Source organism: Plodia interpunctella, chromosome 16 (assembly GCF_027563975.2).
Source record: "Plodia interpunctella isolate USDA-ARS_2022_Savannah chromosome 16, ilPloInte3.2, whole genome shotgun sequence".
Lineage (NCBI taxonomy): Eukaryota > Metazoa > Arthropoda > Insecta > Lepidoptera > Pyralidae > Plodia > Plodia interpunctella.
The window spans coordinates 5,599,930-6,727,977 of NC_071309.1; the positions used below are offsets into that span (position 1 = coordinate 5,599,930).

Consider the following 1,128,048-nt stretch of genomic DNA (forward strand, 5'->3'; position numbering starts at 1 on the left):
TATGTTTGTATAATTTCGAACATTTCTTTATTTATTTATTTCTGCTAACGGAACCAAATAAAACTATTTGTGATGTAAAATGATTGAATGAATTGATCATGGAAAAATAGGAGGAAGTCCCATCATAAAAAAATAAAATCAAACACTTAGAAAAAATACTTAGGTACTATTTGTCTCACATTTTATCACACACTCAGTTTGAAAAAAGTAATCTAAACTGTAAGTTGAAATATTGTGTATATTTATTGAAATAACGCATGTTAATTGTTGAACATATAAAAATAATGTTTAGAAGCTTGTTATTTAAAAGTATTTAGGCATAGTGTCCGGATCGCATGTCCAATTCGCAAAATAACTAATATTCAACGTAATAACCCTGTCACCTCGTTACAAATTTACGCAGACGCAGCATTCAAAATATGATATACTTACTAAACATAGAAAAACTGTCGTAATAAAAAACCACAAACATTTTGGCGATCTATAGTTACAGTGTTTAAGGTGTAATATATTAAACCTGTGCAGTATTTTATTTAGTGATATTTGATTAAAATACTAATGAACAATAGTATATTTAAATAATTAACTAATTGTAATACAAAATATTATCTTTTCACTAGAATTAGTTAAGCGTAAAGAACGAAAGAGGAAAAATAAAATGAAAACGTTAAGTCTGTCTATGTGTAGACCTGAGATGGCAAACCGAAGGCACGCCAAGAATTTTCTAGAAGTATGAAACAAATAACGATGAGTGAAATAAATAAAAAGAAGAATTAAACATTTGATTGCAATTCATATCAGAAATCACACTAACATTTTTATGAACATGGTAAGATGATGAGTTTATTATTTGTTTGTAAACCCTATTGCACAAAGAAAATACAGAGAGAGCAAAAAAGAGACGTGCACAAATGAGTATACCAGAGAGGGACTTGTAAACCAGCTTTCCGTTGCGTTTATTTCGTGTTCTTATTATTGTCTATATCTCGGGTTCTAAGCAACTTATTCCGATGAAACCTATACCAGATTTTAAGTTAGACCATCCGCAATGTAACTAATAATGGCATCAAATTTCATCTAGTAGTCATAAAAACAGACAGACAAATATAGTTTTATTATATGTATAGGTGTTTATAAAATAAAATCGATCATTTAGTTACATACGTATACCAATCAGGGTTTGCCATCCAATAGATGTTGAATTGGAACTTAGTGTAAAACGCTCTTCATTGTATTGCAATTCTCTAGTGAAAAGAAGATACTTGATTCAAGAAACAAACAACGTCTATAAAATTAAATAAAAACTACAACATTATAAAGTCTCATAGGTTTAGTGCTAAGGTTAAGTGTAAGCATAAGTGACTTGTACATATAAAAACACATGATGGCGCAGAAAATAGAACGTAATAGCTATATTCCGAATAGATGTAAAATATATTATATAAAGCCTATATTCTTATAATGAATAGTGATACTTAAATATATAAGCCTTTTAAGTTTATTGTAAGTATTTAACCTTTTCAATTTTCTTAACAAACGCCGACGCTGTGAATTTCGTTAGATGTAAATATTGCAGGTATCAAATTTAAATTAATTTTAATTTATAAATATACAAGAGTTCATGTAAATCTTTGATAAAACTTTATGAGAACTTTCTATCAGTCAACATTACATTAACTTTCGCAAAAAATGTAATTAAATGGTAATTAACGAAGTCAAATACGATCACCTGTATGAAATCGGGCCATAGTATTGGTTGTTTAAAAGACATACACTTAATGTTCTGTTATATTTTTTGGGAAAAGTTCAAATGTCGTTATCTATAGGTGTAAAGGTTTATAAATGATTTACAAATGAACCATGTATACATTAGTTTCTAAGTCATCGTATAATACTAATTACCTCCAGGGAAAAAACGATACTATATACGTCGTATTGTAAACAAAATTCAAAAGGGCTTCTTTAAAATTACAACACCATCATTTTTAACCACATAATATTAACGGGACGTGGCACGAACCGTACAATATTTTGGCATCTTTCAATGTGAATTCAGCCTAATAATACCAATACCAACAATAAATGACAGAGAGGTAAGAACAGAGGAAAGAAGCGAAAAGTCTATGACACGTCGTCCTGATTGGCTAGCGATCGTACAGTGGAACGATGGAACTACAAACTCTATAGATGGAAAATTCAAGATTTCATGGGGCAACCGCGTCTTGCGCGAAAATGTACAATACAAGATGGATAGGCACCACGCTGAAAATAAACATAACGATGAACCACCGGTACTGTAAATGTTCATCCATAGGTTGTGGTAACCACTCACCATCAGATGGCAGCAAGCATGTTTCTCTGCTTGGTAGTATAAAAAATTAATAATAGAAGTAAAACAAAACAAGGCGCGGCTGCCGGTAAAGAAATATTGTTCGACTATGATCGTTTACGTACCATCGCTAGCCAATCAGGACTAGCTTAATAACTTTTAATATTTCTTCTGTTATTTTTTAAATAGTTCTTATATTATCTAAATTATAGTTTATTTATAACTGTATATTAATGATGACAGCATTCCATAAATGAGAAAAAATAACAGTAGTTTGTAAATAATTTAGATTATTAATTATTATTTCATATAGAGGTAGGATTGAACTACGTGTACTTAGTATATAATTAATTAAAAAATATAATTGGTCCTTGAAGATCCGAATATTGTAGTGAGTAGATGTAAAGTATTTTCTTGTAGGAGATTAATTTATTATACTATCTAATCATATTTGTTTAAACCAAAAATAAGTAAAAGCTACCTTTAAGATTTAATTTCAAAGATAACAAAATAAAATCAATTCCTTTATTTTTAAAATTAAATTATTAATCATCAAAATTACTGGTGACTTTCATAGCGCGGGCGCAGGGGTTCTCAAGCGATCGAAATACTTCATCAGTTTTTTCAATTTTTTTTCTGAAGGTGTTCGACTGTTCGTGCATTTACAAAAATCATCGTCACAAAATTTCAAGTGGGCGCTACACCTTTTCGTGTGTAAATTTGCTTATAACGATTTAAAAAATTGGAGAAATTTGATTAAATGAACTTTGATTGCGAGAGAATCGAGACCTAGGTTGGACACTCCCGAAAACATTTATGTAACAAATGCATTATGGTAGCATAATATCAAAATCGTACAGATGAATGTGTATAAGATTGTATGCGTGTGCGCGCGTAAATCACGGCGCGCGGTCATCGAAATCTCTGATGGATTGTTCGCGGTTGGGGTGAGGGGTCGTTTTAAGGGGAGTCAGGAGATAGTATCATTCCTTACTGTAATCTACTACTCGTTATTATACTGCCAACTTGTAAACTGTAGCAGAGATGAGGAAAAAAGGGTGCAACAGAATTCATTGCATTCATTCATTTCACCAATTCAGTTATTTTCTTCAATCAATGTAAGCCTATTTTTCTATAAATATTTTTTTTTAATATGTTTTCCATAATTTGCTATAATTATTTGTATTGAAGCTATCTCTTTTAAAATTTTTTTTAACTTATTCGATAGTTTAGAATATAACTGTAAATATAATGGTGACGGTTAATAAACACACCGAAAAAGATGAAAGATAAATAATAGATAAGATGAAAAATAGTAATAAGATAAATAGTAAGGCTAGCTCTAATTTAAAATTATTATGTAAGTTTATAACCCCAATAAATGTCTTCCTTAGAAGTAAACATTTTTATCCATTACATTTTAAATTATTTCTTTTAAATACGCTAATTAATTTACAAAATAAATGACAAATATTAAATATTGCAGAGTATCATGTATACATTAACGGGACCTAGCACGAACCATTTTTATTCACAATACCTCCAGTTTGCAACCACGAACGTCTCACCTATAGGTATTTAATAAAAAATGTTTGCGCTAAGTGCCTTTAGTGCGTACGTAACTTATGTATTGCATACTTAATATTATTTTTGATCGTCACTTCACAAAATCTCCAGTAGAATTCTTCAACAGGGATATGTGTTAGAAGTAAAAATTATACAAAGTATAACATCACCGAACGAATTATTTAAAACCATACCCAATTTCAGTCTTATATGTAAAACATATTTATTTTAGCAGTTGTCGTATGATATTTATTTATTCAATATTATATTGAAACTGCCTACCTTTATTTTTGGAACTTATCGTTGATTGCTATAAATTTTCATTTATGGTCGGCATATCTTAAAAACTAAAATTAGATTACATTCTAAAGTAATATGTATTTATAATAAGTACATATATAATTAAAAGTATTTCTACCGCTTACATTTAGACAAGGCGCTATTGAAAAATACATTCTTATATTGACAAATATTTTTAAGATCGAAATACATTTTGGAGAGAACTTTACAAGATTTGTCAAAAAAGTTGAAGCTTTCCTTCGAATTATTTCATTTGAACGTACAACTGTCAAATCTGTTCTACACTTTAAATAATCTTATACTTTTTAATCCGTTTTGATTTAATGAATACTACACATAATTTATGATCTCTTACATATTCATTTAAAATGATTTACTGTTTTACGGTCTGTCTAGTAAGCGATAGAAATATTAATATAGTTATTATCTGTATATTACCACCTGTTCTTTGGAATCATGGCGGTTTTGTTACTTAATAGATTTAATCAAATTACCATTATACGGTGTAATAAAATAAGTTTTAGTGAGGTCTTGATAAAGATGGTTCATTGGAATTAAATTGCCTTCGTGGGCCAATAACTTAGATGAATTAGAAGTCTGCGTGAAATGTCAGCAGCACTAGTATATGTTAGTAAGTAATATACTTATTTAAGGAATATTTGTACTAAGTACATTAGATATAGGAGCTCTGATAAGCATTGTCTTACTAGCGACGAGTCACTCTAGTCAAACGAGTAGTATGTAAATATGTAGTCTAGTCAAATCAGAGAACAGATTATATTTATACCATATTTTTATAATAAAACATAAAAAAGAAACAATAAACAGAATTTCACTTCATTGTAAAATGTTCTAGTCATACATAATAAAGAAGGGACTTTTTATTTTATACAAATAAATAGTAAACAATAGTTGCCATAATCAAATTTTGAGACGCAAAGCAAATGCAAACTTGGTACGTCCTAACGTCAAGTACCATTGATCCCCCATCATTCAACTTCGATCCACCAATTAGTATCCACTGATTGGTGGATCGAAGTTGAATGATAGTGTTTAAATGTTTGGCTTCTAATTGATAATTAAAAATATCGGTTTTTGAAAATATGGAACTCGAGCGGGAATTGAACCTACAATTATTCATAATTAGTTAAAAAGCTTATGTGATATAAAAAAACCATTAAAAAACTATTATTTTATTTTAGTTTAGTTTAGTTTAGTTTACTGACAATTTGTTATTTCTAGTCAATATGATCGGTTTTATTGCTTCTACTTTGGTACACATAATCTTATTTACTGTATTTTTTTTATCTTATGAATAATGGCTCTGTTTAGCCTATAAGTATAAAAACAATGTACATGATATAATAACTTAATGGTGATAAACTTAGAACAAAAAATATACTACAAACTTTTATAAAATTTAATACTTAGCGCGCTATCATCAATCTACCTAGCACCGTCTCATTATTTTGGCTTTGGCCTGGACTTGAAAAATCAGTCTCACAATATCGAAATACTATTGAAATTACGATTTATGTATAACCTATACTATCGAAATAGTTTCGGATCAGAGTCACCTAGTTCCTTGTCAAATCCGGTGAAGTAGAATGCAACTGTGTCATTACTAAATTAACCTTAAGCCTAGAGACATAAGATTTAGTGTTAATTATTAATGAAGAATACTGCATCTAAACTATTAAACTAATTATATTTAAGATCTAAATGTTTGAAAAATCAGTCAACAAAATATGACAACTAATACTATCAAAATTATATCTACAAATACTAAACATGTGCGGTCATTTTGATGTCGTCTACTTATTTGATTGTAACATCAAGTTTATGTAAACAGGATTACTTATAAAACATCAGCAATTTTGGAGAACAGGACCAGATTACTAATATAAAAAACAACGTTTTTTAAGAGTTTTAAAAAAATAATTATTTAGATTTTACTTTCATATAAAAATTCTTTCATTTATTTTTATTATATTTATTTATTGCCCACATCAACAACATAAACATGTAACATTTACAGATAACAAGGTAAGGGCTTAATTATAATGTTTACATCAATTACAGATTCTATTCATTTTAATTTTATATAATATTTTTGATACATTTATTTATCAGTTTCAAATGTGTTTTGCGTCCTCAGCCGCACGTTACAGGAGCGCCGGAAGTCATAGACAACATTGACTTGAATGAAATTGAAATTTTCTTATTATAAACATAATTTCCATAAAGTAGTGTTTTGTCACTACCAGATTTCTCTCTATTAAGGCAGGCTTCTTTACACAGACATACATATTTCAAAGCAAGACCATAAAAACATGGAAATTCATTTTTCATCTAATGTATGAATTATACCTATGTTATGATTTATGTTATATCAAAACTCATATAGATCAAACATCAGCCTTCTGTCTGGCGAGGTTGCTGGTGTTTTACAAGTTGTATTCCAAAGGATGACTGCATTAGGTCCTATAAAAGTATGAAAGCCCTGATTTTGAATCACATACAACAAGGAATTTTTAACCTCTATATGAATACAAGCCTCTTTTTTTGTTTTTCCTCATGCATTTCTCTCCTATCGATTCTTTGCAAAAATACTTTCTTCATATAATATTTCTAACATATTAATTTTCCACTTTTGTTTATTTTTTTGTACACAAAAAAATTTTTATTTACAAACCATTTTGGTCAGATTACAATAATAATGAAAATAATTCATAAACATTTTTGTATTGTTTTTTTTTGTTTCTTATAAGTAAAACCATGGGACACCCATCACTAAGTTATTAACATATATGTTCCCAATTATTCAGAATATATGCAGACATTTTATTGTAATAATAACTGGTTAATAAAATAGTATGTATATTTTGAAGTCACAATGAGAACAGTGTACAAAAGGAACCCATCAAAAATAGCATTCGTTAAAAGTTAAATAATGTATCTAGGTATTTAAAGAATTAGTGATAATATTGAGGAAAATATAATCGATGAAAATGTAGTGTAAAATATGGTTATTTAAGAGAACCTCTAATGCATGGGCCATATATAACAGTAGTGTGTACATAGCTAGTATATGATGTAATAAGTATATTAATTAGGATATTTTCTTGTGTTATAAAGTTAATATCTATTGAACATATTTAAATTAAATCATCTTCAAACAATATTCGAATTTTTGCAAATTGGTTCTTCATCAAAAATATTCATCATTATTACTTACGATTATACAAAAATGATTTATTTTTTCGCATTTATAATATTAGTAGGAAGTATCCTACTAGTAGTTCTACTAGTAGTTCTACTAGTAGTAGCAACATACATCATGTGACATCTTCACAATTGTTTGCAATTGAAATATAATTTTAATCATTTTCATGTAAAAACATTTATTTTTCTCGCAATATGTATATGTTAAATGGAATAAATTAGTCATAAGTAAATTAGTTTGTGGTGATAAAATATATTACTTAAATATGTAATAATTGTATTCCTCTCAGAATAAAGTACCATTGCAAACCTCGTCAGATTACACTGTGACTTTAAAGTTAAAATAATTTAATTATATAAGTGAGCTCTAGATTCAGTCAAACCAAATAATGTTATAAATTGGCAACACCACACGGTGGTCACGTTTCAATATTTTATTTTCTCGTCATCAGCCGTTTGAACGTCGCCATTGACGGGGCTCTGGCCCTGGCATAGATGGTTAAAGAGTAGGTAATAACCCACCACACGGGCCCCATCGGCTTGGCGGGACCAACGGCTAAAGCACGGAGGAACTCAAGTTAATACATTTTTGGTCACCCATCCATTGCGAAATTTTGGCCATCAAGCTACTCACATCATAATTATTTTTTAATGAAATTAGGCTGAAAATCAAGTATAAAGATATGCTTGTTATCTCTTTTTTTTGATAATATCGTATTCGGTTTTAGTATAGATGTTATACCTACATTTCACTGTATAATTTAAAATATTCATCGTAACTCCCTAGATCACCTTGAAAAGAGAAAATTATGAGTTTTGTATGACAAACGGCTGAATAGATTTCCTTGCTATTTCTTAGCTCACGTTCGATCAAGTGACCTGTCAAACAAAAATAAAATCGTTTTTTCCGTTTGTTATATATTGCACACATAGATTATATACTTCGAGCGAGAGTTTTTTTTTCTTATTCATTCAGTCATTGCCTTCAACATCATTATTTTAGTTCATTTCAGTCCCTAGAACAAGAGTTACTCTTGTTCTGTTTATCACAGAAAACGATGCGTATGAAAGATTTGGTTTGATTGAAACTTCATACAAAGTAATATGTACTATTATAATTATAATCCACCGTAAAAAATAATAACTACCTCTTTAAGTCTAATTTTTTAAGTGCTTCATTTTTAACAACCAACAACACCTCGTATGAAATAAAAAATGTAAGATTTATTCTTAAGTGATTGCTAACATACATGTCTTTTAAAAAGTGTTTTTATCAAATTGTCTGGAATCGTTGACAGCAAATATTGTAAAATGTTTTTCATTGTAATGTCTTTTTACCCACTATTTTTATTTATTGTAAAAATTGTATTTATTGTAATGATTTCCATTATTCATAATTTTTTTATTGAAGGCTGTTATAAAATGTAACTTTGTGTACTAAACTCACTTTTAAACTATGTATTATTTTTTTCTTGAATTACGTTACATTTATTTATTAGACAGTGCTGGAAGATGATCTAAAAATATTGTAAACTACTTACTACATGTGTAAAACGTCGTAATCGTAGTTCCAATCTTGGCAAAATGCAGATTAGATTAAGATAGTTGTTACTAAGTTAATTAGCACTATGCTAACGAGCCGGTAAAAATTTTAAACAATATAAAATAATTAGGTTTAATGATTATAAATAAGCTAATAAGCTAAGATTAAATATAATAAGCCAGTGGACGGCAAGATCCTATGACAGCAAAGCCAAAGATTTTTTTTTATTTGCGAGGGTAGAATGACCAAAAGTATGTCTCTTATGATACCATTGATTTATATTTTAGTAAAAAAATATCTTTTTCCTACTAAAAAAAAAATATTTAAAAAAAGACGAACCTGAACTCGCGAACCGAGCGCTCGAAACATTAATACATTTATAGGATATAACCGGGATAGATGCCGCACTTTTTGAAATAGCCACTTTATTTAAAAATAATAAATTTATACGAATATTTTCTATTAAAGTAGTTAGCTCAATCATTTATGTTGAATTATTTTAATTTTTTTTTGCCTATCAAATACAGATTTTGCAGAAATTATGTTTTTGTGGAACCTTTTTTTTGAGGATAGATGCCTGTATGGATAGTTTCCCCACCGTGAAAATACTGAGAAAGATAGTTGCCTGCAGGGCAGGATAGAGGCCTTTAATATAGTGTAAACGAAAATCTAAACCAAACATTAGGTAGTACTGCTGCTAAAGAATGAGTTGTCTCCAAGAAACATGTATAAACATAACGAAAAACAATTTTTAAATCATTTAATTGTTATCATTAGAACACAATTCTAATACCATAATGTTTTAGTTGTGCTAAAAATTCCAAATGTCAATATGTTATTACATAAAATATAACAGAAAGAATATTAAAAAAAATAGTCCTAAAACTAAACTATTAATAGTTAAAAACCAACCTCTTTGCCAAATCAGTACTAAAAACCAGACGGACCCGGCCAAACAGGAACTAAAACTCACAAAGATAGGGGAAGGAGTGATAGATGCCCTAAGGCCACCTATACCTCGAAAAGTCTGGGCAACTATCCATTTTGATAGGGATGCCTGTGTATTTTTTAGTTAAATTATTAACAAAAAAGCATCTATTTACACATAGATGCAGTCTCAATGAACCAGTATACTGCTTAAATAAAAAATATAACGGAATTTGTTACAAATTATAAAGTTATACAACGCAAAATAATAACCTTTAAATATTTGAGGTGTTCGTGAACTTCGCCGCGGAGATATTTACACGCACGAACGAAACGCGTCCTCATCGTGCGAATGTTCTTGGGTATAAGAGGTGCAGGTGACTGACGTTCCCACTTATTCAATTAATTCCTAGTCGCGACTTCGGGAAGTTAGACATTGCTTTTGTACAATTTTTACGATTCCATGTCGAAACAATTCGAAACAATATTATTTAATTTATTTTGTAATGTCAATCAATGTCAATACTATCATTGGATTGCGTTGATTGTTAATCTTTTCACAACACAAAGAAATAGAGCTTTCCTTTTTTAAAACAAACTTATTAAAGTGACATAAAAAGCTCTGTCTTAATAGATTAAACTCTGTCTTAAATTTCCTATAAATCCTACAAGTTAACTTCTAAACGTGTGTATAATGTTAGTGACATTCGTATTAAAAAACTATACATTTATAGTATTTAATACTGGTATCATTTAAAGAAACTAGTTTATTATTAGTTAAAATAAATTGTGCTTTCGTGTATCCAATATACATGTTTTATTAATTGCGTAATCCTAATTAATCCTATTCATAATTTTGTAAAGGTTTCGCATGAAAACGAAAGCGTAATAAAAAGATAAAGTGATGGAAGGCAACGGTTTAGGGGATATGGCACTGTTTACACCTTTATTGATTTCGTAAGATTCCCCTGTACCAAACCTTGTAAGTATAATTAATAATAATTTACTCGTATGATAAGTGCATATTATATACTTTATATGTTTTTGGGGTTAAAATAAGAGCTATACTTTTTGTAATGTACGTCTTCACCCTCGTCTTATTTAGTTACATTTATATTAGATAATAATTATAGACATGTAACTTCTTCATGTAAATAAAATAATAATCAAAATGTCTTTGTGTGGAATAGAATGTAAGAAAAGAGAAGAATACTATATGTTTAATTTAAGTGTTAATATATTAATATTTAGTATGTTAAGAAAAAGCATTGGGCTCTAAACTGTCAGTGAGTAGTTTTGTAATGTAAGCTAAGTTGTATAATATATAATAACTTAAATAATAATCTCAAACGAAATCATGTAATTATACTTTGGCAGATACATGCCAGTGGTCATAAGAAACATTTAAAATGTTGGTTCATAAGCATTTAGAAATAATAAGCATTTAATAATAGAATTTTTATTTATTGTGAAATAGCGGCCCGTCCCGGCTCCGCTCGGGTAAAACCATAATAAATTATACACTTAATCCTCCCTCAGGAATCACACGACCTATATAAAAAACCATATGAAAATCCGTTGTATAGTTTTAAAGATGAGCAAACATGGGAACAGACAGATAAAAAGAAGCTACTTTGTTTTATACTATGTATGGATTATGCTTATAAAGTCGCGCAGCACATCTTGAAGAGAGCGAAAACTTTGTTGGTAAAATTTGATACGTATAAATACGATCTCACTTACTGCTATTATAAGTAAATTGTACATGATGCTTCTCACTTATGTTAATAGTTGCGAACGAAGATACACAAAATACATACAGAATCACAAGGATATTTGACTTCGCGATCAAAATTGGCAGCTTTCAAAAGTGTCAAATTTAATCTATGCAGCAACTCTCTCGGGACGTGTAAATAGTTACCCTTCCAGAATTCAGCACACAAAAACATTCAGTCATTCAGATTCGATTACTAAGTAATACTTTAGACTCGAGAATTGCCATCGAACCTACGGCAGGGATTTCTGGTGGTTCCCGATTCTACCAGTTGGTTCTTAAGATGTAGCTTGAGTAGCTCCGTAAGCTTTACCAAGCTGATGCGATGAAATATCAACAGGAAAGCAGGTTTCCTCACATTGTTTTGCTAACCAAAAACATGAGTCGTTGGGTGATTTGGACCGCGGCGCCCAACGGCTCGAAAATCCTCGGTACTACCTATCACCTCGAGTGGATTCCGACTCGACATCGCTTCAATAATAATACGATTTTTAATTACAAATTTATGGTACGACATTCAGCTGGTTTACGTAGAAATCCCTGCCGAGTGTTTACTGTATGCAACAAAATTTTATTCTGAGTCGCATTGTATTGTAATTTATATCCAAAATGCTAATATTGCGTTTGTATTGCCTCCCGAGTGATGTTTATTAATTTATATTGATTAATTTTAGTTCTATAATTATAATTACGCTAACATATTATTTATCAACTAGTGCGTTCATAGCAACTCTGAAGTACTGGGATTCTAAATTTTTGCTTAATGGTTTACGGCTATTTTCTTTTTTCGTGCCAGTTAGCTCAGAATTACTGGCGTTCTAAATTCTGGAATGGATTCCTTATATTACCGCGTTTGATCTAATAACCTTGTCATTCTGTATTAAGTTTTTTGTTCTGTATAAACATATTTCGTCTAGTTATGACGTTTTTGCTCACAAACATTTTAACAAGACAATGTCATTTTAAAATGACGTTTGAAGGTATCCAATTTTTGTCGCCGGGATAAAAACTCATGAAATAATATTAAACTGAATAAGTCGCACAGAACATGTTGAAGAAAGCAATAACTTTAAAATGTATCAAATTTATTCTACCTATAACAGTAACTCTCTCGGGACGCGTAAATAGTTACCTTTCCAGAATTCAGAAGGCCATTAATTATGAGCTAGCTGACACAAAAAAATAAAGTTGCCGTAAACCATTCAATCATTCAGATTCGGTTACTACTTAATACTTTGGACACAGAGTTGCCATCGAACCCACGACAGGGATTTCTGGTATATGTTCCCGATTCTACCAGTTGGTTCTTTATATCTAGCTTGAATAGCTCCGTAAGCTTTACCAAGCTGATACGATAAAACATCAACAGGAAAGCAGGTGTCCTCACATTGTTTTGCTAACCAAAAACATGAGTCGTTGGGTGATTTGGACCGCGGCGCCCAACGGCTCGAAAATCCTCGGTACTACCTATCACCTCGAGTGGATTCCGACTCGACATCGCTTCAATAATAATACGATTTTTAATTACAAATTTATGGTACGACATTCAGCTGGTTTACGTAGAAATCCCTGCCGAGTGTTTACTGTATGCAACAAAATTTTATTCTGAGTCGCATTGTATTGTAATTTATATCCAAAATGCTAATATTGCGTTTGTATTGCCTCCCGAGTGATGTTTATTAATTTATATTGATTAATTTTAGTTCTATAATTATAATTACGCTAACATATTATTTATCAACTAGTGCGTTCATAGCAACTCTGAAGTACTGGGATTCTAAATTTTTGCTTAATGGTTTACGGCTATTTTCTTTTTTCGTGCCAGTTAGCTCAGAATTACTGGCGTTCTAAATTCTGAAATGGATTCCTTATATTACCGCGTTTGATCTAATAACCTTGTCATTCTGTATTAAGTTTTTTGTTCTGTATAAACATATTTCGTCTAGTTATGACGTTTTTGCTCACAAACATTTTAACAAGACAATGTCATTTTAAAATGACGTTTGAAGGTATCCAATTTTTGTCGCCGGGATAAAAACTCATGAAATAATATTAAACTGAATAAGTCGCACAGAACATGTTGAAGAAAGCAATAACTTTAAAATGTATCAAATTTATTCTACCTATAACAGTAACTCTCTCGGGACGCGTAAATAGTTACCTTTCCAGAATTCAGAAGGCCATTAATTATGAGCTAGCTGACACAAAAAAATAAAGTTGCCGTAAACCATTCAATCATTCAGATTCGGTTACTACTTAATACTTTGGACACAGAGTTGCCATCGAACCCACGACAGGGATTTCTGGTATATGTTCCCGATTCTACCAGTTGGTTCTTTATATCTAGCTTGAATAGCTCCGTAAGCTTTACCAAGCTGATACGATAAAACATCAACAGGAAAGCAGGTTTCCTCACATTGTTTTGCTAACCAAAAACATGAGTCGTTGGGTGATTTGGACCGCGGCGCCCAACGGCTCGAAAATCCTCGGTACTACCTATCACCTCGAGTGGATTCAGACTCGACATCGCTTCAATGCGCAGTAATAATGATACGATTTTTAATTCTTGACATTTTTTAAATTTCATACCATCGTAATTTAAAAAAAAGACAGAAACTACTTCTAATGATTGAGACTTCAGCTTTCTGTAGTAATCCATTTAGACGATATACAAAATTTTCTTAAAACAGACTACACCCGTGTAATACAACTATGCTGATGCAAGTAATAAGACTACTTGATTGGGCTATTACTGATTGGCATTATTTTCTGATCAAAATATTTGAAAGAAGTGTAGGTATCACACCCAACATGAAAAAAAAAAACATTTTCTTAAATCCTAATTTGACTATGCATTTCTCTTAGACAGATTCAAGACAAATTATGCGTCGATACTTACGTATAATAACTAGGAACAGAAAATAGTATAAAACAAAGTCGCCCTCCGCTTGTCTTTCTGTTTATCCCCGTATATTAATGAACCCCGTACGAAGCCGGACCAGGTCACTCATAATTAAATAATTTTAATACATGTGTTAATCTAGTCATTATATACCTAACTATAATTATGTACATTTTCGCATTGATAAATACCACAATGGAACCAGTAATAGGCATTTACTACGTAAAACGTAGGTTGGATAAGTAGTTGCTTTAGAGAGCAAGATAATGTATTTATAAAAAACACAGATTACAAAAGAGCGGCAAATGAGTAGCTGTAAATATGTAGTAAATGTTATGCATTAATATCATAGAAATAGCTATATCGATAAGTCCGAAACATACCAAGAAATACTTGATAAAATGACAACAAAAAACAACAAATCTAAACATTTCTATACAAAAATCTTTGCAAAAATTGAAACACGATTGTTGAAACTATTGGAACGGTTAGTTGGCTGTACAAAATGGTGTGGTTGGCTTTATAATTGGGGATATAAATGGTGTATAAATTGTTAGAAGAAGATTAGGTACGGCTTGTAAAGTCTATCTAAATAACTGACGTAAAAACGTGGTTTCATCGCGTTAAAGTTGAGTTTGTCTATGACACAGAGCTGGACTTCTGTGGTGTGAATTTTCCATTTTTTATTTTACTAGTAGTGCTAGTGTGCAGTTTTCTTGTAAGCTCGACATTCGTTTCATGCTAAAATTGTATCGGTAAAAATGAGACTCGTTACTTTATATGTATATTTCTCCCTTTATACCTATGATTACAAAAATATGTATGTACTGAAATTAAATGCGATGTGTACCTAAAATAGGTATGAGAGTGATTTAGATGGGGCTGCAATAGAATTTATATATTTGATGTCTCTACAATCTTATGTTTAATACATTTATTCGATGTCGAACTTCTTTTATTTTTGAATTGCAACTTCAGGCGAATTAACAACTATTTATTTTTTATACTTACACATACATTAATCTATTGTTGTCACCATCTGGGCATAAGCTAATTTACTCGTATTAAAAAAAGAGAAATCACTTTAACTTCAACACCATTTTAACATATTCCGCTATTAAATTCGGCTGATGACAACAATAAATTATTCAGGATATCGTAATTCAAATTCTAACAATACCTTACTTTTTTTCTTAACCTCTATTATCACATTTCTGGTCAAAGATACCTTCCATCACCTTGCAATCTTTACCCAGAGCAACCTTCCAAGTAGTTCTCCTCCACTGACTTCAGAACGCCGTTCCACCTCGACTGTAATTTTCCTCTTGGTATGTCGACGCAGACTAATTCCAGAGTGCGTCGCGGACTCGGGAATAAGTCTGCCGAGAATTAAGTAGTTTTATTACGAATGAATGACATTTTCGGCACAAACTTTTGTTGTCAGAGATCTCAACGAGTGACAACAGAATAATAACCGTGCAACAAGCCGTTGATGAGTACCCGGTCGAAAAAAATAGTAAAATGTTACATAAAAAACCATAAAAAATTATGACTGGTTTAAATCAAACAAAAAATGTAAACAATTTGTTTATTCATGTCAAAATTACAAGTAAAACGTTTAAACAGCACTGCTGTCTCTGTGATCATGTCACAATTCTTTTCATTTTTCCTTTACAGAAACTTAAAAAAAAAATCACTTAAGTACCCACTTAATTTATAAGTACACAATAAGTACATAGGCAAGATAATTTTAAAAGATAGAATGTCGTACTCGAAATCCTTATTTTTTTAAATAAATTCATACATTCATATATAAAACATGGGTAATAAATACGGCCATATTAAAAAAAACATTGACACTCATGGCATGGATACCGTAGAAACTGGATAAAACGCACTATAAATCTGTTCCTGTAAGATTTACTCGGCAATTTTTAATTACTTAACCAACAATACAACAAAAAGAAAGACATGTAATTTTCTAGTTAACAATTCCATTTGCAAATAGTCGTGGAATAAATACTTTGAATATAACTTAGTTATGTCTTTTTCCACTTTAACTCAATAACATTTAGAAATGACATGAAATTTTATTAATCTGAAAAATTTCACCTATGATGCCATTCAATTTAATTATCAAAAAATATTTCAAATTAAAAATTACTATACATTTAAGTCAATATTTTTACTAAGTAGAGTACATGCAAAATAAGTACAGTCACAAATATGAACACTATCATCAATGTCTATCTATACCTAAATAACATCATACAAATGTTTTTATTATGTAAACAAATGCATGTCTTGAGTGCTAGCAAACAGAGATCACAGTATTTCCGTCCCGCCATTAAAGCTGACTGCCTACGTAAAGTCCGTAATATCAAATGTGTTTTAAACATAACAAGACAAAATTGCAACATGTTATAAGTATCTATTACCTACATATAAGCGTATTTCGATTAGACTAATATTACGATATAAAAATAAATAAACATGAATACTAATGTTTTGTGATACGAATTCTATTGTATCTTCTACTAACATAATTACAACCTACGCCTACGTTACCTGTCTCTTGATATACTGATATAACACATTCAATATCGTATGAATACATACGCTACGAAGTATCACGTTAGACGCAATTTCAGTGTTTCATGATTTTACAGTTCATTAATTCATCATAGGCCGCAACTACACTAACACTACAATCAAAGCTTTGCCAGTGGATATGAAGTGCATCAAATGACGTCATTTCTATTGACGTATGAGAGCAAGATCTGTTTAGTCAATCAGTTCGGATACAGTTCAATGTGGAGCAATAGTCTTCGCTTATATAGCTCTCTCGGGGAATCAGTGCTTTTTGGCCCCCGACTGCTGCCTTTCGACCTATTGCCGCTATCGGATGCTTCTACGAAGCTGAACTCTTCGGCTGCAAGCCACGATGGTTGCACCGCCTCTGTGTGGAGGGTCCGTCTCCAGTTTACTATCAATTGACCCCTACTGGTAAACACTTGCACTGTTTAATCTTCTGCAGTCGCTTAAGTCTATAGGGTGGGTTCTGGCCCGGGCAACGCAGCTTTACTGTCACCCACGTCATTTTTTTGGGCTTACAAAACGAACAAGATTTGAAGGCTGGTGGAGGTCGCTCCTCGCCATCTCGCCGCCGAGGGCCCTTTGGTATGTAAAACGAATTGCACTGTCCGTAACAAAACTTGTTAATCACTGTAGCCGGTAAGCAACCTGGTTCACGTATCTTTTGAACTAACGGTTCCGTTTTACACCAATCTTCCTTAAGGTATTCCTTCTTGGTGACGACGAGGGCATTTTTGGATGATTTAAGAATTTTTCTGAATTCGATTCCGGGTGGTATTTCAGTGTTTTCTTCAGGGTCTGGAGCGGAGACGATCATGGTCTCTGAGCTGCCATCATCAAGCTCGTTCCTCACGTAAGTGGACGCCGAGGCTTGCTCAGCTCGTCGACGTTCTGCGAGTAATTTCTCAACTTCCTTGGTGTTGATAATATCCAAAATTGAATCGGTCGGTGTAAACGGTCGCCTGTTGCCGACACCGGCGCCAGCGCAGACACCGCAGGCGGCTAATAATGCCGCAGCCGCAAGCCAAAAGTGTGACTTAGTGAAGTTCTCCATCTGTAATAAAGATTATGTCGTTAATATTGTGTGATTTCATTGCGCATAATTGTTATTTCTATAGAAGGTTGCGCTGAACGGATGTCGTAGGCTTAACTCACGTTGTATCTCGAGATATAAGGTAGCATGTCGTAGGAAGTGCGTCGGTGTGGTGTGAGCGCGCGGCGTGTGCGCAGGGCCGGCCGGCGGAGCGGTAATGAGCGCAAGAGCAAGCGCCTCAATGGACCAGCACTCAATGAACGAGATGACTCACGTACCGCGCCTCCGTCATAGAGCAGTTACTAGCAGCTGCCATTCACAGAAGGGACACCTCGCAAGTGTTTCGGCTTAGACTCATAAAAGGCTTTAAATCTTATCAGCAGATTTGTCGGTGGTAACTATTTGCAAACAATTATGTTAGAATAACTTCACAGGGTAAATCTGTATCGCCATTGTAGTAGGGATTACTTTCGACTTTGTTATTTAATTTGTCATTGTAGGGCTATCTCAATGATATATTATTTTAATGGTTAATGAATAGCACTTTGATAAGCCAAAAATTAAAAGTGTTTGGAATTTACTATTTTAGTTTTTTTTTTACATTTTGATATAGTTATGTTAAATTTAGTTTGACAGAATAAATAAAAAAAAAGTTATAGTATCAAATATCTATTTAGCTACTAGGTTCATCCCTGTTGGTTTATGATAATACTAAATAACAAATGGAAACAGGATAAAAACTCTAGTTTCTAATTCGCATTTGGAAGTAATAATAAAACACTTTTAGGAAATTTCCGGAACACATGGGTTGATCGGATAATTGTCCCTCGTCTCCTCGAGTGACCTCACAGATGCAATGCATTAGTAGCTACATAAGCTCGTGTTCCTCTTGATCGCGGAGAGATTTTCTCACCTACGAGTTGGCGCCAACGTTATATCGCGTCGCGAGGCGCCAGCAGATGGGCCCCACCAGATCTCCAATCTCCACGTTTCCGCCCATTTGTGCTTCCCACAATGGCCATAGAAACCACAGAATGATGGCAATACAGAAAAATAACTCAAGTCGTACATTAAATATTATTTATTGTACCACCAAAGTAGAAATGGATCAAAATTAAAATCTTTTATTAAGAAATTAGTCCTGCCTGTCTTCACAGGTCTACTTTCTGAACATTTTCATGTCCAATTTATATTACAATTTCTCAAAAAGCTATAAACTACTGACACTTCGGATCCGTTTTGAAATAACTCGTGCATCTGTCTGTTTTTAATTCTTGAATATTTTGCATTCACGTCTTTCATGTCATGTCTTTAAAAAATGCTTATTAGTAATATGGCGCTATAGTTTCTAAGACATCGAAGAGAGAGTTATGACAAGAATGGATTTGACCAAAGTAGCGTTTGATTTTGCCATCAAATAAAAATAATAATACAAATAGAGCTTTCCACCAAATGGGAACGTCGGGGCACTGCAGAAAATCTCCGTTTAGCAGTAAAAAACTTTCAACGTATAATTTCGTGTCTATAGATATTTCATGGCGTCATAAACGATCAGATTCACACGTAAGCAACTTCGTGGTCCTTGCACTACGTGATATGAATGAAATAGTATCAATTCTACGCTATCTTTACTTTGTGGCCATAGAAACGCTGTTGTAAAGCGCATCCGGAGCCTTCTACGAAATGTAGGCGCTCTGTGTGGGTGCCATCGCAGGTTCCATCGCGTTTTTAACAAAGTATCGTTAAGTTATTCGTATGGCAAATTGTCTGACGCCGACGCACGCGTGTGCGTTTAAGAATGGTGCAAGAAATAAGCATTCTATTTTCAACTCTACCTCAGCGAGGCATATAAACATGTTTCGACGATTGTGACAACTAAGCCAAGAGAAAATTAACATATTACAATCCTATACTAACATTTTATTGCAATAATATACATTACAAAATATATTATATTATTGAATCCATAGTAAAATCTGTCTGTCATTCTGTCTATCGTTCTTTCACGTCAAAACCGATGATGGGACCGATTTAGGTGAAATATAGAAATATAGAATATATGTAATGTTCCGTGGTCATATGCTATCTGTGGCCTTTGCTGCGGGTAACAGTTTAAAATATATCTGAAAATAAAAAATGGACTTATCTCTAAGCAATTAATGAGTAAGTGAAGCGATTAATAAATTAATATCAAGATTCAATAAGTGCATAATCCTATCTGACCCGGAATTATCTTCAACTTACACTTTGAATTATACTCACTCTACATCTTAAACTATATAATAATACTTATAACACGTTTTGCAGGACAAATACTGTGATACCAATGATAAATCTATTATGTCATCGATATATATTCATTTGCAACGTGTATTTTAATATCGGTAGCTAATCAAGCACGACGGTAATTAGCAAGTTAAATCTTTGTAGTCATCACGAATTGGTTTAAATCATAAATTTAGTTAATCATTAATACAGCTCCGTATTTCTCGATATTAGAAACTAATAAGTCTCATAAATCTCATATCTAACCTCACTCTTTCTCATGTGAGCATTTTCTGGGTTTCAGTTTCGGTTTTGGTCAGCATTGAAGCAGTAGAGAATTTTTATAATATAAGCATTCAAACAATCATGTTTTTTGTTGTTGAGTAAATAAATAAATTACATAAGTTATAAAAGGAACGTTTTTTGGAGTCGTTAAACATTTTTTGCATTGAATATTACAAAATGTGGAAGTAAGTACCGTAGCTATGTTGAAGATTCGGGAGCAACCCGTACTTACAAACTGTGTAAAAACAACAGTATGTCTTTTATACAAAAAAAATATTTGAAGGTCGCTGCGTTCGAAGTGCTCTGAAATCCACCTAACACGCGGGGGTTAAAAATATATTAGACCTGACTATGTGACAGTAAACATTATTAATGTTTTGAAAAAAATAATAATATAGAAACCCTTCACCCACAATCTGACTCCAAACAAAAAAATGTCGCTAGGCGCACAGCGCAAGGACAGATCACGCACAAAAGACATTTGAATCATCGATACGAAGAAGAAGAAAGGAAGTTCTTTGAATTTTAAATAAATGCAATCTTTTTATGCCGGGGGCGCTTCGAGCGTAAGAATTTCATTCATGGAATGTTCATTCAAACTGTCAGGACACCACAAAAAATGAGACCATAGTACACAAATAAAGGTACCTTTAGCGGCGCGACGGTGCGTCTGTCACATCACCCACTTATACGGAGTGTCCCAAAACCGTTCAAGAATAGTTCATTGACACTTTTATTTTATCTTACCCAATTCATAAGTACATGTATTTTATAATATAGACTTAGGTAAGTGTTAACTTATATTGGGTTTTCTATAAATGCAATAAATATATTGGAGAAAATTAGAGCCATTACCAAGTTAATAAGATAATTAGGTATTAGTGTCAATTTTCCTTATGGAAAATTAAATTAAACTTTATAGTTTTATTATAAATAGGTATATTTAAGTAGTTAACTACTTAAATATATTTTACTTAATTATATTATCGATTAATCGAAAATTTAAAATAAATAATTTTGTTTTGTGCCTTATTTGTATTTTACAATAAATTATGACACGCTGTATGCAATATTGAGAGTCCTTCTAGTACGTGATTAAGAATGTCGGCATACTTCTTAGAAAAAGTTATTCTGGTCTCTAAATTCAAATTTTAACTAAGCGAATCCGTAGTCGATTTTCCACGTAATTTATGCCATAAATAGAAATAAAAGATAACTATAGTGGCAAATAGAGTAGGCATTAACATTCAGGAAGTGTTTTAGAAGATCGTCAGACAGGTTCTCTTTCCTAATATTAGCAATGGACTGGAACTTTACTAGGAACCTATAAGCAGTTTTAGAAAATCACAACTAGGTCTGAGATTTCATTATTTGCAAATGATTATTTTAATATTTATTTGCGTATTCAAAGTTTAAGTATTTAACAAATTTGTATATACAAAAGGTAATTGTTATAGGAATATTTTATTTGTCAACTCGTCAAGTTTTGAAATAGCAAATCCTGCCCCTGTTTCCTGCTATTTATGTATAAACTTCAAGCGGCAAACGTCTACGGTGATTCAAAAAGCACCTTCTTGCATGGCTATTGTGTTATCAGGTATTTAATCTTCAATCGTTTTGATCACAACACAATTTGGCGCCAGCGCAGTCGCTTAGCGCCCAACAAAAAACCGAGCATAATGCACCTCAGGTAGGTATGTTCACTTTTATGTTAACCGCATAAATCAAGCCCCTACATTCCTATGACAAAATCCTTTATTGTTCACGCTTCAGATAAAAAAATATGACATTTATGAATAGCCGACTAACGATTTAACCGGATTATGCAGTTTTTTTTGACTTCAACTTAGTACGCATTCGGAATACAAATTTCTTTTAAATATTTTCCCTAGTTTCTCACAGTAATAAAATGCGTAATAAAGAAAAGTAACTAGATTGGTTGTTTATTTCACAGTAATCTGATTTTAAACCTAATTCTATTTCAATTCCTATAGTTCCGCTCGAGAGGACCACTCGATATCCCGTGAATATCGTACGAGACCATAGGTAACGATAACAATAGCTTTCCTAAGGAGGGTTGACCTCAAGCAGATGACTAGCTAAATCACAGCCGAATAGTAAAAAACTTGAGGTTCATATTTTACGCTGACCCCGGGTTTCGTGGCATCACAGCCTGGGGACACTTGAGGTAGAATGATAATTATTTAAAAACAACTGTCACAGAAACAATTGCGTGAGATGTTTACTAACATACATAGTCGGAAACATTCCAACCGCGCATTACTTTGTACAAGTATGTTACTCGTCTATTATTTGCTATGCTAAATCGGCGCGAACGCTCTACGGACACCTTTACACTAGTATTTCTGTCATTGTTTTTTTAAGCTTTGATCGAGTTATATTTTATATTTTAAAATAGTCAGTCAGGCATTGGAGCATTTACTGAATCTGTCAGCTGATCTTCGACACGATTTTGAGGAGTCTTTTACTGGTAATAATTAGTAGTCAAAAAACTACAATACACGGTCAGATAGGTACAAAGTACCAAACAAGTAACCTAGTAGGATTTGGACCTTTCAATTCACGAGCTTCTTTGATTAAGAACATCACTGTCTCGATGATTTTTCAACTATAGTATCAAATTCAAATTCAGAAATTAGACCTTCACAGGCACTTTTTCTCGTAAATTTTTATATTTATAGTTATTTCTCACAAGCTACAAACTACTAGCATTTCGGAATCAGTTACAGTAGTCATTATTTGCTACTAAAAATATTTTTTTCTTTCAAAATACAAAGTGTACAAGCACTCTTACGATTGCAAAGGGAACTAAATGTCCGATCAGTGCAAATTGTAGGTAATGAACGTAACAATTGGTTATAATGAATTAATTCGCGCAGTCACAAGTTGTAATTATGCAGATTTTATAACTCCGCCGTCCGTGAACAAACAGATGAGCAACTGTGCTCGGGATGATGATAAATATGATGTATGCAAGTATGCAACATATAGTTCGATGTTTGTATTTTGACTGTATGGTAGATATGTCGCTTTTTTATAAACACTCGATCACAAATATAACAGATATTAGGTAGGTACGTATACTTAATATTGAAAACCAAAAACAATAAATTGTACTTTTTAATGAGTTTCTTTTGACAGTTTCTTTGACAGACAACCTCGGTGGCGCAGTGGTAAGGTTCTTGCCACTGAACCGAGAGGTCCCGGGTTCGATCCCCGGTCGGGTCATGATGGAAAATGATCTTTTTCTGATTGGCCCGGGTCTTGGATGTTTATTTATATATGTATTTATTATAAAATACAGTATCGTTGAGTTAGTATCCCATAACACAAGTCTCGAACTTACTTTGGGACTAGCTCAATCTGTGTGATTTGTCCCAATATATTTATTTATATTTATTTATTTATTATTTAGTTCTTCTCAGCAGTGGTCGTACCGAATGAATATCAGTCAGGTAATATCTTGTAGGTTTCATAGTTGTATCTAATGTAATTAAATTGCAAATAGAGTGTCTGGGAATCATCACACCAAACTTTGATAATATGTCTTTGAAAAATATAATCAAATTCATTTATTCTGAAATTAATATATTAATTACTGAATATCTTTTTTTCGTTTATTATTTCTCTCGCTTAAATTAACTACTTATAGTCTTATAACTACAAGAATAAATTCATCAATGTTCTTGCTTTAGGGACATCATGTTTACTTTCGATAGTGACCTTAAACCATATTTGACATTAAACGAGCCAGACGCGCCTTTTGCTGACTATATTTATAGAAAATTTTATGGTTTAATGTTTAATATAACCTCATTCAGTAACTCTTAGACTAGAACCTCGGACAATAATCAATTTAATGTTTGCGTCATTGTCCTAAGTTCGGGTCTTTGCGTCATATGACCACAACATAACGTGACAAATAGGGACTATCATTTATCATCCTAAATTCCAATATAGTATATTGGGAAAATCTGCCCTGCTATGTCATGTGACGATGGCATGACATGTCATTGCCGACATCATCCGCTATTGCGGTCAAAGTGCACGTAGATCTCGAGATATTCGCCTAGAGAGTGCACAAATATTTCTACTAAATTAAACCCCTAATGACCTCCTGTTTTTCATAATTGAAGGTCGTGATACCGACATGGAATAAAACACAATACAACGATGCGTCTTTTTATGATCCATTTCGCGTCACGACGCTGACGTTCTGTCATTGCCTTAGCCATTTCACGGCTGATAAATTAATCAACTACAGATTTATCACAATGTTTGCCACGTTTGCCGTCACCTAAGTCTATTAAAATTGCTATACCTGTGTACATCAACCGGAATGGTAAAAGTAAATACTCACTACCTAGAACTTTTCAACCCAACATTACTAAAGTAATACCGATTCCAAAAATTCCGTAAATTTGAGTTGTATAATATAAAAATTGGTAATCTAATTCAGTTGTAACATAGTACCCGGTACATAGGTACAGCTATTTTCCGGAAGCCTCAGCAAGCAAGTATAAGAAACGTTAAATTTATTTTTGACACCGAAATTCCCACGGATGAACCATAGCAAGATTTCCATACAGATTTTCCGCATACATATAAAATACGAACATGCCATGCATTTAGATTTGCTCTAAAAGGAACGGCGTACAATGGAATAAACATTCGTGACTCATCCCATCCATCTAATATAAATAGTGTTATTGACGCGATAGTACCATCCCAGACCGGTTTTATAATAGCTTCGACCAGCTAAAGGCACGCAGACGAAGTTACGTGCTGAAGCTAGACAGGTCGGAAGTATATAACTAAGTTTTTGTTCAGCCTAATGAACCTATTAAATCTAATTGCTGATTGAAACTTAATTGTCAGTACATTTTTGATGACATCAATAAGTGTTGTTGGTATATCATTCTAATTTAATTAAGAATTTTCAATTTGACTGATATACCTACCATTATTGAAAGTTATAAAATAGGACCAAATATGAAATCTATTGTATTCTGATTAGATAAGCCGATGGTAAATGCAAAATATATATTTTTAGAATTTAACCATGTAATACATGTGGTTTGTTCCGTATTGCCCGTGTAGTGAATAACCCATTTTCTTATAGTATGACAACTTCGTGACTACGGCAAATATTTTGTTATAAATCATGAACATGGAAATCACGCTCAGATTATAATTAAAGTACACTTACTAGCAACTAAGTTCTTTATACCTGACGTAATACTAATTGACGACTGTGACCGCAAAGTTTGTTAGCAAAGCTAGATAGCTTTGCCTACAAATTCAACCGCGTGAATTGGGGAAAACCGATAAAAATATTAGGTGCTATTACGAAGAATACTATAGATAATATGGTTCTTAATTGTGTTTTTATTTCTCAAACCCTGAAATATAGTGTAAGTAGTTTGATTCGAATAGCGGTCCGAATAGGAAGACGCGAATTCCCAGTCTTTTTTGGTCGGTCGTTTGGTTTCGTTTACTTCCATTTCTACGGCGTCAATAAATATTAAAAATAGAACATGTTCTTTAGGGTTTAGATAGTCGGCCTCAAACAAGTTGTTGCCATCAAGTAAATCAGATTCCTTTTTTAAATGTAAGTATAAAACAAAAATTTATATGACAGTGACAACAATATTGAAGTCTTTCTTGAGAGTTAAAAAGCTTTCTTAATACCAAAAGAACTAAAACAATTATAATAAATTCATAATGAAACAAAATAAAATCTTCTTCAAATCTCGTGTTCCATTATGTGAATGCATTTATACATTTCTTGTTTGCCCTATTTTACATAAGGAATAAATATAAATAAAAAAATTTAGAAATACTTGTGATTTTCTAAACAGCCAATGTTAAATTTTTACAACTCCGAACGTGCTGATGTCTAGCGTGTTCCATATTTTAAATTTCGTAACCGAATAAAAATCTCGACTTTAACGTTTGATTTTTTATTAATTTAGTATTTTATACATATTTTATAATAAAAAAACTAAACTTCTAAGTGTTGTGGTATATTTTTTAACCTTGGGTACAAACGCTAAAATATTTAGAAAATGGTCCAAAATTGTTTAAATACTAAGTATGTTTTTGCATCTGCGTATGTTTTCTATAATGTTGCTTAGTTATATCTGTTAATATGGTTATGCTTACTAACTGTAATAGCCTGATGCGAGCGACGATGATGAATGATGACAAATTGAAAGCAACGAAATAATAGTTACTTACATATTTACTTCATGACATCATCATAATATATTAAATAACTGTTTCATAACCAGTGAAGTATAACATACATTACATACTCGTAGAAATAGTTCGGTTGTTGCAAATAAATGAACTTTTGTAACTCTATTGTAGGAGTCTAGTTACGTGCATTTTTTTCAGCTTAGTTTGTGTAAGAAATACCTAAATGTTCATTTTCCATTAACTTTTGTATTTACATACACACTTAACCCCATCTCTTTAATGCCGAAACTACGTTTTTAAAGAATAAGATTCTGTAATGATTAAGAATATGCTTTTTATGGAATAGGGCTATCGGAGAACCGTAACACCAGTTGGTATACCAGGGGCACCACAGGAGTTGCCGACCTTTCAAGAACTTCCGATATGTATCAATTTGACTGTGATCCCGAACGTGGTTCAATATATCCAGTTACGTTCGAAGCTGTTACGCTTTGACGTCCCTGCGATTTTACATCCAATCGCCTGCCTGGCGTCAACCCTCCTTGGGAATGCCATGTTGACCACCAGCGATATGCCCCTTAGTCGCCTCATACGATACCCACGGGGGGATAATTACGGAGTGGTCCTATTTTAGGTTGGAACCACATGGCACAATTGTCAATGAACCAATCTGTTTAAAAGTGAGACATGGACACAGGTAGTCTGACGTCAATTCAATATGCCGGCACTTTATACAAGTTTTTGTGCAGTGACCTCACAGTCCGTAATACCCAGTTAAGCCGTTTACTTGGAGTAAGTACCTGAATAATTTGTTATGTGACAATTACATAAATATTATGGCGCTGTAAAAGTAAATAACTTAGACAAGTTTTCTAGTAATATAATGTATACAGGATGAAAGCATAGAAAGACAAAATAAATATTGAGAATCTTCGGAAATATTAAATGATAAGAAAAAATCAAGTATTTGATATGTAGGTAAGAATCTAATGACTTCATATGTTTTCTTTGATATTTACTTACTTTTAGATGAAGTCGTGCTAATATAATCCAAAATATGGCTAGGTGTACCTAACCATCGAAGACCGCCGCTAGGCTAAACCTAGGTCTAGCCGGCTAAACCTAGGTGTTGCCACACTACGGGGTTTAGCCGTAACATATACAAGTGGTTCATATGTAGGTATGCACTAATAAATTGTCACTGAGTAATACCTAGACAAATCTCGTTAAATCGTCGGTCAGTTATAATTAACTATTGATTGAAATACGTGTACGTGTGTTTGTCACATGAACGTAACACCTGAACCGTTCTAGATGGAGATAATAACAAATTGATTTATTGTTTATGCGAATTTAATTCTCAGCGAAAAGGTTAAAGTTGTTATTTCAACCATTCCTTCCAAAAAGGCTAAGTCAAATTAGTTAGATACTTTTTCTAAGTGCGTGTGGTTCCCGCCTTAGAATAAGACCACTGTGATGTGACTTAATTTTTTATAGGTAACAACCGATAACAGCATTTCCACCAGGACATAAATTCAGAAACGAATCTTCAAAAAAGGTTTTTAGACTGACCCCGGGCTTCGAAGTGTCATATCCCTGAAGGCAACTATCTAGAAACACACGAAGGTTAAAGAAAGATAACTTTTTCTTAATGTGTTACTTTTTCACGCAAAATCTACTGGACGGATTATTATTAAATTTGGTACCTACACAGGGAAATTCATTGACAAGAACCTCTTAAATTCATTGATAATTGACTACGTAATACGAATAATCATCATTTAGGTTAGATACTATTGTTTTTTCTGAAACTATGCAGTACGCAATATTTTATTGGAATGCTATCGAGGCGCGTTGATGATAAACATCATGGTGATTTTTATAATTTGATTTTATGTCAAAAACATTATCAAATTTATATGGAACTCTATAATTCTTCAGGTTCAAACAACATTCCAAATAATATATAGAAAAACAAAAGTGATTAATGTAATTAATCAAATTGATCAATTAAACTGACATTTAATGATTGCGCTTTGTTATCTAAAAACCTTATTTTATATTATTTAATTTTTATAGTGTGAAATACACTGTTAAACCATAGAAAAGACGTCATTTCGACAGTTACATTAATTACAGTACATAGAATAATGGCAACACTTAATTAGATTAATTAAATAGACATAGTGCGACTAATGTGTATTTGTTCATAGTGACATTTCCTGTTTCAAAGACTAGTTGCTCACTTTTTATAGACGTACTATAATATATTTAACAACTGGTGTTACTGCTCAATAAGCACATCTAATACTATCGATAATTGTAGCTATAAAAAACAAACCTATGCTATAAATAAAATTATCGATGGTATCGACCCATAATATTGACGTTTGATATACACTCTTTCTAATCTGTGATTGACAACTGACAGTCAATTCTCATTGGGAATACTATTTTTTCCTAACAGCTGACCACGCTATGTGTCCCTTAGTCGCCTTGTACGATCATACATCCATGTTTGATGTCAACTATCGATAGTCATGTTGAATTCTATACAATATTTTGTTGTTTTATTTAATACTTATATGTACGCTATGTGTATGTATTTGCCATGGAGATATCTGTTTTGTTTATCTGTTTAACAAAACACATAAATCCCCTATATTTATGTAGGCCGCGACTCGGTTATTTAATAGCGAATGAAATTAACAGGCACCTAAGGCCAATTAGATTAAATTTATTACATTTTAGCTCTTGAGCTGCATTCGATATTGAAGTGGTATTTAAAAGTAATGACTTCATTTAGATAACTTAATGATTTTGCACAATTAATTTTAAATAAAAATACCTAGGAATTTTTATTTAAAATCAATTGTGCAGCTGAGCTGAGCAGTGAGCTGACTCTAGAGTCAGCTCATTTAATAACTCAATGCAAACTCAGGTCATCAAAGGGGGCAAATAAAACGTCCAAAGAATGGTGTAAGCTGTGGTGGTGTAATGGTTAAGACGCCTGAGGATCGAAAGGTCCCAGTTTCGAATCCTACTCGGGCCACATGAATTTGCTGATGTACCTATAGGAGTTTTCCTCGACCGCCACATACTTCCAGTGAAGGAAAACATCGTGAGGAAACCTGCACACTGGTTGATTATTAACTTATGTGTAAAATGGAGAAGGCAATGGCAAACCACTCCATTAATAGTGCCAAGAAAGTTGTTGTTGTGTGTGTTTCATTCCACGTAATGACCACGAACTTCAGCCATGAGGAATATATTACTATAAAGGAGAAAACGTGCCCAGATAGTGCACGTTGGTGATGGTTGGTCATGTTTATCTGTCGTTGTCTGTACCTATATGACAAATGTTCGTTGATTAGTAGGAGGAGTTAAAAACCACTAATACTATAAATGCGAAAGTTTGGATGTGTGTGAAGACTTTTGTACGTGCTATCACTACCTCTTCCACGCTATCTATCGCACCATCTATCACGCTAAATCTACTGAACAGATTTCGATGACATTTGGTACACGGGTAGAATGTAACCTGGGATGGCACATACCTACATTTTTTATCAAATTGAAGCCAAGTGGCGCAGCTAGTATTTTACAACACAAATGACGCATCATACTCAGTCTTTGTTATGTAATTTCATGGCTCCAAAAACTTTAGGATTAGATTTAGATTGCTTTACAATTGCTAGGCATTTTTGTAAACAAAAATTTTAAAAATATTTAATATTTTTTTATATCCAATGTAGTTAGCATATTGAAAATGCTCAATACATGGATTTAATAAGTACTTCGTCGGAGTACCTACTAATTCCATGGCTCAATACAACAGAATATGTCATGCAATTCAGATGAAAAAACTTAACCTTGCCATAGATACTAATCGATCATTTTCACACGATATATATTTTTTGCTATTAATAAACACTAATACGATTACCGCATGAGCAGGACAAGTTACAACAGAAGTAAAAAATGCTCTCTTTTTTGTATGGCACGTGGTGATGTCGTCACCGAATGATGTCATGCTGATTCCACTCTCACGGTCAAGGCTGGCTCTCTTATCAGTTTATCTTGATGTCGCTATACGTGCTCGATTAACTGTCGCAAACTATATATGACAGCTTTGCAGAGGGATCGAGACATACGGATATGTAAGGAGATAATTATTTGTAAATGATAAATGGATTATACAAAAAGGTGTCAAGTGAAATTCAAAATTCTTTATTCAATTTAGGATGATATACATCACTTAATGACGTCCAAAAAATTACTTAAACTAAGTCTACTGCCGGCTTCCAAAGCGCAGGTGAAGAAGAAGCGGCGCAACAAACTTCACCGCAGCCTATTCTCCAAGGACGTCAATTAACAAATATAGGTCTTATACATATATTAAAAATTAGGAGGACGAATTTACATCATTATTAAAAATGTCAACATTTAAATGAATTATTGAAAATTGTCACACAATATATAATTATATATATACACGTTTTGTAAATTTATCTTTTTATTTACTGCACCATGCTTGGGCCAAACATTATTGTCGTTCACATAATATGCCTTTTTACAAAGTACTTCTTTTATATAATTTCTAATTTTTTTGTCTGGCAAATCAAGAATCCATTTAGGAAATTTATTATAAAAACGGATACAGTTCCCAATAAAAGACGTTCTAACTTTGGCCAACCGATGCCCGGGGACAGACAAGTTATCTTTATTACTTAAGGCTCTATCAGGGTAATCACCAACTTTTTTAAATAACTTTAAAATTTTCCGGACATGCATAATGTTGTCAAATATGTATTGAGAGGAAAAGTTAAAATATTAATCTTTAAAAAATCTCTAAGGGAATCCTTCTCCTCAAACCATATATAGCACGGATTGCTCTTTTTTGTAAAAAGATAAAATTTTGTAAAAATAGTGTTAATGGTGCTAGCACAGTAGTATCTCATAAGACATTAAGCTATGAAAATAACTAAAATAAACAAATCTAGCATCGCCACGTCCGTCAGTTGTCTGATTCTCCTAACTGCGAATGCCGCGGAACTAAGCTTTTTAGATAGGCCATTAATATGAGCGTCCCATTGCAATTTGGAATCAAGGGTAATTCCTAAGAATTTGGTTAGTACAAAATCTAAGATTATAGTATTGGCAACATTCAGGTTCAATCAAATAATTTATATGAATAATAATAATAATTTATATAAATATTCGTGTGTGTAGACTACGGACATAGTAAGATTGCCATAAATAATAATACACACAACATTGACTAGAAGCTTGAGTTATTACGATTAACAAACCCTAAAGTAAGTACAATATTTTAGTATCGACGGAAATTAATATTCAGTAATCTATTAAATACAGAAATCTAATTGCAAGTCAGTTGGACGCTTACGTTTTCGCACGACCTGTGTTGTTATCGTGATATATTATGTACCTGCCGTAAATAACTAGCTTTGGAATACGTGTTGGGTTAACGTATTTCAGGAATAATTTTATTTTTCATTCATAACGGAACGAAAAAAGTGTTAAAGGACCTTTGCAAAATGTTAATGTCTAACTTTCATTTAAAATACTTTATGGAAAGTACAACATTGTAGATTTTTCAAATATTGTATTGTTCTAATATTGATAGGTGCAGCATATCCAACAAATTGCATATCCGATTTCAAATAAATTTATAATATGGAACGTGCGAGTTATCAGTGCATATAATAAGACATATTTACGAGTTTTTTTTTATCCACACTGACTATTTATACTTAAATATATAACAGTTTTTTTTTCTTATTAGGTAATGTAAAATTGTTTGAGATGTAAGTTTCGTGACGTTAATTTCGTAAATTTCACGAAGTAATGATCGATATCTTTGAAAACGTCAAATTACTGACGAAAGAAACTATTGAATTATTCCGCTATTATATGGATAATAGCGGAATAATTAAATACCGATCCATAAAAGATCAGATTTATCCCTTGACTTTTTAAATACATTTTTAGGACTGTCGACAACAGAATTATTTGTAGATACTTTTTTTTGTTAGTATTTAAGAAAGACTCTCTGACGAAATTTATTAGTCACTTAATTTTTTTCTAAAAAAAAAGGTACATATTTTCTGTGCTAAAAGAAAAAAAATTACAACACTTTTTAAATTGCCTGTATCTACTTATTCATAATAAAAGGACCGGATCAGACCGGAATTAAAATATTTAAAATATTTGGCAGTGAATCAGTTTTGAGGATCAGAACGGCGTAATCATGATGATTTTGATGTCAAGTAAATACTTTATTTTTTTTGTCGATTATCTAGCCGCTTCTGTAGTCGCGTAACGTGATCCAATTATTATATATGACTAACGTGGGGAAACTCTAGCCTGACATTTAAATTAAATGTTCCTTGTGATTTATTAATCACTATTGTCATGTGGCTGCGTAAAAGCGGAACATCTACCTAATTGAGATCAACTATGGTACGTTCGAGAGATTTTGTGACTCATATAAGGATGTCACTGCAAAATGTATTCTGGAATTATATGAAGGGATATCAAGCACCTAGCGACTACCAGGGATTGTATTTTTATTTACTTTGTATCAACACAAGAAAAATCCAGCAATATAAGCTAGATAGATGTGAAATGAAATCAAATGATGTAGGGAAATGATAAAAACAGAGATTTGGTCAAATCCCTGGGTGATTTGATCAAATCACGGGAAATGCTGAAATAGTATCACGATTTTACCATTTCCCTAAACAAATCTAGTAATTTGATCCAACTTCTAGAATGGTTCAGTGAATTAATAAATTTCTCACCTAAGCGTTTTCCCGGTTTCTTCCGTATGTGGAGCCCAGGGTCCTTCCCCTACAATTTACGGACTTATAAATGAAAATGACCTTATATAAACCTACGGTCTAGATAGGCTATAAATAAAATATAAATAGCACCAAGGCGAAATCAGTTATAATTTGTAAGCATTTTATAACTGCAAGATAAAGCTCGTTAAACTAATTAGTATATTTATTGAAATGATATGGCATTGTTGTTAGACTACGAAGATAATGAAAGTGCAAAAGAATAACTCATGCATATGTATTATATTTTGTAAGGTACTTGCGGTGGTGATCAAGTGGTTGTAAAACAGCTATGAACTCATTGTCCTAAGTTCGAATCCTATTTGTACCACATAAGTTTGTATAGAAATATGACGAGTATGTACAGCTTTTAATAGACTACTACTTGATTTCAGTGAAAGAATATATCGTGAAAAAATCTGCACTTATAGATGATCATTTATCTAATGTGTAAAATGGAGAAGAATACCACCCCATTATTATATTGCCCGCAGGAAGTCGTTGATTGTGAGTTATTTTCCATTATGGAAACAAGAAAAAATCCTACCATCTTATCACAAATGTGTGTGAGTATACAATCTGAATATTCGTTACACATTCACCTAAAAACTAGTGAAAAGATATCAACGAAATTTTGTACAGTGAAAACTGGTATAATATATCCTTGGTATATATAGGGTCCTTCCTTGACGAATACATAGCAGATACTTAATTTATTATAAAATACCTAAATAGGGTAGACAATTTATTAAATCATTAAATTAATAAAATCAGCATCAGTTTTCAAAATGGAATGTGTAACCGTTTGTTTCTCTATGTGTGTGTAACAAGTGTGAACTGTGTTCCGTCATTATGTACTAAGATTCTCATAAAGTCTGTGATTGAAATCGGCGCCAGTGAATGTGAGCTCAGTCGCGAAAACAAATCTAGTCGCGCTGAATTAAAGTGCGGTGTGAATATGAATTACACTATTCATTAACCGACCGCGACAAAGGAGGTTCTATATTTGAAGCTCAGCAGAATACAGAATATTAGTTCTCTGATCTAAGGTTTGACATTAGTACGTTTACCTAGATTTTTCTAATGTAGCAAATCAATTTATACGATTGTTTTTCGATTGCACTTGAGAATTCAACTTTGCCACTAGATTGCGATAGGTAATCGGTAAGTCATGTCATGCTTTTAGGCGACTTGATCTGACACCAGTCAGTAATTAACACACTCGAAAAGACAGACTTGAGAAATCGCACGGTCGTATCGTATTGAGACCTCGATCGATACGTGCTGCAGGACCTACCCCAAATAGCTTTTGTGAACTTTTCTAATATGGTTCATATGGACATAGGTAGGGAGTCTCTTGTTTTTATTTTAAAAAAGAGTGCATTCCACATTGATTTAATCCCATGGGAAGCAAAGTAAAGTCTAGGATGTTACTACGGTATATATAAACTACTTATATTTATCTACCAATAAAATAATACAAATTTAGCAAAGAGCACATTATTAAACAACGTAAACTCGAGTTTAGTACGTCGTCAAAATATTTCCATCGGTCCAGATTCCCACAGGCGCCACTATAATGGTTACTCGCACACTTTGCTATGTAGCATAATTTCTGATTTATATGATACAGCAGCAAAGTGCTAATTAAATTGAGCAATTATTCTTCACTCCGATTTTATTACAGTGAGTTTGTATGGGACTTAAAATATGTATGTTCGGATCTATGTGTGGCCCACCGTACTTATGAGTCTACTTTCTTGACATCTCGTCGAGCGACGCGACGCGGCGACGCGGGCGCCGTGACGCCGTCATCGATATCGTAAACAAAATTAGTAAATCTAATATAACTAAAATACATATTATGATACTACTTACTACTGTAGACAGGGCCGTTGTAAACCATCCCGGGTTTCTTGGGTACTTACGTATTTTTAGAATGTACAAGGAACTACATACTAGATAAAATGAACTTATACATTTGTTGAAATGTAAAATATTAAATTAATATTTAATATATATGTCAAAAACGAAAACACGCTTGTATGACAGGGATATCCTGTGAGGAGAAATTTTGAAGTCAAAAGCATACTAATACAATTTAAACAAAACAAAAACATAGTAAATCACGAAATTAATAATTTATTTTTCCTCAGTCAACTTTTAAAAATTGCATTGCATTGGAACAAGGATGTGAGAGATGGCCAATCTCTCATAGGTATTCCAGATACCTACCACAGAGTAGGTACCTACCTACAATGTTTTTTGCTTTAATTTAAATCTGTAGCTGTCGAGTAATCGCCATAATTAAAGTCAATTATAATTATTCTAATGACATAGTACCTATGTAATGTCTGTGTTAAATACTTTATTCATAATTCATATGATTTATGTGCCTGAATAAATTATTTTCTCACTACAATATTAGTCACATAGTATATATTGCATAATAAAAATTATATAAATACTATACATATTGCATAAAAAGCCACTTATTATTATATTCTATAACCATGTGACAAAAATCACAAGAGTCACCTACTTTACACGAGCCTACCTACCTATAACTTTTATGAAAATAATCCGTTCATTATTAGGAACCTTTTATCCCATAATGCGATCCAGTTTAAGATTTGAACTCAATCAAATTATTTTTATTACAAATGTGATTAATTTCAGCAGGAACGCCATGGTCATGTCTCATAACTCTGGTGTTAACGAAATAAATATACCTATTCTGCCTCGTTGGCATAGAGTATATAATAATACACGCCAATGAATCAAAATAGCATAGATCAACAAAAAGAAAAACAATGAACATTAAAAATTGTAATAAAACAATATTTATAGTTTAAAGTTACTTGTTTTTAACATTGTGTGCCTACCTGTTAACGTCCTACGTCAACCTATTTCATATCTTTTAAAATTTAAAAAAGGAACCCAACAGTTAGTATTACAATCGATAGAATTCAGAATTTGCTAATAAATACCAGTTTATAATTCTCACGACAAACAACGTTATGTTCGAATGGTATATGTACCTAGAATTTCAAATTCGTAATACGCATAGTATTACGAATTTGAGGTCCAGAGTGTTTCGACTACACTGTTGCAAACCCATCCATGAATTATTTGCACACTTAAAGAAACTGGAAATTAAAGCTACCTTACTATCTTACTTCCTGCGGCTCTACATTTATTTACTCTACAACCCTATATGGGTCTTCTTCCATTTCACTGTGTATTTGACCTCCCGGCGCCAAGTGCTGTTTTCTTGCTAACTAGCTCCAATTATTTTATTTTATAAACAAAAATGTCAGAACAAGAACAAATAAGGAAAAAATGATAAATACGTTAACTACTTTAAAAAATTATACATACTTATTTAAGGACCTAGGTTCCCTCGCCTCCGACAGTTTATCAACACGCTGTGGCAGGAACTGAGAATGCTCTCAAATCAAGAGAGATAAATGAAGAATATTTAATCTTATTGAAATTGTTTCCAGCTACTTTACCTATTCAAAGCACGAAACACTTCGAACCCTGAATATTGTTGTCTATTACGTTTTGAATGTCTTCGTCAGGCGCCGCCGCCGGCGCATAGGTAGGTACACTTGCAGACACGTGGGACTTGGCGCCTCGTTTACCGAACTTGTACGTGCAACATATAAAATTACCTACTCTATCGTCCTATTTGTAAAACAGTGCCATACTATAAATAGATGATGAGGCATCCTGAATCTAGCTAGGTGATTCGTCGCGCCTTCGCTTGCCTGTTAATGAATGATGTTTTTAAGGTTCTGGAGCAGAATGACAACACATGAAACCCTTATTTCGAAACCACGTACAGCTGTAAATAGGTAAGTAGATAGTTTTTGCTATTTAAGATTATATCTTCGAAACCAGCTTCAAAGCCAAATTACTTACAGGCTGATTTTTTTTCGCTTGTTTACCAAAATTTAAACGGCATGCCAAATAATGATTTCCCTTTGTCCTAATATGATTACGAAAAACAAAGTTAGGTATACGAATCAAAATGCCCTGAAAACTGAGTACCTAATTATTGATCTTCAGTCATTAAAACAATAGTCAGTATTATTTAAAACTATGTCGCTCCACCGGTTTCACGAGTTAATTCATTAAAGCACTTACATTTTCTTATTAAGTAAGTAGGTATTATAATTCTACCGCGAAGTACCTATCTACATGTGTAGCATTTTATAAATAGGTAAGTCGCTTTAAGATTAAATTGCTTTACAAATTAAATAAATTCAAAATAGCGACATATTTCAAACATAAAAAACTGAATCCAAGTATATTTTTAATGAAATTTTAAAGAAACTTTAAGGTTGTTGTTACACTGCATGGTTGACACTGGCCTTCCTTATGCAATGGCTTTATTCCTTCCTTAGTGGGAATGGGGACATAATACTTGAAGATGACTGCCTGTCTGCCTACTTAATCATAAGTGGCAGACTTTTTATGAAAAGTGATGATGATGATGTTCGATCGATTTCGATCAAGGCGACAGATCAACAATGTTGTATTCGCTGGTGTGTTAGCATGTGGCTTGCTTGTGTAGGCAGGCAACCTTGTTGGCGAAAGCTCTAATACATTGTTTACAATCACGGATAAAAGAAAAATATATTACAATATGCAATGTACTAGTAAAAAGATACATTTTACTTGTGTTTATAATAACTATTATTTATAAAGGATCACCCCTTTTGACTTTTTCTGTTTGGTCACAACTTTTGACTGACAGAGCCTTATGGCATTAAGTCCACCTATTATTAACTTTTATGTTATGCAATAAAGTTTAATAAATAAAATAAAGGAAATAAATTGATATTTCTATGCCCAATGACAAGTTCTAATTCTAAATTCTGTATACCTAGTCCCTCTTCGTAAGAATTCGCTCACATTGTGATGAGGTGTGGTGTCATGGCGAGCGCATAAATGTTGCGCATCGCTCGACTGTACACTACATGTCGTGAGGAATTTCAATAAATTATGCAGTATGTGGTCTGTGGGGCATTACTTTACGAACAATTGTAGTCTGTATGTCAACAATGGGATATTTTCTCTTTGTTCAATCTCTGTACCTAAGGATGGTAAGTAGGTACGTTTTCGTCCTAAATGAAACAATTAAGTACCAAATTTTAAGTATTTCGTCACTTCCGGGTAATAAGAAGAAAATGTACATACAGTCTGTCTTTAAAGAGTAGAAAATAAATCGAGGATTGTCTCCTCTTGGTTGTCAATACTGGCTGTTTACCAATCTTGATCATTCTATTTGGTAGGTATTGCAACGATTCGTCGTCGAATGTCTGAAGTGATCGTAAATATTATACAGTTCGTACCTTATCGCGTTTCACTTGGTCTTTTTACTATAGACAAGTGACCTAATCCGTAAAAACCAAAAAATATACCACCTACACCTAAACCGTCCCCAGTACCTAATCAAACTTATCTATTGATGAAAAACGTATGAAAACCCGAGCAGTAGTTTTTGAGTTTAACGCAAATAGACAAACAGACGCGGTAAAGGACTTTGCTTTAAAATATGTTTAAGTCTGACAACCCTGTCTCGGGGTCAGTCCCACGCTCGACCGCACAATATCGTCTTCAATCACAAGGTGTCAAATTTTTAACACAAAAACGTTTCATCAGTCATAAATATTCAATTTGTCTGATATTTTTATACCAGTGTTTATTTCGGAGTGTAGGCCATAAAGCTTGATAAGTTTATTCACAGACTGATTGAATTATAAATAAAACTGGTCGCAATCGTGGAAGATGAGAATAGTTATGTAGTTATTTTTATGTAGATCTGTATCTCTATTTGTATCTCGATCTGTATCTCTATTTGTATTCGATTTTCCATATTATTTCCTACGATTTTTTATGTTCTATAAAGTCTGTTAGTTTTGACGAAGCCCTAAATTAAAATTTGTAAAATTAAAACTTGTTTTATGTTTACTTATATATTGGCTGATATTATTAGATATTATACTTTTATTAAATTTTATATTTTTTGGTTTTCAATAATTACTGTGCATAATTATTAATTGATGAAACCATATACATTTTATTTCTTCAACGGGTTTTCAGAACTGTTAAGTACTATTACAATATCATAAATATTTTCGCGGAACCCCAACACATGCTATGGAGCACACTTTGAGAGCCGCTGTTTTAGACTGATGTTCGTGGGTGAGCCGCGGGTCATACCGCACCACTACCGCACCCTCTAAAGCGCTTCGAAATAAAGAATAATACAAATTATAAAAAACATATAATTCACTTACACGTAAATGATTACAAGAGAAACGTGCGAAACATTGGAAACGCATTCGTTTTACTTCTTAATCTATACCTAAATCTATTTAACAGTCCACTTGCTACGACTACATTTGTTGCGCGACACGCAAAAGGTACATGAGGTCTTTCCATTTTGTTCGGGACATCCAAACATCTACAATTTTTTACTTTAATCCTAATAGTTTTGGTCTTATCGCTGAATCTTGTTGGTTCGAATACTGTGTCTCGGTGTAATCGATTTCTGTGAGAGCTACTAGCGGGTATGAGCCTGACTTTGGACCGCCGTATAAATGGCCGTGGCGTGTAGGAATTCTCTTCGTCTGGCGTCTTTTCGTGAACTGTGTCTTCGCTTTGACGATTATCTGTTATAAAAAAGAAATAATTTAAATAACTATGACATTTACATGTACAAGAATATCAAGCATTTATTCAATTTACAGGAGTAATTTAGTTCCTCCACCCTAAGTGATGGGGTTGACAATTGAATAATGGTTAACGCTCAACCGCAGTTCTTCTTTTCATGTTCTTTTCATGTACATGTAAAACATTCTTTATAACGAAATTTTAAATTAAAAATCTGGACACGAGCTGGACTTCCTGTCTATATGGGGCAGTGTCTATTTACCTACTTAGCTATAAAAAATACCCAGTCATAATACCTGTTCCGAGGTACAATTTCCGACGTGGCAGTATCGAATCGCCTAGCATTTCGTATAGGGTGTAGTCAGTCATTACGTAGTCCTCCAGGTAGGTAGTCGGTTCCGATCTCAGCAAACATGTTGATGCATCCTGAAATAAATAAAAATTATTAAACAAATCCAATTACAACTATTTCCTTCACGGCCTAGAATACGTGGACGCCTCTTGTGGACGTTGTACCATATATTCTTACTAATATATAAATGCGAAAGTAAGTTTGTTTGTTTGTCTGATTTCACGCTTTATCTACTTGAAAATTTGCACACATGTCGTTTGAAGTACAGAGAAGGACATAGGGTATCTTTCATTCCAACTACTCCCGTCCCTGCCTAAATAACTACTCCCGTCGGAAATTCACGGGCAGATGCGCGGGAAAACAGCTAGTTTTAAATATTATCTTACCAATATACTCTCCCTCAAATCGCACTGCAAGTGATTCCGCCGCGGCATATGAATACACTGGTCTATGTGCTCCAAATGCTCTCCCAGACATTCCACCAACGCCTGGCGCCCCAGCGCCAACACGCATTTGATCATGGGCGCCGTCAGCCGCTCCTTTGTGCCTTGGGACAGGTAATCGAATAGGATACCTTTACCTGGAACAATATGGATAGGTAAAAATGCAAGAAATCACAAACAAGTATTTCGCAAAAATTACATGTAAATGAATAAACGAATGATTGAGTGAATGAATGAGTGAGTGAATGGATGGATGACTTATTTGAACAACTCAACGTACAAAAGCTTATTAACACATTTTTGACACAAGCTTTTGTTGTCTGAGATCTTGCTGAATTGGCTACTTTTCAAGGGCTTGGCAGTAAGGGCAAACCCTGAAGTGTTGACTTAATGTTAAGAAGTATATCCGTGCCAATGGTCTTACTAATAAGGATCCCGAAGACCGTTCGAAGTGGAGAAGAAAGCGGTCCATGGGCTTCGACGCTTTACGACTGAGGATATATAGCCGGGAAAATGCTCAGATTAGAGAGAGAGGTTCACAGCATCTCGGTCTCCTAATCTTTTCTCTACCTGACTATTTCCTCTTTGTTACTTAACTTACCTATTGATATGAAAGGGGGCCATGTTCTCGTAATTTTCGTCAATATGGCAACCATTTTTTCTGCAAGTGATCCATTGCCAAGTATATTCGACACCATTACTGGGAAAAGTCTCTGAAACTGAAAACAAAAATTGAAAATGAATAAAAGGAATATACATTAAGAATTTTAGACCCCTTGTTTTTATTAACTCTCTAATCTGAGCGTTTCCCTCAGCCATTGATCGTCAAAGCCCAAAGTCCACCAAACACATTTTTAGGAACATTCGATATTTAAATTAATTTGAGATGTGTGCCATGTTCTTGTGGGTGGAGTAATTCCCATTTTACGCGAACAGACAGATAGACAGTCGCGGTAGGGGATTTTGTTTTATAAATGAATAAATGCTGCCTGGCTTTCCTAGAACCTAGTTATTAAATCAAATGATGATGATGATGATATGAAGATTGATATTGGATTTATGAAAAACACTAAAAAAGGCTACAGCTTCAAAGGGCCCGGCCATATTGCTCCGCTGTGCTCTGAGGTACATAGGTTTTGACATTTACATGCGTCGCTGAACAGTGTTGATACGTCGACAGACCCTAAAATAACGATGAGTGGATGGGTGGCGGAGCAATGGGGCGGCGCCCTATCTCTTACACTACCTACCTAAAGTATAAGTACAAGCATCTACCTGTTGCTGTATATTGGTGTCCAAACTACATGGGTTGGAGCAGAGAGCGTCGACCATATCCAGAACATTGGCTTGCAGTGGCTTCTTGTTGGGAACATTCAGGGCATTCAAATTGTCATCATTGAGGACCAACACAGCAAGATTGAACAGATTAGGAAATATTGGACCAATCCGTGTGTTCGTGGTCAGGTCCTCCACGGCAATCTCTTTGGGCTTTCTTTTGAGATTCAGGATTGCTGGAAATATACAAAAAATTATCGTTTCGAAAGAAAATAACTAGCTTCATAAGGAAAACCGCATCAAATCTCAATCGGTAGTATTTGCGTGATGCGCGTCAAATGTCATTTAGGCTTCTGTCGACCATTATAACTCGTCAATTTATTTCTGTACAGCCGTGTACGGACTTGAAGTGAGCCGTGCCTAAGGCTGCCTGTATTATCCTTACATAAATACGTAAGGATCTTTCATGATTGAAACAAAGTTCTCTGCCGCGTCTGTTTGTCAGTTCGTTCGCGATAAACTTACTGCATCGATTTTCATGCAGTTTTCACCGATAGTTAGAGTGCTTCTTGAGGAAGGTTTAGGTGTATAATTTATTATGTGTTTATCCGAGTGAAGCCAGGATGGGCCGTTAGTGATATGCATATAAGCATTGTCTAAAAGTCAACCTTTGGGTCATCCAGAGAACTTTTTGTTCCTCTAGCTAATCCAACCATGCAACCACCATTACTTTTATGTTGTAGAGAAATAAATATTAATATGTATGTAGAGAAGTGATACCTCTGGCTACTCTGGTGTAGTAGTTCTGCAAACGGGCACTGATGTTGTTATTATTACTCAGACTCTTATCATCAGTAATCCATTCCAATGTAAATGTTGGCAGTGTATAGTATGAGTAGGTTTGATTCTTTAGCGCCAGCTCAGTCACATTTATTAAGTTTTCCTGGAAATAAAGCTGTGGTTAAGACTTGCTGCTACACTGTCAGGGAACTTAGGAAAACTTGCTTTTGAAACTTTTAGGACTTCTAGGATTCAAAGATTCAAACATTTATTTGCCAACTATGAGTCATAATTGTAATACAGGAACAATGAGTCATAATTACAATATAGGACTAAATAACTTGCATTGAGGTCAAGGCTCAAGCTCAAGTTCCTAGGAGTCTGGGACATTTCAATCTGTTCATGCAGTCTAAAATGGTTCTGGATGAGAGAGAGCCCAGAATGGTTCTATAGTGGAATATTTTTACACTTACTAATTGGAAGCAAATTTTGTCTTCCCCAACGACAGCATATTGTGAGGTAGTGGTTCCTATAACGGGACTGGTGTCAGATAACGTCAGACTGGAGTTCACATCCCAGGAATCTAAACGGGACTTCTTTAGCATTTCACTTTGTAATGCTATTGCCTGAAAATTATAAACAGTTAATTTGTATATTATTGTGCATAAAACAAGTTTGTATTTTTCATTTTCATAGTAGCACTACTAGCAGAACCTTTTATTCAAATGTAATAAACAGGTACTACTGTAAAAAATTAGAAGACTATTTTAAACAAAAACATTATCTTTGAAACATCATTGATTCAACGGCTTTAGTGTTATGCAATTATCTATGTACTTTTTATTGTATGTACTATTTCTTTATGAAATGTGAGTTAAACTTACACTTATAGTTTGCCGTAGCTTGTAGCTGACATCTTCTGCAAGACTGGAAGCTGCCTCTGGATTGATTTCAGCACCCACTTGTTCCGCCATACACAAAATTGACTCTGGACCAACCCCAGCATATCTGCCTTGGGATGAACCTCCATCCTGTGAATTTTTTAATCTTTTATATAACTTAACTAAATTTCTTAAGGTATTTAAGTAAAGTTAATTATGTCTGCTAATATAATTAGGTCTGCGTTACAAACGTGCCATCCTCGCGAACTGTTGCCCTGGGTGCATCAGGCATGTATGTACATGTTTTAGTGCATGCTCCATGAAGGCTCCTTCCATGGTGACACGGCATGCATTATGCATGCTATTCGTTTCATATGATCTTATCAAAGAACGTTGGAGACTGTGAAAAATTAACAGATTTTACCTTCTCTATAAGTGGTGGTGTATCACACTGACTGGAGCCTCCAGACTCTGAAGCTACAGATTTGTTTCTGTCACGTGAACTGCTCGACTTTTTGTTGTGATTCTTGCTATTTGATGATGAATTAGACATAACTCTTCTGTCACTCCGATGAAATTAACTTTCCTAGACACTCATCATAAAAAAATTATGTAGCAAAACACTCAGAAGTAGTATTTTAATCTTAGCTTAATTTTAACAGATGGTATTCGAAAATTAACTATGATAATAGTACCAAACTTAGCCAATTATGATAATAGAGAAGACAACGGAATTGGGATCAAAATGTTGATAAAAGAAGCAAGTTTTTTATTGTGATGAAAAGCTATACACTCACTCGCATTACCCAAAGTAGTAAACTAAACACAAATGTCAGTCGTCATATGTCAATAAACTGTCAATGCCGCAGTTGACATTATTACTTTTTAATTTCTTCGCAGGACATACCTTGACCTTAACCTAACTGATGCTTATTTTCGCCATACCATTAAAAACCTCGCGTGCGTAATGCACAGATATAAGAACAAATGTAATGTTCTTATATATATCTGTGGCGAAATGGCTATTCTTTCTTTTTTTTCACGTGGAAAATACTAAGGAAAAATAAAACAAAAGTCAATAATTTTAAACTTTCACGTTTTATTATACTTATAACTATTAAACGTTCAAATACATTTTATACCTCGGACTTTTAGAGCCGTCCGAGTCGTGTTGCAACGACCCGTGGCCACCAAGCGACTGACTCAACGGGCTATAGCTGTTCCGACGACTGCAATGTAGAACATTCTACTACCTCATAAATAGTATAAGGACAGGGACACTGATTTTCTGAGTTTATCGCGAACAGACAGACAGACGAGGCAGAGGACTTTGTTTAATAATATGTAAGGGTTATTTTTTTAAATGGACTTTCCAACCAACTTCTCTGTAAGTATGATGATCCAGCAGCATTGTTAGTTAGTCATTTGATTTATCAATCTATTTTATCTAGAACATATATATTTTTTTCAATTTTCTGACCTTGTCAAACTACCCTATTGACTTTTCTAATAAATTAAATAAAAGCCAAATTATTGATAAAATGATATTTTATTTCGTTAAAAATAATATAATAATTATACATCAGGGTATTTACACTTATGATATCAATGTACAAGCGAGTGTGTTTAGCCTCAATTTCTCTATGAAGGTTTTAACAAAATATTCGGTCGAGTCAAATCTCTGGCATTTAATTTTGGGCGTAATATTTTAGCTTCGTAATGTTAGGTAAACGTTACTGATTAGAAGGTTATACACAACTGCTCAGCTCGACTTAGCGAGACTAATTCTGAATTTTAATAAAAATAACATTATATCCCATAGCAACATTTTGATTGGTACAAATTATGTTTACGAATGGTCTTTAATTTTTAGTTATTTGTTAAATTAAATGCATAGGGTGGTTGAGGCAAACATAAATCAATAACTCATGTGAAACACATTTATACATACATCTTACTTCACATTAACGGTACATTACATATTAAAGGCCACGTGTACAGGCCCTCGGTACGTTTTAATTAAAATAGGAGTATATTACAAACAATTAAGCGTTTCCGAGTGGACGACGAATTCGTAGAAATATAACATCCAGAAATTTCGAAGCAAATTACTTGAATATTTCTGACAAGACTAAGGCGACCAACTGTCCCGTATTTTGCGGAACCGTCTCGTAATGCCGCAATATAGCTTTTTTTCGAATTAGTAAATAGTCCCACAAAACGTTGGAAGCGTCCCGCATGTCCCGCATGCCTATTCATTCAATGCATTGACGTACCATGCCTATTTATGCAAGCTACTAAATAACCACACACAATACATACACCAAATGGTCTGTGATTACACCCACAGACTTATATATATTACACCCAACACGCACACAAACAAGAGCGCAGCATCTATCTACACGCATTGTGTGAATGCACTTGCAAGCGGTTTGCTTGTGATCGCTTTGTTTTTTTTTTTAAGCGACAAGTGCAAAATACATTTTATTTAATCTTTGTTTTTATGTAATTATGGTAGGTATACTACCAAAACTTCATACTTCGCTTCGCATTCACCCCATAATACCCTCCCATCCACAAAAAATCCCGCATCCAGTTACCAGAAAGTTGGTCGCCTCAGACAAGACAAAACTGTTTGATTGTTACCAAACGGGAACCTCGCGATAATTGATGACAAAATAATAATATTATGAAGCGATTGAAACGTTAGCCAAATGGTCTAATTTTGTATTATACGCCTTCTACATATTTCCAGGTTATATTTCAACGAACAGTGCAATATTACTTTGAGCTTTTAACCATTCCGTAAACACAAGACTTATAACAAAGTACATACAGTAGAAGTTAAGCAGACACATTGCGCCGATCCCAGATAATTAGATAAGGTAAGGAACATAACGAATGATGAGTAGAAATTAAGAAAAATGAAAGTATAGTTGGTATAGTTACATGGAATGGCGCAATGTTTTTGTGTTCTTGAAGTTCAAGATATATTAATCTGAGTGCACGGAACAATTTCATTTAATGAGATGGAAGCGTGCTTTACTTTCTATGCTTGATTGAATATTGAGATAACATATAGTCAGGGAAGGAGCTCAAAGTATTTTGGATACGCTCGCAACTTACTACGAACATAACAAGACTTAAAACTAAAATAAAATATAAAAACACAACTGCCGTTACAAAAAGTACACTTACGATTTATTTTAGATCTTAGACTTAGGTAATTTTAGAAAAGCGTTATTTCCACCTGAGACGTCATCAAGAAATAATGACTTCATTGGCATCACATTTTTAATGCATTTGAATGCGGAATTCTGGAAACATCTATGAAAATATAATATAATTTCCGCTATTACGTATAATGTACATCTAGCACTAAGATCAATGACGCCAAATTAGCTTTCCCAAAATCACCTACGTCAAGACGTCTGTGATCTTACAATCTATATAATAAAATACATTCATTGTGTAAAAAGATTAGAAAGGCATTTCATTTTCGGGCTGGAATCTCGCTTTTTAGTTTATGATATAAAATATATTCAAGTCATGATAACATTTTTTCACAAAGAACATACAGCTAGCCAGATTAAAAAAATAACTCCTTAGAATTAGAATATAATGTAAAGAAATGCGACCTGCATTTCGCTTTAAGGCATGTTCAATTTTTTTTTCAGAAAAATTTACTTTATTTAAATAAATTGTAAGAACCAAAATTGTACTGAGTTTACATTAAAAACTTGCAGTATCTCCGCAATATTTCGCTCGACGATTTTGTGCTTCATATGTCTATGAGTACAAAGCTAAGATTCGCCAACGCGAAATTCTAACACGGCGTGAAAGTTACGCTCGTTAAATACTAAAATTAATCAAATTTCTTTTTATCTAACTGATGTTCTTTGAACTGTTCAGACGGAACCCTATTTAGGGTAGTAAATGTTTTACAAATGAGGTATAGAAATGAGGCATAGAAATATTGTACCCTGGATATGACACTGTTTTCGCTCGGGCGGCCGCGAGACAGGAGACCCCAGCCCGAACAGATCCGAGCGCAGCCGAACACAGAATAAATAAGTTTGTCGTGAGGTCAGTCTGAGTCGCTGCCGGACTCCGACAGGCAGAGATCGTCGTTGAGCACGTCGCGCGGCAGCAGGGGGTTCGGCACGCCTGCAAGCAAATACATAACGCTAGTAGTTTGTAACTTTGATAAAAAATTGGCTGTTGCCAATCTCCGCTAGTAGTATGTTTGACCGCGGGTCATTGATTTTATCAATTCCCCTTTAAGTGATTTAAATAAAATCTGACCAACGATTAAAAATAACACATTTGATAATTCATACATTATCGCGATACATTTCGCCGAACTTTGGTGGATTCGATATACATTGCTGGTTTTTCATTGCGGTAAATAAAAGCTCATACAAATTAAGCAATGTTCACGCATTCGCTTCGAGAGTCCGTGTCCGAGTTCGTCAATAGTGTAGCGACACTTATTATGATGTATTTGAGTTTCTGGGATAAAACACATCGGTTGTATCGCAGAGACCACTTACTTACAAAAAAGTAAATCCAACTCAAAGGTTTGCGCCCGGCTGTTTGGTAAAAAATTGGGTAAATACTGGACGGAAACCCATCTCTGGTTGTAAAATAAAGAACATGAACACATTACCATTGGGTTGCTTGTGCGCGGGATGCTGTGCGCTGTCGTCGTCGCTGTCGCTGTCGCTGCCGCTGTTGCTGTCGCTGTCGCTCGACGACGACGACGAGCTGTCCTCCTGCGACGCCGGCATTTGTTGCTGGAATTAGACGTAATCGTTTACACTTGTAATCTGATTAATAATTGTAATCTGATTACTTTCAATCAAGATTACAAGTAATCTCGATTGAAAGTAATCAGATAATTTCGATTTTTTTTACTTCCTCACGGCTACTTCCTCAGCCGTGAAGCGTCAAAGTCCAGGTTCCCCTTTCCTACTTCTACTTAGCATGGTCGTCGGCATCCCTAGTTGTCCCACCATTGTCACTTATATAATCCTTGACGACATCAAGCCAGCACTTCTTAGGTGTGCCCCTTCTGCCAGGGCCAGGCGGGAGCGGCATAGCTTGACATGCCGAAAAAATCTTCGGATTTCTACTACTAAAGACTTACCGTCACAGGAGGTGGTATGAGAGCGTTGACATTATTCCTAATTTCCTGCTGATATGGTTGTCTCTCTCTCTCCTGTCGCTCTATCTTCTCCGGCCGCTCGTTCCGCTCGGGTCGGTAGCCGTTGTGTTGCGGCGCGGCCGCTTGAGAAGGCGTGGGGTCGTCTAGATCAATCATAGGGAGCGACGCCAATGTGCTGTTGCCGCCACTCGACCAACTGAAAACGCATGTTGTACTTGTAAAGCCCATTTTTTTCTTACGAGTCCTAACATGTTAACGGTGTAGTAGTATGTAGAAATAATTATTAAGACTTTTTCAAATCTATGAATTTTAGAGTAAAACTTTTATTACCCACAAAAGTAATTTCCTTAATTATTCTGCTGTAAAATAATAAAAAGCATAGTCAAGATTGTATACACAATATAACCTGTAAGAAAAAACGAAGTTTGTTTACTAAAAAATATTATACCTTTGATTTAGTATCCCAAAATACAAGTATATTTCGTGCAATAAAGCTATTACGAACAATCATATAACTAACGGCGAAAAATATATTATTTAATAATCGAAAGAGATAAGGAGAGAATGGAAACACAAAAATAACTAATGAAAGACACATTTGAAATATTATTGACGTTAATAAGTGATGTATATATGCTAAGTTAAATAAAGAATTATGAATTAGAATGAACACTCACGGCGCTTGCGGCGGCGACGTCTTGACTCTGGGCGGCGACCGCACCATGTTCTGTGCAGGCTTTTGTACGTTTCCGTTGAAGCGACCTTGATTCTGACCGCTACCTGCCGGACCTGAAAATATGTTCACCTTAAAATCCTTTCTTTTTTACCTGATGGTAAATGGTAACAGGGGTGTAACACGCGCGTTGCCTACTTTTTAAGCTAGGGTCTTTGCTAACACCCTTGCTAACCTATCCTGTAATTATAATTCGTGTTTTCAAACTAGCGCATCGTATACATATATGATGCAGATGAGTTTCACCAAAAACACCCTGCTAGATTGTTTGCCCATTATACTATAAAAAAATATTGTTTCACAGCTAGAGTAGAGTACATACATTATCTATTATTTGACAAGTAGCTGTGTTTTTAAAATATTTTTGAAAAACTGGTTGCTAAAACCCAAAACGCTAGATCTTATATAGTTTAGCCGAATGTGGATACAGTCACTTGGTATTTATTTTATCTACCTATATGTCATAGAATCTTTTCGCACATCAACAACCGTATATAAACATGGCAAAGCAAAATAATATATGTTATATTAATAATAATATGAAAATCCAAACCGGCGGAATTAGGATTTGATCTCCGGTTGGTGGTGACCCTGGTGCGTGAGGTGGACCTTTGAGTAGTGTTGGTGAAGTCCGCGGTCACCGGCGTAAGCGGCCGCGGTTTGATCGCTGATTCCTGTCTGTAACAGAATTAATAAAACCTTCATCCTAATACTTTCGTTACAGTATAATTCAATTAGACTTGAAGATCTCAGAAAAATGTACATTCACTTGCAATGAGCAAAACTAAATAGAATAATAATATATGGTTAATTAAACGACAGAATAAATTATGCTCCTCATTCTGTAATTTCTTGTCTGTTAAGCTCTTAACTCCTGTAAAGTTTTAATGTATAGATAAATAGCTAATATTTTAGTTTCATGATTAGTAATATTAATGAATTGAAGACAAAATATCTCTCTCATCCAAATGCATTTGTAGTATCTATCTACATAACTCAAGGCTCTTACATCCCAGAACATATAAAGGTAGGTACTTGTTCCAATCTGTACAAGCTCTTGGTCAGTCCAGTTTGTCGAAGTGGCATGACAGTTTCCTGCAGGATTTGGAACTAAAATTACTTACCTTGTCTTTTTTACTTGTATATTACTAGACAACTTTTCGAGTGTCATCTCTCCAGTAATTTTGTCTATGATTAACACACATTCCTTTGTGTATGGCCTTTGACTTCCCTTGAAAACTGTTTGGGGTACTCCTGCTCCATCTGCAAAAAAATAAAATATACTGGTGTTAGGTCTGGTCTATTGAAACACAAGTGTTTTTCATGTTACTTCTTTCTCAACCTTGACATTACCAAATATCTTAATATGGAGCCATACAATTTAAAAATTAAAATATATAACTCCAGTAATGAATGATAGTTGATTATGATGAAATTGATTATATTTTTGTTTTATTTTCAAAATCAAAATTAAGTCAACACTACATTATATCTGGTTTCATTTTAAATGATTATATTGTGCACAAAAAATAACTCAAAATACCTAATATCCCATTCTGTCTGACTAGTAGACAAATGGCCATAGAATTAATATGTACCAACTCTCCATAAGTATACATAAAATCTGTACAGATGGCAAACAATATTTTCAAATGGAAGCCCTGCCCAAAATCAATTTTCAACTATAATATCAACATATTTTTAATATAACATCTTACCCAGATGTGGTACAGTTACAGTCACTTGATTATTACTACCAACGTCCACTGTCGCCATTTTGTTAACATCAACTGAAGCTGGTTTGAAATCATCTGAAATGCAATTGCACATTATGCAGTAACAGGTTGACACACAGACAAGGCAATTGTAATAATTAATTTAAAACTTTTGACTACTTTTTAATGAAATATGGCTTCCTGAAACAATGTTGTGGTCTATTAATACTAATATACATGAGTCATCTGACTTGTGTATTAGTGGTATACAAACGCATGTGGCATGATTATGCTATGATCCAAGCCTTTTGATCTCTAAACCATAACCACCTCAACATGAATGTTTAAATCACTTAGCCGATTTTAATAATAGGATTATAAAACTTAAAAGTCAGAAACAGACATGTGAAATAATTATGACAGCATCATAAATGTGACAAATTCTAGAGCTATGACAATTCAGTTTATTTAATGTGTGTTAGCGGAGAGCATCCACTTCCTATACACACGACATGATTAGCAGAAAACTAAAAATGTTTTCAGAACACAAGCACAAACAACACACAACACTGAAAGTTGTATACAAATATTCTACTTACATTTGATAGTGTGATACTGTGATGCTTTATTGTTAGTAAAGCTGGCTCCCAAAGTCAACTCTCTCACGCCATAGTTGGAGGTAAAGTTGTCTGCCATCTTGGTTTTGCCATACATGTGATGGCAACTGTTACCTAGAACAAATATACATGGTTCAACAATAAAAATTAGGAGCAAATTGATTTTAAAGTTTTATTGTATTTTTTAGTTTTATTGTTTTTATGACAAATAAAAACTGGACAGTATAACTTGAATAATACTATTTTCATGGAAAAAAAAACAGTGTATGAAAAGTATGTCTAGGTGAGAGTAAAATCAGAACATTCACAGAAATAATCACAGCATATCTGTCCATCATATTATTATTGTCCCTGTGAGACTCATCATCATAAGGATCCTGTGAGCATCATAAGCAATATCAGATATTTTACTTTCAAATTAATGATTACAAAGAAAAAGTAAAATAGGATTGTAACATTTGGTCTAGAATAAATAAATGACAATTTTGTTGAAATTAATATGTATTTAAATAGATCACTTCCTATTTTCACAGTGATAAGAGGAAGAATTAGTATAAGTCTAATTAGATGATTTAGGTATTATAATAGATGGTTTACTGTAAAAATATGCATATAAATTGGGTTATTTTGAATTACAAACTCAAGTGTTTTACTTATAATTTTCATCATTCTACTTTTTACTATTACCACACACAAATTTACATTATTTATTATTTTTATTAATTTATAATAATAGCATAAAAATATATATTTTAATAAATTGGTAGTGAAAGTATTAAAACCCATACATGTAGTGTAATAAAATACCATGTTTATAAACGTTTAAAGGACATACATACTATGTATAATGCAAATAATGTATATTACGTATGCAAAGTGTAAGAACATTCATGAAGTGATAAGCTAGTTATATGAGAAAAAATAATCGCTATTAAAACGGAATAAAATAAGATACTTTAGTCGAAGCTTCTAAATTCGATCGTTGCTTTCATTATCTCGACAACAAGATAAAAAATACTCATAGCAACAAGTATTACAGCATAAAATATGGCAAAGTATTCTTAGGACAAGCAAAATTTTACAAACCGTTCAAGATTTCAATGTAGAAACCGAGGTTATGTGTCGAATAAGTTTGCTGAATATTTCAAACCATTCTAAATATAATCTAATTGCTTATTGTAAACCGTTGCAAATTAATAAACTTAAATTATATTTTAAATTGGTCAATTTTTACGACCTAGATTTTTATATTCTCTCTCTTCTAGTCTCTCAAGAATATGACGTTTGATTGATATGACATTTGTTGTCAAGCTGTCATCAACAAGACTGCCATGCCACTGCACCATGCACTGACCTACCAACTGCCAATAATGGCCGTCACTGCCACCACTCACCGCACTGCACTCCCAATAAACATTTTGCCTTCCTAACCTATATCTATTATTATCCAGCCATCTGCTTTGTGTGAGATTAGCTAGAAGCTAAAGGTAATACCTACTGCCAAGAACTAATACAAGAGATATATATTACTATCTCTTTTATCGGTAGCCGCCTCTCTTTCTTATACATAGTTATATAACGCGAACTCACCGTATTGTTATACTTTTTAACGAATGGAATAGCAGTACTTTGTTTAGTACTAGGTAATTTGAATGAAGCAGATCGTAAAATCTTAAATCTATGCTTTAAGTTTCTTGCATGTCAATGTCAGACGATTTGTTTACTTGACACTAATCCATGCCTTGACATTGACGTAAACAACAAAATACAACAAAATAATAAGTACTAAGATAATCAATCAAGTCATCTTTCCAAAGAATTGTACATACCTTTTTCTTTTTTGACTTATTTATTTGTACATAGTTCTTTGGTTTTCACAATAAATCATTCAAACCTAAACGAAAGGAGATTCCCGCGTTTGTGAAAGAAAATCATTACCTACCTGGTTACAGTAACCATAGAAACAAACAAAAATGACGAAAAAGAATTCTATCTCTCTAGACGTCGACCCAAGTATTATGGAGAAAAATATGAGAATTGTGAAGGTAATTTGTATACCTACCTACTTTTTTGGATTAAAGACTAGAATTTATTTCCTTACATATGTCAATGTTGTATATCTAAAAATAATATTTTATTGGAGGTAAGGGCCCTAGACTATGGTATAGACCTGGCGATACTTCACTAAAATTTATGCACATAAATTTATTGTCCAAAAGAATGAAGAGAAGGGGATTAAGTCCACTTTTGTTGTTGAAATTATAACTATTGCAATTTTTTAAAATGTACCTTTTGAACTTTTGTTGTTTAAATTATAACTATTGCAATTTTTTAAAATGTACATTTTGAAGACAATTACATTGGTGGTGAAGCACCACACAATTGTCAAAACTAATCATTACTTTTAGAATAGTTGATAATAGAATTTTGTATCAATCATAATAAAAATTCTTAGAAGCATGTTTTGTGTTCTGTAGGAGACCGCTATGGAGGAGGAGATAAATAAACTGTTAGCTTCTGTGGATACTGTTCCATCAAAACTTGTAACTCCACGTCCAGGTTAGTAATGACTTAATCAATTACACATTTAAACCCATAACCATATATTTCTTGCACCAGGCAACCTAATTACAGTAACTGAACTGTATATAGTAAAACTGTAATATAGTAAAATGTAACTAGTAGTCATTTAACTCATACAGATCATATCAGAAGCCCAACTGTTGAAATTTACATTAAAAAATATTTTCACCTAACATTTCAAATAAGTAGAAATTTATCAATTTCGACAAATTAATATTTATAGCACAAAATCTAACACAATTATATGTGTTCCAGGAATGTGTGTCAAGACATTTACAAAGCCTGATAACAAGAAACTCTTTGTGAATATATGTTTAACAGATGCTATTCCCTGTCCTAGAGATATTACTAATAATGAATTGATGCAGATCCTAAGTTCTGAGGATCCGTCCAGCTACAGAGTTCCCATGAGCATTGGGGAAGGCAGATCTGAAGAGGATAAATCTGGAGCTCCAGCTACTGTCTATGATGTAGCCATAAATCCTGAGTTTTTTAAGAAAGTAGAAAAGGATGATTTATTTCAAACATTTTTCCTGACTGTTGTTTTTGAAGGCTTGCAAGATAAATATCAATTTGAATTAGATATGCAAAAATATACTATATTGAAGAACAGAAAATCAATTGGTACATTGCAATCTCACAGAATACAGATTAGGGATATCAAGAATGTTGAGGAGAAAACAAGACCTCCTCTTATAGAAGAAATTCAGTCCACAAATGAAAGTAACCTTGTGAAAAAGGAAATAGTTTATAGACTTCGCAGGGAGCCACCAACTGGTGAAATTGAATATCTTTTGGCCGAATTTAAAATTCCCTCTTCAGTAAGTTTTAATTTCTATAGCAAGGGTCCTATTATTTAATTGTATGGTGTTTTTTATATATAAATTCATATATTGGAACATTTAAAATCAAAAAGAACTATAGATCAGACATTATTTCATTAGTTTACATTGATGTATGTGAATTATACACTTGTTTAGTTTTTTCAACATTTGCAGATTGACTTGAAAGATTTGAACTTGGATGTAGGTGAGGACCGGTTGGTTTTGGATGCAAAGGGACAGTTTCAAATTGTGGACTTCTTCCTACCTTGTAGCGTTGACCAAGATGTAATAGACGCTCAATTAAATAGGAATGACAATGTAAGTTAACTTCACAAACAAATTCAGTAATTTTTTTGATTAAATGATTAACCTTGCTGTTATAAGTCTTGACCTGCTAAAGTGGATATTTTTATTTCAGATGCTGTACGTGAAAATGCCCGTCATACACTAATTATATGCCTGTCATACACTAATTATATGCCTGTCATACATTACTTAATACTTATTTCATAATAAATGTAACTAATAGAGTAATATGGTTTATTTATATTGCATACAACTGCTGAGCATGAAAGAAAATTCTTTATCTAGTGTGGCATAATTTGTTGTATAAAATTGTGAGGTGGCGCTAGTTTGTAGAGATAAACGGTATGTAATTTCCAAATAAAGCTTGAGCAGGTAACACACTAAACCATGGCTAATTCCATAATTCAAGCATAAGGATTTACAGAATGAACAGTCACTTGTTTGGTGTAAATCACCCTTAAGTGTAAATGCACCTTCAGAATACCTTGAATCTCAATAATAAAACTTCAGATTCTTTTCAATATTTATTTAATGTGTGAATCGTGTCACAGGTAACAAACGCTAGGTTTACTCAAGAACAATGTACATAAATAATATTACTATTTTACAGAAATCTAATTTCCATTCATTACACGTCTTTGTCGTGGATAGGCACAGACTAAGGTGATCCTTTTTCATTAGGTACGGCATTTCGAATTCTAGCATCTCAATAATTAAAAAACCTTACGTCCACTAAAATTCATCTTGAAGATACATTGATGGATCTTTTTCTAATTTTATGCCCACTTTAATCCATGATTCAGATTTTTTTCAAATCGGAGGAAGTTGCCGATTATATTAATAATAATACCGACTATAATTGCATCATGCATTGATCGTATGTTGACCACCATCCATATGATTAAAACATGGAATTAGTAGGTACTCCGTACAACTAGTACCTATTGATTCCATGGATTAAAATGACTCATTAATGAGTAATATTGTATCAGACGTATAAATAAGGCACTTTATTAGTGGAAGGCTAAGTTTTGGGTTCTATTAAGCTTTTTTGATTATATTATTACAATTTCTGTTATTATATATTTTTAGTACCTACACTGTCTATATACGTCAATAAATACATAGATATATAACAATAATTATCACAATAGACCTTATGTTAATGAAATTAATATGATAATTATTTAATTAATGTCTTTAATAACTTTATTATTTAAAATACACTAAAAAGAAAATAAAAATTATTTAAAGATTCTTCTCGCACAAGTCTTTCGAGATTTTATACCCCCGCACGCTAGGAACTCCGTTAATTAAATAAATAGAGACGCGCTATACACACCGCTCTGTCTCATTCGCAAATATTCCGTGTGATAGAAATACCTGCAGATTTCTGCAGTGACAGAAAAAAATCCCGCGCGTGCGCGTACGCAGCATTTTATTTTCCTTGCCATAAATAACATTTTATTTTCCTTGTCAAAAATAATTTTCTTAGGAGTATACAAATTATCATCTAAATCAAGCATTGCAATAATTTAATCTTTAGCCTCGAGCATGTAATTCATGAGATTCTCTCTGATAAAATTTGTTCGTCATTTGTCAACTCAATCGTTTTTGTTTTATTTCCTCATTCATAATGCCAGCAAATTATTAATAATAATAGCTACATCAGCAACATGTATAATTATATTATGAACGTGTATAACACATTTTTTCAGTGGATTGAGAATTGGACTTATGGTTCCGCGCGGTTAACCTATTTTACAAATTTCATTATACATCTCTAAAGTTAAATGTTACTAAATAAATAAATGCACGGCCGCTCCCAACACCAATATAAAGTTCTTAAATATATGGCTTTCAAATAAAATTAATTAACACAGATACATTATCACGTCTTTGATATTTTGTGACAACACTACATGCATTGTCAACGCTGGCGACTGTTTCGCATTTAGCAATGCCATCGAACAACTGTATGAATATTATTAAACTGTGGGCGGTCAGAAGTCTACAGACAGCGACTGACCAAAGTAGCTGTCTCTAAACATTACATTGGCCTTAGAATTCATCATGTTTCACGTGAAAGCCTTGACTTCTGACGCCAATATCTAAGCCAGCGACGTCATCATCGTTTGCAAGATGCGCTTTAATTTGCTTCAAGATTCGGTTGTAATCGTCGAGTTTGATATTGACGACACTGCTGAAGGCGCGCCGCTGACGAGGAGTGTAAAGACGTAGGGTTGGGTAACTAGAGATTTGCTCGTGTTGGCACAAACTGCGCTCCGATACGCAATTCACTCTGCCTAGTTCCACTGCGTTATTCAGGAACTGTAAATGAAATATTTGATACAATTGTATAACAAATGAAGCAATCAATCGCGGCACAATTTTTTGTTTTTGTGGTACTTAAATTGCTTTTACTAAAATATGGTACACAATGTATAAATAATATAAATAAATCTCAGCATATTACAAACTATGTAATCTATGATTTATAAAATAGTTTGTAATGCACAAAGTTTTTTTTTGAGCAGTCTTGTAAAAACATTGATCTTGAAACTTACAATTCCGGCCATTGCGAAGTCCGCGTACATTTCGTAACATCTATAACAACGCGGAGAGTGAAAGTACACCAGCCAAGGTTTCTTATGGCTGCAATCAAAAAAGTATATCATTTAAAAATCTTTTAGCTCTTTTCGAGTTTTTTGGATACCTATTAATATAGTATCATTACTACTACGAATATAGTAATAAATATTATATATATATACATGGTTGATTGAAATACCTGTTAATATTGAGATCTTCGGAGATAACGCGTTTGGTGAAGGTTTGCCACGACAACTTTTGAACCGATTCGTCTATAAGCCCTAAGGCCCATTCCCAAATATAAGGCGCTTCGGATAGCTGCTGCAGACTGATTCTGTAAATTATGTTTGATTATAATACGCAGTATATACCTACCAGCCCTGAATACTTGCATATTAATACGCATTTATTAATATGCAGGCAGCGTAGAGGTATTCAGGGCGCCAACATTTGCAGGTCGTCATAATTGCTTTGTTTTCATTTATTCTCCACTTTTTTTAAATTTAGAATTGAAATATTGAATCATCAATGAAATAACATGTGAAATAGATATCTCAAAAATATGGACTATTAGCATTTACCCGCGGCTGCGCCCAAGTGAATTTCCCACGGCAACAGTACTTTTTCCCGGAATTAAATGTAGTCTATGTCCTTCTCCGTACGTTTAAATGTCTTTTAAAAAATTTTAAGATGTTTGGTTTAGTCGATAAAACGTGAAACAAACAAATAAATTAACTTACTTTCGCGTTTACAGTATTAAATTGAAGGTTGATGAAATTGAAATTGAAAATTTGTATTACACAAAATACTTACGTATAGTGCTGGCCTGATGCTAAGGGATACAACCTCGCTGTGGGAGTTCGTATATTTGAACATATTCCTGTGACTGCATCCTTGCATTCAAGCACTCCCACGCGAACAAACTCCAACGGTCGAAGCTAGAAATAACGAAACATATATACATTCTTATCCTAATCTAGTACTAGTAATCCTAATATATCCTCGTGTGGATGCTGTACGAGGCGACTAAGGAATATAAAACTTTAGAACTAAGAAACAACAATAGCATTCCCAAAGAGTGTTGTTGCAGAACCACGGGTGAATGTTCAAAATTGTACGGTTCATTTTTTAAGCGGACCCCGCGCTTCGTGGAGTCACAGCCGCGAATATTGACCTGAAGCAGTATCTGATGAAAGAGAGAGAGACATTTTGATCCTATTCATATTACAATTTAAGTATTATTATAAAATTAGAAGTGTGTGAGGATATCTGTTACTCAAGCACGGAAAATCTACTGGATCAAATTCGATGAAATTTGTTAAACCTGCAACAGTGGTGTCAGATTTAATAAAACAGTCTGGTGTATTACATACACGAAAGATTTTAATTTGTTTTAAAAAACAGTAATATGCAATGAAAATACTTCATAAAGTGTTTTATCGATTAAATCATAAATGTGCAATTAAATATTGTTATTTATCAAGTTGCTTGGTTACTACACACACATGTACTATGGTACGTGTTAATGATGATGCAATTATTGTTATCAATAATTGTCACACGTAAGTTGATATATAAATAAAGAGATATAATATTTAAAAAATCAATGGAAATTGTTTTTAATAATTTTTAAACTTTGCAGTTTTGATAAATTCATGTAATTTATATGACCTCGAGCTCGCCGTCGATAAACTACTCAAGACGGAGTTTATAAATGACAGCGTTTTACTAAAACTAAGGAGATTTAACTACGATGGTGTCGAACATGTACATCGCCAACAACTCTATGATTTTAATGAGACCGCTGTAGAAATGGAATGGAAGAAGGTCAAAACATCACAAACAAAACCAACTACTGAACGCTATAGAGTTACACCTTCGCTTTCAGTGCGGCAAAGAAAAAAGGACAAATTCATAGAAAGGTTAAAAATGAGAAAGCGTTATAGAGATATAGAGAGCTACTTCAAGGAGAACGTAAGTTCTGTTCCCAAATTCACTGAGGGGTACGACGACACCTCCATTATTACTCGAAGGTTTGATAGCATTAGAGGTAATGGTAAAGTCTCACAAAACTCATCAAATATTCTAAGAGAATATTACTTTGACTCTTCTGATGAAATAATTATCACGAATAGAAAAAAGCGATTGTTGAACATGATGGCACATTTTGTTTACCGTATAAGATATAAACTCCCCTACTCTCAAATGTTAAGAAAAAAATACAATAGTCACGTCAAATATCAAATAGGCTACAATTTCGCTTTGTTAAGAAATTTGAAGAGGCAACAAAGAATTTTATACGGAACCACTTACAAATACCGCAAAGCGTTTACAAACTTTCATGTCCATTTGAAAATCTACGACAAAATATTACGACTCAATGTTGATATAAGGGACGTTTTAAGATTAATATATAGGCTGGAAAGGGCACGTAAGATATTAGTGAGTCAATCGTATTATCAAGAATTTACCACTAAAATACAAAGCTACGTAAAGTCAACTGGTGGGCCGACCGGTGGGCAAGCTGGTGGGCCGACCGGTGGGCCAATGGGATAAGAATTCGAATCTGTAAAGCCTATTTACATTTTATCTCAATAACTTAATTTATTGCCAATGCATCCTACAAGTTCTAAACTACTTCTACCGCGCCGCTCCCACACGGAAATATTATGTTCATTAAAAATGAGCTTTTAGAGCGTTTTAAATAGACATACTTTGCATTGACTAGACGAGAGTTGACAGTTAGCTAACATAGTCCGCTAACTTGATCTCAATGTCGGTATAATGTAAAATGCTCTCAATGGCAGTAAGTTTCCACCCTCAATGTGTGTTTAAATGGTGAAAGGGAAAAATGTACCTAAAAAAGGTATGGTATATTTGCGGTTTACTTACAATATCGAAAACATAGTTTTATAAGATTATCCGGCATATAATTTTGTATTTAATCATCAAAATGTAATTATTTCATCCACCTGTACCCACTCATACCCTAGCATATAACTCCAACGTTGAACAAATTGGTACAGTCAACAGCACATCAAGCTACTCAAAATTATTGCAAATTCGCCGCTATTGCCACTGCATAGAGATCCATACAGGTTAACTTGCAGTGCTTTTGACTTTACTAGTACATTCGCTCTGGCTTCGAAATCACTCAAAAGGTAAACCCTTAGGTAAGCCTTTTTGGAGGATCAGTTCGTTGTCCGTGTCTGTCCGATATTTAGAAAGATGTAAACCCCTACTTCTTACTTGTCCCATCGCCCGTCGTGCGACGTCCACGCGAGGATATGGAGTGGTCGTATTTTAGAGCGGAACGACACGCCACACTCATTAATAATATATTCATATATAGTAGTATTCATAGACTTCCACTTGTTCCTGGAGAAGGAAAACATCGCGAGAAAACCTGCATGCTGGTCGACTAAATTGTCAAGAACTCACTAAGCAGTATGTATGCGACTACTTGCCACTAGATGTCGGTAGGTAGTCGCAAAAGTCACGCCAGATGCCTCCATGCGACTTCAACAAAATCTGACTTCAATAACAAACTCGATAAGAAAGTATAATATATTAAATGTGTGGGTTACCTTGTGCCCCACCCTCGTGTACTGGTGCTTTAGGGCGGAGCACTGTCGGCAGTGCGGAGGCAGGAACGCCACCAGCCAGCTGTGCTGCCTGCTGGCCGGGTCCAACACCTCCAGAACTGAATTTGTGTCCAACTCTATAACTGCAAAATAAACGGGTTACTCCGGAATGCCGGCAGAAGTGAGAACTTGAATGTTAACGTTGTGCATTTTTGACGTTACGAATTTCCGATGAGTATGCGTAGTGCGACTAAGCAATTTACATCTAACATCGAGTCGACTCGCAGTGAGACGCAGCTAACCAATCACAGTGTACCATTGTGACGCAACGACAACCACACCGCAATGTCATTGGTTCGCTGCGTCTCACTTCGAATCGATTCGATAGTGGGAAGTGAAATGCAAACCCACGCTTTGCCCTCAGGTCACGTGTCCTACATTTTTTACCCATCACAAAAAGAGTTTTCATTTCAAAAATGTATGCTTCCGCTTCGGGCGTGAATAGCCCATGCTACGCCGGCCACTGGGAGCTTGCACTCACGGCTTCTCCGGTTGCTTTATTTATTTATTTATTGCACTACTTTTTTTGGTTTCAACAGTAGTAGGCTTGTAGTCTATGATGGGTTCAACTGCTAAACTTTTAAAGCATAACGTGTATTTAATTTTTGGTGCTTTAAAAATTAAATATAAAGATAATGTTCAATACTCAAACTTGGCGAATTAACTTACCTTCACTGTGAAGAACAATTTGAATGAACTCCACGAGTGCGTCGTCATCTATTTGTCCGCTATACTCGTGCCGTCTCTTTCCTGTCTGCATCAATATAACGATGTCGTTCGTAGCCACTTCCCGGCAAACGTTTTCTGTAGCTGGTGTGCACGACATCATTCCGAACTATAAAGATATACGTATTAACATGTATCTTTCTTATATTAATAATTTATGTACTACTTATGTAATACTGTAAACTAGATAATTATGTTTTCGCCCGAAAGCAATGTGTATTTTATTCTGGTCAGTGACAACACGCGATAAATATTTTTTGTTTTAAACTCCTAATTAGATAAGTAAATAAAAATAAATACATTGTTAGATTTACTATTATTTAGTTTCTAACTAGATGTTACCCGGGGCTTAGCTCCCGTCGGAATTTTGAGATAAAATATATGCCTATACAATGCCTATGCCTATAGCAATCTTGGATCATTGGATCTTGGAGCAATGAAATGATACTTAAAAAGAAAAATCTTTAGTGGCTAGTAACTTGATGGGCTAAGAGCACGCGTCGTCTAAAACCTGTAGATTTACATCTTGATATAAATCTACTACTTTATTATACATACATTAATGTCTTTGGAATCGAGGAATTGCAGGCTGACGCGAGTGAAGGTGTGTGCTACGTGAGTCCAAGGAAGCTGATGCGGTACCACCACTAACACCCAAGTGCCGACATCTGAAATCATTTTTACTAAATTTTAAAGCTGATTGCTAACCTGCATTATTGGCTTGCAGAAGATATAACTTGTATTTACTCTAGCTTTCTCATCTGAGCGTATTCCCGGTTTCTACCGCACACCAACCCTAACTTGTCACACTTCATATTAACTTGTGTGCGTAGTGCGACTTTGCCATTTACATCTCACCATCCAGTCGATTCGATGGTGAGAAGTGCAATGCAAACCAGCTCTTCGCCCTCTGTAAGAAATTATGACAATGAACGTCCATAACACGATGATGTCATAAATTTTGGCGGAAGTGCCGACATGACTAGACTAAACGTTATACGGGGCTGCGCTCCCGTCGTAATTTTGAAATAAAATATAGCCTATAGCAATCTTGGATCATTGGATCTTGGAGCAATGATATGAGACTTAAAAGAAAAGAAAATTCTTTAGTGGCCAGTAACTTGATGGGCTAAGACCACGCCTCGTCTAAAACTTGTCGATTTAAATCTTGATATAAATTTGCTATTTTCTTATACATATATTTTAGTCTTTAGAAACGAGGATTGCAGGCTGACGCGAGTGAAGGTGTGCGTTACTTGAGTCCAAAAGCTTTTTTTTTGGTATTATGACTTACATTCTCCAGTTAATATCCTATAGAGGTCTGACGCAGATAGTGTGTGTAGATTGGTGGCGCGGACGGCGTGTGGCAGGAAGTCGGCGACGGAGCCCTCAGCGCGCTGGTACGCGCCGCCCGCCTTCAGCGCGCCCCACGCGCCCGCCTGCAGCGACGCGCACAGCGGCTGCCAGCGCTCGCAGTCTACCTCCCCTGTTCACGATACTATTGTTATATCATTGTTTAGGTGGGAAATACAATCTATATCTACACATGTAATAAAACTGTAAGTGGACTATGTACATACATAGGAGATATGAAATAAAAATAATCATAGGGTCTTTATGGAACTAACAGGAGCCAAAACATTTTTTATTTGTGTCTATGTCTGTCTGTATGTTTGTTCGCGCATCACGCATAAACTGCTGGATGGAATTTAATGCAGTTTTCACAGTTGTTTAGCAGGTGGTCTAACTTAAAATCCAGTAAAGGTTTCATAACCATACGTTGCTTAAATTAAAACCCGAGATATTACGAACAATAAGTTATGAACGGACGCACGAAATGAAAGAGGGCGAAGCCGCGGGCAAAAGCTTTTACTATTTACATTTCACCAAAATAACATACCAAAATGCATATCAGGGTATTTTTGTCTCATTTGATAGAACAGAAGTCGGTCATGATCTTTCGACGTAAAGTACAGCACCCATGGTTTTTTGTAACCGCTCCGTAGTTGGTTTCGTATTTCCTAAAAATAGAAAGAGGTAGAAAAAGAATGAATGAGTATAATAAAATACAAGAATATCATTATTAAGTAGGAATGCCACAGAAATTAAAATTTCCACTACCCACGATACGATATTTATGGTACTCCTTAATGTCAGGTCTATATTTTTGATTTAAAAAAATTTCAATTATTTTTTCTCTTATGATCTTAGTATATAGATATGATAACTAAAATAAGATGGGCCGTTCACATAAAATGTAATGGGAAAAATCTGAATTAGGAGTGCTCAAAACGTAAAGAATGGCGTGTACATGAGAGCACTAAGCAGTGGGCGCACAGCACGATGCTTGAAGAAGAAGAGATATGATAACAAATCTGTAACAACCTTACATTAGTATTTCACTTACCTTGAGTTTCTCAGGCCCCACTTGTTCTGACTTTGGTAAGGCATTAACTATATCCTGTAGCACCTCCTTTTCCTCTGTGCTCTTAATCTCTATTTTATTTCCTTTCTGTCCGGAAACGAACACCACAGTTGTATATTCATCTTTTGACAGATTTTCACGTAAATCCTCATCTTCTACTATAACTAATGTGACTAGACCTTTCTGTAAGACAAAATATATATATATATATATATATATATATATATATATATATATATATATATATATATATATATATATATATATATATATATATATATATATATATATATATAATATATATCTATAATATATATCAGCATATAATATATATATATATATATAATATGCTGTTATATTATATGCTGTTGCATATAATATATATATATATATATATATATATATATATATATATATATATATATATATATATATATATATATATATATAATATGCTGTTATATTATATGCTGTTGCATATAATATATATATATATATATTATATGCTCTTGTTGGCATTGTTGGTTTTAGGTTTTTATAATACTAGGCAGGCAAACAGGTATTCGACCATCTGATGGGAAGTGGTCATCACAACCTATGGATGCCTGCAACCTGCAATACCAGGGGTCTTGTATTCATATTGTGTGAACTTTATATATTTTAACCTTTACAACTGTTTTATGTCTTTTCATAACCTTTTTGAAAAACTACATGTTGTTGTTATTGTCTCTAAAGAAAAACGTGAGAGGGAGCGTATTCAGCAACATAAGTATGTGGGAGGCAGTTGCTTTTTAAGGTATACTATATTTATATTCTATTTTATTGATACACATTATATGTATAGAAGATAGAGAATAAACAGACATTACTAACCAAAACGTAAGCAATCCTTGTAAGTGCATTGTTGTCTATCCTTTTCGAGCCGAGTACATAGGCGATGGATGCGGCACTGTTCTTTATTTGTGTGACCACTGGGACGTGTATGTGATTACTGATGTACGACATTAGAAACTTGTCTAGAGCCTCCAATGTACGTTCGCCGCGGTAGTACAGGAAATTGCCACTTTTACCCTGCAATTGCGATTATCTTCTTAATTATCTATATTTGGTCATTTCACAGATATATAAGTATCAGTTATAGTTCGACCTTTTAAATGAGTCTTCGCCAGTGAGGTAGATAGGTGCAAAGGCAGATGATAAACGGGTTCGAAAGGAAAAATCGGGAGTGGCACCCTTAGGAATCAAATATGTAGTAGATTGGTTGTGCTACTAGCCTTTTGCAAATAGCCTTCCTTCTATAATGTTTCTTTTTGTATTTTTTCTTGTGTTAATATTAACAAAAAAACCAACATATTCATAAAATAGCACATGCATACTAAACTTTGTGTAGTTCTATAAATGTCAAATATTGTAAAGTGTGTTAATAGCAAAACATAATTTAGCCATGAAATTGGTAGGTAGTACCTACTAATTTCATTAAATATGCTTAACTTTTTTATGAATAAGAGGAAAAGTATTTATTTATCAGTTTATGAGTTAGGAAGAAAGATATAACATTCTGGATGCTTACATTGGGGTAAAATAGTAAAGAAGGATAACTACCAATCCTCATGGAATTATAGCAAAATGAATTGTGATATTTGCAGTTTACAGCACCAATTTTAACCTGTAAATAAAAAATATTAATTTCACTAATTTGCTTCAGAATAAGGCAAAGAATAGATACATTGTTTCTCATTTGTTATTTCAATTTGCAATCTGCTTAAATTTTTGTTCAAAATTTTAGTTTATTTTTTATTATCATGGCCCTAAATTAAACCAGGAACATGAAAGATGAGAGAGATCAGAATAAAATGAAGTCTACTTACAATGCCTTTGTAAAGTTCGGCCAGTTTCTTCCAATGGTCTACCAAGTTTTGACAAGGTGGACAAAATGGAGAATAGAAGTTGATGAAATGAAATCCATCACTCAGGTAATTATCTGGAATAAAAAATGATATGCATAAAAATCTAATATGCTTGAAGTTCTGAAGAAAATATTCTACGATCAACTCAATCTGTACACCCAAAATTTGTACATAAAAAATTATTAACAGGTACAACAAAATATATGTAATAATATTTGAATGTGTAGTTTACACAGCCTAGAGGGTACATAGGGTAGAGCCCTATGTTTAATGTTTTTCTGTTTTTCTCTTACTGGCTGATTGGAAAAGATTTCTTCTTGGGATTAGAATGCTATTTACATAATTTTTCTTTTATAAAAATTTAAAAATATTTTGATTTCTGGTTTTAAATTTCTATGATATTTTGACACACAACAGCAATAAGGTATTTCAAATATACAAACAAATAAATACAAATAAAGAATTATACTTACAAAAACTGCGGCCCGATAGAGTTTCAACATTTGGATCTTCATGGTAGAGCCCATTGTAGAACAAGTTGTTATATTCTGTCTGTGACCTATAGTCATACTTTCTTGTATATGACGGAAACGATCCATACAAGTCATACTTTCGTCTTTTTTCTGCATCTTTCAAAGTGTCATAAGCTTCAGTGATTTCTATAAATTTTTTTTGATCTTCTACATCCTAAAAAAGTGTAGCAGTACATTAGAAGAACCAAGTCATTATTTATGCTAGGGTTAGGTTGTTACTGGTACATATTTTGAACTTGTAAAATAAAAAAGTTGATGACCTACCATGAAACATTACAAATATTATTTTGTAACTTATATGAATATACTTACAGAATTCTTATCTGGGTGAAACTTAATAGCTAGTTTCTTATAAGCTTGTCTAATTTCCTGAGTCGTCGCTTGTTTTGAAACACCAAGGATCTCATAGTAACCAGTTTGTGAGAGGTTACCTACTCCAAATATAATAGTAATTATAACTATTTTTAACCTGAAATTACCAAATATTAGTCTTATTGCATAAAATATTATGTAAACAATACCATATGTAATAAAATTTCTAATATAATTTAACAAACACTTACATGACTCGATGCTTATAAAACTATGAATATAAAAATATAGTACCAAAGATAAAAGGTTCCGGTGAATCGATTAACTTTAGTAACGTAACTCGCTTTAATTAGGCCATGAAAAGATGTTATGTTCATATATGATAGAAGAAAGATAACATTGTTTATTTTTTGTGTAGGCGGTCTGGTGAGTGAGCGAGCGGAGCGTAAGCAAGCGCCATTCAATTGAAACTTTGTTATTAACCTGATGTGACACTGACATCTCTCAATGTTGACTTTGACAGTGATTTTAGACGGTACCCATCCAGCCAACATTTTAACTGACAAAATTCCACTGCCAGCCAGCATTACGATGTGTGTATTTTAGTAGTCAATAAAAAAAATTAAAATTGGCAAAACTGCTCTATTTATTTTGTCATTACCGCTGTTTCATGTCACTGTTGTCATTAAACTGTCGATTAGCATGTCGAACCGCATCGAAAAAGGCATCTGCATATGAAAAATTTATAAACTTCCTGGCACAATTCGGCTAATCTCGTGTAAAATGACAGATTGGGTCAGAAAGGGGAGGTAGGGGATGAGTCTATGATCATGTGATGACAACAAAGGGGCAAGAACTCTATCTCCATTCTTGTCATGTATTTCTAATACGCACATCTCTCTCTTATGCTTTTTGTAAAAATCTTGTTCATAGCTAAGGTACGCTAGTAGTACGCTACTCTTTGCATGGCTGAGGGTCGTTACGTGGAATGAAGCACATAACACATATTGTGTTATGTGTTTCATTCCACGTAACGTGTCTTTGCTCTATTAATGGAATGGTTTGCCATTGCCTTCTCCATTTCACACGCAAGTTAATAATCAACCAGTGTGCAGGTTTCCTCACGATGTCTTCTTTAACCAGAAGCAAGCGGTGGTCGATTTAAACTAGTATACATGAGTCACATTGGTATACAAATGTGGCACGAGCAGAATTTGGTGATGATTTAATGTAAGATAAGAAGCCTGTGGGCGAAGTGCGGGTTAGCATTTCACTTCTCACCATCGAATTTATTCGAAGTGAGACGCGGCGAACCAATGACATTGCCGTGTAGTTGCCTTTCGTTGTATTAAAGACATGGTAAGGTTTGAATGTTATTGATTTAATTTTCTTGTTTTGATTTGAAATGAAAATGTACACTCTGAAATTTTATATATGTAATTATTTATTTTTATTATCCTCATTAACAGACAAACTCGTTTATTTCCAAATGCAATTCAGGGAAATAGATACCTGCTTACTGAGTAATTTACACGGAAAATGTACAACGAATAAGTACCTACATTTCAAAAAGTACCTACCTAATTATTATTTCTTGTGTAAGTGTAATTAATTGACCTACCAAACAATTTTGTTTTGTAGGTAATAAGTATTAACCGTCATTATAATAATTTTATTTTAGGTATACCTAACTGCCGATTATATAAGTAGGTACCTACTTTACAGTAATTTGATTAAAACTAAAGTGAGAAATATGTGACTTGTTATTACACCGGCCAAGTCACAATATATTATGTTCCAAGAACCAAAAGAAAGAAAAACTATTTGTTTGTATACGTTTCTTAAATTTTCGTTACAAATAACAAATATTTTACAAGTCAAGCAGGAAGCTCAGGCTTAGACGCAGAGCCACTATTAAGTTGTGGATGCTTATTATTATTATTACTAGTACTATGCCCAAAACGTTAATTGACTTTGTATATAAGATAAAAAAAAATGTGATTCAGTCGTTTTCATTTCAAGGTTAAATTTCCAGTGACTGTAACAACACAACCTTTTTTGAAGGCTGAATCCGCTCTGCTCCCTAGTGCCTCTCCATTCTTTTAGAATCAAAATAGCAGACAGATCACGTTAAATTTAGACCACAGTAAATAGCCACAGCAATTGTCAGACCAAAGACAATATCGGCCTCGTTAAGGTCTAAGGTTCTTTCGAAGACACAATCGTGGATATGCCCTTAACCACAGCCTAGATTCACGCCTGGCAAAGCCGATTTTAGTCTCTGAAATAACGTGTCGGCTTAACCGATTTAATAACAAGTCGTTTCTCGTATTCATATTTATCTATATATTACAGTAGATCCAAAACCTCGTGCTTGTTATTAAAAATCGTGGACATCTACTCTTTAATATTACGGAACCTACCTACCTAAACAAATGTAAGCTGTTATATAAATAAATAAAACATACACAACACTTAAACTCGTACTAACTACTATATAAGTAAAATTAATTAAATTCGAGTTGACATATCACAATTTCGTTGTTCTTTGATTATTGTAACATTTTATTTACCGGTGACTCTATACATGTTCCCTGTATTTTATTACAATTTAAATTAACCCAATATACCTACCTAATGATAGAATACCTTTACATTATAAAATACATACAATGCTTAATGATCGCCACATTATAGGTACTACATCCAGGAGTAACTAAAGAAGTAGAACTTCTTTTGGTCGGTTAGTATAAGTATTTTGAGGTTTTTACTTGGTTGCGGTCAGTAAAGATTTCCTCATTTATCACATAATTTTTCAAAGCCTATTTTAATACAGGAAAAAATATATTTATTTTGTACTTGTATTCGAGCAATAAATCGTTTCATATCCAATTATAATCGCTTTGTTTAGTATTTTGAGCTTTTAACTATTCTTTTAAGAGTTATGTAAGCAAGAACACGCGTGAGAACGATTTCGCCCAATAGTATTAATACGTTTGACCAGTAGTTGTCTGCGTTCAAGCTGAACTGCTTCATAATCTCCGTTGGATACCTGAAAACATATTATTGTTTTTTTTTATTATATAGTATTTCTCAGAAGCAAGTGCACATTAAAAGACCTATACCACCATAGTGAAACAATGGCGTCATATTGGTCCCTAATCTTACACATAGCCAAATGAGTTAGGTACTTAAAGAAGATTACATCAGTAGATAAGTATCGAAGATAGTGTATTTTTTTTCACAAGTTTAAGTAATAAGTTTGTTTTTCAAAGTTAGTATGTAAGATAGCATAACTGAAAAATAAGTTCAGGCAGTTTTTTTGTGAGCAGTAGTTATGGTATGTCTGGAGCTTACCTTATATGGCAATAGTCTTTAGTCTCCGGGCAGGGCAGCGGCTTGCGGCCATACGAGTACATGGAGAGCACTAGGGCTTCGAAGGCGTACTTCATGAAGGACACATACGACACCAGCTGCATGGTGGCGGTCATGTGCGAGTGCAGCACCAGGAACCCAGCGAATGCCAGCATCGAACAGGTCGTGATGGCGCCCAGGAAGGTTCCGTTCTGTGAATAGACAATTTATTTCCTATCATCAGATAATTGGTTATACCTTCAGCGCTATTGAATTCTGCATCATTATATAATTTATTATAATTAAATATTAGTACACCCAGCTCTAATATAGTTCCTAGCACAAAACATGTTTATGTTATGGTTACGCTTATTACGGTGCAGCCGGTTTCAGATGGTTACGTAGTGTATCCTGTATATCTTCAGCTGGACCTAGTCAGCTTTTGTCCTACCTGCCCCTCAGGTTAATTATCTTTTCTGGAGAAAATCATGTTAGCTACTTACAATAGGATTGACGCAGGTCCCGATGACGTTGCCGATAGCGTCCGCGAGCAGCGTGATCGAGGCGAGCACGAGCACGAACATCACGAACCGCGAGAATTCGTGCGGCTGCCCGCTCAGGAAGTAAGAAGGCGCTGCGTACACGAAGCTATACCATATCTGAAATGCGTAAAACTTCAAATTTAAAAGTTCTTGTAATTTCTACAATGAAGTTGATTCGTTCGAGAACATTCGTGATAAGATTGCGTGATGCATCTAACTAAGTATATGTAATATTAATTTAATTTTTAATTTAATAATTGCATGGTTCGCACTACATTACTAACTATAATTTTATTTTGACTTGATGGTGATTTGAATTACTTAAATAAGTAATACTACTGTAGGTAAGGCTTTTCATATTATCACGATTTAAATTTGAGATTTACATTACAAAATAATGCAGCAAACGAACCAGCTGTATGTAGTTGTACATACCTGAATGGGTATCCCCGTCACTAGAACAGCTGCATAGTAAGTTCTTAAGTTGTACCAGTTGTTAAAATTTTCTTTCTTCAGGACTGGTAGCTCCGTAGGAACTGAAAGAATAATAGGAACATATTAGGTATCGGATCTACTATCTCGGCCATCGGACCCCGCACAGATAACATATAGGTACTTACTTATGTATAGTTTTTAGTCAACTTTATTAGATACAATATTATCGACCACCATTGCTTTTTTGTTGTTTACGAATATCGATCGATTCTGCTAAAGTAACAGTACCTAGTGCCCCAAAATATATTGATTTTTATCTATCAACCGGGTAGACGGTTGTTGGATAAAAGTCAAAATTCTAACCAAATATCCTACCTAGGTTTGGTGTATGTGATATCGTCGACCATCGTTTATGATGTTAAATTTCTAAGTTGGTAAATACCTACCTAGTAGTGTAATTTTCTTCTCAAAGAGAAAATGTATTATTGCTTGTGTCACCTTTATTCGTCTATTATCTATGACATAGACGATACTTCTATCTAGGTACGTAGGTACGTACATGTACCTAAATAAAGTGTACTACAGAAATGTATTTGTTTGTGGATATCTATGTACTGTACACATTTACCGAGTATTACGCGCTGCAAAGGTATAGAGTGTCTTTGTGCAGCTTTAATTATATGCATAGGTTATTGTGGTTACTGCATTGTGAGCGTCCATTAGTAATTAAATCCATTATGAAGTAGTACATAGGTAATTATAGCATATTACCAGTATGTGTAGTTAGGATAATTAGGTAGGCACAGTGCACACATATAATTAGATGACGAGCTAACTAACCGGAAACAATTTTGTAATCCTTTTTCATGCCAATTTAAGTTAACTATCTCGAGTACTGGGAGTATTGTCTAATTTGTGTCTATATATATATATCAAGAATCCTAACAAATATATAAATGCGAAAGTAAGTTTGTTTTTTATTTGTTTGTTACCTCTTCACGCTCTTCTTGAAGTTTCCCCTACGCATGGTAGTTAAGATTAAGAGTACCAAAGGACATGGGCTACTTTTCATTCCGGGAAATAAACATTTAAATGTTTAGCACATTAAAATGTTTGCACATTGTACACACACATGTCGTACATAATATTGTTAAAGTAATTTGATTCAAAATATTATTATTAGCACAATTAAATAGGTGTATTTAATTATGCACATTGACTGGATACAGCAATAAAATTATGTTTAAATATTTATATTGGTATATAAGGAAGAGATTCGTAGCTCTAAGTGATTTTCAAATAGGTGCCATCATGGATTTAGTAAGTACTTCGTACGGAGTACCTGATAATTCCATGGGTGCCATAAACTAGAAAGGGTTCAATTTACAATTGATCCCAAAACAAAAAGTGAAACACAAACTACTTATGTTGAATTCACAGGCATTCACTCGCCTACAATCAACATATATTTATATATATATTATTATAACCTTTTCAATTCACAAAATGTGCCACAAAAGATTGATTATCACATATACTTACATCTTAATACAGCAGGCATGAGGGAAGTGTAGCAAAGATAGACGATGGAGACGAGGAAGTAGCCCAGATTGCTGACAGACTTGGAGCCATCGCTCCCAGCTTGCTCGAACAACAACCCCAGAATTACTCCTATCACTATATGGAGTAACACCTTTAGATGTGTCACTGTCTGAAAAATACATGGTAGATAAGTTAAATTCTCAAACAACTTATCAAGAGGTTACTACAAATGGTGGTATACCTTGGTCCCATAAGTAGAAATGGTAGGTAGTTCTCATAAACCACCATTTGCTTCCGGTGAAGGAAAACATTGTGAGAAAACCTGCACACTGGTTGACAGTTTAAGTTTACTGGGGTACATGTGACTACTGCCGTCTAGTGGCAACTAGCTAGACGCGGCAGACTACTTGCTTGCCGCGAAAAAATATAGGTACTTGAATAATGTCACAGTGTCGCCGAACTTAGTGGATTTAGTTTTTCAATTGCGGCAAGTAAAAGCATTCATACAGAGGTATTCTCGATACTTCTTTTATTTGTATTCTCCCAAAATATATCCGCGTCGGCAACTCTATCTGAGCGGCTATAGTGTGTAGCTGACATAAAGTATCACAACCCTAGGATATACAGATCATTTATTACGATCTGTTTATCCCGCATGGGATAATACACTAGACATGAAATTATATTGATTTTATATAACTTAAAACATCAATTTTAATAAACACACTAACCCAATCCCTATATTGTTGTATGACGCATCTTCTAAAGAGGACAGAGAACTTGTAGAATTCATGAGGTGGCTTCACAATGACGGACAGTTTTCCCAGCGACAGGACATCTTCCGAGGGCATCGTGATGGCGGGCTTTTCACTGCTCTCGTGTCTAACACATTTCTCCGCTAACACCTCATTGAATTTCCCATATTCTCCATTTGCAATTTCTAAAACTGAAATGAATGAATCTACGTATTAGAAATTTATCTAGTAAATTCATTAATTTGAAATTAGCAGTAGCTGCGCCTGTAGACATGTTTGAGCTCGGGTCATTTACTGTAGAATCTACCAAATTTCATCAAAATCGGCCCAACGGTTAAAGTGTGAAAGCGTAGCAGACAAAGAGAACAAAGACGGACTTATGCGTTAATAGGATGGGATGACACTATAATATTTATAGTTGTATTATGTTTTAGTTAGCTTAACCATATTATGTATCACAATTACCTTTATCTTTACGATTTCAAAAAAAAACAAAAATGTTTAATTAAAAAATGACATACTATAGTCGGCGGGGTTGTGATACATCGGGCATTGAAATCCCATTGAGGCGAGGTAAGGCACCGTGTTAGAGCTGGGTCCGTGGTAAATACACATACCATCAGCCAACATATAAACCTAGAAAGAAGACGAAGTTATTTAGATATTACTCGTAAAGACATCCATCATGAAACATAAAACACATAGGAGGTTATTTTGTCCACACGTTCTCTCTCTATTTTACATAATGCGTACACAATATGTAAAAAGAGACAGCATGTCTGATATACGTATTTGTTTGTCTCGTGGTAGACCTTCTGATCGAACAAAGCAATGATACCAGGATCTAATGATCAGAACAATTAATGAATTTAAAAAATGACATCTAATTGATTAATCTACAAAATGGTCCGCGCGGTCCATGGTCAGGAATTCACGAGAAAAATCTAAATTGATCTAAATAACAAATAATAATATTATTTACATATATGTGGTTTATAATTAAATATCTCGGTAACTACCTCGCATCGCAGATTGCGTATTTATGTATGTACAAGATATAGGGCAAGGATAATTATAGGACATATGTACAGTACATTATTGACATTCCATGTTGTGCAATTTTTCCAGTCACATGTTTACTTGGTCACATACATTTTATGCGAACCAGTTTGTTCGTGTAGGCTTCTTATGAATCAAGCGGAGAGCAAAAGTTGATATCCCTGCGAGTGACAACTATCACCCTGGGTGGGTACAAGGGAATTAATTTTCAAATATGGTGAAGTGCAAATTAGTTTCTTGCGAAATAAAACAAAAATATTTTATAAACTTCTTAAGTTTTGGTTATTTTATATGAATAAAGCAATAGCAACTAACAGAAAATACAGACTTTGAGGATCTGAATTTACACAGCAACTACAACAAAAATCGAATCCGATTGTTGACTGTTAGATAGTGTTTTTATCATTAAGACCTATTTGTTCTTTTACAAATTAATTAATGCAATAAAGTTTAAATAAAAAAGTCATTAAATTCATATAATAAAAAATGCAAATGCATTACTTGGTCGAACAAGGAGTAAATAGTGGCGGTAGGCTGATGGATAGTGCACACGATGGTGCGACCACTCCGTGCCAGGCGCTTCAGCAATTCGATACATTGCGCAGACGCCAGGCTGTCCAAACCACTGAAAGAAATACACATCGAATCATCTAGGTCTTCACGTGAGCAGTGAGCATGAGCAGTGGCGGCGCTAGTTCACATGTGGACGTCGGCGACATCAAATGCACGAGGCTACTTTTACTTCGCAGTGAAAAAGTGAGCCAAATTATTATAATGTTTAAATTTCACAGTGTTGCCAGGCAGACGATTCTGAATACCCGTAAACTACTATTCACTTCCATTGCCTCAAAGTGAAACTGTAACTTATCAAAAGTTCATTCATTCCGCGCAATGAAGTTGTAAGTCACTGACAAAACAATCTGTACTGATAGAAGTTTCACATTTTTCCGAGGGACTTAAGAGGGAAAGGATATAGATAAGATGTAGAGTAAAAAAGTCACAGAAATCTCGCATTTACTGAATATGATTACCTATAATGTCCCAACAAGTCGTAGGTACCTAGATATCGGTATTAACTTCTGAGTTAATGACCAATGACGTACCTAATCGTTAAATAATGATCTCGGAAGCGGATTTGTACCGGTCGCGACAATTCGGTATTTTTAATAATTTCTCGATTCCGTCTAATAAATGAAAAAGTTTAGATTTTGTTTTTAAAAATATTACAATAAATACAGATTACATAAGTAATTATCAATGATTACATATTAATAAGTTATTTAAGCAAATCATATTAAAAATAAAATCTTAGGTACCTAAGAACAGTTCAGAATCTGTCTATTCGTTATCGTTGGGATTGACGTACCTGAAGGAAAGGTACTTGAAAAACCAGCCATCCGATCGCGCTAATAACATCAGCTGGATCTCAATCAAACCGCGTTTGTTCCGGTATTTTATACAGTTTCGGTTATAAGTAAACTCCCAAACTTATTCTTTGACAAAACGGTATGGTTCAGTTTTGGTTTAAGAATCTGTCAAACTATTATCTCGATACCGAGACTGTAAAACCAATTGTGATTTAATTAGTAAAACCATTGAGGTTTAATTGCGATTCAGTTCAAGTTTTTAGCGCGAATGGGGTGCAGATCCCCACTAAACTAGTTATAGTAAAATAACAAACATACTAGTTAGCTTTCACAAAATCTAATTCCAACGATCATTTAAATGCCAAAGATAAGTTCATAGTGAGGGCACACCCTCACACTAGACGGCCATGTAAAATTAACTTACGTCGTTGGTTCGTCTAGAAATACTACAGGAGGGTTGTCGATCAGTTCTACAGCTATGGATAAGCGCTTTTTCTGCCCACCAGACAGATTTCCACAGCGCGTCTCTTCGGTGCCCGTAAGCCCGAGCGTTTCCAATACTTCATTTATCTGAAAGAAATATGAACTTTGCTCTAGACTATGATAAGTTAAATAAATAAATAGTAGGGCTTATTTTTATGATTTTTTCAGTATAAGGACTTTTAATTAAAATCTAGTCTTCCATATGATACAAAAGTTAGTACATATCTTTTTTAAATAAAATTTTTAAATAAATTTTAAAACCTTTGATGCGATCTCTGTTTGGGTTGGGAGCTGATTTTGGATGCACCATCAAGTCATACTTATCATAATGCATTGTCATGGAATCTGAAGCGACGTGGAAAATTTCAACAGACTCTGGACAGATGAAAATACTGGAAGTATTATTTAATCTGTTGGTGACTAAATAAAAGCTTGTAAAAAACCGACAAGTCCTACTTTACCACAGTCATTTTCAGTTCATCGGTGAAGGCGTTCCCCAGCTTCATATCGGCTGCGAATTTCATGAGCTCTGCGACGGTGAACAGTGGGTTCAGTCTGTCGTCCTGCAGGATGTAGCAGGACTTCTTTTTGTAGGACCTCAGCGCTCGGGTCGATTGCCTTTTCTCACCCAGCTCGCACACGTTGCCCCCACCACGAATCCTTCCAGACACACCACTTGTTCTGTGGAGATATTAAATTGCTTGAAAAGAAAATGTTTGTATCGAATAAGGCTCGTTCATACAGTTTCATTTTACACATATTTATGATTACAGTATTATAGACACTACCTAATAAAATCAGACATATTTTTAGCTTCAATGTTTAATTATTTCTACTCTTTGTTGTATGTATTTTAAGTTATTTCAAAAAATAAAAAATAAGTATATATTGACAAAGTTTATTTTATCATTATATAATAAAGTCTATGTTAACATTTTAAAAAAATCATTTATGTCGCATCGTTTGCGATTACAAAGGAAATTAAAACATTGACGTAGAATGATATAATAATGATATGTGGCAAGTAGTAAATGGGTGGTCTGTGGAAAAACCTTACTCGGGTAAGAGGAACCCTCGGTTCGCGAGTCCAACTCACACTAGATCGTTTTTTTAATTGAAAATGTTTTTAATTTGCAATATTAGAATTTTACGGTAAATGAAGCACTCAGTTACGAAACTTAAATTGTAAAAGAATTCCGAAATCAAGAAAAACATAGTACCTATCTGAATTAAACATCTTCTTTACGTGTTAGAAATTAAAAACATATAAAATAACATCTTGTACTTAGATTGTATTGTTAGTAAGTAGGTTAATATAAAGAGATGAGACGAGTAATGCATATACAACCATACACATTTGAAGATAGGCATCACGTCGGCCTGTCCGGAATTAAGTGACACGGTTTATATTGCACCACACCGCTGCCCTCTGAGATAACTCCAGACAACTACATCCGCCTCGAAATAGGTACGCACATTAACTAAAGTTATATTTTTTTGGCGTGACAGAAAAATCTGCCGGCCTTGTAAATATACTCTTCCTCATACGAAGATAGTACCTATATTATTAGTAGCTGTTTATCCGCGACTTCGCCAGCGTAGAATAGTTATTTCTGAAAGCATAATTATATTTTCTGTGATTAATGTGTTTACCCTACTTTACCCCTAAGGTTTTCCCAGATTACTAGACCAATATTTTACAAGCTTTCAACCATTATAATTAGGGGGATGATTTCTAAAAATGTAGTCTACGATTGAACGGGGGGCTTTAACTACATGCATACCAAATTTCATCGATTCATATTATAAATGCGTAACATTTATAATATGAATGGATGGAAGTATGGATGCGTGATATTTTTCAAGTAATTGTAAACGTTAAGTAACTTAACATACGTTACCTCATTTCATATCTTTCCACGTCCAGCAGTCTGCTGTACGTTGTTTGACCGGCAGTTACGGATTTATAAATTGATGATGATTGATTGACTTACGAAAACAAAGTGAGAGCGTTGACTAGTGACGACTTGCCAGCGCCCGAGGGTCCCATGATGGCTGTCAGCTCCCCAGATCTGAATAACCCCGACACTCCTTTCAGTATTAGTTTATCTACGAAAAGAAATAAATCAAAATTAACACAAAACACTTATACAAAGTCGGACTTATCCCGTGGAAAGATATCTTATAGTTATTTATTCCCAGTTATAGAAAGCCCTTTTTCAAATGTTTGTAAAGTGTCCAAAAAAACATATGCCCACCTAGAGTATGCAATGCACATTTATGTACAATAGTGTCAATTAATTTCTATGCATTACAGCCACCGACGTGTAATTTCGTATTTGAAGACCTAATATTCATGTATTATTCATTCTCGGATTATGTTTTCGCTTATACTCGTACTTCGTACACGGAAGATAAACTGTGCTGATAACACTTATATGTCAAAAGGAGTACCTTATGTCCTTGTTATCTTGCAAATTGACCAGGAAAACAGATACATAAACCATAATCTCTGTTAGTAATATTTTACTCCAATCAGCGGGGAATGAAATGACGCACGTTGTAAGGACCATGTTAATATGTACCCGTTCCAAGGGTAAAGATACCTTATCGTATATTTTTATATTTATTTCTATAAAATGCTACTCAAAAACTAATCAGATTAAAAATACATATAATAACCGTACCCACGTGGAACGTTACAAATTGTGACCTTTAATTTCAAAAAAAGTTACTTAAATATGTACCTACTATAGTTATTTAGCATGCTGTCGATTGGTTTGAATAATAATTGTTATTGTGTATAAAAATCTTAGATGACTTTTACAACATGCGCGGTGTGCAGGAGAAAAACAGGTCTTCTAACACTTCCTATGTTTTTCTTTAAACAAAAAAGGTAGGGAGGTATAGAGCCTTTGTGGTTACCACTTGTGGCTGAGGGCCCGTGGCCATTTGCCGACTCTGTAGATACGCCACTTCTTTGCGAATGTGTTAATTGTAAACACTAGTGTCAGATTTTATTCAAGTCGCCTAAACCTAAACGCCACTGCAATAATATTATTTTATATTCATTGCAAGTAAAGAATATTTATTGATTGATTACTTGTGTATTAAAAGGAGTTCTGCGCAATTTAATAGTAAAAATAATATAGGTATTGTTTATTTTACACACAAATTAAATGTTGATTCAGCATATTGGAGTAATACCTAGAACAATATTTACGGATTAAGTAATGAACAAACGATGTATTGGGTACTTAGTTAAAAGTATTGAGTTTGTCAAGGCATTTATTTTGTTTAAGATGTTGTCTAATCTCGACGCCACAGTCGTTCTAAGTACCTGCTAAGTTAACCTGGGTGAAAAGAGCTCTAGCTACTTGTCTAAATTAAGATGAATGCCATTTACATTTTTTAGTTTTTTTTTGCTTACATACCTAAGTATATAAGGGATAATTATGTGAACACATTTTCACGTAGACAAGAATGATTCATATCGTTATTATACTTGTGTGTACAACTGGATTGTGAGTAACTTACTAACTTTAAGTTTTTACTAAAAAAAAAAGCTTTACTAACTTTAACTTACTAACCTTATACTTTGGAACTTGTTAAATAAAGATAAAAATGTGTATTCCTATTTCGGGATAGACCTCTGTTTTTCATAGTATACCTATGTATCTACTCATATTCGGTTTGCTAGAATTTCAAATTTCCTCTTAAATGATGACATACCTATATATCTAAGAACTAAATATAATGTTGTAAAATTCATTATGTAAAAATCTTTGTGTCTCTTTATGATTTTACAACAATATAAATTACGCAAACGTTAACTAAGTATGTAAAAAATAACCTTACAATTTTGAAGTTTCTGCTGTAATTTTACAACTCGACTGTCTGAGATCAACTTTCTTTGAGAATGCTATTATTGCCTATGAGCCCCTTAATCGCCTTGTACGACATCTACGGGAGGATATCGAGTGATCCTATTCTAGGGCGGAACCACAAGCCACAGGGCCTTTTGTATCTAATGGTAGATAAAACCTTTGATTTCGCCATTAGAAATAGTTAGAAGTCACGAGGACAGTCACGCTATCAATGCAATGATTCAGCTCCATTTTTGTCACGTGAATGCAACATTTTATACATTTTTTAGGGTTCCTTACCTGAAAAGGAAATATCGGAAACCTTATAGGATCACTTCATTGTCAGTTTGTTAACCCCTCATTTGCATTTATATTGTGGTGGTCTCTTTTCTCTGAAAAAATGTATAAAAAAACCATTTATGTCGCATCGATTGTAATTTCAAAGGAAATCAAAACGTTGACGTAGAATTATATAATAATGATATGTGGCAAGTAGTAAATGGGTGGTCTGTGGGAAAACCTTACTCGGGTAAGAGGAACCCTCGGTTCGCGAGTCCAACTCACACTAGATCGTTCTTTTTTATTAAATACGTTTTTAATTTGCAATATTAGAATTTTACGGTAAATGAAGCACTCAGTTACGAAACTTAGTGTAGAAGAATTCCAAAATCAAGAAAAAATACTGTACCTATCTGAATTAAACATCTTCTTTACGTTTTAGCCGTTAAAGCCTTTTTTTAAAACTAAAAATGTTACATTACTAAAAAATTATTATTATAGTAATGATTTTTAAGTAATGCAATAAATCACATTCTTGTTAATCGTTAAATTTGTGTTAAAAATACGTGGGATGAGGAATAAGAATATAAATTGATGTTTTCATATATGTCGCCGAAATATACATATGTATGTACATAATAAAAACAAAATTGCTCCATGACGTAGGTATTTTGACAGGAAAATAACGTTGCAAAAATATATTTAAGGAGATGTTATTCGTGTAAACAGGTTCTTTGATATTATCACATATTTTAAAAAACATTTCCAACAAACCCAAATTTAACTGGTTTGAACATATACGAGTAGACTAGACTTTTGATGACTGATGATGACTGCATGTATAATTCATCCATACATAATTCTTACATATTATAAAAAGTAGACGCGACAGGGGGCGTAAGACAAGTATTACGAGTATCTTTGCAGTACCTATAATCATTTATTTACATTGTAACTTGAATTAACTTAAAAAGTATGTAATGACCAATAATTAATGACAATTAAACATGTTTAAAACACTTGTCATTAATTAGCGAAGTGCAATCATTGATGACAATGCAACAATGAAATAGAAGTAATAATAGGTAGTTAAGTAATAGCTTTATTGTTTTTAATGAAAAAAAAGTAAACAATCTTGCAAAGTTGTAGATAACTATGTTTTTTTTTTTTCATTTAGATTATCTGAAGCATAGACTAATCGATGTCGTGGAAATCTGCTAATCAGTTTAAAAAACCGTTCTAGTGAGAGTTTGCCTCACTCACTGAAGATTCCATAAAATTCGTTTTTTGATCTTTGTTTACACATTGACGGTTTTTAGATTTTCCACTTTTATCTGTATACACCCTTGCTTCTTGCCAAATTTCACAATTTCTGCTTAACAGGAGTACTTATAGGTTTTAATTCTCCTATGAAGTCCCAAAAATATGCAACACAAATTGTCGTAGGTCTGTATCCTTTAATTCCGTTGACTCACAAGTTTAATTTTCTCACAGCACCGGAGTTTGTGATATAAATGTCTGATATTTCAGCGCGATCCTGTTTTACAGGACAGACGGTCAAGGAATCTATAATCGATTTTGCCTTAAAGTATTTTAGTGTACGAAGTCCTAAAAATTTAAACGGTCTGTCAACGCATAATTTCATGGTCTAATATAGAAAATAGTAGGAACATTATAATACAAGCGTGCTGGTCATGTGATCATTACCTACGAGGCGGGATTTTCACGCTATAAGTAGTAAAACCTAATATGTAGTACTTACGTAATGGTCAATTCACGCTTGTTCAATACTTCGACGTTGAAAAAATACACTAATGCCGTAAAAATTCGAGCAAGTACATTGAAAATATTCTAGTCGCTAAAACTGCTCGCACCAAGTTATTTTTCCATATAGGTAGGTATAAGGTACTTAATTACATACAATAGACTTCCAGCAATGCTAGTTGGCACAGGGTATATAACTGTGCCATACACAAGTGCGTGCATGGTTTATCCAAGTAGAATCGCGCTTTAACTAAACATTTACCTTTTGTCTAATACTAAATTTGTCTAATACTAAATCGTGTCAAAAAATATATTAAAATTTACATTCAAGCTGTATAGGCACTTACTATCTAGTAATATTCTGCTTTTATTTTACTATACTCACTTTCTAGATAGGTACATTTTTTCACCTTTACTATACGTTATAGTGAGAAAATAATGAATAAAATATTGTATATTACCCTTTTATAACGACATACATATATCTGAATGAATGCAGCAAATTAGCATGCAGCCAATTAACTAATTCAATTATGGCATTTAGCTAAACTAATTTTGATATAAGGTTTTTTTATTTAATAGGGAATACAATGGAGAGTATTCATTCAGCCGTTTGGAAACCGTCATAACTTTTCTAGTAAACGAAATGATGAAAGCAACTCCAGAGTCATGGGTTTCGTAAATTTTTAATGTAGCTTTTATATATTTCACATATCATTATAGTCAACTTATCCGACTACTTATAGATATAAAATTTTTTTATAGATATACATATATATTTATATAATTAGCTGCGTCCATGCGTGGGATCAATAGTACCCTACGTGTTATTCCAGATTATTTTCTGTGTACCAAACTTCATAACAATCATACAAACAAACTTACTTTCCTATTTATAGTATTAATGGGATTTACAAAATGTAATTACAAAATTATTATTTACAAAATATAATTTACTGGGCACCTTTGCTCTGAATACATTACGGGGCAACTCATAATTATAAGATGTAGTTATAATGGTAATTGTAATGTGACTATAATTTTGTGTGTACACACACATACAAAAAAGAAACAAAATATCATGTTAATTTTTTTAGTCCAAAAATCCTACATGTTACTTCAACCAAAACTCAAACAAAACATTCAAAGTTTCGACAACCGGTATCGACATGCACCTTGAACTTCATGTCATTGTAGACGTATTATGCTGATATTATTTTCGTTTCATTATCCATCCCATCGAGATATACACGCTAGGTTGAACCACGATTTTTTCACACCTAAAACTACTGAACCTTTTTTATTCTTTTTTCGAGTCTTTTTTGTCGAGAGCTAATAAAGTCAAGTTGACATATTGTCTTGGATGTGTTGACATTAGTCACTCATAACCACTGGACCACCACATCTTCTCTTCACTTTTTTTTTTATTATACATGTATTATGTATTAGTATGGAAAGGTCTTAAAGATGACTACAGTGAAGCAAAGAACGTCAGACATTTATTACACTTTGACAAGTAGCATAAGTAAAAACGACAAATATACAGACAAATGGCCTAAAAGTTACTTTATTGTGTTGTTTGTTATTTTAAATAAATGAAATAAATAAAAATAAAATAAATAAATTATAATGGTTAAATTTTGCTAGATACGGAGCTAAAAGTAATTCGGTGGTTATATTGATCGTCAATCGTCAATCGCCAATCGTTTTAGAATCGCGTTTATAGAGATAGACAAGACTCGACAGTGGGGACTTCTTTTTATATGTAAGGATAAGGATAAATTCTATATTAGTATACTAATTGCGTTAGGTACAATCTAGACTACAATTTCAATAGGTTATTAGGACTTATTAATCGCTGCTAACTTGACCTATCTGTCTAGCGACATGATTTATACCACGCCAACAATTATACTTTCATTATTGAAAGACACTGACGGTAAAGTAACTATTAAAGTTAAAACTTTAATTGGTGTAGGTAAACCAATCAATAGTTGATGCGTCATTGAGGTTAATTATTGAACCCGACCCTTATTTCCGATAATAGGTATTATAACAATAATATATATAAAAAAAACAGAAAAATATACCACCTGTTCTCCTTGTATTTTTTAATAATACAAAAAGTAATAAATAAATATTTTAATGGTTTCTTTGTGAACCATAGTGCATCTAATTAAAAACTAAGTATGTTTCGTAAACAATTCTGTAATAAATTTGTAAAAATATGCGGCAGAGATACTTAAATCCACAGGATATACGATTTTGTTTATTTCTTTGTTTATAAAATATCTTTATTGTACAAAGAACATATTTTGAAAACATAACGACTTTTATTTTTTTATAGATTTAAAAATGCCTATATGGCATTTTTCAAATGTATAAAAAAAATAAGTTGTATGATTTCTAGCTATATTTTGCAAAATACTGCCTTGAAGCTTAAGATGAATACAAATGCTAAGAAAAACTAAGTTTGTAGCGTTGTTAGGATTTAAGTACTTGTTTTTTTATTGTTGAAAATAAATATGAATTCATCACAGATAAGTACTTTCCACCCTTGAACTTGCTATCTGGCCAGGCTACGGGGCACTGGGAGGTCAAATATTGCAATTAATTAATCATCAATCTCTTGATCAGTTTGTAGGTACAGAAATAAATAGTGAACTTCCGAAATTCATATTCTTATACAATAATGGCTATTAAAATTAAATTCTAATACCTATGTGTTTTTTTTTCACCAACACGAATATTTTTTTAAACATTTCGTCTATACCTATATTAAAACTGTAAATATAGGCTACAAACTGTTCATAACTGCTATTAATGAAAAATAATTATTAATAAAAGCCAATAACGTTTTTTAGAATTATTTTCTGTATTTGTCTGTCTGTATGTTTGTTCGAGCATCACGCAAAATCTATTGGATAAAATTGGATGCCATTTTCACAGTTGTGTAGCAGATGGTGTAACTTAAAATCTGGTATAGGTACGATACGTTATTTAGAACCAGATGGATAACTGATATCAATAGAACAGATATTGACAATAATAGTTAAGAACGGACGCAATAAATAAACGCGGGCGTATCTGTGAATAAAGCTAATCACTAATATAATGAAATGTCTACAGCGTGATGTTGTGATTGTGACAAAGTAAACATTAAAAGGCCGCGTGAAATATATTTGAATTTTTAATCTCAGAATGAAATATATTTCTATGACCAACTCTTCAACAACTCGTATCAAGACTACTTAGTTTACATAGAAGAGCGCGAGTCATAATCAGGAAATGACCTTTTAACACAAGTAGGTAACCTTATACTTATAGCTTGGATTGGAACATTCAAAAATTATTTATTTTGATCAGATTACGTCTATTTGCATGTAGGATAATATTTTAAGAAAATTTATTTTATGGAATGCGAATGGGACTCGCGAAGGGTGGACTTCTTGGAAAAAAAAGAAATTCCTTTATAATATTAGTATGGATATGGATAGCATGGATATGGATAGCATGGAAGCATGAAGATTAATCCTCTTCTTATAGCTATATGCATATATATTCACATAGGTCTCTGGCTCTCTGCCCGAAATGCACATTCGGCCTACGAAGACATCGATGCAGTGCCGTGCACGCTATGCAATTTTGATTTGCCTATTAAATTTATAGTTTCGTTTTACCCAACTGCAAGGAAAGGGTTATGTGTTTCTCGCGTATCTTGTATGTATGTAATATTCCTTATTACCCTACTTAGAAACAGATGGACGGATTTCCATATAATTTATCTTTAATAATTATAATTAGTCGTTTATATAATTAAAAATCGTCTTGACTGCCTAGGCTAAGATGGCTGCTTTGAAAAGAAAAATGTTTTTTTTAAGCTATGAGATGATATTAAATTTAAAGTTTCATATAACGAATTTGAAAAGATATATGTATCATGCTTTAAAACTCTTTATCTCGAAATAATACGAAAATCTCTGGTCGGTTTTTGTTTTTAAATCAATTCTATGTTTTTATTTATATAATTTTAACTTTCATAAACAAACTAAACAAAGCAGGTACACTACTTTCTAATCAATATATACTTATTTATCGATTTAAGAAAATTATTGTGTATTAGATTTATTTAATATCTAAAATTAATTTCGAAATAGGTGAGTAAATGAGGTAGATGATTTGCTGTCTCATAATATTTCTCCCGTTTATGGTGTCTTTATAAAATACTTCACATCCAATAAACCAATCTCATTTCAGAATGTTACTAATTTGAATAAAACAACGTTAAGTGAGTACTACAAGAGAGCAAACAGGTCAGTACCTAAGCGAGCAATAAGCTATTAATTACAAAATGAACAATTATTACCAACTTCCAAGTTAACTATACATATTTATAAGTTTTCAGTTGTCTATTATTTTACCTTTGCACTTGCCTAACCTCTACGCATTGTCTGTCTGTTAGAGCCAAGGTACTGAGGCAACCTAATCATACATTGGTAAGATGTACTAAGGTTCTCAGACACAAGCATGGTCATGTTATGCTAGACTTTTTTTAGAATATTGGATTATAAATACATAAGTATACATGTTATCATGCCTATTTCCCATGTTGAATTATGTATACTTATGCAGGCTACCCCGGTTTCTCGGGTAAAACCATAATAAAAATTAGCAAATGTTACTCCAGAATGTTTCGTTATCTCTGTGCCAAATTTCATCAAAATCGGCCCAGTACTTTTTAGTTTATTCATTACAAACAACAAAAAAATAAAAATACAAATATTGTCTCATTATAATATTAGTATGGAAGTAATGGATAGAAAAGGTGAGAATAAGAAAATAAATAATTAATTTCACATGAATGATAAAGTATATAAATCTTCCTATGAATTAAATTAAAACAATCTATGTCGATTCTGTTAAATTTAAATTCCTTTGATGCTAAAAAAAGACCACAAATCATAAAATTGCATTTATTTCCTTCTTAATTCTTATTCCTCCTTAATTGCCTTCTCAATTTAATAACCTTATGGCAGTTTTTTACTTATTAGACTATTTTTTGTCTTCTTTATTTATTTTTATACAGACAATAAAAGAGGACGCTGATTGACCTGATCGATACCTCAATGCAAAGACAGAAAGAGGTGGCTGAACGTAAACACTTGATTTATATTTTTTTTTCTTTTGCTGGGATGTCCTTTACTTTTCGTAGTATATATTTAATGCGAATATCAGATGAAAGATGCTAAATCGCGTTCATGAAAAACTCAATATATCAATGTAACTTACAATGTTCTCATCTAACTAGATTGAACTACTTCCCGATCAAGGGCGGTAAATCAAGTTTAAAAATAGAATTATTGTTTAATTTAAAAAACACGATTAAAAAATATGCTATGGTGTTTTGATTTTCTAATCAGCCAGTTTGTATTTAATAAATCTTAGTAAGATGGCCAAGCCAATTCATGACTTAGCTTGTTCTATGTTTAAATTTTTAATAGACAATATGCATTTTGTTGTTCCATAGGCTGCACTAAATTTAAAAATCTCATTTATATTTCTTGTTTAAAATAAACGAGATATTGATCAATGGATCAAAATGAAAAACTACCTAATATTATTTTTACTTAGGGAAGTAAAAATAATATTAGGTAGTTTTTCATTAATATAGGGAATTAATGAATTAATATAGGGATATTCGATTGTTTTTAGAGATCTTTGGAACTACTTGCAAAGTTACATTATTCGTGAGTGACATAGGGAACTGCGTATCCAGATATCATCTCAATACTAGTACCTACAGCATAATGGGTTTTCAAAAAATCTTGTCAAGAGATTTTTTGAAAACCCAAACCTAAAATTAAAACTGTTTTCTTAAGTTACTAATTAAAAGAACCCATATATATTTACCTACCTACCTATGTTTATGGAAATTACAATAACTGACTGCATTATTACAACCAGCTAGATAATATAAAATCATAAGTATTCTCATAAGGTAATGTAATTATGAAACAAGGAAATATAATAAGTATATAGATACATACGCATTTAAAGGGTCACTTTATATCTCACTAAAAAAATGTCTCGTGTAAACAGGATCTGGTAGTAAGCACGTGCTTGTTGCTTGCAGTCATATTGATGTTCACTAACAATACATATATAAGTACAATCTGCTGCACCTTTAGTCATGCAACAGATTCTACCAAGAGTAGCAGAGCTAAATCAATAAAGTCATGCAACAGATCAATAATTATGACATATCACAATTCACGTGTCCGCGCCCTACACTATGACCCAGTAACTCGTGACATTGCCTCATTACTGATATTGACCCATTCGCGACAAATGACAACGGACTGATACATATCGTTCGTACTTCTAACTTCATGGCTAGGGTAGCTATACGTTCTGCACACACGGCGCGTCCCGTGTACGATGGTATTACACGGGAAAAGGGAATAAATACTTCTTCCCATGTAATACCACCAATATAATACGATAATACTTACACGGGACTTTTCAGCCACAGATAATACAACGTTTTCTTTTTGTCTTTTAGGTATTCGTAAAAGTCATTTCATCAGATATTTGTAGGCGATTTTGATAAACTCTGACACCAGTGACAACATTTAACGCACTCGATATGTTATTGTATTATTTATCAAAAAATCAACAGCACTTGAACAATTATAGATATATTATATCTATCTTATTCTTATTTTTGTGCCAATTACAGATTCGTATATGCTGTACATTTTACTTATAACTTCGAACAATAAAATAAAAAGTAAATAACAATGATCTAAGAAATAAATTCAAAAGGGTCAGGACGCATCATGTATTTTATGTGTAGTGTATCCATCAATTAAACTTGTATATCGCTTAAGATGGAAGGGATGGAAGTTATAAGTTAAGTTGATGTTGGACATAGGCCTCCTCGAAAAAAATTCAAGACGACAGGTTGGAAGCGGCTAGCATCCAGAGTTTCCCCGAGACTTTGGTCAGGTCATTTCACCTGACAAATCAGACGGGCTACAGTCGGGTGTACAGAGCATTATTTGCCCTAAACTATCAATAAAACGTAGGCATTTGTGCACAGCGTGTGTAAAAAACATAAAAGTTTTGTGTATGTGTTTTTAATTAATGTTTTTAATAAAACTTTCGATGGAAAACCGGCTTAAGAATCCATTACAAAACATATATTTGGTCCATTTTTGGACAAATTACCACCTAAAAGGGTTATTCGCTTACTAACAGGCGATCATTGGTTATATATCTTACACCTAAAAATGGTAATTGGAAAATACTTCGTCCATTTTCCCCAAACGTCCCGCTTTGGTTATTAGACATTATGGAAACCCTATTTATGGCTCCAGTTTTGCAATCAATATCTCAGAAGCGTTCTAGTCAGTCACACATAAAGAAGATTGTGTTAGTGATATGATCAGCACCATTGTAAACACCACTAACTACTATATATAGTTGCTTTATGTTATAAGCTAACTAGCGGCCAGACCCGACTTCGTTCGGGTAAAACCGTAATATTTTGTAAATACAAATCTTCCTCAGATTGGTATCTATTAGTAAAAACAGAAAAGTCTGTCCGGTAATTTTTGAGTTTATCGAGTTCATACAGAAAAACTTTTTCTTATAACATGTAAAGACGGGATTAGCCGTAACAGATGCATTCAAGATTTCCATATAGCAAAATTTGATTCAACTAACATATTTAGCTCTTTCACATTCATTTTATTAATTAGTTAAATCAATTAAACATTAAAACGTCGTTACTGATGCATTTGGACTCAGTTAAATTGCGAGGAATCAACACTCATTCCTTCAATATCAGACGCAAACCTTATTGGAATATTCTATAAAAAGAACTAATAACGGTAAATGGATAGGTAGTAGTTACTGACTGTCCGTCCATACATACTTATGTGACAAGGTTATAGGGTTGCCACCCCTACTATGTATAGAGTATTGTGCTATATTTTAGCCAATTGTACATACTGTATTGTTTATTATAGAAAAATATATATATTAGAAAAATACTATATTTTTACCAGTTACATTTAAGTTATTAACATTTCTTATTTAGAATGTAAATCGCGCCCCTACTAAAATACAAGTTATATTTTGCTCGACTTTAAATATAATGTGTACCTACAACACCAAACCGTATCGAATGCACCTCTCCGCCCCGATTAACTAATCAGATTTTTTTCTATAAATGTGATCCCTGATTAGTACTTTTTTTTTCTTGTTATCATATATATATTATATTACGTTATCGATTAAAAAAGTTGCAGCCCTGCAAAGTTACAATAAATCTATAGCTAGAACTTAGCATTTGTATAGATATTTCATTTCAGTATTTAAATACCGAATATATATATTTAATAACAAAGCAATGCAAGATAAGATAGGTTCTTTAAGATGTGCTAATTATGGATACCTAGGTAAGCTAATTGTAATTTAGAACCAAGTGAATTGGGTTTTGACTACTATTAAAATAATAATAATTCTTTATTTAGCCAATAACAAAAAACAATTTACAATTGCCTTACATCTACGATATACAAAAATGTAATGAACAGTCCCTATGCTGACCCAGCCCAAGACTGTCTCCGAACTAGACGCGAGTCTGTATCTCGAAAAAAGCCTGCCTGCCCCGGGACAGCAAGGAACTATTCCTATTTGCTGAAATTATTGCCAAACGTACACATAATTTGCGTGCAAAAATTCCCATAGTAGACAGATCTCTGTTTTAGAATTCTTTTTATTTATTTTTTATTAATTAGTAGTACTAATTAGGAATCATAATAATATATCTAATATTGCGAATAGGTTTGCTTTATATCAGACTAGCGGCCCGTCCCGGCTTCACTTGGGTAAATACATAATAAATTATATATCTGAACCCTCCTTAGAAATCACACTATCTATTGGTAAAAATTGCATGAAAATCTGTACAGTAGTTCAGAAAAGACAGACAGACGTGGCAGAATTTTTTATAATATTTAGGATATGGTCAGAGTTTCTTGGTTGAGATTGACGAGAGAATAAAGAACTCCTAAGTAGATATTACTTATTATAATGGTTAACATTGATATTCTTAGGTATAAGTAATATTTGCTGATTAGGGTGGGTTGCACCGTCAACTTTGACATTAACTATTACATGCGCAGAAAAACGCAAAGCACGTAATTTTGTCTAAACGTCAGCGTCGCACCGGTTAAAATCAACGTCAAATTTGACGGTGCGACTCGCCCTTAGTGTAACAAGTCTATCTATGAACTGCATAAGCAAACTGGAAAATCTTGCTACAGAAAATTAATGATGGTTGACACAACGTATGTGTGAAGCTTGCACAAAACGCGTCAAATCTACAAGTTACTGAAACATATCAGTTATGTAGAAGTATTTCGCTTAGCACATTTTAGTCACCCTTATAGCTCAGCATATCTAGTTCGTACAGCTACTTATATCAAATTGTTTAATATTGAACAGGTAAATATTTATTCACGTAAATACATACGCAACGCAACCAACCCACGTAAAAGCAGCGGTATACAGGGTGACTTGTAAATTGGCATTATTTTGTCTAAATGCTCAGTCCATGATACTAAACTGCTTTTAGTATAGGAGCAATCACGTAAAAGTGTATAAAATCTGCTGATCCATACAGTTTCCTCAAATTAGGTATTTAATTCTGCATTAAATAATTTTTAAAAAATTCGCGATTTCAGCAACAAAGCAATTCCAATGTATAAAAAGTCACCCTGTAATCTGGGCATTTTTGAAATAAATTGGGCTAAATAAGTAGGCAGGCAAGTACAGTCTAATTAAAGAAACCAGACGTTGATTACATCTATCATATCCGTCTGGTACGGATTTCCCGGAATTGCGCTGGATATATAAAACACTCGTATTTCGAAACGACACGCAAAAGAAGACATAATTAGGCATTTTAATTTTTAGGGTTTCGTATTTACATAACTAGAGAAGTAATAAGAAACACTACTAATATTATAATTTAATGTATGGAAACTTGCATTAAAATAACAATCACCTGTCGTTTTAACATAATGCATTTTATGTATATTCTCTTTGGTAATTGTTTTGTTAAATGACAATGACTAACAAATTTAATTTCGACAAACGTGGAACGGTTTTTGATGTTAATTGGTAAACGGTTAGAAATTAAAGAAATTAACTGTGACAATCTCGTGAATATAACTATATAATAGAATAACGGAAGCGAATCCCCTGGTGCGTATGTACAATAAATTTTGTTTCGTTGATGGAAAGGAAGAATTGTTTGTCATCACAATTTCATATGCTAATTATTTTACAACGTATGTAGATATTTGAATATACAATAGATTTTTTGTTGTGCACTTGTGTTCACGATTATTATTATGGTTACATCGGCAAGTTAACATTATTTTGCAAGCAAAGTACCTAACCATCATATGAATAAATTACATTTGCGTTTATTGAAAAAATTGCAACCAATTTTTTTTTGATAATAGGAATTTCGAATGCATGAGAAAGACAAAAAATAAATATCTACCACATAGCCGTATTGCTGTGCGTCTCTTTGTTTGTCCTTCTATATGACGGCAGAACACAGTCATAACACAGGATAGTCACAAAATGTTACTTATTGCTGCAGGTGGAGCCGCGAGAAACAGTCAGTCTTTAATATTTTTAAAAAGAATTTTTAATAAATGTAAACCTTTTCAAATTATATTATTAAGTAATTACATACATATAAATGAATTATGAATTACTAGCTGCGCTCTGGCGCTTCGCTACTTTTGGAATTTCGATATAAAAAGTACCCTATGTGTTGTTCCAGGTTTCTAGCCGGTTTACCCGTATACCAAATTATATATATACCAAATTGTAGGTTCTACCCGTGTACCAAATTTCATAACAATCGGTCCAGTACATTTTGCGCGAAAGAGTAACAAACATCTTCATAAACATAATATTAGTAAAATTATTATAAAGTTTGATTGTTATCATATTCTTGAGTCCTATGAAGAAAGAACATAACAGTGAGCTACGAGCTACGAAACTATTGTACTGCCCAGTTCAGACGATGCTACGAACAACCTACCGAGATTTAGATTTTTATAAACTTTACCTTTTATACAATGGTCGTTTTAACCACCATGTAGAAGTCAAAATTATTTTATTTTACCTAAACGAAAAAGGATGGAATAAAACTTTTTTCTAAAACACCGACTGACACCTAAATCTTGAAATAAAGTAAGGTACATACCTTACTTTACGTACTACCTACTACTTGAATAGTCGGTGCCAAGTTAAATCTTTGTACAAAATACTTAACTTTTCGAATCCATAACCCCTTACTCCTGTACTTGGGACAAGTGAGGTATGCCTCACTTTGTTATTTCATGATTTTGAATGCTATGAAAGTCGGTTCTCATATTTTTAATGTTTTATTTACAATTCCAACTATTGTGTATATATTGATACGTATAATTGAAATTTGTATCGACCATACAAAATAATAAACAGTGCCAAAGAGTCCCGTTAATATAATTTATGTAGTTATGTGTTCTGTTTTCTCAAAACAAGTTTTAACTATTTTCCTATTTAAATGTATTGACTCACTTTTTCTTTTGAATCCTTCTTTTACTTTCAGGGTGATGTTGGTGAACTCGATGTCCACAGCAGATGGAGGAGGCAGATTCACATGTACAGTCCTGAACGCATACTTCTCTTTACCACTTCCTTTATGCTTCAAACCGGTCAGTTTCGCTAGCGTCTTCTCCATTTTCAAATCACTTTTTTAATGTCAAATTTAATTAAAATGTCATAACATTATTATAAGAATAAAAAACGCCACAAGATACCGTTGTAGTGAGTTAACTTTGAAACTCCTCAATTTTGTGCGATGTATTTACTACGTTTATTTTTGTATTTATTTTCCGTCGCGCGGTGGTTGTGCGAAACGTCGCGAGCGCGAATACGGACTGGCAGCGTTGTGGGAAGCGCAACACTTGTAATTTAATAAATAAACAACTGGATCGATAGCCGCCATCTCACTATTATCAACCTACTATCAATCATAGATTCTATTGATAATTTATTTCAAAAAATACAATTTAAATGAATTGTTAACACAGTCCCACATACCGTCGTATTTAACCAAAAGGGGATGTCTCAGTTACGATGTTATCAGCGTTGACCTAGTTCCTTAGTCCAGTTCATCTGTCTATCTAGCAAAACGTGCCATGCCATGTTTAGACAGACGAATAAGCTACTAATAAACCAAACCAAATAATTATATCGGTCACTAGCAGTGCCCCGTAGCGTCACTCTCGTGAGAATATCATCCGCAAAGTCCCGCAAGTCGAGAAAATAGGTATTTTAAGAAGGCTACATTCTAGTAAACAAAAATATCGAATGACTTTTTTAACAAAATGTATAATTTTTCCGTCACTTAAATAAATCTAATTTTCTTCCGTTTTGTTTAGTACTGATGTAGTATTTTTTTATTTATGTAGGTCCTTAGAGGTACTACTACCTATTATTTAAACAGTGCCTAAGTTAAAATCGATAAATATTTGAAATGTTTCCTGCATCACATACATTTAGTTAAAATATTTTGTATTTACAAAATCATCCATTTATTTTTGGTGCAACAAACGTACAAGCACGGGGCCGTGATTGGTTTTTAAATGATGTATAAGGCATTAACCCGGTACAAAAGAGGCGGTTTAAATCTATATGAAATATATCTACATCTACCACAGATCTACATAATATAAAACAAAGTCCTCTGTTGTATCTTTGGGCATATAGTATAAACTCAAAAACTACGGCGTAAATTTTCATGCGGTTTTTACCAATAGATAGTGTTATTCCTGAGAAAGGTGACAAAGGTTTAGGTGTATAATTTATTATGTTTTTACCTAAGCGAAGCCTGGACGGGCGGCTAGTATAAAGTAAAATAATATACGTGTAATTCACTTAGAAGAATGTTACAGGTAGAAGAATAGTACAGTGCAGGTTTTCTTACGATATTTTATTTCACCAGAAGCAAGTGGCGGTCGATGAAAACAGATTGGTATATAAGCTCATCACGTGTAGGATTCGAACCTGAGACCTCCACCACCGCCTCAAAACCACGGCTTCGGATTAAATAAAGTATCTAACTAGAATATGTAAATATATTTACAATTGTAAGAAACAAATTAGGAAAGACAACCTGAACAATCTTTGGTGTGCAAGGTGTACCTCAAAAAAGTTTACAAAAAATTTTGCACAACACCTAGCTCACAAAAGATTGTTCAGGTTAGTAACCTTGTTATTGGCCGACCAAAGTGTTTAATTATTTCTTTAACAATTACGGTCGACAATTTAATTATTTCGTTATACATACTATCGAAGTAAATAAATTTGGACCTTTTTTTGTTCCAAAGACTTAGTAACCTTACAGTGATTTTAGGTATAGCCTAGTATATGTAATTAAGGAGGCAAGTGGCAAGATTAAGATCATATAGATATTGACAAATCTGTGCGTTTGTTCATTTCAAGTACTTACATGATTGATGAAAATAATGAAAATCTAAAAACAGGGAACGGAAAGGCATCTGTTGAAAAAAATCTTTATTTTCAGGCAAAAACCCATAATAATAATTGTCTAGTATATAATATAAAATTATTAATATATACCAGTGTAAATACTTCAGTCTTCATGTTATATTTAAAATATATATTATGCAGTATTTTTTTTGGTGTTGAACTTTACTCTTTAAACTTCGTATGAACAAAGTTTTGTCTAGTCGATGTGACGCCTGCGCACAACTTATTGTACTTAATACATGCATGTATGCTAAATTGTACTTCAAAATATGTAGGCGTTTCTTTGTTTTTCATTTACCATGTAGTAACCTAGCGAAGCCGTCATATCATACAAAATATTATCCAATAAACAGGCAAATAAGGAAAACGAATAAGGTCTATTAGCTTAGCTAACTAAGTCGATATTTGCGTGTGTAGTATATAATATACTTAATAAAATAAACTATAATTTATTTCAAAAAATAGATTTCAATATATAAGCAGCTAAAACTTGATTTCAGTTAGAACAACGAGTGTTATTAATTATATTTTATGTGATTTTTTTTTTGTGATAATAATAAAAAGTTAAACATCCACAATAATATAACAACTAAATTAACCTAAAATTAAAACTAAAGTTAAAATTAAAATAAAATAATAAATGGTAAGTTTTCTATGTTAAAAACCAGTATTTATGAAAATTGAAGTGGAAAAGCCCACCCTCTCCTATTCGCGCGGGCAAAGCTGTGTGCGAATGCTATTTACTCCATAAAACTATATGTAATGTAATGTGTTTACCTCCTCTAGTAGAAGCAAAGACATTATAGATTACAGAGTAGGTATAATGACTTTGAGTAGAAGTAATTTGGTGGGTAATTCGATTAACCGTTCTAGTTCATCTTTTGAGTAGCAATAGCTAAATAGCCACAAATCACCTCTTTCGCAACTTTGTTCTTATTCGCACTTGACCTGTTTTTATTTTTGTATTTCTTGACAGAGGTTTATTTTCATATTAAAAGGAAAAAGTTTTAGTGATGAAATATTTTAATTTCGTTATAATAAAAGTTCATATATTTGTGAAAAATACGACATATGAAAGTGACTATTGCTACTTATAATATAAAATATTTATGAAATGGTGGACGAAATTTTCTTTTTTGTAGCTAACTTATGAAATGGACAAAAAGAAATAAAAGGTAAACAAAAGACATAAACTTGCTTATTTGCTCGACAGTCCCGGTAGGAGATTTACTTTGACAATGACTAACTATGTTACATACTTAACTGCGCCTGCGCTCTTTATATAGTATTATACCGACCTACGTGTATTATGACAAATAAACAGGGTCTCCCGATTTCGATTTATCAGAAAGAAAGAGAGAAAGAAAAACCGTACATTTGGCCAAACATTATCAATTTTAAAACAGCACTGTACCTAACTACATATAATAAATAGTTATTGAAGCAAAGTGATCTCCGCTCAGCATAAGTCGCTGCGTAAGCCACGACGCTGATCTTCCGCGATGCCAAAAAAATTACATAAAATTCTAAATGAAATCATCATAATCCGATATTCACTTTATTTTGCTTAACAATATAATCTGTAAATGTACAATAGACGGAATTAATACTAAAAGCATTCTTTAACAGTCAACATACCTACATACTTATTTAAATTCAGTCAATTTGAATGAATATACAAATTTACGTATACTTTACTTCAATTTAAATGGGAATGGTTGAGTTGAGCTAAAATACTTAGACATAATTGTAATTAATATATTAATATTTTAGTACTGTAGAAGATGTACAAATATTATAAATTACATATTTCCTTTTATATGTAGAGGTATCATGTAGATTTTTTATCGCAAAAATATTTTAAATGAAAATACTTATTTCATATTGTAAACAAAATATTCAGTATTTTCATTAGGCCTCGTGATCTAATCTAGGTTTTTGGGGTTAAAACTGTGTTTGCTTACCAGGCAATTCGACCTTCTCCTACAAAGCAAAAATCTACCTAGGTTAGAAGTACAATGTAAGAAATTGTTCGTTATCAAATTATAAGTGTTTTCAGTAAAATGAATACCTATCGTATCGAAGGTGACCTTCGATTTAATTTTTGTAATAAAAAAACTGTTCCTCTTAGATTTAAGCATTTAAATTGTGTAAAAAATCTAATAAATTTAAAAAACGGACCAATCCCTCCCTCCCTATATAATGCGTCCCTCCACACTAACATCCAACTATTTTTTTATTATATGTAGTTAGGTAGATACATTAACTAAGTAAGACTTTACTGAGGCCAAAGTAAAACAAAACAGAATTTATCAACGTATTAAAATGCACGCTCGTCACTATTTGACATAAAGCGTATTGTTGTGATAAAGTCCAGCGTGTAATTTACAAATTGTCACTGAGAAACAAAAGCGGTGCAATATAATTCGCCCTCGGACAAAGGAGCCGATACCTAGTACTGTTTGTGGGGACGAGCTGCGCGCACGCATTCTACCTCGCGCCAGACAGTAGCGCGCACGCGCGAATTTCAAACCGTGTGTATTAAGAGACCAGCGAGATGATGCTGGCCGGCGCCGAAATCGTCAGCGAGGACAGTGTGGCCTACAAGAGCAATGAAGAAGAGGTGACCGTTTCTAAACGGCCTCCGAACGAGCCTCCGAGCGAGCCTCCGACGGCCACAATGAAATCGTCAAAAGCAGAGCCTGTTGACATATACTTCTCGAATATCACGTGTACAGTTAATCTGGGATTTAATAAAGGTAAGTGTGTTATGTTATAAGATATCAAAATCTAGGTCTCAGACATATTGACGATGAAGTAAGAGAAAAATATTCATTCAATATTATTCATGCCTTGTAGAGGATTTATGCAACGAAGAAGGTAAGCGTTGTAATAACGGGGTTAAATTACAACTGGTTTTGAGTCAGCATTGAGCTCTGATCTACATAAAAAATGAAAATTCATAGAAGTCCTTGGACGTACTAAATAAAAAGAAATAAGGATTACATATTATAGCATAAAACACGAAGCTGTGGCAATTCTTAGCTTGTAACTTTTTGAAAAAATACAATAGGTATAATATAAATTTTAACGTGAAAAAGTGCTTGTAAAAAATAAATTATTTTATTTTAATTTTCTACTTTCCTCTATGCTGAAGTAAATGATAATGATAACTAACAATTTACTCTTACAATCGCCTTACATTTACAACACACAAACTGTTATTTTCCTTTGTGCTGATGTCTGAATATTAAATTCTGCTAGATCGTGTTATCGGATCGACATAGAAATAACTACCTATTAAAACACTTACTTTAGTACAATGACACCATGACTCAAAATAATACAAAGCGTTTGCACAACAAACATTTGAAAAAGGGAGAGAACCTTCACTAACCTCTAACAGTGACTAACTAGATACATATTTTTATGCACTATCTATCATACTATCATGTACAGAAAACGTAGTTGTGTATAGTATATTCTAAAGATTGTTCTTTACATTAAAGATGCAGAGTCAATTTGCTTGATTGTGCTAACTGGAATCACCCATGGAAAATTATTTATAAAAGCAATATGTGCACTGGAATTAAGCGTACTTACAGCTATATAGCACTATAGTAGAGTTCAAAGATGAGAATCCTTAACAAGAGGTAATGAATTACTCATATGTCGATCATTCATCTTCACTACAATACATAACAGTTTTGTAGGGGAATAAAAATTCGTGGCGATATAACCGATGGAGGAATCGTGATTATCGTCTTGATATTTATCATTATTGACGTCGAAGAATCTATCTATTATCTTAACTAAACAAATTAATCCTTACTGAAAAAGAATAAAAACAACATTGTTTCTAAAACAGACATACTTAAAGGATAAAGGAAAGTTGAGTGGGAATCAGACCGGGCTAAGTGGAGGAGATTGACAACATGTTGTACTGACCCCACATATCGTTACTACACTTTGCTCGGAGAGAGACGACCTTGGTCGTCGAGTGACGGTCGGGGATCCTAATATTATAAATGCGAAAGTAAGTTTATTTATTTCTTTCCTCTTTACGATTTATCCGCCCTAACATTCTTCCTTACATTAGTAATATTTCCTAACATTCTTCCTTACATTAGGAAAGAAGAACTCTCGTACACGAGGGCGATGCCGCGGGAAAATAGCTAAAAAAGGTGAATTTACAAACGTGTGATTAGAGATCACAGTTCACAGAGATATAACTTAATATTTTAAATCACATTGAATGAAGGTGGCTCCAAAGACTGTTGTATTAACAGCGAAAAGTCTTCCGCGTTGGAGTCAAAGGGTGATTAGAGTCAGACCAGCTATCAGCTACTAACGATGTTGATGATTATTTTGCGATAATAAAACCCAGCGCGACTCAAACATGATCACAATAATAATTAAATTCACATTTTTAATTAGATTTAATCGATTTGAACTAATTGTATCTTCTATAGATTAATGTAGAAATAATATATATAAATGTAGAAATAAATAATGCGTAAGCACTGAGAAAGGAGTTATAGATATTCTCCCTCAAAGTTAAAGTGTGTCTCTATGCTCGGTCGGAAAGCGTGCACATGTCGTAAAAATATAAAAACATAGCAAACTACAGATACAGTAAATAAATAGATAAATTTTAGTTGTTACCGTTTAATTACCGGTTAGATCTATAAATTAACTATTAAATAGTTAGATTAACCAATTAGATCGTTGAATGGTCGACAAACGTTCGTTGCAGAAAATTAATAAGTGCCTATGTGAGATTTTAAGAAATATAACTGATGCCTTTCAGAAATAATACTAGGTATAACTTGAAAATATAATTGTTATCGATAAACCATTATGAATGTTAACAAAAAGAGGCTAATCCTTGTTATCGATATTATCATTAATCAAGGAAATCGCTATATTATCAATCGAATTCTTTACGATAAATGACAATAATTGCAACATCAATGGGAAGTTGAAATAATTTACAAATGCAAATAGAACACGATCAGTATCAATCGAAATTATTGTAAATAGGTACTCGAACTGCTCAAAAAGTATTCATGTTCAAAGCGTTATTTCGAAATTTGACCATCATATGCACTTTTTCATGTAAATTTTTATATCATATCATAATTTCTTAAAAAGCTACAAACTACTGGCAATCTAGGGATTGTTCGTTACTTTTCTAAAAATTGTTGTTGTGGTAACAAAAATGCCAAACCAATACTATGATTGTACTGTGGTTGGTATACAGTTTGTGTAGTTTAGTTACTTTGTAGAGCTTGGAGAGAGAGACATGGCTTTTACGACTACCTGATAGCAAGTAGTCGCATACACACTAGTGAACTTAAACTGTCAACCATTGTGCAGGTTTCTTTACGATTTGTAGCAAAACTCTCAAAACTCATTAAAATTGTGTCTCCAAAATAAATTAACGTTATTGTTTTTGTAATTTAAATGGAAGAAAAAGCATTTACTCTAACTTAACATTATCCGTCAGGATACCCCATGAACTGGCCGATGTCGCTACTTACAAATAACAACGGAAATATTCAATTGAATTGATTTAGTTATTATGTGAGCCGGGCGCATCTTATGGGGGCATCTACCTACCTTTAGCTACTTCGCCAAATAAATGTTTTTTTTCAGCAGTCTTTATGTTATATACTTCTCGTTTCTCACAAATATAACTCCAGTATACTTATTGTAGTTTGTGATTTGTCTTCTATCATTCCTAAACATATAAGATCTGACTAAATAATTATGTTTTATTTCAATCAGATTTTATATAAATTACATTTAAAACATATATTAGGCATAAAATAATGATCGAATCACCCTTCGGCCCTGGCAAGAATAAAGACAATCAAACACCCATAGGATCGCAGAGCAATCGGGACGCGCGGGAATTGAAGAGTCGATTCTTCCATGAAAATTACTTTACATATCCTACGGTTATTTGTAAGGAATTCGGTACAAGTATTTCAATTTCTTTGATTTGACTACCGAGTGTTGCTACCAGCAAATAAATAGTAACCTTGAAGTGACCATTATTTGGGATAACTATTAACATTATCAGTAACCAATCCTTTTAAATTATCTTAAAGGTTATTCATAAGTAATACAAGGTACATATGATATAATAAATTCATTTTTATACGTTATCGATCACTATAAGAACTGTGGTATTTTACTATAAATTGCAAACTAAGAAAGAAATCTATAATTTCCTGCATTTTGATCCTGACTCCGTAGCAATGCCGTCCTGATTCCTGCATGCAAGGAATCCAGTTTTGCCAAGTCCGTCTGTCCGTCCGTCCCCGGTCTAGCTCAAAAACTATTTTGACATGATGTAATATGGTATGGGTATCCACATAATCACTCGGAAAAAGTGGTCAAATCTTGAAAAAAAAAAAGCAAATGTTAGGTACCTCCCCACACCTAAAGTGGGAATGATATTTTTTCATCTTACCTATAGTGTAGATATTAGAGGTGTGGGGAGACCGCTTTTGGGTTTTATAAACCGTTCTTATATTATTAAAGTCACAATTTTTCCTCCTCTATGAACGAAACGATTTTGTTGGGAATTCAAACGCATTATCTATATTAGAGTTTGATCTATATTAGATTAAAAAAAGTGCATTGTTATAACATCTAACGTTCATATATTTTTTTATAACATTGTAACTATTTTAGTGAAATATTTTTTAGATAAAAGAAAATTGATGACGGCACCTTGGGGAATAACCTAGATTTAACAAAAACCGCAGACCTAATACGGTTGCAATCAATGTTGCCGGAGATTTTCAAGGATATTCTGATTAAGTATAATTAACTTGCAAACATACATATTTATGCGAATCAGCTAATACCCAACACGCCGATGAACTTAGAACCCTGATAACCGCCGAGGATATAATTGACGCATGTTATCTTACAATTGCAATAGAATTTCATTATTATATCCGTGTACTTTATTAGTAGGTACCTACAAAATTGCTGTGTTTTTTAATATTTATCTAATCCTATTGCTAATACTTTTTTCAATTATTAACCTTTTGATTTTGCGTTTTGATAATGCATTGAATCCAAGTACTTGTAAAAGAATCAATCAAAACTATTCTTACAATTACTTACATAAAGAGCAACTTTGTATTCACAGACAGACATATATCCAATATACTTAGGTAATTAATGATGCAGAATGATTTTATACCTAAACCACATTAATATTTTAACATATATAATTATTATGTTCTTGTACTTTACGTGTTGACATACACAGTGTTATAATCTCCTATTAATTTGTTATCATCACCAAAGGTCACGTGTGAAATTAACAAGAAACATTTAACAATTCATATCTTTAAATAGTAATAAAAGGTAATAATGGTCATGATAATATATAAATCTGTGGTCATGATCACGCGTTTAACATTGTATCATCATACACAAATATTTCTAGGTACCTATATAGTTTCAGCATACAACAGCGTCTCGCGTATCGCCTCTGTTGATTTTTTCTTTCCGTTGTTCTATGGTGTTGAAGGTCAGAATTTTAGCCATAGGTTTGGTCTATGGGTTTTAATTGGCTGGAAATGTTTTATAGAATAATCGGTTCGAATTTTGAAATTGACAAATTGTAAAAGGAAATATGTTAACTGAAGATTTTAAATAAAATCTACAAGATCCTCGTCTCGTTTCATTCATTCATTTCTTGGCTGTTTAGAGAGCCTGATATTTTTCGAGTTAATTTGTGATATTTCCCATTTTATATTTTCTTCATTTTACAGTGCAGTAGGCAATAATTATATATTACTTTAAACCAAATATAGTCTATTTATGTAAGAAATATAAATGGTTGTTTATTATACTCTAAATCATAATAAATATTGATTTTATAACTTACATAACTGTGATGGTGTAATAAATTCAACAATAATTTTGTCAACTTTTACTTATTTCGTACTAATCTACCCTCATTTTAGAGTGCCTAGTAAAATATTTTTCTATATTCTCTTTTTACAGCAGCTCTTCAGCATCAATAACGCTTAGGTCACTCGTTATTTCAATCGGGCAACTAATTGACATCTACAAACTTTATCCCTGTATAAAATGCTCCGATAATTTTCAAAAACATTAAGCTAGAAGTCGTATAAATTCAAATATGGAAAATTAGTATAGTACGACTTACTGAACAATAAGTAGTGGTCTGTAGTAGAAGTAGTGTTGTCATAAGTATTTAAATAATAATAAAGAGCTTGATACCCATTTTTATGTATACTCAGATTATTCAATATGATAGATATCTTATATAGAAAGAAAGAAATAAAGTTTATTGGCTAAACACAAAATGCTACACAATGGGACTTAACCTATAGATAGGTTCTAAAGACTTAATCTACAAATACTAAATAATTCTTATACATAAATGAATGTCGCAGTATATATTATTTCATTTTTGTGTCAGTTTTGTTAAGTTTTTTAGATCATATCATGTATTTTGTTAATATATTCTAGTTTTGATATGTCAAAGAGTACAGCTGCTATTACAGGCTTCCGGTTAGATAAAAAACGTCATAAAACAAAACCTGTGTAATCAGACTTATGTATTTCTAATAACAACAAGTTCATATTACGTAGTAACTGATACTTGCGGTCTGATGGCGGGTCAAGGGTAATATACTTGCCTCGGACCTAACTCTGAAGTTACCACGATACACGTGCAGTTACCAACGAAACTAACGCCGACGTCAAACCATGTGAGTTTTATGTTTTCTTAGAATATATGATACTAGCGACCCGGCACGGTATAACAATATCAATATCCCGGTCGGGTAAAACAATAATAAATTATACACCTAAACTTTCCTTTTACATCATTACATAAAAACGCGTATCAAAAACCGTTGCGCAGTTTTAAAGATCTAAGCATACATAGCGACAAACTGACAGCGGGAATTTGTTATAATACTATGTAAATGGTGGCATAATTATATACTACTAATATTATAAATGCTCAAATTTGTGAGGACGTATGCGTGTCGTTCTTTTACATGCAAAAATTACTGGACGGATTATTATGAAATTTAGTACACGGGTAGAATATAACTTGGAAGACATATACATATGGTACTTTTTATACTGAAATTCCCACAGGAGCGAAGCCCCGAGGCGCAGCTAGTAACAATATATAAATATAGATATTGGATTGTGCCCGAGTACTTGTACTTGGATCCCAATGATTTCTCATACCAGTTACTACATACTATATTCTGACCTATACTCTTACGATATGATATGACTCATGCCATCCGCCATACCTGAACTTTAAACTGTAAATACATTATTAGGATTAGATTGTAATAAAATTTCCCGGACACCACATTGGGTTGCAATATTTTTTTATGAGTGCTTCACCTCGGATCTCCATTGATGAAGCACAAGATACTTTAAGGTCTTTGTGCTCCACCTGGGATACTTACAGGCGTCATCCTCTTCCAAACGAAAGCTGTCATTTTTATAAACTTTACTTCCTAAATCATCCAACCTCACTGACTGACGACCTCAGTGGCGCAGTGGTAAGATTCTTGCCACTGAACCGAGAGGTCCCGGGTTCGATCCCCGGTCGGGTCATGATGGAAAATGATCTTTTTCTGATTGGCCCGGGTCTTGGATGTTTATCTATATATGTATTTATTATAAAATATAGTATCGTTGAGTTAGTATCCCATAACACAAGTCTCGAACTTACTTTGGGGCTAGCTCAATCTGTGTGATTTGTCCTAATATATTTATTTATTTATTTTTAATTATTCCAAATCGAACATTATTAAGTCCACCACACCACTGCTTCGAAATAACCACGTCACCTACCTACCTAGCAAAAATGTTATTAAAAGATTTACAAACTGTGAACGAACCCGGATCCGGATTGAAATTGTATCTAATTCAACGAACAAAATTGATAGATAACACACACATTGATTAGACATTTATTTATTAAATTATTAGTAATTAACTTATCAAGCTTCTCTGGAATAAAAAAAAATAGAAATAGAAAGTAAAAAACTACCAATTATGAGAAAGAAATTATACGCTAGAATTGTCAAAACACTATTTGTTCTCAAGATAGACATTCATAGGGACTATTTTGCGGCGAATTTTATATTATAGGATGCGTTGCACCTGCCAACTTTAACCTGCGCATAAAACGTAAAGTCTGGTGTACTATGCGTTTAACTTATACTATGCTTTGGTTATACTTTGCTTTACTTTCATTGACAGTGGCGCGCAGGTGAAAGTTAACGTCAGCCAAAGTTGAGTGGTGCAACCCACTCTAAGTAAGTACCTATTATAATTCTGAAAGCGGAAATCATATTTTTTTGGGATGGCATTTGGCATAATTGTGAATACCAGTTGGTCCATGAGGAAAACGTGTTTCGGAATGGTTACTACTGAAAAGAGTAGGAATAAAAATCCTTGATTGTATAAATCATTGTGAAACTTATAGCCATGGTCCAAAGGGCAACAGTCTAGAGCTAAGATTGTGACACCCTATTGTTTCTGATCAGCTGACTAGTTATATTGATATAAACAACGTCCTCAAGCTATTCATACATAACTGTTACTCATTAACTATTAATACTGATGACTACACGAATGCATTGCATAGTTGGGATTTATTAAAAGTAAACAGCAAATAGGTAGGTACGTAAACTATGCACAGTATAATCTTTGGAATCATGTTTTTCCAAATTTTCATGAACACTCATAGGTACTTAGCACAGACCATTTAGTAAATGGTCTGTGGTACTTAGGTACTACTTAACTAGATAGATAGTTACCATATACTTATTTATTGACCCTTTAAAGATTCCGTTGACACTTTTATAATTTTTTTCTTCCATATTATTTATTATTTATTTATTATTATTTATGCATAATAATTATACTGTTATTTTACATAATTCCTAAGCTTATAAGTAATAACAAATTCTATTTTGACAGTTAAATCTTTCAAAACTATATGTATAACAGATACTTACAGATTTAACTGAACATATATGAAAAAATAAGTAGGTATATGATATACTGAGTATTTCGTGTTAAATTTACTTTAAGACAAGTTAGTACAATTATACTAAAAGTAAAACTTGACGCAAATTAAAACCTCCTCACAATATCCCAGTATGAAACTTTCTCTATATAAAGATTAAAGATGAACTTACTTATATAATGCCTGCCTTCGAGGGGCAGAACACGAACCGGTTGTATAACCTCGTTAATTTCTCATTACACCAGTTTCGCGCTATTGGTAGGGTTGCAATATCCCATATTTACGGAATTGTTAAAGTATTTTACAGCCCATACATTATTATTTCTGAGCGTCCGGTATTGCCATAGACAAGATTCATGATCTAAAAAAATCACCTGCATCCTTAAATAGGTACCTAGCTTACATTATAAAGTTATGTTATGGCAACCCGATGTATGAATTTGTAATCTAAAAAAGGTTATTCGTAAAATTCCGTCGAGCTAGAACTGGCAACCCTAGCTATCGGTGAGTCCAAGGGCATTTCGAAACTTTGCCTTGCGCCCTAAATCTTTATCGAAGTTGGTTGGTACCTATCCTTTATCTATTATTGTTACTATTACTATGTATTTAGTAATCATTACTTTACTCATTGGCAAAATAATGTCGTTTTCTCTGTTATTCTACGAATACTGGTTAGGCCCTATTCGGACGAGCGTGGCGTCAAAATTACACATTGTGGTAGTTCTCTTGAAGACTTCCATCTCTATTTATTTGTCAACTTCTATAGTTTTAGTTAACTAATTACCTATCTATATTTTTGACGTCAAATAGTTACACGTGATACGTGTAACCTACTTAAATATGTAGAATTTCAATAAGTGAAGCAATTCTTCACTTGATAAGTGTAGATATAGGTAGGTTTGCAAGGCAATAGAGTGTTAAAATAAAGTAGTAAAAGTAGAAGAGGAAACCATAAATATAAATTATAACAATAAAGAGACTTCACTAAATATGTGACGTTTTTGCAAAGTGTCCAATATTTACATATTATAAAAAGAAGACTGAACGTGACAACTCAAAAACCACCGAATTTTTTTGACGGCTTTACCAATAGATAGCGTGATTCCTGACGAATATTTAGGTGTATACATTATTATTGTTTTACTGGCCGCTAGTTAGTAATTTATGAAAGAGGAAATGACTATTATAACTTATTTTTTTTAATTTTTTTTCACAAATTTTTATAATAAAGTACAGAGAGAGTCGAAGACAAAGTTAAAGGGGAGGGGGTCAAGATCTTTAAAGGGTTGTAGTTGTGTGTTGTAGGGGTGCGCCCTGTGAGAAATGAGTAAATAAGGTAAATTTAGAGAATCATCTTTATCAATAATATTTTAGTGCATCAAAATGTAGCTGAACTGGTCCGATAAATAACTACTTACATGTAAACAAAACAATACAACGATGATAATTTTAATAAAACACCTATTTTAATACACGGGGTCAAGTCAACAGTCATATGCTAATTAAGCATTTTAGTGCAGTGCGCGATACCTGTTCCACGATATATATTGGTACTTTCCATATATACTATAATGGTAAATGGATTTTAATAAAGAGGCAATTGCAAATTTACTCTTATTCATCGAAGCATAAAGATCCAGACCAGAGTAAGTTGACATGAAGTGTACGCAAATATCACAACCGTTCTTTATTTCCCCTCCTCCCACTTGGACTTCCATCTATGACTGGATCCAAATATACATTTTTTAAATTTTAAACAAAACTGTGAATATAAAACTTACCTAGTCCAAAAGTTGTGCTTTTTCAAAAAAAAGAAAGGTACAACAGCGGAAATACTTGACATGATATCGATATATTTAATGGTTTTGTTTAAAAAAATAATCCTAAACTTTTAAATTGATCAACATTAGCATGACCCACTTCTGACTTCGTTATCATCTGCATGAAGTCACACGAGGTCAACGACCGCCACTTTTGCACAAAACACGAGTGTACCACGCACGTGCGCGAGCGCTCTTTGTTTGGGGAGCGCTTCCTGGGAACTCGTGTCACCTTCGTTGTTTTATTATGCAAATTAACACTTCCTTAAAATTATTTTATTCATCTCAAGATTCATCACACAAAAGTAACTAAACAATGGTTCAACCAGTGCTCAAATTTTGAGGGACTGCCAAACTCAACTCTACGTTACGTTACGGTACGGTTACGGTAAGTACTTATGGAAATGGCCATCATGTAGATAAAATTTCCATAAGTACTTACTTCAGATTTGTCCATAATAATATTATTATGGACAAATCAGAAGTATCAACAAATAAAAATAAAATTTCTAGTAATCTTACTAATCAATACGCAACATTTGCCCGTTTGTATTGTAAATAATAAATAAGTATGGTCGTATCATCGAGATATATGGAATTAATATAATACCTACTTTTATCTCAAAAGTCCTACGTTTTTCGAAGCTGGACCTTAGATTGTATGGATTTTCAATCCATGAATGTAATATAACTACTGAAAGTAAAAAAAATGTATTTCCATCATAAAACATTTACATTTGGTACAGTCAACAGCACATCAACCTACACATATTCATTACCATTACGGCACCATAAAGGTTCATGCAAGGTAACTTTATGTACTGTTGACTGTACGCGTGTTTTGACAAACGAGGGCCCCGGACTGGAGCCCAAGCTAGAAAAGATCTGTTTTACAGGACTCCTGGCGGCGGCGGCAAGCCTTTGTTATCCGGTATCAACGATGTGCACCAACAATACAAATCTAATACAAACTTTTACCAAGCCGAGTCTACCGCCAACAATCAATTCTAATTAAAATATGATTCCGGAATTTGATCCCTTAATAAAGAATTAGCAAATAGACCAATTGCTAACCAAAGTTAATATTCCGCGATATATCATTGAGATGAAAAGCAGGACACTCGCCCACGATTTTAAAATAGATATAGGTTAGGTACCATAGTTAGGCACAACGCACGTGGCTTGTGCAAATTTTGCTTCGCTACGAGCCTTATATCCCAATACGAGTATCATATGTACTTATACTCATTAAAACAGCTTCTCTTGGTAATTAGATATTGCATTGCCATGATACATCCTTGGATTATAAACTTATAATCTCAGTCTCATTAGCTAATGTCAAGGGTTAGGACACTTAGTACTTACACTGGCATCACAAATTACGTAAACAATTATTTGTGATAATGTGTGAACATAATATTATTCACACAAAATCAGATGCGCAAATACATGAATATTAATTTACGATGAAATCAGACAGAAAAAATTAACACTATTAATCTGCTGGCATAAGCGATATTCATGAATAATTAAATGAAAATGTTTTTACAATGATACCTACCTAATCAATCATTACTTAAACTCTGCCTCTCACAAGTGTTATGTTTGAGGGTTCATGTTTGTATGTTAGTTTCTTTTATTATTCAAATATAATTCCTAATCACTCTATCGGATAACGATGTGTGTGTTTTTGAGAAATTTCCAGCCCAGAAGCCGGGAAAACGTTCAGGTGAGAGAGAGAGAGATAGGTTGCTTGTCTATCACATCACATATGAGAAAACCCTCCAGTTTATTACCCTTTCCCTTGTTTGACTTTTACAATCTGCACATTCTGTGTGCTGTGTGTGTGTGTGTGTGTGTGTGTGTGTGTGTGTGTGTTTTTGACGTGAATAGAAAATAAGTGTATAATTGGTTATTGCAAAAAGATGACTCTGTCAGAGTAGGCAGTGACCGATTAACAAATCGTACACAAGAAGTTTGCTTGTTGATAAGACAATTGTTTGTTGTCCAAGTATTTATTATAAGCATCATTATTGATATTTATTTTAGTCATGTTATGTGGATGAAAACCTTTTCACTGGACGTCCTTCCTCTTACCTAAATATTCGTAATCCTCAAATTGAATTTATGAATATACCTACTGTACCTACTTTCAACTTCTTTCGATCACTAACTGATAGGTTTCGCACATGTGATTTATTGGATAAGAAAATAGTTTTTATGATGGAAACTGGTGCTATCCAGCCAGTTATCGAGTATCTCCACTAACTATTGAAAATTAAATTCAATAGAAATGCTTTAATAAGGTTTAGAATAACTTTATTCTCATAAGAATTACAATATCACACTGGAAAAGAAGATGATCTAAGTTTGGGACGTATGTTAATTTCTTGAGTCCATTGCGCAAATACATTATCCAAATATTGGTCTATATCAATACAGAATTACGTTTTTAAAACAAATTATGAGTGTATATTTATCCTGGAGAGCGTACTGGCCGTCAACGTTCATTGCTAATCGCATCCTCTGACGCGCGAGAGGGTTATCGTGGGTCGAGTGCGGAACCCAGGCCTGGGGTCCGCAAACATATAGGTCAGCTTGCCAAATGAGAACAGATCTTGATCCGTGTTCTAATTGGTGCATTTGTTTTGCAAAGATTGTCGCTTCTTGTGAATTAAAGGATTCTGCATTAACACAGTACGATATATAAAACAGTACGATTTCGTACCATACTGCCAATACATAAGAATCGTTTATTACTTATTAGGTATAAAATTATGCAATCAATAGTTAGGTAGGCCAAGTAGAAAGTATAACTCAATTTTGATAGCTTTTTATAGAGATTCAGAATAAAATTTATACCATGCTCAATCGTAATGCTAACGGCCCGTGTCCCGACCTATGTACCTAACCTTCCTGAGGAATCACACTAACTATTGATGAAAACCGTACAAAAATCAGTCTGGTGTAGTTTTTGAGTTTATCGCGTAAATACAGACGCGACACGGCGCGACACGATGGGGGACTTCTTTTTATAATATATCTAATGCAATAAATATTAATTAATAAATAAAAATAAGATAATTATACAGTATTACATGCACAATGTATCTCAAATTGCTCTACAAGCAGTTGATTATATTTAACTTCATTACCTGCAATGAAGTTAAATATAATCAAGTCTGTCGTGATTCTATGTGTTTAGATAGTAAATCATATGCTTTGTCGTAGGATCTCCATTACTACTAAGTTTAATTGAACTAAACTGATAATACGTACAGCGCTTCGTTAATTTATCACCAATTAATAATATTTTTTTTATCATTGTGGAATATTCTCACACGGTATGCGTAATTTGACACTGGACTTTGTTCCAGGATAGCGGGACTGTGTGTAATGTTCACAGAACGAACGAGTTGATTTCCTATTTCGGTATGGATAGCCTTTTTGGGAGCGTAATAAATTGTAATCCTAATCACATTCTCTAACTATCACATGAGTAGGTACAACTATATATCAATACAAACTTGGTCGTCCCCAAGCCATAACATTGAATTGTCGCCTTTTTAAACTTAATACCACAATACATTTTATTGTGTGTCAAATATATAATTAAAAATAATTGTTCCAGGATCGAAGCAGATCTTGCACGGGGTGCACGGACGGCTACGCCCGCGTCAGCTGATCGCCATTATGGGGCCGTCCGGCGCGGGCAAGTCCACATTGCTGGACGTCCTGTCTGGGTACCGGATCAGTGGTGTGGGGGGAGCGGTCTTCATTAACGGGAGAGGCAGAATCATGAGTGAGTCCATCGATTTGATATGTTAGTCGCAAGTATAAAACTTAATTTAAATAATGAATTTTATAAAATTGTGCTCGAGTGGGAATCGAAGCTAAACAATATGTTGATCTCCTTATATCTTTACGGAGTGTGTTAAAAAAATGATACACTTGAGTGTTGTTATAAGGGTTCCATTTTTTATTGTTGGTACGGAACCCTAAAACCAATTTAATTACGTAATAAAGGCCAACATATTGAATTTAAAATTAAAGAAAAATAACTAGGTCGATTAACAAGTATAATAGGTATTCGCATCTTGCCTTGGACTAACAAGCTCGAGTTAATAACTAATAATATCTTAAGTATAATTAGAATTAATGCCAATAAATAATTGCTCACAGATAATAATTCACACGGAAATCGAACCCGGACACAATTTGCGAAACACGACTTGTTTATCAAATAATGTCTCTGCTATCATATATCTGGTAGATGTGATATTACTTACCTAATCCTACACACTATTGAACAAGTAACGTGTATTGTGTATGCAATATTCACTACTTTTCAAATTAAAATTATTTAGTTAGCCCGCTCTACATATGGACATCGTACTAATGTTTACACCCATTTGAAAAAATGGGCTACGATTATACTCAAATTTTCATCAATTACTTAAAGAATTAAAGAGAACTAATGCACAATATGAATGGCAATAAACACTTTTAATTGAATGAAAGTGTAAATTATCTTGCAGAGAATTTCAAGAAGATCTCATGTTACATTCAGCAAGACGACCGCCTGCAGGGCCTGCTGACGGTGGGGGAAAATATGGCCGTGGCAGCGGACCTCAAGCTGCCCACCACAATGGACAAGTACGACAAAGGAGAAGTGGTAAGTATCATGTAGGGTACCTACATCATTATTAACATATTATTGATCAAACAGGAAAAAGTTATGGAAATAATAATGAGATGAAAAAAACTCTAAAATCGAGCGGTGAATAATATTAAAAAGTACATATGACATCTTTAACAAAACTATTTAAACAGAAGGAAAGGCTTATGAACAACTAGCTGCGCCTCGGGGCTTCGCTCCCGTGGAAATTTCGAGATAAAAAGGGTTTTATGCCGAAATTTCCACGGGAGCGAAGCCCGAGGAAATTTGATACACGGGTAGGGACCCGTGTACCAAATTTCGTAACAATCAGTTCATTCGATTTTGCGTGAAAGAGTAGCATACATCCTCACATACTTGCATTTATGATACTAGTAGGTAGGATTTTGTAAAATTTTCAATCAATGCCTTGGCCAGAAACAAGAATTCATGGTGCAACACCTGATTGATCAGATCTAGTAAAATATTTTTTCTCAAACACACACGCTGAAAAGGTGTGTGTTTTATTTCTCCTAGTTATATTTACAAACTTGACAAACACAATGTGTGATTTAAAAACTCACGACAATCTGTTATTAGATAGCATTCACAATAATCGTGACATGCTATATGAATTCAATACTGTTTATCACGATAAATGTCAGCGCAACTACAATGTTTATCTTTGGATATAAGTAGATTTATAATCCGAAATCTTTTGTTATCATATCTTAGTATACATATTTATTTTTTATTTTAGATCGAAGAAATACTAACAAACTTGGGCTTGTATGAGCACATCAACACAAGAGGGTCACAGTTATCCGGAGGCCAAAGGAAGAGGCTATCGATTGCTTTGGAACTCATAAACAATCCCCTAATAATGTTCCTAGACGAACCCACGACGTAAGTCAAAACTTCAGCAAAAATTACTTGGTGAAATTTTTGTACGTCTACAGTGTGGTCCAGTAAACAAATACTTAACAAAAAATAAGAAAAACTGGACAATTATAAAAAAAAATTCATTAATATTTTTCGAAGGTTAATCAAACACTTCTAACCAACCCAAACACCCTTGAATGCCTTGTTTCATAATTATTTCAATACGGAGGTAAATAATTCCAAAAAATAAGAATATGTTTCAATTTGGATTAAAATATCCATTCAATGAAAATCAAAATAACAGAGTGAACCAATGCGCTCCGCACATGTCTATAAAGGAAACCAAATTTCCATGGTAGTTTGAATCTGGATTATAAAGGATTATGCTAACCTTCCAGGGGTCTGGACAGCTCGTCGTGCAGCCAGGTGGTGCAGCTGTGCCGGTCGCTGGCGCACCAGGGGCGCACCATCGTGTGCACCGTACACCAACCCTCCGCCTCATTGTTCCAGCTATTTGACCAGGTCAACTTTCAAAACCTTCATTATAAATTACTCCTCAGGCATTTCTTGACGTATTTTTTTTCTATAAGGGAACTATTCTGCCCCGCTGCTTGAAATATAATATGTCCAAAATTGTCATCAACGTGATATACCCTATTTTCAGGTGTACGTGTTGGCCGCCGGACAATGCCTCTACCAAGGCACCACTGCCAATTTAGTACCCTACCTTGATGAAGCTGGTGTTCCCTGCCCGATTTATCACAACCCTGCTGATTACAGTAAGTGTTTCAATGAAACAATAGTTATGCGTTTGTTTCCACACATACTGATTATTACAGTTTGAGGATTTGGTATCGGATTTACTAACAAAACTATCTACAAATAATGCGTTACACAGATTTCATTTCGATCGATTATTTCGTAAAAAAAGTAAAAGATTGTAAAAGCTGTCGCAGGAGAATAAACATTGGTTTATTCTCCTGTCAACTACAATCTTTTACATGGGTAAATAGTCAAAATCTAAGATATTTTTGAGGGAAATACAAATATCAGTCATAAATTAGACAAATCTAAAACTTATATTTTTCTCATTTTCAGTAATCGAATTAGCGTGTGGAGAATATGGTGATGATAAAATTCAACTGCTAACGTCAAAAGCCGAGAACGGTCGTGCTCTAGATTGGTTCCCGGAATCTGACAGCATTCCGACCATGGAGGGTCTACGGAAACAGTTTCCTCTCAGCGTCCTGAGGGACCAGGATCCGGGAAATAATACGGAAGAGACTTCCCAGTCCAACCAGAGATCTGTACTCATTAAGCGAGGATTCTTGAAAGCTAAACGCGATTCCGTAAGTTTTAAGTGTGCTTATAATTCTAAAGGGCATTAATAAATAAACGAGATAATTTAATACCATATTATAGTTATGCAAATAGATAAATAATTACCGAGCTCTGACGTAATGGATTGTAAATGGTTAATTATTAGAAGATAGGAATCGTAGAGGACTTCTTTTTTCTTCCAAGCCAAGTTATTGCGTGTTCATACTTACTTCCAACTTCAGTTCTAATGTCAATTATTAAGATAATCTAATGTTGTTGCAACAGCTGGGCCGATTTCCAGCATTAAGAAACTCCTACACTTGAACTTAAAGTTGAGGAACTACCAGACGATTACAAAATCTTGTGTTAAAAATTGATTTTGTTACTCATTATTTTAATGTCCTTTTACAGACCATGACACATCTAAGGGTGATCGTAAATATAGTGGTAGGGATAATGCTGGGGATGCTATTCATAGAGGCTGGTAATGAGGGCTCCAGGGTGCTGGAGAATTACAACCTGCTGTTCGCTATACTGATGCACCATATGATGTCGCCGATGATGCTCACTATTCTTACATGTAAGTAAAGCTAGTAATTTGTAACTTTGAGAATTAGTATAGTAGGTAATTTAAATTTTAACGTGAAAAGTACATGTGAAGACCTAATTTCTGAATAATCTAATTTCTGCATTGGCTTTAACTATTTTATTTTTAATCATAATATCCCACCATCTTATTAATTCTATGATAAATGCAATTGATAGAATTTGTGTCAGTGTTTCTAGATGTTTGTTAGGCACTTAATCACGCAAAACCTACTGTACGGATTTCGAGGAAATTTTGTGAAGTACACTAATATATATTATATTACTAATAATTGATAAAATTATTTATACTAAAATATATCTGTCTTAGCTAGCACATATGATACTTAATTCCTCGAAATTCATGGAGTCAGTGCTCGGAACGCAACTTGAAATTATTTGTATCTGTACATGTACCTTTATACCTGTAGGTGTTACAAAAACATTTACCAACACCAAGACTTACAATATATTATGGTTTATTTTCAGTCCCTTCGGAAATGTCAGTTCTGTCTAAAGAGCACTTCAACAGATGGTACTCGCTGGGATCATACTACATCTCTATAACGTTAGTGGATTTACCAATCTCTGTAAGTATTATTCTCTTATGATTACTTTTAGTAAAGGTCCCCTATTCATTTGACATACCATACTTTTGTTTATCATAATGACATTTACACAACTATACTGTATAACTGTGCATATTTTTTAAAGAATAAAAGTGTTGAAGCATTTTTCAAATTATTTTATCACTAGCCGTGTAATATTTGGACGCTCACTCGCTTCATTCGCTCGCTTTTGTTTTGGTCACAAGTAAACTAACAAACCTAACCTACAAATTCTGTAAATAAAGTTGTCATCATGTCAAAACCGAGTTATGCAAAAATACATTATGCCAAAGTATATTACGGTAAACATAATTATGCAAATAGAAGGAATCCGTTATTTACACACTCGATAAATCGAAGAAGAGTGTGTGGATATAGCGAGTATTGATTTAATTTTAATTTTGCAGATAATCTCGTGTCTGATATTCAGCGTGATTGTGTACACGATGTCAGCGCAGCCTCTAGACATCGTACGCTTCAGTATGTTCTTCACTATCTCGCTGTACATAGTGCTCGTCGCGCAGAGCTTCGGGCTTATGATCGGCGCCGGCGTAGACGTTGTCGTGAGTTTTGTATTGTTCAGTTATATTGATGATCTTCTGAACTTATCCATGCCCATCGCAACGTTTAAATGGTTGATTAAACGCCACTTGACCTTACCGATTTCGTTGTTTGCATGTTTAACTTTGTAACTATTTTTGAAATAGGTACTTATTTTATTTCAGAAAGTAACAAGGGAATGTTTCTTTTTCAGAACGGCACATTCTTAGGTCCAACTCTATCCGTGCCCATGATGATGTTCGCCGGATTCGGTGTGACGCTGCGGGACCTTCCCTCGTATCTGTATTGGGGCTCTTACTTTTCGTACCTGCGCTACGGGCTCGAGGGCTTCGTCGCCGCCATCTACGGCTTGGACCGGCCCGTGCTCGCGTGCGAAGAGGCGCTCTACTGCCATTACAGGTAATAATAGGTCCCAGCCATACATACAGCTGCAAATTGGACCTTGTAAAGTTGTAAAACAGGGCACGCGATACCTAAGGGACGAAATTTTTAGTAGAAGTTTTATTAAAAGATACTAGCGGCCTGGCATCGCTCAAGAAAAAAGATAACAAATCCATCCTCAGAAATCACATTATCTATTGGTGAAAACCGCATGAAAATCCGTGCAAATAACAGTTTTTGAGCTTATCGCGTATAGAAGTTAAATTAGTTAAGTAACTTTTTAAGTAATTTGTATTTTTTATGTTACCACAATTACACAGAAACCCGAGCGTGTTCCTGAATGAAGTGGCGATGTCTCCGAACAAGTTCTGGTGGGACGTGCTCGCGCTCTCGCTGTACGTGGTCGTGTTCCGGGTAGCCGCCTTCCTGCTGCTCAAGTGGAAACTCACGGCTGTGCGATAGACTGATTTCGTAGTACTTTATTTATATACCTATCAACTATCAATAATGTGTAAAGTATCGCGCTTTGAACACATACTACATGTATACTAACGGGACTTGTCACGAACCTTGGATATGACTAACTGGCCAATCACATCAATCAGATTTATCTAGCGGGTTAATTCTGTCAGATTACAATATGATATTTTATCAGAAAGTGGAGAGACAGGGCCTTAATGTTGCTGAAGTTTCTTAGACCTTGTCCCTAAGTCCTGTTAGGATATATATGTAGTAATGTACACCTATAAATTTCCATAAATGTGTATTCACGAAGTTCGGAACGGTGGCGTGGCTGGTGGGAAAAGAAAACCAAACAACACAATATTGTAACAAGATTTTAAAAGTGATATATGACATATTCTTACACTTATTAGGATTTGTGCAATGGATTTAAATAAATCACGGATTCCAACAAATTTCAACGGACTCCGTTTTCTTGAAAGAAACTTGCCTACGTTTTCAATTTATGATATTTTAGTAGACTATCCAAAATCAATTCCTTCTCTCCTTTATATTTATTTAGAATCTTTACATTAACAAATGATAGCAACGTTATAATTCTTGGTGAACACACATTTTCAATTTTATACAGGGTTAGCTTATGTAATAGCAATAAGTAAAAGGGATAAACTAATATTTGGACTTTGATATAACATTGTTTTCGTAGTGTTACTGTATGTATGTCAAAACAAAAGACGAGCGCGACGGTTTCAGAAATTAAACTGAATTATTTACTACAGCATATAACTTACAGGTATACTTAGTTGCACTCATGAACCAGTTGCACAACCCGTCCACAAACCTACTTCTTTTTACATTCCAAACATTATCTTGATTTTATTTATATATAAATGCAAAATTTTTCTGTGATATGTCATTTTAAAACAATGTTATGTCTGCTCATCGAACTAATTATTTTTTCTTGAATTTTAACATAGGTACGTACTTATACCAAAAATGGCAAAACATGTAATATTAAAATTACTTGTATGAAGACAAGTTAAAATTATAGTTATTTTAATGTAGGCTATTCTAACTGAAATTATGTTTTACATAAGTTTTGTACCTACATGTAAAGTAGGAAATGTACACAAAATATTTTTGTTAATTTTATAAGAGAAGGAAGGCAGGTGGGAAGTTATATTTACATACACTTTCATTGGATCGTTTTGCAAATGGTTAGACGTTCTTGTTGAATCTTGCCTATACTTAGTCATGTTTACACGACTGCCCAAGGAGTGTGATTGTAGATATAATTTTAAATGTGGAGCTCAAAATTGCTCATTTGAATTACTATTTATTTTTTGTTACATATATAGAAAATAGATAAATAAATTAGTTTATAACAGTGAAACTTATAAATAAAATCATAAAATGTTAATTTTTTTTTCAGTATTACCTATTTTCTATTACAATATTAGTTTGGATAAATTCAAACTTCATCAAGCAACAAATACGTCATTTTGTAGCTCTGTCTACGACTTTTTGTTCTACGGATGCTACAGTCTACAAGGTTTGTAGAACCTTCGGGACAATAAGGACCTAAGATGAATTAATGTTAAAATGTTCATTCGTAACCTCTTTCATAAAATAATAAATTGTTATTATAATTTATTATTATACAGGAGTAAATATTTCGAGCTATCTGACATAAGTGAATACGAAAAAAAGAAATTGAAATATCATCATCATCGGCATCATCGTTTCACTTAAATAAGAAAGAGAAACGCGTATACATAAAGGAAAAAAAATAACAGAACAAAAAGCTAATATATTTTATCCCTCATTGTGCCCGGTTGTCAACGCCCACGAGTATCTTGCCTACGAGTAAAATAGGCCGAGAAATTATATGAAAATAATCTATCTCATTTTGTTACATATATTCGTTGTCTTTAGTTTTCTTTGTCTTTGATTTTGAGCGAGAAAGCACATCCTTCAACAACGTTATAATATTACGCAAAGTTCAGCGCAGATGGCGCTACTGGTACAACTAAGGTATACAAACATTGCCAATGGAGACAAAAACAGCAAATTTTCAATATTGTAGATTTACGACCAAAAATACCTTCTACGCAATCGTGGTGCGAGTTTAAAGGATTATCCTGAAAATAATAACACTATTTTAGGTTATGGTCTGCATTATTTGGTCAACTGTGGTCATAAACTGATATAAACTTAATTTTGACTGAAAATCTTACCTGTATGAAGTCCATATTTTAATAAGACTTCACGTGTGAAGTGTTCCGAGCTTCTTTTCGACCGTTTACTGCCTCGAAAATTTTACAGCGTGAGGCGTATCCCGTTTTTTTATCTTGTGGAAAACGATTTTTCCCAATATATCGGCACCCGAATATGCTTCATGGATGTATATTTTCACAAACGAATGCTTACATAATGAAAGGATTAATAAAGTACTCTAAAATAAACGTTTTCATCGACATAGCAAAAGGCGGCAAAGCTTTTACGTGTACCTAACATTCAGTGCTGTACTCTGGCGGGATAAATGTGAAGTAATACTCCCTATTATATACTAACGCACCAATCGTATTGATTTGTTGTCCTAATGACTCTCTTGTCTCAGTTAGCCAATGGAAAACATAACTATCAAACGCGGAACTGTCAACTTCGTGAAGTTTAAATAATTGTGTCAAGCTAATATCAATCGCACTTCAAACGCAAATGCTAGCGCGCGAACTTTAAATAAGTAGATTGGTACACCTATGAAGTTACTTCATTGAAGTTTCCGAAGTAATTTGAACATTTTGAACTGTTTTGAACTGATTCTGAAGTAATTTGAACTACTCTACTACTATTAAATAGAAATATATCAAAGTGGTAAATATTTCCCTAATTACCAGTTCGTAATTACACAACAAATCAAATACAAATAAAATCACTTGATTTGTCTGGGTATATCAGGCCAAAAAAATGATGAGAACTGTCATACCTACATACATATTTAATAATTAAGTGTAACAGGCTAAAACGGTCTGAAACTGAAAGGATTATAACAAAATCTCTTTTTAATAGACCTAGAACCTAGCTATTATCAGACCAGTCATATCTTGGAGTAATATAAGCACCACCAGCATTTTTAGTTAATTTCAAAATCAAGCGCTTTGCCAGGCATGCAATCCTTCCTAAAAATACAATTAGGCCTAAAATTAATTTGAAAATGTTGAAATAAGCGACAGCAGGATATATATTCTTTTAACTTGTGTCCAAACTGTTCACTACTATTTATCCATAATAGCCATTAGACAATCGCTTAGTACCTATGCGATACCATGTTCAGATCAGATTAATTTATCTCCTTTTATTGATTTGCCATTGACGAATGTCTAACCTCGCATCTTCAGATAAGTAATCCGGAGCAATCTCATTCTAACTTGTTTGAACCCCTCCACAACGCTCATCCTTCTACCAGTAGGTATAATCTGATACTCGACCTATTTGAAAACATTATAAACGTTGTTTCAATCAGCACATATCGGGACTATTTAACTTAATTGGGTTGCAATGATCGTACTCGTGCCCGATATCATGCTTTGCTCCATATTTGTCTTCGTGATAATGTACGTCAATCATTTATCGTTATTTCTTGTAATTATGGTAATAATAAACTCGAAATCATAGAAGGAAATAGGTATATGAGTAACTTAAACATACAAATAATACCTATATCGAAATAACTATTTTATTTTTAGACAAAAATTAGTACTTTCTTCATTTTTTGATCATTTTATCGAAGTAGATATACTTATCTAGAGATAAACTTAAAATTTTAGTAAAATATTCAGGTAAATAGCCAATAATAGGGTACTTTTGAGAATAATAGAAGCATATTATTATGATTCATACATGAAGTATGAATCATCATAATATGCTTCTATTATTATTATAAATATGGAAACTCATTATCAAGAATCGCCTTGCATACTAAGCAATAGATTAGTTTAACATTCCCATATTATACAAAAAAATAAAACTAAACTATTTTCATAATATGATAGATTAGTAGCCAGGTTCAAGAACATATTGTAGTGGTATGTACAGAAAGTTATCTGATATCACAAATTTATCATGGAATCTTCGATCAAGTTGAACGAAGCTTGGAATCAAAGCTCCAAAGAGTGAAAATTGTTATCTAAATGCGGTTTAATATTAGGATATTTTCAATCATATCAATTATCAGATGGTGGTGTATGAAGGTGTTAAAGGTAGGCGCAGTAAGTAGGGTACTTACTTAGCAGGTAGTACAAAAATAGTAGATATTATTGTTGTCTTAAAAATATAAAATTAATAAAGGTCCAAAGACTATCAAAGTCACGTTTTCTATATGTAGGTGATGTACATACCCTGCGGACACATAACCCGTATCAAATATGTCTAGAAATTTCTCAGAGATATTGCCTATTTATTGTGAAGTGTAATATTATTGTAAATATGTATAGTGTAAAGTTGTTTAGAACAATGGCGACTAGGTAATAGATAAGGCTAAAACCTAAATTATACAATGACTAACTTTTGTCAAATGCTTCGCTGGAATTTTTTCCACGGTAAAGTACTAAGTATATTTGAGATTCAAGGTGACTACTTATAACCTTCTTCGTACTACCACAGAATATACAATACTTCCAGTCGTACTTCTTTACTATTCATGTTCGAGAAATTTAAACTAGATCTACGTAGATAAAGCGTAAAAAGGTAACAAAAAATCTGCATTGCCTGGATAGACTAGCACAGGATATAGAAGGTTGGCGTAAAAGACGAGAGGCCTATGCTCCGCAGTGTGCAGATGTGGGATAATAATTTTTGGTCCACTCCTTGTCTTTCAGTACCACTTATTCATATAGGTACCAGGTTTCAATTTCTAGTTGCTGTTTATATTTTGCATGTTGATAGTGCATTTTTATGTTGCTTGTTATCGTGTAGTTATTTCTGTTTCAGGTATAAATAATATATTTTCTGTCTATCTTGCGAATCATTGCAAATACACCGGTCAAACAATTGTTTATCAGTTGTGTCTCGATTCTCCGCAATCGACGGGCTAAATTGTTCCTAATTAAATAAAAAATATACGATCTACATATAATTAACTAGACTTACTTTTATGTATATGGTTAATAAATGTCATATCAAAATAATTGGTTGTCGTGCTGTGGTGATTTAGATTTTTATTTAAAAAACAATTCAAACAGGCAATTTTTTATATTTGTAACTGTGTTTGAATACATTTTTGATGAGGTATCTTGAGTAAATTGATGAGGAAAATCAAATGCTGCCTAAAACCACATACTTACTTAGGTTTAAAATTATGATACCCACCGGATTGAGTGAGTATTAATATTTATAAAAATGTGATCTGTACGATTGTACAGATCACATTTTTATAATCATTAATCATGTTAAGATATAAGCTAACTATATATTATATATAACTATATATTTCGGTACCTACTACAAAATTATATATAATACAATACTTTTTATATATTATATTTACATATATAATTATATGTAATAAATTAAATTCACTGAAAGTAAAGACAACAAAAATGAAATCTCTTGTAAGTAGACAGATTTATGGATTAGCGGCAATTATAAAGCTTGCATTAATGAAGTCAAGTCATTTATTATACAAATCCAATTAACAATAGTTATTCCGATAGGTATGGAAAGAGCCGGCGACGGAAAGTTACTTTATGAATGATGAATACTGCAATGTTTACGCATAGATAAAGATTTTTGTAAGTCATTACGATCCAAGCGAATTTTTTTGTTTATATGTAGCTCTTGTAATGGTTTTCCAATGAGCAAACAGTTCGCCGACTTTGGCGGTTTAAGACAGAGATTGCTAGTGTTCCTTGCGGTAATAAAAGCTCACATACAAACTACGCAAAGCACAATTATTCGCTTGCATCTGTTTGATTAGATTAAGATAATTTTAAGCAAATTTTATAAATAAACTAAATAAGAATGTGTATGTGTGTATTTTTTAGTTTTCGCCTTCAATTAAAATAAATTGATCAGGATGTGAGCTGTTATATACATAGATGACAATAAATTATGTTTTTTAAAGTCTTTTTAGTTTACATATTTCATGCCCATCACCACCACCACTGGTGGCCGTTCCGAAATGTTGTAGTTTGTAGCTTTAACAATTACGTTCATGTCATGAGTCTAGTGACTTAATTCATAGCGTTTAGGTCGAGAGCATAGCTTATATACAAAAATATAAAAGAAGCAAATGGCGCACTTTCTATTTAAAAATTTTGCTTATTGTTTTTTCAGGAATATAATTTTCAATACGTATTTCTGCTGCATATGAATGGGTCGGTGTAAGTACTAGAAGTACTAACAGCGTAAAAGGTTCATCGAGATATTCATCAGCTTTTAACTAGCTTAATGTTATTTGTGTCCGGAATAACTAAAAATATCATGAATTTCTTGATAAACATTACGGTGAACAAAATAAAGACGTTGTTTCTGTCCTGGCGCATATTACCTACATTATATAATTGGGTCTACATTTCCCAATAAAATTAAACAATTGATGAGGTAAAACGCGTCGTCGTAAAGTCTATACATTAGAATTAGTTTATTTTCGGGAAATAAAATAAACTGTATATAGATAGATAGATACATCTGTTTACTAATTATTTTGTGTCCGTGACCATCACAGACACGTGTCGCGCGCGTGCGCAACACGCAAACACCATGCGCGCTCCACGCTCCCCGCCACCGCACCGACCCGCCGCGAAAAGCGGGAAAACTATTAGCGGACTCACGCTTAATCTAAGAAGCGTTTTTGATTTTTGTAGCGTTTTGAATTTTATGTCAATAAAATGTCTATCTGTATAATCGTCTGCATCAGACAGTCATGACAAACAGTTCAACCCCAGGTCCAAACCGTTTTACAATATAATATTATTATAATGCGTCATGGAATGAAAAAAACTTAAAATACTAGGTACAATTAGTTGATAATCTTCATATAATTTCTCATTTATATACTTACACAGATGTTGAAAACATAAACTCCCCTTTGTTCAGTGGTTCAGGCAGGCTGTCTCTATTGTCAATCACTTGCCGAAAAACTTAAACGTCGTTATGGTGTCAGTCATGAAAGACAGCCAGCGCCATACAACTCTAATCCAACTCTTAATACATAAAAATACAGTTTGTAACCACTATTTTGTAATAGCTTCATAATCAAATACCGCATACACCCATGTTCCAAAATTACAGAATAATATTTTCAAAATTTAGTATACTTTCATATACAAACTAAGTCATTGAATGACTAGAAGTCTATTGCAAGCCAAAGTATGTAAAAAAGGATTGAAGCAAAAGATAGGCGACTCCTGGCCGAGCAGGGTCGCCGCGGTGATAACCCCGAGTCGGCTTTGGACTCCGGCTGCGACACTAGCTCAAACACGACGCTCAACTCGCCCTTCTGCGACGAGTCTCGAAGTCTATAAAGGCCATCGTCGCTCACAAAGGAACAGTTCGCCTTCGATCTCCGCCGATGATGTTTATTTAGCACACGCAAGCGAAAACTGAACACATTAACGCGGAAAAATACTTGCGATGACTACAAAAGTGAAAAGTTTCATGCGTACATTTTAAATAACCCTCCTTTTATACGCGCATGCGTAATAAACTCATTGTGATTGGCCGTGCAAAGGGAACGTATCGAAAATACTAACATGAGTGAAATGAATGCAAAGTGTGTCAGTCGCTCAGCGTGCAACAGCAAGGGAAGCATGATCGTAGTGTCGAACCGACTGCCTTTCATTCTCAAACGGAATGAAAAAACTGGGGATTTAGAGAGAAAAGCTAGGTAAGTACGGCATGAAGGAAATTACTGTAAAATAAGCCTTAATTAGGAATAAGTATTACCAATTTACCGATCTGGAATACGCACCGCTTCACCATGTGTACACTCCATTAATAAAACAAAAATAATATACTTATTTTATCAAACATAAATATATAATAGGCTAAAGACAATTACCTACTCGTACTTAAATCTCCATAAATAATCTAATTGTTAACATTTCAGGTCTATTTTTAACGTAAACACAATACAATAATACGAAAATATATATCGATTCAGTGTTTTCTAGAATCTCATCGATGTTTCCACTTCCACACAATTTTTTATGTTCATTTCACTGCATCACAGGCCATTTTAAGACTTAAACCTTTGGGAAACAGGTATATCGTAATGTTACATTTTGTTGTTTGGTTAATGTCTGTCTCGGAGTAGTTCTTTGATGCTTGGAACGGAAAAATTCGTATATTATGTAAACAATGCGAATTGTGATAGTGGTTCTTGTTTGTTGTCGTTGCCTTGTTACCGGCGCGGCGTCGTCGGTTGAATGAGGTAACTAGGTATAAATAAAGTAAACATTCAGTTCATGAAACGTTAAAACCTTGGACTTGAATTTATTTATCGTCTTTTCAAGGCCAACTACTTGCGACTTAAGCTACTTATTGGAAAAATAGTTTCAATAAGGATTTTTCATTAGGTACAATCTTGAGTTTCTTAGGTCAATAGTTACTTGCTTTTTATGTTGATTGTAATTAGAGTAATCCTTAGGTACATATTTAAGTATACCTTACATTTAATATAGGTACCTTACCTACCTACCTGCAGGGTGATCGAATGCTGCAAATCCAATTATTTATTGTAGGTACAATTCCTATATACTAAAAACATTAAAATTATAATAAGTACTTTAATGAAATTAAAAAGCATCATAGAACCCAGATCTATAAGCTGATGATAAGACACTAATGCACAACAAATTCGCTTTCAACATAAAAATGAAATTCGAAATTTTCTCACATTTAATCTCAAAAAAGCAATATACGATGTAATTACGTGTCATGTTAAGCATTATAGAGCCCCTAATAATTCCACACTCGTAAATATCGGTATTGTGTGTGAGAAACATACCTTCATAGTGGCGTAGCTACCGATCTAGGTAAGCGTTAACTTTATATAGGTCAGGATGAGGAAGGTCTTCCATTGCACAAACTCGGTCTCACCCAAGATTTCCGCAACAGTGGGGGCCCTAGTAAGGGGCGGAACACATTTACAATGTTGAAAAAAAGCCACTAATAAAAATCATTAACTATGGTCATCTATGCATCACAATATAAAATTTATTGTATAACTTAGTCTATCCACAGAGCAACGTTTCAGTTAGATCAGTAGCCTCAAAGGGATCAGTAATATTTCTAAAAATTACTTTTTCGACTGCACCAGTTACCAAAAATCTAAAAATATTCTTAGATACTATTTTTTATCAAGAGTTGCTCAACCCATGGAAAACCAACCAAGGTTGGCATATCCTGGTCCTTCTGTAGCTATTCTAACTATAACTTTCGTTAACTGAATCCTGTATAATTTGTGTCACAAGTGTCTGTCGTTTACTCAACGTAGCTAATTGAACTGTAATAATTAATAAGTAAAGTAGAGCCCAGATTAGAGAATTTAGTAGTAAATAGTAGTTTAGCTTTACGTCATTTTCAAGGCTATTGCCTAGAAAATGACGTAAAGCTAAACTCAGTGCACGTCACTGCGACTACTTCCCGCTTGTACGTTGGTAAGTAGGTGGTCGTAAAAGTCTGGAAAACCTAAAATCCGAACGAAACCCGCATCCCTGTCTTTAGATTTTTTAATTAATAATCATTTTTGTGCAGGTATACATAGTGCCCTTGAAATCATTAATGATTTAGAGTTTATAATATGCATTGTTCATTTGATCGACAATGCCAGTAGCAAATTATTCCTTGAACCCGTATCTCAACCACCGATAAACTTGGATTCTCTGCGGGTGTAATAACTGCTTATAACTAATTACAAACAAGTGTTGGATAAAATAAAACAAATTTGACGCCTCAGGACCAATGTTAGTTGGAGAAAGTACATTTCAGTTTCACTAGTAGAAACGGCCCTGAAAATTTCCTGAGTTATTGCGCACTGAGGGTTGCGTAAAATTCGCTTTTCTATGTTATACATATTTACGGTTTTCAGACTTATTCCTTCATGTGCTATAGGATAATGGCGTAATAGGTCGATCGGTATTCGAGTCCCATGTAATATGTGTAAAATCGCCAAATTTCATGTCTTTTGATCACAATCACAAGTTTAATTTTTTCACTGCTGAAAGAGATTGTAAGGAGTCTAGAGGTATCAAATACCTGTGTATTTGGTGTGATCATTTTTTTACCTTTTGAAGTACGAACCCCTAAATATAACGCACAATTAATTATTAAAATTTGCAAGCAATAGTATTAATAATGATAAATAAGAGTGCTTCATTTGAAATAAGCAAGCACCTTTTGTACTTAGGTACTTTCCTATTAACTCTTTCTTACTATACATAAACTGTTAAATAAATAAATCAATATCTAAACGAATGGTTGGATTAAAGACTGAATATGAATATAAAAAATATATATTTATTATGTAATGCGTTTATAATAACTAATTTTAATCATATCTAAGACACTTCACTCCCTCAGCAGTGGTAGAAAACGTCATCTTAAGTGCAGTTTATCTTTCTCCAAAAAAGTATGCAGTTTCTGTGAAACTATTTACGATTAAGTAATTTACTATAATTTTGATATTTTGGCAAATAAATTCTTGATTGATCTATTAGTTTTCGTTCCACAGTGCGGGTGGGTTGGTGACTGCCGTCGCTCCAGTGGTGATCAGAGGCAACGGCATCTGGGTGGGATGGCCGGGCATCCACCTCGACGACCCTAATGAGAAAATCCCTGAATCCAACCCCAACGACAAGACGCCCACCGCTGGCCTTCTCTCTAAAAAGGTATCTATATAAACTTTAACAAAACGTCGAATCTTTGCAGTTATTGAATTTGAAATTTATAGCATATATTATGTGCTTGCTGTACGAAACATACCATCTTAAGTCTATAATTTTATACCTAGAAATGTTTTCATAGTTGGATTTCTAATGTCTTTTGGACATATAAAGGTTGAGACATATAATTAAGTATCATAAATACCTACTTAGGTAACAGTGTTAATAATTTGAGACTGTTTTCTTCAATTTGCCGATAAACTGTAAAGCGGTTTGGCAAAGTATATAATATGTAATCATTATGTAATAATCATAAGGTGTTGGGAAATAAATCGATAAAGATAATTGTACCTACATGAATTCTGTAACATTATGATCTACGTAGGTAGTTAGGAAGTTCATAATCACCTGTCATAAGAAATCTTTGACTGGTAAATCCCTGACACCGTTCATTCATAAATGTTTCTAACGACGTAAACATTCAGTCTTATTGAGATCTAAACAGTTTACAGCCTACAGTCTAATTGAGAGACACTGCATAAGGCCTCAAGGTCCTATGGTGTTCATATTTGTTATCTATGTATATTCGATCCAGCTCAACGAGGTACCTATATGACGATATTGTTGTTATAAGTATAATTTTTTCCGCTCTCCCTTACAGATTCACCATCAACTGATTGGCCTAAGTGTCTAGTTAAAGTCGAAATTTTTATGGGAAATGTTATTTTTTGTTTTTGGAAGTTTGTTTATTCTAAAATCTTAAGAAGTTAATGTATAGCTTCTTAAAAAATCAATTCACAGTGATTCCATGCAGTGACGAATTTACTAGTAGGCTGGATCCAAGGGCGGCAGAATTCTCTTAAAAAATTTTTGTTATATAGACATGTTATTAGATCACATAACCTGTCCAATTTAGGAATTTGACGTTTGTCTATCCTATCAGCGAATGCTTTTTGTTATACCACGTATTTGCGGAATTATATGACCTTTCGTTAAATAATGATAAGAAGGGGCAGCAAAATTTTAATTGCCTACTGCCGGCAATTGTGTAAATCCGCAATTGATTCTATGTATTAATATAAGATATTGTGAAAATGTTGGTGTTTGAATAACATCATACGTTATAACTTAATTATCTTTACAAATTATGAGCCCAATGTATGCAAAACGATGTGTGTACCATAATTGTTTAAAAACATTTATCAATTAACGTATGATAAATAAAACAATGTGTAATTTTCCGCTCTGCGAAACTAAATAGTTTGGAAAAGTCGGTATCTTAACAGATTATTATTATAACTACATTATAACTACTATTCATTAGATAAAGCACTATCAAATTAGAACAGTGAAAAAAAATGAGGCACGTACCTATTTAAATGACTTTATGTGTAGTTTATTACATTTAGATAGGTACTATCTATTTTCACGATTTTTCTAGTTTTTGCTTATTTTAATTTTATATGGATAATAAGTCAGTCAAAACCACGATTTACTTATTACTTTTATTAGACTATAATATAAAAAGTAATTTAATAAATATTCTCTAAAAAAGACGTACCTACAAACTCTACTCGTCAGACTCACCCAATCAAAACGGGACCAACTTCGGGTTCCTTAGTGATAGTACGTAGAAACCGAATTCCACTATCAACAACCAAAATAAAAGCATCAAGTTAGGCGATTATTTTAAACAAATTATAGATAGGTATACAATAAAAAGTTTAATGTTCCGACCAAAGATCTTATTAAGTAACTCTTAATTAGCAAAGAAATGAAGCAAAAACGTGATGACATGATACAATAGCTTTATTATAAATATTTATATTTCTATCCTTATTATATACTTATTATAAATATATATATAATGTACCTCAGTACATTGTATATGAAGGGGTTTCTCCATATTTTTCTATTTCTATCGACTGCACCATTTCGTCTCTTCCCATGAAAACCACAAAATTTGATGAGAAAAATTGCACGTTGAGAGATTCCCAGTGGTTGATCGTGCAACCATATCTGCAATTGTTACGTGATTTTACAACATTACAGATCGTGGCGATTCACGCGGAGCCTAATCTCTTCGACAGCTACTACAATGGATGCTGCAACGGCACCTTCTGGCCCCTCTTCCACTCCATGCCCGATCGAGCCACCTTCATCGCAGACCACTGGAAGGCGTACATTAAAATCAATGAGGAGTTCGCAGAGAAAACCGTACACGCTCTGCGTCTCCTAAAAGAAGAAGAAAAGAAAGAAAAAGGTGGCTCTTCGCCGCCGATTGTCTGGGTCCACGACTACCACCTCATGTTGGCTGCCAATTGGATCCGACAGGTACTTTTATTAACTTGTAAACTCAATGTTTCAATGAATGTCAACTTCGACAAATTACTTACACATTTTGGTTCCCCAACATGTATTTGATTCTGTGCTATCTATAACTATCGTATCAACCGACATGTTGAATTGACATTTTAGGCATTTTTATCTAAAAAAGACCATTATTTCCTGAGTAAATATATATTTTATTTTGTAATCTGAAAATATTACAGGAATTCAGTAATTTGCCTTTGTTAACAGCGCGTGGAGGAGGACGACATCAAATGTAAACTGGCATTCTTCTTACACATACCTTTCCCGCCATGGGACATCTTCAGATTATTCCCATGGTCGGATGAAGTTTTACAAGGAATACTTGGTAAACAAACATTTTATACAAAAAATAATATAGCGATACCGATAATTGTGTATATGGAAAATAATATTTTTATTATATTTTAGGTTGCGACATGGTTGGATTCCACATAACTGATTACTGTTTAAATTTCATTGACTGTTGCCAAAGAAAATTAGGATGTCGTGTGGATAGAAAAAATCTTCTAGTCGAATTGGGTGGTCGCACAATTTGCGTCCGCCCGCTCCCCATAGGCGTTCCTTTCGACAGATTCGTGCAATTATCACAAAATGCGAAACCAGTGCTCTCTACAAACCAAAAAGTCATACTCGGAGTCGATAGACTAGATTATACCAAAGGATTAGTACATAGACTGAAAGCCTTCGAGAGATTATTAGAAAAACATCCTGAACATATAGAAAAAGTGATGCTGCTGCAGATTTCCGTTCCTTCTAGAACTGACGTGAAAGAATACCAGGATTTAAAAGAGGAAATGGATCAGCTTGTAGGAAGAATAAATGGGAGATTTACTACGCCTAACTGGTCGCCAATCAGGTAAATAAAGTAATAAGTATTAATAAAACAATTCCTGTGGAATAAATTTACATAAAAATAAACTTAGGCGATAGAGTGACAGCAACAGAGTAAGAATTTGAAAAAAAAAATGTCTGTTTGTCTGTGTGTACACGCTAATCTTCGGAACTACTGGAAGGATTTAAATGAAACTTTTTTGTTATATAGCTATTAAACCTGGGCAACATATAGACATGAAGGTGTTGTCGCCAATCAGGTAAATAAAGTAATAAAATAAGATTAAAGCATTTACTATTTGTCATATAAAAGAAGATATCACAATCATTCCATTAAGTCAGTCTGACTTAATGAAATGATTGTGATAGCTAATAATGCGTGTTATCAGATACATCTACGGCTGCGTGGGACAAGACGAGTTGGCGGCGTTCTACCGCGACGCGGCGGTGGCGCTAGTGACGCCACTACGAGATGGCATGAACCTAGTGGCCAAGGAGTTCGTGGCGTGTCAAATCAACAAGCCCCCGGGCGTGTTGATAGTGTCGCCCTTCGCCGGCGCCGGGGAAATGATGCACGAGGCTCTTATATGCAACCCTTACGAACTGGACGACGCGGCTGAGGTTATACACAGGTGGGTCTATTCATAACAACAATTGATCACAATTCTCTTCAGACAGAATGCAAAGTTACTATGTCGAAGGGTGGCATTATATTGGGGAAAGGTTTCTATTTCATGTCTGTTTTTCCTGATAAGATTATTTAAACAGGTCATTATTAATATTTTGTCAATTACATTGTATAAAGTTTAGTAAAAAGACATTATAAAGTTTTTCCGCAATCGAGTCGACACCGACAGAAAAGCAAAGAAAACTTTACTAGTTATAAAAGATTAATTCGTCCATCGAAATCAATTACGAATGAAACAAAAATCCATAATATTTGTATCTTCACACTGAAATTCCAGGGCACTGATGATGCCAGAAGACGAGCGTACAGTGCGCATGAACCACCTGCGCAGGCGCGAGCAGCTGAATGACGTGGACAGCTGGATGAAGTCCTTCCTCAAGGCCATGGACTCGCTGGAGGAGGAGGCCGACGACATCGGCGCCACCTCCATGCAGCCCGTCACCATGGACGACTTCGATGAATACCTCTCGAAGTAAGTCACTCATGTTTGTGCGACTGCGGAGCGGTTCAACCCATGGCTTAACTGTTGTCTTGCCTAAACTGTCCCTCCTCCTGCTCCATAGAAAACCTAAACAAACCTAATGACAAGGCAATTGTTGTGGCTACTTGGTCTCAATTAAAATAATTTGTCTGCTATTTCAATTCCAAAACAAAAAACCTAATAAGTAATGCAAAATAAATTATTCAAACGAAAGCAAACATGCTTATTGAACGTTGCTTTTAGAATATTTAATTTTTATTTTAATGATTTGGAAAATTCAATCGAGCAATCCGATCGAAAGGTAGTTCTATATTTACAAGAAAAAAAAATTATTATGACATGTATAAAAGAAGATATATTGCAAAAAAACTAGCTTTTTGGCTTACGCCGAGTGGCTTACCGCCGATTTCCTTATTTACCCCCGCGCCGTCTATGCAGAGTTTCAAGTTATGTTTTCTCAATCAGTCAACGTTCAATTTTATACCTGTACATAATTAGAAACCGCCTACTTATACAGAAATGGAGTTACACGTAGATACAGATATAGTATTTATTAAGTTTTTATATAGGTTAAGTAAAGTACTCATTTATATTGATAGTTTTATTACGTGTGAGACAATATCCTAGTTTCGGTTAATGGAACGCATATCCTATCTAGCACATTCCGACCCAAAGATAACACGATTCTCATTCTCAATATACAATAATTCAAGTTAATTACACAGTCAACAGGATAAAATCGCTACGAAATTAGTCACAGATCGACAGCATTTAATGACATTGAATGTTGCTCGTTGCTTGATAACTACTAATGATGGGAAACAGTGGTAGAGGTCTCAACTTTATACTTCAGCGAGAGTAAATTTACTCTCATATAGATTGCTGAAATGTAAATGAAGTTATCCCAGATTAAACTATTTTTTTGTTATTGGCCTGTTGTATCCCACTGCTGGGCAAAGGCTCCGCTCTCTCCTCTACTTCGCCAACCCTCCCACCCAATCCATTGCGTAACTCCTCCAGTTCTTATCCGTCGCTCTAAATCGTCCGACTATCTTGTTCTGGGGCGGCCTGTTTCTCGTCGCCAGCCAGCAGCAGTCGCTCTATTCTGTGGCTATTCTACTGCAACTTTCCTTTTTTTCATGTAAACCTGCCTTCCTCCCTACTTATAGTTTAAACCATAAGAGTTAATATAATCCATGGATTTTCCTTTTCAAGATAAAATAGTTATAATACATTTTTGTATGTATATCTAAAAAAATGTGCAACAAAGGATTATATATTGTTGTGGTATGTGATACCGCCCTAGAATAATACCACTCTGACCTCGGGCTTCGTCGTCATCACAGTTCCAAACGAAACCAGAGAGAAATAATGTTGTATTGTTTTTTTCTAGATACATAGGCTACACGCAGAAGCTGGCGCTGATGCTGGACTACGACGGCACGCTGGCGCCCATCGCGCCGCACCCCGACCTGGCCACGCTGCCGCTCGAGACCAAGCACACGCTGCAGCGGCTGTCCAACTTGTCCGACGTCTACATCGCCATCATATCCGGACGCAACGTCGATAACGTCAAGGAAATGGTAAGTGCTTCTTATCGACTTCACACATACGATAGCTACGAAAATAAATATTTCGAGACAGACACCAGCAGTGGGATTGTCTGGATAATCCCTCTACTGAGAAAGAACCTTCTTATCTCTGCACCTCTTGGTTAAACTTTGTATATTTTTGCAATATCTAACAAGATTTCGTCATCCTGGCCGTGCCCTCTACATTGACGTCATATAAATGTATCACAAAGAGATGGGTAGGTAGGTACTTGGCTATTTACAACAAAAGTTATTAAGTTTCGCTGAGAGGTAAATATACATACCTACTCAACTCACAAACATAGGATGTACACACTCAGTAACCTCAAACGTAGGATGTGATTGAACAGGAATTATATCAACAACTAACCCCACATAATTCCCCCTATTCTTTTCACTTATTGGTACTTAATAATTTTTTAAATGGTCATATGAAGCAAACAAATGTACGAACAGAATTTTCATGTGCACAGTTACATTTTATTACAAGTTAATTACATATCTACCCAGTTATTAATAAAAAAAATATATAAAAAAACATAGGTACTAGGTATTTTCACAAGCTTGTAAAATATAGTAATGCCTGTAATGGAACAAGTTTTTAGTGGCATTAACTGAGATTATTGCTTATTTTTTGAGTTCAGTCGCTGCACTATACTCTATTGCCAATACGGCAATCGTAACCTTTATTGCGTAATTTAACAAAACAAAAACTGCCGATTCTTTATCAGCTGAAGATTCCACATTGACCCTCCACGTGACACTATTGCACACGTGTATTTAGGCGTTCTAAACGTGATGTTTCGACCTAGGCTTCGGCCTTGTTGCGTTAGAATAGAGTTCATATTAAATTCGCAGTATCAACCTTTGCGATCGCCGTAAACAAATGTCTTTTGTGGATATCTCTCATTGAAAACCGACCAACAAGGCTAGATATCGCGCCGTGAACTTTGACAAATATTATCACAAATAAAACAAAAATATTTGTAATGGCTACTCGTTGTGTACATACCTACCTTGCCTTCGCATACTGTCTTAACCGGGTTGATGTATATTAAATGTACCACTGCTATCTTGGGTAAATATTACGTAATGTGTGACTGAACATGGGCGGGGTGGGGCGACATTTGTTTGGGATGTTGACACAACACAATAAGTAGATTCCAAACAATGAACTGTTTTGCTCGCTTGACCTCAACGTAATATAGGAATTTGTTTAAGAAGTTAGCGTACTCTTATAACGCCTAGGCAAGTCTTAGTAAAGTAAAAATATAAAGCAGGTAGATTACCTACCCGTTACTCTACCCGTTCTAAGAATTTTGTAACATTTATTGAATGTTTAAATGAAGCATTTTGTAAGAAATAAAACATGTTTTCTATAATATAAAAATGTCTGTATTATATGGAGAAAATGCATATGACTTTGTCTGAAATTTAGGTCTCCTCGTGCTGCGAAGACCTATTATCAGTCTAAAATATGTAGGTATATTATAAAAATTTGGACCTATGAACATTACTTGCAAATTTTGAAGAAAAAAAACTTTGTATATACGGTAATATGGCACCAGAGCCTCTGGCGAAAAACACCGACTTGTATCAAGTCGGTGTATTTCACTATATATTTCCTTAACTTACGTTATAGGTAGTGATCATAAAGTCAAAAGTGATTAAGCATTTTTTGTGTCTACGTGCAAATAAAATGTGGGCGTATACATAATACTCACCAACATTTAATATTATCTTCCAGGTCGGCATCGAAGGCATCACGTACGCGGGTAACCACGGGCTGGAGATCCTGCACCCGGACGGCAGCAAGTTCGTTCACCCCATGCCCATGGAGCTGCAGGATAAGGTCGTTGAACTCCTCAAGGCCTTGCAAGAACAGGTGAGCATAACAAGAAATTCACGCGACTGGTTCGAGTAACTGGAAGTAATCTTTTTTTTCTTTAAGGATATTTGTAACTGGCTACTGTAATGAAAAGTTTTTATTAGTGTCTTGTCAAAAGTTGTCATGTACTTACTTATTAGTAAAATTAAAAAGATTAGTCTTATTATATCATAGATATATAATTACATTTTTGTTACTTTTTTATATTGAGTGCGATTTCAACATTTTATTTATCTAGGTATATACTAACACTGGCATCTGTGGGATGGTAGCTAGTGAATTAACAGTATATAACATTACAAGAATAAACCATACAAATCTATAAAACATAAGTCGCCAGCCTTTTTGGTGCGAACACAGCATGCACATTTGACCTGCACCCTAATACATAACCTAAACAAATGAAATTGTGTATCGTAAGGTGTGCAAAGACGGCGCGTGGGTGGAGAACAAGGGCGCGCTGCTGACGTTCCACTACCGCGAGACGCCGGGCAGCAAGCGCGCGGCGCTGGCGGCGCAGGCGCGCAAGCTCATCGCCGCCGCCGGCTTCACGCCCGCGCCTGCGCACTGCGCCATCGAGGCGCGTCCGCCTGTGCAGTGGGACAAGGGTAACACCGCCATATATATCTCTATATCTCTTTTGATGACCTCGACCGAATAGATCGGCGCACTCACATCTTGTGAAAATAACTTTGGGCTAACTCAACTATCGCCGGCCATTGGCTAAAATCAACCATCTTTGGGAATGCTATTGTTACCTAATAACTATTGTAATGCGAACATTAGTGTATCATATTTGGTATCTACCAAGTACCTAAGAAATAGTATCACGTTCATGTAGACGCGTAGACCAAGCTATATAATTAAAGGTATATAAGCTACGCTACTAAGCTAAGTTAATAAGTATATATAGTAAATAATGAATGTTTTTTAAATTGCTCCTGTCCACAGGTCGAGCGTCAATTTACATCCTAAGAACTGCGTTTGGCCTGGACTGGTGTGAACGAATCAGAGTTATTTATGCTGGTGACGATAGCACTGATGAAGACGCAATGTTGGTGAGTATTCCTATTATTTTATACACTTATTAAAATTGAAAAATAAACTAACTATTAAAACAAAATTATTAAAAAATGTAAAAATTAAATTCTTCAATTAATTGATGATGATGATTAAAAAATATAAAAAAGTAAAGGAAAGCTATAAATCGAAAGCATTTTTTTTATATTCATATCGTCAAGCAATGAAAGATTATTCAAACTAGAAAAATAAAACACTTTAATAAAAAAAACATAAATCTAACAAAAAAAACTACTCAGGCTCTAAAAGGCATGGCAGCGACGTTCCGCATCGCGTCGTCGCAGATCACGAAGACGTCGGCGGAGCGGCGGCTGTCGTCGCCCGACTCCGTGCTGGCCATGCTGCGCTGGGTGGAGCGCCACTTCTCCCGCCGCAAGCCCCGCGCCAACTCCCTCACTTACAAGAGCGCGAGAAAAGCCAGGGACACTCTACACATGCAGATGTCCTACCAAATGCCCGCTAGATCCTCCCCGATCCAAACGCCCCCCCGCAGCCCTGATAAAACATCCAGCGGATCCGAATCCAGTTAAAACTGGTTCGTCTAAAAACATTAAAGCTATTTTTAGGTTATGTTCGTAATTTGAAATTATGATTTATATGCTCTTTGTTGTTGGAAAATTGAAAAGTTCGTGTCTAATGATTTTTTAAAAGTCAAATGTGAACATGTATTCTTAAAACGTTAATTTTCACTGAAGCGCACCAACCTTAAAATGGCTGGGTATGTTTATTTAACAAAATTTACATAAAACATAAAATCTTTTATATTTTGCAATAAATAGAAAATATTCCATTTCAGAAACATTCCTCTAAGGGATTTACTTTTGATATTTAAGCCAATTTAATAATATAATAACATTGCACAAGTTTCAAAAGCTGCTAAAAATTACTTTTAAAAACGCATTGATATAAATTACGTAAATGTGATAGAATAATGTGTACAATTAATTTTAAAATATGGCTATATCATTTAGTTGTAAGTGTTTCAAAAATAATGAGTAATCGTATGCATGGCCCAACGAACTTAAAAATAATATAACATTATATTCTTACAAATAGCACTGAGATTTTATACGAAAATAAAAAAACTATTATTTATGAACTAAATTATTGAATTTTGTTTTTAATACTGGGAATTTTGTTATGTCTAATACGTCGAATTAATTCATCGTTTATATTAAAAAAAATTATCTATTGATTGAATACCATTCCTATCCAAATAGTAGATGTGGCAAAGTGACAAATATACACGGTATGCTTTATGTATTTATTGAATATGTGTTGTGTAGAAAGTAAACAATATACTAGTCCAGTTGGTGGCTTTAGTCTATCCAATGCGCACTGAAATACCTATCTCGAATTACTATCAATCGTGTATTTTTAGATCCATATTAAATGTTTTACGAGGAATTTATTTGATAAAATAAAATATTATTTAACAGATGAATGTTTTAATTGATACAATAATCATATACAAAATCTTTAACCCTATGAAAATATCTTATTAAAAATATTTTTTTCAGGAATGTTGTGCCTTAAAATAATAAATAAATACATACTTATTACATATATGACATTTTGTTTTACATCATCGACAATGACGTAGATTATCTTGCTTTTTACGATCGGAAATGCCTTTTTAACTGATACTCCTGTATTTGCGGTACATTGGTTTTAGAATAAATAAAATATCATTAAAATCTTAAAGGAAGAATAAGCATGTGAAAACGATTTTATATTACACACACATAATTTACACACATATTCACAAATTAAAACTAAAGTTCGTATCACAATATAATGACTTGATGTGGACATTTAGACGTTGCTGTGCGATACGACGAGCCACGATAGAATGAAGTAGAACAAACATATCGGATACACTGCCAACGCTTTCTTCCCGGCTGGCTGACTGTCACCCAGGAATTTGGTTGCCGCTGAAAATACATCAGTTTCGCCTTACAATTATTTATTTAGTTTGTGACCTGATGATATCAAAAAGTAAATTATTTATTAAAAAACTCATTGTTAACCGTAACTTAAAACGGCCAGGGATATATAAAAAAAATGTTTTGAAAGAAGGTTTTAACATAGTTAACAAATTCTAAACTGACATAACAGCTGGAGAGTTTGAACACGCTGATCCCTGCAATGTTTGGTGGGAACTACATCTTTATGACAAAAGTTCTCCAGATTTCGAAAATTCTCATGAGAAATAAGACCGCTTTCATAGTTTTAGAAGATTGAATTACATTATTTTTATCATCTATTCTATGATCAAAATTTTCAGACTTCATTAACCCACTGCTAGATAGGCCGCCATTTTTCCGCGGGAATATGATTCTAAGTATTAAAAATAAAAAATATCTTACCAAATGTAGCCCACACAAAGCCTCCCATAGATATAACCAGTCGTAGGAAGAAGAGGAAGGTGGTCTGCGTGGAGAAGAGTATTAGCCTGCAGATGAGCAGTGCCAGTGCGATGGGGAACAGGCAGTAGCCCAATACGCACACTGATTGGAAGAATGAACTGAAAACAAAAAATTTCACATCTTCAATCGCTCTCTCGTCTCTGCATGTTCCCGGTTGTGTTCGGGGCTGGGTCGCGAAGCCCGGTGACATCGTAATAAAATGAATGTTTCATAATTCGGCTGTGTGTAACTTGCCGCCTGTCTAACATCGTGATGGCTGGCATCGTGATAGGCAACAATGGCATATTAGCAAAAGGAGGGTTCCTCGGTTCCTTAGTCGCCTCGTACGACATCCACACGGGATATGGAGTGGTCCTATTCTAAGACGAAGCCACGCGATATGCTTCGCATCTCTTTATTCTCCAATGCGAAAGTTTGGAGGATTTCGTCACTCAATCAAGAAAAATCTTAAATTGGAAAATAATATGTGTAGAATATAATGTTGCAAAATAATTTCTGCTGTTTGTCCTATAGTATTTTATACAAAGGGACTTCTATAATCAAATAGTAGGTATTATTGTTTGTTTCATAGACTTATGTTGCATGTGTTGGAATGTAATCATGTTTCATGTTTTATGAATATAAGATAAGGAAATACTGTAATTTTTTTATTTACTGACCATTATAATATACTGGTTACATATAAACTATTTTTTATTTCCATATAATCTTAAACATTTCAGTTACCAAGTCCATTTCTGAACACAGACTGCATATAATATTTACAATGAAATTATCAAAATTTTTGTGTGAAGATTTTATACAATCACACCAATTTTTTTTTAAAGATAGGGTGATTATCCGAAATACTTACATGTTGCCACCTAGAAGTTTACAATTTAATGTAACTATAGCTGCCCCAATCCAGACCAGTACAAACACTTCTGCAAACTCAGGCCCTCCATCATTAGTGTTATCTACTCTCTCAGTAGATCCTTGAAGAAATGTAGCCATCAATGTGCACAAAAGCAAAGGGCCCCAGAGATCCCCTGAAAAATATTGTTTGGGCCTATTATTTCACAGATATACATCATCAATCCTTTATAGTATTGAACATATTAAACTGTATAGGTTAACATAATACACATATATTATCACACCTGTTTCCCATGGAGGTGGGCAGAGACCTTTAGATTTGCCACAATCCACAATTAACATATATGGATTTTACATTTCACACTTAAAAGTCTTATATTTTATTGTATTGTGTGTGTATTGAGTAATTTGTATGACAAGAACTTAAGTGTCACATACTTTATGTTAAACAAAAATAAAGATATTTTAAATACATAATAAATACACCATGCTGTCAAATTATTACCCAATAAGGTATGAAATATTATGATTTGACCAATGAACATGACTGCTGTAATTTAGATAATGATAGTTGCAATGCTCAATTTTCTCTAAGTATGTGCTAAGTATGAGTATTGATTTGTATATGTACAAATATTTTTTAAATTTGTGATGTATTTCAAATAAATATTTAAAATACTCACATTCTTTAAGCAAACTAGTCTTTTCTCTAGGGATTAGAACATGATAAAACTTGTTACCAACGGCTCTCAGATCACGCATCTAAAAATAAAATATGATCATGATCAACGGGAAATTTCATGCAATTGAGCTTAAACTATGATACTTCTTACCCACAATCCTTATTTTATAAGATTCTTTAAGAAAAGCTAAACATTCTACTAATAAGTATACCTACACTTTACAAATTAATATCATCACACCTTTAATAGGGAAGGTACCTAACGGTATTTGCAAAGTGGGTATTGTGTCAGAGAAAGTATGAATAAAAATGATTGATCAAGTCAATTTTCATGTCTCTCTCATGTGTTTCTGGTTGGATTCAGGGCTGTTCAGCCCCAAATCCAACCAGAATGCTATTGCTATGCTTTTATCATGTCCACAAAGCCACACCGGAATGCTATTGTTGCCTATCAGCTAACAAGGCTGTCTCTTAAATGTCTCATGAAATATCCCGGGAGGTTATGGTGTATTCCTTTAGTACAAATTCTATTTGACAGACCTTTTAATAGGCAACTACTTCATTGAAACTTGTCTCATAAGAATTCTGTTATTAATTTTTCTACTTACAAAAGTCTCTTTGATAGGCTCATCAAGAGTGTTAAACTCCATAGAGTCCCCAGATGGTACACCCCGACCTGGTATATTCATTTCGCCCTCCACAACTCCAACATCACCTGCAGGGTACATCTGTAAGGGATATATAGAACAGACCAAGATAAAACTCGAAATCTTTTCACTAAATTAGAATTATTCTTTTTTGCTGGCCTTCGTTAAAATAAATATAGTACAAAAAACAAAATAAAGGTAAACAAATCCATAACAATGTCAAAACATTGGAGGTGGTTTATTAAGCCATTATAAAAGAATACCAAAACTCACGTCATATTTAGAATCAAAAGTAGTCATTTTGATGAAATATTGGAATTGGGTAGGTAATTACGATAAGTATATTGATTTATAACAATATAATTAGTTATATTTTTTGAAGACAGACACTCAGACAGAGCAAAACACATCATCGGTACAATGATTGACATTGACAGACGTCATTATGAATGACAACAAAGCATAAACAATAAATTCTTTTTTTTTCAATCCAGAATCTATAATCTACCCATTTTGCCTGTTGTGGGACCACACGATCGCGCTACAGTACAAGAGCTTTCATTGTTCTGCCACGGCGATGAAAGTAGTATACATATAATCTTTACTTACATTTACTTTAGATTGATGAAGGTGAAGAGCGTATCCTCACGACAAACTATGCACTAGATGCTGGCATGAAGCTATACTTTGTGATCCAAAGTACATGTATTGCTATACCTTTCATATGTAAACGGCGCCTACCAAAGAACGAGTTAGTTATTACCTATAGCTTCGTGGATGCTGGAAGAAGCTTCATGCGATAGTGTGGCCTTATTAGACCTTACAAAAGAAAATTCAAGAACACAATTTAAATAGGTAGGTAAGTTTGGTTAGAGCAAAAAAAAACTTGCTATACGCATTTCTTATTATTTATTATATAAATAAATACCTAGGTACCTACTTAATATTAAGTATGTTAAAAAAATTGCTTCTAATAAATTGACCTGTTTAAATCGGAAACAAGTTGACATGTTTAAGACTAGTTTTAACGGTAGTAGTGGGAATACAAATTATGAATGAATCTTACAATAATAATAATTACACCAAAACTATACTTAGACTTTGCGAGCTAACATGCGAGACGACTGGCCGGTAGGACTGGACTGTACAATAGATCGCATCGCACTCACTTTCGAGAATTACTGTTTAGTTAGCGGGTAATTTTATTTTGATACTAGGTATAGTTACCACAGTTTTATTAATTCACCTATACTACTGTTGGTCTGGTTAGCAGCTCGCAACGAATAAACCATTAATTAGTAGGAGTCGCAACATCTGAAAAACCATAGTTCGGGAAATTTGTAAAATAAACAGACAAGGTCACAAAGTAAAAGTACCTAGACCTACCTATTTCTAGTATTCACATTAATTACCCATAGGAATATAATCAACATAATTTTCAACACAGAAACTTAGATTTTAAGCGATTGTCTTTTTATTCTGCCGCCGAGTTAAAAAAACTCGGATTTAATTTAGAATAATTTACATATTTGGAACCTGCCATGGGATTAGTAGGCACGGAGTACCTACCTACTAATTCCATAGAATCTACAAAGAAAGAAGATGCCAAAATATGAACATTGTATAGTTTGAAAAAGTGTCAGATGCACTTTCCACGGCGCAGTATTCTACACGATAGAATTAAAATTTGAGCGAAAATCGGCGTGATCAGCGTGCGCGTTTGCTCGGCAGCGGCGGCGGTGAGCGGCGCGGGAAGAGGCGGTGGCGCATGAAGTATATGGCGGCGGCAGCGGCGGCCAGCAGCAGCGCGGCGGCCGCGCATCCGCCCGCCACGCCGCGCATGCGCGAGAACTCGGGAACTCGCAGCGCAGCCCCGCCGCTCGCGCCGCCGCACACCACGCGCGCCCAGTACTGCACGCCCTCCTCTACATTATTCACTGAAGACATAACGTACTAAATTAGCACCTATTTGCCAGTCTTATAGAAAATTCTATATACTAACATAAAAGTGTATAGGAGATTAGGGAAAAAATTCAAATTAATTTTATTCGAAACGTGATACTGACCGAGTAGGTAGTCGTGCTGCGCTTGCACAGATTGAAGTAGCCGCTCGCCGGGCGCGGCACCCTCGTACCAGCGCACGGAGCACCCCGCCGCGCCCTCCGCCCCGCTCCAGCGGATCAGGGCGCCGTCGTCTATCAGGCGGACGCTCACCTGATTATGATGATGACATTGGTAACTGTTATTATTCTTCTTCGTGTCTATTTAACCCATAGCTGCTTTCCAACTAGTCAAATCAGATAATTTTTTTCTAATGTCAAAAACAAAAATGTATATCAATTGATTTGAGATTTATATGGTGCTTGCTTGACAGTGATATCCTGTGACGGCAAAAATTATTTCTAATATTATAAATGCAAACAGAATAACGTTAAAAAATGTGTTTCACAAGTTGGATAGGGCTAACTGGCTAATAACATCAGTCTGATTTATCTAGCATGTAGTTTATCTGTCAGATTATAAATTATATTTTGACAGAAAGTGGTGAAACAGGTCCTATCTAACGTTACTAGATTCCAACCTGAAGTTCCCCTCCAGGTTCTCCCGCGGCTGCTGCGCCAGCCTCCGCTGGTAAGTCCGGATTCTCCGTCGCTACTGGGAACATTGTGATGCTATCTTCTGACGTTTCAGCTGGCTCTGCAATATTTAAAAAATAGATAATTTAGTCAGGTGTTCTCCTGTGGTGAACGTCATGGTCAAAAGCCATATATAATAATAATAAAATCGATAGCATTATCTTCACTATCATCGAGAAAAAATGTTTTTGAGACATGGAAATAGACTCCCACACATCTGAGCGCTTTCCCGGTTTCCGCAACCATTGCGTAACCTTTTTTGTAGGGGTTATGCTTAGTACCAACAAACCTGTGGTCCAAACAAACACGGGCTTGCTGAATAGACCGTCTCCGAGCTGGTCGCTGGCCAGCACCCGCAGCTCATGCTGTTTCCCCGACCGGAGCCCCACCAACGTAGCCTCAGTAACGCCTCGCGATAGTATCTTCATGGTCCGCCACTCGTGCGCGTACCGCTCGCGGTACCAAACCGTGTATTCCACCTCTGGTCCGTTATGTCCTGCATTAAATAATTTAAAATTAAAATAAATTATATAATAAACATGGCAATTTTAACAAACTTGGCTTTTCGCAACTTTTGGCTTCGTCTACCTTGTGAGACTTTTTTGAGATCATGGATTTAGTAAGTACTTCGTACAACGGAGTACCATGGATATAGTAAGGTCTACTAATTCCACGCTGCTTATTGAAATGAACATGACATGGACCATATAGACATTCATGAAATCTTGACTATAAGCATATTTTCCATCTGTGGCCGTGCACTATAGGATACCTGGCACCCAAGACAGGTGTATGGAGGTATCATGCGGATGAGCAGTCAGGTTGTGCGGGGCGCGTGGAGGCACGTTCTCGACCATCAGCTCTGTCTCCAAAGCCACGGAAGCTGCAGCGTTGCTGACGGCACACACAAACACGCCCCGGTCCGTCTCTGAGACTTCGTTGATCGTCAGGTTACCACCGTCCACGGAGAATCTTCCTTCAGGCAAAGAGTTGCCGTCTTTCTGTAGTAGGTAAACAAGAAACCGCGTGACTCGGATTCGAGCATGTAAAGGATACGTACTAAGAGGCATAGATAGACTATGAATAGTGATAGTATATTTTCGTCAAAAGTTTGTTATGAATGTCTCTAGTAGTTTTCGAATGACCTTTTTATAAATGTATGTATGAGGGCAAGTAAGTAGGTATAATTGTTCGGATGGAATCTTGCAACTTAATTTTGAAGTAGATATGTTCAACCATGATTACACGTCATAGCTTATTTGATACTTTCAGGTTCAACCGATGTAGCTGAAGTTATCTTCGGCGATTCACATAGCTTAAAGGTATTGTACCATGGGCAATTTTACTTTACCGTCATTTGTGAATAAATAATACACAACATGGGCTACAACTTACTCGAGTCCAGACTACAGTAGGTTCGTCGTGCTGGTCGACGGCCACCGCGCACGGCATGGTGACGCGGTCGCCGCGTCGCGCCACGTACAGCGGCTGCGGCCGCGCGGACAATGCCGGCGGACGCAACACGTGCACTCGCACCGCCCCCGACCCTCCCTCCGAGCCTAGCGCGTTGTACGGCGTGCACGAATAAAGGCCTTCGTGGGATTCGTCCACCTGGGAAAGTCCATAGAGTTGTAACAATTTCAACAATAAAGAGAATTATAAGAGAATTATAAAGAATAGAAATATTTGGAACATAAAACCATAGATTTAGAAGGGCCCCGTATCTTTGTATAAAACATACTATTACAAACAGCACATATAATATACACACATAGTATGCTTACTGTTCCTCCTAAATTTCGTCCCAATAGATATTCACCACGACATCCAACCCCTGATACGACAGTTTCTAATCTGACTTAGGTGGTTTAAATATAGGAATAGTTAAAAAGCCTTCGTCGTATGCGTCGTACCTTGTTAAAAAGCAAACTGCCATTTCTGCTGTAGAAGACTCCGGGCACATTGTAGGGGTCAAATAGGAAACCATCCTTTTCCCAGCGGAGGTTTGTTAGCGGAGGGTTGGCGCTGAAGTGGCAGTCCAGGCTGGCTGGCTTGCCCAGGGCTAGGAACCGCTCAGATGGGGAGTACACCACTTTTGCCTTATCTGTAATATTGTTGATCAATCAAAGGATTTACAAGATTAGTTTGAAGTAAGTATCTAGCTTACCTAAGTTCATACAGCCATTTGGTCTGCAGCATTACCAACGATACTCACACTGCACGTCAAGGTAAGCGGTGGCGCTCTGCAGCTGCCCATCCGGCGCCTGCACGCGACACTGGAACTCCCCGGCATCGGAGCTGATAGCCTTCCTCACCACTAGACTCCCGTTCACAGCCAACTCGCAGCGAGCCGCCAACTCTGGCATCTCCTCCATGACCATCCCGTCCTTGTACCTGGAATGTCAAAAAACAAAGTTAATGAAAGACCACAGACACAAGAGACAGCCCAGGCTAATAATTCATTTGCATTTTTTTTCTGCATTTAATAAATCATGTCTAGCTCCAAATCTTCAGTCTAAGGCTATATTAGCGTTGTTACCCCACAATAATACTCGTATCGACTGACTTGTTGTAGTAGAAAGTTTAATTAGCTTGTGGTTATGCGACGACCAACTAGGGTACCAGCCGAAAAAATCACATCAAATGCCTTTGGGAGTCTTGAATAGAATCTGATACCAGTGTTGGCGATAGCATAGGCACTCGATAAAAAGGAGATTTTATTTGTGGGATTAGTGGAATGTTACTTTACCATTCGACTATAGACTCTGGTTGTTTAGGCTGGCACTCGAATTCTGCTCGCTCGCCCTCCATGACCGTCACGTTCATTGGCGGAGTCACGATTAGGTTGCCACCTATATTGACAAAAAAAAAGTTACACAATCAAATAATTATGATGTTACTGTTATATACCCACCTACATTCAAAAGGTAGCCTAAGATATGCCAAGACAGTATTTGTTATTCACGCCTCGACACGCCTTGTGTCTCGTAGGAATAGGCGACGACTAGGGATTTCCACAAGGTCCTACCTTTAGGGAATCTCTTTTCCTCCACCCACCCACGTATCTCTCATACACGCTGACGTTGTTCAGAAGTGGCTGACATCAATAGCTAATAAACTGCTGAAATCATAAATTAGGTATACAAATGAAATCACCATCGACATCAAGGTAGTAGAAGGTTCCATTATTCCGCTCTGGCGGCGTTCGATTGGGGAAGGCGACCCGGCAACGGTAGAGCCCAGCGTCGGTCTCTCGTACCGCGCTCACGTTGATGGAGCCGCGCCCGAGTCCCAACCGGCCGTCCCCCACCCGTCGCACGCGGCCCCCCCACCGATCCGCGACGCGAGCTGATGCTTCTCCATCTATGCTGTACCATGAGAATATCATCTCCCCCTGGAAGAAGATATGACGTAGTTATCGGAATCCCCGTGATATACTTAATTTGATTTGAATCCCTAGGTATCTATAACTTAGTTACTATGACGTATCCTCAATACAAGCTTCAACCCACAGCTTAGCCCGCATCAATTTACTACGGGAACAGAACTTTTCCCCGGAATGAAAGGTAGTCTGTGTCGTTCTCCGATCATCTTAAAATTTCTCTATATGTGTGAGACAAGAAGATAGGTTGAGCGACGCGGCAAGCAAAAATACCTACTTTGGCATTTACAGTATTAGTTGGAATAAACTAGGAGTGTGATACACTCCTAATTTATTCAATCCCAATATAACTGTCACATACAACAGTGATGGTTTTGCTAACTTGAGTAAGTCTTTCCAAATTGTATGTTGCATAAATTTCTTTCCATACTTTATATAGATACGTGTATTACGTATAGTATATACATACATAAATAATTATGTTTTTATTACGTTCCTCTTCTTGGCATCAGTCAGTAGGTGGACGATTCACGGTGCAGTGACAGGAAACTGGCAATTGTCCTGGCTCTTGAGATGTGAAGTGAGTGTGATATTATCAATTAACAGAACCGTTGTTGATACCATAAGAGCTACATATGGGAGGAATCAATATTTATCGTAATTTTCAAGAACGCACACACTTAGTAAAGGCACTTTACACTCAGTAAAGGCTTGTTTTCTTATTACGCCCATATTCGTACCATAGGGCTACAATCTTAATCTGTCCTATCTAAAAAAAAAATATTTTATGTGTAGATTAAAATACTAGGTACAGATGTACAGCTATCCTATTACCTACCTACTATTTAGTCTGAAACGGAATGTGAAAGATTTAGCCCACCGCCATTTTGGCAACTTCTTGCCAAGTAACTGGACTTACAGACAGTACGGAATCGATAGAGAAATCCTAACTACTAATATGTAAAGTATGATAAATTTAATGTGAAAGTAAGTTTGTTTGTGACTTCTTCACGCTCTATCTACTTAACCAATTTTCTTGACATTTTACATTTGACAGATTGAGATATGGAGAAGGACATACAGGGTACCTTTCATCCCGGAAAATGACTGTTCCCGTGGAAAATGTACGCGGGCAAAGCCTCGGACAACATCTAGTCTCATAGAAGTATACCCTGAATGTATCTCAATGTAATTTTTGAAAACCGGCGGCGGCACTTCAGTTGCGTAGCTAAAACCGGCCTTGGTTACTTGAGTATAGTACGCCACAGCAATGTCAATTGTCCACAGCTGTGACAATGCGGCAATTGTACCAACTCTAACTTTAGACAGTGGAATCCTGTGGCAGTGGCACAGATTACTGGTTACTTCCCTGTATTGGTCTTGATTGCCGTCGCGCGCGCTACCAATTACTAATAGTGGTATACGTATGGTATTTTTACCCTACAAGGACGTGTAATCTATCTATATATGTATATATAAAACTCTTCCGTTACTGAGTGACTAACTGACTGACAGACGCGTACCGAAAGCCGCGAAACTATGTACTGGACGTAGGAAGCTGAAATTTGGCATGTAGGTTCCCTGGGGAGTGTAGGTGACACTAAGAGAGATTTTTTTGAAATTCTACCCCGAAGGGGATGAAAGTGGTCAAACACCGTTGAAGTTAGTGACTTAAAAATTTGGATTTTAGTTGTTTATAGAAAAAAATGAAATTCGTATTCATTAATTTGTATTAATGAATACGAAATTCATTTTTTAATGAAAATTAACCTTCAACCCCTTCGAAAGGGAGATGAAAGATAGTATGAGTCTTAATAAAAATTTCAAGATAAAAAGCTGAAAATTGGTAAACATACTCTTCATAAATTTTCTTAAAGAATGACCGAGATTTTACTACGAAATTCACTCAGGCGAATCCGCGGGTAAAAGCTAGTTTATTATAATCCGTTTTTGCGATAACTTATGGTTTTTTCAAAAGGATTTGACCAAATCAATATTACGGTCGTATTTGAAAGTTGGACAGAATGTTGGGCCTAGTAGGTACCTACTACGCTCAAAGAAAATGCTGCGCCAGCAACATTTTCTAAGCACCCGTCCGTCTCATTCCTTTACGAAAAACTAAAACTTCAGTCTTCTACTATAAATGGTACAAAACAAATATAAATTTTACTAAATATTTGCTTACTTTTCTTTCAATATAAATACCTATTTAAAACTATTTCATGCTCTGACCTATCCTAACTACTGGAAACAAAGTTATTAACATTGCTGAAGTATATTGTAGGTACCTACACTACATTCAGAAGAATGGTGTTTTTTAGAAGAATGTTAATTGGATGTGGCAACTTTGTCATGCACTGCCGGATAACTGTTTGATAACTAAACTAAGTATACTAAACATAGCTCACATGGTCTAGTGATCCGTCAGTTCGTGTAAAACCATATATATAAAAACGTAGCCTATATTACTCCTGAACGATTCCTCTATCACTGTGCCAAATTTCATAAAATTTGGTGCAGTCGTTTTTTAATTTGTAAATTAACCCCGAGGCGCAGCTAGCCCCAGGCTTTGCTTCCGTCAGAATTTCGGGATAAAAAGTACCCTACGTGTTATTTCAGGTGATGGTGATTCAAACTTTTCATGCCAATTTTTATAGTCATGTTTATGTATTTAAAACTTACTTTTACCTCAAAACCCAAAAATGTAATGTTACATTATTAAATTTGTACTCTACATCCATGACGATCTTGATGATGCATGATTCGCTCCCGATTAAGAAAGTATTTCAATAAACTGCACGCGGACTATAGGTAGGTAGGTAGGTAGGTAGGTACGGGTGTACCTACTAATTCCATGGTACCTACTATTTCCGTGATTAGAGCAATAGATAAAAGAAAAATATTAATTAATAAAATTAGAGCTTTATTTTGAAGTGAAGTCTATTCGACTAGTATGCAGGTGTATACTGTCTACAAAATGTACATCTGCCGGCTATTAGGATAGTTAACCAGTGCGTGGGTGATGAATGCGGCTGCCCCTCGTCTTCTCCGCTACTTATTCAGATTAGCTCTAAACTCGTGGCCCAAATTAACGCGCTCACTAGTAAAGACAAGTACAACGAACGGAGACTATTCGTATGCTCCTTAATTTTTGACACTATTAAATGAAACGTCGTGACGTATGAACCTGGGTGTAGCTTAGGGTTATCTATGAAAGATTAATTTGTATGATAGTAGAATTAATCTACGATTGTTTGTTAAATCTTCACGCTTTATTTGCTCGATCAATAGGTATTGTTAAAATTTCGGAGTACGGAGAAGTATGACGTAGTTAAGGTCCATCATGAAGAAAGTCAATGACGCGGGCAAAGTCACGGATATAAGCTACTAATAAATAAATAACAAGAGTCTATACGTGCCGCGGCTTTCTATTCCCAAATTCCCACAGAAACGTAGCCTCGTACTCCTCCGGAAGGTACCTTTGATTTAACTATATTTCGTCCACGAATAAAAACGCATTTTTCTTCTTTTTACTTCGTCTTAACTGGGTGTCAATTCTACTAATTGAAACATTTTCTTATTGAAAAATCATGGAGACACATTTTTTTAAGATAATACTTTCACGTGGCCAACTATCCTGAATAACTGACCCATCAAAAAGGTCCAGTCAAGAAAATTCATTCGAAATCCATTACTCCAATAGTTCTTATATACGATATCGTAGGTTCTTATACACGATATCGCCCCCATGAAGTGGACGTAAAAATAAACTTTAACATTTTGAAGATTCGCCCGTGATTTTACAACCAACCGTTTGCCTGATGTCAACCGTCCTTGGGAATACTATTATTGCCGGATAACTGACAAGGCTATAGGTATGTCACCTCGTACGACATGATATCCACGTATGATAGGGCGGAACCACACGCTGCGATTCTAAATTAAAATTATGAGCAAATATAAGTGTAAATAGAATACTTTACGCGACTTACGCACAAGGCAAAGTACATGTGTGAAGCTGCGGTGTGGTGCCCTTGTTCATCAATACAACAATACGCCAGTACAAAGTATACACAGACAGACAGACTAACCTGGATTATGACAATTCGCGTTTGGTACTCACATTGTTGAGCTTGTACTTGGTATAAGGATTGGTCAGATTAACCCAGTTTGTGTTAGTTCTGATAAAAAATAAAAACGGATATGCTTATTCGTATAGACAGTTATTCGTGTTACAAATAGGCAATATATAAGTTGGAAAATTAACAAAAAACAGGACTTAAAATAGGTACAGCCAGCCGCACCTCATATTACCCACGACGGCAATACAGGCGAATTTCTAATGAATTGGTAGGTTGCTATGCCGTTGACTGTACAAACATCACAAATTTTTTACAGTGCAGGAATTAAAAAAGGCATATCAAACAGGATGTTTTAAAAATACACCAGTAATCATGGCAGACTAGTATGAATGGAGTACTTTGGGGATAACCATCCATAGATATGTATAGCAATAAATTAGTTGCTGATCTTAGTATGGAGAGTCGTAATTTTGTTCTTATTTCACTGTAATTGTTGTCTTATCTATGTAGCTTTTGTATTCCACCATGTAGTAAGTATATACTGTGGAAAACTTGACAGGTGTATAAAAAGCACCCTGTATGTATGTACAGTAAAATATGATATTTGACATTATTAAAAATATAAAAAAAAGATTTATGCTTTTCAACTTACGTCTTTATCCCACTGCAGGTGGTAGGGGATTTCGTTTCCGAATGGGAAGTCTAGATGACAGTTCATGACTGCGTAGCCGCCGACGCTTGCCCGCAGCCTCTCGGTATCCAGGGGCAATAAGGAGGCTCCGGCCACAGCGACGAGTGTGGCGATCCCCGCAACCAAGACCAGATGATCCCGCATCTTTCACAAGACGCGATTTTTAAGCGCGCACACGTCCGCTCGCATCAGCGTTGTAACAATGATTGACCGATCCTATTCAAACGTGACGTGGAACCCAATTCGTCCTAACGAAATTCCCGCGGCTGTTTGACTTCGTGACTTCTTGAGCACAATCTTCTGATGCGGGCTCGCACGCGCGTGCTGCGAGGGTGGAAACTGTACAAAACAGAGTGGCTATGGCTGCCTATTTTTTTAAACAGAATACTGGTCTGTTTGGAATTATTTAACTATAGTGATGGATAACATACACCAAGTTGGATACCAAACTGCAGTGAAATCTATCACCAGGCGGCGTTTTCGATCATATAGTTAGAAATCTGTGGCAACCTTATAAGTCCCACCTCTGCCTTTGACAGGTATGTACATGAATATAATAACGAAATTAACACAATAGGTACCTATATCACCATAATTTACACAAGAGTAAGGTACAGAACCGAGGCACATCTAATACTGAATGTGCTGATGTGTATAAATTGATATCCTATTGTAGTAAATGAAAAACAATTTATTAATACCTATAATTATATTATTGTGTAATAAAAAAAAACACATTATTCTTATTTGCAATATTAGAATATATCTCGCTATTATCCGTTTCAAATTACTTTATTATACGAGAACAGTTTTAAAGAAGAGGATTTTTCTGTTTTTTTTTTCGGCAATCAAAGTAAATCTTTTGCCAGCTAAAAAAAAATACATTTGCGACGAATAATTCGATACGTAATATATTATAAGTAATATAGCTATACTATAATTAATAAGTACTTAATACAAATTTGGAATACATTAAACGGGAATCATACGGTATTGAATGTATAATTTTGGACAGGCAGTTGAGTGAACTGCCTGTTATGATAAATGCGTAGGGAGGCTGGTTGGTCGGTTGACTCTCAGCCTTGCATGATGAGATGTACGAAGTTCTCGTAGTTGATGTTGCCCTGCGAGTCCTCTTGCCCCTGAAGCAGTTGCTCCACCTGTACACATTTATACCGTACTTTAATTCATAAGAAAATAATTGAAAAATAATATTGAAAATAAATAGAAAATATCTGGATTGGCATAAAGGCAAACCCACAAAGTGCAAGTAAGACGTTGTCAAAGAAGTCTGCTATGGTCTGACTACTAAGGGTTCCGAAGGCCCGAGCAAAGTGGAGAAGAAAAAGTAGGAATATAAACCCTAGGCTGTGTTATGATTGAGAAAGAAACCAGGAAAATACACAAATGAGAAAGTGTATGTGAAAATGATTTTGTTTTGAATACTAACCTCATCATCACTCAGCTTTTCCCCCAGGGTGGACAAAAGATGGCGCAGCTCTGCCGATGAAATGAAACCATTCCCGTCCTTGTCAAAATGGCGCAGCCCTTCAATAAAGTCATTGGCTGTGTCTCCGCTCCGAGCTTTCGAAATTGCCTGCAACAGAAATATCTGATGTAATAATCCATTATCATCATATAAGACCAAGGCTCTTGTCAATGGTGTTCCTTTCATTGCTCTCTCTCGTGTGGTGTTCCTACCCTATCTAATTGCTTCACTTCTTAATACATATCCATCCATACTACCCATGCTGACAAGAGCTACTAAGTAAATATATAGACCTTCAAGAATGACAGTTTAGATAAACTACGTATAAATTAACAAATGATTCCCAACATACTAATTTATTTTTATCTTGCTTTCATTATTATTAAATTGTGTATAATATTGAATTATGGGAGTGTAACAAAGAACATAATAATGCAATATCACACACTTTGTTTTATTTTTCATATTATTCTCCAAAAGTTTTTATATTGACAATCCTGCCTTTCAAAAGAGTTGGTGAAGACTTATGTGTATATGACAGAGATAGTTGGTGTGTTTTGTTATGATGGAAGTGAATAACAATAATAAGTATATTGGTTGTTATTTACTTCTAGAGGAAATGTTGTGGATGTGTCATTTTGTGTCTTCTATTCTAATCATATGATAAAAATTAATAACATTGTTTACAAATAAGCATATGATTTATAAGATTCTTATTAGTACCATTCCCAATTATATACTACTTGTTACAGCAGTATTAAGTGCAAGGAAAGGGATTTCAAAGGAAAATGTCACATTACTTGGTAAATAGGAAGGAAAACTTCAAAGGATATCCTTTCATCAGGTTTCAAGTGAAGAGTGCATTTCTTAACATCTGATTCTGTTGGGTTCTGTCCAAGAGCCCTCAGGGCATCCCCAATTTGTGCCACATGTATCTTGCCATCTCCACGCGAATCAAATAGTTGGAATGCTTCCTGGAACTCTGAAATTTAAAGAGAAATAGATTTTGGTCATATTATTTCTAGAAAATGGCACTAGATAAGTAGATAAATTGAAGAAAACCACACCTTCGACACATGTGAGTTTTAGTTTGGTGGGTTGCTCGTACGCAAACATGACGAGAGGTGAACGGCGCTGAACTGCGACCGAGAGCCGCGTAGCGAGGCGAGCCACGCTGACCCACCACCAGAATAACTTTAAAACACAGCCAAATAAGGAAACTAGGGCGCTTGCAATAGCCGCCGCTTTCGGTAAACACGTTGATTGACATGACTCACACACCTTACCTTGCACGTACGCAATGCACGGTAATCCGGTATGGCGAGATCTCCCATTAGTCACATATGAGATGCGTGCAAATATTCAGCAAAGGCAGATTGTTGTAGCACTAAATACGAGATTAGAAGAAATTTTAACAATATGATGTAGATATTTACCTGCCAACTGATCCTCTGAATATCCAGCCTAAAACAAAAAAATAACGTTAATATACTCGTAAATAATTATGTTACAATCTTAAAAATATTATACTCACCATTGTGTATAATTAGATTGGTATTTTTTCCAATAAACCTAAAAAGATAAAGAAAACTATATAGGTAGTTGAATAAATTAGATTTGCAAACAATGACATGACATAAATGACAGTTGAATCATTTTTTTTTGTTTATTCCCTCGTTTCATTGAGGAGGCAAAGGGTATTAGCCCATACAGCCAAGTCTTATGTTAAATATTTTTTTGGAATAAAAGTGTCTATAGTCCACTGAAGAATAAAGAAGGCGTAAGCCAAGTCTGTATTGGATATATAAATTACAAATTAAGGCTAACTGAAGGCCTAGTCTTTAGTGATACAAAATTTTAGAAATACCGACGCATTGATTCGACGTGACGGTGACGTTTACGTTTTGTTTAACGCATAAGTGCCTACATAAGAAACAGAGGAGGTGGGGTGGGCCCTAAATCTATGGGTTTAGCTGGGTCTATGAATGGAATCGTCGACCCACAGAAAGAGATGTACGTATATATAGAAAAGGAAGGTCTGCCTATCTCTTTGAGCTAGGATTGGGATCCTTTTCGGCATAGACCCCTAGCTTGTACATGACGCTTGTAAAAACTGTAACTTTTATTTGCCGAATAAAAAAATTATTTTTATTTGTTTTTGCTAAGACCAAGAAAACAATATAGACGACGGATGAGTGTGGATTTTCCTAAAACTGCTCGGGACAATCTCATAGAAAGTACCAGATAGGGCCCGGCACGTGATAAGGGATGTCATCTTGTTATTTTTCTTATGTATTTTTAATACGCACATCTCTTTCTAGTAAGAGGGAGTTAAAGATATTAATCTATAACTTTCTCTATACTTGCATCCCTTTCTGATGTCTACTAAACGGAACGTTGTCGCTTGTAAGTATTCTTTACTAGTATTTTTGAAATAATTTAATTTATATTAAACCATCATAAGAAAGACGTATAAAATTATTTTCTATTTGAAATGAAATATTTTTCTCGTTTTATATTGCTCGCTTGGTTGTATTGTAACTACGCTAGAAATCAAATTTGTAAAATGGAACGTAATAAGGCGAACGATCGTTGTTGCTTTGCTTTGCTACACCTACAAACGAAACGATCGAACGAATATGTTGTATTGTACGGGGAACGGAACGGTGATAAAGAAAATGGCAAAATGGTGCTGTGGATTTTGAGAAGGTTAGTGCAAAAACTAATGATTTTTATTTTCAATTAACTTTTGCTGTAATTTTATTAGCAACATCATCTCTAACAAACTAAATTTATCAATCAACACCTAGCCATTAGATCTGAAGGCAAGTAGCTATACGAGCCATGACTACCGATCATTGAACAGACATCGGCGTTCGCTTTGTTCACGAATCTCCACGTGCCTTCCGCCATTTAAAAACGTTTTAATTCGCTATTTACTTTGTTTCCCTTAGATTTCGTAGGAATATACGTGTAATTCACCAAATAGCCTTTCTCCTTTTAATTATTTTTCCATTTTGTTAGTTGGTGATATGGAATATCAGCATAAACTAAAAACGTTAAATTTATCGGCGTGGTTGGGCGGCGACCGGTGGTGCCGGTTCGGAGAAGCATGAAATGGTTATCATGTGACGATATATTGCAGAAGCAGTCGATAATAATGGCCGCAGAAGGTGGCGAGTTCGTGGAAGGCTGGTTGGTGGCGCAGGTGCTAGGCGAAGGTGCTTATGGAGAGTAAGTGGGTGCTTTTGTTATGTCAGCATGATTATTTTTTACTTACCAATACATAAATAATGTAGCATTGAGGTATCATCAACCATTTGCACTTGCATTGATACTAATGTGTACTGTATGTAGAAATTTTTCTATCCATAAATATCTAGTATACCTAAATACATACTTACTTGTAAATATATAAATATATTGACAAAATATTGTGCTATCCAGAAAAAGAAGATGACTCTCATTATAATAATATCTAAAAGATTTGTTCATTAGATATTTATATTGCACTGTTTTTTTATTTAGACAAATCAATCCAAAGTATTTTTCTATAATCACAAAGTTAAATCGTGATCATATTATTTTTGTTATTGTTTAACATATAAACTGCCACACATCTACAGAATCAAAAAATAGGTTAATCCTACTAATACCTATAAATGCAAAAGTTTGTGAGGATGTATGTTTTTGCTACTCTTTAACTTAAAATCAACTGGACGGATTGATATGAAATTTGGCACATGGATATAATATAACCTGGAATAACACAGGGTACTTTTTATCTCGAAATTGCCCTAGGAGCCCCGGCCCCAGCTATTTAAAAATAATATGATGTTTGATGATTATTTAATCAATAATGCACACAATTTGATTATCACATTATGATTTTGCAGAAGGCACTTTTTTCTGTGAAAATTATTTCTATTTACGCAATACCACCACTATAGAGTAATTGATTCTGTGTAGCTATAACATTCATGAGGACAGAAGGTTGCTTACTAGGAATTCCAAAATTTCCACAGGAGCGAAGCTGTAGAGATCAGTCTTGTTAAATAAATGTAACTACCTAATCACTTATTAAGTTAATGCAGTGTGATTAGTAATCAGTATAACAAAGGTGAAGAGAGGATTTACCTAGTTGTCATAAGACAATTGACTTTGGGCCAAAATGTGTGCTGTGTGTAGACAGGTATCTCTAATAAGTCCAAAGGAGTTAACCTGAGGTTTATAAGTAGGTACATTATTAATTTATAGTTACCTATATGTACCTAATCAAAAACTTAGCAAATTCGAAGTTAAACAATAATGACTGTGGTCGAGGTTAATGTTGACATATGCACCATGCGCGTTCAAAACTGGCGGTCGACATCGCAGTTCATAGGGCGCCGCATCCACGCGTATTAAATTCGGTTCGGCGCGGTCTAACCCGCCATTTTCATAGACGAACACGGAACTAGATCTCGCTGCAATTTGGTGAGAAAAAATGGATGTAGCGAGATCGGCGCATCCTTGAAAGTTTAACCACCTCGCGCGGTCAGTGGCACCGTCGTGCCGCCGGCGACGCCTGCTGAACAACTTCATTTCCTATTGAAAAGTTATAACAAAGTTTTCACGGCTTCCACAACGGCTTTATTTGATTTTTCCATATTTTTATATTTGTGGCTCATGAAATCTTTTTATTAAATAATTTTAGAAATTATATTATTTAATTCATTTACGATAAGCAGGTATTTACAAATTTACATCCAACATCCCTATTAAATAATATGATAAACGAAACGTTTCTTTTAATTAGTAGGTATCGAAATTACTATAGGTACCTACTAAACCACGTGGCTTCGCCCTCGTGGGAATTTCAGAATTCTAGGTAGCCTATCCCAGCATAGCCTTATGGCATGAATGTAGAGCTAATATTATAGCAAAATGATTTAGTCGTAAAATATGTATTTATTGTATTGCCTGTTTCGCAAAATAAATAACTACATATAGCATTTTACATGTCGTGTGTATGTCGAATGTATAATCATCAGAATTTACTTCATCAATCAGAGTAGCAAGGAACTTGATAGATTTTTAAATAAAAATAAATACTTAAATTTATTTTTCTTTACATTTTGACCTTTTGCATAAAATACATTGTGAGAAATATTATAAGACTTGGGAAAATTTCGAGATGTAACCATTCATATAACTTTACCATTTTACTTTAACTAGGTAAAGAATACACTACTTGCCTGCAATAAGTAGCAAGTGCCACATAACCGAAACGAATTTAACGTTTTTTTACTAATTGTGTGGTACAAAGTCCTAAATTCACCTTGGTTTATTAGGTGTCTTGTGTCTGTACTCAAATTAGGGTGCGACTACTGGTGCACGCGCGGAGCGGAGCAGCCGTAGCGCTGAAGGTGCTCCGCGGCGGGGCGGACGCGACGCGCGAGGCCGCTCTGCACCGCGCCTTGCGGCATCCGCACGTTCTGCGCTGCCTCGGCGAGCGGACGCATAACGACCAACTATACATGTTTCTTGAGTACGCGCAAGGCGGAGAGCTGTTCGACAAAATTGGTAAGGACAGTGTGCCAGTACATCATATAGCCCACGTGAGTGAAACCGCAGGGCATAACTAGATAATAAATGGAATGACCATGACCATGTATGACGGAGCTGGAAGAATTAAAGCTATTAGGAACTATGCAATAAAAGTTAATAACTTTGTTTCTTGATTCATATTAATTGGTTCTGCATTTTTTTATTGTAATTTATAAAAACTTCTTGTTATTTTGTCAGAGCCTGATGTGGGTATGAGCGTTGCCTTGGCCCGCAGGTATTGGGGCCAACTATTGGAAGGCCTTCAGTATTTGCACGGGCGGGGCGTGGCGCACCGCGACATCAAACCAGAAAACCTCCTGCTCGATCACAATGACAATCTGAAAATATCAGACTTTGGAATGGCTACATTGTTCAGGTGAGCATCAGTTTGTCTATTGGTGTAAAACCTTAGTTTTATCCATAAACCGTAGTTCTTCATGTGTTTCTTGGGTATAGTTAAATATATAGCCTTATCCAGTGCTAGTCTGAATAATTGGAATTGTTGGACTGTTTTGACTCCCGTTCACCCTGACGGTTTTATAGCCAAGGCCCAAGATGTTGTCGTCCTCGAACGCTTCGCTTCCAAGCTAACGATATGGTGGTGTTATTCAAGTGTGGGGTTGCGGCAGGCACGGGTCGCGCGAGCGGCTGCTGTCGCGGCTGTGCGGCACCGTGCCGTACGCGGCGCCCGAGGTGCTGGCGGCCGACCGCGAGCCCTACCGCGCGCCGCCCGCCGACCTCTGGGCCGCCGCCGTCGTGCTGCTCGCCATGCTGGCCGGCGGTAACTATACTATTTTTTTTTATTCTAGAACAATTTAAATTGTGCATTATAGATAATAAGCATTTTACATTATTAATTACATACTAACGGCCCAACTCGGCTTCGCTCGGGTAAAACCATAATAAATTATACACCTAAACCTTCCTCAGGAATCATACTATCTATTGGTGAAAACCGCATGAAAATCCGTGCAATAAATATTTTTTTAGTTTATCGCGAACAGACAGATAGACACGTCAGAGGACTTTGTTTTAAATCAAACCGACATTATGAAAGAGTTAAATTATTGCGATTTAACTACGAATTCTACAAAAACATATCTAACATTTTTCTCATTCAAACTTTACAGGAATAGTGTATTTCACTTGTGTATTCTTTGCTTGCCAAAACAGACACTAATAAACAACCTGACTGAAGACATGATTTTGCAACATGAAGCATCCTTGAAAAGAAAAATCTGCAAGATTATCAATATAAGTGGGTGTGCCGCGTGCCCGTGTCTTTGGTATCCTAGCTGTAGGCGTTTACTATCCCTAAAGTTATGGTACCGAAGTTACGAACCGCGGCAAGAACGTCGGTTCCATGCGGCGAAGACTACTGCGAAAATACTGCACCAAATAAATTTGTTACACAAGGGCATAATCAAGCTTAGTATACTGTTTCAAATTTAATATTATAATATGTAATTGACAAAGGGAGAAATAGTAAAGTTAAATCAAAATCATATACTTTTATTATATTTTTTATTGAGTTAAAAATAAAGTGTTGGTACAGTGGAATCTGAAATAACTGAAATAAAATAACTAAGTTGATCCTACATTTGTTTTGCATTTCAATTTATGTAAAATGGCACATATGTATGATTTTAGATATCAACTCATAGCCAGAAAGGCTGATCGCATGATTCTATAAAGAAAAAAAAAGTTTATTTTTTTTATAAACTTAATAAACATTTTAGAGTTGCCGTGGCAGCGAGCAGATTCAACAGACCCACGGTTCGCGTCGTGGGCGGCGGGTGACGCCACAGCCGGCGTGTGGAGCAAGCTGAGAGGCAACGCTCGAGCGCTGATGCAGCGCGCGTTAGATCCGCTTCCTGAGCGACGACTGACGCTGCAAGCGCTTTTGTCGCACCGCTGGATGCAGCACGATGGTATGTTATGAGCATGATAAATCAAAACTTAATTTTTTGACGAAGTCGCGTTTATACATCACTTTTCCAATTTTCAAAGGTATAATAAAGATAATTTGGCTACCTAATTTTGTTATACAGTCAACTGCATATCAAGTTACACTGCGTGGATTATTATGCCGCGGTAATAGGAGCAATGAATTTGGGTAACTTGATATGCTGTTGGCTGGACTCTATTAATCTTGTATAGCCAACAAGATACATATATAGGATAGGACCTACCCATATTGAATGCTATAATCCACAGGTTTTACCAACGGATGAACTTTGGGTAACTTTACATATGTAGTTGATTGTACAGTCAGAATAAAGATTTGCAAACTCAATATTTTATAACAACAATCTTAAAACCTTAGTAATGTTTTATCTATTTGTAAATTGTGTTGTTTGAATTATGATATCATTTGTATGTTTACAATTCTTTTTTATTTGACTTGTTTAATTTGTATTGACTGATTATGTAAGTAAGTCATTGCACTCATTTAATATTTTATATCAACTCTGGTATTTTACTTATAATCTAGTTGTATATAAAATTACTTAAGAAGCAATAATTTCAAGACGCCGTTCCGTGTCAGGTACTAGGTGACTCTGAGTGGTTCAGTCTCAGAGACGCCTCGTGCCTCAACACGGCGCGGCGTTGCCTCCGCCTCGCCTAGCCTCGCGCGGCTCGGCTCTTTGGCGATTTAGCTCCATGACGTTACGAAAGCTCATAAAGCTAGATTACCAAAGCACTGCGCCGCGCTTAACGACCATGAAGACTTGAAGAATTCTTATCTATGAAGACTTAGAAGAAGCAGCATCATTATGTTAGAAATGTTTCTTAGAACTGAACATTGTGATTGTCTTGTACTTTTTACTGTTGAGTTTTATCTTTTGTTTTTTTTTTTTTTTATGGGAGTCTTTGCTGCTGAGCTGTGTGAATTTTTTTTTTTTTTCACTACTGATCTTAAGTGAGAATTTAATTGAGGCTATGAATGAATTTCTGAATGATTTCATTTTGATCGAATTTAATAAAATACCTCTGTAAATAATAGCGTTGTAAACAACCCTCACGACATTGCAGAGCCTGACAGCGCTCCGATATCGCGGTCGCAGCCGTGCCGCTCGTTCCCGGCGCAGCTGTCGCCGTCCGCCGCCGACATGCAGGCGCTGCTGTCGCACTCGCAGCCGGCCGCGCCCGACGACCTGCTGCTGTCGCAGGACGTGGCTCTCTCTGCCACACAACCGGTAAAGGGTTTTTAACTATGGTCTAGATCGCTAGAAGTCGAAACACTATGGATAAACAAATCCGGTAGCTGGCTTCAGTGTCTGAATATGCTGTGTGACATTAGCCACAGCCTCGAAGGGGCAAATTCAAGAAGTGCGGGCTTGATGTCGTCATATACCAATGGTCTAATAAGTAAGAATGCTGAAGGCCGTCCTAAGTGGAATAGAAAAGTAAGAAAGTGACCCTGATGCGTGGTCTCTTTATAACGATGAAACCGGGAAAACGTTCAGGTGAGAGGACATCCCAGTAGAAAGCTATTCAATATCGCTGAGAATATTTGTTTATTTAGTGTACTAGTTCTCCTTAAGTCTAATTGTTTATAAATGTTGAAAGCAACAACTATGTATTGAATTTGAACAGAGCGTGATGCAGCGTCTGATGCGGCGCATGACGCGCGTGTGGATGCGGTGCGATGAGGCGCGCGCGCTGCGGGCGCTGGGCGCCGCGCTGCGCGACCGCGGCTACGTGTGGACGCACCTCAACCCGCGCACTGTGAGTCGCCGCTGTTAACGTCTTACATTTGAGATATTACCCGTTTCACAAGCTTAAACGCGGCGTGTGGTGCCTAGAATAGGACCACTCCATACTCCGACCAATATGTCGTACGAGGCGTTTAACTGACACATATACGCAGCAGATAACAATAGCATTCCCAAAGAGGGTTGATGATTAAATGTTTCAAGCAGACGGATAGTTGTGAAATCACAACCGAGCCTTCAAATTTTTTTGGCGAGAGTAGCTTGTTTAAGCAACTTTCACACAATCACGTAACGTCGGTCACGAGATAGGTTACCGAATGTCCAATTCGTTTTCTTTCTATTTTCCTATTCTTAAATCCCTTTAGTTCTTGTAGTCTGTCTATAAAGAATAGAAACTAAATGAGGGCGCTCCTCCAAAGTATCCTCTTGGTTATGACTGAGTGTTTATTGACTAATCATAACCAATTTATTAGGTTTTAAAATATCAAATAAATTTAGTTCTTGGAAAATTCGCTATCTACTCTTCACAGGCAGACAGGCAGACTGTATCAATCTTGTCAATCTTTATATCTCGTATTAAAATACATTTGTGTCGACAGTTGGCCATCGAATGCGACGCGGAGCTCCGCATGCACGCTTGGGTAGTCCCGGGAGGAGGCGCGGATGGCGGGTCACTGTTGGAGTTTCGGCGCTCGCGCGGCTGCGGCCTTGAGTTCAAGCGCCGCTATCTCGCGCTCAAAGAAGCCCTACAGCCGCTTGCCGCGCCGCCCCCACAACAAATGGACATGGACTGACGAGGACCCTGAATCTTTGATCTGGGACCACTGAAATCTAATTTAAGACTATTTTGCATGTTAAGTAATCAATTGTGATATTAAGAAGGTTTTTTAATAAATTTGTTACATACCTAATCTTATTTCATTTCTTTTTAATCTTCGTCAACCAATTTATTGACAACGACTTTTTACCCACATTCAAACCTGTAATTAGTCCCACCCTTAGTGTTACCGTACTCATGGATTCAGTAAGTACTTTGTACGGAGTACCTACTAATTCCATGGTAGAACTATCGATAGTGACGTAAGTAATGTTGCAGAGGAACGTATATTAAAGACGCTTTTTTCAAATTCTGAATTTTCAACTTCGCCCAATGGAAAAATAATATATTAATCTAACTTATGCCCGCGACTCGTTTCGCATGAACTTTACCAGCAGCGCGTATTAGGTCCGGGGTTACAGCTGTTTTACGTAGAGCATCGTTCTCAAGCTACTCCTTCCACACATTACGCGTTTCACCAGCCTTCGTCTGTCTGCATCCGATAGTTCGATATCATCAGCGTACCTATGCATGTGCTATACATAAATGAACTAAATTCTGAATATTACGATTTAGCTGTTTTTCTATGGCCGGCCACCTGCCTAACATCAATATTTGGGAATATTATTGTTGCTCAGCTGTCATGGCTGTTTTTCCCTGCCTCACTTCGTCCGACAGTCCATTCGGTTATGCCTTTGAGAACAATACTTCGATTATGAAATTTACCTTATATTTTGGCCATGACAACAAATCTAATGATTGAAGACAATGAGATTTAAATAAAAGATATATTATTATTAAAATGATTTAATACAAAAAGGCCTTCAACAACGGACAGTGCGCCTACTAGGGCCGTGCCACTCGGCGCCGGCGCGACTTGACTGTCGCATTACATTGACTACATTACAATACTGTGACACAATGCAGCCGCCATGCGCCGTGTCGAGGCTAGAGGCCACTCAAAGGACAAACAACAACATGATACTCCCATGGGTAAAAGTATCCGCAGCTGTCATCTGTACATTCGCTTAGGTAATGTCACATTTGTAAGTACTCATTGGCATAAGTTCATTAAAATCTATATAAATTACATCACTCGATATGCCTCACTCATTCGAATCTCAAAAAAGCTACACTCCGTCCTAACACGTAAACAATCTTCACAGTAGTTATTATTTATATAGTTGAAATTAAATACCAGTTTAAAGCTATACATTCTAAAGTAAAACATTTGTTACCCACAAGTAATTTCCTAATAAGTATATTTTAATATATAGGTACCGCTGTAAAATCATAAAAAGACTTTGAACGATTACTTACATAAAATATTGTAAGAGAAAAAGAAGTTTAATTACGTTTCACCTTGAGCCTAAACTCTAACCTGTGAGATTAAGTAACACTATCTAAGCGAACCTTCAAGCGAACTAACTTTGTCACATCGACAAATTACTAATACATCGCAAACATTACACAAACAATATAATAGGCACCTAAATAATATGCCATTAATCCTATTTCGTTATTGCTATGCTTTGGTTCACTCACAGGCATATTGCGATTGGGGTAGTGTAGGATACACTGAAATGACATGTTTAAATTAACATACAAGATATTCATTTATAAATGTAGGCTTACATACAAACTAAATGCAGTTTTATATTGTATCTTTGTAATTCTTCATGGAGACTCATGTTTTACATTTAATCTTTAGGACAAAATAATGTCCTGACAAAAATAATTTAGGTTCTTATTGAGGATAATTAGTACCTACAACTTACTAAGTATGTTATTACATAGATATAAAGGTGAGTAGTTGTGGTACTAGATTTGCTATCTATATTATTGTCCTCAAAAGTAGAGGGCTATCACCTAAAAAATCTAAAATTGAAGCGTTCTACAACATAATAACAAACTTAACCAATATACTGGTTATATTATAGGCTGAAAAAGATCAATAAAATATAACGTCAGTGAGTTTACCTATAAATCAAAGCTAATGGCGACCGTAGTTACTTATTTGATTACGTACGTACTAATACAAAATTAAACTAATCTTTTGCATACGACATGAAGTACAAGTGGACAGGTATAGGCCAATTAAGGAGAGGAAGATATGCAGACTAAAGCGTTCACAGTATCTTACTAATATTTCTCGACACCCTAACAAAAATGTGGGTGCGAAAGAGGCCGAGTATTTATGCGGTTCCAACTAACCCATATACACTACACACACATATACAGCTGCATGGACGCAGCTACTTTCATTGGAAAGAGGTCATTTGCTAGTAACTACTACAGTTTTAAAAACTGTACCGAAGACTACGGACAATAACAGTTGACGCGCGGCGCGACGTGGAACGAGTTTTTGCTTTCTGCATCTGATCTTAATGAAAACTAGGTAATTAGAGTATTTTTCATCCAGATTGAGTTAACAATGAAATGTAGCTTATTAAGTTCGAAAACTTAATGATATGTCAGTATACGTTAGGTGAACGCTGAAGAATAACTTCTTACTTACTTTAACCCAAGTATTTATTTTGCCGATTTATTTCCAAATACTTTCGATGTAGAGTGAAACACCGATTTGTGTTTCCAATAAGTTGTGGAAAGATAAACACGACAACTCAAGCTGATCGAGCGTACTTCAAATGGAAGGAAAAGATATGAATTCGCCGCTGCCGATAGATACGTATATGTCTTTCACCATTTGCAAATGTGCATTAGGCAACATATTGCAATGATGTACGATATATCTTGTGGAACGGAATACACGCGAAAGTTCCAAGCCCTTAATCTCTACGTGTGTCGCAACCACGGGCATAAATATGCTTTAACTAGGACGCAACATACACGCAGTCATTTATCGATATTCGATCAGGTCGTCAAGATGCGGTGAATAGAAGCATAGATGAGAAAGGAGCTGCGCCGCGATCCACACAAGCACTCAGGCGCTCCACTAGAAATAATATATCACAAACGGCGCCCCAATATAGCCCGAAGTCCGCCGGCGCCACGACCATCGCACGTTCGCGCGAGTACGCAGACTTTTCTTACAGAGTTTTCGCTTTTTCTAGTAGATCGTTGATAAATTTCTGAAAGTAATATGAAGAGAAAAATTTGAATACAAATTATACTACTACAACGTTATGACTACAGTAGAATTAGCTATAAGGTATCGGAAGAATTTTCACTTTTAATATAATTCGAATATATGTACCTATAGTTGGAATTCATAAAACTTACGCTGAAATTAGAATTCTCAAAGTAATTGCAAAGTAACAAGGTCCTATACTTACATTTACATCCTTTTGAGGTTTTTTGGCATCCGATAACAATGTCTGAAAATAAAAATTTTTAAATCAGGTAGATGCATACATAGATAAAATCGTTAGGCTTCTCAGTAGCCAATTAAAAGTGAGGTAATGCTGTCATATTGCTGTCATATAACATCAGCTACATAGGACTCTGAATCTTACTTCCACTATTCGTCTATTGTTGTGTTGTTGAGATTAACCATCCATAAAAGGCCAGTGCCGCAGTGGGGGGCATTTTAAAGCTGTCGTTGTGTGGTTGAGACACAGTCACAGTACTCACCACGAGGTGTCGGCGGCGGATGTCGTCGCTGTCCATGTCCAGCAGCTCGTCGATGTCGACCTCCACCTCCTGCGACCCCGCGCCACCACCCGACCCCTCCTTCTGAAAAACACCTCGATTAAGGCTTTTACACTACTTGATGTGGTCAGGGCTTAGATTAGAGCTGGTTACATAAGGCCACGAGGTGCCTAATTTTTCGCATGATGGCCTTGATAAAGACGAAACAGCCGCCAGTGTTGACAATGCAGTCAGACGTGAGACTGTATTATAATAATTAATTATTTTAACTTTCCCTTGTTTTGATTGGACTTGGCTGGTTTTGAACTTTTGTGTAAACCTACACACAAATGCGTCTTATGACTAAATACTAACAGGGGTCTCGTATAACTTCTGCAGTTCATCATACAGCCACATCTCGACTGCTAGCCGCTTACGAATCAGCGCCATCTGGTGGCTGCCATACTTCGCCGTCAGGAACTTCTCGCGCCGTTCTTTCACCTGCAATAAAAATTATTTACATATATTTTTTAAATAAAGCGTTACATAATTTATACCGTACCAACAAATCCTTTTTATTAGAATACTTAGAATAATTTCCACACGCATAATTGAATAGGTAGGTATCAAATATTACTTGAATAATTTGGTTGGCACCTAAATAATTTCAATTTGACTTTATCTTTAAAAACTGGCTTTCTAGATACCTAGTTCATTTGAGTTGAGACATTCCCTTAGGCTTAGATGAATATTTGTGCAGTGTCCGTCTAAGGAGATATCTTGAATAAGCCGTTCATAAAACTCCGCCGAACATGCGAAGTGGGTAGTTGGAAAAAAAATCCCCTGCATAGAGAATTGGATGATTTTCAGGACGGATTTTTGTAGCATCTGCTTCATGGTTGTACTAACCTCGCCCTTATCACTGAAATTGACATGAAGTCCAGTTTTGGCCGGCGAACGTTCGGTGGGTGACATGGCGGGGTGTGCGGGGTGCGGCGCGTGCGCGGGAAACCCGCCCGCGGCCGCCGCCACGCCGCACTCCATGCCGCACGCCGCTGCCGGACCAGAGCCCGCGGCCGCGCTCGCCCGCTAAAACCATCAACATCATACTTGCGATGAGACACACATAAATTGTGAGTGATATGATATGACTTAAATTTAATATTGATTTTGATTTGATAATGTACGTTATTCCCCGTGGTTGTTCCTAACCGTTTCCAAGCATATTCTCGAAATATTCGTGAACATCACTTCACTTAGGTACATGTTTACAATCAATAATGTCAAGCGCGCATGTGCGCGCGCTGGTTGCATCGAAATTGATCAACTCATTCATTGGTCAAAGCAAATGAATAGCGCGCGCCGCCGTTTCTGACTTGCTATGGCCTCTCTTTCTGATACCTTGACAGATTTTCATGATTCTCTTTTATCACGGAATGACCTCTCCCACAGATAATTTAAAGTTACTTTATGTAGGTACATAGTGGGTATTAAATGTTTTGGCACAGACCACAGAGTCACTAAGTACCTACATAGTACTATAAAACAAAATTTTCAGGTAAATTCCTAATATATGTATAAAGCCAGCTCCACACTGTCGCCGAATTCAGACAGAAATGCGTGAACATTGCGTATTTTGTATGAAAGCTTTAATTTACCGCAATTAAAAACCGGCAATGTATACCGAATCCGTCAAAATTTGACAAACTGTTCGACGAGAGTGTGGAGCCGGCATTATGGTTTTAACCGCGCAAAGCCTAGCCGGGACGGGCTGCAAGTTCCCAAAAAAATGCCGTCCATACACTACGCTCAGCAGACGGCTCCACGGCAAATAAATTTAGTTTCAACGGCTTCATGAGTTTATTGTACAACTGGTTACAGTTCGCATTATTTGCATTTCTACTAATTTAAATAGTATGTATACTAATAGAATGATCAGTCTATATGTATGTATACACACGAGGATTTCGAAGTCTTATCCTTCCTTTAAAGTAATCTAAAACCAGATAAGTTAGTATACATTTAAAAATATCGTATCGTTATCAATTAACGTCGACTTTAATCTGCTGATCACTGTACATATCATAATTTTTGCGAACTGGGTGCGCTTGTATGGATTTTTTTTTAAATGTTGCCGATCCGCTGGTGCCGAAATTTTGGAGCGCTGGGAGTTTGCCCATTGATCTTTGCTGCGGCCTGCGGTATTAGGGGACGTAGACTGGACTAAATTCGGAAAGCTTGATGTGCCTAACATTAACTTGACTGTACTAAGAGTTACTTTAGAATTATTGACTTGAGTATATCGAGGTACCTATAGGTACCTACAACACAAAGGCTAATAGGAACGGAAAACAACTCTCAAGCAACAACCGTGTCTCCTGTTGTAAACCTTAGAATTTTATTGTCACTGCTGCAATAAGGTACGATGCAATCACTGCTGCTAAATGACATTAATCAGACATAACATAGATGATCGGTAATGTGTTTGTCTGGCTCGAAAATATATAGTTTTCAGTAGACCGTTGTAAGTTTAATTATCGATACACACGTAGTAAATATTGCTTGTTAGGGACTCTTTTTATTAATCTAAGGGACTGGGATACCCTACTTGTAACAAAACAGACAATATAATATCTTCTTATCTTTTACATTAGCGGTTAATTTATGCATAAAAACCGGTTAATATAGAAATGTTATTTAAACAGCCAAATGTACAGTTCGAACTGTGTCTTACTCTACATTCAAATGTAGCATGCAGGTAGGTACTAACTATTTACCGGAATGTAATGCAATTTTTGCCTAGTGCTAATACCAAAGCAGGTAGGTACCTACCTACTGACCGAATTCATACGTGTCCGGGAGCCCACAATCGTGTAATTTTGACGGACCTTGCTCTGACCTGGCGACGGTTGGAAGGTTACTGTGATTAAATAGATCTTATTGAAGCTAAAATATCGTACTAATTTGTAAATAGTTAAATATCAAGAAACGAATTGTCGAACGATAAGCGCCAATAAATAGATATGTGAATATTTAAATATACCTAGGTACCAATCAATAGCTATTACCTATAGTGAAATCACGTGAAACTGATGCGGAACGCAAATTCGTTTCGCCAAATTTAAGGTAGGTACTTAGGTAAGTATACCTATTTAGAATACTTTTCTCTCTATTCTCAAAAGATAAAAACGGAACCCAATAGGATCGCTTTGTTTTCTGTTAAGAAACTTGACTATGACCTACAGACATCCTAGATGGGAGGACTAGGTACATTATTGTTGAGATTCCGTAGCCGAATGGCAAAAAGCCAAATTTCGGTATTTCGGCAATTCCGAAATTTCAGTAGGTACCTAATTTATAAACTTGTTGAATACCTACAAAAATAAAGATTCAATAGGTAATATTTTATTTTTTTTTTGATTGGTAAAATTTAATACTGTGACTGTCAACTATCAACTGTGACCAAAAAAATAAAAACAATTTTCACGTTTTATAGGTAACTACCTAGTACCTACCTACAATTCAATGGAGCATTAAAATGGAGCATAGGTTTAGGTAGGTACCATTGTTAAATAGCACGAAGGCAAGTTACGTAACAAAACAATACATATAGGTTAATTAGATTAGGTAAGTTAACACGATATTTACCCGACATTATTTAATTAAATAAGGAAACGGTGATTCGATGAATAATGACAAATTCTAAACTCTATTACACGTTGTCATTTTCAATCGAAATTAAAATGTGTTCAAAATTAAAATTCTAAATACATTTTCTGAGTAACATGGACTGTACGTGTACAGGCACAAGTACTAGGTACTACCTATGTAGTGTAACATATATCTAGGTAGGTTTAGTTACAAATAACTAGGTAGGTAGGTAAAGTTTAGGTAACTAATGTCCCAATTTTCTTCATAGTTTCAAATTTCAGAAGGACATCGAATCATTTCTTTAGCTAATGTAATGTCGTTAAATACCTAATAAAATTTGGCATCTAGCCACGTCCAGTGACACCATGTCTATTAAATATTAAAATTTTCAAATTAATTCATCTTTTTTACCAGTGCGTGGGTTGTCCGTCCGCCGGTAGGTATTTCAGAGACATACGGGCAACTCCTGTGTCAATTTATGGCACCTATGAACTTTTGTACAAAACCCCCGGTGTGCGAATCGCCTTGACCGTCCTTTTTTTTATGCGTTTGCTATGCCGCGTATTCTTCCCCACTCGATTTGTGCCTAATACCCACTTATGAACCTAACCTACCGGTATATTTCTTTTATCTACCGGTACAGTCCCCGTACCTACCTACTTAGGTATTTATGCTTCACAAAGTTGGTTCTCGCAAAGTTGGTCACAATGTTGACATGTCTTTTTATTGGAATACGTTTTTGGAGATTACTCCCTGCACACTAGCGCTACTAGACTAAAAGGAATTAAGTGGCCGCCGTTTTCGATTTAGTCAACTATGACTACATTATGCAATGGAAAATTGTAAGTAATACATAGGTACTATTGTACTTAAATTCTTTATCTAATGTGACATAATCTGTAAAAATATTTTTTAATTTTCACTACAAAAAGAAAATAATATAAATGTGAGGTGGCGGTAGTAAGCAGGAAGTAATCGGTGTAAAGCATAGAGCTCAAGCTCAGTGATAGTTATAGTTTTCCGATTCCAATCATATTCCTATAATATTTGCACTGTAGGTATATTTGCTAGGTACCTACCTACTTCATGATTTTTCTACGTGTCCACCGACCACCGATTACCAGGTAGAGGGTGGAACACGTGACTCCGTCCAACAAAATTTTGTTGAAATTCAAACAAATGATGGAATAATCGGGAGAAAAAAAGTGTTTACTTCGGAACCCTGAAAAAGATATGACCAGATTGTTTACTTTCTGTAGCATGCATTTTGAGGAGTGGGCAGTTCGGGCTCTTATTTATTCAATTTAGTGAGTAAACTTTTTTCTAACAATAATAAGTGAAAAGCTCGATTTTGTCAACATAAACTAGAATTTCACAGACAAACAAATGGATGTTAAAGTAGGTATGAACAGTCGCAACACCTAGGTACCGACTTATTACAAAACTTTGACTTGGAACTGGTTTAAACCAGGACTACGAGATCTTGGATTGATGTTCAACAGTCACCGACCCAATTATAATCAAAGTAACGTAAATGTAAAAGACAATCAGGGCAGTAATCTTTGTCACGCTTGAGCGCGGTCAGCGAAGTTCCGCCAGCAGGTGAAGTTAATCCAAACAAAGTACCATCATCTGCGTAGGTACCGTACCGAGATCGCGGCTGCGGTCACTGCCCCCGCCGGAGTCTGCGACAGCTCGCGGTCGCTGTGGCCGGACCGAAGTCCCTGGCCACCACAACTGGCGTAGACTAGACTACACTGTACACGTACCAATAACTAATTCATGCACTGACACTGATCATGAAAGAGCAATAAACACGGGAAGAATCCGAGAGCAACACAACACAAACGACACAGCACACATTCGAGTCTAGACTGGCGGGGGAGAGCGGCGCGGCGGCGCGTCTCATGGCCCGGGCCCGCTCCGCACCTCACTCCTCGCGCCGCCTCCCGCTCCTGACACGGGGCCGCTCTGGGAGGCAGACGAACAAATCTCGAGGGAGACAAATGGGAACCTGTAGGTAGATGCAGATTGCAACTTTCAGCCAGGCACAAATCGTTCCCAATCGCAGCAGACTGCGTACTTATTATGCTTAGACCCTTGAGGCAAGGTACCTATATTATACCTATGTATTACTGATAGCATAGAAACCTCTAATTGTAATGATGGGTTATGATTTTGCACTGCAAAAGCCAGATGATACCTACCTCTGTTTATAATATTGTTTGAAAGAACAACGCGTCATGCCGGCTACGTACACACTATTGCCGAACTCGGACGTAGGTACCTACCTATTATGTCGACGCGAATTAATGAATGTTGCGTAATTTGTATGAAAGCTTTCATTTACCGCAATGAATAACTAACAATGTATGCCGAATGCGCCAGTTTTTCGAACTGTTTGGCGATAGTGTATAGCCGGTTTAGGTATCAGCAGAATGTTGTAGACTGTTTGGCAGACTTAAGTTCGAAAGGGACTTATCATCCATAATACGAAGCATATAGGATTTGATTACTTTCTAATCGAACGTTCCACAGGGATGGATTTTTCTACGATCGAATGATCGATCGCTTTGCTACCGCACACATTAGGTACCTAGGCAGGTACTTGATGTATAATGTAACAATTTATACCTTACCGCACTCAATGTTCCCTTATAATCACCACCACCATATCTGCATACAACTTTGTTTTTCGAAAACATATTTTAGTAGGTTCTACAGAGATTCTGGAGGCACTTTAACTCAAAACTTTGTATTTGGTATTTGTAGGAGGATACCTAGTCTACTATACGACAGGAGCCACTATAAAACAACATGCATTTTGTTAACACGATTATTTAACGGGAGATCAAGTGTCTTAAATAAAGCTAAACAACATCACATAAATATTCGAAGTCTTCGTTTTGATACAAGGCTTAACGAGAGACAGTGCGTTTGGTGGCGAAACGCAAACTACTGCGGTAGCCTAAAGATAGACCTCTGTAGCTAGACCAACTCTAGTAGGTTATGATAAGATAAGATTAGGGTAATGAGGGTTTCTTTTATCGTTATCTTAAAATTCATGACACATTATTCACTGATATCCCAAAATCTTAACACTGGAATTTACGATCGATAATAACTGTTTCGTAAAGAACGTAGGTATGGTTAATATTACAATAATTAATATTATTACCTATGCTAAAAGCACTTCAACTTACATTATGAAGAGATAGTGGGTAGAGTCTATGGACAGTAAATGAAAGAAAGCAGACGCTAATATAGGTAGTTTTGATAGGTTGTTATTGTTAAATAGGTGCGGTATTATTGAATGTAACGGTAGCTGAGACCAAGTGTGAGATTCATAACAAGCACAGTCATAATATACATCGATATGTAACTAACTATGATATGATCGATATTATATCATAGTTATTCACCAAACATGCCTAGAAGACACGATACATATGATTCAAGTCAAAGATACCTATAAATATTATGAATTAACATACATATTTTATTAAGTACTGCAAGGTTATCACATCGCTATTAGGAGTATATGATAATGGATGACAGTAGGAATTACATTCTTTCAGCAAAATAATTCAAAACCCGTGGCTAACCAAGACAACATTGCTTCCTTGGCAGAAAATCAGATTGTGTTGACTCATTCTAAGAAAATGAAGGTGAGGGGCGTGTCGGTGATAGCATCAATCAGCAGTTGAGAAAATTGACCAAATTTATAAAGATATGGGCATGAAACTTCTATATGCCATTTGTTAGCCTACATATTAGCTGTGGGCATCTACTAACTGCAACACTGATTAGAACAATACTATGTACTCACGCTGCTCCTGAACTTGAAGAACAGCGACATGGCGAGCGGGCAGTTGGCCGGCCTCCGCGCCGACACTGCCGCGCCGCGACCCGCCGCCACCTCGCGACTCCATTCGGAGACACCTGCAGACGACACGCGCACTCAGCTCGAGGGACAAGCTAACCCTGAACTAACAAAATCCTTTTATTAATAAAACTAACACTAAAATAACTAAAATAATGAGCCTTGAATTGAGACTGTATTAATCTATTGTAAATTTTCAAACATCATCATTAATTGGTATCTTCAGGTGTTAGAGATACAGGCTGGCGCCCTGCGCATGTGCGCAATTATCGACCCAACCCGTATGTTTTTCAATTAGTCGACAATAACGTGTAAATCATTTCTCAGAACTGTATATGCTGTTATAAATTACATCTTATCAAATAAGTAACATTTAAATGTGTAATGAATGCAGTATTGAAAGTAAAGGTGAATTGTTGAGGGTAGTGTTGTGAAAGATAGTGTTGTGATGAGGGCTTGGGCCTGGTGGTTCGCACTGGTGGGAGCGGTGGCGGTGGCGCGGGAGTTGGACCCCGCGGCCTGCAGTGCCAGGTTCGACGTCCAGCGTGACAAGATCATCCGCACGGAGGAGTCTCGGGATATGGGGGCGCGCTACCTGTCCGAGCTAGATGTTGGAACGCGTGAGGAATGTCTGCGTCTCTGCTGCGAGACAGACTCTTGCGACGTCTTCGTCTATGAGGAGAAGGTGCCTATGTGCTATAGACACGATTTCATTTCCTGTCGGAAGCTTATTATCTTACCAGTATTTTTAACCCGCGACACAAACAGAGATTTACGTATCTGTGACATAGGTCTCAAACGATTTTTATTTAGTTATTTTAATTGTAATCGCTAATTCTCTCAATCTCAACACTGAGTAGGGCTGGCATACCACAAACACGTCGCCAACATACGAACATGATGACGGAATGTATGAATAAACACTTGTTTATTTCATAGGTGTTATTTACGATCTCCGTCGATGGCGTGGTCGACACGCCTGCCGTTAACCGGAGGTCTTGGTTTCGATTCCCTACTCGGACAATTATTTGTACTTGAGATTACAGATATATAGCTACACATTTAATATTATTTGTCTGTTTGCAGAGACCTGGCAGCTGCTACATGTTCAACTGCGGTCCGCCGGAGGACTTCCGCTGCAAATTCACAGCCCACAGTAACTTCAGCAGCGGCGTCCTGGCCCTCAGCCGGCGCCTGGCCGAGCTGCAGGACCAGGAGCACCACGAGCGACAGCTCGCCAGCCTCAGGTCAGCTCACAAACACGTTGTACAGAAAATCCTTACATATTATAAAAATAAGAATACTATTCCTTCCAGTAAGTACCCCGGTGTATAGAAGTTGTATGGAGAAAATTGTATCTTCATAGAGAGTTCGAGTGTTTTAAATTAGTAAACAAGGCAGTCACGGTTTTCACATTAATAACTATCAGCTATACGGCTATCGGATATATCTAAGACTTGTACACATATCATCAGCTTTTAGGCCACTACCGCCATATTTCCATAACTTTTCATCACCATTCGCAACCACCAAACGTACTTTTAGCCTTTTGTACAAAAGGCTGACGAAGAATATACTTTGTGTTTTTTTTTTATTTGAAGGAATGCAGTACTTATTTTAACATAGTTTGTATAAATGCTGTAGGAATCCAACTACCACAACGCCGTCGACGACGACGCTAGCGCCGCCCCACGCTCCGCCTTCGGATCCGCCGCAACAACTTCCACGTATGTCTCTCTACAATCTACTTAGTATACAATCTACCACGGTTACATTGATAGATATAGGTATTTCAAGAGACGTACCTCTATCTCCCTTACAAAATTTCACCTTTCGCTCCTTGCGCTATTATATAACTACTACGAAATTTCCACATTTGACTAAGTACTTAAGAGGTACTTACTTGTATTTTCATTATTATACCGGCCATTACACACTATCGCCGGTGGCAACGCGAATGCACGAACATTGCGTAGTAAGTATGAGTGCTTTTATTTACCGCAATGAAAAACCAATCATATTCGCTAATTTCGGAGAACTGCTCCGCGATACTATGAAGCCGGCAGTAGTAATTAATTAGTAGTAGGAAAGGAACCTACTCGTATACGCGTTGCGAATTGGCAGCAATCAGCCATGAAATGAACTACCCTGTTTTAATATGGTCTTCCCGCAAAATAGATTCTAATAAAGCTCGGCAAAGGTCATAAACCTTAGAGATTATAAACCATTTAACAGGAAAATAGTGAACATTGTCATAACAGCGTAATAAAACTGGCAAACAAAAACTAGCTCGGCTGTGCTAAAATCTTATATTAGAGAGGCTAAAATTTACGTTTCGTGTTTGTATCGTGGGTGGCTGACTCGTTAGTCACAGCGTAAATAACTGTAACCCAGCTTGAGTCACCAACCGAACGCACAATATAAAAAAATATTATCACGATATAAAATTACTAGGCCAGAGGTGGAAGGCATTGGGCGGCTAGCCAAATTCTACAGCATTTGCTTGTTTTCATGCATTTTATTTATGAAAATTACTAAGGTTCCTACTATTTCAAGGCGGCAATCATAATCATAATTAACCATATCTTTATGTAGGTATTTACCACGTTTATTATCAGCAAATCGGCGCATTTCTAAACAAGGCAATCTTTTACGTAACGTCAATTTATTTTATTTGATTATTGGTGCAGATTGATAAATCAAATATCCACAGAAGTTCTTCGATAACATAGAACACACTCAAAGTCCTGCTACTGTACATGATCGTTTTAGTCTATATTATAAGGTAAACATAATACTCACCAGATATGCAGGAAGAATAATATATCATCATCGTTCGTCCCTCGTCAACTTATTGTAGTACTGCTGTATTACATATTGTTGAGAAGTATATTATTTCTATGCTTGACAGCAGCAGGTCGCTGCAGCCGCTACCAGTTCGAGTGCCGTAGGGGCGGGGAGTGTATTGCGGTGTACAACGCATGCGACGGAATACCTCAGTGTGCTGACGGCAGCGACGAAGCCCCCGAGCTGGGTTGTCCGGCAGCACCCGTGCCCCCCGCGCCGCCTCTGCCCGCGCCCACACCCCCGCCACAGCCTCCCATCACCACGCCACCGCCAGCCCCTGTGGTGCCTGTCAAACCAGGTCAGGCTCAGGTGAGCACAACGATTACTCTCATCTGGCACACTGGCCAGTTCAAAGTTTTGTCGAGAACAGCAGCGAACATTTGACATTGAACTGAACAATGTGTACATTTTGAGTCACAATTATCAAAATTAGGTTCACAGAATTAAAGACTAGGTCACAAAAATAACTTCTAACAAGAAGCCAAATAAACTTGAGCGCAATTGAAGAATCATCGTAATGTAACTTGCGATTGTTATTCTAGCTGGTGGAGAGTAGCGAATCAGGTGTGAGTGAGGGTATGCTGGACATCGGAGCTGGGGCAGGTGACTGGCCACACCGGCTGTCTCAGGTGCAGCCTCAGCATAGGTACAATGGTGAGTACTAAAACTGATGTAATGAAAACATCGCAAATTCCATTGTACATATACCTATAATAAACGCGTTCTATGGAAGGAACGCTGTTATGTTACAAATTATAAGTAAGTAGTTATATGTACCTGCAGTAAGATGTGATCGGTATGAGTTTTATGACTGGAACAATCACATAGGTGATTGTGTTTATGTATCTACTCTTAATAAATCTTATTTGTACGATGTTGATGGTAGTGTCCATGGTGTATGGTGTTGCAGACCCTGCACGCAGCTCCCACATCTTCAGCCACAAGGGAGGGCTGCTGCAGGAGGCGGATCAATCGTTGGCACAATACCCCTCCTTCGAGCAGCCCTGGCCGCGTCGAACGTGGCCGCAGGCGCCGCAACCAGGTACTCTGAAAACCAGTGTATCACTGCTCTGGGTCTCTGCTATGTTTTTGTATTGCTGCAACACAATCACTACTTCTGCAATGTAATCTGCAATGTTCTCTTTGTTTATTGTTGTTTATTTGTGTTACTGTCTCTGGATGTATGTATTTTGCGTTGTTTCGCTATCAGTATCCGTGGAGATCGTGAGGGTGTTGTGTTGAATCAGTGATTTGTTTGTGAAGTCTTGCGTCTAATTAAGTTAGCACTGTTGCCAAACACAGCAAACCGTGTGTTGAGATTGGCAACAAATCAAGTTGCGAAGTCTTGCGAGACTTGTAAAACTGAATAACCTGAGAATTTATAATAATCCTCAGTAAACATGACATAATAATTGTATGCCCAATAAAATATTATGTACGTGTAACTTTTAATTTCCAGTGATGGAATGGTCAGGGGGTCCCGGCATGGGTGGCGGGATGTACGCGCGGCCCGCGGACTGGGCCGAGCCCGACCCGCGCCGCGCCTGGCCCGTGCCGCAGAGGCCTGACCCCGTACGTAACATCTGCCATTTCGTATGGAAAACTATTGAGGATCCACACAAAAATGGTTATAACTATATATATAAACAAAACGTTACGGCAATATTTGGGTTTATTTATGTGCTTTCACTCGAAAACTCCAACACAATTCTGACGATGCGCTGTCTAGTCTTAGGCGGTCCAAACTACTAAGCAACATTCTGGGCCTGTCTCACCGTTTGCTGATAAACTATCTGATAGCAGATATAACATACCTATTAAACAGATAGCTTGTTTCACAAATGTTGGATAATGCTAGCTAGCAAATAACTTCAGGCAGATTTAGCTAGTAATTAATTTATCTGTCATATTACAATATAATATTTTATCAGAAACTGGTGAAACAGGGTGAAAACAGACATATGTGATCAGTCAACCAAGTACCTTCCCGAACGCACGTAGATATGATCGTATCTTGGCGTTTATATTATTTATCTCGTAATTACTTGCATAACAACTACGTTTACCACATCTAGGACATGTCAATATATATGCCAGCGAAGACGATGCCGGAGCTGCCGATGGTGTACTCGAGCCAGCAGCAGACGCTGCGGGACAGCCCCAAGAAGGGCTACGACCTGGAGCGGCGGCCCGCGCCCACGCAGCCGCCGTCCGCCTCACCGCCCGCCGCGCACGACAAACCCGTGCTCGATAATACCACCAAGAAGAAGGTAATTACAAGTAGAAAGAGAAATATCTTTCATTTAGGAAATTTTGAGCCTGCCAGCAGTGCGATAATCGTCGATATATTCACCTGCTACGAAATTTTGGACATTGCAATTATTAAAATAACAATACCTACCATCATTCGTTTCATTAGGTATCTCGATGTCATAAGTTATACCCAGATTGTTAATGTAGATATTTTTATGAATTTAAAATGAACATTTCAGGATTTGGCACGTCCAGCGTCGAGCAGCACGTCGAGCGCGCGGCACGCGGAGGGCGTGCACGAACACTTCGTGGGGGACGAGCACGAGCACGACGGGCTCAGCGAACACCCGCCTTCCGCCATTTTGCTGCTCGTACTGGGTATTTAATAAACCGTAATTATGTCACTGTATGTGTGTGTCTACACTGGCAACCTATTAGCGCTCGGAGCGAAATTTCAAACATATGAAACTGTAGCAAATAGATTAAATAGTGTAGTGAAGGCGCCTTTCATGTGCCCACGACCCGACTGGATGCACTTAATAATGTATCGACAAAAATAACCCCTTTCTTCTAGATCTTACTACCAAATACACCGATTGGAACCGCTTCCAACCGTTGTATGTAACAGAGATGGTTCTCTGCCTACCGTCTTCTCAGGTGGTGAAAGTCGAGTGTAGAGATTGGCATACTACTTTGTTTTTTTTATTTTCAGGTGTGGCGATGACTGCAGCGATGGGCGGCATGCTGGGGTGCCGCGCGCGCGCGGCGCGGCGCCGGCTGCGGCGCGGCAAGGCGGGGCTGGCGCACGACGCCGACTATCTCGTCAATGGCATGTACCTCTAGTGCGTGTGCACAGACCACACCACTCTGACTCAGTAAATTCGATCGCAGTCTTTAAAATTAAAAAAAAAATCAAACATTAATAACATTTACACGACACAGATAATTATACATATAAATTAAAATCGAATTATCGTAAGTCGTAGTATCGATTCTTGTCTGTATTTAAATTTGAATGATGGTAATGACAGCGGTCGAAATCACTAAAATTTAATTACAGTCTATCTATAAAGAATTTGAAACCGATATTGAACGATGTAAATTTTTGCCATTGCAACACCAGAGTCATGATTGGTTGATAAACACCCAATGTTGCTAGCCAAGGCACAGGTGCCCTCTTTTATTTTCTATTTTTTATATATAAATGTAAAACTGTAGATGGCCAGCTGCGAACGACTGTGTCTATCTCCATCTCCCAAATACCTCCCCCGGTTGGAGAAGAGAAGGAATTTTCGTCTCATTCAATACAATTGAAAGAAAATGTACGTTTACTAAGCGTAAATATTTTGGGGGTGAATGAAACCGTTCTTAAGAGTTGATAAAAATATAATACCTAGTCAAAGCGATTACCATAAATATCTAGTTCCTGTGATTACAGGATTCTAACTTTTCTGTTTTACATAAACGTGTAACGTGACATTGTGAACTAAATACTATGATGATGTTAAATTGAGAAATGCGATCTCGTTACCACCAAATTTACCAATTTTCAAATGAGTTCTAGTCCCGGTTAAATGTTGTTTATTCTTAAGATAAAATGCCGACGTAAAAACGTAATAAGTGATCAATAAGTCATATGAATTTTCACATGTAAGCGTCATGTCAAACAAAGAAAAAAATATGTTCATAGGAACTACAACGAATTCTAGCGACATTAGCTAGCTTTTTCAAATGTTGTTTCTCAATCATTAGTGTAACTTAATTTCATAAATAGTTGCTCATCCCTTCTTATGTAAAAAGGTGTCTGTATATAAAGAGAACGCTTAAAATGTTGTAATATGCTTATTACAAACATGTATTGAATTGTGATCGTCTGTTGGATTGAAGAGCCACTTCAGATTTCCTCAAATCATGGAATTTGTACATCAGCATATCCAAAATGAGGGATCATCCTAGACTGATCCAATCTTTGTATCAGGAAAAAACACTATTCAAATATGAATTCGCTGGCAAAAATCTGAAGTGTTCAATCCATACGTTTAATTACCCACTCATATACTGTGGTATATATAAAAATGGTGGAATGAGCACGACTATTTGCGAGTACGTAATCGACATCGACAAAATTGTATAGAAAAAAATCAGTTCTTTATACGTCCGATAGAGGCGCTGTTAATTTTTCCCATATATATTTTGTCGAAAGTAGCTCGCAAATTTATTCGTTTTCGCTATATCTGGAGAGCTTCCAAGGGCTCGATTCTCACGCAAACGAAGTTCATTTCACAATTTTTTAAATCATAACATCATCAATCGATAGAATTTTTAAAAAAACTTTGAAAAAATATTGGGGAAAATTGATGAAATAAACATCGATTTCGTGAGAATCGTGCCCCAGAGTTCGTCCTTAATACTATTGTATAGTAAAACGTGTTATCGTCTTTCTTCTCTTGAATATAAATAATTATATATATCTTATAGGTACTTGCCTTTTTATACCCAAGTTCCAGATATATCACTAAAATGTTAAGTAATATCATATTCTAACCATCTTATTCCTAAAAACTTTAAAGAATACTTTAAGCTAAAGTATGTTTTGTCTCGTTCTGTGAATGCCAAACATTGTAACATACTTCAGCTTAAACTATGCTTTTACTTTTTACGAATAAGAGGGTAAGTATTTAGGGAAACTTTATAGGCAAAGCTAGCGTTTGTTTGGTATTGTAAATTATTTGAGTTTCTAATAAATTGTTATATATCTGTTGCACGGTGTTTCATTTCGATTGTTTCTGAACTATGTGCGTTGCATATGCACTTAGGTATCCGCTAATCGATACCGCACCGTTCACATCCAACAAAATAATAAAGTAAGTAGACTACATTGACAACAAATCAGCGGACAACTCGCTGTCAGTTCGCGGCAGCTCCCGGCTCACTAACGCCACCGTCACATTATATCGACTTTTTAGTTTATTGCGAAAACTAAAGACAATGTGACTAAGTTTTATATAAACTGTAATACTTTATAATAAAGGCAATTATCTATTGTACTACAATCTCCTGTTGTATTTTTTTTTTTGTTTTTACTATTAATTAAAAGAAATTTATAAAATATGAGGGTTGGCCTACAGAGCAACATAATTTTGCTGAGTGGGCGGCGGTATCTTATAAATTAACTACGACTTACGTACAGCACCGCGCGCCGGTGCTGACCTGACCTGTCAACTTCGAACCCGCTTTACTGTATCAATCCAGGTATTTTTTTAATAATAGTAAAATGCATTTTATTTCAACACTTTAATAATAAATCAATATTATCACATAACATGACACACTGGGCGCGCCGTCAATAGAAAGAAGTCTTTGTTGCGAGGATCCATACCCAAGGTACGTTTTATTATACCACCATTTCTGACACAACAAGCCTACTGGATGGACCTTGACTATATGATCTACATTGAAACATAGGTTGTGCATTCCCTCTGTGGGTGTTGCATGATTATTTTTCAAGAATGTAATAATGTTCTGTACGTAAAATAATATTAGTTTCCATATAAATAATTGACATTTTCAATATGCTTGTTTCCTCATAAAATCTCATGTTAGCTGTTTTCAAAGATGACCGGAATTTCCTATTTATTCTTATTATTATGTATTCAATATCTATCCATCCAGTGTAAGAAAATCACAATCGACCGCGTGAAGCGAATACATATTACGTACGTTTTTTTACATAACAAACAATATCTTAGTAAAATTAAAACCAATTAATATGAGGTCGATTGCGTTACATAGAATTGGAACAAAACTGCTAGCTCAGGGACTAGTTGAACGTTCTCTGGAGTTAAGTCAACAGAAGTGACACCGCTCGCGCCTGACGAAATTGTGTTCATTGAAATGTGAACTTTATATGGTTCACTGTTAGTGTACTTTACATTGATAAAAAATAGTTATCAAAATAGTTGTCAATGTAAATTATGTCTATTGAGGAAGCTTTAAAGCTCACTTTTCAATGAACGTTAATTTGTCGGAAGTAGTGGAGTTATTTCAGCTATGACTTTGTGAGATTATACACAACAATACAATGTGGGTAAACTTATCTTTAGCTATATAAAACAAAAGAAAATTTGAGAGCTTAAATAATAATGTGTATGAAAGCTTTAAACCCGATAAAAACGCCTAAAACTAATCTAATTTTTGAACACGTAAAAATGTTGAGGGATGGAAATATCAGAATAAGCAAACTTTTTGTTTTACTAAAAATCAATGACACACCAATGGTTTTAGACATATTTTCAAGCAAATAAGTTACAGTGTAAATCAAAATATCCCAGTAGTACATGGTACATTTTAAATGGACCGTAGCCACACAAAATCAACAAAACTACTGGTAAATGTTATCTAAAACCATATTAGAATACGCATCACGAAAGAATTCCCGCAGATGAGGCGCCACACTCGCTGACAACAACGACGTGATCGCTCTTATATTGAGTTTCGGATATTACCGCGGCACTCCTTTCGTGGCTCAGTCTCTATACAGGATATTTTTTATACACTGCACAGATTTTTACACCATGCTCAAAAGAAATTAAAAGTGAAATAAGAACGAAACAGTTCGCCTTTCTACACTAAGTCCGATCATCTGATCAGCTGTATCGTGTGGACAAAAAAAAGTTTAACATCTTTGGATACCGACTCAGTTTCATAATCCATATCTGGACACGTAATAATGGGAAGTGTAAAAAAAATACCCTGTATGGTTCGTTGGGACCTATGACAATGAGGGATGCTACGCTCAGTCGAGACAAATTGAGAAGAGGTGGCGTCACTTATCATGGAGTCAAACCGTACAAGTGTATTTTAGGGAGAACTAAAAATAGTAAATCATATAATGTAACATTATGTGTGTAAATGCATTTATACATTTTAATCCAGGCAACTGCACTACGGTAGCCTGCATCAATCTACATATTTTGTCAAATCGAATCATCCTTAATGCATCATATAGGTGTTTTCATTCATTTAGAAATAATTATGGGCCATTTTAATTATAACGAAAAAGAACTCAACTTTCTACATATATAGCGCCACGATTTGTTTATTTTGCATGCGCATTGTTTATTATATGGATTGCAAACTATGTTCTGCCATTTGTGTTACTATTTAACAATACAGTTGTTATAGTTATTCTCATGTTTTTGGGAATAATGGGAAGAAAGATGGAGGCCACTTTACTGCAGTTATCTACACATAACAAAGATATTACTATAAATAACGTTTTAAATTTCATATTAGAAGAGATATATTAAAACAAAAGGCTCTATATAACATTTCGATAAAAATGTAAAAGAACTCACGGGGTATGGAATCACACGAATACTCAACAACAAATAATAATCACACAGGATTCAATACCTAAGTATATATAGGGATATGAACCGAATAATTTTAACGATAAATAACATGTCGAGGTTTTTACATATAAAGACTAGGCACTTGGGGTACCGACATATACGCTAAATACTTAAATCTAATAAATTGCGACATTTATGTCCGTCTTTTAATAAGGCGAGCTACACACAGGGAGCTGTGGTATAGAGATATCATCGATCAACTTGATTTAATATAAAATTATGGGCCTGTTTCACTGCTTGCTATAAAGTGAATATGTAATATAATATGTATAGGAAGGTTATATAGCTACATCAACCGCAGCCATCCGGCAAGATGACGTTAATTGAAAAGTGTGCTATAAAGTCTCCCCTGCAGACATCCGTTGATTTACGTTACCATGTCGCTGACAGCGAGCAGTTCGCTAATTTGTTGTCAATATGAAATATATCTTTAGAGGTTGCTTTAAAGCTCATTTTTCAAAGAACGCTATCTGCTATCTGCCGAGCGGTGCGATAGAAGTGTAAGACGAATTTAAGTCATTAGTCACAGCTCATGTAAAAACAATTGAACTACAAAACACGAATCGGACGGTACGTTGATTGACCGCAATATTAGCCATACATAGAGGGCTGAAAACAAATGTAATATTGTAGCGATAAACATATAAATAAAATGTATTATGTCCAAATACTGTTATAAAATGTGTTGCATTATCTTTATATATTGCATTTTATACAATCAAATACGAATTCAGTCATTTTGTTTGAAAACAATGTATTTTACATAAGCTATGCTGTACCATTACATAACCATGTTACACAAATTGAGCGTGTGTAGCTGGCAGGACTCATGACTTTAGTAAAGTCATACTTCGTAAAGCAGTGCCCATTCTGAAACGAATATGCAATGTCATCCTAAATACATTGACACACGTGTATTATATTTATGACAACAGAGTACTTACCATTAAAGGAAAATAGTGAATTAAATCTAAGATATAAATCTAACAATAACATATTCATTTCATAATGGCTTTATATTGACTTAATACTTACTAGTTAGATCTTTACATTTTTTAAAACTAAACACTTAATTTAGTTCCTGTCAAAGCGTTGCTCTGTACATTCTATCTATATACAAGAAAGCACTACTCAGGTATATTATCTATTTCCATTTTCGATGTACAGAGGCGTCGACATGTGACGTCGATCATATTACAAAAGCAACCATTTACATAAAAAACATGGCTGTTTTCGGTTGCAAATAATTTCACTTATGTATATATTTGCAACAATGTCAATTGTGGCTCTCGGCTGCATCGGCCGTGTGGATTAATTCGGTTATTGCTTTGGAACGCTAGTGGTTCTTCGGACTACCTTCACTTATAATTCTGTGAACATAATATGACGTTACACGGGTAAAGGCACAATATGATCGTTTTTTTATCGTGTCTGTGTATCGTATCTGTATGTCTGTATGTGGCATCGTAGCTGTAGCCAATTTTGATCTAGTTTTTTTAAATATAAAAGCTATGTTTGGAAAATGTGTGTTCAGGCATTGGAAACCGAGTTCTTTTCTAAGAGTTGAGTGGATGCCTTAAAATTTGGGTCAGCAGATTTTTAAAATGTTAATTTAATAAGCAGTCTTATTTTTATAATTACTAGAAAATCAATTCCTGTGCATCTAAATAACAAATATGTATTTACAATATTGACAAATAGTACTCTCAAAGAAAATTATACAGACAGCTAGTTAAAGTAATATTTTATTTTTATATGTATTAGTTTGCGGCAAAAAGATTACAACTGTTTTTTTAACATGAAGGCACTTGATTATAAAGTTTTAAAACCTATAGTTTCTCACAAAAAATATTACATTGCCATTATTATGTACTAAATATGGAATGTAAACAATCAAAAGTTCAGTCACTTTTATTTCAGGGAATTTCTGAATTTATGTTCGTAACCATTGATTACGTCTATAATTACTATTGTATGTGTATTGTAGGAATAGGATATAAACCCGTGTCTGACTTTCAAATGGTGTAAAAATTTTACAATTATTTTTATTGAAATATACATTAACAATCTTTTCAGCTACCTAGTTATTTCAAAACCTATTACATGATTAACTTAAATTCACTAAAAACATCGATTTTTGTAGCTCTTTATGACACAAGCATGCAAATGTTGAACATTACGTAAGACGCTGTTTTTGTGTAAAGCGGAGCGCGGTTATCATTTTTACGTACGTATTAAGACTATTTCCAACACACTTGAAGTGGACAAGTGTGACGTGAAAAGTTAATTAAAAGAATAGTGCCGTAATATTTCGAGTAAAAATATGTAGTGCTGTGTTTCTATAAAAATCAACATTTTTCAATACATATTAAAAATATTTATGAAATAACAACTAATATTAATTGATTACCCGAGTTTTTGTCAAATTTTTCATGAGATTTCTTCTTATATTTGCAATTCGGCTGTAACGGCATGGTCTCGATAGTTCAGCACTGTCATAGGCAGGGGCGTAGGTTCTATTTCCGATAGAGTCCTGAATTTTTCATTTCATTATTTAAATTTAGTTTTTTTTATTGGTGGCGCTAAGCATCGGCGACTTCGCCACACCCCACGGACCTCTATGGCGCGGTGATAGCGACGAGTTTGCAATCAATTTGGGAAGTTTGATGTGCTGTTGACTGTATATTATTTTATGATTTGGCTTACAATAAGTAAGCAGTTACTGAACAGTTTTTACTGCAAAGTAAAAGAGGCCTCACAAACTTGAAGTCGCCGACGTCTATGTGGTCTAGCGCCGCCACTGCTCTTACGATACTGGGTGAATTTTTGAACATTTCGATCACCGCCATTATCCTCCTTCAAATGTCAACAAACACAATATTTTTATTAGTCCAATTTATGTATAACAATCTGTGTTGTTGTACTGTACACTACCAGTGTAAAATTGTATCAATATTTAATTTTTAAGATTCCAGAAAGGTTCTTTATTTTGAAGGACGTTAATGACGCCAGTCAAAATGTTAGACAGATTATTGATTGTTCAACCACGCTATAATGAAATGCTCGAAAATTCACCGTTACTAAGTCGAAGGTGTATATTTTACCCGATAGTCAGAGCGGCCTGCGGTGTGCCAGCTGGCAGTTCTCGACGTAGAGGTCCTTGACCAGCAAGTCGGCGGCGGCCAGGCGCTGCTGCAGGCGGCGCGCGCTCGCCTCGGCCGACGCGGCGCGCGCGCGCAGCGCGGCCGTCTCCCGCGCCGCGCTGCGTCGCGCCGCCGCCAGCCGCGCTAGGGCCGCACACCACGACGAACGCTCGGCTGCCATACTATCTACTGACAGTTTCCAATTTACTTTGGGGATCTCGATCTGTATTATTTGTCTGTATGTATAGGTATTTACTTATTTAAACATGAGCCCACATACAGATTTTCATTTCATCCTAAATTCTATTCTTTCCTTTCATCATAAAAGTTGAATGATGATGCTTTTAACATTAAGTTCGACTTTTGTACCATATTTGATTTGGTAATTATAATTTTCACTGCTCGTAGTCGTATAATATGATAATTAGGCGTAAATAAATCTGTCGATATGTAACAATTTTATTTTAGACTCTAGAATATAAAAAGTGAGCTGAACACCACATGCAGAAAAGGGCCAACAACTACTTGCGGAAAAACCAGTCCTCGCATTGAAATCAAGGAACACGCTCTAAACCAATCTTAAAAATCAATATTTAATCAAACTAATGTTCTTGAAATGAATGAATGTAATGTAGAGTACGGAGCAGACAAGACGCCACGCACCTGGCAGCCGCGCGGCGAGGCGCTCGATGCGGCGGTCGCGCTCGTCGAGCTCGCGCTCCTTCAGGCGTCGGTACGCTGCGAACTCCTCCTCCAGCTCCGTCACTTGAGACTCAAGCCCCACCTCCTGTAATACATTTTATTTACTCGACTCGATTCTAACAAAGGAAAAAGTATTTCACAAAAGGCGTGAAAGAAAAACGAAAAAACTTTCGAATTAATATTTTAATCGAAAGTGGTCCCAGAATACGAATACCGATCACCCGTTTGGTGCCAAGCACATAACCACTATATACTATTACTATAAATTATTATAAAAGTCTGTCTGTCAGGCTTTCACGGCTAAACCGCTGGGCCGATTTTGATAAAATTTGGAATAGAGTTCAAGCAAAGTCTACCGAGTTCGGAGCTGCGGGCAACAACTAGCAAATAATAAATTAATAACCAACCTGTATAGTAGGCAGTGATTGGTTACGCGCGAACTGACGTTCGTACTCGCCTATCTTAGCGGTCAACTCGGCCAACCGCTCGTCCCCTAGCCTCTGCTCCTCCGACAACAACTCTCTCTCCTCCGAAAGCTTCCCGCTCCAGTACTCTTCACAGCGGTCATACTCCTCCTTCAACTGCTCAAGACTCATCTCCAACTCCCTGGAAGCGATATTAATGAAGTTTCAAATTGTTGCCAATTGATGTGTGAATGTTAATGTCTTTTTTACTTGAGTATGTACCATATCAAAACCGAATTTTGTGATTGATAACGAAATTCTACAGTCTACAGGCAAAGCCCCAGGGCGAAGCTAGAGCAAGTAACAATGACAACAGTCATTCGACTATATACTCACTTCACAAGGTTAGTTAACTTTTCTTTCTCTTCAACATGTTTGGCTTGAACTTCTGTCAATTTTTCTCTTAATTGCACTGATATGGGACACTGCCCATCACACATTGGTACTTGTCCATCACTTATTGCAGATGTACCATCACTTCTTGTTGTTGTCCCGTCACTCAATGCTTTCTGTCCCTCTTTTAATGTTTTCTGTACATTTTCCGACTGCCCACCACTAGATGTGGTGTGTATGTCACTTGATAAAGCCTGTTCGTCGCTCGTAATTTGTTTCTCAGTCTGCACACTCGCTTCTACACTGATATTAGATTGCTCCATAAGCATCAGCGCGTTACTGATCTCTAGGATCTGTAATTATAGATATTTCTTTTTTATTAATTAATTTATATATGCAGCTGTAAATTTAAAACATACAAAGAGGAAACTAAGTACAAATAGTCTCTAAGTGCTATGCACTTCTAAGTCTAACTATTGACTTGGATATTTTATGATTTAACAAATACATTTATCCCAAGACAATCAGAAAAAGATTATCATCTTGAACTGACCAGAGAGGCTGCTTGGCTTAGACAATTTTGGGTAGACAATTTTGACATATGTGTATTGACGTATTTTACCTTATCCTGCCAGGTGGGTAATGAGTCTCCAGTTCGAAGCAGTTCGCGAAGCCGTCGCGCCGCCTCGGAGTAGCTCAGTGCTCGCGGCTCCAAGCTGGCCGGCGACGAATCGCACTCCTGCTATAGGTATTTAGTATTATTGTGTATGGTAGGCAATTGCTACCCTAAACATGATTGATTAGGGTACATTTTAAGATCTCATTGTGGTAAATTGGTTGAGGGCACACTTGACATCACTCTGATAAATATGCTTTACATGCACCACCTTTGAAATTCTGATCCTGTACTTGAACACAGAACATAAAATTTCCATTAATTACATCCACCGCAAATTGTCATCATATTGTCAATCTGGTAAAATATTTTATTGATACAGTCTCCCAATTGTCAATCTGGTAAAATATTTTATTGTTACTACATACCAAAGATAAAGAGTAAGGTTAATTAGACATCTTAAATGTATGTGTTGAACGATTAGAATGGTATATGCAAGATGATAGATTCTGTTGTATTTTTCATATTGTTAAAACAATTAGTGCAAAGCAAAACTTAATTACCTCAGCATGGTGTAATAGCTCGCTCAACTCTGCAGACAAGTCCCCTGGACCAATTGTCGGCAAAGTAGAAGATACAGCGCGCGCGCGGGCCTCTAACTCGCAACAGAGTTCGTCGTTACGGTCGCGTAGATGTTGGTTCTCAGTGCGAAGCTCAGCCAATTGTTGCGCGCGCTCATCCGCTCCTGCGTTCTCCATGACACGGGACGCCTGCTCGGCCACCACAGTCGCAACAGCGATCTCTTCTGTCAGTCGCGCCACTGCTCGTTCAGCGGCCACAGCTCGCGCCTCAGACGCTGCAGCTCTTGCTTCTAAATCTGCAATACGTGTCACTTGGGCTTCAACCTCTTCTCGTAATCGCGTCTCGTACTCTGTGCGATGAGCTAGTTCAGTTTCTAGCCTCGCGCGTGCCATGGCGTCTCGCTCGCGTTCAGCAACTCTGTCCGCGGTCGCCTGGCGCGTCACCTCCGCCAGTCTGGCTTCTGCACGTCGCATGTTCGCCGTAAGCTCTGCCTCCATCCGCGCATGAGTTTCATCATTATCGTGTGCGAGGACACTAGCGCGTCGGTTAGCCTCGGCGACGTCACACCGCAATTTGTCTCGCTCAGCTATAGTGAGTTCAGTGCGACGCTTAACATGTCGCAACCTCAACTTCTCGAGTTCGAGGGCTGCAGTTAAGAAGAGAGTTCTAGCGTGGAGATGATCATCTTGTGGGTCAGTGCAGGCTCGTAATTCATCCTCAAGAGCCCTCTCCAAATCTGGACCTTTGATGCGAGGACCTGTGAAACCTAGTTCGATTAAAAGCTGTCGTGGATGTGGCATGCCAGCTCTCTCCCAACAGCTTATAATGCAATCACTGGATATGCCAACTAACTCATCATCACTAGCATCAAGATTTTCATGATCTGTCAAATTGGTGTCATTCTGTGCCACTTCTATTGAAGAAGATAATGATGCATTTAGTCTGTCAAAAAACTCACCAACAGTTATTTGCTCTTTACTATGACTTTCTTCAAATATATTCTCTATAAGTCTAGGATCTATACTGTTCATTTTCAGCTCACTACAAAGGGATAATGCCTGCTCATAATTGATATGTTTGTTATGGTCAAAACTAGCTGAAGTAGTTCCATTGTCACCCGAAGAAAGTCGCTCGCGATTATCCATAGCAGAAGTGCTGCGACGGTACTTCATCCGCTGAGAATTTCGAATTCGCTTATCTTCAGTGTCAATTCGGGAAACTGAGGCAGCTCGAGGACTAGGGCATTCATCTGAAACTGTAGGTGATCTTTGTGGTCTTGAACGGCGGCCGTATTTTTTTGATCCAAAAACTATTCTCGGCGCCACTTCACGTCCAGAAGAATCTTCGTCACTTTGTGATAGGCCAGCAATAGGGGTAGAAGCTGCTGTCAAAGATACAGTAGTGGATGCAGTAGGAGTTGGCGATCCGATGGCGTCTTTGGAGACCGTAGAAGAGTCCCCGCCACCGAGCACAGACAGCAGACCGTTTCGAAACTGTGTGAAGGTGACCCGGTCTGTACGTCGCTCGAACAGAGAATCGACGAGCGCGGCACCGCGGTCCTCCAGCTGTAATGCGTCACACAACTGAACAACAGCTGACCTGTTCAAAGCTTCTTCGTCATCAACGTCGAAAGTCTTGAACACAGAATATAGCTGTTTTTCGTAATGATTCATAGACAGAGAATCCATACTTATAGTCCCCATATATAAGAAGAAGGAGAACTAAACAATTGCATTACGACATCACATAATTTTTACTTGCTAGAGTATTTACAAACATATAAAAAATATCCTCACTTCCAATCCAACAAATCCCAATTCTTGCAAAAAATTGTAGAAATAAAATATGTCAACATCAAAATGTTATGTCAATGTCACTCTTGACAATTGGAAGGAATATAAAGACTATTTACACCTTAGAGAATAGATAATAATAGGGCATATTACACAAAGTTCAGCGCAGATGGCGCTATTTGTACAACAAAGGTACACAAACGTTGCCAATGGAGGCAAAAAGCGCCAATTTTCAATATTGTTGCATTGTTGATTTACGACCTAAAATACCTTCTACGCAATCGTGGTGCGAGTTTAAAGGAAAAAGGAAGGATTTTGTGGATAATCCTGAAAATAATAACACTAGGTTGAAAAAATTTTGAAAACTATAGAATACGTTTTACGAATATGAACCAGTAAACGGTCGAAAAGCAGGTCGGAACACTTCACACGTGAAGACTTATTCAAATATGAACTTCATACAGATAAGATCTTCTGTCAAAATCAATTTTATTAGTTTATTACCACAGTTGACCAAATAATGCAATACTTATTACTATTTTCAGTTAACCGCCCTTCAGTTTTCTCATGGTCTAAAACTGTGTGGTTAATGGATTATGTTGAAAAAGTGGTGGTCTAAAATAATATGCATATCCCAATCCCACAAACAGTGCAATGTGATATCAATAGTGTTCAATAATTATACCTAATAAAGGTGTTGTGTTTTACAATGGACTTGAATCATTTAGCAAATACGTTTTGTATTTGCTACACTTAAGCCTACTCTATAATCCACTAAATCCTTCTTTTTTTCTTTTAAACTCGCACCACGGTTGCGAAGAAGGTATTTTAGTCGTCATCTTTTTGCCTCCATTAGCAATTTCTGTTGTTAACCCTAGTCTTACCTAGTGTAGTTCTACCAGTAGCGCCATCTGCGCTGAACTTTGCGTAATCTTCTTGGCCTTATCCCACTCATGTGGGGTCGGCACAGTATGTAAGTTCCTTCCATTTTGTTCTGTCATTTGCCATATTCATTGATACTCCTTTCCTGTTCATACTATACTTGACACACTCTATCCATTTCTTCTTAGGTCTTTCTCTATTCCTGGAACCCTTTATTTCTATCTTTAATGCCCTTTGAGTGACGTGATTTTCATCTCTTCTTAAAATATGCCCGTACCAGCCTAACCTATAACTATGTAATTTCTCATTAACTGGTGCTACTTTCATACTTCCTCTTACATACTCATTCCTTATTTTATCTTATCTAGTTACCCCGCACATCCATCTCAGCATTCGCTTCTCTGTCGCATGAAGTTTCCTTTCGTCCGTCACTTTCGTCGCCCAACATTCAGATCCATACATTATGACAGGTCTGATAACTGCCTTATAAATTTTTCCTTTCAATTTAAGGGGAATATTAGGGTCACACGTTACACCCGTCACTTGTCTCCATTTTGAAATATGGTTGGTTACATCCTGGTCAATATCACCATCACTTTCCACAAGTGAGCCTAGGTACTTGAAATTGGAGCAGACTGGTAAGGTCACACCACTTAAGAGAATTGGAGATAAAAGAGAGGGATATATATGCACTATTCCATCATCGGATGCAGGAGCATCAATGTGCCACGTACACGTGTCTACTTGGCACTGTGCGAATTTGGTACTCCCAAGAACTTTTTGATTCAATCGGTGTATTGCTATCCTTTTCGTTAGCTCTACCTCTCTACTTGTGTGTGCGCTGATATAAGGTAAGGTGAGTGTACATGTAATACCTATGTTAAACATCGCAATGGGTAAGAAAGAGAGGTCTGGCTACTTAAGTACTTATGTACCTTACATTGTATTAAAAAGTTGTAAGTAGTATTGGCTCCAGAATAATCTTTATAATATATCTATATGACCGTGCTAGGTAAATTACTTTACTCCAGATGGTCGTTCGATAGTGGTGTGTGACAAACAAATTCGTGAATCGATAGGTTAAATCTATCGATAACCTATCGATTCACGCATTTGTTTGTCACACTATCCATCTAAATAGGTACATCGCGGGGCCCTTCTAAATCTATAAAAAATATATGCATTCCTTTCAGTTGCGTTGCGCAACGTATTGCAATACAACTTAGCAACTTACTATGAGGTAAGTAGACCCTTTTGGGTTTGGGCTTCTTGGAATCTAGTCTTGGCCAATTTTGAAAATTCTTTATATTATTTCCTGTCAATGTCAATTTATTATTAGTAAAGTAGGTAGGTACCTACCTAGGTGGTACCTACTTGAGGCTTCCTTCTGTTCTATATTGTTATTGTGCTAATGTAAACAAAGAAAAAGAAAATTTTATGTGCATGTGTTAGTAATCCTATTTGTTGAAAAATTTCTTGGAGATAATAAAAAGTGTAATTCACAGATATAATAAAACGAATCACGTAAAACAATTAAACATGGCTGTCACAAAATACAAAAAATACAAATACTACCAAAAATTAGTAGATGTCAAACGAAATATGTTTGATTCTGAAAACAGCGTTGGCCTAAAAAATGTTTGTCCTACTTGCTATTCCATATTTTTAGTAGTTGCACTTTTTACGTGTTCATTTGCAGCATTATATATTTACAAAGAATTATTCTGCGGTGGCCAATCTAGCACGTATATACCTACGCACGTATATACGCCTGAAACTATTGAGACGTATCTCGATCGAGAACAGTATAGAGATACTCTAGTTGAGAAGGTCGTATCTTGTTACTACAACACGCCCATTCCTGACGCTTTAAATCAACTGTTGCCTAATAACATACACCCGCATCTCTGCACACACATCAATGTGGCATTTGCTCGGGTGGTAGACAAAGAAATTGCCCTTGAGGACATTCAATATAAAACATTGGTGCAATTACAGCAGCTGAAGAAAATAAATCCTAAGCTTAAAATATTATTGTCTGTGGGTGGGGCTGGAAATGATAATGGATTTTCTGAGATGGTCATTGATCATGCATCTAGAAAAGTATTCATTAAATCTATAAAAAATATTTTGAAAAATTACACACTAGATGGGATTGATTTGGATTGGGAGTTTCCAGCTTTACATGGTACACAGCTGGCTTTGGCTAAACGTGAGAGGCAGCATTTCTCTCAGCTTCTCCAAGAAATCAGGAGGGAGTATGTTAGAGAAAAGAGGAACTATTTACTGACAGTAGCTGTGGCCGCACAACAGACAATAGTGGATGTGTCCTATGATGTTGACCAACTCAATTTGTATACTGATTTCATTAACATAATGACATATGATTATCATTTCTATTCCAAATATACACCATTTACTGGTTTGAACTCTCCATTATTTGTAAGATCTGATGAACAGTTGTTCTTATCTTCTCTCAACATAAACTTCACTGTTCATATGTATTTAGATAAAGGCCTTGAAAGAAATAAGATTGTAATAGGCATACCAACATATGGCCACACATTCACACTGGTCAATGCAGATAATACTAAGGTTGGAAGCCCAGCATCAGGTTTTGGCTCCCTCGGCTCGAAAGGATTCATTAACTATCCAGATATATGCTCATTTCTTGCTTCTAAAAGTAATGTCACTGTTAAACAGGATCATGAAGCTAAGGTGCCTTATCTATACAAAGATTTAGATTGGGTATCTTATGACTCTCCACAAAGTGTTATTGCCAAAGCAATGTATATTAAAGATTATGGCTTACGTGGAGCTATGATATACTCCCTTAATGCAGATGACTATAATGGAAGTTGTGGAGGTGACCAAGGAGAGGGTGTTAAATTTCCGTTATTGAAATCTGTGACAAATGTGTTATCAAATAATACCAGTCTTGAAAACCAAGAGAAAGGTGAATACTGATACCAATGTGTGGGTATTCATTATTTATTCATGTTAAAGTGTAGTGAGTGATGTTTTAAGTGAAAATTATGTATAAAATTTACCTGCTTTTTCCTGGCGACATAAGTGATTTTGTACATAGTGCAGGATTTCATTTTTTCTCTGTTCTTATTGTTATTTTAATGCTCTTATTATTGGAGCATTAATTTGATCAATCACTAAGACACTATCGCGGCGCGGTGGGGCGGCGCGCGCGCCGAGCTGGCCGTGGCGGCCCACGCGAGGCTCCGCCGCGGTGCTCAGCCACTTAGAACCGCACGCGCATTCATTATTATGCTCTTATTAACGTTTACAGTTGGAAAAACATTAAGTTATTTACTGTTTGGTATATGAGGCTTTCCACTCCAGTGAGTGAGCGTTGCATCGCCGATTATTTTAATCAATGGACTTTCGTAATGGTTCTATATGAATATCCTTCACTTACTTTAATTCAACATCAGGAATTCAGCAACTATCTTGATGCTGGAATACTATACTATAGCACTCTCATCTAAATGTTTGTTCTTCACCAAAGATCAGCTTTTCTACTTTTTCACATGGTCTTTGGCATTCTTACTTGTCAGACCATGGGTTAGGCATGCATATCATCCTTGACGACATAAGACCCGCACTTGGTTTGCCCCATGTACCAAGTCCAGGCATCGCTAGATATTTATTTACCCTTTATTATCCCGATTTCTTTCCGGGCTGTGATGCCCCGAAGCCTGGGGTTCATTGAAAAAATAATAACTCTTCTGAGTTACGTCCGTAATTAAAACAGCTTTGTTTGTGATTTCGGTAGGTAATGTAATCTTGTGTTATTTACGTTACAATAACGCACGACGATTATGCTTACCTAGGTGAAGTAGGTACTTTTATAGACGAAGGCTGTGAAATGTGTCATTACATTACAATAATGTACTAAAACTAAGGGTAAGAATTGTCAGTATTGTGATGTTATTATATAGGTAACACTCGACCAGTGTTAGTTAATATGAGGAATATAATAATGTTGCAACATAAAATGTTTAAAATGTTTTAATAAAATGTATGAACTCTTCTTGTTTTTATGTTCTAACTAGCCACTAGTGTCGGATTCGCTCGGGTAAAAACATAATAAGTTATGCCCCTTAACCTTCCTCAGGAATCACTATCTATCTATACTGGTGAAAACCGCATGAAAATCTATTAGAGTTGTTTTATAATACCTATGTACTTAAGTATTCTAAGATAACTTGAAGAAAATTTGACACGTGTGTTCGTTTTTTCACACATCACAAACATACAATGACTGGCTCACCGTCCCTAAATGGACTGTACGAAACTGATAACTCATAATAATTTGCCACCGTTGTCGCCCCTTCTCCCTCTGGTGAGATTTGCTCTTATAAATTCAATTCATACATTTTAAAAAGAGTATCTATTAATTTGCTATTATCTTCTTGTAAAATTAACTCACACGTTTTGTATATTCTTAACATCACGATTATTATTATCATGATGCTAATCTAATGACCATCATCATCGTAGTAAATAAGGTCGAAAATCGTGGTCACACATCAATTGTCTGTACCTAATAAACTTATAAAAAGCTTATTTTTTAGTTCCAACGGTGGTATTTATTTGTTTTCAACAAAAAAAAACAAGCTTTTATTTAGTTTCAACTGTTGTCTGTAATCAAATCTTGCAAGTTAAATTTGTCCTACTTCAAGTTGATCTACAAAGTTAAAATTTTCGTAACGTCGCTTCAGTTTTCATGACAATGCATTATTATGATTATAAGCATGACTTGATGGTGCAGCCCCGGATTGGCTCCAAACGAGGAAATTCTCAACCGTTTACAGCTCGGACATGGGATTTTTGTCAGGCATTTAACTAGCGTCCCATTTCAGCTTTGCTAGGGTAAAAACATAATAAATTATACACCTAAACCTTCAGGAATCACACTATCCATTGGTGAAAACCGCATGAAAATTCATATATTCATTCAGTAGTTTATCACGAACAGATATTGTTTTATAATTTATTTTCATTTTAATCAAAATCTGTAAAATATTTCGTGTTTACGATTACAAACAAAAATACAAATCTTTTCTCTTAATAATATTAGTATTGATAGTATGTATGTATCTCTCCTAGATAAATAGTTAATAGGTAACTACCATAGATAAAATAAAGTAACTTACTAGATAAAATAAAATAACAGTCCTTTATGTTTTCGGGATGTCATTGATATTAGTCATATCATTAAGTATATGAGTATACTTACTCTCTGTCTTTAGTTCGCAAACATTTTTCCTCCAATTCATTATTTTTTGCCAGCTCTCTAACATTAAAAATTAGACACCAAAGTTAGACTGCTCTGACAAATATTGCTAAAATGGTTCTAAATGGTTTGTACTGGACCTTTGTATCGACCTTCATTGTCGACCTACTAAACGCCCTGTATAGAATTTAGTTTCATTCATATTGTTTAAATAGAACTTGTCTTGTCGACCTTGACGGACAGTTAATTTTTTGTTTCAATTTATTATTGTCATTGCGCATGCACACGACGCATGCAGGTATGTAAACAAATTATTGAAATTATATGGGTGCCTGTGACATTCACTGTTCATCAATATATATAAATATATTAATTTTTACTTTATTAAAACTTTTACTAAACGTATGATTTTTTTAGGCATTGTAAATACACAGCTAGTTTATCTACAATATACACAATCAACATCAATAGCTAGGCTTTCTATTAACTATTGTGGCAACATAATAACTAGCTAAAATTGTCTAAAGTGGCAACACCAAGACTATATTGCAAGAAATTATGAATTATCATCCATTCATCGCGCCGCGCGCGGAGCCCTTCTATAGGTATCTATAATCATCGCTACAATAGATTTAGAATGTCACGCGTACCATATATATATGCACTAAGCGCGCGGAGCCCTTCTTAAATCTATGCGTTTTACGGCACTACGTACGCACGGCACTACGTACGCACGGCACTACGTACGCACGGCACTACGTACGCACGGCACTACGTACGCACGGCACTACGTACGCACGGCACTACGTACGCACGGCACTACGTACGTACGGCACTACGTATGCACGGTACATACGGAGAAAACTATAAACTTCGTACATCTTTAGTTTCGCTCATACAAGAAAGTGAAATGCATTTAGAAAAACGCGAACAAACGGAACATCGCGCTCATAGTTTGTCCCTCATCGTGTGCCCAATCTGTCACTTTTGACGATGTTAGGTCGTGGTTATTAGTTTTCTTTAATTTTGTACGGTACCATATCAGCTAACGAACGCTTTGGCCTGAGCCTTTTCTAAAATTGGTAATGAGTCTTTAGCTATGATGATTGATTTATTGTAGGTAGGTTAATATTCAGGTTAGCGAGTTATCTACTTACTTACATATGCTTTTTATTTTTGTAGACTAAAAGTTCTTTCTTTTTTGCTTTGCCAGAAATCTTAAGCAACGGACTGCAAGTCAAATTACAGCGTCCCTGTTATTCATAAAAAAGTAATTATATATGTTTTTCACTATGTATCGCATTTTAGCATAGATTTAGTAAGTACTTCGTAAAACAGTACCTACGATAAGGAGTATTACTGCACATTTATCCCGCCAGAGTACAGCACTGTATATTAGGTACACAAAAGCGTTACTGCTTTTTGCTATGTCAATTAAAACGTTTAATTTAGACTATTTTATTAATCATTTCATTATGTAAGCATTCGTTTGTGAAAATATACAACAATGTAGCATATTCGGGTGCCGAAATATTGGTAAAATTGTTTTCCATAAGATAAAAAACTTCAAAAACTTTGGGATACGCCTCACGCTGTAAAATTTTCGAGCCAGTAAAAGGTCGAAAAAAAGCACAAAACACTTCACACGTAAAGACTTATTAAAATATGGACTTCATACAGGTAAGATCTTCAATAAAAATCAAGTTTATCAGTTTATGACCACAGTTGACCAAATAATGCAGAACACAACCTAAAATAGTGTTATTATTTTCAGGATAATCCACTAACTAAATTCTTCCTTTTTCCTTTAAATTCGTACCACGATTACGTAGAAGGTATTTTTGGTCGTAAATCTGCAACAATATTGAAAATTGGCGCTTTTTGCCTCCATTGGCAATGTTTGTGTACCTTAGTTGTACCAGTAGCGCCATCTACACTGAGCTTTGCGTAATATTCATAACTTTAGTATTTCATGGCATTGACATAGAGACAACATATTTTAAAACAAGCCCCGTGCGCCGGTCCGTTCTAAAGCTGGGTATGTATGCAGCCGCATACTTTCGGTTTCCGTGTTCGGATTCTACTCGGAAACCTAATGTGTGCGTTCGCGCTTTAGCGTCCAATCAAACAATAACTTTTTATCTCTGGCAAAAATAAGCTCTATTGAAGGAGTTTGATTGCCACAAAGAAGAAAAGAAAAAAAATCTTTTTATCTGTGTACATTTTACGTCACGCACGCACGTCATTCATTGAATAGAGTTGTTTCACTTCTCTTCTGAATATTTTTTATTTATTTTCGCAACTCCAATTTCGACACATGTACGAAATCTTTTATTATTCAAATGTCACAAACAGTAAAAAGTAAACATATCAACGAAATGGATAACCAGTATTATTATAAACTGATGGCTAGCTATTTGTCTAAGAGGAACTGTGACGAGTCTTTTATGAGGTACTTTTTCGGCAAGAATTCTTTGAAGAAAACACCTGAAGAACTTGAACGAGCCGACGAACGGAAGCGTCGCTTGCAGAGGGAACGATCGCGAAGATATCGGGCTTTGAAAAATGCACGGCGGCAGCATGAGAGCGGCGGTAGTGGCGGCCGGGATAGCGGTGACAGCGACGGCGCAGCGCTACGCTCCAAATCTCGCACACTTATGCTGGAGGAGGAATTTAGTGATGGCGACGAACCACCCACGTTGTGCGACCTTAACTATGAGGATAAGTGGCTGGGTTCGGATTGTGCGTCAGATGACAACTCTGCACATTCGACTGCCGAGCTGAAGGAGGCTCCGTTGGTCGCAGACACACCGCTTAGCCTCAAAGAATTTTTAAGCTCGCCAAACGCTGAACTAGACTATCCCACCGTGCACAGCCTCATGTTTCATTGGCTACAGACGTAACAACACAGCTACTCTACTTACCACATTACAGGTTGCACATTCAATTGGCTTTCACCTTGCTAGATTGATATTTCCAAATTAGGGATTACAGTGACTTGTAAAAAAATGGTGGCAATCACAAAGCGGGAAAGTATTTTAATGTCTTTATCATCAGATTTTAATGTCAAAGTATGTGGATTAGTGTCAAAGTAATCTTTAAAAAAGTTTTAAAGTAATCTAAACAACACAAAAAAGTTATATCACCATACAAGTCTTCCACACATATTCAAAGATAATCACATAATCACAAACTTCCATGGAAAATAAGAAGTAATATGGACAATTCAGTCTTAATTATTAGTTTTGAAATTATTGGTTTTTCTTAATAGATGTTATGATATTAGAAATACTTTCCCTCTATTTACATATGACCCTGATGAGTGACTACAGCCTGAAGGAAATAATGTGGTAGCTTTCACATATCAAACTAAACATTGGTTGTTATCAGTCATGTCACACATCATATGATAAACCGTCCTACTATAATTTTAGATCTAATGTACTTTAATTATTAACCTACACATAGCTAGTACAAGTAATTGATGTGATAAAGTTCATCTTGTGTGATATGTAGAAGATGGGCTTTATGCCTGGCAATGGCAAGATTTGAAATTACTATAAAAATTGTTGATATCAAAAATATCCCCTGAGTAAAGATTTAGCCAATATCCTTGTATAATATTGATATTAACATAAACATATTAGTTAGGATGTCGAAGACCATGAAATTGAGGATGAAAAGTAGGAAAGTTGACCCTGGGCTTCAAAGCATCAAAGTGTTTATATATGCAAGTAACCATTCTCCAATGACAATGGCACTAGAACAGTATGCTTAATAATACTCCACTACCAGTTTCATAATACTCAGAAGTTCTACCTCCCCTACATAAGAATGGATGAATAACTTTGTGGAATGCAATATTTATAAAAATTTATCACAAAATTTTAAAACTAATTTGGTATAATTTTGTGTAATATGAAAATTTTTCTTACTGGATAAAAATTTACTCAGTGGGATTATTGTATAGTTATTGTCTACCTATCATATCAATGAGATTGTATTGTCTCAGGTTCTGTTTTAGTTTGTAACTTTAGTTGATAACAATCACAATTAAGTGCCACTTCACTGTGCCAGCTATTTTTAATTAGTTATATGATTTTTGGATTTATATTTTTGTTTATTTCATCTAATGAGATTCAAAATTTTAATTATAGCATAGCTCCACTAGTTTTAGAGTATTCCACTAGACAATATGTTGTTGTTAAGTTGCCATATCTTAATATTTAGATACTCGACTATTATACAATATATATGCAGAGAAGTATATAGAGTATATGATTATACTTATAGTTTGTGATATGAATGAATTTACATTTTGTGTGAAATCTACAATATTAGATGTATGAGTAATTGCTAGCAAGCGAAATAAGAGTAGGAAACAACAAAATTGCTTGGAGTATTTGAACTGATTGAAAGACATTTTTAAGCTGCATATTGTCTGTGCCGGCAGTAGAGCTGCAATATGTTCTTCTATACAAACATGTTATAAAACCATTCCTGTATAATAACATATATTTTTAATTTGTATTGTAGTGAGGGAAAATTACTGGATTCCATTTGCATTTATTTATAATACTCCATTTTATAATTTGCTCTCTTTAAAGATGTTATGTTATTTTTGAGAAGTTTTACTTAATTGAACTGCAAGAAATATTAAGAAATGTTTTCCAGGCCTGCACAGTAAAAAATGCTTATTTTTGTTACTTTTTAGGTGTCTGCTTGAGTAAGACTATTTTTTTTGTTTGTAAAAATCAGAAGTAGCTGAGACTATTTAGACCCCTATAAACTTGTGCATGAATATAAAATTAATGGGGTAACTGGTTCCATGGTCTCAAATATAAAGAAGCTTAAGTAAGATTCAATAGGTATGCAATTAAGAATGATTTTAATAGGATCTAAAATTGGAATTTATTTTTTTTCTGTAATGTATCATTCAAGTATAATTATACTTTTTTATCAGATTTTATGTGACAGGCATTTTGTTTTGAAATATTTTAATTTACCCAAATATGCAACATATCTTCTCTAATACTGGCAGCTTTATTAAAACTTAAGAAGATGCTGTGTTGATATCAGCATTGTTTTGTTATACTGCCATAAGGCTGATGCTGAATCAGTCATCTAATTCAGAATATACACAACCACTACACATACTAAACTAGGGTGCTTCTTTAAAGATTACATTCAATTTTTGTTAAATCATATGCAGAATAGAGATAAGTGTCGTTATTCCCATGTATTATGAACATGCTTTTGACATTTAATATTATAATTTTTTATTATCTAATTTGAGTATGCAGTATCAGAAAGAAAATAATAAGAATTCTTTGTAAACTAAAATTATGTAACTCTAATTCAGTATTGTCTGAGCCTGCCTACCAGCGACGGCTGTTACATCCAATAACCAGTTGATAAATTTTTATGCAGGCTTTTAAAATGCCAGCCAAAAAAAGTATAGGAAAAAGAAGCATACATTTTCGACTATCAGCTGATCAGTCAATTTGTATAAGAGAAAAATAATTATTTCTTTTTCTATTTATGTATTTTTAAGAATACCTGCGCTATTTCGTTATCCAAGTTTGCTATGAGCATTTTGGCTGGTGTTAAAAGCAACCTGTATGGTTATGCCTATGTAGAATGTGTGAATTAAACACTTTTGTAGCAATGACAAAGTACCCTTGTGTATTTATTCTATATGGAAGCATATGCATCCGTATTTGTGGATACATATATGCTTTCAAGTAGCATTGCAGTTTCATGAACGAGGAAATATGCAATCATGTATTTCTCGAAGTCAATGTAATAGACAATAATTTATTAGATGTTCTGTCGTTAAAGATTGGTGATATAGTTGATTTTGTTTTCTTGCGCATAAGCAGATTGTGTTGTGGCAGCTCTGCCCAGATCTTACTGATTATTATAAGATCAATCTAATTTTGCAAGTGGGGGAGTATTCGGAACTTGAACTTATGAATGAACGTAACAAGAAAAATATAAGAACTAAAATGTATAATTTTTGTATTATCTTTACAGTGTCTAGAATAGTCTCCCACTTGTTCCGCGTTGCCTTCAAGTGTAGTGTTGTAATGTAACTAACGCTTAGGTACTGTAAGGTAGTGCCATATTAAAGAGCTTCCTGAATATTTTTAATCGATATTTTATTTTATATTTACTTTACCTTCCGTTACAAAATTTTAAAACATATTAAAGAGTAGAAAACAGATTTTCAACATATATATTTTTTACCATTGGGATTCCAAATAGAATACCCAGTGTTGCCAGCTAGGAAGATACAGCTATCATTTATTTTCTTCTCTTTATTACAGTTACGAAGATAAAATGTAGTCAGATATATGAGAATCTAGCAGATCGGAGCCACTGCTTACCTACAAGCGAGATTTTATAAGTATAATAACAGAATAAAACGACGTACTTTACCTTATACTTAACACATTTTATTACAATTAATTAAAAATAAATACACAAGTACAAGTCAAAAAAGTCAAAAGACGGCAATGTCGGTGCGCTTGACAGCGGACAGTCCGTCGTCCCACGTGAGGAACACACAGAAGGTGAGATAGAGCGCCGCGGCCGACAGGAAGTGCCACAGGTCGTGGGAGTCGTAGAAGTGCAGCACGCGGCACTCGTGGTTGAGATGGCGGCTGTGCGCGGGCGTGGCCGACCAGTCCGTGCTGCCCGACAGGAAGAAGTACAGGGCCGGCGCCCACGCGCCCGCCGCCCCCACCAGGTAGCACCAGAAGTACCTGGGGGTTATAGTAATACGTGTACGTCTATCCCAATCCCAAGTAATATTATAAATGCGAAAGTAAATTTTACTGGACCGATTGTTATGAAATTTGGTACACAGGTAGAAAATAACCTGGGATAACACATAGGGATTACTATATACTTTTTATCCAGAAATTCCCACGGCAGCGAAGCCCCGGGGCGCAGCTAGTATAATATAGAAGACACTGAATGGCTGACAGACATATTAACGCACAGCCCAAACCGCTGGGTCTAGAAACTTCAAATTTAAGACGTAGGTTCCTTATGTGATTTAGGGGTACACTAAGAAAGGATTTTTCAAAATTCATTCTCTAAGGGGGTTCCGATTTTGAATGGGGAAACCAGATTAGTTTAATAATTCACAGAAGGGAAAATCACGCGGGCAAACCCGCAGGCTACTAGCTAGAATAAGCTATCTACATAATAAAATATATTTACTTCACACATTTTTTTGGAAATTTTAAAATGTTTTTTCGGAATGTTAATTTCATTTGTTTTCAGTTCTTTTTTTAAAGCCATGTTTCCCAATTTTTTAATAGAACAGCGTCAGAAAAGCGTCAACTTTGGATAAAACTGACCATCTTGGGCGCTCGCCATTGAGCAGCTTCATGGCGAGGTAGTACGTCAGGTGCAGCAGCGTGTTGGCCAGCAACAGCGTCAACAGGTGGCCGGCGAAGTCATCACCTTGCGTGAATAATCTGTAATAGTACAACCATCAAATTTGTGACAGGAAAAAATTATTAATTTCATATGTCAAGAGAAAATAGATATTTTTTTTATAAAAAAAAAATTGGTTAATTCTTCTTCTTCTTAGCGTGTCGACTAGGCGAATCATATTTGTGAAGACCAATAAGACGCCAACGACACAGCAGTATTTGTAGCGTATAGTCACTTCAAACCTTACCGCGGATGTCGTACGAGTTAAAGGCTGAGGCAACAATAGCATTCCCGAAGAGGTCAGGCAAGCAGGCGGTCGTAGAGGCATAGTGTTTTTACGCAAAACCGGGGCATCAAAGCTCCGAATGTTATCGCGAACTCGCGACAATGAGAGAAAGAAAGATACAGCAGTATCTCTTTCTCTCTCATCTTTTTGTCTGCGTATCCTATTACCTGCACGCTGAGGGATCAGTATGATGCCATAGATATTGCTGTATTTGAAAGACGATAGGCAACAACAGTATTCACAAGGAGGGTTGAAGTCAGACAGACGACCGGTTGTAACTTCACAGCGGAATTTGTAAATGTTTTTTAAAGAAAAAATCACTATCCTCCTTATCCTTACATATTATAAGATAAAGTTCTCTGCCGCGTCTGTTCAAAAACCATTGCACGGAATTTCATGCGGTTTTAATCAACAGATAGTGCGATTACTGAGGAAGGTTTAGGTGTATAATTTATTATGCCTTTCACCGAGCGAAGCAGAGACGGTTCGGGACGGACGGTTAGAACCATAAATGTAATTAAAAAAAAACCACAATGACGTTTCGTCTATCTCTGTGTCAAATTTCATCAAATTCGTTCCAGTATTTTTTGAGTTTCTTCATTACAAACAAAAATACAAATATTTTCTCTTCATATTATTATTATATCTGGACTTTATAACGTTATTTTGATATTTAGTATGGAAAGACCCTCACCCATAGAGTGCGAAGGCCCAGTTGACGGCATTGGCCACAAGGAGAGACACGAGGCGCGGCATGTACAGCGGCCGCTTCGATAGCTGCGTCGCCGACTGCAGCACCTGCTTCTCTGGAACACGCACAAATAAAGGTTGTTTTTAAATAGTATTATGTATGTATTGCGGGCAACATTATGCCGTGCTACCCTTTGCCCCCCGCTTCCTCTCCTCGACGCTCACAGCGCTCGCGGCGCTCGTCCGTAAATGAACGCGAACCGGCGCGGGCGAGTTCCCGCTGTGTCGCCGCACGCTCTGTTAGCGAGCGAGGTGTCTTTGCCTGAATGTGTGGCTAACGGATTAAAGTTTGTGTTCCCGTTCTCGGTGTTTACTTGAATCTCACACTTCGCCCCGCTATATATGTGTATTATTTTTATAGAATAGTGGGCAAACGAGGTGTAGCCAAAATGGTGTATACCTAGCCAGGGGCAGACAAAGATAATATTTAGATTATATTGATTAGATAACGGAATCCCAAAATCATTCGTCCGTCTCTCTGTTAATTATTCCTATAACATAAAGCCAAACACAACAAGAGTGTGGATTACCAAGAAAACAATTATATTCCACTCCATAAATATTTTCTACGCAGTGTGTCAGTATTTATACCACCGGAACATGGTAGAACCTTAGTAGAATATAAAATATAAAATCATGTTACCGAAGCGGAACTGTCCGAGGTAGTATATCCGCAGCGACAGCAGCAGGAACCCGAACACGTGCAGAACCGTGAACAGCCCCCAGAACAGCGGCCCGCCGCCCAGCACCCCCCACACCACTGTAATTATATAATAGCTCTCTTCTCTGCGTGTTAAAGGTTGCATTCGAGTTTGTGAAGCCGCGAAGCCTGGTTCGGCGTAAAAAAAAATCTTAAAATTTTGAAGATTCGGCTGTGTTACAACCGGCCGCCTGGCTAACGTCAACCCTTCTTGGTATTGATGCCTATCACCCCTAGTCGCCTCGTACGACATCCACAAGAGGATATGGAGTGGTCCTGTTCTAGGGCGGAACCACACGCCACATGAAATTATATATTGGCGACATGGCAAATCATATTTGTGAAGACCAATAAGGGCTACCGATACAGCAGTCTATTATTTAGCACTATTTAGCTTATGCCCGCGAATTTTCCACGGAAAAAGATTTTGTCCGGAATAGATTGTATCCATAACCTTCACCAAATTGGTTAGCCTTTCTGACATGACAGGGCAAACACACTGTTCAAAAGAGTTTCTTTCGACATTTCTTCTCAGCAGTGGTCATTACGAAATGCTGGTAGTTTGTGGGGGTTTTTTGAGAAATCACTGCATAATTTAAAACAAAGCCGCTTCTACCTCCACTGTTTTTCTTATGTATATAGATCTTTAAAATTATGCAACGGAATTTGATTCGGCTTTTCTGATATAGGTAGTGTGAGTAATGATTTCGGACACATGACGTGAACATTGCGTAATTAGTATAAGAACTTTTATTTACCGCAATAAAAATCAGCAATGTATACCTATGATGCCAATAAGTGATGTATATCATCTTAAATTGAATAATGAACTTTGCATTTGACTATGGAAGTAGTGTTTTTTAAACTTTCACGATGCTATTTCTGTGCTAAGTCCTGTTAATACAATTTATGTTAGACCGGCTACACACGCTCCGATTTAAGGGACTACAGAAAGGGATGCAGGTATTTAAAAGAAAGAGATGTAGGACGACCTCCCTTTTCTATTAAATACATGCGTTTCCTTGTTTAGACCCTAGATCGCCCCCGAGACAGGTGTGCGAGTGCCATATTGACAGTGAGAGTGAGAGTGAGAGTGAGAGAGAGTAGAGCGCGACTTGCCGAGCGCGATGAGCGCGGCCAGCACGCCGAAGCTGGCGTGCGCGCGCGCGCTGACGTCGGGATGGCGCGCCTGGTAGATCTTCACCATGCTCAGCACCGACAGCACGTACATGAACGCCGTGTCTGTCATTCGTTCATCATTTTAATCAGTTCATTGTAATATGAAAATTATCGGAAGGTCCCTCGAAGCTTCATTGTACTATGAATATATCGATCGTATAAATTAAAAAAAAAAATAGGATGAATCTGGTTATGTATACTTTTTGATCGGTTACTTTTCAAATGCGTCTCTTTCGGCATATCTTCTTAATCGCGGTCGTTCCAAAATGCTAGTAGTTTGTAGCATTTTGAAAAAAATATAATAACCGTTTTTATAATGTATAATGGCCTAATTGATGTGTTATATTGATTAATGCTACTTTATTATAATATTATTTGTAATATTCTATGTCGGAAAATTTGGTTTGACTCAATCACGCTAAATCCACCACAAAGGTTTCGATATCTCAGACATAGGTAGAACTTCCTTAAAATATTAGCACAACCAACCCGGGCCAGATGATTCAAACCCTAGAATAGGTTTGAATCATCCCTGGCCCCGGGTTGGTTTGAATTATTGATATAATAATAAAACTAACCGAATCATCATATCTAAATTCAAATATCATAATGTATTTACAGGTGACATATGATATCATGTGAATTAATTATTTATTATCTAACACAACAAAGTTCTAATTTAACGAAAGTATGACTTAAACTGAACACTAAAAATCCGTTTTTTTTTATCGAAATATATACAAGTAAAACTAACCGAACTGGAAGTTGAGCTGGTTGGGGCACACGTGGTAGCTGGCCGACAGCAGCGCTACCACCATCATGCCCACCCCCAGCGCTTCCAGCAGACCGTAGTGCGCTGGGATACCGTACTCCTGCAACGTGGATGTTTTTGATAGACACTAGCAAAATATAACTATGTTTAACCAAATAAATAAATGATTGATAGCAGATGACGAATTGGCTACAAAAAATTTTGCTTGAGAAATGATGGTGACTTTTGGACACACATGGACTTATTAAAATGATTATCTATCTACTAATACGTCTTAAACTATAATAGAATGCGAAAGTTTGGATGTATGCAATGGCGTTAAAACATTAATTTTCGTATTGTGCTTTTATTGAGAAATTTTCGACAGATACCAACTCGAGGTTACAGCATGTCACTTTATCTCGTCTGAAAATTTTCAAAGTTTCTTCCGCCGCCATAGAGCCATGAGACCATAGGCACGCATATCATGCTTGGCGATATACAGACAGCACTTCTAGAATTTGTCCTTTCTGCCAGGACGAGGTGGTTTCCCGCGTAATTCGCTCATTTGATTGTCACCTCATGTCTCGGGTGTAGTTTCCTCGCCCGCCGCCGCCGCCGCACTTGAAGCAGGAACAACGCGCCCAGCAGCAGGTAGCCGACGTTGCTGAACACGTGGTTGAAGTCTGACAGCTGCCCCGCCGGGTGCGCGCACAGGAAGTTGTAGTAACACGTGTCTAGTGTGCCGGAAACGTTGAAGAACTGGAAATGGTATCGGGAAATTAAGCATTATGAACATAAAATAAATATTTATTTAGTAGACCAGAATTTTGCGAAATAACAGGATTACAAACATTAAGGGCTTGTTTCAGCACTGATAAAATATCATACTGTGATCTGATAGATAAACTAACCGCTAGATAAATCTGCCTCATGTGATTGCCCAGTTAGGCATCAAACACACGTGAAATACACTATTAACATTTTCTGTTGGATATATTACATAATATACTAATAGGTAAGTATTTCACTAATATTATAAATACAAAAATTATGCTACTCTATCACTTAATTCTTCTTAGTAAACGGATTTAGAGATTTCACTTTCTGGAATAGTACATAGCACTTTTTATCCCGAAATTCCCACGGGAGTGAAGATCCGGGGCAGAATTGGTAATATGTAAAAAAATTCACCAATTGGAAGGCAGCGACGAACTGTACGACGGGCAGCGCGTAGAAGACGGCGACAGTGTACAGCGTCTGCAGGTAGCGGTCCGAGCGCGCGCGCAGCACGCGGCCGCGGCGACGCGACAGTGCGGCCAGCCGCAGCTGCGCCGGCAGGCCGAACGGCGGCGCCGCTGCGTCGCCCTGCGAGTTTAGGCCACATTTGTGTATGTTAACCTAAAGGTAACATTCCTAAAAGGATAGACGTCAAGCAAGCGGTCGGTTGAAAAGCCATAACCGAATCTTCAAAATTGTAGTTTATTTTTATGCTGACGGGCTCCATGGCGTCATAGTTCTAGAATGCAGCCGGGAACACGCTTCATTATAAATGAACCAAACTACAAGTTGAACTTATAATGATATACATATTTATTTAAGAACACTAAGATTTTTAAAATTGTTATACGAGATTTTATTTCTTGATCGGAATTAATTTTTATATATGTGTATATCTAAGAATAGACATAGAATAATCACTGCCCCCTCCGTAGTAATACTAACATAGAAATTTGAATTGTTCACGATATCTTTGGAAAACTACCTCAGTTTGGGTGTGTCCCGCCACAGTCTCCTGAAACCTTACTCCATTTAGTCCGGGGCCGTCCACCGTGTCTCGAGACTCAGGGCTCGCAGGGGAGGCGGGGGACGCGGGGGACGCAGGGGAGGCGGGGGACGCAGGGGAGGCGGGGGACGCAGGGGAGGCGGGGGACACAGGGGACGCGGGGGACGCAGGGGAGGCGGGGGACACATTGGTGGTCCTCGTGGCCGGAGTCGGATCCTCTTCATCGGAGTCACTCAAGTCGCTGCTGTCAAATGTCGCAGCTAAAAAACGTAAAACCTTATTATAAAATACCATTGGTATCAAAATCATCGTCTTCCCATTCTTTGTTGTCATATTGTTGACTATATTGTTTTGGAAAGAAAAGACAATATGTCTTTTCTTTTTGACATTGACGCAATGTCTTTTGTTTCCATAAATCACTATTTAACTGGTTTCCTCTATTGCTGAACTTTTGTCACAAACTCGCATTTTAATCGAATGGGGACAGAATCTTTAGTTTCTTTGTCTCTATTTTACTATTGATTAAATATATCTGACCAATATTAACATGCAACATGCAAAAGACTTCTTGCACTTACTAGAGTCGCGTCGCCGCCTCTGCCCACCGTCTACACAGTCTGACACAGTCTGACTTTCGTTCGGAATATCTAATGATAACAGAAAATATTACGTATTAGCATCTTTTATAGCTATGAGGTCATACTGGAACCCACGTTCACGGTTAAACCGCTGGACCGATTTTGATGAAATTTGGTATAATGTTTGAACATGTATAGCAAATTTCATCAAAATCGGCAAAAACACATGCTACTTTTTTTCAAAAATCAACCCCCAAAAGACTAATATGGGGGTGAAAGTTTGTATAAAAATCATGTTGAAAAGACGACCAAAGACGACTTAATTTGCTATCACACAAAAATGTTACTCCTAGAAATTAGTAATCTGGCATGGGTCAACTAAACACATTAATTACAAAAAATACAATTATGCTGTATTATATAGTTTGAAATTTGACGTGAAAAATTGCGTATGAAGGTCTAACTTTGATTAAATGTTGATGACTTTATATATGAAGAGTACCTGCGGCAAGCACAGCCCTGGGGCTGACCGTCCTGGCGAAGGGCGCCCAGCGCTGCGCCAGCACCAGCAGGAGGAAGGCCACGTAGAACCCCAGGAACACCGCCAGCGTCACCACTATGGCCACTACATACTGTCGGCGCGTTAGCGACACCTGGAAATGGCAACGGCAGCTATTTCACAACGACTAATCTCTAAAAATTTTGAAGACCTCGGTGGGGTAGTGGTAGGTAAAGGCACTTGCCTCTAAACTCAGAGGTCCCGGGTTCGAACCTCGGTAGGGGTCATGATGGAAAATGGCCTTTTTCTGATTGACCCGGGACTTGGATGTTTATCTATATATGTATTTGTTATAAAATAAAGTATCGTTGAGTTAGTATCCCATAACACAAGTCTCGAACTTACTTTGGGGCTAGCTCAATATGTGTGATTTGTCCTAAAATATTTATATTTACAAATCTCAATGTACATTTTTGCGTGTGGTTCCACCCTAGATTAGGAACCACGCCATACGCGTACGTCTTAAGGGACACATAGCATTGACAATTAATAGGAAAAAATGCATTCATGCAGGCGATTGGTTGTCATTTTTTATATCTTAAAACAAATCAACTCAACTCTTGATGAGATTTTGCATGCATATGTAGTTTAAAGTACGGACGCTGCCATGCAAAACCTAAAAACATATAATAGTATAATCAAACCTTGATCTCGATGTCGAGCGCCTTCAGCCGGGGCAGTGGTTCTCTCGGCACGGGGAAGTCCCCAATGACCTCCTGCCACAGCCAATCCTGGGGCTGATCAGCCTCGCCCGTGCAAGGCTCATCACTGTCCTGCACTATTGTGATTACGTAGAAACCTAGCGGGTAGCTTGTACGCTGTAATGGAATTATATAGAAATTACTACAAATAATTTAACAATAATCCTACTAATATTATAAAAGCTAAAGATTGTTAGGATGTATGTGTGTATGTATGTTTCTTACTTTCTACTCGGGTAGAATATAACCTGGAATGACACATAGGATACTTTTTATAGCGAAATTCACATGAGAGCGAAGCTTCTAGCGCAGCTAGTAAAATTTTTTAAAATAAAATTCATATTCTTGGGTGTCGCGGTGTCCAGAATATACGGTAGAGTGTACGGCAACGGTCTTTCATCGCTAAAGGCGAAGATACAAACAACGCTTTACATGATGCCTGGCCCAATGGATATCCATAGCCATCCTTTGAGCCAAGCCGTCAGCCAATCGTACAATGTCAATTAACAGTTATTATCCTAGATCATTTTTAAGTGTATTTAAATAATTATGTAAGTATATATTTGGCATCCATTTTCTGTATGACTCAAAAGGCTACATAATATTTTTGTGCAGTAAAACATAGATAAATAAATAAGAGTAAGAAATGAGTGTTACCGAAAGTTGTGCGGCGCCAGAACGTTGCACCGTCATCCGCTGCGACCAGCTCTGGGAGTCCTCCAAGCTCTCGCCGATTGGGCACTGAGTGGGGATAACTCTTAATCCATATTTTCAAGAATAGAGTGTAAAATAGATAGATATTCTTCAGTAGATGAGTTTCGCAATGTGGTACTGCGACAGAGCAAACACGACTTCTACTCTTTGTTAAAGCACGCATAATTCAAATTATTAAAAAGAAACAAAAATTAAATATACGTCAATTGACATTTATGAAAAAATTACCGTTTTGCCCTACTTACTTTTCAGGTAAGCAGTCTGGCTGGACATATCCATTTTTTCATACGATATTTATAGATGCTTTTTACGAAATTTGGATTAGTGTTAGGCTTAGGCTACAGTGTTATCTAAATTGTGTGAAATACCTATAGATATCCAGAAATGAAATTCATCATCATCATCAGCCTATAGCAGTCCACGGCTGGACATGGCCTATCCCAATTGAAATGACATTACTACAACGTAAAACACAACAAAGACATTTTACATTACTACAAAAAAAAAGAACATAATATAGGATAATACTCACAGTGACGTTTTGTATGGCAACGGTGGCACACACGTCATCATTGGACGTTATCACGAGCTGCACGCTCGTTTCGTCCGCACTGAACCTGTAGTAGTGTACCCGCGACGACGTCTGTTGAACAACTTCGTTTTATTCATTTTCCACTGTTTATGAGTGGTAGTAATCATGTAGAGAAGATGGCGGGGCGATATCAACTATTCCTACCAAAATGGCCAAGATCCGCAATAGACAAGAGAGGAATAAAAAGGGTAAGGCCTTTGCCCAACATTGGGAGTAGTGGGACACAACAACCACAGCCTGGGAAAAAAAGTAAAAAATGAAAGTTAATTACTTATTTAAAGCTACTATCTACGTTCCACATAATAATGAATTATGATTATTACTTCAAAGAAAATCACTTAAGCCTCAAGACAGTTTTGATTGCCTATATATATATATATATATATATATATATATATATATATATATCATCTTAGCATTTTCGATTTGTTTTGAGAGATTTATCTATATATTTATACCAATAATATATATAATGTTCGATACTGGGATATCGGAATACATTATACCAGCGTGATGTAGACAGGTTTCACTCCCCCAAAGGTGAGGAACCAATCACGTGCAGACGTCACGCGCAAGCGCAGTTGCACGCCGTGTACGCACCCTGACACCACGTGGAGGGAAAACTCGCCCCGGGTTTCCTGTGTTTCGGGGTCATCTGAAAGCATTGTTAGTAATAAGATTATAACTTGGTTAGTTATAACAAAAAAGTACATATTTATTTTTATTTCTTGCTACAGATTTCTTTGGAGGTATCCAAGTATCTATTTCCTAGACTCGGAAGTTCTCATATTAAAATGTAATATAAATTTTCGGGAATTTCATTAACGTCTGTGGAGTGCGGATGCGCAGACCGGCGCAATAAAGCGTTGTTTAAAATTGTTGTTTATTGTTGTCTCGTGTTCCCAATCGGCATACGAGCCGTTAAACTTTCAAATTTTTCCCCGATCATACAAATTAAATTACAAAACAAAAAAGGATGTGTTACCGCAGTGGGAGGCGTTTGTGCCAGCCCTACCATCTGGGCATAGCGTGCGTTCGAACTCATGCTGGACCTTATCTCGTGACTCGTACGGCAGCTGCCACGTTCCCGCACCTACACATATAATTTATCTTATCCATATTAATATAAGAGATAGCAGACCACTATTCCTACAGTCGAATTTCGAACACGCAGCACGCAACACGCAGGGCGACCATGGCGGTTCTGAGAGGCGCGGGGAGGGAGGGCCGCTCTCAACGCTCCATGCGACGCGTTGGGAGCTAAATCAAGGTTTATAACTTTTGGAAAATAAAATTAATTAATATAAGTACTGTATCACGTCTCACATATGTTGTGATTACCCTGACTGTATTGTCAAAGCTGATGAGGACATCAGCTTTGACAAGTACTGTACTTAGAAGTTTAGTCGTCACGCTTTTTAAATAAACGACTAAACTTCTAGGTCGATTTTGCTGAAATTGGGAATAGATATATTTATTTAACCATTTGTCCATAAATTAATAGACAGGATTACTAAAAAAATGTCGCTCTATGTATGGACCACTCCAATTTTTTCCTAATAAGCTTCAAATTTGGATATAGTTCTAACAGATAGCTTTAAATAAAATGATGCGCCAAACCTGCACTCTGTCGGTATGTGATGAGCACCGGCCGGCTCAAATCGCCGCCGACGCTGCTCACCCACACACGACTAGGAAACTCTGCGTCAGAGGTGTTCTGAAATATATTTACATTCTCCTATTTGATTTCAGCTTTCAGCAAGATCAGCTTGTAGATAAAAAATGGCAATATGAGCTTCATAACATAGATCTACAAAAAATGCGCAATGGCTTTATTACACGATTAGAAGAAAGATTTCATTTTTGACACAAACATTTCATTTTCTTCAGGGAGATCTCGTTGCATTCAACGTGTTACAAAATAATCATTCGTGCACAAAACCATTAGATTTCCTTCATTGGGAGCCGATTCCGGGTGCACCATTTGGTCATGCTTATCATTATAATACAATGTCGAAGGAACTGAAGCGATCTGAGAAATTTATACTGTACCACAGCCGGAAAGGAATGAAATTTAAATTGTATATACAATTAAGCTTGTAATAAAAACAAACAAAGCACCGGAAGGCTTTGTAAACAGACAAATAGATAGATGCGGCGAAGAAGTGTATTTACGTAGATAAGATAGGTATGTGGATAGTAAAAAAAAATCACCGGTGCGAAGATTAGGATGAACTCGACCGTGTTGTCAACCGTCAGTTGGTGCTCCAAGTCAAAATCCAATCTGGAATTAAACATTAAAATACCTACTAAACCTTATTGTAATTATCATTTTTAATCCCCGACTACAGAAGTAGAATCCATCCATATGTAGCCATGACCAGTGAATGTATGTAGCCATGAACATTAAAATGGCTTACCATAACAATGACCCAAGAGGAGAAACAATCCCAAGTTCAAATTCTATTATACAGCAATTTGACTACAAATCAAACCTTGCAGTCGCTGCATACCAAGCGTGAAAGATTAAAAATCGGTGAAGGAAATCATCGTGAGGAAAACTGTACTTTAGTTGTTGACTAATCAGCTACTATGTGAAATGGCGAAAGCAATGACATCCACTCCATTAGACAAATCCAAGAAACTAGTTGTGTGTTACATTACTCTCTCCGTTATGTATGAGGAATACGACCATTGTTTCTTTTATCTATGTATTTAAGAGTATAAAAATGGTGATCCTACTAATATTGTAAATATGAAAGTTTGTGAGGATTTATGTTTGTTACTCTATAATTGTTATGAATTTTGAAAGGGTACTCATGGGGTATATGAACCGACTTTCGTGACACGCAAAATCATGAAATAACAAAGGGGAATGGAAGCACTGCTTGCGCAAAAACAATAGACCGAGAAATATACGTAGCCCGATTTTTATTTTTAGTTTGTCTATTCAGCTATATCTTACTTGTTGATGACAGAAAAACTGAAACGATTAACGTCTCCATTAGCATTCCCAATGATCAATTTAATTTATGTTATCAAATGTTTGACTTACCGCATGCGCACGACCGTTATGTTTTGTTCAGAGTACACTCCTCCAACCACTGTTAAAATAACCAACCACAATAAACACATTATTCTACTAATTCAGAAATACATTTTACACTCATACACAATACCTCATGTAAAAAAGAAACATTTAGTTGTATATCATTCATACACCTCACATACATATTGGCCACATTGGTGTCCGCGGATTATCGGCTCTTATCATTTCCACAAACTGACGATAACAATATGTGTCATCGATAGAAAATGTGATATAAGTAGTAAGATAATATTACCTGTAATACATAGTTAACGGTGGTATTAGTTTTTTTTTATAATGATCGACTCATAGGAGTTTTGCAAACCTGCGTAGGATATGGAATTATCATAGCATTTATCACGAAACATACGAATAGGCTATACTGAAAATTATGATTGTAGCCTGTTGAGTATGCCTAAATAAATGAAATTAACACCACAAAGTTAACCGTGAGTTCGTGCGAGTGACAACTATTTAATAACATTTTATATGCCCACTTATTGACAGAAATTGAAATTGAAATGATACTATCAAATCATTTGAAAGTGAGAAATGAATAAATGACATAAGACATGTATTTATCCATTTCTCACTTTAGTGGTTCAAATTTGGAAAACCTGTGAAACAAATATTTCGAAAGTGAAAAATAAAACTCGACACAATAAAACAAAATAATTTATTGAGTGTGTATAATGTAATACCATAATGTAGTGTGTAGTGCAATACTGTGCGGAGACGGCCGCTAGTGCGGCGGCTGACGCGAGTACCGCAGCCCGAGCTCCGCCACCACGTCCGCGATCGCGCGCAGGCACTCGTCCAGCTGCGGCCGCGTGTGCGCAGCGCTCAGGCAGAAACTGAGGACAACAAACTTGGATTTGACAGCATTCTTTTTTTATTATTCCTTCTTGTTCTTCTGCTGTTTGTACCTATATGTTGAGGATGTGTGTTACTCAATGACGCCAAATTTATTGGATAGATTTCAAGAAATAATGGGCGCAGTCAATTTCTTGCTGGACGCTTTTGATTTTGATATAACCTGTTTGAACCTATTACAATTTCGTTTCAGAGCGGTTAAGCATGAACTGATCCTGTGATTTGTACTTTTTACATACTTTCATACTATCTATACTAATATTATAGAAAAAATATTTGTATTTATCTTTTTTTGTTTGTAGTTAGTAAATTCAAAAACTACTAGGCCGATTTTGATGAAAGAGACAAAACCAAACTTATTGAAACAAAGTTCTACTCGAGCCAAACCAGAAATAAATAAGAAAAAGAAGTAAATACATAAATGAAATATAATCTCACCGGATCCTGGCCTTGCTGAGCGGCGTGGCGGGGAAGCCGACGCCGACCACGGCCAGCCCGCGCTCCGTGAGCCGCTCCACGGTGGCCGCCATCTTGCTGAACGTGTACACTAACAGGGGCACCACCGGAGAGTCTGGGTGACCAAAAACCACTACTCCCATCGATCGTAATCTGTAAAGATTGTACTTTTCGCAATAGTTTCTTGTCATCTGTAGGATTTGTGCGAAATATGGGAAAGTAAAGTCATTATTTTTTTATGATTTCTATAATCTAAGCCTGTTATTATTATTTAAAACTTAAAACCTACTTTAACATATGTTTAGTCTAGTAGAGTGCGAGAGGTCATGCTCTTGTTAAAAAGTAAACAAAATAAAAGCAATTTAATAAAAGTTTGTACTTTTTGTAAATAACAGTTACACTCATGCGTTTAATTGTTATATTCATCAGTCATAAAGCGTGGCAGCCAGCACCTGCGCGACGGTGCTGTGTGCAGCAGCAGCAGCGGGGCTCACACATACCTCTCGCGGAAGTAGCGCGTGTTGTCTCTGAGCGCGCGCACGCGCAGCTGTCCCGCGGGCGAGCGGATGCGGCGCATAGCAGCCAGCACCTGCGCGGCCACGGGCGGCGCCATGCTGTGCGCGTACGCGGCCGCGTGGCCCGCCGCGCGGATGTGGTTCACCAGCCGCGCGGGGCCTGCAAACGGACATCTCTACTACTCGCTCGAAATACATAATAGGTGTTTTTGTCAGGACAAGATGGTCGGATGACTTAAAAAGATTCGACAAGAAATGGCTAGAGAACGCCAAAAACTGGAATACGTGGAAGAGGCAGGGTTTTGTCACCTATTTTAACCTTATGGGGCTAACCGTTATACGTATACTTTTCCAACTCTGAGATTCACACTCGCACATCTACGCCACTGTGTTTGCTACATGTTATTTATCTTCACTTACCAGCAATATATCCACCCGCGGCACCGAAGCTCTTAGTAAAAGTGCCCATAAGTATATCGACGTCGGAGGGCGGCACGCCCCAGTAGTCCGTGACGCCCCTGCCCCGCGGGCCCAGCGCCCCGATAGAATGGGCCTCGTCCACAAACAGCTGTAGCCCTAACTGCTTCTTCAACGCAACTATCGCTTGTAGGGGAGCTATCGAACCCTCCATGCTGTATACACCTTCCACTAACTGCAATACAATACAAGTACATTTTATTTATTCATTTTGTTTTTATGAAGAGCCTATTTCAAAAACAGTTCTTGGTTTAGGACTATAATGTACTAAATGTATACTGTATTCTACTTACAATAACGATCTTTTTCCACTTGTTCTCTGCGATGGCCTGCCTTGCGATCTTCTCCAAATGTCTGACGTCATTGTGTCTGAACACGCGCACCGTGACGCGCGATAATCGCAGTCCCAGAATGATAGACGCGTGGTTGTTCTCGTCCGATATCGCAAGGCAATCTGGGCTCAACAGCCCCGGCAGCGACAGCGTGTTGGTAGCGAAACCCATGCCGAAAACTATCGCTGACTGCGACAAAAAGTTTTGTTTGTTAGGTTTCTCATCGTAATCCAGAAAGAAAATGCGGCCAGTTTAATAGCTTTGGACAGTGACGAGTGGAATCAAATAAGGGAGACCTTTGCCCAGCATATGGTATAGGACAAACGAACTATTTATAAAAAACTATAAAAGTACAAATTATGTTGGAATGTCTCTCTCTCGTATTTTTCTCGGTTCCTTCCTCAGCCGTTGAGCTTTGGAACCCAGGGTCCGTTTTCCTACATTTTCGTTCACATCCCTAGTTGACGACATCAAGCCAAGCACTTCTTGGGTTTGCCACTTCTGCCAGGGCCTAGAGGGAGCGTTCCCTTTTAACATTTGTTCCCTACGTTATTTGCCGGTCTACGCAAGATATGGCCGTACCAGCGCAGGCGGCACTCCTGGAGTTTGTCTGCTATGTCACGGACATGAAGGCTGCCGCGTCAGGAACACGCGGCTGCGTGTTCCTGACGCGGTCGAGTCGCGTGACACTACACAGCCAACGGAGCATTGTCATCTCCGTGACTCGCAGCTCCCTTTTGTGCCGCTCAAGCACCGGCCAAGCTTCACTGCCATATAGAAGGACAGGTCTTATGATGGAGTTATATTGGAAATTATCATTCGGATTAATTAATGACGTGTAAAAACCTATATTATGCACCAAAGTCCTTGACGAGGTCAGAATGTATTCATAAAATAATGCCATAATATGCTGATGTAAGATAATGTCGTCACTGCACCTTCAGTCAACATTTTAAAGAACAGATTACATAAAACAAACTGCAGCAGCTTAATTAGCTGTTAGCAATGAAGTACTATACCAATTCGTAGGCTGCTGTTATAAAGCGCTGCATACTTGGCGTGTACTAGGGAAGAAAAAACATTCTTAAAAAGCTTTTTATTAACCTTTTATTTCACTTTTTAATTGTATGGCTCCATCGTTTGCGTAAACGATACACTTCCAAGTAAAAAATGAAGTGATACTATAATATTATTGGGATTCAACAGGTAAAGGTACCTTATGGACGTTTTTTTTATTTATTTATGTTTTTATTTAACGCATACTTATGCCTAAAATAAAAAATATATACTAAAAATAACACGACTATCTCAACTTCATTTTTGATGTCATTATTGAAAATCAGGCTCAATACTTTTAAGTGCACTGACCTCGACGCCAAGAAAATCTGCTGTCTCTTTCTCGAGGTCTAAGTGAAGCCGGCACTCTCCCAGCTCGGCCCGGGGCGAACTCAACGTTAGCCCGTACTTCCGGACGGCCTCCGCCACCGGTTCCCGCTCACCACTCAACCCTAGGTAGTTATAGGACCCCAGATTGATACACCGGAGCACCTTACCCGTCAATCTGCAAAGTTACGCATATCATGTTTGTTTGTAATCTTTTTTTATCGAGTGTGTTATTTCTAATAACGGTGTTTAACGAACGGGCTAGGCATTCCAATTAAATGGCTGATTTAACCAGATGGCGGCGACATATACAGTACCAGGCTACTTAGAAGTAAGAACGTACAAAATAAAGAGAGAAAACTATATACAAATTTATAATTTTGATATGAAATATAAAAAAATAAAAAGAAACACAGTTTGCAACGAATCGCGATGAAAACTATACCAGAGTTTAAGTTAGACCGTAACAAAAACATTTTACAGACAGACAAAAAATAATTGTTTTGGCAAAAATAATGCCCATAATTATTTTTCTTTAATATCTTCAATGTACAGACACAGCGTTTGTTATTAAAGAAAAATAATTATAGTTATCTTACAGTTTTATTATATGTCTAGATTAAGTGTACTATGGGCCTATTAAATTACTGGCATATTAATTATTGGCAATTTAATTATTGGCAAGTACTTACTCTTCTTACATGTAAACATTTGCGAGAGAAATAAACCTTTAATTGAAAAAATAAAATTTACATACAATGGTTTTACTTCTTCAAAGATTGTAGTGGTAAAATTATTCAATAAGTAGTTTTCGCTCGCGTTTATCACGTGCGTCCGCTGGTAACTTATTTTTGTGAATATATCAGGTTATAAAAGACGTATCATATATAAAATTGGCCCAGCCGTTTCAGCGTGAAGTAGTAACAAACATACAAACTTTCACCTTAATAATATTAGTGGGATTATATTTTTGCACTAATTTTCGCAGTTGACACGTCGAGAGTTGATGAAAAGATATGACAGGTATTTTACAAGCTTTTATTTAGTTTTACCTGTCCTGATATTTTTGTCTGTATGTGTCTTTCATCTATTTCCGCTTGTCACACTTTCAATGTCGATGCATTATTATGATGAGCATGATCCGATTCTAGATACACTATCAGTGTATCTAGAATCGGCTCCCAACGCAGGAGCTCTTCAACGGTTTGTTGCAAGGTCTTGATGTTTTGTTACGAGTTGAATGCAATAATATTTCTCTAACGACAATTAAAGATTGTGGCAAAAACAACACTTTCGTAAAAAATACTTGTTTTAAGTTTTCTATTGTGTAATTTTAGAGACAGTTCAAGGGTTAAATTCAATTTTTTACCTCATACTTTCATATTCAGAAATATCCCTGAAAAATAACGACATAAGCTAGAAAAATAACAGCTAATGAGAAATATTAGTAGTATAAAAATAATTGCTCAAGTAATAATGCTATCTAGATTAGTTACTGTTTTAATTCAGTGGACAGCACTGATTTATAATTCTATTATAGACAAAACTGGTGTTGGAATTACAGTTTTCTAAAGGTTTTTATGTCAACAAGTGCCGTAGCTTTTTCCAGGTCTTCCTTTATTGGTTATAGGCCTAGCTAAAAATCTAAATTGGCTCAAATGTGAGACTGAGCAACATCCGTCCAAACTCGCATTAGTCATAACATTTTTTTTAAAAAATTTTTAAAAGAGGTACATGTAGGTTTTTAAAAGAGGTACATATGTGATTTATTTTGTCCACGGACCAAAGAAGAAAGAAAAAATATAAAACTTTATTCTAAAATATACCTAATTTTATAGTAACTTAATTATGGAAAATTCGAAAATCGAAGACCCGGTGTACCTACTTGAGCACAGCTATAATGAAAAATTTTCTGTTCGGAATTTACTTCCCTGCTCCATCTGCTCCTGCCCCTTTTGTTTGTAAAATGTGTCAATTCTTTGTATTTGCACCGTACACGTAGTCTTATCAACACGTGTTGGTAATAAAAGTTGTAAATTTTTCTGTGGTGATGTAGCTTAAATATACTCACTTGAAGGACCAGTTGAAGTCGGTGGACTCCCGCTCCATAAGGGACAGGATGTTGGCAGGCGCGGAGCAGATGGGCCGGTTGAAGCAATGACTCACTCGCCTGTACACGTAGCGGGAGTAGAACTGCTCGAAAGGGTTGTACAGGGGTGCGTAGCCCTGAAAATACAAAATACCTCTTGTAGTTTAGTTTTTAATAGTATTAAGGCTTTACCTCTTACTAGCGGCCCGCCCCGGCTTCGCTCGGGTAAAACAATAATAAAAAGTACACTATGTAACTCCTGAAGGTTTCTTCTTCTCCTAGTAGTTTTTAGGTTTATTCCTTACAAACAATACAAAAATACAAATCTTTTCTCTTTATAATATTATTAGTATGGATGGAGTAGGTAAACAAAGTTATGAGGAAATATTGAATTGATTTATAAGAAGTAATTATTACAAGCATCGTAAAAACAAAATATTTTTTTTAAATCACTTAACTGATCAGAAGAGTAAAAAAATAATATGAAATCAACTAAATTTTTTGCCACTGCAATAACAAATATAATAAGCCAAAATTTGTTGATAAACACCCAGTATTGCCCTCATTTCATTTCAGACTGTACAAGGAATGTCGTAATACACATAATATTTCGAATTACAAAGGACCTTAACAATTCTATACTTGAAACAATTTTTTTTCCTATAACAACACGCATACTGGCCATTATTGACGCAAACACTGGTGTGCTATTTTCCTGATTGTATTCTATTAACGGAATGACTCCGAAAGAGGCGAACTAATAGTTGAACAATAGAGAGTGATGCCGTATTAGCGCCCTGTTAATTGACCAGACCACGCGCCTCCAGTACATTACACAACTGCGAACTAAAAAGAGTATTATGTTTTGGGGTTTTGGTCATACGAGAGTAAAGAATGAGTTCCATCAAGAGATTTACAATTTGATCTAATAAATTATCTAGGCAGAGCATAAAATTAAATGATCGTCAATTTTATTATAATAATTAAAATGACGACTGTGATAAATATGTGTTTCTCTATCTATTTTTATCTAGGTAAACTCTACCTTAAAATATTACACTGTATAAAAATATAGTTTAATATTTTAAGAATATTTACCGAAACCCTCCCAAAAAGTCGATTGACAAGAAGTGAGGCAGGATAGAAAAGAGTGGAAAATCATGGTATCGGTGGCCAAGACCTATGTATTGTTGAGCTAGAATTAGAATATTTATCGTCATGCCAATAGATTAAAACTATTCTTCTTAAAATTTCGTTCATTCATTTTTATCTAACTTACTACAATCATTTTAACCTTCACAAACGTGTGAAACGAATGGCCCACCTTGTGCTTCAATACAAAAATATACCGGCCCATACAAGCGAGAATGATCCTATCTGTTATCGATTGGTTTCATATCTTTCCATTATTCGCAAAATATCCGATTCATAAAATATTGTATGACAAAAATAGCAGATTCTCAAAATAACCCAAAATCCTTAGATTATCTGGGAAAATACTATAAAACTTTCTTCTCATATGATTTGAAATCAAGATTTTTTTGATAAAAGAAACATTTGTAAAATTAACAACCATAGTGAGCATATAAATCTAACTATAAACGGAAATGTGAAACGTTCAAAGTATCTCCATAAGACAATAGACCAACTTGAAATACTGCGGAGATAACGACGAGATAATTTGGTATCACTGAAAATTGACGTCATGCTGATCTGATACCTATTTGATACCTTTTTGCTTGACGTACCTGTTTAATTTTAACTTGCACGGATTTTCATGCGGTTTTAGAATAGAGGTTTTTAGAAATGCGGTTTCTGAGGAAGGTTTAGGAGTATAATTTATTACCTGAGCAAAGCTCCTTTGTGTTACCAATAAATATATCTCTATTCTATAATCTGATATGAAGGCGTTTTCGCTAGTAAAATCATGTAGTAAAAAATACTTAGCTAACTTTCTCTCACCAAAGAAGGGTTTCGTACACAGACCATTTACAATTACACAAATGGTCTTTGGTTTCCTAGTAGAAAATATACTTTAGCAAAAAATACTTTATTTTATTTATATTTTTCATAGTGTTTCAGTTTCAGTTCCATGTATGGGACGATCGGTTCTACGAATCTTTGTCGTTAGTGCGTTTATTGCTAACTTTGATGTCAGATTTTATTGACACCTAGGCATCTCAGACGACTTTTACATCTACCGCGTCTAGTGGCAAGTAATCGCAGGTACACTAGTGAACTTAGTTTCGGAGTAAACTTGCTGTGACGAATGGTCAGACAATCCATACATAAAGAAATTATAAGGTTTCCGTTTTTGCTATTTGTCTACGGAATCCTAAAAATAATTCAATTAGAACTTCGAGGAATATTTAGCATCTAATCAATTTTCATAACACGTCAAAAATGCATTTCGAGTAGTTTAAATTTTTATCAAAGTCCATAGTTTTATAACTGTAATTCCCATTGTGTTCATGAACAATTGTAACTGAAACTACTTATTGTAGTGCAATATAAAATATCTGATAAATACGTATGTGTACTATGTAAATATAAAGAATGACTTTTTTTTTTTAAATCGCCGACGAATTTAAAAATAACAACATTAGGTAATGTAATTAAACACGAATCAACATTTTCTTTACATACCAGATTGATATAAAAAATTAGGTTCGAAACTGGGATCTGCGTTTAGGTGTGTACTTGAACTGTGAACTTCAGTCTTAACCATTGGACTACTACTACTAAGTTATAATATATGCGTATAAAACGCGTTAAATACCGAAATGCTGTTGAGATAAATATATTTGCAAAGTGTTTTATTCTATTGATCAGTTTCTGGCGAAATTGCAAATCTTTCTATTGTTTCATTATTGTTTGTACATCCCATTGTTTTCATTAGCTGCTTTTTGTTTAGTTTGGTATTGACAAACATTATGATATAATCTTAGATTAGAGAGAATAACATATAGATATTTTATATTAGATTATATTAGATTTTCATGGTTCACAGAACAAAAATTATTTCGTCACATATTGTGGAGAGTCCAGGGGTTTAGACTATTTTTGGTGAATTCATAAAACACCAACTATATTGTATTATAGTTATTGTAAAGAAACAGGTAGTCTCGACCAATAGACGTAATTAGGTAGTTTTTTTTTTTGTTAATTATACATATATATATATATATATATATATATTCCTTTCATCAGCACTTGATCACAATCATAATATGTTTCAGTATACCTTTTGACCATGTACTTTATTGTGTACTTACATGTTATATTACTGATAAAAAATTATACATAAATTTATATTTAAAAAATGGTAAGCCTTTCTGGCATAATAGGGACCAACACTGTTTGAATGAGTTTCTTTCGGCATTTCTTCTCAGCAGTGGTCGTTCCGAAATGCTAGTAGTTTGTAGCTTTGGTAAACATCATTTAATTTAGAATATGACATGAAAAAGTGCCTGTGAAGGCCTAATTTCTGAATAAATGATTTGATTTTGATTTTATATATATATATATTTTCCTTTCATCAGCACTTGATCACAATCATAATATGTTTCAGTATACCTTTTGACCATGTACTTTATTGTGTACTTACATGTTATATTACTGATAAAAAATTTTACATAAATTTATATTTAAAAAATGGTAAGCCTTTCTGGCATAATAGGGACCAACACTATTTGAATGAGTTTCTTTCGGCATTTCTTCTCAGCAGTGGTCGTTCCGAAATGCTAGTAGTTTGTAGCTTTGGTAAACATCATTTAATTTAGAATATGACGTGAAAAAGTGCCTGTGAAGGCCTAATTTCTGAATAAATGATTTGATTTTGATTTTGATTTTACCTAATTGTTATTATTCAGGTGTTTTAATTTGTTTAGATACAATATTTAGCCTCCTAGGCCTAAGTCATGAAATTTGTGTGATGTAATTTAGGGATGGTCACAATTAGAAGTAATTTTACATGAGAACGTAGAACAATAAATACCTACTTAATAGTAAAACACAGACTTCGATAAAATGCTAAATTTTTACTGCGACGTCGTCAAACTGGTCAATAATGGCCGACGATGCGTTGAAGGTCGACTGCCTAAAACCGTAATCGTATCAGTTCTATATTAATATTTAGATCAAGTTGAAGCTAACATTAGCTGAATCTGAATAACAACAAGTAATCTAGGTAGATGTTGTGATGGGTGTAATGGGATAATGTAGGTATATACATCTATTGAACTAATAATAAACTACATATGTATATAAACACTACAAAACATAACAAACAAATTAGGTCATAGCAGAAAATTTCGAGTAAATTGTATGTTAATTAATCAATGATGATGGTGAATATTTGTATGCTCCTAACTAGTTAGCACATTAATTTTGGGTAACTGTTTATTTTAAATTAATTTTTTTTTCACATAAGTATGACTAAACCAAAGCTCCTTTTTACTATTAAAAAGGCTATTTATAAATGTCCTACATGTTACTAATACATAAATTCAAAAGGGTTAGAAAGGATGTTTTTTAATTGCTCGCATAAATTTACTAGGCATATTTTGGTCAAATTCGGTGCACATAATAAAACAATAGAGCCAGCACAGCCTGTTTAATAACACAAACCTAATGGTAAGCCATATGTCTTCTCCACTAAGGTTGATATTCATTTGTTGTTGTTTATGTTGATGTGTGTGTGAGTTGTGCGCACACCAATTTAGTCATTAAGCAATATATGGACATTTACAGCTTACTGTACATACCTCTCTATTTTTCTCTTTGTGGACTTTTGGAGTGAACAGCATCTTGTTAAGAAAGCCAAGGAACATGAGGATGTAGAGGCCAATGTGGGTCAGCACCAAGCTCATTAGTGAACACTTTTCAAATGAACCAGGGAAGGTGTCATACTGTGACCAATCCATGGGTGGTGGAGGTTTGAACTCATTTTCTTTATACATTTTCTGAAACAAACCAAACAAATGTGTTATAATTAACAACTACCTACACATATTTATCCAAACATTATAAAGTAAAATTCTGGATTAGGGTCTTAGTTTAGTGCCCAGACCAATGATGTTGACAATGGTGTGTTCACTTTTCAATAAAAATATAAACCTGAAGGGTAATTTCTAAAAGTGAGTCAAAAATCTATAACCAAAAGAAGACATTCAGAATTTGTAGTACCTACTGTACCTATTTCACCCACTCAAATTAAAAGTACTTTTGAGTTGGAAAGTTGCAGTTCCATACTCCCAATTATATGTATGGAGTATGCTATGTGTGTAGCTAATAAAATCTATTGCCTTTTGGCAATGCCACTCAACCACTCGCCATAGAGGATTCACAGTCTTGCCCCATGGCTGTTCATTATTCTTAGGCAACTGGCACATTTTATAATTTAGTTGGGATTGGGATATATAATTAGTACAGCCAATCATGTCAGAAGTTGGAATTGTAAGCTTCACTTACAATTAATTAACAATTGACTAAAATTATAGATACCCTAATTCCTTCTAAATTAAAACTTATTCTACTTAATAAATTAATGTGTTTCCTACCTTTCTTGATTTCATAGTTACAGAAACATTACAAATTTTTCAAATATGCTTAAACAACAAACTAATAAAAAACACAATAATTAGTTAAAGAAATCCTTTGGATCAGATATGAACTGGAACGGCTTGCTTCCTTACCCCAAACTCCAAGTGGTCCACATTTATATATATTATATTAGCTTTTTAAAATGGTCTTTTGTATTTTATAAGGACGAGTGCCTGTTAAATGGTCTTCAGTTTAAATAAGGGACGATAAATAATTTTTTTTGTCATCGTCGACTGACCTTTATCATGCCGGATCGTGCGGAACCTAAAAGATAGTCAACTGGCCGACTTCTGCGCTTTCAAATCAAGGACTTCACTGAAGATGTGGGCGTGCCGTATCGCATCACTCATAGCAGGCAGCAAATAGACCATAATGATTTCCATTTACAACTTTACTTACACAGTAATAAAATAATCCAAATTCTACTTACACCGGTTCCATTGCTTTGCAGTGCACCATTAGAATATCCATTTTTGTGATTTTGCGTTTTACCATTTAAATTTATTTCTTCTTTATCGACACATTTTCGTAAAGTTTTTATGTGCTCAGCTTTATTGGATTCAACACGGCCGCCCATTATGCTGATAAAACTTAAAATGAATTTCAGCATAGGTACCTTGGTTGGTACGAAATCGAGAGGGAGGAAATGTCTAGGCCTTTCAAGCAGAATTGTCGCTAAGTATACGTTCCGAAGAAGCGTATTTATTAGTAGTATTAGCGATGTAAAGCGCTTGATTGTTGAAAACAACGGGAAAATAATACGTCTGCTAACGCTGTTTTATCGACATTTTGACATGATGATTTGACTGCTAATTTGACTGTGTCAACAGGAGGGTCGAAGACATAAAGATATAAAGCCTTTGCAATTTGTGTTACAATCTTAACGACTCTTGCTGTTTACTTTCGGTTGGTTGTGGTTTAAATGGTTTATCCATACGCCAATAAAGAAGAGGGAAACTGTTCAGCTACAAATTCTTTTTGGTCAACCATATTTTTATATTTCTCCGTTTCACAAAGTTTTAAGTTGTAGTATCGTCACCGTCTTTTTAACCCTTTTCATAAAACGGTTAATGCGTACTCATTGAATTAGTAGGTACTCCGATTACTTACTAAATCCATGTGCGAATGTGCGTACTTTAAGTATGTTTCGTCTCGGTCTGTTGTTTGTATGAATAATAAACGTTGCCATAGTTGCTTGATGATGAGAGAGATACCACATTATGTAGGTAACTTGTTTTGAGAAATTGGGGGATACTTGACATGACAACGTTATTTAAAAGTGGTGTAGTTTTCAAAATGTTACACAAAATTATGATGTTAATAACGTTCTAGGTCTATCTATTATCTAATAACAGACTTAGGTCTGTACAAACATGGAGCCCTTGTAAATCCATGAGTACAGGATCATCGATAGTCATTATATGCATAACTTTAAGTCTTATGCTTTTATAAGCAACGATTAACGATAACGATAATGGTAACTATTAACGACGATAATCCTGTACTGTATGATATTGATGCATTTACCAGTATATATCAAAATTTTAAAAAAATATTGATGCAAATCAGCTGTCAGAGGTGGATCGGTCGGTAAAACAGCCTCGGAGTTTTCAGAAAGTCAATACCAAGTCAAAACCTAGCTAGATAGGATTTTTGTTCCAAGTCTGGATTTTATTGTCTCGTTAAAGGCTTTGAAATTCTTTTGTATTTCACAACTTGTTTGCATTGAAGTATTTATCTATACTATAGTATTATTTTTTCTCCTAATCGTTTCAAGTTGTTTAAATTAATTGTTTTCGTCACTATTTGACTTTACGTTTAAATACCGGCGGAAGACATTCGCCTCCGCTGCACTGCATTGGTCCGGAACTCGGAGGGGTCGGCTATGAGTAATACCGTTTCTCGTGCTGAGTGACGTCGTGCAGCGGCTGCCTGCGAGCGGCTCGGGCTCGCACATCAGTCCGATACAGTGTAGAGGCGCGACAGGACCCGCCCTCTTTGCGCCCCCACACCCTCATTCGCAGTTTCGCACTTACGGTATTACCGCATTCTATTGATCTTCTAGAACGGTTAATACACATTACGTATCGTTATCAAAAACGTGATATGGATAGCGCCGACGCTCTTCTCGGAGGCCTTGCAGGCGGCGACGCCGTAGTTCCCATCGGAGCATCGCACTCTGAGCAATCTCTGAAGCGCGACCAGGATTCAACGGACGACTTCGAGCACCTGGACCGAGAGAGCAAACATGAGACTAACGAGTCACCTCTGCATCAACCGCGCATCGCCAGTCAGAATTTCCTCGCTATGGAACGCGATGATCCATTCGTAGATATGCCTCGTGCCCCATCAGTTGCAGAGAAACTAGCTGACCAGCTCGCTGATAAATTTACTGACAGCGAGTCGGACGCTGACACCGCGGGCGAGTCGCCCCTTCACCGCCCTAACCCGGTGCCGCAGGCTAAGCCTACCGTGCCTACGCCGGAACCGACTCCCGTGGCTCTTGATCCTACTCCTGTCCTCGCACCTACTCCAGCACCGGCGCCAGTGTTAAAACCAGCGTCGGAGCCGATTCCACCGGAGCCCAAACCTACTCTTGTGCCCGAACCAGTCCAGCCTCCCCTTGTAGCGCCTGCCCCAGCGCCGGCCCCGCAGCCAGCCGCTGCGACGCCAGAGCCCGCCCGTGCGCCTGTGGCACACGTCATCGAAGCAGAAGTCATCTTCTGCCAGATGGGACTTGGTAAGTATATTACACATACATTGTATTCCTGGTTACTATTCGTAGAGTAATAGAAGCTTGCCTGCCTAATTTCAATAGGTTTCGTTTATTATGTACCTACGTACATAGGTACTTCATAATATTACTTATATAACGTAAAGACTAAGACATTGATAAAGCTTGTTGTTTAATGATGAATCATTTCAACCACTACCTACTAGGTTCTTTCTTTCTTCTATTTTTGCGTGCTGATTTCATCACGAATTTTCGAAGTGCGCGGTAACGGGCAAAATAATGCGGCGTTACGGACTGTACTTTTTGTGCACACAAATGAGTCCAAACACGAGTTGTTTTCAAGGCAATTTGAATGCTATAGACCGTGAAGTATCACGTCTTCAAGCGTCAGTCTGTTAAAAAAAACAGAATTAAAATACTTTAATCAAATTGTACATGACTCAACATTAAAATTTAAGCCCGGAACATTTATGTACTTAGTAGGATGGTAGTAGGTTCCTATCATGGCGATAAGGCACTCCGTGCTGTTCTGTTTATCCATAGAGGGGGGGTTGATGAATTTGATAATGGCTTGGGTTTGCGATTAGAAACGACATCGAGAACGATGACCGCACTGCTGGCGATGCTGGCAGAGTAACGGCACCCGCTGAACCCCACGCCACGACGCCTCACTCGGGAGAATGGACGTGACTCATCCGGAAACGTATCAACTATATCTAAATATAGAAAAAAAAATGCAGTTACGTTCTGCAAAAACCGCGACCTAAATATGACGCGTTTTGTCCTAGATGGTTTGAATTTAGTGCAGAGTACATCGTGATAAGATAGATGTAGTTTCTCTAAAACAAAAAACATTATCTTACCTGACGGAACCACAAAATCTTCCGCGTGAGTAAATACCTACGCGCATGAGTTCATCGTCACCCATATTTTTGCTCCCGAGCTAAATACTTATTTATGTTTTGCTTTGAAGAGTGGCAGGCTATAATTTATTTATGGTAAAAATTCTAGATGTACTTTTTGTATGCCACAACAAATTCAGAAATTATTTTATGGGCATATCAAACTAAATGCAATGAAAATGATTAGGAAAATAATTAACTCTGTATAAACAAATTAAAATCACTAGAAAATACAAATAGGACATTACAAATACATTTAAATTCTTTAACTAACATAGTTATAAGTAATATTAACATACATGGACTGCCAATTTTCTGAAATAAATAAATTCACTCATTCATTACAACATGTATAGTATCCATCTATAGAAGTAGAATTATTATGAAAATTAAATGTCTGCGACGATACAAACACTACAGTAATGGCGTCAGCTCCAAAATCGATGCATTTCCAGGAACTAACCACCTACCGATGACTCATCGATGCAAATTATTAAAAGTTAGCAGAGTTTGAATATGATATGTTTGAATATGATTTGCACTGGCTCTTATCTTTTATATCATGATATGGCAATGCGTAATCGTGTGAAATAATCTGCAGAATTGATAATGTCGTAGACTGAGCTGTATTTTACGACTTTTTCTTCAGACTTTAATACAACATTTGAGTTATGAATATGTGTTGTTTCTTCTTCCAAAATATTGTAAGAAATACCTTGGATTATCTAGTTCTTTTTGCCTGCAAATATAACTATGCCTAGTAGAGACTTATATGCGTGATTACAATTAAATCTACTTCAGCATCAACTATTTGATTATCTTGCATAGATAAAGAGTCAACTAGCTGCACGAAATCATCGAGTACCATAAAACAGGTATTCCCTTCTCTCTTACTTCTTATCACAGCATTCCCGCCTATAGGAATACTAACTCGTAGTGGTCGTCGACGACACCATTGCTAATTTTAGAATCAGTGCAACCATACCGCGGCGCCCCGTGTCGCTCCGCACAAGCAAAGATTCCTCGGCCCTGCGCTCACGTCGGTATTGGCTCGGCGCTCCACGTTTTTCCAAACTGTGGAAATTGTTCTCATGTGGCTTATTGTACCTCGAGAGTGACTCACGGATTTGAATATTGACGCTTCCTTGTGTGGATTTTATTGTGAACAAAACATGGTATCCGGAAGCGGTGATGCCGTCACGAGTGAGTAGAAACCACATTATATATTCAATGCCGGTAACCAATCTCCAAGAATACGTCTTTGAATTGTCATTGATTGCAATCAATCGATAGACGCATAGTCCGGTTGTATATCTAACAGTGATGTCTTTGCAATTAGTCATGTTGATATACGCAAGGAGATAAATACTATTAATACTACATCCGTGACATTATTGGCTTAAAACTTGCGTCAGATCGTCACATCTTGAAATTTAATCTATAATTTGTAGGTATCGATCTGAATGTCGACTTTGTTAACATTGTAAATTTCAACTTTTCCCTACTTTTGTTTTCTACGATATGAATGAGATTTAAATTACATAATAATTTTCATTGACATTGAACGTGTGCTCCGAGTTTAGGAGTCCAATAACTCATTTGTTATTCCGGAATGCAGTAATATATTTTTTTTAAATAGAAGAAATTGGTGAATGTTGAGCTTGGCGCCAGTCGGTGCCAAACTCGCCAGTGTAATATCGCGTCTCATAGCCTTGCTTACAATACTAGGTTCATATGGAACTCTTATTGTTCAACTATCATTATTGTCAATAAGATAGAAAAAATTCCAAAATTAACAGCAGAAGAATTTCATATACTTTCCACTGCTACTTTAAACTCAAAAATTAATAAAAATCATGGATGTAACCTAAAGCAAATTTTTCTTTCGCAAGTTGTCTATCAATTAAAGTAGGTAGGTAGGTATATCCTACTCCAAATTATGAAAAATTGTGCGTGGACGGAACAGAGTATGCAAAGGTTTAGTCATATTGAAGAAAAAAATAACAACGTTGTTTGTGTAATTTTTCTGGACAAAGGTATTGTCAAAGTGCGCAGTATTTTTCGCATGGCCGGCGGGCGATGACTTCATTTTCCCTTCTCTCTGAACTCCCTTGACCTAATTCTGATCCCTTCGGCACGCGCCCGGATTTGTATTTCCCTTTGTTTGGGAAGCTGTGGCACCTGAGAGAATGACTGGTGTGACCCTCAATCTGTATTATTAAATCACGTTGTTACACAGATCAGTGATAGATTTCATTTAGTCTGTAAGTTTAAAAAGTAATTCTTGCGTGAATCCCATCGTTAGTAGTTTTGTTATTGTAGTTGTGTATACGACTTTGATTAAAGTTTTGGTTATTAAGCACTAAGACTTGTTCTACTTCCAGTCGCCAGGTCTTCGACCTTAACAATGCAAGCAGTACCGCTACTCTATATTGTACGTATTGTCGACACAGTCAAAGCTCCCTACTCTATTACAAAGAGACAAAATCTGCTTGAATTTGTTTGCTCTTTTTATTTTTCAAGTTCGTGCCTATAAGTAGATGCCTAGTTTCTATTTGATTTAAATGGGAGGCAGTCTTTTTGATTTTCTTTCTCTTTCCAGTTCTCCAACTTTATCTACACCCAAAATGACCTCAATACAATGTTCCGTAATGACGGTTATTTTTTCCAAATTTTATCAAAATCGGCCACTGGTTTAGTCTTGAATGCGCGATAGATAGACAGATAGACCTTTGTATTTTTAATATTACATGGATGGATATTATGGAAGTATGGATTAGAATCTGACGTAGTTTCACATCGGCTACTTCCTATTCGATTTTATTAGCCAAACTCGTCAATTTATTTATTGAAGTTTAGGTAAAAATTGAAAGTCCGAAATCACTTACAAATGCCCAGCTCGCCGCACCGTAACTTTGAACTGCACATACATGCACCCATGCAAACTTCAGTTTTATCTAGATCACCTTACGCCAGCCAGACCCTTTAGTCGCTCATCATACCTAATTGCGAGTTCGCTTGGGAACAAAGTGTGTAAGGAAAACTAAATACAGTCCATCCATATCAGACTAGACGCAATAAAGTAAGGGCTCCGAGCCCGGCAGTGGGTGGAGGGATCAATACGAGGGCTGCTATTTATGTATCCGGAATAACAAAATTAAACAAACATATATTATTACATATGGTTTTATTGTTTCTCGAAGTATTCTCCGCGATGATCTATGCACTTCTGCATACGATGAAACCAATTTTCAAAGCACTTTTTCCATTCTGATTGAGGTATGTCCAAAAAGTGTGTTTTGAACGCATCAACGGCCTCTTCGCGGCTCGAAAAACGTTGACCACGTAATTTATTTTTAATGTTTGGAAATAAATAAAAATCATTGGGTGCCAGGTCGGGGCTGTACGGCGGATGACCCGTCAATTCAATCTTTTGACCCTCCAAAAAATTATTTGTTTCAGCCGACTTGTGGCAGCTAGCATTGTCGTGATGAAGTATGATTCTGCGTTGTGGGTTGTTCTTTCGTATTTTTTCAAAGACTTCTGGCAAACAAATGGTGGTGTACCATTCAGAATTAACCGTCCTACTATTCTCTAGTGGCACTGTAGCTACATGTCCGTTGATACCAAAAAAACAAGCGACCATTTGCTTTAAAGTGCTTCTCGCACGAACAACTTTTGTTGGATTCGGTTCATCTTGAAAGACCCACACCGTTGACTGCTGTTTAGTTTCAGGGTCATAAGCATAGATCCAGGTTTCGTCACCTGTGTAGATATTATAAACAGCTTTTGACGTGCCACGGTTGTATTTTTTTATCATTTTCTTACACCAGTCGACACGAGCCTGTTTTTGATCTACGCTCAAGTTGTGCGGAATCCAACGCGAACAAATTTTTTTAACAATTAAATGTTCGTGTAATATCGCGTGTATACTCGTCATACTAATGCCCAGAGACGCCTCTATCTCGCGGTATGTAACATGACGATCTTGCATTACTAATTGTCGCACAGCATCAATATTTTGTTGTACCACTACCGATTTAGGACGACCCTCCTTAATTTCATCCGTGAGCATAGACCGTCCACGTTGAAATTCCTTAAACCAATAATACACAGTGGTTTTCGATGGTGCTTCATCTCCAAAAGTTAAAATCAGTTGTTCGATGCACTGTTTTTGAGTTAATCCACGCCGAAAATCATAATAAATCATCGCGCGAAAATGTTCACGAGTTAAATCCATGGCAATGAAGACAAGCTATTTTCAAAATTGGCGCCAATTGAAAAAAACAAATGACAGGGACATGAAAAATATTTATTCTCTAGCCGAAGAGTTCTATTTTCAAATGTTGTAATTACTTTTTAAATATTCTAGAATTATTGGCCAGTTCCGGATACATAAATAGCAGCCCTCGTACGTGCGCCTCCCGCCGACGCACACACGAACGCGACTCGCCTTCAATTCGTTATGAGAAGCCGCCTTGTTGCCGTCATGTGGTCTGAACTGAGCCTTACATGCATGGTATGAATGGTAATCGGTCGGGAGTCTACAATGTGGTACGAGAAGCAAAATCGGAATGTTTTTTAACAAAAGTTAACTTAGCTTCACTTATCCATTTATTCCAATCTACGTAGGCAACTAAGCTATAAAAAAACTGGCCCATCTGTTATTAAAATTATTTATGATTTTTTAATTATCTACGACTACGTAATAATTCGTGGAAAAACAAGTTGAACTAGCTAAATCCACTATTTAGCTAGTCTAGTTCGACTAATGGGATCTCTTCATCATTCTGCGGAGCACAGGAGAACAGGGTGTCATCGAAATCGAGAATTGTTTTCTCTATCATTTTCTTATGCCTCTACATGGATTTCTGTTTACGAATATGAATATCGTATCGTATCATCTCTATGCTGTGTTTATTTTACGTTGTATCTCTATTTACAAACAGTGCACCGTTTACGCTTGGAAATCCCTTCATTACCTTGTTTTACCTGACCTATAATTTGATCTTGCTAAGTACGACCTGATAACGCAGCAATTTCTTTAAAATATTAAATTTCTTTTTGCGTGTTATTTAGTGTTATAATTGTCACCAAGGGCGACCCTTAATGAGTCATTGGGGAATCCGTGATACTCGTAGTACCCCCTGTAAAGCCCGTCCGTGCAATACCAGAATTTTAATAAGTTTAGATAAGACACTTGTGCCTGTTTCCTTAATACTTATTACTGACTAGCTTTTACCCGCGGCATTTCCACGTTTATTTCGTGTTCTTATTATTGTCTATATCTTGGGTTCTAAGCATGGGATCGCGTTGAAATCTATACCAGATTGTTAGACCATCCGCTCTATAACTGTGACCGCATCAAATTTCATCCTGTAGATTCAGCGTGATACACGAACAAACATACAGACAAATGTTTTTGTTAAAGATTGTGACACATTCAGCTAGTATAAAAAGTCAATTCAAAGCATGCGCACTATGCGCAGGCATGACAACAAATATAGCAAAGATATATCGCTTTTCAGAACCTCATAAAAACAAAGTTTTTTGTTCATTTATCTGGTTGTAAAAGCAATAGAAATCGGTTCGTTGGAGGAGATAAATGCCACATAGGATCGCTGTACGCTCCAATCCACACGTTGAAACTAAAAGTGATCAGACCAGTATGGTATAATTCCGAAGAACGATCCGGTGCTATAAATGTGACTGGTGACGTCACGGTCATCGTCACTGGTGACCTCGATCTCTATTTTTATCACGGGTTGCTTCGTCTAGCTTGTCTTTACTGCCCCCATCAATCAAATCAGCATAATGATGCACCAGAGCAGTGCATCATATTTTAATGTTCCGATAACAATATGACTTAGGTCGTCGAGCGCTAGTATATTTCCATTAGCATATGTTATTGTTAAAAAAATGTGAAGTAGGTGGCTGACTATTTATTATTTAGTTTTTTATTTCTCGCTGTAGAAGGAGTGTCGTGCGTGATTATATGGCTTATAGCTCGGTAATGAGTCATAGTATGCTTATCATGCCCATAACAACCTGTGTCTTGAATGTTCCATGGCCACAGTGTTATAGAGCTGATCTGTCTGCTAGACTCGACAAAATTTATGAGACGAGTGTTGTTTTTTTATATAAATTAATTAAATATAGATTGAATTTCTTTTATTCTGACAATTAAGAAAATTTGTCGCCTATCCAGATGTGTTTTAGAGTATTTTCTAATATTTTCTGGTGTTCCATTATTTTATGACTTACCAAAATTCGATCAGGCGTGTGATTTTTATTTGGCTTAGAATGTTTTAAATACATAATTATTCTGACTCATTATCGTCACTCGCACCAAGGTGGTTATTAGGTGTTTGTGTCAAAGGTAGTACGAATGGTTATCATGCTGTATTGTTGCATCGAAGGTCCTGGGTTCGATCTCAAGATCGACAAGAAGACAAATGATCTCTTTCTGAATGATATGCATCTTGGATGTGATCTGTATATGTATTTATTATAAAATATATTGTCATTTATTTAGTTATCACATAAACTTACTTTGATGCTCGATCTGTGATATTCATTTCCATAGATTCCATACATATATTTTTTACACGCACATTTTTACAGTAGCTTTATGAGTCATTTATACAAAGTGAATGAATATGATAAATGATGACAAACCACATAGAAGTATTCATAGCACTAATGTGCATCGTTTAGGCGCGATTGGTCCAATTCGCGATTGGTCCAATTGTCCAATTCGCGATTGGTCCAATTCGCGGTTGGTCCAATTCGCGACTGGTCCAATTCGCAGTTGGTCCAATTCTCGGTTGGTCCAATTCGCGGTTAGTCCAATTCGCGATTGGTCCAATCATAACAATGAACAAGCTGTCCGCCCCAGCGTCGCCTGTGAAACATCTTTCCAACGATTAAAGACTTTTTTAATATGAGGACAGTAGTTTATGAGTTTATTCATATCAAACATACATACATACATACAAAAATATAAATTTTTCCTCTTTGTAATATTAGTAGGTATAGATGTATAGATTAATAATTATACAATTACACATTTTTATGTACATGTTTGTTTATTTATCATAATCATATTACCAATCACATATGTGTTACAAGCTTCTTATAAATTATAATTGTGTACTTCGTAAAAAATGAACCAAGTTCAATAAAAATCAAAAATATACTATGATCGTAAACTTAACACATTCATCACATCTTTCATCAAATATATAAGAGAAAAAAATGTTTATACTCTTACTTATCTCAAGATAAGGTAGAAAAAAACTATGGCTTTATATAAATATATACATACGTATTTTTAGTCAAAATTATAATAATGTTCAAAGATATAAATAAATGTGACAAAAATACGTTTTTTCTCTTACTTATCACAAGATAAGGGAAAAAACTATGGCCATATATTTATATATTCATACGTATTTTAGTCAAACGTATGATATTACAATAATCTTCAAAGATATACATAAATATGATAAAAATATGTTTTTTTTTCTCTTACTCATCACAAGATAAGGGAGAAAAAAAGATTACCATATTTATGTATATATTATACATATCAAATCAAAAGTATGTTAAGAAAATTAACCTTAAAGATAATATAACAAAATTTTTTTCTTACTTATTACTAACTAAAAAAAGGAAGAAAAAAATAAGACAGACTTATTTATGGCACTAGAAAATACATTCAAACAAAAATAAAAAGAACATGCTTTAACATAACTTTTTATCAATTTTTATATAATGACAATCGTAAATAGATAACTTTTTGAAAAAAAACATCAACTGTTATTGTTCCATTTTCTAGGCTTTTGAGTAATTTTTCATATTTTTTATCAAATAGAATGTCACAACTTCTCCTTTTGTTATTTACGTTTTTGAATAAACTTTGTGTTATTTTTTTATCATAATATTGACTTTCTTTTCGCAGTTTGTAAAGAAACCAAAACAAATTGGGTTTTTTAGAAATGCGTCGATTCAGCCGAGAATGCCAGCCCTCTAAAGCATTGGTTGTTCTATGGCGCTGATGAGCGCAGCTTAATATGTTTGGTGAGAGTCTTGGGTACCACTCCATCTCAAAATACTTGCGAAATTTGATAAATTTTTCGTTGTCTGAAGAAGATTCTAATATATATCTCCAAGCTTCCGGAATGCGACTAGCTGGAAAAAGAGGAATCACCGATGCCTTTCTAGTAATATTTCGACCCTCTCTATTTCTATTTAATTTAATCTTTTTGGAGTATCTCCATATGGCGTCATTAAAGTGATGGTAGCATCCACTTATTTTTGCCTGAGGGAAGACAGCTGAAACGGCGTTCATTTGCGCCTTCTCATAATCGCATTTAAAAGATTTGACGTTGATACCCAATTTTTCCTTTAATAATGCGAAAACACGTAGGTAAGTTTTTTCTTTTTTATTGGGTAACAGCGTATAAAAAACAGGTATAATATTTGTCTTCGTTTTCGTAGAATTTAAATCTAAATGTAGCACGTAAAGCTGGTAAAACGGCTTTGGAACTGTTTTAAAAGTACCATCTGCAAAATAACTTTCATGGTTCTTAGCAATTTTTCTACCTAACCTTGTCCCAAATATAAAAATTTTTTCTTCGTCTTCACATCTATCTTCAATCAACAAAAAATTATTTGTAAATGCTTCTGGTAATTTCAATTGTTTTGTGTTGTTACAATTCAATAAATTGGTTTTCAAATATTTCTTTCGAGCTCTGTATAATGAATCCTTTATCGTTCTAAATTTGGGAATAAACCTGGGATTTAAATTTTGAGTCTTTTCTTCAAATATATTTTGCACTGGGCCTAAATCATTGCATACCGCTTTCTTTAATGATGAAATTAACTTTGCTAATTTATTAGTGCAATCAGACTCACCACATGTATGTCCTGTTTTAGATTTCCTTAAAATAGTTTTCCTTGTTGAATCTATGGTTACAGTAGCACTACATATTTTTCTTTTGTTACATCTCCACAACGAACTGCCGTTTGTATTAATTATATTTAGATTATACCGGTGTCTCTTATAAAGCAGTGTGTCATTACCACGTTTGTTTTGAATAAATTCAAACTGTTCATTCTTTGTTCCGTCCATTTTATACTGAATTTGCAAATTTTCAAGTATGGAGCTCAAATGCAACGACTAATACCCCATTGCAAAACCGCACGTAACATGACAGATTTGTTATGACAAATACGATTTTTTTTACTACCTATCCTCAATGACGATTATATTCAGATGCGTTTTGTTTTTCTTGTAGCTCAGACAAAATTTTTCTTTATTATTTGTTTTTTTCTTAAGAGAATAAGAAAAGAGTATTTATACTCACAACAGAGGTTACAATTTACAACAGTTTTAACAATCGAGCAACCGATATAATAATTTAATAATCATTTCATTAAATATTTTTTTAAATTATATTACATTAAAATATACATTTATTTTTATAATATTTATGTTTTGTTCTAACGTAAATTTATTTTAATATTGTTTATAAAAATATTTTTTGACGACCGCCGTGGCGCAGTGGGAAAGACCTTGCCTCTGAACCACGGGGTCCCGGGTTCGATCCCCGGTCGGGTCAAGATGGAAAATGATCTTTTCCAGATTGGCCTGGTTCTTGGATGTTTATCTATAAATGTATTTGTTATAAAATATAGTATCGTTGAGTTAGTATCCCATAACACATGTCTCTCTTACTTTGGGGCTAGTTCAATTCTGTGTGATTTCCCATTTATGTATTTAAAAAATAAGATTTTGGACCAATCGCGAATTGGACCTATCGCGAATTGGACCAACTGCGAATTGGACCAAACGCGAATTGGACCAACCGAGAATTGGACTAACCGCGAATTGGACCAACCGCGAATTGGACATTTTTTGCATCTTTGGACCAATCGCGAATTGGACCAATCGCGCCTAAACGATGTGCATTAGTGCGAAGATTTACGCATTAATTCGCTGGCCAATGTTAGTGATTTCACTTTCATTACCAATGGACTTCCAATTATGCTCCATCCACACGCACCGCACATAACATTAAAGTAACGCACTGACTTATCAACGCTTGTGAAAGCTTTCATGCTTATCATTATCCGGGTATCCTTATCCCACTTCATGTGAGGCCAACTTGTGAGTCTTGCGTCCGATGTTAACTATCTATACTGTTGCCTGTTGTTTATTTGACCTTTAGTATCCGTAGGTAAATCGTTTTGTAGTAACCTACTAGATTAATGGCTATATAAAACTTCTAAACCTTTGTGAACTTCGATATTCGTGTAATAATCAACCTGATATATTCGATAGTCAAATAGGTAATAATATGTATATTTTTACGTAGAATTGAATTCTTGTAAATAAATAATAGGATAAAGGACTTATATTGCTTGCTTTACGTCAATGCTATGTGTAACATGCGCCCTTATTTATTATAACACGACACTAAATATAACAAACTAATCTAGTGGGCCTTTCAATCTGTTTCGAAATCCCGTCATTGTTTTTTGATAATATGGTGATGGTACATCGAGGCGCTGCATAAGTTGGAGGGTGGTAAGCGTTTTGGAAGATCCTGGTGCAGACGTGGTATGGTCCTATGGTGGAGTGCTGGTGACAGGAGTAGCAGGCATCAGGTGACGCGCATGCGCGGCGTCGGGGTGCGGGGCGGTGCGCGGGGCTGCGCCGCCAGTATCGACGCGAGAGTCGGGCGCGGCGCGCGTCCGTCCGCCGCCTTCTATCGCTGCACGCTCCGCGTTACGTAAATTGTCACCATGGCCGCCTCCGGGCCCTCCCTGTGCAGCGTCCTCAACCCGAGTAAGTGTCCGTCCCGCGACTACGCTTGGCCCGCTTCCTTTTCCTGTCGCGACTAACCCGCTAACCGCAGCCTTCTATTGCAGATGCCTGGTTCGACCCGCAGAGGCTGCATCCCGAAGGTGAGTGGTCGCCGAGGGCGGGTGGCAGAAATACGCATAGGTCGGCGCGCCGCCAACCGGGCTGCCCGGGCAAGCGCGCCGGCCCTGCGGCCCTGCACTGTGACCCAGTGACCGCTGTGTACAGCGTCAGTGTTGTCTGAGCTCAGTGTTGACACCCTCAGTGATCACATTATGGTGCCGCCACTGTCGCGTTCCGCTAGCGGCTGCGCACCACCGCCTCTCATTTGGAGACAGAACAATAATAACTTCATCATGTCGAGTTAAGGTCTGATATGCATGATCATCAATTGTATCACTAACACTTGCATATGTCAATCATTTGTCACGAATATGATATCTAACCTACTTTTACTGCTAACTGAATTTTATACATGTCTTTATATTTTATCTATCTTGGCTTACTAATTTACTAGAAAGGTTTCTTTTATATACTGTGTATGCACAGTGTGAATTCCTGGAACAGGATCTATTACACTATCAAATTCATTTATTCAGGAAACTGCCGGTATTTAGATGACTATTTTGATTCCCAGGAAAGCCAGATAATACTCGCCTACATCGAAGTCATAACACTTCTAATCACTGTTTACAATCAATTGAACCCTGACTTTTGTTCATATGACAATGTTCTCATTTCAATCTTTAACTTTTACTTATTGATGTTTTTATTTTTTCATTCACGAATAGGTATTAAATTTAGCTTGTATCGCTCCAGTTACTTCGTTGATTAATAGTATCCTTATGTAGTGTGCACTGAATTGATAGCCAGATTGGTAGGCCCAGCAGTGCTCCGCACGCATGCGCCCGCTCACACTTGTCCGCCACGAAACATCACCTCTGCTCTGCCAAGATTAAATTAGACCAATTTGATCTGACATTGAAGTCTTAGGCAAACTGATTTACTATTGTTAATTATTTCATTGTTGAAAATAATTTCATAATTTTGGCTTCTTTCTTTTAAATATGTATACAGAGACAGTGTCACGCATGCCTATTAGCCAACCACATACTGGTGAAATCGTAGTGATTACAATTTTCTTATATCAGCAGCATTTTTTGTCGAAATGCAAGCTGTAGTTTTCGGCTCCTGTATGAGTAATTATGATTTCCCAACATCTCGGCGATACTAATTAAGTTAGAGTTATGTAGTTGGTGTAGTCACTGGTGGCTGACGTCCGACCGTTGCTATTTGCTAACACTTTGAGGTTCTAATAGCAATACGAGGTCAGTAATCTGCTTCTCTTGTTTCTATCCGCATAAGAAATTCTATCGGACACTCGAGGCCGAGTTGACTCAGTCTACGGATGAATATGATACGTGTGTGTACACGGAGCATCGCAAATGTTTCAGGGTACTACGATTATCCATATACATTGTTTTCCGCGACCCCCAATCATTGAAAAGGTTTCTTAATTAAGTTTGTTCGAAGAAAGAAATCTGTAGAAGCATTGAAAGTCTTTACCTCCCCGTAAATCATTATCCGAAAAAACTTCACTATAGAACCACTCTGCATATAATTGTAGTTTTAAAGTGAAGTGAGTGGGATTTATTAACATAAAGATTCGATGGCACGTTGCCTCCACGTGATCCTTTTTATCTTGTTTTCTACAAATGCAATAGTTAAATGAGTTATGTTTAAAGTTGACACAATATGATTAATCCTATGACGCAGTTTCATGATAATTTCGTCATAATTTTTATCTGTTATATCTTTCTGGCTTCGATAAAGTATAAGATTGCACTTTCTTTCCAAAGTTTATTGTAATTTTTATCAAAATACACACGCAACGGTTCTTCAGTCTGCGTAATTTTGATAAGATTTTTTTTAAACTTATTCCCCTCAAAAGAGTTTTAAGAGTATCTTGTAAACTAAACCAATAATTATTAGTTTTATTATTTGTGTTGGCATGAACTCGAATCTCAAGTCAAATACTTTCTTTTTTCATCCAAGCTGGCTATAGTGTGTATATATCGGGTGTTATTTGCATTGTTGCAGTCTGTCATTCCTATAAGTCAGGGGTTACACTGACTAAACTACCACTTAGAAATGTTTACGATTTTCAGAAGTGGACGCTACAACAAAGAAATTAAATATATCGAGTTGCTTATTATTGAATGGGGTAAAATATAAACAAAATAAGGTCGTGTGTAATCTTGTTTGTATAATCCGCCTGTAGACTGGACACAATAAGCTGGAATCTACCTTTATAATAAGAAGTCTTATAATTTGCTGACTGTATTGCAATTCCTGCTTTGCAAAAGCAAATTTGGATGTATTTTATACAAAATAGAGATGTTAGTATTATAGTTCTCACATAAATGGTTCGGTGATAAAGTATTGCCTTTATCACCGAATACCGTGGATGACTGGAATACTTTGCAAAGATTTGTCAGTCTAGCGACTGGACTGTATACAAGACATTCCCATCCCATCAGACGGAAGTGTCGCGTTATTTTTGTTCTCACTGGGTAGCTATGCCATTGTACGAAGGAATATTTCTGTTATATACATTTAACTCGTTTCTATCCGGAATTTCACAGCTCCGCATTCTCTAACTCCGTGAATTTTGGCAGTGAATCTGTTTAAGAAAAGTTCATTAGTATTGTTAGCTATAGGTAAACGAACGTCTGAAACCTAATAATCTACTTACTGACTTAAACATTAGAAAAGTAAGACAAAACTAATTACAAAAACGCTTGGTAAAGAAGCTAATGGAAGACGAAGGGTAGAATAATAATCCATTCTTCTAAAGAAATTCCATATATTATTCTATCGAATAGTTTACGAACAAAATAGCTAATATTATAAGAAGTTATTACAACGATATGAAATTAATAATTGAACACGAGATAGAATAAGTGGAACAGTTCCCCTTTAGTTTCTGCTTCCGCGGCCGTGTGTACCATTTAGTTTGGGTTAAGATTTCAGAAATACGTGAGTAATAAGGCTTCTTTCCTTCTCGAATTCTAAGATTGACCTGACTTTTTCCACAAGTTTGGCCGGTGGTGTACCAGATTGGGACTTGAGACCGGGACGTGCTTGAGTGGATTCTTTTATTATCTCCTTCTTCTATTATGGACGAATGTTTAATGTCGATTCGCCTTTTATAATCAATTTTACTTTTTTCATGAATACTAGGTAATGTTTTTTCATGAATACTGTTGTTGAATCGTTTATATTTTTCTTGAAGATAGATATATTTCTAAGCGAAAGTGAGGATATTAGTAATTGGATGTATGTAGATTATTCCTTATCAAAAAATATTTTATGCGGCTTTCGATGAATTTTTTTTAGATAGGTAAGACAGGTAGGTACGCAGAACCTGCGTTTGTTTCAATCGTACGTAATCATCACTTTACCTTGAAAAATAAGTAAAATGAAAGAATTATCATCTTACAAGCAAATTTATCTTTGTTGAGGATAAAAACAAAGTGACAAAGTGATGTAAATTTAAACATTGTAATGGTACAGTCATTTTGAAAAGTTATTGGCAACATTTAAAAAGTAATAAACCATGTGATGGAATATCCGCGAAATAAACTAATCAGTTGGAAACTGCCGTATTTGAAAAACCTTCAGCGGTTTTCTTTGCGTTGTTTTTATTTTCAACGTCGTAAGCTGTGGAGAGCTGGTTCAAAATAAACTAACCTAATCCTTTGACTTCAAAAGATAAGTCCAAAATATCACGTTGCTAATTTTATATTGTATCATCTGCCTTACCTTATGCCATTTTATCTAGGGTCGGCGCATAATGTTCTTGGTAAGGTTATGTATTGTATATAAGGTCACGCACAGCTCGGGTGAATATTTATAAATAATTTTTAGTATACTTGGAAAGGTACAATAAAATAAATGTGTACCGTAACTGGCGGAAATGTATACTTTATTATAGGTATATATGTTATGATGGTATTTAATGATACACTATGTATCCTGCTTATCTTCAGCAAGAACTAGGTGCACCCGGTCATAGATGGGTGTAAGATTAATTTTCCCATATTTACGTTCTAACGATGAAAATAAAATAAAAGACCAATGCGACGTTTATACAGTTCAATAAATGCAACACATTCTCTTGGTGTGTAATATAAGTTAATGGAAGAAATTACACGGCCATCAAACAAAGTTCGATATTAGTGCAAAGTAGCAGCGAGGTGAATGTGCGTTGGTCAATGCACCGGTTATCATCAAAGTTATCAACTGTTAGCTACTTTAATTATGTCAATATCGTTTCAGACAATAACATGATAGTGCCACGTTTTACCAAGGAAAGCAATATAAGATGAACTTTATTGTGTAAAGGCCTTCACACAAGAATACAAGCCATCATAGGCGATTCAGGATTCAGGATTACAATTATGATATCAAGATCCATCTTTCTTTATCTCTTTAAATCATTAGATTATCCTAGCTCAGTGTTATAAAAATAATTCAAATGGTTGAGGTAAAAGTTGAGGAATCAACAATCAATAACAGTTAAACGCATGATCGTGCAGTAACTGCATACGGGTCGGTACTCGGAAGCAATCGATTCTAAGTCATTGACCGCTGTACTACGTAAGTACATGGGATTATGTACTTATGTATTTTCTATCCGTAAATATCAGACATGTTATTGATGAGAATGACTGTTAAGTTTATGTGAAGTTGGTATTCTATTGGTTCTGTGCATTGGTTTCACTTTTTATTAGGCGTTCCAAAATGTCAATAGTTTACAGCTTTTTGAGATATATTGATTTAAAGTGAAGTGGAGGTCTAATTTCTAAATATTTTGTCATCCCACTTTCCCACCAAACCTACCCGGTTTGTCTGTAGGACCATCTGTCTCTCTATAGTAATTAGAAAAAGTGAGAGGAAGAAACTTTATAATCATAAATTGCATGTATCTTGACTTGAAAGTCTAGTGTTAAGATATGCTCGTTTTAGCGCCTGCGTGGTTATTTTGGCAACGATGCGCATGGTCGTAAAATCGATTAGTGATTGATGGAGCGTAGGCGCACACAACACTGGAGTAAAGCATAAAATCAATATGAGAATATTAATGCTTTAAAATTTACTATTGTTGATTTTGAATGTGCTATTCTTCACGAGTCTTCTAATGTACACACGCAAAGTTATAAAAACGGACACAATGTGAAGTATTTTCTTAATTCATTTGTGTAATACCTATATGTATAAGCTCATTATTAGTATCAGTTTGCGTTCCTAATGGAGAGATTCATTAAATATTGAACAGTTTGATAAAAATTAATCACATGTTGTCTGTATACTACTATGGATATATTTATGTTGCTTTACAACTTATTATACGGTATCTTCGCTGATTAGGCACTAATTATAGGTTCTATTCATATTTCTTTAGGAGACACTTTCTAGCTGGATTAACGCACACTCATTGTTTTGTTAGGTAACTGGATATATTTATTTCCTTACTTTTATTTAGTAGTCAAAAACTATTTTGCTAAAGAAAAGCGTAGCTTTAACTTTTCTGTAACAAATGTGAGGTGGCCAAACATGTAGGTTTTATAGGTTTTAAGACAAATGTATGTTAACACCTTAGGCCATCCGGCTCTCATCCTTCTGACGTGCATAAAAATAAAAACAGAAAATCAAAACTTTTCAACTACGAGACCTGAAAGCGTAACAAAATTTCACAATTACTTTCTCGTCATTCGATCATCCTATACACAGATCATTTGATCAAAGTGAAGTCATCGACGTTTAAGTCTGCATTTTCTGAATTTAGACACTGTCCGTGACTCATTTTGGACTGAAGGAATCTCATCACTTTTATCAATCGGCCATCTGGCTGCACTTGAATATTAATAAAATTCAATCCAATCAATCTGATCAAAATAAGAGATAATGGTGTTTCTGCTACGTCGGAATCGGTCGCAGAATTTGCGTATTGCTGATAACGTGCCTCTAAGAGTCTGATAAGAGTTGTCAAACGGGATAGTTTACGGTTTGTTTTCACGGGCGTCAAACGCGGTGGCGTCCGGGTGATGGTGTCAGCAGGCGTCGCGGGTGACGTGTGTAGAAAGGTGGGTCCGCGTGGCACTGCGGCCATGTGCGGTGCCTCCGCCCGCTCGCTCACTCCGCCGACATGGCGCGCCCTAAGCAGTCGCCTCGCCACGCAGCTCAGTACCAAGACCTTCCACCCCGCGGCCCAGGTATAAGCCCTTACCCTACGCTACAGATTTATTCTACACTTGCGTCGTAACCGGTTATTCTGTTCACGTCTTGTAACTTGTATAGTTGTAGACAGTGCTAGTGGAGGCCCTATGGATTCAGCGGACCCGTGAGGACGTGGATCTGGGAAACTCGTGAGACATTTTGTGTGAATTAAAATATGTAAATGAAGTATTGTCTTGACAAAGTTGTGTGAGATGCAAGTTTGTATTTAGCCCAAATCATGAAGATGTAGCCTCAGTCAGCTTAAAAATTATATGATAAGTGTAAACATATTGCCTTAAAACCTACGTGTTTGGCGAGATTTTTATATATGGTAATATAATAAAACAGGTTCCTTCATCATATAGAAATTTGACTACATTGAACTTGTTTTTCGATTGCGTTAAATTTTTCACTGCACCGTCATCACTAAATACTACTGTCATTGTATATTTTTTTGATTTGCTGACTTACAAAATTACGAATGTACTAAGATGTCATCAAAATTCCGAGTTTATCTTTCAAGCTTCTCAAATACTAGTTTTATCTGTTGTTATTATTTATCATTGATACTCATGTATAGTGTTTTTAAAATGATCGCAGAGAATGGATGGAGTTATTTTTTCTGTCTCTATCACCAATGTTATAACGGCGTTAGCTTTGTTACGGTGGCTTACTTCTATTATGGTTCCAATATTGGGATATACTGATACTGACTTACACCTTTCAAAGCTATTTATAGCGGTTTATCAACAGAGTCATAACGGTGTCTCACTGAATTCAGTTTGTTTTTGACTTGCATGATAGAGATTTCTTCAATTATTTAGTTCAAATCTCTTTTTATGTAAATGTACTTAGTGTTTAGATATATTTATGTAGTTAAAACTGCTTGGACACATAGGTATTGACTGGATGTCTCTTTGGCTTCGAGATCCTAGTGTGATTGTTTGAAAGGAACTGCTTTCGAATTGAATAGAGCCATAATATAATTCAACTAGTGAAATGAAGAATTAACTTTCGCTTTTACTACCATTGAGATTTGTTTTATTTTTAGTTGCTTAAAGATCCGCAATAGACAGGTCTATTAGTTAATAGTATTAAACCCAGCGAATAAGTAAGAAATAACTTTTTTTAAATAAGTGTTTAGTATTTTATTTTCACAATTTTATTTTCTGTTTTTAATTTCAATAGATAGAAAACCATCCAAGTATAACAACTTCGTTGATTCTACATCGTAGTCTAATATTATCTGGGGCCCGATTGTCACGTAATCGAAGTTTAATTTTCTCCAGGTTTTTTTGAAAATTTACGTAATGATCTTCAATTGCGCGGGATTCATGCTGCCATTTCCTTGCGACGAAAACGATATACATTTTGATAATAAAATTATTTCTTACGTGTTCCAGTGGAGTCTCTGATCTACTGGCGCAATGCGGCGCGGTCGGGGGCAGCCCTGGGCGCCGGGCTGGTGCTCCTGATAGCTCTGGCCTGCTGTTCCGTGGTGTCGGTGTTAGCCTACGCCTCCCTCCTCGCGCTGTCGGCGGCTGTCGCCTTCCGCATATACAAAAATGTGCTCCAAGCCGTACAGAAGACTAATGAAGGACATCCATTCAAGTTAGTATCTATGTAAACATGTTTTTGTATAGACACATACATGCATCTACCCAAAATGTTGTCAAACTCTCATCTCTAGACTTTCTCTTGTGGCTTTCCCCATTTTTTCCTCAGCCAAATGCGTCCAGAAGCTTACCAGGAATCAGCCCATCATTTACCTTTCTTGGGCATCCTTAGCTGAACGGCCATTGGGAAATGTGTATGTTAGAACTATGTTATGACGTCGCAGTACGTCTTGGCTCCGTAATTTTCTATAGGTTTTGACACTGACGTGCATTGACGTACAATGAAACTTCATACAATTTCTACATTGTATGAAGTTTCATTGTACGTCAATGCACGTCAGTGTTCTACATTGTTCTGCGTTGTCTATCGACGGACGTCAAAATGACGGAGCACGACTAAGCAATGGGGCATAGCTCTTAGTTGGTCACAGTTGAAACCCTCCTCCTGGACTGACTTGATAAGCCAGCAATTTACGAATTTGCCCTACTCGTATCTGCCAAACTTTATTTTGCTGAAAGCCGGAACGTAACCTCCAAATAGGAAATAAAATTTAATGTCGTGAGAACAATCCTTATTTCTCACCAGTTGCATTGCATCAATAAGGTATATAGTTATTCGGGAAACAGTTTTTGAAATAACTCTATCTTATACGCACTTTAGCACTACTCTGTATACTTACTAAGTATATTACGCATTCAGTTATAGGCAGATAAGAAAATAGTGGCATCGTAACATTTTATGACTCGATTGTACACTTACTTGTTTTATTGCCGAAATATTTATTGCAGCTGATTATAAAATAGTTAAAATAAATAACAGCTGGCCAGGTCATATTATGTGAAAATAATTTGAATGATTTTCAGTATTTATCTATATTGCATTGACTACTAGAAGTCGATTTTATCACATCATCATATTCGTCAAAATAATAGTAAAATCTGCTTGAGCCAAAACACTTGCACAAATGTTGTTATAATAATAAAAATAACTTATACTTACTCAGTTTAATAATGTTATTATGGCATATTTTTTGTTTTAAACATGTACAATTCTGTGATTAAAATTTTTCGATAAATATAAGTAAATTTTTACCCTATGCCAAAACGTCGACGTCCGAATGAATAAAACTGTTTTCACAAGGCAGAAAGCAGCTTCGTTTGAAATGTGTTTATTCTGTGAGGTGTGAAAGGTGATTATAAGTCAGTCCTTCATTTACAAGCAGATCATATTTTAATGAAATTTTTGATCACAATTTATTTTTTCTTGGTCAGATGAAAACTTATTTGAGTATCGATAATACATACCTAGTCAAAGCTATATGTTTGTGTTACAGTCAAATCTAAAATATAAATATACAATGAGAATGTTTCTTTTTTTTTTTAAATTAAATTGCACAAGCTGAGCAGTATTTATCCATCCAGCCGGCTAGTTTTTCGGACGATCGTTTCTATTCTATATTTTAAAAAAAAACGTTTAAATGATTGAACATTCATGATGACAATACGTTGCGTATTGCAGATGGCTGTTGGAGCAAGACATCAGCGTGCCGGCCGAGCGCGCGCAGTCGCTGGCCGCCGCCGCCACCGCGCACCTCAACGCTGGGGCTAGCGAACTCCGCAGGTTATTAGCTTTTATCTACTTCCATTTATAAATAACTTTATTGCATTAAATATATGTTACTTACCGTCCCGTCTGTCTGTAATCAAATCTTGCAGGTTTTTCACTTCTTGGTTGTCATACAGACTTGATTTCCAGGTAGCTTCAGTTTCCATGAAAATGCATTATTATCGTATGCATGACCTGATCGTGCACCCAGGTTCGGCTCCCAAAGAGTCTCCTCAACTGCTGACGTACATGACCTTTTTTGTCACGCGATGAATGCAACAAGATCTCTAGACTTAGTTTTAACTATATGTACATTTTTGACGTCAATAAGTGATATCTATATGTGGAAATAGCTGATAGTCTATTTAAAGAAAGAAAAGACTACATTAACTGAACATATATTAAATTAATATAAGAAAAAATAGAGGAAGATCGTTGCCCAGCAGTGGGACATGTCGTCGGTTAAAAAAAATATATTAATTTTATTTATTTATTTATGTACACTACATAACAGTGTAAATATAAAACTTACAAATAGGAAACTAAGTACTTATTTCTATAGAAATTTCTTCCAGAAGACCCGCGAAAGAAGAATGGGAAAAAAAGAGGCATTGGCGTGTACAAAACAGAAAATTACAATTAATTAATGAGCATTGCTGGTGTTCCTCAGGCTGTTCCTGGTGGAGGATCTGGTGGACTCCCTGAAATTCGGCGTCCTGCTGTGGTGTCTCACGTACGTCGGCGCCTGCTTCAACGGAATCACGCTCATCATCCTCGGTAAATACTCTATTTTTTTCTTTTGCTTCGTTTTATTTGGCCACTGTTGCGACGAACGTATGCACGATTTGTTAATTGGCAATAATGTTAGTTCTTCTTTGGCAACTGACTGTGAATCTCAGTTGCTAGTGTATGGAGTAAAACGATTTTTCTTGATTTTCATATGTATTTCTCTTCCTTATTTAAAAATGTTTTTCTCCATGCAGTTGTTTAAATTTACTAAAAAATAAATGTTTAAAATTGTTTAAAAATAACGGAGACCTTGTAAGGACGTTGCTTGTTTACAATTTCCAAATTAGCTTATTCCCCTATCTCAGTCTCCCATAGTTTATATCTAATGGAAAATAACGCATGTTCCAGGCTGGATAGCGCTGTTCACATTGCCGAAGGCGTACGAGATGAACAAGGCGCAAGTGGACGCCAACCTCGAGCTGGCGCGCGCCAAGATTAACGAGATCTCCGCCAAGTGAGTACCTACCTTTGTCTGTCACATACAAAGTGTGGCTCTTCGCCGCTATCATTCTCTGTCTGGCTGGCTTTTATTTACTCATGGATATGTATTACGATGTAGTTTTCAATGTTAAAAAAAAGTATATGTTTCACCGAAAAATGAAAGTCACAGATTCTAACAAGGGGTCGCAAACAGACGAGTTATGGATCGTACTTTATTTCGAGTCAAACATGGAATTTAATTCTTCAGAACAGGTGTCATATAAAAATCTAAAACTCTCCTGGTTATATCCTCTGGAGCTGGGGCGGATCTCTAGAGAGAATTACTTCATTAAAAAAGTTCTATAGTATAACTTTTTTACCCAAAAATTGACGTAAAGGAATATGATTATATTCTTTTATGAATAACAAGGTTAAAAATTAATTGTGGGCATTGGCATTATTGTATCTCTACATTTGTATATTAACATTCATATATGGACATTCATGGTCCATATCACAACATGGCAATATGGCACACCCTTGCAATCCAATCGGAATGTCCACATTATATGACAGATTAAAATTTGTTTGCCGTTTACGTTACTGGAAAAAATTAAAAAAGTAAATTAATTAGCATTAAAAATAGTATACAATTTTTTTACGATTTTAATAATGGCATTTCCGTCGCGTCGCAAGTGTAACCTTTTAATTTACATAGGTAATTAAAGCGATGTACCAAAAGTTACCTAATTTGCAGGTACATACAGTTTACGTCATAAAGGTAACAGTCTGTTAAGTAATTGTATAATTTATTTGTCACTAATATAAAATGTTGTATGTGTGACAAAATAGCTGAAGTATCAACTGTATATAAGTTAAACTTGTTTAACGAGACTGTAAAATAATAGACTATACTTACAATTTATGTTTCTTTTTGCATTTCTTGTAAATAAAATAAAAATGTTTATTTATTTGTTCAGAGATACTCTAATGGACAGACTGTTACGTTTTGTTCTTGTTTTTTTTTTATTATTATTAATTCATATGTTATTCGCTTGCCCTTTTCCTAGTACAATTTGGATTAATTTTCGTTCATTCATCCATAAGTCCACATGAATCGCCTCGGGGCAGTCCGCTTTCGTGAGATTTCCTGATAAAAAATATTCTTTATGTTATTCCTGGATATTATTCCACCAAATTTTATCAAAATCCGGGCTACTGCTTACGCCCACAAACCTGTTTCTAATGTAGATATTATCATGTATTTGATTCCGTCCTAGTTTTCCGAATAAATAAATAAGAGTTTTTGGCATTGGAACAAAATTCCAGGAATGGAACAAAATTTAATTGCTGTACGTACAGATCTCAGAAAGAATAAGAAAGTCATATAATAAATAACAATGTAATTACGTTTGTGTTGCAGAGTGAGGGCAGCGGTGCCGCTGGGCAGGAAGTCAGAGAGTGAGAAGGACAAGTAAGCGGCGCCAGCCACTTCGACGCGACAGCGACGCGACTCTGCCGCCACCGCGCCGCGACCGCCGCCACCGCGCCACGCGGCGCCGCGACCGAACACAGTTCTTTCATTAGCGCCGGAGTACTTCAATCACTGTTTGTTATATTTATTATTATTGTAATATTAAAGATAATACTTTACGTGTAAAGCTTTATGAGACGAGTCATGCGGAGATTGTATTTGCTTTTTGAAATTTTAAATTAAAATACCTGTCGAAAATGTATTTTTTTTATTTGAATCCATGTCGTCCCCAAGATCATATGCTTAATGCTGCAATATACAATATACTAGCAGTCCCGCCTTCGCCTATGTTACTCCTGAATAGTCCTGAAGGTTTCGTTTATTTTTGTGCAATATTTCATCCAAATCGGCCCAGTAGTTTTTGGTTTTGTTTATTACAAACAAAAATAGAAAACTTTTCTCTTCTTAATAATATTACTCGCTACTGCTCGAGGCTTCTCTCGCGTTTCCAATTTCCCACGGGAACATCCTTCTTAGTACTTCAAACTACATGTATGCAAAATTTCAAGAAGATTGGTTGAGCAAATTTTCATTACATTTATAGATCTTTATATAGTCTTCAGTCTCAAGAAAATAAATGGAACTTAAAAGTAAATCTCACCTCCACCATCTTCATTTTTATAAAAAAAAAAGGAGCTAGATACATATGCCGTTACTGTATACAGTACTCAGCAGAAGAGCAGTATGTATTTACAATATTCTTACATATTACACTTCTTATTCCAAATATAAAAAAAATGTGCTAAGTTGAAAAAAATAAATAAAGCGTGAAGAGATAACAAAATAACTTTTGTACTTTCGCATTTATATTATTATTTAGGATTTAGTGTGGACAAATCTGTCATGAAAACAGATATAAGAACATTGTGTTCTTATCATAGATGTAATAAACAAATATAAGAACCATGAAATTAGTAGGTACTCCGAGCTATTAATTTCACGGTTCTTATATTTGTGCATGTAAGGAAATCCTAGAGAAAAAAATATTTAGCAGGTATTCTACTTTTGGTTGCATTGATGTTAAGCTGAGAAGAAAGAGGACGAATAGGTGAAAATTATGGATTTAGTACGTACTTGTACCTACTAATTGCATGGTGAAAATGTATTCGGATAAAAACTTAGAACCCTGGGGCAAGATTGAAAATCTTCAGAACTTTGCTGGCCATCTCTGGATATGGCACAGATATAAAAACACTAAAACATTACATTTAAGGGATATGGATACAATAGATTTAAGTGTAGAGTGCTTATATATTTTGTCCTGCATCGTGTTTTACAACGCCCAGTCTGCCACGGCATACAAAGTGGCAGCTTGGGAATTTTTATAGAAATGTTCACGGGAAATGTTCAAATCTTTTGTGTATTTGTAATCTATCCTAGTTTTAATTTCTTTTTGTCTTTGATATGGTACTCTGGCACAACAGTACATTACTAAATCCATGTAAGATAAATATAAAAGTTATCATTTAAATGACACTGTGTCACGTAAACGTCAAAGTAGGCAAAGGCAAAATAACAAATTCACTGACACTGTACGTACGTACCTCTGTGCTGTGCGTGTTGTTGGTGCTGTAGACTGTGTAGATGTCCTAGACCAACTTTTGCAAAATTGTTTTATAAAAAATTGTCTTTCCTGAACTATTTTATTCTTTGCATTTGGTGACCATTGTTGTGTAGTTTATTTCTTTATAATATTGTATGTAGTATTGGTTTATTTCAATTATAAATGATTGGTGATGTAAGTTCGGTTTGCTACGTTTCAAAGTCTAAAATTACAAATTAATCCAATCAAGGAATGGATACCAAGTAAGTAACTCAAAGCAATCGTATTTTAACTTCTTCAGTGTAAAATATTGGGTACTTATTTTTGTAACCAAATTTCATAATATTATAAGCTCTTGGCTAATCTTCCTATTTGTATGTATCCAATAAAGGAAAATATTTTTCCTACAATTTATTATACCTAATCATATTATTACCTATAAACCTAATTTGTTATTTGCCTACCTACTCTATTTATTATATTTAAGCATTTAAGTAAAGATGGTTAACTAGTGGGTTATACATATTATTCAAATTAATGAGGAAAACTTTTCATAGAAACATAGCACTTATAAGAATAAAAAAAAAAATTCTACATTTTGCTTCAAATCATATAGTCTGGTATGACTGTCACCCTTCGATCTATTTTATATATCCTGTATATTAAAATAAAATTAAAGTATACTTTAAGCTAAAGTATGTTTTGTATCATTCTGACAATGTCAAATATTGTAAAGTGCAATTGTGACAAAACATAATTTAGCTTACAGTAAGCATTAACATTTTTATGAATAGTCTTGTCAAAGTTTTCACCAACATGATTTCTTATATAAGACTACATTGAGACCACCTGTATTGTGGTTTCAGGCTGTAATTCTGCACATGCACACTTATAACTTGGGATTTCCTCTGTTACTATTCTAAGGGTAGGTATAAAAATTTATTACATTAGAAATTAAACTGAAAGAAAATGGCATGAGTACCAATTATCTGTTGATATCCACACAAACTAGAGTGTGATAAAAAAATTAAAAAATCATCATATCCTAGCATTCAAAGTAAAGAAAATAAGTTACAAAGTTAGTAAATAAATATTTTGTTGATAAGGTCCATAGGAAAATGTCCATGGATACATAAGTATATCATATACACTTCAAGGATACTCAATGCCAATTTATTTCATTTGTTTCCAATTTACTATCTTGCTCATGTATCTAGCACTATTTGGCATGACGTCATTAGACTCATATTGCAAATACATAGATATTTGAGCTTGTGGTAGTGACATAGTGAAATCTCATATTACTGTTTTCTGTTTAGTTAGCTTAATAGATTTGTGTGCAATTCCAATTTACTTACCATTTGGTATAATGACTAAACTCGTTATGTATCTACCTTAAGTTTGATGGTCAGTGGTAATGCTTTTGGTAATTATTTGATGCTTGCTTTTTGTTGTAGTGACCGACAGTCTGATGTAAATGTGCTGCATAATAAATTATAACTAAGTACCTAATCAGTTAAGTCTTGAAAACTATAAATATCTTATGAATATCCATTCATATGTACTTATGAATGATTCCATTATTTAGTACCAATGCTCAAGTATAGTATATACATTAATATGTATACAATAAGTTCTTATTCCAATATGACAAAGTATAACATTGAATGTAATTTTATACATATGACATTGCACATGACAGTACATGACATACACATTATTAAAACACTTACATTATTAATGAATGCAGAATGAAAGATAAGAATTTATTAAGTACCTAAATGCTTTTGAAACACAAAATAAAACAATACTAATAGACAAAAAAATTACGTAATTTCATGTTGCAAGTGGATGGTATTGATTTGATCATAAGTAATTTCGGGCTGTCATTTATCATCAGACAGTTGGTCACGCCGGCGCCGGTTGCCGCTGCCGGCAGCCGGGTCGCTGATGATGTGGTCTGGTCACACTCCTCACTGCAAACTGCACAGCACTATGCCACTGCTTGACAGGTGGGTGCACTTTATCACTTGAGTTTTTTTTAATACTTAATTTTAAATGGTTAAAAGGGGTAGCAAAAGCCCATTGGAGGCAATTGTGTTAATCCATCATCAGTGATGGATTAACACAATTGCAATTACGTCGAATATACAATGACTTCCTGGGCAATGTTAATGGAATGGTTTTGGTTGTTATTGCCTTTTCCACACACTAGCTGATTAATCATCAACTAGAATGCAGGTTTCCTCACGTTTTCTTTTACCAGGAGCGATCTATTAAAACTACTATACATGCATGAATCAAATTTGTATACGAACACATATGGCACAGTAGGATTCGAACTTGGTACCTTTTGGGTCACAGGACTACCACCGGTCCACATACGGTAGATATTCTAAAAAATATAATGGTTTATTAGAAGGAATTTCAGTGTTATCCAATTTTCTGATATCTTATGTAGTAAATTCTATCATTTTGTAATGGTTTATTGTGACTATACTTTTATACATATGAATAAACCATTACAAAATGATAGAATTTACTACACCTGAAAGCATAAATTTTAATGCAACATAATCATTGTTCAATATTGTTACTTGATACTGATGTAACATAACAAGCCCATTGTTCATAAAAATAAATATCTGCCATCTCGACAGCTGCCCTTGAAAATGACTAATATTCACTTTCTCACTCTGTCTAAATATTCCACGAAAAACCGATGCGAACCAATGACTGTTTTATATGGCGATTGTCGAGTTCTGAATTTTGTTAATAGATCACATTTATTTTATCATTTCAATAGCCAGCTTATTATGAGTTCATCTGTAAAACCAAACGACTCTGTGTTATATCTGGAGCATAAATTTGAAAAGGAAGTTTACTTAAAATTGTCAATATTGTTGATTGTACTCGATACCCAGTGACTGTACTCGATGTGCACGAGACAATATTTACAAAAAACGGAATCAAAACTGGGTGCTAATTCTTTTAACTTAACTTTTGACACAATTATCTATATCTATAATATCTATCTTAGTTATTTTTCAATATCAAGTTCCGTTTTACACAGTTTTTGTTATTTGTTTTTTATTAGTCTACGGTCTTGGACGATGGTCTGTCTCCCCTTTATTTCGCCATCCACTATTCTACTGTCTATTCGTTTTGTGTCCCCTCTAATTCTTATTTTTAATATAACAACATAATTCATTACAGTATAAAAAAATATTTGGTACTATTGAAAAACTATTAATACACGATAATGTCCTATGAAGAATTGACACCCTCAAGTTCCATGATTGCGATGTGAAATGTAGGTATATATTTGAAATATAAATATAATACATATATTTATTTCAGATTTATCGATATCATATTGCATGGTTTATTATAAAACGGTGATTTGATTGAAACGTTCTGCCAATTCTCCTAATAGTTGGTTGAAACAATGTAAGTGTAACTAACATCTTTTTGATCTTTATGCAGTCTCGACCTACTTTATAATGATTCATTTCTTTAAATCCGGTTATACACTTTCATTTTCTTCTCTTATCACTAAGTATATCTAATCTCACCATTCCTTCAAGCCGGTGTTTCTGGGATATAATGTGGTATAACCATAAATTTAACTGACCATTCTGCAAGAGTTTCATAAATCTTTACAGACACCAGCTATTTGACCCATGGAACTAACCTTAATAGCCTTACTCTATTTTTTATATAGTTTCCATCTTGGGGTATGGGTATAGCTATGTTAACAAGACTAAAATATTACAAAATAATATATTCTTGCTGTACCTGCTTCTAAACTAATATAACTAACACAAGTAATTTATTGTGCTTCAGGATAAGCGACCCTAACGAGTTGTCGCCTTGTTTGGGAGAGGGGGACGGCGTAGCTGTTAAGATGATGAATACAAAGAGGCGTGTGATTCTGGACGTGCTGATGGCGTGCTGGGGACTGAGCCCGTGGCTCGGGGTCAACGGCTTCTTCGTGCAGTTACCGCTACTCGTGGATCAGCTGCCGGAACAGTGGGCGCTGCCGTCCGCCATGACGGTGGCTGTCCAAACCGCCAATATTGGTTTGCTGCTGTACGCCGCGTTACATCGCATGTTCCCGCGTCTCTCCGACTCTCTGTGTATTCTTGCCTTGCTCTTGATAGCAGCGCTCGCAATTTTCATCAACGCGTTCACCTACTCCGTAACCACTGTGATCGGTGGTTCTGAACGTTCGGTAGCATTTTTAGCAATGACGTTTTTTTCCGGACTGGTGGGATGTACAAGTTCAGTGCTGTTTTATCCATACTTAAGACATTATAGAGATATTTATTTGACTACGTACTTAGTGGGGGAGGGTTTGAGTGGTTTCATTCCGAGCGCACTCTCGCTTGTGCAGGGCGTGGGGGGCGAACCGATGTGCGTGCAGTCGGCGGACAACTCGACGCTGGTGCCGCTGCAGCCCCCTCCGTTGTTCGGGCCTACTATATACATGTTAGTGCTGGGAGGTTTGGCTGTGGCGAGCATGTTGAGTTTTCTGCTGATCGACAGCGGTGGGTTGTTCGCTTCGGAACGCGTGTCGACAGTGGCGCGCAACAAGGACGAGGAGGCGGTGCGGCCGCTGTCGCTGATGTCGGCGCGCTGGGCGGCGCTGCTGGCGCTGGCGACGTGTCTGAACGTGGTGGCGATCGGAGTGCTGCCACACATACAGTCGTACTCGTGCCGGCCCTACGGCGTGCGCGCGTACCACTTGTCCACGGCGCTGAGCACGATGGCGAACCCGCTGGCGTGTCTGGCTGGCGTGTGGCTGTCGCCGGCGCGGCCGCGCGCGCTGGCCGCTGGCCTGGCGGTCGCGTTCCTGCCGTTCTGCTACATCCTCGCCACGGCGCTGCTCAGGCCAGCCCCGCCGCTTCTCTACCACCCCAGTGGAGAAGTTTTAGTGGTTAGCTATTATTTATTATTATTGATTTTCGGCCCGGGATTTCGGAATTCTGAATTCTTTCTCATTCAAGTGGCTATCAAATACAGAATTTTATGAATCGGTCTGGTAGTTCCAGAGATTAGTGGAATCAAATGAACACTTATCAGTGAGAAAGAAAGGATTATTAATTTATCATCAAAAATATTCTAAATATACTTTTGTATTATCTCACTCAATGTCGATGACAGTGCTAGGAAGTTTAGGCTTTCTGTAGTCTGTAGATTCTCTCTTCATATTGGACGTTTTGTTTTCAGGTGCTATGTTGGGTGGTGGTGACGGCTATATTGTCATACGCGCGCATGTGGACGTTGGAGCGAGGGCGGCGGGGGGGCGCGCGGGGCATGCGCGGCTGCGGGGTCGCCTCGCAGCTGGGCTCCGCTGGGGGCTCACTCGCCATGTTCCTCCTCATCAGCAATACCTCCATATTTGTACAGGCACCCGTGTGCCCACAAACTTTGTAGACTGCGATAGTAGATTAGTTTATTTGAGAAATAAAATATATGTACTTATGTTGATTTGAGATTGTTTCGTTCCCCGTAAATCTGGTTTCACCCTGCCCGAATTAAATAAAAAGTAATTATTTTGCCATATCCTATGATGGAATTGAATCATACAAATAAATACACTCATACATACAATTGCGTCCAACTCTCGTCACAATAACCACATAAAAACATATATGTGTCGATGAACTGAGCAGAATGTCAATTTTCTCTCATCTTGCCCATTTAATAATTATGTATAAATAATAAAAAACATGCTATATAATAATAACATTTTAATGTATATAGGAGAAATAACATTATTATATTTAGTAATGTTGGAATAGGTTGTGAAAGTGTGCGACACAGAATTTACGTCCGGTAAATAAATTCTCCATTCGATTTGCATAAGTTACTTATGCAAAACTAATTTTGAAATATCACAGACAAGGATAATACTTCAAAGTATATATTTCCTACCAAATATACTGCTTGCTTTTACTCGCGGCGTCGCCTGCGAACTTTTCCACTGGCACATGTCTTATTCAGGATGCAAGGTACCTACCCTATGTATGTCCTTCAAACGAATATGTACTTAAACTAAAATTGACTAAAATTTCAACAGCAGGTAAAGCGTGAAGAGGTAACAAATTTCTGATAAAATATCTAGGTATCCCATTAATATTATAAAGTTTGTGATTTGGTTTTTTATTTCTTCACGCTCAAACAGCTGGGCCAAATTTTGTGATATTTGGTATTGAGGGAGCTAATGTAGTAGCTTAACATATAGGGCACCCGGAAAATACGCGACACAAAAGGATTTGAGTTATGTATGCCGAAATGAAAATAAATAGGTATTTCATTACGAACACCTAACAAATTAGATATTTAAAGAAAAATACGGGTCCTAAAAATAGTGCATATGTTTTTTCCAAACGGGTTTTTGCCAAAACACGCTTTGAAAGTAACATGACGTTGAAACTGATACAAATACATCTGTAGATTTAGTAATACAAACTCCGTCTGTATGGTAGCGCGTAGTTATCTTAATAAGATAATATTTAAATTGTTTCTGATAAAACTAGTTCCATTCAGGTAGGTTATCTTCTTAACAACTGATAATTACGTGACATTATGTCGTTTGAAACACAAAACCTATTCACAATTTAGTGTTTTTAAATAGGTAATTACACAATGCACGCTAATTTGGTAATTTGGAACCTTTTAAAACATCAATCAGGTGTCTACGCTGTTGTAAATTTGTGATATATATTCTTTAGAGATTATCGATAAAAGTAATCATTTGTTATTAAAATAAAACTGATGTGTGTTGTTTGAACAGTGTGTAGTTGTGAAGCGCGCGAAAGAGAATGTTGGAATCTGAAGGAAACGCCGTCATCAAGCCCAAGCGGATGATTCTGCTCGACGTGCTGATGGCGTGTTGGGGGATGAGCACGTGGCTGGGCGTCAACGGCATGTATGTGCAGCTGCCGTTGTTGGTGCAAGAGCTGCCCGAGGGCTGGGCGCTGCCCACCTCCATGACCGTGGCCGTGTCCTCCGCCAACATCGGCCTGATCGTGTACGCGGCGCTGCGTCGGGTTGTTCCACGCGTACTAGACTCACACTACATCTTAGGACTACTAGTTACAGTAACTTTATCCCTGTTCATCAATGCGTTTGTGTACACAGAAACAGCCGTAGTCGGAACCACCGAGCGTTCGGTTGCGTTTCTCATATTAACGTTTTTCGTGGCATTAGTGGGATGTACTAGTTCAGTGCTGTTCTATCCGTACTTGAGACATTTCAGGGATATTTATTTAGCCACGTACCTGGTTGGGGAAGGATTGAGTGGATTTTTACCTAGTATTATAGCACTAATACAAGGTGCGAGTGGCGCCCCAGAGTGTATCCCGTCGACTGACAATACAACCATAGAGGCGCATTACCCGCCGCCGCGTTTCGAGCCCAAGGTGTTCATGCTACTGCTCAGTGGTCTCGCCGTCATCAGTGTGGTTAGTTTCGTATTTATAGATAAAACCGAAAAATTCTCATCAGAGAAAAATTCCAAAGCGATCGAAAATCACGGATCCAGTGAAGAACTGAAAGAGAAAGAACCAGAAGGATCAGAAGACGAACACTCTTGGTATCACCCACGTTGGATTTCTTTGACAATTCTGGTGGTGGTTTTGAATGCTTTATCGAATGGAGCGATGCCTTCGATTCAATCGTATTCATGCATGCCCTATGGGAATGACGTGTATCACCTGGCAGTGACACTGAGCACGATGGCCAATCCGACCGCGTGCCTGGTGGGCGTGTGGCTGCTGGCGTCGCCGCGATTGCTGGCGTCGCTGCTGCTGCTGGCCGGCTTGCCTTTCGGATTCATCCTCAGCACAGCACTGATGAGTCCGACACCGCCGCTTATTGATACCGCCGGCGGGGATGCTCTAGTGGTATGTTATAGTTATTGCCTACTAAGATTTAATCATATTTAATTAACCAACATAAGTACGAATAATTAATGTAATAAGAGCTGTTTTACCGACAATACGGTAGCTAAATTGCATAGTAAACTTATAGTATAGTAACTTATATATTTTGGTAACGTTTGTCTATCATCAATAATCAGTCCTATACAGTCATTGAAAAAGAGAGGAGAACTTGATAATGTGATGGCTTCCATTGTTGGGCCAAACAATGATTTTGCCAATATTTGAATATCAAGGTTGCGAAAGGTGGAGGGAGTCATTGCTGGAATCCAACTGGAACCAGATGAAATGTTGATGACATTTTCACAGGTGATGTCATGGGTGATATTGACAGCGGTGATCTCATATTCGCGCATGTGGACGCTGTCGCTCGGGCGGCACGGCGGTGTCGGAGTCATGCGCTCGCTCGGCGCGTTCTGCCAGCTCGGTTCGCTTGTCGGCTCGCTCACCTTGTTCGCCATCGTCAACTATACTGACACCTTTATACAGGCCCCGGCCTGTCCAGCGCTTTAAATCTAAGTACCGCTTCTTGGATTGATTATTCGTTTATTTTTTTACATTAGTCCAAACTCCAAAGTATTTTTTATGTGATCTCAAATGAATAAATTATATTGAGGTAATTTTTGGCAGAAGTTACTATATTTAAAACGTGGTAAACTTCAAACCATAAATACACAGAAATTATCCTACTAATATTAAAAATCATAAATGTCAAAGTCTATGAGGATGTGTGTAGGTATTGACTGTCGGTCTACTGGAAGGATTGTTATGAAATTTGGTACGCGGGTGGAATATAACCTGAAAACCTAAAATAACTTTACTTTTATCCTGAAATTCCCATGGGAGCGAAGCCCCGGGAATAATAAAATTATCACTTTGTTAAAATACGACTATAATTAGGTCTGTTATTTTAGTTATGTTTTACTATAACACCTAGGTATACTAACTACTACTAACTAAACTACATATTATGTATATATTAACTACACTAACTACTAATAATTTAATATACGTACGCAATTATAAAAAATACAAAAAGTTATTTACTTATTATAAAACTCTCAAAAATGTGTTTTTAGTACATGTGTGTGGTAAATAATCATAATGCTTATCATTTGAAGCCTAGCCGTTCTGTTTCGTAATGTTTGCTAACTTCTTCGAGAGATAAGTGTAAACTATTTCACAAGTGCATTCCGGTTATTGTTCCAAATGTTTTAAAGCTTCGATTGAGTCATATTTTTTAAAATAATCTTCAGGATTGCTAAATTTTAGGGTTCCATAGGTACTTCGAAGATATAAAAGGAACCATTGTAATTTGGTTATCGTTATCACTTTGGTTGTTTATCGACACGTTAAAATTTCTATCGAATATTCGTATCTTCGATCTCTCTTTCATAAAGATCAAATTTGTAAGTTAACATGACCAAAAGATTATGATGACCGACCGCATATTTTGGGGTTTCTCGAAAATATTTAAGTAGGTAGTAATTATGTGGTACATTAAAAGAGCTAATTTTACGAAATACTCGGTGCACGAGTTCAACGCTCCATTGCACGACCACAAAGTGATACTTACGTAGTTGATTGAAGATTTTAGCAAAATTAAATTACTTATATCAAGTAGGTACACCATCAATTATAACAAGTAGGTAATGTTTTAATGAAGGACAATTCATTAAATGAAGAGGTAGGTACACACAATACACAGAAATTAATATTTTGTTTTATTAGGCTGTTCGAGTTATTAAGGCGCTTACTCCCATCACCTACTATTACGGATTATGTCACATGCGTAATAGTTTTCTACAATAAAATCTGGTCACAGTATTCTAAAAAAAATTTAGTGGCCATCTTTTTCCATTTAGCAAACTGACTACATCGTGTAATGGAAAACTATAATACTTTTACTAAAATTATTTATCTATCATTTGGCATTATCTGTTAAAATATTTTTTAAATTTTTGCTAAGAAATAAAAGAAATTAACAAAAATGTGAGGTGGCGCTAGTCTACGGGGAGAAAGCCCCTAAAATAAGTAGTAATTTATCAACAATATTATTTACAAACGTACACCTCTTGCAAAACATGAAATATCTCCAGACCTAGCTATGTTTATGACTTAATTACACAATAAAACGAAAATTTTATTGGACACTAGGTAGATATGGCTATAAAATAATAACAAACAATGGTTTCTCTAAAACCGTATCAAATTAATTTCAGTCGCAAGTTGGGACGTGCTGTTATGATATCGCAGGGGAAATAATAAAACCAATGATTTGAAATAACGGAGGATCTTATAACCCTTTGAGGTTTTCCTGATATTTCATTGATATCATACATGTCTACTTCCTTCCAAATCTCCATGCAATGGACGTGTCCTTTCGTAGGTCGGTAGCTACTTGGTTCCTACAGTCGAATTTTGAATGCAGGGCAATCGTGGGGGTTAAGAGGAGCGGAATGGGGGCCGCTCTCAATGGACCATATGACGCGTTGGGCCCTAGATTTTCGGAAAATAAAATTAATTAATACAGATTACGTCTCTCTTATTATTTGACAATCCTGACTGCAATGTCAATACTGTTACAGCTTGTGAAGAAGATGATGAAAATGAATGAGTTGACTGGTCACATTTGGGTGTCTATCAACTAATCTTGACCTTGACCATATTTGGCATTGCAATGGAAAAAAATCACGTTTTGACAGGGTGTACGCCTGTATCAAGGCCGTCGAATAACCTTTATGAATCTCATTAAAATGTGGCACGGGAGTGGATCCTAAAGCTATTTCAGACTAGAGTAGGATGGCGAGCGAGCAAGCGAGCGCGACGAGCAACGTGAGCAGTAGCACGGTCAACAGCGCTCGGTCCAGCAGCAGAGCGGCGGCGCGCCACGCTCCGCTGCCCGCCCCGCCATCGCCCGACACTGACTCACTCTCCTGCAGTAATAAAAAAAAGTTAACTTAAGTACCCAATAAAATACTTAACTCAGATCTAAACGAAATTTTAACAGGTATCCTATTGGATACCTGTTAAATCCGTGCCGAGAAATGCCGCAAATATTTTTTTTATAGGATTTACAAAACTGACATGTAACGAATATAATAGATAAGCCACAGATTATAATAAAATATATTAACCTCGAGAGATAAGCTGTAAATGTGACAAGGTTTCTTGGTGTGAAAACAGCATACACATAAAAAATAACACACTTCCAAAGTAGAATTGAATGTGATGTAAAAATTACAAAGTCATGATAACACAGTTATTTTCAAAGAACAGATCATTCATGATGTTTTATACGTTAGCTTCTGAATTAATTCTCTTAGAGACATTTACCTGATGGGAAGTAAGCCTACATAAGGTAGAGACTCTAGAGAGCAATGTGCAGAGTAATCTCGGCGGTGGCGCGGTTCGCAGCGACACTCGTTGCACGAGCGCTGCGCCGACGCATGCCACGGTTGCGCAGACGCACACCGCGGCCGCCGCGCGCAGCACCAGTGGGCAAGATGATGATGGCGGAAGGCGCAATGTCCAGGTCACCAATCTGGAGTTGGTAATGATCATAAATAAGTCATTTGTGAACTGGCGCAATAACGATAAAGCAGATGCTATTTCTTTTTGGCTGACATTCATTCATGGCAATGCCTCATAATAAATTATTATCAATCAAAAATGGGATTAACGTACGCGAATGCAGCAGTCAAAGCAGCTGTCACAGCGATGGGCGCTCGATGTTTAGGTGGCAGGAGACCAGCGGTGAGCAGTAAGAACACTGCGGCGCACAGCACGGCGCAGGCTGCGTGTGCGGCTCCCGCGGCGCGCCGGCGCAGGAGCAACTGCCAGGTCAGCACGCGCCGGCGCGCGCCCGCCGCTTCCTGCCACACCGCGGTGGATCGCGCCACTGATAACAACTCCCACGCACCCGTTTGGTAAACTGCCGTCAACTGCCATTGAAACAAAAAAATATTATACCATCTTTAGGCGCTTTGTCCCTGCATCGTAATAATAAGATATTATTAAGTAGTAATTAATAAGTAGATATTATTTCAGGTTAAGGAAAATTTCCTAATAATTATTTCTCCTCGTAATAAGTAATACTTAGATCGCCTTTGAAATCTTTTTGGAATAACTGACTGCTCTGACTAACCAGGAAAGTGAGTAGTTATGTTTGTTCTACTTCACGCTCAAACGGCTGGCCCAATAAGCGGAGTGCAACTAGTAGGTAAGTATATGTATAACACTAAGCACTAACCTTAATCTATTGCATCCCTTAAAACTAAAATAAACAATGCCTGTCTAATACATAGGCTAACTTTAGTTTATTCGTATAGCCCACTGAAGTTTGTAGAATGATGAATGCAGTTTACCGGTAAAGGTTTAAGAGTGAGGTCAAGTTCTTCCAAGGTGTGCGACTTAGAGGTGAACATGAAGGAGACACTCTGCTCGTCATTGGGCCAGCGCTCAAGAGCCATGTCCAGGGGCGCGCGCGCGTCCAGCCTCACGACCCACTCCACCGCGCCCGACGCGTTCAGACGCGCGCGCAGCGACGCGTCTCCTGAATTTTAATAATAGAAATATACTATATAATACTTTATTCATTTACTTACAACCATACTGTAGTAGTACTTCTTATGCAAGTAATAAAATACTCTTCCAAATCTATCACTCAGCGTCCGAAACCCAAATCAACTAAACTACTGTCGACATAAATGCACAATCCTTTAAATTCATACGGACGGACTAACGGAATTTATTATATCCCATATTGGCTCTTTTTTCTTAAAGAGTGTGTTCTTCCTCTAGGTTATTGCTAACATTGGTGTCAGATTTTATTCTGACCCTGACATGGACCCTGATATAACTATTTACAAGTACCTACCGCCATCTAGTGACAAATCACGTAAATTCAGTCAGATAGTATGCATGTTCCCACACGATGTATTTCTTCACCGGAAGTTGTGGCCTATGAAAACATCAACATGAGTTAAATCGGTAAATGTTGATACATGTCATGTTTCACGAGTAGGAGTCGAACCTGGGATCTTACGTTTCACAGGCGTCTCCATTGGACCACCACAGCTTCTCTCTCTCTAACTTAAGCAATAAACTGGGACAGCACGCACCTGCGTCGCCGCTGGCGGCCGCATTCAGCAGAGTGACGTCAGGCAACCACAGTTGCTCAGCCGCCACCAGGGCGCTGTCGCAGCCCCACTCCGTAACGTTCCACTTCACGCGCTCGTCCTGCCAGAACTGTATAGCAAATAAATATTTAAGGAACATAAACTTATTTTGCTCATTATGTTTCCTATGCTTGCTAGATACCTTCACCAAACATGGAGAAGGCCTATTAAGAACCCTGAAAGGTTTTTAAAAGCTTTGAATTGGCTCGCTCGGTTGCTCTCGGTTACATTCAAGGCTGCCAAACACAGGGTCACCGTAAAAATAGTTGACGTAACTTTAAATCTTGACGATTTGGCATTGATTTTACGATCGCCTGCCTGACGTTGACCCTCATTGGGAATGTTATTGCTACCTATCAGCTGTCAATCGTATGAGGCAGCATCCAGCAGCACAGTGATAGCTGCGTCACGTTGCTACACTGACCACGCCGGTTAGCTAAACCTGACGTAAATCAACTCACCAGCCGGAGGTCTGCGAGCAGGCGCACTGTGGAGGCACGGTCGTCGACAGCGGCGTGACGGACGTCCAGCACCGCGGCGACCGCGAGCGGCGTAACCGGCGCGCGCTCGCGGTCGTACGAAGCCAGCAGCGTGTCCAGCGCTAGGGACAGCTGCGTCACGTTGCTGCACTGACCGCGGCAGGCAGCCAAACCTGACACAAATCACCCTTGACCACCTTTTACTAGACCTTAGTAAAATGTGATAGCGAAAACAGACTCCATCCAATCTTGTATAAGTTACATGTGTTTTGTATCTCTCATAACTTCTGTCTCAATCTTTACAATCGTATTCCTCGTAGCAGACAGTCGTGGTTATTGAGTGGAATGAAACACACTCAACATATTCTTAATATTACTTATTTCAATATTCTCACCGAATATTAAAAACCGCATCGAAATCAATAATTGTGTTGTTTAGAAGTTCAAAACTTAAGGATTTTATACATAAACTTTATAACAAGTTTACGTAACTAAATACATTTTATCATCTGCAAAACTACATTTAATTGCAATTAAAGAAACTGAAAATTATTTAAGTACATTTCCTTGAATTGTATTGAAGAACTGAAATTTCCTAATTTGTAATACACCATTCCCATTCACCATATTAAATTGAAATAATTGCTATGTGTGTAATTACCGTGTAAGGCGATCAAGGAGAAGAGCACAGGGGCTGCTATCGACGCCATTGCATTTGCTGAAACTGGAGCGCCAGGGCTCCTTGCTGGCTGCGGACGATCGTCAGCACTCCGCAACATTTTTGTGATATCAATTATTTTTACTTGCTGTTATGTGGACTTATGTGGGCTGCTCAATGCTGGGCAAAGCTTGACCCAATTTATTTTACGCATATCTAGAAAGAAATTGAAATCGAAATTAGGTATATGTATATCCTGGTCTTTAATTATTCCTTGTCAAATTAAAGAGCAAATTAAAAACATCTGTAAAAAATAATGTAAATGCAGGTTTATAAAATTAATCAAGGCTTTTACTTTTGTTGTGGGAATACATTTTATTTGTTTTTATTTCTAACTTTTCAGTGGCTCTGTTACCGTGTTAGCATTGATGTACATTGTATCTATTAAAACGGTTGGCGAAAGCTGTTTACTCTGGCTGCGTGGGCGCATTATCTGTGACCACTTCCGGCGCCGCAAGGCCACTGCATTACAATATTCCAGATTTGTAGGCAAATTAATTTCGGCTATAGCAACTGTGTGGACGATAAGAAGTAATTCGAATTATATGGGAGACAGCAAGGAGATATTAGAAGTCACCAGCGTTGACATAGTTTTATCTGTCACTGTATGTAATGTGTTGGTCTATTTTTTATAGTAATTAAAAAAAACATTAATTTAAAACTACTCTTGTGTATCAAAGTAGTTACGCAGACATGAATCTTAGATATATGTATATTGGGGGATAATAAGTTAAGACAAAACGATATTAGGAAAAACCGCAGTGATATCTGCTACAGGAGTATGGCACACTGAAACGAGAGTCTGCTGCTTGCACGACAGACTACAGAGTAGGCTCATTATTTAGATGATTTAAATTGAGAATTAATAAGATTTTTACAAAATTGGCATTTTAATAGACATAAGCTTTATAGTTTTCGGAGTGCCAAAAAAATCATGACCGTGCAGTAAACCGTTGAAAATGCTTAATAAATCATAATAATGCATGTATACAACATTTCAGCTCAATCGGTTAAATATATCTGCTTCAAACTTACTTGCATTCCAACCGAGATCGGGATATAGCGATAATATTAAAAAGAGTGGACGAAATGAAGTAAATTGAACAATACGTAGTAGATAACTTATTTAATGTGAAATTGTTAACAAATTGCAAAATACAGCCATCATGAAACTCAGTAGTATAAAATGAAATTTAAAAAATATTTGTATTTTTAATACAACATAATTAAAAATAAGTCAAGTACTTATTTAGAAAACAACAAAAATAACAAGGAACATTACAAAAATAATTAACAAAATCTTCCTTAGGTACAATGCTCACGAGACCTTGGCCATATACTACTTTGTTAAACTATGTCCTAGAAAAAACAATAACATGGTAAGCCCTTCTGGCATGATACGAATTAGCACTGTTTAAATTAATTGCTTTCGGCATTTATAAACAGTGGTCGTACCAAAATAACAGTAGGTTGCAGTTTTTTTATAATGAATTTAAAGTATGATGTGAAAGTCTTTGTGAAGGTCTAATCATACATATAATAAAACTGTAAGTGTTTGTTCGCACATTTGTATAGGTTTCATCGCAATTATATTGCTTAGAACCCAAAATATTAATTAATGAGCGGACACACGAACTAAGGCGCGGGCAAAATCTAGTCTCTAAATAAATTCTCAGACTTTGATCTTGGATGTAATACTACATCTTCCTTACATTATTACTTCCAGTTTGTATCGCCATCTAAAAACCGAGGAATGCACACTAACAAGATGAATATATAGGTACCTACTAAGCTAAGCTGGTAATTATTATTTTTCTTATTTTTGTGACCTTTATGTGTCACCTACATAAACGTGGGGCGCTCGTTGATGTCGCCGCGTAGCACCAGTTCGTAGCAGTGTTCGTAGCAGAGTTCTTCCAGTATTGTGACGTTCCACGATAAAAGATACCTTATGGAGTAGACGTTTCATTTGCTCACTTTAGCCTAGCGGTCTGTTCCGGCTTCGCTTGAGTAAAACCCTAAACCTTCCTCCTGAATAACTGTATCTATTAAAAAACCCTCATCAAAATTCGTTGAGTAGTTTTAAAGATCTATTCTCGCTGTCTGTCTGTCTCTATTATATAGGGATATACAGACAGCGGAAAGCAAATTTGTTTTATTCTATGTAGGTAGGTACGTAGTGAGTGATGCGCTGCGCATAGCGACTGCTCTGTAAAAGGTACCTTTTCTCGAGGATCGTGACATTTCTTTGTGCACCTATTTCATTTCTATTGAAATACCTATTTCATTTCTATTTAAATAATTATAAAATTAAACTTATTTATTAATAGTATAATTCGTTATTATGCCTCACTAGCTTACAACTATTATGGTTTGTAATTTCTAATATAGACTGGCGGTAACTAGCACCGCGGGCGAATGTAATAAATGAAAATAAATGCTTAATAATAAACAGTAGTTAATTAATAAAGTTAAATTACAGTTTCATAATATTACATACATTACATATATTACATATATTTTGAAACTGTAATTTTATTTTATGGGTGGGTAACTGTACATTGCACAAATTTCAAGGGAGCCGATTTGGATTATGATAACGGGTTGATTCTCAAAATTTCAGGTTGATTTTCAGAAACTAACAAATACATATTTGTTAGTTTCTGAAAATCAACCTGATTTCATTCTAATTGCCTGATCAGCTGATCGGACTTTGTATGGAAAGTAGAATATTTATTTATTTTGTAAACTTTATTAACAATCGTTCCAAATAAAAACAGACTTAAAATTATTTATTGTTACTTGATTTTTTTTTTCATTATAATTTTTTTGGAAGTAATAGTATTTCCAGTACCGAACATATTGTGAAAATTTGAACAGTGGTTAGAAAAATACTTACCAGTATATATGGTTTATATTATACACTGAAACAATACATGAAAGTAAATTGTATTAATAGACATAATACTGTGGCTATACTCAAACAATATAAAATATACGCAAATAAATAGATACCTGTATAACGTTTGATGTCGTGTACTATTATTATATACTAGGCATATGTACATAAATAACTATAAATATGGTAAAATAATTTTTCAAAAAAAATTATCCTAGATACTTCCAAATCTCTCGTAGCAAATTATATAATACAGTTTTATACATAAAATTAAATTCCTAGTTTTAATACAAAAAACACACAATCACGACTGTTATGGTCGATTTAAAAATGGAAAAATTTTGTTGCCTTTGTTGATGCAATCCGACTTAAATATCTGTGTTGTAGTTTTAATACCTCTGTTGCTGCTACAGAAGCTGATGATAAAGACATACTTCATCATCAGCTTCTGTACTTTTCCCGGTAAACATTTCATGTACTTACATAATATATTTTGTGATTTACACGTTTTTGTCTGTCAATGTTTATTTTTAGTTAACACATCACACTAGCCTTAACCATTTATTGGTTTGCCGGTGGCATTTGGTCGTCAGTATGTCGGGGTTGCGAGGGAGGCTGAGGGGGTGAGGGGTAGGCCAGCGGGGCAGGGTAGGGCGCGTAGGGCGGCGCCTCGGCCTGCGCCTGGCACGCCGCGCGGAGTCCCGCCCAACTGAACCGGTACGCGTACCGTTTACCATGCACCTAATATAAGGAGAAATATTGCACATGATATCAAATAAATTAAAATAAAAAAAGAAAGGTTTTTTCGATTATTACTAGTCGTAAATATTTTTATATAAACTATTTCGACGACCTCGGTGGCGCAGTGGTAAAGTGCTTGCCTCTGAACCGAGAGGTCCCGGGTTCGATCCCCGGTCGGGTCATGATGGAAAATGATCTTTTTCTGATTGACCCGGGTCTTGGATGTTTATCTATATATGTATTTGTTATAAAATATAGTATCGTTGAGTTAGTATCCCATAACACAAGTCTCGAACTTACTTTGGGGCTAGCTCAATCTGTGTGATTTGTCCTAGTATATTTATATTTATATTTATTTATTTATTTTTTTTCATTGTTTTAAACAAAAGAGGCATCTGTTTTTTTTTTTATTTGCATTGTAAAAATTTCAACAAGCACTGAGTATTTTTTTGTTACGAACTTATATCGTCAGCAAGCTAGATTAAAAAATTACCTACTTCCGCTTAACCGCTAATTACGATATGTAGTTGAATTGAAATCTCGTGACTACAGTCCCGATGCCAATGAATTTATGTAACATGCGCAAGGAGAGGGAACTCCACAGTTGCTAACTGCATTGCAGATTTTTAATTTTTGTCACGTACACACCCTGTATTTTTCCCAATTGATTCCCGAAAAGCGGACTTTTTGGACCTCAGAGTGGATGTTGTTTAAGGTTACTGACCTTGCTCATTATGTTCTTATCATAGTAGTAGCGCAGCGCTCGCGACAGTTTGTCGTAGTTCATGTTGGGCTTCTGTTTCCGCCGGCCCCAGCGGCGCGCCACCTCGTCCGGGTCCGACAGACGGAACTCGCCTTCACCTGGTGGGCCCTGGGGATTACAACAACATGGCTTTATCTTACTCTCATGCCGTTTTCCCGCGATAAAGCGTCAGAGTCCAGGTTCCGCTTTTCTCCTTTTTCTCCTCTACTCGTACGGTTTTCGGCATTCTTAGTTATCAGATCATTTTCACGCATATAATGCTTGGCAGGTCTGTCCCTTCTGCCCAGACATTTGTTCTTTTAATTTGCTAGTACTCAAAATGTTGCCGTACCAGCGAAGACACTACTCCTGAAGATCGAATCGGCAATAAATATGAGAGCTCATCGGTTAGTATATGGTTCACTTCATTGATAATCTGCCCATATAAAACAGCAGTTATCTCACTGCCTTTGTACGTTAGGCCATGAGGAAAATATGGAATCTATTCATCACTAGAAGAAATGTAGATGATTGTTACCTCCCAGCAGATGCCTGGCGCTCCGCTGGCCAGCTCGTCCAGAAGGAACTGCCACAGCTGCACCTGTCCCCCGCCACCGCGCGCACATCCGCTCACGCCTGCATACGACTCTGTCAATACGAAAACAGTGATATCATACTAATATTATAAATGCGAAAGTTTGTGAGGATCTGGGTGTATGTATGTTACTCTTTTACGAAATCTACTGGACGGATTGTTATGAAATTTGGTACACGGATAGAATAACCTGGAATAACACGTAGGGTATATTTTATCCAAAAATTCCCACGGGAACGAAGCACCACGGCGTAACGAGTATGAACATAAGTGGGAAGGATTACGAACTAACTCCTGGTTTCTCGTCCATAATTCCTTAATGACTACCTACCAGGCTTAATGTAGGAGACAGATTCAATAAAATTTTAATTTTATGCTAATAAACACAATTATACTAAATTGCAACTTAATGAAAAAAAGAAATCTATGTATTTCAATGTACAGAAAAATAAACCAAAACCATGTAAATGCAATCACACCACACCACCGTAAGTATCTCTTAGTCACATAGATAGAATCTTGTTTATTATACTGATTCATTATCATTTAAACACCTACGCAACGTAACATCTTATAGTTTCATTTTCAATCCTATAATCACCGTTTTTGTAATCTCTCTAGTGTCAAAAGTGTCGCAAGATTATGACCACTTTGGCTGTTGCAGTCCTCGATCAAATACAAAACCTGCTGGAACTATAAGCTATAAGGATCTGCTATTTTTCATTTTTTTTTATATTTACATCAGTTGAATCAACGATTTAGCTACATGTAATTATCTACTATCTAGACTCTGACCGTGGTACAGGTGATGCAAGCGTCGATGGTCGAGCGGGCCCAGCCAAAGCATAGCCGTCCCGGGCCCCACGTCGCACCACTCTCGGACCATGGCATCACACTATACCACTGTACCTCATATATATAGATACTACACTGTATCACAATATGTTGTCGCACCAAATCACTTAAATCACAAAACAAGCTGAACTGTTCTTTATTACAGAAAGCTATATAATATATTACGGCAGTTTTCTATTATTACAAGTGACATCTTTCTATATCTATGTATGTCACTTCATCACTTCATAAAACAAAAAGACTTTATAAAACCAATCACTTCACTACACAAAAAATTAAATGCACCGGAAATACGGGCGGATGCGGCACCGGAAGCTGCGAGTATGCCGGAAACGAGGTGGGCGGGCGGCGCCCTGTGACGAGTTTCGAGAATGTGCTTCCAGGTTTATAGCTCTCTTTATTTATTGAATTAATCAAAATGATTCCATGTTTTCAATCTGAGAAATTCTTAAAGTTAGGCGCAACATTTGAATTCCTACCAGTCTACGAAAAAAATTATTTAGATAAATATTTTTATCTAAATTATTGGATATACCCAAGTTAGTAGCTAAGCTATTACTATAACTATTAACTGAGTATGCGTTGTTAGTATAGCTACTTTTATAATACGCCGAGTAGATAGGATATAAATCTTTATTTTCAACAGAAATATGAATTTTATAATGTACTTAATAACGAAAATAAGACAAGAACCTACAATTTTAATTAACTACAATTAAATAAAAAATAAAACAGTTCCTTACATCTTATAAAAAAGTCCCTCTGTTGCATCTGTTTGTAACGAGATAGACTCAAAAACTACCTGACAGATTTTTGTACGGTTTTCATCAATAGATATTTTGATTCCTTAGGAGGGTTTAGGAGTATATTTTTTATGTTTTTTCACGAATGAGCCGAATGTTAACTATAAATAAATGTCTCGGTCTTGTCCAATTGAGCAGAAACAAAAAAAAAATAGTAAAAAGTACAAGCTTAATAATTCAGATTTATACAGTCCTTAAGTGCACACTTTTTAATTAATTTCCAAACCAAATGACGTCTCTATAATTTCCTAAGTTACAAAAACTCCAAATATTTAGCTAAAGATGGAAAACATCACCGTGATTCAATGTCAATGAAAGACATCGTACATCACTGTCCACAATGCAATAAAATAAAGAGTTCTGAAGGGTGCCTTAGCAGTGATCCCCCGGAGCTTAGCCCGGGCGGGAGGCCGATAGCACGCTGTGCGCTTAACCCCGTCCACGGTCAAATCCGTTTTATTGCACACACACGCTAAGGCATACATTATTGCTTTTATTTCAATTTGAGAGGGACTTTGGCCTTCTGTCTGGGAAACATAATTACCGTTAGATGAAAACACAAATCACACAAAAGTAGATTTTTTAAAATTTTATTTTAATGTTTTAGATAGTTTTACTAGATTTTATTTAATAAATAATTTATTCAAATTGATTAACTTATTGAATCTGTTTGTTTTCATATAATGATACGTAGGTATGCGTTTGATTACATCAAAGCTTCACCAAGCCCGTGCATATTTTATTTCAAGTCCAAATACTAAAATAGATCAATAAGCCGCCGATAAGCATGTAAGTGACCTCTAAGATGGCTGCCATATTTCCTGGCGCGGAAATCCCAGTTAACCTCTGTCAAGGCGAGTACGAAATTAATGTGCCCCGCCGACTAACCTCCACTTGGTTAGTCTTATTCTTGGAAAAATAGCGAGTGCCACAATTCTGATGCGGTAGCGTGTCTTAGGCAATGTAACTATTTATCTTAATACTAACTGAGTCTCCTATAATATAATAATAGTACCTGTAACTAGGTAGTTACAGGTATTGTACTGATTATGATAAACACATATTGACATTGTTATGACACAATGATCGTGTAAAATTCGCCCAAAGACATCTGACATGATTTGATGACTATCACCAAAATCATCGTCAATAAGAAAACCAGTAGTCATATGTTACGGCTAAACACCGAAGCTAAATGGTTAAAAACTAGACCTAGATGTAGCCTGTCTCAGTTGGCTACACGCACACATACGTGTAGCCTGCTTGTGTTACTTTTTGACTCAACGAAAGAGTTTACTAGTGTGCAGTCTAGGAGATTTCTTCACGAAGCTTTGATTATAATTTATACCTATTTAGAAAGTAGGCTATAGGTTATCTGCATCCCGAAATCCCATATGTCTATAATAGGCATGTTATGTATAGGCATGTATGTTGGCTAAGTTTGTAAACTAGTATTTTATTTTTTATTAAAGCGAACGATCCCTGCATATGGTCATATTTTTATCATTTTTTTAATAGCAAAAATTAAAAGGTGACACTTTTGTTCAAGTTGCTTAAATTATCTAATGATCGTAAAGGCAAGGAATATAAACCGCATCAGCTTTTCCCACGTGCCACCAGCAGTTTCCAAGTAAGTAGCAATCGTAGGAGGGCCGAGGCGGGGCCTCCGCGAGGAGGGGCCGCGCCCGGAGCCGCCCGATAGCCAGCTATAGCTTTGCATCTTAGATATATACAGCTTTATATCTGATATGGTGTCGTCAGCAGTTATTAACAAATATAGAAAAAAGTATGTTCAATATAGAACGAAATGGGGGCTGGGACTAACTGTCTATATTGTATTTAACTTTTGCCTGCGTAGCCTCGTCCAGGTATTATTCCCAAGGGAACAGTATATTTTATTTTTCTGCGATGAACCTTATCTCTTTCTCCGTACTCCTAAAGAACTAGGTAGGCATAGATACTTACTTTTGGACCTATGTGAAATTTCAAAAAATTTACATAATGGAAAAGGTAACAAACAAACTTTCGCAAACCTAATTATCATACTTTTATTAATTGATTACGTTTATATTTAAAAAAACATAGTATGGGCTTTCACAAAGATGAAACTATTCGTACAACACCATAAGATCGTTAACGCAGATGTAATACAACAGATCTTTATCATAGAAGGAAAAATAGGGCCAATTTCTGTCTGTAACAGATTTGCGAAATCAACATCCTGAAAGTCCATGTGGCTCGTCTCTCACAGTCCGGCCCATTGACCGCTTCCCACATTCCAATCTATGATTCAGTGGCTCACAACGCGGGTCCGTGTGAACGAGAAAGCGTGGAATCTGGCCTTTCGAGATGAAGACCACTTGCCCACACACAACCTGTATGTAAGTTCGATCAAAATTCCGCAAGGTGTACTCATATTATTTCTCCATATGTTTTAGGTTTTATCATTTCAGCAGTGAAGTATTTGCATATTTTTTTAGGGACAAACGACATGTCTCGAATTATTGAGTTGGCACGAAAGTAAATTCGAGACTTGTTGTTATGGTATACCAACTCAACGATAGTGTATGTAGATTTAAAAGATATTTTCCATTTTTGACCTGTCCGTGTATCGAAGACAACATGACGCTAATTAAGCCACTGAGATCGTAAAATGTCATGAACAAAATCACATATTAGACCTTAGCTCTTAAATAGGAAGAAGTAGGGGTTAGAAGCTTTACGACTACATCTCAATACGACTAGGTAGACAAATAGATTAGTCTAACAAAGGTCTAGCTGTTGCTGTTAGACTATTATATTACGAATTGAGATTTAGTCTTTGTTTAGAACCTTAGTAACCTTTTTCTATTTATTTATTTATTTATTTTATTTTATTTTATTTAAAAGGCACACAAACAGATTACAGACAATGAAGTACAGAATATTGACTTAACAATAATTATCAAACTAATCTATAATCCAATAAAGTGTACACAGAAGAACAAAATAAATTTCGTGTAAGCAAGCCTAAATCTATACAGTAGAATAAATTGATATTATATAAGTAAAGACGTATAAACAATACATACGCATAAAAGATACATATATATCTATAAATATATAATACAAAAAACAGAAAGATCATGACAATCACATATTCAATGCTATGTTTAAAGATTTTTAAACTGAGATAGACTAGGGTTAAAAATGTCAAGATCTTTTTTTCTTCCTTTTCGAGCGAGTAAATAGGGTAGATGACTATTTATTTTTATTCTGGTGACTATTTGAAGGCCCATATAGGTATTATTAGAAACACCAGTGGAAATTACTTTGACAATGCTTTCAAAGATATAATAAAAATAAAAAACGTGTTGCACTCCGGGAGTGCGGGCAGAAGTGAAAACTTGAATATTATACAATAGAATACGTTGTGCACTTTTGACGTCTTACGAATTTTCGATCAGGGTCACGTGTCCTGACGCGAGATAAACATTTTTACCCATCACAAAAAGTGCACAACGCCACTAAAGAAGTTTTCACTTCAAAAATCACAAATTTTTGGACTCGTCCAAACGCTTCATTCCTTCGCTTCCCGATTGATCTTAGCGAAAAAGCTATGTTCGACAGGTACCTTAAATATTGCGTTTATGTTGATGATTTCAAAAGTTGTTTCTAACTATTAAATTTTTTTACTTGATAAGGCGGTGGCTAAGATGATAATCTAGGCTGGGCCCTGGTGGCGCCTTATGATTGGTTCGCACGTCTGCGCAGGCGCCGACCACAGTGCCAGTCTACTTAAATTAAATGTTATATATAGCAATTCGCCGAATTTTGTCTCAAAATGGCTGCAAGTCATTTTTGGGACTTTATTTTTTATTGCTTTACATTTGGTTACCATGCTTATACTTAGATACGCTAGTTTTTTTACAGATACCCAACTTGTTTTGAACGTAAAATTCAATCCCTCATTTATGCCCAATTTATTTCCAAATTGGAGTCAAAAATAGACTTGACAGTGGAATTTACTTGTGAAGTTTAATTGTGAAGTAAACAATGTGTCATCGTTGTTTAAAAAAACAAACAAAATTAAATTTAAACTTAATAAAGTGAAATTAACAATAGAACTTTCAATACACTCTGATTCATAGTTCCCAAAACGCATAAATTCTTAACATTGACAATTCGAAGAGTAACTTATTAACGCAACATAAAAAATTGTCCATATTAAATTTTTTAAAATATTATTTTTCACTAACACTACTTAAATCAACAAAAAGTGAATTACAAGAATAATGTGTAATTGCTACAAGTCGTACTGTCCGGTACCCAAGTAGTTAGGTAATAATTTAATTAAAAACCTTTGAACCGGGTACTGTCCAGGGTGGTTCGCATCACACTGGCCGCATTTCCTCTGTATTATATAATTACCTACAAAGAGGAAATGCGGCCTCTTTGTAGTGGATAGGATGACGATAAAAGATTCGTCTATAAGTTCATATCTTAAAGACGCATCTTTTATCGTCATCCTATCCATATCCTATTCGGGCAAGGCACAGGGTTTTCGTGGTGCCAAGGCGCGAGGGCGGTATTTGCAATTCAATGAGTGGGATGTTAGCAGGGGTTGCGAACTGCGCCATCCCTCTCTTGGGATCAAGGTGTCATAACATTGATGCTGGGATTTCGGGGCGCTTCACTTATTACCATTTTACATTCACTTTGTATTCGTTTGCCGGCGAAACACAAAAGGCTACTTGTGATCTTCGTGAAGTTAATAGAATATTATAATCTGCGTAAGCTATGTTTACGACATGATAAGTATAAATATGATGTAAATATGCATTAACGCAATATATAAATAACTAAACAAAGTGTTACTTTCTTAATATGTGTTATTGTTGTAAATACCCAGTAACAAATAAATATGAAATGACAAATATTTTTGTACACATTCCAAATACTTTGAGTTTCATTCATCGGCCTGAAATTTATCTGCCAAGAATTTTAAAAATGTATTCTCGGTAACAACAATGACAAACTATACGAATATTTATTATAATGAGTGTGATCCGTGAACTCTCCCACGATGTTTATAATGCCAAGTTTCCATTAGCTGTCTGTAGGGTACAAGTTCAGTAAGTAGTGCATAAATGTTCACTTTTAAGGTTAAGTAAATATAAGTAAGTATTCTACATTACTATATTATTTTCGTACCTAAAGTACCTATCCATCTTTTGCCTATCTCTGACTATATTTTTCAGAAACGAGTAGACATTTGAGGTTAATATGTAAATCAGTCTGTGAGTAAACTAGACTCAGTTGTAACTACTTGACTGTCTGTTACTAAGTAAATTACGAAGTAAGTGAATTTAGATCAAAATCCGCACTTCCTTTATATGTTTCGTGATTCATATTGAGTAACAAATTCTGAGCTAAGGTCGTGTAAACTTGGCATAAGTATGATGGGGCATTCCTATTGCCATGCCGTTGCCGCATGGCGCAATGTCGACACGCGGCGCCAAATTCGCGAGTTACTCACTCCAAATTACTTTTCTGCGGTCAACATTTTTTGCGGAACAACTGTGTACTCTATCTCTCAGACTTAAGATCGCTGGATGCTGGCAGCTCACCCAGTAGAATCGGAACCTATGACTAATATTTCCGACAAAATATTGAATCACTTCCGCGATCTATTTAGGTACCTACATTTTGATAGCTGAACTGAAACCTAAAATTGCGAATATGACTCACTGTCATTACTAGCTATCTACTCAGTGTCTATATACGATAAGAACACAGATATAAAAAACATTACAATGAAGGATAAGAATAAGATTTGTATACAAGATTATCTAGTGCAAAATTCTGTTGAATACCAAAATCGTGATTGTAAAAGTGTACGAAATTAACTGGAAATCTGACTTACATAATAAATTATGATAAGTATAGCATCTTATCTGATGATTTTCTATTTTAAATTATATCACTCAGTAATCCGAACTAGTCATACGCATACTGAAACATCAGAAAAAGGAAATTAATTTCTTACTTCTGTTTATCATGCCAAAACTAAAATCACAACATAAAAAAAAATCGGAGCTTGCAGAATGGAACATTTACTTTCATAAAGAATTAAATTAAGACCTATTTAGTTTATGTCAAATATCTTTTTCAAACGAGCTTTTGTTATTGTCAGAGAGATCATGTTGTATGCAACATGTAACAAAAAAAGATCATGTCCGTGAGAGGACCATTGAGGAGTTCCCTCGTCGGGAGCAGTTCTCCTTTACCATGATAATGCGTTGTCATCCGAACTTAACGTGTGTACAAAATTTCAGCTCAATTGGGCGAAGATATCTGCTTCAAATTTGATTTGATTTGACAAAAATGTATGATTATATTGATCGTTGCCATTTATACTGCCATTATACTGATGTTAATCCATTTAGATATGTGCATATATATACGTTTGTGTGGGACAGCTACAATCTATTGTAGCTAATGTATTTATTCCAAATGCAACTCCATTATTGGGGTAATATCCTCGAATAAGAAGTCCTCCTGGGACTAGGGCATAACACTGTGACCAGTTTATCTTAATGAGCCTTGCCTGTGATAAGGGTCATCGTTGAATTGATTCAATCAGAGATTTACTGAGCTATGCTTTGTGGTCTTGAATAAAATATTAGACTTGCAAGATTAGCCAATTTAAGTACTTCCGCATATTTTTTGTAATTTTCTTAAATAAAATAAACACATACTTATTTTTTTTAATACATACCTATAAAGTAAATTCTACTTAGTAATATACCTATTTCAGTAAAAAGTATGTATAAACTACTACTATTATGAGCAAATTTATAACAATTTAAGGCTCTCCACTCCACTATGCTCTAAGAATTACTTAACAATTTGCGTAACAGCCTAGGGCATTGCCGAAAGGAGGCACGTTTGGAGATAGTAGATGCAATGTGGCAATCAAGATGATTTCCGATTTCCGAGAAGTGTAGTGAGTCAGGTAGGTCCGTGTTACGGTGAGATGAATGGAGCTAGTGCCCGCGGCTACACTGCTGACTCATCGCGGTTTGCTCTCCATTCATAAGTTTTTACCGCCAACCACTATTACTACATTCCACGCTAGATGGCGCTATATTCTGTCAGTTTTATATTATTGATTGAAAATTGGTTCTTTTTATAAAAAAACAGGCAGCCATTTAGATATTTTGTCTACTTACCTATTGATAAAATGGAAGAAAATCGAAATGGGCAACAAGGTGATCTTAAATCGAAAATAGTAAAAATTTATTGAATGAAAATGGCTATTTGGTTGGGTAAAAAAACAAAACGCATTCGTGACAGTGGAGCCAACAAAACCTCTCTCTTATTTTAGTTAGTGTCGTGTTGTATACAGAGAATCTCAGGAAACTTGATTCATGGATCAACTACTTGAAGATGGAACTTCCTGCCGTTAGTCTTTTCCCATTTCAGGTAAAGTATTCCACTTGGAGAAGGAGTTTGTCCCATTGCATTCAGTAAGCCTTAGTTATGGTTGTGGCACTCGTGGGTGTCACACCGCTCCATGTGGGTTTAACATCACCTCGTTCCACATTATGATCGAAGTCCTTATCACGTTTTTGAGCATTCTTCATTGCATCATCTTTCCAGGATTCCAAAGGAGTTGCCAGTGTAAATTTTATGGTAAGTTCTTAAGAATTTTGTTTAATGCAGTGCTTACAGTCCTCTCGGCACGGTCTCCTTGAAAGGGGTCTGCATTTCCACGGGCTTGCCACTGCGGTGTTCCGTGACGAAGTAATTACTCCAGTAGTTGTTCTATCCATCGTGCAACTTGACCTTCTGGGTTTTAAATGCTCCTGTACTGGCATGTAGCACTACATCACTAATAAGGATATAGAAAACGAAATTTTGATAGAAAAAAGTAAAACTCACGCATGTCGGTTAGCGAGGCAGCCGTAGAGGGCCGGGCTTCGCTTTGGTGCTCGGGCAGGGGCGGCGGTGGGGGGCGCCCCCTTGTTCTAGCATGTTCGTGCTCCAGGAATGTGCTGAATGTACGAGCTGCCTTCTCATCCCCTTCGCACACCTGTCACAATCGTCATTTCTAAATTATAAATAAGTAATATACTTTGTTAACTATCTAAATTACATAATTGGTGTTATACCTTGGAATTGGTGTTATACCTATAACACCAATTCTTGTAACCATGGTTAGCAAGGCCTGTGTGTTTTCCATTTAAACTTTCATTTTCATACCCAATTTTTAACCATTAGTCAGTAGTCATATTTTTACTTGAGTTATTCAAGTGTCTCCAACGAATTTAATTTAAAAAATAACTAGACTAGGCTCTTTATTTTCTCCCGATTAAACTTCATCAAAATTGGTCTAGCCATATAGCTTTGAGCACTTTGAATTGTACTGTTAAATTGTTAGATTGAAGATTTTTTTATTAATCCCAAGAAAAAAATTTAAATACCAAATACCTCGAGCCATTGCTGGTGTGTGAGAAGAAGCAGTTGCTGGCCGGTAGAAGGCAGGAGATGCGCACGCGCCGCTCGTACCCCGAATGTTGAGGACATCCAGCGCAGCCATCGGCGCACGTCGCTGTGCTGCCATTTCTCCGGATCTGTAAATACATTACATTTACAAGTCTGAGAAACACAGAAGGGAAATACTTAAATAAAAATAACATGGCCAACCTTGCGGCCCTATGAGGAATGCGGGTCTGTTGCCCTTATACCACCTACCTACCTGTAAAGTGCCGTGCCCTACTCTGCACGGAACTGTGTGTCACAACCATTACGTCTATTAATCGACCCACCGTGCTAACTGACCAACCACAATTTACTCTAAACAATGGATCTCATCACATGGATAGTCATAATCACAGAACACGGCACGCGATTCACACGGCGACTTTAATTTACTTTATATGATTAATTAATTATTAGTGATTGTTTTTTTATCTGTAGGTACTTATTGAAAAGGGTTTTTGTCAGTGATGAGTGATTTACAATTTTCTCTCCGCGTCAAGTAAATTAAGTTTCGTGTTAATTACACTTACCAACCCCAATTTTAGGGTTCCGATACATCTAGGTAAAAACTGATCCCTTATAGAATCGCATTGTTGTCCGTCTGTCAGTCTGTCAAGACCTTTTACTCAAAAATGAGTACGCGTATGAATAATGAAATTTGACAAAAAAGTAGGCCTATCAACGCAGATACACGAATAAATCCGAAAGTTAGTTAATTATAGTGCGATCAAAAAACCTAAGTACGTAGAGTACTTAGGTACTTTGTTAGTAAAAAAATATAAAACTTCCCATTTTAAGTTTCACCACGCGCAGTAAGCCTTCGCTGGCGTGTGTTTTTTAAATTAAATAAATATATTTTATTAACTTTTTTGTAACGTTAATCTATTTTATAACTTACAAATTTGTACGGAACCTTCGGTACTCGAGTCCAATTCGCACTTGACCGTTTTATTAATTCTAATAAAAAACTGAATTCAAAATTTAAGAAACTCCCCACTCCGAAGTTCAAGTCCGTCATCTCAAATTCGAAAAAAAAAACATTTTCCAAACTTAGCTAAAAAACTCTTGATTAAATTCTGTTTCAAATAAAAAATATCAGATCAAAATCAGTTCAACCATTCGGCTGCTATGATGCCACAGATATACACATACACAGAAATTCCTCCTTCTGTCGTCGGGGGTTAAAAATGCGAACTAGAGAACATCGTAACAAACAGACACGTCATCAAATCTGGAATTTTGGATCAATAGGTAGGTACAAAAAATAATAAATACCTATTACTGCATAATCGGGTCTCTATAATTCTCTGTATCTAAATTTATCAGTCTATCACGTATTATCGTATCACCATAATCCTACTGTTCTACTAATATTATAAACCAGCTGCGCCCCGGGGCTTCGCTCCGTGGGAATTTCAGGACCAAAAGTAGCCTAGTATGTATTATTCCAGGCTATATTCTACCCCATTATTGTACCAGTGTACCACAAATTTCATAACAATATAGGTAACCTCACAACCTTTCGCATTTAAGTATAATAAATAAAATGAGTAACGAAAAATAAAATATCACTACAAATTAAGTAGTTACTAGGGAGTGGGTAAGAACTTTTATTTTTCATATCTCATAACCTGAAAGTACCAAATAACGGGTGGATGATGCGGAATCTTGCCCTCCTATATCGGTAAAAACATAGGGAAAATTAAAAAGCATTTTTTTTCCTTATGTTTTTTCCGATCCGATTTTTGTTTAATTTCTCTATGTTTTTTTCCTTTCCTCCCGACGACGGCGGTGGAGTAATATCATTACATAATATAAAACAAAGTCCTCAACCGCGTCTGTTTGTCTGTTCGCGATAAACTCAAAAACAATTGCGCGGATTTTCATGTAGTTTTCACCAATAGTGTGATTCTTGAGGAAGGTAAGAACATAATAAATTAGATGTATAATTTATTATGTTCTTACCCGAGCGAAGCTGGGACGGGCCGCTAGTGAATTTAAAAAATAGAATTTTGCCTCGAAATATACCTAGGTAGGTACACTTTTTCAATGGTTGATGGTTATCAATTCCAACTCGGATTTTGGGCGGTATATAGCCCAGATCTACCTCTTACGGGAATTGATTTCCCTCGATCTTTGTCTAAAAATCTTCTATTACGACTATATGTAATACAAAGTTATAGATTTGAGGCAGATAGGTCCTACAATAAAGCTCCAATCTAAGTATTTTTTTTTAACATTTACTTGAATTGAAAAGTCGAATGTAAGCAAAATCGTTATTAGTTTCAGAGTTTTTAAATATTTAACGGTACTGTTAACGGTTTCAATATCAGATTTCATCATGGAAAAAAATAATTATAGTTAGGTTCTTACTGTATTCACAGATTATATAATAGCACTTCTAGTACTCAGTCTAGGTAATTAATCATAACCTACAAATTTTTACCACCACGGAACTGTGGCGGAACTGAGAAGGTGTTTGCGTTTGCACTTTTAAATTTTCCCATTATAATCTATTTTTCTATGTACATGCAATCTGTTTATGAAAAATTGTCAATGAAAAGTGTACCTACCTCCTACGTTTAGGCCTACACGTGAATAAAAGATAGAATATCTCGTTATAAAATCTTACGTTGTTTTTAGGGGTTGTATAGTTTTTTTTGTCAAGTAGGTACTTACTTAGTTTTATTTGTTTACATTAAAATTAAAAATTGCGAAATGTGCCTTATAACATTATGTACTCACTTAGTTAATTTAATATAAAAACTTAAAACAATCAAGTACCTAATATGAAATTAAAATCATAGAATTAGGTAGGTACTCCGTATAGTACTTACTACATATATGATTGGTCGACTTAACGCATTCGAAACTATTGTTTTATTTTTTTAACAACGTAAATTAGAATATTTTTTTAAAGTTTGTTGTCAGAACCCATTTGTTTTCCCTTAATATTTTTGTCATGCCAGTTCTATTCTTTGATCTAAAAGAAGATTGTTTTGTTTTTTATTGGTCCAGATTTCCCGAATGAGCCAGATTGTAATCTCCGTTAGTTATCGATGACTTAATAATAGTTTCGTGTACACTTTTAATTTCTATTGATAGATAAAACTCTTTTCGCCTTTCATCTGTACCAAGCTACCTACCTACTTAAGCATATAGAAACAGACATCCGGAAAGGACAAAATATATCCATGATATAGGTACTTTTCTCATCAGTAACTAAGGATAACCAGTTAATCACCGCATCCAGAAAAGCGTTCACTGTAACACTAACTAAAACACTGCTTTCACACTTTTAAACACAGAACACCGCAGAAATAAACACTGATAGACCTAGTATATCTTCCTAATTTTCTAGATTTTTACAAAATCTCCCACATTTATGGTACAGTCAACAAGAATCGAAGATATTACCCGTGGGAACGCACTCGTCCGCGGAGTCGTCAGGGTCGGACCCAGCCGATGGCGTCGCCAGGTCCGCATCCATGCAGGCATTGCGAGGCGCCAGTTTGTTATGGTGCTCAGGCCGCGACTCCAGCACTAGGGCTCGCGGCGCGATCACCCCGCGAGTTTTATCTCCGAGAAATGCGTCATCGATGTGACGTAGAAATTCGTCAGCGCCGCCGGCGCAAGCGATGTGACGAGGAAAACGCTTTCTGGGAAACTTCGCGCGCCGCCGCCGAAGCGTGCGCATCTTGCCCATCTTTTAGTGTCACCTGCAGTGAATTGACCAATAATGTCTAAGTTAAATTTTGCCTGGATAAAATGTATTTAGAGTGATAAAATGTAATAAAATGTATTCAAGTGTATACTTTTTATCCGGAACATCCTGCCGCTGCTGTGGACACCACTGCTGCTGTTGCTCTGAAATGTTCGTATTTTGATTAATTTGTTACTTTATCTACCTTTTTACAAACTACTACTACTACCTGTGCCTGCTACTTACTTAATTTTCGTCTGTGATCCTTATCGTGCAGACTCTGCAACAAAACCATTAACTACTTTTATCAAAACACTGAAAATTGACTTGAAAAACCTACCTAACTACTTACTTAGTTCTAAGAAATAATAATTTTTTACAAGCTTTTTTTTAGTTACACCTGTCCCGATGTTTACTTGTTTGTAATCAAATCTTGCAAGTTAGATTTCTCCTAGGTACTTCCAGTTGTCCCACAGAGTTGAAATTTCCCACGTCGTTCAGTTTTCATGACTAGGTATACATTATTAACTATATTATCATCATCATACAGCTTATTATGATAAGCATGACCTAATGGTGCACCCAGGATCGGCTCTAAATGAGATATCTCCTCAACGGTTTACAGCACGGACATGGGTTTTTTGACAGGCGTTAAACACCACATACTTAACAAGATCTCTCTGAAGACAATAAAAGTTTGTGGCACAAATGACATTTTTGTAAAAAACTTGTTTTATATTAACTTACGAGCTTTTGCCTGCGGCTTCGCCCGCGTGAATTTCATAGCAAAATCTCAGTAATTTTTTTATCGCGTACTATGTAAGACTGGTAAACATATATTAGATTCAAATTCGCATTTTTTCTCATCTTTAGTTCAATTTCCTGTTTCCCGCTCCGTGTCTCGTCCCGCAAACTTGTCTAATCCCGCTTCCTGCTATTTAATGTAGATATCCCGTAAGGTTCCTACATATTGTGCCATCATGTTTTTCGCAATGTGTCCCGTACCGTTTCCCACTACGTGTCTCTATCCCATTTCCCGATCCGACTCCTAACTTCCGCTTTATGCAACGCGTGCCGTCCCATTTTCCATGACGTTTTACGTCCCGGTTTTTTATTAACAACAAACGTAGATTAAACATTTTTGTATTTACTATTACTGTTACTTACTACAAAAAGCAAGTGTGCCAATTTTGAGCTTTTTATCTTGAAAATTGTATTAAGTCCCATACAATCTTTTATCACCCCTTTGAAGGGGTTGAGGGTTAATTTCCAGAAAAATCTGAAACACGTTGTAAGCAATCAAAATCCAAATTTTCAAGTCACTAACTTCAACGGTGTAGAACGTTCATATTTGCAGTTTTTCACCCCTTTCACCCCCTTCGGAGTAGAATTTCAATTGTATTATTAATAATATTGTTTTTATGGGCAATAAATATATTTTGTATTGTATTGTAAATTTGGTTGTAATAAAGAATTAAATAAAGTAGACATAGAAAATACAAAGACATAGAAATTTCGTACAACGAAATATATATATATATATATTTCGTTGTATAGTTTTTCATCTATCCTACGGGAACCTGACCATTGAAACGTATCTAAGTAACCCGGTATATAAGGTACTTACATACCAAATTTCAAGCAAATCGGTCCAGTAGATTTTGAGTGATGTGCGTTTCGACAGACAGACAGACAGACAAAAATTTCCAAAACTATATTTTCGTCATCTATATCAGTAACTAAGTATATTCCATGAAGAATTAAAAAACATATCCAATGTACAAATTTTGGCCTTTCTTCAATTTTTTTATATGTATTGATGATATGATATTGATGATATTTAAATAAAAAAATTATATTTGATATTCGATATAATTTATATATCATACATCATAGATGTTATACATATACATACAAGCTGGCAATATGGGGCAAGTCTTTATAACAAACGCATTTTGCCGCGGGCAAAGTACCTATATCGCCCCTGTAACTATATAAATCCCATCCCACTAATATTGAAAAGGCAAATTTTGAGTGTATGATTGTTACTTCTAACCATTTTTTATGAAATTTTGTATTGATAACATCCGAATCCGAAAAGTACGTGACTCATGTAGGATTTAGTGAAAAAGTTTGATAGTCCGTGTCGCGTTTAGCGCTACTGTGCGTAAAAACGTTAGTATTTTTTTAAATAATTACTCAGGTAACACTGCGGGGTGCGGCTAGTACTTACGTATATAAATCAACGGGAATAGGTACATACGTATCATTGGTGCAGACAGAGAAGGACCATTCCTATCTTCTCGTGGATATAGTAGGACACTTAGCGACTCTAGCCTTGGCTGTTGATAAATAACAACATTCCCAACCAAAAAGGGTTGACATTCGGCAGTAGGCCGGTCGTAAAATCACAGTCCAATCGTCAAGATTCTATGGTTTATATTTACGCTGACCCTAAACATTGCGGCGTCACTGACCCGAATGTAATAAGCATATCTTAAAAGGATTTTCATAAGGGAATACGAGACGATGAGAGAGAAAATTCTGATTACTGATATTTTTTGGTTGTGGTAGTCCGTCAAGAGACATAAAGGTATCACTCAGATACATTGTTCTCAGTAGTTCCAACGAAGCAAGAACTGATATGTACTTATTTGACACGGTAGTTCGAAGTTTCTTCAAGAGCTAAGGAACCACTGAGACATAACAACATGTACCTAAGTTCAAAATAATTTATATCTGTATGCTGCAGACCACAGACAGTTTGACTAGGTATGCGTTATGTATGAGTATGATGAGATGACTCACCACAACACGCAATTATCACAAAGTACCTACTTTTATTCATTAGATTAGATGAGTTTCCTGACAAATGATATGGATTACTCATGCAATATAAACAGATACATAGGTTTCAGGTCGTTCACATGAAGACAAATGGTTCAATATTATCAGTTATCAATTATCAGCTTGTACCTAGTTACGCGGGAGGAAAAGCGACTATGATATTTTATATTTTTTGTTTGTTTCCTTCACTGGGGTAAGAAGACAGAGATAAGGGGGTCCTTCTAAATCTATGGTAGAAGAAGCCGTGGTAGGTATTTACTAAATTCATCGATTCAAGCTATTTTTTTCATATTTTCTTTTCTGTTGATCTTTGAACATCATAGACCAACAAACAAGAAAAAAATTACCCAGGTATTTTATACATAGAACCATGGAATTAATAGGTACTTCGTACAACAGTACCTAGTAATTATATAATTATTATTATAATAGAACAAAAGCATAACTTGAAGCTAAATGCGTCTTCTTTCGCAACCAAAATTAAGCTCCATTCTGGATCTCGAATGTGCGTGCTTATGTCACTGTCAGTCACAGTCATGTACGTCATTTCGTTTATATATAGGTACCTATTTTATTTTGACATTTAGTAACACTAACAACTTGACTGGTTTGTGCTGGCTGAATAGTTTTCTTGAAAAAAACATTTCTGTTTTATAAAACCAAGTGCTCGGATCTAAAAATAATGGTGATATACGGCATATACATAGTCAGCAAATCTGGTGGACTCATCTACAACTACGACCATGTCATTCCCCGCGTAGAAACTGAAAAAACATTCGGGTTCCCTTTAGACCTGAAGTTACAATATGAAAATAAAAAAGTTGTAGTTTCTTTTGGACAGAGGGATGGAATTAACGGTAAGTAAAATATCATTTGGAGATGAACTGTTATTTTTCCAGTAACTTTAAAATCTAGCCAGAAGTACCTAGTGTACGTAGTACTAGTAGTACGTTTCAAGACTTCCAAAAGGTCCAACTTTGAGAAATAGTTTATGGTAGTTTTGTTCTAATACTTCTGTAGCATTGTTTGTTCAATCATATTATGGATACATTTTTCAAATTGATGTTTCTATTGCAGTTGGTCATGTCCTACTTTCTGTCAATGGTTCACCTGTAAATGGGCGGACTACTGAAGATGGTAGAGATGTTTTTGATGTCATAGAAAATAAGGTAGGTGAAAATGAGAAAGTAACCTATAATAACATTGATATTATAGTTCTATTTATTTTATTCTCTGCACACCGATTTCTTTCTCATATTACTTAGTCAATATTGTAAAGTTATAGAATATGATCATGAAAATTTCAGGAAAACTACCCCCTGAGTTTGAAATTTGGTCGAGCTCGCGCCACAACAAATGAAAAGATTGTCCTGGCCAGCATGTTCTACCCATTATTTGCACTGGCCAGCCAGCTAAGCCCTGTGCCCAAGTCTTCTGGGATAGAGTCCCTCACTGCAGACACATTCAAGTTGTCATGTTTTCAGACACTTACTGGTACTTGTTTTCCACACCTTTGATACATATACAATTAAAAAGCACACCATATCATTGAATTGATAACATCTAATAAAATGTTCTGTTACAATATAATCATCACAATCTGTTGAGTTGAAAGCACTAGGCCTTCTAGGCAATACAAATTGTGCCTCCTATAAGATGCTCCAGATGGAGCGAGTATCATATCCATCCATATAGTTTGTGGTCTTCCCAGACATTTACTAGTTACATTAAACATCTTAATATCATAGTTATTGGGAAGTTCTTATCAATTATTATTAAGATATTTACTGTCTAACCCTTTTATATGAATAACAGGGTAAATCAACAGTGAATGTTTATATTCTATTAAAAAAATATGTTTTATGTTGCATACTAAATATATTGAAATATTTCTTCTATCATACATTTTATAATTTCAGGTGTGAAATTTATAGTGGTAACAGATCCCAACATGCAAGGTTCAGAGGTGGTACTCAAGAGGATATACGAATTGTACTCAGACTATGCACTGAAGAATCCATTTTATTCCCTAGAGATGCCCATAAGGTGTGAGCTGTTTGACACATCCCTACACACATTGTTGGAGCTGGTGGAAAAATCTGGAACTGCTAATTTATAGTTGTCTATATAAAACTCTTAAATATTCCATTCATAGTCTAATTTGTAATGTACATATAATGTAAGGCTGATAAGTTATTTACTCAATAAAGTGTTATAAGATAACCATTAAATTTTATTTACCAGATTGAACATGTACTGCTTTCCTCGTGGTATTACGTTTTTTGACAGAATATAAATAAGCAGCTCCTTCAACCGCCGCATTTTTACGCTGTAAAAGCCTTTGTTACTCCTGAAAGTGTAGTCTATCTCTGTGCCAAATTTCTTCAGTATTTTAATTACTTTTATTGTACAAAAGTAGAAATGGTACCTTTATTAGCGGCCCGTCGCGGTTTTACTTGGGAAAAACATAATAAATTATACATCTAAATGATCCTCAGGCACTATCTATTGGTGCAAACCATATGGAAATCCGTGCAGTAGTTTGAGTTTATCGCGGACAGACAGACGCAGCAGAGGAGTTTTTTTTTTACAATATATAGTATGGATTATTACAGAAGTGTATATGGATAAAGAGGTACAAATGTGTACAGTCAAGAGCATAAAGATCCAGGCAGTGTAACATACATGATGGTCGACTGTACTCATGATCTCTCAACACAATATTATTGCCTGCGGCATTGTTATGTAAAGCTAGGTGTATTATAGATTAAAGAAGGTTAAAAAGAAATGCGTCAAAAGTTACAATAAAAAATTTATTGATATAATATTATTTATTATTAACAATTTGAAACCGGGGCTTATTATCCCCTCTCCACCGTTACGCTATAGTTATTGGTACATTACTTTAGTATTACCGAATGCTCATTTGTACTTGCTACATGCACACACGAACAAACACACGACATTATTGCTAGACATTGGTACAGAGGCCGTCGGGCGAGTCGCGGTAAGTCTACAAAATTATCCAGTAAGTACTTCAAAAATATAAGCGATCAAAAAATTAAAATGATTTAAAAATATCATCTGCACATAATCAATGCTATGGCGAATCAAGACCACGCCCTGGCGCCATCCGAGTGATTTTGTCATAAAAGAATGTACCGCCGTTTGACATAGTTAAGATTGAGTACTTATGTACCTGACCGATTTTAGTTTCCAAATGAGAATACGTAGATAACTTTAAGACTGAAATAAACTTCGAAAACACAGAACTAAGAAAAAATGTGTAAAAATATTAATTATATATAAGCGAATTATACCGGTCGGGTATGTAAACTCTGACAGCGTGTACGAACGAATGAAAAAATGTTACGCCATCTTGGATTTTCACGGCGGTGAGCAAGGCAGCGTAATATTTGTTCATACGTCGCGTGGACCTGTCGAGCGCTCGCGATTTAGTGATATCGTCACATTAGTATACTTCGAAATTATTTCTTATTTAAACAGGTAAGTATATTTTATGCAAAAATGCAATGTTACTGTATCATTTAATTAGAAAATTAAGGACTGCATCAGCCATTACGGCGAAACGTACGGCCATGCACATCTGAGCTGTTTCAAAATAAATGTCTAACAGTAACAAAAGAGCTAACTAACTTTATCAATATGGCGAAACACCTAATTCAACGAGCCCAAGCGACAGGGTATCCAAACATCAACAGTTCAATATATTTATTTCGTAAATAGTGAGAGTGGAAATGTTAAAGTCACACCAAACATACTAATCTGACCTGAATACTGCAGTACTTACAACATGTGATATAACCCCGTGCGAGATTCAGTGTCGGTACAAAAATAGAGCTGCGAGCTTTGCAAATATCTTCAACTCGCTATATTAAGTCTTAAGAAGTTATGGAGCTATTCTAATGCTACATTACGCGCGGGCGCCGCCTCTGACATAACTCCCCAATGCCATAAAAGACAATGATCCAATTCGAACTTCTCAAATACCTATTACAATGTTGCAAATGGTTATAATCTTTCCGCGGTTTAGTTATAATAATGTTTGGTAGTAGGGAAATACAATTTGGTATTGTAATGACAAAAACCCAGTTCCTCATAAAGTCGTTTTTCTACTATTTAAAGAAATCTGTAAATATAGTTTCAAACCTATAAAACGATAAAATACTAATGACGAAGCTCGAATTGTATCACCATAGGTAAAAAGATATAAATAAATTTATAAAGAAATTACAAACTAGAGTACTATACTAACTCTTACCACCAACACACATTTTTGATAAATTTTCTCTCTGAATAGAGTTCAATTTTTGTATCATCTAATAATATTATGACTATTGCACACATGCATAGGCTAATAAATTCTGTGAAATAAAAGTACAGTCTTGATGCAGTTTCAACGACCACTGAAAGAGGCGAAATATCATAGTGAAAGGAAAAGCATGTTACAAGAATTCATTATCCTTAGTCTCTACATCTACAATCAGACCTATGCCTACCCCGCGACGCCCGTCACACCCCTACATTCGTACCATGAGCTCTTATAGCCATTATATTCTAAACTAAAACATAATTTGAGTTTCAAGTCTAAAAAATGAGTAAATTAATTACCGCGATGACAATAAACTTAGCAGTGCTTTATCACACTAGTGATATAACGAATATTTTAATTGAAAACTCGCTTTAAGAGCTCGCAGTAGGGACGTATTCCATTCATCAAATATCTTTGTCCAATAATACTGCTTTATATTTACGTAAGCTGATAGAGATAGTAATATTTAATTGAACAAATAAATTTTATGAGTGAAATGCGTCCCGTAGGCTTACGAAATCCTATCTAGTCGAGTGTTCAATTAGAACACCTCTATTCAATTTTACGCAAGAAATTTCTGCTCTCAGGTTTGGCCCAAATCACACTAAATATCGCGATAATAAAGTATTCGTCGAAACGTACCATTTCGCTATAAATAAGTGACAATTAATATAGCCCATATAATGCAGTCGGCCGGCAGCAGTAAGTACGAGGTCACGTGCAAGTTTATCCTATACTGGCCAGAACTAGCGATACTCGTATATGCACACTGGCTGCCTGAAAATCACGTCAGGGCTAAACCTTCATCAAGATCAGTTGGGTCTATTAGTTTTATTTCGTAAAAAATTGGTAACGTTATATTTTTGAGTGTGAACTAAAAATTTAAATAGCACTATGCGTCCAAGATATATTAAAATTGATATTTTTTTTCATATTCTTTTACCTATATATATGTATTAATAACATAAAAATAATATGTTTACTGCATTCCGTCAAAGAGAGGTAGTTGAAGAATTTTATACATTTTCTCAGTTCATTTATACAATATTTGGCGTATTTATATAACCTACGCTTTTATGTAGTATTCATTTAAACGTTCACACTCTAATATAAACTTATTTAGTATATAAGTCTCGCGTAAGATCTAATTCAGTTCATACAATAAACATCATGAGAAGTACATCAACCACGTTTAGAGGTGTTGGATAGAAGGCTACTCTAAACAAGTTTATAACCATATCGTACCTTGTGAAGTGAATATTATGTACGTTAGGTATCCCAATTAAATTAACAGTCAAATATATAAAGCATAGACTGATATCTCACTACGTATCGGCAAATTTGAATTCCAACAAGTTTTATTCGAATTTATCGACCATTCAAAGGCAATTTACGCCTAGAATGCCATATGAAAATATTAGGTGTACCGCTTGTATTTTACCGGCATTATTTTCACCAAATTCAAGTGCATATTTCTATGAATATTAGTACAGTTAATAATGTCTAAACACAGCGGGTATCATGGCTGACTTTCTGTTCTTCTACAAGCTTATGTTTCCATTTCTTATTACTTAAAACCCTTTCAGTCATAGCCGTAACGGAGCCTTATTTTTGTAGAGTATAGCCTCCGTTACATGTTAAAAACTATAGTTATTTTATCTAACAAATATTTACTTTTAACCGTGTATTATGTGTATTTGATTACACACAAAAACAACCGCTCCAACTTTGTGAGGTAAAATATCTATACAAATTGTCATGTTTCACTAGTTCCGCAAATATTTACCACATAGTTATGCCACCTTTTATACGATCAGTGTAAACTGATATAGGTATAATTTATCCTTAATAAAAATCAGGATTTTAAAAAATACCTGTTAGGAACAAAAACAAATGAATGCGTTTCTAACCATCGAAATAGTCATCAAAAATAACTTATCACAAGTTATTTTTGTTATGTTTAATTTACATTATTATATATTCTTTAAATATTGCTATGTAAATACAATTGATGAGTTTTACGATTATGGACATTAGTTCCTAAATAAGAGCTTTTATTCCTTTTTTGCCCGTTGTATGGGACTGCTGAGGATTGCGGCCGCTACAGTTGTAGGTCTTTTTTTAACGTCTACTTTACCAATCGGTGCAAATGTGTCTCGATTCTGAGCGATCGACGGGTACTAGGATACTAAAATTATGATCATGAAACTTATAATTAGACTCCATTTTTATATAGATATTGATATTGTTTGTAGTTTAGTAAAAAAAAATAATTAACGTATTACATACACGCACTGAAATGGCTATTTAGAAATAAAAGCTCCTACACACTGTACTAAGGCAACAAACTACGCGGCGTCAACTCGTGCTTACAAATTTTTATATTTCAAATTTCGTTCCACCAGTTAGTTAGCAGAACTTGAGGTCTATACGACTGTCAGATGGAACACTGCCATTTGAAATTGACAACATACCAATGAGAATACAGCAACGTTCTCACGTTTGGAACCCAATAAAGCCGTTACAAGTGGATGTTCACACTAGAACCTCCTTGCGTCCGCAGTGGAAGAGTCCGTGTCGCATGCCGCTCACCTGAAAACGTAGTTTTATATTTGAGATTTCGTTTTAAAACATAGCCGATGGACACAGGATGATTTAATTTCTTCACTTTCTTGACAGACTGCAAATAAAATGGAATAAGTAAGACTGACCATGGTGGCGGTGAGAGCCGCGGGCGGGTACTAGCACTGGTGGGCGCGCGGGCCCCACAGCCGCAGCGAGTAGTCGTCGGAGGCGGACACCAGCACGTCGTGGTGCACGGGGTTCCAGGCCACGGCGTTCACGCAGCGCGTGTGGCCCGACACTACCGCGATCGGCTCCTCGCCGTTGATGTGCCAGATGTACACCTGTACAATGTACAATAACTAAATAAATGGACAACACTCAACGGCCCACAGTGAGCACTAAGCTTGTGTCACGGGTCCTATGGATACAAACACAGTAACGAGAACAACACACCACTTACATATTATTAAACAAACTCCTCTGCCCAATAAATCTGTCTGTTCGCGATAAACTAATGGTGAAAATCGCATGAAAATGCGTGCAATCGTTTTTAAGTTTATCGCGAAGATGGTAGAGGACTTTGTTTTATAATATGTAAGGATAAACAAACCATACTCATAAATGCGAAAGTCTGTCTCTATGTTTGTCACGCTTTCATAACTAAACCGGGTGGCCAGGCGACCACTTGTTAAAATCAGAACCGAATCTTCAACGCTCAACGTTTGTGGAAGGAACTGGGAAAACATTCAAACGAGAAAGAGTGAAAGGTATTATATAATACCTTGTTGTCCTCACTACCGGAGGCCACAAAGTCTTGATGCGCGCCGCCGAATGTAGCGTGGATGGTGAAGTGGCCCTGACTTAGGCCGCGGAAACGACGCACTAGTGCGCGTGCGCCTGAAATGTTTCATTTAAATATATAACGTCCTTTATTTCAGTTTCTTGTTTTTACTCTTTTGTATGTAAAGAGAGAATGCATTTGTTTATGAAAAATATATATATTAATTCTAAGCCATGAAATGAACGACAATACGTGCATTAATTCAATCACCGTCCTCAATGAATTTTCCCCGTTATTCATAATAAAAAAGTTAAAGCATCATTGAAGCAAAAAACTACTGGCATTTCGGAACGACCACTGCTGAGAAGAAATGCCCAAAGATACTCATATAAACAGTGCCAGAAAGCGTTACCATCATCATTTCTTACATACACATATTATTGTTAAAAAATTAATAGATATAAAACACGACATGCTAATTACGCAATATTTGTCGATTCGCGTCGGTATGTCGAAGTTAGCCGTTAGTGTTGTGTAGTTTCTAGTTGTGCCAAGAGAGAGCGGTGTATAACTCACGGATGTCCCAGAGATGCACGCCCTGGTTGGCCACATTGAGCAGCAACAACGTGTCGGCCGCGTTTAGCGTCATTGCCATTACCGCGTGCTCCTCTTGTATCCTGCAACACGAACACATCCAATACGCTACAGTAGAAAGTAGAAAATATTTGAGGACGCAGTTAACTCTTGGCCAATGTTGCCGACATTGGGTTTAAATCATTAATCTCGACCATTCTATTTGGTATAGCAACGTCATCAAAAATCCGTTCATTAAAAAGACGTTTTCTACTTTTTATAGAAAAACTGTATTTCGCTACAAGTCATATCAAATACTTTTTTCTAATTGACAAAGCAATAATTTGTTTGGATGTATTATAGTCATGTCAGAAGTAAAAAGCATTAGAACTAAAGAATCCTATAATTAATCATCTAATATTCTTTTGTTAACCCTCAATGCAGATAACGACGACCGTAAATTATGTATTTTGTAATATTTTCGAATATTTTTAAACGTATGTATTTTTAGATTTACATGCTTGAAATTAAAATGGCATATTCTGATGCAAGGTAAATCTCGGACGAGATTAATGACAAGAGAGAGTAACGTGTGTCTGGATAAATAAAATTGTGGGACGTCACAAATAACCAAGGTGGTACGCCATGCCTCATTGCTCAGACACACAACACAACTGCTCAGAGAACAACGCAGTAATTGTGTAAAGTTTCGATTCTCTTTCTTCAGTCTGTATCTGGGAGGCGGCTCGCCACCGGAATGGCTCAAGGATTACATCAACTAGTTGTAATAAACATATTTTATAAAAGGCTGAACTATACAAAAAACATTTTGACCTATTTTTTATTATTTTGACCTGTGTATGGTACAATTTAATAAACACTAATGAGAACCCGCGGTAGATATAGATATAGATATATATATATAAGATGTGGTACACGTTGCGGTCGGTGAGGTCGGAGAAGTCGTATGAGCGCACGCGGTGGTGCGTGTCGGCGGCCAGCACGCCGCGGCCGTCGCTGCGACACGACAGCGCGTTCACGCGCACGCCGTCCCAGCTGTTGATCACCACGCCCTGCGGGTATGTTGTCGGTTGTATCACCCTTCATTTACTTACTAGGTACATTCATTTGCAGAGGTGCTACTTGTTTTTAAGAAACAAAATTAATATTAGCAAAATTAGTTGCAATGAATTGAATGAAATCCCAGTTCCCGTTAATACTATAAACGCGAATGTTCGTGAGTATGTTTGTTATTATGAAATTTAGTATTGAGATATGCCCTACCTACTGGATATGGATTACACAGGGCACTTTTTATCCAGAAAGTGTATTTTCTGGGAATTGTGTACGACTTTCATAGGATTTTGTGTAATATAAAAACTAATCATTTTAAAAATTTGACAAGTAACACGACATGTGACATTCAAAGCTTAAAATAATGTTTATAAATTAAACTTCTCGGTCTCAGTCCGAATCGAAATAGCCCATGGCTAAAAATGCTTAATAAAATATTATTTAGAGCACCCCACACATTAAAGAATCCTCTTGAGAGTGCATCATCTCCTGTGGAGTTGTGTCCAAAATTGCCAGCACATGTGCGTAGTGCGACTTTATTATTTACATCTCACCATAGAGTCGCTTCGCATTGAGACGCAGCTAACCAATCACAGCGCGCCAATGTGACGCAGCGTCAACCACGCCGCAATATGATTGGTTCGCTAGTCTCGCTTCGAATGGATTTGACAGAGAAAAATGATATGCAAAACGACTTCGCCCTCAGTCTACGCACGTCGAGGCCGCAGTGGTAGAACTGTCCCCGCGCGCCGCCGCACACGAACTTGTCCGCGGACGCGTGCCACGCCACCGCCGTCAGCGAGTCCTCTTGGGAGTGCGTCATCTTCTGGTGGAGCTGTTCGGTCTGCAAGCGTTATACACATGTTACACTCTCTATACAAATACTACAACACTAATTAACTCGATTTGCAATAACATCTGTAGATGGTGACTAAGTTATAAGTAATTTTTAACCCTTCAAACGCCATAGACACCTTTAAACGTTCGTCGGAAACAATCATGAAACGCCGTTGCTGTCACGGCGTTCAAAAGGTTCAAAAGAAATTTAAATTAATTTTCAACTATGTCTTACTTATACAAACAAACTCATCAGCTGCAAGAAGCTCTCTCTCTCTCTCTCTCTCTGTATCATCTCTTCGTGATCCCAGTTGCATTCAGCCCGGGACCCACTTAAAAAATAAACCTAGAAAGTTTCGAAAAGCGGCTCTGATTTTATGATGTGACGTCCGTCTGTCTGATGTCACGAACCTTTGTAGTTAAGTGTTCGAAGTTTAAAAAGTCGCCCAAGTTTAAAAATAATTTAGTACCTCCATGTTCCATATCCAGAGGTCGGGGCAGTCCTCGGGCCCCGCGGCGATGAGGTAGCGGCCGTCGGGGCTCCACGACAGGAACGACACGCCGTACGAGTGACCCTCCAGGGATTTCCTGCCCACCACAGCATCAGTTCATTGACCGTTCATTTGTAAACCAAATTAATTTTTTTCCAAATTCCTATTTCTTGTTAAAATCTAAACTAGCTATTGCCCGAAGGTTGGGCCACAACTTCCTCCGAGGTTGGCTATGTTTGATCCTAGGTTGACTATATCTATTCGTACTCGTCGTGCGTGACAGATTTCCGTATTTATACAATTTGGATTCACGTCAGTCTTGTTGTTCTAATCATAATTGTTTCGATCAATACCGTGATTCACATTAATTGTTATAAACTTTCAGCTTTATTTCAGAAAACTAAAATCATTAGTATGGATGTTATTACCTGAACGAGAGCCGCTTAGCTACAGGGTCGAAGTCCCATATCATAACAGTGTTGTCCTTGGATCCTGATGCCAGTTTGGAGCCATCTGGTGACCATTTGCAGTACCACACTTCATCGCAATGCTCGTTGAGTACCTGATAATAATAAGTAATGTATTAAAATACATTTAGTTAAAAGAGGCAGAAGAGCATGCAAAATAGAAAATAAAATTTAGATAGATTGGAAGGCGATAGGAAGATCATTGGCTAGCAGTGGGACAATAAAGGTTATTTGAATACAGTATAATGAATATTAGACTTTAGCTTAGGTGCTGTCTCCACGAGCGAGAGAAACGCGGCGATATTACCGTCGTGCCATGTATTTCTATACACTTTCTATGGCGCTGTCACCACGATAATATCGCCGCGATTCTCTTGCTCGTGGAGACGGCGCCTTAAGAGTTAATATCCTCCGCACACAGTACGTGTAAAAAGAAATTGTATTTATTTCTTTATCAAGGTGAAATATACATGCGTCAGAAAGCCACGCTCTATCATATTAATTGTAAATATAAAGATATGTGAACAAATTACACACCCAAAACCCATTTTCTCCATCTTTACTTGACCAGGGATCAAATCCAAGACCTCCCAATTACAATAACAAAAAAAAGTTACAGTAAAAACGTGATTGTGAAGAATAGTATCAACTAGGAACCTGCAGCTCGTGTATCGGGAACTGGTCGGCGGCGCACTGATGGTCGGACAGCAGCGAGAAGGGGATGTGGTGGGGGTCGGCGGCGGGGGGGTCGCGGGGCGCCGCGTGGAAGCGGCAGCGCGACGTCTGCTGCTGCGCCGCCTGCGACAGCAGCGCGCGCAGCCGCCCCGGCGACATCATCAGCGCGGGCGGCAGCACCGCCTGCGGCACATCAACATCATAATAGCTCTTTATTTATCCGAGCTATCCGGCGTGTGGTTCCGCCTTAGAATACGACCATTTCATATCCTCCCGTGGTTGCAAAACCTTAACAGCTGATAGGCAACGATAGCATTCCCAAAGAGGGTTGACGTCATATAGCCAAATTACCAAATTTAATCGCACACTAGTCATTTGAATTCCAATCACTTATTGATGTTCAAGTTTATTTAAAACTAAGTCATCCGGAATCTAAAAATAACAATTACAATAAGTTATAGGCCCATCACTCGTACCTGAACACGAGCCAGCACGTTAGCCCTGGAGCAGACGCCGCCGCCCGGCCACTGCGCACGCGCATGCAGCTCCTCCGCGTCCGCGCACATCATGAGCGCGGAGAGGCGGTGCACGCGCGGCGTGTCGTACTGCAGTGGCGTCAACTCGTTGCGCAACACGTGCAACGCGTCCAACACGCGCCCGGCCTCTAAATGCTCGAGGTACTTCTGCTCTAGCACGACGAACTTCATCTCCTGCAACCATTCAAATTCCGTATTTATTCCAGACAGTCCATATGATTAGTTACAATATTAACTTCCAATAGTGTTAATAAAACATGTGTTGGGCGCTCCCCAGTGGTAGCAATCTTTGTTAGAAAATGAAGGCAAGCTCCTAAAAGTCCTATAGCTCATTTTGGACAGCAAACGAGTACCTACAGGTATGAATATTAAAAATATCATTTTTGCCACAAGCTTTTATTGTCGTCAGTCATACATTTTGTTGTGAACGACGCATGACAAAAAATTTATGTCTGTTGTAATTTTTGACCTGACTCGTCTCTTGAGGAGATCCCTCAAAAGACGAGTCAGGGTGCGGATCTGGGTGCTTATCATAATAATGCATTGTCATGGAAACTGAAGCGACGTGAAAAAAATCAACTCTGTAGAACAAGCGGAAGTACGTGAGACATGCAAGATTTGATCACAGACAACCATCCGGATAGGTGAAACTAAATAAAAATGTATAGTTAATACATACGGCTCTGCTCTGCGCGTTGACGTGCGGCGAGTCGCGCAGCAGGTCGTGCAGCGCGCGCAGGTCGTGGTCGGCCTTGCTCCAGTCGCCGGCCAGAACGTGCTGCCGGAACGTGGCCGCCGCCGGGTGCTCCAGGTGCAGACCAGACTCCTCCATCAGGAGCGCCGCGCTTCGACTGCAACCAAACATATTTAATTTATGATTGTTATTTTTACTGTTTGCATAGCTATGCTTACTGGTTAACTGGAAGAGGTCAAAGGTAACAAGTTACTCATCCATTTCTGTATTATTTTTTGTATTTTATTATGAGCCTTAAAGATATTTAAACAAATACAATGTTGTCATGAATATCGAATATACACAATCAAATTCAAAATTATTTATTGAATTTAGGAAAAGATATACATCACTTATTGCCATCAAAAATTTCCTTAAAATTAAGTCAACTGTCGACTTCCAAACCGCAGTTCCACTGAAGGAAAAACATCGTGAGGAAACCTGGCATACCTATTTCAAAGTACGTACACGAAGTCGCGAGCAAAAGATAGTAGAGATACATAAATCCTTGTATGAAACTGACACATAATCTAATCCGTTGTATTACTATGCATGCAGTACCACTTTCTGTATGTAGGTATCTAATGTGACTTAGTTAAAAACTTTTCCGTATTTCTCATTGATAGTGTACCTGAAGTAAGGTAATATTCGCGACGTTATTTTCCTAATTACCTACTATCGATCGTGTCGTGCATTAATTTTCAACGTAGCATAAAATTAGGTCATTCACGTACTTTCTGACTTAAATATGCATGGCGAACGGTTCATGGAAATACCTGTCTATGAAATAAGAATATCAATACGAATAGTCTATCACGAAGTGATTGTCTATTTAAAAGTTAATAATTTCATTATCACTACACATTCACTATGACTCTCATCACAAGGGAAATTTAATGTGGATCAGATATTTCATTAAATTATTACTTTAAAAGTTATACATAACTTATAACAGATTTAAAATTACGTTCCAATAGTTTATAGCTTCTTGAAAATTACAAATAATTTAAAATTTGACGTGAAAAATTGTGCCTGAAGGTCTAATTTTCGGATAAATCCTTTCATTCGATTTTGTTCATTCCGTTAGAAGCAGGGTCGGGTCACTAACAGCTAACCAATCTTGATTAGGAAAACTATTTGGATCCAATGCGCTCCATACGAAGAAGTAGTAATTTAAACAGTCAGTTTTTTTTTTTACTTTCGTACAAAATGCAATTGCGCTGAACCGCTAATTTTTAAATAAAAAATGAAATATTTAATGCGTAATTACCAAAATCCTAGTATCAATGGTTCTAAAGTAAATAAATATGAAGTAAGACACTATTCAAAAACCATTGAAATAGGTACTTACGATGTTAACGTTAACAGAGGCGACACCAGGGCTGAGCTCTTGTATGCAGAAGGCATATAAATAAAGAAAAAGAAGGCAGAAGGTGATTTACAGACTAATGCAATGCGATACGAGACGACAATAAAAGCTTGTGGGGAAAAAAATGCAATTTTATAAAAAAAACTATGAAAAAAATAGTGCACGCGATCGCGTTTCACTGTGCACCGGCCTTAAAATTATCGAACCTAATCTATTAAGTATCTATATCACATCGAGACAAGGAAACCTAGAATATACAGCGATATTCATAGACTTCGTGATATTTTATTGTTATGTTAATAAAACTATGTCACTGTGGATAGATAATTATGTAAATTGTACGTGCGATAGTCCAACAAGTAACACGCACGTTATCAAAAACACAAAACACCTCTTGCCTGATCTCGATAACTGTGACCTGCTTATAAATGACTTTCAGTGATATTAATATTAATGGTCAAATAATTAACGCAGAAATAAATAAAAACAAGAGTTGGCATATATCAACAAAAAATAAAATGTAGGTACTAATAGGTATAATCGTCATCTCATTTGTCATATTTCAACATATCTTTTTCAAATACTGTTTTTATTCACTGAATTCCTACCGTACTCTAATCGGTTGCAGTTAGCATGCTTCAAGAGAGACATTCAAATTTTTTATACTTTTGGGTATTTTTCTTCCTAAATGACATATTCTTACCCATACACCTATCTGTGTCTATAATAAATATAAAAAAATATCTATAAACCATAAAAAATAATAATATAATCCTATAAAAATGCAAAGAGACATATTGCAATATCCATACCAAGAAATATAATAAAATCCAGGATATTTTGTCATTTGTATCATCATCATCATCATAGACAGGGAACCCCGCTATCCTGCTACTGGGAAGAAAGACTACTCATCAGTATTCGTGATTATTGCTCTATTTTTAGAGGTGTCATTTACAATTGGATACAAATGTAAGACCAAAATATTGTTATTAAAAGTAATGTAAATAAATTAATAAAGTTATTAACAATAATATTCTTATCCTTACATATTATAAAATAAAGACCTTTGTCACATCTGTCTGTTCAATAGTCTGTTTAATAACAAAAAATAATATTTATGATAAAAAACCCATATTTCTTTAATTCTGCATAACTACTCTGTGCTTCTATTAGTGTTGACAAAACAAAACAGAATTTGTCACTCAAATGTTTAGTTAAACAAAATTGGATTAAGATTTTTGTTAAAAGATTTTGTAGAGTGCAAAGAGGCATGACACAGCAGTAAAATTTAAGTATGACAAAGTTATTAGTATTATTAGGAACTTGCCCTCTCCATGTTCAGTAAAACAAAGTGCTTAAATTTAAATACAGATGATGGGTCCATGACAAAAGAGGCTGATTTAATAAGACATCACAAAAGAAACAAGGAAGCTACCAAAATATTTACACAGTGATGACAGAATATTGTTTGATTTATTATGTATATTTCATGTTGTCAATTTAATTAGAAGATAGAGATAAGTTGTCATATTATTGTTGTCTAATCACAACATCTACAAAACCATGTTGCTTTCTGCTGTCTGTCTATCTCTATGTACCTTTGGATCTTTACAATTACGCAACAAATTTAGATGTGGGTTTTTTAAGGAACATTTAAATTTTTAATCATTTTACCTGAGCAAAGCCAGAACTGGCCACTAGTATTTCTTAAGTCATATAGATATAGATGGAAGTAAAAAGACATAATGTGAAGCAGAAGAAGCAAGAAGCAGCTCTTGAGTGATGGAGCAATTAGTATGGTACAGGTTAATACAAATTCATTAATGAATAATTCATTTCACAGACAATATCAAAACTAAATGTTAAGATGTTAATGTAAATCACTAAACAGACTGGAGAGAAACACACTGAAAAATAGATAGAGGGGTTGTTTGGAGTGAGACCATGCATACAAGCATTGCACTGTGTTAAACCACTTAATAAAATCTCAATACAATATCCATGAAATTCAATGTTTGTTGTACCAATTTCCACAAAAGAAACTAAGCAAAGCATATCCTGTACAAAATTAGAAACCTATAAATAAGCAAACATCATGTTTACTTCAATATCAAGCATTTCAATATTTCAATCCAAATGAATTTGGTTTAGGTAAAACCACTTAAACATGCAATTCACAGAAGGAAACACAAAAATGGAATGTTTGTTTACAAGACAATAAGACTCACAAAAATATGATACCATACCTTACTTAAACATTAAGTACTAAACCCTTGTTATACTCTTTAACTGACAAAGATGAATATCTAGAAAAATTATATACAATTTCCAATTTTCAGTGCTTAAAGTTAAAATTGAAAGCTCAGCTAATGCGCAATGCAGTATCACATCACAATTCCTTTTGGGGTAGACAGAGCAAAGTGTTGCGAAACTTGAAAGGCAAGTTCAGCTGTATGGTGGGCTTACTGGTGGAATTGAGATAAAATAGTGATAGCTTGCTAATATTTGTAAACTTACTCAAGTCCAATGGAGACCAGATGTTGTCCAATGAGGCGTACAATCTCCTGGTCAGTCTGGCTCATGCGGAGGCCGAGCGGCTGCATGTCCCCGTTGCGCGCGGGGGCATCTCCATTGAGGTGCAGGGGCGGCGCCCCGTTGGAGCAGGGCTGGTGCATGGCTGCGGGCCGGGCCGGCGGCGACAGCCTGCGGGTCCGCTTGCGCGGCGGCCGATGCCCGGCGCCCTCGTCGCCCGAGTCACTGGAGGCCAGGCTGCCTCCCCGTGCCTTCCGCGCTGCTCGCGCCGCCCGTGTCTCTCGCGTCCGCTCAGCCCGGAGCGCCGAGATCACGAGCGCGCCCGCCGCATCGGCCTCGTCGTCGCGGCCGCGTGACGTCACGGCAGCCTGCTACGCACCACCCGCGCTCAATGAACCATCTCCCTTTGTTCGTTGTGATGTACCAATCGCTTCTTTAATGCACCTAGTTATATCCTAGTTTTCTATCCCTATTGATGCAATGATTCGAGAGCACCGTACCGTTACGAAACGATTCGATCGTTGATCTATAAACAGCTTGCACTATCGTACACAAAAATCAGCTGAAAACGAAACGACAGCTGTCTATCTTTTCTTCGTACAACTCGCCCTTCTTTCTTTCCCTGCATCTACGATTCATTTATTGCAATAGATAAAAATTCTGTTTACTAAAAGTTATATTTTTTTATTTTCATGACAAGATCTTTATTTTATTATTATAACTACTTTGTAATTATACAAATGAAATAATTTTCATCGCTATGTTGAATAAGAGTGGGCAGGGATTATTATACTATAATTTAAAAAATAAATCATTTCATATTGAGTTCTTGAAATAAAGTAAATGGAACGTTACTCAAATAATGCAAGCTTGCAAGCAAACTGTGCTTTGTTTACGCAATATTAGTTCCTTCGTTGAATAACTTAGTTAGTTTAGATCTAGGCACATCTCGTATTTTTTTTTATCATTTTGTAGATATAGTATGGTATGGATAGGTACCTATCAAAATGACTGTGGCTACATAAATAGTAGGATCTTTTAAATGACCCAAAGTTGGCATCCATGCACGAGGTCTTTGCCGCTAAGAAAAAACAAAATTTGGAATGAATGTGACAGTTTTATTGTAGTTTGTTTTGTGATGTGTGTAAAGACAAGAGTAATGTCGAAAATTTAATCTTTTATTTTTCAATGAATGTTCTATTTGTAAAATAATGCGGTTAAATATTTTTTAATGTCTTTTGGTGTAGTTTTTGAATATGGATTTTTACCATATTTGTTTCTTTTTATTTTATTTTTTTGTGAAGCCAACAAGTCCCCAACTTTTGATCAACGTTAAGAACCAGGTATGATGAATTTGTCGTAAAATAACCGTACAAAATAAACAAAAAATCATGGTAACAGAGAATCATTAATAATCTTCGTTACTTTTTTAACTATTTAGTCTTTTATAAAGTTTTATGTCACAGGGAGGCGACGTTATGCAGGAGAACATAACAGCGAACGTGTCGGAGGATACAGTCACCCTGGAGTTCTTGAGACTCGATGGAGTTTATGTATCTCAGCTTGTAGACTTTACCAATGTAAGTTTTAATGTTGCAAATAATAGTATTTAGTTTCAACTCAAAATTAATTGGTTTGGATCTTTATTTGGCTTCAATGCATATTGTTCATTGCTCATGAACACCACCAGGAACAAAACATCAACAAATACAATAATAGTTCTACAATATAGTATGGTCACTCAGCTCTTATTTAATTTCTAAACATTGTAATTACAGGAAGTAGAAGCAATGAAAGTGGTAATACCTGGTGAAGAGGAGTTAGGTCAGTTTGGTTACCAGACCCTATGTTTCCTCTCCCACGCCGCACAGGCTGACTTCATTGCTCCAGATGCTATGGCCAAGTTGAGACAGGTATTTTATTTGTGCAACATTTCTTTATTGTATGTGTTTATGTTGAATGTTTTATAGGCATTTACCTATTAGTTAATATATCAATTATGTAAACAAATCAAGAATTATATTAATTGAGTTAGCAAGAGAAGCAAGTGAGGTCTACAAATCGACTCATTGATATTTAGAAAAATTGTATATAATGTGAGTATTATTTTTAATATGGCCAACAAATGTAAATGCTCATTTATTCCCACACCTTTGTGGTATTGTGTTAAGAAATCATTGGGATAATTATAGACTATGTTTACACCCTTCTAAAATGGCATTACTTAGTAAAAGTATTGTGTGTATGGCACCTAAAATTTATGCCAAAATTCCACAAGTTAAAGATCAGAATTTAAATTTATTTAAAAAGCACCTCAGGTCCTTACTGATTGATAAATGTTATTATAATTTGATTTTTTTAATGATAGACTCAGATAAAAATTTACTTATTTATTTATTCGATTTTGTTTTGTGGGATGATAGCATGCTCTCCATTTAAATTTGCATACCTGTGGACGGTGAAACATGTAGGATTAACTTTTTCTTTTAACACCACATTGTGAAAAAATGTAAACTCATGTTTTTGCAAATAAATAATCTTTGTCTTTGTAACATTTCTGTGCAGCCCCAATGGATGTTGCACATACTTCGAGAACTGCGTGCAATCACACAAATAATAATAATGCTAAATGTTATCAGAAAAACCCAGGGACGGTGCGCGTGGCGGAGGAGGACAAGGGCTGGCGCCAGAGCACGGCCACGGCGTGGGGCGGGCGCGCCGTGCGGCTGCTGTCGGCGGCGGCGGCGCGCCACTGCGCGGCCGCGCGCGACCGCGTCTATCTGCGCGCCGCCGACCTCGCGCGCTGGCCGCCACGCCCCGGTATCTACACCTACTCCTTTCTTGGAATTTGGAATATAAATATATTCCAACACAATGTTATGATTACATAATGATTTCATACATGCCGTGGTTTCATGCACCTCCGCAAGTAACGGTACGTCATAGACTTACTAATGTTCTACCGCACACCTCGATAAATCTCAATCAACTGAGTTCATACACGACGGCTCATTTTATAACTTCCTAAGCCGGGATGACGTACATCGTGTCACGGTACGCCACATATGTCTTATTGCTTCACTGGCTTGGACCTTTTTATAGTATTGCAGGATTAATAATTTTCCAATTTCAGGTTTGGACCCGTCGTCCCCGGGTTCAGCAGTGACGCCGTTCCCCGAGCACGCGCTGACGAGCGACTCCTCCGACGGCAAGCCGGCCGTCCCGCCGTGTCTCACTGAGACTGATAGCTCCAAGGAGTGCATTTGTCACTTGGAGGTAGGTATCTATGATAAAATCTTAAAGGCCATTTCGACATGCTGCCATACCATGTTTTTAGAGTTCCGTAGCCAAATGGCAAAAACGGAACTTCCGTCCGTATGTCTTTTTTCGGAAACTATAAGAACTATACTGTTGAAATTTGGTAAGTAGATGTATTCTGTCATTATGATTTTATACGAATATAGAAAAAAAAAACTGTAAATTTTGGGGGTCCCCATACTTAGAACTGAAAATATTTTTTTATTAAACCCACACGTGTGGTTTATCTATAGATAGGTCTTCAAAAATGATATTGAGGTTTCTAATATAATTTTTTTCTAAACTGAATACATTTTTGTTCCGCTCCCAGACCAGCACGAAAATACATAATTTACTCGGTAAATAAGACCTTTTCGATATCAGTAATAGGCAGTATATGTTCGCAGCTATGCGTGAACTGGTACCCGTGTGGGCTGAAGTACTGCAAGGGCAAGCCTCAAGGCGGGCTGAGCTACCGCTGCGGCATCAAGACGTGCCGGCGCTGCCACCGACAGCAGTACTACGTGCGGCGCCGCGACGTCTGCTACAGCCACACGTGACGCCGCCGTCGCGGGACCGCACCCCGCTCGATGCCACTCTCTACAACTCTTGGTCTACAAATTATTATAACAAACGTATATGTGTTTACAATCAGTATTTTACCAGTTTATTCCCAAAAAGTTCGGCGGAAACACAACCCAATATAACGTATAACGGCTTTATCTCTTACGGGGTAGACAGAGCCAAGAGTTGTGAAACTAGAAGGCCACTTTTAGCTGCAGTAAATGCTAGCAAAGTAATTACCAATCTTTTTTATCAAAGTATATTTTCTATTGCAATGATCATGCCAAAATTATTTCTAGTCTGCTTGTTATAAGATTATAGTAAAACTTTCTACTACTGATTTATAACACACCTTATTTTGTAAGCTAAGACAATACTATCTATTCATGTAAATATTTACAAAATATACTTTTTTGTAATAAATCTTATTAAAATGATTATTTTAACAAGCCTTTATTGTGCTTTCATCAGCATCAGCCTCCACTTGTTAACCAATCTGTTACATTATGATGCCAAATTAACTCCATTCATCTCATCTTCAGCCTTCTTCTACTTCTTTTCATATGCTGTATCCTTTTTAGTTTTACCTCTCATCTGAGTGTATGATCTAGCTTGGTATGAGGTTTCTTTCCTCTGTTAAGCATCAGAGCCCAAGGTCTGCTTTTTTTGTCTCCACTTCTCTGTACCCTTTTTACTTTGCTAGCTCCTTTACATCCAGATGACCAGCTGCCCCTAATAGACTTGCATCTAGTTTAGGGGTGAGCTGTTGCTTGTTGGAAAAAAAGGGATCAATTTTATTTGAATTTCTTTCTTTTTTTCTGTTTTGGCTAAATACATATCTTTACTTAGCCCAAAAAGAAAAAGTAAAACAAAGAATTACAAATAAAATGGATGTTTACCATTAAAAAAAAGAAGGACACTATTGAATATTTATTGATCTAACTATAATAATAACACTAATTAATGACAGCCTGGGAAAGGCTCATGACGGTTCTTCCTCAACACAAATTTTATTTTCCGCTCCATGTCCTCATTGTAAATAGCTTTGCATCTCTCATGGTTAATACGGCGCCGTGTCTGAAATTGTTCACAGTCTCATTAGAAAACACATCTATTATTTTATTATCATAAAATATATAAAAAAATACATTTTATGTATGATAAAACTATGGAATTTGTCAAGTTCATAGGTAGTAATGCTAGATTATAAATCTGGGTAGGTACATACAACATTAAATTTTCGTCTACGTAAATCATACGGCATTGGTTTGATAGTCCTACTCATGCCCTACTAATGTTTCAGACGGATTTCAATGATATTCGATACACTTCCATAGCAGCATAATAATTTGGATTAATGAAAGTAGGTACTACCTGGAAAGGTTTTTCGTAATATCTGGTAAGCCTAAATTGCTCTAAGATGCCTTCTTTGCCTAGTATCCTGTTCACAAGTCTGCAAGCATCATCTACGTTATTATTCTTGACAAATACAGTCCGGGCTATAAAAGAGGGATGCCTATTAGACAATAATTTTAGCGTTAGAAACATTGTAGCTTAATTATTCGATTTTATGAGTTTGAGTGCAATAAAAATAATAAAATATAAGAATTTCAATCACAAATTGCAAGGTTATTTTTATTAATTTTTTGACTTTGACGCCTGCCATGGTGACGTGACATTTTATTTTTTTATAATATCTGAATGATTCAGATCATTTTTCTACAAAAGTAGGTGAAGGGATGACGCAAAATGTGCTTAATGTTTATATATCTGTGGCTTTTCGCAAAATGAGCACTTCGTAAAATAGAATTTTATTCACACATTTTGCTAAATTTGTGTGTAAAGTATGATAGTGACTAATTTTGTTGTTTATTTGCACTTTTACTCTGCTTCTTCAAATAAATAAAATAAAGAAAATTCGTCAGAGTGTCGGAAAGGGTGTGTAAATATATGCACACTATTTGACCTTGAGTCCCAAAAAATGCGCACCCTTTCGTATACCTTAACCACGTCTCTTTCATCTGAACTTAAAACACTAATGACTATTTGATGAACTATAAAATCACGTAAAATACGAATTATGTTGACAGACTGCCACTGTGTAATGTCACATTGATATAATACTTAATTTTATAGATTTGCAAAAAACATCACCGTGCTCATAATTTATTTTTAACGACCTTATAATTTGTATATAATTTTTAATAGACAACATTAGTAGCAATGACGAATTTAGCAGACAGCGATGCGCATTCTATGCTGAGCATATCTTCGAAGTCGGAGATAAGCACTCCAGCTGGTCGCCGCTGGAAGAATGTCCCTCTTCACGACCGCTGTACCCAGGCAGACATGCTCAACATCAAAGAAGTATTCCAGGCCGCTTACAGGGGAAAGCTACTATCAAATGAGTTTAGGGATATGCTTCGTACTGTACTGAATGTGGAGTATGATGACGATGAATATAAAATACTATTCTTGAAGGTACAGCACATAAGAATACCGTAAACCACGACCAAAATCCACTTCTTCACACATAACAGTGAAGAAATCAATTTCCCAACACACTGGTGTAGCGATGATGTAAGCGACTTCGATAAAAGGATGAGAGAAAGAGAACACATTTCCAGACTTAAACGATAACGAGGACACAACATTTATTATCTCCCTCTCTAATGGGGGGCTATCATTCACAGAAATAAATTTCCGAGTCAGACATCCCAACTAATATTATAAATGCGAAAGTAAGTAAGTTTGTTTGTTTGTTACCTCTTCGCGAAATTTTGTGAGGATGTGTGTATGTTTGTTATTCTTTCACGCAAAATCTACTGGACCGATTGCTATGAAATTCGGTACACGAGTAGAAAATAACCTGGAATAATAGGGTAGGGCATAGGGTACTTTTCCTACGGGAGAGAAGCCCCAGGGGCCAGCTAGTTGGTTATATTATTAAGATTTATTTTACAAACATATTTTGGGCTAAAGATAAACACTAATCGAGACGGCGAGGTAGACTGGGACGAATTCGTGTCTCATCTTCTGCTGGGCTACTTTGGCAATGATGCGGAGAACCAGCGGGAGTCACTGCAAATGCCCATCCTTGGGTTGCCCACAGTCATGCGCTCACAACACAGGCACCCCATATCCAGGATTTGCTTCTGTCCAGACGTTCATAAGGTAAATAACCCACGAGACGTATGGTAATGGTAGCCATTTGTATAAGTATAATTAGATATTTTTTGGTATAAATCTACATTTTTATTCATAAAAAAGCTACCTTCGAGTCTTTCACTTGAAATAAACTGCACATGAAACGACGGAGTTTTGCCCAGGATCGCAGCTTGGATCCGATGCAAGGCGCGTACATGACGGCTAGCCGCGACGGGATGATCAACTGGTGGTCGCTGGACATGACACTGCTAAGAACAGCCTTCTCCTCAAGCCGTAAGCGTTATATATAAATGTTACGTTTTTGATAAAGCAATGTAGAACCCACTTATTTGAAATCAACCACATACTTCATTCCTGAAGCATCCGTGTTTCCACATATTAGTGTTAGTTGAAACGGAGAAGGGAAAATATTATTGTGTCTTTCAATTATTAGTCCTGTGCGGAAACTGGTGGGTAGACTAGTTAGTTATATGTCATATCTTTCGTTGTTTCTACGCTTGAAACTTGTATATCGACTGCTTGAGCAGCTTTATTATTATCTGTTGACTTCGCTAGCCCTCTTGAAGGTGCGCACCACGTGGGTGACGGACATGGTGTGCATGCCTGACGTCAACATCATCGTCACCAGCTCCACAGAGCGCGACCTTCGTTTCTACGACTGTACCGCCAAAACTTTCACCCTCAAGATCGTCATCTATAGTTGGGAATATATGGTGAGTACGCATTATAAAGTACTTACATAAGGTAGGAAAAATAATCTAAAGGTAAATTGCATCTAAATGCCTGAACTCATAAACGGTATTACCAATAAAATTATTGGAATAACTTTTAAACTTTAGGCATACCTATGCTATGCTCATATATCTTTGTTTAATACCTAATCTTACTAAAGGCTATCGAACTTTCGAGCAGATCTGCACGATGTACTACTACTTCCAACAAGACATAAATGAGAACTGCATCCTGGTATGTGGCGACGTGGGGGGCAACCTGCGGGTGCTCCTGTTCTCCCCTGTCGACCGCGGGCCCTTCCGCAACGAGGCGGGCCGCGCCCTTATCCAGTTACGACACGTGGACTTGCAGCGACGGGTAAGCCTCTCATCATATGCATAATAAACGGGGCAAAGAAATCAAACCATTCGTGTACAATAGATGAAATACATGTAGTGAGTATACAAATAAAGCCATTTAACTAAGTCTTGACAAGAATGAGGTTTTATGTCCTTTTATAAGCTAACCACAGAAAAACTTTTGTCTACTCTATAGTGTCTGCATCGGTCACAATCCCGACAAAGCATTATGATTGTTGACAGCCGCGGTTGCTGCCAGAGCTACGTCTGGTGGAGCTCCCACGCATTCACACGGAGTGGGTGCGCCAGGTCGGATTCTACTCCTCACTGCATTGCGTGGTCTCTTGTGCCACGTGTTACGACTCGCTCCTCATCTGTGACCTTGCTGGCTCAAGGACCCACAACATGTTTCATGTCGAAAAGGTGCCGATTACATCATTTGACACTAAACTTCTACTAACTATCGGAGTAAACTTTTGCGTGCGAGTCTGGAATTAAGATATAAATAAAATACTTAAATATTTTATCCTAAAAGCAGTTCCCTGAGTTTAAGATATTATAAGATACAAACCATTATCTTCCTCAACTCACCTCATCGAAAATTGAGTCTGTAAATCGAAGGGGCAATAATTTTTGTAATTAATATAAATTATTGTTTTCTTGGATGACTCCAATTGATTACTACATTCAGGGCATTCAATGCTTCGCGTTTGACGAGGAGGCGCACGTACTGGTGACTGGTGGGCCGGACTGCATAGTCCGGGTGTGGAACCCCTTTGTGACAGCACGGGCTGCGGTAGCGTTGCCGGGCCATAGGGCTGCGGTGCTATCCCTCGTCCTGCAGAATCACGGGCAGACCATATATTCGCTTTCCCGAGATCGCGTCATCAAAGTCTGGGATGTGCAGGGCCAAGTTTGCGTGCAGGTAACGATAACACAAATAGCGGCTTTTGTGTAAGATTTTGACCACAGCTCGATGAGTGATTGAAATAGAAAATGTATTTTTGATATCACAGACTTACATCGACGTCCCACCTCAAGTTGGCGAGCACACACCAATTTCGTCAGTGTACAACAAGGTCACGCGCGAGTTCATCTTGGCAGCCATCAGGATCGCAATCCTGATCCTCGACGAACAACTAAATCCGGAGCATACTGACGGCTTCACTCACTCACGTGCTGTCGCCAAGATCCTCTACAACCCGCTCTTTAAGGTTATCATCACCTGCGGAATGGACAGCATCATCATCAACTGGAATCCCATCACTGGTTTGTGATGATAATTTATCATAATCTAGGTAACTACATAAAACATTTTCGTGCCAATTTAGACAGGTAATAGACAATAATTAGGTACGTAAACTTGTCACAAATTCTGTTGCCTGTACAGAAATTACGAGAATTACCTTTTTTCTCCAGTTAAATAACTATTCCCAACACAACATCCCATAACAACCCACCCATCGCTTGTTAGAGTTAGTATTTACCTTGGTAGTTAAGTAGTTACCTTTTTCCATATGTTATTACCTTTTTTCATAAGTTAATTGGTACAGGCAAGCGCAACGCCATGGTTCGGGAGGCGCATAGTCGTCTGCTGCACGGGGAACGCCAGCCGGTGGAGATTACAGCCGCGTGCTTCGACCCCGGCTACCAGTTGCTGCTTACAGGCGCGCGAAATGGCACCCTTAAGGTACGGCGAGGCTTGCAGCTTTGGCATAGGACGGACCTTCTAAGTTCTAACGGTTATCTTCTTGGCACTCCTTTATGTCTACCGAACAAAAAATGCGCAGTTTGTATAAGAGCTTTTATTTGCCGGAAGGAAAAATCAGCAATGTATCGGCATTAGGCTTGCTTACCACTGCGGCGAAGTACAGTGGAGGCTAGTAGGTACGTTTAAGTCTGAAGTAATGAATGCTCTTTTGTATCTAAATTGGATTAAGTACTAAAATTTTGCTTATTACATTAGACAAGTATAGGTAATATTATACTTGTATTATGTAAATTTGATAAAGCTATCTGTAACTGAAATTTTAGAGATACAATAAAAGCTTATCTTCTCACCTGCCATCATATCTTTCATCTGTTTTGTTCAGGTTTGGAATTTCAACACCGGCGTTTCCCTTAGATGTCTGGAAATAGAACACATGTGCGAAGTAACTAATTGTTTCTGGGTCGAAGGAAGGTATGCTACAAACATGCAAGTTGTTAGTTACAAAAGTAGAATTGAACAGAAGCTCCTCTTCCAACCTAAAGCCGTTTTATCAACCCCCCTTCGCGCGTCCCTAGCTCTAATGCAGTACACAGGGATGCGACTGGCACTACCATTAGTTACATCTATTTAGGTAGGTACTTACATAAATAAAAATATGGAAAACCTCTCGTTTTTTATTTTTAACTACATACTGCTGACAAAAAAAATAGGGGACACCATCTCAAACGTTACAGGATAATGGCGGTGGGCTGGAACCGCCACGTAACAGAATTCGAAGACACAGGCACTTCCAGCACGGGCAAGAGTTGGGAAGTGCGCCACACAGATGATGTCTTGGCGGCCGCGGCACACTCGCCCTACACCCTGGCTACTTCCTCGTACAATTCGGAACTGGTTTTGTGGAAACTCGAGACCGGGCAGCCTTTCAGGCCAGTTTTTTTCAACTTTATTACTTTTCGGGTGTAAATCCCCAATTCACTCGTTACAAATTGTTATTAAACACGTTGAGAGGTGTCTGTTGTGTTATGTAGATACATATACATATACATTACGCATACCGTACCTAAGGTATTATTACCTAGTATTGGTATTATATGCTTAAATGTTTTGTTTGAACTTAAGTTTATTGATCACCTGGAAATCTTTCAAAACATCTTGACTGACTACATATTTCAGGATCTAACTGTTGATTTTTCTTTGAACTATCTTTGTACTAAGTAACTATTAAGCGTAACTACATATAGGCGTTTCTCGTGCACGGATCCAATGCTGCGAATCAAAATGAGCTACAACAAGAGGGAGTCACGCGTGTCCAGCGTCGGTGTTGGCGGCCTCAGCAGCAACTTGAACCGTCGGGCTTCCAGCATACGCAGACCCAGGTGAGACAGAGTGATAAACGTTTGCTAGCGCTGCAAACGTTTATGGCCTGCATCGGCATTTTAAATCGATCATGCATGTAACATTGTAAGATTTAGTAGGACACACTGAAACTATTTAACCATATAGACATTATATTCATTTATTTTTAACCTTAACAAAATGGAACAAAAGAATAGGAAGTGGGTGTTTTTCTGTATACCAAACTAGTTACTGAAAAAGCGACAATACAGAACTTTCTCACTCAGGAATGGCACACAGGAAAGATTCAAGTATTTTCAAATAGGTATTGAGGTCACAATCATCCTGTAACCGGGAATTTGATCATAAGGTCAGTCGCAAGAAGGTAGATAGAACTCAATGTACCTACTCAGATTTCAATCGGTTTGTTCGGACATCTTGCCGTTGAGATAAGGATGAATGAAAACAATGAGACGTTTTATAATGGATAGTTGCATGGCACCCCGCGAGTCAGTGGACGCGAAGACTGCGATGCAGAAAGCGCGTCAGCGGCGCGTCTCCACGGTTCCGCTGCCGATGATCGCGCAGAAGATGCGGCAGCTGGCCGTGCACTCCATGCTCTTCCTGGAGACCAGGCCCGTCGGCATGAAAGAAGGTCTTCACGTCACATACTTATATTCGTTTCATATTATAGTTTAAAATCCATACACAAATACATAATCATATCTAAATAGGTACAATGGCAAAACATAGTAGGATACATCTGGATACGACTATCACAAAACATATTTATTGGTCGATATTAATTATTTCGGAAATAATAAAGAAATTGTAAGATATTTAATAATAATATAAGTAGATAAAATAACTCTCAAAAATTTATTACAATTATGATGTTTCGTCCCTATTGAACGAATAACTACTAACGAGTTTTAAATAATGTAGCCTCACTTTTTTTGACGCTGGAGAATGGTCAAGTGCAGGGCTGGTCCGAGCACCCGGCGGGCGGGTATCAGGGCTCCTTCCAAGGCGTGCACACTGCCGGCGACTATGTGTCAGCCCTAGCCACAGACACTGCGAACGAGATCCTCTTCGGAGGCACTACTATGGGATATATCAAAGCTTGGCTAATGACGAATTACCTCACGCAGAAAAAGGTATGAAAATAGAACGACGCATTGCACCAGTCAAACGATGACTCATTTCGAATGAATTTATTTTGTCCACTCTTCGAATACAGAAATAATAATGAATCAGTCCATTCGGCGCGTGGCCTTTTAAAATGCGTCTGTAAAAATAATTTAAAAATAAGAAAAAATAATTTCTAATAAATGTAGCTGCACTATCATATATACTTATTCAATAATCTATAATTATAAAGTTAAACTATGTTCAATATTATTTTGCATAGGAGCATATCAACATGCCGCGTCTGCGTCTGCTCTTCCCGTTCCTGTGGCGCGATCGGATCGAAGGTCGAGCCAAGCGCTGCGCGCGCGGCCAAAAGCCTTTGCTGCTCAACAGTTACCGCGGCCACCTCCGCTGCGTCACCACCCTCGCATACATCGATAGTCAAAAGTTGCTTTTCAGGTAACGGCAAGTTATGTGGTAATGGCAACTAAGAATTTGTCTTGAAAGAAAATATTTTTATTCTACAAAATATTACATAAACTTACAACTAACTATGCGACTTAAAATTAACAATATAGTAATAATAATTGTCGAAAATGCGGCCTGCTCATGCTGAGCTGCTGTGGCAGAAACCATAGCGCTGGTTTTCAGCTGGCACCATGAGACATAGGAGGTATGGTGGCTTGAGAATAAAACGAAAAACAGACATCCATAATAAAATTCAGTGACGCAAGTTGCAGAATATAATAAATAGTTAAAATAAAAGGTACTTATTATGAATAAATATTATATTAAATAAATTATTAAGAAATATATAAATAATACCAATGTACTTGAGATCTATGGTGATTAAAAATCTTTATTGGCATTACCATTTTGAACTTGGACAAAATTAAAGATTCTGTGAGGTGGATACGCAGTTTAGGGCTTAGGTAATCTCTGATTTTATATAACAGTGTGAATGAAATCTAAGTTCAGAATCCATCAGTAAACCTAGATTACGAGATTCCGAAACACAAGTTACAGGTTCTCCATTTATGAGAATTTGTGGCGATTGACACTGAATTTCGTGTATTTGATGAAAAGTACCAAGAGTCATACATTTCGATTTTTTTTGGGTTTAAGGCCATTATGACCATTTGTACAAGTGCTCAAGATCGCTGTTTAGCTTAGTTACGGCTGATTCAACTTGATCGGGTTTGAAAGATATATATAATTGAAGGTCGTCTGCGTACATATGGAAATTGGCATGTTTTATTGAAGTGGAAGAAGGGCAGAAGGGTTCTGTTTCTGGCGTGACTACCACTAGTGGGTGTTATCAGCTAACTAATGTAGATAGTCTGATGATATCGTCACGTCAAATTCGCAATAAGACGCAAACTTCGATTACAGAAATAACTATATTATGTGGACGCAAGTGGTGCTCAATTAAGTAGTTAACAATGTACTTACCAACTTAGATTTTTTTCGAATCACCCATTATGCACCCATTGCATTGGGCAGCGCCACTATTCTAGTATCTGATTATTATTCTGTATGCTGAGGTATAGGTATACCTATAGGTACGTATTTTGAGGTTATCTTAGATGTTAAAGGTTTTGCAGTGGTAGTTCAGACTACAGTGTGCGAGTGTGGCGGCTGTCAGGCGAGTACCTTCAGACGCTGGGCAGCTACTTACCCTGGAGTTTGGAGGTCACGCGGTTCCCGCCCGACGTGAAGAAAGTGGCAAGCTTCACTACGTTCAAGGTCAGGATAAGTATTTTCGCGTAGATATCAGTATCACTATTTTGTGTAGGTATGCCGTCTTTCTCGTCCTCCAGTAGCAAATTTTTTAGACAACCCATTTGCAATAAGTTTATTGACATTGAATAGTATATAAACAATATACTTTTCATTCATTAACCAGCTTCGTGATGGTGGGGACAACTATATTGTGTTATTAGAAGTCGAAGTGATTCAATCTAAGTTTGTTGATCCCGATATGGATGATACCTACTTATTGAATTTTGTAAGTACCGGGTAGAATGAAATCTAGAATGACAACTTCGCTTCCCGTGTGATCAAATTGGTGGGACTACGGGTACAGCCATGGTTACAACAGGTTTTCACTTTTGCGATAGGTGTGGCGATCAGGGTACGTGTCGCGCTACGTGCCGGGGCAGGTGGAGATCGACAAGCTGCGGGATATCACCGAGGCGGAGTTGAGAAACAAGACCTTTGGAGCGCCGGCGCCGGAGCCCCTTCTCGGGAACTACTTCAAGCTGCCGCCGCGACCGGAGCGTCAAGATGAGATCAAGCTCGACGATTCATTGCAAACTGTTAGTAGTGTTAATGCTGTTAAAATTTATATTCAAGTGAATGATTCCATCCTAAAAGTATTCAAATTTGTGACTTTTCTTTTTACGGATGAGTAGCGTTAGGATGATTTGCATCAACCAGTTGTTCGAAAGGAATGTAGGGATCAATGTTGATTCCGTATAACAATAGTGAATGCTACTCGAAGCCTATACCAAGGTTTTGAAAAAATATTTTTAGGTACAGTCGACCGACCAGACCGCATGTCAAGTTACTGCGGCGAGTTTTCAATGTATTTACGTAGGTTTTTGTTCAATATTTAACATATAATTAACTGCAATTTATCAGATCCCGTTGTACGCGCACCTGCGCATGGCGTCGACGCAGCCGGTGCGGCGGCCGGCGACGCCGGAGCTGGTTAAGGACACGCGCCTACGCAAGGGGCTCAGAGAAGCCAACAAGACGAAGACTCACTTCGAGCCGGGCGCGGGCGCAGCGCACACTCCGCGCTAGCGACTACATTGCGTAAACTTTACTTCGTGATATTGTGTATTGTATATCTTTGCAATTCTATCTAATCTAATGTAGAATAGCCATCTCGCGCTATTGGACACTGGCTGGTTTGCGAACGCTGAGCGGATAGACCCAATGATGGAAATTTCTCTATTCGATAATCTATTCTATGTTCTATGGAACCGTTGTCTTTGATAGCCTGTTTTCTAGTCCTAATAATCCTATGTGATATTTGATTGAGATTCGATTTCTACATATTTTTCTACATAGTGTTGTATATGACCAATAAAGGTAAATAAATGAAACATTTTGTGTGATCATCAATTTATTTTCAAACTAAACGGGCGGATGCTGTCCAAAATTCATAAACCTGTTACTAAAAATCTGTGTCAACTATTATTATGGCGTTTTTGGTAAAGATACATGTAGTAAGTGACAAATGAAGCGTCACACACTTTGTATCTATGTATTCTGCGATTGTTATTGAGTATATCAGTTGTTGTTGTCACGCTTGGCTCCGCTCAGAACGACGTAGGCAGATTTGGTTTCGCGTTGCTTTTCCTGCAACATCTGCAGAGTGCCGAGGGGAGTATCTGTTGAACTCATTTTCTTCATCAGCTGAAAAAATACATTACGTAAGTTTTGTTCACTTCTTGCCCGACGTCTAAATACTATGATGGGTTTTTTTAATAATTCCATAATATCAAACGGTCAGAGAACAACTTAGGCCCTATCACACTAGGATGAAGCATGATTTATTTGAAAGTGCTAATCTCTGGAATTACCCTACCTGGATTTAAAAATCTAGTTCCAACTTGCGCTAAGTGTAATTGCAGAGTTAGTATTAAATATACAGCTAAACCGCTGGACCGATTTTGATGAAAGACCAGAAGGATTTCACTATAATGGGGCGTGAAGGTTTGTACGGCAATCATTTCAATTCCGCTTTCGCAGAACGGGCAAAAGCTGGTAAATAAATAAATGCGAGCGGACCATTACAATGCAGCATACGCACGTTAAAGCATCAAGTATATAATATAATAGAAACAGGCAAGGCACTGACCCCCTCCTGGACGACCTTCTTGATGCGTTTCTCCTGCTTGTTCTTGCCGGGCCCCTTGCCGTGGAACTTGTGCGAGAGGTAGCGGAAGGCCTCCTTGGGGCAGAGCGGGCGGCCGTCGTCGTCGACGTACTCCAGCTTGATGTTGGGCTTGAAGCCCGGCTTCTCGCGGAACTCTTGCAGCGGGCCCGAGTAGCCGCCGCGCTCGCGGCGACCGTATTTGTCGTCCTCGCTGTGAGGTTAATATTAAAATTATTCCGGATTCCTATTTTTATTTATTAATTTAACTTAAAAAAAAAACATGAAAAATGCCTGAATACCTGAAGCTTAATCTACTAGTCAAACAATAGGTGAGGCAGAGAGAAAATAGCACCGGCATAATTCCTTCAATATATACATCACTTATTGACGTGAAAATTTACTTTAGAAAATGAAACCATTTTTGTTTATAAAATATGGTTTGATAGCAAAGGGTTACTTTTTTGCAAAGAATGATTCGCGATTAAAACACGTCATATTTTATTCATTTTGAGATTTTGACATTTCGCTTCCTCTATCGAGGAGTAAAGAGCTTGTAAGTCTACTCACCCGGCAGTTTTGTCTTCAATGGAGTAGTGTCTCGCGGCCAGCAAATGGTGGTTGGCGGGCCGCGGCGCCGGTGTTTGTCCACTGCGCTCCAGGTAACCCTGAGAAAAGATCTCATATTTAGTAAGGGTAGAAAAAAATGGTTTATTGACATTTCTAAGGTAATTTTAAAATCTGTTTTCAACATGTTTATTTATAAATGTTAATCTAAGCTCAAGTCACGTAGTGCCCGCCAGCGCTGGCTCCGCCCCGAGAGGCTCGAAGTCAGCCGCAGCGGTCATCTCACTCTGATGTGTTGGTGTCCCGCTCTCACAAACACCCACCTTGCTGAGCGCGAGCTGCAGCGCGCCCGCCACGCCGTGGCCCAGCGCTGGCTCCGCCCCGAGCGGCTCGAAGTCAGCCGCAGCGGTCATCTCACTCTGATGTGTTGGTGTCCCGCTCTCACAAACACCCACCTTGCTGAGCGCGAGCTGCAGCGCGCCCGCCACGCCGTGGCCCAGCGCTGGCTCCGCCCCGAGCGGCTCGAAGTCAGCCGCAGCGGTCATCTCACTCTGATGTGTTGGTGTCCCGCTCTCACAAACACCCACCTTGCTGAGCGCGAGCTGCAGCGCGCCCGCCACGCCGTGGCCCAGCGCTGGCTCCGCCCCGAGCGGCTCGAAGTCAGCCGCAGCGGCCGCGGCGCCCGCCGCCGGGTCCACCGCGCTCCACGCGCCCGCTGGACTTGGCTCCGCGATGTCTTGATCCGGGTCGTCGCGCTCGAAATCCTAAACAAATTTCACAACGAATGATATATAATATCGAGTGGGAAAAAAAGTAGAGGAAGGCCAAAGAAGATAATGAGTGGAGCAGAATGCAGATGCACTTTAATTGATCAACTTTTTTACCTATAACAATATTTAGTATTTTTTTGTTCTCACTATAAAACAATTAACACGCTTTTTGACACCAACATTGGCGTCACCGCATAAATTTCCCACGCAAACTGTTATTTTTCTGGGACGAAATGTAACCATGTTCTTCTCCATACTTCAAACTACACGTATGCAAATTATCAAGAAGATTGGTCGAGCAGATAGAGCGTGGAGAGCTAGCGGTCCGTCCTGGCTTCGCACGTGTCTAAACATAATAAATTATGCACCTAAAACTTCCTCAGGAATCACACTATCAATTGGTGAAAACCGAAAATCCATGCATCAAGGATAGTTGTGATGGCAATCAGAATAGTTACCATGATGTCCAGATGCTGGTCCCTGTTGCCGGCGAGGCCGTAGGTGGGTATGTCGCCGAGCGTGCGACAGAACTCCGCGGTCGCGTCCAGCACCATCGACGGCTGCGCCGGGTCCGGGGGCTCTTCCTTCACCTGCTCCAGGATTTCCTCCATCTGATACAATCATATTATAACAACGGTTTTTTTATTAGATAGTGATCAAGAAAAAGTAAAAACAGTATTTATTTATTCACAGCAAAAAAGGATACAATTTATCATATAGGCATGCATTTTAAATGACTCTTATTTTTGCTAATTATTAAGAGGAAAGTTTAAATGTATAAGTAAATACAATATTTGTGCATGTAGTTAAAGAGTAGGTCCGTGCCCCACCGCGTATTTTTTAAATATATACTTTTAGTTTGTTTCATGCATTATTATGATATTAAATATGCATTAAATAAACCTTAGCATAATTGTGTCTTAATTTTATATAACAGAAAAATATAATAACTAAGAATTTTTAAAAGTTTTTAGTATTACATTTTTTTTTTTAGAATTTTAACTAATATTATAAATGCGAAAGTCTGTCTGTCTGTTCCGCTTTCACGGCACAACCGCTAGACCAATTGTTCAACAGGCTACTTTTTTCCAAAAATCAACCCCTAAATGACAATGATGGGGGTGAAAGTTTGTATGAAAATCGTCTGTTCCGCTTTCGCAGATAAATTCACGAGGGCGAGAGCCACGGGCAAGAGCTAGTGTGGCATGAAAACTAAAGATATTAGTGTGTGTAAGGGCCTTAAATATAGACACACCTTAGGTATTTTAGGCGCGGTCTCCTGTCGTAAACGGCGAGCACGGGCGATGGCAGCCTGGAGTTCTGTGTCCGGTTCCGTCTCGTGGTCGTCTTCTGGCAACGCTTGGAGTTGTTCCGGCTTCACATCTATCATAGATTCAAAAAATAATTATGAACAAACTCTTACCTTGAATTTCTGATACCTTAAATAATTACAACTTCGATACTTTAAATGTTTACACTAAAAGTTTTTTAAGGTAAATAGAAATAAATGTTATTTGTTCTGAAGCACGTAAAATCATATAAACATTTGCGTGTACCTGTATCGTCTGTGTCTAGCGGCGCCATGCCAGCATCGTAGTCATCCACGTCTATCGGCTCTTCCTTGGGTTTCTTGCGCATCTTGCCCTGCAAATAGGTTATCATTACATAGTATAAAACAGATTCCCTTCCTTCTGTCCTACTTCCCGCTGTCTGTCTGTCCCTACGTATGATCTTTGTTATTGCTCAATAAATTATTATTTCATGTGTCTTCCTTCAATTATGACTCCATATAAACTTGCAACTCCTAATTCCCCCACTTAGGGGTGGATTTGAGATATGCTATATAATATGTTGTGCTCTGTTACTTTCTTAACCTTATACTGAAAATCCCACCAAAATTAGATAAGCCCTTTCGAAGATTACCCTGAACAAACAGAGAGATAGACTAGACAGACAAAAATTAAAAAAAAAATGTGTTAAGTTATGGAAATGGGGTTATTTAAAAATGCATACTGTGCAATTTAAAAAAGACAGTTATCCTGAATGAAATTCACTTCAGACACTTCAATTCATTTGTATGTATGAATAGATATACACGTGTTCTTGTACAATAAAGTTATTACGAATAAATAAACAAAAATGAAAAACCTTTCTTTTGGGCTTCTTGAACTTGGCCTGTATCTCGGCTTCGTTCATGTAGTCGGCCGCCAGCCGCAGCTCCGGCAGCCGCAGCGACTCCAGCCGCTTCTCTATGCCGCCCTGCATGCGCTCGCGACGCTGATACAAACAACTATTATTTATTTTTTGCCTACTAGATGTATGGGTTCAACAATCAACAACAAATGTACATTATTTATTACTAGATGTTGCCCAGGGCTTCGCTACCGAAATTTTGAGATAAAATTTAGTCTATAGCAATCTTAGACAATGTAACTTTCTAATGGTGAAAGAATTTTTGAAATCGGTTTGGTAGTTTCGGAGATTATGCCTTAAACATACAAACTCATAAACGCTTTACCTCAATATATAATAGTATAGATTACTTTTTTACATAGGTTACCAGAATAGGTACCCGGTTAGCATGTCACTCTAATGCTGGTCTTCATAGATATAATAAAAAATTGAAATATACGACAATATATTATTTAATTTTGTTTAGCGTAAGATTTTATTTAACAATGAGAATACTGTTAGTAATTAGTGTTTACATAATAATATTGAAATTACATTTTAGAAACTAACTGGTGTACGTAGCTCCGCACGCGGTAATCTGTTAGTCGGCTGTGATATTAGTTATCATAAGGACTCACCATCATTTCCTTGAACCTCTCAGCTTCTAACGCGTCCTCGTCTCCGATACGGAACCCTTTCTTCTTGCTAGTGTCCCCAGGGTTTATTTCCTCGTCGTATTTGCCGAGCACGGGCCGAGAAAACCCGAGTGCGGCCGCTTCTAGATCGGCCTCGTCGTCGTACGCCTGGTAGCCGGATTTAGCTTTCTTGCGGTCTTCTATGTTCTGTAGGTAGGACATAACTCATTTTAGAATAGAATTGTGTTTATTATGAACACACACGTGTGTATACACACATATAGAATAAAATAGGTACTAAGTGTATGGGCGTGTCACAATATGTAATAAGTAATTATTACTTTTTAAATATCATATTGTAATAGGACCTTGGGTTTTTTTAAACTAGAGTAAACTCGAAGTCTGCCCATATTCCGCCTGACATATTCATTAGACCAAACATTGTTTCGTATACAATCTACGTTGACCAACCTTCTTGTACTTTTCGTCGTCAACCATGTTGACGTTCACCAGCACATCTTCACTGTCTTCCGCCAACACGTCTTTGTCAGCCAATGTCAATACAACTTCGCGTTCGTCACCCAGCTGCAAACAAAGTTATATAAATACAAATAACACTCATATAAGAACAATATTACAATCCTTTGAGAAAGATGCAAATATTTCTGTTCCTCTGTTATTAGAATGGTCTCACCAAATTTTGTGGCCCATTCGTCACATGTTGGTACTAATAGAATGCGATGCAGCAGTATAGTTACCGCAGCAATGTCATGCGCGACCCGCAGCCCACGCAGATGTCTGGCAGCGTAGCTCTCCGCGCGGTCTTGTTTCTGCTCTTCCGCTACGAGAGCGGACACACCGAACTCTTCGTCCAATTCGTCTAACATCGCCGCCTGAAAGTTTATGAAACTTGGTGAATTTGCTATGACAAACATTAAGTTTATTTTATTGTTAATATTTACGAATAAAATGGTATATGCTTCTTAAGCCGGGTCCGCAGCGCCAATTTTCTAACAAAACATGTTACAAAAACAAGTTAGGAAAACCGCCCGTGCGCTGCGCCTATTGTTGTTATGTTTGTTTACTCCATATTGCGTTGTGCTGCCTTACTTCTTTCTTTAGTGAGCGCTAACACAAAATGAGTCACTACCCCTTCCCCGCAGGCGCGCCCCTAATCGGTTAGTAAAACATGTTTTTGGTTAGCTAACACGAGAACACGGCGCTGCGGACCCGGCTTTACGCATACGCATTTTAAGTCGCCATCACTGCAAAAGGACAAATTTAAATGATCTTTTAGTATAAGAGAGACTTTAAAATGAAACTAATAGTTACGAAATTAAAGTCTTCAAAAAAAGAGTATTGCTTTCTAAAAAAGCAACTTATGGTGACCTGTATCTGGTTGCTGTTGTCCATATACTGCGGTGTTTGCTTGCCATCCATATCACGCATGCTCGTTTGCCAACTATGATATAAAAAACCTAAATAGAAATAATTCTGCAAGAGTCAAACAAGAGTATCTGATAAATGACTGACCCGCTTGGCAGCCTCTCTCTTCTGCCGCTCGATGTCGCGCGACTTCCTCACCCAGGCCAGCGCATCGTCCTCCTCCGGCTCGTCCGCCAGCAGCGTCGTCTGCAACCTGCGGGTGTCAGTGCCGGATTAAATCTAAGTGCGAGGTTCTCAAGAGAATTCAGCATATCTCAAGAAGGAGTAAAAGAGATTTCGCATAAAAACTTCACATAGTTTTCGAGCCATGCTCATTTTAAAATTACGTGCGTAACTATTCAGTTCAAAAAGTAAAAAAGATATCTTATATAATAACGAGTAAACCCGCGTTGCACAGCTAGTTAAAAACATCTATATTTATAACAACAACTCACTTTTGTTCCATCTTGCGTTTCTCTCGCCGTTGTTCAAGTTTCTCACGCATCTTCTCAGACTTTTTCTGTTCTGAGATGTTGACGGCCGGCTTGTGGTAGAACTCGCCCAAGTCATCTTTGAACTTGCCATCGTCTGTGAAAAAGCCACATTTTACTTTCGGACTCATATGTATGTAATGCCACAGATTATATAATACCTAGAAATAGTATTGTGGAGTACTGTACAGACTTTAAATTAAGCTCATACTACAATTTCAAAGCTAAAAACTTATTTGACGTCGACGGGATGGGTTTTGATCCCCTTGTGATATCGCAATATACAATGGTCACTTCTTTTGATCGTCCTGAATTATAAGGATTTTTTCGAACTTATTTATAGAAACAGGAACAGATAAACATAATACAAAGTGATTCTATAAGGGTAGGTGAAGGTAAAACAGTACAGTCTGAGACACTGGTAGTTCTTACCAGCGGGCGCTTCAGCGGCCTCTAGCGGCTTGAGGCCGAGCTTAGCGCGCAGACGGTTGGTCTCCTCGACGGACAGGCTCTCCTGCGCCGCGCCGCTCGCCGCCGGCGACGGCGAGCGGTCGCGAGTGCGTTTACTTCTTTCGCTGTAATATAATTGTACATTACTTTTCGAACATTTTTGTCGGTGGAGTTCCCATTTTCCGTTTTATATCTGGATTTCTATCCGCGTGTAACTGATGTCTAACTTATATTACTTAAAAAACAATATACCTTGTCGTATTAAGTTATACCCTAAAAAATTCCCTTCAATGGAAAATAAGAAATATGTTTCCGTGCCTTAAATACTATTTTGCCGAAGACGTGTGTTGGGGCACTGGCTTTCCTTAAACCGCATGAAAATTTGTGAAGTAGTTTTTGAGTTTACCATCTTATGAGATGATGAGTTTTTGAGTTTATTGCGAACAGATAAAAGCGGCAGACTTTTTTCATAGTATGTAAGGAAGATTTTCATCTCAACCTGTGTGAAGGTTCGTCCCGCACTCTCAGTTCCCGCGCACGGCGATCTCGTTCGCTTGCGGGACTGCGGGCGAGTGGAGCGCCATCGTCATGCTGCTGCAGATGAGAGTCTACTGGCACCTCTTCGACTGAAACAAAAAAATACCATTACCCTTCCAAAAGCTATGTATTGTCACTTCGAGATCAGGGTGCTTACTATCATCTCTTAATTTGATCCAGTTCTGAACCTAAACTGATCGCAAAATCGTACCATCAAGTTGATTTTTAATACTAACGTGATTAGTTTCAGCTTCTTAAATTGCACTGCGCTGCATTTGAAAAAAAAAAGTTTATGGTAGGCCTGCAGATCTTAGAATTGAACTTGTTTTGCCAGATCCTAAATTTTATATAATTTAGTATTAGTGGTTCGGGCGTGTCACCGGCCATTTCATCGAAAAATTATAGTGTGTATACAATCTAAGTAATCCATTAAATTGTTCCTCTAAAGTTCAAAAAATTTTAATTGAACAAAAAGCAGTAATAGTGCATGTTACAGTTCTACTTTTTGTTTTTGTGATAATCCTCTACTGACTGCAGAATATCAGTGCTTTGCTCATCCACTGTGAGTAAACTTATAAAAAAGGACTCAGTCCTTTTTGGATAGCTGCCAAGAACACATTAAACTTGTTTGTAAGAAATCCTTCTTAATTTATATGTTTTAGTTATCTAACTAAAACATATAAATTCAAACAACATACGACGTTAACATTCATAAATCCCACAATTATAAATGCGAAAGTTTGTATGTGAATGAGGATTATAAGATATTAGCAGCCTGTCCCGGCTTCACTCGAAAACCATGAGTAAAATCATAATCTTTCTCAGAAATCACCCTATATAGATAATCAGATTTAATTCAAAATAATTGAAGTTCAGGATTCAAACCATCAACAGTAACAACGTGAATTCAATGGTGTTTACCGCTGTGCTGTTTCATATCTTTAGTTGACGAAATTTTGAATGGGATTACCTAATCTATTTCTTTCATCTCATTAAACTACCCTAAAGGTCAAATTTTAAGAAATCCTGAAACACATTTTAATTATTTTATTGCATAGAATTCATGCCAATTTTCAAGTAGATTTTCGTTATTTTTCATACAAATAATTTTAACAGTAAAAAATGCTTGTTCTTTTATATATTAAGATTTGTCACTCAAAAACAAAATCTGCTCAAAATATTCTATCCATGCACAAAGAATATTAGCTGGTTGTAATAAAATAGCATGTTGTTAATATTACTAATTTTATACCAAAAATCTTATGGGAGTGGAGACCCTAAGCAAAAATTACACTAAAGTAATTGATGAGATCTAACTAGCTGGGGCCACTATCATCCTAGCATGCTGCTCCAACTAATAGCAATATGTCCCAGTTCTTTCTTTTCAGCTCTTTTCTAGCCCTAGAGCTACAAAGCCCAGGGATCGCATAACTGTCAGAAATAGTATTACAATATCGGCATGGCATGTGGTTTGTGGTAGGACGAAAAAAGAAGTATCTATAGCTTATATTGAGATAGTGTGACCGCCTGCATTAAACCATGATTTTTCTTAAAAAGATTTTTAATGCTCCCCAAATTTACTTTCTTGTATAAATTTACAAGTTACCTAAATACAGATAAATTACAATGCAGGAAAAAAGTAAAATGTGTTATGGAAGAACATATGTATTCTATTTATTGAAAAGACAAAAAATTATGTACTTAATAGTGCGGTAGTTGAAGTTGAATGGTGCATAGGTGTTGCATGTTTTTATATGTAACTTCATTATTTTTAAGGAGACACACTAATTTTATTTATTTATTAAAAAAATAACATGACTCTTCACCAAAATAGAACAGGGCATGTAGTGGTATACAGAATTAAAAACAGAAATTCTGAATAGATAGAAAACTGGAAGCAAGTAAGTATATTTTGATCAAAAAATTTTACCAGCCCTGCAAAATAAGCAATAACTGACTTATTTTGCTGTGATTCTTTTTTGCAAGGAAAATTCCCATGGGGCGATTCCACAGGAAAATGCTACTTTCCTTATGAAGTCATTATAAAGCAATCAAGATTTTTAAGAAATTGTAACTCTGAATCAAATCATTGATTTTAAAATTAAATAAATATTTTATGTAATTACTGATAATGTTTTGCCTAGTTAAAAATTAACTAACTTTTTATATAGCTTAAAGCATATAATGCTAAGTCATTGTGAGAGAAATAAACCTAACCTACAGACTCAAAGTTGTCTTTTGTTTTAATTTCCTTTTTCAGACTGGGTTTTGGGCCATTCCATATCATGAAATTATTATTATTATTTATAGTAAAATTCTTAGTCTTTCTTTTTTATTCCTTCTGGAATAAATTCCTATTGGTTTCTGCTTATTTAAATACTTAGTTTTCGGACATTCTACCTTACCCACCTCATAGCTTCAGCGGTGAGCTAACGGAGCCACTCAGATGCCACCTTACTCTGAAATAACGAGCAAACTATGCCATTATCATGTCAAGAGGAATAATCACCAGCACTCATGATGTTTTCAGGAAGGCACTGTGTTATACTTATAAAATTGATATACATACACATATCAAAGAATGCAGTTCATACAAAGAATAACAAGTCATACTTGAATCTATCATGAGTGCTAAGTGTATAAATAATAAAATTAATACTAACCGTCAGGAGAGCGATCTCTTTTGCGATCTTTGTGTTTTCTGTGTCTTTTCCTTTCCCGCTCTTCACCTTCCAAAGGAGATCGAGAACGACTACGGTGCTTCTTCTTTTTGGACTCTTTCTTATGTTTCTTTGACCCCATATTTCGGTCAAATCTTACTTTTTCTTATTTCTCAAAACGACACGTGGAAAAGAAATAACAATGCAGAATTTGTCTGTGAAATATATAAAGTATACACACACGTTGTGGACGAACAACTTGCGACGCTTTTTTTTGCTATTTGACATGACATCAACATGACATGACGGCATCGCCATTTTGTTTAATGGTTTGTCAAAATCCAAACAGATATGACGTTGACATTTATTTATTCACCTGTTTTAGCAAGTCACAGATACCCCAGTAGCAAAGGCATCACATAGGTCAATGGATCACACACATTATGCTGAATCATAGTGCTTAGCATAGTGTGTGTGTTGTGTGTATTTATAAACAGGCATCAGATGCATGAATGTACATGAATATACATACAAACGATTTTTAAAATATACTAATATACTATTTACGTACATCCTCTATAGGATAAAACGTTATTTAAGTACCTATGTTTTACAATAAAGATTTTGAATTTTTACGTAGCTCCTAAACTGCAGAACTGATTTTGATGAAATTTGGTATAATCTCAGATTCTTCCTCCTTCAGTCGTATTCCTCATGGCTGAGGCTCGTGTTAATTAAGTGGAATGAAGCACGCATAACGCGCGGTCCGGACTCGATCTATCTCGGACTGCGATCCTATTTTCTGTGTGTTTTATGTGGTAGTCTATAAAACTACTAAGTATAATAATGTTACATGTGTCAGATTGGTATACAAAGTGACGTCAAAGATTAGAACCTAGAATCTTTCCGCAGTCTTAAATCTGCTATTTATAAGTAGTAACTAGGTAGCAGTAATATACTATACTACTACTAACACCCAAGTTTAAACATAGTATGTTTTTCAAATATCCAGACCACAAATAGAGGGTGAAAGTTTTTACCTATCCTATTATTATGAAGAGGTAAGCGTTTGTGAGTTTGTATGTTTGAAGCTCCGAAACTACCGATTTCAAATATACTTTCACCATTAGAATGGTAACTGCTATCCATCATCCAAGATTGCTACTTTATCTCAAAATTCCCACGAGAGCGAAGCCCCGGGCAACATCTAGTGATTCTTATGCGTTATAGAGCCCTTATGCCCTTTCGAGTTCTTGGGGGGAAAAGGGCCGAACCTATCCCCTTCACTAAAATCTTATTAGGAGAGATAAAGATTAGGTACTTCGGTAGGTACCTGTGTAGGTACATTTTTATTTATACATACTTGCCTTGCAAATTTTTATTACTGTCTACTTATTGTATTGGGACAGTCAGACAAGATTTCCTCATTATTTATAAATATGATGGATAATGCCCGAGTCGTGTTAGTACTAAATATAGTGTCGTTATAAACAATGAAAAGATATGTCCTCAAACTAATGACCTCAAGAAAATAATGAGATATGCGTGACATAAAGATATAGGAACGGATCATCCAAATATATTGTCTTCATAAATGTTATTTTACGAATGATTTAATGTTACTATATGCACATGGTGCGTATTTTTTGTATTCTGAGCATGGTATGGTACCTAATTACATATAAAAGGAAGACGTGCGTTTAAGTTGTCACAGTAAACCAGGTCTTCATGATGTCGGTGAGTTTTATCTATTTAAAAATATTCATACAGTGAAGTGTTATGGAATGGATGAATGTCTAATGTGGTTGTCTGTTTTTCAATCGAAAAATACTTTTTGGTTTGTCACGAATTAGATCATTCAGATCATTTTTAAGAATTACTTTTTTATTTTATTCTTTCCCAGAGAGCCGCCCTACTTTTGGTTGCAGTCGGCCTAGCAGCTTCTGTGGTATCCGCAAGTCGAGACATTCGTTCTCTAGGTAAGTAGGAATATGATCTAGGTATCTACTATATTCTAATTTGTTTCCGGTGAAGGAAACAAAAATCTACGACTAGATATATAGATAAAAAAAACCTGCTATAGATGTAGAGTAGAGGTATATTGTGACTGATTTTTCGACTACTTAGTGACTGGACTGCTATGCCTAGTCCACGACTACGTGACCGCCGTGCAGCAGTCCGCTAGCAGGTTGTAGCATACAGCAACGTTACGCGCCCTCATCTTGCAATGTAACTGTACATCACACCCACATTATTGATGCTTCGCCGTTGTAACTTAGTAGAGATCATTCGTGCGCCACACCGCCCGTATCGCAAGCATAGCAACTGAGTCGACAAATCGCTACGACTTATATCATGGTCACGGTAGTGAGGAGGAAGCACAGGGAGGAAGTGAATATAGGATATAGACACATACACTACAGTGGTAGGTATTTGTAAGTCATATCAGATTTTGGGCGACTTGACTAAAATCCGTCATTAATAACTTATAATAATAATACTCGAATTTCGTTCACTTTATTTAGGTAGATAGATATCAAAATTATAAGTAGCTGTTTATAATTTCATAACTTTTCAAAATTTCATAACAATCGGTACAGTAGATTTTCCGTGAAAGAGTAACAAGCATACATCGTCACAAATTTTCGCATTTATAATATTAGAAAGAAAGAAAGAAAGAAAGAAAGAAATCATTTATTCGGCAAACACATAAAATCCAAACATACAAAAGAGTAACAAATAAATATCGAATAAAATATGTAAGCCGAAATGGCGACCAGCTCAGCATGGTGCCAAGGTATCAAGCCAAGGCGCTGATTTTCAGCTGGAACCAAGTACAAAAGTAGGTATGGTGGCAAAATAAACAAGTTAATATGTACGGAAACAGAAACAAACAAAAACATATTAATAGGATTAGTTCCAAAATGCTAGTACTTTTTATATTTTTCAAGAATCTACTCACTGCTCAGTAAGAACTATTCTTCGTACTAAATATTTCATATATCTTTCAGGCGGCTGGCAAGGAAGTAGTGGCTACGGCGGTTTATCTAGCTTCGGGTCTTTGCGGTCTCAGGGAGGGTGGGATGCGGGTCTTGGACGTTCAGGCGGCTTCGGCAGCAACGGAGCGTGGGGCAGTTCATTCAGCGGTCGAAGTGGGGGCGGACTGTCCAGAAGCAATGGTTGGACCTCTAACAGCAATAACTTCCGTTCTAATCCCGAGTGGGACTCAGGATCTAGTGGGTGGAAAGGCATCAGTGCTCGTAACAACTGCTGGTAGTTTCCTTGCAGAAGACTTTGGAAATGAATTAATTTAGTTCGATCGCGTAGGATATTATATAGTTAAGCATACAAATAAAGCAGCTGCATAAAATTGCATGTTTTAATTTCATTTTCTTCATTGTATACTTACGGCAAATAAAATTTTTAAGAGATGATGGTTAATAACCATAATATTGTCATGCAAACAAGCAAACTAAATATGTATCGCATTGGGCATAATTTCTAAGTAATATAAAATCGTAGGTATCTAAGCAGTTAGTACATCTTCTCCAATTTCAAAGCTAAAGGTACTTTTATTTTTTTATAAGACCCTATTATAATCACCACCTATTAACTAGATAATACAAAATTGTTTGTTTTCCTATGCGACACAGAAAGGGCGGAAACCCTCAATAGCTTCATTAATATCTAACTCGCTTGAGTTGTGGGTAGTTTGTGAATTAAGCGTTTATTTTTTTTACTATCTTAAAAGGTATGACATAGGTGCAATTAAATGCATACCTATTTGCTTTTTAGGTGACGCTGTCACAGATTTGATTATTTAGGACCACCAATGTTACCTACACAGGTGCATATACGTACTTACACTAAATTACCTATACAATTAGCTAAAACATTTCAACTAGTTATGTATGGGTTGAACAATCAACAACAAATGTATATTATTTATTACTAGATGTTACCCGGGGCTCCGCTCCCGTGGGAATTTTGAGATAAAATATAGCCTATAGCACAGATTAAATAATACCCCAGTACCTATAGCAATCTTGGATAATGAACCTTTCAAAAAGTGAAACAATTTCTGAAATCGGTTCAGTAGTTACGGAGATTATCCGCCTCAAACATATAAACTCACAAACGCTTACCTCTTTATATAATAGTATGGATTTACTCCACTCTATTTACGAATATGCGGGATAGGAAGAATTCAGCCATTTTCTGATTGTCCTAAAAAGGGTTTTAAACACAACACAGAAGGCAGGTAAAGTTACAAGGTTTGCTGAGAATAAAATATTAAAGAACCAATTTTTTACTGAATTAAGATTTGTGCGCTCAGTTTAGTTAAGTTCAATCTGAATGATCAGAAAGTGGACATAACGTGTCTATGCAGCAGGGAAAATGCTTGTAACTCGTAAAGTGTGTAAATTACTTACATCATGTTATGTATTCTAATTAGGGGAGAAGAGGGCGCGTTTGCCATTTTGGTTCTTTGACTCGACAAATATTTCTAGTCGTCTCACCAAATTTTTCTATTCGTTTTTCCCCAGTATACATACAATGCACAATAGGTCGGACTGTAGTTATAATATAACTGAACTAGATTTACACTAGTTGTTTGCCGCGAACTTAGACCTCGCGAACACAATTTTTTTTTACAACTGTGAATATTTCACAAACGATTTAACCGATTTTGATGCCCCACGAACTTACAAATTCTATTGGCAGATCCTACACACCTTTTACATTTTATAAAAATAAGACCAACGGTTCGGAAGTTATCGCATTACAAACTAACAATTAATAGATTTACTTTTACAGCCATCTTTTCAGGACAATAGAAAAGAAACAATATTCAACGAATGTTTGGGAAGCTTGATAATTAGGATTATAAAAACCATAGGGATAAACCTGGAATGTAATCATGTAGCATGGTGGGCCAATATGGCTACAGTGGCTTTCGTGGTCTGTTTCTTCCTGCAAACCATAGAGTTAGTGACTGCGGAAAATAGTGCGCGACTGTTCGAATGCTTCAGCATTCTTAGCTTCTGCTCCATGGGGATGCTAAAACTATATTTCTTGCGGATTTACCGAAAAATATGGCTGCATATGTTAGCTCAAATGAGAAAATTAGAAAAACATGTTGGTCACAACGAAATGCCTGAAGAAGAGTACGAGTCGGACGATGATACTCTTGATTTGACAGTTTTTGTTAAAAATTATACACAACAATTTGAATCCACATCGACCTTACTATCGAAAATTTACAGGTCGACGGTAACAGGTTTCATAACATCTGTTTTTGTTGAGCATGCACTTCTCAAAGGAACTGATGGATGGCATATTTTGCCTTGTTGGAGTGGCTTCGATCATGTTCACGTAGCCATTTATATGGCAACAATTTTAATGGAATTTATTGCTTCTATTTACTGTGTGTCTGTGCATCTAGCCTTTGACCGATCTGCAGCTGGAGTGATGATCTTTGTGAAAGGCCAGTTTCTCTTACTACGCCGATATTGTGAGAATATTGCGGGTAAGGGGAGAAAATGTAATATTAGCAATAATAGAGACAGGCGAGCTTTGTATCGCATTAAATATTGTCATCAAAGAACATTAATTCTAAACGAGTAAGTATCAGTGTTGAGTCAACAATGGCAATACCTATAGGGAAATTTTCTGATAAAACATTTTTTATATTTACAGCATTGTCGAAAAATTGGGAAAATTACTAAAAAATGTTATGGGGATATATTATATACAAGTCACTTTAACTATGTGCTCAGTAGCAATACGTTTGAAAATGGTAAGAATTACAATAAATACACACATTTATAGACACATAGTGTACGGCGGTACCTACGCCGTCACCAATTAATTTTGCGCATTGATGTCTGATGAAACGATTCCACTGAACCTCACACTGCAAAGAGCAGAGGCATGGTGGCACATTAGTTTTTAAAAAACGATTGTACTATAAAATATATATTTTATGAAATTACCTACCTACCTAGCCTGAATAAACTACATTATATTATTTATTCTAACTGAAATTTGGCGCTATCAAAATAAAATATTTAAAAGGGTTGTTCATGTTTCAGGAGGTGCTCAGCCTCACCGAACTGTTTTCCCTCGTGCAATACTTAGGAGCAACGCTTACTCAGCTGTTTCTGTTTTGCTACTTCGGAAGTGCTGTTAGTGATGCGGTATGTTCTTGCTGACGTTATTGCTAATGAAAAAAATTTCGAAAATCCTACTAATATTATAAATGTGAAAGTTATTAATTCGTGAAGATTTATGTGTCTATGTATGTTTGTTACTCTTTCACGCAAAATCTACTGGACGGATTGTTATGAAATTTGGTATGCGGGTAGAATATACTTAACCTGGAATAACACATAAGGTACTTTTTATTCCGAAATGGAGCGAAGCCCCGGGGCGCTGCTAGTTTTATTTAAATAAAGTATAAGTTCTTTTGTAGTTATATTTTCATACAGCATGACATATCTATTGAAGAAGTACCTTCTTCTTTAGTTTTATTTAAATTAAACTTTCTCCTTTTACTTAAATGTACATGTGTTATTTTTGTCGAGTTGACACGCTTAGAATAAGGTAGGTACATTCAGTTTCTAAAAAATTTCTTATTAAAATTTTCACCCTCGTGAGAGCCCCGCCAATTCCAGCAATTCTGTAAAATACGTGTACTTTCAGAGTACAATATCACTAGGCCAGGGTCCCACGGGTTCATCATACTGGTGTATCAGCCCACGGGTCCGTTGTCACCTGGCTCTGCTGGCCATTGGCACAGCTCAGCCTCGACGTCTGCGAGCTGGCCCTTTCTACTTTCTGGATCTCACATCGTTCACTATGGTAAACATGCAAACATAGACACAATGGCCATTTTTTCCAAACATTTTGAACCTTCCACATACAACACACAACATCATGAAATAACAAGTGCCCTGCTTTTCCTTGTTTCCTGTTCAAATGTACGAAATAAATTGGGTATACACAGGCAAACTTAATGTGGAACCCAGAAGTTACTGATGATTACTATATAAATTTATTGAGCAAATAAAGATATATTTAACAAAGTACAAGTAGATAAGGCGTGTGCCTGCTGCATGAATGCAGTGGCAGTACATGCCTGCTTTGTCGTTTCATAATTTTAATTCGAGTGTCATGAAAGTTGGTTAAATGTATTTGAAAAAAGAAATGACTGTTTCATTAAATTAACAATTTTAAAAGTCTAAGTACATACAGTATCTTTCACTTATCACGGTTCACAGCACTATAATACTGCTTTGACATATTTAGTTACTAGTATTTACATAATACTTCTAATACTCCTTTTTTTTCACAGTAAAAGTAAAAAAATCGCCAATGCTCGGGAGCATTAGGCTACAGATACTTCCTAGGTGGCTCAAACCCCACCTAGTAAGTATCTGAGATCTTTCGACCGCAGTAGGCTCCAAATACTTAAATAAATTTACTTCAGCTGAGTAAATTATACATTTTCATTGCAGATTGTACGAGCTGCTTACAGTTGTTATGCCTGTTTAGGCAAGTGAAGTTTTAGTTAACTTTTTAAATTTAAATTAAACTTCAGTAGACTTTTACAAATTATTTATCACATGCTTAAAACTTCAATTTGGAAACATTCAAATAATTAAAAAAACACAATTTATTTCCCCTAGTGTTTTATTTTAAATCATTTTTCGGCTGTGTTTTTTCAGGATTAAGGATTATGGAAATGGAATCTCTTTCTTAAATTAATTTAGCAGTTCATCAGAGTAACCTTAGAGGTGGAGGAGGGAGGGGGGTGCGGTCCCGCAGCCACGCGGATACTTTGTCATAGTGTGTTTTTTGCCACTGAACATTGTTCCGCACAGTCTCGAATGCGACTTTTCTCAATATTTCTCCAGGTCCCGCTTCTGGGTACTGCGCAACGAAATGTTCCATCTACAAAAAAAAAGGCTATAAGCACACGTTGTACCTACTTTTTCTCTCATCTTCGCGAATTCCGAGTACATTGAGATACAAGACAGAAAGAAAGAGTAGAAAGTAGATCTAAAAAATTTGAAGATTCGGCTCTAGTTTTACTACCTGTAGAAGTTAACCTTCTGGGAATGCTGTTGTTATATCAACTGCCAAGGTTTTCTGCCCCTTAACTGTTTCATAATATGACATCTAAGGAAGGATTTATTGGTTAACTACCTTTTGTCCGGAGCTTCGCCCTCGTGATTTTCTTTTTTCCAAGAAAACGATGAAAGAAAAATCTCAATCTTTACCGCGTCTTCTACAGGATTGGAAATTTATTTGATTAAGTAGAATTCGTATAGTTTCCCGTCTCTAGGTACCTACATGTCACATCCTGTTACTCGGATTGTGTTATGCGTGATGCTATTTAAGCCTAAAATTTCATGTGTCTTATGTTAAAAATAACAAAGTTCATGAAAGCATGTGTGATATGCGTGTATGTGTGACGTTTTCATCCTAAATAGAAACAAAACCATATATTTTTTACCTCTTTTAACTGGGATTCCTTGTTGAAGCTGTGTGAAATGCTTGGGAAGAGTTTTGCAAGGTGTGGGTCATGCACCGAGAACCGTCCGACCAGTCGCGGCCAGTTTTTCTGGAGTTCGCTCCACACTAGATCGACGCCCGACGGGTTTTCAGCGATAAGTTGCAGTACATTCAGATAGTCCTGTCTTCGAATGTTGTTCTCATCCCAGCTGAGGGTTAAGTACCTGGACATTGTTTATTTTTTATATAAATGCACTATGATCATTGCTGTTGATTTTTAAATTGTGTGTATACTTTAACGAATAAAGGAAGAAAACTTTTTTGTAGCATAATTAACTTACTTCTTCAGTATTTCAGTATCTCTGGGTGCCGCGAGCGCAGCGCGCAGCTTGGCCTGCTCCTGCGCATCCTCCTCGCGCTGGTAGATCTCCCACATCCTGTCCCACTCTTCCTGAGTGGCTGACTTCATTCCTGCACATTTACAAGCATAATAAATGAGTGTGTGCCTAGCAAACAGCAGTTCATGCATTGTATGCAGTGTTCCGATTTAAAGGTTGAGAACTCTAGCCCACAAAGTTGGAAATCTGGTGTTGCATCCGTTCATAGGCTGTGATGAACACTTACCATAACATGTCGATCGTATTGAAGTGACTATCTTATAATGAATCATTCTAAGAATAGACGAAGCCTCTCAAGTCAAATCTATGGGCGAGATGGCAGCATCTTCCACCGGAGCGATCAAGTTATAATGAATCACCCTCAGAATAGACGAAGCTTCTCAAGTCAGGCTCTACCGGCGAGGCGTCGGGGTCCTTCAGCCAGTCCTGCAGCAGAGACCGCACGTGTTCCACAGCATCCGGCACCAAACACCACGCCGCTAAATGGAGCACCGTCGTCCGAAGTAATCTAAACGAAATTGTTGGAAAATATAATTCTAACCATTGACAACTATAGAGGTAGAAAAATACAAATTCCGTACAAGAAAACGTCTGCAGTACCTATATGAGTACTCCACGACATTAAGGATTTCGTTTCGCTCTTATTCCAGTGAGTTATGGTTAGGTTAGGTTAGGTTTAGGACTTATTCGAAATATATTGTACCTAAATAAGTATACCACGTCCATTACGTGGTATAGGTAGATAGATAGATAATAAGTTTATTTGCATCAACTGAGACACGTACAAACAATTAAAAGTTGGAACATGTTAGATAGAGATACTTAAGGAACTATGGATCCTGTGGTTAAGACGCTCGCTCCGAGATCGAAAGATCCCAGGTTCGAATCTCAATCGTATCATATTTGACTAATCACCTCACCACTGACATCGGCGACCACCATCTGCTTCCGGTAAAGGAAGGAACTTTATTGCATAAAGAAAACACTTAAAGACAATACATAAACAATGATATCAACGGCGGTGTTATCCCATGAAGGCACAAGTAGCATAAGATAAGCAAATTACATTTACGGGTAATGTAAGTATATACAACAAAATTTCTCACCCATCGATAACACTCCTCGAGTTCTTCTCCCAGCTTTGCGAATCATACAATGGCTTTATCAATTTTTGTATATGTACCTAAAAAGGCATATCAATTTACAATAATACCTAGTTGAAATTTTGGTCTACTACCTACGGTTTTTTAGTCTACAAATTGTACATCGTAAACCGAAATGAGATTGTATACCAAGGCCCGAGACAGAGTCGCGAGGACTGCGAACACACGAGTTGTGACTGTGAATCGTACTTAGTTTTTCTTTGCTGTTTGTAGGTACCTATACAGCGAGGTTCACGTTTGCAATGATTTCCCAAACCGGGCTGGTACATCGAAGAGTTAGGTTATTTGAACTGATTCTTCAGCGTTATTAATGTACAGTCGACCGCATGTCAAGTTACCCTACCTACGTGAAACTTTATGCTGTAATAGGGGAAAATTCCCAATTGATACTGTTGACTGTAGTACTAACCTTTTTTATTATTTATTATTAAATGTATTCTACATACCATCAGCTGCTCATAAGCATCGGTGTTGAGTAGTTTCACAGCAAATTCAGAGAAGACATCTGCGGCGACTAACCACGGGACGTAATCCTGTTCCTGAGGCAGGTAGCAGGTGAGGTCCAGGGCCAGCTCGTAGGGCACCACGCGCGCCTCTGCGAGGGCGAAAACTTCGTTTAGTAAATGCGCTCGATCCGATATTGTGAGCTGAAATACAACGTTTTAAAGTAAATTTCATGTACTTACCTACTTTGAGAAGAATTTCTAGACTAGAATTTCCATACAAGTTTTGATATAAATCCCAATTGCTTTTTGCTGATACAGTCAACAAAATAAATTTGGTATTTAGGTCACATAAATGTATTTAAAATTTGTGTAATAAGGAAACTGCAGCTGAATGGCATTTTTCTTATAAAAAATTACTGTAGGTATCTAAATAGATCATTTTGAGAGCATATATTTGTTTATACTCACTCAACATTCTGCGACACTGTTACCATTCATTAAGTCCACATATAGATTATGGCCTGGCGAACCTGGATACCTACCTACCTTAATATTTGATTAGGTAAATGTTGACAGTACCTATTTACTAAAAATATATAAAACACGTCAGAAACGAAAGGCTTATAAACATACCTTACTGAGCGTTTTCTCCTTAAGTTGTTCAATCAGGTCTCGCCACATATCTTCCGGATAGGTAACACGGTAAAAGCCCACTTGGTTGTTGTTAATTTTCAGCCAATTCTCATTTTCCTTTAATTTTAGAGTCACTAGAAACAAAAAGTAAGTATCAATTTTTTCTTTCATTACGTATTTTTTTATGTAAGTAGGTCCACCCAAAATGTTTATCAAATGTCAATCATTCAGTGAGTGAGTGATGCAAGATAGAAGTAGAGACAATGAACTCTAAAAGCTTTCTTCTAAACCGCAGCTACACTTAACTAATCACATACTCGATTCCGGAACGCAAACTATATATCACACATAAATTATGTTTGTTTGAACTACTTGTCACAAAATAATTTTCATTACCTTTATTTTCTTGGTCCGAGAACCAAATTGTTTTTTTACATGGCCCTCTATTTGTCGTGTAAGTTATTGGTATATACCAGCGATACCTACGGTAAAAAAATGTTCAGATATAGCTAACAAAATATAACTTTCTTAAATACTTTTCAATATTTATAGTCAAAGGTAACGAAAACCTCTAGCTAAATAAATCGAGATAAATAAATTGTATGTTTATATCATATTACTAATGGTTTCTCCAATTCTTCATCTCCTTTTCGAGTAGAAATAGTAGACTTATTATAAAGTAGCCACAGCGTTTGACTTGCCATTGGCTTAATTAAGGTCTTTTATTTATGTTCATTAATTGACATGTAAATTTAAGACATTAAAAAATTATGAGAAAAATAAATAAACTTACTTATACTTTGAATCGTTATCGTACCGAGCGTCGGGGTTGAGTAAGAAACGCGACTGTGTGATGGTGTAAGTGTGAGGTTGTTTGCACTTCGTCACGGTGAGGAGAGGGTAGCCCATTTGGCAAGTCCACGTGGCCATTATATACCTATGAACAAAATGAGCCTACACTACCTTACCTAAAAAAAACATAATTATTTGATAGAATATTTACTTGAGGTCAAGATTGGGGTTATAGATTTTGAAGATGGGCTCCATAGACGTAAAGAAGTCTCCAGTGACCGTGTTTCCATACATATACTTCTTCAAGTAGTCCGAGACGCCTCGACGGAAACACTCCTGGCCGACGAAACCTTCCAACATCCGTAGCACCGCAGCGCCCTTAAATGTTTATCATTGATTAACAAGTAAAATTGACTATTTAGGTATCCAGGTGGTAAATCTATTACTATATATATATATATATATACAAGGTGTTTGGTCAATGGTATATAAAGCTGTGACAAGCCCATACCCCGAGGGTCATATAAGTTGTATGGTGATGAAAAAAAAAATTATATCTTGTAATATTTTTTTCCATACAAAAATAAAAAACAATATTTATTTTTCTTTAGTGACATCCCTAATTCTATAAAAGGATAGCAATACATGGTGTATTGCCTTTCTACTTGACACCACCCGCAAAGCGTCCGTTAAAACTCCTTTTAAGTTCTAGTCTCCTTGTACAATTCAAACTTGTGTCACAAAATGTTTCAAAAAATACCAAATTTTCCTTTGAATACGCCGCCTTTGATGACGCTGCGCACACGAGCGCTCTCGCTCCCCCGATATCGGCAGACGACGCGACCGACACTACTACACACTTTTTACTGAACACTTTCAATAGGTACTAATCTTCGACACATTCGTCCTAGATAATAATAAATCACAACACTTGAATATGTCGCCTTTCATGAGGCCATGACACGTCGGCGTTTCTCAATCGACTGATGAACGAACTGAAATGTCTGTCCGCCTAGTACCTATTTAGAGTTCCTTGCACTAGATGTGAAAGAACTAGATTGGTGTGTTTCTTTCCCAGCCGCGACAGAGCCGAGGGTCACGTGCCTACTTTTTCTTCTACTCTTCGCACTCTATGTTGTAAGACCATCATTGCTAAAACCGCTTTTCGAGATTACTTAAAAAAATGCAGCATCGTGTGAACAAGTAATAGTAAGAAAATTAAATAAATAAAGTATTAATAACATACCATACATCGCGATACTTAAGATTTACTTTTAAATTATTAACATAAATAATGATTTATTTCATTAATTGAAAAACGTAAACAACAAACTACAAAGATTTCACATGAAACTTTTTTATAAGTAGGTAATAATAAATCATACAGAACCATGAAATCGACACTGAAAATAATAGGCAATATTTCATTCCATCCATCTCTTTCTATCCTATTTCTTTCACATTCACACAAGTGCACACGATATTTTAAAGATCAGATATATTCCCTAAATTGTACCTAAATATATTCCCTAAATTGTACCAAATTGTTTACTTTATAATAATTTTAAAAGTTGAATTGCTTCAATTGTCAATAAGATAAAATTTCTTATTATTGCTTTTACTTACGTTTCCACTAGAGACAGTTCCGTAAAAGCGATCTTGAATCTATTTCATAATTAATAAGTTAATATTGTCCTCTCAGAGACTCAAAGATCTTAGGCATAAAAGCTATGTTTTGAATTTTCATAATCATAATTTGCACCAATCCTGGTACTGAGGTCAATGAACAATAAGTTGTATAGAATGAAATCAGCTGCTCCAGGGTTGGCACTGCACAAATTTTACCGTAATCTAAAATCCTAATTAACTCCCTATTGTGACGTTTTTTCCACATAAAAATATTTTTCTGAGAATGTGGATACGATACCCTATCTACCATTTTCGGCTTTATATACCATTGACCAAACACCTTGTATATAGAATGTACCATTCTTTTTTCAATCATTTGATTACACTAAACGTACAAATACCTTGACGACTTATGTCGATTTAATAACAAGTAAAATACTTACTTTTACATAAGATATGGGGTCAAACATGGCGACTATATCATCGGGCGAGTTAACCTTTTGCTGGATTGGATGGCTGGACAGACCCGCATCTCTCTTGAGCACTTCGTGTAAGCGGAAGAGGAACTGGTCCGGCTGTCATCAATATGATAATTCATTGAAAGCTACTCAGTTTAATCAGACTTCCTTGATGGTTTATGGCTAAAAATACCCTAGATGATTTGGATTTAATGTTTTCTTTCGCTTGAAGTAAATGGTGGTTTATGAAATATTATAAGGTGATGTGTACATGTTATGTATATACTGTAGCATACGGCAAAGTTACGTGCCCAATCCTAGCACGTAACTGTACATCACTAACACATTACTGATTCCCCACCGAATTGAACGTCGGTGCGCCACGCCAATCTATCGCAAGCAAGCATGAGCGCTGATCATCGCTACGACGGCTTATATCACAGTAATGCGGAGGGAGTAACGTGATATAGGCATATATACTACACCACACTTCACATACCATTGACCAGGTAGGCTCGACAGCATTCAAAGATAATGTTTGCATGTAAGTCGCAAATCCTTCGTTCAACCAAAGGTCATCCCACCATTTCATTGTCACTGAAAGAGTTAAAAATAATAACAAATAAAATAGGTATAACTGGTATAACATAAATAAGTGGGTAATTTCGATTCAAAAGGCAACATCTGTCGCCACGTGTACCTAAGCTTATATTTAACCCAGCTAAGTTTTAAATTTCATCATATACATAGAAAGTAGTAGAGTTGTCCATCGGGTTCGGAATTGAATAGCGCCCGTGTCAATTGTGGCTTTATTAGCGGTAATTTTTGGAGGTCTAAATTGTACTATGTTACCCAAGTTTCCAAACCACATGTGTGCCAACTCATGAGTGACAACATTTGCTACTGTTATCTTATCCGTGGATGAAGCTGTAGCCTCATCCATCAGCAAAGTTACGTCCCTATACGTAACAAGACCCCAGTGTTCCATCGCTCCTGGTTGAAAGTCGGGAATTGCTATCATATCTGAAAAAATAATGTCAGTAAATATAATAAAACGAATAAGAGCGAATGAAGATTACTTGTCTAATATAATATCAAAAGTTATTGTATGTCCTGTCCTCTGTACCCATTCTTTTATTTATATCTGTACCTATATTTGGAATACATGGAAAAAAAATAACGTCTTACCCAATTTGGGAAGCGGAAATGGCACTTCGTAATATTTAATGTAAAATTCCATTACTCTTCTCCCAACTTCTAGAGCAAAATCTATCTCATTAGTCTTGCCTTTTTGGGCAAAGGCTCGCAGAGTGAAGTTTTTGCCAATGTCACCTGGCTCCACTTCTGTTTGTTTGTGATCAAAATCACATATAACAAATGCAGCAAAGTAAGTCGCCATAGGCACACTATGTGCAAACGTTACAATGTCCGTGTCCGATTCTTCATCACTTGCTCTGGATATCTCCTAAAAACAAAAAGTAACGCTTTGTTTTTGCTTTTGGATATGAGACGAAGCTTTGTTTGGTGTATAGGTACTATGTTCGAGAATCATCGGATAACTGGAATTAGGAGATCTCTAAATTATACCTTCCTACAAAGAGTACAAAAACTTCGAGTAAAAGAAAAACAGCATTTGAATTACTTCAACTGTACCACGGACTCGCGAACCTGTCACCACTATGTGAACCATATCATGATAATACTTAATTTTTGGCGTGCGGTCCGGCTCTTGAATAGGACCAAATCTTTATCTGTTGTACACATACTAATATCTTCGAAAGTCTGTCTGTTACTGGGACAATTTTGATGAAATTTGGAATAGATAGGTAGGTCACACATGGGCTACCGGGGGAGAAGCTACGGGTTTATATATAATGTCTATTTATCAGTTACTTTAAATCAATACATGACATAGTTTACCTTAAAAGTGATCTTACATTCATATTAGAGAGTGCCACATATGATTTAGGTACGGTGAGAGTTATATCAAAAGTCGCTTTAAAATCTGGCTCATCAAAACAGGGAAATGCTTCACGTGCATTTGTTGGCTCGAACAGACTGGCAATCATCATTCTGAAAGAAATTATGTAGAATTAGCACAAATTCTACTAACATAAACTTGACAGTAAATGATATTGGACAAATGTCCTAACAACAAGTTTGGGTGGACGTTGTCTATATACAGTCAGTTTATAGTAGCGGAAATACACGTGCCAGGTAGCTTGCTCACTTGCATACATATGAAATTTATAAATACCTGTCCCATGCATCGTGTTTTGACTGTCGTTCTAAATTGGCACGCCAATGTTTATTACTTCTACGCCGGGCGCTGGCTTGAATACTTTCATTGGTATTGCTGTCTTGATAAAATTCTTGAGCGCTATATTCACCACCATATTGTACATATTCTTGTGCATTGACTTGAAAATTTTCTTGAGCGACATCTATTGCGATGCCTTGATCGCTATCTTGAGCATAATTTTCCACGCTTTCATAAGCGCTGCTTTGAGTATCGTCTTCAATGCTTTCTTGCTCATATTTTTGACCACTGTCTTGCCCTCTAAATTCAGGGCTGTTTCTGACTAAAGCAGGCGTGATGTTATTCAAGCGATCATTTTTGTATTCAGTGTCTGGTACACTATCTAGCTGCCAGTGCTGAGTATTCCTGTCTTCCGCTCTATATTCAGCACTGTTTTGCGCGTCTTGCGCAACACCACGCGTGATTCCTACATCGCTATCCTCTGCACTATCTTGACTATCTTGCTGTTTGTTCTCAGTGCTGTTTTGGGCAAAACTAAGCGTGGTTCCAGGCATGTGAGCAATGTCTCGAGTATTATTATGATCACTTACTTGCTGTATATCAATTTGAGCATTATCACGAACGCTATCATGATCACTTACCTGATGTGTTGTATCTTGAGCATAACCATGATAATTTTCTTGAGGATTCTCTTGTCTAGTACTACGTGTATGGCCATATCTTGGCGTGTTATGGGAACTGGCATTTGCACTATGTTCCTTAATACCACGTGTGCTGCGAATGTCACGATATTTGCCTTGCACGGTTTCCGGTCTGGTCCGAATATTTCTGAAAGATTTAGAATAATTCTACCTGCAGTGTGTCGTAAATATTATGGTTGACTTTTTGTTAAGTAAGCATTTAATGTGTTGGAAGATAATGGGAGAGATTGAAGAGGACTGAAGTGATAAGAATTGGGTAATTTATGCATCAATGAACAGCTCATCGACATAAATTCAACTCATTTTCTTGAACACTCATTTTTAAAGTATAAAACGGCAAATGTTATAGATAGCAAGAAAATAATATATATCATACTTTTTGTTACTGAATGTGCTCGCGTATAGTCCAACCAGGCCACTTAGATTTCCAGAAAAATCTATACCCAGCTCAAATGTACCCTCTGGAATTGAATCTTGCAGGTGAATATTTAAGAATTCTCTACTATCATTTGTCAAGTCCGAGGATTTTATAGTGTATTCTTTTGAGTCGTCTCTCAAAGAAATTGATTTTATTATCAATTTATTAGAGTGCAGAGTTATAATATTTGTGTTACTCAATGTTTTGATTGTTATATTAACATTGCCGTCGAAGGTTTTATTTTCTATGTTTGGTCGTAGGTGCAATTTGTAGTTTATAGGTACAACTTCACGTGGTAGTCTGTAGTAAAGAGAATCCTGAAAAAAAATTATATGCTTGAATATGAATTACATAAAAATAAGATCAATTTCGTTAAGAACTATAAGATTTAAAAAATACTGACTTGAATACATGTATTTATACTTAAGTATTTTCAGTTATATAAGGTGATATAAGAGTAATAGAAAAAATATCTGCGAAAATAAAAATAACTGGAGAAGATAATGAAACTGGACTAACCTTGCGTATGTCATTGTTGTGGCGATAAGAATGGTGTGCAGCTGTGGTGGTTGATAACAGCAGACAAACACTCACGATACTTAATGAAATGACTAGGACGGAGCTTACTCTGTAGATATTTCTCATCTAAAAAATAAATAATAAGTAAGAACATATAAGGGCCCCAAGTAAAATCTAATTATGTGAAGCCCTTGTGTTTGAAGTTTCATTTCTCCATCGAATCCCATGAGGTTTCCTTAAAAAATATACACAAGAGGCTATATTTTTTATTATTTATAAGATATTGTAAATTGTATGAAAATAAAAAAATAGGTATTTAACTCCGAAGTAATTATCAAAAAAATATGTACATATCTTTTTTTACCATATCTATTTGTTTTCGCCAAATGAAATGGGCGAATTAATCGTGTTAACAACTTTTCACTTACATTTCTATTAAAATTACAGGCAAGTAGGAAAAAATCCAATTCATTTGTAAGAAGGCAAACATGCTGGATTATTCTAGGCTGTAGTAGGTATGTCAGTATGACACATTTTCACTTCACTATGAGCATTATACATATAGTAACCATGATGGGAGAGTAACTGTGGACATAAAGGAGCGAATATTATTTCGACGCTGATTGACGTCAACATGTCTTTCTAACTATTAAAAAATGCTAGGTCTGTGACCTTAAAAATGTTCATTTATTCATAAAAATTAATAAATGAACTTTAATAGGAATCAATCAATGAATATCATCCTAAGTACATTGAAAGATCTAACTTTGATATTTTTTTTATGTCAATATTATCATTATATGGTACTATCTATTATTACACTTTATAATATATATTTATAAAACTGTATACTTACATGGAAAAAAAATAAAAATAAAAATTTGCATATTGTCAAAATTGCATATTGTCACCCTCGTTTAATTAAACGGACCGTATTCACGCACTACGAAGCGTAATTTGTACTGTTCCTTATCAAGTATCGGTGCAATGGAGTTATATATTTTTTTAGAAATATACAAATAAGAATTTTAAATTTTCTATTTATTTCACCATATATTTCTACTATAGAAGACTTTGTGCAATTTTGCACTTTTCAATTCAAGGTACTTGTACAAATTAAAATAAAAAAAGATCATTCATAGTTTTATTTGACGTCAAAAAATTCTGACAATTATTATTTATAATTATTATTCTAAGGGAAGGTCAATATATAACGTTAAAAAATATGTCTAAAACAAAGCAAGTTAAAGCTTCTAGAAAAAATATGACCTTTTTAAGGATCCGTAACTTCTTATATTGGATCGATTAATTCGAGATTCAGTTTTGATTTCGAATAATGAGTACAATCAAACAGTATATTTTCAATTTAACGGTGTTGTAATTAGGGTATAGATTACATAGTGGGCTTGCGAAGCCAGGCGGCAACTTTTTCTTGTTGTGTGTTGTGCCATTGAACATTGTTTCGCACGGTCTCTAAAGCGCGTCTTCGTGCCGTTTCGCCCGCCCCTGCCTGAGGGTACTGGGCGAAAAAGTCTTCCATCTGTCAAAGATTAAAACAAAATATGTAAAAAAATAACGTGAATGCAGTCATAAATGTAGGCTGTGTTACTCGAGATAATGTAAGGTACATCTTATCACACGTTTAACTTCCGTAATAGTGACCTCTCAAAGATCAAGTCAAAGACATCTCATGGAATTTAACGCGTGACAAATAACATGACCATGCAGTAAAAACCTTTAAGAGGGAAGAGGACGCGGGAACGCCGGGAGCCGACGCCGGGAAGGGAAAAACTAAACGTGTATACAACATTTTAGCTCAATCGGTTGAACATATTGCTGTTTTAAAATTGAGTCGCAAGATTCCACTCCAACATAGTAACCGCTATAGCAATTACTGCTATAGCAATTATAACAATTAAATTTATCTTGTGGCGTGACATGCGTCCGAATAAGAGCTTGTAAAGAGTATCTCTTTCTCGCACTACTTACCTCTTTCAGCTGAGCGTCAGTGTTGAAGCTGCTAGTGATCCCAGGTATCAACCCTCCGAGGTATCGGCTGTTCAGCGTGAACCGTTCCACTAGTCGAGGCCAGTTTGCCCGCACCTCGCTCCAAACTAGTGAAGTGCCAGATGGATTCATCGCGATATGCTGCAATACGTTCAGATAGTCCTGGCTTCGAATGTTCTTCTCATCCCAGCTGAGGGTTAAGTACCTGGGGTCAGAATAAATAAATATAGTTGAAGATGATTTCAATTTATTTCTATCACCAGGTGATATGGTACAAATTATTAGGCGTTTGAATATTGCTTGAGCAAATACAGCTCAATTGGTTGATGGTATGTTTCAAAATTGAGTTGCTACAGTTGCTACAGTTGCTAAATTCCACTCGAACATAGTAACATCAATAATAATGTAGGTACATAACAAATACAAACTCGTAGAAAGAATTTAATACAGGGGAGTAATACATCATTTAATATTATTATTAAATTAGTAGTATTAGTATTAGTATTAGTAGTAATTTTCGTTACTTTTTACATCATTCTTAGTGGCCAGTACCTAAGTTTCAAGTAAGGAAATATGTTAATTGTGACATGAACGACTGACCCTTAGATGATGTAGTACTATTACAGGACCATGTCGTCTATTGACTGTAAAACCGTGGTGTTCCATTCTGACGTCATTTGTCACATTCACATTTAATAAAAAATACACGTGACATTGGTCCTTCATACTAAAATAAAATTAGCCTATGATTATTTATTATGTATGATTACGTATTAAACAATCGTGAGGAAACTTGCACTTTGGTTTATTACCAACACGTGTATGCGATGACTTCTTCATCGCTCAGTCAAACCACTCAATTAATAGTGTCAAGAAAGTCGTGGTATGTGTTTCATTGCACGTGATGACCACGATCCTCAGCCATGAGGAACAACATTATTTACTTTTGCTATATCTATATACATCTACAGTTAGTGGAGGAGATTTCTGCTGAAATCTGTTGACATAGATTTGTATACAATTTCTGTATGCAATTACTGTAAGTGGTCGTTAGGACTGACCTCATCAGTATACTGGTGTCGCTCGGCGCAGAGAGCGCAGCGCGCAGCTTGGCCTGCTCCTGCGCATCCTCCTCGCGCTGGTAGATCTCCCACATCCTGTCCCACTCTTCCTGAGTTGCTGACTTCATTCCTATATACAAACATAAAAATTTACTCACATAAATACAATACTACAACTTTTACAAGCTTTTATTTAACCTTGCAGTATATGTATGTAAGTAATGTACCTATATTCGGGTGAAAATTTAATTCAATTTTGAAGCAGATCTTCACCCGATAGAGCTGAAATTTGTACACACGTTTAATTTGGATGACAATACATTATTATGATTAGCCAGATATTGCACCCATGAACGACGAACTCCTTATCGGTTTATTGCATGTAGGTACATGATTTTTAGTCACGCATTGAATGTAATAAGATCTCTCTGACAACAATGAAAGCTTGTGTCAAAAAAGAAATTTCCGTAAAAAACTTCGATCATAAAGATGGGAAATGTCTTCGATCATAAAGAATTTGACATAGACACAAATTTATTCGTACTTTTTGTAGTGACGCATTCTTCGGCCACCGTTAATGAACACCACGCCGCAGTTAGTACTGACGCTCACCCTCATAATAGACGAAGTCCCGCAAGTCGGGCTCTATCCCCGCGGCGAGCGAGGCGGGGTGCCGCAGCCAGGCGCGCAGCTGCGAGCGCACGCGCTCTACGGCCGCTGGTAATGAACACCACGCTGCCGTTCGAAGAACCTTCGAGCGAAGCAACCTACAAAATTATTCGTTGTGTCATTGTGGAATACCTATACGTACTCGAAAAGTATTACATTGAAACCACAAAGCAAAAACAAAGAGCCTTATTGACATTTTATAAACAAAAATTGTGTAACGATACGCGGGGATGAGGCAGACGAGTGGGGTAAGCGGTATCGCCACAGGTGTGCCACTTTTTAAACGAAAATAAACACTGTCCCATTACGAGACGTGTGACAATGAAATTAAGTTGTGATATTTGGGCAAAATGTTACAATTCCGTGCTAAACTTACCCATCGATAATACTTCCTGAGATCTTCTCCCAGCTTTGCGATTCATACAATGGTGTTATCAACTTTTGTACATACACCTACAAAAAAAGTAGATAAAATTAAACGCTAAATGATGTACTAACGCTATATATAAAGATTGACGAGAAAAAGTGCCTGTGAAGGTCTAATTTCTGAATAAATGATTTGAATTTTAATTTAAATTTGATGGGCTGTGGCTTAAAATTTAATTATAATATAATCTCATGTTTCATATTTTGTGACAACCCTGACTGCACTGTCGACGCTGGCAGCTGTTTCGCCTATGAACAACTATACGAATCTCATTAAACTCCGTTAAAAGAGAAAATATTTATACCATTAGATCATCGTAAGCCGGCGTGTTACGTAGTTTCTTCGAGAGGTCTGTAAAGATAGCCGTGGCGGTATTCCACGGGACGTAATCCTGTTCCTGAGGCAGGTAGCAGGTGAGGTCCAGGGCCAGCTCGTAGGGCACCACGCGCGCCTCTGCGAGGGCGAAAACTTCGTTTAGTAAATGCGCTCGATCCGATATTGTGAGCTGAAATAAAAAGTGCAATCGATCAGTATGTATATTTATTTATAGCTGTATAACACGTTCTTGCATGTTTTCAACTTTTTATGTAGTAATGCAATTAATCTTCTAATCTATTTTATCTATGTGAAACATCCATGTAACGATTTTATTATATTTTGATGGCACTACCAAAAGGTTCGACGGTCGAATTAAAAAAATCAGAAAACGCAGAATCATAACAACATACAAGTCGTATCCGAGGAAAAACGAAGTGAGTGAATATTCATACCTGTTTGTTTGTCTTTTCCTTGAGCTGTTCAATAAGTTCCCGCCACATATCTTCCGGATAGTTGACACGGTAGTAACCAACTTGATTGTTATTAATTTTCAGCCAGCTTTCGTCGGCATTTAATTTCAAGGTCACTAAAAAAACGAAAACATTACTTTATACGTTTTCCTAATATTTCCGGATGCGCTTGATATGATAGCGTAATTATATTTATAGAATTTAGATATTCAATGTACATGTACTTATTTACAAAATAAAACAAATATCTAACTCTGAAAACATGTATTACCTTCATTCGCTTTATCCGAAAACCATAAAATTTTTTCGCTCGTTCCTTTGTTAGTCTTGTACGTTATTGGCACAAACCAACGATAACTGCGGTAAAAAAATATCAGTACTATATAAAATATCTTATACATGAAATAAAAAAAAATATTTCGAATACAAAAGTTTACAAATGTCGCCTTATAATTAAACAGTCATTGAAATAATTATTGAAGTTACTGAAAACTTACTTGTACTCTGAATCGTTTTCATATTTAGCGTCGGGGTTGAGCAAGAAGCGCGACTGTGTAATGACGAAGGTGTTAGGGTCCTTGCCCTTTGCCAATGTGAGGAGAGGGTAGCCCATTTGGCGTGTCCACGTATCCATTATATACCTAAAATAAAAAATAATGTTATGTTCTTTTGAGTAATTTAAAGGAAAATATGGCAGTTGCCTGGGTTGTGCCCTTTTTACGTTTTTTTTTGTAATCTCACTTTTGGTGCGAGAGTACTATTTGTTAGTACATTTACCTAACGAAATCCGATATGACGATTAGGCACCTGGTCTATCACCCAACGATAGATGGATCATTCTCATCAAAAGTGCTACACAATATCCATCAATTGAACGTTCAAGAAAAGTCATAAACAGGCTTTCGCAAGAGTACCAACCAAGCCTAAAAATACCGACACATAATCACGACCACTCTGACAAGAGTGGACGACTATATAAGATCATTATTAAGCGATATTTACTTGAGATCCAGTTGAGGGTTGTCGACCTTGAAGTAGGGCTCCAAGGACGACAGCAGGTCCTGAGTGACCGTGTTCCCGAACATGTACTTCTTGAGATAGTCCGAGACGCCGCGGCGAAAGTTCTCCGCGCCAACGAAGCCTTCCAACATACGCAACACTGACGAACCCTAAGACAAAACATTTTATTTATTTTAGTGAGATGGCCCAGCTTCGTACGGGTTCATTTGTCATGTGAAACGTTATTACGAATTCGGCGGGGAATCTCATTAGACATGTGAAACAATATTTGAATATGGAACGCATCACGATTTAATCATCTAAATGTAACCAGTGCAGTATAGAAATCTGGACAGCGCTCAACGTTCGTTTTCATAATGTGGACACAAGTAATTTATTTAAAAAAATGTGCATTTTATCACACCAGTCTATTAGTCTCTTTTGATTAAATAAACTTTTTGTATTGATTTCATCATGATCCCACTTACTTTGTTATAAGATATGGCGTCAAAAATGGAAGTGATTTGGTCCGGAGTGTCCACGGTCTGCACGATGGGGTGGCTGGACAGCTTGGCGTCCGTCACCAGTACCGAATGGAGCGTTTTCGTTAGGAACTGGTCCAACTGAAATAAAAAAAAAATTGTATAAAATGTATAAAAATAATACTTTTGATATAAGCTTTTATTGTCATCAGAGAGAACATGTTGCATTTAACGCGTGACAAAAATATCACCATTTAGGAGTTCTTTCGTCGGGAGCCGATCCGGGGTGCACTATTGGGTCATGATTATCATAATCAACAAAACAACAAACGGATCCATGTCACGATGTCCAATAACTCTCATCTTGATTTTGGTATCATTTGTGGCTGTGAAGCCCAGGGTACTTGACTTGTACGACATTCACGGGATGAAATAGAGTGATCCTATTCTAGGGCGGGACCACACACCACCAATGATCATGCAAGTACATACCATTGTCCAAGAAGGCTCCACAGAGTCCAAGGCTTTCACTTGCATGTAAGTCGCAAATCCTTCGTTCAGCCAGAGTTCATCCCACCATTTCAATGTCACTAAAATAAGAGTAAATACGTGACTTTACTATGATTTTTGCAGTTCTGTCCCACTTGGCTACTTAGATCCATTATTTTACGAAAATTACTGGTCGGGAAGGTTTTGACGAGGATTAGGTAAATAGTAGAAACTGGGATAGGGAAAAAAAATTCATATAGAAGAAGAACAATATATGGTACATTTTATTCAATTTTTTTCCACGGGCAGACTGGACACGAATATTATTAATGCGAAATTCAGTTTGTCACGCTTTCACAGCCATACTTCTGAGCCGATTTGCATGAAATTTGAAATATTTAGATATATAATTGATGATTCGAGGTCAAACGTAGGCTACTGCGGGCGTAGCTTCGGACAAATAAACTAGCGGCCCGTCCCTGCTTCGCTCGAATAAAACCTTCCTGAGGAATCACACTATCTATTTAAAAACACACATCAAAATCTGTTGCGTAGTTTTAAAGATCTAAGCATACATAGGGGCAGTCAGCGGGAAGCGACTTAGTTATATACTATGTTAGCGAAGCGTAGCGACTTAGTTATGTAGTGATATACTAGTATATATTTACCCAGGTTTCCGAACCACATGTGAGCCAACTCATGTGCAATTGTGTTAGCTACAGCAACCTTATTTCGGGAGGAAGACGTGGTCTCATCTACTAAGAATGACGTCTCCCGGTATGTAATCAGACCCCAGTGCTCCGTGGCGCCTGATTGGTAGTCGGGAATCGCAATCATATCTGAAAAATACAAGTTAAATATATAGATAACATTACTACACTGGGTGTGTCATTGTTTCTTGACTTTGTATGCCTATTGGCATATTGGCAGGACATGGATCTTCTATTATTCAATTTGTGTGTGTGTTTAAAATTTCATAACAAAGCTAATATTTAACATTTCAATATAATCGGGATATGGTCAAATGACCATATCCCGTCCGTCCATCCATATTTGTCTGAATGCAATACTTAATTGGAAATTAAAATTGTCGACACATGGTGCAATTTGACATGTCACTACAATCAAGAGATGCATATACCTAATAAAAAGAGAAGTAGTAGGGTCTCTCCTTACATAGACGCATGCATGCTTCTCGGTTGCAGCGACAAATCGAACCATTACTACATGTGTAGAGCCCATTAATTGCTTACATGTAAAAAAATAATACTTACCTAATTTGGGAAGTGGAAATGGCACTTCATAGTATTTAATGTAGAATTCTGTTACTCTCTTCCCAATGTCTAGAGCAAAATCTATCTTATTTGTCTGGCCTTTTTGGGCAAAGGAGCGCAGTACAAAGTTTTTACCAATTCCCATTGAATCAACTTCTGTTTCTTTGAAGTCAAAATCACAGACAACGAAACACGCAAGATAAGTTGACATTGGCACACTGCGTGCAAATGTTACAGAATCCATGTCCAATACATCATCCCTCACTCTGGATACCTCCTAAAAATTAATAATTTATTTCTTCATTATAAGAAAATCCATAAATGAAATCTCATATAAAAACACTGGCTGTGCCCCGGGGCTTCGTTACCATGGGAATTTTGGGACAAAAAGTATGTGTTTTCCAGGTTCTATTCAGTCTAGTAAATTTTGCATGAAAGAGTAACAAACATACATACTAGTAAACTTTCACATTTATAATATTAGTAGGAATATAATTGTTGTTAGCAAATATTGTAAATAGGTTTAAAAATGAAACCTTCCAGAAGTCAACTTGTGCACCATTTTCTATAAAAATGGCAAAATATCAAGTGTATTGTATGGGAGCCCCTTTAAATAATTATTTTATTGTTTTTTAGTATACATTGTTATAGGAGCAGCAGAAATACATCACCTGTGAAAATCCAACTGTCTATCTATTATGGTTTATGATATACAGCCTGAAAACAGAAGAGTGGACAGAGGAGTTTTACCCATTGGGTAAGTCACTATCACACTATATATGAAATTAAGTAGCATAGTTTACCTTACAAGTGATCTTACATTCATATTAGAGAGTGCCACATAGGATGTAGGTTTGGTGAGAGTAATATCAAAAGTGGCTTTGAAATCTGGCTCATCAAAGCAGGGAAATGCTTGACGCGCATATGTGGGCTGGAACTTACTCGCAACCATCTTTCTGGAAAGATGTAAGTAGTGATGTTAACTAAGATTATACTATTGTTTAAAATATTGTCATGGAACACATGCTTTACTCCATATCCTCCCACAGAAGTCGTACGAGGCGACACATAGCCTAGGTAAGTTATAGGCAACAAAAGCAAGAAGGGTTGGGGGCATTTGTAAAATCACAGTTGAATCTTCAAAATTTTATCACAGAGTAATGCCTGGCATACACCTTGAATTTACACCAAGCACTGTCTGGCATTGGCTGACTACAGGTTACACACCCCGAGTGGGAATAGAATGAGCATTCACTCACTTAGTGTAAATCAGCCTTAAGAGAAATGCAGCAGGTAAAATTATTTTATTATGAATTCTAATTAAAATGGGCGCAATAAAGACAGGTAAGTCATTTTAAACAACATCAACAACGCTAATGAGAATAGATATGAGTTTACAAATACTAAGTGCCGTAGAATATTAAACTCACCTGTTATCTTTTAAGTGTGATAAGTAAAATCCAACAATGTTGCGAGTTAAGTCCCCATCAAAATTAATGTCTACTTGATAGTTTCCAGGACTGAGGCAGTTATTAAAATTAATCACAAGTTGCTCATTCTGCTTAACTTCACAAAACTTTGCAATTGGAACTTCAACATCATCGTGAAGAACTCTAAGACTTTTTATGTTTAAGAATTTGGTATGAAGGTAAAGGAAGTTCTTTTCCTGTTTAACTACAACATCAATTAAAACGTTTCCTTTAAATAAGCCGGTACTGAGGTCAGGTTTTAGCGCGAGGGTGTAGTGAACAGGACGTACGAATGGTGATAATCTTTCTGGGATTGGTTCTACTGGCTTTTCCATTTCGACAAAATACGATCTAGATAATACCGGTTTTATCAATTTAAGATTGATGTTGCTTAATATTCTATATCGAAAAATGTTCATTAAGAAGTTAAACAACAAAATAATGAAATTCAAACATACAAATTTTGCGATATCATCAGCTGATTGATTAGGTAGGTACCTACCTACAGTAAAGTTTTTATATCAGTCAGCTCAGCTGTCACTGTCAGTCAGTATCATGTAAGGAAAGTGCAGTGTTGCTGATAGTACCTACTTACGTAAAAAAACTATCGATAGTAGTCTACAATATCAATATTATTGACATGCGATAGTCTTTGATATCAAAACAAGGATATATTTGAGGCTGTCACACCACGAAGCTCAGGGTAGCTTGAAAAGTAAACTTTAATTTTTTAATTTAGCTTTAATTTTACAAGCGGCGACAGCTCTCCTTGGCAGTTCCATTGTTGCCCATTAGCTGCCAAGGCAATGTTTCAAACGACGTCTGCGTAAATCCTTCTATTCATACCAAAGAAAAAGAAAAGAAGTACCTACTCGTATTCTAGCCTTATTATTCATAAAAAAGTTGAAACACACTTTAAGATAAGATATGTTTTGTCTCTTTCAGTGAATGACAATTATTATGAATTGCGATAGTGACAAAAGTCAAAACATATTTTAGCTTAAAGTGTATTTTAACTTTTTTATGAATAACGGAATAGGAATTTCTAGGGCAGAAGTAGTCGGAACCACACGTCAAATTATACACATTCTATGTAACGCTATCGATAAATCTATTTCACTTATCCGATTGTATTACTTCGTTTTGAGCATCGAAAAGCACTGTCAATATTTTAAGTGATTTTCATGGTCAGCTATCGATAATAGAGTTGTTGATTTTTATCACTAGTTCCGCTGTCAGACATAATCATGACATTTGGACAATGTCATTTCGAAAAAATATTGATGCTATAAAAATGACAGTGAAGTTTCACAAGTGTTTTTTTTAAACTATGCAGTAGGTACGTAATTACCTACTGTGAGAATACAATAGGTAACTGATCTGATACATAAACATTATACAACTATTATAGCTTCATACCAAAGAGATTTGGTATGACGCTATTTTAGATATGTAACTAGCGACCCATCCTGGCTCCGCTTGGTAAATTATACACCTAAATCTTCTTTAGGAATTACACTATCTTGAAAAAAAAAACCCGCATCAAATTCCGTTGCGTTGTTTTAAAGATCTAAGCATACATAGGGAATTATAATAGATAAATAAATATATTAGGACAAATCACGCATAGATTGAGCTAGACCCAAAGTAAGTTCGAGACTTGTGTTATGGGATACTAACTCAACGATACTATATTTTATAACAAATATATATAGATAAACATCCAAGACTCGGGCCAATCAGAAAAAGATCATTTTCCATCATGACCCGACCGGGGATCGAACCCGGGACCTCTCGGTTCAGTGGCAAAAACTTTATCACCGCGCCACCGAGGTCATTTCAGCAACAACACATCCCTATCAATATAAGATTTGTTATGTATGACTGATTATTTATTTCAGTATTTACTTTTAAAATGTTTAGAATAGTTTTTATCAAAAATGACATTTTCCCACAACTGCTTTATTGTATTCAATGATATCTTGATGCATTCAACTTTTGATAAAAAAATCATGTCCATAGTTAATCACGGAATAATAAGTAGTTAAGCAGTTCCCTCATCTGAAGCCGATCCTGAGCTCACGTTGGGTCATGTCATAATAATGTATTGTCATTGACAACACACTACTTCCGTTTGTAAGATTTGATTTTAGACAGACATACAAACATCGGGACAGGTGAAACTAAATATTAAGTCCTCATATGAAATTGGCGTTTGGTATAGGAGGAACAAAAAGTCGAATATTTTTTAATATAATATATTTATTTAATTAAAGTAAGAACCATTATTATCTATGCACTTTAGCCATCTCATAGGTAGTTCATTGATCCCTTTACTAAAAAACCATTCGGACGGGAATCAATAAAATCTTTGAAGGCGGTTTTGATCGGAGTTTTTCCCTTGGAAGAAGTTATTCAATTTTCGAAAAAAATGGTAATATGTTGGAGCAAGGTCCGGAGAGTACCTACGGTGGATGTCTTAGACATTCCAATTGAAGCTCCTCTAATTTGGTAGCCGTCTGTTGTGCAGTGTGTGGTCTAGCGTTGTCGTGAAGCAGCAGTGGCGTGGAGCGATTGACTAGCCTCGGTTGTTTAGCAGCTAGCTTTTCCATCATAGTTTGCAATTGCTGACAACGTCTGCCGTAATCGTCTGGCCAGATTTGAGAAAACTGTAATGAACGACACCGGCACTAGTCCACCAAACGCTTACAAGTAACTTTTTTTGGGTCAATTTTCGCTTGATATTTCAAGTTTTCCGTTTTGTAAACTGAGTGACGCAAGCAGAAAAATCAGAAGGAAAAAAAAACAAATGAATGACGGTTAACGTATCACAAATACATGTGTAAATAGCTAAATAAATTTGAATTTGGAATTTCTAACCAAAGAGGAGAAATTTGTGATTAAAGTGGTCAGTACAACGAAACGCCAATTTCATATGTAAGGACCTAATAAATGACTGTAAAATGACTTACTTTGAGTTTTTTAATGTGCTCGCATAAAATCCAACCAAACCATTCAGGCTTCCAGAAAAATCTATATCCAATACGTAAGAGTCCGCCTTAACTTCATGTGTCAAATAAATATTTAAAAATTGTCTTTTGTCATTCGTCAGATTTGAGGATAATACGATGTTTTTTCCGGAGACATCCTTCAAAGACACTGAGTTTATATTTAATTTATTGGAGTGTAGTGTTATACTATCTGTGGGTTCCAATGTTTTAACCATTATATTCACTTTTCCTTCGAACGTCTTATTTTGCATATTGGGTCGTAGATCCAATTTGTAATGTAAGGGAATAATTCGACGTGGAAGTCTGTAGTTTACCGAGCTCTGAAAGAAAAAAAATAGTCGGTACACAGTTTGGAAAATGTACCTCATAGTTATTTAATTTCCTACTTTAGGAATTTATACCTACCTAGTCGAAAATGGAGTCCGGCGAAAACTCTCATACCTAAATAGAGGGCTTTATGTACTTATTAAAAATAAATACATGGACAATACTCAACGGCACACACTAAGTTTTTCTCGTGGGTCCGGGACACAAACAAACTACTTTTGAGGAATAAACTGGAAAAGTACTGGGTGTACCTAAACCCAACTATTGGCGCACTCTTAGAGCCCACTGAATCTATCTACTAGTAGGTACGTACGTAGTACGTGCCTATACTAAACATTGGTATACGATGACTGACGATAAACATACACTTAACTACTTACAACATAATATTTTTACAATAAATAAACAAATAATAAATATAGGACAAATCACACAGATTGAGCTAGCCCCAAAGCAAGTTCGAGATTTGTGTTATGGGATACTAACTCAACGATACTATATTTTATAATAAATACATATATACATCCAAGACCCAGGCCAATCAGAAAAAGATCATTTTCCATTATGACCCGACCGGGGATCGAACCCGGGACCTCTCGGTTCAGTGGCAAGAATCTTACCACTGCGCCACCGAGGTCGTCATCTATCTAATCTAATATTACTTCCCCGCATTGGTAGTCGAACCTGGGATCTTCTGAGCTGCGGATGTGAAACTGACCTTAGTATCATCTCTCTCGTTATTCTTGAGCTTGGCGTGAACAGCAACAGTGATGGTCGATAGTAGCAGACAAATAAATAGGAAACTTAATGAAACGACTAGGACGGGGCTCCAACGGCAGAAATTCTTCATCTAAAATAAATAAAATTTGTACATAGTATAAATAAAATTAAAATTATTCTAATTTTAACTTTCTAATATTTTAAAGGTGAAAGTAGGTAAGTTTATAAGTTTGCTTGTTTGTTACCTCTTCACGTTCTATCTACTCGACCAATCTTCTTGAAATTTTGCATGTATTGGAGTAATGAAGAACCTAAGATACCTTATCTTACCTTTCATCCCGAAAAAATAACAGTTCCCGTGGGAAATTTACGCGGGCAAAGCCGCGGGCAAAAGCTAATATTATATAATAGTAATGTCTATGTAGGTAGTACTGATATTTTCTATACTACTTGTACTTAAGTAAGGATAAGGGTACCTATGAAATGAACACAGTGTATATATCATAATATTCTTTTATCTATTGTGTACCTATATCTAGTAGGGATAGTCCGAATTTAGAATATAGACCTATAATATATAAGAATAGCACATAGATAAGTACCCAGTTGGTACCTACCAATTTTTTATCCGCCAATTCTTATTGGACAAAAACCTGGGACAAAGTTATAATCGGTTTCGTTACTCCACCAACTGCTGTAGCCGCGTTTGTTGCTTTGTTAATGTTCTAATTTCGTTTTCGCGAAAATGTTGCGAACCGAACTAAAAACAATAACATTTCCCAGCCCGGTAGGTTTCCTTCGTCCAAAAGTTTCCTCTTGAGATCACGTCACGATGTGGTCTACAAACATTTTTTGTCTGATGTTTTGTCGTACGCTACGCTCTATTAGTTAAGATGACTTGGTATACTTACTGATTTTTTCTATATTTTTTTATGTGATAATATTTAGTAACGAAATTATAGGTCACAATTTTCGTTTATAAGCTTAGGTCATCGAAATACCTACAAATTTTCGATTTTTTTATCGCTAGATAGGTAAATACTTCGTACTTATATAAAATTGTTTTTATCTATGGAAATACATACGTACTAGACATTTTTTTAAATTTTATTTAGAAAATCGAGGCCAGTTTTCAAACTGTCTTGATTACTTAATTGATTAGATCCCGCCATCGCCCTCTATTGTCTCCTGTTTTCCACTTGGCTACTATTAAAAAAAAAGTTCATACATCGTTATGCAACATTTGAGCCCATTGGCGCCACACGTACTTTTGATTGTAATACAAAAGTACCTAACTCTTTACATTAAATAAGAACAATACGTGATTCAATTAACTACCTACTTACACTCAACAATTTATCTGTAAAGTTAGTTCACTAGACCTGTTTGTCTCGACTTGACGTAATGTGAAAATCAAATGGGAAAATTAAACGTTTTCACTGACCTTTACACTTATCCTTTCACTTTCCTACGTTGTTACGTTGCTTAAAACAAAACGCGGAGCGGGTTTCAAGCGGACCCTGGGCTCCAACGCCTTGCAATTGAGGAAGAAGCCAGAAATACACTCAGATGTGAGAGACATTTAAAACATTTTAGCACTGGCAAACAACCGATCCATTTGAAATCAGATTTAAACTGTAAGCATGCTGTGTCTACGGCGCACTAGGTTATGTTACGACATACCTATTTCCCTACCTAAGCAGTCTCACTTCAAACATTAGAGTGACCACGATTGGAGGAAAGATGGACAACGAACGCAAGGGAAAATTAATTAGATTGTAATCGATGTTCAGTTATATTTTTCTAATTGTTAAAAGAAAATAAAACAATTAGTAACTAATAACAAAGATAATGTTTACTTACATACCATCTGATTATTTCACTAAGTGAAACTTTGTTAGAAAGCCAAGGACCCCGACGTTGTTATTGTAAGAAGCAGCTGCGAAACTAGGTAGGGTCAAAGACATTCTTTTATTAGTTCAATTTAATTAAAATCGGTATGATAATGCTCCCTCGTAGAGCGCAACACTTTTAAAGTACTATTGCTAAAAACTTCTTACAGGATTGAAATTTTATTATTTCTTTATGCAGATACTTATTTATTATCAGTTTATAGGTACTTAGTAGGTATTAATCATTTTAAAAAGTTGATGTTGCTCTACTTATCGCTTTATGGTGAACCTTTGATTACAGAAGGTGAACAAATTATGTAGGCTGTATTTATTCGGCAAAAACATTTAATGAAAACAAATTAGTTAAATAGAAACTTAAATTATAGGTAGATACCGAACATAATATATTACAAAAAATACGATTCTACAGTCCATGTTTGACCTCGGGTCATTCTAAATCTTCTATATCTAGTTCAAATTTTTATAAAACTTGTCTAACGGTTCAGCCGTGTAAGTATGACAGACAGACGGAAGAACGGTCAGATAGATTTTCGCATTTATGAATATTATACAATACCAGCTTTGGTTTTCCTTTTATTTTTTCAGATGCATGATCTCCGTAGATTGAAACTTCAGTTTGTATTGTTGTTTATGTATGCCATTCTTCTGTTAAAGATTCCGTTAAAGTAGTAACTAGTAAGTATTAAATGAGACGAAATTAGATCACAAGTAGTTTAGGTACTAGTTATCTAAAAAAATCAGTCAAAATAATTTAATAATTTGAGGAATTCTGGAAAAATACTACTACATTATACATACACTATTTTATGTTCGTATAACGTGTAATGTACGTAAGATTATAAAATAACTAATAGTAGTAGAAAAAGTGATGTCAGATGCCTTTAGGCGTCTTGTATAAAATCTGACACCAGTGTTAGCCGAAACCTACTCAATAAGATAGCAATAGAGCAAAAAATGAAAATTCTAAAGAACATTTAACTTTTAATTACTCACGATTTGGTCACCCTTCTTTAATTAAATAGGCGATATTCATGCACTATGAAGCGTATTTATCTCTGTACTTACCTAATCAAATGCTGATGCAGTGATCTTCTATTATTCTTAAAAGAGTAGAGAAAAGATGGCGGACATTTGCATAGAAGAATTGCAAATAACTAAGTATCCCACAGTGTCAATATAACCAAGCTAAAATATCGTACTGATAAAGCTTTATTGTTATTTTCTTTTTGTTGATCTACGTACCTAGGCTATATGTTGTAAAATAAAAATAATATTTTAAAAATAAGTTTTTCTAGCACCCAACACCGTGTAACATAAATTAATACCAGCCTATGCCCACAACTTAATTAACTCAACAATCACAAAAAATCAGGTGTGTGGCAGCCCTAGAATAGGACCACTTCATATCCACCCGTGGATGTCGTACAAGGCGACTAAGGGACAGAAAGCCTTAAAAGTTTGGGTTCACGTCAGGCGAGTGGTCAGTTGTAAAATCATAGTCAAATCTTCGAAATGAAATGGCAATTTTTTACGCTTTACGGATGAAGTCAGGTCACAAAGAAGGATTAGGTAATAAATTCATTCATTTTGTATTTATTTTGTCATTTCAATAAATAATAACAATAAATTAACCTTAACATTAAATTATTTGGTAGACAGAGCAATATAGTAACACTGTTAAACATAATAAATTAAGTAGGTCATAAATTCATAATATATGTAACAGTCCTTGGTTTTGTCTAATATAAAATGTTATATTTAAATCCTAAGAAAAACGTAAGTATAAATTTATGTTGTACGTCACTTGAATGTCGCGTGTGGTCCAGACCTAAAAAAGGACTACTCCACATCCTCCCGTGGATGTCGTGCTAGGTGACTATAAGGGCCACAGCCTAGGCAGGCAGGCATCAATAGCATTCCCAAGGAGTAAAATCACAACCGAATCTTAATATTTTTTTGAAGCAGATTCTGAACTTCTCAGCGTCACAGCCCCGAATTGAAACCGAGAAAACGCGACTATAAGAGAGAAAGATGAATATACGACAATCCTTTCTTGTGCTTAAAATAAGTAATGTATCAATGTTATAATACAATAAACGTAACAAGCTTAAGCAGGTTCCATTAGGGCTATGGATTATTCACATAGCCGGTACATTATACGATCATAAATATCTAATGTGGCTAAAACACGGGAAGACTTCCGTTTTTGAGTCCTTCTGGGGCTGGAAATAAAGTCATGTGTTCCAAACATGGTGAGGTTACATTCGGTGCTGTTTCATCGGTTCTCATTTATTTGTTGATAACTTTTTGATTCATATGACGTTATACGTTATAGAGATGAAGTATTTAATATAGGTGTAAACACACCTATATTAAATACTTCATCTCTTACTGTTTACATTCATGGAAATAAGAACAAATTAGATACTTCCATGGCGACATCTTAACAATATTAGCTGAGCATTGTGTTTGGCAAGTTAAATATAGTGACTTAGATAATTTTATCTTATTTTTACAAATTATTGCTACATTAATACATAACAGGATGCGGGTCTATCTTCTATTACAATTGTGACCAATAAACAAAGGTGGTATTATTCTTGAAACATTCTAAATGCAGAAAATGCAAACCTTGTTTTTCATTTAAAAAAAAAACTTAAAAAACACTTTAAGCTAGAATAAGTTTTGTCTCTTTCTGTCAATTTCAAATTTATAAAGTGCGATAGTGACAAAATATATTTAAGCTTAAAGTAGTATGTTTTAATTTTTTTATAGATAACGAGGTAACTCTTTAACTTCAAAATTTGTAAAGAGAGCAAGCAGAATCATTCTGATTACAAATTAAAATAAATTTAGAAATTCTGCAATTTTACATTTACATTGATTTTAATTCGTTAAAACTCGCATTAGTATCATTAACTGGAACGCTAATGAGGGATGTAGGCACCATATTCAAACATGTCGCTCCCTTGATACCCGTAGTGGAGTTCCGCCATTTCAGAGTCTCTGCCTTTATGCACGTTATGGTTCCTGAACGCGTTGAGGATAACCAAGCCCAGGGCCACCTTCCCGATCATCATAGCCTTGAAGAGCATGAACTTCAGAATGCTGAGGAACATCGGAATTATTGCCGATTGGATCAGGAACGGCATGATGAACATCGGCAGTATTCTCTGCAAAAGTTTTTGCTGTTTCTTGCGACCTGAAATAGAAACAATGCCTTTACTTCAATGAATTGTCATATCAAAATTTATCTTATAAAGTAGAACGATTTACATATAATACAGATATATAAAGAAGATAAAAATAACTTTGATTTGAGTGTTATTGAAATCCAATTTTACATTGGATATGGTGTAAAAATAACAACGTAGTTAATGGATTAAACCGTTGCATGTTGGAATGGGTGGTATATCAAATGAGTGATGGGAATGCTGTTTTCTATTTTTGCGGTTTACTTTAATGGCCATATAGGTATCCTACTCACAGATCCTACTAATATTATAATTTGAGGATGTATGTGTTTTACTCTCACGCAAAATCTACTGGACGGATTATTATGGAATTATACAGGTAGAATATAATCTGATATTCTCACGGGAGAACTGCCCCGGGTGCAGCTAGTCACTTATAACGGCAGTACCCAAACAAAATCATCACTCTGTAGGTATTTTGATGCTGTGAAGTGCGAATTCACGGGTACATTATTGTTTAATTATTTACAATAAGCGAGAGTTATTGCGCGATCTTGTTTTATTTATGACTGCTATCGCGATATGTAATCATTGTCGCAGTTTTTTATCTCGCACGAGAAAGTGGAGAAATTGGCCACTCGGAAATATAATCAGAGCAGACACAGCCACGCCGCCGCCGGCCCGACTATTAAACCTACTAACCAACCGCATTATGGGAAAGTGAATGGTGCAACCGGTCCTATAAACACCATAGGAATATTGATCGACTGATCATCATGATACGAAACGCTAGTTTTTCGCCGACGGACGTTCGTAGTCTTGTGCACGCTAATTGTATGTTTTCTATTATTTGAAATCCTACACTGCGTATACTGTAGAGAATTTTTTACTAATGTTATAACTGAAAATCTGTCCGTTGTCACGTTTCACGTTTAAACCGCTAAACCAATTTTGACGAAATTTGGATATATTCCAAAAAATAAATAGTTTTACATTGTTTTTATGATTATAAAGAATGTTCAATAAAATTTTGATTCAATCGACACCCAGGAATTCATTTTTTAGATCTAGGTAAACTTGATATTAATAGAAGAGGGCCAGAAGTGACTGACGCACAAGAGTGTGGCCAAATTTTTTGCATCTTTACAAAATAAATTGTATGTAATACAATCTCATATGAGCGTATTCACGGGTTCTTCCTCAGCCGTTGAGCGTCAGAGCCCTGGGTCCGCTTTCTTACTTTTCCATTTCTCATGAGGTCGTCGGCCTCCCTAGTTATCAAATCTTTTTGTATTATATACCTATTATTTGTATTTTAATCTCTAATAAATAAAGGACTTACACAGCCTTCCTTTGCGAGACTTTCATAACGGTAAAAGGAGCGGTAAAAGGAAAATATATAGGTACTTATACTGATGCAGAAGCTACATTGTAATGTAGTGGTTCTCAAATACTGATATGCAAAGCATCTGTTGAATTTAAACTAAATAATTTCCCAAAGTTTGAGAACTGATGCTGGTCTAATTAAATGTCATTAAGTTGTCATGAGGTGCGCGTGCGCGTGCACACGCGTTTGCGCAGTCAGCCACAAATCTATACAAAAAATCGCATGCGTACGCCTTAAGCAGCTGTGTGCACCGGCTTTATGGAAAACGTACGAGGCGTATGATTCCCATCTTAGAATATGAATTTTCTATATCCTCCCGTGGAAACTAAGAGGCAGCAATAGCATCCCTAAAGAGGCAGGAAACAAATCAAGGCAGGCAGGAGGCCGGCCTGAGAACCACGGTTTTCAAAATTTTAAGCTTCGAGGCATCACTAATTACTGGCTAATATAACAGGGAACACGTCCAGATGAGAGAGCGTAGACAAACGAATGTTCGATGAATGAATGATCGCTAAGTGCACTTATGTTTTATTTTTTGGCATCTCTTATTAACATAATAATCACGGTATACTTATAAAATGTATGTATTACATAGGTTAAGATCTGTATGACTCTCATTAAACAATGCCTATATAACCCTTTGCGGAAAATTTTCGAAACCTATTATAATCTTTTTGTTGGGTAATAAGGTCGGAAGGGGGAAGAGCGACCTAGTGTTATTTATTTATATTATTTACTTAGTAACCACAAAGCTTAGATGTTTAGTTTCCAAATAATATCGGGGACCTACGTATTTATCAAAGAAAGTTTTTGCACAGTCAATGAAAAAACTTTGTACTATAAACCCATAAAAATCAAGCTAAAAATGACAATAGGTACCCACTATCAAAATTTCAGGATCTTCCGCGGTGAGAATTGAGGATGATCCATATTCGTGTGAGGATATACCATACCAATTGGTTTAGGTATACTTCTTTATTTAATGAAGATGGAATTCGAAAATGTTTGAGCCTGATAAAATGAGATAATGCATCATCCCCAATTATACTCTTCAATATAATCGTAATTATTCATAACTAACCTTCCACAGCAGAGCTCTGGATCCCAGTATCCACTTCGAGACTGAACAATTTTCGGGTATCATTTGTTCGCTCTGGTATCTTAAGGTAAACTCCATCGTATAACTCAACTTTTTTTATCAGTCCATCGTTCTGAATTCGCTGGCTATCTTCCACGCCGGCACATACCACAGATGAAACAAGCACGACACAGATCAACAAGAACACGCTCACGGAACAAGGCAAAGACGTGCCGCTCATCGTGCTGACTTGCTCGAATATGCAGCCAGGCGCGATGGCAGCCCCTCCCAGCAGCACCTGACCGTACAACAGATTATATAAAACTATAACTTTACAACTGGACTGGGTTGAGAGCCGCTCAAAACGACTTTACCTCCGATTTGCAAGTTTACGCTCGTTCAAATTACAATCAGTTAGTTACTACTCGTAATTTTATGTAAGTTTTGGAGAAATTTCGGTCGACACGTCAGTAAGATTGTTTTTTCGAGATGTATGAGTAGTACCTGTTACTAGGTAAATTCGATATTGCATTAGGTTTATAACCTGTAATGGTAGATGTTAAGATGTTTTGTTTAATGTAATATCATCAAATAGGTTTTTTATGCAGTATCTATGAGATCCCTCTGCTAGACAAAAGCCTTCCCAAGTAAATAAAAAATATTATTTTTTCGTAATCAGTAGAAATACTTGAAGTAACTACCTACCTAACTTTCATCAGATTGAAAGTTAATTTTTTATCACCTTCTCTCACGACCGTTACTTTTTCGATTAAGGAATATAAAGGAACAAATAAGTACTTCTTGAAAGTTTTGCAAGTTTGCCTTCATGGGACTTGACAAAATTAATATAAGTGATAGGCCGTGGTTTATTAGTTATATATAAAACAAGAAAGTTATTTGAAACTGGTTATAGAAATCATCTCTATGCATTAACGTCTTGAAACTTAATAAAGATTTCACTTATCTATTACTTAATTACCTATAAACTTAAGTTGTAAAATGTGTGTAGTATACTGTACAGAGTTTAAAAACTATAAAAAGACGATTACTACACGTGATTATTGTCGTAATTTAACGAAGCGAGCAAGCGAAACGGAGCTGTTATTTTCACAGTTCCTCATATAATTATAGTATTAAGTTGAATGTTTTTGAGATTTGTGTGTCCTCTCGCTTTTCTTTAACCTGTGGAAGTGATTTCGAGAAAAGGATTTCAAAACTACTCGTATTACTCGTATACAAGCCAACTTTAAAATGATGTTATTGCGTTTAGCCATTGCAGCCATGGCATATTCTTTCTTCATAATATAAACTTCTTCTACAGATTAATTCATTGTCTTCATGACATGCACGAAATAATTATTGAATGAACTATTTACATCCATAATTAATAACACACCTGTTTTCCAGGCAGAGACTATAGGGATTTCCACTTGTCACGATCCTGACTAATTTCACTCACCTCTCGCTTCCTCTATCTTGATGCATGCTCACCTATCATAATCAAGATAAAAGCAACGGAGACTGAAGAAGTACCTAGTAAATAAATAATTCCATTGTTTTTATGGTTTGTCATGCTCTGTTACGCATTTGTCGTAACGAAGTGTACATACTAATCGCGCCGTATTGTAACCGTTTGACGTACTTTCTGTGCATTGACACCGAAGTCTATAATTATTTCATGCGTTACTTGAAAGTAAGCATAAAGCAAATGTAAGCAATTTGCAGTGGCTGCCTATAATACTTACTACAATTTTAGATCAAATGGTTTGACGGTCAAATCTATATAGTTAATGTAGGTATGTCAGTAACTAGATTACTTACTACAGTTCATGCTGCATATTTAAGAACTAGTTTGTACACAGTATGGAGACTGGCTTGCTTGTAACAAAGAACAAACTTATGGACAGGAGTGGAGTTCGTTAGGTTAGGTTAGGTAGTTCTTCTACTCGATTGATTTAGCTATAATTAGGTTCGAATATGTTTGAGAATATTTTTTTATAAAAATGTCATTTTTGACACAAGCTTTTATTATTGTCAGATAGATCTAATTGCATTAAAGGTGTGACAAAAATCCGTCGAGGACTTGTCTCGTCGGGAGCCGTTCCTAAGTGCACTATTAGGATTAAGTACGAATATATTTGAAAATACATTGATGATAATAACTTTTGTTTGGCGAACTGGCTTGTTTCTGAGATATTTTCATGCAAGAACTCTTTGAACTCAAGCAAGTCATTTTGGTGAACACGTCGCTATAGATCTACTTACTACTAAATTACAATTAAAAACGAAATAGGTATCAACTTTTCATAACAATAATAAAACATTTTATGCGCAAATATTTATGTCAAGATTTCATGCAAATCATATGCAAATAATGCGATTGCCGAAAGTTATTTTTAATGATTTCAAACTAGTAGAATAAATTACCGAAGGCGTACCGTAACAACATAGATTTTGCGCTGCTTTCATTCTTGGTGAAATTTTCCATAGGCCCACTCACGGCCGCATCGTTACAAAAAAAAAACAAAGTAATTATTGTCCTCTGTTCCCAGCGAATAACCGTCATAATGGTTTTATTGCAGAGAAAATGTCACCAACAGTTAATGCCATGTGAAAACCATTGTAAAACAAGTGTGGGTATCCATTGTCAGGACTTCTCATGTAACATACATAACAAGTAAATAGCTACTCTTACTTGCATTGAGTTTTTTGTAGTTTTAGGGTTCCATAAACAATGGTTTACTTATCGAATAGTTTATCTTTGGCATTTGGTTTAACCATTTTTTATAATTGAAACCTTTTAATAAAGAACGCCGTAAGTAGCTTAATTCAAGTTTAAGTACAACTACCGAGCGAACAAAAATATGTAACAAGTTTAAGGACTAACACATACTTACCTATTATTTTCTGCTTTTTATTCATAAATAAATGTTTAATTTAACTTTTATCCATTCTAGTGTAGACTGAAGAAAATTGAGACCTTCCATGAATTCGAATAATTGATGACAAAAACAAAAATAAGCTAGTTAGTGATCATACTTAGAATACAGATTATCTATTTTGTACTTATGGTTCCAATTGTATGTAGTTGAAGTCCATATTTATTACATTATGCGACTTGCAAGTGCAACAACTTTTTCCTACACTGTGGTGTGGCTACATGATCATTATTTATGAAAAGCGTACTCTACTCTAGCTATAATTTACTTATAAAGAGTACCTATATACGTGTGTGAGCGAGCGATGTAAGCTACTTTATCAATTATTAGTTTAACATGTAGTAAGTAGAAAGTTGATTGGATTGGAATTCAATGATTTCAAAATGAACATGAATTTTCTAACTCTATTTGTTAAAGGCTTATTATTTTTATAAAGAGAAAGGCATACTAATTTTATAAAGAGAAAAGATTTGAATTTTTATTTCTTTGTTGTAATACATAAATCAAAAATTACTGAACTGATTTTGATGAAATTTGGCATAAAGATAGACTTTAGGAGTAAATAGGCTACTTTTTATAATTTTACTTACTGGACTGGGGAGGATGCAACCCACTCTAAGTAAGACTTGTGGGATGCATCCTTCAACTTTTGACTCGTGCAGAAAAGACCCGTTTTGTCTAAAAGTCAGCGGGGTGTAGGTTAAAATCAACGTCAATTTTGACTGGTGCAACTCATCCTTAATAAAAATTGTTAACTTAGGTTTTTTCCGATTATTACGACGTCATACTCAAAGTTAGCAACTTTTAACTAGCTAAAGGATTTTGTTGAAAAGTAAATTTACAAAATCAATAACTGTGAAAAATTTTAATCGCGAATAAATTAAATTCTTACAACTAAAACAGAAATCTTTCGTCGTCTATCTTTCACAAATATACCGGATTCACGAGAGACAGACGAAGTAATTATATACGAATTATACCTAATAGTAGTAATCCGAGTCAAGATTTTTAAAATTTCTGATTCAGATTCGTATCTAAGCGATGATGCAAATCAATAACATCAGTCAGTCGATTCTGATAAATTTTAGCAAACATATGATAAAGTTTCTATTGAAGCTTCGGTTTCATTCAGTTTGTATATCAAAAATTTCTTTCATAATAAATCTAGATACATATAAATGCATAATATTACGCGGTACCACGTCTGAGGTAGTATTCGTACTAAGGTGGGGTCAATTCGTGAATTTCTGGCTAGTTTCAATCGGATATGGTCGCGTCATTGTCCGATCTGGCCCATGGGGTGAGCACAGGCGCCGGTGCGGGCCAGGGAGCTGCCACAGGGGCTGGCAGCAGCTCAGCTCGGGGGTGGAGGTGCAACAGGGGTGAAGGCGGAGCCGCCGCGAACAGCAGTCTAGACACCGCCTGGAAATAGAACAGAATATATATTTGTCGAGCTGTTATGTGCTCCAAATTCAGAATATATGCACGAGGTGACAGTAGATAAAACGTAATTTTTAAAAATGCGACAAAGTTCTAATTGAATTTAAACTCATCATCATTGCCAGTCCTAATGCGCAGTATCTTTGTCTTGAAGAAATTCATGTTCATGCAATTAAACAAACAAAAAGCATTACTTAGGTTCACTATTTGTAAAATGTTTTTGATGGGATACCGTGTTTTTTTCGGTCTTTACATATTTGATGGGATGTTACCTGACTGATAGACACAATGAGCAGGATGACTCCGATGGCTAGGTTCTTGACGGAGATGACGGCGAGGGCCATGAGTAGCGTGGAGATCACGCCCAGTGTGAACATCACCGGCAGGAAGATGAACGACAGCCTCTTGAGAGCATTGTGTCCGAACGTACGGCCGACGTTCGTGTCTGTAAATCGCAATACAGATTATAACATGTTCCAGGTGTGTGTCGACCTCACATCAGGTTCCAAAGGTTCTTCTTGTGGAAGTTATCCTTATTGACCTTTCTATTGAACTAGCTGCGCCCCGGGGCTTTGCTTCCGTGAGAATTCCGGGATAAAAAGTACACTATATGTTATTCCGGGTTATATTTTACGTGTGTACCAAATTTCATAACAATCCCTTCAGTATATGTTGCGTGTAAAAGTACACACACAAATACATCCTAAATCCCAAGTCATAAACTTTCACATTGATAATATTGGTGTATATTATAATAACCTAAACATTCCAAAGCTATGCAAATGTTCAGCGCACCAAAAAAGTTGCCTATAATGCGCATATTTATTAATATTTAGCTTCAAGATTGTGGTGAAAATTAGGTCCTAACTAGGTAACTAGGTATGTAAATTGTTATTCTCATCTATTAGGTAGAGTTTATTCACATAGTAACTTATAAAAATATTCAACCTTCATTATTCATGAATAATTTCTTCTCTATCTTTCTCAGTGTGTGTGACAAGGGTTTAATAAATGTGCAATCTGCTACATCAAAAAAACAAATAATGGCTGTTTTACCAAAATGCGGCGAAACAAACTGTCACGTCGTGAGTAAGGTAAGCAAGAGACGAGCAAATCCTTTAATACAACATGATCCAATGGTTATGCCATCATAGGTTAAATTAAACGGAGTGTTTTTCGCAATAACACATTGAGAATGATTTATTTCAATATTTTTGTGCTACTGACCGAATTTGTATAATCATATGTTACTACTTTAATATTTAAGAATATATAATTTAAGAGCTCGTTGGAATTATTCGTGTAAGGCTTCTATAATTTTGAATCACAAAATAGTGTTCTAAGCATAGAGGGAGGCTAAAAAAGAGATGGATATAGGGGATCAAAGATGATAAGAATGCGAAGCGGGTATCGAACGAAGTGGGACCTTTCATACTATGCCGCATACCAACGGGATAAAGATCAAGAAGAAGAATAATCTTAAGTCATAAGATAGCAGTTTACCCTACACCAGCTGTAACAATGAGCTTGCAGAAGTAAATGAACCTACCTTTTCCCAAATAATCCAGAAGGCTTGGCTGAGACCCATCCTCACACTTCACTACTGATATGAATATAACAATATAAGCAAGGGTCAACACTGTGATTTTGTTGCACATGATTGCAGTCCTCGAGGTGATTGCTCTGCAGACAGAATATGACTGATGATTTTTTTAATCGATCCCAGGATATAAAGTGTCCTGCGGAAGACAATGGTCATCGAGACCAAACAATGCGACAAAAGAAAGTGCAACGTGACCGTTCGGTAGAAATGTTGCCCTCGATCATAGGGCAGTGGTTCCCAAAACCGCTAGGGGATCGGGAAGGGAATAGGTACTTACTTTTTTATAGTAAATAGGCAAACTTATGTTTGTTAGGTACTTACTAATTTTAAATGAGGACGTCTTCGCAGACTGTGGTTGTCTGCAACGTTAATGTCAGGTTTGTTGTCCAACCAAATTTCTTTTCACGCATTTTTTTTGTGTTCTGATAAAAACTAGTGCTTCGTGAACAATTGTTTCACCAATCAAGAAGGGTAACCAATCAACTAAAGCCAACTAATAAATTTACCAAGCGACGACGACGCTATATGAAAAGTTTCAGAATATGTTAAAATTTTATCTATTACTAAATACAAGTCTAGCAGCATAACCTAAGCTTACCTATGTAATTGTAATTATATGTAAATAGAAACTTCACTTGCTGAGCGATTAAATTCTGTATGTTCTATGTAGACTAAAGTAATACAAAGATTAAACACATTCATGAACTTCACGTCTGTATCTATCTGTAAGCAAGTCTCTAAGCTGTCGAAGTTAATTTACCTCTAGAGAAATGTTAACAGTTTGAGGAACAGTGGAAGCTCCTCTTACGGACTAATGTTGAATCATTAACATCGTATATGCTCCCGTTGGACTTTGAATACGTTTCGATCCCTATCGACGCAAATGAGTGGTGAAAGTAACTGCTGGCTATCAAATAGTGTTGCCAATAAATTAAATAAATTTTTAACAAAGTCACTCTCTTGCACCTTACTTCACGTTCCATTTTGTAGGACTGAAAATACAGATTATATATTTGTGATAAAAACATATTCAAATGTTTCATGCCTCTAGATATTATGTATAATAAATATTTATGTATCGGCTTGATGATTTCCACAGCAATCGAAGGACACTCACTGCCTCCTAAAAATTTTAGGAGGCAGTGACCTATTAATTTATCCTACTTAGTTTTTTTTTTCTCTCGACAACAATCAGCACTGTTAGGTAACTGATTGATAAACTTTTGATTTGTAGCAGCACATTTAATTTTTATTTTCAATTAGTTCTATTGTATCAGCGAAAATTATCGTTTTAACTATTTGTTATTATAATTAATATAAATAAGTATAACTACCGGTACCTACGTGGGTGCCATGCGTGGAGCATGTAGTGTGGGTATAATGGAACACTAAGGATTTCCCCAAATTTACACGTAAACTCACAGGTTGCAAGTAATGTTTGGTGCAAGTAGTTGCAACTAAATGGTGTAAATGAAACTACATTAGTCTCCTCCACAGGTGTCGAAACACGAAACAAGATTGAGTTAATTGAACAAAAAAATGGATTTTCAGCGCATAATGTTCTTAAGGAAATTATGTAACAATTCGTATAGACACGTAACATAGCTAAAGAAATCAATTTTATTTGAAAAAAAATCAGCTTTCGTGCGTGTATACACACAATAAAATATCTGTTCCTGGACTTTATCGAGTTAGTCACGTTTAAAAGCATTTGGTAAGTTGCAAAGTATATAATTCTATATGTACTCGTATACTACATACAAAATATTTTTTTATAAACTTATTGCATTAACGAGGTCCACGATATGGATTGGCTACTTAAGTGCATCCTTGCAAGTCGTTTCATTATCAAAGAAATAAAGGTTACTTGACCACAACCTCTACCTAAGTACCTGCTTTAGTATAATTTATTAGAGCATATTGAAAAGAAAGGTCTCTCGATACGATAGCAAATATCACCGATAGTACGGGTTCCAAATAAATTTTATAAAAAATCTTACAATAGTATCTATCCTACATCTTCATCATCATCTTTCTTTCCATCATTTGGGGTTTCAATGTTAAGTCTTATATTCCATAAATCTGTCGACACCTAATTACGTTATCTATTTTTCGGCCTCCCTCTTCTCTTTTAATCATCCACTATTTTTCAACGTCATTTCAATTAAGTATTTATTCGTCATTATTCACAAATAAATATATTACTCCTCTCATTATACCTCACCGCTACCTTCACACTTCCTCTCAAATAAATATTTTAAATTAAAAATCTGAGAATACTGTAAAATTGTTTTAATTGCAGTATATCAGTAGTCCCCGCACGCATGCGCAGTGAAACGAGGGTCCACGCGCAACGCTCCGCCGCGCCGTGACAGCGCGTATGCTAATAACTCTCTTTATTCGGCAATATAGGGCATTTCCTGCAAACAATGAAGGAAAATCACGATCGATGGACAAAACCGTATCACTTACAACTTTCTTTCCGATCTCAAATTTCAGCACGAACACGCCTAATGAGCTGAATTGAATCTTTTTGTTCCCTTACGGATCTCAATTCATTCACGATTTCTTTGTGAACTTGTTGAGCTTGAACTTTTACCATGCGCGATCTTCAAATTTTTCACAACTTCTTTTTGGAACAAATACTGAAATGTCCTATAAGTATTTTGATCTAAGAAAGGCCATCAAAGTTGATCTAAAACTTGTTAAAAAAAAATTGGCTTTCTCGGTTTGCAATTTCAGCACGCTCATAGTACCTATTGTTGAAAGTGCGTGACGTTACGTAGTTTGCCCAAATAAAGCCGCATTGATTAAATGAAAGTGACGAACAAAATATGCCAACTGGAAAGATTTAATGACTTCTTTATAGAAATGTTCTAAAAATAAACCGTACCTACTATATAACACCTTTGCAACATCATATAAGTTGAATCGAACTTAATTCAAGTCAGGATTGTCATCCAACAGTCAATTATAAAGAACACGTCCGATCTAGAGACTATGCTTTCATTCACACTTTTCTCGATTATGAGTGTTACAAAATGATTTGTTTTTGCTTGAATATTTTAATGATATTGTAGGAGTCGGGGTTCGCTTTCATTTAGCCGAGTATAGTTGCCTTTCAAGTGGGCGCGTGGGGGGAGCCTCGCGCTCAGTCTACAGTCAGCGATGCGTGCGCTGGTTGCGTTGACCACGCTCGCCGCGTGCGTCGCGCACGCGCATCAGCTAACACGCGACGCGCCATATCACAATATACTATCCCCCATCGGGACTAAAGGTCCCATAAAGCACTTACTAACCTGCTCTCAATCACTTGGACCTACAAAATGCCTGACCGCCCTGAGCGCCTGGCGTGCTAAAAAAGCCATCGAGTATTTAGATCGAGGGCTTCTTCCCAGTAACACTTCGAACATCGAACAGTTTCCCTGGGAAGAATACAGCAACACTTCCAGTGACCAAATAAACACCCAGTTATGTGAAGGCACCGAGAAATTGCTACATTATAAGACGTTGAGTTTTACTATGATTCCAGGATACAGATTGGAATTGAAGTCAAAAGAGAATGGCAAAATTAACGTCGATGTACTAAAAAGTGAGTAACATTAACCATTTTATGGTTTTGGTCTAAAATATGGGCTATTAGTTATATGTACAGGGAAACTTTTGTTGATTATTAGCCGAACTTTTGCGGGTGATTTAATCAATGAAACAGAGCAAATTTTGCAATAAAATTTTTGGCAAAAATTATCTATAAAATCCATTTCCATATAAGATAAATTGCTAAAGTTAGCCCAAATAAAGTGAAAAACAAGAGTGCGTGTCTAATTTGATGACGCACAAAACGATAGATTTCACTACCATTTAAAGTTTATTACACTTCTAAGTAACATTGCACTTCATAATCACTACTTACTGAATAACGTAAGTATGCTTAATCTCGTACAAGTATATACTTATGAATTAATATTTCTCTTATTTCGGAAGGAACTAGAACAACAGGTTTTAGACATGTTACAAATTCAGAATCTCATTCTATCGCTAAGCTCGCTATCGCTATCCAGCTAAACATGACCCTAGAGTTTCGTGGCTCTTGGCTTCAACTTTAGTCTACCCAATAAGGGATAAAGTACTGTATCTATATAAATATAATAAATATTATAATTTGGTAGCCTAAAATTTTCGAGTAACACGCAAGAGAACCGCGACGTTTTGGAAAACGCAACTACGGCCTTAAATGGTCAGGTGTAACGTTAAGCGAAGCTGTTTGGAAAGCTATGGGGAGAATTTGATTCGCCGTATCTTGGGTTAACTGACCCGGAGTTACTTTCATGTGGCGCAGTGTGCGAATTGTGTCAAACCCTGATTTTGTAAACTCCAGGTTCAGATTGTTTACTAATAAAATTACGTAACTCGAAGAATCACGAAAGATGGTCAGGGGCTTACATAAAAAAATTGTACAAATTTTGCATATATTTTTTTGGTTTTTTTCCAGACGAAATCACAACAGCTCGAGGAAGTAAACTGAAGAAACAATTTTATAACATCGTGCCCATACTTCTTATACCGGGGCTGATTATGGCAGCTGTCCTGCCGTTCGTCCTACCAGCAATGAAGTTAGCCACAGTGGCCACAGTAATGCTGAACAACATGGCACTCACCGGTGCTGTGTTCACACTACTCAGAGACAATGCATTCAACGACCATTCCCGGCCGAAAGTTAAATATATAAATGCTGGATGGAAAAACGAAGAGGAATTGTACCACGTTCATGAACATGAGCACAGCGACTATGAAGCCTACAGCAGTGACAGTAACATTGATTCTATTGACCACGATTTTGGGAACGTTAAAGTAGTGGGTGATTATTCGCAAAATGAACATACCAAACTCCCCGAACATTGGCTAAAGAATTATAAAGACCATGGCGACCATGTTGAATTGAGTATTCAATACGAACCACATAAAAGAAGACGCGAATAGGACTGGTGTCACTATTACTTGCCTTTTACATTTTGTCCATAATTAAACAAGTGGCACAACGCAGAACACGCCTTTTGAAAGCAGAGCGTCCAACCACAAAAGTACTTAATATTAAAACAAGATTTTATAATCCCACTCGATTAATAGATTTGATCTGACATAGAAGTGACTATCTACGATGTACCTACTATAGATCTTAAACATGTGATTTTCTGGGCAATCGTGCACCAGAAAATCACAATGAGAAGGGACCAATGGTTGCTTATCTCTTGACATCCATGCTCATAAATATATCTACATATTTGTTGCTAGTCTTGCCTGAAAGTTTAATTTATTGTGAAAGAAAATTGTTTTAAGCCAATTCTAGTTATATAATAATTTATAAAAGATATTTTTAAGTATTGTACCTAGGTAATTTATTTTTGTTTAGGTAAGTAAACTAAAAAAAACAAGAATTTAAGTTTTTTTTTTTCATTTCATAAAACTGAATATCAGTTTTGGGATATACAAAATATGACTGGCTTAGGTGTATACATATAAAATTTTAAATTAATTTTAACACTAGTCTCTCTCTTAAATACTTACAAATGTTAATAATAACTCTAAAAGTAATTAAAATATTACACGAACTTTTGGCTTCGCTTCCGGATTAACATAGTGATTCTAGACTTATTGTTCATATTTACACTGGGAACATTTTCAGCCTTAATCTCTGTAGCTATGCCATATTGGTTGAATCGAAAAAAAATTTGATTGAAAGGTGATCAAGGGAACACATTGCTAGATGAGAATTCGGGCCAGCGCTCCAGGGCATCGTTCCTGTAAGAATTTAAACTATTAAATGTTTATTATAATGGTGTAAAATGAACGTTTTCAGAACTTACTGAAATTACTTCTACAACTCGGATAAAAGTAAAAATAAGTGATACGTATTTTCACTACAAGCCTATTGCTTCTGTTCTGCAAAGTTCCGATGCTTCGATATTGATTATCAAATCATACTCAGTGATGATCAGTCACGTAACTTATATGTGTAAATAAATTTTTCTGCTGCATTTGCTAAATATATTACATTAACTATATGTAATTATAAACTCAAATATTATTTTTCTTCTCTTGTCTTCTAATTAAAACCTGATTAATGCTACTCTATGGACAAGGATAGCTTTGGATAGAAAAGAATGGAAGAGGCCTTTGCCGAAGAAAGGCATACAGATGTATTAATAGTGAACAAAACAATCCTTAACTAAGGAAACGTTTGTTATACTACATGTGAAATAAAGGCTATTTTATTTAATATTTAATGCTACGTGAGTGTCTAAGTGATTTCGTTATTTGCTAATTATTTGCGATTTTTATCTGATAGTTGTTCAGTTCAGATTGAACGAAGTATCTAAAAGGGAAATATACACCTCTGTATATTGAAAACCGCACTTCAATTTAAGTATGACACTTTCTGTATTCTGAGCTTTGGCATAACCATACCCTCTAGTGTTTGGTTCTAGCCTTAGAATAGGATCACTCCATCCTTATCCTTATACATCCAATATGGTCGTACAAGGTGATTAAAGGATAAAAACAGGTAACGGCATTCCTAAAGAGTATTGACGTCAGAAGACTGGTCCTAGGTAAAAACACAGCTGAAACTTCAAAATTTACTATTTACAAATCTTGCTTTATATAGGTACTAGCAGGCCGTCCCGGCTTCGTTCCGTTGGTATAAAAATAGATAACAACCAATTCTCAGACCTACTCAATATACAAATAAAATTTCATAAAAATTGGTCAAGTCGTTTTGGATTATTATGATATTGATTGAGTTACAATCTGCCATAAAAGTTGTCCAAATATTTTTTTTTGCCATTGCAAAAGCAAATAAAATAGTCAATATAAACACCCAGCATTGCCAGCCATTTCTTCACATTCTTGACAGGCTGTAAAAGTCATTTGTAACTTAAGGGTCCGCGCTTCGAGGCTTCTGATGAATGAAACTAGAAACAGTAAGCTAGAGTAAAATGAAATAAAACTATCTATACAAACAACATTTATTCGCTATTGGGTAATAAACAAGCGAGTGCAAAATATGACATGTTAAGTTACAACATTCAGTATTTTCTTTCATCGTCTAAAAATAAATAAACCTTACCTAAATCCACACTGAAACAAGTGTGTACTAAGTACACTAAATATTTACTAAGGGCCTATTACCACACTTAATTTGAGCGATTCAAAAATAAATATTAAATCTATCTATCCATTTTATACACAGACAAATGAATCCTTGCTATTTACTAAAAAAAATTTAAATTGTAAATTATAGATTATTGTTAATAAGCCCATAATAAAAAATATCAATGGAATAAGTTATTTTTTTAAACTAACAGTCACCGATAAATATCTACAAGACCAATATCACATAACAAAATACCTTAAGCTACAAAATGCCGAAAACAATCATACTTTCCATAGGCTCTGCGAACAATCTCATGGCAAAAATATACATGAAACCTATACGAGTGATGTTAGCTACAATGTTACAGAATATAGTCAGCAAAACAAGTATTAATTGTTTTGCCAACTATGTATTTTTTGTACAATTTCACAGCTAGTATAGGCATAATATGAGGATCAGCAGCAATCTAAGTATTTATTTAGAAATTATTATCCTATTTCAACGTACACGTAATTCTTAGATTTTTCAACCAATTAAAATTATTTTGTGCATTATCAAAATAATTTTTCGAATTCTAATTGAGCATGACAGGCACAATATTGCCTATAAATATCATAATTTGAAAACACAATAGCTCATAGCAATATCAGCAGACTATTTTGTTTTTCACACAAATCGCAAGGTGTTATGAAACTTCTTTTGTTATCAGATATATTTTGAATACCTAACGAAGGTCTTCCAGAGACTACTTAATAGAAATATTTTAAAAAATAATAACAATTTCTTTTGGGAATCATTATTATAACTCGGATGCAACGAAAATCTTGATTTGTTAGTTGTCTGACTGACTTCACCCGGTATACATATGCGTTCCAGAATATGTCAGGTAAATACTTAAATTCGTATTTTATATAAAATATTATTAGTTTCGTAATTGATTATTATTTTTGTGGACCAGAATGGAGATTTTGCTCAAGATTTAGTCAGATTTTCTATGAGCGATTTCCGCCAGTTTTCTGTCCTCTTCGGTCAAATCCTGGTCGTCCCAACCCCACACGGGATTCTCAGGGTGATGGTGGTCGTCGTGGGCTAAAGCAGAAGACTCCTTCACTGACGGGTGGCTGCCGTCTCCTGTCCTGGCTGCTCGTTTCTGAATCATCTCAGCTGACACAGTCTTTAAGTCGTATGCCAGACCTGAAAATTAAGATGATTTTTTGACTCAAGCCAATACTTATCACATATAGAATTGGACTTAGGTCACTATTGCCCTATAAAAATCTAGATCACAGGCTGAAATGATAAAGGTGAGTTGTCTCAACTAAGCTTACTCTGCTTACATGTAGAGTAAACACAAGTATATACAAAAGGTACTGAAGCCTACGTGACATCAGATATTCTACATAAATAAATAAATATATTAAGACAAATCACACAGATTGAGTTAGCCCCAAAGTAAGTTCGAGACTTGTGTTATGGGATACTAAGCCAACGATACTATATTTTATAACAAATACATATATAGATAAACATCCAAGAGACCCGGGCCAATCAGAGAAAGGTCATTTTCCATCGTGACCCGACCGGGGTTCGAACCCGGGACCTCTTGATTCAGTAGCAAGCATCTTACCACTGCGCCACCGAGGTCGTCAATAATAAGTAATCAAACTTACATTAAAAACAAAATAAATTTAATCATAATAGATGTGTATTTATAAATATGGTATAAGAAACGAAATAACTTATTTTATATTAAAAAAATCTAAAAATGTTGTTGGAAGCGCAAACATCTGTTTCAATATTCATAATATTCACTTAGGCGAGGTAAAAACAAATCAACTTGAATGAACATGTATTTGAATATTTTTTTTCTAATTACCGTATTTGGCAGCAAAGTCAATGAGGGCAGTTGACATGTTGGTGCTGTAGTTGCCCAGCTCGGCCGCCTTGTAGTCCCAGGGGAACACGTGGTGGTAGTTATGCCAGCCCTCTCCGAAGGCACAAATCGCCACTGCCTTGTTGTCGGTGGCTCCGATGTACCTGGAAAATAGTTAACATCAAATTAATGTAATTTATTTGTCAGAATACAGGATTTATAATTCGACATGATGCAGAACGCATGTATGTATTAACATGACATCGTATTGTGAAAAGACTGGATGTTCAACATGTTCTGAAGTTCTTTTACATGCTCAATTGAACTCAGCTCATTTCCGATAGATTTATGCTACTAACTAGTTCTAAGAACATTACGAAACAATGTTTATAAAATTATTTATTTATTTAGATGACATGTATTATACTTAGTTGATCAAGATGATATTTTATCTCTTTATAACGAGGATGCGTAAGTAAATATATTTTATTAAAATAAATAATTAATTAGATTAAAAAAACAAATCTAAAAATGTTGTTTTTGTTTGCATTTATTGAAGGGCATTGTTGTTGAAAGGGCAAACATTTGCTGTAAACAACCTGTTTAATATCATTTAAATTTTCTTATTATTTATTTAGGCAAGGTAAAAACAATTGAATTTGAATGAAATTTCAACTAATATGTATTTGTACTTGTTATGTATTTGTTCACAGATTTGTCCAAGATTCTAGTTTGTTGTATTTCTGTGTTTGTGTCAACCTGACCCATTATATTAACAGTACTTATATTAGTACAATATGGTACTAGTGGTAACAAAGAGTTCAATGTAAGTTCCATTAGGTATTTTAAAACGGATTTCTGTCATCAAACTGTTAACTTGTGACAATTTAATACAAGAATTACGCTGGTCCGTAGTTTAGAATTATGAATTACAGAATAAAAAAAATAACTATAGCTACTTGAGTAGCTATAGGATACTATAGCTACAAATTTATCTTGAAACACACATTTTAGAATAACGGCGTCACGGTCATTGTAGAAGAATAATCATACTTAGACAGTTTTTTCACGATTATCATTTACCAGAGGCGCTGACAGATGGAAAAAAATTTAATATAACTGTGCACAGTAACCGTGTAGTTAACAGTTAACCCGCGCATGTACCGATATTTAATTTTAATAACCACGTAGGTAGTTAGACTTAAGTTTTTAAAACAATTAAAATTGTTACTCTAATTATATTATTGTGTACTTTTATCTTCATGTTTGTAATAATAAAAATAAGCAAAAATTGTTCTATGTGTGATTTCCAAAACGTCAAAAGTATTTATAAGTTGTTAAAATAAGTTTCAGAAGTAGTTTTTGAGATTTTATCTAGTAAAACTTTCCATTTAACGATCTCTGATTTTTCTATATATATTTATCTATTTGCACACAAATATTTACTAGGATTTTGATGAAAGTTAAATACAGAGTGAAGCCTGAAAATCGTAGATTTTTAAATAACTGTATACAAATTGTATACAATATCTCTACCAAAAACTAAGAGACGCGATATGTGAGACAGAATAACTTTCGAAGCTGTAACACCGTAAACGAACAGGTTAAAATTGACTTTCACCGGCAAAAATGTCGAGTATGCATAAGCTTCACTCACTTGTCATAAGGCCTATTGCCCCAAATATGTGCGGCTGAGTTGACGAGCCACGTGAAGTGAAGAGTGAGGGTGTAGCGAGCGATGGCCGCCGCATACCACGATGTCCAGGGGTCTTCCCCCCAGAAGTAGACGGGTATCCCCGCGGGTACCACGAAACATATCAGCGGCATAACGAAAAGGTACGTTCTGGAAGCAAGAATAATATCATTGAAGATTTTAAAAGCTGATACATCGTTTTGGTTGTCTTTTGTAACGGTAACATTTAATAAGTACCAATTTCTCAAATTTAATCAATAATTCAAACTATTCAAACGTTATTAACAATTTATATAGGTACCTATTCATTAATGAGCGTTGCTTACTGCGATATTATCACATGATTTATAATTATAAAGTCTATAGCTGAATGTTTTGAGCATAGATTTATAGATGCAGATGAACGTTACACCACACCTTCCTCATAAAAACTTTTAATAAATTGCGGGTACAATACGGTCTAGAATACCACCACCAGCACATACAATACTCCTGAATTTCGCTGTGCGCAGTTAATATAAATTGAAGTCCTAAAGCTCACTTTTTTTGGAACATGACAATGGGATCTTTCTCGAGGTCAGACATGTCGACAGTGGCGCCCTTCTCGAAGACCTCTTTGTGCTTGCGGAGCATCAGCCAGCCGATGTGGGAGAAGAAGAAGCCTCGGCGAGCGTTGTGCGGGTCCGCGTCTGTCTCCGTGAATTTGTGGTGAACCCTGACGGATGACAGACATACAGATTGAGGATATCTACACTGCAAATACGATAAACAAGCACTACTTTATTATAGCTGACCCGACAGTCATCCTATCCTAGACATTTTATTTCTGAATTAATTCGGCCCAACAGGCATGATATCGAGCGTTGTTTCGGATAGAAAGAGGCGTTATTTCCCGCTCGACTCATGTTTTTTTTAACCCATTGTTATTTTCAAAATACTTATCTAACATAATACTTATGTGGTTTTTCTATGGACTATTCATAGCCTTGTTAATAGTTACAAAAGTTAGTAAAGTAAAAAAATGACAATGTGTAATAATTATTTAACTAGACATGAAGCATCATTTCTGTTTAGGTACGAGTACATAAAGCATAGCTCAGTCATAAGATTTTCAACTTAATATTTTACTGTCAACTATATTATACAGTCTAACATATTATTAAGTACCGACTTAGTTATATACCTATATGAATATTTTTTGTTTCTTACTTCTCTCAAAACGAATTTGTATAGAAATTTTATCCGTTTATCCTGGTTTACTTAAAAGGTTTTAAAATTTTGACATAGTTTAATCACCGAGCTAGTATCTCGAGTAATGTTGCCGGTATGCGTTTAGCGCAGGATTTAGTACAGACTATTTTTTTAAATAAGTATATTTGTTTTTGTTCGCTAACTGGTTAAACAAGAATACAAGATTGTACCATATAAATAAAATCTAATAAGTTAAAGAATAAGTCGCTAGTTTTCTTGGAGCGAACATAGCATGTACGTTTGGTCTGCTCTAAGTTGTTGTTAGTTCTAGAGTTAATAAATCTAGCCGTTGACCGCGATTTATACCTGTGGTCGCGCACCCATTCGTAGATGTGGTTTTGGAAGGCCATGGTCTGCAAAACGGCGAGGAACAATCTGAGCGGCCACCTCGCCTTGTACGCTCGGTGTGCCCACAGCCTATGCGCGCCCGCCGTTACTCCCATCGCAGCCATTACAGCGAAAGCGACAGCTGCAACATTCATTTATTTCTTGACATTACAGAATAAAATTTCTCCTGAAATTTTTGTAGAAGTTCTTACCATTTTAAACACGTTTTTTTTACTATATAAATAGTTCCTGAATGATAAGAATAAGTATCTTCAGTAACTACAATTGGAATTTCAAAGTCAATTTGAAATATGTCTTTTTCTTGTCAAATTTATTCAACAGCAGCGACGCCTTTTCTCGGGGACTGATTGTTTTCCCAATTAATTACTTGCTCAGGCTATTCGCGTATAAAGGTAAATAGGCATGTGTAAATCTCTTTATTCTCAGGAAAATTACTGACGAGTACGGTCTGACTTACCGAAGAGTACGGTCCAAATCCGAACTTGTCCAGTGAACATAAGGTAGAACCCATAAATGGCTGCCACGTGCATGTAGATGAATGCAAACACATTTCTCCATACAATTTGCCATCTGAAATTTCAACAAATCAACTTTAGTGACATGTTACGAAGTGCCGTGCATTTGATAAATGGGCATCTATGTTTTTTTTTAAATTTCATTGTTATTCATACTCGTTCAGACCAATAATACCTACATGTCAAAAGTCAAAATGCATCCCATCCCGTTGAACTCATAGAATTAGTAGGTACTCGTTGTACGAAGAACTTACTAAATCAATGGTATAGCTACACACTGACATCATTACCATTATCATTGAAGGGCTCAAAATTGTGGGAAATAATGTATCGGGCTCCTACAAACGGAAGCCGTTAAGATGATTCCCACACCTTTTTAAAAGTATTATCTATTTATTTATTTTCGAAGAGCAATAGTTGCGGTTCGCAACTACTTTTTATTGTAATTAACATCCAACAGACTATGTCACATATCTTAATAGATACAAAAATATATAAATAAAATTTAAGTTATTCCTGTATTTTGCCACCACAAATAAGTCAATATTATGGTGCTTTAACATTTTTTTTAACAAAAAATCCTGATCTTTGGATCAGGATTTGTTGAGATCCTGGATTCGCCATTAGGTCAAGCTTATCATAATAATGTACTGTCATAGAAACGGACACAACGTGGAAAATGTCAACATTGTAGAACAAACTGAAGTACGTAGGTGAAATTTAATTTAAAAGATTTGATTACAGACAGGCAAATATCGGGTACATGTGAAGCGAAATAAAAGCTTGTAAAAATGTAATAAAAAACCTACTCATGAGTCCTATTCTGTGGCTTCATCGAGTTTGAGGATAGCATGGGGACGTCATCTTCGTGCATCGCTGTCATCTTTTTCTTGAGATACAATTCTGTTAATGGCGAACCCGGCATGGTGATGAGCTCTGAAAAAAAGGTACACTGAATTTGAATTTCTTTTTTGGAATCAAATAAGGAAATGAGCTCTGCCTCATTTTTGGCTGTGATATTCGAAACCCAGGGTTCGTGTTCAATTTAGGAACAATTAGATTTTGAAGATTTACCTTTGATTTCATTTATAATCGGCCTAGGTGGTCCCTCAACTCTCTTTGCGAATGCCTATCAGCTACCAAGCTAGTGTTCAGCTAGAGATTATAGAGTATTATTTTTTTAGAGCAGACCCGATTGTCATTAGCCCACTATTTGAATCTTAATGTGTGAGGCGAATAAAGTTCTAGATAAATTTAAAAAATATATTAAAATATTACAGGACATTCACAATATTTTTTCCCTCACTAACATATCCATCAACAATCTACAGTTTAGTATTATTACGTACTGATAAATTCCCTCGTGTGATAGTAAATTGAAGTTTTGACATGACCGGAAAAAAATACACCCAAATAAATTCCGGTTATTATTTGACCCAAACGAACAAATGTAGGACTTCTAAAGTTTGGACAAGTGTACACAAACCATTTAGCAGTGTAGCTTGTTACTTTCTACTAGAGATCGAAAGTGGACTCGCCGATCCTCACACAAGTATCTTTCTGCTTATTGAAAGTCCAACAAAGACGCAATTCTGTAGAGTATCGTGAATTTTTATTTTGAAACGGTTGACACAAATGCACTTGGACACTTCAAGCGTTCAAACTGTAAATTGTATAAGTACTCAATAGTTTAACATGAAAATACTACGGAAAAAACGAAAAAACAACGACACATAAAACTTTGAAAGTTTCAGGAAAAAAAGTTTAGGTTGTGGCGCATCTAGGACAATTAACATAATCCTCATGGCTGAGGATCGTGTTTATTATGTGGAATGAAACACACACAACAACTTTTTTGGCATTATTCACGGATATTATTTTCCATTGCCTTTAACCATTTCACACATAGTAAAATCAACCAGTGTGCAGGTTTCCTCGCTATATTTTCCTTTATCGGAAGCAAGTGGTTATCGATGAAAACAAATGAAAAATACATGAATCAGATTGGTATGTAAACTCTGACATCCTACTTTACATCAGGTACAGCATCAGCCTACTCCACTTCTCCCTGTCTGATGTTTACCGATCTATTACATTCCTCTTTGTCATATCTCTGTTCATTGTCTGATAAATAAATTCATTCATCCATTTCCAAGATGTGTCTAGCTTAACACTTATGTAATACCGTGCGTGAACATTGTCGGAAGGAAGAATAATAAATGGCTGCGCATCGGTAAATCAATAACCTTCAAATCTGATGCATCACGTGCGTGTGTAAATAATTAGTTTCTTTTTGGTTTTCCCACATCCTAATTTCCAACAATAATATAATTATGTATTGTCCTTCTTGTACTTAGCGACTGACCCATGCTTGCTTTTTTTCTAAGGTGAGTCCTAGAGTATTATTGTCTCTAAAACATTAAACATATACCTATGTAATTGCGCATTTTGATCTTATCATCTTAATTTGTCGCCGTTAATAATTTGTCAGTATAAAACTAAATATTTAGTTATTACATACAGTAAGCACAAATATAGTTATACAAAAACTTATATTTATATTTTACAAGTATTGATTGTTTTATAATTTAAAAATTAACTAGTTTTACATAAGTATCTATATACACATACACATATATAATATATACCTACATACATATAATTATATAGTAAGTTAATTGTAGTTGTAGTTTAAAACAATACATATACAATATCAAATCTTAATGTACCTAAATAATATTACTTCAGGAAGTGAGCAAAAAAAGCTTACATTTATAGAAAGAAAGACACAGGGACTAGTGAATCGCAATCATTTTAAAACGATTTATCTTGTAATAAAAACGATTATAATTTATGATTGACTGACTAGGAGAAAGTTTAACTTGAGTATCGAGGTGTGTGTTCGAAATTATAGACGCATATTTTTAGCATGCCTCAAAAAAACTTGTTTAGGTGTCTACATCAAAAGTTTGTCTGTGTCAACAACTATATTATAGTTATTTTAATGCAATGGTAATATAAGAATTGAAAATAAGATATTGAAACTTGTAGTCTTCACGAATAAAAAATTATATACTTTCCTACATCTTACTTAAATTTGTGCCGACATATATTTCTATAGGAATAGTTAAGTTATGAACCCTGGCTGAATGGTTTGTGTTATTTACTCTAAAACACTGGCCGTTTCCAGTACTCTTCCCGGAACTACTAGGAATTTTCTTACTTGTCGTAGTCAGACTAGTGATAATGTCAATAAAAAATATACAAAATGAAACGTGTCAATCAAATTCGCGCTCGAATAATGCGTACATATATTAAGATCACAAACATTAAAAAAAAAACTAGCTATATCTTTTTTAACCTGACCAGTTACTTATTTTTTGATGATAATGTGCACTTCCAAGTGTACAGTAAAAGAAATATATTTTGGATATTAAAAAAAAATAAAATTCTGTACTGCTTTCTGTCTTTATATTTTTTGAATTGGCGTCATGTAGGTCACAGATATTTAGTAGATAATTTAGTAATTCATTTGCTAAAAACAATTTGAAAGGAACTAGGTATACTTCTTGCGTCGACGATTTCTTACAACGAATTATTACAAAAATTAAAATAATTCATAACTTTCCACATTCCTAGCTTTCATGTCATTTTATGCGTCCTCATGGCCCCTCAATATATAGGATTCGTATAAAACTATTGTTGTGATAAATAGGAAAGTTTACAATGGAGACTTTCTCGCTAAATTGCTGTTGTAGCCTCTATTCAGACGATCTAGTCATCTAACATATCATAGAGATTTATATGCAGCTATGAAATATATCCACTACATTTCTCATAGCATACCTAATAGGTAAGTACCTATTTTAACAAGAGGTGTTGCTTCGACCCTATAGATTTACCCTTACATTAGAGAAAGTATTTTTCGTTATCATAAAAACTTTGAATTAATTGATTAGTTTATCGATGGAAACATGGTGAGCTCACGTACGCTCCGATGACAGAGAGAGAGAGAGAGATGCTTAGATTTCGCAAAATAATTTACAAATACTCGCACTACGATCTCCGATTATTTTAAAGTATTATTTTTTCATGTTTATTTGTTGTGACATGACTTCCTGTAAATGCCTCACAACTTAAAGAATAGGTAGAAACTGTTTTGAGCTGTTTGTCCGGATATTGCAATGTAAATGTATAGTACAGTCAAGAGCTCGTAGAAATACGCAGTACATTTCTTCACGAACGACAATAGTGGCGAATTTGCAAACATTTTTATAGTAAAACGTGCGGTTGTCCGTAACTGGTGAATACCAACAACGTCATCATACCAGAACAGCACGGTTTTGTGAAACGGCGGTCTACTACTATTAACTTGTTGATTCTAACCGATTTCTTATTTAAAAATATGGATCGTCGTACACAAGTTGATGGAGTCTACACAGACTTTCAGAAGGCCTTCGACAAAGTGGATCATAAATTGTTGATGTCTAAAATAGCATACAACGGGATTCGCGGTAACTTACTGCGCTGGTTCTCTTCTTATATCTCGAACAGATTGCAGACAGTTGTGATAAACGGCTATGAGTCTAAGCCTATTGTGGCAACCTCAGGAGTCCCACAAGGCTCCATCTTAGGACCACTGCTTTTTATTATTTTTATCAACGACATTAACAGCTGCTTTAAATATTCAGAAATATTGCTATATGCCGATGATCTTAAGGTATTCCGAGCATGTTCAAGCACAAAAGACTGTGAGCTATTACAGGAAGATCTACATAGGTTATCTTTTTACTGTACACAGAACAAATTACATCTAAGTCTTCCTAAATGTCACGCTATTACTTTTACCAAAAATAGAAATGTCTTTAATTTTAAATATGTCTTAAATAATACAACTTTGAAAAAAGTAAGTTCAGTTAAAGACCTAGGTGTATTTCTTGATTCAAAATTGCATTTCGACGTCCATGTCACTACTGTAGCTAACAAAGCTTATAAAATGTATGGTTTCGTCATGAGAGCGGCTCGTAATTTTAAACGAATGTCTACTTATTTGACTTTGTATAGATCACTAGTTCGATCACAGCTTGAATATGCAACGCCTATATGGAATCCTTTTTATGATAAATATATAGAAAGTTTAGAAAAGATTCAGTGTAAATTTCTTCGTTCTGCGCACTATAGATGTACCCGTTCTCACTTATCTTATGATGCACTGTTGCAACATTACAATTTACTGAGCCTAGACTCCAGGCGATTATATCTCAGTTCGATGATCTTGTACAGAATATGTAACAATAAATTTGACTCTTCAAGTCTTTGTAACCAAATTAGATATACGGTGCCACGATCCGCCAATGTGAGAGCCGCGCGTGCACCTCGCTTGTTCCACTTAGATCCTTGTAGAACAAAAGCAGGGGTACGTGCGCCTCTAAGACGGCTTGTTTATATATATAATAATCATTGCAGCAATTTAGACATATTTTTCCTTTCACAGTACAGATTCAAAAAAGGATTAATGGAATCATTAACTTAATTTTTTTTTCTCAATACGTTATTTTGTAAGTACTTACTTGTATATGTTACGCAACACAAACACTTCTGCATTTTTTTTTAAATTTTTAGTTACAGTTCTTTAATATTGACTGTTCAACAACACACGTAGGTAATTCTATTTAGTAATCTGTGGATAGCGTTGTTGGTTGCACTTTTAGAAATAACATTATGTTGTCAACCTAGATTAAGTTTTATGAGTGTAATCGTTTGCTAACCCAAATAAATAAAATAAAATAAAATAAAATAAAACAACAAATGGCAATGACCTACATTATAATACCTACAGTTCAAACTTAGATTAGGTATAATAAAGTGGATCTGTAACGTATACAGATCCACTCAATCAACCAGACAATCATTTTTCCTATCTCCGCTCATAATAGATCACTAGAAATTATGTGTTGGCTGTTGCAATGGCTATCGGGGAAGAATCATAAAAACTTTAAAAATTCAGCTATGTAATAAAAATCTTCATACGCGTGAATCTATCTCTAAGAAAAAAAACTTGACGGCTTTATTGTTTACATTACTGTGCATATGTATGTCAAGATTAATAATTTTATCTTGTGTTCGAGTGGTCTAACGCTTTCTTTGCAGTGAAAGGTCTTACAGCAAGTTGCGGTTTCTGCCGCAGGCGTAGAGCCCCCGCAGTGAAAGATTCGGTTCAAACAGCATTTATTCTATGGACATCTGATCAGAATTAGTGAAGTAGGTCACAGTCATCACGCTATTCTTTATTAGAGAACATCATTTACGGTTTATACTAATGATTCGACTGTTTTATTTTTTTACTGAAATGCTGTAAGAAAATGTTAATGAGGTTGGATTTAGCATCATATTTTTTTGCATTATTTATTTTATACATAATACAATAAACAAACTATTAATTTGATTATAGTTAGATTGACAATTTCGCTGCACCTTTTTTCCCTTAGAAGGTATAATTAAATTTTGGTTCTTATCTGGCTTGAAGGACCACAAGCTTGTTGAAATAAAACAAGCTGTTGTATATTTAATTCAAAAGGATAATAAGAAAGTAAAAATCGCAGTGATAATAACACAAAAAGAAAAAATGCTACCATTTAAATAATAATATATTTAACTACGTGTTAATTATTGAACAAATTTCCTAAGGAATATAACAATATTTAGTGTAAGTGCAGCTTGTAAAATGAAAACCACCTATGGTGTGTTATTTATATAATTAAATATTAGATACATATTTACATTTATATTTTTAACTCTGATATAAAGAGTCTACACTTATAGCAATAATAGGAGTGTTTTGATAAAGTAAAGAAAGCAAATAAGTACCCACCTGTAAAAGAGATTCGAAAAATATTTTCATGAGCACGCACGTAATCCATATTTCGTACTACGATATTTTATACCTTAAAAATATAATACTATAAAAGTATATTTTATGTGATATGATAATAATGAAGAAAACAAGATTAATTAAATCTTTTTATCTTCCACACGCTTCTACGACGGAGGGGTTGGGTAAGATGTTTTCTAAATAGACGCAATGAGATGAAATGTCTGCAAATTTAAATCAAAATTTCATTTTCGGAGGCAAATAAATTCCTATTCTACGTGCTAAATTAAAAATTTGGTTTAAGAACAACTTTCTACATATAGTTCGGTGTGTTATAGTGAAATTCCAAAAAAAAAAGGATTAATTTATTGAATTACTCAGGAGTTTAATTATTTAATTAGAACAAATCAAATATAATAAATATTTCCGGAAAGAAAATCAAACATTAAAAATACATAAAGATAATTTAAATGAGCGTAAAATTTATATTTTATTAATATAATTATATTTATAAGAAATACAGATTAAAAATATACACAAAATAAGAAATAATATAAAAATATAATGTAAAATGTTGAATAATTAGATGCGCCATTGGGTGAAGGTTACATAGTAGGCAAACCAGTTCCAATCTGCTGCAGCGATGTGGAGAAAGTGGTGCTCTCGCGACTGTCTCGGTCACTGTCGAGGTCACCACTCGCTACACGAGACTGTTCCTATTTGCTTCACATTGAGAGGAAGTAAAAGTGACCATAGTCCATCTCGCCGAAAACGACTTCGTTTGTTCCCAATTTCGAACACTTATTTACAGTACACTCTTAATTTTTCGCGTAAATTTAGATACGTTTTGTTCATGATGTTTCAAAAAGTGAATGATTTATTTGTATAGGAAATAAATTTAACATTTTAGATATTATAATAATATTTCAAACGTGTATTGCTTAGATAACAGAAACTTTAAGGGAACCAGTTAAAAATATTTTGTCTCTACAAAAAGAAATTGATGCTATAAGAAAGTGTAATTAAATTTCATAATAAGCACTATACTTTCTTTAGTTAGAAAATAACATAGTAGGTACCTTACCTACTAAAAAAAGTTCTTTCCATCAAATACATAAATGTTATCCATTGGTAAAGAAGTTTAATAAATAAATTAAAAGGTGAGGTAAATAACTGTAAAGTGGAAGTACCCCAAAATAATAGAAATCTTTTTACGTGTTATATGCAAATAAATGATGGATGTTGGATGGATGAGACGGAATAGGAAAGTGGGTCGGTAAATCGTGAAGTCTATCTGGTTAATTATACTTGAAGGAAAGCGATAATAACAAAGATAATAGCATAATAATTAGGTATTCTAAGAAGTAAGAGAGTTTGCTTGTGAACTTGTAAGATAACATTATAAAAAAAGTTTATAAAACTCGTCCGCAGCTCACGGACAGACAATTCACAGACGAAACTACTAGGTATGGAATGTTGAAATTTGTAACAAGACTTTTCCGACATTATCACGTGAACTGGATGTAGAATGCTGGAATTTGTAGTACAAGTTGATCCTTTAGATTAAAGTATCGCTAAGAGGATTTCCCGGAATTGCCACGGGAACGCGAAGAGACTATACTTGTGCTTACGAATTCATAAGAGAAATCTAGTGAGTATTTTGACACTCAGTCATTTCTGAGTTCTAATCCGCTTTGAAGTCACCATTCAAGCACTTAGTAAGTTAAATGAAGGACTTTTACTGAAGAAATTCAACATTTGGCGTAAGTATCGATTGTGTACAGTCAATGAAGAGGAGATCCAACGTTGTTCTGAACAGTTTACTGGCTCGTCCTAGAAACCGCACGCTCGTAAAATTTATCCAAGCAAAGAGGTTTGTACAACGATGTGGAAACGTTATTGTGATCGTGTCCTAAAGAATCTAATACTGTCGATATTTCTGTGCCTTTGGCTTTTGGTAACAAAGGAGTAGGCTACAATTATGTAGTAAGTAGGTACCTAGATACATATGTACTATACAAAAAGAAAAATCGTTCCTGTTGTAAATATATAATACAAATATTATGTTATGTAATTATTTATACAAAACAATGATAATTTTGGACATAGGATACAATCCTTATGACCCAAAAGGCCACGTCCAATAAATATCAATCTATATACATACAATAAGTTTATATATATATAAGTGTAATAATAATAAGTTTATATATATATAAGTGTATATATATATATAGTTTTATAATAACAAACTCATTGTATTTTTTTACTTTCTGTATCAGGTAGCTTATGTTTACATGTAATAATTTGTTTATACAAATAATTGGACATTTTTTATAGTCACAATTATCGTGTTCCTCATGCCTGAGGAATAAGCACAATTATTGTTTTGGAAATGTTTATGAAGTGCTTTGACTTTTTCATTGTACACACTTTATCATCAACTAAAATGCAGGTTTCCTCGCTATATTATCCTTCACCGAAAGCTAATGGTCTATGAAAACTGATAACCAGTCAGATTGGTACAGATGTGATACGAATATGATTCCAACCTGCTTCATATGTGCATACATAATGCATAATCATCATCATCCGCCTAACCTTATCCCATTTTATGTGTACATCATGTCAGCCTTCTCCACTTCTTTCTTTTTGACGTGATCTGTTACTTCCTTTCCTTTTCTAACGCACTCCATCCATCTTTTCTTCAGCTTTCCCCTACTTATTTTCCCATTCAATTCAAGATTCATTATTCCTTTTCCAATACATAATACTAGTATAAAATATTATAACTGGAAACAGTATGTCTAGGTCTGATGCAGTTTCTCCGAGCCTAGAGTGTATGTGCATAAGTAAGAAGGCAAGGTAATTATATACCTCTATGTCTGTAATATCACGATAACTCTTCAGGAAGTTGGGCTGTAAGCCGAGTGTTATGTAGAAATCATTATTGTTTTATTCGCATTTCAAGGAATTCTTTACCAATTTATTGTACATACATAAGATATTTTTGTTTATCTTTTATCGTTTGTATGCGTTCGCTGTCGTTTTTAGTTGGTTATTTTTAAAAATCTTATTGGTGGTGTTTGGAGATGAGAGTTAGGCATTTTATTATATTTTTTTTTAATTTCCACTAATACTTGACGTTAGAGGTACTAACAAAATCACTTAACTAAAATTATTTAACTTACTTGTAATAAGTATCAATAATCCTTACTTGTTTAACACCAATTTATTGTATTGCTGCATACATGTGTCACGTATTTGCAGTAATAGGGAACGGGCAAACATTGTCACGCACCGAAGCTCATCATCATTGGCAACTAGAGCACCTTGCACGTCGTTTTAATGATAAGCCATCACTACGGAAGGTTTTCACCCTACTTTCGTCACTCTTGTCTGGTTAGCCCATATTGTTCATGTAAAATACATTTTAGAAGGAAACGGAATTGATGTCGTCAAGTAGGATATCCGTTTTGGTAAAAATCGATTTAAATCGATTAAAATTTTTGACAATTAAAATTCCATCGATTTAAATTTTAGATTTATGTTGTAAGTTGGAAAATATCATATTTTTTGGATTTAAGAAAATTGACGGGACAATTTTCATAATGAAAATCTCTAAGAAAATTGTCTGCTTCCATAGAAAAACATGGAATGTAAATCAAGGAAAAGGGCTATAAACTGAAGATAACCGGGTAAAATGAATAAAAAATAGATAGATACAAAGATAGCGGTGCTATCCAGTCCATGGTTCACCTACTGTCGTGCCCTAACTGTCTCACTTATTGTATCCTCTACAAGGACCTCTACAAGGCTGACGACAGATCAGTAATAGTGGCCATACACTGGTCTCAAATAATATAAATAGACATAACGAAATGAGAAGAAGAATAAAAGATAGATGATTTAACCGATGCGTTCTGCTGAGGAGAAAGGAACAATAATCACTAAATAATTGCCATTCCTACATGAAATTACTTGAACCCTGACATCGATGCATCATACGAGCGCAGAGTGAAATCAATTGGATTATTGGCCTTTTTCCGCCTGTCATACAAATTAGCTCTATATAAGTTTGACAATCGCAGCTTTCACAAGTAGTGTTCATATCTAGTTCAATATTTTCTTGCATATCAGACTAATATTAATTAATACAAGGTGCTATTGATTTTCAACCGAATAAAATACCTCAGGAAACTTTCTACAGGTGTCGAACCTTCAGTCAAGAGCAGATATTTAGAGTAAGATAATTAAGGTACAGTTAACAGCACATAAACCTACCTAAAATAATTGTAAATTCACCTGTATTATCTGAAACACCTACCTGCCAAACTTGTATCTGAAAACTTTTTGCAAGAGACAGACAAAGGTTATATATAATATACATCTATTAAACTAGTTTTTTCACCAACTGTTCATATGAAAAAATACAATTTGAATGTTGATAAATTACTTACACAAACATAAATAATTAATTTACAACAGATCAGTTACTTTTCTTTAAAATTATTTAGAACGTGTAAATGAACTTTCTAAAAAACAACTACCTACCTAACCTAGCAAGTAGCTGCATACATTAAAATGCTTACTATTTATTCCGCCTGGTTATTATTAAAATAACAGGTAATTTTTAATTTTGGACATTATTTGTGCGAAGAATATGCTTAAGTGACCTAATTAATGGTCTATCATGGCGGACTGTCACACCGGAATTCTAGGTTTGAGTCTAGCGCGTATCTCTTAACATATGTCAAAAAATTATTTGGAGGCTAACGTATTCTGTGTGATTTGTCCTTATTATACTATATTAATAAACTATCTTCTGTACGTATTAGGTATCGTTTGTCTGTATAGTTAAATTTCTCTAATAGTTTTGACTCCTTAGCAAAATATGTTCAACCACGCGGACGAAGTCGCATCAGCTAGTTATTAATAAACTTAAACAAAAATGACAGATTTGGCACACACAAGTTTTTATTGTCGTCATAAAGAACTTGTTATAAGTATTCAATGTGTGTAACCGTGCAAAATTTATACGTAACCCATCTGAGTAGGTAGTTCCCTCGTTGGGACCCAATCCACCCCTCCTGGGTGTACCATTTGGTTTTCATCATTATAATACATTTGTCATGGAAACTAAAATGACCTGGAAAATGTCAACTCAGTAGATCCAGCGTTAATTAAATTTGATGTAATCAAATCTTGCAAGACTGAAGGTGAAACTAAATCAAAGCTTGTAAATAAAAGAGAGATTGAAACGGTGATGGTGCAAAGGAAAATGTCACATGACAATTCATTATAATAAGCATTACCTGTAAGTTCACCCATAGGATCTGTTCCCAACGAGGGGGAAAATTCATCAACGGTTTACTGCACGACTTTTTTTTGTCTCGCGTTAAATGCAACATGATTTATTTCCCTGACCAAAATGCGAGTTTGTGTACAAAATGCTACCTTTGTTAATATTTTCGGTGGAAAAATGAAATGAAAATGAATCTTTGCCAGTCAACATGCGCAAAGTGGGTTGTTTGTTTGTCGCTGTGCAAACCGTTCGTGCTCGCGGCATTGCAGCTTGCGGTTACGTGTTTCATTGATAGTTGCTGCATCTTTGCCTTGAAAATGTACCATTTAGGTACCTACTCGATTTTACTAACTCTAGAGAATATCTTCATTCATACTTCTAGCTATAATCCTTACAAAATTTACTGTAATGTTTAGTAGTCGAAGCTAAAATCGCGCGAGCCACGAAATTGTTTTAGTGTCAATGCATACATAGTAAAACTTGACATTTATAAAGGAAATTGTTGTGGAACGTTTGAAAATTAAGTTTCGCAAACTTTTGCACTTTTACTTGAGTTTAAGTACAGAAATCGAAAATTTGGGTGTGCATACTTTAAACCGGCGATGTCAATCTGAGCAACTATGATACTGTGTATTTATTAACATATAGTTTACTTCTAAAAAATTATTTGACATACTCCTTAAACTCATCATGCCTTGTCCACTGGATTGAGATCACTGCTATCGGTTTGACCCAAAAACATGACATTGATTGATAATTGTTAAATTCATTATAATTAGAAAATTGTAGAACGCCTGTTATCCCCAATGTATAGAAATAGTTTTTCATTCTTGTTAATAAATGCTAACAAATAATTAGTTCCGGAGTTTTGTAAAAGTCGTTCGAAATTAAGCGCAGAGGAATGAATAAAACACGTAATTTCACTACATGAAGTTTATTTCGAATAAGGGACCGAAACACAATATAGGACTGAGTAGGCTAACGTTGTCACGTCACTCAAAATTGCTGCATAAGCAAAACGTACTTAGGGTCGCCACGTTCAAATAGCCCTACTACAATTGATAAATAAATATATAGTTTCTATTATTTATGTCTAGTATTATTTTTTCTAGATCACAAGTACCTGAAAATTAATTTAGATTTTTAAAATCCCAGTAAATTAAGCTTTTGGTGAGCTTTCTTCGCTAGGATGATTTGAAAACTGAAAGCTACACACTTTGCTTCTACGTATGTAAACTATGATTTCGTTGTAGTGGTGCTCTAAATAAATAGACCACTCGTCAACTTTTAGTGTTCCAAATAATTCGTATGCAGATAAAATCTCTCAAAAGAAAGTTTTCTAATCTTGACATATGTCACTTTCTCCGCGAGATGATAATATATATATATCTCAATTAAACTATTGAAATATAGCTTTCGTGTCGCTGTTGGAAAGTGGCAGTAAATGAAATGAATGATTTGGTGGCTGCCTTTCGAATTAGCAAGCAAACAGTCGGAGTCAACATTGTTCCTCTCGTCCATCGCTTACGAGAGACCTGAGAGCTGTTTGCTTATGTGCTTGTGCAAGTTCTTGACTTTAAATTTTATGGCACATACCTCGTCGAGAAGTTTCGCAGTATGTTCACCACCAGTTGTAGATTCGAGGGCAATATTGTGAGTCATAAAATATTTGAAATCGTCTTACCTCGCTTGTGCCGACTGGCCGCCGAATGGTAAATCCACTAATGATAACACGCACAGTGGGAACACCGGTAGATTTTAATAACGCCGGTATGATCGTGGTACGAGCGTCCGTGACAATGCGCGCGCGCAGTGTGCAACGTAGTGGCGCGCACACCACCGCCACTTACTTATAGTTTCTGCGCTGTAACACTTTCCCCACCCGTCTTCATCTCATCGTCAAAAATAATTTCTACTTTAAGCTCCAAAAACTTGTACTGTAAATGGACACAGTCAAGTTGAACACGAGTAAGCTTACTTAGAAAAAATATTTAAATCTCATCTGTTTTAAAAAGATGTAGCAGTGGTGCCCAACAGATGAATTCATATGAATTTCAGATAGAAGTTTCAAATAAGGAATATTGATATATCCACGTTCAAACACACAAAATTTGCCCAACAGATGAATTCATATGAATTTCAGATAGAAGTTTCAAATAAGGAATATTGAGATATCCACGTTCAAACACACAAAATTTGCAGATATTGTGTATAATTATGCGATATGCATTATTAGTTAAAATCCTGTGCACTTTGAATTAATATAGCTTTTAGCATTAATTTTATACACCTGACAGTATTTTAAAATATTTAGCACTGTGTAATTTTGAGTCCTATTATTCGAAAATATAAAGTAAGTATTAGCGTCATAAAGGGTCAAATTTATACAGTGTACCTACATATATATATTTTAATTCTTATTGTCTGAACGCTCATCATGCGAAATCTACATAAATAAAATGTTTTTACAAATCAGACCAGTGCTTTCCATCTTCCAGGGATAAGTTCAAACATTACTACATTCAGCTACTCTTCTTAAAATTCTATCTTCTAAAATTTTATATAAGCATATTCTCTTCCCGTGTAAATTGTTTATGTAAATCGTGTAAATAAAAAAATAGTGATTCCTGAAGTTTTAGGTTTAGGTGTATAATTTATTATATTTTACCCGAGCGAAGCCGGGACGGGCGGCTAGTAAGAGATAAATCCGTAAATAATACTATTATTATCACCATACAACATTTTCAAAGAGGGTTGGCATTAGACGGCGGCCGGCCCACCATGGAATCTTTCAAATTGCAAATTAGTGAAATGCAAACAAGTTGAGATATTACCTACAACTCAACTAAATTCTAGTGAAAGTGACACCGTAGGCTCCGATACATCGAATGTCAATAATTTGTATAGACCACCAAACCATGATTCGCTAGCGGCACTCTATCTCTCTTATCTGAGTGTTTCCCGGTTCCTTCTCAGCCGTCGCAGTGGCCGCCCGGGAAAGCAGACCTACGAGTAAAGTTCACTTTCCTACTTTTCGTCTCCGTTTCGGTACAGACATCCTTAGTTGTGAGACTATTGGAACACATACACCCTTCACGACAATCGATCAAAGATTTCTTTGATCGATTACAGATTTCTGTAGTGGCACATATGGTAATTTTTCTCCTGCGATTATTATAGGATAGGATGACATAACGGCTTCCGGTAACTATCTTCAGAGGGCCGGAATATAGACCATGGGCTGTTTGGGATCGCGGATCCTGGGCTCAGGCGGCTGAAGAAGGAAGCGCGAAAGTGCTCAGATGAGGAGATAGACTTTTTGAAATCCATGTTCCACTTTCACTTCGACGCCTTATTTTTAAAATACGACGATTAGGTATATCTCTTATCTCTTTTATTGAACTGAAAATTCTAGTTTTTGAGATTATTTGTTTTCCAATATAAAATATTTTATATAATTTCTATGATTATTAATATAAATTAATAATTACATGATATTTTAGGATTTGATTTGTGATGAAGTGTAAACAGTTGGGGCCTTGTTAATGGAAATTACTTAGTAGGAAATTACGTATTTCCTATTCTTCACGCGGCTATTATTAGATCGGTATCCTTGTAAACGATGCAGTTTCTGTTCTCGAAATCTCAGGTACAGCTAAAATATTATAGTATAGTTCCTTAGTTTATTCATTGATTTAACAGTTTATATACACAATGATACAAGAAAGAGAGATAGATAGGAAATTCTTTCTTTATACCTACTAGTAAAATAAAACATAATAAGACATTTGATTGAAAATTATTGTCGCATGTACCAACCAACTCATACAATCGCAGTCGTTAGCGTCTTATGCGACACCTATTCACTTTCCGTATGGGGTTTTTTCAACGCGTTCAAATTGTATGAGTATCCCGGTGAATTTCACGACTGTTTGAACGCGACGTGTAGCGTTTCATTAGTGTCACATTTTTTTAAAATAAAGAATCATTTTATTAATTAAACATTTATAAAATTAACATTGTACCAGTACTTTGCTTATTTATAAAATAGGATAATTAAATTCATTACTGTGTATGGTACAATTCAATAAACACTAATGATAGCCACGCTCGTAAGATTCACCCATCCGCGTATTTTAATGTTGCGTTATTATGTTTTATATATTTTCTTGAACAAAACTTAGACGATGTAACTAATAGTACTAGACCGATTGACTGAAGCGTGACACGTTGGTCATCCAATTTTGACAGTCGTTTTGCCAGGCGTCTTGGCTTAATCAATCATGCTCTTAATTTTGTGTATAATAATGTAGAAGAGAAATTTTGAACATTAAATTTATTTTTATTTTATGGACTTTATTTTTCTCTAATAACTAAATAATTTTCTTCCATGTACAAACATTAGAAATCCGATTTCAAGTGAATTAAATGTACCATACCGTTGCTGAAAGTTGGACACTGACTATGTGAATAATTTTAGTATCGTATGAAGTAGAAAACATATTTGAATGAGCAATTAGGTACTAGCAACCCGTCTCAGCGTTTAGCAAGTAAAGAAATAAAATAAATTGATGAGAATGTGATGTTGGCGCCAGCGTGCACAGTGTGCGGGTACAAAGCGCCTTAAGTTGTAAATTAACAATTATAATTTCAAAACTTGCTGGTTCGCTGAGGGTGCATCCAAGCCTCTTACTTTCACAAACTATAAAATTTACTTAGGTAAGATATAACATTGTTTACAGATAGCTTACCTTGGTAATATTAGGGTATGGCTATAGTAAATTGTCGATGATATTATACTACTTCTCGTTCTTATTGCTTTAGTACGGTTAAAAAATTTGCTAGCCAAATGTGGGAAAATTAATTTTTCCATATTTACACGTGAAAAGAATACCGCGCAGAGCATCGTCCAGGTAATTACTACTTAAATGACAAATAATACAATGTACAATCCGTTGAGCACACCTCGCGTAATCGTGTAACATACATAAAAAAGATAAAAATAAAAAATAGTAATAAATTGAGAACCTCCTCCTTTTCTAAGACGGTTAAAAATGACATTAAATCATCATGTCTGGTTATTTATATAATATTTGTTTATTTATTTAGTATGTGAACTCCGCCATCATCGCTCCGACGCTTCCTTGGTCTGCCACGTTTCACGGATTTGAACGCAGTTGAAGGAGCCCAAAGTTTTGGGGAGAGGCCAACAGTGGGACGGGGTTAAGAAATGTGAGAAATACCTACCTTTTAGCCCATAATCTAAGCGCTTATGTATTTTTTACTTTATTTTAAAACACAAATCGAAAGAAATTGATCACAGAAATCGTTTTATTTTTGGGAATAATAAAGTGGACGTAAAAAATCCTCTGAACATATCTTTCGAAAGTGGAAGTAAGTATTTAGGTAAGTATGTACTCATTTTGTATTTAACTTGCTGAGTACCACGTAAACGCTGACATTCGTAAAAGGGTTCAGTACCTCGAGCGTTGTGTATCAGGAAACAATATGTAAATATTGGATGTTCCTTATCATTGTCAGGGAAGAGACGGACAGACACGAAAATAACTGGTCAATAGTATGTTTGCACAAAATTGTGTTCATAGGTATACTGATCACTAGCTGTTTACCCGCGACTTCGTCAGCGTAGAATAGTCACTTCTGACAGCATAATTACTTTAATTTAGCAATACACGTACCTACAGAAATCAATTAAGATCTTATTAATATCAATATATTAATCACTTTTCAAAATCAAAATCAAATCATTTATTCATAAATTAGGTCTTCACAGGCACTTTTTCACGTCATATTCTAAATTAAATGATGTTTACCATAGCTACAAACTACTAGCATTTCGGAACGACCACTGCTGAGAAGAAAAGCCGAAAGAAACTCATTCAAACAGTGTTGGTCCCTATTATGCCAGAAGGGCTTACCATTTTTTAAATATAAATTTATGTATAATTTTTTATCAGTAATATAACGTGTAAGTACACAATATTTTCGGGTCTTTATATAAGGTATAAGATTTTATTATATAGGTCTAAGATTTTTTGATTTTTTTTTTTTAATTTTGAACATGTATACCTACCAAATTTCATCAAAATCGATTCCGAGATTAGGCCGAGAAAGCGGACAGACAGACACATACATTTATAATATTATTATGGATTCCATTAAAAATACTTTTTATACGTGTATCTAACACTTTTTTTTGACATTTTCATGTCGAACTTATTTATTATTCAGGATATTTCCATTGCATTTTACGAGCAGATTGGATATTAGGTTTAGTATTCAAAGAAATGTAGGTAAGTATGCCAAAAACTTTATACTTTTATATTTTACCATACAAATTAGTTAATTAGCTAATAAAGTCGAAATTTTATGTTCTTCTTTCACTATGGATTTCTTTTCGAAATTGTTCAATATCATTGTCTCATGAATTCAAATTTTAATTACTTGCACTCGTCAAATGTGCGAAATGTCAATTTTACAAAACTATTTACAAGCAGTCAGGCCTCAAACTAACTAATGCAATAATAATAAATCCGAACTAATATTACAAATGCGAAAGTAAGTTTATTTGTTACCTCTTCACGGTCTATGTACTCAACCATTATTCTTTTTATTTTTTATTCCGGAAAAATAAGTGTTCCTGTGGATTATGAAACGTATAAGTGTATATATAACGTGTCGTTACGAACGGCGTGTTGTTCCACCCTAGAATAGGACTACTACATAGATTTCTATGGTTTTCGTACAAGGCGTCTAAGGCGCACGGAGCCTTGGCAGCTGATAGGTAACAATTGCGTTCCTAAAAAGAGTCAGCCTAAGGCAGACGGGCGGTTTTAATGTCACCGGCGAATCTTTAAATTTTAATACTTAGTCAAATTTTTACGTGTAATTTCAGTGGAATGAAATGCATAAATGGTAAAATTGTGCCTGCCATCTTGTTTATAGCAAATGTGCGCCGGCGCAGCGCAGTTTCTCGCATTACATCAGCTAGGCACTTACAACTCATAGGATCGAAATATATGAATAAATCTGAGATTTTTATTTACACTAATATGCACTAATATAGTTCTAATCTCTAACTCTCTCTAACCACGGGGTAAGAATAGGTCATCCAACAGTGAGATGGGTGGACGACAACAGACAGGAATAGAACAGTTGATATGCCTCCTCCTATTAGCTAAAAACTATCGACAAACAGTACAACGAACTTAGCGGTATCGACTTACATTGCCAGTTTTTCCTGGCGGCAATAATAATATCACATAAAAACTACATATTGTATATTCATTTGTGTTGACATAAGTGTGTGGCGGCCATAATCGCGGCAATTCGACGAACATTACATTGCATAGGTATATTAAGTGTCAATACTTACTTTTATTTCCTACGCCTAATAGACAGAATATGTCGACCTTTTCATGGGTTCCACCATTCAACCTTGATTTAACTTTAACGTGCGCTGAAAAATGTAAGTTATATTTTTTGGCACCCGCATCACCATATTCTAAGAAATAGATATTCCCCTATCCTAGCTCCCCTCTTTGAATTTTGTATCAATTTGTGTTATTTTTGGACCACATGAAAACGTCTTCATAATCGTAATTCCACATGGCTGAGGGTCGTGGTCAATACGTGTGATGAAACACACACAACAACTGTCTTGACAATATTAATCGAGTGGTTATTTTTTTATATATTTATAAACATTTTACATAACTGAAATGTATCTCCTATATGAATTATATGATTTTGGCCAAGAATATAACCTGGAATAACACCTAAAATACTTAAGAAGGCTCGCTCGGGGCGGAGCTAGTCTAATTTACTAAGTATAGAAGTTTTACCGAATGCTTAGATTAGTATTTTTTTCTATATCGTGAACATAATTACAATGGAGTTAAAATCATTATCCATGCATGCGGTTCCGAGCCCTAGCGTACCTAACCTACTATTCGTGATTCATGATAATTTATCTTATCTACCTAGTTCAAACAAATCTATCGATTTCGAACTAACAACACACAACTTTATCTTTATTTGAGCTAAAATTTATGATTTGTTAAAAAAAAGCTTTTATTAAAGCTCAAAGTCTGATAAAGATAAGGTATTGACTTATTTATAAGAAAACCTTATGATTGCGCTCTGGTCACAGATATAAGAACATATTCTTATAATATCTGTGGCTGTGGTATTCCAATAACTTTATTATTAAACGTTTATTATATAAAATTGCACCCTAGAATACCCGGTTTAAAACTACCCATCGCACTAGCTACGTGCTCCTGAATAGCGATGAACCAGGTAGCAACCAACCTTAAACGACGACCTTTATTAATAGATTTAACTAATTTGAACTTCCCACCCAAATTAACTAATAACCTGACCTGGTTTTTTGTCTATAACACGACAAATATATTCGTATATCGATCAAGATCACGTATAGGAAAGTGGTTTGAAAGTGTAGAAATATCGCAACCCGACCACAACATATTATATATGTCTGTCTTGCATCAATTAAACCGGCTCTTATTTGAATCATATAATAATACAAATTATATGCGGATATATATTCGGATATTTTTTCCATGTGGCATCTTAAAAGTTTTAATAATATCTTATTTAATTGTTGAAGGTTCAATAAACGTGACGTTCCACGAGAAAAACTGTTTGCCAAACTTTGACAGCTTCGGTACACATTGCTGGTTTTTCGTTGCGGTAAATAAAAATACTCATACTTAATACGCAATGTTGACGCTTTCGCGTCGTCATGTGTGACAATGTGGAGCTGACATTATGAAGGGCAGTCGCTTAAGACGTATTATGCACAAATTTGCATACATATATTGGTAATATCTATCAATAGGTACATATAATAAAACTGTAAATGGGCTATGTCTTTACATCCTGTAGGTACATATACGATATTAAATAAAATAATTATGGGGGGTCTTTACGCGACAACTTTCATTTTTAATTTTGTCCGTCTATTTATTGTATATTTAAAAAAAAAGCTATATAGATATATCTCTATCTTCTAAAAACACAATACTACCTGTCACAGACAAGTGAACGCTGTTTATTTTTATTTATTTACCAACGATTGATAAAATGTTTCTGTGAAGTAATTGTTCAATCACTTCTTTGAATAACAGGTGGGTACTCGCAGTTACTTTACCTATGTGTAAGTTACTACGTAGCGTGAGTCAACCTCTCGAAAAAAATATCATTTGTAATGTGCTCACAATTCACACCAAATGCTATCATAACGTGTGACTATACTCACTATGAGCTCACCTCGTAAAATATTAACAGCCCACGCGCTTGTTGGTCACTTGGTCAATATTAATTTTATGGTGTTAGCAGTTTTTATGGTGTAGGGCTATGTAGAACTACCACAAACACGGTAGGTTCGGTGCCTGCGCGCATTCATTGCAATGCAAGTAGTGTCGATCTTAAGCTTCCACACTATATGTAGCTATTTTAATATTTTTATGCTATATAGTGACAATAATGTCTATATATACAATATAGTCTCAGGTATAAGAGAAAAGATCTATGAAAAAGAAATTATCTCACTTTTCACTCCAAATTTATTTGGTCTTTATCAATTAGAACTAAATCTACGTCGTCACCGGGGATGATCTCGGGGTACCTACTCAAAAAGTTATTGGGTATAATTAATCTAATGTTCCGCATGTGACGTAATGAATTTTCATTAGCGACAAGACAAACATTCTGAATACGTAATTCTGTGCTACGTACGTATGATGTTCTATATAGTCTCTTCAAATTAGTTTTAATTTGATATCTATTACTAATGCGTATATCAATGACTCGTCTATCGCTAACTGCTAGTTTTATAAAGCTAAGTTTACACACTTGCTAACATTAAGACGAATCTTCGTCCATTGCTTGGTTTTGTCTTGTGTTATAACGTACCTCACCTTAAAACTAAGCGATGTACAGTAAATCGTATGGCAAGTAACCTTGCTTGGACAACTATACCGCGGTAAAAAGCGAAATTTGAAATTTGAAACATTGACATTAGAAACATTGAAATTTGTTCAGGTTTGGAAGTTGTGTGTGTATTCCGTTTAACACCCCGGTGTGTACACTGTGAGGCGTACATATTAGAGACGTAAACCTTTCTACTTATTATTAACGGTTTCATCTGTCGCACTGTCAGTGGAACTTTAAAATTCAGCTAAGTAGTCCTTATAAGTTCTAAACGGATTTGGAATTGTAGGCAATGAGGAGAACTTTTCACCTGATATGTACTTACTGTCCACCTTTACAGGAAATTCTCACTAGTACTTGTAACAAGTTGGTTGGTAGTTCAAGAGTTTAACTAGCCGTTCAGCTTTTTAAATAAATCTTCAAAACGTTGAACTACTTGGTCCGTTCATTTCCGCTAGTCCAACTGATAAGTCGTTCAACTGGTGAGACTTCCAGCATGTATACGTAGCGTTAGAACTCTGCGCCGGCGCACGTGGCAGTGGCGTGTGTTATTCCTTAGCGATCACTGGGAGCAGTTCAAGGCTAGAAGTTAATGGTTTCAAAAAGGTGTGAAGATATTTTTTTAGTTCATAGTCTAGCATAACGGCTTCTATTAGGCCGTATAACTGTTTGCCTTAGTTGTCAGATTAAAATGGTAGTCATTACACAAGATTTATATAAGTACATACTCAGGTTGATTTAAACACTATCTTATAAACTTATTTGATTAAAAAAGTCATTTTTTTTCAACAGTTAGAGAGAGTTGCATTAATCAACTTCAACTTGCGCAGAAAATCGCAAAGTACGTCATTTGTCTAAACACGTGTCTACATAAAACGACGTATGCAGGTAGAAATTAACGTCAAAGTTGACTGGTGCAACCCAATCAAAATGCGATAAGAAGGTTGAAAAAACTATCAATGTGATTACTTTTTGTGATTTTAGACGATGAAAATTCTTTTTCTCGTCTTTCACGCTGGTTTTGAAGGAGCGTACTTTACATATAAAACCATAATGTAGTGAAGTTTTATTAGATTTAACTCATTTCTATATTTAATAAGCGTAAACTTTTCTATTGTTGGTTTTGTATAAATAAGAATTGATAATGATAAACATTACGCGAGTATGTTGGCAAAATATTCACAGAACATCGCACTGCAGACCAATCGCGTAGCATGGCAATTAATTGATGAGTATGACACCCTGGAGTTTCTCTTCAGCACACAACTGTGAGTGATATTTACTAAATTTCATCTATGATGAAGGAGTCGTACTCTAAAGCATAATTTACTTGGTAGCGATTAACTTGAGATCTAAAATAGTGGAGCTTACAGAAATAGCCTGAAAAAAAAAATCGCGTCGCTATTAAAGGCGCTAACACAACACCGTTTTCCCGGTTATTTCCTCAGCCGTTGAGTTTTAGAAACCAGCGTCCGATTTCCTATTTTTTCGTCTCCAGAACACACGGTGATCCATTACACTAACTTTGAATATCCAAAAGAAAATTCAAATTATTCGAAGCTTACGCCAAGTGGGTAAAGTGTGTCAAACACGTGCGAGCCCCACACAGGCGGAGCAAGTGAGAAGCGATGGTATAATAGAGATAGTGTGGCAGCGTGGAGCGTGGGTTGTCGCCGCGCCTCGCTGCCGCCTGGTGACGCATCGGCGGAACACACTGCGGCGACACCTCGCGATGGATCTCGAGACAAAAAGAGAAAAAACTATTTATATAACTATAGACACAATAAATAGAAAAGCACTAGAAACGGCGGACTTGTCCCATGGAGACATCACTTCCGTCAATCAGCAGGAAAAGACATAAATATAAACACAAAGAGCAAAAACCACAAAAACTATACCTACAACAAAATAAAGTATATTAGTACATATTTTAGCTTTAAATACAATCATTATTTATTTTAAAAATGCATTGTTACGTAAGTGTTATATAAATTTCGCAACATCACGGTAGCTAATTAAAATCATAAATACAAAGAAAAAAGTAAAATTCAATGGAAATGTTGATCAAAATTTGGACCTTCTAAAAATTGTATTTTATATTTTTTTGTAAAAAATAAGCTTAAAACCACTAACATAGGTATGCTATCCTTTATTGCGAGCGGCCTCTTTTTTCTTATAACACTTGACGAAAACTATCGAGAGAGAGCAGGAGTTGCTAATGTTTAAAATATTTAAACCCTATAAATAAGTCCAAAAGTCAAGATTAGCAACATTGTAAAACCATATAACCGTTATATGGTAAACTTTCGTAAATATCTCGAGACTTATCTAGGAAACGCTCATCACGGTTGTTTCTCCAAGACGCAATTGTTAGTAGGTAGGTTTGTGCAGTGTTTGGACGGCCCCGACCCGGCCCATCAACGAGACACAAGCTAGGCTAGGCCGCTCTCCACAGTACAGCATAGTAGTCCGTGCGCGCCACCGGTGTCCATCAACCGACCATTACTGAAACCTCCGAGGCCAGAGAAAACGTCAATTTGTTGTTGTTTGACCACAGAAAAGTTCACGCGACCAGAACGGCAAGGTCTTTTGACACATTTATACTTACTGTTGTGTTGTTCTTAGTGAATTGTTACAGTTTTGGGGAATTTTAATCGTGTCTAAATCGATCGGCTTTTTGTCCAGTGTGTCAAGGACAGATATGGCAGTGTAAATATCGCCGCGCGAATGTTTCCCAAACTTTGAGAGTCTACGCACTTGCGCATTAGGTCAGTATTTTCAAATGTGTCTGTTTACTTGCTGATATGTATAATGAAGTTTGCTTTAACCGCTTGAGTTTGACTTTTAATATTTAGATAGAAATATAGTTTCATCTTTTGTCGGTCGAGATGTATGTTCGTACTAATTAACTAGATACACTAATAACTCAAAAACTATTAGTAAGCTAGTAGATAATCTAATTTGACACGAGTCTTAGCAATAACACATTCGATAAGAAGGAAAAAACTGGAAAATACTAACTGACAAATTGAAAATAAAGAGAAGGTTTATTAAATAATTTTCTGATTCTTTCTGAAGGTAATTGTTAACTCGTAAGTAAAGAGATGATTATCTTTACACATAAATTAATCCCCAAATTTCGAGTAGTAGTAACAAATTGAAATTGAATTATTAAAACTATTTATTTTACTAATGGAAAAAGTTAATTACAAAAAAGTAAGTATTTGTTAAAAGAACCATATCCATAATTTATCCATAATTTGGAAAGAGGTGGTGATCCTGTGACCTTTCTATTCACAGGATTTCATGGGACCTTCCCATGTTCGAATTCTATTCGTGCCACATGTAGTCATATAGTTTTCATAAACCTCCATTTGAGTCCGGTGAAGAAAAACATCGTGAGAAAACGTGTACTCTAGTTGATACATTTATCATTTACTATGTAAAATGGAGAAGAATGTCGCGGGTATTTTATTGAAAGACCACGACCGCTAGTCATGAGGAATTCGTCTATAAGGAAAAAAAAAGGATTTATAAAAGTTTGTCATTCTATGAGAATGAGGTAGGTAAACTACAAATGATAGGGGGAAAATAGTTTATCCTTTCCTCATGTCTGTCTGTTCGCACGCATTTTCAAGCGGTTTTCACCCAAAGATATTTTAATTTCCTGAGGAAGGTTTAGATGTATAATTTATTATGTTTTTACACAAGCGAAGGGCGGGGCGGGCCGCTAGTATTTAATCCTACTAATATTATGAAGCCGAAAGCTTGTGAGTATTTCTGTTACTTCTTCATACTCAAACGGCTGGGCCAATTATTATGAAATTTGGTATTGAGATAGCTGATACCATGGATTAACACATAGGATACATTTTATCTACGAAAATACGTAATTCCTGTAGGATTTCGTCAAAAAGTCTGTTAGTTAATGGCGTGTTTAAAATAGATGACGCTAATGTGCATAAAACGTAGGTATTTTTAAAAAATAATACGCGAGTAACACCATGGGCGGCAGCTAGTATAAAATAAAACAACAGTGAATTGCTCCCATTGTCGGTTCGAAACGGTTCGAAATATAATGTTATAAACAAAAACATACATACATACATACAAAAAAATGTATTTTTGCCCCAGGTAAATTTGTAGACATCGAGAGCAGTCTTTGCACCTAATTGATTGTTAAAGTTGTGTTGTGGTCAATTGTGAGTGGTGTGGTCACTCGGTACGGAATTGAATCGATTTATGTTTCCATCAATATTACGTCAGCGGTCGTCAGTATTAGTAATCAATCAATACATATAACAAAACAGAAGAAAAAAAAATCCTGTACATTATTATAATTTAAATAAAATTAGGCGATAGAGTAACAGAGTAAGAATTTGAAAAACATATCTGTCTGTTTGTATGTATGTATGTCTGTTTGTAAGTTTGTACACGCTAATCTTCGAAACTACTGGACAGATTTGAATGAAACTTTTTTTGTTATATAGTTATTAAGCCTGGGCAACATATAGTGTATAAATTATTTTGAAAACTGGAACACATGATTGAGAACAGTGATGTTCAGCTAAACTATAGGGAATATTGAAATGAGGCCTTAACAAAAGTTATTTAGCCTGATGAGCATTTTCTGTTGAGATATATAAATCGAAGATCTAGAAGACCTGATGTAGATCTATGATGGTACAGCTAAACTATAGGGGATATAGAAATGACGACTTAACAAAAATTGTTCGGCCTGATGAGTAGTTTCTGTTGAGATATAAAAATCGAACATCTGGAACACCTGATGTAGACCTATGATGGTACAGCTAAACTATAGGGAATATAGAAATGAAATTGTTCAGTCTGATGAGCATTTTCTTATATTAAATTTCTCTAATAGTTTTGACACCTTACCAAAAATTGTTCGGCCACGCGAACGAGTTCGCAGGCATCAGCTAGTAAAAAATATGCATGAAGTAACCGCATATGGCAAACCGAATATTCTATTTAACCAGCTATTTTTTTCCGATCATTGTTGTTGAAAAACAATTTCTTTTCCCGGAAATTGTTTTCCGTCGCCCTTACTCTTTTTTCAATCCTTTTAAGTGTGTAGATAACTCTCTCATCCGAACGAATTCCCGGTGGCCAAATCCTATAAACCTCAACCGTAAGAATCATAGGCCATAAGTTTACTTTCCAACTTTTTTTAGAATAAAAACTCACTTAACCTTTACGAAATGAGTGGCCCTATTCGATATCTGGACGTCACGTACTATCTATCTACTATCTACACGTGAATTAAGTAATGTATGAATCATAGACCACCTGAAAATTCAGATATTGTTTGTTTTTTATGATTCCGACTAATCTATGTAAGTGAACACCTGGACATCGATAGTACTACAATCTTACCTACTATCTAATCATTACTACATTACAGACAATTGAATTTCCTCACGTATGAATCACATCCTACAAATCCTACTAATATTATAAATGCGAAAGTTTGTGAGGATGTATGTATGTATGTTTGTTATTATATTACAATATCTTCTTAACAAAGTCACGTAACTTGGCGCTTAAGTATTAAAAAGATTTAATAACGAGTGAGTATTTTTTATAATGAGGTTCAGATATCAGTTAATCGTAATCTTGCTGGGAATCTAAGTGGTTTATTATAGCATAATACTGACTATTTTATCTTAAAGACAGCGTTTTGACATATAAAGAGCTCACTGATATACTCATTTATTTGAACTGCATAAATAAAACGTTAATAACCATCATAGATAAGGCTACTGACTTAGATTTAGCTGCGCTTGTTTTAACTATATTAAATGCGAGAATTATTTGGATGAAATAAAAAAATAACGAGTTTCACTTTCAATATTCATTTCGCTACAACTTTTGAACGACTGAACCGATTTTGGTCAAAAATATCTAAGAACCACCGCATAAAAATTAGCTATCAAATAAAAAAACCGCATCAAAATCGGTTCACGTTGATAAGCCACGTAGTATAGGTACACAGACAGTAAGACACACTTAGCGGTCAAACTTATAACACCCCTCTTATTGCGTCAGGTTAAAAATGCGACATGTAAGTGAAAATCGCGCGGTATTTCGTTTTACTACAACCATTTTAATCAAGGTACGATGTACCGTTTTTACCTGGTGGGACCTGGCTATCATCCAAATCATAAATCAAGATGCACAACTAGTTAGCAGGGTTCGGATACCGGTTAATTTTTAAACCAGTTACCTGTTACCTATATTTTTTTCGGGTTTTAATCGAAGGGCATTTGCATTCTGAAAAAACACTCGTTCCATCCGAGCCCAGCCAGAATGTGCTTGTAAGATTTTACTTTGGCAACTATTAGTCACTTCTTCTCCCAGTTCTTACGCCATCGATATCCTTGCGTATAAATTAATTGATTGACTCAAATAAACGGCTCGACTCAAATAGCATTACCGTATAAAAGTGTACTAACTACTTGCCACCTAATACTTAAAAAAATATAAAGACAATTTTAGCATAGCCAGCGTTTGATATAATATTTCACGTAAATCATAAATATTTTTGCTATTACTATTTTATATATTTTTTTTATTTGAATGGGAGATTATCGGCTAAACAGATAATGTAATAACAAAAATAGCAACTAATAACCATTTACAAATCTTCACTTATATAAATTACTAGTTATATAGATTTAGCTTAAAGTTTATTAATATACTCTAATAGATAGACACCTTGATTCATATATCCACATATTTTCTACGTCTAACCTCTCAAAAACCTACTTCAGGCGCATGCTCCACACTGTCTATACAATATCGAAAATGATGTCATCACTCTACATGTATATTGCTAATAAATTCCACGAGACCTGTGCTCACAGTAACTAATTATATGTTACTAAAATGACACACATAAAACCATATTTTAATATGGTAGATGACGTTTATGATAACTGTGATTCTCAAGGACCGCTGTTGTCATATGAACATTAAATTAAAGAATTAAGTACGAGTATATAGAGGAAAATGTCGTTTTCCTTAAAGTGATATATTTGCCTATTAGCACTGAAAAAGTGGAGGATTCCATTGACGCGATGACTGTTTTGATTAAAATTAATAAACAATAAATTCCTGTTAGGACATCGTCAAATATTTATTTATTACCACATTGTTAATAGAATATACCACAACAAAGGCCTTAAGATGATTGATAATCACCAAGGTGTGAGTATCGATTGATCTCACTACAGTAACATTGGGTTTTATGAGTTTGCCACAATTATCACAAGTTCCAGACATTATGTTAATTCGTCACACCTACACCATACGTTCTTGTGATGAAGAATCAACAGTTTCGTATACGTGATATTGAGAATAGATCGACTTAAAGATGGAATATTTGTCTCGTGATAGTAGTTTTTTAATGGATTTCATAAGATGTTGCGTTACAGTTGCAACCGGCTTCAGAGAAAAATATATTTATTAACGGGTTTATATATTGGACATTTACGCAATGGTGTTCATAGACTGGACCATTTGGTAAGCAAACAGTTAATCACCATTCTATTGCATCACTATAAATTAACACTAATAATAACTTGATAATAATAGTTTCATCAATTTGCAACCTACGACGCCATGGTCGTCTGTCCATGGCGTCGTAGATCATCAATAAATTTAAAAAAGAGGTTCTTGTCGATGCAGTATTTACAGACAAGTATAAAAAAAAAATCCGAGGGCGATGATTCGTGTATCCCATTTTAATAAATTAAAAATGCATGTAGCATTTGATGGACGTTGTTTAAGTATGTAATTTTTTAAAGAATCTACAAGACTATTTTCTCAAAACAGTGCATGTTATTTTGTTTCCAAGGTTTGTTTGAAGTCACTTGTGTCACCGATTTTACGCTAAATTTTCACAGATCGTCGGACGCATGACGTCTTGCTTGTTGGCTACGTTTCGCTTCAGTAGTTACGTATATTTTTTTTAAAATTAATACTGAGTGTACATCTGTTTACAGTTATTAAGATCTTATCGGAAAAATATTGAGAGCTTACCTCGTTGAAAACGTTTATGACAGCAAAGTGCTTGTCTATAGAAATGTGGTGTAAGTTATATCATTTCACTACAAGTATAAAGAAATGTATTAATTCTGTGATTTCATATTTTTCATATATTGACTTTTTTCTAGAGCCCTTTTGATTTATTCCAGAAAAAAGTCGTACCTAAATCTTACGTGTTAAATTTTATATTATTAGATATGTTTTTCTGACAAATGACTGTTTATCTTATAATTAAATATTCAGTTATTGTTCTACTATTTAAGATCTTCATAGTAAATTAATGTAAACAAAATAAGGTATGCAGATGTATTATTTATCAAAAAGATAACTATTATCTATTCTGTTGTACACCTGCTTTAAAGTAGGCTGAAAAACCTTGAGAATCGCAGACAACTCGACCGATCTAGACGGCACGTTGACTACATCACTTCACGTCACATTTATATTATATAATATTTAGTTAAAAATGGAACTCTAATAGATATGGTTACTTTCTGCCAAGTCTAGACCTCTATTTCACCAAATTTTTTCACATATGGTTACATCTTTTCTTTGTATACACGTGTGGATCACGTACAATTTGTTTTTTTTTTTAACAATTGACAGAGACTATAAATAAATTCAGTGTCCCAAGTATTATTATAAGCAGTGACCATTTTTGTTAACTCTTTGCGCTTATCTACTGAATTAATCTTTCACCAATCATAAAAAAATTGTTCCCACGGGAATAGCTATATGTGAATAGGTATTTATACATGATATACCTAAATTTAACTGAAGAAGAGGATTTTGGGAAACACACAAACTGGAAATTATGAACCGTCAAATCATATATTTTTTTATATTCCGTATATAAAAAAAATCCTTCGATGCTCGATTCCAACTCCCAAATGACTGGTGTAATGTAATCCCCAAGCAAACCACTACTTCCATAAGAAATTCCCTTATTATAAGAATAAGGGAATTACTTCATCTAATTAGGTTAGTATCACTTACAAATCTTCCATTTTTTTTCTAATTTCTACCGAGCAGCAGTTTCAGTACAATACATGACCTAGTTCCCGTGGGCGCTGTGTTTGGCATTTTGTTTCTGATTACACCGGCACGTAAAGTTCACATCAGTATCATTAAACGTGCATAATATACGTGTACGTGGAACACATACAAATAACTGAATTAAAGTTAAGCATAACATGTTTTACGGGGGCGGTAGATCAGCTACTTATTCGTTATTATTTCTTTTTTATTTCTATGACCTATATTTTAAGTGTGAATTTTTGCTGACTTACCACATGTGTAATTTCATTTCTTTCAACTTTTCAAATATACCTAACTTATATTGGCGCCCATTCTCTCGCAGCTAACCATTAGGAAAAACTAACACAATACAACATTAATTTATCCTACTGTCCACTGATATTATACATACATTTCAAAGCTTGGTCGTAAAAATATTTCTTACTCAATCATATAGATAGATTTCAATGAAATTTGGCCCACAGGTACCTGGTATTTTAGCCCGAAAATCCTACGAGATCGGGTGCAGCTTTAGTTATTAAATAGATCGATTTCAAATTCTTGCGTGTTCCTCGTTTTCTTGTGGTCGATAAATCATTATAATAAAAATGAATAAAATAGCCTTTATTTCTATATTAAACATAAGCACTTACTAATCATTAAGTACTACTTTTTGCTTTTACTAAATACATTCAATTTATGGAATTAAATTAGATTATTCATCTGATGAAATATTTATTGAATTTTGATTTATTATAGAGAAATATACTTAAATTCGATAAATCTTTATAGTATCTCATATTTTTTTACATAAGCCGAGAAGACCGGTTTACCAACAAACCTATGGAAAATTATTGTAATTCAAATCACGACAGATGATTTTACCAAAACAAAAATGTTATTTCGAGTTTAACATTTATATTTTTAAATATGCAATTAACTTTTTGCTCTAAAATTATTATTTCAGTGAGCATATTTTAATAATTGCAATGATTTGTAATATCTTTTAAAAACCTTTGTCTTTCTAAACCTTAGTGGAAGGACATAGATATCTTTTTACCATCTTTTGTAGACATCTGATCAGCAATGCAGTAAACGATTGATCAAAATTTCCTATTACTGTTAGTTATATAGATCATTTGGAAACAATTAATTTTCCGTTAATTTCCTTTATAGAATTATCGTAAACTGTATGAAATGCAAGTTGATTTTTTTCTGAACATATTACATAAGTACTAATTGGAGAATATTGGACTATGTACGGTCTTATTTAAGGAAACTATTATGATCTGTTAGCAATTTGACGACATCATCGTCGCAATCATATGCGGCCTCAGGCCAAGGTTAGAAAAATGTGCGTGATTTATGTTTCACCCGTGCATCTGTGTCACTGAAATTAGAAAACGCATGGGTTACAAAGATATATTTATGATTTTTGTATGTGACCTGTCTGAACCAACTTTGGCCTCGTTTGGACACATGGAGCGTAAAACAATGTGGGTTGTTCTGTCAACCGCACGCTTTCCTATTCCATGTTTAGTTGTTGTCTATATTCATTTCATTTTGTATTTTTTTTTAGTGTAATTTGTATTATTTATTATTTATTGGCGCACCAGTCTGCGTAATATTGGCAGGGTCGCTATGCAATGTTAGGATGACTGATTGAGTTCGTGACATATTTATAAATCTTACTCCTACATGACAATGCGATACGTTTCCGTTAGTGAGGCTTATATTAACCGTTTTTGCCTTCAGGAATATTAGATAAAATCATTAGTATGTATGTGTGATGTTTTGTTCTATGCTTACAGAAAAAATGGCTCCAGCACAGTCGAACGTCATCGCACAAGACCAGATGCATCGTCAGCTGAAGATGAGGCTCATTCCACGTGATCAAGACTGTGATAAATGTGACAATACCTGTGATAATAACAATTCAGTGTTACACAATTATAGTGGCAGTGAGAAAATCAATTCCGAAGCAGAATTCGACCTGAGTAAATACGAAGCGATAGAATTCAGGCCGAGGATCAGATGGCCCGACCTGACTGTGCAAATATCTTTACATTTAGTTGCAATTTATGGACTATTTTTGATTTTAACGAATCAAATCAAGTTTTATACGCTATTGTTTGGTAAGTTTCGATTTAGGATTTTTTAAAATACGTAACATATACACCTTTGTGTCCGGCCATCCGGCAGAATATTCGTCTTCGGTTTCCATTCAATTTTAGCTTTAACTTTCCACCAGTTGAAACTGGTTTATTTTTTTACATCAACATGGCTTCATTTTTGAAATCAACATTTTTTTTATCTCTAGGATAAGATGAAAACATGTTGTTTTCCATTCTTAAAAAATAATATTTGGCCAAAGTTTCGATTTTGACCGTAGATCACAATTCCATAGTTTCCCAGTTTTCATCGGTTAAATATTATTTTAATCCGCCCGCTGAAATAAACCAACTAGGAACGTATAACGTGCCTAGTTAGTTAAATTATTACTTCATCTAATCTTTCGTCATCTTCGTTTGTAACTATGTCATCAGATACAACTGTAGTGTTTGTGAGTGACTGTGTGTGTGTACCTACTAAAGCAAGTTAAAATTTTAATCAAAAAAACCGGTCATATTTATATCTTCACATCTAACCTAAGCAAGCATGCTCTCAAATAATTATTCCAATCTTTCTTTTTCTTTTATTAAAAGTCTCTTTGCTTCGAAAGGAATGGTACCTTGGGCATGGTACACATACATAATATATAGGTATGTGGACATATATAGATTGTTAGATACTTAAGGTCTTTAAATAATAAATTCCCAGACGAGGTATTTAGCTAGACTATATCCAAGTTGGACTTCATTAGGTATTTCCAACAACTTTGGCAAACATTCAACTAAGAAAACTAAAAAAACAAGACGTTTATAAGATTAATCTATTGATAATAAAAACAAGATTTATAAACTGTGCAAAAAAATTGCATAATATCTATATAGGTACTTCACTTTAAAAGTTAAAAGTTGATTGACCAAAATTCATGAATTTTGTTCCAAATTGTTTCCAGTACTGGGCACGATATACACGTCGGGCTTTGGGATCACGGCGGGCGTGCACAGGCTATGGTCACACCGGGCGTACCGCGCGCGGCTGCCGTTGAGGATACTGCTGGCCTTCCTCTTCACTATTACGGGACAGGTGAGCGGTTTTAATGGCTTACTATATTTTTATGTGGCTATTAGGTGCCACTAAGCGGTGGTGGTGGTGGTGGGTGGTGAATTTCTAATAGAATTAAAAAATATACTGACTGACACTGATGACTCACGTGTTCCATATTTAAACATTTACCTATCTAGATATTATGCAATTGGTTTGCACCGTTTTTATTCTTGTTTTTATTTATCAATAGATTTAATATTTAAACATCTTGTTTTTTTAGTTTTCTTAGTTGAATGTTTGCCAAAGTTGTTGGAAATACTTAATCAAATCCAACTTGGATATAGTCTAGCTAAATATCTCGTCTGGGAATTTAACAATCTATATAGGTATGTCTACACATATATTATGCCTATTCCTTTCTAAGCAAAGAGACTTTTAATAAAAGAAAAAGAAAGACTAGAATAATTATTTCATTACTAGTAACTACGTTTGCTCGAATGCACGTTTAACGGAAGCAAAATTGAAGCAACAGTGTAATTAATTAGTAAATACATTAAAAGCTACTTAATTCCTCGTGTATTACAGGATCGCGTGTTTACACGTACTTTATCGCCACTGTCATCGCCACCTCTGACCTGATTATTGACCCGAATGGCAACCTACTGGTATCTAGTACAATTTTCATTTTAGTTTAGATTAAATCAGTTGTAAAAAGGTCTAATAATTAAAAAATATTATAAGTACAATTTTTTGTGAAGTCTCATGAGGTCTGATCAGTGGTTTCGGGTTGACCATGGCCAAAACCATAGAGTTCAGCGTACCATCATCCACTCCGTATATAGAAAACTATTTTTCTACTTCTCATTTCACTTTCTTATAAATTGCCAGTATCATAAAAAAAATAAACGGGCCTTTATCCACTGTGCGTGTTCATTGTCTTAATTTAACTTTAAAAATAATTTTGTGCAATTTCTTGGGTTACTTCACCGAAAACTTATCATATACCTATACATATATTTTTAAAAAGCTCAAATTCGAAATAAAATGTAACACGGTCGAACAACCGGGACACAACATTGCAAGCACTGCCTTTTGGCGGCAAAAATAGATAAGAGGTACCCATGTCGATGGCTAAGGTCCTTTGGTAAAATCTACGAGAAATGTAGAAAAAAAAATTCACATTGGAAAATAAAAAATCTTTTTTTTTCTTTTTATGGTCGGCTGACCACGATTATTGCATAGGCGATAATAAAACCTTTGTACTATCTATATCTAAAACTGTTTTGTATTTACCTGTTGGTGCGATAAAGAATGTTGCATTGTGTTGTGCGTGATAGTTACGCAGATGTGCATTGCTGCATCGTCGCCTAAAATACAAATGCTTTACGTATCTACGAATAACGATTTTTATACACAGTACACAGTTGTGAGTGGACAATTGTGATATAAAAATCATTAAACCATTAGTAGGTAGTGACCTATATAACTAATACATGGTATGTAAGAATGTAATTTAGTAGTTGATAATGCATTTCACCTCCTTAATCTTAAAATTTATCATCATTATATGATTTTGGGATTCCATTCAATTGTTCTTCAACATTGATATATTTTTATACCACGTGCCTAACAAACAAGAATTACTTATAACACTATACAACACTTTTGATAATTTTAAATTATTAAAATTATTTATAAAGAAATGTATAACAAGAAAATAACAAACTTTTATCCCTTAATGTAGGAACAAACTGGCGGACCGGCTAGGAATGAAATATGTTTTCATTTCAACGTTTCTTTTAGAACTTTTTAAATTCCAAATGGAATACCTAACTACATTATTTTGTACCTACTGAATTCGAAAAATTACCGTCTAAAGTCAATTGCATGAGAGATTTATTAAATAGCTGTTTTAACAAAAAAGCCCTTGGGCGCAAGAAGCGCAATATAAAAGTAGCTTAGAGTTTTATCGGTCTGTTTGTTAATAAATATGAGAACATAACAACACGGTCCTTTGATTTGCTAACACGTCGATTGACAACATATAAAACGACCTCGCTATCACATCAAGGCAATTGAATCTATTGAAGACGTTGCGTTGTGTAAAATTTAATTCACTTGTTGTTGGTTCGAGTTGGCCATTTTGCTGAGAACTATGATCAACATTACGAGTCCATTCTAGAAAGTTTAAAACTTTTATGAGAAAATTTCACTTTCAATTATCGACCCTTGTTTATGATATTTTCAATTAATGTTATTAACCAAGAACTACCAAGGGACTGAACTGAAAAACGCCTATGTGGTAGAAAACCTAAAATTATACGACTTTTACTGATACCTACTGCTATTCTATGACGCTAAAGTGCAGCACTGAAAAAGTCTTCCACAGCAAAATGGTAACGGGTGGTTTGTATATACTATATGTCATAGCTGCCACTGCCATCTACTGCGAGCTTAGCGTAGAGACTTAGACTTTGTACTTGCCACGATCCAGACAAATATCACTCGCTTCCTCTATACTCCTTCATGCTCTCCGGTTAGCGTGTTCCTAACATTTCCCTAGTGTACTAATAGCGTAATATTCTGTCTTAATTTCAGCGTGATATCTACACATGGGCGTTAGACCACCGGGTGCACCACAAATACACAGAGACAGTAGCAGACCCCCACGATGTGAGACGGGGGTTCTGGTTCGCGCACGTGGGCTGGCTGGTGCTCACCCCCCACCCCGCCGTCGAAGACCGCCGGGAAGCCCTAAGGAAGACCTCCACAGACCTCATGGCTGACCCTGTAGTGAGAATACAGAAAACGTGAGTATAGGTCATACCTTAACTTCTTTTTTCTTTTCGAGTGTGTTATTGCTAACACTGGTATTAGTTTTTATTCAAATCGCATGTCTGGCATGACTTTTACGTCTATCTACCGACATCTAATGGGAAATAGTCGTATATATAATATAAGCAAGGAAGAAAGTGGCCTTATCGACTATAAACTTATAATCCAGTAAGTAATTGTTAAATGGAAGAAAAGTTCAGATATCGAGGGGAGGAGCCGTTGTACAGCAAATCTTTTAATGGAATATTAGAAATTAAAATTGGTAAGTAATTCTTTTAAACGTGGAAAGTATTGTGATCCAAATAGCTGGTGGGAGGTGCGAAATCCCAACCTCAGTTAGGAAAATTGAAACAAATGGCTTCCTTTTTGAGGAGGGGAAGTAAAAAATAAATAAACTGGATTTAGCCCGGATGGCCTTGACCTCTGCCCAGAAACAACTGCAATACCAGAGCGTCACAAGGGCCGGTCTTTCAAGAATTCGTTTACACGTTTCTTGAAAGTTCTAATGTTTTATCTGATCGGAATCCTTTAAAAATGATGATCAAATATGATGATTACTAATAAGATAATGATACTACAATACAAATAGATGCTATACACGACGTACATATCCTAACTATTCATATTTTTATTCCAGATTTTTCATTCCATTGTTTGGACTGCTGAACATAATACTTCCGATATGGATTCCGTGGTATTTCTGGCAGGAGACCCTAGTGCACTGTTTCGTGGTCAGCTTCGTCACGAGGTTCACCATCACACTGAACATTGCCTTTTGTGTCAACAGCTTTGCGCATCTATGGGGCAACAAGCCTTATGACAGGTATAGAAAAATTCTTTAATACAATGCAATGCAACATTTAAACAATAATGTGTATTTTGTACTACAATGCAATGCATTACATAACACATTGTTTTTCAACTTAAAACACGAACACCAACATGATTATAAAAATGTTGTTTAATAGTTTATAAAAGATCGTTTACATCACATACAATATTTTGCAATGATTTCAGATTACTTGATGTGCTAAAAATGAGTTTATGGATGGACTCATATCTTACTCGTGAAATCTGAAACCTCTCCCTTCCCTCATTTTAAACCTATTTCATAATTTCCAGGTTCATAAAACCAGTAGAGAATCAGCTAGTGAGCCTGGCAGCCCTGGGCGAGGGCTGGCACAACTACCACCACGTGTTCCCATGGGACTACAGGACCTCGGAGCTAGGGAGGATAAACATTTCCACCAACTTCATCGACACCTTTGCCAAGATTGGATGGGCTTATGATTGTACGCATTCAGTTTAGATGTGCATTTGTACCATATTCATTTCCCTTTATATATTCAAAGAAATTAAAATCTTAATTTGAGACACCTTACCTACAAGCGCCATTAATAAATCTGGTATCTGGCGGCGGAATCTGGAATCCGATATAGGACGATTGCCATAGAACGCACGTAGGTACTATTTATTTACGAGATATAAACGAATTTCAATACCATTAAAACATTCGATGACGACGCATATCTTCATATACATATACTTATTATATATACTCTTATACATACATATTCTTCATATTGAACTTGGCTCTCTTTTCACATTTATGTTTTTGATGGAATCAATATAAGCAGTAACATTTTCCCACACAAATATTGACAGTAATATTTGTTCCTTTTTTGGTGATCTATAGCTCATTCTTAATTTTGTGTTCACAGTGAAAGCGGCAACTTCAGCGATGATTATACAACGAGCCAAGCGAAGCGGTGACGGCACACTGGGGGAAGTGGAGGAACCGGACCCTACCCTCAGCACCACAGACAAACCCAGCGTTTCTCAGGGCTAAACACCAAACACTGAAATACCTCTACGGCACCACAGATAGTGCGATATTACCGGCCTCGACTTTGTCCTCATCAATTTAGGGGGAAAAGGCAAATTCGAACCCGAACGAACATCGATCGATTTCCACGGATTTGGATACGATTTTTATAAATATTTGAATTTCTTCCAGTTTTTATTTTTATTTATATTGTCTATCTACTCAACGTGAGATTGCCTCGAGCGATATCTATAAAACTTTATACCTCTTTAGAGTTATATAATAGGAAGTATTCATAATTTCATATAGTATTACAACTTAAAGTTGTTAGGTAATTTTAAAATTGATATAAATACAACGGATAGAGATATACACATATATTGGTACCAAACTGATGCTATACAAGTTTTATATATCTTTTTACCAAGAACATATAAGTATGTAATAATTTTCTATTTGAGTGTGTAAAAAATTAAATGCATAACAATATATATCAGTAATCGAATAACAATCGAACTCGATAATAAAATATCACTTTAATTCATCACATTTATTTACTTTTTTGTTTAAAAGTGATTTTGACTCCAAACTGTGACTATTGTAATTAATACAAGATTCATATTTTTTTTATTTCGACAGTGATTGTAAAATGAACTGCTTGTGGTTGAAGTGGCGGCACGACGGATATGGAAAGAGTACTAAAGGTGTGACGGATAGGGAGAATTGAAAAAAGGTTTAATATATAACTATTGCAGTGTATTCACTTGATAATTATATACAATTTTTGAACTGAAAATTGGCAACAGGTGCTTAAAGAATTCTTTTCATGCTCTAAATAATGTCAAATATTTTCAATCTGTTCGATTTTATGCATTCTTTTTTTTGCCAATTTTCAGCCAGTAGTAACACATTATTTTATATTTATTATTTTTTAAACATAGAGAACAGACACAATTTTTTTACAGTGAAGTTAGATTTAGTGAGAATTAAAAATAGATTATCACAATTTATAAAATTAATCAATATGAGTGACATACAATTAACGTGTTACTTTATTTCACTATTTTTTTTATTGTCACTGATTCACAATGGTAGGTAGTTTAGTAAATAATGGTTATTACATTATTTCTCGAACAAATTATGGTAAGTGTGCAGTCAGCACATGAATCTATCTAATTTCATAGAAAATTCGCCCCTATTACGACGGCATATAGATACAGGGTAACTTGACACGCGGTCGACAATACCATGATGAAGTAGATGACAGTTCTGAACTGTTCCGTAAATTAAACTTAACTTAGTTTAACTACCACGTAGTTAAGTTATTTGCCTCATTACCCGATATTTGGTACAAAAGGGAAGGATGAGATTTCAGTTTATTTAGGACATTATGATATTTATCATTTTAGGAGATAGATGAAGAAATTCCCTTGTGCTGTGGCACATAAAGACAAAAATAATAACGTTGCTAAGATGAAAATAAATTAGCGTCGCCTTATCCAGATTTCCTGTTAGATTTAGTGTGTGGCGCGGATCCACCGTTGTAGGCTAAAGAGTCACGCTCTTTGTTTGTCATTAAAACTAATTAACACGAACTTTTTAAATCACAGTAAATAATTAAATAAACATATCCAAGAAAAAGTTTATTGCGCAAATCAATGATATAGAAAATGATATAGAAATATGCAATGATATAGAAAAGGATAATCCAGGCTCTTTTAAATATTTCCAAAGATATGAATCTGGCTATCGATATATATCGAAGTTTTAAATAATTTTGCGAACAGAAAACATATTAGGAGCTAAAATTTTAATATATAAGGTGGCTATGACCTCATCCTTTTTTGAGGACTTGATCCGCGCCTGATTTATTATAAGATACTTAAAGTGATAACCACTGGTGATAACTACATTTCTAACGGCACGAGTACATTTTACATTTTTTCTCACATTCAAATACAGCATTTCAATAGAAGACGGCGAGGATTTTAAAAATATGCAATAATAACATATTACATACAGACACATTTTGCGTTTATGCCAGAGTTACGTTAATGAGAAAATCCATTTCCCGCATATTTATAATGACGCCATAACATATGTATGTAGGCACTTCTAATATGGGACGTTTTGGTATCAAAAGACTTAATTGAAATAAATTACGTTCTACAATGCAATAAATGAATTGAATTGACTATATTTGAGGTTAGTTACCTAAGATATGGGAAAATACATTTTCTACATGACGTCATAACATATGTTACATTTAGTGTGGGGCGTTTTGGTATCTTCCAAACAGCGAACAATGTGAATTTGTCTTACAATTGCTTCGGCACTTGACGTGATTCTTACAATAATGATTCTGTAAATTGTGAACCGCTACTATATGACGCATCGAGTCAAAACTTGTCCGGTAGTCTCCATGTGTATCTATAAAAAGTAAATGATTATTCCATACTTTTTTATTCATTTATTTTGATAACAAAGCTAATACAGATAATTATTACCATTTATTACTAAGTACCTGATATATTACAACTGCACATTTATTTTGTTAAAAATACCTAAAATGTTTCATACTTAATAAAAACTTTTACGAGTCCAATATAATACTTATTTATAATATTAAGAAGAAATAAAAATAGTGTGTACCTATGTGATATATTTTAATAATAATATATATACAAAAAGTTGATTGGCATTATATATTTGAAATAGTTGTCTAAGTACAAAATAACTACATTTTTCAAACAGTTTGATTTTGTATGAAACCCAAGAGTACCCAACCTATGTGAAGACCAAAGATCAAGACATTCCTGTATTTAATAGTAGATATGCATATATGAAAATGTTGCTTGTTTATTATTTGAATTATTTATCGTCAATCCGAAATATATTTTTTGTTGTTTTGTTGCTAGCTGTATCATATAATATCCGGCAGCTAGGTGGGTCGACGATGTAAAGGAAATTGCTGGCAACAACTGGATGGGGATGGCCCAGGACATGAAATGAAATGGTTGGCGGAGACGGAAGGAGTCCTATGCCCAGCAGTGGGTCACGGAGGGCTGTAGATGATGATGATGATAATATATCATATATAGCGTTTGTTCACTAACTGCTAACTGGAGGTCCTAGTTTCGATCCCCGGTCAGGTCAATATGGAAAATAATCTTTTCCAGATTGACCCGGGTCTTACATGTTTCTCTTTATTTATTAGTATCGTATAACACAAAACTGGAACTTATCTTTGGGGCTAACTCAATCTGTGTGATTTATCCATATACTTGTATTTATATTTATTAGAATGTAATCAACGGGGGGCTACCATGAAACATAAAATACGTAGCACGTCATTGCGTCCACACGTTCACTCTTTTTTACACGATTCATGCTCGATATAGGAAAAAGGGACTGCAACACACGTTACGTGCTACGTGTTTATATGTATTTGTTTCGTGCTAAGCCTACTGGACCGTGCGTAAACACGCGCGTCAACGCGGATCTGTTTAAGCACATAATTTCAATTGATTAAAAACTAAAGTGAGAGTTGTAACTTGTCGTTCACTCCGCCTTTTCGATTCCTTGTTAAATGAATGTTCCCCTATGTATATTTTTGGTTACCTGATTCGTGTTATAATAAATTTTCGAATTTTAATTTATTACATGTGATCGATTACCCAGTTTTTTGTAACTTATATAAATTTAAGGAACCTTCGAAGTTTGAGTTGCCATATTTATTGGGAAACAATAAGCTCACAAGAACAATAACCAATGAAAAGGTTCTTGAGCTATTGAAATTAACCTACTTACATATTTCAGGCAAACGAAATATGGCATATTTTTTATTAAATTTAAGTATTACAAAGTAAATTTTCGCTCGAACAGAAACTTATTTTTATTACTAATTGAATTTGTTGATTTAAGCGACGATGATGTTTTAAATAAATGTTTTTATAAAATACAAGTTTATTTATTTACTAGCTCATGACAATAGTTTGGCGTATCGGGCCTACCTATTAGCCTATGTTACTCTTTCCCGCTCTAAAACCATCTACAAACCTAAAATCATCTTAGTCCAAAGATAAATTTTGATGAAAAAGAAGGACAAACAAACATACAATAAATGATTTATTATGCTAGTGCAACTGACACAGTCAGCCGGAGCCCCAGATAAAGCAGGTGTACGGACTCTCTGTCACAATATTAGTCTGGCACAGAATATCACAAAATCAATCCTTTTTCGAAGACTTGTCTGAGGTGTATGCAGTTTGATGCATGTCTACCTCTTGCCTGCGGCTATAGATATAACTACTTACTTTGACATTAACTTTAACCTACATAGTAAAATGCAAATTCCCATTTCGATTAAACCTCGGCGGTGCGCAGGTTAGGGTCGACGTCAACGTTGACTGGTGCAACAATTGAATTTTGTTGCGTATCGTATCTGTTTCAAAGAATCTCCATCGCTGTATAATATTAATAAACTTTTCGACGAAGCATTTTGCAGGTTCTTCTGTTATACATTTGGACGAAGCTTGATAGTACTGTGCACTTTCAGACGAAGCATGTTTCGGATACACTACTGTAAACTTTTATTTAATGCATCAACAATTTTTAAGATTAAATATATAACTCATGTTTTATTTTATTTTCATACTTGTCATCAAGTTTTACTTTTAATGATGGATATAGAATCGAAAAAATCACTGCTCAATATAATAACAAAAACATTATTTTTGCATGCATCCATTTTATCAACTATTTGCTATTCATTTGATGCTGCTGCAATTTAATAAATAGCCCAATTTTCTTTAAATGAATAAAAATAATTAATCCAATTTTCCTATTTGGATCTTTTAAGTATTGAATACGGGTTTTAAAATTATATTTATTATAAAACTAGCTTTTGCCCGCGGAACCACCAGCGTTTATTTCGTGCGTCCACTCGTAGATTATTATAGTAATCTTGGGTTCTCGGCAATGTATCGTGGTGAAACCTATATACTTACTAGATTTTAAGTTAGACCATACTCTATTGCAGTTTTGATAAATAAAGCATTAATTAATTAGGTATTACTTAGCTATCCTATCACAAAAAGACTAAAGATGAAACTAATGTTTGTTCAGGTTTCTAAAAATATTTTTGTTCTGTTGTTTAAGTGTCGAGAATACTTATTTTGCTGAAACGATGTCGATTAGAAATATCTCAGAAGGGAAAAGCTCGTTGTCATCAGTTTTCCCGCTTCTTCGCATTAGCTTTCCCTTTTAAACAAGACAGGGGATGAGAACCGTGTATAGATATGACAAGTTTTTTACTAAATATCATTTATTGCCACAAGTTTTTATTGTTGTCAGAGAGATCTTGTTGAATGCGACGCGTTTACAAAAAAACATTTCCATATTGAAAAAAGGTGGAGGAGTTCATTGGATGGAATCCTGTGTGCACCATTAGGTCATGCTTATGATAATAATGTATGTACATTGTCATGGAAACTGATGCGACGTGGGAAATTTCAAGTCTGTAAGACAAATGGAAGTAGATTAAATTTAACTTGTAAGATTAGTACAGGCAGACAAACATCGAGCAGATGAAACTAAATAAAAGCTTGTAAAAAAAGCTCAGAATGTACATTAAGAAAATTATCGAATATATATCCGATTCGACATCACTTGACAGACTTAGTGCCGAAAAATAAAAGAGCCGACCCCATCTAACTTTGGAAAGAGCAAAGAACAACACCAATTAAATTATAAAGTTAGTTACAACTGTCGATCTACTTCAATCACGCTTATAATTTTCTGAAAAACCTTATTTTCTGCACGTTAGAATTAGTAAACAGTAAACGCAATACCTAACTGCGGCAGTCGGAGAGATGTGCTCCCGTTGTAAGCACGTATCTATTACGTGAAGTGCACGCGCCTCACTTACGTACGACTGTGATGCGTTTGAACACTTATGTTGAATGAAACATTTGTTTTAAAATAACGTCAGTGTCCCAAATTAAAAACTAAGACGATGTGGAATAAAAATATGTGATTTTTATAAACAATCCGCGAGTAAGGTGAGTTTATTTATTTTAAACTTAGGCACCTAATCACAATTTATGCAAATTTTTCATGTAAGCATTGTTCTGTGGAATTTTTTCTTTAGTTTTTGACAATGTCATATTTTATTATAATAATGGAGTTAAATAGTTTTGCGTTTGTAGGTAAGTACAAAGTTTTGTTAATTTTTAGATTTTAAGAAATACCATTATTGTATTTCGCTTCTTAACTGTAAAATCTAAATATTTACCTAAACAAGAAATACTTCTAGTTATAAGTATATCACACTTAAATCTTCTTCAAAATAAAAACACCAACTCGAGAACTATCTTCATCTTTCTTACGAAACAAAAGTACTTAGATAGATGTTGTTTTCAAAGTTGTTTGGGTAAAATATTTGGATAACAATACCGAGGTTTCTAACTTTTGTTTAGATACATACAATATAAGGTACGGTATCTAAAGGTCATAAAAATAGTCACTTACCACAATCGTATTTCCATAATACTTTTAGAGCAAGATAAACAGAACTCCACGATATCGAGACATCGATCGAATATCGATATGATACGATAAAATACAAATAAATGAGTAAGGTTAACTGTTTTATATATTTGTATGGTTTTAACCACTTCATTCCGCACCTGATATCGGTGGTCAAAGTGGAACAAGGGAAATTATCGGTTTTTCTACAGATCCTCTTATTATTTACCGCGAAAGTGTTGTTCTAAGTAAGGATATTCGTTACTAACGAAGTAAAATTTATTACTAATTTTAAACTTACTCATTTCATTATTAAGCTTAACTTTAAGGGTAGGTACGTGCGCGTACGTTAAATACACGCCAAAAATATAAACTGTAACAGCACATAAACATCTACTTATCCCGAAATTCCTACATGAGCGAGCCCATGACCTATAATAATCTACCATTACAACACAATCGCTCCATTTTTCCTTTCGTGTGTGATGAATTCAACTGCTGATGAGTTGCATGATTAATCATAAATTTACATTTATGAATAAAGCTAGTTGATTTGGACATTTACCTAATTAACATTTTAGTAATGTAGGTATGCATTTTTTTCAACGTGTCCGTGTAGCATCTCTAAAACGGAAAAACCAATTTTGACGTTGTGTTTTTTCGTTTAAAATTTTTTTAGCCTCATGGCTAAGAACATTTCATGTCGAACCTTTAATTTGGCTTCTTCCAAATTAAATACTTATTATGAGAAGTCCTACGCCAGTATGTAGTGAACAAGAGACTGGCACACATGAATTATGTGTGCTAGTCTCTTATGACATGTCCACAAGAATTATGCAATTGGCTCATTCTCAATTATTCAAATCAGAAGTTTTTTATACAAATGTCGAAAAGAATTTTTTTTATGGAGCTTGTATTACAATACGTGGTATGATGTCACGAGCCCAAAAAGCACATCTCATTATTATCGTAGAAAATAAAGTATACCTAGTATACTTTAATGAGTGAATCACGTAATCAATAAAACTGATCAATTAAAGTGACATTTAATTATTGTATTTGGGTATTAAATACTTATCCGAATTAATAAATGCGAAAGTAAGTTTGTTTGTTACCTCTTCACGTCGTTGAGTAGATAGACCTACTCAACTGATCTTCTTATTTTTTTTTACAAATAATAAGGAGAAGGATATACGAGGTACCTTCTATCCTGGAAAAATAACTGTTTCCATGGGAATTTCACGCGCAAAAAAGACGGTATGTCATTTTTATTTCTTTTTTCTTGATCTATGTATTTCATTTCTTACTCAGTCAACTAGCCAATTTATAAACGCCGAAAACTGTACGAAATGGTGAAGAAAAACAAGGAAAACGGGACATGGGTCCGGAAATCAGCAGAGAGAATATTAGAAAATATATTAATTGCATGACTGACAATTATTAATGCCACACAAAATAAATAAGGGGAAAAGAACGTAAGAAAAATTAAGATAAGGTGAGGAAATTTATTATACGACAACGAAATGGAAATAACTAGTCAAGTGCGTGTCGGACCACCCGCAGTGTCAGGGTTTCGAAGATATGTTCTACACATACACTAATCTAGATGTTACGGCTAAACCCCTCCCGTTGGTAGGTTGGTGCAGCCGGAACAATAACAGTTCAACCTAGATGAGCTGTCTACACCTAGGTGTCAACATTTCTCTCTTCAGGTACCTCAAATTTTTTTCTCCAATTGTCTTGCTTGATTAGGTATATATTCTGCTAAAAACAGTTTTCTAGTACTAGTAGTCTCGGAGCTAAGCGGATGATGGTCGGACGCTCAGACATGACAAGACTTAAGGATTTCTTGTTAACATCGGAACCCTAAAAAGAAAAGTCGAAACTAGGACAGGTTGAAGAAAGCCAATAATGGAATATGGCGGTAGTCCGACATGGAACGTCACCGACAAAAACAAAGTCCAATAAATATTGTTACTTGTTGTTTTCTGTAGAGCCTGTTTTTAAAATTGCTTCCGTGCCTGCCTAGAAACGATAGCAAAACATAGAATGAACCAACTGGTTCTCCTCTCACGCTGATCGTTAAAATCAATCAAAGGAAAGGGCTATTAATTCGAGATTATTGAATCTGTCACTATTTAAAAACGTCAATTCCACCAATAAGCCAGATGTCATATAAATAATCGTTTATCTAATAGTGTGAAGAGGTTGTATCCTTGCTGTGTACCAAATATCAACAATATTCACCCAACATTTCTCTAAATTTCCTTTTACATTTTTCTATTATTTAAATCAGTATGTTATTAATGTTTTTATTTTTATTGCTTTTCCTAATTGTTTATTACAGCTTTGTTTAGCTTTTAAACTCATTTACACAGGGTGGTTTTCACCCTAACTCAGGCAACATTTATTTTTGTACCTTTTTTTGTTATACATGTACTATTGTAACATAGCTATTAAGATACTTGAATAAAGTTTTTTTTTAACATATACTCAAAACTACATACAGACTTCATATATTTTTTACAACACAGTAATTAACTTAACCGAGTTTCTAATTCTTAAACTTTTTAATGTAATGTAATGGCTGAATAATGGTGTACGAGACAGGTTTCTTGCACACCTCATTAAATCAAATAAATATCATCAAAATTAAACCATATAAGCATCAGCTCGTGCATGAAGACAAGGACAAAACATACTATTTCCACGGGTGAAGATATGTTTCAAAATTGAATACACTCGGATAAACATAGTTACATCATATATTGCAAGACAAATAGATGCTTTTAGCATTAAGTTCGCCATTTATATATAAGTATGTAGGTATTTACTACACTTCACACGATTGTAAGTATAAAACTCGTCTGTCTGTGCAAATTTCTTCTTTTAGGTTGCATGCAGTCTGTTAGGTTAGGTTGCATGTTATCTGCAGGTTTGATGCAGGTTCCACTGTAATTTAGGCAATTTATTCACGAAGGTGTATAGACTTCGCGGAAAGCTGGTCCGGGTCGCTAGTTGAACGATAAAATATTATAAAGCTCGTAAAACATATTAGCCTATTATAACTATGAAAAACTTGGTGAATATCCTATGATACTTAATTTCAATACAGCCGCGCGCGTGTCCCGTACAAGTCGTTTTGTTTTTACAGAAATCGTGAATAGTAGGCAGGGGAACCTGTCTATCAATATGTCCATCATGTGTTTAAAATATTTCGTTTTTCCCAGTAATTGTTTGTAAAACGATGACTATTTCCAATGGAATGTAAGTCATTTCGTGAACAAAATAAAATTGCTGCGGAGGAGTCGCCTTTACCTAGCAATGTCAAATTAATGTCACATGAAAACAAATTCTTCATATCGAGTGTAATGCTGGTTTCAGATTGTATTCGCTTTTACTTTTACGACTACCATCATTAGTATTCAAAAATGAGACCTTACTATTAATTATTCCAGATTATTCCCGTCTCCCATATCACTACCGTCTTAACCACTAGACCGACACCGCTTCTAACGAAAACTAATGAAACAGAGAAAACTTCATTAAAGCATCAGTCACTTGGCCCAGATTTAATGTGGAGAGACAGCCGAGATGTGTATTATCCGCTCAGTGGAGTGCTCCTCGTGTCCTCTCCACATAGGCGCGAAAATGAAAAGCTTTATACAATATTTCATTACGTTTCTAATCACATAATTGCCACTGACATATACTATTATACGAGTATCTTTGAAAAAAGTGAAGTTACTTTATGATGTATTCTCCTGTACTTTGAATGTTTTGTGCTACCAGGATATTTAAAGTTTGCACGAGTCATATTTTTTCACAAATAATGAAAAGGAGATTTGAATGCGAAACAAATACTTCAGTTATCAGTATCCCCGACGAAGTTAGGGACGTAACAGCTGCCACATATCAGGTGAATCGATTGTTGATTATTTATTGGTTTTAGTTTTGTTGTACGTGCAAAATATTTGAAAAGGTCGTGCGTATATTATTGTATTTTTGATTTAATGACAACTATACGATTTTACTATGATTATTCTACGATCGGGACTTAGCTCCCGTGGGAATTTCGGGATAAAAAGCACCCTATGTGTTCTTCTAGTATACTCGTATATTCTACCTGTGTTCCAAAAATCAAAACAATCCGTCCAGTAGATTTTGAGTGACAGAGTAACAAACATATACACATACATCCTCACAAACTTTCGCATTTATAATATTAGTAGAATTTGATGCTTACTTCACTAACGTCTAAATTATTTAATTCTAATTTATACATGTATGCTGAAAAGATTTTCTTTAATGCCTTACCTATGAACTTATGAATCAGATTTTGAAAATTACTATCAAATGTGTTATCAGAAAAGCTCATTTTGATATTAAAATATTCCAATATCGTATAGTTTAGTTTTGTAAAAAAGAATATTTAAAGTAATCTTTTTTAAAATATTATAAGGACATAACTTATGCACATATTAAAGCAGCGACTACGAATCGCAGCTGCTACGCCGTGCTACGCTGTTCTACGGCGTAGCACGGCGATCGTAGACCGAAACGCAGCCTACGCGGAAGTGCCAAATTATATGGACGGGCACATCACATTGTGAAAAAAACCCACACAAAGAGTTCTTTATTATACAACAATTACATAAGATAGGTTGAGGCGAAAACTTCCAATCGGGCGGGCCGCATGCCTTGCATGTGTAGATATGTATAGACAGAATAGCCAAGAACTTTTTGGAATAATCAAATTAGGTAAGTAATAATTAATAAATTTGGATATTTAAGTAGCCAAATTAACTCTAAAAATCGTGACGTCATAATACATTACGGTCATACAAGCTCCATATATATACATATTAGTAAAAAGCATCTGATTTGACTAGTTGAAAAGTAGCCAATTACTTTAAAAACTTAGTTCAAAGTCATGAAAATTCATGCACATTCACACATAGACCGACCAATCTTAAAAAATACTTAGCTTAAGGCAGCAGCTAGCAAACATACCAGCAATGCCCTTAAGCTATTTTTGAAATATCCAAGAACAAAATTATTCAACTTTCCTATATATCAGTGATGTTTTATACCCTTCTAAAATATTTAAATAAAAAAAATCTTTCATAAATAATTTTAAAGCAGTGTTTAGTTAGATTAAAAAATTTTTCAATATTAAAATAATAACAAAAAATAATAACAATTAAAACACCAGTATTTCGGTGTCGGTACTATGACCCATACTATCAGTGGTTCAGGATCTAGTGAGAGAGGAGACTCTTAATACAATCTGATGACTTTTTCTAAATTAGGAATGAAAATATATAACTTTTGATCGCGGTTTTATATGCGAGAGAATTACATTTTCGAAGAATTTATATTAATTTTCTAGATAAAATCCGACATTTTCTGAAGATTGACATATAACGTACACGCTGGTTAGGAGTTTATCCATTGTAAACCATCACGTAATTTTAGAAGTTATAGTTAAGGTGACATATAATTTTATTATTTTGCTATGTGTGCTATTAACAAAGCAGACCTTGTTTATAAACCAAAAATAAAATATTTTATACGTGTAATTGTTTTTCGCTGCCGATAGCAGTATATTTATATTTTTTGCTAATACCCACATACCTACTCGATACAAGGTGCAACTAAGTGCCTACAAACTTGAGTTAATGAATATTCCTAACAATGCCGAATAAACAATATGGTGAAATACCAAATCGTAAAAAATCGCGGTTTTAAATGAAGGTCGTCTTTACGGCAATGATGTAATTTTTCTTAACATATCTCACTGTAAAACTAGCTGTGCTCCGCGAATTTTCTCACCTGGGAATCTGCCTATGTTATCACACGAATACATTTTTCATCTTTCATACTTGTAGTTGTTTATTTGAAGCTTGTTTACTGATTGCTGATGCATTTTTATTATGAGTAGGTACTGTTTGAAAGAAAATTTTAATAAATATTTCATACCAAACGAAACCAAAATCGAATTTGGAGTTCATATCCGAATTCTAGAACATCAATTTAAATAAAAAATCGCAAGTTTTGTGAATAATAAACAGCCAGTGTATTAAAAAAATGCATTTATTAGATGTTATTATGCAAAAAAGCGCGTAAAAAGCGTTGTTAATCCACGCTGGAGACCATATTTATTTCAAATTTAAAAATCGTTAACTAAAATTACATCTGCCGCTCTATTGAAACACTATATTATTTTATTATATACTAGATTTTGCCCAAAATTTCGTATTTGAGTAAAAATCCGTTTCCCGTGGGCATTTCGTGAAATCTTTTCTTAGTGCTCCCCTACACTGTCCTAGGAACCTACACACCAAATTTCAGCTTTCTACGCCTAGTAGTTTCCGCTGTACGTTGTCAGTCAGTCAGTCACTCAGTAATGGAAAATATTTTACATGATTCCCTTTCTTATTTTCTAAATGAAAATTTATAATCGATACTCATCTGTTTCTGCCTCATGTGGCGGCAATTAATTCCTTGAACCCTGATTATCAAACAAACTTTCCAGCTTTTATTATATTAGATTCTTGAATCTATTTTTGCCACATTTCGGTTACATTTTGTACAATCTAAGTTAATATGTCACAAATGTTGTCGATATACAAAAAGTAACTAGAATAGTGCTAACTGTGGTGTGTAGAATAATTTTAACTTACTGTGCAATATCGTGTTTCAACAAAAGCGATTCAGCATTTGTCATCTATTAAAAATTAAAAATACTATCTGCTTGCAATGAAGCAATTAATTTATATTTAAAAGTAAAGGAAATAATTAAGCGGTGATGCCCCAATGGGTAAGACCGTTCTGCTGTGGTCAAAAGATCCCATGTTCAAATCCTACTACGACCACCAGTTGCATCCGGTAAAGGAAATCATCGTGAGGAAACCAGCACTGCGGATAGTTCAGTTCACTGGTGTGTATGCGACTACTTACCACTACATGGCCCTAGTTAGTCGTAAAAGTCATGTGAGATGCCTTTAGGCGACTGTAATAACACACTCTATATGAATGAATTGAAATAATATATGTGCTTAATGTCGTGCTCGTTTAAACGGTTTTATTTAGCTCGCCTAATGAAGTATTTATTTATATAGGTCTTAGTAACTGAAATCTATCCTCCTTCCTGTTGATAAAGACCCTCCATAAATATTTTTATTTAATTTCTTCTATGTACAGACATAGTCTACTTCCAGTTTTACTATATATATATAGAAGAAACGAGACAGAGCACTAACATCTTTTTCCCTCATCACGTGCCTGGTCCGATCTGTCACTTGGATTAGCCGGATTGGGCCGGGAACTATGGAAATTTTCTATTCCATGTAGTTTTCGTTCATCCGTCTTATATATACGTTTCTTGGTTTTTGTCCGTTAACTACACATGTGCGAATCATATATTTATTTACTTATATATGAAAATATTACCAAAATATTCGATCGTAAATCAAATGTCATCAAAAGATTTTATATATGCGCCAAGTCTGGCACCATTTGCCGTCAAAAGTTATGAGACGCCATACGCCACATCGATGTTTTATATCTACGTAAATTATCTATTTCATTTCCCTGATAATAAGAAGATGAAAAATAAAATATTTCTACTTCTTATCGAGTGAAGTGATACGATCTCTGTTGCCTAATAGGAATTATGCCGGACAGCTACATTCGGGTACTCAAGTTCGATTACAGATCACGACAAGAAGGAAAAATATCTGTTTGGTTTTTTTAGATTGACCTGAGTTTTGGATGTTTATCATAATATATACGTAAGTTATGAAATATATTTTATAAACTTTGATGTTACATATTAATTTAGTATGTTTTTCGGTAAAACTAGTGTCAAGGTTTATTTAAGTCTAAGAGAGGATGCCACCTGATGATAAACTTCCGCATCGAGGGTTTCACTATAACATAGTATGTATATAATGCAGGTGAAAAATAACCTTTTGACCTAAAAACCGCGAGATGCCATTTGAAAAGCAATTACTCTTTATTGACCATAAACTATAAACCGAATGTCTGGAAGACAGAGGAAGACAAGACCCCCGTCGCTACTCCATGTGTTCTACAGAATAATAAAATGATTCTGTAACTTTACAGAACAAAAAAAAATATATTTACTTACTTAAAAAGACACCAAAGTAAAAATTTCCTTTTAAAATAAATATATAATAGAATTAATGTATTTTAAATCTGGCGCATCTCGTTTCGGAGGCCATTATTTACTTTGGGGTCACTGAGACTGAGATTTGTAGATGTCTTACAATAAAATATATACAGTCGATCGCACTTCTTGTTAAACTGCATAGACATTTATGTGGCGGCAATAGTAGGTAAATAATGTATGCTGATGTGTGGTCGAATGTACAAAATTTTATTTATTACTCTTTAGAAACTTGAATTTTGCCCAAAAATAGTTCTTTAAATATTACTAAGTATCTAATTAATTAAAAAACTACATTTTCTAAATCATAAACCAGCAAATCGCAACTAAATTTTCATTTAATATTACATATTATACAGTCTCGACTAAAGGTCTCCCTAGTTCATAAGTCAGGACAAAGTTTATAAGTACTGAAATATAATTTAAATATGTAACGTTTACATAATAAACAGTTCTTTCTTGCTTTTGTTGTTTACATAGATTGTGTACATACTATGTTAGGGCCTAGCAGCCGGTCTCTGTAGGTTACACTAGGTTGGTAAGGTCAGTCCTATGGCAAAACTTTAGGGCTTATTTCGCTGGACTTCACGACTCTTCAGCCATTTCATTAAATGAAAAGATTTCTTTTACCTATATAATATTAGCTTTACCTAACTATATACTTCTTAAATACCTAATCAATACCAGTTCGACATTCCTACATTACGAATAAACCCAAGTACACAGAAAGAAAATTAGTCAACATCTGTTTACTACGCGCGAATTAATACGGGGCGGAAGTTGGAAGCGGCTGTGGATTTCCACTTGCTAACTAATTAATGACAAACTAGAGCAGTACTAGTGTATTACAAAGACAATCCAAGTTATCCGATCCAATCGAATCCATTTGTCGTTAGATCTACTTCAACTTAACAAGTGTCAAAATGTTGAAAAATATGATCTTAAACTGTAGGCTAACTCCACGGACCATTAATAGACAAAAAAAAGTGTGCCAGAGTCAGCGTTGTCAAAGATCCCGATTTTTTAACGACTCTAAAATTAAATGTCCCGCGCGACGCGGACAACGTACACACTCTTTACAGAAAAACAATAATAAAAGAGCGTAAATTTATTCATATATCGTAAATCTAAACACGGGTCTGCCACATTATCACAAAAGGCAGCAGCTCAGTTTAAAATGCCTCAGTTTAAAATCGCGAGAAGATGCGACGATGATCGATACTTATCGAGCAGCTTGACATGTGTTCGACTGTACCTATTCATTATGCATGAATAGGTACAGACAAAATTAAATGTGATAGCTAACGAGTGTGTTAGCTACGATAGTTAGTTTCATCTCTCAATAATACCTACTTAGTTTACACTTAACCACTGTGCTTATTACATGCAGCCAACACCGGATTTAGCAAAAGGCCTCAAATGCAAGTCGTGCATAAAAATAAAATCGTGCTATGTTGGGTATTACAGATAATATACCAAGCTGACATTACAGATAATATACCAAGTGGACATTTAGTTTTACAGCAGCGCTGATAACGTTAGTAATGTAGCCTTAATAGCTCAGCGCTACATAGTCGTTTCCTGCTGTCGTGTCGTGTCGTGTCGTGTAAGTATGCTGAGCTGTTTAAATCTATGCAACGGATTTTGATGCAGGTTGTTTTAATAGATAGTGTGATTCCTGAGGAAGGTACAATATATTATTGTTTTACCCGAGCGAAGCCGGGAAGGACCACTAGTATATACTAATCTTTGCACCTATTAGAGATTGTGATGAAAACTCGATCAACCCTTTTTATGGAATTAGTAGGTACTCCGTACAACGAAATACTAAATCCATGACCCTTTCATATACACTGAACGAGACACAAAATAAATTGATTAGGGAATATCACTGCGACATTGACAATGACTTCCAAAGCATGACAAATATAATTGATTTAGTAAATGGTGGTCTGTATTGGTTGGTACCTAATGCCATTTTTGTATAATACGCAATAGGTTGAAGATTCTCACATAAAAATGGTTTTTTAGTTAATATAACCAAGGACAGAAGAAGCTCCATTTCTAATATTTCATTTGACCGAGCTAAATTCCTCGCAATCAATTCGTAAAAGTGTCGCATGATACATGATATTAAGACGGACATGATATTATTCACTTCCCTTTTTAATTTTATGAATCCATCAAAGTAAACGATGTTTTTATTAAAGTACAAGAATTAATATTATTATGACAAGTGTCAACGCGACATTCCCTGAGGTGTGTGTCTGACACGCATGTTATTTACTTATAAATATGGAAAACTTATTACTTATATTTGTCATCATGAAATTTGGGATATTCATTATAAATGCTAAAAAATATCATGTAGCAATTAATTACAAAAACAAACACGTGTTTTACAAACTAAGTTTTTTTATAATGATCTTAATTGCCCAATGCAACCAAGCAAATGCGAATTATAATGACTTTAAAAAATGTCAAGTGCATTATTACAATCTGTGGGATTATTAAGAACAGCTGAATGGAACAAAACTTGACTGCACCAATGCCATTGCATGGATACTATACATTTAATCACATCAGCAAATCGCACTGGTTTACCGCTATTAGTAAACATATAAATATTAATTATTTCAATGCAATACTGGGTTTTACCATATAACGCAAATTGATTGTGATACATTGATAGCTATTGATCATGATAATATTACTTACAATATTAGATACATATTGGTTACCTACCCAAATCTCATCAGATCATAATATACTTTAGCATTTTTAAAACATGCTTTTGTTATGTCGTATTGTTTGTATTATAGTTGCAAAGCAAAATGCCAAAATAAATCAAATGTTTAGCCGATAAAATGATTGACTTGCTTGTAGGTATATAAATTTAGGTAACTATTTATCACGAGATCATTGTCTCTATAACCTAATGACACTAATAAGACCTATCACGCAACAGGAAAGTGTTTTTAAGTAATAAACCTTTTTGAAAGAAAATTTATTCACAACAAGACGAATTGTATAGATGTAAGTAATACTAATGTTATTTCTAACATGTGTAAAAACATTTTATTTTCATATTATATAAATCAAATCGGTAGAATTTGCTGAAAGCAGCATAAAAAATCGATACTTACTACTTTTTTCTTCAGACTGACAGATAGATGCGATGGAAAGATTGTTATTAGCATATTGTGGAAGACGAATGTGAAAGACTTTGATCAATTGATGATGATTTAAATTCTAATATCTAAATACTAGTTGCAGCCCGCGCGCGCTGTTACCAGTTACTTATTTTTCTACCAGTCAATCAAAAGGTGATGAAGAGATAAAAGATTAAAGTAAATCAATTAATGTGTAAAGTATCTAAAGTAAATATAATTATGTATTTCATATAAAGGTCATAAACGTATGTATATCGAAAAGCCTCAGTAAAAAATGATTTTCCGTGGAATTGTCTACCGATGTTATCGAAGTCGTGAAAATAAATAGTATGATAAATGAGTACATAACAGACCCACAGCTATGCATAGAAGGGTGAAATATGGGACGTTTTTCGTGGGGTGAATTGGGGATAACTGATGTCGACGTTATTTCGAAACAAAATAAGTTTTTATACAAAAAATATTTTAGGCGACACCTTTTATTGTCTGTCGTAAGAGATCATATTTCATTCAACAAAAAGAAAATCATGTCCGTGCAACCGTTGTTGAGGAGTTCCCTCATTTGGAGCAGATTGTGAGTGAACCATCATATAATACATATTACAATAAATCATTGTAATCTAAACATACATAATACTTCAGTGTTTTAATGTAGCTCCGAAGGCCCATCATTCTGTTTCCAACCACAACTATCCCTCACCAGTTTTTGCCATCCCTTATTGAAAACCGACAGTTTGTCAGACCATCGCACCCTCGGCTCGCCTTGCGATTCTTTGCCCGCAGTCGGGACAGTAGTCACTCTTTCCAGCGCTCATTTCCAGACTCATGGCCCGTTTAATCCCACTTCAGTTTCGCAGACTTCCTACCGACGTCAATTATTTGCATGATATAGAGTAGGATGATATTTCTGACGCGGTGTGTCCCTTTATACCTAATATGCTACGCTCCATGGCTCTTTAACCATGGTGTCCAAAATAAACATGGTTAACTTCATATTTACTTACGTTCATAGATACAATAAATCCTTTTACAAATATATTATCCTCACACTTTGAAATCTTCCTCGCATGAAAACTTTGGCATTTGTAATACCTACATTATAACGATGCAGTAAACAACATGTTAATTCAAATTAGAGTCATGCCCCATAGCTGAAGCAGCACGTTGTAGCTCCGTTGTTTTGTATAAGTTTTGACACAGACGTGCGTTGACGTACGTCGAACCTGCGTTATCTGTCGACTGACATTGAAATGTCGGAGCGCGAAATGGGGCGTGGCTTACCCGATCCTGTGAGGCGAGAGTGAGACTTTCAATGAATTCGAATAGCTTAATGTAAACTGTATGGTATATAATTAATCATGGTTTGTTAACTGTCAAATAATACTTTTAACATTTAGTCTCGCTATTGTCCTATCATAATGGTATTTGTACAATACAAGCTAAATAAATTTTCATATATACCTAATAATAGAAATTACTAATGTACAAGTCATTACTCCATCACCAATAATTTGAATAGCACGGACTTGTAAAGCTCTAATCGTTCATTCAAATATATAAATAATTGTCAGGTCAGTATGAACATTCTGTGAATATATATTTTTTTAATTTGCTATCAGCGTGCTGCGAAGAGGTGTTGTAATGGTTAAGACGTGGATCGAACGGTCCCAAGATCATATATATATATATTACTCGTACCACATAAGTTTGTATATCAATCTAACTCTTGTAGTTCATTCATTGTTCATCATCGACCACCATTTGCTTCCTGAATGCCTGCACACTGATTGATTATTAACTTGTGTGTCAAATGTGGAAGGCAATGGCAAACCACTCTATAATAGTGCCAAAAAAGTTGTTATATGTATTTCATTCCACGTAATGACCACGGCTCTCAGCCATCAGGAATACGACTATGAAGAAAAAGATCAGTGTGTTTATAATATTCCTACACTCTCTCTCTTTCTGAGAGTTGTCAGTTTCTTCCTCAGCCGTTGAGCGTCGACACCCAGGGTCCCGTACAACATTACTAACTCCTTCTAGCAGGCGAACTTTTTTATAGTTTTATTTATTGCTTTATGGCACAAAAATATTTCATAATATTACAATAGACGAACTTAAAAGCATTACAAATAATGTTCAATTTATTAACGTGGTCCATACAATAAATTTACAAGTGTAATGGTAAAAAGAAACCCAACATAATTATTTCAACATCCATGTGTAAGCAACTCTTAATGGGGTTGCTGTTACTCATAAAAAGTTACACTAGTAAATAAGTTGAAATGTCACTAATTTTACTAATTACTTATACATACCATAATTAACTATATACAACCAATAATAGTAAAACATTAAATAAATTACATCGCGCTAACAGTAGAGGAGACAGGGTTATTTTAATAAATGGTCGGTACAAAATTTCAAGAACTAGGAATACTTAGTGAATGAGGTACATAATATATTTGAACGGAAACAAGAATCTTAAAAAGACAGTTAAAGTGGCAGTAGTCATGCCTATTAAGTATAATAAGAAACCTGCTCATTACATCACATGCATGCGAGGAGTAGATTGCTACCCACAATAATTGTAGGAGTGCACAATATTATTTACAACCTAGTACAAAACAGGAAAAATACAGTTACGACCATTGCACATATCAAGATAAAGGCTACACTCAGCTCTGGGTGTATCAATTTTATACATTTAATAGATCTATCTTTTTTAGGTTGCCTACAAAAAATCTGACATCTATTAATTAACTGATAACTATTGGCTGAATCCAGAGAAAAAGTACATAGTTCGGGTACCCGATAACTAAGTACAATCGGTCGCCGTATTTGCCTGAAAGCCTGCCGACATAAAATGTGCATAAGGCTACCATTGCACATTTTTTCCGCATGCATGCGATGCGATGTCAATATCACATGGAGTAAGATTAATCATCTATAACAGTACAAAAACTGGTTTTCTATACTACCGCAATTTATGAAATTAAGCATTTATATAATGGCACACACAGTCATTAAATATAGAATATAATGTTATTTTATACTACTACCTAGTTGCTGCTTTAAATTGTCATAAATATGTGAAGCTGTAAATGTTATTCTTAACACAACAATAAGTCAGATAAGCTGAAATTCTTCAGCTCTTCAACAAAATTTATTTTTCGTGAAACTTTTACACAACACGCGAGTTGAAATATATTTACGGGTCTCAGTTTGATACAACTCTTACACATGATTAGAACTGACAAAGAAGTTTATGTATCAGCTACTTAGATCAAAGATCAACTATGTGGGATACAAGTCCAATCAGGGATTCGGTTTATAAAACAGTGAAAATGAGTTATGTTACACATTTGAAATAAGTACCTATATATATGTAAAAATAGTAAATCGAAAAATAAATTATACAATTCCGTTATGTAAATGCATTTAACTTCGATATAACTAATTTGAACCCTGTTTGATTTAAACGATTGAATTCGAAATAAACACGAATATCAAAACACAGTTATTTATCAATTCTTTACCGGTGCATACATTTCTTATATAATTTATAATATCTTAAGGAAAATAATTGTTTGACCTTCACTTGCCTAGATGTCTTGTTAAGTGCTCATGTTGAGTGGTGAATAGTGAATGAATTAAGATAAACTACGCCATAATACTACTAAATATTATCAAAAATTAAATGTCACTTCAATCAGGCTCATTCATCCCAATTCAATGTGTTTACGTGACTTTGTTACAAATTTCCTATGATTATTCCTGGGGATATATGATTATTAATCTTCAATGTTGTAAAACATGAATATCAATTTTAGAGAGATTTAAAGAGAGAACAAAACTTTCAGATCGATTGGAACTCGGGAGTATTTCAATGGAAAAGTGGAGGCACAGGTGGAGCATATCGCTTGTTTGAAATCTGTTCACACAAACAAATAACTATATTAAAGTAATATTTCAGGATTATATTTGTTTTCGCGATATACGTGATTTGTAAACATTTTAATATGTATGTATATTGTATACACGGGATAAATAATTATTATGATGTAAATTATATAGAAGTCTATTTTTTTAGATTTTATATAAAAAAATCACAAATGTGCGTGGAAGTGTAAAATTCTTATCCTTATCGATTCCCTCCCAAAATTGCAAAATATGCGGCAAAATGATCACATCTTTTGATCGCATTGACATACAAGTTAATCCCGAGTTTCTCTCTCTCTCTCTCTCTCTCTCTAACTCACATTCCTGAGGAAAATGAGTTTTAAGTCAAGACCCTTATATCCATCTGTGTATTTATCTATCAAGACTTTTGACGGATGAACAGATTTACCTTTTGAGGTAAAGAACCCGAAAACAACTAACTACTTAACTGATTAATTTATCATAAACACCGATGTAACATTTCAATGCCTTCAACACTAACAAATATATACTCATAACAGTATTTGCATTTAAATTTTGTTAAAATTCAATAACGTACCTACACACGAGATGGCTGTCAAATGTGTGTACAAGGTATTGATAAGTTATAATCATCGTAGATAATTAACATATTACCTAGGCAATGAAATGTTTTTTTATAGTATAGCAACACGCATGCGCGTTGGTCCACTGTACTATAGTCGGCAAACGAGCATGCTGGTTGCCTGATGGTAAACAAACACCGGCATTGCCGACTTTTTGAGAAAGCGAGAGACTCATTTATTGAAAGTCCAAATGTGGAAATTATTAGGGAACATTGCTGAGATAATGTTATAATGCTAAGTATCAGAAAACGTGCGGGAAAATGTGCGGAAAAACGCTCCGATGAGAGATATTTATAACGCTATATATTCCTTTATTGCTTCGTACGACATCCTGCCTATAATACAACGTGCATTATCTTCATAGTAACATGGAAAGACTATAATTTTGTCAAGAGCTATTCATACCCATCACGTCCCTGTGAAGCGTTTGTGATAGGACTAAAGTTTCTCTCAGATCTTCTGAGCGATCTTTCTTTCAAGCCGTGGAGTATCGGAGCCCAGGGTTCTCTTTCCTATTTTTCAAGGGGCCAAAGTATTAAGGGGCCAGAGTATTATTATGATATTCAGCATATCGTGCAAAATAAATACCTACATAATAACATGTCGCGGAGACACGAAGCAAGTCGGAAGTTTAAATCCAAAACATTGTAAAACAATAGAAACAGTACATAAATTATACAAATGGTTTGACAAACGAATACAAACTGTTTGTTATTTATTATATAGTATTTAATGTGCTCTGTACCCATCTAATAACTTGATTTCAAAAATCTTCACAAATCCAATTTTCTTCTAAAATACGATAGATTACGATCTAAGCCTTAGACCCTTCATATAAACGTTTAAATATTATCAGTTAAATTAAATTTCTGAAGATTTTTAAAATCAAATTAATAGCTGGGTACATACAGAACTTACCCAATATTATTTAGTTATTTAATGCTTAGATTTTAGAATGCGTAGGCATTAAGTTATATCTATAAAACCAAACTTGTTTTTATTTTTGCCCTTTGACTACTACCCCAAGTTCAGCAAATTGAATAAAATTCAATAACAGTAAAGTAGCCATTTATTAAATTAATTTAATTTTAAGGTTACATACATATATATCTGCTGTATATTTGATAAGTAATTTTCAATACTTATACTTTCCAATCTAGAAATGCCTTAACTCTACCACCACCAGAAAAAAGTCTATTAAAATATATTTACCCTTAAATAAGTATATAATAAATAGAAAAAAAAAATCAGTATAATCAGCCATAATCACTAGTAATCACAACTTTAGCCCCATAGTCCATAGCCTCTTTATATACGCGGTAAAAACACGATCACAAAACTTTCTGATTTCGTTTCTGTTTTTGTTTATTTAATTAGTGTAATGGAATAAAATGATATCAAATTCAGCTTCCCCAATTCATACATACATAATGTGTTTGTCATAAATATGAATTGGAAAATTATTGTAAGTGAATGCTACGAAATGGTAAATGAATGAAAAGGATAAATGAAAACAAACAAGTATAGATCTATTTTTCTAACGACTCTCGCTCTCAGTGTAAAAATTAGAAAAATATTATGACTAAATAATAATATGAAACTTACGCGTTTTCTTTTTATTTTATCCCTGACATATATTTATCTTAGTTTTTGAATACTTCAGACTTTTAAGTACAAGTGAATTTTTGAGCACACAGAGGATTTAGGCTTGATTTAATCTTGACCATTTTATTTATTAATGATTCTGAAACTTCAACGAATATTATAAATGAAGTATAGATTGTTATAAATGAACTAACAATGGCAATAAACATGATGTTCTTACAGTATAAATTGTTATAAGATAAGGTCGCTATAAATCGCAACATTCTCTAAATTTATGCCATCTTTAAAACTACACAAGAGATTATAATGTGTTTTTTTTCATTCCTGAGGAAGGTTTAAGTATATAGTTTGTTATGATTTAACCCAAGCGAAACCGAGACGGGTCGCTGGTAATAATAAATATTCTATGATTTTTTTTGAGTTTCGAAGATCTCTAGCCAGAAAAAACTAAGTAACCGGCGTTTTATATTTAATCATCAAAATCATTGTAAATTATTTTGTAATGAATATTCATTCCTAATTATCGAAACTTCTTCCGTTCTTCGGTATTGATTTACTATGTACCGTATAAAAATAGATTGGACCTAAATTGATTTTTTCAGTAAAGTTAACCCCACGCTAATAAATTATGGCTGGTACTTCTGACACCTCTTGTTTTCGTATGTGTTAATTGCTAACCCTAGTGTCAGATTTTATTCAAGTTGCCTGACGTGATCAATCTGACGTGATGTTTTACGACTACCTACCACGTCTAGGGGCATGTAATCGCATACACACTAGTGAACTTAAACTGTCAAATAGTGTGCAGATTTCCTAACGATGTTTTCCTTCACTGGAACCAAGTGGTGGTATGAAAACTACTAAACTCATATTCCTGGGATCTAGGATCTAGGATAGAACCTAGCATCTTTTGATCACAGGCGGGTGGTCATAACTACTTGACCACCCATGTTTTAAAAACTTCTGACACTGAGGGGTTATTTTAATTCATAATTTACCTTTTTCAGAACTCGCATCATTGTCATCAACAACTGAATGATTGGAGTCAGCAGGTCTGCTTCGACGACGATGAATGACATGATAAATTAGAGTAATTTGAACTTGAGATAAATAATGAATTCACTGGAAGATATGTTACCGACGGCCGCCAACGAGTCCGCCTCGCTGGCGGCATCAGTGGACCCGGCCCAGTTGATAGGACCCCAGCGAGACGAACTATACATTGTCATTCCCGTCACAATCATCTACGTAATGATTTTTGTAACCGGCCTCATTGGAAACATATTCACCTGTTTCGTAATTGTCAAGAATAAAACTATGCACACGGCTACCAACTACTATCTATTCAGCTTGGCTCTGTCTGACTTACTGTTACTATTAAGTGGCATACCACAAGAGGTTTATTATATCTGGTCGAGGTGGCCTTATGTCTTCGGACCTAGCTTCTGTTGGTTGCGCGGACTAGCTTCTGAAACGTCCACTAATGCCAGTGTGCTGACGATTACTTTATTTACTGTCGAGAGATATTTGGCGATATGCCATCCCTTCATGTCACATAGAATGTCAAATCTAACCCGTGCGATTCGACACGTGTGCCTCGTATGGGTAGTGTCTCTTATATTAGCGTTACCGCCGGCACTCCAGCTTGGCATCACATATCAAGATGGAATAGCCCTGTGCTTACAAACACGAGTCATACTAGAACACTCCTTTGAAATATCAACATTTGTCTTTTTCCTCGCTCCAATGATTCTCATCTCGATCCTGTATTCCTTGATCGGACTGCGCCTGAAAAAGGCGAGAAATGAGAAGGAAATGCAGGAACAAGCACTATTCGAATACAGCCGTAACCAGTCAACGACGCGTCGTAACCCACATGCAGCGACCAAAAGAGTGGTGAAAATGTTAGGTAAGGTTGCCTAAATCAGCAATTGAACATTTTTTATATATAATTTATAAAAAAAAACCAACAAAGGTCATGAAAATTTTAATGCCAAGTTTAAACTGAACTTAAAAAAATTCATTCAAAATACATTTCGATATAAAAACTCTAAATACTACAGTCGTTGCAATGAAATTTGTTAATTTGGTGCATGTTGCACCTTGGAAGATCTTATGGTACCCTACATAAGATCTAATATAAGAATAAGGTATTTTATTCCAAAAAAAGTTAAGCTAACCATAAATGTAATGTTGCAAGATGCTATTGGAACGTTCGACTCGACAAAGAAGAAGAACTGTAAATAATAAAACTGTAATTTGACGTTCTGTAGAAATGACCCCGAATATTGATCTGCTCTGCAAACGCTGCTCTAATACTCTGCTGTTGTATTCTAGTCGAAATACTGGACTCGACAAAAGGAAAACCGACAAACCATTTTAGGAGTTCAGTATATTGATCTACAAAGAGGGTCTGGCGAGTATAACAATGTTAGTTTTTTTTATTCCGTACGCTATAAATATTTATTTATTTATTTCTTACAGTGGCAGTTGTAGTTGCCTTTTTCGTCTGCTGGGCACCCTTCCATGCTCAGAGGCTCGTCGCGATCTACGGCACAGATGAGAATAACCAGGCAAAGTCAAAGCTCCTTCTCAAGGTCTACGCCTTCCTGACGTATATCTCTGGAGTCTTCTACTACATGTCCACGTGCATCAATCCTATTTTCTATCATATCATGTCCAACAAATTTAGAGACGCTTTCAAGGTTAGTTTAACAGTTGGCAGAATAATCCATTACCTATAATTAAATATATTTATGCAAATTATTATAGCGTAGAAATTAAATTTCCTTATACACATTTTTATTGACGGAAAACTCTCTTAGACTTCCAGACTTCTACTCAACAAATTTTATATATATTACTAGAAATATGAATTTATTGGATATACTTATTTATTTATTTAAAATTAATAATTTCCTTCATAAAATATATTCATGAACACCCAGTAAAATAAATATAAATGATTATATGAAATATTCTCAGTCACTATAGTAACAAGTTTTCTTACACAATGGAGTATTTTTCATTTAAACAAAAAACACGAATTTCGTTTTCGTGTCCTTGAATTCTACAGCTTAAAAACGTTGTTGAAAATATATATTTAAATTCAAGAAACGTTATAACATTTCAGCAAAAAATATATATGTGGTTGTATGGGAATACCACAGCATACATACATAAAAATACTTGTCGGAGAGTCAGATTGAAAATGACTATACCAGCGCCATCTAGTTTGTAGTTTGTTAGGAAATTTAATTCAAAACACGAATACATCAAACTGAATTGTGACATTTTGTCTTTAGTAGAATGAACATTAGTTGTCAAAGTACTGTTGAACTAAACCATAAATAGTAGATACGCTTCGACAATTTTCGAAAATTAAAAATAATTCATAAAATACTTAGGTAGTTTAGTGTATCCTTCCCCACATTAAATCAATACGTTTTGTGTCTTTCAGGTGACCATCAATCAGTTGTGTTGTAGGAGGCACAGACACGATCCTAAACAATATTCATACACCGCTATTGCTCTAGGTCGCATCCCAAGTTCTTTGATCACTCCTAACTCAGGTATTTATTATGTTAGGATCCATTTCAGCGGAACCTGATATTTAATATAGACAGAACATTGGTGAATTGAATACACGAGATTTTTTTATCTTTTAAATGAATAATGAAAATGAATGTATTATATTTTTCTCTCGATATAATTAACCACAACCATTATTACAGGAAGTATCAGAGTTCAACGAGAAAACAGTAACAGTTTAAAAAATAAACGAAAATATGTAGATGAAGCTAATGGACATGCAGCTCGTGACTCGTGCCATTTGTCTGATGATAACTTACTGATTCGGCAATCTTCAGAAAGTGACAATGAGATCCCCGCCTGCAAGAGAAGGAGATCGGCTACTATGTCGGAAATTTATTCAAAACTAACCAATATTAACGAATGCCAATCAAAACGGCGTTTTGTGTCTACCATTGAAATTACTTCAGTCAAGGAAAATAATAACAAGACAATCTGAAATTAAAAATAGTTATGTAGGTATGTGGTGTTAATACGCAAATAGTGGTAAAAATTGAAATTCGATAATACGTAATTGTTGACAAATAATAAAATTTGTATAATAATTAATAATAAGTAAAATCATAGATCGATACAAAATCCTGAACTTTGCTGGAGGTTGTTTCTTCTGCTAATTAAATTACTTACTATCAGAAATTTTGCAAATATTGATCAGTTGCTTCAACTTTTATGACAAAATTTTGCAGACTTGTACAAATATATATTTTAAAATTTAAATGTTTTTTGTAATGTACGTACGTAAGTATGTCATTGGTATTCAATTATAAAAGGTTGTTGTGTTGAATCTCCGATGTTGAAGTTTGAGTCTAGACTTTATTTAGGCGTAGGTACTTATTGTAAATGGCGAAGGTAAAGTTTAAGCAGATAATATAATTAGCTTAGAGTGGACAGTAATATAAACAGATTTTGAACTCGTTCTTGTGTCCACCTCATTACGACAGGATTTCCACTCGATAAACAAAACGGATCAACTGGTCGGGCAAAATCGAACTAATTGAAGGATTGTTTTAATGAAACCAACTAGTTAAAAAAACTTTGGCAATTTTGTAGCAAAAAAATATGCCGATATTAATTTTCGTATGGAATCTCATTACATTTTCGAATGTTAAATATTTACAATAGTAGTACAAATTTTCTAACATAAAAGTGCATTATAATTTTTCAACAACATCAAGTAAGTATTTTTTTTAAACTTATTTCTGCTCTTTACTCTACTCTTTCCTGTGAGGTTTGAGATTTATCAATTACTTGCTGATCGAACTAAATATATGTACAACCTGATAAATATTTAGCATCGAGCAATAAACACACTCGAAACAAAGAAGTATCGAAATGTAAAAGATTTTTCCTATGGGTAATAGTCATGAATAGCTATAAAAAATAAATTTATTAGAATTATTTATGTAAAACAATTTTAAATTGAATTTCCGACTTTATTTGAAGATAGAATTAACAAGTTACATACGCTGTGTTTAACATTTAATAACAAACACGATTTAGAATACAATTGAGCTATCTTCTGATCGATTTTTGCACAATAATAATTCCTATATGTTATAGAAATGAACAATATGCACTGAACGTGTAGGACTATAGAGTGTGTAATTATTGTTTTACAAGTAAATAAATCAAGTCATAGGTATATTTCATTCAGTAAACATATTTTTTTAATTTTTGGTATATTCTTACTAACACGTCTGTTTCTTATGGATTCTTGTTATTTCCAGAGATTATGGATCTCCATTATTTTAAATTTAAAATTTGTGGTCGAACCAACTGTATTTTTGTTTATTTTAAAAGTTTTATATGGATTTCCAAAAAACACTATTCATCCTTAAATTACTATGTAATTATACGGGTATACTTTTTAATATAAGTTGATAGGTACTGAGTATATGCCATGCCATGTGTTGTTAATTGCCAGTAGAATAGATTAAGGGGGAAAAAATTGGTTCTGTAGCCGTGTAATATTCTTAGACTATAATTAGAGTTAAATGACAGTATTTTTAGTCAATTTCTTCATAGATATATAAATATACAACGTTAATTAATAGATAACTTGTATGTTTTTTCGGTGCTCAAATAAGTAGGTATGGAAATAAGAGTCTGTATTTGCTGATAATGTAAATAGTAACTTTAATATTTCTATTGCCTCTCTCTTAGAGGCAATGTTTTTTTTATCTCATTCGAACGTGTTCCTTCCTGAGCCGATGAGCGTCGGAGCCCAGGGTCCGCTTTCCTACTTTTTCGTCGTACATTATATCTCATGTTAATCCTTCATATTTTCTGAATGAAAGTGAAAACCTCTTTATAAATTGTATAGTTCGGACATATCTAAGCCACATAGTTATGCTTATATGAAGTAACTTCCCAAGTTTGCATTTGATATTATATTTTTTCAGATGTAAAGAAATCGTTTCCTGTTTATTATATATTAGTAATTAGACTGTAGCATATAAAGACTGAACATTTATGTTTATAAGTTGTAAGAAATAATAAGGATTTGATCGAGCTTATTATGGGACTGATTCACTGTTAAATTTTATTTTTTTATCCAAGAACTATATTTTTTTATAATTTTGCATTATTTAAATAAAGTGCCTGTGTAACTTACCTGATCAGAGATTTTTAAGGGGGTACTTTAAAAAAATATATATTATAAAATATAAAAATATAATTTTTTTGAAATATATAATATTTAAAAAATTGTTAATGTAGTATTTTAGTTTTAGTTATTTTGTGTAATTTTGCACCATATAGAAAATATATATAACAATCTTAACTAAAATAAAAATATCTGTGAGACGTACCGAACTAATCACATAGCAGTGTGATTGTCATGGCATCACAATGGCATACTGCGATTGGTTCACGACGTTTCACTTCCAATCGACACGATGTCGCGCTACGCACACATCGTTGATGTAATATTGTTATTACCACGGTGGCCATGGTACAGTCAACAGCACATCAAGTTATATGAACCTCTATGGCGCGGTAATTGCGGCGAGTTTGCAATGAATTTGATGTACTATTGACTGTATCTATCTACTATATGGGAAAGAGAAACTGTCAAACAAAAAAATAATTTTATAATCGGTCTACGCGACTTTTAGTATGTAAACATATCGCGGAGAATTGTACAGTCAGCGTTGAAATAATAGCTAAAATAAGATAATAATAATAGCAGACTGCTAATATAAATATGAATCAAGATTAATAATATATTTTGAGCACCTTTTGTGCTGACACATAGGGATAGGCAGAGAGCAAGAAGCGACTTTGTTTTATACTAGGTATGTAATGATTTTTCAGATAATTTTTACTAGACGCTTATATCATTTTGACGCTGACAGTACCTCTTCCTTTTTTTAAGTTTTTTAAAATGATCGTTGTTTACTGCTGAGATAATTTGTACTTACTTGTTAAATTAATTGTGAATCTGAATACCGATCTGAATCCGGTAACTGATGTAAGTATGTATAAATGAAATAGACCTGGTTTGTTATGTAATAAATGAAAATGTTACGTCCGAATTGTTTATTATTCGTGTAATCTTCCTTTAAGATAAAATTCAAAATAGACTAAACGGGATTGTTGACCGATCGTTCCGGAGGGAACATAACAATAAAAAAATGGTGGGAATATTGCTCTGTTATAGGCAAGTGTAGAGGAAAGTCTGCAAAAACATCTAGCTTCATCAAACTTTTATATTACAGATAAAAAAACTTTTATAGGTCTTACTTCTATATATATTTATACTAGCTGCTTCCGGCAGCTCCGCTCGCAGAAAAATATATCGGGTTTCATATCATATCGTTTGTCATACAAGCTTTCAGCCCCCATTTCTTAACTCTGAAGGCGGAAAATTTGAAAATAAGTAGCGTATGTTTGACTTTGTTTTATTATCTATACTGTATCTAATTATTTAAAGAGTCCTGGTTTAGCAGTGAAAACGTGACAGACAGAAAATATTTCGCATTTAATAATTACTGAGGACAAAAATAGTTATTGAATTCACAACGTTCCATTTACACGTACAACTAACCGGCCCGTCACAGCTACAGCGTCAAACCTCTGTGAGTAATTTCATAAAAATCGGTCCAGTAGTTTATTCATTACAAACAAAAATTCAACACTTTTCTCTTTATAATATTAGTATGGACTAGTATGGTGGTGGATTAATTGGATCGAAACTGTGTAAATTAAGCCTACGAAAAAAATATCTGCGTTTTTCTGTCAACTTTTCAAAATATTTATATACAGGGTAGATTCGCGCGAACCAATTTTAGCCGCCCAAGAGTGGCCCAGATGACCCCTATGAAAAAGTAAAGGGCATAAAAGAATTAGAACGGGACAGTGAAACAGCCGGCATTGTAATGTAAACGCATTCATGAATTTTAATTGTGGCGAAGTGACTTATCATCGTGTATTGTCAATCTGGACTTCATCGTTGTAGCACTGGGACAGCTGACTGGTAGATATTTCTTTCTTGTTATTTAAATGTAGACAATTGATTATTTAATTATTTTGCCTCAACTACTTCCAATTTAACTTTCCATAAATAATTATAATTAGCTTTTTGGCTATAGCCGATCTAAATTTGGGGCTATGTATAGTTATGACAATTAATGGTTATTAGGGGAATATGTTTATCTATATTACATATGTTATAAAGTACAGTATATCTGAATATCTAATAAAAGTGTTTATCGTCCTTTGGGGCTAAATTAATCTGTGTGATGAGATCCCTATAACTTAAGTTTTTTTTAATCTTACAAAAATTAAAGAAATACCATACCAATAATAGTGCCAATATTCATATTCAATGGCATAACAACACTTTTCATAAGGTTTATAAGTGATACAGTAAAAGTAATTTCGATTTTTTTTAAGCAACGTAAAAAAATTTGGTACTTTTTTATTGGAATTCTCTAGAAACATTTACAGTAAGTACATTCACTTGATTTCCCAGGGCAAAACTGAAATGAAATATATCAACTACGCGACGTAGGTCGTAAATTTCATCTGTCTACGATTCCCGATTTAAAAAAGACCGGTTCAAGTGAGTTGTCCCCACTCACCGAAGGTTCCGTAAATTTGCTTTTTCTTGTTATGTCTTATTTTCAGAATGGCATGGTAAAATCATAAAAATTAAATTATAGCTACTAATGCTTTTGGGTTAAGAGTGTTTATTAGGTAGTCTCTCTCTCTCTCTTACATCTGTTGTCACATTTTCCCGGTTACTTCTGCAGCCATTATAGCTTTCCCATGTTCATGATGTAACATTTGTAATTTGTAGTTTTTCGTTTTTATAAAAATAAAAGATATCGTCGTCCTCGTCCACCATTTGTATATTTTTTTTGTAATATTGTACAATAAAACCATACATAATAAATAAATGTCATAAATGTCATATCTCACGCAAAAACTATAAAGTATTTTTAAACTTGATAACAGTTCGCTCAGTATCGTTTTGGGCTCCTGTCAAAAGGTTAATTTTTCCCATTGTATTCTAATATTCGTATAATATATTCAGCTACAGTCTTACCAACGAACGATTACTATAGGAAGCAAATAAATTCATTTGAAGCTGTCTAATTAAATGTACTAATCATGTTTAAAATCCCCTCATGTGTTAATAATAATGGTACAGCATTTTTTTTCTTAACTTTCGGCAATTTCCACAATATTTCTTGAAGAATATTTTACAACTACTTATGTATTTGATTATTATAAAATATCTAAGTATTGCTTTTCTATACTAAGACGAGTTGCACCCGTTATTTTGACAAAATAGCGTACTTTCCGTTTTCCTGCGCAAGTTAAAGTTAACATGAAAGTTGACTAGTGCAACCCACTTTAACCTTTCTAACCTTTGTTTATATTTGAAGTTCAGTTACAGGTATTTGCAATTTAATCTTCAACATTATTTAATAACCACTATATTTACATGATAATAAAGTTAACCAGGAATAATCCCTATTCGTGGTTAACTTTATTATGATGTAGTGTGTGAGATTTGGCTTGAATCCAGCATGCCGGAAGCGTCTGTCCGACTTAGCTACATTTAGCTTAGGCACGTTTACCAAACATATAGGACATTAGGCGGCCTGCAAACGGTCAATTACATTGCGCAATAAAAATGGATGACCAATTTGCAATGTTTCATTTTCTTTTCAAACGTTACTCTTTCACTGGGCAATATATGTTTTTTCTTCAATGATATTGCACAACATAACTGATCGTCGTAGGTCCTGTCCATAAATGCATAGATATGCTTGCGAATTGCATACGACAGGCGCTAACCTGAGAAATCAAGTTAGCGCCCATATATTTTTTATATCATATAAATATAAGCATTATTCAATATTACTTATTAAATCGACCCTTAAAAACCAAATTTCTATACTAAAACACCGCGAAAATCTGCACCCTACATGAAACGTTTGTAACTTAAAAGCTCTATTTGACAAAAGGTACCTATAATTAATTATTTTATTCCGACTTTGACGACCTCGGTGGCGCAGTGGTACTTGTAAGTATTTTCTTCTAAACCGAGAGGTCCTAGGTTGGATCCCCGGTCGGGTCATGATTGTAAATGATCTTTTTCTGATTAGCCTGGGTTTTGGATGTTTATCTATATATGTATTTGTTATAAAATATAGTATTGTTGAGTTAGTACAACCCATAACACAAGCTAACATACCACGCACATATTTAACTATTTATTTATTTACTTATTTATTTATTGTAATTGTAACTAGACACTAACTATAGGACACCGAAACTGCCGTCGGACAGACGACAGACGATACAAAATAGGTGCCCAGATTAGGTGCAATGCACACACTAAATCAAAGGCAATCATTACACACAGTTCAATATATCAACAAAAAAGAAAAAAGATCCAGTAATACTTTAATGCATACAGTCATTCTAAATAAGACCTAGATATAATACTTAAGAGAAAATATATTTACTTCCTTTGGGTTTAAAGTATCAAGACGAAAACAACATTCCCTTCAATGTAAAAAGTGAAAAACACGCACCTGAATATTTTTAGTTTGAATGTGATGAAATAATTTAAATAAAAATACGGTAATAAACATTTAAGTACAAACATTATATCAACATTAATTAAAACGTGCATTGAAGTGTGATGCAGCCCTTTCTTTGTTTTTATTGGCGTCAATACTTATACTAAAATTCATCATAATATTTATTCAGTAGTCTAAACTAAAATAGAAAATAACTGTAGTTAGTTGAGCATAGGAGAGTATAATTTATGTCAATATATTATATCAACTATGGATATTTTCAATATAATTTTTAATAATTGACATAATTTGCGGACTTTAAAAATATACTTTTACTTACTCAATCGCGAAAAATTAGATTCGGTTTCTCCCTAAGGATTCAGTAATCTATGCTGTATTCATAGATATAGGTAGTAATTGATTCTTGGCTTTACTTGACATCTCTGCTCTGTTGTCTATACTTTGTAGGCCAAGGGCCAACTCATCGATTGAAATCGCAAATGAAGTTTAAAAATGACACTTATCTTCATTTAGACTAGTAACGCCATCTAGGAACACAGTTACAAATTAATTAAAACTACTTATTCAATGGATCATGTGGTAATCTGCGTAGTACATGCCTATGCCTAGATACTAGATTATGTTGAAGAAGCCATTAAAAATATTTTCTATGCCCACATAAATATATGAGGACAAAACTAATGTTATTCCTTTTAATAGGTATATACAAAGACATATAAAAAGGTTAATTAAAACTGCTTTCGTATGGACAATACATCGCTCGCGCAAGGTTACCGGATAGGTATTGCACGAATGCATAATTACATCGTCAGTTTTGTGTGTACATTTGATAGCCATGTACGTGTAGTTTTTTGTTCTGTCATAGATTTATTCTTTATTATTTAATATTATAACATGTGTTATTATCATCTGTAACCAATTGGAGTGTCAGTTGTTTTATGTGTAAGTACTATTTGCGCATTTGTATCATTGGTCTAAGCACTCGTCTTCAAAATGCAATTATGCATGTCATGTCCTTTATAAAACGCAGCATTGTAATTCTTTCTACAACTTTCTAGTCTACCCCATAGACACACACAGGCCCTCCGAAACCGGATCAATTCGGAACTTTACGCGGTTTTCAATCCGAACCTGGGATACTTCAATAACAGGCTGTGATCAGGTTCGAGCCCTACACATATATACAAACTGGTGTAGGTACCTATACCAATCTCACATAAGTGTAAGTAGTAAGCGAAGGAAAACATTTGAGTTGTTTAGCAACATAGCTGTTTAGATCTATTATCTAGGTACATGTCATAAAACGACGTTAATCGTAAAACTCATGTCAGATGCCTTTGGGCGAATGAACAAAATCTGACACCGAATATTTTATTCTAGTTGTTATTTTACATGTTCAGGCAATCATGGAGGAAAACAGTAATACGAATGGAGATGGCAAACTGGACGTGAGACAGCTGAGTAAGAAGCGGGAGGCGGACTGGCCTGCTGTTTTGTTTTTCATTCATATCCATCTTCTGTCTTTGTATGGTCTGTGGCTGTTACTCTACGAGGTGCAATGGCTGACGGTGCTCTTCTGTAAGTATCATATCCATTTTCATATTATAGAACTGGCGACACGTCCCGCCTTAGCTCGGGTAAAACCATAATAAATTGTACATCTAAACCTTCCTCATCACACAATCTATTGGTAAAACCCGTACAAAAATCCGTCAAGTAAAATAGTTTTTATTTATTTATCGCGTTTATACAGACAGACGAGAGAACGACTTCTTTTTATAATATGTAAGGATAAAAAAATAAAACGTTTAATTAATTCATAGATAATAGATTAAATATACACGAATAACAAATTTCACTTTAATTAATTTATTTTATTTAGATTTGTGGTTTTCAGTTAGTTCTCATTGAAAAGCTTTATGGTTACAAGAAATGTCAGTCATTAAGTGAATGACAAAAATGTACTATGCCTTTGATTTTGACATTAGGAAAAGGATAATGATCACGGAATTAGTAGGTACTTTGTAATACCTATTAATTCCATGGATATTATTCGATTCTATTATATTATGATATATTATGATTGATTATAGATTGAATGGATATACAGCAAAACGTGGCTTTCGTGTTTCTAACTACTCCATAAAGAATCAAAACGATGTCGGTATCATCAAAAAAAATATTTTTTGTGTTTTCAGTAATGTTCCTGACGTCAATCGCGGTTTTGGGAGTGACAACCGGCGCGCACCGCCTCTGGGCGCACAGGGCGTACAGAGCCTCCACTGGGCTGAGGATCACACTGATGCTGTTCCAAACTATGACCGGACAGGTGAAAGTTTATCATTTTTTTGACAGCAAGAAAAAAAAATATTTTTCACAGACTTGATGTGTTCGAACAGAATGATGCGTACCTCGGCGGATGCGCTGGTTCCACGGCCTATCTCTGCTCCAGGGCATGATTAACCCTTAGGCTAATTAGGCTGCAGCCTAGAGACGACGCTAAAATCGTACCTTCCCATACACTATTGATCTAGCATCATTGTACCGATATACTCTAAATATTTCAACCAGACAGACAAATCACTAAAACAAAATGCACTACATAGATAAATAATCTGCAAAGATAAAATGTTTGGGAAGTCCTGATTTAACAGCGCATCATTATAATTAGTTAAGACGGTAAGAATTCTTGATCAGTCGCTGCTCTGCTTAAAAATAAGTGTTTTATAAAAATGAAATTGACACTACAAGCTTTTATTTACGTCAATGAGATCTTATTGCATTTAACACATGTCAAAAAATCGTGTCCCCTACAGTCTAAATTCGTATCCTGGTGAAATATACATATGAGTGAGTTATGGCCCAGCAAAGTCGGTATCAAAATGACAAGAATGAATAAGCTCCAAATCGGATCGAATTTTCCCTCTTATTCACAAAAAAGTTGAAGCACACCTACTTTATGAAAAGCTAAGGTAGATAAGTTTTATCTCGTTCTGTCAATGCCAAATATCGAGAAAACATATTTTAGCTTAAATGTGTTAACTTTTTTATGAAAAACGGGGTTAGTTGTTTGTGAACGAGATAAGATATATTACTGATTGATAGAATATGATATTTTAGGGTTCAGTTTACGAATGGGTCCGCCATCACAGACTACACCACCAACTATTCTCGACGGACAACGACCCTTACGACTACAACAAAGGGTTCCTGTACTCACACATTCTCACCCGCTTATGGAAGCTGAGCCCTCAGCAGGAAATGTTGAGGGAAAGCATCGACATGTCCGACTTGGAAAAAGACGGAGTAGTTATGTTTCAAAAGAAGTAAGTATTATTTACAGATCTAATTTACCTGTTTCTCACAGGGGTAGGCAGATACTTTTGCACCTACTTCCTTCTTATGAAAAGTTATTGCTAACATAGGTATCAGATTTCATTCAAGTCTTCTAAATGCATCTGACATAGCTAACTTACAACTAGCAACTAACATTTATTAATATATACCATTACTATATATATACTACTTACTAATTTCGAATTGATACATTACCAACTGACTAATACAAAGGCCGTGCAGCTCTTTTGCTCCATTGCACGATTTTTTCGATGTGCCTTAATACGCGTACGCGCGCTTTGGCACCTTCCACTAATGATATTTCGACCTATATGAAATGCAATTAGCACTATTACGACGAAATACTACGAAACCTTATACCGAAATATATATGTTATTGGATAAAGGAGGCCTAACTACTTTTCAAAATTATTAATAAAGTTGAGTGCTACAATAATATCAGCCTCTGCCTGTCGCTTCAATTGATTAGAGAAAGCTATTATCTTTTCGCTGAAATGTTATTTTTACACTCTTTGTCCTGAGGATTTGTGTTGTATACACGAAGGTCAACTAAATTGACTTTTCAGTCGTAGAATACATATTTTATGCTTATTTCAACGGATTATTCATTAGAAAATTTATTGTGTTACTGCACCTGTGTTAAATATTATATTTTCACTGACCAACTGGCGAAATTATTGTTTTATTGCAAGTCACAAGTTTGAAAAAAACAATTATTCACGGGCAATAATTACAATCAGTTAGTCATGGACATAGATCAACAAAAAAAACAAGATCATCGACTATAACCCTATTTTTTTTTTACAGAATGTACTGGCTATTATACTTAGTACTGTTCCTCTTGCTACCGCTGAATGCTCCCCTGGAATATTGGAATGACACCATACTTAGCGCCGTGTTCGTGATAGGATTCTTACGCTATGGCATCGTACTCCATGCCTCGTGGCTGGTGGAAAGTGGCATCAGCGTCTGGGGCCTCAAGCCGGGACAAAAGTGAGAATTTTTGAAATTTACGATTTATTACTTAGTATTTTATAAAAATCTAAATTCTTCATTATTATATCAAATATTTACGTCAAAAATTTAATTGAAACTAATCTACTGCGGATTTCCAAATCGCGAGTAAAGAAGAACCGACGGAACAAACTTCACCGCAGCTTTTTCCCCAAGAATGCCAATTAACTAATGTGGATCTTAGTATTTCCTTAGACCACAGATAAAACTTATCACATGTCAAGTGCACGAAATCTGCTGGACATTGGGCTCCTTCCATCTACGCCAACCATCTTTGTCATGGGCTATCGTTATCCAGTTGTTGCCAGTAATTTACATCGTCGGCCCATTTAGCAGCCGGATGTCCTACGCTCCGTTGTCCATATCACACTCAGTTACAGCTTTTCTCCACTTTCCATCTAATATCTAATGTCATAAAAATAATATACAATAATGTTTAATTATATTCCAGATCTCCGCCAGATTCAAACTCCGTATTCATTTTGTCCAAAACATTTTGGCCACACTATCACTACTTGGTGCCCTATGATTACAAATCTGGAGAATACGGCACATATGGTTGGTATTATTAAATTTTCGCTGTAAGAACATTTTAGCTATACCTGTTGATCTAATTTAAGGAGTAATTAGGAAATTAAGAGGAAGGAAGGAAAAGGAATCATACTAGTAGTAATTAAATAAATTTCATTATAACCGTGAGTAACTGGAAAATGTTCAAATAATATAATGGTGAAAGCGTTTTGAAAATCAGATGAGTACGAGTAGTCGAAGATGGACCTACACAAATGTTTAAACACATCCTCTTTATAATATTAGTGGTAAAAAAATAGAAGAAGAAAGTTTTTTTTATGTACGGGGTAAACTTTAGAATATATTTTATTTATAAGGACACTCTTTCTTATAAATAAGAAACGTTGTAAATTACAGATACGGGTTGTTCAACGGCCTTTATCCGTGTGTGGGCGGCCCTGGGCCTCGCCACAAATCTCCGCACGGTCGACACGCCAACACTGCAGAAGGCCCTGGCCATAACAGCAAAAACCCAGCTACCCCTTCAAACTTGCTTAGACCAGTTAGCCGACAAAACCAATAGAGAGGACCACTATCTTAAGAGAGGTTAATATTAAATTAGGTTATTTCGTGAAATATATTTTTTTATGTTGATATTATAGATGTCGTTTTATTTTTATACAACTTAAAACTTGTTACAATCGGTGGGGATATACCAATCCAAATTGATATGAATCCCAAAACAAAGGTTGTTCGGTGGCGTACCGTGGGTCAAAGTCACCCTGGGCAAGACTAATAGAGGTAATTTGCCTGGCCCTTGCAATTGCGTTTGCCTCTTCGAATGCGTCGTCTATGTCTATAGTTCATATTTCAAAAAAACTGGTCAATAATACTACCTTTATCACACTAGACCTAAAATACAGAGAGTAACTATGTTAAGAATAACTATGCACTGAACTATGAGGGTTGTATTTCTTATCCAGCCAGATATCGGATTACACCGGGTAAACCTACACATTTACGGCCGGACATAACCCCTTTCTGTTGAAGCCCCTTCATTTCAAACTAGAATCAATCAGACAATGGGGTAAACAAATTTCATGTAACACACTTTTGTGATAAATATTATAATAATAAATCACCTTCAGTGATTAATGATATGTTATTGAATATAATAAACGTAAACCTTGCCTACATAAACCTAGTAATCAATTATTAAGTAAATATGTTCAAAAGGCGCCTGTAACATGCAATTAGAAATTGAGCCAATTCTTGTCTATTCTTCCAACAATATTCGCCAATACCTGTAAACAAATTATTAAGTTACTTTAAATCCTTGTAATACAAAAAAATAAATCACCCTGTTGTGTCTGTTTGTATATGAATACGAACTAAAAAACTACAGTTTTCACCCATAGATGTGTGATTCCCAGCAAAGCCAGGACAGGCCCATAGTACATAATATGTAGGAAGTAATGTAACATACATAGGGTGGGATGCACCATCTACTTTGACATTAACATTAAAATCTGTACAAAAATGCTAAGTACCTACGCATTTTGTCTAAACGTCAGCGGTGCGCCGGTTAAAGTGAACATCAAATTTGACGGTGCAACTCACTCATAGTGTAAAATAAGTTACTTATCTGAAATTTATTGATGTCGTAGCATTAAATACGAGAAATGCTGGCTTTGCTACGAAAAGGGTGAACGTTGACCGTTGACGTTGTGTGATATGTATGACTAATAATAACTATAACGTGACCATACATCCTGCTTTGGATGGGCCCACTTTAAGGCTGTGTGTTTCACTGTCCATTTGACATAATGCACATTGATGTCATATTTTCAATTAAATGTATATTTTGCATATCAGAATCGTCGCGCCATGCACGAAAAGCAACCTACTTACAGTTTGTACATGTATAACAAATGTAAAAATGGAACTTTATGTTATTTTTGCCGAATAAAGCATTTTCTTTCTTTCTATAGAACACGCAACGCAAGAACGTTTTATTGTTACCCTGCTCCATATGGATTTTTACTATTTCGATAGTGCAATGTATTCACAAAAAAGAATAGATCAACAAAAAAAAAAGTGACAAATAAAAAATTGTACGGTAATATTTTCTTTTCGCCCAGTACTAATTTGCCACGCCAATCGCACTGCCAATAAACAAGTAGAGGATTTATTGAGCCATCTAAATCCTCTGTTTATTTATAGGATGTAGGGCAATTCGACCATATGTAGTAGTTTTCAAATGTTAGTAGTTTTTTTACGTTGAGGATCACTAACATATTATAGAAATAGGTCGCGTTTGACTGTCTATATTGTATAAGTACATTAATTATATTACTATTAGCCCATAGATTAATCATGACCTAAATCATAGAAACTATGGCTGGGGAACACTCGCTTAAATTGACTCAGCTAAGAGCTTTACCAAGCTGGAGCCTATCTAAGCCTTCCAGAACAGTCTGGAAGGTTTAGACCGGCTCCAGCTTGGTAACTGAGAGGCCTTAGTGATTTGTCAGTAGCAAGAATGTTCATTTATATCACACATATGTCTGTTAAAAATATAGTATCGTTGATGGGCTAACTCAATCTGTGTGATTTCTCTTTATTCATTTTCCTCAAATTGAGTATTTGATTTTATATGTATAGAACAGCTGATTTATTTTCGCGATTTCGGGATTGCTCAAACACGAAAAGTTGTTCGTTATTGACTGAGCGAGCATGTAGGCAAAAGGTTATCAATAAAAATCACCCTGTATTTACAGCTATGGTTAATGATACCTAGTAAGAAGGCAGCAATGAGGCCAGACACTATGAGCAGTAAAGCAGACCGGACATCGTTAGCCCGAGCCGAAGCGAAGCCGACGGGCGGCGCACACTCCGGCATGGCCGGCACCAGCGCCGAGCCTAGCCGAGCCAGCGCACCCGTACTTCTTAGCTGTAGCAAGCTGAAACAGATTCAGTTATTTAGAAAAGGTGAACCCTGGGTTCAGGCTGAGGCATTAAGCGTAAGAATGAAAGAAAAAGATTATAAATTTGACAAAACATGTAAATACATGAAGAATGAAGCATAAAAAATAAGAAGCTTACACTCGCATGAACGATTTTTTTTTTTTGGGTGACTTGGAGGCATTGTAAGCTTTATTATTCGATGTCAGCGTTTTCCCGGAAATCAGACAAAAGTGCTAAAATGATTTTACATGCCGCAAAATGGGAGTTCATAAAACGCGTTAGCACGTAGAACACCATTCAAATGCAAATTTACTACATATAAATACTACAAATAGCATACGCTTTGAAGACTAAGTTACATTTTTCCGTTTTTGTTTTCCGTCCTTTTTCTGCATTGAAAGGAAGCGCTAAAGTATTATTCGATATTAGATCGTTTTGCCTTATCTGCCGTCATGTTTAAATTTAAGTTTTATGATGTAATCTTTGTTAAATAAATATTTATGTATATGTTTGTATTGGTACTATTGTACTGTTTTTACTTTATTCTAACTTCTTTTCTTGGAACAACCTTCGGCTTTTCCTATCGATCCAACATCATTCAAAGCATCGTCGTCAACACAAATTTTCTAATAATAAATTATATGAACCTTCAGCTGTCTTCTCGCTTTCTTCTTCGAACCATGTGATAACAAATCGTTAATTATATTTTTTCTAATAACAAATTTCCCAAATTATGTGGATAGACATTTCAATTTGAGTTAAGAATATTTTACATGTAGTAAATCTCTTAATTTGTTTAACTACATATATGCTGCAACAATGAACAGTCTCGACGTGGTTATTGTTTCGCTCCTATCTTGAGTTCTTTTCGTTCATATACACCACCTATTGACGTCTAACATTTACTTAAAACTACTGGTCTCCTGCTGAGTTCTAAACCGCTGTTGGAGAAGAAACGGCGAAACAAACGACAGCCTTTTCTCTAATGACGTCAATTCACGAGACTAACGAAATTACTAACCTGACAAGGGTAGGCCTGGCGTATGGGGAGCGCCTGGGCAGCGGAAAAGCCAACTGGGCACGCGTCGAATGTACTGGCAACTCTCGGACCGCGCATCTACCACGGGCTTGACTTAGTGACCTGCAATGTCACGCGTTCAATACAACACGATCATTCTGACGACAAAAGTTCGTGGTAAAAATCACATGTGAAAAAAATTATTTTTTTTAAGTCCCTGAAAGTAATGGAAATTAGGAATACAGACAATACTTGCCTTAATGTTGACCGAGCTGACCGCTGTCCAGCGAAAAATGCATAGTCCTGTTTGGCGGCGCGCGCCAAGCCTTCCTCCGCCGACGACACCAGGTTGTCTGCGTCAGAGTACCCGCGGATGTAGAATGCGTTCAACTGAGAGTCTTTAGTCGACTGTGAAGAAGATCATACATCCGTCATAGTCCTTCTCTGTTAATCTGCCATCATAAAGTAAGAGGGGAGCATCCAACACTTTAATAAAAAATAGTAGGTGATGCAACTTTTTTCCTATACCTATACCTACTAATATTTGTACTCGATAATCTTATGATCAATGATCACTCTAAAGATATTCAACATAAAAATAATACTCAGTGTGGATTTTCACAGCCGACTGCGCTGTCGGTCGTAACTCGAATAACTAATAAGTAAATATTCAAATCCCGTATGAATAGTAACATGTCTATCAAGCTATTCACCATAAGGTACATTTGGTCAGCGCCGTTCCTGATGTAGCCGATCTTGAAGTTAGGCGAGTGGAGTACAGCCGCTACGGTATCCACGCTGGCGACCCGCACGGAAAGAACCGACGTGATGAAGGCTGCATACGCGTTGTACGTCACCACAGCGAAGAGTAGGCACACTATTAGCAGCATACTCCCTGCTGGGTTCGGCGGAGTCCAGTTTCCTCCTGTGACGGAGGAGGAGTATTCTATCTCAATTGCTAACCCTTCAACCACTATTGTAGGTTTTGAAATACCGAAAAAGTATTTTCTTATTTTGTATTTTTTTCTTTGTTTTTTTTATAACTTTAAAATTGCACACAACAAATATAAAAAGAAGGCACAGAAATTAAAGAAAATAATTAATTGGCTACTGCTGGGCAAAGGCCTCCCCGTTTTTCTTATTTCATTGGCAATTATCTTGGGCTATCTTCTTATTATACGCAAGAAGAATCAGCAAAAGTACCTTGCTGGCAGAGGATTCCGGTGGACCAAATCAAGGCTTCAGTAAATCCCATCGGTCTCCCCTTATTCTTGATGGTAGGAGCTAGCTTGCTTATGAGGACGACTGCCAAGGAAGCCACGACCGCTACAGCCAAGACACATGCCACAAGACGAGCGCTGAATGGAGCTAAAAATATGTCCCTTACGGTCGACGTCTCTTGCTGGCGAATGTAGATGTTGCACCTGGCACGAAATACTAATTAAGTATATAAAAAAAAATCGTTGTGATAAGAGATGGTTTTTGTCAGGGCGCGCGCCTTAATATCCTTATGTCAAGTTTACGGACGTATCGTATTAAACGTACCTATATATTTCAGTTGAATTAATGCCGACAGTTTATCCGATAAATCTACGCGCATTTCTTTAGGCGGGCGTGCAACCTGTGTAGAACTGAAGTCGTATCTTACAGTGGAGATGGGCATTTCTACGATAACATACCACTGCAGTTTTACATAGCCTAAATATAGTACCTAGAATCACGAGTTATTCCTACGTTTTTAAAACACTATTTTTTTGAGCAGTCGTGTATAACAAGTGATAAAACAATACAACGTTGTGATTTAATTTTCGACTCAGAATGTTCTTCTATCTGGCGACTTTCCACTCAACATGATACCTATTAAGAACAGACAAACTTTGCAATTAATGCGAAGTAAATTGCGGGCTAGCTAACTATATACCACATATACCTAACACAAGCAACAACTGTCTCAACTCAAACTATCTCAACAGCTGCAACCTAACTGTAAGTAACAACTATGTATAATAATACGCATTCTATTCTGCCCCACTTACCTGACTGACAAAGTCGGACACCTCCCGCCACCCCATCCTTGACAAAGGTTTCTATCCCCTCATTTTCGAATTTGTGAACAAACTTACCAACAGTAGCCTACTATCGTCGAAAATATTTCCTTTTCAATCTTATAATTTCAAAAACTTTGGAAGTGATTAGCCGGTAAGTAATTACTGTGCGCGGCATAACTTCTCTTTTAAATTCAAAGTAGAAATTATTCATGTCATTAATCATTTTCAGGTTCGATCAACAAAAGAAAACGTTTGAAAGATCAATTCATTGTCCGTCTGTCAAAGCATTCTTTTCTGTAGTAAACTAAGAGAAATTACTTTTGATATATGCCATCTAATCTAATATTAATGCAAAAGTATGTTAAGTGTTTATTACCTCTTCACGCTTTATATCTACTCAACTAATAATCATGAAATGTCTGTTACATATAGTTTAGACAATGTCAAACCTATATAAAACCACGCTCAACGTAACGCTCTGTGTCAACGCAACATAGCGAAACAGAACAGTGAGCCAACTCAAAATCTGTTTTCTCGGCTTTAAACGCAATTTCAGTTGCTTTAGTAATGTACTTACATAGTTTCCGCTATGGGAAATATAAAATCCATGTCATCATGTCGCGAAGGGTGAGCTGTCACTGGCTCCAAAGCCAGGTCTATAGTCTGTTCCATTAGAGCTCCCAAGAGGCCTGTCCAAGTCCCTTCGTAGGTACGGAAGCCTAATTTGCTGAAGTAACGATTTCGCGACCTACAATCAAGAAATGAGCGAAATATGAGGCCAGCTCTGTCAGTTCGTCACATAAAAATAGTTATGTGCGTCAAAAAATTCACGTCTATTATTTTTTAATTTGGCTTTACGTTGTATTCAATCGGACGGTAAGAAAATAAAGAACATCATCCAGCAAAGTAGGCGCGGAGGGTCCATCGTCTTCCAAGGAGGTGGAACCGTCAGCTGAACCGTTACACCTGCCGACCGTCAGCTTTTCGCCGAGGAAGTTGCGCGCCTCTACAGGATATGGTGGATCGACTCCAGACATAGACAGTCCTTTCACCCAACAACCTAAAATAAACAATGAGCAAGTTTATAGTTGAAGCATCACGGGCAACGCGTGATGCGTTACGCGTGGCCTATAAAAACATATCGCCATAATATAAATATGGCATAAATACATACGTACCCAAATAAAAAGCATATAATGTGGAATTTATCCGCACTTTAAAATATTGAACAATATTTATTCCGCTCTCTTTCCCGTTCAAGCGGTTACGTTTTTCCCACCTATAAAACTGCTGTCTCAGCGAGAATTTGCTTATATTTGTCATAATAAATGTCCTTGAGTAGTTATAGCTTGTATATCCAGTGCGCCAAAGAGGCAGAACTTGTCCGTTTTTCTTATATGTTTTATTACGTGTAATATTCCTGAATCTTTCAGAACTACGGTAGTAATTCATTTCATATTCGTTGGAGCACTGGTGATGGCTGCGCCCTGTATTCCGACAGTTAATATAATATCGAATATTATTACCATTCCGTCTATTAAAAGACCTGTTTTTGTCGTTTCTGTATATAAAATTGCCTCCGCACAATTCCGAAAGACTATCTTTCGTATTATAATTTAGACTGGGATACACAACGACAATATTCTGGTCGAACCGAACTGAGGTGGCATTCAAAACTTCATTAATATACCTGAAGTCATATTCTGATCTGGTTACCATGAGCCAGTCAAATGAAGCTGTATTCATTTCTATTTCGTGGAGCTGAAAACAATTTATATATTCATCATTAGGTATTCGTTACGCAACTTGCAAGTTAAATAGAACCCATCGAATAGGACGCTTCAAATAGGCATTAGAGAAATAGAGATATAGATTAAGTACCTACATAGGTATAGATATAAGTAGGTACATATGATACAACAGGTGAAAAGGTAGAAAACTATCATTATTTGACTTAATGTTAATATTACCTTTTTCAAAAGCGATTTCAGTGATGCGGTATTGTTGTTTTGCAACCTCGGGGTCATTATAACCACCCCAAGCAGGGTCTGGAGGCGGGCACCCCCTGTGGGGTTTACAACAGACGCTATGCCATTCACAGCCAGGCATTTCATCAGTCGTACGATCGCCCAATCGCAATCTTAAAGTAAAATACAAATAATTAATCAAAATAGTATGTCAGTGCAATATGGTAAATTCTACCTGGTCACGTCCATGCGTACTAAGTATTAGTAAAATACCTAGCTTCTTACAACAAAAATCTAGGTAATGGTACTCATGATTTCACATTCGTGATAAACTTTATAAAACCCAAGAACCTAACCAAAAAAAACATAAATAAAATAAAAACTAAGTACTTAGTTAAATATTTTTAACTTTGCAAGTTGTTGTTATTTTAAAACTTGACACCTAGCCATAGTGTTGTTTTCTCTGCTGTCCGATTCACTCGTGAAACGCATAACTTCATCATCAATTACTACTACACCCTACTGTAAAACGTAATGCCTTGGGAGTAGATTTTTCAATTAGCAGATTGCTATCTGGAAAGTGCATACGTAATAAAACAGAACGCGTCTACCAATTCGAATACCAATCCCTTCTCTGTCTTACTTCTAACCGAGTGTATCTGTTAATTAAAGGCACTTGTAACTATTGAAAACTATTACGTATGTACTCAAGAAGGTAAGTATATCAACATTTTGGCCAGTCTGGCCATTACGCACTTTCTATTCTCTCAGCCGGGAGACACTGACAGGTATTCAGTCCTTTTTTTTTTTTTTTTAAAGTGAGCGTCTCATAGGAAGAGTGTACGAGAACAAATGCCGATCCCTATCAATCTCGTATATTACTACAAATTGCAACAAACAATGCAAAAACTCCTCCCGGTCTTGGCTAACAGGCTAACCCAAAAAACGCTGGCTTGATATCGTCAAAGATGACGTGCACGCCAAGTCTTCAACTAAGGATGCTGAAGACCGTGCGAATCGGAAAAGTACCCTGAGCTCTGTAGCCTAACGCGATGCCTGAGGGAGCAACCGGAAAACGGTCCAATAAGAGAGAGAGAGAAAAACTTAACGGAAACGAATATTTTCTATACAAATTGACCAAATATTCCTTACTTTATGAAAACAGATAATTGTTTCAAATTAACATCAGCATTGCGTTATCATTCCAATGAATCATAATCATGAGAATACACAATGCATCATTCATTATATTTATGTTAGAAATTGATGTACGTGATTAGTTTCACCTTACAGTTCTAAGATTCACGTATTCTCACGTTCAGAAGATAAACAAGATACCATGGCTTCTGGTGTAACGTGCAACGATTTTTGCACGCATAATAATGTTTAGTCCATCTTTACACGTGATCTAAACCGTATCGCAAATACACTGTGGTGATTTTGTCTAAACTACTAATGATATAGTGTTTTAAAGGTAAGTGAAATGAGCTTTTGTTTTTTGCAACTTTGTACGCAAATATTCAACTCTATCATGTTCCCGTAGATATTTCGAGAAATCCTCTCATATGCTCCCCTACACTCCCCAGGAACTATATACCACTTTTTTATCTTCCACGTCGTATAACGTCGGCTGAACGTAGACAACGTTGTCTGTCAGTTACGGAAGATTTTTGTCATTTAGTTACATATTTAGGTAATATATTTCCTTAAAATACTATAAACTGGTCCCTTTTATACCGTTGAAATGGTTGCCTAGGAGAAATTGCTCACAGCGATATTACCGCCTTTTGGGCATATAAATTAAGATTATACATAACTAAACCTATATTTTTAATTTAATTTTAATAATGTGCAAGACGGGTTATTGTATTGTAGTGTCTACCTACTGCTTTCTTCCGTCGTAACATTAGTTCAGCGCAGATTCATCCCAACTAATATTATAAATGCGAAAGTAAATTTGTTTGTTACCTCTTCACGCGTTATATACTTAACCAATCTTCTTGAAAATTTTCATACCTGTATAAGAGTATGGAGAAGGACATAGGGTATTTCCATCCATAGTCTTGATTGCAGCTTATAAAAAATTGTGTATCCCAGAGATACGTATTTTAGACTTACGGTTGGAGAAGAGAAAAATGCACTGAAGAGAATAAGATACATACCCTGGTAGTTATCAGGGGTGTATATGAGGGCTTGGTTCCACCCTCTCCAAACAGCATGCTCCACCACGTATGGGAGATGAGCAAGCGCATTTTGCGCACAGTGGGCGTGCGCACTAGATGTGAACAGCATCAATGCTAATATCGCTAGGATCCGTTTCATCTTTCTGAAAACATAATTACGTACAAGATTTATACGTCTACAGACAGGATTAAAAGAATATGTTTCCCATACTCCTAATACAATGTGTTTAAAAACATCTGTGGTATGATAGTCAGTTTTTCCTCTAAAGGAACTCCATAAAAGAATTAGGTACGGATATTACATACACCACATAAAAATATATACATAGTGAAAAAAAAATCGGTGAAAGCGCAGTTTGCTACAACCAATCAAAATAATATTACGTTATAGCAATGCAATTTCATATTCAACAAATAACGACGATTTATTAAACTATTGATCTAATATCTACCCCTATTAAATTTAATTTCATAAACCAGTATTATAAGTTTAAATTGTGAAACTGCAACTAATTTATGTTCAAAACATATTATGTATACTATAATAACTAACCACTAGCTAAACCGCTATGAAATTGAAGTAACTATAAAATATGCGTAAACCCAGTAAACAAATTTACATGTACCTAAGTATATTTAGTTACTGGCACTTTCTATTCAAGGCTTGAATATGTACAGTCAGCAGCATAATTTTATCAACAGTTATTATCATAAGAGATTACTGAAGGTGAGCCCGAAGTGGAAAATAGAGTAGGAAAGCCATTGAAGGTCAACATTTGACACATGAACTTTAATGATATATAAAATAATATAATAAGTCTTTGACACATTAATAACCATCTACTGGATGGATAGGTTATGCAATTGGGTACACGGGTAGAATATAACCTGGAATAACACATAGGGTACCTACTTTCATCCCGAAATTCCCACGGGATCAATGCCCCGGGGCGCAACTAGTATTATATATAGCTTGGGTTATAATAAAGCTAGTTGAACTTTAATTGTAATCTCGATGAGGAAATCGTACCCTTGCGACGAGTATTTTAAATTAATTGCATTTACTTTAAAAAAATAAGCCTCATGCGTAAACAATGTTTTTTAAATATCACTGTACCAGAGGGGGACACTCCTCTTGTGCTATTATGAGCAGGGTATATCGTACATCAAAGTCACGTTTAATAAAATATTTAACATCATCCAAATTCAATAGAAATCGTTGCCTATTGACGTTCTTCTACTACTCTCTAGTTTTAATGGTGTGGTTACACCGGTCAATTTGATGTTAACTTTTTAACCTTCCCAGAAAAACGCAAAAGTTAGGTAGGTTAATTTAAAGTTAACGTCAAAGTTGAGTGGTGCAACCCACTCTAAGTTTGCCTTATCGGTTTCCCCTTCGTACTTTATCGGATAAACTGTCGGCATTATTCGGTGTACCTCCTATAGGTTTCCCCTTCCCTATAGGTGAATTATGTCTGTGAATTATGAATTGTCTTTGAAATCAGGATGTATGAAATAAAATAAAAAATGTTTAATATTCGTAATTTTGTGTCGACGCAAAATATGTGCGAGTACTTACTTACAGAGCAAAATGTTAAAATAGATTAATATTTCGGCTTAAAAACCTAGCAATTATAAGGTAGTAGACTTTTCTGAAAACCTTTTCCAATAACTTTTGTAATATATGTAATATAATATCTCAAATCAAGGCGTTATGAACATATTTTTATATTTTAATAAATACTCGTTAATAAATACCTGGATAACTGCCTATAAATGAAATTCCCTAGTAATAAATAAATTCATAAAGCTGACTGACAGACAACGCACAAAAAATCTATCGGGCGTAGTACATAGATGCGGTAGATTTTTTCTATTCCATGAAAGATGTGCAGTATCACTAAGAAAGGATCTCCCGAAATTCCTATGGAAACGGAGAAAACATGTTTTTGAGCGCAATAAAAGTCGCGAGCAAAAGCTAGTAATAGCAAATAGAAATACAGCCATTAATTTATATTTGATTGTGTTAGTAAAATTACTTAGCTATCATTAAACATAGAAGTATAACGAAAAATAAATATATGTAGACGCCTAGTTATATCAACTCTCTTTATAGTTGTATTCCTCGTGGCTGAGAGTTACGGCCATTATAATGGAATGTAATATAACACACAAAAATCTTCCTGGGTAATATTATGGAGTGGTTTGTCATTGCGGTCTTCATTTAATTAGCTTAAAATTTTTCAACAACAGGTTTCCTCGTATTTCCTGCGCCGAGAGCAAGAATTGGCCTATAAAACTTATGAAAGTTATTTTTTCAGAGAAATGTCGCAAGTGACCACCCAGACATCTGTGATAGAACATTACAGCAGCAAGTGGAAACTCAACCAATCCAATGGACGATGTACAAAAACTGTAACAAACATCTCATTGAAACAAAGTCCGTACGATGAGTTGAGGCCAAAAAATGAGCCAAAATTCATGTTACATGTCAGAAATTGGGAGAAAAAATCAGGATTTGTCACGCCAATACGGTGGAAGGAGACTGCACTGATTTCTCTGTTCCACATAGTGTCCGTCGTCTGGTTTTCATACACAGTTTGTTTTATACATACACCTAAATGGCAAAGCATAGTTTTTGGTAAGTAATTGTCAAGCAAAATAATTAAAGGCAAGGTAAATCCTTTATATACATTATTAAGAACTAAATTTATTTTTGTTACTTTGAATGGTAAAACGTGGCATAAAATTTCTCGGCAGTCCGGGGAATAAAGTCAATATTGAAGGTAGGCAAAATTCACGTTTATTTACCCCTTCGCCATAAAAATAACGCGCGAAAACTTACAGATTATAAATGGAGGCAAATATTATTTTGCCTGAAGTGGTTAAATGGGTTAGTTCCACATGTCTGTATTTACAAAAAGTAGCTATAAAAAACTTTCTGATCCTCGTCGCGTAAAACGAGACGTAAATTAAACGTGGTCAATACCTACCTACTCTTGCATTTGCAGTCACTAATATGAAGTACTTATCAAACTTCGTGTAAAAAAAAATTGCGAAATAAAAATTTGTCACAGGATGTTCTTATAGCTGTGGCCACTACAGACACTGATAAAAACAACAACCATTTAATGTTACCGCGGCACTTTCCTGGCCCGGTTTATATCTCAGACATAGTTTGTTGACATCGTTGATGCAAGCTTTGTTTTGACAGATCCTATTGGCACTTTCACAGTTCAATATGGCTCCTACATACTTATCGACCCGAATAAAACTACATCGTGTGGTATACGAGTATATGTAAGTTTTATTATTACCGCAAAGGAAAACCATCAATGTAAGTCGAATCCGCTAAGCTTCGCTGTTTGCCGATAGTGTATTTCCGACTTTAGGGCTCTCACTAAGAGGACGATATTGAAGAATAAGTCGGCTGCACTATTTAAAAACACTGAATTGACCATTTCACAAATATTACAGGAGAGCGTTTTTTCTAATATTATTAAATTTAATATGTTTTCAATGGATTTCTTCGTGAAACTGTTCATTTTATTATAAAACATGAATTATTGCAGCAGTGTAGATAAATAGATTGCTAAATATAATTAAAAAATCTAATTAAAAACAGGATTTAAAAAAAAAAGTAGTAATTTAAAAATGATATAGTCGAAATATCAATATTAAAACACTGAATAGTCCCATTCCGTGTTTTAAATTCAATTAATTGTTGTTTTTTTTTCTTGATTTGGCTTTAAGGTGCCTTAAAGCCAGACTACATTCAATAGTATACTCTGGAAATAATACACATATAGTATGTCAAATCAAAAATATTTATTGAAAAATAACTAAAATTAATATAATTACTTACTCATCTGCCACTGCTTGTCCATCACTTACTAAGTCTACTGCGTGCTGACTTTCGACCAGGGACTGCCAAAAAGCTTGCCTACTAGTAGGCATTAATTTTACAAGTTTATTAATTATACTTCCTCCTGAACATCCTTTGATATTCTGTGTTTCAAGTTTGTTCTTCTTCCAGAACATCCTTTGATATTCTGTGTTTCAAGTTTGTTAGTGTGATATTGAGTTTTTTATATTTGTTTATTCAAAAGTAATTGATTTTTATGTTGATATTCCGTGTATTTGCATAATGAAAATAAAACAAAACAATGTTGTAGATCAAAATGAGTCTTCACATTGTATAGAAAATAACACGGGACATCCGAAAAAAAGTTAAAACTTTTTTTTTCAAAAGTGGCATATTCAGTGTTTTTAATTTGTGCAGCCGAAGTATACATCGCTAGAGCATTCTGATATGATTTTATATTTTGCAGCATTCTTGATGGGACAGATTGCTGGTTTCGGTGTGACGGCCGGCGCACATCGGTATTGGTGCCATCGGTCATACAAAGCGAAATGGCCTTTACAAATCATTTTACTAATTTGTTACTCTGTGGCAGGACAGGTAAGTAACTAAGTACGAGATAAAACTTCAAAACTTCAATTTTATTGTATTTTTTTTTTCAGTTCTTCCTATAAATAATAAATTACACCTTCCTCAGGAATTACACTATCTAGTTATTGGTCAATTAAGTATAAACCCATAAATTTCAGTATAAACTTATATAGAATAAACTCATAAAGAGTTTATCGTGAACAGACAGACGCGACAGAGGACTTTGTTATAATATGCCCTTACATATTAAGGACAATATCCCTGAAAATATATACTTACCAATGTTACATAAGCACAGGGGGTAGAGTTTCGTTGACTTTCATTGAGAGGGGGGCGGCACATTTGAAACTAATTAAAATTCTGTATATACGCAATACCTACTTGATTTACCCTTATCCGATCATTAAAAATGTAATAAAAACATTTTATAACATTTGCTCGTAAAGGGTCTCTTATTTCACCAATTTCAATATCGTATTGTATCCCACCCATGGATTTAGTAAGTACTTACTTCGTACAACGGAATAGGTACCTACTAATTCCATGATCCCATTAATCTCACTAAATCACATTAAACGTAAGTACAAGTTTTTTTAAAAACGCACAGTCTATCAAGATGCTCCGTCTAAACTCTTAGCAGCGTTTTTATGTCAATAAAGTAGTCAACATTTTATGAATAAAATTAACTTTAGAAGATAAAATAAATAAACAATAATATAATACTTTAAATTAATTTTGTATAAATAAATTACAACCATTTATCTGTAACAAAACACAAATAATATTAATTTACTTTATTAGTAATAGGTACGGGCCGTTACGCTGATTCGCGCGCATCGCTAATTTGTGAACAAACAAGTAAAATTATTCCGCGCGCTTTTTCTTTTCGCTGTAAGCAGGTACATATTGTTTTTATTTGAAAATGTAATGTCGTCAAGTAGGTGATGAATTTGACACCGCCACAAGTCTCAAAAGCAGAGTTTAATTTTAAAAATTGTTAAAATTTTTATAACTGCTAACATAATAAAGTAATTAAAGATTTATTCGTTTTCAGAATTTTATTTAATTCCTTGCAATACAACCTTGCCTCTGGTTTCTTGTAGCTATATCGCCTCGGCTGTAATTTTCAACTTATATCAATAACGCACTTATATCAATGTACTATTACAGAACACAATTTACAACTGGGTGCGCGACCACAGAGTCCACCACAAGTTTTCTGAAACATCAGCTGATCCACACGATGCTCGCCGCGGATTCTTCTTCTCACACGTCGGCTGGCTCATGATGAAGAAACACCCAGACGTTCTCAAGGAAGGCGCCAAAGTTGATATGAGCGACATCTTAAATGACCCCTTCGTACATTTTCATACCAAGTAAGTACTCATATGACCTCATTGGCTGAATGGTTTGTTTGAAGAACTACCTTCTTGACCGATTTGTCAAATTATTTCTATGTATGAGATTCATGAGGAATGCTATAGATCAGCGTTTCCCAGAATGGTCAGGGCGACTCATTTAATACAAATTTCCAAACATTGATATGAGACCCATGTTTATCCAAGTAAATCCTAGTTTCAGATATTCTTATTTTGTCACGAACTTTCCGAAGTCTCAGGTCATGCAAACTTATAATCCTGTCTACTTAGTCAAGGAACTTATAATCCTGTTTGCAGATACTTCAATCTATTCAAAATGATCTGGTGTTTCCTGCTACCGACTGTTGTGCCCGTAGCAGCGTGGAATGAATCTTGGGATCTAGCGATCCTTTCTCAACCTCTCCTGCGTTATATGTTCAGCCTAAACTTCACTTGGTCTGTCAACAGCTTCGCGCATCTATGGGGAAATAAGCCGTACGACCGGTAAGGCCTGGTATCCGTGAGATGAGACCATCTGACCTGACAAACTGTACCTAGGTCGCTCGCTCCGCCAGGAGACAACATTCACTCACATTTGTTAAAGCTTTCATGTGTTTCCTATTAGTCATTTCGTGTTGTATTCTATTTTAACTTATTGTAGGTAAACTCATGAAATGAGTTTTGAACATAAACCAAATCCCTATAGACCCAATTGGTCCAATTCTCGATTTATCCAAATTGGACATAGATGCAATGTACCAGAACCAGAACAAAAATATTACGTTTTGTCCTAGCTAGGCTCATGATAGTTAAGATTTAAGAAAAAAGAACTGTTTTCAGGAACATCATGCCAGTCGAAAATTGGGGTGTTTCAATAGTAGCAATGGGCGAAGGTTGGCACAACTATCACCACACGTTCCCATGGGACTACAAGGCTGCTGAGCTGGCTTATTCGCTCAATTTGACCACGTTGGTGCTAGACATGTTTGCAAGCATTGGCTGGGTATACGATCTGAAAGTGGCTTCACCCTCCCTGATCAACACAGTCGCAAAAAACAGAGGTGATGGAAGCAAAGTATTCCGTTCTTGATAACTAAGTACTAATAATATAAATTAAGGATAGTGTAAGTGTCCCTGGATTGAAGCAAACGAGTGTAGACTGATATGTGATTTCCTCAAATCGAAAGAGTGAAATATGTTATTTTATTGAATTGTATTTTAGATGGAGATCTACCATCATATATTTATAGCTACATAACATAGGTAGTTAAGTTTTAAGTGTATTTGTATAGGTACTTAATGTTTTGTAAATTACATGTATTAGATCTATTTCTTTTAATTTTTTTTATGTTTTGTTTGCTCCCGATATGTATCATACCGCAATATGGTGAAAAAATTCGACGGCACTCTGTTTCACGTTCAATTATACTTACGAAGATTAAAATAACGTGAATAGAGAGTGCCATTGAGAAAATTATTACTCATTGGGGGAAAGATAGTTGCAATGTGTAACACAGCTATCTACAGCTACGCAACGAGAATATTTCTCCCGATGTGTAGAAGTGTTAAAATCGCGGTATGGTAGACACAATGGGATCAAACCGTAGAGTAGGTACCTATATTTCGATGTGATACGAAAATGACGCTTTCAAACCCAGTAGCAGAAAGCTTTCGTGGGTTTACTACATACTGCTCTCTGGGGCTTCGCTCTCATGGGAATTTCGGGATGAAAATTACCCTGTTATTCCAGGTTATATTCTACCCATGTACTTACCAAATTTCATAACAATCAAATACAAATTCTAGTAGATTTTGCGTGAAAGAGTAACAAAGATGTTTGTTACTCTTTCAAGTTTGTGAGGATATAAGTGTTAAGTACACACTTACATCCTCACAAACTTTCGCATTTATAATATTAGTTCCTACTAATATTCTACTCCTATGTAGACAAGTTAGTGATATTAAGAAAAAAGAAAGTGAAGAAAATTAAAACACCAATTTGTCATATCATTTACTTTAATCTTTGAAAACAAATATTACTCTGAAAGAAAAAAAAACATGTATTTTCACTGAAACTTTTATAACAAAATAAAATGTGTTCAGTTAGAAATTTTGATCATATATTAGTCTTTCACTCACATAAATTAACAAAAAAAGAAATATCTCATGATACCATTTGAGGCCTGAAAAGATTCATTCAACAAATCACAAATAAACACAATATTTTGCAAACCATTGTACCTTATGTGGATAAAGATACATATAGCGATTCTACAATATTAATGCATATCACATATTCCTACATTTTTTTTATAAATGCACATATCAAGCAACAAAAATCTTGAACTAAGCACCTAATTTTAAACTGTATATTCAGTTTTCAAACAAACTTTTGATTCACAAATAACCAAATAATAGTTCACAATTTACAATACACTAAGCAGTTAGTTAGTTTTTCTAAAGTAGTTTTTCTAAATTTATAATAGCAATGACATCCAATCTACAGAACTATTTTTCAATTATCCAACAAATAGCTTTCTTTTCATGTCCACTTCAGTCTTCTATCAAAGTAAAAAGGTCTTTTTTAGGTTTCACTTTAATTTCTGATGATATAATTTCAATTCCATTACTCTGCATACTTTGTTTGGCCTCTTTCACAGGCCTAATATTCTCATCTTTGGATGGTTTTCTCTTTAAACCCAGGGATTTATTGGTGTTACTTTCACTATTATTTGTTTCACTGTTAGATACTTTCCTCTTCTTAGGTTTACTGATCACAAAGTCTAAGTCAGTAGAATCATCATCAAAGCCACAGTACATAGGAACAGATCGTCCACTTCTAGTTGACCTAAGTGGCTGGACTCTAGTAGTCTCCTCAACTATTTGTATTGGTGGTGGCCAACTGGCAAAATTGCTAGATTGTCTGGCTTGATGATAAGTGTTTATTGACATTAACTTAACATAGACACCAAGTGCTCGAGTTTTTTCAGCTAGACTAATAGTACCAGGGAGTATACTCCATGGGAGACGTCTGTCCCTCACATTTATATACCTCCTTTTCATCACCTTTTTTGATGATTGGGCAGGTTCTTCTTCATCAACCTAATGAGTAAAAATTAATTGAGAATGGTCCTTCCAATTTAAAACCAAATATTATTTTTATAGATGTAAATATATATTTTAGAGATACAAGTCATGTTCAATGGTGCCTGCCAAGTTGGAGAAACATCAGCAACATTAAATAAAAAAGGGTTTGTAGGTACTAAGTCTTGTCAAGTCTAATATATACCTAGATTATGTAGATATAACAGATATTAATCAATTGTTTATAAAAGCTTACACATCTTTATCAAAGGCCGAGATGGCTTTGATGTTATTTAAAACCTCCAAATGAATATTCTTTACTTTTAATTTAAAATAACACTATAAAGACACTATTGCTTAAAACTAAAACTATGAAAGTACATTACCTTTTGAACAAATTCATTGGTATTAACAGATTCTTTTGAATTTTTCAATGCTTGCAAAAGATCACACATTTCTTCTTTACATAAATTTTCTTCACTCAATCCAAACTCTAAAATAAAAGTATAGGTACTTAGTTATAGAGAAGTGACAATATCTAGTGTACTTACTCTGTGAATGTACTATTTCGTTTCATTTTAACTTATGTTATCTGTAAAGAAATATTCTTACCAGTAAGTTCGCTTTTCATATTTTTCATTAACGAATCGCAACTATCATCCGACGATATTATTTGATTTGAATTTGACTCTTCCATTGTAAACGACCTTATATATTTTAAAAATAAATAATCACTTCCTATAATTTCACAAATAGTTTACACAAAACCAAAATCGGCCATGTCAACATAATAAATGTTCGGTCGCACTCATAAATTCGAAATCCATTTTATTACATATGGTTTGAGGCCGGTGGCTTATAACAACGTCGCAATTTATAGTTTCGCAGAAGAAAAAAGTTAATTCTACGCTATCAAACTATCAATCTATTTTCTCGCACAGGTAAATATATTGTATACCTATGTACCCCTAGAAAATAATATGTAACATGCAAAAACAAACAGACAAACACAAACAAAACACTTCTACTTGACATTGATTGTCGTAAGTAGGACTTGACATTGACATTACCTGTAGTGCTGTACTGCCATGGAATCAGTAACTGTACTCTGTACGAAGTACTTACTAAATCCATATGGGTGCTGCCAACCCGCCAACCATAGCTGCCAACTATCGATAGTTGGCATATCGATTCTATCCATGGGTTTAGTACGTACTTCGTACAACAGTACTTACTAATTCCATGATCCTATCTTAGATCATTTCGATCACACGACTAGATTCCCAGTTCTTCTACACTCACCATGGAATACGTTGCTAGAACAAACATTACGTGTGCTAGAAGCGTACACTTTGGCTAGAAGTAAAATAATATGTGTATACTGACATGATAGCGCGTCACGGATGGCTACAGATGATGATGACATGGAATTAGTACGTACTCCGTCGAAGTACGTACTAAATCCATGGATTATGATGATAGCGCTGCAATCACAAAAGAAAGGGCCCGCGCGCGGGTCACGCTGCAATGTTGTAAGTTTGCAGATTTAACAAATTCCAAGCAAAATTGCAAAGTATATTGAGCAATAACGGCAGGATAGTCTATTCATTCATTCAAATAGTGTCATTCAAATTCATTCATATAGTGTCATTCAAATTCATTTGAATCGCTCATTCAATTTAATCAAATTCTTATTGGGCAATGCTTGCTTTGTAAGTGTCGTGTTTTTGTAGGAAATATATTTATTTATAATAATTCTAACAGATAAACAATGAATAATATTAGCCCAACAATAAATTATTACATCACTATTATTTTGCATTTGTTTATCACATCATTAAAATAAACCTTTAAAAATGGAAGAAGAATTGAGATGTTTTGTGTGCAAAGAATTTTACAGGGAACCTGTGCTTTTACCTTGTGGGCACGCTTTATGCCGTAGCTGTGCGACAGGTTTACAATGCCCTGTCCATGAAACTGAGAATTCAGTGGCTTCTAGTGATTACCAGGAAGCTGACAAAGCGTCTGTGTCTAGCGAAACGGATAGCGGCGTGGTATGTGGATCAAGGCCTAATAGTTACGCAGGAACGCCTGCCGCGCCCGTTTTTCCTACAGCGGCATTTACTTTATCATGTCCATTGTGTAGAAAACAAGTTTACTTAGATGATAATGGAGCTGACGGTTTGCCACCGTTCCGCGTTATGCGGACTATCGTGGAGCGATTCGGAGGAGTTACTGGATCTCCACCTGCTGAAGAGGCATGTCAGATGTGCGAAGGCGAGCGCAGAGCAGCCATAGTGCGTTGTGAGCAATGCTCGGTGCGATACTGTGCGGGATGCAGAGATGCTTGGCATCCGACTCGTGGTCCCCTAGCACAGCATGTACTTAGAGCACTCGGCACCACATGCATTGACCATGGATCCTCCCCAGTATTATTTTGCAACACATGCTTAGTCCCTATCTGTCAACGTTGTCATGCTGAAAAGCATGCCACACATGAGACACAACAACTAGCCACAGCTGCCAGGGCCCATAAGGTATGCATTTTTCCATTATTTGCTGTTGGACACAGGGGAACATAGAGTGGGACCACTCACCAAGCCACATACAGGTTATGTGACTATGATTCACTATTGTAAGTCACCTCATTTGCCATTCTGATAATAATGAAATGTTTATTTTTCAGACTGAACTATCACAATCACTTCATCAACTTTCTGAACAAGCTAAAGCCATGACAGAATATATACAATTGGTAAAAGGATCAAGTGAAAAGATTAATGTGAGTATTATCTATCTGACTCTGAACCCATTTCCAGTTACTTCACACAGAATGTCAACACTCAGGGTTTTCTTTCCTAATTTCTCATTTTATCAGACAGTGTTACATGACTTAAGGTTATGTTTAAATATGATTTTCAGGAATCTTGTGAAGACCTTGAGAAGCAGATAGACCAAGCCTGTGCAGAAGTGATACACGCGGTGGAAGTCCGTCGTGACGAGCTGGTGAGGGCGGCGCGGGGCACCCGCTCGCAGACCGCGGCCGGCATGCGCTCGCTCACGTCTCAGGCCGCACAGAAGCTTCGCGAAGCCACTGCCTTGCTACACTTCTCTATAGAAGCATTGAAGGAGTCTGACCATGCAGCATTTCTTCAGGTAATATTTTCAATATTTGCGCCAAAGTGGCCTAATCCAGAATTTTTCGTATTATAATATAGCCTTAAACAATATGATTAAAATTTATCACTAATTTAATTAATATACAAATAATGTAGTTGACAAGGTCAGAGAATTGTAAAAAATATGCATAATCTATAATTAATCTAAAATTTAAAGTTGGTTGGAATGTCCATTTTCAAAAAGTATGTAATTATAAAAACAAACTAAACCATTATTAAAAAAAACTTCTGTCTTAAAAGCAAAAAAAAATCATTACTCAATATGATATGATGATGTAAGAATTTAGTCCAACAACAAAAAAATTATCTTTGTAATAGATAACAACATACAGACAGGGTGGAGCAGGGCAGCTGTAGTACTGATAATAACACCTGATAGGATTGGCCTATATTATTACTGATAACAAATTGAATGTAAACAGAACATTTCAACAAATGCATAAATATAAACATACAATAAATGCATAAATTCACATTAGTGAATGTATGCGTTTATTATCAAGAATGCCTACCTACCATTGGTATGGTAGCCTACCTGGTCATACCTGTATTTTGTGACTGGCTGACTGCATAGCTTTTGTATTATGTTTAGGTTTGTATGGAATTGAACATATACATACATGCATACGTTCAATTCCATACAAACCTCACGCATTCTGCGTGCACCAGTTTATATACTAATATCCCATTTTATATTGAAATATTTGAAAACTTTTAAATGAATGTATGCATTGACTTTATGTATTTGAAATTTTTTACGAAATTATTTTATATTTTCTTGTGGCTAGTTTCTCAATGAAATGTGAAAAAATATTGTTTTGGGGTAAAAGTGTCTTTTACCCCAAAACAATATTTTTTCCGGGATGTCCTTCTCCATAATCGTAACTGTATCATCATTTAACAAAATAGCTCGAACCTTTTTCATTTAATGCTGCTGACGTTTCATCGACCTTAAAGATATACACATCCTCTCATATTATAAAACAAAGTCCTCTACCGTGTTTGTCTGTACCCGATAAGCTCCACAACTACTGCGCGTATTTTCATGTAGTTTTCACCAATAGATAGAGTGATACCTGAGGTAGGTTTAGGGGTATATTTTATTATGTTTTTACTCGAGCGAAGCCGGAACGGGCCGCTAGTTATATAGTATATAGTGTTTAAAGCACAAAAGTTTAAAAAACATCACAATCTTTCGCAACAAACTACCCAAAACAAAAACCCATGGAAACAAAAAATCCATTAAAAAAAATAGAGTTGAATTACATAGATATTTGTCGGTTAGGTGGGCAGCATTCTGTCTATGCGCGCGCAGCAAACAGCCAGCAAGCTGAGCTCCTCGCTGTCGCCGCCGCCCGCCGCGCCCGCGCTCACGCTCGACACCGAACCTGTGCTGCGCACTGTACGCTCCATGAACTTCATTGAGTGCATACGTGAGTATACCTTTATTTGTTTATACTAACAAGCAGCCAAACAGGCACGCGGCACACCTAATGGTAGATCACTACTGCCTATGCCTGCAACACTATGTGGTGTAAGGTTGCCTGCCACACTATCCTGTAATTTCATTGCCTTTCTCACACACAGAGATTGCTTGGTGACAGAAATAGACGAGAATAAGGTACACGTGCAGACAACCTTCAATTGTATATTATGTGGAGCTAATATCACGGCTGTTTTCCATTTATGACGTTTAGCTTTTATTCGTTTCAAGTTAACGTTTTCACCACGGGGGTTTTAACGTTGCGAACAGGTTCTATTGGTTCGGAATTCATGAGTGACGTAATGTCTCTCGTATCCCTACGTCGACTCAGTTTGGCAACCAAAATGTACCTAATACTTCTTTATTTTTTTTATTATTCACTTTCTTATGTCTTGACCTTTTACTACAATATATTCAGAAAAAAAATTAAATAATTGGTATTTTTCACAATTTATTTTGCTGTCGTTGGAAATCTAGCTGCTGAAAGGGAACTGAAAACATCAGGTAAGCTACTCTAAATGTTTTAGTGTTTAGTCTTACCTATCTATTAGTCCTACAATTGAAAAGAAGGAAATAAAGTATGGCTATTACCCGCAGCTCCACTCGCGGTAGCTTATGTTTGACCTCTGATCATTAACTATATTCAATTCTAAAATTCCTCAAAACCGGCCCGTAGGTTTAGTTAACTCCAGTGTACTAAACATCTGATGTAGATCAGATCAGATGCATCAGATGTTTCTAAATTATTATTATATAATTTTCATAGAAATATATATTAAACGTACAGACAGTTTGTTTACCGTTTTGATATATTGACGACCGTATCGTGCACACGACAGCGCCGGGCGCGCCCTCGATGGCGGTGGAGGCGTGCGCGGCGCGCGGATGCTCGTGCACGCTGGCGTGGCGCGCGCCCGCCGCCGCCGTGCGCGGCTACGTGCTCGAGCTGGACGACGGGCTCGGCGGGCCCTTCCGGGTGAGTGCACGGTGTATATTGCGCGATATTAAATCAATTAGAAAAGAAGTGTCATTTAATGCACGTTGATATTGCCTAATGACTGAGAAGAACGAGACGATGTATGCTAAAACTTTATATCTACGTCTTTTAAGTGTTTTAAATATCCAAGTTGATCTATATATAATGCTTTTTTCACTTCTAGTGCTCGTAAGATTTGATGTAAGCCACCTGTTTTAAACCCTGGAGCATAAAATAAAAAAAGAAAATCTTATGTCTAATATATAATATAAAGAAGTCATAGACTCAAAAAATCTCTAGCGAAACCGTTATATATTTACGTCTAATCAACTTAAAAGTGACCAGTATCAATTGGCCAAAACTATATTTGAAATAAGTCCAAAGCATGGAAGAGTCGAGTCTTTATCAACACTACCATAAAACAAGTCTCAAAGTTACTTAGGGTTTGCTCAATTTGCTCATGTATGATTTGTCCCTATTATATGTATGTATTGTTTTTTTAGGAAGTGTACTGCGGTCGCGAGACAGTGTGCACAATAGACGGATTGCACTACGCGTCCCTGTACAGTGCTCGAGTGAAGGCCTTCAACGGCGCCGGCGACGGCCCCTACAGCGAGGTCATCGGCCTGCAGACATCACCCGGTATTTCATTATAATATTCCTATATGTCCTTGACTGTCCCTGGTGACTGGCAAATTAAAGGTTAATTATGACATAAAAGGGTACTAATAAGGCGATCAAGTCAAATCAGGTATTATTTTCGTTGTGGGGTTGTAAACTAAAAAAAAAAAAAGTGTTACTATAAATTGATCGATCACATAGTAGTCACTGTCGTGTATATTATGTGAATATACGACAGGCAAGTATAATATTGTTACATTCCAGTGGCGTGGTTCTCGTGGGACGCGCGCTGCGGCGGCGCGGAGGGCTGCGACGGGCTGCAGCTGAGCGACGGCGGGCTGAGCGCGCGCGCGGGCGGCTGGCAGCCGCGCGTGGCGCTCGCCGACCAGCCGCTCGCGCGCGGCACGCACTACTGGAAGCTGAGGCTCGACCATTACGACGCCGACGCCGACCCTGCCATAGGCATCGCGAGGGCCGACGTCGCCAGGGACAAGATGCTAGGTTTGTATTCACATAGTGTTCAGTTCAATGGGAAGCAGAAAACTTAATGACGCGTCATGGCAGCTGCTACTCATTCACTACCACGCGTGGTCCAGTCAGTCTAACTAAGAATCCAAACACACCTGGTTTTATTACCCGTTTAGGCCTGAACAATATTTCACTTTTATTTTGGCTTTCAGCTAGATCTCTCAATTCCAGCTGTATTTAATTAATATTACTCATAGTTGGCAAATAAATGTTGGAGCTTTTGAATCTTTAAAAGAGATTTCTATAAAATTTAATACACTGATGGAACCTAAAAAATTTAAGACACTGACCTGCTAAAAAACTTAGAAATGTTAATTAATTCACCCAGGCACGGACGCGCTAGGCTGGGCGATGTACATAGACAGTACGCGGTCGTGGTTCGTGCATGGAGGGGCGCACGGAGGCCGCGTGGCCGGGGGCGTGGCCCAGGGCAGCTGTGTGGGCGTCCTGCTGGACCTCACCAGGGGCACTCTGCAGTTCACCGTGGACGACCGCCCGCAGGTACTTGATGTAAAGATTATCTCTCATCTCCGCGGGCCGCGGGCGTGGCCCGGGACAGAAGTGTTAGCGAGCTGCTGGACCTAAAGAATTTTATTAAATAGTATCTCTCCGGAACATGATAGTTTTCCATCGTAGAAAATGTAGTCGCAATTTACTTTAAGGATTTTGGTGGTCATCGTTTTCTTTTTGATGCAACTGCGTCTATATATCTAGTATAACATAATTTGTAACATCACTTTTTTAGTTTAAATAAAAGAAATTGATAAAAACGTGCGCTAGTGGGAGGGCTGGCCCATTCATAAATGAGTTACCTTCGGCATTTATTTTCAGCAGTGGTTGTTTCGAAATGCTTGTAGTATGCTTTAAGTTAAATATTTTTTATGTGGCTATGAGGACCCCTTCTGTTCCTCGCCAGTTGTAAATATTAAATTGATTATTATATTGAGATCTTATATCTTATGAAAATGTGCCTGTAAAGGTCTATTTTCTGGTACGACTGGAGAGTTTTTAAAAATACAGACAATATCACGAAAAATTTACGTTTTAATAACGATAAAGTTATATTTCTTTTATATCCTATATAAGAATAGTGTACGAATATCTTTCATAAGATAAATTTAAAGGATGATTCACATCGACTCGCAGAAGTATTATTTAAATACTATATTTATAATTTTTTTAAAAAAGAACTCTATGCAACGGCTTTATCGGCGAATTTGCAATGACTCTGGACACTTTGATATCCTATTGACTGACATCGTTGTATTTTATTTTTTTTAATATCTGTCACGAAGACGTAGTTATTCTTTTTCTGTAAGTTGGTCTATCGAACATAATATAACCGTGCGTTTGAAATTCAAATTTATAAAACATTCCTTTGACAAACACGTCGACATTAGCATGACATGCTGAATAGCAAAGCAATTTTTAATTGTAATTGCGCTTGTACTACCGAGTTAGTGCTTTTTATGATTTTTATTTTGGATTCTATACGAAAATAATAAAAAGCAACTTGTAAAATTTTCTGTACATCTGTTTATCAAGATTCTTTTTATATCTGATATTTGACTTTTTGTTGAGAAACTACATTTCAAATTTTTACATTACATAAATATTGTCATGTGGGAAACCTCAAACTTAATAAATTTGACCTTGGTTCCCACCAACAAAAGAAAATAATAAATGTCTCAGCACTAGCGTTCAAGTACTGAGAAAAATAATAAAAATAAATAAATTACCTGCTGATTCATTGGGGAAACTACTAATAGGAAACAAATTAAACCGAGGTATCCAGAATACAGGTGTTTATTTTTATGTAATATGTTTACTTTCACTTTATAATGCAAATTATAATATTATTACATACATATCCCTATATTTAATCTAGCTCAGTGGTATAAACTGTGAGTTCTATGTATGCTAATAAGTTAACGCCACCATTGATATTTAATAACTAAATTTAAATTTTAAATCTTAAGTTGGAAGCTAATGACATCCGGCATAGAAATAATAAAGAAAGAAGGTACGACCTGTTTCATGTGAAGAAAGCTTGCTGGATAATTGTGTGAGAAAACTTATGTCCTGAAGTAATTATTAAAACTGGCAGTCATTGCGGCGGCCAACAGTTCACCTCCAGTGAACCAACAAAAGTGCAACCGTCTTGTACTTAATACAATAATTAACAGGAATAAATCCATGTAACTCCACAATACCAAAATCTTCAAAATAATCAAAATCCCAATCCGCAACTGAAATAAAAAAAAAAATTAATTACAACCAATTCACACAATTAAGAAACAGACACCTGGGCATCTTTAAGAGTTGTAGGGCTTACCACTATGTGCTGGGAACCCGCCACCCTCAATATAAAATGGATGCCACATTGCCTCTCACTGGGAACATCACATCTGAAAGAAATCAGAATACATTCACAAGCGCAACGCAAGCTGAAGACATCTCATTCTATCAAACTTACCAGATGACACCAAACAATATTAATAATAGGCAACTGGCACACATGCCTGCTGAAGGCAGGCTCCTCATCTTGTCCAACCTTCTACGGCTCCGATGAACAGGAAATGCCTCGAAACTTCGATCCTGTATGCCCTGATGTTACAACAGCAAACTCCCGAGATAAACTACGACTAAAGGACCTTTATTACTCTCGAACAGAAACCATATTTTGTAACAAATGTAAATCACTGTAAATCAATTTAATTTAAAGAAAACTGCTTCTTTCAGTCCTTCAGCATGACTTTGTCATACATAAATAATTATCCTTGTTGATATTTACCAATTAATTTCAATAAACAAATGCAAATTTTGTACGATATCAACACCAACCTTGTCACCTGTCAAGTAACACTGACGTTGACATAGAACCGTGTAAAACCAATATCGATCCACTGTCGCAAAACATAGTCGCCCTACGCGTCTGTCTGTTTGAAAGCTTTCTTTTATTTGACCATGCATCGGATTTGATGCAGTTGTCCAAAGGTTTATATATACACTAGCTTTTGCCCACAACTTCGTATGTTAAGTAAAAATCCGTGTCCCGTGGGAATTTCAGGAAATCCCTTCTTAGTGTCCCCCTACATTGTCCTAGGAAACTACATACTACTACTACACGCCAAATTTCAGCTTTCTACGCCCAGTAGTTTCGGCTGTGCATTGTCTGTCAGTCAATCACTCAGTTTTATTTTTTACCAAGAGTTTTATTAATATTTACATAAATTCCCCCATTTTTAATAAAAATATTACGACTAATATTTATGTAAGTAGGTACTTTACATTTTTCTCAAATAGTATGTTTATGTTGAAATCCATACTATCCACATCCACCCATCCATACTTCCATAAGTACTAAATGTGTTTTATATATAATACTAGCGGACCGTCCCGGCTTCGCTCTGGTAGAAACATAATAAACTATACAACTAGACCATCCTCGGAAGTCACACTATCTATTGATGTACCACATAAAAATCCGTGCAGTAGTTTTTTGGACAGATGCAGCAGAAAACTTTGTTTTATTTTATGTAAGGATATGAAATACAGTATAAGTTATGGTTATATTTATATTCACTATGATTGTTCATAGGGCGACATCGCATTCACGGGTCTTCGCGGTGCTTTCTACCCAGCGGTGTCTTTAAACCGCGGCGTGGCCGTCACTCTACAGCCTGGCCTGCCACCGCCGCCGGACTTGCTGATGTCCCAGCTCGCTATAGAGTAATCTAGACTTACATTCTCATCATGAGAAGGGATGAAGGAGACATTGATAGTTTCTCCTTGCATTGATACAAAGCTTGCGATAAGCGCCCATAGTTAGTCCCATAAGGTGCGCACTATCGTGTAATAACAGTTATCTAGACGAGATAAATCTCCTCTGAAAACGGCAGATTTTATCGCCCCCTAACAACAAGAGCGCGAGTGTCGATTCAGTTCACTTTATTGTGTCACAAGGTTTTTCAATAGTAGCTTAAAGTTTTGTTTCAACAGTAGCAACGAGCAGAACTCACTACAATTGAAAAACCATTGATTATTAACATTTAGCGCTTCCAGAATTTTTGGAATAAAAGGCTAAAATAAATACCATCGAATCGAAGGCCATTTTAATTTATCACATATCTTACCTATGTACTTACGTAAAAGAATGAGTAGATTTGCATAAGCCGCCCAGTAGTTTAAGTTAATATATTAATTGTTTTTGACATATTTATAGTTTGTAGATAGAAATTATTGAATACAGTTTGATGTGTGATTTAATTTTAACATAATTGTTTGAATTACTGATCAGAATGCTATAACTTCTGTGATTTTAAAACCATTTCATTCAAATACATTAATTATCAAAATTTAATACTACCTACATTATTCGGATTTTTTTAAACACCTTTGGTAATCGCACCATCGAGAAAATATTCAAAGTTTTGCTAGCTACCCTAATTTTTAAAAGTTAAAAATACTTTGATCATTAAGATCCATCCGAATTTATTTGGAAACCTTCGTGATTCTCCCTTTTATCGCAAAGTATATACAATCGAAACATCGAAGGAACGTGTCAACAATGACATCGGTTTGTACGTTACGTAAACTAACATACCTACTTATTCTGATCGTTACATATTTTTAGGTAAAAAACCAACCGGGTTGATTTAAAAAAATAATTTTTGTTTTCAAATATAATATGTATTATGTTTCCGTATCCTGTCACTGTGTGTACCAACAAATAATGACTATTCTGAATGGTCTATAGGTACAGTAAAAGTCTTCAGAAAATAATTTATCTATTTTTACTGTTTTTCTTTTTCGTACGAACATTTCCATGAAACTGTTACAGTACAAATAAGTGTAATCTTTTTTATAACATATTAGTTTTAACACTGCCAGGTAAGAAATGATGTTGCACAATCAACTGGTGCTTGGGACCTGAACTATATTCCATTTCCATGTTGTGTATCAGGTTTATATAATAATTTTTATATTTTTTTATTTCTGTAAGAGTCGCGGTGTCTAGTTTCCTCCTGCTGTTTGAGTATTGTACTTATTCATATTTTGATATGTTATAAGTAATTCCATAATATATTGAACCTTGTTTAACCTTGAACGAACATACCTGTCGCGGTACAAATTGTTTTAGTAAATTGAAGATTAACTACACTGTAACGTCTACTGTTACTATTTCCTACCTCTTAAGTTTTATCAACTGATTATCGGGCGGAAGCAGGAGCGTGCCAGTTCCATGTTTCGTCCGGAGTCTTAAAATGTCGTTGTATACACTGTACAAGCTATTACACCTATAATACCTATATACATACGTAAGGGTAACATATGGTACCTTGGGTATTAACAATTCTAGAATGGGTGCTCAAAAATATTTTTTCGCATTCTTTACAATGGACGCGTCTGATGACTACTATAAGTGTTAATATTTACTTGAAACTTCGCATAGATCTACACAAGGTACCGTATGTTGATATTCCGTATGTCTAATAGGTATTTTATAAAATGTATATTGTATATGAACTCGGTGTCACGTGTCACGTCCGTGTCCGTTCAGTCTCAGAAAAGTATCGAAATAAATTATATGAATTCATCGCAGGAAGCAACTAGCACCTTCGCGAATTTTTCATACACATAGCTTTTATTAATGGTTGCTATTTTTTTTATTATACTATTTTTACAATTAAAAAATCCTGCAAATTGGCCATTACTAGTCATAAAACATGAATCAAAAATCCAGAAATGGAGCAAACGCCTATTAATAATAATATATAGTTATAGATATTTGTCTAATCATTTAAAAATTATTAAATTGAAATGTTGCCATTATGTTATATGGGTCATAAAATGTTTGTTTAATGTTTTTCTAAAACTATTTGTGACAACGAAGGTTTGACATAGTTTGACAAGACAGTTTTTTTAAAGAGTTTCGTCACCAACAAGTGTTCCGAGGCCCTTAACCTTTACGTGTTTGTATTGTTTGGGTTTAAGCAATGCCATATATGTACTTAATTAAATTATGACTGATTTATATTAAAACTTCAGGTAAAATTTACATATTTCTGTTTTTTTTTCCAAGTCCCTTCAACGTTTTGTAGCTTGATAGAAATTTATAAAATATTGCACGCGCATGGATAATAAGAAAGAAAGAAGAAAATGTTTTATTCGGCAAAAAAAACATAAAGTTACAAACGGTATCGAAACCCTATATGTTGGCTAGCTTATGTATATAATCGAATACACATGTTGTTTGCGAAGTTATTGTTCTCTTACCTACCTACCTAAATTTTTAAATTTTTGAATTTTTGGCACTAAAATAAGTAGGTATAACTGAAAATTCACACTAAAGTTATAGGTGACATAAAGTAGTACAAGAAAGTTCACTTATTTTTTTTGTTTCCAAACATTCAGCAACGACCTAGGTACCTACTACAATATATTTATAGAACAACATTCATCAGACTTATTTTCTCCAACTCAATCTAATTTCGCATTTGTTAATGTTTGGTTTAATTCTATCCTAATATTATAAATGCGAAAGTTTATGACGATGTATATGTATAATGTATATTTCATTTTCACGCAAAATCGTAAGTACTTGCTTTTTATCCCGAAAATCCCACGGAAGCGAAGCCCCGGTCCGCAGCTAGAAATATAAAAATTCAGCGCCAACCGCGCCAAAGTGTTTCGGATGCGTTATCATACCTAAAAACTTTAATTCTATTTCTGGTATCTGGGGGTAGAAATTAAATATATAAAAAGTTACCTATGTTGGATTACGGTGTCTTCAAAGTGCGAATTAGCTGTGAAAGCGTGACAGACAGACATATACAATATTGCGTATAGCTTAAATAATTATTTGTTGTGTTATATAGTAATTTTAAAAAGTTGAGGGTTCTATTCTGTCATCAATACAAGTTAAAGAACAATAGCAAATGCAATTTTTTTTACTTCGTTATCGCTTATTTATTCATATAACTCCATTAACATGCCCGAGTACATCTGCGGAGTACATTATAAGCACCTACTATTATATCATCTCACGTAAATACTTCATCTCACTCCTATTTTTGAAGAGGCAAGTAACTAATTATTTGTTTTGACAAAAATTTGATACCTAGTGGTAACTAACTGAGTATTAAATAAATTTCAAAGATAGCAATGTTTTTTTTTTCCACCTAAGAATAATTCACATCGAAGAAAATAATATAGTATGTTCATTAAAAAAACTTGACATTTATATTTAACCACCACAGACCATATACAACATCATGTTTTAGTTTAAATGTGTTTCAGTTAAATTAAACATTTAAGTCAAGGTAATATAGAGAAAAATGTTGTCATGGCAGTTGGTTGTTATTTCTGAGATGTTGTAATGATTTATTTATATTGAGTAAACAAGATGCCGCGATAGAAAGAATAGTAGTATAAATGGTACCTAGGTACTTCGATGATAATACTACTTTGTGGTATCTGAGGGCACGACAGTGCTCCCGCAAGTCGAGCAAAAAAAGCGGCACGGCCGTACCATACTTTTCTCAAAGCAATTCAGCCCAATTTCGAACCCCTATAACTTCGTTGTGGATAAAACAGGAAGCCTACATTTTCAGTAACTAAGCAGATATTGTATAAACACTGTAAATTTCAAATTTCTCAATAGTAGTTTAAGAATTATAACTTTTTAGTTTCTTGATTTTGTCACTCACTCACTCACTGACTGACCGATCATCAAAAGTCCAAGGCACTTCTAGCAGACATAGAAGCTTCAAATTTAAAATACAATTAAGTGTTTAGTGTCTAAATCAAGGGAATATAATTTAAAAGATTTTTAATATTGATATGATAATAACTTACGTAATAACTTAAGACAGAACCTAAATAAATTAATCGACTTGGTATTATATGAATCTAACAATTTTTTACGGTAGAAAAACTGAACTTGGGTTGTTTACAGCATGTGTTTAGATGAGACGAAACTGTTAAAGTCCTATCATACAATCATATGAATTAATCTTAAATTTAAATGAATGTTGGATGAATAGTCATAGTGGAAATGTACAGTTAAATTTTTCTAATCATTTTGACTCTTTACGAAAAACGCGAACGATGTCGCGTGCATCAGCTAGTATAAAAATAAAATAGGTTATGTATTTATAAAAACAAATAAATCTGTCAAGAGCAAAATAATTAGACTCGCGCGCCGAGGGTTCCGTACAAATCTGTAAGTACAGTTTTTAGTTGTTGTTTCTATCCAAAAAATATAGAAAACTTTTTTCGGTCAACGCCAGGCTCGAGCCTACACGTGGCATAATTTCAAATGGGATTTTAGAATCTTTGACTCGAAATTTTAAATAGCAATTTTTTAAATGAGCTAATTTACATAATTTTGGAATTTTCCCTTTATTTTCATTGTTAATGCTAACTTCATGTCAAATTTCATGATTCTAGGTCCAAAGGAAGCACTGACATTTAATGTATCTAGAGTACGGGAAGTTTCCTGTGAAATTGCAAAATTTTCAACATGGTCATAAATTTTAGTCGCATTGACTTGAAAGTTTCATTTTTTCACAACTTCAAGGGACAATCGACTTGAACATTCCACGTAAATTTCATTATAAGTTGAATTCAGGTTTTGACAGACGGACAACAAAGTGATCCTATAAGGGTTCCGTTTTTACATTTTGAGGTACGGAACCCTACAACTTATAGGACTTTGACCTAATCTGACATGCTTATATACAGGATGTATGGTAGGTAAGTACAGTCTCAAGCTGCAGCTAGTAAGTTGGTACAGAACATTGTTTTTTATTCGAGCTATATATGCTACAGGTATTATGGTATTATTATGGTACTACTTAGGTACTGCAGTCCTGGTGGACTGCAGTATTAGGTAGTGTAAATTTCTATACCTGGTTATGGTGTCAACCATTGTTTGGAAGTGTCAGCACACCCAACGTTACAGTTCCAAATGTGGTGAAAACAAATAATATGATGTATTGATTTTTTTTAGCTTTGAATGTTTCACATAAGTAAATAAATAAACAACGGCTTGTTATCGGAAAAAAATTGAATGACAATGTCCTTATACATAATAGTTACCTATTCTTTGCAAGAGAAATGATTAAGACAAATGATTCAAATTGTCTGTAGCGTCAGCTTAACTTTGTACCCATATAATTAAGTACCAAACACCCTGTAAGGATTTATATTATACGTATTCTTGTCACTATTTTTAACAATTGATATTTTACATTTCAACGCGAGCATTGTTTTTTAAGCTCACAGACAAGAGTGGGTTCACTTGGAAATCAACTTTTCAGTAAGCAACATGGTTGTGACTCTACTTGTTATAGTGTACATCATAATATCACTTATATGCATAGGAAGTCTGACCTTGGGGTTATACCAAAAAAATATTAACCTCATGTGCAACTCAAAAAGAAGACTAGACGGAAAGACTGCCATTGTTACAGGAGGCACTAGTGGCATTGGGCTGGAAATAGCGATAGACTTCGCCCAGAGGGGAGCTAGAGTCATCGTAGCATGCCCCTTCCAAGAAGAAGGCGACAATGGGAAGAAATTAATTATCAAAAGATCTGGCAATGAAAATGTAATATTTGAGCATCTGGACTTATCGTCTTTCGCTTCAGTTAGAAAATTTTCAGCAAATATCATAGCGAACGAATCCAGGTTAGATATTCTAGTAAATAATGCCGGAGTCAACATGCCTCCACGCATGACGGACGACAATCTGAATTTTATTATGCAAGTGAACTATTACGGAGCAGTTTTGCTGACTTTATTGCTCCTGCCTTTGCTGAACAAAACTGGCCGGCCGGGAGAACCCAGCAAAATAATTACTACGACGTCATTCTTTCACAAAAGGGGCAGTATTGACGTTGCAAACTGGAATAAATCCGACAGTAGCTGGGTATGTTATGCTGATAGCAAACTGGCCATTGTGTTGTTTACTCGTGAACTAGCCAGAAGAATACAGCATCGTAACATCATCGCGAACGTGGTGGACCCTGGAATCGTCGGCACTCCAATCTTACTGAAACCCGCAATGTTTTTAGGACCATTCGTTGTTTTTATGGCGTCGGCTATTTTCAAAACTCCGTGGGAAGGTGCACAGAGTGCAATATTTGCAGCTGTAAGCGAGGAAGCTCTTCATCAAAATGGAAAGTGTATTTACAATTGTCAAGTCATGATGAGCAAACTATCACATCATAATAATGACGATAAATTGTGCAAACATGTTTGGGAAACAACTATGAATTCGGTGGGGTTTGAAGATTCCGTTGTTCTTGTTTCTTAATTAACAACTCGATATTACGGACTGTTTTTAGAAGAACTTGCAGACATTAAAGATAAATGAATATAAATATTAATATTATTCAAAGGGCGTCGCGGGCACTATTTCAAATGCAGACTTCATTCCTTCTCGTAAAGTATTTCGTATGAATTATAAACTAATCCATTATTTATCAAATTTCATCAAAAAATAGTCGATTTTTGCATGAAGAACTTGAAGTAACAAACTGTGGTTTCTTTCCAACCTATAGTATGTAGGTAGTTGCATACCTAAGTGTTATACTCGGGTTCGCACTGTTTGGACAAAATATTATGAAAAATTAGTCCAAAATTATAATTTATAGTGGCCAAAATGTAGATCAACTTTGAATAGGTATTCTATAGATGCGATGCACTGTGATAATGTTATTGTTTAGATACATAAATTTCAATTGAAAATGATGATGAGGAGTGCCGAATAAAAGTAGGCGATGGTGATAATTCGATGGTGAGAAGTGAAATGCAGGTATGCATTTCACTTCTCACCATCGAATCGATTCGAAGTGAGACGCAGCGAACCAATCAAATTGCGCCATTGTGACGCAACGACAACCAACCCGTGCTAACCGCTAAAGGAAATCGAATTCAATGATCGGGTGAACCTAATTTAAAGTGCAGTGAACTAAATTTAAGTAGTACCTAAGTAGGTACCTAACTATCCAACCACAACTTTTCACGAGACGGCCATTTTCAGGTTAAGATTAGACAATTCGCCGATGACAGCTAAGCGAAATTAGAGTTTTTTTACACGATATGGGAAAGAGAATGGAGACATTGTTACGTGTTACGCGTTTGTATGTTTCGTAGTAGGTAGGCCTTCACCTAACACACGTGTAACGTACCTACTACGTCCATCCAGTGCCACATGCTTGCTACGCTGGCGCTTTGTTTCATCACATTTAAAATTTGAAAGTTCCTACAAAGTAAAAATAATAATATCAGTCAGACTAGTCATACAGGGTCAACAAATGTTATGTCAAGATTACTGGTGTGCGTTAGACGTCATTTGTACTCGGAAGTTCTCAAGAACAGCAGCGATTTACCAGATTTACATAGTAGGTACATACATTTTTGTGGAAACTAATTCTTTTATTTTCCTTATATGCAATATTCTATCTAACTTATAAACATATTGGCCTATGTCTGTACATATTGGAGTAAAAAAAATGTAATCCCATCAATCGATTATTACGGCTAAGCCCCGAAGTGCATGTCAATATGAATGACGGGATCACTGTTTATTTTGCAAAGACGATATCATCTCTTTTTTTATACTCAATTGATACCTTAATTTATAATTCCCGCCATCTTTACGTCAGAATGGCGGGATCAGTATTAAAGTACATTAAATATTGTCTATAATAAGCAGGTAACAAAATTATAAGTTAAGGTATTGAGTATAAAAAAGAGCTATCGTCTATGCAAAACAGTGATCCCGTCAATTTGACGTTCATCAAAGTGCGGCTAAACCTAGCTTCACCTAGGTACGCCCACTAAAATCTATCTTGGAGATCCATTAAAGGATCTTTTTACACTTTTATCTAGCTTTAGCCAGCTAGATCGAGGTGTAGCCGGTCCCCGGTCACCTAGGTGTAGCCTGCTTATTTCGGGCTAAACCTAGATTTATTATCATTTCGGCTAGACATAGGTGCAGCCGGTCTTCGTTGGCTGCACCTAGGTGTATAGTTTTTATCTCCAGCTAGATCTATAGGTGCAATTAGTTTGGTAAATTAAGATCATGTTAATACTTACGTTTTTTAAATAATTCGGGTCTCTAATAATGTGATTTAAAATTTTGTTGTTTACAAATAAAATATGTTATAGACGTGAAGAGTTTAATTTTTTGGCTCATATTAACACAATGTTTTGAAAAAAAAATGTATAACAAATTGTAGCGAAGCGTAATAAATTAAAATGTATACATAATGTAGAAGCATGATCTATATTAAATTCTATGGGACTATACCTGATATACGTTCCAGTTTTTTCATATTTTATCACAATTTGCTTTCACAAAAATCCCAATAAAATTGTCTATTCGTAATAGATAACTGTGGGCATGGTTAAAAATTCAATGCTTAATGTAATTTTAACATTTGGAAGACCCAACATTTGTACAGTTACATTTTTTAACAATTTCCATTGGGATTGATTTGATTCACCATTGAAGAAATCAGACAATAGGATACCCTACAACTTTGCAGATCCCATACTATTATTACACATTAGGCCTTATATTTTTGCGCAGATTTTGATTTTTAACAAACTGATATAAATAAAAAATAAGCAGTTTGTAACTTAAAAGTACAATCCAGTAAATTAAACCAAAATAATAGACCAATTTACTTACTAAGTTATGACATCTTACCATAAATAAATTGTATAGCTTCTATATAAAAAGGCAGTGTTTTATGATTAAGTGAAATATTGCTTTAGTTGTACTGATTTATTATGGCCTACTCTTCACTTGATATCCACATATTTTATCCCCCCCAAAGAGAGCAAAAATTTCAGGTTTCAAAATTGCAATGAAAAATTAAAAGCTCTCCAAATTAAAATGAGACAGAGCAATGTACTGTAACTGCAAGCCGTAACAGAACAGCTCATTCCCCTGTCTTGTTAGTGTCACAGCTGTTCCTCTAGCAAGCTCAATTAAATTGACTACACAATTCCAATCAAAACTCTGCAACCGGCATACCATACATGTGATTTTGATATTAGAAAATCTTTCTTGCAAACAAGATAAGAACTATAAAATATATTTATCTCCAGCTCGTAAGGTATGCCGTATTAAGTCTTGTCTATCCAATAAACTTTCCAAGTCTGTGACTGAAACCGCTTATTAATAAAATACTGATAAGATTATTCAAAACCTATTTTCAAAACAATGTGATGAGTTTATTTGAATCAATCTTATCAAGATTGTGTTAACATTATCCCATAAAAACAATATTAATACAGAGATCATTTTCATTTTATATTCAAATTAACTCATAGCATTGCTTCCCTTAAACGGCTTGAAGAAATAAAAACTATTTCAAGCGGCCAGAAATAGTTTTTGTTAAGCTGTCTTTTATTAACGATTAAATTCCTTGATTGTGATGACATGTAATGTGACAGAGCTAGTCTTTTATTTCTACCCATATTGCGGAATGGACAAGGTTTTTTTATATACGAAAATTAACATGGTGCTAGCTCATCACTCAATATAATATGGGTAGAAATTTTACATTTTACATTTGTGTTAAAAGTCTACCACAATTCATGTTAAGATCATACAAATCTAGGTAGACTCTACAGTTGATATTCAGATAAATATTTAATGTTTCAACAAAGGTGCAACGCACAGTATCCAATATGGACAAAGAGCGTCATATCACCAATCGAGTCCCGATGTTCGTTTTATATACACTTTAAAAAAGTGACCCTCTTCAGGTTCAAAGTCTTATCTCACGATAACTATTTACACTCACATTTTGTTATAATAAATTCATTACACTTTTTACAAATAAGTTTTTTGTTTTTGTTATATTTTTAACTCTAATTCACCAGTCAGCAAGTCCAAATATTAGGAGTGAGCACACTAGGAGCGGTGCGGAGTAATGCAGCAGAGGCATGGCGTTACTTGTCGGCGGAGTCGTCGTCGTCGGGACGCGACACGTACAGCGCGGGGTCGATGACCTTCGGGATCGGCTTGATCTCCGTGCCCAGCTCCTGCTCGATGCGGTGCAGTGCGAACCGGTCCTCGTACGTGATTAGATTGATCGCGATACCTAAGTGACCGAACCGGCCAGAACGGCCGATGCGATGGAGGTAAGTCTCTGCCATGCGCGGGAAATCGAAATTGATGACGACGTTGACTGCCTGCACGTCGATACCCCTCGTGAAGAGGTCCGAGCACACCAGGTTGCGGCACAGCCCAGCGCGGAAGTCGTGGAACACGCGGTTACGGTGCGCCTGCACCATACGCGCGTGTATGTAGTAGCAGCAGTATCCTAACTCCGTTATCTTCTTGGCCAGTAACTCCACACGTTGAGTAGAATTGCAGAAAATTATAGACTGGTTTATTTGTAACTGCAACAAACAAAAAAATTATGGTGAATGTGGTTTCAGACAGAGTGCAAATATAAAGGTTGGTTGCCTGATTTTAGGGTGTACAATAAAAGAAACAAGATAAAAATGAACTTTATAGTAATTATGTACAAAACCTGAAATTCGTGAGAGCAAAGCCATATATATATATATACCTATCAAATTTAATATTCCCTTCTTTTCCCAACCCTTCAGAGATTCAGACATAATACAGTAGACCTCTATACTACTGTTACTCACAGAAAATCTGCCAAAGGTTACAAAATCCTACCATTTATTAGACAACCTTACAGAATAAAAAGAAACTGAAGATTACCTTTGAAAACAGGGTATTTAAACAGTGAACCTTCTGTCGCTCCTGTACAAATGCATAGTACTGCGTGACTCCTTTCAATGTTAACTCCTCCATTAGATTGATTTCATACGGCTCCCTCAAGTGTTTCTCCATAAACTGCTTGACACTGAGTGGGAAAGTAGCAGAAAACAGCAAGATTTGGCGTTCTTTGGGTAATCTGAAATTTATATAACAAATAATTATATAGTCTATAATGCTACTCATTACCATCAGTCAGTCGAATAAGTCTATGTAACCTGTATTGTCTAAACTGTAAATATCCAAAAGTTGCTTTAATTTCATTCTTCAATTTCCCAATGTTCCCAAGACCCTTTCTAGGACAGTTTTTAGATAGGCCAAAGGAATAATCTTTACTCTGTTGTCATATTATGTATTTCTTTTGTTATACAAGGATTTGACTAAATGGTCAATATCATTCTGTACACATAAAATCTTTGATTAGATTTTTTAAAATATGGGTTGTTCTCATGGATTTCTATTTCATAGGCTTCATCATTATTAGAATTTGATAGGCGTCACGGAAAATGTTTATTGAAGCCTATCTATTGTAAACACAAAGGTTACTTTGTGTTAAGGAATTAACACCAAGTAAATATAACAAAAAAGTACAAAAAGTACCTTGAAATAACTTTGTCCAACATGCCCTTAAAGTCTTGAGATAGGAGCTTGTCTGCCTCATCAAGGACCAGCATCCTGCACTGGTCCATCTTGGCAACATGTTTATCCATGAGATCAATCATCCTACCCGGTGTAGCTATTATCACTTGCACTGTAATAATATTAAAATATATAAATACATAATTATAGCTTAACAGTACATAGCCTAACAGTGTTTACCACACTTATTGTATATTTATGTGGTATAAAGCTTTTGTAAAGTACAATCAACAGCCATACATACTAATTTTATAAATGTGAAAGTGCATTTGGCTCCTAGTTTTTTTCTTTTTGTTAACTATGGTTTCTCATGATTTATTTATATAGCGATAGTTAAGAGGCTATCCTCTTAACTATCGCTATACAATAAATCATCCATTTGAGTGACATGGTACTTTTGAGGGCAGGCAGAGCTGCGGACATCAGCTATCAAATAATAAATCAAAAGAAGCATTCCTTACCATTTTGGTAGATACGCATAATGTCATCTCTGAGGTTAGTGCCTCCAGTTGTGACCATTACTCGAATGTCTGTGTGCTTGGCCAACTCAATGCAAATTTGTGATGTCTGGAGCGCTAACTCCCTGGTTGGTACCACAATTAAAGCTTGTATAGCATCTTTTTTCGGATCCACCTAAAAATAATAATTGCTGGATTTGGAATATGTGCATTTAGGGGTATTAAGTATGTTCAAATAATTTAAATAAAATCAGATTAGGTAGTATCACTTATTTTGAAGTGAAGGGGAATCCAAAAGTATCATCACAAACTTAATGATAGAGCCAATATACATAATCATTTAAGAAAATCTCCTACTGCAATACTATGAATATTTCATATATTTGAGTGTTTGTAACAATTTTAACTGAATGACAATCTGATTGGTTTAATTTAGATAGACATCTAGATTATCACCTCAAGAGAAATTTAATAATATTGTACTAATCCAAATAATAACAGTAAGGGCTAAAAAGTTACCTGTTCTAAGACTGGAATACAATAAGCACCAGTTTTACCGGTTCCATTTTTAGCTCGTGCCAGTACATCTTTACCACTAAGTGCTATGGGAATAGAAGCCTCTTGAATCGGAGATGGTTTCTCCCAGCCCTTTTCAAAAATGCCCATCAACAGCTCACGCTTTAGACAAAACTCTTCAAACTCGTTACCTCTAGTATCTGTCACATCCTAAAATAAAAACACAACATATTACGAACCATTATGTATTGCTATTAGTACCTTGAAGAATATTCTTTAAAAAATCTCAATAGAATCTGATCAATGCTTCATCAAAACTATTGTGTTAATTGTTACTAAAGAAACTCAGTCCTTTTTTTTTCGAATATCAGTCAGTATCATTATGTAGATAACTCATATATCATAACTGTGTACCTATTAGTAGAAAGTTTTACCACAACTCATCTCAAACATAACAAAAGGTGGGTAGTTTCTAACACTTACACTAGTTTTTATTCTTCTGTCTTTTGGGGGTATTTTTAATTTTGATTTCCAGCCAACTTCATCAATAGTTTTATCGACGTCTCTGTAAGATTATATTGATTAGATTAGAAAATTTTTCGAATTTGAATGACAACTGACAAAACAATACCTATGGAAATTATACGTACCCCTTCTGATTATTTAAACTATTTCCAACGTGATTACTTGAACTAATTCTATTTTCGGTCATCATTTTGCCAAACAATCCCGCTAGGGATGACTAAAATTAGAAACTTATAATCACAAATCCAACACTAAATAAATTTCACACAAGTCACTTTCAGATGCATATAGCTACAGGTTTTTCACGTTCACCAAATAAGTCCAGGAATTTCTGAAACAATTGCAATAATTATTACTTCTTAGCTACATTATACAGACATTCTATACAATAATTCGCGCTCCAATATGCAGAAACAAGACGCGTCAACAATCTCTGTATTGAACACTTAAACACAAATAATAGCAGTTTTAAAACTACAACTTTATAATTCAAATAACAAACAGGAAATAAATAATTACAGCCAATATGAAAAATGAATATGTAATCATTGAAAAAATTAATAAGATTACCAAGATAATGAAAGATAATAATATCGTAGTAGTTGGACATAAAACTTCGAATATGGCTGCCGATCAAATTATCGATGGAATGAACTTACAACTTCCAGTACCAATAAATTTGATAAATAGATAATTTTACAACTACATTAAGCCAAGTTCACCTAAATAATTCTAATTAATAAGATAATTTAAATTGAATACCTTGATAAAACTTTACAAAACACGATAGAACTCGTTACTCGACGACGACATCACAAAGTAAACCAAAGACAAGAAAATACTTTTTTTACAACTGATTTTGCTGTACTACTTCCGCTTTCCGTTCTCTCTCTTCCCAAACCAAAAACTCTACCCTACCCACAGACCATTTAGCCCTACCATGGAATAGAGAGTATTACAGCACATTTATCCCGCCAGAGTACAGCACTATAAGTTAGGTACACAAAAGCTTTGCCGTCTTTTGCTAAGTCGATTAAAACGTTTATTTTAGAGTAGGTACTTTATTAATCCTTTCATTATGTAAGCATTCGTTTGTGAAAATATACAATAATGTAGCATATTCGGGTACCGAAATATTGGGAAAAATCGTTTTGCATAAAATAAAAAAGCTTCGAAAACTATGGAATACGCCTCACGTTATAAAATTTTCGAGCCCGTAAACGGTCAAAGAAAAGCTAGGAACACTTCACACGTGAGGACTTTTTAAAATATGGTCTTCATACAAGTAAAATCTTCAGTCAAAATCAAGTTTTATATCAATTTGATGACCATATTTGACCAAATAATGTAGAATATAAGCTAGTGTTATTATTTTCAGGACAATCAAATAACTCGCACCACGATTGCGTAGAAGGTATTGTTGGTCGTAAATCTGAAACAATATTGAAAATTGGCGCTTTTTGTCTCCATTGGCAATGTTCGTGTACCTTAGTTGTACTAGTAGCGCCATCTACGTTGAGCTTTGCGTAATATGCCCTATAATACTCCCTATTCCATGGTTTGCATTGCCCGTTTGCCCCTCTCTAGCCTCTCTGCTGTGTTTGTCTTTGTTTCCGTCTTCCGTTTGGTTGGTTTCCATGTGGTGTGTGGTGTTTATTGTACCTACACTTATTTATTGCGTGCAATGCAAATGTCTTCCCCCTGTCCTGTGCGTTTGTTTTGTGTTGTGTAGAATAATAGAGAGAGCAGAGCAAGAGCAAGCATTTTGATAACTGAGATTTAGGTGCTTTTATCTTTAAAATATAACATAATATCTTGTAAACTATTAGTTGATTGTTGACAGCATGGTATTTTGAATTGAACTGGCGCGGCTGAGTGAGTACCTACCTAGTATACGATCCCTTTTTACATTATTTTACAGGTATAAAGAAGAATGTCACGCCACGGTGATTGCAAAGTTTATGTAGGAGATTTGGGCAACAATGCCAGTAAACCCGAGTTAGAAGATGCATTTTCATATTATGGGCCGCTGAGGAACGTGTGGGTTGCACGAAATCCACCCGGTTTTGCTTTTGTAGAGTTTGAAGATGCTCGTGATGCTGATGATGCTGTAAGTATTTCCTCACTCATCTGATCGTTTTACCTCCGGAGGTCACAATCGAGTGACCGGTACTTACTCGGTCAAAAGCTCGTTTTTTTTTTATAAAACCGATATTGTAGGTTTTGCAACCTTTAGGAATGTTGTTGTTGCCTTCAAGGCTTTAATCTTTTAGTAGTAATCTCTTCCAACATTCACTCTGAAACTATGTGTATTTAGTATGTGTTCATCACACTGCTGCTTAGTGCCTATTAAGTATAGTAAGTAGTAAGTTAAGTACCTATTTAAAGTTATTTTGTGACTGTTATTTTAGGGAAAGCCACCAATGTCTCATTGCAATAAAATGAATGAAATGGAAATGCCATTACTACTATTAAATAAAATTTATTTAATGCTTCTTTTCTTGATCCTTTATAGGTATTTTGGTTTTGGTACTTGAGCTTGTACTTGCCTACTGACTGATATCTGGTTACTGGATAACAAATGTTTTTATTGATTCTTAACAATTAAAATATTATTTCCTTATTTCCTGGTTAGGGATGCCAGCGCAAGAACTTGACAGATCAGTCATCCCATGACACCATTTTTACCCATTGGCTATTGAAGGATTATTGAGATATTGATTTGAAACACCTAAGTATTCTAAATTAATGATGCCGTTAGTATGTATCAGGCAATGATATGATTCTGTCAAGTACAATAATTAATCATGATAACTTGTGATCTGATTACATTAATCATAATATTTTCTCAATGATTATATATCTACTTTAATTGAGATCATAAAGCCATGGAAACAATAGTCTCCCTCAATACTACTTATGTGTGATCACTATACATTGAAAGCAACAGTAAAGCTCAAGATCAATTAAATCTTATTAATTGTTTATTTTATACATAAGTACAGGGTTAGACTCAATCCATAAAGACAAAGACAAAAATCATTTATTTGCTTAACATGAGTTTACATTATTAAAATAAAACTTAATCCTATATGTTTCACTAGCTATGGGTATGCAAACTTATAATTTTATATGACTTATAGGTTGGGGGGTGCAAGTACCAGACTGGTGATCGGTCCCACATTTTGGAACCATTTCACCCATTTTCCCAAACAATTCACTAACTTTCTCTCATGTATTTATCAATTCAACATAGCACTTTAACCAACTATTTTTACAGGTACGTGGTTTAGATGGAAGAACAATCTGTGGGCGACGCGCCCGTGTTGAAATGTCGAATGGCCGTGGGCACGGAGGACGAGGACCACCGCCAAGGTCTCGTCCACCATCCCGACCTTATGATGACCGCTGCTATGACTGTGGTGACCGTGGTCACTATGCCAGAGACTGCACTCGTCGCCGTAGACGCAGGTATGGGATAATGGAACTTAGGGAATACCTTTCCAAATTCTACCTCTCAGGATAGAAACTTGCATTTACAACTGTGGAAACCAGTAATGATGTTGCTAACATGGTTGGACATAATGGAAACCTTGCAACTACATTAATAAAGGTTTAACAACTACATTAATAAGTAAATTATTTAGAGATGTATGATGATGAAGATGATGTATTTTAAAGAATAGTTAATTGCCTTGAAAATATTTGTCATGTATTATTATTCGGCATAAAATCAACCGGCGCTTAGTTAATCCTAATCTTAAAATTGATACATTGTTACAAGGAATTACAACAGGTAAATTTGTATTATAATTTATGGAATAAACTAAATAAAATTAAACATGACAAACATATTTTTGTTGATGTTTAAGAAATATCTCAATATTTTGGTTACTGTAACCCAATGATAACTATGTTATAGGTTATCATTGAGAATGAACTCGTCAGTGTCTTCACTTCTTATTGTCAACGCTACGTAGTTCTCACTTCGCTGCGCGTACTCGGCTTGAGTTGGAGGCATCGGTAACCTCTGCGAACTACGTAGCAACAGTACACCCTACGTGCACACTCCACTCTTTGAGAACTACATTGATCACTCTGTTCCCTCTGCGCTTCGCAGCTTACATCTATTGTTAATACTGCGTGAACTCAGTGAGTCTCATTGTTGTTCTGTATTTGTGCCCAGAGAAGTTAGACACAGAACATCTCTACAATCTTCATTGTGTATGTATGTATTGTATTAAAAGGTCTTCATGCTACAAATCTGACAACTTCCAGCAAAAATGTAACACAGGTAAAGTTGTGTCGAAAACGACGTGTAGAATGACTAGTAAGAGAAGATATTAAAAGAGAAAAGCTGATCATTTGAAAATAAACTAACAATATTAAGTATACTTATTTTAAAAAAAGCAAACATTATTGTCGTCATTATTACAATGTCATCAGATAGTATGAAAATGTTTTGTTGGCTTGATCTACATTCTTGGTACCTACTTGGTAATGACCATGTTAATAAGTTGTATATAATCGAGATACTGTAGCGATTGGGATAGATTAAAAGATATTATTATCAGATAAAATTTAATACTTTTGTTACATGTAGGTATTCAGCTCTGGGAGCTAACTGTATCAAATACAACAAATAAAATCTTGTTGGTTTTTCTATTCTTCAAGAGTGATTTTAATTAATAGCGATCACAATCGCTGCAATACTGCACTACTATTGATAATATCATGTTCAGTGTATATAAATTATAATAACAAAAAAAGAAAGAGTTTATCGTGCTATATTGTCACATTATATGGAATTTGTCATCAGGATTGTACTATATACAAAGAAACTAGTTTATAATGGTTTTTCTATAACAAAAATACTTCTTTTAGTATTTTGTTCCTTTGTAATTTTTTATAGTAAGAAATGATGTAAAAAAATATGTTATTACAGATCAGATCCTGTATTGTTGGATTTTACAAGCGAACCAGTCTGTTAGCTTCTTAGGTCTTACAGTTTAACCAGCAAACAAGGGGCAGCTGCCCCTTCTTGGCCGTACCTCGCTACGCTAATACTTGTAACCTTATTATACCTTTAGTAGCTTTTTTAATTCAAAGTTTAATTCCTCGACTTTACTCCCACAGCCGCTCCCGGTCCCGCCGTCGCTCTCGTTCCCGCTCGCCTCGCTCCGGCTCGCGGTCTCGCTCCCGCAGCCGATCTCGCTCGCGGTCCAAGCCTCGCTCCGTGTCAAGATCCAGGTCACGATCACGTTCTAAAGATTCTAAGAAGTCCAACTAGATTTAATATTTCATTTCTTGTTGATTAAACAGTAGTGCTGTGTTAAACAACTGTTCAATCATCGACACGACAAAACTAGTCTTATAAAATTAAGTTTCATCATTTTCGCTACTGAAATTTTATCAGTGACGACTCTTAATTTTAAAGCACTTTTTAAAATTTGAACTTATCAAATTATTATTTCTATGTATTAAGGATATAATGAATTCCTAATGAACAAAGGATGTATTGATTTTACCATCATTAAATTGACATTTCGTCGTATATTTTATTTTAAATAATCTTATCCTATCTCCTGAAGACTGAGACCACACGACCACACGACCTATTTCTATAAGAAACAGCGAAAACTAAAAAAAAAGTCATAGGAGATATGGTACACTAGATAATTTATTTTATTAGAACGTATACAGGTTCTCAAACCAATCTTGACCATTCTATTTGGCATTGTAATTGCAAAAAAAAGAAATTTGTTAAAAAACCGTTTTCACTTTTTTGTCAAGACTGATAGTGTTCTGTTAGTCGCCACAATTTGCTAAAAAGAAAATGGTGTTCCCATGGAATTAGTAGGTACTACATGTGTTCCTTGTCATAAATTGTTACTATAGTTTGTGTATTAGAAAACTATAATACTATTATATAACTATGAACTATAATATATGAAAATACTATCTAGTGCAGCATAATGTCTTGTGGTCTTTTTTAGTTTTCGAAAAACAGTGTGGTGGTGCTAGTGAGCCGGGGAGCACCCTCTAGGATGAGGGTATTGGATGAAATGAGACGTGGGTCATTGGGACATTTCAATGACTAGTGGCAAATTCAATTCGTCTGGTGCCGAATAGTTCGCCAAACTTTGGCGGATTCGGCATAGGTTTCAGGTAAAAGCACTCATAAAAACTACGCTGTTTCACTTGCGTCGATGTGAGTTTGGTGTTAGTGAATAGCCGGTTTATGTAATAAAACTAAAGAAGGGTCAAATTTGTACATTGTGTATTTTTGGAAATTCTTAGTAGAAAGGACTTATAAAAGGATTTTTGAAGACTGACATCAGTCTTCAAAAATCCTGAGATGGTAGAATCAGTTGTAAACATGGATTTAGTAAGTACTACGGAGTAGGTACATAAATTGTATAAATACAATACATGGAATTAGTAGGTACTGTTGTTCGAAGTACTTACTAAATCCATGATAAAATAATTTTTATACAAGCTTTTATTGTTGTCTTTACTTCAAATCACTTTAATAGGGAGTATTACTCTAAGGTATTATTGCACATTTACCCCGCCAGAGTACAGCACTGTATGTTAGGTACACAAAAGCTTTGCCGTCTTTTGCTAAGTCGATTAAAACGTTTATTTTAGAGTAGGTACTTTATTAATCCTTTCATTATGTAAGCATTCGTTTGTGAAAATATACAATAATGTAGCATATTCGGGTGCCGAAATATTGAGAAAAATCGTTTTCCATAAAATAAAAAAGCTTCGAAAACTATGGAATACGCCTCATGTTGTAAAATTTTCGAGCCAGTAAACGGTCGAAAACTCGGAACACTTCATACGTGAAGACTTATTAAAATATGGACTTCATACAGGTAAGATCTTCAGTCAAAATCAAGTTTAAATATCAGTTTATGACCACAGTTGACCAAATAATGCAAAACTTAACCTAAAATAGTGTTATTATTTTCAGGATCCAACTACGATTGCGTAGAAGGTATTTTTAGTCGTAAATCTGCAACAATATTGAAAATTGGAAAAAACCTTAGTTGTACCAGTAGCGCCATCAGCTAAGCTTTGCGTATATATTTTATGGCTCTGCATTCAATGTGTGACAAAAATCTATGGAAAGTACTTACTAAATCCATGCAAAAATCATGTTCATGTAGTGGAGTTCCCAAGTTCCAGAGTGCACTATCAGGTCATGCTTATCGTAATAATGCATTATCATCGAAACTACACGTGTATACAAAATTTCAGCTCAATCGTTTGAAGATATTATCTGCATCAAACTGGAGTTGTAACATTCCACCTGAGATATACAAAGTTACAATTTTTTGAGCTGACTGTACTGGGTGGACGTGATGAGGGACAAAAGATGACATCGCTCTAACTCATTTCTTCTCATGTATTTGTAATACGCACATCTCTTTCTTGTATTCTATAACTTTTGTGCCTAGCCTACACACATAGCACATGCACAGCTAACCGGACCGGATCGGACCGGATTCGACGATAGTTCTTTTGTCAACATTTTATACGTCAATGCCTTTAATTTTTTAGTTGGCAACATTGTGGAAAAAAAACAAAAAGCAATGTAGCGGACGGACGTCGTTTCGACTTTTCTATTCCGTCATGCAATAAATTTTGTCATTCATGAGTTCGTCGATAAAAAGTATTTTAAATGGTGAATCTTATGTGAATGTTAGTTGAAATATAGTTAAATAATGTGTTAGTATTTTGTTTCAAGTAGTTCATCTTCGTAGTTCGATAGGTGTGTGACAAGTTCGGTAATGGTGGCCATGTCATGAAAATCCCAACAGCCATGGATGATAGCTCCGTGTCTCATCACAACGGAGGGCAAGTGGGATCTCAAATTGGAGTCAGTGTAAATAACAAACAAAATGATGAACCTAGCCAAAGTGTCCAGTATTCAATACCGGGCATACTACATTTTATTCAACATGAATGGGCGAGATTCGAGCTGGAGAGATCACAATGGGAGGTGGACAGAGCTGAATTTAAGGTAAATGTATTCGTGTATCATTACTTGTACAATAACTGAAATCGTTACTATGTATCTACCCCATATTTGTGATTGATCTCTACACTTTGTTCTTTATAATTTTAATTAGAAATCAGTTTTAATTGGGGCTGTAATTAGAAATATATGCACAAGTAACGTAAAGGTTTCGATTTTATATTGTTATTTAATTATTTAATTAGCATCATGCATTGAAATATATTAAAAACCTAACATTAATTTTGTTATGAACTACTAATGTAGATTTTACAACATCTGTTAAAGACTACAAGTTAGGGTAAAAATAAACAAAAGAATTTACAATATTTTGAAAGTGATGAATTAAGGAATACATTAATAATAAGAAATAAGGTATTCCATAATAATAATTTATGTTAAGAAGTTTTTTCTTTTCCGGTTTTCTCCTCCATATCTTTAGGCTAGAACTTTTGGGCTTTGCCCCTAGTAAGATAATCAGAAATTTGTTTCTTACATAATTTGCTGATTTCTACAAGACAAAACCATATCAATCATACCAGTATGAGAGTATGTACAGTAGGAAATTTTGGATTGATCACCCGTCTGGGGCTGACTGGCATTCTCAACCAAGATGCAAATCAAAACAAGCAATGGAATTATGATTAATTGATTGTATCATGTGTTGTTTTCACAGGCACAGATCGCCTTCCTCCAAGGAGAGAGGAAGGGTCAAGAGAATCTAAAGAATGACCTTGTTAGGCGGATCAAGATGCTTGAGTATGCCTTGAAGCAAGAGAGAGCCAAATTCCACAAGCTCAAGTATGGGGTTGATCTCCAACAAGGTGATGTGCGTCCGCCGCCTGAAGAGCCATCTGCTGAGCCAGAGCCGGTGGATCGAGCGCCGTGGAAGAATGGACGACAGGTCCTCAAACAGTACCTGCAGGTATGTTTTTATTGATTAGTTAATTGACAGTTTCTTCTTAATGTGCCTATTCATTACTGAATGTTGGCCTTCACTTCCTTAAATTTTTGTCCAGAGCTAGTCTGAATGTTGAATTGAATCCTGATGTTTTTGAACCAAGACATCTTGCATCTTCTTTTTTTGCTTTTAAACAATCTTACACATCTTTATAATTTGAATGAGATAGTACTTGGAGTTTCGTAATTAATATAGCAATAGCTCGAAATTAAAATTATAGTATGATTAAGTAAATAGGATTACTCAAGATTGACCAAATCATTTCCATATTTTGTCAGTGTAAATATATATTTGTTTATTAATTCCATTAATGCCTAATTAATATTAGGTTCAAAAAGAGTTTGAATATACTTACATGGGTTTATTTTATATATATTTATATTTTTTCAATAATGATGGGTCATGTTCCATCCTATTATTCATTCAAAAGTAGTTAGTAGTAAAACTAGTTTCCCTAAAGTGGGGATATCTTGAGACAATTTTTCTGACTTAGTAAAATGTAAATGAATATTCATTTCACTTTGTACAAGCAAAATTGTGATGCAAACATAAATGTTATACTCTGTACTTATTGAACATTTTTCTTATTTAATAGGAAATAGGATGTACAGATACAATACTGGAATTGCGTTCGAATCGACTGCGGACTTTGCTCGGCCAGAATGAAGACCAAGCTGAGGACCCTAACTACAGAAACTATGACAAGCAGCGTGAACGATACGAGATATGCAGTAGCCATGCAATGAACTCCATGGCTCGTAAATATGACTATGGTGAGTTTTTGCTCAGAAATCAATAACATACAAAATGTTTTAGTATGTGCCATAGCTGTAGAAAGTTTGGGCTAATAGGTATAATATGACATCATTGTTATCATAACATTAAGAAACATTTCACGTAAATTTCCTTTCATGAAAAAAAAAATCATGGTGAAAATTTTAATTAATATTAAGGTATTATTTCGAGTCTTTCTTTCTGCGATGCGATATACAACTACTTCCCAATTAATATATCTCCAAGTCTTGTTTATGTCTAATCAATTTTACCAAGAAGTTTATGTGTTATTAGGTGGCAAGGACCCACGTGGCAAGGGCGGAATGTCCGGGGGCTACAATGAGGAAGGTCTATCTGCACAAGAAACAACTGCAGTGTTCGCTAACTTCGAGTTCTTGGCAAGCCAGGAGATGGACATGGATGACATTGACGACCTTGACGCCAAGCAACCGCACCATTCCACAGGGAAGCAAGGTGAGGAATCCGAAGATTTTCTTTATGTATATTTTAGCGATAATGAATTAGATTTTTTAAAGCATTATTTATATATTTTCATAACATTAGTTCTTGATAGATTAAATCAAGTAATTAACTAAATATTAATGGTTCTCTTTAGCACCACAACTTAAATATAAAACAAAGCCCTACGTCGGTTGGTCTGTTCACGATAAACTCAAAAACGAATGCAAAGATTTTCATGTCGTTATCACCAATAGATAGCGTGATTCCTGAGGAAGGTTTAGGTGTATAATTTCTTTCTTTTTACCCGAGCGAAGCCAGTCTCTGGAAAGATTGTTTTTTTTTATTATTCTGCACTTTGTTAAATTGGTTCATTTCGTGCCTTAAAAGGATAATTAAACAGTGGTGAACCAAATAGGTAAATTGATAAATCATCAAATAATAATTAATTTATACTTATTTGTACTGTGCCAGGTGAAGAAGTAGATCTGGAAGCGGAGGAAGTGCTCAACGAGCTGAACCTGCTGACTGAGAGCGAGGCCGACGGCGGCGGACAAGGTGACGAATATCCTGTCGGTGAGTTTGCTTGAGCTTCTTAAAGCGATTACTCCCTGCACACTAGCCTCACATTTTTATTAATTATTTCTTTTAATTCTTAGCGAAAATAAAAAAATACAATATAAAAGATTACCCTCTTGACCGATTGACCACATTGTATTGTAGAAAAGTATAATACTTTCTACTGAAATTCTTTACTAGTGTGGCATAATCTGTTAAAATATTTTTTAATTTTCGCTAAGAAATAAAAGAAATTGATAAAAATGTGAGGTGATGCTATAGTGTGTAGTAATTGCCATAAATTTGTTTTTTTTTTGTTGACATATTTTTTAAAATTACATTTTGTTTGCAAACTGGCTGAAAATTACACAAGATTATTCCTTATAAAATTTTCCATCTGCTCAGTAGTTTAAAATTTGAATTTGTTTATCTTTATTTGTATTGAGACTGTCTCTAGAAGTAGGACAATATAGGTTAAAAAAAAATCTTAATTTTAAATTGAGATGAGCTCGCGTGAATTTCCCATGGTAACAGCACTTTTTCGGGATGAAAGTTAACTATTATATTATATACATATATATGAATATTTATCTCTGTACTCCTAAAACTATATGTATTAGTTTCTATAGTGAGCATTTGTATGTATCAAAATCATTCACTCTCATAAACTACAATACTAACCCTGTTATTCATAAAAAAGATAAAGCATAGTATGTTTTGTCTCATTCTATCAAAGCCCAATTTTGTAAAGTGCTATAATGACAACATCTACTTTAGCATAAGTTATGTTTCATAACAACATTCCGAAAATGTTTGTTTTTCCAACATTTTTGTCATTTTAATGTTTTTATTTATTAAATAAATAAATATATTAGCACAAATCACACAGATTGAGCTAGCCCCAAAGTAAGTTCGAGACTTGTGTTATGGGATACTAACTCAACAATACTATATTTTATAACAAATACACATATAGATAAACATTCTATATATATATATATATATTAGTTAAGTGTCACCTGTACCGATGCTTGCTTGTCTGTCTGTGCCTACTTAAAGAGTAAAGAGAGTTTCCTACTTAAAGAGTTGAAATTTCCCACGCCGCTTCAGTTTCCATGACAATGCATTATTATGATAAGCAACACCTGATGTTGCATCCAGGATCGGACTTCTCAACGGTTTATAGCATGGATATGGGATGTTTGCCGGGCAATGACACAAGATCTCCCAGACGACAATACAAGTTTGTGGCAAAATGTCATTTATGTAAAAAACTTATTTATGCATATCTACTTTATAAAACGACATCGACTATTACTCTTTTGACCAAATGCTACGGGAATCGCGTACTTTCTGTATAAAAATCCATGTTAATCCAAGGTATCAGCTACCTCAATAGCAAATTTCATAAAAATTGTCTCAGCCGTTTGGGCGTGAGATGAGATTAGCAGGAGAATAGTTCGTGAAAAATGGCCGTCGTTACAGGCAAGTTTTCCGGTCCGAGCGTGCCGGCGCCGGCGGCGGCCCCGGGCGCCGCGGCCCCGGCCGGCGGCGCGGGCGAGGCGGACGAGGAGCCGCTGGCGCTGGGCGAGCTGGCGCAGCTCACCGTCAGCAACGAGCCCGAGGCGTACGACGTCGCCAGCGCCAACAAGGAGTCTTTCCGCAAGACCTGGAACGCGAAGTACACGCTGCGCTCGCACTTCGATGGGGTCAGTTATATATTCTACAGGGTTTTTTTTAATGCCGGCTCCACACTGAGTCAAAGAGTTCTCCGAATTTTGGCTTTCATTGCAGTAAATAAAATGACTCATATATACTACGCAATTTTCGCGTCGGCATCTGTCTGACTTCGGCGACATTGTGAAGTTGGCGCAAAACACCAGCAAACTCGCAGTACTAGAAAGCTGACATGATGAACAATAACGGTTCTACGGATTTTGATTTCCTTATATCCTTCCTTATGTCTCTGTCTCTCTGTTCGTGATAAACTTAACTATCAGACGGACGTTTTTCCGGTTTTCAAGCAAGGTTTAGATGTAGAATTTTTTTATGGTTTTACCCGAACGAAGTCCGGACGGGCCGCTAGTTCTATTTCTAAATAAAGAAATGGCCCACACTAAGGACGGCACAAGCTTATATCACGGATCTGATGGACACGAACACAGAAATGGGGACAATGTTTGTTTGGTTATTTAGAAAAAGGTAAATAATGTTTGCCTGCTTAGTAGTATAAAATAAACAAATTGTTTACAGGTCCGAGCGCTCGCTTTCCACCCAACAGAGGCGGCATTAGTGACCGCTTCTGAAGACCACACCTTGAAGTTGTGGAACTTGCAGCGCACGGTGCCGGCCAAGAAGTCCGCCGGGTTGGATGTGGAGCCACTGTACACCTTCCGCGCTCACACTGCGCCAGTTCTCTGCTTAGCCATGGGCGCTCCGAGATCCGAAGAGTGCTTCTCCGGAGGACTAGATTCCACTATCCGCGTTTGGAATCTGCCCCCTCCCACGGCCGACCCTTACGATCCATACGATCCCGCTGTGCAGGTATAGTTTATTGTTCACCGAGAAATTAAAGTTACAGATTCTAACGAGAGTGCATGTTGATACCCGAGACGCCAGTCGAAGGTCGCAGACACACGAGTTGTGAATGCGTACATCGTCATTACAATTTTTCAAATTTTAACAAAGAAAATAATTAGTTTTACTATCTGACATTAAAATAATTAATCTGTACTGGCGTAATGTCAATTTTATGAATGATTGATTTTGGAATTGATTTCTTCATCAAGAATATTAACAAGTAATCACAGTGCGGCTGAAACGCTCGGAGTAACACCCATTTACAACAAAAGTATGTTAGTATGAATTAAAATGAATTTAGAATAAAACCCTCCAGGGCCCAGTGTTACGCGAGCACACCGACGCAGTGTGGTCGCTGTCAGCCGCGCACGGACGCCTGCTGTCGTCGTCCGCGGACGGCACAGCTCGTCTGTGGGCGCCGCGGGCCGCCAGGCCGCTGCTGGCCACACTGCGGGACGCGGGGCTGCAGCCGGCCAGTGTCCCCGCGGCTGCGGACTTCGCGGACGCGGGCGCGCGCGCCGCCGTCGTCTACAGAGACGGAGCGCTCATTATCTATGATTTGGAGACCGGACAGGTATGTTACCAACTTCTATGTATTGTATTTGATTTGCTCCTCGAAATATTTAAATAATAAAAACTTCGAGGTGTATACGTATAGTTAATCATCCTCCAAATTTATTATAGAAATTTGTATAACTTACTCTTGTGGAATTTTCGAAGAATATATATTTTGACAACAATGTATTAATTTATATAAAAACAGGAGAGAGGAGAGAATAAGTTTACCCTTGTAATTTTTATTATGTCATCAAGATTGATATGCATGTCAATGGTCTGACAAATAGGCAAATTGAAGAGCGTGCAAAGTAGAGACGAAAAAGTAGGAAAGCGGACCTTGTGTGCCAACACTTTACAGATGCGAAAGGAACAGGGAAAACGCTCAGATGAGAGAGGTAATTGGTCGTCATGGACCGTATCTCAACCGTCAATGCTTCAAAATAATAGTAAATAATTATACCTCCCTCCATCAGACGGTGATGCGCGTGTCGTGCGACAGCGCGGCGACGCGCGTGCGCGCGCACCCCACGCTGCCGCTGCTGGTGACGGCGCACGAGGACCGCCACATCCGCTTCTGGGACGGCGTGGCGGGCAGGTGCGCGCACGCCATGGTGGCGCACCTCGACGCCGTCACCGGCCTCGCGCTCGACCCCAACGGCCTCTTCCTGCTGTCCGGCTCCCACGACTGCTCCGTGCGCCTCTGGAACCTCGACACCAAGACCTGCGTGCAGGAGATCACCGCCCATCGCAAGAAGTTCGACGAGAGTATCCTCGACGTCGCCTTCCACCCGCTGCGGCCCTACATCGCCAGCGCCGGCGCCGACGGACTCGCCAAAGTCTTCGTCTGAATATAACGTATATATTATATTAAATACATGTAATTTTACTTTCGATACGAACTATTGTATTGCTCGGGACGCACGACGGTTCGAATAGACCGATTCATATGTCAATAATGCGTTCGACCTGCGTCTACCATTCACACAGCACGACGTTGTTGATTCACGCCCGTGATTCTTGTACGAACGGCAGTTGGTAAATGTAGGTCAACGCTGATAACGCAATCGTGTTTTAAATGCGCGTCAATAGAAAAATTAATAATTACATAAAAATAGAGTGAACCTTCGTGCGTGGAGGGCTGTGGGATGTCGTGTCTAGTCCTTGGTTCGGTTCCGAGTAGCGACGGGCGCCGGCGACTGCGCGCACGCAGCCGCCGATCGTTTTACTTATCGTATTTAAATATTGTAACGTACGCGCTCGACGCTCGTTATAAGCGCGTAGTGAAACTCATCTATGTATAGACATTTGAAATCTATTCTTTATAATATATTTTTTAGACTTTCAGTATGTGGATTTTAGGTTTTTATCGCGACTTTTTCACCGATTTTACGATATGCAGTGAGAATATTATTCGTTTCTATGCATCTGTAAGTGAGACCTTGTAATAAATATCATGTGGATATCGACGATGTTTCTTCGGTACGTCTTTGTTTTACTCGTCTGTACAGTTAGATGTTACGCAGTATTTTATAATCTCTTGCAGAGAGCGAATGGTGTTTCTTTAGCTAGTATATATTATTTAAATCGATTGAATTTCTATAGAGAATATTCTTACTTTTTGTTTTGTGACATGTATGCGTATGCTCTCATAATATCATATGCAGATGGGCAATCGAACAAAATATGATTGAGTAGAAGTACTATATCGAAAGTAAGTAATGTTTGTTCATACGAGTACTGCGATGTAGAATATATATATAATGAAACATTACGATATACCTTTATTTTCCTCGAATTCATACTTGTACACATACATCAAAAATTGATAGTAAAAAGCAACATAACCGAATCATACGTTGTTTTTTTTTTAATAGTCTCTTTTCCGCCCTATTTTATCTATTATTATCTAATTTATTTTCAAAGAACAGTACCCTTCCCATATCTGAAGAATGTTTTCATATACTTTCTCTATACAAAATAAATACGTGTGGGAAAAAATGTTTCATAATACAATACTAATGAATAGAATAGCAAATACAGAAAAATTGTAAATTACGCGTTGAGAAGAGGTTTGGCAGACGATAAAGGGAAGGGTTATGTTCCGTTATGAGGTTGGGAACCCTAAACATTTTAATTTCATTATGGCTATACAGACCAGTCTGACGACTTGATATATATGATTTTTACTCGATGTTATTTTATACAAATTAGATATCACAAATTCTGATGATGGGATTACCTAGCTAACTAATTTAAGAAAACGCCCCTAGCGTCAAATCGTAGACACAGAAAGCTGGTTTAATTTTTGTGTTTTGCGACGCGCCGCGCACTTTCTAAATCTATGTTTGCGTCAAATACATATTTTTAAGCTAAATACATTCATTCCATCATATTGAACGCGGATTATTTTTAAAGCGAATGACATAATTTTATTAATCAGCTTCGACAATAGTGTGATCTCATTTTTATAATTTACACAATACCTAATATAAAAATATAGCAAAACTGGCACATTCACTATCGCAATACTAGCAAGCACAAGCGCAACCATCCAAATAGTTTTACATTTAAATTAAAAAATGCAAGATGTTTGAATCTTAACTATTGTGTGCGTGTTTAAGTACCTTAAAGTATTACATTACAAGATGTATCTGTAAGTATATTTCTATGATTGGGATTAAGGACAAAAAACGACACTAAATGTTATACCCAACAGAATCCCTTTTGCCCAATTGCCCAATCCTCCAGTAATAGTTACAAATCTAGCTACAAGTAACATGCCTTTCATTGATAACCATCATTGAAAGCCTATTTCATTTAAAATTTACAATAAACGTATATAATGGTATTTAAAAGTTAAAGCCTTCTTTGTGCATCCAGAAATTAAGTCTAGACTGCTATGTGTGTCGATAATGCTGACATTGCATAGTCTACGTGCTATTAGAGGTACCCTAAAAGAGTCATGAGCACGATAATTAACGCAGAATTACAACCCTAAACGTAGGCACGTTCTTGAAAAACAAAAAATGTATTTTAGTCATCTAACAAATTTATCGTAATAGTATGTTATATTTGTAGCGTCTTCACCAGCGTTTTGGGAGCGGCATTCACTTTTTACATGGCGGCGTTTGCATGGCATCTCCTCTTGGATCATCTACCGAATGTCGCTTTGCCGACTGAATTGTCGAAGGTCGGCGTCGCCGAGCCTTCACCTATTGTGTACATTATACACAATCCGAACCAAATGCCTCCGAACTAATAATCCAGGCACCTAACGTAGGTACGTATGTACGTATGTAGATAACATATTTTTATTTTGGTGACTATTCGAAGTCCCTTATAGAAACACCAGTGAAAAAATGTGATAATGACAAAGCTTTCAAATTTATGAAAAAATAAAATCACATATTTTTGGACTCGTCTAAACGCTCAATGAAAAATGATAAACGCTAAATGATACTAAAACGTGAAATCTCGATTGAGCATAACATCTGCCCAAAAAGCTATGTTCGACAGCTATATTAAAAACGGTGTTACGATGGTGATAATAAAAGTTGTTACAAAATTTATTCCTTTTTTCGATGGTTATTTAAAAATGAACTTTGAATCTTCGTAATAAGCTGCATTTAATCTATGAATTATTACAATCTTAAACATATTTAGTTATTTTATCTAGTGTAAACATATTTTTTAAAATTTTCTGACCTTATCATCTAGGTACATTACCCTATTTATCGAAGTAAAATTAATAAATTATTTTGGTCTAAACTTCCGTTACTTAATTGAATTGTAAGTTGTTTCAATTGCGCTCTACTCAATGGCGGTTTCCCGTTCAGACACTAGGCGTGCGTTACTAATTAGCAAAATTTATCATTTACCTATAAAATAATTAAGTACTATTAAGTACTTACTTTATACTTATACTGTCACATACCCTATTCCATCCATGAACTCAAAAGTCACTTCTAGCCTAAATAATAGAGGATACATTCATCAAAATAAGGAAAGTGAAGTTACAATATACTCAAGTTAACTATTTGAGTAATGAATTTTACCTTTTGAGTAACGAATTTTATTTTTTATGTAATTTAGGTAACTCTGACGAAGATAACTCTTTACCCGCCTCACAAGGTTCACTATTACCTACAGTCGTAAATATTCCACAAGGCTTAGATCGTGGTCAATCACATGAAATGAAACACTCATAATGACTTTTATTTGTATTTAATGGAGTGGATTACTATTAGTATACAAACACGTGTAGCACAATTCTAGGTAGGTACTTGTTTAAACCTGGCATATTTCGGTTCACAGACTGGTCTTAAGAGTGTCCTGCTGCTCATATAGACGAGAGGATGAACGCAGAGGTGTTTAAGAGGCATAGGAACCTCGACATAACAATTATTAATTTAAGTTATGAAGATCTGTATTCCCAATATGGACTTTTGACTGGAATAAACAATTTTTTTTGCCACTAGACCACCACCGGTTCAATGTATATAAACCATTATTAATGGGCTTAAGCACATACATAAGAAAGAAGACCTATTATTTAACAATTTTGTATATAGGTCAATAAAACGTTACCTAAATGAATTATGTGTTTTCTTTAGCCAGGAGTAAGTACCTATATACATGGATAAGTCAAGAGAGTTAGCGATAGAGAACTTCGCGAGATAACTTCGCGACAAAAGTTAGGTATTGTGTAAAAAGTCGAAAATTATTTTAGCAGTCCTATCTTTGCACCTAATTACTGATTACTTTGCACAAAATTAGTAGATACTCTAACGTGCTTTATGCTACATCTTCTCGGCATGTGACATGACTATTTTATGTATGCTGAATCATTAATATGATTAGATTAGATGCTAACTACTTCGGTTATGTGCTGCTCACACTGCTGTCATGTTTGTAATTATAAACATGTGATTATAAACCACAGTTCTGATAAAACAATAGCTAATAATGCGTATAAGTAGTATTTAATGTCCAGTGTGAGCTATATAAGATATAAAAGATACCTATACCTACCTACCTAGGTAGCTAGGACTGAAATAAAGTTCCTGTACTTTCGTCAAAATTAAAGCTTTATATATACTTAATAGAAAATAGTTGCCACTAAATTATACACAAAAAACATACCTATTGATTTTTTAATTAGGATGTAATAATCTTAATCACCGAGTTATTATTGTCCGTTCCGTGTGCGTAACACTACTAGAACTAAATACGGCTGTACTTAGTTCTAGTTGGAAAGGTGGAAAGTTATATATAGGTATTATTCTATGCCGTGAACGTGTAATACCTAATCACTCTATAGGTAATAATCTCAAGTATTTGTCCTAAAATGCACAATAACTATAGCTATAATATCTACCAATAGCTTTATTTATTGGATGCCAAGCCTATGTAAACGTATTGTTACGAAATGATTATCATAAACAGAACTGTAAAATAGTTTTGTTCAATCTCAATTCTACGAGTGCGTTCACGTAACCAGATCAACACGTTCAATAAAAATGGCAGGTGGCATGTAAGTTTTTTTTTAGTTAGTAGTTTATTGTCTAATAATTTTCACTATCCTGTGGCTATTCAGTTAATTAATTGAGATTAATTTTGCAATAAATTATATGTTTGTTTTAAGTAAGTACTTACGTGTAAATTATTGACCTAGGCGTCTATTTTTCTTTAAGTTTACAGATTTTTTGTGGCTATAAGTTGTTATTTTTTATGACTTTAAGTCAAAACTTTCAAGTTGATCGAATATTGCATAATATGTTAAACTTTTTATTTAAATGAATTTTTATTAAGTGTGACAGGAAATAAGACTATTTTTTAAATATCTGTTCACTTTTATCAATTATTTATTTTTAGGTTATCAGCGGTAACTTTGGTAGTCTGGACTTTGATTTGGGTCACAAAGAAGCTGTCAGAGCTGCCCGACCCCCCCATTTTGACCACCGAAGCTGTACCCTATAACCGACATGATCCTATGCAAAACATGCAAAATATGCAAAACATGAAAAACATGCCAAATATGCCAAATATGCAAAACATGCATATGCAGGGATAATTCTAAATAAACGGGGAACAGTGCGGTGCTTTGATGGAAAGTTGGAAAAAAAACGATATTTTAACAGTTTCGGACAAACAAAGAAAACTAAAGACAATGAGTTTGTGTAACCAAAGAACTTACATTTCCATGCTATTTCTAGCCTACCTTATACAAAGGGGTAGAGAAGCGTTATAAAGTCGGGTACACGTTGTGGGACAAGTATTAAAATTTTTTCGTTTCTCTATCTTGTATGAAAAAAGCGAAAAATATTTAAATGCCTATAGTTTTTTCTGTTTTTGCGTTGACATCTATCCTAGTTCGACGATAGTGTTTATAAGGCTTAGGATATGAAGCACGCACATTTTGTGATTTTTTGGTAGGTAGAATAGTCATTGAAACATAAAACATTCAGAAGAAATACTAGTAGTTGCATTACATCATAGCAATTTAAAGCACGCCTACCGCGAATGCCGAATTACATATCCCGTGAGGTGATTACGATATGGTAATAATATTTGTTGTAAGTAATAGTATGGTAATATTTGTTGTATTGTGTAATAATTTTGTTTAAATAATATTTTGTCAGGCAAATTTATACGAAGCGGAGTGGTCGGACCTATAGCCATACTGCATTGAGAACAATAATTTGGTAAACTTGTTTTATTCCAATATCGGTGGCTACACTTTGCTGGCGACACGGTCGCCAGCAAAGTGCAGTTGTGCGAGAACTTTTTATAGGAACCTTATTTGTACATTATAAAAGGGACGTTCAAATAGACATTATTACTGTTTATATAAGACAGGTAGACAGACGTCAGGCCATCTCTATTTTAGGTTGAAAATGTTGTATTATTGTGCTGTTGTGGAAGTGTGTATGTATGATTATTTATGTTAAGTGTAAATATATTGTAAAGTTGTAAATATGAAATAAAAATGATTGAAAAGAAACCATTATTTATTATAGGTTTGTATTTCATTCTGTATCTACTATATTTATACTTGTTTATCATTTTTATATACCTAAACAATGATAAAACTTCAGTTATTATTATTAACAAAGGTACATTTTTAAACTAGAATCATAAATAAACCTTAAACCAAGTGAGGAGGCGAGGTATTGCCCCACCACCGATTTGACTGTCCATCGTCAGGAGCACCCATAATAATATTCCTTTTCATTTATTCTATTAAATTTTTTTCATAAAAGGTGTTCCAAATAGAATAGCTAAGTGCTATTGGAGGCGGAGCTATTCAAATCGGTGCGTTGAGAAAAACAACGCAAGACTAGTTTTTGGGTGTCGATTCTGATAACGTTATGTCAATATCGCGTATCAATAATAGTATTATAGAGACTCCATAAAACGTAAGCAGAAGTGCAGTCGGGGGCAGATAAACCTGTGCAGTAAGTTAGGATACCTATCCTAATAATTAGGATAGGTGATTAGGTTTTTATGCCCCCGATTGTACCTACTTAAATCCTGGTGTTTAGCAAATGTGTTGGCTGGAAGATTTAGGGGTGTCAGTTTTGTTTTTTTTACAACGACATTCTCGCAGGGATGTGCCGATGCGGTGGCACAAAGACTGCTGCGATTGAGTGCTGTATTCCTTCTTGAAATCTTCGAACACATGACCACACTGAAACGTTCATATTGCGTATTAATAGTAATAGTTCATATTTGCAGATACCAAATAATTGGATAAGAAGTGGTAAATACACGTTTCAGAGAAAACTAGCTTTAAGAACACGGTTATAATAAACCCCTAGGGCTTTATCAAAATTCCCACAGGAAGCGAAGCGGTAAAACAGACGTAGTTAAATATAAGGTACTTAAATAAAACATTATTATAGTTAATTTATATTAATAAATTAACTTATTATAATATTTTATTTACTTTGGACCCGGTACCCATGGCACCTACCCATGGTTTACCAAACATAATAATAATAATATTTATGTTAATATATATTTACTTACAAGTCTCGCCATCTCCCTGCAGTGCAGTCTCCTGGCGCTAGGTGTCACTAGTGTCGACAACAAAACCCAGGCTTTCGCCGACAGTCGGTCCCATTTGAGGGCTTCCACTGCGCAGGCCGTTGCGCAAATCTTAGCTGACGCCTGTTCGTCAGTCGCTTCCCCGTCACCGCCCTCACCCATTGCTGCTCGCTGAGAAAGAAAAGGTTTTTGGAGAATGAGAGTAAATATCATAAATATTCCCCTTTACAAGTTTCTATCTTTAAATGGAATGATATAACCATCGATAGTTTAAATATTCTTCTTGATAAACCCTTTGTAAGCTAAGTTGGATCGGCTTCAATGCAAATAAACGATTTATAAATTAACGCAATCTCTTTACTTAACCTATGTAACTTTCTCTTCATGTTCACATCATCATATAGAAAGTAGATCTGTGTACGGTTGAAAAGTACCTTCATCCAGTCGTCGGCGAGGGCCATCCAAGCATAGGCGTTGGGTTGTCGACGTAACAGGTCCACCAGGGTAGACCTGACTCGCACACCTTCCCGTGTCGGTAGACTCAGAAGAGTACTGGCCAATAAAAATTTGATTAAAACTAAAGTTAATAATAGACACGTTAACACTATAAGACTATCGAATAAAATCTTCTGAGGTATTTTTTAGTTTTCGTTAGTAATTAAAATAAATTGATAAAAATGTGGTGGTGTTATAGTGTGCGGGTTGGTACGGTAACACTCATAGTCAAGTGGTCATATTTTAGTTTCATTAGACAGCCAGCCTCAGTCTCGAAGAGTGTCGTTATGCTCACAGCTTAGTTTAAAATTAAATTTGGCGAATTTTTGAAAGCATACTTTTTTAGCTCTTTTAATATGCTTACCTAAACGCTCCTACTACGCTGCCCGCTTTTTCAAAAGATGCTGCAGCTGCTTCGTTATCATTGATTTGGTGAAGACATTCTGCTTCTAATGCCCGGAGGAAAACAATCTGTATCGACAACATACAATCAAAATATTTTTTTTGATAGACAGCCGCGATTTTCCAGGCATACTTACCAGGTTTCCGGCTACACACTATCGCCCATCGCCGAACTCGGACAGATGCTGATGCGAATGAATGAACATTGAGTAGTTTGTAGCTTTTACTTATCGCGATGAAAAGCCAGCAAAGTATGCCGAATCCACCAAAGTTTGGCGAACTGTTTGGCGAACTGTTCAGTGATATTGTATAGCCGACATAACACCTGTCTTCCCTTTGTAGCAATCGAACATAATACGTATGTGCTACTAATATAGTTTAAGTAACAATCACTAGAAGACCACAAGGCATCTATTTAATGTAGCCAGGTCGTGTTCTGGCTAAAGATCTCACAAAATTAAAATTTGATATACTTACACAGCAGCCTGATGGAATGGAGATGCCTCATGGCAACGGTTTCCATAGGACTCAGCTAGATCGGCAGGTCTGCCTAATATCGTAGGTTTTACGCAACCCAATTTGTTTTAGTATTGGGGTCATTTTACAGAGATTACTAAATTACATACTTTATTTTTCAGTCAATAAACAGGTCCGACATACATAAAGATAAATTTGATTACCAATAGTATTTTAAAACGACTGTATACCTCTCCAAATTTCTCCAATCCCGTTCTGACGAGGCATATCGCTTCATTGATGTCCCCACGCAGACGGCAGCAGAGCGCTACCAGATGGAAGTAAGCAGCGGACTCTCCAGCTTCGGCCAACGCTCTCGCTACGCACACGTCTGCTAACTAACACGGAAACAAAGTAATATTCCGTTCGAAGGACCAGAAGGGATCGTGCACCTGGGCGCACATGTTCTACATTGTTAAACGGATATACATACCTACATACGTATTATTGACCGTTGTATTTAGGCTATTTATTAATTGTTATCTAAATACAACGGTACATAATTTACTGTATTGACGCTGACAAGAACACAGCTGTTTAATAGGAAGAAGAGGGTTATTCCTTACGGTAAAGGCTCGCAATCTCAGCAGAAGGTCAGCAGCGTCGTAGTAGACGGTCATGCCTGGCAGGAGAGGAGTGCCCTCCCACCAGTCCCCGAGCTCGAAGCCCCAGCAGCGAGGCTGCGCTATCTGGTCCCAGTTTAACAGGCCTCCTGACTTGGTTCTATGAAAAAATTATAGAATTACGTAATATCTCTTTGTTATCGAGTAGCTAAATAGCTTACGTATTAAATAGTTATAACCGCATGGAAGAGTACCAAAATTATCTCATTTTGTTTTATGAAGCTAACTGTTGCAACTCATTAAATTAACGGACGAAATAAGCATAGCAGGTAGTTATCATCTCCATCTTATAGTGGGATCGTGGATCTGGGTCCGATGGCAAATATATTTTTGACTCTTGAGTAAGTAACTAGTGTAATTACATTAAAATCTATTCCAAAACTGTCATCCCATTAGTTTTGGGGTCCGTGAAATACTGGGCAAAAACCATCTACAATTCTGTGTTCATATTCAACGAACCATCTACTCCAGCTCAACATACATACTCCTTCATCTTGGCTTTGATAGCATCAGCCATGTGGTACTGCTGCTGCTCGAAATAGTAACAGCTGACGACGACCCAGCCTGCGGTCCAGAATGGGTACAGAGCCAGCACGGCCGCGAAGAAGATCTCAGCTCCCTCTGGGTCCGTGTCGAACACCAAGCAGCCTTTAGCCAGGAGACTGAAATTGTACACATTCGTGTATCTCCATAAATATTGATGATATAAGCCAGTTATAAAAGGCATTCTGACTAGATGTTGTTAAGGGCAATGTGTGCCAATTGTCTGACAACTACGAATACCGACGACGACCAACGGACCTTGGGTTCGGACGCTCAACGGGTAAGGAAGAAACCGGGAAAACGCTAGATGAAAGGGAAATAAAGAATTACAAAATACATATGCTGTATTTTATTATGCCAATGTTTATCCTACAGTATTTTTGTAGTATATAAATACTTAGATTCCTAGCACGGGCGAATATTAGTACTTGTGTGATCACATTTGTCTGAGGTTCTGGCGTGTTTTGTCCGTTTTTGTGTTTGTATCGTGCGCGATAAGACTAATTGATGGACTAATACGTTGAGTTATTTTATTTAATGACTTACCAAAAACTTTGACTCAGACATGTGTATTATTTGCGGACAATGTATCTATTCTGACACAATACTCTAAACCTGACAACTTGAATATGACCCTCACTCAACCATCGACCCTATAATTTCGTGGCTATCCGACCATAATCTAGAGATTCGAAAGATTCTAGAGACTCGAAAACAAAAACTATGGAATTCCGATCGTACCAAAAAACGACGCTCAACATAGATTATAGTTATAACGGTATAAAACTAGAATGTGTAAATAAATTTCAACTTCTCGGTTTAATTCTAGATACACGTGGATACACAGATATTACGTGGAAATCTCATCTCGACAAAATAGCTGTAAAACTGTCAAAATTTACCTATGCACTATGTGAAATTAAAAAAACGACTAATGAAAAAACCGCTATAACTGCCTACTACACGTACGCATTCTCCTGGCTAATGTACGGTGTTTTACTCTGGGGAAATGGTACGGACGCAGACCGCCTATTTATCTTACAGAAAAAATGCGTAAGAATTATAAAAAACATCAAAACGACCGATACGTGCCGCCTATACTTTATAGAATTAAAAATTCTTACCTTACTGTCGATATATATTTTAGAGGTATGTAAATTTGTACGTAAATATTCTGAATTTACCGCGACGATATCCTCCAAGAAAGAAAATAAATTGGTGGTACCCTCCTCAAATCTGGATCTGTTCAGGTCCGGACCATTATGCATGACAATTAAAATATATAACATCCTACCCGACTACCTACGAAATGAACAAAAATTTAAAATATTTTTAACAAAATTGCAACTTTTATTAACGGAGTAATGCTATTATTATCATTATACATTTATTATATCGATTGGACATTCACAATATTAATATTTTTATTACTAATTATTATTAGACTTATTATTTAAATATTTGTTAACTATGTAATTTAATTAACTTGACATGACATAAATTATTAATAATAGAAATAGCAACCATCTAAATAACTGTCGAAATTTAAATTTTATAACAAATCCGCCTGCCGTTCCGTTGCCGTTCTTGTTTACAAATACCCGACAGGGTTCATATTGTACCTATTATGTAAACAGTGTTAGCTAGCTAAGAAATCTGATTACGTTATAGGGTGTCGATAGTTGAGCTGCAACGACTTGGAGAGGCATACGTTGCCCCAGTCCCTGTTAATATCCATAAGGCAAGTGGACAGCTCCCGCCAGTAGTCGGCATCTCGAGGCTTCTGTACCACTAACTGAAACGGTATTTTTTTTATTATGTAGATATACATACCTTATTATTCTTCTAGGATACATCCTAAAAGAATAATAAGGTCCAAAAAGCCAAATTATGAATCGAATAATCCATCTGGTTCCTTTTTCATCCTGTTTTATGTTACCACAGATTCCTCCTAATACGGTTATTATTCATATCATATCTATAGGCTGAAGGTCGTGAAAACATACAAAATGTACCAATTTTGGTAAATAACGTTTGAATAAATAAATAAAATGAAGTAAGTAAGAAGTATCACACAAAATGACTTTTTGCCTATCTCAATGGAGTTTGTCATGAAGTACTACAACATGAAGTTTCACACAACTAGAGCGCAGGTTTTCTCACGACATTTTCTTTCGCTGATAGCACAGATTATGTAATACTTCCAATACGAGAAGCACGTGCTGTTCTATAAAAATTACCATAGAGGAGACAAATTACAGAAAATGTAAATAAACTCGTGCTCATGTTGCACGAGTAGAACCTAGAACATCGCGAAATTAAAATAGCATTCGTTTATTTCTCTTGCGATTGAAATAGGAGACGACATTTGTTAATTCGTAAATCAGAATACATAATGTCGTGCATGAACAAAGACTGTCCCCATTTCTTCAAAATAGTAAAGTGTGACGACCTGTAGGTAAAGTTGCATGGCGTGATACACATCCTGCATGTGCCTTGCATGCCTTGCTGCTCTCAGTGTCGGGTCTATGTCTTGAGTATTAACTTCCACCAACATTTGACATGTAATTTTCATGAGACACGCGTGGGCCATCAGCAGCATCTCCTGAAAATTAATTGATTGTTATAATAATTGCCTTTATTGTAACTGAAACAGATTAAAAGACAGAAAGCGTTATAAGGGATTTAAAAAATAAAGGGATTTGATAGTTGATAAGCAACGATAGCATTTCCAGAGAAAGTTGACGTCAGGAATCTTAAAAATGTTATTGTATATGTACAATCCGAGTTTTAGCTGTCACACACTCACAGTTAAGAATGAAACCAAGAAGATAACAGAGAGTGAAAATCAGACAAGGCAAATAAAACAACTCATAAAGTATCGTACGTTTTGTAAATAATGGATATTTCAATACCTACTTCAAATTATTTCAATTCTATTAATTTTACATCTAGTACGACCGTTCCGAAATCAACTAATCTCTATTAGAAACTATTAGGAAAATCATCACTTACTTCAAATATTTCATCGGAATTTAGAAACTCTCCTATGATGAAATTATTGTTGACGTACACAGCAGCATCGTTAGTGAAAGATGTTAGAAGCTCAACTCTAGTCCTCGTTTCACTCAGTTGACGATTGAAATTACAGAATTCGGTCATGCCTGTAAAAAAAAATTACGATATGTTTTCTATAGTAAACTTGTAATTATTTAAAAAGTAAAGTTTTCTGTTTTGTTCTGAAGCCATAAAGCGACGGAGCTCTAGAACTATTTTTCTTCATTTCTTCTCCACTTTGCATGGTCTTTCTTTGTCACACCCATATTTGACGATATCAAGCTACATTTTCAAATCTGCTTCATCATCATGCAACAAATTACTACCAAAGTACCTAATGTACTTATAATTAGTAATGCACAAATTGTGTTTGTTTGTTTTTGTGTTTTAAATTCCACATAGAAATTGGATTTTCATTGGCACGAGCTATTCCTTTATTCCAAGACTGAAAGAGGAGTCACATGGTCACAATATCAAAGGTATAGTTGGCCAAGTATATCTTAATAGTGTGGTCAAATTACCGTAATGCGGTACTTTGTTGAGGGACACCACGGCGGTTTTCAAAGTGGACAGCCACTCCCGATCCAGCTGGCCACGACCAGTGCACTCGCGCTTATCCACACCAGCTTCCAGGGTCGACAACATCTCTGCTAATTCCGAGCTAACAAAAAAATATTAATTTCGTAGCTGCGCTCCGGAGCTTCGCTCAAGTGAGAAATTCGGGATAAATGTATGTGTTATTCCAGGATATGAAATGAATCATAGAATATTCACCGGATATATATCACCGGGTATATCAACCGGAATACCATTTTGTGAAACAATGTTTGTGGTGTACTAATTTTCATCGAAAGCCTTTGCCAAAGATTTGCGTGATTCTGTAAAAAATGTCTTTCCCACTCACATCCGAACTTTTACATTTATAATATTAGGGGATATAAATCTTTATATACATATACAAGAATAATACCTAATACAATAACCGGTTGCTGTAAGAATATACACGTATAGGTGATATTTATGAAAAATAATAATATAGTAGCAATGACCAAAATATATTTTGTACTTGTAACACGCAATAACTAAGGAATTCATGAAAATTCACTGTTGCGCTAAACTTGTATTGTAGGTACGATGAACACAAATACTGAAATCACATAATTAACCGTAATAGTGAGTAAAAACTAGTAACTAATAAAATAAATAAATCGAACTTGGTGATTAGTGGTGGTATGCAAGGCTTCTTCAGCGGATGAGCTAACTTCACTTCGATAATCACAAAGGCTGTGTTTCCATCCGCCCCCGTGGCCCGGAAGAAAACGGATTCTGTATCCGTGCTGGTGACTGTACCAGACCCTTTGCTGTTTGTGTTCCTGTGAAAAATGTTGCTTACGAGTATAGCATGAAGTGACAATTTACAACAGTAAGACTACTGACTCGCAACTTAATGTAAACTATGAAAATATTTTGATCACTACCTTTTTCGGTTAAATGCAGGACTGTAACTTTTGAAAAACTCTATTGTAGCCGAATGTCTTTAAGGAATGGTAACGTGTACATGTTCATTCTTGTATTTAATTTATAAACAAACAGATACAGCATGACGTCTTTCGTATTTTGTGACAACCCTGACTGCAATGTCAACGCTGGTTGTTGGTTCGTTTTTAGCAAGTCCGTAATTAAACTCTCTCTCTTTCTTATTATAACTGGACTTAAAAGAGAGAACAATGCTGTAAGTCTTACTTGCTGACTTGTTTCTGCGTGCTGCCAGAAGTGGAAGGAGCATTATCAGTATGCGTTGACAACAAGTCACACCCGCATTGTTGGAACATAGTCACGTGGTTGATCCAGGTCAACGGGACTGCCATACGAACACACGTCTCTGAAAATAGTTTGTATATCAGTTATATGTCAGTACGTCGATCGATAAAATGAAAATAGAAAAATATTTTTTTTTACTTATATGTAATTTCTGCCTCAAGTTATTATTGTCGTCAGAGATTTTGTTGCATTATCTTTTAGGGGTGCCTCTTCAACTAATAAAAGTTAGCTATTGTTAGCTGTATTAAAACGTGACAAAATAATCTAGTTCCCTACAGTAAACTGTTGAGGAGTTTTCTCATTGCGAGGAGATAATGCAGAAACTGAAGCTACATGTAATATTGTAACTTTAATTACGGAAATAGGTGAAAACACGTTTTCACCTATTTCCGCTTGCCGTACAAAGTTGCAAAAATCTTGCAACGCGTTTTTTATTTTAGATTTTTTACAGACAAACATCGAGACAGATGAAACAAATTATAAGCTTGGAACTAATATATTCATATGTCCAATTCATGTGGCTCATAAAGATATAGTTACCTCCTGGATACAATAGTTTGAAAAGATTGAGATGGGCCATGAAATCATGATTTTTATTTTGATCTCCGCTCATATGCATTTCGAAAGGCCATTTATAAAAACGTAGAAGACTATAAAGCCATTCATTTTGCTCTAACATCAGAGTTCTGCGAAATGATCCCCACACTGTTGTATCTGTAAATGCGGCAGTTATTTCCAAATTAATCATTAGTAGATTGTTAGGAAACTTTCGATATACAGTTAATAAATTCTTACGGCTAATATACTTAATACATTTCAGCGTCAAATTAAGTTCTTTTTTTTTAATTGGCTTGACTTGAGTGCAATTTCTATGATATTTTTCTGACTGAGGAGGGTGAGAGATTCGAAATCCCACTTCGTCAATCGGGACTAGGAATCACAGTCAAATCTTCAAAATTTAAAGTTTTATTTTTACGTGGACTACGGGCTGCGACTATGAGTGAGGAGTCATAACATAACCGAAAATAATAGAGATAGTAAAAAAACCATAAGAGAGATAGTAAAAAAATCAATACTTACAGCATCGTGGCATCTTGTTCATATAATAGTTTAGATCTATACCAGTATCGTTTTGTAAAGTATCAATATCGTAAACAATCTTTTCGTCACCTCGAGTGAAAACATCATCATTGCGTCTCAAGTTCTCCCATTTTGGGTAGAAGCTTGTAGCTTTAAATTTTTTTGGAACACTATAACCTTGCTCGAAAGTTAATACTATGGTATTCTGTAAAAGGTAGTTATTTAAACACTTTTTAAAAGGTAACATACAACCAAGTTAAATTATGAAAATTCAATCAACCTGCTTGTTGTTATGTGTCAAAATTCATGGAAACGGCGCAAGAAAGTTGTCATCTATTAATCATGGTGAAGAAAAACGTGTTGAGAAAACCTGCCATCAACTTTATGATAAGCTACTGTATAAAATGGGACAAGACAACGGCAAACCATTCTATAAATTTCCCAAGACATAATATCCACGGCTCTCATTGCCACGAGAAAAGAATAAGAGATTATAAGAAGCAATACTAAATGTACACTTACATTTTCGTTTCGAGCAGGCATTTTCGTGGCTGCCATGTATGTAAACTCGTTGGAATAAGGTTCGATCATGTTGTATGAACCCACCAACGTGAATTTCATATAATTTGCCTTTTTTAATACTTCATGGTGGTGTGCATTCAAGGGATGTCTTTCGACTGACAGCTCCAAAGTTAAAAGAGGCAAATTATCCCAACTTTTCTGTCGCAGGACTCTAGGCTCGAACATCGGTTCCATGCGTTTTCTGACGCACATTTTGTCTAGGTCTACATCAATAGGTTATATACATTAAATGTTACAAATAGTGTTACTTATAAAGCTGCTAAAAAACGAAATAAGAGTTAACGCGATGAAATTCACTGCTAGGGGCGCTGGTGTAGATTAAGGTCCATGACCAAGGCATATAATTTTTGTGACATACGCATCTAGTAACAAGCAGGACCTCACTCGATCAGTAGTTCCAATTATTGTATAAAGACACGGCAGCGCCCATGAATACATCATATCGTACAATCATATATACTGCGCAAAATAGAAATAAGTAAAACTTACTTAGAAATATAGGTAGAATATCAACATTGCAGCAGCTAATGTCTGGCACAGTTTTTCCAAACGTACCAGATTTATGTGATATCAGGCTTTGTGACATCCCTAACTTGACAGTAGACATGCCGATTTTAGAAACCGATGTAGCACCAAATTTGGAAGATGATGTACCCATTTTCGAATGGCTGACTTCCATTTCTTTAAGTGGTTGAATATGTACTGTGAACAATATAACTTCCATTTCTTGAAGTGGTTGAATGTGTGTGGTTTATAGAACAACTAAACTTTAAAGGATGACAATAGTAGCAATTTCTCATTGTTCTCACCCAAATTGCTGCGATATTTTATTGTATAAAATGATATTAAGGCCAATGAGATTTTAAATCTTACCTACTAAAGGGCAATCTGCAAAGAGGCACATTTTTTCATAATCCGAAGGATCATAGCTCATGGATCCTTTTGAGATAGCCTTTTCCTTATCAGGATCCCTAGCCCCGATTGATTTTATTATCCCAGTTAGCAGAAGCTGATCGAAGAAGGTTACTTTGACAGCGAATCGCGTTCTAGGTTCGTCTGAGAGTCTTAGGCTCATTATCTTTACAGTAAGTTCATCTAGTGGAGGTATATATTCTTCTAACACGTCTTTCACAACCTCAGATATCTTGGGAGATAATGTTACTTCTGAACGAGTCTAAAATAATATCATATCTTTTAGACATAAGAATAATATTATTATAACTTTGGGGGTTCATATTTGGTAATTATTGTTTTGTATATATGTTGAATTATTTATAAGAAAGCATAGGAAGTGAAGAGTAATTTTGCATTTACGATAAATTGCAAAAAATGGTAAGTATCTGATTTACCTTGGATCTCTTCATTATGATATAATAATGTTGAAAAATATCAAATGTGAACTAGGCTTGCAATTTCTTATATTTTGCAATTATTATTGTCAATTTGGCATTTGGCTTTAGGCGTTGTCATTCGTTCAACAATTTTAATAAACAATACTATACATCGATTTAGAATAGTCCTCGCGCGAAACAACATTTAGTAGGTACTCCGTACTTACTAAATCCATGTTTTAACGACAAATTAGAAGAGTGTAGGAGGCTGTGGTAAGAGCATGGAATTAGTAGTTACTCCGTACAAAGTACTTACTAAATCCATGGGTAGGAGGTGTCGACCAGTGTAGTGGAAGCATATATTTAGAAGGGCCCCGAGTGGAAGCAACCTAGGAAGCGACAGTGGATAGCGATAATTATAGTAGAAAAAATAATATACCAAATAATATCCTATTATGGTATTTGCTCAGATCAATTACTAAAATCGATCTGAAGGTACCTACTTGCGAAAGTTTGTGACGTGACGTATGCGAGGACGTGTGTACTCCATTAATGAAATGTCTGGGGTTTACTCAAACAATATATAATATATTGTAATTTGACTTTTGCTTAGACCGGAAGAGATCTCTTCATGGGATAAATACTCCATTGCCAATAACTTTCATTTTTAATGTATGTACCCACTTTTTTTTTGTACGATAAAGTTCTTTTTTTTTCTTTAAGATTTTTCAAAATGTGTCAATAAATGTTCATGTGACTAATACAACACCTACCTCATGGGGATATGAAATAAAACATGAAATTACTGTATGGCCTAATCTTAAAGATAAAAACCAAATAATACCAGTTATACGTTTCAAATATTAAAAAAAAAAGATAAGCAGTATATTTCCAAATGTGTGTACTTATCCATTATACAATGATACTATTATGACACAACAATCAAAATTTCATATCGGTTCATCTGAAATAGTTAAAAAGAGATCAGGTACATAGTTTCGCAAAAACTTTATTTGAATATATTATTTCCAATTAATCCACAGTAGTGGCATCGACATGTTATTCGTTACTTCTGCAAATTATTTAATACTGTATAATATGATTCGGATATTTTTTCTTACTCTTGGTATACATTATAATACAGCAATTTCTCCTAAAACTTATGTAAGTCGCCTAATTAGATAGTTAACAAATAAATAGTTTGATTTTACGTTGAAATAAATTTAGGGGCATAGACTACATTTTATTAACCACCGACGTAGTCGCGGGCGGAGGCTAGTTTATTTATTATGATAGGTATGGCTGCTTCGAAAAGTGCATGGAGATTTATGATGTCAATCCATGGATGTATGTGTTTGTATATAATTTAACACAATAAGTAACTGAACAAAATACATAAAAGATTCAGGGACGTGGAATAGAATAGCGTAATTTATAGTAGGTATAGACAGTTTAGAGCACGTGGTGGTGGCACCAGTACTCAGCCGGTATTTGCCTTTGAGTACTCGCATCATTGTCAAGGTACAAACCACTTTATCATAACAACATGTTATATGAGGTAGATATCGGCTCAATGGGGAAAACCAATTTTTTGGTGAAAATGATGATGATGCCATCATCATTTTCACCTTTGACTTATACCGAGCTGTTATAAGTTAGACGTTCCTGTGTATCTTTCAGTGGCATGGCAAGATAGCTTTCAAATGAATGAATCGATTTTGATCAATCAGTTTTTTTTTGGTTTGAAAGTTTAGAGTAAAAAAAGTAATTAAGTTTCTTAATTTTCTTAACAAGCTGCGCCCCGGTGTTTCGCTCCCGTGGGAAGTTCGATATAAAAAGTAGCTAATGTGTTATTCCAGGTTTTACTCTGTGTATCAAATTCATAACAATTCATCCAGTAGATTTTGAGTGAAAAAGTAACAAAAAATCACACATACATCCTCACAAACTTTCGCATTTATAATATTAGTAGGATACGAAACAAAGTTATAATAGAAGGAGTCACAGCAAAAAGTTATGGCTTGATGTCGTCAAGGATGTTTTGTGTGCCATTTGTCGAACTATTACCAATTACCGAATACTATGAAAAGTGGGAATGCAAAAGTAGGAAAGCTGACTTTGGGCTTTGAAGAAACCGGGAATTGCTTAGATGAGAGAAAGGGCAAACCTAAAGGAATATTTTCCATCGATTTTTCACAGGGTTATTTTAATTTTAGGGAGTATGTGTTGATATATTTAAATTTAATTACAGGGTAATCACCACATAGTAATAAATTTTACGGAGTTGGCGAATACATTTCTTGGATCGAAGTTCCATTATGGAGAATATATGTTCAAAATAACTATGACGACTCAAAAAGGAAACGTTGTATGTCTTGAATTTTATGGAAAATTTTTGAGGAAATGATTAATTAATAGTGTATTATTACGTTGTTTTCAATAAATTTCTCATTGTAAACTTATTTTACATTTTATATGGCTCCTTGTCAATGATCTCTATGTCCTGTAAAATGTATATGTACAAGGCATTAATAAAATCACATTTATTATTTCCTGACTATCCTTCTTGTTTGTTTCTTTTAGTTTTGAAGTCCGAACACTTATTAAATTATAACGTTAAAGTTAAACTAAGCTGAAACTCTAACTTAGTTTAACTTTAATGTGCGCAGAAAAACGCAAAGTACACCATTTTGTCTATATGTCAGCGGCGCGCTGGTTAAAATCAATGTCAAATTTAACGGTATAACTCACCCTTAGAAGCCATATGGATTTGTGCCATTTTGTTTGTTTATCATTTCGAAAGTTAACGCCATATTTCAGCAACGCGAGAAGTCATTGAGTAATCTTTCACCAACCACATCCAAAATTTGCCTTCTCGAACCTAATTTATCAACTTTTATAATACAATAAAATGTTTTTTATGAATACACTATACAGCCTACTATACAATACTTGGAAACAGCGAAATAGGTAAATGTTGATTTGTATTTAAATGTAACCAATCAAAAAATCATTATAATGTCGTAAATATTTAAAATGCTTGTTATCCAAAACGTTTATTAACTATTTTACACATGGCCTTAGCAATTACTATCGTGATTTAGCCTAATACAGTTTTGCAAACAATCATGTTGATCGTACACATAAAACTGAATTTGATTTTAATTTTTGCTTGTTATATCCAATGCATGAAACTTCCCAACCAAATTTCTGAATCATTTGTGAGTACCTTTACACACAATATAATGTTAAACTATCAGAATTAATATAATAAGTTAATATTTTTCTTTATATAAAAATAAAGTTAAATGTGTGAGTGTATATTTTAATATATGTAGTGTATTTCTTCTTTCTTTTGATAAAATTGGTGTCAGATTTTATTGATCTTACCTAAAGGAATTGGACATAACTTTTACGACTACCCGTCGACGTCTAGGCGTGTAATCGCATATGTGCAGTTTTTCTCATCATGTTTTCCTTCACCGGATTCACCGCATTCGATCCAGGGACCTTTCGATCACAGGCGGACGGTCTTAATCACTGGACCACCACCACTGGAGATTTCATTATTTAGGAGTTTTGTTATTCTATTATAGGGCCCTTACAGAGCCGAGTGGACTAATTTTCTGCAATGTTCGGGACCCAAGAGGATGAATCTGACGAATTCAACGGCAAACTTCGTTAAAGTCGATAATTCATATATACTCTACATGAATTTAACGTTCCTGGAAACTGTCCACGTTGATCATGTGAATACTTATTATTATATACATACTCTGTGTGTCTGTTTCGCTTCACACCTAAACCACTGAACCGATTTGAATGAAAACCCTATAAATGACTATAATGCGGTGTATTTTCACATGTGAGCGTATTTATATTGGAATTATACATAATTCCAATATCAATACACAAACCCACATGTTATTTGCAAAATCATTCATCTCATATCAGAAGTCCATAAATGAGACTTCAGAATCTAAAAACTAAATTCGAATCTTTAAAAAGGTGTTATCATATTGTGTTGCCATTTTTCTATTAACTGTGGACTCTTGATATATTTAAACCGGCCATACTAATGATGCAAAGCACAGAAATCAATTTATTTTAACATCCTCCTAACCCTGATAAAAGCACTTGTGGCTGGAATTAATTAGAGAATCCACTGCGAAGTTTTCTTATTTTATTCTGTTGTGCAATTAGCTTTTATTTTTCAAAATGTTTCAATAGTATTTTAAATTTGCTTGCACACAATACTTATTTAACCATACTGCTCATACTGATATTATAAAGAGGAAAGATTTGTAATTTTTGTTTGTAATTATTAAACTCAAAAATTTGGCACAGAGATAGGCGAAACCTGAAGGTTTGGCATAAAGTATAATAAAAATTATAAAAAGTACTTTTTATTATGGTTTTATCCGAGCGAAGCCGGGGCGGCGCTAGTTTTAGATTAAAATAGATTCACTCAAGACTCATTCATGACAGTAGAACATTCGTCATTGTCAAGCGTGTGGGTTGCACCAGTCAACTGAAAATTGTAAAGTACGTACAATTTTATAGAAACGACGCGTCTACGGCGCACAGTTTAAAGTTAACGTCAAAGTTGACTGGTGCACCTTACCCAAAGTCTCATTATGTCATCGTGGTACATATATATTTTGTTTTTTATACATTTCAGATAAAAGTAGACGTATATACAGTGAAAAATAAAGTTAAAACTTTATTATGGCGTCACAATGTTGATGACCCGTGTAAATACTTTGCTCTGGGAGAGGTGCTGTCCAAATACTTTAGCGTGAACAAAAATTGCATGGTTATTAAGGTAAGGCGTCGTAATTTATAGGAAAATTACTCAGTTTTAAGTTGTAGACTAATCGAAACCTTGAAATCTATTTTTTAGAGAATAGAACAGTACTAACGTAATTTTACGTGAGATTATGTGTAATAAAGTTTTAATCCATTCTGAAAGCCCAATGTGATACTCGTATATATTGTATGTATGTCTGTTTTTCTGTAGCAGCAAATATTTTTAACCGGCTGTACCTAGGTCTCGCAAACTAACCACAGGTGTAGCCGCCGGTTAACTGTAACATATATACTCTTTCTTGCAAGTTCAGAGAAAGTGATCCACGAATTTCGTCGAAATTTGCTATTCAAGTAGAATATAAACCAAAATGCAACAGAGCGACTTTTATCCCAAAATATTTAGGTACGGTGACGCACCTAGTACAGTTGACAGCACGTCGAGCTATCCAAAAATCATTGCAAATTCACCACTATTATTGTTGAATAGAATTATATGCTGGGCAGTTTTAGGTGCGGTTAATTAAACCTAACCTATACTTATTTATTTATATTTTAGGGCTACCAAAACATCGTAGCAAATATGACGGATATGACATACGCCTTTTATGGGAAATCGTTTTATTATGGCGAATACATAATGAAAGGCGTAGCGTTTAGCAACAAAGGAAACCTTCTATGCGTAAGCTTCAACAGCGTTTACATTAAACTCTAAACTAAATAAATAAGTTCTAGATTGTAAATTTGTGCCTGGAGAATGACGGTTTAGAAGCAGATTAAAATTACTCTGCTGCCGCCATCGAAACTATTACTTTTTACAATAAATAAATATTTACTAATATCATTTTATTTTTCATTAACTAGCTGGAGGCATCTTCTGTTCATTACAATATATATAGATGGCCAAAATCAACCACTTGTACGACAGTGAAGTCTCTATTTTAGAGTTTAAAAATATGCTATAATGAAATATGAATAAAAATATATAAATAAAAATTACGTTTTAATTTTGTTTTTATAGTGTGAAAACCCTATTCGCCCGGCGTGTCCTAGGTAAGTGACAAATACGATAAACGACGTAAAGTGTGGTAAAGTGGAAACTGTAGCTACACGTTGAGTAAATCAGGGTGAAATGTTTTGATATGCGTATATTTGGTAATAAACTGCGGTCAGTTTTTGTTCATCAAAGTCTCCATTATTATGGAAAAGTTTTGATCTATTATAAATTTTGCCAAAAATAAGTCGGCATATAACCAAAATGGAGTGCAGAGTAGATAAAAATCTTTCACATTATTGTCATTGTCACGTACTGGTCGATGAGCAAAATTTGGTAATTCCACGTAGTACGATCAGCAATCCAACTTCAGCTGGATTGCCATCGAACCTCGATCTTTGCGGCATTTTACGGTTTTGGATTCAATTAATGTTTTGGAATAATAATGTTGGCATAAAGATTAGTTTTGATCCAAGAATCTGTCATATTTATTTTCACAAAACGGTAAAAAAATTGTGGAAAGGTCGAGCTTTACCTGCGATCCAGCTGAAATTATTAGCGTCTTTGTACTGGCCCGCAAAATTGTTATATGTTAAACTATATATATATATATATATATATATATATATATATAGAAATATATATAAAGAGGAAGGTTACACTGGAAGGGTAGTTCAAAAATAAGAACGTGTTTGTCATATTCCATACATTTAATATAAAAATATAAATATCTATTTAAAAACGTAATTCGATTCTCTGTCTTAAAATTAATCGAACATAATTTTCGTATACTCTTTACCAATCGTAAAGGTAACACGTAATTTTTATCTATCTATATACGAAAATACACTACCATCAAACGTTTAAACGGACGTTATCATCGTCAATTTTAATAATTATTTTTTCTTTATCAATTATTCAAACAGGAGGCTCTTACAGCTACTAAAGACTCCGCTTTCGGTTTTAGGCATTTTAAAACCTTTTCAATACATGTTCTTGGGTAATAAGATCTTACTTAAATTACTGTATACAGGTATTTACGATATAAAATAATGCATTTGCTCACAGGTGGGTAGTACTTATAAATATTTTAAAGCTTCTTCATCCACACCAAACCGTTTACCATCGTTACATTACATACTTAACTAGATTTAAAACTAAGGCCGATTTTACACTATTAAGTTTATGCTTAACTTTTGCTAATGTAAATTTACCGTAATTTCTTGAAACAAAATTTTACATCCCGCAAGTTTTCATCAAACTAGCAAAACTTACTAGTGCAAATACGCTAAAATATACACAGCACAAGTCACTGCTCTCATTGTTAATTTTAAGAACATTCGTAACTTAGAATCTTCTAAAAGCAAAAATATTATATTAGACACATTAGATTTTGTACTTGAGCAAAGATCTATATATTTATCTTTTATAAATCTGTATATCTGTATAGATGAAACGTATTTTATTTCATTAGATTGGTTGTAAACAGTTTCTATATTAGTTCGGTGACACATTGAATACCTACTACTTAATACAGTTTTACCGAAATTACATAGAAACTATTAAATTTCAATTTCAATTTGGTCGCAGTTTTAAAAATCATTTCTTATTTGATAATAGAGAGACTATTCTTATAAACTATAATACTTATATGTAAGTACTTAGTGTTTTTGACATAAGTCAAATATCTACAAATCCATACTAATATTATAAATGCGAAAGTCTGTCTGTCTATCTATCTCTTCCGCTTTCACGGCTAAACCGCTCGACCGACTTTAACACAAGCTTTTAATGTCGTCACAGAGATCTTATTGCATTTACTCGACACATGTTAAAAAATCATAATAAACCTTTAACGAGTTCCCTCGTCGGGGGCCGATCCGGTGCACCATCAGGTCATACATGTAATAATTACGCATTGTCAGCCAGATTAAACGTGTATACAAAATTTCTGCTTGATCGGTTGAATATATGCTTCAAAATAAAGTTGCAAGATTCCACCTGAACATACATACATACATAACTTACACTCATACATATACTCATTTCAAGTTAAATAAAAGCTTGTAAAAAGTTGATAAATCGTCAAAATTATTTACTAGCGTGCACTATGATTAGGTCGTATTCATACTTGACGGTGCTTTGGTTATTATTCGCTTCGTCCATGATGCGCATGCGCCGGACAACCTCCAAATAGTCTTCTAGAAAGTCGTTGTAAAGTTCACTAGGAATGCTGAATGGATTGACGGCTTTTACTGCACCTGAAATAATAACATCCAAATAAGTACATATTTAAAATTATATCACAATTAGCTTTTGCCAGCGCCTTTGCCCGCGTGATATTATTTGCAAAAGCGGAACAAACATAATTTTCATACAAACTTTCACCCCCAATCATACTAATTAGGGGTTCGATTTTTGAAAAAAGAAAAGTAGCACATGTTTGCCGATAATTATAATAAATAATACACATAATAAAGTAGTTGTTTATTCAGTTAAAAATTTTCAAGTAACTATTTGTAAAAATAAAACAAACTTACTTTTGATAGCGTCAGCGCTGTCGAAAACGAAGTGCTTCTTCTTGCATGTAACGTAGATGTCTCGGAACCCGATGTTGTCTAACATTTGTGTGATTTCTTTCTCAGGGTCCTGGAATTATTGAAATTATATCATTGTGAATTTGTCTTACATTATATTTTGTCAAACCAACAATGCACTGCCAAATGTGTGACTGTTTGGTCCTTTGGCCGTATATAGTTTTTACATAGATATCATAAATAGCTAAATTATTGTTTTTTTGGCTAGGCTCTATGAAGTAGGTTCATGGTATTCATTATTTTGCTGTTTTGCCAAGGCAAATGCATGAATGTATGTCATCGTTTCGAGATTGTAAAATTTTGCTAAGAATCGTGAATCGTCTCTTTCCTTAACGTCCCTTTTTGAAAGAATTCGAATTTTCATTAGATTTCTAAGTTGCCGATATTATAAATATTTTATTTATAACACTTAATAAATATTTTATACTTATAAATATTTTATTTATAACCAAGGATGCCGAAGTCCGTTTGAAAAACAGTTGGTATATAAGAGCTGAACTAGACGGCTAGTATAGATAATACTCGGAATAAACTCAGATGAAACAGAAAGAGAGATGTTATAAATATTTAGATGATTTTAGAAATAATAAATCTTACCTCAGAGTCGTGGTATGGAGATATGAATCGGTCGACATTTTCCAACCACGGTCGCCAAATGCTTCTCTTGGACAAAGTTCGGTACACATCGAATATAGGATTCCGTCCGCAAAATATCAGAAAACAGCTACCATCTTCCGTCATCAGGTCGAATATGTTCATAAACGCAGACCTGGAATCAGAATTATAATTACAAAAATAATGGTTATAGGAGTTTTTATAAATTAGTGTAAGTTTTAAATATAACTAATAGTGAAGTTTGTTAATTATGATATTGTATCAAATTAAAATTAAAAGGATTTGTATTTTTTTTAGATTTATAATGCCCGGTCTGTGCATAAAAATATTAATATAATTCGTTATTGAAAGCGAAGTTGCATTCTCACAGAGTTATAGGAGGGTTTAGCCCTGTTTCCTTCATAGAATTTCACGTAATAACCAACAAAAATAAAGACTTGATTTCTTTAATAGCCTCTCGCTGCATACATTGCTATATAGCTATGATCTATGTCAAGATCTAGGTCTACGAGTGCGTAGTAGTGCTACGCGGAGCTACGATCGTAGATTGTGTAAATTTAGTAGGTAATACGTAGTGAAGTTTAAAATTATAATTTTATAGTGAATATCAAAATTACTTAAACCATGCTTAATTAAAATTAACTTGGGCATAATTATATGTTAATGAAGTTTATTACGAATTAATTACCATTATTTAATAATTCGGAAAATTTGAAGCAAAATTAACATGTCACTTACTTTTGATTTTTGATCCAATGTAGTGTGTAAAATGAAACTACGTGGTCGAAGGATCCCATCAGTTCCTTGGGCGGGTAATTTTCAATGTTGAGCAAGATGAACCGGGTCCTCTCGTTCCCGTGATTGTCGTTTGCGAACTGCACCATTTTCTCGCTCACATCACAACCAACGATTATTTTGTAGTTCTGTGGAGTGTACTCTTTTAAAATTCTGGTGGTCACGGTTCCGTCTCCGCTGCCGATGTCCAAGATTCTGGCTCCGTATTGTTTCCATTTGATTTTGTCTGCGTAATCTTGTAGTGATTCCAGGGCGTCCCGTTTTTGCATGTTGTTCCCTTTTTCGTACAGCTCAGCGTTGTCCATTTTATTTTCGATTTTTTGAAATTTGGTTAGTGAGGTTTGGGCGTGCGTTAGGTAGCCGCTCGGCGCGCTTCAGACGAGAAGTCGCGGGAGAGAGCAGACTGTATGCATTTATATGCGGCTCCGTCGACGCGCAACATCGTCACCGCGCGGCGCGGCCTAGCGCTTGCTGCGAACTTCACCCGTGGACGCATCCGTCTTCACACGAGGGTGGTTTCTACAAATAAATATAATTTCTTTATATATTTTTATATAAATATTTCTTGGGTACTCATTTCTAGGGGATTTAAATGAGCAGAACAATTAATGAATTATATCGAAATACGGCACATTTTGACGTCCCATGACGCATATTGAAAAATCATCTGATCAGTGACTATTTTCATATTTTGAAAAGTTGTTTCAGCATCATTTATTGGACCTATATATACTTATTTGTATTTATTTTACAGGAATCTGGTTGAGCCTTGGCATTATAAAGTACATAATACCTAGAACAAAAGTGCATTAAGTTTTGTTTCCGTTTTATATAAGATATATTTCCGTTATCTTCTAACAGCATTAACGGAACTTTCGCTCGTGGTGAGGATAATTACACAATTAAATAATTTCTTGTTTACCTCGAAACCCGAAAAATACCATGTACCTAATGATATAAAAATTTATGACTTAAAATCAAGTCAAATCTTTTATTCAGATATTAGACCTTCGCATATACTGCACACATAATAAATAGTGATTTCTCAAAAATCTACAGACTAATGGCATTTTAGAACGACCCCTGCTGAGAAGAAAGACCATAAGAAACCCATATAAACAGCATTGGTCCCTATCCTTCCAGAAGGGCTTAGTATCATTGTTTCTTACATACTACATCCTACTCGAACAATACGTATGTATCGTCATAATTTTCATCTGCGTATTCGATGATGAAATATTACTTCATGTTACGTTTCTTACGCTATCCACGTAACAGAAGCATTCGTTTTAGATTGATTTCTTATCAGATTTGATTTGAAAACTTTACGTTTTACGCTCGTCTGTTTGCTACGTCTGTTTCAATTTTAGTAGTCGCGTTTTGGCTCATTGAGTCACGTGATGTAAACTTAAATAATGACAAAACTTTGTGACGATTTTACGTCATTATCCAACAAAACATTGTTACGTAGGATATACAGAAAATCAATATCGGACAAATCTCTCGCGCAAGCTTCAGTGCCTATTAGAAGCTTTTAACAAAAAAAAGATGCAATTTAGCTACCTAGAACAATAATTTCAAGTAAGTATGTAAATAAATAAGATTTTCTTTTGTTACAGTTTCCTTGTACACTATTTTACATAAGAATATTCACGAATAAATATTGGAAAAGAATTTTCCCCATTACAAGGCCAGGAGCTATTGGTGTATTTTTTGATCTTAATTTAAAATGTTGAGGAGTTGATTTTGTGTAATACTGAAACAACAACTAGAGCTTGTCTCGCTTTGAAATTGAACACACGGCACCGCTACAATCGCGGTTAACAACAACATGCTCGATCTGTTTTTTTTTATATCGCAGGGCTTCTTTTGTGGCGTAAAATCATTAATTTTTGCCTGGATGTTGGTGGATCTGTACCTATGTGAAATAAAGAAGGCAAAAGAGTTATGTTTTTTATTCTACAGTTAGTATAATCATTTCAATCAAATTTATTTTTCAATATATATTAAGAAAAACTTACTAATTGCCAACTACAATATTGAAACGCTGCTTATTGACCACTGCTGAGAAGAAATTCCGAAACAAACTCATGGACAGTTCGGAAATGCTAGATTATAATACATACATAGCGCATAGGTACTTTTACGCAATAAGAATGTATACAAAAGTATGTTTTTTAGGACGGGACAGATACAATATTAATGAATACTTAAAAATTAAATTATACAATATATAATATATTAGAAAATCCTAATATTATATGTTATCAATGAAATATGTGCATATGAAAAACCGAATAACTGTCAAAAGGAGAAAATATTTAGGATTTATCATTATTAATAAAAAAATATTTTCCATTGTTTAAAAATAAAATATGTTATTTTTATTTATAACAAAGATCTTCATTACAAACATGTAACAGAGGCTCGCCTATAATAAGCTATAGAAACCTGTATCTGGAGAGTCCCGCACTTTCTCATCATTCGTTTTGTCGACATTTTTAATAAATAAAAATATAGTTTTATCCAATTAACAGTACATGCAAATAGTTTTTCTAGGAATAATAACTAACTGTCCCTTGGACTATATGAGTAAGTACTGTTGATTTTGTAACTACAAAGTAAGGCGATTTCGTACTGAACTATCCGAAAATAGATCCGATATCAGTGGATCACGGCGCCGACATTGTAGTTAATCTTTTGTGTAGGAAATTATTCAATCGTCTATCAATGGACTCATCTTCGGCTATTTTTGTTTATCTGTGCAACTTTTTTGTTAGCCTTTGGCAATATACAGGAAATACCTAACTGTTATAGAATAAATAAAAGTATAAGATACTAGTTGCCCGTCCCGGCTTCGCTTGGGTAAAATTATAATTAATTATACACCTTATCCTTCCTCAGGAAATCACATTATTCCGCATCAAAATTCGTTGCGTAGTTTTAACATCTAAGCATACATAGGGACAGATAGCGGGAAGCGACTTTGTTTTTTACTATGTATTTATGATAAGTTTGAGTAAACCCACGTACTTATCTACATATCAAAATAAACAGACAAAGTGTCAATGTCCAAACTAAATCAAAAATAAAAAAAACTAAGAACATATAAAAACATAGAAGTTCAAAATGTCTACATTGATTAGGTATATTGAATTATTTTTCGAAACTTATGACTTTTAACTTCGATGTCTATAAGTATTTACTTAACCAAGTAACTCTTGTAATAAACTTACGAGGTTTCGGTATTTTGTACAATATATGACTTTTGGCTATATTTCCCCACGATATTTTTGTTTAAACAATTTCGAATTTAATTTTAACAGTGAAATCATTATCGTTATGCCCTTATTCATTCTTTAATCAAAATTCAAAAATAATATACCTTGCAAAGATGAAAATAATTAACATAATTTTTCTAAAGAAAATTACACATATTTTTAATGGTATCACCACAATGTCTCTCACATTTTATGTAAGTAAATCATCATCCATGTACTTTTTACTGTGAAGACTTAGTAGTGACGTCAATAAAACTAGGAACTATTTCACTGATGACCAATAAAATGATAGTACAAAATTATGTTTATGTACTTATAACCATTTACTGGTAACTTTATGAGTCATGCGTCATCAAACCTGTTGACCACCATGATTCTATATGCAATTTATAATCTAGCGGAATTAATAGTTTCCTCAGTTAGTTAGATATTTAGGATAATGTTGTTACCTTCGTTTTGCGAATCGAGAAAATTTCATAATTCTTAAGGAAAATGAGGAAAGAAAAAAGTTGTTATAGTTTTTTTTAAACGTGAGCCAAATTTCCGCAATCTATACTAAGAATTATTTTTTTTTTTTAATTTTTAGCTTTTGATTTTTTTAGCACATAATGGACATTTTATCTATGGAGCAATAGTTACCTAATAACTATTGCGAATAAGTAAAAATCTCTAGGACTTCTAACATTACGGTCCATTGCAACTTAATCAATTCACCAAAATGTGGTTCATAAAATAATGCAGTTTAATAACAAGACACGAAATACTTATCTCTGTATGCGTTCGCTGCAGGTTTACTTAAATGAAAATAATCTGAATAGAGAAAATGAGCTCTGAACTCTGTAGCAGAGAGTTGAAATTGCTCTTTCGTGGTTCAGTAAGACATTGTCACGCAGATCACGAATTTTGGGCCTGTCCCGCGCCTCCGGTCTTCTTGACCGGCCACGAATAAGTGCATTGCCCCAACCGAACACTGGTGATCTTTTGTTTTGTTTATTACTGTATTGCATCGGCGTAGGGTTAGGAATCATGACCTAGCCTAATGTTATTTGTATTGACTAATTCACGGATATAGGTTCATTATGCAAGGTTTTTATGTTGGGTTTCCGGATGCATATTGTTTTATAGTGCTATAAGTATTTTCTGTGACGTCATACTGGTCGTAAAATTGTCTTAGGTCATATTTCCAACTCTTGTACGTGCATTTGAATGAACGTAAATTAAATTTAAACAGATTGTAGATTCTAATGTCAATTTTAGTTCATTCAGGAAGATTACAGACAGGCAACAGAATACAAAAATAAAAATTAGTACTTAATGGAAATAGAACCTAGTAAACTTTTATAGGAAAGATGCAGTGTTTAATTAGGGATGTGAATAAAAGTAGTAGGTACCTAACTACTCATGAAAATTATCCTTGATATTTTATTCGGAGATCATAATAAGCAAGCTGTTGAAACAACAACCTGCTTACTTGCATATATTATTGTATTTACGTAGCACAGACTTTTGGTAATATATGTACTCGTACCTTTATAATGTATGTATGTGCTTAAGGACATCGCTCAATTGCACACAACAACTACCTAGTGAAAAATATATCTATTGAGACGAGAACAATTTTACGGCATTATCATTATTATTAATATCTATTTTACGGCATGTAAGTAACAATTTTACCTCTGTAAGTAAAATACTATTAAAAATACTATCATCCGCGTCTTCGCATGCGTGAATTTGAAACAAACATGAATTTCATATCATAATCATTCTTTTTTTGAGGTGTTCTCTTCATAGTCGTATTCCTCATGGCTGAGGGTCGTGGTTATTACGTGGAATGAAACACACACAACAACTTGGCATTATTAATGGAGTGGTTTGCCATTGCCTTCTCCATTTCACACACAAGTTAATAAGAATCAACCAGTGTGCAGGTTGCCTCACGATGTTTTCCTTCACCGGAAGCAAGTGGTGGTCGATGAAAACTACTATACGTGAGTCAGATTGGTATACAAACTCATGTGGCACGAGTAGAATTCGAACCTGAGACCTTTCGATCCACAGGCGGGCGTCTTAACCATTACACCACCACCGCTTCTGAGGTGTTATTAACTCTTTTCCTGTGACATTGCTGGAGAATCAAGCGCTTATGTTTATGTGTAAAAAAATATAGGTATTCAATATGTTTATTAGTTTTACGTAGCACAACTAAAAAGTGAGTACGTCGTCCGATAGCAAAATATTTTAGCAAACGGGGCAGATAAATGTGCGTCAACCTTTATGCAATGCAGTGCGTAATCTAAACTTGAAATTCAAGGACAAAGTTAAAAACTGCCGAAAAAAATGCAAGACGTTGCATCCATACGCTTTAATGGAAGTGCACTGCATGTTAAAAGTGAACCAGATTTGCAGCATTTTGATACTTGTAGGAATAAGTGTGTAATTGTGCCTCTTTTTTACATTTTAACAAAGATAATAGGTTTCATAATTATGTATTTTCGGAGCATAATAAAAATGACATTCGTCCGCCACGCCATTGCACTTACATGGTGGGATATCAGGCTTACACCTTATGGCCTAATGTGCTGTACTCGTGAGTTTGTATAATGTCGTGTCAGTAATATTAATAACTAACTTATGTAATACTAATAAAATTTATCTATGTATTCTAACTCGGTAAAAAAACATTATCTTATTAATTTATTGGCAGTTACTATCTTATTAATTTATGATTTATTGGCAGTAAGGGTAGTAAATTAATAGTAATTAGTACCTGAAAAATAAATAATTCAATTTAATGTGGGACGACATAAAATGGAATTATTTATTTTTAAGGTAGCGCCTTTTATTGTTTTGTGGAAAGTCAACAGTCTACATAGCCTATAGTCCTCGCTTTTCCTTATTATGTCATTCTTGCATAAAAAACCGTATACAAAAAAGTTTACAAATTATAAATACTTTATTCACCTTAGGAAATACATATTTTGACGTTAAAAATTTACTTAAAACTAATGCCGAATTCCGAAGCGCAAAGAAGAAACGGTGCAACAAACTTCACTGCAGTAGCAGACCGTGGCTTAGCCCGCGTGAATTTAAAAAGAGAAAAGTTCTTTTTTCCAGGATAAATGGTACCCTAAATCCTTTTCCGTGCTCTTAAGAATATGTGACATTTCAAGACGATTGGTTTAGCAGATAAAGTGTGAAGAGGAAAAGAACAAATAAACAAATGTTCTCTTGCGTTTATAATATTAGTAAGGACAACAACAATGTGGACGAATCAAAAGTATCAAGAAATGAGGAGCGCAATCCGAGGTACCCGCAATGTCACCCCGCGCAGGGTTCAAGCGCCGGGCAGAGAAAGGGCCACGCGAAGGGAAATTTAAGCGCTAATATACAAACACATTTTATTGACGTTATAAGACTACCTATCTAGGGTTTGTTGGTTTAATTTAGAACTTTATTGCATGAAAATAAAACATAATTTAAAATTAATACAAGATACATGTACGACGGCGGATTTAGGTATCCCATGTAGGGATCTCTTACCGGCGATAGGGTATTCACTATTAGAACATATGTGAGAATCAAGCTGACTTATAGCCACGCCACATTACTCAGTCGTGCTCCGTTGTGACGACTCACCAGGAAGAAAATCCATCGTCCTCCGTTGTATACTTGTACTTTTTGTAAATGACGTGCGTTGACGTACATCAAAACTTCATACAATTTCGGCGTTGTCGATGGACGACAAATCGATGCAGCATGGCATGGCTCTAACGCTAATTAGATTTTTTTTACCTTCTCCATATATTAAAATGTACACAACAATAAGTATTTCATCTGTTATGTCTAAATTGATAGATAATATAATTATATATAATTAGCTTAGTGTAGTCAACAGAATATAAAACTCAAAATCGGCATTTTTGCAACCGCACGGAGATTCGCAACTTGAGTTAAGGTTGACTTATTTGATGAGCAGATTATAATATTATCAGATGAAGGTTCTTATTTTAAAACAATCGTGGTGACTGTGGTGGCTAGCGCGTGATTGAAAGTCCCACTTGTGTGCTTGTTGAGGCTGCAGCTTCGAATTCTACTAAATAATAAGCCCATAAACCTATGACAAATAAGAATAAAATTCAAGTTCTAAAATATACGAAAAAGCGTCAGTGGTGTCTATTTTGCCAGATCCTCCATCCGATAAAAAGCCGGTGAGACGGACTTCGACACCATGGGTACCTACTGGAACTATTATCTAATCTGTACCATGGGCTATATTGAATACTATTAGGAAAAAAGGTAGTAGGTAAGCCAATGTCGCAAGCCCATCCGAGATGTGACGAAAGTATGACTATTTGAACAAATCTAGTGAAAGTTGGAGATAACACAGAAATGTGTAGGAGCCGGTTAGGTCACTTCACTCGTGGGAACTGGGAATAATTTAGGAATACTCTATTGCTGTTGCACAATCAGAAAAATGTCACTAGTATGCTATATAGTTTGAAGCTGCTGGACACATAGCTTGGAGACAGACAGATAAATGTTCATACGTTGATTGTGGTGGGCTAAGTAGATGAGAAAAGTCCAAGAGGCCAATCGTCTACGCGGTGGTCGACACTGTAAAGGAGATTATCGGACTCGACAGATATGCTAGAGTCATGTCCCATTGCTCAGTCGCGCTCCGTCGTTTTGACGTCCGTCGACAAACAACGCAGTAATTGTATGAAGTTTCAACGTACTTTAACGCACGTCAGTGTCAAAACCTATAGAAAACCACGGAGCGAAAACATGCTGCGTCGTCGCACGACTGTTGTTTTCAATGAGTTTTGACATAACGTGCGTTGCTATACGTCGAAACTTCATACAATTTCTACGTTCTTCTGTGTTTATTCTGCGACGGAAGTAAAAGTGACAGAGCGCCACTGAGTGTGTGTGAGTACCCGTGTACTTAGACATACTGAAGATATGGCGTAACAAGTAACCACCTAGTTCCACCAGTCTAACATTTCCCCTCGGTATCATCTGAACTTAATTTTAAATGTCTTTACTGCTACTAAACTGGCGCAAGTCACTTACGCCGTCTTTCACTTGAATTTTCATTAAAAAATTCGTACTTTCGTCCTCTCCCAACCAGTTAGCGAGTGCATTGGCCTGGGAACATTACTACCCAAATTTTAAATTGTTACTCGTACCTGCTCACACGTATTGTATTGAACACTGAACGGCATTTCAAGCAATGCATCATTAAGCAGTTGTAATAGAGGTTGAATTACGTAGTTTTTGAGTCGGTTTATGTGCTGTAGTGTGTACGTGAGAGTGAGATGGTTGAGTCATGCGCTGGCGATTGTATTCGTTTCTCGTTGATGTCCCAACGGGTCATGCCTTAAGGCAGGTTATGATAAGGTCATATAGGTTAAGTTGTCGTAGGCTTAGACTGTGATGTATTGATTAATTTGACTAAAATATATCATTATACCATTTTTTGATATATCCTTTCAAGATATCATTTCTATATATATCTACAATATACCTGTGTGGGACATATATGCCTTCGGGACACCTAACTTTACACGTGGTTCTACGCATTTTTGACCGAGATAATTTCGAGATCTACGGATCGATGTTTGTTTTTGAAATTTATTATTATAAACAAAAAACGCAGGACTATAGATTCTATACCATAATTGCAATAAGTACTTTAAAGCAGAAATATAAGACCTCTAGCAACGATTACTGCTATAATTTGAAAATCTGTTAAAACCATAGATAAAAGAATCTTGGTTAAAACGTACGTGCTATGCATGGAATTAGTAAGTACTTACTAAATCCATAGTGCTATGTTATGCGACTCTAAGTTCGTTCGCGTCGGCAACTATCTGAGTTCGACGAAAGCCAGCAAAATTAGAGAAAGCATCACGGCAAAGTCAATGCCATCTTGCCAACAAACTGGGAATTTTAAATTTGTGGTTCATGAAGTAGGTACATACCAAAGGCACTGAACAAACAGCAAGTTCTGATACTTACTTCACATTGCGTACCTAGTGCTCTGTTGCGTTACGAGATGGCGTTTATATGAAGCGGCATCCGTAGGTTTAAGTGCCCGTCTCCATTGCTCAGTCGTGCTCCGTTTTTTCTATAGGTTTTGACATTGATGCGGTGCGATGTTATGCGTCGAAAGTTCATATAAGTTCTTCTACATTGTTCCATCGATGGTTGTGATCGTGAGCAATGGAGATGGGCTCGAATTGCACGGTTATTAAATATTATTATTATCCGGAAGGACCATAGAAAAAAGACCAATACATTAGTATTGGTCTTTTGAATTATTTTCTTTCCATAAGTATTGGTCTTTTGAATTATTTTCTTTCCATAAAGAACGAACTGTTAGAGCCTGTTCCATTACTCCGTAGCGCCCCGTTGCGTACTATGCAGTACGATGTGGCTCCGTAGTACCTACTCGATAGTAGTTGTTTTCTAACGGTTTGACACTGCCATCGCGTTGATACAATTTCTACATTGTTCTGCATTGATCCCTCCAAGGATGTTACCACGAGAGCACGAGAGCCATGTCCCATTGTCCCAACGACGTCCGTCGACAGAGAACGCATAAATTGTCGAAAACAAATGGAGCACGACGGAGCTACAACGCGGTGCATCGTCCACCAGATACTTTTGTGTCTCTCTTGCCTTTGAGCATTTTCCAGTTTTTTTCTTCAGCCTTAGTTTAGCGTTGGGGCACAGAGTGCGCTTTACTAATTTTACACCTCGCACGGTAATGGTAAGAAATAAAATATTTGAAAAACTTTTCGTTGTATTTATATTTCACTTATTACTTAATAGAACTGAAAATAAAGAAAAACTCGCCCTTCATAACTAATTTTGTAACAATTTTTATTTAAAGTCGAAAGCAAGCAAACGTAGCCCAATTGTCATTTTCTTAATACGGAGCGTTTGGACGAATCCAAAAATTTGTTTGGAAAGAATCCACTTTATGAAAATAATTATTTCACAGATGTTTTTTAAATAGTGTGTTCGTTCAACGATTGAAATTTGCAATGTGCACCTATATTTTTCAAATAAAATTTAAACGAGATATTACTGTCTGGACTGATTAAAATCATATCAGCTAAACCATATCAGGGTTTTTCAATACGTGAAGCTTTTCAATACGTTGGTATATCTTATCTAAAATACGTCAACAATTACAGAATGTATTGCATAAGAATTACCCATTATTAACAATATAAGATAATGTTTCAAATATGCATTTATATTTAAAGAAGTTTTTTACAAAAATATAATTTTTGCCAAAGCTTTTATTTTTATCAGAGACTTATTGCAGTGACAAAATAATGTCCCCGTTGCGACTATGCAGAACGACGCAAGACGAAGGAAGTCGACGGTTTAGTAACCGTTGACTTTCTTAGTCGGGAGCCGATGTTGGATGCATAGGATGCACTGTCCGATGATGCATGTCATGATAATGCATTAACATCCAAACTAAACGTGTATACAAAATTTCAACTCAATCGATTGAAGACATCTGCTTCAAAATTGAATTGCAAGATTCCGTCCGAACAAACATTATTTACCCTTCATTAATACATATTAAGTATGTAGTTAGATGTACGGTTAGATAAAAGTTTGTAAAAATAACAAACAGGTACGAGGCTCAATCCGACAACGTTGAAAGCATTTGAATGTACGCGGTACATACATTATTTACCGACTCACACAGAGGCGTATCTGTAGAATACATACAAAAAATATACAAAAAGCTTTTCCCAAGAATAAGCGGGACAGAGTGCGGATCTTATTTTTCTCGCGGACTCCCCCACCCCGATGGGGGGTGCCGCTGGAGTGGGGCTCCCCACCACCACCCCCTGCAATAATACTGCGTCACTATTTTGCGCCATTACCTACACTCGCTTCCTATTCTATAAGTAGCGTGGAATGTAGAACGTAACTGTACGGAGTTGGGTTCTCTTACTACTTATATATTTCCCAATTTAATTCCATCATAATAAATAGGCTTTGTAGGCACTTTCAAATTAGGTGCATAATTTAATTAAAATAACATTTTTTTAAAGAGAGAAGAAACGAACAATCGGTGTCACTAATACGTCTACTATGTATTTGTTACAAAAATTATATGCATAACTTAAAAGTAAACAATAGGTGAACTTAATGCCGTAAGGCTAGGCATATAAGGAATTATGTATTTTTCCTTGCATTTTTAAATCTGTTCAGATGTTGTCTGTGGTTTTTGTGTGGAATAAAATATTTAGTTTGAAACGGGTGCTTCGTCTTCACAAAATTTTTATTAAAATTTAAAATGAAAGGAGCACATATTAGAGAATTTCCCGAGTTTCCTACGGGAACGAGAAAAAACACGCGATGCTATTTTTAGAACAGTTCGAACTTTACCTAAAGTAGGAATTTTATTAATTCAAAATTATCATCTGAAGACTTCACTACAATCCCTAAAGATTTCTACACAAAAAGAGGCAATAATAACTATGTCGAAATCAGGAATTTGTTACGGCTAAAAACATAATGCTTTACATTCTATTTATTACGGCTTCCAAGGATAATCATTTTTCAGATGATTAAACATCTATTGAATGTTAAAGGAGAAAGAATAATTGAATCCAGTAGAATAATAATAAAACTCGCATCGTACGGTTACGTACTACGTCTAAGGATTTCGAGTATAGCGCTCCATGGCGCTTCATCTACTTTGTATGTGTTGTGTTCAAACTCGTAGATGCTTGTTCTACTTTTACATACACACATACACCGGAGTAGGTATGATTGTCTGCCGTAATTATTTGATACATTCCTATGTATCAAATAATTACGGCTGTCTCTATAGCTCATTTTATGTGAAATACAATCCTTCTTTAAAACAGTTCGAATTTTGTTTATAAAGACATCATATATTCCTAGACCAATATATTTTTCAGGTTGTTTTTTAATTAGTCCTATTCTTAACACTTTATTTCCACCAGGAAATTTCGATTTTCTCAAGAATATTTAAGGATTTTAGTGTCATCTAGTCTAGAAATGCATTTACCAATTCTTGAAATGTGTTGCTTGTATTCTTGGAAATAATCAAAGGAGGTTCCACCTATCACCCCGCCCGCTGACGCCGCTGCAAACTATTGACAATCGATACATCAACCAATAACGCCATTTCAAAACAATCCCAGTGGTATGAATACTAGTGTATGATTATAAAAATATGTATGAATTAGATGTCTGTCTCGGCTTCGCTTGGGTTAAACCCTAATAAATAATAAAGTTATATATTTTTTATATCCTTATATTTTTACAAATTTGCTATCAAACGAACATTGTGACAATAGAAAAAGAAAATGTGAAAAGGAAGAAAATTTAAGAAAATTGGAAATGTCTAAGAAATATCGCAACAAACCTATAAAATTTAACATAACATATGAATCGAAAAAGTTAGAATACATTTAATCAATTTCATGATACGACTAATAATAATTATTCTCCCTGGAAAAGTATTAATTACAAACTGGAAGCTCCAAACTGGAAGGATTTAATAAAATTGCTGGAATAAGTAGGTACATGCAGCGGACTGGAAATGCAACTATCTGTTCTGGAGGCTAAACATGCCAGTGTAGATATAGGCTTGGAGACAATCTATTCACCACATTTTTACTTTCCAACAATACCGATAGAATCTTCGATTTCCACTGCTCGATTATGACTGTCGATTATACGTTAGATGCGAGTAATGCCGCCAGTGAATTGTAAACGTGGTGAAAAGCTCACAGGTTGTAATGTCTGGGTGGGGTGTTGGATACAGGGCGGGTGTGAGGCGACGGTCCTTTGATTCTGGCGAGATTAAACGTGCGGCAGACGGTGGCGCCTCTATCGATTGTTGTTGTAATTACGACGCTATCCTCGCTCACTCGCAAATGAAATTGTTCCGGACAGAGCCAGCTGTGGATGCCAGAGTAATATAACGGCTGCTTGAGCTGAATATCGGCGGATGTGGACCGTATGCTGTATGGTTAAGGTTGGCCCGACTAAAGTACAGGTAGCACCTGGTACTGCCTGCTGGAATGTTGCGGGTGCAACATTGCATAAGCAATAGTACGTCACACACAGAATTGCGATGGAATGTCATAAAGGACAATGGCAACAGGCAAACGCTATTGAAACAGATTATCGTGAACAACTAAATTACTCAACCGAAACCTAAAAATCATATAATAATACAATATTCAATCATGTGATGGAATATAGTTTTCGTCTTTTTATCGGCAATCTTCATTTTATAGGTACTTCAAAATAATTAAGTGCATGCGAACAATGCTTAATTTTAAAGACGTATTTCAAGGTGTACTTATCTTTATTTGTACCTATACCAACTAAAGCTATATTTCCTAATGCTTTCTCAATTTATATGTTTGGTAAACACACAGCAAAAAAAAAATAAAGCATCCCGTTGAGCAAATCGGAGAAAAGGTTATCAAAAATCGCGACGACTGCGCACTAAGCACAGTACGACCGCAAATCCACTTCCGAATTCGAAATACGAATGGGGACACAGAGAGCAATCCAATAAACATTCGAAGCCCTCAAAACGTATCTACGTCTACGTGACGTAGACGCCTCCCGGGGACGCATGCGCACGCCACTCGTACAGAACAAATGGACAGTTCCAATTTCAATTGTAGAAAAAAAATAACCAATTCGAATTGGAGAAGGCTTCGCTGCGACCAATGGGAGAGCTTACAGTCGTAATGCCAACTGTGTGGGCGGGGCGAGTGATATCTAGCATTGGAATGTTCGTTGTATTTGTTTTGCCAGATTCGAAGGCTTTATTGCTTGGTGTTTGAGCCTCTTTCCCTTTGAGGGTGGGAGCGGCGGAAAGCTCATCTTGCATTTGGGTAGAGGCAATTCACATTATGTACCGTATTCTTCTGAAGCCTACAGATGACCTACATATACATTACATTTGTTTAATGTACTTTCCTCACATATATATAAAAGCCCCATATTGAAAATAGAAAACGAAAATAAATTAATTTTAGGAGCTTTGGGATTAGATTAATAATAAAATTAAGGAGTGTCGCTCTTGAGACTTTGTAACTGTGAGTATTGATTTTTCGATAGGGAAAAAACGAAGGCAACGATCTATGCAGATCTGGAGTGCTCTCGGCACATCAGATGGCACCGGCGGGGCAGCCTCCGCAGACAATCGAACGGTGGGGGGCACCCCCCACTGGAGGTCGGGGAACTGACAAAGAGTATCGATATAGCTTCATGAAGTAGAGTGGCGACTAGGCAAGGACATTTTATCACATGAGTATGTCATTAAATCTGAAGTTTGAGACTTATTAGCAGTGTCAAAGGATACGTGGAAATGTAGCAACCTAAAAAAGTAGAATAGGAGCACGTGCTTATTATGTGTGTTTGTTTTGACATGAAAAAAAAAACTAAGGAACTTCTTAATTCATTCGCATTTCATTAATAAAAAATAAAACCAAAAGTATTCTATTCTATTTGAAGTTAGATCCAACAAAAAGGTAATTCTACTGTAAAAAAAGTAATAAAAAGTTTAGATATTGATTTCTTTTTGAGTATAGTAACGCAGTTATAATACGAAATAATATTACGAAATAACCGATACAAATTAGGCCTTGAAGTCCTTTTAATGTTACGATGAACCTAGAAATAACGGTGACTATCTCATTATATTATTACACTCTAATGAGATAGGATAATATGATCATGATAGTATCTTCAATACATGAAAAACACTTCCGCAGTACATTATCTTTGCCGCTATCGACCCGTCGTCGGCGCGGCGGCGACTTCCCATTCTCGAAGTAAAACACGGCGGGAAGGAAACCGCGGGATAAACCACCCCCGCCCCTCACCCCCCGATCTTTACGTTTCAGGAATAAATATTTCAGAGCGTGTGCTTCGGAAGTTAAAGTTATGTATCGCCCGGGCGGTAACAATCTGAGAATGAGAAAAGAGCTTTTCATATACGTGTCTATGTATAAGCCTGCATAGGCTTGAGGACGTTTGTGTGGAATTTTGTATTATAAAATTTCTTGCTTTTAGAGGTTTCTATTATTAATAAAAAAATAAATTTTGAATTTTTGATGCGAATATAATAATAGGAGATAAATTAAATCTGATAAGGCCTGGTCGTGGTTGAAGGGGAAAATACAAAAGTACTGGCTTAATGTGTCAAGGCTGATATGCCCGCTAATGGTCTTAAAACTAAGGACACCAAAGATTGTGTGAATTGAAGAAGCAAAAAAGGTATGCGGCCCGACGCTCTATGGCTGCGAAAGATACAGCAGTAATTACTTTTTGAAATTTATTATCAGACATGCATTGGTTTTGGGTTACAATATCTTTTGTGGTTTGCTTTGTGTGCCACTAAATAAAATAACATTTAACAAAACGGAAAATTATCACCAAATTATCTCTTTATCAAAACCTGAACTAAAATTTCGCAAAATGTTACAGAAATTGAGCAATATCTAGGTATAATCAATTTTTATAGTTGTAACATCATACTTACATTCACACCCACATTACGTTTCACTTGGACCTTTTCGTATTAACAATAATTCTTAACTTATTTTATGTTTAGTTTTATATGTGGGATATTTCCCGTACGTCATTTGTAGAATGTTTTTCTTGCATAAGTCACGCGCATACAGTGCTTGCGAAACGAAACGATTTTCCATTAACTTTGAAGGACGCAACGTAGACGCATATACGTTACTTTTACGACCAGTGAGTATAGTAGGAACAGACGTAGTCCAATGTGCGTGAATTTTCTTTATCGATAATTTTATTGCCAAGTGAAGGTCGCACTGCAACCGTTAGATGAAGTTACTTTCAGTATTTGTGCTGGTTGACCTTGGTTATTTAAAAACATTTATATCGCAAAAATGACAAAAAAGCCATCTTACTAAATGTCAAAAGTTGTTTATGGTACGGTTTTTGGCCGTAATGAGTGAATGATTCGCGGTGACGTCCTCAAAACGGCAAACTAATATACAAAACGAATATAATGCTAAAGTATCTGTTTAAATTAATTTCTTTCTCCATTTCTTCATAGCACAGCATAGCATTCATAGCAGTGATGTCCATGTCGTTCCGAAATGACAATTTATAGCTTTTTGGAAATGTACAATTCAAATTCAAAAACTTGACATGACATAAGTTTTTTACAAAAATAACATTTTTGACACATGCTTTTATTGTTGTCACAGACTGATCTTGATTGTATTCAATATGTGACAAAACAATCATGGTCGTGCAGTAAATCGCTGAGGAGTTTCCACGTCAGGAGCCGTTCTTGGGTGTACCATCAGGTCATGCTTATCATAATAATACATTGCCATCCAAACTAAACGTGTGTACAAAATTTCAGCTTAATCTGTTGAAGATCCTCCTCCTCAAACTTGAGTTGCAAGATTCCACCCGAGACCGGACATAGCGACATATATTGCAAGTTAAATAAAAGCTTGTAAAAGTGCTTGTGAAAGTCTAATTTCTGAATAAATGTTGTGACTTTGACCTTTCGGCTGGCAAATAATATAGCTTTTTTATTAAAGATGTTTTTTTTTCACAATTAATTTCGACGGGTAGAAAGTTATGACTGAATCATTGCTCAAAACCAAATATGTATGACGAAAAATAGATATGAAGCTAGATAATTTTGTTGGACACTAATAAACCGTAAGTGTAAAGGTAAAAATATTATATCATGGTATTTAAATATGGCTATTGACCCTATGGTGGACACTATTACTGTTTACAGCACAATTTACAGTGTCCTCATTCAATTGTCATTTATAGTGTCTATTATAGAGTTGATTGATAAATTTTATTCATTACACACTTGATTTAGTTAACTGTCCTTATATAATTAAATAATATTTTTTGATATGTCACGCACTAATATAAAAATGTACTTACATTGACAACTGCTACATTTGAACACAAAACTGGCGAAGTAAATTTTTATCACAATACATAACGAAACACGCAGCCTTTAGTAATGTAACCAATTGACTAATATGTGATGTAGTAAATGCTGTTGGTGACGCAGGACCGTGCATGCCAAGCAACTAATAAGAAATAACTACGTAGTAACCACTGCATAATCAAGCTCAATGTAAAATTTATACGTATATACAGGTGATAAAAACTAACTAACCAGTTTAACAATCAGCCGTTTACAAATTCTAAGGTTTGTTTGGGAAAATATCCCTATTCTTTACTGCGTAGGCGAGTAAATGAGTTTTCTATAAATCAGTTTTACGGATTGAGATACAAAAGATTGCCTACTGTTAACATGGACTTACATTACATCAAATCTATACATATCTTTACATATAATAAAACTGTACGTGGGCCACATAGCTCAACCAACAAATATCCTAAAAAAATATTTAGAAAAGAAGACCCCATAATATAATAACAGGAAAAAAAAGTCTTCTTTTCCTGTTATTATATTAGGATATTTTTTTTAGGATTTTTGTTGGTTGGGCTATGTAGCCCACTTACAGTATATTATTATTTATTATAATATAAAAATCCTAAAAAATATATTTAGAAAAGAACACCCCATAATGATATATTATTTTTTATAACTCCTATGTACATGTATCAATATCTTTTTTAGGATTTTTGTCTGTCTGTTTGTTTTTGCATCACGCAAAAACGACTAAATGAAATTTAATGCAGTTTTCCTAGTTGTATAGCGGATGGTCTAACTAAAAATCTGGTATAGGTTTAATCGAGATACGTTGCTTAGAACTCGAGATATTGACATTAATAAGTTATGTACGCATAAAGTAAACGCAAGTGAAGCCGCGGGCTAAAGCTAGTATGTAATAAAGTGGTAAGTAGTTTAAATAACAGGTTAAGTGAGTGTTAGATCACGTGCAATGCTCGAGTTCCGAAAATTTGTCCTACACATATACATAGATATGGAATAACGTTGTTAGGAGGATAACAAAGTTTTACACTATGTTTAATTCTTATTTTAATCGATTTTGTAAGATTAATGTCTATTGTCTCATCCAACATCCTTTGCCATGCCTAGGGTTGCTAGGTCGGCAAACTTAATGACAGGAAAAAAAGCCAGCTTGGCCGGACATACGGGTAAAAAGGCATGACACCCTACGTTATTGAGGATTTCGTGGCAGTATTTAATACGACAAAAATATAGTATGCAAAAACCAAGCTATTTTGATAATGTATATTTTAAAATTCGAATGAAATATAAATTATATCGAAATCTGGTTCGAGATTGCAAGACTCGTGAAGTGTCTATGATTCAAGTAAAAAAAGCCAAACCAGTCGGACACCGTTTTTTTTTTTGGCCGGACACACAATCAAAAAACCTAAGTATGTCCGCCTTTTTCCGGCAACTCTAGGAAATATATAACTCGGGCAAAATTCTAGCCCCTACTGTCTGTTCCGTGCGAACAGATGTGATGAATCTGTTGGGGTGTTTACTTCAATAACTGTTGTGGGGGTAAATGATTATTTATTAGACTTTCACATGAGTAGTTTCAGTCTGTCTTCAATAGTAGTGGAGTAGTATGTGTTTAATGTCATCTAAAGTTGAAGATTTTTATTACTATATCTTATAACACACTTATTCGTAGCTTAGCTTATTATCTCTGGTGGAAAAGCACCCTACGTTATAGTTATTTTGGGTGTTAGTTTATGTCAAAAAGTCAAAAATGTATACCAATATTTAATCGCCAATAATTGGCCTGAGATCCAAATATCCAAATGAGCCAAATGATTGATAATAAATAGTTGAATAACATTATTATATGAGGCGCTGCTCGATTTCCAATACCTGTAGAAGGTAACTAAGTAACTATGTAATACTTTTAAGGCGATTACTCCCTGCACACTAGTACATTTTCATTAATTTTGTTTTCTTTCTTAGCGAAAATTAAAAATAACTATTTTAACAGATTAGTCCACACCTTCACTTCCTTTTCGATTGCTGTGGCCACATTGTATTATAGAAAAATAATAATACTCTCTAGTTTGATATAATATGTTAAAATACATACCTACTTTTTAATTTTATCTAAGGAATAAGTCAGGTGCTTGTGTGCGAGGAGTAATCGCCTTAAAACCACCATTGTATACTTAGTTATACAATGAATATGATTATGAAATCATGTGTAAAATTTCACAATCGTGATGTCACCTGTTGAGATCTTTTATTGGGAGTGGATCACCATTAAACAGGTCTTTCTTATCACAATAATGGTTTGTCATTAGCATTGTTAATGTGCAAAATTTCATGGCCGTTATTTTCATTACCGCGCTGGTTTTTGTCATTTACAGCCGATCCTGGTTCACCGTCAGGTACATAAAAATTATTGGTGATAACATAAATACATTGTTATCAGAACCAAAAGTTTACTTCAAATTTCAGATCAATCGCATGATGGGTAGTGGGTCAAAAACTTGCAAAATTTGACCCACACAATAAAAGAGCTAAGAGAGAGCAAGCATAAAAGCTGACATAATAACAAAGCAAGCTTGTAAAATCCAAAAGGCACGACAGTAGGTGAACCTGGGCTGAGAAAGAAGTAAATTATATACTTTATAATTTGTAGCTGGTATATAAATGTGGCTGGCAATAACAATTATCTTGATAGTGATAGTATTATCAACATTGAAATGCTGATAAAGTCGCAGACAACATTTTGGTAATACTTATCTAAATAAACACCTGCATAAACAATGATCTAATAATGAAAATAAAAAATAATTGAAATATTAATAATTATAATTAAAATGTAAATAAATCTTTTGTATCAAATAAAACTTGTAAAGCACCTATATGCAAAACCACACAGTTTTATTGATAATTATAATTGATTTCAAAAACTGCTTTCAATCAGGTTAAATGTCAGACAAGACAAGAATAGTACCAAATAACGACCACAGTTACTTATAAGTTGGATCAGGTTTTCTTGAAAGTTGTTCATCCGAGAAATAAGCAGAAGTACCATCATCAGTTGTCTATTAGTATCATATAGATCACAGGATCCCCCATTTTACAAAATCATCTATGACACCGTTTATTCTGTCAATGTACTGGTTGCTGACCTTCGGCTTGGCCAATCTCTCAAACATGTCCGCACTGTTCAAGTCAGGGGCATTTTCTGGTGCCACTGTGACCACCGGGAGTACGAAAATGGAGACGATGAGACCGTAAGGTAGAGCCTGTAATTAAATAACTTGTATAAAAATGTAACAATAACTAATCAAATTAGAAACATATTACATAATCATATCTCCACGAAATCGAGCTTCTAATTGCACATAGTTATTAAACTTATTTATTTCAATGTAAATGTTTTTACTGCACTCGACAAACATTTTGTTTTTTACCTCACGTAGTTCGTAATCAAAGTCCTTCCTGGGGTAAATCTTTTCTGGATCCAGTCTCAATCGAATCAAGGAATTCTTTAGATTGTCATAGTAGTGGTCCACCAGGCGCTGGTAGTAGCGAGCACGGAATTCCGCATTGGAACCGCTAAATATGAAGTAAAGTAGATCGATCACGCAGCTGCCGGTTTGGATCGTCTGGTAGTCGAGCGGGATAAGGTCGAGTGTGCCATTCTGAAACAAATGCTGTCTCTGTGAATGTTGCAAAATTATTTGCTTGGATTTCTTTATGTTTCCGGGGCTGGGAGTTTGTCCCCATATAAAACGAAATTAGATTCATCGAGGTATTTAGCTTTATCCGGAACTATTTTCTTAGAAGCAGTTTCTAGACCTAATTTATTTTATTTGTACTCACCTCATTATATTTGTGCATTATATTGCTCTGCCTAAAATCACCATGAATAAGAACGGGTTTACGTTTGGCCTTAATGTACCTTCTAAACACATTTCCAATAGATATTTGTTTATCACAAAACTTTTTAAGTTTTTCCTTATTTTCCTCTTTCGTCGCTGATAAAGCTGTTTCTACAAATTTCTCAAAACTCGCACTCATTAAGTCAAAAGCAGGTTCTATTTTTTTATCATATTCTGTTAAAATTTTCTTATATTCTTCTGGTTTTTCTTGTTCATATGCCATAGCTAGTGCGTGGAATTTCGCGAGAGCTTCTATAGCCTTGGAAGCATAAGGCCAATCAACAGACTTTAACCTGTCATACAATTCGTAACCCTGTACCGCCAAATCTTCTAGAATAATAGTTTCTTCGTACACTTTTGGGTGAAAGTAGTAGAATTTCGGAAACTTATATCTTTCTTCATCTGGAACTGCGCATTTATCTTCCAAATTTTTAAATATAGTAGCCAAATCAACATAAACAAAATATTCTATATCAAAAATTGCCGCATCAGCGAAGGCAGCTCGGGTGTTCTCATCAAAATTCAAAACTTTGGCAAATAAACATAATGGTTTTTTGTTTGGTGAAGTTATAGTCAATTTGTAAAGTACTGAGGAATAGTTGGCTCCCTCACTGGAAGTAGCTTCTATCTTGAATCTGGCATCCTTGTAGTTGTGCTGCTCTGCTATTTTTTCTAATAGTTCACGTAACATCTGTTCGCGCTCTGCCATTGTAACAAAACTGACGTGATCCACGTTATGCTCAAACTGGCGTACGTCGTGGGCGGCTGTCTCTATTTATATGTATACTAATTCAATTCTTTATCTCTTATCTTATACTAAGATATGACAATTATTCACGATTGTTGTGATAGATAAACAAAAACAACTACTGCTACTGATAGTATTGATTCTATTATCTAACAAGGACGCCAATAGTAAAGATGATAATTATTCTATGTTATATATATATATATCTAAGATCATTGTTACAATGTAGTTGCATTATTATACGAAAATTTAAATTTGATCAACTTTCGTAAAAAAATGTGTGATTTTATTTTTACTGTATCTATGAAAGCTTTCTCATTATAGACAGCATTTTTTTTCACTCATGTATGGATATCGATTAATCACCAAAATAAAAATTACTCATCTAGCCTGTTATAGACAGGCCGCTTCTGATAAGAGAATACATACACCTATCAAATTGATATGAATAGAAGGACAAAAATAACAAATATCATGAGTATAAATAAATAAATAAATATATTAGGACAAATCACCCAGATTGAGCTAGCCCCAAAGTAAGTTCGAGATTTGTGTTATGGGATACAAATTCAACAATACTTTATTTTATAACAAATACACATATAAACATCCAAGACCCGGGCCATCAGAAAAAGATCATTTTCCATCATGACCCGGGGATCGAACCCAGGACCTCAAGGTTCAGAAGCAAGAACTTTACCACTGCGCCACCGAGGTCGTCAATGTTGAGTATGGTCATGAGTTAATTAGTTATACTTTTTTAGTTAAAACGACCTATGTTATTTTAGGGTTCTTATTTTACAGCTTGTTAGTATACAATGAAAATGCAGAAAATATCTTCTCACTATTCTATAATCTTAGAAACACTTATAAAGTTGCAATCGAATAATCATATAATGTTATTATAACACAAGCATTGGTCATACAAAACAAGGTTTGTTTGTTACCGTTGTGAGAACACGTGACCTAAAGTGGAGTAGTTAACACGATACATTATACCGATAACATAATATCGATTGCATCAAGTCCATGGAAAATATACTTTCCAATACTTGATTACCTACGAATGAATATGAATAGGATACTTCCTCCTCCTTGGCTATTTCACAACAACTTACATAAGATTTTTTAATGTCAAAACATTGTTCATATCGATGATTGATCGATTAATTTATGTCGATGATTTTATAAAATGTGTTCATGGAATTTTAAGTACCGAGTGACGTCAGTATTTTAGAGTCGAAATAATAATATAATTTAATCAGAACTAAAAACCATGTAGTTCATGAAATTGATTATTCCTATTCACGCTGTAAAAAACTTAATCATTTTTAAGATAAATTTATTTGCATAAACATAAATGAAGAGTAACAAAAACATCTTAATGTTTTCTATGTGCAAGTTATCTACCATGGTCTACCCATAAAAAATGACACGAATTGAGTAAAATACGATTACAACAAAAAATACATAACATGTCTTAAAAAATTAACTAATCTGTTGTTATAAAAATAACATGAACACTAACATAAAGGTTCTTACTTTTCTATAACTTAGTGTACTATTTGTAAATTTTATATTTACATTGTTATTAAATCAATAAATTAAATCAGTATGTATTGTATTTAGTAATGAAATAATACTCCTTACTAGGTCAATTGCGAAAATCTCTCTATAATGATTTTTATTTAAGGACTAGCGGCCCGTCCCGGTTTCGCTCGGGTAAAAATATAATAAATTACACCCCTAAACCTTCCTCAGGAATCACTCTATCTATTGGTGAAAACCGCAAGAAAATCCATTATCGCGAACAGACAGGCGTTAGATGACTTTGTTTTATAATATGTAAGGATGTCAAAGAAAATATAAGTCTGACTACAAACGGTTAAATGAATTTCTAGAAAAGAACATACTACAGCACCAGTGGAATACTAACACCATCTGGCAATGTTGTGGAGTCATGCCCACACATACACACGAGCAAGTTCCACAGATACGAGTACAGTAACGAATGATCGTGACATGAGACAGCGCTGTTTAAAGTAAGGCTCATTCTCTCGATATATGAAGGGAGATTGTTACACAATATATCTGAAAACTTTGCGGCGTATTATTCGGCCTGTCCTAGTACTTATAGGATCGACGCGTGGAAACATTTAGACAGACCAGAGACCAGAGGGTGCACCCAGGAATGGCTCCAGACGTGGGAACTCATCAACGGTTTACTGCATGGACATGATGTTTTTGTCATACATTGAATGCAATAAGATCTCTCTGATAACAATAAAAACTTGTGGCGAATAAAAACAGACGATAGACAAAATAGACGGATAAATTCGATGTTAGGGGTAAGTTCAAACAAAACTAGCATTTATGACATTGTCATTCGAATTGAACAAGAACTTATAAAGCAAGGTGAATTAGCTGTTTAATCGCGATTTATTGATTCAAACAAAAAACAACTTCATTCGTTCCAACATCCAACCAACCAACAGTTTTATTAAAGAAATCGCTGAGGGTTAGAGACGGGCAAAAATCAGTGGCGATGACTTGCCGATTCCGGCGGGTTGCGTTCGTAATCCCGAACCCTTCCTTGCAATATGATTTGCGTCAGTGGAGATGCGTGCAGGACTGATCACCGTCCGGTAACCGAGTGGAAAAAACGCTTCTCATCGGGACATTACGCGAGCTCGTTTCGATTCGAGTGGCGTTTCAGATGTCTTGACTTTCGGTACAATGTGAGGTTATGTTAAAGACTAATTCAAAATTTTCAAAAAACTAATAGTTACACTGTATGTTCAAGTCATCATCATCTAATAGTAAATGTCGTCCTAAAAGGAAGACGCAGTCTCATTTAGAAGGCCTATTGTAAAAAATAGAATAGAAGTTTAGAATATTGTTTATTCGTAAAATCACACACCGATAAGAATAATAACAATAAAAGTAATCATAAATCATTAAAACTGTGATAATGCCGCTAGTGTACCGCTAATAGCGTCTTAACTAACATCTTACACATAACATTCATCTAAAACTTTCATTCATTCATAATAATATTAGCCATACGGTTTTACAGGGCTTTTTTCACGGAATAATTTGAAATAACAACACGGACTTATGTACGATGTTATCGCTAAAATTAAATAATTTCTTTGAACGATTACAATAGGCATATTTCAAACAAACAAAAAAAAATAATATTAATTGCAAAGTCACAATTACTTACAATCTTTGTACACTTTGATTAAATGATATGGTCCAATATGGTTTCAGCTACTCGTCCGTTATTGCATTTGATGCGAGTCAAAGGCGTCCGGCCGCAAGGTGGGTAATGTTATCATTCCATTAATTACAACAACCACCCCCCTCTTTTTAAAAGTAAATTAATCCGATTAAGGGGGAATCGAAGAACCCGCTCCGTCCGAGTTTATTCAGACAACTTTCTTTGGAATAATTATTTTTTGTAATTAAATCCATCAACACGATTTTTTCCTAATGATTCTCCCGTGGGAGGGGGTGCCCAGGAAGAGGGAGGTTTTATTTTTTCTTAAATTTTCGTGTTTCGTAATAAAGGTGCACTGCGCGATGATATAAGTATGGATTGGAGAATAAGTAATATTTAAAATGACTTTTTTTTAAATAACATTTTTCTATGGAAAATACTCTCTCATCATAAAATATTGAAACAAAAAGAGAAGATACGTAGGTAGGTATCTACACAGGTATATACTCGTAGCTTTTAAATAGTTCAAACTGGAATCAAGTATTTATTATTTGGATGACCTGAACACACAACTTGAAAAACTTAGATGTCTTCTTTGTATTTATATAAATGTTTATCAATTATATATCCAATAAACGATAAAGATTTTGATTCCATGCCATTATTGTATATATTTTGTTAAAATCGGTGGCAGTGTTCATATCCGAGCTAAATTCGCTCTCCCCCGCACATGCCCCTACCAGTCTTCCCACCCACCGCAGTGTTAATGATATCTCGCTTTTAAAGGCCACATCATTTACTTATTTCTACGAAAATTAATTGAAATGAGTTTTGACGATGAAAAGATGGCAACACAAAAGAGAGGTGGCCGCTAGGTGTCGAGAGATAACTTCTTCATCTTTAATTAATAATTTTGGTAAAGATTCGCTTCTTTGAAAATGTTGCTCATTCACTGTATTCATAATTATTGCTTTCATTAAGCGGCTTCATAATAATCGTTATTTTTTCCATATTACTTATATACTTACTAAAACTGAAAATATAAACTAATATCAAAGAAAACTTTGGACTCAGGGAGCGTACATACTTTTAATCAGTCTCTCTCATTTGAGCGAGAGGTTAATTTTTGGTAGACATTTCACTATGAAACATTTTATTTCACAGTCTGAAAAGGGCGCTGACAGTAAACAAATAGTGAATAAGCCCCATAGCCCTCAAGTCCGGGTCACATGTGCGTATGGATCGGCAGTATGTAGGGCACTCGTAATATATCGACTGCAGATTGATGAGCCGACTGCCGCCCAGCCCGCCCACCGGCCTCCCGAGGGACTCACTACTGCAATAGATTGGCCTTTTCTTTCCTTTTCTCTTGCGATTACCACTGAAAAATGTTGGGGAAAATATAGTTGAAAGTTCTGAGTATTGGAGTTATAACGTTATTCATGAGTAATATTATAAATGCGAAAGTTTGTGAGGGTATTAATGTGTGTTTGTTACTCTTTCACGCAAAATCTACTGCTATGAAACCTACCTATTGCTATGAAATTTGGTACACAGTAGAATATAATCTGGAATAACACACTAAGTACTTTTGATCTCGAAATTACGGGAGCGAGGCCCCGTGGCGCGTCTAGTTTTTAATAAATTTACCATTGCAACTAAGTTTCCTATGTTTGCTGAGTTATAGTGTATAAATTGTAATTTGTGTACTTTCCTCAATTTCAGACAAGGTTTGTTTGATATAACTCTATTGCATAAGAAAATACAAGAAACAAAAAACTAAATTAAAAATATTACTTTACAAATAACGTTTAGATTGGTTTTAGATTGTCTTATTGCTCCATTTACAGCCAAATAAAGTAGACATTGTTTGTGGAAAGTCTAAACACATGCGTTATGATATCGCTTTCTCTTATTGCTTTCCCCGCGGGGCGGATAGGGCGCGATGGAAATATAACATACTCAACGTACAGAAATAAAGCTTCCACAACGCAATGTATTTTGTAGAAACGAATTGTGCAAAAGAACGAGTAACGCCATCTGCTTTCTCTACAGATACAGTTTACAAATTTATGTTATTGTCTTTATTGTTAAACTTGTTTGTAGTGTTTGGCACCTTACCATAAGGTAACTAAACTAATCGTTGGGCTACAATGCTATAAAAATAACTGAACTATTTAATATGTAACAATGTAAAAACTAAATGGTTTTTATTAAATTCATATGAAAGGAGTAACTAACATCTAAATAACTTTTTTAAGTTAATTATTATTTTTATTTCAATACTTAAGGATAGTTTTCAACAACTTACCTAAGATGGTAGAAGTAATAATTTATGTGATCGTGTACGATATATTTAATTGTAAGTATATCGTAACGACTACTACTATCGTATCGACTACTTGTAGTCAAAGCACAATTTAAGAAAATGGATTATCCACTTTAACATTATGCGTGATTAACTTCTGTAAATTCAATGTTTTATGACGCAATGTTTCCGATTTTTCTTATTTCCAACCCCGGGGGAAGTGTGAAATGTTTCCTTGTTTTATTATTGTTTGGGGTAATAAATATGTAAAAACTTGCTGGTAACAGACCACTGTATCAAATGTGTATCAAATTTTTCATCTTCTTTTTACATGGTTCTAAATCAGAAAGCATAAATGAGACGGCATACGCTCATGAGAACGAATTAATTTTATTTACTTATTTATAAATGTATGCATTAGAATGACAAGTGACAGTACAATATTAAAATGCAAGAAATAAATTTAGGAAAGTTATTCTTCTAAAATTAAAAAAATACATATTGTTGTATGATTCCAAAACTAATTATAACTACAACCATATAAGTCTAAAATAGATAACTAACACATGAACGATGGTAACGCATAGATAAAGTTGCTCAAAGTAACTAAGGGCTGACACGGGTACCTTTATACCGTAAGCAATTCGTCTCAAGTTATCGGCAAGCAAACAAAGTTGGTCGGCAGGGAGTGAACCCAATTATCTCTAATGAAGACAATGATATAAGCGCGGTTATTGATCTAGATTTAAATTTCATGACGGGTCAGTCCCTGCGATGTGCGAGACCTTAATGTTTCTTGCAAGTTTCCTATACACCCGCCACATAGTTTTGACACTTGCAAGAATGTGTCATTTTCATCAGCATGTGAAAATATTCCTCCTAGAACACCATACTACTTTACACTGCACATCAAGTTACCCTTAATGGAGCTCTATGCAATGGTAATAGGGGTGATTTCGCAATGATTTTGGTTCGGTTGATGCGCTGTCCATAACTTAGGTGCGATTAAAATTAAACAAAAAAATCTGGTCATTGTTGTCATGCCGTAAACAGTTGCTGAGATTGACAAGTCAAAATTAAATATTGTAGTAACCGTCATAGGTCGTCTCGTAAGTTAACCCAGTACGCATCAATAGCCCATCTGTTTAAAGCATTCGAGGACAAATTAGTAAAAAATAGAAAATATAGAAACAAGAGCACTGGAAAACAAAAATGTTGATTATAAAACTCAGTTCTCGCGCGGCTAGATCGGACTGGGATCCTTTGTTGTTCAATGGTCATTATTATTTTCTATAAGTTTAGTATAGAACTTACTTATCAGTAAAGAAAATAGACGGCCCATATATCAAGACTATTGGAGTGCGCTATGTCCAAGTTTAATGTCCACTAACTAATTTCTTATCCCCGAAACATAATAATATGATCCAACATACACACGAACAAATGTCTGAAATTATGATTAACGAGCTCTCACACACACAAAAGGCCTGCACAATTTACATACTCTCACATAATGGAATAGATGACCGTGGCGGATTAAGGATGGGTCGCTTTGACGTAAATCAATTAGTAGTATTTCTTAGGTTATTGCTATAGGAAGACCTACATGTACTGTTTACACTTATTGATCTGTGTATGTAATGATATCAAAAGTAAAGTTGAAAATAGTAGTCCCATAATATTAAACCTTATATTAGGCAATCGGATAACATACTCTTGGGTACAAGAACACAGGGTATGTTCTAATTTTTTTAATTGGAAAAATATAAAAAACCAGTGATCAGCAATTACTATTCAAAATTAAATTTTTTCATAAATAAAATATACTTATGTACGAAGATAAACAAATTGAAAATTAAATTATAATTAGTTTTAATTTTCGAACATCACAAATATAGTGAGTTAGTTCAATTTGGTTCACTTTGACGCTAATGATGTTGTTTCTATTCGGCTTAAATTATTATCATCACCATCTCAGTCTTCCTTCATCAATGTATGTGAAATTTCTCATTTCTCTATTCTTATTTTTTATAATTCAGGTTTAGTTAACATCCGACAAACAATTGGCAAACGACATAGGCCTATGTCTATGGTAGTTGTCAATTGCCTATTATAGAATATGCATCAATTTTAGGTTTCATTAATTAACGACCCTGTTCTATCCACAGGCCATTCTTCTATGCTTATTATTCTATAAGCATCTAATTCTTGCAACAACAACACTGAAAACGGTTCGATATCGATTCCCCTCAAGGCGATATCTAAGTTCTACGAGGGAGAACACTTCCTCTTATTAAAATGTTAATGATTTTGCATAATAATTGCACCGAAACACTCGATCGTGCATCTCCCCTAAAGGTCGAATGTTACAATGATATGAATTAATTAATTTTGCTGATAACGAGAGCCGGCATACGGCCTACTACCAGGTGGGATCTTTTCCAACTCCATCAACATTAAATTTAAAAGTTAATGATAAAATCTACTTCTTCTTTACCTCATACTATCCTTAGCCAAACATACAAGTATTGCATGGGATTATAAATTTTCACTTGTTACATATACTTACACAGATACCACCTACCGAGTCACGTCTTTATCTCTCACGGCCTAAACAAAGCCAGGTGTTCTTATATATATATATCTCAATAACTTTAAAATGATTACATATATTACAATCTTCAAGTACAATCGGGGGCAAATATTCCTAATCACCAATCTAACTTGCTACCACAAGGGGGTCCGGTTTATCTGTCCCCGACTGTACATAACCATGTCTAAAAGACAATTCGCATCGTGAAAGAAAACGAATCTTCAAGAAAATGTAGCAGCAGCTCTGAAGCACGTAACGTGTAGCCATTAGATACTCTGCACGGCGTCGTCATTTACTCCAGATATGTTTGCTCTGCCGCGCAAACAAGATTACCTGGAATTAGGTTAGTACGTTTTATGGTATTTACACTGGCTCGCTCCTACGGCGACGCTTAATTACTAATTGCCTCTTAAATCTTTAGGAATTACTGCTAATATGTCAAGCGTTTTCAACTTCAAAAACTGCTTCTGATTATACTTTCATTGAAATGATGTATAGACGTTGCATTTGGGTTGAAGGCTATAAATTAGCTTGGTGGTATGGGTTAAACTATTTATTTGATGGAAAATATTGCAGTCCAATTATTATCTAGCTAATGCACCAATAAGGTAAAGATGTCAATTTAAATCTTCTGTAAATCATTTATTTCTGATAACAGTTTGTACACTAATATGTATACCAATTTTATTTATTTCTCAAAATTCCATGAAAACCAGCAATGCAAGAAGTGGGCAAATCAATGTAAGATGTTTTGAAATAGACACTCCCTGTGCACTTAACATAATTTACTAAGGTCGTCAAAGACCCTTTTTTCTGCGAGTTTAAAAAAATATATCGATACGCTAATCTGTAAGAAAATATTGAGGATCCGTTGAAAGCACTTATACCACACCGAATCGGTGTTTGCACACTCCCGAATCGATTTCGAGTCGATCGGTTTCTAATCCCCATTTTCGTGATGCCATTACGATTTTTTGAGCGCTCACCTCTCCATATTTCCGTGCATATCTCGACGATTCGCAGATCCATTATTTTTTATGGCTTGAATACACGTTGCTTAGTCGATGTATCGCTCCCTACTCGAGTATTAACGTCGTGTACCTTCGGATAGGGGGTGACAACGAGTCTTAAACCGATGTTCACGCACTACGTAATATGTTGAGTACTCTTGATAAACCACGAAATTTATGGTCACTGAGCATTTTTTTTCGGATATCGAAGGCAAAATAATTTTACGTGTCAACGTATTTATTTTTTGTAGAGTAGGGATTTTAAGATTTCAAAATGATCAATAAGGTAATTTTAGTCGCTCCAATATTATCTTGACATAATATACAACAAAAATATATATTTTTTAATTGTTACCTACATACCCATTGATGATATGATAAAAAGTAGTTTCGACGGTTATTGAGTTCTTAACTCCACCTTGTAGTTTCGGCTGGACAATAGCCGAAACTGAAGCAGCAGTGACCGAAACTAGCTGAAAATGAAATCTGATAATATATTCGACTCACTTCTCGATATTCTGAAAAAAAATCAAACAAGTTTATAACCAAAAATTTTCAAATAAGTTCACTAATACCTAGCTAGAGTTCTCAAAGACAGTTCTGGCTTCCAGAGGCACCCCATCTCGACACACCCGAGGTCTTCCCACTCCTCGTAATACATTTTATCGACAACCGTCACTGACGCTGCGTGACACTTATGTAAATATTTAAATACGATCCAGTACAAGCTATGAATATTTTAAATTCTAAGTAAACCACTCGTCTTTGTAACGCTCATTCACACACCAATAAAAGAAAAATACAGCTCTCTCTATTATGTTAAGGTTCAAAATTCATTGTTGAGTTTGTTATTTAGAATTTATCATCTGTATAAAGCGATTTGATAAGTGCTCGCAAATTGGCGATCGATATTAAAGTGACGAGTTATGCTGATTGGATTTTTTCGAGTGAGTCTGAGGGGCGATGAATATTTGAGAGCGATTTAGTTTTAAGGTTGAAAAGCAATTTTTATCATGAATTTATAATTAGAGTTGTGAATTATTCAAGTTTTATTGTCCATAATTGCTTGTGACAATTTATTAAACGTTCTGGATAGAATAATAAATTCATTTCAAGTCCATTAAGAGAAACGCTTGATTCCAAAATATGTTTTAAAATCACCTTTTTATTTCTATAATCACTCATCATCCATATGGAACCTGGATCAGCATAAAAAAATAATCTTAATTGCAGATTCGATGTGATTTTACAATATGTTATATTGTCTGCCTCACGTCATGCCTCTTTGTGAATGTTATTGTTGCCTATCAGACATGAGTCTATTATTCGCCTCGTAGGACGTTCACAGAAGGATATGGAGAGGATATCCACGTGTGTTTATGATGCTACTCTAAAATACACATCCCACGCAACCCTCAGTAACCTAATTCAATTTATTTAAATTATAATTTAACGACTAATAGAATGGCGAATAAATATATTTTGGGGTTTTATACTTTCCATTCGTTGCTCACGATTTCGCCTGTTATTTAAAAAAAAATCCAATTTGAAGCGCTTACATAATTTTGCTCTAATAAATCCTTAAGGCACCTTTCTCTCATACTGTAGAATTTAATTTCAACATTTCATTTTTCCAAGAATATATAAAGGAACATAGTCGTTAAAGTTCCGTACGCTATTCAAATTAATTGTAAGTACTGTAGTGAACTTATGTTATAAGTGCTAGATGTTTCCCGCGGCTCCGCTCGCGGCAAAAAGTAGTAAGTCAACTGGAAAGTAACATAGGCACTTTCCAGCTGACTAACAATTTTACATTATGATTCATCTGATTAGTGATTCTATCTTCATAGTGATGTAGGTAATTTAAGGATATGCTCACACTTATGTTGCCACTATGCTAGTCATCAAGTAGGTACACAATTAATTACACAATTACCTATCTAATGCAAGTATTTCGACTTGGAAAATGGTAATTTTATTTTCAATAATAACGCTACGAAATTTAACAATTCAATAAAAATTAGCAAAAATCCTTATTGCACAAGAGATCAGACTAATAAAATACGAAATCAGCAATATTAATAAGTCCTTGCCCGCGATACCAATTGATCACGCAGATCCGACGTAGATGGCGCTAGTGGCCATTGAAACGCGGAATCTCCCTAGGGATCTCTTACATTCGAGTAGCTCTCACCTACCTTTCCGGTTCTCATTCTTTTGTTACAGGCTCTTCGGCTTTCGACACTTGATATCTGAGGACGGCTTTGTTACTCTGACGCTTTGATAAGTAAAACGGATGAATCTTTATTCGTAGGTTATGGAATCAGCGGGGGTTTTCTTTAGTTATATTGGCTTTGTTTTTTTTTAAGTATTCTTTTAACATGGATACATATATTGCAAGTTAAATAAAAGCTTGTAATAATTTGTTTGATTAGGAGGAATCTTGCAACATTTGAACAGAACAGAAGTTGACATCACAGGTCCGAATCCTACTCGTGTCACATGAGTTTTACTAGTCTTGCTTCCATTGAAGGAAACATCGTGAGGAAACCTGCACGCTGATTGATTGTTTAGCTCATGTAGCTCATGTACTTCTTTCTCTTACACATAATTAAATAACTTGATTCATTTAATGAAATTTTAATTAGGTAAAAACATAATAATGTTACTAGCTGCCCGGACGTTCGGAAGAAAATCATCAGACATCTTCCTCAGGGATCACTCTATCTATTGGTGAAAACCGCATAAAAATCTGTGAATTAGTTTTTGAGTTTATCGCGAACAGACGCGCCAGAGAACTTTTTTAGGTATACGAGTAATATGTAGGTAAGGACAAGAATGTAAAGATTATCAATTTCAGAATTCAGTTTAAAACCACACAAATAGGTCAGCTCTACGGTATAAGATATCCATGACACGGGGTACGCGACTGGCGAATGGCATTGATCATAATATCGACTGAGGCTTACGGGTGATAAATGGTCGGCCACAGAGCTACCGAGGATGACGCCGGCGCCATATTTAAATCGCGACGTCACATCCGTGTGCCGTTCTGAAATTACATTATAGCTTTTTGTAAACCACGATTACAATATTTTTATTTTTGTAATAAAATATAATTGTGTAAATAATATATAAATAATACCTAGTAGCAAAAAAAGTTGTTGGATGAGAAAAAATGTTAACGAGTTTAAATAAAGAAACAGTAATAGGTACATACATAATGTGTCAGGGACTTAAAAATAATTTAAATGAGGAAAGAAACGTATAAAAATTCTTGATTTGCAAGTGTGAAAGAAAATCAAGATTATTTTGTAAGAAAGAAAACAGAGAATAAATATATAGTGTAAATATTATATACCTATCATGCAAAGAGAAATAATTGATTCATATATTAAATCCAAAACGAATCATCATGATAATACGGCCCACACACATGGTACTGTCATTTGTTATTTTGAAGTACATATAAGGTATTAAAAATATTTTCTTATAAATTAAATTTTATTTCATCTAATGTTAATTCTAAAATATATAACTTTACAAAAAAAAAAAGCGATGATCATATAGAAAAGAAACACTCGTCTCATCCGTTTCGACCGCAGAACCGAACCGGCGGCGGCGAACCAAATAGGAAATTAAAATCATCAATCAATCCAAAAAATACAAAAGACCCGTTTCCCATTGTCGTCGATATGTTTGCGCAAAAACGACTTTGTCGCATCACAGTCAAAGTAATAAAAAATGTGCTCGCGGATCTGCAATTTTACTAGAAGGGCTAGTGCAGTAGAAATTTATCCGTCTGAGATATAACATTCTATTTCCCTTAAAATGTTAGGATGCGTTATAGTGTTTGTTTTGTCTCATTCTTTCAATGTCTTCATTGATATAGAGTGACAATAAATAAAACTATGTAAGACTATTTCGGAAATATTATATTAATAAAAAAGCTTTTAAAATAGGTACTTACAACACTCTTGGGAACTAAAAAAACAACAAAAGATATTAGCGGTGCCCCGGCTTCGCTCTGGCAAAACCACAATGAAGTATTCACCTAAATCTTCCTTTTGATCACTCTATTTATTTAAAAAACTCGCATCAAAACCTTTGTGTAGTTTACATAGAGACAGATAGACATACAGCATTAAATAACTTTGTTTTATACTATGTAGTGATACGATTTGAAGATTTTTTTAAACGAACTCGGATTAATTTTTTTTTTCAAATCTATACGTCCTAATATTTTAAGGTACATAGAGTGTTATATCTAGTATATATAGGAGGTTGTTGGTTGGCTCGGAGCTTTGTGATGGTACACGTAATACGCTCACAATTGGTTATTGCGAAGCAGTGACTCTGCGGTTCGCGACAATCCTGAGCAGATCCCTTACTCGAATTATGTTGAATAATTTAATTATGTAATATTTGCGTGGCTGTGACTTCATTCGTGCGTCAAGTTAAAGTATTTGGAGATAGCCTACATTTTTTTTTTTTGAAGAAAATTAAGAACTTTTTTTGCTGATCTACGAGTTGCTGATCTCGACATTGACCTCTATACGATGCGATGGTATTACTTTGCAGTTTAAAAGAGCTTTTGAACAGGTATACATTACATATACCCAAGTCAGTAAAAATCTTGATAAATTTTTGGCTGTTATATTTAATTTATGAAGTCAAAAGAAGACAGAGCCACTAAAACGACAAGGGTTGTATTGACTTATAAGTTGCGTCTAAAATGAAAGTCAGGCTAAGGATCCACCCATCATTCAATATTACATGAGGGTAGATGAAAAGGTGATTCACATGAAAGGATTGTTGTGCTACCTAATGTAATACTTTTCAGACTATGATGTCATCATATACAATAAATACTAATGTATCACCTATAAATTAGTAACTTATAACAACATTTTATAAGTTAGGTATCTACATATACAAAAACATCAACATATTGAAAACCGAAAGTAGAATTAATACCAAATGTGCTATCTTCTTCTTGGTTTACAGCAACAACAGGTTAAGATTTTTATTTTGATTCTTTTGTTGGAAGGAAAATTCACGCGGGCGATGCCACGGGCAAAAGCAAATTATAAAATAAAATAAGCGAAGTTATTTTCAAGGGAAATATAATAAATAGGTACTGTTCGGTTCGCTGGTTGTGCAATTGCAAGTTGATTACCCTTCTCGCCGATAAAAACTGATAAGGAAATAAATAATATCCACCAGAATAGTACGACCCTGTCGTTTACACCACAAACGAAGTTCTTTCAGCAGGCAAGGGTTCGCAGTCCACAATGATTCGACAGTTTCCATTCAAAACTTTAGTCGAAGATCACTCCGTTGTATAAATGTAATAAGCTCCGGTGACGAGATTACGGCCTGAATTTCACTCAGGCATTAATGACATTTTCAGTTGGGGCCCGTTGTTTGTCACTAACAATGATTTTGAAAGTCATTTTCGCGAGGAAAAATGTTGTAGATGTTTGTTTTGACCTAAAATTGTTTGTGTTCGTGAATGCGGCGCTTTTAATGAACAAATTAAAGATTTTTACAGATTGACAAGAATATTTAAGGATATAAATAAAATAGTAATTTTATTTATATTTCAAATGTGTTTCTGTATATTATGTAATAGAACTTATACTTAACTACTTCATAGAACTTACTATAACTTACTACATTCTATAACAAATCAATCATTAAAAGTACGAAAATTTTCAGATAAAATGATACATGTGAATGTAATCAGCTTTAATTTATCGTCCATAATACGTTTCACTTGTTCATCGAATCACCTCCCGACAGCCGTATCAGAAAAAGAGCCAAAACCGCAAAACGCAGCGATCTCAGATATATCAGAACTCATTCGGCCGAACATTGGTTGCATGAAATTTACATGGAATTTTGTGCTTGTAATAAAGAATGATGAATTGTGCCCGCATTGGTAATTACGGACAACAACGAGAGCGTCCGCGCCAAAATAATATTACTAAATATGTAAAATTCAATAATTTTATTACATTCGCAAGAAATATTTTAAGATTCCTCGGTGTTACCTATTTTATTTCGAGGATAACATCGAAATGCATTTGAACATTTTAATCGAATTTTCATATATTTATTGCACAGATTCAAATAATAAATATTTTAAATATTAATAGCAACATTTCTGTTGTGATTACGGTGTCCCAATAAATTGTGGGCAGAAACTACTTCACATACGACCGCAGTGTATATTATATGAAACTGAGTATGAAACTAATGGTTTTTTGTGTTCGTAATTGGATTTCACTAGTTGATTTACCGCGCACGCTTGACGCATGGATGTTTGTCACGATACAATTTAGCCGACCATTATATGCTGCTGAAGGGTTTTCGTATTTCCTCGTGTTTCCTACTACGAAAAGGCCATTCAGGTGTTGGTTTTATTTCGATGAATTGCTATTTATTATTTGTGATTCTGTTTTCGAGGTACGCATCTAAAAGAATCTCTGACATTGTCCCCATGGGAAACTTGCGGGAGCAATGTATGTAACTAGAATCGTTGAGAAACTTGAATCTTGATTCAACATGTACGAAATATATATAATTTTTTTTTAGTCTTTTAGAAACATTGATACAGCTTGATTTTCAAAATTTGAATCAAAAACAAAACACTAATAATGAGAAGGTATAATACTTTGTAATTATAAGCTGATTTAAATCATGTTAATCAAATTAATGTTATTTTAATAAGCAAGCAGAAAAATTGCCCAAAACGCCGTTGGACGACTGAAATCAAAAACTACTTAGGCAGGTTTATGAGAAACCAATTTTAGCCATTTATTTTTCTACTTTGTTTTGGATGTACCTCTTTGCATTCAAATAGACAAATTCTCAAAATTTACATCGCTCATTGCTATGGAAAAGGATACTACTAAATGAACCTACAGTTTATTTCATAATTTTAATAATAAATTTTTGCAAGACCGGATCACTTTTGAAAATATGTAACTTTTAATAGTTGAGATATATTTTTAGGTATTTTTTGCTTTCTCGTGCGTATTCAACAAAACACAATAGGTTCTTAAGAAATTTTATGAAAATATATCAGGGGCTTACTATCATCTCCTAATGAGATCCAGTTTAGGTTCTAAACTGTTTTGTAGCGCAAATTCGTATCAATCAATATAATCCTTAAAATTTGAACTACGCTGCATTTGAATTGTTCCTTAAAAGTTGAAGCCTGCTGGTATGATCAGCTTTTTTTTGATCTTGTCGTTAGAGTATCCCTGTTCTATGGTTGACACGACTCAATCAGTTGGCACTCATGTTTTTTTGACTCATTCAGTTGGCTCTTTTTTTAAAAACTTTTTATGCACAAGAATTATTTTAACAAATCTCATCTTCTGAATTTTATGATATTGGGAACGTATTAAGCGATTTAGAGCACCCTAGATAACTAGATCGGGCACACCGCATGTTTTAAAGCTACCGTGTTAATTCTTCATTTACTGGCTGGGTGGTGGCAGGTAACCAGATTGGCGGGCCCAGGGGCAAAAATTGCTGGACGGTATATGCTACATGCTCGATGATTAACTTAAAATTTGAACGTCGTATCGCGTTTTAGCTTGTAGTATGGTATGATTATATTATTTATTTACTTGGTATTGCATGGGGCTTCGACCACGTTGCAATCTAGCTCTCTGACTATCTCGACAATAAAAACAAACAAACACATTTACAATTGTTCGATTTATAAGGATGTTGTGTAATTGCACGAGATACCTACAATAAGGCTAAAAAACTAACTGCATGCTAATTAAGAGCATTGATAAAGTAATATCTAAAATGAGTGTGGTTTGCGGTGGTAATTTAGAACCACTGCTTAAAATCCCGCGTATGTCGAACGAAGCAATCAAGGCAATTAACACAAGCTTTTATACCTAATTACCGAAGACAAAGAAAGACTTCGATAAAAGAGCAAAAGCAAGAATCTTCTTTGTATTTAAGATTTATTTAAAAAGCGAACGCCTCATGGCTTTCTTTATGATAAATGTCCAAAGAATATTATAACCATTTCAATTCCATTTGGACTACGAGTTATAATTATGTCCTTAGGCGTTAATGTTCAATGCTCATAGTAACGCTAGGGTCAACATTTAAAAATAACTGAAGCGTATCCGACTTTGTAAAGGTGCACGTTCATCGGCTGCAAGGTAATAGCAAAAGATTAATTTGGAGTATCCATATTCATGTAAACATTTTGATGGAGAATGTTGCGGATACACTTCTATAAACTATTAATACAAAAGTAATTTTTAAATAAATGATTTGTCAAATTTTTTTGCTGATATTCTATATAATTACATACAACTAGCCATAGACTATTGTATACTTACTTAAATGTATTACGCTTATATCCTGCTCCTGTGACGTCTATCAATCATGACAATATAGCTTTTGATATAGAACTTTTACAAATACCGATTTATGTGAGTGTGGTTAATAATACATTTAAAAACAGATCAGAAGTAAGTTTAGTTAGAGTAGTAACTAAAACAGATGTCGATAAGTAAGTATATTTTGGTGGAACTAAATCTTTACGTTTATTTTACAATAATAAGTACAATTTGCATTAAATATTTGATTGTAATATTACTTAACTATAAAGATACCAATTTCTGCTAAGGTAAATTGGAAATAATTTTTACAATACGATACATCGCCATTTTCTAATTACAGGTAGTGGAAAACAACCTTAACGAATGAAAAGTAGTCTCTTGTTTAAATTAATTCTGTTTGATGTAACATGGTAATTTTACCACGTTTAAAATAATTGTTCAATTAAAAGGCGCCGAAAGAACACACTGGCATTAGACATTTTTTGCATAAAATTAAAAAATAATTTGCTTCATTTACTCATTCATGGATTAGTATTTGAAGCGGTGGTGGTCTAATGATTAACACGCCTGTGAACCGAATGGTCCCTGGTTCAATTCCCACTGGTAGGCATTGTACGTGTATCTATACTAGCTTAACTAGTTGTTACACGAGGCTCTGCCTCCGGTAAATTGTGGCTTATGTCACTTTCCACCCTTCCATCTATTCCCACACAAACAATAATATTTTAAACTCATTGCTCCATTTCGACGTGAAAGGATGGCCAACACACTTTATCATTTATAATACTGAATAACATGCATTGTAAAGCAATTCTTTCCTCTTTCCTCTGTCATGCAAGCAACATCAATCGATATAAATAAATACTGTATATGAGCAAAGGGTTTAATGAAAACGAACTGATAGGTAATAGTGCACCTTCCTGAGATAGTGATCTTTAATATAGCATGAGTGGTGAAACATTAAAATGAGAACGGGCGGAAGCGATCGGGACCGCGCCCGAAGGGTTAAGTCTGCAGGCGAAATTAGAAACGATTGCCGAAAACCATTAATGTGTTTTTGTGGAAATTGTTTTTTGAACAGATTTTTGATATTGTGAAGAACGTCATTTTGTCTAAACATCAGCGGCGCGCGGCATTGTCTATTGGACGGACGTCAAAATGACGGAGCGGGAGTGAACAATGGGGCATGACTTTTCCTACATAGTATACGTATAAAAAATACCCGACATCACTTTTATCTGCTTAATTTTTTAAATAAAGCATTAAATTTTTTTAAATGATCTTAATTAGGTCCTATGGTCCGTAGTTTCATATTTTTATATCATAGTATAATGAAACAGAAAGCCGTAAAGTTTAATTTTAAAAAGATAAAGTTTTCTTATTGCGAATTTATACTTTTGAATTTAGTACATCTTTCAGATTTGTAACCTCATATGTGGATTAGGTACGTCCGTAAAATTTCCATGAGTTTATAAGATAAATAATGTTCCTTACTTATCCAAAATATTTAAATGTAAACTACTTTTAACAAATGCTTGTCTTTTATGAAGTCCTTTGTATGAAAGGGCAAAAGGCAAAACCACGAAATTCTGTGGGCCGGATTAAAAGGGTCTGTGATGGTCTAAGCAAGTAAATTGCGCACAAAAACAGTATTCAAATATTTATAAATAGTACTGGTTCTGATTGCCTAGATTTTCTTCCCCACTTTGTTCTCCACACAGTCTACGGCATCTTTAATTGTCAGAGACCATTTGATAAAGTAATATTTTTTCCTATATTTGTGGTTTATTGAAGCATAGTGTCTGAATTATAATTATAATTTAACTACTAAACTAAAACACTAAACTAAACTAAATTATATTTATAATGTATATTGAGAAGTGAAATGCAAACCCGCACTTCGCCCTCAGGTAGTGACTCCATCTGAGGTAGAATTTCAGTGGATTTTATGTTTAGGAGTTGTGAGTTGCATTTATCGATAGATATACATACATCCACACGGAATCAGTACAATATCGTATCCCTACGGGTTCGGACCGGAAGTGACGACCCTAATCCCTTTTCAGTGAACCTTGGAATTTGTTACGTCTAATCTTAGTTAATAATTCTAGAAACATCTTTAAACAGGATGTGGTGGAGGCCTGGAGGCAAGGTTTAGAAACGTAAGCTATTCCCCGCGACTTCGGCCGCGTGAAATTTATTGGGTTACTCAATATATGATAGACCGTAGATAGATTGGTATAAAGAAATCAGCTCACTCAGTTGAAGATACTGCGTAAAAATTTAATTTCAAGATTCCACCAGAATAAACGTAGGTACGTATTTACGTACAATCAATACAAATGTCCAAATTCATAATTACAAATCAAACGTAGGAATAGGTTTTTAATTTATTGCAATTTTACGAAAGCACTTTTACTAGTACGGACAGAGGCAGATAAACCTATACCCTGTGGTAATTAGTCACTTAGGTGGGAGGTTAGGTTTATCTGCCTCCGACTGTACCTGTGGACTGTACTTGGTAAGTACACTTGTAAAAGGATAAGACATATTGCACTGACCGCAAACGATGACGAATTGTACGGAAGATCGTGATGAGTTTTTCTCTTTCGTTTAAGTTTATTAATGTTGGTGCGAGCAACGGAATGCATTGTTTATCAACTAAGTACTAAATTATCAACTATCTAAGTCTGATATCATGCAGAGAGAATTTTAAGACGATTACTGCAGATACGTTGCTCCGTCGTCGTGCAAGTTGTGATTGCAACGCTGAAGTTGCTCTATGTTTTGTGCATGTGCATAGAGTAAATATTCCTCTGAAAGTGCCAATATATTTTTTTCTTTGTCGTTACAAACATTCTATTTGTTATTCAAATCTTACATTTATTTCAAAAATCATAAAATGTTACAAATTCTTGATCTTAGTTCGACGTGCTTTGGGAGATACACAGTAAACATTATTCAGTTATATTATTCAGTTCACTTGAAAAATTTTAAAGGAAAAGACGTTCGTATCTATGTATCTATAAAGATTGGTTTCCCATGAGACAAATACATTACAAACAAACAATTAAATATACATTACAAAAAAAATATTTTTTGTATTGCTCACCGCCTTTTATTCGAGTATTCTTATGCCAACACTGGTGTCAGATTTAATTCAAGCTGCCTAAAGGCGTCTGAGATGACTGACGTGCAAAATAACTAGAGAATTAAACAGCATACCAATGTTCAGGATCACGATGCAGCATACCAATTTTCCTCAACGGAAGTAACTCGACGTAAGTTTTTCTTTCGGAGAGGAGCAGCGATTTGCATTTTAATTGTTTGTTTGTAATGTAATAACATTACATAGTAACTTTAAAAATGAAAAAAATAAGCGACTAATTATAATCATCTCAACAAATATATAAGTAAGAAAATGCTCACGCACGCACGATTTATCAAAGCGCCCTATCACCTCAGAGATACTGGATCGAGGGCAGAATGATGCTAAAGGCAAGAGCGATAATCTCCTCGTCTCAGACACCTTCGAGACTAACGAAGTTCTTATAATCCCCCCCCCTGCCCCCCAGGGTAATCGAGTTATTGCCTTGCATCTCATGTCTTTCGCGTCACACCTCATGAAGGTTACTCCAGTTTTAATGCAGTTTCAAATGATTTTGACATTAAACAAAACACAATTGTTAATAAAGTTTTTATTAGATACTTTTACCTATGGATTTCGTTTCGTGTAGGATAGATTTAGAATTGAAAGTTAAACAACCCTTAACTTGCCCTCTCAAAAGTTCCTTGCAAAAAGTAGTGGACAAAATGTTAAATCTTACTTTATTATATTTGTAAATATCTTTCTACAATTAATTACAAGTAATAGAACAATTTACAACTCAATAAGTGGACGATATATTTTTTTCTCGTAATCATTCGTTTACGTAAAGTAAGCGTAATGGAAATCATTTTTTTTGTTTAATTTTCCAACCGATACATCCAACGCACGCATCGGGGTAATATCGTTACTTCAAAACTCTGCTTAATTGAATCTCCCTGGAGTAAAAACGTTAATAAATAAAAAGCGTAGACTGTTATTTACGTTATTTTTATGCGGGAGTACGAGGAACTCTTCGGCGGCGTAATCTGCTGTCATACGGAAAAAAGTCGCAACTGATATTTTTTTTTCGAAAATGAGTTGTATACATATTCGGAAAGAGAAAAAAAGACGACTTCGAATTCATATGCTACTAAATTTCGAAAAAAAAATGTCAGTTGCGTCCTTTTCGCTTACAACGATGGTCAGTAATCGTTCAAAAATTGCTTTCATCTCAACTCCTCGACCATTTTGCATTGTCAGTTGTATGTACGTATTACATGCCAAATTGAAATTGGCTCTGGGCACCGATTATAATTTATGTAAATAAAATAGTGGAATATTGGCCAGTCATCAATATTTTGTCAATCGATAATGGCGATTTCCGATGTAGAGTGTTCCGTACAAAAATATTTTTTTCATCATTGGATGTAGCAGTTGGATGTATGCAGCTTACAGGCTTAACTGATCACGTCATATGCAGCATATCAGCTGATGACCAAAATGAAAAACAATTTGGGTTGTGTCTTGCGATTTTCTTGAAGAACGATATAATGGATGTCCAGGTCTTACGAGGGACAGGGTAGAGGAGGGTGGCATACGTGAAGAAAGGATACCCAGCAGTGTGCAGAAAAACGCAGAAATGATGATTCATTTCAACTTTCCCACAAACATTTCCATCATAAAAGCCTATTAAATAAATTAATAAAAAAACGCATGTAATGTGACCATACATCATTTTTTATTCAAGTGCAATTTCAAAAGAATTTGTTTGAGAGCAGTAATATAAAAGCTGAATATATTTACAAAACCAGACTTTGTTAGGTGAGGTTGAAACTTGAAAGAGCTAGCAGTGGTTCCGTACATATTTTTATGTAATTACATGTGTATTGAATTCCATCACATAAATTCGAACAGCTACTATTGAAGTTACGCAATTCAATTCTAGCTATGTACATGTGTAGCAAGATGATGACAGCTAGGTTACACATAGAAACATAAATATTTATTACATAAAGAGCTGTTTGTTGAAATGTACGCAACGCATTGTCATAAACCACAAATAGTAATGATTTATTTATAAGGAAATAGTAGGTATTTTAAGGAAATAGTTGATTTATTACGTAAAAATTAAAATATGAAAATGAGAGCCGAAGATTGTTTGAATTTGTCATAATTATGAAGTTAATGATTTTATTGTAATAATTATAAATAAACTTTAGAAATTAAAAATCTTCTAGTCATTGTTCCTACTATTCATTGTAATTACAGAACCCTAATAGTAAAAATCATTAGATATAATAAATAGGTTTTTTGATAAGACGACGTTGTCGCCACTCCACATAGGCCGTTACTTCTCAAATACGTATTAGACGATGAATTTTTAGTGACTATTATCTATATTTCCATGTCCATATTTCCATATCCATACTAACTAATATTATAAAGAGATAAATTGGCATTTTTGTTTCTTTGTTTGTAGTCACAGAATTTTCTTTTATCGAAGTTTTTTTTTCTTTATTGATTTAAAGGGAAATCGAAGTTTGTAAACCCAAAAACTACTGCACCGATTTTCATAAAATTTGGCTACTATTTTTTATATTTGAGTTTTATCCTAGAGAAGCCGGGACAGGCTGCTAGTAATTTGTAATTAAGTATGCATAATTCTTGAAGATACGGCTTTATTTTCTTTTGTTATTTACACAAAATAATAGAGGGTGGGTATTCGATTGTTTTTCAATTTATAATTCTTGACTTGACAGCAGCGAGGTACAAATGAAATTTGAAATTGGCGATATATTATTATTGTATGTTCATTCGTAACTCAGATTATCACACATTTGATTTACATTATATAGTTTCATTTTATTTTATTTCTTTTGATATTACACGACTGCCATGAGATAACCTAGAGGTATTTTGATATAATTTTCAAGATTAAGAATTTTCAAATTTTCAGGTGCATAATGGAGGGTGACTATGATAGCAACTGTACACGTAATAGGGCAGGTTCTGGCATTCCGCCCAACAGGGCGGGCTAATGGCGGCCAGCACGCGACTTACTCCGCAACCACAAACTGCAATTGGCTATCCACCACTCCACTGTTTGTGATTTTTTCTTTCAAATGTCATGGCGGATATTTCTGAAAGTTTTTCATAGCTTTTGGTATTATTTAATAGAATAAATCAATAAAGCCGGCTTCCGATATTACTAGCTGAAAAAACTGCGGGAATCAATTTGAATTATATTGTTTGTAAAGACATTAAAATTATTTAAGAATTTCATTATCCTATTCTGACTTTGATTATTGCTCAGTTATCGACGTGTCCAGCGATATATTGAAAAAAAAAATCACAATTTACGAGACAAATGTGTACGGTGTTAACTACAGTGTTTCTGGTGCTAGCAACTGTATCTACGCTCCAAAACACACTTGCGTCAGGAACCAAACACTACATAGCACTAATTGAGCTATTATTACATAATTAGGAGCAGTAAATCGAATATTAACAGCCACACGGCTTCACGGGTCAAAAACTCAGTTATGCTTTAAACATGTTCTAAAACTGGCGCCGTTAGGTAAATGTAGGTAATACTAATAATGTCCACGGCCTGCCCTTTCATTGTGGCTGAAAATTCAGTTATAAATTTGTGTTTCGGTGGCCCGACGTAGAACAAACAGTAATGTAAACAACCCAGGTATTGTGAGGCTAGAAGAGTGTTTTCGCTGCGCTCTGCATATGGTAGGCCAGCGTTCTCCGGAGTGCTTGTTCAAATTATTAAGTGCAATCCAGTTTATTAAACGTAGTTTAATTAGCACTCGATTGTATTTTTCAAGAAATCACAAGTTATAGGTAAGTTACACCATGTTAATTAGCTGATTTTGTCAAGACTTCTAAATCTATTATATTATATGTTAAAAATGTTAAATAAATTGAAATGCTTTCAATTTCTTGGATTTTTTTATAAGCTTGTAATTTTAACAAACAATAAAAACACTAATTTGCTTTATTGGAAGTTAAATAACTAGTTTGTTCACTGAAATAGGAGTCGATAGCGGTGAAAAGAACTACTGACTTTGAGTATGATAATCCAGATTCATGCTATATGTAAAGTAAGACTTTGAGTTCAGTCTCCGTTTGGTAGCAATGATATTTTAATTACAAGATAACTATATGAAATGGGGAGATATTACAGAAACGAATATGAAATTCCATCAACAACTTTTTTAGCACAATTAGGATTATGGGAGATCGTAAAATTTTTTGTTTCGTTTATTCGGAACAAATTTCGTACTTTCCGATGTGGTCGTTGATTCGGCTTCTTTTATTTTGGGTCCAAAATTTTGACGTTTACGACGGCAATCAATCATTTTATTCGTGGCGCCTAATTATTGTTATAAAAGGGCCATAGGGTTAGGTTGTTGACTTTGTACAGCTATCTTTTTTTATTCTTCTCATTTGAAAAGTGGTCTATTGGCTACAATTATTTTCTAATAATTTATGTTATCTGCAGTTTTTTTAATACTCTATATACTCCCATGTTTTTCGTATAAGGTGACTAAGGGATAAAAAGCAAAATTAATATTCCCAAAGAGAGTTGATTCTTGCTAGTTACAAAATCAGCCTGAATTATAACAATTTAAAAGTTTTTTACTCATAGATACCGGGCTCAAAGACGGTTATGCAACCGAGAACACGTGAGCATAAGAAAGAATAATTTAATCATTAAATACGTACGAGTTCATATATTAATTATTCATTATTAATTGTTCATTATTAAATAAATTAGTAAGCAGATTATTATTTTATAGTAGTATGTAATAAAAAACATCACATCTACTTCTAGAAGGGTTAAACTTTCCTAGGATATGGCTCATACATTTGATAATTTTTAAAGTTTATCATTAAATACACTGGCTATCTTAATTTCGGTTTTTCTTACCAGTCGTTATGTCAAAAATTTTTCTTTTATGATTTTACAGCAATATAAATATATTTTTAATGCTTTACTTTTGAATGTTTATGTTTGAACTAAAATATATATATATATGACTTAATTTCAACAAAATTCAACTCTAAGTACTGTGAAGATTGTTTACAAGTACCTAAGGACACGTAAGAAAAACGGACTTTATCTAACTATACGAAAGTTGAAACACGTTCAGGTGAAAAGTGTTCGAATTAATGTCTGCCGATCGTCTCGGTTCTCAAACCGTTTACGGGCATAATAATCATTAAAATGTATTTCCATTTTATTCGGGCCCTAACTCGGACCTCTCCGATTATGATCTCTATACTCTCTGGGGATCCGTCAATCGAATTTTAATACGAATTTTTGAAACTCGCAGTATTTGGTACTTTAAAAAAATATCATTAATATATCAATTTTATTGACTTTTTCTTATTAAAGAAATATACTACTCAACCTCTTGCGTGGTGCGATCGCATTTTGTTTTTTGTGTTTTTTTATATATTTAGATGTCAGACATTTTTGTCATCCCTTTTTTTACTTGTACATAATCCCTTTGTAAAAAAAGCTTGGTTTAGTTGAGGGAGATATTTATATTATTATCTCAGATACACTATTTTTGGAATTGATTTATCCATTCTACCTATATTCAATATGAATGTGTGTTTGTTTTTTAGCTAGCCTAGTATAAAAGATTTTTATTATATGTACGGAACACTCAATCAGTTTTTTAAACACGCAACGTATTGTCTTTTTAAATTAAGAATAATATTCGAATATGGAATGAAAAATAAAGCAAGTCTAGAACTGTAACATATAATTTTGTAAATAGCTATTTGATCCGTTCACTTTGGGAACAAAATACGGTGATTCCAACATAAGAAATTAATGTGTATTAAATGTTTTCAATGTTTAGCGTTTTCTTGTGTTTTCCATTTAACTACATTGCATTAGTTAGGTAGTCAATTGAATATTCAAAATTAAAATTGAGTTTTGGAATAAGATTAAAAAAATAAATAAAATAGTAAATATAAGTAAGTATATATATTAATGAAGGGATCTAAAGTTCTTTTTGTATAAATTCTCTGTTTTTAATGGGTAAATTAAAAAAAATACATATTTTTAAAATTTATTTTTATAATTTTATCTAAGTTGATAAAAAATAACACTATCATCCACCAAAAGTTTCAAAAAGCCACGTTCCACGTGTCAGCCTCCATACAATGGCGCGAGCTGGAATGTTTTAATCTGTGTTCCGATTAATAATTTTTCATTGCATTCTATTTCAGTTTACAAACGCACACACATATGCTAATTACTGCATGGATGTAAAAAGTGCACACACGAGGTTGGCGGTGCGGAGGCCACACCCACGTCGACGCCTGCTCATTTTAAATTGTAATTACAATTTATTATTGTGTCTCTGTGCCGCCTTCGTCGCCGACGCCATTTTATCGATCGCAACAGTTATATTTGAACGCTTTCCCATTATTCGAACTTTGAACTACGTGCAGCGTGAGATCCACACGTATTTGATGAGTTATTTTGAACTTTTTAATGCCGACAACTCGAGAATGAGATGTCGTTTTTCAATATCGTTTTTGTTTTAAACAGCGAATTTATGCTATATTTATCGCAGCAATAATTATATCTACTTAATCGAAATTTCTTATACTTCATCAAAATTAACCAAATGGTTATTCCGTGAAAGTGTGGCAGACATACTTTCACATTCATAATATTTATTATATTTGTTTGTTTGATATAACTTTATTATAAGAAAATATATAGAGGCAAATAACAAAAATACTGCCATCACCCACGTAAACACAATATAAGATTAGTAATACATGATTTTATGTCTGTCGTTCATAGTAACGGCGGACTTATCCCATGGAGGATCTCATGTCAGCCAGCAAGAAAAGAAATAATTACAAATATAGAAGGGGAAAATAATATACCCATGCTCAACGGCTGAGGAGGCAACTGGGAGTACGTTACAATGAGAGAGACAGAGAGGGGAAAAGAGGAAGCAATACAACAAAGTATGTAAGTCTGTCTGGGCACTCTGATGAGTTAAATACAAGAAATAGGGTATAGATGCAATTGACGTAGATAGTTTGAAACAGTTCAGTAATGAGATTAGCCAAGTCCATATACTTTGGAGACAGAAGATGGCGGTGGCGGTCCAACCAGGCAGAGAGTAACTTGTGCTAGACAATTATTTCAACTATAGGCTTGAGATACATTGAACTTTTCCCTGAACATGTCGCTCCCGCTACAATGTGTCACTTTTTTTTAATTAAATGAATACCATTTTATTTGTATATTCTGTAGGTCTGAAAATAGGTTGTTATTTATTTTTTATACCATTCCATCAATTATAGATCTTTTCTGATATGATTTTTACGTTGAAACAGATTTTCGTTATTTAATTTCTGCAAAAAAATGAAAATTGGAACATTTAGTATTTTTACAGAAGAAATTGATTTATGCAATTCAGTTTAAAATTGTAGTATAACTAATACCTGTAGTATAACATTTAATGATATTTAAATCTAAATGTTAAAATATTAAATTTATTTGTCAAATTAAAAGGTTTTGCATTTTTAAACCACATTGATAGGCAAAATACGAAAAGAAAGTATGGCAGAATATAACCATGAATTAAAATCAAAAGGAGAAGTACATTACTTTGATTTTCGCTCAAATCAACGCATTAGTGTAAGTGTGTCCCAGCCTTTTATTAAATCCAATTGAATTGAGAAACAACAAGGGGACTTGGGTTAAAAGCAAAGTTCTTCACCTATTATTATCTAGCCATTTTCAATTAATATTTAAATCATCGAGTGTAGACGTCATAACTTATTACTTACTCATACTTTTTTATTCCATCCTTTTTTACTATTTGCTCAAATGTATCTGTGCTAGCTTGTTTTCCAAAAACAATTTGCAATTAAAAATACATTTATTAACTATTATATTTCTCTTGGAATAATGCTCTCAGATCTTATCTTTGCGTATCCGGCCCTAGACTTTCTTGACAATAGTTTTCTTATTCCTAGTAGTCCCACATTTAGTTCTGGAAACCAAGACCCATGAAGACCCCATGTCCTTAAGAACTAAAATTACTATAAAAGTTCATTTTATCGTTTCATTCTTTTTTCGCGGCGTAAATTAGTTTGAATTGTTTTTTATGGTCTTGATGCGTAGGTAATTATTTTGCTACTATAGATACAAAATTCTTAATTATTTTACAGTCTTTCTGTTTCATCAGAATTCAATGACTATCATTACTTAGTATAAAACAAAGTCTGTTTCTATGAATACTTAGATCTTTAAAATTACACAACGGTTTTTTCGATAGATAATGTGATTCCTGAGGAAGGTGTAATTATGGTTTCACCTAAGCAAAGCCAAGACGGGCTGCTAGATTGAAATAGGAACAAGATTCCTTTTGTGAATACAAAACACGTTTGCTTTATAGCGTTGTGATGAAAAAATATCGCTTAAATAAAGATATCAAGCATCATTCATTTTCATATTAATATAATTAGGTAGGAATTAAATTATTTTTTGTGATAATGCCCTTATTCATATCGATGGACGATTTTAATTGTGTGATAATATCTTTCGAACAAGTCGTGTCTATTAATATGGCAAAGGGTAACTGTGTCGGTATGTAGAAACAGTATAATACTCGTTGCAGACTTAATATTGCGCGCATAAATATTGTCGCACAAGACAGCTCTTGCCGCCCGTAGTCTCTATTGAAGTATGGCACCTGTTTACGGGATGATGCATTTCTAAAAACTCATATATTGGTATATTAAAATTATTAATCTTTATAATATTATTTTACAAGATTTTTGTTTTTATTAAAGTTAAATAAAAATTTAAATATATATATTTTTAAATATCTACAAAAGGTAAATAATAAAAGTTTTAATTTATTAATGTTTGCCTATTTTAATTTCAGAAAAACATTCGGATTGATTTAGTAAGAAATTATTTTAGTGTAAATAATATTTAAAAAAATGAACATGCTATTAAACAGATATGACAGAATAATTAGATTAAAATTCTTATTGTAATAAGTGAATTGATAAAATATTGAATACATATTATTTTTAAATAACTACTATACTTATGTGAAATGATGTCAACTCACATGCAAAAAAATACAACACCCTATACTACAAAGGCCACGACACACGCACCTGCCAACACAGCTTAATTTTCGCTCTCGCCGCGCCTTGGATTAGTTTTTCCTTACGATAATTAAATAACTTTGAGCTATGTTACAGGGTGATCTACGGCGCTGTTTATTGTATCTCATACGTTCCCGCTGCTCCGATGCGCGATTTTATTGCCCCTACATGTAATTAAAGGGGTGGAGTGAAAAGCAACCGTGAACCGCAGGTAGGCAATGATAAAGTGCGTCTTATTGTGCTTTTTCTTCTAATTATCGAAACTTGAAAATTAAAATGTACTACATTTTAAAATTGTCTACTAAATAAGCAACATGTCATTGATATGTCTGTAACGAAAATTAGGTAACATGTAAGCATAATATTTTTAATGGAACATATATGCCTATTGTGTTAATTAAATTTGACAGAAAGGCGATTAACTGTAAGCAAAAACTGACCGGCGGCACACTTCGCTGTTAAAACAACTTAGCCCTTTTACTGTGATTTGCATCAAATCTAAATTTGAAATACTCGATTCCATTCTCAATTAAAAGCGCTTAAGCTGGTTCTTTATGAAAAAGTACATTAGCTTTTACCAGCGAATTTGCGTGAAATTAATTGTTTTCGATGATAAACGGAGATGACAGCCAGTGTTTAAGATTTGCTCGTACAACATTCTAAAAATATTGTTGCTACAGACCCTAACTATATTTTACTACAAATTTCAATTTGTTATAATAAATTATGTAGAAATAAGTGTTCTGTGTATGAGTCATGTACCGTGAAAATTTCATGTATTGTTACTAGAATAAATGCGATGAAAAGAATTTTGATTATCAGGTTGCGAATTAATGATATTTCGATATTATACTTTACTAGTGTTTCGCTTAAGCTACACTTGGGTAATACCATAATAAATTATACATCTAAATCTTCCTCTTGAAACACTTTATATATTAAAAACCCGCATAGTTAGTAGTCCTTTGCGTAGTTTTTAAGATATAAGCGTACATAGGCACAGACAGCCAGCTGGTAGCGACCTTGTTTTATACTTTGTTAGTGTTACCACTGCGACTCCGACCGCAGCAAAAATTACCTAGATATCTATGTTGTTTCATCATATAATGAATGTTTTTGAATTTCTACTATACATATAAAGAAAAAATAGTACATGCCAAAATTGTATACTTACAGCCGTGGCCGAAAGTATTTTATCATTGTAAAACATGTTCGGCCACGCCCCTTTTTATGTTTTTGAACAATGTTCTGTTCAAAACATGGCGTAGCGGACCCGCCTTAACTGTGGTATGTCAATCACGTACTGGCAGATGCTTTTAGAAGACAATTCTAATACCAGTGTTGGCAAATAGTATGTATGTAATGTACACTTTATAAGAAATAAACTGTATGTCTATTAGGTAAAGAGAGCTGGCAACACTGTGGTGTTTATCAACCAAATGGTATTGGTGTAGCATGTAGCTGAGCTGTTCCGCCGAGCTAAGGAGAAGGAGGACTTAACCATGCTAATCGCTGACCTTCACTAGTTGGAGAGGCACCCATAGAAGAAGAAGGTGTAGGCATGGCATTGGCAAAAAGTGTAGTTCATTAAAAATGCGTTTTTTACCTTTTACAAACTATTACCTATATATACTTACGAAGTTCTTTTTTAACATCGACAATCTACATATTCCAATAATCTACATATTCGTGCATGAATTTATTATTTTATTTCCAATATCCATCAATGCATTTCAAATTCACAACTTCATTTTTCGAAATTAAACGAACCAAGAAGTCGATCAAAACATATTTCATAAATTCCATCGCAGGGGTCAACGATTGCAAAATGTCCGAAATCTAAAGGGAGGACGGTGATCGGTCCCACCCTGCGGCCAAATATAAAAATCATTCATATGGACAAAATAAAATTGCATCCCAAATAACCCGGTGCTCATCGGCCGAAAATCTATTAGCAATAAATATGAAGTTTTCCGATTTCACAGGATTTAAAATGGCGATTGGACGCGAGTCAACTCCAATATAAAATCGGGGGGTCCTTATGAATTTTCTGCTTTATGGCATTGTAGTTTTATTGCTTTCACGATTCATTTCGATAGTTTCTGTTTTTTAAATCTAGTACTGGCTGTCATCTTGGTACATATCTACTATGTTTCATTAGTAATTTTGGACCTATTTTTTTCATGCTACTATTTGATATTATTGATAATGATTCGAGTTGTGATAGTGATGTTGTATTCAGCTCGTTATAAAAATAACTTTTAGCTGTTAACTTCAAAATATTCGATATTTTTAAGAGAAAATTTCAGTAAAATTTGAGGAAAAAAATTAATTATGTATTAAAATTCGACTCTGTTGAGTTTTATCTGACTCCTCTCAGACATACTTTGGGTCATCGAGTGTTATCCATCGGAAAATTCTCGGAAAATGTGGGTAAGCATAGGAATTAAATTATAAGACAAAAATGATAATTTTCAATTTTAATCTCGATATTTTTATCTACAATACAAGGCACACACACAATTTTAAGTAAAATTAATAATAATAATAATAGAAATAAATAGTAATACTTGTATTTAAGGATTGCCATCTATGAACCAAATTACAAAGTAAAGGTACATTGAGAAGCCTCAGCTTACTATCAAAGAGCTAGTACTAGCTAATGACAATACTGCAACTAATTGTAACGATTCTCCGAGTCCCCCGTCAGTCAATATTCGAAGTCTGTAGCAAAATGAAAGTAAATGATACAAAGGTACCACATTCACGCCTCTTTACACATTCACACGTGTTCATCTAAACATTTATAGTAACAACTAAGTTTTATCCATTACGTTTCATTACCCATTACAGATAATATGAAATTAATTGTAAAAGCAATCATTTTAATCGGCGCCTGACTATTTTTCTTGATCAAAATCAAACTGTCACTAGGGTTGATCGCTAACTATGTGGAAGTTTATTATATTCTTTCAATACAATGCATATTTAAAAGGGTGTATAGTGAACACTCAATAGCCAAGCGCCAATATAATGCCAAATACAATTTCTAAACCTTACGATTACTATTTTAGACATTTAAAGTCATTCCGTAAACTAAGCATCATATAAATAACACTATTTTATACTTTATTATGTATAAGTTAAAACTACTGCACTTATTGTTAGTACACTACCCATATACATCGACTCTGCAGTATGGATATGAGATACAGCGTTTAACATTATTTATACAACACCTACATCATGAAATTCAAAGAAAATCTTAGTTTACATTGTACGTAAAACTGTTTTCGGTTCAGTCAATAAAGAATTGTAAAAATGTAGTGTTTAAAACCGCTAACTTAACTACATATAATACATGTTTATGGTTTAGAAGATACACTAGTTTGAGTTACATCTAATCATTGCACTAAAATTGAATAAATTACATTAAAGTGAAGATCACCATATTATTTACTGAACGCGACTGTACATAGTTACCATGAATGTTAAATTGTGTAAGTAAGTACCTATATATTCATGATTTTACTGGCATACCAAATAATTCTAATTACTAAATAAAAGTTTCATAGGAACTTAAATGTCTGCCATTTGTAATCTTGAGAGACTAGTTGGTTTACAGTCCCAATATACAAAAATTTGGAAAATACTCGAAAACCAGTCTTTGATCAATTCCAATCATTGTTCATTTCAAATCGATTCAAATATCAATTCAGCTTATGATATGTAAGAAGTAGGTACAAATGATCTGAGTGATTAAATAACTGATGATTTTAATTTACAAACGGTAAATAAGGATACTTAATTCATAAATATGGCATTTGATATAAAGTTAAAGGTACTCTCACGAAAGATGTAAATGTTGACGCATTAATTACGTGAATCACTGATAAAATTGTTATTAAATCTAATATTTAAGAAATATTTACAAATTTCACTATGGAAGAAGAGTCCACCAGACTTCGTAGGTAGATCGTGAAGTCTACGCTAAACAACGCGAATAACAATATTTACAAACTAATCTCAATAATGGGAAGTTTTTTATCGAGATCCGTAGACGCCAAAGTGAATTAATCTGATGTTTACATCTGAGCATTCTGATTAGATGCGCGTGTGGTGTTTCGGCACCAAAATCTTTGGGTTTCATTTCTCCCTGAACTCAGGTTTTACGCTGATCATGGGTTTTCGTGTGTCATCGACGTCTTTGTCGCTGTCTTCGGGGTAGTCTGCCCCGGGAGTTGGTAGCTAAGTGGCGGAGCTGAAGAGGACCGAGTTCTTGTAGTAGCCGGCGCGGTCTGACAGGGGGCTCTTCACATCGCGCTCCATGGCTTGCTGTCGGGACTTGCGTTCCATCTCCAACTCTTGTGCCAGAGACTCTGTTGACAATAACAAAAAGAAATCAATTTTTTGTTTGTGGAATTTGAAGTTGGTACCAATATACAATTGAAATATGTGCATGTGGAAAGTGACTAATGAGGTACTGATATAGCTCAACAGTGTAAGATTTGAATGTCAACTGTACTCGTAAATATGGAAATTAAAATAAAAGTAATTAGTCATATCAGTAAAGAACACGAGATCATTCGAACTACTGCTATCGTTTTAGTAAGGTTATCTTATAGAAATAAACGTAAGTGAAAATGTTTGTTAAGAAACTATTCGGCTTTTAGGTTCGTATTGAGCTCTGTAAAATAATTGCAATAATTAAGTAAATTGACAACGCTCAAGCGGAAGTGTGTTGCCCTGGAAAATATGATTAGTATTGGGACTGGCACCAAGCACCTCACTTCAAACGGACTTCACATCCATTCCACTTTATATTACATATTCCCTTCCAGTAAAAACCTATTCGTAACATCGTGCGAGATTATTAAATTGGGTGGGGAAGGGTTGGTAGAATTATATTGACGACATTGTAATTAAGGTTTCTAATAAGAATGAAGTATATGTATAGTTATGTATGATGTGCATTTTGATTCTATTTGATTTTTCATGTATAACCAAAACTACTTAGACAATAACAAAAGAAATGGAGACGTAAACAACGATAAGACGGCATATGAAATTTTAAACACGTTTCAAGAGATTCTCTAATAAGATTTTGGGGAAATTGACAAAGTTCGTGAAGGGGCAAGAGTAGGTGAGGTAAGGCAATTGTCTCCAAAAACGTCGACGTTTTACGAAATATGCTTATTCAATTTCATGCAACGCTTGCCGCCTCCTGCAATTTACGAGATATAAAAGATATAAACGGAATCACGTTTTTTGCTTACTTTGATGGAACATTTTCTCAACGGGAATTCAATTTCTCTTCTCGACATTCGTTTACAATTTATGTCTCGAATGTCCAAAAGAGATTTCGCGAATTTGCCTAAAATACTTACCAAAACATGAACCATAATTTTTTGAAAAACCTTTTTGTACTTTACGCGAAGATGTTGTTTTGTCGTTTTGGTACTCATCTTAATAATATGTATTGTGTAATAAAACGAATATCCGTTTTAAAAAAACCGGGTTATAATCGGATTTGTGTCTGCGGAGACTGGCTCCAGGGCATCACACTCGCAAGTGTCGCCTATTGAGGGTTGTCCCGAAACAGAAACCTATTATCCCGGGCGAGATTATACGCCTAGGGCGTCACAATTAAATATTATACACTTAAAAGCTTCGGCCTTTGCCGTTTCACTTCGCTGCCACCCCTAAATGTCCCATTAGGTCTGTTTGAATACGTAATATTTTGCATTTGCCACTCTTAAAACAAAATTGCCGGTTCTTTTGAGAGCTGTAATCTATTTGCTTTGAAATAAACTATAATGGTTGAGCGAGTTTAATAAAATTCTTTGCTTAATCTCTTTTTCACTTTCTTGCAACAAATTGCATTGAAATATTTCTATGTAAGTATAATTTTTTGACAACTATTACACAATAATTGCTTTCACTTGTGATTGTATAAAAACATTCCTAAAAACGCGAAGTTGTTGTGATTGATCGGGCATGCAATGATAAAAAAGATAATGTACTTTCGAGACGTGAATCGATTTATAGAATTAAAGTTGCTTGTAAATAGATGGAACATTTAAAATATTCTAGTATTGCCTGTGTCTGTAACATAACAACAATTTACCAATAAGGTCGATGGAATGGACTAGTAATGACTTTCGACACCTGGGTTTTTGATGGATCAGACGTTAAATAAACAAAATGTGTCAATTTAGTCCAGTACTTTTTCTATCAAATAGCGTTGCAAGGGCTAAGCTTTCAACCCTAGTTCTGTTATGCGTATTGGTCTTGTAAAAATAAAGTTTTCTCATTAATAAAATAATAAGTAATATTTTGTTTACAGAAAATTAATCAAAATCAACAAAAAGAAATTAAATTTTTAGACGGTGTTACTTCTTGTAGATATTTTTTTTACTCAATTAGAAATTTATAATTTTGAAATTCAATATCTTTGTAGAATAATAGAAAGTCGACGGCTGCTTGTTATTTTTTAGAAATTTTTGAGCAATCGACACCGTGGTTGTTAAAGCCAAATTAATTACTCGTTTTTAAAGTAGAAAAATGGGTAGATTAATTCTTGGGATGGGAATTTGAGACGCTTGTGGACAAAGGGTGGTTGGTGGGATCCTGTTGTATCTTTTAGTTTAAAGAAATAGTAACGTTTTCCATGTTGGCAAACTTTTCTAGGATGGTGAGGGAATAGCCACTGTAGAATAAATTCAACAAGAAAATTACATTTTTACTGACTTTTGTTTGCAAACTTCCAATATTGACCTGCTTCCAATGTAAATATTGCCATCACATGATATGAAATGTCAAGTTAATTTTCACAAATCCGAAAAATCTAAATCTAGCCAAATAATATTCGAATGATAAAATTACTTTTACCAGACCTTGGTCTCCAATACTCTATGGCTACCGTAACAACCGGTAAAATGCTCAAATGAGACAAAGAGAGAGTGGAGTACAAGTCAGTGGGCACAAGTGGAACACATTAAGACTGAGGCATATTTCCGAGGGATCAGTGGAACAGGTAGAGGTCCTCGGACTCTAACAATAGGACTCGAACAAACCCAAGGTGCTACTGTAGTGACTCTATCAAACCGTGTCCAATCGGAATGATTGTGCTCATTTTCTATTAGAGAAATTCTTTCGACTTTTTCAAATGGTTCCTGCGTGACTCCGACACAGTTCAGTTCGAATACCAATCAGTGGATAATTAAAACAAATTAATTTGTAAGCATTTATTTTAATGCTAGCGACCCGGTCTGGCCTCGCTCTAATAGGCTATTTTGTATGTATAAATCTTCATTAATAAATTGTCTAATCAACAAGAAGTTTGAAAAATGACAGACAACTACTATTACTCTCAACTGAAATCTGGGGGCACGGCAGGGCCCCGCAAGTCAAGCAAAAAAAAAAAGCGGCACGGCCGTATCATCCTTTTCTCGAAGCAATTCAGGCCAATCTCGAACCCCAATAACTTCGTTGTGGATAAAACAGGAAGCCTGCATTTTCAGTAACTAAGCAGGTATTGTATAAACGCTGTAAATTTCAAATTTCATACAATTTGAACCAGGATTTATAGATCGACTTGGCCATTGCATGAAAACAATGTATCTTACAAGTAATACATATTAGATTGTTTAGTCTATGGCGCCCCACTCGATTGAAACTCTCGTCTCCAAAACGAATGTGTAATTTTTCCAAGCGGCTTATCGGATGACATAATTCTGTAGTGTTGTATGGTGTGAAACGTACTAAACAATCTAATCATGCGATGGCCAAGTCGATCTATTTATTTAAAACCTAAAAAAAATTCAATATTGATATGATAACAACTTAACGTAATAATTTAAGACAGAAAGTCCCTTAAGTAGGAACTAAATAAATTAATCGATTTGGTATTACATGGATCTCACAACTTTTTACGGTAGAAAAACTGAGCTGCGAGACTTGGGTTTTTTACAGCATGTTATTCTGTATGCATGTGTGTTTGTTTGTCCTTCTGTCCTGTCAAAACGTAACAATGAATTGATGTGTGTGGAGGTAGTTAAAAGGATGGTCAATGACAAAGGCTTATTTACATATAAAAACTATACCTAGTATCGTTTTGTTATAAAATATAGTATCGTTGAGTTAGTATCCCCATAACACAAGTCTCGAACTTACTTTGGGGCTAGCTCAATCTGTGTGATTTGTCCTTATATATTTATATTTATTTATAAAGGCTATGTATTCTATTATATTTTTATGCGGGCTATTATATTTTTCAGATACAGTTAGTCTTATTTTTCAGGCCTTTCTGGCTCACGATCGATATTAATTTCAACCTAAATTCACCAAGCAACCTAAGGAGAGTGCGCCTTTGAGTAAGAAGGCTCAGTATAAAAAAATAATACACTTATTTTTACGAAAACAAGTTCATGATAGGACCGGTACAATGAGGCTGTATTACTTCAATATAAACAAAAAAGTTAATATCGTCAAAGGTTTCAAGCGCACCTGGCCGGTACAATTTTATTTCCATTCATTTTACAAGCTCACCTAAAAAGTGACGAGGAGAAGTTTCCTCTTTATTAATTTTTCAACTTTATATTACACAAGTAACATCGGTGATCCGTTGTGGTTGTGGCTGCTACATTGATGCAGCATATCACATACAAGTCGTGCCCTGCGGTTTCCCCGTGAGAATTTTGGGTTGTTATTATACATAGAATTATTTTTTAATACGTCAGGCATACTCCCGATCTTCAGTTTTTTTTTTCAGTATTTCCAAAAACTCTATCTATAAATTAAACTTTCGCCGGAATTATTTGAGAAAATACAGAGCATAAACCCATTTTGAACAGGTTACATAAACCTCATTTATAGTGTTACGATTGCAATATACTTATATGTGAAGTGAAGTAAAAGAAAACGGGAAATAGCATATTAAGACGGCGGAAACAGTTGTGTAGATACAACCTACAAAATTATGATCGAACATTATAATATACTTAAAATTAAAATAACTGTATTTTTCTCTGTAGTTTGTGTTTAAGGATATAAATATTTATTTCAATTTAATCTTCTTCTTCATAGTCGTATTCCTCATGGCTGAGGGTCGTGGTTATTACGTGGAATGAATCACACACAATAACTTTCTTGGCATTATTATGGAGTAGTTTGCCATTGCGTTCTCCATTTCATACACAAGTTAAAAAGAATCAACCAGTGTGCAGGTTTCCTCACGATGTTTTCCTTCACCGGAAGCAAGTGATGGACGATGAAAACTATTATACATGAGTCAGATTGCAAACTCATGTGGCACATGTGGAGATATATCAATTTTATAGATCCATATAAATGCAAAGCAAGCAAAGTCGTTGTTTGTAAGGTTAATTTATTTACGAATATTATCTGCTTTCTTGAATATTTTAGTCAAATTTATTAAGTAGTACTAATTAAAAATTAATTATGTATTTTAGTATTTACCTCCCGCTGTAATTGAAATACTTAATTAATTACTTTTAACAGGCATTGTGTTTTATTGAATCAGCCTCGATTTGTTGCAAAATGAACAGCAAAAACTTTTCTAATTTAAGAATAACAAAATATGTATTTTTCTCTTTCACCGTCGGCACTGAGCAAAGTTGATGAAAAGCTCGAAGTTTTAATTTTTGTTTTTCTCTTACCGACCTTTTTATATTTACAACCCTCTTTTGATATTTTTCTGTTATATTTTTATCTTTATTTATTTTGTTTTGAAAACAGGAAATAGCGTATTGACGGCGGAAACAGTTGTGTAGATACAACCTACAAAATTATGATCGAATATTAAAATATACTTAAAATTAAAATAACTGTATTTTTCTCGGGGCCTCTGTGTCGACACAACACTTAATTCATCAATAAAAACTATGAGTTAATATTTGGAAGTTCCTTAGATTTAAATTTAATTTGGCCGAATATATACACCCATATTTGGGTACCTAATGGTTTTTTTATAGTACGTAAGTGTACTTTATTTAAATTATATCTCCATTAAGAACAGTAACAAAATATTATTTACTAGGCCTGCATAAAAGGATGGAAATATATCGGTAAACAAACGGATTTCTTATTTCTATTCTCGTACTTGCGTGCTCGCGTGCGTTGCCATACTTGAGTAAGGGTAACGCTTAAATTAGTTGCAATTTCTACTTGAAGCCGTCTGTCGGCAACGAAATGCAGGAAATGGTTAAATTCGTATCAATGTTTAGCGATACCATCGCCCCTGGTCTGTCAAGAACAGACTGGATAGACTAGGTATTTTTTGTAAAAAATTATAATCAACAAATTTCGATAAACTTTTTCATTTAACAGTTATAAGTTTCATTATAGATTTTAAGTTATCCGCTATACCACTGTCATAACCGCACCCAATTCCATCAAGTAGCTTTTTGTGTGAAGCGCGAAAAGACATACCTACAGATTTAGAAAGACAAAAAAAATTGTTTTGGCTTCTATTAGTCACAAAATACCCCCGTAATTGTTTTTAAGGTCTCACTTACAGTTTTATTATATGTATAGATATTAGTAGCCATGTCACAAAATTTTGCCAAAATAAGACAGGGTGGTGCACTATCAGACATTCTGTCACACTGCACACATGCTTACATTTGGTATTCGAACTGCAAGCCGATGCATTTTTAATGAAATTTTTAGGCTTTCCTCAAAGCGGATACACGAAACAACCGCGGCACATTCACCAACCAACTTTATTATTTATTGCATGCGAGTTGTTTGCGGTTTGCTTTTATTATACAAATGCGAATTGTTAATCAGATTGTTGCTTATACAGGGCAAAACGTGGAATTGAGTGATTTCTTTTATTTATTAAAATATCTTCTGGAAACATCATAATATTCAAATGTGACTAAAATGCAATTCAATAAAAAATTGTTTACATATCTATAATCAATTCGACAACATATGGTCATACTCGGACAAATATTTATTGATAAGTTATATGATAGTAACGTGAATGATAATATTATTATTATCGTCCACGTTACTCTACGATCAAAAGTTAAAGCAAAAGTTGAAAAAAATCGCCCCAATATTTCGATTCCCGCACTTTAAAATACTTCGGATTTTCTATACGCTACTGGCATGCAATATGATGGATATAGGTACATTTGGTGTGTCGAATTTTTTCCTGAAACATTTTATATGAAAGCTTCGATGTTGAATCCATTCGGGATATTCAATAAAGCGGATTTACGATCATTGAAATGTTGACGTGGAATGTGCTGTGGGCAGCGAGTTTTATCCAATAGTCGGTTGGTACATGGAGAACAAAAATTCGAAGGTTGTTAAAATGAAATGTCGAATGTTGAACATTTTGATTTAATTTTTGTTTATTTATTTCACTTTATTACAAAAACATGTAAAAGGCGTACTCAAAGCATAAGACCTGTCAACCAAATAGGTGTCAAAAATCCTGACCAACTCACCAGAATAGTTTTGCCAAAAAGCGGCGCCCCCGCTCATGATGTCCACTGGTGGTGGCGGGTAACTCCACTGGGGCTTGTCCGGAGTGCGCGGGGGGTCCCTCTGGAACGGGGGGGACGAGGCGGGTGGCTCCGCGCTGGGCGTTTTGCTCTCAGAGCCGTTTTCCCGCTCAGACTTCGGCGTGTCTTGTAACGAAGGCGTTAGATTTTCTGTGGAAGACAGTTTGGTCAAATACTGAAGTGTTAGGAAATTTTTAAGGTTATATATAAGGCTATAAAAAACCTAAACCTGATTTGATTATTTACTAGGTTCCGCAAATATTTATGGGCCAAAGAGCTATTATGCAAGAAATCGAGCTGGAATGCGTGTTAGTACATTTACGGCTCCCACTGAAAGTGGCCTGCGAAGCGATTTCCTGACACGGAGATTAGTACAAGCCATCACCAGCGATTACCCGCCCTTCTTACGTCACGCACTCCACATAAACTTGCCAACCGAAGTTACATATCACCCTTGTCAGCAATCAAAAAGGATTCTTAAACGTGATTACTTAGAGTTGAACTTTGTACTTATCAATAATAGGATATACGGACGCGTATGGGTAACCTTAAGTTAATACGCAGATAGTTTGACAGTCGGCAAGTTAACGTGTCAGGGGCATACTCCGGAACTTGTTGAATAGTCTGATGCTGGTATTGACGATCTTGACATATTTCATACGCTGCTGAAATGTGTTCTATTTGATGACAGAGATGCTTGGGTAAATGCTATATATATATAGCATCTCTGTTCCGGAGTTCCGGAGTAGTCACAGACAAGTTAAATAAATTATATATAAATAGTACTTGTAAAATGAGTTGTTCTTACCAGTGACAATCCTAAGGATCTCCGAGGGAGCCCCGGACTGTTTGAGCGCTTCCTCGATCTTCTGCCGTCGCTTCAGCTCCATCTCCAGCTGCTCCTGGATGTGTTGGCGCTGCTTCCGTTCTTTCTTTAGCCGTTTCTGGTACATCACTGAAACAATAATAACTGTCAGTTACTTCGACTAAAAAAAGTAAAAAAAAATATCGTAGACTTCTTCTTGAGATTATAAAGAAAGATCGGAGGTTCAGGTTACACTATCGGATATAACGCTTTGTAGGTCCTATTATACGGTGGGAACTACAGGCCACAGCTTTCTGTACTATTACAAATGCAATATATTTCATTTAAATAATTTTGTCTACCGTATTATTATTACTAATATTTACAAATATTCGTTTTATGTTTGAAAAAAAACTAATAATATCACAACACAAAAACCTACGATGTACGTTTAACTCATTGATCAAAGAATCACGTAACTGATATATTATCAGAAAACAATAAAATTATAGCGATTAATATTAATAGAATGCAGCAAAATTGATCGTGTCTGCAGCGTATCGAAACAACAATAAGGTACTACAAATGCGGCGCGCACGCGAGTCAAAACTCTCTAAATATACGTCTCTGCGCATGACTGTGCGCCATACTTCTCTCTTTTGCATCAATCTCGGAAATTGCCTAATATCTGTCTCTTTCCCTCTCATAAAGAGGTAAGATGTTTTCTTTATCTGAAATCTCGCAATGCGCTGATCCTCGATTCGCTTGTTCATGTTTTGGCCGATGTTATTACTCTGTCGATCAAATCGATCAATCGCATTGATGTCTCTTTCTGTTTTGTTCCGACTCGATATATCTGACTTTTTCTCTCAGTGGCCGTTTGACGAATGATTGAGAGGATTTTCTTATGATAGGCGCAGACAGACATGCCTTCGTGACCCAAGGGAAGGGATAAAGCAGCAATGTGAAATGTAATCGTGCACAAAATATTATATTTTAGGTATATTGGTTGCTTATAATTGAAATGATTATTTTACTCAAAAGAGTTCGGAAAAATATTGGTCACAAAAACGCAAACATAAAAACGCAAATGATGATACTAACTAATGTTCCAAGAAAAGATGGCTTTTAAAGAAAACTACATTCAATAGCTTTCTACACACGGATTTGTTATTACACTGACTATATACAGTAACTAAGTTTGTGAATCATACTAAAGCAAAGGAATGTAAAGAAAATAACATTTTCTCATTAAGGATTTGCTAGTAATTAATGTTGTAGCTAATGAAGGGAGTTCGCTAGCGAATCCTACGCATCATTTGTCATGGGCGACCTCCGACACGCGAATAATGACTCCGGATCGAAACAAGGTTTGTTTCGATTGCTAATGCTTTATTAGGGATATACACACGATTTAAGATTCACACGATTTTATCGATAGACACGTTCTTCTTATCAGCGTCTTTCACGAGTATAAATCGAAATAACAACAAAAATATTTCAGAGTTGTAATTGCAAATGCTTCGTATTCTGAACAAATGAACAATTTATTATTTTCTATTCTAATCTTTATGGATTTAGAGTAATTTAAGTCTCGTGTTCTAAAGTAACTAAGAATTACATTATGCCTAAGTACCAATTTCAATTGGTTTCAATTTTTATATCCACTATGTTAAAATAAGTATAATATTTTTTTACATTATACAACTAAAATAAATTAAAACTAATAAAAACAAATTATTTAAAAAATTGCTTAAATAAATATGTTTTGTATAAAATAAATTATAAAACAGACCATCTCATAAATCCACATCGATTACATCGGAATTAATATTGAATCGATAGCTGGATTGGCTGGCATCGCACACCCCTAATTTTCATCTTGAAATGATTGGTTCTGGACAGGTTTTTATACATACTCTGATGTTTTATTACTTGTTTTGATTCAGGATGTCGCTGTATCGTATGTAAAAATATTTATGTATTTTTTTTACAAGAAAACACTTGTTGGAATTTTTAGACTGTTCAAATGTGTGTACGTAGTAAAGTTGTATGTTGTCAATGTTACTTACTTCGTTATGATTATGACACCAAAGGCACGTCGTATGCGTTGAATACTTTTACCGTTCATAATTTCTAAAGGACTTTCCTTTTTAGTTAATTTCTCGTCAATACAAAGGTCTGCGTCCAAAGGTCCGTTCAGTGGAAAATTCGACGGACCATCGAGTTCGAACATCGATTCAGTCCAACACCTCTGGAAAACAGTTTTTCACTCGACTGAAGCTTATTTTTGGTCCTTTTCATCTCACCTTTCCCGATTAGTAATGCGTAAAATATTATGTAATTTTGAAGCAAATCTAGAACAAGAAACATCTATTTTTTTGCTTTCATTATGTTATCATTTGAATATAGAGAAGTGTAATGGACCGTCAATTATTTGGCTTCATGTACACCCACCCGGCCGGTAGGGGCACTCGGATTCCATTGTTTCTACGAGTCAATATTTGTCGATATCTCGTCGGCTTCGCTTTGTGATCCATAATCCGTCTTATTGCTTCCTCTCACAAGCTCGTATCAGACGATGAATCGTAATAATTCTCCAATCGATTATTTAATTCGAGTGAATGCATATGTTGATGGAACAAAAAGCCTAATCCTTTGTTAACTTTTTGTATTGTCGGCTATAATTCTAATTTCAAAGTACTCCACTGACTTATGTTAATTGTTTCATTGTCTCGTATAATTTTTATTTTAACTTATTGTTAACATAGTGTTAAACAAAGTCGATTAGAGTACTTGTAATAATTAGTAAATAAATTGTAACATGTACATTTACAACACACAACAACAAAGGGAGTGATGCCAAACATTTCGATGGGCGAGCATATGAATAAAAACGAACCACCGAAATATTGAAGGAATCCGTTCAAAGGGGAAAAATGCAATAAAAGCCGGGCCCGATCCAGAATGAGTGCGGTTAAAAAGCAACGAACGAATATGGCTGCGAACATCCGTAACAGACAAAAGTTGGGCTACTTGACTATGCAAATTATATTTGCGGACGCCGCGGCTGAGACCCGATCTCCGGCGTTCCGTTTCACTTTTACGTCCATATCGTGTATTCTTTTCATATTTTCATCCGATTTCCTTCCCCTCGCTCATTTCGTTCCGTTTTAAAAGTCGCGGAACAATGCCGCTTTCCTCGGGCTTGTTCGCCGCGAGCCGTTTCCTTGCACGGCTTCTTTTCTTGTTATTATACCTATCTTTTCATATCTATTGAGTTTTCTTTTTTTAATACTTCTGACTCATAAATGGTTGATACGGTCCCCTAGGGTTTGTTGCTCGAATAACATGTAAATGAGTGTGTAAGTACAAATTTAAATTTCGATCTTTATATTATAGTCCGTAACTTGATTTGCAATTTAGATAGTGTTGTTTACTCCAAAATGATAGGACTGATTCTAAAGCTACGGCAAGCATTAATCTTCGTAGTTAATAGTGATTCATACATTTATGTGTTTGCTTAGTATGACCATGATAAGTAATACGTGCGCAGTTTTTACTGGTAACTAGTTGGAGGCTGATATCATTAGTGATATCGTTAAGGCTTTGAGATAAAGTTTAAATATTTTAAGTGCTTATAATTAGACGCATTTCTCGTATGCGAATAACATTTTGTACATATTAAGTATTTCTTATGGCTTAAACTGCCTTAAATTAACAAATGTCTTGAATAAATTATAAAGGTCCCTAAGCGTAATATCTACCTGTTTTCTACAGTATTCGTAACGTATTTTGCCTTTTGGTCTAGTCTTGCACTTAATGTAGATATAAGTAGTCTGATGTAAGGGTATAATAAACTAAACTAAACCTGTATTATCAAATATATTGCTATTAGTATCAGAGAACAAACGACAAATTAATAAACATTTGGTGGCACTTCTTAATAAGACACTTAACAAAATCTTCCGTAATTAACTCCATTACCTAGCACCAAAAGGTATCTGCTTCTGGCAATACAACGTAAATAAGATTCGACGTTTATGACAGAGTCCCCCTTCGATTCGCACCCAAACGATTTAGATAAGTCTTTTTATAGTTCTTTATTGAAAATAAATTGCCTAGAATAAAATCAGACACAGTTGGAATGGCTTTCCGATATTGTATGAAATAACGTTTATGAGATAAGATGTGTCAGTTATCTGTATTGACATAAGCTCGGGTGAATCTAGTGCTACCGAATGAAATGGTGCGGGGTTCCACATGTTTCGATGAATCAATCATTTTATTGCACGTGTCACTTATCTCCTATGTATTCATTTCGACTCTTATATTGAATGTAGAAGTTCCTTCAATAAGTTCTTTTATTTCACCATGTTACAAATCATTATAATTACAATTTGGAAGATATAATTCTTCACAAATACGCCATACAAATACCAACAAAAAATATTGTTTGTGTCAATACTTAAATAAATACCCTAACTTAAAATATACAAAACTGATCGTCAAACCATTACAAAGTAAAAGCATCTAAACTCATTTTCACAAAAATCGGCATTGCATTTCTTGATTTATCTGCGAGTGTGACGGCGAGTCCCGCGGGACATCATTTCCAGCGCCATTTGTCAAGCTGTCCGCGCCGTGGCCAGTAACAGGCGTTTAGCTTTTTATCTGTTTCCTCTGTTTTATTCCGGCCAGTATTTATGAGGCGGGTGGCTCTGCCGATAAACATTTTCCTCAAAAATTGGGAGGATTATTGTTTTTGTCCGGCGACGCCATCTTAAGTTACGAGCTTGGAGTGACCTTCCTCGATAAATATTACGCTTTCTTTTACTTTTGTCTTTTGTTTTAGAACATAATGCTCGTCCTGTTTTCTTTGTGTATTTTGTAGTTTATTACACTACTAGCGGCCTGGCCCGGCCTCGTACTGGGTAATGTATCAGCATCAGTGAAAATATATCTACTTATATATAACTATCCCAGTAATATGTAGTACATCAGCTCATCAATCAAAATTATATATGAACGTTTGAACGTATATTTAACAATGAAATAATTTATTACTCTATTCACATAAAACCCAGGCGAGGCATACGGATCATATGATATTAAAAAAAAAAACAGTAGAATATTTTATTACTTCAAATAAATGTACAAACATAAGTTGCTGCGAAATGGCAACAAAGATTTTTTTATCAAACTTGATATTGCGATTTAGTGCAAGCTTTTATCAAACCGATCAAAGGGACGGGCATTCCGACATCTTACGACGTTAGTAAAAAATACAATCTCTCTTTATAGTTACCATTCCACTGGTTATTATATCCGTATCGATACCCGCCTGGACTTACGGAGCGTGAAATGTCCGATTCTCAGGTTAGTTTTGACTTCCCCCTTATCGATTCCCTCTGAAATTTGTAAATTTAATTATTATCTGGATCCCCAAATTTCAATTGTAAAAATGCAATGTACTTTTTTAATTGCTTGCCTTTATTACTTTCAGTTTTGTATATGTATTGTAATCTTTACCATATTTTAGTTTGTCATAATTTGTTAATTTTGCATGGTATAAATCGATGATTTAAATAAACATTATAAAAAATACGTAACCTTACTAGGTATTTTTTCCGTTTTTTCTCGTACATATGTATTAGACACGTTTCTCTATCTTATATGACCGAAAGGAAAGATATGACGATGTTTATGTCTCTGTCTACAATTGGTACTGTAGACAGAGACATAAACATCTAGGAAACACATGTACAAAATTAATAATAAAATATAGGATGGTTCATATTTTATTATTAATTTTGAAAATGTTTTTCCGGTGGGAATCAAAGGTGTTCGATTCTCAATACTCTACGACTTCGATATCCGATGTAAGGATATTTGGACTCGAATATTAGTCCATGAATAAATCGTATATACAATATAACGCCCTATAAATCTAGTAAGTTTTACTGGACGTTATATTGTATATCATCCAATTATAATTTGTGTCATGTCTAAAGTTTGGCACTTATTGGAAACAAGATAACCTATAGATTGACCAAACATAATTTATATACTCATGTAATTACAGGATAAGTGTAGCTTCATTTAATAATGTTATATACGTATCAGAAAAGAGATATAAAAAAAGTTTAAATAAATAACAACTGCGAATGAAAATGTTGACTATAAAATGTTCAATAGTCACTCGTGTCAGATTAACGATGATTGGGTCCGTAAAGGCACAATTTCAGGTGATGTCGTCTCAAGTTATTGCTTATAAAATAAAATTCTCGATTAGACCTGCGTGTTTGTTTATATCTGTTCATAAAACGTGTCCGTCAATGGTAACACGATGCGATAAAAATCTGACAGACGAAGGAATCGATTGTTATGAAAAAAGAATCGATGCATCGAATGTTGTATTATTTTCGTCCGATTGGCTCATCGGGGCATGCTTCCTGCGACACGAGTGTGGTCGAAACTTGACACGATTTATTAATATGCCTGAATTAATAATATTGTAGATTCGTCGGTGAGGGTCGTCTGATTGCGTGCAAATGTCTCGTGAGGCTTCGCTGCATCGATTAGACGAACAAATATCAATTTACTTCAACGTCGACCCTGCACTATTATTATATCTAACATATACAATGTATAATTAGGTGAAATCGAAGAGTAAAATGCCTAGTATTCACATATTGTGGACATATGTAGAAGGAAGGAAACATTCTGTGACTATAATATAATAAGTTATTAAAACTTACATTAAATTTATGAATACATCTTGTCTATTGACTCTCTCTTTGTCTTGCCTTATCCCAATTCCTTTGGGGCTCTCCTTTTCATTGTTCGTATGTACTTCAATTTGGGTCGTCCTAACATCGCTTAAGCTTTCTTTAGATAATTTGATTGATTAAAAAGTTCAAAATATCAACTCTTGTCACGCCAAAATATCACAGACTCGGCCTTAATTATTTCCAAACTGGCCATCAAAGTGGCGGGCAGTTATTACACATTATTTATGTCATAAGATTTTATTATTATAACGATGTCAGAAATTGGATCCGACGACGGAGTTGGTAATCAAATGTGATTTAATCACTATTTATGACCATATGTGGATCTAGTGTAATGTTTATTTTGTTACTAAAATGTCTATTAAATGTTTAATTTTCGTATACTAGTACGCCAGGCAAAGAAACATTATTCAAACTCTAAAGCCATGATACCGATGGTTTACTACAATTCACTTTTTTTCAGGAAGGAAATTCAGAAATAGAAAATAATCTCAAAAATTTACAGGTTTGATTCTCCAAGCCTTGTTTATACAATATATTATTACTGACAAAATTGTCAGTTTGGAATATCATATAAACAAAAACCTCATAAAACTGAAAACAGAGAGAGTTCAACACCCACTTTCATATGTACAAAGCTATTTAATTGTTTATTAAAGTATAGTTTAAAATATTTTTTTATTGTTTAGCAAGAATTTCGACAAACGATCTGTACAGCTTCGTAATAAAACAAGTGCACAGGTAAAATAACAAATATTGACAGTAGATGATTGCGGCCGGCGAGATCCCCTTAGCAAACTGCGCTTAAACCGGGGACGAGAAAAATTAATCCTAATGCGATTTTAATGAAGCTCGAATGAGAATCCTGCATTGAAATACTAAGCTGCAGGTTATTCGTTTTATTTTGTTTTATACTAACAAGGAAATGGGAAAAGTTAAATAGCTACTACAAAGCGTTGTAAAAGCATCAAATAACGCTTTACAGAGGCAAGACTCGCATCGACAATGTTGTGAATTTTGCACGTATTAAGCGCTAAAGCCTAGAGGAAAGCGTATTGAAGCGTAGACTAGATAAAATGTAATAATAATTAAGCCTCACTATTGCACAAAGATGCACGTCTTGGCATCGAGTACAAAGCACACAAGCTCTGAAAATGTACACCTGAAGTCTGTGCTCGCTTTTGCATTAACGAATGCGGAAGCGGCGCTGTGCATACAGGACGCGTGCACACCCCCCACCCTCTACCCCCCACAAGGTCCTTGCCTCTCTCTCACACAAGACGCCTCCAGCACCAGCAACATGTCCCACCCGTGCGTTCATTACCTGCTCGCGGAGACCCAACAATTCAAGTTTGCTTTCCGCCACACAATCTATGAGCAGACAGACTATACACCGGCCACTCGAATAATAAAGATGCAGGAATTACCTGTCTACACTGAAAAATAGGAAACTAAGTGAAGCTATCTCGTCATGAATGGAGGTAATGCAGCGCGAGCACTTATACAGCGAATGAAAGAAACTCGTCGGGACGCGCCGGCTTGCTGAGCTAGAGGGTAAATGTCAACCGCGGAATATAAACAGTCAACAGATAAATGCAAACGATCAACACGAGAAGTGAAAAGGTTGACTGAAAGCGACTGTTTACTCAGCAAACATGGATACGAATGTGTTTTCTGTTTCGAAAATTTGTTGCAGAAATGCGTATATCTCGCTTTAGAATCAATAAAGTGTCCATACTAAATTTGCATTAGTCCATAAAATATTCAATTACGCATAAGCACACATTTGCTAAGGCCAACAACGACCACGCGGCACCCCCATTAAAGACGCCTAAGGGCCATTTAATCGGTCAGTGGATGTAAATTCGCCAGCCCCAAAACAAATATCCCGAAACTAATAAGGAAACGAAATATGTAAATCGTCTGCCATATTGTTTCACAAGTGAAATCTTCCTTTAATCTTATAACAAATCCGTGTCCAAATGGCCGGTATGGGCCGAATTTGAATATAGGAGGGTCTGTTTAAGGGTCAGGTTGTGGCACAAGCTTGTTGCGGTGGCGAAGGAAGCAAATGTATGCAAGACACGCACGAAGGAGATAGCGGCCATAATGTTGTCCTATGCACATATTGCATCAAATTAGTTGTCGACTTGTAAACAAGGAGGAGGAAAGTAAGGCAGCTAAGACGTAGTCGGTGGGTAGTTTGCATGGATATGAGAGCAGCAATATGGGGTCCGCAGCTGCTGGCTGTACTCATTAAGATGTTTTATGGTCGGCTCGCCGGACCGTGTTGCCAATTTAAGATATTTCTATGCGGGACGGCGCCACGCTAGTTCGGCTTCCGATTAGGGGATTAAAGTGGTCCTTTAAGGTATTAGCGTAATAATTGCGGGGTCCATTATGCGGTGAGCATTGTCCCTTAATATCTCGTACAACTATTAATGGCCGACCTAATAATAGATGCGACTCGGATATATGCTAAAGATAAAATTGCATTAGGAAACGATAAAGTGAAATAAATTCGACTTCCTCGTAGCACCTATGTCCCCCGCTTGGGAAGTAAATCAAAGGGTGTTGAAACTTTACACCCACTTAAAGCCGGACACAGTAATAAAGCGTTCGAACTTCGCCGACCCTGGACATCAAATGGGCCACCCCTTCTCGCATTTTGTTCAGACAAAATTAAGAGTTCCCTAATGTTCTACGTTTTAATCTGAATATGATTGACAATATTGGAAAAATCACATTTTGTATAAGTTTATCTTTAAGTGATCTATTGTTTGTTCGATTACGAAGTGGTCCCAGCGCTTCGCCCAGATAGTGGCGGTGATACAATTTTTACAATAGTCGGTAATGAAATGTGTTATATTGAACTCCTCTGTGCTTAGGAAGACACGTTAACCCACCAATGCGTATTGGACCCACTTGGCGGGTTATTCATGGTCCACCTTTCTTATCCATCCATAAGGAAGGCTAGTATGCCAATAGAAAAAATGGAACAAAAATGGCTATAATGATGACGTTTTATCTCGAAATTTGAACAAAAGCGGAGACTCGGGCAGCTAGGCACTACATAGTACTTGTACGAGTATAACAATATCAACCGACGCGTCTGTCTATTTCTAAGCTTTCTTCTTTTAAACCACGCAACGGATTTTGATGCAGTTTTCATTATTGTTTAGATAATTTATTCCCAAAGGTAACATACATAAATGGCGTCCGAAGCCGGGCCAGGTCGCTAGTTACATTATAAGTTGTACTTGTTAGTGCTTAGATATAACCTGATACGGTTGTTGGTCAGTTGGGATGAGTGATTACAGATGGGACTTCGCTGAGCTTTGAAATCTAAAACCTCCGAGAAATCAGACAAATGAACATCGGTTCAATTAATCGATTGTTGAAGGGTAGACGTTACACTTTGTTATCTGTCTTGATATTTTGGGCGTAAGGTTTCAATTTTAAATTATTTATTCAGAAATTAGACCTTCTCAGAAACTTTTTCTCGTAATTTTTTATATTAAATAGTTATTTCTCACAAGCTACAAACTACAAACTACTGGCATTTCGGAACAACTACTGCTGAGAAGAAATGCCGAAAGAAACTAATTTAAACAGTGTTTGGTCCTTATCATGCCAGAAGGGCTTACCATTATTGTTTCTTACAATTTTTTTTCTAATAATTGTCGAATATTTTTATTGTTATTGACTGTATTATTTCAACCACTGCAGTCTAATTTTATTTAAATCTTCGTAAGGCATCAAACATTTTACTGGTAAATAAGCAGGAGTTGCGGCATTCAATAAGGCGTAAATATGCAGATATTTTGTTAAAAAAATTGAAAACTACAGTGTACGTACTTAGATACAAACTTTAGCTTAAGGATCTTTCCTTTGGCTTTGTCTGTGTACAAGACCATAACATCTTGTAAGTAGAGATTCCGCAATTCGGTCCGAATTAATTGTTTCCAAAGAGGTGATCCCAGCAAATGTATGCCCTGATTAAGTGCAGGGCCGGAGCGAGGGTTATTAAATAATTTATTGTCTGGCAAGTCGTGAGGGGCCAGTGGCGTAGCTATCTAAGGACAGGGCGGTGCGGTGCACCAGGGCCCCTAAGCTTTGGGGGCCCTTGGACTTTAACCAGCGAGCTTTTTAAATGTCTCACATATATCATTTTGAATAATTTAAACTTCAACGGCTTTTTCGGGGTGGGGACCCGGATCTCGGTCTGGTCAGATACGCTACAGGCTATAGTTACTTATTTTTATTTCATATAATTAAATAACTTAGTTAATCCTCAGATCTGTTTTGCACCAAGGCCTATTTATCTAGCTACGCCACTAAGGACACTACTAAAATGGACCGCCAAGATTCTGCTAAGACTTGTTGGGAATATTGCTGACGTAAAGTTCGTCTGCAGAACTTAAATGGTTTCGCACCGTGATTGCATCAAGTTACGGGAATTTTAGAGGTAATTATGCAGTTCTGTTTTGATGAGACAATGTTGTTTGAACAAACATAAGTATATGATCATTTTAATATTATTGAAAATGTAAATACGAAAGTTCTTTTATCTTTAAAGTATTTGTAAAGTGGTTCATCGTAATAAATTGAATTAATGCTTATTGCTCTCCGTTTTAAAAATGTATGGATTGTAACATATCAATACAATAATATTTTTTTGAGTTACGTGATAATTATGTGACAATATGAAAACAAATAGAGATCAAATTATCATTCCGTAACCGTACACAATTTCGTACATGAATCTAACAGTGCAATATGAGAGTTTTATAATTCACAAATAAACTGGTGCCGAACACTTCCAAAGCAGACTGGGCAATACAAAGCTTTTTGAAGCAAAACAATAAAATAGCAACAGGGCAGTGATTGAGTTTGGTCTGGACCCTTTATAGCTTTCAAAGCGCATTTCGTCCTGTCAGTGGCAAATTACGCTGGCTGCCCATTCACGCACAAAAATCACTTTCGATTCAAGTGGGATGAAATAAAAGGTGAATTCATCATGGGGGTGTGAATTGGCACCCCCTCGGAAACCGTCCGTATGTCCGGTCCATTTGTACACACTAACAGGTGCCGACAGGTTTTTGACAGTTTATTAAATTAAATGGCGCGTAGGATTGGTCGCGACTCGCAATTCTCGTATTGAGATCGGAGCTGGTGTTATTGTTGTGTGTGATTAATGAAGATGCGAGGAAGGGTGGGCTTCCATTTGTTTCAATTTTGTCTCGTAACATTTTGATTTGCAAAATGTTTTGGATTGGAAAACAAAAGGATCATCACTAATCTTGGAACAATTATTTTCTTTAATTTAGTACAGAAATTATTTTTGTTTTTAATTCTGGTTCAATATTTTCATTGGTAGTATACAATCAATTACACAAAGTGCTCTATCTGGAGGATGATTCAATTTTCACAAACAATTCATAAAGCGGAGTGTTCACTTCGATTTCACAGCAGAGCACTGTGGCAAATATTTTTTTTTAATATTTTGTACAGTGAAAATTTTCAATGAACATTACATTCTGTATTTAATTTTTGACCTTTATGGCAGTCTCCATAAAAGGTTTTCAATTAAAACTCGCAGCTACTGATTTGATTATTTTCTCGTGTGGAGCCAGACAGAGCCACGTACATGTAGAGTAGGGTAGACCATTTATTTTTCCATAATAATGCTGGGAATATTAAAAAGCTGTGTGAGTGCAAAATGACGTTTCTTTACTTTTATAAGCACAATCAAACAAAACCATACTCTACAAATCTGTACGATTGACGAGTTCTCTGTATTCCAAATAAACAGCTAAAGTACCTGGTAATAATATTGAGATAATATAAAAAACATTTCCATAGTAACTGAATTTATGAACAGACAAATGAATTAATTAATTCAGGAGAACATAGGTCAAATCTAAACAATAAGTTGTTTTTTTTTTTGCATTTTTAAAGTTTATTTTTTTTAACTTAATCTTACGGAATTTATTTTTCTTCTAGACCTTTTCTTTCAACATAAACCACCAATAAATTTATCAGAATTAATCATTAGTGAATTTGTACAATATTACACCCTATCGTATCACAATTAACCTAGTGAATGTGAACTTTTGTATGACTCCGTGTCGATAAACTTTGGCTCGTTAACCACCAGTTAATTTTAGCGATGTATCATTTGCAAATAACTCTAAGATGGGGCATGATTTACCGCCACTAAATCCGATATCCTGCTATGAAATAAGTAAGGCTTCACCGATGTCTGTTACTCGCGTGTGGTCGCTGTACTAAACAGAAAGTGTAGTAGCTATCTTTGAGCTATATGGTCATGCTCCAGGGGCCTCAATCTCAGGGAGCCCTCACACTCAAATCAGTGTACGTTTATTATAATAAAGCTTGAATTAAGTTTATTTTCAAGGACATAAGTTTAACATAACTAAATTTTACACAAATATTTTATTCAGAAATTTGTTTCAGTTTCAGAAACGAATTTTTGAATAAATGCTTTGACTACAGCTTAGTTGGTATGCACCACTGGTTGTTTCATTATGAATATTTTTTCTAAAACCTGTGTGTGCTACTTACGGTGTGTATTTGTGCCCGTAAAGAAATTATTTACTTGTAAATATGACTACATAATTTAATATAATAAAACTTAAGTACTTAGTTGGGGTGAGGCCCCAAATATTTTTTGCAACAGGACTTATGGTTACTTAGCTACGCCACTGTAAAACAGACATCTTAACACTCGAATGCAGTTCAACGTAAACATTTTATTAGCCACAATCGACTTACAGTCATCCATAATGGATTCTAGCATTCGATATTGAAACAGAGGTCGCTGAACGATTCTCCGTTTACAGTCGGATCGATTTTAATTGCCGATTGCGAGAAGTGAGAACTCGTATTTGTATTTCCTTTCGATGTTTTCTTTCATTGATACTGAGAAATGAAAAATTATAAGAAAAGTAGCATTCCATGTGCATAGTTACTATATATTGTTGAATTTTTAGACAAGTACCCCACACCGCAATATATATAGTAAAGTATAAATATAATTATACATATAAAAAACTGTCTTCTAACGACTGATAAATATTTATAGAAATAAAAGTCAATTTAAGAAAATATTGCAAAAAAACTTGCATGTACACACTATAAAAGAAAAATATATTCCATGTCATGGAGTTCTTAACTAAGCACACTTAAGTTACTTTAGCTGCGCGTCTGCTAAAAGCATGCGGATATTGAATATGATATGACAAAGGATTAATTAGCATTCTGTTTTCTCAGTAATGGTGTGGGGATGGTGTTGATATTTACTAATTTAGAGTGGGTTGCACCAGTCAACTTTGACCTTAACTTTAACCAGCGTAGAAAAATGCAAAGTTTTGTGTTTAAACCATTTTGTGTAAACGTCAGCGGGGCGTAGGTCAATCAAAATATTTTACGATAGGCTGCTATTTATGTATCCGGAACTGGCCAATAATTCTAGAATATTTAAAAAGTAATTACAACATTTGAAAATAGAACTCTTCGGCTAGAGAATAAATATTTTTCATGTCCCTGTCATTTGTTTTTTTCAATTGGCGCCAATTTTGAAAATAGCTTGTCTTCATTGCCATGGATTTAACTCGTGAACATTTTCGCGCGATGATTTATTATGATTTTCGGCGTGGATTAACTCAAAAACAGTGCATCGAACAACTGATTTTAACTTTTGGAGATGAAGCACCATCGAAAACCACTGTGTATTATTGGTTTAAGGAATTTCAACGTGGACGGTCTATGCTCACGGATGAAATTAAGGAGGGTCGTCCTAAATCGGTAGTGGTACAACAAAATATTGATGCTGTGCGACAATTAGTAATGCAAGATCGTCATGTTACATACCGCGAGATAGAGGCGTCTCTGGGCATTAGTATGACGAGTATACACGCGATATTACACGAACATTTAATTGTTAAAAAAATTTGTTCGCGTTGGATTCCGCACAACTTGAGCGTAGATCAAAAACAGGCTCGTGTCGACTGGTGTAAGAAAATGATAAAAAAATACAACCGTGGCACGTCAAAAGCTGTTTATAATATCTACACAGGTGACGAAACCTGGATCTATGCTTATGACCCTGAAACTAAACAGCAGTCAACGGTGTGGGTCTTTCAAGATGAACCGAATCCAACAAAAGTTGTTCGTGCGAGAAGCACTTTAAAGCAAATGGTCGCTTGTTTTTTTGGTATCAACGGACATGTAGCTACAGTGCCACTAGAGAATAGTAGGACGGTTAATTCTGAATGGTACACCACCATTTGTTTGCCAGAAGTCTTTGAAAAAATACGAAAGAACAACCCACAACGCAGAATCATACTTCATCACGACAATGCTAGCTGCCACAAGTCGGCTGAAACAAATAATTTTTTGGAGGGTCAAAAGATTGAATTGACGGGTCATCCGCCGTACAGCCCCGACCTGGCACCCAATGATTTTTATTTATTTCCAAACATTAAAAATAAATTACGTGGTCAACGTTTTTCGAGCCGCGAAGAGGCCGTTGATGCGTTCAAAACACACGTTTTGGACATACCTCAATCAGAATGGAAAAAGTGCTTTGAAAATTGGTTTCATCGTATGCAGAAGTGCATAGATCATCGCGGAGAATACTTAGAGAAACAATAAAACCATATGTAATAATATATGTTTGTTTAATTTTGTTATTCCGGATACATAAATAGCAGCCCTCGTACAAAGGTCAATGTCGACGTCATCTCTATCAAATATAGTCCAATGAATGAAACACGGTTAAAAACTGGTATAAACCAGATATAGTCAGTTTGATATGTTGTGCCTTGTACTTTTTTTACAATGTAAATATGAAATAAGCGTAAATTAATATTTAATTTATTGATATAACGTAAAATACTATTCAATTCGAATATGTAATATTAAATTATAATTTACGTATTCAATAAAAGATCAAAGACCAAATTGAGCAGTGTTTGGTAAGCAAATTTCCACTGTTTTTGGAGTCACTAATAAAATCAATTTACCACCCCCCTAAATACTTTTGTCGCCAAATCAGTTAAGAAATAAACCTCGACTCATTCTGTAACTCGCTAAGTCGAAGAAAATCCTTGTTTTTGTTTGTTTCTATAATTAAAGCGCGACTTAAACACTTTGCTAATAATTACAATTCCGCCTGGCTACGTCACTGTTCCCGGGGTCGGATTAAGGGGCAAGTTTCACGGTGCGGTCGGGTTTAGGTAATTTTCTTTTAATGTTTTTATATAAATAGATTCAGACCGTTGTATTTTCTGTCTCATCGATCTATTTTAAAGTCTTTTGATGAAGTAGGCGATCGTTTGCACACTCCGTACATCGCTTTTATCTTAACAACGACTTCCGCTTTAACCTTTAGTATCAAAGTCAATTGATTAAGTTTACTGCCACAAGGATATTCTCTGGACTAGGGATAAAATAATTATATTAAAATCCCAAGTTATATATTTATTTCGATAGTGTGTGTTGCGTATACGCTGCACAGCGTGCCTCATCCAAGCATCCTCGCGATGCTGCTTACTAGGTAATGTTCTGGCAGCATCTTCTCGGTTCCTTCTGCAGCCATTGAGTGTTGGAGCCCAGGGTCAGCTTTCTTACTTTTTTGTCTCAACTTTTTTACAGCGGTCAATGAATAAATGAATGACCGAATGAATAATTTTTATTGCATAAAATGTGTGAACGTAAAATGGTGGAAAAAATCAGGAGTGTTACACAAATTTTGTAATTTCTGACGTGCAACAGACAAAGCTGTCAGTTGTCAGACCATTGATTGGCTCGCTAAGTCAGGTTGGCTAAACATTGACTGTCACTTCCGAAGACCACATAGTAGCTGACCTACCATGTGGTCACTTCTATCCAATAAATTAGGAATAGCAAAATTTCGTCACCAACGAGTGGGTAGAGAAAATTATGCCATGCTACGCCACGCCACGCCACACCACGCTGGTGGCCAGTGACTCACGCCGAGGTTTGCAGTTGGTGTTTCTGTTCAGCTAACACGCAATCCGGCTCACTAAGTCTTATGCTCTGCTGGACAATTTGGACTTTATTGCTCGAGATCATGTATTACATGTTTATAGTCTAGTTTATTGTCATTTTAGTGGGTAATGATAAAATTGGTTATCGGGTTGGAGCCATGTAAAGACGTATCAAGAACCTAAACTCGAATGGGCCCACCACCACCAATATAATAGGCGTATCTATAGTTCCTAACGGAAATTATAAAACTTCAATGAGGTAAATTTATATGAAAGATTTACGTAAACAGACACATTTTAATGATATGACCTGTGTTTTCTTTTCTACTTCCGCCGTTTGGCAAAGAAGAAGATTCAAAATCCGACAAGTTAAGTTCAGTAAAAATAATTAATTCAATATCTATTCAGTCTCCGTAGCTCCATGTTCGGTGTCACGTTGCAGTCGAACCCGACATGCTTGGCATATGGCGAGTGCATTTGAATGCAACGAAATTGACAGTTTACCGTGTTCATAGCTTTTATAACAATGTTCGCTCTTTTCAACACTAACCGTTTCATTGTTTACTATGATTTAATGCCAAAAACCCTGTCTATCATTATAAAGAAAATATAATATGAATGAATTAGATATATCTAAAGTTATAATTTCAGAACATCGAATCTCATTTTCGTTTCGTTGTTCAAAGCTTTCCGTGTTAATTTCGAATACAGTAGATACATATATCAGTAATTAAAAAGTTCATTGCTTCCCCGGATTCCCCTGAAACTTGGCTCACCTGATTACAAGGGAACATTATCTGAAACGCGCGCACAATATCATACACAATCATAAATTCTAATTTAACTCGCGTGGATCTTGTTTCGCCTTCGGTTTTCCGTTCTCATTGTTGCTCCCAAGACATCGGCCCCATATACAAAATTAATTACGTGAAATCTTGTACCTTGTAATATTTTATTATTATTTCCGCTGTTACGGGATTTTATTAGCGTTGTATTTATTACCTTTTCCTTAATAACGAATCTGAATACTGCTGATTGCCTTTCCTGTATGTTCCTTTGTAATTATACTGTAGTTGTAATTACAAGGTAGCTTACATTGTGAATGCGGGCTTTCCATTTCGTTATCTGGCTAGGCTGATGGTTTGTTAAATTAAACGTCGTGTACTGAGCTATTTTCTTGATTACAACCGCCTATTTACGCCTAGTTCGCAATGTTTTAATTTAGACTTAATCGTTACCATCCTCTGCCTATACACAACCAGTAAATGCTGTGTATGAATTTATTATTTTTTTAAACAATTAAATGGAAATGAAACGAATTATGCCAATTGAATCAAAGGTACCGTCTTCGATCCTAATAGGGAATTAATCGACATAGGTTGGATTTAGTTTTCTTAAAAGGCAGTCAATCGACCCGTTCGGTCGGCTCGGTGCTAACATCGGATTCTACTTAGCGAGTATGTTGTTCTCTTCTTCTTAAAGTACCTCTACGACTTAAAAGGTGGCAATAACATTGCCTTAAGCGTGTCATGTTTATTTAACTTGCGTATTCCTATTTGAAATTTTGAATATTTCAGTTTTGTCTGCTATATCGTCAAGTGTTTTAGATTTTCTATAACGATTAAATAATGTGACAAAAGTGTTTGTTCTACCCCAAGAATAAAATATTTTTTCATCATCACATGTAGTCTTTTCTTTCTTTCCGAGTGTATTGATTGCTAACACTGGTGTCAGACTTTATTCAAGTCACCTAAAGGTATCTGATATGACTCTTACGATTACCTACTGCATCTAGTATTACATGTAATGTTAGGTAATCCTTTCCTTTAACCGGAATGGTTAAATCCAGTCTCGCCCGCTTGTTTACGTCAAAAATCCTTCAATCAATAGGAAGTACCTATCCAGGGTTATTAAGGCGATGGTTATTTGATTTAAATGCAAACAAGCCGATCATTTGTCTGTGGGCGAGTAATGAAGCGCAGTATGCGATCCACACGAGCGTGAGTAATGTAAATGATTAGATTTAGCCGACTGGTCAACTCCGCCTGCTGCAGTACTAAATGCAATAGAAAGATCGACGGTATTTGTACTTATGTTGGGCTGAAAATGCCTGTTATATTTGAATCAGATTAATTTTGAGGAAAAATGCAACGAGGGGGAGGCTGGCCAGGATAGTACTTATACAAAGTAGCTTAATCTTCACAACATTTAACCACATCTACTAGTTGTTAAATGTGCTTCATAGTAATTTAGCTTCGATCAATTCAATGCTTTAAAATTGGTTTCAATCTAAGTCGAAACTAATTCCTTAACTTAGATAGAACACTCAAGTCTATAAATTGCCTTAACATTGATTACAATTCTATTGTCACTGTATTGCTAAACAAGATAATGGCTTTGTGTAATGGCTTTAGTTTGATATTAATTCTATGTATGCCCGTTTACATCTGTATGAAGGACGTGAGAGGACTGCCTCTGGTACCCGACATGCGTCGAATTCTGGGATAGCGGTCAATCGGCAAATACGTCACGTATCCGACAGCGAAATAATTTGATCTTGTGAGAACTTCGTGTATGAGGGGGAAAAGACAAATGGTTTACCTGATCGTTTGTTGACACACTCCTCCTGATAATATCAATGGCAAAGAGTATATAACTCACAACGTATCAAGGCTTTATACCGCAGTTTCTTGTAACTGTTAAGGAATTATTTCTACGTTATGTGATGTTCAAATGTTGTGTTGATATTTGTAGAATGAATTGAAACTCGAAAAAGGTTATTCGAAGTATTTGATTAACATAGAACACATCAAATACAGCCTGAATGTATAATATGAAAATAATCATTCGATATTACTTATTTTCAAGCAGGCTTATTGTGGATATGTGGCAGACGTAAGTTGAAGAAGATCGAACATGAACATTTGATGATTTACCAATTTTTTCTAAAAGTCTAGTTAGTCGAAGCATTCCGGCAGCCGAAAATACTTAATTGAACACGAACCGTGCAGCATGAAACAATTTCCCTGGCCATAATCGAACCTCGGCCAAATAAAAGAAGGCAAACCACCAAAGCAACGTTCAAGTGTAAATATTTGCCAGACTCGCCCACGAAAACTTGGCGCCGATAACTTCACTTGCAAAAAATAGTATTAAAATCCCAACCGGTGTAACCTCAACTCCACCGCAGCGCTGTGGTTCCGTACAAGTTAAAATCCAATTAGTGCAATGTGCATATTCACGAATGTATTTTCAATAGACAGTCGCACTAAATCTTGAAATCGCCAAACTATATAAAACGGCATCGCTCGTCAGAAAACTGAAGAATCAATGGAGACCTGTTAGCACTAAGTTACTAAAGCTAACCTATATTTCAGTAATTCAAAGTTCATGTTAAAATTTATGATTTACTACAATCTTTTAGATTAGAAATTATATAAAATCGTTGCTTATTAGGTATTCTTAACGGTACCCTAAAATGGCAGTCGGTAATTGAATTCCGCACACGAAGTGTATCTGTGCGGCATTCGAGCGCGCACGTCCTGCGGTCAGGATTTGACGTGTACGGAAAATATTTTTTGATCTTTCCCACTGACCTGAAGGAATCACCGGCATTTTTATGAGAACTCCTTCATCATTGGATTCCTTTGTTGAACGGTGGCAGTCTAGGGTTAAATAATTAAGCTGTATGGCATCTATCGACGCGATATTTCGACTCTTTATCGTGGTAGTTATCAATGTAATATATTGTTACTAGTAAAACCTCAGTAAATAGAATAATAGAATTAGATAGGCAACACATTTTTTCTACGACTTTTGAAACACACAGGTGTTTTGACACATACATAGTTATTTAGTACGATAACTTAAACAACTAAATGTGATTATAAATTTATCTATCATACTGCTTGGTACTATTAATAATGTTGTGTTCAACTTTAAGTGGGTTGCATGCTAGAACACCATAATGTAATGTTATTTTCAGTTTTTGTCATGTAACTGGTTAGTGTACCTAATAATAAATAAATAAATGAACCTATATCGTCTTAAATTTAATAAAGAATTTTGAATTTGAAGTTCTAATCTAAGCTTAAAAAACTGACATAAAATAAATAAATATACATGTTTTTTTTTCAAATATTAATAAAATTCACATATAGCGACTTACAAACACTTGAGTCTAGAAATAGCGGGTGTGTATTCATTTATGTACAATACATAACACAAACTAGGTACTCGTGGATCTAATTGAAACTTTTTCTGCAAAGCACATCTTCTCATGATGAAAATTAAATTCATTGGAGCACGTTAACTATGTAGTTTTTCCCGCAGTGCGCATCATTTCAATTAAAAGTAATGTTTTCCAATTACAGTGTACATCTATGATCTATGGTTACTAAGTACTAAGGGTTGAACTAGCTCTGCTATGCTGTGCTTATTGAAGCTAAATTTCAAACAACCAATAGACTTACGTTTGTCAAAAATTACGGAATTCTATTGATTTAGATCGCCCCAGGTGGGCGGGATACTACGCGACCGAAACCGATGGTTTCGTTGCTTTTAAAGAAGAAAGTTAGCTTAAGTTAGCACTGCATAGCACAGCACCTGTCGAGTCCGGTCCTAAATGCGTTATGGCAGGGGTGCACGCATCGAGTGCTGACGTATGATATGATTGTCCGCCTGTTACTCGATTCCATTTGAATTTGACCACTCGACTGTCCGATTTGAGATAGTGTTTGCGAATGGGGACCGAAACTACATTTGTAAATATTGATAACTTTCCTAAAATTCACCAACAACACTAACACAAATCCACACTTTTCAAAATAAAACCTATGTTCATGACTTAATTTTTCTTTTAAAAGCAACTGTCATTAGATTTTAATCCACCAGTGGATTAAAGAGGAAAAAAAGTATTATGGAATGGTTAAGCATGTGGATTGAAGAAGAAAAACAGTATCCTTTGATCTTTTATTGTGTAGTGATGACCACGATGGTGTAGTGGTGAATCGAAGTATATTGCTGTGTATCCTCGAGATGATACAATGCTTACAAAGTGCATTTTGGAAATTCGTTTTAAAGTTGAAGCTCTATTAAAAGTAAGTTGTATCCGTTCATGTATTGCTTATATATTGTATAGGCTGGATAAGGCATGTCGATGCTAATAACCGGTTGAAAATAAAGTAAAACACCTTTATCGGCATATCATTTATAAATCTTTAAATTATATCACCATAGCTGTATCGTTTGCTTTTAAAAATATTGTAATGTCCAGACCCTAGACAGGTCATGTTAGTACATAATTAATATTGAAGAGTAATTTTCTGTTCAATAAAAGGTGGGCCCTACACAATTAATAACTCGTCGACACTGTCAAACGGTAATTGTAAAAGAGAAAAGCATTAATTAACAACTGTGTCGTTTAATTAGGTATTTTACTTTGGGTAACAACTTTTAAGCCTAATTGAATTAAATAGATAAGTGTATTTAACTCTTATATACTGAACAAATTCAAATTGAAATCAAATTGAAATCATTTATTCAGAAATTAGAACTTCACAGGCACTTTTTCAAAAGGTATATCAAAACAGGTTATGATTGTGATCCGAGTGCTGATTATAATATATATTTCCCGATAATTAGGCTTAAATTTATAGATAAATTAAATTTCGGGTATTTGACTAGATTTATGGTTCCCTAGTCGTTGTGATTAGACGATAACAAAGACTATTCACATATTCGTTCGATTACATTTCGTTTTATATAACTGATATTTAATTATGTATTTCGTGTTACATATATCTCGTAACACATCAAATACCATAGACAAAGGTACAAGGAAAGCATCGATAACCCTCCATTCCGAACATAATGTTCGCATAATTGGCATAACATTCCCATTGCCAACCCTTTCAAGACGTCTTCATGTTCTGGGTAGGTACATGTTATTTAATTACACAATCTTGAGCACAATGAGATGTACTGCGAGAATGTGCGCGGGACGCTGGTACATCTGATAATATCAGGATGAAGGGTTAAATTCAATACTTAGTTACCCATTATGAATTGTATTTTTTATAAAATTTTCTGTGAAACTGAAACCTTAAAAATACGTTTTTCATTTTCACTAATAAGTGTATAAACTACTAGAAATTTCCCGTGTCTTCGTCTGTGACAATTTTCACCTCCCATTATGGTCATTTGGGGGATGATTTTTGAAAAATAAGTAGCCTATTTTCGATCACATCGATACCGAATTTCATCAAAATCGGTCCAGCGGTTTAGCCGTGGGAGCGGTACAGACTTACCATATATAGGTAATATTAGTATGGAAGTATGGATTAAAATACAGGTAACATTTGTCCGTAGTTGCTGATTGAATATTTAATTACAATGACGGATATTGGACGACTACCATTCTATTGAAAGGATTCAGTTTATAAGTTTATGATGTAGTTTTACAATACAACACATAATTGGAAGTGAAACTTGGGATTGGGGGCAAGGAACGACCTCGTATTTTCACCCTTCCATCGTAACATCTAGTGCGACAGAGGCGTCCCAACGACCCTTAACGGAACTAATGCCGGCTTACTCAATTATAAAGGAATACATCAAAATGATAAAGTGACTTCGCTACTTTGGAGAGACAAATATCATATTGCATTGTGTTGCATATTGTTTTTTTTTAAATACCAATCAATTTTGGCGGGACGTTTGGATCGAAAATATAACGAAGAATGGCAAAATATTTTTGCTCTCCCGTACGAATTAGCATCGTCTATTCGTAAGTTTTATGATCTTAGGTACACCAAGTATATCTTTTTTTGGAAGTGGTATAACCATTTTGTGAAAGATAGGTGGTGTTTAAAAACGACAATGGCCGTATTCATGTGTTTTTGCTGATCAGTTGAAATATTTAGTAGATAACTCGGCTATGCTGCCTAATAAAAACAAAACGCAAAATCAAATAAATTATATCTGATAAGTACTAAAGCTTTACACAATGGTCTATTTGCAGGCAGTGCGATGGTGGACAACATTAATGAAACATTTAATGCGGAGGCTGTGTGCAGATGATGCGATATCAACTATTCAATACAATATTATGAATGCCCGGCTGTTGATTAGAACGAGCCATTCCAATTTTCATGGAGGCCTGATTCACAGAACACGAGAGAGCAGAATAGTTACACGTTTAAGCGAAAATGAGTGATACTGAAACACTCACTTTAGATATTAGATTATTATTAAAATAATAAATCCTGATTAGTTTCCTAATTAATTTTGGTATTCACTACGTAGTGGCACATTAGCACCATTATCACATTTTATTAATTTGTTTTATTTATCAGCGAAAAAATGATGAATAGGGTAAGTGGTTGCGCTAGTTTGAGCGTAAGTATCTCAAGTAATGTTACCGGCTATACACTATCGCCGAACTCAGACAGATATCGATGCGAATACACGAACATTGCGTAGTTTATGTGAGAGCAGTGTTTACCGCAATGAAAAGCCAGTAATGAATGCCGGAGCACTGTCTCGCGATCATGTACAGCCAACATTAGAGAAGAAATAGCGCGATCGGATCACATATCAGAACGAGCTTAAGTTATAAGTACTTAGTTTCTTCAGTCTCTCTGCAGTTAAGAAACATGTTAGTGAAATTCTAAGCATGTTTTTGAGCTGTCCCATCTGTAGTTTATATAATTTCATCCCGATCGCTTCTGATTGATTGCTGTAGCCTAGCTCGCCAATCGATAAGTTTTCCACTTTGTGTAACTTTTATGATGGTATTTAAGTGGGGTTAAAATTTAACGTGTATTTTGAAGCTATGTATATTAATTCACTGAGATTTTATGTTATTTTAGTTCGAAAAATCATCATTATGGTTTATTTAAATGGTGTAAATTTTAGTACCTATATTTATAGCAAATGTTTATTGTCAGCAATACTTTGGGAAAACAAGTTTATTAAAAATATCAAAGAATTTTGAATTTAAAATAGCTTTAGGCCTACAACATCTCAAATATTCATTCTGCTACGTCTAAACTCCGATGGGTGTATTTTAATAATTTCTTTTTATTTTAAATACCCTCCCTCCGTTATTTTGTGATGCAAAGTTATACTTCAGCGTGCGCTGCGGGCCAGCCTGAATTTTAATGGCCGTCAATGAAGTTGGGATCTGAACATATTATAATAATTGACTTGACAGGTGTAGTTACTATTCCTAAAAAACTATTTAACCATGTAAGACCGCATTTTTATCCGACCGGAAGGAAGCACTTCTTTTACTATTACTACAAAAATTCAAACTGTTGCCTATTTTGAAAAATATTGGAAATTGTATTACCGAATAAAACAGATTTTTAAAAATATCTATTCTACAATATTTTTCATGTTCCATGCGGAAATTAGAAGTCGATTCCTCAATATCATATCGTAAACAGAGACGCTTAAAAATATTAAGTGGCTTTACCTAGGCTAGGACATAATAAAATATGAAAAATTGATTGTGCTATTTAGATATATAGGTTGAAAATTTAAATTACTAACGAATGCATTCAGGAATGATAGTAGGCTTTGTAACTAAAGTAGTATTTCACAGAGTGGACGCATCCAACGTTATCTGATGATTGGTTTTTGGCAATTAACAGTATTGCTCACACGTCGGGTTCATTCGCCGTGTGAAATATGTATGGAGCCCCAATTCTCTTTGTTTCACTCTATCGCCATCTAGCGGACAAATGGACAGTTACCTTTATGATGAATGCAAGAGATACGATATAGACAAGCTAGACAAATTGCTTTTGTATCCTATCTTTGTTCAGATATTGTATTCCTGTGTGCATTTATGTATTTTCTTTTGTGATTAGTCATTTGTGTTGCCAAAGTTAATTATGGAAAGGAAAGTCTACACGAATCTTGGCTGGATATAAGATACAGAATCAAGACGTGGCACGATCATTTCATTAAGAATGTAATAGAAGCTGAAACAGAAAAACCGAGAAGGAATTATAGATTAAATAAAGAAGGTAATAGTGAAATTTTATAAGGAAGTCAAAAGCATGGTTGAATGTTGACATAAATATACAGACACTCTAATGACAAGATAAATACGAACAAGTCTAAAAAGTTTTCTAAAGAATATTACACAATATAAGCACAATGTGAACTCTAAAACGGATAAGAATTGGCAGCACTATTAAGTTGTCAGAAACCTTTTAAACTGCATCGATGACCAAATAATCTAGAAAATCCATTAAATATGGTTTCCTCGCTGCGTGGAATACCAACAGAATTTCTAAACCTGGTCAGCTTAAATATGTACTTAAACCTAGTGTTCACTTTACCGTTTGCCTGTTGGCAAGTATTTATAATAACACGTGTTATAGCGGCAATTATTATTTTCGTACGTACCGCGACAAGCTTTCTGCGACCTGTCGTCCCTTTATTAACATTTAAATTAATATTACATTTACACAAGAGAAATATGTACCTCGATAAAATATCTACGACGCCTTTGTGTAATTTGTTTTTGACACATGTAAAATATTCACGCTTTAAAACCCGACATTATTACCAAGTTATAGAGTAGACATTAGCGCGCCAACAACATTTTCAATAGAATTAAACCCTTTGTCTCAAGGCGTTAGTTCACCGTTGCGATGCCGCTTGACATTTGTAAAAAGGTTACTCCATTCTGTCAGTTTTCTTTTCACTTGCTGACATAATGTTTCATTCCTAAAGAAAGGGTAGCTTTGTAGAAATTAACCTTTACAATCGTAAGGGCGTCGCACCTCCGTTTTGTAAAGAACTGATTTTCTTAACACCCTATTAATTTTAATTTATATTGACAGCTTTACAAGCCGCGTCCAATAGGAAAATGTAAATAACTCCCTGTTTGGGTATAACCACAATATGCATTCAGTAAAGAAACACTCAAAGCCTTCAACGGAGCGCAGCAAAATTGTCTTAATAAATAGCGTAATTATGGAGATTACGGAGACGTCAAAAGCAACCCATAAAACTATCAATGAAACTATAAATTGAAGAAAACGTTGGAACACGCGAGCCGCGGGCTTGGGAAAGTACAGAAACAAACAGATAATATTAAAGGTAAGAACGTAGTTGAGCTTATAACGTGTGAATGTACGCATAAAAATAGTATTAATTGAACACCCACGGCGTATTGTGCCAAAGACAATTAAAGAGGAGGCGGTGATGAGTCGGTGGCACGAGAGTCGGCAACAACGGCGTGGCCGAGTAGGTAACATGAGAATATAATAGTTTTAATGTAGCAAATAAATAACTAAGAAGACAATGCTCTTGTAACAAGACCTCCGTTAATTGTGGCGAATGCGGAGAGAGCCAGTGATCGGAGATTTATGGAGCCATTCAAATTACACCCTATTTGTTCTTTTCAAAGCGCTGTGAATGTTGTTGTTTGTGTTTAAAGGAAATATTGTGCAATTTGAGGTGTACACGTTTCAGAATATGATTACACTCGTTTGTGGATATTTATAGGTAGTGCTTGGACTAACTCTGAGACCAAGACCCTCAAGTTGGGAATATTAAATTTACTTGGTGGCACAATAGGTTACATTTTGAGATTTTCAGAAGGAATTACTGAGCTTAAAAATTGTGACTTTAAAGATTTTCATTTCTAAATTGCGGTAGAAAATATTGATTTTAAAACGGTAAGGAATAGGCTGTTCATCAATCTCTTGTTATGAAGGAGACAAAAAAAGAAATTCCAAGTAACATCACATTAGATGTTATGTAGTTAATGCCGTTAACGTTAGAAAAATTATCAAAGATGCAAAAATTGTCTGACTTACCTCTCATTTTTTGCTCGTCAAGTAGTTGTCTCTCCAGATTGTCTTTCACCTCTCGTTCTCTCAAAACGTCCATTTTTAGTTCGGCTGAAACAAAACGAAACAAAATTAGTTATTTATTCTAATTTAAGGAAGTCTTTAGTCGTAAGATAAATATCAATAATCATTCCAATAAGAGAAAATGTTGGCATAAACAACATTTTAAGTTAAATGAATGGTTGGTGCACAAAAGGTATTGTATAAATTTAACAGTGAGCTGAAGGCAGTACAAGGCCGCCAGCAAGGGGTCGATTAGGAACATAAACACGGATTAACTCATTCGGAATCCCGGTACTATTGTGAAGGAGTCGAATTTAGAGATTTGCATAACTTTCAATTAAACTTAACCTGACGGAAACGATTGGGGGACTCACTTCCGATAGCTGCCTGGTTATTTGAGTGCTTTGAATACAATTATATATACACTAGTTTTGTTGTCATAATTGGATCTTTATAGATATAATGTAATTAAATAACAACAAGAGATTACACTATTTCCTTTCTGTGAAATATCGTGTAAGTCTTTTTTTCAATAACCTACTAAAACGAGCTGATTTCGTGAACATGATTATGATTTCAAAATGACTGTGTTTCTATCTCATATTTCGATCATAAAATAATTGCACGACAAATTGAATATGGGAGCAAGATGCACGCACACAGACACCCCTGCAATGGAATTTATATATTTCAATCAAGTCGTAATCTGAAAATCAAAAGAGCCAATTTCGTGTACGGGATAACGTAACACAGTCAAATTTGAATAGAAAGAGGTCATGCCCGTTTAATTTGGGCCCTTATTCAATTAGGTACCTAAGACGCGTCTATCTAATGGAGGTTGTAGGGATCAGCCTGATTAACTTGCGTTGTTAGCACCTACGGTTACTGCAACGATGTGCTTAGTCCAATGAATAGACTGTGACTTTTAGTAGATAGAAGTGGAAATAAATGTTGATTAAAATTGATCCGTTGCTGAGTAACTAAAAGTGGTAGCACCAAGTGACTTAGTACGATTTAGCACACCTATATAATTTCTTATAGCATGTGTAAATGTATATTTTCGAGCAGCTAGGATGCTTATTAAATTCTTAAGATTTCTTATATATCTAAAACGTTTTGAAAACCATGAGTAATTAAGCTAGTATTTCTCTAGACAATATTTTATAAACAAGTTATTATTCCTTACACTCACTTATTTGAAATCGGATTGCCATCAGAGTGATATGTAAAGAACTGCAGGTGTTTTGAAATGTCAGCAACCAATAGTCAGAATAAATGACATGCTTTCTCCAGTCGGTAATTTAGCTGTCAACGGAGGTCTGTATTCTTTCGATGAACTGTTTAATTATGGTCTTTAAAGTTATGTAAAACAAGCAATATCTCAGGTTATTGATGCTAAAAAGTTCTTTACTGACGTTGAAATTTTATTGACAATACTTTTGAACTGACTGAATACAAATTAATAAATAGGTAAGTACATTTTTACGACATGTGAAAAGACATATAATAAGTTTTTACAAGATAATTGCTTAATCATAAAGACACGGAATATAATAACAATTTTAATATAATATTCAGTTAACAACTGCTATAATTAAATTAAAATAAAACAAGTTTAAAATAATTATTATACATTTGCTAACTATCATTGCAACAGTAGATTCTGCTAATATTACGGAACCACTATAGATAATATGCCATATTGGACGTACAGCTCCTCACCTAGTGGCATCACAATATAGTTCATATAATATCGTGGCAGCATTACTTGTAGTTTAATTCTTCCCTCAACAATCCCGTTCCTCCTAACAAGGACTGGTCATTTAACAGTTCCGCTGGCAATTTAATTATTTCTACAGGTTCAATATGACTTAACACGCCATTTAATCGAAAGCTGATAGCGAGCCACCCGATACGTTTGCAGATTAAATATAGTGTAATGGACATTTGCAATGCCTGTCGGTATCACATAATGTTGCCAATAATCTAGTATCAATAAAATAACTGAATAGTAAAGTACTCTAATAAAGAAGTGACTGATGTACTCAAATAATTAAAACAATAGAAAAAACAATACGTAAAAAATTTAATAAAGTAGAAGATCCAGTAGGAGCTGAACATAATGATAATAAACAGTATACAGTTGTATTCAATAAAACACGATTGTGAACAAAGGGTGACCAGTCAACGTTTCAATTTACAAGATCACGGCTACTGATACCGCGCGATCATACCTTTAAATGCCTTTATACCTTATTATATCCAAGATACCTGTGTCTGAGGACTTTATCTGCAGATTTTGGTGCGTCGATACGAGCGTGTACCGAGCTCGGACCTGCATCGTAGGCGTAGATTACAATCGTCGTGCATTATTTTGTCGCTTTTAGAATTTCGCTAATTAGGTACTTCAATTTCTTCTACTGCCTTTTTTACCGGATTTAATTGTAAAATCGTTGTGTATTACGTTTAATGTATTTAAAGCTATGCGAAAAGATGTTTTTTTTTCTCTTTTACGCACTAAAGTTGATAGTTGTTAAAATGAATAAATGTAGATCATTTAAATATATAAAGAAGATGACAGGTTGAAATATGAGCCAGCCCTACTATAAGAGTGGATGATGAGATAAAGATAGGATGAACAAAAGGTGGCCACTTATAGTCGACTATAAGCACTAAATTGATGTACCTTCGCCTAATCATTATCATCACCCGACAGCTACATTTAGCTGGAACAGTCACAATCATAATTTCATTACGTATTTTTGTTACAAAAAGTCAATCTCAAAACGTGGGGCGAGATTAATTTCAAATCAATCCAGTATACTGTAATTTAGACGGCTTTTAGTTAAGAGTTGTTTCGCACATAAGACGTAAATTACGAACGGCCGGGCCGCCATTTAGGGCCCGCGTTGGCATGCCGCATATCTGAACATCTCTCGATTTGCGAGTAGAAACGCCTTAACAAAAGATGCCCCTGGTGGTCCCCAAGTACTTAGTTGCTCGCAATCTTGTTGTCTTTGTATGTACCTTTTAACTACTGATTATGCGGATATATTAAATTACTTAAACTTTTATTAAATTCACTTTGTTATATTTAATTAGCAAAAGTAAAGTTGATTAGTACCTATTTGTAGCTTTTAGAAATAGTATCACGATCAGCTTTGTTGCACGCTCGCGAAGATTTAGTGGCAAACACTTTCTACTGCTATGGTTTTACAGTGCGCTTTTATTCGATGTTTCAGAAATTTTAAAACAATAAGAAATTAAATATAAAAAAAAAACTTAATAATCTTCCATTATACGATCATTTTAATCAAAATTAGACACTTATAAATCATCAAAACCAGTCACTAAGCAGCCAAAATAAAATGGATCGAATATGTTTATCGATAAAAACAAGGGAAAATCAAAACTCTCAAGCGGAACAGACGATTATTATTAAATCGATCTTCATATCGGATCAATCAAATTCGAAACCAGATCGAGTTAGTCCGCCGAAAAAATTATTACTTTATAAATAAAATAACAATAAAAACGATGCGGCCGTTAAAGGGAATATATAATTATGGACAATTATTATGATACGAACTCAATAGCTGATAGATGATTGAAAGGATCGAGACCCATTAACAAAAGGATCAATTTTAGTTACGCAATTTAATGAACTAAACTAATTAATAGTTGTAGTTGATATGGTAATTGTTTCACGTAAAATTTAGCCGGGGCGGTAGATTTCTATATCATTATACTTTTGTATAATCTTTTAGTCGGGGGACGAATGTGATTCTCGAGTAGCGAAGGGTAGCGAGGAAAATTCTATTTCTCTTCAATTTCGCGCACTCAGTAAAAACAACAATAATATTTAAATTTCGGATGCGACACCCTTGGAGAATTGTCCAATGTTGGAGTGCACCGAGCTATTTAAATTTAGAAAGACAATTCCCATGTTTAGCGCAGGGAATAAAGTTGAAAAATTGCTTCGGGTATGACGGATTGAGGTAAAGAAGGAAAAATAAAACAATTATATTCCCTTAATTGGACAACGTGAAAAGTTGTTAGACAAGACAGATAATTTATTCGGTATAAGGTTACAAAAAACTCAACAGTTTAATTTCAACGAAACCTAAGTCATAGGGTGAACGAATTAAGACATATTTTCACGGCCCCTTCCACAAAGCAGACTAAGTTGAGCTTGCAGTTAAAATAACAATTAAAGTCATCCCAAAATTTACGACTCAAAACTGGCAAAATAATTTAAACGAGCGTTGTGGTGGAAACGACCGAAATGGGTCTTTCATAAGGGAAACAAAAGTAAGTATTCAGTTCTCCCTCGGAATCGCGTTTGGTCGTTTTGAACATGAATGAATTTGAGGAAGTCTTAAGGTGAAATTTTAATAGTAATAGCATAAGGAAATATTACTAAGGAATATTGTTGATTTAAGCACTTTTGGAGGTTTAACGAGGAGGAGTAATTTGATTTATGAAAGACATTCCACTTGGAGAAAATATGTCTTAAGTAAAATTCGTTATTTAGTGAATTTTTTTTATATAGAATTCATGTTTTCCTGTGTTGTAAATATTTTTAATACAGGTTCAATTCAGGTAAAACACTTTAAAATGTATCACGATGGGCTGGTATTAACGCATTAAATTACACATTATTCTCCTAAAGGTAAATTCGAAGTAACGATAATGGTTGTCATGGCGCGGAAAACGAATTTTCTTCCCTTTGCTATGCCTCTTTTTAAATTTACAAACCGGCAGCAATTTTATTTTATTGTTATTAGATTTTTCCGGCTTATGTCACCCGGCGACGTCACTGCGGAGGATTATTCCCGCAGTCTCTTCGCTAATAATCATAAGAATTGCTTCCCTTTATTATGTGTGAAATTTAGAACATAAAATCTTTGAACCAAATCTATGAATTTTAAGATTTTCATCCTTCTGCTGTGCAGATAAGGACACATTTACAGCGACAGAACTCGGAATGATTTTCATAAAAACGTACGTCGTCTAGTACTACTTTATTCGGCCCGGAGATTTCGTCATACATGTGTAACGCATAATTTTATGAATATATTATAAGGTATTTGCATTTGAAATGTCGGCTGAGAGATAATTTGACAGAGATCGTAAAGCTGGCTCCGCCATGTTATTACTGTAGCACAGGCACAATAATGAAGATGTCGTCGCAAAATGGATTAAAAAGTGTTAGCGTATCGAACGAGGCGCATCGGAATAACTCGTGGTGTTATCGGCGCACGCGCACCCTATCTGCGATCAAAACACACCGGATAAGATTATCCGGTAGCCCGGTATTATTTTAATGAGACTACACGACTCCGCGAGATTCGCCGCGATACGAGAAAACTTAGGTAACGAACAGAATAAAAATATACGGGTCAAGAGAGATATCAACCGGCCGAACGAGATGACGGCTGCTCGGGATGGGAATATTTTGCGGAGGGGATTTTTAAATTAGCCACAGAACACGATAAACTCTTGTACATCTACATACCAGCTGACGGCAGATCGGCCGATACCATTATGTCTTTGGTAAGGTACCGATTAAAATATCCACATTTATAAGCGGCCAGCATCTGTTGGTATTTAAATAAGATATAAACGCGAGTCCGCGAATGTTTTGTTTTGTGGGTAAATTTTTCTCCCCTCACCGGATATATTGGTATTAAAAATGTAAGGGAGATTTATGCGAATGGCTCTAAGCTTTCATTAGTGTTTCTTGCGCGGTGCGCTGCGGTCGCAGCTCCCTGACCGGTAATTTCTCATTTTTCTGCAAACTTCCCGATGTTGTGAGCGCCCACCGGAATTTAACTGCATATAAAGAATATTAATGCTCCTCTAGAGTCGAAGGCAGGTGTACGCGATGACTTATTTTATTTCGATTTTCTTTCCGTGGGGTGTCTTAGAAAATGGAAATTAGACACTTTTGAATTGATGTAAGTAGGAAATACGGGCGCAATCACGTTTACGCTTTAAAAGCTTTTTCTTTTGTTATCACTTAGGTGCAGGTAAATTATTTTCATTTACATACCTAATTCATTATTACATTGTTTTTACATTAAGTTGTTAGTTTGAATGATATTTGTCATATTTATCATTTAGTAGAAGAAATAATAATTTTCATCGTTAATCGTTATAAATAGGGCTCGAATCTTTCCATAATCAGAGTTAATAATTTTGTATGTAAATTACAACTAGGGCAAGGGTTACTCACCCCTGCTGATGAAATAAAATAACCAGCAGAGAAATATATGTGTAGGTTAGGATTTAACTTCTATCTTGGAGTCTATTTTATGTGGACATGTGACGTGCAAGCTAGCTTGCTTTATGGCTATTTTGAAATTGTATGAATAGATTTATAAGTAATTTATCGGTCGTATGTTTACAGAGAACAGAATAATGGCTTAAAGTAAAGAAGATATGTATGTAAAAACAATGTATAGATATAAATGTGTTCTTCTTTATTTGTTACTAGTTCCATTATGGAACGTGTTCGTGTGTAGTTCCATTACGGAATGCTTTCCATTTTGTGTAGAAATGATAACATTAGTTTTATGTCAGTTTCATTGTCACATTGGCTTTGTCTTGATTCAAAAATTGATTAAAAGACAGAGGACCAATACCGACAAGCAGCTCACATAAATAATAAAGCCATGCACACTCGCACAATTGGGCGTGCGTCACATTAAATTATTTCAGCTAAGTAATTCCGAGCGGTTAATTATTGTGCACAACCTGCCAGAGTTGAGAATGTAATTATTATTAAACTTTACGATTGTCTCACTTTACCCCTTTACTTTGCTCATCCGAAACCTTAGAACCTAACCGACAGCAACCGGCAAAGAAAGTCGGACATTAACACAATGTAACTGAGTCTAAATTCAAAGGGCGTTGCTGACAAATTCTGGCCTCCTAATTCGCAGTCGGGTTACATTAGATCCTTAGATCCTCGGGGAGTTTCTTGCCTTGTTGCGGTCCCGGATTCATATTTGAGCTACTGTCTATAAATTGTACACATATACGAGAACTTAAATCTCTCAATGTTTGTAATTCTATTTAATGTTACGTTGAATTATTTATTTCTCTGTACTACATGAATATTTTATCTCAAACCTGTATCAGTTCTTTACCTAAACATATTACTAGAAATATTTTTGTATTAACTATTTCTACTGTTACTACTGTACTACCAGTCAAGTCACATTCAAAAATGTACAACAAAAAGTAAGTACATTTTTGAATGTAAACTTAATATTATCAAACTATGTATTCTTATTATCAAATAAAATTGAATCGTTTTAATATAAGATTTATTTATTACTGAAAATCGCAAAAATCGATTACAAAACCAAACCCGCTTAGAATGTCTGTGACGCAAGTAATTCACTAGCCTTAGGCGGACAGTCGATCAACCCTTTTCTACAGCTACAATAAAATAGGATTAAAAAGTGGTTTAAGTTTAAGTGGTTTAAAATTTTAATCTTAATTTTATATTCTAATTAAAATAATGCAAATACTTATATTGAAAAATCATCTAATTCGTTTACCTACGAAAACATAAACGATTAAGATTGGATTACCTACTGATAAGAAACCAACAGAAAAACAGATCGTCCAAATAGGAAATAATCGGCTAGCCTACTTTTTGACATGATTGAAACTACTTTGGGTAAGTAACCATGTTAACTAAATAATAGTTCTTAAATGTTTATTGATTGATTATTACTATCTGTCAATAAAGATAATATTAACCAACGACATCCGAGCGAGTTACTAGATGGCGCGCGTGTGGTCAAGTCGCGTGCGCAATGTAACCGGAGCGACACGCGCAAGAAATCTAATATGGCCGCCACCCGACATCTCCGCATATCGGTATTCGGTACGCAATGGAATTTTAATATCTAGCCGTTAATGTCACTTATTGTTTACTTAGTTCAATGAGCGAACCAAACCGCAAGGTTTTCCTCGAGCGAAATAATCGTTTCACCATTTTCAAACATAAAATACGTTTCATAAGACATGGTTCTATCAACTTTACCTACAAATAAATCTCTCTCATCACTTTTAGTGACTACCGTTTGGAACTGATTTTTACTTTCAATGCGGGAAAATGTCATATCACAGTAATTAATTGGGATTTTTTGGTCATTTTCTCGTATCTTTGTGTTCACGGCGTTGGAATATGATTAATTTAGTTATGCTCTCACCCTAATAATAAAAACTTGATGTCTTAGTTTAATAATATTTATTAAAACAAACCTCTTCGATCCCATAACTCAACAGTGCGGTTGAAGTAAACAAACAAAGATTGCAGTTGGTGATTTTTGAGCACACCTCGGCGCACAATGGCGTGAAAGCTGGCGCGGCGCGGTAACAATGCGTCGTTGGTGTATCGGCGCTTGCGCATCGCGCGGTGGCTCGTTTGCGCTGGAGGCGGTGTTTGTACTGTGGAAGCTAGCTCAGACTGCTCGTGATCGACCGTTTTGCAATGAGTCACATCATTCAAATAAAAATAAGGTAATATTTACAGTTTTCTTTGCTGAGTAAATTATTAATTTATTTGCGTTATTCGTGTAATAATGCGCTCGTACAACGTAGCGAGCTAGATAGTGGATTGGTAGTTTAGATAAAGGTATATACTATTTTAACAAACTTCACTGATATCTAGGTTTAGCTAGTTAACCCGATATGAAGACTATTTATTATAACTTTTTCAACGAACAACAACAAAATTATCTGTATTACAAATTGGACATAGTCCATCATTATTTATTTACATATTTAACACGTAACATAGTAATTGAGCCCACCGCGATAATGTCGCGTCGTCAGCATTTTAAAAGCTTTCATATCAATTGATTCCATTAGCAGAGTACACAATGTTTGTGTATTTGCTCGTCAGTTTTTATCATTGGCCAGTCTGTTTGTCCCATCGGTCATTCTAGCGATATTGATGGTCTGGACATGTGGAAACAGCATTTGCAATTTCTCCATAATGTTCAGATGAAAATGCAGTTTATTTTTATTTTCACAAAATTGATTTTGGTTAACTGATGTATTATTTACGCTACATTTCTGTTTTCTGTTTCAAAAGAAGTTTTAAATAAATATTTCAACTGAAGTATATTTTCAATATGGTTATATTATACATTAAATTTATCAATAAATTCATTATAAGCATATCACATAACTCAAGGGAACGGAATAGCGTCGGCGAAGCCCCATAAAATACACGGCTGTATCAAGTCTCGTGCCATTTGTCCATTGACCAGCACTTAGCTTAACAAAAACTGATAGTTGTTACAAAGGAGCAAAACGAACGCAACAAGAGCTGGCCATCTCAGGAATAAACTTAGCGGTAAGAATTAACAGGGATAAAGGCTTAAAGAGTAGCCGAAGCAGATTTATGTCGCGATGATCGCAATCGCCCCGATTCTCCGTGCATAGTTTTATTTTTTCGATTGAAAGGAATGTTGCTGTATCGAACGAGGATTGGTTAAGTGGAACAATGTTCGCCGTTTGTTGACTTTAGTTTTAAAGATTCTTTTCATAAAAGTAATGTGTTATTTATTTTTACCTATGTACCTACCTAATTAACACAAAATAATATTCTTATTCTTTAATATTCTTAAGGAACAATATGAAAGAAGAAAGTTTAACATTATTAAAATGGAAAGCTTTTGTAAAAGTACAACAAATAATATTTTCTAGGATTTTATATTTTTGATAATACAGAAAAAATCAAAATATAATATAACCAAGCCATTCAGAATGACATGCAAACGTGGAACCGTAAACCACAAAAGCCAAGTTCTGCAGGTGCAATATGAGGACCATTTCCCATTCATTGCTACCATATTTACGGACGAATCGACAGCATTTTGCGCAGTCCATTCACTGAACCCTTCCCTGTTATCTGATAAGGCAGTGAATACGGCACATTTGTCTGTTCGTCACCCTGCACTAGTGTAAAAATTGTCAGCGAAAGCTCCCAGATAAGAATCTGCTATTTTGTCGCTCTAAAGAGGGGCCTCTGTTTGCAAATGGGTATTTTCTGTGGCAGATAGCATGTTTATACATTTTTACTTCTTATATTCATAATTTTGTACTGATTATTTTTATGTACATATATGAAAATGATATTTATGAAATTACAGGTTATGTAGAGATATGATTTTTTTTCCAATAAACTTATTTATTATTGACATTTCGGATGATTTATCAGAGGATTCCAATATGAAAGAAAGATATTCGATCTTGTCGGTTCAGGGAAAATGCAAGTACTTATTGAAAACGATAAAGATAATACAAAAAGATAAATATCTCTCAGACTTTATATATGTTTTGTTACATACGATCGAGCAAATCAGAAGAGAGATAAAATGCTGGGCTTGACCGTAACACCTATCAATTGAGCCGGGCGAACCAAGCGAGTGATTGCTGTAATTTCTATAAAAAAATCAACGGTAAAGTTCGCCAGACATATCGATTCGAAAAAATGTTTCATCAACAATAATTTTATTATCGTAATAACAAAATTACTGGTTGCCTCTATACGCAATTCCCACTCTTAATCTCTTCGGTTTAGGGAGTTATTTCTTTGACGACTTGTGTGTCGAGGGGGGGAGAAATGGAACCTTTTGTTAGCCTATAGCATTATTATTTCTCATTTTGTTTTGTTTATTAATACAATTGGCTGGAGGCGCAATATTGATATTCAAGTTTGATGATGACTCGAGCCGCGGGTTTTCTCCCCGACTCTCTGTATTTTTATGGGTTTTATAACAATTGCGTTTCGTTTCTTTTGTTTGCGCTCCAGCGAATTGAATAATGTTAGCAAATTTTATAAATAAATCGTGTTTCGGATGAAAGCATAGCCTGCAGATTCCATAATTAGTTGCTGTATCTCATTTCATATTATACATTATAAAAAAGTAAAACGAAAATAATAACTTGGGAATTTAGAAATATTTAATCACATTTTAAAACATTAGTTCCTAAAGCTTTGACAAAATACACACAAGTTTTATGTTATTAATTTAGTTAGCACCGTTGCAACATTATCTTTCGTACAAATAAATGCTAGAATACCATTAATCCATTTATCCGCGCCTATCTTTGAACAACCATAGAGCACTGCGTTATTTCTCGACGGGAAAACGGAATGACGAGAATAAATAACTGGCAGAAATATCAATTAAACAATTATGCTGTCCGAATGAAATCGTGTGTAATGATAGTGGGTTGGACTATAACTCAGGTGCATCTGTTCTATGGCTATTTGCGGAGAACGACGTCTGTTATACCTGTCTCCGCTTATGCTGCAAAACCATGGACATAGATATTAGTTTCGTACTTCTTTACTTTGTGGGCATGAACAATTGAACATGGATGATGACATATTTTCTTTCTTTTATATATGCACTATGCACCGCTAATGAAATAAATAACATATTTCTCAGTATTGTCTCTGCTTATGTAATGACCTAATTTATAGCTGTTTCAAATTATTATTTTTAATTACCTAGATCTATTTGTCAAAACATGATCTCGATTGGCGACTCAGAATACAATAATTTTAGAAAAAAATCTAATCAGAGAAAGTATTAGACCCTTGTGTAGACGCGCTACGTTACGAACAATTTTAATATACCTACACTATGCCTGCAGCTTCCAAGAAACATTAAAGACAAAACGGCTGTATTTACCTATTATTTATAATTTAAATAATTTCGCGTAATAACTCAATAAATAGGCATTCTGTAATGGGATGCAAATGGAACGTGTCGTTATAAAATACTGGGATCAGGAACAAACGGCTTCTAACTGCGCTGCGTCTCCGATCCAGAGGTAATCAGTGTTGCCCATACGTCCGTACGCAGAATCGATTCTCGCGGCTCGACTAATATCGATTATAACATTTACATCCTGCAGTGTCTCTGTATCATAATCTATGATAATTTCACATGTAAATCCATGGACGTTACGAGTAGTTCTGGGAAATTCGAGACCATTTTATATTTTTTCAGAAACGATGATTGCTGATTTTCCCTACATTATGCTAATTAACTTGCAATTGGCCAATAACCATATTTATCAGCAGTTGTATGAATAGACTGGCTCATGATTAAATCTGTCAACTCTTGATGAAGCAAGTCAATGCGTACCTAACTACATAAAGCTAGTTTCTCTGCTACAAAGTAGACTTTCAAGTAGGTATTTTTTGCTTATATGACTTTGTATAATCTACTGATACTATAAAGTTTTATTACATGAATAATAGTTAATTAAAAGATATAATGGTTCCGGATTAACTGGGCTCTAAGCATGTGAACACAGAAATTATCAAGGTAGAAGTACGGACTTGACAAGTTGCGTTAAGAGGTATCAAACTAACATCACATCTCAAGGCTATGAATATGCAAATTAAAATACGCTATCCCCATGTAACTGATTTGTCTCGGACTGCAATGTTATTTATATGTGTAAAGTATGCATCATAATATGACATTTCCGTTACAACCCTCTTGGTATGTAGATATTCACAGTTTGGAAATTATACCACGTCCTTTGAGGATCAGATTTAGCGGACCCTGGGCTCTGACACTCAACGGCTGAGGATGAAACCGGTAAACCGCTCAGATGAGAGAGTTATTGGAAGATCACAAATTTTTGATAAGATAAGACGCACAACATTTGCTGTGATTCTCTTTCTCATCTCGTTACATTCTCGTCTATGGCGCTTCAATGTTTGATCATAACTCCGACTGTTAAATTGCAATCCTCTTTGGGAATCAGCATTTGTTCAGATTATATTAGGCGTATTAGGCCAAGCCGTATTCAAGTATACAAAAATTTGTATAGCATAGGTTGCTTTTTTATAAATGGCATCAACACTGAAAGCAGTATAATATATATCAATATAATGTATAATATATATCAATATCAATATAATCTGAACAAAATGCTGATTCCCAATTTTGCAGCATAAGTACAGGTACCTACACAAAACACAGTAATTTTAAAAAGCCCCTACTGAGATGTAAATGTATCTTTATACATTTTAACATCACTTTTTCAAATTACTGTGTTTTGTGTAGGTATTTGTACTTTTAAGTTTGTATCCTTCATCAAAAGTTAATAAATTCCATGTTATTTGTTGGTATATGTAGGGTGGTAAACTTACCTTTTTCGTAACTGATTTGTCTCTCCTGTTGTCTGGCGTTGTCTGCTGCAACCTTGAGAAGGCCCTGGATGTTTCTGAGCAAGGTTTCCGTGGAGGAGACTAGGGTGTCCGCGGTGGGGTCCACGGGCACAGAGGGGGGTGTGCCGGGGGGCGCTGCATAGCTCACAGCCGCTGGTGATGATGACGCTGGTTCACGTTCTCCATCACTTAGGTCTCCACCTAAGATGATGATAATGGAATTCAGAGGTAAATAATGCTGTAAAACTAAAATAACCTAAAGAGTGCTTGTAGAATATTAAATATAAATGCTGAATAGTAACATTAAGTATATTTGATCTAGGAAACTGACATTATGAAATACAGTAACGCTGCCATCGGTTAATGAATTAATTATACAATTATAATTTACTAAATTAAGAACTTTGAAAGACATGACAGGAAAGTAGCGATCTACAGGTTTATAAATATTCAAATAAACTCTCAATACTTATAAATCATTAACGCGAATAACAGCTTCATAAGAAGCCCTAAAAGGCTCGCAGATAAAAGGAAAAAGCAATCGATACATGCAAACATCGATTCGAGAATCGCGTGCATGTATCATTCGGCTCGGAATTATTGTTGCGATGAACATCGATATTGCGTGGTGATCGCCGACATAACGCTTGATGGCGGCTGAATGACTGCCTATTCAGAAGCATATTGTGATGCGCCAAATATTTTGATTACTTGTATCATTAAAACATACACAATATAATTTTAAATAATGAAAATGACGAAGATCATGTAAATTAGAAAACAACTAGAGGTCTAGCCCTACTTGTCTCGGGTGAATAAATGAACACCTAAACCTTTCCCAGGACAGGAATACCACTATAAATTGGTTAATTTTTTTGAAGTTTATCGCATTCATACAGACAGCCAAACGCGACGGTTGAACTTCTTTTTATATTATGTAAAGATTAAGAATGACCTTGGTCTCCGAAGCTTCGTGGCTGGGAAAGTAATCAGAGAGCGCTCAAATGAGACAAAGAGAGAGAGTTAAGAAATTTTGAATATCGGTAATTATATAATTGATAATAGAAATAAAATAAATTTAAATAACAAACACATGAAAGCAATCATTAAATTACCTATCATCGTTTTATTTAAGCAGAACATAATGCGGTACAATAAATGATTGTTTTGATTTCATTTCGATTGCACAGAATAAGGACACAGTCCAGCCATTCGACACCGAATGGGCTGTCTCTAACCGATTTATATGCCCCATTGCACTATCCAACGAGTAATTCCTTTAACACAAAGGTGTACCACCAACTGCAATACTATCTGCATCGATTATTTTATAATTATGTACTTGACATTATACAAAATTTACGAAACAAAACCTCGCCAATGAACCCAACGAAAGCACTTATCTTCAAAAATAATTGCCACTAAATATTTACGGTCACTTTGATGACTGATGTAGCTAAAAAAATGCGTTTCGTTATTCACAAACTGACGAGATAATTACAATAATGTACGCGCTATGTCAATAACGGACCTCACACATAAAAAAAGAAAGTGTTTCGATTGGCGTCTCTCACGGTCTGAAATAATCTATCGATACATTTAATTTAACTGACAAGATAGTGAACGCTCATCAAATAATGAAGACAACATCGTTTCGTCATTGTCGATGCGCACGATAGCACTCTCGGGTTGTCACAACACCATCTCCCTAATAAGGCCAATTAACAGGATCCTATCCCTAACTCACGAACAAATCTCAACCCTTTCCCAATCACCCATGATTTATAATTCCTTGTCTAAGTAAATGGCCCCAAAGACTCTATGGACACGGAACATGAAACCTAAAATACATTTAGTGATTGAAAGCAAGAGGTAACATCGAATGGACAAAGATCAAAGTTGAATGACATACATACTTGTTAAAAAAAATAGACTGGGCCAATCGTGATGAGCATGAATCACGTATCGACAGAATTAATTGCATATCAACTACATGGTTGATTTATAAATGCATTTGATCGAATTCTAAGTAAGCAATTCAATTTCGTTATAGTCATAAATTTTTGTATTAGTATGTACTGTCCATACGGATTAAATGTAAAACAAATTCAAAAATTTTTATATTAATCAGAAATTAAAATGTAGGGATATAAGCCAATCTAAGAAACCTATAAATAAAAATAAATAGCGACTATATTCAAGTTTTGCTTTTCCATTTCATTATCAAATGCATTGTTTGCATCATTTTCCCGGGGTTCATCCCGTAAAACCATGGCTAAGTGAACATTTTCTATAATCATTGGCAGTTATCCGTTCCCACGCTCTGTGAGCATTTTGTGTGTAACCTGCAATAACTACAATACACAATCCTTATTGTTTCACTTAATTTAGCTATTGTGCGCCGCCACTATTTACATTTTCTGGACCACTGTTTTGATTTACTCCGTCGCTACATTGGCTGTCATTCACAGCGTACCTTCGCTATTAATGATTTCCTATTAGGTAGGAAACAATAAGCCATAACGTATCATTAAAATATTGCTCTCATCGTTGATTTTATTAACTTATTTTACAACAAAAATGTTTTCTATAGATACGTTATCTTTCCTATCTCAATTGCGATCATCGACAATAATTTCACCGTTATGTTCATTCATAGTTCAACAACAACCGTTTTATGATTTTCTCACTCTATTTTCAAATAGCTGTAATTGCGTTTATAAGATAGTGACGTCGGCTTAATAACGAGTCTTCGCTTGATTGATGGTGCAGACAGAGATAGCACTAAGTTGATTAAAACATTTAAGTGAGCCAATAGATTCAATGAACAAAAAGTTCTGGTTAGAACAAATCTCTCTCGAATGGAGAAATTGTCGTACCATCCATCACTGGCCTTAATAGTTTTAATAGTCAATGATCTGAGCCAATAAAACATAGATTCTCTACCATATGCGATTTCTAAGTACATAGATAATGCACTTTCTAAACTAAGATTGCAGGCAAAATCTGTGTGGATTTATGACAGAATACATTGTTTACAAGTTCATACACATACTGCAAAAAACCTAGACATCAGTACATTTTGTATTGAGTCCTTTTAAGAGCTATTCATACATCATTGGGAGCAATTGCGGCGATACACGTAATAAGATTTTATTATATAGGATCATTACAAGTAAACGTGCGGTGTCTAGGGATCAAGATGAGTGAGTAGGGGTACGCATGGGAACGCGAGCGCAGGATCATTCGCTAATCACCGCCAGAACGTGAAGCCATTGATTCTATGTCATTATTATCTATATTGCGTTTAGCGTTACTGAAATTGATTTGTTTACTGTAATCGAAATTTGAATGATCCGTCGTCGTTGAATTTGAACTATAATTGACGTCGAAAGTCGGTACAATGTATGGAGGGGTAGCCATTTTACACTTATTATAATAAGTGTTTCCAGTTTCTAGAATAAAAGGAACGTGGTTTTATGGCTGATAATTTCCGAACTATGAATGCTGAAGGTTCGAGAGCTATTACTGGGTAATTTCGAGGAGCATTACACGCCGGTACGGTCGGGTGATACCACTGGCTGTGTTAATGTTACACGGACACTTTGCTGTCAAGCTGAGATTACATCAGAAAGAGACGGAATAACTTATTAACAGCGGGTCGACATTTATGCGAAACTGAATTAAACTTCTCGGTGTAAGCCATTAATAATTGGTTTCGGTAAACGCAGGACAGGCTGTGCGATTTTCTCGAGATGGGTTTAGTAGTGAGCAGCACAGTTAATGAATGAATTTCCATTTATGGAAAGTCACGGCCGCAAAGAAAAAACTAATTTAAGACACGAACAGTTTTATATAGTCTATAAGCTATAATGTATGTATTGATATGGTCGTAATCATATCAATGTATATACTTATTCGTGACAAGACTTCGAAAATATTCATAATCCTTTGATATATTATGATATAAAGTTACCTAACTGATATGGTTAAAATTTCAATCATATAATTGATGTTTAATAAAGAAAAATTTAATTATTTACAAATATCAAATATTAAATCTTACCATCATCCTCTTCTTTGACATGATCTTCCTGATCAGACATTGGCGCATCGCTGTCGTCTGAATGCGACCTCGGCGACGCAGCAGCGGTGACGGCGGAGGGCATCCGCGGGGGCTGGGGCGTGCGGCGGGAGGCGGCGGAGCTGCGGCCGCTGGCTGACCCCTCTCCGCGCTCCCGGTCCCCTCGGTCCGACCGGTCACGGTCTCCAGACCCTGACTTCGAAAGGTTTAGCACAGGACTGTGGCCGGGAGATGAACCTGAGTAGGAAAATCGAGTCATCAGAAATTTTATCAAATCAACTTCCGAAAAATCAAGAAGTGGTTTGTTGAACAGATCTTAGATAACTAATGGTACAAATTTGGTGAAATTAGAGTTCTTAGTCTATCCTAGTTACACTTATTAATTTGTTTTATTAATGTTATAAAGAATAAAATTTACTCTAAGATTCAGTTTTGAGATTGACTTTCTCTGCATTATACTTCTTAGTACATAGTCGTGCAAACTATCAATTATATGCAGTAAAATAGTAATGAATAATAAAAGTAGATTACCATTATGCGATCCCTCGCGGGCCTTGTCCATGGCCATTACTCTCTCCATGTCTCCCCGTTCGTCGCGTAATCTGAAGCAAATTAGAACAGATCTAACTAAAACTTAGATGTACTTTATTTCCTTTATGATAATCTAATCAACTTCAAATACGAACCGTTGCCCATTGGTGATCGTTATGACGAACTCGTCATAACGATCACCAATGGGCAATGTCATTATCAGTTTTTCTTGATTCATAAAATCTAGTTAGTGGCGTCAAGAATCATTAGTTATGCACCTCAAAGCGAAACCAAATCTGAACAAAGCTCCTGACAAACAGTTCTATCATTTGAAGCCATAAAGTAGCGTCCCACTGAGCTGCTACTACAAAGGCAGGAGTTATAATATTGTGGAACCCCGCTGCGTTTCTTTGCACGCAGTCGAAGTTGGCGTGCTATCGTTTTGTATACCGATCTCTTTCCGCTACCCTAATTCCAATGGTCCTTTTTGATTCTGAATTATGGCTTTTGATGCTTCCGTTTCAAATCTTTTTTTATTAATATTTACTTATTAACTTTTTACATCTATTACTAAGGGATTTTCAACGGTTTGAGTCTATCATTATGAATATGGTTTCATTGTTATCATGATTTAATCAGATGTGTGAGAATCAGACTTTTCGATATATATTTTTATTTTTTTTTTAACTAGAAAGCCAATGAAATTATACTTGTAAAAAAGAGCATCGTGAACCAATCTTTTGAGAATACTCTTTTCAAAGAGCTGTTGATTTTTGCACAGTAATGCCTTTTGAGCATTTGAATATAAATGACGTCTGAAAGTGAAATGTAACATACATAATAAGTGGCTGTTTTAAACCTTCGCGGAACCCTTTTGCGGATTACAGAGTAACAGAGGGGAACAGAGGTCACGCAATTTAAAGTACCAATTCGTCAGTTTATTGGTTTTAAAATAACTAATATTTTATTACTACCAAGACCCTTATTATGTATAAAATATAATAATGTTGTTTATAAGTTGTGTATACGTTAGCTGATGCCCGCGACTATGTTCGTGTGGACTCTATGACTCCAAAATTATAAATTATAAAAACGAAAGTTAGGATGTTTGTATATTTAGTTATGCCAAACCAGCTGGACGGATTTTGTCATAGATTATATATATGATCCGTCGTCATCGAAAATTGGGCATGAACTGTTACCGCATCCACCACGTGGTACTCCCAGCTTATGTATACCTATTAGAAATAATAATATTAAGCTATTAAAATAAGTAAAAGTACTTTTTACACATAACAACTTTGGCTGTTATAGTGTAGCTGCAGGTCTGATCGAGTTCCACGTCAAAAAATGAAAAGATATTCGATTTTATAGTTCTTTAATCTAAGTATATCAGCAATATTTGCAAAAAAGACAAAGATGTCAACGGACTTTATACGCAATATTTATAATTATGGGCAATAAAGTTTTCAATAAAATACTATTGTAAATACGTGAAATAAGAGGAGATTGGCGTAAATGGCTCACCGGCTGGTGATGACGGTTAATATGTATTTATGACACTAATGGATACATAATAGTTGCATAATGAACATGCTACATCCAACTACAACAGAGGACTCTGTGTACAGCATTGGTCTATGTGTGAACCCTCGAAATGGAGTCGTTTGGTCTTTACTGACGAGTCACGGCGCTCCGTTTGAATTTAATATATTTTTCATTTCCGCCACCATTAATATGTAAATTGTTCTTTATACCTTTGAATTTCTTTAAACCTATAATACACATAAGTAGGTACCTATATTCTAAAAAAGGGCTTTGAGTGAAAGTGTTTCAAGTCTTAATTACAATTAAAATATTTTGTTAATTTCATTCAATTCAGGCGTTATCAGATCAATATCATCAATATATTTACTAATAAAGCGGAAACAATGGGAACAATATTCCTAAAAACTAATATTCACAATCATTCATATTTTTTATATTTATCCCATTAAAAAGGTCCATCAGAAATCGAACGAATCAAAAAGAAATGATGAAATCAACACACGATCGGACAAAAGATAACGGGCTAAATCAATAAAATAATAAATCGTGTACACTTCCTCCAATTGGCTTTATCTTGAATTAAAAAAAAAAAACAAATTTAGGTGTGATTGATGATGTTCGATTCGTCGTCTAAATTTGAACACGAAAAGCATCCATTCATATTCTTTTATTAAGTAACAAAAAGTATAACGCGATATATCCGGTTTCTTAACTATTAATGTTGTATTATTATTTTAAATAATGGGCTATTTTACTTGACAAGAAATAAAATTTATCGAAGTTGGTATATAAATAACCAGACAAGATAATTTGACGTCACTCTTATTACTCATTAACATTTCTTTGTTCTTAGTTCGTATATTAGGAATGCTGTTTGACTCCTAAATTGTGACGTCATAGGACATTACGATCATATAAATTCCATAATATAAAAAATTGTGATTTTTGATATTAGAAAAAAGTGAGATGACTAGTTAGAAAGTAGGCAATTATTATATAATCAATCAATTATGTTACAATATTTATATTGTATCGTGTCATCATAGCTTACAAAGTTGATGTCCAATCTAGTACTTTTTGCAAAATATCATAGGATGAATGGGAAAATAATTCTAATTTTAAATACAAACTTTTTTCTATGTCATTGAATTAATGAATCACCCTAACAAACTGCCAGTAGCAGGCATCAAAATTTCAGCTGTAAATTATTCATTCGGTTGTCGAGAAGGAAATTGGCATCAAATCACTGCGGAGGAAAGCGGAAAAGAAAATAAATCTACGGAATATGACATGACATTTTAGCTAGCATGTAGTGTTTTATAATGAGATGGTACTATTATTCCCGACTATTAGATACCTAAGTTTATTCAGTTGCGTTTAAAACAATAACTTTATAAGCCACGTCATACAACCCAAACAAAAGAACTGGATTTTGTTTTTTGGATTGGTTGTGATGGCACCTGTTATCTGTTTCTACACAGAAATTGGCTTTTCTATGAGAACATTATGCCATCGCGTGATGAGTAGGTAGTTACGACTAACTATTGCCATTACAGAATGGCCAGTGGCCTAAACAGATATTCCGGGGCCGCGCGCGCGGACAATGCGTTGCAATCTACCACCAAAGCTTATGTCCGCTGATTAGTTAATACTGGACGCTCTATGACCTACGAGCGACCGTTCCGAACCATTCTTGTATGCATAATCTGATTAACCTAAGTATCAAACATAGTTTCCATAATGTCCATTTATCGAGCCGCCATCATCGTAATACCCAAAATGAAATCACAATTAAGTACACAAAAGTAATTCCGGGAATTTGCATTCGGGAATCGATTAAGAAAATCAAATCCTGCCGGAGCGTCACAGCGTAAAACATTTGCTTGACACCCAAATCAAAAATCGTTTTAGCTCTCCCTCGAGGAGGGTGCCAGGAAGCGTCGACGCCTCAACATTTATTATTTCAGACATATCACTCACATGCAAAACAAACTCGGTCCGATCCATCAAAAAGTTTCCCCCGCCCCCCAACCCCGGGAACACAAATCGACTGTGTAAGTATCGCGGTTTCAGGAAGTGGGGGCACGCTTGCAACTCGGAGATGTGTTTCAATTTGATCATTGCGCACTTCCTGAAGGTTGTGACTGGTTAATAAACTTATATCTGAAAGTCCGGGTTTATATTTTGGATACAATACAAATTATATATTTAATTGAAAAGTTATTTTATATTTTATTTTATAGAAAGTCAAAATACTAATTAAAATAAAAGTTTCACAATTACAATCACAACACTTACTTACTTACCTAGGTAATCTTACAGTAAAAATTATTAACGACAAATCGCGTTCACAAACTATACACATAAACGTATCTGTAAAGAATAAACAGGCTTGCTCATCCAAAAGAAATGAGCATTGTGACCCCCCAAACAGTCAACAAAGCTTGGAAGAAAATCGAGCGAAAAAAGGCTAAAAACACCTTAGGGGTTTACTAATCGAATAAAAAATATCAGCGACCGATGCCAATGCGTAGGGGAGGAATGGAATAAATTATAAAGAAAATACAAGTAGCAGAGGGGCTGTTGTTATGAGTAAAAAGTTCCAAACATATGCAGATAAAGGAATCCATTGCCTTTGAAATGATCTGGCAATATCGCCGTGTAATAACGCGATGCGTCTTTCAACTTTCATATTCTACTCTAGGGCAATATCGAAACATGATGTTTGTTTTGATTAAAGTACCTATACTAAGCAGAAAATATTGAATGTTAACCTTGTAGCTATCCTAACTATTGCATGCGTGTTGTTAAGAGCCACTGATCTGATGTTTAGATTCAGATTTTTATAATAATAAAAGAATAGTTCAATCTATTTTCTTCTACTCAGATCCATCACTATTTTTTCCTCTTCTATTCGATTCTAAGATAATTTTGTTTTGTCTTTAAATTCACTGATGGAGTCACTATCAGGTAAATCAGTAAAACAGAAACAGTAATAAAAAAAAGAAAACTTGAAATCAGAGACGAAATAAAATGATCAGCTTGTAAAACAAAGAATGAGCACTTAGGGCGGTAAAAGGATAGTCCATGAACAATAATAGGAAAGAAACATGATGAGCCGCGGCACGGCCCCCTTCGAATAAACGTCACGATGTCATTTGTAAAAATTGCGGCCTCCTAACTTCTCCAATTTTGGCACAGAGGGGATGGAGCTGAATTTATTGTTTTTCTTTTCCATGAATTTGTAGAACGTGGGCTTGAATAATTTAACTCACAATCTCATAAGTTAAATTTTGTAACAATTACTTTGGATTTCTTTACTTTTTTTTATCTATCAAGCACGCTACCACTATTATATTAAACATTTGTAGTCTTTGTATGTGATCATTATTTTATACTTTAACATCAGCTTTATTGCTCTTTAGTTTTCTTGTCCAAAAAGCGGAAATGTCTAACCAAAATAACCAAATTTGAGGGCGACAAAAAGAAATGGCTAGACGACGGGACCTCTACGGGGGAAACAGGAGACAGTTATTTAAATTTGAATAATATAATATGGAAAAAATTACATCACTTAATACCGTAATAAAAGTGCACTAAGCGACTGGGGCATTACGCTTGCCAATGCAAGGAGGGCCATGCAAATTTCGCTTATGAAACGTGAAATGAAATATAAAATGTGTTTGGAGGGAAATAAAATATGTCTTCGGAGCTTTGGAGCTCATTACGATATTACAAGTACGTGAGGAGGTTTAAGATGTCTTCCGCAAAGCTTTGAAGATGGACGATTTTAGGGATGCTGTTGAGTGTCGCAGACTGATTTTGAATTAACATTTTAGAAATCAAACAGAAAATATAACGTAATTTACAATTTAGATCTATTAAAAATAAGTGAATACGAATCGAAATTATAAAAGACTATTTCCATAATAATGACAACACAGTATTTCCAAATCATGTTATTTACCACGTAGATTACAAGAATGACGCAACGTGATTCCAATAGAGCCTGCGAGATGTGATTAGGATTTGAGCGCTATTGCGACGCCCGCCTCCTGGTCCAAGTCTCTACACAACGTCTCATAATTATGCAAAATTGCTTCCACAATTCGAGACCCCGACTTTTTAGGCACATTACCATTATCTCAAGCGGGAACGCGTTCTGATAATGCCAAATTTCATTGCACGATTATTAGGGAAAATGTTATTCGAATTGGCCATTACATTAGTCTGTTTTTTGTCGCTCGGGGTTTAAGTGTATTGCCATTTTCTTTTCATTATTACATTGTTTTAAAGATTTAGAATTATATTGTAATTCGAGCAGTGACCACTGATTGCATAAATATGGCTTCGTTGCATATGTGGTGTGACCGCAGAATTTAGATCGATCAGCACACTTCCAATTCCTTGGGTAATGTGACGCGACAAACCCTTCCTGAGTCTAGCCGCGTGATGACTCGTCGATTCGGATAAGACTTCAAGTGTTATGTAGATGATGGTCTGCAACTGAGTGGCTCGGAAACCAGGTAATGATTGCGATCGGAATGATGGCCTGCACAAACCGCAACATGTTACGAACGAGACGATAATGGTTATTCAACGGCTTATATTTTCTGCGGTAATGATATAGTCTTTTTTTATTTATACAGAACTTATAAGCGTTTGAATGTTATGTTATGCTATGTTCCATCTGCTGTGAATCATCAATGGATTTCAAGAAATAATTATATCTCAATAAGTTTATCAAATTTATTATTCAGGCAGGAAGTCTAATTAAAAATTAATATTGTCCGTGTGGATACTTGCTACGTAACAATAACATCTAGCAATATAAACGCCTCTCTTTACAGATATTATCTGTGGGACAAACGCAGTATCTATGTCGATTTATCTCCAACCAGAGTTGACCCGTGAGCCACATCGATCATAGTTTTGTCCTCTCTATTGATAAAGTTACAACATCTAATAGATAAGACAAGGACAGGGATAAATTTTAATGAACTGATTTTGAAAGTATCTTAGTGTGAGATACTAATAGGACAATAAGATCTAAAGAATAAATTGTGTTTTGTTTGTCATATAAATGCGTGTACGGTTTGTAAGAATGTTTGCTTTCATATTAATGTCAAAAAATTAATCAAGGGATAGGGCTATAAATTACCGATTCTTTTCTGGCCCTAGGCTAGCTGTCTGACATCCAATACGATCGTGAAACAGAAAAATGTATCCATGAATTTTACAACTCTTGGTTTCATCTACCCTAGATGTACCCAGTGATAGATATTCTATCTGTAAGAATTTTCGTATGTTTTTACACTATGATGAAACAATTGAGAGTATTGTGAATACAATAATATTTATACCAACACCAATACTAATTTTGATATTGTCGTATATGATACATGTTTTCATGCCAAAAAATTAAATTCATTAATTCCAACATTAATTATATTTTAAAACCGGTATAGGAAACTGTACGATACCGCGAAATCATTGAACTGACGTTTAATTAGTATGGATAATGCTACCACTGTGTACTGATTTGAATAGATAAAAATCTGAATGGATACAGATAAGTTTACTTTCGTTCGATGAAATCGAAGGTTTCTTCGTGGGAGTATTACATTCAATATTAACTAGGTAATTAGGTAACATTTTAATTAGCGAAGAAAAATATAGTCCAAGAGCCAGTGTCGGAATGTCATACTGATCTTTGAGATATGGTGTTTTAATTAGCGTGATAAATTGTTCGTAATTAATTTTGTTGTAAATTGTAGGCTTATTAACATAAATATTTGATGTTTATTAATATCCATTTGTGTAGGTACTTATATTGAAACTACGAGCAAAGGATTCTGGAGATAAATTAATGAGTTTTTGTAATGATAGATTATCACTCACCAAATCTAATCCAAAAACTCCTTTCAACCAATCTTCTAACAGGCTTTAATTTTTATATTCGCAAAAGATGAAGTCATATGTCATATTGCTAATATGTAACGAACATAAAAACAGAACATGTATAAACAAAATTGGATAATTAACGCAACAGAAACAAACAGGCATCTGTTGTGAACGCACGTCAGATATCGAAACGGGGAGTATGGCAGAAAGTAAACACTAAATATAATTTAGAAGCAATTTGGCGCGGGTATGTCCGCAATCAAATTGTCTCGTTAATACGCCGCTATCAAAACATTTGATTTGTGGCCGCGTAGGGCTGACGCTCTGTTACAATCAATGGACACTCGTCCGCTGGTTACAATTGAACGGTGATGACCCTATTACTGTTTTTGTTAGCTGAATTAACTCCAAATGTAAATTTTGTGAAAATATTATTAGAATTTATGTTTACCAATTGTTTTTAAAAAATACAGCTGCCCAATATCAAGTCTGTTTTTTAATTGTACTTTGTACTAATAACCCTACAAAGCTTTTACGTAAGAAATTGTTATCACTCCATGGAAATACGTTATGTTTACTGTCGCGATTATTTGATGGTGAGTGATAAAACAATGCAAAAAATTGGGGTATATTTGTCTTTTACATGTCACATTCAAATATCAACTCGGAAGTAAACAAAAATAGAACACACAAAAAAACAGTTGACGAATGTTTGCAGGGAAATACGCGATTTGGTCGATTTATGCGCACTCACACTCGACTCGCACTCGGCTCCGCGTCAGCATGTAAACAGTGGAATACTTTTTATTCGCGTTGTATAATTCCCGGGAGCTGGGATTTGCATAACAAACCGGGAAAAGGTCAGGAAGCGAACGGAATGGCAAGTGTCCGGTTGATGCTCACTCAGCACTGCTTCATGAAAATGCGCATTCAGTCGAGACAGTACACTTGCACGTTTTTACTAGGTATAGTGTACAATGTTTAGCTAAGTAGTAGTTACTAGAGAACTATATAGATTCACTTCATTTATATTACTTAAAAATGTATTTTTAAATATAGTTGGATGAAATCAGTGAAGCTAACAAAACAACACGATTTGTCATATGTATGTTATATTTTATGGGCAATAAAGGCATATTGTATTGTGTTTTATATAAGAATTTAGTGCTCATTCAGCAGTCTTGGCCGATTTTGAATAACTTAACTACAATTATACTACTAGTTAATATTCATAACTTAGTACTTTACTAATAACTTTTCCGAAACGGTGCCCAAATTGACTTGTGTTACCTATACAACCACATGCCAGCAGGTAATATGGAGTTTATTATATGACGCAACATTTTTTTCAAAAAATCACATGCATACACACATTACACACATTTAACATAAAACATTTTATTGAAAAATAAAACTATTTATCAATCATTTAGCACGTAACATATCATTGAAATTTTATACGAATGTGAACGCAGCACCGAATGTGGCAAGTCAGGCGTCGGCGATGCATATTCATGGTTGCCGTGCGCCTCATGCAAATCGTGATTTACACACTGTAATGAATTCTTTTGATCTGTGAATTCACATATTTGATTTACCCCATCGATGTTCGGAATTAACTTGACACCATCATTTCATATTCATAGTTTTGCGGCCGGCGATTTTCATTTGTTAAAAGTGTTGACTGAGACCGACAGTGACAACAAGGTTTTTTGTATTTTCGAAGCTTTCAATGTTCGTAATAATTCTTCACTGAACTAGCTCGATTTACCACTAATGAAACATAAACTAAAAGTAATTAATTCTGTAACTAGTGTAAAGTTCGATACATCTGAGCGATCGTTTTTCACTGTTTGTTGTTTACTGAAATTGCCTACTCGATACTAAATAATACCTTTATATTACCTTTGCAAATGAAAACTAGCATTCTACATTTCATAATGTTATTTTGTTACTTTTTATATTCCCATGTGATTGAGATAATGAGGTTTAGTAAAAACGAGATAGATATAAAACGCTTACAATTCAACGTAGTGTCAACAAGCAAAAACCTACTCTTTGTTACAGCTTTAGAGTTCTTCACGATCAATATAATAAATTGAGAATCAGTAGATCAATATACACGGCACGTGATTGAGTTCCAAATGGAAAGAATGGACTAAAAACTTACATAATTACTTTAGCGATTCAACTCTCGAAAGAAACGCAGAAATGACAAGACGATGACAAATGAGCTCACACCAACGCTCCAGCGCAGACGGGTGGCGAACCTCATCAAATTATTCCACACTTAAAAAATCCCCGTAAACAAAAACGGGCTAAGGGAAAAAATACACCAGTCACAGGCTAAAAAATAGGTATTGGCAACATTGATTGATGTGTACTAATAGGGCGCGAAGAAATGAGGCCGCCGCGTAATTAAAGGAGAAGTGACATCTTCTGTCAGCCACACTAGAAATAGAACTTGGAAGGAAGTGATTAGTTGCAAACTTATTAAAAATTATTGAGTGAAGGCGGCTAATTGAAAGAGTTTGTTGCGCTTCATCTACGCCGTCAGTTTCCATTTAGACAACTTTGTTTTACATGTAGCTCGTTATTTTTCTATTTTTATCATTAACTGTGAACTAAAAGTATTTACTTCTAAGCAATTAGTTAATATGTAGATACAGTTGCACAAATATTTTATAATAAAACTCAATTACAACTTGGATCAGTGTATTTATTCCTTATACTGTTTGTTATAAAGTACTTGTCGCTTTTTCTCTCATCTAATACATTTAATAATGGTAAGTACTTACTTAAAAATGATATTTAATTCAGTTTTACTTTAGTTTTTTTGATGAAACAGATATCCATCACCGCAAGGCGAAATTTGGCTAATCTTGAAAATCACGTTTTTCTGCCCCGTCTGCAAATGACACCGAATGAAGGATGAAACGAACCCTCGCCCCGCCCGACACGCGTCGCCGCATAAAATCGCATTTGCAATTAGCATAACCAGCTGTTTTCACTACGTTAATACAGAATCGTGTATTGACGCAATAAAACAACGCAACGTTGCAAAAGGTTAAGGTTACTAATGACAGTAATAAAATTATAAATGTGTAAACGGGTAATCAAATTGATGTAGAAAAACCTTGGTTTGATATAGGCAAGCAATCGAGGGTGGTGACTATGATTTTTTCGCCGTCAGCATCCCTTATCGCCTCGTACATATCATTAGTAATGCAAAATAATGGGATACAGACACCTCGTGCTGTTTGCGAGGTAATGATTAATGCTGACGCCATTAATTCTTATTTTTGATGAGAAATTTGACTTGTGCTGTCAGCCGCCGGATCCAGATTAATATTGGCTGACGCTGCAACTTACATTATGACACTGTCGGAGCCCCAGTTACACAAACTTTGGAACTTTTGCGATTGTATTCTAGCATTTTGTGAACTTCCAGTATTGTATAATGTATAAGGCTTATCTGGTGGCTATTTTTAAAATACTTTCATTACACTGAATTATTAGTATGATCAAAGATATGATATATATGAAGTTATTTATTATTAGTAGGATAGTAATTTATTGTAAGTTAACAGCTGATTCTGGTAAAAAATCCTAAATGGGATGTTCACTATTTAATTATGTACATATCTTGTTCATACAATGAAGATATTACATAAACAGATTTGGCTGCTAAAAATAAACATAACGCGCACTTTAGCAAAACATCAAAGGATCTGAATTGCATTGTTCGGTTTGCCCGCAGAACTAACCGAATAGTTTTCGCTATAAAAGGGCGCGGTACAAAGAGCTACATAAAATTCCTGAACAACCACATCGGTGACAAACTCGGGCGGTATTCGGGGTTGACTGCAAGGGCACACCCTTCCACAGCACCCCGACCATAGTTCGCTGAAAATCAAAACTGGTTATTAATGATTCCGCGCCATGACAATCTAAATATCTCGAAAGTTCCTCACTAATCGCGCCAAATTACACCCGGCTAACTACAGCCGTAAATACACAGTCACCAGATGCGATCCACGGAATCATCTTTCAAAATGGGAAACGAAGAAAAATCACTTAAGATTCAAAGCATTCAGCATCTTTATCTCTGGGATACAAGAGTTCATTTTATGACCATTAATTTCGCCTTTTCCTCGGGTGTTTTATCAACGGCTGCGCGGCTCTGTCGTGCGTCTCATTAATCAAAAGCATTTGTTTACAACGAAGGGAATTTGATTTGATTAAAATAATTCGCAATATCCTTGATAAATATCACCCTCGGTCTTCGTTTGATCTCACTGAAATTAATGGTGGAGGATTCAATCACGCAAATGCTGTCACCACGATTCTTGCGATTTGCTCCAAGTCATTATCAATAACTAACTTGTCCACGGCTTCGCTTTCGTTCACATCTTTTCCTGTACCCGTCAAAGATTTTATGAAACATTTTATGAATTTCGATTGAACAATTTGAATAAAAAGAAGACAAATTCGCGTGAATAAATATGGGTCAAATTGTAATAATTATTAAGGTAACATTAGTTCCATAATAGAAGACTAATGACGCCAGTGAAAAGGCAATTACTGTATATAAAGTTGCAGTTCTAAATTAGTATAATTTGACTGTCATTTCGACTTGGAAAGAAGAAGTTTGGAGGGTAGACACAAGTGGAGATCAATGAACCATACGATTCGACTACCGATTCTCGTGACTCCCACGAGTAAATTATAGCAGAGTGTGTGTTTAAAAAAATAGAAGAGCAGGCATCGAAAACAATGGTATCTCTGTTTAGCAAGGGGCTCGATGAATAACGACCGCCGTCACAGCGATGTGTGCGGATGCTCGGCTCGGCTTAACCCGCCGCGCTTTATCCAGCTAATTCGAACCGAAACGGAGCTAAACGGACGAATGCATTGATCCCGACGATTTGTCCCAAGGTAATTGACTGTTTTTGATTTACTCTGGCATTTGCTTTGGTATCAATACAGTCAAATATGTCTAGTTACCCCACGGAGGTAATAAGGACAAATTTGTCATAGTAGGATGTGCTGCAGTAGTGGACTCTGGGCTTCAATGATCCAGTGCTGGGAAGTAACCGTGACAATGCTCTGATGAAAGAGTGATGCATGAAGTACGGTTTATTCTAACTTCTCTAGTTTAAATTTATGTAAATATAAAGAAAACACATTGACTTGCAGAATAACGAATTAACGTTATGTTTGACGAAAGTTTGAGGACACTACTCTTATCTGCAACCAGGATAATTTCATTATTCCTCTAAAATTTAAGTAGGTATACTTTAATAACAAGCGAATGTTTAAAACAAAATTAATCATTTACTTTGGTATACCCTCGAACGAAAATTTATCCATCTTACGCTATAAGTATCGCGAGAACAAACCGATTAAATCCAATTTAATTGTTAATGGAACGTGAATGAGCACCGGAGCAAGAGAAAGCAAAACAAACAATACAAATTGTATTAAATCTCAGATAATCCTGTCAATTAATTGGAGTTAGCATTGAGAACTGGTTTGCGCATGCGTTTAAACGAGCTAAGATTATGTGTGGCGTCAAATAAAATAAGCTGGGTTCTCTCGGATGATAAAAAGTTATATAAAATACATGGTTTTATGTACAGATTATGTGACGATAACACTTACCTAGATCAAATTTAATAGTAAAAGATAATCTAAAACAAATTCGTTTCGGGGTAACCCATTTACATACATAAAGATACCATGACTGCTTGTTTAAAGTCACAGATTTACGTGTTAGCCCGATTATAACAAAAAATGCTATTCGTCCACTATATATGTCTCATATAAATTTAGCATTTATTATGTCCTTCTTCATTATTAGAAGTGGAGAAGATACGATACCACACATCTTCTTTAAACACCACCGTCACAGAGGTAGTTAAAAGTAGAACTGAAGTCAATAAGCGACTCCTTATCCTGTCAATTGGAAATTTGATTCTTCTTAATCATTCAATAAATGTGTATACCAAATTCTGATCTTCATTGAAGAACCTCTTCCTATTTTAACCTTCACTATTATATGATAAAGGTACTACTTCCCGATTGACTAACATACATGGTGCGAATCAACTCACTATTTTTACCTCTTTAATAACCGACCTACAAACATTAACGGTATCATAAAATACGTCAATTAAGCGCAGGTGTTTCACTTAGGCATAAATATCATCGCAAATATTTATCAGCCTGTGTGGTGCAGCAAAGGGTGAGTAGCATTTTGTCAGAATTTGCAATATCAGGTCTTTATTAAAGGTATTTTTGCAATCCATATTTTTAGAATTTTTAACTTTTTTTTTTTAATTTTTAACGAGCCGTTTATCTAGCCGTGTTTTGGGTAGCAAGACGGTCGATTTCTCTACTGTTCTTCTACTAGTGAATTTAAACATTAATATCATGTTACTGGATTATTTAAATAGTAATATATAATGTACATTTGTCCACTTAGTTTTAAAATAAATATAACACGCTTTTAATTGATGACATTGAAGAAAAGTATATATTGGTGATATTTGTAGCGCCAGTTCTTTTTCACTTATGTTTTAAGTAAATTAGACGTCGATATCTGATGTAATTTTTTTAGTTGATTAAAGTACTTTGAATTAAAATTTGTAATTATATATATATATATATATATATATATATCTTTTGTTTTTTGTCTAGTCTGTATATATAGCAGGATAATTTCTTTTAAAACATCCCTAATCCGGCGTCCTCGGCGGGCGATGGCCGGTTGACAGTGACACATCGGTACACGGCCCGGTGTCCGACTGTAATTCTAGCCGCGCCCGGACCGGACCGGATCGGCTACGGGATTACATACGGTTTTAAACGAATCGACCGTATTAATTTGAAAATTAACAATTAAAAACTTTCCCTCTTTTACTCAGATTTGATAATTATATCTCAATAAAATATTGTATGTGTTTTTTTATTAATATAATATTTTAGAGAAAAAGAGGAAAAAAATTTAATCTGTTAATATTCAAATTAATTCGGTCGATTCGTTTAAAACCGTATATAATCTAGTAGCCGATCAGGTCCGGTCTAAAATAAATATAGAACCGATAGCGTTAAAAATCGTATTTCACAAGTATTGGATCGGACTAACTGGCAAAAATCTATCGCCGGTTGGCAGTAAGAGGAATACATGACATATACTATACGGGATAAGTCCGCCGTTGCACATTAGCATCTTTTTGTCGTTAGGTATATTAATTACTTTTAATTATTGTACATGTTTTCCTGCAATAAAGTTATTACAAACAAATAAACAACTACTGAAATGTTAACTGTCACTGTCGCTACATGGTGGTAGCAATTAATATCGGAAGTCTCATTACAGACTGGACACTAATGTTGTTTAAATGCACTTACATCATTAAGTCGAAAACCCTATGATTGAACTTTTATAATTTTTTTAACTGACAAATACATGCTTATATTTCGTATTGACTTCCCTTCTCTCAATCTCTGAAAAATATTTATTCCAGGTGATTGTTTAATATAAGTTTGTTGAATAAGAAAACAAATAGAAACAAAAAAAAAATAAATTGTTATATCAATGACGTATCATTTTTACCCCATAAAGTGTTAAGTTGCTCCTAAAACACACCTACTTTTGATGCTACAACGCTAAAAGGCGTAGTTCCGTGACTATACGGTTGAAAACATAAAATTAGACGTGAAAAGAAACAGTGCTGATAAAACGTGGCGGACTAAACATTACTTCTACTTATTCATTTTATGTTACATGCACGCTCTCTTTTTGATACAACTCAGTTCTTAAGGGAGCGTAGTCAATCAAACGCGGTTGAAAACAGTAGTAGCACTCGGAAATGTAGTCAAAACCGCGAGTATCGTTCAAAGCGTGCCCGCCGATCAATCACCATCCATTAAACAAGAAAAGAAAAGCGCTTTCCCCCACCGATTGGCCCTCGAAATCGGGCCAATTTACATGAGAGCCGCTTTTTCCTCGCATCGAGATTAGCCCCGAATGAGTTTGATGAATTGTTCTCGCCCCGCAACCGTCCCCGCCGACGGTCATTTGTTAAAAATACACCCGATCCGTGGATCTAATTGTCTCCTCTAATTTCACAGCCCCGTGATATCTGCACCCTATTTAAATTAACTGTATGCGATCTACGTCGAATTCCTTTCGAATGTAAATCGAGATTGTTTGTTTCGATGTTGTGTATGATCAAAAGAAAGAGTGAAGAAATGATTAGAGAAATTCAGAATAAACATTAAGTAATGAACCTAATTATTGCCCCATATTAATTTCAGCAGAAATTTAAGAACTACTAAATTATGTGTCAGTTCTTTTCAGAATTGTATAGAGCTTTTATATAATGAGCGTTCATGATTTAAAAGTAGACGTTCATTTAAAAAGGCGTAGATTTTAATACTAAGCAGGAAAGTAAGCCTTCTTACCTTTCCAGATGTTTGACGATGTCCTCGTACGCCGCTCTACAGTTCTCCCAAATTCCAGATCTGTTGACAATAAATTAAAATAAGAAAAATAAAGAAGAAATACATAATATTCAAATAAAAAGATCAATGAAATAGAAAAAAAACATACAGATAAAGAAAATTTCTTCAATTGTTTCAAAAGTAAAGTTACAAAATGGAAGGGTTTGAATGTAAAAAGGAATAATTATGAGCACTCAATATTAAATGTTCCGTTAGGCTGAACGAGGGGTCGAACAATTAATTATGTTTTAAAAACAATTGCTTATATTTGTGCCGTAACAATTCATGCGTGATCCTCCAAATTGTTTCTCGATTACTTTTAACTCTTTGTTTTCATTAAAACTTCTTAGAATCGTAGTACAAGGGTGGTATTATTGATTATGTTAAATTAATGATTCGTTTCGCTCTGATCGTATTTATACTCTTTTTTTTTTACTTTTTTGACAATGAGAGTGTTTCTATATTTCTGAGAAACATGTTACAGAATGAAAAGATAACGGTACTAACCGCAATTATTTTGTAAAAATTCATTTTTGATATTTTTATTTGTGCTCATTTAAAATTTAGAGTATAGCCCATTTAAAATTTTAAGATAAGATATATTCTTCAAATTGTCCTCATTTTTGTCACTGTCCAGTATATAAAGGCCTCTGTTGCATCAGTAAATATTGACGTTAATTTTGACGTTTAGACAAAATGTCGTACTTTGCGGTTTTTTTGCACAGGTTAAAGTTAACGTCAAAATTGACTGGTGCAACCCAGTCTTAAATAGATAAATATAATCCGTTCCAAGAGCTAAGTTACCACATGGTCGATTTTTAGTCACGCATATGCCTGTAATGTGCTTGACAAAAACTATTAAGATAAAAAAAAAACAAACAGATTTATGAAAATTATTATATAACAAGTATCAAAATTACATAGCCAAATTTAAGTCTATAGGACACTTGTAGGATATTACCGATGTATCGAATAACTTGATCGATTGGACGGTCAGGGCACTTGTTCAGTATTACAGGTGCTCAGTAAGACAGTGGGGTAAGTTGTGGGTCTTCGTCGGAAGTGGGGGCAGTCTGTTTGTACGTATCTAACCGGATTAGTAGACGTCGCTTAACCTGCGCCCCCATTTAAAGGTTTCTTTTTGTCAACTTGCTAATGTATTAAAATTTTAATATGTTGAGCATGTTGGATATCGTATATGTTGAGTTTTATGAATATAGGAAACCCAAATAAGCGATGGCTACCAAGACAATCAAACATGGCTATCAAGATACAAAGATGGCTATCAAGGATATTGTGGGTTCGAAGAGAGTATCGATTGTAATGGTGACAGAATGTCCTATATAAGCGATAAAAATATGTCTAGAAGAAATCTCACTTTATAGTCAAGTGAGATTTCTTCTAGACATATTTTTATCTATTTAAATCGATTTCAGCAATCTATACTATATTATTTCTAACAGCGACAAAAGCATTATATTCCCATAGATAATGTTTACAATACGAATTGCCTATTTTATTATTATAAATACATATGGAATTAACAAACTGTGGTACATAAAAACAAACTTTTAGCGGAAATTTCCATTCTGAGAAGCCTATCCTACAATATTAATTGAACTTTCAACGATTACTGGTATTCCGAAAAATATTTCGAAGAAGAGATATGAATAAACAAGAAAAACATTTCGTTGGTTAATTAAAACAGGTATCCTACTTACAAGTTAACGTTAAACGTGGATTTTACAATACACCTACCTGTTAAAATGATTTAAATATGTATTCATTAGAATATCTAATTAATCCCATTTAATTTTTTTTTATTTGGCCCAAATCACTGACATCGGTAAAATCTTAGCAGGAGACAGAGACAGGACTGCATTAAAATTAATGGTCACAAAATACATTTCATTTGCTATGCATGATAAACCCGCGCCTTCATAGATTAAATTAATTCGAACTATTGCGGACAATTTCCGCTTGGGGCAAATTATTACTAGTCAGTTGTTTTGACCAACTAGATGGATGTATTGGTGAAAACCAATTCTAAAAATACATATAAAATTACCAGCTACGCCCTGGAGCTTCGCTGCCGTGGAAATTTCGAGATAAAACATACCCTATGTGTTATTCCAGGTTACATTCTAAGCGTATACCAAATTTCACAACCATCCGTCCAGTAAATTTTTCGTGAAAGATTAACAAATATACATACACACATACATCTTCACAAACTTTCACATTTATAATATTAGTAGGAGTTGTCGGAAGGTGCTGTAAAAACGGGGCTATTTGTCTGACTTCTTTTTCCATTATGAATACAGACGACTGAGCATAGACGCTTCATGGTTGAGGAAACCGCCGGGAACGCTCAGCATAGAAATAGTCATTCCTTATGATCCATAGCTATTATATGTCGATAGGTATATGGTTAAAATAGAGATTGACATGATTATCCGTAAAGGATTTCCCGTTTCGGTAGACATTATTCACGAATTTGACAAGACAGCATCATTTTACGTATAAAAAGTACTCTACACATTGTGTTTTGTTTTCGCTGTCTGTTTCTGTCTAAAAAACATTGTGATATGTCCTATTTATTCGACAAATAGCGGTCCATCCCGCCTTCGCTCAGGTTAAAACATAACATATTATTCACCCATACCTTCTTCAGGAATCACTATTGATGAAAACCGCATGCAAGTCCTCGAAGTAGTTTTAGTATATCGCCAACAGACAGACAAGATAGAACTTTGTTTTATAAAATGTAAGAAATAAATATAAAATGTATTGTCTTACCTCGCGAGTGCTTCCATATTGTGCATCGGCTGGCCCTTGATGATGGAGCCGTCGGGTCTGGGCACGCCGTGGTGAGGCATCCCCGGGGACATGAGCGCGTGCTGGTGCATGAAGCCCATGGGGCCAAGGTGAGTAGGGGGCGCGTTGTACCCGTTCGCCAACAAAGGAGACTTCTCCATTCGCGCCATTTCTGCAACAATTTTATATCAAGAATATAATAAACGCCCCAAAGTAAGTTCGAAACTTGGGTTGCTAACTTAACGATACTATATTCTAGTATATATAAAATCATTAATATTATCACAATATCATTTAAATCCTTTCAAAACATAAGAACAGTGTAAAAGCAACACACTCTATCAAAACTATTTTATGCTCGATGATTTCTCGTCTATTACAAAATTATTAGCATGATAATCACAATTTGAAGAAGTAGGTACCTAAACATTAATAAATAAGTCTTTGAAAACTATGAAATTCTGAAGTGCAGAATTTAATGCTCAATATTATTTAGCTAACATCGCAACATCAGACATTGCTAATGAAAACGGGCATCAAGCAGCACTTAGGGAAAGCGAGCGAAATCATTTCTAATTTCCATTCGCCGATCTTTAATAAATAGCAGAGCACTCAAAAGCAGTGTTCAGGTAAAATTCAATTAATGCCCAGTATTATCATTTAATTACACGTTCCAATAATCGAATCGGCCGTAAAACGGTGTACAAACAATAATAAAATGAGCAATGAATTTCGGACTATTGTTTTCTGGGTACCACAAACAACCCAAGTAAACATAGAGGGTGTTGGGCAAATATTCTTAAAATGACTCCCCGGGTGGGTGTTTTTAGGTGCCCGGTGTCCACCTCTCCCTCAGGAGGTCACCAAACCGCCGGGTTCGGAAACAATTAACAAGGTGTCGAATTAAACACGAATTAGCGTTTGGGCCGTTAAAGGAATACCCTTTTCCATTGTGAGTTGTTTGGCTGGATTTCGGGACTACTGAATATTATATTGTTGCTTTGTCCCGCGATTAAGGGACACGTGTTATTGTGTTACGGGAATTTTAATTATCGCCGATCCGAAACGCAGACCTGTTCGACAAATATTTGGAAAACAACTCGCTCTTTGATTTCGAAGTACTTCTGAAATTTAATTTTATGGTTTGGTAAATCGGGTGGGTAAGCCATGTTTAATATTTTAAAGGTAAGTTTTTGTCTTCGTATTTTTGAAATTTAAAAAATTACTGATATTTTTAAATTTGAAAAAATATTCGAACTTTTATGTCTCTATTTTATATTGTGTTCTAAATCGAATTACCACAGGACAGTTGCCATATTGAACAGACTCATCGATATTGGATTTGATCAGATAAATTGGATCTGCATTGAATTTTTATTTTCTCACACATTTTTTGGAACAATAAAAATAACAATTAACGAAACTCACCGTAAATATTGGCACAGAAAAGATAAAATTCTGATAATTAAGAATAATCATAATGTTTTATTAAACTTTTAAAATTAAAATATGAAATCTAAACGATATAAATCTTTCACGTCAATTTATATGAATCACAGAATAAGCTAAATGCACCCTCAAGTTATCGACTCACAGACAAACAAACATTATGACCAATGGACCCTGAATTAATTGTTTGGGTCTATTTACTTAGTTAACCGCTACGGTTATCTTTTGAGCCATACAGTACTAACTTTGTATTTAATTCAAAATTCATTGGATTTTCTCGAAAACACTAAACAGACTGTTTACTTGTTTACAAATAAATTGTACGAAATTTCGGACAAATGTTTAGTTAGGTGCAATAACTTTCACAGGAATAAGTGACTTTTGTTAATGGAACTGGATCTATAATAGGGATTAGGATTAAGGCGACTCTATTGGTTTAAAATTAAAATACTGTATTCTTATTAAGACTAATAAGTGCGAAAAGTATATCAAGTTAAAATCCCATTACTTATACTCAATCCTAGTTATTATATATATCGTAATATTACTTGTTATTAGCGTAATAGATTTATAGTCCGTATTTTTATTATTAAAAAAAAAGAAAAAAGATATTTTTACTACATTTTTTTACTTACATGGCGTCACCTCTGTTCTTTATTAAAAAGTGGGTTTGATACTTTTTAAATACAAAAAATTTTGAACATCAGACATTTCAGATCCCAGTGAAAAAACAATCTAAAATAATAATGCTTTTTTAATGATTTTTAGATGGGATTGTAAAATATATCCCATTCTAACAAGTATTCCGGGAGTACGTGACTTAGTTGAGCAATTAGTCGAACAGAACCAACTAACACGTTATGCTGCCAAAACCGCAAGCGGGTCAGACTAAAAAGCGTATTTACGAATCCCGAGGCGTAACGTAAAACCGGCCGCGGTTAACCGCAGTGGTAATTAACCGATATGTGTTAAATTCTCATAATCTGTGGTTCTAACCCTTTCTACGGGTCTCTTTTGGAAAGTTCAGGTAAATACTATAGATTGTAGTGAAAACATGCCTGTCCCCCGTTGCGAGACTTTGAGGCTAATAATAACATTATTACATATTTAAAAAAAACTAGCTTTTGCCCGCGGCTTCGCCTGCGAACGATCGCCCCATTATAGCCATTTGGTTGTTTGATTTTTGAAAAAAAAAAAGTATAGCATAGGTATGTGTGTGGTGTTTAACTACATGCATAATACCAAATTTCATCAAAATCGACGCAGCCATTTAGCCGTGACAGGCTTTCACATTTATAATATTAGTATGGACTTCCATAACTGATATAAAAAAGAAACTTTTACAATTATTTTATAATAACGTTGAAAATGGCTGATAAAAAACCTCAAAATGGTTCTTAACCCCTAATCGATTAAAATACTCATCGTTTACCGTTATTACTATTATTAGGCGAATCCACTGATCAGGCATTTAAAGAAATGAAACGTCGATTCCAAACCGCTATTATAACGATTTTCATCGATTTATTGATCGAATATCGATTGTCCTCGACAAATGATCGCACCAAATTACCGGCCATTATTTCGAATTAGAATCGATAGAATCGGGACCCCAATTATATCACTTATGTGTTTAAAGGAGGTTGGGATAAAAGCAATCATAACCGCAAAGGACGAGCATCAAATCGGAAAAATATGTATATACCATGAATTTTTTAAACTTGAACACCAGAAGCTTATTTGATATTCTTATTTTTGTTCATGAAGATTACATTTTATGTGGTGTTTTTATATTACATAATATTACTTTGGGGCTAGCTCAATCTGTGTGATTTGTCCTAATATATTTATTTAATATATTCGTCAAAATAGTGTGCCTCTTAAATCGCAAACCCGAAGGCAACCGAGAACTCGCGAAGACATTGATCTGAATAACTCAAAAATACTACAGTTTCAAAATTTTGATCAAAAATTTTATAATACAATTGAAAGTTGCAAAGTGTAGTAATTATACAAAAGCCTATTAAAACTAATGTGTCTAATAAATAATACGGAAAATATATAAATACAAACAATGTTACAAGCATATACAATTTATTTAATCACGCTTCTACACGGCATTTTGAGTATTAACAATCTTTAACTTAGCAAGTCCATAAATGTCATGAGTAGTACGAACGTTCAATTTGCGAACAGTCGCATGCGTGGAGTCGCTTTAAACATTAAAAAAGAAAAAAAGGCATTTTATTAAAGTTATGTTGCCATCGTAAAATAGGAAATATCTATCGTAAATGCAACCTCCTAGACTTTATAACTCTTTGGTTTTAACTGGAAACCCTAACGTAACCGTAATGGCCTGTAAATCACGCGAAAGGAATAAATTACTGGACATATTAAGCCGCTGAGTATAAATATGACGATAATAAACGAAATACAATGTAGCAATCAATAATAAATATTCAATTTAATGACGATATAAACATAGGTCAGGTAATGTGAGTTTTTATATTTCTATTCCTTACAAGGCTCTTATCATCCAATCAGATAGGTATGTAAATGTAATTAAGTCTTTCGACTGAAATTTACCATTATCCCTAAAGTACACAAAATCCAAGAGACATTTAACTCGAAAGCCATATTTACCTGAATTGTATTCTTATTGGTTGAATTGGAATTCAGAAAGGTGACAAGTGATGGGCACCAATGAGAAAAATCCAGTTTATAGCCATTCTCTTTGATTGATTTTTACAATAAGCGCAGGAAGAAATGTAGTACAACATGGAAACTAAATAAATATTTATATAATAATGTAGGATATTATATTTTTGTATTTTATTTTTACATTTATTTTTTGTATATAACTACTCAAAAAGATAGGTACGACACCCTAAAAAAATATTAAATATCATCTCCACGCCGCATTCCAGTGGTGATATGAACCTCAACAAATCTTCAAGGGCCGGCAAAACGAAGAAACTCGAAAATGATACCAAGGAGGTCGAATTAAAAGCAAATTACAGTCGGCGGGCAATCGTAGCGTTTACAATAAATACATAATTGTACGGTCAGTACACCAATGGCATATACGATTGGCCGAAATAACGGTCTGCAATTTTGTGAATAATCGACTCTGAACATGTCCTTTCTGTGTAAAGCCAAATGTAAGTAAGTCCTGAATCGCAGTCACAGAGTTCAGAAATGATTAATTCAGAATTTAAATTAGGAATATGTTCAAGTAACGAAAATTTTATTGAAACAAAATGTAGGCTAATTTCGAATGGCGCCCAAAAGCTGGCATATTTTTTAAACAATAAAAAAAAGATGGAAATCTATCTCTGTTTGGTCTTATGGTTGACTGGTAGATAATGCCATATGGCGTTAAGTCCATCATTTTAACATATCTTTTTAAAATCTTGTACATGAAGTTTTCAATAAATAAAAGAAGTAAGTTAGGGACTGTGTTTATACATTCCTTGACAATAGTTACGTAGATATACTCGTAGCTACATAAAAACTAAAAATAAGATATTTACGTCGATAAACTGCATTATCACCACATGTAAATATTTCAAGCAATTTCACAGTGACAATCTTTGTAACTGTTGACTGTAACCCAACCCAAGGAGTCTACCATTGAAGATTCTATCAATTTTATTACGATGTCTAAATAAATCGTACAACAAAAATGAGGTGTCGATTGGACCTGGTACAATCACGGACACTAGTCACGCGCCAACTGGAGTACAATCAATAACAGTAATACACAATCGCCAACAACGGCGCTCAATAACTTGAGTCAACAAGACGGATCGCCAGTGTTGCCAGACTACTCATAATCTTGTCAAAAAATGTATGATATTGTCTGTATAGCTTTCAAAAACAAACATTTATTTGAAAATGCAATCTATTAATTTTATTTGACTCAGATGTGATATGGAAATAAGAATATGTAAAGAGTATAAAAAATTCTTAATAAGGTTCATAATTACTCTTTTGACTTTATTCGACTTTTTTTCAAACCTACAAATACTTGTTAAAAAGTTTTTATCTTACATTTTTGATAGAAGTCCATGTGTTTCACAACTTAAATTTTATATTAACCAGTGATAAAATTATAATTTCCTCAAAATTCTTGCGTTTCTTAAGTTGGCAACACTGACAGTCTTACGTCTCGGTCATAAACTCTTTCATTTGGCTCGGACGAGCCTTATGAACAATAAAACGTTGAGGGCTGGAGATTTGGACTGTAATAAAATATTTGCCCTAGCACACGCTAATCCTCGTCCCTTACTTGTGAACGCAATTTGAGGAGTTATGGTCTAGTACGGGGCGGATAACAAGCCTCGCCGTGTAACGTTCTTTTAAATTACTTTTGCTTGACTATTTAAGTGGATATTTCGCTGAGAATTCAAGAACATGAAACATATTACTTTGATACAAATATCTATTTAGGTATAACTTATGTGCATTTCTTAAGTAGAATTTGATTAGACATGTCAGATAATATTGTATTAATCATAAGTGTAATAAATCATTTATTCCAATTAATACATTCAGTTCTCAAATTATACCAATTAATGGATATTTTGGAAACTGAATGTATTAAATAAAGATTGACCGATTTTATTATACTGCCAAGCAGGCTATCGGGCATTAAGAATTTTTATTCGAATAAGGATTTTTTTTTTACTCGGTTCTCACCAAATAAAAAAATCCTTACAGAAAATAGAAAATACAAAACATTCCCGCCAGATATTATAATTAGGAATACATAAAATAAATTACATAAATTTATTAATATAATTTATCTTATAAGAACGCGATATCCTGTATCATAATTAAACAGCATATAACCGCCATAAACCCTAAATAGAGCAGATTAATTACATAAATAGCAATAAATACAAAACGATGCAGTCATTCACACGAAACGGGCACATTAATCAAGATCCGGGGAAAAACGGGAAATCTTTACGGTGTTTAGCGGGAATCGGGGGCTTCGCGGGTCAAATAAAACTTTACCCTCAGTGCGAAAGAGGGTCAGACTTAATTACTCGTGAATTGACCGGCGCACAGTTTTACTCCGGATAAATACGTGTTGGGTTATCATGTCTCGTGCTGTATGTTATAACGTGTTATACTTTATATTATTGGTTCTATTTATCCAATTTAGAAATGTTGCTAATAATATTGCCGGATTTGTTTGTGAATTACTGGTATATAGATGGCTGTAGTGAAAAATGTATCTATATCACAAGCTAAAACTAAATAGATTGTAACTAGTTTTAATTTATTGGCTACACTTTTGTCTTTGCAAAGTTTCATACAGTCTTTGTATAATTGAACTTTTAGAGTCAAAGTGCTAATCAAAGGAAAGTTGATTGGAAGATATAATTTATGGGAATTAGAAAAAAAAGAATGTTTCGTCATGTTGTCAGATGTGATTTAGAATCAAACAGTAAAAACACTTGTGCATAATGTTCTAACGTTTATAAGTACCATATGTAATCTGAACAGTTCAAAAATTGAATTCAATACAAATAACAAACATTTACAGATGAAAAAAACAAATTTCTATTAAATCCAAAATTGCCGATTCGTAACATGTTGCAATTACAACAAATATGAAGTCATCCATAAAACGTAACAAAAGAATAGTTGCCATTGTTAAGTGAGCGCGATACAGAAATATGGATCCATATTTTTATTAATAACATAACAAAGGAGAGATTATCTGTCCGTGGTTGTACAGCTGCTACTTTGAGAATGTCTGATACTGTGCTTCATTTCAATATCAAAGATTACCCATTCACTCAGTGAATGAAATCTTTTAGATATAAAACTTCAAAGGCTAATTCAGAACTAACATATGAATTCCATCAAAGAACTAAATATTTTACCTTGTAAATGTTAAAAATAATTGTCAATTGAATAAAACAATTGTCACTTAATTAAATAGCCAATAAGTTGCTATCACACATTATTGCGTCAATTTTATTGTCTAATTAATAGACGAAGACTGATCAATTTGCCTTATTAACGGCTAAATAGAAAAAAATAAGAACAATGTTGCAAAAACAAAAATTGTATCGAATCAACACGCTATGAAATTGTTTCCAATGCAATTTAAATTTTATGCAATCGAAATAAGGCATATATTTATATAATGGGCATTATTATTCTTGTTAAGAAAGTATCTATCGACAAAGCATCGTATTATTACGATGCACTGTGGATGCACTTGAATTATGTCATTATGATTTAGTCAATCGCTAAATTCTTTATACGAAAATATGTAATCAAGAAATATTACCTCGTAAGTGAGAAATAAGTATCAAGAAATAACGGAATGGAACATTTATTTTTAATTTCGTATTTGTGTCGTCCACTCTTCTGGTACAGTCACCCGAAAGTCACTTACATGGATGTATATGACGGTAATAGCGATGAATTGGCATAGAATATGGTAGCTTGACATACTGTTGACTTTACTGGGGTCAGATTATGTACAAATAATAGATATTATCGTACATTTCCCTAATAAAATATATTGACTAACCTAACTAGTTACTAAATAGGTTATATACTCTAATCACGATGAAGTTTTACTTTTGCATCATATTTCTTGCACATTTACAATTATAAATATTTATTGGTGAAATAAAAATTCTTTGATTACGATAATAAGTATATAGTGCGCGCACCAATGACCAAGAGCGACTATAATTTAATTTATTAATAAATACATCCAATTATTATGCCAGTCTCATACGCAAATTGTCACGATCCAATTCATTCATATTTTTTTGTAAATACGGCGAATTTTGCTTAATTAACCACAATGCAAGAGTCACATTTTACGAATATCACACGGTTTTGTTCTTAAAATAGTTACAAAACATCAGGGAATCATCTCCACCGTGTAATTTAATTAACAATGAGCTGAATGAAGAATATAAAGAGACATACTTTTAATTTATTAAAGGTCAATAAAAATAATGTGTCCTTTAGGCGCGTGAAATAATGTTGATTGAATGACAATGTTGTATTTAAAATGAAACATCGATATATAAAATGGGGACCAAAGAAAACTATACTATTTTTCTCTGTCTTCGATTTATAAATATACCTACCCAAACTATTGCAATTTGTTTTCAGTTCACACATCGTTTAAAATAAGCTAATAGAAATATATAAAAAACAGACAACATTATAGTCAAATATGATACTATTTATAACACAGCTACATATTTGATGATGTATTTTGATATAATGCTCGGTAAATTAATAGTAATAACACAACTTATATTAATGTAATCCGTGTCTGATCACATTGTCTGCACCTCGTAACACCTCAACTGCAGTGCATACAAATAAACTAATTTACTTATCAATTAATGTTGGTGCAAAACTGTCGATAATTTAAATCAATAATGCTTTTAACGAATATTGCAAAAAGCAAATGTCGGGCGAAGTATGCAGGTGGAACTCAATTAATTTGTTTTTAGGGATCCCTTGAGTAAATACTGAAATAAACTATGGAATTAATAAGAGTAATAGCATTTTACAATACTTTCGTACAAGATTGGAATAAAAACGTGGGTTGCACCAGTCTACTTTGACGTTAACATTAACTTGCGCGCCGAGATACGCCGGATATAACTACTTGTTTTTATGCGCAGGTTAAAGTTAACGTCAAAGTTAAATGGTGCAACCCACCCTATAAGTACGGAATAGAGCCATAAATATATTTATCTAAACATCAGGTGCTTTTGAAAAGTTCACCAACAAGAACTATGTCAGTCGTCAATTAAACACAGGTGTTTTCGCAACAAAGTGACCTGTCCGCCACTTATTATGAGCTGGCAACACAAAAACATACTAGAATATGTATTACTGTTCAGTCATCAGTTTAATTTAATTGTTTTTTATTATATTGAGATTATAATTCTATCTACTTTTACATTCCATATTTTAGTTCTATTTAACTAAAATATGGAATGTAAAAGTAGATAGAACACAATTTTTTTGCGAGTTTCAAATTCACTATTTTATTTTTAATCATAAAAATATTATAAACTGTTGTCTTTTTTATTATTTACTATGGGCATGTCCCGGCGTCACTCGGGTAATAACGTAATAAAATACATTATTACGTTTATCAATACACCTTAAGATTCAGTACAGTAACTTAAACGTGCAGTAGTTTTTTTTTATCGTGAACAGTCGGAAACGTGGCGTTTATGGGGTCCATCTTTGGGTCCTAATGGAACATCAGTAGGTCATGGTCATCCTCCTTATCCATCAATAAGGAAGGCCAGTGCCCCAACAGTGGGTCATTAAAAACTATGACCAACTTTAGATTTAATCCCCATATACAGATAAAGCTATAAAGTATCGCTAATAATATAACATTCACAGTCGGGTGTAAATAAAACGAACCCACCACCCAACTAACTTCTAAAGCAGGTGCTTCAGGTTCATCCTCGACTGTACAGTTAATGCTCTTCATATTAGTGCCGTAGTAACAGGGACGAATTTGCAATGAATTTCGATAGGTGTGAAGTTGACTGTACTTGCAGACAGTACGCAGCGGTCGCGCTGTCATTACAATGTTTCAAATTTTAACAAAAACAAGAATGAGTTTTACTATATGACTACATTAATTACTCTGTACTGCAGTAATTTCAATTTTATGATTTTGGAAATTTTTCCTTCCTCAAGAAAATTGACGGATTGCCGTAGCGGTCGAAACGCTTTGCGAACCACCAAGTACAGTCAACTTCACACCTATCGAAATTCATTGCGAATTCGTCCCTGTTACTACGGCACTAATATACGTGGCATTAACTGCACTTACTTAGCGGTGGTCTATTATGCCACAGTGCAGTAATTACTCATCATTGCATTAGGAGTGACTTGTGTTAATTAGCGATTAAAATGAAAAAATATATATCAAATACGACTACGGATCGTTCGATGCGCTTGGCAGCGGAGTTTAACAATAGCTATGATTATAGTTGCCATTTCTTTTTATGGCTTATTCCACACAGCTCCACTATTTGGTCCCCTAAATGAATCATGATCATGAATCAGTGTAGGTTTTCTGAATGTTAAATATTAATTTAAAATTATCCATTTTCATCTTATATATCAAAATGTGATAAGTAACTCATCCTACCTTTTATTTTGTTAAGATACTGTTTCATATGATATTTTTCTAAGTCTCATCATCAGCCTACCCTTATCCCACTTCATGTGGGGTCGGTAGGTCACTTTTCGTAGATCTGATTTTATTAAATAAAAACATGTTAATATTTTCTTCATTTAATATACGGGTCACGTCCGTTTTTTTAATGATTGACGGTAGCATCGATTAGTTTCATTAATATCAGGATTTCTTAAAACGAGTAGTGCGACTCGTCTCGAAAATATATGTAAAGAAAATGTTTTGGAAAACAGTTTTATATAGAATAACCTTTTTTTCTGATACCTCCAACTTAATCGGAGGAATCTGATTTTACTATTCTCATTCATTCCAGTTCTCGCATTTATGCTTCTCGTACTTTCATTCTGATACGTTTCCATTCATACAACTCCTTTTATTCCGGACAGGTGGGATGCCTGTATGCTACTCTATTTTTAATGTTTTATTACTTGGCTTTATATTTCAGGATTATAATAAATAATACACTATTTTTTTTATTTCTACTTTTCTAGTTGTCTTATCTTACTGTATGCTATGCTACTTACATGTTTGCTATTTAGGTTTTTTAATACATCTTTTTTTTGTATGTTTACTCCTATATACTAACTTATATAATGAGAACATACATATAAGCCTTATTTCTATTATCCACTACTTTAACAATTTTCTGGCAGTAGTCGATAAAGTCTGCCTAATTCCCTTATTGCAACAGAAACATAAACATACTGTGCAAAAAAAATGTTTTGTAATGTGACTGTGTTCGTTCATTTTCTGTTTAGTTTTTAATTATTTATTTTATATGTTGTTGTGTATGTTTGTTTGTGTGTGTGATTGTGGCAAAATTAAACGAATTAACTATCTAGTTGTTGTAATTTTATTAAGTTATAAAATATATATTGGTTTTGATACTTTGTGAAAAGCAAAACCTTTTCCCAAGCAATTTCCTATCCAATAGTGAAAACCACTTCGCAGCGTAGTTTAGAACGTCTTTGAGTCAAAATTGATTTTCTGATATTTGAGATTAAAGTGCCTCTTCTAGTGATCTCCGTCTTCGTCTCCTTAAACATTGCTATGTACTTACAATGGATGAGCACTGCACATGTGGGGTGAGCAAAACAATTAATACTTTCGAATCACTGATTGCAATGAATCATTTTTTGCAATTCGATAAACGTTGAAAGCGCTGTTTCATGTAAATACCCGGCCTAGTTAATAGCCGTCGTGGTACAGAACTTCATATGTAATTAGAGCCTAGTTAGTAGTAAGAAATAATAAATACCGTTTGCCAGACATGAATGTTAAATATAGTTAACCAAGCAAACAGAATCCTAGTGTTCTGCTCCCTAGGAAGAAAGTATTCATGTTCCCATCAACGAAGAATTCCTCATCGGCTACCCATTTAAATGGTGGAATGGCAACACAATTTAATTTGGTATTTCACAAAAGTAAGCGTAGGCGCCAATATTACATAGTATGTTCCTTTGTTTGTGGAATACCTTAGATGTGTCTCTACTCATGTATTGTATGTATGTATAACTATGTGAAACAAAATGTGTTAGAACATTTCTGTTTATCAATAATAATTTTAACCTAATCAAAGTTAATGATGGCACTAATCACATTTACAATCCCAAACAACTAAAAGCCACTGTTGTATTTATGTTACTAAATTGCAATCGAAAACACAGCACCAAAACAAGAACAAGGGAACAAAGGCGCGAACAGACAGAGATTTGTAAATTGACTGATCCATCGCACCCCTAACATAAACAGCCAAATCCTTACTTAATTTTAGTCTCGGAATTCAATCAGAACGTAGAGGTTTATACCCCACCGAGTAATGTTATAATGCTTTGCATTATCCCCCCGTTATAACATCCAAACGACACAGTACAACCTTTAATTATTATCAACACATCATTTTCATACCGGTTTCCTAATTTTAGGGTTGTCAATCGATATCAAAGACGTCAAGAATCGTAACATTATGTTCTACAATTTGACTAAGAGAGATTTTCAATTGACCTTAAGATAGTTAAAGAAAAATTATTTTCTGTATTCTGAGAAATTGGCATAGAAGACGGAATTCAAACCTGGATTATGCCAAGCACGAGTGCATAATTAAACTTTCGATTCGATATTACGCTACGTTGACGGCGTAATATCCGAAATAAAAACTGCAATGTATCGGAAATATGATCTTATCACAAATTTAAGCCGCACGGAACTAGCATCGATTTTGATTTACCGTCTAAAGATAAACATCGGTAACCCTTTCGACGAGCACGTGGGCCAAACACGTCCCTTTCGTGCATTTCATATTCCTATTTCCATTCCGCTCAACCTTCGTAGGAGGATTATATTCTGCCTCCGATGTTTTCGTATCCTATTATTTCACAGGGTGAAAATGGGCCACCCGCCTCCTCTCTCCTACACGCTTGCTGTCGCGAATGTGTGACGTATGCATGATATATTTTATTGATGTGAGTGTTCACCTTCCTAGAAGTTTCATATGTATGCGTGTGTTCGGTTTCATCAACTGTAAACCACTGTCAACGACTCGTCAAAATAATATTGGCTTAACTCTGGAGCTCTGTACGTAGACGCCCAGCGGAACAACTTGATACGTGCACGAATTTAATTACGACAGCTTTAAAATAGATATACTGAAATTGCTTTCTGATTCAATGAGATTTATGTAAGTATTACATTTTATTATTTACAATTCTGATCAAAATTAATATGAATATTTAATAAATATTTTACTTATTTATTGATTAAAATCAATTGAAAAATAAATTGAAATTTTTACATAAATATAAATTGTCTATTAAAATTTTTGTTGTCGAGTATCCCTATTTCCATTTGATTCGGTCCTATTTATAAAACTTTTCATTTCTCAATGAACTATTTTAATACATTTATTAAATATTTATTTTTTGAAACTAAACGTTTCTAACAAAGTACCAAAATCTATCGGGACGTAGTAAAGATTGATCGAAAGTTTGAAATCTCGAAACAATCCCCTTACGAGAACCATCCATCTTCCGGCTAATTGTAAAATAATTAAAACCAACTGAGCACGGACGTGTCTAATACAATAACAAGTAATGCTTAAACACAAGACAGCTAATGACAAGAGGAATCTCACAACTATCAAAATATAACTTTGTTTTGTTGACCAAATATATAGCGAGACTAATTTGAAGAGATGTTTAAGGCGTATGATAGTTGCGTAATAGGTTCTGTTTTGGGTCAAACACTTCAAACATTATTTTTCCATCCGTCAGCCAAGTATCAGCGTTCTGAAAAAAGAGATCTGAAAACAAAAGTAGTTCCATCAGCTCTCTTGAAGAAACTACTATTTCAAAAAGTGTTACAAGCTAACAAAACCTAATCCGTAACCTAATCGTAAGCACAGCCAAAGTTTAAGGTAATCATATTTTTTGTGGACACTGAGCTTCGAGGATGACTCTGGCATAGTATAGATGATTAACAGTCCGTTGATTATACAATGGATGAGTAACATAGCAGTAACAAAACGAACAGGAATTCCGTGCTCATTCCGGTGACGAGAGTATTTCGAATTGCAAATTTACGGAAAAAAGCGAACTAACTACCTCAAAGTCGAATGAGGCAGTGCGATAAGCAAGTGCCGCTTATGCAAGATCACGAATGTAATTGCTCCCTTGTCTGGCACGACACTTCATGGCAGAACGAGATGGGATATGCGACACATATAAGAGCAAGAGAGACGTATGACAGTTGAATCAACAAAGCCGTAAGCGACAAAAATGATTGATTGCTAGCCGTCTTGCGCTGAGCTCTATTTAATCACTTTATTCCCTTTTCTCCGTTTGTGTTGGGATAATTTTGTATTTGTGTAATTTGTATACGAGATGAGGAAGGTATACGGGAGTTCATATCCGGGCCTGCCGGGTTTACGAATCCCGATTTGATATTATCACGTGTCATGGGGCAGTTTTGATTTATACTACAGCGAATATACAGCAAAATATAGATCATTTATCTTCGTATGTCAACGACTTCCTTATAATTTCATTTAAATGATTTTATTTTGATAACATTCTTTTTAAATACTTACTGTGTTTATTAGAATTTAATAAAAAATATAAGCAAAATATTTGTACATGTCAAGATGATTGATAAGTTAATTTTATCATCACCAAAATGAACACTTAGTACATTTTATGTGCCAATACTAAACTTATGTCAAGAAAAACGGCAAATTTTGTAACAATGTAGTTTGAACACGGTGCTTTCTAGCTAAATATGTATTAATTTGCATCCTGAATATAGGGAGACTGGGTTAAAATACGGGTCGAGACGTGTGGTTCGCGCTCTAAAACAGGATCAATCCATATCCTAACTTGGATGTCGTACGAAGTAAAAGGGACGTAAAACCATGCAGCCTAGACAGATAAGAGGTGACAACAGCATTCCCAAAGAAGGTTGACGTCAACTGGCCGGTCACCACCAAATGTAAAACCAAAATTTTAAAAAATATTAACTACATTTTTGCAGAAAATATAACTTACACATTCAAATAAGTGAAAGTGGGTCATAATAGTACCAGAAAGCGACTCACCACTCATATGTCCGTTTTCGTAAGGCGAGTAGTCTCCGTTCTCCATACGGTGCTTCTTGAAGGGGTGTCCGGTGAACTGCGTTGCGGCCAGAGAGAGACCCACGCCCGACGCGCGCTTCGGAGGTCGGCCCGGTCTGGAGCTACGGACATAGTAGCACGTTACTGCCGTTTAGGACGGGGCACTTAGCACTAACGTTAACTAACCTAAACTACTTAAATCTAGGTTTCATCAGCGAGATATGTGACTACTTTAATTGTCCTTGAAAACCAGTGCCCTGTTATGTCATAACATAAGCTGAAATGGACTTTTTGGCTCTTTTTGTCCAACATTCCATCATCATTGAACATCTACGGAAATATCTACGGACTTGATTGGTGAGATCAAGAAATTTAGCGTGGTTCCAGTATTTAATACTATAAGCACTTAGTTAATAATAATATGGAGAATGCTTGCATGTATAATACGGAATGATAGGTACAGCGAAAAATTTATTAAAATATTACATCAGAAAATCATTGCAAACTTATTTTTGTAGTTCCTTCCATACAAAATTTGTGCATACGCCAGCAAATTTAAATTTGTCTTATTTGAGTTTCAGTCTGCACAAATGCCATGGATGCACAATTCCGTTCAGCAAGGGACCTGTTTTTGTATAGGTACACAATTTATGAAATTTTCTGGCAATGATGGTTCTTGTTAGTTACTCTGAACCGTAAGTATATTAAGTTATATTTTACAGCCTACTTTATTTTCACTTATCAAAGAAAAGATAGACCACCAAAAATCATAGGTTTACATGTCGAGAACAATATTCATAATTGAAATAAAAAACTTTCAAAATTTGCTGACTTTTTACCGTATCTCATGATATCCACAAATTAATAATTAAAATCAAATTACAAACGGTAAAGCCCGTACAATCTCAGAACACTTAACAAATAAATCAAGTCCTAGCGTGGGGTTGCCAGATTTATTTTTATTTATTTCACTCCCCTAAGATTTAATACCGAAGATGTCCGCCGCAGTTTCCACAATTTCACGCTTATTGTTTTCCCATCCGTGATTTATGGTCCAGTAATAGACAACAGTATATTCCGGCCGCAATAAAGTTTGTCACCTAAATCTTTGCCCTTAAGCCCACAGGTCTCATCTGAAACAATGTTACCAGGACAAAATATTGTTTTTACCTGTGAAAATGTATTTTTCCGTCAGGAAGAAATAAATCTGTATCGCTACTACTACAATAGTAGTAGTAGAATAAACTTTAAACTGTCTACTTGGCTAATAAGCCAGGTAGACAGTTTAAAGTTTGGCGCGAATTTAATGACTATACTTCTTAAAAGACAAATGAAGAAGTATATTGATGTCTAGTATATAAATGTTGACATATAAAAATGCCAACAAAGAATTGTCGAAATCTTTTACCCGTGTGCAACATCCGCGCTCAGGACGATCTATTGTTGACTTCCAATGAGGCTGTGGCGCAACTCAACACAGATTCAGACATATTTTTTACAAGTTTGAACAAGTTTTTACTTAGGAAAAAAAAGTACAAGCGACTAATGTAAATGTTACATGTAAACTCACAACAAACATGAGGGTCTGGGAAAATATAAAACAAAAGTACTTAATGAAGAGTTTCGACACGCAAAGAGAAATACAAACCGAATCAACAGCTATATAATTCGTGATTTACTGTGTTTTTCCCACTTTTTTAGATGAATGAGATCATCATAAATGATCATGAAAGATCATCGTCTATTTACATAATTTTTATCTACCGTTGTTTTTAGTTTGCATCACTGGATCGTAAGCCATTAAAATTATTTCTACACAGTTGTATTGATTTATCTATCTAAAGAAGATAAATGCTTTACCTAGATCAGATACTTTAAACAACTTTTATGCTGACAAATTATTACAAAGTCTTCCTTGACAACTTTTTTCTATCACATCAATTTTTTTACGATAGATATACCTATTATCATTATTCTCAAAACTACTAGCATCAATTTTCGTAAATACCACATCGCAACGAGTTATCATCGATAATCCTATTAAATCGCGGAAAACATTGCGAAAATAGTCACGTATCACACACGAAGACATCCGCAGATCAATTACACCAGTAGTATAATCCTAACATTATTAGGTACCAGGCCAGTCGCAATTATCGAGGGGCGATGCTGTTATCATAGTATCGGCTTACGCAGAAACCGACTCTCGCCTATTTATTTTTATGTCAGCAACCGTCATTATGAGACACTCCATTAGGTTGGATTGCTGCGTTTTCGGTTACGGAGCGACTGCTAGTCGCTACTATTTTTTTTTTCTTTTTTTCGTTTTTTTTTGCCCGACTGATAAGGTACATTTATTTGTCTACTGACCTGAAAAGCTTATATTTATTTACTGTACAAATAATAAAATTTGTAACCTAATTAATGTTATTATGAAGTAATATATATCCGATAAAAACATTTTACGTTCACGCAACATTCGTAACGAGAATTGCATTTGTTTCCTTTATATATTATTATTTATAGAATATAAATATATATTGATTTCATACATTATTTTACATCATGTTATGTAAAATATAACATAATTTGGAAGGTTTTGTGTAAGTACCTACCTATAAAAAGTCCAAGTAAATGTTTCTGCATGTGAAATGTTTGATAAAACTGCTTTTAAAAATCTAACATTAAATTCTCTTTCTCATAATCTCACAGAACCACAATAATACCTATCGTAAAATGTTACATTTTCTAGTATTCGTATAATAAAATCAATAATAAATAAATAAAAGTTGAAATGGCGCAACAAAATCGAATACTGTAAGTGTCGAGGGACACAGATAAGGAACACGTGGCGCTCCCTCGCCGCCACTTAGGCCATACCCGTAATCTGAATACCGCAAAGCGCATGCGATAAACCACCATTAAAAAGCGTTCGATTTATTGCTGAACGATTTCCGAGCGATTTACACCGCTGAGCTAAGTAAAAGACTGGCATGTCACAGAGGGTGCGAGTGCAATTGCAATCTACATATATGCACTTTTTAATCGGTAGGGTTCAGTGGTGTGACGTAAGTTTGACACGATTTAGCAACTCCCATGTAGATAAGCCGATGTAGATTTTTTATGTTTTACCATGAATGTCATAATTCAAAGTTGTAAGTAGGTGTACCTAAATCCTACAATTATAACAAATAAAAATAAAGATAATCAGAAATAGAAAATACTATTTAGAACTACAATTTGTGATAGATCCTTTCACCTAGGCCTCATCTCTTGATAAATCCAAATTTCGGCTTCTGACAAAAAGTTAATTGGGAAAATTACCCAAAATATGTACACTTGCTTTTGATCGTAACAAAATGTATAAATTTAAACATAGCCACCGAACTCAATGCAATGAAACAACTATAACAGCACTAGCCTCTCTGTACACAGCAGTCTTTCCGCGAGCCAACCCCACTGTAACTTACACCCGCTAGTTTTGCTTTTTGTTATATTTGACTGGCAATATTCATCACTCACGCCCGCCGCTGATCAAATACCACCCACAATGGAATCCCCAGATAGTCCTGACAGACCTACCCTGATAGATAGTTTGGCAAACATATCGAATAAATCCCGATTGACGAATACACAAGTTATGCAGAATGTTATGCTTTTTTTTTTCATATTAACCTATTTAATAGTCTAGCATGCTCGGTTTAGTAGCTAACGTAATAGAATTACCTATAATTATATGCCTAGCTAATAAGAGATCTAGACGACTTGTTTTTGTCGAGTGTGTATAACTGGTTTTCTGGGGGCATATTATTTTATTCAAATCGATTGATATGATTTTTAGAAATACCTCCATCTAGTGGAAATTTAGATTAGTACATCAGATTTCACAATTGCACTAGATATACTAAAATTACTTAAAAATGAAAATTGATTCAGACTAAGCTATTATCTTAGTATAAACTGCATAAAAACTCTCATGAACCACATGAAGCTATTAACAAGACAAACAATAGGCACTATTAATAGATTTAGAGTCTTTGTTATTATATTTGTATTAGACTCTTCATACTCACTACCAATTACTGACACTAAATCATAACGTCCACGTGGCGTAAACATCCTTGCCTACAAAGTTTAAAAAAAAGTCCAAAAACATCTCGCTGACAGCCGATGCTCCGATGATAGTCATAATCTTTTTTTTTTGTTTTTAAATCCCGAACATCCGATTTATTTACACGACACGGCACTACGACTCGTATGGGAATGTTTATGTATTAAATTAAACTCTTTAAAACCGTTACTTCCAAAAATATTCTCTCTGTGTCAGATGAAAGCGGCTCTTATGATATAAACGTATGGGTTGTTCATTCATTGATGTTTTATCCTAGAGCTGTTACGTTTTTGTTGGAATATTTCGTGTAACTATTTTTTTTTTCAAATAATTATTTTAAGTATTCGATTGTTTAGATATCGCAATGAATGTTTCCGTAGATACGTAATATTTCGTAACTTTGTTAGATCATTTTAATTTTTAATTTTATTACTCTTTTTTGGTTTAGATAGTGGTAATACAGATTAGTTTAGTCGACCTACCATTAACTCAGTCTTCGGAAATTTTAAAACAATGGACGTCTATGTTCTGTAGGTTGTTCACGAATCGAAAGACAAGGTAAAACAAACGCAGCCTAATCTTATCTATGGTAAACTCAAGCGCAGTAGCAGTTTGTCTTGGTTCTGTACAAACATGATAAATGATTTCGGTTATAAAAAGCGTTGGTCTATTTTTTCTAAGCGAGTTCCGGTCGCCAGCAAGATAGATTCATTCCTTGGATATACAGAATACCTATTCACCTTGAGAAGTACCTGAGGAAGAACAGAGACCCACATTATTGATTTCAATTGGAAAATAGAACTATTTGTATCACTAAGCACTTTGAAAATATAAAAAAAATAAGTAGGTACCGCTTTTCTAAAAATGTCTAATTAAAAAAAATGATCTAATAAAACAGCAAAAATAAAATATAATTGAAGCCAAAAATTAGAGGGCACATAGATAATAACAATAAAAAGTGAAAGCAAAGCCGCGTTTAATCGTGTCGTAAAAATAAAAATAAAATAAAAAATGTTTGGGGTGGAAAGTTAGCGACGGTAATTCCTACCTTGCAATTATACCAGGATCCGGACGCAAGATGTTCTCTGTGCAATGTCCCTAGGGCATTTAATTTTTTTTATCATAATAGACATTAAGAAATTAAATCTGATATTATGTATCATTTTGTTACAGATTCTTGGCCCTCACAATATAATTTTACAAAAAATAATAATACTTAATATCTTTTCGTAATTACGCTTTGTCCTTTTAAAAATATAATGTAGTAATACTATACATAACATTAAAAAAATGTTTATTTAATGTCAGTGTATAAACTGTGTAATGTCATATTATAAGCTTATTATGAAATTAACTACTAGGTATACTTAAAAGCATTGATGTGAACACATATTGTTATTGATCAGATGTTGTATAGTTTAAAATCTATAAGTCTTATGACTTGAATTCAACCTGAAAATCTGGCTAATGATATAAACGAAAAAAATATATTAAGTCTAGAAAGTTTAATATCTATTGATATCACAAACACAAGTACTAATGTAGCAAGTCACCTCGGCAACCAGGTAGCCGAGTTTTATTTTCTCCAGGCATTTTATTTACAAAACTAATTACGTTTGCCTGATGAGGTATCAAACAGCACCCGGTGGCTCTTGATTTGTTGACAGTTAATAAAGACATTCCATGAGGTATTTCAAATCATCAAGTCTTGAGATCTGATCGTCTTAATAGAGATACAGCTTAGGGTGTTGTACAGTGTCCGTAGACACGCTATTCACAGATACTCTAGACAGACACGTTATTTATATAAAACTAGCTGCGCCCCGGACCATCGCTCCCGTGGGAATTTCGGAATAAAAAGTACCGTACCTATGTGTTATTTCAAGTTATATTACAAAATTTCATAACAATCGGTCCAGTAGATTTTGCGTGAGAGAATAACAAACATACATAACATTTATAATATTAGTAGGATACTATAGAAATTTTCGCCTTAGGAGTTGAGTTGAATGCAATATTGTATTTAAATAAGGACACAAGAAAAACAAGTATTGTTTTGTGAAAAAAGATGAAAACGCTATGCTTAGTGTTGTACAAAATATAGCGTGCTCATCACTCATCCTATCCTATGCAGTGATGGAAATGTGGCCTTGTTTTTTGTGTGTGACTGTACTTTTGTTAATCTTCGTCAATAACAGATTCTCATGAGTGTAGAATGAGAAAGATAAAATTTTCATTACTTCGATTTGTGTTATCTGTGCTACAGCGGTCAGTTGTTTTTTAATTTTTATTGCTGTTGGCACGAACATCATTGTTGGCACGCCACGTGGTTCGATAATTGAAATGTCCAAACGTTAAATTTATGTTAGTTCCTTCGCGTCTATTTCATTTTTTATTGCATTATCGGATGTTTTAATATAAGTTTTTCTGTTCACATATGTTACGAACAATTATTACTGAATAGTAAAATATCTACGTAATATGAACATCTGTGATTTTTTCTATCGGTCTTTGATAAACTACTGAAGCTATTTTCATGAGAACTAAAGTTATTAAATCACTTAAAACAACAATCACTACCATATATACAGGCACGACATAACAATTTAATTCATAAATCATCAATATGTATACCTATCACCCGCGAATCAACAAACTAACTTCACAAATGAAATTTCGAGAGCAACATTAAAATCTTAAATATTAATTGTAACAGGAGCCGTCCCCAGCCCTTTCTGGGAATGGGGCAACATAATCAGCCCTCAGGGGACAAGCTCTTATAATTAGCGGCTGTTCATTTCTTAATTTCAATATTTAATTACAAAGGAAACTCGACGAATGTTCGCAAACGTCATCTTCAGAAAGAGTGAAATCCGTTTTGTATCTAATTCGGTGAATCCGTTTGATAATGGCTTCGTGATTGCTTCTTTGTCTACTTTATCAAAGACTTTCAGTTTTATATCTTAACCAATTAATATGAAATGTTTATATTCCAGTCAAATTTTGCAGATTTAAACTTAAATACTTTTGCATAATTTACTTTCAAGAACCATAATGTTAAATTAGTCTTCTCCTTTAAAATCTTTAGAAGGACAGGCAAATTGTCATTTAATTTTTATTAAAAAATCATGTCAATACTTGTCCCTATATCGAGAAAAACATAGGTCGTATACATTATCAAATATAGGTTGTGTTTGTATGTATGCTATCAGTAAAAATGGTCGGGCAGTATGAGACTTGCCTTTATCCAATCAGGTTCTCCATCAATGTAACTTTAGCGTACTCCTGTCTACGTCTCCCTTTGTCGCGGCCATTGTCTGAAGTAATAGCTCCGACATATTACAGTTTTATTTCATTTCCGACTCACTATGAAATTCCCTTTTGGCTTAAAATGAGACTGCTTGAAAGGGACAATTTTAATTTTGCATAAAATCTTTTGTAGGGATTTGTGATAGAATGTTTTTAGTATTCTTTTGTTGAAGTTAATATATACATAAGTAGTCTTTAAAAATGTGGCTGTATGAGCTTAGTTCCGATTGCCATATGGATAAACTAGAAAGATTACAATGACATCGCCAAATTTTAATATAGACACTACCTAGGTAAATATTGTACTTCCTATGCAGGTGAAAACATAGTGATATTCATTTTTGAATTATGTTTTAGTATTATCTACTCGTATTTTGTTATACTTATTGACCGAGCGAGCGAAGCGAGCGAGGTCTACCATTCTACTTGATGCAAAAATACATTCTTTGTATGTATGTATGTATGTGATGTCTGATTTTAATGAAATTTAAAAGGTATGTAAGACCAATGGAATTGTTAAGTTCGTGGGGCATCAAAATCGGTTAAGTCCTTTTTGAAATATACAAAATTTTGTAAAAACTAATCAAAAATTTATTGTGTTCGGCAGGTCTTAGTTCGCGGCGGATAATTAGTTTAATTTAGGTAAATTAATTATAAAATTACCCCACTTTCCCCTTATCGGTGAATATTGTGTAGAAAATTTCCCAATTTATAGTCGGCTGGTTACAAATATTTCCCTTTGAGAGCATTTTTCACTTTGTACCTTTGAATTGATTCGCCGCGTGCGTTTGGCACGTTTTGTACCGAATGTTGCCATGGACCGTGAACCCGACGTGTCCATTCAGTCATTCACTCATTCACTCTCCGTCGGCGATTGTTTGAGTAAATTATACAATTTCTGGACGGGTGACCACACTGCCCGCGTCACCCCGGACACGCCTACGATTGTTGAGTGAAAATAAATCAACGTTTGTCAATTTATAATTATAATCCTTGTCAAAATCAGTTTCGTCACTTTATCTAAAATTATTTGTAATTTACACGACAAGTCGACCAAATAATATTAATAAAAAGCACGATACTTACATTCGGTAAAGTAGTTCAAAATGGGTAGTATAGTTATTTAAACTTATGTAGATTTTGTAAATGTTACACAATAAAAATCATTAAGCAAGACTTGGAAGATCAAATGTTCAAACACACCAGGATTCCATTAAGAACATTTTGGTTTCTATTGTCGCGTTTTTACCACTGGCGCCAAAAATTTTCTACCAAAAAATTAAAAACAAATTAAACTTCTGGTTTCTATATAAATGCTGTTATTTTCCAATACTAATAGTTTTCTATTTATATTGTTACGGTACATCACGAATAATCAAAGTTTTGCTACCGGTCTCGCCGTTTGTATACCTTTTTTTTATAAAAACGGTCTTTAAATGAAATTCAAAAAGAGGCTACCTGGTCGGCAGACGTTTTCTAAATTAATTTCATCTAATTTCGCCACTAATAGTGTCGAGTCATACAAGTCGTACATATGCCATCGGCGGCTTTTATCTATACGACTGTGGGCAAAAAATAGAATGTTCGTTTTTCATCGACTGCCATTATAGGGACACTTGAAAGATATACATGCTGTGGTATTTAAAATTTATTTGTAGACTTTAACTAGATGCATTTAATTTCTAAATTGTTTACAATTTGTCGTACGTCAGTACCTACGTATGCTATATATAAATTTAATAATAATCTTATCATAAACGTAAAACAAAATGTCAGCAAAAATTAAATTCGTAACATTTTTAGAAAAAAATATAATTATTAACTGTGTATTGAAGTATATGCGTGCTTCAGTTCTTTCAAGATGTTAATAAGCGTCCGTCACATTCTGTTTATACAACAGTTTTGTATGTTCAGTGAAAAATTAAAATAATCAAAACAAGCAAGAGATTTGAAACAGAATAGGGACGGACGTGTGATCGTTCAGAGCCGAACAAAAATAAACGTTATGATTTGTTTAACAGGTTATTAGAACAACATCGACGCTATTGACGTGCAGTTAGGAAATGAACGGTCAAGCCCGAGTCGCTTTCAGAACCACTGTTCTTAAACTATATTTTTTAATAATATTAAGTATGGATGGCCTGACACAAATATTTAAATTAATCTAAACTTTTGTTAGTAAATTACTTGTGACGCATTTAATTAAAAAACGAGTTCAAATTTAATTTAATACCTACTATGTAAAGGGCTTTAAGATAATACATTTATTATCCTAAAGTCCTTTACATAGTAGCACATTTGCTATTTTGTATTTTATCCGTATAACAAATTTTATCGAAAACCGTCCAGTAAATTTGTGTGATTGAATAACAAATATGCTCTCTCGCTAGTTTAATTGTTATGGTTAAACCATTATACGTATCAGTGTACATTTTTTATGGCTTTAATATTTGTAAATCCTGTAAAACTCACTATTGACCACACAACATTGAAACTGTGCGGCTAAGGCCTGAGAGGTAGTCGACACAGGATGGACAGGACATTCACGTTTCACTAATTACGTTATAAAATGTATTATGGTGTCAACAAAACGACCCCACATGTAAAACAAGGCACAAGTTTACAACGAAAATAGATTGCGGTTATCCCACAATGTGCCCAGATAGGAAACAGATTGATATTCCGAGGATATATTGGAATTTAAAACGCGCTTGGGAATTTTAAAGTAAACACAAAATACTCGTAAATCATCAACATAATAGTTACATTCTGAAGCTATTCGAGTTCATCTGAAAAATCTTTTGTTTGATCAGACTCAGCATCTGGAAACTGAACAGAAGTTCATAATAAAATATAAAGAAAAAATATGTTAAGTCCTTTTGTATCGGCTTCTCTATATGTTGCGTTCGGAACGAATAATCTTGATACTTCGATATTGATATCGTTAAAGTTGGTAACGAATCGCCGTTCAAATTAAAAAAATAACATATGGAATGCCAATAATATGGACTAACACTTATGTAATTGAATGCTAATAACATGGACGAAATTTCATTATCAAATCTTGCTAAAGTTTTTTTTCTAACTAGTTATACAAAATTGGCTGAAGTATCTAAAACAAAGAAAAACCTATCGTGGCTTGATCTAATATCGTTTGATCTTCGCCAATCGCTGGCTAGTGTTAAATGGGCCGTGCGACAAAATAGGCACCCCGCAGGCTATGCTCGTAATAAGCTGATTGCATTTATTATAATACAAAAAACACAATTAGCAAACATGAATAATATGGTTGTAGAACATTTCAGTAAATGCCAGACGAAGTTACTGTTACTACCGGTGAAGTAATGGCTGACTTATCGGCTGATAAGTCATCAATGAAAAAATATATCCGATATTATCCAGGCGTAGTTGTTATGCATTCAGAATCTATTTTTTTTTTTAATTTAAACTAAGGACGTTTATTATGATGAAATTCGTAATAACTTATGCAATGTAAGTGCCCTTAAAATAAACTTTTATTTTATTTATTCTTATAGATAATTAATCGCATATGATAGTTGTATACTGGACAGCTATAAATCGATTATTATGATAGAACTCTGTATGTATTTCATAATATATTGACCATTCTGGTGTACACAGTAATTTTTCTTTCAAGTCTTGTCATTGAAAGCAATTAAGTAAAATAGCAAGTGTACGTTGCCTCTCAGTGTTCAACAACAGTTGAACAACCAGGTATTAGAGCTAATTTACACGTTTCACAGACGAAAAAGAAAAAGGATTTCCATTTTTATAACTTATAAAGATTAGTTATATTAACGAAGTGCATAAATTAAGTAGACTCTTTGTCTGTTTACTTTACAATTTACAGTTACATTTAAAAATATATTTTATTTGTTTTTATCATTTATATGGAGAAATTAGAGGTTAGTGCCCAGAAGTGAACGTAAATACCTAGATACAAGTTAATTTGTAAAATGATGTCAACTATCAAGACCTGTTAATTGCCGCAGCTGAAATGTACCACAGTAGTTCATAGTAACTCATTGGGATTTGTTTTGATAATACATCATAAAACTATTAAATATTGTATCGCTGAGTGAGGATAGCCGCGCTACCGTTTTTACGAATGCTCACAAGTCATAGTCCCACAGCGGAAAATAAACCGTTCAAAATTCTTATGATATTCAGGACAATAGAAGTTGGAAGAAAATATAAAAAATAACACTTAAATCTTAGTGAATAGCGGGTGTTATTTTACCTATATATAAAAAAAAATATTTAGGAGTGTATTGTATTCTCTTTAGAAATAGGTATCACCTTTAATGAAAAAAATAATTTAAAAACCTCATAAAACACTATATATGGACAAATAATTAACAGAAAATACTTATTCTTAAAATACAATTTAATTATCAACAATACTATTATTTTTAATTAAAAAAAAAACCTAAAATTCATACCAAGACATAATTTATCAACTTGTAACATCTGTGTGTTTTTGCTAAATGAAAATTTTTATCTTGATTGATGGCACACAACACAAATATATGTAACTTTTCGCCCAACACTTGGACCACATCGTAACACTGATCGTGGCGTAATCGGTTTGTTATTTCAGCGTTTGGAAGATGTTTAAACCTCGTTTTGTTTGGTCCAGGCATGTGGGAATCATTCTATTGTATTCTGTATCCGGGTTATGATTGCTTCTTCTGTTTTAATTTTAGACTGATCGATAGCGTAATGAGATATTTTCACTTTTTTTAATAGCTCACTAATACTTTTTAATGTTACAATTTAAACCGATAATTGTTTTAATATTTGATAACATAAAATATTACTTAGATAGTTTACCTAAGTATTTATTTTTTTGTGTTTATATTTATATTTTTTATTGTGCCTAAACTTATACTAGCCAGATATTTTGAAATAAAAAAAGAACTATAGAAATACTCATTGCATATTTTTCCTGTATGCTATTTATATGTCATATATGTTATGTCGCTATATATCATCCTCGTCGAAATCCGTCCAGATTTGCATGATAGATTGACAAACAATTTGGATAAATATCACACGAGTATTAAATAGTTATTTACACTACTAAGTACTTGTTTCATCGGCATAAGCTTTGTAAAAAAAAATCAAAACATGTTTCGTCAAATCTTTGGACGAAGTATGTTTTAATATTAAAACATGTAGTTAACTGGGGGAGAAATGTAGGCAATCAAGTTTGTAGCGGCTGCATTTTTTCAATCGTCGCCGTATTATCTCAGCACCTGACGTGTGTCAAGCGCCGGCCAACTTCCGTTCCCAGCATCCGAGCTTATCTTGCTCAAATATTACAAATTTAACCCAGCTCTGTTGACATTAAAACGGAGGCACATATGTTATTCCACTGACTCCTCAAACCGAGCGCTATATCAATGAAGGTATGTTTTATAGCTACTTAACATTAACCATGATCGTGACCAATTGACCTCTGAACCTCTTCGGAATGACACACAAGAGTCAGGCAGGCAGTCGGGCGGTCGAAAAATCACAGCCAAATCTTCGAAATTTTAAGGTTATATTTTACGCTGATCGTGGGTTTATTAGCCTTACAGTCCCGACGTGCAACAGAGACACGCGAACATGAGAGAGAGGCAAAAATGATCAAAAATCTGCGTATCGATGGAAGAACTATTAGACCAGAAATAACTAAGTGGTCGACCTCGAGACGCGTGTCGTGGTCTGTGGTTGTCTCTATCTCTTAAATATCAGTCAGTATCAGGCAGTATCGTTTACATTCACTATTATCGTAGGTCAGTTTTGTCTAACAACTAAAATATTGTTACTTAATAACGTTATAAAAGTTTTCCAATAAGAGCGTATAAAGATTTATTCAGGGCCGGCAACGTGCATGTACACCTGGTGTTACAGGCGTTCATAGCCTGCGGTGATCACTTCCCATCAGGGGACCGTATGCCTGTTTGCTTGCTTAGTAGTAAAAAAAAAAGTAGTATAAACTCTCTGATCTGAAAATTGAACACTATTTTCCGATTACCTTTTGGCACTATGAGTTTTCTCCATTTTTAAGAGCACAACTTTAATATGATAATTTTCTTTCTTCATATTAAAACGCTACCAGAATATGGCTGATAAGCTAAACAATAACTTCAACTGAAACTTTTATTTTTTGTCAACAGTCCAAACCAAACACAGGGCAAAATTGTCAAGTAAATTATACGTGCTTTCATTCCATATGTAACAGTTAGTTTTGCTATAGTTGACTTAGTGCTCCGCGTTTAATTAAAGGGGTGCGTGTTGATTTGTAGCAGGCAATATAAAGACTCTTTCATAATGTGATTGTAAACAGTAGTTTCAACGTTCGCCTCGATTAAACATAAGGTCGGACCGGGTTTTACGTGGGGTGTGGAAAACGTGATGAAATAATTGCTTTTTGACTATCAATTTGGTTCTAATTTCCTAACTTACGTATAAAAACAAACATTATCTTTAGTAGTATCTAGCTGTAGTTATCACTATATAGAAATATTTTTCCAAATACTCAAACTTGCAAGCATGAGTATGTGGAAAAATATTTCGTATTAGCATTTGTTTTTCCATTTAAAATGTCACTCAGAAGATAAGAGTTTATATTTCTTTGGTTACTATTTGTTCTTAAAACATGTTTTCACAAAAGTGTCATCTACGTTTTTAGTCTTAGCACAATGTGTACATTAAAATTTTTTTTGCAGTTTTCTTTTCAATAATTGCGTATTGTTAAATGTATAAGCGCACAAGTACCTTTAATATATATTTCAAGATACAGATACAGATCTAATATATATAACTATAAAATATTACAATAACCTTGAAGATATTTACAAGAATTGGTAGGTGTGCTGTTAAAACGGAAAATTAAATTATTTATTATTATTAGCTGTTAAATGGTAAAAACGGAGCTAGAAGTGACAGTTTTTCCCCTGACAACAGTATTTTTAACACAAAAAACAAAGTATAAAAGACCGGTGAAAAGCGAATTACGGAATAGTCGAATACTACTAGGTATCGAATGAAATATTCGTAGCGGCCCAACGTCCATTCAATTATCGTGAAAATGGAGGCTCATTAAAATAGTAAAACCGCCGTCGGCGGCAGCAAATTGAATGATAACAAATGACCGTTTTAATACGACGAGACAGTTTGTTCCACGTGTTTGATAAGAATTAGCCTAATACACGGAAACGTCAGTATTCCGAGATTACAAATTTAGTGCAGATGTACAAAATGCTCTTAAAAATTTCCATATTGTAAAAAATATATGTAACAATAAACTCGATAAGTATTCAGATGTAGGGCAGTCTAAAGTCATACCTATGGGAGAAGTACGAGACAGAGTGAGTGACATAATTCGATTTTGTTACGATTTATACTAAAATCAAAGCATCACAGACCAAATTGGCACAATAATGAAATAATGCAATGCTTATTAAGTTATCATAGACGTCTGCTTCGACAGCTAATCATATCAGTGTTTCCCACCCGGCGGCGCCACTGAGCAGGGCCCCACAAACGGATGCTGTTTGCACAATAATAGCAGTCACTCTCAAGTTTCGATGCAACCCCAACGCAATTGTGTACATTCGTGCAGTTAACGGGAATGTGATCTATACATTTGCATTTATGGGCTCGTAGCCGCCAGGTATGGAGGCGGCTTCATGATGCCATCGACTTGTTTCGTGATCAATTGATGTTAGTTCAGTTTGAATTATGACATCTCAGTTGGTAACTCTCTCATTTGCTTTGTCTTTACTGTCGATTTTTTAAACCTTAGAAAAGTAAAACGATAGACAACGTTATTTGTGATACCTATTTAAGACCCCTTCCACACGTCCCGATTTTACGCCCAATTTGATAAGATTGAAAATCACAGATATAAAAACATTATTGACAATCAAATTGGGTCGTGTGGACGGAAATATGAAATTCAAGGTCATTGGGTGGTCGGTATCGCCCAATTTGGAATTGCTCAGTCAAATTCTGAAATTGGCGATTTAGTTGTGTACGTGTGGACGGACGATCAGATTGTTGAATTCAATTGGCAATCAAATTGGGCAATCAGATTGTATCGTGTGGAAGTGGTTTAAGAAACTTAAGGTTTAAGGCCTTACGAAGCGGTGCAAATGCGACAGTCAAATTGTTCACCTATTTGTATCTCGATCTTGCGCATCAACGAAATTCTTAATTCTATTTTATACGCCATATTGTTTTAGATTTTGTTGAAAATAAAACTCTAATTAATTTTAAAAATGCAAAATATTACCTATACTAGCTCTGCAAGAAATATCACATACTTATCACATTAAAAGGAATTGTAGCACTAATTCCACAATGACGCCTATTATCGATATTAGGCACTAAATGCGTCTGCTGACAATTGCGCGATAGTGCCCCTACGTAAATGATCGAATCCCCCTATTTGGTGACCACTTGGCGTCACTCGCGACCGGCCGCCCATCCCGCAAATTGCTCTTTCCCAACAAAATTGTCAATAAAACTCATCTGATTCGCAGTTAAACAAGCGAGCGACATTATTAATTTATGCGTTGTAATATGGCGCAAACGTTCGCGTTATCCGATGTAAATTATTAATAGTGCTGGGGCAAAAATTAAGCTTAAATCGAATGGGTAGTTTCAGCCGTAACGTTCGTTTTATGTTTCTATGTGCAGATTAATTTGTCCAACGATCGCTATGACAATTCGCGAAATCGCTTTTATGAGCCTGGTGTCGCGATGGTGTTATTTCACTTGATTGAATTCATTACGATGCCACATAAATTTCAGTCCCTATTTTCGATGTATATTGACACAACATAGCTGATAATTTCAAGCTCTATGACGAACCTTGAGCAAAATGAGTCATTATTTAGTGTCCATACAAATAGTGACCTTCGCAGATTGCAGTAGTCGGAATGCTTATTGAGTTCCGCTTACAGGAGAATAGCTCCACTGGAATTCACCTCTGATGTTGTCTTAAGAGAAAGCGATTACACAAATCTGAAGAAGCTATTAATCCGGCTCGCTGCCCCCGAATGGCATCACGGTTTGTTTAATAAAATCGAGAATTTACATATCAAAACCTACAAAGGGGCATAATTGGACCCGATGACTTAGAAAACGTAGTGGGTGAGGGGGGTGCCACCCCCGAGAACAAACAAAGGAATTATACCCGCCTCAAGAAACTTTTAGCAATGGAAAGCGCCTTAACAAACAAACGCGTGTGTATCTAATGAAATTCCTATGGTTGCATAACATACCCGTGTGAGCGCTGAGCGTTATTAGCGGAATTATTTCTCGGGGTAAAATCTTTGAAGGCGCTTGCTCTTTCGGAAAAGTTGTTAAGAAAATGGGTTGAGATCTTTTCGGGTTTTCATTAGTTTGTAACTATGCGGTATGCTACGCGAGGCATCTAATTTATTGAGTAGGCGTAGCTCAGGGAACGAATGGGCATCGAGCATTTGAAAACGGAACGGAATTGCCGAATCACGCCGCTTTGAGTCGAAGCCGACGCGACACGATTCGTTAAAAGACAAATGTTTGAATTCAATTCCAAATTTTTTTACGTAGCAATTAGTAACGGTATGTTAATTTCACATTCAGAATGGGGCTGCGGTAGCCCAGTTTTTTTAAATAATTAATTTTGTTGTTAATTTTCATACCGTTTAGATAAATCGATAAATTTATTTCATATTAAGTTCACAAAAAAAAAAACGAATTGGCGCCAGACTGCAGATTAAATAAAGTATGTCACGGAATCATCCATGTTAACGACAACAGAAGTAATTTTAGCTTTTATGTAGAATAATTTGCGTGAAATTTAAATACGTGCTGTGATCAAATGATCAATTTTTACATTGGATTGGCCGTTAGTTGCAAACAACGCACTTTCAAAATCATCTTGAACTCTAGTTCCAATTTTCACAGTTTTTCTTGATCGCTTACACAATTGAAGAATAAAAAATCAATCTCTATTTTTATTCATCTGGCCGGCGTCATTGAACCGATCATTGGAATGTGACCACAACGAAATGAATGAATCGGGCATTTTTTTACAAAAACGTGGCTCTGCGTTTACGACTTGTATCCGCGACCGATCGCTTTAGTGACACAACTCAAATTAAGTATTTAAAGAAACCATTGCTATGGGAAAACTAAAAAAAGTACAGCTATAATATAATAGATTTTTAAACAATCTTCTACGCTCGCTGGGCGAATCTAGTGACAAGAAGAAGAGCGCCGTGTTTTATTAATTTTTAAGATCTGTTAGTATCTATAGGCCTCAGTGGTGAGGAAACTGATATTGCTTGTATCGTTTCAAGTATATAACAATATCAATTAAACTGTATTCAAACAAGCAATTCTCTTCCATTGCATTATAAGTCCACTAAGAATTACCCAAATTATATTACGATCAAGGGTATAAAATTTGCCATCTCTTACTTCGTCCCTTCACAAATGACCAAATACATATCACCTGCCACAGATTCCACAAGTGCTATCAATTGTAGAATCAGTTTGGACGTCGCGATAAATTATCGAATCTATTAACTGACGAGATTACTGGATTCCACACCGCGAAACCTGCGCTATTGAATCTACTAGACACGACCACAATATATAATGCGAAATTCGAGAAAAGTAAATGAGAAAAGTAAGCATTTTATAAAGAAATAATATTTTAAATACGTGGAACTGAAGTGTACAATACCTATTACACATCATCAATACATTTAGGAAAGAGGTTTTAGTTGATGGAGTCTTTTCTATTCTACTCTGTGCTATAGAATTTTCCACATACGCCACGGCCTTTGCCTTGTCTTTTATTTCATTTCATTTGATATTACTATTTTATTATTAATGAAGAACTAAAGCCAAGTTTATCACAAATATTATAATTCCTTTAATGTTACCCATCGATAGATATATAATAAGTACTAGTAGGTTCCTATCTTTACCTAATAATATTTTATACATAGTTAATGATTGTTGGATATGTCATGTTTCGTATGATTGATATTGATTAGATATCACCAACGCAATCAGGAAATCACGAGACCTGAATTGCAACCTCTCTACAAGATTTACAATCTGTCATGTTTTTGTAGCATTGTAATGAAAATGCAACACAATTAAAGAACGTTAATCATTACATTATTTATCGAATTTTACATCACCTAAGAACTATTTCACAATCGTTTGGTTCTATTATACATTTTCGAGAGAAGATCACGAAAAGTTCGTTGATTATCCAAAATGTTTTGAAATAATTAGAACCCTTGTATTAGTTTTTATTGCATACTTTACATACAAACCTATAAATTAATAAATGTTGGCGCAAAATCCGAATAAAATTGTCATGTCTGAAAAATCATAAATCTTCGGGCGCGACCCGAGGCGCGCCATTTGTACTAATTATAACGCGCGAGCGACGCGACGCGACGCGATTAGCTTTCCATTCCACTCGTCAAACGGGTTCCACCACAAACACTCTTCAATTGCAATACACAACTATTTACATTAACTTCATGTCGCTAACAAAAACTTTTCAATTTCTGTAATTGCTGCGCGAGTAAAACATTCCACCTCTATTCTATCTCATTAAAGTAACTAATCGAATATTGTGAAGTAGACATACGGAAGATGTAATAGTATAGCCATTGCATGTTGTGAAAATGTTTCAAATCGTGTCTATGCTTTCTATGGGTATGCGGGACATTATTTGTAGCCCTGGATATATCTATTTTTTGTATAAGTTTAAATATGTGTAAAGTTACAGTTCACATATTGGTTTTAATCCATATTAAATATTATAAATACGAGAGTCGGTCTGTCTTTCTGTCTGTTCTGATTTAACGACTAAACCACTGGACCGATTTAGATTTTTTAAATCAACCCCCAAATGACTATAATGGAGAGTGAAAGTTTGTAATTTTGTATGAAAAGCATGTCTGTTCTACAAATTGCGTTTACTTAAAATAAAACGCACCAAATATAGATAAACATGGACCCAATTTAATCTGTTAAAGACAATTTTACATTTTTAACCCGGGACCAACAATTATATTCTTCATTTGGTCGGATTGCAAGCGTCCATTGGCTGCGGTGACTACTTATCATCTGGTGGGCAAACCCGTAAGCTTGTTTGATAGTATAAAAAAATTGTAAAGATGCTTTCACATTTAAAAGTAAATGAAAGCTATTCGATTGTTTCAAAGAACACGTGCGCGTGTAACCTGATACTTGGTGGGACAAAGGCTGGTGACAGGCAAGTGTCAATATCCTTGATGTATAAGATGCCCCTATGCAGCCTGCACTTCATTCACAACATAATGGTACTTACTGTGTGGGAATGACAAGTGAGAATAATCACACAAGAAAATTAAAAACCAGTAAAATACGTATTATTCACTGTGGACCACAAGGAACTGTGACCACGTGATCGAATAGTTAATCTGGGAAAAAATTCGTTCAACTTGGAACACCAAAGGTTTGAAAGTACAGTCGGGATCATATAAACTTGGCCCCTGAGGTAGTTACTTAGGTGGTGGGGGGCAGAATGTACAGGTTATGTATATGTAATAGGTACCCTTAGGTAATACCTGCAGAACATTTTTTTTTTTGCAAATTCAACCAATTGATCTTGTTGTGCCACAGTGATAACCCTAAAATTAAAATCGTTGAGAGGGATGGGTAGCAGAGTGAACAAAACACCACGGCCTCACATAGACCCTCGTAAAGAATCCTTTGGTGTCCTTGTTATCTGCGACTAAGGCTTCCTCGCGTTAAAAATGGTGAAGAAAGAACGCGCAAGATTTTCATTGCTGTTTAGACTAGACAGACACAGACAAACACAGTTGAATGAAAGACACAAACACAGTCATTTGACAGGTATTGCTTTAAATATATTTATTCCAAATACTATCAGACAAAATTGTAAAACAGCTGGTCATTCAAGTTATATTTTATGTTGTTAAACCTAACTTGATAAAAGACTATTATATTATGCTAACATGGCTAAAAAACATGAATAGAAAACAAAATATTATAGTAAAAAAACAATTCTAAATGACACCACCAGGCAATGTAGGTAACAATTAGTGGCCACTTATAAATTATATTAAATGATATGGATAAAATGAGCACAACTGTAAATTGTATTTGCATAAATGGACTTCGTTACAAAAATATTTGCATATATGAACGTCTACGTACATCTGAATATATATCATTAAATCTGTCGGTGTGTCCATATGACAGCAAGTCTGCGCGTCAGTCAGTAGTCACTATGTCAGATGCCAAGCATGTGGGTAGACAAGACATTTATACGTTATAGATAGACATTTGCATAAGAATTATACTTATTACTAGACAGAAGTCGGCCGAAGTAAAGATAACTTGTCCAGATGAGGCTACAATAAGTTGTAGTTGTTGTAGTAGTTGCTCTGCTCTAATACCTACTACCAATGTGGTACTTTCCCTAAAACCATTGCACACTCCGTATCCTGTACTGGGTTTCATTCCACTTGTACACTGGGAGATCTAATGACCTGTCTAGTTGACTGATTAAATCGCTGGTGTTTATGCGACTATTGGCCATACAAATGGCGGTAGGTCAGATGCCTATAAACGACTTGAATAAAAGGACTTATTACAATTCATATTCAGTTTACGGTTTCCGAAATAAGCTCCAAAAAGAAAAGTCATTCAGCTAATACCCCTGTAAGAAACCTTTCACAAGTTATTAATGTCGATATTCCGACCCCTAAAGAGTTGAAAACACGAAATGGAATTATGCGTTCCCCTAAAAGTCACCATTAGAATTAGAGGTACAATTTATTCCGCACCGGGGCCCAATATTTCCGCATTTACTGTATCTATGACTGTTTATGCGAGTCGACGAATCTAAGTTCCGAAAGATTCATAAATGTACTTATAGAGAAATATTATGTACATATTGATTATGTTTTATGTAATATAATTTTAATTTGATTTAATGATTTACTTAATTTAATTAACGTAGTTAAAAGTCAATTTTGACTACTGCTTGTCATGTCAGATGTACATGAATATAAGTATTTTTTTTGTTACAAACTGTAATTAGTTAGAATCGGTATGGGTTCCATTAAACCTCAAAATAAGAGTAATTAAAATTTGTAACAAGAAAATTAGGATACACTCTCATAACTTGCTCGTTTCAAGTCGCAGTCAAAACGTCCGGAAACTAAGATACACAAACACATAAATTTATGAGCAAAACAAACTTTTTAAGTCGCTCCAGCCGACTAACTTTTGCATTAGCGAACGGAAAAGCAATTACGGTCACATCTATTAGATCGTGGTGTTTGTACAAGTTCCCTTCTACTTCCGATACATTTGCTGCGATTAACTAAAGTATGCTTTGCTTGATATCGCTGTGAATTAATGTAGTAATATCAAATTGGCATAGTTACAGTTGTTGGTATCAGTCGATTGTCCTCTACTTAGCTGCTCAATCAGTGCTATGATTAGCTCAAGATATGACAAATATAAGACTTATCATCAACTGATATCTGATAGGCAATTCTTAGTTTAAAGTTCTTAAATGGTAAGTATAAAATGATGCAGCTAATGTATGTATCATCAACCTAACGACATTCATTGCAAACTCGCCGCTATTACCGCGGTATAGAGGTTCAGCGTAACTTGATGTGCTGTTGACTGTACCTTGTACACCTTTAATTTTTTTAATGAATTGTAAAAAAACCTTTCATAAAACAGACGTGGTTAACCGAATGCAATCAACAATCAGCCGCAATATGATTTAGCGGTTAATTTGCGCAACAATGTAATGATGGTATCCAATAAACATTTCAACAAAACAAGCAGGCTGTCAAATAAATCCAGCAAATATTTTAATGGCGCCATGCATCGGCCTCTTTATAGGCAGTATAAAAGCGTCCGGGCAGAACGTGAACCCACCCTCAGCAGGACAAAGTCTCTAGCTGAACTATAAAATAAATCTAGCAAGTTATCGTCCACAATAAACAGTCGCGGAAGGCTATCGCCGATTCCCACGCAAAGTTGCTGTTAATAAAAGCAACAAAATTATATATTCAAGAGTTAGGAGGTGGTGGTATGGCAGTTAGGGCCTTCTACGTGGTCCGAGTTACAATGCAAATTGCCGTGGAGGGGTGCGCCGATGCCCTCTAACTGTGCGACTCGCAAAGATGGCCGCCATAATGGCGAAATGAAATTATTAAGCATTGTCTTGTGAAATCGGCCGCAGTCGACACCTGAGTCTCGGACCCCGGTCTTCTTAGTATGGATACACCAGCCCCCCTTCAAAATTGTGGCGTTCGATATTTTTCTTTAATAGTGTGTGATCAGTGTAACATTAAATTTAATTGTCTTTCTGTGTTCCTTTGATAAGTGCAAGTATACTGAAATAAAGGGTCTGGTAAAAAACACGTGGTTTAAACACCACGTGGTTTAGACCAGTTGTATCATCCTAAGAGAACTTAATGAGAGATGAAACTGACTATCGCTTGTTGAAAGTTTTTTGCTATTTGGATTCAGTCATAAAACTGTGATGACCATCGTTGATCGTAAAAATGAAGACCATTGTAGCACGAGACGACTAAACAATAAGTGTCAACAACATTCTTAAAGAGGGTTGATGTCAAGAAGTGGGACGACAAATTGACAGCCGTTTCTTCAAAATGTTAAAGTTTATTTATTAAAAAGACCTTGGTCTTTGTATTTTTACTGAATGATATATTATTGTCAAATCGGGGGGCACGGCAGTGCCCGCGCCAAGTCGAGCAATAATACATTACAGAAATAGCATAACATTAATAGCCTGCGATTCATCGACATGTCCACAAGATGCCAACCTCAAGACGTTCACAACCCTCGACTGAAAGCTTTGTATTAAAATTTAAATCTACTTTGCAAAGTGTATTTTATACACGTGCTCTTGCAATTTTGATCGTTCATAAAGCTCCAAATAGCTTCTATTATTACACTTTACCTTTGCGGTATTGGGTGTTACACATCTCCCCAACCATTCCTGTTAACATTTCGACTAAGACTCCCATTTTAGTATGCATAATGTTAATATATTATAGATGCTTTAATTACTCGTTTGCGGTACACTTGAGGTTTCGAGTACAATTTCTGTTCATTTTCGATTTACACAGTTATACCTATAGCAATGAAAATTGCTTTAGGTATAACTTACTTAATCAATGTATTTTGCGTTTATAATTCACTCATTATTATTTGCAAATTTAAAAAAACCTTTAGGCAACATTAAATTGTTATTCATACTTTTTCATCTTAAAAATATCTATATGCTAGGCGCGGTACAAATCAATAAATGTATCTAAAATGACAAAGATTTATTCAAATGTAAATAGTCGATGTTGACATGTATAAGAAATATTTCGTAACAAATGGCCAGATTAGATGTTATCGATTTCATTCAAATGTAGCCGACGTCGGTCTGTCGTAATGACATATTGATCACTTCGTCACACCGATCGATCGAGGCGGAAATAATATTTCCATTGTTTCTCTAATGCAAAACTGATGTCGGGTTTAGCGAACAAAAATAAATTAATTACGAAATCCGTTCGCAAGCCAAGTCCCCTTATTGGCCCTCTGAAATTCCTCTTTAATCCAACGCATGCCCAGTTCGCGTTTTTAATTTCACACAAAAAACTCCGAGTCGGTGATCAATCAAAATTCTCATTGTTTCGTTTTTTCTAAACTCCGCACTGCAATATACTTTCGAGCGGCTTGCAACCGCTCTGAATGTATCTTTATTATTATTTTGTTTGCCAAAAGGAAATTGATACGTTTTGAATTCAATTAGTTTGATGGATCTTGTGGTTAATTTATTATAATTACTTAAAATAGCAATGAATGCTACAACGCTGACTGCGACATTGTTGAATGACTAGATCGCAAGATGATTGGAAATAAGTTTTTATAACGTTATTTTTATATGGACTTTGAGGTTTTATTGAACTTTATTGTCATATGACATTTATTCTGCTTGTAATGTTAATGTCAATTTTATTCGTAACATTAGAATAGTTACCAAAAATTACCGTTTATGTAAATCAATATATGTAAAAATTCATTATAACATGCATATAATGTGATTTCGATTCACCTTGCGATTTTTGACCAAAAACATGAATTATACACGATAAACAATAGTAAGAGAGGTATTGCCACTATGAACATACATGGCGTCACAATGTCGACGAATGATCAAGTGCTCGCATGTCGAGTGCCAATCCTAGTCCAAACATAGACACGATAATTTTTAGACACAATTTTTCCTCACACTAAATCTTCTTTTTTGTAACTAATTCCTTTAAGTAATTTAGCTGCCAACTAAAACATTATTTGTATTTAGCGCTTTGTCATTTTTATGAATGTTTCTCTCGTCGCCTACTAATTACTTAGACTTTATTTTCAGTCGTTTTGATCCCTCTAATATTAAAGTTTTGTGGAATCCTGAATGTTAAATTCTAATTTATTGATAGTTAAATTTTTTATAGACAAATGAGGAGAAGCAATATGTCCGCTCTAAAATTTTAAACTATATAAAGGTTTTTTTTTTTGTAAATGCGATGCACAGAGAAATTAATATTTATTACTTTGTACATTTTTACTCGTATTACCAAAGAGTTTTTTTTTTAATAAAAGAATACTTCCTACTCTATTCATCACTAACTCTACGGGTAACCCTCCGTGTACAAACATTCACATCCGAGTTCACTCTACTTCTTTTGGGTGACTCCGAAATTGAGTGTAGTGCCTCACCAGTCACCGTACTCACATTGTCAACTTTGTAATGCGTGTTCTATGAATTTGCATTTTTATCTACCTATTTAGTTATGAATAAAAAATAATTTTCAACTTTCTATAAGGAAAACAAAATTAGACATCAATCAGGTATGTAATCTGTTACGATCGGTATGTGCACAAAACTAGCCACCTTTTGGGTATGAGATGGCCGAAGATGTAGAAGCCGAACAAGGAGCAGATACCAAGATAACCTCAACAAATTTTGCAAAAGAATGGCTTTGTCGTGGACAAAGATGGATGAAGAAGATGGCCGTTGCTCAGAAAACACACATCTGCAGGATAATAAAAAATATTTAAGTACCCACGTTAATACGTAATAATATTATACATACACCAATCAAGCCACAAAATAATAAAAAATTGTAACATCCAAGCACCCTGAGAGGTAAAAGATTATCCTATTTAATTCTTTCAACGATAGTGTTCAAAACCTCGAAGCTTTTAACCAACCACTGCACAGATCACAGACGCAGCGTATCTATTTTTTGTTTGCTTTAAAATCCTTTTGAACCGACTAATACCTTGGTTTTGTAATGGCATTAGAAAGAAATGCGACAAACCGATTTTTTGCTGAAAGATAAGATTACGATGTGCGACGACTGCAATCTGCATCACATCACATCCTTTTTGAAAAACACGCAACGGTGGTTTTCAAAAGGATACTCTTGAAAACTCAAGACTCTCCTCACACTTCGATAAAAGTTTTACTGTACCTTACTTTTTTCAAACTTTTGTGCATAGTATGCTCTTTAAAATATATGGTCAGATTAAAAAAATAAAGATTACATAATTATTTCATTCGATAGTGTAAGTATGAATAGGAATGGAATAGCGAATAAAATTTTATAACGAGAAAAAGTCAAAAAGAGGAAGGTAAGAATAATTCAAAATTCTTGCTAAATTAATTTTACTCTAGTAGTTCTTGAGCAGTTTTGAAAAAATTGTTTTGAAACTAGGATAATAATTTGGATACCTATACAATGGACAGAAAATAGGAAGTATTTTCGTTAAAGTTTATATAACTTCTGACGATTTGGATTTAAATAAATATTTTCATTACAGACAAACGGGTTATCAAGATGTGTAGATCGCTTTTCTGAAAGTTCGGAAGCGCCAACACGTACTGAACAAACAAAGAAATACATTACAAAGCCATAAACCCAACAACAAAGGCGCCGACAACTATGTGTTGAAACTGATCCATCATGTCTCCTTTTAAAATAACAAAAAAAAACTCATACGACGAACACAACACAACAGATGTTTTCGTAAAAAACCAACCCCCAAAGACCCCATACATAAAACGCTGACTATAATTTTTCTATTAAAATAACTGTAATTTACTAAATTATCTCTATATCGTAGACGTTTAAATGCAAATTTGAGGTTTGATATATTAATGTGGTCATAGTTTTGACAAATAGAGCAGTCCACGTATACAAAATTAATTTTGTAAAATGAATGCTCATTCCCAAATGTGACAGGTTATTATGAAATAATCGGATAGGTTTGATAATTTAAATGATGTAGTCATAATATAAATGATTCAATTTGAAACATTATTTCACTTCGCATAGTGTCATATATTTACACAAATAATTATATAATAATCAATTGTAACAAATAACTTTTACGAAAAATATAAATTATTAAAAAATATATCGAATCATATTTTAAACGTTATCGCAGTTTAAATTTCAAGTTCTAAAATTGATAATGTCCAAAAACGTATATAAACTTAAACATATACATAAAAAATGAACATATATTTAAAGGAAAGCTTACTAGCTTTCCTTGTATGCTATGTATATGTAATAACAAATATATCAACGATCAATAGAATATTTTATCATTAGTTGCGGATGAAATACAACATATATCGGAAAACAAACATAATATCCAGTAAAGAGTCAGTATATCTACATGCCAAATACCAATTAGATTCGAAACATATGAATGTGATAAAACAGACCGATATTGTGGTTCCTTATCTACGTAATTAGAAAGGTACTAAGCTGTAACCGCATTTATATTTATACTGGAAAGTGGGAACCATTGAGTGTCGCCCGCGTCCGATAACGCGTTGGAAGTGTTGATATTTTTCTAATTACATTCATATATGTTAAGCATATTTATCTTTTTATGAAATTATTTCCTTTCAATGCCATCAAAATAGAAAACAAAAAACATTGATTTTATAATCATTCAATATGCCATTCTTAATTAATCCTCTTCGAAGTGATTACTGCTATGATTTCTTATTCTACTTATTCCATTTTCAATGCAACCAGCTATATTCAATTTACAGTACACGATATCTAGTATTATGCACGCGAAGAAACTCCATGAATAAATTGTTGAAATATAAATGGCGACTGCGAAGTGGTACACGGGGATTAAGGGTAATGGCTGTGGTCGTTAACAGAGACATTCAAAAAATTATCTGCGAGCGTCGTTCGCCAACGTCGCGCCGCGAATTCGTCATAAGGGAATGCGCCATCAAATATTCAATTTTAAAACAGCCGCTAAAAGCGAAACGTCATCGTGTACGCAACCGCAGATGGGACTTGACGATTTAGAAATTTAGCTACAGATGGGACGCGCACTTCACCGCCCCGAATGACGCAAGAAATTGCATTATACAAAGTGAAACATATAAATGAAAGAAAAAATGGCTCAGATGTCCCGAAATTGCTCCAATAAACATTACCGGAGTGTGCTGGTGACACAACACAAAATATTCATGTTCCTACCAAATTATTCTGTCAAGAACAAGAAAACGCGGAGTAGGAAAAATTTCATTAGCGCCAATCAAAATGACGAGGTCCAAAATGAAGCTCGCAAAGAGAGTCGTAATCACGGAGTTCAGTAGGCACCCCCTCGACGTGAGGTCTTATTAAAGGAATAATATTTACAAAACGAGACGCCTCAGAAATCCCCAAATTAAGATCTCGCCGAAACCCGCCCAACTTCCACAAAGTGGAATCATTAAATTAAAAATGTAAACTTTTCTCTTAGCAAGGTAATGGGCATCCCAATGTAGATAAATAGATGGAATAGCTGCAAAAAGGAGCATTTTCCTGTTCATTAAATTTTTCCTTCGCTTTTTTATTTCGACCCCTGGTGCTAATTTTGTTGGAATTCACGCCCCCAACCCCACCCGCTGGGGCTCAATCACAGAAATTTTATATCCGGAATTAAATAAGTACCCGACAGTATTAGGACAAAATTTAATATGAGCTTATTTTTGCAGAGTATCTTTCTTAATTAATAAGATACTCTGTTTATTGGATTTGAAGCTTTTCCTTTTGGAAGTATATTCTGATGTCCGCAGTCGTAATCCTGTTATTAAATTGTTGGTTCGCATCTCGAGAGCAGTCTAGTTAACTTGGTGGAAGTCAATCAGGAAGCGAAATATTCTCATCATCTTATTCCGGAGGGTGATTTGTGTGGATAACTCGATTGTCTATAAGGTCTGTGGAGCTATCGCGGGAAACGTCAGCGAGGTCGGTAGTAAATGCAATTATAGCAACTAATATGCCGTCTGCGATCCTCCACCGCCCGTCGCGCCGCCAGCCGCTCCGCGCATTGAGTTCACAACTTCACCCTTAAAGAAAGATCAGTTTAAACTTAGTTACTGTACCTACTGTTAAACCTGGATTATATAAACAATTCCAACTCAAGAAATACTTGCCGTAACTGCTAGAGACTTGAAACTAAGCTACTGCTGTTTTTGCAAATTTAATTTATACATCTTAGTTAGATTTAATAAATGGTTTAATTAAAATAAAATTTAACATCAATATTCAAATGTGTGTCGGTTTGTCATGAGATCGTATTTCGTTGTATAAGATATTGATTGGTGCAAATAAGGAAATCGAATTATTCAATGTCCGCCCCTCATTTGTTTCCGCTCCCCCATAGCAGAGATGAAGAAATTCTTTCTGAGTTTTCGATTACTTGTCCAATTAATTTTATAGATTCATTTGTCTTAGACGCTTTGAAATATTTGCTTTCCGTTTCTTCGGTTGAACAAATTATCTTGATAGGACTAGCGACCTGATTCGGTTTTGCATGAGTAGCAGTGAATGACAAATATCTGAAGAAGAATGAACCTAGTTTCTAGCATTTTGTAAGTTTTTCAGACTAACAATCCATCTTGTGCATTATACGCATTCAGCATCGTAAATTATAGGTATTTAGCATCCAATAATATTCATTGACCATTACTGTGCGACTGTTTCATCTGTTTATACATCGGCCACTCTCACTGCTCACACGGAGCGGAATGGGACAGGGGTTCCACCTGACCAGCACATGGGGTCTTCTGAGAGGGAAAGTCTCACGCCCGCACGCACAAGTGGGTGAGTGCGGTTACTGGCTGAGGCAACGCACCGACCACTCATGACATAATTGGCAAGGGGGCTCATTTAACACAAGAATTTTCACATGATGCACATGTTAACACCTCGGAACTACTGGACCAGATTACGCTGACGGCACTCATGCAGTTTTACGATTTGGAATGGAAAATAAGTAGAATTACTAGAAAATTGATTGTTATACTGTACAGTATAATGTTATGAATGCAAATGTCTCTAAAAATATTTGAAGTCATCTAACGAAAATACAATTAAATTAATCAAAGCAAAGTCCAATGATCCATAAATATATTTATAAAGGAAACAGCATCAATTGATCGATGAGAAAATAAAAATATACTCGAATCTATATATATATATGAATTTAAGTGGAAGGAAGATAGTAAGCATATTTGAAAGACAACAAAAACATTTGTTTCTTATTGAATATTTTATATGCCTATTCATTGTATGTACCAATCAATGTATAATCACGAAACAACCTTCAATTATTTCCAGCGACCACACACACAAATCAATTTTTTCACTGTCCAATCATATAGAACAAAAATGTTTGCTTTTGTCTGTACGATTAGTGGGTTATTGAAATCATCAAATATATAGACGAAATCTTTACTTTCAAATACGAGAGTACTTACCTAAATCGAAAAAATATGTATGTTGCTGCGAAGGATGCTGTAAATTAGATTCATTCAAGGGCTAAAATAAATGTTGATGTAAATGAAAAGCACGGTTAAAGGTATTTATTTAAAGGATAAAATATATTCAGATGTAATAATAGCGAAACTTAAGCATCATTACTTATGGCCACGAGCTGTAAAAGATGAGAGTAAAGATCCTTGAAAATAATGGGCAATACAAAACTTTGAAATGTTCTAAACAAGGTCATCAAATGACCTTTCTGTTCTTCTATTCTATGAACATGAGAGAATACCTATTGTTTAAATCGGCGTGACGCGGGGGCGCTAGTGGGCACGGCCGGCGACATCAAACGGATTGACATTGGGACTGTCAATAAAATTCAGAGGCGTGGCCTTCGGACGCTGGACAGCGGTCCAGGATTAGAATATTCATTTGATGTTGTTTTGTTCTATTGATATTCGGGACTATCATATTTCGGAAACTATTCGAGTCTTACAGCTTATAGATTGCTAGGTCGAATGACTCAAAGAGAAAACAGTTGCAGTCGGTATTGTGTTTGTTTTCTGTTTGTAAATAAATTTCGAATAGTCCGCATCGGAACCGAAGGTGTCAGGTTGGGGCGGCGCTGCAGGAAGCTAGTCCCTTTGCAAAACCATTTCTATTCCATTTTCCGACGTGAAATTTTCGGACTCGGGCGGTCAAAGGGTAACGATTTGTTTATTTGAATTCCGCCTTTGTTAGTTTAAAAGGCGTTAGAATGTAAACAGACCCTTTGTGATTGTCATGTGTTTTGTAGAAACGTTTTCTACCCAAATTGAGTATGTACATCTCGATAGTATTATGTGAATTTATTTTTTTAATTGGATGAACATTATACTAATCTGTTTAATGATAGTAGTTGTTATTCATTTTTGTCGACAAAAAAAGTAATAAAGAGAACTTTGCCTCGGGTTACTAAGAAATAAGTTAAAAGATTTGTATAAATTTAACGCTTCAGATACTAAAGCAGTAAAAATAAAATTAATGGCATATATCTGATAAATAAATTTAGTAAGTGGACCTCCGACATATTTTCCCTTATCTTAATGCTACTGGAAGAATTAAGATCAATGATCTACAGGATAACTAAAAGGACAAATGGAAATTAAACTTCGACAAGGATTGTAAGTAGATTTTTAAGTAGGTAGATTAAATGCCTACTAATTTCCTGTATACATATTTCGTTAATTATATACCTAAAGGATTTCAAATAACCGAGATCGTGAGAAGAATAAATTATATTTTTTGGTCTATTTTTATTAGTTCTGGTGCTAAAGACGAGCAATGCAAACTCACTTAGACGCTAACGAGAGAGCATGCAAAGAATCGAGAGCCGATATCAAAACAGACGACCGCTACATTCGGCTTTGTGTTTCTTTGTGAGGACCACAGCATGGCATCATCCCACAATGAGCGGCACAGTGGGGAGCCATCGGTAGCTCCGGACTCTTTTTGTAAGGCCAACGTTTTATCAAACATTTTAATGGGCGGCTTTATGACGCCAACAAAAGGAGCGTGCCAACGGAGGCGTTAAATCCTTTACGATTTGATGATGATCACGCGTTTGTCATTGGATCTGTTGAAGACTCGTAGTCGGTCATGCGGTCATGCGTGATTCTCATAAACGACAGATGTAGAATTTCAAATATGTGACCCGCTTACAAAAACGTGTGATCTCTCATATTGTGTATTACACAAATAAGGTCGTCCTCATACAGACATGCGGACACACGGTGACGTTTGTGGTCACATATTATACTTAATATCCATTTATTTACCTAATAAATGGATATGTCACTCTGATAACAACACTGATTAAGCCTGTATGAGAACTCCATGACGTCTTAATGTTTACTTACCAAAATCACCATCAAGTCAGAAACAAAATAAACAAACATGCTCGTAAAACTAAACATCTACCGCATTCAATGTAACTACAACACGATAATATAATTAACGAGTAAATTTATCTGTGATTTGGTCGGGATCAATTTATTCTATGGCTAGGGTGTAACCTGGAACCAAAACAACGACATCTAACATTTCACCCACATTAACAGAAAAATAAATCACACCACTGAAGAACAGATGCAGTATAGACGTGTAACCGTCTAGTTCCAATCAAGCATGTAAAGAAAATGTGATTTCTTTTGAATTTACAATGGCAGATGAAATGGACCTACCTTTGTAAGAGAATATGAAATTTTGGCACAAAATAAATGAAATAAAAAAATCACACCAATAAGCAACTTTGTTTAAAAAAGTACTAGGATATTTTCCTGCGATGCGGGTATGTCGTGTGGTCTTCCAGGCTACCCCCTAGCCTGCGAGCAACCGGCTGAGCGACCGAGCCCGCCCGAACGTTTCCGAACGCAACGAACGAACCCGGCCGAACGAAACCGAACGCGCGGCGCGATCGTTTTAGCGACATACCTGTCTGGCGCTTTCATTGACAGGCACCTGAAATGAAGAAAAAAATCGATCCAATTCGTTGAATATTTAAATTTTTATAAATTTTGGCTACTTTGAGATTTACACAGATAAATTTACATGCAATTATTGTCATACAAAATATGTGGCTACCAACTATAGATAGTAAAAAAATGTATATTTAGTTTTATGAGAACGTAACTAAGAACATTGGCTTATAGACGGTAATGGTAAAAAAAAACTGTGCCGTAAAAGGTATGCTTGCTTTACAACAAAAAGTTAAACATAAAAATTAAAAGTCAACATAGCAAACAGAACAAAAAAGAATGTGGCAAAAACAGTTAAAAATAACATTTCTAGATGTATTAGGACAGTTGTTAAAATACGGGGAGTGCGCCGACTGCTGGCGCTGATGTGTGTGCGCACGCGATCTCTCTGTTTGCACACTGCTGCCTGCAACGATTCATTATTACGATTCAAAATCGAGGACTCGATATATCGATCATACATTTACTGTTATACACGTTCATGCGCATTTCTTGGCGTAAACGCTTGACTTACTTGTTGATTAATAAGTTAATAATTTCTATCAGAGACATTAATTAAGTGTGATTTCGAATTGCGAAAAAAAAACATGATGAATTTTGAAAAATCACAGAATTCTAAATTTTTAAACACTGCCCACCTTTAAAGAAACTCGGAAAACTAACCAATGAAACCTATTAATATTGAGTCATTACAATAAGACCCCTCCCAATGGACGACTTTATTAGATTATTACCGGACGAGATCACGCAAACGAAATCGTAAAATTAACGGAAATCAATTCCATCAAATTGAATTCAATTCCCTTAACAACAACTCATAACAAGGGTAAGCATACACGCATAATTGAAATGAATTATTTAATAAATATATCCTAATAAATTGTACTATGCTTAATTAAGATTAAAACGTCACATTTTTCCAGTGATTTGTAAAAACGAAACAAAGATATAAAGCATGCAATTACTGAGTAGTGCCGTAGTTCAGACAACATAATATTTCATTTCGCGTGTGAACACCCGCTGATGACTATCGTTTTGTGCTATTTTGACACAAATACTTCTCTGTTGGATATTGTAATCGACAGCACTTACACGGCAGTTGGCATGCAACGAAATCAAAAGTCACCTACTCGAAAAAACCGATCTATCAATATTAGAACACAAAAAATATATGCAAGTCAGTTAATAATCCCGAATCGGCAATCGACAATGGAAATAAAGTCACAGTCACTTTTTTAATAATGGCAACTCTGTTTTTTTTTTTCTTTTTATTACCACCCTAGGTTCGTTTGACATTTGAACCGGCTGATGACTCGGCCGCAATGATTGATCGTCGCGACCCAGTATATGAGTACAATTTAGCGTTTATTTTCCCTACTGAATAGAATGTTTGTTATTGTTACTACGCTAAATTATGTCCTTTAATCTGTACTAAAATTGTATTAAATTCCCAATTAAAAACAAAAATGATATTAACATACAAATTAACTGTTGAACTGTGACTTGTAATAATTTGTCAATTCGTTGTGTCATTCCCAATCCCGCTCTCAATGACGAATTCCAATGAATGCAAAGTTGAGTCGTAATATATTAGCCTATAGTTCAATTTCGAAAAGTGGCTGTAGAGATACATAAAATTCCTTTCAAAGCGCTGAATCGCAATAATAATCTCTGTTATGCCAGAGATAAGTCTTAAAATTGAATCTTGTTGCTTTCATAACTTGAAGAAAATGAATGACTGCATACAATTTATCATCGACGTAAGTATCCGCCCAGGCCGAAACGAATCACTAGTAAATAAATTGACCACAAACATTTGGGATCATTTCTTTTGATGTGGCGTCTGGAGGAACATCGATATTCATTTATTTATGCCGCTATCTGTCAGTTGGAAACTTTGTTTATATAATTTGTTTTTTGTTAGTCGACAAAACTACTTTTTCGTAAACTTCGAAATACCTTTACTTATAAAATTGCTCAAGTTATCAAAAACATAGAAATAGCTATTTGGAACTTGGAAAATGATAAATGCCTATGTATTTAGGTAAGCCATGATTAAAAAATTTTATATACGTATAACGACATATACCAATTTCAACTCTTGAGCATAATAAAAAAATACAATTACGCAAGCTTGTCTATTGTTTTACGTATCTAATAGTATTTAAAATATCATTATTCAAAAACCAAAGAGACACGATATTTACTTAACGTTAGCAGAATGAACGCCCGGTTCCCGTATGATCTAGTTCATCACACAAATTAGGTTTGACAGGTCGCGTATCGGGAGTGATTGTGTCTAGACTAAATATCCAATTGGCGATAACGGGAAGTGGGGGGCTAGTGAATAGAATGACAGGGCAGAACCACGTGGAAGGCCTAATTCTCAATTTCAGTAGTTGATGACCTACCTTACACATACCTACCTACGAAAAGCTGGTAGTCCCGTGGACACCGAACGCGTATCCAGCAAAATTTTACATAATTTTGACACACGCGTAATACTCTATACATACACGCATATACACGATACCATACAACCGTGCAGGTGTATATACCGGGCCTATATTATATTGTGCTTACATTATCCCTTTTTCTTCCGTAAGATTACAAATTGATATCAATTCTCTATTTTAGAAACATAGACATTGTGATATCAATTTGAAATTCAGTAAATATTTTTATTCTTAGAACTTGAAGAGTTACTATTTCCTATTCCATTCGAGTTTTTCTATTTAACTCTGCGCCTCAATGTCATGTTTATGTATGTACCTATATTATGTAAATCAAGTTGTGAAGATAAGGTTCCATGTATGAGTATTTTAGTAACAATATTCTTATTCCAAGGGATTCCTATTCAACTAGTGAAGTTTAGCAAATATTAACGGATTTGTATGCTGCCTTTCTAAACGTAAACAAAAACAGCTCAAGATAGGTGCTCTCCACTCGATCTGCTCAAGTGTCTAGAAACTTTATAGCCCTCAATTAAAATGTAGAATTAAATTAATATTCAGACATCGCCCCATTTGTTAATTTTAATGCGAAATAAGTACGACTCTACCCTCGTTGATATTAATTTTGATATCTGATCGATCGTTTGAAAACACAATAAAGAAATATTAATATTTTTTATTATTATCTACCGTTTATCATACTAAGAAGCATTATTCAAAGATAAACCAACTATGCGTTACACATCTATATTATAAGGTGACCTCATTAGACATGACTAAAGGCTAAACTTCATAACAGTGTCTAAATCAAGAAGAAATTATTCTAAATAAAACCGTTTAAAATACTACCGAAAGCGACTTAAGGTAAGGTAGTCTGCAAAATATGTTTTTAAATTCTATTAAGAAAACTAAAATGGGAGTAACCCTTCCGAACACCTGCCTTAAGCAAACTCGGTAACTGGCTCGACACAACTTTGCGAGGTTTTTCACAAAAATAATTGCATTGTTATCCTCTTGGGGCATTAATTTCGCCTCACCCGAGATTCAGAAGGCCAATTAGTACATTACTGCTCGATTAGGATATGGCTACACTGACATGAATTCATTAAAATTAAGAATTATTGTAATTAGAGAAAGAAGAATTATTGAATTTCCAGATGATGATTATGATTTGAAGATTATTTGATTTGAGTTATGTTATTACATTGTTTCATATAATGTAATAAGAAAATGTAGAAATGTCCATTTATAAACTTAATTCATTGAATCAATAAGGCAGGGAAATAGGGGTTGTTGAACATATTTTAGTGTTTATTTTTGTTTCAAATTTACTTGAAGAATATTGGACAGATTTCAGGGATAAAATTCCTAAACTTCCCGTTATTTTGGCAATTTTCATTTTTTATATTCATAACACTCGGAAGAATTATTACCTCTGAATCGTTTAAGTCCTTGCTCGCTCAGTTCTGTAATCCCCAAGACTGAGAGCCCGATACTAATTAAAAGGGTTACGTTATACCGAAATGATTAATTGAAACAGTTGCGTACTTACTGCATTAATTTGAGTTTTTCTTGTTATTTATTCAGTAATTCTCCTGATATATCTCTAGAGCGAAATAAATTGATACTTTAGGGATTTAATTGAAGAAGTAGATGGTTGCTTATTTTTCAACATAAATACGACAAAACAATCATAAAGTTTACCCTTGAATCCATAAATAATTAATAATTGGTGTACTTAATGCCTTAAGGCATTCTCTACCAGTCAAACCTTGGGACCAAACAGAAATAGGCAAAAAAGGATATATGAGATTACATTCCATATACATTATAAACAATTATTGATATACTCATAGTTTCCAGGACACCAAGAAGCACTAATGAAAACCTAACCATAGAAATGGTCATTAAATAATAAATAATGTTGATATAACCACTTAACGTGAGACATTACAATAAAGAAACAATTTCCGAGTGTCAACGTGAATGTCGTCCATTTTACATTTAATGGGATCATTTAAGTTAATTCACATTGATATTTCTAAGGACTGGTCGGTTCAGTGTGACCTTAGGACACCTGCCGTGAGGGGTTGCTGACACCAACACACTGACTCGAAGACACCCTTTTACACACCTTCTATACAGGGTGTTAAAACACTCCTGTGATATGGTAAGTATGATACGATACGATACCTTGGGTAGGTCCTCTGTTCGCAATATATATATAAATTTATATTGTTTTTTTAGCTATTTGGTCCCACCGCTGGGCAAAAGCCGCCTCCAACATCTTCCACGTATACAGACCGATGGTTACAGGTAAAGAGGAAAGTCTAGGACGAGATAGATGACATAAAAAGATTCGACAATAAATGGCAAGAGAACACCAAGTTAATATAATAATACTTCTAAAAGTAGTCGGCACTCGCGAGCACCTTTATAAAATTGTTTTACCCAAGATACACTCCGTATGCTTTTTGTTCTTGTTGTTTTAAAATTCAAAGTTGTAGACCACTTCGAACTTAATGAAATTAAATTAAGTAAATAAATGTTTTGATAAACAAACACAAGTTTGCAAGCAGTAACTCTAGAAGAACAAAAGGCAACGGGAGCGATTAGCTTGAGGCACCCAGTGCGTGGTCACGATTTATTATGCCTCCAACAGTCATAACTATACAGTTACAATCTGTATTCAATCCAAAAACAATTCTATTCAGACTTCGGTACGGTTCAAATCCATTTAGTAGAAGTATTAGCACGAAGCTTGAGTTGAAAGTCAGTGTTGTATCGTCAGAACTGTTTAAGGAAGATGCTTGTCTAGCCTAGAACCAGTTACATCCCCACACCATAAAAAAGTTAAGACGGAGTATGACAACACAGGAAAAATAAATTAGAACGAAAAATTTTATTTATTTATTTTGTTGTTCAATATACAAACAAACAACCGCATTATAGAAGCTTGACCTTGACTTGAAAATTAGAGCCAACCAATTCAAAATTTAAAGGTTTATTTTTTACACGGTTTTGGGCGCCACAGCTGGGAACACGCGAGAGAGAAAATTCACTGACAAATGTAAAGCTTTTGAATATTCAAGTGTTCAGAGGTATAATAAAGATTTTCCATCTCGTTCCATCTGTTTTTGATTATCCATTCGGTATCTGACGAATATTATTTACACATTGAATGCCCTGGGAGATCGGTCTAGAAAATCCTGGTGCCCTGGTCTGAAAACATTCATTTATTCTTTCATAATCGAATAATTATGAACGAATCAAAGTTTAAATTGTGGTAATAATATTTAATAATAATGAAAATATAAGACAGCGCTTTTTGTATATGGATGGAGGGTGACAAAAGCTTTGAACCCAAGTTTCCCTTGTTTTTTAATCAACGACGTCTTTACTTTTTTTAGAAGTAACATCGGAAATCATAGCAAACTGGCCTGCTGGCGTTCTCAATGGACGCTGTATGAAATTGTTTGTGACGGTTTTATTGTGCCATAAAATAATAAAGGTTAATTGATAAGCAACAATAACAAGCATAGTGATTAGCTGCAATATAGAATTATTAGACAGTGGTAGAATATAACATGTTTTAAAATATTTATAGATTCAAACACACTTCACATTTATTCGATTTCTGGTTCATTATGGTTTTTTACAAAAATGACATATTTGACACAACGTTTTATTGTTGTCAGAGATCAAGATCTTATTGTATTCAATATGCGTCAAAAATTATGTCCGTGCTGTAAACTGTGGAGGAGTTCTCTCGTCGGGAGCCGTTCCTGGGTACATTATCAGATCTTGCTTATCATGATAATGAATTGTCATCCAAACTAAACGTGTGTGTCCAGTTGTTGCTAACAATTTCCTTTATTATCGACTCATCTAGATAAATACAAAAGGTTTTTGGTAACAAGCCAGCGTAAAATTTCAAACCGTCACAAACTGATGGTCTAAACGGCCATCATAAAAGAGAATTACGCTTGTTACAACTGGCCACAATTTTATTCAGACTAAGTTAGTGCTATCACGCGAGCCAAGCCAGGTGAGTAGGTAGGTATTCCGTCCCGCAACATTTTCGTCCCATGGGACGAAACGTCTACATGAGGAAAATTAAATATATTTTATGTAATCGTATTTATTTAGGATAGAGCAAATCAATTTTAGTTTATAGACCGTAATAAGGAGAAAGAAAAATCCTTGAAAGTATAGAAAATATAAACGGGAAAATTATGAATTCCCGGGAAGACCAAGAGTTACATCAGGAAGGTGGTACCAAGAAGTGGAGCAATTACCTATACAGAGACCAATGGAAGAAATACCATTAATAAGAGCCTAACTCTCATTTTGAAGATTCGTAAATTGTTCGTTTATACAATAAGAAGATAAATAAACTGAGGTTGACTTATTATCTCCAATAAAACACTAATTTGTACCAAAATATTAACACTCAAGACTAAATGCACTTTTTTAAGTAGGTCTTTCGTCCCATTGGACGAGAAAGTAAATGGACGCAGTGCTCACTACCACCGAGCTACAGTGTAATTATGTCTATACAGAAAAAAACATATGAGCTATCTGTTTTCAGATATCGTCGAGCTAATTTATGTCATGTTGTGAACATTTCCACGTTGATAAATGCTCAGAGATAATGGAACTTTTTTATACTTACATCCCTGATGAATTATATGATTTCGTTTACATAACTATTTCTTCTGGTACAGGAATATATATGACACAGTTCTGAAAAATCTGGTAAGTAGTTCCTCAAATTACTTTCTCTATGATCTTGAAAAAAAAATTATATACTTGCGATTGAAATATGAAATTCACCACCACACTTTGAGAAGTCGGTTAAAAGTGAAGAATTACGTTGTCTGGAAGGTGAATTATGCTGTTTGCTGGCCGCCATTCACATTTCCGGAGTGCATACATCACGCCGACATTAAGACATCGCGAGGGGTAACACGCCTCATTTTGTACAATTTGGAAAACCACCTTATGATTGCCTTAAAAGCTTTTATTTTTATTTGTATTATGATGTTATATAAACCTAACTTGTAAAAGGAAAGTTTATTTCCAGCCAGCATTGTGCTAAAACAAATTCGTCACAATCCAGTTTGATAATGAGCAATTACTAAGATTAAAAATAAGTTGTATTGTATAATAAGTTAGTAAATAATTTAAACAAAAATGTATGGGTAATTAATTATTTTCTAATTATTGAATTAAAGCTGTGATATGATTTATGTTGCGATCATTGATTTGCAAATAATACTAGATATTCAATCAACAAGCGTAACGAAATGTAATTTCATTTCTACAATAGCAACTATGTAGAATGTACACAATGAACGACTCAATTTGCTGGAAATCAGTAATTGGAGAATATGCGAAAAATATTCATTTTGTTCCGTCTGCAACGAAGCATCAGCAATCAGTGGGCAAAAAATCAACAAATGTAATTGTTACACATAATGTCTCTGCGTGTAGTGTCTATTTCGAAATATTCCTGTGCAGCGTCTTTAAAAAATCGTATCATAAATACTGTATTCTCTGCCTTTCTTTATTTTGATCCGTGATTTATCGATCATAAAGAAACCTTGATCTTGATAGTGAGTCTTTGTCGTCAACCTACTTATTGCAATTTTTGATGGACTGTAATTAAATGGCCTTAACAAATTAATGGTTATAAAAAGCCAAGTCAAAAAAAAATACTTGTTCGAAAATTTAATTACTCCCAAAACAAGCTTAAGCCAACAATAACATATCATCACGTCCGTGTGTAACCACCATTACTTTGCAGTTGAATTGACACGAAGAGTAACTGGCTAGTTACGAAACTGCACAATAATTAAAACTGTTAACGAATGAAAAAATACCTGAGAATTGAGATAGTCAGATAACCGACGCGATTGTCTCGGGTTGCATATTGAAAAAACATGCAATAGAGATAAGGAGTTACACGGTTGAGTGACTGTGAGGCATCGCACTGCACACTGGCTAATTGCATTTCCTACTGTGGTTACATTGGTGCATAACGAGTGCACTATTGCTGCAATTTACAATAGCAATTCGTTTAAAATAAGATTAGTTGTGTTCCGCAACCGCTAATTTTTTACATCGATATGAAAAAGAATGTATATTGGTATGTATGATAATGTCATTGCATATTAAAAATATTCATAATAAGATCAGGTAGGTTCAAGAGGAAAACGTAATAGTCACAATAGTCTTTCATCCTAGAAATTCTACGCGAGAGAAAAACAAAGCACAGCTAACTTGCTAATAACTGCAGTATAATTAGCTCAAACAAATAAAGCAAAGTTGTGCCGTGGAAATGTGTATTTCAGTGCAGACAACCCGGCTCTGCCTCGCTATCTGAAGGAAGTTGAATTACCGTATCAAAATATTTCTTGAACAAACAATGGTGTCAGTAGTTTGTATGTCGTACTCATTCATACGTATTATGTATGTACAATAAACTGGTTCAATTTTAGTCAGCTGCGCTAGAAAAGAGTAATGTTCATCCAACTCTTCATTTGTCGACCTCCGTGGTCTATCCATAGCCTACTTTTCCGCTTTTTCGGTTCGATTCCCTGCGCGTACAGATATTCTTCAGTAGTCACATTTTCAAACCGATTGGTTTTTATGGTCATCGTTTATGTGGGTCGGGTTTACATTTTCTTATATTTCACTTATTGTTTTATTTTCCTTGTTTATTTGTGGGAGATCTCCTAGCAGCAGCTAATACGCATGTTAATACTGTTATATTATAATCAATGGTAGTATTTCATCGAAATTTAAAACGATGCGGCGCCTTTGTTTCTGACAAACAACGGTTGCACAGTGGAGCTATTCATAAATTTTCACCCTATAAATGATAAGGCTCTCGGATTAGCCCACCGGGAGCGCAGGATGTAGTAATCTTGTTTGCCAAGAAAGAGGATGTGTTTATACGTTATTACTGGTCTTGTTATACTTATAAAGAGGACAAGTACAGTTTTATCACTGACTTTTCTTTATGGAAGGTGACATCACGATTTTTGTAATTCCACTGTTAATGTGTTGTTGACTCGCTCGAGCTTGGGTATTAAAAAATCAGTTTTCAGTTTGACGGCTTCTCGTTTCTATTATTATTATGTATATTCGTTTTTATTTTTTGTGATATTTAAAATTTTTATGATAAGTAGACCTTAATTTTTAATTTGTTTTTGTGATGTCGTTTTAAAAGATATTGGAGATATTTTCGCATTTGCAATTTTGAAAGCTCCGAATGAAAACTAGCCTCCTCTACTATCTCACATAAATGTACTTAGTTAAGTCATAGCTCATTTTTCACACCACATATACTACAGTATGTCTGTTTGTAGTGCGCGATCGCTAGAACCGCATAATAGTGTAATGAGGTAGCTGCGATACACAAAACTAGTAGGCAGTGGACAATGGCGCTATCTGATTCCCAACAATGCATATGTACAGGAATTTTAATTGGAAATATGAGAGGCGAACGTATCGCTGTTATGATTTAAAATAGTTTCTATCCTGTCTCGATTGTTGCTCAGATACAAGTGCTTTATGGACGGCGATTTCCATATAACAAGGGGCAATTGGAAAAAAGAAAATTTCTATTAATTACTGAGCACTGTCATTTCCAGTGGAGAATGTTGGGAATGATATTGTTCGCTACACAGCGATTAGATCTGCAATAACACAATCTATGAGAACGACTCGATATATCGGTAGGTAATAAACACATCCGTAACCGTACATGTAATTCACTATTAAACAAAAAAAAGAACAAACGTAACTAACAAATATAACATACGTTTTTCAAATCGATTATTTTAAAACAAAATTTACGAAATTTTATTTTCTATCACAAGAAAAAAGCAAACAATTACTGTTTAGTTTGTTTTAAATATTTTAAATAAAATACGAAAAATGCAAAGTTAATAAAAAAGCAAACTATTTATATATTTTTTTAAAAATTGTCTAAATTCAAATAAAATTAATACCAGCCAGTAAATTAAACCCCAGAACAGAAATGAGGTATGCCTGTTTTAAAAAATAAGAACCAAGGGTTGCCGAATTTCTTTCCGCGTCCGTACATTTATTTTAATTAATCACATTCTTACAATTGGGGCTCCGTCCGACCTGAATGTCCGAATATTTCAAGTTCTTTTTGAATTAGACCCACTGGATATTTTGAATGACGTTTAATTTAAATTTTAAAGCATTTTGGCAATTGCATAAGATACATTATATTTTGGTTCACTTTTTTAATTGTTCTATTTATACCTAGAAAAAACAGAGTTTATTTCTTGTTATTTGAGTAGACAAAAAAAATTGTGCTGTGTGAAAACATAGCACCAGCAAAAGGACCAATTTCATTTTAACAAAAGGTAATCTATTTTCATATTTCAAGGTTGATTCTAGTTAAAATATTTTGTTTGATATTAGTTTCAAGAATAGTAAGTGCCTCAGACATACACACAATTATTAGTAAATTAGAAGCCGTGTTTTGGAAGGGGTCGTATTACGAGTCACTTTGCAACAATCTCGCTTGTAATTATGTTAGTCTGACAAAAATAGGGGAAAATTTTAGAGATTATTGAATCGACAGACATGGCATAATTTTTTTTTTGTTTTAGTTTTTAGTTCTAATTATTCTTCTTTTCTATTTCTTCTCATTTGTAATTATTGCATTTAAAATAAAGACTTTTATAATTAATAAGCATCATATTTGTATTTACTTTCGAATTATTTCGTGTTCCTCTATGGTCATAGATAATCTGCTAAATACATATTTAACTTTGCCGTATTAATGCACTGACAGGACCTGAACTGCAGTTTCAGATATTTATATTTTTTTTATTTATTTTTTTATTACTGTTATGACTTTAACTTAGTTTCTATTTGGTTACAAAATATTTTTATTTAAAGTTACATGTTTAGTCGTTTCATAGCTCTATGGCCCAGTGTTAAAAACTCGCTCAAACATAAAAATAAAAAGTGCAAAATCATATCGCTGTTACATCTCGAATGGTTCTTTTTTATTTCAATTTTCGAGGGTTCGCTAAACGTTTGAAGCGAACTCTATTATTTGGTTCCCGTTTCGATGTGACGTAAGCATATTCGGCAGCAGCCATTTGTTATTAAATGTAATAATATATATCATAACGTATTCATATCTAGGATCTCAATGAAGATTTCCCGTTTTTTCGAGTTCCCCTTTGCTCATGTATCAATAATACAGAGCAATGTAACACTGTACAGTTAAATATTATTGTCGTGATTGAATCTGGAAATTACTACCAAAAGTCTACTGGCTACTTCTAACGTTTCCTTTGGTAAGGAAATAGTTTAACTTAATGTGTTTTCTTCCAATTGAAATTGGAATAAACGTACTAAATATTTAGACTAAATCCTAAAATTAAACATATTTCCTAGAAACAATAGCTAAAACTAAAGTTACATTACATAAGAAAATAACTTATGTTGCCGATGAGCCAGTGATGTAGCATCATGCAATTATGTTATAATATGAACTGAACACTATTAACTATGAAACAGTATCCGCTCAGTCACGCACCATAGCATCAGTATATAAAATAATAATCTAATAAAGGTTACATTAGAAACAAAAACGATTTATTATTCCTTCTTTCACATCGCATTACGTCAGTTTCTATTTACCTCAAAATGTTAATTTGCATAACAGCTTTTTTTCCCGCCATCACTATTTACGTTAATATTCTGATTTGTTCGACGGGGCGGGGGTCGCACGCACAGAAAACATAAAGACAATCTGTGTGTGCTAGCCATTTATGTAAATAAATCTACGATACTGTGCTATTATGAAAATGGTCCGGTACGGGTGTGGCGAGCGTATTTACATTTTTGTTTAGGCGTGGTTTTAATCCACAGAATAAAATAATTCACCGTGTGTGCAGGGAATTATCGTCATTACTTTGTCACTGCACTTTAAATGCAATATCTCAATTAACGACACGATGTTTGCAATTTTGTAGCATGCCTTTTTACGCGGCGCTTTTAATTAAATTTGTAATTTGCGCGGCCAAAAACAACAGAATAGAATGAGAGGGAGTTATTAACAATTTGAATTGGTTTAATCAACAAAGCATCAGAAAGCGATAAGCTCTATAAGAGTCCGATAGAATTTCTCATTTCATTCGTCTTAAGTCGTCAGAAACAAAGTGCGGCCGTCGTCGGCAGTATTATTAACGCGTCTAAATAATTACAGGGCACATCAATCAGAGGGCATATGCAGATAGAGCGTTTTGTGCGAGTCAGCGCTCACCGGCCCACTGTGCAACCCTTTCTTTGATATCTATAATGATATTTCGAATGGAATTATTAAAATGCATTCCTTAATTTCGAATGGGCTTTATTAATTTTTCGTCCTTTAATGAACTGCTTTAAATTAAACTAATCTTTGGTATTACAATATTTTAAGTGTACATTGTGCAATTTTACATGTAAAAACAAATATAGAAATAGTTGATGAAATAAAATGTAAACCTATGGAATAGTGGCCGAGGACAATGATTGGCACATTTCGGCTAGAACGCCACAAATTGACCGCAATTAAAAGAACAATGACTGGTTTCAATTCCCCAAACTTAATTTCCTTCGATTCAAACGTGTAACTAACCGAAATATAACGCTTTTATAAATAAATTAACTTACCAGTGTTGGGCGTTTTTTTTTTTTATTAAGCTTTAAAGTAATAATATTATTAAGTCGATTTATTAGTAAAGCAGCTGAACTGAAAATAATTCTCGATAACAGCTATAATAGTTACTTATAGATGCACAGCACTAAATAGGTTGTTCTTTTTATTCGTTGCAAACAATTTAATAAGCAAAAACAATTATTATGGGAAGTATTTGTACCAATCGTGAAATAAAAAATATCTGTTATTATAAATTAATTAGCAACTGTCAAATGGTTCAATGAGCGTTTTCCAAAAAGTAGGATTTTAATAGAAAGAAAATATTGCTTTCATTAAAGTAATAATTATGGTGTCCGTCGCGCTGTCACAGAGGAGAGGTGTGGACATAGTGCCGAACTCATTGTACACGCGTCAATATATGACGGACATCTTCACCTATCAGCATCGCATTATATCACAACAAACTTAGCCATGATCATCTAACGCAAAGGCAAACAAATCTCGACCTAACGACCATAGTTTTAGACATATTTTTTGAAAGAATCGTCATTATGAAAATACATTATTGTTGGTTATTGATGTTGGTCTGTCTTTAAAGCAGTCTAATTAAGTTTTTTGTCCAACTGAAATTTATTGTTGATTGACAGTTGGCGCCGGAGGGCCAGTGAGATGGACACGTTACTTCAAATAAAGAACGTTGCTTATTGATTTGGGAATACTCAGACTTTGTGTGTTATTTAATTTTTCATGTTTGTCTTCCCAGGAAGAGAATATTTCCTGTTTCGTCTCATTCTAAATTTTTGCCATTTTTAACCTGATCAATGTATGCCTTTTGTGTGAGTTTTAGTTCTGTATCCAGAAATAAATTGCAAAGATGTGATGATTATCATCATCTCAATTATATTTTATATGATATAGACACGAAAGATGCATATGAAGCACAAAATAAAACACATCAACTTAAATAAATACATTGCAAATTCTATTTCAAGCTAGAGTCTCTTCTGTAATTACAGTTGCAGTAGCAAAAGAATATACTTAGACCATTTGGAGTTTTGACATAATTTCTTATGACATTTATAGCAAAACGTGAATTTAAAAAAATATGTAATCATGAAAAGTGAGTGCCAGACACGACCCGCGAGAGCACTAGGCAGCGAGAGTCATAATAAAGAATCCATCAACATCGGCGCGCGATCACGAAATCCGCCATCAATCATAAACATCAGAAAGGATTAAAATCTACGTTGCACCTTCCGAAGCTCGAGTACCCTTGTTTTTCTCTAACCCGTAAATACTGAGGGGCGTAAGTACAGCCGGGGGGCGGTAAATATTATCGAGGGGGACAGGGTAGGCCCCCGCCTTTGAGGGGGCACTATCCCTTATCGCGAGCGTTACCCTCGCTCGGCGGCCGCTAGACCGCCAAAATGTGGGGCAAATCGATTGCTCTGCCCCATTTTTGTGCATCTGGACCGCTATCGATTTTTCGACTCGCAGGAGAATCGATAAACTGCACACGTGCGTCTTCTTTTTTTGCGATAGTACTCAAGAATATAAAATCGCATACAATGTTATTTAATCGCGTTAGTGATAATTATTTAAATGTGTCCGCTGTCGAAATGAAATAGTTTTATATGGACCGTAAATTATGTTTAATCGGAGAGATGGCGGCTGCGGCCGGCTGGTGCCGGTGATGACCTTACGATTGCAGTTTACAACCTCATTCGGCTACTATGTAATGTTGGTATTACTATCATTTGTAGTTAAACTTAACCTCACTAATTTTATTGACGAAAATATTTATGCTAGTTAAGAAAATATTTGTGCTATCTTCTGAAACGACCTAAGGTTAGAGAATGATAGGAGGTGATGTGACAGTCAATGCGAATAAAATATTAGGAATGAAGGCAATTTCATGCAGATGTCCAAGTGACATGTTGCGGAAAATGTAATGAAGAAATGTATATAAAATTTAAAAGCTACAAAATTTTGCGTTACCACAAAACTACGTTAAATACCTCGGTTTTCTTTCATTTTCTTTCTTTCATGGTAATGAACTCAAAAATAGCGATTAAATTTACACTTATCAAAGGGTGGGTGGTGCCGAATCGATGTTTTTAAGGTGCGTAGGTAGGCTCTATAAATAAAGCATTTAGTAGCTGAAAATACCAAGTTTGCACAATTTAAACAGAGTATTCATATCAAATACTGAATAACTAATTAAGGTTTCATTGTAAACTCAAGTTTTTTTTATTCAAGTAAGCACGCAAACAGGCATGCGGTCAACCTGGTGGTGGATGGGAAGCGATCACCGCAACCTATGGGCACTTTTAATAAATAAAAAAAAAAACTCCATGTTGCAGTCGTTTCAAGTACGTACGTTTTCAAGCATTCTGTCCTTTTCGAACTGACTCGACTGCAAAGTGTGAGAATGAAACACAAAGAAATTCAAACACATGAGACATTGATACAACAACTCTCAAAGCGCTACATCTATGAGTCACTATAACTTGCGTCCATAGATACAAAGTAACAAGAGTTTACAAGAGGTTGTTTCCAGATAATTTAATTAAAAATAAAGCAAATAACGTCGAGGCTGTAAAATGCAATTTACTATCTTTTAACTCCGAACCTCATGCACATTTGATACCGGGCACTCGCCTAAGGATTTTATTGATTCCCTTTTAAATTGTTGCCAATGTTTTATTACCTTTTATTATAAACCGTATATCAGAGTTTAACGAGGGCTACAGGCGGGCCTTAAGTAGCCCTTATCTCATTTTGTTGCTTTGTTATAAACATTTCGATTTGTTTGCATGGTGGTGCGAACTCTGGGAACATACGAGTATGTGGCTATAACTTCAATAGTTTTGTAATACTTGATAGATCCTATATCTGGAGGACGATTCAAAGGATTGACGTCATTTCATTCGGTTTTGTAAGTTCTATAACTTTATTTTATTATTAATTTGAGTGCGTTTAACCTGAATCTAGTCATATGGAAAGATGAAAGCTTCCTTCTGCTGCTGAAAAATGTCTTTTCATGCTGGCCTTGAGGATCCCTAAACTTAAAAGGCCCACTTCTCAACACCAGTATATGATATTTTTTCATGACATTATGGATAATCGACTATAACTCAACACAGGCGCCACGGCAACAATTGGTATCATGGGAAACAGAAAAAACTGTAAGTACAGACAATCGCATATCAAATTACGCCTGATGGATCTTTATGCCACGGGGATAAGGGCGAATTTGCAATGAATTTGGGGTAAGTTGATTGTTGTCGAAGTGACGACTGTACTTGCTTACTGATCAATATTTAAATTAACTAATTGCGTGAGAGGTAATTCACAATGATCAACATAACTAGACAAATCGAGTAACTTGTAAATCTATATATACGGACTAATCAATTACTGTTCCCATCTCTACCTACATTAAAAAAGAATTGTTTCTTTATACAAACACCTGTCTAACTATACGAGTATAGCGTGATTATTTGTGGAATTGTGATTAGTTATAGTTTGCTAGTTTACCATATCGCCTACGAGAAGAATCTCTATTTTACAGCCTATATTTATTATATAGGCCAGGCCATTTAATATAGGTATACCTAGGCCAGCAGGGAAATAGTAAAGCGTTTTCCTTTATACAAATAAATAATTATCTGATTACATAACTTCAAATATATTTAATGAACCTTTTAAATAATATATTTGTAGTTTGTTCATAGCGCGAATGTTCAAGAAATACTATTGTCTAGTACATTGCCAAAGCACTCGACCAAGCCTAGTGCACGCTGGTGTCATGGGAAATGTAAGGAAAAACCGCGTGCCCGCGCTATCATAGTTTATAAATTAGCTAATTGTGCGAAGTTCTTGCGGTGCGCAGTACATCGTCGCATAGGTTTTAATCACTTCATTCCGTTTTTTATTGCAAACGGTAAACGGTTGATTGATTAGCGAGTGTGCACCCTGTTTTATTTTACTACGCTTGTTTTGTAAAGTTTTTTATAAATTTACGGATTATACATCCGCGACGCAAGTTTCAAATCATCAAATACCTATTTATATTTATAAAAAGAATATTTCAAATGTTTTAATGAAATAAGAAATACGATTAATATTATATAGCTTAGCTTATGCACATTACTAGCTGTAATATACTTATTATTTTTTTTAAATGTATATGATTATTATTAATACTTTATTCATATTATTGACCTTAAAATAACTAATTTGTACGGGTATTTCTCCATATCTTTGTTCACTTTGATTTTAATCAATCAGATAGCGTAAATAGTATAAGGGATTGATTAACATATAATTTAAAGTTCAATTAGCGCTCATTCTCACCATGCGCGGGTGCAGTGTAGTATAAGAACGTAATTTTTCTTGCCTTTCCGTCTACCATTGTCTCGTTGCTAATCTGCATTAGAGTAAACAGCATGCAACAAAGGTACTGATTGCAAAAAGTGCTGGAAATCTATTTTATCGTCAATTTTTGTTAGTAGAACTTTGTTTTGTACTAAATTAATTTCTTAGCTTTTTTAAACGATAGTGAATATCAAAATAAACTAAGTTTATTGTGATATTCATACTTAGTAAGTGATCTTTTGATATTTTTAATGAATAAATTTATTTATCAAACTATGACTATATATTAATAGATTAGATGATTGAACAAATGGTAACTTGACGTTGTTGAATAGCATGCTAACGTTTTTTCTTTTTTTCCCGTGTTTTCGGCATACTTAAACAGCGATTACCGAGCTAATTTAGCTGTCAACTCTACATAGTTGCAGCCAACGAAGCTTAATCCATCATTTTCTCGCGGTATTTGTACGTCTGTAACAGTTCATCTCATGATAAACGGCAATGACTCCTTCTTCTGACTGTAATTAAACATGATTAGTGCTCAACACATGGTAGCTGCAATTATAAGACGTTACAACGGCTACCGGCGCTCTCAATACACGCCATGCGATAGTTTCTATCAACAATCCAATATCTAAACACGGAAGCTTATATTTAATTAACGCTCTGAAGTTTTATCGGAGTTTTTTAGATTTATCTAATCACATATGTCGTACGAACGTGACGGTGCGTCGCGACGCGTGCAATCGTCACCCGCTCTAATGCCCAAGTGTTGCGGGAAGGAAACGCATATTCCGAATCCATTCAAATCCACACTCATGAATGAATTGAATGCGAAAGGGACAGCAGTATGCCAAAGCAGTTGGTCGAGCGAGACCGAATTTCAATAGTACGCGAAACGGAAATAGAGAACCCGAGATAATTCCGTCTAGCCGGAGGGATTCCCTCGCCGTGTCACTTGTGTGCGTTCCTTTTTCAAATTGTACACGGGGATTCCGAATGTTTGCGTGAGTTCTGTTCGCGAGTTTTCGGAGGACCCTCTTGGCTCGCTTCGTGTCGTTCATTCTTTCATTCGGGTTCGTGTCTGAATGCGGAGTGCTCCCCACTTGTTGATCAATCGTAATAAATTACCTCCATGATATTCCCATTGTGGAGCAGTTTGTCGCTTTGCTGCCTCGGAGGAAATTGCCTTTCCTTGAGACACTCCGCTTTATTTGTCGGGTTGTGAATGGCGTTACTGAATGAATGGAGTGAGAACTGTATTATTTTATTGATACGATTCATTGATAAAGTAGTGCTTCCTACAATTGTGCACAGCAAAAACTATTTAATGTGTGTATTTAAGGCACATTGTAGTGCTAGTTAACTTTGTTCACAAAGTTGGTAGAAACGAATTGTTTTCTTGGCTTAGTCTTATGAGTTTATTCTTGATAAGTAATCTTCTGTTTAAATCTAAGAGCCCTAACATAACCATCCTCATTGTCGAATCTAACTATATACTATATTCCGTTAATTTTGTATTACTTATTGGCCTCATGTCGCCACAAATTTTGTGCATAATTTCGTATCTGCCTAAATTTAAAATGCCATAATATACTGAGGATACACAGATATAGAAGTAACTCCACCGACAATCAACAAGAAAATGATATAGATACGATAATGCATTCGAACAATGTTCTTAATGTTCTTATAATAAAATCCCTGAATGCATTCACATGTATAACGGTTGAAATGCCTAAATCAACGCAACGTATGTCTCAGATGAGACTGCAATGGCGCCTTGGGTTCATATTTCAATTACGACTAGGCGTTGGACCTCCGCCAGTCAGCTTGGACATTTGCGGGCATATATAGGTATATTGAGCGTTTGAAATGAAATAATTCACTTTAGTTAACAATTCCCGAAGATTTCATATGTTTATCACGATTTAGATTTCAAGAAATGCCTACTCGATATGTCGTTTCAAAAATTCTAGTTATAAAATTTGCATTTAACATATGTACATGAAGTGTACAAGTGTGTAGTATGTAAGTAAGAAAAATGACGACGGTAGTAATTTTTAGGTACACATTTATAACTTTGTGTAATTTGGATAATATCTATGACATAACGATTGAATAGTAATGACACAATAGAACACAGTCAAAATACACAAAAAATATTTTTATTCATAGCTAATAATATTAAGTTGAATATGTGTATGATTTAAGGCACACTTGATTTTCATTACAAATTATTTATTTTCAGTTCTGTAACATCCTCGAAGACGCAAGTTGTAATGGCGTTAAAGTTAACAAATTCTAAACATCCCCAGGAAACGGGGACAAATAATATTCCGCCAATCGAGTCATCTCCCAAAAAAAGCTGAAACACGATTCGGAGCGTAACAAAAAATAGTTGGTAGTAACAAAAATGGTTAGTAGAGTTCCGACGCACCTACCGGCTCTACAAAGGTAATGAGCCAGTTATTTCAGTGCTTTGTTTATTTACAAAATATCACTCTGTTTGAAGGCGGACCATCAAAATGAGTCGTAAAGCTGAAAATTCCATAAAAAGTCGTGTTGATGACCTCCCTAATTGAACCTCGCTCTTTGTAGCAGAGACAATGGATGTCAGTATGAAATCCTGTGCTTTGGACACGCATTGATTTTGAGACATTTGATGACCGATTGTTATGAAATTTGGTACACGTGTAGAAAATAACCTGGAATAACACACATGATAGGCACTTTTTATACCGAAATTCCCACGGGAGCGAAGCCCCGGGGCGCAGCTAGTAATTCTATAAAGGCGAAAGTAATTTTGTACGTCTGTTATCTTTGAATGAAGGACACGCCTATACCAGAGAACAAATCTTCGTGTACACATGTATATTTAGGGGTTTTGGAGAAATTGTTATGGGCAAAAGGCCGAGTTTCGGTCTACATAAAAAAAAAATAGGTGCATACAATTTGCGTAATAAAAGAGTTAACATCGCCATACGTTCCGTTCTCAACTCAGAAGGTAACTTGATCCGCTCGTTTATCTGCTGTCGAGCAATTATTGAAGCGTGAAAAGGAACGTCCTCCTATTATTTACACAGCGTTTTGTATGCGGGCGTTCCGTTTTTATGAAAAATATTAAATTTCTCAGCGTATCACCCTAATAGACAGAGTAGTGAATGCGCTCGGATGATCTGTTACATTCAAAATTGAATATTCATAAAACACAATAACTGAAAAGACACAATCACATACATATATATTACAATAACTCCGGAGGTATATAATAAATGTCTAAAGAAATGAAGTTTTATTAAATATCGTTTTTATAAAATAAATACATTTAGATGATTGATCATTGATTCATCAAAATTAATTTATTTTATATAAACGTTACGATGGATTTAAGTAATTAATTGTGAAATAATATAATTGGTAGTGAGTTAAGTTTCCTTCAATGAACTAATTAATCATCATTATTTTATAGAAAAAAACGTCTGGGCATATCTCATTGCATCAAACTCTACCTAAATATTTCATTACTTAATTAGTATGTACTTATTTCAGAAATTAAAAGATTAATGTAAAAAGAAACTAAATCGGATTATCGCAGATGCAAGATATAATATTGTCGATTAATTCTCGACGAAACTTCAAACACAATAATTTAAAATTCTACAATATTTCGTAAATAAGAGTAACATAAGTAAAAACTCGTTGAGCGGAATCGCAATGGCGGAAACATGCCAATACAAATTAGTATGATTCGGGCCCACCGCGCCGCCGCACGCAACTCTACTTTGTTTTTTCACAAGTTTAAAAAGAATACCAAAATCAAACATGTCTAAAGTTACAATGTTACTTATCTGAATTCTAAATGACAGCTATTATTGATACTTAGATAAAAATCTAAAACGTAAGATCGATCTTACTGAAATAAAGATTACTCGTATCAAATTTATGCCAACTTTTGATCAACAAAAAAAAAACAATAACAGATTAAATAATCAAATTATGAATTATTTTAATTTCTATTAAATAAATAAATTCATTCTCCAACTTCGAAGCAAACCCCTCATAGTTATGTAAGTGTTTGTTGCGGAACGATATCTGAAACTTTGCGAAGTTCAATGAATTCCTTGTAACATAAATAGGTACCTATTATATATTATAGATTACTTTTTAAGTATAATTATAATGAATGTATTCAAATGTTTATGCATTTTGTACAGAAATTACTAACAAAAAAAAACGAAATGAAAATAAATCAAATTCAAAAAAGAAATAAGATAACAATTAATCCTATCCAGAAATTATTATTTCTATAAAAGCTGGTTACAATATTTTTATATTTATGTAATGTCAAAATAACATACATTTTTAAAATAAAGGATAATAAATAGTAAAAATCATTATTGAGAGAACATAAAATCTCAAACCATCATAGAGATATCAATAAAACATTAATTTTGTAGGTATATCATCTTTCATATATACCTAGGTATGTCAATAAAAATATTTTCCATTGTAGGATTATACATAATAAAACCTATAACATAAAAAAATAGGTGGGAAGAATGGTGACATCAGTATTTATTGCCCAAAAAGCGTGATATCACGTCAAAGTCAAACAGCGCTTGAGTCAGCAAGACTGCCGTTTCCGGCTCCCAATAAACATCATTAAATATTTCAAACACAAAGCGTCAATATGAGCGAAAAATTAAAGTTTATAACTCCCGCGAGCCGGCGCTGGCAACATTACATTTTTAAAATCGCATCCAACGCTCTGCCGCCCGTAGGCCTAACCGGCGCGATGCGCGCAACAAAATACAAAACAAGATTTTTTAATCTAACTTTAGCGTTTGTAAAAATTACAATTTAAAAATTTACACTCCCACCACTAATTAACAGGGATTTAACCCTTCCGTCGCCGACGTGCCTTTAAAATTTAACCCGGTGGAAATATTTGGCGCGTATTAAAATGTGAAAAATTAATGCGCGGGACCCTCCGCTCTTGTTCGGTGGCAAGATGTTCCTTCGCTCCTGGAAATTCTATCTCGTCATATCTTGTCTAATGAGATTTCCTTTTTTAATTAATAAATGCAAATAATTGAATGTGAATAACTGAAACTCAATTTATTTAACACCAAATTAATGTAAATACTAACAAGAATAAAAAATATTTACATTATTTTTGTGACTCTACCATGCCTTTCCTGGACTTAAATGAAACATTCGGTAAGTCAGTGTTAATAATGTGCCTGTTAATATTTTTGGAGTAACAAAATAAAATTTTTACGTATTTTTTTACTGCTGTAATTATCTTAAATTATCATCTTGTTTACTTAAAAAAAACAAAATCAATAAAAAAAAAACGATCAGCACTACAAAAAAAAAAGATGAAGCACCAGAGACATAAAAGTAACAGACGTAGGTATTCAAGTACGACATCGGTCATGATCGGTCACATGCTATACTTGAAACAATGAAATAAAAAAAGGTTAGGTGTACGTTGACGAGGGGCGCTCTGAATTAGACGTACCTTGCGGTGGTGCAGTCCCGGTACAGCACGTCGAAGTCCTTGCAGCTGAGCAGCTTGCAGCGGTTGACGCCGGGCTGGATAGCGCCGAGCCCGCGCAAGATGCGCACTTGCTCCACGTTGCACACCAGCGGCACTATGTCCAGTCTCTTTAGCTTCGTGTACACTGTGTGCAGCCCCCCGACTAGGTGCTTCAAGAACAGTTCGAACGCCTGCGGAAGGCACAACATTGTATCGCCCTGAATGATGAAGGCGGCCACCTTCTGGCCGCGGTAATCGACCAGCTTGCACTCGTTGGCGGACGGGTCCGAGGTCGAGATGGGCGGCGGGCTGCCGTACCGCGGCGGGCCGTGGTGATGCGCGGCCGCCATCAGCTCCAGCGGCGAGTGGTGCATCATCTGCAGCGAGCCCAACAGCCCCAGGCCGGGCGGAGGCAGCGGCATCCGCGGCGCCAGCAACTGCGGCGGCGACATCGCGCGCGCCGGCGACGCCGCTTTTACCCGCGGTGACCCTCCTGAAGACCCGCTAACCTCGCTCGCTGTCGACGCTGAGTCCACGGCGGACTCCATGCTCGAGACTGACTACGCGCGCATTACACGCCTGTCGCGCGCGCTAGTCCGCGCAACAATAAATAAAAAGCCGTCGCCGGCGAGGGCGCGGCGACGTGCGCGCGCCCGCCCCGACCGCCATCTCTCATTGGCCGACCGCCGTTTCAAGTCTAATTCGATTGGGCGCCGACGTCGCCGCGATGTCTCCGCCCTTTTTTCGTTGCGTTGCGAGAACGCGCGGAGGAACGCTCCTATTTCTTTCGAGTGTCGTGCGGTGCGGTCGCGCCGGCGAGTATTGATAAGAATGTCACCGGCAATCAATATGAGGCTCAGTGCCGCGCGGAAGCCACGCGTACTATGGCCACACGATACCCGCCGTCCGGACGTACACGCTACGCTGCCATTCATAATAACGCTACCAATGAGCTGTATTTCATTAAAATATTTTATGTCATTATCGTGTTTTAATTGAGCAATAATTACTCTGAACCAATTAAGCTTCTAGCAGGTATATACAGTAAAACTATATCTTTAAATTAATCAGTATACTTAGAATAACGGGACCTGTTATTGTAAATTAAAATGTTGCGGTGTCCAATATAACTTTTAGAGGGGATGGTTGGGTTAAGTTTACAAACTTTATTCTGTGCGAAGTGACGGGACGAGACATGATACATACAAGTACATAAGGAAAAACTTAAATGTAGTTTATTTGACATTTATTAAACCATCAATAAATCACATTGTGTTTAAATTTATCTGAAATTTATTTTACATTGATGTTGTGAAGATTCTCGGTTTTACGTAAGTTGATAAAGTTGGCGCTACCTGCGGACATAAAACGCTTAAAGTTAACTGTCTGCCGGACTTGGGTCTTGTTTATTGGCAACTCTGAGTGCTCCAACTTGCTCTAAATATAAATATTTAATTATAAAATACGTTTGGCGCCCTTGACCTAGTAACACAAACATGAACAAGGGAAAACTTGTGAGTTATATCTCAGATTCCCTTAGGTATAGGTACTTTTGTTATAACTGATGACTATTGAAAGATACTATATCTTAAGATAAATTAAGTTTTAAGACAAATCGAACATGATCTTTCTTTTAACAATTCCATACTTTACTTAACTCTACAATTTTTCTCAACTAGTCATTGTACTTTTATTATATTTAAAAATGATTATTTTTGATATATTTTTAAATTATTAGAACATATATTTTTTAAAAATGATTTTACTATTCTAGTTCACTTAGATAAGTTCTTTATGACAATAACTACTATTGTAAGTAGTAGGTACCTAACTAACAATTATTTAGAAAAAACAAATAGGTATAGCAAAGTTTTATCATTGTAACTATAACGTTATAAAAAAGTTATTATATCAATTATTATATAAATAAAAGATGGATATGAGTTCCACATGTTTTATAACAAATTTTAAAGATTTTGAACTCATTTGTTTTCCAATAATTAAGAGTCATGGGATTTTTTTTGTGAACTTAAGATTTTTTAAAAGTAAATATTTCAAGAATAAACCCTTACATGAATAAGGCCAAATTTATAAAATAACATTTCTAATAATTCAGTTAAATATGCCCAAATATTATTTCTATAAATACTACTTAAGTATACGAATTTTGTTCGACTAATCTGATGGATAAATCAAGGTTATGTAATGTAGAGTTTAGATCATAGACATTAATAATACATTTTTACCTCTTATACGATATTAGACACTAGAATAATGTATTTATTTGAAAAAAAAACTATGAACTGGTGGATAATTAATTTTTTTATCAATTACAATATCTCCTTCAAAGTATTTGTACAGACTGGGGCAGATAATACCACGTTTGTTTGTAGATAGGTAGTGATTTAGCTATGTCTGACCCAAACTGTACAGTCAATGGAACATCAAGCTACACAAATTCATTGAAAATTCATCGCTATTACTAAGTTGTGCATTTCATAAGATAGTTAAGTATTTAAATTTTCCCGCTTGAATAATAACACTATTTAATGTAGCTGGCGTTTCAACGTCATTGCATTCGCCGTGTCGCATCCAGACTAGAGTATAATTGTGATGTGTAATTGTGATGGTGAATGCAATTTCACAACAACCACACTACTCGCAGTTGTTATATAGTTTACGTTACATTAGGGTCGTTTCACACTAATACTATTTTACGGTAATTAGGTACATTAAATTAAAAGGGCTCGTGTTAACTCCCGGTAACGTATATGTAGTTATATGTGTCTTGTATGAAATGGTTAGTAATTTTTATCCACGCTTCGGAAAGATTATCACACAAAATAGACAATAAAATTCCTTTTTCGCAGCCATTTAAGAAAAGCAATTATGAAAATTGACAAAAAAAGGTATCTAATTGCAGGATTATAAACTTAGAACATTGACTTAAGCAAAGTTAGATCTATTTCCGAACTAAGATTACACAAACAGATACACTTACCAAACAATATAGAACCCCTATTTCGTGCTTAAAATGAAACGTTTTTTAAACTATATCTCATTACAACAGTTCTCAAAGGGTTGGAAGGGCTCAAACAATGACATCTCGTCACAATAGCTATCGAGACTACCGCAAAACACTCCACAATGTTGTATGAATCAGCTACGACAACACCTATCAAAGTATACTTGCCATACAAAAACACAAACAAAAATAAACCTTAAAATTTTAATGTTAAGGTTCACAATTTGAATAAGATTTTTTTAGAAATCTAAGTAGTTCGTTGGTTTCCATACAAGTTGAATTACATTTTATTACATATTCATTATACCTAGCATCTTAAACTACAAAAGGTCTTTACGGTTGGTACGGTTGTTAAGAATAAGTTGTTTGTTTTTAATAAGTAGTAGTTGAGTACCTATAGCCAAGTTGATAAATGGAACCTCTGCGTTAGACGCAGACATAATAGACAATAGAATAAGTTGCTTTAAAAAAAGTTTGATTCAACAAAGATTATATTCAATGTGAAAAATTATAACAAAATATAATGATGTAGGTACTTAACGACTATTGCTTGTCATTTTTTTTTGCATGTTTTCTATAAAAAGAAGCCAATTAAAAGTTCAACTTCACTTGGTTTATAGCTATTACTTACGTACTATGTTCTGCCCTAGTAAAAGACACAAATAGAGAAGAAAAAACTTCCTTTGACTTTATTTATGTAAGAAGTCTATTATAGTTTATCGTAAAGATAAACATGTGATTTTTTTTCTAAATTTTGTAATATATATTTATTTTCTCTATTAAAACATTTTTATCACGAAATCAAATCAAAACGAAAGTATTTTTCTGAATACATATAGAGATCATAAGTGTCTAATCAAACTTGATCATAAAAATGTGAAAATCTGTTTTTCTATAACAACTAATCAATCATACGTGACAAAGATGGCGACATTCTGACAACAGCCACGGAGAAGAAAACGAAGGACATTCTTATCTGTATTTACTGAAACACTAATTTATAATTACTGCTAACCCGTTTTGAGTTGACGCTAAAATAGGCCTTTGTGTAAGCTGTTAAGGCGAATATTTAATAATTTTGATAACAATATTAATTTTGAATATGTATATAAGTTATTTAATAAATTAATAATATTTATATATAACTTCATTAAGTTCTCAGCCGAGGCTGATATTTTAATGATAGACACGGGCCATGACCAAGTGGCTATCATTTTTAGGGTAGATTAAGGGTATTTATATTAGTAATAAGTTTACTTAATCGTCATCATCACCGTTATCAATAAATTTATGAACAAGGTTCTTGTCGATGGAATTACTTATATAAGTTTACTAACAGGTATTTTAAATTAATATTCTTATTGGATGTTGCCCGCAGCTTCTCCCGCGGTAAAATTTGTTTTAGCGGGCTATTAAAGCTGTAATCTGTTACATATTTCATCAATATTGGTCTCTCATTTTAGCCATGGTTGCGTGACAGATTGACTTTCACATTTATAATATTAGTATAAAAGTATGAATGGTACATAATAACACATAAATTTAGACTTCCAAGGGCGTTACCCTTTACATGCTTGTCAAAGATTCAAAGCCATTCAACCTGTGAAGAAATGAAACGAGAACAACTGACAATTACGAAGTATTCTCATGTATCAAATAGATAAGCCAGTTGTTTCCGCTTCAGTCCACACATTTAATCAACCTTGTAGCATCTAGCCTTAATTATACCGTCTATCTGTATGTACATATGAAGTGCGGAATATTTTGCCTGTCAGATAATCTTACTTCTCATTATCAACAAACAAATTATCCGCTTAGTCTGTTATCACTTATTTCAAAAGACTTGCGTCGTAGCAATGCTTTAGTGTTAATAGGTCGAGTTTAGAGAATGGATTTCTTCATATTTTTCATAGTTGCATATTAAAAATTCATATAGTAAAATACATTTTGTAGGATTACAAATCTTCGTAGAAATATCTAGGTCTCGTAGTAACACTATAATAATATTTGTATTTCATTCTACGTCGTGTCTACGTCGTAGACCTCTAAAACTCGTAGCACCGGAATCACAATTAAATTTATATTTTATTTATTACAGCCTTCTTATCTGTAATAATATATAATTATTTCTGGAACAGAATACAATTTTTATTATGTATTTGTTGCTGAATAATGATAGTTCGTGTATAATATAATTTGCTTTTTCCCATTCGCCCTTTTTCAATCTTTCTTAGACTATTTAATATTTCATCATTATTGTCAAAACATAAATTTATATTTTTAGTATTAGAAGATCTCTAGGAAGTCTATTCTGGACCGCAAATTTTAGGAATATATGAACTTTATACCCGAGAGGAAACATAGGATTCCGCGGGCGAAGCTACCGGTAACAACTAGTTGATAATAAAGATATTTCACAGAAACAGGTAAACAAAGGCTATCGGAAAAAAATGGCGTTGACTGGGCAATAAATAAAGCGGAACATTCAGAGGCTGCAGCGCGCTGCCCCGTTACACTTTATTTTTATATTGGAGCCGTAACTCTGACGCGAAGGATTGTAATCCCGCTGGAAATTTCACATACAAAAGTTGCGCAATAATGAAAATGTGAAGTCGCACTTTTCATTATATTTTTCGTTATTTTTGTGTTCGATATAGGTACAGCTTACTAACGTGAATTATAAAGACATGTGGACTAAACAGTCTGAATAAAATTTTTATTTGTTTATTTTTTTTTATTTGCACGTTTATCTTTCATTTACACTTATGTGTAGGTTGTTGAAATGTTATTTTTTGAACTAAAAACAAAGCGATTCGGGACTAGGTTCAACTCTACTTGTACTCAGCAACTCAAATGGCTTTACAAAAACGCAAAGCTCTCAAGCGTAATTTAAATTCCATTGCATTGTCGACACCTGAACATCACAGTACTTTGTGCCTGAACCAATTTGCTGGAGCCAGTGTTTGCTCTGTGTGATTCAAGTCTCGCTTTGAACGCTAGGTGTCGCTTTTGATGTAAAAATCATCCGACTTTCAGCAAAAGCAAGACTAATATTGACTCTGTCTTTAGTTCTGTGTGAAATCTGACTGAGGGCTGTGTGGGATACCTATTCTGGATTTAATTTTTTTTAACGTTATAATGCTCCATAATTGCGGTTTATTCTTACTTTGTTAGTTTTCAAATAATATTATTAATATTTATCACGTTGTTTTGGTGAAAAGGGGTGTTATTATCTATTTAGATACAGACCTACATGCATTTTCGCCATTTTTTATTTTACACTATAATTACATGTAAAGAACTAAAATTTAATTCTTTTCAACTTTGAATCGATGAAGGGCAAATCATGATTTTTAGCGGACCCTGGGCTCGGACGATTAACGTCTGAAAATCGGAAGAAACAGGGATGAGAGAGAGTCAAATCACGATTTTCTTCTACTTAGGTAACTGACCTCTTTATCAAATTCTTTACCTGTGATAGGTACCAGAATAACGACTCACACTATCACAGCCTAACTACATACCTTCTGGAGGTTTTTGTGTTCTCCAGTGTCTATCACTTTAGCCCGACGTTTGATTCAGTGGCTAAATGCGCTTGCAAGGTTTATTTTGCACTCTCTTCGTGGTGTTGCCGTTTATTTTGCATTCTCTTGGTGTTGTCAGTTATTCCCTGGCTCTTTGAAGTCAAAGCTCTTTTGATTTTGCGGGGCGGCTTAGTCCATGCTGACCGCACTACGCTGTGAATGATACTTTTACGCTGAATAGTCTAGCCACTTTTTAGTTCACAGATTTTTTGAGTCCAGTGAAAATTGCGTTTTTTTTTCTCTAGTGTATACCACACTAACCACCCTGGGAATTTAAAAGGTTGGAGTGAACCACCTAGTATACGAGTATATGCAGAGTGCGTGGAGTGAATAAAGGTTCCTGCGTGGGTAGATTGACATGTCCTGTCCATCTAGTACCTACTAGATAGACATGTCAACCTACACCTTTGAACATATCGTTGGAATCATAGATTTTAATAAACTAAAGCTCTTTGGTCATGATCCAGTTTGATAGGTGACGACAAACGTAAATAGGAATGGATGAAAAATTATTATTCCCAGTCGCATATTGACTTTACACATCGACAGGGGGGGGAAGTTTCGCAACGCAAGTGTAGGGTTGTATCTTAAACATTACGAATATTTAAAGAAATTTTACACTGATGGCAATAATAATAATTAAGTACCTTATTTATCACGTCTTAAAGAATAATAAAAATGGCAAGCACCGTGATTTGTTTTTATTTACATAGTTACATTATGTTTTTCAATTCAATGTGGCTAATATCAACAATGATGATAGTCTATATGTAGAATAATGTTAATTAATTAATTCAAATTCTAATAATTTATACCTAAGTAATTGATACTTTCTACAGGAAGACAATATTAGGTACATCAAATCTTCAGTATTAGTATTTTTGCACTGAACTACTCCGTTATAAAATAACGTTTTTTTTTTTAAATCCGGCTGGGATTTTACGACCGGTCTGCTTGACATCAACCCTCTTTGAAAATGCGTTGTCCTATCAGCTTTCACGAGAGATAATGAAGTTATTCTTTTCTAAAACAGTACCATACATCTTATACTTTCCATAATCTGATAAAATCAAAATTTATTTTGTTTTGTTTTGAAGAAGCAGTGTTTTTCTTTTGTCCTTTGTATTTGTAAAATAAGTATTTATTTCCCGGCCGGTTGACTGAAAGAGATCTCTTCATGGGATAAGTCCACCGTTGCTATCACCTTTTCTATCTTGCGTTTCTGTATTATTTATTCTTCGGTCTTAACAATCGTTCGGTTACCTACTTTAAACTTTTTATAGTCACCTGTGTCAACCCTACACTTCATGTTTGGTCGGTCGGAAGTCAACGTGACGTCTGAATGTATGATGCCGCAGCCTCTCGTAATAAATAGAATATTTTTATCGGCAACCCGCACTCGCTACACGCAAATATTGTGAGGATGTGATCTCACAGCTTTTCAAAAAGCGTGTGAATGCTTGGCAATGATTGACGATCGACGCATGACAAGTTTAAGAGTTATATGTACAAGTTTAAGAGTTATATGTAGTACAAAATGAACTTGGTGATTTTTATTATTTAACTAGATGTTGCCCGCGGCTCTGCTCATAGTCGCAGGAGAGTTAGATTTTTGAAATGAGAGGGAGATAAAAGTGAAATGAGATATCTATCTCCACAACTTTTACAACCTTATTATCACATTATTATCTGGAATGGCACAAGTATGTATTTGTACTGTGCATATCCATCAGGCCAGCGCCCATGAGGGAAAGTGATTACAAGAAAAAATCTACTAAAACACAAATATATTGTTTATTTATGAAATTAAATTTTGATGTGAATGCACAAAGTTGATTTCTAAGAGCTTATCGAGTTGGGGTTTATGATCGCGACGGAGGTGTGCACCTCCGTCGCGATCAATTTTATTCAGACGCATATTTGCGTAAACCGTTTTATTACAATCCGCGATCCATCAATCCGTCAACATCAAAACCCTTGCCAATAAGCTCAACAAATAATCCCATATTTGGTCCCTTTTGCACGTCAATATAAAAACTGGAATATAAAATACTGGTTTTGCGATTGATAAATTTGAAGATGAACGCTGACTATTCAAACAAGTCCTATTATGTCTGGACAAATGATTATAATTATAATTACAAACCTTATAAAAATTAACCCACGAGCTATAATCCCATAGTGTGACATAGATGTGATAGTTGTTTGTCCGTTTTTCACGCCTAAACGCTTGGTCAAAAAAATTGGAGAGCTAGAGAGTGTCACAGGCTACTTTTTACCGCGGGCGGAGCCGCGGGCATCATTTAGTATATTAGTATAGCTATAATATAGTTCCTTGCGTTGCACTAGGTACCTACATACTTCCATGGCCGAAGTTTAAACCACAGCTGAAAACCGAACACGTACTAAATAGGTACATATTCGAAAAATGATTTTACAATTTTTTACCTATTTTTACCAATAGAATTTTTCTTTTTCCACCTCTCACTTCGAATTGGCTGGTAAAATAACTTATCTATATTTAAATATTCTTATATGTTTTTTTATTTCGGTAAATATTCCGAATTTAAATTCGCTGGGTCCATAATACGGGCCGTTCTGCGATAAACACGTCTCCTGGCTTCGTTTAAAATTCTTGTACCGCGCTTTTATAGAAGGGTGGTTAAACCTTTGATTGATCACATGCAGTTTGCTTGCATTTGTCTATATTCTAAAACTCGCAACAGCCCTGACTTCACGCGAAGTCTGCATTATTTAAAGAACTTTATCATTAGTAAATATTTCACTTTTTCCTCATTTAGTATAGCTATCACTAGTTAAAGTAGCTGGATTTAAAAATTAAAAATAACTCATTTTATTGTTATGTTCAATTGTTTGGTTTAGGAAAGATTCTAGTTTCGACAGATTATTAATAAGGCAGATAAGTATTGTGCAAAATGTTAATGTTTGGTCAGCCAGCAACCTATGTGAGAAATTTAGGTCCACCGAATTAAAAGTGGTTCTTACATATTTTAGCCTATTCTTCTTATCATCATAAAAACACAGAAATAGATCAAGGTGCAGATTGCATTACAAAAAATTAGTAGCGTCGCGTATTGACGCAACTAAAGCAGCATTATCTGTGACGTCGTATGGAGATGTGTCTGGATTTGTAAAAACGCGAAGATGTCCAAGGAAACAATATTTTAAAGTAAAAAATGAAGGCATTTCGGTAAAGTTCTATCACACACAAATATACGTGGCTTTAATCTTAATGCTCTTACAGATACTTATGATAAGTTATTATAATGTAGATAGTCATCTGATATGAGCTCGAGCGCAGCGCATTCTAATCTAACGATATTCAGAGACTAAGCCTTGCATTTTAGAGAATTTCGAACGACGAAGCGGTATTTTGCATCGTACATGAGTAATCTCATTAGTGCTACAATGGTAGCGCTTAATCTGATGCCATAGTGATACTCTTCTGTGGACCTATATAGTTAATAAAGTGCTATACGATTTAGAAATGAGCACGACCGAAAATCTATCCATATCTACACTAATCTTGTAAACAGGCAGTGTGCTAACTTTGTTCCCTCCCAAACGTTGGAATTTTTTTAACATGTGACGTAAGTCGTGATAATAACGTCAGATACCTATAGGCGATTTGAATGAAATCTGACGTATTACCAATAATACCCGGACAACAAAGAAAGAAAGACTAGCTCTTTTCACCTTAACCAAGTGAAATAGAAAAGTTTAAAATCGAAAAAGTCACAGTAACAGACTTGTATCAAAACTGGCGTAGGAAATTGCTACTCTATATATACTTAATTCGGCATTGCGGTCCCCGGTCACCAACGAAAATGTAAAATGGCTCCCTTGCATTTTTCCTAAGTGCCATAAAGTATGACATTTATTACGGTCAAATCTGCCTCCACCACTATTGATAGGCAAATGAGAGAGTTTTTTAAAAGAAAAACGATGTCTGCTTTTTATGTGTTCTTTGGTTAAGGATATTTTTAAGATGTTGAAACATGTGCGTATCTTGCCCATAATGGTCATCGCTGTTTTTGTGGCATTTTGTCATGTGTTAGGATAACAGGCTGGTGATCATTTTGGCATCTACCCATTTCCCAACTTTAATTACAATACTCTCAAACTATTGATTAACTTTTACATTTTTACAATAATACGTTAATGGTCATGTTAAATGTTAATATATAGTTAAGTTTATTAAACAAATAGTGTTAAATATAAAAATAACAATGTTAAATGTCGACATAGGATAGCTATACTTATAAAATAAATATAATCCGACCAAACATTTTACGACCAAAGGAGGAAACCTGGAAATTTTAATCAATTATATATTTATTTTTTTTAATATTTTTACATTTTACGAACCAAACCTACTTTTGTAGGTAAATATTTCGCTAAATAATGTAAGTAATATGAAAGAATCCCGAAATTGAGCTATCATTGGCGATAAGGGCAATAACTCAGCGAATAGGTCAAGTACAATAGTAAGTGCCACCGATAATCATATATTAAGGTTCTTATCCCTACGAGCACCTTCGCGACAATGGAAAAGGAATATAACGCCGAAAAGTGCCCACATAAAAATGACATACGGTTTTCGCGATGTTGCCGTTTGGTTGGAGAAAAATGGCGCCCTAGCCCTTTGGGTTTGGCACGACTATTAAATTGGACATACTTGTTATAACTGTCGTAACATATTTTAGGGTTCCTTACTTTAGTGTATAGAAACGTCATGGATATATTTCTTTTATCTATGTCATGGATGCTATGTTTGGCCCAAAGTGCGGCATTAGAAGTCTCATAATAACGCTTATTACTTATTACTAATTTATAAATGTAATAGTTTTGCTTGTCCATTTTTCACGACAAAATAGAGCATTGGTTTGTGGTGATTTTCGATTTGGTTTTAGTGACATTCGCTAGTTTGTATTGCGGCTGAAGTCACAGGCTGAAGTCACAGGCCAGGCACGTACATAAAGGTGTCTGAAGCTTCATAAATACGGTGTTTCTGAAATAGCGATCAGAAAGTGCATCTTTTACCACTAATCCAACATTATAAGGGACGTGTCGCCCGCGGCCACAGGGTTAGCTGGTTACTGTTTAGTTGCAGGAAGAAGCTGGCTGCTTACCGGTTCCAACTGGTCAAAGTGGAACTTCTATATCCTATATCTATGAACGTAAAATACATACAGATCACAAAAATATCACCCTCAGAAAGCATATCGAAATAAACAAATAAGCACTTACTTACTCGGCATGAAATAAAACCATCAGACCCTCTTTAGAAATGGCTTTTCACATCAGGCGGCAAATGCGAAATCGTAATAAAAACTATCCGTGTCATATGTAAAGTAGCCATAATATTGAAAATTTCCAAAGTCCATCAATAAATGTGACGATGTGTGGGGGACATCACGCGGCCTTGTTTTGTAGGGCTGAAAAGAATATTTATCGATAGAAAGTAAATATTTGCATATCCCAAGTAGTAATTTATCAATTAGTTTCCTATTTGTAAGTTTTATATTTACTGGCACTGTTATGCTGTGTACATAAATAAATTATAATTCCGTCTTTAAAATCAAAATGGAACGTTTGGATTGAGATTTTTGGCGTGGAGATAGCTGGAGAATGATGATGAGAATACTTACTTTTTGCGGGCAGAGCCCCGGACAAAAGCTAGTAATATGCTGTAAAATGATTATAACATCGTCAATGTTATTCAAAAATATTTTAGGTAATTTTAACTATGGTAAGTCGATAACTACTTAGGTAATATTTATTATAAGTTCTCACATGGAATATTTTGACCATACCAACTTTACTTTCACATGTGTTGTTAGTGATAAAATCTGTAAATCCAGCGGATCTTGGGATACCTAAATGAAATCAAATCAAACGACGCTCAACATCTGGAAGAAACCGGGAAATCGCTCTGATAGAGTGAAAAATATGTAACACAGAACAATAAAAAATCTGTAATATTTTCAAAGCTTGAGAACAAAGAAAATTATAAATTGATTTCGATATCGATATTGAGAAAACACCACGCGTCACATCACTAGAGGGTGGCGTCAAAACGCACGACCGCAACTATCAAAGGGAAATCTTTTCCGTGTATCAATAACGTTCGGCCGACGCAACCAGACTCACGCCGCACTTTTATGAGACTTTAAGAATATATGGATATTCCCTTAAGTATATACATACATTGTTACTAAAATATCAGTTCACCGTTTTTGCACTATTCGAAGTTGCAGCTTGCTAACCGATGGACACAAACATAAAAACGAGCACGACACACCCAAAACATATTTTATGACTATAGTTTAGGTACAATATTATCATCATCATCAGAATGTAAATCAAACTTTTGTAGGCGAGCAAGATTTCGTAGACGCTACGATCGTAGCAGTGTCGTAGCTGTGCGTAGCTCTCACGTCGGAAAACAAAATATTTCAAATTAATTTGTTTGTTATCTGTTAGTTAGGTATTCACTTCTTTTACTTATTTACTCATTCAAGCAAAAATAAATAAATTTACTAGCAAAAGTGTTTCTTAACATGCATTCAGAAATCGCCGATGTAGATAGATGTGTCTACCAGAATGCTGTTATTTTAATTTTTTACACCGCTTATAACTTCATGTTAAGAAAAAATATTTTAAAACGGATATGTTTATTTTGAAAATCTCAACAAAGGGATTCTCCTGAATGGCGCAAGGGCGTGAAATTATTTTCCTTGGCGTATGCAGATTAGAGGAGGGTGGCTGGTGGCGCGGGATTAGTTCCGGTTTACTTTTTATAGGATTCCGATGATAAATGTTACTATTGGATAGGCAAACGGGTGGCGCGTGAAATGTATCCAAATAAGCGGCGCTGTTTATTCAAATTTGGTGCTCGAAATCATACCAATTTCGAACGACCCCAGCCGGTATTCAAGTAATGTTTTGGATAATTTGGCATATTTTTTTGTCAAAAGTAATTTTCGAGATGATGTAATTGTGTAATTATTAATTACGTAATAGTTATAGATTTATCTCGTCACAGTAATATCATACTTAATTGAAAGACTACTTAAATATCATTAAAAGTTGGGTCGTAAAAATACTTAATAACACTAGCTGTTACCCGCAGTTCCGCCCGCGTTAATTTCCCGTGGGAATAGCTATTTTTCCGGGATGACAGTACTACAGTACCTACTATATGTTCTTCTCTACACTTCAAACTATAGTATGCAAAATTTCAAGAAGATTGCTTGAGTAGATAGACCGTGAAGGAAGAGGTATCAAAATACTTACTTTCCCATTTATAATATTAAATTTAAAAAAATAAATAGTTACGATTCGCTTCTCCATCGACTTCAACATCACACATTATTACATACAATACGTTAACATTTACAAATGTACTTAGATGCACCAAATACGGTTTGATAGTTCAGATTCTTTTATCATAATATTTTCTGTATTGTAATTCCTCATATATTTTATGTACATGTCTACAACTTGGTGAAAACCGAACATCTATTTATCAAGATGCAGTCAGCTACAATAAGTACCTACGCGCAACACATGTCGCACCCTTCCATCACATCGAAGTCAGACAAAAAACGAGGAAAGTCGAAGCAGGGTGGACCATTCCGATCTGATATGATTTATAGTGCGGACGTCATCGCCAATGCGCCTTCTATACATCACGGTGTCACGTCTCAGCTGTAGGTGCCGAAGATGGTTATCTTTTTTTGGAAAAAATATTGAAATGACACGTTGATTATTTATATGAAGTGTTGGTAGAAAAGCTAGTTTGATAATGTGTTTGTGATTGCCGAAATACATGTTTGCACCTTATCTCGTATCTCCTACGGACATGTCTGTCGATTTCGTTTTTGTATTCAATGGTACTCGTATGATTAGTACCTATAAGATGGTGCCTATTTCCCACAGCTAAGATGATAGTGATTATGGAAATTGTTGATGAGGATCTTGAAGATAAATAATAGAAGATAGAAAACTTTGTTCTCAGTACCTAGTACCTCTATAAGTTACTTCGAATGAAGTAAATAGTGATAAAGATTTATATTTTCATTTAAATATCTATGTATTTTTGTTTGTAACGAAAAAACTCAATAACCACTGGCCCAATTTTGAAGAAATTTGACACAGAGATAGACGAAACGTTCAGGAGTACCAGAATCTTTTTAAAGGTTTTACCCTAGCGAAGACTTGACGGGCCCCTAATATTTATATGAAACGAAACTCAGACCGAACTTTATATCAAACCGAACAATAATACTTAGTTCAATAATCGCTCATATTGTCAGTTACAATACAATTTGTTTGGAAACTCGACGCGTGAGAGGAATAATAACAAATGATTCTCGCCCTAACACCGCCTGGCGTTGAAAGATCACGCCTATTGCTTTCGAGTTGATGAAAAAAGTAGGTACCTAGCTTTCTAAAATGTTATCGGTAAAATACATTAGCAGCCGCATTGAAGATTTCGTAAGTGGAAATTTTATTATCAAAAACTTTCAGCATAAATATAATAGCAGGTATACCTACTTCGAAAATATTTGAGCGTTAATAAGGTTGGTACCCGGTACTCAGGTATATTCTTTTGTTGATTTATGGTAGGTACCTACACTACATGCACGCGGGGTCTTTCTAAATCTATGTACTACACTATTAATTAAACATAAACATGCTCTGTTAAGTAATATCTACTAATTCAATGGTCCTACATGATTTTCTTACCAGCTGAGAATGTATGTTTACACATCCATCAATAGTATGTATATACCAAAATGGAGATTGCATGGAATTAGTAGGTACTCCGTACAACAGTAACTACTAAATCCATGGGAGATTGTAATCGATTTCTCATTATCACAGATATAAAAACCATGGATTTAGTAAGTACTTGAGTACCTACTAATTCCATGATAAAAACATTACATTAAAGGTCATTATGAAGACTTCGACGAAAAAATTTAAATGTTGACAAATGAAAATTTACGTAGCTTTGTCAGTATACCAACGATATCGTAGTCTCGTAAAAAAAAAACAAATGAAATATGTCAGTTTCAAATTTCATTGACATTCTGTGACAGAGTGACAGCACCAAGACAGAACACTTCAAGAGATTTTATTATCGGAAAGTCGTAAACAAAATTAAATATTTAGATAGGATTTTTCGTATTTTAAATTGGAAAGTAAGCAATTAGAAAATAAAAATGCGATGGACAATACACATAGAAGGTGGACCGATGCGCGTAAATCATGCAGCTGTCTGTATTGGAGATAAAGTTTACTCTTTTGGTGGTTACTGTTCTTCTGAAGAATACAAGGACTGGGAACCTATCCCAGTTCATGTCCTGAATACTGAAACATTACGATGGGCAGCCGTAAACTATTTAAAGAATGATCTTGTCCCATTCCAAAGATATGGGCACACTGCGGTACCATACGGAGACAAGGCAAGTGTAATAATGATGACTAGTTTCTGAACCTCTCTTTCCTCCTTATAGTCGTAATGTTCGTGGCCAATGTATAGAAATGGAGTGGTGTACTATTCGCTTCTCCATTCTATAAAATAGCTGTAAAATCATTAATAAATAAGAGTGAAAGATAGAAAAGAAATAATTTGAGTGCATTTATTTTACTCACTATCTTTTGCTTCACAGCGGAAAACAAGTGGTTTATCAAACTACTGCGGAAAACAAGTGTTTATTAAATTACTGTACATATATATGATTCAGGTTGATATACATACTCATGTAGAATGAGCAGTATACATTTAACAATTGCCATTTCATACAATTTCAGGTTTTCATGTGGGGAGGGAGAAACAATTCAGTAGCATGTGAAACCCTATCAGTTTTTGACACAAAAACTCTTGAGTGGACAGCCCCAAATGTTTCAGGAACGGTTCCTTATGCAAAAGATGGTCATTCTGCTTGTGTGATAAAGAACAAAATGTTCATCTTTGGTGGTTTTGAGTACCTCACTGATCAGTATTCCCAAGAGGTCCATTGTTTGGACATGGACACACTTCGCTGGACATTTATTGATGCTCCTGGTGATGTACCATCCCATCGTGATTTCCATACTGCAGTTTCTGTTGGTGACCGAATGTATGTGTTTGGAGGTAGAGGTGATCTGAATAGTCCTCATAACTCCCTGGAAGAAGTGTACTGCCCTCAAGTATTTTATCTAGATACTAAAGAGTTGAAGTGGGTAGTCATGAAGCCTACTGGGACATGGCCTGAAGGCAGACGCAGTCACTCTGCATGTAAGTGAGCAACAGTTTTTTCTTATATAAACTTCTCTATAATATTGCTAAAAAATTGATTCGAGACAATATTCTTTGTAAGTACTGAGACTATTTTAAGTATTCTTTATGTGCATCATTAAGAATTTCTGACCATTTGTGTTCTTTCTTGCAGCATTGCTAGTTATGTACATATTTTATCACATAAGCATTTTTTTCTATTCATACTTTTAAATTTTTTAGGGGTACACAATGGTTATATGTATATTTTTGGTGGCTTCAATGGAAACACAAAAACACATTTCAATGACTTATTTAGATATTCAATTGAAGGAAATTACTGGCAAGAAATAAATGTACTTGGATCTGTTCCCTGTAAAAGGAGACGACAAGCAAGTCTGTTATATGAAGATAAAGTGTACCTATTTGGGGGTTCCAGGTAAATATGACTCTCATCTTCACATGTTCCCAATTACATTCGGCACTGTAAAGCCCAGGGTTCATGTAAAAATTTATCATTAATAGGTTCATTTTTACTAGACTGCAAGGGAAAGATATTGTTTTTCGCGCATAACTTGTATATATATTCTTTATTACCTCATATCTCCAAAACCGCTAAACAGATTTACATAATTTGTAGAGGTATCTTTACATTTACATTCATCTTAGTACATGTACAAATTTACTTTTTCAGTCCATGCCCACATACTAACAATCGAGCGATTGACTTCAATGATGCCGAAAGACTTATAGATAACAGTGATCTCCATGTGTTAGACTACTCCCCATCTCTGAAAACTCTTAGTATATTGTGTGTGTTGAAGCATAATCTTGACCAAACTACTTTACCACGAGATATAGTGTAAGTACTACCTTAAGATTGAGTTGTTTAAAAACATATTATATTTTTAAAACTAAGGTACAAGAATAGCAGTACATCACCTCTCTCGGTCTCTTCAGAGTTTCTTCCTCAGCTGTTAAGCAATAGAGGCCAAGGTCTGTTTAGGAGCATATGGGATTAAAATCTGAATAGGATATAATCACTCACATTCCTCTGTTTCCCCTAAAAGTTACCATACTTTGAATAATAAAGTTTAATAAAAGAATTTCATTATACATTTTAGTAGGAATTTATGTACTAAGAGGTTACCTATTTTTGTTTCAGACGTGATATTCAACTGATGGTCTTGCCTAACCGCATAAGCAGGCCTATCAACCAAGCAGGCTGATGCTTACATGTTGTACTGTAACTTACTATTTTGAAGGCGAGGCGAATTTGCATTGCAGATTCACTTTTGGGGTTCATCATCTTGTCGCCTCATTATGAATGATTTATATATTCTTGTACAATTCATAATTTTTGGTTATGTTGTGTAAGCTATATTAATACCCTATGCAGCTAAATGTAATTGTGGGATAATGTATGACATGATGTGTGTATGTATTCAATATATATGTTTAACGATTTAGTTTTATTTAATTCACATGCACAGAAGAATATTCTAATACATCTCCCAATAACATGACAACTGTTCCTGCAAAACTTTGCGGTTTCGACATAAATTGCTGGTTATTTCTTGCAATAAAAAGCTCACATATAAAACACACAATTTGCGTTCATTCACATTGGCATCCAAATTCGCTGCCGATAATGTGAAGCCGGCATTACAAACCAAAAATCATGGAGTGCTTAACTTTATTTTGATCAAATGAAAGCCTTATAAGGAAGCAAAACTTTACTTAAATATATACAAAACAAATATAATAAAACAATCACTCATCTTCCTTGACAATGTGTTTCTGTCTTTCTGGCACAAATGGAACAGCACCAGGCTTGCTGTGCGCTCGTCTGTTTGCTTCCTTCCTCTTGTTCTTCTCTTTAATTGTCTTGAGCTCTTTCTGTGCATTATACACGTGTTTCGGTACGTGCCTATGCCGAGCAATCCGTCTTATTTGTGGGTGATTCGCGAATTTCTCCTTCAAAGCTTCTGAGTAATTAAGAGCAGTCCGCTCGCGTGGTTTCAGCTGAAAGTTATTTTAATCATTATTTTTAATTAGCTTCGCTTGAGGTCACATAGGAAATTCGAATAAAAATGTATCCTACAATCCTAATCATACACCACTAGCTTCAGTAGGAATATTCTAATTTGTGAATCAATTGTGCAAATTGGTTGAGTAGGTACATCAGAGATTATATCACCTACACATTAACTTTTTTATAATTTTAATGTTAGTATAGTTGAACCCCTAAGGTTTAGTCATATTCAAACGATCTTTCAGATAAACCAATTAGGTTGTAATGTAAAAATAATAATTTGAAAATAATTTAAACTTTTTATACAAATATTTGTAGAAAAACATCTGTATGATACTTACAACACCCAATTTCTCAGAAGCTCTTGCTTTCCACATTCTGATGTTCATTTCATCAGAACCAGATAAGATGTACTTATTGTCCAAAGTCCATTTGACACAAGTCAGTCTCTGCATCCTCTTTGTATGGTAAACATCCCTTGAGTTGCCTTTCAAGCTCTCAAAAATGCGAACTGTTTTGTCATAACTTCCTGAGACTAATTCCCGGCCTGTTGGGGCATAGTCAACGTCAATCACAGCAGATGTATGCCCCATGTGAATATTTACAGGTTGTTTCAGTTTTCTTACATCAAATGTGTACAAGCTGTAAGTATTAAGTTGTTATAAAAACATACAATACCATATTGTAACTAAAAATATAACAGTTATTTCATTAAATTTCATTACAGTCATTCTGACAAATTCTTAAAATTCTTTCCCAAATGCCTTGATTGACAATTAAGTTATCAATTCATAAATATAATGACTATCATACCGTACATACTTTAAAACGAATTTTGCCTTCAGCATCTGTCTGTTTCTAAGCTTGCTTTCTAAGATTTTGATGCAGTTTTCACAGTTATTTAGACAAATTATTCCCAATGCCTTATAGACCTTGTCTGAAGCAATGTTGCTAGTAGATCATAAATAGATAATAGTTTCACTCACTTATAATCTTCATTTGCTACAGTGAATATAAATGCTTCCATAGGATTCCAAGCTAGGGAATTTGATCTGAGTTCCATCACAACTTTCCTCAGAGGGCCTGATTCACGACAGTCGTACAATATTATACTTCTATCACTTGCACAAGAAGCTAGCAAGTTATCCTCTACCTGTAAGACCATTTAAAACTTGTAAGTGGTAAAAAATATTAAATTTTTCCAAACTTATGGAAACAGATTTATCAAAAATTTTAGTGAATATGAGGGCATACAGTTAATTATAATTTTTTATTTGTATTTTATAACAGTAAATTTTTTCCAGTCCTGATGAAAATTTTTTTCCGATAACATCTACTAAACAAACAAAGCAAGACTTATAAAAATAAATATATTAGGACAAATCACACAGATTGAGCTAGCCTCAAAATAAGTTCGAGACTTATGGGATACTAACTTAACAATACTATATTTTATAACAAATACATATATAGATAAACATCCAAGACTCGGATCAATCAGAAAAAGATCATTTTCCATCATGACCCGACTGGGTATCAAACCCAAGACCTCTCGGTTCAGTGACAAGGACTTTACCACTGCACCACCGAAAAAAAGTAAGTATAAAATATAAAACAAAAAGTAAACACATACCTGGTTAAAAGCCACATGATGTAGACTGTCAACACCCCATTTGAAAACTTTAATTGGTTCATTTCTAGTTTTTTCCCATAGCTGACAATGCTCTCCACATGTTGCAAATATTGGCTTGGATCTGTGGTGGGTAACACCACTTACTACAGACATACTTAGTAATGTATTCACTGGGTCTTCATCTTCTGAAGTCTGCACCACAGACTTCCAAGTTTTTATTGTTTTGTCATCTCCAACACTTGTAAATGTTTCCCCATTTGGTGTGAAACAAATTGATCGTACCCACCCTTCATGGGCTATAAAGTTTCGAGTACATTTACGCAATGCCAAGTCCCAGAGACGAATTTCTCCATCAAAAGCACCACTGGCTAACACTGCGAGCCTACTTGGATGTTTTGCTAAGCTTGACACGCCATCAGAATGACCATCTAAGTTACCAATAAAAGGCTTAGCAAATACTCTTTCCAATTTTACTGCATTTAAAGCTCTAACATATTCTCGGGGAGCTTCTAGGGGATGAAGACTAGGATCATAATTTCTGGGCACTGAAAAAAAATCATTAATGTAAGTATGTTTGGCTCTCACATCTGATTGTTTTCTCAATTGCTTCCCTGGGCAAATTTTATAAAACGGCAGTTTCTGTTGAGATCATCCCATCCACAATGTAATTACTAAGCGTGTGATCAGCCACAGGTTTACACTACCAACTACTAGATATAAAACCTTCCGCTATGCTGAGTTTCTGTAAAATAATGTGTTTATTTACTTACATTTATGTATGTCCCTTTTTGTAGCACGCAAATAGTCATCTGGATTGCGACTTATAACCTTAACTTTTACTTTTGACATTTTAATGAATTTTTAGGATCACAAATTGTGCATCAGTAAATAGATACAAAGTGGGTTCGAAATATTATCATTTATTTAGGCTATGTACCTAGTCGAGTACTAAATAATTGTTCACGTCAAGACGGTTATCGGTTATTGGAGGCTATCCGATGACAAACTGAAAACTTAATCTTCCCCAACCAAAATTGATTTATTCTTTGCTTTTATCTCAATCACTTAGTAACAATTGTATTGATTGAATAAATTGGGATTGAGTCAGTTTTCACTTAGGTATACAAATTAAGCAAGGATTAGATTCATTTAAATTAGAAGACCATTGACATCACAGACCAAATCACTCAACACGTGTATTTGACAGTCAGTCAGTGTGACAGTCACTGACAGTCAGTAACGAAACCCATAGATCGGTCATTCTCATTGGGTAAAAAATTTCACATCTGTCAAAGTGTCAAATCAAATTTATACCTACATCCTACATACCTACATTCGAAAGATCGAATCGAAAGCTCAATCAAAGCAAAGCTAAGCTGTCAGTCAATTCAAGTTAGAAAATCTAATCAAAAAGCTGTTTCCTTTTGTGATTGTTATATACCTAGGTATGTACTTTGGTAATTTTGTATTTAAAAAAAAATAGAACTAATATTGAACAAAGAAGCAAAAGAGAACAACAGATACGTATAAATCGAAAAATTGCTGTCTGTTTATTATTATTACCTGGGTGAGTACATTTTTATTTAATTTTATTGTTAGCTTTTGCGAAAATCAGGTGTACGAAGACGTGGGTCTTTGTACGCCTGATTTTGCCACAAAAGCAGTACTTTTTTCCGGGATAAATGTTATGTAGCCTATGGCATCCTCGTTTAGGTTTCTGAATGTAGGTATGAGAAATTTCAAGAAAATTGGTTGAGTAATGGATTAACTACATAAAGCTCAGAGATTACAAACAAAATTCACTTATAATATTAGTTTTAAGAGTGCTTCACTTTAATAAATCATTCCATAATAGCTAGTTGGATTTTAATTATTTGCTCAGAATTAGCATCCAATAATAGCTCCATCTCACATTTATGTAAAATGGTACCTCTACATGGTGTGTTGATGTTTGCATCCCCATACAAGCCTCGAAAGTCCATAAATTATTCTTTGAGACAATACAATATTATATTAATAATAGTTGATATGCCCCACCACATTTTATTACAAATGCCTCACATATTGGATTTAACTTAACATATTGCACTTAAATTGTCATACAAATCTCAAGGGACTCTATGTGGCATATATTGCCATAAAAATATGTTACCCCTAGCTGCACCCTGGGGCTTCACTCTTGTAGGAATTTCGGGATACAAAAGATTCTATGTGTTATTCCAGATTATATTCTACACATGTACCAAATTTCATGACAGTTGGTCCAGTAGATATTGTATGAAAGTAACACACATACATACACACATCCACACAAACTTTTGCATTTATAATATTAGTAGGTAGTTACTATATGCATGCTACTTAAAATTCTAGTGGCGTAGGCAAAGTAGGCTGTATTCCTAAAACCACTGGACTTGTATGATGGCCAATGCTCACTTGCACGGAGTGGCAATGTATTGTTTTAAATTATCAGTGATGTATAAAAATATTTCATTTATTATAACTTTATAACATCATATCTGACTATAGTACGGAAATAATTATTCTGTCCCTTCTGTCCTATGGTAATATCAATTTTATGAATGATTGATTTTGGAAAGAGACTAAAACGCCACTTATATATTGTTATAAGAAGTTTTCTAGCACTTGACTTTGGGGCCAAACCAGCGAAATTTCTACTGGCAGTGAATCCAAGTGGGTTGGTATGAGGCCAGACTAACTTGGTGGCGATTTCTATACTCAACTCGCAAAATATATGCTACGACTACCTAATGATATTTTTTGCCGGGATGTCCTTCTCCATACGGTTCAGTAGATAACGCGTGAAGATGTAACAAACAAATAAACATACTTTCGCATACGAGTATAATATAGGTATTATACTCGTATGCGAAAGTATGTTACGCCACTCTACAATCCCAACTAATAGGTAGGCCTATTAGTTGGGATTGTAGAGTGGCGTTTCTCTCCAAACAATGAAGCTCTTTGTTGTCCTACTCCCTATGCCCTACTTGCTCCCAGGATGACCTGATAGCAGCCATAGATAAGCCTGCAAAAATGGCAGTATACCTTACAAGGAAAATGTTAATAAATCGTTGGAATGACATAGACCCGCCATGAAGAGTGACGTATCCTCTATAAGGACAATATTAGGCCGGCGGCGCTTATTATTAATTAGTTAGACTGCCGTTTATTTATGAATTACGGAACTGAACTGGTTAGTATGTGTCGTATCGTCACTGCGATAAGGCGTCGGCAAAGTTAGCCGCTTTCGGTGTCTATATTTTCGCCCACGCAGTCATAATTTGTGTGGTTTGTCCGTTGACCTGCCGGCTGCCAACAGGGTAGGCAGCATCAATGTGCACACGTCTATAGGTATGTGATTTCTTATGCGAATTGATCTCATTTAAATCTTTATAGAGTTAGTGACCTCTTCAGTACTTTTAGGTTCAACGAACGCGATTTTTTGGTGAGTTTCCGCCGGTTAGTTCTATCGTGATTTTAACATACAAAATTAAACGTGTAAGTATATCTAACATTTTTTACATCCAGTTATTTTGGTACGTAACTACCTATATAAAATAATAGATTCTAGAGTTCTCAAGTACTACCGGTACCTACACAAATTCTTCATGATCCTCCCATGTAGATATTTCTGTTAGTATACGCCCTGAACTCCAAAATTGATTATTCTAACAGAGCTAGCTAATGAAACCAAACAAATCTACACTAACCAATGATCTGTTCATGAAGTAAATTACAATGTTCCTACCTAGTTGTTTGCCGGCACGTACGCATAGTTACAACTTATAAACGTTTTCGGTGTGTGATTAAAATAATTGATAATGGGGTCAGTGAGGAACTGAGATATATTTGGAGCTTCCCTTGTCATATTGCTTGTAACGATTGCGCTGTATGAGGAACTGAGATATATTTGGAGCTTCCCTTGTCATATTGCTTGTAACGATTGCGCTATATAATCTAAGTTAATTCTAGAAATAAAATTTTAAAATCCGGTCAAAGGTCGAGCCGGTCTCGCATATTATGTCGTTCCGTTCATATTTTACTCCCAATTTTTCATAACGGCTACGGTTGATTGCAGTACATAAAATGCTCCAATTTAGCATTCCAATTCCGCCAAAAAATGCTCGATGACAGAGAAAATCTTTTTTTACGTAGGTACCTATAATGTACAGTGACTAATGGTTGTATTTACTCCAAGTGGTCCGTGTATCACTACTTAATCATTATTAATAGAGTCTATCCTTCATTTTGCCTAAGAGATAGGTCTCTTAAAAAGTAGTTTTCATTTAAAGACAAAATCTTTAAAATTTTAAAGTATTAGGTACCTATTACCTACCTATTTAAAATTGCAGTTTAATTACTCTTTCACGCTTAATCTACTAAACGGATTTTGATTAAAACAGAATTACTACTCATGCCACACTCACTATCATAAAATCAAAATGATCACTCCAAGGCACCTATGACTACACAAAGGTGCGTAGGCATAGATTTATTTTATTTAGACTAAAGTACAATAGATATATTAATACTAAACGCATTATCTAACAGTCAACCGGACAACGAATGCTATGTAGATGAAAAAAAAACATTAAGGAATAAGTGACTATATTTACATCCTACTAATATAAATGCGAAAGTGTATGTGTGTACATGTGTATGTATGTTACTCCTTCACAAAAAATCTACTGTACCGATTGTTATGAAATTTGTTGCACGGGTAGAATATAACATACGGTTCTTTTAATCTCAAAATTCCCACGAATGCGAAGCCTCGGGGCGCGAGCGGCGCAGTTAGTATTTACATAAATTTATTTTTTTATGAGGAAAATGTTAGCGATATAATTTTTGTACATTTGTTTCCACCGATTGACAAATTCCTGCACACAAAACCTTCATTGTGATGAGTTCATTCCCACTAAATATAACTCTTTATGTGCAAGTTGGTTGTTAAAAACCGTAACCAGTCGCATGACTGAACATCGGAAGCTCTGAATTAAAAAAAAAAAAGATTGGTAGTGTGCCTAAAAGTAAAAATTTGTTTGTACGGAACTTTTTGTGCCGCCGTCGCACCGCCAACCCCTGCCACAAATTAAGAAAGGAATTACTTTTACTGTAACTTATCTGTTTCTTTGTGTACCTTATCATGTGATCTTATTACATTTTTATTTTTATTTTGTTGTGCGCATTAATATCAGTGTTATAGCTAAGTACTATTGATATTAAAATATTTAATTAACTTGTTTTTAGACTGTATCAGAGTATCAATACTTATTACGATTTTTATGTTATGTTTATTGTGACCTAATATAACGTCGTGTATTTCGTTTAGGTACCTATTTCCTTTGTTTCAGAATAAAGAGACTATAAAATGGTTCCTAGAATTAAATATCTGCATTTATTAAGTTATGCATTATTGTGTTTATTGTCAATATTGCCATGGACGCGGTCAGAGCTGTTTACCGCCATTGCAGAAGTGGAACACCTACTGGAGACGCACCAGAGGATCATAGACAACTTAGATCACTATATCAAAGCAGAAGAGAACAGGATCCTAATTTTAAAGAAGTAAGTTTATTTTATTTATTATTCGTTAACATATTTTATTCCACACCCCACTACAATAAAGTTTGTAAAATATAATTTGAATCCTGTGACAGTTGTCAAATAGGTAGTACCTATATGAAAAATTATTTTCATAAACTAGGTACCTATTTTTCATCTGCCACAGATACAAATGTATTAACATTTGTCTCTGTGGCTCTCATTTCGAATGTATCGGTAGGTCTATCCTGCTGTAATAGGACTCAAGTTATATTTTACAAAGACACTGAAAGAATTATATTTTGAGTTTCCATTTAACTATGTAAGGTTTTTTTTGTATAAGTGCCATTTAGAAAAATTTTTATCAAAAAAACGGACATGGTTATTTTGCATAAATATTGTATAAATAAATAGGAATTAAAGTCGCGTTTAGAATTTTTACTTTTTGCATCACATCATATTTATTTGTGGTTTTTACGCAAGCGCGGCAAGTTTATTTGACAAGGTGATTTGTATAACGGTGCAGAGGCGCGTACCGACCGCACAATACACACATTGGTACATATTTGCATATTATTCGCACTTATGTCCTGCGCACGAGAGGGCAGCTACCTATCGCATGTACTTTGTGCCTCAACTACTGGATCTATTAAAAAACCTGATAAAAAATATAATTATCAAACTTTTCAGACATTTGAATCACTATAAAAAGGAACAAGAGAAAGCCATGGAAGACATACCGAACTATTTAGGAAACCCAATTAATGCCTTCACCCTCATCAAAAGACTGACTACAGATTTGGATGCAATCGAATCAAGTATTAAAAGTGGCACAGGTTGGTGTATTAGAAATATTAAGGAACTTTACTATAGACGATTTTTGATTTAATAATACGACGAGCCTAGGAGTTTTAGAGTAAGTTAAAAGTTTATAATATAATTGTCTAGCAAACTTTTCAGATCTATGTGAGATCAGAAAAAGTGTTTATATTTAGTTTATTTATTCCATGCTATAAATAAGTAAGTACATGAACCCGATTGCAAGTTTTGTCAATAAAATCATAAGGGTAGAATGACCATATCAACAATTTGTCAACGTATTTTCTTTTTCACAGAAAAGTTTATATTTGGTAAGTACACATATTTTCAATGTAGTAAACTAGGATCTTTAAATGAGAAGAGGAATTTTGTGAACTAATAGCAATACCGGTGATAAACTGAATGGAAAATTTGAGCTCAACTCCACAGGAAAGAGGATCTTTATACAGAAAGCAAATACTAAAAGGAAATATTTTTAAAGGCAATAGCTATTTCGAAGAAACTAAAAAGTTTCATTTATTTTAATAGCAATAGTACATATTAGTAGAAATAAAACTTCATTTACCTAAATGGAATAATTTTTAATTTACGTTTAGTTAGTACAGTAAGTATGTATATTTTTTGTATTTTTGTTAATTTTATTTTTGTTTCTAAACAGAATACATAAAAAATGTCACATCGTTCCAAAATGAAGTGAAATATCCGAGTGAAGAAGACTTGTCAGGCGCTGCGCACGCGCTTATACGTTTGCAGGAAACCTACAGACTCAACGCCAAGGATTTAGCTGATGGAATACTGAACGGCATCGTCTATAGGTAATAAAAACATGAATGAAAAGCTAAACTAAAATATAATAGTGTTTCGACCGCCGTCATTACCATTCGGCAAATTTCTTGAGGGAGGAATCGCTTCTAGAATCAAATATTTATTAAAATTAACATTACCTCAACATAGATTTTTATTTTATAAAATCGGCTAATAAAATTGATATTATTGAATGCACATTGAATGACGGTTCAGTCGAAACAACTTCCGGATTCATGCGTGTTTTAATGATTATTTTTCTACTACACTATATCATTGTGCTTGGCTGTGTCTTGTACAACATACCATTTTTAATATTACAATAGGTACTTTTGATCACAAAAAGTATTTTTTTATTTTCTGGTAAAATAAATTAAAATTCAGAAATAGGGTAAGACGTCGTATTTCTAAGACACTAGATTCATACCTGTTATTACAAGTGGGTTGAATCTTTCTTTTTTTTTGCTTTCTTTGTTGCATGCGCTTTACTAATGTCAAATTTGTATTTTAACTTTTTTTTAGCCTAGATGGTTGCATGCATGCTGATACTTTTTTCAGGTAAAGGTGTATCATACATAAAAGTTTGTTTCTTTATTTAAAATACTCTACTTACATATGTATAAACATTCATAATTTTAATTAAGTAACCTACTAATATATTAAATGCGCAGAAATGATATTTATGATTATAAACATAATTTCTATTAGGTATATAATAAATATAGTTTGTTGTTGATAATTTCCAGTACTCCTATGACTACTAGTGATTGCTTCGAACTTGCAAAGGCTCTTTATTCTGACAAGGATTATAAAAATGCTCTACCGTGGCTCTTAGAGACTTTGCGCAAGTTCAAAGAAAAAGACGAAATATACCAATTTGACGAAGTGGACATTTTGGAATACATTGGATTTAGTCATTACCTATTAGGTGGGTTGTAATTTTTTATTAAATATAACTTACATTGTTAGAGAGCGCAAACACGCACACTAGCGTCTCGTATCATATGTATTACTATCACATAGGTATCTCACTCAATTTATGTTATTTATTAGTACTAAATAAAAAATAATCTATGCAAATTATTCTAAAATTATTAAGCACAGTGAGATTTTTCAGGATTTTTTTTCGTATCAAGTGGAAATCTCTAGTCTCTGCCTACCCCCACGTGAAATAGGTTTTATAGTTTGTATTTATTGTAATATATGTTTACAGGTAATGTAAGAGATGCGCTAAAATGGACAAAGAAATTGCTGGAAATTGATCCCAACCACTCTCGCGCCAAGGGCAATATACCTTACTTTGAGAAAATGATTAAAGAAGAGGAAGCCAAAATAAAAAAGCGCCAAAGAGGGGTATGTTTAAATCGTTATCGCAATTCGCATACGATAAAAAAATATTTTGAACGTAAATTTGGTTAGCGGCGCTCATCTAACCTATTAATCTATCAAGTGCGGTTGCGCAAATCTGCGCAAGAAATTATTATGTAACTATTATTGTCTAGTAATCCTGCATAGGAGGCGTTAATGGTGATTACATTTTGAAATGAACGACAAACTTAGACCATTTCTGACTTCCTTGTAGTTATCTACAAGTGTTTTTGCTTGTACAGGATTAGAAAGCATAAATATTTCCGAATTTTATATGTAAAATCAACAACGTCTCCATCGCACGCAAAGGGAACTGTTAAATATTGCCTATAGAGATACGATTACTCAATAATAATCGTACTAGCCACACAATGTTTACTGTAAAGCTTGGGATTTACATTAGCTCGGGCATAAGTATCGTACCAAAATACTACCTCTATGAAGTATTTATTCTTTCGCAAAAAACAAACAAGATATAACGATTTTTATGACATTCATGTTTGATTGTCTTGAAAGGGTCAGACGTGGTCGGACTATTTAAAACTTTTTAATATAAAAACGTTTACCCTATTCATAAAAAACTTGTTTACGCTAAAAACTTCTTTCACTTTCGCTCTTTACAATGTTTGACATTGACAGAACGAGACAAAAAGTATACTTTTTTATGAACAAGGAGGTTAGTTGGTAAAGAAAGACCTATATATCTATATAGATACATAGACTTATCTATATTTTTTTCAGGAAACACTTGAAGATGAAAACACAACAAATTCAAGCGAAGATGATAATTACCAGAAGGACCACATGCGATACGAATCACTATGTCGCGGAGAAATGGAGCTGCCTCCCGATTATTCAAAAACGTAAATACAATAAATAATCTTATCGAGTATACAATAGTTCTGACAAAGTTCATTAATAACATTGTCAGATTATATTCAAGTCGCCTAAGGCCTAAAAACTATTGCCATTTAGTGGCAAGTAGTTGGAGAACTAAATATTCAACTAATATACAGGTTTCCTCATTGTGTTTTCTTTTTTAGGAAGCAAGTTATTACGATATTAATAAGACGATTGGTATACACAAGTTGGATTCTAACATGGAACCTTTCGATCACCAACAAACATCTTAGACATAGGCAGAAAATACTATAGGCTTCATCATAACTTTCGTTTCGTTCATATGAGAAAACGAAATGCATATTAGAAATACACGTGAACACAGAGTGCTAATATATTTTGACCTTCACCATGTGCCCTGTTTTACAAGGTCCAATCTGCCGCTGTATGAGATGGGAAGTTGTATGGAAATATTTTATCTCATTGGGGTACACTAGCCCGTCCTTAGTTTTCTTTGTCTTAGGTCTTGGCCCATCACTGCACCCGTCTGGAACGGCGTTAATATTTGTGTTTCATAAGTATTGAATAAGGCTATTTAGATTTTTTAGCAGTTCATCTATTAGATTGCAATATGATCTTTTTATCAGAAAGTGATGAAACAGGCCCTTAATGTCCGGCAAAATGGTAAAACGCTCAGATGAGATGAGAAAGAGAAAATCTGTGAATTTTGACAATTCACTTATAAGAAAGTATAGAAATTTAACTTAACTTTGTTATATTGCAGATTATTTTGTCGTTATATGACAGAAAACCATCCGTTCCTAAAATTGGCGCCAATCAAAATGGAATACGTATACAGGCAGCCCGATGTCATTGTCTTCCACGAAGTTCTGAGTGACAGCGAAATAGAATTCATTAAAGCCAAATCATTGCCGAGGGTAAGTGGATATAGAAGAGGATCCTTCTCCGAAGCCAACATCTTAGTTTGCGGATAAGGGCAAAAAATATTAGACGCACGTTAGCGCTACCATTATATTATTGTCAATGTTGACCTTTTATTTCTTATCAAAAAAAACATCTTGACAATTTATGACATACAGTTAGTAGTATTATTACTACTATCAAAACGTATTATAGTTTTTTACTATCGAATGTGGCCACCGTTTTCGGTTTAGTCAACTGACAAATATGTGTAATGAAACTCGATGCAGAGCAATCTGTAAAATAATGCCCTAGACCCTAGATGTCCCGAACCAACTTTAACCTCTCAACCAAACTGCTAACCGGGCAGCACCGATTCCAGGTGCCCTAAACCTAGTTCCACAACTGCTTCCCTGGCAACAAAGTCCCAAGATGCTTATAGTCTACCCCCACGCCTCAACCTAACGCCAAATAATGTTATTATAATGTGATTACAGTTCAAACGCGCTGTGGTCCACGACCCGAAAACCGGTAATCTTGTTCCGGCGCAGTACCGGATCAGCAAGTCGGCGTGGCTGCGCGACGAGGAGTCGCCGCTGATCGCGGCCGTGTCGCGCCGCGTCGCCGACTTCACCGGCCTCAGCATGTACTCCGCTGAGGACTTGCAAGTCGTCAACTACGGCATTGGGGGACATTACGCGCCTCATTATGATTTCGCTCTTGTGAGTCACGTTTTTTTTCGTCTGTATATACTTTCGGCTCATCTATGTAATAGCCACGGGATGCAAGATATTTTATCGTCTGCATATTGTTTCGTCTTGTGGGTACGGACGGCCGGAAGTTAATGTTGGGTTTGAACCCACTAAAACCATTCGGTGTCAACGTCTTGGCGGGACTGAGAGAACTATAACAAGGAAGAGAAGACTGTGTGTGTGTACTGTGACTAAGAAAACTATAACAACTGTGACAAGGGAGCGTAGCCACATGTGATAGAACTATTTCATACGTACATCAGCCAGTAGGCGTGGCTGCGTGACGTCAGGTCATCGGTAAATATTCCGCTTACGGTAAAGGTTTGCTTGGGTGAAATGGTCCCATCTGGTGCTCGCGTTGGCATCCTCAACGAGGAAATAATTGTTATACCGTTGGGAAGAAAAGTAGTAGTACAGTCTTGCTTATAGGTAGTTAAAAAAATATAACATCAAAATTGGCATATTAATAAAGTTAAGATCATGATAAATATGTATGCAGTTATGTATTATTATGTCCGGCTTATCGTATCTTTGGTTTATCGTTATGAAACTCCCTTGAAATGAGTTTTCAGTTGGCTAGCGTGTAAATTAAAGGAATTGGGTGTGACAAATTTGATTAATGCGCCGACAAATTAATCATGTTTCTGATTTTTCCAGAAATCTGAACACGCCTTCGACGGGTTCGAGGGTAACAGAATCGCAACGGTCTTGTTTTACGTAAGTTTTTTATTATTATAATTACACTAGTTTAGCTTAATAGTATAATTTTTTTTTCTATTTTAGTTCGACAAACATTGACAACGACAACGACAACTGTTGTATGTCAGTAATCCATACTTCTGTTCATATCTGAAATTATAAATGTGAAAGTTTGTGTACTTTCACGGAACGTTGGATCGAGGTAATTTTTGGTGTGGATATAGCTGGAGAGCTTGAGAGTGATATTTGTTGCTGCAGGCAGAGCTGCTGGCAATAGCTATTATTTAAATTTATTTTTAATATTATATAAATTTTATGACAATTCTTTAATTGTAAACGTAAAACTATTTAAAACTTCGTTTCGTTGCACGCTGTTGCGTCTACGTTACGCTAGGATTCGCTAGCGTTCACCCATTGATAAGTTCGCTTTGAATAAAAAATTTTCCGGTCAGATGTCGGAAGTGGCGCAAGGTGGCGCCACAGTGTTCATGCGACTGGGAATCAGCGTATTCCCTAAGAAGGGGGCGGCGTTGTTCTGGATGAACCTGCACCCGTCGGGCGCTGGCGACGTGTCCACGAGGCACGCCGCCTGCCCCGTGCTGCGCGGATCCAAATGGGGTGAGTTTCTGTTCACACCTGAAAAAAAAAATTACACTACTAATATTATAAAGGCGAAAGTGAGTACTCTCTCACATAAATTTCGCGGAGCTTGGAGCTTGAAGAAGTAACAAAGTCGTGTTACTTCTTAACGCTCTACGCTTTACAGATTATTGGAAGGTAGATCTTGGTACAAAGGTCGTTTGCATTTGTACCTCACTCTCATCTATTTCTGCTGCCAAACAGCAGTGGTTGTATTTTGGTGAAGTGAGGTAAAAGTAATTACAGGGTACTGTGGCAAAAGATTCTAAGCCACAAAGCTGGCACGCGCGTGTGACCCCCCTGGTGTTGCATGCGTTGATAGGCTGCAGTGATTACTTACCATTAAGTGGGCCGCATGCCTGTTTACCTGCAGAAAAAATCTTAAAATATTATTTGTAAAACTTACAGTTTGCAACAAATGGATCCACCAGGGCGGCCAGGAGTTTCTGAAACCCTGCAATTTAAACTATCAGGATGAGGAATACCTCCATAAGATACCCAAAGCCATTTCGAAGACGTCAAGGTAGATAGTTCAATGGGTAAGATGAATTTTGTAAAGTACTTTATTACTTCGAAATATTTTTTCACTGCCCAGTAATAATATATTATTTCATGTTGAAAAGGACTGCTGGTGCATGAGACTGATTGGTTCGATGAAACAAATATTAATTTTGATATATTAAGTGCTTGTTTCACCGCTCGCTGATAAATTATCTGATAGCCTATATGTAAGGTATTAAACAGATAGCGTTGGAAATTGTGTTTCACATATTGGACAGTATTATTGGCCAATCAAATCAGGCAGACTTATCTAGCAGTCTGATTTATCTGTCAGATTTTACAACATAACATTTTATCGGGACGATGTGAAACAAGCCCGTAAATTACTTTAATCTAAACTATTCCAGATCTAAATTGGTTAATTATTTGAATATCTAATTTAACTTAGAGAATTCTAGTTTCCTCGATTTAGTCTTATGGTGAGCCTGTTTAGTAGAATGACAATTATTATAAAATTTTAAAATTTAAACAACCATGACAATATACATGAAATCGGATTTATTTTTAGTTTCATACTGAGCACAGAAGTGTATAATATTTATTGTATTTTCTTCATTAGTTTATAATGTTTCGTTTTTATTGAGTACAGAAGTCACAAATTATAATAAGTCTAAACTGATTTTAAGTTTAAAATGTGAACACAAAAACCAAATACACAAACGGGCTTATTTTAATACCTCCAATGTTTTAGGACCTAGTTATCTTCTTTAGTCTCATGCTGTGCATTTAGCCTATTTATCAAATCTCTATGTTAGAATAAAAATCTTGCCAAATAAAATGACAGTATGCTTAATATAGAATAAATTTTTATCTGTGTATTTACAAGTAATGACGAGGCTTAAGTTATTCAAAGCAATGGAGTTATGTCGTTGATTTGTTTTGTCGGTTATGCAGACTACATATTTTTAAAACCAATACTTACACTTTTAAAAAAGTTGCAAATGAAAACATGCCATAAGAAATAAAATGACTGTGTCTTCAGTATTTAATCTACTCGAGTCACATAGATGAATATCATTTTTACCATTATGTTAAGTACCTACTAATAAAAGAAGATTTCGTTTTGTTATTTTCTTTTTGTTAACTATGAATACATTTATGCCATACATTTGATTCTTACGTTAAAAGGTACAAATTGTTTAAGTATTTATACTTACTAAACATGTATTGATTTAATAAATGTAAGCAGTCTATACTTAAATGTTTTATTTTATTTTAATTTAAAATTGCTAGGTCATATATGGAGATTTTTTACAAGTAACATCGGACAAAGTGTGTACCAATTTTGCCCAAAAAGGTGTCTCAAAATGTTTTGATTTAAAAATGTTCGGTTAACAAACGCAAGCTATGTATTTACAAGCAAGTATTTGGTGTGGGCCTTTATCATTATAAGTAGTAGTAGTTCATTTATTTCTTTTTATTCAATGAAATGTCAATCGGAATATAGTTTGACCTAACATTTTTTAATAGAACAGGTTAAAACGGAACATAACACTCATTTATTTTTTATGAGCGTTATAATGTAGGAAACCGTCTTACTATTCTGTAAAATTACATATTACAAATTTATAGAAATATTTCAAAGAAATAAATCGATGCGCAGTTTTCCAAGATCTTCGTTCTTCTTTCTTCCGTCGCAGTGAGGAGAGCAATTTAAGACAACAAAAACGTTACATATAGAATTAAACGTATACTGTACATAACATTCCTGTTGTTTATACATTACCCTAAAGCTTGTCGAAGGAGTACGGGGAGGTTCGACCTGATGATCGTTAGAGTATTTCAGAACAAACAAAGTAAGTACATGCATGTTTTGGCTTTAGCATTGCACACTACTGTGTTTGCTACGAAACACTCTCGCTGACTTCTTGATGACTTCTGATACTGTTCATGTGTATATTTTTCGCTTCCTTCCTCGGCTTATAGATATTAATTCATACAAATCTGGTCTTATTAATTTCGCATCAGATTACATATGCATGATGATATTGATGGTGCACAAATACATGAATGTAAGTCGGATTTCAAAGTTTTCTGCATTCATTAAAAAATATTAGCTATTATATTGTACAAATGATGCAAAAGTATATTGGTTATGTAAAAAAATACGGAACATTGTATGTAAGAAGGTTCAAAATTTATCAGCTTCCAACTTTATCAGAGAATTTTCACTTTAAAAACGATGCTGTAAAATATTTTATCTTCATAAATTAAATTATCGACAATCACAAACCGTGCATTAGTAACATCGTTATAAAACCTTTGGCGTTTCGTTTCACAAAGAATAGCTCTTTGTTATAAGGTCAATCGCTATGGCAGTCTCCCGTTACTTCACAGTATTCCACATTCACGGAAACGTTAATCGACGAGCTTACGTCTAAGGCGGAATGATTTCCAGAGATGCCAGAACAATGGCATTTTTTCAAATTCGTAAACAACGAATTCGACGTACAGATATGAAATCGTTTGTCTGCATCTATCAGTATCCATTCACAATGAAACAACAAAAAGATTTATGAGGTCAAACATTTAGAATATTTAACCATCCTAATAAAACTAATCCTACATCTTAAAGTTCAATTTGGACATTGAAATTTTGGAGATAGATGGGATGTACTTAATATAAAAAGTAGTTATTAATCGTACCTACACATCGTTTTAAGTCATTATGCAAGATATAAAGAGATATTATAGATAGTATAGATAGAGATATAGGATATATATGCATACTAATGTCAAACTTATATAGCCCGGTGAGAGCGCTATAAATTTGACAAATTACTTTTAAAACTATAATTTTTGTCGCCGTGTATATTTCCACATCGTCCTATAGTTTGACTGTACCCTGTTCAGAAATGAGGGCTAATGCGATTTGAGTAAGATCTAAGGCTAATTTGTACATATGTGTGTAGGTAATTTAAACTGTCAAAAATAGTGAACCGACCTTACTAGTGATGCCAACTAGTGAGTGAGCGAAGAAACGATAAGCCTCATTTTAATTTAACAAATATTATTTGATTGACTATTTAACTACTCATTTAATGTTACTTAAATACTTAATGAAATAAAAACTGTATTTTTTTCCAAAAAGCAAAGCCGCGAGCGTGAGCCATATACATACACATCCACGTAATAAATGAAATCAAAGTCTGGAACTACATACCTTTAGTTGTGGACTTATTACTGAAATTTGGCTGTTTCATAGAAATATTCCTATACTGAAAAAATTTTTTAAATGTAATTGAAAATTAAAATGGTGAGGTTTTAACAACGTTATGATGCTAGTAAACTTTTCTGAATGCAATTATGTGTATAAAAGTTCACTTCTCTGTCAGATCAAGGCTTAAAAACAAACAACGAAAAATTGTGTACCTGACACACTGAACAAATTTACGTGCGAAAGATCTGTAGCGGGTCACCTATTTCTGTAACACAAGATTTATGAGATTATGATTATGATTGGTCCAAATATATAAAAGGTCCCAATCTATCAAGTTTTGCACATTTATTATCACTTTTGTTCAGACATCGTGCATCGATTTGAATCAGACTAAAACTAAAGACGATGAGCTAGCGTAGCCAAATGAAACAATATTTTCATGCTTTCGCATTAGTCTTGTATGAGCGAAATAAAAGATATGAGTGTATGGGATGCGGTGCCTACGCGGGGCGTTTGATGTACCAAACGCCCGCCCCCGCGTATCGTCACACAAGCGACTGTCTACTTTATGTTTGAGTAGAACTTACCGTGTGCTCGATGCAGTAGAAAAAATCGCCAACCTTGATTTGTCTTTTTATTGATTTACATTTTTTATATCAATATCTTTGCAAATTACAAATTCTTTATATGTACTAATATGTTTTATGAAATAAGTATACAAAACAAAATAGTTTGTAATTAAAAGACATGCCAAGATTGTTGTATGCAATTTTTCAACAGCTGTTTGTTTTCATAATTACTATTATTTGTAGTAGTAAATAAATAAAAATAAATTTATTAGGTAACAAACAGTTATTAACTAAACATTAGTTGCTGGAGTCGTCTTAGCAAAAAAATGCTTCTGCCAGACGATAAGTAAAGTTATTCAAATATATAAATGTGGTAAACATATACCTATATACTTACATACGAAGTGGTAACAAGAAAACATTTAGTATCGAATAGGGCATTTGTAGAAAATATATAAATCTGTGGTTTGCCATCGTATCTATTTTGTTATATACAGGTATACTTATATAGCCTCAAGTTTTCATAACCCTGAAATGTGTGTATGAATCATAAAGATAAGCTTTTATTTTATCGATATGTGTAATATAAATTTAAAATTAGACTGTGTTTTTAATAAATAATACCTATGTTGTAAATTGAGCACCAAAATGGCGCCAATCATTCTTGCTCTAGACAACAATGTCAATTACGGTTTAGTAGGTTCTAGCTACCGTTCGTCCTAGTAAAATTTTCTATTCTGAAATACGTTTTGTCCATGAAGGTAATATTGGAGCCCGCACTGCTAGCCTTGTTTTGTGCTAGGATGCATATTGATATCTCCTTCATCTGTGGCTAGACCTTTCAAAAGAGAAAACTATAGAACCCGTCATTTCGCTCATACAAGAAAGAGATGTGCATATTAAAAATACAGAAGAAACGAGACAGAGCTGACATCTTTTGTCCCTCATCGCGTACCGGGCCCAATCTGCTACTTTGTATGCGATTAGTCGGGGCTGGGATGTTGTATGGAAATATTCTATTTAATTTGTTTACACACGTCCGTCGTCGTCAAAATAGTTTTCTTGGTCTCAGTGACGAGTTCTATGTGGTCAAAAAAAAAAATAAAACTCCATAATCTTCGCAATATATCTTTGTGGCTTATATTCTTTAGATGGATCTGATGCCAGCTCTGACTATCGCCGTATTTTATTATTCGCAGTATTTTAACGGATTCGGCATACATAGCTGGATTTTCATTGCACTAAATAAAAGCACTTATAAAAACTACGCAATGTTCATACATTCGCGTTTCTCATCCTAATAGTAGTAGTAGTAATAGTTAAAGCTAGCATTTGGATACGTTGAATCCTTTCCGTCCATAATACTTTTATTAACAAAATAAGACTTCACAATATAAATTTTCACTAAGTATCCTATTGGTAATATCCTAATCTCTGGCTGTTTTCGGCTGTGGTGACTATTAACATACTAAGACATGAGTTTACTTTTTGAAGGTATTTTTCATATCAATCAAATTTCTTGAATTAAAATATTCATTAATTTAAAGTCTATTTACCAACTGCTGGTTTGTAGATTCTTCTAGCATAAGCAGACCTTACCCCCTTATTCAAAATACACAAACTTTAAATTCTTCTAATGTATCTGAACCCAGATCACAAACGCAATATGATTCAGTAATCTTGTTTTCAGTTACAACGACTTAACAAAAATTACAGAAAATTGTTTTTTTTTAATTGGATATTGATTTAGCCCATTTGTGAATAAGGGGGCTAATTCTGTATTTGAATTTATTCACTATCACAGGTCACTTTCGCGTCTGCCAAGGGCCGTTAACAAACTGATCTGGCACCATCGTCGTGCTAACGATGTAACCGGAGGTCTGACTGTAAACATCCACTGGAATGGCAGGCCAGCTGACGACGGCATCCACGCTATATGACACTATAATGACGTGGCCACCGAAGTAGATACATTTTTCTAAGTAATAACTACTTTGAGATTTAGAAATTAGGGTGTCAATAATCTTACTGGAGAGAGAAGATAACCTTGTGCAATATAGGATAATGTTGTTTTGTTTATGATAAACTCTTTTAGTGACTCTGTTCAATATTATGTACGAGCACAGATTACATAATACTATCTACTTTATATTTTTATACACACCTCTGGCCTAATAGTTATCATTGTCGGACTGCTACACTGTATGTTCCGGGTCGATCTCCAATAAGTCAAGATGGAAAATTAATTTTTCAGATTGCCCTAGGTCTTATAGGAATGTCTATTTATGTAGGTATATGTTATATAATATAGCATCGTTGAAATAGTATCCCCTAACACAACTCTCGAACTTACTTTGGGTAGCCCACTCAATCTGTGTGATTTGTCCATATAAAAAAAACATATACTAACAGTGTAGAGTTTAATGGTCTACTAATGGCTCATGTAGTAATTAAGTAGTTGTGAAGAATTCATGTTAGGAAGGTACCTGTTTTTGTTCGATCATCAACAGCTTTTGTTAGATCATCTCAGCCACAGTTTATACTGCTCCATATATTGTACTTAGTAGTATTTCTTATAGATATTATCTTATAAAAAAAATCTTATTGATATTAATTGTTCGTCTGCTTTAGAGTTCTTTTAGATATTTATGACAATAATTATCACTGAAAATAATTATTTGAAAACTGCAGTATAAAATCGGAAATAAAAAGGAAGAGACCAAAGGTTTACGTAAAAAACCTCATCAGCTATGTAGCACGTGCCGCCATATTGTTTTTCGCCGGGGAATCATTGGAATTGTTAAACAGGATGGCATTGCTTGGAAATGCTTTGTTAATTTTTCAACTGCGGATTGTTGGGACTTCATCATGTGTTTACCAATTCTTCAGAAAATACGTCTTACTAAGTAGGTATCTATTCCTACTGAAATGACCAGCGCACAGTAGAAAAAGACGAGTGGAGGAAAAAGGGGGAGGCTTTTGCCCAGATCCACAGGCTAGATAAAAAAGAAGAAATATGTATAAAACTGTTCCTTCAAGAGATCCTTGCTTTTGGTAATATGCCGTCTATCGGTGAAGGTAATGGTTTCCTGGAGGTAAGGTAACTTTGGTGGTAATATTGTGGTAGCCACAATCTTATTTAATTTTTAGGCGAGTGATTCTGCCCTAGAATAGGGCCACTCCATGTCCTCCCGTGGATGTGAGAGAACAACGACGAAACAACGTGTAGGTAGGTACCTGGTTAACAAAATCGTAATCCCCTAAGTCTTCAAATAGACTCCGGCCTTGTGTTGGGAGATGCAAAGAAAACCGGGTAAGTGGGGCTTCTCCAGCCACAATTTGTGTGACTGTAACGTTGTCCAGACAATGGCTCAACTGCTGTCGTATATTGGCCCCACTCATGTACTATGGAGGAACTCAATGAGGCAAAAGACAAAGCTAAACCAGTCAAATACTGCTCTTACTTTCATCAGAGCCATGACTTTACCATCTATTGACAGAAGTCTACCGAAATGAAGATTTCCTCACGATGTTTTCCTTCACCGAAAGCAAGTTGTGGTCGAAAAGTACTATACCTCAACTTGTCACAGACTCCACTAGAGCAGAGCACAGGTTTATTTACGATGTTTTCTTTCATTGGACGAATATAGGTAAAAACTCACGTGGCACGAGAAGGATTCGGATGTAGGTACTTAGGTTGTCTTAGTTGATGAATTGTCACAGAAACCTAGTAGACTATAAATGATAATTTACAGCATACGACATTTTGAAAAAAATAAGTCAAAGGGATGATACCTTTTGACTTTTTTATTTTACTCAAATGACGTTTTTTTTCTCAAGTCGGTTAAAAATGAAATTTATGGTCTAATTGTCAGATACCTGTACTTATAATACCTATGTACTTACCATGGAATTAGTAGGTACGGTACTCGCTGTACTTACATAAATTGTGGCCTTCATTTTGTTCAGACATTTTCTATGTATAGTATAGGTAGGTATGTGTCAGAAACTTGGAACTTTATAGTTTAGTTGAATGTACCTAATTTGTGAGCAAACAAGAGCCAAGGACGCATGGTCTGACGTTTTCCTCACTTCACGTCCCGTGCGAACCTTGACCCAAATTGAAATTTACCTGGGTTCTAGTTTATTTTGTACATCCATTTGCTAATTACTACTTAGTGATAATCTACGTCAGATTAGCATAAAGCACGTATAAACATACATACACCCATCCTTAAATTTGCAATGCATACACTGTTAGTTACTAAGGATCAGGCAAATTACCTAATTATAATCCTATTTCTGACAAACTATTATTTAATTACTTACACTTGTCTGTAATCTTAGTAGATAGCTACCACCTACCTGCTTAGTCCTACATAGTTCAAACTTTTCCATGTCGCATTAGTTCCCATGAAAATGCATCATTTATATTTAGTATGGCCTTATGTGCACCCAAGAAGAGAGAAGCAATTTCTATGAGGTTCCCCGATCGAGGAGGATGGGATTTCGCTTTTCCCTACCCACCCACGCGCTATTTTGAGACTATCAAACACAAGTACTTTTCAGGATACAACTTTCAGAGTATGAGAAATGAAAAAACTTATTTTTTTGTATTGTATATTTTAGAAGTGTTTATAACTTGAAATCTTCGCATAAAGGTACTCCATACCCGATGTACCGTTGCCTTTTCTAATGTATATTTTTTAAAACAAATAATTATTGTTACTACTGAAAAAAAACAACAGATTTAGACGATGTTATTTATTTATTGTTTTTAGACGATTTACATCAAAAATAAAATATAAATATTTGGCATTATAATCTTGATATTACAATTCATCTAAATATATTGTTACTACATTCAACATTTATATTGATTTGAAAACATCAAAAGTAAATACTGATCAAACATTTAACATGTATTCTATTATTTCTACTTTGCTACATTCGGGGAACACAACATCTATGTTGGGAGGAAGAAGTCCTCAAATCAAAAAGTACATAGGTCGCAATATGAAAAAAAATAAGCCCTGTCTCGCAGCAATACCCTGTATATATCTCACAACGTTTCCAACCTTCATCTCATAAAAATAACAATACTTATAGTAAGAAAATAGTTGTAAAAGAGGGTAAAAAATATATTAAAATATCATAGAGATTCTTATCAAGACACTAACATATTGTTGTAGAGCAGAAATGTTTTATCAGACTCTTAAGTTTTGTTAGGAATGTGCACAGCTTACAGCTAAGGAGATTCCTACATGTGTTTTTAACACTAAGAAATGGGGCATCTAACGTCAATCTTAAAATTACAACGAAATACAAGACAACATTAAACACTGAAAAAATTGTAATAAGATTACGAGTGACATTCGAGTAACATTCTTGAGCTGACTTGATGAATATTGTGCCGTTTTAGTTATAATTAATTATATCAATACTTAACATTAACTATAATTAAACACTAAATATTTTTCAAAACATCAAAAGTCAAATGGCAAGTATAGTAACATCTTTGCTTAGTTATCACATAGTTGTGACGAAATACAATATAATAAAAATATTAAGTACTTTTTAAGAAAAATACAAAGAGATTATGGCACAATAACCTCTTTATCAGAATAATAAAATTTAAACAAAAACAAAACGCCCCAAATTACAAAATAATAACATTCTACAACAAAAAAATAAAAGTCAAGATGGTAGATAGTTGCAATATGGAATTAGATTTCATAGTTGCGGAATTTGGAGATAACTTCGGACGGTGGTTCTTGATTGCCGCCGCCAAAACGTCCCCAGAGAGCGGCGCCGCCCTCGGAGGCCCGGCGCGCGGCGGCGTTAGTGGGGCCCAGGCTGGATGGGCCCGAAGCTCGCCCTGACTCTCCCTCCAGCATCCGGTCTTTGGTGTTGGGCTTAGACCAGTGCATGGACTGCTGAACATGCTCTTTCATGCCCAGCCACTGCTTGTAGCCCATGGCGATACCACTCTGCCTCCACTTGTCATATAAAGCTCGCTTCGATGGATCACACAATGTCTCCTTGGCTTCCTGATAACAAATAATAGAAAAGTTTCACATAAAACTTTCACATTCTTAATATGATTGTTGTCATTGGTTCTCTTTAACTTCCGTGATTTTTAATTTGCTAACAAATTCTTTAGCTTGTTAAATGGGTGTCAATTCTTCTAATTTTAAGTCAATAATTGTGTGTGTAATTGTTCAATATTAAGTTTTTATTTACCTATATTAAATTAGGTGGTAATAACCACTAGGTGCTGAAAAACCATTGAGACATGTTTAATTATAACTTAACATTAGTGGAATCTACTGTTTACCTTGTATATCCATTTGACTATAACATGCCACTTATTTCATATTAATGATTGATCCACTGATTTAGTTGGATGAGATCAATCATAAAAGACTTCTGCCTGAGTCCTGACCTGTAGATTGTGTCTGATTTATGCTGCATTGCCCATATACATTTCTTTTTTAATTATATAATTATTATATACCTGTGCTAGTTTTAGCAATCACTATGTACAAACAATAGAATTGTACATATTTAGACAACACTGTCTAGCTAGCCTACAGTAGAAGTTTCAATGGAGTCTATGACAACTGGAAAAAAAATTAAATGCTAATTTACCTTCAGTTTTTGAAACTTTGCCTCAGCATCCTTATCCCCATCATTCTTATCAGGGTGAAATTGCAAGGCGAGCACTTTGTATTCCGCAGTTATTTGCTCTGCCTAAAAATCAATTAGAATTAGAACGTTTATTGCGTAGATAGGCACGTAAGTTCAAGGCATTTCTCAGCAATACCGCTTACTAGGACGTGGGATTTCCCAAACAAGCGATGCGTAAACAAAGACAGACAAAATTTTCCGTGAATGAGAAACTCAATGAATAGTGTCAATAACTTATTTCAATTTTAGTCAACTAGATTTTTCACCTTGCAAGTGAAATGGGTCAAGACCTAGGACCTTGTAATGAAATAAGGTCAAAAGAATCGATACAGTTTCGTGAGACAAAAAACATTCTAATCCGAAACAATACGGTTTGTTTTCTTTAAATGAACACGATAGAGATTTCGAATTGGACTTACACTAGAGTTTTCGTCACAACCCAGCAGCGCGTAGAAATCGTCGTCAGGATTTCTACGATAATTTAATATTTCATCCACGCCAGTCATTTTCGCAACCCTCCCTCACAAGTCCCCAGCACAACAAGTACTGGATTGGGTCAGGCCAGGCCACGGCGGGCATGGGGCGGGTGGTGCGGGGAGGGAATATTCTGCCTGCTCTGCTCTGAGCATGAGCATGACTGACTAGTGTTACCATTTCTATATTAAAATATTTACCTATTTAGGTACTTATCATATAATAATAGATTTGTTATGTATAAAACAAATAAAAGTGTTAAAGTATATTTAATGTGCCTATTTAAGACGTAAATTTTATTTTATTTTCTATGCATTCAAAACGACTTTCTGTCAACCCATTTTAGAGCCTAATATGGACACAAACGTTTGCGAACTAGATACTACTTATTTCATTAACTTATCAGATGATTAAAACTATTAAAAGAATACAGACAAAAATTCTAACATATTTTGCCCATTCTGTAACAAATTGTTTCCCTATTTTTAGGGAAAAGCTACTACTTTGGCATCATTCGTTCTATTGTCAAATTGACAGCTAGAGAAGTAGAGGGGCAGGGAGGAAATAGATTAGAGATGGCGTTGAAATATTAAATATTTAATAAATCAACTAAGTAATAAGTAGTGCAGTACATAATCAAAAAAATATTTTTTTGTATAAATATGTAAACAAACGCTATCAAATATTTCAGTTTTAGATTATAATCTTATATAACGTGGAAAATAGAATACATAGTATAGGTATTATTATTATGGCATATGGTTATACATAACGCACATAAAATATAATTAATGAACGTGACGATGACGTTATTAGGAAGATATATTAAATAATTTTTACTCTAAATAAAATGTTGGTCACATTCGTAAAGTAGGTAAGTACCTTATGTACCTATTAGTAGATACATTATGTTGTGTACAACACACAGAATATAAAGAACATTAATCTCTGTTCTTATATCTGTGGCACAACTTCATGGTTACATCAGAAAGCATAATAGTTTTTAGCATCCTACTTAGGTAGTACTTATAAGTATTATAAAAGTTTGTGAGGATGTGTGTATGTTTGTTACTCTTTAACGCAAAATCTACTGGATCGATTGTTATGAAATTTGGTACACGGGTAGAATATAACGGAATAACACAGGTAACCCCGAGGTGTAGGTAGTTTAACGCATCCATAAATTAACGCGTTTTGCTCGAACTAATTCATTAGGTAGGTATTGTTGTATAAGGAACAGTTTGGATAGTATAGGTATTTTTGACCCGTTGTATCCATAATCATTATAAGTAATTATTATTTGCCATGTTTACAAAGTTCTCAGTTAGATACATTATCTGTAGGCCCTTTAGTTTTTTTTAAGTGGGCAAAAGTTTTTTTATATTTTTTAATTTTTTTTTAGTTTTTGTTTATATAGAAAAATAAAACAAGTAGGTATAGGTAGGTACTATACCATAAATTATAGACTAGGTAGGTATACGAATTCGAAATCACAAGGGTCTTGGCAGTGGGGCATAATGTCCAAAAAGAGACTGGCTTAAAAAATAATGTATCCCAAGAAAATGTCTGACCGCTATGAATGTGAAGACCGTAATAAGTGAAGAAGAAAAAGTTGGATACGAACCCTGAGTTCCATTGACACAACCATAGGCTAGGAGTTAAGTTTCAACATCCCACAAAAATTGTTAGTGATTTTGAAATATATAAAAATATTTTCTTATAATTTCTGTATACGATAGTTATCCTTAGAAGTACTTATTATTATACAGATTTATACTTAGATTTTACAGGTATCTCTATCTACCTCTAGATATAGACAGAGATAGACTACTTCTAGTGAAGACTTTTGAACAAAAATGAAAATTGCAACAATTTCACAGACTCGTTGACCTCGATCCAACTGTTTGTGTGAATAATTAATAAAAATCTCACAAAAGACATCGACCGTATTTTACAATAAACTAAAGGCTGACGATATTGCATATTCCGTGCATGCTCTAGACATTGGCGTCCCTACGCGCTTTTGCATCAAAAATAGCTCTGAAGACTCGCTCCACTATACGTAAGTTTACGTAGCTCTCCGCTCTCTGCGCCCGTGTTTCTGTTTCTTGAAAAGTGTCTCGTGTATTTTGTGATTGGAAAATAGTGAAACGATGTTTTGGCATCGAGGAGGTCGCTGGCTGTCAACGAACTGAGCCCGTAGATACTCCATCTTTGGCACCGGAAGCAGCAGCGGATGTGCCGATGATGGGTGAGCGGGGTGCCGTATGAATGCTTAACAATCTTCGATCTCGCATTTCCTATTCGATCCGTGTCTTCACCGAAAGTTTGTCAACCTCTAATTTTTTGTTAAGAAGACCCTTATGTGAGTAGCGTCTATTATATTTCGTGATGAGCGTCTGCGCTGGCCGCCGCCGTTTTAAGGTGTGAGATATAAATAATGTCGAGGGAAAACGGAGCCATAAAAATTTATTGAAGATTGTGAGACGTGTTATGATTTTGAAGTTAACATACCTATTTACGAAAATAAACCAGCGTAAATTAATAGGTGTTGGTGTTAGTAGGCAGGTAGGTACCTACTCATAAAGTTTCATATTTTTGTAGGTAAACAAAATAACTATTTTCCTTAACTGAACTCCGAACTTTCTACAACATACAGAGGCAAAGGCTTCTAGAATAAAATAATATTGTTATAAGTATTTTATACGAATGGCGGTGTAGTGGCTCCTAGAGTCTATTTTTATACGTACTTATTTGATAAGGAAAAATACAACACAACAGTTAATACCAGTTTAGTTTTAATCCATGGAGTCACAGTATGATAAAGAGCACAAAATTACTATAAAATAATTACATAAAGCTACGTACTTCTTCTCCGAAGCCGATCTTGGCCGAAGAAATACGTACCTACTTGGCATATTATTATCTCTACGGTTTTAAATTCATCCCAGAGCATTCGTAAGTAGTTAACTTATAAGTATTATCCTACAGTAGGTATTTTTCACTGGAACAGTATAGGTACCTAGGTACTTAAGTACTTACTTTTTTCGAGAGGTAGGTAATAGCACTAAAACTATGTTTATACAAAATCAAATAATTTATTCAGAAATTAGGCCTTCACAGGCACTTTTTCACGCTATATTCTAAATTAAATGATATTTACCAAAGCTACAAACTACTAGCATTTCGGAACGACTAAGAAGAAATGCCGGAAGATCATTCAGTGTTTATCATGCCAGAAGGGCTTACTATTTTTTTAAATATAAATTTATGTATCATTTTTTATTAGTAATATAACAATGGAAGTACACAATAAAGTACATAGACAAACAAAAGGTATACTGAAACACATCGAGTGCTGATGAAAGGAAAATGCATAATTATATGCGAAATTTCAAGAGATCCCGATCCACAAAGCGTGAAGGGGAAATAAACATATTATACTTTCACATCCTTACGTCCTTTTTTCATTTTATACATATTTAGAACAAAGTCCTCTGCATATGTTTGTCTGTTTGTTCGCGATAAACTTAAAAACTATAGCACGGATTTTCATGCGGTTTTCACCAATAGTTAGTGTGATTCCTGAGGAAGGTTTTGGTGAATATTTTATTACCTATGTTTTCACCCGAGAAAATCCGGGACGGAAAAAAGAATATAGGCAGGTGTGCCTAAATAAATATCTCCACGTCAATAAAATCTTAATTAACTTGCATACCGTATTGCATTGGCCTACTGATCAGATATGATATGATCGTAATGACATTGATGCGGAGGTGCGTACAGTTAGCTCGCCAAATACGTATATGAGAACAATTAAAATTTATTACGCTTTGTCTTTGTTTACAGTGGCAATCAATCAAAATTTTGGGAACATAATTTTGAATAACAAACCATTTTTATTTTATAACTCAGCCATGATAAATTTTACTAACCTTACTAACTTTCAAAAATGAACTATTAGATGGCGCTCACTGCTCACCATGACAGTTTTATCATTTATTTTAAAAAATACAACTGGGTAGGTATTATTCTGCACTAGATAAAGGATTTTATTAGATAGTATTAAGTATATTATAGTTTTAATCATATAACTTTTTTAATAGCCATGCCATAGCAGTGGGACACCACAGTCCCACTGCTAGGCAAAGGCCACTCCACTACTTCGTCAACCAGCTCTGTCCATTGCGTAACTCCTCCAGTTTTTATCCGTTGCATCTAAATTGTCCGTCCATCTTGTTCTCGGGCGGCCTTCTTTGCGTCGCCCGCCAGCAGAGACCCATTCTGTGCCTATTCTAGCCCACCTTTCATATATCATCATACGACAAGGATTTTGGCGGCCACCGAGGATAATAGTGACAACTGTCCAGTAGGCTAATATCCTATAGTATATTTTTAGTTTTCGGTATTAATTTTAAAAAAAAGATAAAATGCGATGATGGTTCTAGTGCGGGTTGGCCCAGTCTTAAGGCCCTTGTACACCGAACGTGTATCCAGCACGCGTAAGGCAAAACTTAAAATGAAGTTAAAATGATGAAAACGGAAATTTAACACATGTGTACACACGTGTATTTGTTACAATTCCATATAGAAAAAGTGCTGCAGCAGGAATCCCGTGTGCACGGGCCTTTAAATTGCTTATTGAATTGACAACGTGTTCAGAAACTGATAGCACTTTACTGCAATTTGCACCCCATTGAGTAATCCGCCCCAGAGGCACAGAGTTTAAATCATCACATATTTTTTTGTTTTTAACTGAGGTACTTACCTACTTAGTTGAAATTATCGATATCAAATTTCAGCACCTACATAAGTAGCTTTAAAGTAGTTAACGCTTGAACCTCAGAAAAATAATTTCGAATTATTAAGTAGCTACGTATTTTTTTCACAAAATAATAGGTACATACTTACATCGTTGTTTTAAATTCATTCAATCATTTAAAATCTAACGGTTAATCTTAACCATTTCCCAGACTTTCTACGAAGTACCATATTTCTATCTCACCTTGGAGAAAAGTCAATAAATGCGAATAAAGGAACACATTCGTTTCCACGATACAAGAGCTTCACATTTCAATTTGATTTGGATCGAGAGTGCCAGAGAAATGCAAGATGAATTGTTTATATGCCATAATAATCCATACTCCATACTAATATTATAAATGCAAATGTCAGTCTGTCTGTTCCGCTATCACGGCTGGACCGATTTTGATGAAACTTGATATGCATTTAGTAAAAGACTCGAATTTAAATACTAGCTTTTTTCAAAAATCAACCCCCAATTATTTCTAATTAAAAGTTTAAAATAATTTATTTATTAGTTACAAATATTAGTTGTACTGCAAGTACCGAATGTGATTATCTCATGTTCAAAAATACAGCCTGTATGTAGGTATGACCCAAATCTTACGCCTGCAATCCGGCGAGATCGATGAACTTTGTTTTAGAATTAAGCAGATTGAGAAATTTATCATATTCACTTCTGGATAATGTTGGCACAATTTGTGATTACAATTTACAGACATTAACGCGAAGGAGGAAATAAACTTACATTAAGTCGGTATATGTTATAATAGCGATACGTAAAAATATTACACTGTTCGTCTAGAAATATATGTTCTACATTGTACCCTCATCCTACATTGATTCACAGATTTTTTTATGAACTTTGTTATCATACATTAGCAGAACATTATGTTTAAACGTAATAATACCATGCATTACGGAAGTAGTTACAATTCTACATCGATTCAACTACAAGGAGTCCCTAGATTGACTTATGTAGCTTTCCCAAAGAATTCCACACAGATCCTTAGCACCATTATATTAGTTAACACTATTGGTATACATTCAAGTAACAGTACTTTGAACATAGTCTCGAAAATACTCTATAGAGCGTATTATTCTCTAACTCCTAATAAATTGGTTCAACACAAACGGAAGTAGTCAATTGCATGTAAGCCACGGATAAACTTCTGACCGCCCGGACGTGAGTTGACCCTTGAGCGATGCACATGCACGCTACTACAAGCATTTTATAAAAGGAAGTTATATGTATAAGTAGTAGTTTGGGTGTTCGTGAGGATGGTAAAGAAATGATAGCAAATCGTTGGCGCCGAAACAGTGCATAGATTAAAAGGGGTAATAGATATTCAACCTATATCGTATATGTAAATAATTAGGTAATTACATATTTATACATTCTATCTAATAAGTACCTAGGTATTATAAATGTGAAAGTAAGCTTGTTTGTTAAACCTTCACGCTTTATCTATTAACCAAACATCTTGAAATTTAGCATACCTTACTTAGGTATGCTAAATTTCAAGATATTTGGATTTGAAGTACAGAAGACATAGGGTAACTTTCATCCCGGAAAAATTAATGTTTCCGTATGATTCACAGGCGAAGCCGCCAGCGTACGCTAGTACGATATATGTAGGTATACATTATAATATAATTGGGCATAAATTTATCTTTTTAGACTATTGTCGCCAAACTTTACACTTTACAGGTGTTAGTTACCGCCATGCGCCTTGTCGCATGCGTGACGTATATTAAAGGTTGGCGACAAGGAAACGGAAACACGCGCGACTTTCTCACGGTATTATATCGGAAGCACGTTGAAAAATAGATCATCTTGGGTCACAAACACACATGTCAACTAATACTGTATATAAGAATACAGAGATTTTATTATTTCAGAAATAATAATTAAACTAATCTACACTTCTATACTAAATATTATGAAGACAAATTGTTGTAAGTTTGCAAAATTTTATCGTGATCCGTTCAGTCAGTTAAAAAATAACGTGAGTGAATAATGAGCTATTTCATTTAGTGAGATGAATGTGTACTAAAATAAACGCAAAGCTCGGACATTCTCGGAATACACGGGTTTTAACCTCATCACATTTTAAATATTTTTATAATCCACATGGGGCACTTTGAGATAATTAGATTTAGATATATTTTTTTAATGTTCATATATGATGATATACAGAAATAATAAAACCAGGGTCAACATTAGCAAGCATTGAGATGATTGAATTATGTGTGCCTTGAAGATGCCTTGAAGATATCCACAACCACTGATTTTCAGTTATCTTCATGATAATACGCGCTAATATTATCATCTAAAAAAAGTAATGTTTCAAAAGGTGAATAATATTACATTGCCAAATAATAAAACGCAATATTTGTCTTAAGTGCTACAGAACAGAAGGAGACCAGCCATTTCGCCTTTTGTTAATCCGTGCAGTACAAGACTGAGCTTTGTTTTACAGCAGATGCAAGTAAACACCGACCCACCAACATCTGGTATATATTTTTTTCACTTTTTGCTTCCACCGACTAAGGGAGCGATTTCTGTGTCGCTCGATAACATTTTATGCCGGTAACCAATGATGGTAATAGGGATTATAAAAATTTGAAAAAGGTTGTCATTTTTATGAACTGATTTGATTTAATGAATCAACGGCAAAAAGCATCTTAATGATATTTGTGGTGGCATAATCTGTATAAAATTCTGTTTATTATAATGGACTGGTTCAAAAAATTCTGATGTCAAGAAGTCAAGATCCAGACCTGAAAAGCAAAAATCAAGCAATCCTGTGTCACAGCTTCACGAATTCGATTACAGGAGTAACATTAATTTTCGATTGATTTTATAATTGACACCCAGTTGCAGTTGACCCAGCTCTCGATTTTCGAGCGGGCGCGGGAGCGGCGAGATTGGAACTGTAATACGTTGTCATGCACCACTGCAACCCGCGCATTGAGCTTTTTATAGTTTTTACCCGACTGCCCAAAAATTGAGTTATGTTTTAGGGTTGTATGTATCTTGAAATTCTTGAAATAGGTGCTTAATGTATAATTCAGAAAGCGATATCGTAAACATAATTACCAAATCCTTTTTTAATTTTACGTATCACATGCATTATAATAGTTAGGTTTATGTATGATCCCGGTAGTGTTTAAATTCAATAAGTAATAATAGCTTCCATTTCATTGCTTTCACCCAACGGCTAATTTCAATTCTTGTTATGTGTTAGGCATGAGATTGATTGAATGTTTATGTACATAATTCGACTGCAAACATTCATTAACAGTCAAAATATTACTCATTTTCTGAGTTTTCAGTTTGTAATCTAAAACAATTTGGAATCTATATAGGTTAAACGTATAATGTAATAGGTGCAACGCAATATGTATGCCTTGCAACTACATAAACTATACTTGTTATAAATACTTATGTCATTCTATTCACCTACCTATTTCCAACACCAGTTTCATAGTGCACACAAATTATAAACGGATCACGTCTCCCACCCCCGATAGGGTAAACTGTACCGGCATGAATATGAATGAGCGCTGTAATATCAACAATGTAGAATTTATTTACAAACATAGCACCTAGCGCGCTGTCGAGCGGATGCAACTCGGATATTAAACGGGAGAGCAGGCTGCAGCTTTCCGACGACGCTTCCTGCCGCGCGTGCCCAGAAAGCTCCCTTGTAAAAAGCTCCACACGTGTGAGCTTAGCTCCACCTGCGCGCGCGACGGCTTCGAGATCGACGCTAGCGCATACCCCGCCTCGCGTCCGCCGGGATGTGTCGTGTTCAGTGATTGTGATCTCACCGTGATCATGGGACCCCAGTTCGATTACTGTCTGCGAGCAACGAGTGAGTTCCAAAAGTGTTTGTCCTTGTTTACTCATTATTCGCTCCATAGGGCGCCGCCCGCCCAAACTTGTGAAACTTTTGCAATTTTCTCTCGAATGTTTATCCAGTTCGCGAAGTTATCGGATTATGCGAATAACATTATTCAAGAATTCGGAATTGTTTTAAAGTTTTCTAACTTTTTCTTCTACAGACAAGAAATGTTATATCTTTAACAGAAAAAAAAATTGCTGGAATTGATTATGAAATGTTTTAGTGAGAGTGCATGGATATTTATGCACACACTACACAAGAAAATGCATTATACATATACTTATGTATACTATATATTATACTAATTAGTGAGTCGGAGCATGTCTTCCTTCATAAGTAAAGTTTTTATTGTAACTTTAAGAATATTTAGAGAACGGCACTGCATCCTGCTCGGAGCATTGCACTGATGGTGATCTAATCTTTTTTTTAACCCCAGCACAAAATAGGGATGTTACACGTCCTGTAATAAATAAGTAATAATATTACTGGCAGTTATATCAAACGAAAGTTTAAATGTGTTTGTTTTAGTTTGAAATTAACTGCTAGGAACTTGATCCTTTAACTACCTAGCAGTTTGAAATAGGCTTAGACTTTCTCAGGTATTTTTTCACGTCATATTCTAGTTTAATTAAAATTTACCAAAGCTACAAATTACTGGCTACTATAAATAAAATAATTAGGACTAAATAATCAGATAAAAAAATTACACGAAAATGTAAACTTATATAAGTTTCGTATAAGCAGACATTCAAAAAAATAACCAAAATTATCAAGAATCGTAAAATTAGTCATAAGTCTGGCACCGAAACAAATTCACAAAACTCATAGAGAATCTTTTAAACTTTCCAAGAACTCAGATTGATTCATCAGACAACAGCATCCGTTGTCTGATGAATCGACGATGTTCGACAGATACACGCTCATTCGGCAGTTATTTGATTTATATCCAAAGATAGTTAGGATTCTGAAACGTAATATTTAAAGTACATAGGTTAAAATTTTTACATTTAAAAATATTTACTTACCTAAATAAACGGATACTTATTATGTAAAATATCAATGCCAAAATCTAATAAAATTAGAAGTCAAATAAAATTAGAAGCATCATTGTTTTATTTTAGTATAAAACTTGAATTATTAATTTACAAGGTATTAATCATTCTCTGAACGAAAATTAGTAACTTGTTACCTTATCTATTTATATTGAAATAGAATTATCCATTTCATCAAAGCAGGCAATATTATTTACAAGTAATATTCAGAAAGAAACTCAGTATTGGGCTTTCAACCTTGAGTTTAACTATTCTCACTAAGCTCGTGACGAGTACTGGGACTCCGATATATTAATGTAATTTAATTGGACCTAATACCCTTATTTTTATATTTATTTATTTATTTATATTTATTAATACGAAAGGGATATATTTTTTATAATGTCATCTCTGAAATTGGCTAAGAAAAGTCAGTGATATAAATAAAGTCCTAAAATTATATATAGTAACAGGAAAGTGGCTAGTTGATCTCACACAAATCTATAGTCTAAATAAAAATAAATGACGCCACACAAGGATCATCCATCATATTCGCCACACGCGTGGCTAAAATCATTACACGACATAATATATGTATAATCAAATGTACAACCACTGTTATTCCACTAATGACATCAAATAATAGAGCAGCATCCCGCGTAGTGGTTTCCTAGTGGTCCATTGTCTCTTCCTCGTTTTTGTCCCGCCACATGTTCCCAGGGTCGCTTTTATTCCCTCGTCCTCGAAAATTGTGGAATTTAATATGCTGCCCATATGCGGGCCGGCAAAAAGTAGAAAGCTGGCTTTATGAGATTGTGCTTCTAATTATATTTCGTCTTAGTACTTTGTTCTTATTTTTTGATTGAACGTACGAGCTAGATACTATTTGACATTTCATTAAAGTATTTTGTCTTGCAGGGTTTCACAGCGGTAAGTCTTTTGAAAATAGTTAACTTTTTTAAGTGTTCGAATATAGGCATTTTTATTTTTGTAAATTTTCTGCCAAATCAATTTATTTGGCACTTAGTTACAGTTGTTGTTCCTATATAAGTATCCTGGTTATACGTGCGTAAATCAAGTAGTTATCCCACGATCGTAGCAACCATCTCGTAGCTGTCTAGGGCGGAGTACAGACAAGCGCAGATTACTTTCAATTCACATTTTCCGGCTTTCAAAACTAGGTTGGTCCACTCTGCCCGCAGTGCGATGGAGAGCCGTTAGTTCATTGGCGTTATTGAATAATTCCACGACACAGTCGCCGAGTGGTGGTCAGGGAGCGTCGCCGCACGCCGCAGCTATGATTCTCGGTAATGGTCTTTTATACTTCTAAAGACATCTCGGAAATGTCTTCATCAATAGTTGTCAAAATATTAATGAACTAGCCACAAAGCGACCCAACGCGAGTCCTCCGGTAATAGCATTTCCGCTTTGGTCTCCCCTAAGCCTATTTCCCTTAGTAATAATTGGAAGTAGACGAAGTACGAGTACTGTTTGACCTTGTAAAAATTTTAAATGAACTTTGTTTCAGACAATCCGTCGTACTTCGCGTTACCGGATAAAGATGTCACCGATAGTGCGGAGTTCCAGGGGAGTGAGGCATACTCCCGGTCTGCTCCGAGCCGCGTCTGGCCGGACCAGGTCCGGGTTGGTCCGCTGGGCTCGCCGAGACGCAGGGAGCCCGAGAGTCCTAGAAGAAAGGAGTTCCGGGCGCTTCTGCGGTCCCTATCAGCTAAAGAACCCGAGCAAGCAGAAGCGTTCCTCAAAGGGGAGCCAAGACCTGGAGACTGCGCACCTGGTGATATGAGACACACGTTTACTGCTCCGCGGATAAAGTAAATATGAAAATATTCTTTTTCATAATTTATGAGGCCTAACCTCATCTAATTTACTTGAATTTATCAAAAAAAAGTAAATTAGATGAGGTCAGGCCTGAAAATTTAAAACAGTAATGACCATTGATGAATGTGCGATATAGTTATAATCATGCCATCTATTCTAACGCAGGAAGGGCAAGATATGTGCAAAAGTCGTAACACCAGAAGGAACCCAGGAGCGGGAAGAAATATTCTATACAATTCCTCTGCAAGGCCGCAGAAGGCATTCTGTGGGAGGATACTTGGCTACTGGAGGCGGCGGGACTGGCGAGGTCACCACCGTACCTAGCGAAGTACCCAGGATGCCTCCACCAAGATTCAACCCTAAAGAGGACGAAACTGTGAAAAGAAGGCGGCCAAAGAACTTTACCTTTAAAGGTGAGTGAGTGTTTATTATTGTGATGTGAAATATACCATTCGACCTGAATGTCGAAGTAGGCTAATTATGGGTGAAATGGTGCAAGTAAATGTTTATATTAGTAACCGATTCTAACAGCGAACCATATACATCAAGCTGACTGATGTTTAACGAGTCATTAATAAAATGATCGAATGTTGAAATAAGCAATTTAATCCTTGATTATTTTTGCCCTTGGAAAGTTAGGCTTGAGATTATCTATTATGTTACTCCTTTGCTACAGCAAATACGACATTACACTTATTTATCAACATAAGTTTAATTAGATGCTTGTAATAAGACATGATTGAAGAGGCACATCGTAGGAAACGCACTAAAATCTATTATTGGGAAACAATAAGACGTGAAAGCGGACAATATTGATAAATGGTCGTAAACAAGTCGACGTAGGGCAGATACGGGAACATTGCTCCCTGGACCCTTCTGATAATGCCCAAGACGCATTACGCTCTAAAATACAAAGAGTTGCGCGCGCGCAGGGCAGCGGTATCTTTGATTTGGGCGTATCGCGCTTGACCTTTTTCTGTATATCTAATGTTACTCATCTGTAAATGCACTAATTGGTATCAATCAAGTTTTCGGACATGAAGAGTTATCGGTTAATTTGCAACATTCTTAGAGAACTGACGGCGAGTGATAATAAGACCTAGTAATCGTCATAATGTTCATTAGCTGCTTGCAAGAAATAGTTAATAATAAGTATATCATATATAGATATGGTTTCATTTTCATCACCGAACTTCCAGTTATTGTTAAATTTTCAGAATTTCATTTGATTAAAAGTTTATTATTTTTTTAGAAAATAAAATAAATCTACAACTTAGCCAATCACAGAAGGAATTTTTGGTGTGACCAAAATCTCACATTCTTTCAAATGTTTCAATATCAGCCAGTTTAGAGATTTATTTCTGATAATCAGAAATACCAGATTTCTGAAGCAACTACTTACTTAGGCACCTATATATGAAGATGATGACCGAATTCGAATTCCGACCGAATATGAGAGTTAAGTTTTTTGTTACATCCACTCTTTTCCAGTTTATTTGGAACTTCCTTGATATTCATAAATATTCTTTAGAAACTTTATTTACATAAGTATTTATAGAGGTACCTTTGCTTATCGTAAGAACATGTATCGACGATTAGATTAAACATCTCGGACACTCGGATGGACAATCGTAACGTGTTTAATATCTACATCATTGTATTTGATCTTCGATAACGTTGTGAGAATATCGACGCTCGGACCCGTCCCAAATTTGTTTGAGCAGATTAGGCGACGGACCACCGATCTCTTTTATCATATGCTGGATATGTTTTTTGCCATGCCATATTGTGCTAGAGTAATATCAATCCCAAGCTCCTCTTGGTATCTAATATGATTATGAGTTTACAAGTCTACCTACTACTAATGAGATAATTTCTCCTTAGAGAACTTGACGTAGAATCGAGACTGATTTTCGTAATGAAAACTGGTGACGATTTTGTTTGCTTATTATTTTTATATCATAAAGCACAGTAATATAATGTATAGCTAATAGAATGAATCTATTATTGAAAATATTAAGTATTAAACCTTTCTGCCCAACCACCGATGCTGCATCATTATTACAAAGGTCACAATTTTTTTTACTAGTGATGACTCTATCCAGTGAACACAAAACATATCAATGTAAAGGACCGAGGGATGACGGCGACTTCGCGAGTGGCGATTATCGTCGCGACGAGCTTTTAGTATGCGAAGCGCGTTCGCATGCGCCGCCTGACGCCCGCGCGCAATACTCGACGCGCCTTGCCTGCGCGCGCGCACCGCTCTCCTTGCCACAGCACGCAGGACTCTTGTGTTATTTAGTGCGCTTTCTAGTGCTGGCATGCAGTTTAGTGCAATGATACTTAGTTGAACGACTAGACAAAGTGCCAACATGGAGGGAAGCGAAACAAAGGGTGACATGAGTGAGTACTTTTCATAAACTAACTAAACGGAGGAAGAATCTAATTTTATAGGACTACTTTATATGTCAATTTTGTAGGATCTGTGTTGTAATAATATTTTTAATCGTAATGTGAATATTAGTGGTTGTCATTTTTACTTGTCAATAGGTACTGTACGAATATTTTGTCTTTAATCTTTGTCTTGGCATTATTTCGAGTTACCTTATACGGTATGGCATAGTAATCTCACTGAAATAACTATTTATCTTTAACTACTTATTGACATAATCCAATTTTAAAATATTTACTACGCCAATATTTACCTAAGTATTTATATCCCTATGCGCGCTATATGGTTTCAGTTTAACAATTTATTCGATAAATTTTACGTACATACTTTCAAATATTGACCATTTGAATATTTTTACATCATTGCGAAGATGTCCTCCAATCAGTACAACCAAAATCAATGTCAAAGAGACCGTAGTTCGCTACCAAATTAAGTGTTACCGTTGTCGCTACAATGATCATAGGACTTTATTCCTTCGCACTACAGAATACGGTCTGTTATCCCGATGGGATGGAAACTAATGGTGCTTGCACATTAGCCATGCAGGGTGGCTCCTTCGGTTGAATAAACATGGCATAATTTACATGCATAGAAGTGGCTCCCGTAATGTACTCGCCCGTAGAATACAAATGGACAAACGCCTTTATTTCTTTGTGTTCTCAGTAGAGCCAGCTCCCATAGATCGCAACTTGTATCTTAGAATCGATTGTAACAATTAGGAGTTATGGCGTCCGTGATTTGTCGTATCTGATCTGAATTATCGTACTTTACACGGAATATTAAATGATTTATCTATTTCGCAGAATATTGAAGTTGTTAGATTAACTATTCTGCCACATAGATCATAAGTAGTATATCTCTATTGAAGACTATTTAAGTATACATTAGATAATAACAAGTTAGCGCGTAAGTTAAAACAACAGTACAACTTCTACAGCAGAGAAATGACAGTAATTTACTGAATGATTGTTTACTAACTCCTAGTTTAATAGGCAATCAAGCCAATCTGAGCTTTACAGCCGAAAATGTAAATTAGGGCTCGGTTCTGGCAAAAAATATTTAGAATCCAATGAAGTGTTTATAGATTCGCCATCGAAACTGAGAGAAGAAGCGAATAAACGGGATGTTTGACCAACCGAGAGACACAATGAAGCTACTAGGTATATTTTGCGTTTACTTGATCTATAATCCATTCCAGTCAGTCGGAATGTAGTTAGGTACCTTCTTAAATGGCATGGTTTAACATAAATTAACTACCGTTATCATCAATATGTTAACTAAGTATTTACGTTAAGTGGGTGGTACCTCTCGATAAAGCACACGCTTACTTCCATGTAGATTATGTAATTCCTAAAAGTTCTTAGTTGAACAATAGCATTCGTCACGTTATGTTAAATAACGGTGAAAACTGCATCAAAATCCGTTGCGTGGTTTAAAAGAAGGAAATGAAACAGACGCGAAGGGTTCCTTTGTTTTAAACTACGTAGTCATTTTTTGTTTTGTATAAGATTTTCGTTTTATTGTCTATTGAACGGCTTGTCATGTTATCAGCTAGTTGTGAGTTACAACTTTGTTTGTACATAATTTACTATCAGCGGCTTGTCGCTTGAAGACGAGACGGAAGGGAGGAGACAGCGTTATCGCGTGTGACCGCATTCAAGGATGATTTCCTCTAGTTTCCTCAGGGAACCGTGATTACTACATAGCTAATTACAAAAATTTCAATAATTGATTTTTTCATTACAATAAAATCTTTTAAATATGCGACTGCTTATTTGGTTTATTACCACGTTTTTACATCGATCACGTTCATGTACCTAATTACTATTTTTATATTAAATTTATATATTTTTAAGATTTTTATTATACCAGCTTCTTTTTTAACATTGTCAATAACGGTTGAGGAGTTGGGGAATGGATATGAAGCTTTAAATAAATATTTGTTCCAAGAAACTTATATAATAGTGTCGAAGTAAATCTGCTTAGAAGATTTAAGGACGATTCAAAGCTTTATGTTGTGTGCTAAGAGAAATCCTATGAAAAATGATCTGAAAAGGGATTGTCTGCTTTACCTCTTTTGTTACTTTGTGTTCGTTGAAAGTCCACCTGATCCTAGAAGAAACTAGATTTTTGTATATCACAATAGATTTGTTTACATGTTGGTTTAAGAGCAAAAGAAAATCAACGGCTTTTTTTTCACCGTTGATTGTAAAAGTCAATCAAGGAAAAGGTTTATAAACTGGTGTTTCGCATAAACGATTGACTAGCCACTAATCACTAATTTAACATCAATTCCACCAGTCTATGTTCAGCTAAACTGGGACTCTGTCTATCTCGTAAGGGATCGAGACGTGATACTGTTTGTTTATTCATAGACCTATTCAAGTACCAATGTAATTCTGCAACTTCATCTATTAACTTGTTACAAAAAATAGCTGAAAATACTTGTTCTTTATGGTCTGTTTCCTGCCATCGCCGCAAAACACAGTATAATATTAATGCTGTGGTAAAACTGAGAAAATTATGGTTAATCAGCCAGTCTAACTGACAGTGGTTATACTAATTCTATTTATAAAAATAATTGGTGCGCATGTGCGTACCTCTCAGTATGATTCTGCGCTTTAATTGACACATGAATCAAGCGGACTTTCAACTTTACTAGTTAATTAGAAGCATTTTTATTCGGCTGAAAATCTGATTCATACACTTTCGAAATCTATACTATATCTGTGATATATTTTGTTTTAGATATTCTAAGCAATCTGTTAGTGCAGATTATAAAATGGTAATTTCAATGTTTATTGCCTTTTGAATCGCTATTGGACTACTCACATTTTTGAGTAGTTGATTTAATAATTTAAATCAAGTACATTATATTCTCCGGTCAAGGAAAACATCGTGAGGAAACCTGCACACCGTTTAACAGTTTAAGTTCTATCTGTATGCGATTATTTGCTACTAGACGCGGCAGGTCGTAAAAGTCATGTCAAATGCCTTAAGGCGACTTAAATAAAATGTGACACAAGGGTTAGGAATTAACATACTCGATAAGAACAAAACATAACCCCGCCATACAGCTGCAAATGGCCTTCGAGTTTCACAACTCTCGTCTCTATCGCGTAAAGTATACATAACTAATCTGTATTAATTTATCTATAATTCACAATTGTTAGAATCCTTGTATTATATGGACAACTTCGCCTACACATGCCCTACATTTAGCTGATGACCAATTTAGGTTCTTGCTATACATATAACGGCGTGTGTGTACATTTCCTTAATTACTGAATCAACAAGTTGTGTATGACATCAACTTTAATTAACCTTTCGTTTAATTTATAAATGCAGTTATTGTTAAAACATAGGCGCAAGTCAATTTTCAACGTTGTTTTTTAAATGAATAAATATCGAATTTATACGATTTAGAACAATACCAATTAAACTGAATGAAACTTTGAAATTAAATAAATATTATATCTTTATTTAGAGTACGTTTACAATCAGATATACCTATACAGCTCTCAACGGCTCACACTGCTTGTATCTCGAGTCCAATGGATACGAGCACATCACACCCAGAACCCCAAACAAATATTTGTGGTCACATGTACAAATATTTGTTTATTTGTGCAGATTTAACGACAAAAATATTTTCATGTCTAATTCATATGACTTGTTAATAAACGGTACTTAACAAAGCACAAAGTAAATTATTTATACTGTAATAAGATAATGCGAACCCACAGCCATTTTCCTTTCAGTTCCGTCTATTACAATTACGGGCTTCCAATACCAATGTAGAGCGAGAAAATTGTGTTCACTCGCAGCAATTCTGTAGCAAACTTCGTAGCTGCGCTGCTACGAATTAAATGAATATAATATATAATATTTCTTGAATAATACGGGCAGCTTTTGCATCTGATGTTTCTACATATTAATTAAATGTCAATGAATATTATTGTAAACAAAAACAATCTGTTATAATATTATATTATATTATAAGAAAAAGTAAAGTTTTATTACGTTAGTTAAACTCAAATAGGCAACTGTGGGTTAACGTTAACTTCAGAAAAATCCATACACGGAGTTCTAATAAACACTAAAGTATCAGCCATTCATAATAGCCTATTGCAGACATGCAATAAGAATAACAGTAACCAGGAAACAGATCAAAAAGCCACCTGTCACACTGGCCGTTATTGGAAACTGCAACATTTCAGTCGGCACATCAAAGCAGAGGCCATTGAACTGAAAACTAACGCGCTGGAGCGGGCATCGCGCCCCAAATGCTTCCATGTAGGTACCTCTGTGATCCATTTAAGAAGCTTTGCGTAATATTCACGTTGCCTACACACCTTGGGATATTAATAGGTTTAACTGCCTTTTGTGGCCTTACTAGGCACATGGTGTGGCGATTAGGTTGAGAGTGACTTTTGTTTCAGTTCAGAGCAATTTCGACTGCTCAAAATTAATTCATATAATTTTCCTTCAGAGTTTTTATGTATACGTAACGTAGCCTAAACGGATTACGTTTTCCAAGAGCTTTTTTTTAGATGTTCTGTACAGTTTGAGTAGAAGGAAGGAATAGCCTGCCCTCCCCTAAGTTAGTTGGTGAATTAGTATAATCTATGCCAAAAAAACTTTTCTTACCACAGTAATACGAGTGCACGTATTTTTAAAGCTAAACATTATTGAAATTTGAATAAAATGTAAATCCTACATCGACGTTCCCGCCAAACAATCAGAGTATTCGTTTTGCTTTTGCTAATCAATTGATAAGAACATCCACGTAGTTACTATCTCACTATCAAAGAGCTTTGTCTTAAACTGCAGTCTGTTTATAAATTAAGGCATCTTTAAAACTACACTTATTGTGAAGGTTATAGAATCCAGTGCAAGCTGTTTAGCATAACACCGCGGCTGCATGTAATAGGGCATCGTTATTCCGGGCGACGCTGATAGACGTTTGTCTATTTAGGAAACGGATATTACATTTAGTCGGGTCTTCATTTGGCGGCAGAGGTGGGCGAGTATAAATCCGTACGCATTTCCGGCGCGCGCGGTGCATAGCATATTCTTAACCCGGCGTCCTAGCTGCGCGGCGACTGCACAACACGACGCGATGCGAAGCTGTGCGACCTGTGCGTGCATTAAAGTTTACGGCGACAACAGCGACTGGCGTATATTTTTTTCAGCTAAAACGGCGGGTAGCTCTCGGAATGTCTGTGCAAAGTGAACGTCATCCTGCCGTTTATACAAATTTAGACATATTGACTAGTTCTATTCTCTCATCAAACAAACATCATCTCATCAAACGTTTAACCCCGAGCCCTTTAACCCCGAGGTAGGTATAGTTTTATTTGTTTTTTACAGGATAGATCTATATTGAGACAAGAGTATAAGTTGTAATATATAGCTCATAATCTCATAGGACTTGTAACAGATAGGTAACCATGTCAAAATATAAAGATATTTTCTGATTGGCAATTCGATGGAGCATAACTATCATAGCGGTCGGTGTCAGTATATGGTAGTGGATAGACACCTTTACGCAGCTAATGCACCGGTAGATGCAATAAAAATTTAACAGGCATATGTTTCATTCATACTCTAAAGAAATATATGGAAGTGTGTTTTTAGAACGTACCCTAAAAGGGTTTACGAGTACTTACTTTCATTTGAATATATTTACACAACCATTTTAAGTGTTTGCTTTTAACTGTATCTATTTAAATGCAAGCTCATTAATCAAGGGAGCTAATTCATTGACTTCAAGTGGCTATGAATGGAATCGCAACTGTGGAGCAACAGATAATATAATAAGATCCCTCTGTTATGATATGCAGGATTGCATTGAATTACACTCATGCTTTATGCTTGAAGACATCAATTACACATATTTGTCTTTGCTGATTTGCAAGTTTAAATGGTGTTTGATTCAGTCACATAACCTGTTTATTGCGTTTTTTAATTTCCAATAATATATTTATTTATATAGTTATATTTCACCGAAAAGAAATGTTCAAAGCGGCTAATTACATTATCTATCTACCTTGAATAATTATAATATAACACAAAATGCTGAAAAAACGTTACTTAACTTTGACTATGGGCACCAAACCACAGATTATATAATACTTCCAGTAACCAAACATACAACATTTTAAAAATATAAAGTCATAACAAGCGGTAAAAGAAATAGGGTGGAACGTTATTTAAAAATTTCAGAGTATTTTATGACATGTGCCGGAGTATACGATTACGACGCTTTCGAGACGGGGACTGAACTCTGATCCAAGCAGACATTGACCTTACCCATAATGTCACTGCTTACCCGATATCAAGTGAAAATTCTTCATGCTATGCATGCTTATTATCTTATGGTTTTCGGTGATAATATGCCACGTTCTGGAAAATATTCCACAAAAGTCATGCTGACTTATTTTTAGGCAAGCTTCTTTATTTTATATACCACCTATACTGTGTACCTATACTTTTTCCTTCAATGTACCTACATTGAATATCCAGATTTACAAAAAATAATAATTTGATGAGCTTTCTATCAGGTTCTTATTCATCCACTCATCCGCTAGATAAGAGCTGACGTCTGAACACACATTTTGCAAACATAGCACTCTCGATTGAATTTGCATTCAAATAAAAAAAAACTAGATCATAATCGGTTCAATAGTTTTGGCTACGGACGTCTGTCCGTAGCTAATACAGAATAGAATAGTAGAATATACAGACAGATTCACAGATACGTTACACTTGTAACTTCCTGTAGTCAAGGGTTAAAAATACACCTACATCTTCGTATAGCTTACCTTATCAACAAAACTTACTTATTCCGTATGGAACTTTATGCGGCGACTTTATGAGCTAATTTAGAATGCATTTTGATAGCTTGGTGCACGCTTGATTATAGTACTTATTCCAACAATTGCCGGGTATTTTTTTAAAGTTATATACGAGTATAGTGAGATAAAAGCTAACAAAAATAAAATACAAAAATTAAAGTATACTGGCAGTTAACAAAAAATGTATTGTTTCAGAAATGGAAGACATAGCGATATTGTGGAGCTCGGGGTCCCCGGAGAGTGCACTGTGGTCCGACTACCTCGTCGCCAGCTTCGACAAAATCATGTCCCAAAGGGCACGGCACCATTACAGGTACATTGAGCCAGTTTCTGCATTTGTAAAAGAAAACCTGCGAAAAACATTGAACTATAATTTAGTACCTAGATTATCTAATCTTATATCTCGATAGAGCAAGATGGATATATTTTAGTCAGGGCCTAGATTATGAATAGATAATATTCTTACGTCATCCTCACATCGCTTATAGCTTAATTAAATTTTCAAGGAGCATAAATCAATATTTACTTGTAAGGAATCGTGAAAACAAACTCAAGGGATTAGTCTATTGGCGCAAAATGGCTTCGGACAAAGTTTCTTCTTGAATTAATTTTAACCTACTTAGTTCTGTGTTTGTAGGATTTCGCTAATCATTTATTATACCTTTTATATACGTATTTGTTGTAGAGTTACACCAATAACAGCAGAGGAGCTGCTTTCATCAGACGCCCATGACAAGCTGGACAAGCTGACGAAAGCACAGCTACAGATTATAATCATGTGTCCGATCCTGGCCACCAAGATGGCGGACTTAAAGCGGGACACCAACTGTGAAAACCTTTTCAAGGCTGACAAAATATTAGTCATGCTCTTGGGAGTCGAGAAGAACCAAATTGTAATGAATAATTGCGAAGGTAAGAGTAACAACTGTGTTTGTATTCAATTATGGGGTACGGGTATATTTGCATATTTCCTTTCAAAGGCGTACGTCTGTAAATAATTACAGACGTAATGGCCACCCATAACTTAGATCATTACCCATAAGGGTGGTCTCATTCATGTAGCTCGGCTATCATTGAACATCCAAAATAAAATTTCAAAATTTTCTTTATCCACCATTGTAACTAATTGTGCTGCATAAATAGACTAAAAGGTTAATAACTCTACACATCAGGTTGTCAGAGAAGACGACTTCAAGTCTAAAAAATGTTGGTGCATCCAGAATCTGTGGTGCAGCGAACAAAAGCATGGCAAAAAAAATTCGACATTTGAATAAATAAAAATACATTGTTTCAGATTATCCGACCATAGAACAATGGCAAATGATGATGGTCCGCGAGAAGGACACGTCCTTCGTGGACACCTTCCTGACGGCCGCCGTGGGCATCCTCAGGACCAAGGACTGCAAGGACACAGCCACTGACCGAACCAGCTTCTCCATTGTACCAAAGAAAGTCAAAATAGTAAGTCTCTAATGTTTTAAAGATTTGTATTTTTTAATGTAACGAACAAAATTAAAACTGTTGGAATGATTTTGATGATATAGACTAGACCTTTAGTAGTTCCACAGGCGTAGACTAGATAGGCGTAGACGAAGTCGCGGGCGGTTGCTATTTTATATATCCGGCTTTACGCATTGGTGGGTCTAGAAATCCTCCGTATCCATACATTTACTTATATAGCAGTTGAGACATTAAAATGACTGATAATGATGGCTAAGAAATTTAAGAATACTTCGTGGTAAGTCCCGTTATACAGTCACATTATCACGACTTAACTGGTAATTCCCGTTGAGATATATTATAATAAAGTAAAATATCGCTAGGTATATTGTAAATGCCTAATGAACACGAGCCCAAATACATAACAAATGTTTCCTTGTCGTAAAGGTCAGGTCATTAAACAAGGAATTCTTTTAGCCTTATTATCGTACTTTGCCCAGGGCCAGAGTCGGGTGATAGCGCTACTCAACGACCCCATTAGAGAAGAGGACAGCATTAAGATAATGGTGGACAAGAAGGGAGAGGTCATCAACATACCCTCCTTTAAGAAGAGGAACCCATATACGTTGCAGTTCGATATACCAGGTAGGTACTTTGATTTAGTTAAAGGTTAAATGTTAACGATATAATAATATATATGAGGTAAAATAAAAGTTATTCCAAATTAAGAATCACTTTCATCTTTAATTAGGACTATTAAAATGTACTCTTCGTACTAATACCATTTCCGTCAGAAAGTGTTCCAAGTTTTCTAGTGGAGAAAATAACTTGTCAATTTACTAAAGTAGCCAAGTTCATACTGAATTTAAAAATGTTATATTGAGTCAGTCTTCATTCCACAAAGAGCCCTGAAAAGTAAAAAGCTTTTATGTGTCTAACGCGTAACGTCATTAAGCTACGCAGTAGATAAAATAATATTAAGTCAGTTTGTCAACTTCGGAAGAATTTTATGTAGGTAGGTATATTTGATGATTGATTAATAAAAGGCGCACCACCACCAACCAAACCAAGCATCCAGCTCTGACATTAGAATGTTTTATTCTTTTTGTTATTTAAGAGCCCCTTATGGCCAGACTTAAGGACTTACCTACCTTCAGAATCAGCTATATTATATTATTGGAAAATTCAATCCAGCAACTTCAAATCAAGTATATTTCTCAAATGATGATGGATTTCAATTTAGGTGCTAGATACGAGAGATATGCAAAGCGAAGCGTGAGAAATTGCGAATCATAAGATTCAATTTGCATGCATGGGAAGTAATTTTATTAGGCTTGTATAGGAGATATTTTGTTCGCAAATGGTGAAAATGAATCATCACTTGTTACACTCACATAGGTACTACTAGTACTACTATACGTAGGTACTAATGGAATCTACCTATCGGCGGTAGTTATTTAGTATAAACTTTCAACAGTATTAAGATGAACATAACTCCACTGCAACGTGAACCGTTAATTACGGTTACTCAAAGCTAGCCCCGTCACAATAATCTCATCTGAGCGTGTTTCCAGTTATTTTTTCGGCCATAGAGCATCAGAGCCCAGGGCCCACTTTCTTACTTTTTCTACTCTACTCAATTAGAATTAAAGATGAATAGCCTCGTCACAATATATAAGTGTGATTTAAGCCCAGTTTTACCATCAATGCTGTTCAAGCGGTACTAGTGGTCCGGCTGGGTGTAACGCAAAAAATTTATAAGACGTTTCCAACAGAATCCTGCCTTGACGTGTCAATGTTGGTGTGGGTCCGAGTAAGCAAGAACGGGCAGTCCCTGGGCCGCCGCCAGATCAAGTGTGAGAGTCGTCTTCGAGAGCTGGACCAGCTGCTGCGTGCCTCCGACCACCCTCTGGAGTTCATGTGTCAGGTCAGTGTACAAGTATAACAAAAAAGACAAAGACTATTTCGGTACAATTCATAAATTATTTGATGTATATATTACCTACACATCAAATGTATTAAATAAATGTTTTTTCTTCTTCCCTTTAACAACAATAAAAACAAATTTTATGCCCTTATGAATTAATAGTGTAAGCTCTTTGATCAATATTAAGTCACAAGTGTGGAGAACAATTCTTTCGCCATGGATCTTCAGAATAAAGGACATGGACAAGAAACTAAAACACTACAAGTTTTTTTTTCGTATTGAAACTTTTTAATTTCTAGTGTTAAAAATCTACACCTATATATCTCCCCACAGACTCTTGGTTTCAAGACAACTAGCAAGGAACAGTTAGACAGTTGGATGCTGAACGCCTTTCAGAAGAACATACCTCCACATTTCAATCTGCTGGCGTCCAACGAACAGTTTAATCCAAAGGCGGACGTGTCGAGTGAGTCCATTGTAAAATCTTTACATCATAATGTGAGCATTTGATAAAGCGATATACCGTGTACCTACTGGGTACAAATGGAAGGCTTTATTTGAATATCAAATACTTAGCTACCATGCTAGCAGCGAATATAAAAAAGAATACTTTGTTTAGACATAAAGTGTAAAATGTATCTTCATTGCATTTATCGCGTTAGTTCAGTTTTATAAAGCAGACCTAGAATTTATCCTGTCTTAAGCATGAGCTTCAAGTGGTAACACGATTGATATAAAAAAAATGTGTTATTTCTTCACCTATTGTTGTTAAAACATTTCTATATTATCTCAAATTTACCTTTATTAGTAAGTATCCATCTGTAGCATTCATTGTATTAAATCTATAGTGGTATCTATACAATAATCCATTGTTTCTGATTCGTAACATAATAGCATACTCCATAAGACTCACATCTGTTTTCATATAGTTTTGATGTTTATACCTATGTAGGTATATCTATTCAGGCATAGTTTTTAAATTAATTTTGTCATTGAAGGTGGTGAGGAATACCCCACTCTCCTCCACTGGGCGGCTCGGTTCGGTTTGGAGAGGGTGTGCTGGCAGTTGCTGGAGTGTCCGGGAGGCGGCGCGGCCGTGGCGCTGCGGAACGTGAGGCAGCGGACCCCGGCCGACCTCGCCAGGGACCACAAGCATTTCAGGTTGGCTGACATGCTGGCCGACCATTTGGTAAGCAACCATTTCATTAACGGTAAAAAGGTGCTATAATGTTTAAAAATCGCCTTTCTTATTTTTGTCTTTGTTCCAGAAAATCAATGAATTCTCTAATATGTATTACTATCTGAAAAACATGTCTGATAATGATAAGGATGATAAAGAAGAATGCCAAGAAAACCTTAAGGAGCTTCGCATTGTAGAATCAGGAGATACAGTAGATTCTCCAGTTCAAGAGAAATCTGAAACATCATCAGACCCCTTCAGCGAAGCCTGTACACAGAATCTGGAAGAAAACGCTGAAAAACCTGCAGAAGAGAAAAAGCAGCGCCCGACCCTAAAATTGCCTCCGGTGAAAGAACAATTTTACCAAAACGAGTTCCCGTTAATCGACGACACCGTAGGCAGGATTCAACAGGCTATAGAACATGACTATTTAGTTCAGCCATCAAACATAAAGGTCGAGAGTCCAAAATTCAGACCAAATAATTTGTATGCCAATAGTTCGCGTCTGATGGCACAACAAGCCGACATATTTTTGTATTCACCCACCGAAGAATCGAAGACTTTCAATATTGATACCCCTACTAGTGATATAAGCCAAATAAATCTAAATACCAAAGAATCACGTTGCAGCGGCAGCGTCAAAAGCTGCAGAGAAAATTGCCCTTTGACGGGCCAAGAAGAGCTAGCAGAAATAATTAATGACTTTAAGAATAACGTATTCACAATATCAGAAGTGGAGAAGTTAGTTATGGAGTGGAGAAATAGAAACGAGACGCAACAATCGATGAAAGAAAAGCAGGAGCAATTGAATAAGATGAGGGAGGAGTACGATAAGATTCAACAAAAAATCAAAGATAATATGAAACGACCTACTCCATTCGAAAGGGTGAAGAAGATGTTTTCCAAGAGTAAAAGCAAAAGTAAGTATTCTATGAATGTCTATTATTATATAATAATCAAATAATGTAAGTACAAATATCTAATGGTGGTTTTATTTACAGATCACCAAGAAAACGGTAACGGCACGATCGAGAAGAGAAACGGAAATACGAGACCAAATAGTAGTTTAAGTGAAAGTAAGTCAACTTTTGCCAACACGACAGAGATTCAAAATATTAAAATTTTTGAAAAAGATATTATAGATATATTTGATCGAATTATCGAATAATATTGAAATGTTTCATGTCCAGGTTCTTCGTCTTCCGGACGTCTGAGCACTGTAAGTGGAGGCAGTGTGACAGAGACCCACAGCATGCAATCCGAGATCGAAGACAAAACTAGATCTATTGTAAGTATTATCTGTGAAATGGGATTGAAAAAGTTCCCATTTATTTCTTCAAGTTCGACTTTCTCCTGGGTTTGATTGCATTTGACCTCAAGCGAATGAGAAACAAAAATAAGGTCGTTCATGCAAGCTGAAAAAATCTCTTCTTGAAGATCCCTAAATCGTAAATTTCAGAAACTGCGACTCTGGTAGTGAATTTTAAATCATGACGGTATCTAACGCGTTAGGTACAGTAAATATGGACTAACTTTCTAATCAGTATCAAATCTCCCCATCTCCTTAGTTTTCCTTGCACGGTTCCCCTTAGGAAGTCATACCACATAGCTCACTAAACAATTTCAACGTGTTCGTAGATTTCAACGAGCACTCTGACAATGCACTCGTGTGACGACAGCCACTTGGACGATTACCTGATCCCGCCGCCGCCCCGCCCCGTCAACGGGTGCCCGCAGTTCACCACCTTTGGACACCCTAAACATGATTCGAGGTGAGAAACTCCAATATTGAATTTGACTCTTGAACTAGTGTTCAAGAGTCAAAATCAAATCAAAGGTACAAAGTGAATAAGCCAAAGGAAAAATGTTCCAATAGAGACCTAAATGAATACAGTCATAATCCAAATAGCAGCTAGAAATATTCAAGCTTTGAATATTATTTTAGTATTACGTTTGTATATGTCGATTTTTTATCCGTGCTCTTCAAACTCCTCAATGTTTTTTTTAATAAAGGAACATGCACATGGCCACAATAGTGGAGCGTGAAGCGTCAGCGTCGCGCGAGCGATTGGATTGCGAAGACGCGCACGCCAGCACGCATTTACGCATGAACTTCGCAAAGGAGCGGCCGCGATGCGACGATCGCGATGGTGCACATATGTATATGAATATTTCAGCGACGCACACGTAAATGTAACCTATTATCAAAAAGATTCAAAGACATTATGTCTAGAGGACTAATTATTGGCAAGGCCAATTAGCTTTCGAACCCATTTCAAATTGAGAACGTTTTGCTCTCAGAGCATTATATATTGTAGTGGATGTGCACCCCAAGGACGTTTAGCTTCCAAAACCTCCTGATCCGTAAAGATTATACTGTGTATTATATATTATATAAATATAATAAAATGAATGAGATGTGTCAGAGCGACAAACATTTAATTTTGACATATTTTTTATTAACCAGATAAACAAAATTTTTCTATACAATCAACTTGTTAGAATTGTTCAAATAGCTGAGGTATTTTTGACTACGCTAGAGTTTACGTTTTGTAATTTTGAATGTGCCTACTTAAGTACTCAGAATTTCTTTGAACGACATTTGTCATTGCAATTTAAATAATATGCAAAATTGGCAATACTATTTCATACTTTTAAAGTATGAAAATTGCAGTTATCCGAATTCTTTCATTACTTATATCGAAGATTAATTTACGAAAAAAAGTCAACTCGCTTTTCTGATTTGGTTCAATACGAATAATTTGAACATTTTTTGTAATACATTTTTAATACTACAAGAGATCCTGTAATGATACGGATTAAAACAACGCTTTCGGTTTGAGCATATAACTTGCAGTGCAAATGATTGTTGCTTAGGAAACCGGTAACAACGCACCTAGTGTAATGCGCAGATGCAAGAAAATCAATAGTCGCCAGGCTCAGCCTGAGTTGAGTTGAATCAATACAATACACGAGAGCTAACAATTAAACCAAACTAAGCAATGGCAATTTTCGTAAAAATAGAAGTCCTGTAAATAAACTAAAGGTAATTTTAAGAAAATCTTTTCAAGATTGTGTTACTATGACTTGAAACCAGATGTTTGAATTTCGGACTTTATAACTGAAAGAATAAGGTTCTAAATATGTGAGGGAAGTTCGGCATTTTTATGGTTTTTCTTATTCTTATGCGTACTCGGATAAATTTGTTAATTTTTCAAAACATCTTGGTTTTGTATTGTTGCTGTACTTAGTGTTTTGGAATCATAAAATGAAGGATATTTCCTATAAATGTTAACAAAGAATAAGAGTTAGATCTTGAAAACGTTAAAACGTCATTTTATATTGCATTTTATTATACGTATATAGTGGACAATAACGCGTTATTTTTTAGTCTGTCTATAAAATGAAGAAAATAAACAAGAGCGCTGTTGTCCTATTCTTGGTTGGTAACACTGTTTTTCATCAACCAATCTTAACCATTCTTTTTGGTATTGCAATGCAAAATAATATTTTTTAATGAACTAGGTTAAAAATCCGTTTTCTTTAAAGACCGACTGTAAAAACACAGTTTAACACAAATAAACCGACACGGAATTGAAAATGAGTAGTTAGATTAAAAATGAGAAGTTAGTATATGACTGAATGACGTTTTGCGATATTCTGTCATGTTTAGATTTGTCATTTAATTCGATCACGAGTGCTTGAAGACTGAATGATATCTACTTTTGTACATTATGTAAATAGCCATAGATATTCCTTTCTATTTATTTTCATTCGAATACCTTACAATGTAAGATGGTATTTTAATTTTAAATAGTACAAAATATACTCCTCTAGTTTATGGTTAATCGACTAGGAAGCATGCAGGAATTTATAGGGAAATAAAATATGATTTCGTACTTTTGTATTAATGTATTCCAAAATTGCATTTATGTACGTATTACATTCTTGAAATAAATTATAAGTTCATAAGTACTCACGTATTTTATTTGGCATCAGTGGGCGAAGTGCAGGTTTGCATTTCAATTCTCAACATCGAATCGATTCGAAGTGAGACATTACGCCAGTGTGACGCAACGACAACCACACTGCAATGGTTCGCTGCGTCACACTTCGAATCGATTCGATGGTGAGAAGTGAAATGCAAACCCGCACTAACCCCTCAGTATATAAATCCTATTCCGGATTATAGCCAAGCAAATAATGAAGGGGCCATACATAAATTTAGTCACACATTTATTATAAAATCACATATCTTGTAAGCAGATGTACAAAATTAGTACTGCAAACCAAAAACTCATATAAATTAACGTGGGTCAACAATATGAAAATAAATCTATAATGAGAATAAAAAATAAATATATATATATATATATATTTCTCTGTCTGCATATGTGACAAAAAATTAAATGAAACAATTTATGGATGGTCCCAAATAAAATATAATAATAACATAAACAATAGTTAATACTTTCGTTGCAATTTCATTGGTATAATGTCGATACTTATAAAAAATCGTTAATTTTAAAATGCATGAAAATTATCACAATACATTTCATTTAGAATTTATCTTACAATAATATAACAATTTTATTAGTGCCTTGAATTAGTATGAGATGTCGGAATCGCATCGATAACACTTGTTTAAAAGGAAAAGGGCAACAATTTTGACGACCGTAAGAAATGTGGACAGCAATTTAGCGCACTCACTAAAATAAAAATAAAAATTGCGTTAACACATCACAAGAACAGACAATAAATAAAATAGACAGATTCTTATTTCTTGTTTATATTCTGCAGTTAATACATAATGCAACAATCTATCCATCTAAGAACAAGTTTCGTCAGAAAATATATGACGCACGCATCGATAGAGTAACATATACTAAACCTGAGAAGTTTGTAGTTTGTTTTTTATTTCCTTCAATCTCTACCGGTCGTTTAATTTTTTTTTAGTATTCCAAAATTCCCTGGCGAGCTATTACAATATTTTTGCATAACAGAAAATTTGGAATTGTGTAAAAAACAAAGTTAGTCAGCAAAATATATATATTATTAAATATCAATCTACAGCCGACAATTTAGCGACTTCTAGTGGACAAAAATAAAAATATTTCGTCCCATTATTGCATCGGTCTAAACACAGAAATCGGAAATAAATATAACACCATGGTGTTGTTCCGATTTCTATGGGTTTAAAGCAGCCCCTAGACGGTCAATAACATTGTACAAATATGAATGATCTGGCGAGATGGAAAAAAGTCCGCGCGGAATTTATTCTCGAAATTCTATTCCGCACTCGTAGCGTACTTCCTCGCGATTTTTTACCACATGAGTGAACAACTGAACACTCTAGTAAGATTCAATGTGTGAAATAAACCGTGTGATAAATATGGCAGTGCGGACAGGACCTTACTGCCACAGCACAACTTTGACAAGTCAATTAAAAATTATGACGTCACAGAGTGATCTATATCAACCTAAACTCAAAATTGAAGAAAATTAAACTTTTAAATTTAGTCAAGTATTCTTATGATTCATTCAAATTGCGCAAAATTATTTACTCTCTAGGGGCCGTTGAATGAAATTTTTTTCTACTATAATTGGTTATCTTTGGTATTGTGCACTTGCCCGTTCGCCATAGTCCGGGGCGGGGGCACGGCCACCAGCGCCTGGTAGATGGCCCAGATTGCCAGCGGCCGCATGTAGGCTATGGAGCGGTGGTTTCCGTCCACGTTTAACGCTTCAGGCGTTTCGAAAGCCAAGCCCATTTGAGACATAGTTTTGTACAAACCGCCCGCAGTCACGAAGGCTTCTTCGCGCATCCCTGTAACAGAATAAAAACTCTTTTAGGAATTTAATTTGATTGATTAGTTTAAATTGTTTGTGAAAGTTCGAAAGTTTTCGCGTTACAAACATACAAACAAAAATGTATTTTTGCCCTAAGTTGATCTGTACACTTCGTTCGCTTCACCCGCTCGGTCAATAAACGTTCATGGTTTACCATAATATCTATACGTTTACTGCAACTATATGATGGTGGTAAAACCTGTTACTCTCATATACACTCTCAATAACATACTCGATAAAAATGAAAGAATAACATACCTTCATAGATCATGACAGCTGCAAGCCCAAAAGTGGTCCCGGTCCAAGATTCCTCACTCTGTATGGCCGTAGTATCTATATGCCCCTTGTCACCATTGGCAATGTATCCGTTGACTGCCCCCATTCGACCCTCGTTGAATTTTAGCACATTGTTGTCGTATATCGTCGCCAGGGCCTTCTTTACATTCGTCGCGGGAAATATCGACTCGTGTAGACCGCTTGCACGCAGGTACCTGCAATTTTCATTTTAATTACACTTCAATGAGTTAATTAGTTCATATTTGCATTCACGTGTGTTTTCATGAGAAACGTATATTTTTTAATGTTCATAGACTCGTCATTCAAACATTTAATGACAAAGTCAAAATGCATATTGCTATATATTGCGTTTCCGCCTCGCATATACCTTAAATCCCCGCGGACGCCGCACGAAACGACTAATGGATAAATAGCCTTGACAGGTAACAACGGCATTTCAAAAGAAAATTAACGTCAGGCAGGTAAATTAGCAGAATCTACTAAATTTAAGGGTTTATTTTTTTATGCAGTATATGCCACACAGACTGGGCCCACGGAGGCCACAACAAAAACATGTTCAGATGAGAGACACAGACAAGTACAATGAAAGTTTTTGTTATTATAAAATGTTATGTTTTGAAATAAAGAACCTGTACCAATGTCCAGCAAGCTGGTCCGCCATGATGGTATTTTTTGATCGCTCCCGGACATCGAACCGGTAATACGATCCGTTCCACAGCTTCTCCTCGTACGCCCGCTGGGCTTGATCCAGCATGTTGCCGAACTCCACAGCGTCTGCTTCGTGGCCGAGGATCTGAGCCATGTTCTTCACTGCGCATATTGATGCCACCCAAAGACCGCCACAGTATGCGCTGGAAGAAATTATCAAAAATATTAAATTTATAATTTTAAATTGTTTATGAATCCATGCTTGCTAGCGCCCAATCATAATCATTTAAGGCTCTATCTAGCCGCACACTAGCGCCACCATAGCACTTTTATAATTTCCCTTTATGTAGGGAAAATATAAAATATCTTAACAATATATGCTAGTATACATATGTTGTTATATCCAGTTATCTTGAGATTTCCTAAAAACTGGTACTTTGCAACCGTAAACATAGTTTAAATTACATATATGATTTGTAATAGTAAAATAAAATATATATAAGTTAGTTTTCTTTTTAATTATTAAACACGCAGGCGCCATCCCCACCATGTACGGAAAAGGGCTTGAAAAGGGAGATGTCGCCATTGCCTCGCTGAGTTCGTTAAGGGCATTCGAGCAGTCGAGACCTATAATTGTAAGTGGATATTATTGTCTTCTTATGTGTTAGTAGCTGCGCCCTGGGACTTCGCTCTCGTGGGAATTTCAGGATAAAAAGTACTCAATTCCAGGTCATTTTCTGCCCGTGTTCCAAATTTCATAACAATATGTCCAGTAGATATAGCATGAATAGGTAACAAACAATTACTTTCGTATTTATAATATTAGTTGGCATTATTTGTTTGTTTTATTATTATTATTTATATTTGTAAAATTTGAATGTTAGCAAACTAGTTATTTTCTGTAATAAACATATTTTCTAAGTTAACAGATTTAAATATCCTTGCATTTTATTTACTAGCGATTAATAATTACATAATTAAATGAGTTATAATTGTTATTCGTATCTTATTCCACAAAGCATAGTATTATAAGTACAAAGCATAGTTTTATATTGACTATATATTTGACGACCTCGGTGGCGCTGTGGTAAAGTGCTTGCCTCTGAACCGAGAGGTCCCGGGTTCGAACCCCGGTCTGGTCATGATGGAAAATGATCTTTTTCTGATTGGGTCTTGGATGTTTATCTATGTACGTATTTGTTATAAAATATAGTATGATTGAGTTAGTATCCCATAACACAAGTCTCGAACTTACTTTAGGGGCCAGCTCAATCTGTGTGATTTTGTTATATTTATATATTACACGGCGTAGTAAGTTGATATAACGCTAGTGTGCGGCTAGGTACGGCTTTCGGCGTTTTTTCTCCGCAGTGGTGATTTCTAAATGCTAGTTGGTTGATTTGAGATTTTTATTTTAATCTAAATTATTGACTTTGACCTTTACTGGCACATTATCACCTTTATCTCCATCAATCCAAAACTGACTTGGTTTTTAACTTAATTATCCTAGATCAAGGCTATATGTCCCTTACTTGCCTCTTACAACATGAGAGTATATAGTTTCCTCAACTATATTATTACCTTACCTAGGTCCCAGCATGACCCAAGCATCGTAGGTCTGGTCGGGGAAGCCCCCGTTCTCGATAAGCCCGTCCCCGTCGCGGTCCCACTGTCGCGCGCGGCGCAGCAGCGTGACGCAGGCGCCGTACAGGTCGGCCAGGTAGCGATCTGCGTCCCAGGCAGCGCCCCCCGCGCCCGCGCCTCCGCCCGCGTGCGCCTCCGAGCGCTCACCCGCGCCCTCTGTCTCTCCTGACGTGTTCCTACAATCCGACACGTCTCTATACAAACTTTACTGCGTAGAAATCTAAAAGCGAAATGAAACTAGCTATCTCTCTTCATCTCCGCGTGTTCCCGGTCATCGTAAAAAAAATGACCTTAACACGTTTCGACAATTCGGCTATAATTTTACAATATTGTTGTATAAGCTGTCTATGCTATCCGTCCTTTAGTCGCCTCATACGATATTTTCGGAAGAATATAGAATGGTCCTAGAATTCTAGAGCGGAACACGTCACAAAATTTTAAAATATAATGTATGAGGGTACAGTACTACCACGTTTATAAGTAACTTCGGCATTCATCGACGGCGCAGAATAGTACAACCGACCGCCGACTCTGGCCGAATGAAAACATTAGTGAAATAACGAACTTATTGCTACAACATAAGATTTTAAATAAAATAAAAAAACAGGAGTCGTGCTATCTTGCTCATAATAATTGTACAATATTACACTTGAGGGGAACTCCAGACATAGCGCGTACGCCAATAGCGATTGGCGCAGATGCAATAAATTGATTTCTGCGCAGGTACATCGGTTTAACTTATAAAAGTGGTACTATAACTATGTTTCTTCAGGTGGAATCGGGCAACTCCATTTTGAAACAGATTTTCAACCAATCGGTTGATCTGTTCTGGGGTCTTACCATAATCTCTTAACGCGATCCATTTTACGACCAAACTGAACTGCATCGCAAATTCGTACCATCGACTTAATTTTTAGTATGAATGCGATTTATTTTAGGTGCCTAAATTGAACTGAGATGCATTGGAATCGTTCTGTAAAAGTTGATGATAGGCCTGCTGATCGGAGCTGAAATTTTGTTAACACGTTTGGTTTGAAAAAAAAATGACATGAAATTATTTAATAGCACAACAGCCACACAAGGCATGCAGGTTACCTGATTGTAAACCAACACCCATGACAACTGTAACCCAATATTATTAGTTATTAATGATTGGTTAATGGTTAAACCAGGTGTGACACTAAAAATAAAATGAAAAGTTAAAAATACTTACAAGAAATATTAAGTAGACAAGATATTGTAACTCATGCACATTAAAAAATAAATTACACAACTCACACACTTTCGATTATAATTAAAAACAATGCGAAAATGAATAACTTATAAATATTAAGTACCTCACATCCATGCAACACTATGAGCAAACACAGGCTGGAGATTAATATTAAATTGGACTTCGATAAGAGATAATCGGCTAATTTAGCTTTTCAGCTTTTTATTTATTTACCAATCAAAGGTACACAGAGAACCGTTAACAACGCATAAACCTATCCAACCGTAGGATAGAAGTTTATATACAGTCTACCTAATCAACTAAGTCTTATTTACAAAACTTAAAACGACGACGGCTAGACAGTATTGAATAAATAATACATTCCATTCAAAAAAACAAAATTACAAAACCTCAAACTGAAATATCAAAGTATTACAGTTACATTTAATTTTCATTTCGACGCCGTCGGTAAAACAGCCTCTAAACATGTAAAGTAGCAGATTACCTCTTACCGAAGGCCGAAGTACTGTAAAAAATACCTGTACAGCAGATCCAGTATATCGCCAACGGCGTACGTAGTTTCGACGTGGACGACGGGCGAACCGTCGGTCAGAGCGGAGGCCGGGCGCGAGGGCAGCTGGTCCCCGGCGTCGCGCACGTCGTCGATAAAGGCGATGGATCGGTACCTTTTGTTGCCGAACGGCGCCGAGTGCCCGCGGAGCAAACGGTAGTCGCGCAACACTTGCAGTATGAACTTTAGATTCAAATCTCGCCATTCGCTTACGTCGTGGATGTTGTAAGCGTTTATGTTTGAGAATGGGACGCCCTCTGAAAAATTGAAGTATATAAGTAGAAATACGTTATATTATATATTGGTATAAGTATGTGGCACGTGCCTTTCAAAGTATATTTAAATAATGAGATGAAGATTCCCGCCCAAAGTTTTTCGCCTCATTATTTAAATTTAATATGTATTGTTGCTTAGTGTAGCTACGCTCTGAGCGAGGGCTAAGTTCTCATAAAAATTTAAGGATAATAAGACGTTAATATTAGTCCACGCTTCATTCCCGAAACCCGTCCAGTAGTTTATGCATGAAATGCATGAAAAAGCATATTAAATTTATATTTAAACATTAGAAAAAATCATACATTCAAACATTCTCATACACTCACTTATATAAAAAGGAAAGGACATAAAACCAATGAAATTCTACAAACTTAAAAAGAAATAAAGAGAAACGAACATTTACTTGACTAATAAGATTACTTTACCTGGGTCTCCCAAATCGTGAGGAATTGAATCTTTGATCTTAAACTTGACAGTTTTTCCGTTGTATAAGGACGGTCTAGATTTCTCACTTTCCTGAGTTATTGTATCTCTAAACATGTATTGTAGAACAGCCTTAAAAATAATACATGCATTACACAAAAAATCCAAAGTTAAATATATGTCAATGCTAAATCAAATTTTCACCACACTTGCTCGAAGAAAAACAGAAAACTAAACGAGTTTAAATATGTTCATACAAATCCCGGCGCGTCTCATACAAAGCGGCAGATTGGTCGTTGGACACAATGAGGGACAAAATATATTGGCTCTCTGTCCCATTTCTTCTCGTGTATTTTTATTAATACGCATTTCTTTAAAAAGTGTATGAGAGCAACTAGGAATACATGACACTGGGAGAGAAAATAAAACAAACTCACTTGTAAATTTGGCCATAACTGGGCCAGAGCAAACGAAGCATAGAAATGAACATCGTATGTGTTATACATTCTATACTCGTGTCCCTCCAGGTATCCAAACAGGCCGAAATCATGCCTGAAAAATGTAAACTATATGAAGTAATTATTTAACTACTGTATTAGAGGATTTTCTCTCGTGGGATATAAAGTGATCTTTTATTTTGAGTTCGACTTTATCCATGTATCAAATTACGTAGAAATAGTAGGAAAACGGACCCTGGACTCCGACTCCGCTCTATGTCTGCGAATGCAACTGGGAAAACCTTCTAGAGAGGCAGGTCAAATTTAATCGAATTGTATCCAGTAGTTTTTACTTAAAAAATAACATACACACAAACTTACATATACATAGTAAAATAATATTATATATAGAAGGTATTATATAAATAAGTAATAATAATAAAATTATTTATTCCTTTACTATCTTTTACCATATTATATCATTATATGACAGTAACCCATAATTCTTAAAACCTAATGTAAGTAAAAAGGCAATACAAAACAGAACACAAAAACATTGTTATTACCTGGGATCACTCTCTGGATACTCATCGTGTCCGTCAAACCATATAGTCCCACCGTCCGCAATAAAATAAAGCTCATTCATTAAGGCACTTTTTAACCAATCTGGTATATTGCTGTAATATGTTAAAGTTTGAGTTTTGGTAATATATATACACTATCACATAAGGCTGTCACAAATTGGTGGTTAGGTTTTAAGATTATCACAGCGCACAATAGTTCGTTGCAAATTAGTAAATATGATATGTAATACTAGCGATCTATCCCGTCATCGCGTAAGAACTTAACAATAATATATTTTTTTCTGTAGGTACATAAGTTATTTTTAAAGATTTACCTATTAGTAAATATAGGATCTTGCCATTCGGCGAGTTGCTTCTCCCAGTTTTTATAGTTCCTAAGTGCGTACGCAGCTATGCTGGCGCCGGCGATTCCATCGCTACCAAAATATTTTGTATAATACCTGCAAATAAAATTTCTTTTCACTCGCATTGAATTTACCAATTTTTCGGTCTCTGGGCTCAGACGGTCAAATAACCAGGAGAGAGAATTTACCCATTTCCCAATATTTATGTTACCCAATATTTTGACGATGCAGCGAGAAAGTTAAGGATAAAATCTAGTTTTTTTTAGACTTTAGATGCATCAAATAATAAGACAAGAAAAATAACGAACAGGCATAAAATGGTACGGGAAAAGTCAAATTTTATACTATATAATATTTCTTTAAAAGCTGCAAACTGATATGAAGATTACCAATAAAGAAAAAATGTTATCACCTTTTATGTACTTTTTTATGTTTCTTATATTTAATCACAGGCATGTCCCACGAAAGGCAAAACTCGGTCGTCCCGATTCCTCCTGGATCCAACGATATCACACTCGATAGACCCATTGAATCACCTGGAATTATATTTAATGTATAATATGTTACGGCTAAACCCGTGCGGTGCGGAAGTGCGGCTACATCTAAGTTTAGCCGGCTAGATTTAATCTTGGGATAAAGCCTAAGATTTGCCTTTATCCTAAGATTATCATTTCGTTTAGAATTATGTGCAGCCGGTCTTCGTTGGCTACACTTATAGGTGTATCGTTTTTTCTCCAGCTAGATCTAGGTTTTGGTCATGGTCTTAAGAAGAGAAGAACTCATTATTACTGATGTAATTTTTATTTTTAGTTTTTAGTTTCATGATAGGACCTACTACGTAAAAAAAATTGAATAAAGAACACAGAAAAATAATGCACTGCTAGGTTTAGATTTTGAACAACAGATTTATCGTTATCAGAATGTGGATAACTTGGACAAAGTGCATAAACTAAATTGACTCTAATCACACATAACTCAACCAAGTCAACTCTATCAGGCCATTTAATATATACCATTTAATACATATATAATATGTTTGAGAAATAGCTAGTTAAATAAATATTTCCATGAGAGTTTTCGGCTATGGAGACTAAAACAAATAATATGACACCATTAAAATTTAATTCAACTAAAAAAATATATTTCTTAAAAGTTATTCAAAATATGTTGTCCTTATCTCACTTTATGATCTTGACAGACAGCATTGACAGAATGACACAAACATATTTTTACTGTTATATTAGCACTAAATTAGCTGTTTGACCTCAGGTCTATTTCTATTCCAAATTTCATCAAAGTTATGGGGCTAAGTGGTAAAGGGTCTCGTATGAATGAGGCGTTGGGCACTAGGGTCAAGGACTGCAACTTTTGGAAGATAAAATTATATAATAATGCAGTATCACATGTTTCATATTTTGTGACAACCCTGCATTGAATGTACTGTGATATGAGTATGGACATGAAATACAGACTTACATTTGTGTATTTTTTTGTGCTTTTCTTTCGTCTCAGCTTCACTTCTGCCTTTTTCATTCATAACAGGAGGAGGCGGCGTGAGACTAGGATCTGGTTCCAGTTTTCCCTTTGTTTGCAAACAATCCCATAAATACGAGGATGTCTTTGACGAATTCCACAAACAGTACCCTTCATGTATAGTTTCACGTTGATCCTTCCTTTTGGCTATGGTGAATGTACAGGGTGTGTCAGCGATTTTTTGCTCAAGTGTCACCCCACATGTGTGATCTTCAGAATACCTTTCTAGTTCCAATTTAGCTACAACAATAAAAAATAATGTTGAATGCTTTGCTTGCATATTCTTTAATAACTACATAATGATTCAAACAATTTTAATATTATTTTAATTCACATAATAACAACATCAATGTTTTACACATTTCTTCCAACTCTATCTTATTAGGTAGCCTCTCTGGCTTATCCTTGTTTTAATTCTCTGGGTGTACAAGGCTTTCTTATTCCTTAATCACCTCGTACGACATCCACGGGAGAATTTACGTTGACAAGACTAATTTACAAATTTAACTGCTAATAACTTTTTATTAACAATTAAATATATTTATATATTTTTAATTGTATTTATATACCTATTGACTTTTTCTTGTTTGGCCCCGTAAGTACTTCCGTCCATGTGAAAGTAATTGATACATCTCTGTGTTCATTGCAGACGTTTTGTGCCGAAAATACGAATACTGCACAGGGTAAACTGCTATCCTGGAAGAGGCAGTTAGTAATCAATTACAAAACAAAATAAAGGCTAATAAAAAACATGTAGATTGTGATGCTAACAAAGTTGACAAACTAAAATTTGCGCCCGCAATTTGTATGAAATGAACTACGAATGTAAGTTTGTAACATTTTTTCTGTGATTTAACTATAAATTACCAATTTCTGGATTTTTTAACAGATATTTTTCTTTTATTTCTTTTTGCCAAATTTTATTTTTTTTTGTTCAACAGGAAATACACGTGGACAATGAAGTGATAAGGATTTCGTGTTTTTAGATATGGAACTGTAAATTCTCACATTATTTTATCTTTTTGTACACATAGCCAATTCCACGTGTTCAAATAATCAAATTAGTACATCAGTTAAATAGGGTCATTATCATCGATAATACAGTGTTATCAGTACTTCAAACCAAATCTATTTTTGGACATTATCAATTTGACAATTTGAATCATCAGTATTTTCTCTCACTGTCAAATATCTATTTTTTGGATTCTGGTTCTTATAAAAATGTAAGTTAAGCTTAATATAAGAAAAGAAATTATAAGCTTACAGCACAATAAGTGATGTAACTCATTGAATTTTAAAAAGGTATGTTCAACAGCAAAATCTTTATATTTAACTTATAAAATAAAAAATTCTAATGACAAAATCAAAACAGCTTGGTCAATCATTAATAAAGAAACCGGCAAGTTTAACCCACGCGACAACAATATTTCTTTAAAAATTGGTGATAAAACCATTAATTCAAATGACGAAGTGGCCAACGAATTCAATAATTTCTTTGCCAAAATTTCTAAAAATATTACGGGCTCCCTTTCGTCTTGTCCCAGTGCTGCAGATGATTTATTAAAAAGAAATGCCTCAGATCCTAAATCTACCTTCCGATTTAGACATATTTCTCCTGAAGAATTATTATCTGCTTACAAAGCACTCAACATGAAAAATACAGAGGATCTGTGGGGTATATCTGTCTCAGTGCTTAGCACTATTATTGATCTGATTGCTCCCCACTTAACTATTATATTCAATAATTGCATCTCAGATGGAGTTTTCCCTGACCTCATGAAAATCAGCAAAATTATATCTCTTTTCAAACAGGGCGCTAAAAACGATCCCACTAATTACAGACCCATTTCTATTCTACCTGCATTAAGTAAAATTTTTGAAAAGCTAATTTTAACTCAATTAGTTTCTTATTTTAACATAAACAAAATATTACACAATAGTCAATTCGGTTTCACTAAAGGTCGTTCCACTACTGATGCAGCAGCCACTCTAGTTGGAATTATCAATGATGCTTGGGAAGCCGGACAGGATGTTATAGGTGTATTTTGTGACCTTTCAAAAGCTTTTGACTGTGTCGACCACAACATACTGAAAAATAAGCTTAAATTCTATGGTGTCACTGGAGCGGCCCTTGATGTACTATCTTCTTACTTAGACAATAGAACTCAGAAAGTAGAAATTAATAGAGCAGCCTCTAACAGCGCTCCTGTGCACATGGGCGTGCCTCAAGGCTCCATTATTGGTCCTTTTCTATTTCTAGTTTATATAAATGATCTTCCTTGTCTTGCCCAACAATTGTGTGATGTAATTTTATTTGCCGATGACACGTCACTACTGTTTAAAGTTGATAGAAAAAGTAGAAATTATAACAATGTAAGCAACATTATGTCACTTGTGCTTGAATGGTTTACAACTAATAACCTGACTTTAAACACAGACAAGACCAAGTGTATTAAGTTCTCTCTTTCAAACGCACCCCAACTTGATATTCCTTTAGTAGTTAATGGTAAAGTATTAGAATGGGTACACAGTGCCAAGTTCTTGGGCATTACTGTGGATAGTAAGTTTAAGTGGGATAAACATATTGAAATCACGGCCAAAAAACTTAGTTCGGCAGCTTTTGCAGTGAGAAGGATCAGACAGTGTACAAACATCGAAACAGCTAGGCTCGTGTATTACAGCTACTTTCATAGCATAATGTCCTACGGATTATTGTTATGGGGTAATGCAGCTGACATAGGAAAAATTTTTGTTTTACAGAAACGAGCAATTCGTTTTATTTATGGGCTTAAGCCACGGGATTCCTTGCGAGAATTATTCAAATCGATAAATATTATGACTGTTGCATCTCAGTACATCTTCGACGTACTTATTTTTGTTAAATCTAACTTACACCTGTATAAAACATTGAGCGATGTTAACAGTGTAGTCACTCGTAATAGGCATAAACTTTGTATGAACAGATTCCGACTTAAAAAGGTTAGGCGGTCTTTCGTGGGTCAAAGTGTTAAATTGTTCAATAAACTCCCTGTAGAGGCTATTAACTTGCCAATGCCAAAATTTAAATCATATATTAACAATGCTTTAATGGCTAATGCTTATTACACGATTAGCGACTATTTAAATGATAAAAAACCTTGGACCCTTCCTAAAACTTCCACCTCTCACACTTGATTTTAATTTTTTTTTTTATTATTATTTATATATTTTCTTGACATGTTTATTACATATATTTTGACATTTATTGTAAAACATATACGTGATTTGTGATCTCCAAGTGTCTGAAAGTAACATAGGTATCTATTATGTTAGATTATGGAGATCGAGTATGTCATGCACATTCAAATGGTCAAACCGGTAGCGGCATCGTGGATCGGGTCGGGAGGTTCCCTCTATTTTGGTTGAGCTTCGCGATGGCTGACTCACGCGTCAACTCGTGAACGGGTGCTGCCGGGGGAACAGGTCAGCTCGATCTTTTATTAAAAGTTTTTTTTTTTTGTTTGGTTAATTATACATATATATATAAGTATATATATATTTTCCTTTCATCAGCACTTGATCACAATCATAATATGTTTCAGTATACCTTTTGACCATGTACTTTATTATGTACTTAATGTTATATTACTGATAAAAAATTATACATAAATTTATATATAAAAAATGGTAAGCCCTTCTGGCATAATAGGGACCAACACTGTTTGAATGAGTTTCTTTCGGCATTTCTTCTCAGCAGTGGTCGTTCCGAAATGCTAGTAGTTTGTAGCTTTGGTAAACATCATTTAATTTAGATTATGACGTGAAAAAGTGCCTGTGAAGGCCTAATTTCTGAATAAATGATTTGATTTTGATTTTGATTTTGAACAAACCATTGCAGTTGCACTACGAGTTAGCAACAGACAAACCTTATAATAAATAGCAATCAATTTTATTTGATAAAGTATAAAACATGTAATCTATCTCATTAATAATTTGTGTCGATAAATTAGTTAATGCATTGAGTGTCTTACATATTTAGTAATAAATAATATAAACAGAAATTAGTAAGATAAAATACCTACATTTAGTAAAACCATAAATAGATTTGGATCTGGTCAATGGGAGATAAAGTAAATTACTAAATATATTGAATTAAATATTGCTACAAATAATGTAGGGACATATGGGAAAAATTGTATTTTTATGTACATCCATGCTTCCAAATGCAAATTTGACAGACAAAATCATCAAAATTGTTTGATGAAATTTGGTTTGCATATTTAAAAAACATAGACCTGATCCAGACTTGTTTTATTTTTCAAATCAACCCTCAAAAGGCAGCAATGGGGTATGAAAGTTTTATGTTAAATACACAGGAAAGGTATGGAGCTATATAAATAAGTGAGTACCTTATAATTATGTGGTATCACAGGTGAAATTTGCCGACAAACCAGCTTAATTCCATAGTTAGACAGGTCATATGTGGTCCACGCCCTTGGATAAAGTGCTGTGTATTCACAGTCGGCAGGGTTCAGATTCCATTCCCAAGATGCAGGAGCCTTTTTTGGTTTGCTGAAACAAACATTTTATGATGTAATTATAAAACATAATAATTAAACAAAGCAAATTTTGGGTAAATAAAAGCATAAAAGGAACTGGGTTGGTGTGTAGACATTATAATTATGGAGCTATGGACAATAGGGATCGGAAAAAAATGTGGCCGAAATTTAGTGTATGTAACCAACCATCGACCAAGGTATTGGGTGGCAATGGTTCAATATCTAGGGTAACTCTTTTTATAACTTGAGAGCATGGTAAGGTTATTTTTTATTTAATTGCCTGTTTATTACTACTATGCCTATAATAAATTATAAAAAGAAAATAAATTCTACTTACTCATATGTGGACAAAACAGACTGGAAAATACTTTCCTTTGCAGCATTTCTGATGTTGACAATAAACTGGCACTCTGGTATGGTGACATACTCATATATGCCAGGAAATAGTTGAAACCGACAAAATTCTCCTTTAAACCCCCTGCCAATTGTACCTCCTCCAATACCTCCTATTGGACAGCCTGTATATTATAAAAAAAATGTTTTGTTAAGAGATTGAATTTATATTTTATGCTGCAATAGTCAACATGTCAATGTGATTGTGAAGACCTAGTTTTAGGAGGTAGCAGTTGGCTTGTACATAGACAGACAAAGTGAATCATACTGTAATTACTGTATTGGAGAAATACATTTATTATTAATTATTAATATAAAATGAAGGCTCACCATACATCCTTTGAGCTGAAACCATGTGAACCATGTCCATGATTGGTTTCTTTTTGTGCAATCTCCTGCCCATGTAATATTTAAGGTACCTAAAAATGTATAATAAGCTAATACTCACTTGCACTTGATGTAAATCATTTTAATGTAAGTAATATAGACTTTCAAATACAAAAAATAAATTAAGTTTTGACTACTCAATTTTGAATAAATAAAGGAAAGAAAATCAATCTAAACTATTCCTAACCTACCTAACACAGATTATTATACATACTCAAAGTATCATAAATTAAGATTTATTTCTTTGACCAATAGAATAGGATGTCAGGTTTATAAATTATTTTTACCTTGTTGTGAGCGGGACCATCTCCACAACCTGGTTTGCTCGGATCTTAATGTTCTGCTTGGTTTGTAATGGATATTCATGGTTCAGAGGTAACTTCAACCCAAGATCTGGCGGTCTATCCAAGGCGGGCCCTTGATCGCCAACCGTTTCAATCTCCATCCTGAATGCAAATAATCCCGATAGTACCGAGCCGGCAACCAAAATATCAACCACAATAGGCTATTGTACTGTTCATTATCACTACCATATCATATCATTTATCGACACGTTAATAAGCCGAAAATCAAAAGATAAAAGCTTAGACCTTCAAACAATAAATTCACACCACAACGCGTTTTTGATTCATTATACTCATTCATGAATAGATAGGTGTATTAAATTATATCTCCATAAAAACAAAATTTAATCCAGAAAACCTATCTAACCAAGATCCTGTAGCCAAATTAACAAGCGAATAGTGCAAATGACATTGACAAATACATATATGTCAATGTCATTTATTTAATCTCATCAGCCAGAGTTTTCCGGTGAAATAATCTATTCGAAAAAGAGAAAACGGAAAAACATGACGGGAAAAACATATATACAAAGAAAACTGGTTAGAGCATTAACTAACGGGCTAACTTAATCTGTGTGATCTGTCCCTAAATATTTATTTATTTATACCCAAAGCTTGGCACCGTTAATCAAATACTTAATTAAGTTCGTTAATCGCTAATCCGTTACTAAAAAAGTTAACTTCGTTATACGTTAAAGCGTTTAATTCGAAAGATTTAACGCAAGTTAACATTAATCGTCAATCCGATAACACATGATAAAAATTGCATTTTTTATCATGTCGTCATGATAATGATATACTCATAAGAACTGTTGGTTTGCGCTCTGGAAGTTAACAGGTTTATAACAAAAACACAAGGTGACACACATCTGGCATAAGGCATAATATGAATATTGCCCTTCATAAACATAAATTTTTTGAAGTTCTCGTCTGAAAGCGAGGCTCGTTTCGGCGTTAAAATATATTTTCCCGCGGAAAAAGACGTTCAACTGCAGCGCTTGAGAGTGTGGCGACATCTACCATGCCACATGCACAACGGCGCAGATGTAAAAAGCCGACCAAACGCAACTAATAACAAGCCACACAAGTGATCCAGGACACTACGGACAGATGGCACGACGGTCGACTCACTATGGACAGCTAACAAGCCTAGACCGCGCAGACAGTGCGTTTTCGATTGGAAGCATAAATACAACCTCCGACATGACACCGTCGGAGCCGTGCGGTTCCCCAGGCGCAACACCTAGCCTGGCGGGAAGATGTTCCCTTTGTGGCGGTCGAGCATAATCACCTAGCTCCCGCTACAAGAGTAGGTAATAGCACTATTATATTTAACAAACAGATTTATAAAAATCTGTTCTCTAAGGAATGCTGTATCGTTAAAAGCGTCGATTGATCTCCTTCATTCTCACACGCACGGCAAGAACTAGTTTCATTTCACTCACACACATTGAATTGCGTCGCGTCGCGCCGCCACCGCACTTGTCGGTCGACCCAAACCAGCTGTCCGAAGGTGTTTTTCTCGGCGGCGGCGGTGGTGCGGCCGGCAAGGGACTTGGTAAATAGTAGGTACTGGATTAACGATTATTGGACTTAAGGTAATTTAACGGAAGTTAAGGAGTCCGGTAACATTTTTAAAAATTAATCTAATAGTTAATCCGTTAGTCGAAATGTTAACTTCGTTAATTAACAATTAACGGATTAAGGAGTTAATGCCCAACTGTGTTTATACCTCACCTCAAACATGAGAGGCCTCCTCATATTTATACAAATACGTAGTTCACCTAATACCCTGAAAAACCCTGAGAACATAACTTAGCTTTCTTTTAGGTAGTCATGGAAAATAGACGAAACAAACAAGTAGATGTAAAACCATGGAATTAGTAGGTACTCGAAGTAGGTACTTATTAAATCCAAAGGTAAAACAAAACTCAACGGAAATACTACGAAAGAAAGAATGACATTGGCAACTGATAATGTCAGAACGTTTAAATAGTCTTTATAAATAGAAAGAAGAGGTTAGATTATTCATTCATAAGTACCTAGTACCTACTTAAATTATAATTAGGTAGGTAAGGTACATTTCTTTTTCCAGTCGAGTATAATTTTTCTAAGTGTTTTCAATCAAAGCCAATCAGACTTGGTGAAAAAATGTTTAAATCGGTGCTTCTATCAGAACTAAAACATTGTCAACGTTTTTTACTTAGAGGTAAAGATATTGTTTATATTCGGAATTTCATAATATTTACGCCTTATATATACGCAGAAAATTCATTAGGTGTCCTATATATCAATTCTCAAGCGCGTACCATTTATTGTTTTTTCTGAGATTTTAGTTTCTAAGATGATAGTACCTACCTAAATTTCCTAGCTCACATAGTCAGATATAATAAGAATGTTGTAAATAAGTACTATTTTTTTATTTAGCTTGTGAACCACCACCACTCCTGAGCATAGACCTCCAAATAGTATTTATAATTTAAAAAAAATATGTTACAGGATTGAGTGCTAAACCATCATGGGACATCATAACAGGAGTATGTGTTGAGCGGGTACCGGTGGTCACTCCTCCTTTTAATGATATTCAGAAGAAATACAAAGAAATGCTATACACAATTGAAGTGGAGAAGAGTTTCAAATCTGACCATGAATTGAGGCATGAAAACGATAAGTATGTGTAGATGATATTGTGTTTTCATGATTCTATTTTAGCTATATATTATTATTATTATATTTTTAAATATTAATTTGAGTGCATTTGACCACAATTGCAATAAATAATATTATATCTTTTGGAATGTTACATAATCAGAAGACATTTTAACTAATTGTTGAATAAGTCTTTCTTAGATTAAAAAAGACACCCAAATTTTTTATGACACAGTCAATCAAGAACCATTGTGATATAGTGGTCACCATGTTCTTGTGCTATTTGGAGGTCCTAGGTTTGATTCCCAAATATATGTACTTTAAATGTTTTTCTTTCTGAAAGTAATTTTAACAATTTACATTTTTTGGCCTTTGACTTCCAGCTGCTTTGTATTAAGATACTTTCTCAGGCTGCGCTACATTCAACAGCATGTTATTGTATTATACTCTCAAAGCATACCACTTTTTTATATATTTTTAGAAAACAAGCTGAGCTTTTGAAGAATGAGATGCTGGATGTGGATTTGGACACTGTCAGCAAAATCACAGCCCAGGATTTTGAGGATGCAGCAACTGAAGAACTAGCCAAGTTTAAATTTGCTGATATTGAAACTGGTATACTATAATAGTTATATTTTTATATTATAATTTGATTCCATTATGTATCAATTTTACACTCTTATTATTATTACTACTATTATTACTAGCTGCGCCCTGGGGCTTCGCTCCTGTGGGAAATTCTGGATAAAAGTACCCTATGTGTTATTCCAGGTTATTTTCTACCTGTGTACCAAATTTCATAACAATCGGTCCAGTAGATAATGTGTGAAGAGGTAACAAGCAAACTTACTTTCACATTTATAATATTAGTTGGGATTGGGATGGGATTTAGTTGTTATATAAAAATATTTATTTATTCATTTCTGTACATAAAGTATTGAGACAAAAATTGATGGTAAATAAGGAAGTAAGTACAAGGGTGCTGTTTAAATCAAATGAAATTTCTTCCAGCATGTCAATGAGAGATTGAAAATACAGACCTACAAAAAAAACTTCCTGACCCTACAAATGCACTACAAATAACTTATTTAGCTCCAAATAAATTATTTGTTGTGCTTTTGTAGGGTCTCAATATTTTAATTATCAAGAAAACAGTGTTAACAAGTTCTTTAAGTATATGTTTATACATATCTAAATGTAAGGCCTACTTTAAATTTCAATGTGCATATTAAAAGAAGAGTAAACTGTGTACTTGTGTATTGTGTGTGTGTGATTTGTCCACATGTTATTATTTAATTAAAAATTTATTGCCTTTTTTATTGTAAATAACCATAAAATTACCTTATTATGCAGAAGCTGATAAGAAGAACGACAAATCGTCCACAGAGCGTAGTCTTCAGAGGCACTTGGTGCTGGTTACTGAACACAAACTGGGCAAAGACAAGTTGAAACTGTTGCCGCAAAGTCTATGGAAAGAAGGCGAGACATTACGACAGGTATTAATGTAACTTTACTGAAATTTATTTATAACCTTGCATATAATGTCGGCTCCACCCTATCGTAGACCAGTTCGCCAAAATTGGCGGATTCGGCATACATTGCTGGTTAATGTTCATGCATTCACTTAGGCATCTGTCCGAATTCGGCAATAGCGTGTAGCCGGAATTCGCCGCGCAACGCCAGTAACCACCTAATACCTTCCTAATAACAGTTGGTTATTAACAGTTTATTAAAAATAAGTAATAAAGGAAACTTGAGTCGCCAAAAGACAATATACCATAATTTTATGTGTAATTTCGTTAGGTTCTAATGTGAAAGAAATATTTGCTAAACAAAAAATTTTTGTTTACCCAGAATATTGTCATTTTGTTTGATTTTTTTTTGTTTTCGCGATTCTAATCATTAAAAAATAATTTTCACTTACATTTTTATGATAAATTGATATTTCCTCTACCGAATCAATGGATAATGTAGGGACTGCCTCAAGCCGGTTTTAGTATACCTATAACAGTTGTAAACTCTTAAATTTATATTGCATTGTTTCTAATGGAAAACGAAACACATAAAATGTTCTATGTGGCGTAAGTTTATGTGACCATCCAAGTTAAAATGGCTCTTATTTACACAGGGTCCTACGTATGTTATTGTTTTTTAACGTTTTTACATATAATTGTTGTTATATAACGTAGTTAAATGTTATGACCTGGTAGGAACTGTAAACTGTGCGAGATATAATTTATTTGAAACTAACGGCCCGCCCCGGTTTCGCTCAGATAAAAATTATAAACCTAAACCTTTCTCGGGAATCACACTATCTATTGGTGAAAACCGCATGAAAATCCGTGCAGTAGTTTTTGAGTTTATCGCGAGCAGACTGACAGACGGCAGAGAACTTTTTTTTATAATATGTATGGATACATTTTTGGGTACTCTTCCGTATAATAAGAAAAGGTATACCTTTCAAAGTTTTTTTTCTTTATTCTCATTTGCAAACCCATTTGATTTTTGCGCTTTATCGCCTCATATAGGGTAACACGATATGCAGTTTACAGGCTAAAGAATGCGTCATATCAGCAATTTATTATTTTTTAGATATATCAACAATACTGGGCTTGTATATCCCGCAAAATATATAACCGAGCTATTTTTTTTTTCAGACTGCAGAAAGAACGGTTTTGGAACACTGTGGACCCGAGTTAAAAGTTCAGTTCCTCTCTAATGCTCCATGTGGATTTTACAAGTACAAATATCCTTCAAATATAAACGGAAAAGTCGGAGCGAAGGTAAAATATTATATCTACAATCGACCGCTTGTCAACTTATCCTGAACGGATCTTTTTGCCGCGGTAATAGAATCGAGTTTACAATGAATTTTGGTAGGTTGATGTGCTGTTGACTGTACTACTTTCTCGCATTTACTCTTTAGCATTAGTTTGGAAAATATCGTGAAGAAACTTGCACATCTGACTATTTAGTTCACTGATGTATGCGTCTACTGCCACTAGATGGCGGTATTTGTAAAAGTAAGTCATGTCCGATTCATTCTAACGACTTGAACAAAATCTCACACCAGTGTTAGCAATAACACTTTTGATAAGAAAGTAGTGCTAGTTTTACATTGTCGGTTTTTTATTTCTTGGCTGGAATTACCTATTAGGTTCCACTAATATTTTTCTTCTTTTAGGTATTCTTCTATTACGCGAACTACAAGAGTGGGAAAACCTCAAACAAAGCTGTTTGGCTGACGCGAAATGAGATGGCTGAGATATTACCCGAAAGATATAAAAAGTCAGTTACAGAATTCCTAATTGAGGAAACGTATTAAGTAGTGTATATTAGATTAGAAATAAAGTTAGTTTGTTTTAATATTTATATTTTTTTTATTTGTAGATAGATAGGACTAGTAATAGTGCAGTTGCAGATATACAGCCTGTCCATAAAGAGTAGAAAATAAATGCTCCTCTGTGTCCTCTTGGCTGGCAACACTGGGAGTTTATCAATCAATCTTGACCATTCTATTTGGTATTCCTATGTCAAAAACTTTCTAGGCAGACTGTACTTTAGAAAAATTAAGAAAGTTAAATAGGTGTTTTTTGACGTGCGAACGCAAACAGAAGTCTTTCTAAAACCTTGACACCAAACTCTTATAGATGGGTTAGCGCCGGATTTTTTATTAGAAATAAACTGGAATTATGCTGCGTGTAAGCACCTAAGCACATTCTATTGCAAGTCAAATATTGCAAACATTACGTGAGCAGGTATCTTAACGATCGCCGACCGGCCAGCAGTGTATTTCAAGTAAGTATCTATGGGCTTTCTTGAACAAACCATACATAATAAGGTAAAACTTTGCAAGTTCATTAAAACGAGGAAGGAAAGTAATTGAGTGTAGTAATGTTCTCTAAGCTAGATACCGCCATCTATCTTCCTATATGGAAAATAATCGTATAAATTATAATAATATTAGTATAAATCTTTCATGATGGAAAATGATCTTTTTCTGATTGGCCCGGGTCTTGGATGTTTATCTATATATGTATATGTTATAAAATATATAGTATCATGATCATGACACAAGTCTCGAACTTACTTTGAGGCTAGCTCAATCTGTGTGATTTGTCCTAATATATTTATTTATTTATTATATGGTTCTCCACGAGATAGGCTTATGTTGAGCAGAGGATTTTAAAGGACTGATTTTTATGAAATTTGGTACACGGGTACTATATAACCTGGAATAAGACAGAGTACTTTTTATCCCGAAAATCCCACTGGAGCGACGCCACGCGAGGCGCAGCTAGTTTTACATAAACGAAAGTTTTTATTGCGCAGTTCTCTTACTGGGAATCCTTGTTTAGCGGGAATCGCCAGCACTTCAAAGTAATACATCGAAATAGAATTTTACTCAAACAATGAGCGTGATTTACGGATAAACAAATTCGATTCCCGAACATTCCAAATTCTCACACGATACTTAACGTTATTGCGTAGATTTTAAGGTTTAAATCGCTTTATACTCTTTAATTGTTTAAATTAATGGTGGTTTTAATATATTTCGGGAATTTGGTCTGTTGCTTATTCGAGTAAGGTGCAAATTGGAATGAAATTGCTTCGTAAAGATGGATCGTGTTAGCTGCACTCCCCAAGGTTCCGGATTGCTTTTTCGGTTAGTTTACAAACACAATCGCGTGCTGTTTTTCGTTGTTTCGATGTAACGTTAAATAATATTCCAAGAGAAGTAAATACATGTTTTGTTTCGTATTAGTCAGTGCCAGTACCTACACGTGGTCGCTTTTGATTTGTTTTGATTGTATGTTTTGTAATCTTACAAAGTCGAGGTTGGGAGATGGCGTTCGAACGTGACCGGGGTGCAGGATAGGTAAATTTACCCATTGACCTATAAACACGTACTGAGCAGATCAGATATTTATTGTTATTACAGGAATTGCACGTACTGGAACAATTTTAGTGGGTATATAGTATTGTAATATGATGCGTCACTTGTCTTCACAAGCATCGTTGATATTATTATTTAGATCGACATCGAGCAACGAGATCTTTACATTACTTTTTTAAATGCGTCCTACTATTTAATTCTACTAATATTATAAATGCAAAAGTTTGTGAGGATGTATGTGTGTATGTTTCACGCAAAATCTACTGTACGGATTGTTATGAAATTTCGTACACGGATTGAATACTTATAACCTGAAATAACACATAGAGTACTTTTTATCCCGAAATTCCCACAGGGCGCAGCTAGATATAGTACTTACATATTACTCTGAACCGAGTATGGGATTCGATGTCGGTATTTATTTGTTTTAGGTATTTATTTATTTTTCTTCCTATTTAGGAATAAGTAATGTGAAAAAGGTTGTATATTTTCAAGACTAAACTACTATTATGTAGGTTTACTTGTTAAGTAATAGTACACAGAGATTGGACGAAATGCAGATCCTGGATGAAATAATGAGTCACGTACGTACACTCACAATAAACAGGTCTGGGAAAACGCACCTAGATCAATATTTATGGTTTGTTTTAGTAGAGCAGCAGGTAATAACATTCTACCAACTACCAGTACTCACATTTAGATAGGTCTGGCTATCTATCGGTCACGTACACCACACAAAGGTCAACTTTAGGACGTCTAAAATTATTCAGAAAATGTGATTTTATACTTTATCAGATATCGAGTGTGTGCTGATATTGGTATCAAAGGCATGTGACTACCGGCATCTAGTGCTAAATAGTACCTATCACACACCCGCCTATCCCTTTTCCACTTTATGTTGGGTCGGTACAGCATGTCAGCCTCCTTCACTTCTCTCTTTTGACACTGGCCGTTACTTCTCATATACGTATTGACGATGAATTTTTAGTGACTGTTATCCATATAAGACTACATATACCATGTATCATACTCTCATACTAATCTTCACAACGACATCAGACGGAAGTGATATTAACCGATCTATTACGTTTCTCCTTGCCATACGTTCGTTCCTACAGAACGAACTCCATCCATCTCTTCTTCGGTCTTCCTCTACTTCTTTTCCCACTCAAGCTAGTAAACTAAAAATAAACCAGTGTACATCCGGTGAAGGGTCGTGAGGATGCCACGATGTTTTCTTGATGAACACTTCTTCTTCACGATGTCACGTGTTGAGTCAGATTGGCATACAAATTCATATGGCACGAGAAGTATTAGAACCTGGAACTGAAACTACTGGGCGTCTTAACCACTGGACCACCACCTCTTCACAGCTTAGAGTATTTTAATGATAAACGTTTTAAATATTAATTAAATACTTGATTGATTTACGGTCTGTATATAAACAGAAGCAATTGTGCATATTATGTATTCCCTACGTTTTATAGGTAATATTTTTAAAATATGGATGTAGCCCGTCTTTATATTAGATAGCTTGCCACAGAGGCGGCGCAGCGGGGGACCATAGGACTTTATTGATAAAATTCTTAACGCACTACACAATTCTTTCCAACATTCCCAAATAATATTATGATACCTGTTTTATAGATTTTAATTTTTATCAATTAAAGCTATCAGGATGCCATGCCTTCCATGATAATTAATGTATAACGTTACCCCATATAAATTTTTAACGTTACGAATCGTATATATTTATTATCTTGTTTAGGTACTTTCATTGTGAAATTTATTCATCTTTCATTGTATTTTTCTCAATAAAATAAAAATAAGTCTAGAGTACTTAATTATTCTATGTTCATATTAGGTAGATATGGTGTAAGTAATATCAAATTGCTCTCAATTCTGAGCGTTTTCCTGGCTACTTCCTCAGCCATTGAGTGTCCCGAGGGTAAAGTATTGTCAAATTTCAATACCTAATCCAGCTTATATTCGTTATGTAACATTACAATAAATGTTTACACTGTAATTTAAATGTAGACAAGAGTTTTAGTCATTATCAACGTAACTAAGATAGGTATAACATATTTTGTTTGTATTTAGAGGTGGTTATAATTGATAGAAATCCCAATTCACCCACGCCGAACTATTAGTCACTATGCAGCAAAACGCGCAACCTAATCAGTCCATTAATACATAAAAGAAGTGCCGAAATACAATCCTCCCTTTGAGATGACACCATTATTAGGCAACGTCCGAAAAAACCAACCATCAGAATCCACATAATCGGCGTCAACTTAGATAAAACGAGTAGGTAATAGAAACTGAGTGGCCCATTGTTCCAATTTTAATGGACCACCGACAGATTCCGGCGGCATTCACGCAAAAACACTGTATCGGAAAAAGAATAAGAAAAACTTATTTTGCCATTGAGGTAAGGGCCGAGGAATTTCGTCAAGTATTTTATCTCCAGCTTTCACAGTTCGATGGCGGTCTCGTGTTAAATTATTGCCGAGACAAAGCTATCCTTGAGCAGTGGGTAGTGAGAGGTCCTTTAGAACATTGTACAGTTGTGTTTGATAACAGCAGTTGGATTAGTTCACAGAACTTCACCATTCAGTGCTACTGGCGCCTTCTTAATGTTACAGTTTATAGAAAAGATAATGACAATTGTAAATACAGACTGTATTTTTTTCATTAAACTTCAGATGCTGTAGACTAGTAGTTTGGACTACTAATTAACGTTTCTATATATTTTATAGTAGTTCGGTTCTCTCTCTCTCTCTCTCTCGTGTGTTCCTGATGTTATTCACGGCTGTGATGCCCCGAAGAAGAGCGAAAAAATAGATACAAATCCAAGTTTTGAAAAAGCGGCCGTGTAGTTACGTCCAGACAGCCTGCCTGAAGTCAGCTCTCTTTGGGAATGGTGTTGTTGCCTATCAGTTATCAAGGCTGTTCGACTCCACAGGATAGCATCCATGGGAGGAATTCTATTGTGGGGAGGAAACCACACACCATTATACTAAGTCCACGATTATAATCCAAGTAGCTATGGGCTGTTAGGTAAAGTTATCGACTATAAATACCGTAACGGAGTCTTGGAGTGGTTTACTGATAAGTAGTCACATTACCGAACAATAGTGCTTAAACAATGGAATATATTGTATTTAAGTACCATGTTTTGTGGTCTTAAAAAAGTTTAAAAGAACCGGGAGGATTAACTTCGCAAATAGTGGCGTGGGAAAAGTCTTATCCTTTTATTTTCATGGTTGCGAAACTTTTTAGAACAATTGTTATCGTCACTACAAGTAAGGTTTGATCTTGTTCTTTATTTTCGCATTTTCCACAACTACTCGCGTTACAATGTTTGTCGACTAGTAGATAAATTTTACGATTTATTCAATTTATTTATTCGCAATAAGTAGGGTTTTTACAATGATGGTCTAAATAACAATCAATCCTTATACAACTGAAAATTAGCTAGCTAGAAATTTCATTAAGAAGGGGATCAAAGAGGAAGGAGGCAACGACGACCTCGGTGGCGCAGTGGTAAAGTGCTTGCCTCTGAACCGAGAGGTCCCGGGTTCGATCCCCGGTCGGGGCGTGATGGAAAATGATATTTTTCTAATTGGCCCGGGTCTTGGATGTTTATCTATAAATGTATTTGTTATAAAATATAGTAGCCGTTAAGTTAGCATCCCATAACACAAGTTTCGATCTTGAGGCTAGCTCAATCTGTGTTATTTGTCCTAATATATTTAATATATATTTATTTATATTTAAAGGTCACCTTTGCCCAACAGTGCGACGGAAGAGTTTTTGAAAACTCTTCCGTCCCACTGTTGGGCAAAGGTTATGCATATCTCCCTAGCTTAAAGTATGTATATGTTTCATTTTTATACTAGTTTATATAAATAATATTTGACTGAAGTAGGTGAGTAGGTGCGTGCCCGTGCCCTGACCTAACGTAATGTAAATAAATACGATAATCTTGGCCCATATGTCTGGTTCATGTTACACATTTAGTGTTGATATGAAACACTACAAGCTAAGAATACTTACCTGTAACTTAGGGTTGTCAACGCTCTCTCTGGCTTCTATTGTTAAAATATCAGTAGTTCCATCATGGAATGCTGATGGTATTAGTGACAAGTGAACTTTATTTTTACCATCACCAAATTCATAAGTATTTACAAAGTTGAATTGATTTTTTGAATTAAAAAAATGTATCATCCCAGTTCCAGCTATCCCAACGAATAATATAAAATAATGTACTCAATCTTTTCAAGCTGTACTCAATAAATACTTATTCATATCAAATAATAAGCTAGGTACCTATCAACACGGAAAAAATACTGTTTCTATGGGAAACTCACGCGGCCGAAACCCCGGGTAAAAATATCATATTACTTCTTCAACAGAATTATTTACCTTATCCGATATAGCTCAAAAATCGCGCATCACGTCTTATACCTACAATGTTAGGCTGTTTAACTAACCCATGTTATTCATAAAAAAGTTAAAGCTTACTTTAAGCTGAAGTATGGTTGTCACTATTGTGTCACTTTAGATACAGAGCGAGACAAACCATACTTTAGTCTAAAGTATACTTTAACTTTTTTATACACAACAGGGTGAAACTGTAATACAACATGATTATGATTGTACAGTTGACAGCCCTACTGTAACTACTCTCTGTAGGTGTAGTGTACCAAAGTAAGAGTATATAGTTATGTACTTCGGTATGTATGATTATTTCGTTGACATCAGAAACTGACTAAAGTTTAAAGAAAAAGAGAGAACAAAATATTTTAATATTTTTTTTGTCTGAGTACATACCAAGAATATGCAACAATTTAAACTCGTATAATGACAAGATATGGAAATTTGGAATGGACATTTTAAGGTTTTGGATAGCGATATTAAAGCGGTAGCGATATTAAATAATGAGAGACATATTTTTTAAAAATTGGATAGTTTTAGCGAGTCTCAAATAAACATAACTTCTACATACGTCGATACCAACAGTGTTACTTAAAAATGTAAGCGCCATTTTAGCCAAGTTAAGTGTATTAGGATTCAGATTTTTCCGATTGATTGGAATACTCAAAAAAATTTTAAAAATGTCACGCTTAAAGATTTCAGACAGTCTTAAATGTAATTGGTCTACTTATTTACTTTTGCAATTACTTATCAACTATGATAGAAGGAGGAATATAAAAATGTATGAAAGATTTCCTACCATAAATTCAATTCACACCATAAAACGTTTACATTTTGAACATCAAAGTTCACATCACATCACTTTTGTTTACTGTCTTAAAAGGGAGTATTTTGGAAAAAGTTTGGTTTTTAACTGCTAAAAGAGACTACAAACCCGAATATCCTTATATCTGTCTGTATTTTCTGTACTGTATCTGTCCTGTTTGTATGAAAATCATGTCAGTTTCGCATTCGCCGAGAAATTCACGCGGGCGAAGCCGCGGGCAAAAGCTAAGTCAGCGGGGTCAGCGTAAAAAATAACGTCAGGGTCCTTGGGACTACCATTGTTATTTATCAGCTGCCTAGGTTATGTGTTCTTTAGTCGCTTTCTACTACATCCACGATATGGAGTGGTACAAATCTAGGAGCCACATCTCAATGTACCATATATTCAGAACTTTTTGCTTGATCATATCCTAGTGCTATCGAAAAGTTGCACTAGTTCGGTTAGCTGAACTACCTGAGGATTGTGCCAAAGGATTAAGTAATTTTCTTTGTAAAATCTCGGACTTAATTATCTTAAATTCGTTTACTCATCCAAACGTGAGAGTTAAAGTCGTTTCCAATCACAAGAAAAAAATGAAATCACGTGTTTATGGCGCATGGTGTAAGCAGTCCGTGTGAGGAGTTGGTCCGGACGAGGCACTCCGCCCGAGGAATGTGTTGGGCACTCACACACGCGAGCCGGAGGCGGAGGTCGCTGCCAGGTGGGCTCCCATTAGCAGAGCCAGGCTCGAGCGGCCGCTCTTCATCTTTATGATAATTATTTTCTGTTTGTTTTCGTCGAAGAATCGACCCGCCTCGCCGGCGAACGCTTCTCAGAACCCACTTCCATTGTGGTAAATTAAAGCCGCCCGGACCCCTGCCACGACGAGAGATAATTCGACAGGATGCCGCATATTATTAATTGCACTATGACTTGTGGAAATGGAGCTTTGAGTTTAGTGAGTCATTCATTCTGGAGGAACCGCCGCGACCCGGCTGCGTGGGAACCTATAACATCCGTGATTTATACCCACTTCCACTTTACGAGCTTTTAAATCACATGGAAAATACATATCTTGAGATTGCGCTTTTTTATATACCTATTCTGAAATGTCGACCTACAACCCAGTTTACAATCACGTACCTACGACTTACAATGCGAATCAATTAAGCTCGGCAGAGGTAAAGCGATAAATTTCCAATTAACTACATCGCGGGCATCGGCTGGTACTGAGCGATTCGTTAACTAGAGTTTAACAAGGTAATAAATAGGGGGTACGTACAGCCAGACACCGGTGACCAATAAAAAGAGAACCGTAAATAAGCCGAATGCCGCAATAAAAAAGGGGAACCTCATAATGTTTACAATCTTGTGGCTTTATTCACTTTGTGTTCCAATTTCATGCTAAATCGAGCGGATAAAATCGTCTTTTATCAGGCAGACTCAGCGTCTCGTCGGGAGGCGCGGCGCGCCCGCTGCCGCCGCGTCTGACCGCTCTAAGCCCTCATTAAATACAGATCTAAATTCATCCCTGGATTGAATGGAGCATAACGCGCCCAATCACTTATCTGTGATAATTCAATTTGTGGGAGATCGAATGAAACATTTTATGTTTATGATAAATTCTGTGGAACCTTTTAACGTGCTCAGAATATAAAAGCTTTTACGATTTTAGCCGCAGAGAGATAAAGAGACGTTGTTGAGCTTATTTTTTACCTGAAGCAAACCTGATTGAAATTGATATAATTTATGTACCTATGTCTTGAACCGATTTATCGCTGATACATTGAATTAAAATAAAAATGCAGCTTATTTCCGCTAACCATGTTGCGACTTAGTTGGCTATGGGTCTGGACAATGTCGTTATCAATGTCTTCAGAAGAAACTTAATCACATACGAACAGAAAATAACTCTGAGAACGCGATACATGGCATCACTGCAAGGGACTGGTAAAGGACCCTCCACACAGCATGAGACAGCGGGATGTCGACATTGCGGGATTCAATATAGAGGAACGAAATCAATTTTCTACAAGTAACGCCTGCTCTTCCTTTTGTTGAATTTGAAGAAACTGCTGATAGTATTTTCTTCGTGTCTCCAAGGTAACAATTTACCATTTTTCTCCGCTATCCAAAATATGTTTTACACACTTTATCATATTAGCTTATTGTTTCATATTTAGTAGGTACTCCTCCTTGCACGGAGACCATCGCCTTCATCAACAAATTTGTTCTGGTAACATTTTTTATCATACCTACTTAGTGAAACTACTTAGGTATTATTGTTTTTTTTTTGTTTTCTTCTAGGTTTTTAAATAATATTTTTTTTGTTTTCTACGACATCTCTTCGTCTGCGTGAAAGCACATGTGAAGTGTGTAAGTTCCCTAAGAGTGCATTGGTTAGAAGGCTCGACGAGTTATTAATTTTATGGAGTCGATGGCCGCGCGCACCTGGCGCGGTCACTGCCGTGCGCCCGCGCAGCATCAATCAGAACCTGCATTTCTGTTGTCAAATCACTGCTCGTCCACTCTTAAAGTGCACTGTTACTTTTTCAAAGACAAAATTTTTGAGAATCGAATCAATTCTCGAATATCTAGAAGTCCCTACCTCGCGATTGCAGAAAATCTAAAATTGAATTTTGAAACACAATTAAAATGATAAACAGAAACCAATTTATTTTCAAAAATACTATTTTCAGACATTCTGCCAAAATTATTCTTAAGACTAATTATATAATTAGTCTTTATCTAATAGGAAATAAAATCAACTTTATTATTCATACTTACGAGTATCGGCGAAAGTGTAAATAAGTTAGAAAAGCGTCTAGAAGTATATTGAAGGAAGCTTCCGTGCTTTGTGAATGACAAGACGGCAGTCGTTAAGCAAACTCATCTTATTTATCTTAATGGCTTCAGACTGTTTAAAAACCTGGAATATGAGTTGTTTTCAATTTATGAGGATATGAAAATCACTTCTAGGAGTTCGATTGGTAGTCCGGTCCATAGAAGTAGTTCTATATTTTAGTATCGATAGTTTGGTGGATGAAAATTACCTACATTACAACTAAATTGTAACAACGCCGTGAAAATATTTCTGTTATTTTTTATATATATTTTCGGAATAAAAGGGATTTTTTAATAAAAGTTGAATATGAGATGAGCTCAACTCCTCTTGCTTTGCTGCGCCACTAACAATAGTTACTTATGATGCGCTATAATTTAAAAAACAATGGTACTTATGTGTATAACCTGGAACGTGGTACTACATGGACAGCATTCCCCTCCTAATCGAACAGGTTGTAGGCAGTATGTGTGCATTACAATGTAAATGGCACATTCGTCTACAGGTGCTGCGGAGAACCTGAATCGAGTGCCTGTTCAACATTCTATCTCACTCAAGACATTTCGAGTGTACTCCATGCATTACTGGTTTAGTTCTAAGTTTGTTCGAAGCCATCATTTAAACTTAGCGTTGGGAATGAACCATTGAACTTCGCTAGGGTTATATAAACGGTTGTATCGCGTCCTCAGTACCCGCCACAGGTGTAAGCGGTGCGAGACACAAGGGCGACGTCGCAGTGAAGATGATATGGTGATTGTATTCGGTAAGAGGAAATCGTGGTTTCGAAATGTATGCAGGGCCTACTTAAAATTAATTTTAGACGTTATATCACTAGGAATAAAGCTTTAAATCGACTGGTGGTTTCTTTTGAATGCGTTGAACATAGTTGACAACAAGATACATTTAAACTTCTGTGATAAGATTGACTATTTCACACCTATAAGTTTCAGCTGCTATGGGAATAAAACTTTCCAAAAAGACATGTTTGCATGCTGATTACTTTATTACTTTCAATAAAAATAAATTTAACTTAGGCAAAATATAAATGTTAATTTTTATTTCAAGTATCATTGAATCAAAACGAGGATGAAGTGAACACTAGGATTGTAAAAATTCTTACCACTCACTTGCGAATAATCCATCTACAGACTAGGTAGATCATGTGCTAGAGTTCTGTTTGAAGAAGCTTTTAGTTCAACGGTGGTCAAGGTACATCATAGACATATTTCTGAGAAGGCTCACTAAACCACACTTGCTCTTGGCATATTTGTCGACGTCTAGACCTCAAATCAAGTACTTGTACTCACGCAAACAGATAAATTCAAAAGATACTGACGAACACACTTTCACACACACTCGAATAGCTTATGTTGTGAGCCCTCCACAATATAAAAGTCATAATGTTTTTAACGTTCCGATTCAACGCGTAGACAAAAAAGAAAACAAAGACAATAATCATTTAGTGAAGGCACAAATTCCAACAGAAACAACGCTGATAGGTAGCTGTGAAGTGAACTCTTGCTAATGACTAGAGATATCATCTATTTTCAAAAAATATTGAAGAAATGTTTTATTCAGAAGGCAAAAAAATTACATCTGATGCTGTGTGTGAAAAATGCAAGTGGCAAAACCGAATTTCGATGTTTGATAGCACAATATAGCACTTTGAATAGAAACACAAGTATTTCGATGAAAATTTGGAACACTCTAACATGCATTTACTCATCGATACAGACATTTATCCACATTTAAAAAAAAACACAAGATTAACGAAATTCATTTAAATGTTCCTCTTAATCACCCATAAGGAAGGCCAGTGCCCCAACAGGCGGGACTTTATAATGGCAGAAAATGATAGTTATTAAAATTAAATTTATTAATTGTAGGCAGTCTAATGCAGTTACCGCAACAGTAGTGCCGCGAAGTGTGTGTCAGTGTCTCTCAACTCATCCCACGGTCTGGGAGACTGTTGAGGATCTTTACAAATACTATTTATGTTTTCATTTATAAATTATATGCAAAAGTGTTACATAAATTTCATAAATAGTATATGCCTTGATTTTAGTTGCCTAAATAAAACATTCTAAGTACAATATATCGATATTTTATTAGAGGTCGAAGCAATCTGGTCAGTTATTTAAAATCCCTTAGGCAGTCATGATATCAGAATTTTTTGTTTAGGTTCCCACCAGTCTTTAGAAGACTTTAAAGTATCAAAATTAAAATAATACTTATAGTATAGGTAGATATTGTGTGCAGTTAAATTTAATACCAGACAGTTCAATTTTATTGATTATTAACAAATTTAAATTTCCTTTGGAACGAATATTGATTAATCATAAACTTGCTTTAGATAGCAGCTTCACCCGCGTTTCCATTCTATATACTTCTGTATAGGTAGGAGCTATATGAGTCCGAAATTTTTAAGAAGATTGGATTTATCAATTGGTGAAGCATTTTGTTATGATGAAGAATGAAATTTTAAATATTCTTAAAGAATTGAATATTGTTAGTTAAACTTTTTTTCTGGTTTATATTCTTCTAATAATTTACGTTGCACAAAGCTAAGAAGCTATATATGTACTAATGTAAATTATTTTTACGTAAGCTTTTCATGTGTGCTGTTCTATTAAACAAAGGTAAACGCAAACGAAATAAGAATCATATTTTGTAAAGAAAACAAAAATGTGTCTTCGAACGTAACGCAATCAATTAAATAATGTGGACGGAACAAAAAACGGGGCACTAAACACGATTGCACAAAGGTGATCGACGAGGAACGTTTTAGCACCTCCATAAAAACTGAAGCGAAACTATGGTCAATAAATTAATAAGTCATCGTCAAATACCTCCAATTACTGGACAATATAAAGTGGAGTCAAGCAGGTAAACAAAATAGAGCTGTTATAAATTTTACAAGAGCGGTCGCCGGCCACACTGCCTCTCGACCGCACAATGCAGTTTTTTTCTCTCAACTTTTTGCTCGTTGGCATTCGCTTTGTGGGCGAACTTCCGTCGGTGGACTTTTTATGGTGGCGCTAAGTTTGGACAAAAGGACACAGGGCGAAAATAGTCCGTTAGCGCCACTTGCCTCACACCCGAGGGCCTAAACTCCTGGACTAAATAAATTGTCGCATTCTATACGAGTGCGTCATCAGCCGGGTATTTATTATCATATTAAACATAGCGCACATTATTAAGTACATTATGCATTTATTTGACAAGTTTTTATTTTACTTACAATGAAAGTGTGTATGTCCCTGTGTCTATTCGGGTGGAATATTGCAACACAATTTTGAAGCAGATATCTTCACCCGATTGAGCTGAAATTTTGAAGCAGGGGACGGCTTCAGGCGTGGTGTCACCTCAACGGTTTACTGCACGGATATGTTTTTTTTTATTACACATTGATTGCAATAAGTTCTCTCTCTGTCATTGACATGTCAAGAATGTCATTTACCTTTGACTAACATAGGTTTCTAGTAGTCTACTTAAACTAAAAGTAAACATTCATTATTTTTATTAACAGGTATTTGCTAATTAATATTTTTTCGCAAATAAATCTCGCTTAACTAGTATAATCCACATATTTGCTATGGGTCTTATGTTTTATCTGAATCAATAATTTTATTTGATAAACATTGTTAGGAATTTAAAATGCCTAACATTTTGATTAGCCTAGTGAGCTGTTTAGCCTCCCTAAAGAGGAAAAGTAGAGGGAAGCAAACAGAAGTAAAAGTCAAGAGATCAAGAGACTGACAGCTTTATACGGAAGTGAAATCTTTATCTCTATTTGGGATCATCAAATAATTTCAAATATTTGACTGAATTTCTTTGTCGGTGACTACATCTATATGTCCTTATGTGAGTACGTAAGTAGGTACTTATAGTGGACTAGCTGGATACCTATACATACAGAAGATGCTAATCAGACTGAAAAAGTATACTTTCTATAGTTTAGCTGAACTATTAAGACTCTTCTTCAGGTGTTCCTGATCTTCGATTTTTATACCTCAACAGAAAATGCTCATCAGGCTGTACAACTTTTATTAGGATTTTTTTTCTACTCTTTTATTATATGTATTCTATAGTCACCTTTCTGCGGTTGAACCAACGAACATCGATTTGAAGTGACCTGTGAACCAATAGCATAGCTCACAAAAAAAAACTTTAGAAACTGCATTTTAGTTTTTTTTTAAATGTTCGCGGTGTGTGCACCCAATATTAAAATGAAAAAAAAATCTATCTACGTGTGCCCTGTCCACTTCACAGAAAGATACCGTACGTCGCATATTTTTGAAGCATGTTTGTATTATCTCAAAACTTTATGCCGAAGCTTTTGTATAGGTACCTGTTAACTTTCCCTCGCCTGTCTTTTTTTTTCTATTTCAATATTGTGAAGATGCTGTATTTGTGTTTTGTCTGTAAGATAATCAGCATTGTCTCTTAGCGCCAGCGGCATTCCAAAAAGGCTCCCGTACTAAGAACCATTAAGATAGAATACATTGCAAAAAGAAACTTTGTAATGCCAACACTTAATGCACTTGAAAATGTTAATTCCTTTACAATTACATGTTACGGTTTTGTTACAATTGACGTCCTTTTTGTTATCGTGTTATCAGTGAAACGTTAGAAGCTAGCGGTTAATACATTGTGATTCACTTTTACAAATGACTCATTATTTTTTTGGGATGGAAATACTGAATTTATTCTCACGGGGAGGAAGGGTCTGAACTTGTCAGCACTTGAAAGGAGCAGCAATAAAATGACGTCATATTATCACAAAGCTAAAACGGCCTGTTGTCTTTTTGTAAAATCGTATCACATTTCTACTGGTAACGAACATTCCCATTGACCGTATACAAGCATAATTAGAGAGTTCATAAAAATAAAAAATAAAAGTACTTAACGATAACTCGTTGATATCTTTTCTATGATGGCATTTCTCCTTATATGCCTTCATATTGCGTTTCGTATTCCTCTTTATCTTTAATATCAGTCTTACTATGGTAGTTCTATAGCAAGTGTATTACGTTATCTCGTTGCACATAATCGCGACATAATATATAAATATATTATTGATTTATAGCATTTACAAATCCATAATCTGGGGTAATATAATTACATATAGTTACTTGTCTCTGTCTACCCCGTAAGGTATAAAGACGTGATACTGTACCTATGCATGTACGTACATGTGTATAATATGTATGGATATTTATTATAATATCATTTGTTGCGAAATAAAACTCCATGAGGAAACCTCACTCTGAATATAAATCAACTTTTGTCCAGAATGTGAGAACCGAAAACATTTGTACACAAATTAGACCTTCACAGAAACTTTTCACGTTAAATAACTAAGTTAATAATTCTCATAGGTACAAACTACAAGCATGGCACGACTACGGCTAAAGTGAAATATGTGTAAAACAAAATAATGTTTGAAAATGGAGCTAAACCTATTTATTACTCTAGCAGCATCCTTAAAAACGCGTCAACGATAAATAATTAATAATAAGATGAATATTTGTACATAATAACACATTCGATATGAAGAATATAATAAATTCAAATAGTGCGTGGAATGAATAACAATCGGCAGGTAGCAATTAGGAGCTCGCTCGTTAGTTGGAAAGCGGATAATTTCTTTATCGGGCGCGTGTGAGGTCCCACGCAGCCTTTGGTCCGCCGACTGAACCTTGGATGATTCACTGTATAGTGCGCTTAATCTATTACAGCAATGCTAGTTATAGCTCGTAGCACGACGATAGACTATGTAAAACTATGATTATATAATAGATGCTTGAGTATTTAAAAAAAAACATAATTTCTTGCTTGTAACAGTGGGGTATGTTGATTAGTTAATAATACTATCTAATAAAAATACTGTACGTCAGCGTAAGACGAAAGAGATGAATTAATTCAGCCGAACTGGTAGGTCTCGATAGTAAGCTATCGTCAAGTGGTCAAGGGCACTGTCCCAGACAGACAAGGGTTCAATTCCCGCTCGATTCCAGATTTCTTTCATATCATTATTATTTTCCAAAAAATAAGTTAAAAAGCATGTGTGACATGTATAACAAATCCATTTAAATGTAAATCTTATTTCTGAACTGAAAGGTGCTAGTCTGACAGGTGCGCGCTATGAAGTTAGTTATTTTCGATTTGAGCGGGTTATATTTTAGGATTATTTTAGGATACTTAGAGACTTTTCACTCTAACTAAATGTAAAAAACTTTATAGATATCTGTGAATGTTTCTCTCTTACTTCCAAAGATGTTCTCACAGAACTTTTAAGCATATTACAAATCAGATCCATTAAGTAGCCGTCCTTCAATCATGACGGAGCTTTACCCACGATCTTGAAATGGTATTATGTAGTAACAAACAACAAGTCATCATCTATACTTTAGACGCGGTAATGTAGTAACAAGATTTTCAAAATCGTGAGTAAATATTTGCTCGCCTCAATTCTTCAGAGCACGTCGAGGAGCAAAAAACATGTTAACAAGAAAGGTCCTGTGGGAGCGGCCGAATGTGAGAGGGAAATAGGGGATATTAGCTAGTACGAGCAAGACGGAAGGTGCCACGCCCATAACCACCCACGACGACGTAAACAGTCCAAATCCTTTGCACGCTTTCATGTATCCCAAATCGAAAACGCTCTGGGCATCAGAGCACATGGTCATCGCTGGATAAATGATTTTGATGCGTTCAATATAAGACATAAAATCCCTTAAAAACAATAAATAAGTTATTCCTTGTTGTTGTCCTTTTGTGATGGAGATCATAATGATAAATAACTCGGAGAATAAGTCCAGTTGGAGAATAATAATTGATTTTGATGTCTTAAACATAATAGAGCGTGTTTGGTTGTTTGTATATCAAACATTCCATTTTATGAGATTGTATCATTATTATAATCTCGTATTGTGGTTTATTGATGAATTGCTTATCATCCTTATTCTAATTGGAGAAGTAAGCAATACAATCGATAACAAAAGCGGATGATCAAGTTACCTTATCATTGTGTTTGCAGTGTGTTAATTGAATGGTGCTATAAAATGGAACACATGTATTTTAATTTGTATCTCCTACTTTCCTGGAATCTGTGGAAGTGATTTTCAGAATAGGAATGGAAATATGTAACAGGATGCAATTTCCATTATTGGATTTGACCTAAGAGCGCGTGCGTCTTAGAGCCAGATATCACACTTATGTGACTAATAATATTCAAATTGGCTGCGCCTCGGGGCTTCGCTCTCGTGAAAACTTTAAAATAAAAAGTACCCTATGAGTTACTACCGGCTGTATTAAATTGAGCTTTCCATAACTACATGGCCTTTTATTACACGGTTATCGTATATAACAAACATTTTCCGTAGTTACCTTTATTTTAGAAACAGTACCATTGAAAAAAATTCGCTTGACGAATCAAAACAAATTTCAGATTTGACCAATCATATCTTAAATCATTATATCAATGATGACGATGGGACACTTCCCTAGTGAGGTAACAATATTCAACATATTCTACCCGTGTGCAAAATTCTATCGAAATAGTGGGATTACGACATAAGAGTTAAACAAATACCAATGATTTTACAGTGTAATAGGTACTAATTGTAATTTTATAATGTTCAAATTGACATCATGATAAGATCGACGTCAATGTTAGAATAGAATGAGATACTGATTTTGTACCGATGGCTATAGTTCACGCTGGAAAAGGCACTTTTAATTTTCGAAACATGAGCAGAGCTTATTATTAAATTAAAATTAAGTAACTTTGTAATGAAGTTGCAAACTTTCCATTGTAACAGGGTCCTAGTAAAATACTCGGCAATTTAAATTAAAGTCACATTTCTTGATTATTTTTTTCGGACTGCAGCAGCGTAGCCAAATTTCTTGATATTTGAAAAGTATCGTAATCATATATCTATAAGGTATACAGATCAGTTTAGACTATAAGTTTAATTGAAATAGTGCCACAATGATTTCTGGGAATCTATGGTTTAACTACCTTCCACCGCCAATTAGATAAAAATATATCAAAGCCATTTGGAACGGTCGGGCCTTGTTCCCTGCCGACGTCGACAGGCTATAATTTGAGCATCCACATCGACTGGTAATTAGGGGGGATGTAGTCACGTGACGCAATATCTTGCACATTCTCACATGGACACGGCAAGGACACAACACATAATTTTGACCCATTAATTTGACCGCAAATCGATGGCAAGGGATCTTGGGAGCGAGCTAAGTAAACGCATTCGTTTGTTAGTTGTTATTTTATGTCAAAATTAGTGTTTATTTTATAATATTTTACTTTTTTGTTATTATATTTATTATACTTTTTTCATCATGGTGTTCATCAGTTCATCATCAAATCATAAGTAAATATTATAAGGTAACCTTTAGATTTATCTATTACAAATTACATAACAAGTATGTAATTTGTAATAGATAAAGTAATTGATTAAACAAATCCATACTAATATTATAAATGCGAAAGTCTATCTGTCTGACTTTCCCGGCTAAACCGCTAGACTGATTTTAATGAAATTTCGTATGCGTGTAATTAAAGACCCGTGATAAAACATGGCTACTTTTTTCAAAAATCAACCCCCAAATGACTACAATGGGGTGGTAACTTTTTATATGAAAATCATATCTGGTTTGCTTTTGCAGATAAATAAACGCGAACGGCGAAGCTGTGAGCAAAAGCTAGTGGAATAATAAATTAATGTTGAGCGTGTTATGTATCTATCATATGTATGAGCGCAAGCCGTTTAAATACTATTATATGGCTATTTACTTTTCATTTAGCTATTCAAATATGCAGTTATGCACCTTCCCGCCACAAAGTCTGCTTGACACGAGTACTTAAAACTGGAATGTTATTTGATTTCATAAAAACATCTTACGCAACTCTTCCATCATCTAAACCTCGCAGTGTTTTGTTCGGGTTTATATCTAAAAAAATACTAAGCATTTGAATATGTGTGATAAACAATGAAAGTAGCAAATTTCGCTTTTATAAAATTTTTGCTCAGACAATCTTTGATTCTGATAAATTTAAGCTGTAAATTGAGTTACCTTTATCATAAATTTGATTTTAACCAAAAAATTACCATCATCATATTGACAAAGGACACGGTTATCACACGTTAAACAAATAGGTGAAACTAAAATATTTCGTGGCAACTCATCGTTTTATCGTCGACATTAGACACTACCTGTTAAACAGAATTACGACAAAAACAACTTAAATAAAAGGCCGTCGGGCCGTCTGCCGCGCTCCGAACAAATAAAATGTTAAAAGGTGAGCGATGCATTAAGTGCATATAAACATGTTTCTGGTGTGTCAATATTTGCGGACGCATTCCCATGGGAACTCCGCGACTGCGCCAAAATATGAGGCGATATTTCTTTCTTGCTATTACAATGTTGGTTTGCTTATTTAATCAAATCAAAAACTTTATTCAAAATCTTCATGCTAAATTTAAAAAAGTACTTATAATCTTATATTAATTATATACAAATTACTAACATTTTACTACTACAACTCCGGAGAAGAACTTTTCCGAAAAACGTCTTTTGCATTATACCAAAGCAAAATATATAACTTGTTAAGAAAATACATGTAATGCATAAAAGAAAACTGCTTAGAGGTGCTTGAGTTGTCCTGCACAAAGGAAAATCGGAAGAAAAGCTGCTAATGGCAACTGTATTTAAATTTTCGAACCTTTTAGCAGTTAAAAATAAGGGGAAAAATCTGTAAAAGATCATTTGTAGATGCATACCCCTTCAGAATTAGTTAACTCAGGAAATTCTGAGTAAGCCCTTTTTCAGTAGAAGAACTTACTTACTGGTCTAAATTAATACAATTTGTCTTCTATTTCGACTCGGAAAGAAGAAGTATAAGAGCTGTAAGGATATAAAAAAATATATGGAATATACCAATAAAACGTAGCAAAGAATACTCGGCGAAGATCACGCATTTTTGACGCGTGATGTCAGGAGCCAGGCAAAAACCAGATAAGGTAATTGGGAATGCTTGTAGCTGTCTCTCGAATATATTGCTTTGGGCTTGCGGCCGACCGACCGAGTCGCACTACCTTAACCCTTAAGTTACCTACGTTAATAGTATTATAAAAATTAAGTATGTACTTAAATAAGTAGAACAAGCAAAATTGAACCAAACATTTGTTTTCATTACCAATATTTCGAGTATATATTTCGAGATCCAGTTCTAAACAAATCTTTAATATCTATTTACTTATGTAATATATTATAGAAGGTAACAAACTATAAAGATAAAAAATATAAAAACATGGTATCAAATTTTATGACCAAACGGCTGCACACATCTAGCGTGAAACTTTCTCCATTTAACACGGTACGAACTGTCGAACACTTCTCTGGTATGAGACCCGAGTCTCATCATGTTCTCAAAATGAGTTCTAATTGACGTAGAATCTTGTGATTGTGATCGCACGAATCGGGAATATCTCGGCTATCTCGCTTGTATCTCGGTGGCTGCCCAACATGTGTCTACCTCCTGCGACTTACATGAGCAGGTACCTGCGATGGAATGCCCGATACGCTCCTATAATGATGTTAAAACAAACTGTTAGCCTGTCATTAATGCGACTCACAATCCAAATGGGGGAGGCCCATTATAAAAATTTGTCCCATCCGTTTCGGCCCAAATTTATGGTTATCGAGCTGCCCCGTTTCTCGTGAGCCATCGGAATTTTATTGCTGTGAGATTAGAGTGGGTGAGCTGATAACGACGTTTTAAAATGTTGAATTTTTGTCACGACTCAAACCAACATATGGATGTCGTTTTGTTAGAATTTTTGTTTTTTCACATGCATAAAATTGTCCATTGAAGAGGATTTGTATTTTATTTTTTCTTCATAATATTATTTCGCCTTTTTTACAGGTATGTAGGAGTTCAGGCTGTTTTCATTTTAGTGTGTAGCTAAGATATCTGAATAGGTAACTATAATATCATCCTCATCAGACATGACTTCTTGAAAAGTCAATCATGGGAATAAATATTATGGAAATAGGCTATAAACTTGTGATTCTTGAGAATCCTGTCACTATTTCAGAATGTCATCCACCAATAAGCTCCCATCCCCCTATCCATATAAACGTGGCCTTATGGATTGACTCTGTTTACACCGTGCCAGATAAAAACGTGATATGTATAATTATTAACCGAATGTTTTTGCAAGGCAATTAAAACACATTTGTTTATGACACTGGAATGTTTGCAGAAATAACTTATTGACGCGAACGCTCGGAGGACCAGTCTCTACGGTTCCACCGCATAAATACTCACGAAAGTCCTACGTGCATACTTAACCTCAATAATACGTATTCCCAGGTATTACAGCATAAAATTGATCGACTCGTTTAAAAAATAACAGCAAAAATATGTTTGTAATGGCATACGTGAGATTATCGAAGGCAAGTTTTGCATACCGCAGGCCACGACCATAAAATACAATACATTACGATCAAACCACCAGCTTCTGTATTACGTACTGTGCTTTTACAAAATATTAAATGTTTATTCGATATTAGACTATCATAACATATTTTAGACAAATACGTAAATGTTTAGATTTGTATGTTTATGCAAATGTGGTAGAACACCTGCCACTTTAGGTAACTAGGCGTTGATATGTCTTTTTTGTTTTTTCAATAAGTATTAAAAAATAGTACATAATATAATTTACAAGCTTTTGTCTGCGGTTTCGCATGTGTAATGTATCTTTCCCGTGGGAATAGTATTTTTTCAGGATCTTTTAATCAAAGGTAATTTCAAGAAGAAAAATAAAAGTTTGAAATGAACAACTTACTTTCGTATATACGAGGATATTATATGAGGTTATATATGAGGATTTATATAAATTACGGTATTAAATATTTGAGCTGCACTATCGCAATAGTTTCTTATACAATAATTATAGTAGTAAGATGATGATGAATTAAATAAATATAAATAAAGATTAGTTGGGTTGGAATTACAACGGACGTAAGAGTATAGGTAAGTACTTCATTGCGTCACTTTTTGTTAGTAAGTATTCTAATAATAGTTAACTATCTTTCAAAGTGCAATAATTAATTCTATATACGCAATAAGACAACTCAAAGATTACACACATTAGACACTATTTAGCGCCACGTTTTTAAATTTTTGTCCCTAAAGTCTGTTGTTTGTTCTATTCCAGTCCGGCTGACATATTTTTTAAATAATTGAACTGGAGTTAATGAGAAAACATTTTAAAAACCTGTTAAACAACAATTAATACAAACATAATGGTAAACAAATCATTTTTAATGTGCAATTAAAATTCAATAATGATTCAATTATTTCTATACAAGGTGTCTAACCGCAGGATGCTTCCCACATCAATAACTATGAGTAGATGGTAACATATTCGAAATGTATTGGTTTTATCTTAATAACGTTATAGTCAGCGCCCAATTTGCCAACAACAGGCTAAGTAGGCTGAAACCAGGGGCAGCAGATTTTAGGGGCGGTCAATTTGACTCAAAGGTTACAAGAATATCTAGTCTAGTCATAATATAAAACAAAGTCGCTTCCCGCTGTCTGTCTTTATGTGTAATTTATTATGCTTTTACCCGTGGAAGGGGCCGCTAGTGGGTCATTAATCTAGAAACTGTATCTTTGCCTACCCCAATCGAAAATAGGCATGATAATATATACGTATGATTGTGAACTAAGCGTCTCTAACACTATATTTTAGACGTGACGTCAGTATGAAAAGGAGCGGCGAAACTTGTATAGCTTACTGGCAGCTTTGTAAAATCGCCACTGTTTATAGTTAATTTATATTCAGCAAATAACTGACAAAATCCTGGGCAAAGGCTGTGGCAAAGGTCACCACAAGTTGAGTTTCAAAATGTAATAGAAGGCCACCTGGCTATAATGAGACAGCTTGAAAAACTAGTTTCACTCAAAAGATGAACTCTAATCAACCACCTGTTTTGCTTGTTTCGGACGATTTTCTCCTACACACAATATTTGGTGACAGAATTTTATATTTAGTAATTTGAACGTAGGTTAAGATGGGCTATACTTTAATAAAATGAAGTCTCACCGATGCTACCTAGGCTTACTAGCTGGCTTCTAGTATGGAGACGATCAGGAAACCCAACGATGAGACGGTTTGATGATATCGGACGAAATGAGAGCCCAGACCTCATAAAGCTCGAGACCGCCAACGTTTTAAGCAAATGGAGGAAGCCTAAATAAATCTATAGGTTATTTGACATATTTGGTACATAGCACGGAGGGGTTGGAAGTTTGACGATTACATCTCCATAAGGCTAGGTAGACAAACAGACTAAATCTCCCAATTTAACGAACCGATGGCCACCGATGATGGGATAGGCTCTCGAATGGCGTCCATGAACGGACATAACGTTGAACTGGACACCTACCGACCAGGCGGTTGAATGATCTGAATCCATACTCGGAGAAACGCTGGATGCTGGCAATTTAGGACAGGCCGCTTGCCTGACGTTACGAGTAGAATAGGACTGCAACATATAGCGGTCCTATTCTACTCATATTAAAACCACACGCCGCATTCCTAGTTCTTTCCTCAGTCATAAAGCGTCAGAGCCCAGAGGATAAAAGCGGACTCTAGACTCGACGCCTTACAGCTGAGGAAGGAACCGTGATATAGCTCAATTTGAGAGAAAGGGAAAGGCTGGACGCATTCAACTTGTCGTTCCTCTCTGAGCGTATTCCTGGTTTTTTCCTTCCAACTTACAATTAAGCTTTAAATTAATAAAATAAAGCATGGAGCCCAAGAGCGCAGCTAGTCATCATATATAGGTCAATAACCTAATAAGTATGTCGATGTTTCTTATTTTCAGATTCAAGTGCAATAACCTTTCATACTCTTCATTGTTTCCTCTGGAGAAATAAAACAAGGCTGAGAGTAATTATTGCAAGTGTCATTGAACTGAAACATATACTTACGTATTTATTTAAGAAAAACTCGTTATATAAGTAATTATAGCGATGGTGATTTTAAATAATATCAGAATAATCATTGCAAGAATCTATATATATTTATGTCGATGTCAACCCTCTTTGAGAATGCTATTGAAGCCTATCAGCTGCCCAAGCTATGTGATGTGTTCGTGCGACATCCACGTTGGATATTATTTTATGAATAATTTGGCTAGGACACAACCACATACTGGTTTATAGGTAAGTACCTTTATTCAAATCATGTGTCCTAACTGTGCCTCTAAATTATACACCAATATGGCTCATTTCAGTTTTCATAGATACCCACTTGCTTCGGTGAAGCAAGTGGGTATCTATGAAAATTTATATTATTCTATTGATATGACAAGCAAAGCCAATGTTCGACTACGTGTGGTGATTGGATAATTAGAGTGGGCTAATGGGCCTAATCATGTTTTTGATACTTACGTAGATATACAAGTATATCCGGTTTAGTTTTTTTTCCTGAATTTTTGATTGGTCGGAGATGAGCAAGATGGGCAAACGATGAAAATTTAAATTAAAAACCGGCAAAATAGAAAATTCTGAGCCTGTTTTTATGGCATTATGTTATGTTATTCCTTTTAGCAGAAAAAAATTTCAAGCTCTTTGAGAATTTTCAGCGATAGCCCATTGATGTACGGAGTGATATAAATGCGATTACAGCAGTAAAACTCGTTATCGTGTTGTTGTTGACCCTATATCCGTATGAACGAAATAACTCTATTTGACTCGTATCTTGCAACTCGAATCAAGATTCGGAGTTATTCATAAGAAAATGTGTGGCGTAGCGTAGTTTACAATTCATTTGAATATTGTTGCTAGTGGTAAGTTACGTGTCATTTTGTTCGGGCAGACTACGCCTTATAAAATGGTAACTGACGCTTTAGAATTAAAGCCTTACTTACCCTGAAGCATTAGCATTAACCTAACCGTTATCACGCGGTCACTTTGATTGTTTCATTTGGCTCTGTCCCGTGACAGCATGACGAATGGTCCGATGGAGGCCGATAATAAAAACGGCCGCCCAGTAGCGTAGCCGCTGGAGGGCTAGTCGCCCCTGCACCAGGGCCTACAGGCTCAGGAGTGTCGGACCCTGACCAACCTTAACCCTTATAAAGTAATAAAATACAAGCCCTAGCTTATATTGCATATCACAATCTTAACTCTCTTAATAAAACATGAACAGCTTAGTTGGGATGATTTATTTATTTAAACTTTGTTCCAAGGACCAAACAACAGAAAGTGGTAAAAAGGGTGGTGCTGTTAGAATTAAAATAAAAAGAGAATGATAAATTCAAGTGATTTAGTTTGTGCCAGTAAAATTTCACCAGATATATAGATCTTTCTTCAACAGAGCTTATAATATAAGTACCTAACTTGCCTACAATTTCATATATTAAAAAAAATATATTTCTGTAATTCTAATTAAAATTATTTCAAACAAACTGTTTAATTGGGGTGGGCTTCAAATCTTTTTTGCACAAAGGCTTATGATCATTTATTTACGCCACTATGCCCGCCGCTAGCCATGGAGTCCTGTCACCAAAAAACAAATAAGTCCTACCTTAATGATCGATCGGCTCTGCTCTGGACCCCTAAAACACGAGTTATCTCGGCCGACAGGTACTTACCTGTTGAGAGCTGACTGATTTGTCAAAATGTTGCGCCACGATTTTTTTAAATGTAACATTTTCATTGGTTAGATAACCTATAAGAATCTAGTACGTATTCAAACAAGTAGAGTATTCGCCACACGTCTATTCTCGGTGTCACATCCCGACGACATCTGCCTTCTCTTTCAGTTGGTTCGCTTATTTTTCCTTCACCCATAAGTTGTCTAAAATAATTAATATAAGAAAGATGTACATGTACGGCAGACTTATCTCACGCAGGGATATCTTACAGCCATAATCCGTCTAATATTATAAATATGAAAGTGTATTTGTTTTTCCGTCTTTCACGTCATAACGGAGCAACGGATTAAGGTGATTTTTGATGTGTATATATAATAGTTGGAGAGCTGGAGAGTGTCATAGGCTACTTTTAGCGCGGGCGGAGCCGCGGCCAACAGCATATATATTATTGCGGATAAATTATTATTTATGACACCATTTAGGCAGATACCCTGCGTGCACAGATCGTAAAGCTTGTTTATTAATCAGGGCAGTAGCAGGTATTTGTCTAATTACGATGCTTAGTTAAACAGCAATAGAATATTCAAATGGCTTAAGTTTCAATTAGATCACTTGCCATGGTTTATTTCCGTTAGACCTAGTTTATTAGGTTAACCAATGGATTTTTCTATATAAAAAAAAGAAAAAAGTTGATTGGAAACACTTTTTGCCTCTATTAACTTTAATTCTACCGTGATATATTGGATTGGATACTAGCATATATTTATATATATATTGATTTGGGTCACAATTCAAAGATCTCAAAATTTATAAAACGGTACGTAAAATTTACTCTAACGCTCTACTGGACAATTGTTAAGATTTGTGTTGTCAAAACAGATAAGTTTGGGAGAGGTAGCAGAACTACTGGTCCGCTGTACGTCCAGAAAGTGGACTGCAATGCTTTAGGCTGTTGATGATGACGAGTTGGCAAAATACGATTTCAGTCCGTATCAGAAGGACATATACCACTCGTGATAAAAAACAACAACTAGTAAAATGTCTGAAAATAAGCTGTTAAAATATAATTCTCCTCGGTTGAAGATATAGAAGACTTTGTTATGAGAATATGGTGAATATATACTTATTGTTAATACTTATTATTGGTTGGTCAGCCAATAAATAAATATATTAGGACAAATTACACAGATTGAGCTAGCCCAATTTGCATTTTGCTGAATAGCAAAGTAAGTTTGAGACTTGTGTTATGGGATACTAACTCAACGATACTATATTCTATTACAAATACATATATAGATAAACATCCAAGACCCGGACCAACCAGAAAAATATCATTTTCCATCATGACCCGATCGGGGATCAAACCCGGGGCCTCTGGGTTCAGAGGCAAGCACTTTACCACTGCGACACCGAGGAGGTCAAATATAGGAAATAATCGTTAAATAGGAAAGTTATATTTTTTCCATTGACATAATTCTCCTTTTGTTTCGACTCTCACTGAATTATAAAATCAACAGCGAGCTTTTTTCAACATCATGTTTTTTTAAATATGCAAACAGTGCTAAAAGCTTGACTCTGGCATTAATCTGGCCAGAAACTAGTGGTTACATTGAGATAATACTTTTAGTGGTTATCTGCGGACGTGTAAATGCCACATATCATACAAACCTCGGTATTACATCCAGTGACTGTGTTATTAATAGAACTGAATGCTTTACATAAATTTTAATAGTTGCGTTTGTGAGATACGAATTGGTTTGCACATGACACCAATTCGTATCTATACTTCCTATATATACACTGTAGTGTATATTATGTTTAAAGTTACGAAAAGTTTAACTTGCCGAAGGTTCAAATCTAGAAAGTTCTGGGGCAGCCGCAAAATATTTGTTGCTTTAAACTGTAAATTACTAGATTGCGTAACTCGATGGTCTAATTAAAATAGGTTAAATTAAGGATGTCAGCAAAGAAAGGTGAAGAAAGTGTGGCGACGCTAGGTGCTGTTGTACATTCATGTATGTAAAATGGTGAATGAAGTGTGCGAAACTGTAGCCCTTTATGGAAGCCTAAAATGTCATGTTTGACACAAGCTTTTATTATTGGCAGAGAGATCTTATTGCATTCAATATGTGACAAAAAGTCATGTGTGTAAACGTATATGTGTGTCCGTACAATAAACCGTTGAAGAGTTTCCACTTCGGGAACCGTTCCTAGTGCACAATCAGGTTATGCTTAACCTAATTCATAGTCATTCAAACTAAACGTGTGTACAAAATTTCAACTCAATCGGTTGAAGATTGAGTTTCAAGATCTACCGAACGAAAAGTATGCGAACGATTACGCTTTTCTGCTCCGTTCTCAGGAACACGTATGAAATCAGGGGTTTCTTGTATTTCATTGCGTATCTCAGTGTTGGAGAGTGTATCAAATGTTGAGCTATCGAGTGATGGGGGCATTCCGTCTCGGGTCTGCACCGCACGCGCGCCGCGCCGCAGCAATGTGGCCGCAACCCGATACCGCCGCGGCGCCGCCAGGCCGCAAGGTCGGCTACTGCACTGCGCATGCGTGACCTAACCGCCATCCATCTCTCTACAGCAAGGAGAACATGCTCAGCTCAGGATCTAGAACGAAGTCCACTTGCTCATGTGATTTCTTGGACCATGACTCATACCATATAAAAATTTCGTTACGAAAGAAGTCGTTATGCCAATCTTTAGACGCTTTGGATATGATTTCTAATGTCGGTATAATTTTCTCATCTCAAGTTCATGTGATTTCTTGGATTATCTGTCATGACCCGCGTTCCCGTCTACACACGGAAAGACTTGTAAAACTTCATCATAATAAGAAGTATGTCTCTAAGCCGGTCAATCTTTAGACATTGAAGATGATTTCCTCTGTCAGACTAACACTTTACCTAAATTGGAATGTACTATTTATATTCCGGATTGTGGTTTGATTGCGTGCTATAAATACATACTGCTGTTGTAAATACACCTACTTTCTTTTGGCCAGTGACATTCATATTCATTAATTTACCATAATTTATACATGCACTTTTATTAATTAGTGACAGATAGTAACTATATACAAATTAACCTATACAGATATTCTCAAAAGTGGCGTCGTCACCTTATTAGCGTTACTATAGTTGTACTGGTTGTCTGCAACATGTCAAATTTGGTTTTATGCAAACCTAGTAGGTTTAAATTTTTTGAAATATGTACTTACAGCAAACGTAAAGGGACACAATGTTTCACCAACACCAATGCAATTGGAGTCAATGATGATACCAATGTGTGGGTCTGGGTTGTAATCGTAACCATTGCGGTAGATAGCTTGAAGTCAGAGAAAGAACTCTGCGACATACACATATATTATATACACTACAACGTACATTCTTCAAAATCATGTTGTTTGCAAAGAATCACTGCGTGTAATGCGATTTAAAAGAAGACGAAATTACTACCTAGGATCTGTCTTTTGGTCAGCTAAAAAAATCTATTTATTATGGAAAAGCTGTAAGATACTTGGTAGAAGGTCTTATTTAATAGCTTTTTTATTGATCAAGGGACAAATAAATGAATGCCCATTAACGTACTCTAACAAACATTACCTCACTCAGATGATCTGATATTGCACGGATAAACTGCACACATTATTATAATTAAAGACACTTATACACATCGTATTATTTAAATATTCGCAGAATTAACGATCGTATCTAATCTTCGGAGCATAAGTACATACATTAATGTCTTGATTTACTGTAAAGCCGTAAATACTTATGGTAATAGGGTGTCGTGTATGTGTTGAATACGAGTAGGTATTGCGAAATGGAAACGCACCGAGCGAACGTACTTCGTACTTTAGTAATATTTCCTTCGGATCTGTTATGCAAATGCGGTTTATTGACAAACAATATAGTCTGTAATATACGAAGTGGATGCGTAAAATCTAGGAGGATGGGTGCGTACAGGTAAGCATGAGTACACCCAAGGTGATGAGGCAGGCGTGTGTGATTTGTAATATTAAATGTTTTTATTTAAAACCGACATAATTTTTGGTCACCAGCCTTTGTGCAGCAGGTTATAGCAACTTTCCAATAAAAATTGCTTTAACTTGTTATTTAAATTTATATGAAAAATAGATTGAATATTTTTTTGTTTTTTCTTATGAGATATATTTTAACTATGTATTTATTGCAGCTGTTCCCCATTGTATCCTGATCCTGGTTTAGTAACTTAAAGTGTAATTTAATACGGCATTGTTGTTAATTATTTGAAGGTTGCAAATAATGTAACCATTCTATAAATTCACTGTGATAACTTTTACTAAGTACCAAATTTTTTTAATACTTTTCCTATGAATCGAAAATATCACATTCAAACTCTGGACCAATTTTGTATGTTGTATAGTCGATTGATATTGAAGTTCACTCGATAGAATAGTAATATAAAGATTATATCTAGAAAAATGGCCTATCTATAAAAATGGCCGGCCAGCCGAGGCAGACGAAGCGTCGCTTGCGTTTATCAATCTGCGAAGACCTTTGACACGTAAAGGCGCGGCGCGGGCGCAGCGCATCGGCACCTGCGCTGCGACCCGAGATAATAGCACTCTCCACGTCCCACATTTACGTCGACGAATTAAAATGAAATGTCACTTAATTTAATCAATACTCCCCGTGGTGCGCGCGCGCATACGCGAAACAACCGCGGATGAATCACCTTGTTTTGCAGCGACTTCTTGGAACCTATTAATAATCATAATAATTTACTTCATCGATAAAACAATAATTAACAGTCGGTAGTCATTTGAGAAGTCGTATAAATTTCCTAATGTGAAACCTAGTGTAACATGATACTGAGAAGGAACAGGTTGCCCGTCCACCTGGCACTATGCGACGCGGATAGCGCCCAATGTGTAACCAATTCAATTCACTTTTAACATTTTTCCATAAATATCGATGACTGCTATCTATGATGAGGATATTAAAATAAATATGTATAATATTTCAATCTTCGCTGCTAATTTGCAATTTTTAATTTAAATAGTGCCCTCTTCTATACCTATCAGCGAATCAAAATGAAAAGGCGAGGTATTTAGCACCCACCTAAGTCCGGTTGATTTTTTTACTCTTAAGTTCAATTACTCGGGTCCACATTATGTAGGTGAGGTAGGTAAGTAAGGTTAAAAAAATATAATCATCTAAAATTTACACAAAATGGTAAATGTAAAAGTGCTCTGTTTACTGTGCTTTTGAGCTTCTCTACATTTCTAGTAGGTTTAGTTTTCTATTAGTTTCTGGTAGGAATTAACGTTTAAGTATGAAAAGTCTTTTAACATTGTGGTTATGCAATAACCGAGTAAAAAGAAGTTAGAAGCATTTGAAATGTGGTGTTGGGGAAGATTGAAAGAACAAGAAGAGGAAGAAACTCCACCAAGAAGGTAGCTTTTAAATTTTTATGATAATTTACTACCAATTAAAATCCATCGATGAGGTATTACCCTGAAATAGTTACTATCTTGTGAAGCATCAATTCACGCAAATATTATCTGCACTTTATTTGTGAATGATACTGTGTATAATAGTAAAAAGTAAAATAACTAGAGATCCATGTTTTACATTTGCTCACTTTTTTCGTTATTTTATTTATTTATTTATTAGTATTTTTTATTTTGAGTTCACTCAAATGAATGCTCAATTGATTTCGGTATATATTTTATTGAATACTTTGCAACTTTAATATTCCATAGAGATCGAACACTGACCCATTTGTAAAATTAGTATCAGAAAAAAAAGAAAATTTAAGTTTTTTTTAATATACCTACATTAGCTTAAAGCCTTTTGCATTTACGGCGCAAATAAATTACGCGACAGATATTGGTCTCCCTCGGTGCAGGGTTCTGTGCATGTCGCCTCGCTGGCTCCCAATAAGGGCAGGTCATTGATCCCACCCATCCCATTGGTCTTTGTTTAAAGAATAACACATGTCACACGAGAGTTGATCACAATGCTGAATAAAAAGAAAAGATTCATTGTGGGTACGTGTGTGATGTTATTGAAATACGTTAGCCGTAGAATATTATTACAGCTGAATTAATATATATAGGCTAAGACAACAACCCTGGAGGATCATAGTGCATTTAAATAAATCATTAGAAAATATGAAAAATTACATTCGCAAAAATACGCGTACAGATTTCTTTGTAGAATGTTTTGTCAAACAAATAAACAAGATATGAAGACATTAACAAATGTGTACCTGTAAATTATTACATATAAATTCATAGTTAGTAAAACAAATCGATTTCTATGGTACGTTACACACTCTTCATCAAGGATAGTCACCTTTCTATCAGGTATAATTTATGATAATAGATTTCCAAATGTTTGAATTTCGATCGTAAAATAATAATTTTGATTATGGAATGGTTTATGTCGTAAAAACTCTTAGGTATCGGATATCATGTCAGCACGGGGTCTGAAGATGGCCAGGTGTGGCGACAGGACATTAATCGATACTCCATCGTTCAGATCACAATCGGAACCTGTTTTATTATTTTAAGTTGTAGATGACGCAAGTCGAGGTGGTGCCTGGTGCGCAGGTGGCTGCGTATGGCTTTATGCTAACACATGATATGATACTCACGGATGGAAAACATTACCACCTCCAGAATAAATATATGGACTAGCATCCAAAAAACGACTTCACTTTATCCTAACTTACAAATATTTTGATGCGTCACTAATGTTTTTTCTTCAAATATCCAATCCATGCACGGAAAGCGCAGACAATAAAGGCCTTTATTGTCTGCGTACACCAAGTTCCTGTGCAGCACTTTCGTATGTACGTATAACGCTTGCCTTAATACGCACGTGCGTTAAAATTGCATACGATTTTACTGTGCGCATGTTGGATACACGTTGGGTGTGCAGTTGTGCACCGGCCTTAAGTGGTCCGTCCTTACTAACCGTGTGTCAGCCACGCAGATCATCTCGGTCAGGCGGCACGGCGTCTCTCGAGGCGCCCTCTCGTCTACCGCCTATTACAAACTACGCTTCCAACTCTTTCCTACAAGTGGGAGGGCACTCGACCCCTATACCATGGTATCAAAGTGTATAAACCACGTAACGGTCTTTAGCGGCGTTATTTTTGGCGACTTTAACGTGCTTCCCTAATGCGACGTATCTGTTTGCCTAACAATCCATACTTGCACCACATTATTGGGATTCTATATAATTAGTTTAATAAGTATATGATATATTAACCCATCTTAATTACCCTTTAGGCGCACAATGTTCCTGTCCTATCACAGCATCCTGTAGAATGTGGATGGATTAGGTAAAGATTGCGTTTGGAAATTGTGCGAATTGGATATTTGGTAACTTAAAAGTCGGTGGGACATTTAGTAGATGTGTCATTTGATACAGGGGTAGAGTAACATCTAAAAAGTTAAGTATAAATTTAGCACAGCAGCAAGCAAAATTATGATTTTGACATAAATAGTGGAATCCACCATCCATCCATCATCTTATATAAATAGAAACAAGAAACATTCTAGGTAGACACAAAATCGTATCTCAAAATTTTCTGCGCAGTTTATATTGTTGTCAATGTTGTCTTGTCCATAGTTGTTATATGACCAAATGAAATATTCCTGCCGTCTTTTTTTAACTGACCTCTAAATGCCCCAATCTAGCACTTAACATTCCTGATGTCTTCTATTATGTCAACTTTTGGACAAGCTTTTTTGTATTACGGTTTATATAGACTTGTATGCCAATATTTGTTCACACCAATCGATTTTTGTTTTCTTTATAAATTCTTGCATAAAATTATAAAGGCAATCAATTTCGAATTAATTTTATTTGTTTACTGTTTTTTTTTTTGTTGTCCAATTTTAGAAAATAGTTTTCCTGACACACAAATACATTAGTCCTGCCAATATTATAAATGTATGTATGTTTTCGCATTTGTTACCTTTTCGCGCAAAATCTATTAGACGAATTGTTATGAAATTTGGTACACGGGTAGAATATAACCTGGAATAACACATGGGGTACTTTTTGTTCCTAAATTTCCACGGGATGCGGGAATAAGAAATAAACAAATATCGTTGTAAACAATATATCACACTGTACTATACTTCTACTAGGTATAGAATCTAGACATATAAGCCAGAATATTCAATTTCCAATGTTAATTTTTTTTTACAAGCTTTTATTTTTTTAGTGGTAGACAATTTCTTTGAAATATTGTAACAACATACTACTTTATCCTTTAGCCTTTACACGAATAAGCTTTTGAAAAATCAGCCTCCATTCCAAGTGACTACAGGAATTTTCCCCCCAAAAACTCATCATATAGCACAAGGGTTCCATGCTATCGGAACATGTCAAACCTGGGTTTTACTTAATACTCGAACACAGATCGTAAACATACTAGCTTTTTAGTTAGCTCTGTGTGAACTAGGCACAACACAAAGCAATGCAGGCGATCAGGATTCCATTTGTATCTGTCTCTGTTTTCCTGTTAACAGTACGTGCACTTACTCTCGGAGATGCATGGCCGTGCCCCGAGCATCGGACGCACATTCTCATGAAATGTTAAGTGTTAAATGCTAAAACTGGCCGACGATATTTGGACTAATAAAATTTGGAAATAAAAAGATCAATAAATAATACTTTCTACTAAAATTCTTTATGTAGTGTGGCATACAATCTGTTTAATAAAACAAATTAATAAACATTAGAGACGGACAGATAGACAGACATGACGAATCTATAAGGGTTCCGTTTTTGCCAGTTGGCCACGGAACCCTAAAAAGGGCACACAGTGAACAAATAAACAAACCCACTTTCACATATATTACCTGGGATCTAATTTGCGTAATATAAATATATACGTAAACGTAAACGTTGTAGTCTCCTCATTTCTGCCAGACCTATAGCCATGTGTTTTCTTATAATAAGGGTGACATCATCACTCGTACACACCCTAACAAGGTGTGCGAAATATTCCACAACCTCACTGGTTCCACCGTAAATGGAATATAATGAAATTGACTTAACAATTTTACTAACAAGGTACACTTAGAGCATTGGTAAGTAATATTAAATAAGCAGTAGTTAATACGAATTATATAAGGAAGCATGGCCTTGGGAACATTTTTTTCAATTACTGTGATAGCTTAAATATATTGAAATTGTTGTTATATATTGCAAGTTAAAAGCTTTTAAAATTATTGTGGAGCATGATTTCCGTAAACAATGAGCTCGCAACGACAAACCATCCAGTATATAACACTCTCGCGGAGTAGACGTTTATTAATGTTAGTTCTGTAATTATCTTCGACTGCACTGTTTATCCTATCCTATTATAAATGCGAAAGTAAGTTTGTTGCCTTCCTTCACGCATTATCTACTTAACCAATCTTCTTAAAATTTTGCCTACGTGTAGTTTGAAGTACGGAGAAGGACATAGGGTACCATTCATCAAGGAAAAATAAAAGTTACTGTGGTAAATTCACGCGGGCGAAGCCGCAGGCAAAATCTAGTTGTTATTATTATAGTTACCTATCGCTTTACCTCCGTACTCTAGAGGACTAAGGTCGAGACGTCGGCCGTGTCGTTGATTTCTTTGGTATCAAGTATAGATAAGCCACATAATCCTTTGCAGTCTTAGACCTAAATAATATGCATCACTAAGATCTTCGTCAACAACAAATTATCACTATTAGACAGTCAGGACTTTCTATTAGAATCGACCTTTTTTCGCACTCGAATGTGTACTTAATTGGGCATGTGCCAAGGGTCCTCCAGGCAACCCTCATCATATCGGTTCCGTCTTCGAACCATATATATTATATTTAGAGTTATAAGAACTGAGAAATTTGAGCTATATATTATAAACCCAGCTCCTCCAAAAAGCTTCAGCCGGCCTAAGGAGCGAGATTCGCGGAAGCGCGGCGTCCGAGCGTCTGCGCCTGCGCAGCACCTGCATGGCCGCGCCAACGCCGACCGCCGGCTATTTATAAACCAGACCGTACATCGACCATAGAGTAACCATGGATAATGTTTTATGCCTATCTGCACTCAGAATACTTGTGTAATTGTAACCTTATCTCTCTCCTTATTGAATATTGTGAACATTGTGAACGTGTTACGTACTCTGGTTAAACCTTGTTATCCTGGTTCGGGAAAGACATTTTTTCTGTTTTATTTCTTGCCTTTTTAAATATCATCGGTTGCATGCAGCATCTTTGTAATCAAGAACGTCAAGATTGTGATTTCGAGGAGCGTAGGTTATATGCGAACAAAGTAGATGGTTTGTGCGCCAGTATATGACCGGGCACAAACTCATATTTTAGATGGGTTTACGCTGGGCAAATAAGTAAACCCGTATCTAGACCCGAATGTAGAATCACGACAACCACCACAGTTTTAAAATAACCACAGTTGAAAGATACTGAAGCGTATATGTCGCAATAACTAAATTAACTAAATCAATTACGGAATTAAAAACGCAGACCTACAAATATCAAGCAATTACATAAGTGCTTGGTCTATAATGTAATCTGTAAAATAATATCTATGTGGATAGTTCTACAGCATATTCTCTTACTAAATTAAACACGTATTCGTACTGTAACTTGTTAGCGCCCAAGACCAATAAAATAAATATCTAGTGAACATCATTTTGCGCAGTCTCCTCCAAACGATTCCACGATTCACTATCTGCATAATTGTCAATAACAATGTCTTATGCTAAGATATTTTCCATGAATAAACAGATTGTTTTATTTATAAGGAAACAAATCATAAGATGACTCGACTAATGGACCAGCCATGTAAATCATAGATAAATCAAAGTTACTGTAAATGTTGTATCGATACTGTTTATTTCATAGAAACTCTGTATCATTGCATAAGAAAACAAATTACTTCCAAGTGTGAGTAGGTAATTATGAATATATTATTTAGACTATCTTGTAATTTAAAATAAGCTAGAAAAACTTTTCATCCGTGGGAGATTTATTTACTTTCCAAAATATGGAGATTTGTCCAAAATGTCTCCAACTTAGTCCAGAAACTAGTCATAATCATCATATCGTTCTTTGGATCCTGTCAAATTGCCGCTGCGAATCAAGTGCATCAGAATGCAAAGTCTTTGTCAACAATTATAAAAATTACAATATGTTGACAAAGATTTTGCTATCAAGAGAAAAACCTGATATTTTGCCTTCTTTCCATATCCTTGAAAACCTATCTCCAATTATTGCATGGTCAGATAAACTTGAAGCAGAGCTGATTTTCTAGCTCCCTGCTTCCGAATATAAGTACACAAATTAGGATACACATCGGAAGCAGCTGAGAACAAACATTATATTTTTAAAGATCAGTGCAGTGTTTGCGATGTCCGACATGTTTACGTAACAGTGTTGAGGGCGTGCGGCTTTTCAAACACACGCACAACTCCTGTGGCTGTTTGCTAACACCGGCCGCGGTAGCTGCTGAATAAATACTGACGGTTTTTTTAAACGAACCGGTTTTTTTATGTGTCAGTGGCCAGCACTGATGTTTGATTTTAAACTGTCAAATAACTTATTGGTTAATAGAATAAAGGCATCTGAAGGAGCCTAGATATCACAACTCTTCCTCTCCCAACTTAATCTATTCTAAACAGAAGTCTTTGTATATTCGAAATCGCCATTTTTCAAACTCCCTTTTAATTTAATCTATCCTGTCTGTCTATCTTATGTGACAAAGTGTCGGCACCCGTCTGTAATCAAATCTCCTGCCTTCGCTTGTCTTAACGAGTTTACATTTTTCACGTCGTCTTAATTTCCATGAAAATGCATTATTACGATAAGCATGACCTGATGACACCTAGGATCCGCTCCCAACGAGGGAATTAAACGATGCATTTAATTGTATAACACGCTATTTTTTTGTCACGCGTTGCATGCAAAACAAACAAATGCAAAACTCTGACAACAATAACATAAAAAATACTTTTTCAACTCCTCTCCGCCTGGTGTGTGACTATATATTTTTTAATTAGTACAAAGAAATATACAAATACATACAGCATAATGAAACTTAAAATAGTAGCTTTTACCTGATAACATAAAATAAGCCTGGAAAAGAGCGGAAGGAAATAACTGAAGAGTTAATGTATAATTTTACTTTATCACCGTTTCTGGTTTCACTATTTTCCCCTAGAAACTAGTTTTTAGTCAGTAAATAGACAGACTAGGAACTCTAGCACACAATTTAGTGTAGAATTAACTAACGTTGTCTGTTTGTAATCGTTTAGTTTTGAGCCACTGACGATACAGCTAGGTTTCCTACGATATGAAATAAATGAAACATAAATATGTAACTTTCAGAGCATTTTTCAAAACGTTTGCAATTAATAAATAACTAAAATCTCATTTATTTAGATAATTACAGTCATAAACACAATAAATTATAAAAATTTGCTTATTTATTATTGATAATTTCATATATCTAATGATTTAAATTACCAAAATTATATTATTACAAACAATTAATACACATTAAGTACCTTCTCTGTACTGTGAGATGTGTATCACGGCTGCGCTGAAAATACGAGATTTTACCTAAAACGATTTAATTTTCGTTTCGTTCGAAACGAAACCTTAATAGGTTTCGTTCGAACAGAACGTTAATTTAACATGTTTGGGCATTAACAAAATTTTAATCTTTTTTGTGTAATTCTTTTTTAAATTTTCTGGAAAAAATTACATAATGTTGCGAACCTAACTTCTTGGCCTCCCTGATAAAATTTGTTTGTGTTAAAAGTCAATATAAATTTGAAGTAAAAGTAATTATTACTTCATTCGTTTGTTAAAATATTTATAAGTACCTAGTTCTACTGTCTCATATAGTTTGAGTTATTGCATAAATATATGCATGGTTTCATCTGTGTTTGTGGGTTATATTGCGTGTGACATAACTACTATCAACTGTCTTTCACTTTGAGACTAATAGACATATGTATTTCATATGTAAATCAATCATTATATTATTTCTCACCTCCTATTCGCCTAGTTGTAATTTTTAAAGTATATCGTCGTTTAAGTTCTATAACTACGTAAGTCATTTTAGCTACTTTTCAGAGAGACTGAAATTCATAGGTCAACTAAAAGAAAAAATGTCCGGCTGAAAACCGTTTGATTTTATATGGACATAACTATTTAAGTTGTGTCTATATAAAATCAAACGGTTCAACACAACAAAACAACGTAATCTTGGAAGAAAGTATGTTTTTTACAAAAAGCTGAGAAGAACAAGCGGAAGTAGGTGTTTAACATAAGTGTTTAACTTTCAGGGTCTGTTTACAGAGAGATAAAAAAACGGAACAAGAGTAAAGGATTGCAAACATATATGATTAGACAATATTTTTGTATTCTACAAATACCAAAATACCGTAATGCGATGTTATTATAATTCAACATCATTATAACCGAGGTCTCCCCCCAAAAGTCTCCTTTCCACAGAACACTGTCTTATTATTTTACTCCATAACTTTGACTTCCTTATTTTCTCTTCTTTGGTTCATTGTTGGAATTGGAAAAAAAATGGACAACAAAACAATGAGTTTCACCAACCAATATTTGAAATATTCCCATACCCAAAATCCTATTAAAATAATTAAATAATAATATTCGTTTCGATTATTCAGACACGCGACCATTTGGTCAATGGTCGTGCGAATCAATATACTATTAAAATTGAAGGCTTAGAGGTCGTAAAAACTTTGCAAGGTGAATTCTGTTATGTTAGACAAAGGCACATCGCACACTGGGCTAATTAAGGTGAGCTTGGAATGCCCCCGCGGCTACTCTCTGGATAAAATAACCAGTAGCTGGAAAAGTAACTCCCCTTCTATATTGTTCTGCGCCCCTTTCTTTATTATATAAGACTATAGTTCAAAACATTTAAATCGGCGTTGATCCTGCGCAAACCCACGCATATTTACTATTTTTCACGTAGGTATAAGGAACGTATGAGGAAGGGCACAGTCTTCTTTGTTCTCTTCGGTCGGCTCTTTACCATCTCATCAAGCAAAATAAACTTTAGGTTTTACATTTGGCAAATGTATTTTATATTAACACTGATCTATATAGGTGAAAGAGACTAGTTAGTCATCTCAACTAAGGTCGCTATCCTCATCATCTTTAGATAAAAAGTCCAGACGAATAAAGCGACTAATGTCTTCATGTTCAGAGTTCAGGGATTCCATTGTGGCCATCCATTTTTGCAGTGGTCCATATAATTCTCACTCCTGTTGGTTGTTCTGGTCTAGTACACCCCCAAACACTGACTTTATCTTGCTCTTCATAGAATTTCTTCTAGCTCAGAGTTTGAGTCCTTGTAGCTTCAATCTTATACTGTTCTTTCATTTGAGTAGTAGTGTATTGAAGCTACTTATTTTATATTCCTAAACAAATCTCTGCCATGGGCTGCTTATATTCATAAATTCTTTTTGTTTTTATCGTCACATCTGTGCTTGTTAAATTTGTGTCTCAGCTGTAATTGTGGCGCGCTCAACGCTGCGCCCGCGGCGCTCTTCGTGCGAAGCTTTTGCGTTGCCTCTAAGATTTATTTACATCCGGATTCTCTGGCTAACAATTTGAATATTTCGATATCTGGGAAAAGTTGCACAAATGCAGTTATAAATGAAAGTGGTGCGATGTTTATCGCCAAAGATCTATTTAGAGGCGCTATAGATGTTATGTTTATTAGATTGAATCAACTTTGGACTTTACAAACTCGAACACACAAACTCGAAATAAGAACTTGTTCTTTATGTATCGTATGCAATATAAGTATGTTTACACTTATAATAGATCCACAGGTTGTCTGTTAGATAATGGTCTTAGCATTAAATCCTCCTAAAAAGGATTTCACGTTGTATTTTATAAAGTTTAAATAAATAAATAAACCATCTCGACTCCTCTCCACGTCACTGTCAACATCATTCAGTGACGCGCCTCCGATAACGGCAGTGATCTCAAAAAATTCTGGGTGTTTGCCTCGAGTCTATAGGAAAGTTGAGTTAATCGTAATTAAAATGTATGGTTACTATAATTTTGCCTACATTTTCCTGTTAGAACTTGGAAACTTAAGTGATATCTTTTCTAATATCACACTTAACTAATCCACCAGATCATATCACTAAAGTTCTATAGTAATATTTATTTCAATCAGAGTACATAGTCTATTGAATAAATGCAACTTTCAGACGGCTCAAAATACGTCCGATAAGCACTTTTTTAACAACAACAAATATACAATGTTCTTGACACTGTATTTTTGTCGTTGTAAAAAAATTCATTCATAAAACTTTATTTGATGTATATTTAGGTCACTAATACTATTTTATAAACCATCTCAATGGTCGGCTTATTTTTAATGTCCAAACTATAACAGTAGTAAGCAGTACAATAGACCACATGTCAAATTTCTCTGCATGGATCTCTATGCTGCAGGGTAAGCGTTTAGTTTACAAAGAATTAAAGCTTCTTGATGATTGGGGTTAACTCACTGTATATTAGACTCTAACACAGCATCAAGTTTGATGTGCTATTTACTTTTTATCACCCGACTGGACCTTCTAAAATTGATTTGGTCAATAACATACATTGATACCTTCAAAATGAATCGTAAGCGAAATATAAAATAAAATATCAATAAGTTGTCAATAAGGTGCGTAGCAAAATCATAATATTTAATAAGTAATTAATCTATAGATACCAGTGCACTAGAAAAGTTACAAAAAAGAGGACATGAGAGAGAGAGAGAGAAAGATACGGTGGGCAAATAGGTACATTTTTTATGAAATCCGGCATTTAATTAATGTGGCTTTCTTGCACGGTGTTCTTTTGACTGTGACTACGATAAATATAATGTCTCTGGGTACAAAAATGGAAAATGGAAAAAATCTTATTTCACAACTAGTTATTAAACAGCGAAAGAAATCTTAACTTGCAACTGGTTAAATAAGTTCAGTTACCGAAGTGGGCGAAAGTTTAGACCCTACCAAATTTTCAGACGTTCCACGATTAACTGTCATTTACAGTACAGTACTTAGGTAGTTACTTTATTTTGCATGCAGGTACGAATCAACTGACTGTGTAATAGTTTTCGGTGTAGATAATATTTACATGGTTGCTGTGCGGCTGTGGTTGGCCTTCGATCAACAACAGCTAAGAGGTTGATGCCACTTTCACTCTGCCACATCGCACTCGATGTTTCAATATAATGGATACGGCAATTTGTTCAAAATCAATCAAATCTGTTTTTGCTTATCTTTATACAGCTAATTTGTAAACTGTGTTTTGTCGGTACATTTTGTTATATTTCATTATAAGGTAGCCTATAAGAGATTATACCACCGATAAGGCTTTCTTGCTAGTTATTCCTATTGCGAAAAAAATCATTGCTAAGATTCTATGTTTTATGAGTTATTATTACTTATTTTGGTACAACAAGTGTTTTACTTATTAGACATGTAGCTTAACTCAATGACACAACTAAGTTTTGAATTAAAATAAATGACCTAACACATACCAGGTAAGCTAGCAATATAAATTTGAATTTTTCAGTTTTATCTTGAGGTTAATATATGTCTGTGATTTTTATGCTCCGAATTTTAAACAAAGCTATAAAACAAGTGATGGTAGCAAATCAAGAGTTCCATATACGGCAAGAGTTCCATATAATTTAGTCCGTTACTTATTAAATAACTTGAAATTGAGTACTAAACTCCCACATCTTCCACAGGTCGAAAGAACTTATAAATTTCGGCGCAGTAAATATTTATCAGCAAGAGCTGCTTCGAAATTATGGTTTATATTATGTAGCTTATATGTTTTGTAGCTTTAAAATAATTTCTTATTTATTTATTACAACGACAGTTAAAAATCTTAGTTCCGTGAAGAAAACACCACCAGTCTGGAATCATGAAATTTCCACGGAAGCCAATCCGCGTGACAAAGTTATTTATTAAAAATCAGAGCATCATTAACCAGGGACACAAACACGAAGTCAGTTGGGTTAGGCGTCCTTTCAAACTATTCTATTGTGTTTGAACATAATCAATCATTGCTTTTTGTCAAGTTTTCGATTGTCAACGTATCAGTGGAACAATTAAATAACGAACCGGTTTATAGAATAGCGATATTCAAATGACTATTTTGCTTATGTTGCTTTTTGTGACATTTTATCTCGACTATCGAAGTATCGACCAGATACTACCATTGAAATTAAAGCATTTCAGAACCAAAACTACCTGCTTTCTGCATTGCAGCATCAAGTCACTTTCTTCTTGTTAGATGTTGAAAGGGAGAGAACTTATTAATTTTATTTCTTTAAAAAGATGTCTTAGTTATCTTTTCAATGCTTCCCTTCAGAACCTCTGGTTTTTCTTTACCACTTTCCAAATTCATATATTTTGGAATCTTAACGATAACCTTACTGAGTTTTGTGGGTTACATTAAAATTAACAGGGGTGCCTGGACATTTTACTGTAGATAGAATATTGATAATAGCCATGTCATACAATATAAAATAATATCTAGCGTAACTTATCTTTAATTTAAAAATGTCAATAGTTAGAAAATTCAATAGTAATAGTAAAATTTTCATCAGCCCATTTTCATCATATATCTGAGATTGTGGTTTATTTTAATGGTACACCGAAAACCTGTGAGACAAATGGTTTTTTATTACTTCGATATCGAATAATTTCTCATTCTTTATAATCGGTAAGTCTCCGAAAAGGATTATTTTACCTGCTTCCGTTTACCTCGTCTAAAGTATTATGTTTGATATTTTGGAAACGCGTATGTCATAGATTTACAAAGTCTACTATGACAATCTACATCTAGGCATCAGGTAGTTACGAGGTCTTTTGACAAAGATAGAAAGTAATTAGTAATTTCTTCATTCTTCGTGACAGTTCATACCTGTTCTCCGAATATAGTGACTTTCCTTTGTCACAATGTCTAAACAATTATTCTGGACTATGCCACCCTGATGGAGATACATAGGCACTACTATTTCCGACCGTAAGATAACAAAATCAGTCTGTGAATGCCAAAAAGGCGTTAATTTAGGGTCGACGTTCGGCAGATCATGAGCAAGTCCACAGAGTACATGCGAGCGTGTTTCCAAACCGGTGTTGCGCAATAAGGTCGACGTCAAGGACGCGGGTTGGCGGAATGATCGGTGTTTACGTCTGTCTAGCGTAGAGCAGCTTCGAACCACTCCGAACCATAGATGGGTTTGTGCCTAGCATTTTCCCAAAAAGTCCGGTACACATATACACTAGGCATAAACTTATCTGCTACAAATCTTACACAAACTTCTGAAGAAAGTCTCGTGAAATAGTGGATTGACGGACTGATCCGATCCCAAACACACCAACTATGACTATTGTAAATTAGTCTTGATTTAACTACCGTTGTGGAATCAGAATCAATAACTTTTTATCAGTCTACGAGTATTTACACTGAACTTTGCAATGCATTGAAACAATTGATTAAAACGCTGGCATGTATAGGCTTGTTTCGTCAGAGTTATTAGAATCTAAATAATGTAATCTTCTACCTCTCATTTGGGTAGGAAAGAAGGCCCACGCTAGAAATGAGGCATATTTCTCATGTTACACAAATTTTAATGATTACTTACAAACTATAATACCTACTGCCTAATTTCAATTTTTTTATTCTATCTACCCTTCCTCAGAAATTTATTTTGGACATTTTATAAATATCTACAAATCGTGTGAACTGTTATCCAATTTTCTTCAATTTGCCTACCGATAGTATGGTTACATAGTTATTTAACTAAATGTGACGCCGCGCCGCCCTTATGGTGAAAGTTGATTGTAAAGTGTTGTTAGGTGCTGCGTTTTGTACGAGACAAATAAACACGAGTGCCGAGGCAGAGGCACGCGACTTTATTATTTACTTGCCAGCGACTCCACCCGCGGCATAGTATCTTATATGTTTTTATGCCTCTTTCAGTCACTTAGGGATCAATTTTCTAAAATTGTTAAAGGTTTTTCATCCAATGTTTTTGGTTCTGCGTTGATATACCATCCAGTCAGTCCAATTTAATATGTAGATTTCTTCACTTTATGCATTTTTCAATGATGTTCCAACCGTAATTTCTGAGAAGAAAGGTCTAATATTGGTTTATGATACGAAAATTGCGCACTCACTCTCAAATTCGAAACGCAAACGTATCTGGAGACGATCTCAGTGACTTTTTCAAACCGCGTGTGTAATTCACATTTTTTTCAATAACTTGTCAGTGTGTAAGTTATTTTTAGATATTTCTGTTCTATTTTGGGTTTCATATAATATTGTTATAATACTATGTCTGTCTACAGTTATTATTTCTTCTTAATTTATTATAACTGTAGACAGACACTATATGCATGCATATATATACAGATACCTAAAGGGATAACTTAACTTACCAACAAAACTTGTATTTTTTAACACGACTACCCAAGAAAAGTATATAATAAAAAATTACCAGATTAATTTTATTCAGTGATATTTTAGATCATCATTTCAACAATGTGTTCGCATACAACTTTTTTCTTATCTAGTGTCTTATTGCTAACACTAGTATACTATAATATAATAATAATAATAATATTATAAAGAAAAAAGATTTGTATTTTCGTTTTTTTTCTTGGTTTGTAATGGATAAACTGAAAAACTACTGGGTCGATTTTGTTATCAAAAAAATGGTTTTACCATTTATGACCAAAAATTGTAAAACCATTTTTTTGATATAATTATATATATTTTTAATAAACCATTAAATTATAATATGTCAATATATTTATTTGAAAATAGGAGGCAAAATAAGTGTCTCAGCATTTAGGCAGCGCGGACTCGCGGCCATCGACCGCTCGCTCTTCACAAATATTCCAAGCATGTACCAATTAAACAGGTTTTTTTCTTCATATTACTTTATTACTTTTGCATATAAAACATTGTAAAGCAAACAATTTGGCATCATCACGAGGCCACACGCCGTCCGCTTACTGTGTTACACCTGACGAATTCAAAATTTCCGTTAGGTATTCCGTAAAGGCGTTTGTAAGAATTTATCGAGAACTGTTGGATTGCCAAGTCACATGATTTGATTTTGGCGTAAGTTGGTTTATTTTGGATGATCTCTACCATATCAGAGAAGTTTTTCACTTCGTTGCCGGATTTGGTAGTACGCTGAAGCCCACGGGAGATCCGCGGGATCGGAGTTTCGGAAACAAACGGGAAAAATACAATTTCGAAGCTGTTTACGAAACGGGGTTAAACAGTTCCTTAGATTTATGACAACTTATCTTTTAAACTTATTCTAATTTGATTAAACATTGATTCACGAAACTGTATTGATTGAAGTCAAGTCAAAACCCGCACCGAAATGGGTCCTGAGTAAGATAAGAGGGTATAAATACCTATTAGGTGTTCTTGATAATTTACAAGTGATCAAATTCTTGAAACACAACCAGCTGCTAGAAACCGACCGAAATAAAATATAATCTACTAAATTCAATCACCACACTGTCGGTCTCACCTGTGTCAATGGTGTCACCACAACACAACGTAGGTACCTGCACTTTAAAAACATTCAGATTGGTAATGTTGCAAGGCCTTGTAAAAAAAATGCCTCATTCAAACTTTACTTATTTAACAGTAAAGGTTGATCGCTAGCAGACCTTTACTAAACAGGGAGGAAAATGACGAGAATCAAAGAAGAAGAAGGACAGCACAAGGGCTCCTATGATGCATCTTGAGTGTTAGATACGAAATTACTCTCTCTCATGCAGTCTCTCATCTTGTTCGTGTTCCCGCTTGCATTGACGTTCCTGTGGCTACTGTGACGTCACTAAGCTCAGAGTCAACGTAGAAAATAGACCTTATATTTTTGAAGATTTGGGTGTGATTTTACAACCGACCGCCTGCCTGGCGTCAATTTTTCTTGGCAATGCTATTATCGCCTACAAATTCCACGGGAGGATATGGGGTGGTACTTACGTAGTAAATATTTGCTTTCATCAACAACACAATTACGATACTAAATTTAAAATCTCTGTAAAGTAACTCAAATGAAATTATTCATAACGCTTATATTAACTGTAGATCCATTAAACAGAAAAAAAACAACAATGTAAGGAAGTATTATCGGGATATAAATAAAATAAATAATTCCCACCTGAGAGGAATCACTGCGTGAGAGCTCGCCCGATTCATTCGTAACTTTTTGTCTCAAGGGAATGCGAGTCGTCAGACTTTGGTCTGGTCGTAGCCCACAGCAGCACGGGGGGCCGCTAGCCCTTTTGTTTTTATTCCCGTGCAAGAATGCAAAACAATTATAATTCCCTCAGGGATAAATCGCGCTTGAGAACCGAGCGCACGTAATCGAGAACATTCTCTATCTCTTTGTATCTCATTCGACTTGCGGTTTCGAAAAGTATTCGCTTAATTGGTTTAACTGAAATACAACTGCAATGCCGTGGCCTTCTCTGGTAATAAGACGGTGTTAGAGAGAGGAACAGGGAGTGGTCTGAGAGGGTCGTGAGAGGCGCGAGGCGGCACCACGCTCACAGGCACCGACTTCGGCCAATCCATTTACTTTAATTACGCCGAGATGGGGATAAATCGGCGTCCAGCCGTCCACCGCCGAGTTACGAGCGAGCCGGCTATAAAATAAATTATACCCACTTCGTTCGCCTCCACTCAGTTTTTTGTTGCCTTCCAAGGTAGAGGATAAAAACAAAAGCAAAATCTCGAGAGGACGAAATACGAAGCAAAGACAAAGCTTAAATTTATCTACTGATAATATAGACGTAGGGCGGCGGGCGCGGCAGACACGCAGAGGCCGGGTGGCCGCCCGAATTATACAGCGGGCATTCCAGCGAGCAGGCAAAAACTTGATATATAGCCGACTTGTGACGAACTATTTCAAATTTGGAAACCTGCCACGCTCTCCAATGGAACTCATTTTATGTATAATATTGCCAGAATCCAGGGAAGATGTTTAATTATTAATTCAAATTTTCAGATTATGCTATACTTAGGCAGGTTTTGTTGGATATTCCTTGGTAAGATAATAGTATAATGTGATCCTACTTCCTACTTATTTAATAACATTAAAGGGTTAACAACATTTATGGGTTAGGTTTATCTGCCCCGGACTGGGTGAATCTCAGAGCGTTTCGTCCGCTGCCGCCGCGCTGTCATTACGATCCGTCAAATTTTCTTGAGGAAGAAATCATTTCCAAAACAGATCGTTCATAAAATTTACATTACCAATACCATAGTACAGATTAATTATTTTAATTATTGTCTTTTTTAAAATTAGAAAAATTTAAAAGACAGCGCGAACCGCAGCGACCACCCGACAATATTAATTGAAGATATTTGATGTGAAAGACCAACAAAAGGATGTTTGAATACATACGCTAATGTTATTCAAATCTTCTTTATTTACCAATATGAATAGGAGTGAGATTGATAAATTTAATCACAACGTATTTTAAATGCAATGCAACAAATGAGAATTAAATGATATTCCATATAATATTAATATATTGCGTTATCAGTAAAGTACTTGCCACAAAGACCTTTGTTTGATTCAAATCATAGATTCTGTGAATAAATACCAACATCGCCAACTAAATGGATAAATGGTAAGAAATTATAAGATCAATCGCATATATAACTCATCCTTGGTTGTAGATAAGAATCATATATGTTGTTCGTACCTAATATGATCTATACGAATACCTTCAAGATCCAAATCTAGTAAGATAGATAGGTAGACAGACTGTGAATAGAATGTACCTATTAATAATCCTACTTAGAATTAGAATAACGTAACGTTCTCGTAATCAATATCATTATTAACAAACTGATAGCATGCAAGCAGGGAACTATCAAGTCAAATTTTGACATTTATTTTTTTGCTATAAAATTATAAGTAGCGCGTGATATTGACTAAAATATCGCAAAAGCAATAGGAAAGTGTTTAGCATTATTGTTCTTTTTTTCTTTTTAGAATAAATTAAAGCATTTTAGTAGAAACTCACATTTTGAGAAATCTCATATAAGATCTTCCATCTGGGAGCGAAAATAAATATAGAATGTACTATCTGTTTCTCTTCCCGCGTTAAGTGTAAAAATCAATCAAGGGAAAAGGCTATAAGCCTTCAATAGTTTCACAACTCTGAGCTCTCTCATCAGCCGAATTCCTATATTAATTTTTCCATATTTATTTCATCAGCTGTCAGGGCGACATTCTCGCAAAGGAATATAAATGTGATAATTATCTTTTATCTCGTGAGATTGTGAAATCGCACAACATTAGACCATAGGGATCCCTCTATCCGACGAAATGTTGTGTCGTTGGCCAGAATTCGTGGCGGAGCAGTGTCTGTCAGAAATTCCACCCCAGGACATAAAGCGGCATCCACTCCGAACGCTGAATTTGATGATTTCCGTTTATTGCTCATGTTCATTATCTCGTAAATATTAAAGAAATCTTCGTAAAAATGTGTAATAAGTACATATTTTTACATTTCATACCTCCTTAGCGTGGACAAAAGTTCACTATGGTCTGCCTTAATGTCTCCCTTATTTTTACGGGTTCAGTCTGTCTATAAGGAGTAAGGAATAATTGAGTGTTGTGTCCTTTTGACTGGCAACACTGGGTCTTTACAAATCCTGAGCAATAGATTTGGTACTACAATAGCAAAAAATGTAGTTCTTTAAAAATTCATTTTCTACTATTTAAGACAGACTTATATGTATTACTTGTCGTTGACCTAGAATCATTAAATTTTGTAAGACACTAACACTATCAAATACTAGTACTAGGCAATCGAATATCAGGCCTTTCTAACAGTCCAACTCGCGCTTGACCAGTTTTTTTCAAATCCAATCATTATATTTGCTTAAATAGGTAAGGTTAATAGGTAGGTAATACAATGTTCACATAATAGTTTAGAACGAGCCTATTTAGTCGTTGTCAACAGCATTAATACATTATTAAAAAAAAAATCTCCTCCACTTCACTTGGGATTCAGCTCTTAAGCCGTCACGTGGTCAGAACATTGGAAAGCATCGCAAGGTTTTTTTATTTATACGTTTAAAAATACGATTTATAAGCAGACTCTCATTACGTACATTGCAATATTGAACTAACTAAACAAACTAAAGCGTATTATTTAATATTCTATAGTGTTACGTCTCGTTTATGGTCGAAGTTTATAGCTAGAATCGAATTAAATTGCAATATGTAGTGAATACAAATTGTTTAAATAAACATACATACCTCCTTAGCGTAGCACATAAGTATATGACATGTTGTCCTAAATACATGTAGTAAATACTGTGACAAGAGAATTACATAAAATGTATTTAAATTAAATTGATATCTTATAGTGATTACCAAAACGGGTGTGTTATTTTTCAGGGTTCAAGATCTCGTTGTCCTTTTCATCTAAGCGATTTCACGGATGCTTCTTGGCTAGATTACTAGCTTTTGCAGGTGGCTTCGCCCGCGTAAACTTCCCACGGAAACAGTTATTTTTCCGGCATGAACTACGTACCCTATGTCCTTCTCTATACTTCATACTACATGTATTTGTATACCTATAAAATTTTAAGAAAATTGGTCGAATAGAAAGAGCGTGAAGAGGTAACAAACAAACTTACTTTCGCATTTATAATATTAGGATTAGGATAGAAGCCTAGAGAGCTTTCCCACTTTTTCTTCTCTGCAAACAATGACTCATTCTTCTTGAATTTTAGGATTCAAGTTCAGTATGATTTCCATTTTTAGAGCCCTTTGACATATTTAACCGTTAGATTTCTCTATATACCTACATTATATATTTCAAACGGTGTAGAGTTTCAATATGAATGGGTAGTATTTAGCAAAAGTTTTTATTTCCAATGAGTTAAATTTTGAAAATAAATTTTTGCAGCTCTATAAATTGATTTCTACTGGTGCTTTATACCTCACAACTCAACTACATATGTATGCTTCGATTATAGTATGTTTTGGCTAGGTGTGCTTAATCAAATTTCATTTAATTCTACCTGCGTCTCGTCGAGCGATGCACTTGACAGCAAACGACCTTTTTTATCATGTATTTTGACTTATTCATCTATTTGTGCGAGTTCGTAGTCAGTCAACACGCTCTTCCGTCGTCAATCAAGGAAAGGCTTTAGAGGAAAGGGAACTTCGAATGACTTGAGAAATATTAGACGAACGAAGTTGCTTTTATATCATTTATCTAGCCTTATAATTAAATGGTAACAATGACGCGTTCTACATTATTGATTAGCTCCCAATATGAGAGTTTTCTATATATTGTACAAAGAGAATCTTATTTCTAAATTACTTGAATTTTTCATAAATCTTAAGTCAAAGAAGCTTGCAGTTAACCTGAGGAAGTAGTATGAAATAAATTTTAGCGTGTTAACTTATTTGAATTGATTTGTTTAATGAGCCCTTATTAATTAAGTCCTCTTATTAATTAGATAATGAATATTATTTTTTATTGCAAACTTATACCTAAATAAGTTCTGTATATCGTTAGATGGTGTTGTTAATTATATATTTATTACGAGTTCATGTTTCATTTCCAGCCACTTTTTTATTATATTTGGAGAGTAATATGTGCAATTTAATTTCTTATGTTTAATAACTAGAATCATTATTCCTACATACTTTTATTGTGATTTTATTACATAAGTAAGTCTTCGTAAACACGCGAGTTTTTACATTTAAATTTATAATAACGTTTATTTCATTATTATTACTGAGCCTTATTTGGCAATAAAGAATACTAATGGAGCATTCACATATTGAATCAGGTTAAATTTATTTAACCAGTTTTGCTGTTGCTAAGCCAAGCCCGCATGTATTTAGTCTAACGCAGGTGAGGTTCAGTCATACGAGTTCATTTGGCGATGACCTTATGAGCGTTTAATGTGACATGGGTAACGACCCAGTTAGCTGTAGAGGCTAAATTTTATTTTGACTACTACACGACCTTCCCTCGCATCCGGCTGGTACAGTCGCAAGAGGTCATAGTTGCCATTAAATTTTAAACATAAACACTGCAATATGAAATATGTGCTTACTTTTATATACATTAATAAGAATGTAAGTCATTTCATTAGATATCGAATATTCTCGGTATTGATAATCGCGCTTCAACAACGCTTGTATGTAGCACACATTATGCATCCTTTTGTTGAACTCATTAGCGGGCATGTTAAATAAATGAATTGAAATCATTATCTATTTTGAAAATTATATATTTTATTATATTTTTGTTTTAATAAAGTTATAATTACACGAATATATACACAGGCAGATATGTACAATTTCGAGGCCGCTACTATATATACACTGGGTCCACGATTTATCACTAGGTCCGCACCGGGCGTGGGGGCGCCTTCGTCATCGGCAGCCACAACCCACCACCATCATGTCCTGATAGTTTTTGAGCACCACATTGTTCGCTTCGTCCATATACAACATCGATATAGGAGCGAGCTGCGTGGGCACGCAGCAGGCCTTGGGCACCGCGGCGGGGTTCACGGAGTTGACGAGCGTCTGCACGATGGCATGGTTTGTGCCATTCAGGTGGTCCGCCAGCGGGAACGGACACTCGCCCTGGCAGTAGAAGGCGTCGTAGCCGTGTGGGGCCACGATCCAGTCACTCCAACCGACTTCCGCGAAGTCTACGTACAGAGGACGTCGCTGGCAGATCTCGCGCGCCTCCTTGCGTCTGTGATGCGCTCTGTGGCCTTTCCGGGATGCCCCGCGCTTGTTTCTCGTCAACCGCGTCTCACCCAGCTCTCGAGCGGCTTTGGCTCGACTGTCTTCTGTATATAGAAGTAATAGAGGCTGTGATGCCCGCCATTCATCTTCGTTCTCCGAAGCACGTCTTCGCACTCTCACGTGAGGTACTCGCGCATCTTTACCCTGGGAGTCTTCTTCTATGACACGCACTAAGAGTCCATGATTATGTTCAGGCTCAACTAACCACCGTCGCACAGCACCAATCGCGTCCGCAGTGACTACGCCCTCGGCGGGCCGTAACGGTATAGAGTCTATTAGTCGTAAAATGGGAGCACTTTTTCCACGTCTACCGGGTCGCACCACGTCATATATTAAAAGTCTTTGTGTTGTGAGAACGCCAGCGGCGCGCTGGAAGGTGAGGTCGGCGCCGCGAGCCACTTCATCGGCGGGTACGGCGGTCAGATTGAAGTAGAGGCGGAAGCGGTGTTCCCCAGGGAATCTGTCGTCGACTTGGGTGGGTGTGTGATGGTAGGAGCGGGCCGTGTTGGCGGCGGCGGCTGGGATGGCGCCCTGGGCCTCGTAGAGCAGGCGCATGGCGCGCGGCACGGGCGGCGTGGGCCGGCCCGCGCGCTCGGGCCGGCGCGGCATGCCCAGCAGCGACAGCAGCTGCCTCTCGGCGGCGGCGCGCGCGTCCTCGTCCAGCCCTGCGCTTGCGCACAGCGCGACCAACGCGCACACCACCGCGCACGCGCACGCCCCACGCATAATTCTCCTCGACCCACCTGCAAAGATAGAAAACATAGAGTTAATATACATTTTATTACAATATTATTAGTTGTCAACCTTCACAAAGCAACCTCAGATTGCAAAATACGATTATATTCACGTACGGTACAACTAAAAATGAGAGACACATCACGTGATTTCCAAAAATATAAGTGTGTATATAAATAAAATTGACAATATTTCACTTATAAGTAAATATTAGTGTGTGATATATTTCTACATAATATTTATAATTTGATTCATGAACGTCAACTGTGTATAGTTTTGGAATAACTAAATACACTACATTAATTCAAGTTTCACATTTTCTGGATAACACTATTTTTGGTGTAAATATTCAAAATAATTATAGTTCACAGTATTATTTAAATTATCAGACTCAGATTTACAATCGATTACACTTATCGTTGCTTCTAATATTGATACATGTTTCCTGAAAGAATTAATGATTATTTTTCAACAAAGCACATATTGTTTGAACCGGTAGTTGTTTTATCATTGCTAAATGCATGTATTTAATTAAATGCACAGCATAGATTGTAAGCAAAATAATATAACAGTTTATTGCACCTAATTAGATAGTTTTCATGCACTGGACATCGTCGGTGTGTCATTTGTAAGGTTAACAAGTCTTAATATCTTCAGACACAATCTTATGACATGTCACTGGGTACTTTGTTCAGGTTTATGTTATACTTGTTGAACTCCGGGATAACAGTGCCGAACGATCTTTTGATATAAAAAAATGCTATGCTATCCCAGAATATATCCTACCCGTGTAGATCTCATTTCTCGATCCACCATCAGCCTCTCATTTCGGATGTACCTATATGTGAAATAGTTATGTGATTTCAGTCTATATGCCTAATTTTTCTATATATTTCAACACAATACACAATTTTTACACAGTTTTTACCTTATATTCATCTTAATCTGTCCCGTAAATGTTTGCTTAATTGAGTTATACTTATATCATTTTTTCCTTATCTCTTTAATAACATTTTCAGGATTTCTTAAAATACTTCCACAGTTCCCGTGAAATGGACACACATACGAATTGAAAATTATATGAATCATGAACTTTTAACAGTTACTTTTCAATTCTATCCAGCGTCCGCTCCTCATTTTGGAGGTTTATGGGAAAATTTCTCCGATATAAGTTTATATGTTTAATTAATCTATTTAAGTATTTTAACCTACAACGCAGAAACTGCAGTATTTCCAATATCTTTTCATAAAAATTTATGCTACCACTTGCATTTTTGCTTTATATTATATTCGCTAAAGCTCGCTTACCATTTATACATCAGTAGCCGCACCCCGGGGCTTCGCTCCCGTGGGAATTTTGGGACTAAAAGTATGTGTACCAGTACCAAATTTCGTAACAATTGGTCCAGTATATTTTGCGTGAAAAAGTATCAAACATTCATATATCCTCACAAACTTTTTCATATATAATTTTATCTATTGTATAATTATAGATAGAGTGATATAAATTGGGGAAAAGTTTTATCACTTGATATATATCACTTTATCACATTTAAATATGCAACGTAAGTACACATGTAGGTGTTTACGTAGGGAAAGTAATTAAATATTACACACGAGGACGATAGGATAACGATGCATAAACTTTTCCTAACTTTCGTGTGGTCGCTGTTTAATAGAGATATTAGTATATTCCGTTATTATATTTACGTTTATTATTCCTGAATATATATTTATACACGATATATTCCATATTATCTACAACATACTTCAAATATATTTAAGTGAATTATGAACTGGTCAATATAACAATTGTTTACATCTGCCATGCGCACGGTCTTCGGATCACAAAAAATAGCAATAAAGTGGCCACAAAAAAAACCTTTGAATTTGAAATGTAGCCACATATGTATATGAATTCAGGTTTTTAATTAGTCCACACTGTGCTGCGGCCCGCGCTCATTACGTGGCCACAAACAAGTCTTATAAATATTAACTGGACATTTGGTAAGCAGATAGGTTTTTAATCAAAAACTACCGTATTCTAAAAGAAAAATAAGCAGTTAAGTTACATAAACATGCAATGCAAATATGGATTTCTCGATCGGACACTTTCCAAAAGCGTACAGTAAAAGACATCAACGGGCGCGAGGTGCAGCGCGAGAGTCGAGCAGCGACTGCAGCCAGCGCTCTGCGCCTCCCACAGCCTCTGGCTACTCACTACAGCAAATCTACAGTATGCATTTCATCTCATTCGTTCTCTGTATATACATTTGTTGTATCAGTTCCATTTTAATTCGCGAACGATATCGATTTTATGTGTTGTTGTTATAATGTTTTGATCGTTCTAGCACGGTCGACCGGATCGCGGCGTACGTATTTCGAAAATAATGCGGTCAAACCGGCCGCGGGCGCACGAGCGCTCGCCTCTCTCACTCACCCGAAATTTTAACGCATCCAACGTCGTCTGGCAAAATCCGCAATATCCTCGCGTTCAGCGCTTGGGGAAAATGTGGAACTGCACACGTTCACGAAAAAATCGATGGCACATAACTGAGTATGGTAACATCACTAGCGCGGGCATGTGCGCGGGAGTGGCGCGCGCGGCGTGGGTACTGAGCGGCGGAGACGCGCATCGCATGCGTGCGGCGCGGAGGTCGCGGACGGAATGAGTCGTGGCCGGCCAGACGCGGCGGCGTCGGCCCCGCGGCGCCTCGTCGCCCGCACCCCGACCCGCCGGCCCCGCCGGCCCCGCCCGCCGCCCCCACCATCAATACACCCCGGCAAATCACCCCCCATACCCATTAGCCATCAAGATCATTGCTTCTATTGGCCCCTTCCGATCTCTAGTGGTGGTAAAATACAGGGTTCCTCATATCGATATCGGTCCTACGGACAGTACCTACCTTACCTACAGTAAGTGTCTTCAGCGTTCACACGTAAAGCCTGCGTTACCAGAACATTATTTCTCTCCAGCCTGTCAGTCAGGCATTTCAACAACATTTCTATTGTAAGAAACGCTTGCTGATTTTCATGTTCAGTTTTCTGCTGTCACACATGCAGCTGTGTAAAATATTTTTTTCTGAACATCTTTGCTTTTCCACCACGGATTCAAAACTTGTAAATTCAACATCGACGAGTCCTTCTAACTCTGGGGTCTCCAATAATTCCACAACAGATCATAATGTGCATTGTGCACAATAATAAAATTCTAAAAGCTGGCTCTACAAAGCGCTCTATGATGTACTCTATAAGTAGGATAGTAAATCAAAATTTATTACGCTGAAAAAGAGTTTGCTACGAAACGCTACGAAAGCGCTACGACGGCGCTACGTCGCAGTGACTTCCGTCCGTTGGTACATTTGCCATTTTCAATTGATATCTTAATATAAGTTTAATTTAGTTAGTTTATTCATTTAGTTTTATTTTCATAGATAAAATCTAAATTCAAATAAAAGTTTGCTTCTATTAATATCTCTCGCTTCTGAAATTATTATGTTGATATCAACTTTATGATAAAGTGCGAACGGATTGTTTTGTCGGGACTATTATATATATATATTTTATTATTATGACTTATAATTAGATAAATATACTTGAAAAATGGTACCCACCGGAATATTTCCAACACTAAATCAAAAAAAAACATTTAAGGTAACGGGTAAAAATATACCTATTAAACACACCTATTATACACCTAAACCTTCTTTAGGAATCGCACCTTTTATTAGTGAAAACCTCATGAAAATCCGTGCAGTTGTTTATCTCATTTATCGCCAACAGACAAAGACAGACGCTGAAGGACGTTTTATAATGTAAGGATAATTCCTAATAGTCAAGAAATCAAGACTTGCGAGAAAGGCGAACTAGCGCATACAAAACTAATTTATTCAAACTCTATTTACCAAATTGGGACTAACTAGATAGTCTTCGGAAAAACCTGAAAGATTAATAATGTATAAATAGGTAAACAAATAAGCGAATTAACAATAAAATTACATTCTATAAAAAAATGTGTAAACATAAATCCATACTTAATATTATACACGGGAAAGTCTATCTGTACCGCTTTCACGGCTATTTAGCCGCTGGACCAATTTTGATCAAATTTTCTATGTACGTAGAAAAGGCCGCGTACAAACATAGTATGTTATTTTTCAAAAATCATTCAAATTATTATGCTAATGGTAAGAAAAACTGACAAAAAGCTAGTATTCAATAATAATAATTATCATATTTCTTTTTATATATTTTAATATAGAAAATTATTTCTAAATCTATCTATAAAAAAAAACGGGTGTGGTCATTTTCTTTGAATGATTTAATGAATCTGTTGGAGAGGTGTTGGAGATATTTGAAACTATAATCATAGTTAAGAAAAATAACACAGTGCTGTATCTTGTTTAACCAGAGCCTTCTATTTGCATTACAAAGTCATTATTATTAAATTGGTTTTGTTTAAAAATAGTCTTATCGCACTTAATTAAAATATTCGTTTTTTTATCTAATAACAAATGATATTAACAACCGGTTGTTAAAAAACACATTTATCAAATGGCATTGTCCATAAGCGTATAACCACATTAATTAACTAATATTTTCACGAAAACGCGGCATCGGCACAAAGCAATGGAATTTTGGGAAATCCTTTTTTAAAATAATAAATAATACGTTTAATACGTTTGGGTAAATATAATGAAGTTGTAACTACTGGGTGGTTCCCTGTAAATAGAATCTTATCTATAAAGAAAACACTAGTATGTGAATATACTCCTGCACTACATAAATAGGAGCAGTAAGGTTAGGATTTTTCGCATATATTGTGCAGATTATTTTTTTCTGTCTATATTATAATTTCATTCAAGTATTTAATCTAACAAGTATAAGCTAAACTTTTATGACGCCTTGTTGTGTGATAGAGAGTCGGGAATGATAAACAAAAGTATTAATTCTCCACAAAAAGCAAATGTATTCTACATATAGGTGATTATTGTCAAAAAAAACTTGTATCGTTATTATATACTAATTAATTTGTAGTCTCGAGCGGAGCCTGTTCCTAATTATTTTTTTGGTAACGTGCTCTTTAAACATGTCGATTTTGACTAGTCTTTCAGTTTTTTTTTTATATTTACTAATTTAATACCTTAAATTAGGAATAATTTCAAACGGCCTTTGCACAATAATGGACAATTAAACAATAAAGACCAGAGTTACTCTTGTTCAACGTTAATTGTTCAATCTATTGTGTATTAAGGAAGCAATTAGTGTTGGACGGATCTGCGTAGTATCTACGTAATTAGTTAATATTTCTTGCAAGGTTTTTATCATCTACAAGTCATTTTTGTAGACTGAAAGGTAGTTGATTTTTAGTCAACTTTTTCGCAATATTAAAATCAGTCTTCAATAAATAATAATTATAAATTATTCTTTTAATATTTTGGCGCAGAAGCCTGAATATAGGTTGTGACTGGATTGTATTTATAAGGCGCTGAGTTTGTAGATTAGAATTTATTCATTGGACAATGGTGCGTAGGTAGAAGATGTAAGTTACAAGGTACAAGAGCGACGGAAATACGTCGCGGCGCCTCCCCTCCTAATGTTGCCAGGCTTTGGCCGCAACATATTTGTATATACAATGTAAATTATTCCACAAAAAAGTGAAATAAATTAAATATCGAGTAAAACGAAGTCATCCTATTTGTTAGAATATTAATATCTTTTAGATTTATTTTCGACAGATCATTTCGTAATACGTGGTTGTATACAAATACAATACACAAAGATCGGTTTTAGTCCACGCATAAACCATCAGATAATCTGACAATGAATAGTATGTTAATTATTTCTTGAATCAATTCTTAATTATCGTGTTAAAAGTAAATACATTGTTCAATTTTTTTTAAACCATTACTCATGTACCGACAAAGAACCCATCGTTATCAAATGGACGTCCCTTTGGCTTTTGTTAATCACTGTTAGATCAGATATTGAATCTCGTATCTGTGATAAGACACACCAACAATATTTGAACATTACAACCTTCACGTGAATTTCTCCGCGTCCGGTTGATAAATATAACTGTTATTATTCTACGCACCTGGTTGCAAAGAATAACAGAAGATGCGTAAGTGAAGCTGAGATAAACTGATACGAGCCAACCCGATGACTGTGCCTCGAACAATGATAATGATGAAAGTTTTAACGGCAGGTGCTACACATGTTATTATGATTCGAGATGCGCACGTGCCAGATACAGATGGTGCTATCTAAACTGTGTCATATTTTTTTACTTCATTATTAACAAGATTTCTCTGTTAACAACGGCTCGATGCAAAACGCTCTTCGGCCCATGCTCATCAGCCTATCGGTCTATGAGCTGAACGTTAGAGTAAATTATTTAATACAGAGTGTTGTATATTTGTTTTATTTTAATAACATGTGTCATGTTTACATTGTTAAACTAATTATGTAATTATCATAAGTGACAACAGAATTACATTCAATAACTGCGCACCTACACAAAAGTCTTTGACGATGAAAAAAAAAGCCCATGGAATTAGTAGGTACTTCTTACTGAGTGCCTACTAATTCCATGGTTAAGCCTATATAGATGAAACAAGATTTGACATTTAATATATGAAATAGTCACAGACATTTAATATATAGATATTGAATGTCAGTGAATGACGAAAGTTTAATAAATCAGGGCAGATATTTGCGTAGAAGAACATTTATATCTGAAGTTGTAACAAAAAACTCTGAAACACTATAAATTAGTTCCAATGACATGATGACTAGTACTTACTAGTCATCATGTACATCAACACTTGAAGTGTTAAGAACTTTGAACTAAATACACAAATCCTAAATCCCTACTTAAAGCTCAGATTGGATTGGACACTTGGATTTCAATACCCATTTATTCTCTTCGTCAATCGAGTTCAATTTAAAATGCGTATTGCAATGCAAATCTTACTATAACCTTCAATAAAATATATATTGACTTAACTATAAATCTTCAATATGTGAGAGTTCCCAAACGAATTCCATAACTAATTATTTTAAGTATGCGATCAAGCAAGTGGAAATTGCCGAACAGCTACCGTGCGCATACGCACGCCGGCTACCGGGGCCGTTACGCGAAACCATAGAATAAAGCTGACACAGAAATATAATTTATTTATAATGTGTTACTGAAGAAAAATATCGTAAATCTAATCGTCTCAATCTATGCCATTCACCGCTTTCCCGTAATGTCCGAAATCACTTTTGACCTCCTACATTTATCAAGTCATCGAGCCATCTTGCCCTGATATCTTACGCTTCGCTTGTCATAATAGCCTGAATCGCTGTTCTTATGAATTCAAACTTGTTTTAGTTTGAAATCATAAGAACAGAGAGTTTATGCTTTACGTTACGTTATTTCACTTCTCCACTCTTATTAATTTGTGGCGCAAATAACCAAGAGTTGCTCTTATTTTTTATTAAGTATAATTTTTTTGGCGCGTGTCTCTCGCGCCCGTTATATGTGAGGTATTCTGATCGCAGCGAAAGTTCGATGCTGTTGGTTCTTTTATACCAGTTTTAAGAGGATCTAGAACTTTAATAACAGTCAACGTTTTATTAGTTGGTCATTTCGTATGTTTTTTTTTTATTTACATCAGGTCATTTTATACATACGTTACAATTATTTATTGAATGATTTTAATTAATTTGTTTATAATTGAATATGAAAAATCTATAACGTTATAATTGTAGTATGAGATTGTCATATTAGCTCGCGTAAATTTTCGTTAGTTAAAGACATTTTTATGTTTCAAGATATATATATCTACTATGTATCAGATTTCAGCCATTATTTTATCCCCTATCCTGTGAGACTGGTACCTAAGTTTATTTCAATGGAATCTACATTGTCTTTGTTTCCCATGCGTCCCATATTTTACGTGTCCCACTCCTTTACCTCAGCGAATCCCATCCCGTTTCTGGTAAATTGCGTATCCCGTTCCATTTTCGGCCATTTTTTTTTCTCAACCAAGAACATAAATCTAACGTAATGACGTAATAACTCGCAGGTTACATTCTCCAGTCCTCACTTCAACATTTATTAAATTTCATATAACTTTCCTCATATTCCTTATATTACGTCCTAAGGGATGAAATTTTCAAAGCCCTATGAATGCTACACTTTTTTACGAATCAGCATTTCAATCATGAAAATACAAACGAAGTTAAAATACAAACATTCAACCTTTGTTTTTGCCCTAAGGATGCAATGCAAAAATCTAAATGTGTCTTTTCATTCTCAAAGTCAAGAGTTTCTTACAAACCGTTCGTTACTAGATTTTTTTTTATTAACTTTTTATTTTTTTCATAGTTTCAAAAGTAAAGCTCCCGTGCTCAGCTAGTATGTAATATAATACATAGATATTCTGTACAAATGTTCTCTTTGTCGTTAAAATAAATTTTGCTTCCTGCCAGTTCTCTGTTCCACGTTTGTTGATCTGTTTCTTCTCTTGGCGAACGTAACTACAAGTTGGAAGCCTACCGTAGTCGCCAAGACGCCTGTGCCAATAACACAGCCATTCTTGGTCTTGGTCTATGCAGATGCCGATAGATTCCCACTACAAGCCACACTCGCCAACAAGAGCGTCGCCAGCTGATGGCTCAGAGGGGGCAGTTGATATAAAGATTGAGAAAAGTATGAATAGTAGGTAAGGTCAGCACATGATTTCACTCATCCAAATTTCAAACGAAAAACCAGGAATGGTACGAATATATAGGCCAGCTGCCCTACTCCTTGGCGATGCACTTCCTCGCCGACTACATTCGGCAAGAGAAGCTTCTGCCTACAGGGTGGTTCCCGCAGTAGGTTTCTCGTGGCTACGATAATAATGTATTTTTGAAGACCAACATGTTTAAAGAAAAAAACAAAGATTATTTATTTGCAAAAACATGAGTTTACATTTTTTTTACAATGTGGTGTTAAAAGAAAAGCTTAATCCTACATGTTTCACCGTCCACGGGTATGCAAATTTAAATGGAGAACATGCTATCATCCCACAAAACAAAATCGAATAAATAAAAGTAACTAAATTAAATTACTAAATTAATTTGAAATTACTTTCAGCACATGCTGTCTCTGGTTTGAATGGGTAGGAAAAATATAATTAAAATATTTAAACGAACTCCCTGTGCTTTAGGAGAAATGTTTTTCTATTGGCCCCAACTATCATCTCAATAATCTGATTAGCTGGCCACTAACACACGGAAAAAAGAAAGAAACTGTTAAAAAATCTACGGTATATACGTAAGGTTAAATCACATCAAAGTATGTCAGTGCTGAACGGAGCCATGCCGTCTGCCACCCACGGCCGCCGTCCTGCGTTGACTCACCAATTCTCAGCTCATGTAGGTACGTAATTAGCCCATTAGCACGCACGCACCACTCAAATGCTCAATTAGATCAACGACCGTCGGGAATAGCCGCAGATTACGTCCTCCTGTTGGATTCATTGAAACCCAGGATAATGTTCCTTGTAAATTGACAGCTCCCGTCCTTAACGTTGAGAACGGACAACGCTCGCAATCTCACGATTCTGCCAATCGGTACATAATATAATGGTACTTAATAATAAATCTATATATGTTGTTTTTTTTTTTTAAGTGGTGATCCCTGATAATTTGCAGATAGAAAACAGTGTAATACAATGTTCAACTCATATTTTCATGTTGTTTTACAATTTTTCTTTTGACACTAATTTGTATTTAGGTGTTTTTCTTTGTATTACGTCTTCTTTTTCTTTAAAGTAGTAACAGAACCACGTGGAGTCCTATCCAGTTTGCTTCGTTTCCAATTTAGTTTTCGCCAAATTGGCCATCATACGTTTTGTTAAGGTTGTATAGTTTGAAGTTATAAATTAATTGAATGGAACTTGAATCTACATGGAGATAATAGTGACGGTGAAATACACATGATATATCCTGTATATCTACATTATGTCGCTGATTTTGAGAACAGAGATCGGAGATAAGAGAGACCGTAAGATCATAATGCATTCAGATAATGCACAAGATGCACCGGCTCTAATTGCAAGTCATTCAAATCGCAAACTACACATATATACGACTATAGAAGTTTGTATTCTTTGATACCGCCAATGTTCTTGTGTTCATTAGATAGTTGCCTGGGTATAAAATAGAATGTATAAATGCATTTACATAATGAAACCATAGATCAACAAAAATAAAAGTATTTGTTTACTTTAATTGATCAAGAACGTCAAGATTTGTGACGTCACATGTCCCACTATTGTAAAGACCCATAAGTAAGTCTATTTTTTGTTTTTCAACACATGGAATTCAATGCATCAATCATATCCTATTCCCCGGTTCTTTATAGAAAGTTTTAAACATTGTTCCTCGAGTGAAGTTGGGGTCAGATTTTTTGGCAAATGTGGTTTATCATTTTTGCATGATGATTCAAACATGCGATTATAGTAATCATCTCAACCTTGGAAACTTGTTATGCTAAATATTACGACCAGAAATGAAATATCAAAGTAATAGACCTGATATTACCTGATGTCATATCTAATAAATTTACTACGACCACTGTATCCATGAGAATTTTGGGGTAACGTCTTACTCGTATACCAGTGTTAATCTTTTCATCAAAACCCTGCAGTGAACGTTATGTTTGAGTAATATACTCCTTTCTTATTCTGTACATGCGTACATCCACGACCTCTATGCTGGTGTCGTCAGTGTAGACAGACCTACGTGCCAATAGTCTTACAATAACTTTGCTGAACGTGGGAAATGTAGAAGAAACAGTAAAGATTATTGCTTTGTGATCAGTCACAAAGGAATTGGGAAAAAGAACAGAGACGTTACCTATATCTACATCCTTATAAAGAGCGTTGTTATTTTTTTTAACAACATCACAACCTATGATTGTGCTCTTGCTTATTTCATAAACATAAGATAAGTTGCCTCAAAGTAAGTAAATAATTCAGGGGGCAATAAAACGTCAGAACCCTGTATGTGGTCCTGTTTAAACATAACTCAGTTCATCTAAGGACAAGGGCTTAAATAACCTAACCATAACGAACGTGTAAAAAATATCACTAAGGGTAAATATTAACGAAACCCATTAAATTGTACACTTTATCAACCTGCAGCTTTCTAATTATGTAACGGGCAAAGGAAATCGTAGCGTTTCTTCGAACTTCTTAACAGTTTTAATTGTGAAACGCTGCATGAGACTTCGTCATTTAAAGTATTTAAATTATGTCTTGTGCCGATCGGTGGCCAGAGTCTATCGGACCGGTTCGCACACAAGCCCGAGGAATTATGTATACAGACACACACATTGAAGACTGTGTTCTTGCTCCACGGGCCACAGATGAACTTCCAACTTGCAGAACCCGTGTGGAATACAAGACATGCCAGTCTCAAAGGGCGTCTTCTAAAATGACGTCAGTTACCGTTACCTCACCAAGCTAAATTTCAATAAATAATGTTGCTCAATTGGTTACAATTTATCGTTTTGACTATATTTTGCCCTTGGCTTAGCTATTATCATTATCATATTATCTCTGTCCTCTATGAACAATGATTTCTATGGACGCGATGCAGTGTTTAATTCACCATCTTCATAGTGTGCGTCGATCTTAAATTTGTGAGCTGCATAACCTTCATAAACCAGAGTAGTTGTCATAATAAACATAAAATTAAAGTCGTGTTTTTCTTCGCGTTTATAAAAATCGGCCATCATGGCCTGTCTTGTGTGAGAAGTGTAGGGCGAATTCCTCGTCATGCATCTCTCAATGATATCATTCGCAGAACATTGGCAACGATTGGTATCCCCTCAATCTTGGAACCCAACGGGATATTCCGTGCTGACGGTAAACGCCCGGACGGTGTGTCCCTTGTCCCTTGGCGCTTGGGAAGGAGCCTGGTTTGGGATGCCACATGTGTTGACACTTTGGCACCGTCACATTTACCGTCCACCTCTCTTCATGGCGGCGCGGCGGCTAGTGCGGCTGAAGCAGGCAAAATGCGAAAATATATGGGTCTGGTGGATAATTATTATTTTTTACCTTTTGCTGTTGAAACGATGGGTCCTTGGGGTCCTGAAGCAAGGCTATTTTTAAGAGAAATAACGACGCGCCTCGTGGAGGCAACGGGAGACTCGAGGGCTGGCAGCTTTTTTGCTCAGCGTGTAAGCCTCGCTATACAACGGGGCAACGCTGCCAGTATACTGGGCACGTTGCCTCCCTGTGGCACGTTGGAAGATTATTTTTATTTGTAAAACGGCATTTTTGTTTTGTATTTATGATGCTTTTTGTAAATATGAATAATAATAATAATAAAGCTAGTTAAATATTACATTACATTATTTACAAACTGGACAGAATTTTAAATCACTCTCTAATTCGTTTAATGTAACACATATTATATATGATGATGAAAAAGGAAAACTGGAAACTGTTTTTTAATCTATTTCACAATTACTCAGAATTTAAAAATTTAAATAATCGCTTACAACGAATTTGTATGTAAATTACAAATTTATTCACGTAACGTAACAAAGAGGCGGCGTCAAGAGCCCAGTAGAGCGAGAGAAGACCTTCCGGTGGTCACGCTTCAACTCTCACCAATCATCAAGTTGTGCTCAACTCACACACCTTGTAACATTATCTTGTAATCATTTAGATTACTTTAATCAAAAGGAATTGGCTTCTTCTTATTTTTATTATTGTAAATTGAGGAGTTCCCATGTCTGCCGTGCCTGGGTGCACCGTCAGATCTCATCATAAAAGCTTATCATAATAAAGCAAACTAAACGCGTGTACTGAATTTCAGCTCAATTGGTTGAAGACATCTGCGTCAAAATTGAGTTGCATGATTCCACCCGAGACAGGGACACAGCGACATACATTGCAGTTCAATAAAAACTTGTAAAAACATCTAAGCAGGTGCTAAGTTTTTTCTTATAAGATTTAAATCTGTGGTAATGTCAAATCTATTGTCTATTTTGTTTGACACACATTGGTGAATGTTAAGTTCTAATAATAATATACTAAGTAACCCGAATAACACGTGTTTTCCTGTTTACCATTTTATATTGTACGTGTATTTTCCTTTTAAATCAAAATTATTTAACTCTATGCCAGTTAATGTTACACGATTGCCTTCAAACTACCTAAAACTTATTTTCCTCTATTAAGCATTAGATATATGTAGTAGTACCTATTCCTAAAAAAGTTACTTTTTAGTTAAATTATATGTGATCATCCAAATCCATATCCATGGTAATATTATAAAAGCGAAAGTCTGTCTGTCTATTCCGTTTTCACGGCTAAACCATTGGACCGATTTTGTATGAAATTTGATATGCATGTAGTTAAAGACCCCCGTTGAAACAAAGGCTACATTTTTTAAAATTCAAACCCCAATTGACTATAACGAGGGGTGAAAGTTTGTATGAAAATCGTAGAGAAATTCACGCGGGCGAAGGCGCGAGCAAAAGCTAGTACAGAATACCTAAATAATCTACCAATAAAACTATTTTTTTTTTAAACCCCCGACTTAGAAGTTGCTGGCATCTCATCTGCTAGAAAAGAAATGACGGTTTCCAAACGGCTGAACGCACATTTGCTGAACGTAAACTAGACTGTATCAAAATCGGTTTAGCCGTTTATCTACTTATAACTCCTCTCCTTCTGTCGTCGGAGGTTAAGAGTTATTGAATTAAGTAACATAAAATTAAATATACCTATGCACAAAATCTACCTACAATCTAGACACTATTTACACCTAATGTGTTGTTATTATGCAATATATTTATACATATACTCGTAAGTTACTTGCAAAGTGCAAGGAGCATGCAGTCAGTAGATGCTGGAAGAATTATCTAAAACATAATTTATTATTGACAGTATCGCCGGCGAGTGGTACAAACAATGTGTGTCGAAGAAATCATTCTGATTATGCTATAATTATCAATTAATATGTATAAGTGTTTGTATCATTCCCAATTTAGATATTTTTATATAATCGAATTCCGTTTATCTCATTTTGTCAATGTTTTATTAGTATTAAAGTGCGATAATGACAAAACATACTTATGGTACTGGAAGAAACACCTATTATGTAATTTGGGTTTCGGTAAAGAAGGTAACCTTAAATATAGCTTATAGAATCTGAATCACCGGCAAATCGGCAAATTGGCAAATTGCTACGGGCCCACAATTATAAAGCAAGCTCCTGTGCATAGTTTTTGTTCAGGCACTGCTGGTCTGATTGCAAAAAAATAAACATCGGAAATGAGCTGTTTTTCTTCCGGCGTACATTGTAGAACTCAACGAAGGGAAAAGCCGATATACTAAGGTGTCTGAATCGTCAGGCTGTAAACGTAAACTGTAAACCAATAAGCCCTATCTATATACTTAAATAAACAATTCTTTCGAGTTTCGCGACTAGTCTAACTTCGCAAAGAAGAACGCGTGAGATCCGAGCGGACCCGATCAAAAAGCGTCAACTAATAGCATAAATTAGCTTTTTTGTCCTAATGGTATAAGTAGTAACGCTACCAACAAATATTGGGTAAATTCAAAAGTATAATAACTATACTGTGCTGTTACACATTGGGTACGGTCTCATCCTGGCATAGGATAACCAAAGTAGATAGAATTATAAATCAAGTTTGGTTTCAGCTAAATTGTCATATGCTGCCTCTGTAGGTATAGCTCGAGTAGCAGCTTGCTCGACATATCAGTTTGTACTACGCCTCTCAGGTCTTGTCTTATAATGATAGGTCAATGGTGCGTAGAATTATGATTTTATGAAACCTCTGCTAGAATGTGTTAGCATGATGGCGTGCCATTTGCCACGGGTCTGGCCTGCTTTTTTGATGTATAGAAGTCTAAACAGGCCAGTAGGACGATGACAGGAATGACACAGAAAAAGTAAAAAGTCATACACGATTTCGATATTCTAGTCGAAGAATAAAATACTTACTAAGAAGAAAAGAATACTTCTAAGAGAAGAAATTAAAATTTCTTTCAGTTTCTTCTTTTGCCTGGAATTTTCACCCATCGAGTTTATCTACACATATATCAAGTCAAACGTTGTGCATCTCATTTCTAAGAATTTGGTGTGCGTTTTCGTTCGGGATGGCATAATCACAAATGACGTTGGATTTTGAATGGATGGTGGTCCAACTAATGATCTGACCAAGTCATTCTCAAAAATATAAGATAATTCCGATATCAATAAAGTACCTACCAACCTAGTTACCAATTATTCTAAGTAGGTATACCTAAGTACATTATGTAGTTATAGCATAGGAATACGGAAAGCCATGTGGTTCCATGGGAATTGTTGATCTGATCTCAACATTATGTATATTGCTAGCATATGCAAATAGCTAGTTGGAAGTAGGTGCCTACATCATTGCATCACAGGTACGCACCTCGGAGGTAAGTATTCTATGGAACTAGGAATGCGGATAACATACGTAGCTCATTGCACGTCGTGGAACAGGTGAGCGTGCTGGGGCGGCACGGGCTCGTCAACAGCGGTGGACTGCGCGCGCGTCACTCGGCGGTGCGCAGGCGCATATCGAAAGTTCGACGCGAGATCGAGCGCGCATATGTAAATATCGGCACATTTACAAGCGAAAGGGTTCACCAGAGCGGCTCACTAACGCAGCGTTGCGCGGGAACCAGTCAGGTGAGATTCCTACGGCGTCCGATAGAAAAATGTCGAACGAGCATCGGGTCCATCACCGGCGCGGGTGGTACGCAACGCTGTCGCCGCTCGACTGCCGCCCTCCTCTCACCGCCTCGCTGCTGGTATATTTATCGCTTAATTATTGGACTTGTCTGTGTAACAATTATGAAGCTTAAGTGGCACCCGGCGGAGGGCGCGCGGCGCTACCGCGTCTGAGCTTGCGCGTTGCATCACGCCGCACGCGCAGCCTTCAGATTTTATCTCAGACGCCGACCAATCCACTGCTCACCTGTTATTCATATCATACACACATTAACCTCCAACTTAATACATAACGATATCTTCCTGGCTTCTGTTTCCGTGGTAGGTACCTTTATTCATCATCATAATTGACGCGTATCGTAACAGGTCCATGTAATTGGCGTATACGCTTACGCAGACTGATATTAAGTACTTTAATATCGAAAATCAGAGCATAGAATACTAACAATTATAATGTGTATGTTTCCTTTTGCTTTATTTATGTAAATACCGATAACCTACAAAAATTATAACAGCTCTAGTAAACAGCTGTTACGTATGTGTACTTGGACAGTATCGTTTTATTGTCCAGTGTTCACTTGTTATCAGTATTCCAGCGATTCCGCAGAATGCCTATTAATAGATAGTTCTAACCGCTACACAAACATTTTCGCTGCTTTCGCTATGTTAATATGTAGAGTACCTATAATAGAGATAACAACATGTTGACCGCATTCGCGTCTTGAATACTGGGGTTTTTGTGCGTGCCCTTGTTTGCCCTCTTTGAGAATCAAATCGAAGGGATGTGCGACTGTTCCAACGGCTTAACGACAACCCTGAAGGCCTACCACGAAGCATACAATGTCCACATGTTGTCTCTTTTTCTCATATAGTATTCACATAATGTTAAAAAAATGAACTTGTGGATGCAATGTCGTGTTGGGTGTTTCATGTAGCCCGCCTGCAACTGAACAAAATATGTGCCAGACAGCACGTGCCAGATGAGGCATGCTTCAGAGACTTTGCTATTACCACACCTTCAGAGACTTTGCTATTATCACAAATTTTAGCTATACTCAAGCTAGAATAAAACAATCAAGAGTTACATAATAAAAATTAACCGAGAAGAATCATGAAAAAATCCACAGATATAAGAGAACATTACATAAAAAAACTATATATGCAAGGGATTACGCGCTTCCTTACAGCTATTCTATAGCCCACTTTAAAAACAAAAAAAATAGTGACAAGAAGTTACTTCAGTTCTGTCATTGATTGACGTTGACGTAAGTAAAGTCATTGAAACAAGAATAAAAAATGTGAGTGAATGTTTATTTTTGACGCAAATTAAATGTAGTTTAGTTTCAGTTCAGCCAAATATCTTCAAAATGTACTCCAGGATCAAGCTAAAGTACGTAATTCTTAGTCGTATTACATAACTTAAAGTATCATGACTAAAATTAAATTTTTGTGAATTTTTTCAGTTGGTGCAGCTGTACCGGTGCTCCTGGTGTGTTCTGTAGATATTTGAGCTCTGCTGAAATCTCCACTGCATTACGACCATTCTACTTCAGCGTCCACCCCGACCTTTTCGGAAAATATCCAGAGCAAAGGGTAACTAAATAAATATTCAAGTATTCATTTTTTATTAGCAAGTACCCACAACATGTGTGTGATATTGCTAAAATCTCTGCATTTGGTTTTGAAATCTTAATCACTAATGATACACTCTAAAGGTGCAACTAAATCAACTGTCCACCCATGCCTGGCCACAGGCTATGGCCAGCCTTTGGCCAGAATGTAGATAGAATGAGCATTTGTTCCTTTTAAATTAACACACACCTTGCTAGCATATTGGTAGTTCACTGACTTCTAAAGCTAAATTTGGAGGTTCATTGTTTCAAACTTTGTGCTTACCCTACAAAAAAATTATGTTAATCTTATGATAGATCAAAGCACAAATTAATCAACTTTTTTTAAATTATACAGAAAGTGAATGAAAACTCATTGCAACAGTTAAGTGCCTTGCTTGAGGCTCAGCAAGCCAGCAGGAGACTGGCAGTACCACCACTACCTTTTTATCTGAGACAAAAAGATATGCCAGAAGGTTAGTATAACTCATCATCATTTACTTATCATCTTATTTAATTTTGTATTCAATCACTGAGTAAAAATAAGTTTCTATTAAAAAGTTTACTAAAAAGTTATTGTTACTAAGCAGTTCATGTGAGCTGGTTCACATTTAATGATATTTTATTTTTAAATTGTTGCAATTGCAGACTCAACTGATAACCTAAAAACTTTTTTAATGTTTTACTTTTCAGTCAACTGTAAAAATATTGTTTAATTAATAAATAAAGCTATGTAAAATATCTAATAATTAACACAGGTCTATATCGGAGACATAACATCATATAATAAAATTAGGCTATAAGATGTTAGATGCTTTTAGGCAAAATAAATAAAATTTGACACCAGTGTTAGCAATTACACGATTAAAAGAAGGGTGATAAGATTTATCTGCATAATTAATGTTTTAGGTAAATTCAAGTTAGTAAAAATACAACTAAATGGAAGCAATCCTCGGGACACTGTAGTCAAAGTTTTGAATGCATGTGAAATGTCAACAACCTATGTGGACAAAATACCAAGAAATCAGAAACCACCAGATTTGAGGTAACTATGCTTTTTTGAACTCCAAAATGAATCAAGCTGAATGTCCTATTTAATAAAGGGTGGATTTTAAATCAAAAGCATGAAAAAAAATATAAAAATATTCTTCATATGTAATTAACTGGTCCCACTGCTGAGTAAAAGCCTCCCCTCTTTGTTTCCAACCACTTCTATTCCTCGCCAGTTGATTAATATGAGTTTATATTAGTGATTATCTAAACAAATATAATTTTCAGTTTCAGTAAAGCAGATTTCAACAAAGCATATCAAGAATTCTCAGAAAACTTTAATGATGCAACTCGAATAAAAAGGAGAGTGGAAGAAAAAAAGATAAATATAGATAATATTGTGTAAGTTGTTTTAAGCTTGAGAAGAAATCAATAAATCAATAAAAACAGTACTGAGATTCTTACAATTTCATTTTTTGGTTTTCAGGAACTGGGTTATAGATAACAGCACATTAGCTAGAGAAAAATATGAATCAACAAGTGCAACAAGAGAACAAGTGAAGAGCTTAATAGACCACTTAGTCAATACATATGGTATAAAACAAGTTCGTAATCATACATACAGGGGAACTTTATAGAAATTCCATTGTATGCATTCTTTATCTCCCAGTATTAAGATCTATACTTTTCATTGTCATTAAATTCATATTACAAATACTGAAGTGTGAATGAGATATAGTGTGTACTTTTGTTAAGCCCTAAATGTACTCGCGCTTTGAAACGCGAATGTAGATGCTTTCGCTCAGTATAATCTGCACAGATAATCATAGTATCTTAGCCCGAGCTTATCAAGGGCTGCAGGAAGCTATGAGACAAACAGCATTTTTAAATTCAATTTTATTTAGTCTTGCCTAATAGATTAATAATAGAATAACTCATAGTATAATGTGTTTTGCAGGTCAGATACGAAAGTGGATGGAATATAAGCCATATCAGAGGAGCTCTTCAAAGTCTCAAGTCTTTGGCTACACAGCATACTAGTGTTATGTCTAATTTGGAAGGTATTGTTATTTGGATTTGTACTCTTATTAGACAATATTACAACCAGTTATCTATTCAAAACCGAAAATTGGAAAGCGTAACCTGGGTTCCGACGCTCAACGGCTGGGGAAGACACCGAGGGAAGCTCAGTTGACAGAGAGATCTGTAGACATATGCATAATACAAATATGCTGTAAGCAACAATATATAGGCAACAACAGTATTCTTAAATAAAGCTAACATCAGGTAAAAATACAGCTCAGTCTTTATAGTTTGAAGATTTCTTTTCAAACGGACCCTGGGTGTCTTGGCTACTCAGCCGAGAAAGCTATCGAGAATAGGTACACTCTGATAAATGACCTAAACTTCAAAGAATTATAACCATGAAGCTGATCAAATCAAATGTGCACAATACATCAGTGTTACATGTGTTGTCTATGGTAACATTTTGTTTATTCCCAGGCAGAATTCTAGCTCTCGGAGCATTCACTGGAGTTAGTTTAGATGGAGAAGTGTATCTAAACATTATTGACGTTAGAAACGAATGGCTTTCTGTAAGTACATTAGCTAGTTTTGTCAATCTTTTATACATGCACATACTCTCGCTTCGCGGGTATATATAAAATAAATTTATATGTGTTGGTGTAGGGTAGATATGTCCTTAACTATCCTTCGGGTTGATAACTTCCAACAATGACAACTTCCAAAATCTATTTAATTGTTTAAACCATTTTTTAAAATAGCTGTTTAATTCCCACTGCTGGGCAAAAGCCTCCCCTAATATTTAGGTATTTTTTATTTTCAGTTAATAAAGAAAGTGAGTCAAGAAGATGCCGCGCTTATTTCCATACCAAATTATGAGGAAACTTTATCAGGAATCCTTCGAGATATTCACGTCCGTAGAAGGTAATGTAAAATTAGATCTTAGGTCAATGAATTACGATCTTAAATCGAATAACTTTTCTTATTACTCCGACATTCCTACTAAATATTTTTTATTTACTCCCACAAGAAAAATAATATAATAATTCTATACATGATTGTTGTAGAAAGTTCATGCCGAAAGTGTCAGCGTCACAATACTGCAACCACCTGAGACAACTAGTGACATCTATTGGCGACTTTTACGGGCGCGGTCACAAGTTTCCTGAATCTATACCAAATTCCCTTAGCAAATATGAAATTGTTGTCGAACCGTAAGTTTTAATTTATTAAATTGATTTCCTCGAATCTTATTAGATAAACGTGTTGCTAATTCCATTTGAAGGGTAATATGTATATGCAGAAGTGGGTAGTTGTCTGTGTATAAAAAAAATGCGTTTACATAATTAAACACGAAAATTATATGTATTTCTAATTTGTCAATTTAAACATTACCATTAAGTATTCTAGTATAATGAAAACACTTTTTAACCAACATTTGTGATATTTGAGTCCCATATATTTTTTTGTTTTTGATACATGGAATAGAAGTATGTAGTAAGTATTAGTATTTGAATAATAGGAGAATACTCCAAAGTACATCACAGATGGCCTTAAAAGTGTCAATATGCGTGTCAATAAGTGATCGAATGCCATTGTTTTCAGAGAAGCGGGACCTCTAATGGTGTCCCCGACCGGACAGTTCATAACGCCGGCGTCGTGCCCCGCCGCAGAGCTCGTGGCCTTCATCGGCGAACACATCGACGATGCCACCTTACGTATGACCGAATACAGCATGTAAGTTTAGAATGTTTCCCCCAAACCCCCGCCCCCACACACACTCACAAATCACAGTCGAATCTTCAAAATGTTAAGGTTATTTTTTACGCTCCAGAAACAAACACATCGAGAAGGCTCTGTACAAGGAAGTGAAAGAGAGATTCGGTCTCCTCGAGCTCCACAAAGATGACAGCATCACCCCAGCACTGATGATCCTGTGCTGCCAGAGATTGCTCACGCGGGCTGATAAACTACACTCGGTAAGGTTACTGCTTTAACTTTACTCTTAGGGTGAGTTGCACAGTTAAATTTGACCTTAATTTTAACCGGCGCGCCGCTGATGTTTGGAAAAAATTAAAGTTAACGTCGAATTTGACGGTGCAACCTACCGTCTCTCTTTTCGATTGTGTTATTGCTATTACTGGTGTCAAGTTTCATTCAAGGCGCCCAAATGCATCTCACATGACGCATTGATTTACTCAACCAATCTTCTTGAAATTTTGCATACATGATCTAGTTTGAAGTAATCAAATGTACCCTATGTCTTTTACATACGGTGCACTTCATTCCGAAAAAATCACTATCTATATCCTTGGAAAATTCACGCGGGCGAAGACGCGGGCAAAAACTAGTATTGAATAAAACATAGCAACCATTTCAGAACAAAACTATATAAATGACAGGACGTCGCGAAAGCTTAACTTTTAAAATTTGTGTTTTTGTTTCAGAAACTACAAGGGAACATACTTTATATAACTCACTATTACTCTGTGCTATCGGACGGCGTGCTGTGTATTCCCTGGGATTTCAAGTAGAACGACCATGACATGCCTGCGGCCGCCTCCTTACAAGACCATAGACAATAACTAGATTCTTTTATCGAATGAGATAAAGTTTGCATTTTTCCTAGAATATTTGTTAGAGAATATCAAAATACATTTAGACAAATAATTAATAAACATATAAGATAATTGAAAGTTTTGAAAGGTTTTGAAAAAAAAGTATTCTTACACGACACGGTATCTATCTCCCGCCGTGCGTGAGTCAGTCGCAAATTGTAAGATTTTTAAAAAGAAATAATATGTGCGTTGACCGGATTTCTAACCTCTTTACAAGTTTATAAATAATATGATCACTTGATCAGGAAATTTATTCAATAAAACATGTAATACTTACACATTGCTATATTTAAAAACATAAGAACAGTCTTATAGAGTCGCAAAAAATAAGTAATTTACAATATTGCAATCATAGAAAATACTATATATATTTTTAAGCAGAAACATTGTGATATATGTGATAGTTATTCAATTTTTTTTATTTACAAAATATATACATCTCCACTAAATAAGTTGATAATGTGATTGAGAAATAAGTATAATATTATTATCAGCATCAAATTGAACGGTAAAAATAAAAAAAATAGTAAATATCACTGCTTCTTATTTTGCTGTATGATCACCAGTTTGTTCCTCTCCTTGGTGACTTTAGCGACAGGTAAATTTGTTGCTGGCATCAGTTGCCGTAAATTTTGACTAGGTATCACAGGGGCCTGTGAATAAAAACACTAATTATACTATGATATAAACACACCGACAGAACACTAATTATAAGTGATGATGGATGGTAGTAACTATACACTCATTCACTCAAAGTATACTGAACAAAGAGCTTTGGATAAAGTCTGCGTAATTCTTACACATATAAAACAGAATCCTCTGCCGCGTCTGTCTGTCTGTGCGCGATAAACTCAAATAACTTGTCTGTCTGTTCTGTTCGCGACAAACTCAGAAAACCTTTTCACCAATAGATAGTTAAAAAGTTTCTTAGTGGAAAATATAATAAATAACCAAGTGACGTCGGACCTGACAAATATTAATAAAAACTAGTGACCCGACCCGGATTTGGGTAAAACCATAATCTAGGGGCACGGCAGTGCCCCCCAAGTCGAGCAAACAAAGCGGCTCGGCGGCGGCCGTACCATCCTTTATATACATCTTTCCTCAGGAATTACACCATCTATAAGTAAAAGTTTTTGTGTTTATCGCGTTCATACATACAGCAGTTCAGGACTTCTTTTTAAAATATGTAAGAATAAAGATAGATTAAGCGTTTACCGGTGGACAGCGGGCCAGCAGCTTCATGCGGTCGACGAGTCGCATCGCGTCGTCTGTGTCGGAGTCCGTGGTGACTCCCAGTGCCAGCGCTCCGCCGGTGTCCAAGTACTTATGCACGGATTGGAAGTGTCTGGAACGAAAGAGGAATTTCACTCATTTATTTCATACAATACAACCAACGCTAAGAATCGATTTTCGAACAGTGGAAAAAATGCAGGAAAAATATGAACCATTTAGCTCTGTGCTGATGCTTGATTATCAAACTTTATGCAAGATTTTGACCATGAAGCTCTATGCTAATGTTTCAGTGTAGTACAATGTATAGAGCGGTGTTACCTGGTGGTGTGGGGCGCGTGTCGCGCGCGATGGCGCCACACGGCGGCGGCGCGCGCGCGCCACAGCGCCGCCTCGTCGCTGGCGGCCGCCGCGCCCGCCTCCAGCGCCGCGCATGCGCTGCGCAGGTCCACCACCTGTCACAACAACACTTTATGAGACGCTTTGTACCCGAACACTAGCGCCACCATCACATTTTTTTAAATATCTTAGCAAAAATATTCTCTTTCTGTTTCGTCTACGCGAATTCCCAAAACTCAAGAAATCATCCCATGAATCCCAGTAATCTAGCATTTATGCTTGTTTGACATCCTCCTTTCCATTCTACGAACCACACAACATACATATTTTCCGATTACTAATAAATAACTGACACCTATGTACCTTTTGGAAATATTTATACAGCAATGTTTTCATCTCATCATGTGACAACTTGTCGAGTCGGGCCATTAACATCTGTTCCCCCCGTGTCCTGGAGTCCCTGTTGTCTTGTGAGTCTGACAATGATGCTGATGGTGACTTCCCACAGATCAAGTTGTTTTTGTATTCTATTGCCGTGTCTATGGCCTCGATAGCCTCTTCACATTCAAGCAATTTCCTTTCCTGAAATTAATATTTTATTAAGACCAAGACTTGAGCACTATTAATTATAGCATATGAATATTATTTTATTTCCTTGAAAACAAAAACGAAATTATGACAAGGTCTAAAAATATATTGTTTTAAGTTTGAACACAATCAATACTATCCTAGTGTGTGTGGACATTCAGTAGGCGTAGAAAAGAAATATATAAGATTCCGCTCTGAATTTGTGATCAGCCACGTGCCTATCTTCACCTTCTTTAGGAATGTTATTGTTGCCTGTTAGCCTTTCAACCCTTACGTAATTATGACAAAGTAGAAACCACACGCCGCAATGAAATAAGTAAGTGAAATAGTGTAAGGCTATAATTTAACTAAACTATAATTTCTTGAAGAAGAAAATTATAGATTTTCTAATAAACTTTTCATTCCACCAGTAAAATATTTACCTCTGAATCAGACAATGATTTGTAAATTTTCCTCTTGTGCCCAAGACTACACCTCTGCTCATGTAAACATTCCCTTGTTTTCCTCAGATTCTTAATTTCCTTCCTGAGCATTAATTCTTTCTCCTTCGACAACTCCATACTCTCCAAATCATTTGTCTTTTCTTTCAATATACTGTCCAGATGAGTAATCCTATTTGTGAAATGTTTCAGAGTATTTGTTTTCACATCTTTAAAGTCAACAGAACTTTCTGACAATTCGTCAAGTTTTAACTTATCCTTTACTAGCTCCACATCTAATGTGTTCTTACGTTTCTCATCCTTACGAATCTGCCTTTTTATCTGTTCTATCTGTTTTTTATATGTTTTTAAGTTTGTTTCATGTCTCCTAATCTCTTTCAAAACATCATGGTCAATACTATTTTCAACCTTATCTAATTTATTGTGAGTATTATGGCTTACAGATTTGGTCAAGTCATGAATCAATCTTTCCTTAGCAATGCAAAGATTTATAAGCTCTTTGAGCTGAGATTGGCTGCTACTTATTTCTTTTGAAAGCTTTCTCGCCAATATTTGCTTTTGAGTATACTTTTCCTTGGTCACTTTGTACTTTTTGCATATTTCATCCATTTTAGGAGAATCAATCATTTTTAGTAGCTCTCTTTCGATAAGCTTAGGTTCTGGATCAAGATCTTTTTTATGAGATTCCATAATGATCTTCTGAGATTCAGGGGATATTGCTTTGGCAGCTACTTTTCTGAGAAGTTCCAACTCGGCCCCAGAGAGGCTTTCACCTGGCTGAATGGTCCTCCTGCGGCCAGAGTTTGACTGTGAAGTCATAACAGGCAAAGACTGAGATCCACTTATTTCAGACAGTGTGACATCATCAGAATCAATGTGATTTAGGTACTCCTCACATCTCTCTGTGAATAGCTGATCATTTTTCTCTCTGAAATAATCCATAAATTTTTCCAGCTTATCTTGGAAAACTGTATCTGAATGACTATCTTCTTCAGAATCAGATTCCACATCAGACTCACTGGGTTCACTTGGTTCTGTGTCTTCAGCTATTCGTGGCAGGCCTTGCTTGGGGCCCCCATCTTTGTTGTCTGTTCCAACATCACCGTTCAAACATTCATCACACTCTGCCTTTAAAAACAACCACTCACTAACTTGATTCATATCAGCTTCAGTAATAGATTTTGACTGTAAAATTTTGTTAAAAAGACCCTCAGCATTTGATACCAGTTTAATCCACTGAGCTGTAGCAAACTGTAAGTTGAAGTTATTATCTGTTGGTTGAAGCATAGCCTTTTCCGTATAGACAGGTGTGTTGTTGTCTGCAAACAGGTTGACTGTGACAAAGTTTTTGATGCCCCGGCAGCATAGACACAAATTCAAAATTTTTAATGTGTCTTGGTAATCTTCAGGCTCTGTACTGATGCATCCTATCACCCATGTGAATGCACGTCCACCAAAAGAGTCTCGAAGCATTGCTGTCAATATGCATTGGTCATAATTAATTTGTTTTGGTGGATTGCCTGATAAAAGTTCTTTGATAATGCCCTCTAATGCAAACAGTCCAGGGTCTGGATATGCAGCTAAATCACAAAAGCTAGCTGTAGACATCCTGTGATTCAGAACACCATTTGTGCCGACCCATTTTTGTTCCATACTCACAGTGAATACAGTATGGTTATTGCCCATACATCTTTGCCTCCATCCCAGCTGCAGATATTGGAAGGCTTCTTCTACATTACAGCACCGAACCAAGCCAGCTCCAAGTACATCAAATATATTGTTGTTGACAACTTGCATCCATGTGATATGAAGTATGAACTCTCTTTCAGGCATCTGGTTCAGTTTATGAAAGATTTCTGTGAGAAATCTTGGCACAATACCTTGATCACACTCACTGTGAATGCACTCAAAACCTGAAATAAATGTGAAATAAAAGCTGTTATAAAAAGATATGTTGTAAGTGAAATTTGATTTAAACTCTAAAATTTTAGATCATTATTGGTGTTACTCGTGAATGCCAGTAAAAGAGACCAATTATACAAATTATCACAAACAAACACTCAAAAGTTTATAATCATTTTAACTAATTTCAATAATTTTAAATAATGCCTTACCTGGACCAAATAAAGTATATGTTTTTCCTGTTTTAGGCTGTCCAAATACAACAACAGATGTGTCACAGCCATCAAGAAAACAGTTGATTTGTGGTATCATAAAGGAATTAAACAAATGTGGCTGAGTGCAGTCTACTGGTAAGGCTCTATTCACGTGAAATGTTTGTCCGCTCTCAGTTATCACTATTTGAGTAACTGGATTGCTGAAAATACATTGTGTAGAATCTGCCAAGCTTGGAGGCTTCAGCCTCACCGCAATTTGCACTGGAATATCCATCGTATTTTTCAAGTCAGAGGTACATCAGCTTGTCGAAACCAGTAAATAGAACCAATTGCCAACAACGTTATTAGAAGTCACTTATTAATAAACTTGATTTTTAAAATTTTTAAATACATTTATGTAAAGCGTATACAACAACAAAGCAAATATTATTTACAACAATCTCCAATGTTAGACACAAATGCCAAGCAAAAGCAAATAGGGGGATGGGATTGGATTGTGGATGACAACACTAGTGATTTCAACAACAATCGATAGGTAACATGCTACATGCTTGCTACGCAAGCTGCGCGTTTCGACATTCGTCATTTTAATTTTTCAAATTTTATCGTCATCAGGAAACCTGTTTCGTAAACCAAATGAAATATATTTAAGATTAAAGGCGACGAGACGACGACATTCATCGATATGGTGGATTTATGCAATGAAAACACAGAGGAACATCTCTATATTAGTAGGTTTTTTTTTGTTTGGCATAACATTATTCATGTCAGTGTCAGATACATTGACAGATTGATGATGACAGATACATTGTCACTAGTGACAAACATATGTTACCAGAATACAATACATAAAAATTACTGTTGTTTATTTGTTTAAAAGATAAATCCTTTGTTTGGTCAAATTATTATCAGTCATTTTATATTAAATACATTATAAAAAAAGTAAATAAAAACCGCCCTTGCTCAGCATATGCCCTAGATCCTGATGTGACAACCATCTTGTGTAGTGTATCAAGGTGAGGCTTGTGAGATCTACGGCGGATGTCGGTTTAAAAAAAACACTGAAAAGAAGTACATTACTAAATTTCTACAGTCCTATAAAGTACAATCATCAAACCTCGCATTAATATGCGGTCTTTGTTGATTATATTATATAATTATTTCATTATAGTGTTGTAGTTTTCCCATAAAACAGGATTACTCAATTTTCTTCTCATGGATATTGTACGAGACGACTAAGGGATATAGGCAACAATAGCATTCCCAGGGATAGTTATCGCTAGGCAGGCGGTCGGTTATAAAATCAGTGCAAAATTTTCGAAATAGGTATTCCTTATTTTTTACGTTGACCTCAAATGCAAGTAAACTGGAAACCCGTAAAATTGAAGAAAGAGAAATACATTACCTACATATTTGCGTACTTATGTTTGTTAAAACTGCTAATGAAAATTTATCTTTTTTGTGTATGGCAACATTAAGCCTTCTTTTTAGCGATTCTTCTGTGGAGCAAAAGTGGGTTTCTATTTTTGATAAAAATAATCGTATGAAATCAAAGTAAATTTAATGTAAATTATAGTTTTTATTGTTAATAACAGTGGTTTATGTGATATATGTGTAGTTCTAAACGTTATTTTTTTTAAACTCACTCATTGTTGTCAAAATTATCTGAGGTTAGATTCACATCATCACGTTTATTGTGATTGTTTTAGGCTACAACATGAAGCAAATCGTCGCTAACCAAGGGGTCAAAATCCCTGAGGGATTGACTGTTCATGTGAAATCACGACTTGTGACTGTAAAAGGGCCTCGAGGAATTTTGAAGAGGAATTTTAAACATTTGGCTGTGGACATTCGTATGGATGGTCCTCGGTACCTGAAAGTGGAAAAATGGTTCGGTTCGAAGAAAGAACTTGCTGCAGTACGGACTGTATGCTCCCACGTAGAAAACATGATCAAAGGTAAGCAAAGGTTTTGATAGGTATTTGGACCGGTGTTTTTTGGAACCTCTTGTTAGTGTCACGACTGTTTTTTAGATTTGGGATTTTCATATTTGAATATAGACAGTATAAACCACCAACTAGTACTAACAGCCGAACGTTATACTTTCTTAAATTTAAGCTCAGTCAATACCAACTTGAAACGTTTTTGAGGTTAGTTTTGTAATAAGTACATCAACTGCTTAACATTGCTGATAATATTTAGATCACACAATACATATTGGAATTGTCGAGATAATAACATCACTAATATTTTTTTTTTCTTGGATATTTCTGCAATTTTTGAACTTATAGATGGGTTTGCACTACACTTTTCGGAAAAATAGTTGAAACTTGTAAAATGCAAAAGTAGCAATAAACTGTGTGTACAACTTAATCATAAAATGTTAACCATTTGCTGTCTGGCTGATCAAGCAAGTCTCATAGCAATGGGTATATTGAAATGCTGATGATTTAAGTTATTACAGCAATCTTTATAATATTGTATTGGTTCTCCTTGTATGCCATCTTTAGATGTATTTGTCATACATGTGACACATGCTTTTCAAAATAATTATGAGATGAAAAAATTCTGTTCAGTTTTTTCTCCTGAATTATTTATAGTATTTCATCTCATTATGTCTTACTCCAGATTTATTTTATTAAATTTAATTAATTTCAGGTGTAACCAAGGGATTCCAGTACAAGATGAGGGCTGTATATGCTCACTTCCCCATCAACTGTGTTACCACTGAAGGAAACACACTGATTGAAATCCGTAACTTCCTTGGTGAGAAGTACATCCGAAGGGTAAAGATGGCACCTGGAGTCACAGTTGTAAACTCCCCGAAGCAGAAAGATGAACTGATTATTGAAGGCAACTCACTTGAGGATGTATCCAGCTCAGCTGCCCTCATTCAACAGTCAACAACAGTTAAAAACAAAGATATCAGAAAGTTCTTAGATGGGCTCTATGTTTCCGAGAAAACCACTGTTGTGCAGGATGAGATATAATAAGGACATTAAATAGAAAATCTTTATTTTTTTGTTTTATTACATATCTCCTTAATTCTTCAAATAAGATGTATTCAAAATATTGAAAGCACTAATTTGTAGTCTACATTTAATATAAAGTTGAAGTGGTTGTGGTCAGTGGTTAAGACCGTCTGCCTGTGATTGAAAGGTCCCAGGTACAAATCTACTTGTGCCACAATAGTTTGTACTAGTTTTCAAAGACTACTACTTCTGGTGAAGGAAAACATCGTGAGGACGCTACTGGTTGACAGTAATTCATAATATTGATAGTATTGTTCTGCAATCATCTATCGCTAGCATTGATTTGTAATATTAGATCTATCAAGTTTTGTGTCCGTCAGAATGAACGGTTCACTAAGCATATATAATGTTAAACGTATGTTTAAACATTGCTTCTCTTTGCTTTCAATTAAGAAAATTGCTTCCATCGTAAATCCCATTGTACAATAGTGACAATATTGCAGAGCAGTACCAAAACAACACTATCGATATTATATTTCGATTATAGACTATCGAGCGGAACAGATATGCATGCGACGACAACTTGCTACGTTTAAGTCGGTAGGTTACAGCTAGTAAGTCATGTCAGAAGTCTTTAGGCCACGACTTGAATAAAATCCGTCACCAGTGTTAACAATGTCCCATTGGCCGCTTGCCTGACGACAACTCTAGAATGCTATTTTTGTGGCTATCTGCTGCCATGGGTTTGTCCCTTATTTGCCTTGAATGACATTCATGTGAGGTTATGAAGTAGTTCTAACTCAGAACCACATCACAACCTACAGGTAGTTAACTCTGCCGCCGTGGTACCTAATATGTGTTGATCCTTAAGTATTTATATGGTTAGGAATCAAAGGCAAAAAATTGGTTTTATTTTGTTAGGAATCAAAAATATTGTATGATGTCTCAGGGATAGTTGATATGGGAATATAGGTATATAGAAACAACAATTTGAATTTTCAACGTAAATAATTTTATTAAAACTATTCTATTGAACATCACTAACTCATAAACATTGTACATCTGCAAATATGGGTGTCCAATAATAAATGTATTACGATAACTTGAGAGGTTAAAAGACATAATTACACTAAAATACTTTACACAGATTAACACACTTGTTAATTAGATAGAATACCTACTTAATAATAAAATAAATAGCTATTAAAATAAAACATTCTTATATAAAATATTGTTAATACATCAGTATAGAATAAATAAAAATGTATATCAATTTATTTACATAGAACAGAAGGAATCAGAACCAGCGACACAAATAATGACCAAGACATTATCTTTTTCGGTGCTTGATTTATTGAAGGCCAACAAGCAATGAAATCTTTGGTACCTCATCCAATCAAGACTAGTGGCGATGGTTTTGATTTCTTAAATAATTCAATTCCAACTACAGTAAAAATGCATTCGCCATGCAATTTTTAAAATTATAGGTACATCATATCAAACCAATTAAGTACATGTTGATTAAGCAACAAAATTATACCTGTATACTGTACAATAAAATTTACTCGGAAATCATCCTTTACATTTTGTCGTCTCGAACCAATGAAAATTCGCCATCAAAATATTTCTTAAAGGATGTTCCGAAAAATAAATTATTTAATGTTTACGAAAGTTATAAAATGTCACGTGCGGCTAAATGTTCGCAATTAGCGCCATATTTGCAGATGGGCACTCTATTTCCGTAAGAAAATAAAATTCTCAATAAATAAATGTCAAACACTATTAAACTGGTGAGACATTTCACACCATATAACACAATTGCTTACTATAAAAATGATCAACAAACAACTTTGCACCTCTTCTAGTGTGTCAAGGATTCGGATGTGCACATGTCATGAGATTCAATGATTACATATTGCTGCTTGAGCAAATAACTCTGATACGAAGACTTATCCTAGCCATGCGTGAGGTGGGTTCGACTACACAGCGTCATAATATGTATACAATTAGATATATAGCATTTCAACATCACAGATGCACCGTGATCGTCTTATACAATAATTATCTGTATTATATTAAACTCTTAACGATGACGAAGATTCAAAATGTTCTAGCAACCTCAGTAAATTAACATATTGAGTAATATCGCTTTAAATTTTATTTAATATACAATTTACATAGTCAATTGAAGCACGATAAAATGTTTTATAAATAATTAAAGTAACAATTTGACGTACACATAGCGTTCGGCAACGTTGCGGCTAGTTGCTTGCGCTGCACGTCTAACATAAGCGTGTCCTACGGTGAGTGCTAACTGTGTAACAATAGCAACCTGCTCAACAATTTACGCGTTAGTTAAAATTTATATTAAGTTAGAAGTTTAAATAATTTATTATGCTAAAGGAAATCTGATAGGGTATCTAACAAGCGATGAAAAATCAGACTGAACTATAGAGATGATTTAAATGACTAACTAAGCGCAGAGCACTCGCGGCTAGCGAATCGACCGTATTGCTTAGCTTAGAACTGCACCAGCGATGAATACCGTTCATTACAGGTTATCTAACAATTTAATCTGTGAAAACAGAATGGGTATCAAGCTAAATTTTATAAATGTACTTTTCACTAATACAAACTTATATACTTAAACTTTATGCATTGTATGATACTTACTGAAAAAGCAAAATTTGCTATTTCATTCACGAAATATACACACCAGTATATAATTATCAATATTTCATGAACTGTGTTCATCGTTAGTACAGGAGCTCCATGGAGCCCAAGCCGCGTCGCCCCACTAGGAGTTATTGCTATCGGCAGACGTTGACGCCTGTCACTCACTACTTCTAATATTGTGACCTAACTCAAGTACTATCTGATCATTTCACACTTATATCGATATCTATGTACTTTGCGATTTAGTCAAATATAAAAATTATTTAAAAAATTATACACAAAATGTATCATACCACGTTCTATACAGAATTAAATAAAATCATATAATAATACATCGGTTATTTACATAAATATCGATATAAGGTTAGGAAGTATGCATACTCTTTTTCGAGATTTTAAATTTAACGAGGTTGAGTAGACAAAGACATCAAAAATACATTGCGTTTTCACTTAGTCTTATATCTAAACCCAGATTTAACTATTTACCTTATTTTCTTTAATGGCCAGTACGTAGTTTAAACTTTATTTAACTTTGACTATCTCTCCACTATTGCCTAATGTAATACGATTTGCAAAAATAAGTGTATTTTTTACCTTTAACACCAATTTATTGGCGAAATATTATATTTACTACACTTTTACAGACACCTGACTAGTGAAAACGCATAGAACATTCGAGAAGGAACAATCAAGGGGGTCGCATTGCGCGACGGATGGCGAGCGAACTTGAGGCACTAAGGTACAGTACTACAAGCATCTGACCCGGTTTTACCCAGCAGTGATATGATTTGTCTGCTGAAATTTACTGAGACTTGCGTTAATATCGAGTATTTGACTAATAAATTACACAATCAACGACCGGGTCAGATATGTATGGTACTTTACTACATTATTAATAATATTAGGACTTGTTGCCCGCCGTACGCACTATGCTCACACTTATATGCTCTTAAAGGTTGTTGACCGCAAATTAGAAAACGTCTGACGTTTTGTTATTAACGATCCAAATTAATATTTCTTTCTGAAAGTTGGTTCTGAAATTATTCACATGCGGTCTGTTAGTATGTACTTCATTTCTTTATATTAAGTAAGTAAAATGACTGGATTTGATAACAATATAACGAATACACATACGCTTGTCGCATAATTTAGTAGTGTTACGCTAATCCGCTGTTGGTCCATGTTTAAGTACGTAATAATATTGCTATTGTTATTATACTTAAATGTTTTATAATCAATGATTGTATTTATTGAAGAGATATATAAAACTTTTGTACTTGTTTTAAACGAGTGACTATCAGTGGTAACTTTAAACACCAAAATGAATAAGACAAGTTAAATTGAAAAGATTTTTGTTAATAATTTGCGTTTGCGACTAAATCGGCATTGACTAGGCTTCTATTTCTTGCTCACTACTGATTGGCGTTCCAAAGCGTTGATGATCTAGGGAACAATGATGCGCAACATATAACGCTATCTTCCTCACTTCCACGGGATTAAATTTCGCCTAGTATATGAGCTTCAAATCGATCCTAACGCGATAGAAAACTAATTTCAAACTTAACTTGGACCAACAAAAGCGACATACAAATAAGCGCTACAGACTTACAACGCGAACATTATATTTTGCGCCATTCGTTGGCACTATTTCTGTTTTTTGAATTTTTCACTTTAAAGCCTAATTTTGATTACAATACTAGTGCATATATATAGATTTATTCACGTGAAATATTAACTTATTAACTATTTCGTGACATTAGTATCGTAAAGAAAATTGATCTTTAGACCGACCGTGCACTGGGATTTTGCCGTCGGGGCGATTTACTAATCACGGAAAAGCAATGGTCGATTCGGCGAATCATAGTACGTTGCATGTAATAAATTCATACGTTGCTTCTCCGCGATTATAATGGCCGCGATAACAAATCGTGGGTGCATAGTCTATTTCGATTCGCGCCATAAGCCCGTTTAGCACTTTCCACTATCGATGTGCCGCTCAGAATTTCTATTCTCAGATATGTTCTATTTCGAGAATTCCCGCAGATTTCCACGAGAAATTCTCATCGGAAATTTCTTGTGAATTTCCGAGAACATTTATTGATCTATGTTGAGCATTTTTGGTGATTTCGTGAAGGGCACATAGCTGGGTGTGAGTGGGGTACCCGGCAGAGCGCCGCTAGTCGGCGAGCGCGGGCTCGCGTCGCGGGACCCACACGCTGGGCCCGCTCTCGGCGGTGATCACGCTCTTCACCTTCGCGTAGATCTCCTCCGGCGTGTCGCCCGTCACTACCGCTGAGGGGACATCAGATCGCACTTTCATTTCTGACGATTCTCACATTCACATATGGCAAATGGCTGTCAAATATATATGACTACTATGTATGTACTAGCTTTCGCCCCGTTAATTTTCCAGGAAAAGAGATACCCTATGTCCTTCTTCATACTTCATTACTACAAGTATGCAAAATTTCAAGATTTGGTTGAGTAGATAGAGCGTGAAGAGGTAACAAACTTACTTTTGCATTTATAATATTAGTTAGGATCAACTTTTAGGAATAAATTGTGAAAATTGCGTCAAAATCCGTTCCTCGGTTCAAAAGAAGAAAGACAGATACGGAGCGCGTTGTTTTAGCAATATCCTACCTAAAGCACAAGAATTTCATCAACTTACCTGTGAAATATTCAGCGAACTCTTGCTCCATTTTCAAGGCTCGTTCGTACGTTTTCTTTGCTTGTTCTTCAGTCATTCGCTTATTCATTTCCCTGAAAACATCAAAGGAGTTAGCGGTTTTCTGCCTTAGAATAAGATCACTACATACAGTTGTTCCACGGCTTTGGTAAAAGCGAAACAGCTGCCAGCATTAACAATGCAGTTAGGGTTGCCGCAAAATGTGAACTACGTGATAATGTATCTTTTAATTTTTCTAAAAGTTATGTGGAGCATTGGGTAGCCCTCCCTCCCCGCAACTCTCAGCTCCCTCCCCCCACCCAACTGTAGGAGGGAGAAGTCAGCTGTGGATTAACTCTAATTCTTGACTTCTCAAACCTTAGTCAAAATATACTATTAAATACTCACATGATAGATTCTACACTCTTTGGTTTGATAAATATGGCAATCGGGTAAAGCTGCGCCACCTGCAGTCTCTTGATAGCGTTCCCACTCACGTCCAAAATGCAATGTTTGCCCTGAAGCACATTATCAAGTTATATGTAAAAGCAATCAATAGCGAATTTTAATTGAATCCATATTAAAATTATATATTCTGTTTCCTTTTTGCTTGTTTTATTTGTGTTCAAAATTAATTTGGAACAATTATAAAACCAGTTTGCATACATTATCAAATTAAGATTAAACTTAGATAATCTATATTTTTTCGGATTTTGGTCGAAATATTTTTGTTCTAATTATCAATTATCGGCACCCATAACTATATCTAATATTTTTTAGCCCTGCGCATGTAAAAGCGAGAAAGACAGATTTACGCATTTATTTAATTTATTAGGAACACAAACAGGTTGCCGACGTAATTTCATTGACAATATTAGTGAGCATGGTCGCCGTAAAAATTACCTTCTCGGCGACCTCCCTGACGGAAGCGACGGAGGTGCCGTAGAGGTTCTCGTTGTACTGGCCCGCCTCGATGAACAGGTGGTTCTGTATGTCGCGCTCCATCTGTTCGCGGCTCGACACGAAGTGGTAGTCGCGCCCGTCTACCTCGTAGTCGCGACGGGGACGAGTCGTGTCTGAACGGAACAATGACATAGTTTAATGCCAGCTCCACACTGTCGCCGAACTCGCGACACACGCCGATGCGAACGCATGAACATTGCGTAGTTAGTATGCTTTTATTTACCTTAATTACCAACCAGCAATGTACACCGAATCCACCAAAGTTAGGCAAACTCCAACAGTGTGGAGCTGACATTATATATATTTATAGATATTTCATGTGAATAAAGTATTCTTCATGTAATTGTTAATGATAAACTTTTTGACATCCTTTTGTGACAGTTCCAGTTTTAAAATGTCCTTACAGTTTTAACATCAGAAAAATACTATGATAGAAAAATCATTACTCTAAGCTTAAAACACCTAAAAATAAAAAAATACAATCTTTACTCACGTGGTACGCAGCTTCCGAACTTGTCAGGGAATTCGGATATCAAGTCGTCGTTAATTCTGTCCTTCAATGGGCCGAGAATAATGACAGGTCTAGTGTAGGTGATCGTCAACTGTTGCACTGTTTCATACGACAACACCGTTTCGTCTTGGCCTGGAATACAAAGGGATTTAGCTTAAACTTCTCAAATTTTCAAAATAAAGTGATCGAAAACAACGCTGACTTGAGAATGTTGTTGTTGATCCCGATTAGTGACATGAATTTGGTGGCTATTGGATTCGGATACTTGATTTATACAAAATGTACTAGCATTTTCTATGATATTCAGTCAAAAGGACTCTAAATGTAAAATATTACATGTATAATGTAAAATTGTTTTTAAATACATAAAACGATGATAAAATCCATTTATAACCGTGCTATGCGTGCGTACTAATTAGCGTGCAACACCTAATGTGGTACTGTGCTTAAGATTTACCTTTGGTGATGCTAACGTACCTTAATACTGTCCGCAAATAACTATATTACTTTACTTCTAAATACTTTGAAAATTAAAAAAAAAACTGCAGAACAGAAACACAACTTGTAGCCTAACTAAAAGCCATGTTAATACTTAATTTATAATATCTCCAATTGACAGTGACATCAGAATTGGAGAAGTCCGTTTATAAATTACCAGTCCGTTTATTAATTTATATGTACTGCAATAAAAACCTAATTGACAAGAGTTGGCTATATTCCAGTACATGCTCTTAAAATAACTATGACTTGAACAAAAACGTTTCAGCCAGAATTATTAGGGTCTTTAGAGTCTATTAATTCTGACTAATATCTTATTCTAACAGAAGCGATTATACACATTGTAATACAACAATAAATTCAGCGAGGCTAATAAAATAATTACAGCGCCCTAAACCTGTGAAGCGGAAAACTCTAAAAATAAACCAGAACAGTCTGGCCGAACACGAAATATTTTTTTTATCGTTATGGTAACCGTGCTGCTTATGAACATAAAACCTGACGGTTTACTGTACTTTAGAAAAAAGCGCAAATGGGACCAGCATTAAGTTGACTATAATAAGATTAATTTTCAAGAGAAACAGTTTGAATCAGTTGTAAATTAACCTTATATTGTTGAAATTAAGGCTGGTTTTTTTTTGCATTTTTTTCTGAGGTGTCCAGTAATCCGGATATATGTGACGTTTTACGAGAAAAGGCATGGAGAGCAGTCACTTAGCAACCAAGCGACTCCGGTCCATTTCTCGTTCGTAAAACACGGTTGCGATAGGATAACAGGTAATTTTCGCGTTAGGAGCAAACTGTAAACAAGCTCGAATGAGGTATGTCGTGATATCGAGTCGTACGAGCATGCTGGTGGCGTCGTGTCAGAGCGAAGCGCGCGAGACGCGTGCGGCAATGCGGACATGCGCGGCGCCCGGAACTTGAAGCCAGTTCTCTAAGCAGGCCTACCCTCTCGATTTCCATCGGTTTAAGTTAATTGTTTTAGTAGTTCATTTATGTGCCATCAAATTGCAACTGAATAAAGTAGCGTTTTTTTATCAACATCGGAAGCAGTGCCCCGACTATTTTTAAAAGACGCTAACATAAATTAAAACGTCGAGAATGTACACTCGAGAGTTTAAATAAAATAATACCAAACCGAATAACCGGTTTGATATGTCTATTTTTTTATACAGTTTATTTCTATACTAAATTTACTACCGAATATGAAAATAAAAATAGATTTTCTCTAATTTGATATTCGTATTTCGGCATGTTAAATAGAGAAAGTTGATCGGTAGCATACGAGAAAGTAGCTGTATTAAGGTAAAAATAAAAAGGGATATAAACAATATAAAAATGTGCGCACTGGCCAGAACTTTTTGGATTCTCATAAAAATTAAGGTACCTACATGACGAAAAAAATTAAGGTACACGACGAACGTTAAGAGACGTACCAAGAGGAGTATGGGCCGCGTAAAGACTGTCTCCAAGAGCCGTGAGCGTTGTGAGAGGCGGTAGTAGTGTCCTCGTGTGCTTCCAGTGGCCCCGCGCCCCTCACTATGTGACTATCATATCGCTACGTTCCATCGCGGCGACACGCGATAACTGAGCGCGGCGACTTTTTGAAACATGATCCAAACATTTTCGTGAGCTATGACAATTTTCGAGTGCGAAGAGGCTTATTAGAATCATCGCGTTGTATGAATTAAAACTGAACATAAAGAATGACATAAATAATAATTAAAAACTGGAGTGTTATTGAAATGAAAACTACATTTCTAATTGATGATCATAACCAGAATGCGGGAGGTAAGGTATCGGCTACGGCACTCGCAAGCTACGCCTCACTCCCAAAACTTACTCTCGTCCTCGAGATATATGAGCGTTATCTCCTCCATCATGGGAAGTTCCACTCGATACAAGATTTCCCCTACACGTAGAAAAATTAACGTTACACAATTTATTATAAAGTCGGTAGAATGAAATGTCCGCACCATGGACACGGGACTGGAATGGGAAACCGCAAAGTGATTGAAGCCATTAAAAGGGGGGAGAAGTGAAAATCGCCGATGGATTTTGCAGTCACATTTGTATATGTTTCGTAACCAGCATTTGTAAAAAAATCATGAGTAGCGCTTAGAAACATAAAGAGCAAATAAAAATACGTTCTTTATGAATGTTGAGAATGTTGGCTCCGGTTAGGCAACTAGAAGCACGGGACGGCGGCCGGACGTGTCTCAAACCAATCCGTGTGCTCGCTGCGACCATTCTTATGTCAACACTCACTACACGTGGACATCAACTCGTAGTCTCTAAGCTGATATCGCTTGCCATGAAAATACGTTTTTTAACAATTTTGAAAATAAAAAAACGCCAATTTCGTACTACTACTAAACAAAAAAAATTAAGTTTCAAATATTGGTATGATATTAACCTGAACTGCATCGGAATTGCGAAAGCAGACCTGAATAGAAAAAAGACGTTTACTCTCATATGTACCTAGATTTTCATAACCATTAAACCTACAAGTTTCTACTAGAAAGTCTAGAAACATAGTTGCATGGCAAGAGCTCTTGATATAAAAAATAGAGGCTATCTAACACACATAGGTAATGAGTACATAGCTTCTCGCCGGTTCGTCACATAATATTCCAAGCGACAGATACTTGGCGATACTGGCCAAACCTAATGTTTAGGCACCACCATGCGACTCCACTACAAGCGTTTTACTCACACAAATCCGGTATAATTTTGAATTAAGTAACAACATAATAATGTAACTTTATCTAATGACAAATTATCAGATATTTCATGGTATTTAACAAACGAATAGATTAAAAGACAAGTGTTTTCTTGAGATAAATTTTGATTTAGAAATAAACCATATAACGATTTATTTCTAAAATACTTTCTACCTACATTAACATATATTGGCAGTCGGCTATATAATAAATTTAAAAAATCAAATTATATTAACTCTGATTGTTTCAATATTTCAATTATTATTTGGTAGAACTAGGGTTTAAATTAACATTTTCATGCAGGAGCCTTGGAAGCTCCTTAATACATTTTAAGGCTGATTTAAAAGATTTTTCCCTTCAATTGCAATTTCTTTGTTTTTACGTTTTAATGTTCAAAATTATTTAATTAACTTCCAACGCAGTAAATAACAAATTTTGAAACAAGAATAAAATCGATATTACGAATCTGGTTATCTATTTTATCTTTAATCAGTTTTGTCCTAAATAAAGTACCTTGGTATATGTTAACCTGTGTATTTAACCCCAATCAAAACTGTTTAAGACATGTGTCAGTTCGTTACAACGCCAAACAGAGGCGTGTTTTAAATTATATAATATTATATACCATAAATGTATAATTTGTTATGTGACGTCGTTTTAACATAAATGTTATTTACCTCCCAAGTTTCACGTAAAAAAACAGTGGTTAAAAAGCATATAAGTAGCTCCATAATAACCTAACTTTATGGTTATTATATTAGCGTCCGCATGAATAAAAAACTGCGCAATGTAATGACCTACATACAAACAGCGAAATAGCGAATTTAGTAAATATATAGATATACATATAGAGCACTTACCGTCCGCATTTGTGTCCTCCTGAGTGTAGCAAAGCATGAAAGCTGCAACAAGATTATTCACCTGTTACCTATCCGTTAATTAGATGAACAGTTTTCTGTTAAATGATAATTTTTCGACATTTCTTCTCAGCAATTTGTTTCTTCTGGTCGTTCCGAAATGCTAGCAGTTTGTTTGAGATTATCAATACAGATTCTTAAAATTTCAACTGAACAAAATTAAAAAGTTAAAATGAAATTAATTACAAAATAATAGTTTGCCCTATGGTAATTAGTGACATGAGCGTTAAATTTTCACGAAATAAAATTAAGCTAAGTGAACTTTATACATTGTGAGATCTTGAAAGGTTATTCAGGGGATAAGGACAAGTGATGAAGTATCCTTGATATTCCTGCAGTTAATAAATATTAATATCAACTTGAAAATTCAAGAGGAATCACTTAGGTTTGTATCATTGATACACGAACGATGTTTAGACGTGAATAGTTATGGTGCTAACGCACCGTGCGAAGGGGAAAAAATAAGGAAAGTGTATCCTGAGCTCAGACACTTCAAGAAAATGGGAAAACATTAAACAAGGGAGAGAGAGAGATAGAGTAGTATAAGGCCAGAAAAATTATCGTCAAAAATCTAAACTGTTAAATCAAACAAAATAAAGAGATTCCTGTCCCATAGAAACTGAAGTGCTGAAAACTGAAGTGTGAATGTATTATCCAAACAATAAAACTTACGTTCTTGATCTGAACCGTCTTCAGATTTGCCATCCTCCCGGCTCTTCATGAACGGGAATCTCCTGCTGAATGACAGCGTTTTCTTTTTTTGCCTTTCGAGGGTTGACTGACTCTGTAATTGAAAGAAATTTTAAAATGTTTCATTTGCCAAATGTTTGTAATGAATCATCTCAAGATATGACGGCTGTTTTGCATAGTGTATCATCATAACCCGTTGTAGACAAAATCAATGTGTGAAACAAATGTAGTTGATAATATGCCCACGGTCAAATTGTGCGAATAAGTGACCAGGGTTAGCGCCAAACTCGTAGTTAGTAGTTTTGGGATGGATTAAATGGCGCACATACTTTTTTCAGCTAGTAATTTTAAGGTAACTAAATGTTGGCGGGGTCGATTTCAGCGGGTGGCATAGGGAATGGACATACTGTATGTTATTATTATTTATTAAACTGTGGTGTATATAGATCGTGTAGCCACTTGTGTAGTATAGTGACCTGCGACTTGGGCGTCGCCTGCTATCCTGAGTCGCTGTAGTCCATAGCACAGTGAATATGACAGATAGTATAGTGTACAGGTAGTGTAGTGTACAGATAGTATAGAGTACACATGATGTAGTGTATAGATAACTAGCGGCCCGACCCAGCTTCGCTCGAGTGAAAACATAATAAACTATACCTCTAAACCTTCCTCAGGAATCACTCTATCTATTGGTGAAAACCGCATGAAAATTCGTGCAGTAGTATTTAAGTTTATCGCGAACAGACAGGATGTTGTTTTATAATATGTATAGATAGATGACCTGCGTGTTGGGCGTGGCCTGGCCCTGGAACTTGACCTGGCGGTCGCGCGCGCGCTGCTTGCGCTCCCAGCGCCGCTTGGACGGGATGATGCCGATCGCGTCCGCGTCGCTGTTGTCCAGCCTTCTGCAAATCATAACGTCATAATAAGCTTCCACTTCACGTACATCCCGAATAGTTCAAGAAAAAAGTAATAAAATATATGCGTCGGTCGATTCGCCATGTAAGCTTTTGTGTCACCATCATCAGACATTTTTAATATCCCCACTGTTGGGCACTGGCTTCTCTATGAATAGATAAGAAATCCTTCTTATCCATTCATAAAGAATCCGCATTGGGACCGGATGGTCCCAATGCTTTCTCTCACGACAGAATTTTCATTAAAATCCCCATACCTGGCCTGCCACCACTCGTCATCGGAAGCGTTGGTGACGTGCAAGATGTCTCCGTAACGGAACGGAAGTCCGCGCGACGGCAGTCCGTCGTCCTTCACCGGGTCGTAGTCGAACAGGGCCCTGTAATCATTAACCGATCATAATCATCAATCGATATTTAAACAATTCTTTCGTATTCGACTAATGCCGGCTCGGATTTTCATTGCGGCAAATAAAAGCATTCATACAAACTAAGCAATGTGTAAGCAAGAAACTACTGAGTGCGGAAAGTTGTAGTATGATATTCGGGAAAAAAAATTATATGTGCCTACGAAGTCGCGCGTCAATAGCTAGTTGATAATAATAGTTTGACACGACATGACGTATTCAAAACGACATGATTCTTACGATTACTGCCATCTAGCGGCTGCAGTCGTTTACAAAATAGTGAACTAAATAGCTAGTGTGTACAGGTTTTCTCACGATGTTTTCTCTCACCGGAAGCAGGCGATTGTCGATGAAAATTACCGTACATAAATCTGATTGGTTCACAAACTCTTGTGGCAATATTTGACACTTACCTCACATACAAAGATCTTTTTTGTGACGTCCTCAGAAGGGTATGCTGTTTTAGTTCATTGATTCGTGCTTCGAATTTGTTGTATTCCTGTGGCCTGTACACTACTGTCAGCTTCACATGCTGTCCAGTGCTCTGAAAAAAATATATTTAGAAATTAATAAACATGTATTATAGTTGTTTAATATACATGTATTATATTTGTATAATACATGTATATTAAACTACTAGCATCACTATAGATTCCGCATCCCGCTATTCTATACGTGCTTAGATCTACAAAACCACGCAACGGATTTTTTGAAAAAATATCAACTAACTTGTGGTTAGAATAGGACACCACATCCACAGATGATGAGCTTAGCAATCGTTGACAAGAATCAGGCATATCAGGTTGACGTCAGGCGCATCTTAAGTTTTTAGGTTATTTTTTTTACGCGAACACACACAACCACGAAGAGCAAACGAGAATGAGAAAGAAAGATAGAAAGAAAGAGACTAACCTTGAGCGCCTTGGCCGCCTGTTCGTGTGTCGCATGAGTGATATCCACATCATTGACCGCTAGAAGTCTGTCCCCTCGTCTCAGTTCCCCGGACCTCTCAGCGGGTCCGCCAGCCAACAAGAAGGACACGTAGATCCCGTGGCCGTCTTCCCCTCCCACTATGTTGAACCCGAGTCCAGCCCCCCCCTTTTCCAGATCCACCACCCGCGGCTGCTCTTCGCTGCCGTCAGGGGCGTCCTCGCGGCGAATCGACTTCGTTGTGCTCGAAGCTGTTGACATAGTCTTTGTGAGTCTTAGAAAGATTGTTATCTGTATTGTACTAAATAGAAGTACATAAACTATAATTAAAAATGTTACATGTCCAACATAAAAGATTATAAAGTAGCATAAATGTTCGGTGACACTACACACGCCTTTTACTTAGCAAATGTCAGATTTAATCGAATCAATGTAACCGTAAAATTGTTTACTAACGAAACTATTTCCATGTCACTAGTATCGTTAAACATTAAGCTTAATTAAATGGCATAAAATAGTTTCATTCATACATCGACTTCAAGATAAAATGTTCACATGTGATGTCATTTAGAAGGAGCTCAACTGGCTCGACTAAGCAGCAGAGCAGACTCCGCAAGTAGAAAGGGCCTAACTAAACAATCCTCGAGGGAAGGAAGATTTGGCATGGCATTTTCGTATGTGATACTCACGCGTGTGGGGCCTGGAGGAGGGCGGGGAGGGCTGCAGGTGCCGGGGCCCGGGCACCAGCACGAGCACCACTCGCTCGCCGGTAGCCTTCAGCGCACTCACTGCGTCCTCGTGCGTTACGTTGGTAAGCTCCACGTCACCACGCTGTCGTATAAAGTCATATTTAATTTTATTATTACACACAATAGATTACTAAAACAACTTGTAAATTAGTATTATTTTTTGGTGTAAAATGTTAATACTTCACGAATTTTCATACGGTTTCATCAAGAGATAGTGTGTTCCCGAAGACGATTAATTCAATATGATTTTATTCGAACGAAGCCGACAACATAATAGCTTTTTCCCGCGGCTGCCTCAGCGGCATAAAGTAGCAAATGTCACTCCAGCCTTTCTACTATGTCCACACCGAAAATAACCTCAATCAAATGCTCCGTTTTGACGCGAAAGGACATACAAACATGTACATGAAACAATAATCTGAAAAAATAATGAGCGGATTTTCATGCAGTTGTGAATGTATGAATAGTCTATTCATTCAGAAAAAATATTTATAATCATCAATAACAGTAAACATGAAGATACGAAGATGTGTCATATTTTCATATTCAATTTAGATAAATTAAATGTCTGTGGCAAATAGTTATATAGTCATATTGGGTGATCTTTAAAAAAATCACAACATACTTGGATATATTGTAAGAAAAATATAAATATTTCATATAGACATAATCACTTATTGACATTTCCTTATTAGGTGTAGTGTATGTTATGTAATCATATACCACGCAACGCAGTTCGACTCGTGCGCGTACAATACAAATAACTTGGTCAAGGGCAATGCCTCGTTTGTTCACATTGCAGCATCCCACATACCACAAAAATGTCATTCAATAACATATGTAATCAGTGTCAACAATAATAATGCGAATATTGAAAACAAAATTCATCTTATATAACAGGTATGTATATCATTTTTAAGGATTAAATGTGCCATGGTTAAAAATACATTATGGTCGATTTTTATACAGACATATTTCTATAATCAACTATTTAGATCAACAAAACATATACAAAACACCATCCACCAGGTGCTATTATCAGCAATTGGACATGTAGCTATTTACAAAAAAGTTACCTTTACTCATGGAACCACAGACAACCCTTTCTGGGATAAGTCCGCCTTTGTACGTATCTCTATTTATTTTACTGCTATCTCTGTATGTGTTCTCTTCGTGCAACAATAAAGACTTTATAAACTAAACACATGAACTTACCGACGTATTCTTGACCATAAGTAGTTTATCGCCGACCCTAAGCCTGCCGTCGCGGTGAGCCGCGCCGCCGGCCATGATCTTGGTGACGTAGATGCCGTTGTCCCCGGGAATGTGCTGGTTGCCGAGCCCCCCCGCTATACTGAACCCGAGCCCCGACCCACCCTTTGCCAGCTCTATCTCTATCGCGTCTTCCACGTTTGTCACGTGCGTCGTGTTAGCTGTGTCTTCTGTCGCTCGACGTTTTATTTTCTGTTGAAAAAAATATCGTGTGACGTTTCTTTTATTCATAAATTAATTAGGTACTGTATTTGTTAGACTTCTGTTGCTTGTTGTTTTATTTTCTAATGTTGCAACATTTCATTCTAATTTTGTTTGTAAATTAATTAGAATTGACCAATTAAATATTGACCAGCTTTTTTAAGACTTAATTTAGTTTTGTTTCAAGATTCAGAGTTCAGACACACAGAATTCAATTAAAGTCAAAACTCTATGCACAAATTAATAGCATGTCAAGTTACACTACTTGGATTTTTATGTCCTGGTAATAGCGGCTAATCTGCAATGCTTTTGAAAAAAATGAAATTTTTAACCTTTATACTTATAATATAGAAGAAAATTTGTAGACTTACAAGTCTCACTGTGTTTCCAGCCTTTTTTAATGCATCTACTGCTTCAGCATGTGTTACGTTTTCTACATTCGTGTCATTAACCTAGAATAAATATAATAGTTAATATTAAGTTTAATTTCCTACTTCCTTAACAAAATGTAGTTACACAAATAGAGAATTAATTTAGCAGCATAAGGATTGCTAATAGACTACAGTACAAAAAATCTTCATTGAAAAATACTTGGGATATTTAAAATTACTATATATATAAATTACTGTAAAGAGCAGATATTTGTTCTTTTTGAAAGCTTGCTAATGTTCTACTAAGTACGCCGAAGACGAAGTGGAGAAGAAAAACTAAAAAAGCGGACCCTATGCTCCGCCGCTTGAAACAATCAGAGAGTATTCATTTGTAAATTATTGCAGTTTTCCAGCCACAAAGTGTACCTGTAATATGGCGTCATTGATTTGTAACTGGCTGGCGGCTGCCGCGCCGCCTGGTATTAGTTTAGTGACGTAGATATTTGGGTCGTCCGCCACGTGCGGGTTGTCGGAGCCCCCGGCGATGCTGAACCCCAGCCCGGCGCCCCCGGCCCGCGACAACACCACTGACAGGTATGTGTAGCCATTTTGTGTATGCTCTGTGCCACCACCCTCTATACCGTTTATCTGTAACTTTCGTAACAATAATATTAAAACATATTCTTAACAACAAACACCATCTATAACCTATGTTGTTGTAGCAACTGTCAGTTAAAGTTTAATTTATCGGTGTTTGTCGAAGTATTATTATAAGATACTAAGTCTAGGTACATAAGAAAATAATTTTAAAATTTTGTCAAGAAGACACTTTTGAAGTAATGAAAATATAGGCATATTGATATTATAAGTTATGTATTTTAGACAAGATGTGCTTAAAAATTTTATAGTTTTAACATATTTACCTGCTTCATTTCAGGTGCAGGTGTAGCGTGTACCTGCAATTCATATAAAACAATAATATGAGACTAGCTTAACATAAATACTAAATACAAATCACTTGCAGAGATTGTATATTACATTCTACAGATATGTATTTTGAAAACTTTACATATTATGTACTTGCGTCTATGGATCACTTAATCACACATAACTTGAATAACAAAATCCTATGACTCATGACAGTACACAAAACATTGTTTCAGAAAAACATATTGGATGCCAGTTGACCATTGTAGGCCAAATATAGAGATGTTAAGTGGTTGGAATTATGATCTGTTTAACTTTGGTTCCAACACAATATTATTATAATAATGGTACATCCATGCAGGGTTGTTCACATTTAATAATCTTAGCTAATCTTCTTAATATACAAATAGAAATTAAAGTAATAAAATATTGTAGTAATTATTCATTCAATTGAATATTCTGTGGAAGATGGGAGGGAGTATCATTAAAATATAAAACATCTGGCAGATGTTGATTGGGAGATAGTAATAAAAAATATAACTATGTCAATACTTATATTTGCATTTATACAATCCATATATTTTGGAATAACTAAGTAGTTATGTTTAATAAGTATCTCTTAAGAAAAGGCAATAATCGCTTGAACTACACAAATCCTCATAGAGATAAAGTAATTGCTTAAGACATTAAAGTAGGAAATGTTTTTGTAGTTGTTAAGTGTTTCAACAATAGCAGCTGTTGCAATGGTGAAATTCTTCTCTAAAAGTTATGGCTCAAGGATCTTATAGCATCAATGGGGACACTTACCGTATCAAGATTAAATAAGGAAGACACTTTCCGTAGGAATCCATTGTGGGTTTTTTTCTTCCGTCTCTCAGTCATTTTGAAGATCAGGTGTGCATAGCCTTTAGGTAACTGGTTTCCGTATTATACTATGTACACTGCATGCATGGTTAGTTACACACTGGTGTCCACTGTCTGCACCTTGATGTTGTTCCAGCATGCACCATTCTCTACCTAGAACCCATTGCTAATTTGCACCAAAACAGTTCAAAGTATGTGACCTCATAACGGTGCAAGCGACCTCTTTTCGCATTGCCGCGTAGTCCCATAATATAAGCCGAATATCATATTAGCTCAGAAATTATAGCAATCCTTATCTAATGAATGTAATAAGTTGGAGCCGAGCCCTTTTTCTGATAGCGAGTTTAGTAAATACATGTACGGCAAGGTATTAGGAATGTTACCAACTTGCGTTCGATAGGATGGTATGAATGTCAAAGCGATGAACTTTAATTAGAATGTCCGTGTTACGTTATTAGTGTGCAATTTATGACAATATTTTATAAAATAGGTAGGTACAACAGCGAGTAACTGCGGATTGTTACAAGCAAAATAAAATTCACAAGTTGCATTAGTCTCACCATGAATTACGATTGTTCCCAAAGTGTAAAGAAATTACTAAACGTTTAAAAATAGATTAGTGTTTATTAAATGGCCTTACTTGCGACGAATACGAAATAACAGCAGTTTGAATGTCAAAATTTTGTGTGCAATATCATTTCACTGATTATCATCAACGAGGATACTTTCAGCCGTTGTAGCGTTCGTACGTCATTGGCACAATTCTGAAATTTAACGGCACAAAACCACACAACCAAGAAACGTTAGCGTACATATCGCCGAAAACTTGTACTATATTTTAGGTTATAAATAGTACTACGAGACGCGAAACACCAACCATCCGCCATTACCGACCCGACCACTTGCCACTTGTTGTAGGCATTTTGTAGCGTTCGTCAGCCACCTTCGTAGCGTAGACGCACGTCACGTCATCAAAATGAAAAAAAATCCAATAGGTAGGTACCTACCTAGGAAGATATAATTTGCCTTGCCTTTAGCAATCGATCTTTTTGTTTTAATTTCAGACCAACTCAATAGATGGCGCTTTACAAAAAAATCATAATGCCGCAGTCCGAAGAACTTGGCGTATTCAGCATACCTACATTACTGTTTTTCATTGTGCTTAATAAAAACACTCATACAATCTACGCAATGTTCAGTTCGGCGAGATGTTTCGCTATAATGTATAGCCGGCATAATAAACAAAATTAAGTGACATGATCGTGTTTCAATATGTGTATGCCCATGGTTTAAAATCTATTTTTATCTAGTTTTCTTATGAATATTTATATATTTTTATTAAGAAAATAGGGTTGGCGCCTGAGCAAAAAATTAAATGTTTAGATAGACCGTCATGTATATTAAACAACCCTACTTCCTGCATTTCCTGTCACGCTGCCTTCCGCTTCCGCTGTTAAATTGCTACAAAAATTCAAAAAGTTTGGTTGAAGTTTTACTGCTGTACTTAGTAATTAATTTTCGTATTGCAGGAAGAATATTTCACTATTGCAACACTTGCTTACTAGCACTATACTACTACTTTTGTGTAATACCGTAAATACAAGATCAGTTATCACTCTGTTATCTATTATTGAAAAAAGTTATAGTATTAAATTAATACCTACCTTCTTTTCATCGGTAACTCCGCTAGGTGGAGATGATGCATTATGTCGTATTGCATTCTGCGTTAAAAAAACATTATATAAGTTTTTAATGTAAAAATGATATAAATATAAAAAAATGTTGCCTTACACTGAGTTTGATGATTTATATAGGTATAGATCATACCTGTGTCGATTCTGGCGATTCATTTCGGGAATCCACTCTCCTGTTGTTGTCCTGTAGAAAGGCATTTGAAACCGACCTGTATTCACTCTCTTCAGCTGGTAGAAGCTGCAAAATAAATTCGATACAAAGTATTAATTGAAAAAGCAGGCCCTTATATGGAGTCCTAATAATCAAAAAAATAAGAAAGATAATTGTAAAATTATTGTCAAAATTGATCACAGCTATAAGCGTATGAATGATTTAGTAGACATATAATCAGTGGCGTAGCTTGTAACTTTATACCAGGGACCCAAATTAGAAAATAATACGCGACAAAAAGAGGCAAAAAAAGATCGATGCCCGAAAGCAAACAATTATCGACTTAAAAAGAATGAAAACCTTTTTCGGACTTCCATTGTGGTCTAATTAACCTGGAAAGTTTACGAACTGAAAATATGCAGCGTCAGTTATTACTATTTTATGTAACTTGCGCCACTACGGACATTATGTTCAGACATATGTACATAGAATGTAACAAAAAGAAGTGTTTGTTTATAAGTATCAACTTAAAGGATCTAAATACATATATAGCGTTCTTACCCCCTTCATACTTATAATTATTGGAAGTGAATACACCTTTACGTACATAAGAAAAATAAATAAATAATAAATTAATCTATACTATTATTATAAAGAGGTAAGTGTTTGAGAGCTTGTATGTTTGAATCTCCGAAACTACCGAACCGATTTCAAAAATTACTTCACCATTAGAAAGGTACATTATCCAAGATTGATATAGGCTATATTTTATCTCAAAATTACCACGGTAATTCCTAAGTTCGTTATCTCGAATATGAATCCAGAAGCTTAAATTGCATGTTTACTATAGTAATAACAATTGAAAATATATCTGATAGACATTGAAAATCCTAAAATAAAGTAGCGCGTCCACAGATATATATAAATAAAATTACTATGGAGGCTGGTAACCTGCCGATATAACTGATACTACGGATGACGTGAAGATAATTAGGAACACTGTAAGGAAATAAAAATAAACCTTGTTCCAGTAAAGCACCGCGCGCGGAAAATGCTCGATAAAATTATTGACAGAACCTAGTTTTACCTGCCTAAAGGAGATGGTAGATGCTAGGTCTCGTTTTCGTTCGTAACTTTTTTTTATAAATTGTTTTCATAAATTGTTTTTTAAATCTATATCATGATTGATGCCGACTTACATTTTTTTTATTGTCTCAGTATATAATTTATTTTGAAATGTCTCTCAGATGGGTCCAAAAATTTACTTCTGTAGAATTGACAAAAAATAGTACTTAAGTAGGTATTATGATAACATTACTTAAAAAAAAAAGCGTTTCGAATACGAATGTGCGGCTTAAACGAGATCTAGGTTATACCCCTCGCCTTAACAACTTTATGTTCATGGAAGTAGTTCGCTGATAACGTTGCTGTTGCTATTCATAATCCATAACTTGTTTATGTTGCTTGATTTGTGTTATTTGTAGGTTAGGACCTGGGTTTCTTAAGAGTTATCATGAAGTGTAAATATATTATAGCAAAGCGCAAGGAGGAGACGCGACGCCCTTTATCACTTTATACTTATAAAGTGATAAAGGGCAATAATGTTCAGCTTTTGCCTTGCAGTGCAAAATAACGTTGGGAGATTTTGATTTTGATTTTATACTTATAAAGTGATAAAGGGCAATAATGTTCAGCTTTTGCCTTGCAGTGCAAAATAACGTTGGGAGATTTTGAAAAAGTATAATTCCAGGATAAATGGTAATACCATCTCTATTTGAGCACTATAAGCGCCTTGTATTGGGTGAAATAAAATAACGACCACCCTGAAATATTGATCAGAAATACTAGGACGTTAGTTTTTTGTGCGACCTAAAAAAGCTTGCGCGCCCTTTTCGTACACCGCTGAGGCATCATTTTGTATGCGGCACTGGGTGGTCTGCAGGTCTACCCCTGCAGGTCACGAAACATACGTAGCAGTTACTAACGTAGATACACATGGTGTCTCTATTTCTCATATCATGTAGCCATCGTGTAAAAAAAAGATAGAACGTGTGGACGCAATGACATTTTTACGTGTTTTATGTTTCGTGGTAGCTATCAATATTTCTTCCGACTCACCTCACGAAGTCGAAGGTTGTCCGCTTCCCATTTATTGGCTATGCGTATTGTCTCCGCTGTCTTCTGCTGCACAGACTTGGTGTCATCTAATAGTGTAAGCTCGTAGAATTCTTGGATATCTGTAATAAAAATTGTGAACTGGTACCTAATTCTGCTAATATGAGCAGGTTATTATATAATCTTTTGAACTATACGATAAGAAACTTATATAGTTCTTATACCATACTATAACCGCAGTCTTTGCCAGTTACATTTTACTTGATGATCATACCAGCTGTGTAACAAATCGCAGTAAATGCGTTTATGTGCTGTCAATATATGCTTTCAAAATTCAAAAAGTTATTCTCAACTGTTTTTACATTCACTCTCTTTATAAAAAACATTTTTTATCTAAAATACTAATCTTATATACTGGTAGGTTAAGTATCGCGTGAGTCGAGTTGCGTCGGAGATCGATATCGAGCGGTGGCCGACGACCTCAATGCTACACAGAATGATGGAATTATGCCTTTAACTATCATATTTTAAAGGTTATAGACAAATTACCATTATTGGAACATAGTAGGTTAATGTTTTAAAACGTTTATTGAGCAGCGTGCAGCACTCATGAAAGTCGAACGATAACCTGTGCGCCTGCATGAATCAAAAATTTACATTGTAGTCATTTATTGTACTCTGTTTTTATGCTCCAAATAAATAGCTAGTTCAAATCTAAGTGAAATGGTACGAGTAAGAATTTGTAAACTAAAACTGTTTCAAACTCACTATTAAAAAGTTATTTGTTAGCAAACAGCAAGGCTGATCAAGTTTTGACCGCCCTAGGCACCTATTTGTTGTGTAGTGCTTTCCACTAACATGATCTATAAAAATTCTAGTTAGATCAAAAATTAAATTTATAAATAAATTATATATAGTAATAAATGCTTAAGTACAAGTAGATAGTTAATTATTGTTTATTATGACGTTCGTACAGGCACAGAATAATCAAGAGTAGGTACTAGCAGCGCATGCCAAAGATCGCCGATAGTTAATTGCCAATCACCTAGGTTTAGACTCAAATTGTATTGACGAGCTCTGGTGTGCCCAGTGACCCGTATATTGTGATCTGGGTCAAACGGCCCATCGCACATGCAGCGTAGTTTACAAACGCACGGTTCGCTATTGTTTTTAATTGAAAGTTTTTTAAACACTATACCAATTACTTTTTTATATAGTGGTCGGCTCAAGGTAGAGACCTTTGGAAGACAAAGGTCCTTTGTCCAGCAGTGGGCACAAATAATACCTATTACTTCAAAATAAATAATAATATAATTACTACTCTCCGTGAGTACAAGTACGAGTTCGAATCTCGCGCGAAACTAAATTTAAAAGTCTAAAAAATTTCGCGCGTATTTTTGTTCTTGGGTAGGTAGGTACTTACTGTATGAACCGTCACTTGGTTTGTCCGTCTGTCTTGCCCTTTTGTCCGGTACGTAAGTCTAACTTTAGACCATGAAGGCTTATATACCGTTATTTCATGTATGATTGTCAATATACAGATCTAAATATGAATATACAGAATAAAATGTCCTGAGGAAACCTACACACTACCCGAGTAAGCGACTACTGTTTGCTATAGGTACTTATGGTTTTTTCAGATGCCTTCATAAAATCTGAAATGCAGTAGGTCACAAGCTCGATAAGAATAATGAATAAGAAGAAGAAGCAGTTAGTTACATTAAAAAGATAGAATAAATATTGTTGATTGAGGAGGCAATAGGTATACATATTTTTTTGGTTTTTCAGACACACTGAAATCCATTTCACGTTCCGAGAAATACAGTGAGCCCTTGATGACGTATTATACTCGGCTGCACTGCTATCTAGTACAAAGCAAGGCACATATATACAAGGTTAATCCAATGCAGGCCTACGTGGTGAATTCTATCTAGCTAAGTATACAGCCAACTAGCCCCCGCTCGCCTCGAGGCATTGTAGCCGCAATCACTACCACCATTCAGTTCGATTTTCTCTAAGATTATTCCATACAATCATTAATTTATAGATATACTAAGGTCTCTCTAAAGTAAGACAGACAAATATTTTTACCCATAGCAAAGAGTTTCGGATGAGTCAGATTGGATTTCTTGTTCAAGCGACATTCAGGTGAGAAGTAGATAAACATTCACTTATTTAACACAAAACATTGGATTATTTTGTTGTAATGTCAGATTATAGTGCTCTCCCGTTTCAGAGGCCAAGATCCACTTTGGGGTCACTGGGCCAGAGGAGCACCTAAGTAAGTAATATCAGGATTATATGTATTCTAGTATTATTTTCTTAGCCTTAAAAAAATCTACGGAATTAAGAATGATCCAAGAAAAACACCTATTGATAAATCTCTCGGTGAAATTAATAATAAACGACATGGTGTTTTATTAAAGTCTGTATCAAGACTATTTTTTCAGAATAGGTATACAAATCTAATAAGGTTTCTAGGTTCAACCAATAAATCTGATTAGCAGTAGAGCTCTTGGGATTGAGACGGACCGATACCTACATGACCTGTTGTTACATAACAATGTTGTTCATTGCAACAGCTAAATATAATGCGGATCACAATAGCAGTTCGTGGTCAAGGAAGACTCAAGAGCAGCGGTGACGCGCGGACACGGGTAGGTACCTATTTATAGCTTAGCAATGACTCTCTTGTCTTTGACAACGAGCTGTCAAAACATGTTCGATTCGCTACTGTTTGAAATGAGTAAGTAAATTGACGCGGGAAAAGATACGTAAAGTATTCCCTTCCGGCATGCATGACATATAGGCTTCTCACCTCAAAGCGATACAATTTTTTTTGTTATCATCATAGGTCAACAAAAAGAAAAAATCATAATATCACACGATAACATTTAAATAGCAAAACGTATTTTTAAAATTTCTCGGTTTAGGACCCGTTAGGAGCGAATGATACAGATACTGAGCTCTGTCAAATCAAAATTTACTATATTTAGTAGGTAAGTATAGGTACATGAAAGTTTTTGAGAATAATGTAGGATATTTGTTATATTTCCACACTGAATCTCGCGAGGTTTTCATCACCGGTATTGATTAAAAAAATTGCCTAAAACAGATTGATGAGGTAAAAATAAAACAATAACATACCTAGAAGAGCTTGAAATAGACGCGATTTGAATATCCTGATGACCCTTTCGATGGCCAGTCGTAGCTGTCGGTCCTGTGGTTTCACCAGTTTACTGTGGTAGTCTTCCAACAGTTCCAATGCTCGATGGGCCTCTGCATCACAAATACGAAGGACCAAATTACAACTTGCAACTGCCTTATTCGAATCTCCTTACTCTAAATTTCATGTTTTTCATAAAAAATAGGCAAAAAGAGATAAAGTGGGTACATAAATATTTCGTTGCTTTTATGATTACTTTTTATTGACATAAGTATGTTTACTCATGTAAACTAGGGGTTTCTTTTTTCACTAGTTTGTAGTTTGGGTAGATTAAATTTAGTTATTTGTATAAAAATAAGACAATAGTCCAGCTGGCATAGAACTTTTGCGGCAACTATGTGGCAACACTGATTGCCTGGGTATCGACACGGGTATCGCTATTAAAACGCGAACAACAAGGGTGCCTTGCTTAACGATAAGTAGTAACCCTCAAACACCCTCAGCAAATTTACGATACATCAATAGTTTAAGGGTAGGAAAATAAGCACATTTATTAAATCGATAATGTACGATACTCATTTTACAAACGTAGGTAGTCTGTCTACTTTCTTATTCACATATTTAATTTACCTTGCTTTCGTACTGGCATCACGGCACCACCCCCTCACTTAATTTCAGAAACCCACCAGGTATTAGTAAAAAATAAAAACTAAAAAAACGTATTCACAGTAAAGATGGTACGTTGAACATCATTTTATAGAATTTTAATCATATCTAATAATATAGGAATACGACATATTCTGTTAAACGACGAAAACATTAGAAAATAAAATACGGAATTATACGCGGCGGTGATTCCGCTCGTAAGGGCCATCGAATACTGTACCCAATGGGATTGGTCGATTTTCTGCGTGACGTCAGGGGGTGGCAGCATAGACAATGGGAAACGCAGAGGGCTGGGGTGAATCATTTGTGTCGGGTTGCCCTACCTTGAAGGGATACGTACACCATATCTCTTAAGTAAGATCTGAAATAGATAGATATATTATATTGTCTTGTCTGGTCATCAATAAACAGATTTTCAAATTGGACTTGGAATATGTAAGATTAGAATATCCAACAAACATACATTTAAATAAAGTTATCTTCTCTAGTAAGTAGCTCTAGTAAGTATGGCAAGACATACAGTTCTAGATTGTTTAATATTACACGTTTAGTAATCAACACTCAATCAATATTGAAATTCATATTAGTACCTACTTACGATGGACCACCTATTATTCCGGAAAATAATACTGTTCCCATGGGAAATTGACGCTGGCGAAGCCGCAAGTAAAAGCTTTTTAAAGCAGATTATGTTTAATTACTTAATCATACATCATTTAATCTAGATAAATTTAAATGAAACTAAAGTTTTTCCCGCGGTCCGCGCTAAGGCCGTATTCGGACGAACGTTATTAGGTCGGGTTATAGTTCGTTTGTAAGTTTTGCTGCATTGCTAGACTAAGACAAATCCAGCAATGTAAGCAATGAATGTAGGTACTTCGAAACTGTCGAAGTTCGGTGAACTGCTTGCTTTCACCGAACTTCGACAGGTGATATACCTACACTTCGAGATGTGGCCGACAGTTACATTAAGTTTGTTGGTAAATTCAGCTTTGTCCATCCACATGTTTTAAGATCTACATAAGTACATGTAAAGCTGAAAAATGTTGTTATATTTTTAGAATATTGGGCTTCATAAGTATGAAAACATAGCTGAAACTCGACAACACGTTGAGATAACTACTCTCGTCCGCCAGGGCCGTGGCATAGGGTGCATTTACACCAAGCGTGCGAATGTTTACCTCTCTCTATTCCCAATTGATTTTTATATTTATTTTAATAAATAAAACGGAGCCTAAACAAATGAGGTAAAGTTTTTGAGCCGCTCCATGGACTTTATTTATTGTACTGTACGAAAACTAAACTCGTGATGACGTGCAACAGGAAAACAAAAAGAAACTAAACGCAGTTTTAAAACTGATTTTTGACAAATCGGCTGACCTTGTGCGCCCTGCGCAGCCTGCATTCGCTTCGGTTGATTTTATTCTGCACAGAAAAGGAGCGAACAAGCAAGACTATCGTATTTATTCTGTCCATCTAGTCTCATTAATAACTACCATATGCACGTAGACATTTATTAATTTTTAGTAGTGAATTACTTTAGTAATAACAGTGGGGCGGAGAAATGCCTTTGTTTGGTAAAAAGGATTTTGGTAGGAAATCCAAAAAAGATGGTCGAGATTCGGAGAAGCAACCATCCATCGAGGATAAGTATATCGTCAAAGATTTATTGGGCACTGGTGCTTTTTCAGAAGTTCGTTTGATAGAGAGTAAAGACAATGGCCAGATGTTCGCCTGCAAAATTATTGACAAGAAGGCACTAAAGGGGAAGGAAGACTCCTTAGAAAATGAAATCAGAGTATTGAAGAGATTCAGTGAGCAAGACAAAGGTGAGGGAGCCGAAAAGAAGATGTTTTCCCATCCAAATATAGTGCAGTTGTTGGAGACATATGAAGACAAAAACAAGGTGTATCTTGTGATGGAGCTAGTGACAGGGGGTGAATTGTTTGACCGTATTGTAGAGAAAGGTTCCTACACGGAGAAAGATGCATCTAATCTCATAAGGCAAGTGTTGGAGGCAGTGGATTACATGCACTCACAGGGTGTGGTACACAGGGATCTTAAACCTGAAAACCTCCTGTATTATAGTGCTGATGAAGACAGCAAAATTATGATAAGCGATTTTGGTCTGTCTAAGATAGAGGACTCTGGTATCATGGCTACTGCTTGTGGTACTCCTGGATATGTGGCCCCGGAAGTTCTGGCCCAAAAGCCATATGGCAAGGCAGTGGATGTGTGGAGTATAGGTGTCATTTCATACATTTTATTATGTGGTTATCCACCATTCTATGATGAAAATGATGCAAATCTGTTTGCCCAAATTTTGAAAGGTGAATTTGAGTTTGACTCGCCATACTGGGATGATATCAGTGACTCGGCCAAGGATTTCATCCGTCACTTAATGTGTGTTGATGTGGACAAGAGATACACTTGCAAGTAAGTAACTATACCTTTGCTAACAGCAATTTTGTTCATATGTGTAAAAGTCTAATCAGATTAATTGGCCTAATTTGTTTTTATATGTAGGCCACATGCCCTGTATTCTTGATAAACTTCTTGGAAGCGTGTAGTGGGATTTGTTATAAAGTTCTGTATGTCTGAAGGTGTTTTTGTGTATAGTCTACATAATTTATATTTTTCTAAGAATGTAATATGGTGTATAAGGCATATGTCCAACTTGTCAAGGAGGAACTTAGGAAAACTGTTAGTGTATGTCCGTACATTAATTATCTGTATTATTAGATAATCTATTAACCATTTTGTTGCAATTGGTGCACACCAATACCTAAAAATATTAAAATTCATGTTCATTCCCATCCTTGTGATGCTATCACAATGTTTCTCTTGCAGCATGGATAAAATATTTATGATTATTTTTTCAGACAAGCACTGGCACACCCATGGATATCAGGGAATGCTGCGAGCAACAAGAACATCCATGGAACTGTATCTGAACAGCTCAAGAAGAACTTTGCTAAGTCGCGCTGGAAACAAGCGTACCATGCGACCACTGTTATCAGACAAATGCAGAAGATGGCTTTAAACAGTAGCAGCTCGAGCCGCAACATGCAGAATAAACAGTAAATCCTGTGAGCCCCTCACCACCTACAAACAAGACACATCATAAAGGTACTTAATTTAATATTCAGAAACAATATCCAAATAAAATAATGACAACCGATTCCTATATCCAAATCATACAACTTTGTATTAGTGGGTATACTACATTTTGACAGTTGATTGGATCCTAATACGTGTTTAACAAAATTGGCTCCTTATTGACACAACAGCATTTGAGGCACTTGTTAGAATGGTGTACATGTCAGACTAATTGAAATTCATTGTCACAGCCAACACTCAAGTCATCTTTAACCTATAATTATATATATGAATTGTATGTATACATCAGCGCTTTAAAAAAATTATCACGATATTGCTTATATTAGTAACTTTAAGCATTTAGATAATATTTAAAAATCAACGAAATGTTATGAATAAGACAGTATGTCTAGTCATTTTATCATTTCTACTCAAGTATACATACATATTTCTATTAAAACTTATTGACAATTGCTGTGGTACATGACTTTGCTTAAACTATTATGAAATTTCTGTTTTCATCTGCTTTTTTGAATCTCATGTCTCTTGAATGATGTTGTAAAAATGCGATTGAATGTAAATGTCTAAAAAAATGTATGCAATGTAATCTTGTATAATGCAATTTACTACCTTATTAATTTTATATATCCTAACTAATTAAACATCTTAAAATTTTTGATCAATAGTGATTAGGTAGGTTTAAAAAATCTTTTTGAAGATAACTGACTAATGCTAAGGATATTGGTGATAATCACTTTCTAATGATAAGATCTGTTGAGAAATTCATAGCTAATGAAATTATCATGTTAATGAATATTTACAAATTACGGTTAAATATGCTAAATGGTAAGTAATTTTTAAGCTGTGCATTAACCAAAATACAACAGTAGTGTTGCTACTAAAATCTATTCATTGGTAGTCAAATTGTAATATTCTATCTTATCCTTGAATTACATACCTACCTAGTAATTCATTTAATGATTAAACTATTATGTATTATATATGTTATCCCTAGTATAGATAATATAACCTTTTTGTCTGGTTAGACACACACATGTTGAATTAGAAATCTTAGTGGAAGTTAAAATAGTGCACTGTTGGATTCAATGTTATAACACAGAACAATACTCCTTACACAGTTACATACGAAAGCGTCTTTAGATTGAGTAAGTGTATTTGAAAATATATTTGCTATTATCTCATATACTGGCCTAATGACTTATTGATGTTGTGTCCAAGTGCCAGAAGCATTGCTTTTGTAGATTTTGCAGGTGTCTTAATTCGTGGTAATGATGACCTGCAAGACTGATATAGCGCAATATAAGGTATTAGAAATTGTTTCTATACTTTAACTATTTATTAACAGTTTAATTCATGGATCAGTCATAGTTGAATCTCATTCTATTTTCATAACTGTCTTAACAGCTCTCTTCAAGAAGCATGACATTTTATTATCTTTTAAAATGAGTAGTATGTCATGTGGACTAAGAAAACGATTTATATACAGTAAATTATTAAGTATATAATATCAACAAATAAATGAGCCATATCAGATCTTATACATTCCTTTCTATAAAAGCGTTATTGGAGTAATAATAATTTTCACATTGTCAACATTCCATTTACATATTTCAACAATGGCAGTTAATGCCAATGAATGTTTTAAAAAATGTTTTAAATGGATTTGATGAGTAGCGAGTAAAATATGTATAAGAATTCAAATATTTTGCGTTACTTCTCGTCATTATTTTTATACATTTTATCTTTGTCATTATAGACAAAAAAATATATATTTTTGAATTGAAATTGGAAACATTCCATTTTAAAACGAAGATAGGAACTTATTAGATTTTCCATTATGATTGTTCACTTTACAAATACATAATTAACAAAGATACATTCGCATTTATATGAATGTATCTCCGTCCATATTCCAATATATAGGACTAATTTCGTAAGTCACTACTTAAGATTTGCATTGTACTTACTACTTTGCTGTATGACCCGCCTGAATGAATAATTACAAATGTTTACGTACACAGGTAACGTGTAGCTTAATTGATTGACTTCGTACGACTTCATTCTTTCACCTTTGATTTTTTTAGCAAGTCTTCTCAAGTTCTAAATTTCTTACTAATGCTAAAAAAGGTGTCTCATTCCCACGAATTTTAAACATTACTTATGTTTTTTAAAAATAAATAAATTTACTTAAATGCCTTTATAATTTAATGTTAAATTGGACATGAAGTTCTAAGAAAATATCTAATTCAAATGTTTCAATGTAGGATAACAAATTAATTAAAATATTTTTAACTTCTTCATATTCTTTCTTCGTAGTTTGTATGGATTTTTCAATCGTGCCTGAGAACGTATGCTATAAATTTCGCCATGCGACACCCATTTTGATACGGGCAGCCTACATCTGTTGTTATTTAACTCGAAGGTCACAAAAGTATGAGTACGTTCTGGCAAATTAAATGACAATAATGCTTAACCCGTATCAAAGAGTAGTAGAGTCGATTTTAACACTACATGTGTGAACTCTGTAATTCTATCAAACATGTGGACGCCCCCTTATATCTGGCGCCCTGGGACCTAACCCAACCACTTCCTACTATTCTGAATGTTTTGTTGTTTAGTTTTAATGTTTTATTTTTAATCGTAATCTCTTCTAGTTTCGAACATAATTCATTGTAGTACCTTTAATTTACTATAAAGAAAATATAATATGCTTTTTCATAATGGTTAATTCGCTACTGTTCCTCAATATCGTAACCCGATTTAATAAATATGATTAAACTACAGACATATTATCTACATCCAATAATTTTGCAAAGTTTTTATAACATACTGAGAATAGCACTCTAAAATGTTGATTACTATTCTTTATTAAGAAGGTAGTGCTTATTGTTATAAAGCAAAGGAATGCTTAAATATACTAAGTGTAGTGATGTTTACTAATTAATCGTCTAAATGCGCCTTAATCTGTGTACTAGTTTTCTGTGGTCCTTATCATGTTGCGTACTTGTAAGACCGCTCTGTTATTATTGTACGGTCCATGTAGCTTCTGTTATCTTATCGTCTTGGTAAAAATATTGAAATGTTTTGATGATCTTATAAATAAATTGTATAAGTGCCATGTGTAATTTAATGTATTTTTATTTATGTATGTAATTCAATTAATTTATAAGTTTTAACATTTGAATGTTTATGAGTGTTATATTTATTATTCAATGAGTAGACTTAATGGAATAGAAACCGATACAAGCAATGGAATGTTAATAAGCACGGTTTTCTCTGCAGGTCTACGATCAACTTTTACGGAACGATTCCAATGCAACTCAGTTCAATTTAGGAACCTAAAATAAATCGCATTAATAGTAAAAATTAACTTGATGAATTTGCGATCAGTCAGTTTCTGTCGCAAAGTGAATCAATCAATATGTTTATTTGCTTGCGTTGGTACATAAAATATACCCTTATGCATTTCACCCTTGCAGAGGCAGGCAAATTTATAAAAATTATAACATGGTAAGCCCCCTGGATTCTTACACGTTATAAAATTTAATAAATAAATTTAAATGTTGTAATAAATAAACGATTTTTTGCTAATGTACTAAAAATACTAGATATTATTTGGCTATTCTTTTCGTAGCTCATGGCTCCTTAATCTAAGTATGGGATCGATATTAACGTCGTCGTGTGATTTCAGATTTAATACAAAATACAATAGTTGTAAATGATGTAAAAACCATTTTTATTTGCTAGAAATTTTGTCTATTGATCTAACTTTTTGAGATTATTAAACGTTGTGTTGTATTGGATCCTATTCCAAAAATAATTACAGGTATCCTTTTATCTAAATTTGTTTGTTGCGCACAATATTTTATGAGTATAAACTATAAATTTTAGAAATGTATCGAATTTTAAATCAATTTGGTTTAACAATTGTCATTAATTATTAAGTGATTTTTTTAGTAAGTGCCAGAGTTGAATATTTTTGGTTTTGCACAAACATATCTGTAAAACTGTAGTGTTATTTATAGTTTTAAATAATATATAGACGTGTTATTGTGATCTTGCCCTATTTACACAGTTATTAGCGTAATGTTATTGAATCGTGTTTGCTCTCTTTCCCCACTTGTTATTACATTTTCGGTCAACAAAAGAAGTTATTTTTTGTTCGCATTGCATTTTTTCTATCAGAAAAAAAAAAAACAACGAAATGACGGATATTGAAACCAATTTTATATTTTAAAAAACAAAAGTAAAAACTTTCGATCTAACTCTTAACATAGGAAATCTGTTCATATTTGATTTAAATGTATCTAACGTATACACTTTACTTTAATTCCATTGCTTAGAAAAGCGGAACTCCTATTTAAGTTCTAGACTACCTATCTATTTCAGTAGTTTTCAATGATAGGTTTCTCACCGATAAAATAATCTCAACAAATCGCTCTCTCTCACATCTCACCAAAAAGTGAAACAGAAACTCGTCCATAGAAAATTAATATACCTATATATACTTAGTTTTATTATATTTTACGTGTCTATAGCCATAATACATTCGAATATCTTCTTTTGTTGGCCTGCTATTGAATTTGTTACTGTGCCAAAATCATATCATTGTCAGTGATCGAAATTAATATTTATATCATAAGGTTATTTTCGTTTAACGATTTTATTTTTGATTATCTTTTACCTTGAACTTTGACAAAAAAATATTTACAGTTTTAACTATCGCGGATGCGTATTCTGTAATGTCTCAAATTGGCAACAGTAGTTTTACGCACCAGCTTCAGTTAACCATATACAGAGCTAAGATATTCAAGTTCCTTGACACATAATCTTATGTATTTTGTTTACTCGTTTATATTGTTTAGTGTAAGAGTAACTTAATATACATATTTGCTATTTTTCGAGGGTTATTAATTAGGCATGCCTGGGTTATCTTAGGAAGGTCTAAATAATTTTCTGATTTAATCTTACCAATTTTATACTATAGGGTCTTGCACATCTCAACCATAAGAAGTCTAATGTTTATTAGGGTGTTAACATTATACTCTCATGGGAATAACACCTCATTCCCATCCCTATAAAAAGTAATAAACAGTAGTGGACTTCTTATGGTTGAGATGTGCAAGACCCTATAGTATAAAACTGGTAAGATTAAATTATTAGCGTAATGTTAAAAAGTGAGCTTTAATGCGCCCGCTATAGACATACTTTACATTGACAACAAGTCTCGTCTTGTCATTGTAAGTATGTCTATAGAAGTTGTTTTGCCGGGTGGGACCAAGGCGGTGTGGGACTTAATGTTAATAGAATTGACACTGTTACTATCGGTATGTATATTACGTAATTCGTAATTATATTATGTTGCAGCATCAGTCGCGCTTGGTATAGCTGTTACAAACTAGCGAAGTAACAATTTTGAAATGCATGGAAACTACTGCAAAAAAATTCAGTAATATTATCGAACCATCGCAGAATAGAAGACTGGCGTTCTCTCATTTCGAAGGCGAAGGATCATTTTAGAGTTACTGAGCCAGCGGTTTAAGAAGATACAATTATATGCAAACAACCAACTTACAACTCATCAAAAAAAAAACAATATACTAGGATTAGGATGTACGTTGCACTGCATTGAACTCTATGCAACGGTCATAGGAGCGATTTCGCAATGATACATACTTACAATGACATGACGAGACCAAAGAGCAGTCCGCTAATTTGTTGTCAATGTAAAGTATGTCTATAGCGGGCGCATTAAAGCTCACTTTTCAATTCACGACATTTTGATTGGTAGGTTTAAGTGTGCTATGTTGTCATGTCTCAATGTTTGAATAGGAACTACTATTGAAAAACTATTGAGACATAATTCTTGTTTAACGTTACCAGAATCCACCCTAATGTCGTTTATGAAATTCGTTCCTAAGATAATCAGGGTATGCATACACATTTAAGTTCTAATTAAGCACAATAGTGTAAGGGCTGGGAAGTAAATTCAACAAGTTTCTTTTTTGAATACATTATTTGTGTTTTGTATTATGTTGTGAAGCTTTTCTAATGGGACGAGAGAACATTGTTTAAAAGAAGATACAGAATTATTAAAATTTACCACGGATTCTCTCGAACCATTACTATGATTAAAATATCAATGTAATACATAAATACAATAAAGAAATTTCGCAGAACCTATCACATACTGTTTCCTGGGTTAAGATCTTACTGTTATATACTAATCTTGTGATTTAGATTTTTATACTTCTTGTTCAAAACAATCAAAATTTATTAAGTAGTAGATTTATTAGATGTTAGCTATATTTTCAATGTCATTGTAAATAAAATGCCGACTTGTTGAAATAACTGTGTTATTTATTATTACAAATTCAACAACCCAGATTATATATATATTTCATAATCATAATAAATAGAATATATTACAGTGATGTTCGGAATGTTACTGGATTTCTTCTCCCAGAAGAGACAATTGTTTGAGGAACTGCGATGCGTTGGGCAGGGTCGTTGCGCCGTAGATGATTTTTCTCGTCGTGCCGCTGGCCGCTTGCTGCTGTAAACGCATGCGCATAACAGTGAGTACACAAGGACATGGAATTAGCGTTGGCAAACTATAAATATCGATGGCTCATACTATTGAAAGAGTACAATACTATCAACAGTATTGTTGCTGGTGACAATGTATCGATAGTATTGTTCTTTGGATATGAACTTTTTCAAAGTTCTGCTTCGTATTCTTAAAAAGTACTTTGATTTTTTTTTAAACTACCAAAGCAGGCAAACAGATACTATTCCAGTTTTTGCTGAGGTATAAAAGGCATTGATAAAAATATGATGGTTGTGCCAGCGAGCCATCCGCATACTACCGTCATCATAACATTTACAAAAATTTCATTCAGTGGCGGTCGAAACCGGAAAAAAGACTTGCTACGAGTAATAATGAGTGGGGCCCGCCTAAACAACGACGCAGAGCTAGTGTGAGATTGGTAGGCGGTCACACGCCGCGCGCATTACGCCGACATTGGAGAATATTCTTAAAATACTGATGATTATGGTTAATTATTAACAAAGTTAATATTACTTAATAGTTGTTGACTTTGCTATGGTCAAAGTCAACAAGGTTACCCTACCTTAGCAAAGTCAATAAGGTTGTGGTACTCGATATAGTTGCCGCCGCCGACGACGAACACGACCGCGTCGGTGGGCGGCGGATGCTTGGCGGCGCGGGCGCGCGCGGCCGCGTCTGTGCGCGCCGCGCGCGGGTCCAGCCAGCTCAGCTCCGAGCTGGGCTCCGCGCTGGTGCTGCTCACGTGCAATGCGTCCTCCACTGTGCGACTCACTGGCAGCTTCTGTTGTCATTATCATTATTACTAAAGGCTTGTGTCACCACTTTCTGATAAATATTTTGTGATCTGATAGATTAACTTATGAAACACATTTTTAAGGATATCTGAATGATATGTTACAAACACGTTATCAGACTTTTTATCAGCATGTGGTGAAACAAGCCCTAATTGGAACAGTTGCGATTAGTTGGAAAACACCTAGCATTGTAACCAAGTGAACGCAGCAGAGCCATAAATTATTTTCTATACCTTATTTTCAATACAATATAGCAAGAGTTTAAGAAATAAAACCTATTCTGTACTTACGTGTTTTTTTACAACTAAATTTTTGACTCCTTCCATAACAAAAGAAGATCCCTGAGACACCAATTTTGAAAACATCGAAACTGTTTTGGTTCCACCACCCTCGTACTGACTGGACATTTTTGAGAAACCTCTGCAAAAAAACATCAGAAATCCTAATTAACTTTGCCGAACCAACTATACTAATAGTAATATAGCAATATAAAATAGAAATTCAACTCGCAGAATTTGATTACGACTGTGATAGTGTGTCCTGTCTGTCGTTTTATCTGTACTATAGACAGACCGACAGACAGGGCATGTGAAACAAAAAAGCCTCTAATAAGAACAACTAACTTCCATCGTCGCATATAAGCCATAGGTTTGACATCGCATTCGGCAGCGAGAAGTGCCGCTTCAAATTTCTTGTATTCCTCTTCGGGCATCTGAGACGTGCACAGATAATAAATGATGAACAGCCTCATCTTATCCTCTGGAACCCCAGCACTGGGATCCGATATTAAGTCCAACACCGTTTTGCTTTCCACTGCACTGCTTTTACTCATAATTTTCTCTTCCAATTCGAAGAAGGAATCTAGCCTCCTTGATTTGATGGCGTTGAGAATTGCTGGAAATAAATGTTGATATTTTATATAATCGTTATTATACATTTTGGTAGATATAGATTTAAAAAGTATATGTACACTTGACAGGATATATAGTGACATGTATAACAAATCCATTAACATATTATAGTATTTATTTATAAAAAATGTAAGCTCAAAAATTAGATTATTATTTTTATTAACTATCGGTCCTGGTTTCGTTCAGAGGAGTTTATTTTAAAATATACTAGCATCCCGTCCCGGCTTCGCACGGGTGAAAACATAATAAATTATACCTACACCTAAACCTTCCTCAGGTATCACTATCTATTGGTGAAAACCGCAATAAAATCCGAGTTTTTGAGTTTATCGACAAACAGACAGACGGACAGACACGGTAGAGGACTTTGTTTAATAATATGTAGGGATAAGGCTGTTGAATTACCGGTGGCTATGGTAGTGTGCATGTCGATGAGCCGCTTCTTCTCCATCAGCTGCGGCAGGGAGTTGACGGCGGAGGTAAGCCGTTGAGTGTTGTCGCTCACCATACTTAGTGCTAGGTCGCTGTCGGCGTCCAAACCCATTGAGCTTTTCAACTTCTTCACCTCTGCTTCGGAACTCCTAAGATAGATATAGGTATTTAAAAAAAAATAAACTGGTTGCCCTCAGGGTTTCTGCCATGGTTTGGGATAAAAATTTACTCTATCCTATCCTACTAATATTATAAATGCGAAAGTTTGTGAGGATGTATGTGTGTATGTTTTGAACTCTTTCACGCAAAATCTAGTGGACGGAGTGTTATGAAATTGGGTACACGGGTAGAATATAACCTGGAATAATACATAGGGTACTTTTTATCCCGACATTACCACGGGAGCGAAGCCCCGGGGCGCAACTAGTACCCTATATTATTATGACCCTTAGGATTCATTAAAATTCATTAAAATTTCGTCGAAACTAATTCATTGGGGTCAGCGCGAATTTATATTGCTATGTAATATGAATCATCGACAAAATTTAAAAGGAAAAAAAAAACAGCGCCGATATAAGAACGTATGTAAATGAAAATATTAATTTTCCATATAATTTTTGACATTGTCGTCACTGTCACGTTCTCGAAATTATTACCACGTAAGAATAACAAACAGGAGACGCCTTAACATAAGTTGTGTGACCATACGCGGGACCGAGGCTGACAAAGCGGGGAAGAAGTTCCACCACGTAATAAGCACGTTAATTCGTGTGATATATTAAACTAACGAACATATAATTAGTACATTTGTCGACTCACCTATATTTGTCCAAATCTTCTTGTATTGCTTCAGCAACTGTAGGAAACGGGCTGCCTTTGTGTTCCTGCCAAAGTGGATCTTTTGAATCTAGATCACACACTTTGACTTTGGACTTTGAGCCGCCTACAGCTGAACCTAAGCTTTCTGGCACCATTGCTCTGGAAAAAAAGAAGAACTAAAATCCCATATATTTATTATAAATAACTAGCGGCCCGTTCCGGCTTCGCTCGGGTAAAAACATATGCACATACACCTAAACCTTCCTCAGTAATCACATTACCTATTGGTGAAAACTGCATGAAAATCCGTGCATTAGTTTTTGAGTTTACCATGATTAGACAGACAGTCGTGGCAGAGGACTTTGTTTTATAATATGTAAGGAAGTAACGATAACAATCTTTTTAAAAAATTCGGATAAAGTAGATTCGGCAGTGGTTTACGACCAAACGCCTGCCAGACGTAAAAGTTGAATATTATTTACCTATTTAATGATAAATCTAGAACATCATGGGCAAGTGCTTGGTATGTCCAAGTGTGATGTAATGGGGTTGCCATATCAATATTTCTGTCTAGAAGTATCAGCATTGGGCGAGTGAAACTGAATGCACCAGTTTGGCCAGTGTTGCCATGGAACAAATTATTTCTGGCATCCCACAAATTTTCTCGTAGCTTCTTGTCAAGTTTTTTTGCGACCATTTCTGCAGCATTGCCTTTGCTACTTCGTATAATTGGAACATTACCTATAATAAAAATCATAAATTTATCTTTAAGAGTTTGATCATAGAAGATTTGAAAATGTTTCCTTGATTGAAGGGGTAATTTAATTACCAAAAATTAAATTAACAAAATACTAATATACATAAAAAATATCAACTGATAGTGACACTTTTTTATGTTAGCATGTGTAAGTAGTACTATTAGTGGCTACCAGCCTATGGCACCGACATTACACAACTATTTTCATTATGAAATTTCCACAAGAGCACAGCAAGTAACATACACAACATACCTATTATGTGAAGGTATTAACAGATATCATTTACAAACAGCTGACTGTTACACATTATATACTACATCTGATATAGTAGATGCTAAACAAAAAATACTACTGCTTTAATTTGAGCAGAAGCAGCTGCTTTAAGAAGCTTAAGCTTCTCTTTTCAAGAAGAGAGAAATAAGGTAAAATATAACTTACCCAATGTCACAAACACAGAAAACAGGCTTTCCACTATGTTATCCATAATAGCTTCCATTTCAGTATCTTTTGTATCTCCTTTGTTGATAGCTAAAAGCAAAACAATTAATAAAATTGCCACATAATTTCTGAATGGAATAGTTTTCAAACCACATTAAGTGTAACATGAAATATTTTAAATAAATCAGCTTTGTCTGATACCATAGTCAAAAAATGAGGAGAGGTCTGCCTGCTTAATAATTATTGCTAGTATTAAACCCAATGGTTAATATAAGTACTGTGTGAATCTTCATGAAGTGGAGAAGAAAATGTGCCGAACAGGGGCAGACCATGGGCCCAATGCTTTATGGTTGAAGACTGAAGGAAAACAGTAAGATGTAGAATAGTTAATATCATAGTTATTTTACCATAATAAGACAATGGATCTGATTGCTGGTGCTTCATTATAAACAAATCATCTTCCAAACAAATGAAATTCAAATACTGATCATAAATTTTGTGAATATTCACAGCTGAATTAGACTGTATGGCTGACGCAGCTAGGTCTTCTAGTTTTTGTCTTGTGATCGGTGATATGAAGTTGAGGTGATACTGATCATAGATCCCATTGTCCAAGTCTTGACATATCCTGCCAAGATTTTCTTCAGTTGGTGCACAAAAGTAAACAGCGGGCACCTCTGGTATTGTATCACGGTCTGAATGGAGTTGGCTGAAATTGGATAATAAGAATAATTTGATGAAATTTTCTATTTATCTAATTTTTGTAATTACACTGTCTCACCCTTCAAACATGAACAAAAAATGCAAACACTGTTGCTTAGTGGCAAATATAAATGTGACTGATAAAACTGACTGGTAACCACATAGATGACAATGTCTCTAGTGTTTTAACATTTCAGCTTTAATCAGATTAAAACTAATACAACTTATCAGTAATTTTATTTGCATTATAACTTACATAGTTCAATTTAAATCATACATTTATTCACACAGCTTAAAGCATTATTTTCCCCAGGCTACATTGCAACTAGAAATCAAATAATTTGATATTATTTCTAATGAAAGCAAACATGTAACACTTATAAATTTCGTATACAACAGTATACTCGACGCTCAAACTTATGTTTGAGCTACTTCATTGTTGTATACAAAATTTCTTGTTGTGTATTGATTGGCTACAAAACTATCATGGCCAACATTGCCTTACAAAACAAAACTGTGGGAATTATAATGATAAGAGAACAGACACTTAAAATACTACATTGAATAAACATTATTAGCAATAAATTACTCACACATGAAGGGTAACACCCAATTCTCTAAGTTCTTTAATAGACATAAGTGGAGATATTATATCCTGGCCCACTCGGTCGTATACTAGGACTTTCCATGTTGGTTCTGATGCTATACTCTTCGTTATAGGCTGATTCAAGTTTAACATTTGCTTCAGAGCATCTGTGAAGTGGAAAACACGAAGTTAGCGAACACTTATAATGATAATGAAAAATAATATTGTTAAATGTTAACTTACTAAACTGGCGTTGACGTAAGGTCGACATTATGTTGTATTATACGTTTTCGCCATCAATCAATAAGAATTATTATGTTTATTAGATAAATTTAAACCTAAAATCTAGTTTTAGTTAGAACAACATGAATTGTACACGACTGAAACGTCAAAATGATATGACAAAATTTTGACTTTGACAGCGACACGTTGAATTAAATCATTACGCCCTGTATTATATATATACTAATTCCATGGCTACTGCAATTCCACACTATCGCGTTTGCCAAATTTTAATTTCGACGCATGGAATTAGAAGATACCAGTAACTACTAATTCCATGTTTCGACGAGATTTTTGACGACATTTACACTCAGCCGCTGCTATTTCTCCTTCTCTAAATACTTTTGCGGCAACAACGACGCGAGTGAGCAACTAACAAGTAACAGTAACACTCAGCCTCCATATTCTTATTCTCTCTTTCTCTTCTTTATTTATCAATTTGCAAATTTTACAAATTAACAGGCTGTAGTCAGGTAACAAAACGTAGCGTGGCACGTTTTATTTTGATCGAATAGGGCATATTACGCAAAACTCAGCGCAGATGGCTCTACTGGTACAACTAAGGTACACAAACATTGCCAATGGAGGCAAAACGCGCTAATTTTCAATATTATTAAAGATTTACGACCAAAAATACCTTCGATGCAATCGTGGTGCGTGTTTAAAGGAAAAAAGAAAAGATTTAGTGGATTATCCTGAAAATAATAAAACTCATGAAAATAAAAAAATAATAAACTGATATAAACTTGATTTTGACTGAAGATCTTACCAGTATGAAGTTTATATTTTAATAAGTCTTCACGTGTGAAGTGTTCCGAGCTTTTTTCCGATTACTGGCTCGAAAATTTTACAGCGTGAGACGTATCCCATACTTTTCGAAATTTTTAATCTTATGGAAAACGATTTTTCCCAATATTTCGGCACCCGAATAAGCTACATTGTTGTATATTTTCACAAACGAATGCTTACATAATGAAAGGATTAATAAAGTACTCTAAAATAAACGTTTTAATCGACATAGCGGCGGAATAAATGTGCAGTAATACTCCCTATTGCAGCGGCAACGAGCAAGAATGTAAACACTTGCTCGTGCTCGCCTACTCATCCTTTGACTTCCGCGCGAAAAACCGACAATCGAGGGAGCGCCGGGCATTGGCAGTGACATCAGTGATAGCGCGAGTAACCTATTTACATACTCGTGCTGCCCACTGGGTTGCTCACTTCCCTGCCCAATAGGGCCAAGTGTAAATGTGGCATGAATGAACATTTCAATGTAATATTCTTATATCTGTGTATTGAGTACTAGATGGCGCTAACAGCTCTTTCCAACGCTACATTATATTTACGTACATATTTGGCTATATTTACGTACTTTAACTTTTTGATTTATTTAATTTATATAACTTGTTAATTAATTTAATTTGTATATTCATGTATTATTTTGTTTTATTTTTATACTTCCTTGATTTTTTAGGTAATGACAATGACAATCTGGGAAATACAAATAGGTACATACTGGTCTATTTTCCTTATTATAATACTTTCTAAATATTATATCCTTATACTTACATCTTTCCTTACATCCTTTCAAAGTCCTACCGCGTCTGTTTGTTCGCGATAAACATGTTTCATGATTTTCAAGCGGTTTTCACTAATAGATAGTGTGATAGTAGGAAGGTTTACTAGAGGTATATGTGAATTTATTATGTTTTTACCCAAGCGAAGCCGAGACGGGGCAGTAATTAAACATGATAAATTTTAAATTTCGAAGCTAAAACAGTGATATGGCTGCTACTTCTGTCTGTTTGCTGTCTGCCATCTAGTTTAGCATTAGTTAAGCAAATGTTTGTTAAGTTTTTCCGCATAATATAAATTGAGCTAGCACTAAATAAACATTGTGTATCTAGGATAGTTAAATATAGTTTATAGAGCATTTGTGAATAAAATAGGAACTATGTTTTTTATTTTAATCCCGTGTAGATACTAATAGATTTGCAGCACTTGCTCCTCCAAGATAATTATTGGAAAAAGTTGCTATAATTGTTTATTTTATAACATATACCTCGGAGAGAAATATCTTTTATTTTGGTCTGGGCTGTGACGCGAGTCGTTTCTTTTTTGCCATCAAATACAGATGCGATTTTAGTCGTGTTCGACATCTAGCTCGGAATAAAATTGGAAATATGCCAATGCCGAATGTTCGGACTCCGATTAGTTATTAATTACTAAACGAGTGCATCAAGGTTTGGTCTGATAGTGCTAGGGTTCGTGGAGAAAGCTGCAGGCGAGGTCGCTGGTGATGGCAGCGATGGAGTGGTCGGCTTCGCCGGCGCGGGCGCAGTTTGTGTCAAGCAGTGAAAGGCGTCATGTCGCCTTCCCAAGTGAACGGACCGCGAATCATGGCTACCATACCATTTAAGTCAATAATCCTCATTTGTGTCATTCTTGCTAATGGTTCGTTGCATTTTTTCTATTTTTACACAACGTTCCAGTTAAGGTATGTGCCAGTTCATATTAGGACCGTCTTGCGGGTGATTCTTACGAATCACCCGATTCATAATCTTATGCAAGCGATATGCCAAACAATCCGTTGCATGTCTAACGTAACTGTTACAGTGAAATTATATAGTGAAAGCTATTTGCAAGTTATATCTTACACAAATCTAGTAAATGTGAAAGTATGGTTAGGCAAAATTCTAACACATTGTAAGAAAAATTATTGTAAGCGTGTGATAATTTACACGTATTTGAATGTAACAATTAGTTTCTATGTGAATACCTATTTAATTTTCGTAGGTACTCATGTCCAATCTCTCAGTTGACATTGGCTCGGGACCGGTTGGTTACGTGGAGTATATTGACTTTGTTCAAGCTGCGGTTTCCATAAATTATGAGACCCAAAATAAAGAATCGAAATCACTTGTTCTTACCCAGTTACTTATGATTTTACAGTGGTCGTGATTATTCTAACTAGAGACAAATGGTTAATGGTAAAGGATATTGCAGAAACAAATAGAAATTTAGAAGTTCAAGTATTTCGGCACTTTTACGAAGATTACAGAAATCGGATTGATATCGAAAAATACTTTACGTAAAACCTCTATAATAATTACTATTTAAGAACTGAAAAGTCACGACTTATTTAAGTATAATGAAAAGACGTTTGTTGAATAACTGCTTTCTCTGCGCAAATAATAAAACGTGACCCTATATATCCTCCTAATTAGGTACATAAGTGCATATTACTAAGTAGTTAAGTAAGTCTTAAGCCGATACAAAGTAAACAGTGTAGATAGTACCAACCTACAGCCATAGACTAACAAAAACTCTAATTAAATTTCCACATCAATAGAACACTTCAAACTTGATTGAAGGAGAGGTAAATGTGAGTCGAAGTGACATATAAAATTGTTATGACCACTACTATTGCTACTTACACATAAATATATTGCTAATTCCATGAAAGTCACAGACTAATATAATGTTGTGAAAAGTCGTTTGTTGAATAACTGCTTTCTCTGCGCAAATAATAAAACGTGATCCATCGTCCTAAATAGGTACATACATATTACTAAGTAGTTAAGTAAGTCTTAAGCCAATATAAACAGTGCAGTACTAGATAGTACCAACCTAGGTACCTACAGTAAAAGACTAACAAAAACTCTAATTAAATTTCCACATCAATAGAACACTTCACCTGATTGAAGGAGAGGTAAATGTGAGTCGAAGTGACATATAAAATTATTATGACCAGTACTATTACTACTTACACGTATATAAATTGCTTTTGCCGGCGCAAAACCTGTAATTTGAGGTGATAAATTATACGAAACATAACATACCTGTATACAAGATGTTTTAGCTTAACGGTAAAATGTACTTGAAGTACGTTTTTTTACACATTTTTGTGTAAAATCTTGGGTAGCACTTTGTTGCTACTTTTTTAAATAATCCCCAGCCTAGGTAACTAGTATGTACCATATACAACATAGGTAGTTCGTTTTTCAAAATCAATCATCTGTAAAATTTAAAAAGAAAATTAGACTAGAAACATATGTATCTATCTAAATGCGCGGGAATTTAAAGGTTATCCAGTAGATTTGATAGTACTTATTTTTATCTAGGTATAGATTTTTTGAAATTTTGTTTATATGTTGTGCCGTCGTGCCGTAGTAGTAAATATCTAAAACGTTGTTATAATGTGAAAGACAACTGAAGTAGCTATGAGTAGGAAAATATCTAAGACATTATAACGTGAAAGAAAATTAACATATAGTACCTTATACTTGATCCTTGTTTTAAGACAAAGACATCAACGTGCATGCGTTAATTAGACATAAGCGAAAAGTATGATTATTAATAAGGTGTTTGTGGAATTCGCATGAATGTGTAATAATTTATTGAATATAATATGTTATGATCATTAATGGCTTCAATGATTTATAATGTGGCTTCCTGATACCTATTTGTCGAATGAATCTAATTAATTTTGTTAAATAAATTTTGCATAATGAAACTGCCTTTTCGTAGTTAATTATAACTTCGGTAGGTATTCATGGTCAGAATGAGAAAACAAAAAGTGTTAGCTTGATGAATTCAAGGATATATGCGTGTCATTGTCATCCATACAAGTCAGGACCATGGATTTAGTAAGTACCGATTTAGTAAGTTCAATGCGGTCAGGACATTTATGGATGCCGAAGAAATAATGCCGTAGTGGAGAAGAAAAGTAGACAAGTAGACTCCAGGCTCCAATGCTTTATAGCCGAGAAAGGGTGCAGCATTGCATTCTATATTGCCCTAAATAGTTTTACTTTCTTTGACTCTGGCGAGAGAGAGACAGAACATAACCTACTTATTCAATCCTTGACAATAAATCTAACTTACCTACATTAGGTTATATGCTTTCTCTTTTAGTAGCCACCAAATAATGGAAACAACTTTGATATAGGTAGGTAATTATATTAATGAAAGTGGCTATTAATTTGTTAATGTCACTTGTAATAAGATAAGTAGGATGTTACTTAATATAATTATGAAACACGTCACGTAATTGTCCACCAACTTAACGAACATTAATATGTGAACAAGCATTTATCGAAACAATAGAATACAAATTTGAAAGTCCAGCGACCTTAGCAGAAGCTTCAGAAAATAACTTGTTTTGTTATAACCAACTGGTTACCTACTTTGTATGTTTTCTTTGTGCAATAAAGAGTTGTCAAATAATACAAACTATATACTTACATCGGAAAACTAGTTATTTTCTAAAACTGATTCTAGCAGCTCCATAAATGTATCAAGTGCGGTTTTCTCGCCCCATTCCTGGTATATGGTGGTAGAAATTGACGTTTTTTTGAAAAATCAACTCCCAAATGACTATAATGGGGGTGAAACTTCGTATGAAAATAGTCTGTTCTGCTTTCGTAAAGAAATTCATGTGGGTGAAGTCGCGGGAATAGCTAGTTTCTAATAAAATAAAACACTTTCCCAATATATTACTTTCCGATATTACTAAACAATTTTAATAATTATAACGTATGTAAGTTGGTAGGTGTGTAATTAGTTTTAGTTTTATTAAATCTGTGAAACTTATCTACTTTTAGAATCGAAATACCATTAAATTGAGGCCGAAATAGTCGAAAATAATTTACCAAAAGTTGATTTCTGTAAGAAGTTCAATTTGAAATGTTTATTTCCAGTGAGCTGTCAGAAAGACAAAGACAAAGAGGCGGAGGAGTTTGTCTGTCCGGAAGGAACCCAGGGGAACGGGAACTTTGCGGACCCGGCCACTTGCAGGCGGTTCTATCAGGTACCTATTATTTGATTTCCACGGGCACGTGGCTTGTTGACGCATGTGCAAACAAAAGGTAAAGTTATAAAGGGATAAAATGCGAGCTATTTTTTTTGGGTTTCGACAATCAGTACGCTTATTTGCGATTTGAAATTTTACAGAATTTGATTGTTCACACGACAATAACTCTGTAAACTTCGTACAGAATATTTACGACTTAAGCATTGCTATGACGTTGACAGGTGGAGGTTCGTATCATTGATGATCGAAATCAATGCTGTTGATCGATGTCGATTTATCCTTTTAAACTTTAGGGTTCGTTCGACCGAACTACTGAGGCTGGGTTTGATATTGTTAATAGAAAATTTGATTACCTAAAAAGATAAAACGCACATTAGGTGTATCGATTTTGCCCCGGGGCGCAGTTAGTGTTCTATATTTGTGCTAGTAATGTTCAACTGCCCCATTTAGCAATTTTGAAGATTTGGCTATGATTTTACCATCCGGTCACTGACCTGAAGTCAACCTACTTTTTGAATGTTATCGTTGTCTATCAGCTGTCAATGATGTGTCTCTCAGTTGTCTCGTACGACACCCAGTGCAGTGGTCCTATTCTAGGACGGGAAATAAACAACACTTCGAATAAAATATTATATTAACCTTTCTGAATCCGCAAATAGAGAGCTTGTCTTATCCTATATCAATATGTATCTATTGCCAACAGGTTTCGCATGGAACAACTGATTGGACTTGGTTAATTTATTCAATTAAATTGTTTCAGTGCGTCGACGGCTACCCTTATTTGAATAGGTGTCCCTCAGGGCTTTACTTCGACGATATTAGCAAGTACTGTACCTTTAAAGCCGAGGCTAGGTGCGGACCTATCGCCACAAGTAAGTATAAAAGAACAAATATTTTTAAGAAAGAAACAATATTTTTTTTTGCAAAAAAAAAAGCATGTATAGATTGTAAAAAAAAACATTTACAAATTGGTGTTAAAAGAAAAAGCTAAGCCTGCATGCATTACCGACTAAACGGTAGGCAAAAAATAAAAAATGAGATGCCTATGCGAAAAACGACATTTTTGTAAAAAAAAATATTAAATTACAATTAAGGAAACTAAAATGAATATTCAGTTCTGTTTCTCAGTTCAGTGATTAGATGACAATAACGATTATACACTCAATATGATAATGGCAGTATCCAATTAGGATGTTAACTTCGATGGATGATTTCCTGATTATAATTCACAACTAAATCAAAATGTTTTTAATTATGAAACAAAACTTCACAGATATTACTTACTCCAATTTAATACCAATAACTCCTTAATACCAATTACTGGTATTTTGTTTTTACTCATATTTATTTTTTATTCCGAACGAATAAGTAAACTTACTACTTTCACTTTCTTTGTGTGTTTTTTTCGTGCAATAAAGAGTTTACAAACAGACAAATAAACAAACAATAAGCTACGAAAAGGTTAGGGATCTTTGCCCTTTGAGGTTTTAAAAAATAATAGGTGGTAAAAAATCACACAGATACAAATCACTAAGACACAAAACCACAATACGTATACACTAATAAAAACTATAAATCGGTCAATTAGTAGGTGTACTTAGTACCTACTGTCAATATTTTTTACGAATTTTGCTGCTGCCTGCTGCAGACTGAAGACACAAATTATATAAAATTGGCAAAGATTAAACAAACTTCGTTCTTTCTTAATTTGGAAAATGACGCTCTCACGCGGGCGACTAATGTTTAAAGTTTCAGGAAAGTATATTTACTAAAAACTTAAACTTTTATTATGCAACATTGTAATAATTAATACCTAACCAACTGTAATCACGTGCTCAATGTAGAATTTTTTAATTATTCACCAAAAGACGTATTATTTTCTCTTGAAAATAAAATATCTGGGCTCTAATATGGTTTTAAATTATTTTTTCACATGTCTGAATATTTTCTATAGCTAACTTAATTTATATATCTTACGTCAATAAACGGAACTATTCTCCCTAACCTGTTTTATCTTCTCATATTAAGCGGATTTTAGAAAGCAAGATGTTTCCAAAGATGCTTTTTTCTAGCGCCAGCGCCAATAACAGAAGCCCCGACAGACCTGGCCACAAAATGCGATTTAGCCGCGTGTCAACTGCCCTACTGTTTCTGCTCCAAAGATGGTACCATCATTCCTGGTGGACTGGATCCAGAAGACGTAAGTTTTTAATACAAAATAATTTTTGTTAGGTTAGAATGGGGAATAGCTGCTTGTTTAATGAAAAAAAAAAGAATGTTATTCTGGTCGCTTACAAAAAAGTTAAGTGTTTGATTCGAATATAAAAAAAACAAATGCATGAATTGACAATAAATAAAAATCTAAAATATGTTTCCAAAGAAATAGTAATTTCCTTAGGTAATTTCTTTTGAATATTAATGATGATAAGATATTGAAGCTTCTCTTGTGGTATTATGACTACAACCTCAGAAGCGAACCTGGTTTAGAGAATAGTAATGAATCTTCTTCATAGTCGTATAGGTACCTGATGACTGAGGGTCGTCGTCATTATGTGAAATGAAACACACACACAACAACTTCTTTCGTCTTTGAAAACTACTATACATGACGACCTCGGTGGCGCTGTGGTAAAGTGCTTGCCTCTGAACCGAGAGGTCCCGGGTTCGATCCCCGGTCGGATCATGATGGAAAATGATCTTTTTCTGAATGGCCCGGTTCTGGGATGTTTATCGATATATGTATTTGTTATAAAATATAGTATCGTTGAGTTAGTATCCCATAACACAAGTCTAGAACTTACTTTGGGGCACGCTCAATCTGAGTGATTTGTCCTAATATATTTATTTATGTCAGTCAGATTGGTATACAAACTCATGTGGCACGAGTAGGATGCGAACCTTGTACCTTTTGGTCCACAGGTTAAGTCCATAACCATTACAACACCAACGCTTCACCAGTAATAAATACATCTCATTAAAAGGGATCTCGAGTGGAAGTGAGATCAATTATTAACTAGAAGTCAGACTACTAAAGTTTGGAGGCTTTGGCTTAAAATTGCTTCGTACAGCCAATTTGCAGATGCCAATAGCCATAGAAGTATATCGTTGAATGCTTCCGCTGAAATTAGGTTAAATGGTCTGTGGTTGAAATGAAACAAATGTACTACATATTTAGCCTAGTTACAATGTGAGCAGCCAACCTAACTGACCGGCTGGCTAACTGACTGGGTTGGTCAGTTAGAGGGCTGAGCTAAAAGAAAAGAATGATCTCCAAAATGGAAAAAAGCCGCCTTTTTAATAATCGAAAATTTGATACTTCGAATAAGTATAATATTTATCTATGTACTTTTTTAATTACTTTGGTAGTAGGTACTTACTTTGGTAGATAAAATGCATGCAATTACTTTCGCAGACGCCCCAAATGATTATGTTAACGTTCGATGGCGCAGTCAACTTGAACAATTTTGAGCTGTACAAAAAAGTCTTCAATGGTAAAATCAAGAATTCCAATGGTTGTCCTATACGTGGCACGTTCTTCCTTTCGCACGAGTACAGGTAACTATTTAAACTTATACATATAAAATTCAAACAAAACAATAATTTCTTCTTTCCTGAAGATAATAATGTTTTTGTTTATCTTTCAGTAATTACGCTATGGTGCAGTCTCTTGCTCATGATGGACACGAAGTAAGTTTCTAATGAGATAAGTTTATTCCATATTCTCTCGTGGGTGTTGGGACACGTTACGTTTGTATTCAGCGAGGGTCACAATTATTTCCGTCAGGTTATCATTTATATAATTCCCAAGCCAATAATTGAATTTCATACAATTTTTCCACCCGGATTTATGTTTCATTTCGATTACGTATTTTTACATCTAAGCTTATACATGGAATATGATTATTTCATAGCAGGTTTATATAATTAGAGGTAATATTTTTTTAACTCATGTCATCCTGACTGGTTGCAGATAGCTACAGGAACTGTGTCGCAGCAACAAGGTTTGCAAGACAAGGGCTATGAAGAGTGGGCTGGAGAGATGATCGGTATGAGGGAGATTCTGAAGAGGTTCGCCAACGTCTCCCGGAGCGACGTGGTGGGCGCCCGGGCTCCCTTCTTGAAACCCGGAAGAAACACACAGTTCAAGGTAATTGCTATCGCATGTAATTCGCCGTTTGACTTTCATTAATTCGCCAATCGTAGAGGTGATGCTCCAGTGGAAGACGCGAGAAGGAAACACTAATCAGAGTTGGCGCGAAAACGCGTGGATTGGCGTCGCTTCGAGATCTCTTGCGTCTTGCTTTGCCGCTGTAAAATAAACATATACGTGTGGTCTATGGTCCACTTCTTGAATTTCTATGAAAATATGTTTGGGAATTTATGAACACAAAAGAATAATGAATCAGATAGGTTTACTTCACTAATCGGATTCGAATCTAGGACCGTGATCGGAAACAAAACAGACGGGCGTTTTAACCAATGTCTCTAGTGTACCATACGGATGATATGAAGTTAATTTATAAATAAAGGTTTTTACATATAATAGAAACAAATGAATCCAATTAAAACTTGCTCGGTGGCTGCATGCAATTTAGCAATAAATCACCAAATACTTTAAAAGGAACTCGAATAACAAGCGACATTCGACAACTAATTGGTTGGTTTACTGATTGGAAAATGATTTCACACGATTCGGGAATATTGAAATCGTAATGGCTTGACACATCATTGTTACATTACTATTATAATTTAATAATGTATATCCCAGAAATAAATATATATTTCGCCGCGCTTTTATTGGAAAATTTTACGACACACTACTGCGCATATACTAACTATACTATGTGAAAGTATATGTGTTATTCCATCTACCCGTGTAACATTTCATAATTTTACATACGTTCATTTCATAACAATCGGTCCATAGATTTTGCGTGAAAGAGTAACTAACGTACACACATATACATCCTCACAAACTTTCGCATTTATAATATTAGTAGGATAGGGTTATTTACCCGTAAAATATTAGGCGCACTTATACTGATTAACCCGTAGTAAATTAAGTGATGTCTCCTGTAATTGGGGGAGACAAAGGGACTAAGAAAATCCTGATGGTTCCCCTAGACCACAACAACAACAACAGGAAGACATAAGGCCGAAACGGCTTAGACGATTTACATTCTTTCTGCCTAATATAATAGATATTTTAAGAAAAAATCATTAAAAATGTTTTTTTCGATTGATTGATCGAACCTTTCGATCTCCCAATTAAAACCTGGTGCCCATTGGACCTTCAGGATTATTCCTAAGCGGAATAAACACTTGTTTTTTTTTAAAATAAACGTTACTAGGATACGATTATCAAAAAATTTATTATTAAATTACAAGGAGTTAGCACCAGATTTTTTTAAAAAAGGTCACATTGAAACAAACATTTTGTTGTTGGATCGAGTTTTAATGGTCCAGTGGGCAATAGATCCAATAAAATCATCAAATTAGCACAGCCAATAGCTAAATGATAAAATTTAGTTTAGAGATAAATTATTTCGTATTTACTCATCGATGTATTAATTCAATGTAATTTGAATAACGCATACCTAATTGAAAATTTAATATTTTAGCTTATTTTAATTGGTTTATTTCAGTAGATGGCTTTTGTTTGCAGAGGTCTGTTTGTCTGAAGAGCCGACGGAGCATGGATTTTCCAATAATTCTTCCCAATACAAACGTAATAGTGCCGAATTCAAACCGTGAATATTTTAAAACGCCTGTTTCGCATAAGGGCCGGCAGATATTACGGATTTCCGTACATTAATATCCTTTTATTGGAATTAAATAATAATACGGTTAAATTTCAAATAAAATGATTTTTATTTTTATTTTTCCAATTATTTTGAAAATATGTCTCAATAGAAACATATATTGAAACTAATCCAATCAAAATGACCTAATTGTTGAAATATTCACGCTTTGAATATGTTTTAATATGAATGAATATGAATATGAATATACTATCTATGGTACGCGAATTCGATTTTGTATCCATGTTCCGCACTATTGTTGGTGAATGTTTTATAAGTTCATAACATAAATCTAAAAAGTTGCTTCATGTAACAGTGTGTACCTTCATATCAGGTAAATATTTTGTGCCGACAAAATAATTAAAATTCTCATACTTCCACTCATACATGAATTTGATTTCTCCTACATTGATTTGATTTGGCTATACATATACTGCTGTCAATAGGATAATTGCAGTAAGTCGGATTTTTGCCAAAACCGAGTTATATATACAGCCATAATTACGATAACGAGATCTACATTCGTAACTTTTGTTTGTATGTATTTTAGATCCAAAGTTAACAATTAAAATTTTGCAGTAAGTCAAGCATTTTTTTTACATCACAAAACATGATTACAGTGGATACACTTACGGCAAAAGTTGTTATTCAGAGTCTCTCGGCATAAGTACAGTATGACATCTATAACACTTATTATGTTAAGTAATTTACATACATACATTGGGCATGGACCGAGCAAATAAACACTAAGAAGATATACTTTCTATAGGAATCTAACTAAAAACGGGGTCAAAAATAAAAGATTTTGAAAATAGCTACACAATCTTCGTACGACACGAATACCACAAATAACCCAGACTTTAATTTGTGCCATCATTGTGTGCCCCTTCAAACAGGATTGATTAGTTTGCTCGTGTGGTGAAATAATTACCTAGTTAACGTTAATTTAACACAAACAGGGTTAAATCTAGACGTGAGATCGCGCTCTATATAGAACACTACTCCATGTTCTCCCGTGGATGTCTTATAATGCGAATAAGGGACAAACAAACTTAGCAGCTGATAGGCAACAATAGCATTCCCAAGGAGGGTTGATGCCTGTTCACTCAAGCCGTTTTAGTATACAACCGAGTGGTGGGTTTCTGTGGGATTTTGTATAGTACATTATTTCGCCATTTTTATAGATTAGAATGTGAAAGATAGAACACAAAATTGTAATGCAGTTTATGATAGCTTGTGTGAGTTATATGATTACAGCAAGTGGTTCTCAGAGCGTTTCGACCGCTGCGGCTGCGTTGTCATTACAATTTTTCAAACTTTAACATATACAAGAATTAGTTTTATTATCTGACATTAACCATTGAGCACGGGTTAAAAACATTAGATAGTTATACGATAAAAACATTAACTGAAAAAAAATAGATTAGGTGTATTTTTTATTAACACGCTCGGCCTGTGATAGTGTCGGTTAAGACACTATTACAATGGTCGGTCATTGGATGGGTCATAACAAAAATTTATTATATGGAGCTACTCTTTGCTTTGGAAGGCGCGTTAATCCGTTGGTCCCGGTTGAGTTTGCCATTAAAACCCGCCAATCCAGAATGGGTCCTGGTGGGTGATGGCTTCCTTATCTATCCATAAGACCAGTGCCCCAGTAGTGGGGATGTTTAAATGTAATTATCTAAGTGAAATTAAATAATATGTTATCATATTGAAACGCCACGCATTATGACCTCTTTAGTCATATCGCGTGCGCGCTGGCATGATTTTTATTTCTTTCAGTCTAAATTCAAAATTTTAAATGTCCCACTTGATATTTTGAAATCACATTTTGACTCATTCATTACCATAACGATATCGGCACGTACTACAGTACGGTGTAATAATAATAAAATATATATAATAAAATATCTTAAATTATTTATAGACCCTGGAAGGGTAAGTGTTTTAATATGTTTCGGAAAAGTGTTCTAAATTTTACAGTGATTTAGTGCTAAAGTTTATGTATTTTTTTATTATCACAGGTCTGTATTTTACTTATCAATTATACTATTATACAACTGTCTGCCTTTGCCTATTTTTACTCCTACCCTGAGATTACCCTACAACCTAACAATATCATATATTACACACCGACTTTCCAACCCTACTTGGTTGAAAACTAATCTCGGCATTGCATTGGTCGCATACATATTACAAGTGTTTGCAGTGCAGTCTATATACAGAATCTATAGAACGTGAGTCTATAGAACGCCTTGTGGTTGCAAGACTGATACGTCAGCACACACATGTTTCACGATTTATATTTACCCAAGTTGGAACTATCAGTAAGTCTATCTATCAGGCAGTGGAAAATAAGTCATAAGTTTTATTTTGTGATTAAATAAATAATAATATATCTATAAATATTAATATAATAGTTTTCTATTTGTATTTTTTGATGTTTATATATATTTCATCAATTTGACAACCTCTGTAGCCAAATAGGTCCAGCGTTTTTATACCAGCCAGCCAGACTTTCGTATTTAAAATATTACTAGCGGTCAGTCCCGGCTTTGCTCGGGTAAAACCATTATAAATTATACACCTAAACCTTTCTCAGGAATCACATAATTTATTGTTGAAAACAGTACAAAAATCCGTCCGTTGTAGAGTTTATTACGTACAGACAGATAGGCGAGACAGCATAAGTATTATTTTTATAATATGTAAGGATAAAGAATTACACAATCCAATCATAGTAATATTAGTATGAATAGAGAAGTAAAAATCACGATTAGGAAGAATGAGGATGAGTTACGCACTTTAAAGTTAACGTCAAAGTGGCCGTTGCAACCGACCCTAAAGAATCACAAGAATGTATACTATTTATACTAATTAATGAATTGATGAAATGAAACTTTCTTTAACGCGATATTCAACGCCACAGGTGCTGGAAGACTTCGGCTACATCTACGACAGTTCAGTGGGCGTGCCCCCCTTGCCGATCCCCGTGTGGCCGTACACTCTCGACTACAAGATCGCGCACGAGTGCAAATCGGGCACGTGTCCCACTAAATCGTTCCCCGGTAAGGAATTTAATCGCGATGTTCCTTGTGTAATGCTTCTAGCTAGCGAGATAATGCATTTCTAACTCTGATGCATAGATAGTTAAGCGTGTACCACAGGGAATCAAGTTCATTCAGATTAACAAGATATTGTAAAAAAGGTAAAAGGGGATATTGCTGCGAGAGAACATAGCAGCTTTTGAACGTCTACAACACCAGCGGATGTCATTTGCTGCATTTCACATTGCTGGCTCTGAATTAATGAAAGAAAGAAAGAAAGAAAGAAAGAAAGAAAGAAAGAAAGAAAGAAAACATTTATTTGCCAAAAACATGAGTACAAATAGTCAAAATGAATTAGACCTACACGTTTTACCGAATATAGGTATGCAAATATAATTAAATAAAGAGGAGCATGCTATCCACTACAAATCCAAAACAAAAAAAGAATTATAATGTACTTATACTAGCCCTAAATTCTATCCGAGTCTATCATTAAAGAAATCATTTAAAGTATAATAACATTTATCAGTTAATAAAGACTTGAGGTGCTTTTTAAATAGATTTAAATTTAATTTAATAATTAAATCTTAAGATCTTAAGGCCTAAGATGCAATTTGCGTGTAGATAGCAATCTACTAAATAAATTCTTTCTTAGTATAAACATGGCTTTATTATTTATGTAGCCAAATTACAAAATAATAATTATAATTATAAAGAATAAAGAGATTCCAGCACGTCGCCGCTCAGAAGGGTTCCAAGAAGGCTTCTTCTTTGAAGAATATATATAATATCTATTTTACTACTTTCAAACTGCGTAATTTCACATTAACCTTAATATTTTTTCAAGCGAAAATTCACATAGTAATATTATGAGATAAATATTATGTTACGAATCTTCGAAAATATTATAAGCGAAATTTTCTGGTTATCATATTGTTGACAAATATCTGAACTGATATTAATTTTCCAATTTATGGTTGCGGATGGGTTTTGTAAGAAATAATCGTAAATAATAACATTATCTTTATTTATTATGTATGTGTTCATTTCGTACCTATTTTTGTATATTTATATATATTGCTTTTTACTTATTGACGTAATTTTTCACGTAGGCTTTTTCTTTAAACACCAATAGTCTAATAGGTTATTATATGTATAAATCTTTGTTAATAATTTGTCTAAACTATAGTGAAAACTGCGTAAAAATTTGATATAAAAGCGTGGTTTAACAGAAGAAAGCTTAGGAATAGACAGACGCGGCGGACGGCGTTGTTTTATATACTTGTTGAAACACATTTTTGTAGTAAGATTTAGCTTTGAATTGTAGTGTTGTACGTAAAATCTCTGATATTTTCCACCTTAAGTTGATACGCTCTTCTCTGTATCACGTCACTTTGTAAGGGGAAATAATAAAGCTGCGTACTATTTTCTCAGGTCTATGGGAGGTGCCCTTCAACGCTCACTATGTAGAAACGTTTGAGGGAGGACATTGCCCCTATCTGGACCAGTGTGTACTCCACAATCACGATTCGCAAGAGGTAAGCCATAAAACAGGCTAAATCAAATATCAAATGAAATATGCTCACCAAATGCCTTTTAAAATTTGGGACGTCGTCCTCATTTCAAGTCGGTAATAAGGGTTTTCAGATATAATAATATTTAAAGTTATGCTAACTCACATTTTATGATTCTTTTCCCAGAGCCGGCTTTAAAACGTCATCGGTAGTTCAGTTTAGTGCGAGTAATAACCGGAAAATGTGCTGGAAATTAAAGCTTCACTTCCAAGGCGATATTGAATTTCTGCGATTGAAGAGAAGATTGCTTTCAACGTTTCTTTTTATACAGTTTAATATAGATTAGATGCGCCATGACAAACGAATACCTCTAGTCCTTTTACTGGCAAATGATGCAGAAAATAGTGCACCGAATTTGAGGTATTCGAGGAAAATCCGAGCTGACGAGTGACTCTTCAAGCATTCTAACAACTTAAATATTTTTGCAGTAGGGCTCAATCAACTTCCTAAATCTTAGCTTAGCTTAGCGTGAATTTCCAACGTGGCAAAGTAATTTTTTTCGGCATGAAATGCATCTATGTTTTTCGTTGAACTTCATGAAATTTAAAGAATATTGATTATAAATAAAATGTGAAGAAATAAATACATTAGCAAACAAACTTTCTCATGTATAATAGAGATATTCCCCAATATTCACTTTAGTTTGTCAGTTTGACAATAATGTATGAAATCGTAGCGAGTGGGTTGCACCAGTTGGTGCGCCGCGATTATGCCGACTATGTCAAGATTTAATATCTTTCCGTTTTGACAGAATCGAAGTCGTAGAAGTAACTACGTACTAGTACTTAGTAAAAAAACGTAATCTCACTTAATTGTTTGCCATGATTTAATGGTTTATTTCGTTTTAAATGACGTGACATGAAGTGTTCATATCACTGAATCTCTATCTCACGAAATCTGGCATTTATCATATTATGTATGTTTTAAGAAACCATGTTCAAAATTCTATTTTTAATAATAGTCTAGCTTAAAGTACCGCTAAGTGTTTTATCTGGCGTATATTCTATCACAGATGTCGATTTCAAATAAATATGTTAAAAAACGTGATACCTAAACACACGCGTGCTTTGACATACCTACCTACTTGGCTAAATGCTGAGCTTGCTCGCAATGTCCAAAATTAGCAATCTGGTGTCATAATGTATACCTAATTACGTTACTTATACAGGTGTTGGAATGGTTGCAAGAGGACTTCAGCAGGTACTATGACCAAAACCGGGCTCCTTACATGATGCCGCTGCACACCAACTGGTTTCAAATCAAAGAGCTCGAACGGGGCCTACACAAGTTTCTGCGGTGGGCAGCCAATCTGTAAGTAGTAATTTTCAGAAACAGGATTGGTAACAATATGGAATGTATTTTTAGACGTTAATTAGTGATAAATACATACCTAAAGAAGTGAGATAGGACGTTTATGCAGTCATATACTCGTGTGTCAAAGTTTTAAAAAAATAATTACGTGTTGAATTAATCTGTATAAAAAACTAACTAGTTTGTCAAATGTACATACTGAGTATCACAAACAAAAGTATATATAACTTAATGCACAAAAAATGCTGGTCCAGCTTCCTCAACCGACTCTGATTAGATGACGATTTTTTTTTTGTATTTTTATAGTTTTGTATAATTACTATATTTAGCGCAGGGCTTTGACTTATCTTTTTGTATTAATTTTATGATTTTGAAGTTTGGTCGAATAAAATAAAATACACAGAACGAAGTGTTTTTAACAAACCCTACGTTCCCTACTAAACAAAAACTGCGTTTTCTAGAAGCATAGACCATTTCTAGAAGATATCTGGGTTGTATAAATGAAACAGTTATTCTCTGTTTGACTCAGCAATTGCCGAAATTTTAAGTCATTTAAATAAAACGTAAGATATACTCGGCGTAAAATGAACTTTATTCGTCTTACGTTCTATTTAAATAACTTAAAATTTCGGAAACTGCTGGGTCGAACGTCGAAGGTATTTAGTTAATCACTAGGCGCGGTAATTGACTTCAAGCTCGTAGACGAATTAGCAAGCAGTCGATACAAATTTAAAATTGGGTTAAATTGGTTTTACTAATTAGATTGTTAAGACTTAACTGACGTATTTTGTTTTATTCCTTCGTTAACGAAATTTTCGCTAGAATTTAGAATTTTAATTGGAGAAATTGAATTGATTGTCAGTGTCAATTTATATTAGAAGTCCATCGTCCTGGGAACCGATGTGTGTCTATATGGAATTGTACAAGTGTACGGCACAATAAAAACAAATAGAGAAAAAATGTTATCTACCTTTTGGCTATTCGCCAAAGTTTTGTGAAAAATTTGCATATGGGGAAGCTGAACACATCCACGCACACACATGCAAACACAAAACACAGTAGTAAAATTGTGTTAGTTTAAACTTCAGCGCTATCTAAATGGGGTAGAAATGCAAGTTTCTAATGTACCACTGGTGTAGTCACATCGCACGTTGTTCTCAAAAGTAATTAGAATCCGGTCTGGCTCAAGAATCGCTTTTAATTACGTCGAGAAAGGTAATTAAATGAATGGAGTTTATTTTAAATACTTACCCAGACAATTGGAAAGTTTATTTTTTCCAAGACGAAGAGAATCTACTTCTTCGATAGAGAATACTGAAACATTTCTTACTATATTATACTAGTTTCAAATAATACCAATAATTTGTAGGTAATAATATTATTTTTGTATTATGTCGTATTATAAAAATGCCCTACGAATGTTAGTACTACTTTAGTAAGTTAGTATGTTACTTTAGTAAGTAATAGGAAGAAACATTGCCTCTTATTTAAATGCATAAACAAAGGAACATTCGTTCACAATTTGAATACAATTTTATTTATAAAGGTAACATACAAAGACAGTCCAATTGATATAATTTTAATAAAACGTTTAGATATAATATGTACAAATTTCACGGGAAAGAGCGCAATAAACAAAATTAAATTACCGTAAATGGCTCTTTGTATTTGTTTTGCCTTCGAAAATGAGATCTAAGAATTTCATGAGTACCTTGAATTTAGAGAATATCTCTCTTTTACTCGAGGAAGAAAAGGAAAATATAGGTCGCTAGTGCAATCAAAGTATAGAGTGATGACGTTTTAGGGCGGAATAATACGTCTATAAAAAAACTATTTTAGTTAGATAGTTTTATATCTTCGATTGGTTTCCACGTCACCATTTCAGTTTCCATGACAATATGTTATCATTTATAATATAGATAAGCTGATTTGATGGTACATCGAGGATCGGCTCCTGACAAGGGAACTTTCACATGGTTTATAGTACAGACTTGATTTTGTCACGCGTTGAATCCCTCAACTCTGACCACAATAAAAGCTTGAGGCAAAATGACATTGACGTTTATGTATTTTGTAGCAAAGACGTATGGTTCGTGACGGTGACTCAGGGGCTGACGTGGATGACTGACCCTCGGTCGGTGAAGGCCTTGACCAACTACGAGCCCTGGAGATGCGACAACAAGGACCTTCCGCCAGCCCCCTGCAACCTGCCCAACAAATGTGCCTTGTCATTCAAACACCCAGAGACAAACTTCACTGACACGAGATATATGGAAACTTGCAGCGAATGCCCTAACCAGTAAGATTTTTCATATCATTTAATTTGGGAAGACAGCGCCAGAATATAACGATGACTTATTGATAAAACTTGTTTCAAAATTTTAGATTTTTATGGTGCTTGAGTTTATTTTTCCAATTTCATTATTATTTTTAATGAGCTTTCCAACCAACTTTAAATCTTCGTATCAGCTACATTGTTACAGTATATGAATTATCACATTGATCTTAAATATATTTATTTCATATAATCATGTACATGTACTTACATAACACATACATTATGTAAGTACATGTAAACATTTTGATGGTTTGCTTGTAAGTGAGAAAGTGTGATAACTGGTGCAAACAATATGTTGGTGATTTAAAATTATTTATTCGATTTTATTTTGTGGGATGATAGCATGCTCTCCATTTAAATTTGCATACCCGTGGACGGTGAAACATGTAGGATTAAGTTTTTCTTTTAACGTCACATTGTAAAAAAAATGTAAATTCATGTTTTTGCAAATAAATAATCTTTGTCTTTGTGATTTTCTATTCATTTACAAGCAAATTTATTTGATTAATAAATTTTCATTTTAGGTATCCATGGCTTGGGGATTCAGGTGGAACCGGGATACCAGGGAAAGACAACTACATACCGGACAACCTCAGGAAATAGGTCATTTTAGTTTTTAATTATTGTGTGTTACTGTGATCACTTGAGAGTTTATTTTGAAAAAGAAAAAATTGTCACATACTAAATATTTTTACGGTCAGTTTATTTCTTATAGTTACGCTTCAAGTATAGTATACATTTTCTGTGCCTTCCCACTTCCTACTGACATTATGAGTATGTGAGTATGTTTGTTTCTTCTTCAAGCTCAAACGGCAGGGCCATTTTTTATATAATTTGATATTCAGGAAGCTGATAGCTTAGATTAACACAAAGAAAAAATTAAACTTTAGATTAACACGTATGGTACTTTTTATGCGAAAGTAAGCGATTCCTGTAGGATTTGGTAAAAAAATCGATGGCTCTACTGTGCATAAAAACTTAGTATTTTTACAATAATTAAGCGGGTAATACCGCAGTTTATAACTTACAATCTTCTCTTTCCAATGGAACGTACTAATTTTCTAATTCGATACACCCTCATGATATATATTATCGTTTGATAACGAATAAGTATAATATTTAAAAAATTCATTAGTAATTATTCGTTGTATTTATATTTTGTAAAAATAATTGTCGACACAAAAGGGAACGTATAATTAAAAAGTTATGGAACGTGATTGAGTGGTTCTGTATTGGATGGAAATTAACAATTTTGAACACGATTTGGAAATTCATACTGTTCAATGCAATGTGTCAAGAGTATTAATATTATACGTTTTATGTGATGATGTTAATATATCAAAGCATTTTTAGCACAGGTTGTTAATAGGTAAATTTAAAAAGTTTGAATTACCTACATATTTGTGTATTGTTTTTTTATACCTATCTAATACCGATTTCATGTTAAGTGCCATTGTCGTCACAAGGTTTGTAGGAATAAATATATTAACCTTGTCTCACAATTATCTTTTATTGTTTTCATTGAGAAAGTGGAGAAGTCACTTTCATGATCATATTATATTGCCATTTATTGGTTTAAATTTCCTCGTCCGAAGGGATGCCCATTTTAAAATTAAAAAATTATTAATTTATATCAAACAGTGGTGTTAGTTTTGGCTTTTGAATGAAATAAATTTGTATCTGTGAGTATTATTGTAATTAATCAGAGGCCATAACAATTGGATATTTTACTGCTCTCAATCTGATTACAGTAATAATGTACTCTGTTTGTGCTTTTGTACATACTTTATCCTCTATAATGTAAGTGTATCATTTTATAAGTGACTAGTCGTCGCAAATCAACTAAGTATTAATGCAGGCTATACACTACCGGCAAACCGTTCGCCAAAGTTTCGACGGAGTCCACGTAAATTTCTGGTTATATTCGTATTCCTCATGGCTGACTCGTGGTCATTACGTGGAATTAAACACACATACCTTTCTTGGCATTGGAGTGGTTTGCCATTGCCTACTCCATTTCACACACTATGTTAATAATCAACCAGTGTGCAGGTTTCCTCACGATGTTTTTCTTCGCCAGAAGAAAGTGGTGGTCGATGAAAACTACTTAGTATACATGAGTCAGATTGGTGTATACAAACTCATGGGGGCACGAGTAGGAACGAATGAACCTGGACCTTTCGATCTACAGGCGGACGTCTTAACCATTATTACATCACCACAGCTTCTGGTTATTCCTTGCAGTAAAACAAAAATCACAAACTACGCACTGTACGTTCATTTGCTTCGGCATCTGTCCGAGTTCGCCGATAGTGTATAGCCGGTATTTGATTTAAACTTATTTTATAAATAAATATGTAAAAATATGTAGTAAAAAGGATCGTTTTATTTCATAACGTTCTTATTTTTCGTCCAATAACTTATTTTACGTAGGGTTACTTCGCATCAAAAATCGTTCCATAAAATTAGGGTCCGACTCATTGCTCCGTTATCCTCCAACTGACGTTGACGTGTTTCGACGAACGTCAATGTCAAAACCTATGTAAAACAAAACTGAGCACTATGGCGCGGATCGCGGAATTTGTGCTGAAATTCAATGCAATATATTCACATTAAAACTATTATATAATTTAATTACAAATCAAGAGACCTAATATTAAGGTTTCCGTTTTTTCTTTTGAGGTACGGAACCCTAAAAAAATAAATAAATTTATTATTTTTTACGGTGGTCGTAATAATACTGTAATTGTACTTATAACTAAAAAATAAACTAGGTTGAAATGGGTTGACTATCGTAACTTTTAATGTTAGTTTGAGAAGGGACTATTGTACACATATTTTATAACTGCGGGCGCTCTCAGCGCGCAGAGATTTAATTTGAGATTAGCCGGAAAGCGGGCGTGCCCTGGGACTTTCTCCATATTCACATGCATTAGCTGAACTTAGCCGCGATTACACCCAGTTTTTGCTATCTACTCGCTTATTGCCTGCACGTCGTTCTATTTGATCGTTGAAGCGTAAAGTGATGGTATCAATGTCTGAAAGCGATAGCCACGTGATTAAATGGGTAAAGTTGAGATAACATTTACTGATAGTCGAAATAGCAGCACGAGATATTTACAATATTTAAAGTTTCTATAGAACTTAGGTTACGATTCAGTTTATCAGTGAATAAATAAATAGGTAATCTCATAAAAAAATTGCTGTGTGTTCTATAAGAAGCAACGCGCAATGCAACAGGACTAAAAAAAATTAAGAAAAATTTTAGAAGTTAAATGGGAATCTCCATTTTGGTTAGTTTGAAAACCATTTTTATCGAATCACGTTTCATCATGATACAATGTACTTGTTGAAGTGAAGAATAAGGTTATAAAATATACTTTATTATAAAATATCCTTTCTTATAAAATATCCTTAAAATATCCTTTCTTATAAAATATCCTTTCTGACCCATGGAATACCAAAGTGGTTATGATTTCTCATTGTTAAAACAACAGGCAGCCCTACTATCTAAATTTCCATGGCATCGCTAGAACATTCAATTATATAAGCGTTTCCGTGGGAGTCACATAGCCCGGAGCGTATTGTAATGATTCTTTTATTATTAATTTATAATGCTATATTTATAGAATACGTGAATAATTCTCCATTATAAGGTATTTCTTTTCAGCAGTGGTCATTTTGAAATGCTAGTTTGTCACTTTGGTGATTATTGTTTAATTTAGAATATGACGTGAAAAAGTGCCTGTAAAGGTCTAACTCCTAAATAAATGGTTTGACTTGATAAGTTATAAGCCACATAAGTAGTCTAGCCATATAAAATAAATTAATTTTTTTTTTGAAGCGCAGGACCAATTAAATAGTTCACGCGTTTAAAACGAATATATTCATAATTCAAGCTTTATACCCATTTCTTTTTAGGAAACCAACAGTATTTAATATAACATTATAAAGTTAAGTTAAGACGCCCGCCAGGTTCATATCCTACTCGTGCCACATGAGTTTGTATACCAATCTGACTCATATATAGTAGTTTTCATAGACCACCACTTGCTCCCGGTGAAGGAAAACATCGTGAGAAAACCTGCACACTGGTTGACAGTTTATGTAGCTTATGTGTGTAATGTGTATGCGACTACCTGCCACTAGATGGCGGTAAGTAGTCGTAAAAGTCATGTCCTTTAGGCGACTTGAATAAATTCTGACAACAGTGTTAGCAATAACACACTCGATATGATGATTAGAATGATACGATATCATTATAAGTAATATTTTATCACCAATTATTATGAACAACGCCCAGATAAGTAAATTTGTGCAATTAAGACCAATTGTGTATTTACAAATTATGTAGAATTAATATGAATATGGAAAACATAAGTACAGTATAAAACCCTAATGCAAGTACCAGTGACCTATACCTATTATAAATACGTTACAGACTAACATACATATGAAATATTAAGAATCGCCATTTTTTTTTGTCAGTCGTTGATTTCTTATTGACAACATGCAGCAGCGGTTTTTCTTCACCGTCATAGCAGTAGTCTCATAAGGTAGCAGGTAATAAGGGGCGATAACGATTACCTACCCCCTTAGGGATGGCAAAATCTTCATAAAATATAATAAGAATACCTGTTATGAGAGATAAAAGCGGGCTGAATAGAGATCGTAGTTGCAGAAATGAAATGCACTATAATTGAATTGGTTTGCAACTTAATTGGATTTTCGAGTATTCTTCGGGTGATTTCAATATCGCGTTGTGATAGTTTTGTTTTATTATATTGCGTTTCAGTTTTGTTACCGTAGAAGATATTAGAAGTAGAAGTCGAGTAGTTTTCTTTAATTAAAACAATATTATTTTTTAATTTCTCGAGATTTTTCATTTAATTTATCAATGGACGTCACAGTTAGGCGAACTTGCGCGAAATGAATCAATAAATTTAAGAATAAGTTCTTGTTGAGGGAGAATTTAGAATATAAAATATTATATATTTTCAAATATTCTTTTTCACGGTTTATTTTAAAAAAACTATAAATTCTCTCATCCCGGAGGAGAAGTAACATAAAACAGCAATTCTCAAAATAAAATTTCGGGCAGTTGAAAGGTTGAACGGCCAAGGTGGATTTCGACAGAACAAAACATTTTGCATGAACCACCACCAATAGTGGTAACATAAATTTTGTATTGTGTGTACGATAAAAGAAAATGAAAATACAAAACTGACAAAAATAGTGCTTTTGGTTAACGTTCTACCCTCCACGGCTCTCTATGATTCAAATTTTGCTTTTGTATTGAAAGAGGTAGCTCCTATGGGTAGCTCAGATTACAATGCAAAAGAAAAATTTGAATTTGAAATTATTATTGTCTGAATAAATACTTCGGTACGAGGCTGGATAAAATTGATGTTGTGATGAATATATTAAGCATTTTGCGTATTTAAAAAAAAATCTTATGTATGACAAAATAATTTTGTTTTGTCAGTTAATAAAGTTCAAGTAAATTTGTGTTTGTTGTCAGTATGAAGGACCTAAATAATTAGTATACAGTATTTTTTGTAAAAGAAAAGCGTAGCCACATGAGATAGAACTATTCAAAACTCGGCGCACGAGGAGAAATGAAATATATTAGGGCTCTGTACTCCTCGTATATTTCTGAAACATTGCTTCTTTTCTTGTCCTAGTGAGTGAAAAGGAAAATATGACAACGGTTGAAGTTTTCTACATATGTACATATTTTAGTTGATACGAGTTAGGTTGTACACCATAATTTATTTTATTATAAGTATAGGTGCTGTCGGAAATTAATTAAAGAACTCATTTTTGTTTCTCGTACAAACATGTAAATATGTATATCAAATGAAGTAGACATGATAACTTTTCCTTCTATTAACTTTGGCACAATAACAAGTTAATCGCGATCAATGCGAATAACTCTGGTCATTATTTTCCCTTATCATCGCCAGCATTAGATAAAGTTACCGAATTATATTTGTGGACGACATTTTTATGCCGTCGGAATAAGGAAATAACGAAGTCATAAATGGTAGTTGCACATAGGGTTGGAAGAAAGAAATTGAGAAATTCGGGAAATTATATAAGTCTGTCGGAAATTATTATTTTGTTTGAGAAGAAGTTGTTTACTGTAGAACAAGAGCCAATCATATCACACACTTATAAGTATGCCTTTTCAATTTAGGTTGTCAAATAATAGAAACTCATTTCCTCACTTTTTAATTATCTGTGTATTCGTTTTGTCCATGGAATTAGTAGGTACTCCGTACACGAAATACTTACTGAATCCATGGTTTTGCCTTATAAGGACATTTTTATTAGACATATAAAAATTAACAACAGCAGATGTTGTAATATAAAAATGCGTAAATGATAAATACCAGGTATGATATTTAAGTTCATGATATGACTACGAAATCTAAATTAGTTTTTGTTGCATGTTCGAGATTTTAAAAGACCAATAGATCCCATCTAAAAAGAACTCATTTTAATTATTCCTCGAATAGCATCCGAAAAATATAAACCACTCAGTGCTCTATTCCCACTTTGCTCTGGTAGTCCAACCAATGGCTGGCTAGAGTCCGTAGCCAGGTCGGGCCAGCGATTGGTTGGACAGAAATGTAAATGTATGCCCCATTCGAATTGATGCGCATTATCTAAAAAATAACCTAACTTTATTTTTTTAAATGCGGCAAGTGAAACAGGAAATGTAGGTCAACGAACTCCGTATGCGACATAATTTATGAAACTTTATTTTCAGTAGTTACCAGGACAGCGCAGCGCTTTGATGAGAGAAAGAGAGTTTTGTATTTTCAGAAACTTTTTAAAGCCTGCAAATTTACCAGGAGTGCTCAAAAATAACCACTACATTCGTTGTAGTTTGTTGCGCCGTTTCTTTTCTTTGTCACTGACGGTTTGGAAGTCGGCTACTGACCTATGGTACCCAACTTGTACCAATTGACTTTAACATGCGCGTTGAATAAAGAATTTGGAATATGAATTTGAATTTCCAGTCCTGCTCGGATTACAAACATGGAGTCTGAGTGTGTCTGTGAAGTTACAGGAGTGTTCGTAGTCAGGATAATGCCGCTTTACCTGCCTTGCTCGGCATATGGACTCGTGAGATTTCTGCATGTTTTCCAGGTGCATGCATTACTTGTTTCCTTTAAAGCCGGTCAAGAAGCGATTTTAAAATATGTCATAATATGCTAGTGCATACAAGACTTGTTTTTTTTTTACAATTCTTTACCTACGTATTTTGTTTGCTGTCGTTCGTTACATTCTTTTTGATAAAGTTTCTCTTGTATTCTCTCACAATAGCGAATACTATAATGATACATTCTCTGACTTATTTACCTATTTCCTTTTGCATAGTTTATACCCACCTAAATTGTACTTAACTCAGACGAGGGATGCCGAAGCAATGTATACCGAATCCGCCAAAGTCCAACGAACTCTTTGGCGACAGTGTGAAGCCGGCATAAGGTTTCTGTCATATGTTTCTGATATCTGTTGAAAAATTTACCAATGTTATTATACCTGAAATAAAATTACTTATATATTTATATTAGTATAAAAAAGAAAACTCAAGCAAGCAGCTGGTTAAAGCAAGTTGTTGAATAAAATGAGCTTCGTAGTATGAATGCAAGCGAGTCACTGGGACGCTGACGTCTGGAATGGACCGAGCATCAAAGGAGCTCGTCTTTCGGATTTTGAGCTGGGAAATATTTCACATTCTATTTCATATTCCTATATATAATTTTACATTCTTTTCATAAATTTAAAATTATCTATATACAATGTTAATCTAAATATATTACAAGCATTATATGTACACAATTAAACATTGCGTGAGACTGGTGTCTGAATTAAGCAGAGCCATGTTCTATTTGTTTTTATTTGGTTTCTCGCTTTTGCCTGCGATTTCAGTACTTTTGTCCGGGATAAAAGTAGCCGATTTCCTTCTCCGCCCTCCTACAGAAAGAAAGAAAGAAAATTTTATTTGAAAAAACTTAAGTAATACTAACAAATTGGTGTTAAGAGAAAAAGCTAAGCCTACATGTTTTACCGAAAGTCAATAAATGAGAAGAAAATCTTTAAAATAATAACAAAATAGTAATATATGTATACTAAAACAATCTATGTTTTTTTTTCTAAATCTATCATTAAAGAAATCAATAACATTTATCGATAAAGCTTTGGCAGCTTTTTAAATAAATTTAAATTCAAGTCGAATAAATATTGATTTGGATTTTTGTAACGTAACGTAAGTTATTAAAATTGACATTAGTTTGAATTGGGATTATAAGACATATAAACATATTTAAGACAGACAGTAAAATTAGAATCACAAAAGGAGCAGCAAATTAAATATAGGTAATGCAATTGCAAGAGAGATCCATGAAAGCAGGAGTATTATTTACCCATCTGAGCGTTTCCTGTTTTCACCTTTTATCTGCTTACCTTCACGTTTTATCTGCTCAACCAATATTTTATGAAATTTGGCACGTAGTTCGAAGTGTACGATGAGAATGAAAGGTTACCTTTCAACCTGGAAAAAATAATAGCGAGAAATTCACACGGGCGAAGCCGCGGTAAAAATCTAGTTCTTGATAAATATCACATTACGTCGGAATGGCGCCCGATTGATCCCTCTCAGTTGTACGAAGCAATGCGGTTCGCTTGTGATAACGAGTGTAATTTCCTGCCAATATCAAGGGCTTGCAGCCCGTCGTCGCCCTGCGTCGAATGGAACGCAACCCACAGTATTTGCCTGCTCATGCGAATTCGTGGATTTACGTATCTATAGTGTTAAATTATGTTATTGTGTGTTAAAGTATGCACAACAATGGCAAAGTTAGTGCCAACGAATTTTTAATTTAAATGTAAAATCCGATTTTTGTGGGATTTTCAGAGCTCTCCTAATATGTATCGACATTAGTAATGGCCACTGATGATACAATAATATTAATCTATTTGAAAACATAATATTCTACTAGAAAAAAAAATACAAGGCTGTAAGTAAAGTGCTGGCCCCAAATACTAGGAAAGAAGAAGAAAAAAAGATGCCTATAAAAAACTTCATAAGTCACGCGGACTGGCAATGAATAAAAAAAGCAAAAATAAAAATTTTCCTGAACGCACCTGATCGAGCTAAGTGACGAACGAGTTTTTTATTCGTTGCTTTATTTTAAATTCTGGAACATTGTCAATTTTCAGACGAATTTTGTGTCCAATTACATCCCGCCAACATTTCGTCGTTGTTTATAGGTTCTCTGGCATGCATTGTATGCGAGAGCAATCCCGTATTTTCCTAAACGGCTTTTGTAGCTTCGACTTGTCCGAGCCAAGGAATTTGGCTGACTTATATATTTTTATCTTAACAAATAACATGCCTTATCTGATAAAAGGCTGTCGTCGGTTCGTCCGTCTATTACATGCCCAATCGTTCCGTGGACGTTCCATTTACTTCATGTTGTTTTTACACCAGAATGCTTGTTGGACGTCTATTTTGTAATGTTTTCTCTTCGCTTCGCTCGGGTAAAACCATAACATAATAAAAACAACCTTCAGGACTAGTATAGACGACTAGGTTTCGTGCTCAATTTTATCAAAATCGGTCCAGTAGTTTTTGAGTTTATTAGTTAAAAAAATAAAATATAAATCTCTTTATTATATTAGAAAATAAACATCGGCTTACTTATATCATTTGTAAAAATAAACGTGAATTTTGCCATTGTAGATACGATTATATTATTGAAAGAGCTTGTGCTAAACCCACAAGAAAATAGGCTCATAATGTGAATGAGTCTTTTCAACGACCTCCATAGTATATGAAGAATAATTTTCACGACTCCACGTACTTTTTATTTCAAGTACTTAGTTACAAAAAAATATCAATAAATACACGCGTTTATTAAATTAATATCTGCATATTATTTTACGTTAATTATACTCATCGCATCGCCAATTGTTAACAAGTCATGAATCATTAGTTCATTTTTGAAAATTAATAAAAATCTGTTGAGAGAACACATTTACCTTGGACACTTCGAAACTGTTTCACGGTTTCACCGCAGTGCACAAAACACTTAATTATTTGAACAAAAGCAAAAATTTGCTATAATTTGGAACGGCAGCGAATTTCTGCGGGCGGTGCATGCCGCTGCATTATGAATTTGTACCCTTTTGTTCACAATTTTTAATTCTACCGGAGAAATGTATTGTTCTTTGAACAAAAGTCGTGGGTGTCATTGTTACTGGCCAAAGTTCATTTAAATTCCGCGCCTGTGTGAGAAACGGTAGCAAATATGAATTCCTTTAATACTGACTTCAATATTGGTCTGCTGGATTGACTATTATTGTTAGTTTTGTGTGATAACATTTATACGTACAAAGTTTTGGTATAATCATAATATTTTACATAATTTATACAATACTAGCCGTTGCCAGCGTCTTCACCCGCGGAAAATGGGATCCTCCACACCGAAAATTATTTCAATCAAAATATATTTTCACTTTTGTTTAGTCTAGAAAAAAATCCAAATACTTAAATAAACATAATTTGAACATAATAAAAAATAAATAAAAATAAAAGCTAAATAAAACTATCTACTGTGTGCAAAATATAGCTTGATCCCCATGACAGCAGGGTCCATTCTGTATACATATCGATACATTCGAAGTGAGATTACTATTTTGATACTATTTGACATCAGTCATAGGGATCAGTATTTTACACTGTAACCGATCTATGCCTTGGGTCACATAGCTGGGATATTATAGACGTACTACCTACTTCATTGTAACCGACTTATTTATAGGACTCCCATTCGACCTTGCACAACACAGCTTGGTATAGTCTGGGCATATTAATAAAATCAGTCTAGGCACATAAAGTAATAAATGTCAGTGCTTGAAGCCTATTGTCGAACTGTTTCTCTTGTGTTGGGCATTTTGTATAATGGTTTCAAAGCCGCATTGTCCATTACATTTCTTGTTTACGAGTTTAAATGAATATGAAACCGCTTAATATTACATATAAAACTGTTTTTGGATTGTGGCACTTATTTACACGTTTACGATGTACGTTATTTACGATTTACGATGTGATGTATTCGTAATATACGAAAAATAACTGACAGAATATGCCACTCTGACTCCACTCTTTTGACCTTTGCCCTGTGTACATACAGCTTAGAGAAATGGTACTGTCTCATCTTTGTTTTTGCTTCGTAGCTGGACAGGGACCTAGTTTTTCCCCGGGTAAACCTATTTTGTCTCGACTGGCTATTTTCCAAGCACGTAGGCACGTTTGTCACCCATTCGCAACAAGTTATAGACCACATTCTACATTTTCTATTCACCACTGTTTATGGATTTCATCTTCTTCTTGGCGACATAACTTCATTTGAAGGAACTTAGAATTAATTTATGTAAAGAGTGTCATCTCTCCGCGTATTTCCTGTTGGCTGGGACATCTGAAACGCATATATAATTTTTTGTAACTCTCGTATAAGATATAAAAACGTATGTAATATCAATCATCTGATACACTCGACAGGCGTGGCGTGGCGTGAAATCTCAATATTAGGTAGTTAGTTACTACTTGCGCATAGTTATTGGTGAGATTAGAATTTGAGAAGCAAGTTTGAAATACTCCAGTGGTCCGAGGGATTTCCATGGAATTATGAAAATTCAAAGGTTTATTGGGAAATATTATACACAAGTTGGTCCAGGTCAATTTTCTGAAGGCGGTAATGCAACTAAAATTTTGGGTATTGGGTTTATAGTTTTAGTTTAGACAAAAATGAATTATTTGTACTTTGTTGATATTTTGAAAGTTACAATTATTTGTAATGAATATATTTATTTCAGACTGTGCCCAATGCACATATACAAGTCCATATTATGTTAGTAAGAAACTTAAAACAACTATGTTTGTAAAATTTTAAATGCGGGTTATTGTTTTGGATATGCAAGGGGGCTACCTTTCTGACACCACCCTCAGGAGTGTGTTGGTACTGCTCCTTACCCGTGACCACAAGGAAGTAGATATTTTACGAAGCACCGCTTGAAAGTTGTCTGTGCTGCGCTCGGCAAACATTCCTGAGGCACTGCAGCGCCAGTTTAGCCCCAACAGACATCTGAAGCAGTTGTTGGACTGGACTAGCAAAGCATTGTAGGCTTTATTGGTATAATTACACCATAGGTTGCACGTGTACATTGTTTTGCAGTTAGCTGGGATTTCGGGATAATAATATTTACTCTATGCGTTATTTCAGGTTATATTTTACCCTTGTACCAAATTTCATAACAATCGATCCAGTAGATTTTACTTGAAATAGTACATACACACATACATCCTCACAAACTTTCGTATTGTAATATAGTAGGATTTTGTATTAGATGTATCTATGTAGTTATATGACTTACCAGCTATACCTACCTCATGTCTTTCCTTTTGTGGAAACTTCTATATTCATTATTATTATTTGTTGCGATTGCAAATTAGGCGGCAATAGTCCCAAAGAGGCTTGACGTTAATAGATATTCTTAATTATTAAAATTTTAAGATTGGAACTAGAAGAAGAGAGGCAGATGGTGGTTGAATTCAAAGGCGAGAGGACAGAAAATGAAAGGCGGCTAGCAAATAATGTCATAGGAAAAAGGTTTTTTTTTCGCTCCGGTCCCAATTATTTTTGTTCAATATTGCGAATAATGCGATTATTATTAATTCTGTGAATAAAGGAGTTGGGAAAACTTAGCAATTAAGGAGAATGTCGCGGCGAAAAGGAATTTTACTTTTTATGGCTTTCAGGTGGTATTGTCCGTATTATGTATTACTAGGTGTTATCCGCGATTTCGTCAGCGTATAATAATTACTTCTGACTATTTTTGTATGACAGCCAATTAAGGCGTCTTTGGTTGTGTTTTCAACATGATTTTCATACAATTTTTCACCTCCCATTGTATTGTGGGTTGATTTTTGAAAAAACAAAGTAGCCTATGTTTGTACCACAAGCTTAAACTTTAACTTACATTATAATATTAGGATGAATGTCTTTTTGAAAACGCAAAGTTTGATTTGATATGTATTTGCAGAAAAAAACAATTAAGTGTTTAGACAACTTCTTATAAATGTACAATCTTTAACACAAAACCTTTGCAGCATAAACTTGTTTTTCTGCTAATGAGCGCGGTCGTTAACACTTTTTCACAGATTATATAATATATATAAGTAGACAAGAAGCTTTTCCGTAATTTTTCTTTTTGAAAACAAATACTTATACAATCGAAACCAATTTCACAGATACGAATAGAAGGATAGTGGGATCGCTGCAATGTTCTTAAAGTCGATCTTACAGAAAGAGAATTGATGCTAAATGTCCCTTTTTGTAACGTAACAAAGAGCCTGAAAAATAGCACGTCTGAGGGAAAAAGAGGGAAAGTAAATTCAGCAATTTATTGCAAAGGCTCCGGTCCTATATTTGTTGCAAATGAAGACGAGAGAGAGGTGACAATTTCGGGTGAAGGCGCCGAATGGTCGTCGAGGGACGAGCGCCCGTACGCCCGTGGTTCTTCAATTTTATTCTTATTGCCCGTTGACGGACAATTGACACACTTGACACGTTATGGACAATATTTCTTTTTATGTAAATAAACTATGTAAAAAAAATAGACGCGTTTTACCTGAAATAAAACGCATATTAAACTACTTACCTTATTCAAAGCTTAATAAATGAGATAGGCGTGTCTTTTCCCGTCTACTATATCAATTGACTTACTCTTTTTTACCCGTGTTTCCGGTTGCCTTGTTACGTCACCAGGTGGGGGTAGTGAGCACGTAGGCCGGAGCTCACTGCCGATTTGTCATTGCGTTATTTTTTTGTTTTAAGGATGTCGAAACCAGGCAGAGTTAAAAAGTTAAGCTTTGAATAAGGTAAGTAGTTTAATATGCGTTTTATTTCAGGTAAAACGCGTCTATTAAACCACTTGACCGTTATTCAAAGCTTAATAAATGAGAAGTGTCTGTTATCGCCTGGTGAAGGAACAACAACCAAACGCCAATGTGAAGTCTGAGGACCTGTTATTGACATATCGAATATATATATATATATATATATATATATATATATATATATATATATATATATATATATATATACGACGAATGTATTTAATGAATAGTAATTCTGCTACCTGCATTACTGGGATAAAAGAAACTAAATGTAAGGAAAATTAAAATATATTTAAATAATCACTGAATCAATAACAATAATAAACATATTAATTACTTTCATTTTACCAGAAAACCTGTTTTCTTGGGTAATATGGCCATTGGTAAAGTATAGTTTATAAACATAAAACTTGTAACTTCAAAACTATACTTAAATAATTCGATAGCAATCAGTATAAACACGTAGGTATATCCTTGATGCTACTTAGTTTGCAACCTGAAAGAGGTTAGTAATTGAACACTCCTTATTTAAATGTGTAACAATTTCTTTTCTATAAAATTTAAGAAACGTGTTGGCAGATTTCCAATTTCCGCGGGCTAAGATCTCATCTAAGGGAAAACTTTTTAACCAATTGCTTGACGCTACCGCAGACCTAACACTACCTGGGGAAGCATCTATTTTTGCTATTTTTAGTAATGATTTTATCCAACCGCCTATGACCGTTCGAGACGCTGGCTTTGCCTCACCTCTTGTAGTAATAAATAGAGAATCACTATTTGCATCTAGTCTTCTGTCATGAAACATTGAAATAGTCTTTTCTATCCAAAGAAGGGGATCAAGTTTAGTATTTGAGGTATTACGTAACAATTTCCAACCTGATTGTTGGTGATTAGCACTGTCGGTTTTAGAGCCAAAAACTGGCCAAAAGATAAAATGTTCTTCAGACTTAATCAAATGCAAAACATCAATACGTAGAAGAGTCAAGTCGTGGACCCGTCTTCCAGAACAAAGTAATAATAAAGCAGCTGTGTGGCGCGCTACTTCAAACAAACTACTTTCATCAATTGAGTAATTGCTTATAAAATCTGCAAGTTTATCTATGTCCCAAATAGGGGACTTTTCTGGTCTGGGATTTTTATTAGCTATAGATTTTAAAATGTGCTTTACTACTACATTTGAACTCAAATTATTAGATTTAGTGTTGCATAAGGTAGCAACAACGGACTTCTGCAGTAAAATGGTGCTATAGGAATATTTTTTAGTCAAATGAAGATAAGCTAAATATCTAGCCAGGTCTGTAGGTAATGGGTCTTTTGGATCAACATCATGTGACACGCACCATAAAAGCCAACTTTTCCAGGCTACCTTGTAAGTTCGTCTTGTAGACGAGCGCCAAGAAGATTGCAGCAAATCCATTTGTTCCTTGTTCCATGAGCTCAGATCTTCAGTCCACCCCGACATTTCCAGACTTCCAGATTGAGATTCTGGACATCCGGTGGGTGTTGTCCTGTTGACGTGTCTATTAACACTTTGTGTAGATTCCGCAGGGTGAAGGGAGGTCCTAGGGCTCTGGCCTTGAGATCGGCTCTCCAGAATACCTTCCTCCACCGTGGGACTATCAGTAGGTACGCTCCTGAGCATTGATTGAGATGTGCTAGCACTTTTGGTACTAGACACGGGGGAGGGAACACCCAAGCCAGTGGAAAATTCCAAATTATACTGAAAGCGTTGTGAAATGTCGCCTGCCGATCTTTGAGATCTAAGGTCGCATAATTTGGCACCACGTGGGCTCTCTTCGAAGCGAATAGATCTATTAACGGCGTTCCCCATTTGGCAAAAATTTTCTCCGTGATTTGAGGGAGGAGATGCCATTCTGACGGTAGGCGTAGTCTCGATAAATGGTCGGCCTGGCTGTTGAATCTCCCCGGAATATAATAGATCTGATAATGTATTTGGTGATTTTGCAATAAGGTCAGTATTTCGCGTGTTAGACGCAAAAGGGTCTTGGACTTCATGCCGCCTTCCTTTCGCAGGTACGTCACTACAGTTTGGTTGTCGCATTGCATTAATATTGAGCTGTGATTTATGATTGGAATAAAGTTCTGAAGAGCGTAAAGAATCGCCAACATTTCCTTTACGTTGCAATGCAGATTCTGCTCCTCTATTAACCAGACATCGGACAGAGGAATGTCGTTCATCAGCGCTCCCCAAGCCTGATCCGACGCATCTGTCGTAAGGAAGTTGGTTGGAGGGGGTATGTGCAAAGGTTTGGTCCCATAACAATTGATTATCCACCACGTCAGGTCGTTCTTTACGGTTTTTGGAATGACGTACTTTCTGCTCGCGTTTCTTGGTAGGGATAGAAGAAACATTTGTGTGCTTCGATACATCAGTCTTCCTAATGGGATCGCAAAGCTTGCGAAGTTTAACAACCCTACCACTGCTTGTAGGTCCTTTACTGAAACTTTCCCTGTCACTAGTCGGGTTAATTTCTGAACTATCAGGGAAGATTTCTCCTCTGGGAGAGATATTCGGTTCGACCACGTATGCCATTGAATACCTAGGAAGACCAGATACTTTTGAGGTGTTATGATAGACTTTTCGAAGTTTACTTGCCATCCTAGACGGTTGAGAGTCTTTAATAGCATTTCCGTGTGCTGTTGTAAGACACGTGGGTCTTGGTGAGCTAAGAGGTAGTCGTCTAAGTAGACTATGATCCTCACACCTTTGTCTCTCAACGTCTGAGCTATCCAGTTCGACACAGTTGCGAAAATCTTTGGCGCTGTGCATAGGCCGAATGGCAGGCACGTCATTTGGAGCAACTGCCCTTGGTATATGACTCGTAGAAACCTTCTGTGAGATGGGGACACACTGAGATGAAAGTACGCTTGTGATAGGTCCACTTTGCACATCCAGTCTCTGGGCTGAAGAAAGTGCGGGACCTGATGAGCATTTATCATTCGAAAATGATCTGTCGTTATGAAATTGTTCAAATTTTTTAAATTGAAAATTGGGCGAGTCGATCCGTCGCTCTTTGGAACGAGGAATAATGGAGAAACGAAACTTGGAGACATCGGCGCTTCTTCCAAAACCCCTTGGCTGATCATTTTTGTGACAACAGTGGTCATTTCCTCGCAATATGGGGTCACGTAGGCTGCCCCAAAATTTGGAATTTGTAGAGGTGGTTTTTGCACAAAAGGTATTCGGTATCCTTGTATTAGTTGTAAGATATGGTCGGGTGCCCCCATAGATCTCCATTCGTCCAGGTATAGCACTAATTGACCTGCTCGAAAGAGTTGATTGTCATTGTTTTGATCTCTTTGAACTTCCTCTATTTGTAGAGGAGCGAAATGGCCTTCTGTTGCCACTTCTTTGACCTCTAGGTGCAGACGGCTCTGGCCGTGCATTCCAATAATTAGGTGGAGGATACGCCACCTGTCCATAGTTCAACTGATGTGGAGGTGGGGGGGGTACAATGTCTCGAGATGTGCTCGGATATGGGAATGTATTATGCGGGTGTGGATAATAACTTGGCATCTGATTATGACTTCTAAAATAAGGCCCTTGCGATGAACTATGATGAGACTCTTTCCTTCGGCCTTTAGTTTGTAGAGTGCGATTAGAATCGTGTTTATAGGTTTTAGGACCGTTAACGGGTTTTGTAATGGGATTAAATGCTTTACGTACCCCACCAACTTTTTCTATTGTAGAAGAGAAGGAAACTTCTTCAAAAATGCAAGTAGAAGAGGGCGGAATTTTATTCAATGTGGATTTAATTAAAGGATCACGAACTTGATTAAGTATGCCCTCTCTGCGCATTTGAATGACTTCGGCTCTATGCCCACAAACTAATTGCAACAAATCAGACGAGATTTTGTGAAAATCTCCTTTTAAAAATAATTCTTCAATTTTTTTGGATGCTAATGCGAGCCAGTCCGCATCGCAAGGTTGCGTCTGAATCCAAGCCAAAAGATTACGAAGCACGTTTTGCAATGCTTCGTTTTGCTTTAAAATGCAAAAGGTAATAGCCGCATATGCCTTCTCGGGATGAGCATAATAACGTAAATTATCGTAAACTTTAATTTCATCATTGACTTCTAGGTTAACAAAACCGGGGGTATGCGAATAAAGCTTTTGGGTTTCAGCATACCTAACCTCAGACCAAGTCTCTGACCCCAACCTCTGCACTTCAGACAACATTTTAAGAAAATGTTCGGGAGTTTTAGGCACTGGTGGTTCCTTTAATTTGGTTTCGATACCAAAAGTGAAGTCTGATGCAGGGTTTTCTGAATTAGTAGGGACTTCCTCTAATTGTTCGTACATTGTACGACTAACATTTGAACTAACGGACACATTATCGAAATTTTCGCAAGACACTTGCGTCTGCGCCGATTGAAAGTTAGAATTATACGAGTACATCAGAAAGCTGCGAAGGTCACTAACCTCTTTATTCAGTTTTTCAAACTTGTCTAATGATCGACGTCGCTTCGTATGGCGGCGGCGGCGGTGGTGTCTCTTATGAGATTCCGATGAACCCGAAGAACATGAACAGCTACTGCTGCTACTGGAGCTGCTCTCGTCACGCCGCCTTTTTCGCGTTGAAACACTTGGCTTCTGCCGCGTAGTAGGAATGTCTTTGTCTGACATTGCAGCGGCACTTTGGAAAAAATAATAATAATAATACGGGTAAATTAAAAGTGTATTTTGAAGAAGTTTAAATTTATAAGATTTAAATCTATAATGCGAACGGTGAAATACCGTTATTAATATTTAAATGTGGGTAGGTAAGAATTTATGAACAAATTAACCATAACTGATAACTAAGAAGATTGTTATAGTTATCTTGGAATAAATACAAAAGTATTCTTGAATACAAAAAATAAAATTGAAATTAGGTACTCACCAATTAGGTGCTCAGAGCTGAATAAATTCTTACCGGTTGATGTTCACTCGACAGGAACTAAAACGCCAATGACAAATCGGCAGTGAGCTCCGGCCTACGTGCTCACTACCCCCACCTGGTGACGTAACAAGGCAACCGGAAACACGGGTAAAAAAGAGTAAGTCAATTGATATAGTAGACGGGAAAAGACACGCCTATCTCATTTATTAAGCTTTGAATAACGGTCAAGTGGTTTAATAGACTAGTTTTCGTCACAGATATAAGAACATTACGTTCATTATGTCCTTATCATAGAATTAGAAGATACTCCGTTGTACGAAGTACTTATTAAATCCATGGTTGCGAGTTGCATAGTGTGTATTCCTATTGGCACAAGTAAAGGCTAACGGCAAAAAAAATATTAAGTATTAAGTATATAGCTTTTTGGCATCTTACTTTGAGGGTACGTTGAATACCTATTTTAGCGTAAAATGTTGATATGATTTAACGGAATTACCTAAATAAATGAATAACTAAAACGGCCAAAGGCAGCGGAATGTTTTGACTATTGTCATCGATTTTAACTGCAAATACTGTCTATCGAATAAGCTAAATGCTTGTTTTACCCAACTGCAACTATTGAGAAACGTATCATATCCCAAAATGAATCATTAATTTTGAAAATTACCATTTTAAGTATATTTAGCAAATTTTGTATAATAGATTTCCCTCCCGTGAAAATATTAGGATAACAGTGCCTACTATGTGTAATATATTAATTGTATTGTACGATATGTGATCAAAATTGTTCACGCTTTCACGTAAAGTCAAGGTTATTAGGATAAAAAAGTATGCAAAGAAACAAAAGTAAGTTACAACATATTTTTGTTTCTAGGCATAATTTTCACTAAAGACATGCGCGGTTCTCTATGCAAATATAATGTCTTAAAACATGCAAATGTATAGGGAACCGCGTATAATATCAGTGCCGGCTCCACACTGTCGTCGATAAGTGTGTAAATTGGCGGTTCGGTATACATTGCTGGTATTTCACTTCGCTAAATAAAATCACTCATTCGAACAACGCAATGTTCACGCATTCGCGTCGGCCTATGTTTGAGTTCGGCGACAGTGTGGAGCTAGCATAACACCGGGCTTATTGCAGACGCGGCAGCCTCTTTAGTAAACATATTGTTGGAATTTGACAGAAATGCTCCAACTTCTGTAATTAGGTAAAATTCCAGTCGTGTCATTGTGACGCGCAACCTCGCTTCATTATTTCTGCTGTGGTTTGCGGAAGTTTCAACTTTTGCAATACCTAGCAGGCATATTCAAATATCTCAAGCCACAGGCAGGTGTGGTTTACAGTCGTATAATAATAACAAAATAGGGAATACAAATAATGCGAATTTATAAGTACATACAAATTAATATATGGGAATAAATTACACAGGTTAAGTTAGCTCCAAAGTGAACAGAAAAGACTTGCATTATGGAATAATATATATGCGATACTAATCGTATTCTCTTCCTAACGTTTAGGATAGAAAAATATAGTGAGGTATAATAATGGTCGTGTTTAGACAAACATGTCCGAGAAAGAACTAGGTACATCATTTATTTACTATATCCTGGTTGGGGACGTCATGCGCCAGCGCAAGCAAGCACCAGGCGGTTGAGCGGTCCTCCCATTCTGAAACCACTTCACCCAAAACTAGGTACATGCTATTATATAAAAAAAATACTATACCCAATACATTCCCAATGAAAACATAGAATAAAACACGTTTCGGTTTTTGAGCAGATATAAAAATGCCGATGATCGTGCGAAGTGGAAAATTAAAAAGTTGGAAAACGGATTCTGGGCTCCGACGCTTTACTGTTGAGGAAGAGAACCTGGAAACCGCTCAGATTAGAGAAAGAGAGAGACATACTTATATTTATATATATAACTGCAACATTTACATAGTATTCATTAAACATCCGAATGCCACTCATCAATATAAATTATGGGCAATTTATACGGCAACCATTTGTACGCTGCTGTCGCCAGTTGAGCTTGATAGATGGCAGCATTGTTGCGAGAGCAACAAACAAATATGGCCGTATCACGCTCTCATAAACGAGCTTAAATAATATTATCCCCTTACAAATGACTTTGACGACTACCTTAAGTAAACAAGTTTATTTCAAAATCATAATAGGTTTTTTACAAAAATGTCAGTTTTGACATAAATATTTATTGTTGTCATCGAGATGAGTACATAATGTCCTTGTTTTAAGAAGAGTTATTGGGAACCGATCCTAGTCCACCATCGCCTTGCTTGTGACGTGACCATCGCCATGGTGCCACCAGGAACCACGTGTAAAATTTAATTACCGTGGTGTAAATCATTACCAATTAATTCCCTCGGGAGCCAATCCTGAGCACCGTCAAGTAATGCATAGAATGCATTGTCATCCAAACTAAAAGTCTGTACAAAAATTAAGTTAAAAATCTCCTTTTTTCAATTTTCTTATTCTGATTTTTTTATATTCACTCATAAATAAAAGGAATTAATTAAATTGTGATGGAGTCACTAGTGAGCAGGTAACTTTTTAATAATAAAAATGTTTGTTAAAAGCAATAATTATTACGATATCACCGCGTCGTAATGTAAAACCATTAATGAAAAATATAAATGGAATTGAATTCGCTTCAGGTACAACTTTTACAAAATGTTACGTTATAATTTTTGATTGTATATTTCAGAAGAAAATGGTATATCTTACTAATATTATAAATGCGAAAGTTTGTGAGGATGTAGGTTTGTTACTCTTTCACGCAAACCTACTGGACGGATTGTTATGAATTTGGTACAGGAGTAGAATATAACCTGGAATAAAATATTTGGGTACTGTTTATCCCGAAACTCTCACGGGAGCGAAGCCCCAGCCACAGTTTATGAAAAAATAGTTTGTTGCAGCTCCGCCTGTGTTAGCCTATGTTTGACTTCATTGTTTCCAAATTTATCAAAAATCGGCAGTCAATTAGTAAACAAGTCCATTTTTTTCGAACGAATTCTTTACCTATATGAGACTTACTTGAAGAATTAGGTGAAAATAAGGTAAAAATATATTTTTAACGGTTACAAAGAAGAATTAAATTAAGTTCTGAAATAAAATAAACGTTTGTTACGGCGACATTCCCGATTACCCTACGACGTTGAACGATATGATACTATTGCGTATATAATATGAGTTGCCTAAATAAAAGGGGTGGTTTTTCATTAAGCTCTAAATGGCTCAGAAATATTTCATTTCGATCGAATGATTGGCTCGAGCCCAACAGAAGGCCGACGTCCAACGACATTCGATATCAGATGTTCGAGGTATGTGCTATTTTTCTCCGCAAGAATACAAATGTCTTGCCAAATTGTCTACCGCAGAACTAGTCCAATTTAGAAAGCAATTTTCCCAACCAATTCGTTTCGTAAGCGGATCAAGAGGCCAACCTTGAATATAGCTATTAAATCGTTTTCGCCAATCCCACATTCATCTTTCTAAATGGATGCCGAGGAAGACACCAAATTAGATTAAAGGAATTATATTCTCGAATCTTGATTATTTGCTAAAAATAATTTATTAATTTAATGTCACATCGTCGTATTCTATATTTCAATACAGTTAAATATTCACAGCGTACAGTTGAATGTTTTCCATTCAAACTACGAAATATTTCAAAAGACGTGACCTTTGTGAATCCATCTAGAGAACACCCGAAGAGATCTAGTCTAGAAGTCTAGTCTGTCTGTGGTTGAGACAGTTTAAGATTGGTCCACTCCAGAGGGCTCCCCCTAATAACGAATTATAATAAGTAAATAAATGTAAAAACTATATAACACTTACCCCTTCCATATAGATTTATACCACAGTTTATCTTCTTTTGGCCATATCTTGTCTCAATGTCTTTTATAATTATTGTTCTTTATCGGGACACGAGATCAATCGATAAGCTCCAACTACTATCAAAAGCATAAATTAGCGAAAAGCGAAGTCATGTTATTTTTGCGTCTGTGAAAAGGGTCGGTCCGAATTAACAAAACAAGGTATGACAAGTTTAAAGGACATTTGGTGACTTGCACGGGCTAATGATCTCACATCACGTCAAAGTTTTAGGTTCATTGGTATCGCCCTTCATAGTCGTCACACCCTTTCATTTGACCCTTGCCTTTCGTCTCGGCTGTCCCGTTTTGATAAAAGGCCCTAATTAATGCTTGACATAGTTCTTGGTTTCGACTCGCCTTTGAGTTGGACTAAAGTTTTGAACTATTACTTACGACATATTATAAGAGGAAGGGTGACTTTCAGACTCCAGGGTGAGTTAAATTAGTGAAATTTGACATTAATCTGCGCAGAAAAACGCAAATTACTCCATTTTATCTAAACATGAGCAGCGAACAGGTTAAAGTTAACGTCAAAGTTGACTGATGCAAGCCACCTTTAGTTTATTCTGTGAAATTTATAGTCTGTGCGATGTTTCACAATGTCGTATCGTGATAATGTCCGTTGCCATTGGTGTGATTAAAAAAATGAATTTTTCACTAGTTTTTGCCGGTGGTTTCAAAGAATTTAACTAATCACGCTATGTCTTTCTACGCACACCTAATCAAACATATGTGTGAAGATTTTAAGGGGACTGGATTTGATTATTAAGCCAGAAGAAATGACAAACAAATAAACTTATTTTCGCATTTAAAATAATAGTTTTGGATTTGTAAATATGAAATTCATCGAAATATGTTCAGCTATTTCGATGTAATTGTGTAACCATCGAACAAACACCGATATTCAGCGTATGTAGTAATACTTTTAGTAAAATTCCCTAGCGGGTACAAACCCAATTTATTCAGCCTACATCCAGCTTTTGGAATATAATAATTGAATCTTTCTGCTACAATCCTCGGTGATAGTTAATACATAAAAATCACAATGAATGAATTATTGATATAATGAAATATTTATTCAGACTGTGCACATACACAAGTCCATAATAACTTCGTCATTATCATAGACAGTTGGGGCACAGTCCTTTCTTATGGAGGAATAAGGAGAATGGGGCAAGAAGTACCACGCCAATACGGGTTTCAACGTTTGCAAATACAGCCGTTCCAACAGCTTAACATGTCTCACAAACACAGAAGAAGCGCTAGAGATAATACATTTTTTGTTCATCCATCCCGTGACTGACCTTTGCGAAAGCTTCTTTACCACCACAATCGTAGGTCGAGCGCGCGTGCCACTGCTCCACCAAGACTAAATAACATGTTTGGTCTCAGTTATTTGGATGACCACTTAAGAGAAGACCTCTAGAAGTTATTACTTTAATGTCACCAACACAAGGGAACCTTATTCATTGCGTGGGTCTTTTATATAATAATATATTTTCAATAGTCTCTCTTGATATACAGCGGGGACTGCCGGCGCTTTATTCAATTTTCTATATAATATAAAGTCAGCATAGAATGTCTTTAGAAATAAAAATCAAATTCGTTTTGCCTATATTCAATGGAATTCCACAAATAATGGAATGAGCACATATGTTTATTAAATGGCTGTTAGTTGCACATGTCGACGTTATATAATTACTATGACTACATAGTATAAAACAAAGTCTCATCCCGCTGTCTGTTCCTATGTATGATTAGATCTTTAAAACTACGCAACAGATTTTGATGAGAGTTTGTTTAGGTAATAGATAATGTGATTCCTTAGGAAGTTTTAGGTGTATAATTTTATTATAGTTTTACTCGAACAAAGACCGGGCGTCACTAGTGAGAAAATAAAAATAAAAAATGCCATCATACTTCCAGTGGAGTCAATCGTGTACGCTTTGACCCAGATTTATTGGTCACGTATTTCTGTCTTTATTATGTTCTGCCGCTGTAATTTTCCGTCGAGCTAATAACGACTAACTGTCATTTCCTACGATATTAGTTTTCCTGAACGAGGTGATATCGTGAGTTAATATAATTGATTATATTAATCCCAGTCTTTTAGAAACTTTTTCTTTACGAAATTGTTCCTATGTTCGTCGTTTAGACATCTTAATGGGCGGCAGTGTAGCTATATATATATATATATATATATATCCAATATATTTAAGCATTATTCTTTCATAGTTGAGGTATTATTTTGTATCGTCTCACCGAAGCTTTGATTTAGTTTCACCCGTCGCTATGTTAGTCTGCCTGTAATCAAATGTTGCAAGTTAAATTTCACCTACTTCTACTTGTCCTTTTTTATTGTTATCTATTTTTATTTTAGTAGTTAGTTATTCACGCGGGCGATGTCGCAGGTACAAGCTAGTCTAGAGCAATGATTTCGATCTTAACTAATTAGTAAAGACAGAAATTCGCCGTCAGTTGAGCTGTCCCAAGCACACAAAAGCTTCAGATTATATATGAACGCAAATTGCAGTTTGCACAGCAGCTCGTAAACCTCTGTGTTTCGCTTGTGATATGCGATGTTAATATTGTGTATTGTACAAAACGTTCGCTTATTTTATGACCTAAAACTTATTTTGCTTTTGACATGTGATGTGAAAAGAGATTTTGAGATTTTGTGAAAATTTTCGCGGGAGCGAAGCCAAGGGACAGTTAAAAATAAAAGACTAATAAAATAAATAAGCTATAAGATATAAAAACGTTTTTTAAGCTGCAAACACATACTCGTACAAAGTGATTAAATACACAAAAACAAGAAAGGCACAACAACAATGAAAAATATAAATAAATGTGTGTATATGTTAACTGAAGCCAGTGAACTCTCTCCCACAGGATTCCTTGATTTTTCCACCTGATAACGTCTGCACAATAAACCTCAGCAAACAATAACAAAAGTGGAGCAGCCAATCTTGCAGAACACAAAGATTCCGCTCGGAGTTGTCAATTTTATCGACAACAAGACTATTGGACCTATTTATTAACTCTTTGCTCGTGAAATGATAGAAAAATAGAAAAATGTTTTTGTTTGAAATTAACATCATTTTTTGTCCCCGGACCAAGGTCTTTGACATCGCCTTCGACTATTTGGAAGAAGCTCCGACCAGTTTTTTTTAATTATTTCAATTATGTAGTGCCTAACAGATGACTGTTACTATTCGTCCGTTACTATTGTTGCTGTTATAGATACTCAATTTGCTGAAGGTTAGTCAATTTTTATATCTCTGTCAATGTGTTTCCCAAGGTTTTATTTCTTGATTACGTTTACGCTTTGAAGCGGGGTTGGTAATCCAATTGTTAATAAACCCGTCTATGAACTACGCAAAATCGACCACGCAAAATCTATTAGACGGGTTTCAATTAAGTTTGCTACCCTGGAACAGCTCATACGGTAATCTTTATTCCAAAATTTACTGCTGGTATGAAATAATTCTGGCTAAAAGTCGCCAGCTTTATATGTGGTTAACGGAAAAAAACAGTAAATAAAGAGCATTTCATATAGGGTTTCAACAAAAGTGGTGTGAAATGGAAATATGATTTTGCGTGCCATACGAGTCGCACGTTTCAGGAAAATGCTCTTGTGGCGGGCTTGCAGCGTGAGAGATGGCTTTCAATATCAAATTGGATTCCGCGGTTCATTGATTTTCAATTTGTAAAGGGACCTTTCACCGTTTACTATAGACGCATTGAGATTCGAGCAGTAATAAATCTTTGAAATTTCTATCTTATTTTTCGGCTTTCATATGAAAAGTACTTTTACAAGAGTATATTATGCTGGATTTACCTATCGATCAATTTTACTGCAAATGAATGACTGATTATTTGAAACAGTATTATTATTACCTAAGAATATTTTTTATACTACAACAAAAAAGCGTCTAGAATTTTATATATATCTTGTGCAGACTGTGACAACAAATGATTACAATAGATATTTATCTTTGGAATCAATGCAATGCTTCCTAGGTTACAGTGTCAAAGTTATCACCGTTATCGTCATTTGATAATGAAGTAGAAACGCACTTCGTAATCATAATAATAATAATTAAATTTAATCTATGAGAAATTAATCGTAAATATATGCAATGAGTCTGCAAAATTTTGTTGCTTTGTTTGTTTGATTCTCTTCAAGCAGTACACTACACAGCATAATACGAAGTAATATCAGCTTTTACTGTCTTCAAAGATATGTGTTGCATTCAACACGTGGAAAAAACATGTCTGTGCAATAATCTGTTGAGGAATTCTATTGTCGGATGCCAATCTTGGGCGCACCATTACGTCATGCATATCATAATAATGCATTCTCCTTACTAAATGTGTATCTACAACATTACTGCAATTTTTTTCAATTGATTGAAGGTATCCGCTTTAAAATTGAGTTGCAAGATCCACTCGAAAAAACATAATGACATTCATATACATTTAGGTATGTACATATATAACAATTTAAAAAATGACCGCCTTTTGTATTTATACTTCACACAGTTCAAATCATCAAAGTGCAGTGTCTCCAACGCTTTGATAGTCTGGATAGCATACTCAACCTTCTCCATCATTAAGAGTATCGTATTCAGAATTTCTTTTTAAATCAATCATTAGCTGCGCAACTATAGCTATAAACAAACAAATATGGTAACTGCATACTGTTACCCTTTATTATGCATTTCTTTTTTTATATTTGGTTATTATATATACTAGGTAGTATAAGTCGAAAAGAACGTACTATTTTTATTAATACAAGTTCAAGTATATACGTAGCATCAAGTAAAAAATCCAAAGTAGCATCTTATCAAAAAGTTATTTCAATGGAGTTTAGAGAACCCCCCATTTGACATAATCATCAATGACACCGTTTATTCTGTCGGGGTAAAGACTGCTGGTCTTTATCTTGGTCATTCCATCCATGAAGTTGTCACTGGTCATGTCAGGAGCATCGTCCGGTAGCACTGTGATTAAAGGGAGCCCGAAGATAGCCACGATGAGACCATAAGGCAGAGCCTGTAAAGCATAAATTTCAATAATTAACGTTAAGGAATTATAAGTAGTAAATAAATAGTAATATTGGTAAATATGCATTAAAGCATTTATTTAGACCTTTACAGGACTGTTTCACGACTAATTTTATTTGTGAATTGTGAATGACCAAATGACCACTGCTGTGAAGAAATGCCATATGAAACTCATTTAAACAATGTTGGTCCATATTTTCCTATCTTGCCATTATTGTTTTTCATTCATAAAAACTCATATTTATCCTACCATAAGTCACTGCCCCAACATCGAGGATATTAAAAATGGCTTATGATGATGCTACTATGATTTACAACAAAATAAATGATTAGTTCGTTGAAGGTGTAGGAAAGGGTATACGTAAACTATATAAAAATCTAAATGATGGACATGAAAACTAATATATTCTAACAATATTAGAAAATATTATAATAATATTAGAATAAATTTATAATTCTTAATCTCACCTCACGCAATTCATAATCAAAGTCCTTCCTGGGGTAAATCTGGTCTGGGTCCATCTTCAGACGTATCAAAGTATTCCTCAAACTATCATAGTAGTGGTCCACCAGACGCTGGTAGTAGCGAGCACGGAAAGGCGCGTCGGAACCAAGAATTATTAAGTAAATTAGGTCACTCACGCAGCACCCCGAATGGATGGTCTGATAATCCAGAGGAATAAGGTCGATTGTCCCATTCTAGAACATAAACACTTTTTCAGTTAATATTTTAGCTATGTCAACTAGATAAAACGGATATTGAAGGACTATTAAAATATCACAAAGTAAAGATTCAACGGTAGGTATTATTAGGGCTTACCTTGTTTATTCTATGCATAATATTGCTTGGTCTAAAATCACTGTGTATAATGACGGGTTTTCGCTGTGGTTTACTATATACGTGCAAAACATTTTCAAAAGAACTTAATGAGTCAATGAATTTTTTTAATTTTTCTTTGTTTTCTTCTCTTGTCACTGATAAAGCTGTTTCAGCAAAATCTTTAAAACTGCTACTCATGTATTTATATATAGGTTCAATTTTATTCGTATATTTAATTAGAATATCCTTATATTCTTCAGGGTTGTGTTCTTCGTATGCCATAGCTAGACCATGGAACTTCGCTAAAACTTCTACAGCTTTGGATGCGTAAGGCCAATCGATAGACTTTAATCTGTCGTATACTTCGAAACCTTTTACCGCTAAATTTTCTAAAATGACTGTTTCTGCATTCGTATTTGGCTGATGGCAATAGAATTTAGTAAATGCGTATCTTTCTTCCATTGGAATCCCACATTTGAGTTCTAATTCTTTGAATTTTTCGGCCAATTCTTGGTACACAAATCTTTCTGTCTCAGATGGATCAGAGGGTAATGTATCAGTATCCACCATAGCTGATCGAGTCTTCTCACTGAAGCTCAAAACTTTGGCAAATAAATTTAAATCTTCATTATTTGGGCTAGATACGGTGATGTTATAGAGGGCTGAAGAATAATTAGCACCCTCGCTGGAAACAGGTTCTATTTTGTATGTCGCATCTTTGTATTTGTACTCCTCAGCTATTTTTTCGAGTAATTCGCGTAATATTTGATCGTGGTTTGCCATTGTATAATACTGTATCGCTTAAACAATACCACTGAGTATTAATTGCCAAGAGTATTAATACTCTAATTATATACTTACTATCTTGCAGATTTTACAATTGATAACGTATCGCTTCAAATTAATGATATAGGCAACATGTGCCAGTTATCATGTTCCGACAAATCGTACGGGTGAGATAACTATTTTTATTTCGGACTTATTTCGCCAATTTTTGATTAATATTGTAATCTGACAGATAAAACTAATTGATCTATTAATCTGCCTAAGGTGTTTGGCCAGTTAGGCTTATCCAACACTTGTGAAAGACAATTTATAATGCTATCTGTTAGATATGTTACATATAGACCATCAGATACTTTATCAACAAACGGTGAAACAGGCCCTTCAAAAATTAATGGTGGTAGATGCTCGAAGAGAAATTATAAGATAAGATATGAAGATAAAAGATAAGATATAACTGGCATAAAAATATTGATTCACTTTTCTAAAAATACCCATCTATATACGGTTCTTCATAATGGATTTTGTACGTAGGCAAGGATCTCTTTTATGCCGGTTCCACACAAGGAAAAGTTCTCCGAACTTTGACGGTTGGCCATACATTGCTGACTCTTCATTGCGGTAAATAAAAGCACTCACACAAACTGCGCAATGTTCGTGCATTCGTGATGTCGTTCGATGATAGTATGGAGTCGGCATTAGGATTCTGTAATTCGGTAGTCTGTTTGAAGCAGTTTCTGATTTATTCATGAACAGTGAAATATATTGGAGATTATATTTTACTGTTTAGTTATAAAAAATAAATAAATGACCCAATCGCATTTGAACAGAGAAATAGAGTTTTTATATAGAAAAAAGAACTACTGCTTGTTTGTGTTTATTATACACAAAAACTACCTTTAGATGCATACCATAAATTTTTAACAATCCTATGGAAATCAATTTTTTATTGTATCGCAACAGCAACATTTTACTTTTATAATACGTAACGTAGTGTTAATAAATAAATTAAACTAATTATTTAAGAGTTTCTAAAAAATATAAATTGTGAAACCCCCGATTTACCCCTCCCGACCATAAAGTAAGTAGCAAAACGTCCAACAAAGCGAAACGTCTAATGAGGTATTTGCCTAGCTAGCTAATCGCCCATGTAGAAAAACGTCGAACCACCGCCAATATTAACAAACATGAAACCAGTTAAAATGGTACAGGATATAAATGTGAATAAAAATATGTAGTAGTTAATCTCCGCGGCTTTTCCTCGAAATTAGTATGACAAGATCAAGTGCATGCACAAATCACACTGACAGTCTTATTGCAGGAGTCCCTGAGATATTTACGGGGTGAATTCATCCGGTACATACCTAACCTACCTAGTGAATTCCATCTTGTGATGTATGTCTCAATTCTTCACGATCCCGGAAAATTCTTTTACGTCCTTGATATAAATTTCTCTTCATAGAAATTCTTAGAAAATGTGTCTTAATATAAATACGACTGAGCTATCCTCAAAAGTTTATATGATTTTCGTAATACCTAATATTTCATTTTTTCTCATATGATGTGACTTTCTGTCTGTCTGTCTATACCGAACGTGATCCTTGGTCTGTACGACATCGACAGGAGTATATAAAAACTAACAAACTAACTTGATGTAATTCTGACTAGCATACGGATTTTGGATCTATTGTCTGTAAATCTGTAAGTATGTGTTTTATGAATAAATAAATAAATATATACCGTTTGATTGGGTAGTGGCTGTAGTGGTTTTCGTTCACTATTCAATTAGTTTGGCAGCAATTCTAGAAAATATCAAAAGAGTTAAGTGCTTATATCGAAGTAATATTGTTCAACTAAAACATTGATTTAAATCAAGTAATTCATGCAAGTCTTTTCCCGTCACGAATTACAAAAATAGTGGTGCCTATAATCCCTAATAGATATTTGCCCCAGTAGTGTAGGTACCTATAAAGTATTAGGTAGATATCGAATTTTCTCGCCGGCACGTCGTGACAAATATTTGTGTAGGATCACAGACTGCTCACGTCCTACCGCTCCTTATTCCACGATTTTTGCCTTCCAGCTAGGCAGTGCGATTGCCTAGAAAATGTAATGTAAACATTTACACTGTTTGCAGGAAATCGGCCACTAAATGGGTTAATAATATTCTTTTTCCGTCACAGCCCACTGTTGGAATGAAATGTAATATTTGCTCATGTATGCAATCATAAGTGGGTGTCAACCCGCCTGGGTTGACATTAAACAGTAGGTGGGCACAAAACTGGTATTTTGTATTATATATGGTATATAGTGCTACACAGAAAACAGTCTTGGCGAGTAAATATTAACAATCATTATAATCATTGAGCGTAGAAACAGTATAACATAAGTATATTAAAATAATACAAAATGACCAATTAATTTTGCAAAAATTAAAAAGTCGCGAGTTTTTTCTTTTATACACCTTATACCTATATACGAGTTGTATATATTCTTGTGATGAAAGATGAAATCCTAGTATTTTGACACAATATTAATATGACGTCTAATGTCGCGATAACACTAGTGGGTAATAAAGGAAGATATTATGTTTTAATAAGAAGATTAAGACTCAGTAAGACTCTATAATAAACAAACGTACGTACATACCTACACGTTGGTTTATCTAAGAAAGCCCTGGATACTGCATATAATGTGGCAGTATAATTTTGAGAGTTCCGTACCCAAACATCCGGAGGAATCCATTGTTAGTTCACACAACAGCTTTTGTGTCACTTTTAGCTGTATGATATGTGTACATTTAAAGTTAAATGTGGATAGGAGAAGCATAATTTTTATTTTTTTTGTCAAGCAGGCAATCGATTAAAGAATCAGAAAAGAATTTTCAACATTTTAAGGAGACTCCTGGATTTTGCAGCCACGAATGAAACCGAGAACACACGAAACTTTGCGTGAGAAGCGGGAAATCATTGTATGCAGAGGATTATTTAAGTTTGAAGACAGTTTTCTTTTCAAGATTACTATAACATCATTACTGTAGTAATCCTGATCAGTGACGTCGCGTTGTTTGCATACCTTGAAGCTAATTGAATTAGTGTCACGGTCCGTGCAAATTACCCGGGCAGTTTAAATTAACTTGTTAGGGGTAAGGGCGACTTTGGCCCAAACTTCCCTAATTTTGCGAGCGCAACATCAAACTCTACTCGCCCATATTACCCTGTTTGGTCCCACGTGAATTTTCAACACTAATTAGTTTTGACGATGTTTATTTTACTCGAGTTTGCGCACTACAATGATTTATGGTTGAGACGAGTTTGTTAGGGAATGTCGTATACACTCAGCTCGTACTACGAGCCCTTTTTGTAAACTTTTGTGTTTGAATAACGTGTTGGTAATCTCACGAGCTCTCTGGCACAGGAGTAGGGAATCGGTAATAAGCTTCAAACACACATATAACTACGTTTACGTAGGTATACTATAAGCATGTAGCGCGTGTGTGCGCGTCTACTATCCGCTGGTCGCGTACGCGCCGCAAACCGCAACTGAATAAAACCGGTTTACGCGCGCTCTGCTAGTAGACAAGCTGAGGGCCGCGCAAAACAAATTGACGAATTTTAAAGTGTTTTTAGTTGAATAACACTTTATTAATATATATGAATAGTAAACAATTAGATTCGGTTGTGTACGTCTTAAATAATAATAAAATAAAATTAAATGTGCCAATCCTGCTAAAATAGATAACAATTTCAGCCACTCCTTAGCAAACACTACTGCACGGATTTTCGCTTCTGTTCCGATTTTCTACTTCTGTCCTGTGTCCGTATGGCGTTTATTATATGTATACTGTGGTGTATGGCGTTGTTTATTTTGCAATAAAGATTTATTATTATGATATTGTCTTATAGAAAAATAATTTCTTTACATATTGTAAAAAAAGTCCTTGCAGCGTGTGTTTGTCTGTTCACAATAAAGTCAAACACTACTACATTTTTATGCGGTTTTCACTAATGTATTGTAGGACTCCTTAGGAAGGTTTAGGTGTTCAAATTATTATGTTTTTACCCGAGCGAAGTCGGGACGGGCCACTAGTATGAGTATAAATGAATACTAATAGATATGATACTGCCCAAGAAACTAGGTTCTAAACTAGGTACTTACTTTCAGAATTTTGATATAATAATGCTATTAACAGAAATTATAATTGAAAAAGGCACTTCTTTATAAATTGGAGAGCATTGTGTTTTAATCGCCGATCGAAAGAAATTCCATTAACGAAACACCATAAAATCTTTTCACATAATTTTCATTACTCATGCTTCCCGTTTATCCAATGAAAGAATTTTCGCTCCGTTTAATTGAATTTTTCGCTTTGACAGATATTGATCGCTCGCGAACTTTCAATAGGTAGGTTCTCTGAATGAAACAGAAAGCGGTTGTACTCCACAAATACTTAGCGCTGTATAATAAATCACTGAATAGAACTTTGTACGCATTCCAAAGTCAATAAATCATAACAAATAAGACACCTCGGTAATATTTACTTATTTATAGACGTATTTACTTAGGTACTAAATATAGGTTATTTTCATTATGTTGATACAGGATAGAAATATACATGGGGTGCTACAGTCAGGAAACCTCCACGTTGGCTCGATGATTTGAAGGTTTGCTTCTGTCACTTGATCTTTGATTCGGTGATAGCGGCGGCTGACAAGTTATTGGGCTGGTGCACCCTGGCCGACGGTTAATAACTCCCCGTTTAGGGGTCTTGTTAGCCGTTGGCAAATGTCCTGGCAAACTGGTCGGGGAGCCAATTGGCTCAGAGGCTGTGAGAGAAGGGGGATAAGCTCTCTACTCTCATAGCCGTGGTAGGGGTCGCGGGGGAGGAGGAGTGTTGGTATTACGGTGCGCCGCTCTCCCTATCCTCCGCGGAAAGGCGCGGCCATGGCGCAAACATGGTGGTCGGTGGGGCCGCAGAGGAGGAGGATTGCCGGTATTGCGGTGCGCCACTGTCCCTGTCCTCTGCGGCCGAATAAGACGGAGAGCCGCTGCCTCCGGTCTGCTTCCAGACTGGATAGCATGCGGCTCACCTGGTTGGTGCCGCAAGGAAACGCCGGGGGGCGTCGTGGTAGAATGTTCGCGATCCCATGGCGCCTCCAATAACGGCCGGTGCGGAAACGCCGCAGGGGGGTTTAGTGGGTAGTCCGGGCACGATTCGAGTCCGACAGTCAGTGCGTAAATACATTATCCCCTGCGTAAACAAAAAAAAAAGGATATAAATATACATATAAGTTAATGAACTAACCCTTCACAGACATGTCAATCTATCACTGTTTGCGTCAGGGATTAAAATTGTCTTTTACATAACATTAATTAACATTAACATTATACATAACCCTCCTATTCGCTTCGCCATAGTCGGGTAAAAAGCCGATAATTTTGGTTACGTATCTTATTGTTATGAAAACGACTTCCCTTGAGTAAACACTATAATAATATCCATTACCCACCCACACCTATATTGTTGATATTGTGATATCCAATCATTGCTTATAATCAGAAGCTGTCCGTGTTTATCGATATTAACTTGTTTCGATCTTTCCCAAATTGGATAGGCCAAATTAAACATGAACCAATTTACAATAACAGCGATGAAAGAGTATTAGATCCTACTTGCTTTTGTTTAAAGTAAAATTGGTATTGCAAAATATTTATTTACATATGAAATTTATATTATAGATTGGACAATAAAAATGAGTATTTACTTATTTCAAATAAAATCCACCTCCATCATCCAGCTTCCAGTAGACCCGTGAGAGGAAAGGTGGAATATTTTTATTGTTTAAAAAAATTTGCCTGTCTAGAAATTTTGTACAAATGAAAGTACTTTTGGGATTTCTCAGAATTTTTTTGAGGAAAAGTAATCGCAATAAACCTACATATTCTCTTTAGTACGAACTGATTAGATAAGCCCAAGTTTTTGGAGCAAACACGCGAATGCGATCGGATGCGTCGACAAGGCATTAACGACTTCGCCCCTATTGTTCTGTTCCCAGTTTCTATTTGTTTTGCGACTAATTAGACGAACTTTCGGGAAGTAACCTCCCGAGCAAACGGTTATCACGTTTCAGAGACGTAAGCGAGGCCTGGGGTTGCCATGTGTCCGGGAATACGGGACTTTGGCCGTATTTGACCGTCACGTATTGTGCCTCGTCCCAAATTTGTCCTGTATTTCAACAATATGGTTGCGACGTAAAAAAGGCGTATTTGCTAAAGATAATTAAAAGTCAAATCATTTATTCGGGAATTAGACTATCACAGGCACTTTTTCCCGTTTAATTATAAATTTTAAAGTATTTCTTAAAACGTTCCAAACTATTAGAATTTAGCAACGAATGCAGAAGATGCATGAAGAAATATCATGTCAGAAGAGCTTTCGTCTTTTTTTATAATATTTTTTTAAAATAATATTAGAAAGTAAATCGTCTATGATTGGGATCGAGTGCTGATAAAACAAAATATTCATAAATCGAACTGACTCGAGAATTAACTGGCCTAAATTTGTGGTCTTATTTTTATTTAGTGCGACTTAAAAAGTTCTATCGAAAAACTCCGGGCTTTTTATTCAAGTGTACCATATTGGTTGTGGCAACCCTAGCGAGGTTGAGGATGCAAGATTTCAGTTTAGGTTGGGACATTGTAATAATAGATACTTATTCAATACTGGACTAACTTCATTTTCACATGAGCAGTAGATATTTGGGGCTTACTATTATCTGGTAAGGACCAGTATAGGACTTAAACACATCATTTTCCTTAGCATTTCCCACGATTTGGCGTTGGCGCTATAAGTCTTCTTTCTCTATTTCCTGTCATTCTTGCGTCCACCTCTAACTCCCTCATCTCACCTCATCCATTTCTTTTATGGCCTCCATCTTCTTCTGTTACCAATAACCTACATGGTAAACGTTCTTTTAGTTAATTGTACGTGCTCCCGTAATTATTTAGGACCTAAAGTTATCTGATTTAAACCTTCAAGTTTTAAGTACTTACGTTAGTTTGCATAACAGTGCTATAAAACGAGCGTGCTACTAAGTGATTAGAATATCTTACGCAAAATTACGTATAGTATTTTTTCCATGTTAGGTATAGATAGCTATGTATAGAAATACTTTGATTAAGATATTAAGCCCTTAACGACGTATTAATACAATTTGGATCATAGATAGTTTATTAAATGTATTAATGTGTAATGCATTGACACACCATAAGGACTCAAAAAATCAATTAAAGTTTTTCTTTTTAAAACGCTGTCAGTCACTGCCATGAAATGTTATAGAAATCAATAATAACTACTCGTATTCTATGGCGAAGATTCCCCTTTAATAAACTTAAGGATTCCCGAAAAGTGGCTTTGCAAAACATGGTTAATTTATAATATTAATTAAGCTTTTATTTTAGTAACTTCTCTCTTGTGCGTTTTATCGGCTCCTCCGCCGCCATGACGGAGTACAAAGTCTCCTTAAAAATTATATTCAACATACCATTTATTATAACAAAGTACAAAGAAAATAAGGAAATGAATATACTACAATTTTTCATAGAACGATCAGAAACCGCAGTATCTTGGCTTTACTTTACAAGTGTATTTAACTTTTCTGATGTAATTATAACTGTATCCCGGCCTTTCGAACTCCGATAGCGCCAGCAACTTAGAATAACAAGAATTATATAAAAGCTCTCAGCGGAATTGGATATTTCAACTGAACTTTGGGATGAACGAGAACCACAAGTTGAAGTTTTTCCACATGATATAAAATTTATATTTGTTATAGCTGCATATAGCACTATCTCTCTCTCTCTCGACTTTGCGTGTTTCCGGTTGGTTCGGTTGTGTATATGTAAAAAATTTAAATGCTTATTTGTGGAATTTATAAAGGTAGTTCTGTTTTCATGATATTTGGATCAAAACCATAGATAATATATATATATATATATATATTATTCTTTTATCTATGATCAAAACGCTCTAAGAAACACCCTTATAGTAAATGATCAAAAAGTGGGTGGCATTTATTTTCTTCTCCGCTGTGATTATTACGAAATTTAGATTTGCGGAAATATTTGCAGTTATGTAAATGGAAAATCAATAAATCATTAAAAATCTACTAAATTGATTTCGATGATATTTTCAAAATCCTTACGAAAGCTAAACTGCAGAGCGCCAGTTTATGCATATACTCGTAAATTCCCATATCGTACACGAAAAAGCAAAATGCATATTTTGACAATTCAAACATGAAATGCATATGAGCGCTGTATACCAGTGGTATTTATTCCACCGAAAATGTTAGCTCAGCTTGGAACCATCATAGGCTGTGTACGACATACGGAAGGTCAGATTTCACCGACGTTGTCATAATCCGAGTTTATAGAAACTAAGTTTTAGATGAGGTTAAGACTTGAAACTAATCCTAAAAAAATAAATATAGTCTACAACGCACAAATTTTGACAAGATCAAACAAATACAAATATTTGTGAACTAAAGTTAAAACAAAAGAAACAATCTCTAAACAGTATATAGTTTCCTGTGTCCAAGACGACAGCGCAAGTAACTTTTGCTTTTATCCATTAGTTATTTACGATTCAAGAGAGACACCAACAACATCCGGCAATATGTCCAGAGTTATGGTGGGTACGTGCGCGGTGCGGCACAATAATGCAATATTTCACCGATTTTGAGAAGCTCAGACTAATATTGTGAAATGTGACATTGATATTGAATTTATTTATATTCAATATCAATCAGCTAAGAGCGAGTCGGACTCGCGCACGAAGAGTGCACGTTGTATGGCCTAATACTTATTTTATTATATTTTGTAATATTTGTTATTACAGCGTCACCCAGAAGAGATACAGCCTGGTAGACGGACGTACAGACAAATAGACGGACAGTGGAGTCTTAGTAATAGGGTCGTGTTTCACTCTTTGGGAACGTTAAAAAGAATGCACGAAGATACTCGAATAACAAGCAACTCTCGAAAATAATACACTTATGTAAAAACCATCTTTAACACAAGCTTAGCGGTACTACCTACTCACGTATTTAAAAAAAAAGATATTTTATTATGCGTATTTGTTCATTATATACCTACTTGTAAAAAATGTAATAAAAAACAATATTAGTCTTATTTTTGTATTACAAAGATTGAAAATACTTATTCGAAGATATATAGGTTTATTTGTATCATATTTAGCTGTGTAATTGTGTAGTTAGCAGTCAACATTGACATTAACTTTAACCTGTGCGAAAAAATGCAAAGTGTGTCATTTTGTTTAAACGTCGGCGGCGCGCAGGTAAAGCCAACAACAAAGTTGAATGGTGCAACTGACCCTTAATTATATATGTACGATCATGCATGTCTAAATTTGAAAATTGCGACTCTTCGCTGGCTTCATCATAATTTTAATGAATTTCGTGTTAATTCAACCAATTCGTTATCTAAATCATTATTAAGACATAATATAGTAAGAGTTTTATTTTTCTACTAGCTGCGCTCCGGGACTTTCCTCCCGAATTTTGGGATAAAAGTACCCTAGGTGTTATTCCAGGTTATTTTCTATCCGTATACCAAATTTCATAATGATCGATCCAGTAGATAATGCGCGAAGAGGTAACAAACAAACTTACTTTCGCATTTATAATATTAGTTGTGATTCAAAACTGTAGAAACGAAATTACAACATAATCACCTACAGGCGTTATTGTACTCTTGTACATTAATCGAGGTTTCGCGTGGTAGCTTGCCTAACCCCAATTGTATGTAAACAAGCAACGCTACGCAACTGTGTGCTGCTAAATAACATGTTGGATTCAATTAAACCTTAATACCATATACACAAACTCATTCCAAACCACACTCTGGCTATGAATGAAATGTGCGTAACGATATGCATAGTTAATAAATGTGAAAGTGAGTTTGTTTGTCCTTCTTTCACGTCAAAACGGAACAACGGTTTGAGGTGATTTTTGGTGTCGAGATAGGTTGGAAAGTGTCATAGGCTACTTAAAGTGTGATTTTGTACAAACTATTTATCATAAAAGTATATGAGATTAAACTAAAAACTAGATACCTATCTTCAAAATAACTTATAATTAACAAAATATCTACAGAATGGCCCCAAGGCAATTTATTTAATTCTCAATTAAAATTTTAACTTTAAATTTTTGTAAAAATAAATTAGAATTAAATCCATCTCAGTAAATATCTCCCAAGTAGAAAATATGAAGTGTATTAATCTGAGGGCATTTTCCGTACGCTGCTTTTAGTGTGATGAAAGTTGCGGAGGTCCCCTGTGCAGTAAGTCCATTAGCAAATGGGTAGAACTGAATAAGCTCGTTTTTAATTTGGACGTCATGTTTATAATGTAATAAGTAAATGTGTCCCTGGCTACTCAGAATTAACTTGACACACCGTGGAGCCACGTCGTGATTATATTAAAAACTAATCTGTAAAAAGTTTTGACGGTAGAATCGTTAGGCTAATGTATATTTTCATTAACCTCAATAGTAGAATTTACGGAGTGCACGTGGTCATGATTTGTTTTAATACTTTTAATAATTACAATAAAAAACAATGAATGAACAAATTTCTATAATTAATTATACAACTGGAAATGTAAATGTAATTATTACTGACTATAATTAGATAAAAATTTAATAATGTTCACGATCATATCTTACTAATACTATAAATGCGAAAGTTTGTAAGGATGTGTTTATGTATCTGCGATCTGCGATCCTAATTCGATTGTTATGAAATTTGGTACACGGGTAGAATATAACCTAGAATAACACACTGTCATACCACGGGAGCGAAGCCCCGGGGCGCAGCTAGTATGCCATAATTTCGATAGGTAACGACAACAAGCTAATAAGCTACAGTTAAACGAAGCCGGAAGCTTTAATTAGCTATGAAAATGACAAAAGTTATCATTTTTATACTAATTACTGTTTCCTAAGCAGCTTTTCCTCACTTATAAATGAAACAATATCAAAAACCGTAACTACCTAGAGGTAGTTACGGTTTTTCATAGTATGTAATAGAGAGTAGGTAAATAATTTGAAAGTTGATATAGTTATCCATTAAACAAACTTTGACACTGCACGTAGCTTAGTCGGCTTGCATGTAAGAACCACAAGAACTAATTTTCCCAGACCCATCTAAACATTACTCTCAATTTTGTACAATCGTGAAAAAAGCAAACAATATTGCGGTGCAACGTTTTGCAGAGAGCATCGTGGATGTTATTATGCGAAATGTTTGCCAAAACGCGCCACAGCTAGCAATTCCGAGGGCAGAATCCATGCCTTTATTTACTTGCACCCGGATGCTGCTGCAGTTTCGTATGAAACCCCTCATGACAAACAGCCAATACAATATGTGACTAATGAATGACTACAAATTTTTGCAACTGAAATATATTGCTTTTTAACATCTATATTGAGTCTTTCGTTTGATTTCTAGTTATTTTCTTTTGATGTAGTAAAGCAGGGTTAAGCTTGGGGGCTTACTGAAAAATATTTTATAGTTTTGTTATTGTTTCATCTCTCACATGATACGACATTGTTTTCAAGACATATTTTTCTCATATACAAAATATGTAAAGTAATTTGATTATAATATTTGCAACATTAAGAATTGTTAGTAAAATATATAAAATACTAGATGTGGCTCGCGACTTCTCCCGCGGCAAAAACAAGCCTAAGTCACTTTCGACCTTTACAATTATCTCCACACAAAAAAATAATTCATCGCTTCGTTTTGACGCGAAAGAAAAACTTAAGATACACTTTTACAATTATAATATTACTATGGAAGTAAGCATGGAGTACGTACTAAACTACTTTCCTTAATGTATTTCCGAAATACATTGGCTTGCGCCTAATTTCCCTTATTTTACTTAAGTGAATCTGCGAACTTTCAATGCCCTCTCATCCTCTGGACGTCGAATTGCGTAAAATATAAACTAAAAGTTACTTCCACATACAAAGTTCAAAGTTTCCGGCCCACGAGGGTCGACGGAAAGTGGAAACTGAGATAAGTGTGTTTCATATTTGTTTATGATAGCTATATACAACGTTGCTTTCTCTAACAAAAGTTATGGATGTAGATGCAATTTACTATTGACAGAAGTTGGGCCTAGGGGGCTGGGCGAGAGACGTTTTTCGAATTTTGGCCAATACGAAGTTACCATTATGTAGACGTATTGTTTTCTCAAATAGCCAATGACTTGTTTATGAATAATATAATAGGTATGGCTTTGTTTCTAACCTTCCGGTAATATATGTAACATATGTGTGAGCCAAGTAAATATAGATATGTTACATATAGGCATATTACATATTAGATACTAAACACTGTAATATGTATAAATCTGTAGATAGCTTTAAAATTGTATTTCACAAATAAAACTGGCAAACAACTTCAGGTATAGATTTACTTGAATTCATTGATCATTAATGAACTCTTCTAAGGCTTGCAGCTCCGTCTGGTTATGGTAGACGCAGACGGGACTTACTACGAGTATATCTATATATTTCTCTGTTTAAATTCACGTGATGTCAATATTTTATTCAAACAGTCCACTAGTCCTTCCTAAAGCGGCGATCGACCCCAATCACGAATTTATCCGACCACAAAAAGAGAGACAATTATAGATACACGTGTCCCTGTATATAACGACATATTTCTTTCCTTACAAAAGTCCAAACAAAACGACCTTACTCCTACACAAAGGCATAGTTGTCATGTTCGTGGCCCCACATCGCCTCTATAAACCGCACCCGTGTTTCTGTCACTTAATTTTCCAAATTAATGACAAATAGACACACCCAGGCAACTATAAATGTCACAAAGTCGTGTTTTCGATGGCTAATTGACTCGGCTAACCCTTTGTTAAAGGAGACGTTTAAAATTAGCCAGTTAACCTGCCACATGACATGACACGAGCCGAAATATAGTTACGTGGTCGTTGGAAATATAGGGGTCAATTGTACATAAATTGGGTATTGTTATGCAAATGCAAGGTTTCTTATATATTTTTAAAACTCATTAAAGTTTTTTTGACATTTATTGTACGATAAAAATAAAACAATATTTAAAGAACATACCTCTATTTCGAGAAAACATATATTAAAATTTTATTTAATAAAATAAATGATTAATTTACCGATTAATAAAATGGTTATAAATAGCGATGTAAATTACGAGCAGGCAGTTTCACTAAACACCTACGATTAATTTAAGAACTATTTCGGGTGGATTGCAGCAGTAAAGTTTAACGTTAACTTTAACCAGAACGCCGCGCCGCTGACGTTCAGATAAAATGGCGTACTTTGCTAGTGCGGGTTTTGTAATTGTACGTGTTTAAAAATAACTTAGTGACATAATAAAGCATCCCAAGAGCCAGCGTAATATAACAGTTCATTTTACGCCTCGTAAAATAGAACATAATATCTACATAATATACATGAATCATGGTTTACGACATGTTTTATGCCACAGACCCTTCAGTTTTATATTTTACTTAGAAAAAAGTGCGTATGTTTGTGCAAGTAGGTAAGTACATTTCTTGTGTATTTCGAGTTCAATTATATCCGTCTATTTTTAGGAAAACTTAAAAATCTGTGCGTACTCATGTGAGTATGATCAGATTTGTATACATTGGGAAACTTTTTTACTGAATGATATTAATATAAAAAGTAAAAAAAGTAACGAACAAAATCTACTTCGGTCACTTGAGATAACTTGTCTATTTATCTAGTTACCATATTTGCCGCAACACAATGATTAAATAGTAGGTATTATGTTTTTATAAGCATTGTAGCTTTATACTTAAAAAAGTTGCATTCTTGTTAAAAGAGTCTTCGTGAATTTTTGTGAGTTGGATTTTTTATTTAATACCGCAGCGCTTTTATTAGTAAAGAAATGTAAACAAAAAAGAATTTTAATATTTTATTATACTCCATCGACAAGAGCATAGCTAATAGGAAGAAGAAATAATAATTGACCGAGCAAGCGAAGCGAGCGAGGTCTACAAATCGACTTGGGGCAAAAATATATTTTTTGTATGTATGTATTGACCGATCAACTGAAAACCAATTTTCGCCACCCCTAACCCCAGGCGTCGCAGGCTACGGTGACCACTTCCCATCAGGCGGGCCGCATGTCTATTTGCTGCTAACTGCTAAGTAGTATAACTTTTTTAAGGAAATTGTGTTCAATGTGATAATTTGACTCGTCTAAAAAGTCAACCTGTATAGATATTACGTAGATGAGTAATACGTAATGTCAAATAGCGTGATTAGTTTACTGCATTGTGTTCGCTGTCATTGGTCCCCAAACAATCTGCTTCAGTAATTAGCTGTTTAATAATCCACACCGCGGTAACAATGTCATCTAGTTACCCCACGAGCTGGTAAATTAAAAATTCTTCCCTTACTCCCAAAGTTTTAGGTTGACAAATTAAGTAAATAAGCATAAAATATCCGTGCTCACTACAAAGTTTAAAAATGACAACAATGCCCGACCGATTTCTATCGTGGTGACTTCAACAAGTTAGTATCCGCATGTGGCTTGTGTAACTATAACATTAGTGAACGTTATCATATTGTATACCAGTAAATATAGACATGAATATAATCAAATCTATGGTAAGATGAATCGTAACCTTCTGGTCATAAAATATTCATAAAATACTACAAAAATAAAACCCTTTTCAAAGAAAACCTGAAATACTTAGAGGAATGTCTTCTGACATTATAAGTAATAATGATCATAATGAACATCATTCAACTGGGAAAAGTTTTTCACTCGAAATGTTAACACTTTAGCTCGAGACGATTTGTCTTTAAAATTAATTGCCATTTTGTTTTTAAAGTTTTTCTGTTACGGTAATTTTACAAGATGATCAACTTTACAGATGAAAACTTGGGCATTTACAACGTTATCAATAGTAACATCGTAATCCAATATATTTCATAGATTTCAAAATCTTATTTGTTTCTTATGATTACAGAGTTCGTGCAGTTTGAGTTTGATTTTAAAATATAACCCATATTGTGTCTAAAGTAATTTAGCTATGGAATCGTAATAGATAGATATAATTACAGGTACAATCAAAAGCCCAAATTTCATCAAAATCTGCCCAGTAGTTGTTGAGTTTATTCATTAATAAACAAAAAAAAACAACTTTATAATATGAGTGTGGACCATAGATGAAAGAAATATAGGTATATAAATTATATTTGTCATGGCAGCCCGGTTCGTGTGAACACACAATATAAGAACTTTACATACCTAGTTTAGATTTCCGCTGTCAGCCTAATGTACCACGCGTCTATGTTTTTTGTTAATTTTTTCACAAAATGTTCCGGCTTGTTCAGTGGTTATTTGTAAAAATTCAAGCGGCAAAGTGAACATGGTGAAAGATGGAATCACATTTTGTGTGTAAATATTAAAATATACACATTTTCATTTTATAAATTTGCAATATTGTTTCGTGCATATTTCATAACAAAGTTCATTGCTTGCTTTGCAAAAATAAAAAATATATCTATCCGTCAGACGGCGCAATGGATTCGGGTGTTACTGATATTCTCAATGATAAGGCAGTTGCGCCTCGATGCTTTCTGTCACCGTTGACGGCCGATGGCAGCCGGCCGTCAAATAGTGTGATAATAAATAATAACTTATCGATAAATTTATCCTGACGAAATTATAAAGAAAAATGACTTGTTTGCATGTAGATAAATTCGAAAAATACTGTGTGAAATTACATACCTCATGTAACCAGCAGAGATTCAAACTAGTTTCTGACGAAAAATAGTACAATATGCTCATCTTATTTTTCACCGAAGTGTATACATGAACATAAGTTTCCTTTATTTAATTATGAACGTGACACCACACACGTGAATAAATTATCTGCATTTCACTGAACAATAATAAAATGTCATTTAATCTTGTTATGTTTTATTTCATGACTGAATTATGCGTGCGACACAATGATTGTTCATCAATAATATTATTATTGATCACTTTCCGTACCTAACCTGTACCTATTGAGATTTATCATTTGCGTGTGTGCAATTGCAAATGTGTGAAAGTGTGGAGACATGGGTTTAGTACGAGTGTACTAAACTCGTAAGATACCACATCTCCCCTTATTAATTTTATCTATGGTGTGGACAAACTAATGTATATATTCGTCATAAACGAATTAGAAAAATAAAGTAGTGGCTACTTACAGATACACTTATATTATATAAGTGAAGTGACGACTGCTTTTGTAACACCATTTGTATTAAACCTCATCTTTCTGCAATGCGAATAGACTTGGCAAGTTTCCCAGCGCCAGATTTACACCACACTCTTCATTGACTTAGTATGTGTATGGACTTCAGATTCATGTTCGAAAGATGGTTTCTGAGCCAGGCGGAAAAACCGACAAATTGGGACAATGGACCGTTTTTTATTTTTTTGCACGATGCCTGAAGTCTGCATAAAAAAAAAACAAACATTTTGAAGACTTTACTCTGACTACAGGATCGTCCGACTGCCTGACGTCAATCCCCTCTGGGAATACTAGTGTTGCCTATCAGCTGCTAAGGTTGGACTTCTTAAATAAGGATTAATTGTTGCCTATGTATAAACATCACTGCGTACAACATCCAAGGAAGAAAATCGCATTGTCTTACTCTAGTGTGGAAACCGCACGTTACAATCGTCTCGACATTGCTTCTTATTTGCGTGTCGAATCTCTCCAACAATTTTAACTCGCGTTGGCGTTCCCATTTACAAAATCTTAAAAGTAGAATGAATTATTTTTAGTCTGATAGCAATTAATGATGTTCTTTGATAAATGATTAAATAGACTAAGTACTTTCAGGATAGGTCATCAGTAATAATTACTAAGCTGTTTACTGTAAGTGGTTCGCAGTATTCAAACTATTTTTTACCTGGCAACGCCGATGGTAAATGTGTTCATAAATTATACACATTATACATATACGAGTATATACTTGTTGCTACTACATGTCGATTCATGTTTATTGCATAAAAAACAATAAAAATCATAATTGCATAAAAATCATATCCTCGATTTCAAGACAAAAATAATGTCTGGATCGTCTTGTAAGTTGGGTATTTAAAATCTTATTATATGTCACTGTTATCGATAGTATCATAAGATCGTTAGCATTTTATAAAATTTCCTAGCGAATCTGTATCCAAACACAGTTTATTTACATTTCTGTGTTTGAATATTTGAACAAACTAACAATAGAAGTTAACTTATGTGGAGGTAGGTACCTAAAATAAGCTGAAGTCTGCGCCAATATCAATAGTAATCACGTCAAAATTGATATACCATATCCGATGACAATAGATGAATTGATACCCTTATTGAATGTGGCTTGTGTTGACCGTAACGGCGAGATAGCCACTCCCAAAATCGTTTAGGCTTTAGGCTTAAATTAAATTATTCTGTGACGGCAGAGAGGCTTTTGTAAATGGGTTATCAATAATACTCCGGTCGATATATATATATATATATATATATATATATATATATATATATATATATATATATATATATATATATATATATATATATATATATATATATATATATATATATATATATATATAATATATATATATATGTATATATAACACAAAACGTTGAGCGTACAGAAGTTAGTGTCTTATTTGGAAAAAATATTGAAGAAAAAGTGATATTAAAAAAAGTGATATAAAAAGGAAGACGTCCAGAGAGACATCGAGAAAGATTTATGAAAGTCAACTGAAAGAGAAGGCAATCGACATGGAGTCTACAATGGTTATCGAGAGAGTTCTTGTCGGTGGCGACAATACTCCAACGACAAGAGCGTACTGACTAGTTCTAAACAACAATAAGAAGAGAAAATTGAACATACTTAGTTCAGTACCTTTTTGATATTGAAACCCTTCGAAGTCTGGAAGTATCTTCTGGGTTTCATTTTTGCCTCCTGAGTTTATCCACTACCAGACCAACTTTATTATTTGATCTGCGGTTATCAAATTCTTGTGATGTTAATGTGGTCAATGTCGTACTTCCAAACATTCTATGTTTCCTAATAAATGCGATGACACCCAGTTGAATACATACCCGGACAAAAGACTCTTTTACAATACAAGCTTTGTTGATTTCAAAGATAGGTGGGTCACCCTTTTCAATATTGCAAGTCCCTTTACCCATTTTCGAGATTAAAACCTATACTAGATGTATCTATAGGAATAAATTTACATAAATTCGAATTTAAAATACATTATGTTTATTGTTATCTCAAATAAAGCTTTTGTTTTAATGAGGTAACCTAATGAACTAGCTGAAAAGACAATATAACTATCTCTGGGCTCTGAAAGTTCTAGGATAATTTTGAAATTGCAAAACATTACATAATATAACTATAAAAAAGTTCCAAGTATTACGGGTCTTGTCAACGTGTCGACGAATGTCTAAAAAATGAAATGTCCTGTTGGGGGTCTGTCGGAGAAGGCTTGAAGAATTTCTAATTTTCTGATTTTGAGTTGTATCTATGTTAAAACTCGTCGAACAAATGTTGTTCATGAAGTCATGTTTTTAATCCAACATGGTACCTAACCTAACATATTATGTGGGAAACTGGGAAGCCTATATTTGTTTACTATGATATTAATGAAATATAAAACTAGTAATAGCAAAAACAAGAAATGTATTTAATTTCACTATGAAAGTACATGATATAACATTGCAATAGGAAAATAACAGTATACTGGTAAGGTTCTCACAGCTGACGTATTGAAGTTAGTTTACGACAAGAAGTAAGAACAAAGTCAGACAGATGTGCAGTGCACTAAGAGCGCACTAACGGAAATTAAATTTAGTCCGCGTGTCGTCAAACGTAATCACAAAGTTCAGGAGACAGATGGCGGAAGTCTATGCGGGGTACACTGATAGTTTCATTATTTAGGATAATGGTATTTCAGCTCCTTCAGCCGTCAATGTGGCCTGTGGCTAAAGAATCTTCGGTATTTGGATATTTCTTAAACCAATATAAATATATAGCGGTTTGAAATAAAAAAGATTCAAAATGATTATATTTTCAAAATTTGAGTAAAATCTTTGTGTGTGTGTGCTTAATGATACGGGCAAAACCTTAAAATATCTAGTAAATACTTCATAAGACCAAATAATTCTACCTACTGCTTCCAGTATCAGTAAAATATAATTACAAACATATCTTTGAATTGACACAAAATGAATAGAGACTATTATTTTTGTTCTGTCCTGGGAACAATTTGACTAACGCAATTATTAAAGTCAATTTTCATTATTACTCCCTTTAAATAGTAGGTTGCGAGGGCGAAGCAATTTTGTCGGGGACCAACAGAAACTTGAAAAAGGAAAATTACACAATTTGCTAATGGCTGCGCCACGGAGAATAATTTGATACGTGGTTTTTATTAGAAAAAAATGTTTACCTATGCGAATTATATTATTTTAAATACATTTGTATTTTTTCTTGAAATGATATATTAAACTGATATACAATATTCCGTGTAGTTAAGGTATTAGTTTTCTATTTATGAATATAAAAAAGAAAAACAAGGAAGCCAAATGTTAAGAGTTTAATAGATTGGTCGAATATTGCGAGCAATAATCTATTTCTGTAAGGTTCTAGAGGTTGATGGGGTAAAATATTGACTGAATGGTAGATCTGCAATAAGATGGGCGGATGATTATGATAATGATAATCGCAGGTAGTACATAGATGGGTAAAAGAGGCCTATCAGTGGGCTTATAATATAATAATATTAAAATAATTTATAAAATCGATAAATGTATTTTGAAATTATGTAAACGAGAAATTTATTAATAATCCAATTGGAGTAGTGAAAGGCGAGTCCAAAGAGTGTGGGGATGTGATACGTAACTTTATTAAAATAGTAGGTGAGGGTGTAGTGGGCAGGTGAGTTCAATTTCAGCCAGGGTCGGATTACGGACAGCGGTTAAAGCGCTTGAGGTCAGTAGGGTTGTATAAACGCGCGATTTGGTGGCAAATTTACAACTTTTTCCCGGCTCCGGGCCTCTGTTAGAGGCAGTAAACTGGGAAGCAATCTCGCCTCGCCGACCGACTTATTTTGCAGAATATTGCGGCCTGCGCGACTAATAAAATGACAAATAGCTGACGGCCTCGCAGACGGACTCACGGGCGCGCCGTTCGGCCAATTTTATGACACTTTACGAACAACTTTTTATATTCATGGATCACGTGCGCGTAAGGGCTTTGCCAACTATCAAACAAAGATTTGAACTATCTGTATGCGGTTTGTCCATTCTAGAATCACTCGTTTTTTATTATTATATAAATTTAACGCTTCATAGAAATGAAGCATTAAATTTATATAATATAAAAACTCATTAAATTTTATCGTTAATGAAATTCAATATTTTGTAATTAATGTACTCTTTTGTTCTGAAATGTTATAGGTAGCAGGCCATAATAAAAGCAGTTTTCGTCGAAACTGAAACAGCATATACTCATTTATATTTTATACCTTATTTTTTAAAATGTGTTTATTTCCACTTTGGAAGTGACTATATTTCAATCGATTCCGACAGTCGACACTTTATATACTACTAGATGTATCCCCGGGACTTTGCTCCCGTGGGAATTATAGATAAAATATAGCCTATAGCATTCTTGGATAATGTACCTTTCTCGTGAAAGAATTTTTGAAATCGCTTGGGTAGTTTCGGAGTTTACTCGCCTTAAACATACAAACTCACAAACGCTTACCTCTTTATATACTAGTATAGAGATAAACTGCCTAATTTTTTTTACAATAAAAAATCTAAATAAAATTTATTATTAAAAACATATCAGTATAATACATATCAGTTTTAAATGTCATGTCCTAGTTATTTCGGTCTTAAATAGCTGTGACATATGGACGATCAGACAGATATGACGAATTCATATGGGATCCGTTTTTGGCAGCTGGCTATGGAAACACAAAAACATTCTTTAATCTTTCATTAACACAAAAATTTTCTTGATATTTTATTAATTTTTTAATTAAAAAAAAAAAGATAACATTCAATACCAATTCTGTACGAAAATCGCTATAAATACTTTTCTCATTTCTCATATTCAGAACAGCTTTTGTTCATTTTAATCTCGGTATTTCGTATTAACTTTCGCAATACCGTCTCACTCAACACATGGAGAGGGGGGAATGTGCGTTACCAATAAAACGAAACAGCCTCGTATCAAAAACAGACGCAGCCGTCACTGCTGCCCTGACATTGACAAATAAGCCATTCTGAAAAAAATCCCATTTTCTTTGAATCCCCTACTATCGTCATCGATTAATAGGAGTTCCAGCCAGTTATTGTTTTATAAAAAAACTAGTGTTGCATGGAGAAAGATTGATAGATAACCTTCAAAATCCTTAGCCAAGACTTCATAGAGAGAAAACCTGTCGCTGACGGTAACTGTAAGTCACGACTGATACTTTAAGCTAACCTCCAAAATGTGTTTATATCAAATAGCAAAGAAAAACCGTGTATCTAAATATTGTGCCCCATGAACCAGTTTAAGCCCAAATGAAACTAATGTTCCGAATAACTAAAAAAAACTTCCAAAATGCCAGTTTATTTTTATGAGACGAAAAAATGTATGTTGTACAATAGTTTCAATTTAGAAAAACTGTGAACATGAAAATAGCAATGTTCGAATTTCAAAAGGAATTTATCCAAAATATGGAATTGAAATAAAAACTTTTATTATTTTTGCTATCCATAGAAATTGAAGTTATTTTTATATGGAACATGAAATTATAGCAATTCGTTCTTAACACATTTCAAGAAGGCAAACATTTTACGAGAAATCCCTTAGTAGGAGCACTAAATACGGAAAACAGCCAAACTGAAGTCGTATTACGAATTTAATCTCGCAGAAATGTGGTATCGTTGAAATTGCTGCAACAAAGCGGCTGTTTACGACACACGTCTACGGGCGAGCTACCTTAGGAAAAATACAGGCAATTTCAAAACAATGTACGTATGTCCCTGAGTTAGAACTTTTCACATATCTTTCTTTAATATTGTAAAGACGCCAGATTGTTAGATCAATTTGCTCCTTCACTCAATGAATACTGAGGTATACAGTGTTACCATTTGTTCAAGGTTAATTTAAAAAAAAAGTTAAATGTCTTGGTTGTCTTTTGGATTGCTAGTTGTCTCTATTTTTAAGTTATAATTGCAAGACAGAAAAAAATAACAAAATCAAAAGTTACAAGATCAAAAACTTACACAATAATCCTTTGAATCACCAAGTGAATCCCAATGGGGACGTTTTTCACAAAAAGTGTTTTAGTTAAATTCTTTGATGTTTTATTTTTCTTTCATTAAAAAATAAACAGAATAAATCAGATATTAGGCAGTTTGTAGAAAAATATCTGGATAAAATTGTCTGAACGTTTATGTACAAGTTAATAAATGTTAGTCAAATTTAAAATAAATTTTGTAGTAACGACAGCTCAAAACTTATACACGCGTAATAGTCCCCTAGTTCTGATTCACATCGCAGCCGTGATACAGATCGCATCTATATTTAACAGAAAACAAAAGGGTGTGTAACAATGTTCCTACATTGTTCGTGTGAATATTGTTCAGATTTTACGACCCGATGCTGACATAGTAAAAAATTAATGGGCTCAGTTGTTTCTGAACCCGATTTATGGCCCGTGCCGTGCAAACCGGCGACTTGTCCAGTGGCGTAGCTATAGGCCCTAGTGCCTATATCTGGGACCCCACCTAAATAAATAAATGAATAACCTTCAACGCCTCACACCGAGTACTAGGCTTTTATTACGGGTCCAACGGACAGAAACATAGAAATGGACACAACATACCCAGAACTACAGACAAATATGTCATAAGCACGAAAAATGCCGCCAGGCGTGGTGGCGGCCATTACGCCATGGGGGTCGTCTCGACATCAATTTAAGTTATAAGTTAATTAAAATCTGAAGTCCAATTTTAAAAAAATATTTCTTTGAATGAAAATACATAATAAATTCACTGAGTACTATTATTAATCTCAATAAGTACGAAAACAACGTCTGCAGCCGCAATATGAAGCACTGCAGGACAATACAATTGCAACAGAAGTTTTCCAATCTAACTTCCCAAGATATAGCTATCTCTTTCTAATGGATATCCCTTCCCTTATTTACGACTACTTAATTAATATTAATAGTATTATATTATATATACTTATTAACTAGAAGTGGGCTATGACATAGGATGTATTAAAAACCAAAACAATATTTTTTCGAATTTTGTCTGTATGTTTGCACATATCGCAAAACACTACGGGATGGTATTTATGTGGTTTCCAGTTATATAGCAGATGGTATGCTCTGATAAGAAACGAGAATCGATTCAGCTTGAATTTGTATTATTATTAAGATACTTAATAATATAATATTTTTGAATGGGTATTTTTTATAGCATTCACTATATGGCCCGAAAGTTGACTAGATAGAAGACGCTTTTAGCAATAATTCTAGCTATTGCACTTTTACAAATTATATTTTTGAACAATAAGTAAGTATATTTTAAACGAATATGATTTTAAAATTTTATTTACATAATACAGACTTATTTTAGTACAGTCAAAGGGATGTTTAGAAAGTCAATTGATAGCAAAATGTTTTGCTCTGTAGTATAAATAATCCGAAATAAAGGCATCACACAAAATGGGTGACAAGAGGGGGAGGGAGAGATTTATCCTCTTGAATCTAATCTTGCGGATGGCGAAAAGAGCAGTCGCTACAAAAAATTCAGGCCCCATTTTGGCGACCCAACAGTACATTCAGACAATTTCCTGTGTTATGTACAATATAAAAGAGACTTATTTAAATGAGGCAGCAAGGTGTTACAAATATTCTTGAAGCGTAATAAACAAATTGCAGACTTAAGTGCATCGTAAATAAGGCTGATTTTGATAACTGGAGTTTAACAGAATAATATAATTTTCATCTGTCATGTCATATGTAGGTCATTTTGAATCGCTTAATCATCATATTGAACTCTTACATTCATTTTATAAGTAATGAAAGATAATCTATTTTAATGAAATAAACAGTTTATTATTCAGTTGGTATCACATAAGTCTCAAGTGCTGCAAACTAAATCAGTGTGATTTGTCCCTTATTTTTTTTTACATTACGAGTACGATATTTAGTTTACATTAACATCTGAAATATGATAGCACGGCGAAGACTTTTTATAGCCTGTATTGTATAATTTGTCTTCCAAAAGTCACTATCTTGATTCATTTATTGTAAACCACGCTGAAACTTGTCTAAATCATACCGCCATCTTGTTCGTGGTCGACCTCGACACCTGCGTTCGTCGGGAATCCAGTTGTGGTGATCTGTGCCCATTTCTCTGGGGGCATTCGACAAAACATTCCCCGCCCAATTCCACTTGAGCATTGCAGTCTTGACGCGCACGTCAGTGATCTGGAAAATACTAAACTAGAAAATTTGGTTTTGATCTCAAGTATCTCCAGATGACTCCCATACGAAAGCTATCAGGATTTCCTTAGACCCGATGTCTCACCCAGCAAAGGCAGACTTCCAATAATTTTGCAAAGACCGATACTAAACAAGTACACAAATTCGTTAAACTTCCATCATCTACATCAGTCAATTAAATATTCATAACTCAGAAACTTGCGCCAGCCGGAGTCAAACTCGTATCACGTAAGTCTTGCAAACTCTCGACTAGTTCCTAATCTGGTTTCAAGGGAACTTTTTTATTACTCGGAAACTAGTAAACAACGCGGCAGGAAAATTTGTTTTCCGTACGTGTTTGGGCCGGGTTCCGGTGGGATCAAGTCCAAAATAGCATGACATTGCTTCAATGATATTGTCGAATATTTTACACATTTTACATTCGGTATAATTGCGAAGTAGTCTCCTCGTACAACATCCATTGTAGGATATAGAATGGTAGCCACACCCTAAACTGGAGCCTCCACCAAACTTCTCGCTGATTTTTACGTATACTAATAGAACTAAGTATTGAATATACATTCAATTCAATATCGATACTATTAGTATACGATCGGTCCTATTAGTATACGCAAAAACCCGTGAGGACATAAGGTTAAGAGATAAGCATCTACAACATTCCCAAACTGAGATGAAATCAGGCGATCGGTAGTAAAAATGCTAATTTTAGATCTCGGGCTTCGGGGCGTCACAGCGAACGAAGAACTTTAGATGAGAGAAAGATACAGCGTGGCTTCTATACTATCACATTCTGTTTCTTACGTCCCGGTCAATTACATCGTTGTGTTGTTTCAGTAACGAGCCAAGGCATTTAAAATTTTGGCGAACTGGTATCGGACTTCCGTTAATATTCATGTGCTGGAAAGATCGCTTAAATAGCGAAACATTAATTCGGCTTTGGTTCTTGTTGTTTGTATTTCACTGAGCTGAAAAATACCTTATTTTATGTATTTATTTAACTTTATTATAAAAACATGGAAATGGCGGACTTAAAGCCTGAGGCTTTTTCTATCAGTTAACCAGTCGGTGATGCTGAGAAAAAAGAATATTTTTTTACTTCAATATTGAAATGTTTGCCTTTAAAACTTTTACGTAATATTATCTTTCAACGGTCTCATAATCCTCCTTCTGTACTACCCATACCCCATACTAATATAAAGCGAAAAGATTTGTATTTATATTTTTGGTTTTTAATGAATACACTCTTGAGTTTATTCATTAAACATTCAGCCTAGTAGATCTTGATCTACTAGACTGATTTTAATGAAATTTGGCGCAGAGACGGACGATACCTTCAGGAGTAACATAGGGTACTTTTTTTAATATGGTTTTACCCGATCGAAGCCGGAATGGAAATTACAGTTCATGTATTTATCTCGATTTTATTATTACCTACAGAATTATGAAATTTAAAAGACAAAGCTAGTACGAGTACAATATAAATACTATACTGAACAAACGACATAACATACAGTGGAATAAAATATAAAAATTGCAAAAATGTTTATTACTTTATACCTACCTGCTCAGAGAGCGTTCGTTGTTAACAAACTTCTTGCAATTGAATGAATCGTTTAAAAAATACATAATTTCAACTGAAACAAATTCATAAAATTTCTATTTTCAAGAATCGAAGAATCGAATCAAGAATCAAATCACGATTGCGGACGTGAGAAAGTAATCAAAATTTATTATTCTTTTCTTCAATCGCAGGGACATTACACGAAAAGTTATTTTGATAAAAATTCCATTTCAATTTTAATATTTGATTCACCGCTACTTTATCGGAGTTGAATTCGGTTAAAAAATATTTCTCGCGTAAATTCTTGAATGATAAATTATTTCCAAATTAGTATATTAATTTAATAGGTTACTCAATTAGTAACAAGCAAAACTGTAGCGTGTGGTTCCTCCCTAGAATAGGACCAGTTCATAATTCTCCTGTGGATGTTATTCGAGACGACTAAGGGAGCTGATAGAGAACAACAACATTACCAAGTTTATTTTGAAGGTTGACGTCAGGCGGTTGTGAAATCACGGCTAAATCTTAAAAAATTAAAGGTTATTCTTTACGCTGAGAGAGGTTTATTGTTAAATGGCAATTAAAATACGTACATTTGTACTTAAGTTTATACTTACGCATGGATAGGTACGGTAATATTCATAGAATCGTAGCTTAGGAATGAAAATAGAAATTTGGCCATCACAGGCATTTTTTCAGGTCATATTCTAAATTAAGGAAACATATTATTAGTGTGATCGAATGCTGATGAAAAAAAAGTAGATAATACATTATTGACCAAACGACAAAAAAACCTTACCATATGTAATCAATGTATTCATTACCTATGTACCTAGTACTTATACTTATTTTTCGGAGATAATGCAGCGAGCAATTTGGATAGCGCGCCAACTTCTTGTTACGGTTTATAACCTGAAGATCTTTTATATCAAAATGTTTTTGTTCGCTTGAGACTTGTGTACTTATGCTACCTATACCATCTTAACCATACCATATTTGAAAACAAAATAGATTATTATATAAGTCCCAGATCAATCTTGAAACGATCATTCTATCATTACTTGACTGGGGAACTCGGAACCTTCGATGTGTCAATCAGATGTGATGACCGTAGGGATTCTATCATTCATCGATACCATTGGGACACATATTTGAATGATTCGGATTGATATTGCGGATTCTAATTCAAATTAATTATGGATTTAAAAGTTGCCAGTTCTATCTGAAATCATATAAAACTATTTACGAACTTTATAAAATACAATACAAAATATCTTTATTGCCTATAAAAAAATAACAGTAGATACATAATACATAATAATAAAATAATAGACCAAGTGATTAATTGAACGCCATCAAAAATACCAAAAATGAGAGGGCAAGGTGCTAAACTAATCACATTGACCAGGCATTATTATTATGATCATCATCTACTGATTATAAAAAAGAACTATTAAAACATCAGAACAATTGTTCTGATGTTTTAATAGTTATTTTTAATCGCCTGGTTTATGACATATACATATGGACCAATAGATTATTTTTACAGTTATCAAGGATTTTTCCACAGGCAGGCTAGTCAGGCAGAGATAGTGAGATACATAATCGAGCTTATTGGTCTGGTCTCATGAATAAAATTATGTAACTCTCGAAATATTCAGTATTACCGTCGCTACGGTCGGCTATGGCTCTGTGGGGTGTAGTTACTTTCATTTTAACTTCCACAACGATGTGAAAATATTTCTCGGGGCGTTTATTGCTGGCGAGAGAATTGCGAACGAAAATGGAACTGAATTCGAACGGAGCATTAGAAATAATAATTGCTGTCATGTCATAACTGTAGTACATTGTAGTTGCAATCAGAGTTAGTTTGTTTTTGACATTGGAGTGTAAATTTTTGTAAACTCGAAAAACGCTATGATAAAACTATCATAGCGTTTTTCGAGTTTACAAAAAACTGGAATGGATTTTTTCGAATCAATTGATTAAATCCTTTAAAACAATATATGTATTTAATTTCAAATATGCAATTGAAATACAAATAGTTTATTCCAACTAATTTGTCGTAGGTATTGTCCAAATAAAGTGGAACGGGTGAATTTACGAACGACGATGATTTTGTAAAGGAGTTTTTGATACTTACCTAAATTGAATGAGTCTTGGTCACATTAATAAAAAAATAAATTTTGATTCGTTCATAAATTGTGGCGCGTCCGAAATGCGTAGGTTTGAATCTGATCGGCCTGAGAGATACTTGTATACCTACGTGTTTGAAAATAAATCTATTCTCTCTCTCTCTCTCATAACTGAATCTCGTACCTGGAATTCATAACGAGATGATAAATACCCTTTACAGTTTAAGTACCCATCGAACCGTGAGCTAAAATCTAATCTAATTTCAAACGCGAGTGAACTACGTAGGAAAATTTTCGTTTACTACATCCACGCTCCACGCCAGCTAATTTATAGGAACACTCGAACAGGCAAGAGTTCGATTGCTACAATAAATTTCAAATTTCATTATTTGAAGAGGAAGTCGCGAGTTGCCAATTGCGATTCAGTTTTCTGATCACGTCGTCATACTATTGGCGTGGATATTGGAGCCACCTGGGCCCGCCACTCTATGAGGCTTTAACTCGCGCTGCTCTTTCGATAAACCGCCTGTGAAATATTCGCGGTGTACGTCGGAGCCGCATTTCCTTATGAATGATACATGCCGCGCCAGTCCCGAGCCACACTCTTACCTCCGGCGTGTGATCGATTGGCAGCGTGTACATTTGTACGGGATACTCGTATATCCAATTCCAATTTTTGAAAAGCTATTTTTCCACATATTATTTTTCATCTTGAAAATAGGACTAGGTAACTCGTAGTATCTGTACATATATTAAAACTGTTATTGGGCTATGTGTGTACATATAGGAGATGTTTACATTGTATCTCCGCGGTAGTCTTTGTTTGGCTTTATTAACTATGCATATTCTAAATTTCATCAAAAAGCTGTGAAAGCATGTATATATATATTTATTGAAAGAATTTGTACAATACAATTTTCTAATCTAGCAAAATTTTCACCCAATAAGCTCCACAAATTCGAGCAACTTCAATTTCATGCTCCACGCAACAATGCATACATTTTAGTCTCCATTGAACAACAGAAAACTTTGCATAGAGAATCTCATCGCGACCTTAGATGCGCAATTTGAGTTGGATTGGGACGGGACAATAAAATGCGGATTTTTAAGGCTGTAGCGCACAAATTGCAAGTCGGGTGCGACCACAGACCAAGTATCAACATAGACATCATTTGACAAGCGTTTTATTAACTTGCAATGTATGTACGTAAGTATGTATCTGGAATTTTGAAGCAAATATCTTCAAGCTGAAAATTTTGGATTTATTGAAACAGGTTTAGTTTGGATGACAATGTATTATTGTGATTAGTGTGACCTGATGGTGCACCCAGAAACAGCTCCCGACGAGGGAACTCCTCACCGGAATACAAAAATATATCTTTGACAATAAGCTTGTGTCAAAAATGCAATTTTTGTAACAAACTTATTAAATTGTCGGTCATCTTTTTAAAAATATTTATAAGACAATTTTACAGCAATAATATCAATTAGATTGGCTTTCTACATAAGATAAGTATATCTAATATTAGCACGTATATATTTTTATTGTTTTTTATATATATTTATTAAATAGTCCTCAATTCGCTTCCCAACGGCTGAACACGCATATTCCAATCACAGCTAATAACAATCTCGATTAAATGCTCTTTAGAAAAAAAAAACTTGACCAAAATCGGTTCAATCGTTTGCCTGCTCCGATGCCACGGACAGACATACAGATATACAGACACATCAAACTTATAACTCCCCTCCTTCTGTCGTCGTGTGATAAAAAAAGACAAAATGACTTTTTTGTTTTCTATTTTCCGGTTTATCGATGTCTAAACAACAGAACTCGCTTCAGATGAGTTCGCGCCCCGCGCCCGCACAGCGGGAAGTAATTTTGGAACTAATATTTTTCGAGATCGCATTGCCGCTCTTGCCAAATTATTTTGATTTCATAATTTTACTATAATTTTCTGCTCACTGGTTGACTATTTGTTTACTAGCGTATGCGACTATTTGTGTCTAAATCTAAAACTCATGTCAAATGCTTTTTGGCGATTAGCAATGAATGACATGCAAGACAAGAAAGAAATACTACATTTTCAATTCTTTACTGTGTCATAATACAAATATTACAATTGAAAATATTACAATAATAACTGAATCTCGAAACAAATAACACAATTTTGAGCGCAGCTAAGCACTTATAAGGCTCAGTTACTAAAAGAAAAGTAAGTATATTTTCATTGCAATATATATTAAAATACACAACTGTAAATGTGTAGAATTTACATACATGTTGGATTTTGGGATAATTAAATTCTGTGGTCGGCTCTTTGTGGCGCGGGGTCCGTGCCAGCTGTGTTTAGGGCAACTCCTCTCGTTATTCTGTAATATCGTATGGTACACATTCAAATTAATTAAATATTACTTACTAGAAAATATATAGAATTTTATAAAAACAAGTAGAATAAAACGTGATATATAAGTACCTATCATAAATTATAATATTGTTTTTAACAATAATTGTAATTTAACAGTAGCGATGTCTACACCAGACTAAATTTATTCTTGTAATGTCCTAAGAGAAAGTACTTTTTCCGGGATGAGTAAATTGTTCCCCTGTGTCCTTCTCCTTCACACCTATGCAAAATTTTAGGAAGATTGGTTGAAAAGAAAAAGCCTGAAGAGAAAAAGACAATCTTAATGTTGCGTTTATGATATTAGTCAAGATTGTATGCGGGTGGATTTCAAAAATTAAACTTTATTCTCTTTTGCGTGAGGTATTATTGTATGGTTTTGTACATAATACAACAGCATTTTATATACAATATTAGTATATCTTAAATTTTAAATTAAGTAAGTATAGGAACATCACTTATATAATTTAGCGGGAATTTTGCCAAACTAATGCTAGGTGTAAAGTCTGGAAAAACGCCAAGTCTGCAGGTAACACGTGCTATGTTCTAATTAGTGAATATTTGCGATAGTGGAATGTCGGGTCGTTGCTACTCTATATTAATTTATGACCGTCATCTAAGACACATCTGTGTTTTTGAAATCCCGAAAAGCCGAATAGTTTATTTCTTAGATGTGTTGTTCTTATACAAAAAAATAAGTAGACGTTCATTGCGGAAAAACGCGGATGAAACTGCGCGCGGACACTGTACATTATAAACACTACTAATACAAACATTATTTCCATACCTACTTTATCACTTTAAAAGTAATAATGCGCGCTCCCGTCGAATTTTCTTTGACAGATAGGTAGCGTCTAAGTGAAGGGGGTAGAAAAGAAATAACTGGAATCAAAGTGACATCTGATCCTTTACCGGCTGTCGCACGCATCACCTGAATTTTGACAATTTGTTTCACTTCATATTTATATCAGTGAGATATGTCAGCGAATCTACCATTATTCTATCTAAAGTATAACTTATACAATTCATTTCGGTCTCATGTCTACCCTATATGAAGTCAATTATAATTAGACATTAGACACAAATTAGACACTTAAGAGCACCTAATGTGCTCAATAACCACCTAATACCATTAAATATTACATGGACACTAACAGGAATCTCTAATTTATAAACCCATGTGAAACAACAAAAAACTGAACAACAGAGAAATACGTGAATAAAGAAGGAAGTTTTCCAAAGGAAAATTTAAAAAGTTGAAAAAAACCCCTGCGCTCGATTCTCGATACGGAATAGTCAGAAGTCCGAGTTTGTTTATAATATAATCTGCCGATGCGGTCATGATATGTACTGCAAAAGACACTTTGCTATGTCTTTAATCCGTAATCCGTCCTCATTTTCTTTTCATTCTCTCATCTAAGTATCGCCCCAGTTGCAGACTCAGCCGTTAAGTGTCGGAGCCCAGGCTTTACTACATTTTCTTCTCCACCTCACACGGTCTACGCCAGCCATAAGTAAAACAATGGCATATTATCCCTCACTTTCTTCTGTGTCTCTTTCGTCTGTATGTATAACATTTGTATAGCGTAGTCTGACTAAGGAAGTTAGCAATACTTGTAATGTACCTTCAAATCAAAGTTATTTGTGTTTCTTCCAGTAATATTTCAACAACAGCTTCGCTGCTACTGTTGAGTGGATAATATGTATATGTTACTCCTAAACACAGATTACATAATACTTTCAGTACTCCTAAAGGATCGTGATCGTTGTAACGGATATTATTAAAATCAGTATATTCGTTTTTGAGTTTAATCGTTACAGATAAAAATACAGAATTGCAAGGATTTTCTCTTCAAAATATTACTATGGATGCATGTTGGTCTGTGTAAGGTATTATAGGAGTAAAAAATATTAATGAAAAAGTTCATGGCTACAACTGTTACAATGCATACAATTGATAATTAATAATAAACAATAAGACAGGGACAAATCAGATATTGAGTTAACCCCTAAATACTTACCTCAAATATTGATAAACATGTCAACTTGAAAAATAAATTCCGTCATGATTTGACCGGGGATCGAATCTTCGGTGTAGGGTGTAGCAGTCAGTCATGAAGATAAGTAAAAAAACATTGTGTATATTTACCAAAAAATCGTTATCAGAGAAATGAATGATTTGATTGATTGACAAAAAACGTCGGAATAAAGTTACGGAGTTGAAATCGGAATGTACAATTTGGAAGTGAGGAAGGAAAAGGTTATAAAAATAACAAAATGATTGAATCACTCGACCTCTCGCACTTTGCTTTAATTATTTCTTGATTTTTGAAGAAGGGGTTATTTTAGCTGTGCCTGCAATTTCGTTTGCGTGCAGTTAGAAATAGGTAAAAACTTATTTTACTGAAATAAAATCTTACTCTTGGAAACAATGTAATACAGCTCAAAATGCCTTATTTATATACAGCATGATTAGATTACATTCATATACTATTACTACCCCTACTAATTTGGTTTAAAAACATTATAATTAAAACTTGGTTATAAAATAATTAGGAATTTATTTTTATGATTGCTACATTTCGTTTTTAGTAATTTATATTGTATATATTAATTTAATTTTAAAATTGAAATTATTTCCCACAATACATGTACAATATCTTTGTAATACTTTTAGTTTTGATGATTAGTGTTGTTTGTGTATGTGAAGTGATAGATATATAAAGTAATTAATAAAAACATCTGATTTTCTTTAATGTCAAAAGAATAGACAAAAAAATGTCTAATCCTCATTTTTCAGGTCTGCGGACAGAAATTTTGGAACAAAACGGATAATAAATAACTCAAATAGTAGAATGTAACTTAAAAGCTTAGGTTATATCTTGATTCGTTATTTAAACCTGAGATATTCTCAATAATAAGTTATGGCCACACCAAATAAACGCGGACAAAGCCGCGGCCAAAAGCTAGTAGATAAAAAAAACGTGTCAAGTTTTTTGCTAACAAGGATAAACAAAACGTTTACGAGGGGATACTCGAGAAGCAACTTCGCCGCAGGGGCATCTCGCGGCGGTCATTATCGCCTTCTGAAGGCGCACTTCCCCCGGAACAGTCACAATTATCGTTAGGATCGAACGCTCTGGAAAATGGATATAAATTCTAATCCCATTTTCCTTCTCATCATAGAAAAAATTATGAAGGATGATTGCTGAGCGCAGGGACTCGGTGTTTTGGAAATTTCGCGGACACCTTCCTGTTGCCTCAGCGCATTACACGTCGTCGCCGTCATTGCGTGCATCAGTTTATAAGTTTTTTAAATCTTATATGTATCCAGTCTGTAAGTATCATACAGTCCCTGACATCTGTGATTGTATAAAAATGTAATATAATTATTGATTATTTGGATATTTAATAAATAAAAGATTTCCGTTGGATTTGGTAAAACAATCTGATAGTCATTGGCGCTTCATCAAGTTGATGGCGCTAGTGTGCATAAAAACTTAAATATTTTTAAAATAATTACGCGGGTGTTTGTGTTTCTGTAATATATTTTCAAATTTTGTAAATTTAAAATCAGTCAACATCCGTATTGTGAGTTATGGCAGAATCGGCATTGGAGGTATAAAATAATTCAGAGTGGCATTACAATAAAATGGATTGTTGGTTCCAGCCGCTCTGCATATTTGATCAGAATCCCAAGCTTAGGCAGACACATATCGGCCTGTCATTTTTAGAGCTAGGATTGGTTTAAATATTCACGCGTTTACTGTTCCAACCATATTTGTTTTTGTTTCACATAACATAAGCTTGGTATTTATGTATAGAGATTGTGGGTACCTATAGATGGCGTGTGGTCCCGCCCTAGAATAGATCCACGTCGTACATGACAATTAAGGGATACACAGCCTTGATAGCTGAGACTACAACAGCGTGATCAAGGATGGTTAACGTCTGGCAGGCAGAGGCTGATATTAGACATGTACCTACATATATTATATATATACACAATATATATGCACAACAGACTCCACTGTTATCATGTAAGATGAAACGACAAGAGGTGATGATTTCTAATTTAAGATTAAGTTTTAGAATTCCACGCCCCGAAAGGAAAAACGGAAACCTTACAGGATCACTTTGTTTATCCTAATTCTTCCTTCTTGATATACAAAGAGATTGCGGAAATTAGATCTTCTCAAACTCATTGGTAAAGCACCCCCTGCAGAATATTAATAATAACCCTACCGACGCCTCAGCTCCTCTGAGACGCCATGATAATGCCGACTCGACCGACTTTTATTTCTCCGCTACTACGGATTTTTAAACAATGTTGATTTTACTGACAGAAGTTGAGATATTTTATGAACGCCAACGCGTATGAATTATTCGACAACAGCAGAAATAATCAAGTGTTTGTCATAAAAAAATTGACCCACCGTCACTGCACCTTAGAGGTTGAACTTTTGAAAACAAAGTAGTTCATGACCAAACAACAACAAATGACATGATTCATGACAAAGTCTTTCAATATATCTATTCCTAAAACCAATCCAATGGTTTAGCCATCAAAGCATGACAGACATACTTTCACATTTATAATATTATTAGGTATGGATTATATTTATAGGAGTTATTTTATTGTCATACGTGATGGGATGATGGCGAACACATTCACATTTTTGTTTGGAGTAAACATTTATTTTGCTAACGTACCTTTAACTTTTTATGAACGCTGAATTTTTCTATATTGATTCGATATAATTCAAGCATCACAATGGAAGAACAGCCTAGCTTAAATTAGAATAGATAAGCTATCAATGCATGAATAATAAACGAAGCAATTGCAAATTCTCTTCCGCAGAGTAAAAGAAAACGCTCCCATCACCTATATAAATGATTAAAATTGCTATTTCCTTAAGTACTTATCTCGTTTAGAACAAAATAAATAAGAAACATTTAGCGGCAGTGAAAGAAATGCTTGTTTATAAGGCGGCCATTGGTTGGATCTTGAATCCCATTCAGTGGGCCTCGTCGACTACATTAAACTGATTGCTACAATTAGCGAATGGTGTAATTCTCGTTTTTCAACCACCCCCGCCCCCCTCCCCTGTCCCCTCAGGAAATTACTTGAGCTCTGTAGGTCGTGGTGACTTTCCTTGGATTAAATAAAATTGAAGAACTCGAATTAAATTGTTTTGGATTTCCCTCGATCACTTTAGTTGTCGGTGTTCATCGTGGATTGTGGCCTTAATTCTACTGAGTGGATTGCTAATCGTATTTATTTCGGGACAGCAAGGAATTCACCAATGTTGCCGGGATAGTCCGTAGGTAATGGAATTAAAAGGAAATTGCTATCGTACCCAACAATAGCCAGATTGTTTAGCTGTAAATCGAGCCTTTGATAATAAATTTGTCTCTACCTTTTGATATAATCGGCAGCAGCTAGCAATAAGAGTTTTATTTTTAATTTCCTGCTGATAATGACTTTCTGGAGTTTAATTAAATCCTATTCTGGAAAATATTATTTTCATCAAAGTGATGTCTACTTATTTTTCGAATATATCGTAGAATTGTATAAATAAGTTGGCATGATTCATTCTATAAATATATTTCTTCGCACTACTTATAAGATGAGAGATGGAACTGCTTGCACTTGTATGTTCATACCAATTCTACTTTAAGAATTATAGAAAATAAAAGGTTTTCTCTATACTTTACTCCTCTCTAAACCACTTTAGAGTAAGACCTCTTCTGTAGCGTACTTAATATTTCAAAGTGGACAATAAAGAAAGCTCTATGTTTTACAAGTGTCGCTGTTAATCAGAATTTTCCTCACTTATCCCATTGCCCGACACAGAAAAAGGTTAATCGTTATTACGACTATACATATCAACTGTCTACTAACTTTAATTTCTATTTATTTTATAGATATTTTATACTTATATATAGCAAATTTATTGCCAAATATATTAATTTAACTATTAATTAGATTAGCTATGAGCTTGAATTATAATAACATTTTTAATAAGAAGTACGCGATCGAGTATTTTCAAACAACCTTTTTTATCATTGAATCATCATTATTTGGTGCGTGCAAAGTTACTTTTTTGTCTGGAAATAAATATCCTGGAAAGTACACGACAACCCACACTAGGTACTTGTTATAATTAAGCTATAGATCAGAGGGCTTAGTGCGAATTTGCCATTTAAATCTCACCATCGAGTCGATTCGAAGTGAGAAGCAGCGAACCAATCACATTGCACCATTGTGACACAATGACAACTACACCGAAACGTGATTGGTTCGTTGCGTCTCACTTCAAATCGATTCGATGGTGAGAAGTGAAAGTACTAAGCCCTCTGATGGACATGAACACGGAAACGAGTAAACACATCGAGAAATGCAGACAAATAGCTATAGAAATAATTTCAAATATTTGTTCTCACTGCTTATCGAATCCGTGATAGAGGATACCCTTCTAGACTTCGTTTTACCTATTCGGGTCGGGGACAATGGAAACGACTAAATTTCGACTCGAATAATTTTATCGATAATTTTAATTAATTTGCGTGGGTAGGTTTATTTGAATTTCATAGAGCCATAAAACTGGACGAACACGATCAGATAAGTGTTTGATTCGATTGTATATTATTTAAAACTTACTATAACCAAATATTTCATTTATGTAGTACAGAATAAATATAAGAACTTGCCTCCTGCCTAATCCCATCCCAATTAATATTACAAATGCAAAAGTAAGCAAGATGCGCGAACAAACATACAGACAGAGACAAACTCCGAAGCTTTTAACCTTTGCCGTGGTTCAAAAATTAATTGCGTGTGTGGATATTTTGCACATACTGTATTTATTTAAATATTTGGGATATAAACCTTTCAGGAAGTCTTATTACGTTTATTTACAACAACATACTTTTTGTATATAAATCTAGCTTTTGCCCACAACTTCGTATGTGAGTAAAAATCCGATTCCCGTGGGAATTTCAGGAAATCCCTTCTTAGTGCTCCCCAACACTCCCCAGACCTACGTGCCAGATTTCAGCTTCCTACGCCCAGTAGTCAGTCACTCAGTAACGGAAGAGTTATATATATATATATTGATTAATTGATAACAATACTGTTTTGGGTGGAATTATGTTAGAATTATGTCAATTTAGAAGTTAATATTTACAGCCGAATTCGTTTAGTTTATAAATAATGCAGTATAAAAGATTTTGTCAAAAAAGAATATTTTGTGAAAACTCATTTTCTCAGTATTTGTGAATATTCTTACAATTTACCCACAGCATTAATGCGATTTTGTGCCATCCATGAATAAATTAAAGCAAAGTCTAGTTGACATCATAAAATATGACACAATTTGGAAGTGTTGCAAGGACAATGGAGAATTGTGTAGGGAACGTGCATGCATGCATAGTTAGTCGTGTTATATTGCGCAGGGTGGCAATAAACAGCGTGATTGCATGGCCGCTCGTCCCCTCGTGTTTATATATTCCAGTCCACCGGAATCGTATCCCATTTCCTTGGCCCTTATGTCAAAGGCACAAAGCCTAAATTGGCCTGGCGTCAATTATTGTCAGCTCTGTACACGTTATGTAACAGCTAATAATAAAACATCAATTGCTGCCTTCGGTGATTAATTTGGTCTTCATAATATCTATTAGGTAACAGAATTGTAAATAGCGAAATATGCATACTTTATTGACGTAGGAAAAACAATTGGATATAGTTCATTGGTCTTGAATGTTTATCTATATATGTATATACCAGATGTAGCCCGGGGCTTCGCTCTGGTGGGAATTTAGAGATAAAATATAAAAATCTTGAATACTGTACCTTCCTAATGGTGAAATAATTTTGCAAATCGGTTCGGTAGTTTCGGCCTCAAACATACAAAGTCATAAACTCACAAAGTCACAAACTCGCAAACGTTTACCTCTTTATAATAATAGTATACATTATATTACAATTTAGATCACTGAGTTAGTAAGAGATCTCAGACCCGGCTTCGGGCGTCATAGCAGTTAATTCAACCGGGAACACACGTAGAAGAGAGATAGATCGCTGAAAAGGGATTCCAAGTTTTCAAAGTACATACATGTACCTATTTACTCTTGCACTCGCAATAAACAGAGAAATAAAACTTAATAACGCTTACCCATAGCAATAAAATATATTAATGCCAGGCCGTGAAGGGTTGCTGTGCCACTAGCAGGTATAACAGAGGCTATTTATGTGAACACAACCGCCCTTAAGTACGCTACATGTTACGTTTATTTTGCTCTCGTGCTAAATTGCTTGCAATCTTCCAGTAAACAGCTGTATTCGAATGTCTACATGTTTTAATTACTTTGGACTTGAATAAAGAAGGCTGTACATATATTTTTCACAGCTTATGCTCGAGTTTGATATTATGAAGCTTATGCTCGAGTTTGATATTATGATGGGATGTAAACCGCTTAAAACTAGATTTTAAGTTATTAAGCATAAATTAAAATCTCCGTATATGAATTTCTTGTTTGCTTAACAACGTACAATAAAATTTCATACAAGTAAGAGAAAAATAAGTGAAAGTTTCGTCTAATCGAACTTATAAGTGACCTGGGGACTTACCATCATCTCTTAACGCGATCCACTTTACGACCTAAACTAAACTGCATCGCAAATTCGTACCATCAACTTAATTTTTTGTATGAATGCGATTCATTTCAGGTTCCTAAATTAAATAAATAAATAAATAAATATATTAGGACAAATCACACAGATTGAGCTAGCCCCAAAGTAAGTTCGAGACTTGTGTTATGGGATACTAACTCAACGATACTACATTTTATAACAAATACATATATAGATAAACATCCAAGACCCGGGCCAATCAGAAAAAGGCCATTTTCCATCATGACCCGGCCGGGGATCGAACCCGGGACCTCTCGGTTCAGTGGCAAGAACCTTGCCACTGCGCCACCGAGGTCGTCATTAAATTGTTGAGTTGCATTGGAATCGTTCTGTAAAAGTTGATGGTAGGCCTGCAGTAACTCGATTGACATGAAAAACTAAGATGATTATTTAATTTTATTGTTAATTTCCTTGTAATCTAAGTGAAAAGTGGAGACCATATACCTTGATCGTAAAACGACTTTTCACCCCTCGGCAAACTATATATCCACTCAAATCGTAGATGCGATAAACGCCTCGCTCAAAATGTTTCGTTTAACGATCTTGAAGTATATTACTATTTGCTTCTTCCCTTTTCGACCTGCTGCGAAGTTGATAAATAATCCTAGTTAAAGTCAATACATCAAAAAGTGACTGATTGCAGAGATATTTACTAAGATATATCAATACCTAAGTAAAATATCGAACAGATAGCGGAAATAATTATGTATCACAAGTGTTGGATTCTATATCACAGACAGTTATTTAGCGGTTCGTTTATGAATTAGATGATAAATTCATCACAAACTGGTGATATAGGCCCTTAATCATAGATAACATTTTCGTATAGTTTTTCCTTCTACGAAGACTCAGAAAGTTTCGAAGTTAAGGGGTCCAATATAAACGTAATTCGGTACTGACTAGTCGACATTGGATGACAAGTCATGAACGCAGAACTTTCTAAATATGCGGGGCAAGTTGTTTGGCCAGCAAACTAATTTCAAAGGATACTTAGGAACTGGCTATCAAATAACTGGTACAAATTAGAAACATATTGAAGACGTGCAAGAGAAATTGTTTTTAACAGGGATTACATATCAATATTACTTTATAATCCGTCACGGGGTAGAAAAACTCCCTTTAGATTAGCTAATAGCAGATCATTAGTGACAGATTGCTAATAGTTTATACTGTTTTATCTAGATTATTTTTTAATTCCGAAAACAAATAGATTAATTTGTTTTTAATTATAAAGTCTCCGTATGTATGTTTCTGTGGCATCGTTCGGTTAGCTGCAAAAATATTGTTGGCGGAATAATAACATTGTAATTTTTGTTGTTTATGATTTCTTTTAATCAAAATTTGTATGCATTAAAACTCCGCATCTTTCCATGGATGTCGTAAGAGGCGACTAAGGACACCCAGACAGCTACTGCATTCCTAAAGAGAGTTGACCTCAGGCAGGCGGCATGTAATATTACAGTCGAATCTTTAAATGTTTAAAGTTTGTTTATCAAACAATAAAATGATTCAAAGAGAGCAATCGTTAGCAGAACAACAAACAAGTCATGAAATATAAGCAAGATTTTTTTGACAAATGGACTGTATGAAAGTATTTTACAGTCGTCCATGTTGAATCAGCATTGTTGTTCATTCTCATTCAGGTCGGGTCCCGTGGGACCGAGCATGACGTGATTCATTCCCAGACTGCATTATAAATTTGTATGCCAATGTTTCTTTCAGTAGCCAACTGTTTCTGCTATCTATTGTTGAGATGAACAATGGCCTAAGAAATTAAATACGCAAGTTTTATGTGTACCATACGTTCTACTATTTTTATCTCAATTATATTTTTATGTCTGTCTTGATCTATAATCACTTATGTCTTTCCGTGTATGTTGTAAGATGCGACCTCAGATCCCTGGATGATCACTCAGATGCCTAGAGATCTCATTGGTAACAACAGCATGCGTAAAGAAGGTTGACGTCAGGCGGCTGATCATACAGAGTCAAATCTTCAAATGTCACGCTGCTCTAACTGTACCTTTTATATATTACTAAGCAGGCAAACAGGCTTGTGGCCCACCTGATGATGAGTGATTACCGCAGCCTATTAACCTCCTCCTATTTTGGAAGTCGGTTAAAACGAGAAAAGTCGCGACAGGAAAAATGACAAAATAAACCATCAGTCATATTAAATACGTTATAATTTGTCCGAAATAGCACATTCGCGATATTAATGCCCGAACCATGAATTACATAGAGTACGCGCGACGCTGGCACCAAATGGGCTATACATCTAGCTTAGTGGTGTAAACGCCCCAAATAATACCACTATGTATTTCGATAAAACGGATACACAGGCATTCATTATACATTTTAGTAGCTATCCAGTATTTAGAATTGCTGAAAAGTATTATACTCGTATTAATCATTAGTAGTTTTTTTTTCCTTTGAAGCAGTAGTGGTTGTCCGTGATCTAAAGGTCCCAGGTTCGAAGCAAACTTGTGCTACATGTTTGTACACCAGTCTGACTCATATCGTAGTACCTAGTTTTAAATGACCACCAATTAAATCCAGAAATATCACGAGATAATTTGCACGCTAGTTGACATTTTCTTTGCGGTATTGTGTGTGCGAGCGAGCCAGACGGCGTTAGGTAGTCATAAAAAGTTGTAAAGCGACTTGAAACTTTAAAATGCGACATACGTGTTAGTAATATAACACTTGATAAGAAAGAAGTAGAAGGCAAGCTTGTCATTTTTGTGCTAATTTTGGCTTCGCCCTGTCATTATCGTGTTAAAACATTATATTTTGATTTAATAATTTAGTGAACAAAAATTGTTTAAATAAACAACAACAAAAATTGTGCAAATAAGTGCAAATGCACTTTGGCACATATCAGATTGTTTTGTCTCTGTCAAAGACAGAATAGTGACAGAACATACTTTGTGCCCGTCATGGATTTAGAAGTACTTCGTACAGGAGTACCTACTAAATCCATGGTGCCCGCTGAGCCACGGGCAATCGACATTCGATTCGATATCAATATTTAAATATATTAACCAAAGATATAATTAATTTATGATGTACAGTATATAGTAATTATTTTTACGCAAAAATATAATTGATTAATTATAATATAATAATTCTCTATGGTTATTAAATCAGACTTTCATAGGATGATTATGTTAATAGAGAAGCACCAGATTTTTCCATTTAAGTAAAGATATTCATAACAAAAACCCAAATTGATAATAGATTGAGAATTGGTGCCCGTATACTGATGAACTCATAGTAACGACGACATGGTATGCACTTCCTGCGCGTGTGCGGAACTGATTTGTACTTGATATTCACATAAATATTTTCTTTATGAAGAATGTTCTCATTCGGTATAATCTTATGATTTTAGCATGGATTTTAGCATTTTGGCATTTTTAACGCTAACTTCGAACCTTATGCATTCCTTCTTAGTTTTTGTGTTCCGATTCGATACTTACTCTACTACTTCTTCTTTTATTAGCTTCGTTCTTTTATTAGTTGGGTTTAGTGTTTTCACAATTTCTTCCCAAAAAGGTGCCAACTTTAACTTATGAGTTTGCGCAAATTGCTGAGCATAAACCTATCTATGGTGACATACGTCTGTAACCCATTTTACTATTCAAATCTTTCAGTGCACGCTTCCTAACTTGCGACAGCAGTAACTGTCACGCCTCCAGTGCCGGCGTTCAGGTGCTCAAGTTTGAGATGAATGCCCACAAGTTAAGCACCCACCTCGTGACGGGAACATGCCCATTCCGCTTCGACTAACCCACTTACGGTTGGAAATTTAACGTTAGAAAGTTTTGAACTAAGCAAAACTAAATTCTCTACGCACCCACTCTCTGTTGGAAATGTGTCAACTAAGAAACCTCTCACGAAATCAATTTTCCTCAAATCTGAAATTATATGAAAATATATTTCCGATCCGTGAATAAATTTATAAGAATATCACTTTTATCCGTTATATCCATATAGAGACAAATAATATGTCTTTCCATTGAAAAAACAAATGTTCGCAATAAGAATTATATAACCGGCCAATGTTATTGGAAGACCCGAGATTATTGGCAGAATATAAGTTGCGAAGGCTGTTTATTTTCTTCCTTAGCGTGTATAGAAAGGATTCGGCTTATCGCCACCGGGCAGCCCGGTTTATATGAGACGGCCACCTCTCCCCTATTTGGGGTATAAATCATGGAAAACACACATTTCCTTTCCGCAAAACGCTCAACGCAAAATCTATTTACTCGTGCGGTCTAGATAAGTAAGTAACGTTAAATATACATATATTTGGTTATATATATTAGGTTAATGACTAAACGATTCATTAATTGATATGATACTTTAAATTCCGATATTTGTTTTTTTTTATTATATTTTACTTATTTCTTACTCAGATAACATCACATAACCATAACACCTAATTTTCCTCATTTAAAAATAATTACTTGTTTTGCGCTATAGTCAATTATCACATTCAATATGTCGAACCATGACTATTATTTTTGTGAACAGACATGTCATTCATGAGAAAAGTTAGATCATCATAAATAATTTACAAATATAATTTATATATCAATAAGCTGAGGTGGAGCAAGTAGTAAATATTCCTTAGCATGTGTCTAAAACAAAGGACTGCCATGCTTCAGTGTAAAATGGCGCCATAAAATAAGTTTAATATAAATCCAGCGAGGCGACACATAAAATTGGAGTAAATCACTGGCAGTCAGACGCTGCAGACGTTTACAACCCCGGAGGCTGTTAGTTCCCGTCGTGCACCACTCATACACGGTAACGAGATATTTATACTCCGAGAGCAGTTAGCGTGTCCTACATATTACCGTTTCGTGTTTTTTACGAGCCACATCCGTGTACCAATTGCTGAATATTGAATTTTGTTGAATCGAACGTTTTGTGTTTTTTTTCCAAAAAAATGTTTTGTGCCAGTTACTGTGCTATAATAGCATGTCATATGTTTGTACAAACATACTTAAAACTTTGGAAGAAGAGTTATGAGTGTTATAGAGTCTGGAATTTTAATTTCATTTAAAAAAATGAGGTTTATGCCAGTAGGTTCTAATTGGCCACTATCCAAGTAGTCAAATCAGATACTTTTTTTTCTAATGTCAAGAACAATTCTATATGGCTTGTGATTGTGACCGTAATGTACTGTGACGTCACGGATTTTGGAGCAAAACTCGTAATTAATAAAACTGATTAATTCAAGTAAAGTAATATTTAATTATTGTATTTGCTTATTTAAATACTTATACGCGTTTTATTTTACACCCAGTCAAGTAGCCAATTCACTAATAAACTATGTCCTCAAGGATTGATTCAGTGTAATTAATCTATTCTCCTGAAGGGCCAATCTATCGCAATAAAATAAATGTATTATACGCTATCACGCAATCAAATTACGAAAGTAACCTACGAAAGTAGCCTACACTATAGTTTTAAAAGGCTATAGTAGAAATAAAGTTGTTTCAAACATCTGTGTCGCGGACAGTTGTAATGGTAATACGATTCAACGATTATAGCCCGCCCGATGTTCCCTTTCCCAACCCTAGATTCAGAATAATGAAACGTTTAACGATATTCTCCTCAAAATTAGTTGTGGATACTGGTATAAAAAGACCCTACTTATTTGATATTGAATGGGTTGTTTTGTTTACCCGACCAGCACTAGATTTCTTAAATTTTGTTGCAGGAAGGCTTTTATATACAATGTATGATTATTGTGCGGAAATAAAAACGAAAACAGAAAAAGGAGAGAGGAGGAATCGAATATAGCAATCAATTAGATCAAATTAGGTGTTTATATATAAAACTTAATCTTTAAAATCTTTATATTTTAAAAACTACTTATAAATAAATTAAACAATGTTTCAACGAGAACGTTAAAACTGCACATTTAAAACTTAATTAAAACAAGAAAACTGAAATACTTTATGGATCTAAATTCAAAAGCATTTTATTCAGTGATCAGATTATACGATTAACATGAATGTGTATACGTATTTATCACATATATCGGCGATGAATTCGCCGAATCGTCAGTCGACGTACATTGCTGGTTTTCCCTTCCGTTAACACAAAGCTCACATTAAATCTTTGCAATATACATTGATTCGCGTCTGTCCGCCGCGCGCCGCTAGTGTGTAGCGGCTACAATTCCATTAGCCGCGGCAGTCGGTGCTTTCAATAATTATTCATTAAAAGCCTTAATTTGTCACGCCTGTCCAAATGTCACCAAGTTGACATTGTGATGACTAACGCGGCCATGTTTCACCGATTGGATTCTCTTATTGCCTACTTTTTACCTGGTGTTTGGACCATTACTCACTCTTTTGTGCTACTGCGCTTTGTTTGTCCATGTATTCAAAATTGTTATTAATCTTACTCCTGACACGAATTTATTTGGTTGTCACGCCAATGGTATCTGCGTATGGTATAGGAAGTTATTTTTTAATGCTGGATGAAGTTTGATGCTGTTTTCACAGTTGTATAGCGGATGATGTAACTTAACATCTGGTATGGTATCATCGTTGCTTAGAACCTGAGATATTGACAATAATAAGTTGAGAACGATAGAAATAAACGCGGGCAAAGCCGCGGACAAAAGCTAGTTATATTATAAATTAATATAAATGTATACCTAGTAGCCTCCATGATAAATGCGAGTGTAAAACGTTACACCCGTACATTTATTAATGTGTTTCTAAAAATACAACTTTAATCAACGCTAATGGTATTTATACGGCCAAGTTCCATTGAAAGTTTTTATCTACGCAATGTATTCCAATTTTTTCTCACCCCCTTTCTGTAGGCGAAAGGCTTTTTGTCTCGTTTTAATTTCCTTTATGAGCTCACAATTACCTTCATAATGGTATCGCACCTTTCATTAAGACTCATTTGATACCCTGAATGGTCTCGGCTCATAATGGCTGGAAACGTTAGATGTTTTACCCTTAAGCCTTTGTATACACTATACATACACGGATCAACATATTGACGGCCCAAATTCAATGCAATGTAGCTGCTATTACCACGAAATAGAGGTGTATAATGCATGGTAGCTTGATTCTTGACTGTACTTGTTACTCGCTGCGCAGTTTCTTTCATGGGTCATTTGTGTTTGCTCATATTCTAGTTTCTATAGGGCTGAATTAATAAGGAAGGTATTATACTCATCTTTATCAAATTATGTTGCTATCTTTTTCATCTTACTTTATTTATTTAAAACTTTACTGCATAAAATTACAAAATTCTCCACTAGTCGATTATTATACCAGACTTGGCAATATTATTAGACAAAGTTCGATGAACAGGATATTTCTAATAGTGTGCCAATAAGGTGGATTTTATGCATTGTGAATGAATTTATTTAGAATATAAGGAAGATGATGATAAATGAGTTTAACCTTTTGATTTATAAGAATCGAAATGTTTTATAACTATCTCTTATGAAATAATTTATTCAGAAATTAGACCTTCACATGGACTTAAACTTTCACGTCAAATTTTATATTAAATAGTAATTTCTCACAAGCTACAAACTACTGGTTACTATTCTTTAGATAAGTCGTTGAATTGAAATAGAAACTTGTAAATAGAGAGTAAGACACAAGCGAGTTTTCATCGACACATAACTTATCACGTTTGTACCAGAATTATGTTTAAAAGCATAAAGGTATTAGGCGATTATTTCACAACACTGGTTATTATAGCAGCCATTACTACTAGTGTTTGCGGTCAAAATTCGTGTCCCGTGAAAAATAACACAACATCTATTATCGAGGTAATAATAGTTTCGTTTTGACTAATGTTGGTAAAGGTTATTTTTGGAAATAGCATCGAATGTTTCAAAATTACAACGAGATTTCTTCACAAAATCGATATTGGCGTTGTTGAAAATTTAATCGATTTAAATACAAACAAATTTATTGAAGAGATCATGCTTACTTAATAAGAAATAAAAACGAAAATCGCCAGTAAAAAGTGTTGTTCGGAGTTGATCTTTGAATTATTCTAAAGTATTCTAAAGATAACCTTCCTATCCTATCCTTGCAGATAACCTTTGAAACGGTTGATACAAGCAAAGGGTGCTTCCCATTGAAACAGAGTGGCAAAGTCGCGTCGTAACGTTTCATCCGATCCGAAGAAGCGGCAAAGATGAATGGCTTTCAATATTAAATTGAATTCCGCGGTTCATTGCTTTTCAATTTGTTCGAGAACGCTTACCCCGATACCCTTCATGGTAAGTATAAACATAAAGGTATAGGTACGTTAAAAGCGATATTAAATTAAGGAATGGGGACATATTGTCTAAAATTTGAAATGAATATGCGGTAATAATCTAGAACAATGAAAGTATGTCGGAAGGTGGAAATTAGACAATATATTCTTATAAGAAAAGGTGTAGGAGACCAAGAAAGAGTTGTTTGGGACAGACAACACAAGAAGACGACCTTTTTATTTTCGAGATGAAAATAAAAAGTTGTGATGGAGTATATTATAGTTCTTAAAATAAGATGATACCAACTCCCACCCCAAGGTTGACTGGAAGAGATCGCTTTAGCGATAAGTCCGCCTTTGTGCCTTTTATTTTATTTTTGTATGGTTCTTTTTTGTAAATTTCGCTTTTGGTGCAATAAAGAGTATTGTATAATAATTTCAAGTATACAACCAAGTAATTACTATATGTAGGAAGGATAACGGGTCAAAATGTAACAGTGAGTAGCGTAAATGTGTTGCATTAAAAGTTAACGATGCCACAAACCAGTGCCTCTGTGTCCAAATTGCTTATTTTGGCTCGGTTTATTAATTATGCATGCGGGGTACGGCCCTATCCTCGCCGCTCTCAAACTGGTTAGTGTAAAAACGACGAAAATAACGGTCATACTTGAAAAAGTTACGATGGGGGAAATTTTCAGAATTTGTCGAGATTGTTTGTATGAATAAGCTAAATTCGAAGCGAATTTTAATTTTAAATATTTGATTTTAATTAAATAGTAAGCAACTATTATTCGACGAATATTATAATTGCAAAAGTTTGGATGTATGTGAGAGCTTGTGTTAGTCAATTATACAAAGTACTGAACGGGTTTTAAATAAATATCGAACGGGGATGAAATTAAACCTGGTATTCCAGGTTTAATACTTTTTATATGATATATAATACTTTTTATTCTGAAATTCCTACGAAAACACCGGAACGCACCTCGTGCTTGGCATTATTCAAACTAGCGTTCCGGCTTCACCTGGATATTAAACTATAATAAATACGTCTAAAACTTTTCAGAATCCACACTATCATTGGTGAGTACCATATAAAAATCCATCCGATAAATTGTGAGTTTATCGCGGTCATACAGACAGACGCGGAAGGGGGACTTCTTTTTAAAATATATACGGACACGTGCACAGTTTAACATTTACATTTTATTAATAAAAAGTGTTGCGCTTCAATTATTGAAAGGATAAAAGATTTTTAACCAAACATAATACGAAGTTTACAACTTAGTAGCTTCAGTTTTAATTTCCATGATAGATTACTCACAGGAAAATAATATTCATGTCTTTGTTTTACAATTACTTGTAAATGTTGACTGGAAATATCTAACAATTTCTCAAATGTCAGAAGCAAGCTTTGCCAAGAATGTACGGTATACGGTATCTAGTTCTATGAAATTTGGATAGTTGTACTAGTGTTCTATTGGTACCTGACACATGTACTTACCTACCATGTCTGTTAAAGGTATGTTGTTGGTTTCGGCTCCAGAATTCCTCAATATCTAGGCTCACAAAGCAATACTCTGTCTGTATTCATCGAAAATCCCATAGAAACGTTATCTATGAAATGAAAATTTGGTTACACAGTTTCGCTTCTAATTCAAATACTAAATTCCTTATTCAAATAAGGACCTTATTTATTTCACTTATTGAACACAAAATATTAATTAAAACTTAAGTCTACTGCAGACTTCCAAAGCGCAGGTAAAGAAGCAGCGCAATAAACTTCATCGCAGCCTTTTCTCCATACATGTCAATTAACAAATGTATGTCTTTTATGTATATAGTCTAATACATTCAAATTTAGTTTCTAATATATCTATTATCAAATAATAGATTGATATTTATTGCACATGTTTTGTTAGGTAAATGTGAAGTAAGTAAGTAAGTAGTTGACTTTTATGTTTCCTACATACTAGAACTACATATGTAGAACAAAATGATATGATTGTAGTTTTTTTATATATATTTTGAGTTACATCAAAAAATATTTTAAAAAAGTGCATATCGGCGTTTGGTTTGAATGAAGTTTATGTTTTTAAAAATTTACACAAATTGGGTGAACTGTAGTCGTAAAAATAAGTAAATTCTGAAATCGTCTGTTTGTTTCTAAACTCTCTTCTTTTAAAACACGCAACGGATTTTGATGCAGTTTTCACTATTATTTAGACAATTGTTATGTCGGGGAGAGGGGATAAGTTAAATACTCGGATGCTGAGATTACACTGACTTTATTGGCTCAAGTAAGGACCTAATATCGTGGTAATTATTCCTAAATGTCTATCAGGCTTAGTGAAGTATAAAGCTACAAAAGTATAATTTTAGTGAGTAAATATATAATATCATGTAATGATATTTATTGACTCTTTAGAGGCGGCTTCTCACGCGGCATATTCAGTTTCCAGTGAAGAATCCAATTACGATAACGCTATGTGCCGCGTGAAAGTGTCGCGTTTATGGTAAAATATTAATGTTTTTCAATTTGGGTGGGCTACAGACCTTCATAAATATCTGTAGCTGCGGCGGTGGCACGCGTAAATACTTCGGTTGAAATTGAATGTTATTATCCGTGAACTAGCGGGGACGTGTTTGATGTTAGATAAAGACCCTCGCTGTTCGATATTTAAACGATCTTCTATGTTTTGCTCTTTTGCTTTATTATTTCTGAAATAACAAAAACTAACAAACATTATTTTGCTTATCAAATGATTGTTATTTTTTAAAATAAAACATTAAAACTATTTAAATATTCCACCCGGGATTTCCCATGTTGTGGATCTTCAAACCAATATTATTAGTAGGTAGGTATCTTTGATTATACCAAGTACTTGTTGCGTGTAGTTTCTGCACTAGAATTGGAATACTTCATATCCTCCTGAGGATGTTGTACCAGGCGACGACGAGGAAAACAAGCCTTGATATCTGATAGACAATATTCCTAAAGAGGGTCCTGGGAGGCGACGGATCGTAAAATAACCGCCGAACTTTCAAAATTCAATTGTTTATTTTTTTACTCACAGACGTGAATGACCATCCCGAAAAGACGTGCTTCACAGACGTGAATGCAAGCGGGAATACACGAGATTAAGAAAGGAGTTTAACTAAGTATGTATTTGTATAAAAAAGTGTAATTGCAACTAACAAACAACTAAGTTCTACAAGTTCGGGTAAAAAGATGATATAATAGGCGAAGTCTATCATAGACAAATATATAGGTACAGTCTAGGACAGATAAAACTGACCCACTACTTTCTGTCTTTGACTGTACTTCATAACGGATCATGTACAATTGTGCGCAGATAAACCTAACAAACAGTGTCAAACACATCTAAACAACGATAACATACAGCCTTATTTCATTCGAAAATCCTTACTAAAACAAAATATAAAACGGAAAAGTATTTGTTTTGCACTGGGCCGGATTAAAAACACTGCAATACCCATAAATACTGGTTTCAATACAGTCTGTATTTGGCAACGAGTTTTAATGCAATATACTGAAATGGATTTTCTAAAGTGTCTGTGAAACGATCCGGGCAAACACTGGATAGGTTTTAAGAAGTTAGGGACAGATTTATAGGTTCAAACAGCACAGCCCGATGTCCATCGCCAACTATTCGTTGTACAACTTCAGCCATTTAAATGTTCAATTTGATAAAGTGCATCGTCCAATTGTTTGCTGTTTGTGTGAGAGAGTGCATATCCAGATCCATAATCTGGAATATCAATTTGCAAAGTTTCTAACTACTTACTAGGCGAATATCCGAAATTGATTGATAGATTGACATAAACTATTTTCACATGTAATTATGACTTAATTGTTTAGATAATATTGAATAAATGTTCCGCAAAAACTAGAAAACTACAACACAGTACCGTACCAAATGGAAAGAACGGTGGGAGGCATTTGCCCAGCAGTGGGACACCTGATGGCTATATAAATAAATGAAACATGTTATATGATTATCAGTAACTAACATTGTTATATAATCCATCATAATTTGCCTTACCTTGTCCCATCATCTGGGGTCGGCGCAAAATGTCTGTTCCCTCCACAATTTTCTATATTTGCCATATTTGGATCCACCCCCAGCACCCTCACATCCGCCCTGACACAATCCATCCATCTCTTCCTAGGCCTTCCTCGTCCTCTATATCCATGTACCTTCCTACTTAAAGCTTTCCTCAGTAAATGATTCTCTTCTCTCCTCATCACGTGTCCAAACCAACCGAGTCTATTACCTCTAATTTTATCATTTATATGCGCAACTTTCAAACTTCCTCTGATATAAATATCCCTTACCCTGTCCATTCTTGTAACCCTGCACATCCAGCGTAACATCCGAATTTCGGTAAAGTGAAGTCTCTTTTCGTCCTACACTTTGGTAGCCCAAATCAGAATGTAATTTACTTTGGCATCACATAGGAATTATCTTTAATATTCATGATAAATCTACTGCATATTATGTTCATTATTATTAAATCAATTTAGTATTCTTATTTATTAATTAATTATGGCATATCATTACAGAATATAAACAAAGTTGCTTCCTGCTATCTGTCTTTCCCTATGTATGCTTATATCTTTAAAAGTACGCAACGGATTATGATGCGGGTTTTTTAAAATAGATAGTGATGAAGATGAAGCTTTAGATTAATAATTAATTATGGTGATACACGATCATTCAGGAAAATTAATGTGAAAAGACAAAAATTCTTGTTAATGAAGATACAGGTTAATCATTTGTTACATGTTATCGACGGAAAATAGTTTCAGCCTTATAGTAGACTTTCCGGACGATAATCACGTGTGATCGAACCATTTTTTTGGGAAACTAACAGTGATATAGAAAAACAATGAAATGTAACTTAAATATTGCAAAAACCAATCAAGTTTCCACTAATTACTGTTATCGAAAAGACTAAAATACATTGGGTTAAATATATAAAATATTGATTTTAAAATTAAATTATCGTATTGATAAAACATTCCCTAAACAATGCCGCGAAAATTACGATGGTTTAAATAAAGCTGTGATAACAGAACAGCTAAAAGCAATAAAAAAAAAACGGAATTTCCTCTTGGGCAAAATCGGTACACAGTGCTTTGTCGTTTAAATTTAATCGAAAATGAATCTACATTCTCGTATGATGTTAGGTTTATACATTTTCATATTTCTTCAGTTCTTCACTTTTGACAGAGTGGTCGTGATAATTGGTCGACTCTTGCGATGACTCTCAATTGATTCTGGCCTTTCTTGAGCGTTCAATTAAATATTCAAGATACATTTATTTTAAATTCCTCACTGTATTAATTAAAAAAAAAGACAAGTATCTAACTTTAATCGAGATCGTTTATGTTATATATAATAAAGTACTATATTAAAATTTTTTGCATTTTCATCAATAGTGAGTTAAACGTAAGCTGTTTTGTTTTGTGACTGATCTAAGTATAAAATTGGAGAAATAAACTGGGTTATCGTTATTAGCGACATACTCTCTATCGCATCGACCATTTGAATTGGGGTTAGATATCCCATTATGCCGTGATGCCAAACAAAAACAAGTGGTAGAAGCAGCTAACACACTGATATCCAGGACGCTCCACAACAAGGTGGAAAGACGAGCTAAGCCTAACATTGGGCCCTAACTGGACAGTTGAGCCTTTGCCAAAAGGTACACTGAGCTTAGAGATATTTTATAGAAAAATATATATCAGCAACTTTAAGTAAATTGAAGGTCGGTAACAGAAGGCTATATAATATCGTTTAGCGAGTATATTATTTATTTATCATCATAACCATCAAGCTTTTATATCCCGCCGAGCATAGCCTCTCTCAATTTATGCCATTCACACCTTTCTCTTATTTAATTAAACTGATGTTTGTTTAGAGTTTATGAACATGTAGGTTAGGTAGGTTATTGTTAATATACTTATATAATTGGTAATTTTCTATTCCACCAAATAAAAATAGTTATGAAAAAAAACAATCAATGTCAAGTTTTAATCTTCAAATGAATGAACGGCCTAACACTATATAAAGGCCTTAAACTATATAAATGAACAGAAATGAAAATACTCTAATAACATCTACTGGACAAATAAGACAGTTTTTTCTTTGCGGTCAAGTGAGACAAGTGTGGATGAACATTTTTCCCTCCAAAAAAATAGGGGACAATGAACAAGATTAATAACAGCAATGAATTAGTCACAGGAAATTGCTCTTTCTTGTTTAGGAAATTCCACATAGGCGGCCCAAAAAGTAATAAAAATGGCGCAGTTGGCACGTTTGCTCATTTACGGAAATAGAGGGTGTGGTTACACATCTTTTTAGTAAGGTTTATTATAATTAAAGACATTGTCACCAAAGCCATCTGTGGTTCTTGAAATTAATTGGGCAAATTTCTATGAAAGGTAGACTTTGACTAAGGGAGAAAGGTGTACTAAGAAAAGGTATTTTATCCCCTAATTTAGTTTGGAAGCGTGCGCTGGAGCTCAACAAAGAGTATGTGTGTACAATTGTCACTTTGCCACTTATATGGCGCAAAAGTGGTACAAAATTTGGCTCGATCTTCGGTCAAGTTAAAATGTTTTCTTTTTATCTAGTTACCTTGTATCCAACACAGTTAAAATTTCATTACATAAATGTTTAGGGGTTAGATGAATTTGTGTGATATATAAAATTATTTACATATGAGATTACGAATATTAATTGACTAACGGCCCGTCCCGGCCTCTCTGTGATAAAACCATAATATTATACACTTCAACCTTCCGCAGTAATAACACTATCTATCTATTAGTAATAAATCATATAAATATCCGTTCGGTAGTTTTTAGGGTCAACGCGTTCGTACAGACAGCCAGATAGACGCGACAGGTAGGACTTCTTTATATAATATGTAATGATATAGATATAGAAAATGAAATGTAACACATTTATTTGTGCTAAAAAAGGACAACAAACAAAGCGCGTCATTAAATCACAATTAGCGGGACTCGCACGTGCCCGGGTAATCTCCCATTTCACCCTAAAATTTAAATCAAAAAATAATTATATTTTTGTTTTGTACAGAGAGGTAGACAAATTACCTTAAATTTCAATATCATAATCTCCCTACTAGTATTATACTTTATTTGTTGCTCATTCATTCATTTAGGTATTAAATATTTGTTGTAGTGTGTGGAATCCAAGAATAGGCTGATATCTCTAATTTCATATCTTGTCGTGGATATCGTACGTTGGTACGAGGCGGAACACAGCCTAAAAAATTGATAGGCAACAATAGAATGCCCAAGGAGGGTTTTCTTACAAGTTTAAAATAACAATCGGTGACAAGAAATATTATCTGCCAGTCACCCCAGGACCTCAGGTCCTTCGATCGTACTTCTGAAATAGGGAAAATAATTGTGCATTGTGTCACCTCAATTTTTGCATCGTCTCCAATAAAATAAAGAATATGAAAATTGTACTTTATTGAAAAATTAAGCATTTTGCCCTAATTTTCCAAGAAAATAAAATAAGCAATATGAGTTCTAATCTTTTCATATAATTCAAAATAAATTGTAATCCGAGAGAGATAGGTTGATTAAGCGACGAATTTCAATTTCGTTCATGTTATTGAATACAGAGATATTTTTTAAAAACACAAAGGTATTTTATCGGTTGACTTTTTGTTTTTGCTACTATTGTTTGCAATTTGTTTATACAATATGCACTGTTTTAATGTAAAACCAGCAATGTAAGATCAGAATAAATGTTTGGCTTAGCAGCTTCCGCCTGACCTCAAGGAGTGCTGGCTTGATGTCGTCAAGGATGCCAGAAAACTAAGGATACCGAAGACCGTGCGAAGTGAAGGGGAAAAAATAGAAAAGGGTCTCCGATACTCAAAGGCAGCGAAAGCAACCGGAAAAACGCTCAGATCTTGTTTTAGATAGAATTTAAGTTAAAGTAGAATGTAAGTTAAAATTCAGTTCGCAACTTGTTCATACAACTCACTTAGGGTGGGGTTGCACCGTCAAATTTAACGTAAGCCTTTAACGTGCGCAGAAAAACGCAAAATACGCCATTTTATCTAAACGACAGCAGGTTTAAGTTAACGTCTAAATTGACTGGCGCAGCATATTATTCTTTTATCTATAGGAGCAGCCCATTCTTATTGTGTGATAGTTTCTGGGTTCTAGTTTGATTAGTGTAGTTTCTGGTTTCTGGGTTCTAGATCAAGAATTTTGCTATTAATAAGCGAAACCATCTTGAAGTTATGTTACTTGATAATTTTGTTACACAATTCGGTGTATATATAATGACCTTCCATGCCAACCTACAACACACGGATGCTTTTGTTTGTTCGCAGAGTCAGTATTTATAATTTGGCTTTTGTTTCATATTTAACGTATGTCAAAATTTAACACACGCTTTAAGACTTTGTATAAGGTGTACGAGACGAGCGCCATTTAGATTAATTAAATAAATTTTATATCAATGAAGCTACAGCCAGTGTATATGGTTTTTTAATTATTTTAATATCTTTGTGTAAGATTTTTGTGTATCAAAGGAAAAAGGTTAAATATTTTGTAATTATAAGGTATTTTTATATTTTCACAGGTAATAACTTCTAAACAATGTTTTGTTACCAGAAAATATGTATATTTCTAAAAAATAACTCGGTTATACCCTTGTACCATAATGAAATCCTTTCCTTCTTAGAAAATATCTATATTGCCTTGTATTTCCATAATTGGGTTAAGTACCTGCTCCAAATCAGACAAGAAAACATCACAATGGCACTATATGTCATCATTATTTATATTGTAAAAACTGGGACTGCGGAGCGGGTTTCTTGCGAAATAATATTTTACTTTTAAGGTTGAATAGATCCGGCGCGAAGGACCATTAAATCACAATTAGCAGTAATGCGGGTAGATGCGTGCGCGGCGGGGCTTAGCGCCCGCGAGCGAGCCCCAAAGGCTTTGTGGACTTTATGGACTTACGCGCTGCGCTGATAAGGTTGTGGTGTTAGAAATTGTGATTTTCCATTTATTTTTCATTTATACATTCTACTTTATAACATGCCTGCCTGTCTATCTTCTGTAGATCTTGATTGTGCCTTTTTAGTATGGAATTAACGAATCATAATCATCTCTTGAGATTTAGCATTAATTCTGGTAACTAGCTGTATCTTTCTAGGGAGTTATTAAAAAAAAAGATCATTTAAATCTATCTAGAGCAACGCGAAAGGCGAGTAGTAGTGGCGAGTGTTTTATGTTAGTATTTGACAAATTCATCGCGGGCGCGGATCGCAGTTTCAAACTTGTGTCAAACTTGAAACAAGATCAAAATGTTGTACGGTTTACAGAATTTTTTTTCTCAAAAGAATTATATTTACATTTTACTTGCAGAGAAAATACAAAGATAAAAATAAAATATTGCACGAATTTTCACCAGTAGATGTACGATTCTTTAGGAAGATTTAGGTATATATATATATATATATATATATATATATATATATATATATATATATATATATATATATATATATATATATATATATATATATATATATATTGTATATTTGTTTTTATCCGAGCGATGGCGGGTGGGCCGCTAGTTAGCAACTAGCTTTTTTCATCACTCACTCGCCCCATAATATTACTGGTTGAAGCCTTATTTATATTTTACACTTGCGCCATTATTGTCAGGATAAAAGGCATAATCAAAGGGTCTTTGAACATAAAATAGTAGATAGGTAACTTCACTCATATTTATTATATATTAAGTATTGGTATAGAAGGCACGAGAATATAAATATCTTTTATGTTTTAAAATTACTTACGAAGATACTGTATATTTTACTAGATATATCTTTAAATTTGTTTTGGAATCAAGGAATCAATATAAAGAGCTGAAACCTTTTTATATATTTTATAATTAATACATTGGTATAAGACTGTGAAATTGCTAATTGGTGTTAATTTAGCTTCTATGGTTTTGATTTTTATGTCAAAACTCTTCGTTACTGAGTGACTGACTGATTGACTGACTGACTGACTGACTGACTGACTGACTGACTGACTGACTGGAAAATTTGGATTTTGGTTGTTTACAACAAATTAATGAATACATGTTTCAGATTTTTCTGAAAATTAACCCTCAATCCCTTCAAAAGGGGGGTGAAATATTGTACGAAACTTCACACAAATTTCAAAATAAAAAAATTGGTAAACATGCTCTTTGTATTAAATCACACCTCACACCAATAAATAACTTGAAATGTTAGGTAAGAGGAAGAGGAAGAAAAAAGAAAAAAGAATAATGCATTATCTATTTTTTGAAAATTGCATCTCTAGGGGAATGATATAGGAGTGAAAATTTATATGAAACATCATTATTTTTGAAGATATTTGATTTACGTTTGTGGTTAATAATTCGTCGTGGAAAATAGGACGGCAGGCGTTACAGAAAGCGGGAGTGAGAGGCGTAGCGGGAAATGGGACGGAGACACGTAGTGGAAAATGGTCAAGGCAAGTAGTGGGATTTGGGACGGGACACATTGTGAAAAACGTGATGGGACAATATGTAGAAATGGTACGGGATCCCTACATAGAAGGAAGCGGGAAGCAGGATTGGACAAGTTGCGGGACGAGACACGTAGCGGGAAACAGGAAATTGAACGAAAGATGAGAAAAAATACAAATTTGAATCATATATAAACATATATATGTTTACAAGTCTTACAGAATACGTGGTAAAATAATGACCGAGATTTTACTATGAAATTCACGCGGACAAAGCCGCGGGCAAAAGCTAGTCTTATATATACCACTGCACCACAGTCTTAATAACAGTTCAAAGACATTTTGTACGGACATTTTCTAAATAAATTACACGAATTTCTCGATGAAATTATCAAACTTCGACAATTAGGAACTTTTAGTTATTTTCGGTCATGTAAGTTCAAAAGATATAATTTTGCAACCCTAATGAGAGAGGAGGTTTGATTTATTCGATTTTCTCAATTAGGGACTTTGACAACGAAGTCATTATTGGAACATTAAACTATATTTTTTGTCTAGTCAAATGAATCGCAAAATCAATAGTTGTTTTCGCGATTGCAAAAGTAGCAAAGACATATATTTCTACTTCTGTCTATTGCTCGTCGACTTCTGTATTTTGCACACCATTATTGGGAAAAGCAGGTTGAGTCTAAGAGTTTTGTGTTTTTTTTAAATAGCATGTTTAAGTGTCCCACTGCTGGGCAAAGGCCTCCCCTTTCTGCTTCCATAGATCTCTATCGGGTGCAATATGATGCCACCCCCGCAGAAATCCCTCTTTGAGATTATAACTATAAATTTACCCCTATCTTTTTATCTCGCATTTCTGGTACGCTGAACTGTAGAAGAATGGGTGACATTGAAGAAATCATTATGCATTTTTTTTTAATTATATGTATATTTTTTAAATATATAATAAATGGTTAAAAATATAACTTTGAAGAGACCCTATTCTATATACGAGATTCTATTAATTATATTCTAAGAACCAGCAGTAATCAGTATGTAGGTTCTTATGAAGTTCAAACATAGGTCGTGAAGTTAAAAGTCATGTTGCTTGAATAGGGTTCAGTTGGGTCGAAACGTTCCTCGGGGCTAAAGAGGATTGCCTCCTCACATCTGTCTTGTCTCTCACGAAATCCATGTCTGTGAATAAGCTTGTATTATTATTAATATTGCTTTCGAAATAAAAATCACGACAATCTTTTAATCTATAGAAAGTTTATATAAGCACTCAAGGGCCCTAACTAAGCACTAAACATGTATCGCGGGTCCGATTGACAAACAAATATTTGTGATCACAGGTTTCCGTTCCTGTCATGTGTGAAGATTTTTCCGCGCCGGTAATTGAACCCAGGTCCCATCATCCAGATAGTGGACTAGCGTGCTGACCACTGCGCCACAGAGTTCGTCGAACTTGAGTTTACTTTTTAATTTTTGTCAAAAATCTAATTTCAAAACGGGCATCAATTGTCATGGCCACTCCGATGAATTAGAATTTCGCGTTAAAACTTTTATAACTTTCTCGTACACTTAACACAAAAAGTATCCTCCGCTTCATTTGAATAAAAATCAACCTCAAAACGCTTCAAAGTCGTAACTTCTATTAGCAGCAAAATTGTATTATTCAGTCGCCCAACGATTTTCTTTTATTCGACTTTGTCCTTAGGTATGTCCCATGAATCTAATAAAATTAAAAAATAAATCCATTGTCTTTTGTTTATTTATTTGATGCGGTATTCCAATTTTAATATTGAACAGACATTTGGTATTTTATGTCAAAAAACCTATTATATGTTATGATGTTAGAATTCCGCTTGAATACTTCCAAATTAAATTAAACTTAACGAAATGTAAACGTGCCAATACAGCAGCTGATTCTCATTATTTGAATAAAATATTAAATATTCCAAAATTAAATATGAAAATAAAAAAATATTGTTTGAAAAGTTTTTTAAAATATTGCGGCCTATTCTAATTTCAGCTTGCATACATTTCGCGCCATTTTCCGACGCCGATCAACCCTTTTGACAATTTATCGAAGCATCACATTTTCATATAGGCACGACGCGACGAACGAACTGCGCGACTGAACCTCATACATATTCAAATAACCGGGACGGTACAAAGCTGAAACAGCGGCCCAGACGTGTTAGAATTACAAAAAAGCTGAATATGCCAAATGATAAACAATCTATACAGCGATAACTTCGTTCGCGCGGTGACGTGTAAGTTATAAATATGGATTTTTATTTGATCATGGAAATACAAGACTATTATTAAAATAGGTAGAATAATAGGTACAAGTGTTTAGCATCTAGTTCCTCCTGTGGTCGATGCCACGAAATTGTTACTTTTATTTGTATCATTGACGGTTTTCAGAAATCACGGAAAGAAAAATTTCAAGTAACTGAAACTACGGGAGAGAAGGAAACGAAATAGTTAATAATATTAAGTCGCCATATTTGTTTTTTAAAGTGATAGATATTTTGTCACTTATTTGCAAAAAGCTTTTCGTTAAAAATACAAATGCAAACAATGGTCTATCGGTGACCTTTTTTAAGTGCACAATCGTGTATCGGTTGCCAAATCCTATGTATGTTACTGTCAAAAGGATACTTTTTTTTTAAGCTACCATATTACTTGGACATTTATTTTGATTGAAATATTGAATATTATAAATATGTATTTCTTATATGAAAATAAATAATATTCATTGTTTGTATTTTGGAATAATATATATATATATACACACACACACACACTTATATATATATATATATATATATATTATTCCAAAATACAAACAATGAATATTATTTATTTTCATATAAGAAATACATATTTATAATATTCAATATTTCAATATATATATACATATATACTATTCCAAAATACAATAACGTATCTATATATCTTACAATAACGAAGCCAGTCATATAAAGATATGATATTTCATTTAAGTTTTAGTGAAAATTCGATTAAAAATATTGAGCTACAGAGCTACAAACACGGATTGAATTAACATAATATTTGTAATCCGCGTGTAAGCAAATACGTATGAATATGCTCGTCAATAGGTTGATTTAATCCTAATCTTTAATCCTAATAACTAATAACAACCTATTCATAAATAGAATCAATAGAATCAACCTAAATAGAGAAGAAGGGTGGATAATTTTAAGCAAAATTCTATTAACAGCTAGAATTTTATGTATTGAAGTTGAAATATGATTGACAAAAATAATCAAAAGGCCGGTGAATGAAACAAACATGGATCACCCAAAAGCCTTTCGGTGTTCATTTTACGAGCAGATTTATGTTATGATAAAAATACATTCTTGAGGATATAAGTGGGTTTACTATGATTGGATTTTTGTATAGAGTATGTAAGTAATTATACATATAGATACACGTACACATTAGCTAACTTTGTGCATTTTAAAAACATTGAGGTACTCCCTTTTTGGGAGCTTTCTTATATAAAATACTCTTACAATATAAGTGATATTCTAGTCACGTCTTGTCCCTATTACAAGGTACAAATACAAAGTGACAATCGGAAAATAAACGTTTGTAAATGTCATCCAAGAAATTGAAAACCAATAGAGCATACTCCTATTAAACAAGCATTTGTTTAACCATAATTTTAAAAATACATGTTCCTGTTAATACTATATTTTAAATTTGCTCAGAATATATTTGTAGTTACTTTTTAAATAAATAAATAAAAATAATTATTATTTTGAGAAAAATGAGAAGAAAATGTATGCGACATTGAAAAGGTTTTTCGAAATATGAAGCTAACAATATGGGCATAAATTTATGACATAATATGAAAAAAAAAGTTAAACAACTAATAACCACAATATAAAATCTAAAATATATCTGAAAATTTGATTATTAAAAGAAAGTAGTAAGAAAAAACTAGGTATATAAACACAATTTTCTGAATTATGCCAGATTTAATCCATTCCTCATACATATACAGCGCATTTGTAAAAATGCGCTTCAAATTTACTGTAATTTTGGTTTTTGCAATGTCTTTTGAGGTAATTCTATCAAGCAAAATTGAAAATAGAATAAAAATACGTGTTCGACCATGACTACTTATTATTGTGAGTACGTGAAACACATATTGGCCCAACATTTTTATATAATTGCATTTCTATATCACGTTTTTAATCTGCACACAGAACAAAATGGTCGCCGACGTGCAATAAAGAAGCTTAATGTGACGATTGTGTTTTCTTGTCACGTTTTTTCGTCGTTTAAACGTCCCTCGAACAAATGGCTCGGAACACAACTACATTGGCATCGGTGATCTGTGTAGGATACATTGCGAGGAATGGAATATATTAAGTATACGATATAAGTATTTTTTATGCAACTTGGTTGGTTCTCAGAACGTTTTGACCGCTGCGGCCGCGCTGTCAACGACCCGTAAACTTTCTTGAGGAAGGAATCACTTCTAAAATCAATGACTCATAAAATTTACATTACCAAAGCACAGATTAATAATAATAGGTAATTAATAATAGGTATTAAAGTCAGTAATATTTTGTTAAAATTTGAAAAATTGTAGTGACGTGGTCGAAACGCTCTGAGAACCATCCACTTTTGTCAGAATCTGTAGTCTTCTAGCTGTGCACCTAATGGTCATCACGCTGGACTTTAAAAGGAGGTCCCGGGTTTGATTCCCAGTCAGGTCAAAGGAAAACCCGGGTTTTGGATATTTACAAGTATTATATATGAAATTTTCCATGTGTTTATGCATTTCATAAAATAATAGTGGTATTAAGTACTTCTCACTTTCTAAGAAATTACTATAAAAAGTCTTATGTGAAGATTGTTTCAATCAGGCCAATGTAGCCGAAAAAGTTGGCAAGCAAAGATTTAGTGAGTAATGTATTCATCCCAATTTTGCTTCAAAGCCTTTTTGTTATTTTCTCTGTCCCCGAACCGGGCGTCTTTGGTAGAAGCAAACCTTCAAAATTGCAATCACGCAAATTGAAAATTAATGGACCGCGAAATCCAATTTTGCATTAAAGCTTTCTGTTACATAAGTAGATACTTGATTCTTTTCTTCGAAATCATGCTTTACACGAAACAATTTCCTAAATATGTTTGTTGACTCAGAACATATTTTGTTAATATTATGTTCGTTATTGGGGGAACATTGCAATACTTTGTCTCAAGTGATTGTTTTAAAGGACAGAAATATCTGGCTAGGTTCCTTCATATTCCGAGTGACACATTATTACTTTACAGTGATTCTCTAAATTATATCCAATAATAAACCTGGATGATATGTTCCGAATTATTATGAAAATAACAAACAAAATATTACTTTTTATAATTCACGGTAAAAACGCAAATTTCCTTAAATATCTTTCAGACTTTCCTATGTTATATAATTTACTTTGTATGAATTTTGTGAATTCGCAGAAATCTGATCACTTATTTCTTACGAATTTATATTATTGATATGGACATTTTACATATTGCTGTGGCGTTTCTTTTCAGCATGATCGTTTTGAAAGACCCCTAGTAGTTTGAAGTTTTTTGAAAAGTTTTTTGGAAGATTTCGTGGTGTAGGTAGACGACTGATAAGAAAGTGTTTTGGATACTTCGAATTATATATATACAGGTACAGGGTGCTAAAGGGTGTGTGTGTAACCTTTTTGGATGTAAAAATTAATCAACGTTTGTGAAATGGGAGCTGCCTTAATTATCCTTATAGCGCCATAGAAATACATAATTTTTGAAAATTTCAACTGTCTTACTTTACCGTTATAGTTATAGTTCATGAACTATAACCCTAACTGTAGGTATCTCCACGAGATTCTCATATATACAGTCTGGTGACAGACGGTCAGATGGACGGACAGCGGAGTTATGGTAATAAAGTTCCGTTTTACGCTTTGGGTACGGAACCCTAAAAACCATTTCTATTGCGCACTCGATTACTTCGGGGCAGTTTGGTAAATTATGCAGAATCACCGGACTCTCTTTCAAATCGCCATTAGGTTCTATTAGCCGTAGACTACACTTTTATCAAAGTAATTGTGGCATACATTTTAGCAAAAATTAATAATAAAAAAAAATAATCGTAATAAATTATGCTACACTAGATAAAAATTTTAGTAGAAAGTATTTTCTTTAACACAATATAATCACAGTTGACCAAACTGAATTCGGTGGCCAACGTTTTCGATTTAGTCGAACTGTTTTGGCATTATTTTCGAATTTTAAATATTTCTTTTGGCTTCACGACTTGGTGGCGACACATAAACAACTAAAAATGTGAAGAAGAGAGACTAATTGGTTTTAATACTAGGAGAGTTCAGAACGCCCAGGCCGTTTCCTATCTCGAACGGTACGCTCATGAAATCCCATCTTTTAGGAACAAAGTTTATTCACGCAGAAGAGAAAACGCAATGAGTTATGTCGACATTCTAACAAAAAGTTTTTGAATACAACGTTTTGGACTCGAGCTTATGCAGTTTCTGCTTGAGTTTGACACTCTTACTTATAATGTAAAAATTAAATAAACTATTCCAGAAATAATACGTCCATAAACTTATAAACGATAGCAGTATGGATGGATCGTTATGAAAATTGGTACCTGTAATAACATATAAGGTACTTTTTATCCCGAAATTCCCACTGGAATGAATCCCACGAAGCCCCATGGTGCAGCTAGTTACTTATATATCTTTGTAGTTATTTCCTATGGGTACGAAATGTCTAAATTTCATAACACCAATAATATATGCCAATCATATGTCGTAGTTTACTTAGCAGTTAGCATACCCAAAATTTCCAAATTAATTTATAATTAAAGACCATGCTCACAGTCACTTGGATGTCCATAATTAAAATCTAGTTAGGAACTAAGGCGCGAGGCAAGCGCTTTTCAGAAATGGAATTTAACAATTCACACTAAGTTTGTTGAATAATATAGTCATAACTAACGCATACAGAACTTGGATGAAAGGAAAGACGTGGAAACTTTCGTTAAAATGTAAAGTGGAAACTGTCTTCAGAGATAAATATAAAAACGGAATATGCGTCGAATTCAAGGAATGAAGACCGGTTATTCGCTATAACATTATATGAATATGACTACGCCAATGAATAAGTAAAATTAGATGGTTTTTTCTAATAATTGTATGTAATGCAATGACTTTGAGACAATTGTTTATCTTATAATGGGCTGAATGTACATTACACAATTAATGTGTGAATTACACATTCATTTTATATTAGCTAGTACTTATAATCATCAAACAGTGAATGGAGAGAAAAGTCTCCTTCATCCTACCGTCCACACTCGTAGTTAGAATAAATAAACGAAAATATAAACTGGCAAATCTGAAGTTACTGGCATTTAACTTTCACAGAGAGAATCAGACACCCGTTATTTTTACATTTTAATAAATATTGACCAACAAAGCTTCCAGTATAATTAAAACCTGTTTAAATACAAACGTTTATTGGATCAAGGATATTACTGACTGCGAGACTGTTGTTATGTTATCAAACAATAATTTGTTTTTTTTTATTAGAAATTCCAATTTGTTATAGTCTACACAGTAGAATATAACAAGATTTTCTAAATTCGCTCCACTATTTCTTTATATTTCCATTAGATTCGAAGTATGTTGGAGATAGAAAATTTAAAATAAACTAGAGTATACTTATGAAATATGGAATCCGAAAGTAAAGTTAGAACTACATCATATAAGTCGTTACGAACTCGTCGAGATACTGCATTTGCATCTGCATCGCAATTTCCAGTCACTGCAGTCCTTGATGCACTACTTATTTCTAATAAGAAGCACTCAGGTGTCTTGAGGTAAGTTTTTGATAATTTTGAGACAAGTTTTGTTTTTTATCCAAGTTTAAGTTTAGTATTTTTATGTCACCAAATTTTAATTTAGGTATCTCGTGTTCGAAAGATACGCCTGTCTGCGCTGGTATGGCCACGTTTGCATTCCATAGAGGATGGAAAACGTCGAAAACTATAAATATGTACCAGAACATATTCAATTCTGAAGAAGTGATAGTCCACAACCATTGCGTTTCTGACCCCAAATAAATTGGGATTGACCCTTGTTCGCAAGTTACAAGAAGAAGAAGTATACCAAGTAGTTACCTATAGGCTACATGTCATTAAACTTTCTAATAAAACATTTCTTCAGGTAGTTTTAACACAGCGTGTGAAAATCAAACTTTGATAAACATTTTACTTCAGCTCCATAAAATTCAAATAGCCTCGCGAATATCCAATACCGAGCGTGCTAGCATTGATACTTAACCGCGCATAATATTTGGCATTTTCCTCAAATTTCCATCGTCATTTTGCGTCAAAATGTCGAATACGATTCCCCTTGTAGACGCGAATAGAGTCTATTTCCATTTTGAAATGTCGGCTTCAAGTTAAGGCTGCTCAAAAACGACAAAGCGTCCGATACGGTATTGAGATATTGCCAAATTTTATAGCTCTCTACCGTGAAATCCTAGTGAAGGTACCTACCTTCACTAGGATTATTAGGACTAGCTATAAAATTTGGCAATATCTCAATACCGTATCGGACGCTTTGTCGTACCTATAATTGACTGATACAATGTATATACCTATATACATTGTATCAGTCAATTATAGGTATAACTTTTACGAAATCGATCGCAATAAAAAAAAAGTATAAGTTCCCTCAGACTTTTCTAGAAAATTCAAAGATGAACGTTCGTGGTAAATGTAATGAAAGTGTTCAAGTAAAAAAAGAGAAGGACATGGAGTAAACAACTGAAAATATAGGCTTCCTGCCGTCGATGTAGACTTGTTTGCGCTCCGCCTAAAACTCGAGTATCAAGTCAGAATACTATTTGAATATTTTATTTTTGTACAGAGTTTAAATACAATTTTATTTATCTATTCCAATTTTCCATACAACATTTACTAATTTTGAGAACTATTCAATAACCATTATGCTCAACTTTTATTCAAATGCAACTTAGTTCAATTTAGGAACCTAAAATGAATCGCATTCATACTAAAAATTAAGACGATGGTACGAATTTGTGACACAGATCTGTTCAGGCCCTGAACTGGATCGCATTAAGAGATGATGGTAAGCTCCCAGTGCAAAGCTTTATAATAGTTTGTTTTAAAGGCGAATACATATTCCGATTATTGTAAACAATGGGCTTCACGCGTGCACGCATTGCGTACAATTCCATAAAATCTGTTCTGCAATGTGCATAGGTACATTATGTGTGGTGTGTAAATGAAAATGCATTTTTTATGCTTTTGTATTTTCATAGCAAAACGAACGAATAATAGAGGTAGGTTCGTAGTAAATGAAATTGAGTTCGAATGAGGATTTATTTGAAGTAAATAGGTTTGACGTTCTATAAACGCAGAATCTTGTAAAACGCATAGGTAAGTGTATGTTACGTAATAAAATTTCATAATTTTTTCTCCTGATGCAAAATAACAACAGTCCAACAGCGGCCCGTGGCTCCGTCGTTGTGTGACGGAGGAAGGAACGGTGAAATCGCTCAGATGATAAAGAAAGAGAGAGAGAGGCGAAAACAAACAAAACTTTCACACAAACTAAATAAAGTACCTACCTATTTCGTTGCGGCGTTAACTTCGTCGTGTGGGTTGAAAACAATTTGAACTGTGGCAGGCTCGACCACTTTTATGGTGACGTCGGAACGTGGACCGACTCCAAACCACACGACATTAAAGCTGCAGAGTTCAGTAGGCTCGCTGCGCCAGCAACGACATCGCACACAAAACTAAACTACTTTTTGTTTCGACTACAGTCAAGCCTGAATTTGTGATGCCTATTACATTTTTAAAGAACTTTTGGGGCAGCACCCGTTGGTTATTTACGAAACGTCGAGTACAGATAGACGCGAAAGGGTGTGTAGTAGTGTCTGTACTAATATTATAAATACGAAAGTCTTGGGGGTTGTAAGTTTGTATGTAAACGCGTGAATTTTTTCCTCAAAAGCGGAACAGACTGTTCCACTTTTGCAGAAAAATTCACGCGGGTAAAGCAGCGGGCAAAACTAGATATTAAGTATTTGTAGATGTAATGTAGACTGCCATCTGACAAATGATTTTTAAAACGAAAAACGCTAAGAGAGTACGTACGATAATGTATTGTTACAATACAAACTTTAATTTAATTTTAAAAGTTTACCTATAGAACGAAAGCATTCGACAGAAGCTTCTAGTAATCAAGCACAAAGGAGCCAAAGAGTGTCATAATTAGCCAACTACCCTCTTTCGCCGCACGAACGTGCAGGAAGCACTTAATTGCAGTTCCAACCGTGGGGAAAACAAATATCCTCACAGAGGAATATCTCTGCTCGCCTTGTTTCTTGGAAATAAAGTTTATTTTCCTTTAAAAGCACTGTACAATCAGAATAGCCTCTGGGTCTGAACTTAGGAGAGTAAAATTGAACACATGGTGCTTTTGTACACTGATATGAATTAAAATACTTGCGCTGGAGAGCGGACTATCATTTGATTATATTACTTATTTTTTAACGTATACCCACTGCTATACTGCATGTGATAAATCGTTCAAATCCTATTTACCTAAAAAGTATATTGGTTGTGTATATAATTTTAACATGTATTCTTTATAGAATATTAGCTGCATCCCGGGACTTCGCTCCCGTGGGAATTTCGGGATAAAAAGTACCCTATGCATATTATTCCTGGTTATTTTATACCCTTGTACCAAATTATATAACAATCCGCCAAGCAGATTTTGCGTGCAAGAGTTAAGAAACATAAATCCATACATTCATACATCCTTAGAAACTTTCGCGTTAGGAAAGATATTAATTACAGACAAACAAAATAAGGTACATAAAAAGTAAAACCTTAAAACACTTTTGTTCTAAAATGTAGCGAAAGGTGTGATAAAGTTAAGTGCGATCATATTTATTTCATATGAGTTTACATTAGCCCCTGCTGTCACTCTTTATTTCTTCCCTCCAAGAGATTAATGGAATCTTTTTTTTTCAAAGCTTTTATGCCACTCAATGTCAGTAAGTACTGTCAATTTTAATCATGAATACATATCTCATTTCATTGCTTTGTATTCAGCACATTTATATTCTAATAGGTCGTTGGATGTTGTGCCACTTGGTGACGCGTGATGGTGATGGATGAATCGTTTTATTGGTTTTTTAATGTTATTGTAAAAGTTGATATGTATTTACTTGTGGGAGAATATTGAAATAAAATATATTTTAGGGAAAATGTACGTTTGAAAAATAAAAACAATATCATGAATAATTTATCATGTTTTATAATGGAATAAAATTATTACTAAATAAACTCAAATTCACAATAAAATATATCTTTGATTATTAAATTTATAACATTATTATTAATGAAAAAAACATACCAGGTATTGGGACATTTCAGGGCAAGGTACACAACTTGCCGAGTCCGCAGTCAGACAACGACTAATCGGTCGATAGATCGTGCGCCATTTTTAAAGACTGCGTTTGTCATTAGTGGTGGGGGGTCGATCGGTACAACGGTTGAACTCGTTGAATTTCAAAAAATGAATTGTTTTATTATAATTTCTCGTTTATATATTTCTCGCCCATGCTATAGGTTTTATACGCAATTCACTTTTTTCTTAATATAAAATATGTACTAAAACCAACAACAAATATTTAATTTATTCGTAATCTGTAATCATATAAGATGGAAATCATATTTATAGAAATGTAAATAAATGTATTCGTAGTATTTACAGAATAGGGCTATTACTTATTAGCGGACAACAGGTTTTGATGCGTTACAGACAGTTATCATAGACGCTAATGTAACCGAGAACATTCTCAGATTTAGAGAAATATACCAATTATCACAGAATTTGAAAATTACAATATACTCGTATACACGGATTTACTTGACAAGTGTCTCCCGTTTTGAAGTTGTTAAAAAACTTGTTGATTATGTTTACAGTTTCAGTATAAAGCGTAGCCAACCCAATTTAACTTTGAAAAAAGTCCTTATGACAGCTCTTTGACGGGCTCAAAAGAGGATGCGATGTTTGTAAGTAAATAAATTAAAGCGTTAGACGTTCATTCGACGTTGTTACAGAGTTACTGCCCCTTAAATAAGTGATCACATGGACGATGTCAACTTGTAATAATGTATAGGTAAAAACTAATACAACTAAATGAAATATATTTTCATAAAAGCTGGTTTCTAATAATTACCACTATGTAGCATGTACCTTTAGGATATCTTTCAGCTAGGCACACTCGCACAGCCGAAACTACTGGCTATGGCTGAAATTTGGCATGTAATTTCGGTCTTAAATCGGTGGTAATAATATAGGAATGTCCGAAATTCTCAGGGAAACAAGGCATGCGTAGGTTTACCGATGTCTTTCATATAAGTCGACATGGTAATGAATGTATTCAATGAGCTTCTTAAGTCATAAATATCTCCTCATGATTGTTTCGAAATTGTATTACTTAGTTTGCAGGTTTAAAATATTAAACAATTTAAATTAAAAAGTGCACAGGCAAGTAAAGTCTAATTCCTGAATACGTAGATGTTTGGACTTGGACAAAAAAGTTAAGTATCAATTTTGGCATTCTTGAACAGAAAAAATTCTCTATGGAAATAAATAAAAAATCCAAGTGTAATATTACCATGTTGTGAAGGGTTGGGTTGTTACAATCTAACGCCTTCTGCTAGATTATTAATGACGCCGGCGGGGTTCGTTGGCGACATAATACCAGATTGCGTTCCGGAAATATTTCGGCAAATGAACCTTTAACGAAAGTCCTAGTCGGAATTATTAGATATTGTAAGAAATTTCCAAGAATATCGCGGCAGGATGTCACGTCCGCTTGGATTACTCGCGTTCTGGTAAAGAAAACGAAAAACCGGTGTTTACCATTTCTTCTTCTTTGCGTATTGATGGCATTTGACAACGAGATATCAAATCGAGTCTTCTCAAAAATGGGCTACTTCAATGGCTACATAAAAAAAATAAAGACTTATTGAGGCACAACTCTTTCATCATTCTAGTACATGTATATGGCAGCGCTCTCTTTTCTCTCTCATCATATTTCCTGGTTTCATTCACAGCTGTGATGTTCTGAAGCCCAGGTTTTGCTAATGACAGCTACCGCTACTCATGTCTGATTCTGTCAGCTAAAATACACTCTTGAGAAAAACAATTAACTACGTATGAATAGGTCTTCTATCCTCTCTACTTTGCACGTCTGCCTGTTTTGTGTGTCATACATACAGACAGAACCACGTTGCGAAGCACGAAAGCAACCATTTAGTTGAGTAACAAACATATATATATAAATAACCCTTTCTCGGGAATTTTTTTGTGTATTATGTAATACCGTATTAAAATATGTATAATGCCTAAATAGAATGCAGTAATAGTAATTATATAATAGCGCTATTGTAATAAAACCATAATGCGTAAGGTTGTTTCTACGTAACGCCCGCTGTTTATTTATGAATAAGTCAGGGTTCGTTGGAGATACCATCTCAGATTTACAGCTGTTGCTTTCTTACAATAAGATCGTTAATTGAAATTATATTAATAACGTGGCTGTTACATATCGACGGAGAAATTTATTATTGTCGAGTCGGGTCAAATACTATGTTAATAGTTGTTTAAATATTCAGTATTCTGTCTGTTTCCTCTTTGATGAGAGATTATATCCATTAAATATTAAAATTTGAGATATTAATGTACTATCACGGTCGTTGTGCATATTAATGCACAACAAAAAGTACGTATATAAGTAGATGGCAAATGGAAGCTGAAAACTTTGATCAACTTAACTGCAATAAAAACCGTGTGAGCTTTAAAAATATCATGGAATTAGTAGGTACTCCGCGTAGTACCAACTAATTCCATGTAAAATACCTATCGATTTATTTTATTGACATGACAAATCAAGTTCGAAACACCAGAAAAACTACCAAAGAAGTTCCAGAACATCTGTAAAGTCAAAACGGACCATTGGATTAAGGTAACTTTTGGTGTAAGTTGGAGAATGAAAGTGACTCAGGCTAACTATTCCTCTGGCAGAGCCGCGGGTAACAACAAGTATTTAAACAGACATTTTTTGAACTCCGACATGATAATGACGAAAAATTTGATAGATCATATCCCTACAAAACGATAAACCAGGGGCGATAAGGAAGAAAATAGCCGCTTACGTATTAAGATTATTGTATAAATTGTGACAGCCGTATCGCTAAAGGCCGTATCACATGATGCGTTGCTGGAGTTAAACAGCTAACGAACTTTTATTGTCGCTGTCTCAAGCAATTAAACCGATTTAGTTTTTATTGTTTTAAAGCTAAATTGAATACTCTATATTATAATCAATTTAGGAAATTTTTGATATTAATTCAATATTAAGTATTGATGAACGATTTTGGACTGCAAATATAATTGACTAAACTGATTCACATGCCTTACGAAGCACTTAGATAGGAGCTTATTGTCACTAGTGCAATGGCCCACCATTCCTAGACTAGAAATCTATACACATTCAAATATATTTAGTTCAAATACATTTTTATCTAGTCATCCATCAAATGACTCTAAATCGAATGATGATTATTCAGACAGACGACGGGATGACCTCAAGAAAATTTTAAAAGAATTTGTATGAACTGAGATGGATGGGAAAGTAAAGGGCAGTCTTTTGCTCATCAATGGGTTATGACATCTAAAGCATATTGAGTAGTAAAAGCATATTCGAACCATCTTAAACGGAAACATTGTTTATGTTTCCGTTTACTAATGAAGTAAAGAAGAAGGCTGAGACCATAAACATTTCAGGAAAAAAGTATATATTAAAATAATAGACTTCGAACGTGCCATGTAAACATGCCATAAGTGAGTCGACGCTCGGCCGAGCGAAACTTAAGCACGACGAATTTTTATGAGTGTCGCCTTCGTACGACACACCGGGGAGTTCGTGGCTTTGAAACGACTGGTAGTCAAAGAGAAATGGAGATTTCTCAGCTACAAATGTGGAAGCAGTAGGTTAAGGCTGTATTTCTTCGTGGATTACTTTCTCGAAAGCGCAGTAACGCGCGCTCCAGAATTTTTATTACTCGCGGATCCCAAAGGTACAGTTTCGCGACAGAGACACATTCGAATCATTACATTTTGTTGCTCTGCCGTGAACGGGAAATATTACAAAAACAATGTCATGTCGAATAACTTTTTTTGGTATTACTATCGTTATTAGTTTTATTTTATTAAATCACAAATGTCAAAGTAATCTTAAAGTGGGTTTAGCCTCAATCCTTGGACACGGCTGCTTGTGGGTGGCCTATTGTAAAAAGGCGTTCTGGGTGCTAATGGGGCAATCACAAACACGATAATGTGGCAATGCATATAACCCATAATATAAACATTGTGTTTATTCAGAGTTACTTTAGCTTTGTGAATAAAGCGTTTCAACTAACGGTTGCTAGCAACTTTGCCAGCGATCGGAAAGCGATCGGAATAATTACCGAATTATTCCGATCGCATTCCGATCGCGGCCAAAGTTGCTACTCACCCTAAGTTATCTATTTATTGCCTGGATTCGGTAATCTAGGTAACAAATAGGTAACTTAAGGTGCATTGATCAACTTTGAAGTTGAATTTAACCTGCGCGACGCTGTCATTTGGATAAAATGGCGTACTTTGCCTTTTTCTGCACAGGTTAACGTAACGTCAAAGTTGACTGGTACAACCCACACTTAAAAATACCTATAGTGTCTGTGTAACAATAAAATAATTAAACTTCACAAATATGTATTGGCATGTGCTCATAGCTACTGTATGAGTCGGTAATCGGTGTCAAACATTTTTGTATTGATAAAATGATTCACTGCGTCACAAAACTCTCGTAAATACAAATTTATTTAAAAACACTTTGTCCAGAGTTGGTTGAGGACTTGAGGAATTCCTTCGTTAACAGCGTTGAGGATATTTAAAAAGGATTAAAATAGGAGGCGTCCCTAATTGAAATTGTCTTAAGTGAAATCTTAATAGACTCGTCGATAAACGTGAAAATTGGATTATTAATTGTTATAAAATTTTATGAATTCAATTATTATTATATTATTAAAAATATTTACTTACAATTGTTTCATAAAACCTTAATAAAACCAAAAATGTGGAATATGGGAAGGAAAATTCGTATAGTATCCGTATATATTAAAGTTGAATGTACAGAATTTAAAATTGTTGGCCAAATAATTTATAGACTGTTTCTGACGAACAAAACATTGGTATGTAACTACTTCAGTCTATGTCCTAATTATATATGCGAAAATTCTAAACGCTTTTCTACTTTCGCTTTTATAATATTAGTTAGGATTTATTTATATATTTTACTTTCAAAATGCTGTAAATTCAAAATATTGTGTAGAGTTCTGTTTTCAAATACTTCTACTATAAAATCCTGTTACTACTACTCTCACAATACAGCAAAGCATTATAGGTTAAAAAGCATCATCTTATATGAAATTTCGTAAAGGCAACACAGTCTACACTCAAAGTACTTATGTTGTTATATATACCCAAAGCCAGCCCGGTTGTTTTATTAAATTCTGATGAAAACTTTACATCATCATATTTCCTGGATCGTTCACTTAAATTAAAGGTAATTTGTAACTCAATGTACCTACAACAGACGGTGCCGGTTGGGCTTTATTAAACAAAAAAAGTAATGAATTGGTTCGCTTTCGTAAACAACTGCGAAAATTTGAAACTTTATTATTTACGAACATTCGACGACGTCATAAAATGGAAAGGTCACAGACTTCGTATTGGTAAAGATGAGCTTTTAAGTATATACGAGTCTGTGTGAGACAATTGTAAGGTAAGGATGGAATCTGTCTATCTTGTGACCGTTTTCCCAGTTTCTTCCTCAGCCGTTGAGCGTCAAAGCCGCGCGAGTCCGCTTTCTTACTTATTCGTCTCCATTTCGCACAACATCCCTAGTTGTTTGATAATAAATTTTGACAGTTTCTAATTTATTTTTGCTCATCATTAAAAACATATCATTAATTTGGGTCACGATTTATAATCCTTTTTTTACATTTTTTTTACATTTTTTTTTACAATTTTTTTAATGATTTGTGATGTACCTACATCACCAATCAAACACAAAGTAAGCTGACAAGTAAGTATTCCAACAATTACCGCCATGCGAATGTCCACGAGTCTACGAGTATTCTATAATTAATTGGTCTATATGAAAAGCGGCAACCATAAGGTTCTTTGGGTACTTGTACATGTACAGTCCATGGCACATCAACCAATCCAAATACATTGTAAATTTGCCGCTATTAGCACCGTATAGAGGCTCATACAGGGTAACTAGACTTAAGGTCGACTGTACGTAGAAAATTATAGTGTCTACGGTCAATGGAATTAGGGATGGGTGACGGACATTCGGATCTACAGTCAGGAGTTTGTTGTTAAATTTAGTTTGAAACTGAACTTATCCCCGCAAGGATATTCTGTTGGAGAATATTGAGGGTCAGTTCACAACGATATGAGGCAAACGCTAATAGACATTATATTTTATGTAGCCTGTCATCTAAATAAAATGTCTACTGAACTATGCTGAGACGGGCGGTGATTTAACATCGTGATATTTTTTTAAATTTTATTAATGTAAGTCTACGTAGAAATATTTGATGCTATTATTACATAATTATAAAAAGAAGTTTTCATCAGTAGATAGTGTGATTCCTGAAAAACGGTTTAGGTGTATATATTGTAATGGTTTTACCCAAGCATAGCCGGGACGGGCCGCTAGTTATCATCATATAATATATTTCATCATATAAATATTCATCATAAATGTATAATTAATTCATAGGCTTATTTTGAGAACTCAGTTAGCATAAAATGACACTTTATATCATAGAATTAAGAAATCACAAAAGGCACTCGTAAGTTACATGTCTTATGATAAAATTCACAAAAGGGATAAGAAGGGTCACGGCAATGGTTTGCCGGGTTTATGGCATACCTTGAATTGTGGTCTCAGCATAAAAGATTGGCGTCCTTTTCTATCGAAAAAGAGATATAGCTCTTATTCTGGCCCTCAAAATGAAATACTAAATTATGAAAATCGTAGGGTTGGTATTTGAACCAACCATTGAGATTTATCTCACAAGATTGTCGTTTTATTTAAATACTATTTTCTGTGTGGCTTCATCCGCATAAATTTCACAAAAATCCGTTTTCAAAACAAAACTAAACCTTACTATGTATGCGATATTTTTGAAAATGTGTAGTGTAATTGAAACGTTTTTGACCTGAAAACTAATACTAATTACATTTTTGAGTCAATGATAACTTAAAATAAATAGACCTATATCAGTTTTCAATTTGTAAGCACTTTGATCATTGAATGATACTTAATTGGCAATCCAATAGCAATCAGTTTTGCGGCGATTGTGGCTAACAGAATGGCTGTAGCAATAGACGCAAATGGTGATGTTGTAGGTATATCAAATATTAATTGCAGTAATGTCTAATTGAAAACGCTATTTAATTTTCAAAAATTTAATATTCGGATTCAATCCTTCTTGCTTTCAGGAGAGCCAGCTAAGCACTACTTATATCTTTTCTCGAGGTGCTTTGTAATTTTTTTTCAACTCTCATAACCAGATAATCAATGTTTTCGGCATAATATACATATATATATATATATATAATACTTATTAATTTTTACTAAACTATAACGGACAAATGCCATGCAGACAGATAATAATGATTGTTGTTAATAGGAATCCGAAAACATTGGTTTGTGTTCAAATACTACTATATGTATGTTGGCTATTTACCTACAAAATATTAATATTACACTCATCAGCCATAAATTTACGTGCTAGTACCTAGATAAATAAACGTTGAGCACGATAAAAATTAAACAAAAATTTTGAGTGGATCGTGTGAGTTATTAACAAAGATTTCTTATATAAATGAGATTAATTAAAAATAATGTAATTTTGCGAATAACAAAGTACCTGCGTCATGTTGATGAGAAAAGTGATCTAAAGAACAAATAAGGGATCCGTGATAAGACACTCGGTATATTCAAGCACTCTCATTGTTAAAGAACAAAGGAGCCAGCATTGTCTGAAATGTGTTTTGTTTAAAATGGCTAACGCGGAGAGGGCTTATCCACAGAATATTACAAAATTTCCTCTTCAAGTATGATGCCTCTCTGTCAAAGTGGCAAAACAATTCAGTATTTTTCAATTAACTACTTATTCTTGTTTTCTATATGTGATGAATATTGTGGGTATTTTTTTATATTAGCGAGCAGGTTAACTGGCATGCGACCTATCTGATGGGAAGTGGTCAGCCCAGCCTTCGAACGCCTGCAATACAAGGAGCCTAGGATCTTTTAACATACCTAGTACCCTGAACTCACACTCTCACCCTTCGGACCGAAATTCAACAAAGCTTTTAGTCTTCTAACGAAGTCTTTTTCTACGTTTTAAGCAAATTCCCAATCGAAAAGTTCGATCCATCGATGCGTTCTATTGAACTTTTTTGATTGTGATTCTCTGTAAATGCAGAAAGTGTGTTAAACTTTTAAAAATTTTATGAAACGAACTTCGATTCCATGAGAATCGGGTAACTGGAGGCATGAAAATACTACCAAATTTACGTTGAAGATTAGGGAGTTATTTTTTTTTAAATAAAAAATAAATAAAACATTAAGAAATGTTTGCTTCCACGAGCTCCAAATGCCGTAAAATAAAAATATTTTGCCACTATTTCTACTAAGACCTAAGATAGTTTAGACCCGACATAAGAGCTCTGTATGCTGATATTGCGCACCGCAGCGTACTTCAACAAACTCATAACCTTTATGGCAACCACTTACCCAGATTTTATTACAGAACCTAGTGGAACAAAAAATATGTACAATAATTATAAAATAAAAAACATATTTTTTTATTAAATTAATTGTTTCTTAACTTTTGTATGTGAACTATTTAATTATATATTTTTAAGTTGCAATACGTGACATCTTTATTTAATGTTGAAGGTATTTTATGTTATAAATGCTAAGGTAACATGAAAACAAATATAATGAACAATTTTTATCTATCCATACATGCGTGCTCACTTAGCATTAATCTTATAATATTTGTCCCAAAATTCCAAAAAGTGAACCACCAGTTAACTTTGACGTTAACTTTAATCTGCGCGCCTCGATCGATTACACAAAATGGCGTAGCATCAAAGTTAACTGGCATAACCCACCCTTAGGATAACATGACTCATTTGACGTGAAAAATTATTTAAATAGGTTGCACCGTCAAATTTGGTGTTGAATTTAACCTGAGCAGAATATCGCAGTGTGCCGTTTTGTTTAAACATCAGCGGCGCGCATGAGTCAAAGTCAAAGTCGACTGGTGCAACTCAACCTAGTCCACTGTCGACTTCCAAATCGCAGATGAACGTAAAGCATGTTTTCTGTAACCACTTTGCCATACAAAATATAGGCATTTAGCGCAACCGCGTGAATGATAGATATGCTTGTATAAAGTTGGGCGCGATATAAGAAAGTTATTTCGTGCGGCACGTTTGACATTGAAATATGATGGCAATTTCCAAGCTGCCAAATGGACGGGCGTTACTCCGGAGTCCCAGTCAATCCTTCTGTTTGTCTATCAAACTCAACGGGGATCCGAAATTGAAATTGTTATGCGATTTGGTTGAATCGATTTTTAAATGCCTGCAAACAGTCGTTCTATTCCGATTTATTTGCTTGCTCGTCTCACTTTATAATATTCGACGATTGAGAATGAATGGATGGAATTTAGAAAGGAATTATTTATTTTTTGATTTATTTGTTTAGAAACTAGTAGACGGGTTGATCCAGTTATCTCCCGTGGATGGGAGATGGTGTGATCTGGCGTTAGCCCTTTGTCAAGGCTAAGTATGAAAATGCGTTTGAAAATGACTCCAAGTATATGAGATGGAAACGACTTTCTGCTTACCAGTGTGTTTGGCATATAATGATGGACAAACATTTTGTCTCTTATTTAGCGGCTCCATTCATTTTTGTTTTCAAAGATTAGAGATAGCTAGACGAAGTCTACGCCTGTTTTTATATAATCAAAATCCATGATTATTTCAGCGCATAAAAGACCTCCGTTCAAACAGGCTACTTTTTTCAGGAGTTAACACGCAAATGACTCTAATGGGCGGTGAAAGTATGTGTGATAATAATGTCTGTTCCACATTCGCAGAGAAACTCACGCAGGCAAAACCTAGTTTTATATAAATAAACATGATCCAATAAAATATCTGTAGTATATATTCATCAATACCATCGAGGTAGATTGTCATAAACAGGCATTTCATACGAAAATTTTACTGCTACAGAATCAATTCTGCAAAATGATAATTTTATTCATAGAGTTCCCGCTAGAATCGTACGGCTTACTTTACCCGTGATTCGCTTGGAAATATTTTATGAAACAATCGTAGCCATAGATAGCCTAATGTCAATTTTATTTACTGCTATTTACATTGTCTGTGTATTTGAAGTAATGTTGGTCCAGTGGTTATAAAGTCTGCCTTTGATCGAATCCTTCTCGTATGTGAGTTTTTATTAGAACATCACTTGCTGTTGATGAGGGCAACCATTGTGAGGAATCCTACACTCTGGATTGTTTAGTTCCTAATGTATGAGAATAGGTACTTGATATCAAATGTCTTTCTTCCTTTTGACATCAGTGTTAATACATACATTGAATAAGAAAGAAATCCTTCCTTACAGATGCTTTTTATAGATGATTATGACATGGTGACTTCGACTTAATCGCTGGATCAGTATTTGTGCTCAAAGATAATTTTTGGATATTTATTATTTCACTTAATTTTTTACTCCCCATTGTAAAATGCAGTACTTTTGGCTTTCTGTTAACAAAAAGTCCCATCCGTTAGGAAAAGATCTTGCGTTGAATATAAAACAGAAGCTTATGTACAAGTTGGTGGAAGAAGTAAAGAATGTTTTCGCGTCTCACGCCCATGAGTAATGTGGGACATTTCTCTCCTAGCTCCTTATGAACTGTAGTATATTCATGTCGAACAAAATTTCACTTTGTTACTCTTGTTAATAGAAAGTTGGGACTGAATGTCTGTTTTGAAAAATTACCCGAGAAAATTTTATCTCGCACGGAAAATATAAAAAGTTATGAAAAGACAAAATTTACATCTTAAGTTATTTTATCTAAGAGATATTTTCACAGCTATGAACACTTATGTATTATTATTAACAATAATTAAGTAAAACGATTGATGTTGGATCTCTTAATCTGAAGTATATTTTGAAGTTAATTTATTTTACTTATTCTTTTTTCCTTCCACTTTTATTTCGATACGATTCTGCCCACATATTTTCAAGTCAAAGAAAATTTGAACTCAGTGAAAGGACAAAAATAAAATTAAATGAGCTATGAAAAAAGTAACGAAGACATCTCTTTATAATTTCATGCTGTTTTTTTTTACCAGTTTCAGGAAATATTTTTCCACCAGGAAATAGGTTGAATGAAAATTTATATTTTTAAAATTGTATGATGAACGTAGGTATAAATTTACAATCTTCTGAATGCCGCTTCAGTTTCCATTTAGTATACCATTAATTTATTACGTTACATATCCCTACACACGTCCTATACGTCACAAAGTGTGATGTAGACCTTTAAAGGTTTATGCGTATTATTATTACGCCCAATATGGCTTTGGCAATAATCAACGGAAGATAGAAAATATGAACGGTAAATAAGTAATACCCTTCTGGATAACGAACACTATGAAAACAAGAAAAGGATGATGATGAAAATAGTAAAAAGTATAGCAAGTCACTGTCCAGCTCTCCTCAAGCTCCTGTCCAACTTTCTCCACAACTAAAATCACCTGAATCCAGTGCAAGAAGGACACATTTATAAAATTATTAGTACGGATTACTTATATACAGAATGTTATTGTAACACAAACAATTTTTTTTATTTTATTTAGGAAAAAATATTTTTCTTTATTAAAACACAAAGAGAAAGTAACAAAGAAATTGCATTCTAACAGTTGTAAAGCCTACAGAGATTGAACAATTAGCGATTGCAATCGGGCTGGATTTCGGAATAGTGTCCTGTAGGTAATAGTTTCTACGTCCATTCAGTCTGAAAGGATATTGGTAGGCCGCAGCTCCCGGGGGCGAGCGTTTTGACCGTAATCAACCTAATGGACAGACGCGGCGTCCGCTTTGCAAGAGATCTATTCAACTAGTCATTTAAAGTTTATTTGGTTTGTTTTGCTATTCTATTATGACATTAAGAGGTCATGTTTCTAATTTTTTTGTCTGTCTTAGGGTGAATTTGACGTTGATTTTAACCGGGCACCGCTGACGTTTAGGCAAAATGGCGTACTTTGCGTCTTTCTGCGCATGTTAAAGTTAACATCAAAGTTGACGGTACAACGCACCATTAGTTTATCGTTATCAATTTTTGATTTTGGTATACAAATTGAACAATCTCTCTAATATCTTACATAAAATTCGTAGGTAGGTACTTATTACATATTAGCATACCATAAAATGCGTAACTTATTACATATTAGCATACCATAAAATGCGTAACCCCAATAAACGATATTACAGGAGAATGTAAAATGAAATAGAGGTCCATTAAAGCAACTTGTTCTGGAAAGGACGATGAAGGGATCAAAAAGTACTTAAATGTCCTTAATTAGAATTAAAATAATTACGAACGATCCGAGACCGTCCATTAGACTGCAAAATATTGAGAAAACAGAGGAAAAGTTCAATCGAATTGACAATTTGATTAAGTGCCGAGTATATATATATTTTATCATTATTACAATTACTTACATATCATTAATTATTGTAAATAATAGTGGCAATAAATAGAGAGCTCTCTAATGTACATTTACTCCTACTATATGTTGTTAACCTGTGATTGATCCACAACGAAATAAATAAATGAAAAATCTTGACAAGTTTTTTTACTTAATCGATCCTGTTTGAAGGGTGAGAAAGGCAGTAGAATTACAAGGTAATATATGGCAAAATACCCGAAGCTACCAAGTCAGCAACGCGCCTTTGACATCCCCGGTGCTGCAGTCGTCTATAAGGGAGCTGCATGCCTTTTTGCCTGACTGGTAATTTAAAAAAAAACTTAAACCTTTTTTGCAGTGCTAAAATCTATATTCATTATTGAAATATAATCTACTAGTTCGCCACGTTCTCGCGAACACAATAAATTTTGATAAGTATTTACAAAATTGTGAATATTTCAAAAATGACTTAAACGATTTTGATGCCCCATGAACTTGTAAAAATTGTATTGGCAGATCCTACATACCTTTTAAATTTCATCAAAATCAGACCACAGGTTCGAAAGTTATCGCGTTACAAACATAAATACATGCCCCAAGTTGACTTCTAGACCTCGAAAATATATAGAAAATATTTTCCTCTTATCGTTTGTTCTATAATTGTTTTGTGATTAGGGTACCAGCATGCTCACGTCACAGACAATATCTACGGGTTATTGTGCCACACAACAATGGCGGTTCTTACTACCCTCTCTTATCTCGTTTCTACCTCTCTCATACGCGAGACGAGACCTCACCTGCACGGTAATTTGAAATATTATACGTACAGCCGACTTTACGACATTACGAAATTATCTTAGGCAAATTACTTACAAACTAACCCTAATCGCCGCGTCATAAAGATCCATGCAGGAGAGCTTGATATGCAATGGACTGTATGTTACACGTTCAGTATGTTATGGGGTGTACTTTGAGGTTAGCGTGAGTCTTTGCAAGAAATTGTTCATGTCGAAAATGTCAAGACTTTTTGGGAAATGTATGGTTCATATTACATACAATAGGTGTGCTACTCTCCTGCTTTTCTTTACAAACTTCGACGATGGCGATGCGGTTTCGTGGTCGTAAAAACTTATGCTAACACCCCAATATTCAAGGCCACCATTCAAGAGATGTAAATTTTCAATTTAATAAAATTCAGTTTAGCTGCCGAGGCAGTATCAGACGAATAAATGCATTCTGTCTCAATTTCTGTTACCTTTCGTGGCAGTGACGCCGGAAAGTCCATGGCCCGCGCAAAAAAATAAACTTATTTTTTTTAATTGAGGTCTGATACAAGCGGCCGTCTGCCTGACTCTTAACTCTCCATGGGAATGAAATTGCTGTCTATCAAGTACCAAGGCTAATGTACACCCAAGATTGGCTCCTATAGAGGGAATTTCTCAACGGTTAACAGGACATGATTTTTTTGGAACGTGATGAATGAATGAATCTTTTTGACAACAACAAAAGCTTGTGACAAAAATGATATTTTTGTAAAGAAACTTCAAATCTACTTAGATAAAATAAAAATATAAAATAATATATCTGACGGAACTAAACCCGTTTTGCTCTTACATAAGGCAAGACGCTTTGAACATTCGGACATAGGATCTAAACGTAGCAAGAATAAGCAGATCTATTTCAAAGGTATATTCCATTGAGTAAATGCTAGTTGCATTTTGAATTCCAGGAAAATCTGTTGAATCCAGAATAGTCTATTATAATCGACTAAATTTTCTTTGATCAAGATTTCGTGCAACTTGCAAAAAATAAACACACACCATTCTTCCAGTTAATCGGCATTGTAGTTTTTTAAAAACTATACCTACAAATCCTACTAATATTATAAATACGAAAGTTTGAGAGGATATATGTGTGTATGTTTGTTACTTTTTTTCATACAAAATCTGCACGGATTGATTGTGCGGGCTGAGCCGCGGGAAAAAACTAGTATGTTACTTAGTAATATAGTATCGTTGAAGTAGTATCCCATAACACAAGTCTTACTAATTCTAACAAAGTTTTGGGCTAACTCAATCTGTGTGATTTATATATAATTATAAACACATATTTATTTTTATAACACTAGTTCAATACTTTGACAACAATGATTACATTATATATTTGCAATTAATCTAGTATATCTCTTGGGACCCATAGGAGTGGTATTTTAGTGAATCCCTGTTAGTGTAGTGCGGGTCGACTAAAATCCCTTGACAGACTTAAATTAGAGCCATTTCGCTTTTTCGATTGCACGTTCGGAGTGCAATAGTTCATGGCAATGAATGCCCAGTAGGCTATTTTATTTGGCTTTAGGCCACGTTTATGGACAGGTGTCCAATCAAATGAAATAATTATTTGTCAATGCAGCAAACATTTGACAATGAAGAGTAGGCTGTCAATCCACTTTATCATGCCAGTGTCGGCTTCGTGGATCTTTGTAAAAAGCCTTAAATGGAAAACAGTAGACAGAGATCAGTAAGGTATAACATGCCTTGAACATCTGAATATCCCCATAGGAATAAAGAGTAAAGAGAATACAGAGATCCAAAAACTTTCACGTGGTAATTTCAACTTGGTAAATCTCACTGAAACAAATGAGCAACTTTGTAAACCTATTGTGTGATACTAAGTTTGACCTCTGGTCATGAATTATATCTATTAAAACTTCATCAAAATCGATCCAGTAGTTTTGCTGTCAAAACATGACATTGATATGACATGACATTTGTATGGTATTTATAGAGAAAAACTGCGTAATGGACGTTACACAAAAAGACTCCTAGATCGTACCGACACATTGTAGCACTGTCGTAGCAAACTACACACCTTGAATTTTATTTTGTTCTGAAACCAGCTGCTGCCCTTGGCAACAAAAAATATTGTATAATTGAATATACTAAATAATGGTCTTGCATCCCTATTTCATTAGTACTTGTGATATCAAAGAATATCTGGGCCAGCCAACCGATTCCCTTCTCTATAAAGTCAAAGAATATAGGCTAGCAACCTGTAAATATTTAATATCTATTCCACCTATAGCCCGCCCTATACCTAGTTAAACGTAGCCTTCGAGTTCAGCAACCCTTTGTTCTATATTATAGTTCTAAAGTATTTGTTTATTTAATAGTTTATGTCCATAGAAATACAAGGAAGAGACATACAAAGAGACAGAAAGATACAGTAAATAGTTCATAAAACCATCCATTTGAGTACTTATTCATCATTTACATCTTCACATTAGCCATACCAGTATTGTCAAATAGAAGATTTCGCGCTCACGAATAGTGATTTAATGATAATATTATCAAGGTATGCACAAACAATACTTAGGAGGAAATTAGAAACGCAAATTCGATGTTCAAAGCCCCTACTTCAGTATGATTTACGATGTTTACTCAAGCAACGGCATATTTAATAACCAACTGAATTGTATGTACGTATGTAAATTGCGATAAGTACCCAATTAGCATATACGTAGTATCTGTCGAGGTTGCTTTGGAAATGGTACTAAATTGATCAGATGATAATGTTATATGAATTATGTAGCGTTAATGTTGTCGAATAAAGGAGCTTAACAGCGCAGTGGTTAGAGAGCTCGGCCTGTGATAGTGGTTAAGTTACTCTCACAATAGTCATTGGTTGGGTGACCGACCGTGAAATCGATGTCGAAAATAATCTGAACACATAGGAATGCCTACATTCCGGAAGGTTGTCGAACTTTTCGAAATAATGTTCTCAAGGATCTGTTTACATCCGAAACAACTAGATCCATGGTTAGCATTCCACTATCCGCTCGAATAATTCAGCCCAATTTAGAAGAATATAAATTAAAAATCCGCTTTAGTTAGCTATGTTATTACAAGTTATTACATTTATAACCTATATACATTATTTATATACATTTATATTTATTAAATAATCTATATACATTTATAGAAAACAAGTTTAAACTAAAGATTTTAATGTTTAGAATAGTAAGTTAGATTAGTAACTAAATTTTTCTTACCATATTTATTTGTAACGGGCAATGGAGCTACCATTGCCCGTTACAAATAAATTTGGTATATGGACAGTTTCTTTTTTCTTTACATTACTACTCACTCGTATTTCCTAATAGGAAGAAAATAACCATTTTCAATTTGCACATTTCAAAGCAGCGCCAATTTGCACTTGACATAAGTTCTTTAAGAACCATGACAACATACATTATATAAAATGAATTAAGTAACGTACCTATATTTTTATAGGCGAAATATTATAAGCTCGAAAAACATGGTGACCTAACTGCTGTCGGCACTGTTCCATAATATATTATGTAAAAAACTTCGCGAAATCTGATGTTGGCGCCATCCATCATAAGAGTAGGTGACAAGAGCAAAAGCAAGGCGATTCTATCGGGCCCATTATATACTTACATACACAGAATAGCATGTCAAGGAGTAGGTAACAAAATGTGAACTAGGTACTTTGTTATTTACTTTTGTTATTATACGCATAAATATATAGCTCTTAAGAAGTATGAAAGTAGCATCAATGAATGAGAAGCTAAATAGTAAGGGTGGCACGGTCATATTTTGAGACGGAAAGAAACCAATAATACTAGAAGGTCGCTAAAAATTGAATGAATGGATTGCAACAAAGAAAATGTGATCTTATTAATAGGAATTCAGACTGTTGAGTGAAATGGCAAGTAGAGGAAGGAATTAACATATTGAGCCGATCCTAGGCTATTTTAAAATAACATATAATTATTTCGACCAAGTATATGACAAAAGTAAAAAAAACGATAATGTTTTCACGATTGTTTTTTATTACCTACTTTTAATATTTAATGATTTTATTTTATAGAAGTCCCGCATATGTGGTTTGCCTAGGGTTATCCAATAGATAACTATCTTGATTGTCTTGTTTGAACACAACAATGGAGTGAGTGGGTGGGATGTCTGTTATATCAATCTTCCGATTACGGTTCACTCACCGTGGAACCACTTTAGACTCCACCCAAAAACACGCAAACCTTTAACAAATTCACGGAAAATTAGATTTTTCTATATGATAAATATGAAAGAGTAAAATAGACAAACACTTTCATACTTTGCCACAAAATTTAAAATACTCAACGAATTGTTTGTAGTATGATAATACTTTTGTTTTTAGACATCTATCTTAAATATCTTGTGATATATGACATGAAATATTATATTTGGTAAATTAAAAAGTAGATCAATACATACTAATGCATGACTCATCTGCTGTCTTGCCTAAACTGTCCCTCCTCCTGCTCCATAGAATTCTGAACAAGGCCAATGACAAGGCGATTGCTGAGACTACACTGTGAGTAAAAAAAGAAGAATAAAACTATAATAATTAGCAAGCACAACATTCGTCAAATTTTGGCAAATGAAAATAGAAAAAAAAACAACATTAATATATAATGTTGGATCACAAATATACGCGTGAAACTGTATAAGCAAAAGTTCAAGAACTAATAAAATTATGAATTTTAAGTAGCATTTAAAAAAAAAAAAGATGTTTATGTTAAGTATTCCTTTTACCTTTACCTTTACCTTTAAACAATTCTTGTACGGCAGATTTGAAAAGAAAGGTAATCGTAGAGTCTTTAACTGCCACAAAAATTTCACAGACAAAGCAGTATTCTCCAGTTGCTCATCAACTGTGTTCGACGCAATGGTGATTGATCATTTATGAAGCATAGTCCATCGCACACAATTATCCCATTTGACAGATTACGTCCCACTTCAAGTGTAGGTACTGCTCCTATCCATTCGACCATTAGACAGTTGGTTAAACTAGTAACAGTAACACAGCCTACGTCGTAATCCCACCCTAGGTGCTTACAAATTAGTACAGTCAACCACACGTCAGGTCAAGCAGTATGGCCGCTGAACAGTAATGACATCAAATTTTGAAGATGTCCGAGACAAAGAAATCTTCGGAGAGAAAGTCAAATCTAACGAAAACAATCATAATGATTACAATTTTGTACATCGAAGCGCATCTACGGTGATAAAATGGTGGTTATCTCTGATAAGGTTCATTCTTTTGAAAAGTCTTATTGATATTTTCTGAACTTTTTCTTTTTAATTATGTGTATTTATTGTATGTATGTTTCTGTTTTAAGTATACTAAAACAACTGCCTATAGGTAAGTAAAACCAACCAAAATACCAGTCTATAATAAAAGGTTACGGTAAAGATGTTTGAAACTGAATTTAAATACTTAAGTTGTACACATACCAATCGACAAATAACTACTTACGTGTAATCAGTTTTCGATTAACTATCGCAATGCTTGGTTAGTTTACTATTAAAACTGATCAGGAACTACTAATTGATAGAACATACCCGTAATAGCTACTTCAAATAGGTACATTCAAGAGGGAATCTCCTAATTAATATTAAACTTTATTGCCTTGATCATCCTACTAATATTAAATGCGAAAGCTTGGGAGGATGTATGTATGTTTGCTACTCTTTCACGCGAAATCTATTGGACGGATTGTTATAAAATTTTGCAAATAGGTAGAATATAATATGGAATATCACATAGAATATTTTTTATCCATAAATTACCACGGGAATACAGTTCCGGGGCGTAGCTAGTGGTGTACATATACCTACACTTAGTAAAAATAAATTGCAATTGTTTTTTAACTCGATCTCATGTAATAAACGGTAGCTTTGTAATCATTCATTTAAAGTTTTATTTCACAAAGTTACAAAAAAAATATTTACAATCAACAGCACTTCAGGTTACTCTGCATAAACCTATATGGCGTGGTAATAGCGGCGAGTTTGCATTGATTCGTGTAGGTAAATCTGTTATTGACTGTATAAATAATGGGCTTAATGCCATATGGCATTTATCAACCATAAGAGCAAACAGATTCAATATGGTAAATAAGGGTAAATGAACTAGAGTGGGTTGCACCATTCAACTTTGAAATTAACTTTATCATGTACTGAAAAACAGTCAGCACCAGGGTCCAAGCATCAAGTAGACGTCAGAGTTGAGTGGTGCAACTTACCATTACTTTAATTATAGCGAAGTTACTTCGTTAATTTTCGTGTATATTTTTTCAGCCTTTAAAAAAAATCTTTAACGAAATTCTGACCAAAAAAGTAACTTTGTATGTTCACATCCACGCCGTTCATTTGGGAATTTTCCTATTCTGTATTTAGAAAAGTAAATAAATATTAGAAGTACAATTTTATCTACTTCAAAATAAAATAATACTATAAAAGCTTTATCGGTGAAGTGCAAGTAGATGTAATCCACCGTTTCGCTTGAAACGCGTCTAGGCACAGCTTGTAACGATATAAAGGCTGAAGTTTACTGAAGTTGAAATATTGCCCGCGTCTCCGCCCGCGGTTAAAAGCAGCCTATTTCACTTTACAGCCATTACAACTATCTCCATAAAATCATGCTTAGTTTCGACGTGCAAGATGGACAAACAAAGAAATATTACATTAGTATTAGTATGGATCAGTCCACATTTCCTGCTACAGGATTGGAAAATCGGATTATTTTATTAATAAATTTCGCGAAAGTATGTCTGTCATGTTTTCACGGCAAATTTTTATGGATTTTGAAATAAATATATTTCATGACCAAATGTCAAATATAGGCAACCGCGAGCGGAGCTGCTTACCACAGCTAGTTCAATATAAAACTTTTCCTTGGTTAGGATTGAAATATAGATTTTTAAAGAACAAAAACATTTTACTTTTTACTAAACAAACGGCATAGTAATTAAAAAAATCACGTTACACTACGTGAACTAAATACTGGCCCGTTTAAAGAAGAAGAAAATAAGGATTTCCTTAATTAGAAGTGGAGTTGTGGGGAGATAACTTGCTTACGCCAAATCGTCAGGTCGTTGCGTGACTAGCCTACGATTTATGACTTAATAGCCAGACTGCGCGTTAAGTAGCCCTTAGATAAGCCGCGTCTAAGTGATTGTCGGCGCTCACAACAATCGTAATTACTCCAAACTACTATCTTCGTTCAACCGCACGCGATCTCTATCATCGGCCAACTTGAATTGTGTTAATTGCTTGAAAACTGTATATCACATAAACCTTTTTTGCGGTAAAATAGACCTTAAAGTATGTAAGAAGCGGTGGTGGTGTAAAATGCTCGCCTGCGGATCGAAAGGTCCCAGGTTCGAACCCTACTCGTGCCACATGAGTTTGTATACCAATCTGACTCATGTATTCATCGACAACCATTTAATTACGGTGAAGGATAACATCGTGAGGAAACCTGCACACTGGTTGGATATTAACTTGTGTGTAAAATGGAGAAGGCAATAGCAAACCACTACATTAATAGTGCTAAGAAAGTTGTTGTGTGTGTTTCATTCCATGTAATGACCACGACCCTCAGCCATGAGGAAATGTTAATGGTCATCGTGCCAGACTGCTACGCGAAACCTGCTAACGGTCCAGGGTTCGAACCCCGATCAGGTCAAGATGGAAAATGAACTTTTTTAAATTGACCTGGGTCTTAGATGTTTATCTATATACATAATATGTTATAATTATATATAGTATTGTTGAGTTAGTATACCAAAACACAAGACTAGAACTTACTTTGGAGCTAACTAAGTCTAGGTGCATTTAGCCATGTACAGTCATAGTACATGCCAGTAACAGCACATCAACCTACCCAAATTCATTGCAAACTCGCCGCTATTACCGCACCATAGAGGTTCATATAGGGTAACTTGATGTGCTGTTCACTGTACAAAATATGTACAGCTTCTAAATTTCACATTGTTGTAAATTTGGTATCTGTCACCTAGTAAATATTTAGCAATATTGTACAAAATTAACACCTTTGTCAATAACTGCTAATCAGTCGTCTCATAATTATATTTACTCAAATTCTCGCTCGCGTTATAATGATTAACTTCATTTAACAAAATTTTCTATAGCTAATTAAATTATTCACAATATTAGCGAACCAGCCAAAATGAATGAATTCGGTTTGTCCGGTCATTAATTTGTTATACAAAATATTTTATATAAAAAGTAAGTAGGTATTTTGGTTTAAGCTGCTTTAAAATAAAATTAGGACAGGTTACCTTATCGGTACGGAACTCGAAAACGGAATGCGGACATTATCTGCCGGAAGGATCAAAATGGTATGGCATTTTATATACATTTTTACCTTTCGGCCCCTGAATAGGTGTCTTTCTCTCATCTCCGCATGTTTTAGATTACGTCGCTTAAATAGTAACTACAATTTTTAAGACTGTGATTTTACCACCGTCCACAGATCTGACGTCAACCCTTCTTGGCAATGCTATTGTTACCTATCAGCCGACTAGCTGTAACTCTTAGTTAGTACTCTGATCAACAAGATCATGAAAACAAAGTCCTCTGCCAAGTCTGTCTGTCTATCTGTTCGCGATAAAGTCAAAAACTATTGCACTGATTTTCATGCGCGTTTTTCGCTAACAAATAGTATGACTCCTGATGAAGGTTTAGGAGTACAACTTATTATGTTTTTATCCGAGCAAAGCTAAGATAGGCCCCTAGTATCAATATAAAGCATAAGACTGACTATTAAAAAGTTTTTAAAATCTTTACTGATAATGTTTATGTGTCTGTCGCAGCCATTTTGCAGACTCCATCATTTTACAAAATGGCGCATGACATCAGAAATTTATCGACTGCAAATATAACCAGCACTAACGGCTTAGAGTGCCTTAAAAGCACAGAAGATCTCGAGATAAAACATTTTTGGTGACCCATCCTATGACCGACCATTGCGAAAGGTACTTTACCGACACTATAGCAGGTAGAGCGCGCACCCCACCGCGCCATAAATAGAATATAATAATATATACATAAATTAATTTATCAATTTATTTCATCCAAATAGTTATTTCGATTGCACTCGAGTTCATGCTAAAATTAATTATATAAAGAGCGACATATTATTCCCTTTACAACCTCAACGGGTTAATACAAAATAATAAATTATGACCATTTTGTAATCCATATGACATCATTTTAATTTAATATATTACATATAACCGATGATAATATAAATTTCATGAGTATATCAAGTTCATTTCGTATTAACTTGAAACTTAGCATAATGGATCTTCCCAAGGTACGGTATTTAATTATTGTTTTTATTAACTTTTGTTATTATTTAATTTTTGTTCTACTATACTTCGTATGTAATTTGACGACCTCGGTGGCGCAGTGGTAAAGTTCTTGCCACTGAACCGAGAGGTCCCGGGTTCGATCCCCGGTCGGGTCATGATAGAAAATGATCTTTTTCTCATTGGCCCGGGTCCCATAACACAAGTCTCGAACTTACTTTGGGGCTAGCTCAATCTGTGTGATTTGTCCTAATATTTTTTTTTTAACAATTTGGTACTCTTGTGCGAAAGACACATACTCGAAAGTCACTTGCGCAAAAATAAACTTGCGAGCAAAGACCCATGAGCGTAAGCCACATGCGCGAAAGGGTTACCTATAGGGTTATAAAATGAATTCAAAAGAGCGAACAGGTTAATTTTTTTCCCTATATTTTTAATTGATCGAATTCTTAGAAACTTTTTTTTAAGTCGAATTTCAAATAATAATTTTATCTATTTCTATATTTTTTGTATTTGTAACTCAAAGTAAACCTACAGATTTTGTCTATTTCAATTTTTTTTTAATATTTCAAATAATATTAATGAATAAATATTTGTTTTAAGAGTAAACCTAACCTATTCTCCGAGATAAAACTTTTTGACACCTATCTTACCTTTTATCAGCATAGTTTGAAGCTCCGCTCGCTTCGCTCGATCTGTTTTGTATGTATTAGGTATAAAAGGGATTACATTTTAAGAATATACTGCTAACAAGAATGTTGAGTACAAGAACAGGAATATATATTTAATAGCAAACAAGTCGTGTTTCAAAGTGGTTATAAGTAAGCACATTCGATATAAATCTATAACGAACCAACTTTGTCTCAACAGGCATAATACAGGTCCAATTAGTGAGTTCATAGAATTCTTCTTATTTTAATACTTTCAGTTGGGGATGAACAATTGTTCACAAATTAGCAGTGACAATCGACCGACAAGGGATCCAGGCTAACGGGATGGACACACGGTTAACTAAAATGACTTACATTCATAGTTAGAGGACCTAGAAGGTCCGATATGCGATATATACTTAGTTATGTAAAAACAAAAACTAAAAATAATAATAATAAAAAAACTTTTAGCGTTTTTCACTTCAACTTTCTTTATTGCTTTCTTAACTCATTTATAAGCTGCCATCAAAATTTTATGGTGGCTTATGGTACCTGCGGAATACAGATTCTATTCTATACCTATTCCTAAATATAGTTTAATGCGTGTATATTTCAACCTAGCCTGGTATAACACTGCCTTAATCAAGGGTTTCATTTCAAACATATGTTCCAATAATTTCACCATTATAAAATATTTGTTTCATAAAAATATTCATTAAAGCGATTTACATATTTCGATTTACGAACGTTTTTCATAGTTTGTAATAACTAATGTAAGTATAATTTAAATATTTTTTTTTCTTTATTGATTTAAAGGGGTTTTGTCACGCAGTGACTATGTCACCCCGTAAGGTCAGCTACAAATTGTATCAATTAATGTGAAGACAGTGATCGTTTGATAAAACGTTTGGCATCGTCCGATAATGGAGAAGCCAAAATACAATTACATGTACCAACAGGGAGTAATAATTTAAATAATATTCCTATCGCTACAACAGTATGTATCATGGAATTATAAATTGTGTTTGAAAGTAGTTGAGACCTCCATAATGAACTTGCATTTTGTCCGCCGTGGTTATTAATTTAAACAATCTAACTTGCTGTGTAGCCGCTCAAGTTGTTTGTTTTGCCGAGGCCCTACTCCTACGGCCAAAAATTTACATTACATTTGCTAAACTACTTTACATTACGTTTTCACTTTCTACATGAACTTACACGAATTAAATGTGAAAATAAATTTTAACAAAGATGCACCAGGGAGTGTTAGGTGCCCTCCGTGGAATAGGCTAGGTGCTATTCGCTCATTTGCTCTTAGTGGAACCTTTTTGGCTTTTGGCTCGAAACTTAAAGGTTTACTAGACTCAAATCATAAAACAATTTTGTACGCGAAAGGGGTTCCCTATGTATGTTCGAAAGGGTGAAAAAGGTATATGAGTATTTAAATACTTACCAACATACTTTCATTCTGAAGAAACATATTACGAATTCTGTTTCATTTCGAAGAAATGAACTGTCGTTGAAGATGTGAACTGTCGTTTAATCACTAAATTCTTTATAAATTTTGTACTTATGATGTTATTTCTATAAGCCTTTGCATATTCTACTGTGGGGCAAATAGCTTAATGGGCGAATTTCACGAGCGTTTGAACGCGGCGTGTAGCGTTTCATTAGTGTCCGACAACTTTTGTAAATAATTAATCATATTTCTTAAATTAAACATTTATAAAATTATCATTGTAGCAGTACTTTATTATTTTATAAAATAGGGTAATTAAATTGATTACTGTCTATGGTAAAATTTAATAAACACTAATGACAATCCGCGGCGGAGTTCAAAACGCTCGTGAAATTCACCCTAATAGTTTAGCTGGACCGATAGATTTTTATATCTCAACATACTCATCAGGTTGAACAACTTTTGATAAGACGTAATTTCTATATTTCCTATAGTTAAGCTGTACAATCATTGTTCTCCATCTGGTGCTCGAATTTTCAAAATAATTTATACCCTATATGTTGCCCAGGCTTAATAGCTATATAATAAAAAGTTTCATTCAAATCCGTCCAGTAGTTCCGAAGATTAGCGTGTACAAACAGAGAGACATACAGACAAACAGACAGATTTTTTTTCTAATTCATACTCTGTTACTATGACTCTATCGCCTAATTTTGTTTTTATGTAAATTTATTCAATGTACAGACTTTTTTCTACTGCTTTATTATATGTAAGTATGGATTAGAGGAAATTAAACATAACATGATTTGAAAAATTACTCAAGCGTGATAGACACATTATTAACATCCACAAAATTTTCAATATTTGAAGCTTTGAACAATATTTACACGAACTCTTCAAATAAATTCCTAACATGATAAATACCTGGCGTGCTAATACTGAATAATAAATCGAAATTTAATTACAACATACCTCAACTTTGCGATTTATGTTGGTTTAGGACTGATTGCCTTTAGCAACACAAGCTTTGTTTTCACTGCCTAAATTATGCAACTTGTTAATTAATAATGCATATTTCATAGCGTTCCCGAAATCTTTCCCTTAAATAACATCAATATTTTTCTTCTTGTATTGGGGGCGTAAATGAAACAAATTACTCGTAAATCGTATAAGTCATGTTAGATGACTTTAGGCAACTTGAGTAAATTCATGACACCAGTATTAGAAGTAACACACTCGATATGAATAATTGAATGACTGTGACTTGTAATGTATATATTTTTCTTGGCGTAATTTTTGTAGCACATTTTTATGCCATTTACTGTTTGGCTATGATTGGCCCTAAGTGTTTGACTGGTAGATGATGTTTTATAACATAAGTCGTATTATTAACTTTTTAAATTAGACAAAAAAGTTTAAATACAATATTTGTAATTGGAAGGCACCTGATATGAACAATTCATTACACACATATTCTTAACAAATTAGCTTACAATATAAAGCCAGAGATCATCTCTTTTTATAACCAAATTATCTCTCTTCTTTCTCATTGTCTTGTATTCCCACTTGCGTTTCCCACCATGACATAATATCAGGCGTGAAAAACGATTCATAAAATAGTGAAGATTCTGCTGTGATTTTACTGCCAAACGCTGCTGCGTGCTGACACCCTAGCCCTCTTTGGGGATGCTGCTGTTCCCTAACAGCTGTAAGGCTATTTTTCTAATTTCATCACCCCGGATGACATCCACGAGAAGATATTGAATGGTCCTATTCCAGGGCGAAAACCAAAATTAGCTGTTGGACCGACTAATAGGACAGTTTAAAAAGTTTTTAAAGTATTTACTGTTATTGTTCCAAAGGTGGGTTATATCAAAAACAATCAGTAATTATTAATACCAGTTAAGCGCATTAAGGGAGCGTAGGAAATTGCAAATTGAGTTTGTTCGCTTATGGGTTACGTAGGGGAGATCGTGCCGCAGCAGGCAGCTTTTTGTGTCAGATTTTAATAAGCTTTGGGCTTTAGCGTCGTGCGGCGGCGGAAAAGATAAATAACTTTATGTCATTCTCTTGATAATGGAAAGAAGATTTATTCCAGATTGCTTTTGATTACATGTTTAATTATCCCCGAATAACCCATGTATCTATTTATTTTGTATACTTGCCTTGTTTGTTTGATAGGGTTGTTGTAAATTTGCCACAAAGTAAATTCGTCACAAAAAAAAGTATGTGTAAATTTGCCATACCTTAATCTTTTCAAAGTTAATTCGTCACGTTTTGAGACTCCGGTAACTCAGTGCGTCATTTGATACGACACGACTTTTTAAGATGAACGTCTACCGGCAAGTCGCCCAACACAGCCGTGTTCACAAAAAGAGGCACAAAAAGAGCAAACCTCTTTATATCTCTAATATTATCCGATCTTAATGATTTTTTATGTTGTTGATATTAAAAGTAGAAGGTTCATTTTTTAAAATTTTTTTGCAGTATCAATTTTTAAGGCACCTTTTCAGGTGACAATAAATCATTGTTATTTTTGTGATTAAAACTTGGTGGAAGTTAACCGCTTGTGGTATTATAAAAACAAACATGAGGAGTAAGACCATTATTTATAATTACAACAGAAAATAATTTTAATTGTAGAAATACATTCCAACCGACAATACACTCTTAACTTTTATTATATACTTAAATGTAATAATAACTGAGATGAGATAGCTATAATGAGTTGCAAATTGCAAGTTAACTGACGCCGCGGTGGACAAAGCAATTAAAATGATAAATAACTAAATGAAATTTCGCACACGGTCATATGCTATGAATACTAAATTGTTATTTCCATATTGATTACTTACAATGTACTTTTTAGCCATTTCCTGATGTAAATACGGACATCTTCGCGACATGGTCATTATTTTGTTCTATTATATCTCGTCAAGTCGACTACGTATTCTAATCGCAACATTAGGTTTGATTGCATTAGTCAACGTTGACGTTAATTTTAACCTGCGCAGAAAAAGGCAATGTACGCCATTTTATGGCACAGCAGGTTAAAGTTAACGTCAAAGTTGACTGGAGCAACCCAATCTAAATGAAATTATTTCTGAATACGTTTGCCTGTCTGTTCTACAAAGTATTTATATATAAGGTCACTTGTAAATGCCAGCCATCTGTGGAAACTTCGCAATGGTTGGCCGAGTTTC

General features: G+C 35.2%; 68 protein-coding genes and 7 long non-coding RNA genes across 151 annotated transcripts in view; 38 read left to right on the forward strand and 37 right to left on the reverse strand.

Annotated features, from left to right (window-relative positions):
* Positions 1–2,192, forward strand: part of 7B2 — a 6,862-nt gene extending 4,670 nt beyond the window's left edge. Inside the window, exon 6 of one of the 2 annotated variants that reach the window (XM_053756253.2) lies at positions 1–767. This exon is cut by the window's left edge and continues 515 nt beyond it. The gene's annotated coding sequence lies outside the window, so the exon portion shown is untranslated. The other variant, XM_053756252.2, reaches the window with a different exon arrangement.
* A 13,948-nt stretch (positions 2,193–16,140) lies between these two features.
* Positions 16,141–18,435, reverse strand: LOC128676242 (gremlin-2-like). The gene is made up of 2 exons (XM_053756254.1): positions 18,317–18,435; positions 16,141–18,215 (listed from the first exon to the last, which is right to left on the reverse strand). The coding sequence occupies exons 1-2, from the start codon at positions 18,341–18,343 to the stop codon at positions 17,556–17,558; spliced, it is 687 nt and encodes a 228-aa protein (XP_053612229.1). The 5' UTR covers positions 18,344–18,435; the 3' UTR covers positions 16,141–17,555.
* A 21,675-nt stretch (positions 18,436–40,110) lies between these two features.
* Positions 40,111–45,060, reverse strand: LOC128676731 (uncharacterized). The gene is made up of 9 exons (XM_053757027.2): positions 44,672–45,060; positions 44,251–44,397; positions 43,840–43,992; positions 43,367–43,529; positions 42,587–42,822; positions 41,913–42,030; positions 41,255–41,448; positions 40,813–40,942; positions 40,111–40,515 (listed from the first exon to the last, which is right to left on the reverse strand). The coding sequence occupies exons 1-9, from the start codon at positions 44,798–44,800 to the stop codon at positions 40,151–40,153; spliced, it is 1,635 nt and encodes a 544-aa protein (XP_053613002.1). The 5' UTR covers positions 44,801–45,060; the 3' UTR covers positions 40,111–40,150.
* Positions 45,061–45,777: 717 nt separating this feature from the next.
* Positions 45,778–53,766, reverse strand: Eaf (ELL-associated factor). The gene is made up of 9 exons (XM_053756792.2): positions 53,569–53,766; positions 52,465–52,596; positions 51,869–51,961; positions 51,275–51,413; positions 50,704–50,828; positions 50,095–50,206; positions 49,400–49,613; positions 48,920–49,046; positions 45,778–48,417 (listed from the first exon to the last, which is right to left on the reverse strand). The coding sequence occupies exons 2-9, from the start codon at positions 52,577–52,579 to the stop codon at positions 48,338–48,340; spliced, it is 1,005 nt and encodes a 334-aa protein (XP_053612767.1). The 5' UTR covers positions 52,580–52,596; positions 53,569–53,766; the 3' UTR covers positions 45,778–48,337.
* A 463-nt stretch (positions 53,767–54,229) lies between these two features.
* Positions 54,230–56,423, forward strand: LOC128676306 (PIH1 domain-containing protein 1-like). The gene is made up of 5 exons (XM_053756342.2): positions 54,230–54,527; positions 54,960–55,041; positions 55,321–55,886; positions 56,064–56,207; positions 56,308–56,423. The coding sequence occupies exons 1-5, from the start codon at positions 54,456–54,458 to the stop codon at positions 56,338–56,340; spliced, it is 897 nt and encodes a 298-aa protein (XP_053612317.1). The 5' UTR covers positions 54,230–54,455; the 3' UTR covers positions 56,341–56,423.
* A 283-nt stretch (positions 56,424–56,706) lies between these two features.
* On the reverse strand, positions 56,707–96,024 carry LOC128676307 (uncharacterized). Its single transcript, XM_053756344.2, has 26 exons — positions 95,436–96,024; positions 79,866–79,980; positions 78,333–78,552; positions 77,813–77,958; positions 76,523–76,646; positions 75,484–75,598; positions 74,939–75,153; positions 74,208–74,376; positions 72,666–72,766; positions 72,192–72,347; positions 71,692–71,900; positions 68,335–68,491; positions 67,963–68,176; positions 67,451–67,563; positions 67,153–67,248; positions 66,456–66,653; positions 65,565–65,765; positions 65,058–65,178; positions 64,452–64,643; positions 63,716–63,825; positions 63,101–63,266; positions 62,375–62,514; positions 59,601–59,725; positions 58,987–59,121; positions 58,763–58,850; positions 56,707–58,526 (listed from the first exon to the last, which is right to left on the reverse strand). Exons 1-26 carry the CDS (start codon positions 95,596–95,598, stop codon positions 58,257–58,259), a joined length of 4,059 nt encoding a protein of 1,352 aa, XP_053612319.1. The 5' UTR covers positions 95,599–96,024; the 3' UTR covers positions 56,707–58,256.
* Positions 96,025–99,852: 3,828 nt separating this feature from the next.
* LOC128676787 (uncharacterized protein) lies at positions 99,853–121,176 on the forward strand. Its single transcript, XM_053757118.1, has 12 exons — positions 99,853–100,171; positions 113,932–114,102; positions 114,839–114,975; positions 115,718–115,863; positions 116,238–116,361; positions 116,504–116,618; positions 116,938–117,188; positions 117,571–117,739; positions 118,234–118,334; positions 118,760–118,915; positions 119,107–119,312; positions 119,615–121,176. The coding sequence occupies exons 1-12, from the start codon at positions 99,970–99,972 to the stop codon at positions 119,754–119,756; spliced, it is 1,920 nt and encodes a 639-aa protein (XP_053613093.1). The 5' UTR covers positions 99,853–99,969; the 3' UTR covers positions 119,757–121,176.
* Positions 121,177–127,305: 6,129 nt separating this feature from the next.
* Tps1 (Trehalose-6-phosphate synthase 1) lies at positions 127,306–141,010 on the forward strand. Its single transcript, XM_053757117.2, has 12 exons — positions 127,306–127,641; positions 130,489–130,645; positions 132,692–132,973; positions 133,220–133,337; positions 133,421–133,868; positions 134,233–134,475; positions 134,809–135,003; positions 136,406–136,595; positions 138,352–138,489; positions 138,914–139,100; positions 139,444–139,550; positions 139,812–141,010. Exons 1-12 carry the CDS (start codon positions 127,508–127,510, stop codon positions 140,100–140,102), a joined length of 2,490 nt encoding a protein of 829 aa, XP_053613092.1. The 5' UTR covers positions 127,306–127,507; the 3' UTR covers positions 140,103–141,010.
* On the reverse strand, positions 141,004–144,614 carry LOC128676789 (uncharacterized protein). Its single transcript, XM_053757120.1, has 6 exons — positions 144,459–144,614; positions 144,147–144,266; positions 143,540–143,618; positions 142,855–143,029; positions 141,942–142,099; positions 141,004–141,506 (listed from the first exon to the last, which is right to left on the reverse strand). Exons 1-6 carry the CDS (start codon positions 144,483–144,485, stop codon positions 141,388–141,390), a joined length of 678 nt encoding a protein of 225 aa, XP_053613095.1. The 5' UTR covers positions 144,486–144,614; the 3' UTR covers positions 141,004–141,387.
* Positions 144,615–145,075: 461 nt separating this feature from the next.
* Positions 145,076–155,235, reverse strand: bdl (borderless). Its single transcript, XM_053756784.2, has 11 exons — positions 154,938–155,235; positions 149,978–150,215; positions 149,571–149,673; positions 149,037–149,215; positions 148,735–148,925; positions 148,217–148,432; positions 147,594–147,822; positions 147,111–147,317; positions 146,767–146,882; positions 146,252–146,399; positions 145,076–146,122 (listed from the first exon to the last, which is right to left on the reverse strand). Exons 1-11 carry the CDS (start codon positions 155,118–155,120, stop codon positions 145,893–145,895), a joined length of 2,040 nt encoding a protein of 679 aa, XP_053612759.1. The 5' UTR covers positions 155,121–155,235; the 3' UTR covers positions 145,076–145,892.
* Positions 155,236–155,666: 431 nt separating this feature from the next.
* Mlc-c (Myosin light chain cytoplasmic) lies at positions 155,667–158,148 on the reverse strand. Of its 2 annotated transcripts, XM_053756787.1 has the most exons (5): positions 158,000–158,148; positions 157,902–157,929; positions 157,266–157,447; positions 156,427–156,573; positions 155,667–156,136 (listed from the first exon to the last, which is right to left on the reverse strand). In XM_053756787.1, the coding sequence occupies exons 1-5, from the start codon at positions 158,000–158,002 to the stop codon at positions 156,053–156,055; spliced, it is 444 nt and encodes a 147-aa protein (XP_053612762.1). In that variant the 5' UTR covers positions 158,003–158,148; the 3' UTR covers positions 155,667–156,052. The 2 variants fall into 2 exon arrangements, with proteins under 2 accessions (XP_053612762.1, XP_053612761.1); XM_053756786.1 differs by lacking the exons at positions 157,902–157,929; positions 158,000–158,148 and adding an exon at positions 157,533–157,685.
* A 909-nt stretch (positions 158,149–159,057) lies between these two features.
* On the forward strand, positions 159,058–166,684 carry grp (grapes). 2 transcript variants are annotated; one of them, XM_053756927.1, is made up of 9 exons: positions 159,058–159,174; positions 159,611–159,699; positions 161,825–162,030; positions 162,253–162,430; positions 162,684–162,835; positions 163,794–163,985; positions 165,091–165,254; positions 165,655–165,786; positions 166,373–166,684. In XM_053756927.1, the coding sequence occupies exons 2-9, from the start codon at positions 159,626–159,628 to the stop codon at positions 166,565–166,567; spliced, it is 1,293 nt and encodes a 430-aa protein (XP_053612902.1). In that variant the 5' UTR covers positions 159,058–159,174; positions 159,611–159,625; the 3' UTR covers positions 166,568–166,684. The 2 variants fall into 2 exon arrangements, with proteins under 2 accessions (XP_053612902.1, XP_053612903.1); XM_053756928.2 differs by having other exon boundaries at positions 159,092–159,174; positions 159,611–159,703.
* Positions 166,685–167,381: 697 nt separating this feature from the next.
* On the reverse strand, positions 167,382–177,774 carry LOC128676663 (uncharacterized protein). Of its 4 annotated transcripts, none has more exons than XM_053756931.1 (6): positions 177,662–177,774; positions 171,091–171,270; positions 170,557–170,682; positions 170,185–170,286; positions 169,887–169,928; positions 167,382–169,682 (listed from the first exon to the last, which is right to left on the reverse strand). In XM_053756931.1, exons 1-6 carry the CDS (start codon positions 177,689–177,691, stop codon positions 169,641–169,643), a joined length of 522 nt encoding a protein of 173 aa, XP_053612906.1. In that variant the 5' UTR covers positions 177,692–177,774; the 3' UTR covers positions 167,382–169,640. The 4 variants fall into 4 exon arrangements, with proteins under 4 accessions (XP_053612906.1, XP_053612905.1, XP_053612904.1 ...); XM_053756930.1 differs by lacking the exon at positions 177,662–177,774 and adding an exon at positions 176,472–176,767 and having other exon boundaries at positions 170,185–170,283; XM_053756929.2 differs by lacking the exon at positions 177,662–177,774 and adding an exon at positions 176,472–176,756.
* Positions 171,205–185,577, forward strand: LOC128676660 (uncharacterized protein). Of its 3 annotated transcripts, none has more exons than XM_053756925.1 (10): positions 171,205–171,314; positions 178,802–178,962; positions 179,360–179,442; positions 180,627–180,871; positions 181,105–181,216; positions 181,473–181,604; positions 182,022–182,134; positions 182,638–182,832; positions 183,055–183,193; positions 183,528–185,577. In XM_053756925.1, exons 2-10 carry the CDS (start codon positions 178,820–178,822, stop codon positions 183,656–183,658), a joined length of 1,293 nt encoding a protein of 430 aa, XP_053612900.1. In that variant the 5' UTR covers positions 171,205–171,314; positions 178,802–178,819; the 3' UTR covers positions 183,659–185,577. The 3 variants fall into 3 exon arrangements, with proteins under 3 accessions (XP_053612900.1, XP_053612898.1, XP_053612899.1); XM_053756923.1 differs by lacking the exon at positions 171,205–171,314 and adding an exon at positions 177,801–178,400; XM_053756924.1 differs by lacking the exon at positions 171,205–171,314 and adding an exon at positions 177,801–178,400 and having other exon boundaries at positions 180,630–180,871.
* A 517-nt stretch (positions 185,578–186,094) lies between these two features.
* On the reverse strand, positions 186,095–196,031 carry Nin (Ninein). 4 transcript variants are annotated; one of them, XM_053756919.2, is made up of 7 exons: positions 194,051–196,031; positions 193,494–193,613; positions 192,875–193,224; positions 192,482–192,680; positions 192,036–192,159; positions 191,334–191,561; positions 186,095–190,762 (listed from the first exon to the last, which is right to left on the reverse strand). In XM_053756919.2, the coding sequence occupies exons 1-6, from the start codon at positions 195,770–195,772 to the stop codon at positions 191,341–191,343; spliced, it is 2,736 nt and encodes a 911-aa protein (XP_053612894.1). In that variant the 5' UTR covers positions 195,773–196,031; the 3' UTR covers positions 186,095–190,762; positions 191,334–191,340. The 4 variants fall into 4 exon arrangements, with proteins under 4 accessions (XP_053612894.1, XP_053612897.1, XP_053612893.1 ...); XM_053756922.2 differs by having other exon boundaries at positions 186,095–191,561; positions 193,494–193,610; XM_053756918.2 differs by having other exon boundaries at positions 186,095–191,561.
* Positions 196,032–198,071: 2,040 nt separating this feature from the next.
* On the forward strand, positions 198,072–200,789 carry Cht11 (Chitinase 11). The gene has a single exon (XM_053756926.1). It carries the CDS (start codon positions 198,284–198,286, stop codon positions 199,709–199,711), a length of 1,428 nt encoding a protein of 475 aa, XP_053612901.1. The 5' UTR covers positions 198,072–198,283; the 3' UTR covers positions 199,712–200,789.
* A 3,414-nt stretch (positions 200,790–204,203) lies between these two features.
* On the forward strand, positions 204,204–208,148 carry LOC128676337 (uncharacterized). Its single transcript, XM_053756400.2, has one exon. The coding sequence runs from the start codon at positions 204,338–204,340 to the stop codon at positions 204,896–204,898; it is 561 nt and encodes a 186-aa protein (XP_053612375.1). The 5' UTR covers positions 204,204–204,337; the 3' UTR covers positions 204,899–208,148.
* Positions 208,149–208,431: 283 nt separating this feature from the next.
* LOC128676335 (SID1 transmembrane family member 1-like) lies at positions 208,432–221,300 on the reverse strand. The gene is made up of 19 exons (XM_053756397.1): positions 221,096–221,300; positions 220,255–220,324; positions 219,661–219,757; positions 219,026–219,133; positions 218,547–218,695; positions 217,981–218,091; positions 217,392–217,475; positions 216,678–216,851; positions 215,977–216,127; positions 215,475–215,543; positions 214,876–215,156; positions 214,305–214,478; positions 213,690–213,872; positions 213,114–213,231; positions 212,300–212,422; positions 211,124–211,240; positions 210,425–210,536; positions 209,366–209,485; positions 208,432–208,762 (listed from the first exon to the last, which is right to left on the reverse strand). Exons 1-19 carry the CDS (start codon positions 221,173–221,175, stop codon positions 208,501–208,503), a joined length of 2,583 nt encoding a protein of 860 aa, XP_053612372.1. The 5' UTR covers positions 221,176–221,300; the 3' UTR covers positions 208,432–208,500.
* Positions 219,146–220,359, forward strand: LOC128676338 (uncharacterized). The gene is made up of 2 exons (XR_008405401.2): positions 219,146–219,310; positions 219,793–220,359. It is a non-coding gene; the product is annotated as an uncharacterized LOC128676338 (long non-coding RNA).
* Positions 221,301–221,790: 490 nt separating the features above from the next.
* lace lies at positions 221,791–233,515 on the reverse strand. The gene is made up of 9 exons (XM_053756398.2): positions 233,288–233,515; positions 232,020–232,217; positions 227,236–227,390; positions 225,150–225,342; positions 223,743–223,970; positions 223,393–223,624; positions 222,958–223,132; positions 222,440–222,610; positions 221,791–221,982 (listed from the first exon to the last, which is right to left on the reverse strand). Exons 1-9 carry the CDS (start codon positions 233,465–233,467, stop codon positions 221,871–221,873), a joined length of 1,644 nt encoding a protein of 547 aa, XP_053612373.1. The 5' UTR covers positions 233,468–233,515; the 3' UTR covers positions 221,791–221,870.
* A 989-nt stretch (positions 233,516–234,504) lies between these two features.
* Positions 234,505–259,808, forward strand: Rtnl1 (Reticulon-like1). 8 transcript variants are annotated; one of them, XM_053757170.2, is made up of 7 exons: positions 234,505–235,597; positions 247,432–247,467; positions 255,049–255,256; positions 256,781–256,882; positions 257,538–257,644; positions 258,005–258,110; positions 258,834–258,870. In XM_053757170.2, exons 1-7 carry the CDS (start codon positions 234,964–234,966, stop codon positions 258,853–258,855), a joined length of 1,215 nt encoding a protein of 404 aa, XP_053613145.1. In that variant the 5' UTR covers positions 234,505–234,963; the 3' UTR covers positions 258,856–258,870. The 8 variants fall into 8 exon arrangements, with proteins under 8 accessions (XP_053613145.1, XP_053613143.1, XP_053613146.1 ...); XM_053757168.2 differs by lacking the exon at positions 258,834–258,870 and adding an exon at positions 259,500–259,808 and having other exon boundaries at positions 234,510–235,597; XM_053757174.1 differs by lacking the exons at positions 234,505–235,597; positions 258,834–258,870 and adding exons at positions 237,508–237,696; positions 259,500–259,808.
* Positions 259,809–261,136: 1,328 nt separating this feature from the next.
* Positions 261,137–266,646, forward strand: LOC128676807 (solute carrier family 52, riboflavin transporter, member 3-like). Of its 8 annotated transcripts, none has more exons than XM_053757160.2 (5): positions 261,137–261,416; positions 262,020–262,078; positions 263,054–263,165; positions 265,000–266,092; positions 266,386–266,646. In XM_053757160.2, exons 3-5 carry the CDS (start codon positions 263,104–263,106, stop codon positions 266,590–266,592), a joined length of 1,362 nt encoding a protein of 453 aa, XP_053613135.1. In that variant the 5' UTR covers positions 261,137–261,416; positions 262,020–262,078; positions 263,054–263,103; the 3' UTR covers positions 266,593–266,646. The 8 variants fall into 8 exon arrangements, with proteins under 8 accessions (XP_053613135.1, XP_053613140.1, XP_064292561.1 ...); XM_053757165.2 differs by lacking the exon at positions 263,054–263,165 and adding an exon at positions 264,514–264,603; XM_064436491.1 differs by lacking the exon at positions 263,054–263,165.
* Positions 266,647–267,564: 918 nt separating this feature from the next.
* Positions 267,565–270,185, forward strand: LOC128676586 (riboflavin transporter 2-like). Its single transcript, XM_053756771.1, has 3 exons — positions 267,565–267,708; positions 267,956–269,066; positions 269,412–270,185. Exons 2-3 carry the CDS (start codon positions 267,984–267,986, stop codon positions 269,613–269,615), a joined length of 1,287 nt encoding a protein of 428 aa, XP_053612746.1. The 5' UTR covers positions 267,565–267,708; positions 267,956–267,983; the 3' UTR covers positions 269,616–270,185.
* Positions 270,186–270,813: 628 nt separating this feature from the next.
* On the reverse strand, positions 270,814–275,543 carry LOC128676587 (neuronal acetylcholine receptor subunit alpha-10-like). Its single transcript, XM_053756772.1, has 7 exons — positions 275,423–275,543; positions 274,744–274,934; positions 274,226–274,352; positions 273,470–273,657; positions 272,790–273,046; positions 272,439–272,646; positions 270,814–272,038 (listed from the first exon to the last, which is right to left on the reverse strand). Exons 1-7 carry the CDS (start codon positions 275,538–275,540, stop codon positions 271,895–271,897), a joined length of 1,233 nt encoding a protein of 410 aa, XP_053612747.1. The 5' UTR covers positions 275,541–275,543; the 3' UTR covers positions 270,814–271,894.
* Positions 275,544–276,618: 1,075 nt separating this feature from the next.
* LOC128676736 (DNA-binding protein D-ETS-6-like) lies at positions 276,619–294,168 on the reverse strand. The gene is made up of 6 exons (XM_053757034.2): positions 294,058–294,168; positions 290,590–290,732; positions 290,041–290,191; positions 280,400–280,509; positions 279,844–279,990; positions 276,619–279,119 (listed from the first exon to the last, which is right to left on the reverse strand). The coding sequence occupies exons 1-6, from the start codon at positions 294,128–294,130 to the stop codon at positions 278,940–278,942; spliced, it is 804 nt and encodes a 267-aa protein (XP_053613009.1). The 5' UTR covers positions 294,131–294,168; the 3' UTR covers positions 276,619–278,939.
* On the forward strand, positions 289,450–294,114 carry LOC128676737 (uncharacterized). The gene is made up of 3 exons (XR_008405455.2): positions 289,450–289,581; positions 289,759–289,791; positions 294,035–294,114. It is a non-coding gene; the product is annotated as an uncharacterized LOC128676737 (long non-coding RNA).
* A 3,596-nt stretch (positions 294,169–297,764) lies between the features above and the next one.
* Trs23 (TRAPP subunit 23) lies at positions 297,765–299,413 on the forward strand. Its single transcript, XM_053756374.2, has 4 exons — positions 297,765–298,047; positions 298,268–298,359; positions 298,498–298,684; positions 299,110–299,413. Exons 1-4 carry the CDS (start codon positions 297,873–297,875, stop codon positions 299,307–299,309), a joined length of 654 nt encoding a protein of 217 aa, XP_053612349.1. The 5' UTR covers positions 297,765–297,872; the 3' UTR covers positions 299,310–299,413.
* Positions 299,414–299,987: 574 nt separating this feature from the next.
* On the reverse strand, positions 299,988–314,778 carry LOC128676320 (WD repeat-containing protein 26-like). The gene is made up of 12 exons (XM_053756372.2): positions 314,145–314,778; positions 310,202–310,373; positions 309,463–309,696; positions 308,969–309,169; positions 308,273–308,406; positions 307,824–307,941; positions 307,232–307,360; positions 306,379–306,515; positions 305,446–305,546; positions 304,870–304,985; positions 304,235–304,429; positions 299,988–304,115 (listed from the first exon to the last, which is right to left on the reverse strand). Exons 1-11 carry the CDS (start codon positions 314,300–314,302, stop codon positions 304,265–304,267), a joined length of 1,665 nt encoding a protein of 554 aa, XP_053612347.1. The 5' UTR covers positions 314,303–314,778; the 3' UTR covers positions 299,988–304,115; positions 304,235–304,264.
* Positions 314,779–315,174: 396 nt separating this feature from the next.
* oaf (out at first) lies at positions 315,175–318,478 on the forward strand. Its single transcript, XM_053757200.2, has 6 exons — positions 315,175–315,502; positions 315,626–315,739; positions 315,938–316,072; positions 316,799–316,979; positions 317,293–317,435; positions 317,864–318,478. The coding sequence occupies exons 1-6, from the start codon at positions 315,416–315,418 to the stop codon at positions 318,014–318,016; spliced, it is 813 nt and encodes a 270-aa protein (XP_053613175.1). The 5' UTR covers positions 315,175–315,415; the 3' UTR covers positions 318,017–318,478.
* Positions 318,479–318,935: 457 nt separating this feature from the next.
* On the reverse strand, positions 318,936–319,686 carry mRpS21 (mitochondrial ribosomal protein S21). Its single transcript, XM_053757203.2, has 2 exons — positions 319,395–319,686; positions 318,936–319,097 (listed from the first exon to the last, which is right to left on the reverse strand). The coding sequence occupies exons 1-2, from the start codon at positions 319,566–319,568 to the stop codon at positions 318,981–318,983; spliced, it is 291 nt and encodes a 96-aa protein (XP_053613178.1). The 5' UTR covers positions 319,569–319,686; the 3' UTR covers positions 318,936–318,980.
* A 408-nt stretch (positions 319,687–320,094) lies between these two features.
* Positions 320,095–329,551, forward strand: LOC128676818 (WD repeat-containing protein on Y chromosome-like). 2 transcript variants are annotated; one of them, XM_053757191.2, is made up of 18 exons: positions 320,095–320,501; positions 321,003–321,194; positions 321,350–321,461; positions 321,744–321,901; positions 322,101–322,277; positions 322,502–322,681; positions 322,950–323,183; positions 323,275–323,527; positions 323,812–323,948; positions 324,352–324,440; positions 324,704–324,898; positions 325,214–325,348; positions 325,799–325,962; positions 326,253–326,464; positions 326,719–326,897; positions 328,043–328,184; positions 328,559–328,756; positions 329,082–329,551. In XM_053757191.2, exons 1-18 carry the CDS (start codon positions 320,244–320,246, stop codon positions 329,244–329,246), a joined length of 3,180 nt encoding a protein of 1,059 aa, XP_053613166.1. In that variant the 5' UTR covers positions 320,095–320,243; the 3' UTR covers positions 329,247–329,551. The 2 variants fall into 2 exon arrangements, with proteins under 2 accessions (XP_053613166.1, XP_053613167.1); XM_053757192.2 differs by lacking the exons at positions 320,095–320,501; positions 321,003–321,194 and having other exon boundaries at positions 321,352–321,461; positions 321,755–321,901.
* An 8-nt stretch (positions 329,552–329,559) lies between these two features.
* LOC128676821 (uncharacterized protein) lies at positions 329,560–340,326 on the reverse strand. Its single transcript, XM_053757196.2, has 16 exons — positions 340,035–340,326; positions 337,334–337,460; positions 336,817–336,959; positions 336,349–336,481; positions 336,002–336,107; positions 335,227–335,361; positions 334,940–335,053; positions 334,472–334,675; positions 333,810–333,938; positions 333,218–333,305; positions 332,917–333,044; positions 332,120–332,272; positions 331,479–331,655; positions 330,895–330,992; positions 330,310–330,538; positions 329,560–329,864 (listed from the first exon to the last, which is right to left on the reverse strand). Exons 1-16 carry the CDS (start codon positions 340,171–340,173, stop codon positions 329,739–329,741), a joined length of 2,229 nt encoding a protein of 742 aa, XP_053613171.1. The 5' UTR covers positions 340,174–340,326; the 3' UTR covers positions 329,560–329,738.
* A 487-nt stretch (positions 340,327–340,813) lies between these two features.
* Positions 340,814–347,692, forward strand: LOC128676822 (uncharacterized). Of its 2 annotated transcripts, none has more exons than XM_053757198.2 (6): positions 340,814–341,092; positions 344,850–345,655; positions 345,732–345,831; positions 346,127–346,231; positions 346,737–346,895; positions 347,552–347,692. In XM_053757198.2, the coding sequence occupies exons 2-6, from the start codon at positions 344,973–344,975 to the stop codon at positions 347,594–347,596; spliced, it is 1,092 nt and encodes a 363-aa protein (XP_053613173.1). In that variant the 5' UTR covers positions 340,814–341,092; positions 344,850–344,972; the 3' UTR covers positions 347,597–347,692. The 2 variants fall into 2 exon arrangements, with proteins under 2 accessions (XP_053613173.1, XP_053613172.1); XM_053757197.1 differs by lacking the exon at positions 340,814–341,092 and adding an exon at positions 344,363–344,447.
* Positions 341,572–343,419, forward strand: LOC128676824 (uncharacterized transmembrane protein DDB_G0289901-like). The gene is made up of 3 exons (XM_053757201.2): positions 341,572–341,768; positions 341,935–342,010; positions 343,043–343,419. The coding sequence occupies exons 1-3, from the start codon at positions 341,760–341,762 to the stop codon at positions 343,306–343,308; spliced, it is 351 nt and encodes a 116-aa protein (XP_053613176.1). The 5' UTR covers positions 341,572–341,759; the 3' UTR covers positions 343,309–343,419.
* LOC128676817 (glutamyl aminopeptidase-like) lies at positions 347,672–358,553 on the reverse strand. Of its 2 annotated transcripts, XM_053757189.1 has the most exons (19): positions 358,397–358,553; positions 357,969–358,094; positions 357,408–357,766; positions 356,328–357,158; positions 356,008–356,143; positions 355,259–355,535; positions 354,923–355,093; positions 354,570–354,667; positions 354,056–354,187; positions 352,195–352,361; positions 351,985–352,128; positions 351,588–351,673; positions 351,192–351,325; positions 350,559–350,759; positions 350,056–350,132; positions 349,309–349,457; positions 348,893–349,022; positions 348,553–348,775; positions 347,672–347,987 (listed from the first exon to the last, which is right to left on the reverse strand). In XM_053757189.1, exons 2-19 carry the CDS (start codon positions 358,092–358,094, stop codon positions 347,814–347,816), a joined length of 3,615 nt encoding a protein of 1,204 aa, XP_053613164.1. In that variant the 5' UTR covers positions 358,397–358,553; the 3' UTR covers positions 347,672–347,813. The 2 variants fall into 2 exon arrangements, with proteins under 2 accessions (XP_053613164.1, XP_053613165.1); XM_053757190.1 differs by lacking the exon at positions 351,985–352,128.
* Positions 358,554–358,992: 439 nt separating this feature from the next.
* LOC128676819 (glutamyl aminopeptidase-like) lies at positions 358,993–373,356 on the reverse strand. Of its 3 annotated transcripts, XM_053757193.2 has the most exons (18): positions 373,136–373,356; positions 371,690–371,821; positions 370,606–370,964; positions 366,985–367,120; positions 366,165–366,441; positions 365,559–365,729; positions 364,894–364,991; positions 364,408–364,542; positions 363,923–364,089; positions 363,418–363,561; positions 363,192–363,277; positions 362,903–363,036; positions 362,437–362,637; positions 362,082–362,158; positions 361,649–361,803; positions 361,037–361,166; positions 359,958–360,180; positions 358,993–359,508 (listed from the first exon to the last, which is right to left on the reverse strand). In XM_053757193.2, exons 2-18 carry the CDS (start codon positions 371,819–371,821, stop codon positions 359,362–359,364), a joined length of 2,772 nt encoding a protein of 923 aa, XP_053613168.1. In that variant the 5' UTR covers positions 373,136–373,356; the 3' UTR covers positions 358,993–359,361. The 3 variants fall into 3 exon arrangements, with proteins under 3 accessions (XP_053613168.1, XP_053613169.1, XP_053613170.1); XM_053757194.2 differs by lacking the exons at positions 370,606–370,964; positions 371,690–371,821; positions 373,136–373,356 and adding an exon at positions 367,595–368,149; XM_053757195.2 differs by lacking the exons at positions 370,606–370,964; positions 371,690–371,821; positions 373,136–373,356 and having other exon boundaries at positions 366,968–367,106.
* A 1,829-nt stretch (positions 373,357–375,185) lies between these two features.
* Positions 375,186–379,566, reverse strand: Osi22 (Osiris 22). Its single transcript, XM_053757055.2, has 2 exons — positions 379,267–379,566; positions 375,186–376,806 (listed from the first exon to the last, which is right to left on the reverse strand). Exons 1-2 carry the CDS (start codon positions 379,502–379,504, stop codon positions 376,532–376,534), a joined length of 513 nt encoding a protein of 170 aa, XP_053613030.1. The 5' UTR covers positions 379,505–379,566; the 3' UTR covers positions 375,186–376,531.
* Positions 379,567–383,052: 3,486 nt separating this feature from the next.
* apn (apnoia) lies at positions 383,053–385,357 on the reverse strand. Its single transcript, XM_053756592.2, has 3 exons — positions 385,192–385,357; positions 383,915–384,087; positions 383,053–383,624 (listed from the first exon to the last, which is right to left on the reverse strand). Exons 1-3 carry the CDS (start codon positions 385,298–385,300, stop codon positions 383,460–383,462), a joined length of 447 nt encoding a protein of 148 aa, XP_053612567.1. The 5' UTR covers positions 385,301–385,357; the 3' UTR covers positions 383,053–383,459.
* Positions 385,358–388,389: 3,032 nt separating this feature from the next.
* LOC128676572 (uncharacterized protein) lies at positions 388,390–390,355 on the forward strand. Its single transcript, XM_053756751.2, has 2 exons — positions 388,390–388,837; positions 389,738–390,355. Exons 1-2 carry the CDS (start codon positions 388,414–388,416, stop codon positions 390,223–390,225), a joined length of 912 nt encoding a protein of 303 aa, XP_053612726.1. The 5' UTR covers positions 388,390–388,413; the 3' UTR covers positions 390,226–390,355.
* A 1,901-nt stretch (positions 390,356–392,256) lies between these two features.
* On the reverse strand, positions 392,257–412,079 carry LOC128676571 (acyl-CoA Delta-9 desaturase). Its single transcript, XM_053756750.2, has 8 exons — positions 411,939–412,079; positions 398,888–399,014; positions 398,021–398,133; positions 397,522–397,684; positions 396,506–396,679; positions 395,929–396,114; positions 394,275–394,435; positions 392,257–393,592 (listed from the first exon to the last, which is right to left on the reverse strand). Exons 2-8 carry the CDS (start codon positions 399,001–399,003, stop codon positions 393,378–393,380), a joined length of 1,128 nt encoding a protein of 375 aa, XP_053612725.1. The 5' UTR covers positions 399,004–399,014; positions 411,939–412,079; the 3' UTR covers positions 392,257–393,377.
* Positions 412,080–422,632: 10,553 nt separating this feature from the next.
* On the forward strand, positions 422,633–441,096 carry LOC128676423 ((11Z)-hexadec-11-enoyl-CoA conjugase-like). 2 transcript variants are annotated; one of them, XM_053756522.1, is made up of 8 exons: positions 422,633–422,816; positions 422,918–423,000; positions 431,131–431,454; positions 432,381–432,511; positions 435,071–435,282; positions 435,945–436,130; positions 436,430–436,599; positions 437,029–441,096. In XM_053756522.1, exons 3-8 carry the CDS (start codon positions 431,136–431,138, stop codon positions 437,154–437,156), a joined length of 1,146 nt encoding a protein of 381 aa, XP_053612497.1. In that variant the 5' UTR covers positions 422,633–422,816; positions 422,918–423,000; positions 431,131–431,135; the 3' UTR covers positions 437,157–441,096. The 2 variants fall into 2 exon arrangements, with proteins under 2 accessions (XP_053612497.1, XP_053612496.1); XM_053756521.1 differs by having other exon boundaries at positions 422,633–423,000.
* Positions 441,097–442,981: 1,885 nt separating this feature from the next.
* On the forward strand, positions 442,982–468,302 carry LOC128676812 (pyrokinin-1 receptor-like). Of its 2 annotated transcripts, none has more exons than XM_053757180.2 (5): positions 442,982–443,194; positions 462,187–463,088; positions 463,664–463,884; positions 464,640–464,751; positions 464,914–468,302. In XM_053757180.2, the coding sequence occupies exons 2-5, from the start codon at positions 462,293–462,295 to the stop codon at positions 465,207–465,209; spliced, it is 1,425 nt and encodes a 474-aa protein (XP_053613155.1). In that variant the 5' UTR covers positions 442,982–443,194; positions 462,187–462,292; the 3' UTR covers positions 465,210–468,302. The 2 variants fall into 2 exon arrangements, with proteins under 2 accessions (XP_053613155.1, XP_053613156.1); XM_053757181.1 differs by lacking the exon at positions 442,982–443,194 and adding an exon at positions 447,484–447,579.
* An 823-nt stretch (positions 468,303–469,125) lies between these two features.
* LOC128676814 (uncharacterized protein) lies at positions 469,126–477,371 on the forward strand. 2 transcript variants are annotated; one of them, XM_053757186.1, is made up of 7 exons: positions 469,126–469,247; positions 473,232–473,409; positions 474,030–474,160; positions 474,952–475,157; positions 475,996–476,181; positions 476,654–476,760; positions 477,130–477,371. In XM_053757186.1, the coding sequence occupies exons 2-7, from the start codon at positions 473,238–473,240 to the stop codon at positions 477,321–477,323; spliced, it is 996 nt and encodes a 331-aa protein (XP_053613161.1). In that variant the 5' UTR covers positions 469,126–469,247; positions 473,232–473,237; the 3' UTR covers positions 477,324–477,371. The 2 variants fall into 2 exon arrangements, with proteins under 2 accessions (XP_053613161.1, XP_053613160.1); XM_053757185.2 differs by lacking the exon at positions 469,126–469,247 and adding an exon at positions 472,615–472,773.
* A 152-nt stretch (positions 477,372–477,523) lies between these two features.
* On the reverse strand, positions 477,524–490,025 carry LOC128676810 (uncharacterized). The gene is made up of 12 exons (XM_053757177.1): positions 489,889–490,025; positions 486,875–487,038; positions 484,716–484,885; positions 483,924–484,506; positions 483,604–483,805; positions 483,323–483,493; positions 481,901–482,121; positions 481,411–481,622; positions 480,954–481,105; positions 480,701–480,820; positions 479,509–479,675; positions 477,524–478,016 (listed from the first exon to the last, which is right to left on the reverse strand). Exons 2-12 carry the CDS (start codon positions 487,032–487,034, stop codon positions 477,928–477,930), a joined length of 2,247 nt encoding a protein of 748 aa, XP_053613152.1. The 5' UTR covers positions 487,035–487,038; positions 489,889–490,025; the 3' UTR covers positions 477,524–477,927.
* Positions 486,018–494,033, forward strand: LOC128676813 (acyl-CoA Delta-9 desaturase-like). Of its 3 annotated transcripts, XM_053757182.2 has the most exons (6): positions 486,018–486,186; positions 489,217–489,536; positions 491,227–491,357; positions 492,519–492,724; positions 493,025–493,210; positions 493,547–494,033. In XM_053757182.2, exons 2-6 carry the CDS (start codon positions 489,221–489,223, stop codon positions 493,794–493,796), a joined length of 1,089 nt encoding a protein of 362 aa, XP_053613157.1. In that variant the 5' UTR covers positions 486,018–486,186; positions 489,217–489,220; the 3' UTR covers positions 493,797–494,033. The 3 variants fall into 3 exon arrangements, with proteins under 3 accessions (XP_053613157.1, XP_053613158.1, XP_053613159.1); XM_053757183.2 differs by lacking the exons at positions 486,018–486,186; positions 489,217–489,536 and adding an exon at positions 490,146–490,232; XM_053757184.2 differs by lacking the exons at positions 486,018–486,186; positions 489,217–489,536 and adding an exon at positions 490,985–491,003.
* Positions 494,034–494,704: 671 nt separating this feature from the next.
* LOC128676815 (uncharacterized) lies at positions 494,705–496,827 on the reverse strand. The gene is made up of 3 exons (XM_053757187.2): positions 496,403–496,827; positions 496,177–496,283; positions 494,705–495,808 (listed from the first exon to the last, which is right to left on the reverse strand). The coding sequence occupies exons 1-3, from the start codon at positions 496,485–496,487 to the stop codon at positions 495,260–495,262; spliced, it is 741 nt and encodes a 246-aa protein (XP_053613162.1). The 5' UTR covers positions 496,488–496,827; the 3' UTR covers positions 494,705–495,259.
* A 635-nt stretch (positions 496,828–497,462) lies between these two features.
* Positions 497,463–508,638, forward strand: Trim9 (Tripartite motif containing 9). Its single transcript, XM_053757178.1, has 9 exons — positions 497,463–498,327; positions 498,477–498,572; positions 498,713–498,946; positions 500,255–500,402; positions 501,292–501,428; positions 501,932–502,070; positions 502,314–502,550; positions 502,906–503,078; positions 506,179–508,638. The coding sequence occupies exons 1-9, from the start codon at positions 497,647–497,649 to the stop codon at positions 506,311–506,313; spliced, it is 1,980 nt and encodes a 659-aa protein (XP_053613153.1). The 5' UTR covers positions 497,463–497,646; the 3' UTR covers positions 506,314–508,638.
* LOC128676816 (uncharacterized) lies at positions 504,374–505,445 on the reverse strand. 2 transcript variants are annotated; one of them, XR_008405466.1, is made up of 4 exons: positions 505,372–505,429; positions 505,054–505,216; positions 504,913–504,985; positions 504,374–504,826 (listed from the first exon to the last, which is right to left on the reverse strand). It is a non-coding gene; the product is annotated as an uncharacterized LOC128676816 (long non-coding RNA). The 2 variants fall into 2 exon arrangements; XR_008405465.1 differs by having other exon boundaries at positions 505,054–505,445.
* A 3,179-nt stretch (positions 508,639–511,817) lies between the features above and the next one.
* Positions 511,818–514,761, forward strand: LOC128676673 (dehydrogenase/reductase SDR family member 13-like). The gene has a single exon (XM_053756943.2). The coding sequence runs from the start codon at positions 511,912–511,914 to the stop codon at positions 512,899–512,901; it is 990 nt and encodes a 329-aa protein (XP_053612918.1). The 5' UTR covers positions 511,818–511,911; the 3' UTR covers positions 512,902–514,761.
* Positions 514,758–520,454, reverse strand: me31B (maternal expression at 31B). Of its 2 annotated transcripts, none has more exons than XM_053756941.1 (8): positions 520,302–520,454; positions 519,665–519,870; positions 519,498–519,579; positions 519,018–519,224; positions 518,502–518,673; positions 518,002–518,152; positions 517,345–517,540; positions 514,758–517,010 (listed from the first exon to the last, which is right to left on the reverse strand). In XM_053756941.1, the coding sequence occupies exons 2-8, from the start codon at positions 519,727–519,729 to the stop codon at positions 516,558–516,560; spliced, it is 1,326 nt and encodes a 441-aa protein (XP_053612916.1). In that variant the 5' UTR covers positions 519,730–519,870; positions 520,302–520,454; the 3' UTR covers positions 514,758–516,557. The 2 variants fall into 2 exon arrangements, with proteins under 2 accessions (XP_053612916.1, XP_053612917.1); XM_053756942.2 differs by lacking the exon at positions 520,302–520,454 and adding an exon at positions 520,110–520,222.
* Positions 520,455–521,160: 706 nt separating this feature from the next.
* On the forward strand, positions 521,161–525,093 carry LOC128676675 (serine/arginine-rich splicing factor 7-like). Of its 3 annotated transcripts, XR_010370104.1 has the most exons (5): positions 521,171–521,322; positions 521,461–521,649; positions 522,820–523,010; positions 523,462–523,691; positions 524,676–524,817. XR_010370104.1 is itself a non-coding variant. In XM_053756947.1 (4 exons), the coding sequence occupies exons 2-4, from the start codon at positions 521,473–521,475 to the stop codon at positions 524,827–524,829; spliced, it is 522 nt and encodes a 173-aa protein (XP_053612922.1). In that variant the 5' UTR covers positions 521,161–521,181; positions 521,461–521,472; the 3' UTR covers positions 524,830–525,093. The 3 variants fall into 3 exon arrangements, 2 of the variants coding, with proteins under 2 accessions (XP_053612922.1, XP_053612921.1); XM_053756947.1 differs by lacking the exon at positions 523,462–523,691 and having other exon boundaries at positions 521,161–521,181; positions 524,676–525,093; XM_053756946.1 differs by lacking the exon at positions 523,462–523,691 and having other exon boundaries at positions 524,676–525,093.
* Positions 525,094–527,113: 2,020 nt separating this feature from the next.
* Cka (Connector of kinase to AP-1) lies at positions 527,114–535,307 on the forward strand. Its single transcript, XM_053756940.2, has 9 exons — positions 527,114–527,571; positions 528,242–528,490; positions 529,122–529,299; positions 529,595–529,774; positions 530,234–530,335; positions 531,803–532,026; positions 532,571–532,861; positions 533,214–533,471; positions 533,929–535,307. Exons 1-9 carry the CDS (start codon positions 527,353–527,355, stop codon positions 534,301–534,303), a joined length of 2,076 nt encoding a protein of 691 aa, XP_053612915.1. The 5' UTR covers positions 527,114–527,352; the 3' UTR covers positions 534,304–535,307.
* A 160-nt stretch (positions 535,308–535,467) lies between these two features.
* LOC128676676 (uncharacterized) lies at positions 535,468–540,464 on the forward strand. Its single transcript, XR_008405444.1, has 4 exons — positions 535,468–536,108; positions 536,534–536,735; positions 537,770–538,988; positions 539,330–540,464. It is a non-coding gene; the product is annotated as an uncharacterized LOC128676676 (long non-coding RNA).
* Positions 540,465–540,470: 6 nt separating this feature from the next.
* Positions 540,471–552,085, reverse strand: LOC128676669 (uncharacterized). Its single transcript, XM_053756939.1, has 19 exons — positions 551,973–552,085; positions 551,497–551,797; positions 551,113–551,325; positions 550,564–550,826; positions 550,042–550,246; positions 549,502–549,675; positions 548,884–549,022; positions 548,355–548,513; positions 547,662–547,801; positions 547,099–547,247; positions 546,536–546,688; positions 545,748–545,878; positions 544,026–544,202; positions 543,484–543,640; positions 543,109–543,255; positions 542,364–542,470; positions 541,939–542,056; positions 541,487–541,675; positions 540,471–541,145 (listed from the first exon to the last, which is right to left on the reverse strand). The coding sequence occupies exons 1-19, from the start codon at positions 551,985–551,987 to the stop codon at positions 540,996–540,998; spliced, it is 3,087 nt and encodes a 1,028-aa protein (XP_053612914.1). The 5' UTR covers positions 551,988–552,085; the 3' UTR covers positions 540,471–540,995.
* A 2,653-nt stretch (positions 552,086–554,738) lies between these two features.
* On the forward strand, positions 554,739–557,735 carry LOC128676677 (uncharacterized). The gene is made up of 4 exons (XR_008405445.2): positions 554,739–554,924; positions 555,551–555,703; positions 556,636–556,779; positions 557,320–557,735. It is a non-coding gene; the product is annotated as an uncharacterized LOC128676677 (long non-coding RNA).
* Positions 557,736–558,445: 710 nt separating this feature from the next.
* On the reverse strand, positions 558,446–579,418 carry jhamt (juvenile hormone acid methyltransferase). The gene is made up of 5 exons (XM_053756944.2): positions 579,032–579,418; positions 561,705–562,280; positions 560,949–561,120; positions 560,295–560,403; positions 558,446–560,015 (listed from the first exon to the last, which is right to left on the reverse strand). Exons 2-5 carry the CDS (start codon positions 562,064–562,066, stop codon positions 559,846–559,848), a joined length of 813 nt encoding a protein of 270 aa, XP_053612919.1. The 5' UTR covers positions 562,067–562,280; positions 579,032–579,418; the 3' UTR covers positions 558,446–559,845.
* Positions 579,419–581,864: 2,446 nt separating this feature from the next.
* On the reverse strand, positions 581,865–583,723 carry LOC128676696 (uncharacterized). Its single transcript, XM_053756970.1, has 3 exons — positions 582,903–583,723; positions 582,491–582,721; positions 581,865–582,322 (listed from the first exon to the last, which is right to left on the reverse strand). Exons 1-3 carry the CDS (start codon positions 583,668–583,670, stop codon positions 582,137–582,139), a joined length of 1,185 nt encoding a protein of 394 aa, XP_053612945.1. The 5' UTR covers positions 583,671–583,723; the 3' UTR covers positions 581,865–582,136.
* A 32,237-nt stretch (positions 583,724–615,960) lies between these two features.
* Positions 615,961–761,998, reverse strand: dac (dachshund). Of its 8 annotated transcripts, none has more exons than XM_053756911.1 (13): positions 761,385–761,998; positions 738,279–738,305; positions 710,307–710,318; positions 705,438–705,577; positions 690,154–690,343; positions 687,316–687,375; positions 671,392–671,462; positions 670,843–671,097; positions 666,759–666,977; positions 653,513–653,596; positions 625,844–625,990; positions 624,979–625,185; positions 615,961–617,874 (listed from the first exon to the last, which is right to left on the reverse strand). In XM_053756911.1, the coding sequence occupies exons 1-13, from the start codon at positions 761,948–761,950 to the stop codon at positions 617,744–617,746; spliced, it is 2,109 nt and encodes a 702-aa protein (XP_053612886.1). In that variant the 5' UTR covers positions 761,951–761,998; the 3' UTR covers positions 615,961–617,743. The 8 variants fall into 8 exon arrangements, with proteins under 8 accessions (XP_053612886.1, XP_053612883.1, XP_053612885.1 ...); XM_053756908.1 differs by having other exon boundaries at positions 671,392–671,483; XM_053756910.1 differs by lacking the exon at positions 710,307–710,318 and having other exon boundaries at positions 671,392–671,483; positions 705,438–705,571.
* A 15,142-nt stretch (positions 761,999–777,140) lies between these two features.
* LOC128676363 (kelch domain-containing protein 3-like) lies at positions 777,141–779,771 on the forward strand. The gene is made up of 5 exons (XM_053756441.2): positions 777,141–777,508; positions 777,858–778,323; positions 778,546–778,741; positions 778,997–779,164; positions 779,468–779,771. Exons 1-5 carry the CDS (start codon positions 777,266–777,268, stop codon positions 779,529–779,531), a joined length of 1,137 nt encoding a protein of 378 aa, XP_053612416.1. The 5' UTR covers positions 777,141–777,265; the 3' UTR covers positions 779,532–779,771.
* Positions 779,772–780,023: 252 nt separating this feature from the next.
* LOC128676362 (uncharacterized protein) lies at positions 780,024–783,182 on the reverse strand. The gene is made up of 5 exons (XM_053756439.2): positions 782,741–783,182; positions 781,971–782,515; positions 781,324–781,490; positions 780,679–780,979; positions 780,024–780,327 (listed from the first exon to the last, which is right to left on the reverse strand). The coding sequence occupies exons 1-5, from the start codon at positions 782,817–782,819 to the stop codon at positions 780,076–780,078; spliced, it is 1,344 nt and encodes a 447-aa protein (XP_053612414.1). The 5' UTR covers positions 782,820–783,182; the 3' UTR covers positions 780,024–780,075.
* An 88-nt stretch (positions 783,183–783,270) lies between these two features.
* PH4alphaEFB (prolyl-4-hydroxylase-alpha EFB) lies at positions 783,271–796,136 on the forward strand. 9 transcript variants are annotated; one of them, XM_053756434.2, is made up of 15 exons: positions 785,171–785,345; positions 785,418–785,439; positions 787,349–787,562; positions 788,229–788,374; positions 788,654–788,668; positions 789,016–789,172; positions 789,684–789,719; positions 789,908–790,089; positions 790,375–790,514; positions 791,271–791,392; positions 792,154–792,307; positions 792,788–793,012; positions 793,700–793,759; positions 794,194–794,359; positions 794,789–796,136. In XM_053756434.2, exons 3-15 carry the CDS (start codon positions 787,366–787,368, stop codon positions 794,905–794,907), a joined length of 1,719 nt encoding a protein of 572 aa, XP_053612409.1. In that variant the 5' UTR covers positions 785,171–785,345; positions 785,418–785,439; positions 787,349–787,365; the 3' UTR covers positions 794,908–796,136. The 9 variants fall into 9 exon arrangements, with proteins under 9 accessions (XP_053612407.1, XP_053612405.1, XP_053612410.1 ...); XM_053756432.1 differs by lacking the exons at positions 785,171–785,345; positions 785,418–785,439 and adding an exon at positions 783,271–783,415; XM_053756430.1 differs by lacking the exons at positions 785,171–785,345; positions 785,418–785,439 and adding an exon at positions 783,296–783,537.
* Positions 796,137–803,419: 7,283 nt separating this feature from the next.
* Positions 803,420–805,939, reverse strand: jdp. The gene is made up of 3 exons (XM_053756975.1): positions 805,780–805,939; positions 805,322–805,423; positions 803,420–804,720 (listed from the first exon to the last, which is right to left on the reverse strand). Exons 1-3 carry the CDS (start codon positions 805,864–805,866, stop codon positions 804,397–804,399), a joined length of 513 nt encoding a protein of 170 aa, XP_053612950.1. The 5' UTR covers positions 805,867–805,939; the 3' UTR covers positions 803,420–804,396.
* Positions 805,940–807,905: 1,966 nt separating this feature from the next.
* On the forward strand, positions 807,906–835,255 carry stumps. Of its 4 annotated transcripts, none has more exons than XM_053757219.1 (15): positions 807,906–808,085; positions 817,108–817,411; positions 817,584–817,831; positions 826,929–827,046; positions 827,419–827,645; positions 828,028–828,194; positions 828,674–828,818; positions 829,949–830,100; positions 830,434–830,566; positions 831,099–831,289; positions 831,369–832,200; positions 832,282–832,356; positions 832,471–832,568; positions 832,919–833,052; positions 833,294–835,255. In XM_053757219.1, exons 1-15 carry the CDS (start codon positions 808,079–808,081, stop codon positions 833,469–833,471), a joined length of 3,009 nt encoding a protein of 1,002 aa, XP_053613194.1. In that variant the 5' UTR covers positions 807,906–808,078; the 3' UTR covers positions 833,472–835,255. The 4 variants fall into 4 exon arrangements, with proteins under 4 accessions (XP_053613194.1, XP_053613192.1, XP_053613193.1 ...); XM_053757217.2 differs by lacking the exon at positions 807,906–808,085 and adding an exon at positions 814,357–814,518; XM_053757218.2 differs by lacking the exon at positions 807,906–808,085 and adding an exon at positions 816,763–816,886.
* A 707-nt stretch (positions 835,256–835,962) lies between these two features.
* On the reverse strand, positions 835,963–855,486 carry LOC128676837 (uncharacterized protein). 4 transcript variants are annotated; one of them, XM_053757223.2, is made up of 18 exons: positions 855,336–855,486; positions 854,753–854,877; positions 850,706–850,864; positions 850,362–850,450; positions 849,976–850,156; positions 849,489–849,651; positions 845,670–845,796; positions 845,044–845,340; positions 843,980–844,103; positions 843,538–843,663; positions 843,206–843,316; positions 842,640–842,754; positions 842,205–842,334; positions 841,472–841,760; positions 839,662–839,895; positions 838,063–838,278; positions 837,389–837,621; positions 835,963–837,107 (listed from the first exon to the last, which is right to left on the reverse strand). In XM_053757223.2, exons 3-18 carry the CDS (start codon positions 850,861–850,863, stop codon positions 836,878–836,880), a joined length of 2,823 nt encoding a protein of 940 aa, XP_053613198.1. In that variant the 5' UTR covers position 850,864; positions 854,753–854,877; positions 855,336–855,486; the 3' UTR covers positions 835,963–836,877. The 4 variants fall into 4 exon arrangements, with proteins under 4 accessions (XP_053613198.1, XP_053613200.1, XP_053613197.1 ...); XM_053757225.2 differs by lacking the exon at positions 855,336–855,486 and adding an exon at positions 855,262–855,291 and having other exon boundaries at positions 841,619–841,760; XM_053757222.2 differs by lacking the exon at positions 855,336–855,486 and adding an exon at positions 855,262–855,291.
* Positions 855,487–908,493: 53,007 nt separating this feature from the next.
* dpp (decapentaplegic) lies at positions 908,494–925,627 on the reverse strand. 2 transcript variants are annotated; one of them, XM_053756459.2, is made up of 2 exons: positions 925,288–925,627; positions 908,494–909,769 (listed from the first exon to the last, which is right to left on the reverse strand). In XM_053756459.2, the coding sequence occupies exon 2, from the start codon at positions 909,750–909,752 to the stop codon at positions 908,643–908,645; it is 1,110 nt and encodes a 369-aa protein (XP_053612434.1). In that variant the 5' UTR covers positions 909,753–909,769; positions 925,288–925,627; the 3' UTR covers positions 908,494–908,642. The 2 variants fall into 2 exon arrangements, with proteins under 2 accessions (XP_053612434.1, XP_053612433.1); XM_053756458.2 differs by lacking the exon at positions 925,288–925,627 and adding an exon at positions 912,202–912,442.
* Positions 925,628–926,783: 1,156 nt separating this feature from the next.
* Positions 926,784–932,318, forward strand: LOC128676372 (uncharacterized protein). Of its 2 annotated transcripts, none has more exons than XM_053756456.1 (13): positions 926,784–926,934; positions 927,008–927,137; positions 927,513–927,630; positions 928,064–928,199; positions 928,433–928,546; positions 928,632–928,749; positions 929,103–929,205; positions 929,648–929,739; positions 929,991–930,091; positions 930,235–930,381; positions 930,773–930,904; positions 931,002–931,146; positions 931,615–932,318. In XM_053756456.1, the coding sequence occupies exons 1-13, from the start codon at positions 926,912–926,914 to the stop codon at positions 931,699–931,701; spliced, it is 1,446 nt and encodes a 481-aa protein (XP_053612431.1). In that variant the 5' UTR covers positions 926,784–926,911; the 3' UTR covers positions 931,702–932,318. The 2 variants fall into 2 exon arrangements, with proteins under 2 accessions (XP_053612431.1, XP_053612432.1); XM_053756457.1 differs by having other exon boundaries at positions 926,824–926,842.
* Positions 932,056–937,031, reverse strand: cos (costa). Its single transcript, XM_053756455.2, has 6 exons — positions 936,500–937,031; positions 934,368–936,298; positions 933,721–933,939; positions 933,340–933,473; positions 933,004–933,133; positions 932,056–932,438 (listed from the first exon to the last, which is right to left on the reverse strand). Exons 1-6 carry the CDS (start codon positions 936,774–936,776, stop codon positions 932,319–932,321), a joined length of 2,811 nt encoding a protein of 936 aa, XP_053612430.1. The 5' UTR covers positions 936,777–937,031; the 3' UTR covers positions 932,056–932,318.
* Positions 937,032–937,938: 907 nt separating this feature from the next.
* On the forward strand, positions 937,939–939,518 carry RpL9 (Ribosomal protein L9). Its single transcript, XM_053756222.1, has 3 exons — positions 937,939–938,014; positions 938,212–938,460; positions 939,161–939,518. The coding sequence occupies exons 2-3, from the start codon at positions 938,220–938,222 to the stop codon at positions 939,490–939,492; spliced, it is 573 nt and encodes a 190-aa protein (XP_053612197.1). The 5' UTR covers positions 937,939–938,014; positions 938,212–938,219; the 3' UTR covers positions 939,493–939,518.
* A 945-nt stretch (positions 939,519–940,463) lies between these two features.
* Positions 940,464–965,763, reverse strand: dlg1 (discs large 1). 12 transcript variants are annotated; one of them, XM_053756211.1, is made up of 23 exons: positions 965,515–965,763; positions 964,866–964,997; positions 961,722–961,840; positions 959,586–959,690; positions 959,423–959,479; positions 956,891–956,923; positions 956,394–956,615; positions 955,968–956,048; positions 955,339–955,587; positions 954,064–954,205; positions 953,357–953,625; positions 952,858–952,988; positions 952,298–952,417; positions 951,905–952,028; positions 951,106–951,217; positions 950,377–950,418; positions 949,210–949,239; positions 948,637–948,705; positions 946,275–946,424; positions 945,722–945,894; positions 945,227–945,336; positions 944,822–944,913; positions 940,464–944,442 (listed from the first exon to the last, which is right to left on the reverse strand). In XM_053756211.1, exons 1-23 carry the CDS (start codon positions 965,531–965,533, stop codon positions 944,327–944,329), a joined length of 2,697 nt encoding a protein of 898 aa, XP_053612186.1. In that variant the 5' UTR covers positions 965,534–965,763; the 3' UTR covers positions 940,464–944,326. The 12 variants fall into 12 exon arrangements, with proteins under 12 accessions (XP_053612186.1, XP_053612185.1, XP_053612188.1 ...); XM_053756210.1 differs by having other exon boundaries at positions 956,394–956,621; XM_053756213.1 differs by lacking the exon at positions 949,210–949,239.
* LOC128676227 (uncharacterized) lies at positions 958,624–959,373 on the forward strand. Its single transcript, XR_008405392.1, has 2 exons — positions 958,624–958,753; positions 958,823–959,373. It is a non-coding gene; the product is annotated as an uncharacterized LOC128676227 (long non-coding RNA).
* Positions 965,764–966,911: 1,148 nt separating the features above from the next.
* Positions 966,912–973,569, forward strand: LOC128676282 (calcium/calmodulin-dependent protein kinase type 1-like). The gene is made up of 2 exons (XM_053756310.1): positions 966,912–967,986; positions 968,433–973,569. The coding sequence occupies exons 1-2, from the start codon at positions 967,115–967,117 to the stop codon at positions 968,632–968,634; spliced, it is 1,074 nt and encodes a 357-aa protein (XP_053612285.1). The 5' UTR covers positions 966,912–967,114; the 3' UTR covers positions 968,635–973,569.
* Positions 973,570–975,009: 1,440 nt separating this feature from the next.
* Positions 975,010–981,085, reverse strand: Slh (SLY-1 homologous). Of its 2 annotated transcripts, none has more exons than XM_053756309.1 (11): positions 980,925–981,085; positions 980,689–980,848; positions 979,801–980,102; positions 979,394–979,483; positions 978,680–978,938; positions 978,198–978,356; positions 977,352–977,527; positions 976,659–976,929; positions 976,326–976,455; positions 975,804–976,022; positions 975,010–975,223 (listed from the first exon to the last, which is right to left on the reverse strand). In XM_053756309.1, exons 1-11 carry the CDS (start codon positions 980,950–980,952, stop codon positions 975,116–975,118), a joined length of 1,902 nt encoding a protein of 633 aa, XP_053612284.1. In that variant the 5' UTR covers positions 980,953–981,085; the 3' UTR covers positions 975,010–975,115. The 2 variants fall into 2 exon arrangements, with proteins under 2 accessions (XP_053612284.1, XP_053612283.1); XM_053756308.1 differs by having other exon boundaries at positions 975,010–975,226.
* A 2,126-nt stretch (positions 981,086–983,211) lies between these two features.
* Positions 983,212–1,003,229, forward strand: Cda4 (Chitin deacetylase-like 4). Of its 3 annotated transcripts, none has more exons than XM_053756683.2 (12): positions 983,212–983,344; positions 986,666–986,775; positions 987,539–987,650; positions 988,851–988,978; positions 990,191–990,333; positions 990,423–990,465; positions 990,749–990,925; positions 995,512–995,650; positions 997,064–997,167; positions 998,372–998,514; positions 1,000,592–1,000,813; positions 1,001,377–1,003,229. In XM_053756683.2, the coding sequence occupies exons 1-12, from the start codon at positions 983,263–983,265 to the stop codon at positions 1,001,453–1,001,455; spliced, it is 1,482 nt and encodes a 493-aa protein (XP_053612658.1). In that variant the 5' UTR covers positions 983,212–983,262; the 3' UTR covers positions 1,001,456–1,003,229. The 3 variants fall into 3 exon arrangements, with proteins under 3 accessions (XP_053612658.1, XP_053612657.1, XP_053612659.1); XM_053756682.1 differs by having other exon boundaries at positions 983,261–983,417; XM_053756684.2 differs by lacking the exon at positions 983,212–983,344 and adding an exon at positions 984,570–985,612.
* A 25,169-nt stretch (positions 1,003,230–1,028,398) lies between these two features.
* On the reverse strand, positions 1,028,399–1,030,336 carry LOC128676719 (uncharacterized). Its single transcript, XM_053757005.1, has 3 exons — positions 1,029,526–1,030,336; positions 1,029,174–1,029,404; positions 1,028,399–1,028,694 (listed from the first exon to the last, which is right to left on the reverse strand). Exons 1-3 carry the CDS (start codon positions 1,030,306–1,030,308, stop codon positions 1,028,509–1,028,511), a joined length of 1,200 nt encoding a protein of 399 aa, XP_053612980.1. The 5' UTR covers positions 1,030,309–1,030,336; the 3' UTR covers positions 1,028,399–1,028,508.
* A 21,966-nt stretch (positions 1,030,337–1,052,302) lies between these two features.
* LOC128676539 (uncharacterized) lies at positions 1,052,303–1,056,412 on the forward strand. The gene is made up of 3 exons (XR_008405423.1): positions 1,052,303–1,052,458; positions 1,053,917–1,054,012; positions 1,055,782–1,056,412. It is a non-coding gene; the product is annotated as an uncharacterized LOC128676539 (long non-coding RNA).
* The last annotated feature ends 71,636 nt before the right edge of the window (positions 1,056,413–1,128,048 follow it).

Bases quoted from the DNA above. Each gene is read 5' to 3' on its own strand.
- LOC128676242 (XM_053756254.1), bottom strand. From the start codon at position 18,343: ATGCTACCTTATATCTCGAGATACAAC. The intron at 18,216-18,316 runs GTGAGTTAAGCC...TCTTTATTACAG, and splicing joins CTTATATCTCGAGATACAAC to ATGGAGAACTTCACTAAGTC.
- LOC128676731 (XM_053757027.2), bottom strand. From the start codon at position 44,800: ATGTCTAATTCATCATCAAATAGCAAGAATCACAACAAAAAGTCGAGC. The intron at 44,398-44,671 runs GTAAAATCTGTT...AAAAATTCACAG, and splicing joins CACCACCACTTATAGAGAAG to GATGGAGGTTCATCCCAAGG. The intron at 43,993-44,250 runs GTAAGTTTAACT...TATAATTTTCAG, and splicing joins AGCTACGGCAAACTATAAGT to GCAATAGCATTACAAAGTGA.
- Eaf (XM_053756792.2), bottom strand. From the start codon at position 52,579: ATGTATGGCAAAACCAAGATGGCAGACAACTTTACCTCCAACTATGGC. The intron at 50,829-51,274 runs GTAAGTAATTTT...ATTCTGTTACAG, and splicing joins ATACAAGTAAAAAAGACAAG to ACAGGAATCAGCGATCAAAC. The intron at 49,047-49,399 runs GTAAGTCTTTAG...GTCTAATTCCAG, and splicing joins TCATACCACCTCCTGTGACG to CAACAAATGCCGGCGTCGCA.
- LOC128676306 (XM_053756342.2), top strand. From the start codon at position 54,456: ATGACGAAAAAGAATTCTATCTCTCTAGACGTCGACCCAAGTATTATG. The intron at 54,528-54,959 runs GTAATTTGTATA...TGTGTTCTGTAG, and splicing joins AAAATATGAGAATTGTGAAG to GAGACCGCTATGGAGGAGGA. The intron at 56,208-56,307 runs GTAAGTTAACTT...TTTTTATTTCAG, and splicing joins AATTAAATAGGAATGACAAT to ATGCTGTACGTGAAAATGCC.
- LOC128676307 (XM_053756344.2), bottom strand. From the start codon at position 95,598: ATGGAGAAGACGCTAGCGAAACTGACCGGTTTGAAGCATAAAGGAAGT. The intron at 67,564-67,962 runs GTAAGTATAATT...TTTTTATTCCAG, and splicing joins TCTATCGGGCCGCAGTTTTT to ATAATTACCTGAGTGATGGA. The intron at 64,644-65,057 runs GTATGTTATTTT...TATCGTGAACAG, and splicing joins ATACCCTGATATGCATTTTG to GGGAGGTAGACTGCGAGCGC.
- LOC128676787 (XM_053757118.1), top strand. From the start codon at position 99,970: ATGATGCTGGCCGGCGCCGAAATCGTCAGCGAGGACAGTGTGGCCTAC. The intron at 115,864-116,237 runs GTAAGTCAAAAC...CTAACCTTCCAG, and splicing joins TTCCTAGACGAACCCACGAC to GGGTCTGGACAGCTCGTCGT. The intron at 116,619-116,937 runs GTAAGTGTTTCA...TCTCATTTTCAG, and splicing joins TCACAACCCTGCTGATTACA to TAATCGAATTAGCGTGTGGA.
- Tps1 (XM_053757117.2), top strand. From the start codon at position 127,508: ATGAGTGAAATGAATGCAAAGTGTGTCAGTCGCTCAGCGTGCAACAGC. The intron at 132,974-133,219 runs GTACTTTTATTA...CTTTGTTAACAG, and splicing joins CTGCCAATTGGATCCGACAG to CGCGTGGAGGAGGACGACAT. The intron at 138,490-138,913 runs GTGAGCATAACA...GTGTATCGTAAG, and splicing joins TCAAGGCCTTGCAAGAACAG to GTGTGCAAAGACGGCGCGTG.
- LOC128676789 (XM_053757120.1), bottom strand. From the start codon at position 144,485: ATGACTACTTTTGATTCTAAATATGAC. The intron at 143,030-143,539 runs GTGAGTATTTTA...AATATTTTTCAG, and splicing joins GACTAGTTTGCTTAAAGAAT to GGGATCTCTGGGGCCCTTTG. The intron at 142,100-142,854 runs GTAAGTATTTCG...TTTTGTTTTCAG, and splicing joins AAACTTCTAGGTGGCAACAT to TTCATTCTTCCAATCAGTGT.
- bdl (XM_053756784.2), bottom strand. From the start codon at position 155,120: ATGCGGGATCATCTGGTCTTGGTTGCGGGGATCGCCACACTCGTCGCT. The intron at 149,216-149,570 runs GTAAAGTAACAT...TTGACATTCCAG, and splicing joins CCAGAGTCTATAGTCGAATG to GTACAAGGACGGGATGGTCA. The intron at 147,823-148,216 runs GTAAGTTGTAGC...TACCTACTACAG, and splicing joins CTACTGTAGTCTGGACTCGA to AAAGACGGCAACTCTTTGCC.
- Mlc-c (XM_053756786.1), bottom strand. From the start codon at position 157,581: ATGTTTGCGTACGAGCAACCCACCAAACTAAAACTCACATGTGTCGAA. The intron at 157,448-157,532 runs GTGTGGTTTTCT...TTTAAATTTCAG, and splicing joins AAAACTCACATGTGTCGAAG to AGTTCCAGGAAGCATTCCAA. The intron at 156,137-156,426 runs GTTAGTATTCAA...AAATGTGTACAG, and splicing joins AAAAGCTGAGTGATGATGAG to GTGGAGCAACTGCTTCAGGG.
- grp (XM_053756927.1), top strand. From the start codon at position 159,626: ATGGCCGCAGAAGGTGGCGAGTTCGTGGAAGGCTGGTTGGTGGCGCAG. The intron at 159,700-161,824 runs GTAAGTGGGTGC...TACTCAAATTAG, and splicing joins GGCGAAGGTGCTTATGGAGA to GGTGCGACTACTGGTGCACG. The intron at 165,255-165,654 runs GTAAAGGGTTTT...GAATTTGAACAG, and splicing joins CTCTCTCTGCCACACAACCG to AGCGTGATGCAGCGTCTGAT.
- LOC128676663 (XM_053756929.2), bottom strand. From the start codon at position 176,537: ATGTTTTCGAAAAACAAAGTTGTATGCAGATATGGTGGTGGTGATTAT. The intron at 170,683-171,090 runs GTTAGTACAACC...TTTTTATTGCAG, and splicing joins ATTTCAGTGATAAGGGCGAG to GTGAAAGAACGGCGCGAGAA. The intron at 169,683-169,886 runs GTAAGTATAGGA...TATTACTTTCAG, and splicing joins AACCTCAAAAGGATGTAAAT to AAATTTATCAACGATCTACT.
- LOC128676660 (XM_053756923.1), top strand. From the start codon at position 178,164: ATGAGGGCTTGGGCCTGGTGGTTCGCACTGGTGGGAGCGGTGGCGGTG. The intron at 182,135-182,637 runs GTACGTAACATC...TACCACATCTAG, and splicing joins TGCCGCAGAGGCCTGACCCC to GACATGTCAATATATATGCC. The intron at 183,194-183,527 runs GTATTTAATAAA...TTTTATTTTCAG, and splicing joins CATTTTGCTGCTCGTACTGG to GTGTGGCGATGACTGCAGCG.
- Nin (XM_053756919.2), bottom strand. From the start codon at position 195,772: ATGGGGACTATAAGTATGGATTCTCTGTCTATGAATCATTACGAAAAA. The intron at 193,614-194,050 runs GTAATTAAGTTT...AAATACCTATAG, and splicing joins AGCTATTACACCATGCTGAG to CAGGAGTGCGATTCGTCGCC. The intron at 192,681-192,874 runs GTGAGTATATAG...TATCGCTTCCAG, and splicing joins AAGTTAACTAACCTTGTGAA to GGAGTTGGAGATGAGTCTTG.
- Cht11 (XM_053756926.1), top strand. From the start codon at position 198,284: ATGGCTGTCACAAAATACAAAAAATACAAATACTACCAAAAATTAGTA.
- LOC128676337 (XM_053756400.2), top strand. From the start codon at position 204,338: ATGTCACAAACAGTAAAAAGTAAACATATCAACGAAATGGATAACCAG.
- LOC128676335 (XM_053756397.1), bottom strand. From the start codon at position 221,175: ATGTGTTTATTGTGGTTGGTTATTTTAACAGTGGTTGGAGGAGTGTAC. The intron at 213,873-214,304 runs GTGAATTTTTTT...TACCATTTCCAG, and splicing joins TCGTCGCTGCCTTCCAATTG to TTCTTCAACGTTTCCGGCAC. The intron at 209,486-210,424 runs GTGAGGGTCTTT...GTACTATTACAG, and splicing joins TGGGCCTTCGCACTCTATGG to ATTATTCACGCAAGGTGATG.
- lace (XM_053756398.2), bottom strand. From the start codon at position 233,467: ATGCTGAAATTCATTTTAAGTTTTATCAGCATAATGGGCGGCCGTGTT. The intron at 222,611-222,957 runs GTATGTGTGAGC...CAATCTTTACAG, and splicing joins ACGCGCTACTTCCGCGAGAG to ATTACGATCGATGGGAGTAG. The intron at 221,983-222,439 runs GTGAGATTATAT...TGTTGTCCTCAG, and splicing joins CTCAGCAAGGCCAGGATCCG to TTTCTGCCTGAGCGCTGCGC.
- Rtnl1 (XM_053757168.2), top strand. From the start codon at position 234,964: ATGGATAGCGCCGACGCTCTTCTCGGAGGCCTTGCAGGCGGCGACGCC. The intron at 256,883-257,537 runs GTTATTAGCTTT...GGTGTTCCTCAG, and splicing joins GGGGCTAGCGAACTCCGCAG to GCTGTTCCTGGTGGAGGATC. The intron at 258,111-259,499 runs GTGAGTACCTAC...TTTGTGTTGCAG, and splicing joins ATTAACGAGATCTCCGCCAA to AGTGAGGGCAGCGGTGCCGC.
- LOC128676807 (XM_053757160.2), top strand. From the start codon at position 263,104: ATGATGTGGTCTGGTCACACTCCTCACTGCAAACTGCACAGCACTATG. The intron at 263,166-264,999 runs GTGGGTGCACTT...ATTGTGCTTCAG, and splicing joins ACTATGCCACTGCTTGACAG to GATAAGCGACCCTAACGAGT. The intron at 266,093-266,385 runs GTTAGCTATTAT...TTTTGTTTTCAG, and splicing joins CCAGTGGAGAAGTTTTAGTG to GTGCTATGTTGGGTGGTGGT.
- LOC128676586 (XM_053756771.1), top strand. From the start codon at position 267,984: ATGTTGGAATCTGAAGGAAACGCCGTCATCAAGCCCAAGCGGATGATT. The intron at 269,067-269,411 runs GTATGTTATAGT...ACATTTTCACAG, and splicing joins CCGGCGGGGATGCTCTAGTG to GTGATGTCATGGGTGATATT.
- LOC128676587 (XM_053756772.1), bottom strand. From the start codon at position 275,540: ATGTTGCGGAGTGCTGACGATCGTCCGCAGCCAGCAAGGAGCCCTGGC. The intron at 274,935-275,422 runs GTAATTACACAC...GATTTGTGTCAG, and splicing joins CTCCTTGATCGCCTTACACG to GTTTGGCTGCCTGCCGCGGT. The intron at 272,039-272,438 runs GTAAATGTCTCT...TTATTACTGCAG, and splicing joins GTAGGCTTACTTCCCATCAG to GAGAGTGAGTCAGTGTCGGG.
- LOC128676736 (XM_053757034.2), bottom strand. From the start codon at position 294,130: ATGGATGCGGACCTGGCGACGCCATCGGCTGGGTCCGACCCTGACGAC. The intron at 290,192-290,589 runs GTATTTGGTATT...CGATTGTGACAG, and splicing joins CACACCAGCAATGGCTCGAG to GTGTGCGAAGGGGATGAGAA. The intron at 279,120-279,843 runs GTCAGTAACCTT...TCCTTATATTAG, and splicing joins ATAAGAACATAATGAGCAAG to GTGCATGGTAAACGGTACGC.
- Trs23 (XM_053756374.2), top strand. From the start codon at position 297,873: ATGGTGATATACGGCATATACATAGTCAGCAAATCTGGTGGACTCATC. The intron at 298,048-298,267 runs GTAAGTAAAATA...TTTCTATTGCAG, and splicing joins ACAGAGGGATGGAATTAACG to TTGGTCATGTCCTACTTTCT. The intron at 298,360-298,497 runs GTAGGTGAAAAT...TGAAAATTTCAG, and splicing joins TTGATGTCATAGAAAATAAG to GAAAACTACCCCCTGAGTTT.
- LOC128676320 (XM_053756372.2), bottom strand. From the start codon at position 314,302: ATGCACCAGCCCTGCTCCAACGGGGCGCCGCCCCTGCACCTCAATGGA. The intron at 306,516-307,231 runs GTGCGTAGACTG...ACATACCCGCAG, and splicing joins TCTACCACTGCGGCCTCGAC to GGCGTGGTGATCAACAGCTG. The intron at 305,547-306,378 runs GTACCACATCTT...TTCGTGTTGCAG, and splicing joins GACCTCACCGACCGCAACGT to GATACAAGAGGAGCACGCGG.
- oaf (XM_053757200.2), top strand. From the start codon at position 315,416: ATGGATTTTTACCATATTTGTTTCTTTTTATTTTATTTTTTTGTGAAG. The intron at 315,503-315,625 runs GTATGATGAATT...TTTATGTCACAG, and splicing joins TGATCAACGTTAAGAACCAG to GGAGGCGACGTTATGCAGGA. The intron at 316,980-317,292 runs GTATCTACACCT...TTCCAATTTCAG, and splicing joins GCGCTGGCCGCCACGCCCCG to GTTTGGACCCGTCGTCCCCG.
- mRpS21 (XM_053757203.2), bottom strand. From the start codon at position 319,568: ATGTTTCTAACGCTAAAATTATTGTCTAATAGGCATCCCTCTTTTATA. The intron at 319,098-319,394 runs GTAGTACCTACT...GAACAATTTCAG, and splicing joins ATTACGAAAAACCTTTCCAG to ACACGGCGCCGTATTAACCA.
- LOC128676818 (XM_053757191.2), top strand. From the start codon at position 320,244: ATGACGAATTTAGCAGACAGCGATGCGCATTCTATGCTGAGCATATCT. The intron at 321,195-321,349 runs GTAAATAACCCA...AGTTTTGCCCAG, and splicing joins TCTGTCCAGACGTTCATAAG to GATCGCAGCTTGGATCCGAT. The intron at 323,949-324,351 runs GTACGGCGAGGC...TGTTTTGTTCAG, and splicing joins CGCGAAATGGCACCCTTAAG to GTTTGGAATTTCAACACCGG.
- LOC128676821 (XM_053757196.2), bottom strand. From the start codon at position 340,173: ATGGGGTCAAAGAAACATAAGAAAGAGTCCAAAAAGAAGAAGCACCGT. The intron at 331,656-332,119 runs GTAACTATTCTG...AAATTTGTTTAG, and splicing joins ACCAGCATCTGGACATCATG to GATTTCGAGCGCGACGACCC. The intron at 330,993-331,478 runs GTGGGTGTTTGT...ATCTTTTCTCAG, and splicing joins TGCAGCTCGCGCTCAGCAAG to GGTTACCTGGAGCGCAGTGG.
- LOC128676824 (XM_053757201.2), top strand. The intron at 342,011-343,042 runs GTAAGTAGGAAT...TATATCTTTCAG, and splicing joins TCGAGACATTCGTTCTCTAG to GCGGCTGGCAAGGAAGTAGT.
- LOC128676822 (XM_053757197.1), top strand. The intron at 345,656-345,731 runs GTAAGTATCAGT...TTATATTTACAG, and splicing joins AGAACATTAATTCTAAACGA to CATTGTCGAAAAATTGGGAA. The intron at 346,232-346,736 runs GTATGTTCTTGC...GTGTACTTTCAG, and splicing joins GAAGTGCTGTTAGTGATGCG to AGTACAATATCACTAGGCCA.
- LOC128676817 (XM_053757189.1), bottom strand. From the start codon at position 358,094: ATGAGAAATATCTACAGAGTAAGCTCCGTCCTAGTCATTTCATTAAGT. The intron at 351,674-351,984 runs GTAAGTTTATTT...TTTTTACCGTAG, and splicing joins GATAACGATTCAAAGTATAA to GTATCGCTGGTATATACCAA. The intron at 349,458-350,055 runs GTGAGAAATTTT...AATTTCGTTTAG, and splicing joins TCGAGGAGTGTTATCGATGG to ATTACTTCGGACGACGGTGC.
- LOC128676819 (XM_053757193.2), bottom strand. From the start codon at position 371,821: ATGAAGAATTTCTGCCGTTGGAGCCCCGTCCTAGTCGTTTCATTAAGT. The intron at 363,278-363,417 runs GTAAGTTTTCAG...TTTTTACCGCAG, and splicing joins GAAAACGATTCAGAGTACAA to TTATCGTTGGTTTGTGCCAA. The intron at 363,037-363,191 runs GTAATACATGTT...TCGTTTTTTTAG, and splicing joins TTCGGATAAAGCGAATGAAG to TGACCTTGAAATTAAATGCC.
- Osi22 (XM_053757055.2), bottom strand. From the start codon at position 379,504: ATGAGCGGCACGTCTTTGCCTTGTTCCGTGAGCGTGTTCTTGTTGATC. The intron at 376,807-379,266 runs GTTAGTTATGAA...TTTCTATTTCAG, and splicing joins CCAGAGCTCTGCTGTGGAAG to GTCGCAAGAAACAGCAAAAA.
- apn (XM_053756592.2), bottom strand. From the start codon at position 385,300: ATGTGCAACAAAATCACAGTGTTGACCCTTGCTTATATTGTTATATTC. The intron at 384,088-385,191 runs GTAGGTTCATTT...TGCGATTTACAG, and splicing joins TCTGGATTATTTGGGAAAAG to ACACGAACGTCGGCCGTACG. The intron at 383,625-383,914 runs GTAACATCCCAT...TTCTATTTCCAG, and splicing joins TCATTGTGTCTATCAGTCAG to GCGGTGTCTAGACTGCTGTT.
- LOC128676572 (XM_053756751.2), top strand. From the start codon at position 388,414: ATGCGTGCGCTGGTTGCGTTGACCACGCTCGCCGCGTGCGTCGCGCAC. The intron at 388,838-389,737 runs GTGAGTAACATT...GTTTTTTTCCAG, and splicing joins TAACGTCGATGTACTAAAAA to ACGAAATCACAACAGCTCGA.
- LOC128676571 (XM_053756750.2), bottom strand. From the start codon at position 399,003: ATGCCGGGTTCGCCATTAACAGAATTGTATCTCAAGAAAAAGATGACA. The intron at 398,134-398,887 runs GTAGGTTTTTTA...TTGAAATTTCAG, and splicing joins CCACAGAATAGGACTCATGA to ATGGCAAATTGTATGGAGAA. The intron at 396,115-396,505 runs GTGAGCTTTAGG...TCTTGCTTCCAG, and splicing joins ATTGTCATGTTCCAAAAAAA to AACGTACCTTTTCGTTATGC.
- LOC128676423 (XM_053756521.1), top strand. From the start codon at position 431,136: ATGGCTCCAGCACAGTCGAACGTCATCGCACAAGACCAGATGCATCGT. The intron at 436,131-436,429 runs GTATAGAAAAAT...CATAATTTCCAG, and splicing joins GGCAACAAGCCTTATGACAG to GTTCATAAAACCAGTAGAGA. The intron at 436,600-437,028 runs GTACGCATTCAG...TTGTGTTCACAG, and splicing joins GATTGGATGGGCTTATGATT to TGAAAGCGGCAACTTCAGCG.
- LOC128676812 (XM_053757180.2), top strand. From the start codon at position 462,293: ATGAATTCACTGGAAGATATGTTACCGACGGCCGCCAACGAGTCCGCC. The intron at 463,885-464,639 runs GTTAGTTTAACA...TGTGTCTTTCAG, and splicing joins AATTTAGAGACGCTTTCAAG to GTGACCATCAATCAGTTGTG. The intron at 464,752-464,913 runs GTATTTATTATG...CCATTATTACAG, and splicing joins TTTGATCACTCCTAACTCAG to GAAGTATCAGAGTTCAACGA.
- LOC128676814 (XM_053757186.1), top strand. From the start codon at position 473,238: ATGGAGGAAAACAGTAATACGAATGGAGATGGCAAACTGGACGTGAGA. The intron at 475,158-475,995 runs GTAAGTATTATT...TTTTTTTTACAG, and splicing joins GTAGTTATGTTTCAAAAGAA to AATGTACTGGCTATTATACT. The intron at 476,182-476,653 runs GTGAGAATTTTT...ATTATATTCCAG, and splicing joins GGCCTCAAGCCGGGACAAAA to ATCTCCGCCAGATTCAAACT.
- LOC128676810 (XM_053757177.1), bottom strand. From the start codon at position 487,034: ATGAAACGGATCCTAGCGATATTAGCATTGATGCTGTTCACATCTAGT. The intron at 484,886-486,874 runs GTATGTATCTTA...TTTTACTTTAAG, and splicing joins CACCCCTGATAACTACCAGG to ATTGCGATTGGGCGATCGTA. The intron at 481,106-481,410 runs GTGAATAGCTTG...TCTTCTTCACAG, and splicing joins CTGACCAAATGTACCTTATG to TCGACTAAAGACTCTCAGTT.
- LOC128676813 (XM_053757182.2), top strand. From the start codon at position 489,221: ATGTCGCAAGTGACCACCCAGACATCTGTGATAGAACATTACAGCAGC. The intron at 491,358-492,518 runs GTAAGTAACTAA...GTACTATTACAG, and splicing joins GTTACTCTGTGGCAGGACAG to AACACAATTTACAACTGGGT. The intron at 492,725-493,024 runs GTAAGTACTCAT...TCCTGTTTGCAG, and splicing joins TTCGTACATTTTCATACCAA to ATACTTCAATCTATTCAAAA.
- LOC128676815 (XM_053757187.2), bottom strand. From the start codon at position 496,487: ATGGAAGAGTCAAATTCAAATCAAATAATATCGTCGGATGATAGTTGC. The intron at 496,284-496,402 runs GTAAGAATATTT...CTTTTATTTTAG, and splicing joins TATGAAAAGCGAACTTACTG to AGTTTGGATTGAGTGAAGAA. The intron at 495,809-496,176 runs GTAATGTACTTT...TTTACTCATTAG, and splicing joins CCAATGAATTTGTTCAAAAG to GTTGATGAAGAAGAACCTGC.
- Trim9 (XM_053757178.1), top strand. From the start codon at position 497,647: ATGGAAGAAGAATTGAGATGTTTTGTGTGCAAAGAATTTTACAGGGAA. The intron at 500,403-501,291 runs GTGAGTATACCT...TGCACACGACAG, and splicing joins GAACTTCATTGAGTGCATAC to CGCCGGGCGCGCCCTCGATG. The intron at 502,551-502,905 runs GTTTGTATTCAC...TAATTCACCCAG, and splicing joins CGCCAGGGACAAGATGCTAG to GCACGGACGCGCTAGGCTGG.
- LOC128676673 (XM_053756943.2), top strand. From the start codon at position 511,912: ATGGTTGTGACTCTACTTGTTATAGTGTACATCATAATATCACTTATA.
- me31B (XM_053756941.1), bottom strand. From the start codon at position 519,729: ATGATGACCGAAAATAGAATTAGTTCAAGTAATCACGTTGGAAATAGT. The intron at 519,580-519,664 runs GTACGTATAATT...ATAATCTTACAG, and splicing joins AGTTTAAATAATCAGAAGGG to AGACGTCGATAAAACTATTG. The intron at 518,153-518,501 runs GTAAGGAATGCT...ATATTATTACAG, and splicing joins TATGCGTATCTACCAAAATG to TGCAAGTGATAATAGCTACA.
- LOC128676675 (XM_053756947.1), top strand. From the start codon at position 521,473: ATGTCACGCCACGGTGATTGCAAAGTTTATGTAGGAGATTTGGGCAAC. The intron at 521,650-522,819 runs GTAAGTATTTCC...CTATTTTTACAG, and splicing joins CTCGTGATGCTGATGATGCT to GTACGTGGTTTAGATGGAAG. The intron at 523,011-524,675 runs GTATGGGATAAT...TTACTCCCACAG, and splicing joins ACTCGTCGCCGTAGACGCAG to CCGCTCCCGGTCCCGCCGTC.
- Cka (XM_053756940.2), top strand. From the start codon at position 527,353: ATGAAAATCCCAACAGCCATGGATGATAGCTCCGTGTCTCATCACAAC. The intron at 532,027-532,570 runs GTCAGTTATATA...AATTGTTTACAG, and splicing joins TGCGCTCGCACTTCGATGGG to GTCCGAGCGCTCGCTTTCCA. The intron at 533,472-533,928 runs GTATGTTACCAA...TCCCTCCATCAG, and splicing joins ATGATTTGGAGACCGGACAG to ACGGTGATGCGCGTGTCGTG.
- LOC128676669 (XM_053756939.1), bottom strand. The intron at 549,023-549,501 runs GTAACTATATCT...AACTATTTTCAG, and splicing joins CAAACTATTGTATCCAGGAG to AGACGTGTGTTCGTATGGCA. The intron at 547,248-547,661 runs GTAATTTGACCA...TTTTTTTTACAG, and splicing joins CAACAAAGTACCGCATTACG to GCATGACCGAATTCTGTAAT.
- jhamt (XM_053756944.2), bottom strand. From the start codon at position 562,066: ATGGACAACGCTGAGCTGTACGAAAAAGGGAACAACATGCAAAAACGG. The intron at 560,404-560,948 runs GTAAGATTTATT...CAATAATTCCAG, and splicing joins CTCCATACCACGACTCTGAG to GACCCTGAGAAAGAAATCAC. The intron at 560,016-560,294 runs GTAAGTTTGTTT...TTATTATTTCAG, and splicing joins CAGCGCTGACGCTATCAAAA to GTGCAGTAAAAGCCGTCAAT.
- LOC128676696 (XM_053756970.1), bottom strand. From the start codon at position 583,670: ATGGCAGAGCGCGAACAGATGTTACGTGAACTATTAGAAAAAATAGCA. The intron at 582,722-582,902 runs GTGAGTACAAAT...CATTTGTTTCAG, and splicing joins TAATGCACAAATATAATGAG to AATGGCACACTCGACCTTAT. The intron at 582,323-582,490 runs GTAAAAAACAAA...ATTTAATTACAG, and splicing joins TTGATTACGAACTACGTGAG to GCTCTACCTTACGGTCTCAT.
- dac (XM_053756908.1), bottom strand. From the start codon at position 761,950: ATGGAGTCCGCCGTGGACTCAGCGTCGACAGCGAGCGAGGTTAGCGGG. The intron at 738,306-761,384 runs GTACGTCTAATT...TCTTCATTTCAG, and splicing joins CGGGACTGCACCACCGCAAG to GTGCCTGTCAATGAAAGCGC. The intron at 625,991-653,512 runs GTAAGTCAGACA...TTATTGTTTCAG, and splicing joins TGACGAGCAAAAAATGAGAG to TGATGTACCAGAAACGGCTA.
- LOC128676363 (XM_053756441.2), top strand. From the start codon at position 777,266: ATGCGATGGACAATACACATAGAAGGTGGACCGATGCGCGTAAATCAT. The intron at 777,509-777,857 runs GCAAGTGTAATA...ATACAATTTCAG, and splicing joins CGGTACCATACGGAGACAAG to GTTTTCATGTGGGGAGGGAG. The intron at 778,742-778,996 runs GTAAATATGACT...TTACTTTTTCAG, and splicing joins TACCTATTTGGGGGTTCCAG to TCCATGCCCACATACTAACA.
- LOC128676362 (XM_053756439.2), bottom strand. From the start codon at position 782,819: ATGTCAAAAGTAAAAGTTAAGGTTATAAGTCGCAATCCAGATGACTAT. The intron at 780,980-781,323 runs GTGAGTGAAACT...TAATACTTACAG, and splicing joins GTAGCAAATGAAGATTATAA to CTTGTACACATTTGATGTAA. The intron at 780,328-780,678 runs GTAAGTATCATA...AATAACTTTCAG, and splicing joins CTTCTGAGAAATTGGGTGTT to CTGAAACCACGCGAGCGGAC.
- PH4alphaEFB (XM_053756432.1), top strand. From the start codon at position 787,366: ATGGTTCCTAGAATTAAATATCTGCATTTATTAAGTTATGCATTATTG. The intron at 789,720-789,907 runs GTAAAGGTGTAT...GATAATTTCCAG, and splicing joins CATGCTGATACTTTTTTCAG to TACTCCTATGACTACTAGTG. The intron at 791,393-792,153 runs GTAAATACAATA...GTTATATTGCAG, and splicing joins CCTCCCGATTATTCAAAAAC to ATTATTTTGTCGTTATATGA.
- jdp (XM_053756975.1), bottom strand. From the start codon at position 805,866: ATGACTGGCGTGGATGAAATATTAAATTATCGTAGAAATCCTGACGAC. The intron at 805,424-805,779 runs GTAAGTCCAATT...ATTGATTTTTAG, and splicing joins GTTGTGACGAAAACTCTAGT to GCAGAGCAAATAACTGCGGA. The intron at 804,721-805,321 runs GTAAATTAGCAT...ATTTGTTATCAG, and splicing joins CAAAGTTTCAAAAACTGAAG to GAAGCCAAGGAGACATTGTG.
- stumps (XM_053757217.2), top strand. From the start codon at position 814,482: ATGGGACCCCAGTTCGATTACTGTCTGCGAGCAACGA. The intron at 830,101-830,433 runs GTCAGTGTACAA...ATCTCCCCACAG, and splicing joins CTCTGGAGTTCATGTGTCAG to ACTCTTGGTTTCAAGACAAC. The intron at 831,290-831,368 runs GTAAGCAACCAT...TCTTTGTTCCAG, and splicing joins ACATGCTGGCCGACCATTTG to AAAATCAATGAATTCTCTAA.
- LOC128676837 (XM_053757222.2), bottom strand. The intron at 850,451-850,705 runs GTAAAAATAATT...ATACATTTTTAG, and splicing joins ATGGTCCCGCTCACAACAAG to GTACCTTAAATATTACATGG. The intron at 838,279-839,661 runs GTAAGGTAATAA...AATTTCTTCCAG, and splicing joins TGGGTCATGCTGGGACCTAG to CGCATACTGTGGCGGTCTTT.
- dpp (XM_053756459.2), bottom strand. From the start codon at position 909,752: ATGCGTGGGGCGTGCGCGTGCGCGGTGGTGTGCGCGTTGGTCGCGCTG.
- LOC128676372 (XM_053756456.1), top strand. From the start codon at position 926,912: ATGTACTCCAGGATCAAGCTAAA. The intron at 926,935-927,007 runs GTACGTAATTCT...GAATTTTTTCAG, and splicing joins TACTCCAGGATCAAGCTAAA to TTGGTGCAGCTGTACCGGTG. The intron at 931,147-931,614 runs GTAAGGTTACTG...TTTTTGTTTCAG, and splicing joins GGGCTGATAAACTACACTCG to AAACTACAAGGGAACATACT.
- cos (XM_053756455.2), bottom strand. From the start codon at position 936,776: ATGGATATTCCAGTGCAAATTGCGGTGAGGCTGAAGCCTCCAAGCTTG. The intron at 933,940-934,367 runs GTAAATATTTTA...TATTAATTTCAG, and splicing joins AATCATTGTCTGATTCAGAG to GAAAGGAAATTGCTTGAATG. The intron at 932,439-933,003 runs GTAAACGCTTAA...TTTTATTCACAG, and splicing joins TGCTGGCCCGCTGTCCACCG to GCCCCTGTGATACCTAGTCA.
- RpL9 (XM_053756222.1), top strand. From the start codon at position 938,220: ATGAAGCAAATCGTCGCTAACCAAGGGGTCAAAATCCCTGAGGGATTG. The intron at 938,461-939,160 runs GTAAGCAAAGGT...AATTAATTTCAG, and splicing joins CGTAGAAAACATGATCAAAG to GTGTAACCAAGGGATTCCAG.
- dlg1 (XM_053756210.1), bottom strand. The intron at 956,049-956,393 runs GTACACTTTGTG...TATTTATTCTAG, and splicing joins TCAATGACGCCATATTACAG to GTTAATGACACGAATGTAGA. The intron at 944,443-944,821 runs GTAAGTTGATGA...ATGTCCCCTCAG, and splicing joins GTTCGCTGAATATTTCACAG to CGGTAGTGACGGGCGACACG.
- LOC128676282 (XM_053756310.1), top strand. From the start codon at position 967,115: ATGCCTTTGTTTGGTAAAAAGGATTTTGGTAGGAAATCCAAAAAAGAT. The intron at 967,987-968,432 runs GTAAGTAACTAT...TTATTTTTTCAG, and splicing joins GACAAGAGATACACTTGCAA to ACAAGCACTGGCACACCCAT.
- Slh (XM_053756308.1), bottom strand. From the start codon at position 980,952: ATGTCGACCTTACGTCAACGCCAGTTTA. The intron at 980,849-980,924 runs GTAAGTTAACAT...TCCACTTCACAG, and splicing joins CTTACGTCAACGCCAGTTTA to ATGCTCTGAAGCAAATGTTA. The intron at 978,939-979,393 runs GTAAGTTATATT...TTTTTATTATAG, and splicing joins TTCTGTGTTTGTGACATTGG to GTAATGTTCCAATTATACGA.
- Cda4 (XM_053756682.1), top strand. From the start codon at position 983,330: ATGTCGCCTTCCCAAGTGAACGGACCGCGAATCATGGCTACCATACCA. The intron at 990,466-990,748 runs GTAAGTTTCTAA...GACTGGTTGCAG, and splicing joins TTGCTCATGATGGACACGAA to ATAGCTACAGGAACTGTGTC. The intron at 990,926-995,511 runs GTAATTGCTATC...TCAACGCCACAG, and splicing joins GAAGAAACACACAGTTCAAG to GTGCTGGAAGACTTCGGCTA.
- LOC128676719 (XM_053757005.1), bottom strand. From the start codon at position 1,030,308: ATGGCAAACCACGATCAAATATTACGCGAATTACTCGAAAAAATAGCT. The intron at 1,029,405-1,029,525 runs GTAAGCCCTAAT...TTTATGTTCTAG, and splicing joins TTATGCATAGAATAAACAAG to AATGGGACAATCGACCTTAT. The intron at 1,028,695-1,029,173 runs GTGAGATTAAGA...TATGCTTTACAG, and splicing joins TTGATTATGAATTGCGTGAG to GCTCTGCCTTATGGTCTCAT.